This window comes from Triturus cristatus, chromosome 2_1 (assembly GCF_964204655.1).
Source record: "Triturus cristatus chromosome 2_1, aTriCri1.1, whole genome shotgun sequence".
NCBI lineage: Eukaryota > Metazoa > Chordata > Amphibia > Caudata > Salamandridae > Triturus > Triturus cristatus.
The window spans coordinates 1,017,036,555-1,018,178,797 of NC_140581.1; the positions used below are offsets into that span (position 1 = coordinate 1,017,036,555).

At 44.8% G+C, this 1,142,243-nt stretch overlaps 3 protein-coding genes and 1 pseudogene across 4 annotated transcripts; 3 read left to right on the plus strand and 1 right to left on the minus strand.

The window, feature by feature from the left end:
* Nucleotides 1–104,705: 104,705 nt before the first annotated feature.
* On the plus strand, nucleotides 104,706–105,104 carry LOC146866243 (kazal-type serine protease inhibitor domain-containing protein 1 pseudogene; annotated as a pseudogene).
* Nucleotides 105,105–161,873: 56,769 nt separating this feature from the next.
* LOC146866244 (prostaglandin reductase 1-like) lies at nucleotides 161,874–498,729 on the plus strand. Of its 2 annotated transcripts, XM_085634947.1 has the most exons (11): nucleotides 161,874–162,045; nucleotides 168,151–168,266; nucleotides 223,273–223,318; nucleotides 228,285–228,314; nucleotides 247,141–247,200; nucleotides 306,146–306,313; nucleotides 324,979–325,096; nucleotides 344,908–345,063; nucleotides 378,600–378,705; nucleotides 489,756–489,874; nucleotides 498,010–498,729. In XM_085634947.1, exons 2-11 carry the CDS (start codon nucleotides 168,161–168,163, stop codon nucleotides 498,118–498,120), a joined length of 1,020 nt encoding a protein of 339 aa, XP_085491073.1. In that variant the 5' UTR covers nucleotides 161,874–162,045; nucleotides 168,151–168,160; the 3' UTR covers nucleotides 498,121–498,729. The 2 variants fall into 2 exon arrangements, with proteins under 2 accessions (XP_085491073.1, XP_085491082.1); XM_085634956.1 differs by lacking the exon at nucleotides 228,285–228,314 and having other exon boundaries at nucleotides 161,889–162,045.
* A 13,188-nt stretch (nucleotides 498,730–511,917) lies between these two features.
* On the minus strand, nucleotides 511,918–519,753 carry LOC146866245 (uncharacterized). The gene is made up of 3 exons (XM_085634976.1): nucleotides 519,650–519,753; nucleotides 516,372–516,409; nucleotides 511,918–516,023 (listed from the first exon to the last, which is right to left on the minus strand). Exon 3 carries the CDS (start codon nucleotides 515,928–515,930, stop codon nucleotides 515,340–515,342), a length of 591 nt encoding a protein of 196 aa, XP_085491102.1. The 5' UTR covers nucleotides 515,931–516,023; nucleotides 516,372–516,409; nucleotides 519,650–519,753; the 3' UTR covers nucleotides 511,918–515,339.
* On the plus strand, nucleotides 519,737–912,628 carry MTAP (methylthioadenosine phosphorylase). Its single transcript, XM_085634967.1, has 8 exons — nucleotides 519,737–520,224; nucleotides 551,684–551,770; nucleotides 662,286–662,344; nucleotides 709,236–709,403; nucleotides 866,015–866,117; nucleotides 867,540–867,779; nucleotides 886,277–886,399; nucleotides 912,148–912,628. Exons 1-8 carry the CDS (start codon nucleotides 520,141–520,143, stop codon nucleotides 912,184–912,186), a joined length of 903 nt encoding a protein of 300 aa, XP_085491093.1. The 5' UTR covers nucleotides 519,737–520,140; the 3' UTR covers nucleotides 912,187–912,628.
* The last annotated feature ends 229,615 nt before the right edge of the window (nucleotides 912,629–1,142,243 follow it).

A 1,142,243-nucleotide genomic window follows, 5' to 3' on the forward strand; every position in this document is an offset into this window, starting at 1 on the left:
CTGATCTTGGCCCCGTCCCCTCCCCTGTGACTGAGGTTAGAAACCTTGGGGTGTGGTTCGACCATAAGCTCTCCTTCACTTCCCACACAAAACGTGTGGCCGGCACCTGTTTTGGTACCCTGCAGTGTCTCCGACCAATCTTTAAATTCTTCGATGCGGAGACCAGACAGATTATTGTCCAAGCCCTGGTTCTCACTAGACTAGATTATGCTAGCTCCCTGTTTCTGGGCCTTAATCAGGCCGAGCTATCTCGTCTTCAGAGAGTTCAGAATGCGGCAGCCAGGATGCTTGTTGGCCTTCCGAAGTTTGTCTCGGCCCGTCGGACTATCCAGGATCTCCATTGGCTGCCGGTGGGGCAGAGAATTAAGTTTAAAGCTCTTTGCTTAACTTTTAAGATTCTCAAAGCAGCCTCCCCTCCCATCCTTGCACAGACTATCCAGCACTATGTCCCTGCCAGAGCTCTTCGCTCTACTGGATCTAATTTGGCCATTGTGCCACGTTTCAAAAAATCTAGGATGGGCGGACGCTCTTTCTCAGTGTTGGTGGCTACTCTCTGGAACTCTTTGCCTGCCCCTTTGCGCGCCATTCCTGAGTTGCTTCCTTTCAGAAAGGCACTTAAAACCTTCCTTTTTACCACAATCTAGGCCCATCCTTTCCACCTTTTCTGTCGTGTTGTGTTATTATTCTCCAAAGCGCCGGGACGCCACTTTGCTGCGGCATCCGTGCGCTATACAAAAATCATATAACATAACATAACATAACATTTTCATCCTTATGTTCACCGAGGCCACAAATATCCTTGGAACCATTAGGACAAACAGTACAATTGAAATCACCCAACCAGATCAGAGCCATCTCACCTTCTTTCTGGTCCTTAATAGTATTAACACTATACATAAGTTTATCAATTACACTTTCTAAACTATTTATTGAGACATTATTATAAAAATTTATTAGGGTCAGAAACTTAACATGACCCCAACTAATTGATAAAATCTGATAATACTCAGTAGTCATATATCTGAGTATTTTTATTTCCTCTGTAATAGAAACATATATACACAGGCCCCCTATAATTTCTCCCCTGTGGGCTTACTAATGTGGGTGTATGAAAAGTCTGATATCCAGGTATATGCAGTTCATCTACAGCCCATGTTTCCTGGAGACAGATAATACTATAATTAGTGGCTATATCTAGCCACGGTTGATTGGTCACTTTATTTGTAAGACCTGCGACATTCCATGATAGGATGTTTTGGGTAGCATTTACCCTATAGTTAGTTGTACTAACCACATCTCGCGTGCCCGCAATCCACTGCTGATGATGTCACATATTACATCATTCATGACATGTCAGTGACATCACTGATGACATCTCAAATGACATCACTGATGGCATCATCCACGTGACAATCAGATACACCTCATCATACACTAGTATAACCTTTCATCACTCACTGTAAAATACAGAGTGCCAGATTTAAAACCATTGACACACCAATACAAGTTTCTAAACACCCACCCAGTGATTCCTAGATCTATACACACATCTAATCACTTACCTATAGATTCACTCATACATGCTGTCAATGATCAATAGAACACTGTCACTTATACACCTATATCGACATTACACACCAGCACACATCCTAATCACTTATGAAGTCATCCTACTCACTTATGCAAACAATGGATCATACTTACTTTTACTTACCTATACACTTATAAAAACACCACTTCATCTATTCATATACATAATAAATCATACTTAGTGTGTTATAAAAACACTATTACAAGTATACAGTTATCCATACAGTCACTCATACAATCACTGGGTCATATATATATTTATTTATACACAACAACTGACACATACACTGGCTTTTATTGTCCTAGTTTGTTGGACATGTACCATTGAGACATGTATTGGCTCACCACCACACCCATAAAGATATTCACTCACCCAAACAACTGTTATAACATGTAGGTTTAACTTCATACACCTACTGAATCAACTATTCACACATCTTTGGGCAGTCACACACCCCCACCGAACCACACACACATTCACTCTCCCATACAAATACTCAGTTAACTAATCAATCAATAATATAGACTTTCACGTAGCTAGTAACCAACTGGTGCAGCAGTTTACACAATAACTTACAAAGTGATACTGTTATTCACACAGTTTAGTCACTATCCAATATATTTAGTGAGACACTATAAATTAGTCAAGTAAACAGTCAATCACACTGCTGCTAAATCCTCCATCCAGATATTTATATTTATATATCCACTCATTCTTCAATGCAACTTGCTATATATATATAATACATATTTAAATAACGAACCAAACCACATTCACTGGATGATGTCATCAGTGATGTCATCAGTGATGTCATTTGAGATGTCATCAGTGATGTCACTGACCATGTCATGAATGATGTAATATGTGACATCATCAGCAGTGGATTGCGGGCGCGCGCGATGTAGTTAGTACAACTAACTATATCGGAGGAATTTCAATGGTTTTGTTCGAGTGAAATGTCCAGCTAACTATAACACCCCTAAAACCTATTGTTTTTTCAGTGAATTTCTAAGGTTTTTTAAATGCTAATTCCTAACTATATCAGGCCTGAAACCTATGGTTTTTTCAGTGAATATATATATACACATACATATATATAAATGCATATGCATATATATGGGCATATGTGTGCGAGTAGAGAGGTAGAGAGAGGAACAGAGGTAGATGTAGAGGTAGACGTGTAGAGGTAGAGAGGTAGAGGTAGAGAGGTAGAGAGTAGTAGAGAGAGAGGTAGAGTGAGGTAGAGAGGTAGAGAGTGGAGAGTGCGTAATAGAGAGTAGAGAGTGAGTAGTAGAGAGTAGTAGAGAGAGTAGCAGAGAGTGAGTAGTAGAGAGTAGTAGAGTGAGTAGTAGAGAGTGAGTAGTAGAGAGTGAGTAGTAGAGAGTAGTAGAGAGTGAGTAGTAGAGAGAGTAGTAGAGAGTAGTAGAGTGAATAGTAGAGAGGGAGTAGTAGAGAGAGAGTAGTAGAGAGTAGTAGAGAGTGAGTAGTAGAATAGTAGAGAGTGAGTGGTAGAGAGCAGTAGAGAGTAGTAGAGTGAGTAGTAGAGAGTAGTAGAGAGTGAGTAGTAAAGAGTGAGTAGTAGAGAGTAGTAGAGAGTAGTAGAGAGTGAGTAGTAGAGAATAGTAGCGAGTGAGTAGTAGAGAGTCAGTAGTTTAATTTAAAAGGAACACAATGAGGGGGTTCGTTGTGCCATAGAAATTATGATTAGTGCTGAAAAAATATAAATTAGGGCACATTGTGATTGACTTCTCAAATCCTCTTCTATTTCATTAAAAAATTCTGACATGCAGACTGAAACATGCACTTTCAATACCAGCAGCAGACTTCCCAGGTGTGCAGTAGCTGTACTACAGTGATCTAATAAGCAACTAGAGTGCTAACATTCTGAATTTATGGCAAATGTGTGACACATCTGAATGCCTTCTTGATGGAATCAAAGTAAAAAACTGAAAGTATTTCCTACTGAGGAGACTGTAGTAAATGAGGAAATTAGGAAATTTCATAACAAATAAGTCTCCCAAGATGGCCACCAGAGACAAAAGAGCCCAAATGTAGCACAAATATCACCCAGATGTAGCCCAACTATAGCCCAATGACAAAATGTCCCAGACTGTTCTAAATAACAACTAGAGCGCTAACAGTCTTACTTATGACAAAAGTAAGACACACCTGAAGCTATCTTGATGGGAAGAAAGTGGTAACACTTAAAACATTTAATTTGCAAAGGAACAAAATTAGGGGGTTCATTTTGCCATAGAAATTATGATTAATGCTGCAGAAAGAAAAATTAGGGCACATTTTGACTTCTCAAATCCTCTTCTATTTCATTAAAAAATTCTGACATGCAGACTGAAACATGCACTTTGAATACCAGCAGCATACTTCCCTGGTGAGCAGTAGCTTTACTACAGTGATCTAATGAGCAACTAGAGTGCTACCATTCAGAATGTATGGCAAATGTGTGATACATCTGAATGCCTTCTTGATGGAAACAAGTAAACAAGCATTGAAAATGCAATAGCTCTCGCCCTCGTTTAAGTTAAAGCAATTGTGTTTGTAATTAGGTGGCTTTTTAGCTTTGCTTGTATTAGTGTTTTTCAAACTTTCATGTACATAACATGCATATGTATGCATATATGTATATGTATATGTATGCATGCATTTATATTTGTATTTATATAGATATGCAGATTATATATAGGTTTATATATGTATGTATATATATATTCACTGATGTCAGTGATGTCATGAGTGATGTCACTGACCATGTCATGAGTGATGTAATATGTGACGTCATCAGCAGTGCATTGCAGGCGCGCGAGTTATAGTTAGCTGAACTAACTATAAGGGGGGAATTTCAATGGTTTTGTACGAGTGAAAACTCCAGCTAACTATAACGCCCCTGAAACCTATGGTTTTTTCAGTGAATTTCTAAGGTTTTTTAAATGCTAATTCCTAACTATAACGTGCCTGAAACCTATGGTTTTTTCAGTGAATTTCAAAAGGTTTTTTAAATGCTAATTTCTAACTATGCCTACAGAGATAGGACATGTGAAGAAAGAAGAAAAAACGCACAGCAAGAAAAAAAAGAAATGCAGAAAGAAGCAACAGAAGTCCTCAAAGACGAAGAAAAGTGCAGGACGAACGATAACGTGCAGAAAGAACAAACAGAAGAGCAGAAAGAAGCCTTGTTGCAAAATCATCCTGTACCCTCAACTTTTTCAGACGGATACTGGTGGTAACTGAGTCTGACTAACCAGTCCTAGAGCCAGTGCTATGTTAAAAGACACTCAGAATACAGTGAAACACCTACATACACTAGGGAACACTATGCGTTGGGGTCCCCCTGTGGTCAGCATGACCTCCTCTGTAAACCCCTAGTATATAATAGGGCAGTGGATTAAAACTACCTCTTAAAACGCGCCACAGGGCGTGTTTGCACACGTCACCTCAGGCCCCGTCCCTCACTTCCCCACTGTGTAAACATGCCCTGTGGACGTTTTAAGTTGGGAGATTAAGTCCCCTTGAATCCTGAGGGTCCCTAGGGTCCAACTAGACCACTAGGTACCTCCAGTAAGCGCCACAGAGCTGCGTTGCAGAGAGATGTAAAAAGGGGCACGGCCTAGACCACCTCTCTGCAACGCAGCGCAGTGGCGCTTACTGGAAGCACCTGGTGGGCTAGTTGGCCCCCAGGGTCCCTTAGGATTGAAGGGGAATTATTTCCCCAACTTAAAACGCGCCACAGGGCTTGTTTGCACACGTTAACTCAGGCCCCGCCCCCACCCCCTTCACCACTGTGTAAACACGCCCAGTGGCCGTTTTTAGTTGGGAGATTACGTTCACTTGAATCCTGAGGGTCCCTAGGGTCCAACTAGCCCACTAGGTACCTCCAGTAATCGCCACAGAGCTGCGTTGCATAGAGGTGTAAAAAGTGGCACGGCCTGGACCACCTCTCTGCAACGCAGCTCAGTGGCGCTTACTGGAAGCACCTGGTGGGCTAGTTAGCCCCCAGGGGCACTCAGGTTTGAAGGGGAATTATTTCCCCAACTTAAAACGCGCCATAGGGCGTGTTTGCACACGTCACCTCAGGCCCCGTCCCCTCCCTTCCCCACTGTGCAAACACGCCCTGTGGCCGTTTTTTAAGTTGAGAAATTAAGTCTCCTTGAATCCTGAGGATCCCTAGGGGCAAAATAGCCCACTAGGTACGTCCAGTAAGCGCCATTGCAGAGAGGTGTAAAAAGGGGCACGGCCTGCACCACCTCTCTGCAACGCAGAGCAGTGGCGCTTACTGGAAGCACCTGTTGGGCTAGTTGGCCCTCGGGGACCCTCAGTATTGAAGGGGAATTAATTCCCCAACTTACAACTGGCCAGGGGGCACGTTTGCAGAGTCCCCCTGGGGCCGGCCTTTGTTTTTTATTATTTTAAAAAAATATATATTTATAGAAAAACCTAGGACATGCTGGACAAACCGTATGTACCTATCACCATGACGATTTGCGTGATATTCATTAAAAGGCGACTATGCATAGAATGAATCCACATGGAATGTATTTACACCGCTAGTGAAGCTCTGACGTGTCTGACGCCCTACCGTGCCTAATCCCGGCGCCCCCACCGGTGGGTACTCTCCAAGTAGACACCCTTGTTGTTTATTTATACAAACATTGGTAGCTATTGACAGGCACATTTAATATACACGCACACCAAGCCATTCAAAGGGGATTCGACAAAAATTTGACCAAACTATGCAAGAAACCCCCCTCACGGTTAATAAAACACACATCCACCGCCGGATGTGTAATACTTTTTATTTTACTCTCTGGAAAGGAGACGAACCTCATTCGAGAGTCACAGCATGCTCCTGGCTGAGCCCAATGCTGTGTTACACCCACCAGTGCCCGCCGAGTGCCTCACACCTCTGCGTTGTATTCCACCCGCTAGTGCGTATGCTATGACACTCTCTAGCCCATGTGCACTGTAACACCACCCCGTGAATATGTCATGCCACACTTGCCTTCACACGGGTTATATTACCCCATCTAACATGCCTTCCTCGATGCTTATGTTATAACGCACAGCACTATGCCATACATATTACAATCTGGGATCCATATCTTTGTCACAGTGCATATGCAACGTTACACTCCCCAGCACATATTTTATATTACAACTTTAGAGACTAGTTAGGTTACACAACACTGCCCTGTGCATATTACACTCCAAGGCGCATATCGCATAGCACGCGCTAGTGCCTGTGCTATCTCGCGCTCTCCAATAACTCTGTCATTGCGCACAATGTATTGCATATTATATTTCACACCCCGGTTCATCTTATATCACACTTTTTGGTGCATAGTTTATACCATATACTATATCTAGTTTTCATTTTCAATCGTGCTCACAGGAATATGTTCTGTATAACACTGCGTCCACCTACCCTTTTCACGGGCATTACATATTGCGATGGGGGTGGAGGGTCAGGGGGTGTTTCTGCCAAGTGAACCCGGAGTTACAGTCACAAACGTCCTCTTCTTCCTGAATAAAAGTGAGATTATGATGCATACTTGTTCATATTTTAAGTATTTCGCACAGACACACATTTTAAAAACAATAAAGTTCCTAATACCCACCCTCTCTGAACAGTTAGCTTGCTGCCCCATCCACCTCCTTCCTATCCTCTGTTGTCTGAATCCATGGACTAGCCTCCTCCCTCCTTCCATGTATGGTCTGATGTGCTGCCACTACCCTCCATTTAGCTTGCTGTACCAGTCCACTCCTCCTGCCCTCCATTGCCCAATTCTATGGCCCATCATTGACCTCTTGCTTAGCCTATGTGCTTAGCTTGCTGCCCCTATTCTCCTTCCCCCTGCCCTCCGATGTCTTTTTGCATGCCCCTGCTCCATCCTTTTTGCCATCAATGTTCCATGGACCTGCCACTCCTATCTACTCTGAGTGTTCTGTTAAGCTGCCCTCCCACCTGCCTAGCATTGTGGAAATTTAGCTTGTAACTGAACATTATCTGCGCCATCTTGCCTCTCCCCAGCGCCACGCACAGCGAACGCACGGCCGCCATTTTAGGCACCCCACTCTCTCCCCGCTCATTTGCGATCGCCAGCGCGTTCCCCCGGTGCTGCGAGCATCCCCCGCGCGCCGGCCACCCCCGCTCTCTCACACACGGGCCATAAACCCTCTCCTTCTGCACGACCCTGCCATGGAACCACATCCCACGCCTGACCGACATCCCATACATGGTCATGCATCTCTTTTGATAACCCCCTTCCTCCGCGCCCCATTGTCCGAACCGATCCCAGGCCAACACCTAGCCCTGCGGATGCAGTTTATTGCCCCTACTGTAAGAGAAACACCCCACATCAAAGGGATTACAGTGGATCAAAGCCCCTACCCCCTGAGACCCGGCCGGTTGCACACACCCCCGGGAATTGGCGGAATGTCCAGCTGTGTGATAGCCATCTCCTACTGTAGATGGGGTGGGGACTTCCACTGTAGATATGTGTGGGAACGAGCTCGAAGTGGGGATTCCGAGGATGTTCTCTTATGTTCCAAAGCAATCTCAAGAATGTGCCATGTATGATAAACCTGCAATAAAGTCATAAACCTGTGTATAAGAGGCCAGGCCTCAGAGATGCAGTTAGAGCACCTCGTGACGATACCTTGCTGTCTGATCTGATGTGTTCTGCTCCGACGGAATAAAACTTTGTTTCCTGCCTTCCAGTCTCCGGCGCCTGCCTCTTTCATTGGTAAATTATCGAGTGGTATGAGAGGCGATTACCGCCGGGGAATACTTGAAAGGCTATCGACTGAAACTGCCGCTACCATTTAACAATTGGCGTCCCAAGCGTGGGGTCCATCAGCGACACGTGGATCCAGTGGGAGAGGTCCTGACGACAGAGTGAACGACTGCAACGATCGGGAGAGCTCCTGCCCGATAGACCCTCGTCTGGCAGCCGATCATCCGAACTTCACTGGTTCCGAGCAGACCTCTCTCGAGTGATCTACGGTCCTGACTGGGAACCATCAGGAGTGCCGCGGCAAATACGGAGAGTAGAGGACGATCGGGCGCTGGAGGCGGAAGACGAGAAACTGTCCATGCGGTCCGGGTAAGGTCGTGAAACACGACAAATTGTGAAATAATTGCTTGATTGTCTGAAATACTAGTATTGCTCATTGATTGTTCTCTTTGAGATATTCGCTGTCTACAAACGGGGAGGAGTAGAAACACTCTCTCTCTCCCTTTGCAGATAGTGAAGGGTAGGTAACGCAGACTTTTGTCCCCGTTGTAACCCGTCGTGACTATCTTTATCTCCCCACTGATTGATTGTCCGAACATTGATTGTTTTGAAGAATAGTGCTCTTTGAGATATTCTCTGTTTGCAAATAACGTAGAATAGGAATATTCTGTCTAGTCTTTGCAAATAGTGAAGGGTAGGTAACGCAGACTTTTGTCCCCGTTGTAACCCGTCGTGCCTATCGTTATCTCCCCATTGATTGATTGATTGATTGTCCGAACAGTAGTTGTTCGATATTGGTTCTTTGGAGGTATTCTCTGCTTACAAATAACGCGGAATAGAGATATTCTGTCTAGTCTTTGCAAGCAGTGAAAAGATAGGTTGTGCTGACTTTTGTCCCCGTTGAAACCCGTCATGCCTATCTTCTCCCCACTGGTTGGTAGTTGGTTCTGCCCGGACCGCTTATTAGAGGTGGACCATCCGGCTCCACTGGAAGGCACCCCTAATAAGGACATGTTCACCAAATATGGACTAGTCGCCGTAGCTTATAGCAAGCTATGGCATAAATACACAAGGAAGGACCCCGAGAGTCAGTGGCCACTGATGGGATCCTTCGACGACCATAAGATAGAAGTGCTAGAAATGGCTCTACGTAACAATAAAACGACGCCTACTATGCTTGACAGTATCGGCATGTGGCGCAAAGAAGCAACACAACGGAAAAAGAGGGAAGAAGTAAAAGCAGAAAAGGAATTACGAAGGGCAGCTCACCTTGCCGCTAGAAAGTTAGAAGAAGAAATAAAGGAGAGAAGGGAAACTAAACTAAGACAGGAGCCCGAAACCTCAGGCCAGTACGCTGTTAGGACCCCCTCTATGCTCTACCCTGAGTTGTCCTCTAAGCAACGAACGAATGACGAATTATTATTAGGTCCCCCAATCATTTACATGCCCCCTCCATACGCACCCTCCCAATCGGTAGTGCAACACCCACAACCCCCAAACACGAGCGAAAGCAGTACAGGGGCCTCGGCCCTCACGGCCTCCGCGCCGGCCGAGCCTCTTGTACTGAACACAACGTCGGCAATGACGTTGGATGACCCTGAGATAAGAAAGAAAGATTCCACCAGAATGAATCGACTAACAAAGGACGAACGAGCAGGAATCGACAAGATAGTAAAGACACTAGTGGAGCGTAAGGAAAGTGAGGAGTATATAACAGACGTATATAACTCGTATGCAGACAGCCGCAGACGACACTTTGTCGTACGACTTTTTTATCACGCCCTGAATGCATATGAGGATAGGTACCACGATAAAGGTCCCGAAGGCTTAGCGGCCCTATATAGGAAGGTAGACATTGGGGAAGAAGGAGAGGGCGATGTGACGAACCTCTTCACTCGTACACTCGAGGTCTATCGACACCTTAAGGAACACGGACAGACAACCAAAGCAGAAACCCCCATAACGACCAAGCCACAGGAAGGAAGGGCTGATACCATGATGCCCATCAAAGAGGCCGCCCCCTACTGGGTCCCCCCACGAGGTCAGGGAACACATGACGACATCAACCACCAAGATGCGAAGGGGAGGGTTGTATATAATTGGGTCTACCAGCCATGGGACCGACAAGATATTTTGACCTTTAGAAAAACTCTACCCGACTTAAGAAAGAACCCGACTGCCTTCTACACCGAACTAGGTACGGCCTTAGGCTCAACAATAATGACTTTAGCAGATATCGACTTGTTCTTCGGATTATGTCTGCCGGCTGATGTGTGGAAACAAATCCGGAAAGTTGACCACGCTGAGCCGTTCGGATATACCTGGGTACAACCCGATACCATAGATAAACAGCGAGAACCAGGACAGAAACCCCCGAAAGCCATATTAGAGCTCCCAGACAAGATTGTACAGAAGCTGAAGACTCTAATCCCAGAAAGAAAGGTAGACTGGTCGATAGTGACGGCTTGCCGCCAGAAACCCCAGGAGGATGTGTCTGAATACTTCTCTCGGTTTGAGACTGTGTTTTCCGATTACAGTGGCCAAGACATGACCACTGCAACCGGACATCACCTCTTTGTCCAAAACTATGTGAAAGGTCTGTCACAAGAAGTCTCCCAGAAGCTACAGACCAGCGAGAGTAGTTGGGCAGCCTCAAAGCCCGCAGCAATCCTCCAGATGGCCCAATACTACGAAAACCAAAAGAACGAGAACGACAGGGCGTCAGAGAGGAAGAAAAAGGAACTGAAGGAGAGGGTAATGATAGCTCAGTTGCAAGGGGTGACCATAGGAAGGGAACCCCCAAAAGGGAATTACCAACCAATCGCCCCTAGAAAGCTACCTCCTAGAGACCATACACCTGCCCCTTACAACGGACGGAGAGACTTAGATGGGAACCAATGTGCGTTCTGTAGAGGATTTGGACACTGGAAATCCCAGTGCCCGGTCCTTCTGGAATTGAACAAAAATAGGGACCCCAGAGACACAGCACCTGACCCCAGAAATAGAGGACAGGGACGAGGATACACGAACGACACCATCAACGACAGGCCAGGCAGACCAAACACCTTTGATCGCCCCCGACAAAACCAGTGTCAACAGTCCGACTATGAAAGCACCCATGACTTCGCATAGGACCGCCAGGGGCAAGGGGGGGATCCAGTCGAACTCCGTGTTGACCAGCAAGGTCCTTACGTCACTGCTAAGGTCTTGGGCACAAAATCTCCATTCCTGGTAGATACTGGGGCGACACGTAGTGCGTTATCTAAACGACTGATTCCTAGGGCACCCTTGTCTGGCTCACACGTAACCTCAATAGGCTTCGATGGAACGCCCTCCACTAACCCCTTATCAGCACCAATCTCCTTTGACTTAGAGGATAACACCACTGACACGACCTTTCTGCTCTCCTCCAACACCCCCGATGCTATTATGGGACTTGATTTGCTAAAGCATTTTCGAGCTACCATCAGATGCTCCCCAGACGGAGTTCGAGTCATCCTGCACGATAACCCAGATCTGTCCAGACCCTGTCACACACGGCGTATGCTCTCTATAACCGATGCTGACACGTCCCTACTCGACACATTACCTTCACATCTATGGGCTAGAACCGACTCAGATGTAGGGCGCATGGTGATCGACCCGGTACACATAACTGTCCGACCGGACGCAGTGCTCCCAAAGCTTCCACAGTATCGGATATCGCCCGAAGGCGAGAAGGCATTAGTGGAAATCATCGAGTCCCTAGTCGATGCAGGAGTGGTAGAAGAAGTAGTCAGTAATGTTTGTAACAGCCCTATCCTACCCATTGTAAAGAAGCAAGGCGAGGGAGATGAGAAAGCATACCGTTTCATTGTTGACTTGCGAGAGGTTAACAAAGTAGTCATACCTCAGTACCCCGTGGTCTCAGACATCACCACCATCCTCACCCTGATTCCATCCACTGCCACCACCTTTACCGTTATTGATCTCAAGAACGCATTCTTTTCCATCCCCATCCACCCAGACAGCCGCTACCTGTTCGGCTTCACTTTAAAAGCCCGTTCGTACAGATTCTGTAGGGCACCCCAAGGCTACACTGAGAGTCCCAGTATTTATAGCCAAGCCCTCAAGAGACAACTAGATGCAGTCCAACTTCCTGATGGAGTGGTGTTAATACAGTATGTCGATGACATTCTTTTGGCGGCCGACACCACACCACTTGCCGTCACAGCCACCATTCACCTCCTCCACTTCCTTGCGGAGAACGGTCACAAGGTCTCCAGGAAGAAATTGCAATTCTGCCAACCCCAAGTAACATATCTAGGCCATCTACTATCCAAAGACGGGAGAAAACTTACCCCTGACCGAATTCAGACCATCCTAGAAACCCCTGTTCCCAAAACTCAGAAGCAAGTGCGGTCCCTAGTAGGCCTCACCTCCTTTTGCCGACAATGGTTGCCAAATTTCAGTCTTATCGTAAAACCTCTGCTTTCCCTGCTGGCTAAAGTTGTCCCCTTCCCCCTCCCCTGGACACCCGAATGTCAATCCTCCTTCAAAGAATTACGAGACGCCCTCTGCTCGGCCCCAGTCCTAGGAACCCCAGACTACACTAAACCTTTCTCCCTCTACACCCACGAAAGGGAGGGATGCGCGTTGTCTGTCCTAACCCAGTCCATAGGCCCTAAACAACGCCCTTGTGCCTACTTCTCTGCCACTCTTGACCCTGTAGCCAGAGCTTTGCCCGCCTGCCTTCGAGCAGTAGCCGCCGCTGCTGTCTCTATCCGGCAAAGTGAGGGGATCGTGCTCTCGAACCCCCTCACAGTATTGGTACCCCATGCGGTTGACACCCTCCTGAACCAAACCAAGACTCAACACCTGACTAGCGCACGACTGACTGGTTACGAACTGACTCTGCTTGCACCCCACATCACATTGAAACGATGCACCACTCTGAATCCAGCTACTCTACTACCTCTCCCTGACGCTGACCCCAATGCGTCCCCTATACATGACTGCGTGACCCTCACCGACGAACAGACCAAGAGTAGGGTTAACCTCCGGGATACTGCTTTCCCGGACCCTGACGGAGAACTATGGGTGGATGGCTCATGCATCAAGCTCCCCGATGGCACCACCTCAGCTGCCTATGCAGTCACCACAGCCCGAACAGTTGTTGAGACAGCCCGCATCACACAGCGATCCGCACAGGCGGCGGAACTAATTGCTCTCACACGAGCCTGCATCCTGGCAGCAGGGACAACCGCAAACATTTACACAGACAGTCAGTATGCCTTCGGGGTAGTTCACCACTTTGGGCTCTTATGGAAAGAGAGGGGATTCTTGACTTCCCATGGTACACCCATCCTGCATGGAGATCTAGTCTCTGCCCTGACCGAAGCAATCCTCCTCCCCACACGGCTGGCTGTGATCAAATGCCAGGCACAAGAAGGTGACAGACATTGTAGGACAGGGAAATGCACTAGCTGACATTACTGCCCGAACCACAGCCGAGAATAGGTCCACGACCCGTATGTACGTGACCAGGTCACAAACTGAGAAATGGAAGGACGCTAGGGAAACGATTAGGGATATCCAACTAGCCAGCACACCACACGAATTAACTGAATGGGCCCGGGTGGGATTGAAGGACGATGACGGTTGCTGGCGAACTAAAGACTTGAACAAATGGTTGCTACCAGACTCATACTTGATCCCCATGCTGACCATGGCACACTCCCCCGCACACATAGGGTCTGCCCCCATGATCGAACTCATCTCCAAAGTCTGGCACAACGACAAAATCCCAGACTCAGCCAAACGTCTGGTCCAACAATGCCTAGTATGCCTCCAACACAACCCTGGGAAAGGAACTGCTGTACCCCGGGGAGGGTTTGGGGTCCCCAATCACCCCTTTGAAGTCCTACAAATGGACTATGTCCAGTTAGAAAGGTGCCAAGGTTTGAAGTACGTACTTGTCGTTGTGTGTGCCTTCAGCAAGTGGGTGGAAGCCTACCCAACCCATGACAACACCGCTATGACTACCGCAAAAGTACTACTGAAGGAATTCTTCCCCCGATACGCCCTTTGTCGAATTTTGTGGAGCGACAACGGCCCCCACTTCGTAGCCGAAGTTATCCAACTCATCTTAAAAGGGTTGGGTGTAAAACAGAAATTCCATGCGGTCTTCCATCCCCAATCTGCAGGCTTGGTTGAGCGACACAATGCCACATTGAAACTTAAGATAGCAAAAATAGTCGCCACCACAGGACTGAGATGGCCAGACGCTCTCCAGCTAGCATTGCTATCAATGCGTTCCACCCCCACTAAACACCACTTGACCCCCTACGAGGTCGTTTTCGGGCGGCCCATGAACCTTTGGGCTGCACCAAAGCCAACATCCATCCACGACGTCCCGGACGTCCTCATGTCTGACTATTTGTATAACCTAACTAAAACGTTGTCTGTTATCCATCAGCAGGTGCTGCAAGCCATTCCCGATGTTTCCAGGGGCCCCGGACACGACATCCAACCCGGCGACTTTGTCTTAGTGCGTAACTTGCAGCGCACCAAGAGTCTGGAGCCCCGGTGGACGGGCCCCCTGCAAGTCCTGATCACCACCCGAACAGCTCTTCGAGTGGAGGGGAAACGCAATTGGCTGCATGCACAGCACTGCAAGAAGGTATCACCGACCCTGACGACCACGGACAACATCACCGCCCAGGAAGAACTTCTGGACAAAGATCGACCATCCCTGAGCCGCTACCCGGATACAGAGACACTTGAGTTAGTGAAATATCCCGATCCCACCGTGCCATCCAAGGAAGGGTATAACTTGCGACGAAAGGAGAGAACTTCGGCTAAGCAGACCACAAGCTAAGTGGAAATCTCAGAGCGGTATCCTAGTCACCTCATAGGCCACCAGGAGAGAAACTAAACAAAGTCTGTGGTTCTGCCCGCTACCGAGTCTCTCGAAGGTGATGGAAGCGCCCAACATGAAGATGATGGAAGCAACCGGACGTCTGAAGATCCACTACAAAAATCCAAAGACTGACAGAATGCACAGCTCAAAGGCTATTGCACTTTTCATTACCCTTCTCTTTTGCCTTCTCCTCGTGGTCACCTTCTGGATCATGGAGGAGAGTACACCCGCTCATAAGACATTGCTGACCACCGTTCAACCTACCACCATGAAAGAACACCATCTGATCTCACTTTCACCCCAACTCCGAGAAAGGCGTAAGGAGTTCTGGAATAACTCTTTTGTGCAGTTTTTCCACCAACACAATCTTGCTGCCAACGCCACTAATTGCTGGATCTGTGGATTGCTACCGCATGCCACTGGACACTCTATCCCTTTCATCCCCTCACCTTTTTCTGTCCATGGCTCCTGCCTCGCCTGGCTAATCCTCCTGCAGGAAAGCTACAAGGACAATACCACTTCCGGCAGAACTATGTCACACTTCTACCATGGGTTCTGGCTGAACAAAACTGGAAGAACTTCTGCCCCCTTCTGTCCTCTGAGATCAAACACTTCCTTTCACATGGACATCCCTGCCAAAGAACGAGTTGAAATGCAAGTGTTCAACAACCCAGCCAGACCCACTTTCTCTTACCTCTGGAAACGGACGGCCGCCACCCTAACAGTGGCCCTATCCGTCATCAACATCACTGGATTTGTGTGCCTCGAAGGCCTGGGAACGCAGCTGGTGGGCCACAGCTCCTGCCTCATCACCCGAACATTGGACTCAGTTGATCCACCCTCCTTTGTTGCCTCCCCGAATATGTACTTCATCTGTGGTACTAAGGCCTACACCTGGCTCCCGAAAGGTTGGGGAGGCACCTGCTACATCGCTTTTGTCCTTCCTCCGACATATGTGGCTCCAGCAAACCATCACCGACAGAAACGTGCCAAAGACATTGTGCAAGCCGACTCCACCGGAGCGCAGTTCATGGACGCGGTAAAAGGTCTTGTTCCGCTCTGGGGTCCAATGGCAAACAGTCGTGCCATCCGCCACTTACCCAAGCAGTCGAAACGGCGATGAACATTACGGCTGGCATCCTCGCCAACAACACTGCTGAGCTTCAGGCCGTCCGACTGGTGGCTCTTCAGAACCGCCTCGTTCTAGATGTGGTTCTGGCTGATCGTGGAGGAGCATGCCGCATCATTGGGTCCAGCTGCTGTACCTACGTACCGGATAACTCACCCTCAGTCTACAAAGCAATTGAACACCTCCACAGACTATCCGCAGAGGTCCATCAAGAGCAAGAAGAATGGTCACTGGGGAGTTGGTTTTGGGACACTATTAAAAGTTGGGGATGGAGGCTGTTTTCATTTATCCTAATACCGATTGTGATACTATGTGGATGTTGCTTGGGGATTCAGTGTCTGCCACCTTTATGTTCGCTTTTTATGAACTGCATCTGCCCTAAGACTTTGAACTTTGAAACAGAGCGAATGAAAGCTCTGTATGAGGTGGAAATTCGTAGTATTATGAGGATAGATCCGAACTAGACAAGCTGGCGAGATATGTTAAAAGGGAGGACTGTGGAAATTTAGCTTGTAACTGAACATTATCTGCGCCATCTTGCCTCTCCCCAGCGCCACGCACAGCGAACGCACGGCCGCCATTTTAGGCACCCCACTCTCTCCCCGCTCATTTTCGATCGCCAGTGCGTTCCCCCGGCGCTGCGAGCATCACCCGTGCGCCGGCCACCCCCGCTCTCTCACACACGGGCCATAAACCCTCTCCTTCTGCGCGACCCTGCCATGGAACCACATCCCACGCCTGACCGACATCCCATACATGGTCATGCATCTCTTTTGATAACCCCCTTCCTCCACGCCCCATTGTCCGAACCGATCCCAGGCCAACACCTAGCCCTGCGGATGCAGTTTATTGCCCCTACTGTAAGAGAAACACCCCACATCAAAGGGATTACAGTGGATCAAAGCCCCTACCCCCTGTGACCCGGCCGGTTGCACACACCCCCGGGAATTGGCGGAATGTCCAGCTGTGTGATAGCCATCTCCTACTGTAGATGGGGTGGGGACTTCCACTGTAGATATGTGTGGGAACGAGCTCGAAGTGGGGATTCCGAGGATGTTCTCTTATGTTCCAAAGCAATCTCAAGAATGTGCCATGTATGATAAACCTGCAATAAAGTCATAAACCTGTGTATAAGAGGCCAGGCCTCAGAGATGCAGTTAGAGCACCTCGTGACGATACCTTGCTGTCTGATCTGATGTGTTCTGCTCCGACGGAATAAAACTTTGTTTCCTGCCTTCCAGTCTCCGGCGCCTGCCTCTTTCATTGGTAAATTATCGAGTGGTATGAGAGGCGATTACCGCCGGGCAATACTTGAAAGGTTATCGACTGAAACTGCCGCTACCATTTAACAGCATTGTCAGATGACTGTAACCTGTCCCTGCCATCTCCACCCTGCCTATCCACGTGCCATGCCCCTATCCCCTTCCTCCTGTCCTCCATGGTCCATTTTACTGCCACACCCTTCTGCCCTCCCTGGTCTGTTGTGCTGCAACTGCTCCTCCTGCCTGCCCCGCACGGTCTGTTGTGAGGCCCCTTCCCCTGAACTCTCTTGTCTGTGCCCAGGTTCTGACCCTCCCTTCTATCCTCCATGGTCCTTTGTGCATGCCCCTGCACCCTCCTTCTTGCCCATCATAGCCATTGTGCTGCCACTAACCCTCCCGCTTGCCATGCATGGTCTTCTGTGCTGCCATGGCCCCTCCCACCTTCCCTGTGTGGTCATCTAGCTGCCCATGACCTCCTCCCACCTTCCCTCCATGGTGTGTGTGTATGCCATCATAGTCTCATTGTTGCTCTCCATGGTGTGTCTTGTTTCTAGTGCCCATCCTGCCTGACCTCCATGGTCATCTTGCTGCTCCTGCCCTGCCCCCTTGCCCCCAGCCCTCTGTTTCCATGTGCAGACCCCTATTCCCTCCCTCCTGGCTTGTCTGTTTGATTGTAATGCCCCTGATGCGTCCCTCCTGCTCTCTATAGTCTGTTATGCTGCAGCTTTCTCTCCTGTCTGTCCATTATGGTCAGCTAGCTACCATTGCCTCTTTCCCCTCTGTTCTCTATTGTCCATGTGCATGGTCCTGTCCCCTCGCTATTGCTTTCTATGGATTGTTGTGCTGCACTCCCGTCCCGCATGCGCTGTGTGGTGTATTGTGCTGCTGCAAACCCTGATGCCTGCCCTGTAGGGTCAGTTTGGTGCACCTCTCCATGTCCCTCCTGCCCTCTGTTATCCGAGTCCATGTCCCTACCCCAATTCCTCCTGCCTACCATGATCCAATGTACCATACTTGCGAACATTTTGAACTTGGTAAGAGGGAGATATTGAAAAAAAACTGGGGTATTGATTTTCCCCTTTGAGTTACATTGAAAAAGAGGAGATTGTAGATAGGAGACAGATCAAATAAAGCCCATTTGAGCTTAAAAACATTGGACGTTTCCTGGCTGAAACGGGTCTGTTGGCATGTATGGTTGTACTACCACTGCCTCTTCCTTCTGCCCACAATGGTCTATTATATTGCCACAGCCTCTCTTGCCAGTCCTGTATTGTTGGTTTGTTGCCCCTGCCCCCCTTTCCACTGCCCTCCATAGTCTGTTGTGCCGCCACTGCCTTTCCTGCCTGCCCAGTGTGGTCAAATTGTTGCAGCTGCACTCTCCTACCTACCTTCAATTTTCAGAGTCCGTGCCCCTGGCCTCTGCCTCTCAACAGTATCCCAATGAACAACTAGATTGCTAACATTCTATATTTATTACAAAAGTGTGGAACGACTGACGTCTTCTTGATGTAGTCAAATCTGTAATACCTAGAGCATTTCCTTTAGAAATTACATATATGAGAGGGTCTTATTTGCATTAAAATTATGGTTAGTGCTCTAAAAAACTAAAATGAGGACATATTTTCTGAGTTTTCAAATAGCGACAAAGAACTTTTCAATTATTTGTAATCTTTATGTTTTTTATCCAGTTGACCACTTGATTAAATGTTGCACCTAGGGGAGAGGATGTGGTGTTACTTCCAGATTCTGGTTGAATCACTTAATCTCCCTATGTCTACAACCAAAATGAATTTGATCTTGTGTGATGTAACCAATGCTCATGTAAAGCACTCCAATACCTGACAAGTCTGCACTATATAAAACTGCAAATACACAAAAAATAAGTGTTTTGCACACTTCTGTCATTGGGCTATACTTGGGCTACATCTGGGTGATATTTGGGCTACATTTGGGCCCTTTTGTCTCTGGTGGCCATCTTGGGAGATTTATTTGTTATGAAGTTTCCTAATTTCCTCATTTACTGCAGTCTCCTCAGTAGGAAATGCTTTCAGTTTTTTACTTTGATTCCATCAAGAAGGTATTCAGATATGTCACACATTTGCCATAAATTCTGAATGTTAGCACTCTACTTGCTTATTAGATCACTGTAGTAAAGCTACTGCTCACCACGGAAGTCTGCTGCTGGTATTAAAATTGCATGTTTCAGTCTGCATGTCAGACTTTTTTTTATGAAATAGAAGAGGATTTGAGAAGTCAAAATGTGCCCTAATTTTTCTTTCTGCAGAACTAATCATAATTTCTATGGCAAAATGAACCCCCTCATTTTGTTCCTTTGGAAATTAAATGTTTTAAGTGTTACCACTTTATTCCAATCAAGATGGCTTCAGGTGTGCCATACTTTTGTCATAAGTAAGACTGTTAGCGTTCTAGTTGTTTGTTAGAACACTCTGGGACATTCTGTCATTGGGCTATACTTGGGCTACATCTGGGTGATATTTGAGCTACATTTGGGCTCTTGTCTCTGGTGGCCATTTTTGGAGACTTATTTTTTATGATGTTTCCTAATTTCCTCATTTACTGCAGTCTCCTCAGTAGGAAATGCTTTCAGTTTTTTACTTTGATTCCATCAAGAAGGTATTCAGATATGTCACACATTTGCCGTAAATTCTGAATGTTAGCACTCTACTTGCTTATTAGATCACTGTAGTCAAGCTACTGCTCACCACGGAAGTCTGCTGCTGGTATTAAAATTGCATGTTTCAGTCTGCATGTCAGAATGTTTTAATGAAATAGAAGAGGATTTGAGAAGTCACTCAAAATGTGCCCTAATTTTTCTTTCTTCAGCACTAATCATAATTTCTATGGCAAAATGAACCCCCTCAATGTGTTCCTTTTTAAATTAAATGTTTTAAGTGTTACCAGTTTATTCCAATCAAGATGGCTTCAGGTGTGCCATACTTTTGTCATAAGTAAGATAGTAAGCGCTCTAGTTGTTCTTAAGAACACTCTGGGACATTCTGTCATTGGGCTATACTTGGGCTACATCTGGGTGATATTTGTACTACATTTGGGCTCTTTTGTCTCTGGTGGCCATCTTGGGAGATTTATTTGTTATGAAGTTTCCTAATCTCCTCATTTACTGCAGTCTCCTCAGTGGGAAAACTTTCAGTTTTTTATTTTGGTTCCATCAAGAAGGCATTCAGATGTGTCACACATTTGCCATAAATTCTGAATGTTAGCACTCTAGTTGCTCATTAGTGAGTAGTAGAGAGTGAGTAGTAGAGAGTGAGTAGCAGTGAGAGTAGTAGAGAGTAGTAGAGAGTGAGTAGTAAAGAGAGTAGTAGAGAGGGAGTAGTAGAGAGTGAGTAGTAGAAAGTAATAGAGAGGGAGTAGTAGAGAGTGAGTAGTAGAGTGAGTAGTAGAGTGAGAAGTAGAGAGGGAGTAGTAGAAAGTAGTAGTAGAGAGAGTAGTAGAGAGTGAGTAGTAGAGAGTGAGTAGTAGAGAGAGAGTAGTAGAGTAGTAGAGAGTGAGTAGTAGAGAGTAGTGGAGTAGCAGAGAGTGAGTAGTAAAGTGAGTATTACAGAGTAGTAGAATGAGTAGTAGAGAGTAGTAGAGAGCGAGTAGTAGAGAGTAGTAGAGAGCGAGTAGTAGAGAGCAAGTAGTAGAGAGTGTGTAGTAGATAGTGAGTAGTAGAGAGTAGTAGAGAGAGAGTAGTAGAGAGTGAGAAGTAGAGAGAGTAGTAGAGTAGTGGAGAGTGAGTAATAGAGTGAGTAGTAGAGAGTAGTTGAGAGTGAGTAGTAGAGAGTGAGTAGTGGAGAGTGAGAAGTAGAGAGTAGTAGAGAGCGAGTAGTAGACAGTGAGTAGTAGAGAGTGAGTGGTAGAGTGTGAGTAGTAGAGAGAGAGTAGTAGAGAGTGAGTAGTAGAGAGTGTGTAGCAGAGAGAGAGTAGTAGAGAGTGAGTAGTAGAGTAGTAAAGAGTGAGTGGTAAAGAGTAATAGAGAGTAGTAGAGTGAGTAGTAGAGAGTAGTAGAGAGTGAGAAGTAGAGAGAGTAGTAGAGAGTAGTAGAGTAGTAGAGAGTGAGTAGTAGAAAGTGAGTAGTAGAGAGTGAGTAGTAGAGAGTGAGTAGTAGAGAGTACTAGAGAGCAAGTAGTAGAGAGTGAGTAGTAGAGAGTAGTAGAGAGCGAGTAGTAGAGACTGAGTTGTAGAGAGTGAATAGTAGAGAGTATTAGAGAGTGAGTAGTAGAGAGTAGTAAAGTTAGTAGTAGAGAGTGAGTAGTAGAGAGAGAGTAGTATAGAGTAGTAGAGAGCGAGTAGTAGAGAGTGAGTAGTATAGAGTGAATAGTAGAGAGTGAATTGTAGAGAGTGAGTTGTAGAGAGTAGTAGAGTGAGTAGTAAAAAGTGAGTAGTAGAGAGAGAGTAGTAGAGAGTGAGTAGTAGAGTAGTAGAGAGTGAGTGGTAGAGAGTATTAGACAGTAGTAGAGTGAGTAGTAGAGAGCATTAGAGAGTGAGTAGTAGAGAGTAAAAGTAGAGTGTAGTAGTGAGTAGTAGAGGGTAGTAGAGAGTGAGTAGTAGAGAGTGAGTAGTAGAGAATAGTAGCGAGTGAGTAGTAGAGAGTGAGTAGAAGAGATAGAGTAGTAAAGAGTAGTATAATGTGAGTAGTAGAGAGTGAATAGTAGAGAGTAATAGAGAGTGAGTAGTATAGAGTGAGTAGTAGAGAGTAGTAAAGTAGTAGAGAGTGAGTAGTGGAGAGTAGTAGAGAGTGAGTAGTAGAGAGTGAGTAGTAGAGAGAGAGTAATAGAGAGTGAGTAGTAGAGTAGTAGAGAGTACTAAGTCAGTATCAGTCAGTGTCAGTCAGTGAGTGTCAGTGTCAGTCAGTCAGTCAGTGTCAGTCAATCAGTGTCAGTCAGTCAGTGTCAGTCAGTCAGTCAGTGTCAGTCAGTCAGTGTCAGTCAATCAGTGTCAGTCATTGTCAGTCATTCAATATCAGTCAGTGTCAGTCAGTGTCAGTGTCAGTCAGTGTCAGTGTCAGTCAATCAGTGTCAGTCAGTGTCAATCTGTCAGTGTCAGTCAGTCAGTGTCAGCTAGAGCAGCTCTGCTGACCTTGTTCTCTCCCTCTAAAGCAGCTCTGCTGACCTGATTTCTCTGGCTCTACAGAAGGTCTGCTGACCTGGTTCTCTGGCTCTAGAGCAGCTCTGCTGACCTAGTTCTTAGGCTGCAGAGCAGCTCTGCTGATCTGGTTCTCTGGCTCTACAACAGCTCTGCTCACCTGGTTCTCTGGCTCTAAAGCAGCTCTGCTGACCCGGTTCTATGGCTCTAAAGCAGTTCTGCTGACATGGTTCTCTGGCTCTAGAGCAGCTCTCCTGGCCTGGTTCTCTCCCTCTGGAACAGCTCTGCTGACCTGGTTCTCTCCCTCCAAAGCAGCTCTACTGACCTGGTTTCTCCGGCTCTACAGCGGCTCTGCTAACCTGGTTCTCTGGCTCTAGAGCAGCTCTGCTGACCTGGTCGTTAGGCTCTAGAGCAGCTCTGCTGACCTGGTTCTCTGGCTCTAAACAGCTCTGCTGACCTGGTTCTATGTCTCTAAAGTAGTTCTGCTGACCTAGTTCTCTGGCTCTAAAGCGGTTCTGCTGACCTGGTTCTCTGGCTCTAGAGCAGCTCTGCTGTCCTGGTCCCTTGGCTCTAAAGCAGACCTGCTGACCTGGTTCTCTCCCTCTAAAGCAGCTCTACTGACCTGGTTTCTCTGGCTCTAGAACAGCTCTGCTGACCTGGTTCTCTGGCTCTAAAGCAGTTCTGCTGACCTGGTTCTCTCCCTCTAAAGCAGCTCTGCTGACCTGGTTTCTCTGGCTCTACAGCAGCTCTGCTGACCTGGTTCTCGGCCTCTAGAGCAGCTCTGCTGACCTGGGTCCCTGGCTCTAGAGCAGCTTTGCTGACCTGAGTCTCTGGTTCTAGAGCAGCTCTGCGGACCTGCTTCTTAGGCTCTAGAGCAGCTCTGCTGACCTGGTTCCTTGGCTCTACAACAGCTCTGCTGACCTGGTTTCTCTGAATCTACAGAACCTCTGCTGACCTGGTTCTCTGCACTCACGATGCACGCACCCGACTACGCGAAAATATATTTAAAAATTATAAGTACAAATATGTTATTTTTATGACTATCTTAGATAATCTCTTGCCCTAATATGTATATTAAAGACACATACATATCATTTTGGAACCAACGTTTTTTTTTCCGGGAGATGCGCACCTAGCGCGCCCCAGCACGTATATGACGTCACGCGGGACCCGCCACCGCGCAAGCATCTCGTACCGTAATGCACATGTGTCACGAATGCGTGGGAGCAGGAGTCGCGGGCTGGTCGCATACCAATCGCGCACATCACGTAATATTAAATGTATATGATGTAACTGAAAAACACGCAGCCATCGCACACCGTACGCGGATCCTTCACGACTTTTCTAAAATAGCAGCTAGAATCCACGCACCCACCGTGATGTGTACGCTTTGAGTGCGCGACTTCGAATTTTTTGGGGAAAAAACATTTTTTTAAAGAAAATAATATAAATATATTAAAATAATTTTTAATAATTTTTGCAATTTTCAGAAAAATATATAATGTTATTTAATGTATAAAATATTTATAAATGAACAGTTAAAAAACTGTAGAAAATCAGTACACAAAAATAGGTATAACTACTATCACACTTAAAAATTTGCATTTAAAAAACCTTTGGAATTCACTGAAAAAAACCATACCTTTCAGAGACGTTATAGATAGAAATTAGCATTTAAAAAGCCTTAGAAATTCACAGAAAAAAACATAGTTTTCAGGGGTGTTATAGTTAGCTGGCCATTTCAATCGTACAAAACCATAGAAATTCCTCCGTTATAGTTAGTTCTGGTAACATCACTGATGACATTACTGATGACATCTCAAATGACATCACTGATGACATCACTGATGACATCATCCAGTGAATGTAGTTTAGTTTGACATTTAAATATGTATTATATATATATATATACCAATCTGTTTTGAAGATTAAGTGGATATATACCAGATAGCTGGATTTTCGTTTTTATTTGAGAGGTTGCAACACACTGGATGGCAGTCTGTTCCAAAAAATACACAGCATGACGCGTTTCATGCTTCATACAGCATTTCCTCAGAGGCAAAGTCCTTAATACGTGAAGCACACCGGCATTACTGAATTAGTTCCACCTGCTGCCCCAGTGGGCGTTGGCTCTTGCTGAGCATGCTGGTTATTGTAGTGCCGTAAAATAAAACTACAGTGAGTTGCTTGCACGTTTAAAATTTGGACAGTGAAAACCCCAGTGGGTCTGGAAAAGAGTCCCGCTCTCACCATGTTGCATCTTGTAACCTCCCAAAAACTGCTTCTCTGCCCTTTGTGCTGCCTGTCAGTGGCTGCAGCACGGTCCATACTTCCATGGCAGGGCTTCTCCCACGACCGGGACCAGCCGTCAATTTAATCCAACAAAGAAGATTCCCATTTAGGAGAGCCCACGCAGATAGCTGGATTTTCGTTTTTATTTCAGAGGTTGCAACACACTGGATGGAAGTCTGTTCCAAAAAATACACAGCCTGACGCGTTTCATGTTTCACACAGCATTTCCTCAGAGGCAAAGTCCTTAATACGTGAAGCACACCGGCATTACTGAATTAGTTCCACCTGCTGCCCCAGTGGGCGTTGGCTCTTGCTGAGCATGCTGGTTATTGTAGTGCCGTAAAATAAAACTACAGTGAGTTGCTTGCACATTTAAAATTTGGACAGTGAAAACCCCAGTGGGTCTGGAAAAGAGTCCCGCTCTCACCATGTTGCATCTTGTAACCTCCCAAAAACTCCTTCTCTGCCCTTTGTGCTGCCTGTCAGGGGCTGCAACACGGGCCATACTTCCATGGCAGGGCTTCTCCCACGACCAGGACCAGCCGTCAATTTAATCCAACAAAGAAGATTCCCATTTAGGAGAGCCCACGCAGATAGCTGGATTTTCTCAAATAAAAACGAAATTCCAGCTATCTGCGTGGGCTCTCCTAAATGGGAATCTTCTTTGTTGGATATATATATTTATAAATATATATATGTATTCACTTAAAAAACCATAGGTTTCACACATGTTATAGTTAGCTGGGCATTTCCCTCGTAAAAAACCAATGAAATTCCCCCGTTATAGTTAGTGCAGGCAACTATAACTCACGCGACCGCAATCCTCTGCGTATGACGTCAGATATTACATCACTGTATTTAGACACTTATTTACCCATGTCTTCTTCCATTCATCTTTAGCTATACATATATTACATTTTTTTTTTCAGAAAGACACATATGTCATCAGTGATGTAATATCTGACTCAGGGTGATTCATCAAGTGGGGGCCAAGAAAAAAGGGGGGTCTCAAAACGTGTTTTCCCCATGCAATTTTCAATAGAGACCTTTAGTCGCAGCTACAGCCCGAACTGCTGATCGAAATTACACCAAATTTGGCAAAGAGGTAGCCCTTGGTTAACACTTGTGCCTTTTGGTTAAATGGTGTAAATCCGTTCAGTAGTTTCTGAGAAAATCAAAAGTAAAATCACATATATATCTGGGCGGAGCCTAACCACACATCACATTGTGAGATCTGATTGGCAGTCAGCACTTCATCCAAGAAGTGTTGGCAGCCATCTTGGGACCAATATACATGATAGCACCTCACTAAAAAGCATTGCAGTTAATAGAAGGTTTTAAGACTTTAGTTACATTATAAATCATTTGTTGATGTTACCATACTCATTTTAGGAATTCTGGTGTGTTCTAAGGTGATTTTACCATGTGAAAAAGCCTTCTGCTGGGATATCATGAATCATGTTTGAGAGAAAACTATTTTCTCATGCTTTTCCCACAGATGTTTGGAAGGTGATCTATAAGCTAAACTGAAACAATATTTTCTGCAAATTCACATTATTTTCTCAGTTATGTGAGAATGAAGTCTGACATTCTCAGTAAAACATGTACATCCAACAAGGGCAGAGACTGTCAGTTGATTCTTTTGTGTTCTACTGCAGCTTCCCAGAGTGTTCTAAAGAACAACTAGAGCGGTAACAGTGCTACTTATGACAAACGTATGGCACACCTGAAGCCATCTTGATTGGAATAAAGTGGTAACTCTTAAAACATTTAATTTAAAAAGGAACAAAATTAGGGGGTTCATTTTGCCATAGAAAGTATGATTAGTGCTGCAGAAAGAAAAATTAGGGCACATTTTGAGTGACTTCTCAAATCCTCTTCTATTTCATAAAAACATTCTGACATGCAGACTGAAACATGCACTTTCAATACCAGCGGCAGACCTCCCTGGTGAGCAGCAGCTTTACTACAGTGACCTCATGAGCAACTAGAGTGCTAACATTCTGAATTTATGGCAAATGTGTGACACATCTGAATGCTTTCTTGATGGAATCAAAGTAAAAAACTGAAAGTATTTCCTACTCAGGAGACTGTAGTAAATGAGGAAATTAGGAAACATCATAACAAATAAGTCTCCCAAGATGGCCACCAGAAACAAAAGAGCCCAAATGTAGCACAAATATCACCCATATGTAGCCCAAGTATAGCCCAATGACAGAATGTCCCAGAGTGTTCTAAAGAACAACTAGAGCGCTAACAGTCTTACTTATGACAAAAGTATGCAACACCTGAAGCCATCTTGATTGGGATAAAGTGGTAACACTGAAAACATTTAATTTGCAAAGGAACAAAATGAGGAGGTTCATTTTGCCATAGAAATTATGATTAGTGCTGCATAAATAAAAATTAGGGCACATTTTGACTTCTCAAATCCTCTTCTATTTCATTAACAAATTCTGACATGCAGACTAAAACATGCACTTTGAATACCAGCAGCAGACTTCCCTGGTGAGCAGTAGCTTTACTACAGTGATCTAATGAGCAACTAGAGTGCTAACATTCAGAATTTATGGCAAATGTGTGACACATCTGAATGCCTTCTTGATGGAACCAAAGTAAACAAGCATTGAAAATGCAATAGGTCTCGCCCTCGTTTAAGTTAAAGCAATTCTGTTTGTAATTAGGTGGCTTTTTAGCTTTGCTTGTATTAGTGTTTTTCAAACGTTCATGTACATAACATGCATATGTATGCATATATGTATACGTATATGTATGCATGCATTTATATTTGTATTTATATAGATATGCAGATTATATATATATGTTTATATATGTATGAATATATATACACATCCATATATATAAATGCATATGCATATATATGCATATATATGTGCATATGTGTGCGTGTAGAGAGAGGTAGAGAGAGGTAGAGGTGCAGAGGTAGAGAGGTAGAGGTAGAGAGGTACAGAGTAGGAGAGAGAGAGGTAGAGAGAGGTAGAGAGGTAGAGAGTAGAGGATGAGTAATAGAGAGTAGAGAGTGAGTAGTAGAGAGTAGTAGAGAGTAGGAGAGAGAGTAGCAGAGAGAGAGTAGTAGAGAGTGAGTACTAGAGTGAGTAGTAGAGGGTAGTAGAGAGTGAGTAGTAGAGAGTAGTAGAGAGTGAGTAGTAGAGAGTAGTAGAGAGTGGGTAGTAGAAAGTGAGTAGGAGAGAGTAGTAGAGAGTGAGTAGTAGAGAGTGAGTAGTAGAGAGTGAGTACTGAAGAGACAGTAGTAGAGAGTAGTAGAGAGTGAGTAGTAGAGTGAGTAGTAGAGAGGGAGTAGTATAGAGTGAGTAGTAGGGAGTGAGTAGCGGAGAGAGAGTAGTAGAGAGTAGTAGAGAGTGAGTAGTAGAGTGTGTAGTAGAGAGGGAGTAGTAGAGAGTAGTAGAGAGTGAGTAGTAGAGAGTGAGTAGTAGAGTGAGTAGTGGACAGTAGTAGAGAGAGAGTAGTAGAGAGTGAGTAGTAGCGAGTAGTATAGAGTGAGTAGTAGAGAGAGTAGTAGGGAGTAGTAGAGTAGTAGAGAGTGAGTAGTAGAGTGAGTAGTAGAGAGTAGCATAGAGTGAGTAGTAGAGAGTGAGTAGCGGAGAGACAGTAGTAGAGAGTAGTAGAGAGTGAGTAGTAGAGTGAGTAGTAGAGAGTAGTAGAGAGGGAGTAGTAGAGAGTGAGTAGTAGGGAGTGAGTAGCGGAGAGAGAGTAGTAGAGAGTAGTAGAGACTGAGGAGTAGAGTGTGTAGTAGAGATGGAGTAGTAGTAGAGAGTAGTAGAGAGTGAGTAGTAGAGAGTGGGTAGTAGAGTGAGTAGTGGACAGTAGTAGAGAGAGAGTAGTAGAGAGTGAGTAGTAGAGAGAGTAGTAGAGAGTGAGTAGTAGCGAGTAGTAGAGAGTGAGTAGTAGAGAGAGTAGTAGGGAGTAGTAGAGTAGTAGAGAGTGAGTAGTAGAGTGAGTAGTAGAGAGTAGTAGAGAGAGAGTAGTAGAGAGTGAGTAGTAGAGTGAGTAGTGGACAGTAGAGAGAGAGAGTAGTAGAGAGTGAGTAGTAGAGAGAGTAGGAGAGAGTGAGTAGTAGCGAGTAGTAGAGAGAGAGTAGAAGGGAGTAGTAGAGTAGTAGAGAGTGAGTGGTAGAGTGTGAGTAGTAGAGAGTAGTGGAGCAGTAGAGAGTGAGTAGTTGTAGTGAATGAACCACTTTTGTGGTCTGACACTCTATGATGACCCTCAACCACCACCATTTTGCACTGACTTAAGTGTGTTATGTTACCCTAGCCTTAATGTAGGATGGTTTTGCATATGCCTGCTTCTCTTTTGTCCTGTAATCTTGCTGTCTTTTAGGGGAATAGTCTTGTCAAGAATAGAAGGTATGGGATGTTGAGGTGCAGTCTTGTGGGTGGTGGTGCACACATGTGCTCAATGTTGTATACTGAGGGATTAAGTGTATAATGTTATTTGGGTTAGGTGAATTATGAGTTTGACCTTTTAGCTTTGACGTGGTCTAATGTCATTCTGCCTTCTGACTTTACCTTGCTTCAAACTTTTCTGTGTGCACAGTGGTGCTTGTAAGTTGTGTGGATGAGAATTATAGGTGCTAACTATTGCTTTTGACATGGTTTCATGTCATCCTTGCTTTTCTGATTCCATCTTGCTTTGGGCCTTTGTGTGCATGGCTTAACTATCTTTCTGTGCCTGCACGAAGAAGAGGGCATGTTCTGCTCTGCTTCATTTTCCTGACTAGAGAGAACTGGTTCTTATCAGAGGAATGTACATGGTCTGTCTTGGAGCCATAGCAAAGGCCTGATCAACTGTTGCGGTGGCCTTGGAGCAGGCTGATACGGGCTCTCATGAGAACGAGGAGGCGAAGCTTTCTAGAAGCTTCGCTGTGTTTGAATTTGTATTAAAAAGGGGAGGCTACACTGGCCTGGTGGAAGTTCATGCCGTGGAGCAGACGTGCTGTCACGGAAGAGTAGAGGCTGGTGTCACCTCTGAGCTTTCGCCCAGTTCAAGCAATGGACTCCCCTTGAGCGAAGTGGGGTGAAATGATGGAGCAGTAGGTGAGGTGTCTCTGCTACTAACTGTCTCTTGATTCTTTACTGATTCTCTCCTTTCCTTCTTATTTTCTGATTCTTATATCCATATATATATATTTCTACATATATATTTGCTTTGATTGTGTATTTCAATCGGTTATTTGATATGTGAGAGTGTTCCATGATCAATATATATTCGGCCTGCCCTTGATTGAAGTATTGTGTTAATAAATGTATATATTCCATAAGTTTAGAACTGATATTCTCTCCATGGGAAAGTGACGGTACATACCCTGGTCCAGGGGAGATCTAAGTTTGGCATTATATTTTTGGCGTAGTCGGTTGCAGGATGTGAACGTAGATTTAAAAGGGGAAGAAATATGTTTTCTAGAATTTAAAAGCAGACTCTTATATATCAATTGATTTATTTGAATGGGGGTAGCCCATATGGTGTGCTGGATCGTGAAGTGAGCTAATTGTGCTGAGTTAGAATTGGCGTGTGTGTTTTTAGGTGTGTTTTGTAAAAAGTGCTTATAAATAGCTTGCTACGTTAGGCAGAAAGTGCTGGATACCTTTCAAGTGTTTTTTAAGGAATGCATATAAAATGTTTTCAGTTGCAAAGTGAATGTAAGATGTCAGAGCATACCCCTGATGCGTGAGACTCCTTCGAGATTACAGACTCTGGAGTTGCGATGAAGGGTGTTAATCAGCAGGAGATTTATGACATTTTAGACAGAGACAGCGGTGTTATTTTAAATGTGTTGGTTAATATGCATCAAAGATGTGAGCATTTGCTAAAAGAACGTAGTGAGTTGGAAATAGAGCTAGTTGATGCCCAGTTTGAAAATATATCTTTGAAGACAGAATTAAACGTGTACCAGGCTCTGAAGCTGTTTACTTTGACCAGCCAGAATGATTCAGATGTGATGAAGGTAACATAGAATGCAGTCAGACTACAAGCTACACAGACGGTTTTAATTAATTCTTCTGAGGAGGTTTTTCAGCCGGACAGGAATGTACGGGGAGGTAAACAGACCAATGTTTTAGGCTTAACGATCACCGGTTGCGGACATAAATTAGACATGACAGTGAATGATACATTTTGCTGCAAAAGAGAAATGCAACAATATGATTTTGAATGTGAACATCAGATTGTGTACAATGATTACAGAGAAGTGCAGGGTAAGAGGAGGTCACTTTTACATTCAGATGCTGGACAAATGCAGATGCTGCTGTGCTTTTGCACACTAAAATATACTGGACATTTGCACAGGATTTAATAGAAGGTCCTGAGGTGGAGTTTGAAACACAAGATTCCCCAGTGAAGGTGCCCCATGTTACAAAGGAAATTCATTTGAAACAGTACAGAATGCCAGATGGGCGTGAAGGGATCAGTGAGATCATGCAGGGCTTGACAGATGCAGAGGTGGTGAACCTAATTGTGTAGCTTGTGTGCAAATGTGATCATTCTTGGCGCATGACAGTTGATTATTGCGAATAGGACAAACATATACCTTCTTTGACTGATGCTGTCCCAGATATTGTTACAGAAGTAGCATGGGACTTGGTATGTGACTTTTGATATTGCCAATGAGCAGTTTATTTTTTTCTATGAGGTGATAGAAAAATGACAGTTACGAATTTGCTTGAATTAGTTAGACAGAATGGGGGAGCATTTTCAGATTAAAGAATGTGAAGTCTTGCTGGAGGTCAGGAGAGGTTAAAGCTGTTTTTCCTCTCAGACATGTAAAGAGTTGTTCTGGGAGTGGGTGCACATAGAAATCTGGCACACGGGAAGAAATGACATACACTGTTGGTGCTTCATTTGAAAGCGTCTTTGAGATGGATGTTTGGGAGGCTTGCAGTGAGATCATCCAGCAACGCTGAGAATAATTCAGGCTTTCTGTGAAGTCTGAGGAGGAATTCCTACGGGAGGGGTCATCCCAGCTCCTCTCCCCAGTAGACAGAGACAGCTTCTTGGAGATAGATGTCTGGGAGGCTTGCAAAGGCGCAGGTTTCCTTCCCCCCCCCCATGAGGAGAGTTGCAGAGCAGATAGGAGCAGACAGAAAGTTGGAAGGAGTGCAGGGCACTTCGACCTTGGAGGAGATAAGGTGCAAGCTAGAAGCAGCAGAGAAGTCTCTGCTTGTTATGTTTGGCGAGGGCCCAGTTGGTGTCTGCAGAGACTTTTTGTGAAGGGGGGCAGCACCTGTGAGGGGTGCAGTGAGAGAAGTGAGAGAAGGAGACTGCCCCAGCCCTTCTTGCTGTGTAAAGAAAAAGAGAGATTTTACCAAGAATTCAGAGGCTAAAGTGTTGGTAGAATTCTTTGATAATTCCCCAGAGCTAGAGGAGAGCTATGTAGACAGAAATTAAAATATTGTACTTTTAGAAATGCAAGACGGAAAAAGTGTGCTTTTGAAAAATGTTTTTTGCAAGAAGAGTGATGCTTGTTTTTCGTTTTCAGATTCGCCCAGTTCCCCCGTGTGTGTGGGACTCCCTTCCCCTGTGTGAGTGGGGCCCTCCCTCTCCCCCCTCCCCTTCCCCCCCTCCCCCACCCCTCAAGCCTGGATTGATCGCCAGACCAGAAGATGGATGCTGATGTCCTGTGGCTACCCAGACTGGATGGGGTCCTCCTTTGTCAAGGAGATACAGATGCAGATAGATGCCGGCCTACACATATGGAATGCTTCTTTCCAAGTAAAGAGGGATCAGCAGAGTGTGGAACTGTTTCCTTCGCGTGAGGTCGGCTTTACATGCATGAAGGCTGTGTGTCTTTCACACAGGGAACTCCTTGTGTACAAGTGAAGGAAAGAAGAGGGAACTACAGGATGTGCTTTGCCAGAACTGTTTTATCAACATGAAGTTCAGATGCGATGGAAGACGGCTGTGTGTTTTTTCACACAGAAGGACTGTTTTTGTTTTTAGGGATGGAGACCAATAGAGACGCTTTGCTGCAATTAGAGTAGATATTTTCTGAGTTAGAGACTAAAGAGAAAAAAAAACCTGTTGCTGTTGCTACAATATATGAGTTTGGCAGTAGAGTTTCCAGTTTAACCATTAGAGGCATTAGGAGCATTCAAGAGCTTGATTCATTTATTTTGAGTATTCATTTAACATGTATCTAGATATCTATGAGCTATTTCTAGATGCACCTGAGTTATTGCTTTTACATGTATTTAGAGAATGCAATCTTTATTTGCTCTAAAGTGATTCTCATGTACTTTTGATGAGTTTTTCAGGTTTGCAATGTAGTATTTTGATCATAGTTGATTTGTTTTGAATTATGTATTGTTGTGTAGCCACTTCAACACGAGTTGCTGTTTAAACATGTGCGTATTAGTAGTTGTGTCTTTCAATTTAGAAATGTGGTTTTAAATGGTTTTGCTTTCAATTGAGATATGCAGTGCTTCAATGATAGTTTTGTTTTTCAGTTATGATATACAGTTGCTATTTGCTTTGCAATGATTCCATTTTTGCAGTTAAGAGATGCAGTGCTTCATTCATAGTTGTGCCTTTAGTTAAGAGATTTTGTTTTTGACATATGTGAATGGTGATGATCGAGGGTCATGGGGTGCAATGTAGTGAATGAGCCACTTTTGTGGTCTGACACTCTATGATGACCCTCAACCATTACCATTTTGTACTGATTTAAGTGTGTTGTGTTACCCTAGCCTTAATGTAGGATGGGTTTGCATATGCCTGCTTCTCTTTTGTCCTGTAATCTTGCTGTCTTTTAGTGGAATAGTCTTGCCAAGAATAGAAGGTATGGGATGTTGAGGTGCAGTTTTGTGGATGGTGAGGTACACATGTGCTCAATGTTGTATACTGAGGGATTAGGTGTATAATGTTATTTGGGTTAGGTGAATTATGACTTTGACCTATTGGCTTTGACGTGGTCTAATGTCATTCTGCCTTCTGACTTTACCTTGCTTCAAACTTTTCTGTGTGCACAGTGGTGCTTGTAAGTTGTGTGGATGAGAATTATAGGTGCTAACTATTGCCTTTGACATGGTTTCATGTCATCCTTGCTTTTCTGATTCCATCTTGCTTTGGGCCTTTGTGTGCATGGCTTAACTAACTTTCTGTGCCTGCACGAAGAAGAGGGCATGTTCTGCTCTGCCTCGTGCTTTTCGCATTTTTCTGACTAGAGAGAACTGGTTCTTATCAGAGGAATGTACATGGTCTGTCTTGGAGCCATAGCAAAGGCCTGATCAACAGTTGCGGTGGCCTTGGAGCAGGCTGGTACGGGCTCTCATGAGAACGAGGGGGCGAGGCTTGCTAGAAGCTTCGCTGTGTTTGAATTTGTATTAAAAAGGGGAGCCTACACTGGCCTGGTGGAAGTTCACACCGTGGAGGAGACGTGCTGTCACAGAAGAGTAGAGGCTGGTGTCACCTCTGAGCTTTCGCCCGGTTCAAGCAATGGACTCCCCTTGAGCGAAGTGGGGTGAAATGATGGAGCAGTAGGTGAGGTGTCTCTGCCACTAACTGTCTCTTGATTCTTTACTGATTCTCTCCTTTCCTTCTTATTTTCTGATTCTTATATCCATACATATATAAATTTCTACATATATATTTGCTTTGATTGTGTATTTCAATCGGTTATTTGATATGTGAGATTCTGCCATGATCCATATATATTCGGCCTGCCCGTGATTGAAGTATTGTGTTAATAAATTGATATATTACATAAATTTGGAACTGATATTCTCTCCCTGGGAAAGTGACGGTACATACCCTGGTCCAGGGGAGATCTAAGTTTGGCATTAAAGTAGTAGAGAGTAGGAGAGAGTGAGTAGTAGAGAGTGAGTAGTAGAGAGTAGTAGAGAGTGAGTAGTCGAGAGTGAGTAGTACAGTAGTAGAGAGTGAGTAGTAGAGTGAGTAGTAGAGAGTAGTGGAGAGTGAGTAGTAGAGAGTAGTAGAGAGCGAGTAGTAGAGAGTGAGTAGTAGAGAGTGAGTAGTAGAGAGTGAGTAGTAGAGCGTGAGTAGTAAAGAGTAGTAGAGAGAGTAGTAGAGTAGTAGAGAGTGAGTAGTAGAGTGAGTAGTAGAGAGTAGCAGAGAGTGTGTAGTTGAGAGTGAGTAGTAGAGAGTAGTAGATAGCGAGTAGTAGAGAGCGAGTAGTAGAGAGTGAGTAGTAGAGAGTAGTAGAGAGTGAGTAGTAGAGAGTGAGTAGTAGAGCGTAGTAGAGTGAGTAGTAGAGAGTAGTAGAGTGAGTATTAGAGAGTAGTAGAGAGTGAGTAATAGAGAGAGTAGTAGAGAGTAGTAGAGTAGTAGAGAGTGAGTAGTAGAGATTGTAGTGGATAATAGAGTAGTAGAGAGTGATTAGTAGATTAGTAGCGAGCGAGTAGTAGAGAGTGAGTAGTGGAGAGTGAGTAGTAGAGAGTTGTAGAGAGTGAGTAATAGAGAGTGACTAGTAGAGAGTGAATAGTAGAGATTAAGTAGTAGAGAGAGAGTAGTAGAGAGTAGTAGAGTGAGTAGTAGAGAGGGAGAACTAGAGAGAGAGTAGTGGAGAGTAGTAGAGTGAGTAGTAGAGTAGTAGAGAGTGAGTGGTAGAGGGTAGTAGAGAGTAGTAGAGTGAGTAGTAGAGAGTAGTAGAGAGTGAGTAGTAGAGAGTGAGTAGTAGAGAGTAGTAGCGAGTGAGTAATAGAGAGTGAGTACTTTAATTTAAAAGGAACACAATGAGGGGGTTCATTTTGCCATAGAAATTATGATTAGTGCTGAAAAAAGAAAAATTAGGGCACATTTTGAGTGACTTCTCAAATCCTCTTCTATTTCTTAAAAGAATTCTGACATGCAGACTATAACATGCACTTTCAATACTAGCAGCAGACTTCCCTGGTGAGCAGTAGCTTTACTACAGTGATCTAATAAGCAACTAGGGTGCTAACATTCCTAATTTATGGCAAACGTGTGACACATCTGAATGCCTTCTTGATGGAATCAAAGTAAAAAACTGAAAATATTTCCAACTGAGGAGACTGTAATAAATGAGGAAATTAGGTAACTTCATAACAAATAAGTCTCCCAAGATCGCCACCAGAGACAAAAGAGCCCGAATGTAGCACAAATATCACCCAGATGTAGCCCAAGTATAGCCCAATGACAGAATGTCCCAGAGTGTTCTAAAGAACAACTAGAGCGCTAACAGTCTTACTTATGACAAAAGTATGGCACACCTGAAGCCATATTAATTGGAATAAAGTGGTAACACTGAAAACATTTAATTTGCAAAGGAACACTATGAGGGGGTTCATTTTGCCATAGAAATTATGATTGGTGCTGCAGACAGAAAAATTAGGGCACATTTTGACATCTCAAATCCTCTTCTATTTCATTTAAAAAAAATCAGACATGCAGACTGAAACATGCACTTTGAATACCAGCAGCAGACTTCCCTGGTGAGCAGTAGCTTTACTACAGTGATCTAATGAGCAACTAGAGTGCTACTATTCAGAATTGATGGCAAATGTGCGATACATCTGAATGCCTTCTTGATGAAACCAAGTAAACAAGCATTGAAAATGCAATAGGTCTCGCCCTCGTTTAAGTTAAAGCAATTCTGTTTGTAATTAGCTGGCTTTTTAGCTTTGCTTGTATTAGTGTTTTTCAAACTTTCATGTACATAACATGCATATGTATGCATATATGTATATGTATATGTATGCATGCATTTATATTTGTATTTATGTAGATATGCAGATTATATATATGTTTATATATGTATGTATATATATATATATATATATATACACATACATATATATAAATGCATATGCATATATATGCATATATATATGTGCATATGTGTGCGTGTAGAGAGAGGTAGAGAGTAGTAGAGAGAGAGGTAGAGAGAGGAAGGGAGGTAGAGAGTGAGTAATAGAGAGTAGAGAATGAGAAGTAGGGAGTAGTAGAGAGAGTAGCAGGGAGTGAGTAATAGAGAGTAGTAGAGTGAGTAGTAGAGAGTGAGCAGTAGATAGTGAGTAGTAGAGAGTGAGTAGTAGTGAGCAGTAGAGAGTAGTAGAGTGAGTAGTAGAGAGTCGTAGAGAGTGAGTAGTAGAGAGCAAGTAGTAGAGAGTAGAAGAGAGTGAGTAGTAGAGAGTGAGTAGCAGAGAGAAAGTAGTAGAGTAGTAAAGAGTGAGTAGTAGAGAGAGTAGTAGAGAGTAGTAGAGAGTGAGTAATAGAGAGTAGTAGAGAGTGAGTAGTAGAGAATCAGTAGTAGAGAGTGAGTGGTAGAGAGAAGTAGAGAATAGTAGAGTGAGTAGTAGAGAGTAGTAGAGAGTGAGTAGTAGAGAAAGTAGTAGAGAGTAGGAGAGTAGTAGAGAGAGAGTAGTAGAGAGTGAGTAGTAGAGAGTAGTAGAGAGTGAGTGGTAGAGAGCGAGTAGTAGAGATTGAGTAGTGGAATGTGAGTAGTAGAGAGTAGTAGAGAGCGAGTAGTGAAGAGTGAGTAGTAGAGAGTGAGTAGTAGAGAGTGAATAGTAGAGAGAGAGTAGTAGAGAGAGAGTAGTAGAGAGTGAGTTGTAGAGAGTAGTAGAGTGAGTAGTAGAGAGTCGCAGAGAGAGAGCAGTAGAGAGTGAGTAGTAGAGTAGTAGAGTGAGTAGTAGAGAGTATTAGAGAGTGAGTAGTAGAGAGTAGTAGCGAGTGAGTAGTAGAGAGTAGTAGCGAGTGAGTTGTAGAGAGTGAGTAGTAGAGAGTAATAGAGAGTGAGTAGTAGAGAGTGAGTAGTAGAGAGAGAGTAGTAGAGAGTGAGTAGTAGAGAGAAAGTAGTAGAGAGTAGTATAGAGTGAGTAGTAGAGTGTAGTAGAGAGTGAGTAGTAGAGAGAGAGTAGTAGTCAGTCAGTGCCAGTGTCAGTTAGTGTTAGGCAGCCAGTGTCAGTGTCAGTCAGGCAGTGTCAGTCAGTCAGTCAGTGTCAGTCAATCAGTGTCAGTCAGTGTCAGTCAATCAGTGTCAATCAGTCAGTGTCAGTCAATCAGCATCAGTCAGTGTCAGTCAGTCAGTGTCAGTCAATCAGTGTCAGTCAATCAGTGTCAGTCAGTATCAATCAGTCAGTGTCAGTCAGTCAGTGTCAGTCAGTCAGTGTCAGCTAGAGCAGCTCTGCTGACCTGGTTCTCTGGCTCTAAAGCAGCTCTTCTGACCCGGTTCTATGGCTCTAAAGCAGTTCTGCTGAAATGGTTCTCTGGCTCTAGAGCAGCTCTGCTGGCCTGGTTCTCTCCCTCTAGAGCATCTCGGCTGACCTGGTTCTCTCCCTCTAAATTAGCTCTACTGACCTAGTTTCTCTGGCTCTACAGCAGCTCTGCTGACCTGGTTCTCTGGCTCTAGAGCAGCTCTGCTGACCTGGTTCTTTGGCTCTAGAGCAGCTCTGCTGACCTAGTTCTTAGGCTCTAGAGCAGCTCTGCTGACCTGGTTCTCTGGCTCTACAACAGTTCTGCTGACCTGGTTCTCTGGCTCTAAAGCAGCTCTGCTGACCCAGTTCTATGGCTCTAAAGCAGTTCTGCTGACCTGGTTCTCTGGCTCTAGAGCAGCTCTGCTGACCTGGTCCCTTGGCTCTAACGCAGCTCTGCTGACCTGGTTCTCTCCCTCTAAAGCTGCTCTGCTGACCTGATTCTCTCGCTCTAAAGCAGCTCTACTGACCTGGTTTCTCAGGCTCTACAGCAGCTCTGCTGACCTGGTTCTCTGGCTCTAGAGCAGCTCTGCTGACCTGGTTCTTTGGCTCTAAAGCAGCTCTGCTGACCTGGTTCTCTGGCTCTAGAGCAGCTCTGCTGACCTGGTTCTCTGGCTCTAAAGCAGCTCTGCTGACCTGGTTCTCTGGCTCTAGTGCAGCTCTGCTGACCTGGTTCTCTGGCTCTAGAGCAGCTCTGCTGACCTGGTTCTCTGGCTCTAAAGCAGCTCTGCTGACCTGGTTCTCTGGCTCTAAAGCAGTTCTGCTGACCTGGTTCTATGTCTCTAAAGCAGCTCTGTTGACCTGGTTCTCTGGCTCTAGAGCAGCTCTGCTGACCTGGTTCTCTGGCTCTAAAGCAGCTCTGCTGACCTGGTTCTCTGGCTCTAGTGCAGCTCTGCTGACCTGGTTCTCTGGCTCTAGAGCAGCTCTGCTGACCTGGTTCTCTGGCTCTAAAGCAGCTCTGCTGACCTGGTTCTCTGGCTCTAAAGCAGTTCTGCTGACCTGGTTCTATGTCTCTAAAGCAGCTCTGTTGACCTGGTTCTCTGGCTCTAGAGCAGCTCTGCTGACCTGGTTCTCTGGCTCTAAAGCAGCTCAGATGACCTGGTTCTGTCCCTCTAAAGAGCTCTGCTGACCTGGTTCTCTGGCTCTAAAGCAGTTCTGCTAACCTGGTTCTCTGCCTCTAGAGCAGCTCTGCTGACCTGGTTCTATTGCTCTAAAGCAGCTCTGCTGACCTGGTTCTCTGACTCTAGAGCACCTCTGCTGACCTGGTTCTCTGGCTCTAAAGCAGTTCTGCTGACCTGGTTCTCTCCCTCTAGAGCAGCTCTGCTGACCTGGGTCTCTGGCTCTAGAGCAGCTCTGCTGACCTTGGTCTCTGGCTCTAGAGCAGCTCTGCTGACCTTGGTCTCTGGTTCTAGAGCAGCTCTGCTGACCTGCTTCTTAGGCTCTAGAGCAGCTCGGCTGACCTGGTTCTCTGGCTGTACAGCAGCTCTGCTGACCTGGTTATCTGCGCTCACGATGCACGCACCCGATTTTGTGAAAATATATTAAAAAATAATATAAGTTTATTATAAGTATGAAGAAGCCACAGTCCTAAAGCAAATATGTCTTGCCAAAACAGGTACAGACCACAGCGTATCGTTGAATTATTTGTGCTTTATTGCATTCTCCCACAGCATGACGCGTTTCGACTAGGTCACCCCAGTCTTGATCACATGACTTGCCAGGACCCAAAACGTGAAGAAATAGTCACTTCCTGAGAGAGCGATCCCTCCCCTTGCTCAATAAAGCTCAACAAACAGACTATGTATGTAGTCTTATTTTTAAAAGGATCCTCTTTGCTGACAATAATTACTATTCAATATAAAACCAATTCTATAAGAAAAAGTAATTTATATTTTTAAAACGAAATTATTTAGAAATATATACTTTCCATGATACATCTTAGGGAGGTTGCATCCTACTAAGTAACAATATCGGCTAATGCCTACAAAATAATTACTAGTGTGTCAGGAATCCACAAAATTGTCACCACACGAAATAAGTATGTCGAAAGAGCTAAAAGAGCGTCTACCAGTGACTGTGCAAAAAATCATCATAAATAAAGTGCTAGTGCAACCAAAGTGATTTGACAATGATATATCTGCTATTATTGCATATATCATTGTCAATGTGAATATGTAAATATTATTAATCGGTCGTGCTGAGCCTATTTCAAAATGTATGATAAAACCTTTCATCAACATATCATATGCATAAATGCAAATTTACCGAACTAGACTCTCATAAATATACAGTACAGTTTCTATGATCAATCGAAAAAAAACATCATCATACCTTGGGGATTACATTTCCAATTGATCAAGTAGTGCAACCTTGACATATTTGATAGAGGAAATACAAATACAGAATGCAGAAATTACTTGTATTGCAAAAACTTTCAGAAAATTTAAATGTGCAAATACGCAATAGTGCAAATGAGCAATAAGATCTGGCCATTGAATGGGTCTATACAAGATTATAAAGAGGTGCAACAAAAGCTATAGGTAAAATCCAAGAATTAATGCAACTTACCTAGAAATCTAGAACTGCCTAACACCAGTTCCAACATTAAAAAAAACCCTTAGACACCAAGTTAAAACCAATAAAATCTGGAAAAAAACAAGGTAAAATCCGGCATAAAAACCAGACTAAAATCAATCAGATCAAATGTTGTAATTATCATAAATATATTTTAGTGGTTCTATATTGGTCACTGTTTTCGGTTTTTAATTATAGGAGACAGATAATGGATTTAATACCATATGTGAATACATGAAAAGGGGAGTAGATGCAAATTCATTAAGACTGTTATTATAAAAAATTATGCAAATCTTCCCCCATATTCAAACCGTTAGGCATCTTAGTATCCAATTGTAAAATATATTGTGTTTTTAGTTGCCTTAATTTCTTTTCCCTATTGCCTCATCTTATTGACCTCGGTACTGCATCAATTACAAGAGACACACCGAGATAGAAATGGACAAAGACTTTTGCCATTTCTACAGCAAAGTCTTTAAGCATAGGACTAGCACAGTGCTGTCCATGCCGAGCTGTAAAATGACAAAAGCCATTTACCACTCCAGGCACAGTATTACAGCTTTGAATTGGTAAAATACCAACCAAGCCAACCTGCAATGAATAAAAGCAACCCCTGACACAGTGTTTCGCTCTAATTAGAGCTCTTCAGAGAGGTATAGCTTTGTCCAGACACAAGGGAGCACCCAGTATAAGTAAAAAAAAATCCCTTTCAGGCATAGAGTGACGATTAAATTATGCAAAAAAGAAGCAGAGAACTCTGGGTAGTTCTCAAGTTTAGGTGGAAAGCAGCTCCTGTAGAGAGCACTCTCAACACCAGCGACACTCTAGATCTGCTCACCTCAAATGTCAGCTTTTCTATCAAAGTCTTTAAGCATAGGATTAGCACAGTGCTATCCACGCCGAGATACAAATGGACAAAGACTTTGCCATTTCTACAGCAAAGTCTTTAAGCATAGGACTAGCACAGTGCTGACCTTGCCGAGCTATAAAATGACAAAAGCCATTTACCACTCCAGGCACAGTATTACAGCTTTGAATTGGTAAACTACCTTTCTCATTGCCCCTTCTGGAACTGCCGGCAGAGCATACCAGCTAAAAATACAATAAAGAGTGATGTAGGCACACTCTCAGGATGCAGCACAAGAAGTCACAGTATTTCTGGGAACTGTTTATTCACACAACGTGTTTCGACTGCCCAGTAGCCTTGGTCACATGTGCTTACATCACCACTAGGGAGTCCTAAAAAATGCATGATGGACATAAAGGACACAAAATGATCTAATGTGTCGCCGATATTGGTATGGTGTTTATATAAGTCATAGAGAGTGTAGTACATGCCACAGAAAGTGTATACACTTATAATGAGGAAAAATAATGATAGTTGACAATCTGGCCAATGGGCCAAGAAATAACACAAATTGCTTAATGCATGTTGGCACCCAAGTGGCGAAGGCGAGCTGTCATGGGCAAAGTGCCTCATATAAGTACATTACTAGTAATAACCCAGACCAGAGAACGGGATTCACAGCAGACCATAAGGCGTAGTGCCAGAATAACGCTGTGTTAACTGATTCTTTTCCATACAGTGTGGGTCAGTCTAGGTAGGATAGTGAAGTGCCGGATGTTTAAGATAAATACTCTAAATGAGTACACCATGGGTACTGGACAAGTGTCCTCATTCCTACTGACTGTAACTGCACAATGCATTGCGATCCACAAATAATAAGATTCGATTTAATCATGCATGAGATATCTTATCTGTGATGGTATCCTAGAAATGAAGATGAAGAAAAGGGTAGGGAAGCCCATGTTTGTGAGTTTCTGGTGATGGGTCCCTTCTTTTTCTCCTACAAAGAAGAAAACTTAGGGCAAGAAAGCAATAGACACACAGTTGATGGACGGAATGCAGATGCAGGTCTAAACTGGGGTGACATTAAGAGAGTCCTAGGATGGTTGTTTCCAGTCCAGGGAGGAACTGGCTTTGGCAGTTCGGGCTGGACTGTTCCCATGAGGCACCGGGTCAAAACTGATTTGCTTATGGCCAGGTCTAAACTGGGGTGGCATGGTAAGCAAAAGAATGATGGATTTAACCCAGATCTCTTGATTGGGGGTGAATGTTTTGATTTGTTCTGCATTCCGTCCATCAATTGTTTGTCCTTCACTTTCTAAAAGTGGCATTTTCAGAATTATTACTTAAAATCCAACTCTACCATTAACAAGGATTTAAAATTCCAATTCCTCAGATACCAAATTTAAATTTTCTACTTGCTCCCACTCGAATCCGATCAAGGAGGTTTACAACGAGCATCGCCGTTTCTCCTTTGACCCCGTCAGACCCTCCCCCCCTGGATACCCCTTCTCAGAAGCAGATTCTGCCGTGCTGAGGACGCATCTCTCCCCCTCCTATTCAGCTGGGAGATTGCATTTGCACTAATTTACACGCCACCGACGCCCTACCGGACCCACCAGCGTCCACTCTTCCATTATGTTCCGACGGACCAAGCATCATTAATTGGTTTTCCCTTAACGGGTTGAGGGTCGAGGAGCGCTCTGTCGCCCTTTTTTCACCTCGCTGTCCACGAACAGCAAACTTTCCCAGGCATCTTATCCATCAGTTAGTCCTGAAGAGATCCCACCACTTCTATGGGGATTGAAATGTCGTCGACTCACATCTCTAAACTCTTAACTATACGTTGTATTTTATATTCGAGTATGAGATGTTAACTAATTGTGACTTTCTACATTTTCTACTCTGCAAACACTAAAAGTCACATTTTAAAGTCACTTGCCTGCGGTAAGGAAATCGGCTGATTTCCTTTTAACCTACTCACGGGTTGCTCACTTATTCCACCACATACTATTTGTTTTTTCGTCGTATTGTTATTAAATCACATTTATTTCTCGATTTAAGAACGTGTATATTCCAATTTTTGACTGGAAAATTGTGATACTATACCCATCCGTACTGAATGGGACCTTGTTTCTTTCGTAAAATTTATCTACCCTTGGTCCCATCTGACCCATAGGGTTTCCTTGTTTCTACTCATACCCAATCAAAAGATAGCAATTATCAAATTTTATAAGTTAAACAATGTTATCCTATGGAAGAGGTAAGTCTCACAATAGTGAAAAACGAATTTTGGGAGCTTTTACTACCAAGGCATACAACTTAAAATCACATGTCCAACTTTTTTATTGCAATGCACCCTGCCCTATTGGCTGTTTAAAGTGTACCCTAGGGATGACCTATTTGTTTTAAAAAGGGAGTTTTAGGCTTGACAGAGGGGTTAGTTTGCCAAGTCAAATTTGTAGTCTACGACTGCTGGCAGGCTGCAATGGCAGGCCTGAGATATGTTTTAAAGGGTTACTTAAGTGGGTGGCACAATAAGTGCTGCAGGCTCGACCCCGGCTTGCGGCTTCATGCGCGAGGCATGTCAGCTTAGACAAAGCAGTTTGTCCATGGTGGCTGGTTCCACAACTGGTGAATATTCTAGCTGGACCGGACAAATGTTTGTGAAGTTTTGGATTGGGGCAGTTCTCATTTGAAAGTGCAACCCTCTTGCGCGGCACTTGAGGGGATCCATTTGACTCGAGATATCATTGGATTGATCATCAGAATAATGTAGATAACCAGGCAGAAGTGGAAGTTGTGAATGGTGGACGATGAAGTCCTGAGGAGACCTCACTAGTGATTTTGGGGTCGAAACATCGACATACTTTCCCATATGGTCCAAGAATTTTGGGTGAAATAATGATACCATTGGGATTTGTACCATGTACTATATGTTTTGTTTGTATTTATGTATGTAAATGTGAGCACTGCACCGCATGCATTATTATATTCACTTTTTCACACTTGAATATACTGTATATTAATACATGCTGAATATTACAATTAATAAATGTATTGTGTCATTTATTTGGGAGTCCAGAATCTTTTATTGAGTGATCTCAATGCCAGGCATCCTTCAGTAATTAATTGTTTCAAATAATTTGTGGAATAGAATTGCTACAGAAATGCATTTGAGGGTTTTTAGAGTGGCAAGCGTAAAACTTCACATTAGCGAGTCCCACGTGACATTTGTGATGTCTATATAGCAGGCTCACTAGTAGCATTTAATGTCCAGGCCCTGGTGACATGGTATACTGTTTTACAATGGACTTACACATAAATTAAATATGCCAATCAGGTGTAAGCCAATTTTACCATTTTTTTAGGGAGGGAGCAGAAGCACTTTAGCACTGGTTAGCAGTGGTAGCGTGCACAGATCCCTAAGGCCCACAATAACAAATTCAGAAAAATAGGAGGGACAAAGGCAAAATGTATGGGGTGACGCTGTAGAGTAGGCCAAGTCCAATACAATCCACCTCCAGCCAAATGCCTTGGGAGACTAATCAATACCTTGATGGGCTTCCCTGCTTAGGCAATAGAATGTGACCATGGCCTTCTACTGCAGGCGCCCTTGCCAGTTTTATGCCCCTCTGAACTCTTGAATAACTAAAAATAAATTCCCAAAACTGGGAGCTCTAATCATAATAACCATCCGTCTAGGATAGATGGAATATGGGAAGAAATATCAGCGTTGACCACACACAGATGTAAAGGAGTAGTGACCGAACAGGGAGCAGTGTGTCTCTTGTAACATGGCGATAGCCACTATGTGCCTATACAGATTATACATAGCTGCCACGTTTTCAATTTGCTTATGTGTGACATTCCCATGAGTTTAGTGCGTATATGTGCGAAATTTAAAGCCTTGTGAGTTACACTTTATTGTGAGTGAAATAAGAGAGTTGCATCCACGTCAAGAGATATTTTTTAGAAATGACGTCTTTTTCTCGTATCTGATGTCCTTAATGCGTGACTTGACCCAGGGGCGCTGTACATGAGGATCAGGAAGGCTTAATGATGGCATTTGCAGATATACTGGCTGAGGTGAAAAATAACCTGTTCTGGAAGAGTTCCCCCATGCCACCCCTGAGATTGGCTAGTTTGATGCAGCCTGTTCCAAGACCCTAAAAACCTGCACTGTGCCCCAGAACGAGTCCAAGATATCAAAAACTTGTGAAGGCCCTACGTATAGCAAAAAGTGAGGCACAGAAAGTGCGAATCAGGGGCCTGAGGAAGGAACTGTGGGCTCACCTATCACTTGCAGCGGTTACAAAAAACTCTAGGGATTTCTGGAGAGTGGTAACGGACAATCGATCAATACCTCAACCTGAGTATACATTCGAATCATCTGAGAAACTCCATATGTCCTTCATGGAGTTGTCGGCTGCTTTTGATTGTGTTTCCTACCCTAAATTATGGACCATCATGGAAGAGATGGGCATCGATGCAGTGATAATTATTTTTATCTTTCAGATGTATGCCCTGTTCACTATAGCAGGGATGGAGAGTGTATGAGGCATTTCGAGATAGAACAGGGTGTAAAACAGGGTTGCATTCTTGCCCCCATTTTTATTTTCAAAATACACTAATGGAGTGCAAGCAGTTATGATGGGAGCCAAAAGATGTACCCATTTTCAACACAGCAACCCTCTCCATACTGCTTTATGCATACAATGCTGTGTAAGTTGCTAGAACTGGAGTGGGGTTACAAAGACTCAGAGAGGCATATTCAAATTTTATGACTGGTTTGGACTAGTACGAAGCAAAATCCTTCGTACTAGTGGCAGGGACATACCCTAATAAACTTCCAGCGTTTCACATGGAGTCCTGCAGGCTAGCAGTGGTGGACACCTTTTCCTATCTGAGGATTGTGCTTGACAGAAAACACACCTGGTTAAACATGGTAGACAACAGAGCCCTAGTCATGGAAAAAAGTGTAAGAGCTATCTTTAGCTTCATTAAGAAGATGGGGTCTAAGATGATCGAGGTAACAAAAAAGGTGTATGCTGCAAAATCAGTCGCTATAGCATCATATGGAGCGCGGATGTGGGGGAAGGCGTGACGATTGTTCCCCTACGAAGAATAGAGTGTGATTTAAAAAAAAGATTATTAGCCCTCTCAAGTAATTGCTCAAAGTTTAACTGTCATGCCAAGCTAGAGGCCCATAAATTTCAGATATTGTGAGACTTGCACCTATTTGGTTCTGGCATTCGATTTGGAAGAGAGACACTGTTAGCCTGACCCAAAATATTATCAGGGACTGTTTAGCCCAAGATAATGTACATAGGATCACTTGGTTACAATATGTGAAATCTACGCTGGGAACTATAGGTCTTGGAGATCTGTACGTTAATCTATCTAGCTGTAGATGTGTGTCCAAAGCGAGAATCAAGCACATCTTCCCACAGAAAACTGTAGAAGAGAGAGTGGAAGCAAGTCGTAATAGAATCTCAGTAAAGCTGTACCTTTCATGTCCCCTTCCTACTCAGGCTGGCAAATCATACTTAGTATTTGTGTCAAATCCCCAACATAGGGCCCGATTCACAGAACTAACTTATGACAAAATCCTAAACTTACTACCATTTTGAGTAAGTTACTCATCAATGAGTAAGTGCCTTCTGTGAATACCAAAATGAGTAAGTGCCTTCTGTGAATACCAAAATGATAGTAAGTTTAGGATTTTGTCATAGGTTAGTTCTGTGAATCGGGCCCATTTTTTTATTTTAGTTAGGTTCCATTTGAACCTCATACCTCTAATGATGTGTTTACCAAAGAATATCTATTCGCTAAATGACCCGCCAGTCAGATTTTCACATATTGTTCTTGCACATACTGTTCTTTTGTAGTTTTTATGACTTACATAGGAACATTTATATTCTCCCCCTATTGTGTAAACTCCATTTTAAACAATGCCGCCCTGTGCTCCATTTTATAAAACCCTCATCCCTTTATTTGTTACACTACGATTTGTTTCTATGGTCCTCCTTGATTAGCAGAAGGGCCATGGCAAAATGATAGAGTGAAGAATAAAATTGAGGCGACTAACATTAATTTTAAGGGTACAAAGTACTTTACATTTTGTGGTGATTGTCTTTTTACCTTTCAGATATAAACACTGATTTTCATTCTGTCTCCATGAGGCATTTTATATGATATGTACCTATTTTAATTACAGATGTGCTTATTTTGTGTACTTTATATGCATTGTAAACATTGTAAAATAAAGAATTTTGATGATGACATGAGAATCCTATAAGGCTTTATTTAGTCTGAAGAAATATTGGCAGTTAGGAAGCTCAATCACTGCACCACCTAATGTAACCACAGCTTTAGTACTATATCGATATTGCTCACCTCAAATGACCAACTATCAGGTGGTCATAAATTAAGCATTCTAGAAACACAAGAAATGAGAGGCAAATTAAAAACATAAAGTTGAATACAAAGTTCTTTCTGAAGTATGCAACAAGTCTGTTTCTGCCTGATTGTTCTTTTATTTCTTTTCTTTCATCTTAAGGACAGAACAAACAAATGCAGTCTGCTCTTGTTTGGTCTGTCCCTAAGATGAAAGAAAAGAACAATCAAGTACAAATAAACTCGTTGCGTACTTCAGAAAGAACTTTGGATTCAACTTTATGTTTTCCATTTGCCATTACTTGTGTTTGTTATGTTATGTTATGTTACTGTTTGTTTTGTAGAGCGCTCAGCTGCTCCAAAGAGCGTCCCGGCGCTAAAGATCATCACACCAAATACCAGCAGCAAACAAACAGCCATAACAGAAAACACAACCAGAATTAACCATAACAGCATTGTTTCCGGAAGTCTTTATTTAGAATGAGTAAGTTAGATGTTTGATCAGAATCATAAATGTTGAGCCGAGGCTGGGATTCGAGTCCTCTTCAAACAGTTGGTTCTTAAATAGACAGTTCTGGTCGCTAAGCCACATCGTGTCACGCCTCCTCCTTGATCTCCATGTACAATTTTCCAAAAAGGCCCCTCTTTTACTGCCGTTTAAGCTGACCCAGTTTTTGGCATGTATTTAGAAGCTCAATTTTGCGGCTGGGCATCCACATCTCTTTAATACTATAGTAAGCAGGGGGTACTGCTTTTTTACATTAATTTGGCGGGTGTTTGGTTTTGTGCTTCGGTCTTAAATCTCTGAAGTTTGGTGGCTTGGGTATGAGTTTCTGTGATAGTAGAATATTTCCTCGTCATAATATATTGAGGGTCCCATTCCTCCTGTTGTACACTAGCAAGGGGTTTAGCTTCTGGGAGTGATGTTTGGGGTGTTACAGTCCCCTAATAAATGTATTTTCTTTTAAATAGTTGAGTACAGATGCTTTCACTCAGGTATTGTGAGATGTCAGTCGGATTTCACTAGGAATATTTAGACACAGACAAAAATACACACACACTGTTTTGAAAATCCTCAAAATATTGGTTACTTTACAAAATATTGGCCCACATGCATCAAAACAAAAACCGGTCGCAATCGGGCAGATTCTCAGAATCTGACCCTTTGCTCCCGGTATTTTTGCATTTGGGATGCATCATCCCAAATGCAAAAATAGCAAAATAAGGAATCTCTAAATTGCGATTCCTTAAATTGCGATTGCATTTAAGGAATCTCAAATTGAGATTCCTTAAATGCAATGCATGAAAGTAAAAATATTAGCGATTTCGCTAATAGGGGGAGCAAATTACCATGAAGTTGAACTTCATGGTAATTTGCAAAAACATTGAAAAATGCACTTAAGTGCTTTTTTCAAAGTTCCATTTTACACACACACATGCCCTTGGGGCATGTGTGTGTGCAAGATGTACTCATATGCAGATTTCAGGGGTGCAACAGGGTGTCCTTTTGACTCCCTGGCACCCTTGAAATTGCATGAGCAATTTGCGATTCTCTAATTGAGAATGGCAAATTAAGAAAGTCTTCCCATTCAGTCCTATGGGCCTCTAGGCCCATAGGAATGAATGGGGAGGTAATTCCTTAATTGCAACTCGCAATTTGCAAGTAGCAATTAAGGAATGTTTAGGAATCGCTATTTTGTAAGCGATTTCTACATGCAAAGCCTTTTGCTATTCCTTATTAGCGAATCCTTATTTTTCGCTAATAAGGAATCGCAAATGGCATTGTTGATGCATGTGCCAGATTGTGTTTTTTCCTCTTAGTACTCATACCCATCTGCATTCCTCTCCATTTCCATTGCCCCTTAGACCCCTCTCATGCACGCTGCTTGTTGTATAATGTATTGAAATATACAATGTGCAAGACAGATTGTAGGAAAATCTGAAGTTCACCCCCCCCCAATCTTACTGACCAAGCAACGCCACTCATACCAGTGCCATCTTGTGGCCTTTAAAAAAAAGTCCCAGTGAAGCGAGAAACTGGAACTACAGGGTTTCATCGCACTTCACAACACAGTTCCTTTGCTTGACATACTCAGGTAATGCGGTAATGCAGGAAAGTTACCAGAATTTCAGTATTTTAATGTGAGGTGCGTGCCACTTGTCATGGCTGCAGATATACTAGCACATGTTGCTCTTTGTTGGGGGTTGTTAACCTGCTGTATCCATCAAACTCCTAATCAGGACCGGCCCGTGCATGTAAGAATGCTGGGCGGGGTGGGGAGGGGGGGAAGTCAACAGACGACAACGAGGGAAAAAAATAAAAACACCTACCTTGCACTTGTGAGCACAAGGTAAGTGGTTTTCTTTTTTAAATGTTTTTTTCCCTCGTAGTTGTCTGTCAACTCCCCCATCCCACCCAGCCCAGAGCTCTTACCTGCATGGGCTGCTCCTGCTATGTAATGTCACTTCCACTACCTTTTGGCATTTTGGTAACTCTGTATCTGTGATTAATGTCATGATACATTTATGCTCCAGTTTGATAGGACAGAACTTGTCTTTTTGGTTCCTGTTATTACCTGTTTTTTTGGTTCTGACCTAGACAGTTCTTAAAGGTTTTCTGGACTTTCGTGGAATTTTTACGTGGCAGAAAACAATCTTTATGAATGTTATTGTACTACACTTAGGACATTTTCTGCTTTGGATCACTTATGGTAGCGAGGCGACACGGGGAAGAGATGCCAAGGAGCTGGATAGCACGCAGGTTAAAGCTTATAGAACTATGTTCTGCCTCCCGCTCTATACATCACCCGCTCAAATAAGGTCGGAGTTTGGCCTTCAACAACAAGTCTTAGCCAGGTATGGCGCTTACATCATCTGTTGGCATAAGATAAGAAGTGCCACTATAAACACGCTAAACTATCTGTTGTGGCACGACATACAACACAGGTAGTTCTCTCAGGCAAGAAACCACCTTCAGTTAGCCTTGGAATCTACCAAACTCTCTAGTCTGGAAAAACATAAAATCAATCTCCTTATTGGAGGAGAAGGCGAGCTTCTCGAAAAGATCTCATGTTTGGTTGACCCTTAAGTCCTACAAATCCCTCACCCCACAACCATACTTTAACCAGGGCTATCCTAGGGCCATAAAAATGAACTTCCTAAGGTACAGACTGGGGATTCTTCAATGCACCCAGCACCTACCACCATGGCTGAGGACAAAAGGACAAATTACTTGCAGGCTGTGTAACATCAACAATGGCAACATTCTTCATTTAATATGCCTATGCGAAGAACTGCACCAAGCACGGCAACAGTTCCTAAAAGAACCCCTTAAACAGAAAAGTATCCATACCAGAAGGCAAGCAGCGCTGGCCTGCTTAAACCCAATAAATATCCAACTAAACTGCAGATTGGTAAAATTCCTGACGGTGGCTGAACAAAAAATGCCAAAAATACCGAAAAATGCTCCACAAAGCCCGCCGCCACAAGTTGACCAGCAGACGGGTAAAAGGACTTAGCGGAACCTTATCAAAGATGTCTACCAGCAGCAGAGGGACAAATCTTGCAATAAGCAGAGTCCATTTGAAAGATGCGACAAATGGGCAAGCGGGGCTGGAGTAAGAAAAATTTGAGAGAAGCACATTACAGCATCCAGCGACTTAATGACTTTTTTTTAACTAGCACAACCGAACTGTGATTTTAAATTGTAATGAATTCTCTCTTTTTGGCTCTTTTATTGGTTTTAAACCAGGATGTTTTCAGAATTTTGTAGTGTTATTATTGCAACGGTTTTAATTACATATGCAAAAATATAATAAACTTGAAACTTGAAACAAGCTTTGGAACAGTGTCTGGGTTTTTCATTTTCGCATATTTAGAACTTGCACTATAAAAAGTTTACTTGGAGCGTCAATTGGCAGAAGTAAGGACACGAAATTCGATCTCGATGCCAAAATATGCTAACAATGCATAATTATAAAGGGAAAACAAACACTGTATTTTGAAGTTGTGCTGTGTACATTTCACACTACGGTGTCCCTGTTTGTTATCATACTTAATGCATGTACAAGTCGACAGGACAGAGTGAGACGCTGTACCTAATGTACTCTAAATCTCAGTGTTTATAAGTAAGCTTTGACCATTAACTTTACTCTTCTTGGAAGCAGGTCAACAAACGGCTGCATGCATAAGATAAGAACTCCAATTCTCATGTTCACCGTGTGTTGATAATCCCACTCCAACTGATGCAAGACTGCAGAGTCACACCATTGTTACCGCCCCCAGAGTTCCACTACTCCGCCCTAGAGTATCTGCACCAAACCTGATTAGAAGCCACATTGTAAATCTAAGCATGACTCGAAATATGCCTAGTCATGGTGACATTTATCCGTGGCTCAGGCACACACACTCGAGGCAGTTATGAGGTCCAGAGCCTGGGACACCTTACCCTAAAAGCTGCTGAATGTCTGCGTTCTAGAACTTGTGGAGGCGGTTGATCCAGAGGTTACTAAAATATTACAAATAACTTGTTTTTATTGTCTCCTTCGTATGCATTTAGCAATTTCTTTGTATAGACTTTGCTACCTCATGAAATGTGAAGGTGGCAACAATGTAATTATTTATAAAGTTCTTGAAAATATATGGTGTCTTCATTAATCACCCTAAAGATATCCCTCTCGATTCATAAATGACTTATTCCATTAAATGATCTTTTGGATGCTAACGATCTGTGTAATTGTTTGACTGAAATGTTCTTCTCATTAACGCCCTTTGTTACATTGTCCATTCATGATTAAGTTGGATGTGTGTTTGACACATTCCGTTGTTGACTATAAGAATCAATCATTTTGAAATGTTGAGTAAATGAGCCCTTTGTTTGCTCTTTACTTCATAATAGCCTATATCCAAGTTCATTAGGGATCATTGGGCTTCCCTTATTTCTTTACTTCCGTAGGAGCGGGCTGGGCAGAATTTGGAGCAGGGCTTTGCTTGCAGCCCAATTCTTTGCAATTTTTCTAGCCAAACATGATCAGGGAAGAGTATGCATGGGGATATGTTTTTCCACGCCCAGTTTCGGATTCATATCTAAATAGACCACCAACAACTTCTAGGTCTTTTGGAACTGCTCCATAATCTTCACAGAATTTGAAGCTTTCTGTTTTATGCATGCTATACAATGAGTTGCACCACTTTCGAAAATCTATGGTGCACGACCTTTTCCAGTTGGTTATAGGGCTCAATTACAATAGAGACATTAAATATTGTTAATAGATAAATTGCAATACCACTTACCTTATACAGCACCATAACCACACTTTATTATGAAACCAAAAGGGCTGTCACTTGGCTGAATTCAAAATATATTATGCAACAGGGTTTGTAGGCTTTACTCTTGCCCTTTTTATTTTACAAGTGCCCAAAAACTCTGTTGAAAGTAAAATACATAGCTTGCGGAGTGTTTACAGAGATTGACAGCGTAAACTAATTTCTTCACAGCTTTGTCCACTCTGTATTTTCCCAAGTGCAAGCTGGTTCTTCCTCCCAAGCCTCTCACTTTTGGTTTGGGTGATAACAATGTGGTTTTTATTCAGTCTAATATGTAGAGCAGATGGCAAAATAGGCCTAGTGAAAATATATCTCCCACCCAAGCAGGCAAAATTGTTTCACTGCAAATTTGCGTACTCTTGCCCACAGTGGAGATCCACTATATCGCATGCATTGAATGGCAGTAGTACTGTATTCGCTGCTTTGATTCACCTCTACATTGTAGGTTAAGTATGGAGTTATTATTCTTAATTCCACATTGTCTTACTTCCCAAGGTAAATATTGGGGAAGTTAAGAAGAGTGAATATCTTCTTACCTTGCAATGTTCTAGCTTTAAGTGCTAGATGCAATATTTTGGTAGGCCGATATTGAAGACCTTGGTATGGTGTCATGCAACCCTCAAAAAAATGGATAGCATTTCAAAAGCACATCCTACTTCCAATTTGGGTATTATTTATAAGAGCTTCCCAATGGATACCTGGTCATCCATATGCTCCAACTCTGATACTGATGCCAATTTAGTTCCAAATCTACTGATGTTTTGCAAGCATGGTCATGAAATGCAAAAGATAGCATTTTATGTCAAGACCGGAGGCTTCATATTATGCTTAACTTTCTTGCTTTATTGCTCATAGCAGCCAGAGAAGTAATGACAGTAAGTACATGAAAAATAGAAAAATACAAGAAAAAATCAAACAATCCCATGATTATATGGGACAAACTTCAAGTTGAGCTAATAAATTGCAAGATTAAAATAATGCTTCCTATATATAGATAGATAGATAGATAGATAGATAGATAGATAGATAGATAGATAGATAGATAGATAGATAGATAGATAGCATTGTTTTAGTCTTTCCTCTTTCTTGCTGCTCCAGTAGTTAGTTGAGTAAAATCTTTTATACTGATTTGTTTAATATAGGTATTTGCATAGTTTACTAGTTATTGTTGATTATATGTTAATCCTTCGCTTAGAATTTTGCTTTTACAGGTACACTGAAAAACCGTTCAACTTTTGTTTTTTTCAGTATATATATATATATATATATATATATATATATATATATATATATATATATATATATATATATATATATATAACCTACTGGCGGTCGCCAGTAGGTAGTTATAGTTAGGACCCTGTTTCCATAGGAAATCCGCAACATTCTATTTGGAATAACTTTGGCGCCGGTCGACGAATCCTCGCAAAATTTTCAAAACTAATGGGGCGCTACGCTCCGCTCCTACCCTGAAAGTCTCGGGGGGATTCGTCAAGCGGGGGCTGAGAAAAAAGGGGGGTCCCAAAACGCGTTTTCCCCATGCATTTTTCCATAGGACCTTTAGACACAGCTACAGCCCGAACGGCTGAACAGAATTACTTGTAATTTGGCAGAGAGGTAGCCATAAGGTCAAGGAAGTGCCTTTTGTAGGTCTCGTGTAAATCTGTTCAGTAGTTCCTGAGAAAATAGCATTTAAATCAATATATATATCTGTAAGCGCGCTCCGTGCGCTTACCGTAAGCTTCCCGTACGCGTACGGTGCCGTGCGCGAGCTCAAATCTGATTGGTTGTCACATGACTGTAAACATTCGAATCGGACGAAATCAGGAAGTGTCGGCCGCCATTTCGTGTGTTTCACACAGAAAAAAAAAGGGAGATATCGTGAAAAGGGGGCAAGGAAGAGAGTTACAGACCCCCTAACATTTGAAAGGGGGTCAAAAAGGACACAAAATTACGAAAAAAACATTTATTAATTTTTTTTAAAAAATCGCGGAGTACACGTACGGTAAGCTTATCGTACGCGTACGGTAAGCTTATCGTACGCGTACGGTAGAAAAAAAAAATAAAAAAAGAAATAAAATTCAGATTTAAGTGTTTAGATATTAGGGGGCTCTAAAAAGAGCCGTTGTGTTAATGAAGTGATTTTTTAGTGGTACCTACAAGTAAGTACCGATGCAGAGTCTAAGGTTCAAGAGGAAGACTCTGTTCCCTTCATCAGTGAAGTGTACACCATCTCCTCTATAAATGTCTTGCATGTTGTAACGCAAGTTGTTGTGGTAAATGGAACCCATACCATAGTCTCGGAGGAAAGCAGAAACAGATTTGTTGACGTGTTTCCTAGCTTTCTCAATCTGTGGACAAAAATGATTGGACCAGTTTCATTTTTGCCTTTGGCATATGTTAGAATACGCAAAGGCAGTTTTAGGGAAAAGTGAAAACAGTTGTGCAAAGGTGTCCTTCATAAGCATTTCCAGACCTACCCCAGTCAAAGTGCCTAGGTCATTGCCACCACAGTGCACTATTATGAGGTCAGGGTGTTGGATTTGCATGAAGGATTTCACCAATGGCATCAATTGGTGCCACTTTAACCCTCTCTTACCAATCCATTTAATGTCTACATTTGGCAAAGCAAGGTCTCTCACTATACCTGTTTTCTCTGCATACTTTTCACTCCAGAAGACATAGCTGTGCCCTACAATCCACACTGTGAACATCTTCCAAGGAGATCTGGATGCACTCAGAAGGTGTATTTCAGTAGAATGGGAAAAATAAATGAAAGACAGTTTGGAAATGGAGGCATACATATTTTTTAAAAATAAAAAGAACTCATTGGCTGTTTCATACCATTCTACACTAAAAACTAGGCTGTATGTGTCAAATTAGAGAAGCATGTTTTGTATTGGTACAGAAAAATGTGTTACCAAAGAACAGTACTATGGATTTGCTGTTAGGTTAGAAAAGTCAAGCACTCTTGCTGTTTGGAAATGAAACATTGTGTGGTGAACTTCTGACCTAACTCCACACAGCAGTGTTCCATTAGCTGTTGCTATGGTAGCAGGCAGAAGTCAAGTTGGGGGAAGGGTACTTTTGGAAAAGGGTTGGTTTTCATCCAATAGAAATGTGTGATTACATTTGAAAAAAAGGGGGAAGCACTGAGATTTGAAATTAACATGTATATGTGTGGAAAAGGAGAGGGAAACATTGCCATTATCTGGTTCTGCTGAGAGGATAGAGGTGTACAGAACAGAGATCCTGGCTCTGATAATCTGCTGTTTGAGTGCCACATTTCTTTCACAACTAACTAATTTTAAAGGTGAGTTATGCGTTTGAGAGGGGATGTATGTGGTAAATTAAGAAATGAATAATAGAATTTGAATTCCTTTTGTTGAAGTTGTGTTTATCATTTTTTGGGGGGGAGAAATTTAAATGTAAGGAACATGTAAAATATTATGGACTATGTTTTCACCATAAATTAAGGTGTACTGGTATAAATGAGGAATACTGTTTTCTAATTAAATTTTTGGGTGGGTCAGGTAAGTCAGAAATTAGATGGTCCCTTTTTTCCACTTCTCCTCAAACAGATTTTCAGTATTTCGTTATTAATCCCTCAAGGGCCTTGTAATGTGGTAATTGTTTAAAAAAAAATAATAAAAAAATACGCTTACCGTAAAGTTTTTAAGAAAAAATTAAAAAAAAGTTGAGCGGTAAGGTTGGCTCTTAAAAGAGCCGTTGTGTTCATGCAGGGACAGAGGAAAGGAATAATGGGAATATTAGCTGGTAGGACAAATGTGCTGGTCTGTTTTGTTGTTAATTAGGGGAACACTGGTCTCCCTATGAACAATTAGACCATGGCAATTTGAGCACCGCATTGTAACCCTCGCAAATCGATGGTTAGTTTCCACAGGACCAGAAAAAGGTGAATCTGCCCCCACAGATGAAGGGCTCAGCTGAGCTTCCGAAGATGGACTCGGCTGAGCTGCTGTGGATGTGCTTGCTCGACTTACTGAAGGGTTTCCTCTAGTATGTCGTGCATGTGTCCTAGGGTGTACATCCTCAAGGTGTCGTAACATAGTGTGATTCCCAAAGGAATACTTCTTGTTAGGATTACCTCTAGAAAGTACACACTGGCACAGCTTGCAAGTCACTAAAGCAGCATTTACTTTTTTCTCGCCCTCAGGAAAAGTAAAATACTCCCATATAAAAGAGCTCTTCTGTTTCCTCCTTCTCTGCCTGATGGTGGTGCTGCTAGCCTCACTCTCAGAAGAGGAGTGCTGGTCTGCCATCGTATCCCAAAGACAACTCAGCTCCTTCTCCTAAGGGATCACAAGCAGAAATGAGGGGAATGGGTGTGGTGTAGGAGAGTTCTAGAACTGAAACTACTTTGAACCAATCAAAAGTTTTGTTTCTTGATCACATGACCCACCGTGCGCGTACGTTACGCTTACGGTGCGCTTACGGAGCGCTTACGGTAAAAGTACGCATGCGCGTATAAAAGACACGCGCACGCGCACATGCGCATAACAGGCACGCCCCAACACTTCCGCGTAATGTGCGCGTGTAGCGTATGCGCTTACGCGCCGCGTACGCAGTACGCACGGCTACGTAAATTGCGTAACCATACGCAAAAAGAGTAGAAATATTACGTACATTACGCAAACCGTACGCTTACCGTAAGCTCACCGTACGCGCACGTAAAAAAAAAAAAAAAAGGAAAAAAAGAATCACTATGTTATACTAATATATCTAACCTGTTTGGTAAAAAAAAAAATGAGAAAAAATAATATATTGCACAATTTTTAAAATTTAAGCATAGTGTTTTAAGAGAATATAAAGTAAAAAAAAAAAATGTAAAAAACCTTGCAAATAAAAAAAAAAAAACACACGTTTAATATAAGAATTTGTATTAAAAAAACCATACAAAATCAATGAAAAAACCATGGGTATCACACATGTTATAGGTAAGAATTAGCATTTAAAAAACCATACAAATTCACTGAAAAAACCATGGGTTTCACACACGTTATAGTTAGGAATTAGAATTTAAAAAACCTTGCAAATTCAGTGAAAAAACCATGGGTTTCACACACGTTATAGTTAGGAATTAGCATTTAAAAAACCTTGCAAATTCAGTGAAAAAACCATAGGTTTCACACATGTTATAGTTAGCTGTACATTTCACTCGTAAAAAACCAATGAAATTCCACGTTATAGTTAGTGCAGGCAACTATAACTCACACGACCGCAATCCTCTGCTGATGATGTCAGATATTACATCACTGATGACATATGTGTCTTTATGAAAAATAAATATTTGTAATATATGTATAGCTAAAGATACAGTATTAGCATCAACAGAGGATTGCGGTCGCGTGAGTTATAGTTGCCTGCACTAACTATAACGTGGAATTTCATTGGTTTTTTACGAGTGAAATGTACAGCTAACTATAACATGTGTGAAACCTATGGTTTTTTCACTGATATATATATATATATATATATATATATAAAAAAACAACAGGTTGCCCCCTTGAAGATGCCACACACTGAGGGGATTAGCACACGATGTCACAGGCGGTTGCAGTGTTGCCGCTACCTCTCGCCTTCTGGTATGCAGCCAAACGCATTTCGAAATTCTCCTTGATCACTGGCTTTTGCATCTTACAGCAACGAAGAGAGCAAGCATTCTGGGACAACTGCTTTATTTGGTAACAAGCCCCGCCCCAGTGGGCGTTAAGTAACAATGCATTATGGTTCTAATAGTCCACAAGTGCCATCAATCACCAAGTGGGTGCTGCTTTTCTTCGTGCAAAATGTTTCCCACAATGGGTGAGTAAAAATGAAATATCGTCCTGGTAGGTGAAGGAGAAAAGGTGCTTCGCACTGCTCCCAATATCACCCTGTGGCTCAGGCCCCCTCAGTTCAACACCATGCTTCGAAATCATGAGCATAGAAGAGCCGCCACTTCCGGCAGCGGGGCATCTCCGCGGCTGGACTGGCCGCTAACATCAAAAAACAACAGGTTGCCCCCTTGAAGATGCCACACACTGAGGAGATTAGCACACGATGTCACAGGCGGTTGCAGTGTTGACGCTACCTCTCGCCTTCTGGTATGCAGCCAAACGCGTTTCGAAATTCTCCTTGATCACTGGTTTTTGCATCTTACAGCAACGAAGAGAGCAAGCATTCTGGGACAACTGCTTTATTTGGTAACAAGCCCCGTCCCAGTGGGCGTTAAGTAACAATGCATTATGGTTCTGATAGTCCACAAGTCCCATCAATCACCAAGTGGGTGCTGCTTTTCTTCGTGCAAAATGTTTCCCACAATGGGTGAGTAAAAATGAAATATCGTCCTGGTAGGTGAAGGAGAAAAGGTGCTTCGCACTGCTCCCAATATCACCCTGTGGCTCAGGCCCCCTCAGTTCAACACCATGCTTCGAAATCATGAGCATAGAAGAGCCGCCACTTCCGGCAGCGGGGCATCTCTGCGGCTGGACTGGCCGCTAACATCAAAAAACAACAGGTTGCCCCCTTGAAGATGCCACACACTGAGGGGATTAGCACACGATGTCACAGGCGGTTGCAGTGTTGCCGCTACCTCTCGCCTTCTGGTATGCAGCCAAACGCGTTTCGAAATTCTCCTTGATCACTGGCTTTTGCATCTTACAGCAACAAAGAGAGCAAGCATTCTGGAACAACTGCTTTATTTGGTAACAAGCCCCGCCCCAGTGGGCGTTAAGTAACAATGCATTATGGTTCTGATAGTCCACAAGTCCCATCAATCACCAAGTGGGTGCTGCTTTTCTTCGTGCAAAATGTTTCCCACAATGGGTGAGTAAAAATGAAATATCGTCCTGGTAGGTGAAGGAGAAAAGGTGTTTCGCACTGCTCCCAATATCACCCTGTGGCTCAGGCCCCCTCAGTTCAACACCATGCTTCGAAATCATGAGCATAGAAGAGCCGCCACTTCAGGCAGCGGGGCATCTCCGCGGCTGGACTGGCCGCTAACATCAAAAAACAACAGGTTGCCCCCTTGAAGATGCCACACACTGAGGGGAATAGCACACGATGTCACAGGCGGTTGCAGTGTTGACGCTACCTCTCGCCTTCTGGTATGCAGCCAAACGCGTTTCGAAATTCTCCTTGATCACTGGCTTTTGCATCTTACAGCAACAAAGAGAGCAAGCATTCTGGGACAACTGCTTTATTTGGTAACAAGCCCCGCCCCAGTGGGCGTTAAGTAACAATGCATTATGGTTCTGATAGTCCACAAGTCCCATCAATCACCAAGTGGGTGCTGCTTTTCTTCGTGCAAAATGTTTCCCACAATGGGTGAGTAAAAATGAAATATCGTCCTGGTAGGTGAAGGAGAAAAGGTGCTTCGCACTGCTCCCAATATCACCCTGTGGCTCAGGCCCCCTCAGTTCAACACCATGCTTCGAAATCATGAGCATAGAAGAGCCGCCACTTCCGGCAGCGGGGCATCTCCGCGGCTGGACTGGCCGCTAACATCAAAAAACAACAGGTTGCCCCCTTGAAGATGCCATACACTGAGGGGATTAGCACACGATGTCACAGGCGGTTGCAGTGTTGCCGCTACCTCTCGCCTTCTGGTATGCAGCCAAACGCGTTTCGAAATTCTCCTTGATCACTGGCTTTTGCTTCTTACAGCAACGAAGAGAGCAAGCAGTATTAGAAAGTGAATAGTAGAGAGTAGTAGATAATGAGTGGTAGAGAGAGAGTAGTAGAGAGTGAGTAGTAGGGAGTAGTAAAGAGTGAGTAGTAGAGAGTAGTAGAGAGTAAGTAGTAGAAAGTGAGTAGAAGAGAGTAGTGGAGTAGTAGAGAGTTAGTAGTAGAGAGTAGTGGAGAGTGAGTAGTAGAGTGAGTACTAGAGAGTAGTTGAGAGTGAGTAGTAGAGAGTGAGTAGTAGAGAGTAGTAGAAAGTGAGTAGTAGAGAATGAGAATTAGAGAGAGTAAGAGTGTAGTAGAGTAGTAGAGAGTGAGTAGTAGAGTGAGTAGTAGAGAGTAGTTGAGAGCGAGTAGTAGAGAGTGAGTAGTGGAGAGTGAGCAGTAGAGAGTAGTAGAGAGTGAGTAGTAGGGAGTGAGTAGTAGAGAGTAGTAGAGAGTGAGTAGTAGAGAGAGAAGTAGAGAGAGAGTAGTAGAGAGTGAATAGTAGAGAGTGAATAGTAGAGAGTAGTAGAGTGAGTAGTAGAGATTGAGTAGTAGAGAGAGAGTAGTAGAGAGTGAGTAGTAGAGTAGTAGAGAGTGAGTGGTAGAGAGTAGTAGAGAGTAGTAGAGTGAGTAGTAGAGCATAGTAGAGAGTGAGTAGTAGAGAGAGTAGTAGTGAGTAGTAGAGTAGCAGAGAGTGAGTAGTACAGAGTGAGTAGTACAGAGTGAGGAGTAGGGAGTAGTAGAGAGTGAGTAGTAGAGTGAGTAGTAGAGAGCGAGTAGTAGAGAGCAAGTAGTAGAGAGTGTGTAGTAGAGAGTGAGTAGTAGAGCATAGTAGAGAGTGAGTAGTCGAGAGAGTAGTAGAGAGTAGTAGAGTAGTAGAGAGTGAGTAGTAGAGTGAGTAGTAGAGAGTAGCAGAGAGCAAGTAGTAGAGAGTGAGTAGTAGAGAGTGAGTAGTAGAGAGTAGTAGAGAGTGAGTAGTAGAGAGAGAGTAGTAGAGAGTGAGTAGTAGAGTAGTAGAGTGAGTAGTAGAGAGAGAGTAGTAGAGAGTGAGTAGTAGAGTAGTAGAGAGTGGGTGATAGAGAGTATTAGAGAACAGTAGCGTGAGTAGTAGAGAGTAGTAGAGAGTGAGTAGTAGAGAGTAGCAGAGAGCAAGTAGTAGAGAGTGAGTAGTAGAGAGTGAGTAGTAGAGAGTAGTAGAGAGTGAGTAGTAGAGAGAGAGTAGTAGAGAGTGAGTAGTAGAGTAGTAGAGTGAGTAGTAGAGAGAGAGTAGTAGAGAGTGAGTAGTAGAGTAGTAGAGAGTGGGTGATAGAGAGTATTAGAGAATAGTAGCGTGAGTAGTAGAGAGTAGTAGAGAGTGAGTAGTAGGGAGAGTCGTAGAGAGTAGTAGAGTAGAACAGAGTGAGTAGCAGAGAGTAGTTGTAGAGAGTAGTAGAGAGTAGTAGAGTGTGAGTAGTAGAGAGTAGTAGCGAGTGAGTAGTAGAGAGTGAGTAGTTTAATTTACAAGGAACACAATGAGGGGGTTCATTTTGCCATAGAAGTTATGATTAGTACTGAAAAAAGAAAAATTAGGGCACATTTTGAGTGACTTCTCAAATCTTCTTCTATTTCATTAAAATATTCTGACATGCAGACTGAAACATGCACTTTCAATACCAGCAGCAGACTTCCCTGGTGAGTAGTAGCTTTACTACAGTGATCTAATAAGCAACTAGAGTGCTTACATTCCGAATTTATGGCAAATGTGTGACACATCTGAATGCCTTCGTGATGGAATCAAAGTAAACATCCTGAAAGTATTTCCTACTGAGGAGACTGTAGTAAATGAGGAAATTAGGAAACTTCATGACAAATAAGTTTCCCAAGATGGCCACCAGAGACAAAAGAGCCCAAATGTAGCACAAATATCACCCAGATGTAGCCCAAGTATAGCCCAATGACAGAATGTCCCAGAGTATTCTAAAGAACAACTAGAGCGCTAACAGTCTTATTTAAGACAAAAGTATGGCACACCTGAAGCCATCTTGATTGGAATAAAGTGGTAACACTTAAAACATTTAATTTGCAAAGGAACACAATGAGGGGGTTTATTTTGCCATAGAATTTAAGATTAGTGCTGCAGAAAGAAAAATGAGGGCACATTTTGACTACTCAAATCCTCTTCTATTTCTTTAATAAATTGTGACATGCAGACTGAATCATGCACTTTGAATACCAGCAGCAGACTTCCCTGGTGAGCAGTTGCTTTACTATAGTGATCTAATGAGCAACTAGAGTGCTACCATTCAGAATTTATGGCAAATGTGTGACACATCTGAATGCCTTCTTGATGGAACCAAAGTAAACAAGCATTGAAAATGCAATAGGTGTTGTTTAAATTAAAGAAATCCTGTTTGTAATTAGGTGCTTGTATTAGTGTTTTTCAAACTTTCATGTGCATAACATGCATATGTATGCATATATGTATACGTATATGTATGCATGCATTTATATTTGTATTTATATAGATATGGAGATTATATATATATGTTTATATATGTATGTATATATATATATACATACATATATAAATGCATATGCATATATATGCATATATATGTGCATATGTGTGCCTTGTAGAGAGAGGTAGAGAGGTAGAGGTGTAGAGGTAGAGGTGTAGAGGTAGAGAGGTAGAGGTAGAGAGGCAGAGAGGTAGAGAGGTAGAGAGTAGTAGAGAGAGAGGTAGAGAGGTAGCAAGTAGAGAGTGAGTAACAGAGAGTAGAGAGTGAGTAGTAGAGAGTAGTAGAGAGAGTAGCAGAGAGTGAGTAGTAGAGAGCAGTAGTGATTAGTAGAGAGTGAGTAGTAGAGAATAGTAGAGAGAGTAGCAGAGAGTGAGTAGTAGAGAGTAGTAGAGAGTGAGTAATAGAGAGTGAGGAGTAGAGAGTGAGTAGTAGAGAGTAGTAGAGAGTGAGTATTAGAGAGTGAGTAGTAGAGAGTGAGTAGTAGAGAGTAGTATAGAGTAGTAGAGCGTGAGTATTAGAGTGAGTAGTAGAGCGTAGTAGAGAGAGTAGCAGAGAGTGATTAGTAGAGAGTAGTAGAGTGATTAGTAGAGAGTGAGTAGTAGAGAGTAGTAGAGAGAGTAGCAGAGAGTGAGTAGTAGAGAGTAGTAGAGTGAGTAGTAGAGAGTGAGTAGTAGAGAGTAGTAGAGAGTGAGTATTAGAGAGTGAGTAGTAGAGAGTGAGTAGTAGAGAGTCATAGAGCGTGAGTAGTAGAGTGAATAGTTGAGAGTAGTAGAGAGTAGTAGAGCGTGAGTAGTAGACAGTGAGAAGTAGATAGTGAGCAGCAGAGAGAGAGTAGTAGAGGGTGAGTAGTAGAGAGTAGCAGAGAGTGAGTAGTAGAGTGAGTAGTAGAGTGAGTAGTAGGGAGTAGTAGAGAGTAGAAGAGAGAGAGTAGTAGAGAGTGAGTAGTAGAGAGTAGTAGATAGTGAGTAGTGGAGAGTAAGTAGTAGAGAGAGAGTAGTAGAGAGTAGTAGAGAGTGAGTAGTAGAGAGTAGCAGAGAGTGAGTAGTAGAGTGAGTAGTAGAGTGAGTAGTAGGGAGTAGTAGAGAGTAGAAGAGAGAGAGTAGTAGAGAGTGAGTAGTAGAGAGTAGTAGATAGTAAGTAGTGGAGAGTAAGTAGTAGAGAGAGAGTAGTAGAGAGTAAGTAGGAGAGAGTAGTAAAGAGTGAGTAGTAGAGAGAGAGTAGTAGAGAGTAGTAGAGTAGTAGAGAGTGAGTAGTAGAGAGTGAGTAGAAGAGAGTAGTGGAGTAGTAGAGAGTTAGTAGTAGAGAGTAGTAGAGAGTGAGTAGTAGAGAGTAGTAGAGAGTGAGTAGTAGAGTGAGTACTAGAGAGTAGTAGAGAGTGAGTAGTAGAGAGCAAGTAGTAGAGAGTGTGTAGTAGAGAGTGAGTAGTAGAGAGTAGTAGAGAGTGAGTAGTAGAGAGAGTAATAGAGAATGAGAAGTAGAGAGACTAAGAGAGAGTAGTAGAGTAATAGAGAGTGAGTAGTAGAGTGAGTAGTAGAGAGTAGTAGATAGTGAGTAGTAGAGAGTAAGTAGTAGAGAGAGAGTAGTAGGGAGTAGTAAAGAGTGAGTAGTAGAGAGTAGTAGATTAGTAGAGAGTGAGTAGTAGAAAGTGAGTTGAAGAGAGTAGTGGAGTAGTAGAGAGTTAGTAGTAGAGAGTAGTAGAGAGTGAGTAGTAGAGAGTAGTAGAGAGTGAGTAGTAGAGTGAGTACTAGAGAGTAGTTGAGAGTGAGTAGTAGAGAGCAAATAGTAGAGAGTGTGTAGTAGAGAGTGAGTAGTAGAGAGTGAGTAGTAGAGAATGAGAAGTAGAGTAAGAGAGTAGTAGACTAGTAGAGAGTGAGTAGTAGAGTGAGTAGTAGAGAGTAGTTAAGAGCGAGTAGTAGAGAGTGAGTAGTGGAGAGTGAGCAGTAGAGAGTAGTAGAGAGTGAGTAGTAGGGAGTGAGTAGTAGAGAGTAGTAGAGAGTGAGTATTAGAGAGAGAAGTAGAGAGAGTAGTAGAGAGTGAGTAGTAGAGAGTAGTAGAGTGAGTAGTAGAGATTGAGTAGTAGAGAGAGAGTAGTAGAGAGTGAGTAGTAGAGTAGTAGAGAGTGAGTGGTAGAGAGTAGTAGAGAGTAGTGGAGTGAGTAGTGGAGCATAGTAGAAAGTGAGTAGTAGAGAGAGTAGTAGTGAGTAGTAGAGTAGCAGAGAGTGAGTAGTAGAGAGTGAGTAGTAGAGAGAGTAGTAGAGTAGTACAGAATGAGAAGTAGCGAGTGAGTAGTAGAGAGTAGTAGAGGTCGAGTAGTAGAGAGTGAGTAGTAGAGAGTGAATAGTAGAGAGTGAGTAGTAGAGTAGTAGAGAGTGAGTGGTAGAGAGTAGTAGAGTGAGTAGTAGAGTAGTAGAGAGTGAGTAGTAGAGAGTGAATAGTAGAGAGTAGTAGTAGAGAGTAGTAGAGAGAGTAGTAGAGAGAAGTAGAGAGTGAGTAGTAGAGAGTAGTAGTTAGTGAGTAGTAGAGAGTAGTAGAGAGTGAGTAGTAGAGAGTGATTAGTAGAGAGTAGTAGAGTAGTAGAGAGCGAGTAGTAGAGAGAGAGTAGTAGACAGTAGTAGAGAGTGAGTAGTAGAGTAGTAGAGAGTAGTAGAGTGAGTAGCAGAGAGTAGTAGAGAGTGAGTAGTAGAAAGTGAATAGTAGAGAGTAGTAGATAATGAGTGGTAGAGAGAGAGTAGTAGAGAGTAGTAGAGAGTGAGTAGTAGGGAGTAGTAAAGAGTGAGTAGTAGAGAGAGAGTAGTAGAGTAGTAAAGAGTGAGTAGTAGAAAGTGAGTAGTGGAGTAGTAGAGAGTTAGTAGTAGAGAGTAGTAGAGAGTGAGTAGTAGAGAGTAGTAGAGGGTGAGTAGTAGAGTGAGTACTAGAGAGTAGTTGAGAGTGAGTAGTAGAGAGCAAATAGTAGAGAGTGTGTAGTAGAGAGTGAGTAGTAGAGAGTGAGTAGTAGAGAGTAGTAGAGAGTGAGTAGTAGAGAATGAGAAGTAGAGAGAGTAAGAGAGTAGTAGAGTAGTAGAGAGTGAGTAGTAGAGTGAGTAGTAGAGAGTAGTTGAGAGCGAGTAGTAGAGAGTGAGTAGTGGAGAGTGAGCAGTAGAGAGTAGTAGAGAGTGAGTAGTAGGGAGTGAGTAGTAGAGAGTAGTAGAGAGTGAGTAGTAGAGAGAGAAGTAGAGAGAGAGTAGTAGAGAGTGAATAGTAGAGAGTAGTAGAGCATAGTAGAGAGTGAGTAGTAGAGAGAGTAGTAGTGAGTAGTAGAGTAGCAGAGAGTGAGTAGTAGAGAGTGAGTAGTAGAGAGTGACTAGTAGAGAGAGTAGTAGAGTAGTACTGAATGAAAAGTATCGAGTGAGTAGTAGAGAGTAGTAGAGGTCGAGTAGTAGAGAGTGAGTAGTAGAGAGTGAATAGTAGAGAGTGAGTAGTAGAGTAGTAGAGAGTGAGTGGTAGAGAGTAGTAGAGTGAGTAGTAGAGTAGTAGAGAGTGAGTAGTAGAGAGTGATTAGTAGAGAGTAGTAGTAGAGAGTAGTAGAGAGAGTAGTAGAGAGTAGTAGAGAGTGAGTAGTAGAGAGTAGTAGCGAGTGAGTAGTAGAGAGTAGTAGAGAGTGAGTAGTAGAGAGTGATTAGTAGAGAGTAGTAGAGTAGTAGAGAGTGAGTAGTAGAGAGAGAGTAGTAGACAGTAGTAGAGAGTGAGTAGTAGAGTAGTAGAGAGTAGTAGAGTGAGTAGAAGAGAGTAGTAGAGAGTGAGTAGTAGAAAGTGAATAGTAGAGAGTAGTAGGTAATGAGTGGTAGAGAGAGAGAGTAGTAGAGAGTAGTAGAGAGTGAGTAGTAGAGAGTGAGTAGTAGAGAGTAGTAGAGTAGTAGAGAGTGAGTAGTAGAGAGTAGTAGAGAGTGAGTAGTAGAGAGTGAGTAGTAGAGAGAGTAGTAGAGTAGTACAGAATGAGAAGTAGCGAGTGAGTAGTAGAGAGTAGTAGAGGTCGAGTAGTAGAGAGTGAGTAGTAGAGCGTGAATAGTAGAGAGTGAGTAGTAGAGTAGTAGAGAGTGAGTGGTAGAGAGTAGTAGAGTGAGTAGTAGAGTAGTAGAGAGTGAGTAGTAGAGAGTGATTAGTAGAGAGTAGTAGTAGTAGAGAGAGTAGTAGAGAGTAGTAGAGAGTGAGTAGTAGAGAGTAGTAGCGAGTGAGTAGTAGAGAGTAGTAGAGAGTGAGTAGTAGAGAGTGATTAGTAGAGAGTAGTAGAGTAGTAGAGAGTGAGTAGTAGAGAGAGAGTAGTAGACAGTAGGAGAGAGTGAGTAGTAGAGTAGTAGAGAGTAGTAGAGTGAGTAGAAGAGAGTAGTAGAGAGTGAGTAGTAGAAAGTGAATAGTAGAGAGTAGTAGATAATGAGTGGTAGAGAGAGAGTAGTAGAGAGTAGTAGAGAGTGAGTAGTAGAGAGTAGTAAAGTAGTAGAGAGTGAGTAGTAGAGAGTAGTAGAGAGTGAGTAGTAGAGAGTGAGTAGTAGAGAGAGAGTAGTAGAGAAAGAGTAGTAGAGAGTGAGTAGTAGAGTAGTAGAGAGAAGTCAGTCAGTGTCAGTCAGTGTCAGTCAGTCAGTGTCAGTCAGTCAGAGTCAGTCAGTGTCAGTCAATCAGTGTCAGTCAGTGTCAGTCAATCAGTGTCAGTCAGTCAGTTTCAGTCAGTCAGTGTCAGTCAATCAGTGTCAGTCATTGTCAGTCAGTCAGTTTCGGTCAATCAGTGTCAGTGTCAGTCAGTGTCAGTGTCAGTCAATCAGTGTCAGTCAGTTTCAATCAGTCAGTGTCAGTCAGTCAGTGTCAGTCAGTCAATGTCAGCTAGACCTGGTTCTCTCCCTCTAAAGCAGCTCTGCTGACCTGGTTTCTCTGGCTCTACAGCAGGTCTGTTGACCTGGTTCTCTGGCTCTAGAGCAGCTCTACTGACCTAGTTCTTAGGCTACAGAGCAGCTCTGCCCACACCGTGCGTGCACCGTCAAAAACCCTAAAAAAACAAACAAACAAAAAAATTAAACTGTTTATAACTTTATAGAAGATATTAACTATGCTGTTCAACTTTATCCAAATTCAACAAAAAAAAAAGAGCTGAGCTATTCCATATTACAGGATACCGTCAATCTATAACTATATACATAGGTAGCTTATTGTAAAATAAATATTTAAAAAACATAATAATACATTCATAAATTAGCATTTAAATAAACTTTGAAATTCACTGAAAAAACCATATGTTTCACACACGTTATAGTTAGGAATTAGCATTTAAAAAACCTTGCAAATTCACTGCAAAAACCATAGGTTTCACACACGTTATAGTTAGGAATTAGCATTTAAAACACCTTGCAAATTCACTGAAAAAAACCATAGGTTTCACACACGTTATAGTTAGGAATTAGCATTTAAAAAACCTTGCAAATTCACTGAAAAAACCAAAGGTTTCACACATGTTATAGTTAGCTGGACTTTTCACTCGTACAAAACCACAGAAATTCCCCCGTTATAGTTAGTTCAGCTAACTATAACTCACGTGCCCGCAATGCACTGCTGATGACGTCACATATTACATCACTCATGACATCATGGTCAGTGATATCACTCATAACATCACTGATGACATCTCAAATGACATCACTGATGACCTCATCCAGTGAATGTGTGTTTTTCTGAAAATTACATGTGTTTTTATATATGCATATCTCAAGGTCGATGGAAGAATAAATGGGTATATAAGTGTCTAAATGGATGATTTGTTTTTGAAAAATTGATTGTATAACTAACTGATTAAGTGTATCTTAGTGAACACATGGCTTAGTGAGTAATGTTTAAATATGTAAATATCTGTATCAGTCTCTCACTTTGTGTATAAGTGCCTGCATGGGTTGGTGAGTAGCTACATGAGTGTCTATATAGGTTATTAGATGTTTTTGTGAGTATCAGTAGGAGTGTCTGAATGGTTCAGTGGTGGGTATTACGTAGTGCATAGGTGCATGAATGAGTGACTCACTGTTGTATGTGTGAAGGACTGTATGGGTGGATGAGTGTGTGCATGGGTGTGTTAGTGAGTGAATGACTGTCTCAATAGTGTCTTTATGAGTAACTACATATGTTTTAAACTAGTATATGTGACTATTGGTGTATATAAGTGAGTATATGTGAGAGTGAGAGATTGAAAGAGTTCCTGTATGATTAAGTATGTGTTTCTATAAGTGATTGTTTAAAAGACTAAGTATGTGTAAGTTTCTGTAGAAGTAAGTGTGGTGGTGTGTGTGTATAACTGTATATGCAAGTAAATGGATGTTTGATTCTTTATTAGCATGAGTGACTATGTGTGTGAGTAACTCTATGGATGAGTGGTGTTGTTTAACAGGATGTATAGGTGTATGAGTACATATGATGAGTGAGTACATGTATGAGTGACTGTATAGGACTGTTGGTGAATGAGTGGATGTGTATGTGGATCTTAGAATTACTGAATAGGTTGTTGTAACTGGTATTGGTATGTCCATTGTTTTGAAAATTTTAGTTTCTATTTTTGAATGTGTGTATCAAAGGTTATATTAGGGGGAGAGGTCTGCCACTCTATCACAAGGATGATGTCATCAGTGATGTAATCAGTGATGTCATTTGAGATGTCATCAGTGATGTCATGAGTGATGTCACTGACCATGTCATGAGTGATGTAATATGTGACGTCATCAGCAGTGCATTAGGGGCGCGCGAGTTATAGTTAGCTGCACTAACTATAACAGGGGAATTTCAATGGTTTTGTACGAGTGAAAAGTCCAGCTAACTATAACGCCCCTGAAACCTACGGTTTTTTTCAGTGAATTTCTAAGGTTTTTTAAATGCTAATTCCTAACTGTAACGTGCCTGAAACCTATGTTTTTTTCAGTGAATTTCAAAAGTTTTTTAAATGCTAATTTCTAACTATGCCTACAGAGATAGGACATGTGAAGAAAGAAGAAAAAACGCACAGAAAGAAAATAAAGAAATGCAGAAAGAAGCAACAGAAGTCCTCAAAGACGAAGAAAAGTGCAGGAAGAAGGATAACGTGCAGAAAGAACAAACAGAAGAGCAGAAAGAAGCCTTGTTGCAAAATCATCCAGTACCCTCAACTTTTTCAGACGGATACTGGTGGTAACTGAGTCTGACTAACCAGTCCTAGAGCCAGTGCTATGTTAAAAGACACTCAGAATACAGTGAAAACACCTACATAGACTAGGGAACACTATGCGTTGGGGTCCCCCTGTGATTAGCATGACCTCCTCTGTAAGCCCCTAGTATATAATAGGGCAGGGGATTAAAACTACCTCTTAAAACGCGCCACAGTGCGTGTTTGCACACGTCACCTCAGGCCCCGTCCCCTCCCTTCCCCACTGTGGAACACACACCCTGTGGCCGTTTTAAGTTGGGAGATTAAGTCCCCTTGAATCCTGAGGGTCCCTAGGGTCCAACTAGACAGCTAGGTACCTCCAGTAAGCGCCACAGAGCTGCGTTGCAGAGAGATGTAAAAAGTGGCATGGACTAGACCACCTCTCTGCAACGCAGCGCAGTGGCGCTTACTGGAAGCACCTGGTGTTCTAGTTGGCCCCCAGGGTCCCTCAGGATTGAAGGGGAATTATTTCCCCAACTTAAAACGCGCCACAGGGCTTGTTTGCACATGTTAACTCAGGCCCCGTCCCCTCCCTTCACCACTGTGTAAACACGCCCTGTGGCCGTTTTTAGTTGGGAGATTAAGGTCATTTGAATCCCTAGGGTCCAACTAGTCCACTAGGGACCTCCAGTAAGCGCCACAGAGCTGCGTTGCAGAGAGGTGTAAAAAGTGGCATGGACTAGACCACCTCTCTGCAACGCAGCGCAGTGGCGCTTACTGGAAGCACCTGGTGGGCTAGTTGGCCCCCAGGGTCCCTCAGGATTGAAGGGGAATTATTTCCCCAACTTAAAACGCCCCACAGGGCTTGTTTGCACACGTTAACTCAGGCCCCCTCCCCTCCCTTCACCACTGTGTAAACACGCCCTGTGGCCGTTTTTAGTTGGGAGATTAAGTTCATTTGAATCCTGAGGGTCCCTAGGGTCCAACTAGCCCACTAGGTACCTCCAGTAAGCGCCACAAAGCTGCGTTGCAGAGAGGTGTAAAAAGTGGCAATGCCTGGACCACCTCTCTGCAACGCAGCTCAGTGACGCTTACTGGAAGCACCTGGTGGGCTAGTTAGCCCCCAGGGGCCCTCAGGATTGAAGGGGAATTATTTCCCCAACTTAAAACGCGCCATAGGTCGTGTTTGCACATGTCACCTCAGGCCCGTCCCCTCCCTTCCCCACTGTGTAAACACGCCCTGTGGCCGTTTTTTAAGTTGGGAGATTAAGTCCCCTTGAATCCTGAGGGTCCCTAGGGGCAAAAAAGCCCACTAGGTGCGTCCAGTAAGCGCCATTGCAGAGAGGTGTAAAAAGGGGCACGGCCTGCACCACCTCTCTGCAACGCAGAGCAGTGGTGCTTACTGGAAGCACCTGGTGGGCTAGTTGGCCCCCAGGGTCCCTCAGGATTGAAAGGGAATTATTTCCCCAACTTGAAATGCGTCACAGGGCGTGTTTGCACACGTCACCTCAGGCCCTGTCCCCTCCCTTCACTACTGTGTAAACGCGCCCTGTGGCCATTCTAAGTTGAGAGATTAAGTCCCCTTGAATCCTAAGGGTCCCTAGGGTCAAACTAGCCCTCTAGGTACCTCCAGTAAGCACCACAGAGCTGCGTTGCATAGAGGTGTAAAAAGGGGCGTGGCCTCAGAACACCTGTCTGCAACGCAGCTCCCTGGCGCATACTGGAGATACCTGTTGGGCTAGTTGGCCCTCAGGGACCCTCAGTATTGAAGAGGAATTAATTTCCCAACTTACAACTGGTCAGGGGGCGCGTTTTCAGAGTGCTGCAAGGAGGGGTCGTGCACTCCGGCGCGATGCCGGTGTTTTATTTTAATTTTTTTTTTAAGAAGGAGGGCTGTGTGCCCCCCCCTTCTTTTTTTAATGTAATGGGCCTGGGGACCCTATCCCCCAGGACCTGCACCCTAATTTTTGTAGTAGAAAAAAATACATTTGGCCCTCCCAAGGCCTTAATCGGCTCCGGGGACCCCAACCCCCGGGTCATGGGCTTTTTATATTATTATTCTTTAGGATGGGGGGCTACGTTGCCCCCTCCTCAGGCAACTTATGGCCCCGGGGACCCCATCCCCCGGGGACGGCCTTTGTTTTTTATTAATTTAAAAAAATATATATTTATAGAAACACCTAGGACATGCTGGACAAATCGTATGTACCTATCACCATGACTATTTGCGTGATATTCATTAAAAGGCGACTATGCATACAATGAATCCACGTGGAATGTATTTACACCGCTAGTGAAGCTCTGACGTGTCTGACGCCCTACCGTGCCTAATCCCGGCACCCCCGCCGGTGGGTACTCTCCAAGTAGACACCCTTGTCGTTTATTTATACAAACATGGGTAGCTATTGACGGGCACATTTAATACACACGCACACCAAGCCATTCGAAGGGGATTCGACAAAAATTCGACCGAACTATGCAAGAAACCCCCCTCACGGTTAATAAAACACACATCCACTGCCGGATGTGTAATACTTTTTATTTTACTCTCTGGAAAGGAGACGAACCTCACTTGAGAGTCACAGCGTGCTCTTGGCTGATCCCAATGCTGTGTTACACCCACCAGTGCCCACCGAGTGCCACACAACTCTGTGTTGTATTCCACCAGCTAGTGCGTATGCTATGACACTCTCTAGCCCATGTGCACTGTAACACCACCCCGTGAATATGTCATGCCACACTTGCCTTCGCACTGGTTATATTGCTCCATCTAACGTGCCTTCCTCGATGCCTATGTTATAACGCACAGCGCTATGCCATACATATTACAATCTGGGATCCATATCTTTGTCACAGTGCATATGCAATGTTACACTCCCCAGCACATATTTTATATTACAACTTTAGAGACTAGTTAGGTTACACAACACTGCCCTGTGCATATTACACTCCAAGGCGCATATCGCATAGCACGCGCTAGTGCCTGTGCTATCTTGCGCTCTCCAATTAATCTGTCATTGCGCACAATGTATTGCACATTATATTTCACACCCCGGTTCATCTTATATCACACTTGTTGGTGCATAGTTTATACCATATACTATATCTAGTTATCATTTTCAATCGTGCTCTCAGGACTATGTTCTATATAACACTGCGTCCACCTACCCTTTTCACAACATTACATTTTGCGATGGGGGGTGGAGGGTCAGGGGGTGTTTCTGCCAAGTGAGCCCGGAGTCACAGTCACAAACGTCCTCTTCTTCCTGAATAAAAGTGAGATTATGCTGCATACTTGTTCATATTTTAAGTACTTCGCACAGACACACATTTTAAAAACAATAAAGTTCCTAATACCCACCTTCTCTGAACAGTTAGCTTGCTGCCCCATCCACCTCCTCCCTATCCTCTGTTGTCTGAATCCATGGACTAGCCTCCTCCCTCCTGCCATGCATGGTCTGATGTGCTGCCACTGCCCTCCATTTAGCATGAAGTACCAGTCCACTCCTCCTGCCCTCCATTGCCCAATTCTATGGCCCATCATTGACCTCCTGCTTAGCCTCTGTGCTTAGCTTGCTGCCCTTATTCTCCTTCCCCCTGCCCTCCAATGTCTTTGTGCATGCCCCTGCTCCATCCTTTTTGCCAACCATGTTCCATGGACCTGCCACTCCTATCTACTCTGAGTGTTCTGTTGAGCTGCCACTGCCCTCCCACCTGCCTAGCATTGTCAGATGACTGTAACCAGTCCCTGCCACCTCCACCCTGCCTGTCCACATGCCATGCCCCTATCCCCTTCCTCCTGTCCTCCATGGTCCATTTTACTGCCACACCCTTCTGCCCTCCCTGGTCTGTTGTGCTGCAACTGCTCCTCCTGCCTGCCCAGCGCGGTCTGTTGTGAGGCCCCTTCCCCTGAACTCTCTTGTCTGTGCCCAGGTCCTGACCCTCCCTTCTATCCTCCATGGTCCTTTGTGCATGCCCCTGCACCCTACTTCTTGCCCATCATAGCCATTGTGCTGCCACTAACCCTCCTGCTTGCCATGCATGGTCTTCTGTGCTGACATTGCCCCTCCCACCTTCCCTCCATGGTCTGTGGTGATGCCATCATAGTCTCATTGTTGCTCTCCATGGTGTGTATTGTTTCTAGTTCCCATACTGCCTGACCTCCATGGTCATCTTGCTGCTCCTCCCCTGCCCCCTTGCCCCCAGCCCTCTGTTTCCATGTGCAGACCCCTATTCCCTCCCTCCTGTCTTGTCTCTTCCATTGTAATGCCCCTGATCCGTCCCTCCTGCCCTTTATGGTCTGTTATGCTGCAGCTTTCTCTCCTGTCTGTCCATTATGGTCAGCTAGCTACCATTGCCTCTTTCCCCTCTGTTCTCTGTTGTCCATGTGCATGGTCCTGTCCCCTCCCTATTGCTTTCTATGGATTGTTGTGCTGCACTCCTGTCCCGCATGCCCTGTGTGGTGTATTGTGCTGCTGCAAACCCTGATGCCTGCCCTGTAGGGTCAGTTTGGTGCACCTCTCCATGTCCGTCCTGTCCTCTGTTATCTGAGTCCATGTCCCTACCCCAATTCCTCCTGCCTACCATGATCCAATGTACCATACTTGCGAACATTTTGAACTTGGTAAGAGGGAGATTTTGAAAAAAAACTGGGGTATTGATTTTCCCCTTTGAGTTACATTGAAAAAGAGGAGATTGTAGACAGGAGACAGATCAAATAAAGCGCATTTGAACTTAAAAACACTGGACGTTTCCTGGCTGAAATGGGTCTGTTGGCATGTATGGTTGTACTACCACTGCCTCTTCCTTCTGCCCACAATGGTCTATTATATTGCCACAGCCTCTCTTGCCAGTCCTGTATTGTTGGTTTGTTGCCCCTGCCCCCCTTTCCACTGCCATCCATAGTCTTTTGTGCTGCCACTGCCCTTCCTGCCTGCCCAGTGTGGTCAAATTGTTGCCTCTGCACTCTCCTACCTTCCTTCAATTTTCAGGATCCGTGCCCCTGGCCTTTGCCTCTCAACAGTATCCCAATGAACAACTAGATTGCTAACATTCTATATTTATTACAAAAGTGTGGAACGCCTGACGTCATCTTGATGTAATCAAAACTGTAATAGCTAGAGCATTTCCTTTAGAAATTACATATATGAGAGGGTCTTATTTGTATCACAATTATGGTTAGTGCTCTAAAAAACTAAAATGAAGACATATTTTCTGAGTTTTCAAATAGCGACAAAGAACTTTTTTTTTTTTTTTTTTTTTGTCCTCATCTCACCATATAGCACCTGCAATAAAGAGCAGCAAGCCAACTATGGTCCTGAACTCCCCCTGGCATCTGCGTTTGCATTAGCTATAGACCTATCCAGGTCAGCTTCTTTTGAAGCTAGGTGTAATCATAGGACCTGGGGGTACTAAATCAATCTCAAATCTCTTCCCCAGTTTAAAAGAGGTGACCATACACTGATTTCCAGACCATCCAAATGACCAAGATCTAATCGGGCAGCACTAAAAGAAGTTCGCAGCCAGTCCTTATCAATTCCAAAAATTACTATCGGGGGACTCAAGTTGATCTTAACTTTAAAGATGGCTTGGAGAGCGTATTCTACTTGCTGCCAAAAGGGCCTTAATTTCAGACAGTCAAAGAAAATATGTAAATCGTCAGCCGGGGAGAATTCGCATCTTGGACATTTTGCAGAAACTAGGGGGGCAAACTTGGCTATTTTCTTTGGGGTGTAATATAACCGGTTTATGACATAGAAATGGTTCTTTTTTAACGAGGCAGGTTTGATGGATTTGTATAATACAGCCAAGGAACGTTCGTATAATTCTTCTGCGTCTTTGTCCAGGGCTGACAAGTTCCAAACCATCTGTTGTGGGGGAGACTCAGATGTGACATTTTCCAAAAGACTTTTGTACCAAAAGCCAGCCTCTTTTTTGATTAGATTTGTATTTTGGAAAAGAGTCTCAATTTCCCAATTTCCCCCTATATGCTCTCTCTCAGCGGCAAACCAGGAAACCAGTTGGAGATACTTAAACTTTGAAAAAGAGCAACCAATTCGGGATTTTAACACCTCCCAGGGATGGACACCTTCTAAGGAAATGAGGTCAGCCCAAATTGTAAAACCAGCATCTTTTATGGGTTTCGCGAGGCTATCTTTCAGGCAAGCGGGCATACCAGGGGAATCCCAGATTGGAGCAAACTCTGAATAATAAGAGATTCCCCACATTTTCCTGATTTTATACCACCCAATTAGGGCTGTTTTTAATATCTTCAAGCGCACTTTTTTTGAAAAACCTCGGGGCTCCGAATTTGTATAGGAAACCCCTTCCTCCACCTTCAAGAGTGGCCATTTCCTTCAGAATCATCCCCCAGTTTGAATCTCCCGGGGAGATAAGTAGCGTCCGAATATTTTTAAATTGGAATGAATAAGAATACAAAAGCAAATCAGGAAGTGCGAGGCCTCCCTTTAGGAGTTTTCGCCTTAACTTCTTCCAGGAGAGCCTCGTAGTTTTATTGGACCAAATAAAGCTGCCAATCTTGCCTTGGATTTTACTAATATCTTTATTAGAAAAACTAAGAGGGATGGTGCTAAATAAATAAGTTAATTTAGGCAAGATTACCATTTTTACCAGGTTAACCCTTCCATATATAGTTAGGGGTAAATTCTTCCATCTTAAAAATAGATGGTCGATCTCATTTGACACTTTTTTCAGATTAATCCTCGGAATATCATCTAGATTACTCACTATAGTCACCCCTAAATATCTGAATTCCTTACTAATACGACCAGTCCAGTTCTCGATGTTCCAGCACATCACCTCCGTTTTTGAAGAATTAGTGAGATACCCTGAAAGGACACCATACTCGTCCATAATTGATTCTACTCTAGGGAGTGCCTCACTTGGGTTATTGGTATATATGAGTAGGTCGTTTGCATATAGTGCTACCTTGCTGCTGTATAAGTTAACACTAAAGGGGGTAATTGACTCTTCCAGCCTTATGGCTTGAGCCAAAGGCTCTATATACAGATCGAACAACAGAGGCGAGATAGGGCAACTCTGCCTTGTCCCTCTAGTTATTGAAAAGCTAGATGTTAGCATGCCATTTAGTAAGATTGTTGCAGAGGCCCCCTGGTAACAATTAGTCAAAGTCTGAATAAAGGTTAGACCCAAGCCCATTGATTTCAAAAGTTCCCATAAAAAAATCCAGCAAACGCGATCGAAGGCTTTAGCTGCATCAAATGCAGCAACAGCCAGGGGCTCCGACCTTGCAATCGCTAGGTCAATACTACCAATTAATTGGAGAGTCTGATCCTGAATGAATCTGCCAGGGATAAAGCCCTTTTGGTCCCCGTTTATCAGTAGGGGGATTACCTTGACCAATCTCCCTGCAAGTATGCTCATAAAGATTTTATAGTCAGCATTTAGCAGGGAGATTGGTCTATATGAATCTGCTTTACAGGGGTCTTTCCCTGGTTTTAGTACAAGAACAATGGTGGCTTCTTTCCAAGAATTTGGAACTCTACCACTTGGGCTATATATTAAATTAAACAATGCACTCATCCCAGGGACTAACTCATTCTGTAATATTTTATATATTTCACCTGGAAGGGCGTCCGTCCCTGCAGCTTTATTGTTCTTAATCTTACTAATGTATAGTTTTACTTCTAACTCAGTTATAGGGGCATCTAAAGTAAGTCGACTGTTTTCAGTTAGCACAGGTAGTTCTTTGAGTTGCAGCCACTTCTGTATGCTGTCTGCATTTGGTGTAGACCCCTCTTTATATAAATCTGAAAACAGGGACACGAGGCATCTTTGCATGTCCTCCCATTTTCCTGAACTCTCCCCACTCTCGTCTATTATTAACTCGCTTATATTATTCTTGACACGATCTGCTCTTGCTTTCCAAGCTAAAATAGCCCCCGCTTTTTCACCATATTAAAAATGTTGCATGTTTTGGACGGACCACTGAGCCTTAATTTTGGCCTCTAATTTACCTCTATAGGTCTGCCGTAAATGTTCAAGATCTTTATTTATTTGTAACATTTTTTCATCTGGATACTGGGGGTTATTCGTCCTTTCGTCCTCCAGCTTACTTATATTATATTCCATATTTTAAAAAATCAAAGAACTTTTAAATTATTAGTAATCTTTTTTTTTTTTTTTTTTTTATTCAACCTGCCCCCCTGTGGTGGTGGGGGAGGGATTGGCAATATACAATTCATGAAAACAAATACCATAAGAAAAAGAAATATTACAAAACAGAAATACATTATTGAAAAGAGATGGTTAGGAACCAAATCATATCAGAATATATACAAAGAGACAGTATATGGCAGAGATACATTGTTAATTTGCTAACCAATCTTGAAAAGGGGCCCATTTCTTAGAGGCAATTAACCGTCTTCTCCTTTCTTGGAACTTTCGTACAGCGGTTTCTAATTTAAACCATGCCAGCATCCTGGCCTGCCAATGAAAGAAGGTGGGGGGCTGAGGATTTATCCAAAGAGAAGTAATACACAGTCTAAACATTGCCATTGCAAAAAACAAAAAAGAGTGTACGTATCTTGATCTCTCAGAAATCATAGCATGTTGGTACCCAGTAATTACCATTTCAAGGGATATTTTAATTGGGGATTGAGTAATCTGTATGAAAAACTTTTCGATTTGATTGATGCAGAGTGATAGCTCAGGGCAGTCATAAAACATATGAAGGGAATCCGCAGATGGAAATGTACATCTTGCACATGATGAACTCTTACCCCCAGTGACCGTCCCCCATCTGACTAGTTTTGCTGGAGTATAGTAAAGATTAAACATAGCCATGTAGCTTTGAGTACGAAGAGTACCAGAGACGAAGACCGTCCTAGCTAACATCAATGGAAATTTTAAATCTATGGAGGGTACTCCGAATTTGACCGCCCATTTATTGTTATGATCAAGTAGATCATCTGGGAGTTGAGACAATAGGGTTTGATAAATTGTACCGATTTTTGCTTTCCTTTTGACTAATTCAAATATCGAGATTTTATCAAAGAGTGTAGGGTTTTCTAGAGATTTTTTATCAAAGAAACTTCTAATTTGGAGGTACTTAAAAAAGTGATTAGACTGTAATTGAAATTTGTGTTTCAAAAAGGAAAAAGAGGCCAGCAGGCCGGAGTCAGCAATGTCGCCTATGTCACTCAGGCCTTGAGAGGCCCAAATAGAAACTACTCGATCTTGAAATATCACTGGAGGCAACCCAGAGGCATTCAGTGGTGTGTAAAAATTAAATTTATGGATGGAAGAGAGACGACGGATTTTTTGCCAGATCGTAAACAGGGCCCATGCAACCTTAAACCTCGTTTTTTTGAAGTAGCTTGGTTCGAGGATACGTGTTAGTATACCTTGTGTAGCATCACCTAATGCGATTGAGTATATTGATGGGGCCAAATACGGCGGTAACTCCACCATCTTCCCTGACAATGGAAAAGCAAATTGCTGGATCATAGCTGCCCAATAGTTATAGACTAAGCTTGGAACTGACCAGCCCCCACGTTCCTGCGGAAGACAGGTCCATTTAGCAGCTCGTCTTGGCTTGCGGTATGCCCATAAAAACCTTTGACAGATTCTTTGTGCTTTTGTTAGAGTAAGATTGGAAATTAATAATGGAATAGATCTAAATAAGTATAGGAATTTTGGAAGAACCAACATTTTGAGAACATTGCAACGCCCGAATAGAGAGAGATGAAGATGATTCAACCGTTCTATCTTGTTATAAAGTAAATCTGAATTACTTACCCATCATTGATTTACTTTATAAACTATTAGTAATCTTCATGTTTTTTTATCCAGTTGACCACTTCATTAAATGTTGCACCTAGGGGAGAGGATGTGGTGTTACTTCCAGAGCTGCAGACTTTGCAACTGGGGAACCAGGTTGGAGTTTCTGCTTCAGCTCAACATTCTGTGATTCTGGTCAAATCACTTAATCTCCCCATGTCTACAACCAAAATGAATTTGATCTTGTGTGATGTAACCAATGCTCATGTAAAGCACTCCAATACCAGACAAGTCTGCACTATATAAAACTGCAAATACACAAAAAATAAGTGTTTTGCACACTTCTGTCATTGATCTACATGTGGGCTATATCTGGGTGATATTTGTGCTGCATTTGGGCTCTTTTGTCTCTGGTGGCCATCTTGGGAGATTTATTTGTTATGAAGTTTCCTAATTTCCTCATTTACTGCAGTCTCCTCAGTAGGAAATGCTTTCAGTTTTTTACTTTGATTCCATCAAGAAGGTATTCAGATATGTCACACATTTGCCATAAATTCTGATTATTAGCATTATAGTTGTTCATTAGATCACTGTAGTAAAGCTACTGCTCACCAGGGAAGTCTGCTGCTGGTATTGAAAGTGCATGTTTCAGTCTGCATGTCAGAATTTTTTCATGAAATAGAAGAGGATTTGAGAAGTCACTCAAAATGTGCCCTAATTTTTCTTTCTGCAGCACTAATCATACTTTCTATAGCAAAATGAACCCCCTCATTGTGTTCCTTTTTAACTTAAATGTTTTAAGAGTTACCACTTTATTCCAATCAAGATGGCTTTAGGTGTGCAATACGTTTGTCATAAGTAGGACTGTTAGCACTCTAGTTGTTCTTTAGAACACTCTGGGAAGCTGTAGTAGAACACAAAGGAATCAACTGACAGTATCTTCCCTTGTTGGATGTACATGTTTTACTGAGAATGTCAGACTTCATTCTCACATGACTGAGAAAGATAATGAGAATTTACAGAAAATATGCTCTCAGTTTAGCTTATAGATCACCTTCCAAACCTCTGTGGGTAAAGCATGAGAAAATAGTTTTCTCTCAAAACAGGATTCATGATATCACAGCAGAAGGCTTTTTCACATGTTAAAATCACCTTAGAACACATCACAATTCCTAAAATGAGTATGGTACCATCAACAAATGATTTATAATGTAACTAAAGTCTTAAAACCTTCTATTAACTGCAATGCTTTTTAATGAGGTGCTATCATGTATATTGGTCCCAGGATGGCTGCCAACACTTCTTGGATGAAGTACTGACAGCCAATCAGATCTCACAATGAGATGTGTGGTTAGGCTCCGCCCAGATATAGCTATCTTTTTAACTCTAATTTTCTCACGAACTACTGAACGGATTTACGCCATTTAAGCAAAAGGCATGAGTCTGAACTGAGGACTACCTCTTTGCCAAATGTGGTGTAATTCCGTTCAGCAGTTCGGGCTGTAGCTGCGTCAAAAGGTCCTATGGGAAAATGCATGGGGAAAATGTGTTTTGGGACCCCCCTTTTTTCTCGGCCCCCGCTTGACGAATCACTGTGAAATTTCAGGATAGGAGCGGACCGGAGCTGGCCAAAAGTTTGGAAAATTCCACGAAGATTCGTCAATTGGCGCCAACGTTATTCCAAATAGAATGTTGTGGATTTCCTATGGAAAATAGGTCCTAACTATAACTACCTACTGGCGACTGCCAGTAGGTAATATATATATATATATATTGTGCGATCGCCACTCTATCAAAAGGACGATGTTATCAGTGATGTCATGAGTGATGCCACTGACCATGTCATGAGTGATGTAATATGTGATGTCATGAGCAGTGGATTGCGGGCGCGCGAGTTATAGTTATCTGAACTAACTATAACGGGGGAATTTCATTGGTTTTTTATGAGTGAAATGTCCACCTAACTATAACATGTGTGAAACCTATGGTTTTTTTAAGTGAATTTGCAAGGTTTTTTAAATGCTAATTCCTAACTATAACGTGTGTGAAACCTATGGTTTTTTAAGTGAATATATATATATATAATCAATAAGGTTTGCCTCATGTTGGGATGCACCCTCAGGAGGTATACTGCTAAAAGATAGTTGCTTCTTTAAATACACACGACAGTTCATTTGCGACGCGTATATAGATATAGATATACACTGAAAAAAACAAAGGTTACAGGGACATTACAGTTTGGAATTAGCATTTAAAAAATTCTTAGAAATTCCCTGAAAAAGCCAAAGGTTACAGGGACATTATAATTAGGTAATGGAATTAAAAAATCTTGTAAATTCACTGAAAAAAACAAAGGTTACAGAGACCTTATAGTTCGGCTCAGGTTTCACTTGTACAAAACCAGAGAAATTCAGCAGTTATAGTTAACTGAGCTAACTATAACTCACACCCATGCAATCCACTGCTTATTACCTCACATATTCCATCACTCATGACATGGTCAGTGAGATCACTAATGACATCACTAATGACATCTCAAATGGCCTCCGAAGACCACTTAGCAATCCCTCTCTGTGAAACTTATTGATGATAACAGGAGGGGTAGTTGGCCCCCAAGGGCGTTCTTGGGGGCTAACTTCTCCTCCTATTTCCTCCAGTAAGTTCCACACAGGCGTATTGTTGGGACCTGATAGGAGGTCATACCCCCTTTCTCCACTACTCTGCAAGCGTACCCCTGGTGCACTACTATTCGAATAAAGAAGTCCCCTTGGCTCTTGAGGGCCCTTGGGGGCCACCTAGCTCTCCTGTTACCTACAGTAAGACCCATACAGGTAGATTGCTGAGAGGTCATCAGAGGCCACGCCCCCTTCTCCACCGCTATGCAAACGCGCCTCCTGGTGCACTATTTTTTAGGGAATGAACTCCACTTTAGGCCTGAGGGCCTCAGGAGGCAAGGGACCTCATCCCCCACCTGCAGTGTGCTGAAAGGCACATTTGCAGAGTGGTGGAGAAAGGGAATGTGGCCTATGACCACCTCTCAGCAGTCCCACTGTATGGGGCTTAGTGGAGGTAACAGGAGGTTTGGTTGCCCCCTAAGGAAACTCAGCAGTGAAGGGGCCTTCATCCCCCAACCAGGAGGGCTAGGAGGTGCATTTGTAGAGTAGTGGAGAAAGGGGGCTGGCCTTCCGGTGAGTTGCCAGCTTTGAAGGGGGGCTATGTGCCCTTCACCTTCCTTGGAGCATTTTGCGGCCCGGGGACTCCATCCACCGGGGCCTGACCCTTTTTCATTTTTATTTTGTAAAATGTTATTAGAACATGAAAACAAACAAACGACAGCAAGCAGACATCATACATGGTATAATAACAGTTATTCAATTGATAACATCACTAGATTCCATGGAGATACGTTGATAGATACGTTGATAGATCTGAATTAATAGCAACAATACAGGTAGTCAAAAAAAAAATATATATATATAATATAGAGAATATATAACATAGTTCTCAATAACCTGTATTAAACTCTAGTCGATGCTCGAGTTCCCCACAAATACATATGTCCGTTCATGATTGTTACTCTATAATCGACAACTACGCTCTACAATAGTTACATCAAGCTGGCATATAATCTATTTAAAGTGCCTATAAGACTAGCAGGAGAAATTTTAATTAATACTACGATAAGTTAACAGCTATAAAATGACTACCACAGCCTGGCATATAAATCAGAGCCTATAGAAAGTGCAGTGTGCGGGTATCCTAGCAAAAAAAGTTCAGAAACTTATTCAAAGTGCATTGTGCTGGTAGCAGTGCTATTTTTAAATAAAGTGCTGAGTTTAACTAATATCAACAAATTTCACATATCAATATCGAGAACTATTGAGAGTGCAAATATGGCTAACAGCAGCTGAAAATAAAATGCAGAAATTGGCTTCAATAGAACAGCCGACTCTTATAATCTCCTTTTCCTCTGCAACACAATAGGTAGGGTAATTCTGCCAGACAGCTCTGAATCTTACATTAGCTCCTACATGTTTTGCGTAGGCCTCCTCGAATCTGAAAGTCCTGCGTATTTTATTAAGCCAATGATCAATCCTAGGTTGCTTATCCATTCTCCAATTTTGCAGAACAAGTGACCAAGCGACCACTATGGAGATTAGTATAAAATACTGCGGATATTTTGATAACCATTTTACTTCCCTCGAGGAACCGAATAAACGAACATAGATGATGGATCAATTGTCACAGACATAAATAGAGCAATCCTGGTAAAAACATCTTCCCAGAATTGCTGTAATTCGTAAAATATGTGCACCCATCCTCCATCACCCTGTTTATTGCATCTGAAACATTGGTTCGGGTTCATTGGATACATCTTATGCAATCCCTGGGGGGTGTAATATGACAACCATCTGGATAAGAAATTCATTCTCTTAAAATTAGCGCCTCTGAGTACTTTATTCGCTAACACACTGAGCTGTTGCCATTCTTTCGCATTAAACTTACAACCCGTCTCCACATTAATTTTCTGGAACTCTTTTGTCAAAATCTCTTCGGTGTGGGCCTTTTGACGTTATAGCCGATACCAGCATCCTACCCTCGCCATTTTATTTGCCAATTGCCTAGTGATTTGACGAGTAGCCTCACTCATCATAGTATAATTATTTTTGAGAAAATTAGCTAGCTGAAGAAAACTCAAAGGGAGGACAGTAGTCAAAGGGCTAGATTGCAAGTAATCCCAAGTCCATCATCCCCTTTGGTTTTGCTTTTTTACCCCTAAGTTGGTAGGGTATGCCCAGACGTGGGTCCCTTGCTCACTTTGCCACTGGATTCAAGCTAGCCTGGCTGATGACGGCTGATTAGCCAGAAACCGTCCCAGGATGCTTGTTTCCGGTCCTGGGAAGACATGACTTGGCAGTTCGGGCTGGACTGTTCCCATGAGGCACAGGGTCAGACTGATTTGCATATGGCCATGTCTAAACTGGGGTGGCGGAGTGAGCTAAAGAATGATGATGGATTAAACCCAGATCAATTGACTGGGGGTGAGTGCTTGCAATGTTTAACACTCCGTCCATCATCCCCTTTGGTTTTGCTATATAATTCTTTTAGCATTTGTATCAACTGTAACGGAAAATCAAACTTATCCAGAATAAAAAATAAAGCACTCCAATCTACTAAATCAAAAGCCTTCTCGGCATCCATCATCATAATCACTGCATTATTCTTGTTAGTGGTAAAATAATCAATGGCTTGACGCATTGCACAGTTCAGGACGGAGCCGTGCGTACGCTTAGCCATTGACTGCAATGAGAACCGATGCGGGTGACTATCATGCATATGCGTCGTGCAGGCATGGACCGAGCCCTGCGCACGCCTTGGTCATTGAATCGTATGGAGACGGGTGCGTGTGGATTTTCAAAATACGCGTTGTACAGCCAGTTGACCAAGCCGGGCGCACCCATTGGCTCTGGACTGTCATGGAGACGGATGCGGATTCAAAACTTGTACGAGTTGTGTGCTGGAAATTCAGTTGTATGCCTACAACAATGTTGCAATTTCTAGGGTTTTATGAAGGTGAAGATTTGAACGATGCGGAAGACGTGGACGAGTCGTACAATTCCATGGATTGGCCAGATTCATAGAATGCAACCGTGTTGGACCTATCACTTGGGACACATGGCACAGATTCTGCCTCTGCAGCACAGATATAAGGCTGACTGGCCCCCAGGGAGCTCACTTGCCTGCACTACATGCTACTGGACCACATCTCTGATACCACTGCTGCTGTCTCTGCATCCTCTGGCTACTGCTATGGCACGTACTCTGGAGAGGGCCCCAGCTTTCACTGAGGAGGAGAACCAGGCCCTGCTGGACGGGCTCCTTCCACAGTACAGCAAGCTGTATAGGAAACCAGGGGAGCAGGTGAGTGTGCAGTCCACTGCCTTCCTAATTGTGCATGCTGTCTGACTAGCAGTACTAGCAGTGTGTACACCAGTGGCAAGCATACTCACTGAGTACTTTCATCCCCCAAAGTGTGTAGGTATATGTAACGAACAGGTGTTCTGCAGCAAAAGTGCATTTGTGCAAGCTTCAACTTCCCAGGCAATGTTAACATGTCAGACATGCAGGGCATTTGTCCATTTCCATGGGTGCACTACCTGTGTAACTCATTTTCCTTTGTGATGACGACATGTATATCCAACTGTGTGCAGCACAAATATGGGGCATGTGTGTTAATGGACTTTTAACTTTGTCATCCTCACAGGTTGATGCCCACCAGAAGCAGGAGATTTGGCTGACCATCGCCCGGGCAGTTCGATCAGTGGGGGTCTACAAGCGCCAGATCCGCAACTGCCAGAAGAGGTGGCAGGACCTTCGGGGCTGGACCCGGTGGATCGCAAGGGTCCAGCTGAAGCTGTTGCCTTCTCGCAGGAGGGACGGACAACGGACCCTGACCCCCCACATGCTCAGGATTCTGGCGAGGGTCTTCCCGGACCTGGATGGGCAGCTGAAGGCCAGACAGCAGCAAGGAGGGGGTAAGTCCAAGCCTAATCTGTGTACTATGACTGACATGCTATTTGCAGTCTTTTGGCCTGGTCACACTTCCACATTACGTAGGTCTTGTAGTCCAGGACTCATGTCCCTCAATTGTGTGAAGCACCCTCCTCATCTGATCCACAGATGTGGTCCCTACAGTCTGTGGCTTGTGTCACTAGGGCACTGTGTCCCTGCAGTCAGCTATGCTTCAGGTTCCGGACAGCATCTGTTACCGTGACTCTGTTGTGTGTTTCATGGGTGGGTCAATTCTTTACACAATGCCTGAGATCTGACATGTGATCTGTGTGTGCCCTTGATATGTGTTCCAATTGCTGGTCTGACTCGCCACATGTGCCTGGGGTATTTCAAACACTGCATTGGGCAACATGTAAGAACATTATGAAATATAAATAATGTGAACTCTGTGAACGACTATACATTGAATCAAATCAAAAACCATGAAGAATCAACGGATTTATGATTGATTTCTATTTTTGACCTGAATAAAGAATTGAACTCATTGAAAGTATTTACACAGTTACAACGTTTTCTTTACGAGTGCAAAAGGGAGACATTCTTTAAGCTTTAAGGAGTGCTATTACCGTATTTCAAACACACTCATGCCGCAGGGGACTCCAAATTGTGGGCCTCAGGAGTATGTATATCAAGTGTGTCACACTTGCTTAGCCACCTGACTACTGTCCAGGGCTGTACACTGTTTCACGTAGACCTTGGCAGTCAGGCCTACTCAAGGGCATTTAGAAACACTCTGTAATCCCACTCCTGTGTATCAACATACAGGTTGTGCTTAGCGAAATGTGCCTTCAGGTGTCTGCCTGTGTGTCATTGTGGTGTGGCTTCCTTTTCCGGACAACTGGGGTGTTCATGAGTTTGAGGGTCAGCAGGACATCTGAGATGTGACTATAAGAGACAAGACCTGTGTGACAAATAGGTGTGTGATCACTTGACAGTGCACAATGGTGTATGCAACTGTGAACTTCAGGCAGCTGTGTTTCATGCACACCAGACTGTGATGTGCTCATGTACAGGGATTTGTGTTCGCAGATACTCATGTCTGTGATGTGGGGTCATCTGGGTCCGGGATATGTTGTTTGCAGGGGATGGACAAGTGCAACTGTCAGCTGCAGAGTTTGCTTTACCCATGACCTATGATTGTGACACAGTGCATACTGTTGTTGCTTGTCTGGATGCCCTGCCCTTGTGACAGAAGACAGTGATGACTGACATTTCAGCCATGCCAGTGCCATGGCATTTAACTTGCTATGAGTGATCCTGCATTGGGGTCAAATGTGCCCCATGCACCCCATTGTGGCATTGACTATCAGAACATGCGAACATCATAGCGTGTGTTGCTGCTATGCATCACAAGCATGTGAAATGAGACTCTGGCCATCCCTTCATCCTGACACCTGTACTGAGTCAGTGGCAAGAGATGTGATGTGTGTATAGTGACTTACTCCTACATGTTCACTTGCATGTCCAACAAATGTGTATGTGGTGCATGTCTGCACATTGGGGTATTAGCATCCAACATACAACAGACATATGGGTGCAAGTCCAGGAGGGATATGTATGCCATGGTTGATGGTGAGACTGACAATTGGCTTATTCTAAACAGTGTGAGCACTTTGAGCATTGTTCAGCTGATGATGCCAGGGCTTGCCCTGTGATGTGCTGTCCTCACTGGTGAACACCCAAAATATCGATTCCAAAATATCGACTGCCCAGAATATCGAAGTTAAAATATAGAGTGGACAGAATATCGAATTATCAAAATATAGATAGGTCAGAATATCGAACTAGGGGTACAAAATATCGATTTCCATAATATAGAATTAAAAAATATAGAATATCATAATATCGAATTTTAAAATATAGAGTACCATAATATCGAATTTTTTTTAGTGTTATGTATGGTAGTATATGTGTTTAAATGATGTATTATTTTTGTAATGTATGTTTAATTTATTTAAACAAAGGAATTTTATGTAATTTAATTATTGCGTAATTTAATTCCGTAGCGGGTTGTGGGTTTATAGGGGAATAGGGTGGGAAGTAATTTAATTATGGTTAATTAAATATTAATTATATTTATATGTTTTGATAATTAATTGATTGATAAGTAATTATTAATTGGTAATTATTTTTTATAAATTGGTAATTAATTTATATTAATTGATTAATTGGTAATTATGTTGATTGTATTTGTTATTATTAGGAGCGGGTTGTGGGTTTGTAGGGGAATTGGGTGGGAAGTAAATTCATTGTAATAAAGTAAATAATTATTTGTTTATTTATGTGTTTTGATAATTAATTGATAATTAATTATTAATTGGTAATTAATTTGTATTAATGGGTAAATAATTTGTATGAATTGCTAATTAATTTTTGTTATTTGCAAAATCATTTTTATTAATTGATTAATTGATAATAATGTTAATTGTATTTTTTATTATTGGGAGTGGGTTGTGGGTTTATAGGGGAACTGGGTGGGAAGTAAATTAATTGTAATAAAGTAAATATTAATATTTTTATTTATGTGTATTGATAATTGATAATTAATTATTAATTGGTAATTAATTATTATTAATTGGTCATTAATTTTTATCAATTGATAATTAATATTTTTAAATGGTAATTAATTGTTATTAATTGGTAATAATTTGTAATTAACTTTTTATTGGTATTGATAATTAATGTAATCTTATTTTAAATTTAAATCATTACTTTCCCTACTTTTGCACTCTCAGGAGTGGGAATAGTATTTTTTACCCTCCGCTATCCAACTCTTTCCCTACTGTTGCACTCACTGGAGTGGGAATAGTAATTTTTACCCTCCTGCTATCCAATGCTTTCCCTACTGTTGCACTCTTTGGAGTGGGAATAGCAATTTTTACCCCTACGCTATCCAACGTTTTCCCTACTGTTGCATTCACTTGAGTGGGAATAGTAATTTTTACCCTTACGCTATCCAACGCTTTCCCTACTGTTGCACTGTTTGGAGTGGGAATAGTAATTTTTACCCCTACGCTATCCAACGTTTTCCCTACTGTTGCACTCACTGGAGTGGGAATAGTAATTTTTACCCCTACGCTATCCAACGCTTTCCCTACTGTTGCACTCACTGGAGTGGGATTAGTAATTTTTACGCTCTCACTATCCAACAAAATCTCTACTTTTTTTACATTACTTTTATTATGTTTACATTTTAAGCTTTTTTATATTATATTATGTATGTTTTATTTAATTGTTTTTAATATTTAATTACTTTTATATTATTTTTAATACATTAAAAAAATTCGATATTTTAGCTGACGATATTTTAACATTCTATATTTTGGAATCAATATTTTGGTACTTATCTGTTTGTAGATAGGGAGTCGATATTCTGTCTTTCTATATTTTGTCATCGATATTTTGTGTAGTCGATATTTTGTCTCTCGATATTAAGTCACTGAACCGTACTCACTGTGGTGTGTGCGGTCAGTGCATGTGACTGATGTTGTTCCTTGATTCCTAATTCTATACAGATACATCCACGGCCACAGAAGGGGACAGCTCCATGGACCAGGAGGAGCCACAGAGCCTGATTGGGACAGAAGGTGAGGAGTCGGAGGGACCCAGTGGCACGGAGGGCGAGTGGAGCCACACGAGGAGTCCTCAGCACCATCCACCCCAGCTGAGGGCCACAGCAGCTCAGAGGATGACTCCCTTGTGGAGGCGGGTGTCAGCAGACACCTAACCCCAGCTAGTGAGGCTGTCCCCGTCACCACCACCACCATCACCACCCTCCCATCAGCTCCCATCCCAGAGCACCATGGAGGCGCCCGTGTTCGGGAGCATGTCTCCTTTGTGCCAGGCACCGCACCCCCTGCCCCTGTTTCCCCTGCTGCCCTGAGTGTGGTGTCTGTGGACTTGCTTCGACAGATCCATGTATGGCAGACATCAATGCTGAGTGTTCTCCATGCACACACCAGTCTGTTGACACAACTGGTGTCGTTCATGGAGGGCATTTCATCGGGCATGTCTGCCCTAGAGAGGACCAATCAGTCTGTGGCCTCTTCCCTGACGGCACCAGTGTCCTTCCTCCAACAGTCCCTCATCCCTCCTACCCCTGCCCCGGCCACGATTGCTAGCACCCTACCTGTCCCAAGCACACACACACCAGCACATTCACCCAAACCCACAGACACGGGCAGCACACAAACACCCAAACCAATATCTAGACGTGCACACAAGAAACACCCAAACCAAGATCTAGACGTGCACACAAGTAACCTCAGGGGACTGATACCACACTCACAGGGGATGGTTTGCAAACACACACACAGGCATCCACAACCACTCCACAGTCCTTCGATACCTCTCCCTCCACGACCCATTCCCTTGCCTCACCTGCAACCCCTTCTCCCAAGAAGCTCTTCCTCTGTGACCTTGGCCTCTTCCCCACCGATCCAGCAGATCCAGCTTACAAGGGGAAGAGTAAGTCCCCACACACAGGGGAGTGCCCCTCACACCCGGAAACCCTCCCCCAGACGCAGTCAGACTGAGGCCCACACCCGCAAGTCCCCCCAGAGCTGGAAGAGCAAGACCCTACCCCCGCCCCGCAGCTCCACGACACAGTCTCTGTCCTCCATCCCCCAGGCCACCACTCCAGAGGTTCCTCTGCCACACCCTGCCCCAGGTTTCCCCACCCACAGATACACCATCCCCAAAATGCTCCGGCCCTCCCCCCTACCACTTGCTCTTCCACCCCCACCCCCCCGGTCAGACTGTTTGTGCCACTGATGTGGGGACCGTGGCCCTCCCTCTGTCTCATGGCCCCCCTCTGTCCTGCCGACCTCACCTGAATCCCATTCCGCTCCCATGGAGTTGGGTACTGCAGTGGAGTCCACGACCACCCCGTCTGACTTGGGCACTGCAGTGGGGACCCAGTCCACTCCATCTGACCTGCCCACTGCAGTTGTGCCGACACCCACCCCATCTGACTTGTGCCACACAGTTGTGACTGCACCCACTATGTCAGACACCTCCACTGCAGTTGCCAGTGACTCTCCTGCATCCACCACCCCTTCACTTCCTCCTTCTGCTGAGCCCTGATCCTGTCCCTGCGGTGCCTGGCCTGCCCCCATGTATGCCCCTCCGAGTTGATGTCCCCTGTCCTCACCAGTGCAGGCAAGCAACGTGTGACAGTTGTCACTCAAATCACATTGTTGACATTTGGATATGGACTGGCCATTGGCTTTTGTTTTGGAAGGACATTTGCTTTTGCATTGAAATTTGGCTGAATAAAGCAATTTTATTTATCCTTCTGAATTTGATTTAGCTGTTCATTATGTTGATGATGTTTACCATGACCTTGCAGTTATAATGCTGGATTTCCAATGTTGAATACTGAGGTGTTGATGTGAGGTACTCCATGTGGTCCAAGAGATATGTATCCTATTCTGGTCGGTATCCCTGTCATCCTTTGCAGCTAACTGGGTGTGTCATGATTAACAATTTGTGAACATCTCTGTAAACATTTAATTTGCATGGTCACATCTGTGGCTTGCACACATAGGATGTGCTTCCCATTGTCCAATTTGTCTATTTCCCTGACTGTGGGCGCATCTCCACTGGACCTGCAGGTGTGGGCATCATTGGTGTAGGAGCACTGGGTCCTCTGTGCAACTTGCTAGACATATGTATTGAGTATGTGCAGATGACTTAAGGGACAATCCCGTACCCAGGCTGTTGTGACCAGAGCCTTCACTGGGTGGTAACTAATGGCTGCCTGACTAAGTGTTCTGCTGACATGACTGAGACCTGCTGGGACTATATTTGGCACAGCTGAGCTTCCACAGGAGTTGAGTCCCCTCAAGTAAGTGTGTTGTTCCGTGACATTGCCTGGGTCCATGGTGTCTGTTGTGTGAGCATGTGTGTATGTCCACATCCCTTTTCATACACAGGCAGTGTTCCCTTGATATGTTCCTGTTGTTGATGCTTGCTGAGTTGTACTGTGTTCATCTCACATCTTTGTCCTGGGCTACCAGATGTGTGGGTGCATGACACACTACTGTTAATTGGTGTTTCATCATTGGGATTTGTCAGTTCTGAGTGGTGATGATGTGGTCAGACGCAGATGGGACACAGTCAGGGGTCCCCAAGGCCCTTCTTTCTTTGCAATATCATGTAGTTGTCCTTAGGTGGTAGCTTTCAGTGATTGAGACGTGTATGTGTGTGTGACTGCTCCCACTCGTCCGGTTCAGGGCTGCAATGTTGGCAGGTGTCAGCATGTGTGCCTTGTGGTTCTCCTTGGCTTCTGCATTGTCCTGGGACTGTGGCAGGGATTCCGAAGGTTACAGGAGCTTTGACGTCATGGCCATGTACCGCATACTGTGCAGTATGTCTGTCATTCACCAGGGTTGTAGACTGTCCTTGTGTGATGAGTGTTCCTCCCAACATTACTGTGTTTGTCATGGGTGCATGTGCAATGTCACCTGTCCATGTATGCTTCACAGATGCACATTGGTGCAGTTCAGGGTGTGTGGTGTTGAGGGTGGAGAGATGTGAATGTTTGCATGGATGGGCCCCTAGCTCCCGTTTGTCCATGGATGACGGGCCATGCTGAGTGATTTGTGTTTCTGTAGGTGTGGTGTACGTTTGTGGCACAGGACACATGTCTGGGTTTCACAGTTTGTACGACATCTACCTTTGTCATCACAGTGGACGTATCATGCATGCTTGTGTCACCCCAATGTATGGTCCCTGGGGGTAGTGCTGTTGTGTGTCAGTCTCTTGCTTTGTTAGTTGCTGTTCATTCCAGCTTGTGTCATATGTGTCTGTTGTGCTCCCTCTCATCTCACAATGACTGATTGCCCACTAAGGGGGGCCCAATGATGAGTTACTTTTGTATGGCACTGTGTCCACATATGCCTCACTGTGGTTCAGCCCCCCTCATGTGTTGTGTATTTTCCTGGGGATACTGAGACACACACACACATGTTGTGTCAGATGTGCAGTGTGAGGTTGCCTGTTTGTGTTTGTGCATCTACACCAGTGCATTGGTATTGCTGTTGTGGGCCATTGTGTGGATGTTGTTTTTGTGATTTTCCCTGCTGTCCCTGTGAGTCATATCACATCATTCTGCACATTCATCCTGGTTGTTAGGTCCCATTGCTGCCATGGAATGGGAGTTTGTGACCTGACACCTACAGTCTTCACAGGATGCTTTGATTTGTGTGTCTATTTTCGAGATGTGTGTATGCTTAGTGATGGTCACTTCTGCTTTTGTGTCATTGTACACTGTATGCAATGTCAGCCCCCATGGGTGGTGCTTGTCTGCACATGGCCAAGAGTATGTTAGGTTTTCACAGCACTGTTAGCCTCACCACATCTCTGTGGGCATGGGACATATAAGTCATATTCACTGTTGTGGGCATTTGTCACTGTTGTCATTATGTTAGGGGGGATGTATTTTGCTGACATACCTAATGTTGGTGTATGATGGATGTGTGGCGCATCAACCATCCTATTGGTGGGGGTGGCAGGAGTGAAGGGCAACAGGTCCCCTATGAGTGGGGGTGGCAGGAGTGATGAGCAACATAAGCCCTATGAGTGGGAGTGGCAGGAACAATGGGCAACATAAGCCCTATGGGTGGGGTGTCAGTAGTGATGGGCAACATAAGTCCTATGAGTGGGGGTGGCAGTAGTGATGGGCAGCATAAGCCCTATGAGTGGGGGTGGCAGGAGTGATGGGCAGCATAAGCCCTATGAGTGGGGGTGGCAGGAGTGATGGGCAACATAAGCCCTATGGGTGGAGGTGGCAGGAGTGATGGGCAACATGAACCCCTATGGGTGGGGGTGGCAGTAGCGATGAGCAACAGGTCCTCTATGAGTGGGGGTGGCAGGAGTGATGGGCAACATAAGCCCTATGAGTGGGGGTGGCAGAAGTGATGGGCAACATAAGCCCTATGGGTGGGGGTGGCAGGAGTGATGGGCAACATGAACCCCTATGGGTGGGGGTGGCAGTAGTGATGGGCAACATAAGTCCTATGAGTGGGGGTGGCAGTAGTGATGGGCAGCATAAGCCCTATGAGTGGGGGTGGCAGGAGTGATGGGCAGCATAAGTCCTATGAGTGGGGGTGGCAGGAGTGATGGGCAACATAAGCCCTATGGGTGGGGGTGGCAGGAGTGATGGGCAACATGAACCCCTATGGGTGGGGGTGGCAGTAGTGATGGGCAACATAAGCCCTATGGGTGGGGGTGGCAGGAGTGATGGGCAACAGGTCCACTATGAGTGGGGGTGGCAGGAGCGATTGGCAACAGGCCCCCTATGGGTGGGGGTGGCAGTAGTGATGGGCAACATAAGCCCTATGAGTGGGGGTGGCAGAAGTGATGGGCAACATAAGCCCTATGGGTGGGGGTGGCAGGAGTGATGGGCAACATGAACCCCTATGGGTGGGGGTGGCAGTAGTGATGGGAAACATAAGCCCTATGGGTGGGGGTGGCAGGAGTGATGGGCAACAGGTCCCCTATGGGTGGGGGTGGCAGGAGTGATGGGCAACAGGTCCCCTATGAGTGGGGGTGGCAGGAGTGATGGGCAACATAAGAACTATGAGTGGGGGTGGCAGGAGTGATGGGCAACATAAGCCCTATGGGTGGGGGTGGCAGGAGTGATGGGCAACATAAGCCCTATGGGTGGGAGTGGCAGTAGTGATGGGCAACATAAGCCCTATGAGTGGGGGTGGCAGTAGTGATGGGCAACAGTTCCTCTATGAGTGGGGGTGGCAGTAGTGATGGGCAACATAAACCCTATGAGTGGGGGTGGCAGGAGTGATGGGCAACATAAGCCCTATGGGTGGTGGTGGCAGGAGTGATGGGCAACATAAGCCCTATGGGTGGGGGTGGCAGGAGGGATAGGCAACAGGTCCCCTATGAGTGGGGGTGGCAGGAGTAAAGGGCAACAGGCCCCCTATGAGTGGAGGTGGCAGGAGTGATGGGCAACATGTACCCCTATGGGTGGGGGTGGCAGGAGTGATGGGCAACAGGTCCCCTATGAGTGGGGGTGGCAGGAGTGATGGGCAACAGGTCCCCTATGAGTGGGGGTGGCAGGAGTGGTGGGCAACATGAACCCCTATGGGTGGGGGTGGCAGTAGTGATGGGCAACGTAAGCCCTATGAGTGGGGGTGGCAGGAGTGATGGGCAAAATGAACCCCTATGGTTGGGAGTGGCAGGAGTGATGGGCAACATAAGCCCTATGGGAGGGGGTGGCAGGAGTGATGGGCAGCAGGTCCCCTATGAGTGGGGGTGGTAGTGGTGATGGCCATGCAACCCCTATGGTGGCCTATTGCTAGTGGCCAGGATATGGATCCCCTGGGTGTGTCTGACAATTTGCGGATACATGTCGTTTGTTTGTGTGGTGGGTGTCTGACTTACCGTCTGCGCCATCCGCGTCTGTTCCTGATGCGGTCATAAATGTACACTACTGGTATGAGCTGCGCGATGGGATTCATGATGTGTTCGTCTCGTACACGCTGCTTGTTGCTCCGTCTTGTACCCGTTGCTAGCTGGTCTGTCTCGTAGCCATGGATTGTGTTCTGGCTCGAATCGTACCTGATATGCTTCTTTTATGGATGCTGTGACGTGCTGTACGTGGCGACCCGTCCGGCGCGTATGATTTGCGCATCGTTCTTGTCCGTCCGGAAACTGCTGTGGATTCTGCTTCCGGGCGACTCGGGTCGGCGTTCGGAGGTACGGCTCGTACGGAAAAGAATAACAGCCTACGTGTCGGTCGGATTTGTGTCACTTATGCGCATCGTACTTCATCGCCCGGACGGACTGGCTCCGGGTACGAGTCGGTCGCAAGGAAAGGCTACGAACAGCTCTCGGAGTGCTGTCCGTTCCGGATCGGAATCGTTCCCTATGCAGAGTGAAACACAGTGTCAGGGGTTGCTTTTATCCATTTCATGTTGGCTTGGTTGGTATTTTACCAATTCAAAGCTGTAATACGCGTGGAGTGGTAAATGGCTTTTGTCATTTTACAGCTCGGCATGGACAGCACTGCGCTAGTCCTATGCTTAAAGACTTTGCTGTAGATATATATATATATATATATATTCACTGAAAAAACCATAGGTTTCACACACGTTATAGTTAGGAAATAGCATTTAAAAAACCTTGCTAATTCACTGAAAAAACCATAGGTTTCACACATGTTATAGTTAGCTGGACATTTTACTGATAAAAAACCAATGAAATTCCCCCGTTATAGTTACTGTAGGCAACTATAACTCACGCGACCGCAATCCTCTGCTGATGCTAATACTGTATTTAGACACTTATTTGCCCATATCTTCTTCCATTAAATTTTAGCTATACATATATTACAAATATTTTTTTTTCATAAAGACACATATGTCATCAGCAGAGGATTACGGTCGCGTGAGTTATAGTTGCCTACAGTAACTATAACGGGGGAATTTCATTGGTTTTTCATTGGTTTTTTATCAGTAAAATGTCCAGCTAACTATAACATGTGTGAAACCTATGGTTTTTTCAGTGAATTAGCAAGGTTTTTTAAATGCTATTTCCTAACTATAACGTGTGTGAAACCTATGGTTTTTTCAGTGAATTTGTACGGTTTTTTAAATGCTAAGTTACTTTACGCCATTTGTGGCGTGCGCGCCCACTTAACGCAGTTCGTTCCGTGCACGGTTTTTATCAACTTCGGCCACCAAAAGCACAGGGGGTGAGGTCAATGTGGATAGTGTTTTTTTTATTTCGATTTTATAATTTCATGTTGCCAAAATTACGTTTTTTTTCTCTATTAATAAGCCCTGCACATTTGGTGGCCTGCGGCCACCAAAAGCACAGGGGGTGGGGTAAGTGTGGATAGTGTTTTTTTTATTTTTATTTTTTTACCGTAAGCGTACGGTAAGCTTACGGTAAGCGTACGGTAAGCGTACGGTAAGCGTACCCCGCGAAATTGCCGAAAAAAAAATAAAACCGTTTTTGCTCTTGGGGGATGTTTGGGGACTCCCTCAACATGACTATGTGGGAGGGAGTTGTCAAAACAGCCCCGTAACATGTTTTTGGCCATCATGTTTGATAAACAACACTCAGTGCGAGAGACAAAATGGCGGACGCCGCTTCCTGGTTTCGGCCGATTCGAATGTTTACTAAGATCTAAGAGCCAATCAGAATCGCGCTCGCGCACGCCACCGTAAGCTTACGGTAAGCGTACGGTAAGCGTACGGTAAGCGTACCGTAAGCGGGCTCAGATATATATATTGATTTAAAGGCTATTTTCTCAGAATCTACTGAACAGATTTACACCAAACCTACAAAAGGCACTTCCTTGACCTAGGGACTACCTCTCTGCCAAATTTCTAGTAATTCTGTTCAGCCGTTCGGGCTGTAGCTCGTTCTAAAGGTCCTATGGAAAAATGCATGGGAAAAACGCGTTTTGGGACCCCCCTTTTATCTCAGCCCCCGCTTGACGAATCCCCCCGAGACTTTCAGGGTAGGAGCGGAGCGTAGCGCCCCACCTATTTTGAGAAATTCGCGAGGATTCGTCGACCGGCGCCAAAGTTATTCAAAATAGAATGTTGAGGTTTTCCTATGGAAACGTGGTCCTAACTATAACTACCTACTGGCGACCGCCAGTAGGTAATATATATATGCAGTCAGGAGACAAAAACGACCTACGTATTTCGGCCAGAGGCCTTCGTCCGGGTCAAAGTGTATAAAGTGCAAAGTGATTATAAAGAGGTTGGTTAGACCCTCCCTCTCATGAAAAAAATTGTGTTGGTTGGTTGTTAAGGGAACATAGCAATTTTTAGCTTCTTTTCTTTTTCTTGACAACTTTATGCACTTAAGGTTTAGCAGAACCCCTTATGTTTAGAAGTTGAATCACAGGAGAGGGTTGCGAAGAAGGGGAGCCCCTCAATAAATATATTCTATTTTCAGTTCTATACAATGTGACGTACCCATTAAAAACGTATTTTGATCAGATCAATTATGCGCTTCAATCCCAGTCTAATTTCAGAATGCACTTGTTCAACATCTCTAAAATTGCACAATTTAATTAATCCGTCCCATCAATTTTCAAATAATGCCAACAACTTTAACTCAATGTATTCCTCCACATAACATGGGAGTAAAGTTCAAATGCAATAAATATGATAATATAAGAAATTATTAGAGTTTTTTATGTGCACACACGCATATTCAATGATTGATGAATCTTCTTGTTCCTGATTGGGGTATTCACCTACTTTGTCTGCGTTCCTTCACTGCTTCAACTGCTTTTCTTGTAGCATCAAGAAAGAGGAAGTACTAAAACAGCACTTCCTTTAGATATATATGAGTTTTGGAACTTTTCTAGGCCATCGTGTAATTTTCTCCCATAACATAATAGGAATGAATGTGTTTTTCTTCTGATTTTCGTATACTTACTGTAATCACAGTTTTTTCTACTCTGGCTGCTGTGAAGCTGGGAAGTTTAGCATAATTTTCACCTACGTGTCCTTAATACAATTAGGACTTTCAATCATGATTATTTGGAAGCTCCTGGTTGTATTGCACAAGCATCAGCTCAGAAAATGTTTGCTCTTATGTAATGGAACCCTGCGTATTTGTCTTCATGAACCAGACTGTTTTCCTTGCTGGACTAATAATCTTTAACCATCTCTCAGAATATTTTTTGTGCACCTGACAACATTTCGGCCTCCACCAAGCTGATAATTTGGCATAGATATTTTTGGATGATAAAAGGGGAACATTGGAAAAAAATACTACCTCTATCTTTAAATAGAAGTCCAATTAAAACAAATAAATATAATGAAAAAACCTCCTTTGGAAGGTAATAGATTTCATGGACAACATAAAAGATATCACGAAAAAAACATAGGGGCAGATTTATGTTAACTGGCGCATCCCTGCATATCAGCAGGGATGCGCCAATTATTATGCGCCACAGCTGCGCCACCATGGATGCGCCGCATTTATAATGCGGCGCACCATGGGGCAAAAACGGCACAGATGCGTCACGCATCTGTGCCGTAAAAGTGGCGCATTGCTGGAGTTGCGTCGCAAGCGCGACGCAGCTCCAGCAATGTTCTGGGGGGGCCCTATCTGTACAATGCTGCGTCAATCCTTACGCCTGCTTCAAGCAGGCGCAGGGTTTTGACGCAGCATGGGCCTAAAAGTGACTGAGTGAAATCTTGTAGATTTCACTCAGCCACTTTTAGGAGGCGTTCCTGCGCCGGAACGCCCCCACTGCCCTGGAACGCCTACATGTGGCGCAGGGCTTTACAACGTGACGCATCTCCCAGATGCGTCATGTTGTTAATACCCCGCACCATGGCGCAGGATTTGCGCCGCTGCTGCATCACAAAAGTGACGCAACGGCGGCGCAAAAGTGGCGCAAGTGCAACATAAATCTGCCCCATAATTTCAAGGGTGTCCGACTTGCCTCACTGCATAACGTTTAGAAATAACTGTTTTCTGTTTTGTAACCCCTTAGCTGTTGAGGCTTTTTCACTATCGGTTTGCAGACTTCGCATTTAGACTGTCATAACCTTTTTCCAGAAAAGGTAACCAAGGCAAATTTTAATTTTTCCCACATCTTGGGGTTTTTAAAGGTACCCAGGGTTTGTGGATTTGCCGGGACAGAAGCAAGAAAATAGCCAAAATATGCCTTAATGTTGTTTTTTTGTTTAAAAAAGTGCTGTGCAAGAAAGCAGATGATTGTTTTTCCTAAAAAGAGCACCCAACAAGGTTTGCTATTCTAAGATCACCATTTCCCCACCTTTCAGTAAAAGCACAGATGTGAAAGAAAACCAATTTATTTGACAGTTTTTCATTTTTCTAACTGGTAGTCATCGTTTCTTATTCTTATCATTTGCTGTTTCAATCAATGTTTTCAAAGCTTTAGGTTATTCTTTTTTTACCTAGACAAATTTCCAAATTGAGCCAGGTGTCATTTATGTAGAGTGCTCATGATTTTCCAAGAAATGAAAAAAAAAACACAAATTGACCGAAGTTCTATGTTTTTTCCACTAAAATGGCTTTAACAAAAGGTTTGCTGTGCTATGATCACCAACTTCCCATCTTTTGGGAGCAAGCAAAATTGTAAAAGAAACCATCTTTTTACCAGTTTTTGCTTTTTATAACTGGTAGTTCATGTTTACTATTTTTTGCAATTTTAACCTCCTTGCAGCTTGTGGTGGAAACAGGTGTGAAACCCATGGGTGAACCCTGAATTTGATACATTTCTGAAAACTATACAACTGTCACAGGTGGCCATTTGTTTCCTCTGGATCTGTGTGATGCTCTCAGTTACCCACCTCCAGGCACCACTGACCTTGTATTATATTATATTATAGCATCAAGAATCAGAGTGGCCAGATGGGGGGAAGGATGTGGGAAGGGAACAGCAGGCAAGGAGACTTGTCAAACAAAAATTAATACACATGACAAAACAAAACAAAACAATATCTTTGATTTCTGCAAGTTTCTACTGACTATTGTAGAACTCTAATGGTTTTACATCAGAATATTTAGTATTTTTTGTTACACTGTTATTTCCTCTGATCCTGCTCAAAAGGAAAACGGAATCACACATAAATGGCTTCCAACAGTAGAAACCACTGTCCTCACTTGTACAAATCCACTAAAGTTTATGCTAGTTAATTATCTACTTACTGCCTAGCAAGAAGCTTCTGGTATAATATATGGCAATAGTGCAATATGCTGTCATAGACTAGGTTTAGAATCAAACTGTGAGAAAATACGCTTACTAAAACCCCAAGTCCAAGGTTAAAACAATGAGCATACTAATGTGACAAGAACACATGCATTATAGTAAGAAGTAGTGCTTGATTTATGGAGACATGCGGCTTACCGCCCAGAGCATGGCCTGCTCTGAAACGAATGCCGAATCGCCAGCCGGCGAAACAAACTGCTCAAAGCGAAGACGCCCTAACTAAGGTCTGGCCAAGACACCAAAAACTGCTAGGAAGCAGGCTGAGATCCTCAAATCACAGCGGGAGCCGGAGCTGGACTGCGAGGAAGCCGACCTTAAAACCAGATGTCACAGCAGGAGCCAGAGCTGGACTAGTGAACATCTGAGAGAGGCTCTGTAATCAAGAAGAAACCTCCACAACCGCTCAAAAGAAGACAGACACACAGAAGTAGGCGATAGTTTCGGAGATAGGTCCTGAAGAATCGCCACTTGATCCATGCGACAAACTGAGGTGAGAAACATGATGACCTGATGTTTTAAATCACTATACATCCACATTGCCAACTGGGCTCATTATTTTGTAAATAAGAAAAGCAGTTTGTAATTAGGCTAGTGAGCTCAATCATTAAAATAGATCTGACACTGAGTATCACTACACCTATTTTAAATCACCTTTTACAACACGCTACACATAACATATTTGCCCACACACCCTCACTTCACCTGACGGCTATTATAAATAGATCTCCGGCAAAGAGAACAAGCATTTGCAATGCAATAGGTTTTGCATTGGCGAGAGTTTCAGCTATTGGCATTGTAAATGACAATGTGTTTTATTTAAATGTTTGTTTTAAAGCATAAATAAAAGGCATTGTCATTTACAATGGCAATAGATAAACTCTTGCAAATTATTGCATTTTTTTTACCAATAGGTCAAACTCGCGTACATGCGAGACCTATTGCATTGCATTGCAAGTGCTTATTTCATGTGGCATGAAGAGAAACTGAGGGTCTGAATATGTATTTACTTAGAGAGCACGTGGGCACTGAGAATTATGTGCTTTACATGGTAAGAGTAACAGTGACAAAACTCTTGCAATAAAGTGGAAGAAGCACGCAAGAGATGAGAAACTTGCAGGGGAGTGCAGCTAGCAGCTAGCACCTGGCGAGTGAGAGAGCGCTGGAGCAAGAATGAGCCGGAGCCAGCGAGAGAGGGCCAGAGCCAGCGAGAGAGGGTCGGAGCAACCAAGGCAGGGCCGGAGAAACCGAGAGAGGGTCGGAGACAGCAAGAGAGGGTCGGAGGAAATAGTGGAGGAATAGGAGAATAGGGGAGGAATAGGACGAACTGGGAGGGTGACGGAGGGGGGAGGTATAGGTAAAACGTGGAGTGAGAATGGGGAGAAGAGGAGGAGGGGGCAGAGGTAAACCGTGGAGGGGAATGGGGAGACGATGAAGAGGGGGGGCACAGGGGAAGTCATGTGATCGAGAGGAGTTTGCATTAGGAAGGTACAATAAGGAAGTAGGGGGAGAGGGAAGGTAAGTACACCGGAACCAGAATAGGGTAGATAGAGAACAGGGGAGGTATAGAGACATAGGAGTTACTTTACATCAGACCCGTAGAGTTACTCGTCCAGCCAAAACAACACTATTTTGTGTGGCATAAAGAGAAACTGAGGGTCTAAATATGTATTTATTTGGAGAGCACATGGGCGCTGAGAGTTATAGAGGTGCTCTACATGGTAAGAGTAACTAGTGACAAAACTCTTCCAATAAACTGGAAGAAGCACGCAAGAGATGAAACTCTTGCAGGGGAGTGCAGGTAGTGCCTGGCAAATGAGAGAGCGCTGGAGCAAGAAAGAGCAAGCGATAGAGGGTCCGAGTTAGCGAGAGAGGACCGGAGCAAGAGAGGGCCGTAGTAAGTAAGAGAGGTTCGGAGAAATCGAGAGAGAGTCATAGAAACCAAGAGAGGCCCGGTGCAAGCGAGACAGGGTCAGAGACAGCGAGAAAGGCACAGAGCAAGCGAGAGAGGGTTGGAGAAACCGAGAGAGACCCGGAGGAAATGAAGGAGGGAGCAAGAGTGATTAGGGCATAGAGGCCGGTGGAGCAAGAGTGTGGGGAGCAGGAGAGAAGGTGGATGGTAGGAAGCATGAGGCACGGGTGGGGCGGGCAAGGGAGGGCAGAAGTAATTAGGGGCGCAATAGGACAAACTGGGAGGAAAAAGGAGGGAGGGGATAAGACTGGAAGAAGAGATTCAGGCAGTGGAACTAGGATGAGAAAACAATGGGAAAAAAAGAGGAGAGACATAGAAGTAGAATGTGGAGGGAGGGGACAGAGTTAAAATGTGGAGAGAGACAGGAGGCGAGGAGGAGGGGGGCAGAGGTAAAATGTGGAGAGAGACGGCAGGCCGAGGTAAAACGTGGAATGAGATGGGAGGCGAGGAGGAGTGGTGCTTCATGCCGCACACAGGAGTTTGCAGACGCTGCAGTGCACGTTCATTTTACTATTCACAGTGGGCCAAACTCACCACTTAACTGCACCTACTAAAAGCAGTATTATGTAGAATTCAAAATAGAAGACTGAGTCTTTGGGGCATTCGTAAAAATGAATAAATCAGGTCTCATCTTACGTTGTGAATATATATAAACCCCAGACCTTGCACTGCTAGTTGAAAACGTCTGTTTAATAGAAATGCTTGCCAAGTTGGCTCACTCCGAGCAAATAGCGTTTCCCTGAGTGCCAGCTCAGCTGTCAGCAGGGAATATTTGGCAGTGGCACTCAAAAGTCATGTCTTGTTTTTCTTTGAGATTAGAACTCTGAGCTTTTTGGGACTTCGATATATCAGCTCCTGGTCCGGGGTCTAACGCTGATTTATTGCCAAATATAAAGTAACTTACTTTCACAGAAATGAAAACAGGCATGTGATGCCCTGGTGTCCTGCTATCTTTCTTGCACGGCTATTGAATTTCTGCTCCTTGCCTCCTCGAGATGAAGCCTCTGGTGGCTCTTCCAATGATGGTAATCGTCCTGCATGGCTCTCAGCGCATCCCCGCCCTCCAGCACACAGGCTGGCTAAGGCTACTGCGGGTAGGGAACAGCTGTGGAGAATGCGCCTGGGAACTTTGCCCCACGCCCACCGGGTGCCTGGCTGGGGCGGTGTTAGACGAGTGTGGCTGCTGCCCTGAGTGTGGCAATGTGGATAGGCAGATCTGTGACCTGGACATCGCCAACCCCTTCTACTTCAAGTGTGGCGAGCACCTGGAGTGCCGGCTGCACGTGGATGACAACAAATCAGAAGTCCCCGAGCCCCAGTGCACATGCATATTTCAAGGGGCTGTCTGCAGCTCCGACGGCAAGACTTATGGGAACATATGCAAATTCAATTAGATGTATGCAAAGAAGACAAGCATTTGCACATTTCGGCGCGTGCTTATAATGTAAGGTTGCGCGCGCATGTTATTGCCCACTATTTTTTTTAAAAACAATTACGCTGTGTAAGCGTAACGAGACTGAAGTTACGCGGTGCTGCTTCCGGAATGAACGGAAGTTACGTATTGGATGAAGAGCCAAAAGTAAGCCTGCTAACAAAAAAAATGCAAAAGTTAACTAATGGCAAGCGGCGAGAAATTACCCAGCAATAGGCGGAGTTTCACCACGCATATAGATTACTAGATGTCTCGGAGCGACAGCGCATGCGCACTGCCTAGGCGAGACCTAAAAATAGGTATGGAAGAAACCTATCTTTTTTTGAAATGTGTCAAAGATACTGAATTTAGAAGTAGTGGGTATTAGTTAACCTCTGAATTTGGGGTAGCTATACTATCGTTTGATTTAGAGGGCAATTTGCACAATGCGATCTTTCCTGCCCAGTGGCTTGCATTTTGAAAACAATAATGGAGAGAAATTTAATTCACAATAAACAAATGTTAGATTATTCTTGGTTCCCACTCTACTCTTGATAAAAACACTACCCAACTTGCATGACTCAACCTAGCACCTGTGACACAACAGGCCCCAAAACACAACATTGAGGCCTTAACATTTTCAAGTTAGGGTGCCTTGCATGAATCCCTCAATGATTTCTTCCCCTCAATGCCATACAAACCTCACACTGCCTTAAATGAAACATTTTCCTCACATTTGTGTAAGGCAGGGTTCCGTAATATGCAAAATATAGCAAACTTCCTTCTACCCAGGTTTCCCCAATTGTCGCAACAAAAATATTATTCACAATGTGTGACTCAGCCTAACATCCATGTAACAACAGGCCCCAAACCTCAACGTGGTGGCTAAACAGGCCCCTAAATTCAGCATTGAGACATCAACGTTTCCTATTTAAAAAGGACCTGATTTGGCAATGGGAGTAGCATCAGTATTTGGACCCTGCCACAGTTGCCCCATGGGAAACTTATTAAATCCAGAAATTTTTGAACACTAGGCATTCAGGGTGGTGTGCCTTGCTTAGGTTCCACAATCCTTTATTAGCAATAATTCCCTGGAAACCTCAAATTGTACCATAAATCAAGCATTTTGTTCATATTTCTGTGAGGGAAAGATCTGGAATCTGCAGGGCGCCACAAAATTCCTGCCACTCAATGTTCCCACACTTCCTCCAATAAAATCGGTACACCACTTGCATAACTTGGACTAGCACTTGCAAAACAGGAGGCCACAATACGCCACCTTGAGACATCAACATTTCCTGTCAAAACCGGCCTCACCGGATGATGGGGTAGCAGCTGTATTTGTGCCCAGGCTTGGCTGCCACTCAGAGAAACCTACCAAATCAAGAAATTGTGGAAAATTAGACACCAAAGGCAGTCCAGGTTGGTGTGCCCTTGAGTGGGTTCAATAATGTTTTCTTACCCACAACTTTCTGGCCTAGTTAGAATGAAGAGGTACTCATAGAAACAAATTCTTTGTGTGTGCTATGATCTGAAAAATTGAATGCAATTCTGTGTGAGTAAGAATGAGGTGAGATTGCAGTAATGTGTGATCACAAACAATTCTCAAAGGGGAAAAACATGACTGACTCCACGCTGTGATGCAAAGAACTTCTCCAAAGAAAAAGAACTAAAAAATACTTCAAAGTAAAGTTAGAGCAGGAGTGCAGAGCAATCTAAAAGACCTTGGACCCTCATGGGATGCCAGCACCCTGGTAGTAGTATGAAGTGCCCCTGCATTCCTGCACAGAGCTCTCAGAGTGAGTCAGAGCACCATGCTCAATCCAATCCCCACTCATCTGTACCTCATATTCTGCTGTCCCGCTGTTGCCACGCCCAACCCTGTGACATTCGGGGAACATCGTTAATGTAAAGGAGGGCAGACGGTTATGCTTTTTGGTCTTTTATTTATCAGTGATGTGAAAGTTTTTTTACAGTTGGGGCAAATGGGGAGCACGGTTGTAATGATGTAGTGCAGAGTTCATACATTTTGTCGCAGGGATGGGTGTGGCAACAGGGGGTCAGCAGAATATGAGGGACAGATGAGTGGAGATTGGATTGAAAACAGTGGGATAGAAGAGTATCGATTGCATAGCTGTTGCAGAATATAAATCACACTGATATTTATGTTTAACTTTGCAGCTACCCCTGGGGAAGGGCTGTTTTTGAGCCCAAAATGCATTGGGTATTTTTGAATAAGGCTGCTTGGGGCTGCACAACAGCCCGTGCTGGTGATTAAGGCCTGGATTGGCATTTCACCAACATTAGAAAAATGTGGCATTCACGTTGTCTTAATTTTAAGAATGAAAATGTTGTGACAAACTTGGGAATATAATTTGGACAAAAAAAGGAATAAAATGGAATATTCAAGGAATAAAGGATTTCTCTGCACTTTCTTTGCTGTGCGACATGTGGGTGGAACACATTCATGCTCAACTTTTGTTTTAAAATAAACCGTTTGCCAGGCCCAAACCTTCTTTTTTGATACATATAAGTCACCCCTAGGATAGGCCCTTGACCCTCCAAAGGGCAGGGTGAAGTATTTCAAAAGTTGAACATGTACTTTAAGTTTTACATGTCCTGATATTGAAAAACTCTTACATTCATTTTTCACTACTGCAAGGCCTATCTCTCCCATAGCATAACATTGGAGTTGTTGTATTACATTTCATGAATGGAATTTCCAAATGGGAAGAGGTAACTAGTTCGTGTTTGGTGTCTCTGGAATCCTAATTTAAAATCCTAGGTTTTGGTGAAGTTGGATTTTAAATTACAATTCTGAAAATGCTACTTTTAGAAAGTTTGCATTTTCTTGCCTTACCCATTTGTTGCTTGCAGCCTGTCTCTGGTCACATGACTGGGTGTAGATGGCAGGTGCGTTTCGTGCATTCCTCAAAGACAGCCACACAAAATGGGAGCTATGGTGTGATTGAATAGGCAATCACTGGCAGAATGGGAGGGAGGAGCTGGGCACAACTGCACTTACACTTTTATTGAGTGTGTTCTACCTCCACACAAAGGGCTGCATACCCCTGTAGTTAGTCTGGAGCCTGGACAGTAAAGGCAAGCCATCTATTCACTTCAAAGGCATGCCTTTAGTAGCTTCTCCCCACTTCATAACTGTGTATAAAAGAAGGACCTCAGACACCAACACATGAGTACACTTCTGGGCCTGTGGATACACTGCAGTAAGAGGGACTTCTGTGCTTGGATGAGGACTGGCTCTCTGCTGAACTGCTGCTCTGCTGTGTTGACCTGCTGCCCCCTAGCCTAATGAAGAAGAACTGAACCTGCAACTCCATCTTGAGCCCAGGACCCCAGAGTGACTCAAAGGGTTTGTCTGCTGGCCTCCAGATCTGCGCCTCCGTGACATAAAAGGCTCCCCAACAGATCCTGGAAGCACCATCAGCAAGTTCTTGACCCCCCAAGTGGTACCTCTCAGGTCCTGGACCCTGGGTGTGGCTCTCGAGCTCTTGAAATCAAGCTTTTGGGCTCTTCCCAACTGTGAAAGAGTCTGTTCACACCAGAACCTTGCCACATGCACTGAAAATCAGCACAAGCTGTTGCCAGACTGTGTGTTTGCACAGCAAGCATCGAGCCCCCACAGAGGACTTCCAATGCGAAGCTCCAGCCTATCTGGCCGCAACGCCCGGCCTGCTCTTCACGCCATGCCAACCACCCCCAGTGATGCTTTCCTTACTCCCCGTGACCCAATCCACCATGAATGGGACTAATGGCATAAAACTTTTTAAGGTAAAACTTCAGCAGGACTAATCTCAGACTGTATCTGACCTGCACTGCATCGTAGTTGGCCTGAACTTTGACGTTGGCGCAATCAAGTAGGCCAGTTGGCACTGTATGCTTTTAGTCGCTATTTTTCATGTTATTCTTTAAAAATTCATGAATTCAGTTCTACTAATTGGATTATTATTGCTTTGGTATTGTTATAATTATTAAATTTAGCTCTATTTTTCAAACCTAGCTTGGGATCTTTTTGAGTGGTATTTTCACTGTTTTACTTTTGGAAGTTTTGCACAAATACTCCATAAATTTCCCCTTAGTTAGTGGGCTCTTAGGTTTCCTGGTCCATCTCACCTTTAAAGAGGCTATATCTAAATGATATGTTTATTGTTAAAATCATTACAATCAACAACTGTTATAACAATATGGTAAAACCTCCTAAATATATTTGACAAGTGTATAAAACCGAAAACGTGCATTGTGCCTGTGCTTCAAATGGGTTGAGTGCAATGATGTTCATAACAAAAGTCATTGATCATGAATGACTGGTCTGGTCTCTATAACTACGATAAAATGAAAGTGTCACTGTTGTATTCCATAAAAGAGATAAGAAAGTGGAAAGCATGCTACCGGGTATGTGCTTATGAGGCAAGTTCTCATGTGTTCCAGTGCATGATTAATTAGCCGTCATTATCAGAAACCAATTTAATTAACACAGATGCAAATCAGTGTGAAAGTTGCACATGGTTACAATTAGTTCATCCTAGCTTATGTTTTCTATGTTAGTGAGTTTTGTCAGTTACGTCATTATGTGCCCTTTGGTTGATGCATAATTGTGGTTTTACTTCTCTGTTTGTGGCAGATCCTGTTTTTTGTTTTTCAAACTCTATTCACCTTAATGGCTCCTTTACAGGGAGAATGTGACATGGTTAATTAGCAACCCGCACACCTTTTTGTTCAATGTTCTATTCATTTAATCCTTTATGGGGTGCAATCCTGGAGAGTGTCCTGTTCCATGGCACGAAAGAATATAGCATGATGCTGATGCACAAATGCGTATCAGTCCCAGGTTGCGACACCGCGTAGTAGATGAAAAAATCATCGCTCAACTGAAGTTCATTCAATTTAACCACATTTTATTGAAATCTTTTGCATGTGAAATTGGTCATTTCGATTTTCAAATGCGTGTAATATGCTAAAAAGCCTTGGCTTTTTAGCATATTACACGCATTTGAAAATGGAGAGGGCAGGAATGTGTTATATCTACTAAGATGTGGCGCATCCCTGCTCTCCTTCTGCGATGCTGCACTTGTGGCTAGCAAATGGCAACACAGGCACCCTTGTACTTTGGTGAACAGGTGCCTGCGTTACAGCCACAAATGTTTTTTGTGCAAAAAGGGACACCTTTCTACACAAAATAGTCCTCTGGGGTTTTTTCCTTTTTCTATGTGTGCTGCAGACTGCAGAATGAATTGTAAGAGGAAAAACGATGAGAATGATCTGGAAGCAGGAAAACTGCTTGAAGTTGAATAAAAAAAAAAGACTAGAGTAGTTCTTTACAAATCAAATGCATCTTTTTGTAATACGTCGTGGTGGCCAACGAATCATGGTCAGCTTCCTTGCTCTGTGCTGAAAACAAAAGAAAGATGGGGAGGGAGACGTTTTTACTTCGTAGCTTGCAAGCCATTGGAACTGAGATCTGAATCAAACCTCATTTTTAGAATATCTTTAAAAAGATGACTGTTTACCAGCAGCATGGCCATTTAATAATAATAATAGGTATTCTGTCTTGTTTTCATTAACTGTCAGCACCAAGACGCCTCGGCAATCGTGTGCTCTACAACATTTTTTACTTACTTGTATCACTTCCCCTGGAAGGTGTACCATTTTTTAGGTTTCGCCTAGCGTTGCAGCGCGAAAGCTGTGCCATCGCTTTGCGAGGCATGCAGTATATACTGTAGTGTGGAAGCTTCATGGAAGCACCGCCCACTCTCTGCCCATTGGCTTTTGTCTTAAATGCTGCCTTCCAATTGGTTTGAGGCTTGTTAGTCCCTCCTCCTTCATCATTTGTATCCTTCCACAGCTATTGGCCACTTTGCTCCTAACACTATTTTCTTCCCTGTCGACCCCACCCCACCGCCCCCTCCCTCAGTCTGTGATTTCTCACACTCCCCTGCCCCCCCTCCCCCCCCACTCCCGTTCGTGTTTTCTTGCCTGCCGGCACTGCAGCTTTCAACTTTATTATTGCGACCTTGAAATATGAAAGTTCAAGATGCGTGCTGTACAAAACCTTCTTGTGATTAATGAACTAGATGGTAATGTTACTCTAAATATAATAAGACACTAGGCAACATTCGGGGTATGCATGGCAACTGACGCCTCTTAGTACACAAATGGCATTGTTGTCGGGCAGAGGAGTGGCAGTGTTTAAACTCATGCTTAAAACGAGCACTTTTAATAACTTCCTTTCAATTCAGTGCTATATTCTTGTGTACTGCTTTGCGAGGCATGCAGTATATACTGTAGTGTGGAAGCTTCATGGAAGATCCGCCCACTCTCTTCCCATTGGCTTTTGTCTGAAATGCTGCCTTCCAATTGGTTTGAGATTTGTTAGTTCCTCCTCCTTCATCATTTGTATCTTTCCACAGCTATTGGCCCCTTTACTCCTGGCACTATTTTCTTTTAGGTCTTGTTTAGCGTTGCAGCGCGCATGTGCTGCCATCGATTTGCGATACATGCAGATTATACTGTAGTGTGGAAGCTTTGTGGAAGCTCCGCCCACTCTCTGCCCATTGGCTTTTGTCTTAAATGCTGCCTTCTGATTGGTTTGAGGCTTGTTAGTCCCTCCTCATTCATCATTTGTATCCTTCCACGGCTATTGGCCCCTTTACTCCTAACACTATTTTCTTCCCTGTCTCCCCACCTCACCGCCCCCTCCGTCAGTCTGTGATTTCTCACCCTCACCTGCCCCCCCACTCCCATTTGTGTTTTCTTGCCTGCCGGCACTTCCGTTTTCATCTTTATTATTGCGACCTTGAAATATGCGAGTTCAAGATGCGTGCTGTACAAAAACTTCTTGTGATTAATGAACTAGATTGTAATGTTACTCTAAATATAATAAGACTCTAGGCAACATTCGGGGTATGCATGGCAACTGACGCCTCTTAGTTCACAAATGGTATTGTTGTCGGGCGGAGGAGTGGCAGTGTTTTAACTCATGCTTAAAACGAGCTCTTTTAATAACTTCCTTTCAATTCAGTGCTATAATCTTGTGTACTGAGGTGATGTGCTAAAGAAATGCACTTTTTTTATTTCTGAAGAGACATTATCGCACATTTACATCATGTTTACTGTATGATTAACATACCGATCATTTTCAGGGCTCGCCCACTGGCTCGTATAAACTTGGCTAGTCTCCGGCTGGCTCTACCGGTAATTAATATATTGGCTCGTGCACCTCTAACAAAGGGAGATGAATGGATACATGACAGTGAGCCCGGTAGATAGTAGAGGAATAGACTGGTGCAGACAAACAGACAAAGTCAGTCTCCATTGCCTCACGTCAGAATCATCCCTTTCAATAACCTGGAAATCTACCGGCAACTCCCGCATGCCCCAACTTCATCCCCCTCACCTATTCTTAGCAGAAGCAGCAGATTCTGAGCTATGCCCTGCTGGTGCAGAGGAGCACGGCAGAGTCTGTAGAAGCGCTGGGATCCCTAGCCTCTGGGCGGGCACCTAAGCCTACCGGGTGCCTTCACACAGGATAAATGAATAGATTTTGTTCTGTGCTTTAGTCGCCCCTCTGTGAGCACTGTCTAGTAGATGAAGCTCTTTGTTAATAAACACATTCAGAGAGGTGGTTGTGTACAATCAAACAACAGCCACAATACCGTACATTTTGAACGTGTAGTTAAATACCTGCTCATCGAGAACCTCATTGGCTGATCATTCCATGGCACTACCAAAATCACATTTGGACACATTTGCTCAACTGTAAAACACTTCCTTCTATGGGTCATTTAACAACTCTGGGCTTTGGGGTTAGGTACCCTACTTTGGATGCTGCGTAAAATATAAAAATTGATGCAATGAAACTAAGCAACCAGTACTGTCTATAACACTGTGAAAACTGACACGCATTATGGCATTTTGTTTAGTTAATGTCGATTTTCTCATAGATGCGAGTAAAGTACTCTTAATAGCTTAATGAAATCTGTGCACTTTTAACTAATAGCACCGGGCGACCTTTGAGAAATAGGTAATGAATACATTTTCATGTACCTCTGAAGTCCCCCTGCCCCCCACCCCCTTGGCAAACTTCATTGCCTCCCAGTGTTTGGGGGATAACCAAGATGCAGGAGAGTGAGTCAAATAGTCTAGAAAATGAAAGAGAAGTCGGGATTCGGATTCACATGCTCTGATCCCGATTGCGTCGGTTAGTCGGTAAGCACTACTTTTATTAATGAGTTTTGCATTAGTAAAGCACCACGGTGTACATCTGTGGCGACACTTCACCCATGAGGTATATGCCAAGCAATTGTTGATACAATCCACACTTTGCGTCTCTTTCAATATATTTATCAGGAAGTGGAGGACCTTTCCAAGGGATTTTGCACACTACATACATTCACTCCAAAAATAAAACGTATAGGTAAAAAACATTGCCATTTACCATATCAATAGCTCCAGCTCACAAATGCGAGACCTATTTGCATTGCAAATGCTTGTGTTGCATTCCCAGGTTTACATGTCTTAGTAAATCTGGGAATGCGCCCAAAACCATAGGTGGATGCATGGGAGCACCCATCCTTTACCCATTGAATGGCTTCCAAGAACAGAGCAATGCAGAGCATCAACTTCGGCTGACTTGCGCTACTCCTGATTTACTATGCCACACAAAGCCACGCAAGGTGGTTTTACGTGGCACAGTAAATCTTACTTAAGGGCTTGTGTTGCCCTTGCGTCATCTTGTGTGTGTCACCTTGTGGGTTGCGTACATTTTTTAGCACAACCCAGATGCAAAATCTCCTGTCAAATCTCGTAATGCTTTCAAATGTACTCATGATAGAGCTGCTAAACATATGTGTGAGGTGTTAAGATCTGATGTCACTTCTTGTGATGTCACTTGCTTTGAGGTAATTGGTTGTGATGCCACTTCCTGTGATGTAACATCCTGTGATGCAGTGCCATGATGTCACATGCTGTGATGTCACGACATGATGTCAGGTGCATACTGCCTAACTTGCTTAGTCCCCTCACTTTATTCTTTTAGGATTTGTGCCCTGGACATGACGTTTCACTTGTGCTCCAAGCCACCAAGAGAGCTGTATTTCTTGGAGCATATGTCCATGCCAGAGATACATCGGCTTACTTGTCGTGCGTGCTACTTGTTTCCTCAATTACCTATCTATACTGCGTTTATGTACAGTATGAAGCCATTTCAGCAGCTGTATATACCCTTTTTTCTATTTTTATTTTTTTATTCGATTTTTTATTGATAACCAAAACAGAGACATAGCGTTCTTGCAGGCAATATATACAGTACACAAAGTCATACACAGTATAGTAATGCTAGAATCTTGCATCATACAGTTTCAACATCATCACCTTGCTAGTCATGTCCATAACGTTTGCAGTTCAGATCAGTGCTGCACTTGCCCAATTCCTAGTACTAGTCTTTAGGCACTTAAGGGGCTGCCACTAGTCAAAGCGCTTCTCCCAGTCCAAAAACGGGGAACATATCTTGCGATCAGCTTTCCAGGGCTACGTTTCAACGCGATTGGTCCCATTTGCCTTGATAGATAGGTTTGGTATAGCCCCCAGAAGTTCTTAGGTCGATTGCGGGGTGTATTAATTCGCTATAATATTCTGTTTGTGTGCTGAAATACATCATGTCATTTGTCCAGCCCATTAAAGAGGGGGTCGGGCCCCGGGACCAGCAGATCGCAACCCTACGCCTAGCCATTAGGAGTCCCATGTCTACCAGTCGTCTAATCACCTTAGGTAAATGTTTTGAGTAGCTAAATAGAGCGAGCATAGGGTCAGGCTCAAGTATGGCATCTGTGATCTCCCCCAAAGTCTTAAATATCAACGCCCAAAAGTTCGCAATCCCAGGGCATAACCAGGCAAGACGAAAAAAATCTGCAGCGTCAGCACCACAACGCTCACACGCTGCAGAGTCACGTAAACCGTACCTGCAGAGCCTCTCTGGGGTATAATATACCCTATTTAGAAATTTGAAATGTATCAACCTATGACGCCCATTTAATGAAATACACTTTGTGCTCTCACAGCAATACTTTCAAGTTGTGTCATCAATCATCCGGTCCAGGTCTACCTGCCACGCTAACCTAGCCTTAGTGTAATGGTTAACCCGGTATCCCTGTGCTGTGTTATAAATCCTGGAGATGATTCGTACTGACGAATCAGCCTTGATAACATATGTGAGCGGCGTAACCTCTGGTGGCTCATCTAACCCACTGCCCAGGAGTTCCTTCAATTAGTGCCTCATCCTGTGGAAGTGGAATTGGGTCAATGGTGTAGCAGTCTGTCCTTCCTGGATGGCCTCTTCCCATGTTATCGTTTTACCCTCAGCAAACATATCTCCCATTGTGTGAATATTTATAGTGTTTAAGGCCCTAATCACCCCTTTTTCCCTGCAGAGGCAACCAGTGGCACCACTCCAATGGAGTCCTAGGGGAGTATTGAATGACGCTTGCTTGTAATTTCAGAAGGTGGTGCCAGGCGTTTATTGTCGCATTAATGGAGTCAAGGATACCCGTCCTGCGATCAGGAGGTTTAAACAGAAGCACTGGCAATGGGGATGGAGCCGCCACCACATTCTCAATCTGGAAATGCGGAGTGTCGGTGGGGCCATGCATTTAGTAATACGCATGAGCTCCCTGTGCAGCCCTATCATACAATTCTAGATCCATAACTCTCAGTCCACCCAAGGTGCATGGGAGCGTTAGGATGTTCCACTTAACTCGGGCATATTTCCCAGCCCAGGCTAACAGCACCATTAGGGTTGTCAGCAACCAAAAGAAGGACCTCGAAAGGACCATGGGAAGGTTCCGTAACTAGGGCATATAGCAATGGGGAGAGTGGGCCCCCTGCCGTGTGCCTCTAGTAATGCGGATAGGATCGGTAACCAAGTCACCAATCTTGATCCTGGCTGTAGGGGAGTTGTAGAGCACTCCCACCATTTACAAAAAGACCCCCCCCCCAGCCCCGTTCTCGTCAACAGCGGCTGTATATACTCTTGAGACACATCGAAATTACTTACTGTGACTACTGACCGCAATTTGGATATACTCCCCTATGATGGCCATTGAACATATGGATATACTTCTTGAAGCCCGATTCTGAACTGTTTCTGCCACTGTTTCCGCAACCCCAGCAACTTGCGGCACTCTCACAGCGGGGGGAGAGAGGACTACAGCCCCCACGCTGCAACGCGGGCCGCACGTCACCACCAGCGCTCGGAGACGCTTATAACGCGATCAGGGCTCCCGCAGCGTGGGACACGCGCGGGCGTGCCTGGGCTACGCCTGGGCCAAGGGCGGGCCCGTCTGTGCCTGTCTGCGGCAGGACGAGGCAGGGCTGGGCCACCCCCCTGACATCTTGGCACCAGGAGACCCCGTGATTTTTAGAACGGACTCTAGATTGGCCAACTAAGGACTTAAAAGGTACTGTTCTCTTTTTCTAACCACAAAGTGTATCTAGCCCCGTAGAATGAGCAAGCGTAAGGCAACGGGCTCTTTGGTGGGTGGTGGGGTCACGGGGACTCTTGACGCTTTCTTAATTAGAGCGGAATCATTATTGGTCCATGAAATCCAGCTCACAGAGAAGAGACTTTCCCTGGACTCTATAGTGAATCAGAAACGATCATCTATGGGCAGCATAGCCATGTCTAAATAGCCCAATGACCAGGGTCTTCCATGCCCAGAAAAGAGGGGAGGTGGTAACAGCCGAAAAAGCCCAATTCCCGTTGTTTTGTCCCCCCAGATATCTCCCCTGCTACCTCTACCTGTTGAGCCGCAATCTGTGGAAAGTGGCGCCTTAGAGAAAGTTGCAAGAGATATTGGGGGGGGGAATCTGATTCGGACGCATTGTCATGGCAGGGGGAAGGGACCATTGCACTGGTCGCACCAAGCACAAGTGCTGAAACTACATCACACCCAGGCGGGGAGGTTATTACTCGCTCTAAAAGGGCCACCAAATTAAATAGCACTATAAAGTTATTGGCCAACAACATTGTCCCAGCAAAGCGAACGAGGGGTGGGGGGCCCTCTAATTCCAAACAAAAACAAAAATAAAAGCCCAGACCAGCGTCCAAAGCTATCAGGCCCCCAGACATAGAGAGCATTGTAGATAACCATTTGTGTCATAACTGTGGAGGGGATAACGCGGGGCAGGGAGTGGACACTGAACTTTGGACACCGATGGAAACAATGTTAACCACCCTTCTGGGGCCCGTACTGGAGAAAATCAGGTCAGTAGAAGAAAAATTGTCGCTCCTCTTGACACAGAACAGTACTTCAACTACTGAGGGCAATGTGCGTGTAACTAGCAGGCACGAGGTACAGGATGATCCCAATCTACCAGATGTACCAACCATAATAGGTAGGGTGTCACCCCCAGGGCCCCTGGAAGGAAGGGCACCCAGTACACACATTAACCCCAGAGGTCATAGGCACACAAGGGAAGGGACTACAGGTTACAACACAAATCAACAATTAGCCCCCATCTATACTGGGGGTAGAGTAACCACAACCCAAGACTCTGAGCAAATGTCAGCCCTTACTGTCTGGGGTACCCCAGACTTGCCGTCTTTAGATTTGCCGCCTGCTTCATGCCCATACACAGTGGTTCTGACAGGGGTTCCGGCCTGCATAAGTGATGGTGAAGAAACCCCTCTAATGTTGATTAATAAAGCAGCCCACTGGATGAGTAGAAACACAGGATTCAACATCACTAATCATAAGCATATTTTAATGGCTAGAAGGGTGTCCTGGATCGGCAAGTCCAGGAAATGTTTTCTAGGGGACTGCGTGATCGTGATTTTAAGGCACCCCGAGCTTGTACACAACTTACTCACGCTAAGTAAGGGGTTTCATCATGATGAGGGTGGTTCCAGCAATAAAATGCTAACCCTGGGCTTCTTTTATAGGCATATGATTAACCCGAACAACAGTGGTGAACACAAGGGCCGCAAGGTGGGAACATATGGGGGTAGCTCAACAATCTCAGTATGGAATCGGTATGCCTCCCTTACGAATGCGAGGGATCTAAATGATATTGATTGACTGGACTGGTCTGAGGAAACTAGGGGCGCCCATGGTGTGCAGAGTTATCTTTCTAACACAGACATGGGAGGAACCGTTAGGGCAAATCCAGATGAGAACACCATAAATCTTTTGGGACCCGGCACGCAAGAGCATAGTCACCCACTCACAAACCCCACAGTCCCCAACTTTGCCTTACACTACACCAGATATTCCAGACGGACATAGCCTGAGGGATTTTAAAATAATCTCCTGGAATATAGCAGGCTTAGGTACTAAATTTAAAAATGAGGATTGGCTAGTTTACATTAAAAACGTTCAGGTTATCTGTCTACAGGAGACGTGGGAGGTAAATAGTAGTACCCTCCACCTTGAGGGTTATAAAACTTATTTTGTACCTGCAAGTAAGGCCGCATCGGGGAGAGCAAGGGGAGGATTGATTACATATGTCGACCTCAAGTTACATGGCAGATGGACCGATCTGGGCTGGAACTCAGATTTTATGCAGGGGATTAAGTTTTATAATAAGGGCTACAAATTACATTTTATTAATTTCTATAATGCGATTTTACCGGGCCAGAGTTGTGTAAGAGTGGACGAGCTGGAGAGTAGGCTCACGTGCATTCAGGAGCAAGGGGTACAGATGTCCCAGCGGTGACTTTAATTGCCACCTGTGCCCACACCTGAAAGTTAATGGGGGGGACTGGTTGTCATGCACTCTGGAAGAGGGCCCGCACATGGAACACACAAAGGAGGGAAGGGCGTTAGGCAAGATTTTAAACACACATGCCCTCACACATATCATGGACCTAGCTGAAGCTCGAAAGGATAAAATTGTGCACCCTACATTTAAAGGCAGAGGAAGTGTTTCTTTTATTGATTTTATCTTTGTCTCGAATACACTCAAAAAATGGGTCACAGGTTTCAAAATATGTCTAAGTATTTTTAGAGATCATAACCCTCTAGTCATGTCCCTCGCGGAGTTAAATCTCTGCAAGAACCCACAGAGAGTGGGCAGGAGGGGTGGTATGTGCCACAGATCAAGGGAGGAGGCTTAGATGGTCACAGACTAACGGTGAAGCTTTTTACAGAGCATTAGCTGAAAATGGCCAACAGCTTATTGCGGACTGTCTAAACCCAAATGTGGAGGGTACTGAACTGGTCATGGCATTCTAGGGTATTGCCCATCTAATTGATGGTTTGCTTAGGGCCAAAACATACAAAGCAAGAACGAATGACCCAAGGTGGTTCGACCAACAGTGCTCCCGTGCCCTGAGAGAGCTGAAATTAGCATTAAAATCATCTCCAAGAGACAAGAGCAGGGTGACCCTATGTAGGGCAAATTATAAATCGGCAGTAAAACACTGTAAAATTAGTTTGCAGCAGCAGGCCTGGGAGGACTTAAGGGTAGCGATAGAGCTAAAGAACACAGCTGCCTTCTGGGAAGTTATAAATGACTCTTGCTTCCAAGAGGCAAATAAACCAAGGGTAGCTTATCACATCTTGGCAGAATCAAGGTATGAGCATTTCCATGGGCTTTACAATCACTGCCTGAATGAGGCCCAGACGGAAGCCGAAGGGGGGGAGCAGTCTATCAACCAGACAAGTTTCACCCTGGGGGAGATCAAGGCAGGAATCGAAGGACTGACTCGAAATAAGGCCCCGGGTCCTGGTGGGATTCCTCCTGATCTTTTCTTGAGCCAGGTAGATCTTTGGGCACCAATCCTGACCACAGTCATTAATGCAGCAGTAGACACAGGTATGCCACCATCCTGGTCCACAGCCATAATCGTTCCTATTTTCAAAAAGGGCAATAAGGACAGCCCACTTTGCTACCGGCCCATTTCCCTAATCGATGTGTCAGCGAAAGTTCTAGGAAGGGCTATCCTCAGCCGGTTAATGGACGGAGGATCAACAGATTATCACTGACACTCAATATGGCTTTAGGCCAGGAAAGTCAACCACCGATCAATGTCTTAACCTGTATTTATTGGTAGCCAAGTACACCATTGCCAGCCAAGAAACTGTGTACTTGGCTTTCATGGACTTGATGGCGGCTTTTGACCGAGTCAATCATAGGTAATTATGGGCAATTATGGGAGGTCTTGGGGTGGACCCCGGACTTATCGACATTCTAAAGGTATTGCACCAGAATACCACTGCCATTGTCAGATACAATCAGGAGGGAAGAACCACCAACCCTTTCCCATGTTCAAGTGGGGTGAGACAGGGATGTATTCTGGCCCCATTTCTGTTCACCCTGTACATAAATGGCTTGGATCAGGCACTTAGCACTTTAATGGTCGATACACCGCGGATTGGCTCAAGAGGGATCCCCGTCCTGCTTTACGCGGACGACGCGGTTCCCCTCGCCCGGACATCCAAAGGGCTTCAGGGTTTGATAGACGGCTTTGTTTGCTTTATGGAGAACCTAGATCTGTCCCCCAATTTAACCAAGTCATACATCATGGAAGTGGGGAAAAACCGAGCAAAAACTATGTTTACTCGATTGGTTCCCATCACCTGGGAAAGGTGCACTCCTTTTCTTATTTGGGGATATTATTTGACAGTCGTCTTAATTTAAAGGCCCTTGTAGAAGAGAAATGCCGCACACTAGTGAGCTGCTCTGGGTCGATCATGAATTTTGTACGAAGGCTGGGCCATTGGTTCCCGGAGCAAATCCTGAGATTATACAGCTCTATATGTTGTGCCAAAATTCTTTATGGAAGTGAGGTATGGGGTTTTATTGGCACGCAGCATCTGCAAACCGAGGAAAACAAGTACCTCCGGCGCCTACTGAAAGTGCCTCAGAGTACACCGTCCCACATCATTCATGAAGAACTGGGCGTCAGTTATGTCAGAGATAGGCTGGAAGCCAAACCCCTAACCTGCTGGGCCAAAATGTGGGCAAATCAGAGGCCTCATTTAGCAAGCAGATTATAACAGACTGCCTTGCCCGTGACTGGGGGCTGAACAACTCATGGCTTAAGTATGTGAAGGAGACTTTAGAAGCCATAGGATGCGCAGATCTTTTTAATAACCCCACAAAAATGTCAGTGCATGATAAGACTTTGGTGCAGGCCCGGTTCCAGAAGCATGTTATATCACTCAGGGAAGATAGGTAACTGGTTAAACAGTCAGTTAGAGAACACCTCCTGACTAAATCATATTTGGGTATTGAGCCCTATCTATCTTATTTCCATAATGCCCATGATAGATTTATAATGACACGTTTTAGGCTCAATATATTGCACCACACACTAGCTGACCCGGTAGGATACACTCCGTCCATAGAGTTGAAGGGTCCGTGTGGCTGCGACCATCGGTCTCCACAGGATACCCTTAACTTTGTTTTATTATGCCCTTTTTATTCACAACCTAGGAGTTTGTTTTTAAAAAGTATTTTAAAGACTTCTAGATTTAAACATGCAAAGGTGGCCCTGTTATTTTCAAAATTGTCTACGGACGCATTAACCCTGTTCTGCACTGTAAATTTTTTAAGGGCAGCCATCAGACTCAGAAATACAAGAGGCATCAGATGAACAAATGTGGTTCGTAATACCAGTTTGTAAAAGGCACCAAAAAAAAATGCATGAATTTGAAGAGGGGAAGGTTCTTTTAATTGTGAAGGGAGTGAATATTTCTCAATTTTAAGCTGTCAAACTATTATGTTTCTCTCTTAATTTTGATGTTTTTTATATGTACTTTAGTGGCCCGCGATGTTAGACTCTCATTGGTCCTTAATATGAATTTCATGTGAGAAGGGGTTTCCACGCACGGAAGGATGGAACATGCATCATTTTAAGCTGTTGATTGTTTCGTTTTTATATTATGATGTATTTGATCTGCACTTTTATGGTATTTTTTTATACCAAATAAAGTAAAGTAGTATTATTATTATCATTATTAAGTTTTGACCTTTATTGTTCTAAACAGCCCTGACAAAGTCGAGGTATGATTTACCGAATGACGAAACACGTGTTGGCTGTATCAAGTAACAAAAATTGAAGAAATATATGCTGATTACGTGAAATGGACTAATTTTGAACTTTGTAATGAATCTGGATTGGCTGTAAAAGAATTGGATATCGATTGACCCAGACTTAATTCTCTGGCTTAAAAGTGGACAACGATAACACTTGTGTTGAATGATATTATTGACTTTGGACTTTACAGTGTGCTCGAATTGAAGTTTTGATATAATATATAGTACCCAGAGCCTGGATCCTTCATCTGTGCACCAAATGCAGTCATCGGTGGACTCCAGTGGAGAGTGCTGCTGCCTGGGCATTGAGCGCATTCCACAAGAGGTGACTTGGCATGTCCAAGAGTTCCCGCAGGGGTGTTGCCTACTAGCCGTGCGTATGCATGCATGCATGACCTGTCCTGCACGCCTGCCAGTGGGATGACTCCAGCTGCAGCAAATCGGGCCCCTTCAAATCAAGCCTGCTTTTCTATTTAAGACACCACTCCATAGTAGGTGCAAATAATAGGGTCTGGTGGTGCTGGAAGCAGGAGGACTGGTTTTAATCCCAGCTTCACCACAGGCCCAGTTCTAGAGGGTGGGCCAGGTGGGGCAGGCCCACCCAAGGAAAAGCTCTGGGCCACCCAAGGCCATTCAGAGCTCGAAAACCAGCTTTCATTTTCTCAATGTTTCACAGGGGCCTGCAGCACCGTGGGCTTGGCATCATTGTTTAATTTTAATTATTAACACCATTAACTTGGGATACTTCCAGGCCAAAGGATATGTTTGAAATAAAGTTTGAAGTCAGTCGCCATGCTAACCTTGCAGCCTTGCACTAATGCAGGGGTGTCTTGAACACTTTCACTTTAACAAAAGACGCTACAGTTAGCAAATGATTACTGATTACAAGAACTCAAAAACTACCCTGTAACAAATATTTTTTAGATGAAAGAACCTAGAAGTGTACATGGGGATTATCATATCTTTCTGCCTGTATTTGGTCATAACTGTAATTTGTACATCTTGCAAAGCATACACATTTTTCTTTTTCAGTGTTGGTTTTAATCAATTGTTTAAATTAACAAAAAAATAGAAAACCACAAAAAAAATATTACTTTTTTTTAATTCATACTATAAAATATCAAATCCTTGCTTAAGATTCAGTTAACTTGGCTTGGTGTGTACATCCTAAAATGCTATCCGAATTTTGGTAAACTTTGTTCAAATAATTCAAATGGTTGGCCAAAAAATGAGGTTGAATTTCCCATATATATTCATTGAAAAAGACACAGTAAAAAATTGAATTACGGTCTATCTTGTATGCGGAAAATCACTGTTATTCACCAGTCTATGTTAACAATGCACTCAATTCTCATAATTTGCACCTCCCACCATGTTGTTCTTTTGATAGCTATTATTTGTTTTTGTTCTGTTGACAAATTGAGTTTTGAGCTTATGATGGGGACGCGGGTTATGGTGTGTATGCTGCTAACCATAGCTGGCGAATTTCAGAGGTATTCTGCATTTGAGCCAAGACCATATCTGTGGGCTTTTTAGTGAACATGTGAATTGAAAAAAGATACATTATAGCAAGCAGTGTACTACGGTACCAGATAGGGGTGTGCCAAATAGTACAAGGCAAAGTACATCACATTTTTAGGTTTCGCAGAACAGCACGCATTTGCTGTAAGAGGTATTGTATACAGTTACGGGCTTGAAATCCACCCATTACTTACCATTTGCTGGCTTGATTGTCATTCTTTTCAGCTGCCTTTTAAATTGCCACCAAATGCCTCGTGTCACTTCTTTTCATTTCTCTGAAACATGGACCAAGTACTAATTGATTTAATTTGATTAGTGTCCTTCCACTGCTCGCGCTGCGATTCAGGGTACTTTTTGTCATTTTTATGTCCACCTTTTCCATTTCCATGCTACATCTTAGAGTTGTTTTTAACGTACGCCTTACACGTTTGTTTATTTTTGCCTTAATTTGTTTTGAAGTTTGGCACTTCCTTTTTTCCTTTTACAGCACCAAACAAGTGGCATTGGCCACTAAAGGAGTTTTGACTTTGTTTTACAGTTTGGCGCTTCTTTTGATAGCACCAATCAAATGACACAGAATAGTGTTTTTTTAAATGCCTCAATTTTGGGCAGTTAATCCATTTCTCCTTAAAATGTGTGTCCTCAGGCATATATGTAGTCCTCTTCTTCTCTGTGCATACAAAGTATGTGTCTGTTTAAAGCACATCAGTTGTCTTCGGCACAGCAGCTCCAGCATTTCTCCTTAAAAACTGTGCCTAAGTCCTCATTCTCATATGTATTCCACCGAAGGCTCTTTCAGGCACCCTATGCTCATATGTACTTGAGTGCAAAAGATGTAGCTTAAAGGTCACAGCAACACTCAACTCCACTCCAGTCTACACCAATCTTCCCCACTCCAATCTACTCCAATCCACTTAATTCAAATCTACCCCCACTCTGCTCCACTCCAATCTACCCCAATCTAACTAACTCCATTCCAATCTACCCCAATCCACTCTACTCTACTCCAATCTACCCCACCCAACTCTACACCAATCTACCCAGCTCCACCCTACCCTACTCCAATCTATTACCAATCTACCCCACTCTACCTAATCTACCCCACTCCAATCTAACCCACTCCAATCAACCCCACTCCACCCCACACACCACTCAACCCGACCCTACCCGATTCCATTCCACTAACTGTTAGCCATGCTGAGCAGCAGCCACACTGGTGTAGAACACAACTAAAATTCATTGCCAAAACCAATAGCTTTTACATAGGCGAGAGCTGTTGGCTTTGGCAATGCTTGGGAAACTTCAATGCTTAGCAAAGTACTAAGCAGCCAAATTGTTTTAAAAAAAATTCAAAGCAGCAAAGGAGCCCTCTGTGGCAGGCTGGACGTTTTTTTTACAGCTGCATAGGACCATGAGCATACTGAACTCCTTTTGCAACTTAAAGTTCTGAAAAGCAGTGCCCCTCCCCTTTCGCTAAAGCCAGAAGCCCTTATGCAGGACTTCTTGCAATAGGGAAATATGTAGGTGGCGGTTATTGTGTTGAAAATGTAAAAAATTGACATATGTCAGGTCTAAAATATCAGATCACAGAAACTCTTTTGTGTATTTTCTGGCTGCTGAGGTTCATCTTCATGGCCCACCGATGCTACTTCATGGCCCTCCTAGATCAAATATCCTGGAGACTGGCCTGCTTCACCTATGGAGTAATTTACATAGGTACTGACACACCCACAAATACACTAATATAGCCACTCAAAATCCCATGCAGTCAGTCACACACTCATATGCACATGTACACTGCTACTTAGACTCAAACACCCATACATCGATCACATACCCACTCACATACTCATACAGTCATTCACACACCAAGCCACACATTGATACAGTGACTCATACACCTAGTTATACACTGATAAAACCACACACAGACCAACACATCCATGCACAGACCAATGCAGCCACTGACACACCCAGACACTCACAGATACAGCCACTAAGAGACCCAGGCTCACACTGGTACAACCTCTGACACAGCTGGGACACATTGATACAGCCTCTGACATACCCACACACACAGTGAAACAACTACTGATACACCCAGCCACACTCCAATACAGACACTGGCACACACAGGCACATACCTATACAGGCAATAAGACACCCAGTCACATATTAACACAGTTACTTAGACATGCAACTAAACACTGATTTAGCTCTCAAACACACATACACATTCTGTTAGAGCCATTAACACATCCAACCACACACTAATATAGACACTAACACACCCAGCCAAATGCTAATGCATCCAATAATACACCCAGGTACACACTGATGCATACAATGAGACACCAAGGCATACACCAATGCATACACTGACACACCCAGCCAAACACTTATGCATCCAATAACACACTTAGGCATCCAGTGTTTCATACACCACCACACCCAGGCATACAACAATGCAGACACTGACACCGCCAGGCATACACCAAAGTAGACACTGACACACCCAGCCAAGCACTAATGCAACCAATAACACACTGTGATGCATACACTAACACGCCCCAGGACATACCAATGTATTCACTGGCACAACAAGGCATACATCAATGCAGACACTGACCCACCCAGCCAAACACTAATGCATCCAATAGCACACACAGACACACACTGACACAAACCCTGATACACCCAGGCATTAACCAATGTATAGACTGACACACCCAGCCATACTGCAATGCAGACACTAGCACACACAGCCAAACACTAATGCCTCCAATAGCACACCTAGACATAAACTGACACATTCACTGACACACCGATGTATACACTGACACACACAGGCATACACCAAAGCAGAGATTGATATACCCAGGCATACAGCAATGCAGACACTGACACACTTAACCAAACTCTAATACATCCAATAACACACCCAGGTACACACTAACGCATACCCTGACACACCCAGGGATATACTTCTGCAGACACTGATACAGCCAGGCATACACCAAAGGAGACACTGACACATCCAGGGATATACTAATGCGCACACTGACACACCCAGGCATACACTGATGCATAGACTGACACACCCAGGCATACAGCAATGCAGACACTGACACAGCCAGACAAACACTAATGGAACTGATAACACACTTAGGCCCACACTGACATATACACTGAGACGCCCAGGCATACAGCAATGCAGACACGGACAAAACGAAGCATACAGCAATGCAGAAACTGACACACCTGGCCAAACACTAATGTATCCAATAACACACCCAGGCATATACTGATGCACACACTGACACACCCACTCTCACACCTATACAGTCACTGACACATTAAAAACACAGTTATCGTTTTGTTTGACCAGATGGTGGTTCTGACAAGAACAGTTTTTTTTGTAGAAGGGTTTTTTTAAGTTAAAAAAAAAATCTTGTTTTTTTACTTTTTGAACAAAAACTGAACAGGGTAGTAAAAGGGTATGGATGTGGAAATGCAAATCGTTTCAGTCTTCAAAAAGCATTGCGTGGTAACTGTAAGCAAAAAAAACTAACAGCGATGCTTCTTCGCTGTATCCAAGACTGCACCCCCAAAAGACATTCTCAAAACAACAAGCTTGTGGCATTTCACACAGTGAATAACAATCTCACTCAATTATTTGCATGCAGCTGGTATTGTAATCACTGCTGCTGATGAGGGTTCTCCCAAGGATGCTGTAGAGGTGGACTGTACTGCTGCACCTGCTTTCTCCCACATCATCCGATTACAGACCATTTCATGAATTGTTTTTAACTGCTTCCACATGGAACTTGTCCATAGTGTATACTTCTTGGCAGTGCTGCTGGATAACTGCTTGCCACAAATATTGCACTGTACATATTTTTCTGTTACCTTCCTATACCCTAGAAGGTATATTAAAGTGTTTCCAGACATCACTTTCTTTTCTTTGAGGTAGTATAATTTCCTCTTCATCAGGTTGCAAATGTTCATCCTGCACACAAGGTGTAGTTTCAGCCATTCTGTAAAAGCATGGCATTACTGGTTCTCAATCCTCCTTATAGAGACCACTGGAGAACAAATTGTTTTTGGGTGTGGTTTCCCATGTACATGGGTGAGGTCCTCTTATATCCAATCCAAATACGAGGTTTTGGGGTAGTTTTGAGCGAATTTGATAATCCAGTGTGTAGTTTCGTGAATTTGCGAAACTCGTAAAATGGGTAACTTTGTTGAATAACAGATATATAGTGGTTTATATATACTTGCTAATATGTTCATACTGATGTTATTAATGACAATGAAGGGGTGTACATATTTGAAATAATTTATAAACTTTTCAGCGAATCCATGGTTTCATACTTGTGGTTTCCTCCCAATCACGTAATCGGTATTAAAAACTATAGAGTATTAGTCCCGTTTATGTTTTTGGATGCACAGCGGTACCACAGAACCTCAAAAATGTTTGGGGAAAATTGTCTAATTACCTTATTAAAAACTTTCTATATTTTACTGTGGAAATGTGCCTTTTAGTGTGCACACCGGTGCAGGGGTCACCCTTCTCTGTCCACGGGTCCATAGACCAACAAAATAGAGATTGGCACTGAAGCTGGAATTCAAATAACAAGTTTATTAATCACTCATGAATGGGACTACGTCCACACAGCACTCTCAAGTGCTGCCTGGGGTAGTAGATTGAAGTCACAGAACACAGACCTTATATACCGATTTTTCTGTACTGATAAGCATGTGGATACAAATAGAAGGTACAGGCCTACACAGGAATAGTTGCCTGCAAACATGGGCAGATGGGAGATCACTTAGTCAGCAAAGTGGGAGGGGGAGCAGGAGTGCTTATAGCATCGGTAAGAGATTGACATTTGAGTCTGAGACCAGGTGTTCTGGCAGCTACAAACTCTTAGCATGCATATTGCTTTTAGCTGAGTCAGGAAGTCAACTAAAATAGACAGACAGGCAGGGAAAAAGACGAGCAGTATAGGATGGGAGAATTACAAAGCCAACAAAATGGATGCCACAACCAAGATGGCTTCAGCTTATGCTAACAGAAATTATTCCAGAATTCCACAGACAACCCTTTTAGCATATGCTGAAGACATCTTCTTATACTTTTGAAGGAATATGAAAAATATCACTGCCACATACCCAGTAGTTAGTAACGTTCGTAGCATTGTGTGTATGGTGCAACATCTGAATGAAAGTGTTATTGAGGTAGGACATTCTGTGCTTCTGCTCATGATAAGGAAGAGTAAAATAATAGTGTTCCATAGGGACAGGATTAGTAGCAGTCAGTAGATTTCGGACAGGAGCTACTTCCTCCACAATCCATGTTATTATGGCAACAATAACAATAGTCAAAGTAAGTTCAGTAACAATCATTGTTCTTTTGCTACAAACTTTTGCAACAGACGGTTTCTTTTCCTTAGGCATATTCATTTCATCAACAAACAACAAAACAGATGGTGCCCTAAGGTCCTGGGCGGGTATTGATTTAGTCACTAACATTGAGCCGAGTAGTCACTAAAAGACTACCCCCCTATGAAGCCAGTCTTTAACCACCCAGGACAGTTGCTCAAACAGTCTTTTTCAGCAACAAAATGTCTTTCTTCCTGGGTCGCAGCTGATATCGGGATGTACCAGGAATCGTGTGGTCCAGGAAGACTTCCTCAGATCCTTCAGGTGACGTGGCTTGTCTTTTCTCTGTGACCAGGATATCGCGGTGATCTGCCAAAGCAGCTGGGCTCACTAGGTCTTGCAAACTGTTCTGTAGTGTGTCGCATGGGGCCAGTTCTTCCGGTTCGTCACTCGAACTGCAGTCCTGGTAGCCAATAGTACCTGCTCCGGCCTCGCCACCTCGGTGCTAGGGAGCTGGTCCTCTGGAAGGACTTGATTACCACGTAATCGCCAAGGCGCAAGCAGTGGCCCTCACCTTGTGACCTGTCTGGAAGAGTCTCCCGAACCTGTTGATAAATAGAAGACACACTGTCAGTCAACTGAGACAAATAGTCATTCATCAATACATAGGGTACATCATGTATACACAAGGACGTTGTTTATCACTGCGTGTCTGTGTTAAAACCGAGAGGGCACAACCTTACCTCTCGTGTACATAGAGTGTGAAAGTCTTAGTGTAGTCTGGAGTTCCTAATACTGGTGCAGAACAAAGAGCTTGACGTAGCTGTTGGAGTGCATTCTGGCATTCAGTAGTCCATGGGAGAGGCATCGGAGTGTCTTTAGTCAAAAGGGCCAACAAGGGTTTAATAATGTATGAAAAGTTAGGGATCCACTGCCTACAGAAAGAAGTAAGGCCAATCAATGCATGGACATACTTCTGAGTACGGGGCACAGCAGTGGCCCTCACCATGCGACCTGTCTGGAAGAGTCTCCCGAACCTGTTGATAAATAGAAGACAAACTGTCAATCAACTGAGACAAATAGTCATTCATCAATACATAGGGTACATCATGTATAGGGCGTGGCTTAGGAATCCCCCAAATATTCATTGGCCTTCCGAAAACCACCTGCTACGGTGTGAGGCCAGATCGTGTATGTGGTATGGATCTAATAGATAGCAATGCTAAAGGCAGTGCATCAGGCCATTTCAAAGATGTGGAAACATGTATCTTGGCCAATTTTAAATTCAGGGTAGAGTTGTAACGTTCCACTAGCCCTGCTGATTGTGGGTGAAAAGCAGCATGAAACTTCTGCTTAGTTCCCAACCCTTTCCTGAGATACTCAACAACTTGCCCTATAAAATGGGGTCCGTTGTCACTCCACAAAACTCTGCAAATGCCGAATCGGTGAAAGAACTCCTTTAGGAGCTCCTTTGCTGTAATAAGAGCTGTATTATCTTTCGTAGCATATGCCTCCACCCATCTACTAAAGGCACAAATCACTACCAGGACTTACTTTAGGTTGTTACAATGCTCAAACTGGATGTAATCCATTTGCAGGACCTCAAAAGGTGCAGTTGGTATATCAAACCCTCCTGTTGAAGTTTGTGTTCCCTTTCCAGGATTATACTGAAGACAGATCAGACAGGACTGGACTATTTTCTTAGCTGTACTGACAATCTCTGGATGATCCCAAATTTGCATAAGTTGCTTTGCTATTTAAGATGCTCCAACATGTGCCGGCCCATGTGCCATGTGAATCATAGGTTGTAAATAGGCTGTGGGTAACTTCCATTTGACCATTTCTTTATTCCTCCAACAGCCCTCATCATCCAATGCTCCCTCCTTGGACCATTGGTCTAATTCATCAACAGAGGCAGATTGTTGCATGGCCAGGACCTCTTGTCTGGCATCATGCCAACGTTCAGCCTGTGATTTAACTACATACATAGATGTGGTTCTTTGCTGCATTGCGGTCTCCCGAGCTGTATAATCCACAAAGGCATTGCCTGCTCCTATTTTATCAGTCACTTTCTTATGTGCGCTACATTTAACAATTGCCACTTGTTAGACCTGGCACCTTGGCGTGAGTTTCCCTTCCACTTTTTGATGGTGTGCCTCGATTGTTTTGCTGGTGTTGTCCGCTCAGGGCACTGCGCCACGGCTAATCCGTGCCGCAGTGCAAGTGCTCCCTAGGTAAGGTGTACCTGTAATTGATGTCCATGATTGGGTTATTGGATTCACTGTCAGTCCCCAGTAAAGTGCACCAGGGGTGCCAGGGCTTGTGAATGCCAATGCTGCTGGTGGGCTTGCAGCGCTGGTTGCGCCACCCACGGAAGCGGCCTTGTAAAATGTGTCTAGGGTCTGCCACCGCAGACCCTGTGCGCGGTCCGGGACCGTCGCGCTGACTGCGCAAGTGCCCCCACTTGCCAGTCCCTAAACCTTCCCTTACCTACATATTAGCCACCCCTCTGGTAGGCCCAAGGGCAGGGTGCATTGTAGGCATAAGGTAAGACATGCCCTGGTGTGTGTGGCATGTCTTAGTAGTGAATTACAGCCCTTGTCGTTTTTCACTATTGAAGGCTACCTGCTCTCCATAGGCCAGAATGGGCTGCTGGGATCACGCCAACGCTGTGACCCCAGTGGACTCAGAGAGCATGGTAGAAGTGTCAAGTTTAGTATGCCTGAACTCAGGATGATAAAATACTTCTTGTAGTCAAGTTTATTTTAATATCCTGGGTTTGTAAATACTACTTTTAGAAAGTTAGTATTTACTGACCTGACCATCTCAGTCCGCCTCTGCTGTATGTGTGTGTGTTCTGCCCAGCAACAGTAAGGAGCAGGGTTGGGGAATCCCCAGAGACAGGTTGGCTGCCAGGTGGTGGGTAGAGAGATTACACCTGGATGGGTGGGAGGAGTACACCTTGACTCTGGAATAGACCTGTGCTCTGCCACCACAAAGCCGGCGCCACCCCCTGTGGGGCGGCTGATGTCTCTGCCCTGCTGCTGAAAGGAAAGAGCAGAGTCACCATAACAAAGTGCTCCAGAACTGGACTGAGCCAGGCCTAGGCCCCCTGGCGCTAAAGAACAAAAGAATCATGGTATAAAAGTAGGAGCCTGGCTCCTAAGAAATCAGAATCCTGTTTACCACAAAGAACCTCTGCCCGACTAGAAGGAGAAGAAGACGCCGGAGGAGCTGGCCTGCTGCTTGCCTTGCTGAGAGAGGAGAGGAAGAGACTTACTGAAAAGACTTTGCTACTTTGTGCTTGAACATTCTCCAAGGGCTTGATCTGAGCTTGCCCCCTGAACTGAACCCCAGGAACAGTGGGTTCTCTGTGCTTCTTGCTCGTCCTCCAATTCGAGCCGAGTGTGCATCCCGCTGGAAAAGAGACTGCGCCCCTCATCGCCCCTCCTAGGGCCGTGACACTCAGAAGCTCGCCTGCCTCCAACCCGTGAGAGCCCCGCTCCGTCCGGAGCCGCTCTCTGTTCCCGGGCCAGGCCGCCTGCATCCCTGTCACCGCCTGCCATTGGAGTGCGCTGAACGCGCTATCACCCCTCCTGCCGGAAGCCGTCCGACGACTGTGATCTACGCCGGGTCACCCAGCTGCACTAACCGTGCCCTGCGACCCCGCTTCGCTATCCCCGGACTTCTCAGGCCGCGCCGCCCCCGCTGTGGAGACCCTCCTGCACCGCCGTGCTAAAGGGTCGCTGGCCGCGCCTGCCTACGTGCCCACACCTGCTGATTGAGGACCCAAGAACACTTCCCAAGCTGAGAGTCGCACCGACCTGTGCCGACTCTCCTAATCACGAAAGAAGTCCAGTATCGGGCTCGGGGCCCGCAACGCCTTATTTCCCCGTTCGCAGGAACCGATCTCTGTGAGTACTGGAACTACGAGTAAAGAGACTACGAAGTATCCATTGGAAACTACGAACCAAGAACATTTGCCTGCTGTATAACCTGGTGGCCTAGCGACAACGTTATTGGTCTTGTGATAAGTCTGTTGAGATATATATACCTTATTTTTACATAAAGAATCGTATTTTTATATATATCCAAGTCTGGTGTCCGTTTCTGGGGGGATTGATGTATTTACTGTGTGTACGATTGTAAGTGCTTAACCAACAACGCCTGAGGAATCGCCTTGGCTGCTCACGCCACGCACCTAGAGGGTGAGCAAGGGTCATTCGCGAGGGGTTATCCTGCGCCCTGACGTGGAGGAGAGGGTTCCTGCTTGACACAAGGGCAACCTTGCGCCAACCAGAGATCCCCGACTCTAACATTGTTGGCAGCGGTTGGGATTTCGGATTTGCACTTGTAATTTGCATACAGTGAATTATTAATCACCAGATAGTGAGAGCAGACCAAATAACGCAGCCACAGGTTTGTAATTGTTGAACTTTGTTGAGACATCTGCCATTACTGCAACCATGCCTGGCTCACACTCCGCTGGGAGAGCACTCTCTGTGATTTCTGGAATCGATGAGGTGGATTGGGAGAGACTGGAAGGCTACACGATGGAGCAATTGAAAGGCTACAGTGTGCAATTCAGAGTCCCCCATGCTGGATGCAAGAGGAAGCCCCAGTACACCAAGGCGTTGAGAGCCTGGAAGGAGTCACGAGACCTACGGAATGCGGGGGACATCGTTCCACCCGACAACCTTGAGGAGCCCAGCAGAGTCCGGTCACCAGAGGAGCTGGCAGACAGGGCGGCAGACAGGGCGCATGCAATGGAGATGGCAAAGTTGGCAGGACAGATGGAAATGGAGAAGCAGAAGTTGGCCCTGGAGGCACAACAACGCCAAATGGATCATGATATCAGATTGAAGGAGTTGGAGCTGAAGGCGAAAAGTTTGGACACCGCTCCTTCTGGTGGCAGCACTCCACCAGCGCAGGTAGAGTCCAAGGTGTACATCCCCAAAGATGTAGTAAAGGAGTATTTCAGAAAGGATGACATAGGGCAGTGGTTTAGGGCCTACGAGGTGGCCATGTCCTCACACCGGGTCCCTGAGAAGGACTGGGGAGCGGGGTTGTGGGGAAGGTTCCTCGCTGAAGGGCGTGACACACTGTTAGATTTACCCTTAGATCTCCAAACCTCATACCCCCATATGAAGGAAGCTTTAATGACCAGGTATGGGTTAACTCCGGAGCTATATAGACAGCGGTTCAGGGAGACGAAGAAGATCCCTGAGAGTACGTATGTGGAATATGTGACCTTTTTCTGCAGAGCGCTGGATGGTTGGGTGAAGGGTAGCAAAGTGAATGATTATCAAGGGCTGCTTGATTTAATTGCATGGGAGCACTTGTCCAGTCAATGTTTTCCTGAGCTACGCCAGCACCTGATAGATAGCAAGCTGTCCAACCCGAGGAAGCTTGCTGAGGAGGCGGACCGCTGGCTCAGCACCAGGGTCCACAAGGGTCAAGTGGGAGACTCCGCCAAAGGTGGGCAGGGTCCCCAGCAGAAGAGTGGGGGGGACAAGGGTAAGCAGAAGGGGTTCCAAAAAGGCCCCCAAAGTAATTCCCAAGGGAACCAGCAGAAGGGTTCTCAGCCTCCCCCAACCCCGCAGCAGAACGGGGCCCCGACAGGTAGACCTGTTCCAAAGGGGCCCTTCAATTGTTATAAGTGTGGTGATCCGGGTCACATTGCCTCTGATCCTAAGTGTCGCCTGTTTGGTAAGACCGCACCCACTGGTGCTCCACCCCGGCAAGTAGCTAGTGTTAACTTTGGGGAGGAAGTAGCAGTCCAGGAGGGTGGGGGTCCCGGGCAGATGACCCTAGTCTCGCTAGGAGACAGTGAGATGGTCCCTGTAACCTACCTGCCCTCTAACACTAAGAAATATGGGCAGGTGGTGACCATCAATGGAAAGAAGGTTGAGGCTCTTAGAGATACAGGAGCCAGCGTGACCTCGGTGAGGCAACACCTGGTGTCTCAAGAGCAGATTGTACCCAATGCCTACTGTAGGGTTGTCAATGCTGACAACGTAGAGAGTCGTTGTCCAATGGCTCAAGTTCCCTTTGAGTGGGGGGAGGTCTCTGGTACTCTACAAGTCGCTGTGAGAACTGACATGCCTGTAGATTGTCTGCTAGGGAACGACCTGGAGAGCTCCCCTTGGGAAAAGGTGGAGAAGACCACGCATCTGAGGATGGTGGGTCTACCCGACTGGGCGTGCGTGACCACCCGGTCCATGGCAGCCAGTAGGGGTGTTGAGAGGGTCCTGGAGCCTGAGGGAGAGGTCCAGGAACCGGCCTTAGGGAGAAGGCGCAGGAGGCGCGGGAAACCGGCCCCCGAAGTTCCCACGGCCCAGGAGGAAGTAGACCCTGAGGGGGATGCTCTGGAGCCTACCGGGGAACAGATTGCCGAACTGGGAGATCTGCCTGAGCTGACCCATTGGCAGCAAGAAGGAGGTCCCTCCAGGGAGGAATTCTGCAGGGAGCAGAAAGAATGCCCTTCTCTCGTAGGTATGCGGCAACAGGCTGCAGACCAGGCCAATGGTGTTCAGGCCAAAACACACTACGTGTACTGGGAGAGTGACCTCCTGTATTCCGAGCCTAAGGCTGCTGAACCTGGGTCAGCCCGTGTGCTGGTGGTACCCCAGAAGTTCAGAACCTTCCTACTGGGGCTGGCTCATGATGTGCCGTTAGCAGGACATTTGGGGATGGACAAGACCTATGACAGGCTTGTCACCCACTTTTACTGGCCCCAAATGCATAAGAATTCAGATTCCTACTGCAGAACCTGTCAGACTTGCCAGGCAAGTGGTAAGAGCGGAGGGAAGCATAAGGCTCCTCTGCAACCTTTCCCTGTGGTCGGTACGCCATTCCAACGAGTGGGTATTGACATTGTGGGGCCTCTGGACCCCAAGACAGCCCTGGGCAACAGGTTCATCCTGGTCTTGGTGGACCATGCCACCCGGTACCCTGAAGCCATCCCTCTGAGGACAGTGACGGCCCCCGTGGTGGGACGGGCACTGATGGGAATTTTCTCCCGAGTGGGATTCCCTCTAGAGGTGGTGAGCGACAGGGGGACCAATTTCATATCCACATATATGAAATCCCTGTGGAAGGAGTGTGGGGTAACTTACAAGTTCACCATCCCCAAGGAAATGGGTTGGTTGAGAGATTCAACCGAACCCTCAAAGGCATGATCATGGGCCTGGACGGTCCAATGAGGCGTAAGTGGGACGTCCTCTTGCCATGCCTGCTCTTCGCTTACCGAGAGGTGCCACAGAAGTCTCTAGGGTTCAGCCCCTTTGAGCTTCTGTATGGTCACCCGGTAAGAGGACCTCTGAGTTTGGTAAAGGAAGGCTGGGAGCAATCTCCCAGGAAACCTCCCCAGAATGTATATAGTTACATGCTGGCCTTCCGAAACCAGACTCGGCGTTTCAGGCAACTTGCTGAGGCAAATCTGGAAGCCAGCCAGGAGGAGATGAAGCGGTGGTACGACCGGAATGCCACTCTGGTAGAGCTTCAACCTGGACAAAAGGTGTGGGTCTTGGCCCCAGTGGAGCCGTGTGCACTTCAGGATAAGTGGACCGGTCCATTTGAGGTTGTGGAGCGCAAAAGTCCTATCACCTACTTGGTGGACATGCAGACTCCCAGGAACCCTTTGAGGGTCCTACATGTTAACCGCCTTAAGCCCCACTTAGAGAGGACCGAAGTGGGCATGCTGCTGGCCACTGATGATGGAATGGAAGAGGAGACCGAGCCTCTTCCTGACCTCTTAGTGGCCTCTGAGAAAGATGGGTCAGTGGATGGAGTTAACCTCTCACCCACCCTGACGCCCGAACAACAGGAAGACTGCCGCCACTTGCTGGGACAGTTTTCCGACCGATTCTCCCTGGTTCCTGGTGTCACAGATTGGTGCGTCCATGATGTGGACACAGGAGACAGCTTACCTGTAAAGCACAAGGCTTACAGGGTAACTGACAGGGTCAGAGCTTGCATTAAGGAGGAGGTCTCCAAAATGCTTGCGCTAGGGGTGGTTGAGTCCTCCAGCAGTCCTTGGTCCAGCCCCGTGGTCTTGGTCCCCAAAGCTGCTGCGCCGGGAGCCACACCTGAACTCCGGTTCTGTGTGGACTACAGAGGACTCAATTCAGTCACGAAGACTGACGCACACCCCATCCCCAGAGCTGATGAGCTCATTGATCGGCTGGGGGCTGCCCGGTTCCTCAGTACGTTTGATTTAACGTCTGGGTACTGGCAGATCGCCTTGACCGATGGGGCCAAAGAGAGGTCCGCATTCTCTACACCAGATGGGCACTTCCAGTTCCGAGTCATGCCATTTGGGATGAAGAATGCCCCTGCCACCTTTCAGAGGTTGGTCAACCAGGTACTGGTTGGGCTGGATGCGTTCAGTGCCGCCTACCTGGATGACATCGCAGTGTTCAGTGCCACCTGGCCTCTGGGAAGTGTTGATGGCGCTGCGCCGAGCAGGCCTCACGATCAAGGCAAGCAAGTGCCAGATCGGGCAGGGTTCCGTGGTGTACTTAGGACACCAAGTGGGGAGTGGCAAGGTGGCACCCTTGCAACCCAAAATTGAGACCATCCTGGCTTGGGAACCCCCCAAGACGCAGACCGCAGTGAGGGCCTTCCTGGGGCTCACTGGGTACTACAGGAGGTTTGTCAAGGGCTATGGAACGATCGTTGCCCCCTTGACAGAGCTGACTTCGAAGAAGCAGCCCAGGAACGTGATTTGGACTGACACCTGTCAGAAAGCTTTCGACACCCTGAAGACTGCCATGTGCACGGCGCCCGTGCTTTTGGCCCCTGACTTCTCCAAGGAATTCCTAGTACAGACAGACGCTTCAGAGCATGGTGTAGGGGCTGTTCTCTCACAGATGACTGAGGAGGGCTGGGACCAACCCGTAGCCTTCATCAGTAGGAGGTTACTTCCACGGGAAAGTAGGTGGAGTGCAATTGAGCGAGAAGCATTTGCTGTGGTCTGGGCGCTGAAGAAGCTAAGACCCTACTTGTTTGGGTCTCACTTCCGGGTTCAGACGGACCACAGGCCCCTCAGATGGTTGATGCAAATGAGGGGTGAAAACCCGAAGCTGTTGAGGTGGTCCATCTCCCTACAGGGTATGGACTTTACGGTGGAACACCGTCCTGGTACAGATCACGCCAACGCTGACGGTCTGTCCAGGTATTTCCGCCTTAGTGACGAGGAACCCCCTGGGCAAGGGTAGTTCTCCCCACATTTCAGCTGGAGGGGACACGTGTTAGACCTGGCACCTTGGCGTGAGTTTCCCTTCCACTTTTTGATGGTGTGCCTCAATTGTTTTGCTGGTGTTGTCCGCTCAGGGCACTGCGCCACGGCTAATCCGTGCCGCAGTGCAAGTGCTCCCTAGGTAAGGTGTACCTGTAATTGATGTCCATGATTGGGTTATTGGATTCACTGTCAGTCCCCAGTAAAGTGCACCAGGGGTGCCAGGGCTTGTGAATGCCAATGCTGCTGGTGGGCTTGCAGCGCTGGTTGCGCCACCCACGGAAGCGGCCTTGTAAAATGTGTCTAGGGTCTGCCACCGCAGACCCTGTGCGCGGTCCGGGACCGTCGCGCTGACTGCGCAAGTGCCCCCACTTGCCAGTCCCTAAACCTTCCCTTACCTACATATTAGCCACCCCTCTGGTAGGCCCAAGGGCAGGGTGCATTGTAGGCATAAGGTAAGACATGCCCTGGTGTGTGTGGCATGTCTTAGTAGTGAATTACAGCCCTTGTCGTTTTTCACTATTGAAGGCTACCTGCTCTCCATAGGCCAGAATGGGCTGCTGGGATCACGCCAACGCTGTGACCCCAGTGGACTCAGAGAGCATGGTAGAAGTGTCAAGTTTAGTATGCCTGAACTCAGGATGATAAAATACTTCTTGTAGTCAAGTTTATTTTAATATCCTGGGTTTGTAAATACTACTTTTAGAAAGTTAGTATTTACTGACCTGACCATCTCAGTCCGCCTCTGCTGTATGTGTGTGTGTTCTGCCCAGCAACAGTAAGGAGCAGGGTTGGGGAATCCCCAGAGACAGGTTGGCTGCCAGGTGGTGGGTAGAGAGATTACACCTGGATGGGTGGGAGGAGTACACCTTGACTCTGGAATAGACCTGTGCTCTGCCACCACAAAGCCGGCGCCACCCCCTGTGGGGCGGCTGATGTCTCTGCCCTGCTGCTGAAAGGAAAGAGCAGAGTCACCATAACAAAGTGCTCCAGAACTGGACTGAGCCAGGCCTAGGCCCCCTGGCGCTAAAGAACAAAAGAATCATGGTATAAAAGTAGGAGCCTGGCTCCTAAGAAATCAGAATCCTGTTTACCACAAAGAACCTCTGCCCTACTAGAAGGAGAAGAAGACGCCGGAGGAGCTGGCCTGCTGCTTGCCTTGCTGAGAGAGGAGAGGAAGAGACTTACTGAAAAGACTTTGCTACTTTGTGCTTGAACATTCTCCAAGGGCTTGATCTGAGCTTGCCCCCTGAACTGAACCCCAGGAACAGTGGGTTCTCTGTGCTTCTTGCTCGTCCTCCAATTCGAGCCGTGTGTGCATCCCGCTGGAAAAGAGACTGCGCCCCTCATCGCCCCTCCTAGGGCCGTGACACTCAGAAGCTCGCCTGCCTCCAACCCGTGAGAGCCCCGCTCCGTCCGGAGCCGCTCTCTGTTCCCGGGCCAGGCCGCCTGCATCCCTGTCACCGCCTGCCATTGGAGTGCGCTGAACGCGCTATCACCCCTCCTGCCGGAAGCCGTCCGACGACTGTGATCTACGCCGGGTCACCCAGCTGCACTAACCGTGCCCTGCGACCCCGCTTCGCTATCCCCGGACTTCTCAGGCCGCGCCGCCCCCGCTGTGGAGACCCTCCTGCACCGCCGTGCTAAAGGGTCGCTGGCCGCGCCTGCCTACGTGCCTACACCTGCTGATTGAGGACCCAAGAACACTTCCCAAGCTGAGCGTCGCACCGACCTGTGCCGACTCTCCTAATCACGAAAGAAGTCCAGTATCGGGCTCGGGGCCCGCAACGCCTTATTTCCCCGTTCGCAGGAACCGATCTCTGTGAGTACTGGAACTACGAGTAAAGAGACTACGAAGTATCCATTGGAAACTACGAACCAAGAACATTTGCCTGCTGTATAACCTGGTGGCCTAGCGACAACGTTATTGGTCTTGTGATAAGTCTGTTGAGATATATATACCTTATTTTTACATAAAGAATCGTATTTTTATATATATCCAAGTCTGGTGTCCGTTTCTGGGGGGATTGATGTATTTACTGTGTGTACGATTGTAAGTGCTTAACCAACAACGCCTGAGGAATCGCCTTGGCTGCTCACGCCACGCACCTAGAGGGTGAGCAAGGGTCATTCGCGAGGGGTTATCCTGCGCCCTGACGTGGAGGAGAGGGTTCCTGCTTGACACAAGGGCAACCTTGCGCCAACCAGAGATCCCCGACTCTAACACCACTTTCTTAGGGTAGGTCAAGGCAGTAAAGAGATTATGTACTAATTCCCCATGCACTATTTGTGTCCCATGTAAAGTGAGAAAGCCTCTTTCTTTCCAAAGTTTCCCGAAGTTATGCGCCACGCTGAAGGCGTATTGGCTATCAGTGTAAATGTTAACAAACAACTCTGTACTAAGCTCACATGCTCTTGTCAGTGCTATCAACTCAGCTGCTTGAGCTGACTTCTGTGGGATACGAGCTGTCTCAACTACTTTCTGAAGTGTTGTAATTGCATAAGCAGCAGATGTAGTGCCATCAGGCAATTTCAGGCAGGATCCATCAACTCACAATTCCCCATCAACACTAGAAAGAGGTGTATCTTGTAGGTCAGCACGACCCTTTGTTTGTTCTTCAGTAAGGGATATACAATCATGTAGCTCTTGTGAGACTGAGTAGCTGGAAGTGGCAATGATGTAGCAGGATTCAAAGTTAAACATCTTTTCAACGTGATATGAGGGGCCAAAAGTGTCAATTCATGTCCTGTCAAGCGAGCACAAGTCAGATGCTGTGTCTGTTTGATTTAGCAAGGCATCAACTAAATGGGGAACTAACACAAACAATCTGTGTGACAAGACTATTCTCTCACTTTGACGTATGGACACAGCCGCTGCTGCTACCGCTCGGAAACAACCAGGCAGTGTACGGGCAACTGGATCAAGGACAGCCGAAAAATATGCACAAGGACGTTGTTTATCACTGCGTGTATGTGTTAAAACCAAGAGGGCACAACCTTACCTCTCGTGTACATAGAGTGTGAGAGTCTTAGTGTAGTCTGGAGTTCCTAATACTGGTGCAGAACAAAGAGCTTGATGTAGCTGTTGGAAAGCATAATGGCATTCAGTAGTCCATGGGAGAGGCATCGGAGTGTCTTTAGTCAAAAGGGCCAACAAGAGTTTAATAATGTATGAAAAGCTAGGGATCCACTGCCTACAGAAAGAAGTAAGGCCAATCAATGCATGGACATCCTTCTGAGTACGGGACACAGGAGTATCTAAAATGGTCTGAATGCGGTCTGGTGTGAGTGCATGTCCCTCCTTAGACAGAAGGTGACCTAAATAGGTAACCCGCTGTCTACAAAATTGCAATTTCTTCTGAGAGACTTTGTGATGATGAGAAGCAAGAAATGATAATAATGACAGTGTTACTTCTTTACACTGTTCAGGGGTATCAGCAGCCAACAAGATGTCATCGACATATTGAATAAGAGCCACCCCTTTCGGCAAAGGAAAAGAATCAAGCTGTCTTTTTAATGCTTGACTATAAATGCTAGGACTCTCTGTATACCCTTGTGGAGCTCTACAGAATCTGCATGATCTATTATTCAAAGTGAAGCCAAACGAATAACGGCTGTCAGGATAAATAGGTATTGAGAAAAATGCATTTTTCAAATCTATGACACTATATGCAGTGGCAGTAGGACGAACCATAGTAAGGAGTCTCGTGATGCAGAGACTACTGGGTATTGGGGCACCACAATTTTATTAGCTGCTCGTGAATCGATTAATGAATCTGTACATTTTAGTATCAGTGTCTCTTTTCAAAATAGAAAGGATAGGGCTATTACAAATGTTATAAGGGACTTCTTCCACAACCCCCACCTTGATCAAATCCTGAACAATGTGCATTAATGCTTCTTCGCCTTCCCGAGATATTTTATATTGGGGCAATTGAGGCAATAAAGCACCTTCCTTCACTTGAATATGCACTGGTGGAATAACCATTCGTCCCACATCAGTATCTGATGTAGCCCAGAAAGTACTAGGTAAAGATGCCAGAGCGATATCCTTTTTAATGAGACAAGACCTCTAAACCATTGGATAGTTATCATTTAAAATAACACGCACACCTTCTGGGGAACAACGTATTGTAGCACGAAAATGTTTAAGCATATTGATGCCTACAATATTATTCGGCGTGGTGGGGGAGAGCAAAAATGGACATGCTGCAGTGAATTTATCAAGACTAAATGCAAGTGGCTGTGACAGAGGGATAGATGTAGGTGTCCCATCGAATCCTATCGATGTTATCATTGCGCCAGACTGGGAAGCCCTAGGAACCAATTTTTTAGACTGTGCACTACGAGTAGCTCCTGCATCAACCAGAAACTGATCAGTAGAGCCCAAGACATTTGCATCAACATAAGGACCTTTCTGATCTACTGGGACCTCAACCGGTTCCTTACCCCATCCTAAGCATTCCTATGCATAATCAGAATTCCCAAGACCATCAGACGAATAATCTGACATTTGATATTAATTTCGTCTGTCAAAAGTATTAGAATAATTTGGCCCATGTTCAACTGCCTCAAACCTGGGACAAGTTCCTATTCCTCCCCTATTTCCTGAATTCCCTGGGTGTCCTCTCATACTTCCTCTACCCCGTTGATACTGCTGACCCCGCAAAAAGGGGCACTCAGAACGCCAATATCCAATCTCTTTACAATAAGCACACTGATCAGAAGACAAAGTTGATCGAGAGAAAGGGGGTACACCAGGGGTATATACTGCATGTCTGCCTCTATCACCACCTCTGAATGGTGGACCATATACTTGAGACAACATAACTTTCATTTTTAACTCCTTTACCCTCTTATCCTCGTGACCTTTTGCTTCCAATTCCTGACGCTCATAATACTGGGCCATAGTCAAAAGGGAGACTGGGGAAGACGTAGTCCATGAAGTCTCGCTGGCCTTTAGGCAACTAGCTATTTCTGACAACATGTTAGTGACAAATTTGTCGACGAACAGATGCTTACCTGTGTCATCTGTCAATGACTGTCCACTAAAGTCATGAAATGTCTCTTCAAATCGTGTAAAGAAATCAGAAACGGACTCATCCACTTTCTGTTTACAAGACGCTAACGTTGTCCAATCTGTTTTCTTAGGGGGTTTGAGAGTTTTTAGCTTAGTTACAATAGCTTTGGGAAGATCTAATATCTCCTGTTGTGCTTTCTCCGCAGGCTCTCTAGCCGCATCTATTTCTTCTAAATGCACCCAAGTATCACCATATGCTACATTATCATCTATTTTCCGAATTGTTTTACACATATCAGGAGGCAAAATAAGTCCAAAAAACATATCAATATCTGGCAAGGTCATAGTGCATGAGCTAATAGCGCCTTCCACTTCTTCATAGAAAGCGGCAGGATTTTTCCGCGGGTCAGGCAAAGCAGCCTTAAGAGCCATAACATCTGCTCTACTCCAAGGAGTGTAGACCCAATTATAGACAAAATATCCTTTTGCATCATCTGAATCTTTATCATCACTTGTTCTCACACCTTTCGGAGGAACATACGAAGGCGAAGCTTCACGCATCGGTTTTACAGTAACTACAGTATCACTAGGGTCATAATCTGTCCACAAAATTCCTTCTTTCCGCATTGGGGTCTGAACTGTTTGTGCAGTTTTAACTTTACCGGCTGATTTTTTCTCCGCTTTTAAACGTAGTGTATCATGTCTTAATTTACCTACTCGCCTAATTATATCAAGCATATTTGAATAAAAGAAAGTTCCATCACTTAATTGTTCATAATCAGAATTAATATCATTGGGCTCTAAGTTTTTAGAATCGTTTCTAAAACCAAGTATTATCTGCCAGGTGAACTTCTCTGCAAAATATAACTGCTCTAAATCCTTCCACTGCTGAACCAGCGCTAAAAGGTCTGGAGCAGAAGTAGTCCCACAAGCTTCTTTGCGAGCAGTGGATCTGATAGTGGCTTTTTCGTCAACAGTCAAAGTAGAGAAAGTGTGCCGCCCATCTTGCTTATCTAAGTCTTTATCATCTGAAGAAAGATGTTCTTCTTCAGAAAGATCATTCTCAGGGGCAGAGGGAAATTTATACGGGGGCGAATGTCGATCTAACAAAATGACTTCATCCTGAGGTTTATTAAGTATGGGTTAATGGGGCGCCTAACAGGGTACTGGCCAGTTACCTCTAAACGATGCTCCCTTTCCTCTTTTTTTTTTATTGCCTTCAGCTTCTTCTTTCCTCACTCTTTCTTGCACTTCTTTCTTCCACATTCGTACACAATCAAACATATCTTGTCGACTTTTTCTCTTGAATAAACACTGCTCTACATATTGAATCTTTTTAAAGTCAAATGACCCATTCACTGGCCATTGTAGATCAGGATCCTTTTTCGTATATTTGTTCCACAGTGTACTATACATTATGGAAGAAATACCGTATTTGACATACTTATGTATATTAGGTGTCCCCTCTGGGGGAGCCGGCTGACTTCTTTCTAAATCCATATTGGTACCACCAAGACAGCAACACAGCCTGCGGAGTGTGCTGGAAACAGGCATTCTAACAAGTTTTTGTAAAATATTACCTTTCCAAAATATTCAAAAGTAGAGAAAAATCTCCACATTACCTGCCTTTATTTTTTGCAAAAAATCAATCAAACAAACAAATAAAACCAGAATCTTGGCCAAGCAAACAAGAGTGCCGCTTCAGCGACCTTACCAAACAAGAGTCTCTAACCTCCAACTGCCAATCTCTTGGTGACCTAATGGTCACTGCAAAAATAACGCCAAAGGATACCTCAGTCGGGACCGGCCAACACCTGGAGGGTCAAATCAAGAAAACCGGAAAAATCACTTTGGCTGCAAAGACAAGGGTCTCCTCATGCAGGACATCTCCTCAGCAATATTTCACTATTCCGTCAAGACCACTCCTTCGTATGTCCGCGTCTCCGATGAGGACCCACGTGTTGGGCGCCAACTGTGGAAATGTGCCTTTTAGTGTGCACACCGGTGCAGGGGTCATCCTTTTCTATCCACAGGTCCATAGACCAACAAAATAGAGATTGGCACTGAAGCTGGAATTCAAATAACAAGTTTATTAATCACTCATGAGTGGAACTACGTCCACACAGCACTCTGAAGTGCTGCCTGAGGCAGTACATTGAAGTCACAGAACACAGGCCTTATATACAGCTTTTTCTGCACTGGTATGCATGTGGATACAAATAGAAGATACAGACCTGCATAGGAATAGTTACCAACAAACATGGGCAGATGGGAGATCACTCAGTCAGCAAAGTGTGAGGGGGAGCAGGAGTGCCTATGGCAGCAGTAAGAGATTGACAGTTGAGTCTGAGACCAGGTGTTTTGGCAGCTACAAACTCTTAGCATGCATATTGCTTTTAGCTGAGTCAGGAAGTAAACTAAAATAGACAGCATAGGCAGGGAAAAAGACGAGCAGCAGGAGAATGGGAGAATTACAAAGCCAACAAAATGGATGCCACAACCAAGATGGCTTCAGCTTATGCTAACAGAACTTATTCCAGATTTCCACATTACATTAATTACATGTGCGATTTTTATGTTTTTCAACAGATATAAAGTATATTTATTAAAAAAAGAATGTCTGCAGTTCCCAAAAAAATTACAAATCAAAATAAATTGCAGTAAACTTAGGGGCTTATTACGATGTCGGTTGGTCGGCATCGCAGTGGAAGTGGAGTCGCCTGACTAGTAGTCGGCGGTTCCACTACCAGTATTCCCATGCGACTGCCAGCACGGCAGTTGGAAATATGCCTTTTTCAATTGCAGCTTGTGCTACAGCCTGAAAAAAGGCAGCAGCACAAGCTGTAATTGTAAAAAGCATATTTGTAAACATCCATGCAGCATGTGCCAGGCACCAGGTGGTGCCTGGCACATGGTGCATGGATGTTAGGGGGGCATCACATGTGAACCTCAGGCCCCATAGCGGAGGCCCAGTGGGGACTGGGGCTCAGCTAGGGGCCCCAATGTCCCTTTCTGTCTGCCATATCATGGCGGTTGGACTGCCAGGAAAAGGCAAAGGGAAATGGGCATTGTAATCCCTAAGGCGATGTCTGAGCAGGCACCGCCTCTATTGTATGGATTACTGTCCGACCGCTGAACAGATGGGCTCAAGGAGCCAGTCAGAAAAGCAGCGGTTGGTACCTCCACCCAATGCCTTCGACTGCCGGATCAGAATCCTGTGGTCAGATTGCTCCTGTTGATATTGGTGGGCCCCCCACCGACAGCCTGTTGGTGACGGACCCACCAACATCAGATTAAGGCCCTTAGTATTAAAATTAAAACCTACAAATTAATTTTAAAAAACTAAACATTACAGGAACATAATGCTTTTAGAAATGGAAGTTGAAAAACCTTAGAAATTCACTGAAAAAAACAAAGGTTACAGAGACATTATATTTAGGAAATAGAATTAGAAAAACCTTGCAATTTCATTGAAAAAAACCAAAGGTTACAGGGATATTATAGTTAGTCTCAGATTTCACTCGTACAAAACCATTGAAATTCAGCCGTTATCAGTGGTGGTGCGTTCATTGGGGGCGTTGGGGCGTTGCCTCACTAATCGTTGCCCCACTAATCGTTCTACTTCTGATGCTAATTGCAGCAATCAGGACTCCTGATTGGAAATAGCATCAGAAGTAGAACACGGACGCTGAAGGGGGTGGGGCTACGGCAGCACTCTCTGGGTTGAGTGCCAGCGCAGTAGTGCGCATGTTCGTTATTGGGCTGATCATTTTTACGATCAGCCCGAACATGCGCACTAGCCTTCCCCTTAAGACACCGAGGATTGCTTCATGCGCAGCCCCCGGTCTCCTAATGGGTAGGGAGTATCCCTGCCCTCAGCCAATCCTGGCACTGCTGGAGCAGCGTCTGAGAGCGAGAGGGGCACCACCGGACCCCGACCCAGGAACAGACAGCAGAGGCGGAGCGGACCCGCTGCTCAGGGAAGTTAAAGTTATTCTTTTACTTTATTTTTAAACCCCCCCTCCGCGAACCCCCCCCCCCCCCCCCTGACCATTGCGAGCCGTGACTGCTTTACGGCGGGGATGTGAAAAAGGCTGTTCGGCGAATTCCCACTCGAACAAATATGCATTTTCCGCCCTTTCCACCCATATTTTCTCGCTACATTGCTCTCGGCAGGAAGAACAAATCATATATATCTTGACACTGAAAAATAGTTAATTAACTCCACAGATGGTCTTGGAGCAGATCTGCCAGGGTCTGCACTTTCTGAACCGGTGGCTATGGAGAGGCTGTGCAGAAAGTTTCCCTGGACGAAAGCCTGCAGTGGTCTTGAAGGAAGGAGGATGTTTTCTGTATTTCTTTATACTTTTTTGCCTTCCTACTGGAAAATACGTGTTTGTTCACGTTTTCAAAGCAGTAACCGACTGCGAATCACATTTTGTTGTTGTGAAGCTGAAAAATAGAAGTACAGCTTAGTTCTCATTTCAGCAACCAAGTCAGCCACTCCAAGGTGTGTTTAATTTGGTTAGCCAGCAGGCTTGTCTTCGTGTCACACTGGTTTGTATCTTATTTAGCTTTGCCTGGGGCGAGGGCTTGCCTCGCCAATTTTGTAGTGCAGTGCCCCCTCCCCCCACCATGTAGTTATCTGAATAATGTTTGCACAACTATCGACGATTCCTTGTGTTACAGCGTTTTCTCCATAAACATAACTGGGTGAGAAACCAGAACCACAGCCCTATTTCCACTCCGTCATTCGCACTCTGGTTGGCATTTTACTGTCCCCGGAGCAGTGGCTGAACGGACTGTGTCTGGTAAAGGAGCTGATTCTGGTGTCCGATGTCTGGGCAGGATGAGAGGAGAGGCAGGTTTAGTATTTGTATGGCTCTTTACCTGTGTAAACTGCTAGAAGTGCAGGTAATGTAGTACCAAAAGGTCAAGGGTGAACTTATGCTGTTGATAACATTGTTTATACAGCTCAGCGTGAAGGAACATTCCTCGGTAAAAGAGCAGTGACGAAATAAGAGTTATTTTGCTGAGGGCAGATTTATGTGCTCTGGCAAGAATGATACTGTGGATTGATTCAAGGTTGATTTGGAGGGGGGTGGGAGGGGAGTGACGCCTTCTCTTATCGACTCTGACATCTATCCCCCAGTGTAGGACGGATGGCGGAGTTGACACTGGCCCGGTTTCAGCTGGTTCACGTGCAATGTCATGGTTGCAGGGCTCAAAATATTAGGACTGATAGCAAGACCTTTACACACCATCCCTCAAGCACAATAAACATACCTTTCCTTAAAATGTGCTCTTGAAAACCTCATCACTGAAAGGAACTCGTACTATCTGTAACATTCTTGTAGTGGATGTAGCGTTTGTTTTAAGTTTACTTCCCATGTGTTCAGGGCCTCTGGAAATATGCAACAGGTGAGAAACAAATGATGCGGCAAAGCTGGCTAAATTCTGCAGCAAATAAAGGCAAGTTATGGGACATAAAATGCAGCACATATTGTGGCAGTATTACTGCGCTATATTGTAATTTGTAGGTCGAGCCAAGTGCTGTCTGGTTGCTAAAGACACATCGTGGCCTTTTGAGAAGCAGGATTGCCTACTTAAAACTGAGTGTTACTCCAATTCTCTTAACCTTGCATGCTGCTATATAGTCCCAACCACTTTGCAGGAGCCCAGGTGAGCAGGGGCATTTTGCACCAGGTATACGCAAAGCTGTGAGATGGGCAAACGTGTTAAAAGAGGTTATGTAGGAATCCATATCTGGCATAGAAAGTACACGTCACTGTGAAGCAAATAATGTCAGATGTTGATGATGAATTAGGCTAAGTATTTTCTATGCCCTAGGTGATCTCCACAGTAAACAATCATGTGATGATGTACAAATATGGCACAGGCAGCCACGGTATCAACTGTTCATTTAATAGCTTGCGCCTGATGATAGATATTTTAAGAAAATTTAAAAAATCAATTTGAAAGTTTACCAAAGCTGTGATCACTTTAGTGTGCTGCTGAAAAGTTTTTGTACTGCACAATTGTGTAACTGGCAGAAGCTGTGTGCGTGCTTGTGAATTAACCCACAGGTGAAACTTCTTTCTTCATAATTAGAGAACATCTTGGTCAAACCAAATTAATCCCGAAATGGAAAAAGAAAAGTCACCGAGCGTGATGGCTTGTGCGATGTTGGCATGGCGAAGGGGTGTTGCAGTAGCAAATCATTAAATGAGGGAGATTGTGTAAAAGTGAAGACTAGATATCTGATTTTGGGCTTGTCAAAGTTTAAAGGTCCTTATAATGTTGCATTAAGAAGAAATTGTCACATTGCAGAATGGTTAGATAACTCTGTATCAAAAAGGAAGGCTAAATGGCAAAACAACATGAGGGAAGACATGGCTTGGCAGTTCAGGCTGGACTGTTCCCATGAGGCACAGGGTCAGACTGATTTGCTTATGGCCATGTCTGAACTGGGGTGGTGGAGTGAGCTAAAGAATGATGATGGATTAAATCCAGATCAGTTGACTGGGGGTGAGTGTTTGATTTGCTCAAGCGCTCAGTCCATCATCCCCTTTGGTATTGCTTTGTGCGATGTTGGCATGGCGAAGGAGTGTAGCAGTAGCAAATCATTAAATGAGGGAGATTGTGTAAAAGTGAAGACTGGACATCTGATTTTGGGCCTGTCAAAGTTTAAAGGTCCTTATAATGTTGCATTGAGAAGAAATTATGTCACATTGCAGAATGGTTAGATAACTCTGTATGAAAAGGAAGGCTAAATGGCAAAGCAACCTGTGAGGAATGTGATTGAAGGATTTGTAGGGCTGCCATACTGATGTCTAATGCTGTGTGTTTGAGGAATAAGGTTGTTCTTCAGGATGTGCATTCGGGTGCAGGGTATGGGAATCCGAATTACCACGGATCTGGTTCCAGTGAAGGAGTTGCGAGTTGCAATTTAAGGTCAAATCAATCAAGAGTCCATAGAGCTCCCATCAGACTCCATCTGTGTGGTAGTGTTTCGTCTTCAGAAGGAGCATAAACGGTGTGTGGGTAACCAAATCTGTTTTTTATTGTGTCCTTCGTTATCGGTTTTTATCCTAGTCTGTTTATTTTGCTTGTAAAGAAAGAAAGGTAATGTGTTGTAGTCGATCTCTTTGTGGAATGGTATGCATCAGTGGTTCTATGGGAGCGCAGAATTTGCTAAATGTAAAATTATCTGAAGTTTCTCCAGAGGGCAGACTCCTTCTGCTTAGCAAGTTTAATTAGTCGAGTTGATGTTAAATCTCGGTGTACACAAAGACACATTTAAGTATGTCACATATAAGCTCCCAACTCATTTCTAATAACGCTTTTGCTTGTGGTACAGAGGTGGGCATTAACAATTTATTTCAGTAATAAGTGGGAGAACGGAATTAAGTTTTCTCAGCAGAATTTTCCTTTTCATTGAAAACATTATTATGCACTTATTTATACTGCAGATTGTAGTGTAATGTGCCGCATATCGTTGTACTTTCTCTAGAAGCTAGTTGTGCCTCATTTTAAGTAAATTAAGAATAAAATAGTTTAGTGTGTATAATATTCTTTTGGGATACAATATTTCATTACTTTCTATGTACACTAGTTAATGCTACCAGGGAATCAGCCATGTGACGTTTTCCGTAAGGACCACAGTGGTGCTAGGCTTCATCGTAAAGGGTTACCATTTTCATGATGTATGCTAATGCAATTATTTTTTACACTTTGGTTTCAAAACATTTTTCATACTTGCTCTCGCTGTGAAAAGCACCAGTGGTGGCTTTAGTTAATCAGGTGGGCCACTGAGATCTGTACGTTGATTGGTCATTTGGGGATAATGCATGAGTCGCCCCTGTAAATGTGTCCAACTTGTCAGGCTTCTCTGGACTGGACTTCTCTTGACTTTGCGCGTGAAAATGAGGAATGTACTCGTCATTCGCTCTGTTTTTAAAGTTGACTTTCTTTTGATATTACATGTTAATTCTTTACTAATGCATTCTGCAGGTTGGCCATTGTTTGTAGCTTGCATGCTGTGGATGGTGTACAGTGATTGCTGGTTCAGATTGTGAAGTGTCCACATATCCTAGCACCAATAGGATTGGCTGTCAGACTTGTTGAGATAGTGCTGTACTCTTTTAGCATCAAGAGCAAAGCTGTGTGAAGTGAGGGGAGGGGAGGTGCAGTGACCGATCTATGTTTATTAGGCCCAGCACTAATTGCTTTATTAACCTTCCCGCTTCCTTAAATTTGCTTAAGAATGCACCTTTTGTCCACTCTTTTTTCCAAATTTACTTGGTGGGAGAACCCCCCATCCAAATCCCCCGTAGGTTGTTTGAGCTTGCTCGCTACGCTCGCTCACCGCAGTGCAGTACAACAATAATGTCATGCCTCACCACTTTCAAATGTCACCAGCCACCACTGGCCGTTAAATTTACCTGAGCTAACTATGACTTACGCCCCCACAATGCACTGCTTATGACCTCACATATTACATCCTTCATGACATGGTCAGTGACATCACTGATGACATCTCCAATGACATCACTCATGACATCATCCACAGAACCAGAGGATGACGATGAGGGAGAGAATGTGGCCAAACGGCTAGGGCTGTCGACCTCTGAGCTGGAGAACCGGGTTCGTGTCTCTGGCCCATGTGATTTCACCACATGGATACGAGGTGATCGGCTGCCACAGGTCTGAACAGACTTGATGGGGGGATTTACTGCAAGAAACTCAAGGAAACAGGAAGTCATTTAAGGCTATATAGTGTGTTGTAATCAGACAGACCCAATGGAAGAAATGAAAGGAGTCTGCTGACTCATGTCATGATTTAGAGTCCTGATGATGTCCGCATGGACGAAAGACGTTGGCTGGGCTGAGCTGATTACTTGTGATAAATAACATTGATTGAATAAAGTTTTGGACTGAATTGAACACAAGACTCTCAAGTGATTATTTGGATAAAACAAGTCATGGAATAAAGACTACTATTTTTGGAATCGTGGAAAATTAAATTATAGACTGATTGGGACACGCTCCTTTTTCTTGGAAAGTTGGACTCACACAGGCACACATCCCCTCACACAGCTACTCACACAACCACTTACTCACCCATACCACTACTCACACAGCCACACACTCACCCATACAGCTACTCTCACACCCACGTATTCAACCATACAGCTACTCACACAGCCAGTCACTCACCCATACAACTACTTACACACCCACTCACTCACCCATACAGCCCTCCCACAGACACTCTCTCTCCAAAGCCACTCACACATCAACTCACTTAACCAAACACCCACTCAAACAGCCATCCACTCACCCAAACAGCCATTCACACATAGACTGACCAATCCATAGAGCCACTCACACAGCAACTCTGTCATTGATACAGCCACTAACACACTCACTTAGTCACCCATATAGCCACTCACACACCCATACAGCCAGTCACACAGGGAGTCAGAAACTCGCACACACACTCGGATGACATGTGTTGGAAATACTATCACTCATTAGCAGTATGGAAAGAATAGTAATTTAACTTATGCAGTAGCTTAGTGTATATCTTTAAGTCTCAAAAACGGTTTCAAAACTCTTACACTCAATGGATGATATCATGAATGATGTCATCAGTGATGTCCTTTGAGATGTCATCAGGGATGTCAATGACCAAGTCAAGAGGGATGTAGTATGTGAAGTCATAAGCAGTGCATTGCGGGAGCGTAAGTTATAATTGGCTCAGGTAAATATAACTGCTGAATTTCAATGGTTATGTACGAGTGAAATCTGAGCCTAACTATAATGTCCCTGTACCCTTTGGATTTTTCAGTGAATATATATATATATATACATATATATATATATACATATATATATATATAAAACACTTACATGCGAAATACTTACATGTATGGGAAAGGTATATTTGTTGTAAAAGTATGCATGGTTTTGGCATGTGCCATAAAGATGCATGTGTAATAAAGCCGCGTTTAAAGACATGCGTTATTCTGACCGTGTAGTAAATGCTGTTTCCCCTTCCAGGCACATCATGGCTCTTGGATAGCCTGCCGTGATTGAAGAAAAGCTAGACACCCTACGGTGCATTGTTTGCGATCTAGACACATTTCTTCATTTATATTTGTATTTGTTTATTTGTTGGTATTTTGTGTAGCGCCAACAAGTTGCTTCCATACACTTTGAGCTTTTTGACTCTGTGCTACCCGGTGGCATTCAGCACAGCCACAGGCTCAGCCTGGCAATCACTTCCGGTTAGGGGAGGTTAATCCAGCAAACTCTAAAAACTGATAAAGTGCCTCATTTGAGATTGTGTGTCTGAGTGTATGGGGAACTAGAGGCAGCATCTGTTTATTCTCTCACTATTTTGTTGGTCTTCAGATAACGCATATAGCACGTCTAGTGCAAAATAACGGCACACGAATCATTAAACTAAAGATAAACGCAAGTTAAATTAACCAGTAAGAAATGCTGTCTTCCACATTATGAAACTGGGGAGGGAGGGGTGGGGGGGGGGAAGCAGGCCACTGACAAAGACTTTGTGTGAAAAAGGCCGCTTTATTGGAACAGGTGCACATTACAATTTTTAAAAACCTTGGCAAACAGCCTTCCAAAACTAAACGTCACTAAATAAAACATACACCTAACCCCCGCCCGTACATTACAACATTACAACAATATCAAACCTTACATTCCTGTATAACCCCATCAAAAATCTCTAAATACAAACCTTCCGTTAACCAAACTCCCCTGCCTGCCCCTTTACAGCTATCGATCACCCAAACTGTGGAACCGAGCTAAACTTACCCAACCTATCCTTTCCCTGACGATAACCCAACTCAACAAATAAATCAACCAACCTCCGGCAAAAATGTCCAAAATCACAATAACCCCCACACTGCACCTGCTCCAAGCGACAAATACATAGAACGACAACCCCTGCGCACCTGTCCCAGAAAAAAACGCCAGAAAATTCCGACAGAAGAGAACAAAAAGAAAAAAAGGGAAAAACTACAAAAAAGAGGGGAAGCCGAATGGAAAAAAAAGTGTTTTTTGGGGAGGGAAAGGGGGGGACAAAAAACACCACGCGCTGAACTCTCAGCCACCAGGTCACCAACACCTAAAATGGTGGCCAGGAGAAGGCGCCCAAGCCCTTTATAATTGGGCTACAAAAATGTAGCCCACACGCAAAATGGCCGGCGTAAGGCCAGCCACGCCCTCCCACACGCCCCCTCCCAAACCGCCCAGGGGGGAACTCCCTGTGGTCGTCTGCCCCCCCCAAGCCCCCCTTGGGAGGGAGGGGTGGGGGGGGAAGCAGGCCACTGACAAAGACTTTGTGTGAAAAAGGCCGCTTTATTGGAACAGGTGCACATTACAATTTTTAATAAACCTTGGCAAACAGCCTTCCAAAACTAAACCTCACTAAATAAAACATAAAACATAAACCTAACCCCACACCCCGCCCCCTCCCCTAAATTTCTTCAAACCCGCCCCCCCGTACATTACAACATTACAACAATATCAAACCTTACATTCCTGTATAACCCCATCAAAAATCTCGAAATACAAACCTTCCGTTAACCAAACTCCCCTGCCTGCCCCTTTACAGCTATCGATCACCCAAACTGTGGAACCGAGCTAAACTTACCCAACCTATCCTTTCCCTGAAGATAACCCAACTCAACAAATAAATCAACCAACCTCCGGCAAAAATGTCCAAAATCACAATAACCCCCGCCACCCAGAAAGAAAGGGGCAGTATAACCACTAACCACCCCTCTTTCTGCCCCCCAACATAGAAAAACTTTTATACCCCTTGACCATGACTCTGCACGTTCACACACCGGGACAAAACCTCCCTAATTTCGAGCAAATAAACGTCCATGCCCATCCTTGACAAATGCACACCATCACCCCGAAAAAATTCCGCCGCATCAAAACGAATATCCTTGTGGGTCACTCTCCCGAAACCCAGATCGCGGCAAAATCTCGAAATCTCTGCATTCACCTTCCTCCGTGCACTATCAATGGCTCTGGGGTTCAACGCCCCTCTCCACACCCTCCGCGGGACCAATTCCGTCCAAAGCACATGACAACCCGACCAACGCTCCTTCAACAAGGCCAAATCCCTCTTCATTGCCCGCAATAAAACCACCCCTTTCACACGACAAAGATCATTCTCGCCCAGATGTATCAAAAGAATATCAGGACATTGGCCCCTTACCATGGCACTATTCAAACACGGAATAAGTTCCCTCCAAAGCATTCCACCTTTACCTTTCCAAATAATTCGAAAAAGACATTCATTGAACCCCAACATTCCCCCAAAATAACTTTTGCACGCTTGTACATGTGCCCATTTGATGAAGGAATGCCCCACAATCCACACCGTCAATTCCTTCGCGTGGGGCCCAGCCACAGAACCTGAAAAGAGAAACAAGAATGAGACTCACAAAAAGGGGGTTGACGCATGCGCCTCCACTGCATTAGTTCTCACATATTCATGAAAACAATCTGATGACCAATGCCCTAGCCGCATAATGTCACCCTGAGACCAACCCCGGTTATGCGCTTCAGTTGCCGCTCCAATCCTAAAAGAATGAGTCCCAAACTGAGCCCCGTCCAAACCAATCCGCTGTAACCCTTTGCGCAAAACCATACGCAGCTGATAATCTGTGACACGTGAGATATTCATATGCTTGAAAACCAAATCTCTCCCATCCCCCCCCGATAGGATCTTCCATTGCTTTGCCAAACGCAGCGGACAAGTACAACTGGGGGTTCCTGCCTCTAACCACACCCCCTTACCAACACCCCTCTGATCCGTTTTTGCACTGGACAACCAAATGTTCAAACCTGTGTCCGTAAAGAACACCTCCTGCCAACTGATGCCCCGCTTTACTTTGGTCCCAAGGAGCTCCGAAACCTGAAACGCCCCAAAAAACATAAACACCATAAGGGTAGCAAACAACGAAGCCTCAAAATCGTCCCTGCAAACTACAGGCAAAGCTTCCAACAAACGTGCTAACGTCTGCCAAGAAATAGGTGAACGAAACATAAGAGCCCCTCCCCGCTCCCTCGCCCAGCCCTCAAACATCCTCCTACCTATTTCCCCAGCAGAAGGGGAATAGCCCCAAAACAGCTTACCCATAAAAGAAATACCCGCCAACTTCCCAGCAATAGTAACTCTAGACAAACCTTTCTCGATGAGGTCCAAGATAAACTGTACCACATCTTCTGAACTGCGCCAAGACTCCTCCCTCTTACAAGCTCCTGATGCCAAAAATTCCCTCCACGCCAAAGAATAAGCTGCACGAGTGGAAACGGACAGAGAACCTACCACCAGTTGAAATACTCTACGTTGCCGACATACCAGAGGTGCTCCGGCATCAGGGTCGGTGTCTTGTCCGCCTCCTTGGCCAGCCCATGGAATCTCCCCCACTGCGAACGAGACAAAGCATCCGCAATGTCATTGTCTACACCTGGCACGTGCAAAGCACTGAATGAAATGTCGTAGCGCAAACAGCCCAGCACAAACACTCTCAACAATTTTAAAATCTGTTCATCCCTTGCTGACTGCCTGTTGACTATTTGCACCACTGCCATGTTGTCTACACGGAAAAGCACCTTCTTATGCTCCAGCTCTTTGCCCCAAATGGTCAACGCCACCAATAGCGGGAAAAGTTCCAAAAAAGTAATGCTCCGCCCTCCATTCTTCCAATTCTGCTGCCACTTCTCCGCACACCACCGTCCTTGCCAGTAAATACCAAAACCATCACTGCCTGCCGCATCCGAAAACATTTGCACATCCCACTGTACATCCTCGTCCCTAGCCAGTGGTACCCCGTAAAAGGAGTGCAAGAAAACAGACCACATACGCAGGTCCTCCTTCACCCCTGCTGACAAGCGCACGTGATGATGAGGTAAATGCTGACCCGCCAAAGCCCGGCCCAAGCGCCTGCAGGAAGTCCTACCTGCCCTGACGACCTTGCAGGCAAAATTCAGATGACCCAACAACACTTGAATGTCTTTCACTGTCACTTTCCGTTTAGACAACATCCCTTCCAGTAAAGCCAACATTTTGCATTTTTTATCCTCAGGCAGACGGGCCTGCATTGCCACTGAATCAAGCTCAATACCCAAAAAGGATATAACAGTATCAGGCCCCATTGTCTTTTCCGGTGCTAGCGGCACCCCCAGCTCCTCCATAAGCTCGTGAAAAGTGTCCAGAGCATGCTGGCATTCCGAGGAGCCTGGGGAACCCACAAAAAAGAAATCATCCAAGTAGTGTGTGACCAAGTTGTGACCTGTGCGCTGTGTGAAAATCCATTGGAGAAAAGTGCTGAACAGTTCGAACAGAGCACATGACACAGAACAGCCCATTGGTAGAGCCTTGTCCACATACCATTTGCCTTCAAAATGTATCCCCAGCAAAGGCCAATCATCCGGATGAACCGGGAGCAGCCTAAAGGCCGACTTGATATCACACTTTGCCATGCCTGCAGCTGCGCCCGCGGTCACTACAAGTGACATGGCTACGTCAACTGAGGAATATGACACCGATGCAGCATCTTCATCAATAAAATCGTTGACTGATGACCCTTCAGGCCATGACAAATGTTGAATCAGCCGAAACTGCCCTTCCTCCTTTTTGGGCACCACACCAATAGGGGAAATGATCAAATTGTGAACTGGCCACTCATCAAAAGGGCCTGCCATCCTCCCCTCACGCACTTCCTTGCTCAATTGCTCGCGCACCACCAATTTATGCTCTGATGCGGATTTCAAATTATCCGCCCACCTCCTAAGCCGAGGCCCATGGTACCCCAAATGAAAACCCCACCGAAAACCATCCAAAAGTGTCTGTCTTGCCTCCACATTCACATAACCCTTCAGTGCTCCCTCAAGCTGCACCAATTTAATTGGCGTAGGAGCCCTTTGGCCCAGAACCCTGTGCTCCCCTACCCCCCCATCCACCCTGAGATTGCTGCACACCGCCAGACATCCCCGCACCTGCCTGCTGCCCTTGCTGTCCGCCTGACGGTCTGATACCCCAACAGTTAACGAGAGGATGTCTTTTCCCGCACTTAGAGCACTCGTGCCGGTATTTGCAAAATTCCCGTGTGCATAAACCCTTGTTGAAATCCCAACATGCCCCAAATCCAGTTTGTGACGCGGCTGAGCCTCCCACCCCTCCCCGGGTGGGCTTTCCCTGAAAGGGTCGATAAACTAGAGGCAAACCACTAGCTGTAAAGATGGTCTTACCCCCTGGCGCCGCCCCCATTGTATGTTGCCACAAATCATTATCCAACTCACCCCATTTTGCCTCTGAGTCCCAAGCCATTCGAGCCCTGAACTCTTCGTCATACTGTGCCCATGCAAAACCACTACCTGTAATTTGGGCCTTCCGTATGACGTCCATATACTTAAATATAGCCACGCAGCGCTCAGGGAACTTCTCGCAGTACACACTGGCGTAAATTAAAAATGCCGCTGTCCAATTCTCAATTGTCAACAGTACTTTAGGGCACTTGGCTAATTCATACTCCTCCTCCTTAGAGCCCTCTTTAGATCTCACCTCCCTGTGCAAAAGCTTCAAAATCTCCACATATTCCCCTTTCCATATGCGCTCCTTTGTTGCGAGCATTAGGTGTGCGCCTAAGGGCTTAGTCACCCCCATATAAGGGAGCTTTTTAATTTTCAATTCTTTACTCACCAACGGCTCTTTTCCACCCAGCCCCTGTGTTAGACCCACTCTCCACTTTAGCGTCCAAAACCACTCCCCCATCCTCTGGGCCTACTCCCGTGTCCTTTACGTACCTACCCTTATATAATCTTCCTTCCGTCCCGCCCCCACTCCCCTCCCCCCCGACCCCACAGACACCATAATAGGTTTGGCCTGTGTTGTAACGCTCTCACCTGGCTCTAAAGAGGACGCTCGGATTGACTCCGATCTCCGCGCCGGCTTCTGACATGAATCCCCAACAGGATGAGCCCTCACCGATGGGCCGCGCTTTCCTTTGCTCTTCACCACCACCGGCTGCTTTAGGGGTACCGCTCCCTTGGGATCCTGCAAACACCTACAAGAAACATGAGAGGGCCCTCCCTCCTCATACTCCCGCAATTCCCCTTCCTCAGGGGTATCCTCATCATAATCAAGCAAGAGTGGCTCCTCCACCTGCAATACCTCATCAAATTCCACCGTACGAGCCTTACCAGCCCCAACATGACCTGAATGACCACTTTGCGGGGGAGCCGACTGTACACGCCGGTCCTCCCCCCTCCGATGACTGGCATGACAAGCCATTTTATCTGAAAAAACTGTCCACCTTGACTGTCTTGACGTTGGGACCAACGAGGTCGCGCCGGACCTTCGTGCGCTGGCCGCGACGAGATCCACCGCTGGTACGGGATGTGCCGCGCCAGGCCTCACCCTCCCTTCTCCTCGGCGCAAGTGGGCCGCACCTCGCCCTACCGAGTCCGCTGCGCTGCTACGCTTCTTGTCCTGTAAAGAAAAATGTTGGGCTGGTGTGCTGGGTCCCTGAAAGCTAACCAAACCACTTGCCCTATGACCACTCGAAAAAACCTCCCTAGTCTGCCTACTTCCGGAAAAACCTGCATGAAGCACACCGCCCGAAAACGGCGAAACCACACCTTCCTCGTCTCCACTCCAATCCAACATTGCCTGAACCACCGCAGACGCAGAGCCCATGTCCTGAGTAACCCCTCAAACCCGCGAGCTTCCTTCCCCAACGCGATCCAGACCTCTGACACAGACCCCTGGCCGCACCCCTAAATCCAAACCCTCGCCGCGCCCTTGAACTTGAGACAAGCCCGATGCAACCTCCCCGCCAATTCCCCGAACACCTTCAGACCAAGAGGGAAAAATACCCAAACCGTCCCAAGCCAGGTCCCCTCCAGCCGGCTCCAAATCACCAAAAACCTCATCCCCACTGCCACCCCCCCGTCCCTGCCCGACTCTGACCCTCCTCAAAAACCAGAGACCGCAAACCCCCCCACCCAAAGACCCCGAAGCCCTAGAACCCCCATACTGTCGAACAGAAAGTAAATCCTGCTAAGAACCCCACCCCCCCACCTGAGCCCACTCCCCTTCTCCCAAAGAGCTCGCTCCCACAGACCCCAAACCTCCCCTTACAGATAAAGGGGAAGAAAACAATAAAGGACTCTCACAGCTCCCTGCCCCCTGCTCACCAGCCTTGTCTGACATGCATAAAACCCCAAAATCCTGCTCCCCTCCCAATTGGCCAGAAAAACGCCCCTTCGACGAGCCATCACCTGACAACTGGCCTCTCAAACCCCCAATGCTGCCTGTACTGCCACCTGCCTTGCTAAAAACGAACGCGCGAGGAGAAACTTCCCCACGCTCTAAGAAACTGCCTTCCTGAAACGCCCCACCAGTACCCTGCACAGAGACGCCTCACGCCTCCTTCTTAATACGCAACGGAGCCTCCGGCAAAGAAGAAGACCGCCTCTTCGACACGCGCCCTCCCCCGCGCCTGCCTCTCACCGCGGGGGAGGAATATGAGCGCACCGCTGCAGCCGGCTCACTCGCCACTAAATTACCATCGCTCGCTCCTCCTGCCTCACCCGCCGTTGCCTGAACCCTCGGCTGCATTATAAACGCTGGGGCCGCCTTTCTAAAACGCTGGCGGCCCCGCTCACTCACCGACACAGATTTCTGCCGTTTCGGCGATGTACAAGCGGCCACCGCGACCTGTCCAACAACGAGGTCCATCCGGCCCGCTTCACTAAGAAGCCGGAGAGCCTCAAGGATGCGGTAATCACCTTCCGCCATCGCAAGACGCAAGAAAATTTAAACTGACAAAAAACACCACGCGCCGAACTCCCAGCCACCAGGTCACCAACACCTAAAATGGTGGCCGGGAGAAGGCGCCCAAGCCCTTTATAATTGGGCTACATTTCGGCTACAAAAATGTAGCCCAAACGCAAAATGGCCGGCGTAAGGCCAGCCACGCCCCCCCCACACGCACCCTCCCAAACCGCCGGGGGGGGGGGGGAACTCCCTGTGGTCGTCTGCCCCCCCCCAAGCCCCCCATGTGTGTGTGTGTGTGTGTGAGTGCGTGTGAGAGAACAGAGAGAAAGTGATCTGAATCCTAGTTGGCACTGTGGTTTCGTGGCTAGCGAATTTAAAATTGTATTACACACAATATATATTATTAACTACCATTGTAGGGGACCGTTTTAAGCAAATTTGAAGGCAGACCTTCTTATTGCACATTAGGTACTCATTTAGCATATGCATCTCTCTACGTGGCCTTCATTGCTTCAGTTTACTTGCGATAAAACAATCAAAATGCTACACTTTGGCATAGTAATGTCATTCCCACGCTCACTGAACCCATGGAACAAATGGTCACACATGAGCATTCTGAAAACTTGGCAGCTATGCAAGGCTTCGCAATGTCCAAAGAGCGCCGTCCGGGCACTGGGTGGACCTTGGTATGTGTGTCAGAGTTAAGAGGTGTGGCGTCCAGGGGAGGGGGTGGAACCACTGAGCCCAGAAAGCTACATTATTGACTTAACAGTCGCAGGCAGAGAGGAAGTAAGAAGACACTCTCTGCTTACTTATTAGTGCACAGCGGATCTGCGCTTTGGCAGGAAAGACGAGGAGGAGTATTTGTGGTAAGTATATTTCATTGCGAGGGGAACTACACTCCGTCCTCCGGAGATGCAGCTTTTCTTTCTCCCTGCGCTTCGGGGATTTTCGTAACTGAAACTTTCCACCGGTTTTAGACACGACTGGCTGCAACTGCTCATAGGAGTTAGCAGGGTGGATAGGGGCGAGAGAGGGAACCGTTTTTTTTTTGTTTTTTGCAGACTTATACAGCGCTAACTCGACCCGACGGTATTGGAGCGCTTTACATATGCACCAGTTACGTTACACAAGGACACATTCATGTTTTCGGTAGGCACAGAGAGATTGAGTGATTTGCCCAGAATCTTAGGATGTGGAGTCGACACCGGGGCTCGAACCTTGATTTCCCAGCTCCAAGGTCGGCAGTCTAGCAGTGCGACCACAACCGTTTACTTGCATCGCGGGTAGATCCACCTTCGTTTCCCAAATCACGATATGAAATGAGCCAGCCTTAAAGGCGAAGCGCGAATATAGCACGTAGAGAGCAAGCTATAACGATTAAGCGAAGTGTTCTCTCCTGGGAAAAGAACTGTATTCATGGGAACATTTATACATTTTCTAAAACGCCGCAGTTTGTTTTTAAATCAACGCTTGAAACAGTCCACTCAGCTCGTTTTCCATCTACCACTTTGGCATAGTAATGTCACTCGCAACAAACACTGAAACCATAGGACAAATGGTCTCCATGCTTTCTCACTGAAAATCTACTTGGGCTGAGCAGCGGGTAAAATTAAAGGTACGTTACACAGAACTCACAGTTTCACGCTGTAAACTGGAAATTAGATCTGGACTCTGGAGTCATAGAGCGAAGCTGGGATACAAATCTTACAGGTTCAGGAGCCGAACAAAAGAAGTCAGTCAGTGATAACTTTATTTCGGTCGAAGGACCATAAAAGTGCACATACGTACATCAACAATTACAAAGCACAGCGATGTCATAAAAAACTTGATCAGTATACATAATCGTTTTTTTTTTTTTACCTGTAGCCGGGGATGCGTGGGTATCCACTACGCCTACCCGGGGTCCGCGCTGCATAGAACATTAAATACTATTAATTGATTAATAAAGTGCATATAGACAAAAAACAAAATGTAAATTGAAAAATGTAAAACAATTTGAATGTGAAGGAATTTTAATTTGGAGGCTAAAAATTAAGGGTTTTATTACGATGTCGGTGGGACTGCCATCGACAGGTAGTCCGTCCGTGGCGGTCTCACGGACAGAAAGCCCTTCGGTCCGACCGTCGCATAATGATGCAGGCGGTCAGACAGACCCTTGTGGGACGGGGGACAGACCTCCACCTCCCACAGGATATACTGATCCCAACAGGGTGGCGGTCGGAATTGCAATCCCCAATGAGAGCGGTGCAGAGGCAGGCACCGCTGCCAGGATTACAATGTCTCTTTCCGACAGCCTTTTCATGGCTGTCCAGCTGCCATGAAAAGACTGTCAGAAACTGACTTTGGGGGCCCAGATCAGGGCCCCTGTCCCTCTTAGGCCACTGTAAAGTGACCATGGGGGCACATGTAAAGCCCCCACACACATCCATGCACCGTGTGCCAGGCACCACCTGGCACACACAGCATGGATTTGCAGGAAGTGCTCTTTAACACTGCAGCTTGTACTGTGGCCCTTTTTCTGGGCCACAACACAAGGCACAGTGTTAAAGTGCACTTCCCGATCGGCAGCCGGATGGTCGCATCATGATTCGGCAGTCGGACCCCCGACTGCTTGAGGGCGTTCTCCCGATTGATTTCCACAATAGCCCTAAGTTGGTAGCCTTGGAATGATTTGTGAAAGCAATGCAAGTGCATCAAACAGAATATAGTACAGATGATAAATGGCCACAATTGAATTTAGAAAAGCTCCAACCTTCACATTTAAATTAAAATGTTTTTTTTTATTTTTATAATTGTATGTGAAATAAAGAAAATATTTCAGCACATTTGTTTTTTTATGAATGCACATTTCTGTATTTTTTTTTTTTACTACTGTTTTGTGGTTCAAATTATTTAAATTGCTTAGGCTGATGTTCCTGGCTTCCAGTAATGACTCCGTGGGGGTCCCCAGAGTTCAATGATAATTCAGTGCTGATCCCTGGGCTTCAGTAATGATTAAGAGGGGTCCACATAAGTCACCAAGTTAAGAAACTCTGGTAAAGATGATGAACTGCCTTCACCAGTCATGAAATAGATGGGGCATCATGCAGGAAAAACAATCATCAATACTTTTCCTGAGCAGCATGAACAGCAATCATTTTGTAGTCAAATATCAGATTGTTAGTTTCTGTAAATATACACATTAGCTATCAATTTTACCCCTATACTTTCCAACACTTTCCCCACTGTTACCCTAAAAGTATTATGCGTTTAATGGTATGCCTTGTAATGGAATGCGTTGTAAAGGTAGTTTCTAAAAATGCGTTGTGATGGCAGGCATTGTAAAATCATGCGCTGTAATGGATGTTGCGATGTAAAAACCGTGTTGCAAAAGCACGTGTTGTAAATGTTTGCATTGTAACGTGTCTTATTTTTGTGATACATAAACTGAAATGTTAAAAAAAAAATAATGGCATTTTGATGTAAGAACAATATTTTGACCTAAAACACAGATTTGTTTTATTTTTTAGCAAATATATGTCAGCGTGCGAATAGGGCACTCCTGCTTCCATTTTTCTGTAGTGTCCTCTTTTTCTTTCAGGCCGTAGCAAGGCACAGTTCTGTGCTACATTAGAACCGCAATATCATCAATTACTATCAAAATAAAGGCACCTGGGTTGTGAACTTTTAAGATGCTAAAGGACATAGGATGGAATGTGTGTGGGAATTTGTTAAGGGTAATGGGATATTTTGTGAAATATCTTAATATTTTAGGCCAGCCTAGTTATTGATGTTTAAGAACTGTATTCAGACTGCAGACTAATATAACATTTGTTTTTGGATATACCCCACTTTTTAGCTGCCCATACACTACTGCCTTTGAGACGTGGCTGGGCGGCCAGTTTACCGCAGTCGCTCCGCCAAACCCTCATCAATGCCCTATGTCATAAATATGTGACCAGATTAAAACGTAACATTTGTTGCACAGCATCAAACTATTTATTCTAAGGGACATTCTTGCCTACAATCATTGCATATGAAGGAAGTAAGGCATATTTTAATGTAAACTATCCTTTTCAAGTTTATCTGTAAGTTTATTATAGATCTTAGAGGGTGGCTATACAAGTACTTTTAATAAAAATATTCATGCAGTAACAGGGTCAATCAGTATTTTATTCAGTTATTTATTTTTCGAATTTTGTGTAGTGCGAACTAGGTATCAGAATGCTTTAAAGAATTTGTACGGCAGCATCTACAAGAGTTACATATGCAGTAAGTAATATACGATAGACAGTGGGATATGTGAACGATATAGTTCGGAGGTAGTTATGGTAGGGTGTTTCGTAAGTAGGAGGAATAGAGGTACAGTTATTTTCAGAGGTAGTGATATTCAGGCTCTTTTTTTGATGTGAGGAAGGTGCATCAAGGCAAGTCAAATTGATTTGGAGGGGCGGTTAGATATTTGTTGAGAAGAAGTAATGTAAGTTTTTTACTGAAGTGAAGGACTGATTGATTGTCACGTAACTCCTGTGGCAGAGCATTACAGATTTTAAAAGCATTGCCAGAATAAGAAGGAGTAAATGATTTTTCTTACTCGAATTTGGGCTGAATCAAGAGTACTGTTAGAGCTCTGTAGAGGCCTCTTTTGGCTGGCTTTTGATAGTTTGCTAACATGGTACTTTGGTTTTTCAGTGTAGAGAGCTTTGTGGGTAATGCAGGCGGTTTTGAATATACATCTTGCTTCGGTTTGTAGCCAGTTGAGTTTCTTGAGTGATATGGTCAAAGCGACTCTCCCCAGAGAGTAGTCTGGCGGCTGCGTTGAGTGTGTCTTTCAAAGGGATATGGTGTGTTTTTGGGGAGCCAGTGATCGTTACGTTACTGTAGTCCAACTTAGAGAGGGCTAAGAATTGCGCCAAGGTCCTTAAGTCTATAAGGGGGATGAAAGGTTTGATTTTTCTTTTGGTGTTTCAGCGTGTTGAAGGCAGTTTTTGCTGAGGGGTTAATATGCCCTTTCATGTTCAGGTTTCTGTCAAGTGTAATCCCTAGTGGTTTAACAGAGTTGGAGATGGATGGTGTGTAGTTTAAGGCAGTGAGGTTATCAAGCCAGATATGGACATGATAGGACTTTCCTTTTGGTTAGATGAAGAGGAGTTCGGTTTTGTTGGGGTTGAGCTTTAGGTGTTTGTTGGTCAGCCAGGATTGTACCATGGAGTGAGTGCTGTTTAGGTGCTGTATGTCTTTAGATGACAAGATTTGAATGTAGATTTGAGTGTCATCTGCATAGAGATGGTAGGCAATTCTGTCTTGTTCAGGATCATTGCAAGGGGTTCCATATAGAGGTTGAAAAGGGCAGGAGATAGGATAGATCCTTGGGGGACTCCTTGAGGGACTGGAACTGGTGTATAGGTGGAATTTCTTTTGTTTGATTAGCTGAGAGCATTGGTTTAGGTAAGAAGCAACCCACTGAAGGACAGTACCTGTGATGCTTGTACTCTGGGAGAGGGTGTTTAGGAGAATGTTATGGTTGACAGTATCAAAGGCCGCTGTGAGGTTTAGAAGTATTAGGAGGCAGGCCTAGCCATCTTCAAGAAATCTGTGTAAGTCATCAGTGATATTCATAATTGCAGTCTGTGTACTTCAGCCTTTCTTGAAGCCAGATTGGAGGTTGTCATGCAGGTTGTATTTTTCAATGTGGTTGTTGAGTTGTGAGAACACACATTTTTCATTCGTTTTAGCAAAGAGAGTGAGGTTAGTTATAGGCCTGTAATTGTTAAGGTCATTTTGGTCAGCGTCTGGCTTTTTGATGATGGGGGTTACTTGGCCAAGTTTGAGGGAGGCTGGCATGGAGCAGCTGGATAAGGAGGAGTTAATGATTTTCGTTCATGTAGTGGAGATTATGTGTCTGAGATTTTTGACAAGCGCAGAGGGAAGGGGGTCGTAGAGGTGCGATATCGGCTTCATGCAAACAAGTATTTTAAAGATCTCTTCTTCTGAGATTTTCAAAATCAGTCCAGGTTGCACAGTTTTTCAGTTATATGAGGTTGTGGTTGGTGTTCTGGCTCAATGAGGAGGTTAGTTTGGGGGGGGACCACCATTCGTTATAGGTGACCACTGGCTGCACCCTCTTTGTTAGAGGGCACATCTTTGGTATGGGGTGAGGAGGTGGATGAGTCCAGTGAGAGTTTGATGTTTGCTATTTTTGTAGACTAGAATTTGGAGAACTCTGCTTGGTAGAGTCAGTAATTGAATGTTGTGTGAAAGATGAGGTTCGCTGTTTGATGTTGAAAATGTCTGCAGTCTCTTTCTGGAGTGGTCAAGTAGGGTTTGAAAGAAGGAGGATTTTTTCTGAAGATGTGTTTTTTATATTTTCTGCTGGGAGGAGCGAGAAATGGGTCAGCGAGGGTGGTTGTCTCCATGTTCTTTCAGCAAGTCTAAGTTGTCATCTCTCTTTGTTTAGGTATTTGTTAAACTAGGATCTGGAAGAGATACTTCTTGAGTTGTAGGGGGCAAAAGCGTGAAGAAGTTCTGGCATTTTTGTGTTGTAGTTGGAGGTGAGGTTATCTGGGGAAGTGAGGTCGGGTGGTGGTTGAATTTGGAAACTGACTAGTTCTTCTAATACAGAAAACCTTTTTATAGCATTCCAAGATGAATGAACATCTTTATAAAGCACAACAGCTGCTCCAAATATGCCTCCTGGCACATATGACACATGTGTTAAATGTTTAAGGAGGGATCTTAAAATGAAGTTATTGATGCAACAAACATGTATGTTTGTTTATATTTGCCGGTATGTGCAAGAATTCTGTGTTTGTAGAATGCTTCTCTAACAATGCAAAGAAAACAACTCCGATCTCCTGCTCTACTTCCAATGAGCAGACTCGGCTGTCATGAACCCTACCTAATACTTATATTATGTCTGCATAAGAGGCTTCCATGACATTAAACTTGTAGTTGATGCCCTAATGGCAGAGTTTTCTATTGATTTGTCACAGGCACTTCAAGATGGTGTTATCCAAGTCATGGCTGCTGGTCAAACACTTTGAGGGGTTCCCAAAACATTCTGATTTTAAGTTGAAGGAGGAAACGCTACCACCAATAAAAGATGGAGGTAAGAAAAATCTATAGATATTCAATATTTTGAAGATTTACTGTGGCAGGTTTTCTTGGGATCATATAATTCAGAATATCTATAAGAATAAGTGGGGTGGTGGATCTTGAAAACCATGACCATGTCTAGAGGGCTATCTAATATGCTTATGATTTATTTGTTGAGTGTTTATATAATCCTTATATCTGTCTGCCAGGAGGTTATATAGAGCTGCTATTAGGAAAGACTAATCAATTTATTATTTTGTCTGCCCGCTCCTAGCACCTAATCTAATTAATGAAAACTTCAGAACTGTCAGGACACTTTTCAGAGGGACAGAGGGCAAGCACCAGTTACTAGGCCCAACCGTGGGGGCTAAATTGGTTTACTCCTTATGCCCCAGGGCCTGACCTACTATGGGTCCTGTGTAACTGGGCAACTGCTACCCCTTTCAGCACTAGACTCTCAGTTGTAGCGAGGGTCAAGCAGTCCAAGACTCGTTGAGGTATTAGGCATATACAGGCGTATAAACAGTACAAACAGTAACCATAATAAGGTACAAACAGTAACCACAATAAGGTGATTGTCCAAGTCAAATACTTACTTGTTTGAAGAAAGTAATATTTTAATATAAGCACTCAAAGACAAAATGCAAAATAATAGCCACAGTCTCTTCCCCATTCAATACTGGAGGCAAATCACAGCTGAGGTCCTTGTTAGTCCTCATGCCATAAAGTCTACATTTGGCTTTAAGAGTCACCTTCAACACTGCTATGTGCTCAGGGCTTATTTACAAGCCCATTGTGCAGAGGGTGCATCATTTTTATTCACGCAGTGCAATGGGCTTACCCATAATTGCAAGGCCATTTAAAGTCACCCTGCGTGACTTTTCATTGCCTTGTAAATATGTTTCTCTTTCACGCATAACTCTGCGTGAAAGGGGCATTCCATGGGTGTTGTTGTGGGTGTTTCCATGCAACATCCATGGAACATGACGCACGCCCAGATTTACAACATTTTGTTAATCTGGGAATGCATAAGGAGGCTCAACGAGGAGAAATAGTTTTGTTTCTCTTGATTCTTTCCTCTTTCATTGTGCAGCACGCATAGAAAAAGCAAAGTACCTTTAATTATTATTTTTGTGCAGGAAGGTTTCCCTTCCTGCACAAAAGCAATCATCCCCTCAGCGCAGGCACCCTTGCAAAATGAAGCAAGGGTGTTTGCGCTGGCGCACGGCTGCTGTTTGTATGCCGGCGCAGGGGAAAAGGACAGCAATGCTTGCTTGCGCTGCCATGCGTCAAAATATTGTAAATGAGGCCCTCAATTCGTAGAAGTCCCCTCAGGCCTGCTGCCCTTGAACAGTTTTACCGGACCCAATGGAAGTTGGCAAATGCGACAGGACAAGGACATGTCTTTGTCAACTCCAGTCTTCCCATGCCGAGGTTCTGCTACCTCTTGGGGTCTTTTCCCAATGGTCCTCCTTCAGTCTCCAGTTGGACCTCGTTAATGTTGGACTCTGCATTTTCTCGCAATTGCTAGGTGTTCCTCACAGCAGCCTGAACAAGATGATCCGGAGCAGTGGCCCTACTTTCACAGTGACTCCAAGCAAACGGGGGTCGCTGAATGTTTCTGCATAAGGGTAACAGCCCTTACTTTGCTGTGGCCCCCTCCTGGCAAACAGGGGTTGCTGATTGGTTCTTCACATGGACAGCCATCCTTACTTTATGCTGGTCCCCACATGACATATGGGCATTACCGTCTTTATCCATTCAGCGGTACCTTCTGGATCGAACGTCTCACATTGCGCTCACCGGGGTCCATTCTGCATGATTCCACCCATGGGCCTCTCTCCCTCCAAGCACTCTCCTCCTCACTGGGTGCACTGGTCTTTGCAGGCAGGCAATAATCTGGTGCTCCATGCTGAAAGCAAGTGGTCTAGACTTTCTGGATGGTGGACCCTCCCCAATCAGGGAGACTAGCAGACCATGTTCACTAGTCCTGGTCCAGCAGCTAGAATTTGTGGTGATGTTCTTTTCTGCTGAACAGTGATGTTGAATAACTTGCGAGTTTCATGCTCAGACCTTTATATTCTTTTCCAACTCCAGACACACATGATATAGTGTCCGCTCATTTGAAATCTGGACTGTGGATGTCATCTCCTTTGAAGAGCTCTCTCATCTGAACCAACCTTTGTCAAAAGGATAGTCTACCACAGTGGGAGTGACTGCATTTCTAAGTAGCCCACAACACTGGCAAAGTGAGTAACCGGGGATTACACTTGACTGCCAGCTGCAACTGAAATATACCTCATAAAGGTTCAAAGGCCTAAGCCTTCCTCTCTTTCAAGATTCCCTAGTCCACAGTGCCAACCTTCCGAGTCCCAGCTCTCTCTGGCAATGAGTCCAGGTCCACTGACCGGTAACTCTTCCTGGAATCAAAGATATCTTTGATGTGCACAGAGGATACTCTGCTCCCCTATTTTCAGAGTGTGTTCCCACCTCAGCCCGCAGGAATGTCAGCAATACACATCGAATGGTTCGGGGTGCAGTCCTCACCTCCACTAGCCTTTCCAGGCCCTGTGTTTCTAAAATTGAACCCACAGGACTCCATGTTACGTACAATACACAGGCACACACACATCCTAGAACACACACTCAACACACAAGTATCATATGCTTTCCAACGCTACACACAATCCATGCAGGCCAATGGTGAGCTAATTCCATAGCCATGGAACTTTACATGAATGTCCCAGTAGGCGCCACTCCCATGATACATGTAAAAAAGGCCTGTTCACACTACTGATCACTATGAAATACAAAAACGGGCATGCTGCCGCCACCATGCTGGTGTCACTTAACTCCAGGTAAGGGTAGTAGCCCTCTACTACCCTGTGGGTAGCACTTGGTCTGCTCTCCCTGTATGACTAAACCACATTAGCATGACACAGGCCTAGACCATGGCACACACTTATGATCTGTGTTTGCCCATGAGAAAAAATCATTACCTGTGGACCAGATATCCAGGCAGCTGGGGCACTCGGGGCTGGGGTGCACATCCCTCACCATGCATGAGACTTTTCCATCCCAACAAGAATCATCAATGATCCTTCCTGGTTTGTCTGTCCCTCCACTAAGATTCCTGTCTCAGAAAACCTCAGTGAGCAACAAGCTAGCTATTTCTATAGTACAATAGAAATAAATAATCAATTGGGTAGTCCATTGTCTATCTCTTTTTTTTCTCTCCTGGACATCTACCTCCTGATAGCAGTACGATTCTCACAGCCAACACCCCTCTTATGGTAGAGGGAATCCAAGCAAGGCTATGCACCATCTGGTTCCCCCTTATATACATGTCTACTTGGTATCCTCAAACCCACATTTCACATTCTTGGTCAAGCGATTACCGACACCCTTAACATCTTGTTAATGTCTGGTCAAGTCCCTTCTCTTTTGGAAACAGGCTATTGTTACTCCCCTTTTTGGGGAAAGCTTTGGCTGACCTCATTACCGCTCACCCTTCAATCTTAATTTCACCCTGATTCCTATGGTGTGCCACAGGGCTCCGTGCTCAGGCCTGCATCTGTCACTTTTCTGTTCTCTACTTGGCCACTGTTGCTGGTCTGATCAGCAATCATGGCATTGTTTTCTAATGTTACATTTATGACAGACAGCTGTTTTTCCCTCTTCACTTCTATTCCAAATCTTCACCATTACCTAGTAAAATAAATCTATGTTTGGCTGGTGTATGAACTTGGATGCATGACAAATCCTTAAAGCTTAATTCAAATGAAACCTCAGTGCTTATCTTCGCTGTCAATTCTTCTCCCTGTCAGATGACTAGTGAGCGTCTTGTGTAAGCCCCCCTCCTTCTGCTGATGCTCAGGCCAGGAACTTAAACATTATATTTGACAGTTCCCTCACATTCCAGGTCCAAGTTGCCAAATTGAAATCCACATGTTACTTTATAATGAAAGTTCTAAGGAAATTTCATATCTATTATCTTCATTGCTCCGGGAAACCTTCTGTCTTGGCTGTATTATCCACATGACTGGATTATGGTAATACTGTCTCTTTCAGCCTCCATAAATGTGACATTCCACAGTTTAAGATCATCCAGAAAATGGCAGTTTGCCTTGGTCATGGTTCTTCCTCGTTTTAAAATTATTTCACATCATCTGATCTCTCTAATTTTGCTTCTAGTACTAAAGCACCTTTCCTGCCAATCCTCTGCATGTGTCACTGCACCTGTTAAAGCCATGATCCACCCTTTATTCATGACTGACTCCTCCGCTGCACCCCTCTTCGTTGCCTTAGCAGGTTCTGCTGGAGTTTTGCGTTGACAGTCACCGCAGCAGTTGAATTTTGGCGTGAAGATATCACTTCACTGTTGTAAGGAGCCCAAACTTCAAAATGTTCACCTTTTCAAGAGGAGGAGGTCACACTAATGCTAGCCAGTAGTCCAGGACATAGGGGGCACCTCTTGTGGATCAGTCCTCGATCCAGCAGAGGCCAGCTACAGGGCTCAGGCAAGTTCAGGCCTGTCCAGTTGGAGGTCAGCTGGGCAGTTGCAAGGAAGCTTCTCAAAGCTTTTTGTGCCCCTATAGCTCACACAGGAGGTCAGCCAACTGCCCCTTGGATTCCCTCTGTGGGATCAAGGCAAGCAGATCCAATCTTACTTTTTCAGACAACAAGGCAGTCCTTCTCACAACAGGACAGACCTTCTGTCAGCAGGGATGTCCTTCTGAATCTTACACAGGTCCAAGAGTTTTCTGATAAGTGGCTCTGAAGGTCCAATTTATTTTACCAGGTGTCAGCTTTTGTGTGGCAGGAATTCCTTGTCCTACCCCAAAGGTTGGCCCTAGGCAGTTCTTGCCATTCCTGTAGTCCTTACTTCAAACTGTCTAGGGTGACAGAAGCAAGGGCAGGCCTTGTGTCAGGTTCTTTCATATGTACTGTAGGCAGGGCCCTTTGAATTGTTCTCGGTTTAAAGCACAGCTCCTTCCCAGCCATCCTGTCAGGACAACCCTCTCCCCTTAGACCTAGGCTTCCTTTGGCTCATTGTCTAGAAGCAATACACATCCCACAACAACGAACCCATTCACAGTAATGTGACCCAGGACGCTGGCAGAAAGGCACAGATGGTTTATGCAAGAAAATGCCAACTTTCTAAGAATGCTTTTTTTCAGAAAAGTAATTTTAAATCCAACATAACCATCAAAGAGGATTTTAAATTACAATTTATTTCAGTGTAAACAGCCTATCACTATCTACTCACAATCTGAACTTGGCACCTATTAAGTGTAATAGGGCAACATTTGTAGTAGTTTATTTCGATCAATAACATGATCAGTCATAAAAACAGACATTTCATAAAAAATTTCCATTAGGCACAAGTCATAAACACACAGCCCAATTGGTTAAAAAAGAATAAAAACGACAATTTATCACTTCTATGAATACAGTTGGAATTAGCTTAAAACGTTAAGATTAAAACTAAAATGAGGTTATCAATCAATACTCTGTGAAAATGTAAAAATAAAAATAGAATAGGAATCTATCCATTCTTTAAAACCTATAATATGGGTTTATTAACGGCCACAGGATTTATTTCTAATCAACAGTCAGTAGGGCCTAACTTCTTCCTTTCCCAGTATTAGCCCCGATTTAATAACCTGCACTGTACCCGAGTTTAGATCTTCTCCCCCATGCATACAGCAAATATCTAGACAGTGTGAAAACAAGCCACCTAGTAGTATCTGATGTGAAGACATGCATTGCTTCTTTAGGACGTGAGCAAGATAACACTCGACAAGCTGGATTAATCCAGGTTTTCCTCAGTTTTGCATAAAACGGACAGAAAAAAATAAAGTGCTCTAATGTTTCAGGGCTATCATTACATAGGGGGCAAAGCGAAATTACAGATGCATTCTTCGAGTTACTTCTCAGCGGGTTTAATGGAAGAGCCCCGGTTCTGAACTGTATATAAATTGCACATGCTTGGGGGAGGGGGTTCAATTTCATCCATATAAGATTAAAGCTTAAAACTACTTTTAATATCTAGAAAACACGTTGTTAGGGAACCGGTGGTTCTAGCTCAATACATGAGGAATCAACAAACTCCCAAAATCTCTTTTTTAAAAGAGACCCCATTTTTTTTAGTGATAGATTTTGGATCTTGCCACATAAAACCCAGTCCCAGTTTATAGAGCCAAACCTTTACGTTTTTTTAACCATACCAGGCGCCCAGTTTGACTAGGATAGGTTAAAAGCTCCTCCGTTTCCTCCTTAACAGGAATCTGCGTCTTGCTGGTATAGAGTCTAATCCAGAACAGAAGCACCTTCAGGACAGCAGATAGGCAATAGACCTTAGACCAAGGTCTAAGCAAAGTGGTATTAATGGCGTATTCTTTGGAAGGTTTAAGGCTGCTCGTAAAAATGTGTTTTCTGAAACTTCTAATTGGTTCAATTGTTCCATCCCCCACAGTTCTGCCCCGTATAAAGCTGCACCCTTTCCCTTTGCCCAATGTTTTTCTAAAATTGGAGAAATTGGACGGAAAGGGGAACCTGTGGCTTTCTTAATTCTAGCAAAATCTACATGTTGCAATCTTTTGTATTTGAGGAATCCAAGACAGGTTCTCACTTACTCTAACCCCCAAGTAGTCAAATACCTTGAAATGGTCTAACCTTTGGGTGTCTTGCCTCAGTTTATTCTTTCTAGACTTATACGGGTTAAAAACCATGAACTTGGTCTTTGAGCAGTTTATTTCTAATCCTCTTTCTTTGCAGGCAGTTGCAAACTTAGTTGGTACTTTCCAGATCCCCGCAGAGGTTTTAAAAGTAAGCAGCTTATCGTCTGAGAAAAGAAGACAGGGGATTAGTTTGCCCGCCAGTTTTGGTGGATCCCCTCTGCAGTCATAGAGATCTTTATTAAGCCCATTCATATATAAAGTGAACAAGGTTGGCGCTAAGACACAACCTTGGCATACCCATTTTAACACCAGGATGTTTTTTGTTAGGCTACGATCTGTATTCCATCTGACTTTGGCATAAGTTCCAGTATGCAACTGGACCAGTTACCGCCTTCCAAATTAATAGTAAAAACCGAAACACCTGATCTAGGGTACTCGTAGAGGACCTAAAACCAGCCTGCAGATGAGAAAGTATACAGCAGTCTTCCATCCAGCCGTGGAGGTGCGTTAAGATCATTTTACAGAATATGTTTTGAGATACCTCTATAAGGCTAATATGCCTATAGTTTGCTGGGTCCCCCTTGTCGCCCTTTTTAAATATGGGAAGAATTTCAGCACCTTTCCATGACTCGGGGATATCCCCACCACATGTAATAGCTGAATATACTGAATGGAGTAAGGGGTCCCATATACTAGGTTCTGAGCGATGTAGGTCGCCAGGTATCTGGCTAATCCTGGGGCCTTTCCTGACTGTAGAGATGAAATCGCATTCGTAGTCTCCTCCAGTTTAAAGTGAAATTCTTCCACACAGTGTACTATGAGGGTGTCCCTATTAATCACAACTATACCATCCTCCAAGAAGGGCACTTCCCCTGGGAACAGGCTCTAAAAATACTCTTCCCAAACTTTAGGTTGTATGTGAAAATCTGTTTCGCTAACTGGCTGTTTAAGGCCTTTGAATAATAAGTGCCAAAAAGTCTGGGAGTCCTTTATTCTTGATGCCTCAACCAAAATGCGCTAATTTTCTTCTTCCCATGCCCTTTTGGCCTTGCTCTGTGTTCGCTTATAGGCTCTTCTTGAATTTAGTACATCAACCCTTGTTTCTTTCTTGACTGCCATGGATAGAGCTATTTGTTTTATTTGCAATCTTCATTGTACCATGGAGCAACTTTAACAGTAGATATTTTAGAGTTACACTGTTTGCTTACAATAGCCTTTATATTGGAGGATAAATGAAAAAAGGTGGGCAGAGTGATGTCTTCGCTTGGGTCCTGGTTTCCCAATACAACTAAAGCCTCAGCTACCTCTTTGTAAATTGACGATAGAAGTGTCTCATCAGAAATGATCTGTGACCATTTTATTCCCCTTTTATTATTAGATGTAATAATAGGGGCTGCTGCTGAGCTTATTTGATGTTGCGGAAGGATAATGCCTGATAGCTCCAAAAACAATGCATTATGATCACTGCCTTCTCTGTCTAGGACAGTCATATCGTGGATATTGGACCATAAATCGAGATCTACCATAATAAAACCAATTCTGCTCCTACCACTGCCCCTTTTAAATGTGGTTTGGCCTCCTCATCTAAGGCAGTCCGTCCATTACAAGCACAAACCCCATTGGTAAGTGTAAATGACAATACTTGCTGACCAACCTTTGAGATTCTTTTCAGTGCTGGTATTTGAAGCTTTTTAATACCTCTGGCTTGCTCTTCCTCCTATACCAGATCCTGAATATAATCAATAGGTTCATGGGTTGTATTAAAATCACCGGCTAGAACAAGATAATATCCTTTACACGAACTATCAAGAAATTCAGTCAGTAATAATAAAGTGTCCGAGTCCTTATGGGGACTGCTGAACCGGTTATACAGCTTTATTAGCCTCAAGTGCATATTCCCTTTTAATGAGATAATATCAAGGCCTAAGATTTCCTGTTAGTCCAAGTTTAGCCATTTTATTTTACAACTCAGTGTTGATTTTATCCAAATTAGCAATCCTCCTGAGGGTCTGCCAGCTCTGGAGTGTCTGGCTTCGAGGCTGTAAGTGGTGTACCTCACCCTGTAATACCACTCGGTTTGCAGAAGACCTATATGGCTACTGTCCACAAAACTGCCCCATTATTGATCATTTATTTTAACCCTGCGATATTCCATGAGATAATATTTAGATCCTGGCCCTCAATAGCTCTTACATACGACTGTGGGCCTTCTGTAAGTTTTCCCCCTATGCATCTGCCATGAAATGGGCTCTGGCCCATAGATATGACTGGGTTCCCATTCTCTCTAATACTCGGGATACATATATTTTCTTCCCTTCTAGGGCTATCAACAATAACCGCTTCATTAAGAGACAGACAACTCTTACAGCTTGGTTTTAGTCAATCGGGATTATCCAGCCCAGACAGAGCCTGGTAACAATTCCTAGTTTTGATGGGGACATAATCCCTAGATGTCTGCGGAAAGGAGAGTGCATTCATAATTGTGCTGCTCGACTTACCATTGGGTTTAAGATGCCTGTAAAAGAAACCCAAGGGCATAATGCCAATCCTTTGAGTATATTCGCTCCCTGGTTTTCCTCTCCAACCTCTGATCAGTTTACCAACAAGGACAGGTGACCTACAATTTATTACTACAAAATCTCCACAGATAGACTTACACAAAGGACCAATCCAACTCGCTCTTCTAACAAACAAGATATCCCCATAGTTAGTATTAGTGAAGTCCGAGTTAAAGGATTGCAAACCTTATTTTTTCAATTGGCTCGTAGTTTCTTCCATATTACTCTGTAGTGGGGGACGTTTGTTAATATCGCGACATAAGGACAGCATCTGGTGGGGGATCCAATTTCGTCTCAGGTCGGGGTGGAACCAGAATTTGTGCTTCATACGTTACCACATTCGGATGATCATTACATAAAAAATCATTGTGACTACATGTAACCTGCGATGATTTAGGACAGCTTCCCAAGTTTACACCCCCTGTTTGATCGTTTAGTTTGCCTCATAGACGTACCTTGGGATGTGCCCTCCATAACAACCTTTGCATTTACCCTTGTAGAGTTTACCTGAGGAGGTTGAGTAGTTTTACAACAATGCCCTGTTACCACATTAGGCAGTTTAACAGGTTCAGAACACCACTCCATAGCAGGATAATCAGAATTTCTAGATTCGGCAAATCCAGTCCCACCCAACAGACTATTTACATTTTTTTCAATTTCACCCACACTTCTTTCTAGTTTGTCCATCTTAGCCAATATTGGTGCAAGATTTTTAGCAAGTAAGTTATCGAGGTGCGTAATTAATGTCTCAATGCCTTGCTCAGTTAGGGCTTTAGAGACTGATGATATGGGCATTGATCCTGACAAAGTACTCTTTTGAATGTCCATATTTCCTTCATGCAGTGGTCCCTTAGGTTTGTTTTTTGATCTAGTACTGGTTCTTAATGGAGGTTCCTGATTTTTTGTTTTCCTCTTCCTCTTAGCTGGCAGATCTCTTATCGTAGGCGATGTTAAAGTGGGTGAAGATAAATGGTCTGCAAGGATTACATGATCATCCTCTGGCATTGTACTGGCCAGTATTTCCTTATCCATACCTGCTGGCATTCTGATTGGGATTTGATCTAAATTTGGGGCGGCTAGCAAACCTCCCTCCATAGACAGTCGACGTTCTACCCCTAAAATTATTTCTTTGTCCAGGACTCTAGCAGAAGCCTTCAAAAAACAGTCCAATGTGGACCTCGGTGTACCCTCCTTATTGCCCATTTGCTTGCATTTGGGAATCAAGTCAACCCCCAATGTACTAAGGTGACCACCAAGTGTGAGCAAATCCAACCAGAAATGTACTTGGCTACAACATTTCTCCCAGATGGATTAATATTTAGTGATGTTACCAGATGAAAGAACCACAAGAATGGGCCCGGCCCGGTCTCCTTCGGGCTCTTTCTTGCGCAGATGGGACCACCCTTGACCCTCCGGGTGCACAAATCGGCGTCAGCGCCACCGGGTGCATTCCAGGGCTTGCTGGGGGTTTGAGTCACCTGTGGCAGGTGAGGCGGCAGTGGCGAAAAACGGTTCCCGCGCTGCAGGAGCCGCTAATTCAATTCATGCGCCTCCAGGCACACAAATTGGCGCCGCGCCTCTGGCCACGATTCAGAGCTTGCTGGGGGTTTGAGTCCCCTGTGGCAGGTGAGGTGGCAGTGGCGAAAAACACCAACCTAGTGTTAGTCAATGAGAGCGATAGATCTTATAACAGTGAAAAAACGTATGTAGGAGGTTTCCACTGCCATGACATGTAAAATGTAAACACACATGTCCTATGTTTTAAATACCCTGCACCCTACCCTGTGAGACCTTAGGGCCTATTCCAGAGGTGACGTACAGGTATTAAAAGGAAGATTTAGGCCTGACAAGGGGTATTTTGACAGGTCAAATTGTCAGTTTAGAGCTGCACTACAGAGGCAGGCCTGAGACATGCAGGCCACTAGCAGCATTTAATTTACAGGCCCTGGGTGCATGTAGCACCGTTCATAAGGGACGTACAAATAAAGTAAATGTCCCAATTAGGTGTAGTCAATTTTACCATATTTTAAGGAGAGAACACAAGCACTTTACCACCTAATGACAACAAAAACTATTTCTGCAAAGTTAGGGAGCGAAAGTAGAAAGTTCGGGTGCATATCATGCCAAAGATGTTAGATCGCACATGATGCCGTGGGCCCCTCTGGTAAATGATGAGCGCTCTCAGCTCATCTGTTTATTTCTTGGGGTGGGAGTTTGTAAGAAGATGGAGGTTTTATTTCTTCTTCTTGAAAATAGGAAGATTCCCAACATTATTTGGTGAGGGTCCCTTGTCCCACATAGGAGACAATTTGAACCACATGGTGGATCTCTGGACTCTATGGCAGTCCTTGGAGAGATCTGTTGTTGTCCTGGTAGGTCTCTTGTTAGAAAAGTGATTTTTTTTCATAAGGTGGTATTTATAGAGTTGCCTGATGTGTTGTTTATAGAATGGTATTTTGGTTCTAGGTATAAGTGACATGTCAGGTCCAATGTTAGTAGTTTTGATGAGTAACGTTATCATCATCCTGACCTGCTGTGCCGCAGCCATAAGCTACAACTCACCACCCATCTGTGATCCATTGGAGATAAATGAGGTCTGATGTACATTTGTTGAGGTGGGAATTAAGGGAAGAATCTTGTTTTACCTCTATGCCTCATTCAATAAATTAAAATTAATCTGCTCCTTTGTGGCACATACCTGCATCCACCAAACTAAAAATACCTCTCCATATACATTTTAAACGAGCAGACATTAATTGCGCCAATTTGTGGTGCTGTTGCTCACACCTCATTCACTCAATAACCCCCAGTATCATTAGATAGGCTGTTGTCAATGGTGTCTTGTTTGGAAGAGAAAGCGAGCAGTGCCCATGCTGCTTTTAAACTTCTACTAACCAATTGGAAGAAGATATCTTCAGTGGGGGTCAAACCTGGCCCTCTCATATTAAGTGAAGTCAGGAATCCTGAAATTTAGAGATAAGACCTAATTGCCAGGACCTAACTGGCTGCTGAATTACATGGGGGCTAGCAAAGTAAGCTGATTGTCTTATCCAGGGCTCTCATTAGTAAAAGGATATTAGAAAAGTGGCACCTAATAATATCTATTCTGGGTTGACTGAGTGCTGTTTAGGATGGGTGTAAAGCGGAACATTTTTAACTTGATGATAATGTGGGTCAGTCATTGTGGTACAGGTTTTGATTATTCAACCAGGAAGGCTCGACATGGACAGCACAATATTGGGCCACTATGGACTGTTGAGTGGCACTTGCTACCTCAAGAAACTGAAAGAGATTCTCAAGGAAGTTTAGCAAGAAAAGTGATCTCCCTGTTCCTGACTTTCTTCCAGTTAAATTGACTTTGATCACCTTAGGTCTTTTCTTTCCCTCTCAGCATTACATCCTACTGCTTAATTTCCTGTGACATTGGTGCAGTGTGCTGAAGGTTTGCTTTTTGTAATGTGCTCTGTACACCAGTGCAATCGCTTGAAAGGAGAGTGAGTTTTTTGAAAATGGAAGGGCGGTTGCACAGCTTGGAGTATTGGCGTCCAGATTACTAGGACTGATGGTGACATTATATTTATAAGCACCTGTATGCAAATAATTGTATTATAGCTTGCAAGTTACTCACACTTAATTGTTCTGATTGATATCTCGGGAGAGGAAATGGGGACCTTATGAACAATCACCACTTTCTTGGAATGTGAGGCCCTGTTTTGGGGCTGCTTTCTTTCTGACTAGACAGAAGGAGTTATTTTTCTGTTTTCTTTGTGTTCGCTTTAGAATCATTGTGTCATTTAAATTGTTTCAATTTTATGAAGGGTTTGAGCCAAACTTGTGTTTTTTTACGAGAGGCTTTTTGCCAGGAGTGAGGAATGGGGGCTGTTTTGCTCAGACATTGTTTGACAGAATTTCTGCAGGTAATGATGTTTTTAAGCTTTGACATTTGTGATGTGGTTGACTTGCGGGTGAAACGAGTCAAATAAAATGAAGATGTTGTCAGTCCAATCAAGGGCACATAGTTGGTTTACACGGTGAATGTAATTTAAAACCTTGTCCATGCTGCTTAGAAGGTTGTTCTTAGGCATGTGGGAGCACTGTGCGAAGTCAGTGTGCTCTGTAAGCCAGTGATGGTGGGCCTGATTCACAAAAGGTAAAATTAAAATTTTGTGTAAGTTTACAATTGTTTGCTATTCACAAAGGGATTTATGAGTAGTATCTATACAAGTGTGGAGCCTCCTCACATAAAAATACCTTCTTTTTGTTGCAGTCAGTCTTAACATTTGCCTTTGACGTGGTCCAGCGCGACCAGATACAGTGGCGGCCAGTAAGAACAACTTTGAAGGGGGTGCACACCCAAACATGCACACAAACTTACTTCCATGCAGACACGCGCACCCACACCCATTCACAACACTCACTCACAAATACACACTTGCACACTCCAAACAGTCAACAAAAAACAACACTTACCTGCTGCAGCTCTCAGGTAGAGAAGCTGCAAAGGTGCTATGAGGGTTGAGACTGCTGCATCCCCTCAGTGGCTGACCTAATGCCAGCCACTGGGGGGGGCAAGGGGACACCGGTCCCTACTTTGTCACAGAAAAGGATGGCGTCAGGGAGACTGCTGACCCCAGCCACTCTGTGACGAGGTGTCAGTGATATACACTCGGTCCTGGACAGTTCAGGGCTTAAAACTGAAGTGCCCAGGTAGGAGGCTATCACCGATGCTCGTCATGGAGGGGAGGACCTCAAGGACCTTTGCAGAGCTGAGGAGGTCATGCCCACAGGAACTGTGACATCCTCAGGACAGCAAAACTCAGCCAAGTCAGCCAGGAGCCTGTGCATTTATCGCATGTCTAGCTCCTGGTTGCCTGACTTGAAAATAAAGAGTGTCAGTCAGACAGATATTTTCTCAGCCTGACAGACACTCTTTATGTCCAAAAGGTACTGGGTGTGGCTCCTCGGCCCTTAAGGATGGGCTGCTGCTGACCAGATATCTCAAGATAAGGAAGGTGTTGGATACCAAAGGCGTGACATTAACTAAAGGGGTGACAGTAACTATTTACACTCCAATGTAAACCAATTTGGGGAAGCGTTGGACACAAAAGGGTTGATATTTGCAATTCCCACTCCAATCTAAACCAATTTGGGGAAGGCGTTGGACACTAAAGGGTTGGCATTTATCATTCCCACTCCCATCTAAACCAATTTGGGGAAGGTGTTACATATTAAAGGGTTGACATTTACTACTCCCAGTCCAATCTAACCATATTGGGGGAAGGTGTTGGACACTAGAGGGGTGATGTATACTATTCCCACTCCAATCTACACCAATTTGGGGAAGGAGTTTGAGACTAAAGGGTTTATGTTGACTATTTCCATTCCAATCTAAACCAATTTGAGAAAGGTGTTGGACCCTATAGTGTGATATTTAATGTTCCCACTTCAATCTAAACCAATTTGGGAAAGGTGTGATATTTATTATTCCTACTCTAATCTAAAACAATTTGCGGAAGATGTTGGAAACTGAAGAGGTGACAATTACTATCCCAACTCTAACCTAAACTATACTGTGGGAAGGTGGTGGACACTAAAGGGTGAAATTGACAATGTCCACTACAAAATATAACTTTTTACATAAGATAATGCAAATTAAACATTTAAAATACTCAAGCAATACTTACATAATTGTTTTTACTACACACTCAAAGTTTGTCTAAAAACACACTAACCAAACCTACACACTTCTATATACATATTTGAATATTAAAATATAAAACGATGAGTTACTAGAATATCATTAATATATTTTTCAAAATATTTACTACCATTCATAAAGTTTGAACCATAAAATTATAGCACACAATAAACAATCATAAAAGAAAATAATATTTATAATTTTAAAATATATTTAATTAAACAAAATTTAAACCAAAAATAAGAAATATTTCTAAAATTGTAATAAATGTGTTACAAAATATTTAACATTTACAAATTTAACATAAAATATTTCTAAATATTTAACTTTACTAAAAGATGGTATATCTTTTTACATTTTGAAGTAATATTTTTAAAATAATGTAATTAAATACCAGAAATATTTATCTCCTGAAGAGGGGTGGGGAGCTGATTAAGAGGATGGTCATAGTTAGTCCCTAGATGCCCATAGACAGCCTTCTGGGGGATGAGTTGCTCCTGGTGGCAGGAGAACTGAGAGGGGAGCAACCCAGGGTGCTCTGACAATTCAGGTTTCTGGGGGCACCGCTCCCAAACAGAGGGTTCATGAGCTCAGATAGGGGGGCAGGATGAGGGAGGATCCTCCCTTCTTCCCTTTTCAGCCTCAGAGTACAGAACATGGGCGGAAAAGCCAGCCTCAGGATACCACCCCAAACTGGTGGGAAGTAGAGTAGAAATCGGCTGCCTAACACTCAGGCCTGTTGCCCCCCACACTGAGACACCGAAGAGACACTCAGGACCCCGAAGCTGGAAGAGAAGCCTATGCAATTTCCTCGCGTAGATCTTCCACCTGGCAGTGGATGACCCGGGGCCTGGCTCCTGACACTGAAAGCTGTCCGTGGCCTCTGTTGGTTGCTGTCCTTAAGGGCAGAATTTTCCTTGGGTTAAGGACAGAAGTCTGATCCAAGGGGTGGAATGGGCCACATCACATTTCCTGACTCCGATAGACGCTTCCTGATTGGCCAGGGGGAGCCAATCAGTTAATAGGTGGGCAGACCCTGTTAAAGCTCAGAGCCCTCATATGTGGGGAGCAGCTTGGTTGCGCTTGTAAGGAGAACTCACTTTGCGTTAAATAGAACTTTTTTCTTTAAAAAAAAGATGCCTTTTTATTTTTAGAAGCACCAGGCATTTTTACTTGGGGTCTTTTGTATTTATCTCACCACTTTAGCACTGCCTTCCTGATGCAGATAGACACTTCCTGATTGGCCAGAGGGATCCAATCAGTTAATAGGTGGGCAGAGCCTGTTAGAGCTTGGACTCTCATATGTGGGGGAGCGCGGTTGCGCTTGTAAGCAGACCTCACTTTGCTTTTAGTTAGAACCTTTTAAAAAACAAAAACTTGCACTGAATGATTGTGTTTAGAAGCACAAGGAACTTTAACCTGTGGACGTTTGTATTTGTTATTGCACCACTTTAGCACTGACTTCCTGATACAGATAGATACTTTCTGATTGTCAGGGGCGTAACACAGACCCCCGCGGTGCGGGGGGGCCCCAAGCTCCAGATGGCCCCCTCAGCACAGCACTATGGCCGGGGAGCTCCTGATAGAGGCTGGAGGGTCCCCTCTTGTACCTTGCAGGGGGGGCCCACCTCAGTTTTCGTTACGCCTCTGCTGATTGGCCAGGGGGAGCCAATCAATTAATAGTTGAGCGGAGTATGTTCAAGCGCATAACGCTCATATGTGGGGAGCAGGGCAATTGCACAGAGGGCGCATGCAGCTGGCGTGCTGCCAGCGCACAGAAGATGCACCAAAGGCAAGCCCGTCTGCGCCCGTCCGCATAGTGACCGTGGCCTGCGCCAGCCCTCCTGCCTGTGGCACCCAGGTAATACTAATTTTTTCTCCTCAGCTTTCTTGTAATCTCTTTAGCACTTTACTCTTGACTGTAGCCTCTTCTGGGACCCATCTCGTATTGAGGGTCCATTAGCTTGTATCATGTGTAAAGGCAAGATTTATCTGTTAACAGAGCCCTCCTTTGCTACTATTCAAGTCCCCATACCAATTCACTATTAGGCGGGCTCATTAACGCCCGCTCTCTTCGTGCACAGGAGCTCCACAACTTGGTTGAGGACCTCCACTTAGATTTTTTTTTTAATCACAGAATCATGGCTTAAAGAATGCTGTAAACTGGATATTGCCATGGCTCTTTCCCCTCCTCCCCCCCCGGGATACACTATTCTTAGGCACGACAAAGATGAGCTTCATGGAGGTGGCCTTGCCATCATTTTCCGTGACTCACTCCAATGCTGCAGGATTGAGCTAAACTCTTTGAAAGGAGCAGAAAGTTTAGGCTTCTGTTTTAAGATTAGCTCCACCCAGTCCTTTGCAGGTGCCCTCATCTACCATCCTCCGGCCCCAGGATCTATTTTTAATGGCCTGCTCGGGAGAAGCGCTAGCACTCTTCTTACTTCACTATGCTAACTTTACTATTCATGGGAAGTTTAATTATCATCTTGAGATCAGCAATAATCCTGATGTATCCAATCTTTTTGATACCCTAAACATTATAAACATTATTGGTCTAAACTAGCTAGTAACCTTCCGTACGCATATCGCAGGACATATCCTGGATGGGATTTGTTCTAAAAACCCTAATCTGGTATTATAAGCGCCTATTTAGTAGGCTTGATCAGACCAAAATCTAATCCCCTCAGAACCTTGATCAATTCAGATCCCCTCCCTCCATCATGACTATGGGCCCTCACACCCTATGCGTAATGAGGCAAAATGATGACTGACCTCAGCCTATCTTCATCCGCCCTGACCTACACGGGAATCTTAGGCAAAGACCTTAGTTTATTTAATAGTTGGATCACCAATACAGCTAAGGATCTAGCTCCTGTATTATTTCTTAAGAAGCGGAGACCCCCACCCTTTAGCTCCATGGTTCTACTCGGTCATAGCAGTCATATAATCTCAAGGACCTGAAGTGCTTTAAAATGATGCAGAAAGCATATCCAATCCGGATCAAGATAGCTAAAAAAACATACTTTCATGCCCAGATTGAAGAGTCCCAGTTTGATTCTAAAATTATTTTAAACCTCTTTAAATCCTTTCTTCAACCAAGGGCACTCGTTAGGGACACTCCCCCCTCACAAATCCTATGTGACCAGATCTTTTCTTTTTTTAAAGAGATAATATTTGCTGTACAACAGGGCTACCCAATCATCAAACTCCTCTCTGGTTTTGGTTTATTAGATATTCCCTCAAAGACAGGGATCACAATTCTGGTAGCCTTCCAGGAGATCTCACTTTCACTGTCGCAACAGGCCATTCTTTCATGTAAATCTGTTCTCCCAACGACCCATGCCCCCCTGCAATTCTTCATGAGGTCGTTGACATTGTCAACCCTTTTATAAAAAAAATTCTCAATACTTCATTATCAGTGGCTGAGGTTACCTCGTATTGGAAATTGGCAGAGGTGAAACAAGGGCAAAGAAAATCTCTTGCAATCCCTGACACCCTGTCCAACCTTCGCCACATCTCATTGTTCCCGGTACTAACTAAAGTATTTGAAAATCTTACCAGTGGCCAACCAGTTTTCTTTCTGTAAAACTCATATCTTCTTTAGCGGCATCAGGAGTTCTGTAGGGCTCATCTCTAAGCCCTGCGTCATTCAACATATACAACGCCACCCTAAGTGCCCTGATGGCTTCGTTTGAAATCACTTCCAACATCATATGCGGATGATATGTAGCTGATTTCTGATTATGCATAATCTTCTTTATTATGCCACTCCTGAGCAGCCCTTTTAAATAACACTTATTACAACAATAATCCAGAATTGGAATAAAAAAAGAACCAAAAAAAGTCTCTAGCATGGAACGTTCTGCCTTTTTTAAATGCTGCTCCTGATGATATAAATAGCCTTACGTTTGTTTTATCTTGTATGTTTCAGTCTTCAAGCTGGACGTTGTGTGGAGTTGTGTTTAAGATTGCTTCTAAATTTCAGAAGCAGAGCGTTGCGTGTTTGAGTGATCATCTTTAATGTTTACTATTTGAGAGAAAATTATCTTTAAATGTTTCAATTTTTGTTATGGGGTATCATTTCATTAACAGTTGTGCTCTTGTTACATCGTTTTTATTATCGATTAGTCTATTGTTGAATGATTAAAAGTATAAGATCAAACGTTTAACTTGCCGTTTTGGTGCGCGTTTAAAGCGCTAGAGGCATAAACAAGCATGCTCGAGCAGTTGCGTGCAGGTTTGAAACTGCAGCGGTAACTGAGCTTTCTTGCTCGCGCTGCCCACCTCTCTTTTCATCTGTTGTCATGTGTGCTCGCATCTATTGAGAGGAGAGTGAAGCGGCAAAATCATTGGCTATTCGTGATCTCGCGAGATCATGGTAGCCATTTTGAATTGGGGCAAAAGACATTTGAAAGAAAGGATTATATGGAAAGAGAGCGTTGCTAGCCAATGAGACAGCGCTAAAGCCTGTGAACTGAAAGTTTTACCGATCGCGTTAGGATTATCGAGTGGGCTCTTGTTTGTTTGGAATTTAACAGCAGATTTAGGAATAAGCTAGATTTAGAACAAGGATGAATACAGAGGAGAATGCAGTAGTACAATCGCAAGTTGTAGAAGGTAGAGTTAGTGAAGAAAGCCTTAGGAGGATAATTCAGAATGAGGTGAAGTCTTCCATGAGGGAAGTGGTGGAGATTGTTTTGGATAGTAAGAGAGAGATTTCTGGTCTTGTTCTTACAAAGAGGTAATAAAAGGAGGTAAGAGGCAGATGAATTCTAAACATTTAGAGAGAAGAAGAAAGGATGGATTTAACTCCATCACAAAGAGTGGTGTTTTTGGCGGCACAAAGAGAAAAGGTGTCCTTGGCGGTACACAGGAGCGGTCTGATGATGATGCTCAGATGGAAGCAAAGAACTCGATATGATGGAAGGGTCAGGTAGATATTTTGACGAATATGTGTTCGATATGGACCAGGATGACGATCTAAACGATGACCTGAAGGATGATGTAGCTACAGCTAGCAAGTTGGTAATTAGGGATCCTTTAGGAGGTGAAATGTTTAACCCCTTTGAACCTCGTCATCCTAGAAGTGCTGACTGGTGGCCTTTGGACCATGTCAGTAAATTCATAAAGAAATCGATTAGGAAACCACTAGAGAAGGAAGTTAGGAATATATTGAAGGCAGAATGCTCAAGGCCTCAAATTGAGAATATGGTCTGTTACACACCAAACTTGGACCCGGAACTAATAACTTATTCATATAAGTTATGGAGAGTGCCAAGATAAATTACTGAAAACACTAGGTCCTCTTGCCAAGATTATGGACATGGCAGAGAAGGTCCAAATGAATGGTGAGCAAGTGGATATAAAATTGCTTAGAGGCTGGAGTCAAAGAGCAACGGTGTTTTTAGGAAATGTGTTAGAACCGGCGGTCTCTAGTTGGCAGAGGTATACACTTCTGACAAATAGGGACCAACCAACTCTAGTCAGGGCAAGGGGATTACACACTCAGATAACCCCTTGGTAGAGCAGACAGGCTTATCTCAGAGGCAGTGTGTTAAGCATTTATGACCACATACAGTAATAGAGTGAATACACTACAGATGGACACGACACAGAAGTTATTATAAAAATAGTATTTTTATATAAGGCTTAGCACAAGACCAAATAACGACAAAAATATACCACAGTCTTAATAAATACTCTTTGGAAGGAAAAAATAATAGTTCAAGTAAGGTTTCTTCTTGGCAAATAGTTCTTTAGCAAAGTATTCTTCTGAGCACAGTTCTTTGGCAACAATGTAACCCCCACAGGAGTCACACGACGTCGAGTCTACAAGATTCCCAAGGTTCGGCGTTGACCGCGAGGAGCGCTACGTCGAGCCTGGAGTCGCAACAGACCCCACAAGTACAGTACCTTGAGAAACGAAGAAAACGATGATCCACGGCGTCGATCGGCGTCGAGGTCGTGCCTCGGAGTCGGGTCAATCCGCAGCGGCGTCGAGGGATGTCGGGCCGGAGCAGCGCTCACGGCGTCGAGAAGGGCGTCGAGTCGATGCGATCAGCAGCGGCGTCGGGACGGGGTCGCTTGGAGGTAGAGCCGATACTCACTCCTCACTGGCGTCGATACCGGCGTCGAGACGGGGTCACTTGGAGCCGGGGCCGATACCCACTGCTCACTGGCGTTGCTGCTGGCGTCGAGACTGCAGATTTTCCCTTGTGTACTGGAAACAACACTTTCCAGCAATTCAGCAATTCAGTAGATGGTGAAGTCCTTTGGCCCTGTGACTTCAACAGGAGACTGGCACTCTTCCAGTCCTTGGAGATTTCCTAGCAAGTGTTCAGAGAGTACACACCAAGTTCCTCTCTCCTTGTTCCTTGGCAAAAATAAAGAAGCAGCTTTCAGGTTCCTCCACAGCAAAACAGCACTCTGGCAGAAAGGGGAGGCAAGTCCTTAGATCAGCAGGCTTCTTGTCCTTGGTACAGGTTTCCTTGTCAGAAGTGATCTGAGTTCTTGGTTCAGGGGTCCTTCTCTTATACCCCATTTCTCCTTTGTTCCCTTTGTCCAAGCAGGGAAATTCCCACCATCTCAGGTTTGTTGTGGGTGTTGCCAGGCAGAGGCACCTGGCCTATTCACTGAGCAGGGCAGAGTCCTCAGCCGCCCAGCAGGAGGCGGAGCCAGTATTGTCACTGGCAGGAGCAGGGCTATCAGTCGCCCAGCAGGAGGCGGAGCCAGTATTGTGTCAGGCAGGGCAGGCTACTCTTCCCTCACTCTACGTGTAAACGCCCCATTCACCCCACACTGACTCACTCAGACCTCTGGAGCCACCCAGCCCCTGACACACACACCAAACCAGCAGAGACCGGTAGATAGTTGGACAAGAAAATAGCCACTTTCTAAAAGTGCTATTTTCAAACATAGAATTTAAAAACCATCCATCCTAAAGGGTGTGTTATTAAATTCTGAGTTCAGGGATACTAAACTCGACTTGCTACCATGCTCCCTGAGTCAGATAGATTATAATGGAGTTAATAATCAGTCTGCCCAGTCTGGCCTATTGGAGGCAGGTAGCCCTTCAATAGTGAAAAACGAGAATGGCTGTAATTCACTATTAGGTCATGCCACACACGTCAGGGCATGACCTACCTTTTACCAACAATGCACCCTGCCCTAGGGCCTACCATAGAGGTGTCTGAAATGTGGCAAAGTGAAGGTTTAGAGACTGGTAAGTAGGTTTCCTTACCAAGTCGACATGGCAGTCAGGGACTGCACGCAGGCGCCGCGGTGGCAGGCCTGAGACACATTTTGCACGCTGCTTCTGTGGGTGGCACAACCAGTGCTGCAAGCCCACCAGCAGCAGTTAACTTACACGCCCTTGGCACACGCAGTGCACTAGACTAGGGTCTGAACAGTAAGTCAACCAAGCCAATCATGGTAACGCCAATCAATGTAACAATTTAACATAGGGAGCACTTGCACTGTGGCACTGATCAGCAGTGGCACAGTGCCCAAAGCAATAATCCAGCAAAAACATCGTAAACAGAGGAGGCAAACAGAAAAAAATGGAGGAGAGACTCATGCCAATGATGCCAGGTCTAACAAAATGCAAATGCAAGTTTGTTGACCGAGACAAGGAAGTCAGTGTTAATGAAGATTAACCCTAAGGTGGGAGAAATGGCAGAAAAGGAAACGTGTGTTGATGCAAAAGGATTGTTATTTGGAGAAGGTGTGGTGAAAGGCTTGGGAAAGCACGTTGCCACGTATATGGCCTTGGATAAGGTGCAAAATAATATGAGGAAGGTGTTTGTCGGGGTTCTTATGCCAGCCGCGGATTCCAAAGATCCCAGTACAATTTCTTGCTCAGGGGTACAGGAAGGGAATTTCAAGGTTCCTCTGGATTTCTTTCTCAATGTGGTAGATTTGGAAGATCGAAGAGTGGAGCTTGTGGAAGAGGCCAGTCGGCGTCGGGTTCAAGAGGTGAGTACAGAAATTTATTTTGGTTTGCCCAGGGAGGATTAGGTGGTTGTTTAAGGCTATTTCAGGAGGAATGACAAAAGATCACAAGGGATCCGTGGGTTTTGAAGACGGTGCAAGGGTTCGAGATAGAATTTATAAGTATTCCAGAACAAATAATAGAACCAAAGGAGTTAATTCTTTCACAGGAAAAGATGGAGTTAGCAGACAAGTAAATAGAAGCAATGTTGCAAAAGGGTGCCATCTGTTTGGTAGAGAAAGAGATGAGCGGTTATGTGAGCACTTTGTTTTTGGTAAAAAAAAAAAAGGACAAAGGGTGGAGACCAGTAATAAATTTGAAAGGATTGAGCCAAAATTTTGCTTACAGGCATTTCAAGATGGAGGGAATCCATCTTTTAAGAGACCTTTTGCAGAAAGGAGATTGGATAGTAAAGTTGGATTTGAAGTACGCGTATTTTACATTTCCGATGAAGGAGGAGAGTCAGAGTTATTTGCAGGTCAGATGCAGAGGCAAGTTATACCAATTTGTTTGCCTTCCTTTCGGTCTTTCTATGGCACTGTGGTGTTTTACGAAGGTGATGAGAGTTGTCGTGGCCTATTTAAGGGAGAGAGGTTACAGGTTAATTGTCTACTTGGACGATATTTTGATTATGTCTCAGGATACAGGGGTGTTTAGGAGTCTGTTGCAGAGTACGATCAGTCTTTTGGAGAAGTTGGCTTTTTTAATCAACAAGGAGAAGTCTGTTTTGATTGCGTCACAGAGTATGGAGTTTTTAGGATTCAGAATAGATTCAAAAGAAGAGATTTTGAATTTGCCAGTCTTGGCAAGAGTTTTGGGTTTGTTTTCTTCTTCAATCCAAGTGATTTCTTCAGGTCCTTTGCATTATCGTGCCTTGCAGAGAGTGAAGGCGGAGGCATTGAGAAAAGGTTTATGGTATGGGGACAAAGTGAAGTTGGATTTGGATGCAAAGGAAGAATTAGGTTGGTGGTTAAACAACTTGGACGCATAGAATGGAAGTGCAATTTTTGGTTGCATTACGAATTTTATCTTAGAAACGGATGCTCGTGGCTCCGGTTGTGGAGCACGGTTGGGAAAGAAGGAAACACGTGGTGCATGGACATATTTAGATAGGAAGTTGCACATAAATTGCCTGGAATTATCAGCAGGTAAATTCACATTGAGGAGTTTCAAGAAGGAGATTCAGGAACATACAGTATTGTTAAAGATGGACAATGTTTCAGCAGTTTGTTACATAAACAGGCTGGGAGGTTGCAGGTCAAATGATCTTTCGGATATTGCAAAAGAGTTTTGGAGTTTTTGTCTGGAACACAAGATTGCTTAAAGAGCAGAGTATCTTCCAGGGAACTTGTAGTGGCAGATTGGAATTCAAGATATTTGAAAGATTACAGCGATTGGATGCTGAATTTGGATTATTTTGCAAGGATAGAAGAGAGGTTGTGTCCGTTAGAGATGGATTTGTTTGCGACAAGCATGACATGTCAGAAGGTGAAGTATTTCAGTTGGTTGCCAGATCCAGGAGTGGAAGCAATAGATGTGTTTTAGCAGAGTTGGACAGTAGTGAGGGGGTATGCCTTCCCTCCTTTTGCAATGATTCAGAGGGTACTTCTGAAGGTGAGGAAGGAGAGATGTCAATTGTTCCTAGTGACTCCTTTTTGGGTTTCCCAGGCGTGGTTTCCAGGGGTGATGGAATTAGCTTGCACAGTATCTCTGTTGATTCTGGCTTCAGGAGTGTATATCCACATGGATCCAACTGAGTTCAGAGAGGCGTAGAACTGACAAGTTCCCCTGCATAACATGCCCTTACTCCATGTTTCATTGCCTAAGCAGGGAAGCCTATCAGGGTATTGATTAGTCTACACCAGCGTTTGGCTGGGGGGAGTGCGCCATGTTGAACTTGGCCCTTTCTGCAGGCTCTTACCAAAACCTTTTGCCTTCCTCCAGTTTTTGCTAAATTGGCTTTTCTTGACCTTAGAACTCTGCGCTTTACCTCTGCTAACCGGTGCTAAAGTGCTTGTGCTCTCTTCCTAAAACATGGTTCAATTGGCCTATTTAATTTACCTATACGCCCCTGGTAAAGTGGCACTACATGTGCACAGGGCCTGTAAATTAAATATTACTAGTGTGTCTGTAGCACTGGTTGTGGAACCCACTTGAGTTGCCCTTTAAACATGCCTCAGGACTGCCACTGCAGAGCCTTTGTGTGCAGCTCTAAGCTGCCATTTTGACCTGGTAAAATAAACCTTTTGCCAGGTTCAAACCTTCCCTTTTTATACATATAAGGCACCCCTAGGGTAGGCCGTGGACAGACAAGTGGGCAAGGTGCACTGTAATTAAAAGTTAGAACATGTACTTTTAAGTTTTACATTTCTTGTTAGTGAAAAATCCTTAGATTCATTTTTCACTACTGCAAAGCCTACCTCTCCTGTAGGATAACATTGAAATTGCCGTATTACATTTTATAAGTGTAATTTCCAAATGGAAATAGGCAACCAGTTCATGTTTGTTGTCTCTGGAATCACAATTTAAAATCCTAATTTATGATGAATTCTGATTTTGAATTGCAATTCTGAAAATGGCAATTTTAGAAAAGTTTGCATTTTTTTGCCTTAGCCATTTGGTGCCTGTAGCCTGTCTCTGGGTGTAGCTGACAGTTGCGCTTTGTGCATTCCTCCTCGACAGTCACATGCAATTTGGAGCTTAGGTGTGAATGGATGGGCCACCACTGGCAGGATGGGTGGGAGGAGCTGGGCCCAGCCCCACTTACAGTTGAATAGGGTTTGTTCTGTCTCCACACAAAGGGCTGCATACCCCGAGTAGTTATTTGAAGCCAGGGACAGAAATGCAGGGCTTCTGTGCTCTTCAAAGGCTTGCCTCTATAAGTTACTCCCCACTTCAAAGGCACCACTGTGTATAAATACTGGACCTCCAACACCAACTCTTCAGTCAACTTCTGGACCTGTGGATATTTTGCCAGGAAGAAGGGCTGCTGTGTTGCTACCAGGACTGCCACTCTGCTGGAATGATGCTCTAAAGGAACTGCTGCCCTGCTGAGCTGACCTGCTGCCTTCTTTGCTGGGGAAGGAGACTTGGACCTGTAACTTCATCCTGAACCAAAGACCCCAGGGTGATTCCAAGGGCTACTTTGCTGCCCTCCTGATCTGAGCTTCATGGATATAAAGGGCTCTCCTACATCCCGAACCAGCCCCTGAACCTAGCTGCAGCAAGTTTCTGATCCCCAAGCAGTGCGTCTCAGTTCCTGGATCCTTGGTGTGGCTCACAAACTTTGAAATCAAGCATTTGGGCTTTTCACAACCACAGACAGGCCTGTTTGCACCAAGATCTCATTGCTCATACCGCAAATCAGCGCAAAGCTCCATCAGCCTGACTCTTCACACTGCAGCATCGACCACCTTCATCATCTTCTCCTTTTCAGCATTCACACTCCACCTCCAGTCATGCAATTAGTTCATACTGTCTCACAGTCATCCAACACCGAATGGCACTGCCATCACTCATGTAAAAAGTGAAATCCCACGCCACGCTGCTCTACTGCACCTTTTCCCCTTATTGACTACATCTTCTTTATCCCAAGCCCTTTGAAATTCACCCTTCAGCCAGAAACCTGGACGTTTATTTCAGCACAACCATGAAAATGGAAGCCTTTGTTACTGATGCACTCATCTCAACACACTTTCCACTATGAAAATATGAAGTATCTGCTCGCTCAAGCCATATTTAGTATTCATTTTGCTGGACTACAGTAATGCCTTCTGGCAGGTTTCCTCCATTACTAAAGAAAGTTCTACATTTTACGATATATTAGAACTTCGGAATGTTGAGAGCTCCATTTAAAACAATGGAGTCGCTTCTAACGGCTGGTAGAAGCCGGGAGCTCTAACATTCCAATGTTGTTGTTCACAGCTGTTGCTGTGAACAAAGGCCTCACCGAGCCCGAAGGGATTTCAATCTGCTCGGGCTCTTGAGGCTTTTGATTTATTTGTTAGAACCTTCTGCCTTCTAGTAGTGGAATGTTCTAATAGCCTTATTGCCCACTGTAGCGGGGCATTAAAGTCCTGTGCCCTTGTTAAAAGACGTCGCCTTCGACTTGGGCCTTTACTGCTGGGGTGGGCCTTTAATATTCAGTAGAGCCCATTACGGCAGCTTATAAGGCTATAATATATTTCTCAGATATCATATTGAGTCGGCATACAGCCACCATGCTGGCAGGCTCACTGCCAAGAAGAGGTCGCTTATACAAACTAACAAGACTTTTGTTCCAATCGGTGATCTGGCCCCTATCTATCTGACTAACATCTAAATATGTTACACGTCAACTTGGAACATACGATCTACCAATTATAGCCTTCGAGTCGCACCTAGGACGATTTGTTCTGCCCTCAAGCTCAGAGGATTTTACCTTTGCTCTATATTCAGGAACCAGTCTCTACCACCTTTCTTCAAATGTTCAAAAAAGCAGTAAAAACAAACCTGCTGCAACTTGAAAGACCCTCTGTAGTTAGTATATACATTACATGCCTTTATATTCCATTAGCTAGAACATTGCCATAAATGTTTTTGCTTTCATCAATCGTATTCATACATTCGGGCAATGAATACAAATCTAAACTGTTATTTCTCTTTGTCAACCTCCTTACAAGTGTATGTTAACTATGTCCATAGTTGGAATGTAAAATGTTTTTTTTTTTTAAATATTATTGACCCTAAAAAAGCAAATTCATAAATAATTAATTTATGGTGGTAGAAAAATTACCCCTGCAGAAACCCCTTAATAGGTAGACTGATTCCCATCTTAGGTTACAGAAATTTATGGGATTTTGTAAGAAGCAAAGCAGAAGGAATATATAGAAGTAGACGTGTGCGGCTAGGAATGTTTATTATGGGGAGGAACATGGCGGCCGCCAGATAACGGTCGCGGCCGCACTCACCTCGGGTTCTTTTCCTTTCTTGGAGAATGAAGGGAATGTGAAGGGGGGCATTCCGAGCTGTTATGAGCTGATCTTGATAATTTTTTTGATCCTCCGGTCAGTCTCCTGCGGCCTCCCTCAGGTGGGTTCTCTTTCCCTCGTTCACCCGTATCTCCCCCGCTTCTCCTGCTTAGTGCCGAGCGCCGATGAGTCCCGGCGGTGAGCTCCGCGGCTGGAAGTGGGAGGAGGCGGCGAGGCATCGAAGACGCCGGGACGCCACCTGTTTCTGGTTCCGGGTTGCGGGGGCAGAGACAGCACCTGCGGCGGCGGCCGAGCAAGTTCTCCCGGAGTCGCTGGGTGACTTTCATCAGGAGCAGGCAGCTTTGATATCAAAAGAACGGGCTGCGCGCCACTTCTGCGACGAAGGTGAAGGTGGGGATCCCGATCGAAGTTCGGGGGGGGTCCAAGCGCTGGTAAGGTGGAGTAAATGTTCCAGTTTGTTTGGCTGGGACCTGTGGGGGGGGAAATATTGATTTCATCAGTAACTGTATGGAGGCGGAAGAAGGTGGATACCCAAAGGGAATAGTTTCGCCTCCCATAGTGGGCCGGTATACCTTAAGAGCTAGAGCTGCTTACTCGGTACAGAAATCAGAAATTACCCAGGCCACAGTAATCCCAAAGAAAACGTCTGTTGTTAATTTAACTAAGGCGAAGCTAAGGAGGTCGGGAGCCAGATTTGGGGAGTATGAAGAAGTGGAGGAGGAATTGAAACAAAGAGGGGTTTCTAAAACCAAATTTAGAGCAAAAAAGAAACCCGTATTTATCTCAAAAATTACCCCCTCGCTAAAGACTTATTATAGAGTCATGGCCACCACTGTGGAGCCTAATGAAACAATGGTGGCGAACGTCAATGAACTGGAGGGAATCTTCACCAAAGATCAAACAGAAATCTGCTGTTAGCGATGGGAGTACTTCCTCCCCTATGACCCCTTTCTCTCAATGTAAACAAAGGTGGGCTAAGCAAATTACTAAGCAACCCATTGGGCCTCTCACTGACTCTCCGGCACCTAAGGCTTTGCAGCAAGGTGTGACTCTTTCAAACAGGTTTAATGTCTTGGGGTCACAGGATGAGGAGTTGCCTGTATCGATTATAGATCCCTCTAGAGACATATTAACGGGGGTTCCTTCTGGGAGCATGGAAGCAGTAGTCGGTTCCGAAGCGCGATCTCTGTCCGATTTATTGATCGCCATGAAAAAGGAGATGTTAAGTGGATTCAAGGTATCGGAACTAAACCAAGCAGAGCTTGCTGGTAGGTTTTCTGTCTCCGAAGCCAACCAGGTGGCGATCAAGGCATCCTGTGAATTTTTGTGTCAGAGGCTTGATGAGGTGGTGGCAAGGACGGGCCTCCTCGAAGCAGAAATACCTGGCATCAAAGAAGCTATAAGTGAGGCCACAAGGGATATGGGGAAGTTAACTCTACAACAAAAGATTCTGAAGGACGACATTCAAAGGCTGGAGAACCACTCAAGAAAGAACAATTTAAGACTCCTAAATATCCCTGAGAACTTAGAGGGATCAGATTTAAAGCGGTTCGTTATTTCCATTTTAAAAGGGTCCGTTTTGAAAGGTCAGCCCGATATCGACTTGATATCAGAAATTCAAAGAATTAATCGAGACCCCTTTAGGAAAAATCCGAAAAAACAGAAACCCCGGAAGATTCTGGTCAATTTTCTTTCTTACTCAGTAAAGGATCTAGTCTTATCACTGGGTCTTAAGGAGGGGTCATTGACTTTTTCCCCTAATGGCTCGGATGCATTTACCTTTCAGATTAGGTCTGACATTTCCCATATAACGGCTACAAGGCAGTGGGAGATGGGAAGCAGACTGGAGGAAATGAGGTCTCTGAGAGTTAAGGCACAATTAAAATTTCCGGCTCAGCTGCGTGCTATGCATTATAATCAGATGCACTTATTCCACACAGTCGAAGAGGTGGATCTCTTCATGGCCGGATTAAGGAAAGTAGAGCAGGAAAAGTGAGCAAAAGCTAAGTAAATCAGCGATGGGTCTCCTTATAGGATAAACATATTTTTCGATATTTATTTCCGCCCCTATTCCCTTTCCCTTTTTTTTTATTTTATTTATTTATTTATTTTTTTTCTTTCCTTAGTATGTTTACTTAGTTGAGCCCGGGGTGAGGGCGACCAAATGGGTTTACCCATCTTTAAGGGAGGGTTCCTCAATGGGTTAGGGACACTTATGGGGACACGGGAGGGAAGGGGGAGTCTGGGGGGAGCACGGGGGGGGGGTGTTCACCAGGGGTGGACAGGGATTAAAAATAGAAAAAAAATTACCTCATCTTACTTTATGGATTTGACCACCGAATGGACATTAAGGGGAAATGGGCTGGGTAAACGGATGGCAGGTGTAATTATAGATCAGGCTGGTTTGGGCCTTCTCTCCTGGAACGTAAATGTCTTAAGATGTATTCGGAGGCAAAGGTTGATAATGAAATATCTGGAACTCGCAGAAGCCCGGGTCTGCCTCTTACAGGAAACCCATCTGACTGCCGGGGAGTCGGATAAACTATTCTCAGGAGTACCCTGGATTAAAGCCTACGGTGTTTCGGACCAAAACATGAATAGTCGTGGGGTGGCAGTCTTGGTCAAACGGGGGTTAACCTGTTTGATTAAATCCATCCAGACCGACCAATCAGGGAGGTGGGTGATCGCGAAGTTGGACTTTGGGGGTTCTGCTTTAACGTGCGCTTCATTCTATAGCCCGAATGTCGATGACCCCATTTATATCGTTAAGCTGCAGTCCAAGCTCATGTTGGTGGCTCCCCCGATAATTGTCGGAGGAGATTTTAATGCCTTGTTAGACCCCTACATGGATAGGTCGAATCAGGGGTGCTCCATTGCGACTCCTCTCGTTAGAAGGGCAATGAAGAATCTGATTCACGACCTTGGCTTGGCTGATATATGGAGGTTTACGAAAGGGGATAGGTCTGGGTACACATTTTACAGCAAGAGATTTCATCACTCCTCAAGGATCGACTACTTGTTAGCTAGTAAGTGCTTACTCGAAAAGGGTTCGGATATATCCATTCTTCCTAGCCATTTATCGGATCATTCCCCTGTTTTCTGTACCAACACAAAATTAATAAAAAAAAGTTCAATCGAGATGGACACTCAGTAGGGGAAGGCTAGACGATCCAGAATTAATTCAGGTAGTTAAAACTTCATCCTTGGAGTTTTTTGATCTTAATATAGGTTCAGTAGCCATAGAGGTCGTATGGGATGCCTACAAGGCTACCCTAAGAGGCCGATTACACAGTCTCATATGCTTTAAAAATCGTGCTGAAGGGCGTGAATTAAAATAGGCCGAAGAAAAGATCGGATTGCTAGAATCTGAGCTTCTTAAGCTATCAAATTCTCTGGAAGGACAAAGAAAGGTGCTGGTTGAACTTGAGCAGGCCAGACAAAACTATAGAGGTATCCTAGAAAAGAAGTGCAAGATCCAATGGGAAAGGAGTAAGATGGAGAACTATGAATACGGGGAGAAGGCTGGGGCTCTTTTGGCGTGCAAGGCGAGATCCGATCGCTCGAAAAATGATATCGCCGAGCTGGTGATAAATAACCAAGGGGATAGATCAACAGACACAGGAGATATACAAAATTCCTTGCTTACCCTATTCGCAGATTTATATAGGGAGACTTTATTCCCCTCTAAATAACGAATTTGTGGGTGGTTGAGCTCAAAATCCCTTTCCACGTTAACTCAGGCCAACAAAGATTTCCTCGACTCCCCAATTACGTTGCAGGAGATAAGAACCCAAATAAAGATCTCAAAAAACAGTAAAGCCTCTGGTACGGATGCCCTGCCAAATGAAGTTTATAAGTCCCTCTCCGAGGAAGTAACCCCAGTCCTGGGTTCCCTGTTTCATTCAATCTACAGTCCAACAGGTCATATCCCTAGCTCATGGAAGGAGGCAATTATTGTCCTAATCCTTAAGCTGGGGAAAGATGCAGTAAAAGCGGACTCTTATCGCCCAATTTCCCTGCTGAATGCAGATTAGAAGATCTTTATGGGTATCTTGGTAGGGAGATTGGGTAAATTAGTCCCTGGACTGGTTAATACAGACCAGAAAGGGTTCATTTCTGGGAGACATATCCAGGAACAAACCCAGCTCCTTATTGGTAATATCGATCTGGCGATCACTAGAGCGGAACCCTTGGCGGTGGTCGCGTTAGACGCCGGCAAGGCTTTCGATAGGGTGTGCTGGGCCTACCTTTGGGAGGTGCTAGAGGAGATGGGTTTTGGTCCAATTTTTATTCACACTCTGAGAGGGTGCTATCAGGATGCCTCAGCTAAAATCCTCATCAATGGTCTATTCACTCCTAGCTTTGAAATTCAGAGAGGGACTAGGCAAGGTTGCCCTATTTCTCCCTTATTGTTTGATCTATACATTGAGCCTCAGCAATATCGGTCTAAAATCGCATTATATGCGGACGACATCATTATTTACACAGATAATCCCGAGACAACACTGCCAAAGGTTGGGGCCCTGTTGGAAGATTTTGGTTTAATTTCCGGTTATCTGGCTAACTCCACAAAGACAGAGGTTATGTGTTGGAATATCGATCAGTGGAGCGGGGCCACCAGCAATAAATTTAAATATCTTGGTATTATAATTGTGAAAGATCTCGAAATAATTCCATCAATAAATGTTGAAAAAATAATAAAAGAAATAGATCAGCTGTTCGCAAGGTGGAGGAATCTCCCCCTGACTATTTTCGGGAGGGTGAATCTAGTAAAAATGATCATCCTCCCGAAATTAACTTATTTGTTCAACGCGGTTCCTCTAGGTTTCCCTAAACACTCCATCTCAAAGGCGCAAAGTAAAATTGGGAGTTTCATCTGGGGGGAGAAGGGTGTTAGGCTATCTTGGAAAAAACTGAGGCGCCGCTTAGCTAAAGGGGGTTTGGCCCTCCCCGATATCCGCTGCCATTTGGTCGCCTTTCAATTCAAGGCTAACGGGATGCTCCTAGGTGAACCAACTGCAAGTGCCTAGGGTAAACTGTTGGGGGAGTCGGTCACCACTGAAGGTGGGGGGGTAAGGTAGGGTTCCTTTATAAGTTTGGTTCACCAAAATTCTTTAAATGAGTAAGGTTGAAGGTGATTAAAAATGCCTTGGAAGTCTGGTATAGCATTCAGTCTAGATGTGGGATAGGTTACTACTCTGATCAGGCTCCGATCTGGGACTCCCCTGGGACCCCCTCTGTCTTCAGGACAGTATGGCTCTCCCCATTAAAAGCGCCGGAGTTGCCATATGGTCCGACTTGGGGGATGAAAATGGTATACACCCTTGGGAGGTATTAAAAGCAAGAATAGGCCCGGGGTTTTCAAGATTTCAGTTCATCCAATTAAAATCCTGGTTTGAAACAGAAAAGGAGAATTTAAGGGGCAATGGAGAGGTGGAAGCTGTGCTTAAAAACACTCATCAGTTGAAGAAGGAAATCGCAATTTGGTATAGGTTTCTGATTAACGCAGACGATGTAGGTATTCCACAACAGGTGTCAGTTTGGAATGACTCTCCTTTTGAAGCTGATATCGGAAACCTTTTGGAACCTTCCTTGATCCTGCTCTATAAATATACAAACTCAGCCAGTTTGAAGAAAAATAATTTTTTTGTTGCTAATCGAATCTACTGTACTCCGGAGAAGATTTCAAAATTTGCCCAAACCCCGAACCGAGATGTCCTAGGTGCTTGCTCCCCAAAGCCAATGATATACATACCTTTTATGAATGTCCCAAATTGGAAACATATTGGGAAGGGGTGTGTAGATATCTATGTAAGACCTTCGGAATTGATATTGTTTTGAATGGGTCTTTGATTTTTTTTGCCAATGACCAGGTGTCTACTGTTCATATGGAACAATCCCACAGAGGTCTGTTGTTATGTCTGATTTTGCTGGACCGAAGGGAAATTTGTCTTCAATGGAAAGACCCCCTCCCCCCGAAAGTTGGAGACTGGCTAAAGTCTGCACTGGCAATGGCTCGGTTAGAAATCATAAGATCCAGCCCCAGCCCCCCCACACTCTGGGCATCTTTTATACGTCTGGGTCAGGAACTGAGACTTTGTTGATTCTATTTTGTCGATTTTATGGGTCGATAAATATCATGGTCCTATGATTAACACCTAAATCCCGGATGATAAAAGGGGATTGGTTGGATAACCTAAACAAGTGCAGGCGGTCGGAGGGCGCCCCGCTTTCCACACAGACCGGATATGTCCTGCTAGCAGTTAATAGGTGAGATGAGGACTAAAAAAATAATAAGTAGACGTGTGCTTACAGGAAATTCAATGAAAACCTTTGTACAGAGACCAACATGTTGGTACTCCCAGACAGACGTTTTACAGACAACAAACTGCAAGACGTACTGATTTTTCAACCAAATGATGTATTGGAAATGTATTCACAGCCGAATTTGAAATGATTTTCTGCTCATTTCTCACTGTGTGGGAAAGTTAGTGGAACACACCCTTTTTAGGCTGTGTAGGTGAAGTATGAGCCTGATTTTTTTTTTTTGATAAACAAATTTTTATTGTGTTTTGCGGCATAAAAGACAGTATCAAGAGTAAGATACAGCAGTGCATTGAACAAGGCATCAGTAACTGCATTTGGATAAGCATCAATAAACCATTGCAAAGACCCTCCCACCCTCCCCCACTCTCCGTCCCCACCCCCCGCGCCCCCACCCTTCAAATCATGCCCCCCAGCCACTTCCCCCATATCCTGCGGAATTTTTTGGGGCAGCCCCGCGCAGCATACAACGACCGCTCCTGGGCCGCACACCAGTCCACCCCTCTACTCCAGGTAGCCACTCTGGGTGGGTCCGGTTGTGACCATACTGCCGCTATGTCTCTCTTAGCCACCATAAGGGCAGTGGTGAGGAAGTACTTTTCGTTACGGGATCCGTCGATCCCATCCATGATGCCCAGCAGGGCCATTCTAGGCTCATGGGGAACCTCCCAACCCAAGACCTCCGCTAGCTCAGTTTCAATCGCTGCCCAGTAATCGTGTAGACGGGAACAAGACCACACCATGTGGAAAAAATCTGCCGGAGCCACCCCACACCGGGTGCAGGAGGCGTCCACGCGGAGACCCGCCCGGTACAGGCGGTCTGGGGTCAGATAGGCGGTGTGTAGGTAGTAGATTTGGATGAGCCGCAGCCTAGCGGAGGTGGTAAGCGACCGAGGGCCCATAAGGGCGTCCCTCCAGTCCGCCTCGTCCAGGGGTCCCACCCAGGCCTCCCACCGCTGTTTGAGCCCGCTCCAGTCCACCGGGGAATTGTTAATCAGGGATTTGTAAATGCGGGATATACCCCCCTTTCCCAGATACCCCAGCATCACCTGAGCTTCAGGTGGGCTATGGGGAGGCAGTCTGGAGTCTAGAGGGACGTGAGCCCGGACCGCGTGGCGCAGTTGAAGGTAGCGGTAGAATTGGGAGGGCCGCAGCGAGAAGCGGGTCTGAAGCTCTTGGAAGGAACACATGCGGCTCCCACGCCATAAGTCGCCCAAACAGGAGATACCAAGAAGATCCCACTGCCGAAAGCCCGCCAATCCCACCACCTCCCGCAGCCAGGTTCCGTGCCAAAGCGGAGTGAGTTGTGTGGACGTCCCCGACCATCTAGTGTGCCGCAGTGCCGCGCGCCACGCGAGGAAAGGAGCCCGCACGACGTCGGGGAGTGATAGGGGGACCGTTGTGCCATAGAGCATGTTTTGGATGGAGGAGAACCCAAGGCCTTGCACCTCGAGACGGTAAGCCGGGTCGTCCCAGCCTCCCGAGAACCAGTCATGGATCACCAGTAACTGGGTGGCCAGGTAATAAAGATATAGATTGGTCATGCTCAGACCGCCATCATAGGAGGGGACCCTGCATCGATCCAAGGCCAGCCGAGGCCTACCGCCGCCCCAAAGGAATTTGGTCACCATTTTATCCAGGTCTCGGAACCACGGGCGCGGAAAAGGGCATGGAGTATTTTGTAGTATGTAAAGAAATTTGGGGAGGATCATCATCTTGTATAGAGCGACTCTCCCTAGCGGATTCAATGGGAGGGACTGCCACCGGAGCATGTCTGACCTGGTTTTGTTGACTACCGGGGCCACATTAAGGGCCCAGCATAGTTCCGGGAGGAGGGTGACCCAAATCCCCAGGTATTTAAAGGAGAGTCTCCGGAGGGGGATGTCCGACTGCCAGTCGAAACATTCCCGCGACGGGTGTAGCGGGACTAGGACGGATTTTTTGGGGTTCAGGTGAAGACCCGACGCTTGGCCAAATCGATGGAGGATCCGACGGACCCGGGGTCCCGAGGTCGCTGGGTCCGAGAGATAGAGGAGGACGTCGTCCGCGTAGAGGGCGATCTTGTCGGGGGCCACATCCGGCCATTCCCATCCTCGAAGAACAGGATCCGCGCGAATCAGCACCGCCAGGGGTTCCATCGCCAGAGCGAAAAGGAGGGGCGAGAGCGGACAACCCTGGCGCGTCCCCCGGCCTATGGGAAATGGGCGAGAAAGTGCCCCATTGACCAACACACGGGCCCGCGGGCGCGCATAGAGGACCATTACCATGGCTCGGAACCGGGGGCCGAAGCCCATACGCTCCAGGACCTCACCCAAGTACGCCCATCCCACGGAATCAAAGGCTTTTTCAAAGTCTACCAAGAGGAGGGCCAGATAGGGGGAAAGGCGGCCGCGGTGCGCCATCGCGAGGTGGAGGCGCCGTAGACAGTGTCTGGTCCCCCGCTCCGGCATAAAGCCACATTGGTCCGGATGGACCAGGGAGGCGAGCGATGGGCGTAACCGTTGCGCCAGGACCGTGGCATAGATCTTGAGTTCTGTGTTAATAAGGGATATCGGCCGGTAGTCGGAGCAGGACCGCGAGGGAGGCTGTGTCTTGGGGAGTGCAACTATGGTTGCTGTATCCGTTTCGGGCCGGAACGAGCCCGTCTCCACCACGGCCGCAAAGAGGTCTCGAAGCCTCGGGGCCAGTATCTCACGGTAGTGAGCGTAATATTCCTGGGGGAATCCGTCAGGTCCCGGGGTTGATTTTAAAGTTTTACAGATGGGATACTACTTCGCAAACATGGTGGCGATCTCGTCCACCATATTGCAATTGCCACTGGATATAATACACCTGAAATACAGCTCGGGATATCCATCATTTTTGTGACTATCACGCCCGCTGAACTCTAAATCAGGTCCCATACCATGGGGAAGTAATACCTATGAGAGAAAATACAAGTGTAAATTTATATTTCAGGTAGCATTTACTTATGCACAATTTTCTACCTGGTCGGAACTGTGTTTCTGAAAATTTGCCAATTGGAGTACTTCTGGAAATATATGACCGTCAGGGACTTTCTGAAGAACACCTGGGATTGTTTGTGAATGCTATATAAACAAGAATGCTACTTCAGGCAAAGACTTGGGGCCTGATTTAGATCTCCGCGGACGGGTTACTTGTCACAAACAGTGACGGATATCCCATCCACCGATATATAAATTCCATAGGATATAATGGGTTTTATATTTCGGCAGCGGGATATCACCGTTGTGATGGAATAAACCGTCATCCGAGCGCTTTATCAGGCCCTTGGGGCTAATGACCTGGATTCCTGACTTCTACAACACTGGCTTTATGTATACCTGCTAGAACACCTTCTCTTGTGGCACTGCTGCAAAACAGATCATTTTCCAGGCAAGCTGGAACAATGATGGCATTCTCTGCAATCATGTTTGTGAAATGAATGGAGGGTTGGACAGCAGGCAGATGACAGATGTGTAGAGAGATGTCCTTGTACTGTTCAAAGAGGACACAGTCAGGACCATGTTACTTCGGCTTCAGTTTCAGATCCTTTATGAGTATTATTGCTCTCAGAATTCTCTATCTGAAATGGGCGTCAATAATTCTGCCATCAGTTAAAGCATGGGAGGCATTAGGGATACTTTAAACAAATAATATCAACCTATTCTGTCATAAAATATGGATGATCAGATGTATGTAGCTCAATAGAATATGGAGTTTGAAGCAGTGAGATTTTAGCATTCCCGTAGGACGATAAAATGGCCATTTTGGCAAAAGACGGTCAGGATGGCAACTGAGTGACAATTGATTCATAGATGGATGGATCGTTAGGTAAAAGAATAACTTTACATGCATGTGTGAGTCTGGGCATAGAGCATCTTTTCTGTTTGGCTTAGGTAAAAGTAGGCAAAATGTATTTAAAGATATTTTCTCCACAGTGGTTAATATTTGCCAGTGGGTACAGATGGTAGGCATTTACCAGAACACTTTGTTGGTCACTGGGGCTTTGTATACTGGGACATGGAACTAAAATAAGAGAGAGAAAGGCAGACGAGAGAAAAAAGGAGGGCCAGAAGGTTAGGAAAACAGTGACAAATCAGGGATGATAAAGAACCTGCAAGAGTGAGATAAAGAGACAGGAAGTATAGGGTGTTGGAAGAAAGAGGAATGAGATTGAATCAATACTAGACAGCCTTAGTATTTGGCAAACCTGGCATTTAGCAGTGCTAGTGGAGCAATCCTAAGAAACCTTTTGGGCCTATCTTGGTAGCTCCAAACACACTTTAGAAAGAGGTACATCTGAGAAAATGTATATTAAAGTTTGTACTCCAATAAAACCATTAACCTTGAATACATTTTAGAGGCACCTAGTCTTTTTTTACTGAGAAAAAAAGAACATCTCATATAAAGGCATTGTGTATTTATAGAATAAACTGTATTCAGCTTTGATTGCATATAACTGCAATATTGAAAAAGTGCAAAATGACCCTTGCAGTCTCAAAATATTGGTGCACTACCCGGTCCAAGTCATGGGCCAAGTCTCTGTCCCACTTAAAGTCTTCAGGCAGCTCAAAATCCGAAACAATACAGAATCGCAAGAATACCAAGCGAGATTCAGCCCCACCACTTGAAGTTAGGTGAGATGTTGCATGGTCCACACCACAATGCATAGAAACATGGGATAAAGACTTTAAACCCACCAGTACCTTTTGTGCGCCTTTCACCCACAAAACTATTGAAACTTTTGAGAGATCTGTACTAGCGGACATACAAGAAATGAAATTTGTCAAACCAAGAAAGTTGAATTTATCTCCCAAAGAATGGAATACACTTAAAAATTTAAGTGCTGACAAACAACTAACCTTTTCTAAAGCCGACAAAGGCGGCGCCCTTGTCATAATGGACACTGAATTCTACATCAATAACGTCAATGAACATGTTGCAAATCAAGACATTTATTTGCCTTTGGAATCTGATCCTACTGTGGAATATCAACAAATATTAGAAAACATTACTAAACATGCATTTGAAATGAATTGGATTGGCACCAAGACTAAACAATTTTTTGACACAAAATTTCCAAGAAGACCCAAGCTATACATGTTACCAAAGATTCATAAGGATATTAATAACCCTCCCTTCAGACCCATTGTCTCGGCGTGTGGGTCTATCTCTGAGCCTATTGATAAATTTGTTGATAAATTCTTACAGCCTCTTGTTCAGAAAAGCGTTACCTACATTAAAGACACCACCTCTTTTTTAAACTTGTTGAATTTGGTTGAACTTGAAAATGGTGCATCCTATAGTCTGTGCACTATTGATGTAGTAGCGCTATACACATCAATACCCCATAATGAAGGCCTCGAGGCATTAGAATGGAGCCTGCTAACAAGTGAATTAGAGGAGTCACAAAGGTTGTTTATTATGGAACTCATGCAATTTGCTTTGTATTGCAGCTATTTCGAGTGGCAAAACAACTTTTATAATCAAACAAGTGGCACATCTATGGGATTCGGGGGGGGCTCCCTCGTATGCTAATATTTTTATGAGCAAATTTGAAACAGATCACATCCTTGATAATACGATGTGGAAAGAAGGTATCATCATGTACAAACGGTACATTGACGATTTATTCTTTATTTGGAAAGGATCACGTTCACAACTTGAAGAGAACATTTCGATATTAAACACACACAATGATCGGATTAAATTCACCTACCACATTGATGAAAAAACCATTACATTTCTTGACGTCATTGTCAAACTTGATCAGAATTAAATTTCGACTCAGCTACACATTAAAAAGACTGATAGAAATTCCAGTTTACTTTTTCAGAGTTTTCATCCGGAAACTTTAAAAAAAACATCTACCTACTTCGCAACTGATTAGAATAAAACGTATTGTATCCAACAATGATGATTTAACTAAATCTATTGAACAACAATTGACCAAGTATCGACAAAGGGGTTATCCAGAAAGTGTGTTGAAAACAGCAGCAGATAAAGTATCACTGTTACCCAGAGTTAACCTTCTCCAAGAAAAAACCACAGACACAAAAGACAAGAACAAAACTGTATGTGTATTGAAATATTCCACTGAATCATCACAGATTAAGAAAATCATAAGTAAACATTGGCGAATCATCTCTATGGAACCAGATCTTCTTGATCTTTTTGACAATAAAATCACATTTGCTTTTCAACGTTCAAAAAACATTAAGGAAATTTTGAATACACCTAAGAAATTGACTAAACCATGGCGAGGTATGCTTCAATGTCAAAACTGTACCCACTGTGGTAACGTAATGATTGGCAACCAATTTAATCATCCCACGAATGGTTACTCCATACCTTTACATCATACAAGTACTTGTGATACGACTAATTGTATATACACCATCAAATGCCCCTGCGGAAAAATATACGTAGGTCAAACTGAGAGGAAAGTGAAAATTCGGATCTCAGAACATAAAAGTAACATCAGAACGAAGAATTTAAAATCAGCTGTAGCATCACATTGGATTGAAACTGGTCACCAAATTTCTCAGTTGCGGTTCACAATACTTGAAAAGATCACACAACGTCGAGACATGGATCCTGCAAAACAAAGACTAAGGACTGAATACTTCTGGATAAAAAAACTTAATTGTTCCCACCCCATCGGGTTGAATGATCGTATAGAATATGCCTGTTTTCTTTAGTCAATTAATCATAGTTCCATTGGCAAACAGTGTTATCCGGTCCTGAAATTCCCTATGCATAATCCATTAATCTATTTTCGAATGATGATGTTCACTTACGTATCTTTATTATGTTTGTATTTTGACTCTTGAATCTGTTTCCCTCTCATTTTATTGTTTCTTGTTTCTCTTTAACTTTACTGATTTCTTTTTTCTTGTAACCTTATTGAGGTTTTTTGTTTATTTTTTTTTATTTTTTCGTATCTTCGTTTTCACACGGTTTATATTTGTCTGGCCGCTTTATTGGCCGCCAGCGTCCTTATTTTTGACAACTTGATGCCCATAGGCTTGCGAAATTACGTCATCACGTAACCAATTGGCTCATTTTCACTCATATATATTGACCAATCACGGGGTGTCTTAGATTGATGATCCTGAACCGACGTCGAACCTTCACGCCGCCAGCAGAGCCTTAGACATGTGAAAACCGTCCGGTTTCCAGTAAGTCTCCGTTCAACACGCTCCCCCCCGGGTTTAAATGGGATCCTTTAGTATCATTTTTCACATAACCTTTTCACTCGCTTTAAGCCTTCGTATTTTTTCACCCGCTTCAATTTTCTCACTCGCTTGATATTTCCGTGTTTCTTTTAATTGGTTTTCGATCCTGTGTCACCTATACGCTTCGTTAGCCCTTGCACGTTTTGTTAATTTTCGTTTCTTTTAATTTTTCTTTTCTCTTCACTTCTTGTTCTCACGCCTAATTTTCTACTTAGTTTGTTCTCATTACAGTTTTATTGATTTGGTACATATGTTTCGTCTTATGTATGTATTTGATTGTACTGTTTATAGCATTCATTCATTCTGGATAGTGAACCTAATGGTCCTGTTTCATTTCATTTTTTAGACCCCTGAAGAAGGGTCAGACACTAATGACCCGAAATGCATTGGGTGGATGTCTAATGAGCTTAAGAAGAATAATCTTTGTTATGTACTATCACATTTGGAAATGATATTTTCAACGAGAGATTTAATCGGATGAATTTGTTGTAACTCAATCCATGAAGTCAATAAATGGATGAAGAAACTCAACAGTTTCGTTGTTTATTGAGTGCCCTTGCTTTGTGAGAAGGTGACTCTTCTCACTACATACGACAATCCACACTCCAAGCCCCCATCTCCCCAGCGTCTTCTGACACAGATCCTGCTATGCAATTGTTCCCTGCATGCCCCAAATTTCCCAGGTTGTTGTCAACCACTATGCATCAAGAAGCCTTTTAAGAGGCTGTGTTGCAGATTTATAAGATAATGTTGCCTTCATGTGGAGTGCCTGCGGGCAACATGGAGCTACAGGCCTCCCCAGTTTGACTTCTGCCAGCAGGCCTTCACCTGATGCCAACTCTGGGCCCCAATCAACACCAATGTCCATGGCAGTCCCTTCAGTGCAAATGCTCGTGCCACCAATCCTTGTGCTAGCCCCGAAGATGGTTGTTTGATCCCCAAGCAATGTCAGCCTACACAAGGTCTGTGTTCCATTACAAAATTACTAAGGCACAACCTGTATTGATTGACCCTGACTCTCAGCCTCTCCCATGACACCAGTCTTATCGGATGGTGGACGCCCTGTTCGGTTCTGACTCAGCAGTCACTTACTTCCTTACCCCCTGCCATTGCAGCCCACGGGTTGCTCAGATTTCCCTTCGTAGGGTCACTGTCGGGTACTAGGAACCAGTTTTTCTTCCCCAGCTAGAAATCCATCATGTCAGACTGATGGGAGCTACAAATCATTCAGAGGGGCTTCTCCCTACCATTTATTTTGTTCCTCCCTCATATCTTCCCTATATCAGGATAGTTATCAGTTGACCATGCCAAAATTCTGATACTGGAGGTTAACCTTCTGCTAGCCGAGGGTGCCATCGCGATGGTGCCAGAATCAGAGAGAGGAAAGGGTTGCTCTACTTGCCACTTCCTCGTGCCAAAGAAAGAGGGGTGCCTGAGGCCCATCCTGGATCTCCGGCGTTGAACACCTTCTTTGACACACCAAACAGGTTTTTCCACCCACACAAAGTAACAACAGATTTTAAACTGTCACAATCCCAAAAATAAATTACAAACCATGCCTCCACATTTCTGGTACAAAACCAAATTACGATCAAGAATGTCGTAAGTTTTAAAGTGTTGAGCTCCTGGGACTCCACTACCATCTAATGACATCAAAAGTATTATATGTGATTTAAAGAGGGTTCCAGGATTTAGTTAATGGGTTATGTGTTCACTGAGCATCGTCTATACACTGCGTTGAAGACTTCTGCTATTCTCTGAGTAGTTTGCATATTTTATGGAAAGTCTCGCAGTGAATTTGGGGACGCTTCTGGATGTTTGTGCCATAGTTGCCCTGTTCTGGGCATACCAGAGAACTCACAGTTGAAATAATGTTATCATGAAGAGTCATTCCTTGATAAATTAACTGAAATATGTTGTGAGAATGGTATGCATCTTCTTAAATTCGTCAGACAAACTTGTTTGATTGACTCGTAAAGCTGCTGTTAACTTTCTGCATTGACATTTTCGACCCTATACCAGCATCCCTAGCCAATTTAGTATTCCAAGCTACATGGCTCTTCTTCGGATTATATCTTCTCTCATTTTACGAGCTATCTCTCTGGCAGACCTCTTGACTCCTAGCAACATACCTTGCGCTTCATTCCGAAATACCATACCGCTAATCCTAATGGACAATCTTTTACGGTCCTTGCTCCACCCAATGGAATTCCTAGTCAGTGGGCCTAAGGGCAGTTGCACCTAATTCATGCTTCAGAAGGGAATTCAAAACCACTTTGAGCCTGATGTACAAAGCCATTTCTTGTCCGAAAAGCCAGTGATTTGCAAAATCACAGGGTACAGGACTGCAAAGTGGCTTTTGGTATATACTAAACCTTTTTTTGCGTTTTGGTAACCGGTTGCAAACAGCAAAATGGGTTTAAAACCCCATAATGAATCTCTATTTGGAAGGGGTGTCTTTAGTGTATTCCTTCCAAACATCTATTTGTTAAAGTATTTATCAATGTTTTGTGACCGAAATCAGGTCCCAAACCAATTAGATTTTACCTACACCTCAAAAGAGGTGGTAACCCATTTGCAAATGGGAAGGGGGTCCCCCTAATACCCCCTTCTCCTCTATGAATGTTAAAAACGGTTGTTGGGTAGTAGGCAGTGGTTCATGGGAATGGACCACTGCCAAATCTCAAACAAACCAACAAAAGAAAAATTATTTTGAAATGCAGCCCAGTTTCCTTTAAGAGGCTACATTTAAAAAAGGTTTATGGAGTTTGTTAGATTTGAGGGTCTCTAGTTGGCAGTGGTAGGTACCTTTGACCAAATAGGGACCCTTGCGTCTAGTCAGGGTAAGGGGATACACTTCTAAGATAACCCCTGCTCACCCCCTTGGTAGCTTGGCACGAGGAGACAGGCTTATCTCAGAGGCAGTGTGTAAAGTATTTGTCACTATATTACTGTATTTGTTCACAACACTACAAAGGGACGCCACACAGGTTGGATTATAAAAATAGGTATCTTTTATATAGATTTAACAAAAGACCATAAACGACTAAAATCCACAATACTGTACTTTAAAAATGGTAGAAATAGTTTAGTTCGATTAAGATGGTAAATGCAACACTTTATGTTCAATGTACCTTTGGATGCGTAACGCTATACAACAAAAGAGTTGCAGGGAAGGTGATGCGTCGGTTCCTTACACGCAAGAATGGAGGTGCATCGGTTCCTTACTCCGGGGGAGGTGATGCGTCGGGTCCCTGCTGCTGTGTAGGGGACGGGGATGCGTCGGTTTCTTACCAGAGGGGAGGTGATGCGTTGGTTTCTTACTGCGCTTCTGTGGCGATGCAGCTAGCAACGCCGTGATGCGATGAAGATCCGGTGCAATGAAACAAAGATGGCGTCTTCTTGATGTTGCGACAACGAAGGGCTGACGCGTGCACGCCCGACGGCCGTGCGGCGACTCGGTGAATCTTCTTGAGCCACGACAGGCCCTGTGACACACTTCTCTGGCGATGCGACGGCGTCTGCTGCAACGGTGACACTCTTCTCCAGGAATGCGGGGCGCCTCGGTGATGCGATGCGATAGCGGTAGCGGCGGCATGCATCCTCAGCGATGCTGCGGCAGTGACACTCTTCTCCGGTGATGCGACGGCGTCTGCTGCGATGGTGACACTCTTCTCCGGTGATGCGAGGTGCTTCGGGTGAGGCGATGGCGACAGCGGCAGCGACAGCTCGCTTCTCCAGTGATGCAACGGCGTCTGCTGCAACGGCGACACTCTTCTCCGGTGATGCGACGACGCCTGCTGCGGCAGCGACCCGCTTCTTCGTCCTGAGTCGCACTTCCAGCTCCCAGCCACACGCAGTCTCTCAGAAGGCCCATCTCAACATCAAGCACTTCAGTTCCCAGCAAGGGAAGATAGGGAAAAGCTGGTGGGTGAAGTCTGTTGTCCCTGAGACTTCAGCAGAAGGCAAGCTCTAGTTTAAGCCCTTGGAGATCTTCTCACAAGTTGATGAAAGTAGTACAAAGTCCTTTCTCCTTTCTTTAGCAATCAGGTAACCACTGCAGGCCAATCCTCAAACAGGTGGAGCCAGCATTGTGGAAGGCAGGCACAGCCCTATTCAGACCCAGGTGCAACTCCTCCCACCCATCTACATGCAGATCTCTCTATTCAGCCTTGTGCTGACTCACCCTGTCCCCTGGAATCCCCCAGCCCCTGTCACTCAAAACTCCAGACAAGGAATCCAGAACCTAGCGGAGGCAGGCTTGGATAGTTAGGCAAGAAAATACCTACTTTCTAAAAATGGTATTTTCAAACACAGAATGTTAAAACCAACTTAACTAAAAGATGTATTTTATCATTCTGAGTTCAGGCATACTAAACTCGACTTTCAACCATGTCCCCTGGGTCAGTTAGTATTATAAGGTGTTATAATCAAACTGCCCATTCTGGCCTATGGGGAACAGGTAGCCTTGCAATAGTGAAAAACGAAAATGGCTGTAATTCACTATAAGGACATGCCACACACACCAGGGTATGTCCTACCTTTTACTTACAATGCACCCTGCCCTTGGGCCTACCATAGGAGTGTCTGATATGAAGAAAAGGGAATGTTTAGGGACTGGCAAGTGGGTGCACTTGCCCAGTCAGCATGGTAGTCACAGACTGCACATAGGGAGCACTTGCACTGTGGCACTGATTAGCAGTGGCACAGTGCCCAAAGTATCTAAAACCAGCAAAAACACATGGGGCAACAGCAAAAAATGGAAGGGGGACCCACGTCAATGGTGCCAGGTCTAACAGTTTAAATGAGGTCAGAGAGATGGTGGACCACTGACCCCAGCAGGCCACCATCCATGTGATGGCATCCAACTGTAGTGAGTCACGATTTGCAACATATTTCATGAATGTTGATGAGGTAGGCCGAATTGCACCTCATTAGTAATTTTGTGAATCTACCTATTAGAACAGAGCACGGTGTGCACATTTTTTCCCTCCATTCACGAAAAGTCAGTGTGACCACTTTTTGCCAATGGAAATGTTTTACATCGGCCCCTGTAGGAAAGTGGAATATTATGTGATATGGCTGGGTGGCCTTACCATGTACTATTACCACAATACACCAAAGATAGTCTTTGGATTCACACTTATAAATCCTTAACTCAGTCCTGGAAGAGGGGCAAAGAGCAGTCGGGCTTTACTAGAGGAACATGTGTTAAGCATTTCAGAGTACCAAAGTGGAAAAGTAATTGACATGACTCGCGAGAAATCCAACACCAATTTATTAAAATAATAGAGTATTTTTATCTTTATTTGGACACCAAAACAAATAGAATATCATACATATAACCGGGGTGATAGATATTTTAAGCAACACTAAATCAGTGCAGTAAAATACATAGACCAAATAACATTGCGGTCAATGGCAAAATCCACTAGTGACAATCGGTCAATTAAAGATCCATTTACTTGCAACTCTTGGCATAAGGTCATGCAGGAGGACCAGGCCACCTCAATCAGATCAATTTTACCTAGCCTGTGCAGTCTGGGTGCAGAGTTGTTCTGGCTGTCTTTGGTGCTGAATGGGAACCGTGAGTGGGGCTGTTTTTAGAGTTTACATCATGCTGCAAGAAATAAAATGCAAAAACACAGCAGGTAAACAGCTGCTAACGTCAGATGAGGGTTGCACAGTGTTATACGCAGCTGCAGCATTGAGTGTGGGGGTCGGTTACCGGACTGGTGACCAACAAGCCTGGGCAGCGGTAAGCACAACAAAAGCTTTGAGATCTTCCCCTACTTCGAGGGGAGTAATTTAGCGACCTTTGAGAGGATTGTCACCCACTTTTCTTGGCCCCAAATGTGCAAGAGTTGATGGACAGAATGCAAGACTTCCCTAATGACGATGAAAAGAGAATGGCTTAAGATAACATTACATGGGGCGATGATGACAGAATATTTGCAAGCAAAAATTGCTTCGAATGGCCTCATCGTCTATAACTTCCCCAGACTCTTCCTAGAGGATGCGATGTTAAAAAAAGAGTGGTCCCTAGTGGCTTGGAAGTGCACTAGGGACTGGCTTGTCCTGATCATAAATACAGCCAAGAGGATAGCCGACGCCCTCCTGATAAGGATTCAAGTTGCAGAGGGTGCGCTTAAAACTACCATTCAGGTGACCTTATTTAAATCAAGATTAGCAGAACTGAACAATGAGATTGCAGAGCACAAGGACTACCTGATGAAACAGAGTCAACAAATTACAAAAAGATATCCATAATTCGAGAAGGAAAAGATGTACCCCTATCTGAAGGCTGACTACACACCAGCTAACGACAGATATTCCTCAGATGAAAGTAATGATGCCAACAGGAGGGGCTCCTCGATTAGTGACTCCAGCACTGGGAGTTGAGGTGGTACTAACTTGAGAAAGGCTAATCGCCCTCAGCTCCCCAACTACCACATACCTAACTAATATGGTCCACCACAGCCCTTTTGGCCTTTTCCAATGTATCCACAAGGCCAACTGCAATTCTTCCCTACTGGTAACCCTCTTTTTTTAGGCAGAGGTTGGGGCAGAGGAAGAGGGTGCTAAAGAGGTGGGCAGAAACAAGTGCAGTGGTAAGATCAACCACCCAATACAGTGGAGACGAAGAGCAAAACTCAGGGCAGGAGACTTTAGTGGTGAATCTATCTCACAGACCTCTGACCGATATTGAAATGACTGTACTGGAAAAAAGCCTGGATATGTCCCCACTCCAAAGACTTATAGATTCCGAGAACAATGTGAAATCCAACATTTCTTCAGAAAAATCCGCTTAAAAGCCTTCTTTCAGGACAAACCAGAGCCTATCCAGAAAGATTCGGGACTGAGAAATCACTCTACATAAACATTGTCCCTGTGGAAGTGCTCACTTTTGAGCAGGCGGTTCTAAAGGGCCTTAAACAAGAGACGAGACCGGTCCTCTTTCACAACCTTTCCAGAAATGAACTACAAGCTATTAAGTCCCTAGCAGAGGACAGTAGCATTACCATCAAACAGGCAGACCAAGGCGGTGCGACAGTCATACAGTCGACTACAGATTATGACCTTGAATGCCAACGCCAACTCAATAACGGAAAATTCTATACACCGATTGCTGTCAACCCCACTACTAGATTGGCAACAGACATTTCCAGTGCAGTGTTTGAGGCAGAAGCTAATGGCTGGATAAGCAAAAAAGAGGCTGATTTTCTCACAACCAAGGACCCCAGAACACCTTATTTCTATACCTTGCTCAAAATTCATAAAGGCACTACACCAGTTCCAGGTAGACCCATAGTGTCGGGCATAGGCTCCATTTTGGAGCCACTCTCGAAATTTTGTGATGGTTTCCTCCAGTCACTGGTAAAATTGACTCCCTCCTATATACGGGATACAACTGAATTGAGTAACACAGATGATATAAACCTGCTGGTGACACTAGATGTGGAACAGCTGTACACTAACATTCCCCAACGTGAGACACTTACAGTCATTGAAACATCCCTGAATGAGGTCGAGTGGACATCGCCCACACCTGTCACATTTATAATGCAGTGTGCTACACTAGCATTAACAGAACATTTCTTTGAGTACAAGAAGCAACTCTTCCACCAGTCTCAGGGTACTTCCATGGGGAGTACATTTGCCCCAAGTGTGGCTTGCCTCTACTTGGCAGCAATTGAAGAAGGTGATTCTACATCCCAACAACCCCTTCAAGGATAAACTGAGATTGTGGAAGAGGTTCATTGATGACATCCTCATCTTCTGGAGTGGTGATTTATCCACATGCAATAACTTTTGCTGGTGGATTAATACAAAGAACGAATATCTGAAATCCACCCATACCATTTCATCCACAAACATACCGTTTTTGGACATTACCATCAGACTCGACAATGGTCAGTTGAGTATGACCATATACAAGAAACCAACTGACAGGAATAGCTTACTACTATATAGTAGCCACCACCCACGAGCCCTTAGAGACAATCTACCATTTGGACAATTTTTCGCATTAGGTGAAATTGCAGCTCTATTAATGACTACAAGAAGGAGGCGGAGTCCTTATCCAAGAATCTGTTGGAAAGGCAGTACCCACCGAAGCAAGTAGCACAATCAATGAAAAGAGCCAGGAATAATCACCGGGAGACTTTGCTAGAGGTCAAACCAAAAGAATCCTCAGATACATGTGTCACGTCTTTCACACCTGAATCTAACAAAATAAAGAAGGTTATTAACAAACCTTGGAGGATTCTAAACACAGGATCCCTAGAGATCCCCAGACCCCGTTTTGCATTTAAACGCACCAGAAATATTAAAGATATGCTCATTCACACCAATTCACACCAGACCGAAACCAGCAAGTACCAATGAACAGAGATCATTATGGGACCTCCCCCCGGTCCAGGGCCATTACCCCTGTGGCTCATGTGCGGTGTGCCCTCAAACAAAACCCACAAAGTAGTTAACGCTGTCTGACTCCTTCACCTGGAAGATCACCAAACATACTAATTGCAACACAACTCGATGTGTGTATTTGATAATGTGCCCTTGCAATAAAAAATACATAGGCATGAAGATGAGGACAATAAAGACAAGAATAACAGAACATAAGAGCAACATTTGTTGCCAAAAAACCACCACAAAATTGTATACACACTTCAAAGATTGTAAACATCCTCCAGAAAGCTTACAGTGGGTGGTCCTAGAAAGTCATCCACAGATCACACACTCCGCCCTCTTTAGAATGGAACAAAGATGGTTGCATTGTTTGGGCAGACCATCAGGGACTGAACGATGAAATCCCTTGGGGTTCACTTGTCAACAACTGAGAATAAGCCAAACCCTTACACAGTGTTCCTTAGCGGGGTTGATCACAATGACAGAAATCTGTATACTGAGGGAAGTAGGTGATTTCTGCCCTCTCATCGTGATTGGAAAAAACTGTTCCATACTATTGTGTACTACCTCCAGACCACCCTGTCATGGACGAGGTAACATCTATTCCAACAAATAACTGCCTCATCCTTGAACACATGTCAACACGCTATTTTCAAACTAATGGGCTGGGATAAATCGAGTTGGCTTAAATCGAGATATATACATGCACTTTAGGCCATGAGACCTAATTATTGAAAGATTGTAATAACAGACTATCATTACAAACCCAGTCACATAACTCAGACTTCTATGGTGTATGATTATATTTGTCATAGCATTCATATATCTGGGACTTTTTTGCCCCATTCTTGACCATGACACACGTCACAACATATCGAATTAATGCTCTAATATCTCTATAATGAGCATTCCAGACACTCCAAGATGGCCGACTTCATTCATTAGCTTTTCGGCCGTTCTGACAAGAACATCACATGACACAATCCTCCACAGCTGAAACCAATTGGCTTCCCGCACCAGACCCGCCTGCAGCTGTGGCAGGCATAAGAGCGAGCCCACACCGAAGGACATTACCATCCCGGTTGCAGCGGTGCGGGGTAGGTCTACCACTGGGCTTCTTTTTGAAGCAGGTGAGTATTGAAGACGCTTTGACAATCTCCCCCAGTCTTCAGCAAATGGCGGAGGTAAGCGGTTGTCGAATCAAGTGCTGTTCAGGTTGAGTTAAGAACTACTCCGTTCCTACCGCGATTGAGTTAAACCATTTGCTTACTCCACTGGGTTTTGGGGGATCCTCGTCTGTTCTGCAGCTCCGGCATATGACCATGCTGGGTCCCCCAGTAGTCTGTAGTACTATACGATCTCCTCCCATAACTCCAGGCTTAGAGAAGCAGGGGTCTTTTAATAATACGAGGAGGACGGACGTTCTATCTTGCGTATCACCTTGCCCTACCTAGCGCCACTGTTTTGTCATTGACTTTATTCATTTTTAGACACAATACTACATGTATCTAGTATGCCGCTGTAATGATGAGGTGCGTTCTCACAAACATTAGGTGAGGTTTAGATAACTCTGATCACCACCGTTGTCACAGCCTAATCCTCACTATTGTTTTTATTGAGAGTCACGGGTGTGCTAAAATTACCCCTTAATAGCACTACATACCTATATTTTTTATGAGTGATAACTACAGGTATCACTACATATTGTTTGGGTCACTTGTGATCAGCATATAGGTCTAGAGTCATGGAATGAACTTATGTGTGATCACAAATGCCTAACTAATGTATTATGTTTTCAAATATATTTGTCTCTTTCACAGGTTGGCCTCTAAACCTGCGGGTACAGTCCCCGTAGGACCACTGAGTGGTAGGTAGTTTTTCACCTCACCATTAGGTGTAGCTAGTTGTCTTTCCATTTGGTCCTGAGGAATCGCCACAGATCATTCTTGACTACTAGGCGAGAAACATGTCGACCATGTAGGAGTAGAGCACTCTTTTGACACATTATAGCCAGATAGTCGCCTCTCCTAATCCTTATTTTAACTGGGATCCTTCCAGAATAAAGTTTATTTAGAGGATTCCCTCCCCTGTTTTATCTCGCACATCCACCATTACATCTACATGTACTAGGCCCCTCACACCCATGGCACCTTTATGGCAAGGAACAACATATCTCAGGTGAAGAGCCCCTTTATGGGTGCCCGTCGGGTATTGCAGCACCGGCCCAACAAGGAGCAGGCCTATATGATGAAGCATGACACCTAGCTTGCTGGGTGTGTGAGGGCCCTCGTTGGAGGACAACCTATCATTGTGATATCACATAAACTCTCTTACTGTGTTCTGTGACCCACAGAGGAACTTCGTACTCATCTCTTGTAGTATAACACTACCGCAATGCCATGTTCAGAAGCATCTGTTCGGACTATGAATTCCTTTCCATAGTCAGGTGCTTTTAGTAATGGTGCAGAGCTCTTTCAGGGTGTCAAAGGCTTATTGGCATCCTGTGGTCCATATTAAATTCATAGGCTGCTTCAGTTCATTGGGTGCGAACACAATAGTCCCATACCCCTTCACAAACCTCCTGTAATACCCAGTCAAGCCAAGGAATGCCCTGCCTTGAGTCTGGGTTTTGGAAGCCTCCCAGTCCAGAATAGTCTGATACTTGGGTTTCAGAAGTTATACTTGGCCTCCACCTACAAGGTGGCCCAAATACACCTCAGAACTCTGTCCTATCTGGCACTTGCTGGCCTTCATAATTAGGCCCGCCTGATGCAGGCCCTGTAACACTTCCTTGAGGTGGACCAGGTGATCCTCCCAGGTGGAGCTAAAAACAGCTACATCATCTAGATATGCTGCACTGAAGTCATCCAATCTTGAAAGATCTCTATTCACCAACCTCTGGAAGGTGGCAGGTGCATTTTTAATCCAGTAGGCATCACTTTGAACTGTTAGTGGCCTTTAGTGGTTGAAAATGCTGACCTCTCTTTTGCTCCCTGGGTGAGTCGAATCTGCCAGTACCTTGATGTTAATTCAAACATACTCAAGAATTTGGCTGCACACAAATTGTCAATCAATTAATCTGCTCTTGGAATGGGGGAACATCAGTTTTGATGACTGCATTGAGACCCCTGTAATCCACACAGAACCTCATCTCAGGTTTCCCATCTTTTGAGTGAGGTTTGGGGTCCAGTACCACTGGGATACCCCAGGGACTGTAACACCTTGCTGACCTCAATGTTAATGCATGCCTAAACTTGGTCTCACAACCTGTAAATCTTGGTTTTGACAGGGAGGCTGTCACTAGTGTCCACATCATGGGTATGCCATGTTGTCTGACCAGAGGTCAAGGAGAAGAGCTCAGCAGACTGACCTACGACTTGGCTGCATTCAGATTGCTGTGTTGCAATGAGGGTGTCAGACAAGACACACCTTCAACTGACCCATCCTGGGGGTTGTTTTACAGTAGATTAGGGAGGGATTCACTTTCCCCATCCTGACCTCCATCAGTGACCATCAACATGGTCATGTCAGCTCTGTTCTGCTTGGGTTTTAGGCAATTTACATGGAGAATTCTGTGAGGACTCCTTGGGGTGCCTAAGTCAACCAAATAGCTGGCGTCCCACTTATTTTCCATGATTGGATAGGGCCATGTTCACTTGTCCTGGAGGGCCATGGCAGCCAACACCCACACCAGCTGACCTAGTTGGGAAACAGCCTTTACCACGAAGGCTTTTCGACGCGTTACGTTTACAACGGTACACTTACCTCGTAAACGTCTTCACAACGCATATTGCTTCCACGACCGTCTTTACCACGCAAGCAACGTCATCACGGAACGTCTTCTTCCTCATCCGAAAAAATGCGTCAGTCCTTTTTTAGTAGTGTCGGCGAAGACCTGAGAAAAAGGCAAAAAAAAAGAAGAAAGGGGGCTTGAGGGGGTCTCCCCCCCCCCCCCCCCCCAAAAAAAAGAAAAAGCGGGGTAAAGGAAAAATCGAGGTAAAGGCAATGCGTAGAAAAAAACATTCCGTTGTAACGCATGCGTGGTAAAGGCATGCGTTGCAACGGAATGCGTAGTAACGACATATATTCGACCTAGTTAGTACTCCACCACCAGTGCGGACTTCTGGTCGTAACAGTGCTTGATATGTTCCTGGCTGGCCTCTAATCAAGAGTACCCAGTTGGCAGCCCATGTTATCCTATAGACCGCTAACACATATAGTAGTTTCCAATGGGGAACACTACTACAGGGACATATACGTTTATTTTTCCACACCTTAAATAAAATGCACCCTGCCTCCTGGACTGAGAAGGCCTAATTTAGGGGTGATTACAAACATTAAAGGCTGTGCAGGTGAATGTGCCACACATGGTGAGGGAGGGTCGAGCAGTTTGCACTGCTCCTGCAGTCTGCAATTGTAGCCTGTTTGCCAGGGTGGCAAAAAAATCATGCTTCAGCCCTGGGGACCCTTTTACCACCAATGCCCTGGGAATCCCTGGTACCCTATACTAGAAACTTATGAGAGGGTAAAGCTTTTGCTAATTTGGGATTACCAAGTCCCTCAGTTTTAGGGCACAGGCACTGGGGTCTGGGCAGCAGACTCCAGTGCACTGTAGAGTCATAACTCATTTGGAAAAAGAAAGTGGAGGGGGTGCCCATGCAAAAAGGGTACTTTCCTACGGCCTCTGTGCTCCTTAAGGCTGTTGAATAATCACATTATTTTCCTTTTTGATTTTACTGTTGTTAGTTCCAAGAGACACTCTCGGCAGTTGTGTATTCTATTAATCTTCCATAGAATTAAATACATAACATAATCTCTACTCTACATTTCAATGCTGTTTAACAATTGGTAGTGGTTGAAATAATACACCCATCTGAATGGGCAATCGTGTACCGGCCCACCTATTCCTTATATTTTCTCTACAAAAGTACAACTTTTCTTCTGTTACCCTTCTAAATTATTAATGTTGTCTAATGCATTTCAATGTAAAAATAAAACCTTGACCACACATCATTGCGAAATGACTGTCAGCAGAGCTATGGAAAGATGTACTCTACGAAAACAAAAAACAGATGTGTTTCTATTGTCACTGTAGCAGCACAATTTACTTATCACCTCTTTTTCTTATATATTTCAGAAGTACTAATCGAAGCTGTTTACTTCAGCGTTGATCCTTACATGAGGTACTCTTTTTTATATATATTTTTTTTTTATTATTGAGACAAGGAATTGTTTTCTTCTACAAAACGTTTTGAGACTGCTGCTGTTGTTAGTGTTTAGCTATCTGATGTCCTCTTGCCTGTTTAGCTACCAAGGTGGGACGAGGTGGCAAATGATGAAGCATGTCACATTACATGAGTGAACCATTCTTGTCCAGTTCTTGGAATTGCCTGGAGTTTAGGTTAAGCACAATTAGCAGCACACCGGGAAACCACGGGGTCTCTGTTAATGACTGATTGAGCAGATAGCAGACTTCTGAGGGTACCCACCAATTCTAATGTATTTAAGTTATTAAGGGCAGGTGTGAACCCTGTAATGCCCTACGTTTTCTCCTTCATGTGATATTCTAGTTGGAACAGCAGATAGCTGTGAGAGAAAAAACATAGTTACTAGAGAACGCTCTAGCCTCAAGGTACCCTTGCGGTATCAAGAATGGAGAGTTGTCATTTGCTGATGAAGATCTCCTCTCCATCCTAGCTGCACCCTCCATTATGCGAGACACAACTGTAGCACATTCAATAATTCAAATGAATGATTGGGCCATGCTGTCAGACCTAAAAAAACACAAGTAAAAACGATGCCCCATGGAGCAATAATGACAAAGTATTTGAGAGGGAATGCCGCCCGAAAGGCTTGATTGTGACAAACAAACCCAGGATTGACTAGAAGACAAGGAGTTTCGTAAAGATTGGTCCCTAATCGCATGGGAGTGCACCAGGGCCTGGCTGATATTATTCATAAAACAGCTTAGAAACTGTCTGACGCAATGGTAGTAGAGACTAAAACACTGGAGAATTCTTAAGAACCCACATTACAATTTCAAGTTTCAAAAAGAAACTAGAAGAGGTCAATAAGGACTATCTGATGCAATCCAAAATAAACACGTTCCAAAAGGATCTGTCAACATTTTTGCACACTAAGACTGATTATGTACGGAGAGAGGGTGCATCATCTCTCTCCTCAGATGACAGCAAGAGCTCCTCAGGGACAGATGGTTCCTCCGACAGAACACATGACCAACCTCAAAAAAGAGGGAGAGGCAGGAGAAACTATAGGACAGTCTCCCAGGGCCCCAATGGGGATGGCCACCCTTCGCTTTCCCACAATATCCATCTCAGCAAGGCTTCCCATGACACCCACCATAACCACAGCCTTTTTAGAGAGGAGACACGGATAGGGGAGGGGCAGAAACGGAGAACAAAAAGTCGCCTGGAAGGACCTAGAAACAAACTCAAGACAACCCAACACCAGGGTACCCCAACCAGGGATGAGCAAGAAGAGACAATGTCATAAACCAAACCCAGTTATCCCTTACAGAAACACAGAGATGTCCTGAACAAAGGCCTGGGTTTTGTCCCCACCCCCAAGGAAGATTTCTTCTGACTAAAAATCGAGATGGCAGAGTTTATTTCAAAAGATTAGACTACAGGCTTTCTGTGCCAAAAGAGAGAATCAGGAAGACTGGGCTGACGCTAAGGACAATAATACTGGACTCCGAAAAAATCCACCTTCACACCCCCAATTCAGCAACTACCTCCAGAAGTGGCCGCTTTTGAGCTGGTGATTAATGTGGGGTTTGAGCCCTTGAGACATACACAACTGCCCCATTCCAGAATCTGTCCAAAGCTGAAAGGGAAGCTCTGCAAGAGCTAAAGAACAATAATACAGTGATAATAAAGCCCATAGACAAAGGTGGAGGGATATTTATAATGCCCAAAACCATGTACCATGCAGAATGTTTGAAACTTCTAGAGAACAAGAAACATTATAGAAACTGGCAAAGAATCCCACACCAGACATAATGGAAGAAATTACCTTTCTTGTCAGAGAAGGACTAGACAACGGGTGGATCACAGAGAATGAGGCTTTTTTTCTGGTGGAAAAAGAACCAAAAACACCTTACTTTTACATTCTGCCAAAACTGCACAAGAACAAGATTCCCCGACTTGGCAGACCAATGGTGTCAGGCATAGGATCCGCACTAGAACCCCTGTCCCAATTTTGAGACTTTTTCCTGAAACCACTGGTCACAGAGATGCCCTTGTACCTAAAAGATACCAAAGACATCCTTATAAAATTGAAGGATATACTCTTCGATCAGGAAAGGGAGTTACTAATTACTCTAGATGTGGAATCCCTGTATACTAATATTCCATAGGAAACCACTCTAGAGGTAATTGAGAAGAGTCACACACCAAGACAGGAAAACAAACAAACACCAGTGGGTTTTATTCTGGATTGCGCACATATGGTCCTGACACTGAATATTTTCGAGTATGGGGGAGACTATTTCTTACAGATCCATGGGACTTCCACGGGTAGCACTTGTGCCCCAAGCCTAGCTGCCTCTACATACATGACTGTGAGAGAAAAAACCTTTATGACAATAAGAACCCTCTTCACAACCAAATTAGATTGTGGAAGAGTTACATTGATGATATCCTGGTGATCTGGAGGGGCACCAGAGAAGAAGCCTTTGATTTCATGATTTGGCTGGATTATCTGGATCCTTTCCTCAGATTCGCAATGACAGTGAGCAAGGAAGAGATGCCTTTTTTGGATCCCACAAATCTACCCCGAGGAAGCCCTTTTGAAAATTGAGTTTTGTTTTATAAACCTACTGATAAAAACAACCTCCTTAGGTTTGAAAGCTGTCAACTCCGCACACTGTGGGAAGGTCGACCTATTGGACAATTCTTGAGGCTGAGATAGAATTGCACAGAAACTATAAAGTACAAAGAACATGCTAAGATACTAAGTAATAAACTCGGAGAGAGAAATTACCTGGAAAGGACGATCACCAGTGCATGGAAAAGAGCTCTGAATAGCAATAGAGAGGCGCTTTTAGAAACATAGAAAAACATCCAGAAAATAGACCCATCTGTGTAACAACTTGCACCTCAATCTCTAACTCGGTTAAAAAGTTGGTCATGAAAAACAGGGGGATTCTGAACACTGGGAATTTAAAGATGACATGACCAATGTTCGCGTTCAAATGTAGCCAGAACATCCGAGATGTTGTTGTTCACACACACCCCAGAATTAAGAGAGTGGAATCACAACAGAGACTCAGGAACCTCCCTCCCCACAAAGGCCACCATCCGTGTGCAGACTGTGAAGTATGTAAATTCACAAAGAGATGTGCAGAGGTGGAAGTTGGCCTCTCTTGACCTTTGAGGTTGAAACATCTGACAAACTGCAACTCAAGTGATGTGATAGATGTGTTGAGATGCCCTTGTGGACTCCTGTATATAGGGATGAACTCCCGAAAAGTAAGGGTAAAGATGAGAGAGCACAGAAGCACTATCAGGTGTAGGAAAGACAACACCAAACTGACATGGAATGGTATGTTCTAGAAAAATTGGAACAGAGAAATACAGACATCACAAAAGCACTGTTCAGGTTGTAACAATGATGGGTGTGCCTCCTTTGAACTGATTCTCATGGGCTAAATTATGATATTCCATGGGGATCATTGAATAAAAGATAGCAAAACTGGATAGCTTTTTTGCATTCATCATCATAAAGTCTCTAGTATTACCTTCATGGGTGAAACACTCTCTACCATTACTATCAGAAGAGGTGTCTTTGCAACTTCTGTGAGGCCGAGGGAAACTGGGCCCAGTCTTATGAATACATATAGGATTATTGACAGTAACCCCCTTAATATGGAGGGTCTCTATGTCGCCCAATATGATGGCAGAGGAAACATTACTTGCAGAAACCTTTATATGCCCAAACTGTGAATAGGGTGAAAGACTGCATGCCCCAGAATGCAGTACGAGAGGTGGAGTTGAAGGAGGAGTCTGGGAACAATGGGCCCGGAGTCATGTCTACCACCTACATGAAATGGTATGACCTGACTTTCAGAAACACACTCACGGATGTCAGTACTTCCAGGGTAAACACCCCTGACGAGACGCATGGCCTCGGAACAACTTAAGCTCTAGGTGTGGCCATACCCGGGACCGGAGCAGAAAACTAACGCACATGCAGACTGAGCGATTGACCTCACCTGATCCAGTCCGAGTTTCCACTCTCACTCTATGGCTATTGGCATCAAACACAAGTGTGAATGAGAAATTACCACAAAATACCCTTACCTGATAGCTTTAAAAGCTGGGGTTTCCTGGCGAACTGCCACGGCACCAGACGGCTGTTCGACGGGGCCCAGTAGGAGATGAGTGTGATCTCTGCCTTGCAGAAGTAAGTCCTACAACTAGGAAACTGAATAGGGAGACAGTACGTGGCTGTACTAAGAGCAGTGGACAGGTTACTTAACATTCTCTTGAGTCTCTCTCAGTACCTAAGGCGACTTGTTTTTTTTAAATTTATTTTGTTTACTCTGTTCTCTCTCTCTATCTAACTAAAGTAGTTTGTCTCAGTACCTTAGACAGCATGATTTTCACTTTATTTTGTCTACACTGTATGTTCTCTCAATCTAACTAAAATAGTTTGTTTTGTTCCTCTGCACTGCCTCCTGATACTGAACTGATCAGAGTGGGGCAATATAGCCTTTACCCTTCTCCAGTATTTTCCCATACTTTTGGTACCTTTTTAATCTCTGTATTTTATATTACCCTGTGACCTAAGAGTGTGACTACAGGAGAGACCCACCCCAAACAGACCATGAAGCACCTAGCTAAATAGCTCTAGGTATTTGAATTTTCCCTGTTTTCCACTTGTTTACTCAATGGTCACATGAACACACTATGCTGATTATATATTGTACTTGAGTTTTAATATAGTCTACTCACTTGATCACAAATCTTTGACTATTTGTCTAACAGTGCTATAAAACCTTTATAGTTATTTTCTGTGTGGGTCCAGACTTTGTTCGACTACTATACTGAGCCAAGTTAACTCAGTTATTTAGCTTATTTAATATATAAACAATATCTTGTTGCTGCTTTTGTATTTATTCCATAGGTTTTTGCGTGTAATGATACCATTCGAGAGGTAAGGCCCTATCTTTATATCTATGCTTGCTCAACACTAACTACTTGCAGTGTAGGGGGACCTAGATACGGCTCAGATGAATGTCTTAGACCCACGGCTTAATAGAGTCAGAAACATGTAGGCAAGAATACTTAATCATATGCAGTGCCGCATACAGGCCATTATACCTAAGTATGCCTCCTGTATTTACCCCTTGGTAATCTTTTTAATTCACCAGGGATACCACCAAATTAAAGAATACTTTAGTGGTTTGTCCCATAGGTTTTTTTGAACTAACAAAACTGGCCCTAAATCACTGTCCTGAAAGAATAAAAGTATCTGAGAACTCGACCAGAAAAGCCCCATTCTGAGGTCGAGTTTGCCCTGATGGTACCATCTTACCAAGGTGGTACGAGGTCGCAAATGGTGAAGTATGTCACATTACATGAGTAAGCCATCCTCGTCCAATTCGTGGAATTGCCTGAAGTTTAGGTTGAGCACAGTTAGTAGCACACAGGGAACCCTCTGGGTCTCTATTAATGACCTGCAGATCAGCTGATTAAGCAGATGCAGACTTCTGAGGGCACCACGCCAATGTTTGTGTATTTAAGTTATTAAGGGCAGGATTGAACCCTGTAATGCCCTATTTTTTCTCCTTAATGTAATATTATAGATCAAACCATGAGCCTGCTAATCTAAGGGGCTTGGCACGTCTCCACTATATCACCACCATAATTTTTGCTTCTTTCAGATAACACATTCCTCCACAACTTAAAACGAAACATACTAAAGAAGATAACTATCTATTCTAAATGTGACATTTACACATAGGCCACAATTTACTATATAAAGTTGCAATATCTCTGTGATGGGGTGGGACCAGCCCCTAGATGATACCTACTACCATCAGCATCCATCATTGCTATGAGCCCTCTCAGCTCTTCACTGGGGCCAGAGGGCACCATCAAGAAGAAACGAGTTTGAGCCCTCAAAATTTAACTCAAAGGCACCCTTGAAGGATCCATGACTATTGGAGACACCAGGGCTGAACCATCCTGACAGGTCCCGTAATCTTCCTCTTCCTCTTCCTGGTCACTGACAGTTAACTGAACACTGGGGAACACCTGAGAACTTCTTGAAATGTGAAACGCTCCACATAACTTCCTTTGCTCCTCTCTGGGCTGTAACCAGTGTGCCCTTTGTTTGCACCCTCCAGACTCTAGTTCCAAAGGGAGTCAAAAGTTACTGTGCTAGTGCCAATCCTTCACCAAGGCCAAATCTCTTTTCTCAGCTTTACTCAGCTCAACAACACCTGCTGATCTGAGCATTTTGCTGAGTCTTACGTTGGAGAGATCAATCAAGGTTGATGCAATCAGGGACCCACCAGTGCAGATGGGGAACCACATCAATTATGGTTATCCTGGAGCAGAGCCAGTAGTCACATGAGGTGTCTGACGGCAGTCCTTGAGGAAAGACTGGATAGTTCATTGTAAATTGTGTTAATGGGGGGGTGGGGGGGGGGGAGTCATTCAAATTACTTGTGAGACAGTATGCATAAACCTCTCCGCTTCCATGTTTGCTGAGGCCATTGTGGTGTAATCCACTAGTGCTTTATTCCTATGGAAGCAAGGTGTTCTGCAAGTTCATGCCACTAAAATGGAGGAAAATTGTCTTTTCTAACTTCCTGAATAAGACCATGCATAGCTGTGATCTTTTTTTTAAAGTATAGGAATTCTTCACTTGCTGAAGTATTGGGAACAATTTTGACTTCTGGGTATTTTAAGAAATCATGAATCGCCAACATTTGGCAGCCATCAAACCGGCTCCGAAAATCAGCCCTCACTCATACACAGAGGGACGGTGGGACTTCTTCCATGATTACAGGCTCTGGTGGATCAGGGCTGCTTTTAGCCTGGCACAAATTACACTCACGGACCACTTGCTGCATCGTCTCATCTAGTTTGGGAAGCCACATCTTGCTTTTCAATGGACTTCTTGTGCTTACAATGCCCTTATTGCCCCCTTGGGCCAGGTGAACCACTTTTCTTATCAGACTTGCTGGGTTGACCAGTCTGCGGCACCTATATTTGCCAGGCTTCATCCGTTCCCTGATTCAACGTAAGACAACTCCAATCCCTTGTCCGGATGGCTTGCATAATTAACTGCTAACAGCCATCATCGTGATTGACTTGTACAATCTGACTGAATGACATGGGGAGTTACCTCTCAACCACCAGTCTTACTTATTCCTCATTTTAATGGGCTTGAGCTTCCTCTTCTGCTCGGCTCCTCTGGGAATGTCTCTGCAAATAGTCTGCAGGAGTCAGAGATGCTGGTTTATAGACTACAGAAAACAAACACTCCTATAACTGCTGTATTAATTTTTCTATTCATGGCAGAATAAGCCGAAGCAGATCCCTGGAATAGCGGAATAAGTGGCCCAGTGGGGGTGAGGTCACAACTGGTGTACACTTAACACCCACGTTCCACACAATTGCCTTTGGGTGAGCACTCGCAATCCTGTAGGACTGGCATCAACAGACAATTCTGTCTGTCTTTGGGTCATAATAGACCTGTGTGGTCTCTGCTGACAGGACAGCTTTAGTGTTTTGGAAAGATCATTCCTGCTCTTGACCCCATGTCCAGCTCAGTGAAACATTCATGAGCTCTTGCAGTAGGGTTGTAAGTTCATTTACATTTCTTATAAACTGCCCAGAGTAATTTACCATACCAAAAGACTCTGCAAACCTATGACTGAAGAGTGAGTAGGGGCCACATTGAGGTCTTTTACCTTCATGGGATCAGGTGCCACCTCCTCATCTGGGAAATGACATCCAAAAAATAATAATATTCTTTCTCAAGAATTTGTATTTCCCTCTGTGTAGTGTAAGGCCACTGTCTTTCAGTTGCTGACCTACCGTCCGCAGGCAAGCATGGTGCTCTTCCAGGATTAAGGCAAACAACAAAATATCATCACTCACATTGAGGACCCCCAATAAATCAGACAAAAGCGCTTGATTGTGTTTTGGAACACCCCAGATGTGCTAGATATTCTGAAGTTGAACATGTTGTATCACCAGAGGCCCAGATGCATGGAGAATGTGGAGAATATCTTGATTCAGGGTCAAGCATGAGTTGGTGATATGTTGATCTCTGAGCCATCTTATAAAACCATCTTGATTCTGCAACTTTGCTCACAATATCGTCAACTGTTTGGTTATTGGGTCTCTCCATCTTTATGGCCATATTTCAGAGTCTCATATTGATGCACAGTCAAACTCCCCTGGTTGTTTGGGCTTTCAAGTCACCACAATGGGAAATACTCATGGCGTTGGCTTATTTACCTTTTCAATTATGTCTGCCTCTTTCAGCCTCTGAAGCTCAGCTTACACCTTTGATCAGAGATAAAATGCGATTTGTCAGTGCCTCAATGCTGTGCCACTTTGTTTGATTTTTTTTTTCCAATTTTTATTTGAGTAGATGAAAACGAAATTACAAATTCACATAGTGAAGGAGCAGTAGCAATCAACATTTCTTCAATCAGAAGCCTCTGCAATAACCATCAAAATATTTTGTGTAAACATTGCCATACAAAGATTCCGACACAAGTAGGATAATATTTACTTACTGGAATAAAATGCTAACATTCATAAATAGCTGCTTCCTAAATTATAAATCACCCCCTAAAATAGCAATTATAATAACATCTAAAACACTATGATCGTACAGTTCAAAATACAGTACAAAAGAGGAGAGTTTTCTCTGAAAGTGCATCGTGCCAATTAGGGAAGAACAACACATTATTTTACCCCTCTTCTATATGTGACCTTCCAACCCATCTATCTTTCTAGCACTTCTAAGAGACAGGGACATTAGAATAGAACATTTATTAACCATTTGCTGCCAAAAATAAGAAAAAAGCCCTGACCAAATTGCTTTAAATCTGTGGACGGCTCCAATCCATTTAGCATATGCCTCTTCCCATGTGTAAGTGTTAGCCATCGTCCCACCGCAATGTTGTATTAATAGTATCTTATCTTATTTCCAGTTCTGGAGTTTCAGAGATCTGGCTACAGCTATAGCAATAGAAACAAAATATTGCTAATATATTGTTCAGATGGTAAACCTCGTCTGAGGACCCGAAGGACCAATCTTAAAGAAGACATAATCTGTGCTGCTAGGGAGAAATGAATACCTTCAAACACTTCGACTCAAAATCGTTGTAGAGGGCAACAATGAAAGAAAACATGATTCCTGTTTCTTGAGCTTGGCATCTAAAACATTGATCTGAAAGGAGTGGGAACATTTTATGTAGCCTTTTCGGTGTATAAGTCAACCACCTGGAGAGAAAAGCCATCTTTTTATAATTGGCAACTCTTAACGCTCTACACCCCACTTCACTTAATATCTGCCATTCTTTAATATTAAGGCTACATCCTATTTCTTTTTCTAATTTTAACAAGAATTGATCAACCTATTTCTGCTCTTTCATCTGATATAGCAGAGAGTACCAATTACCCACTCCAAGTAAGTTGTTCTCATAAATTTGCGACAATACCATTAGTGCTAATGTATATAGCATCACATAAGTTTCTCTTAGGAAACTGGTTATTTGATTGAAGCTAAAACCAAGGGCGGTATTCTGGCAGCCCACTTGCTGTACCAGCATACCCCAGGTAATCAGATTTGATAGATTACAAAAATTACACAATCTTGTGAACCCTGCCTCCTTCCAAAAACCTAGGATCCCTTGCGACATTTAGTTTCTTAAAATAAGATCTGGGTAAGTTAAGAGGGAGATAAATAAACAAAAATAAAAATAATCGTCAAATGTACATTTTAATCATTGAAACTCGACCAACTAGTGACAGAGGAAGCAAAGACCAGTTGTCCAAAAGCCTCTTTGCTTTTTTCAGTGTATTACCATAATTAAGCGTAAACAATTGATCATAATTATTAACTATAAATATTACCAAATATCTAATGGGTTTGGGTGATAACCGTTGCTCGGACAAAGAGAGACACTCTAAATTTGCATTCAGAATCTCAGTCTTGGCTTGATTTAATCTGTAGCACCCTATCAGTGTAATAGCTTGTATTTCGTGAAATGCATTTTGGATGTTTATCGAATCTGCTTGCAAATATAAGATAATATCATCCGCAACTAATTTGATTTTAGGCGTACCATTTAAGGAAGATATAACCTCCAAATTGTTGCGAATTTTAATTGCCCGGGGTTCTATAAATAGTGAGAACTGGAGAAGGGGCAACAGGCATCACTGCCTGGTTCCATGTCTGATCCTTACTACTCCTGTCTCTTCTTTATGTATCACGATTTTAGCCTCTGATCCTTTGTAGAGCTCTTGTAGCATTTTGACCAACTGCGACAGGAACCAGAATTTTTACAATATAAAATACAAAGCCTGCCAATCAACAAGGTCAAACGCCTTTTCCGCATCAGGCATTAAAATAGCTGTCTTGACCTTCCTGACCGACAGGTAATCTATTGACAGTGTTAAAAAATAGATATTCGCTGACATTAATCTATGAGGTAGAAACCCTGTTCGATCTGAATGGACCACCTGTTGTGCGCACAGGGCCAGTTTTGTTAACCAAATTTTCATAAATATTTTATCATCTACATTTCGTAGACTGATGGGACAATTTGCATTATGGTCCCTTGGATCCTTATCTTTCTTTACAAAACATACCACAACGGCTTCCTTGAAGTTTTTAGAAATAGCCTCCCCATCATTTATTTGATTGAAAAATGTTGTCAAAAAAGGTAAAAGCGCTGTCTGGAAGATCTTATAGACTTCTACAGGTAATCCATCGTTTCCTGCAGCTTTCGCATTGGCCATACTTCTCAGTGTATTGCTAACTTTCTCCTATGTAATACTTTTTATAGGAAAATCCCTCTGGTTATTCAAAATACAATACATAGATATTTTTTAAATGATTAAGAAATACCTTACCGATCTTGCCCTTAGTGTCTTCCACTATACCCATTTTGGGATCCCTAATCTGAACAATTGCATTTCTACTATTTTGGACTTTAGTAGTCCAAGCCAAGTATCTCCTATATGTTGGCTTTCCTCGTAAACCTTTTGTTTGTGGGCCTTGCTGCCAATAATGTCCTCCAATTTTTAAAAGTCTTTCAGTTGTTATTTGGCTAAGGCCATATCCTACTGACAAGCATTTATCTGATGCTCTGACCTGGCCAAATTTAGCTTATGCCAAGATTTTTCTACATCTGCCTGGAATACTTGATTTTTAGTGTTTGTTGTTTATGAACCGAAGCCTTATAGCCAATAACCTGGCCCCTAAAAGCTGCTTTAAAAGCTTCCCAAACAGAGAATACCACAGCTGAATTCTCATTAATTTTAAAAACAATTAGATAAAAAGCTGCTTTTCGTCGATCCTGCCCGGATCTTCGAGTAGAGATGTATCAAAGTGCCAACTGGTTTTTACCCCGAGTCCTTCTAATTCGACTATCATGGAAACTACTAAGTTATCAGAGAATGAGTTTGTGATTATCTCTGACTCCCTTCTTGCCAGCCATTTATCAACTAGAAAAAAATCTATGCAAGAAGCTGACTAAAACCTAGAGGAATAGCAAGTGAATTATGAGTGTCCTGGATGGCCTTGGCGCCGTGCTTCTATAAGGGCCATTTCCTGTTACATCCAATGTATCAATTTGGTTGTTTTGGGCTTTAGTTGGTTTGTTGTTTTATTTGAGGTATCCAGCCTAATATCTTGAATGTAGTTGAAATCCCCTCCCATATTATGGACCCTCTCAATGAAATTAATATATCATAAATTTGCTGTAAAGCCTCAATGTCGTCAAATATGGGACCATAATAATAAATCATACAAAACCTTCAGTCACACTATCAAAAAAACTAAAAGATTCCTGCTGAATAGGTCTCAAGAGTATTTGCTCTTTAATCCGAAAGTCGGAAAAGTTCAGCAAAACAGTTTGCGTATATTTGGCATCTGGAGTTCGCTGAAAGGGTACTCTGTGCCCCTGCATTATCGTCAAATCCTCTGGAGCAGAAGGTAAAATGTATTTCTTGATTAGCATATTCATGAGTTGTGGGACAGACTGAGTTTTGCCGTGTGACTCACTTCCTTCTGGAATTCCCGTGAATCTTAAATTTGAGCATCTTGAGTGATTTTCCATAGTCAGAAGTTTCATCTCTAGTTTCCAGATGTTGTTTAGCTCACGCAAAATATGATTTTGAACTTGTACTAGTTTATCTTCAGTATCTGGTATTCTTTGTTCAGCTTCTTATATTCGCTTAGGTAGTGTCCTCAAATTATCTTCAAAGTTGGACAGCTTTTGATTTATCATTTCGATATCTAGAGCTTTTTGAACCTTTGATCCTCGTATCTCAGGTAGAATGATGTCTAGTATTGTTTTCATGGGCGCCGGCAGTGGTTCTTGGGTAGCGCTGGAAGTTTTGATGAAGAATTCTTGTGACTGACCCTTTGCCTCCGTATCAGGCTCCTCTAGATGATATAGGACCTGTGATGAAATATTCCTATGTGCCGGTACTGCTGCAGTCTGCAGATTTGACCTAATCATGGAACTTGGCCCCTCTGCTTCACTTCGGGACCTGCTTCTTGCTATTACGTCTTGCAAAACCAAATCCCCAGATATCATAGGACTCGGAGGCAAATACATCCTTGTAAAGACAACTGTTGTTCCCCATGCTGCTTGTTTTGCAATCACATCAGTCTGAGCATTCTTAGGGTTTTTTTTTTTTTAATAACGGGAAGGTTTTAGGTTTTGCTGAAGGCTCCATCTCTTCTCCTTTAGTGAGGTCCTCATTCCCAATTGGTGATATTAGCGCTAGCTGGGGTGGTGAATCAGCTGACCTCTCGGAGACCCTAGAAGTTGATAGGAAGTTGTGGATTTCTTCTGCCTCCTCTTCCTCATTACTTAACATCTGTGGTAAAGCAACTCCAGTTGTCCCCTTTCCTTGAGCCATCTGATCAGGTTTAAAAGAAAAAACAGTAGAGCCTGCAAGATTTTCCAATTGTTTCTCACGCAATCCAGCAACCCAACTTTGTGAGGCTTTTTTCCCCTGCTTCGTGGGTACTGAAGTGGTGGGTTAGGATGCTGCTGTCACACGACTGTGGGTCACATGAACTAGGCTTAGCATATGCTCCAGCGTATGCTTGGCGAAGGTGAGACACTCCTGCGGCTCCTTACAGAGCAGACCCACCTGCCTCCAGCCTCTTTACAGTCCAGCAGACAGTGTAGTCAAACTTGCAGCGTTGTAACATTCAGGTGAGAGGTTGTGCTGGTCCCAGGTCCTTAGCCCAGCATCGATAAAAGTTCTCTATTCCCTTTGGATACTGTGAGATCTGATATCCATAAAAGCTCAGGATTGAAGATGCGAGCTCCAGCTTGCCATTGGCTCCATCGGCACCGCCATCAGCCTCGGTAGCCTGGCGTATGCCGTCAGACCGCAACAGCAGGGGCGGGGTCGGGAGAGCTAGTGCGGCGGACGTCAGTAGCAGGAAATGGGGCAGCCGCTGCCGACCGGGAGACTTTCGGCTGTGCCACTTTGTTTTTTTTTTTTGTTTTTTTTGAAACCGTTTATTACAAATCTCAAGAATATACAAATATGGGCCCACAACCTTCCGGCCGGCCGCTAGGAATGGCAGAAACATATGGCATACGTTCATAGAACACTTGGCGTTACAAGGAGCATAAGCAGGAGTTATCAACATCATGGGCCACAGCCATAATACCCCACAGTACGGTTTCATTTTATACAAACAACAAGAAAACAACACCCACAAGGCTACCCACAGTCTAAAATAGCAGCACGTGCTCCCCAATGGGGAACCCTAACTATCAGAAGAGTCCAAGGAGGGGGAGGGAAACAGAGCGAGGACTGGGGGAACCCTGTGCCCGGGGCTAGGGGAAGGAGTCAGCTAAGGGGACGGGGCTGGTGAGGCAGCAGGCAGCAACGTGTGCCACTTTGTTGATGTAAAGTTGTACTGTCTTTTCACAGCGACACCCAATCACCTTGTTCATGTGAATGCAAAAAGCAAACTCAATCAGTTTCAGGCCTTCTGCCACCTGGCAGCTCGACAGCATTTATGCCCTTTCATGTATAACAAATATTTTTGGGTACACAGTCTCTTGCTCATGAGTAATGTCTGTTATGAACATGCCAGCTAGCTGAAGGGGCGATGTAGGTCCATAGGCAAACACCCTTACCTTAGTCTTTGTAAATGCTGGACAGGGTGTCAACAAGTTGAACTTGTCCTGCGCCATAACGTTAATCAAGGCATCATTGTCAGTAATGACATTTATAGGTTTGATGCCTATAAGCTTTTGGCATTTTGTCGAGCGCCGTGCCTGAGTAATGGACTGGTCTATGGCAGGCACCACATGTATTGATTTCTACCCTTCATCATTGCCTATGTCATCCTCAACCTGCTCCCGTGGGTTAGGATATCGTTTGTTCCCCACCTTAATGCCAACAGTCCTCATTGTGCCCTCGGACCGGCACACTTTCACAAAATGATGCAGGGCCTGATTTAGAGTTTGGAGGATGGGGCACTCCATCACAAATGTGACAGATACCTCGTCCTTTGTATTATAAATGCTACTAAATATATTGTACTCGTAATATGGTGGACTGGGGTATAAATGAGGTTTGTGTCAGAGTATCCCATCTGCCAAACTCTAAATCAGACCCTTAATTTTCTGCAGCCTGAGCATTTCTTCTCATTTGCTGGGCACTCACCCAGGTGGGGGTAAGCTCCTCTCTGGAATATCCACTGTTTCAGGCTTCTTTCTCCCTTCGATCTTTGAGCTGTCTGTCTGATTGACTGGTGCTACCTTGATAAAAAGAAGGGCAGTTTTCATGTGTGAGGTTCGGAACTTCACCAATTTTTGGACCTCCTTAATGTCAGAATATCCTGTATAGACTTCCTTGTTTCCTGCGGGATCTGTTCTCTTAGCCTCCCTGATGCACAGTCCTGAATAAACTACACAAATTTCCTCCGTTTCGTCAAGCAAAGTGCAGGTACTGGCCATCTCTTTCAGTCTCGCGTAGAAAGATTCTACAGATTGTTCAGGGCCTGACGTGCCTGCCTCAGGAGGAACCTCTCGCACTCTGGATTAGCCATGGTAGCCGGGGGTTCAAAATGACCATTCAGGGCTTTGACAATTATTTCATAGTGTTTGGTAGACCATCTTCTGGTGGGTTACATGACAGTTTACAAATTCTTTCTCCTGCCAACTATAGCAGTTAAGGGCATTGGTCCTCCTCAGCCTTTTTTTTAAATTTTTTTATTTTTACAGAGTTTTATATAGCGCGAACTTGACCCGAATCGGGTATCAGAGCGCTTTACATAGCACCAGTTGTATTACATGAGGACAATTTCATTTTTGTTAGGCACGGGGAGATTAAGTGATTTGCCCAGAATCAAAGGATGTTCAGCGTCAGTGCCGAGACTTGAACCCAGTTCACCAGATTCGAGGTCGACCGCTCTAGTCTTTAGGCCATCTCCTCTCCCTTGGCCTTGGCTGCAAAATACATTTCTAACCTAGCCCCTCCTCCCATAGTTCCTATTTCGGAGCTTTTACGGGGGAGCAGGCCTGCGACAATGAATAGCTCTATAGCAGGGACTGAAGTCATGCTAGACCCATCACTCTCTCCGTACTAGGGTCTGTGAAGCCTTTGTTTTAGTTCATGCCTGGGTTTTGAGTCACTGCCCAGCTTTTCTTTGTTATCACTCCAAGGCTTTGAACTGGGACTCTGGCAGCACCATTACATTGAGATTTTCCCTCTTTTCTTCTTTTTTTTTCCTTGTTATTCCCTCCATCCAGCCCTATCTGTTTTCAAACATTTCCCATGTGCCAGGATTTACTGTTTTTCTGTTTCAGTTCTTTATGATGGTATGCCCTCTAGAGCTGTGCTTCCCAAACCTTTTAGAACCACGACTCACTTTTTAGCCTGACACATCTTTACCTACCTTTACTGTACATGGGGTGGGCACATTTTTACTGTAACTAAAGTATCCTGTGGTAGCAAATTTTATATTGAAATGGCCACTTAATTTGTACAGCCATACAGATAAAACTATATTGCACACAAATGATAATGTGGAGAAATCGGGTTTCAATTAATATTTGTCATTTGCGCATGACCAAGTAAAAGTGTTGTTTTATTTTGATCACACTTCAGAATTTCAAAATAATGTGCTTCATTTATGCTTTCCAAACCGCTGAATGTGTACAGTTCATTTACAGGTATTTACCAGTGGCGTAACACAGGCCCCCGCTAGCCTTGCGGTGCCGGGTGCCCCCAAGTTCCAGAGGCTCCCCTCAGCACAGTACTCTGGCCAGAGAGCTCCTGATTGAGTTCGGGGTGGGTCCCTCCACATACCGTGCAGGGGGGCATCTTCAAGTTTCGTTATGCCAGTGATATTTACATGTTGTTGTGTATTACAAAAAAATTACATTCTACAGCCTTTCCTTTCACACACTTTGTACCCCAGCAAGACTGTCACATAATTCACTTTACTTTGCTCTCTTTGACTGTAAGGTGAGAAAAGTTTGTAAACATCGATCCCCGTGTTAAAAAAAACATAAGCAGCAGTTTGTCAGAAGACATAGCCTGGCATTTGAAGTGCAGCGAATGTGACAGGATTTAAAAACATCTTTATTTATAATTTGGATTTTCACAGCCTACCAAGGGTCGTGACCCACAGTTTGGGAAACACTGCTCTTGCAGGGGCCTTTAGGATGGTGCGCCCTCCGGTGAGCATACACCCATACCACGCTTCCACCGCCTGGAGCCAATCCGCGTCGGCCCAATCTCAGCATTCAGGCGACTGACAGCCAGTTCTCACCCACGTGGCCGCCGCCACCCAGCCCCATGTCTACTGCTGCTCATCAGTCACCATGGCTGTTGGGTGAAAAACAGCTTCTGCACAAGACATCACTCCTGGGCCAATGCTGTTTTCTTGGCCCACTCTTCAATTGTACCAAAAGCAGCAGCAGTGTTTCCCACCAGCCCCACCCCACCCCCCACGGCCGGACAGATTTGATTGCCAGGGCCGGTTTGTGTTCCCAGTCCAGCCCTGATTGCACGACAATCACCTCCTAGGATATCCTATTCCAAACACAAATACCTACTACTGATGTGCACAACTGAATAATCAGGACCAGTTGACTTATGCAATTATGGATCAAACTCATTTGTCATGTACGCCTCTGTCTGCTGCATAACTTGCAGATTTCAACAAATAACCAGAGTGAATCAGGGTGTAAAGTATTTTTGTTACATTTGTATGAAAGTAATGAGCTTTTCAAAGGCAGTGTGTATTTACCTTATAAGTAACAACTGATTACTCCGTTGCAATAAAGTTATCTTTTTGCATGTGAAGATTCCTTTGATAAGCCTGAGTAGCCACTAATCGATCTAAATTCCAGGTTCCCTTCCCCCCTCTTCCCCTTCCCTTCCCTTACCTACCTCCCTTCCCTTCCTTTCATCTGCATTGTATTCAGTTTCTTCACATAACTATTTAATTCTTTGTTTTCTTTTTTTTGTGTTCAAATATTTTTATTGTATTTGAGAAAAAGGTATACAGTCTGATGCTACTGGGATACAACCCGGAAGGGTGAGTGAGGTACATGGTGCACAAGACAAGGCAATGGCATAGCCATACCTTTTGCCACCTGCGGCCCTGAGTTTGCTGCCTGCGGCCGCATGTAGGACCATGGGGGGTGCTGGCGATTCCTGTCGTTGCATCCCTGCGACAGCTGCAGGTAGGTGCAGAGGGCTTGGAGAAAGGCCGCCGCCCCCAAAACTTGCAGACTGAACCCCCACACCCGCTTGCTACGCCACTGTGACAAGGTATTGATTAGTATATAGCAGTAGTCCTATTCAAATATCAAATAACAGATCAGTGGTAAAGGTTTAAAGGAAGTGGGCCATGCCTGCCATATGACTAATACGGAATACAACCTAAAGGCCCCATAGGTATCTTAACTTGCGTTCTTTATTGTTGTGGAATGTGAGCTACCTGGTTGCAGTCCTGAAAAAAGAACCATACCCATTTAAAATCTGAGATGCTAGCAAATACAGATTCTACCGCATCTTTACGTTCACTGTGTGCCCACCACATCATCATTTTCTGCTGCCTTTTGGGGAGTGGAACCTATGCCTTAGTTACTCTTGTGTCATTCCGAACTATGTAATTTTAAAATGCACAACTGTTGTCAAGTGTGTGCACTTTCAGCTACAGTAAGGGATGGTGTGTGTACTGCAATAGGTTGAATTCAATGAATGCAGATTTCATGGTTTCTGGCTCTGCTGCAGTCTATTGGAGAAATTAGGATCTCTGTAGATAGTCACATCCTCCAAGGGTGTTTAAAATTAGGTACATTATTTAAGGCACCATCTCAGTTGAGTGAAGGACTACTTGGAAAAGGCCCTAGAATGATGTAAAATCCACTCAAAACAACAATTTCCTTCACTGTGTAAAAAAGGCATGCTGACATGCATTGGTCCAATGTCAACCAAGCTTTCCCAAATCTCATACAGTTTATTTTCCTTTTTTTTTTTTTTGGCAGTGTTGACTATTTGCTGCAGATGCGAATGTGAAGTCTCAAGTACTTGGATTAGTTATGTCCGTCTTCAGGGTCACTTTGTAAGAAAGGTTAATCGAATTTTGAAGGGCAGGTACTTGATGGCACATCGGAGGTAAAGAGGTGCTCTTGGAGTAGGTTAAAGATCCAGCTACCATGCAAGTATGACTGGACTTAGTTCACTTCTTCTCCTTTTCGTCCTGAACATTATATTAGTATCTGAAGTAGTTGTGTATAAAGGGCCCGAGAATTAAGGGAGGATGAATGTCACTTTCCTTTCTCCCCTAAGTCACAAAACAATTAAGTTGGCTAAATCCCACTTAGCAGTCATGAAATAAGTGTTAATGATTTTCTGATGTTGAAGCTGATGTGTGATGGCTTTGCATATGGTCTTACCTGGGAACATAAGGGTTGACGCTAGAGAAAACTGACAAATGAAAGAGTCCAGAACACTTATTTTCTTAGCAATGATATAGTCAGTGTCGAGGTGTTCTGAGAAAGAGTTTGTGAGAAAGGCAGGTGGGAGGATCCGAGGCCATTCATAAGTTACTGAAGCCAATAGAGGCAGTCGACGTCTTTTGCTTCTGGTGTCCTGGAGCCCTTGTCCTGCAAACTACCAAACCAGGACCAAGTACCCTTTTAGCACTTGATTTTCCGAGTAGCGAGGCAGAGGGGTCTAATGCTTACTCAGGGAAGTGCTGTGAACTGGGGAACCCAGAAACCAGCAAAACCACAAAAAACACCCATTAAATCAATGTCTTTTCAGTGCTTTTTCTTTAAAAAAGGAACATTACCTTAATACATACAAAATTAAATAATAGTCAGAAAATTAGAAATATATAGACCATTACCGCTGGGAAAACCAATGGGAGCAAAGTGTGAAGGGCCTGGTTAACTACAGGAAGTGTGCTCTAAAGAAAGGTCATAGACGTCAACTAACCCTGTAAATGTACAGTAGACTCTGGAGCATTTAGGCAACTTTAACTGTTTGCACACTAGCAGACCCTAACTTATAAAGCCAAAACACTCTCTTCCATACATGCCTAGAGCAAATCCGGTGGTATGCACTTAGAAAAAGTCAGGGCTACCGGCTTTGTTACAGGGTGTTCACTTTACAATCATCAAAAGACCATTCATTATCAATTAACTTTGCAAGATGTTACCACAATTATGAATGCTTCCTGTCTTTGGCTTGAACACACTTTCAATTGCACACAGCACATCAGTGAACATTTTGTTGAAAACCAAATCTATGTTGTTGACCCGGTTTGCCTGGCAACTTTTAAGGGCCCAGGAACTGAATAGGTCCCCTATTCACGAGGGCTATATGTAAGCCCAACCCTGAAAGTACTTGGTTTCAGCTTAAACCTCCTCCCTTGGTCACTAGTTTAGTCCCCCAGGAGATCAAGGGTGCCACTTTCTCCTTACACTGGGACACCTGTAGGGGACTTGAATAGGTCTTGGCAGCTCCCTCAAAACGTTGAAAGTCCCTCAGGGAGTACCAGGCATGAGGTGCGCACACTTTTGTATGTCCCAGTCAGGGTTTATGGGGCACTCCTTCCCACCAAGGGCTTGCGTTGAAACCCCATTTGATGCAGCTGCAGGCCGATGAATTTTTGTTTTCGTGTTTTTTTTTCTTTTGTTTTCACACTTCCGATGCACCATTTGGTGAATGCTGATCCAGACAGGCGTTCCTGCTCCACCATGAGCACTTGCACCTAAGCCAGTGAACCCACGTAGCAGCTGCTTAGCCACTCAGCTCTCTAGGCCAGCTCCTTAGGCGAGCTCCCTGCCTGCCACCCACTCTCATCCTGGTGTTAGAGAGGTGGCCAGTGGCGGCTGGTGTTAAGGGGCGTAGGGGGCGTTGCCCCACCTACCAGCATCGTAGAAAACTAATGGGAGAGAATGAACACCAGTGGAGCAGTTGAAAGAAGTGCTCACTGCTTGGTGCTCCCCCGTGAAACTTTAAAGTTAAACTATGTAAAACAAATATATATATATTTCTACTTACTTATATTTTGTCCCGGTGTCTTCCTGCGCAATGTGCACCTGTGCAAAAGCTGGGCGAGAACTATTCCTCGCCCTCGAGGCGCAAGCGAGGAGGCGGGTGACATCAGCCTTGTGGGTGTGGCTGAAAAAAGCGGCAGTAAATGGGTTTCAAATGGGGCGATAATGAATTGGCCCAGGGCGCGGTCAGTGGAGCGCCATTCAGAGTAATGGGAAGGGGCAGGGCTGGCTCACAGTGCACTGAGTGCAGGGGGTGGTAACCATTACAGCAATCCTTTCGCCTCCGTAAATGAGGCTTTCTCATTGGGTAAGGCTGAGGCGACCGGGAGTGGCTATCCATTTAGTTTCAGTTTGGCAGGCGGTCCTAATTTTGTGAGGGTTGTGTTTGTTGCTGAAAAAAGGCGCCTGCAGCCATGGTTTCAAACGACACGACACGTGCAGGTAAGCCTTTTCCTTTTTTTTGAACCCCAGGACTCGGCAGACATGCTGTTAAATGTCGGATCCTGAGCCCTCTGCTTGATGTGTAACCAAGCACACACTCGACATTGTAGGGTACTTAAACGTTCCCCCCTGCCGACAAGACAGAATAGTTTTCCCACCCACTCATATCTGTGTAATATAACTAGGGAACAGGTTAATTTCTAAAGATGTATTTCATTAGCCAACGGTTTAATTAGTGGATTAACAACCGCTGCAAAGGGCTATCTGTTGTTAACGGCCCTCTCCAGTTGTAGGCCTAAGCGGCAGCCAGGGCCTATACTGAGGAAGATGACCTTTAGCTACCAGTCTAGCGTGAGACATAAGGGCTGTAATGCTATTGCAAGATTATGAGCCGTGCGCCCTTTCCTTACATTATCGGGATTGTAATGTGGGGGTTGAGGCGCGGGCGGGGTCGCCTCTAAGCTCATCCACAAGTTTGCTGACTGGCCAATGAGTCCGGAGCCCCTCACTGCACACAATCTATTCAGGAGCCCATCACTGCACACACGCTTCATCCTGCATGTTCCTCTGCCTGCTCTCCTCATTCACCGTTATGTAACTTACCAGCAATTTGTTCACCTTTTAGGTTTCTGAAAAATCGTCTATTTTCATTTTTACCATGCTTAGTTTTCTACGATGCTGGTAGGTGGGGCAATGGCCCCTACGCCCCTTAACACCAGCCGCCACTGCTCCTGGCCCCAAAATTATAATGGCGATTTCCAGGGGAGTTTGTTACAGCTCGCCACTGCCTCTGGCTCAGCTGCTTCCTCGCCTCCTCGTACTTGTCAGCAGCTTAGCTACAGAGTCCTTCACCTGACTTCCCATCTAGCCATTGGTATTCTCCCAATCAGGGGTCTTCCTGCAGCAGTCCCCATAGTCCTCAAGGCTTACAGTCCGCAAGGCTTACAGTCCACAAGGCTTCATTGGGGGAACTCATTCCCAATAGAGGCCCTAAAACCAGAGGTCCAAAAGCACAAAACAAAGGATTATCACAGTCCGATGTTGCTTCCCCACAAAGTTATTTAGGATCTTCCAGGTCTGGGTGTGAGGGCCAGTAGTGCATTTTAGCAAGTGGGAGAAAGGCCCATGGTGCAGATCTATTTCCCATGCAGGATAACTGTACTCATTTTGGTTGAGGGTATGAATTAAAAAATGGTGGTGTAAACTAGATGCTGGTTGTAAAGACAGTCATGACGGAGTGTCTTTGGTGGGGGTTACAGCAAAAGAATTTGGTTGAGAGGGTCCCTTGCTTTTTGAATTCACGTGCATGGGTTGGGCAGGTCCTTGTTGATGATAGATATGCTTAGGATTGGTCGGAGACTGATAGTTTAGTTGAGTCAAAGAGGATTTTTGATTTGACCATTTTCTGCTTTGATTTATTCACATAATAAAAAAGGAGCCTGGCAAATGTATGATGAGGATTGTTTCTAGTTCCTTTTCTCTTTCCAACAAAGTCACAACGTGGCCAGTTTTTAGGTTGAGTCTTGTAGATCAGAGCAAAGATAATAAATGTTGTTGAAGAACACATAGCAGATTGGGAGAAGAAGTTCAAGTACTGGAATGTGGCAAATCTGCTTTGAAGAGCCATTTGCCCTCAACACGATTGGTGCAGGAAGACCACATCGGGAATTCATCACACACACTTACTGTACTGCAGGGTACGGTGAATGCACGGTGCAGAAGTATCAATTGCACTGGGGAATAGGTGGGATAGCCTTGGTAATTGGTGCTTGTCCCCTTATTATTGCAGGATTCCCTCCTTTCTACGCCCATTCCCCTTCTCAAATGTTTCCAAGTTTTAGCAGTGCAAAACCTGCTGGGAATTTTTTTATTAATGTAGTGTTTTCCCAGAGCTCGGAATCCCAAATCAGGATTGGCCTAATTACTGGGATGGCCCCTGGCATGTTATCTTGACTTTGTCGCTGATCCTTGTGTGCGGTGGGAGGATCATGTGGTGAATATGGTAGCCCTGTGAAAACCAAAGTCTTCATTGTGTGAAGCCCTCAAGGAAAGAGTGTCTGAGGTGAACTGGCAGTACTTTATTTGAAAAATAAGTGCCAGGGCCCACGGTTTTGCTCAGAAGCCTGCTATCGAAGGTCGGGGTGCCAAATACCAAGGCAGCCTGGTCTTTATTGGCCCTCATGTCTCTTTATTCCATCGACACTACTGCCTTTTAAATCTCCCTCGTGCAGGTTCTTTTCCATGTGTGCTTTCAGCCCTCTTCTCCTTCTTTCCCCTTTTTGTGTGTTGTTCTCTCTCTTGCTCTGGATCAAAGTCTGATTAAGGCTAGTCCCCAAAACTGAATGCCAGTGGGCCCCACCTACAACCACTGGCTCAAAGTAAGCACTGTAGGTAGATGGCGACAGTTTTTTAGAGTCCGATATTGGGTGCCCCAGTTTGTGTGTCTGTTATTGGATGGTTCCCTGGCTCGTGTTAGGCCATGGACAATGCAAACAACTTCCAAGAGGAACACACTCACTATTGGGGGCGTTTCAAGGACTTTGTGGCATAAGGCCCACCCATAAAACCCCTCATGCACATGGGGTATCTGATGGCGCGCCCTTACCTTAAGTACCTCACTCTTGCCATGTTAATGATCAAACGCCCGATATAAATATTGAGTAAAAATGCATGAGGTCGAATGCTCAACGTATGTAACGCGCACAAAGGAAATTCACCTGGGCTGTGCCCGTGAACCGACTGGAAGAGTGACTGTTTTTGTTTTTCTCCTTGTAGGCCATACAGTCGACGAATAATGAAGGAAGGAGATGTCATGATTGGCAGCCAAGTTGCAAAGTAAGTGCAGTAGTACTGAGCCATCCACACCCAAAGTCAAACTAACAAGCTTTAGTTTTTGTGTAGTGCCTGCACAAAGAGGCACCCGCCAGATCCAGACAAACAACTTTATTAAACCTAAAATATGTGCTGACTCCAAAGCCCACATTCCATCATGCACACACGATTCTTTGGAGACAAGGTCATGCGTGCAGCGGGGGACGCAAGGTAATACGTAAGAGGAGGAACAGGCTGGTGCTCACGTGAGACGCACAGCGTGACGTGCACCAGGAGAACACAGACAGTGACGCAGCTCAGATGAGTACTGGAGGATGCCTCTCTGGGAAGCATTGAGTGATGTGGCTCAGAAGAGCTTTGGTGATGGTCCTTGCGAGATCAAAGAACGCTGTGTTCAGGGGAGAACCGGTTGTTGTGCATTTGATGAGCACTGGATGTTGTGCAGCAGAGGAGCAGCAGCACAGGGTGAACAGGAAGATGAGCAGAATGGGGGCACAGATAGAAATACAATAAGGGACCCCACTCACAGGACTTTAAGTGGGATGAGAAATCTGGGGGGGGGGGGGGATTCTCTCAAATGGGCGTGGGCGATGTAATTCAGGGCGTGGCTTAAAAAGTAAGAAAAATAATCTTGGCTGAGCATAGTGTGCCGCCCGAGAGGTAATAATTTGCTGCTTCTGCCATTGCATCCAGATATATAATAGAACAAGTAACATTACGCCTACAACAAGCCAGTACTATTGGCTTTGTAAATGGTTGTTAGTTGCATAACATAAATAAGCAACAACTATGGCTTTGTCTTATATAATATTTAAAATGCTTCAGTTCTGACATGATGAGACTATGAAAGACCTATAACGAGTTGCTTTGAAGTTACATCAAAGGCACTAAAGGGTGGCACTGCTGCAGAGTTGTTGTTTTTTCATCCTGAGGGTGCGATCAAAAATGGAGAGCCCGAAAGGGACACGTCTCGGCACCTGCTTTTTAGATGTGTTGGTGCTGAGCACCAGCAGGACCTGGCCCACTTAAAGCCCTGGGTACCACTCGCATCAGCGTGGCTCAAGTTGTCTCCTGTCAGGAAGAAGTCATCAACACCTATGTTTTTGGCTTTTCTTTAGAATTGTCCCTATTATTAATGCAGGATGCACAATGATATTTACAAGGGGATTTCACCACCAGACCATCACTTTTAGTGACTGTCTGGTGGTGATATCCCCTTCTCCTTATATCCAAGGTGGCTTTAAGCCCCTTAACGTGGCTTAACCTTTTCACGCTTCACTTAACGTGAGAGGGGCAAGCAATGGGTGTTGCAGTGTGAGCGTTCCGCTGCAACACTCATTGTTTTTTGACGCTGCCCCATATTTACAAGGATGAGGCTGCTCCGAAAACTAAAGTCAGGTAAAACCTGGTCTTTCTCCTCATATTCTTTTCTTTCTATGTGTGCTGCATTCTGCAGCATGCATGGAAACAGCAAATCCCCTGTAAAGATTGGTTTTGTGCATGAAGGTGTCCTTTCCCGCACATAAACAATCGCCCCTGTAGCACAGGCACCCTCGCAGCATGACGCCCGGGTGCCTGCGCTGGCACTAGGCAGCTTTTTTAGCACCAGTGCTAGGGGAAACACAGGGGTGCACCATATTTTTGTAAAAATGGTTCATACAAGCATTTTAAAAATGTCGGAGCGCAGAGTTAATAATTTTGGAGTAACACTGCACTCCAACATTTTATTGTAAATATCCCCCACAGTGTGCCGTGAACCCTCGTGTGCTACATGAATCCATATGAAATGTTTTATGGTACACGCTGTACAGTTTATTCACATTTTAGATAGCCGTGCTGTCAGACACTTGTTCTGCCTGACAGAAATTTCCTTACACATGTGTGTTATAGTTTTTGGAGGAGAATATTCCTTCCAATTGAGATTGTTGTATGCTGCTCATAAATAACAAGGTACGTGTCTCTGGATCATAAAGGCTCATATAGGACTTTGTTTATGCTCAGAATGCAACATTTTAAAGCCCAGCAGAGTATAACTAGCACTCGCATGTTGCGCCAGGCCTTCCACAGTGTTATTGTAGATGCAGCTCCCTTTACTCAAATTCTGTTATGTTTTCACCCTGTCATACCGGGAATCTTGCATGTATTTTCCCATTCTTCGGAGGAGAATAATTATTCCAGGAATAAGGGGCTTACATGTTTTCTACGGTGAAATACCAAACCGTGGGCCTTATTTAGAGTTTGGTGGGTGATATTCTCCATCAAAATGTAATGGATATCCCATCCGCCATATTACGAATCCCATTGGATATAAAACAGGTATAACATAGGCACAGGACACCCGCGACTGGCACCTGCTCAGAACACCACCATAGAACTGCTCTCCAGCTCAGAGGGTCTGCATTGCGATCTCGCATGTTGGATCAGTCATCCGCACTACCTTATGGCTACATTATGGAGATGTATTTCATTTTACTCACATTTAAGTTATATATGCAGATGTGCATTTAAGTTACGCTTTCAGTCAGTACTTGGAAATCTCCTGACGCATGTTTAATGGTTTTGCCAATCTTAAGGAGAAAATATTTCTACCATTTTAGTGGGTCGGTGGGGCTAACATGCTACTTACGGTAAACAACGTCAACCACGAAACTTTTTCCCCGCAGGGAATCACAACGCAGTCGTTACAACGACCGCGTTGTGATTCCGCATACCATTACTTCGCAAGTCGGAACAACGACTTGCGGAGGGGGGGCAAGGTGTTGGATTTAAAATCCAACACCTTCCCTAGTGTCCGCACAGACTGGAGTTGGAATAGTAAATTATACTATTCCAACATCCAGTGACCCCGCTCCGCAAGTTGCTGTTCCGACTTGCGGAGTAATGGTATGCGGAATCACAACGTGGTCGTTGTAACAACTGCATTGTGATTCCCTGCGGGGAAAAGGACTTCGGGATGACGACATAGATTCGCTACTTGCATATTAATGCAGGGAATTATCAAATGAAGCTTGCGTGGTGAATGCCTATGTCTCAGACAACCAACAAAGCCTGTCTGTTCAGAAGGAGTACCTCTTAAACAACTCACAAGGTGTGGTTGTCTCTCACACATGTTACACCGGTCCTCCCGCAATGATTTGTGTTTTATTCACATTCCAGTTATTGGTGCTTTCTCAGTCTAACTGCCTGTTTCTTGACAAGTGTTTCATTGTATTTGTCATTTTTGGGTGAAAATATACCTACAATTCAGTGTTTATGTGCTGCATAATTATTACTACAGAAACACCACGGCAGTTGTGGTGCATACCACCAGCTCATACAACTGATTTATGATTCCCTTTCCTCTCAGTGGATTCCACTTTTTACACAATGCATTACGGTAGCCAGAAAGAATCTATATTATGCATTTAGTTATGTGAAACCATTTATGGACAAAATACTATAAAAATGTTGAAATAAACTTACAAACTTAAAATAACAACTGTGTGCACATTCAGCCAATAAATTGCATTTCATAAAATATCTAAGCAATAATATAGTTCATTATACTGGAAACAAGCATCTTCTCATAATCCTATTTCGTACCAGGCATTGTTATTTGTGAAAGAAAATGAAAAAAAATGTTCTAATTACAGTGCTGGCATTTCAATCTTATTTCCAATTGTGCGATTTTTCAAAAAACTGCACCAAGAAAATGTCATACTTTGTAAAATGGTTTGTGTGTTCTCACCAGTGGATCACAGGGCTAGTACTACATCTCTCGTTGTAATTGTAAAATAGGAGATGTAGGAAATCTGGTTGTAACTTGTGAACATGTTTTGTGTTTTCACTTATGCACCTCTGGGTTTTGGACTGCTGCTCTGCTTTCGGACCTCTCGAGTGGAGTCTCTTTCACAGGCGTTTGAGTTGTAACCTCCAGTGTACACTTTTAAAATAAGGTCCAGTGGAGTTGCAGTAAGAGACCCTATTCGGGGAGGCCACAGGGCAGACAGGGCCTACTGGTCTCAACTGGGGAATTTGGGGTCATTTGCCACTGATTTCCTGAGGTGCATTATACTATGTCTCTACAAACTGGGCCGAGTGTAGCCCCTTCCACACTTGACTCGCAGGACAGTGACTGGGAGCAGTCACACAGTTCTCAGGAAGGTGGGGTCAGGTGCCCGAGTTTAACACTCCCAACAGTCAACCAACAGACACAATGAGCCCAATTCACAAGGGTAAACTTAGATGTTTGGCCTACGTTTAGTATTGTTGTGTCCGCACTCAGGCCGGAGATCCGGCCCGAGTGCAGACATAAAGATACCACGCGTAAATGCCCTTTGTGAATCCCCAAAGCCGTAAACTTAGACATTTGGTCTAAGTTTAGACCAAACGTGTAAGTTTACATTTGTGAATATGGCCTAATAACTTTTAATGTTTAACCCCGTGTTTGTCTTTTAAGAAGAATACTGTGCTTTCAGTCACACAGAAGTATTACAGCTCACTGACCCACGGTACAATGCTCCTTTGTGGTGCTGCAACCACCATAATTCCGTGCTAATTTCCCCCAGGTATCCCTTTTGTGCCTGATCTCCTTACTCTACTAGTCCGCTAAAAGCGTGAATCAGGTTGTGATACAGTCTCAAGTTTCCTCCACAAATCAAATGCGCACTCAGTTTATGTTTTTCTCAGTTCTTACCCCTGGTGGTGTGGTGGGTAGATAATAGCCTTTTCCTCTCTTCTTTAGTGATTTGGCTGCTCCTCCACATTTGTGTAGGCGGGGGCCACAATGAGCAAAGATAGGCCAAGATCGATGGATAGGTCAGGTTTGGTGCACTTTTTGATTTATGTGCCTGCCTGGATTAGTCCTGCAGTGCAGTGGCCGTGGCACAGATGCAGTCTTAGTTGCTGCAGCTTCCTCAAAGAAGCATTAGCTTAAGGGCCCGATGGGCCAATAACAGTTGCAGCCCCGGAAAAGCCAATGAGAGAATCACTGCAGAGGCAGCCCTGACTGAGCCAATGGCAGTTGCAGACCTAATAGGTCCAATGCGATGATCATAGCAGATGCAGCCCCACCTGGCAGTGGCCCCCCCCAAATGGGCTGATGCCAGTTGCTACCTGAAGCAGTTCCTGCCACAAACCAGTGGTGAGAGACCAGAGAAATTCTCTGCATCATTAGGTGCACTTAGCACCCTCTTAGTTAGTCAGATCTCTCCCGATGTCCCTTAGTCCCCAAGGATATGCTGGGCCTCTTTCATCAAGGACAGTCTCTCCTCCTGCAGGGCCAGACAGACTCCTTTCCTCTGTCTTAAGGCATGCTTCTAGGCACTTTAGGTAGATCCTCAGCTACTCTGGCTTAAAATGCAGACTTCAGGTGATGTCTTCTCAATTCTGGTAGACTAGCTGCCAGTCAGTCACCAGCCCTTGTTGCACAGCCATCCTTCAAGCACTTTGTGGAGCAATCCCATCCCTGGTCATGAAGGAACTGGAACAAAGAGAGGTGGTTTGAGTCTCACTTTTATGCACCATTTCCAGACGTAGGGTCTGGATCCGTTGTCTTACACTACAGAACCAGTTTGGGTGGTTCTTTTTTCATGTGCCCTCCGGCTGCTCTCCAGATACAGACTTTGTGTAGGTTTGATGCTTCTTAAAGCAGGAAGCACTGGGGTGTCTCTAAACTGGAGCATCCACAATGTCAGAATGAGGGGTTTCTGCATCTGGCTGTCATCAGACCAACTGAGGCACTAATCATGGATAATGTCAAAAAAGGAGAGGGGGGGGGGGGTAACAGGAGCTGATTAAAGGTCCAGTGACCGTGCTCCAGGAGTTAAACGTAAGGTCAAAAAGACGGGGACACTGTTCCTAGGGAGGGGTGCGGTGTGTCTCTCACTCCCTTAGAAGAAAGAGAAGGAAAAGGGAAAGACAGGGATCCTAGGCCTAGAACTCACTAGTGAGAGGGAAGTTTACGTTAATGTGCCCGGGTAACTCAAAAGGTCGGCATGTTTCACGCCTTTAAGGTACCGTGCGATCCGTGGCGCTTCTTCAGGACCGAGTGAACATGGTGTGGTGTCTAATGCACGTGGTAGAAAATAAATAATACACAAACCAATAAAGAGGGTCAGTCACCCTCTTGGGGATCAGGGCAAGCCCAAAAACTGTGACTCCTACAGATGGGCTACAACTAAATAGTTGAGACTGCTTCCTGATCGTGGCCTAGAGAGAAGGAAAATAAACAATAAAGTAGACATATATCAGGCAAGTAAATGAGGATCAATAGCATGCCAAAGATATACGTAGTTTGAGAATGCAGAGTGCGTTCTGTAGAGAGACATGGTGGACAGGCTTGATAAGTGGTGTCAAGGGGCCACACGTCCCGGTGCGGCCACTACACAGGAGCAGTCGGCGGGTAAAGCGCATAGCACTGCCACAACGGTGGCAAGCAGGGCGCAATAGACCGCCGTCCACACAGGAGCAGCCCACATCCAGGACGGTGCCCTGTATTGGGAGAACCAGCGTTTGTGCCTAGAGACGTGCTGGTCATGTAAAGCGCCTGGCACACTGTGGCATTAGCACCAAATACGCAGTGAGAAAGATCAGCGTATGGTGAAAACTGCAACAGTGCGTGGTGCAGATATGCCAGTGTTAGAAACGGAGTAGCGTGGTGCGGAGCGGGTAGGCCAAACTCCGGAGCATTGTGTAAAGCATCTCCGCAGCACACAGTCACAGGCGACACACTAGGCACACTACAAAAGAGACTCCACACCAGGTTGTGTAAAAACAGCATATCTATTATGCAAAACTCATTCGAATACCATCACAGTTGTGAACACCGTGCCAACTGGCACCCGGTAGCAATATACAGAGGGACTATTTACAGGGCGGGGCCAATCGGACCGCTGCCAGAACCATCACCAGGTTCAGCTAGATAGTGAATATAAAACCACCAGCAATAAATGTATAACAGCCAGTAGCTACTGGCAAGACTATGCACTGAGCAACCTTACGATAAGCATAAATCACTTTAGGCATTTATCACCGTAGGCCTAAACATGAGGCATAAACTTAATTAGCCTGAAAACATTAACAGCATGAAGGCCTCATCTCCGGCATAAGAGCACATTAGGTCTCGGCGGCTCGGGCCGCAGCGGTGATTTTGGCGGTTTTGAAGGGCGGGGTGGGCTCCTGCTGTTTAAGTCAGCATGAAAAGCGCCGCAAAAACACAGGGTGGGCACCCGTGATAAAAATAGGCATACCTGCGGCAAAAATGCAGCACACACGCTGGGATTCCCTCCCCCAGACTGCTCCACAGCGCGCTGCAAAACATGCACGCTTCTTTTGCCAAAGGGGTAGAAATATAGCGCTCCTCTTCTGGCAATCAAGAAAAAAAGAAGTGCCCACGAGGCGCTAAAGTGCTGGCAGGGAAGTACAGTCAATTAAAATATAGGGCTCACGAGGCGCAAGGGGCCAGGAGAACATAGTCCATGCAGGGCAAGATCAGCAGGCAGTAGGGCAGTTCACCCAAAAATGAAGCAGCAGTTCCTGGGAACAGTCATCCTCCATTAAGATGGCAATCCTGCTAGCGCAGCAGTCTCCACTCCAGCAGAGTCTCTCCTGGTCCCATAGAAAGGCAGAGGGGCACAGTTGGGCACAGGGGCCAGCACACAGGGTGCAGTGGCGGTTCCTCCTGGCAGAGTGTCCCCTCTACATCAGCATACCCCAGCACAGAACTGACTACGTGGAGTCCCAGCTCCTGTATATATACACCCCTCACCCCACCTACCAGAAAGGTCCAGAAGCTTCTAGAAGGCTCTCTGGGGAAACCGGTCCCAACTGGCTTTGGGGGAGGTGTAGAGCACCCTGTCTGCCAGGCTACCCTCCAAAAGCTGGGGGTGTGTGAGACGGACACACCCCAGGGGGCAGAGCCAGCCTTGGTCACTTCGAGCACTAGACCTGCAACCCACTTCAGGCAGGCAGGCACAAAGCAGACAGAAATGGTGACATTTCTAATGCATTGAAAATAAACCTGCGTACACCATTGCGTAGCATTCATCATTTTCATCTCGCACCACACATGGCCTACATCGTCTACCATGGGGGAGATATCCCCTATGGGGGGGTTCCTAATATAAGCCTATGGAAGGCAGACAACCCTCGCACTTTGCACTGCTGACCAGCGCTAAAGTGTCCAGAACCCTGAAACCCACCAATACCATACAGCAAAAAGGCTAGGGGGAAGGCAAAAAGTTCCGGAATGACCCTGCAAGCAGGGCCAAGTCCAACACAACCCTCTTCCAGCCAAAAGCCAGGGTAGACCAATCAATGCATTGATGGGCTTCCCTGCTTGGGGCGAGACAATATGGACGTGGGCCCGCAACTGCAGGGGCACCCGCAGGTTCTCCACCACTCAGGACCCAGGTGCTTCCCTCTGTCAACACTCCCTGGACCAACTAAGCCACCCCCTGGTACTCTCTAGTTGTTGCGGCCAGGACCGGCCCCTAGGCCATCCAGATGTCTCGGGTCCTTGCCATCTCACAGAGTGGGGGGCTGTAGCCCCAGGCACATAGTACCCCTTGGTCACTCTACCTCTCCTCCGTGCAGTTCCAAACTGCCATCGGTCCTTCCACCTGGGGACCGCACTCTCAAGCTGACCATAAGGCAGGGGTGAAGCTCTCCTCCCCCTACCTCTCCTTCTGGGGTTCCGCACGCTCCTCCTATGAGAAGCACCCTCCGAACACCATTCTCTCCTCAGTTCAGGACCTTGATCCTGCAACTGATCCACCAACCTAGGGTCTAAGCCCTTAGGTTGAACCGGTGCCAGAGGCGAGTCCTCCCTCCCTCTGCACCCCCTCCCAGAGTTACGCACCCTCCCACCTGGAGTCGTACCCCTGGAAGCCAAACCGGGGGGACACTGAGTACAGATGTCCATCCCTCCAGGCCAGGCAGTACCTGTCCCTGGCCTCCCAACCCAGGATCTAAACCCTGTGGCTGAGCCAGTGCCAGAGGCGAGTCCCTCCTCCTCTGCACCCCCTTCCAGAGCCTCCCAACTGGAGTAGTAACCCTGGAAGTCAAACTGATAGGGACACTGACTACAGATGTCCCACCCTCCAGGTCAGGCAGTCCCTGAACCTGGCATCCCAGCCTAGGATCTAAACCCTGTGACTGAGCCGACCCCAGAACCCCTGGAGTTCTGATTACAGACGCCCCTGGTTATGCTGACATTAGGGGATCCCCCTCAATGAACGGCCCATCAGGACAGCCTAGGCTCCCAACCTGTGGTTCCATTATGGAACTTCCCAGACTCTGAGACTGGGTTTGGGACACCTCCCCGTCTCACTCCCTCTCCTTGGAGAACGAACGTGAGGCCCTACAACCCTCTCACTACCCTGGGATATAGTTGGGTACTCTGCACTTCTCCCCCCTTCCTGGGTGGGAAGATCCCTGAGCCACTCCCTTCAGGATCACTCCCCAATGCCTCCTCATACACTCTGGCGCTCACCCAGAGGTCTGCCTCCCGTGCAGGCTCCCTGGGGTCAGACAGGTGTTGGCGCAACCTTGGGAATCAATTACTGAGCATGTGCTCCCTGATAAGTAGATGGAACAGCCCTTCCAATCGTTCACCGCGCTACACAGCACCCAATCCTCCAGTGCAGTACAACACACACCCACAAACTCCTCCCAAGACTGGTGGGACAGTTTCTTGCTGCCCCTAAATTTCAACCAATACCCCTCTTCCTGGGAATCGGGCATCCTATACTGAGATCTGGGAGTGGGACTTCCTGCACTGGATGTACTCTCGCTGCCACCACTGGATCCCACCCTCACTGGTGAATCAAGACCACAGAAACCACTCTCAGGGGACAACCTACCCTCCTGAGCTAGTCTCCCCATGGCAAAGGCTCTCTCTGCCTCAGCCATCCTTTCCTGCGCTAGGACCTTTTCGGTCTCTAACCTTTTTTCTTCCACCCTCAGCTGCGCTATCTCCTTGGCATGCTCTAACATGAGCTTCTCCAAAGCCAGCTGATGTTCCCTTTCTTCCCTCCTATCTACCCACTCTTCTGGAGACAGGGAAAGGGATGGGGCATTACCCCTGACACTGGACCCAGCACGGGACTCCCTGTCTATGGTGTCCTCATTGGTTGCTGGCGTCCCCGCCCGGTCGTCGTCTTCCTCCTCCTCCTCAGAGTCACCTCCCTCCAAGGTTATGGACTGGGAACCCTCACTCTCAGAGTCCTCCTCAGTCTTGTGGTCCTCCACAAGGTCTCCCCCAAGTCCACTATTTAGATATGCAGAGGGGTAACCTGAAAGGTCCCCACAGGGCTCTAAGGGTTCCCCCCTTTTGAGGGCCTCATAGAGGTATAATTGTCTGCGGATGTTGCCTACTGTGGGTGTAGGAGAGTAGGATCTGCTTCACATGGGTACCCCCACTTTTTGCTGGTGTTTCACTGTTTTTCGACCTTATTCTGGCTGTGGCCCTGCAAATCAGGACCACAGCCTAGCTACTTCCTCTCTAAAATGGTTTGCATGTACATTAGGTACATATCTAATTGGATTCTGGAGTGCCTTCTAAGCCCCTAGTATATGGTATACTATGTACCTGGGGCATAGGGACCTCAGAGGCCTACCAGGGGCTGAAGCATGTATTATGCCACCCCGGGGAAGCACTCCAAAATGGCACCACAGGTCTGCTACTGCAGCCTGGGTAAGGGTGTGCTTGCACCCCTTACCGTGGTATAGGCTACCTATATCCACATATATATACAGACACATATAAACCTATAAGTCACTCCTATGGCAGGCCTTAACAATCCTGAAGGCAGAGCGCTTGGTTTTGTGTGAGAGGGTGCCCAAGCATGAGCTGAGCCCCTCTGCAGCTTTCGGAAATCCTTCCTTATGGCTGTTCTGTGATACAGCCATACCATATACTTTTAAGTGCATTATAACCTTGCGGTAAATGCTAACTTTGGAATGGCGGCATCAAAACATGTCGTGTTTGGTGACAAATACTTTGGAATACTACCCCCCCCCCCCCCCCACCAGTTCTGGCGGCGGGGGTAGCATTCCACCCTTCTAGAGGGAGAGACATGTTCACACTGGTCAAACCCGGTAGGACTTTCCTGAGCCCTGGCATCACAAAATGGATGCCTCTGCCACAGACACGGGTCTGGCCTCCTGCTGCTGACCGAAACTCCGGCAGGGGAGGCCTGAACAATAGGTTTCCTGTCGAAGGGAGGTGTCACCACCTCCCCAGACAGGCAGATGTGTATTGGGGCTGGGCGGGAGCACTCTCTGGTGCTTTGAGATCTCTTCGGACACTTCTCCTCCTTACGGCAGCAGCAGTTATTTGCAGGCTTCCATTGCAATCGACGACGCGACCCGACACAAAAAGACACCTATGCACCCAGCTTCCCTGGGTGAGGTAACTCGAGTACTCTGGTGCTCCCGTGGGTGCTAGCCCTAGAACTTCTTATGTCCAAAAGGGTTTGGTCCTGACTCATTTCTAAGTGTCCCTAATCTTTAAATTTCCAACCGCGACATTGCCCATAGAAGATAACAGGAGCCCGCGGTTTTGTCAGTCCTCGTGGGTCCCCTGTGTCACTACCTTGGGTGGTTCCTTGGGGTCCCGGCGATTCTACAGGCTTCTAGGCCATGTGTCTAGTTCAGTCGTGGTTCTTATACCACTTTTTTGGTATACGGTTTGGTTCGCCCCTAGGGCCCAAACGTGTATTTGTGCTATTACTGATAATTGCTGACTTGTAAACAAAGTACTTCGAACTCCACTCTCATAAAGTGACTATAGGGGTGTGTTTTTAACTTAAATACATATATTTTTTTTAATATATACCTGGTGTGTTTGTCCTTTCATTTGATCATTCAAGAGATTATAGACTGGTAAAACAAGCTGCTTTACATTCCTTCAAGACTTAGCCTGAAGGCTGCTCTCCATAGCTACCACTAGGATAGCTTTCAATAAAGGTTGTCTTTAGCCTATCACCATAAGGGGTTGTTTGAACTGATACAAGGTGCCCACTAGAACTAGTGGACAGCATATATCAGGCCACCTTCCCACACTGGTGTGCAGCGGGTGGGATTCCAGCTTGCTATTGTTTTACCAGATAATCTCAATTGAATTGATCAACTGAAAACCACTAAAGGTACCTGAGGTACATATAATATCAAGTTTAGCTACAGTAAGTTCTACTGAACTTAGAGTTGTGTGTTAAGGGATAGCACACCCTTTCTACAACTCAAGAGAGTTTAGTAGGCCACACTAGTGTAGGTAGTGCAATACACCACACCACATTAGTAATGTCTAACCAGCCAGGAACCAGTGGGTCCCTACCAGGAACCAGTGAGCTCCTTCCCTATAAATATGAGGATCTCTCCCTTGCCTAGCTCAGGGCCTTATGTTCCATTAGGAAGCTGAAGACAGGCAAAAGTCCATCCACCCAGCATCTCATAAAGATACTTAAGCTGGATGATATCACAGGGCCTAGTGGGCCTGATGGGATAGAGAGTGTGGGTGGGGCAGCACCTGAGGGTGGGCCTAGGGGTGGAAACTCCCCTGACCCGATCTCTGATGCTGACCAGACTGGTGACAATGACCAGACTCTGGTGAACGCAGATCTCCTGGATGGGGATGAGGAGGATGACAATAATGCTCCTTCCTTTATTCCTCCAGGAAGACCTGACAACAGGGCTAGAAGGGATAGATCTCTGTCAAGGGGATCTGTCCAGTCTAACTCCTCTATAGGGACCTCTGTCTCTTCTCACAGAGGGAGGGAAACCTCCCAGGAAAGGAGAGAAAGACTGCTGAAGTATGAGCAAGACATGTTGCCCCAGTACCTGGATGACTCTGATCTGACATCTCCCCAAAAATTGGGAAAGAAGGCAGACAAATGGGTCAGAACCAGGGTGAGGCAGAATGGTACAGAACCAAGGTGGTTACCCAAAGAAGCAGGATTCCAAAAACTCTGACACGGGTGGGGACAAGGGTAAAGACCAGAAGTCTTCTCAAGGACCACAAAAATCTTCTTCAGGTGGGGATTCACAGTCAGGAAAGGGTAAAGGCCAAAAGAAACCTTGGTGCAAAATCTGTAAACAGAAAATTCACTGGACTAGTGACTGCACCAAGGTCGAAGAAAATACTCCAGCCCCCACCAATGCCCCTAAGGCACCTGCTCCCCCTAGTAAGTACAGTTGCAATTGGTGGTGGGAATACACAGAATAAGGGTGTAGTAGGGTTGACCCTGGGTTCTGAGATGGACTCTGGCCTAGTCAGAGTACCAACACAGGCTGTGCTTGTCTGTGATGGGGGCATGGATATGTCCCCCTTTGTGAGTCCCAGTAACTTGGGCAAATACAGACAGCACCTTTGATAAATGGAGTAGAAGCTTGGGCATTCAGGGACACAGGAGCAAGTGTCACAATGGTGACAAAAGATCTTGTGGATCCTGGGCAGATTAGACTTGGTGAAATGTACCAAGTGACCAATGCTAGCAATGTCAGAACAGACCATTCTCTGGCAGTTGTTAACTTCTCCTGGGGAGGGGTAACTGGCCTTAAGAAGGTTGTGGTAAGTGCAGACCTCCCAGTACAGTGCTTGCTTTGCAATGATCTAGAGACTTCAGCTTGGGCTGAAGTGGAGCTCAGGACACATGCAGAAATGTTAGAGATCCCTGCACATGTATTTGCTGTGACCAGGTCACAGGCAAAAATGCCAAAAGCTGGACAGGCCCTGGATTCTGGAATAATGGACCAAGTGCCTCACAAGAGGAGGAGCAGTAGGGTTAAGACGGAGCCTTCCCACCTGTCTCAGGATACTGATCAGTCTCCTCAGGGAGATGATCTTGAGCCTGAAGAAGGAACTGTCCCAGAGGAGCTTGAACCTGACCAGGTTGAGTTCTTTGGGACAGGGGGCCCTTCCAGGTCTGATCTGAGCCAGGAGCAGAAAACCTGCCCCTCTCTTGAAACCCTCGGAGAGCAAGCTGCTGGGAATGCTAGTGGCACCCATAAAGTGTATTGGGATGGTGGACTCCTATACCCAGAAAGTAGAGACCCCAAGCCTGGTGCATCCAGGAGGTTGGTTATACCTCTGAAGTTTAGGGGTTTCCTATTGACACTAGCCCATGATATTCCCCTAGCAGGACACCTAGGCCAGAACAAGACTTGGGACAGAATTGTTCGTCACTTTCACTGCCCCCACATGTCTGAAGACACAAAGGAGTTTTGTCGCTCCTGTGTAACCTGCCAAGCAGGTGGCACTACAAAGGCCCCCCTGATACCAATACCTGTGGTAGGGGTGCGCTTTGAAAGGGTAGGGATTGACATTGTTGGTCCCATGGTTCCCCAAACAGCATCTGGGCACAGATTTATACTTTTGGTGGTGGTGGATCATGCCACCAGGTACCCAGAAGCAATTCCCCTAAGGACCACTACAGCACCTGTAGTGGCAAGAGCTCTCTTGAGTGTGTTCTCAAGAGTAGGCTTTCCTAAGGAGGTAGTATCTGACAGGGATGCAAACTTCATGTCTAGTTACTTGACTGCTATGTGGAAGGAGTGTGGAGTGAACTACAAGTTCATCACACCCCATCACCCACAATGCAATGGTTTAGTTGAGAGATTCAACAAAACCTTAAAGGGCATGATCAAAGGACTCCCAGAGAAGCTTAGGTGAAAATGGAACCTGCTCTTGCCCTGCCTTTTATTTACATACAGGGAAGTGCCTCAAAAGGGGGTTGGTTACAGCCCATTTGAACTTTTGTTTGGACACCCTGTCAGGGGTCCATTTTGTTTGCTGAAGGAAGGATGGGAGTTACCTCTCAAGCCCCCAAAGCAAGACATAGTGAACTATGTACTTGGTCTCCGCTCCAGGATGGCTGAGTACATGAAAAAGGCAAACAAAAACCTTGAGGCTAGCCAGGAACTGCAAAAAGCCTGGCATGACCAAAAGGCTGTACTGACTGTTTACCAGCCAGGACAGAAGGTGTGGGTGTTGGAGCCTGTGGGTGGCCCATGCAGCCCTCCAGGACAAATGGAGTGGCCCCCATACAATAGTTGAACAAAAAGGGGAGGTTACCTACTTGGTAGACCTTGGAACCCCTAGGAGTCCCCATAGGGTACTTCATGTCAACAGACTTAAACCATATGTTGACAGGGTCGACATGGGCTTGCTCATGGCTACTGATGAAGAACAGGAGGAAGAGAGTGACCCACTCCCTGACCTGCTTTCTCAGAACCCTGATGATGGGTCAGTTGATGGTGTAGCCTTGGCAGGTAGCCTCACTGCCCAGCAGCAAACTGACTGCAGAAACCTTCTCAGCCAGTTTAGACATATGTTTTCTTTGACTCCAAGTCAGACCACCTGGTGCACTCATGAAGTGGACACTGGGGACAGTCTACCTGTGAAGAATAAGATCTACAGGCAACCTGAGCATGTCAGGGACTGTATAAGGACAGAAGTCCAAAAGATGTTGGCTCTGGGTGTGATTGAACCCTCAGTTAGCCCTTGGGCTAGCCCAGTAGTCCTGGTACCAAAACCTCACACCAGTGGTGGGAAAAGAGAGATGAGGTTGTGTAGACTACAGGGGTCTCAATGCAGTCACTAGGACTGATGCCCATCCAATCCCCAGGGCAGATGAGCTGATAGATACTTTGGCCTCAGCCAAGTTTCTAAGCACATTTGACCTGACAGCTCGCTACTGGCAGATCAGACTAGCTGATGATGCAAAGCCAAAGACAGCATTTTCTACCCCTGGTGGGCACTATCAATTTGTGGTAATGCCCTTTGGTTTGAAGAATGCACCTGCCACTTTCCAAAGGTTGGTGACTTACAGGCCTGGAAGACTTTAGTGCAGCATATCTAGATGATATTGATGTCTTTAGCTCCACCTGGGAGGATCACCTGGTCCACCTGAGGAATGTTTTGGAGGCCCTGCAAAGGGAAGGCCTCACATATCAAGGCTACTAAGTGCCAGATAGGGCAGAGTCAGGTTGTGTACCTGGGCCACCTTGTAGGTGGAGGCCAGGTTCAACCATTGCAGAGCAAAATCCAGACCATAATGGAATGGGTTGCTCCAACTACCCAGACTCAGGTGAGAGCCTTCTTAGGCCTGACTGAGTACTATAGGAGATTTGTCAAAGGGTATGGATCAATAGTCACACCCTTGAATTACTTAACTTCTAAAAAGATGCCCGAAAAGGTTCAGTGGACAGCTAGCTGTCAAAAGGCATTTGATGACCTGAAGCAGGCCATGTGCACTGCTCCCATTCTGCAGAGTCCTGACTACTCCAAGAAGTTCATTGTCCAAACGGATGCATCTGAATTGGGGGTGGGGGCTGTACTGTCACAATTGAATGATGAAGGTCCGGATCAGCCAGTAGCTTTCATAAGCAGAAGGCTGACCTCTAGAGAGAAACGTTGGTCAGCCATTGAGAGGGAGGCATTTGCTGTGGTTTGGGCTCTGAAGAAGTTGAGGCCATACTTGTTTGGTACTCACTTCCTTGTTCAGACAGACCATAAGCCCCTCTTATGGCTAAAACAAATGAAGGGTGAAAACCCCAAACTGCTTAGGTGGTCCATTTCCCTACAGGGGATGGACTTTACAGTGGAACACAGACCTGGGAGTAACCATGCCAATGCAGATGGACTCTCTAGGTATTTCCACTTAGGTCATGAAGACTCAACTGGTCAAGGTTAGTTTAATGTCCCTGCGTTTGGGGGGGGGGGGGTTGTGTAGGGGAGTAGGATCTGCTTCACATGGGTACCCCCACTTTTTGCTGGTGTTTCACTGTTTTTCGACCTTAGTCTGGATGTGGCCCTGCTAATAAGGACCACAGACTAGCTGCTTCCTCTCTCAAATGGTTTGCATGTACATTAGGTACATATCTAATTGGATTATTGAGTGCCTTCTAAGCCCCTAGTATATGGTATACTATGCACCTTGGGAATAGGTACCTCAGAGGCCTACCAGGGGCTGAAGCATGTATTATGCCTCCCCTGGGAAGCACTCCAAAATGGCACCACAGGTCTGCTACTGCAGCCTGGGTAAGGGTGTGCTTGCACCCCTTACCATGGTATAGGCTACCTATATCCACATATATATACAGACACATATAAACCTATAAGTCACTCCTATGGCAGGCCTTAACAATCCTGAAGGCAGAGTGCCTGGTTTTGTGTGAGAGGGTGCCCAAGCATGAGCTGAGCCCCTCTGCAGCTTTCGGAAATCCTTCCTTGTAGCTGTTCTGTGATACAGCCATACCATATACTCTTAAGTGCGTAATAACCTCGCGGTAAATGCTAACTTTGGAATGGCTGCATCAAAACATGTCGTGTTTGGTGTCAAACGCTTTGGAATACTACCCCTCCCCCCCCGCCAGTTCTGGCGGCAGAGGTAGCATTCCACTCTTCTAGAGGGAGAGACATGTTCACACTGGTCAAACCCGGTAGGACTTTCCTGAGCCCTGGCATCACAAATGGATGCCTCTGCCACAGACATGGGTCTGGCCTCCTGCTGCTGACCGAAACTCCGGCAGGGGAGGCCTGGACAAAAGGTTTCCTGTCGAAGGGAGGTGGTTAGGCAGATGTGTATTCGGGCTGGGCGGGAGCACTCTGGTGCTTTGAAGTCCTGCACTGGGGGCACACTTGGTGTCCCTGTGCATAGTCCAGTTCAAACCGGTTGCAGGGGCTACCTGCCCCTGCTCTGGCGTGAAACTGGACAAAGGAAACGGGTGTAACCACCCCTCTTTCCAAGCCCACCCATAGGTGGGGCCTTAGAGTTAGTCCATCCCCTAAAGTTAGTATAAGTATAGGAATCCAATCCCTAGGACTTTAGGTTACCCTGGATGAAACTCTGCAACATATATCCTGGACCTTCCACTTTCTATCACAACTAGAAGACGGAAGAAATCTCCCTTGGGGTCAAGGAGTGACTCACCTGCTTGGCGGGCACCAAAGAAGCAACTGACCGGTCTGCCTCGTTGAAGCTCCTGCCGGACGCTGAAGTCTTTGCATCACCAGAGGTGGATTTCCAAACTTCCCTGAGGCTATCCTGAGTCCACAGCAAAGCTGATGTCTGTGGCTATCGTGGGTGACATGGAACCGTGCCCCTGGACACCGTGATCTTTTGCAGCAACAGCATCTTCCTGGGCTTCCTCGAAGTTGTACTTTGGGCTCCGAGTAGCCCCAGCCTTGAGCACCTCCTGCACCGAAGATTGCTGGCCTCCACTCCACGAGTGACCCGTGGGCCAGTTTCAAGTGCGACCGCTCGAGGCTCCTTCGCGATCACTAGCCCGTTGGCTAGCAGGTCCCCACAAAGGCAACTCCTTTTCACTGGGTGAGTCCCTCAGACCTTGCTGGTCTGCACCGCAGTCCATTCTCTGAATTCCAGTGACTTGCTGTTGCCAAAGCTGCTTGGGTCCATTCTGGTCGCCGGCACCGCAGCACTCGACAGACTTTGTGGGACAGCTCGAATCCAGCTCATGGACTTTGTTGACGCCTCCTGGACTCGTGGCTGAAGAGTCAAGACACCCATCAACTCACCGGAAGCACCTGACATCTGTGGGCATTGGTCCATCCTGCCCTTGGTCACTGGCTAGTGACCCAGACTGTGTCCCCTCTGCTTTCAGGTTCCTTCCATCCTAGATCCAGGCTTGGATCTCTTCGGGCACTTCTCCTCCTTACGGCAGCAGCAGTTCTTTGCAGGCTTCCATTGCAATCGACGACGCGACCCGACACCAAAAGACACCTATGCACCCAGCTTCCCTTTGTGAGGTAACTTGAGTACTCCAGTGCTCCAGTGGGTGCTAGCCCTAGAACTTCTTACGTCCCAAAGGGTTTGGTCCTGACTCGATTCTAAGTGTCCCTAATCTTTAAATTTCCAACCGCGACATTGCCCATAGAAGATAACAGGAGCCCGCGGTTGTGTTCACACACTGCATACAGTCCCTGTGGGTCCCCTGTGTCACTACCTTGGGTGGTTCCTTGGGGTCCTAGCTATTCTACAGGCTCTAGGCCTTGTGTCTAGTTCAGTCGTGGTTCTTATACCACTTTTTTGGTATATGGTTTGGTTCGCCCATAGGGCCCAAACGTGTATTTGTGCTATTACTGATAATTGCTGACTTGTTAACAAAGTACTTCGAACTCCAGTCTCATAAAGAGACTATAGGGGTGTGTTTTAACTTAAATACATATATTTTAAATATATACCTGGTGTGGTTGTCCTTTCATTTGATCATTCAAGAGATTATAGACTGGTAAAACAAGCTGCTTTACATTCCTTCAAGGCTTAGCCTGAAGGCTGCTCTCCATAGCTACCACTAGGATAGCTTTCAATAAAGGTTGTCTTTAACCTATCACCATAAGGGGTTGTTTGGACTGATACAAGGTGCCCACTAGAACTAGTGGACAGCATATATCAGGTCACCTCTCACAGTGGGTATCCCCCTTTCTCTGCAGAAGTCCATCACCTCCCGCTCAGTGTACTCGCATAGTTCATCCTCAATATAGGTTAACCCCATCCTGGCAAGATACACACGTGATACACACCCCACAGTGCAACAGGGGAACACAATTCAAAAACGACACTCTTAGGAGGAAAGATAATCAGGAAAAATAATCCTGATTGTCTAAGTGCAGAGTTTGTAATGCAATCAGTTGTCGCTGTGGTACTGCGCAAACACAAGTCCTATCCCACCGCTGCCACCAATGTTAGAAACAGGGTAGCATGGTGCGGAGCGGGTAGGCCAAACTCCGGAGCATTGTGTAAACCATCTGCGCAGCACACACTCACAGGCGACACACTAGGCACACTACAAGAGAGACTCCACACCAGGTTGTGTAAAAACAGCATATGTATTATGCAAAACATATTAGAATACCATCACAGTTGCGAACACAGTGCCAACTGGCACCCGGTAGCAATACACAGGCGGACTGTTTACAGGGCGGGGCCAATCGGGCCGCTGCCAGAACCATCACCAGGTTCAGATAGATAGTGAATGTAAAACCACCAGCAATAAATGTATAACAGCCAGTAGCTACTGGCAAGACTATGCACTGAGCAACCGTACGATAAGCATGGATCACTTTAGGCATTTATCAACGTAGGCCTAAACATGAAGCATAAACGTAATTAGCCTGAAAACATTAACAGCATGAAGGCATCATCTCCGGCATAAGAGCACATTAGGTCAGACATAAACCTAAAACAGCATGGCATAACAGCAGGCCTGACCATCAGCTTCTTAATGGCATAAACATTAGGCAGAAAACGCCTGCATAACCACATTAGACTGGGGCATAAAACATCTGCGCATGAAGTGTCAACCATATGATGCGTAAACATCAGCACCTTATTGGCATCACACACACTATGTACAAAACCATCAGCAGTGCGAGCATCTCTGTAGCATAAACCACATTAACAGTGGGCATGACATTAAAACATCTTAGCATGACGCTAGGCATCATCCAATGCATTATGCAACAGCCAGAAGGGCAACCATTAGGGGACAGCTGCACATATTATAAATGAGCCACGTGCAGACTAGTCTTTGGCGTCCCTGCGCCTGGGGAGCCACTCTTCTGGGACTCTGAACAACCGAATGCGCCACACTCTGCAGAGCCCCATGGTCCAGCAGGGCAGCTGTGTCAAGTAAATCAGTACTGGACGAGTGGGGGCCCCTCTTCTGGGACCCTCAGATCTGCAATGCCCCAAACGTTGCAATTGCCCACTGTCCAGCGGTGCAGTTGTGGGAAATAATGTCGGTACTGGGCAGTACTGGGGACGTGGGAGCCCCTCTTCTGGGACTCTCAGATTAATAATGCCCCCAGAATGGTGCAGCTGCCGCTAACTAGCGGTACAGCTGAGAAGGCGAAAACTGGCACGGGCTTGCACTGTGCCTTCTACGTCCAACCGTGGGACTTCCAGACAAAACTTGCCAAACGTTGCAGCGGCCCACAACTGCGGCGCCGCTGTGCAGCCCCCAAAAACACTGGCCCAGCTGGAGCCCCCTCCTCCGGGGCTCGGAAAATACAGCAATGCCCCCTCAGTGCAGCTGTCCACTGTCAGGCGTGGCAGCTTGTGCAGTGTCAACACGGGCCCTCCTGGTGCCCCTCCTGGCACCCGCGATGCTCCCCAGAGCCCCTCACTCACCGGACTGTTCGTGGACTCCACTTCTTGCTCCTCCGGCCGCATGCGGGGCTCTCTCTGGTCGTGGGAGCCCTGCCTTCGCTGCTCTTCTCAACGATGCTCCACACGAGGCGGGGTAGGCTCCCGCCTCGACCCAGACTCCTCACTTCACCTGGGCCCTTCTGCACGGAGCGGAGTCTCCTGCAGGGATGCAGCAGCAACTCGCAGGGCTCTCTCCACCACGGAATCTCCACCGACGACCGGCAGCCCTTCCTCTCACTTCCGGGCAGGCTGCTGGGCCCCGCCCACACTCAGGCAGAGGCGCCTGGCTTCCTGGTCGGGCCAGTGCTTCCCTCCGGGTCACGGCGGTGATTTTCCATTCCTTGGCAGCAATGCGGGGTAGGCTCCCGCTCTCTGTGCGCTCTGCGGCTCCGGCCTCAGCGGTGATTTTGGCGGTTCTGAAGGGCGGGGTGGGCTCCTGCTGTTTAAATCGGCATTAAAAATGCCGCAAAAAACACAGGATGGGCACCCGTGATAAAAATAAGCATAAATGCGGCACACACGCGGGGTGGGCTCCCGCTTGCAGGCAACACGGGAATCCCCACGCTGGGATTCCCTCCCCCAGACTGCTCCACAACGCGCTGCAAAACATGCACACTTCTTCCGCCAAAGGGGTAGAAATATAGCGCTCCTCTTCTGGCAATCAAGAAAAAAAGAAGTGCCCACGAGGCGCTAGAGTGCTGGCAGGGAAGTACAGTCAATTAAAATATAGCGCTCACGAGGCGCTAGGAGCCAGGAGAACATATTCAATGCCGGGCAAGATCAGCAGGCAGTAGGGCAGCTCACCCAAAAATGAAGCAGCAGTTCCTGGGAACAGTCATCCTCCATTAAGATGGCAATCCTGCTAGCGCAGCAGTCTCCACTCCAGCAGAATCTCTCTTGGTCCCATAGAAAGGCAGAGGGGCACAGTTGGGCACGGGGCCAGCACACAGGGTGCAGTGGCGGTTCCTCCTGGCAGAGTGTCACCTCTATGTCAGCATACCCCAGCACAGAACTGACTACATGGTCTACCAGCTCCTCTATATATATACACCCCTCACCCCACCTACCAGAAAGGGCCAGAAGCTTCTAGAAGGCTCTCTGGGGAAACCGGTCCCAACTGGCTTTGGGGGAGGTGTAGAGCACCCTGTCTGCCAGGCTTCCCTCCAAAAGCTGGGGGTGGTGTGAGATGGACACATCCCAGGGAGTAGAGCCATCCTTGGTCACTTCGAGCCCTAGACCTGCAACCCACTTCAGGCAGGCAGGCACAAAGCAGACAGAAATGGTGACTTCTAAAAGTGACATTTCTAAACCATTGAAAATAAACCTGCGTACACCATTGCGCAGCATTCATCATTTTCATCTCACACCACACATGGCCTACATCGTCTACCATGGGGGAGATATCCCCTAAGGGAGGGGGGTTCCCAATATAAGCCTATGGAAGGCAGATAACCCTCGCACTTTGCACTGCTGACCAGCGCTAAAGTGTCCAGAACCCTGAAACCCACCAATACCATACAGCAAAAAGGCTAGGGGGAAGACAAAAAGTTCCGGGATGACCCTGCAAGCAGAGCCAAGTCCAACAACCATGTTATGTGTAGTTTTACGGAACACAAGTCGAAAGAAACCACGGTCACTAGGACCTCAACATACCATATGCGATGCGGGACCCTTACCTAATAAACAACGGAGAAGTACTCCAAGGGCTAGAAACGTGGCGTGCCCGCACCTTACCGGACTGAGGGGAGAAAACAAAACAATAGAGCACAGTACATGAGTATCTCTGACACGACACACAGCCCATTATACAGCGACTTACTGTTATGGGTTCTGGGTCCATGTAACAAGATTCCTACTTATAGTTTATCTCGGTTGCCGGCTCGTCAGCACCTATCCCGTCCTCACGTCTGCCCGAAACTGAGAAGGACAGGCGGGGGCACTCCAATTATAGTTGCAGTGATTGGAGAGCAGGTGGTACCTCCATCTGGTATGCCTAGTCATGCCAGATTGTGGGGCGCAAGCGTGCAAATAGAGTGGGTTGTGCGCATGCGCTAAGGAAACCCGGTAAGATGTGAGCACCGGCGCATGTGCAGTAGGTAGTGTCTCGTTGTCTTGTCTTTTTAGTGATCAAAGTAGTTCTTGCAAACCTAATGGATATGTAGACGGTGTGAAGCCTCTTGGAGATAACAAAGAGGGGAGGCGGACCCGTCTGTTACCATGCAACTAGCCAACGGTTAAGATGAGAGTGTTGGCGGTATGTTGTGTTGTCACCCTCATAGAGGGGGGCAGTTATGCATGGAGGAATCACCCTAGCATGATGTAGGACACCTTCAAAAATTCAAGAGGGTGGAGTGGGAGCCCACTTGACACTGAAGGGGGCTTGGTGATGTCTGCGCTTGGTGTAGCCAAACATGGGGATATTGTGATACTGGAAGAGTAAGGGGTGGGGATTCAAAAACTTAGTGCCCAGGACCCCAGTCTCAGTGTTATGCCCCTTACAGAAAGGAGACATGGTTTACAGGTACAGGTAAGCCCACAGGGGTGTCGCATAGAGGGTGGAACACAGAGAGAGGGGAAGCCTGGAGAAACAGAGATCAGAGCTCGGTCCATGGTATCTCGTCACTTATGCCATGGGAGTGGGTATGGAGACGATGGATCCAACGTTGCTCCCAGCGTAGTAGAAAGGCACTGCTCCAACTCTGATTAGCTTCTAGGATAGTCCATTGTATCTCCTCGCAGGAGTGTCCCTTCCCAATGAAGTGGTTGGTCATTCTAGTTGCTGACCGGCCATGTCTGATGGTACTCTTGTGCTCACTGATCCTTGTCTTTACGGGTTAAGTCGTCATTCCCACATATCTTGGTGGACAAGGGCAGGTCAGTAGGTATACACAGTTTGTGGTGTTACAGTTTGTGTGTTTGCGCTGCTCCCATCTGATGTCATCCAGAAGTAGAATTTTGGTGTTTCTGGTCAGGGGGCAGGCAGCACAATTACCACAGGGGTAATGTCCAACTACAGGTGGCAAGTTGCATAGGTTAGTGTCCTTGGACTACTTCCTTTTCCATGGTCGAGTGTTGACCAGTTGGTCACTGAGATTTGTGGTGTGTTTGAACGCAAACCGTGGTGGTTCAAGCTGTAAGGAGTCAGTGTTCAGGATCCTCCAATTATGCTTGATTATGTTCTTTAGTTGGTTGGACAGTGGAGTGAAAGTCGTGACACATGTGATCACATTGCTGGTCTGTGGTACTCTTGTCTCCAGCAGTCCCTGGCAATTATTGTTCCTGGTACGTTTTTTCGCCTTCCGTATGACCTCCCCAGGGTAGTCCCTGTCCTGCAGGTTGTGAGCAAGAAGGTCAGCTTGGACGTCGAACTCCAGGAGACTGCTACAGTTCCGTTGCAGCCTCAGGAACTGGCCATACGGTAGATTCTCCCGCAGGGCTTTGGGATGATGGCTTTTGAAACTGAGGAGGCTGTTGGAATCAGTCGCCTTCCTGTATGTCGTCGTATGCAGGTATCCATCCTCAAGGGTGATAAGTAGGTCCAGGAAAGAGATGGCATTCTCACTAGATGTCGTAGTGAAACATAGGTGGGGATCCAGATGGTTGATCCACTCATGGAATTTGGCGGCGGTCTCCTCAGTGCCTTTCCAGAGGATGAGAACGTCGTCAATATATCTTTTCCAGGTAATCATGTTTTTCTGGAATGGGTTGGTGTCAGAGAAGATGTTAGCAGCTTCAAAGTGCGACATGTACAACCCCGCCAAACTCTGCACGAAGGTACTCCCATGCTCTTGCCCTGTACTTGGTGGTGGATGGTAGTTTCATAGAGGAAAAAGTTATTCTTCAGTGCGATGGTGATGACGTCAATGATGAAGTCGGCAGGCGTGTTAGTAGAGAGGGTGGCTTTGCGTAATAGGTTGCCCACTACCTCGATGGTGGCGTCCTGAGGAATATTGGTGTACAATGCCTCAACATCGAGTGTGAGAAGTAGATTGATTTCCTCCATATTGTCATCATTGATGTCTTGTATCAGGTTGAGGACGTCATGTGTGTCCTTCAGGTATGCCGGTGTAGCATGGACCAAAGGTCACAGGAAATGATCGCTAAATTGGCTGAGAGGTTCAAGTAGGGAACCTATGCCAGATACAATGGGGCGACCTGGTGGGGGGACAATGCCTTTGTGGATCTTAGGGAGAAGGTAGAAATATGGCATCTTGGGATTTACATTCACCATTAAAGTAGCTTCTCTGGGGGAAATCCAACCCTCATTGGCTGCCTCATTTACCATGATCCGGATCAATGTGAGAAGTCATTCAGTGGGATCCACATCAAGTCTCTGATAGTATTGGGTACTGCTCAGTTGCCGGGAGCATTCATTTTTGTAATCCTTGATTTCAAGGATAACCGTGGCACCGCCTTTGTCTGTGGGCTTAATGATTATCGTGTCGTCATCCTGGAGAGATTTAATAACATCACGGAGTTTGCTAGACATGTTGTGATAGGTGGGTTTTCTTTTTAACTGGTTGGCCTCCTTCAATACAGCTTTTTCAAACGTGAGGAACTCGCTGGGGACCATGCCTGCAGTGGGGGTGAACTTGGAGGGCAGTCTCAGTCCCGAATCTTCGCATTCTGCGGTTGATTTATCATTGAAGAAGGATCTGAGATGAATCTTCCGGATCAGCTGGTGGAGTTCCTCGTTCATCCTGAAGTTATCCTCCTTTGGGGTTGGTACAAACCCTAGTCCCGGGTCCAAGGCAGTAACCTCCTCAGTGTTGAGATGTCTTTTGGAGAGGTTGACGATTAGATTCTTTGGTTCGTCGTGCTTCTGGTTGTTCTCGGTTGGACCTCCGTATCTCGCTATTGTACCTGCTTGTTCCCTCTTCCTCTTCCTCTACCTCTTTCCCTGCCTCTGTTCTGAAAAGGAGGAGGAGGGTGTTTGAAGATCGGTTGCTGGAATCCTGGCTGTGGCCCGGGGTAAGCTGGGTACCACATGGGTCCCTGTGGGGGGTACGGTTGTTTAGGGAATCCGTACATCGGTGGGAGCGAAGGGGGAGGTAGGAGTCCCTGTGTTTTAGAGTTCCTTCACCAGCTGTTATGACTGGACTTGCTGTTGGACGAGTGCCCCGAATTATGGGAGGATGCTGAGCCATCACCAGATGAGGCATCATTCTCTGAAGGTTGGAATTCTTCCTTTGTATACAGATATATTTTCTCCCTAGCAAATTTCTTAATGTCCTTCTGTAATTTTGAGATCTTCTGCTGCAGGAGGTAGTCCCGGTGGTCCGACATCTCAGCGTTGATCTCAGCCAAACGGGTTTTAAAAGCAGATATGCTGATACCTGTCTTCAAGCCACCCTCTGCTATGTTGATTTTAATGATCAGAACCTCAGAGAAGCGTTTGGCCGTCCCAATGATCAAGATGATCCAATCGCGGGTACATTTCCACGCGATTTGGCTTTATTAGTGCCTGAAGATCAAATTGTCTAGGAAAATTCTTGGTGCGGTCCATACTAACAGACCATTGGGTGCTGTGTTGGCTCTTAGGTACTCTGTTAACACAGTTCCATGTAAAGCAATTTTGACTTGCAATTTCTTGAGTGAGGCTAGCAAGTTCCAGTCACCTTGTAGAGTAGCTGCTGCCATGTTGCCATCGCTGTCTAGGAGTGAGGGCGTTCTAAGGATCTCTGCCACAAAGTCTTCACCGTAGCTTAGCCCTAGATTATCGCCCATCGTAGAGGTAGTCCTGTCTCTGGATACAGAAACAACGAGAAGAGGTGGAAGGGCGAGGACAGAGCTAGGTCTCTCGGCTGAGCCGCCGTGCTATGGTAATGTCAAAAAAGGAAAGAGAGGGGGGACCAGGAGCTGATTAAAGGTCCAGTGCCCATGCTCCAGGAGTTAAACGTAAGGTCAAAAAGACGGGGACACTGTCGTAGGGAGGGGTGCGGTGTGTCACTCACTCCCTTAGAAGAAAGAGAAGGAAAAAGGATAGACAGGGATCCTAGGCCTAGAACTCACTAGTGAGAGGGAAAAACACATCTTGTCCCTTGTTGCCCTCACACATCCCGAAAGATGTCATGCTTCATCATCGGGTAGTTGCTACTCGTCGGGCTGGCGCTGCAAAGCCCTACGGGTCCCCGGAAGGGTCACTTTGTCGGAGATCTTCTGTGGACTGCTGTATGGTGCATGCGGGTGTGCGGGGAGAGTCCTAAGTAAGAAGTGTATAAGTGCGTGCAGTCATTTAAAATTGACTAAGGGTTACCAGTAGAATGTGTTTTAATATGGCGGTACCCTTGTCAAAGTAAAAAACCCGTAGGTTGAGTGTTACCCCACAAGGCGTAATGTGCCCGGGTAACTCAAAAGGTCGACATGTTTCGAGCCTTTATAGTCCCGTGGGATCCGTGGCCCTTCTTCAGGACTGAGTGAATGTGGTGTGGTGTCTAGTGTACGTGATAGAAAATATATAATGCACAAACAAATAAAGAGGGTCAGTCACCCTCTGGGGGATCAGGGCAGGCCCAAAAACTGTGACTCCTACAGATGGGATACAACTAAATAGTTGAGACTGCTTCCTGATCATGGCCTAAGGAAAATAAACAATGTAGACATATATAGGCAAGTAAATGAGGCTCAATGGCATGCCAAAGATATATGTAGTTTGAGAATTCAGAGTGCGTTCTGTAGAGAGACATGTAGGACAAGCATGGTAAGTGGTGTCAAGGGACCACATGTCCCGGTGCGGTCACTACACAGGAGCGGTCGGTGGGTAAAGCGCATAGCACTGCCACAACGGTGGCAAGCAGGGCGCAATAGACCGCCGTCTACCCAGGAGCAGACCACATCCAGGACGGTGCCCTGTATCGGGAGAACCAGAGTCTGTGCCTAGAGACGTGCTGGTCATGTAAAGTGCCTGCCACGCAGTGGCATTAGCACCAAATATGCGGTGAGGAAGATCAGCGTATGGCGACAACTGTAACAGTGTACGGTGCTGATATGCCAGGTTACGTATAGTTTCACGGAACACGAGTCGAAAGAACCCCCGGTCACTAGGAGCTTAACATACCATATGCGATCCGGGACCCTTTGAGCTGGGACTACGGTTTGTACCAACCTCAAAGGAGGATAACTTCAGGATGAACGAGGAACTCCACCAACTGTTCCGGAATATTCTACTCCGATCCATCTATAATGATAAATCTACCACGGAATGCGAAGATTCGGGACTGAGACCGCCCTCAAGTTCACCCCCACTGCAGGCATGGTCCCCAGCGAGATCCTAAAGTTTGAAAAAGCTGTATTGAAGGAGGCCAACCGGTTTAAGAGAAAACCCACCTATAACAATATGTTTAACAAACTCCATGATGCTATTAAATCTCTCCAGGATGACGACACGATCATCATAAAGCCCGCAGACAAAGGGGGTGCCACGGTTATCCTTGACATCAAGGATTACGAAAATGAATGCTCCCGGCAACTGAGCAGTACCCAATACTATCGGAGACTTGATGTGGATCCCACTGAACGACTTCTCACGTTGATCCGGATCATGGTAAATGAGGCAGCCAATGAGGGTTGGATTTCCCCCAGAGAAGCTACTTTCATGGTGAATGTGAATCCTAAAATGCCGTACTTCTACCTTCTCCCTAAGATCCACAAAGGCATTGTCACCCCACCAGGTCACACCATTGTATCCGGCATAGGTTCCCTACTTGAACCTCTCAGTCAATTTAGCGATCATTTCCTGCGACCTTTGGTCCAAGCTACACCGGCATACCTGAAGGACACACTTGACGTCCTCAACCTGATACAAGACATCAATGATGACACTATGGAGGAAATCAATCTACTTCTCACACTCCAATGTTGAGGTATTGTACACCAATATTCCTCTGGATGCCACCATCGAGGTAGTGGGCAAGCTAGTACGCGAAGCTACCCTCTCCACTACAACGCCTACCGACTTCATCATTGACGTCATCACCATCGCACTGAAGAATAACTTTTTCCTGTATGAAACTACCATCTACCACCAAGTGCAATGCACGAGCATGGGGAGTACCTTCGCGCCGAGTCTGGCGGGGTTGTACATGTCGAACTTTGAAGCTGCTAACATCTTCTCTGACACCAACCCATTCCAGAAAAAACATGATTACCTGGAAAAGATATGACAACGTTCTCATACTCTGAAAAGGCACTGAGGAGACTTCCGCCAAATTCCATGAGTGGATCAACAATCTGGATCCCCACCTACGTTTCACTAAGACATCTAGTGAGAAGGCCATCTCCTTCCTGGACCTACTTATCATCCTTGAGGATGGATACCTGCATACGACGGCATACAGGAAGGTGACTGATTCCAACAGCCTCCTCACTTTCAAAAGCCATCATCCCAAAGCCCTGTGGGAGAATCTACCGTATGGCCAGTCCCTGAGGCTGCAACGGATCTGTAGCGGTCTCCTGGAGTTTGACGTCCAAGCTAACCTTCTTGCAAACAACCTGCAGGACAGAGGCTATCCCGGGGAGGTCATACGGTAGGCGAAAATTCGTGTCAGGAACAATAATCAATTGCCTCCCTTGGCAGCGAAATATGGAACAAAACATCAAGAGAACAATGAATGTTTTGAGAGCAAAAGTACTCAGAGCAGAAAAAAAGAGGTTGCTTGCCTTTGTGAAAACTCTTATACTGTTCTACAAGTGCTTTTTTCATTCTTAACTTATGCTATGGTGAAGGGAAGTCACCTGTCTCTAACTGCATAGACAATCTAACTTTTTTCAAGCACTAAAATATCGGGCTCATGATTGTATGACAAAATTAAGCATACTGGTGTTTCTCTTAATTAACAAGATTTTTTTATTTGTCAAATGCCACCCCCCAGGGATTGAGGTTCAGGTATTATTGGATCTGGCTGCCATGACATTTACACTAGGGTTGAGAGAGGCCCAGAGTGACAGTTTGGAAGTACTCCTCTGAAATGAATTTGACTGTCAGGTGCTCCGCCTATGATAAGAGTATTTATGGAGGCTTTAACCTGCCTGGGTGTTTCCATCAAATAGGTCTCAAACATAGATTTTAGGACAGTCAGACATGTGGTAATACACGCACATAACTGCGCTCTTTTTCATCTAATTTGAATGACATTTCAAAAATGAAGTCACTCAAGAACACTTTTTTTGTGCCTTTGGCAAAATATCTGAAGACCGGTTTTGTAGTATTTGAGGTATGTGTTTCTTCGGTTTTGGCAGTTAGCTTTCCGAACAATTACATTCAACTGTAAAAATACTAAATAAAAGTGTTGTTATTGCAGGTTTTGTGGATTCAAGAACAAAGGTCTCTCTCATTTACTATGCTCCTGTCGTGGACGGAGACAGTAAAGAATTCCCATCCTTAGAACATCTATCATTCTACGGGCCTATCCACAGCACGAAGAGGCATGTTAACTTAGAAGAAACATCTTTGTCAGCAGATTGGTCAAAATAGGGGAACGTCACACAATGATTAGCCCCTTGTCCTTTAAAATGTTATCATTAGTGAACTTAGACGTACTGTAGATGGAGGGAATTCATTCCAAATAACCAAACGGCAGGGTTTCTTTAATTTGATCTTAACCAGTGCAGTTTATTTTGTAAACGGGGACAAACTATAGAGCTGTGTCTATATCTATAGACATACTATAGAGATACAATCGATGGCCGTGTTAAATAAATAGGTTTTTAGTCTTTCTTTTTAAGGATATGTCAAGAATTCTAATTAGAAGGGACGTCGTCCGCCATGATTCAAGATGGCTGTTAATCAATATGGCCATCTAAAGGGTAAGTCCTTGATTAACAAGTGTATTCCCACTTACAGCTGTAAATTATTTGATTTATACACAGATGACTGGAGGGATTCCTTATAAAAGGAAATATATATTTTATTAATTTTACCAATCCAGTATTCCTGAGAGTCTCTAATGAAACACCAGTCAATTTCTAATGGTGGGTTTGAGAGCTGGTGGGAGGCACCTAATATCCACACACGTACTGTACACCCTCTGGAAGCCAGGCTACCTAAATATGAAACATTTACAACAGCAATATTTCAACAAACATTGGCAAAGCCATAGGTTTAATGTGCTAACACTTGTAGCATTCGCATGTTAAGGCAAGACAAAAGGGGATGAGAGCAAGCATCACAGAGAGCAAAGTCTATTGCTGGAAAGTAGTTCCTCATGCAGTTCAATGCAAGCCCAGGAATAGAGGCGAGAAATACACCTATTTGCCCAGTAGCATTAAAAGAGAGCGGAATACTCCACAAGACTAAGCCAAGATGTGATTGGCGAAGTCTCAAGCTAATGGCTGAAAGAGGCTGGTTGAAGAATGCCAGTGGTTGAAAGGGATGGACCCAAAGCCCACTCCATGAATATTAATAATAGGTCTGGCTTGATAGCTGGGCAATCAAAACACAGACAAAAAGCGCCACAGCACACGCCCTTAGACTGGTTAGCGCCACTTCTGACATACGATTGTGCCAATAAGAACATGCATTTTTTTCTGAGCTACTGTGTGGCACACGAAGATATGCAATGCAAATACAACCAGTGACGGCTGTAGTTCCGGCAACATTTTACCACCATTTTCGGATATTTTAGTGTTTTGTGAAATTCAAAAGCACTCCGTCTGTCCACCGCACCCTTCAAGATGCCAGGACCGGACTGGCCATTCTGCCACTGGTATTTGTCCAGCAGGACACCGCATACTAGGGCTGTTTCAGTGCAGGATGAGAAGCCATGGCGCAACCATGCCCCATTTTAGTCGGACCCTCTCGTAAAGTGGTGCTTTTTTGAAAATGTTCAGCTTAACTGCCTTGTTTCCCTGCACATGCCCTTGTTAGTCAATGGGTTCCCAGAACGGAGGGCTTTAAAAAAGCACAAGCCCGCATCCACGAGGAACCTGTCGCAGCAGCGCGTGAACCCTGGATGCAAAAGCGATGCAATCAGCCTCCCTTCGGGGACTGGCCCACAATAAGGGGCCGGTGACCGGGAAAACGCAGCCTCCTCCGCGTTCACGTTTCAAGTCAGGATGGGGGGAAAGAGATTGAATCCGTGACCCTTCTGGCACATTTTAAATGCGTTTAAAATACCAGCAAATCGCTACTTTTGAGAAAATTGTTTTTCAAAGTGGGAGCGCGTGGGTAAGGGGCGAGCGGGGGGAAATAACTGTAACCTCGACTGAGCTGCGTTTAATGCCTTTTCATGTGCACTTGCGCCAACTAATTCCAGGGTGCACCTGCTGCGCCCATCACAACACCCGGCATCTGCATAAAATCATTACTTCATTACTGTCCACGTGGGGAGGGGGAGAGTGCACGCACATCAAGTCTGGGTGCTCCCAGTTCAGTCCATGTAGAAGCCGGATAAAACAAGCCCACGAGTGGTGCGCGCGTGCCACTGCGAGCCATGGCCTATTGGTGTCTATTACACGCACCAAGCGTGTAATAGACACCAATAGGCCATGGGCGGAGCAATGCGCCCGCCTTTGGCCAATTGCGTGCAGTCTTTTATGAAAAGACGCACGTGGAGGCCAATCGCGTTTCACAAGAGGAATCGCACACGCACAAGCGTGCGCGATTCCTAGGTCAGCCTGAATACCCCTTTTTTCACCTACTAAATGTCTCACACTGCGCGAGCACTGCTGCGCAGTGCACCGCTAGGCACGAGACCTAAAAATGACCACTACCTCCCTTGAACTTCGAATGAAGTGCTTGGAGGGGCTTTGTGGACCCTCCCCCGAGCCATGGGGACCACCACTTTCCTAGGGCTTTGAAAAAATGGGGGCCACGCAGACCCCCAAGCCCAGGGGACCTCCACCTTCCTGGGCATTTAGTTAATTTTAATGTGGGGGCATGCAGACCCTCAGCACCCCAGGGACCACCAATTGTCCGGGGCTTTCTTTTTTTTTTTTTAAAGTAGGGGGGCTGCAACCCACCTCCCAGCTGTTCTTGGCCCTGAGGACTACTACCTCCCCAGGGCGGCCAATGCAAACAGATGAAGGGGGGCACTTTGCCCCCCTCCTGGAGCCATACATGACCCTGGGGACCTCTACCCCCCAGGGCCAGTTCCTTATATGTCCCAGGTAGCCCACCCCCGGGACATAGCTGTTTGCTTTGACTTGGCGGGATCTTTGACTGTTCCTGCCAAGTCAGAACAAACACTACGCTTCCAGCAAGCAAGAACTGATAAAATGCTCTCGCTTGCTGGAAGTGCAGGTTTCGTCTGTTTGTCTACCTGCTGTCAAGCGGGCATGGGAACAGACAATAGGATTGCTCCTGCAATATTGTTTCCGCCAGGCAGGAGCAAACACAGGTTTCCCTGCCCATGCTCGTGCAGGCAGGGAACCATTCTGGAAAACGTTGTGAAAATATGTGAAATGGTGGCAAAGTTATGAGCAAAACAAAAAATGCATTTCCAATGGATACGCTGACCTAACTATGAATACCCCGTAGCCTCAGCCAGCTACCTGCATCCTGTGGGAGAGGCCAATGCTACAACCCACAGGGAGGAGCTAAAAATGCTGCTCCTTCATTAAGTCCCACACTGTGGGATTGATGGGAGGGCTTTGTGGCCCTGCCCCCTTTCTCTACCACTCTGCAAACCGGCCTCCTGGCGCACTACTAGTTGGGGGATGAGGTCCCCTTGGCTGAAGAGGGTCCGTGGTGGCCAACAAGCCCTCCTATGACCTCCAGTAAGTCCTACACAGCAGGATTGCTGAGAGGTCTTCGGAGGCCACTCTCCCTTTCTCCACCACTCTGCAAACATGCCTCCTGGTGCTCTACTGATTAGGGAATGAAGTCCTCTTAGATGCTTAGGGTCCTTGGGGGAAAACAAGCCCTTCTGTTTCTTCCAGTAAGTCCCACACACTGTGATTGCTGAGGGAACTTGGAGGCCATGCTCCCTTTCTCCACCACTCTGCAAATGCGCCTCCTCGTGCACCTCTGGTTGGATGATGACGTCCTCTTGGATGCTGAGGGTTCTTGGGGGCCCAGAAGCCCTTTTGATACCTCCAGTAAGTCTGACACAACAGGATTCCTGAGAGCTGGTTAGAGGCCCGGCCCCCAAACACCACTCTGCAAACAGGACTACCAGTTAAAAACCATAGAAAGTCGCTTAAGAACAAACTTTACAGGGACCTTATAGTTAGGAAATAGAATTTGAAAAACCTTTGAAATTCACTGAAAAAAACAAAGGTTACATGGACGTTATAGTTAGGAAATAGAATTAAACAAGCCTTAAACATTCACTTCAAAAATCAAAGGTTACAGGGACGTTATAGTTAGGCTCAGATTTCACTCAAACAAAACCAGTGAAATTCACCAGTTATAGTTACCTGAGCTAAATATAACTTATGCCCCTCAATGCACTGCTTATGACCTCACATATTACATCACCCATGACATGGTCCGTGACATCACTGATGACGTCTCAAATGACATCACTGATGGCATCTCAAATGACTTCACTGATGACATCATCCAATGAACCACTCGCACATCCACTCACACCCCATTGAACCTCTTGTATGCCCACTCACAGACCCACACAACCACTCACATACCCATACCAGTACTCGTATACCCACTCATTCCTCCATAGATACACCCACACACCCACTCATTAACTCATACAGCCACTCACACACCCATTCACTTTCCCATACAGCTAGTCATACAAATAGTCACTCATCCATACAGCCACTCACATAGCCATACACTCACCCATACAGCTACTCTCATACCCACTTATTTACCTACAGTCACTCACTCACCCATACAGCCTCTCAACACAGCCACTCACTCACCTATACAGACACTTACACTCTCACTCACACACCCACAGAACCACTTGCATACCAATTCACACATCCATACAAGCACTAACACATCTGCTCAGTCACCCATACAGCTATTCACACAGACACTCTCCAATACACCCACCCACACACCAACTGACTTAACCAAGCACCCACTTAAACAGCCACTCACTCACCCATACAGCCACTTAGACTCTGAGTCACTGAGTCATGCAGTTATTCAGACACCCACTCACTCACCCATACGGGCACTACACACACATATGTTATGTTATTTAGGATTTCTATAGTGCACGGCTACTCCATTGGAGTGTCCCGGCGCTTTTTATTGGCAGCTTGAAAACATAAAATCATAACACAGAGAGATTTAAAAAAAACAAAAAAAAAACAACAAAACTGAGGAAGAAAGCATGCTAAGAGGCAAAGAGCCAAGTTTTAAGGCCCTTCCTAAAGGTCAGCAAATTAGGCATGCTACGTACAGACAATGGCAAAGCATTCCAAAGCTGCGATGCCTTCAGCTTGAAGGAACGACCCCCTACGCGGGCCCTCTTTACTCGAGGGACCACCGCAAGGAAGAGAGATTCGGATCGCAAAGATCGAGCCGGGCGATAAAAAGTAAGCCTCCTTTGCAGATATTTCGCGCCGGAGGCATAGAGAGCCTTATGAGCCAGCGTCAATGCCTTGAAAACTATCCGCTTCCGGATAGGCAGCCAATGAAGCGACTGCAGAAGGCCAGACACTCTGGCTCGCCTATGAAGGCCAAAGATAGCCCGAGCAGCCGAATTCTGGACCGCCTGAAGGCGCTGTAGCAGATACTCCGGAAGACCCAGATATAGGACATTAGAATAGTCCAATCTGGAGCCAATTAAGGCCTGCACAGTGATCCTCCTGTGCTCTTCTGAAAGCAAAGGAAGAAACTTCCGGAGCATCTTCAGGAGGCCAAAACATGTACCCGTAAGACCGAGGATCTGAGATCTCAGCGTCAGACCATTGTCGATCTTAATTCCCAAATTTTTTGCCTGCTGGGAGGAATGAGCAGGAGGAAACATATTAGTCGGCCACCATTCCTGCCAATATGGATCAGAGGTACAACCAAAAAAGAGTACCTCAGACTTATCTGAGTTGCATTTGAGGCTGTTCAGCTGGAACCATTTGAAAACAGCCCCAAGGCACTCACGAATACTCTCTCCGTCAAACTCCTCACCTTTCCCACACGTAAAGAGGAGCTGAGTATCATCGGCATAGGAAACGATCTGGGCCCCCAAGGACTCCGCCAGAGCGGCCAATGGAGTCATAAAGATGTTAAAAAGAGTCGGACTCAACACAGAGCCCTGTGGGACTCCGACTCCCAAAGGCGGCATCACGGCAGAGCTTGGGGAAACCCAGACCGTTTGTCGGCGGTCCGCTAAGAATGATCTAAACCAGCTGAACACCGTCCCCCTCAGACCGATCTCATGAAGTCTGACGAGGAGACCCTCGTGGGGGACGGTGTCAAAGGCCGCCGACAAATCAAGCATGACAAGCATAGCTTTACCTCCTGAATCCAGTGCCTCCTTAATGGCTTCAGACACCTCCAAAAGCGCCGTCTCGGTGCTTAAATTGGGGCGGAAGCCAGATTGAGTAGGATGAAGCAGATCGTTGGTTTCCAAAAATCCAGAGAGCACGGTGTGCACGTGCTTCTCCACAATTTTAGCAAGTGCCGGAAGAAGAGAGATTGGCCTATAATTGGCCAACGCCTCAGGGTCTAGGCCAGGCTTCTTGAGGAGGGGGATCACCATCGCCTGCTTCCAAGCCTGCGGGACCACCCCCTCACACAAAGAGAGATTCAAGAGTGGATTTACCAAGGGATTTACAACCGCCGCCATTTTCGCCAAAAATTTGGCAGGGCATGGGTCAAGAGGCGACCCAGATTTAAGATTAACCATCAATGCCAATGACGATGCAGCTGAAATAGGCGGAAAATCGGCCAAGATGAACTCCTCGGGAGCCGAAGGAACTGGCTCATCCGCAAAGCTGAGGCACGCTTCCACCATCCTTGAGGGAAAGGAGTCCTGAATCAACTTTATCTTAGCTGTAAAGAAGTTGGCAAGAGCAGAAACCCACGACTCAGTGGGCGCGGCCTGGGTTACATTAGACCGTGGAGTCGTGAACTCCCTCACAATGGTGAAAATCTCCTTGCAGGAATTGGAGGCAGCCTCTATTCTCCTGGCAAAATAACCCTTTTTCTCAAGGAGGATATCACGATGGTATGTTTTAATCGTGGTCCTATACAGCAGCCTGGCCGCCGGGTCATAATGTGAGCGCCACGCCCTCTCAGCCACCTTGCACTGCCGGCGAGAAGCTGACAGTGCTTCCTTAAACCAAGGGGCAGAAACCCGCTTAGATGTTGCTCGGGGTGTCCTCACAGGGGCGAGATCATCTAGCCTGTCCATCAGCCACGCCTGCAGAGACTCGAGGTCCCGTTCCAAATCGCCCGAAAAGGGGCAAGGATGATCAAGAGAAGCCTGAGCAAGCATCTCTGGGGTCACCCGATGGAATGCCCTCACTCCTAGTCCCTGCTGTCTAAAGACGGTACTAGAGGGTTTCTCCAAGCCTGGCACATAAAATTTGGCCAATCTATGATCAGACCAAAGCACCGGTAAAAGTTCTAACCCCTCTAAGGGGAGCGTCGAAAAAACCTGAACCAGGGTATGGCCCCTATCGTGTGTTGGACCGGAGAGGTGAGGGACAAGGCCTAGAGGGGCCGTAATAACGATCAATTTAATCACCTCAGGGTCCTCTCCCTCATCCATATGAAAGTTAAAATCTCCAGCCAACACACAATGCTCCGCTCTTAAGGCCAGCATCGAGATAGCTGACTGCAGCTCCTCGAAGAAGGAACCAGCCGGTCCAGGGGGTCTATAAACCAACAGCCCTTTAAGAGCTTGGTGGGCGAAACAAATCTTCAAACAATAAGTTTGATTTAATTTAATATAACGAAATTAATTGAATGTCTAATTTAATATTAAGTTCTGCAACATTTTTGTATTTTGTTCTACATTTAAAATAATATATACAATTTACATCAATATCTAACATAAAAATAGGTTTACTTATTTTTTAAAGTTGAAAAAGCTTTTTAATTTTTTCCTATATTTTACCACAACAAGATCTCCGTATATGTAAATATTGTAAGGATGACAACAGAGAATGTGTAGTTGTCGTTATGTCAGAGTTTCCATTTAAAAGGCATTTTTTGTTTTCTGAATACCTCTGCCATTTGACGAATCTGCACAAAGCTTTTGTGCTTTGAATACTGACCTGTCCGCTGCTGCTGCCATTACGCTGCACCTAACCATCGGAATCAGAGGAGGGTGGGACTGCGAGGACCAGCTCCCTTAGCGCCTGGAGTTACATCGGCGCAGCTGGGTCCTCTTCCCTGGCCCCTCCCCCCTGTTGCACCTAATTGGATACATACCATCCACTCACGCCGCGCTAGTGGAACGCGTGCGGAACGAAGCCCGACGCGAAGCCCGGGCCAAGGGCGGGCCCGTCTGAGCCCGTCTCTGACCGATCGAGGCCGGGCCGGGCCCACCCCCTAACATCTGAGGAAGAAGATCTAAAAGGTGAGACCGTGCTTGCTGGGGTCCCTTGATTTGTATAACCAGTTGGCCTTGTTGTAGATTCTTGCTCAGCATACAATGAGCAAGCCTGGAAATAGAGAAGGCATGCCTTTGGGTTCAACAGGAGGAGCCTTAATGGGAACCCTTGATAACTTTCTCGTACGTGTCCAGTCAGTTCTGGCTAAGGACATAGAGCTAACAGAAAAAAGACTGTCTCTTGATATTTTATGTGACAAGAGATCATCATTGGGAACCATCGTGAGCTCCAGATCTCCACCGTGTCACACGCATGCCACCCCGACATCTGTGGGGCTAACATCCCCCGCGATGGAAGTGTGTAACAGCGTAACCATAGTATCCACTCCCCCCTACCTGAAACGTCGGGTGTCACGGCGGAAGGGTCAGCTGCAGATATTGCCGTATCACAATCTAAGCCTTTAACAACTATTAAGACCCGCTCCGCAAGTAGCGCCAACGGGGGTTGTGCTAAACAGTACACAGGCCTAACCGGGAAAAACAAGCGCAGAGGCGGCCAACAGTCTGTGGCAGCTAAAAAGGCGAATCCCGGTCCTATGGCCAGCTCAGGATCAGATTCTGTTTTATGTCCTCAAACTATTATAAGAGAAGGAAGACAAAATTACCCGTCACTTGAGGGGGGTACCCCCGTGAATCAGGGAGACAAAGCTTTTTGGAAAAAACTGGACACAATTTTAAAAAACGCATGTGCTCCTATTTACGAAAGACTAGGGTCTATTGAAAGCAGACTTGTGTGCATGGAACTGGCATGGTCTTCGGCGCGGCAACGGGTTGACGGAAGTGGCTTGAATAGCCAACTGGAATGTGTCAATGACCAAACTGGATGCAACAAATCCAATTGCACTAAGAATACCCAAGTTAAAGTCAATGTTGCTGCAAATACCGAAACACAAAGGCCAACAGAACAATGTGACACAGTGGAAGAAGTCAACCAGCAAAACGGAAAAATTAATCCAAAATCTAATTCAGCTGATGATGGAACAAATAGAACTTTATCCACCCTAACAATGCTGAACAGTCCGTACAGGCACAATCTCTGGCCCAGTCCCCCTCAGATTTCATTGATATACATCTCCCCCCCGAGGCTGCCCCATATGTAGTCGTTCTGACCGGTGTCCCACCTTTGGCAAATGGCATTAGGGAAACATATTGGGCCTTAAAAAACAAATGTATATTTTGGCTAAACACTAAACTGCCACTGCCGGACAATATGCGAGCCGAAATTCTATTCGCCAGGAGGGTAAATTGGGTGGGCAGCAAACCTAAGACAACTAAGGGCGACTGTGTCATTATCAATTTTAGGGATAAACACGGTGTTGATTATATTTGTGGATGGTCCCAGATCGTTGATATTTCATCCCCAGTTAGAACAGTGCCACTGTCTTACTTTTACGCTCCATCATCCCAACCTTTGTTAAGGTCATTTGGAAGGAAAGATATGCGCATGGGTCAATCAATGGGGGACATTAGGTCCTTTAATCGATATGATGTGTTGTCTGGTCTGTCTGATTGTGATTGACAGAAGTGTAACAGTGGTTGCTCTAGTCTTGTAAAGGAGTATGCGGCCCCTGAGATAGCCCATGGAAATAAAATGGTTGAGATGTTGAGAATGGTGGACCCTAGAGCTGACAGTGATATAAACATGATTGCTGCAACAAGTGATATTACTAGAGATGTAGAGCAAGTCCCATGCCTTGTGTCTGGACAGGACATACCAGCTGTAATGCCATCTGTTACGAATATAGGTCAATCTAAAGGAACCCTTGGTGCTGCAGGATGTACAACATTTTTATCCTGGAATGTGGCTGGTATAGGATCCAAATTAGCGTCACCTTTATGGACTGATTTCATCGATGACCATGACATCTGCCTCTTCCAGGAGACATGGTCGGTAGAGCCAGTGTTCAGGATAGGTTATTTGAACTTCTATGTCCCTGCAGTCAAAAGGCCAAAGGGCCGTCCAGTAGGAGGCTTGGTCATATGGATTAAACAATCTCTAAAGTGCAAAACACATCCTTTCCAAAACCAGCATAACGATATCCTAGGCATAAGATTAAATTTTCCACCAAACTCGTGCATAGACATTTATAATGTGTATGCTAGAGGATTGCCGGGGGGTAAAAAGTCGGAGGTGGTAACTACACTTAACTTTCTTGTTGAATCAAGATCTACTAATATATTCCCACTAGTAGCAGGTGACTTCAATACGACCTTCGAACCGTTGGGTCACCATGACTTGCATTTATCGGAAGAGGAGGATATAAGATGGGGTATCCCGCAGCTCGAGACTAAAATAGTAAGTAAATGGACTGAGGCTGCCCTATACCTAAAGGGGTTCTGCCTGACCAACCAACTGAGGGCGGCAAATGGCAGGACACCCTCTGACAGAACGAGGTGTAAAACCTTTGATAATGGTGTTAGGTCTAGCACTATAGACTATATCTTGGTCCATCTTGGGATGTGGCATGGTCTCGAGGATATGATGGTAAAACCTCGAATCGAAAGTGACCATAACCCACTAGTAGCCTACTTTAGATCAGGCATGGGAGAAAGTATGGTAAATGTAAGTGTTATGGAAGGTCTGCCTGTTCGGCTTACAAATGACGAACGTCACCTGAAGTGGGAAAAAGTTGTACAGCAACCCAATCTTGTCGACAAAATAAAAAGTAGTTTGGATGAGGTGTTGTCACTAATAGGGACGGATTGTAATATTAGCCAATCTGATATAACTGTAGAGAATATATACACTACGTTTTTTGCCAAACTTAAAAACTATTTCTGCGAAAAAACTTTAGCAAAACGGTCCTACAAAAAAAAAAAAGAGAATTGGTTTAATACTAATTGTCAGCAAGCACGGAAAGAACTAGGAACTGCACTCAAATCTAAAGATTTGAGCAAAATAAAGCAGGCACGGAGTAACTATAAGAGGGTACTATGGAACGCCAGAAAGGAGTGGGAGGAGAGTGAATGGCAAGACCTTAAGATCGCGTGTAGCGGAAAGAATCAAAAGAAGTTCTGGGACATTTTTAAGTGGAAAAGAGGGGAAGTTATAGAAAGCCCACATAATTCTGTTCCCCAGGACGCTTGGATAAAGTTTTTTAAAAGCCAGTATGCTAAGGATACTGACGATAGTCAGTTTGTATATGAACCCATTTTTTATAGCGAATCACCTTTTAGTGTTAAAGAGGTTGACAGAGCTCTCGATACTGTAAACTTAGGCCGGGCACCAGGTATGGACCTAATCCCTGTAGACGTGTTTGTATATGATAGACCGAGATGGCGCCTTTATATTGCCTACCTGGCCAATGCCATCGCTCAGGGTATGGCAATACCACAATCTTGGAAAGGCGCTGAAATAGTCCCTATATATAAAAAAGGGGACAAGTCTTTGGCTAGCAACTACAGGCCTATTAGCTTAATAGACGCCATACAAAAAATTATTGGACGGCTGGTGTTGGGGAAAATCCAGTCCTGGATGGAGGATGCAAATATCCTGAGTCCTCTACAGGCTGGTTTTCGCCCCAAGACCAGTACTATCGATCAGGTTTTTAGATTTCTAATGCTGTATTGGAGGACAGTGGTTTTAGATAAAGGTGTCTTGTACGCAGTATTTGTCGACCTGCGGGCGGCATTTGATTTGGTCCCGCGTGGCAAACTGTGGCAAGTACTCAAGGAGCTGGGGATGGCGCCGGAGTTGCTGGCACTTGTCGTCCGCTTACATGAGGACAATTTTGTTCGGGTACGTTGGGGTAAACCCGGAGAGGTTACCGAACCTTTCCCCGTTGGGAGGGGTGTGCGGCAGGGTTGTGTCTTGGCACCTACCCTGTTCTCACTCTTTGTCAACGGGGTGGCAGAGTTCCTCTCCAGGGTTCCCACGGATGCCCCAGCTTTGGCTGGGGCTCGTGTCCCGGTCCTCATGTTTGCGGATGACACTTTGTTGGTTTCGAAAACTCCGATTGGCCTCCAGCTAACCTTGCGGCGCTTCGAAGAGTTTTGTCTATCGCGTGGACTGGAAATCAATGTCGCAAAGACCAAGTTCATGGTGCTCAATGGTCCTAGACCCAATAAAATGAATAGACCATTCAAAGGTGCAATCCTTATGAATGGATCCCCACTAGAACAGGTCGATGCATTTACATATTTGGGAGTAACACTGCAGAAAAATATGCACTGGAATAACCATATAGAACTCTCGATACTAAAACCCCAACAACAGTCTGGTATTCTAATGAAACGGTTTAAAGCCTCGCAGTCTCAGCCAATGGAGCCATTTTTAGAGATATATACGATGAAGATCCGTAGTTCGGCTCTATACGGGTCTGAGCTGTGGGGGTATGGCAAAAACCCACAGCGTTTGAATACCATGGAAAAGGAGTATATTCGGAAAGATGTCGGTGTTCCCCAGAGCACCCCCTTGTTACCCCTTTTTCGCAATCTTGGTTTAAAATCCTTGCAGGACGTAGCTTATCTGCGTCCTTTGCTATATTGGCGCAGGGTATGGACAACCGATGAGCTTAGCCATTATGCAATGGGCCTAAAGGAAATCATAGAAAAAGATTCCTCTCATAGGATCGAATGGTTGAAATCTCTAAAATCATTATTATATCGTATGGGACTGAGAGATCTTTGGGACGACCCCTCTAATGCAGACTTCCCTTCAAAAGACTTTTTGAAAAATAGCTATTGGGAGATGATTGGCTTAGAATCATATATTAAGGGGTGCTCATCTACTTTAACTGGCAGATTTCTGGAATTCAAACCCGACACCAGACTGGAATTGTATTGGGGCCTAATAGAAGTTCCTTCTGATCGCAATTTTTTTTTTCCAGTTCCGGATAGGCTCACTTCTGGTGCGATCACTTACATCTCATTGGGTAGTGGGGTCAGAAAGCAGATGCCCAAAATGTTTAGACAAGCACGAATCTATGAGCCATTTTGTCCTCTTTTGTCCGCTCTATACCGTTCCACGTAAGAAATGGGTATTACCTGTTTGCCGATTGTTGGGAACCCGAAGATACGAGGTAGCCATGAGAATTTTGTCAACTGATCCAAGCCCGACAATCTCTATTGCAATGGCAAAATACATTAAGTGGGCGTGGGCCATTCGGTCTAAATTGATCAAATGTCAAAGTAATTTTTAGTGGAAATTGACCGGATTGCTATATTTATAGGTTGGTTCGTCAATGTACCCATGCATACTGGTATTTTATCATATGCTTTTTTATATTGCGATTTTTAAATGTAAAAATGTGTTGAAATTTTGTGTATACTGTTTTTGTCACTTTTACAACTTAATTGTTGAATAAAGTATTGAATTGAATTCCTGATGGCTTGTTTCATGCAAATCTGTCAAGCATAAGCAAAAGGCGTTCCCAATGTGACGGTTCCTATTTTAATGGCCATAGGATTCTTTGCTCTTCAGTTGTCAGGTTTCAAAATACAGACCCTGAATCTGATGAGCATCCATCATCCTCCCTGAAACTCTAGAGTGATAGAAGGAGGAACATGCTATTGGAGAGAGAGAACCCAGGGAAAAAGGGGGTTAGGGAGGAGATGTATAGAGAAAGAACCCACAGCATTCTTCAATACTAGTGTGGTGGTAACATCTCTATCACATTTGATAAGATGTTAATACATGGAATGTAGGTCTTCACGCTATAGCACAGAAGAATTAAATTACTGAAATTTTTAGCTGTTGCAGGGACTCCGCTCAGAAACAGAACTATGCCTGGGACCAGAGAACATCAGTAAGCAGGGACTGAGTCACAATACCACATCAGTATCTTTGGGCCCAAATACGACTAGCTAATAGTGCCCCACTTGCCCTCCTAACCTTTCAAGAGACACAAGTGATTTGGCACCACTTAGGGATCGTGGTAGCAGGTCATCACCTTTCATTCTCTCACTCATACATGTCCACAATAAATGAAAAAGAGACACAAAAAATGCTTATAATATTTATTGAAGCTATTGTGCTCTATTATGGAGCAACTGCACTGCAATCTGAAAGCATATGCAGTTCAACAATGTGATTAGCATAATTAGAAAACCATTCACAATAAAAAGCCCTGTCATATTAGCTGACATATTTGCTTAATTCTACCCTCATTATGGAAAACAGTGATATTTTTTAGATCTCTAGGATTAGTGGTGAACCCCATCCCTGGCAAATATAGAGAGCTGTTCTACATCTCAGCTGGCACAACTCTATCCTCTCAGGACGTTTGCTTTGCGTTTGTCTTTGCTCTGTGTGTTTTCAAAACAACAAGTCCCAGGTTATATGATAAAAGGTGTGTGTATAAAAACAGCAACTGGATTCCTCTATTATGTCTAGGTGTTAATGTTCTTTTGTGTAGTTCCCACTAAGCCGTAGGATCTACATGTTTGTTGGACAACATAAACATTGGGTGAGGTGACTAGACTGATTCCAAGCACCCCCGCAGGATATGTTTGCCTAGAGACCAGGTAGCTCACAGTGACGCCATCAGCCCCCTGATCCTACCAGGGAACAAATGGTTTCTAGCAACCATTGAACATGACAACCTGAACCCTCAGGAATCTTGGTAACAGATCAGGACCTCTTGCTCAGTCACTCATGCTCTTTTGTTCCCAGAGAAATATACAGAGAATACATAATGGGAATAAATATATTTACTGAACCAATGTTATTCTTGTATAAAATACATGTGCTGTGATAATCAGTAGACAGAAGCAGATGAAAGTGATTACAAGCACCAAAAGAGTATATAGGACCGTTCTACCATGGTGCTAAAACAGTGTATGTAAGCAGGCATATAAAACAATGTAGTAATCAGGTGTATTCCTACTATGCAAACCCTAATCTGTGTGTGATAAGGATTTATCCATCTCCATTACCTGGCGGCAGAGAATATAGGACCCCATCTTGGTGAAAAACTGGACACCCCTTACAGAGATATCAGACCTCTGTGTGGTGAAGTGTCAGCATGCAGGGACCCTCGGTGTCAGCTGAAGGGCCTCCACTGCTAATTCTATGAGATGCTGATTATTTATAATAAAAAGCATCCTTGCAATGTACGTATAGATTTTAAATGTTAATTATCTGTAGATGGCACTGTCGCCCCGTGGATGAAGACAGAAAAACATTTGTACATTCATGCGTAAAGGCCTTGTACTTGGTGTTCGAGGCATCATGATAATGTTATGTGAAGCCAGATGTGTAAACCGAAGTAGTTTCAGAGCAACTAATCCAACATTGTCATGCACGCGAATATGTGCACAAGATCACAGCAGTAATGTTATTGAGCAAGAGATGACAATGAGTAGCATGAGTAGCTTAGCTACATGGGCCTAACCGGGGCACATAACACCTTCTCCTCATACTAAGGGTCAATATATAAAAGCTATTTAAAAGCCAGCAGGCCATAATGAAACTCAAACTAAAAAGGTCTAAAGCCACTTTTAAAATGATCTAAAAGCAAACTTCCCTTAAAAATATTCAAAATATCCTTTAAAAGTCATTATACTGTTTGAAATCCCAAGCACTCAGAAATTCATGGTGCCTAGGAAAAGTAAAGCAAAAATTGTTTTGATTAATTTTGTTTGAAAAATAGGCCAAATCGTTCCCACCACATATAAAAACCAATTGTTAATGTGTTCCGAGTGATAGTCGCAACATTGCTGTCGCTGGCAACCACAGACGATGTTCTCAGAGGTGCACCTTGAAGCACATTTATGGAGCACAGGTGATTCCATCCAGTTACTACAGTAGCCACTGAGGGAGGGACTGCATCCTGTAAGTGTTCCGCAGCATCCATTTCACTAGGAGCCAACACATCCCAGGGTGACTCGAAGAATGCATTCATCAGCAACGGAATACTCTGGGGACAACAATACCCATTTAGGGGATCCATCAGTACTTCAATGTCCAGTGGTGCAACTGATTGTGATCCGAGACATAAATCCAGTACGCATTCATGGCTGCAAAGCAGGCAGCGGATTACACGTTGTACGCAGTGAAACCAAACCGGCCTGAAAGACAAGAACAAGTGCTCATTCAGTTCTCAAAGCCGAGTGTGCTGAAGCAGTCTATCATGCGTTCACAGCATCACAGCACAGCCAGTGCTGTCTCCAATCTGGGTTGAACTGGGACGTCTATTGTGGAGCAGAAAAATGTAAATCACAATTCCTGCTAGAAATAGCAGGACAAGTGGGAGATATCCAAAAACGCTTCCCAACATGGAGTATATGAAAGATGGTATAACTCCGAAAATCGTCTGAAACGTGCTCACCAGTCTAGAGCCAATACATTTAAAATAATGCACTATTCCCTTTGTATCAGACATAGTAAAGATACGTTGGACCTTTTCCCCAAATGCAGTGGGAAGTTAGCATGAAATAGCGTCTCTATCTCAGGCGAGGACCTTGCAACCCGGAGATGAAAAGTCTCTCTGGCTGATGTTATGGCCACATCTTTTTGAGAAAGCATGGCTTTCAGTTTGCTCAGAGAATGAAAGCGTATGTTGGAAACATTTATTGAAGGCTATAGCGTTGCCTCCCTAACTCTGTGGGCAGGTGGAAACAGTACTTGTGTGCAACAAGTGACTATGACATTAACCGTTACCAGGTAAGCGATGCCTGGTTCCATTCCGCAGCAACCTTGATCATTCAGCATCAAATAGCTCCCATTAAAGAGCAGCTTGAAAAGCGGATGAATCACGGCAGCCGGAGAACTCATCAGATAACAGCAGAAGTTTGCAGCTGAAGCATTGCATGTCACTTGAAGGGAAATGTCCTTGCATACCAAGGACCCGCTCAAAGCATTCTCACATTCGGAACCACTAAGGAAAATGTCGGTGTCCCCATTCCTGCATCTACATCTGAATGATAATTCCCAGTATTCACGCACATAACCTTCGCCTAGCACTTAATATCTGCCTATTTGATGGTATTGTAGACAATATTGGAACTGGTAAATCGGGAATGGTAGGGTGATGTAACCATGGATTATCCCGTCTGCAGATAGTGCCTCAGCAACAGGGAAAGGTAAATAGTTTAATTTGCCAATGTGTAACATGGTATATTTCATATCACTTTATGACCTCAATATCTGTCTTTCAGTCAGTTAGTATGTAGAAAACAGATTTGTGCTGTTGATATAACTCCACGGCACATGGTCATAACCTAATGTTTGAAGTGTCCAGCTTAATAATACATTGGGCCGTAGTTGTGATTGTAAAACAGACCTATCTTGTTGTATTATGTCAATTGCAGAAGATACAATGTTTCCCAGTAAATATATCCCGGATGTTAATGTGGTCTTACCATTGTCAACCACAGCCAAAGCCTTTTCTAAATTAATCCTATCAATCTCAAGCAGTGTCTCAGCAGCTTCCTGTTGGGAAACTTTCCACAGATTGTTGCATATTGCATACGAGAAGCGCTTTTGACGTCAGTTCCAGGGACCTAATAAAACATCCCTGAGATCCATTAACCAGAAAGAAGGGACACGTGTTGTTTCACCTGAGAAAGTGTTGAGGTTTTTTGCCAATCAAGGCACACCTTCCTAACACTATATGATGTCACCACCCCCAAGTGTTCTCATGGTACATATCGTTGGTCAGGCTTATTTATTTAAAACCCTTTGGTGTTGCCCACGAAATTAGACTGATATCCATTAGTGTCCATGGGCCAAACCAAGCTCTCCTCCCAATTGGGGTCTGATGAATTGTAAGAACCATTTTGTATCATGGCATCTAGTGTATCCTCACTGAGTTGTTTGAAACGCTGTCCGTTCTCAAAGCATGCAAATGTGGCAATACGAGGTGTGTTCAAATCCTTCATCTTTGCTGTTCCAAGACAGGAAGTTTGTTGCAGTGTTTTATTCAGGAAAATTATTTGATGTGGAATGAGGCATGCTCTAAGCAAGGCCTCAGTTCTCTGAACCTGACAGTCTTTTGTGCCCCAAACAGATTTTCTGTTTATTGTGTCTTTCCAAAAGTCCATACTGTGTACAGATAGCTGGAAAAGAAAGGAAGCAGCGTATATCAGCTTGGTGTTTGTTTGCATATTTTTCTTTGCAGGTGTAGGTGCAAGCCTACATTAGTAAGAGGCTGGGTCTGACGTGTCAAAACCATAAAAATAAGCAAACATTTGTGCAAATGTTTTTCTACTTCTTTTTGGCAGTGTTGGGCAGTGTTCCCATTGAGTGCAATTAAAAACAGCTTGTGGGATACTAGCTTTGTGCAAAAAATGGTGACTATAATGTTGATAACAGGACATATCACCATAATTAGATGTACCATTGTACAATTCGTCAGAAGAAAATGCAGCCGATCGTTCTAAATCTGAAGGCAAATTGTGCACTGTCTCAATGTTTCAACCATCAGAGAAAGTACTAGAGGTGATGATATTGGTTAAGGAAATGTTAAACAAATATGGTATTTGTAAAAGTTCAGTAGGACCATACACATCATATAATACCCTGTCCCACACTATTCCTTTCGGAACTGGAACTGCTGCATTGTTCACCAGGGACTTTGTTCACGGTGAAATGATGATACATGTGGGTTCAATACCAAGTTGACATGTTTTACTGCAGTGCATTCTGGGAGATAGTGTCCATTCAAAAGCAGGAAAAGGACAGTCACCAAACCAATCCAAAGGACCAGGAATAGTAATCCAATTATAATCCAGAGATGTAGCCAACGAGTAACAAAGTATGTCTTTTTCTGCCCCAGATAGCGAGCATGCACTTGCAGCTTTAAAGGAAGATGCAGCGGTGATGGCATCTCAGTCCTCATAGTCCACTAAGTAACCAGATGCCGTTCAGTCTATTTTTGGCAGCTTGGTATGTTTTATAGAACTGGGAGATGCCTCCACCTGTGGCATATTCACGTAGACGTCGTCAATTTTTCGAATTGAAATGTGTGTTTCTGTACCCGTTGACTGTACAGTTGAAGTTGTTTCAGCAGGAAGAAGAAATACTTCACTGTTAAGTTTCTCTTTGGAGAGGTTAATCCTCTTTAATTTATTAAGGCTTCCACCTGAACTTCATGAACAGTATCGACTGGAGTGCGGGGTTAGCCAGGAGCCCACCCGGCCTACTGTTGAGAATCGGCCACATAGTGTTGTTTGATCAGATCAATTGAGACAAAATCTTCCACCGGGGGAGCCACCCCTATTGGTAAACAAATTGTAAGTATTCTGTGTTTCTCCTGCAGGCCTGTATGGAGAAAAACTGCTTCAAGCTGGCTAGTTTTTTGTACTAACCAGAACAGAATTTGCTCTTGACTGGTGGGAATCTTTCCCATAACAGCATTGTGTTTGTGGGCTGATACCCTAGGAGCCGATTGCGGTTGTGCGACTTGAGCAGGCCGAACCGGGTTAATTGTGAGTGCTCGCATTATGAACTGTGTAAGATTCCTGTAAATCTTTACTAGATCTTCGTGTAGTGTGCTTAATTCTGCTGCATCTAAATTAGCAAAGTTAGGATGCGTTGTATAAACAGCTGAAACTGGACATGTTGCTCTTTCTTTACTGAGCTGACCGAGTTTTGTAGTGTGGGGGAGGGTGCCTTTGAACCAATTTATATGTTCTTGGCAAGATAATGTAATTTCTATGTCCACATATGGAATATATTCATCTGGTGTTTCATCTTCAATGTAAGTGTCAAACAATTGTGTGTGGACATTTGCAGCTGGGAATTATACAAGGAATAGAATACCTCTGTTCTGAATGCTTCGTGTGCCTCAATCATGAAGGTAACGTCTCCACTCGTTGCTGGGAGACCATATTGAAATAATTTCATTGTAAAGGCATGTCTGCGTTTTTCTGCAATGTTTAGAGCTCCTACTTCTTCTCCAAAGTTTTCTCAGTTTTCCCTGTTTACGGACATTGTTTTTTTAAGAAGAAGGAAATTAAGAGATGAATTTATGGAGATAGGGTAAGCACACTGTGGGAAGTTTTATCCTACAAGCTTGAATAAACTATGGCCAATACATAGGATATACCTACTTAGCTGAGGTGGATTTCCCTAATACCATGAATTCTCCGGTTTGGAGGTGAGTAAGGGTCTCTGAGAACTACTCAGGTAGACCGTTAAATAAGAAACCAACCAACGTCGGCGGAACCATGTTGTGTAGTTCCCACTAATCCGTAGGATCTGCACGTTTGTTGGACAACATAAACTTTGGCTGAGGTTCCTAGACTGATTTTAAGTACCCCTGCAGGATATGTTGACCTAGAGACTAGCTAGCTCAGAGTGCCATCATAAGCCCCCCCTAACCCTACCAGGGAGGGAATGATTTCTGGCAACCCCTGAACATGACAACCCTGACCCCTCAGGGATCGTGGCAACAGATCAGGACCTCTTGCTCAATCACTCATGCTCTTTTGTTCTCAGAGAAATACACAGAGAATATACACTGGAACGTTTTCAATATATTTATTGAGCTAACGTTATTCTTGTATAAAATACATGTGCTGCAATAGTCCGTAAACAGAAGCAGATGAAAGGGATTACAAGCATCAAAAGAGTAAATATTAGATACAGTTCTAACCTGGTGCTAAAACAGTGTATATATGCAGGCAGATAAAACAAGGTAGTAATCAGGTGAACTCCTACTACGCAAATTTTACTCTGTGTGTGCCTAGAGTGTGTGTAGGTGTAAAGACAAGAAGCCTCTGTAGGAAAGTGCCCCTTTTTGGATGGTTGCTCCTCACTTTTAGCCTGATGTTGATGTCCTTTGACTCCGTGTGCCCTGGGTTCCTGCCAACCAGGAAACCAGGGCCTATGTTCTTTCCATCAAACTTTACTGTGTACCCCCAAATTGGCACTTCTCTGGCCACATGTAAGTCCCTTGTAAAAGGTACCCTAAGTACCAAGGGTCCTGTGACCAGAGAACGCCTTTAAGGGCTGCAGCCCTTTTGTGCCACCCTTAGAGGTCCTGTACCTTAACATAATCACACTGCCATTGCAGGCTGCATATGTTGGTGCAGAGAAAAGTGAATAGACAACATGGCACACATCCCTGTGTGCCATGCCTACAGCCCACTGCCTACAGCATAGGTCAGCCACCCCTCTAGCTGAGTGCACTATGCCACTGGTGAGGGTACAGGTGCAAGAACCTTGTACTCCTTCAGTGTCTAAGTCTATTCTTAGCAAACACAAGGAGATGATGGACGGAGCGCTGATAATTTTCCGACACTCACCCCCAGTCACAGATCTGGGTTGAATCCATCATCGTTCTTTAGCTCACTTAGCCACCCCAGTTCAGACCCAGCTATATGCAAATCAGTCTTGAGCCTGTGCCTCATGCCAAGCCAAGACTTCCCTGGACTGGTTTCTGGGTAACACCCCTCATCAGCCAGGTTACCTTGAATCCAGTGGCAAAGTGAGCAAGGTACCCACGTCTGGGCATACCCTGCTAACTTAGGGCAAACAAAGCAAACACAAGGAGATGATGGATGGAGCACTGAAACGTTTGAGACACACACCCCCAGTGACAGATCTGGATTGAATCCATCATAATTCTTGAGCTCAATTCGCCACACCTGTTCAGACCCAGCTATATGCAAATTCTTGTTTCCAGTCCAGGGAGGACCTGGCCTGGCAGATCGGGCTGGACTGTTTCCATTGGGTGCAGGGTCAATACTGATTTGCGTATGACTGGTTTCAAACTGGAATGGCATGGGGAGCAAAAAAACAATGGATTTAGGCCCAGATCTCTAGACTGGGGTGAAGGTATGTCTGTTCTTCAATCTGTCCATTAATTGTTCTTTTTGCATAAGACTATTCTTAGACATTGTAAGTGCAGTAAACCCATAAAGAGTATATGGTCTGGGAGTTTGTCCTTACAAACTCCACTGCACCATAATGGCTTTACTGAAATCTGGGAAGTTTGTTATCAAACGTCTCAGCACATTCAACCCACACTGATGCCAGCGTGGGATTTATTAAAAAATGCACTCAGAGGGCATCTTAGAGATCCCCCCTGAAAAACAACCTAACTCTAGTGTCCGGGCTGACTGGCTGCTCCCCAGCTGCCACCCCCAGACATGTTTCTGGACCCCTGGGTTGAGAGCTTCCCTCTCTCGGGGTGTGTAAAGAAAGCACATCCTGGGCAGAGGTGCCAAGCCTCCTCCCCCAGGATGAGCAGAGTCCATGAAGAGAAAGCTTCAAAGGCTGGCCCCCTTTGTGAGCTGACCGAGCCATTTGCTGCTCCCAGCAACTGGCCCTCACTGGGTAAGACCCCACTTTGGGTGGGAGAATCGGCAGGAAAACCAATATATAAGGAGAGGTGTGCCCACCTTTGCCAACCCCACCCCTAAGTTGGGGGAGGCGAGGTGAAGCACAACTTAGTCCCTGCCATCTTGAAGATGGGGGGACCCAGACACCAGAGTGAGGCTTATGCCCCCCCTCCCACTGGCGGGTGGTATAATAGGGGCTGTACCCACCCCAAGGAAGGAACCCATTGGTCCCAACATGTACCTCCCTGAATCGGCCTTAAATCTTGTATTTAGGGCCAACCCCGATCCTTGCCCCCACAGACAAGAAGAGAGAAGAAGAAGAAGTACTGAAGAGCCGTGCTGAAGTAAGGTGGAAACCAATGGGCTTGGCCCCAGTGCTTTCGGCCTGTCCCGACCTTGACCTGCGCCAGCGGAATCCCAGCATGTCTTGCAGCCAGCAGCCTCCCCAGAACCCTTCGGACCTGGCCTGCCTTCACTGAAAAGACTTTGTCTACCGTGAGCACCGGATTTCCTCACCAACAGACTCTGGCTCTGGCCAAATCCGCAAGTCTGCACAACTCTGCACCCGACGCCCACGGCCCGAGTTTGAGTGGACCAACACCATGTGGAGGTCTCTTCGGCAATCTTGACCTGGGATCTGGTGATCCCAGACATACCTTAAGTCTCCTGACGACCCCTGCAGCCCCTTTCTGGAGGATCCCCCCCCTACCATGCCCAGAGCTGGTAAGGAAAACCCAACGCCAAAAGACACCCCTGCACCCGACGTCCCACGGCCTTAGGTGGACCAACCGGTGGTGTCCCAACATCCCACGACATCCCAACTTACTTCTCCACCCGGTGGTCGCCTCCAGAAGATCTTCGCCTTGAGTCTGCAGTGTTTGTTGAAACTGGAGAATCCTCATTAAAAACAAAAGGGCACCCAACACCAAAACAGAACCTTGCATCTGGCCCCCCGTGCCGCTGTGGGTGCACTTTGTGTGCTAACCTGAGCCCCCCCTTTGCCCTGAGCTTAACCCCAGGAGCTTTGCTCACTCAACCTTGTGGCCTGCTTATGAGCAGCCACCAACCGGAGGCCCCCGATCCCCAATTGAATAACATTGGACCTCAGCACTCTGCACCCAACCGCCCTAGTGCCGCTGAGGGTGCTCTTGGAGTGCATCCTGGACCCTGGGGGAACCCTTGTTCTAACCCCAGAAACCCAACTCTCAAAACGGAGTACTTACCTGTAAACCGATAACTTAATTTCCTCTCATAGGATTGCATTGACTGCTTTTCTGTGAAAAAAGTTTTAAGTGTTGAGTTGGAAGTTCTATGAAAAGTCATACAAGTGTGTTTTGATAACAAATTTCATGACTTACCTTTATCCAGGAAATGTCCCAGTGTGGTATCTAGGTATACCACACTGAGTAAGAAAAGTAATCCAGTCTGAAATGTAATCCAACAAACTACTCACAAAATAATTACAGAGTAACTGTATAGTAATTTCAACATTTTATGAACTTTGACTTGCCTTTAACCAAACCAATTACATTCAACTGCATTTCAGCTGTATTCAACTGCATTGTTCTTGCAAAGTACTATTACACTTACCTGTGCCAGGCCTTACTTGGTTCTATATATAAAATACAACTAAATAATATTTATATAGAAAACAAATTGGTCAGAGTTCAGTCTTTGAGTGTGTGACATCATTTCTTGCCTGAGTGTGAACAATAAATGCTCAACACTACCCTCTGATAAAGCCTTGCTGCTCGCCCACACTACCACAAATAGAGAATAAGATATTATCTACCTTTTCCTCTGAAAGCCTTTGGGGATCCACTGGATTCTGTGCACACTATACCTTACTTTGGTATAGTATTTAGAGAGCCAGCTTCCTACAGCCCCCCAAGGGATGACCCAACCCACCCTCTACCTGGTGGGAGAGAATGTAGCACCCAGTCTTGGTCACAAACTGGACACCCCTCACGTAGATGTCAGACCACAGCATGGTGAAGTTTCAGCATGCAGGGACCCTCTGTGTCAGCTGAAGTGCTTCCTCTGCTAATCCTATGAGATGCTGATTATTTATAATAAAAGCTATCCTTGAAATATATATATAGATTAGCAATGTTATGGCTATGTAGATAGCCCTGTCGCCCCGTGGAAGAAGATAGAACAACATTTGTACATTTCTGCGTAAAAGTCTTGAACTTGGTGTTAGACATCGTGATAATGTTATGTGAAGCCAGATGTGTAAACAGAAGTAGTTTCAGAGAACTAATTCAACATTGTCACGTACGTGAATATGTGACAAAGGTCACAGCAGTACTACAAAAGAGAACCATGTAAGAAATGAGCAGCTTCGCTATATGGGCCTAACCTGGGCACATAACAGTTCGACCACAGAGAATAACCAGGAACGGTGTTGTGTGACCATGTATGTGGTCTTCGGCTAAATCCCAGCAGAAGAACAATATACAAAAACATGTGCAGCCTATATGCAAAATAAGAATGTGGAACAAAAACAAGCGTGATATTTTGTGAAGTGTGCAAAGCAAAAGCGGCCTACAATGTACACAGTTAGGCTAACATAGGGAAAACAACAAGGGGCTCTATAGGAAAAAAATGACATATCTATCTTTACAGTGAAAAAGTCAAACATTGAAATTTTGCTTATGAGTTTCTGACAAAGAGACAAGTTGGTGACGAAAGCCGAAAATACCAGGAGCCTTTCCAGTGTCTGTGGAATCATGGGAGATCAGCAACTCTGTAATAGATGGTAACAAGCAGAAGTGGCACAGAATGCTTCCAACAAGGAGCACAGCATACAAGATAGGTCCCCGGGATAGGGGAAGGCAGCCAAGAGAATTGATAGAGAATTAAAAACATGAAGGAGCAAGGATTGGGTCCAAACTGAGAAAGCAACCACCAAAAGCATTACCAAACGCAGCCCACACGGATTAGCAGCCTTTTATACAGATTATTACTATTGTCCTGTAAGTGTTATTCCCAACCTGGAAGTGTGATGTGCTGGAACATGTCAAAGAGCTCTTTGCCATCGTCAAGGTGTTCGCCAGGCCCAACAGCGAGACCACAGACGTTCTCCCCCTTCCCAAAACCTCTGCAACAAACTCGGCACCTTCTTCCACCACAAAGTCAGGAAAATCTACAACCCTAGATCCGGTCACTATCCCGCCACCATCGCACACAACAAAGCCACACCCCAACAGACCATGCTCTGCTGGGCCATGCTCACAACAGAAGACACTCTCAAGACCATGAAGAGCATCCACTCAGGAGCCCTGACGTATCCTTGCCCGTACCACATCTTGCACAGAGCAGCCGCCACCATCGCCCCCCAGCTTCGCCGCACCATCAACTGCTCCATCAAAACCGCCACCTTCCCTGACGATTGGAAACACACAGAGATCAACCCCCTGCTGAAGAAGCCGTCCTCAGACCCGACAGACCTCAAGAACTTCAGACCCATCTTCCTCCTCCCCTTCCCAGCCAAGGTTATCAAGAAGGTCATCAATGCCCAACTCTTCGAGTTCATCGAAGTGAACCACATCCTGGACACCTCACAATCTGGCTTCCTAAACAACCACATCATGGAGATCACACTCCTCGCCGCCACCAAAGACATCTGCTCCCTCCTTGACTGGGGCGAGACCACAGCCCTCATCCTACTAGACCTCTTGGCCGCCTTCGACACCGATTCCCACCACACCCTAATCACGAGACTCCACGACATCAGACTCAGCGAGTCAGACTACCACTGTTCCTCTCAGAACCCTCAGAGATCAGCTGTGGAGTGCCACAGGGTTCGTTCCTGAGCCCCACCCTCTTCGACGTCTACATGGCCCCCCTCGAAGCCATCGTCAGAAACCACAGACTCAATATCGTCTCCCACGCCGATGACACCCAGCTGATCCCCCTTCCTCACCAATGAACCCACAATCACCAGAACCAACTTCCACAGTGGAATGAAGGTCATTTCTACCTGGATGAAAGACAGCCTCCTCAAGCTCAACTCGGACAAAACCGAAGTACTCCTCCTGGGACCCATTCCTTCATCTTGGGACAACTCCTGGTGGTCAGCCTCTCTGGAATCTCTCCCCACCCTGATGGACCACGCACGCAACCGCGGCATCATACTGAACTCTGAGTTGCTTTGGAACTACTGTTGCTGTGAAAGTATTTTTATTGGTTATATGCACTATTTTGCAACATAATGGTGCTACTTTGATCTTTAAGAAAAGTTTAAAGCTTTCATATAGGGATATGTTCCATTGTGTGTGATTACATTCTAGGTTGGGAGTAAGGGGTTCCGATGGTATTTTTTGCATTCGTGTGTTGCAGTATATGGTATTACATATTAATTGGTGATAGTATGTATAATTGCATTTCTTTTCAAGCTTGCCATAGTAAGACTGAATGTGCTTTTTTGTGTTTGTTGTTATCAGTTGATGTGTGGTTGTATGATTCTGGTAAAATGTTTATATTGCATTGTGATTTTCTAAATCATGGAGGCGTGTTGCAGTATGCTATTGAATGTTTTACTTTTTATTGCAGTTGTATGGTATATTATGCTGATTGTTTCATGTTGTGATGATGCACGTATTGTAGGGAGATGGTGTATATGTTTGTCTATGTTAGCAAGTTTTTAGTCGTTTATGAAATTTGCGCTTTGTCTCAATATTGTTATATGCGTTTAAAAATAACTATAAAAACTGTATCCCGATGCCATACTTTCCCCACACCATCTCTTTCAAAGGAAGAAGGGAGGAACTTCCGTTTTAAAGGGGACGGACAACATAATCTCCACCCACACCCAGCATCAATCAGGTTCACAACTAGGATAAAAGAGAGAGGTGTCGGAGTAGGGAGCCAGTGGAGCAATAATTTGTAGAATGGGAGGCAGAACAAGCATTCATAAGGCCCTGTATAAGCTGCATTGTCCTGACGTCCTGTGAGAAGAGGCTGGACCAGCAATAAAAGTATTTACTGCATTCTCTGCTATTCAGGGCACTCCATTTTCAGGATGCTATCCACCTAAAAGTGTGAACCCTGAGGAGACTGGGCTGCAATCTCATTGACCTAAACTATTGACGTCAAAGTGTAAAACTTGGGACAGGTTAAAAGTCAGTATTTTACTTGAACTATTGGGAATTGTAAAGATTTTGGAAAAGGTCTAAGCTTGCAGGAATGCAGTAGTTCCTGGAAAGAAGAAATAACTGTTACAAACAGAGTTATGGCTCTGGCTCAAATGAGTAAAACAACTGAAATTTGCCAGTTATGGTTATGAATGCACACAACACATGCCATAATTCATGGCGCCCTCCATGCACAATGGCACAGATACCCACAAACGGGAAACTTTAAAATGTGATTGTCATGATTCGCAAGTCGCGTCTAAGGAGTTACAATGGCAACAATATACAAAAGAGTTAACCCTTTCAATCCATGTTGCGCATTCACTAGGACCTCTCTTGTTCGAGTCAGTCTGAGGAGAAACCTCACAGACTCAGATAAGAGAGGGACTGGTAAAAGTGGATACATTTAACATGTATTCAGAACCTCATTTAAAATGGCATATATTGCACAGCCAATCATGTACGCAGATGGCACAAAGGAGCACTTTCATGCACAACTCAGATGGAGATGCGCAAGCACATCTGCAAAGCTATAGACCAATGACTTCACTGACCATGTCTCCATGATCATCCACTCAGCTCATGGAGGTGTTTTGCAAGATGATGCTTTGGAAGGTGGGATAACAGTCACAGGCTCTTCGTGTTAATCACCATTTCTCAAAGAGTTTGATGACCTTGACCCTAAAGAGCTTTAGGGACCTGTGGTCCTGAGGGTGACCCAGAGAAGCAAAGCTCACAGGGGAAGGCTATCCTTGTTATTGATGTTATATGTTCTTGCTTTGAGCAGTACGAGGAATAGGTTTAGACCGGTGAAGCAAAAATAAGCCTCGCGTAAATTTCCCAGTAATCTCAATGTGTGTATATTGAATAGATCCCTTAGAACCTGTACAAAAAATGTAATGAATTGGCATACTATTCTGAATATACTGTAACGACCTTTTTTTCACTTTTACAGAGTTCTAGAAAGCAAGAACCCAAAGTTTCAAGTTGGTGAATTTGTTATTTCATCAGCGGGTTGGACAACACACTCCATTTCGAATGGCACTGGTTTAAACTTGCTGCTTCCAAACTGGCCTGAAAAGATCCCCAAATCCTTAGCTGTTGGAGCAATTGGCATGCCAGGGTGAGTATCAAAAAGAAGACACTGATTGCATCAAATGAGGATGTTTAACAACAGATAAAATAATTATAAGTCCCGCCCCTGCCATGCACAGTTTTGCCATCAATGATGTAATTTCAAATGTTGCTGTCATGCAATCAATGGTGTCATAGATCATGCCATGAGTGATGTAACATGTGGGGTAATTAGCTGTGCACGGCTAGGGTGCAAGTTATAGTTACTTTAGGGCATGAGTTATAGTTAGATAACTATAAGTGGCAAATTTCTGTTTTTTTTTGTTTAAATGTAACTTTATTTTTAGTTTAAAATGTAACGTCACTGAAATTTCCACTTACTATAACGTCACTTTAACTTTTGTTTTTTCAGTGAAAATATATATGTATATATTACATCGAGTCAAAGTCAAACAAAACTTTATTCGGTGCAAAGTATGACACTATAAAAGCTTTCTAATCGGTGGGATCGGTTACAGTTTTTCTTTTAAAAATGAGAGTATACAGTCAAATTTAAAAACGACAAAATTTCAGCTCAATCGATACATCAAAGTACAATACAAATACACATTACATGGCACGTAGTACAAATAGGCAAAATAACCTATGTCATATAGGTACAAGAAAGTGCAAAGTGCTTATTATATATCCTGATAAGATACGCAGTAAAAACAATCAAAGTGACCTTTGTTAATAAGTACTTAAAGTGGATTGTGCTATTAAATAAATGTCCCTACAAGCTACATCGATTGGGGAGGCTTTCGATGACATAAAGTGCATTTGTTCTATTGTATGTCCCGGAGTGCTATTGTATGTCCCACGGTGCGGTATATATCGTACCTACATACACTCGTCTGGATTTTCATATACCAATGCATCCAAATGTGAGTACGTTTTCCTTCTTCTTATTGCCATTAATATGAATGAGATGACTGCATTCGTAATTTTCTCATTTTCCAGACCACATACCAAGTTAAAAGCATGTTTGTAATGGAAAAGCATATTAGATAAAAATAAAGGTTTTAAGACAAATTTTCAAATATCCTTATAAAAACTACAAAAGAGTAAAAGATGCAGCGTAGATTGGGGGGACTTTCCATCACACGGACAATTTGGCAGTTTGTGGCACCACTTTTCCATTTTAGGGAATGCAATAATATAGTGAAGTGTGCCAAGCCTAAGCCTTGTTAAATAAAATCTGTGTTGGATATTTCTTACCTGCGTAAAATATAATTTTATGCCCCTTACAAATGGGCGTTTACAATAGGAGGCAACACTGTGTTTTTGGCTAACTTCAACCCCTCTTATGCATTCCCTAGCATTAATATATCTTAGCTTCAGTTCACTTTTGCTATAATCCTGGATAGATGCAGGGTTCTTTCTATCAGTATCTATCTTACAGCATATTAAAATGGAAGAAATGTGCTCTAACCAGGGGATTTTCCTGCTATGGTCGAGGGCCAGACAGCCCAAGTTCAAATCCTTTGTAAATTTAGTCTAGTCTGCGGCCCATATCCCTTGCCAAGGAGTGATCCCCGCCATATTTATTAAATCACTTAAGTATGGTACGGATAACTCTTTGTGTACTATGTAGTTTGCTGTACTGCCAGGGACTGCCAACAATTGTTTCAAGAATTTATTTTCTTGGATTTGAAGGGCAGCAGTATTGACTCTCCCCCATATGGTAGCCCCATAACTTACTCCTGTAACACACTTACTTCAATATAGAGCAAGAGTTTCCTGTATGGGTTTGTTTCCTATTTTTGCTGAAAATCTATGAATAGCTTCAGTTGACCTTAAAAATTTCATTTTACAAGATTCTAAATGTGTGTTCCAAGTCCCACTCCTATTAAAAATCAGACCTAGATATGAAAAAGTTACAAATCTATTTAGAACTACCCCTCCTACATGATGTTGCCTATCTTTCAGCCTATTGCTCCTGTATGTCATCACAATGTTTTTTTTAAAGTTTAGTTGGAGGTCTTTTTCAGACATGTACAGGGCAAAGTTATCTTATTAGGTGTTGAAGACCGTTCGCTGTCCTTGATAGTAGGACAGCGTCATCTGCATATAGGAGTACTGGGGTTGGGCGTGCCCCTACTTTAGGGGCATCAGCAACTTGGTTTTGTAGGAAAGTATCTACATTATTAATATATAGGGAGAATAGAAGAGGCGCTAAAACGCAGCCTTGTCGAATTCAACGCCTTACACTGAAATCCGGGGTGCATTCCCCTGACGCGCTAAACTGGACACTAGATGTTAGGAAATTGTAAATCTGGGATAAGTATACAATTATATCGATAGAGGCGCCTAGCCCTTTCAACGTCTGCCATAATTTGGTGTGATTCACGAGGTCCAAGGCGCTAGTGAGGTCAACAAAGCAAAAGTGTAAAGCCCCTTCCTTGGCTGATGTATACTTCCCTTTCAGAAGTTCCAGATTTACACATTGTTCCACTGTCCCAATACCCCCTCTAAAACCATATTGGACCTCTGTTAAGATGTTATTCTCAGAGGCCCAATTTTCTAACCTCCCCAACATTATTCTTCCCATCAATTTGGAGGAGTCGTCGAGAAGGGATATGGGACGATAGCAGTTGGCCTTCCCTCTATCCCCCTTTTTAAAAATTGGAACGATGACACTTTCCACCCAAGATGCAGGCAGCACTCCCCCTAGTGTAGCATTAAAAACATTTAATAAAATTGAGGACCAAAAATCAGTGTTATATTTAACATCAATGGGTACCCCATCAGGTCCTGCAGCTTTGCCATTAGCACTTTTTTGTAGGGCGGTTAAAATTTCCTCTGTCGTTATTGGGGATAATTTCACAGGCACCACTGAAATATAATTTCCAGTATTTCCCTTAGACGCTTTAACGGCAACGGGGTTAAAAATACTCTGAAAATGTAAAATCCAATCTTCTGGTGGGACAACGGTATCAATTTTCACTGCAGAAGTTTCCTTGAAAAATGGGTGATCAATTGTTTTCCAAAGAAGGACTGCATCTCGTGTCTCTGCGGCCTGTATTAGTTTTTTCCAGGCCTCCTCACGGATCTCAGATTTCCTTTCTTTCAAGGTATTTTTATAAGCTTTCTCCACGGATTAGATCCTTACATTATCCCTTGGTTTTTCTTTCAAGGCTATTTTTAATTCCCCATTTAGTCCCAATATGTTGATTTCTTATGTTAATTCTTATGAGATATAGAATAAATGGTATATCGAAATTCTGCCAAATTTGGCAAAAAAGTTGGAACTTTACTGAGAAAGTAAATCCATTCTGTCATTTATTAAAAATTCACATTTAAAAAGGTGCTCAGGTTGAGCTTTGGTGGTGCGGATACCGCTGAAATCTTACAGGACCCAACAAATTCCTCTTGTTCGCAACTGCAGTATGGGAGCCATGACGCCCACAAAAACTTAAAGAAAAATAACAATTTCTAGGATTTTGTTTTAAAGTTTATTATAATTGTATTACCATATACATAAGACCAACCCCACCTGCGCACACAACTCCAAGCCCTGTATGCGGCAAGGCCCTGCACCAATCTTCGCCCCAATCCCTCGCGAGAGACCTACTCCCCTCTATGCTCTTCCATTGGCCATGCGCAGTGTGGGATTGGGCACAAGGCATGGCCTCTGGCCAGGACTTGTGCCCAATTCCCTACATGCGTGCTATCTCACACAGCACTAGGTTTTCTGGCATGTGCCGCATGCGGTTGGTCATGCAGGTCATGGAGGCACTCAAGCAAGCTTACTGACTATGTCAAAACATCACAACAGCAAAATATAAAAATGGGCCTATTGGCTTTATCAAGTTGTGAGCATATCAATATGTATAAAGTAAGTTTAGCATCTTTATTCAAAAATCACCAGTAATTTTTAATCAAATTTATATTTTGGTTCACACAAGGCAGTTTAATAACTGATTATTATAAAAAAAAAAGGTTTAATAAAGTTTGAAATAAATAAATAAAATCAACATATCTGTGAGTCTTTCTTTTAACATAGTTCTTATAACTGCCTCTAGTGGGTTGAAAAATGTTAAAGAAATGACTCAGACATTTAAAAAATAAATTCATAAAACCAACATGACTTTGATTGTTTTTTAACATTTTCAGTCCACAAATTGCAGTCATAAAAACAACCACAAGAGGGCCCTGCATTACAGCTGAAGAGCACAGAGCACTAGCTAGGAGTGATTTAAAAATATGGTAAGTTCTCCTAGGGTCATGGATATGATGATCCAGAAGATTTACTGTTTTTTTGTTTTTTTTAATGTTGCTGGGGGCTGGTGTACTTCCTGCAATCCTCCATAACATTGAAAAATCTGCTTGGAGGTGCCCCTGCCCCTTCTAAGGACATCACCAAGCTAAAAGCAAAAAGCTCATGTATTATTAAAAAAAAAATATATATATATATATAATTATCTATATATATCTCTATATCGGACACTCGTCTGATTCATCTTGGTGAATATGAATAAATAATGGAACTTCGAACCTGCGCTTCTTTGGTTTGAATTATATATATATATATATATATATATATATATATATATATATATATCCGTACAACAAACCTCCGTTCAGGGAGTCCCCAACCCTTCAGGGAAGCCTCTCAAACAGCGGACACGGAGAGGTCCGCCAAATCACTGCATGTGAACAAACAAACAGAGGCCCATTACCGGGGTCAGGAATCTTTTAATCAAGGAAAAAACAGCACTCTTGCTTCCAATAGCCCCTACATGTTTCGGCGCTTCTGCCTTGGTCACGGGAAAGAAGCAATATGTAAAGTGCGTACGTGCATGTAGTTTTAAAGGTCTTGATCACATGACTGTTCAGCATATATCTCCCACAATGCATCGGAAATATCAGGTAAGTTTTGGTATTTTTCGAAAGTTCTCTTTTCCATAGCACAAATAACATAATGAATGCTTCTCTTTCCAATGCATATTTGTGAATCAAATCCAGATGGAACACAGTCACGGAAAATTAAAGTTACCAGCGAAATGCTGAAATGACATGACCTCCCTGTTCAAAAGTCCTGGTCCCGGAACGATCGGTGTAGGAGCTTATCCTCACCAAATCCCTTCCATCGCTGCTGCTTCACTATATATATATATATATATATATATATCCTACTGGCGGTCGCCAGTAGGTAGTTATAGTTAGGACCCTGTTTCCATAGGAAATCCGCAACATTCTATTTTGAATAACTTTGGCGCCGGTCGACGAATCCTCGCGAATTTATCAAAATAGGTGGGGCGCTACGCTCCGCTCCTACCCTGAAAGTCTCGGGGGGCTTCGTCAAGCGGGGGCTGAGATAAAAGGGGGGTCCCAAAACGCGTTTTTCCCATGCATTTTTCCATAGGACCTTTAGACACAGCTACAGCCCGAACGGCTGAACAGAATTACTTGAAATTTGGCAGAGAGCTAGTCCTCAGGTCAAGGAAGTGCCTTTTGTAGGTTTGGTGTAAATCTGTTCAGTAGATTCTGAGAAAATAGCCTTTAAATCAATATATATATCTGAGCCAGCTTACGGTGCGCTTACGGTGCGCTTACCGTACGGTGGCGTGCGCGAGCGCGATTCTGATTGGCTCTTAGATCTTAGTAAACATTCGAATCGGTCGAAACCAGGAAGCGGCGGCCGCCATTTTCTCTCTCGCTCTCTGAGTTGGGCAGCAAAAACGAAGCCAAAAAATGGCTAAAGAGGCAGTTTCGTCACATCCTAACCACCCAGCATTGATATAGGGGTCCCCAAACAACCCTCAAGGCCCAAAAAAAAAATTTTTTTTTTCGGAAATTCGCCGATTACGCTTACCGTACGCGTACGGTAAAAATTATAAAAAAAAAAAATTATCCACATTCTCCCCACCCCGTGTGCAAATGGTGCCTGAAGGGCACCATTTGTGCATGGCATATTACACATATCAAATTAACAAAGAATACATTTCAAAAAGATGCGCATAATATGTCCCCCATGTGCGCACGGTGCCACCCCGTGTGCAAATGGTGCCCGAATGCATGGCATATAACAACAATAAAATTAACAAAGAATACATTTCAAAAAGATGCGCATAATATGTCCCCCATGTGCGCACGGTGCGCGAAGCGCATCGTGCGTACATGGCCCATCCCGCATAATGTGGGCATGCGGTGTGCGCAGCGCACCGCGTGACCACCGTGTGTGCACGGCACTTACTGCGTAAAGTGGGCGCGCGGTGCGCGAAGCGCACCGTGCGCGCACGGAACGATCCGCGTTAACTGGGCGCGCAACGCCACGAATGGCGTAAAGTAACTTAGCATTTAAAAAAACGTACAAATTCACTGAAAAAACCATAGGTTTCACACACGTTATAGTTAGGAATTAGCATTTAAAAAACCTTGCAAATTCACTGAAAAAACCATAGGTTTCACACATGTTATAGTTAGCTGGACATTTTACTGATAAAAAACCAATGAAATTCCCCCGTTATAGTTAGTGCAGGCAACTATAACTCACGCGACCGCAATCTTCTGCTGATGACATATGTGTCTTTATGAAAAAAAAATATTTGTAATATATGTATAGCTAAAAATTAATGGAAGAAGACATGGGCAAATAAGTGTCTAAATACAGTATTAGCATCAGCAGAGGATTGCGGTCGCGTGAGTTATAGTTGCCTGCACTAACTATAACGGGGGAATTTCATTGGTTTTTTATCAGTAAAATGTCCAGCTAACTATAACATGTGTGAAACCTATGGTTTTTTCAGTGAATATATATATATATATATATATATATATATATATATATATATATTTATTCCAACCATTCCCGACTCACTTAAAAATCAGACACCGACACAGGAGTAGGCTCTGCTATCCAGTTCGGGTTTATTTGTTCTCTCGCTTGACGCGTTTCGGCACACCTGCCTTGATAGATATATATATATATATATATATATATATATAGAGACCCTGCGGCTCCAACTGGCTCCCCAGCCATCACACATCATGTGCGCTGGCGGGAGATAGCATATTTTTTATTACGTGGGTGCCCCAGTGCCCACCTGGGACACCCACACTGCAGAGGCAGTTGGGGGCTGAAGGGAGAGCCCCAGAGCACCCGCAACCCCAGTTGGCTCCCTTTGTGGGAGCCGGCCACTCTTTTTTGTAGATGGATGCCCCGGTGCCCCCTGGGGCTGCTACATTGCAGGGCTCATTGGAGGTCATGTGGGTAACCCTGCAGCCCCAACTGGCTCCTCTACTAGCACCATACTTGGTGCTGGGAGGAGCCATCACCTTTTCTTTGCACTCACCAGGGCAGCATTCTGTAATTGCTCCTGTCAGGTAGTAGCAAAGTTGAGTTCCCTGCCCGGGAGAGTACAGGCAGCATATGCCCATACTCTCCCGGGCAGGGAACCACAGCGTCCAGGGGGTCGGAAGGGGCCACATTCCACCACCCCTTTTTGTTTTAGAAATTGGCCAGAGGGTGTGGTCCCCAGGGCCCAATAGTGGCTCTGGAAAGGGGACCACATGTCCCCCCCTTTATTTAATATTGAGCCCAGGGGAATGGGTCCCTGGTGCCCGATAGTGACTTGTGTAGTGGGGCCACTTGTCCCATCTCTCCTTTATTTACCCCTGTGTATGGGTTCCCCAGGGCATCATTGAGGCATAGGGAGATTGGCCGCATGCCCCCCTCCTCTTTAATTTTCATTTGGCCCTGGGAATGAGGTCCCCGGGGATGCTGTGCCAACTGAGGAGCAACTACAGGAAGAACCTGAAGAGCGCAAAATTAGCGCATAAGAGGGGCATTTGGATACATCTACTGACCGCTAGTAAAAAGTCCCAACTGTAGCGACTTCTGGGGCATTATAAACAAATTGTCATCTGGCCCAAAATTACAACAAGAAGCGGGAATCGGTCAAGAAACGTGGGTTCACCACATGAAATCCCTGTACAGCAACACAGTAACAGGCGCCACAGAAGAGCAAAGTGGGCAGTTTTCTGATCAGGAGGCAAAACAATCCGCTCCTGACCCGGACAATTCGGAAGATAATGCAGCAAGCTCAGAAGTATTTAGCCACAAACTAACCAATGCAGAGGAGCTAAGAGATTTTATATCCAAACTTAAGACCAAGGGAGCGGCAGGTCCCAATGGACTTCCAAATGCTATTTTCAAGAGCGATCCAGCCTTTTGGTCTGTCCGTCTTACCCCCGTCTTCAATGAGATCTACACATGATCTAACGTTCTGGCTTCCTGGAAAGGGAATATTATTCACCCTATGTTTAAAAAGGGTTACCACCGCAATCCAGGTAATTATAGATTGATCTCATTGATAGACGTGGAGGCCAAGCTCTATGCTTCTTGCCTGCTGGTCCAGCTTCAAGATTGGATGGAAGAGAAGAATAAAATCCCAAAGTTCCAGACGGGCTTCAGGCAAGGGATGGGCACCCTAATTAACTTGACTATTCTAGCACTTTTAATTGAAAAATCGCAAAAAAAGAAATCGCGATTATTCGCATGCTTTGTGGATATTAAATCCGCCTTTGATCGAGTTAATAGGGGTCATCTTTGGAAGAAGCTCAAGGCTTGGGGATTGCCGGGCACAATGCTTAACGTCATAACCACCTTATACTCGGATACTTGGGCCAGAGTAAAGTTGGGCGACGGATACAGGACAACTTCTAGTATCCACCCGCAGCAAGGCTTGAAACAAGGATGCGTTCTAGCTCCTAGTCTTTTTAATTTGTTTCTTTCAGACATCGCACCGCACCTTGAAAAAGCTGATTGCCATCCTCCCAAATTGGCCAACGAGTCAGTCGTCATTCTACAATATGCAGACGACATTGTATTGCTGAGCCAAACCCCAATTGGTTTACTGAGATCTATAAACAATTTAGCAACCTACCTGGAGCAGGAACAACTCTAATTAAACAAAGAAAAAACAAAAATTATTCGTTTAGTGGATCATAAAAAATCAAAATTTTAATAGTCGGCTAACGGGGCAACAGTGGAAGAACAGCATTCCTATAAATATCTCGGCGTAATAATAGGGCAAAATGCCTCTTATAAAGATCATAAATTGGCTCTCAAAGCTAAAGCTCAATCATTAATTTACGCGTATAGGCTTCTACGCAAAACAATTGATAGCCCGAATTACACTTATTTGATAAAAATTATGGCCGCACAAACCCAGCCCAATTTACCGTTTAGCCACCTGGTGTGGTAAGGAAGCGAACATACTAAACGAGCTCCTGTTAAGGATTTACAAGGCCGTCTTTGCGTTGCCAAAATCTGCATCTCCGGCTCAGGTCCGTCTGGAATTTGGCCTTCAGCACCAAAAATTCAGAGGAATGAGCGGTTTTGTCAAACTGTGTCATACATTTCGCTCCTCTGCCCCTGAATCTATGAACAGATTATGTTGGGACGAAATTAGGGACCAGATGAACTCCGAAATACCGATGTCATGGGGCAGCTTCCTGAAAACATCTCTGGACGTGCTGGAATTAAAAACTGCATGGGAAAACGGGGATGATAAAGAAAGTTTCAGCAAAGCTGCAAATACTGCAGCAAAAAGGAAATCCCTGCTGGCAGACAAAAGAGAACTCAGCAAGCGCCGGCATGGGTGGACAGTCATTAACTCGTACAAAACCCTAAGGCCTCAAGTTTATTTATCTGCTCACTTCAGCCAGCAGTTAAAAAAGAGTTTCACAAATTTCAGAATGGGTGTGCACGATTCAAAAGACCTGTATCCAATCTGGAAAAAGCCCTTTTTATCCGAGAACTGCCGACTATGCGGTTACAAATCAGAATCTTTAATTCACTTATTATGTGCCTGCCCAGCTGTTTTGCCCCAAAGGAGACAGTGCTTAAAACTTATTTTTAATGCCCTGGACATTCGCTCGAGCAGGCAAGCGGTAATAAGCTGGCTGGAGGGCATGTCATCTTGGCCTGCCGGGGCGTCAAATATATGACAATGGTCTGAAAACATTTATATCAAGCTGACGGTGAGCAATTTGGATTGTAGTCATCTCCTTACAGTCAATCCATCATAATAATTAAGTGGACAGTAAGCTTTGCCCCGTTGCCAGCTGCAAATAGACAGCAAAGTCCATCAAAGCCTTTAAAACATTAGGGCAGTATCAAAATATTTCTCTCTTGCAAGGGGTCCTTATATTTTTTTTTTTATGATGTTTAATTTCAATTTGTACCCCCCACCGGAGTGTAATATTGTCGCTACATAGGCACCGATGAGAATATTTCCGTGAGTAGGAATTACTGTAAATGTATTTAACGTAAAGCAATTGCACTTTTTGTAAATGTAATGTAATTTTTATTATGATTTTTATGTAAATAGGGATGGGGAATTGTAATGATTTTAACTAATCAAACAATAAATTGAAATTGATTGAAGGCCTTGCAAAGTGGGGCTTGACCACATGGCATGGTCTCTGGCAAGGCCCTGCCTCTACTCCTCCATGGACAAACAACCCTACTTCACAAGGCCTTTGGCTGTTTGCAGGGAAAGCTGGCCTCCAGCCAAACCCTGCACCCAACTACCAATGGCTAACTGCCACTTATCACAGGGCTTGATTCATTCAGTTTGCCCTTTGCTGTTTTTATTTATTAGGAACAGCTTCCATGAACCCAGGTCAAGCTTCTCTAACACATGCAGCCATGATCAAGGGTTTACAGTTGCAAATTCATATATGCAATACCTTGATAGATGATGCAAGTATCAGGGAAGCTTGCTCTGGTGTAGCTTTAGTTGGGAATGAAGCCTGGCCCACAATCCATGGTACCTTTTTTGGGATCCACTGATCTCTGACACCTTACTTGGCACCTGGTGTCCACAGTATCTAGCTCGCACCCAGGGGCCACAGTCATCATTTTAGGTGTTGGTGTTCCGTGGAATGAAAAAAGAATCTGTGGAGCCTCAACTTTTTCAAAGTGATGATGTTTTTTTGCACCCAGGGGGAGCCCTTTGAGGGTGCCCTCACTTTGGCTTGGGGATCAGCGTGTGTGTACCAAGCACCCTCATATGACGTTTAAATGTTTTTCCTGTCTCCTGAAATAGCTGCAAAAAGAGAAATGTTTTTCTTGTGGCCAGTCAATCAGATCACTCTGATCCAAGGTTTCAACTTAGAAACCACCACCCAAAAAGGACATTGGGACAAAAAGCTTCCTCATCGAATCTGATTCCTTGTATTTTAGAATTTTCAAATTTGCGGCTTCCAAATGGCCAAAATATACAAAATTGTTAACTTCAAATCCCTTTCTGCAATGTTTTAAAACACCCATCTATAAAAAAAAAAATACTGAACAGATTTGCACCAAACCAACAAAAGCATGTTTTGAGTAAAGATTTCACTTTTTTTCACCTGCAAAAATCTGCATGAAAATGTTCATGCTGGACCCAATCTGAGTACACCAAGTGATTGCCAAATGTGTGCAAGTCTATCCATGGAGTGGGAAGTTATAGACAAATTACAAAATGACTTCTAAATAAAAAGTGTGGCTGAACCATAACTACACAGTGGTAACTGCTACTATGTAATATACACAAAAACACACTCACATATATAAGTCTGCCGCATGTGTTATTGTAGATACACATGCTCTACATACTCCTGACATCTATTGTTGTTCTTGAACATTTGCAAGTTGTTTTTCTTTGAAGAAAGGCTGTTATTCCCCCCCCATCTCTTTCGAATGTGTACCAACGGGACTCCAAGATTCAACATGTTCTTCATGTTTTTTCAGGCACACACAGTGAATCTTCCATACCTACACTCAGAAAAACTTAGTTGTCTGCCTTTCTTCTCTTGATGATAATATCTGGAGACTGATGGCACCAATCGAGTCCGAGTCCTCATGCCCTCCCTGGGGCTGGGTGCCCCTTCTCTTCGTGAACTTCCTCATTAGAGAATGTCGAGCCCAATAGGGTATTGGAATGGACACCTTCTAATACTTTCTATTTTGCCATGCAAAGTACCCATGGTCAGATCATCACGATCTGTGTAATATCTGCCTCTCCAATGTCCATGACGATGCAGCATATAAAGCTTGCTTACTTTCCAGTGGAAGAAAACTCTATGGTGCTAAAGGAAGAGGTATGCCAAAAAATGCACCAACAGTCCGGCTCCAACACGCCCGACATCTGCAGTGAACAGGGCCCCTTCAGTGCCGAGGAAGGTAAGGATGCCAGCCCTTTTGGCATCCAGCGTCAACCACCATCGCCCAGACCACAGCCAGTCTTCTCCAGCGATTTCGACCCAGTGGATGAAGAGGCGGCTCTTCCAACCTCCAAGATGAGGAGGCCATAAGTATGGTTGGTGCTGACACTTACTCCAAGTCTCCCATGAGGCCTTGTACAAAGGTAGAGCACCACTTCTGAGGTAGTCGGGTGACGAGCCTCATGTACAAGGCACAGCTCCCAAGACTCCCCTGCCTTTCAGCTCTGTTCAGGACCAGACAGTCACCTTAGAACCAAAAAAGGGCCTGACCTAGTGCGTCGTCCCCCTGTGGCAATCAAGCCCAAAGACCACAGACAGGCCTCAGCTCCACTTGAAGTCAAAGGCCCCTTTAATCCTGGGCCAAAGAAGCATAGAGACAGATTCACTACCCCGCACACTTAAGCTCCACTTCTACCTCCCCCACCTCCACTACCACCTCCTCCACCTCCACCAATACTTCTTCCACATACATAATTTTCACTGCCTTCCCCACAGTCACCAGAGGGATCTCTACACTCCTTGTATGACCTGATGAGCCTCTTTGGTCATGCGACCCCCATGGCCCACCTTTCAGGCCAGGGCCCATAGATGGCCCTTGGGATGACTACGATGTCTACCCCCATGGGCAACCCAGAACTTGATCATTATCCCGACAGGACATCTACTCCAGATAATACCATGGACTATCACGCGGTTATGCAACAGGCAGCCACCTTTCACAAGATAGACATGCCTGTTATCCACAAGGAAGATGATTTCCTTGTTGAGACATTGCATACTGCCCGCAAGGGACCTTCTGCTCAAACCACAGTTGACATTCTGCCACCCAAAAAGGAGAGGAAAGGTGCCTGAAAAGTTTCAGCGCTCTGTCCATCATCTCCTTGTGTTTGCTTTGTTCGCCCTAAGTTGGCAGGGTATGCCCAAACCTGGGTCCCTAGTTCACTTTGCCACTGGATTCAAGCTAGCCTGGCTGCTGAGGGGTGTTACCTCAAAACCGGTTCCAGGATGCTTGTTTCCGGTCCAGGGAAGATGTAGCATGGCAGATCTGGCTGGACTGTTCCCATGAGGAACAGGGTCAAGACTGATTTGCAAATGGCTGGGTCTGAACTGGGGTGGCGAAGTGAGCTAAAGAACGATGATGGATTCAACCCAGATCTATGACTGGGGGTTATTGTCTGAAAAGTTTCAGCGCTCCGTCCATCATCTCCTTGTGTTTGATATGTGGAGTCAAAGCACCACTCCAGCCTGTGCAAAGCCTGTGAGGAAAGTGAAGGCCTTTCAGAAAGTTTTTTTGTTGTCGGCTAGAAACATGCTCATAAAGTTGAGGCAAGAGATACTGCATCACAACGTAACACAGAGCCGTCCTTCATGCAGTACGACAACACTAAAGGTAGTAACAACCAGGTACCGAGAAGTGTTTAAGGTCATGCTAGCCAAGTTCCCAGAAGCGCTAAAAGCAGAAACATTTCTAACATCAAGAAACGCTAACCAGGCGCGGAAAGCGCAATGAGCGGTGGTGAAACCCAGGTGCAAGAGAAAGCAGCGAGCAGAAGCAGGCAAATGCCAAGAAATACTAAAGGCAGTAGAAACTCGATACAATACAAAGAGGTGAGAAGGGTGAAGAAACAAAGCTGCTATTTACCACCAAAAAAGAAGACCGGGGCTTGCAACCGGAGAGTGGGAGCGATAGTCCAAATGTCAGCACGTGGCTTATGCATGACGAAGGTGCCAGTACAAGCGGGATGCAGACACTGCCGGAGCAAGGTCCGCTCCCAGTAGCAGAAAGTTATACAGGTTATGATGCTGCTACCTTCCTAAAACAACTGCTTCCCTTAGACACTACCAAAAAGCAAAATATTGGTAACAGATGGACTGCCTAGATCGAAACCTTCGATGATTCCTTTGATGCGCTGGAAGTCGCACATGACAAAAATTTCATTAACTATCCAAAGAATTTAGTGGGAGAAGGACTTCAAGAAGTGAGAAAAAAATACCACAAGGTGATGAAGTGACGTACCATCAAATCAAAGAAGTGTTAAACACCAAGTTGAATCCAATGCCAAAAGTTGACTATGAAAGGTACATTTTCAGTTAGGAAAGGCAGAGAGCTGATGAAATGTGGATGAGTGTGTAGAATTACTTGATTTGCTCATAAAGCATTGCAAGTTCAATGAGTTCAACAATGAAGAGGCCATGTGTCTTAGAGTAATAGATGGTTGCCTCTCAAATTCCTTCAGAAGATGAATGCTGAAAGAGACACACAGCCTTGAGTGAGTAATCATGGCTGCCAGAGTGGAGGAAAGAGCAGATAGACCGGCCGCTAATATGGAGACTGGAATGGCCCAAAATAAATCAGCACTGAGTGCAAAAAGTACGTCGAAATACAAGGCAGAAGACCATAAATTAATGTCTCTCAAAAAAAAGTTGTGTTTTGTGGATTTTCCTTTCCACATGAGGGTAGATTTCCTGCCATTGAACAGGTATGCAAAAGCTGCGGGAAAGAGAACCATTTTGAAACAGTCTACAAAGTGAGGGAAGGATCAAGTGCATCACGTCAAGAAAACAAAATGGAGGCGAGATCAAGTGCATTACTTATAGAAAACAAAATGGACGCCAGAAAGTTCCAGACATGACGCTCTACGCACACCCACAAGGCAAAGCGGCAACATCAGATGAGGCAAGTAGAAACTGAACGACGTCGTTTGTCGTCAAATTCTTCATCTAAGAGTTCGTCATTGCCAGGCGATAGTGAAGAAGATGGGTCAATGTGACTGCTGGACAAAGTGCATATGAAAGATTAGCTTCTTGCAAGGAAGAATGCAGATCAAAGCTAGGTCAACAAGTAAAAGTGCGATATTCATTGGGGCACTATCCCAAGATCACACTGAAAGTGAATGCATGCTCCATACCTTTGATCACAGACAGTGGCACATCGATAAATATTATGCCGGTGGAGAAATACAATGAACTGTCTCCAGTGCCCCATTTGACTCCATCGAAGACCAAAGTGTATACGTGGGCAGCTTCAACACCACTGCAAAGTCAAGGGTCATTCATTGCAAATGTGAAGCTTAAAAATATGAAATTACAAGTGCCAATTCATGTCTTGCCCGGCACTTCATCATGCAGATGTTTACTCACTACAATGTCAATGCCAATCATGAGATAGTGGATCAGTTTCCATCCTTGCTTCATAGACTGGGAAGACTTAAGGCCATGAAAGTGCAACTTCACATACATATGTCCTCATCATCCGTCCTTTTTCTTTTTCATCGTTGAATTGCATTTCATTTACAAGATGCTGTTGAACAAGAACTTGAGAAATTAATAAAGCACCACATCATTGAGAAATCTACTGTCTCGACGGCATGGGTTTTACCCATAGTGGTAGTGCCAAAAAAGGATAGTGGAGGAGCCATGTGCATCTGCATGGGTATGCGCCAAGTGAACAAGGCGATTGGAAAAGAATTACATCAACCAGGTCCGCACATTGCAGACATGGTTAAGCAGCTGAATGAAGCCAAAGTCATTTACCATCTTGATTCGTACAAAGCTCAAACAGTAAGAGAATTGCAGGTATAGTACTACCTTTTAGACTCATGTAGGTTTATTTAGATACAAAATACTAAGGGCCTGATTATGAGTTTGGCGGTGTGGGAGCTGGGCAACACGCCACCACCCGCTCCCAAACCGCCAAACTCCACCGCCGTCCGCCCACTTGATTACAAGCTGTAATCCGGGAAGGTGGTACTGCGGGGGCTGATCCACGGTGCTACCTTTCAAATGCTCATAGGAGAGCCTTTGAAAGGCACCGCCGTGGGACAGCCACAGCACATTCCAGCATGGCATGGACTGTAAAGTCCATGCCGTGCAGGAACTGGGGTTACAGAAAGACAGAGTGCACACCATGTGCTGCCCTGCATGCACCCCTGTGCACTGAGACAACAGACCGCCTCAAGCAGTGCTCCATGAGTTCGATTTCGCCCAAAACAATGTTAACCACACTCTCAAGCATGCTGTTGATGCTGTCGGTTATTGGGCGTGCAGGTGGTAGCATGGTACGCTTTCCCATTATGGCAGCTCAAAGGTAAATTAAAGTGATTTCAATTACTGAACTTTCCTATGAACTTTCTAGGGTGTGGCTATATCATCACTCATCCCTGTTCTCACCGGTTTCCGATGCCATTTGAAAGGGGGGTGGCCCAGCCCAGCCTCCTGCGGTCTCGGACGGGCGCAGACTGGCCCACCCTTGGCCCGGGCACGCCCGCACACGTCCCGCGCTGTGAGAGCCCCGGCCGCTATTATGGAACTCTGGGCGCGAAAACCTGACGTGGGTGCCTCCTGGCCCACGGAGTCACGGGGGTTGGAGTCCCCCTGGTGAGGGAGTGCTGTGGCAGGGTTCGCGGTGCAGGTAAAACCGGCTCCCGCGCTGCAGGAGCCCTGGCTGCTCTTGTGCACCTCCGTGCACGAAAGCCTGATGTTGGAGCCTCCTGGCGCAAGGAATCATGGGGATTGGAGTCCCCCCGGTGAGGCAGTACTGTGGCAGGGTTCGCAGTGCAGGTAAAACGGGCTCCCGTGCCGCGGGAGCCTTGGCCACTCTTATGCGCCTCTGGGCGCGAAAACCTGACGATGGTGCCTCCTGGTGCAAGGAATCACAGCGATTTGAGTCCCCCGGTGAGGCAGTGCTGTGGCAGGGTTCGCAGTGCAGGTAAAACAGGCTCCCGCGCTGCGGAAGCCCCGACTGCCCTAATGCGCTTCTGGGCGCGAAAGCCTGACGATGGCGCCTCCTGGCACAAGGAATCACGGGGATTGGAGTCCCCCCGGTGAGGCAGTGCTGTGGCAGGGTTCGCAGTGCAGGTACAACAGGCTCCCGCGCTGTGGGAGCACCGGCCGCTCTTCTGCGAATCTGGGCACGAAAGCCTAACGTTGGCGCCTCCTGGCACAAGGAATCAAGGGGTTTGGAGTCCCATCGCTGAGGCAGTGCTGTGGCAGGGTCCGCGGTGCAGGTAAAACGGGCTATAGAGAGCATATTGGGAGTACACTCTGACAGATCGCTTAGGATAGCCTAACTCCCCCATACCCAAGTATGATGTATCAGGAAACCAGCATTTGCAGAACAGGTTATCATCATTTGCAGCTTTTAGGTCAGTCAGCAAGACTGCATCTCAGTCAAAGTGTGTCACGTTCCAAGACAATCCCAGCAGAAGTACTCCTCTGGCGAATATAATGCAGAGGTTGTTCATATAATAAAAGCACTCTTCCAATCACACTGTGTTAAAGGTGCAGAGATGATGCGATGGTTAGTCTGGAGCTGAAAAGCTGTCTCCAACAGTACAACTAAATACAAGGATATTGCATTCTATGTGCCTAGCCTTGTATAGAGTGTATGAATAACATGATAATAATGCTTGCCCAGACATGCACTACACGTACAATTATTTCTCAGTACATTATTGTGTAAGCGCAGAACATGTAAAAAAAGTCCCCTTTAGAAAACGGTCAACCTGAATCGATAAGCTAAAATGGAGACTTAGAGGTGGTCCTGCTGTGCCCCGCAGCAGCATGTTACAAAATAGTAAAACTCTACTGAAACATCAGATGAGAGAGTTTTAATTTTTCAAAGGGTTGTGGTGATGAAGGGAAGCCAGTGAGTGGGTAACAAGGAGGAAGATGGAGAAGGAAGACATTACACATACACGTTAAAAGGCAATTTTAATATATTTTGTAGTACGTTGGTACCATCACTGGGTGATGGCTAATGCTACTACCTTCCATAAAGGAACCATCTGCTCTGGAGAGGCAGCCCATACTACAACAATGTCTTATGTTTTTACGGATGCTAATTGTATAATTCAGAATGCGTGTTTGTGGGGGGTTGTTTTGCTGTGTGGTGTGCAGGGGAAGGTGTGCAGTGTACTATTTGTATATCACTGTATGTATGTATGTATGTTTGTGTATTGTGTGTCTTTGTGGAAGTGAAATATAGAATAACAGATTGATGCTGTATCCTTGGAAGTTTACAGGGTACCAGTGGAATTTCAGTGTAGACCCTGGCCCACCCATCAACTCATTGTGGAGCTCTATATTGATTGTAATTAATTGCATATTCTTACTTCATTATAGCCGGAGACTGTCATGGTTTATAAGAAGTAATTGTCAAGATCTTTTCACTACAATCATTCAGTCCAGTCCAGCGGGCACTGTGCCAGAATGAAGAGTAGGGTACTTTAAGCAATCCATTTTGGGGCAGTCCCATAGTTCAATTGCAGAAACTTCTTCATTGCATTGATGCTTCAGAGTATTCTGTACATGAGATGACTAAAATAAGAAATGTGTATGATGTTAGAGCCAGCAAAGATATGAAATGTAACTGTCAACAGTAGGATGTAGGATATAATGACATACCAGTGTATTTTACAATGTCTTTGTTCATCTTCTCTGTTCTCCCTTTTCTAGGCTTACTGCCTACTTTGGCTTGTTGGAGATCTGTCGTCCCAAGGCAGGAGAAACCGTTCTTGTGAATGCTGCAGCAGGGGCCGTTGGTTCAGTTGTGGGACAAATTGCAAAAATCAAAGTAGGTAATATCATGTAGGTTCCGCGGAACACACTAAAACTAACTACCAGTCACAAAATGTTCCTTGAATGTGTTACCTGCATGTGCGGTCTACTAAGAAGAGATTATAAATGTTCCTCTTATGCATGTATAAAACCATTTTCCTATGTTTAAATAGTTTTAGAAGTACTCCCATCTTTTTTTGAAAAAACACTTGCACCCCTATAATTAAGGTACCTTTGATGAAATTCAATATTGCAGTGCCTAAGCCTCTTGTTTAGATGACAATGTGTGGTGAATTTATTTCTGCCTCTCATCACAGTGTTGCTATACCTTCCACATTACTGAGCGACTACTCCTTAGATCATTTCCTGTGGTGGATTGCTGATACGATCACACTAGACAATGAAACAACCAACCGTGTGGTGAATCTGACAGACACTCTTCTATTGAAACAGCAACCTTACACTTTAATTTAAAGTCTTGGTTTTGTTCCGACTAATAATGTCCTCAAATTTCAATTGAGATGTGAATTGGTGGAATTCCTACTAAAAAAACTGACTAAAAGTTTCTTCTCCAAAATAGACAGTGCCATACATGGTAGAGGCGATATTGGAATCCAAAATAAATCTTCATTTTCCCCACCTAGTATTGATATACCCCCAAGGGGGTACTTGCCTTTCGAGCAGTATGTTGTACATGATATTAAAACATTGAAAATGTCTAATCTGTCATCATTCTATCACCTCAGTCTAGAAGAAAAGACAGCTCTTGATGAGTTAAAGTTCGATCTAAATTTTATTACGAAACGAACAGACAAACGGTGCTGCTGTCCTTTGCATAAAAGAAATGTAACATCAGGAATGTCTACGTCTATTGGGTGTTTACCACAGAAAGCTGCTCCTAGTGAAGTGTGACCCTACTACAGTTATAGAACTGTTGTGAGTTAGGACATCTCACAAAAAGTGACGGACTGGTCTCACACACCACCTGGTGTCATGCTTCATCATCGGCCAGTCCTCGCCCTCCAAAACCTTCGTTTGATGGAGGGCGGGCATACACCTGGAGACAGGGATGCACTTCTAAACTAAAGAGTGGGGGCCCGTGGGATGGAACGTGAAGTTAAAAATCATTATAGTTACCAGAAAAGAAATTTTAATGTGGCCAATAACTATATGATGCTAAAAACAATAGGACGGTGTGTGGGGTGTTTAGTGTCCCCTAACCGTCTCGTGAAAGGTCGACATGTTTCAGCCTAGTTGGCCCGAGCGGGTCCAGGGCTTTCATCAGGACCTAAGTTTGAAATGGGGGCTCCGTTCTTACCAACAGGTAGCAAGAAAGTACCACTGCGCGGGTGTGGTGAGGGCCGCACTCCGCTTCCTAAATGGCTTCCAAACGTCAAGCCTATAGGGAGGAGTGAATAAACAATTGTGTATTAACTGTAGAAAAGGGTCAAAAACACATGACATTAAAAGACAAAGATGAAAAGAAACAGCGCATGCGTAAGTTCCTTAAGGTGAGTGACCATTCACGTGACTTGTGCCACTCTATGTGTGTACACAAACAGAACGAGAGTATAGAAGCTCTCGTGGGTCTTACCCTAGTTGAAACAACTACTTGCCACATGGGGGGAGGGGAGGGGAAACTCCTGTTCATTCTGGAGGGAGAGAAGGTAAATCACAGTATTCATCAGAGTATTACCATCCGGTATATGGAACATGGAAATTCCACATGTGAGTAAAGTACACATCCATTCACACAGTAACGAACCAGAGGGGTCTAGTTACAACTATAATCGCATTCATACTCTTACTGTCTCAGGCAAAGTATCCCGCGTTCAGCCTATGGTGTTGCTCCCGGTCCTCCCGACTGTAGGAATGAGGCCGCGGGGTCGGGGTTTAAATATTGTGCTTGAGGCTTTAATTTGAGTCAGCGGTGAGTAGTTACGGCTGAAAAGTGACTCCGTTTTGTTTCCGGTGTCCCGAGCGGACGTGAGGATGATGCATGCAGCGGCGTGCCTGGTTTTGTCATGGCTGCAGCGAATGGCCAATGGTATTACCCCAGCATCGGCGTGTGCCCAAATAAGGAAGACGAGTCACCGGACGCGCCCGCGGTTGTAGTCACGTGTGAGAAAGCGCGTCTCGGATCGCCTTGGTAACGCGGGGGTGACGTAGTGAGAATGAGTTCCGATGCATTCTCAGTAGACCAATGAGAAGTGTGGTTGTGTAAATTGAAAACCATGCAGGACCAATCATGCTTTAGTGATCAAGATGAATGGAAAGACCGTCTGGGGTTGCCTTGGTGACGCGGGGGTGGCGCGGTGTAAAGGTGGTGATTTGCTTGGGGTGGTCGTCTGGTGGTAACCCAGGTAGCAGTCGCCTAGATCAAGGGTGGGCATAGTAAGGCGAGCGAAAGGCCAAGTGCCAAAGGGGGCGCACATGACTCCTGTAAATAGAAAGAGTCCTGACTCACGAATTGTGTGCAGGATGAGAGAGGTGTGTAGGGAACATGAGGAAAAGGAGGGCAGTTTTGCAGTGCCATGGGGGCGCGAATATTGCCAAGTTGGTGGTCAATGAGGGAATGAGAAGATGGTGTAGAGACAGTAGTTAATGGCACGGGGGCATGATTGATCAAGTTCAAGCCATAGAGGTGAAGTGGCGCGTTGGCGTCACAAAAAGTACACAGGGAGAGGAATCATCTACTCAATTGGACCCAGGGGATAGCGTCGTTAAGGCCCCTCTCATGGGATCGCAAACGGAAGACCCAACGTTGTTCCCTTACATGAAGAGCCTTTGAGAGGTCAAATCTACTTTTTTTCATGACTTCAAGGATAGTCCATCGAAGGTCGGTGTCCTTGTGATGTTTTTCCAAGAAGTGCCGTGTGAGTTTAGTATTCGTTTTTTTACATCTTATGGTACTGCAGTGTTCGTTGATGCGTATCCTGATTTTTCTGGTTGTCATGCCAACATACTGGAGACCACATGGGCATGTCAGGAGGTAAACAACATTCTCGGTGTTGCAATTGCTGAAATTACAGAGTTGCCACTGTTTTCCTGTACCTATGTTGACTTCTTTCGTGTTGGTAGTAAGGTTACAGGATGTGCATCCCCCACATGTAAAGTGTCCCACCACACGCGGTGTATCCCAAAGCCTCTGTTGTTCAGTTCCAACTGTAGTTGGCATGCTGGCGTGAACTAGTTGGTCTCGCTGATTTCTGTTGCGTTTGAATGCAAACAGTGGGGGTTCCCACCGTTTTCCCGCGCTGTTCAGAATGTTCCATCTTTTCCTAATGATCTTCTGCACTGTGTTTGAAACAGGGGTGAATGTGGTAACGCATACTGTTCTGTCAGTATTCTCTTTAACCACATCCTCTAGAAGTGCTTCCCTTGGGTTGTTTCTAGCTCGCTTCTTAGCCTTGCGTATCAACTTTTTAGGGTAGTGGCGATCAACAAGTTTTGTTTCAAGGAGAGATGCCTGTTCTTCGAAGGTACCTATATCAGAGCAGTTCCTCCTTACGCGGAGAAATTGTCCAACCGGGAGATTTTGTCTCAGGGCCTTAGGATGGTAGCTCTCATATAGTAGAAGGCTGTTCTTATCGGTGGGCTTGTTGTGCACTTTGGTGGTAATCCCTTCGTTAGTCATAGTGATGTCTAAATCAAGGAAGATAGCCTGATTTTTATTGATTGTGTGGGTGAATCTCAGGTGTGTATCTTTGGTGTTAACCCACTGGACAAATCTTATTGCCTCTTCTTCAGTCCCATTCCATACTATAAGCACATCATCTATGTAGCGTTTCCAAATCCTGAGATGTTGTAGGAATGGATTGTGTGGATTGTGGATGAAGTCGTCCTCGAATTGCTGAACGTACAGGCAGGCCATACTGGGGGCAAAGGTGCTCCCCATTGAAGTACCAGTGATCTGGTGATAGATGACTTTCTCGAACTCGAAGTTCTCAGTGAGCGCAAGTTCCGCACATTCCATCACGAAATGTTGTGGGGTTAAAAAGTCCCACTCTGTTGAGGATGATATTTTCCACCACTTCCAAAGTGCGCCTCTGTGGTCTATTGGGTGACAGCAGTACTCGCAAACCCTACAATCAGTTTGTACAAAAAGATAAAATGTGTGGCGCAAACCTATGTAACATCCTGACCATTACCAGACCCCTAGATAAGAAAACCCATCCTCAGTATATTTAATGGGGGTCTACCTCCAGTTAAAGGCCACAATACTTGTGGTAAATGTAGCATGTGCCACCTAACCTCTGTCACAGAAAGCATCTATCTTGGCTTTAATTCTCCTTTGGTTCCTAACAACATACCATCAGCAACTCCAAAGATGTGATTTACCTAATCATATACCCTTGCAGTCAGGGAAATGTTAGCATGAACACCAGAAAAATCAAGATCAGACTCCGTGAACACAGAAGTAACACAAAGTGCAAAACATCAGTGACTACATTAATTTATAATTTTTCACAAGGCGCTCATACTACAGAGAATCTTCAGCGAGTGGTGATCAACAAACCATGGATAACCAGAAACAACAATAGAGTGGAAAACACATTACTCAAGCAGGAACAATGTTGGATACACATACTGGGACCACATCTATCAGCTCAATGAGGATATTCCTTGGCAGTATTTAAACAAAATTTAATTATGGTCAGACTTGAGTATAGATTTTGTTTCATGTTTTACACTTAATCATTGTACCAAGCTTGGCTGGCTATATTGCAAATACGCATTCAGAGAACATCTACTTTACCATTTCAGGTGAAATGTTTTTCCATCCCTCAAAAGGGGGATGACCAAATACCATGTCAGTAATGATCCAATTTTTGCAACTCATAGCAGCATCATACATTTATGAACCCTTAAAATCACTATAACACATAGTACTAAATACAAAATGACCATATCTTGAGCACCAATCTAACCCTTCAGATTCAAATACAGTGGATTTCCCGTTTACAAAGGTTTGTCATAATAATATGTGCACAGTATATCTGCTAAACATCAATGTCTCCTAGCTGTACTCTGCCTTTATCTTTTGATAGCAAAGGAAATCAGCATTCTAGCAGTGTTATAGGACATAAGCAATTGGTGCTCCTGACACGCCCTTCTTGTTGATGTGACACAACACCCAGACATCAGACATGGCGCGGCGTATAGCATGTCCTGATGTCACACGCTGAACACTTAGCTTTGACGCTGCCGAAATCCATACATAAATACTTGTTCATCCTATTCGGGCTAACAATGGATTGATCGACATCAGCAGTGACTGTGTCCCTTGAAGACATGAGTGACTTCACCCTGGCCCTTTTGTTATGTTAGTAGCCCACCAGCCTCTCTTTTTAATCACACTTTAGCAACCAATAAGAACCTCTGTTTTTTTCCTAACGTACGTTGGTAATCACCTCGATATTCAGAGGGATGACATGCTAATTTGATCTGCCAGCACCTAGAAGAGTTGGCAAGTGATACTGTTAATACTCCATTACCATCAAACCTTCTAATTTTTTTTAACCCTCTCATGGCTGTCCTGAATAATGTTAGTACACAGGCTACACCCCTAGGCGGTGCATCATCTACTTACTATTTTGATCCCTACTTATGATATCCTGCACTCCGACTGGATTGTGTAGCCCACTCAAATACTACTAAATGTTGTGAATGTGGGAAAAAGTCCTGTGATGAAGCATGCCATAGATAGTGGGTGAGGGTTACTTTTCCCAATTTGGGGGATCTCAGGTCTCCAAAATAAGACCAAAACATTTTTCGCTATCAAAACTGTTTTGTTCTGATGCTCAGTAATCCACATTTGTAGGACACTTTCACCCGAGCCTTGATCTGTGTTTACCGGACATCTTGAGTGAGGGCTTCAGCCTCACAAGTTGGCAATCTAGGCTTTGCAATGTGCTACACTGTTGAGGCTTATTTAGAGGAGGCAGCTGTGCTCTCCTGAGGTCTTTACAAACACCCAGATAACTTTTTTGACAGTCAAGATTTCTGTCCCTGGGCCATTTGTCTAAATGAATTTGTTTGGTTATTTCTACAGTCAGTATATTATTGCTATACCTTATACATTAATGCATGTGGGATACCGCTCCTGAGATCATATTTCAGTGGAGGATCGTGGATACTTTCACCTGAGCTGTCCTCGCTTTCTGTTTACCAGCCAACTTAAGTAAGGGCTTCAGCCTCCCTAGTTGGAGGTCTAGACGTCAAGATATGCCACACTAGCAAGGTCTATTTACAGATGGCAGCTGTGCATGTGCATGCAGTGAGCACGCTGCTGGCATGCCAAATGTGAGTCCATGCCCCGGCGTCACCAGCCATGACGTCTCTCCAGTATCAGCCCACCTACAATTGACTAGAAGTCACAAATACTCAACAGGTATGCTAAATCCAACACCTATTACATCCTATTTCTTCTAATGATAGCTCTCCAAAAAGCACTTTTATAGTCATAATGAGTTACTTGCACATTTCTGCCCATACTATCGATTATCAGAGAATGCCAAGGTAAATGTGGAACAAGGCAACTTACTGCCCATTGTTCCACTCTAAACAGTACATTCTCCTTGGCCTGTGGAAAAAGGGTATATTAACTTACAAAAACAGGTCAAAGCTGTGCTTTACAATGTTGGATCAGCGACTCAATATTGCCTTGAGACTGCAGGTCTCTGTGAGTTTTTTAACTTGGTTCTATGCTGTCTCGTAGAGCCGTGGATAAATGATAACTCTGACCATATACTAGATAAACTCCTCCAATCTCACTACTCTAGCATAAGTTTAGTTCTGGCATGAGTAACTGGGGTAGGTGGGTTGTGATCCATTATAAAAGTAAACTAAGGTTATAAAAACACTCTATTCAGAACTAATTTGCAACCCTTGCTTGTGAATTTAAAATGCGTCAAAAAATAATATTTTTCTCATTTATTGCACCCCACAAACTAAAATAGATGCAACACCCTTATTAATAAAATATATTCTTTATTAATCGAAGACATTCTCATATTTGTTCTGAAAAAGGAATATGCCATCGTTCTCTGATACTTTGGCTTCATTTATTTATTTATTTGAAAAGTTTTATAAAGCGAGAACTTGACCCATCAGGGTATCAGAGCGTTGTACACCTAAGCGAGATAAGCAGGTAAAGGTGTAAAATACTAACTATATAAGAAGTTAAACAAAAACAATGCAAAAAAAGAACAGCCAGCATCATATTAGATCTAAATAAGCAAAACCTTGCATAGTTGAGTAATAGATCAGTGTTGTAAACAGGAAATACATGTTAGTTTGGGTGACTTCAAGTCTATTGTTGCAGGTAGCTATTCAGGAGCAACCCCTTTGACTTCTTTTTTTAATGAGGCGGATGTAGGGTTAGCTCTGATTTCTGGAGGAAGAGCACACCATATTCTTGGAGCAAGACCGAACAAGGCGTGGTTATAAGTTCACTTCTTTTTTAAATTTTGTGGTTTTAACAGTAGTTTTAGATCTTCTTAGGTTCTGATTGAAACCAGATAGTTCGAGTTATTTTGCCAGGTTAGCATGAGTGTTTTAATGAAGCACTTTGTGCGTCAAGCAGGCTATCTTGAACCAAATCCTAGCTTCAAGTGAGAGCCAATTGAGTTGAATTACATCTGATGTGAAATGAACACGTTTTCTTGATCTTTGGGATAGACCAAACCCAGGGCTCCCTTGTGAATTTCGATAGTGATTTTGAAATCTTAAATCAAAAAGTAACAAACAATGGGATCACCCATAAGTCAAGGCACCTTCTTTATGCTATCCTGGACCCCTCCATCATTTGTAGAGCTGACCCGGCCTTGGCATGGTCAGACCACCTTTGTCTCTGACAACACCTAAACCCCAAAACATATTTGTTTTGAATATGCTGGTGTTCCGTGAATCTCTTAGAAGCCTCTGTTCAAGTTCCCTCTTTCTTCCAGGCTGATAAAATATCAGCCTGCACTCTAAACGCTGAAAACGCTCTAACACTTCAGTCATTATTCAACCTCTTATTGACCCTTTATGTCCTGAAAAAATGATTAATTGTGACATCAATCACTCTTCTAATACAATTCATAGATTACTCTGGGCCTAGCAGCACTAATGTTAGAGACCAGAAGGGATGAAATGCAGTGGAGACTAAAATACACACAGAATGCAAAGCAAATCCATATCTCTAGTCTTTCTATAAAAAATAAACTTATAAAGCAAAATATGACTTTTACAATAAGCGCCTGTTAAATGCCCAGAATAAGCAAACATAATTATTTCGAGTACACGAAGAGCTGTCTGCCCCTGAGACTTCTAGTCTCTCTCTGCCACCATCTCAATCTCTCTGCACTCTGACTTTTTTCCCACAAAAATTGACTATATTAGATTTTGGAGGGGGAAAATTAATCTCCTATTTCCCTAACATAGGAAGGGACAGATCCTTGAAAATTCATGTTTCTCCCGAGAAGATCCACAATACCCTGACATATTTAACGGAAGTTTACAATCTGGAAGAAGTAGAACTAATCAGAACAAAATCATTAAACAACGGAGTCCAACTTTATCTGATAATCACACTTCGCTCTTTAACTGTTCTCTTATTCAGGGCACTGTTCATGGAAATCTGCAATTGGTAAAACCTCTGTTAAAAAATGTAGGCCTTTCTTCAGAGGAGACAAATAACAATCGACCCATCTCACTGTTACCATTTCTGGAGGAGCTATTGGTAAAAACTGTTATTTACTCAGCTTCAAGCCTTCATTGGGAAAACGAACTTACCTCACCCTCTTCAAAAAGTCTTCAGAGATTGACACAGTACTGAAATACTGTGACTATATGTTCTTGATGACTTATGTAAAGTTGGTAGATGGAGCCACACTTGGTAATGGCCGCACTGTGAGTGAGCTCCTCTGGTCGTGTCGTTATCCTGCATGAATCCTACACACTCAGTGGAAAAATCGCATAAAAATATAATCTCTTGCCTGTGAAGAGTGGAGGGAACGTCCATGTCCAGAATCGCCGCTTCCGTCAGTTCGCCGGCCAAATCGCCGTAGAGTCTGAGCCGGGACACGGCTTGGGGGGTGGTGAGGCGCGTAGGCGGCGTGCCGACATCGCGAGATCCACTGAGGGGGCCGTTCGGCCGATGTGAGACAGGCCCTCCCTGGCGTGGACAGACTACACCCGGTTGGACCGAGTGAACCGTCTTTACCTATTTGCCCCCGGTTCTCCGGCGCCTGTGTGGACACCGCTGCGCGCCGCGGACGATGTAGAAGTTGTGGAAACAGCGCGGAGGCCGGGGATGGCAGCGACGACAAGAGCGTTCTTCCCTGGTGCTGCGTGAGCAGTGAGTAACGCGGAGGCCCCCCACATGTTGCCTTAACGCTGCACAGTCTGAAGCACCCCCCCACCGTGCTGCTGATATCCTCGCTCTGGCGGTGTGGGTGATCGCGGAAACTGGGTGATTCAGTCCCTGCCGACATAGTACTGCTGGCTAGCATAAAGATTGACTGCCAAGCCCCAGGGGATATATAGGGGATATATAGGGGATATATAGCTGGGCGTGCAAGCACTGGACAAAAGTTCAAGAGCCCCTTCTCTGTTGCCATATTCACGTGCTAGCCTGGGATACGGGGGCGTGCAGGCCTCCACATGTTGGTTGTGCATCAGTAATACCACTGCCAATTTTACAACCTTGTTGTCAGGATTCCAATAACCGGGGCTGGTGTCTGTGACTGTGCTGGGCGCATGTGATGAGAGGTCTACTAGGCCTAGACCGGAGCGCAGTTTGCCCCTAGGATGGATGCACTACAACCCTGCAATCTTGTGCTCTTAACAGATTAACTTGTAGGCATCCATCTCCTGGCCCACAGATACTGGGAGGCTGAGGTGATTTACCATACCTGTGTTGATAGGCATGACATCTGGTGTATGGTTGCATTGCATGCCTGAACAATAGTACTACCAGCTGTTAAGCTACAGCCCTGCCATTTGATTCTCTGCGCACTGAGAGGGGCAAGGCGACTATTGAACATGGGTATATGTAATAATGAAAGATGTCTCGTAGACAGGCCGCTTAGAACAAGATGTAGGTTTATTTAATACATTACAAAGTCCATGTAAAGTTCAAGTAAAGCCTCTGTTAAGTCCATATATAAGCCCTGTAAAGCCCCAACAGGAGCAGCCTCCCTGCTGCTCAGCCCATCTCTACCAACTGCCAACTCCTCCAGTCCCACACACTCAACATTCCAAGTGACATCACTCATGGCTGAGCAGCAAGGGACAGAATATTAATAAGGAAGATGCACCACAACAACAATAGGTTATAACACATCTCCCTTCCTTACGAAAACTAAGCATAAAGATATAAATGCATCAAAACAAGATATCACCAAAATACCATTGCTTACATAAACAGGAATCAATAAGAAAATACATTATGCAAGTAAATATACATCAAATCAGCAAATACTTGCAAGAAAAATATCTATAACAAAAGAATAATGAACCCCATCCCCCTCCCTAGGGATACTAATTAGATGGGTACACACTACCAACAAATTAAAAGTAATAGGGTAAACACACCACCCTATAGGGGAATACACCTCCCTTAGAAACTACAACACCTCCCTTAGACTGCAATAGGGGAAAACACCTCCCTATAGGGGAGGACACCTCCCAAAGACTCTCCGAACACTGTAATGGGAAAAAAAACTTTCCCTATGATACTCCAAAATTCCAAATACTGTAATAGGGGAAAAACACCTCCCTATAGGGGAAAAACACCTCCCAAAGACTCTCCGAACACTGTAATGGGAAAAAAAACTTTCCCTATGATACTCCAAAATTCCAAATACTGTAATAGGGGAAAAACACCTCCCTATAGGGGAAAAACACCTCCCAAAGACTCTCCGAACACTGTAATAGGAAAAACAACCTTTCCCTATGATACTCCAAAATTCCAAATACTGTAATAGGGGAAAACACCTCCCTATAAGGGAAAAACACCTCCCAAAGACTCTGCGAACACTGTAATAGGGAAAAAAACTTTCCCTATGATACTCCAAAATTCCAAATACTGTAATAGGGGGAAAAACACCTCCCTATAGGGAAAAAACACCTCCCAAAGACTCTGTAATAGGGAACCTCCCTATGGTACTCCATAACGCAAATCACAGTAATAGGGGAACAACGTCACCCTATAGGGAAATCACCTCCCTTAGAAACGGTATGACTAAGAATAAAATACAGATACAACACCATATCCAACATTCACTCATCAATGTAAACACATTAATTACGTACAACACAACAAAACGCAACGCAATGAGAAGCAAACAAAGCAAAACACATAATAACAGTGTACATAAGCATGGTAATGCACAGTGTGGCAAAAACAAAGATATCCCATCCTCGTTGCCAGTGTAATAATGAAAGATGTCTCGTAGACAGGCCGCTTAGAACAAGTTGTAGGTTTATTTAATACATTACAAAGTCCATGTAAAGTTCAAGTAAAGCCTCTGTTAAGTCCATATATAAGCCCTGTAAAGCCCCACCAGGAGCAGCCTCCCTGCTGCTCAGCCCATCTCTACCAACTGCCAACTCCTCCAGTCCCACACACTCAACATTCCAAGTGACATCACTCATGGCTGAGCAGCAAGGGACAGAATATTAATAAGGAAGATGCACCACAACAACAATAGGTTATAACACAATACCGGACAAAATCAGCCCAAACTGCATTTTGAACAGTCCAAAAAAACGACAGAGCGCGCGATGGATGATACATGGGGGCCCCAGCACAGACACAGTCAGGAACCGCGGACTCAGCAATGGATTTTCAGGGTATGTTTGCAGCAATCCAATCAACACTGACAAATATTGATGGTAAAATAGACTCCTTAATGTACCGAGTTGATAGGATGTCTGCGAGGTTGGATAGACATACCGAAAGAATTGACATGGCAGAACGCCGTATATCGGACGTGGAGGACGCCCAACGCCAACTGGAATGAAACAAACAACAACTGATAAGACCCTGGCAACGGTACTGGCAAAGACCGAGGATTTGGAGGCGAGGTCACACCGCAACAACCTGCGCGTCCTGGGCATTGCGGAAACAACCAACACAGGTAACATGGAACGATGTATTGAAACCCTGCTGACCACAATAATGGGCAGAGACACCTTTTCTGACGTCATTATTGTGGAGAGAGTGCACAGATCACTGGCACCGCCTCCGCCGCTGGGGGCACAACCGCGCCCCATCATTGCCCAAATCCTCAACTACAGGGACCGAGATGCAGTGCTTCATAGGGCTCGGGAATTGGGGGCTCTTACCCATGACGGCATGGCTATCTCCATCTACCCGGATTTCACCGCGCAGGGCCAAGAAGCCCGGAAGAAATTCCTGGATGTAAAGAAGAAACTCCAAGACTTGAATTTAGGCAATGATATACCCGGCGCGTATGAAGATCATAGATGAAGGTAAAGGTAGGGTTTACAACACACCCACGGAGGTTCTCAAATACTTGAAAACAGAATAGTCTCAACAGCCACGCAGGAGGTCCCCTAGAGGTGCACAAGATGAACCAGGGACTACCTCAGATGTTGAGTAAAGCTGTCTGCGAGATCCCAGTGCGCTTCGGACTTTTTTTTTAATGGCGGCACGTCGTACCGGTGCACTACGGACTCAGATAAGTGACTATTGTATTTTCTTAGTGGTGCACTAGTGGGCTTAAAGTATTGCATAATGCTGATGTTTTTTCTAACATGTGAATACCTAAGCCACATAGACTAGAATCTCCTATGGTCTGTGATAGCTTGTTTTTTCTTCCCTGTTATTGACATTGAGTGTGTTCACTATAACACTTTTTGAGTGGAAACATGACCCCGCGTGGATATAGCTCTTCGGGGAATAGGCTGGCTACTCTCGCCTCTGTTGTGCACACCGCAACCTTGTTTGTTCATGTTATTTTTTTGCTTTGTACACAATGTTCTGAGGGGGAGGGGTACGCTCATCTGTTTAGGGGTTTTGTCTTTGCCGTAATTGGGATGGCAAAGTGGGTGGGGGGAGAGGTTGGAGACACAATTGTAAAATTGGTCAGCATGGAGAGAATTGTCTTTATGTTACGCAGATCTAGACGCAGGTATCCTAGTTCTATGATTATCGTGGTTAGCAGTGGATAGCTCGTCATCCATTACGAGGAAAATCGCATTTATGACATGGAATGTTAGGGGCTTACAAAATCCACAGAAAATACGCAAGGTCTTCGCTTATTTAGATCGGCACAAGGTAGATGTAGCTTGTCTGCAAGAGACACATCTTACTACTATGTCAGAACATCGGTTGGGGACCAAATGGGCCACTTACAGATTTGCGTCATCCTACTCCACATATGCTAGAGGTGTCCTGTTACTTATTAAAAAATATGTCCCCTTCAATCTGATCCAACAAATACATGATGATCAAGGGAGATATGTGATTGTACAAGGGAATTTCGGTGGAACTGTCATGACCATTGTCCATGTATATGGACCGAATGTAGATGATCCTTCTTTTTTCACTGACATATGGGCCAAATTACACAAGTTCCCACCCTTGGCAATATTATGGGGCGGTGACTTTAATACATGCATGGACCCCAGGTTGGACAGGTCCACCTGTAATGCTCGATATGGTAAACACTCCACTAAGGTACTTCGGGGAGGTATGGAAGAATACACTATGTACGATTTGTGGAGGTTGCGCCACCCCTCCCGCAGAGAGGGTACTTGCATATCCACCACACAACACATGGTCGCAAATTGATTTCTGGCTAGCCACAGCGGAGGTAAACGCCTGGACGACCGCAATCATACATCTGCCTAAAACTCTTTCTGATCATGTCCCAGTTAGATTAGAAGTAGCCCTACCCACTCACACACCACGACAATTTACATGGCGCCTTAATCCCAACACGCTACAAGATCAAGTATATAGAGTGGAACTACGACAAGCTATTACGGAATACTTTACACACAACGTCAATTCAGTGAGTAGTGCTACAGTGTTGTTGGAGGCCTTTAAGGTAACGATTAGGGGCTTCTGTATAGGTAAACATGCTGGTATACTCCAGTACATTCAAACTCAGTTGTCCAATATTGGGGCAGACATTAAGACACCAGAGACCGCATACACGACCTCTCCGAATCCTCAACTATTAGCCGAAATTCGCAGTCAAATAGATAAATATCATGAGTTTGTGGATGATGAAATTAAATACCTTTCCCGTAAATGCACAGCCAGAGCATATGGACAAGGTGGTAGGCCAGGTAGAACACTCTCCAGTAGGTTGCGGCCCACACACACTGCATCGTATATAACTCAAATTGCAGATCGCCATAATACCTTACAATACGACACCCCTTCTATCATCTATTGCTTTGTGGACCACTATGCTCAGCTTGGCCGGCAGTATCCCCCACTGAAATAAATGCATACTTGGATGACATTGCCCTAGCGTGGCTATCTGACGCGCATCGGGAATATTTTGGCCACCACATAGCGGAAGATGAGATGAGGGACGCTATAAAACCACTCCCAAACAACAAAGCACCAGGTATGGATGGCCTACATGGAGAATTCTACAAAGAATATAAGGATGTGCTACTTCCTCACCTGGCAGCAATGTACGAAGAGGGCATACTACCCCCCTCACTACGTGAAGCACTTCTGATCACGCTTCTCAAACCAGACAAAGATCCGACCCGGTGCGATTCCTACCGCCCTCTATCCTTAATCAACACGGACACCAAAATGCTAGCGAACATTTTTGCCCGCCGATTCCAACCGCTGATGACCAACCTGATCCTCCCGGATCAGGCTGATTTATTCCGTCGCGTTCCACTACACAAAATATACGGACAATATTTACACTGTTCCATCATTTACACTCGGACTGGCGGCTTCTGCGACTTTATTAGATGCCGCTAAGGCATTTGACTCTGTGGAGTGGCCTTACATGTTCCAAGTCGTGAGACGAATAGGGTTCCCAGAACCATTTTTGAAATGGGTGGCTCTACCATACACGCAGCCCAGCGCTAGAATACGTATAAACGGTAACACCTCTGATCCTATTAACATATGCCTTGGTACGTGACGGGGCTGTCCGTCGTCCCCGCTCTTATTTACATTGGCGCTAGTGCCCCTCGCATGTAAGATTCATCAAAAACATGTTGATACAGCCTTACAATTTCGTCTACGGCCCATACAATCTCTTTGTATGCAGATTATATGGTCCTATACACCAGACACCCAGATATAAATCTCAACAAACTTACCTGAGAATGCATCAGATTTGAATATTTCTCCGGTCTCAGTATTAACTGGGATAAATCAATGGTGATCCCGCTCACCCCGAGGACAACCCAACCAACGATTGATTATCCGCTACAATGGCGCACAGACCCAGTGAAATACTTATTGGTCTGGATACACCATGACCCAGATCTGGTTCTGAGCGAAAATTATGGGACAGCGATAACTAAACTAGAAGATCAGATTACCAGATGGATTCACCTCCCGCTATCAATCGCTGATAGAATAGTTATATAAAAAATGGTGGTGTTACCAAGATTTCTTTATTTATTTATGAACATACCAATATGGATTCCGCAGGTGCTTTTTGCCAAACATCGTACGGCCCTGCTTAGACTGACATGGGCGGGAATGCATGCACGTGTCGGCTGGAAAGAACTCACTAAGCCATACATGCGAGGAGGTTTTGGGGCTCCAGACCTTCAACTCTACTACTAATGTGCACAGGCGCAATATGCCCATTATTGGTTACATCCACATGGACATATACCTCATATTGCGGTGGAACATGAAAGCTTACTTCCTACTCCGCTTATTACACTTATCTCATCGCCACAAAGCCACATTCCACCCACAGTGATCTACCCGGCGAGTTGTACCTCCAAAGCATGGCATACGCTAGCTAAACGGGCGCACAAACTCCCCACGTATGCGCCAGCACTCCCGTTGACTCACCATCCGCAACTCACAGTGACACAAGAAACTAAAATGCTACAGTTATTAAACGAGATGGGTTTTTGTAAAATGGGGGATGTTTTCCCACATGGGACGTTTATATCACAAACTGATATCACTCTCTGCACACATCATACCCCATTGAAAACTTTTGCATACATGAGACTGCGCGCGGCAATCAAGGCTCTATATCCTACGTTCCCAGATGAACCGCTGGCACTTAACACGCTGCAGATCCTGCTGTTATCTCCCAACACGAAAGGGTCTAGTTACGAAACTGTATAATGCGGCCCAACGGGAACAATTCAATGCTCAGGATAGACCAAAAATGAGATGGGAAGACACATTAGGTGTAAGCATAACTACTGAACAATGGGATTATAGTTGCACACAACTGCAAATGCTGACTTCTAATTGCAATCTGAAAATAATACACTTTAAGTTTCTCCATCAAGTGTACTACACGCCTGCACAACTCCATAAATATGGGCTGAGGGACGATGACAAATGCCGTAGATGCGGAGCTTTGACTGCGTACTTCTACATGTGGCCTGGTCGTGCCCGAGACTTCATTCCTACTTGGCAGAGGTAACTACTACACTCACTCCCATGTTGGCAGAAATTTTACCTAATACACCTCAAACATGTTTACTAGGTATGTATAAGATCAAATTAGCTTGTAGACGTAAATTCCTCGCAATTGCACTTCTGCTAGCAAAGATGCGCGTACCACTGAAATGGGGTAGTAAGGCTACACCGAAATGTAAACACTGGATCAAAGATCTGGTTTACTGTAAAACACCGTTGGAAACATATGCAGAGGAGCTACCACAAGCTTCTCGTCCAAGGAATTTCTGGGAACCACTAGTAAAATTTCTGGAATCTGTGCACGTTGAGGATTGATTATGACCTAGCAATGGCTATGTAATCGCACAGCACGTAATCCCTTCCTATGACCCAGTATGATAAATATATGGGCCCTTAGATAGACCCTCTTTTATTTGTGTATCACTTGAATCTGTAATACTCGGATGTTGTGAAGTATGATGTTCTGCTATGACATTGTGATTATTTGAACATGTAACGTCAATGATAATATGCATAACTGTGACATATGGACTTCTTCTTTGTGCTTGACCGAGAAAAATAAAATAATTTTTTTTAAAAAGTTTTTAAAAAAAATAGTTGGTAGATGGCCTTTTATGATATGCACTAATTACACATGCACTGTCTTGGGGCCACGTACAATAATTTGTTTTCCTGATTGCAATTCCTGTGATTAATAAAATCTCAGGCTTTGTGACCGCAAGGCAAGTTAAAACGTATAAAAGGTAAAATAAGTGAGTCTGATCAGGGTGCATGAGGCTTGGCATAGAGTTTGGCAACCTCCTGATGATTGCTTTAGCAAGTATTTGACTGTCATGATGGACAATGGTTGACACAAGAGGCACCTATTGGGCTTTTGGGAGGAGCAAAACCAAAGCCTCGTCAGTAGAATGAGGTTGCCCTTCACAGTACCTCATTGTGTAAATCAAGAAATGTGGATGACAATACTGCAATGTTTTTTTTTCATAAAATCCATTATGAGGTGATGGGTATTATTACAAGCTGACTGTCATCTTGCTTTCATTAATTCGAAAGTGGTAAAATGTGCTTCTTGGTTGTTCTGTCTTTACTAGACATACTTGCCAGCCTGGTGTGATCCCAGCACTCCACATGCTGTATTAAAATGCCCCAAACCTATTGTTATTTTGTATTTAATATGTCTCTTTTCAGGCAGTCTTTTTAGGCCTGTCCTTTGAGACAGCAATATCTGCTTTGCCAGACTTTTGTTTTTCCCAAAAAATGAATACTAATATTTCGGTCAACAGGCTTCAGCCTTTGCTCTGTACATTTTTTTAAATTTCATTTGTCACTTAAACCGTAAATCAAATTTTGTTTCCTCCCACCACACCATGAGGCAAAGTGTTTTTAAATGTGGGTTTATATTCTGACAGCTTTTCGAAATTGCTGTTATATGGTGTTTCGGTGATATTGTAACATTGTACCTTCCTGTGACTTGAGTGCTTGGTTAGGTTGTGATTTATTCTGGTCTCTCACATACAATAATACTATAAAACACAATAGAGCAGATGGAATGCGTGCTATTTAAAAAAAATCCCTAGTAAAACAGCCACATCACTGAATTAAATTAAATTAAATGTACATTATTTACTGTGACCATGTGGTGGCCATATTTAGGTGGTGGCATAATTGTTTTTTTCTCTTCTTATTTTTGTGGAAAATACTTGAAATTAAAAACTTGTGTTTAAATAAATAACCATTGCACAGGCCTCCCAAGGACATACCTACTTGTTTTGTTATTTTGTGTATCCTATTGTCTACACTCTTGATATCTACAACCAAGTGAGCGGTTTCTCTGGCTTCTCAAACTCATTATACTTCATAGTACCTTTGATATAATGCAAATACCTCCCAGTTAGGAGCTTTTGAGACCCGCTTCAGCCTTTTTTCTGATCATAGGCATTAATGTCTTATCAATAGATAGGAGGAGACAGGGAGGCATTAATGGTTGTAGCAACAAATGCAAAGAGTGGTAGGTAATTTTGCTGAACCACGAATGTCACACCGTAGCAGCTGCGGCTTACAGAGTACTTTGCCAACCCCGGAAGACCTGCTGACCGCTCCAACAGTCATTGCTGCTGGATGTCTCACCAATGACACCGGCCTTTTCCACACATATCAGACTTCCCCCATAGGATCAGGGTAATGCATTTCTCAAAGTCATGCCCTCTTGCTGGATTCCCGTCCTCGATATTGCCTGATTGTGACCTACTGGTTGCCTTCTCCTCTTCTTGGACTACGCTCTCCACCTCAGCACACCTAGACCAAGGTGCTTTTCCATTCTCCCACTGGATTTGACTTACAATATTTATGAAGCACTCACTAAATTGTAACCTGGTCCTGAAGATGACCTGAATTTGATACAGGTCTAAACGCCATTGACCTCTCAGCGCGATTTGGGGGTGCAACTTTAGTGGTTCATCAAAATTACCTACCCTCTGTAATTCTTTGCAAATGATTTGGAACCACCAAATGCACAGAACTATCCTATAATTTATGGATTCAGAGAAAATATTTATGCTGAAGACCTATGATTACAGATAAGTCACTTTTCAGTTTTGCTGCTTTAAAACAAAATGCTCTACAGCTAAAGGAAATGGAGCAAATAGTATGCTGGTGATATATATGTCGTCATTTATTTGCAGTAGTAAAAATGAATGTCTCTATTCTGCCTAAATATAGAAAATGCAAACATTTATTTCTGATGATGCAAAACAGCACTGACCACCTAAAAGAATAAAGCACAAAAGCACAGTTCAGGGTAAGTATTATGGTGCTAAGTAGCACCTCTGCGTATTATCAATACCCAGGCAGGTTATGCAACCTCGCCCATATCTTTTGGCATAAGAAAAGATTGAGAATATTTCCATTCTGAAAAAGTGTCATTTTTAGCTGGATGGAAAGCAGAGCTTAAAAAGTAAATGTCTGGCAATGTAGTAACACCCCCATTATTCCATTTATTTATGCCGTTAATGGCATTTACTGAATTTAAATTAAGATGTTGAAACAAAAGGTCATTTGTATCTATTCTGTCTATCTTAAACCTGCCAGTGCTCTACAAGTATTTTACTGAGCATGAAGGTGTCCATGTCTATTCATGTTATTTGAAAGAGTTTTCTATGAATGAGAGAAGTTGCTTTAATTATGTCCATTGCTCTCTCTCCTCTAAGGGCTGCAAGGTTGTTGGTTGCGCTGGATCGGATGACAAGGTTGCGTATTTGAAGGAAATTGGCTTTGATGAAGTCTTCAACTACAAAACAGTTCCTTCCCTGGAAGAAGCTCTGAAGAATGCCTCACCAAGTGGCTACGATTGCTATTTTGATAATGTAAGTTCACACAATGAAGAAGCAAAAGCCGATGTGGACATATAATAGCTAGCCATGCGACCTAATTATCTATCCATCCATGTCTGTAAATAGATGGATAGATAGATAGATAGATAGATAGATAGACAATATGATATTGTTGGTTGACGTGCTAGGAGACTTGTACATGGGATTGAACTGTACTTTTAAGCAAGAAGTGAAACAAGATCCCCAGTTGTAACAAAAACCATCTAAATTGTTGTAAATTGTTTTATCTCATGCGGTTCAAGATTTGCAGTTTATGCCTAAGGGTGACCTTGTAGGAAGATGTAGATTGGCAGAAATGTGGATGCATAAAAGTGTTATTTCTGTATTGAGTGTGAGTAGTACAACTCTTTTCAAGCATATACCCAAGAAAAATTGCTAAAAGTAAGCGCCTTATGTAGAATTTGGAGGATGCGGACAAACCGTCCTAAAACGGCAGATGTTCTGTCCTTCGCCGTAACTTACCATCTGCTGTATTAAGAGTCTAGAGCATTGACAAATGAATATCCATGTTCATTTTTGCTATCTTTTTCCCAGTCCAACTCCGCCATCAACAATTTTTGAGCAGACAAATTGGCAGATAGGCCAGCAAAAACCTGCCCGCCGTTACCATATCTGCCCTTTGTCTACCATGGTGGTCAATATTCCACATCTGCAAGGAAGGAAAAAGCATTTGCAATGCAATGGGTCTCACATTTACAAGAGTTTGAGCTATTGCCATTGTAAATGACAATGCCTTTTGTTTATGTATTGTTTTGAAAACAGATAAATAAAAGGCATTGTCATTTACAATGCCAATAGCTTAAACTCTTGCGAATACGAGACCTATTGCATTGCAAATGCGTTTGGCGACCGTGCTATACAAATTTTAAAAAAGCGTTAGGAGAGAGCATGTCCAAGTAACAACACACGTGACAGGGGGTGTCACCATGGGAGGTTACAAAATGTTTGTTTGTAGGTTTCTAAAGCGCTCGAATGCTGAGGCGTCTTGGCGCTGAGGTGTAGTAGCAGGGAACGTAAGAGAATCACTCATATGGTTTCAAAAAGGCGAGTTTTTAATCCTTTCCTAAATACCTGGAGGTCGGGTTGCAGTCTCATGGCCTGAGGCAGGTTATTCCATAATCTGGCTGCACAATATGTGATCATCCGACCCCCCCAACGTGACCTTCTGATTTTTGGGACTCTGACCAGACCCTGCATAGCTGATCTAAGGGGGCGTTCAGGGAGATAGGGTACAAAAAAGTTCCCTAGATCCTCTATGGCGCCACTATATATTGCCTTGTGCACATAGGTAAGCGCCTTAAATTCTACACGTTGTTTTATGGGTAGCCAATGGAGAGATCGTAGTCCTGCTGAAGTTGGTTGTCCTCTATTAAGACCCAGCAGCAGCCTAGCCGCTGCGTTCTGTAACAATTGCAGCTTCAGCAGCTGACACTTATCGATTCCCAAGAATAGGGCATTGGAGTAGTCCAACTTAGAAAGAAATAGGGCCACCATCACTGTTTTTTGGAGTTCTGATGGTATGAAAGAGAAAACCTTTCTCAAGGTTTTCAGGAGATAAAAACAGGAAGACACGAGACTGTTCACCTGGGCCCCCAGATTGTCTGTTGTCAAAGAGGACGCCCACATTTCTAACTTTCTCTACTGGAGTCGGACATATTCCTGCCCCTAATGGCCACCATGATTTATTCCACAGGGGCAAACCTGGCCCGAACTCCATCACCTCTGTTTTATCCGTATTTATCTTTAGATAATTCTGACCCATCCAGGACATGATCTCTGTAAGGCAAGAATGGAATCTGCCTGCTATAGCTCCACCCTGATTGTTAGTGGCTAAGACAAGTTGTGAGTCGTCAGCATACGAAACCAGGACAAAGCCATGTTTCCTGACGAGATCAGCCCAAGGTGTCACATATAGATTAAACAGAGTGGGAGTCAGGGCTGACCCCTGTGGGACTCCACAGGGGAAGGAGGAAATCATCCGATGTCATACCTTCCCAGAACAACTTCTGCTCCCTGCTACTGAGAAAGGATACCAGAAGGGCCAGGGCTGTTCCTCCTATCCCAATTTCCCTCAGCCGCTGCGCAAGGGCCAGGTGGTTGACGGTATCAAAAGCAGCCGACAGGTCAAGGAGTACCAGGATTGCCTTTCCACCGCTGTCTACTGCTCTACGGATCTCTTCAGCTGTCTTGACCAGAGCAGATTCCGTCGAAGTGTCGTGGTCGAAAGCCGTGTTGGGAAGAGTCTAACAAACTATTGGTGTCTAAGTAAGCTGTAAGCACTTTATTTAGATATTTCTCCAAAACCTTAGCTGCAATAGGGAGGCCGGCGATAGTTGATAACATTGGCTGGGTCCAAACTAGGTTTTTTTAAAAGGGGAGTGATAGCCGCACGTTTCCAAATGGCGGGGTACTGTCCAGATGTTATAATTTGATTCAAAATTGAAGTAAGGTATTTACAAATCTGGTCGGCTGCTCGATGCATGAAAGAAGGTGGACAGGGTTCAGTCGGAGCTCCGGATTTCAGAGAGAGCAGGATGTCATTAACCTCATCTTTGCTCATCGGCTGAAAACTACTCAGCCTACTCGAAAGCTGTGTGAGGGACATCGGCATATCCTGAACTTGTGTAATGTTAGAAAATGTATTGTAAATTCCCTTAACCTTTTCTTGAAAATGTTCCGCAAGAGCATTGCAGAAAGTCTGGTCTGGCTTAAAAGTAATAGTTTGCTGAGGTTTCATCAGTGAATTAACTGTTTTAAACAGTTCTCTGGAGGAGTTGCCCGCCTCCTTAATTTTGGTTGAGAAAAAGTCTTTTTTGGCCGCCACTATTGCCTCCTTGTATTCTTGAATAGAAAGATTGTATAGAATTTTCTTTGAGTTGTCGTAATTCATCCTCCAGAGGCGCTCCGCCTTTCTACAAATAATCTTTAAACTTTTAAGTTCAGGGGTATACCACGGGGAAGAGGTCTTCCCTTTCTGTATTTTTACTAGATTTACTGGCGCAACCTTATCTGCTGCTCCCAGAATCCAATTGTTAAACTGCTGTATTACCATGTTATCGCAGTTTAATCCAGTGGGGCCTGGACCCAAAGCTGATTCAAAAACTCCCTCCTTTACTTTATCCCAGCGTCTAATGGGAATTTTTGTCAAACTTGCTTGTACTGTGAGCCGCCTTTTGAGACTTAAGTTTAAAATGAATGGCCTTGTGGTCAGTCCATGGCAGCTCCACTAAATTGGAGAGGGAGATATCTACCTCATTAGTAAAAATCCCTTCCAGCGTATGACCGGCTATGTGCGTGGGGCCCACTATTATCTGTGCTAGATTAAGGGCTGCCATATTATCTAAAAGTCTCGCGGTTTCAGAATTATTATTCAACTCTAAATGATAGTTCAAGTCGCCCAGAACTGTGAGAATGAGAATCAGTGTATGATTCCAAGAGCGTCATCAGCGTTTGCATGAAGATTCCTCTAGGGCCAGGGGTGCGGTATATTAGAATACCCTGGAAGCTCTGCAGATTGTTAACTTTTATACAAAATTGCATCGCTTCTGCTGGGAGGGTCGGGATGCTTTCTGTGTGAACTTTAAAGTTGGCTCGATAAATAATGGCTATCCCTCCACCTTTCCCTATTCCTCTGTTTTGCGACAGATACGCATATCCGTCTGGAGCTGCAATATTCCAGTCCGGGACAGAAGAATTGTCTGACCATGTTTCAGTTAAAAAAACAATATCTGGAGCGGAGGAGCGGATCAAGTCTTCCACTTCATACCTATGCTTGACCATGGAGCGAGCATTTAACAACACACATTTAATATAATCAGGTGTGATTTCTTTAGAAGTGGTGGATGCTCGCTCCAAGGCCCTCACAACAGGGCCTAACTTTAAATAAATGTCTGGAGAGTTCTCCTCTGTCATTCCCCTCTGGCCTTTACACTGCCCATGTTGTTGCAATTGAAAAGAGCACTTAGGACACCTGACCGCAGCTCTCATACCCTGGAAAGTAAGTAAATTGTGGGGCACACAGAAAGTAGGTCTTAAACTCAATAGAGTCTGTCTATCGTACCTTAATAGCCTATTTGGTCCAGGGGTTCTGGCGCTGGGCGCGCTCCGGGCACAAATAAGACAAGGCTGTACTAAGGAAGGACTACTAAGCCTATTGACCAATGAACAGCCACAGTTTAGAGTGGACAATGACAGAATCCAATGAAAAATATGGGCGATGCGTGGGCGGAGCTTCAAGTCCCTATCTGTATACAGCATGCCTCGCAGAGCAGCACATGCACTGCCCAGGCTCCACCTAAAAAACTACAAATAGGCACGACCATCCCACACCCACTGCACAGTTAACAGGAACAAAATGTTACTGCTGCTGCAAGTCTCAGGAACAAAAGACACACAATTGGTGGACGGAATGCAGAACAAATCTAAACATTCACCCCAGTCAAGAGATCTGGGTTAAATCCATCATTATTTTGCTCACCATGCCACCCCAGTTTAGACCTGGCCATATGCAAATCAGTCTTGACCCTGTGCCTCATGGGAACAGTCCAGCCCGAACTGCCAAGGCAGATCCTCACTGGACTGGAAACAAGTATCCTAGGACCCAGTAGCGGCCGGTGGTGGGAGTGCTGCGGGGCAGTGGGGCAGGGGTGGACCAGGGTGGGGGTAGTAAACTATGGAATACGGCCCAACGGAGGCAAGTAAACAAATAAATAAAATTAATTTCGTTGCGTGCGCTGCATCGCATTTGGCACTTGTCCGACGCCTTGGTCACCAGCCATTCTTCAAATGCCCTAAGTGGTCACTGCGCTACGGAGCGAACAGAAAGCTTTATCACCCAATGGCAAAGGTAATGTAATCGTTCGGACTTGAGGAGCGCGAAGTCTGTACAGAGCTGAGCTAAAGGCAATGGGCCTTCTTCATCGAAGAGGTGGCATATAGATCAGCAGCCTTCTCGTTCTACCTGGATTAGCAGACGGGTAAAGTCTATATTACCCACAATTGGTGTCATTGGGGATGGGAATGTTATTAAGCTTTTCCCTATGCTTACTCTATCCCAGACATCTAGGGTAGATTTAGTGAGTGGCGACTAATTGAAGCTTATCGGTCTGACTCGCTTGTGAAAGAATGGGATTCTCCACAAGTGTTATCCCGCAACTGCTCTGTCCATGAAAGCTAGTGCTTGTCATGCTCCTCCCATGAACATTCCAGCAGGAATTGGAGCTATGTCACTTGATAATACTGCATGGGATCAGGGACACCCAACCAGCCCTCTCCCAAGGGTCTATAGCTCTGCTCTTTTTGCATTTGGGAACAACCGTCAGCCCTAACAAAGTGGTGTATATCTTGTTGCAAAGCTTCAATAGTTCCAGCGGGTGGTTCAACTAGTGAAGCCTGAAAAAGAAACAGAATCTTGGGCAATATTGACATTAACAGGGAAGCGACTCAGCCAAGCAAAGAAAGACAATATGGTCTCCACCTAGATAGATAAGCCTTAATCTGCTGCCTTGGGGTATATAATTAAGGGAAGCAGTCGCCTTAGTTGTGTGGGCCAATTGGATAGCAAGACAAGGAATGGAGGTTGACATCCATTGTACAGGGTAGCTACCCATAAGGTTCGTCTTGGGGGTTGATGATAGTCGGAGGTTCATAGCTCAGGACTTGTGAACATTTTCTCAGATACCCGCTGCTTGTCGGAATGCCTCAAGTTCCTCAAGAAAAGCCAGCAGCGATGTGTCTGGATACTCCAAGGCTACCACGATGTGGTCCATGTAGAGACTTACGGTGTGTTCTTCCCCACTGTGATCGTGGGGATGTGGCGGGCTGGAATAACAGACGAGGAGGCCAGATATAGTGGGCTATAGTGCGTTTCTTTAATATACACAAGTTCCAGTATAGGGTTGAGAGTCACGGGTAACGGGTGATGGTTCTCGTCTCGGTCGTCGCTGTCGGGGTTTCTGGTACGCTTCCCGCTCTTGGTACTCTTCGGCGGTGGTAGACCGGGGTAGGTGTTCCTCGGAGGACCGAAAGAGAAACAAACAGAGGAGCCGTCAGTCTTGCAGGGATTCTGCGGAAGATACCGTCCCCCGAGACCCACAATGTGAGGAAGAGGAAACGGACCGTGAGGGGGGGGGGAAGAAATGAGTTGAGGATGAAAAAGGACAAGATTGAGGGTGCTCTGAAAGGGTTTGTGAGAAACAGGACTTATAGTGTAAACAGTGCTGTATAGTATTTACAAGGGGGGGGTTGGACGTGACTGTAGAAGTGAGGGAGTCTATATACAAGGGGGCTTCTATGGCTTTACACAGCGTACCTAGCGGGCTAGAATATGGGGGAAGGTACTCACACGCTCCGCCGTAACTCTCCTTTGAGTTACGGCCGCTCTTCAGCTACCTCCGGAGGACTCCACCAGTCTTCCGACCATTCCTCGAGGTCCCCACTTCCGTCTTCTCCTTTCTCCGTTTCGCCAGTCGAGAGTTCCTGCCACGATCTTCCGACCCCTTCGGTCTTCTCAATTCCGTCTTTTCTGTGGTCGTCCACCGGGGAGGGGGAGGGACTTCCGGGGTACCGGTCGAATTCTTCCGGTCTGTCGTCACATCGGATTGGACCCTGTAAGAGAGAGAGGGGCGGGGTCGTCGTTGTCACGGACTCTTTGGAGATCATGTTGTTTGGCGTATCCGGGAAGGGAGAACTCCGTAAAGGAGGTAATCCGGGTGGTACCCGGGAGGGTTTAGGGTTCGGGGAAAAGGGTCCCTCACACCCACCAAATAGGATCCTTTTTATAGCAATATTGTCTCAGACCCACTGGTTAGAGGACTCCATATAGAGCGCAAATAGCAAGGGGGAATGAGAACGCCCCTGGCATGTGCCTCTACAGATGGGGAACGGTGCCGAAGTTAATCTATTTACATGAACAGTCCAGGTGGGATGGCCATAGGTGCCAAGAACCCATGATCTGAATTGCCTCCAGAGTCTAAAATGTTGAAGTGTGGCGGTCAAGTAAGGCCTATAGACCCAATCAAAAGCCTTCTTGGCATCGATGGTCATGAGCATCCGCTCCCGATCAGAGCGTTGGGCTGTATCTATTAGGTGTTCGACACATTTTGTGTTTTTGCTGCATTGACGATTCTGTATAAAGCCTGCCTGATCCGGGATAATTAGTCTCGGTAAGTTATGTTATGTTATATGAGCTTCTATAGCGCACAGCTGCCCCAGCAAAGGGGCATCCCGGCGCTCTGACTGGCAAAAGAAATATACATAAAATAGAGAAGAGAGCCAGAGAGAAAGTAATGGAACAGGGGAAGGAGGTCCTGTGCAGTATATTAGGATCCAGGGGGGAAAAGATAGGTTTTAATCACCCTCCTGAACGTAAGCAAATCATCTAGAGCGCGGATGTGAGCTGGTAATGAATTCCAAAGCCTAGCCGCCAGGTAACGAAAGGAACGCCCTCCCGCTCTACAGCGTTTGAATCGAGAGACTGCTGCCAGATTTTGGCCCAATGATCTCAGAGAGAGAGAGGGGACATAGGGGGTGAGAAGATGCTCTAGGATCTGCGGGGAAGACAGCTTAAGAATCTTAAAGGAGAGACATAAGGTCTTAAACTCAATCCTTTGAGCCATGGGCAGCCAATGGAGTTTCCGGATAGTTTCCTTCGCAGAGCAGAACCTGGGAAGACCCACCAGAGCTCTGGCCGCCGCATTCTGTACGCGCTGCAACCGGATAACTTCCGCCTGATTGGCCCCCAATAGAAGTGAGCTCGCATAGTCAAGCCGCGAAAGTATGGTGGCCTGAATTATCAGCTGTCTAGTGAGGGCATCAAAAAATTTCAGGGTTGACCTGAGCCCCCGCAAGACACCAAAGCAAGAAGCAGCCACTTTTTTAGTGTGTCCGCAGAAACTTAGGGCGGGATCTAGCCAGACACCCAAGTTCTTAACATCGGGGACCGGAATGGGGGCTGCGCCCAACTCTGGGGGCCACCACTGAGCACCCCAGAGGTAGCTCTGCTTCCCAACAATAAGGACCTCCGTTTTCTTCGCGTTGAGCTCTAAGCAGTTAGCAGTCATCCAGCCAGCCACTGCTGTCAGACCCTCCCTGAACCTAGGGGCCTCAGAGTCGGAATCCCCGTTAAGTGCAACTGCCAGCTGCGTGTCGTCAGCATAGGAGATTTAAATCAATGAGGACATTGTTCCCTGTTGGCGGTGAAACAAAAATAGCGATCACCTGCTCAACACATGTAGAAAGAGAAGAGAGAGTGTAGAGGGAGGGAGGGAGGTAGAAGGGAGATGAAAAGAGGCAGAGAGAAATTTCCCCAGTCTCAAGGATCCAATCCCGAAGGGGAGGACTCTATGCAGCCTCTAGTTAGCCCTCACACACCCCGAGGGATGTCTTGCTTCATCATTGGGCTTGTTGTTGCTCCTCGTCGGGCCGGCGCTGCAATGCCCGACGGTCCCCCGAAGGGTCTCTTTATCGGAGGTCTTTTAAAGAGAAAAGCCCTAAGGTGAATGCGGGTATGTGGGCAAAAAAACAATAATGGTGGATCCGAGAGGTAAGTGATTGCGTGCGTGCAGGGTGTGTGAATAAAAATGCCTAGGGGTGTCCAGAAAGTACGTTTTAATATTATGGGGCCCCTGGCAAAGTAAAAAGACCAAAAGGTCACAGGGTCACTAATAAGCGCAAGGTGCTAATGTGACTTTAATAAAAGGTCGACATGTTTCACGCCTAATATGCCCGAGCGGGTCAGTGGCGTTTCATCAGGACCAAATTAGAGTGAAAGGTTGTGCACGGTGAAGACGAGGGTGCCAGAGATTGGAAAGGTAACCTACGTCTTGGGAAGGTAAAGAGAGGTACGGGGCTGCGGGGTACAGTGACCTAGTCAGCAGAGACAGAAAGAGCAGCCGCTGGCAGAGGGTAGGTGCTGACTGAGCCGGCCCCCGACGCAACCCAAATAGGGCGCAGGCAGCCACGGCAATACCTAGGAAGCCCCCGTTCAGATACACGAGGGTTACACTAGCTTGGTACGCTCTTTCTGTCTCTGCTGAATAAATTTGCAGGTTTTTTCAATATTGAAAAGTAATGACTGACTTGTTTGTGGGCTATTCCCCTGTTGGACAACTAATTAACAGCTGCCCAGATGATAATTTGTGTTGGTTGTTTGCTCCAGTTCTCAGTTCCTATTGTGCAAAAAATGGGATGCTTACACCCAGTATGAGGGCACATATTATAAACTATGGTTTCAAATTCAGATTTAGCTTCACTTGTTTGGAAATTATAATTGTTCACTGGCTAATCTTCTTTACTCCCCGTTTTAAGCCATCCCCATGAATTTAATTGTGTGACATTATATGCATTTTAGTACCTCCTCTTTTTTGGAGGCCCATTCACACTTTTTTATCAAATACATTGTGATGTGAAGAATACTTTATTGCTGAATGATTAACTACCTATTCTCACCTGGGATTACTGTTGCTTCTTTAATTTCTCAACATATACTCTTTATTCCATTCACATTTGTTTTACAAAAAGGGCTTCACTGAAGTTGCCCTTCTACATCAGCGCCATTGGAATATTTGTTCACAATTTGAGTCTAAAATTGATGATTCTGCAAGTGTTAGAAGAATCTAGATTTTATTAAAGAGTTAGAGGTTACTATTATGCATGAAGTAGTTTGTTAGTAAGAACAATCCACTATTGTGAATAACTATTAGAATCCGATTATTCACTGCATAGACATCACAACAGTGGGCAACTGAAAGATGTTTAATTATTGTTTGAGGGGGCTGAAAGCCAAACTCAGGCAACAACCTCAATCCTTGTCTGGATGAACCACAAAAATCTCGAAATTAACTGTTGCTTAATGGTCTGGTAATTTGACACAAAAGCAGTCGGGCTTAATTTAGAGATAATGTGTTTTATTTAGGCAGCACATAAACAGTATTAAAGTGTAACCATCACACAATGAAAATTCCAGACGAATTTAAAAAATAGAGTACATTTTAATTAATAAAATTGGAAACAGCCTTTACCATGCAGGCATCCATTAACATAACAATGTTCTCCCCGTAAACAAAGTGTCGGCGGGGACTGAAACACATTGAGGTGTGTTGGCAAGCTATGAACAAACACCCTTGAACTACATAGAGTGGTTCTATTGAATCAATTTTTGTTAAAGAAGCATGGAGCTGTGAGTCCGGTGAGAATTCCCCTCTGGGGAATGTGTGGCAAGATATACATACGTATATATATATATATATATATATATATATATATATATATATATATATATATATATATATATATATATATATATATATATATATATATATATATATTCAGTGAAAAAACCATAGGTTTCACACATGTTATAGTTAGCTGGACATTTTACTCGTAAAAAACCAATGAAATTGCCCCGTTATAGTTAGTTCAGCTAACTATAACTCGCGCGCCCGCAATGCACTGCTGATGACGTCACATATTACATCACTCATGACATGGTCAGTGACATCACTCATGACATCACTGATGACATCTCAAATGACATCACTGATGACATCACTGATGACATAATCCTTGTGATAGAGTGGCAGACCTCCTCTCACCCTAATATAACCTTTGATACACACATTCAAAAATAGAGACTAAAATTTTCAAAACAATGGACATACCAATACCAGTTACAACAACCTCTTCAGTAATTCTAAGATCCACATACACATCCACTCATTCACCAACAGTCCTATACAGTCACTCATACATGTACTCACTCATCATATGTACTCATACACCTATACATCCTGTTACACAATGCCACTCATCCATAGAGTTACTCACACACATAGTCACTCATGCTAATAAAGAATCAAACATACATTCACCTGCATATACAGTTATACACACACCACCACACTTACTTCTACGGAAACTTACACATACTTAGTCTTTTAAACAATCACTTATAGAAACATACTTATTCATACAGGAACTCTTTCAATCTCTCCCTCTCACATATACTCACATATATACACCAATAGTCACATATACTAGTTTAAAACATATGTAGTTACTCCTGAAGACACTATTGAGACAGTCATTCACTCACTAACACACCCATACACACACTCATCCACCCATACAGTCCTGCACACATGCTGTGTTCAACACATACAAACAGTGAGTCACTCATTCATGCACCTATGCACTACGTAATACCCCCCACCGAACCATGCAGACACTCAGACTGATACTCAAAAAAACAACTAATAACCTATATAGACACCCATGTAGCTACTCACCAACCCATGCAGCCACTTATACACAAAGTGAGAGACTGTCACAGATATTTATATGTTTAAACATTACTCACTAAACCATGTATTCACTATGATACACTTAAACAGTCAGTTACACAATCAATTTTTCAAAAAAAAAACAACCATTTACACACTTATATACCCATTTATTCTTCCATCGACCTTGAGATATACATATATAAAACATATTTAATTTTCAGAAAAACACACATTCACTGGATGATGTCATCAGTGAAGTCATCAGTGATGTCATTTGAGATGTCATCAGTGATGTCATGAGTGATGTCACTGACCATGTCATGAGTGATGTAATATGTGACGTCATCAGCAGTGCATTGCGGGCGCGCGAGTTATAGTTAGCTGAACTAACTATAACGGGGCAATTTCATTGGTTTTTTACGAGTAAAATGTCCAGCTAACTATAACATGTGTGAAACCTATGGTTTTTTCACTGAATTTCTAAGGTTTTTTAAATGCTAATTCCTAACTATAACGTGTGTGAAACCTATGGTTTTTTCAGTGAATTTCTAAGGTTTTTTAAATGCTAATTCCTAACTATAACGTGTGTGAAACCCATGGTTTTTTCAGTGAATTTGCAAGTTTTTTTAAATGCTAATTCCTAACTATAACGTGTGTGAAACCCATGTTTTTTTCAGTGAATTTGCAAGGTTTTTTAAATGCTATTTTTTTTTTTTTTCTATTTTTTTAAACATATTTTTAATTTAATGTTCTAACCTTTTATAAAGACTATGGTTAAATTTTTAAAATCCTTAAATATTTTTTTTATATATATTTTTTAAAATAAACATGTAAAATTTATTTCCAGATTTTTTTTTTTTTTTTTTTTTTTTTTTTTTTTTATAGTACGCGTACCGTAAGCTCACGGTAAGCGTACGGTTTACGCAACGTCCGTAATCTATCTACGCTGCTTGCGTATAGTTACGTACTTTGCGTAGCCGCGCGTACTGCGCGTGGGACGCGTGCGCGCTTACGCCACACGCGCACGTTACGCGGAAGTGCCGGGGAGTGACTGTTATGCGCATGCGCGGAAGCGCGTGTCTTTTTTACGCGCATGCGTACTTTTTGCCGTAAGCGTACCGTAAGCGTAACGTAAGCGTACGGTAGGTCATGTGATCATGAAACACAACTTTTGATTGGTTGAAACTACTTTCAGTTCTAGAACTCTCCTACACCACACCCATTCCCCTCATTTCTGCTTGTGATCCCTTGGGAGAAGGAGCTGGTTTGTCTTTGGGATACGATGGCAGAACAGCAGAGCTCTTCTGAGAGTGAGGCTAGCACCAGCAGCACTGTCTTGAGGCAGAGAGCGAGGAAAGTAAAGCCCTCTTATGTATGGGATTATTTTACTTTTCCTGAAGGCCAGCAAAAGGTGAATGCACCCTTAGTTACTTGCAAGCTGTGTCAGCGTGTACTTTCTAGAGGTAATCCTGACAGGAAGTATTCCTTTGGGAATCACACCATGATGAGGCACCTCAAGGATGTACACAAAAGGACACATGCTCATCTTTTTGGAGGTAACTCTTCAGAAAGACGAGCCAGTACATCCACAGCAGCTCAGCCTGGACCATCATCTGCAGAGCTTACTCCTTCTTCTGCAGGTCAGGTGAGCCCTTCATCTGTGGGGGGAGAATCTCCTTTTGCTGGCCCTCTGGAAATGAACCTTCGATTTCGGAAGGTTGATATTCATTGCACATTTTGTAAAGCTCTAATTTGTTATAGGGAGACCAGTGTTTCCCTAGTGAACAACAAAATAGATCAGCACATTTGTAGCTTTGAATGATTTTCCCATGGTTCCTTTCCTCTGTCCCTGCATGAACACAACGGTTCTTTTAAGAGCCAACCTTATCTTTCATCTTTTTTTTACATATGTTTTTAAAAACTTTTTTTTTTTTTTTTTACCGTACGCGTACGGTAAGCGTACCTTTTTTTTTATTTTTTAAAAAAAACACTAAAAATCATTTATCACATTACAAGGTCCTTGAGAGACTACAATTATTACTATTGACTTACCATACTCACTCAAAAAAATATTTATTCATTTGTTTTTTTAAAAAATAGTTTTTAAAATGGTTGTAGTTTACGAAAATTTTCTATATCGATCTGAAAAAAAAGAAAAAAGTATTAATATTTTTAAACCATTTTATAATACAGTACACATTTACATTTTTTACCAAAAAATATTTTTGCCTTATTTTTGCTGTTTTCAGAATATATTGCATTTCACTATAAATTGTGAAAGCAATTGCATTCATCATTTTACAGCGGGCAAAAAAAAATAACAATCTCAAAGATTGTATTAAAAAAGCCCAGAATCTCTTCTCACTTAAACTTATCATTACAGAAATGCATATTATTCTAAAAAAATATCATCTAAAAACAATACTTTTTTCTTTAAAATACCGTCTGATATTTTTGTTTCAGGAGTATAATCACAATATTATATCTCAAATAACTCCAAAATACATCTGATTTTATTTCCTTTAGGCCAAATAGTATTTATTTTTTTTCCCTGGAATAAATTTCCAAGGGAAAACCATTAAAATTCTAAAGTTTAATCTGTCCAGATCTCACCGATTCTCTGTAACATTTTGGTTCACGAAAATTTTTTGAATAATTTATTTAGTCCACAATAGAATTGCTTACTTTTCCACATGGCCAAATAGTAATTTTTTAAATCATTTTTGTAAAAATTTCCAATGGCAGTCCAATAGCATTCCAAAATTTAAAATGTGCAGAAGTTACCGATTATCTCTAAATTATTGGTTTTTCAAAATTGCATTAAAAATTTAAAAAGTCCACATTACAATTGGTTATCTTTCCTTTAGGCCAAATGATAATTTTAAAAAATATTTTTTCTACAAAATTGCAATGGTAATCCAGTAAAATGGTAAAATTATTTTGTCCAGATCTTGCCAAGTCTCTCTAAAATTTAGGTTTCAGGAAGATTAGATAGGAATTTGCTAAATCAAAAGGCAAACGTTGTTTGAAAATCAATTGGGAATCATTACACAGTGTCCAGCCTTTTTCACATTTAAGATAAACTGTGTAATGTCCAGAAGTAACAGTAGGTCCATCATGGAAAATTATTGCAACAGTTACAAAAGTTTTTCCTGAAATTGATAATTGCTGTCCTGTAAACTTCTTTATTAAAGTATCCAATTTTGAACCATCAGCTCTACATCGTTGCATCATTAAAATTACATACTGTCCGTATTCCCTTAAAATTAATGTTGAAAACATGTCAGAATTACACTCACCACATTTCATGCTATGATTAGCATCTTTAACTAATTTTGCAAAAGTGACTGTTTTACTCTCTGGCAATGTCAAATAAATAAACCTTTCATTATCAACAATAGAGCCACATATATTATAACAATTTTCACAACTATGTTCCCATTTATAAGAGAGACCAAAAAAAATGTCAATGGGAACTCCTTCTTCTTCCACTACCTGAAGAAAATACATCAAAAATTTGTGTGCATCTTGCTGTTCATTTTGAGAAAACTGTGTTCGTCCTGAACATACATCTAAAAGTTTTCTAATGTCAGTAGCACTTTCTATTTGAGTTTTATCTTTACTCAGCTTTTGAAAAAGGAGACTGAGCTCTGAACAGAATCTTTTTCCCTGATTTACTATTATCTGCTCTTGCAAACTTTCCAGATAAAATGCAACATTCAGCACTACATTAGCGTAGCAGTTGACACCAGAGCTATTTTCAAAATGACATCCTACAACCTGTTCTTCATTTTCCTTATTCTTTTTGCTTGCAATTACATCACTCCTCTTTTTTTTCCTCTTCTCTACATCTTCATTACAGATATTCTCATTTCTCCTTTTACGAGAAACTACACGTTTCTCCAACACAGGATACTGACCTAAATGAGGAGCATAGCTTCTTCTTAATCTATTATACTCCTTTACACAGTTTGTATCAGCACTAACTTTTGAATCATCAAAGTCAATCATGAATAAACCTGATAATGTTTTGACTCGTGACAAAGCTACATATGCCATACCTTCTTTGAACACAGTTGAACCAATGTTCACAAATGCACAATCTACAGTCAATCCTTGAGACTTGTGGATAGTTACAGCATATGCTAGTGAAAACGGAAACTGCTTCCTACGTACATATAAGTCTTTCACAAGCATGAAACGAACTGAACAACGACAAATGTCTTTAACTTCCTCTATCTGATCAAATTTTATTTTTAAACATTCAATTCCATCTTTTTTCTGATAATTAATAAAACCCACAACTCTTCCCATCGCTCCATTCACTAAGCCTTTTTCAACATCCAAATTTCTCCTTAAAAACACTCTACAGTTCATGCAAACATATAGATTTTTTTCTAATCCTGCTGTTTTGGAGATATTCTTCTCTAGTGAGTCCAATTTATTTTTCAGTTTGCCTGTTACTGTGACAGTAATTCTTCCATCCTCAATTTTGTCCACTGCTTCCAATTTCCTGATGTCTTCATTTTCCAATTTCAAAAGCTCCTCATTAAATATTGAGCATTCACGTAGAGTTGGCATTAAGCAGATGACACTTTTGTTTTCTGCAATATTCTTGTATATTTTCTCTGCAACTATTTCTTCCTTTGGAAATAAGTTATGTAACAGCCGACTCTGTAATGCTTTTTTGCCAACTTCTGTGAGTAGTCCAATTCTGATATCTTTCAGAATACTTCCATATTCTTCATCGTTTGCTTGCCTCATATTAGTTGTAAGTTCCTTGTACTCAAAGAAGGACCAAATATTTGTATTTCCAATGCTTCCCAATGACTTCTTCGTGTCTTCATGTGTCACAGTATTAAACACTGGTTGTCCTTTAACTGGAGTAAGTTGCAAAAGATCCCCAAAAACTATGACGTGTTTTCCACCAAATAACACGTCATAGTCTGTCTTCAAAATTTGCTGCATTCTTAAATGCACAAAGGCAAGCATTAAGTTTGATACCATGCTCACCTCATCAATAATGAGAACTTGCATCTTCTTCAATACTCTTGACACTTCCAAGGATGCTTCTCCAGTTAGCTTGTTGAATTGTATTTTGTTCTCATGCTCCACTGGTAACATTAGCAAACGATGTAAGGTGATTCCTTTTATGTTATATGCTGCTAACCCAGTTGGAGCAGTAACCACACAAGACAAAGTAGAATCCGTTTTTTGCTTTAGGTAGCTTCTGATGACTTTAATTAGGAAACTTTTTCCAGTGCCAGCTTGTCCGCTTACATACATCCTGATTGGATGAAATGATGTGCATGAGCACTCTTTTTTGATATGTAGAAATCCGTGATCAATTTTGTTTTTGATCTCTTCATAAATTTGTTGCTGCTCTTGATTCAGTTGTCTTTCCAAATTTTCTAAGTCTATAAATTCTTCTTGAGCTTGATTCATAGCCGTTTCCACTTCATTCATGGCTATTGATGCTTCATTTTCAACGATTGGTTGTCCTAGGGGATCTTGACTGTATGTTCCTGAACTTTGGCTGTCCTGAGAACTGTCTCTAGCTATTTCTGCTGCAATTGTAGTTTCCTGTTCAATTTCTTCATTTAACATTTGCAGATAAGTTGAGAATGTACTGCATTGTATGCTGTCTTTGCAAGCATTAAAAGAATCTTCATAGCTCTGGAATTCTCCCAGTAGTTCATCCTCTGTACGCCATGGTTTAAACAACTGTAAAAGAGCCAAGTAGTAAAATTCTTTCTTGTCGGTAGTGTCGCAACTCAGCTTCCGGTGATTTATCAAACTTCCTTTGGTTTGCTTCACCAAACATCCTTCTTCACCAACAACTTTATATTTTCCACTGTTGATGTCTTCTGCAGCTTTCCGTGAATAAATGTAGTTCTGCAACACTTCATAGAGACACATGTTCTCCAGATGATGACTTCTCTTGGGATAATATGTGTCCAACATGTTTGTTTTCAATATGTCTGTACTTTCTGGGTCATTCTCAGCCAAATATTCAATTTCTCCAACAGATTTCAGTACCCGATTTCTCATTGCTGCAAGGCCTAAACTTGCCCAAATTATTCTTCTTGACTTCGAGTAGAGACTTGCAGAAGATAACCTATCTGAACATTCGTAGGATCCAATTTCTCGATGCGATAACATCTTCAAACTGAAACTGTACAGCTTCTTACTGACAGTCTTCTCGTGAGAAATCTCTTCCCACATTTCCTTCAATTCTGTTTTTTCTGATTTCGTAATGTAAGACGTTACATATCGAGCAACAGCAATGGAATTGTCAGCAACATACTGTATATCCATGTTAGCGTTCCACATGGATAAAATGACTGGGTTGTAGTCATTTATATTTTTTGATTCTTCTTTTCTTTTAAGGTTGTAGGTATTCTTAGGTGATTTTCTTGTGATAGTATGTCTCACAGCTGACATAAAACTGTTGACTCTTCCATTTGTAAGAACAGGTCTAGGAAATCCAAATCGACATTTAGTGTAGTATTTTTCTTTGCTCTTGTATTTCCGTCGACAGTATTTTCCACACCGATGACTTTGGAAACGTAGAACTTGCTCCTTTAACTTGTTCTCTTCTGTGCTTTTAGGTATAGCACATGTTGCATATTCTTCAATGTAAGATAACACTGCTTCATCAGTATCTGTTCCAAACTTTGGGGCATCCTTGATCCACAGCAGCATATGAATATGAGGAGCACCTCTTGCCTGGTACTCTTTTCTCCAAAAGAAATCCACTACTTCTCCAAGGGGTGGATTTTTTTTATTGCAGATGAAGGACATCATAGCCTCAAATCTATGATTGAAATATCTGCAAACATTAACCGGATCCAATGAGCACAGTTCTCCTGCTGTCTTGTATTCGATGTTTTCAATGTTTGAATTGGCCTCTCGTAGAAAATCCAGTAAATCATCCCAAGCGTACTCGGCGCAGCTTAGGGTAAGGAACCATGTTGGTGTTCCTAAATTGTGTAACATGCATTTTAGTTCACCATGGCGTCGGTACCAATATTCATTTGTCCCACGCTGACAAGCCATCAGATTGATCAGTTGTGTTTCCAAATGATCATCTCGGTGCTGCACTTTCTCCATAAAATCCTTAGCAGACACATTTTGTAAATGTACTCCACTTTTTAAAATGTGATTTACTGCATAAGACAGTGCAGACAAGTCGCTTTCAAATAAAAGATGGAACAAATAAGGGATACTTTGTCGAAATCTGGGATCTTCAGCATATAGTCTTGTAGTCCGATACTCAGAAGCTGGAATCTGTTCCGGACGTTCATCGTATCGTCCTCCTTTTCCTTTAGGAAACAGCTGGGGAAAACATCGAGCTTCCAAGCTCTCCTCCCATACACTCACGGGATTTCCTTTTGCTTTCTTCATCTGAAAGAGATCAATATTGTCTCCCATAACTTCTTTCGAATGGAGAGGATGTATGCTAAAATGTTCATAAATTTCTTCTTCCTTTGACTTGTCCACTTTTTCAATTTGTCCAGTTGGTGTTTCTGTGTCTCCTTGTAAATCTTCTTCTTCTTCTTCTTCTTCTATATAAATTGATTCATACCATTTGTTATTTTTTTTCAAATACAAATTTGCTCTTTGTACTTTCCGCACATCTACCAGCTCCTGCCAAATCTTCTTATTCTTTGTAGGGACACCATTAACCAGAATAATTAATGGTTCAGTTTCCAAAGTATCTGCATCAATAGGTTCCATATTTTTTTTCAAATCCAAGGGCAAATACACCACTCTACCTTTTAAACCTCTCAGTAAATCTGAAGGAGGTAATTTACCAGTTTTGGGCTCCATACGTACTATGGTCTGGAACGGATGAACACATTGAATGAGTATAGACTCATATGTATTTAATTCAGAAAGTTCAGCAGGAATAGCATCCAATTCTAAATTATTATGTACAGCTCTGGTCGGCATTCTATTTTCCTCTAACTTGTTGTAGCAGTATTTACAAATACGCTGATCTTCACCCAATTCAAAACAATTTTCAAGAAATATATATGTGGCAAAATCCATCCACTTATAATTATCTTCATTTTCACTCTTTCTGTAGAGATCAACATTCCTAGTTTGTTTTCTATAATGAGTTCTGCGGCAACAAATACAAGTAACATTTGGTCTTTCATTAGAGACTATTGCAAATTTTGTTATGTGATCATTAAATGTCTTACTTACACAAGGTTCTACATTCTCTTCCACTTCTGCCTCATTTACTGTGTCCTTCTCTGCACTGTTTTGTTCAGGACCAAAGTAACAAAACTGAATTTCATCAACAACCTTCTCTACATCTGATACCGTTCCTCGGAACAGAGCCCTATTCAATTCATTTAACTGTATTGCTGGACTTTTGGCAAAATACAACCGTCTCACAAACTTTCTCATTTCAGTATGATGAACAGCCAGCATCCTAAAATGATGGAAAACACTATTGCACACTTTTCTAGATAGACAAGCAAGAGAATGACCCTGCAAACCAGTATTCTCTCTCACTCTGCATGGATCCAGACTTTGAAGCACCTTAATCTTTTGTTTTACACTTTTTTTACTATATTCTCTTAGAAACTCTCGAAATCTGTCAATAGATTCCTGACGCACAGTGCAAATACTACTACAATTCCAAGTGTAAACTGGGGCTTTAGGACGTCTCCCCATTGCCTCATCTGCCATCACTTGTACCTCATCTCTTGGAACCATTATCTCCTTCTCCATTATGCAACCATTTTTTACTTCGTATGAACGACCTCTGGTGTCAACTGCATGCAGCAAACTATTACTTTGAAAATAGCTTTCTTCATTAAAAAAAGGTTCACTACTTGAACTATGCATCCACTTTCCTAAAAACACTTTACAAAAGTTTGTTCTGTTCACTACTCTTTTGCTTTTGCTTTGTGATTTCAGTACATTAACCATTTTATCTAATGTACGCATCCTATTCAAAATTAATATGAATAGTTTCCTTTTTAATTCTAATGCTTTTGCTGCAATGGCTTCAATTTCTTTTTTTCTCTTGTAATATTTAGCCTTTTGCTTATATTTCTTTATATCCTTTATCAAATTGGACATAACTCTTCTCTGAAACATTTTTCTACGTATCTCTTTAAATGCTGTTTTTCTGTTTATGTTAAACTTTTCAATTGCAGAAGGTATATTTGCATTAACTAAATCCTCAATTTTTTGCTGTTCTGTAGGTTTTGTTACATTTTTCCGAGAACAGACATTTTGTACATTTTTGTTTGTTTTGAATATTTTGTTTAGGAATTGTTTTTTTTGCTTACCAGAAGATTTTTTCTTTTTCCCAACATCAGCATCTTCTACTAACTTTGGTCCTCCAGTTGTCTTCAAATATAGTTTTTTTTTTAGCGTTTTTTGAACTCGAGATTTTGTAGGCATCTTAAATTTTGTTCACTGTTCTTCAGCAATACCTGAAAAAAACTAAAAAAAAAATCCTTTATTGTATTTAAATATATTACTACATTTCTTTTCACAATAGTCACAAAACGAAATTTCTTTGCCATTTTGAATGCACACAAACTGCTCTTTTTTTAAAATTTATTTAAATGCACATGTCCAAGCTGTTTTTTTTTTTCAGACCACCACCGTGTGTATTCTCTGTGACTGCCTACACTCCAGCAGGGGCAACCAGCCTTAGTGATGCTGAATGTATTTGCATTACAGACTTAAACCTGAAAACCCCACTCGCTTCTAATTACTGTGCATGACTATACATGGCAAGCACATGGGTGTGTGCTAAGCCTCTGCTTCTTCCCCCAAAAATTCGCTCCTCTTTTCCATCTACTGCAACTGTGAAATCACCAGAGCAAGACGCAATAAATTTCTGCCTATAATTCTTCTATGCACACAGTCATGTTTTCACATTAGTGCCAAAACGAAATTTCTTTGCCAATTTGAAAGCACACTTACTGCTCTTTTTTTTTTCGGGCCAAGTGAAAATCTCTTTTTACACTTTGAAATCACTTTTACAGACTGACACATTCTGAAACCTTTTTTTTAAATTTATTTAAATGCACATGTCCAAGCTGTTTTTTTTTTTTTCAGACCACCACCGTGTGTATTCTCTGTGACTGCCTACACTCCAGCAGGGGCAACCAGCCTTAGTGATGCTGAATGTATTTGCATTACAGACTTAAACCTGAAAACCCCACTCGCTTCTAATTACTGTGCATGACTATACATGGCAAGCACATGGGTGTGTGCTAAGCCTCTGCTTCTTCCCCCAAAAATTCGCTCCTCTTTTCCATCTACTGCAACTGTGAAATCACCAGAGCAAGACGCAATAAATTTCTGCCTATAATTCTTCTATGCACACAGAGTCATGTTTTCACATTAGTCCCAAAACGAAATTTCTTTGCCAATTTGAAAGCACACTTACTGCTCTTTTTTTTTTTGGGCCAAGTGAAAATCTCTTTTTACACTTTGAAATCACTTTTACAGACTGACACATTCTGAAACCTTTTTTTTAAATTTATTTAAATGCACATGTCCAAGCTGTTTTTTTTTCAGACCACCACCGTGTGTATTCTCTGTGACTGCCTACACTCCAGCAGGGGCAACCAGCCTTAGTGATGCTGAATGTATTTGCATTACAGACTTAAACCTGAAAACCCCACTCGCTTCTAATTACTGTGCATGACTATACATGGCAAGCACATGGGTGTGTGCTAAGCCTCTGCTTCTTCCCCCAAAAATTCGCTCCTCTTTTCCATCTACTGCAACTGTGAAATCACCAGAGCAAGACGCAATAAATTTCTGCCTATAATTCTTCTATGCACACAGAGTCATGTTTTCACATTAGTCCCAAAACGAAATTTCTTTGCCAATTTGAAAGCACACTTACTGCTCTTTTTTTTTTGGGCCAAGTGAAAATCTCTTTTTACACTTTGAAATCACTTTTACAGACTGACACATTCTGAAACCTTTTTTTAAAATTTATTTAAATGCACATGTCCAAGCTGTTTTTTTTTCAGACCACCACCGTGTGTATTCTCTGTGACTGCCTACACTCCAGCAGGGGCAACCAGCCTTAGTGATGCTGAATGTATTTGCATTACAGACTTAAACCTGAAAACCCCACTCGCTTCTAATTACTGTGCATGACTATACATGGCAAGCACATGGGTGTGTGCTAAGCCTCTGCTTCTTCCCCCAAAAATTCGCTCCTCTTTTCCATCTACTGCAACTGTGAAATCACCAGAGCAAGACGCAATAAATTTCTGCCTATAATTCTTCTATGCACACAGAGTCATGTTTTCACATTAGTGCCAAAACGAAATTTCTTTGCCAATTTGAAAGCACACTTACTGCTCTTTTTTTTTTTTGGGCCAAGTGAAAATCTCTTTTTACACTTTGAAATCACTTTTACAGACTGACACATTCTGAAACCTTTTTTTTAAATTTATTTAAATGCACATGTCCAAGCTGTTTTTTTTTCAGACCACCACCGTGTGTATTCTCTGTGACTGCCTACACTCCAGCAGGGGCAACCAGCCTTAGTGATGCTGAATGTATTTGCATTACAGACTTAAACCTGAAAACCTCACTCGCTTCTAATTACTGTGCATGACTATACATGGCAAGCACATGGGTGTGTGCTAAGCCTCTGCTTCTTCCCCCAAAAATTCGCTCCTCTTTTCCATCTACTGCAACTGTGAAATCACCAGAGCAAGACGCAATAAATTTCTGCCTATAATTCTTCTATGCACACAGAGTCATGTTTTCACATTAGTCCCAAAACGAAATTTCTTTGCCAATTTGAAAGCACACTTACTGCTCTTTTTTTTTTTGGGCCAAGTGAAAATCTCTTTTTACACTTTGAAATCACTTTTACAGACTGACACATTCTGAAACCTTTTTTTTAAATTTATTTAAATGCACATGTCCAAGCTGTTTTTTTTTCAGACCACCACCGTGTTTATTCTCTGTGACTGCCTACACTCCAGCAGGAGCAACCAGCCTTAGTGATGCTGAATGTATTTGCATTACAGACTTAAACCTGAAAACCCCACTCGCTTCTAATTACTGTGCATGACTATACATGGCAAGCACATGGGTGTGTGCTAAGCCTCTGCTTCTTCCCCCAAAAATTCGCTCCTCTTTTCCATCTACTGCAACTGTGAAATCACCAGAGCAAGACGCAATAAATTTCTGCCTATAATTCTTCTATGCACACAGAGTCATGTTTTCACATTAGTCCCAAAACGAAATTTCTTTGCCAATTTGAAAGCACACTTACTGCTCTTTTTTTTTCGGGCCAAGTGAAAATCTCTTTTACAGACTGACACATTATGAATCCACCATGTGTAACTACAACAAAAACAATTCCCATTTCTATTATTCATTTCTTAAGTTACCACATACATCCCCTCTCAAACTGTAAACTCACCTTTAAAATTAGTTAGTTGTGAAAGAAATGTGACACTCAAACAGCAGATTATCAGAGCCAGGATCTCTGTTGTGTTCACCTCTCTCCTCTCAGCAGAACCAGATAATGGCAAACTTTCCCTCTATTTTTCCACACATATACATGTAAGTTTCAAATCTCAGTGCTTCCCCCTTTTTTTCAAATGTAATGACACATTTCTATTGGTTGAAAACCAACCCTTTTCCAAAAGTACCCTGCCCCCAACTTGACTTCTGCCTAGTACCCTTCCCCCAACTTGACTTCTGCCTGCTACCATAGCAACAGCTCATGGAACACTGCTGTGTGCAGTTAGGTCAGAAGTTCGACACACAATGTTTCAATTCCACAGAGCAAGAGTGCTTGACTTTTCAATCCTAACAGCAAATCCATAGTACTGTTCTTTGGTTACACATTTTTTTGTACCAATACAAAACATGCTTCTATTAATTTTCACATACAGCCTAGTTTTTTTTCTAGAATGGTATGAAACAGCCAATCAGTTCTTTTTGTTTTGTAAAAAATATGTATGCCTCCATTTCCAAACTGTCTTTCTTTTCATATTGCCATTCTACTGAAAGACACCTCCTGAGTGCATCCAGTTCTCCTTTGAAGATGTTCACAGTGTGGATTGTAGGGCACAGCTATGTCTTCTGGAGTGAAAAGTTTGCAGAGAAAACAGATATGGTGAGAGACCTTGCTTTGCCAAATGTAGACATTAAATGGATTGGTCAGAGAGGGTTAAAGTGGCACCAATTGATGCCATTGGTGAAATCCTTCATGCAAATCCAACACCCTGACCTCATAATAGTGCACTGTGGTGGCAATGACCTAGGCACTTTGACTGGGGTAGGTCTGGAAATGCTTATGAAGGACACCTTTGCACAACTGTTTACACTTTTCCCTAAAACTGCCTTTGTGTTTTCCAACATATGCCAAAGGCAAAAATGGAACTGGTCCAATCATTTCTGTCCACAGATTGACAAAGCAAGAAAGCACGTCAACAAATCTGTTTCTGCTTTCCTCCGTGACTATGGTATGGGTGCCATTTACCACAACAACTTGCGTTACGACATGCAAGACATTTATAGAGGAGATGGTGTGCACTTCAATGATGAAGGGAACAGAGTCTTCCTCTTGAACCTTAGACTCTGCATCGGTACTTACTTGTAGGTACCACTAAAAAAATGACTCCATAAACACAACAGCTCTTTTTCGAGCTCCCTAATTTCTAAACTCTTAAATCTGATTTTCATTTATTTATTATTTTTTTTTACCGTACGCTTACGGTCAGCTTACCGTACGCGTACCCCGTGATTTTTTTTAAAATCAATAAATGTTTTTTTTGTACTTTTCTGTCCTTCTTTGACCCCCTTACAATTGTTAGGGGGTCTGTAACTCTCCTCATTGCCCCCTTTCCTTGTTTTCACTCTTTTTTTTTCAGAGTGAAATACACAAAATGGCGGCCGCCGCTTCCTGGTTTCGGCCGATCCGAATGTTTACTAAGATCTAAGAGCCAATCAGAATCGCGCTCGCGCACGCCACCGTACGCTTACCGTAAGCGTACGGTAAGCGTACCGTAAGCTGGCTCAGATATATATATTGATTTAAAGGCTATTTTCTCAGAATCTACTGAACAGATTTACACCAAACCTACAAAAGGCACTTCCTTGACCTAGGGACTACCTCTCTGCCAAATTTCGAGTAATTCTGTTCAGCCGTTCGGGCTGTAGCTCGTTCTAAAGGTCCTATGGAAAAATGCATGGGAAAAACGCGTTTTGGGACCCCCCTTTTATCTCAGCCCCCGCTTGACGGATCCCCCCGAGACTTTCAGGGTAGGAGCGGAGCGTAGCGCCCCACCTATTTTGAGAAATTCGCGAGGATTCGTCGACCGGCGCCAAAGTTATTCAAAATAGAATGTTGAGGTTTTCCTATGGAAACGTGGTCCTAACTATAACTACCTACTGGCGACCGCCAGTAGGTAATATATATATATATATATATATATATATCTATCCACCAAAAAACGCCGAAACGCTTGAGGCCGCAGCAACCCGAGAGCTGTGGAGGGTCCAACCGAGGGGGAACTGCCTTACGTGTTGGCGCTGCAGGAGCTTACATTGAAAGCTGGCAAGGTCCTATCCGAGGCTCAATAGAGAGCCATGAACTGTCCTGAAATGGTGCTAAAACCAGAGCCCACTGGAGGGCATTGAAAGGCACTAATTGAACTGCATCTCCAAGCATACATGTGGAACATTGAATACCGGATGCCAATTAAGGCATTGTTTGAAATGTGCAGGGGAGTGGCAGCGTACGTGATGAACTGGTTTTTAACACACGGCCTCTGAGGAAGGAGACAGACGCTCCGAAATGCATCAGGCCAGGGACATTTAAAGGGATGCGAAGTTGCCTGCTTTATTGCTTGAATAAAGGTTTGTTGACCTACCTGCAGCTGTGTTGCGGCCTCAAGCGTTTCGGCGTTTTTTGGTGGATATATATATATATATATATATATTCCCAAAACAATGCCCTTGCATTAAGAAACGCACTCCTTCAGCCAGTGATTTTCACAAACCTTTAATTCAAGGAACAGGCGTGCAATTCCGATTATTTTGTCCCTCTGCCTGACGCGTTTCAGAGCATTCACGCTCTTTCCTCAGAGGCAGTTTGAATGCACACGAGTTTTCAGCTCCCACAGTTCCCTGCGTGATAATTTATTTATATAGGTCTCCGGTGTGCCTGTTCTTAATGAAGCCATTCTGATGCACGCTGGAACTTGTGGTATAATTCTTTTAATTTTGATCCTCCAGTGGATGTGCGTGCATTTCAAAACCTTTTCAGGGACCGGTAAATGCCCTCCAATGGGCCTCAGAATTACAATCCTGTTCCAGCAATTTAAAACCAGCTGCGCCGTCTGCTGGAACAGGATTGTAATTCTGAGGCCATTGGGGCGGGACTATGAGCATTTAAAACGGCATGTAAAGTATCAGCAGCTGTTTCTTTCCCTCATCAGCTTGCCATTGAGAAAGGGAGCCTTGCTCCGGAAACGCGTCTGGCATGAAGCTTATCAAAGACTTTGCAGGGATTAGGGTGCCGTGATTTCCTGCTGCCTTCCGATCAAATAAAGGTTTTAATAGAACATCTTGTGAGGCGCTTCGCTTTTTGAGCAACCTTCGTCTGGATGTATAATGGCCTGCTCTGGCCATGAAGCTGCCCCCCTGCTGACAGTGTGGGTCCGGTACTCTCACGTTGGGAGCACCATCAGGAAAGGTGTTGCCTAATCGGACGGCATGAAAGAAGCAAGAAATGCGTCACTACGATCATCCAGCAATCTGAAAGATCTTATATCTTGGAAGATGTGAGTTACTACTGCTGCCACTAAAGGATTTTACCCACTAAAGACTATGTTAACCATAATGCACTCGATGCATACGCCCACTGGGGCGGGACTATGAGCATTTAAAACGGCATGTAAAGTATCAGCAGCAGTTTCTTTCCCTCATCAGCTTGCCATTGAGAAAGGGAGCCTTGCTCCGGAAACGCGTCTGGCATGAAGCTTATCAAAGACTTTGCAGGGATTAGGGTGCCGTGATTTCCTGCTGCCTTCCGATCAAATAAAGGTTTTAATAGAACATCTTGTGAGGCGCTTCGCTTTTTGAGCAACCTTCGTCGGAGATTATATATATATATATATATATATATATATTCACTGAAAAAACCATAGGTTTCACACATGTTATAGTTAGCTGTACATTTCACTCGTAAAAAACCAATGAAATTCCCCCATTATAGTTAGTGCAGGCAACTATAACTCACGCGACCGCAATCCTCTGCTGATGCTAATACTGTATTTAGACACTTATTTGCCCATGTCTTCTTCCATTAAATTTTAGCTACACATATATTACAAATATTTTTTTTTCATAAAGACACGTATGTCATCAGCAGAAGATTGCGGTCGCGTGAGTTATAGTTGCCTGCACTAACTATAACGGGGGAATTTCATTGGTTTTTTACGAGTGAAATGTACAGCTAACTATAACATGTGTGAAACCTATGGTTTTTTCAGTGAATTTGCAAGGTTTTTTAAATGCTAAGTTACTTTACGCCATTCGTGGCGTGCGCGCCCAGTTACCGCAGTTCGTTCCGTGCGCGCACGGTGCGCTTCGCGCACCGCACGCCCACTTTACGCAGTTAGTGCCGTGCACGCACGGTGGTCACGCGGTGCGCTGCGCGCACCGCGTGCCCACGTTATGCGGGATGGGCCATGTACGCACGATGCGCTTCGCGCACCGTGCGCACATGGGGGACATATTATGCGCATCTTTGTGAAATGTATTCTTTGTTAATTTCATCTGTTATATGCCATGCACATATGGTGCCCATCGGGCACCATTTGCACACGGGGTGGGGAGAATGTGGATAATTTTTTTTAAAAATTTTTTTTTACCGTACACGTACGGTAAGCGGAATCGCCGATTTTCCGAAAAAAAAAATTTTTTTTTTTTGGGCTTGGGGGTTGTTTGGGGACCCCTATATCAATGCTGGGTGGTTAGGATCTCAAGAAACTGCCTCTTTAGACATTTTTGGGCTTCGTTTTTGCTGCCCAACTCAGAGAGCGAGAGAGAAAATGGCGGACGCCGCTTCCTGGTTTCGACCGATTCGAATGTTTACTAAGATCTAAGAGCCAATCAAAATCGCGCTCGCGCACGCCACCGTACGCGTACGGTAAGCTTACGGTAAGCGCACCGTAAGCTGCCACAGATATATATATTGATTTAAAGGCTATTTTCTCAGAATCTACTGAACAGATTTACACCAAACCTACAAAAGGCACTTCCTTGACCTGAGGACTACCTCTCTGCCAAATTTCAAATAATTCTGTTCAGCCGTTCGGGCTGTAGCTGTGTCTAAAGGTCCTATGGAAAAATGCATGGGAAAAACGTGTTTTGGGACCCCCCTTTTATCTCAGCCCCCGCTTGAGGAATCCCCCCGAGACTTTCAGGGTAGGAGCGGAGCGTAGCGCCCCACCTATTTTGAAAAATTTGCGAGGATTCGTCGACCGGCGCCAAAGTTATTCAAAATAGAATGTTGCGGATTTCCTATGGAAACGTGGTCCTAACTATAACTACCTACTGGCGACCGCCAGTAGGTAATATATATATATATCTTTTGCACCGGTTGATGAATCTTTGCAATATTTTCAAAACTAATGGCCTGCTACGGTCAACTCCTGTCTTGAAAGTTTCAGGGTGATTTATCAAATGGGGGCCGAGAAAAAAGGGGGTCCCAAAACCCGTGTTCCCCATGTTAATTTCCGTAGGAACTTTAGACACGGCTACAGCCTGAACTGCTGAACGGAATAACCCCAAATTTGGCAAAAAGGTAGCTTTTGGTCCAGAAAGCACTTTTTTGTTTAAATGGTGTAAATCTGTTCAGCAGTTCCTGAGAAATTAAAAAAAAGAAAAAGATCGATATCTGAGCACCGAGGAGGAGTCGCGAACCCTCCCGGGCACGAGCGTCACTCTGATTGGCTGCCAACACTCCAAACCAGGAAGTGAAAAATGAAGAAAAGGGGGCAGGGTAGAAAGAAAAATGAAAGTGTGGGGGGGCTCCTGCCCCCCCTCCCCCACACTGCCCCGGGGACCACCGCCTCCCCAGTGCACTAACTATTTGAATGCCCGCGGACCATCACCTGCCCGGGGCTTTGAAAATAATGAGGGGGGGGAGCGCGCGGCCCCCCCTTCAGAAGCCCTTGATGGCACTAGGGACCGCCACCCCCCAGGGCCAGCTCCTGCAATGTCCTGGGGTGCCCACCCCCGGGACATTGCTGTTTGCTATTGCAGGATGGGAGCACAGCTCCCGCCCTGCACTAGCAAACTCTGCTTTGCTTCATTGAAGCGAGAGCAGGAAAACCTGCTCTAGCTTCAACAAAGCAAAGCAGGATTGTTTTTAAGCAAGGGGAGCTGCATGTTAGCTGCTCCCCTTGCTCAAAAGCAATGCTGGCTCCCGCAGAAGGTGGGGAGCCAGCAGGGACTGTTGGGGCATTGGGGCCCCCCTCAAGGTCCCCAACACAAAGGGCTGGGCCTGGGGGATTGGGTCCCCGGGCTGGCCCCTGTAGGGGGGCCGCTCCTTTTTCTATAAAAAATGGGTGGGCCCCAGGGGATGGGGTCCCCAGGAATGAAATTGGCCTGGGGAGGGGTACACATGGCCCCCCTCCTCAAAAATCAAATAAATAATGGCCAAGCCCCGGGGGATAGGGTCCCCGGGGCCAACAGTGGCCCAGGGAAGGGGGGCCACGTGGCCCCTGTTCCCTGTAAGTATTAAACAAAATAAGAGGCCATGCCCCCTTCCCTTTAAATATGCATACAAAAAGGGGCCATGCCCTGGGGGATGGGGTCCCCGGGCCGCAATTGGCCTCAGGAGGGGGCCCGCGTGCCCCCTTCCTGTTTTTTTCTGTTTTTTGAGAAAAAAAGGGTCAGGTACTGGGGGATGGGGTCCCCAGGGCTCCAAAAATAGTAAAAAAAAAAAAAGCGGGGCCACACAGCCCCCTTCTAAAAAATAAAGAAAATAAAAAAGACGTCATCACGCCGGAGGCCCCGGCCCCTCTCTGCACCACTCTGCAAACGCGCCCCCTGGCGCGTTGTAAGATGGGAAATTAAGTCCCCATGAATACTGAGGGTCCCCGGGGCCAACTAACCCACCTGGTACCTCCAGTAAGCGCCACATAGTTGGTTTGCAGAGAGGTGGTCTGAGGCCACGCCCCTTTTTACACCACTCTGTAAATGTGCCTCTTGGCGCTCTGCTAGTCGGGCGATGAGGTCCTTTTGTGTCCTGAGGACCTCCGGACACAAGTGGACTTCATCTCCCAAGGACCCTTAGAAATGAAGGGGACTTAATACCCCAACTTAGAACACACCAGTAGGCGCGTTTGCAGATTGGTGGGGAAAGGGGGCGTGGCCTTTGTCCACCTCTCAGCAATCCCACTGTGTGGGGCTTACTGGAGGTAAGATGTAGGCTAGTTGGCCCCTAAAGGACCCCCAGCAGCGAAGGGGACTTCAATCCCCATCCAAGAGCGTGCCAGGGTGCGCGTTTGCAGAGTGGTGGGCAACGGGGGCGTGGCCTGCTATGAGAACTTCGCAATCCTGCTGTGTGGGACGTCCTGGAGGTAATAGGAGTTGTAGTTGGCCCCGAAGGTTGTCTTTGGGGGCCAACTACCCCTCTTGTTACCTGCAGTAAGTCCCACACAGTGGGATTGCGAAGTTCTCATAGCAGGCCACGCCCCCGTTGCCCACCACTCTGCAAACGCGCACCCTGGCAGACTACAAGATGGGGGATGAAGTCCAATTTACTCCTGAGGGACTTTGGGGGCCAAGAAACCCTCTTGGTACCTCCTCTAATTCCTATGCAGCGGAATTCCTGAGCCCTGGTCGGAGGCCCAGCACCCTTTTTCCACCACTCTGCAAACGTGACTACTACTTAAAGAAGCATCTTTCTGCACCACTGATTTAGAGATAGTTTTAATCCCCCTGCCCTATTATGTACTAAGCAAATCCAAAGGGGATGATGGACGGAGTGTTGAACATTGCGAGCACTCACCCCCAGTCAACTGATCTGGGTTTAATCCTTCATCATTCTTTAGCTCACTCTGCCACCCCAGTTCAGACATGGCCATATGCAAATTAGTCTGGCCCTGTGCCTCATGGGAACAGTCCAGCCCGAACTGCCAAGCTATATCTTCCCTGGACCAGAAATCAGCATCCTGGGACCAGTTTCTGGCCAATCAGCCGTCATCAGCCATGCTAGCTTGAATCCAGTGGCAAAGTGAGCAAGGGACCCACGTCTGGGCATACCCTGCCAACTTAGGGCGACCAAAGCCAAACTAAAGGGGATGATGGACGGAGTGTTGAACATTGCAAGCACTCACCCCCAGTCAACTGATCTGGGCTTAATCCACCATCATTCTTTAGCACACTCCACCACCCCAGTTCAGACATGGCCATATGCAAATCAGTCCGGCCCTGTACCTCATGGGAACAGTCCAGCCCGAACTGCCAATCCAGGTCTTCTCTGGACCAGAAACAAGCATCCTGGGACTGGTGTCTGGCAATCAGCCATCATCCGCCAAGCTAGCTTGAATCCAGTGGCAAAGTGAGCAAGGGACCCACGTCTGGCATACCCTGCCAACTTAGGGTGAACAAAGCAAAATCAAAGGGGCTGATGGACGGACTGTTGATCATTGCGAGCACTCACCCCCAGTCAACTGATCTAGGTTTAATCCATCATCATTCTTTAGCTCACTCCGCCACCCCAGTTCAGACATGACCATATGCAAATCAGTTTGGCCCTGTGCCTCATGGGAACAGTCCAGCCCGAACTGCCAAGCCATGTCTTCCCTGGACCACAAACAAGCATCCTAGGACCGGTTTCTGGCCAATCAGCCGTCATCAGCAAGGCTAGCTTGAATCCAGTGGCAAAGTGAGCAAGGGACCCACGTCTGGGCATAGCCTGCCAACTTAGAGCGAACAAAGCAAAACCAAAAGTGATGATGGATGGAGTGTTGAGCATTGCAAGCACTCACCCGGAGGTCCAGTATTTATACCTGGTGCCAGCCTTTGTGTGGGGGACTCCCTGTCATACTCCCACATCTTGTTCTGGAAATGTCTTCCCCTTCCTCTGTCAACACAGTCTGGGGGTGACAAAAGGCAGGGAATGCCTGGTGTCAGGTTCTTTGGTGTGTTCAGGAGGCAAAGCCCTCTGAAGTGTGAGTGGGGTTGGGTACAGGCACTTTCCAGTCATCCTGTTAGGACGGCCCATCATGTCTTCAACTAAACCCCCATTGTGTCACTATCCGGAAGTAAAAGCAAACACCAGCAGCAGAACCATTCACAGTCATGTGACCTAGTACACTGGAATAAGACACAGAGGGTGGTGAGGGTGGGTGGAAGGAGGCCAGATATTTGCTTTCATATTTGAATTTTATGGGAGGGTTATTGTAGAGGGTGGTGGTGTTGGATGTCAGGAGGCTAGGTTTATATTTTTCAATTTTGTGGGTTAAGGTGTAGGGTATTCCCTATGGCCTGAGTATGCAACAAAATGCTGAATAGTAATGCCTTCTACAGCAAATACTATCAGCGCATGCCACTAGCAGCTTAGAGTTTAAAAAACAATTTAACAATTGATCCACCATGCTGAACAGAATCCCTTTGCCCTTTTGTCATACTCTTTGAACTATTGCACCATACAGAATGAGCCTTAAAAAATAGATATGAAATTGAAGTTGCAAAAGGCATTTTCTCCTTCATGATCAAAAAACAGTGTCATCAGTGTGAAAAAAAATTGATTTAACTTCAAAGCCTGGATAGCTGAAACTCTGTATGTATTTATGTATATATGTATGTATGTATGGGCAGCGGAGCTCTGCACATTGTCAAAGACAAACATATAGTCAACAGGCAGTAGAAGAGAAAACTGACTTCTGCACAGCTTACGACTTTCAGACTGACAAGCAGAAAAGTGGTACAGAAATGCCTGAGCACCATAATGGGCAAGCCACCACTGCCAGCAGTGCTACTTATTTCCAACCCTAGTTCATAATGCAAGACTTGTCTGTATTATTTTTCATTTCTGTGTAGAGTTGTCTGGATACACCAAACACCATCTAAAATTTAAAGTAAAGCATGTAGCAGCGATAACTGTTAATCTAATGTAATAACCAGTAAATGCTTCTTTTTTGGCTTATCAGTCTAGTATTTTTCTGACCCTCCATTTAGGTGGGAGGAGAATTCTCAAGCATCGCTTTGCTCCAAATGAATAAATATGGGAGGATTGCTGTATGCGGAGCAATATCTGGATACAATGACACATCACCTCAAAAAGGTATTGAGCAAACCCTACAAAGCTTTGGGTAGAAAGTATGATTTTATACAATATTTTTTGAGTTTTTTGGTTGCATATTGTTTAAGATCGCTTTTCAAGTACATTTAGACTGCTAATTCACAGGTTGTATGCACCGAAGGGAAAGAGAGAGAGAGTGGCATGTCGGTGTTTGGTAGTAAGGAGTTGTCACCCTTAAAATTACCATAGTGGGGAACATGTAGTCTTTGGTGGGGACAGTGTGCTACCACTAGGCTGTTGAATATTTCATAAAATGCTCACAGTTGTGAAAAGAACCACTGAGATGGGAGCTGGGTGTAGGGTGGAGATTGGCTTTGATGGGTTATTGAAATGTTAAATACCTTTACAGATGTAGAAAGGCACAGTGGTTTGCATGCTCACCGCATGAAATGTGGTGATCTACAGATCATAAATTTTAATCCCAGAATGTCCATGAGAATCTTCCACACTTCTGTGGTTGGTAACGAGAACAACTCCCATATATGGTGCTTACAATGGGCGCATTGCAGTAAGAAACACTATTTTAAAAAACAAGTTGTTACATGGTGAGTTGTTATGCTTCTCAAGTAAATGTATAGTACAAGAAAGATTATTGTAGGTTAGAGCAGTGTATGTTTTAAAAAACAATGAGAACTTGTGTTTCTAATAAATAGAATGTTAGCACAAGATACACTGGCATATCAAAAGCAAATTCGGTTCAATTTTTTCAGCTGCAGTCATGATGCTGATTAACAAAACATTTGCACACCTGTGTGGCACATATATGCAGATAGCAGCAGTTTGAAGGCGCAGTTCAATTTTGTTAGTTACAAACAATTAATTTGCAATTACAAATGGATTTACTCATGCATAGAATTATACCAGCATAAGTACATCTTCTTTAAAGGGATGAGTTGTAGACATTCATGGGCGGGGATTGATTCAGCAAACGTCGGTGAACACTCGGTCTTTCCAGCCTGCGGGCATTTAGAAAACCTTTACAGGTAAGTAAATCAGTTTTTATGGTAAGAAAGGGGAGGACCACCCCCCCCCCCCCCAAACAAAACGTCTTGGTGATTTGTATAGGGTGGGGCTGCTCCATATGACAAATGTTTTCTCATTTGGAAATATACATGTGTAAGCAGGGTCGTAGCTTGGTCAGTAAGCTTGGGGGGGGGGGGGGTGAGCTTCAGATTTTCAACAATCAGGCCAGCATATAATGTTATAATACATTATACGCCAAGCAGCGTTTATAAGAGCGGCATAAGCGGCAGTGGAGGGAGAGGAATGTGGATTGGTAGGAGTGCTAAGAGAGAAAACACTATTTTGTAATAACTAACATTTTTTAGGACTTTCAAAAGAGAGAAGGAGAGAGAGAGAGTGTGTGTGCATTTTTGTCTGTATGCATTTAAACATTCCTGGTGAAATCCAACAGACATCTCAGCATACCCAACTGAAAACACCTGTACCCAACTATTTTTAGTTGTAACACTCCAATCAACCCCTGAAGCCATGCCCCTGTATGTAAGATTTAGTGGAATTCTTTGTAAATCCCGAAAGGTTCCTTGTGCTTAGACATTAGCACTTTTTTTATACAGATCAGTACTTACTTATTTATAACAGTCCACTGTGTGGTAGAGTTGTCTGTTTATTTTTAAACAGATCACATTTGAGTCTCTTTTTTTAAGTTCGTGTTTATTTAGAAACAGTAGATAAATACTGATTGAATAAAAACATATGCCATCAAAAACCAGGACAGAAAAAAAAGTCACGAGTATAAAGCATTTTGTCTTTTGTATTGTTTTAGAAAACAAAATGACAACTTTATACAAAGGCAGAGTAGAAGAGATTCAAATTGGTGTCTGTACTTCATCTGGTACAGAGATAATATTAGTGGATGAGGTACAAAGGGATAAATACTTGGTTAATGGAAGTCATAAAATATCTCTTTTAATAGCAAGAGAAATAGGAGTGCCGTAGTTTGTATCCAATCTATGGTGAATACAAGTGGCATTCCACCAAGACCTGAAAGTGACATTTAGAGCTTGTTTCCAATTTGATGTGATTAAGTGAAATGCAATAGCCAGTAGGAAATCTATTAGTTTAAAGCCTGGATTTGAATGAGACCACTGAGGTGCCAATCTACCGAAGAAAATGTTAGTAAAGGAGAAAGGAATAACAAAATTAAAAATCGTATTAATTCGAGTCCCGGCCAATTTCCAAAAATGATAAATAATAGGGCATTCAAATAACATATGTTTAAGATCTGCAGTGGAACTTGAGCAGGACCTACATGGTGAAGTAGCATCAGGGGGAAAGGATTTTAGATTGGTAGGTGGGAGTAACAAATGGCAATAAACAAAATAAAGGGTTTGAATAGTGTTTGCAGCTTGTGTCGTTTTGTGGAATTTAAGCCAAGTCTTACCCCCAAAAATATTAGACTAATACTCCCCCCAATACTTTTCCCACGCTAATTCAAGTTTTGACTTGGCTCTAGCTGCGGTTGTTTGTAATGATTTATAAATAAAAGATGCTGTTGGGTTATTACTGAGCAAAGGAAAGAGTATGTTAGAAGTAGGTGAAGGAAGGATAGTGGACAGTAATTGAACATATATTGTTTGAGGCAATTGCATAGGAAAGTGTATTGCGTCTTGGATGAAGATGGCAAACAAAATTGTGTTTGAAGATCAGAAAAGGCCAAAAAATGGTCACCTAAAAAAAGTTGTGATACCCAACATAAACCCCTGGTTTGCCAAACTTTCCGATAAAAGGGACGATTCTTAATACGTAGTGCTTTATTATGCGAAATGGATTGTTTATAATTGGCAAGCGAGGGATATGTGACAGGTATAAGAGGTCTTAAAATTGTACCGGAATGAGAAATAACAGGAGAGCATAACTGAGATATAGATGTTGTGAAAGCAAGAATTTCTTTAAAGTCAAAAGGAGCAATGAGGGATTTCTCCTACTTTAACCACGGGGAGGGTGTAAAGGGAGATCTGAAGAAACCAAATGAGTGTCCTGTTTCAAAGAAAACGCATAGTGATTTTTTTTTTTTTTATTCTGGGAATTTAAGGGCTCCATTAGGCTTCTTTTTTAACAAGGACTGAGCATTGCAAGGAGATAAACCTTTCCATAGCAATTTTAATAAAAGAGAATCCATTTTCTTGGAATAACTGTGTATAGAAACAGGAATCATAGCAATAACATATAATATGAGGGGAGTGAGCATCATTTTAATAGTCAATCCTACCCCACCAACATAGAAAAAGTGGATGCCATTGGGCAGTACTATCATTTAATGTCTAGATAATGGAATCAGAATTCAGTTTCCAAGTTTCTTTAAAGGTCTGCGAGAACAATAACCCTAAGTACTTTATCTTGGAGGGTTGGCAGGCAAAACCGGTGTGTGTGAAAAGTTGTTTTTTACACATTACTTTCAAAGGTAATACTTCATATTTATCAGCATTAAGCCGCTAACCCGACAATTGAGAAAACGTAGTAACTTGCTGGAGAAAAGGGGGATGGGAAGTTGTAGGATAAGAGCAATAAAAAAGAATATTGTCAGCATACACTGACATCTTAATTTGTTGTGAACCAATTGAAAAACCTGATTTGAGTTCATCCTCTCAGATTTTTATGAAAAAAGGGCTCAAGTGCTATAATAGGCAAGAGAGGGGATAATGGGCACCCTTGACGAACCACTCTGAACAAAGGAAAATAATCTGAAAGTACACCATTAACAAAAATGGCAGCTTTGGGACCTGTATAAAGCAAGGATATTAGAGCAATCAATTTGGTGAAAAACAAATCCATTTAAATGCCTGAAAAATAAGATCCCAACAGAGTTGATCGAAAGGCTTTTCCGCATTCAAAGCAATAGCAGTATTAGAATGATCCAGAGTACAGGCTTTGCTTAGAGTGTTGAAAAGAACCCGAGCATTATCTGAAGCCAGTCGACCCTTAACGAAACCAGACTGTTTAGGACTGATGAAATCAGGCAGGATAGGATCAATACGTAAAGCCAAAGACTTTGCAAAAATGTTATCATTGGTATTGACTAACAAGATTGGATGGTAATTCTTACACTGTGTGAGATCTTTATTGTCTTTAGGAATAAAACAAATCATGACATCCTGAAAGGAGCCACAAGAAGCCCCTTTATTGGCAAAAAGGTTATACAAGATAAAAGTTTGGGAAGGAGAAGTTTTGCAAAGTGGCTAGAAAATTCAATAGTGAAGCCATCAGGGCCAAGAGCTTTCCTTTTACATAAGACAGAGGCTGCATGGGATATCTCTCAGAGTGAAAAATCAACCCCTAGAGGATAAAAATCAATATAAGGAGAGGAAGGAGAAGTAATAGATTGAAAATATTTAGTCAAATCTGATTTTTATGGTTTTGTTTCTGAAGAATATAAAGTGGTACAAAAAGTAAAAGATTCATGCAAAATATCAAAATCCTTAAAAAGAGCCTCCCCCTGCACCGTTACTTAAGGATTCTATCTTTCCTAACTTCCCCACATTTTCAGACAGCCATAATAATGTGCACTACTTTTCAGCAGGAAATTGGAGGCAGTATTTGTAGTTAATCTATTAAAATTAATTTTGGCTTCAATTAGGTGTTTTAGAGAAGTCCCATTTTCAGAGTGGTAATATGCATGCTCTAGTTTTTTAATATTAGTAATTGATAGGTCTGAATGGAATTGCATATATTTTTTCTTTTGTGAGACAAAATTAATTATAAAGCCTTTTGCCGTTGCCTTAAAGGAATCACACACTATTGCAAAAGAAGAGTCAGTGTGTTCTTGATAGTAAAAAATTCAGAAGTGAAAGGTTCAAAATGAGAAGCGAATTTGGAACCCAAAAGAAGTGAGTTATTAAAACACCATCTGCCTGCATGTGGGGAGAAAGGAATAAGATTAAGGGGCCAGATGTACGACCAACAATTTTGCATCGCAATAGCAAATCGCAAAATGGGGTGTACAACAGTGTCGGAGACTCTGTGATTCCCAATGGGGTCGCAAATTGCGGGTCTCATGAATGTTAATGAGCCACTCGCAATTTTTGACCCATTGGGAATGGCAGGCCCTACCAGGTATGGTGGCCTGCTGGGCTCAGCAGACCACCATGTCTGGGACTGCTTTTAACTAAAGCAGTTTTTCTTTTGAATGCAGCCCGTTTTCCTTAAAGGAAAAGAGGGATCATTTAAAAAAATTAAAAAATGAAATATTTTAGTTTCATTTTTTAAGGGCAGGTAGTGGTCCCTGGGACCATTGCCTGCCCTTAAAAAATATTTTCAGAGCCTGTCACAAAGAGGAAGGGGTCCCCTGGGGACCGCTTCCCATTTGTGACTCCATTACCATCCTCTTGAAGAGGGTGGTAATTTGCGGGTGTTTTGCAACCGCAATAACGGTCGCAAAACATTGGTACATAGCTTTGTGGTCGCTATTAGGAAGGGAATGCCCCTTTCAAATAGCGAGTTGCAAAACCTATTTAGCGAGTCGCAAATAAATTGTGACTCACTAAATAGGCTTTGTACATGCCCATGAGGTTTTTGAATGCGCAAACAGGTGGCAAACCCGTTTTCCCATGCAAAAACGGGTCATACATCTGGCCCAAGGTCTGTACATACTGGTGCATGATCAGATATGAGTAAAGATCCTATGTCAGATTCAAGGACATGTTGAGACAAAAATGTACTAAGGAAAAGATAATCTATGCAAGACTGTGAATGATGCGAGTTCGAATAAAAGGTGTATTCTTGGAGGTTTGGGTGACATAATCTCCAACTATCGACTAGTGATTTACAATGAATGCTGAATCTATATTGTGAGTACATTTTAGTATACACAAATTAAAATGTTGAATTACTATCTAATACAAAATCAATAGTTTGATTCCAATCACCACCAAATATAATATAATCAGCGTCACACACTGTTAACTTATTTTTGACCAAAATGTATTATCAACAGAAATTGGACCATAAACATTAAAAATTTTAAAGGTATGTTATCAATCAAAAGTTTAATAACAATCCAGCGACCTTCAGAATCAGACACCTGTGAAACAGTAACTTGAAGTTTCTTATGACAAAGGATAAGTACTCAATTTTTTTCCATTTAGCAGATGAAGCTAACAGGTTACCTATCCAGCATCTTTTTAATTTGGCAACTTCTATTTCTGAAAGGTGAGTTTCTTGTAGTAAGGCCACATCTGTTTTTAGTCTGGCTAAGTGATATAGGGCCATATGTATCATGCAAAATTGCAATCGTAATTAGGCTTAATGGTATGTATAAAAGAAAAACAGCCTCGCAAAATAAGGAATGTGAATGCATTTAAGGAATCGCAAATTGCGATTCCTTAAATGGAATGTATGAGGCACCCAAGTTGTGCGAATATGGCATAAGGAATAGCAAATTACCACCAACTACAGGTTGGTGGTAATTTGCGATTTCTTTCAAAAATGCAAATTTTTGCATTTTTCAAAGTGGCATGTGACGCACACACATGCCCTTAGGGCATGTATGTGTGCCACATGTGCACCCATGCTCATTTCAGGGGTGCAACAGGGTGTCCTTTTGACACCCTTGCACACTTGAAATTGCATTCTCAATTTCCGATTCTCTAAAAGAATCGAAAATTGAGAATGTCTTCCCATTCATTCCTATGGGCCTCTAGGCCCATAGGAATGAATGGGGAGGTATTCCTTAATTGCGAATTGCAATTTGCGATTCGCAATTAAGGAATATGTAGGATTCGCAAAATGTATTGCAAATCCTACATACATAGCGTTTTGCGATTCTCAAATAGCGATTCCCAAAAATTCGCTATTTGAGAATCGCAAAACCTAACATTGATACATATGGCCCATAATACCCTCTGCTGTTTAATATGGTTACTTAGCCCTTTAATATTCCATGAGGCGACCAGGAATGAGATACTATAATGATAGTGTGTATTATGTCTACAGTATCAAATTTAATAGTAAGAAGAATAAAGTAGAAAGAGAAATAAAATGCTTGCTTAGTGAAGAAGGGGAAGAAAGGGTGGTAGGGTAAACAGCGAAAAAGGAGAATGGAACAAAGAAGAAGAAAATTGAGTATAAAGAAATAATTAACATCATTAAGAAAGAAGAGAACAGAGAACCGAAAAGACAGTACAATTCATTACAAATGATGACTGAGAAACATACCTACAAAAAACTGAAATGAAAGGGAGGGTGGCGACACCAAGGGACGGCAGCAACAATATCCAAACTCCACAGGAAGGCAGGACAGCCTTGACTTGGATGAAAACACCACCCAGGGTAGAACTTTATAGAGACAAACCATGAGGACAAATACCTATGTTATAAAAGGAAACCGTACCAAATTACATAATGTAAAAAAGATAGAAACAAACACCATAGCACTTCAAAAGATAAGAAAAACAGCTACATAATTATTATGAAACCTAAAGAACAAGAGAAACAAAGACGTCAAGTAGTTTTTGAAGAGTCCATATCCTCTCCTACGTGCAGTTGGAAAAATCTCTTAAGTGTAGCAGGCTCTTCGTAAGTTGTTGTTTTATCTTCATATGTCACTTTGAACAAACAAGGATGAATTAGTCCAAAACGAGGATTTCTGGCTCTAAACTGAGGGCGCATATCTAATAATTGCTTCTGATGATCTGCAGTAACATTTGCAACATCTTGAGAGAAAAGCAACCTGTGACCATCCCAAATAATTTGCTTTTTAGTCTTGACAGCAGACAAAACTTGTAGCAAGTCAGTAGCAAGAAAAACAAAATGACTCTACGTGGTTTCGTACAAACTCGAGGACCAAGCCTATGCACTCTTTACATTTTGAGAGGAACAGATGTAGGGATGCCAAGAAGTCCTAGTAGAAAAGATTGAAAATATGTGGTCGGGTTGGAACCCTTTACGTTTTCTGGAAGCGCATATATGCGTAAATTATTTCTGCAATTTCAGTTTTCAAGGTCCTCAGTGTGTTTTTTTAAGTAGAGATATTTCTGATTCCAGATGTGAAATGCATAGAGTTGCTTGCTATAGACTTTTAGTCTTTTGTGTTCTCTAGAGAAGACAGTTTGTCATCCAGCTGTTTTAACGTTTTAGTAGTCTCTTCCATAAATTGTCTTAACGCACAAATTTCAAGTATAACCTTCATAGATGCAGATGCAGGCTTCACTGGTGAAGAAGGGTCTTTTTTATGTCTTTTATTTGAAATGACCGGCATTTTATAACATAAAAATGTTTTAGGAATAGTATCTGGGTGAGACTCAGGTTTCTGAGAAGCTGCGTCATCCATATTGTTGTGATTGGAGTCTGAATCTGACAATAAAATATTGTTTGAGGTACACAAGTTTAAGATTCTATATTTTCCCCATAAACGGAGAAGAAATGATAGCAAACTGAGGAGCCATTTGACAAAAATCTTTAAAAGAGGAGATTCATGCCATGCAAATTATATAAAGGGACCAGAAAAACTGAGGAAACAATGCCCAGAAAAAACTGAAGTAAAAAATAAAATTAGAGCACACAGAATTAGTCCAAAATGAGCATTCATGGCTCTTAACTGAGAGCACAAAAATTGCTTCCGACGATCTGGAGTAACTTTAGCAACATCTTGAGAGAAAAACAACCTGTGACCATCCCAAATGATTTGCTTTTTAGTCTTGATAGCAGACATAACTTGTAGCAAGTCAGTATATTGCAAGAAGAACAAAATGACTCTACAGGGTTTCGTAGAAACTCTAGGACCAAGCCTAAGCACTTTTTACATATTGAGAGGAACAAATGTAGGGATGCCAAGAAGTTTTGGTAAAAAAAATAGCAAATATTTGGTTGGAGCCCTTTATGTTTTTTGGAAGCCCATATATTCGTAATTATTTCTGCAGTTTTGATTTTCAAGGTTCTCAGTGTGTTTTTTAAGTAGAGATATTTCTGATTCCAGATGTGAAACGCTTAGAGTTGCTTGCTATAGACATTCAGTCTTTTGATCTACCATTAAAATGTGTGACTCTAGAGAAGACCATTTGTCATCCTGCTGTTCTACTGTTGTAGTAGTCTCTTCCATAAATGGTCTTAACGCACAAATTTCATCAAGTATAGCCTCCGTAGATGCAGACGCAGACTTCACGGATGGAGAAGGGTCTTTTTATGTCTTTTATTTTAACTCGCCAGCATTTTATTACATGAAAAGGTTTTAGGAATGGTACCTGAAAGAGACCCAGGTTTCTCAGAAGCGGCGTCATCCATATCGTTGGGAATAGAGTCTGAATCTGACAATAAAACGTTGTTTGTGGTACACAAGTTTAAGATTCCGTATTTCCCCCATAAATGGAAAAGAAATGGGTAGCAAACTGAGGTGCTGTTTGACAACAATCTTTAGAAGAGTAGATTCATGCCATTCAAACTATATAAAAGTATCAGAAAAACTTAAGAAACAATGCCCAGAAAAAAACTGAAGTAAAAAATAAAATTAGAGCACACCGCAAAAGATACTGAATACAAATATCTTCTCACATAAAGTAGAAACAGCTGTGGGAGCCAAGGCATAAATTTGTTGAAATTAGTCAATAAAAATTAAGTCTATTTTTAGGAGCACGAAAAGCTCCACAAACAACTGCTTGGGAGAGGGGAAAAACAGCAACATATGGATCTATTTCTTAATCGATCCTGACAATAACACACAAAATGCCGGATTCCAGCCAGCCCTTTTAAACATTTGTTCATGGAACACACATGGATTGCTAGAGGAAGATGTAAGATTATTTCTGCAGAACTATAATCTTATTTTGTTATAGGAAACATGGTGCCTGGAGGTATTGCATCTAGTAAGCTATGTAGGGTTCCATTGCCCAGCTGAAATATCCTTGAAATATGGACACCCGAAGCAGAGACCTACAACATACTGCTCAACCAAATACATGTGGGTTACAGAGCATCTGGACATGGGACTTAATTGGCTTCAAGTCATCAAACTGGACCCTAAAATGGTAACAAAGAGCTGTAAGGTATTGTTGCTTATAAACATCGATTTACATCTAAATAAAGCAAAGAAAGAGGCACATATGGCAGTATTGATCAAAACAATAAAAATCATACAGCAGCAGTATACCCATGCAATAACATTGATAAGCGGTGATTTCAATACTGTTCCCAATAATACTGGTGCCACCAGGAACAATTGAATGGGGGCAAACTTCAGGAATAAATTGGAGAAATTAGGATTTCGAATCTTAAGTGGAAATTCAAAGGAGGATTCCCCAGCTTCAGTTACCTTCATAAGTGGTACAAAAAGCTCGTAAATCAATTACACTGCAATTAATGAGGCAGCGTTGTCCGAAGTAGGTCACTTTCAAATTTATCCACGGTCAGAGTGATCACTTTCTGCAATCAATCGGGATTTTTTCTTATGGTACTCAGATCCCGAGGATAAACAACTTAATGTCTCCACCGAAAACATATAAATTAAAACAGTTAAGATAGCGGGGTAAGGGTATTGAGGAGTTGATGGCAGACGTGTATCATAGTGCCGGAACAATCGAGTCTTCTAAAAGTAATTTAAATGTGCAAGAGGTAGTTGAATTAGAAATCGACAAGCGTGTAAAGACGTGGAAACAGCTGAGCGATTTACTATTAGCTAAATTTCCATTAAAACCCCAATGGTTGAAATACCTGCAAGGACCTAAAATAGGAGGGGGAAGTATAAGGAACCCTTGGAACAACAAGAATCTATGGAGGCAAAAATCTCAAATAACATGGGAAGCAAGATTACTGGCACAGGAGCAAAGACAAGGCAAGAGACCCAATAATATCATGCACAAAAAAACTACAAAAACTAAACATTAATTCTAAATTAAGTTTCTGGAAAGCAAAAATAAGATACTCAGAAGATCTATGGAATAAACTTCTTGAGTCTAGTAAACAACAACATAGTAAAAAATGCTGGCAAATGTTAACAGCAAAATAATGCAGGAATTGATGCAGCATCTTGGGAAGCCCACTTCCTTGCTTTGTACTCGGTGCCGGAAACAATGAACAATAATGACATACTGTTGGCACAAGCTATCAGTAAACCTACTCAAGAAAATGAAGAAAGCAAAGAGTAAATAAAGTTTCATTATAAGGAAGATCGACTGACCCTATTGGGTAATGTGGAACAACTTAAAGGAATTATAAAAACTTTAAAGCTTGAGGGAGCACCAGGCCCCAACTGTATCCCAAATGCCCTATTTAAAGCAGACGTAGATTATTGGGCTCAATATTTAACCCCAATGTTCAATGATCTTTTTTTACACAAATCAGACACTGGAGTCCTATAAAGGCAATCTTATCCATCCTATTTTTAGAAATGGCAATCCAGCAATACCCCTCAACTATAGGCTTATTGCATTAAATGATGTGGAGGCGAAACTCCATGCATCCTGTTTATTGGAACATTTAAAAACATGGGTAGAAGAAAAAGAACTCATACCAAAATTCCAGACAGGATTTAGAGTAGGAATGGGGACACTAACTAACCTTACTGCCATAACTCTACTAATCGAGAAGGCGAAACATAATAAAACTCGTTTATTTGCATGCTTTATTGACCTCAAATCTGCCTTCGAACATGTGCCCAGAGGTCGTTTATGGAAAAAACAGGAAGAATGGGGTGCTCCGGAAGAACTACTTTGGGCGATTATGGAATTATACACGCAAACATGGGCACAAGTTAAAATAGGGAATCGAAGCAGATTAACATCCAAAATTAGGACAAATAATGGTTTTAAACAAGGATTAATCTTGGCTCCAAATCTGTTTAATTTATATCTAGCAGATCTGGCTGATACTTTGGATTTGGAAAACAATCACCCACCAATCCTTGCTGCAGAGAAAATGGGCTGTCTATAATATGCAGATAATATAGTCCTACTAAGTAAAACACCAATTGGTGTACAACGGAGCATGGATGCCCTAAATAAGTACATGGCAAATTAAGGGCTAGATCTGAATCCAGGCAAAACCAAAGTGATCTAACTGGTTGACTTTAAGTTTAAAAATTATGCATGGTTTTTGGAAGGGAAAAAACTGGAGGATATACGCTCATATAAATACCTGGGGTTCACTATGGATAAGCAAATGTCTGGCAAATCCCATCTGTTATCCATTCAGGATAAGGCACAATCATTAACATATGAATTCAAAATACTAAAACAAAAATTGAATTGTCAGTCGTTAACCTATGTAATCACGGTTATGGAGGCTCGGTTACTACCTTCGTTATCTTATGGCACAGAAGATATATAGATCTGCATTCAATATTCCAAAATTGGTCTCACCCGCTCAAATACGTTTAGAGTTTTCCCTAAAAAAGCGAGCACGTCACTGTGAAAGTGCTTTTTTAAAATTGTGTTGGAGAGTGCGAGCATCAGAAAGTGAATCTATTATCAATTTATGCTGAAAGGAAATAGTGGGAACAGCTACATCGTAATACAAATGAGTCCTGGGGAAGTCATTTAACTCTGGCCATAAAGGATTTGGGCATACTAGAAGCATGGGAAGCAACAATGGGGAAAGCATCATTCAATCAAGTGCTAAGAACTGCTGAGCGAATTGCATCAAACCCAATAGATAAAAATGTATTTGCACTCAGAAGACACACCTGGACAGTAATACATTTGTATTCCAATATAGGCCCTCAAGGACATCTAGCAGAACATTTTTCATCAAGATTAAAACATCAATTTATATTATTCCAGTTTGGCATTATAAAATCCAAAGATTTTGTCCCATCCTGGAAAAAACAGCCACAGAATCTTTTCTGTAGACTATGTGGATATAAAAAAGAAACATTAACTCCTCTATTATGTGTCCGTCCTATACCCTAGGCGCAAAGGAAAATTCTTTTGAAATCACTATTCTGGAACATGGGAATACGCTCATGATGGCAAGCCGTTATTACCTTGCTAAGTGGATGCTCAGCTGCCCTTGCTTGTAAGGGAGTAAAGTTCATAAATCCTTTATTCAAGGAAATTTCTAATATTGAGTTAAAGGAATAAGAACTGTGCTCATTAGTGGTATCACATATACGTATTATCATATTAACCTAATCCTGTTCTTACAGGAAACAACCTTTACAACGCAGTCATTACATCGCACTACCTTTACATAGCAGTCATTACATTGCAACATCCTTTACATCGCATGTCACTACAATGCATGTCATTACATCGCATGTCACTACAACGCAGGCATTACAGAGCAAGTCATTACAATGCATAGTACACTTACACTATCCAACTCTTACTCTACTGTTGCACTCACTGGAGTTAGAATCGTAATTTTTTACCCCTACACTATCCAACACTTACCCTACTGTTGCACTCACTGGAGTTATAATAGTAATTATTACCCCTGTACTATCCAACACTTACCTTAAATGCAATGTAATGGTATGCATTGTAATGGTATGCATTGTAAAGGTATAATGCGATGTAATGGAATGCGTTGTAAAGGTAGTTTCTGAAAATGCGATGTAATGGCATGTCATGTAAAAGAATGCATTGTAAAGGATGTTGAGATGTAAAAACTGCGTTGTAAAAGAATGCATTGTAAATGTATGCGTTGTAACATCATACATTCTGTTCTTGCGTATCAATTGGCCCTTTTTGCCCAGTAGGTTAGATGTAATAAGGTCTATGTCTCACTATAGCTTGTTTATTTTTAGGAAGAGGCTATAATAATAAGCTTCCATCTTATGATTTTATGCTTGGCGAAATGTGATGGAAAAAAATGTATAATATTAAGAGGGTCAACGCAGCTAGTACTGGGAAACAACGAATTATTAAGGGTTTTAATAATGTGTTGTTTTTAGAGCTGTTATATTAAGCTTGTGATTGTGTATGTTCATTAAGAATAAGTAAATAGTGTACACAATGAACATCAGGTTTTAGAAAACCACCAAATGGAATTCAGTATGTTGTAACATCTGGGAGGCACCTAATGAACAGAGATATCTTATAAAATGCACGCAGCTCTGGAAAAGGCTCCAGCCACTCACTGGGCCCACAACAGGAGATACATACATGTTTCCCTCGTCGGGCGAGTGCCGGAGCCCTCCTGTGGTGAATACAAGCTCCCTTGTCTGCGGGAGCTCAACACAACACCACCATCTTGGTGGGCGCCGAAACCGCGACCCCCCCCATTTGAATCTCCAACAATTCAATATAGGCCATTGTTACGCCTTGAGGTTACCTTGAATAGGACTAAAGGTTACTTGTGTGAGTTGGATGGTTAGGTAGTGCTAACACTGGCATTCACCAAGGCCGGTGGAGGCACTTAATGGTATCCGGCATGGAAGCCTCATGAAAATATCCGAGGCCCTGGCGCTTATCATTATAACAAATTGGGCACTGGTTTCTGGGGGTAGTTTCAATAACTGCAATTATATACATCAGTGGCACTTAGTAGGTAACAGCATTACACTGTATATTGTGCATAAGCAATCGTAGCATTTTTTGTAGTAGTGCAAGAATTTTGTGTTCGAGGCATATGAGCTGCAGATTATACACTGTGCATAGATCGCCATCTGGTGTTGGGCCCGGATGTTTGCAGTTTGTTTTTCCTCTTGAAAAGTCTTTGGCAGTCACGAGGTCGGTGACTCCTCCTTTGGTTCGTATTGCGCATGGGCTTCGGCTCCATCCTCAGATTGTTTTTTTCCGCCATCGGGCTCGGATGTAATACTTCGCGCTCCGGTTCTGAACTTTTCCAGTTCAGTGAGCGACACAAAAATCCTCGCTCATCGAGATCCTTCAGATAATAAATCATCTTAATCACCTTCTCTTCGGCACTTCTTTGATTCCGGTCGTCGACGGCGGCCTTCGGGCCTATTCCGGCTCCGGTCTCGGCTGATGGAAAGAACTCCCTTCAAGAAGTGCCCTCGATGTGGGTCCAAATTCCCCCACACCGATCTTCATGAGGTGTACAACCTCTGCCTCTCCCCTGAACACGAGGCCCGAGACTGTCCCGCCTGCAAGTCTTTTAGATCTAAAAAGACTATTCGAGATCGAAGGGCCAGACGCAACATGGCACACTCCTCGACCTCCGCTCCAGTCGACCTCTTCGGGGACGACGTTGAAGCTCCGGGACAGCAGAACATCGAAGAAGAGGACGACTACCTCGTCAGTGCCTCCGAGGCCGACGACTCAGATGTGGAGGACATCACCCCGGCGCAGAGGGTCGTGAGTACTATACCCCCTCCCACACCCACGCCGATACTCAAAAAGGCTTCGGTCACGCCTTCGCCTTCGAGCCTAGGCAAGACCAAGGATACTGCTTCTCACACCCCACCTTCGGGCCCGATTAAGAAGCCTGTTAAGCCTTCCGGCAGCTCGGGCTCGAGCCAGCCTACCAGCGGTACCGAAAGACACCCTTCGGCACCGAAGAAAAAATCGGCCTCCACCTCCACACCGAGCCCAGCACTAAAGCCCTCGGTGTCGAAACCTGCCCTCTCGGTGCCGACCAAACATCATAAGGCCCTCGGCACCGACACTCCCGTGCCGAAGCCTCTTTCGGCACCTAACAAAAAATCGAAGGTCCCGAAGAAGCACGGCTTTAGACAAGCCTAAAAAGCCGTCGGCCCCGAAAACCTCGGCGCCGACCGAACAACCAGTGTCGCAAGAACTTTTCACACCGGATCCTCTGCAAAAGACACTTACCAAGGATCCAAAATCTGGACATTTGACACTGTCTTCAAAAAAGAGACACTTGGACAAACCAGCTCCACCTCCAAAGAGGAAGGACACTGCTACCTCCCCTTTCAGAGTGCCTTCCCCACCTCCTCCACCTCCTCCACCCTCCCCACCTCAACCTTCTCCACCTCTGCCTCATCGCTCTCCAACCCTGTCTCCAGACCAAGATGATCTAGGGGACCCTTACTATGATCCAGCCAATGTGCCACAAGACCCCACCCCTACTGGATCTCCAGACCCATGGAATGACTATAACAATCCGGACATCCCAGATGTCCCACAGGATGACCTTTACCCATCTAGGCCATCCCCACCAGAAGATTTGTTAGGCTTTCACCACCTACTACAGAGGGCGGCACATTATCACGGGGTGGAGTTACATACTGACCCAGTGGAGGAAGATTTTCTCCTAGGCACCTTCGATAATGCACATAGGTCTACTGCCATTCTACCTATGTTAAAAGAAGTAATCAAACATGCGCCGGAGGTTTTTAAAGACCCAGTCAAGGCTAGGGTCCTAAACCCCCATATAGAGAAAAAATACAAAGCCGCCCCCACAGATCCTTCATACATTAAAGGCCCTGCACCACTGGATTCCTTAGTGGTATCTACAGCTAGGAAGCGTTCAAATTCTCAGGCGTCAGGCGAAGCACCACCACCTGACAAAGAGTCCAAGCTCCTAGACGCGTCAGGGAAGCGCACTGCGTCACAAGCCGCCAATATATGGCGTATCGCAAGCGCTATTGGCCAGATACGACAGGGCGCATTATGATGAGTTAGAGACCATGCACCACCTCCCTGAAAAATACAGAAATAGGGCTAATGAATTGATCCAAGAGGGAAAAACTATAACTAATACCTCTATACGCTGTGCCCTAGATGCGGCAGATACAGCCTCCAGGGCCATAAACACCAGTGTCCTTCTCCGTCGCCACGCCTGGCTAAGAGTTTCAGGTTTTAAACCCGAGGTACAAGCCTCCATATTGAATCACCCATTCGACCAACAACATTTATTTGACGCAAAAGTTGATGAAGCCCTCGAGGATGAAGAAAGATACTGATACGGCGAAATCCATGGGAGCCCTACAGTCACACACTCCTAGGCGCTACTTTCGCCGCTCTTCCTTTCGGGGCACGGGCAGAGGCTACTCCTCGGATAGTGCATCCACGTCCTACAAATCCCCTCCTCAGTCTACCTTCACAAAGGGTTATCAAAGAGGCGGATACAGAGGCAATAATAATAAAGGCAGAGGCAAGACAAATACCGCCCGCTCTGCCACACCGCCTACCCAATGACTTTCCCCCGCTCGCTCCAGACCATTCCACTCCGGTCCGGGGCAGAATACAACATTTCCTTCACGTCTGGGAGACAATCACCTCAGACAGATGGGTGACCCAAATTATTCATTCAGGGTATTGCCTAGAATTAACATCTACCCCCCCAAACATTCCACCCAGGCAACGCCCAATGTCTCAAGAACATGCCACGTTACTAAAATAGGAGGTAATCTCCCTCCTGCAAAAACAAGCCATAGAGCAGGTCCCCATCAATCAACAAAATGTAGGGGTCTACTCCCTGTACTTTCTGATTCCAAAGAGAGACGAGACTCTACGACCTATCCTAGATCTCAGACCTCTAAATACTTACATACATTCAGACCATTATCACATGGTAACCCTTCAACAGGTTCTTCCACTCCTCTCCCAGAACGACTTTCTCATCACTCTGGACTTGAAAGACGCATACTTTCACATCCCAGTACACCATGCTTACAGAAAGTACCTCAGATTTGTAGTGGACGGGCAACACTACCAGTTCAAGGTGCTCCCGTTCGGGGTAACAACAGCACCAAGGGTATTCACCAAGTGCCTAGCAGTAGTGGCGGCACACCTCAGAAGACAGCACATTCACGTCTTCCCGTATTTGGACGACTGGCTAATAAAAGCCACGTCCTACGAACAATGTGTGAAACACACCGCCGCTACAATCCAACTACCACCAGCTAGGTTTCAGGGTGAACCACCAAAAGTCCCACCTGGCACCATCACACACAAAACAATACCTCGGTGCCACCATAGACACCTCAAAAGCCATAGCCTATCCCAATCCTGCCAGGATTGCAAATATACAGGCTCTGCGTCAAAAATTCATTTTTCAACACTCTCTCCCAGCAAGGGTGTTTATGCAACTGATAGGGATGATGGCCTCTTGCATTTTCATAGTGCCCCATGCAAGACTGCACATGCGTCCACTCCAAGAGTGTTTAGCGCACCAGTGGAACCAGGCCCAGGGGCAACTGACAGATCTGGTGTTGGTGGACGGTCGCACCCATCGTTCTCTGCAGTAGTGGAACACCACAAACCTTTCCAGAGGTCGACCGTTCCTGGACCCGGTTCCACAAATAATCCTAACAGACTCCTCGCTCTCCGGCTGGGGAGCTCATCTGTTACATCTCACAGTACAGGGCACATGGACGCCGCAACAGAAGTTACTCCACATCAACCATCTGGAGTTACTGGCAATCTTCCTAGCCCTAAAATCCTTCCAGACGCAGATTTCACGCAAAGCAGTCCTCATTCGCACAGACAACATGACTGCCATGTACTACATTCAAAAACAGGGGGGCACACACTCTCCACAGCTCTCTTAATTAGCACAGAGCATATGGAGATGGGCAATTCCACAGAAAATCTTTCTCCTGGCCCAACACGTCCCAGGAGTCCAAAACACCGTGGCAGATCTGCTCAGCAGACAAACGCAACAGATTCACGAATGGGAACTTCACCCACAGGTTCTTCACCTGTTCTTTCAGAAGTGGGGGCATCCACACATAGACCTATTCGCCACCCACGAAAACAAAAAATGCCCAAGCTTCGCCGCCAGTTATCCACACCCATTGTCCAAAGGCAATGCGATATGGATGAACTGGTCAAAAAAATGTGCATACGCTTTTCCACCTCTCCCACTAATTCCTTTAGTGGTGCAAAAGCTACAACAGCATTCCCTAACACTGATCCTAGTAGCTCCAACATGGGCCAGACAACCGTGGTACACCACACTGCTGGAACTCTCGATAGTACCACACCAAAAGCTGCACCTCTCACCATGCCTCCTAACCCAGAACCATGGAGAGATCAGGCACCCGGACCCAGCTCAGCTCAACCTTGCGATCTGGCTCCTGAGGTCCTAGAATTCGGATAGCTTAACCTTCCCCCTGATTGCATGAATATTATCAGGGAAACTAGACGCCCTACTACTAGGGCATGCTATGCTGCAAAGTGGAAAAGATTTGTTGTTTACTGCCACAACAACACAATCAACCCTCTAAATGTGTCCATACAGCACATCATATGTTACTTGCTCCATCTACAAAGGTGTAACCTAGCATATACATCCATTCGGTTACACCTCGCAGCAATTGCTGCTTACTTACAGAACAGGCAGCACCTATCACTTTTCAGGGTGCCTGCCATCAAGGCCTTTATGGAAGGCCTCAAAAGAGTAATTCCACCCAGAGTACCACCCTCACCTGTCTGGAACTTGAATATAGTTCTCACAAGGCTAATGGAACCCCCTTTCGAACCATTACATAAATGTGAGCTGCAATTTCTCACATGGAAAACAGCATTTCTAGTGGCCATCACTTCCCTTAGAAGGGTTAGTGAAATACAAGCACTCACTATACAGGAACCTTTTCTCCAAATGCATCAGAACAAGGTTGTACTCCGCACCAACCCAAAATTTCTACCCAAAGTCATTTCTCCCTTCCATCTAAACCAGTCGGTAGAATTACCAGTCTTTTTCTCACAACCTCAAACCGTTGCGGAAAGGGCTTTACACACACTGGATGTTAAAAGGGCCTTACTTTACTACATCCAAAGAACACAACCTTTCAGAAAAACCAAACCGCTATTTGTCTCTTTTTCTCCACCACATAAAGACAACCCTATTTCGAAATCGGGGATGGCTAGGTGGATTGTAAAATGCATACAGATTTGCTACCACAAAGCAAAACGAACGCTATCTGTTCCTCCTAAAGCCCAGTCTACAAGGAAGATAGGGGCTTCTATGGCTTTTCTAGGAAACATACCACTAGATGACATCTGCAAAGCAGCGACATGGTCAACACCGCACACTTTCACAAAACATTACTGTGTAGATGTGCAAACCAAGCAACAAGCTAGTGTGGGCCAGGCTGTACTAAAAACACTGTTCCAAACAACTGCAACGGATGCCGGTGGCCGCCGCTAGGGTTGGGTACTGCTATATAGTCTATGCACAGTGTATAATCTGCAGCTCATATGCCTCGAACGGAATATGCTACTTACCAGTATGCATCTGTTCTTGGCATGTAGAGCTGCAGATCTATACACGCCCACCTGCCTCCCAGGCTACCTGTATCCGTTCCAGTCTATCTTATTTAGATACAACACACAGGTTTCTTTACTGTTATTACTACGCTCCATCTTTCCCTGCTGGCGAAAAACAATCTGAGGATGGAGCCGAAGCCCATGCGCAATACGAACCAAAGGAGGAGTCACCGACCTCGTGACTTACAAAGACTTTCCAAGAGGAAAAACAAACTGCAAAATCTGGGCCCAACACCAGATGGCGATCTATGCACAGTGTATAGATCTGCAGCTTTACATGCCAAGAACAGATGCATACTGGTAAGTAGCATATTCCTTCTGTCTCCACGTTCTTGCTTTTGCCAATGTTGCCTTAATCATGGCTTTGTAGTTATCACTTTTTTTGCTTTTCTATTACATAACTCTTTTGTACTTTCCTACGCGTTGCCCACACTCTGATGAGTGCTGCTGAGTTTATGCAAGTTCTTCCTTCATGTAACACTGCCTGAGGCCACTTTGAATAAGTATTCCAGGTACTAGTTCCAGCTACCAGGTAAAAACCTAGCCATATTCCTTTAGCCACAGCTAAAAGATTCAGGAAATAATTTGTGGCCATATCTTCCCCTTCCTGCAGGGCTTGGAAATGGTCTATGCCAGAGGCATAATATTAGTGTAAAGGGCCCTAGACTAAGCAAGGTGTTCCCCCCCAAACTACTGGTTGGGGAGTAAGAGACCAAGGGGCATATTTATGAGAGGCTTGCATGGTTTGCACCACGCAAGGTGGTAAAGTGTGACAAACGTTTCTAAGTTAGTTTTATGAAGCAACAAAAAGCCACATCGCCTTTTCCACTCATTTTGCCCTCCTTCCTCCATTAGAATTAGATCTCCCCAATGAGGCGGCCTAATCGCTCGAGCAAGCTATCACCTCGACCCTTGACAAAATCACCCCAGTAAAATAAGCCAAATGCCCTCATAAACTTTCCCCCTGGTTTACACCGGGCCTGAAAAGCGACAAGCTAGCTGCCAGAAAGGCAGAACGTAAATGGAGACATACAAAAAGTGCCACAGACAAACAGGACTATAAAGCAATACACCAGTGCTAGATGGACCACAGAGCTGCAGCCAAAAAAAACTACTTAGGGGACAGAATCAACCAGGCATCCAACTCACAAAAAGAACTCTATAGGATCCTGAAAGAATTTACCAACCCCCCCTCTTGTCAACCTACGCGGACCTCTTCGCAGGAGAGGGTTTACTCTCTTTCAGTCTTTTTTGGGAACAAAATGAATGTCATCCATAGCTCTTTCCCACAGCCAACAGGAACACCACCTACAGAGAGAAACCAGGGCATTTCTCCCCCACATTTCAGCCTTCTTAGAGAATTCAGCTCAGTCACTGAGGAAGAAGTTCTAGCAACCCTCACAAGGATTAAATCTGGCTCCCCCACAGATCCATTTTCTGCCCAGATTATATCCAAAATCAGACTAGCCCTTTCGCCTAGACAGACCAAACTATTCAATAACTCGCTATCTCTGTCCACTGTGCCATCAATTTGGAAAGAGGCCATAGTAAACAGCAAAATAATTACCAACCAATTTCCCTCCTACCTCTTTTTGGAAAAGTCCTGGAAGCACTGGTAAACAATCAACTATCTAAACACCTAGAGAGCAACAGCCCTGTGGACCCCTCTCAGTCTGGGTTCCGGGCCTTTCACAGCACCGAAACGGCACTACTGGAGATAGTCGATAACATCAGACTCTCCCTTGACGCCAGACAATCTACCATCTTGGTCCTACTAGACCTGTCGGCGGCTTTCAACACCATCTCCCATAGCACCCTCTTGGGTCGCCTGTGGGAGCTTGGTGTCGAGGGCTGAGCGCTGAACTGGCTCTGGAGCTACCTTACAGACTGTACATCCAAAGTCCAAATAGGAGTCTTCACCTCCAATAGCCAGCCCATTGACAAGGGTGTTCCCCAGGGTTCCATACTAAGCCCCACTCTTTTTAATTTGTATCTATCTCCCTTTAGCCTAAATAATCAAAGCATACGGCTTTGATACAGTGTTGTATGCGGACGACAGTTTTAGAAAGTTGCCATTTTTCTGCCCAAACCAAATGTGCCTTTCTGCCAGTGTCCAGGGCCACATAACAGTTAATGGCTCTCCTGTGGAGCGATGTCTATTCCTTCCAGATGGTACAAAAGGGCCCTTGGTGTGGGGAAGGGTGTTCCTCTCCTAAGCACGATGCCCAGGGGTTTTACTCGGCCTTTCCTGAGCTTCAAAGGGTAGCCTGAAGGTTGTGACAACCCCCTTACTGACCTCTGAATGTGAATGCCCCGGCACTGGCAAGTGCAGCCCACACCTGGGCCTGCCTTCCTTTGGTCCCCTAGACAGATTGAAACCAAACCCAAAGGAAAGAACTGTTCAAACTAGTATAGTAGTAGGCCGGAGATTTCCCCTCACATGCAGGCAAGCCCTGGGTATGAAACTGACACCCTCGGAACATGGATCAGATGACTCCTGGCCCTTTGGAAGATTCAGAAGAAGGACTGCCATACTGTCTGAAGAAGGAACACTGGTCCTGCTTGCCTTGAACCCAGGATCCCAGTAGTGACTCCAAGGGTCAGTTGGTAGACCTCCTCTTTGAGCAACAGGGACACAGCAAGCTTTCAGATGCCCCCCCTGCTATGGCCCAACTGACCAGACCGGCACAAACTGGACCTGCCTATACACTGTTGATGGACTCTGCTGGAGTCCTGATTTCCAAGAGGTGCCTTCCCAGGTCCCTGTTCCTTAGCTGGAGTCAATGTACATACCTCCAACTTGCAAACTGCAAGGACTGGACTCCAGGTGAAAATATAGAGGCTAAATGATCTTCACATCAGCAATGACCACCAACGTCTCCCACCAACGCAAAGCACCGACGGTATCGGGCCTTTCACGTTCGCAACGACGTCTGCATCTCCTGATAATACGAAGCTTCCATGGTCACCTGCTCTTCACGTCACTTTTTATTTTGACTCGGTCCAGCTCCACCTGATAATCGCGAGTGATGCTTTGTGCTTCTTGGTGCTATTTTTACCTAATACTTTAAAAATGTATAATTGCTGTTCTACTTAATGGCCGTTTGTTGTTTTGGTGAAATTTTATGTATTGAAATTCATTCATCTTTATTTTTCTAAATTAGAATTTTCGAGTATTGTGTTAACACTTTATGACTCTTTGAGTGCTGCATCAATATTTACATATTGCTCTTAGTTAAGTCAGGCTACTTTTGTGCCAAGCTACCAGAGGAGGAAGCACAAGTTTTATTTAGTGACTTTTGTGGTTCACCCTGACAATGATTGTGTTTATTACTTGAGTGGGGCTCCCACCCATCTAAACTAATAGCTCACGTTCTTACAATGACAGTTTAAAGGATAGAGTTTAATGTAAAAGTCAAAAGCACGATTTTACCTGTGGCTTGGCCTTTGCCTCTGTGGCAGATGCAGAGGAAAGAGTGGCAAGCAGGGAAGGGCGGTGTTGCACCTGCAATGCAAGGCAGAGCAAACAAAACTGATATGGTGTGTGGTTGAATATATAATATACGGAGGCTGACATAGATAGGCATTATTCTCTGGACAGTATCTCTGACTGACAGGATTGCTGGAAACACAACTTGAATAGGTATTGTCTGCATGATCCTCTGAGCTATGCTGTTGTGCGACAACCGTGGGGTCAGCGAATATGGTGAAGGTTGAATAACAGTGTGTCATGTTCCACTGATGTTGCCTTCCATTTGCTTTAGTGCTGTTGGATAGCGATACAGTGCTATATATTTTTCTGCATTGTAGTTGAGTGAGAGTTTGATGCTGGTGTGTTTGCTGTATGGTTTGCAGCAGATTGGATTCAATTTCTTTCAAATTTTTAGTGTCTTCGAGTTTCTTTGCTGCTGTTACGGGAATCTGATGGCCTCCAGTGGTGTTGGAGAGTGTTGTTGTCAAAATAATATTTGTGCGTTCTGCTGAATTGGTGGTTTTAAATATTGATATGCTGGATTCATATGTTTTACATCAAGAAGGTTTACCAGCCTGGTATGTTACAGTTATTACCTTAAATTACTTTGTGGTGCCATATCGAGCTGTGTAGAGTCACAGAATACCATTTATGCAGCTTGTAGCATTGTAATGGTTGCGCATGAGTGATATATTGGTGAGTCTTCTATTTTCTGTTGTGTTGATCGTTTTGCGTTTGAGGTACGGTTAAATAGTATGTTTTGTGTCAACTCCGTAGTAGGTTGTTAGGGCGTTCTGGTTGGATAAAGCGACAACTGGAAAGCAATAAGTTGTCATGGGCATGATCTTTGATGCTATGTAGCCTTCAAAATAGTGTGCCAGAAGTCCACTGAGTGTGTCTGTTCCATAGTATAGGTTTAGGTGCAAAACAGAGGTGTGTACTTTTCAGAAATAGCTACTTGTTTAAGGGACTCAATGCTCCAGAAAGTCACCTTTCCTATAAATATGTTGTCTTGCCCCTTTGGCACCATGCAGTGAGGTGACATATTTTGACAGCATTCTCAGTATAGCAGGACTCTGATAAAAAACCGTCTCTGATTTTTGTATCAGAGTTTGAATTCATTCAAGTCTCTGATTTTACCAACTTCTGCAAATCTACACACGGATAGTGGAAGTACACCCAGAAGATTTAGTTCCAGGGAGGGAATGTACACCCCAACAACCGTACACGTTTAAGGGCATTCACTAACTTCTCGCCCATCTCTTTCCACTCTTGAAAAGTTGGAAAATGTACTATTGGCAAGAGCTGCAGTAAATCCTTTTCTAGGGTGGGGAAAGAAGGTGGTGAAGGTAAAGTGAATTTCCAGTTGCTCAGCTTATTTTCACATAAGTAGACATACGCATTTATATAAGCATGCATTTATGCTCATGTGAAAATAGTATTCACAGACAATAACTAGCAGTGCAATTTCCAGTCCTACTACTGCAAACTCTTGTGAATTCTTTAAAGTCCTAAACATGCATCAATGCCAAGACTTACCTAGGGGTGCACTTTTGTGATGTTCTTTAATTTATTTTCATTTTGCCCATAATTGTTTTTTACACAAGTTCTCCATTCTGAATCTGTTTTTTTAATTGTGGCTCGGAATATTGAATCCCAAAGATAGATGGGACAGAATATCGTTACAACAATATCAAGAGACAGAATATCACAAGGAAATGGACAGAGGGAGATAAAGATTTAACATTTCTAACTCCATTTCCGCGTGCCTTGAAGATATATATCTAGTGTGTATATATATATATATATATATATATATATATATATATATATATATATATATATATATATATATTATTATTATTTTTTTTTTTTTCACTGAAAAAACCATAGGTTTCAGGTACGATATAGTTAGAAATTAGCATTTAAAAAAAACATTGAAATTCACTGAAAAAAACATAGGTTTCAGGCACGTTATAGTTAGAAATTAGCATTTTAAAAACCTTAGAAATTCACTGAAAAAAACATAGGTTTTACTGAAAGTTATAGTTAGTTGGAAATTTCACTCGTACAAAACCATAGAAATTCCCCCGTTATAGTTATTTCAGCTAACTATAACTCGCATCCCCGCAATGCACTGCTGATGATGTCACATATTACATCATTCATGACTTGGTCAGTGACATCAGTGAGGACATCAGTGATGACATCTCAAATGACATTCTAACTATAACGTACCTGAAACCTATGGTTTTTTCAGTGAATTTCAATGGTTTTTTTTAAAGCTAATTTCTAACTATGCCTACAAAGTTAGGTCTTGTGAAGAAAGAGGAAGAAAAGCGCAGCAAGAAGCAAGACAAATGCAGAAAGAGGCAACAGAAGTCCAGAAAGACGAAGAAAAGTGTGGGAAGAAGCAAGAGATGTGCAGAAAGAACCAACAGAGGAGCAGAAAGTCCTCCTGTGCCCCCAACTTTTTAGTGACGGGTACTGGTGGTAACTGACTCTGACTAACCAGGGCCGGAGCAAGTACTATGCTAAAAGACACTTAGAATACAGTGAAAGCACCTACATACACTAGGGAACACTACGTGTTGGGGTACCCCTGTGATTAGCATGACCTCCTCTGTAAGGCCCTAGTACATAATAGGGCAGGGGGATTAAAACTACCTCTAAGTCAGAGGTACAGAAATATTCTACTTTAACTAGTAGTCGCGTTTGCAGAGTGGTGGAGAAAGGGTGCTGGGTGTCCAACCAGCGCTCAGGAATTCCGCTGCGTAGGACTTACAGGAGGTACCAGAAGGGATTCTTGGCCCCCAAACTCCCTCAGGACTAAATTGGACTTCATCCCATAGTCTGCCAAGAGGCACGTTTGCAGAGTGCCTCCGAAGACGTCTTAGCAATCGACTTATTGGAGGTAACAAGAGGGGTAGTTGGCCCCCAAGGACATCCTTGGGGGCCAAGTTCCCAAACTATTACTTTCAGTCAGTCCACACAGCAGCACTGGTAAGTACTCGTACCAGGCCACGCCCACTTTGCCCACCACTCTACAAACGCGCTCCCTGGCACGCTCTTGGATGGGGATTGAAGTCCCCTTTTCTGCTGGGAGTCCTTTAGGGGCCAACTAGCCTACCTTTTACCTCCAGTAAGCCCCACGCAGTGGGATTGGTGAGAGGTAGACCAAGGCAATGCCCCCTTTATCCACCACTCTGCAAACGTGCCCCCTGGCATGTTGTAAGTTGGGGGATTAAGTCCCCTTGAATCCTGAGGGTCCCTGGGCTCCAACTAGCCCACCAGGTACCTCCAGTAAGCGCCACAGAGCTGCGTTGCAGAGAGGTGTAAAAAGGGGCATGGCCTGGACCACCTCTCTGCAACATAGCGCAGTGGTGCTTACTGGAAGCACCTGGTGGGCTAGTTGGCCCCCAGGGACCCTCAGGATTGAAGGGGAATTAATTCCCCAACTTAATACGCGCCACAGGGCGTGTTTGCACACGTCACCTCAGACCCCACCCCCTCCCTTTACCACTGTGCAAATGCGCCCCGTAGCGCGTTTTAAGTTGGGGGATTAAGTCCCCTTGAATCCTGAGGGTCCCTGGGGTCCAACTAACCCACCATGTACCTCCAGTAAGCACCACAGAGCTGCGTTGCAGAGAGGTGGTCCGAGGCCACACCCCTTTTTACATCTCTTTGCAACGCAATTCTGTGGCACTGACTGGACGCACCTGGTGGGCTAGTTGGCCCCCAGGGACTCTCAGTATTCAAGGTGACTAAATTCCCCAACTTAAAACACGTCACAGGGTGTGTTTGCACACTTGTCACATCAGGCCACGTCCCCTCCCTGCAACACTCAGCAAATGTGCCCCAGCCGCGTTTAAAGTTGGGAAATTAATTCCCCTTGAACACTGAGGGTTCCTGGGGGCCAACTAGCCCACCAGGAACCTCCAGTATGCACCAGGGAGCTGCGTTGCAGAGAGGTGTTCAGAGGCCACGCCCCTTTTGACACCTTTCTGCAACGCAGCTCTGTGGCGGTTACTGGAGGTACCTAGTGGGCTAGTTGGACCCCAGTGACCCTCAGGATTCAAGGGGACTTAATCCTCCAACTTAAAACATGCCACTGGCGCGTTTGCACAGTGGTGAAGGGAGGGGGCGGGGTCTGAGGTGACATGAGTGCAAACGTGCCCTGTGGTGCGTTTTATGTTGGGGAATTAATTCCTCTTTAATCCTGAGGGTCCCTGGGGGCCAACTAGCCCACCAGGTACCTCCAGTAAGTGCCACAGAGCTGCTTTGCAGAGAGGTGTAAAAAGGGGCATGGCCTCTGAACACTTATCTGCAATCCTGCTCCCTGGCGCATACTGGAGGTTCCTGGTGGGCTAGTTGGCCCCCAGGGATCCTCAGTATTCAAGGGGAATTAATTCCCCAACTTTAAACGCGCCAGGGGGCGCGTTTGCTGAGTGTTGCAGGGAGGGGGCGGTGCCTAGCCACGATGCTGGCTTTTTAAAAAAAAAAAAACATTAAGAAGGGGGCTGTGTGGCCCCCCTTCTCTTGCCTTTTTTTGTGCCCTGGGGACCCCATCCCCAAGAGCCTGGCCCCCTTTAAAAAATGTAAATGGGAGGGGGCGTGTGGGTCCCCCTCCCGTGACCAATTCCGGCCCTGGGCACCCCATCCCCCGGGGCATGGCCAAACATAATTTTTTTTTATAGGAAGGGTGGCTGCATGGCCCCCCCTCCTAAGACCTCTATTGGCCCCGGGGACCCCATCCCCCGGGCCCACCTTTATTTTTATTTTTTGGGGGAGGGGGCCGTGTGGCCCCCTACCGGGCCACTCCTGGTCCCGGGGACCCCATCCTCCGGGGCCTGGCCATTCTTTTTTGTGTGAGTGGGACCACGTGGCCCCCCTCCTCAGGCCAGATATGGCCCCGGGGACCCCATCCCCCGGGGCCTGGCCTCACCTTTTTTTTGGGTGGCGGTCCCCAGGGCCATCACTGGCTCCACTCCCACATAATGCAAAGCCCCAGGGGGTGGTGTTCCCCGGGGTTCGGGGGTCCGTTACGGACCCCAAAATTTAAATATTAATGCCCCGGTCCCTGGGGCTGCGGGGGGGCAGTGTTGTGCCCCCCGCAAATAATAAATGAAAGCCCCAGGTGGTGGCGGTTCCTGGGGCTTGGGCGTGCCTTGGAGGCCCCCCCACAGATTAAACAAGCATTTGCAATGCAATAGGTCTCGCATTGATGAAGGTTTGAACTATTGGTGTTGCAAATAATAATGCAACAACAATAACTCAAACTTTCAGTAATGGAAGACCTATTGCAAAGCAAATGCTTATTCTAAATGAGCTGCAGCTGCGTCCTGACCAGGCTGCTGAAGACACTCTTGCCCCCTTCCAAACACCGACAACAAGCACTGGCAAAGCCAGCAGGTTAAGCTTTTACAAAATCTATTGACTCTGTCAATTGTTTTACATATTACACAGCACTAGAGCTGCTGTGCAACATAGCTTATGGTAAAAAAAAAAAAGCACTATGACGCAGTCAATGTTGTGCGTATCCTAGCACTTTTTTTTTTTTTACATTAGGCCATGTTTCACAGAAACCCAACTGCTATGCAATATGTAAAAATAAAAAAATTGCTAAACCCAATAGATTTCATTTTGGCGAAACCTATTAGCAAGTTGGCAGGTATGATGGTGTGAGTGAACTTGTTCTCCCTGTTCAGCAGGAAGTCACTATACCGGAGCAAGGGCTTTAAGTGGAATGAAAAAACTTGGGGGTTGCTCTCAAAGGGGCGTGGTCGATGTAATGAAGGGCGTGGCTTAAAAACACAAACTAAAAATCCATGCTTAGCATAGTGTGTCGCCCCATGGGTATTTTGCTGCTTCGTCATTACATCCATATACAACAAGTAACATTACACCTAAAACAAGCCAGGACTATTGGCTTTGTCAATGATTGTTAGTTGCATAAGCTAAATAAGCAACAACTATGGCTTCAATGTACATAATTTTGAAAATGCAAGCATCATGCTGCCCCATCCGGTTTGCATTAATCGTCATTGTTTACAGGAATTCAACTGCTATGCAATATGCAAAAAAAATTGCCAAACCCAATTGATTTCATTTTGGCGAAAGCTATTACCTTTTGCCAATGCAGGTTGTTCAAGATGGCAGGTATGATGGCCTTAGTGAACTTGTTCTCCCTGTTCAGCAGGAAGTCACTATACCGGAGGAAGGGCATCAAGTGGAATGAAAAAACTTGTGGGGGCTCCCAGAGGGGCGTGGTCGATGAAATGACGGACGTGACTTAAAAACCCAAACTGAAAATCCATGCTCGGCATAGTGTGTCGCCCCACTGGTATTTTGCTGTTTCGTCATTCCATCTATATACAAGTAACATTCCATTTACTACAAGCCAGGACTATTGGCTTTGTCAATGGTTGTTAGTTGCATAAGATAAATATGCAAAAGCATACTGCTCCATCAGGTTTGCAATATTCGTCACTGGCTATGTGCCAAGATAACCATATTGACAGATATTGTCCCATCAGGTTTGTCCGTTCAGCAAAGGCCAATAGCCTATGAGGTGGACCAGCAGCATGCATAAGATACCGAAATCATCCTAGAGAGCAGCTGTGGCTGCTCCCATTAAAGCTAATTCTAGTCTAATAATTAACCGCGTTGAGCACACATAACAATATATCATACTTTACATATGGTAATTTTATACCGTGCTTTTGTGGCAAACAGTAATCTAGAGCTTTATATTTGAGAACAACTTGGTTCACATCAGAAAACGCCAGTGCAAAGAAAACTAGTGTGCTATGTAGTGACATGGTGACAAAAAAATAGCCACTAACCCCATCTTCGACCATCATTCATGGAGAGTGGTGACATGTACAAGTACTACATGTGTATAAAATACACTACAATGTGCCCTGCTCTCTGAAAACAGGTATTAATGTCCCCCCAACTCAAATGAATGTATCGACCTTAAAAGGGCGAAGAGCTGATTTTCCCACCCAAAATGCAAAATTGTAATCTTCGGATTGCGAGCGGATATTTACAATGGGAAGGACATCAGATAAGAGCAGCATCTAGTGTTTTCACGACGGATCCATGTTCAGCTTCCTGAAGCTAGTGTTCTTTCTTTTGGGGTTTTAAGACGAGGCACCTTAGCAGATAAGAAAGAGGTCGTAGTGGTGAGCAACCTTTTCATGTTTAAAGGGCCGTTCTAGAGAGAAACCAGGGAGTGCATTCGCAAGGCCTGGTTGTCTAATATTAATGGAGCTAGCGTGCAGAAGTATACAGGCCGGACTGATTAACCTTCCCATTTAGTAAAGTAGAAAGGGTTTCCGGCCTCCATCAATTGACTCTCCTCACTACATTTCATCAGTTAAGGCTTTTTTTTTTTTTTTTTTGAAAACCTTTATTGACATTTTAATCAATTACACATATGGGCCTACAACCCCCGGGGCCGGCCGCTAAACAGTCAGAATAACAGAAGGCAGGTCTATCACAGTCAGTACCTCGGGGAGCAAAATCTCGACGCTAGCATACTCTCAGTCTCTGAACAGCCCAAGTAGGAGACCAGGATAATAAAGGTTTACATTTTATAATAGAAGAGGATGGAAGGATCAGGTGCCAAACAGTTTCCCAGCAGCGAAAAATGGCAGGCAGAACGATGAACGTCAACAATATGCAGCAGTCTATCTTAGCAATGGCGCTGAAACAGGAAGTTCAGGATGTGGGGAAAGGACACGGCCATTCGCGCCTGCAACCCCCTGCCCCAAGACCCAGGAAACTCCACGGAAATTATGGCACTCCGGAAACAGCAGTGATTAACAACAAAGGAGTTCTACCATGCTGATCCCAGAAAAAGACAAAGAAGAATAAGAGAAGAAAAAGAGGCCATAGAAAAAGGAGGTGAAAGACTAAAGAATCCCCCCTCCAACCCCCCACCCTGCACCTCTGCAGATGAGTACGGCCCCCCCCCCCAGCAGTGTGCCTGTCGCCCGGAACCAGACCCGAAATATAGAAGAAACAGAGAAAAGGAGTGGGAAAAGAGCCCCCACCAGACGGGGGGGTAGAGAGAGTATTAATAAACTGGAGGAGGGCCTGCAAAACACGCCCCCGGCTTCTCCCTCCCGCACCATACGTTTTCCCATAAAGCATACAATAAAGAACACAAAATCGACCCTGTCAAAAAGGAGTAAGGAGCATTACGCACTTGGTACACTAACAGTTATGCCGTGAGAGCACACAACTCCCGAGCCCGCCCGCCTAGTAGGTGACCACCTCTGAAGGGTCAGCCTCATCCTTGGCCACTCTTTGCAAACCCACCCATGCATTCCCCTCGTCCCAGTGCCATGTCCAATGTTACCAGGGAGAGAAGTGTCCAATAAAACTCAGGAAGCGACACACACAGGTAGGGTAGAGGGCTCTGAAGATCGACACAGTCAGCTCTATGGAGGATCGTCTTTCCCAGTGCCGAGCCAGGATTTACACTGCACACCAGGCCCAGGAAGGCGGAATCAGCCAGGGCGGGCGACCGTAGCCTGGATGTTGCCTGGGTCGTCGGAGGCCGCGCACGGGACAAGGCCACCACCCCCCACTCAGGCCCGAAACCTCCGGAACAGACCAGATCCACAGCCAGCTGATCGCACGTTAACATACTGTCTGGAGAGTCCAGGCGTGCACTATTCACCGGGGCGGCCACGACACTGTCCCCCCGTGCGCGGTGTAAGAAGTCCCAGTGTACCTGGGGATAGGCAGGCGGCAACTGTTCCGACGCTGATGTCACTCCATCGAGCTTGCTCCCCAACACCCAGGCGCCGTGAATCAAGGTGGAGTGAAGGGCACCGAGAGCCTCGAGAAGGTCACCGTACCCCAGTACAGCTCCCGGCGCTCGCTCCGCTACGCTCCTCAGAGTCGCACCCTCCCAATCCTGCTGCAACCCAGTGTACAGGATGGTGGACTCTGGCATACCAAAATGGCCGCTGGGTAGGTCCATCCCAGATCGGGACCGGGACTCAGACACAAGCGCCTCGGGTTCCATGGCACTGGTAACAGGGTTCCGAGGGCAGGCAAACAATGTGTCCGGTGTGTGGTCACGGGCCACAGTCGTCCCCACCACGGACCAGCGCCCGCGATAATCCGGGAGCAGCCCGCAAGAATCGGGGCAAGTTACGGGCGGCGTCCGAGCAGCTCACCGGCGAAGGCTGAAGCAATCACCGGAGAGTCTTGGAGTTGCCACCTCGGGCACGCACGCGTTCAGCTACGCTTAGTGGTAGGAGCGACCACGGCGAAGCGCAGTCCGGCATTCGCACCACTCCGGTAGTCCGACCCCACCCAGTCACCAAAGGCCGCTGTTGTTGCACTGCCGCCCGGCCACGGCGTCCACTCGAGGTCCCGGCTCCAGGGCTGCACAGGCCGCAAACTTCAGACGGACATTTCTCCGGCGGTATCGCTGCCAGAAACTTCGGGGTCACACGGCCGGTTGCCGCTCGCGTTCACCAACACGGGTAGATAGCGCAGGCTAAGGATCTCGTGCAGGATATATGTGCGGGGTGCGGAGGTTCACGGAGCCGGGAGCCTACGCTGCCGTCCCGGTCGCCATCTTGGCTCCTCCCCCCCAGTTAAGGCTTTTTGATGAGGTAGGACAAGTAAGCGTGCGTGGGGGAGGGGGTGGTGCGGGAAATGACACACATTTCAGCAGGATGCCATGACAATGTATTGAAAAACATAATAAGAGTCTATGTTTTAAACATGTGGGGACGGTAGGGATGGGCGTAAGCTTTGAAACAATGGGGGATATCTTATGTGAAAAACGCATTATTTATGCAAACAAAGCACTCACTGCCTTCCGTTTTTTTTAAGCCTCGCGGAATATACAAATATAATTATGCAACCGGAGGCAAGCTGGACCGTTTTGTAACTCTCGGCAAACAGTGTTTTTAGTGCACCAGAGCTAATGGGGTTCTGTCGGAGGGTACTGTAAAACTGATAAAATCAATTACATGTGTAAACAGCACAGTGCCACAGTCGCCTCTTTCAAATTATAAAGCCAGTTCTGACTGATACGCAAATGGTTGGAAGGTGGGAGGAGGGATGAGGGGTTAGGGAGAGATGGTACGGAGTGAGCAGGCTGCCACGAGCAGGAAACAATACGTAAAGCTGAAAATGAAAGCTGTGCCCTGTGATTTTGGGCAATTCACTTAAAATACAAGCAGCGATCTCGAGGGGTGATGGGTGCGGGGTGAAGGGGTAGAGAGATACGGCACAGGGCGAGCAGGAAACAAGACACAATGGTTAAAAAGAAAGCGGTGAGGAGAGACGGCGCAATGTGACTTGAACAGCATTTGAGCTCATAAATGACATCCATTTAAAAAAAACAACAATGAAACGGCATCAAAAATGCTATGAAGGGCGTGTGGTCAGAGCTGCCGACTCGGGACTTTGAGTCTCGGCGTCAGCTCAACATACTTTGATTTTGGGCAAATAACATAAAATACAAGCAGCGATCTTGGAGGGGTGGTGGAGGCGTGGTGAAGGGAGAGACAGCAAAGGGTGAGCCGGCTGCCACATGCAGGCAACAAGATGCGATGTGAAAATGAAAGTGGGCACGTCATTAAAAGGTGAACGGCCTCCAAAGCAAAACAATAATTAAACCTGCGATGCAAATGCTAAATGCCGACCGAATCATGAAGCACAGCATCCGTGAATCGGGTGATGTACAGATACACAAGTTGAGGCAAACAAGAAAACAAAATATTGCGCACAACGGAACCTTGATAGCTCGAGACTCATTTCCGCCATTATTTCAAACCTTTCATCATGCCTGCGAAAACAAGAGGAGAGGCAGGCAAACTATACCAGGGGAGCTCGGGAGCAGGGAAGGGGAGCGAGCAGGCCAGCAAACAGCAGATGAAGTGCTGCTGCCGCGAATCCGGCCCGTGCTGTGTGAAGAACTGTTCCTAGTTTCTGAGTAGAAAGTGAAACAAATGTTCATACATGTTAAGAGCAGCTGTTCCAAAAAAAAGTCCCTAACCAGAAAGTTAAACAAGCTTTAATTTTGGCTAGAAGTCTCTTAAACCAAAAGCTTATTTTCACGAAACATCCTTTTGTCCTGAAATACCAGCTTTGAGCAAGTACATGTTCAGTGCACATCGAAAAGAATGCGTGTGTGTGTGTGCGCGAGCACTCATGTATGCCTGTGTATATTTCCCCAAAAATTATTGAGTGAAGTTTGCATAGAAATTGGAAAAACTGATAGCCTGCAAAAGCATTAACCATGCAGGATGGCTCTGTCTCCTCCGTCTCTGCGATGAGGCGGGGAGAGAAGGGAGGGGGAAGGTCAATCCGAGGAGCGTCAAGGAAACTGATTAGAAGGGAGGGGGGAGTGCGAAAAGAGCGGGGAGAGAAGGGAGGGTGTACAAACAAAGGAGCTATAGAGAAGGGAGGGGGGAGTGGGAGCCGAGGAGCCATTAGATGGCAGCTGTGCATGTGCATGTGATCGTGCACTCAAGCTTTAGGCCAGCCAAAAGACTGTGGGTAGCACTTTGAAAATCCCACTTACAAAATATCTCGCACAGAGCAGCGCAAGCGCTAGCTCAGGCGAGACCTAAAAAGAAGCCCCGGGGGTGGCGGTCCCCGGGGCTGTGGGGGAGCTGCGTGCCCCCCCACAACTCAATAATCTTGCCCCGGGGAGGTGGCGGTCCCTGGGGCAGTGTGGGGGGGATCGGGCCCCCCCACTTTTTTTTTTTTTTACTGCCCCCGGGACCTGGCCCACCGGAGGGCTTCAATAATTATTTTTTTTTTTTTCAAGCCGGATTCGCGCACCTGAGATGGCCTAGGGGGTCAGGGTGTTTCTACCCTGCCCCCTTTAATTAATTTTCACCTTTTGTTTTTCTGTTTTCTTGTGCCTCGGTTACCAAGGCACAAGATGGCTGCCAACACTTCCTGGTTTGGAGTGCTGACAGCCAATTAGAATTAAGCTTGTGGTCGGGAGGGTCCGCGGATCCACCGCGGCCATGGATATCGAAACTTTTATTTTTGGATTTTCTCACCAACTACTGAACGGATTTCCACCATTTAAAAAAACAAAAAAAAGGTCTCTTTCTGAACCAAGGGCTACCTTTTTGCCAAATTTGGTGTAATTCCGTTCTGCAGTTTCGGCTGTAACCATGTCTAAAGTTTCCTATGGGAAATAACATAGAGAAAACACATTTTGAGACCCCCCTTTTTTCTCGGCCTCTGCTTGCCGAATCACCCCGAATCTTTCAAGACGGGAGCTGACCGGAACGCCCCACTAGTTTTGAACATTTCGCAATGATTCGTCAAGCGACGGCAAAGTTATTGGGAAAAGAAAAAATGCTTTTCTGAATAGAAACAAGGTCCTAACTATAACTACCTACTGGCGACCGCCAGTAGGTAATTACCAAGGTATGTATATATGGAGATGCAAAATGCATAGAAATTTACCTTTTGATATTTTGTCTTTTGATACTGTTTTGATAATCTGTCCCGTTGATATTCAGGATTCGATACTTCAGGGTGCGCCACTTTTTAAAATATTGGAATTCATCAAACACATTTCACTAAGTGGTGCCTCAGAGATATGATATTTCAAGTAGCACAATAATTGAGCAAAGCAGTTTTTCTCCAATTTGCATTTTTTGTGTACATTTTATTTCAAAAGCAGATATTGTCCTATCCTGCTTTCATGCTTACACAGGCATTTGTATGTGATCAGGGAGCATTTTAAAATGCCTCAAATGTTTACAGTCTGCAACCCTGTGCACATATTTTAATACTGGAACCACTGTTAGTGAGGCAAGCTGAGATCACAGCCCACTGCATTTCATTATAACACTACTTTTTGACTAGTTTGTGCATGAAATGTTATTGGGTGATCCGTCAAGAGGGGGTCAAGAAAAGGGGGGGGGGTCCAAAAATGCAAAATCCCAATGTATTTTCCAGACTTTTGTCAGATGCGTTTTCAGAAAAACTGCTGAATGGAATTACACCACATTTGGCAGGAAGCTAGATATTGGTTTGCGCATTGTGTTTTTTTAGTTTGGATGTAAATCCGTTCAGTAGATTTTGCAAAATTAAGGGCCTGATTATGATGCCAGAGGCGGTCCGACCACTGCGGTCTCTTCGGAAGTGGAGGGTCCGTCCGCCGGAATTCAATGCATGCCATCTGTACTCCGACCAACCATTGAAAGACTGCTGACTCCGACAGCCTTTCTCCGACTTCCAAGATGGCGGTCTTAGAAAAACAGCATCCACAGTGCTGTCCAGGGATCCCTCACCGCCTTTCGGATTACGATGTGGGTTTCCGACGACCCGACCGTGGCAGTCCAACCACCTGCCTCGAACCCCCAAGACTGACCCTGGGGGTGCTAGAATGCAGGTAAGTCAGTAGGTAGCATGTATCCCCACTGACTGAACTGCACACAGATTTCCACACTCCAGTAATGAGGTACATGGTGCACAAGGCATATCCCCACATATGTCATGCATGTGTGTACATGTCACATGTTTCCTATGATTTTGTACGCATTTGCAGCAACATATTCGGAGGTATGCGCACGCCGTAGATGAGACCGCCGTGCTTGCCTAAAATCTCCTCTTTTTCAATGTAGGTTAATGGGGAAAATCAATTCCCCAGGTGATTTTTTTCAAAATCCCCCTCCTAACAAGTTCAAAATGTTGGTAAGTAAGGTACATTGGATTACGGAGGGCAGGAAAAAAGGGGTAGGAACATGTACTTGGGTAACAGAGGGCAGGAGGGATATGGGCACGGGCACCAAACTGACTTTACAGGGTAGGCGTCAGGGGTTGCAGCAGCACAATACACCACACAGGGCAAGCGGGAGAGCAGTACAGCACAACAGACCATAGGAAGCAATAGAGAGGGGACAGGGCTGTGCACATGGACAACTGAGAGCAGAGGGGAAAGAGACAAGGGCAGCCAGATGGCCATACCGGACAGGCAGGAGGGACAATTGCAGTATAACAGACCTTGAAGGGCAGGAGAAAGGAGGCAGGGGCAAGAAAACTGACCAGTCAAGGCAGGAGGAAGAAAGTAGGGTTCTGCACATGGAAAATTGGGAGCAGGGGCTAGGGGACAAGGGGCAGCGCAGGAGCAGCAAGCTGGTCATGGAAATCAGGAGGGATGGGTGCTGGAAGCACAACACACCATGGAGGGCTACAGTGAGACTATAATGGCATACACACAGACAATAGAGGGAAGGTGGGAGGAGGTCAGGGGCAGCAAGCTGAACACACAGGGCAGGTGGGAGGGGCTGTATCAGCACAGAAGAATATGCATGTCAAGCAGGAGGGTCAGTGGCAGCACAACAGCCATGGTGGGCAAGAGGGAGAGGGCAGGGGTAATCACAGAGGACCATGGAAAACAGAATGGAGGGGTAGGGTGTGGACACAGACAAAATAGGACAGGTGAAAGGGCTTCAGAACAGACCATGCAGGGCATGCAGGAGGAGGGGTTGCAATAGAGCATGGAGGGCAGAATGGACTAGCAACAATATAGATAATGGAGGGCAGAAAGGAGAGGATAGGGGCATGGAATTTGGACAGACAGGGTGGAGGTGGCAGGGACAGGCAGCAAACCTCTGACCATGCAGGTGGGAGGGGTAGTGGCAGCTCAACAGAACACTTGAGAGTAGACAGAAGGGGCAGCGGCAGGTCCATGGAACATGGGGGGACAAGGTGGGATGCACACCGATATCAGAGGGCAGGGGAAAAGAGAGAAGGCGCAGCAAGCTAAGCACAGAGGCTAAGCAGGAGGGCAAAGATGGGGCATAGAATTGGGCAACGGAGGGCAGGAGGCATTGGCAGAGTCATCAAGGTAAATGGAGGGCTCTGGCAGCACAATGGACCATGCAGGGCAGGAGGGAGGGGGCAGGTGCATGAACTCGGACAACAGAGGGTAGAGAGGAGGTGGATGGGGAAGCAAGCAACTCTTTAGGGCAGTCAGGAAGGACAGTGGCAGAGCAATGGCCACACATGGCTGTAATGAGGGAGCAGTGTAAGGGACTTTGACAATAGATGGCAAGGAGGAGTTTAACAGAAGCAGCAAGCTTGGATGGGTGTAGCACAATGCCAGGCCCTGCGTCCAAACCCCCCCTCTCACTGTGCATTGTGATAAGCATTTTAGATGACGTAAAAAATTAAAAAAAATAGAAATTCACTTGAAAACCAAGGGCTAAAGGGGTGTTATATTTAGGAAATAGAATTTTAAAAAACCTCAGAAATTGACTGAAAAAGCAAAGGTTACAGGGACGTTATAGTTCATGCATAGTCATGCTTTCCAATCAACCATGCTGTTCATCAGTCAATGGATGAACAAGGCCCACTTAAAACTCAATCCGGACAAGACGGAGCTTGTTTTAACAGGTGGCATTCTTAAAAATCCATGGGGAACCCATTTTTGGCCTACAGAGTTGGGCCAGTCCCCTGTTCCTTCTAGCTCGGCGAAAAGCTTAGGGGTGATCATCAGTCAGGATCTTACTCTGAAGCCTCAAATTAGCTCAGTGATCTCCGTTTATTTTTTTCAACTCCGTAGAATAAAAAAGATTGGTAGATACCTAGGCTGTCCGGAATTCGTTTTAAACCGAATCTAAACGACAGTACCCTACCGGATGAAAATCAGCGCACTCGGTTTAAACCGAGTGTCACTGATTTTCATTGCTGTTGTACCACTTGGCCACTTGATGGAGCCAAAGCGTTAGATGCAAAGCCCCAATGCTGTCCGGACTTTGTCTGGCCCCACACAAAAACTCCAGCGGCGCAGGCACACACCCAACGTCAGCCTTAAAGCCCTCTGGACAGGTCTTTGCCGAGAAGCACAATGAATGGATGGCCCTTCCCGGTCCCAGGTCAGGCAGCTAATGGGGAAGTGCTTAGCGAAGACGGTTTAAGTAGTCCGGAGGCGGGCGGAGATAACGTTCACTGTACTTGATATTATATTACCTGTCCTTTCGCAGTAGCCTTTGCCCGTAGAGATATGTGCGTTTTATGGTTATGGAGGCTCTGTCCCCTTGAAGAATATTCCAAGCCGCTAGCCATTCGCTGACAGGTAGATAGATAGCACGTCAGCACTCTAAATTCTATCCCAGCTTCCCTCCCCCTCCCCTTCCCGCAGCTTAAGTAAGCAAACACATGCGCCACACACATCGCGCTCTAGGTTAACGGTGAGCGCAGAGGTCAGAAGGTCAAGAAAATGTGCACAGTATGTTCGTCCTGCTGTTTTTTTGCCTATTACCACGTACGTGTGGCAGCGAAAGAAGCAGTTGAGTTTCCTGACTACGCGTTTAAATAGCAGTTGACACAACACATTTCCTGCCCCTCGGGAACCAACTTTCAGCTTTTTGGAAACCGCACAAATATCATTGGTTTTGTCCGGACTGAAGCTGCAGAGAATCCACAAATACCCTTAGATCCCATCATGAAATGGACACGACGGAGTGAGTTATTTTGCATTACTGAGTTTTTCGAGGTTTGTTTTGTTTTGCCCCAGCTGGCGTTGTTGTTTGTAAATAGAGACTGCAGTGTATTCTGGGAGGAGAGTGGCAGCCTGTCGAATCTTCACAACGGGACGGGTCAGTGTGTACCCTGGGGTGGTGGGGTGCCTGCTGAGAGGAGGCGTGGGGCGTTTTAGGCTCTCTCTGATAGTGGAGCAGCCAAACAGGCTGTAGGGACTGATACCACAGAGGTACATCTTCGTGAAAGCGTTGCAGCTGCGAGCTGGTTGCTGTTCGGAATCCCTTCATTAGCAGATCTGATTAAAACACACAGTTCCCCATTTCTGCTCCCATTGCCTTGGAGCCTCTGTCTGCGGTGGAGAGAGCGGGGAGCGGCTGGCAACCCTGAGGAGGGACCCGCAGGCCATGGGGGCCAAGAGGAGCATCACAGCCGCGGCGCTGCTGCTGCTGACAGTGCTGGGCACAGCCTTTGCTATTAAAGTACAAACCCCTCAGAAAGCCATCCAAGTAGCACGAGGAACAAATACAACTCTTCAGTGCAAATTGGAAACAACAGCACTCACGAAAGTTGGAGGTATTGTGTCATGGAAGACTGCGGTTGATCAGGCTGATGTGCTCATGTATTTCTTTGGTCAAGATATCAGTTACGGGGAGCTGTACGCTGGTAGAGTGCATTTTAGCGGCCAGACAGATAACGGTGACCTCTCCATTACTATTTCTGCTCCCAGCATGAGGCAAGGCAGAGGGATGAGTCCCGGGGGTCCCCTTATCATTCACACTCAGGCTAATCCTCAAACCACCCACTGGTGAAATTGTAATGCAAAGTACCTGGCTAAACAAAGGCTGGACTCTCCCACCCCCTCTCTAAACACTGCACTCTTTGCCCATTATTAGATAAAACCTCCCAGAGGAGGATGCGCCCCTCTGAGATGTACTGTTTAGATTAACTGATTTACAGTTGGTTGTGGTTTTAAAACACGTAATCCCGCAGTAATTGCTTTTCTGAATCAAGAGGTAAATGGATTTGCACTAAGAAAGCTGCCCTGGGACAGGCAAATCTTTAAATTATTACTTTGCTTCCATTAATATAATGGCCCGTACCCTCAAAGATGAAGCGTCTTTTCCAGGCGGCTCATCGCCGGGTTGACTTCCTGGATTACGGCTGTTAATTGATTCCGCACCTGTGGTTTTCTTTCTTCTGGGGTCATTTTACATTGAGGTTTCCCTGAGTGCCGTGCTTTAACTGAATTCAATGAATTCTTTACTTTTATGTTTAAAACGTTTTTATTGAAACAAAACAAACCATGGGGGAGGGGGATAGGAGGTTAGGGTACATATAATACAATCAAAGAAAAAAGGTGCAACTCAAGAGGGTTGGCGAAGGATAGCTCGGTGGGCCAGAGGAAAAGCACAGTAAATGAAAGGCTAGAAATGCAATCTGTGGAATCCCTGCGTGCATATCCAACACCCCAAATCTGAGCAATGAAAGCCAGCAGCCACTCAACGAAGCACATTCCACCCCCCCCATCCCCCATCCCCCCAGTAAAGAAAGGAAGGAAGAAAAAAAAAACCCCCGTCCTATGGTCCCGCGCCAGATTTATCCTCCCCAGAAAGCCCCGCACCCCCCCCCCCCCACATGTGATCTAGTCCGCCGGGATCACCGGCGGCGTCAACCTGAGAAGCCTAAGATACCTCGGACAGGTGAGCTCCCGGAATTCGGTGGACAGCAGCACTAGAAAGGGTTGCCACAGCTCTTCAAATTGGTCTATCTCCCCCGCCACCGTAAGCGACAGCTTCTCCATTCCCAGCACATGCCAAAGCCTATGCAACCAACCCGTGATGGAGGGGACAGTGGTGGTGCGCCAGTGGATAAGGATGTTCTGGACCGCAGACCCCAGCGCAATCGCGATCTGCCTACCCCTGCGGGACTTCAGTGGGTACATTAGGTCATTGGGGAGGCCCAGCAGGACATACGCCGGGAAGCGCGGCAGCTCTATCCCAAAGTGCTTATCCACCTCGTCCAAAACTTCCTTCCAGTAAGCGGTCAGCACGGGGCAATCCCAAAGAATGTGTGAGAGGGTACCCTCCTGCCCGCAGCCCCGCCAGCACCCCTTGTCAGTGTGTTTATGCATTTCATACAGTCTCTCCGGGGTGTAGTACCAATAAGTGGACACCTTAGTAAAGGTCTCCATAAGGCCCGTGTGATATGCAGAGTGCCGCGCCCGATACGCAATTTTGTCCCATTCCTTGTGGCTGAGTGTCCTACCCAATTCCCTGTGCCAGCGCTCCCTCCCCGGGTTGTAATAGTGAAACGGCGGGGGTTGTAGGTACTTGTACAGATCGGTAATTAGCTTAGCGTCGGAGGTCCGGGTAGCCAGCCACCTCTCATACGGTGTAATTTGACGAGCAGCGGTGTCACGCACCTGGGGCTGGAGGGCCCAATGCCGAACCTGCATGTAGCGCAATCTGTCCAGCTCCGTCAGGCCAAACTCCTGGCGAAGTTGCTGAAAAGGAATCACTCCCTCCGGTCCATAGATCTGGAAGAGCGCCCTGCAGCCCGCCTGCACCCAATGGGAGAAAACTCCCGGCTCCATCCCTGGGGAGAAGTCCGGGTTGCCCACTATGGGTGTGAACGGCGAAGGGAAGGTGGTGAGGCCCCGAGCCTCACAGACTGCATCCCACACCCGCAGGGGGACCCGCGTAACAAAAGAGGCATAAAGGTTAGGGGGGCGATGCGCGCGGCGCAAGAATGGAACCGCTTGTAAGGTGCGGCCCGCCACTGCCTGGTCTTGAAAGAGCCAGTGTTTGTCGGACTCCCACCTGCTCCACTCCACCAGATATCGCAGCTGTGCCGCCTGAAAGTACTTACGGAGGTCCGGAATACCGAGACCCCCCGCCTCCGGAGCAAGCGTGGAGAGGACCCTCTTCATTTGTGGCTTGCGGCCCTGCCAGACAAAGCGGGAGATGTCAGCCTGCATTTGTCGTATCCAGCCCACCGGGGGCTGGAGAGGTAGGGCCCGGAAAAGATACAGTATCTGGGGCAACACCGTCATCTTAACCGCCGCGATTCGCCCCAGCCAGGACAGTAGGCCCTTGCTCCAGCGACCAAGCTCCTCCTTGATCTTCCTGCTGAGGGAGGCATAATTGGGCGTAACCATCTCCGGTAATGTGGGCGCCAGCAGAATCCCCAGGTATGGCACCGTGGACGAGGACCACTGCATGGGGAAGAGTCGCTGAAGGTCCCTCCTGGTGTCCGCAGCCAGGGACACGTCTAACGCCACCGACTTGCTCATATTCATTTTGAAGCCGGCCACACATGCAAAGGCGTCCAGTTCCTGGAGGCAAGCAGGCAGCGACCTCCTAGGGTCGTCCAAGGTCAACAGGACATCGTCCGCGTAGAGACTGACAGTGTGGACATACTGGCCCATCCGGACCCCAATAGCATCCGGGTTATTGCGAATCCTCTGAGCAAACGGCTCCATGTAGAGGGCAAACAAGAGCGGCGAGAGGGGGCAGCCCTGCCTCGTGCCGCGTTCGATGGCAAATCCACCGGAGCTACACCCGTTGACCCGCACCGACGCTGAAGGATGCTTATAACAGTTGAATACCATGGTGCGGAACTCATCACCGATTCCCAATTTCTTGAGAACCAGCTCGAGATACGGCCAGTGAACTCTGTCGAAGGCCTTCTCCGCATCAACGGACAGCAACATCCGCTCCCCCGGGATCCGCGAGGCCTTCTCCAGAACATGCGTCACCCGCTTGGTATTGTCAACCGTCTGTCTGCCGGGTACAAAGCCAGCCTGGTCCGCCTCCACCAATCCGGGGAGGTGTGGACCCAGCCTGGGCGCTAGAATCCCTGTATACAACTTGAGGTCGACATTTAAAAGCGAGATGGGTCGATACGAACCGCAGAGGGCCCGGTCCTTCCCAGGTTTCGGGATTACCGCGACCGTCGCCCTCAGGAGATCCGGTGGGATGGCTCCCGGTTCGGAAAAGGAATTAAATAGCCGAGTAAGGACAGGGGCCACAGCCGTGCAAAAAGTCTTGTAAAACAGAGACGTGTACCCGTCCGGGCCCGGGGCCTTACCATGCTTCAGCCGCGCGATAGCGGAAATCACTTCCTCAACATGGATATCCCGCTCCAGGTGGTCCGCCTGAACCGGATCCAGCACCGGAAGGGTCACTGACTCCAAATAGCCTTCGGCATCCCGTGGCGAGGAGGGCTCCTCAGCATACAGCGCCTCGTAGAAGCCGCGGAAAGATTCCGCTACCTCTGCGTCCCCGGAGACGACCACCCCGTCCGTGCCCACCAGTTCCCTCACGACGCTACGCTGCTGCGTGACCCGGAGCCGGTGTGCTAGGAGCTTGCCACATTTGTCCCCTCAGTGTAGAAGGCATGTTTCAAGCGCAAGGCGGCATACTCCGCCCTATCAAGATCCAGTGCCGACAGGAGCTTCCTCGCAGCCTTCAACTGCCTCCACACCCTTGGCGCCCCCGTGCGGCGGTGGACCTGCTCAAGCTCCCGGACCTGAACGGTCAGCTCGTCCCTCTTCCGTTGCCGCTCCCTATTTTCGGCTGCGGAGATAGAGATAAATTCCCCCCGGAGGACTGCCTTCAATGCCGCCCACTGTGTCGCCTGCGAAGTGTCGGTGTTGCTATTGTGAGTTAGGTAGTCCTGTATGACCTCCCCAATGCGCTGCACTACAGACTTTTTGTGTAAAAGGGTATCCCGAAGGCGCCACACCCCCCTAGAGGGGGAGGCCACCGGCCACTGGCAAACGCCGGTGACTGGTGAATGGTCAGACAGGGTCAGGACCCCGATGTCCGCCGCCGTGGCAGCGGCACGCATCGGTCCACTCACCAGAAGGTAGTCCAGCCGTGAGTAGGTTCGGTGTTCCGTGTGAAAAGTAAGAGTAGTCCCTATCCGTGGGGTGCATGGAGCGCCAAAGGTCGTGTAAGTCCATTTCCGCAATCCGGGCCTTCACAGCCTGAGACAGTTCCCCCGTCTGCGGGAAGCGCTGCGCCAATCTGTCCATCACAGAATCGAAGACAATATTAAGGTCTCCCCCCAAAATGACGTGGCGGTCGGGAGAAGCAGTGACATCCACCAACACGGAGTCTAGGAAACGCTCTTGGTGGTCATTTGGGCTATAAACGGAGCCGACCGTAAACGCTATGCCTCCTAAGCGCATGCGATACGCAAGAAGCCTCCCCTTCTGTTCAGCACACTTATACAAAACCTCCCCCCTAAAGGAGCTCGCTAGAAGAATGGCTACCCCCGCCGTCTTGTTCGCTGCCGAGGAGAAGAACTGGGTAGGGAACTTAGCAGAGCGCAGCCTATGGCAATCCCGGGTCAATAAGTGGGTCTCCTGCAAAAGGCAAATGTCCGCCTGCGTCCCCTCCAGCAAAGATAAGATCGCTCTGCGCTTCACAGGGTTATTCAGACCCTGAACATTAAGGGTCACTACCTTTAGGGCCGACATTCCTCTCGGGGATCAGGAACACCGTGCAATGGGCAGGGGATCAGCGGGTGGGGCGCGCGGGGCAGCCGCGCAGGACAAGCCAAAACAGACCAAGCGTGGGCATGGACAACATCGGACGGGACCTCCCCAACCCCAGAACAACCCCTACACCCACCCAAAACACAACCCTAGCAACTAGCCAAACGCAAACTCAAACACCCCATTGTCCCAGTCAAGCCCCAAAACGGGCAAGTCCGTAGAAAAGAACGAAGTGGACGTCCAGCCACTCACCTCCATCCGCTCCCCCCCGCCCCCCCGCGCCCCATACCCAGCATTTAAAGAAGCTAAAGGCATCTCCCCCCGGAGTGAGTGTTAGGCTGTCAAGGCCACGCCGGTGGAGCCGGCCGAGTCCCTGGCCGCCGCCCTCAAAGCGTCGGCCATGTCCGCCCTGATGGTAGGGGAATCAGGACGCCCTGCGCTGGCCGCTGATCGTCGCCTCGTCGACCTCCGCCGGCTCCGTCTCTCCGAGGGCCTCCACGACGGTGTAGCTCCTTCCTCCTCCGCCGCCGTAAGCCCCAGGACTCCACAAATGTCCTGCAAGGAGCGTAGCTGATGTAGCACCCCATTCCACCGGAAGATCAGGCGGAAGGGATGTCCCCAAGAGTACGGCGTCTCGTGTTCGCGCAAAAAGTCAGTGGCAATCCTGAAGGACCTGCGTTTCTGCAGCGTGATGGCGGAGAGGTCCTGATAAAGCGCCACCGGCCGCTCCCGGAAAGTCAGGGGCTGTTTCCTGCGGGCCTCAGTCATGATGCGTTCCTTCAGCGGGAAGTCGGGCAGGAAAGCCAAAATATCCGGTGGAGGTGCCGATGACTGGCGCTGCCGGCCAACCCTATGTGCCCTATCAATGCGAATGGGGAAGTCCGCAGCTTCCCCCAGGATCTCTCGGAACAGGTCCCGCAGGTAGCCCCCCAGATCGGACCCCTCGTCTGCAGACGGCACACCACGCACTCGAATGTTGTTCCTCCGTGATCTGTTCTCAAGGTCCTCAGAGTGGGCCTGGAGCTCAACACACTGCTCCCGGAGGCGGAGAACGTCCTGTTGAAGATGGACTATCTCCTCATCCCGGCGTTGGGCCTCCGTCTCCACCGTTTCAACGCGCTCGCCAAGGCCCTCCACTTCCCTACGCACTTTCCGGACCTCGCTGGCCACTTCCCGCTTCAGTGTCTGGAAGTCCTCCCTGAGGGAGCTAAACAGTTCCTCCATAAAGGTCCTCGTGACGGGTGGCTCCCCCCCAGTCACATCTGCCGAGGCCCGGGAGGACCCCGGCGAAGGCTGTGTTCTGTCCCGCAGTTGCTGGGCCCTGCCAAGCATGTCCGGCAGGGTGCGGTCCCCCTTCTTCGAGCCGCCTCTTCCAGTCATCGCAAGCACTGCGGTCGGGCACAGGTCCAGCCGCCCCAGGGATGCCCAGCTGCTGGCAAGCGCTCGACGTGGGTGTCCCCCCACAAGCAGAATCGCTGCGTCACAGGCGACAAGATGGCGGTCCAGTCCGGTCACCGCCAGCCGCGGGCGCCCATCCGAGACAGCAATGGAAGCTACAGCGGGGGGCTCCTCATCAGCACATCCCCCAGAAAGTCAGCCCGGCAGCAGCGACGGTCACATACATCCACCAGCAAGGGCTCCGGTGAAGGCCAACACCACTGATCCCTCGGGGACAAAATGGCGGCAGGGCGAGGCAGGGCAGAACGACCAGGCCCGGCGACACCACCGGGGCCCCCTAAACGCACAGCAATCAAATAGGTTCCACCGCCGGTTTCAGTCTGTCACACGCAAGGGCCCAGATGGTCCGACCCCAACAGAGAGTCCGCCATACTTCGGCCAAGGGACAGGGGCCCACACAGTGTGAAGTGTCGCCGACACAAGTCTGAGTGCCAAAGCACCCGTCCTAAGTCTTCCGCACCGTCGGTTCCCAGCCCGCAAAGCTCCTTCACCCTCCGTCGAGCGACGGGCCAGACTTCCTCCAGATCGCAACTTTCAGCACCAGGCCCAGCCGAGGCGCCCGGACAGCACTCCGATGCGCTCCGCCTCCCAGGCCCTCCGTCGCTCCTCGAACTCGATCGGACTTTTTGGGGACTTCCCCCGAGGCGATCCGAACCAAAGCGGCAACAACGTGCGCACCAGGTGCTCCGCCACACTCCTCTCACACGCTGAACCTCAGCGGGGGGAGAAAAGCGTAAGAAAAGGGCTCAAGCTTGGCCGGAGGAGCTACGGGAGGAAGCGTCCGCTCACCCCGCCATCTTGGCCACGCCCCTAATTCTTTACTTTTAAATGCAAAAACGACACTATCCAACTATTTCATTCAAAATCTGGAATATTTGAGATTATTGCTTGAGTCTACCAAAAAAAGTGAAAATCATAAAAGTATCATCTAGCAAACACATTTAGTAATTGCTTGAAATAGTGTGTGTTCTTTGCCCCTTTTCAACTATGTATGTTGAAATATTAACACGTGTTTCTTATTTAACTATGCACACGCACACACACACACATATAGACATATTTATATATGTGATATAGGCACCATTAGAAGTTGCTTTTTTATTCTGAACAGCGATGGGTTTAGAATGTTACCACTGCGAAGATCAGTTATGTTTTGTTAAAATCCATTTTGCTAATATTTTCCTGCAAGCTAAAAAGCAAAAATTCTTCTTGCTTTCTTTTTTTGAAAGTGTTATCAGTAGCTTCAATAATACATTTTGTCGCTGATATTGAAAGGGATTCACAGATGTGATTTTATAGCATGATCCCTCACTGTCTGTAAAGAAGCTTCTGCAGTTTGCAAACGTATTCAAAAGGCGAGAACGAAAATTGAAGTAAGAGTAAGAAAAAAGGACAAATAGTAAAAAGTAACAAAATTAACAAAAAAGGGAAGTAAGAAGAGGGCGAAAAGAAGGATAAAAAGTAAACAGAATACTGAAATACAAGATTTTGCCTGCGCTCTAGAATGCGAAGAAAGAGCTAGGCTCTGGGCACAGTCCACAGATATCATGTTAGTGGAGACACTAACCTTTCAACCTTTGCACCCGACCCTTGAAGAGCCTCTGAGGAGACGGAGCCCTGGGAGGGCTACACTGGCCTGTTATTGGTATTTGTCACTCAAACATTCCTGCTCGGAGCAGCAGTACACATTCATACCATGCCAAGAATATTTGCTAAAACATTTTTTTAAAGAAAAAGACCCCAAGAATGTTTTCCCCTCAAAATATGTCCAACAGCTAAATCCTTTTTTTGTTGTAATTAGATAAGATTAGTCAACTGCAAACGTTTAATGAAATTAGACCTTACTCACTTTAAATCTCTCGGATGTAGACTCTGGGAATGAGGACGAGTGCACTGATGTGGATAATTAATTTAAGAATATAATAGGCAAGTGTTGAGGACCAATTCAGGAAATTTTATTTTACAATGCATGAGAAACGGCTAGCAATGATGCATAGAAATGTCCCTTCACCAACCATGGCGTTTGAAGTCAATGAAGCCTCACTGTGGTACTTTGCACAAGTGTTAGATCCCTTCCGTAAAGGGGAATTTTCTCCAGACTTTTCAAAGTACAGCTTCATTTTTGACCGCTTTAATACCTCTGGGGGCATATGCACCCACTTCAACGCATATGTTGCAGAACCTGTCCCAGAGAATGTCAACCTTCAGGTGCACCAGTATTGGCATGGAAAGCTACATCAGTGGCCAGAGTTGGCAAATTGTGTACGGGCTGTTTTGGTGTTGCCAGTCTTAAGTGCCAATTTTGAGAGGGCCTTTTCACAAATAAAAGTTTACATGAGAAGAAAAGAGCGAGCACGAATGACTAAAGACTCGCTGAAGAAATATTGTATGGTGTACTACAATAAGTTACACTTGTAAAAATGTATTTGGATCTCATATACACTGTACGTACACTGTCTATATACCATGCATCAATGAAGAAAGCAAGCAATAATAAAAGCAAAGCGTTCCATAAACACCGGTAAAACACCGTTTCAGTTGTTTTTTATGGTGCGAAAATGAATAACCACTGAAAAGCACTGTTTTTTTGAGGTTTTGAAATCACTGGAAAACACTGAAAAAACACCACCAGAATTCACCAAAAATAGAAACTGAAAACAGGAAAGCCTATAGATACCTTACTCATGATGCCCGGATGCAGGTGATTCTCGCTTTGGTCATGTCCCATGTGGATTATGCAAACTCATTATATTTTGGCATTCCCCTTTATCTTTCCAGACGTTTACAGATTGTTCAAAATCAGGCCGCTCATCTGACTGTCCATCACCCTAGGCATCATCATATTTCTCCCCTTTTGAAGCAATTACATTGGCTTCCGGTTGTTCAGCGCTGCGCATTTAAGACGGGATGTCTTATTTTTAAATCACTCTATGGAAAGAGCCCTAAATTTGTTGATAACATGATTAACAAATATGCTCCTATACGAAATCTTCGCTCAGCTCATAAAAATGTATTACTCATTCCTCATTTTTGATTAAAGCGCTCTGGTGGTGCCAGGTTTTCTACCTTGGCCCCTATATTCTGGAATTCTCTTCCCCTCGATATTCGCTCCTGTACCAATTTTCTTGGTTTCAGGAGTCTTTTAAAGACTTGGGCTCTTCCAACAGGCTTTCTAAACCCTTTTTTATAATCTGGATTTCAACCAAAACAGCGCCATGAAACCTCCCCGGTGTACGTGCGCTCTATAAATTCATTTTAACATAACTTAGTTATGTTTAGAATTCACTCGTACAAAACCAGTGAAATTCAGCTGTTATAGTTACCTGAGCAAACTATAACTTATGCCCCCCACAATGCACTGCTTATGACCTCACATATTATATCACTCACGATGCGGTCAGTGATATTACTCATGACATCACTGATATATATATTTTGTTTTTCCACTGAAAAAAACAAAAGTTAAAATAATGTTATACTTGGGTGAAATGTTCAGTGACAACGTAATGTTTTAAAGTATAAAAAAACAGACATTCCCCACTTTTAGTTATCTCAAGTAGCTATAACTCGTGCCCTAAGGTAACTGTAACTCAAGCCCCCACCATACACAGTCTTCTCATCATTAATTTCATTGCAAAGCTCGCAGTGATATTGTCAATGATGTCATAAAGATGTCATGAGTGATGTAATATGTGAGGTAAATAGCAGTGCATGGTGAGGGCTCGAGTTATAGTTACTTGAGATAACTATAACTGGTGAATTTCTGTTGTTTTTAGAGTTTGAATATCTTTCAGATTTTCCCATTAATGACAGATGGTACTCCAAAAATCAAGACTAGCCTATAAACTAGAAGACGAGACCTCCTGTAGAGAATCATTTAGAAGTTTAAATCTGCAGGTTAAGTCTGCCATATCTGAATTCAATGACAAGTCCATCACTGATTCCAAAAACCCTGCCCATGATCTCTTTGCTCTTGTCTTTTTTCAAGTATTTTTATTAAGTTTCTCAATTACAATCTACAGCAAGAAGTGTAAAAAGTCAAAGAAAGAGATAATGAAAATTAAGGTGTTCGCAGTTCCGAATTTGCATGCACAAGGAAAACATGAAACAATGGGAGGGTACAATAGAATAGTGCAACAGGATTGTATAATTCAACAACATTCACCTACTATAAACTGCTTTACGGAAGTGGTAGGAAGTGCTGGAGGGTGCAGGAAGGGTGGGTAGAGAGGGGCTTCTGAGGGGATTTACAACATGGCCTCAGTGAGGCAGTGTGGGGCTACTAGATTAGTAGCCCAGGCAGATATGTGGGACCCCGGGAGAAGGTTAGGATGTGAGTATTGATGGTGTGCCGGCTGGTGGCTGAGTCCTGAGCAAGGGTTTAGGGATCGGTGGAAGTGGGATCCAGTGTGGATTCTGGGGGTGGGTGAACTAACCGGGAGTATAATGTCCCCCAGCATTGGGCCATTGGTTGGCAGCGCACCCCTCTAGCATCCTTCCTGTGTAATGCCAAAGCTTCGGTCTTCGCCCAATGGGTAGATGTACCCAACCAGAATTCTGGGCTTGGCAGAGTCAGGAGCTTCCAGCGAATTGTGGTGTTTTATTGGCTATCATCTGGGTGAGATCCAAAACGTGTGCTGCAGTCTTATATTTGCATGCCCTATTCTAAATTTTCAAGGCCCCTGCATTCCAGGAGGAAATGCCCATTATCCCTGTGACCTGCTCTAGTTGGGACAGAACTGTGCTCCAGTATGCTCATAACTAGGGGCAGTCCCACAGCATATGCTACAGGGCAGCTCCAGTGTCCCAGGGAGATGTGGTATCTCAGGTGCCAGGCTAGATGCAGGTGAGCCACTTGCGGGAGAGAGAGAAGCCCTGCGAAGAATGTAAAATTGGAACAATTTCAGACTGCTATTTTGCAACACCCTCCACAAATATGCCTACACCTACTACCACTCTTTATTTTGAGGTTGTCTGATGTCTCCTATGTATTCATCAGGGACTGTAATGTTGTTTGTGCATGGGTGACTAGGGCCTTAGAGAGCCAGACCTTGGGCCCCCACTCAAGGTCTGTAATGATTGTATGAACTGGTGTGTGGTGTTATGTCTCCTAGGCTGCCCAGCTATCTCTTGAGAGCCCCCCTCAGTGAGGCATATAAGAGGAACTGACCGTCAGGAAGTCCATATTGGTCGGTCGCTGTCTCAAATGTCATTATGTGGCCATTCTAAAAAAGGTCTCCCAAGGTAAATAGCCTGGCCTGTTCCATGACCTGCAGCTGGTAATAAAAAATGTGGTCACTTTGGGTTTGGATACCAAGCAGTGGGATAGCGGGGCATAAAGAGGTGTTTGGTGAATTGGTTACCTTCATCAGGCAGGAAAAGGCCACTTAGAGAAGGAGGCAGGAGCCGTGGGCGGTCGAGTGTTGGGGTCCAAAAGCTGAAGGAAAGCCCCTCGGGAAAGACTGGGGATATTAGTGTCTTTGTCTTTCAAAAACCAACCTGCTAACTATTGTGAGAGCGATTTTAATTGGGTCCCCAAATAATAATTTTCGAAGTTGGGAGTCCTGAGGCCACCCTGCTCAGAGGGGAGCTGAAGTGTGTGGAGTGCCACCCGTCTGCCTGAATTATGCCAACATAGGTCTCCCAGGAGTTTGTGTAGCTCCCAGAAGAATGACTGTGAAAGGATCACTGGGAGATTCACAAACTAGTTAAGTAGGTGAGGGTAAATAACCATTTTAGCTATGGCTACATGGACCATGACCGATAAAGAAAGGGATCTCAAAAAGGTCATGTATGATCTGATTGAGGCGATCGCTGTTAGTTTACCACCAAGCATATTCAAAATGGTGTGATATACTTGAATGCCTAGATAGCAAAGGGAAGTGGGTTCCCAGTTAATTGGGCCCTACCCTAGGCCAAAGCCTGTGGTTTCACACCTGATACCAGTGGGAATAGGCAGTAGTTATTCCAGCTGACAACCCTAAAACGGAGCCGAATTCCACCAGGATTGAGGCAATAGGGGTAAGCTCAGTGGTGACATCCCTAAGATAGAACAATACGCCATTGGCATATAAGTATATTGCATGAGGGCTGTCCGAAAGGAAAATGCCCCACTCTGTGTCACCCATTTGGGCCCTGGCAACCAATGGCTCCATAACCAGGGAGACTAGGAGTAGGGAGAGATGGCAGCCTTGTCCTGTGCCTCTTCTGACCTATATGAAGTCAGAAAGACACCCCCAAAAGTGAATGCAAATTGTGGGCGCGGTGTACAGGAGGTAGATTTGCTTGATGATGTAGAAGCCGGATTTGGATAGCAAATACACCCAACTAAGAGTGTGGAAAGCCTTGTGAATGACTAAAACCAAAGCTGTCACATTGGGCCATCTTTCCTGGACTGGCTCCATAATACAATACAGCCAAAGGATTTTCAGAGAGGTATTACTGCCCGGAATGAATCAGATTTGGTTCTTATGGACTAGGCATGGAAGCATCTGCTGGACATGCTTAGCTAATATCACACTAAGAATTTTATAGTACATATTCAGTTTGGCTATGGGCCAAAAAGAGGCGAGATCCAGGGGGTCCTTTCCAGGCTATAACAAGGACACCAGTGAGGCCTCACGGACGGTGGCGGGGAAGCATCCGGCCTCCAGCCATGTTGAATAGTCAAAGCAATATGAGGGCCAATGAGTCTTGGAACATTTGTAAAATTTGGCTGGAAGACCATCTGTCTGGGAGGATTTACTGACAGTCAAAACAATTATCGCCTCCTTTACCTCTTCTAATGTGAGAGTAGCCTGAGGTCCCCATGTTCGAATAGGGAGAGGGTGGGGAGTGGTACTCGCTCTAGGAAGGCATCAATTTTGGAGGCAGGAGTCTTCGGTAGGGGGGACTGTAGAGATCTGTGTAGTAGGTGATAAAAGCATAGCTTGTTGTGGGAGAAGGAGGGCACCATTAGGAACGTGGATCATAACCACAGTTGGCAGCTTAATGTGTCTATTGACCAACCAAGCAAGGAGGCAGCTGGATTTATCCCCCTCTGTGTGTGTTCGGACCGAGTTTTTAGTATATTCTAGGCAACAAAGTCCCTCCAGGAGTTGAGCATCTGTCACACAGAGCAGTATCAGAAAGGGTAGGAGCCTGGATTCCGTAACTGGTCACTCCTCCTTATCTATATACTCTTTCTCCCCACTGTCTAGGTCATGGAGGATGATGGACCACACCCCGGACACTGTATGAATACATGTCTCCAGGATTAGAACTTTAAAGGCCTCACATTCCATGAAAGGTGATGATGTTGAGCCTTCATTCTGCTCAAAATATTTGATTATTTTATCCGACAAGGTTGTGTGAAAAGGCAGATTTTTGAGTGTTGAGCATTGTAGCTGCCAGATGGGTATTGGAGATGGGGCCCTGCCCCTTCCCTGGCCCAAGAGTAAGGGGCTGTGGTCGGATAACACCCTGCCTAGTTAGCTGGTGAGGAAATAGAAGGGCAAATGGAGAATAAATGGTATTCTGTGACTCTACACAGCTCGATATGGCACCACAAAGTAATTTAAGGTAATAACTGTAACATACCAGGCTGGTAAACCTTCTTGATGTAAAACATATGAATCCAGCATATCAATATTTAAAACCACCAATTCAGCAGAACGCACAAATATTATTTTGACAACAACACTCTCCAACAGCACTGGAGGCCATCAGATTCCCGTAACAGCAGCAAAGAAACTCGAAGACACTAAACATTTCAAAGAAATTGAATTCAATCTGCTGCAAACCATACAGCAAATACACCAGCATCAAACTCTCACTCAACTACAATGCAGAAAAATATATAGCACTGTATAGCTATCCAACAGCACTAAAGCAAATGGAAGGCAACATCAGTGGAACATGACACACTGTTATTCAACCTTCACCATATTCGCTGACCCCACGTTTGTCGCACAACAGCATAGCTCAGAGGATCATGCAGACAATACCTATTCAAGTTGTGTTTCCAGCAATCCTGTCAGTCAGAGATACTGTCCAATGCCTATCTATGTCAGCCTCGGTATATTATATATTCAACCACACACCATATCAGTATTGTTTGCTCTGCCTTGCATTGCAGATGCAACACCGCCCTTCCCTGCTTGCCACTTTTTCCTCTGCATCTGCCACAGAGGCAAAGGCCAAGCCACAGGTAAAATGGTGCTTTTGACTTTTACATTAAACTCTATCCTTTAAACTGTCATTGTAAGAACGTGAGCTATTAGTTTAGATGGGTGGGAGCCCCACTCAAGTAATAAACACAATCATTGTCAGGGTGAACCACAAAAGTCACTAGATAAAACTTGTGCTTCCTCCTCTGGTAGCTTGGCACAAAAGCAGCCTGACTTAACTAAGAGCAATATGTAAATATTGATGCAGCACTCAGTCATAAAGTGTTAACACAATACTCGAAAATTCTAATTTAGAAGAATAAAGATGAATGAATTTCAATACATAAAATGTCACCAAAACAACAAAAGTCCCTTAAGTAGAACAGCAATTATACATTTTTAAAGTATTAGGTAAAAATAGCACCAAGAAGCACAAAGCATCACTCGCGATTATCAGGTGGAGCTGGACCAAGTCAAAATCAAAAGTGACGTGAAGAGCAGGTCACCATGGGAGCTTCGTATATTATCAGGAGATGCAGACGTCGTTTTCTAACGTGAAAGGTCCGATACCGCCGGTGCTTTGCGTTGGTGGGAGACGTTGGTGGTCAATGCTGATGTGAAGAGCATTTAGCCTCTATATTTTCACCTGGAGTCCAGTCCTTGCAGTTTGCAAGTTGGAGGTATGTACATTGACTCCAGCTAAGGAACAAGGACCTGGGAAGGCACCTCTTGGAGATCAGGACTCCAGCAGAGTCCATCAACAGTGTATAGGCAGGTCCAGTTTGTGCTGGTCTGGTCAGTTGGACCATAGCAGGGGGGGCATCTGAAAGCTTGCTGTGTCCCTGTTGCTCAAAGAGGAGGTCTACCAACTGACCCTTGGAGTCACTTCTGGGATCCTGGGTTCAAGGCAAGCAGGACCAGTGTTCCTTCTTCAGACAGTATGGCAGTCCTTCTTCCGAATCTTCCAAAGGGCCAGGAGTCTTCTGATCCATGTTCCAAGGGTGTCAGTTTCATACCCAGGGCTTGCCTGCATGTGAGGGGAAATCTCCGGCCTACTACTATACTAGTTCTGAACAGTTCTTTCCTTTGCTTTGGGTTTGGTTTCAATCTGTCTAGGGGAACAAAGGAAGGCAGGCCCAGGTGTGGGCTGCACTTGCCAGTGCCGGGGCATTCATGTTCAGAAGTCAGTAAGGGGGTTGTCACAGCCTTCAGGCTACACTTTGAAGCTCAGGAAGGGCTGAGTAAAACCCCTGGGCATCGTGCTCAGGAGAGGAACACCCTTCCCCACACCAAGGGCCCTTTTGTACCATCTGGAAGGAATAGACATTGCTCCACAGGAGAGCCATTAACTGTTATGTGGCCCTGGACACTGGCAGAAAGGCACATTTGGTTTGGGCAGAAAAATGCCAACTTTCTAAAAGTGGAAGTCTTAGAATAGTAACTTAAAATCCAACTTTACAGTTAAAGATGATTTTAAATTACAGTTCATCTGATTGGAAGAAGTATTTCTCTGCCACAGTGAAAACTGATTTCAATAGATTTTCACTGCCAGGACATGTAAAACATAAGCACACACATCCTACTTTTTAGATACACCCTGTCCTATGAACATTTTGAGCTTACCTGGGGGGTGACTTATAAGTATTAAAAAGGAAGGTTTAGGCCTGGCAAAAGAGGTATTTTTCCAGGTTGAATAGGCAGTTTTAAAGCTTTACACACAGGCTGCAATGACAGGCCTGAGGTAGGTTTACAGTGCTACTTTAGTGGCTGGCAAAGTGAGTGCTGCTGCCCACTAGTCTAGTAGCATTTAATTTACAGACCCTTAGCAATAGGAACGTATAAGCAAATACATTGACAATGCTTTGAAGGGAGAGTACAAACACTTTACCACTGCTTAGCAGAAGAAAGCACTTTACCACTGCTTAGCAGAAGAAAAGTATGCCGAGTCCTAAAATCCCCAAACACATGTTCAACAAACAAAAGGCAAATATCTGTGATGAAAATTCACATCCTTTTGAATAATTTTCACAGGAAGAGGAAGCAATTACATTGGCCTGCAAATGGAGAGCAGGAGAGGATCTGCTGAGGCTTTTTTTTATTAACAGTGGTTTAATTATGGCCTTTTCCAGTTAGTGGGTACTACCCCTGAGGCAGAAGAAAGGTTCTGTAGTAGGGGATCTCTGTGTATAGTCCTAATCTATGAATAGTCCCGCCCATGTGCTGGGACCCCGGAGCAATCAAAATATCTCTTAAGCTGTCCTGCATTTGCAAACCTGCAAAGACACTTAAGAGACAGACAAAATAATACAGCCTAATAACAATATGGCTGCACTGGCCAGCACTTCATCTGAAGTGAACACAAAAGCCAAAATAAAGTTTAAATGTCATTTTTATTCACATCTGACATGTTCCTTTATTGTATCACACTCCTTTCACCAAAAATCCCTTTAAACAATAGAGAGGAAGGGGTGGACAGACAAGCCCTATAGGTCTGTCATTATGTGTCTGCTAAAAGGATACCGTGCCTTTAAGGAACTCTCCAGAGACCCCCGGTATCCCAGGATGCACAGCCAAAGCAAGTTACTTTCAGTTCTTTTTTCCGGCTCCTGCTAGCAGGACCCTGGAGCTTGAGCTCTACCCTTTTGGGTGGATATTTTGGATAAAAATTGTTTTTTTTTTTTATAAAAGTTGTTCACTCGACGTCTAGAGCCTTTCTCTGCTGCATCCTGCAATTTGGTGCAGTTTGACCCACTCTTAGCATGGCTTTAGTTGACAAATGCCCTGAGTGTGGGAGGAAAATGGCCAAGACGGACCCACATGATGTCTGTGTTCTCTGCCTATCATCTTCACATGTCCCTGCTACATGTGACATCTGCAAGACCTTCTCCAAGAGGACCCTGAGAGACAGAGAGAAGATTCGCCTTCAGGGACAGGAGAAGCAGAGAACAGGTGGGACTTCGGGGCATGGAGGATCTCATTCCCCTTCCTCTGCCCATGCTTCAGCCACTGGAGGGACCTCCGGGCAGAAAAAGGAGCAGAAACGGCACCTACCGGCTGGTAGATCGCGTTCGACGTCGAAGGCGACGACGTCGACGGCGAGAGGTAAAGCACCGGTGTGTTCGCGGTCGAACCAGGGCTCTGGATCCCGGCGTTCTCGACGTTCGGCGTCGAGAGAGGGGCCGGCGAGACCTAGGACTAGGTCGCCGTCGAGGATTCCACAGTCGACGTCGACACACCATCGACGTCGTACCGAGCCCCTGTCAGAACCAGCTCTTCTCTCGCTGGTGGTTGACACAGGAGCAGGATGACGCAAGCTCCCAATTCCTCCTCCGAACTCCCCGGCCTCCACAATATCTAAATGCGTAGCCAGAAGAGCCCCAAGGGGGAAAGGGGAATTGGACAGAGAAGAGAATGCACACACTGGTGGTCTTCGTTTCTGCTTCTTCTTATGTAGTCTATCTTTTCTCTGGCTCTTGCTGTTGTTCGTGAGCTGTAAATAAACAATTACATGTAAATCACTTTCTACTTCCCTTTTCTTCCTTCCTATGTCTTTCCTTATTCTCTATTGTACCCACCCTGATGCTGTGTGCCTTTGCTTCTCTTCTATGCTACTCGTTCTTCTGTTCTCATGTTTTTTCACTGTAAGATAAATATCTTGTGTTATTATATTTCCTTCTCCCTTCCTGATCTCTCTTAGTCCTTTTTCTCTAAAACTCACTTACTGGACAGAGAACGGAAGCCTTGGTTTATTTTCTTATTCTTCTTCACCTTTTATTGGTTGTTCTAACTACTGTTGCTTCTCTGTAGTTTTGTTCTTACTTTTCTGTGTCATTTGTAATCTGCCCTCAAGAGTTTCCACTCCCTATGGTTTCTTATTGACAGGAATCGGAACTCACTCGGAACTACTTAGTGTACCTAAAACCTGTTATATTCTTGACTTGAGCTAACTCTACTCGAACCCAAAAAACTACGCTACGTCAGAACTTGTGTTGACTTTTAGAACGCTGTAATTTCATTCACTAGAACCGGAGCTTCAGTTAAACTTCCGCTGCTGCGAAGTTCGGAACGTTTTCTCTGGTAGAAAATATGGAACAGTCTTACTTGGGGTTGCTGGCTGCTTCCAACCTCTAATTCTCCTCAGAATTCTCGCGACGCGTATCTTCTTTTCCCTGACTAACGCGACGCGTTGAGGTACCTCCTACTCCTCTCACAGTTCAGGTGAAGTGCGCAGCTCTCCGCGCGCCTCACCGGTATCACGCAATTCTGCCCAATCAACTAGAGCGCTAACCCGTTTCGGATTATGGAACGCTCTGCCGCCATGTTGCATTCGACCTCGCACCAAATGCTGTTTACACAGTTTTGACAACACAGCCACCATCATTCCTTTCTTCTTATACTGAATACCTTTCTTGACATGTGACCTCTTTGTTGGGGACCTGACAGTACCCTCCCTCAAAGATCTTCCTTTCTTCCGGACCTTGCTTGGAAATCTTCTGTGGAATTCTGCTACTAGTTGTGGAGCATTCACTTCAGACTCTGGCTCCCAGGATCTTTCCTCCGGACCATAACCCTTCCAATCTAATAAGTAGTACAACTTTCCATTCTGTAGTTTAGAGTCTAAAATTTGTTGAACTTCAAACTCGCTTCCTTTCTCAGTCTGAATTAGCTTTGGGGTCTTACTCAATCTAACTTCTGGTTCTGCCTTCTTTAATAAAGAAACATGAAAAACTGGGTGTATCCGCAACCTCTTAGGTAATTTTAGCTGATAATTTAAGGTGCTAAGCTTTTTTGCAATTGGATAAGGTCCAATGTATCGTGGTTGGAACTTCCTAACCCCTTTTAATCTAATATTTTTTGTACTTAACCAAACCTTGTCTCCTACCAACAATTCTGGTTCTTTTCTTCTCTTTTTGTCTGCGTAGTGTTTATATTTTGCCTTCGCTACTGTTAGATTCTTGATAGCTCTACTATGGGCTTGTGTCAGTTGTTCTACCCAATTGGATACTGCTGGAACACCCACTTCTTGGAAGTTTAAGGAATGTTGTGGATGTCTACCTGTATTCAGAAAGAATGGAGTGTATCCAGTTGATGCATTTGTAGTGTTATTATGTGCAAATTCTGCTGCCCATAAATAATCGGGCCAATCTCCCTCCTGTTCTAAAAGACACAATCTCAGATATTGCTCCAGTTCCTGATTTGTGCGTTCTGTTTGCCCATCTGACTCTGGGTGTAAGCTAGTGGAGTATCGATTCTCTATGTTTAAACGCTTGGTGAATGCCTTCCAGAAATGTGACAGAAACTGAGAGCCCCTATCTGACACCAAAACCTTAGGTATACCATGTGCACGAACTACATGCTGGCTGAAAGCATCTGCTAACTCCTGGGCAGATGGTACCCCCTTCAAGGGCACAAAATGCGCCATCTTTGTAAAGGCGTCCACACACACTAGAATGGAATCATAACCATGACTAGAGGGTAAATCTACTATGAGATCGAAGGTCACAGTGTGCCAGGGAAAAGGAGGGGTGGGCAAGGGCTGTAACAGGCCTTGTGGACGTTTCCTTTCTGATTTTCCTCTTGCACAAGTCTCACAAGTCGCCACATACTGATGTATATCCTTGATCATGTTTGGCCACCAGAATCGTCTGCGTACCAATTCCTTAGTCTTGTTAATTCCCTTGTGTCCTGATAAGATGCTATCATGACATTCTTTTAAGGCCTTTAACTGCATCTCTGGAGTGGGCAAGTATAATGCTCCATGGTGATAGGGTAGTCCTTCTCGAATTTCTCTTTTGGAATCTTCTTTTAACCAACTCCTCATCTCTTCGCAACTCAAAGGATCTTCTTTCTCTTGATTTTCTACGGTTTCTTGCAAGACGGCATTGATCACCTTTTCCGCTGGAATTATTGCCTGATCCAAAACCTTTTCCGTGACTCCTTCCGTCTCTAATCTAGATAGGGCATCCGCCTTTCCATTCTGGGCTCCAGGTCGAAAGGTGATTACAAAATCATATTCAGAGAAATACAAGGACCAGCGTAGCTGTCTGGGAGTTAAAGTTCGGGCTGATTTTAAAAACTTCAAATTTCGGTGATCAGTATACACTGTTACTACATGTCGAGCTCCCATCAAATAATGCCTCCACTCCTTGAAAGCATCCTTTATGGCCAGTAATTCTTTTTCAGTGATTGTATAATTAATTTCTGGAGGTGTTAATTTTCGAGAGCGGAAGGCCACTGGATGGAGCTGACCTGTAGTTTTGTGTCTCTGCGATAACACTCCTCCCAAGGCCAGATTCGACGCATCCGTTTCAACAAAGAATGGTTCTGCAGGATCTGGATGCAACAAAATAGGCGCTGTGGTGAAATCCTTCTTTAATTGCTCAAATGCTGCCTCTGCTTCAGCATCCCACTGGAAAGGAACTCCTTTCTTCAATAAACGTGTGATTGGGATTAACTTTTTTGAGAAAGCCTGAATAAACCTTCTATAGAAGTTGGCAAATCCTATGAAACTTTGGATTTCTTTAACTGGGGTAGGGGATTTCTACTCAGTCACTGCCTTTATCTTATGTTCATCCATGGTGATTCCTCCTGGAGCAAGTACAAATCCCAAGAACTCGACTGTGGTTACATCAAATGCACATTTGTCCAATTTGACAAATAACCCATTCTCACGAAGTCTTTATAGTACCTTCTTGACATGTTCTTCATGTGTCTCTACTTCTGTCGAGTAAATCAATATGTCGTCAATATACACAATTGCTATTTGGTCTATGCAATCCTTCAATACATCATTGATAAAATGTTGAAATGCAGCTGGCGCGTTGCATAGCCCATATGGCATCACCTGGTATTCGAATAGACCTTGCTTCGTTCTAAACGCCGTCTTCCACTCATCGCCTTCTCTGATTCGAACCAGGTGGTAAGCTCCTCGCAGATCAAGCTTGGTATAGATTTTAGCTTCTTTCACCTGATCTAGAAGAGTAGAAATCAGAGGTAAAGGGTAACGATTCTTGATTGTTATTCGATTTATTGCCCTGTAGTCTATGCACGTGCGTAATTCTCCATTTTTCTTTGGAATGAAAAACAAAGGGGAGGATACTGGAGACTGCGAGGGTCGAATGAATCCATTCTCTAAGTATTCCGCCAGATACTTCTTTAAATGTTTATCCTCTTGTTCGGTCAAAGCATAGATTCTACTGCAGGGTAAGTTCACTCCAGGTTCCAAGTCTATTTTACAATCATACTCCCTGTGAGGAGGTAATTTCTTTGCTTCAGCTTCATTAAAGACATCCTGATATTCTCCATATTTCTTTGGTAAGGTTACCGTGTCTATCAAACAAACTGAATTTTCGTTTACACTTAAATGATAAGCAGGAGATTCTTTTATTCCAATTTTGCAGTCTTTGAAACAATTTTCCTTGCAGTAATCCGAGTTCAAGGTCATTGTTCTTGCGGCCCAATCTATGGTGGGGTTATGCTCCGTGAGCCATGGTAACCCTAAGATCAATTGAAACTGCGGAGCGTCTATTAGATTGAATTGTAATATTTCATGATGACCTTCTGTGGTTTCTAGATGCACTGGTTCTGTGTGACTCACAATGGGGCCTGATGACAGATTAGTACCGTCCACTGCTCTGACGGGCTCACTCTTCTCCTTTCGGATTGCTAGTAATCCAATTCTCCTTGCGAATTGTAAATCGCAGAAATTACCTGTCGCTCCCGAGTCTATCATCACAGCTATCTGATTTCTCTTTTGTTCTCGATAGCTCAGAGTGACAGATATCACCAAATGAGCAGTGTCTGCTTGTAACGTATTTGCCAAAGCATGATTCATTGGAGCTGACTTTGTTTCTGCAACCACCAGTCCAACTCCAGCTACTGGTGGCGCGTGGCGTTTTCCGCCGACTGCGTCTTGGGCTTCTTGGGGCAATCTCGAACAAAATGCCCACTTCCTCCACAATAGAGACACAACTTATTATTCCGCCTCTTCTCCTTCTCCTCCTTTGTAAGAGGTCCACGGATAGTTCCTATTTACATAGACTCGGTTCCGCGATTTGTATCTAGCTCCTTGTGAGGCTCATATCTGGCTCTATCAAAACGCGGTACACTGGGTCGATAATCTCGTTTCTTCTCGCCTCTTCTCTCGCTCTGGCGAAAATCGATCTCCAACACTAGATCCACCAAAGCAGAGATGTCTGTGGGACGATTGGGAACTTGTGCTAAGGCATCTTTTAACTCATCCTTTAGCCCCCGATAAAATACTGCGGCTCGTTTGTTCTCTGGCCATTCCGTCTCTAACACCAACTTGTTGAATTGGGCCAAATATGCAACTAACTCTCTGTTTCCTTGTCGGATCTCTAAAAGTTCATTGTCGGTAGCTTGAGACACCTTCCGACGGTCAAAAATTCGCATGAACTCTTTCTTGAAGTCTTCTAAATTGAATAGCACAGGGTCGTTTCTGGTGACCAAAGGCATTGACCAAGCTGCGGCATCCCCACTTAAGTAGGAAAGGATAAATGCCACTCGAGACTGAGCATCAGGAAACAAGGCTGGTCTGCACATAAAGTGCAAGGAACATTGGGTTAAAAAGACTTGGGCCTTCTGGGGGTCTCCACTAAAGCGTTCTGGGGGTGCTAAGGGAATCACCGGGGATAAAGAATGTATTACTTGTGTGTTAACCCTTGACTGGGACGGAGCTGCTTCCTCAAATGAACCCAAAACTGGGGAAGATATCTTATACTCATCTCCCGCAACCAAACTCCCTATTCTTTGCGCCAATTCTGTGGTGTCCTTTTTGAGTTCCCTCTTTTCTTCTCTAACGGTAATTAGTTCTCTTTGTATCTCATCCAAAATGTTTCCTAGCTTCTTCAAATCCAAACCTTCCGCCATTCTGCTCAGGTGCCAATACCTCGTGGGCACTTCACTCTGTCAGAACCAGCTCTTCTCTCGCTGGTGGTTGACACAGGAGCAGGATGACGCAAGCTCCCAATTCCTCCTCCGAACTCCCCGGCCTCCAAAATATCTAAATGCGTAGCCAGAAGAGCCCCAAGGGGGAAAGGGGAATTGGACAGAGAAGAGAATGCACACACTGGTGGTCTTCGTTTCTGCTTCTTCTTATGTAGTCTATCTTTTCTCTGGCTCTTGCTGTTGTTCGTGAGCTGTAAATAAACAATTACATGTAAATCACTTTCTACTTCCCTTTTCTTCCTTCCTATGTCTTTCCTTATTCTCTATTGTACCCACCCTGATGCTGTGTGCCTTTGCTTCTCTTCTATGCTACTCGTTCTTCTGTTCTTATGTTTTTTCACTGTAAGATAAATATCTTGTGTTATTATATTTCCTTCTCCCTTCCTGATCTCTCTTAGTCCTTTTTCTCTAAAACTCACTTACTGGACAGAGAACGGAAGCCTTGGTTTATTTTCTTATTCTTCTTCACCTTTTATTGGTTGTTCTAACTACTGTTGCTTCTCTGTAGTTTTGTTCTTACTTTTCTGTGTCATTTGTAATCTGCCCTCAAGAGTTTCCACTCCCTATGGTTTCTTATTGACAGGAATCGGAACTCACTCGGAACTACTTAGTGTACCTAAAACCTGTTATATTCTTGACTTGAGCTAACTCTACTCGAACCCAAAAAACTACGCTACGTCAGAACTTGTGTTGACTTTTAGAATGCTGTAATTTCATTCACTAGAACCGGAGCTTCAGTTAAACTTCCGCTGCTGCGAAGTTCGGAACGTTTTCTCTGGTAGAAAATATGGAACAGTCTTACTTGGGGTTGCTGGCTGCTTCCAACCTCTAATTCTCCTCAGAATTCTCGCGACGCGTATCTTCTTTTCCCTGACTAACGCGACGCGTTGAGGTACCTCCTACTCCTCTCACAGTTCAGGTGAAGTGCGCAGCTCTCCGCGCGCCTCACCGGTATCACGCAATTCTGCCCAATCAACTAGAGCGCTAACCCGTTTCGGATTATGGAACGCTCTGCCGCCATGTTGCATTCGACCTCGCACCAAATGCTGTTTACACAGTTTTGACAACACAGCCACCATCATTCCTTTCTTCTTATACTGAATACCTTTCTTGACATGTGACCTCTTTGTTGGGGACCTGACAGTCCCACAGACAGCGCAGCTCGCCGTCGAGGCGAACCCGCTCGTCTCCTTCGCCGTCAGCTCATGGATCGACGCCGACGACATCGACGCCGAGACACCGGCGACTGCCGTCGAGGCGAAGGAGATCGCCGTCGAGGCACAGATCGCCGTCGAGGCACAGATCGCGGTCGAGGCGAAGGAGATCGCCGTCGGGGCACAGATCGCCGTCGAGGCGAAGGAGATCGCCGTCGAAGGGCCGCCGTTCGACGTCGAGGGGACGCCGTTTGCGGTCAACGGCGAGGAGAAGCCGTACGAGGTCGACGCTCAGTTTGACGTCGGGTAACATGTAATAAAGTAGTCTCCACGCACGCAACAGCTGTAAAGTATGCTTTATTAGCACAGAGCTTCATAAGAAACGTTCAAGCAAGTAAACCTGGGTCAAACCGTCTTCTCTAGAATCTGAAACACGGGCAGTGTTCCAGATTCTAGATTCAACAAGACACCACACATTTCCCTCCTTACAAAACAAAATACAATAAAAAAAAAAACATTTTTAAAACAAAACATTTTGATATATATATTACACACCTAACAAATAAACAATGTTTATACTGTATCAAAATGACCAACCACAATTAGTGCCATAACACGAAATTGATCATTTCCTACTTACAAAATAATCCCTATATCTAACAGGCATTTGCCTTGACCTGAGCGCACGATCTTTTATCAAACCACTGACTTCCGGTGAAACACCACTTCTCCAATTGGAAATATTATCAGACAATTTGGGTAATGCAATATCATCTGATCGAGATGCCTCTTTATCCGGCCACAAGAATTGTGGTACCTTAATCACTTTGGATAGACTCCACACATTTCCATCCGACAACTCAACCACCTGACGACCCACTCGAAGTACTCTTAATGGCTGAGAATAACGCGACTCACCAGCTCTAACCAACCTCCCTTTCTTCACACGAACCCAATCGTTAATTTTAACTGGCACACTAACACCTTCACTCAAACCACTTTTATCCATTCCAACCCTGTCATCCTTGTATGAACCTATATCTCTCATCCAACCTTGACTCAAATTAGATATGCACTTCCTCCCCCTCATCTTCTCAAACGGTGATACATCACCCGCACTCCTAGGAGTATGCCTATAACTCCACAAGACTTCACTGATCGCTTGACTACAATTCTTCCCATTAGAAATTGCCAATTGTAAACCTTCCTTAAAAACTTTGATCCACCTTTCAACAATCCCATTACTTTGGGGATAATAAACAGAAGCACGTTTGTGACTAATACCATGTCTCTCCAGAAAATTTTTCATTTCCAAAGAAATCAACTGAACCCCATTATCTGTCACCAAAATTTCCGGAAAACTCTCTCTCTCAAATACTTCATTCAAAAATTTAATCACCACACCAGAAGTTACCTGGGGCACAATTTTAATTTCTGGCCACTGTGATAACTGATCAATTAAAACAATAGCAAACACTGGATTGTGACCTAAACTAATTGGACCAGCAATATCCAAAGACACACACTGCCAAACCCTAGTTGGCCTAGACACTGGTTGATGAACATAAGTCAAACTTTTTTGTGACTTATCACTTACACTGCATTCTACACAATCCCTAACCTTACGCTCAATGGCTTTGTCCATGGCTGGCCACCAAAATTCACATCTGATTCTTCGTTTCATGCTTGTCATTCCCGGATGACCCTCATGGGCCATGTCTAACACTGTTTGTTGTAACTCAACAGGAACCACAAACTGTAAACCCCTCATTAAAATATCCTCTTTAAGAGACAACTCATGTGAAACTTGCCAAAATGGACGTGCCCCTTCCGACACTTCGGATTTCTTAGGCCACCTGGATTTGACGTATTTAAACACTTCCCCAAGAACAACATCTTTCTCACAAGCATCTTTCCACTCCTTCTCTTGAATACAACCATTAGACACCTCACAAATGGAAACCACCTTCTCCAGATCATCATCCTCTCCTACAACATTGTCATCCCCAACTGGCAACCTTGACAAACAATCTGCCAAAACATTCCTCACGCCTGGAATATATTCAACATGAAAATGAAAATCTTGTAATTTATACTGCCATCTGGCAATCCTAGAAGTGGCTTTACCACAACCTTTCGTTGTGAAAAGATCTACCAACGGACGATGATCAGATCTGACTTTAAATGTGGTCCCATACACATACTTCCGGAAATACTCAATTCCCCACCAACAAGCAAGTGTCTCTTTCTCTAAAGTGGAATACTTGCATTCTGCACCCTTCAATGGTCTCGATGCAAACCCAATGTTGACTAAACGCCCGTTCTGATCTTGCATCAACACTGCGCCTAACCCAACATTGCTAGCATCAGAAACAATTATTGAGTCAAACGCAGTATTGAAAGTGGCCAACGCAGGTGCAGATGAAATACCCCTTTTTAACATATTAAATTCATTTTTACAATTGTCATCCCAAACAAAAAAAACATTTTTTTTTAATAAATTTCTCATGTGCTCCGTTTTATCAGCAAACAAAGGTATAAATTTAGCATAGTACTCAGCTAACCCTAAAAAAGACCTCAACTGATCTTTGTTCTGTGGATCAGGAGCTTGTTCAATGGCTCTAATTAAATTTTGTTTGGGCGACACCCCACGTTTGTCAATTAAATGCCCCAAATACTCAACAGACTCTACACCAAATTTGCACTTTTCTTTGGTTAAGGTTAACCCATTATCTTGGAGAATGCACAAAACCTTATGTAATATCTCTGTGTGTTCAGTGGAATTGGCAGCAAAAATTAAAATGTCATCTTGGAAATACAACACATTATCCATGTCCTTAAACAATTTGTGCATCAATCTTTGAAATACAGAGGATGCCGAAATTAGCCCGAAAGGCATTCTCTTGTATCTAAACGCACCTTCAGATGTAATGAAAGACGTTAAATGTTTACTTTCCTCACGGTGATTACGATATCCAGTCGTGGATCTAGGAGAAGAGGGCGCTCCCCCTCGTTTACTTCAGCACGGGATAGGCCCCCCAAGAAGAGAAGGGTGGACAGAAGTCCGGACAATGCTAGTCCGGGTTCTCCTGCAAGGAGTGATGGAACTCCGCAGCCTCTCCCTCAGCCGCTGCCTCAGAAGCCTTCTACGCCTCCTCCTCCTCCTCCTCCTCCTCCTCCTCCTCCTCCTCCTCCTAAGCGACCTCCGCCACCGCCGGTGCCTCAGCTCCCGCCTTCTCCTCGGCTACCGGTGATTCCTAAGGCCCCACGCAGACTGAGATCACGCTCTCGATCTCGCCGGAGGTCACGGAGCAGACACAGATCGTCCACTCACACAAGGCATGGACGACGGAGATATAGATCTCGTTCTAGAGGCACGAGGTATACGGACTCCTCTGGCAATGGATGGCTTTCCCCCTCGTTGTCGGAAACGCCGCCTACTAGAATCTCGCCGGTGGATGATATTGCCACTTTCCAGGATGTACTGATGAGGGGGGCGGCGAAATTGGGAATCTCAGTGGCAGTGCCGGTTCCCACTACCTCTGTGATCTTTGAGACATTGCACAAGGCTCACCTGTCACGCCCCCTCCTTCCTTTGGTTCCAGGTTTGAAGGAACCAGCCATGGAGGTCTTCTTGACACCAGCCGTGGTGAAGTCTGCTCCCTCACGGTTGCAGAAAAAGTGAAGGGCCCCTGATTCGGACCCAGCGTTCCTCAGGGTGGACCCTCCCCCGGACTCTGTCATTGTGGTTGCGGCGCGGAAACAACACTCCACGACGCCCTCTTCCACGGCTCCTCCGGATAAGGAGAGTCGCAAGATGGACTCCTTGGGGAGGAGAATGTGCTCTACGTCGGCCACGACTATGAAGGCTGCTAGCGCCTCTGCTCTGCTGGGTCGCTATGACCGATCGCTTTGGGACTCCCTGCAACAGTTTGCTGCCTCCCTACCTAGGGATAACTGGGAGGACTTCCAGGAGGTGTTGAATGAGGGCATGATGGTCTCCAACCAGATCATCAGTGCAGCGGGGGATGTATCGTTGCTGGCGGCCCATGGGTACTGTCATGGAGTACACATGAGGAGACATTCCTGGCTGAGGCTTACCTCTCTAAAGCCTGAAGCGCAGCAAAAGATTGCTAACTTGCCTTTCTCTGGCACGACGTTGTTCGGGTCTCATGCGGATGACGAAATGGCCCGCATGAAGGCCCAAGCAGAAACCCTGAAGGCCGTGGGGTTGGAAAAACCCAAGGAACAGAAGAGGTCATTCCGTTCCTATGGCAGGCGTTATTCTAAACAGCGCGGCCAAGGGCGTCAGTCTGGTCAACAACAACACCAACACCAGCAACAACAACAGTTCCCGAGGCAGTCCTTTCAAAAGCGCCAGAGGGGCAGAGGCCAGCATCAATCCTCGTCGGGGAACAAAGGCTCGGCCGGGTCGAAGCCCTGAAAGGTCACTTCCCCCTCATCCGTTACCCGCTCCGGTGGGGGGGAAGTATTCAATACTACCTGGCAGAGTGGAGAACAATAACTCAGGACAAGTGGGTGCTGAATATTGTTTGCAATGGGTACAGTCTTCGTTTCACCAGCCCGCCTCCGCAGATTCCACCAGTGCGCTCTCCCTACATGGTGCGAGAGCTCCAGGGGGAGGCGGACATTCTGTTAAAGAAGAAGGCGATAGAAACTGTTCCTTTGAGGCAAAAGGAAAAGGTCTTTACTCAAGGTTCTTTCTCGTCAGAAAAAAGGACAAGAACGAGTTCAGGCCTATTCTAGATATGCGTCAAGCAAACCAGTGGATCCGCAGAGAAAAGTTCCGTATGTTGTCCCTGCATCAGATTTACCCTCAGTTGCGTCGAGGAGACTGGCTGTGCGCCATAGATCTGCAGGACGCTTACTTTCATGTGCCGATCGCACAAAAGCATCGCAAGTTCCTGAGGTTTCTGGTAGGCAACAACCATTACCAGTATACAGTACTCCCGTTTGGTCTGAAATCTGCACCAAGGACGTTCTCCAAGTGCATGGCAGTGGTGGCAGCACACTTGCGGAAGAACAAAGTGTTTGTGTATCCATACCTGGACGATTGGCTGATCAAAGCTTCCACGTACCAGGAAGCCCAGTGTCATTTCAACAGGACAGCTGCCTTGCTTCATCGCCTGGGACTGCACATCAACATGTCGAAGTCAGTGCCGATCCCTGTGCAGTGTCTTCAGTACTTGGGGGCCTCAGTCAATACTTTGAACGCAAGCGTGTGTCCTTCGGAGGAGAGACGCTTATCTATCCGTTGGAAGGCCCTGCACCTCCTCTCAGCCCACTATCCTACAGTGAGGACGGTGTCCTCTTTACTGGGGTCGATGGCTTCCTGCATCTTTCTCACCCCCAATGCACGTCTGCATATGAGGCCTCTGCAGGAATGTCTGGAGGATCAATGGGACCAGAGGCGGGGGCGTTGGGAGAACACGATTCATCTGTCCCAACACGCTCTACAGTCTCTGAAATGGTGGTGTTCCTCGGAGAATGTCTGCAAGGGGACTCCCTTTCACAAGGATATTCCGGTCCAGACCATAGTGACCGATGCGTCTCTCCAGGGCTGGGGAGCACATTCGGGCCCTCTTCAGATTCAGGGGATATGGTCATAGACGGAGATGACTTACCACATCAACTTTTTGGAACTCAGAGCAGTACACTTGGCCCTGAAGGCGTTCCATCCCTCCTTCAAGACGAACTCCCTGCTAGTTCAGACGGACAATACTACTACCATGTATTACCTCAACAAGCAGGGGGGCTCTCGTTCCCGCACGCTGTCTCGGGAGGCACAGACGATCTGGAATTGGCTGGTGGCCAGGAACCTAACGATCACGGCAACCCATCTGCCGGGAGTGCAGAATGCCCAAGCCGATGCGCTCAGCAGGCTCGTTCAAGATAATCACGAGTGGGTGCTAAACGACGACGTGCTAAGAGACGTCTTCGCAGAGTGGGGCACTCCGGATATCGATCTGTTCGCTACGGCAGAAAACAGCAAATGCCGCGACTTCGCGTCCAGGTACTACCAACCGGGGACACTGGGGAATGCCCTATGGATCAGCTGGTCCAACAGCTTTCTCTACGCCTTTCCACCCATTCCCCTGATTCCGGCGGTGCTGATCAAGCTGTCGCAATCCAGAGCCAGGATGATCCTGATTGCTCCGGAGTGGCCGAGGCAATGGTGGTTCACTGACCTTCTTCACCGGTCTGTTCTGCCACACCGGCGCCTGCCGTGTCGGCCGGACCTTCTCACGAAGGTCGGAGGACAGATGGTGCACCCCAATCTCTCGTCCTTGAGTTTGGCAGCATGGCTCCTGAGCTAGTACAGTATGGACACTTGAACCTACCTCAGGACTGTATGGGGATCTTGAAAGAGGCGAAGAGACCGTCTACGAGGACTTCTTACGCCTATAAGTGGAAGAGATTCTGCTTATGGTGCACGGCAAAGGACATTGACCCTACATCCTGTAAAGAAGATGTTATTTTGCCTTATCTGCTGCAGTTAGCTCAATCTGGGCTTAATTTTCAGTCTATTAAAGTTCATCTCGCAGCTTTGACTGCGTATAGAAAGGGCCCTTCCCAAACCTCATTTTTTCAAATCCCTGTGATTAAAGATTTTTTGGAGGGTTTGCGTAAGGTGTTTCCCCCTGTTAGACGACCTTCTCCACCATGGGAATTGAACGTGGTGTTGTCCAGATTAATGAGGGAGCCTTTTGAGCCTATTCATAAGGCTTCTCTGCAGCATTTGTCCTGGAAGGCCGCCTTCCTTGTGGCCATTACATCGGCCAGGAGAGTAAGTGAGATTCAGGCTCTGTGTTGTCAAGAGCCGTATACTGTATTCCATGCTTCTAAAGTGGTAATGCGTACTCATCCTAAGTTTTTGCCTAAAGTGATATCTGATTTCCATGTAAATCAAATGATAACGTTGCCTACATTTTTTCAGCATCCCTCCTCTCCGGCGGAGAGGTCTCTGCATTCGCTGGATGTGCGTAGAGTGCTGAAATTCTATCTAGATAAGACAAAAGACATCCGCAGGTCGGATCAACTGTTTGTAAATTATGATTCAGTAAGAACTGGTCTAGCTACCTCGAAACAGTCCATCTCCAGATGGATTGTGTCTTGTATTCAGCTCTGTTATCAGAAAGCTAATAAGACGTTAGGGGGTAAGCCTACAGCGCATTCGACTAGGGGCAAAGCAGCGACTACGGCTTTGCTTAGGAATGTTCCAATTGCTGACACTTGTAAGGCTGCCACCTGGAAGTCGGTCCATACGTTTACAAAGCATTACTGCCTGGACTCTGATGCTAGGGCAGATGCGCAGGTTGGACAGGCTTCGCTGAGGAATTTGTTTGCACAGTAATTTGTTGGTGTTCGGTTTGTACTCCACCGCTGTTTGTTGGTTGGGATGGGCTTGCCATTCTATTCATAGATTATGACTATACACAGAGATCCCCGACTACAGAAGGAGTAGTTTTTTACCTGTAACTCCAGTTCTGTAGTAGGAGTATCTCTGTTATAGTCATAAGCGACCCTCCCTCCTCCCCGGTGGAGTAACCTGACAGTATCAGGCCTGTTGTTATACACCTTCAAAAAGAACTGAAAGTAACTTGCTTTGGCTGTGCATCCTGGGATACCGGGGGTCTCTGGAGAGTTCCTTAAAGGCACGGTATCCTTTTAGCAGACACATAATGACAGCCTATAGGGCTTGTCTGTCCACCCCTTCCTCTCTATTGTTTAAAGGGATTTTTGGTGAAGGGAGTGTGATACAATAAAGGAACATGAAAGATGTGAATAAAAATGACATTTAAACTTTATTTTGGCTTTTGTGTTCACTTCAGATGAAGTGCTGGCCAGTGCAGCCATATTGTTATTAGGCTGTATTATTTTGTCTGTCTCTTAAGTGTCTTTGCAGGTTTGCAAATGCAGGACAGCTTAAGAGATATTTTGATTGCTCCGGGGTCCCCGCACATGGGCGGGACTATTCATAGATTATGACTATAACAGAGATACCCCAACTACAGAACTGGAGTTACAGGTAAGAAACTACTCCTTACATAACCTGGTATGGACAGGGGCAATCTTGCTAGCACATTCTTCAAAATGCAAGGAGACCACAGGGCAGAAGGGGATCCCGATTAGGATCTATTGAGACCAACTGAACTAGATCTTGATTAGGCTTAACAACTTGCTGAAGGATAGACCTGTAGGCGAGCAATAGTCTTGGTTGAATTGATAGAACTATAGCCTATCTAGTTCAAGAAAAGTCAAGATATACCTTTTCAATTTATACCTAAAAATATTGTGAGATTGTTGTGTAGGAATTGCGATGGCAATGAAGTATTGTTTTCAGCTTCAGGGTAAATAAACTCCGTAGCAGGTGCAAAGAGATGGGGGCGTGGTTGGTACGAACAACATGGTGAACATGTGAGTGGAGTGCTGTCGGCTCTGAGCTCCGCACTCTGCCACAAAGCTCTTGGGGAATCTGAGAGGGAATACCATACGATCCCCAAGAGCTGCCATGAGAGAGCTACAGGCAGCGGTGAGCCCCATTCGTGGTGAGATTTCTTCATTGCCCAGCCGGAGTGAGGCTGTATCCCGATGAGGTCCATCTGAGGTGGGGCCAATGGCAGCCGGACATCAGGCATTGCAGATCCCTGGAGGCAGCAGTGGGGACACCCGGTGGTGAGTGAGGTGCAGCATGGTCCCTGAATAGTCACATTGGGAGACCAGCAGTGGGGTTGAGGGCCAAGGCCCCTGCTGCATGGAGATTGGCGCTGGGCTTCTGGCATAACCTGCCATGGTCTTCTTCCACATCAGACCCAGGAACGTAGACCTGGGCTGCTTTCTTGCTTCCTGGGCTCCGACACCCCCCGATCGCACCTTCGGTAGTGGTGTTGCTCGAGCCCCCCATGATTTAGGACCGTGCTGGGCATATTTTTCAGAGGCATAGACTTTCCTGGTCCCCGTAGTGAGACCAGCCAGACTCCAGACTACTCTGCAGTGCAGCCCACACAGGAGTAGGGCAGCGAACCATGATCCCCACGGGAGCAACTTGCCGGATGCTGTTGGGCTGCTTGTGCTGCCCTGGCCCATAGTTCTGCCCTGGTGGCAGGGTAAGTGGGCTTCATGTTGTAAGCCCCACAAGGATTCAAATCCCATATAGTGTCTTTGTCTTCCCTGGGGTTAGCTAATTGAGGCGTGCGTGGACATTGTGTACTGGAGAGCAAAATAAATACCTCTTAGTTCTAGGATTGAGGTGGTGCCAGGTGTTGGACAGAGCCCATTGTTGCAGCCATAAGTGCAAGCTGTTGGCATTAGTTACCGTAGGGTTATTAGGAAGTGTCGGAGTGGTGTAGGGAGTTGTCTAGGATGCAGTTAAGGTCACCCCCCAAACCCAGCAGACATTGGATGTGAAACCATTTGGCAAGACTGGAGGATATTCAGTGTGAAAATTTGGATTGGTCTGAGTTGGGGGCATATATGCTGCCAGTGAGAAGGGGACTGCCATTCAGTAGGGCTTTGAGGAAGATAAATCTGCCTTCAGAAACCATGTCATGTTATAGGACCTTAAATGGGGTCCCAGCTTTTACCAAAAGGATCTTGCCTAGTAATTTGTGACATAGATCTGGCCCCTCCACCACTTTTGGAGTCTGATCCCTTTGACATGTGTGATGCGAGATTCTTGTAGCAGTGCAATCTGTACCACTTTCCACTTAAGGTATGTATGAAAGCGATAGTGTTTTCCGTGGGTCTGCATGCCCTGAATAGTCTAGGATAGTATGTTATACGCCTGGGCAATCATCAGCCCGGTGTGGGGTTTTCTCCTCCAGTTCATCAGGGAGGCAAGACTGTTGGGGTCCCAAGGTGCAGGGAGGATATCATTGAGGCCCAACTGGAAAAAGGTGGTGAACAAGCTCACTAAACTGATAAACTGATACTGTGAGCCTGAGAACATTCGAACATTAACATCAGACAAAGAAAATACTGCAGGCTGAACGCTAATAGCCATCCGTCCAAACTGGGTAACCATTTGATGCAATGGAGGAGGGAAAGAGAAACGTCATGGTGAGTCATGAGGCCAAGCTATTGTGAGATAATGTGGAGTATGGGGGCATCCCACTCCTGATTCAGGGAGGGCCCTCTGATCCCCATGATGATGTCTGAAGATGGAGGGGGGGAGACAAGACCTTCGCAGTTACCCAGGAAGAAAGCCCAGGGTGGACACAGTCTGGTTTCCTGTGTTGTAGGATGGTGGGCTCCTGAAGGAGGGCAGCCAGGAAAGTGTCCAAACCCCAGGGAAGACAAAGACACTATATGGGATTTGAATCCTTGTGGGGCTTACAACATCAAGCCCACTTACCCTGCCACCAGGGCAGAACTATGGGCCAGCGCAGCACAAGCAGCCCAACAGCATCCGGCAAGTTGCTCCCGTGGGGATCATGGTTCGCTGCCCTACTCCTGTGTGGGCTGCACTGCAGAGTAGTCTGGAGTCTGGCTGGTCTCACTACGGGGACCAGGAAAGTCTATGCCTCTGAAAAATATGCCCAGCACTGTCCTAAATCATGGGGGGCTAGAGCAACACCACTACCGAAGGTGCGATCGGGGGGTGTCGGGGAGCCCAGGAAGCAAGAAAGCAGCCCAGGTCTACGTTCCTGGGTCTGATGTGGAAGAAGACCATGGCAGGTTATGCCAGAAGCCCAGCGCCAATCTCCATGCAGCAGGGGCCTTGGCCCTCAACCCCACTGCTGGTCTCCCAACATGACTATTCAGGGACCATGCTGCACCTCACTCACCACCGGGTGTCCCCACTGCTGCCTCCAGGGATCTGCAATGCCTGATGTCCGGCTACCATTGGCCCCACCTCAGATGGACCTCATCGGGACACAGCCTCACTCTGGCTGGGCAATGAAGAAATCTCACCACGAATGGGGCTCACCGCTGCCTGTAGCTCTCTCATGGCAGCTCTTGGGGATCGTATGGTATTCCCTCTCAGATTCCCCAAGAGCTTTGTGGCAGAGTGCGGAGCTCAGAGCCGAGAGCACTCCACTCGCATGTTCACCATGTTGTTCGTACCAGCCACGCCCCCATCTCTTTGCACCTGCTAGTGAGTTTATTTACCCTGAAGCTGAAAACAATACTTCATTGCCATCGCAATTCCTACGCAACAATCTTACAATATTTTAAGGTATAAATTGAAAAGGTATATCTTGACTTTTCTTGAACTAGATAGGCTATAGTTCTATCAATTCAACCAAGACTATTGCTCACCTATAGGTCTATCCTTCAGCAAGTTGTTAAGCCTAATCAAGATCTAGTTCAGTTGGTCTCAATAGATCCTAATCTGGATCCCCTTCTGCCCTGTGGTCTCCTTGCATTTTGAAGAATGTGCTAGCAATATTGCCCCTGTCCATACCAGGTTATGTAACCTTTCTTCTGCCTCAGGGGTAGTAACCACTAACTGGAAAAGGCCATAATTAAACCACTGTTAATCAAAAAAACCTCAGCAGATCATCTCCTGCTCTCCATTTGCAGGCCAATTTAATTGCTTCATCTTCCTGTGAAAATTATTCAAAAGGATGTGAATGTTCAGCTGTCCAAGCATGTAGAAAACAATTCCCTACTAGACTCTACAGCCAGGTTTTAGACCTAGTTACAGTCTGAATCAGCACTATTGGTCATTGTCAATTATCTCAGAGGGGTCCTTGATAAAGGAGGCTCTATAGCCTTGATCCTCTTGGCCCTCTCTGCAGCCTTCAACATGATTTCTCATCCTGTCCTCCTTAAAAGACTCACTGAAATCAGTATCTGTAACCAAGGCTTGTACTGACTTAGCACCTTTATGTTGCATAGAATCCACGACAATCCTCCCCCTTCGCCATCCGTTGCTGGGTTCCACAGAGGTCCTCCTGGAGCCCCAAGCTCTTCAATATTTACATATTCCCGCTTGCTACTGAAAGAACAGGGTTTTCTACCTCAATCTTCGGGTCTCATCTTTAAATTGCCCCTGCCATTAGTCGTATGGGCCTTTGCTCGCCGTCCAGAAGTAAGGTGCAATCATCTACATAGCAATAAATCATTAAACACCTTTAGTTCAGTCAACATAGAGAATTAGTGTGAGTTAAAAGGTTTTATTTCCATTGTTTATTGATTAAGTAAAAGACTTTTACCATTAAAAGTGAATATCCATCAACCGATATTTGATTATAAAATAGAATACAATATTAGTTATAATAACAATTAATATTGAAATAGTACAACAGGTGTGTTCCATTAAGCAAGTTCCCTAATTCTATACTAAATTGGACCAATAAGAGAAAAAGGAGTCAGTCGAGAAGCCCAAAGAAGAATTCTGATGAGAGAATCAATGCGCAAGCACAAAGCCTTAGCATATCAGACTGGAAAATATTCACAGTCATAAATCAGCAGACATAAGAGAAATAGCCTAAATAACCACTCATGTAGAGAAGTCTTAAGAAGCTCAGAGATGAGCCTCTAGTCTGAGTGTCGGGAAAAGAAAGAAATCCTACTCTACTCTAAAACATGCACTAATATAAATACACAACTTCTATGTTGCAACATTATTTTCTTCCGTCCTATTTACCCTCCAATTCAATTTCAGTGAACTCCTGGGAATAAGTGAAACTCCCCAATTTCACATAGCAGTATAATAGGTACAATAAGCTTTCAAACATTAGTCCTTGAAAAGTTACGTTGTTGATATTTTGCAGTCCAGACTGTTATTTTCATAAATCATCCTTCCGGTCGCCTCCTCTCCTCCCTGTGAGAACTGACTATCAGTTGTCTAACACAAAACATATGTCTAGTCACTAGCTAACAGAAGGCTTCTGGATAAATCTGTATCAAATCCGTAACAAAGAAAAACAATGTGCAAACAACTATTCAATGTGAAAAACAAGCGTTTCAGAGTTAATGCATTGTTTTCCAGTTAACATGACATTGACAGTCAGGCCAACATGAATCGGCACCTTCATTTATTTGCAGGCCTATAACATTTGAGTATGATTACCTACCACAAATTTTGCATTTTGCATATGTTTTACTTAAAGGTAAGCATTACACATTAATTAAAGCATTTTGGTAGGGAATACAATGTACGGCAACACTGCCATTGTTAAACCTTTTTGCCACAATCTACTATCCTACACAGAGGACACACTAATAGTGGTGGCTAAATATGAATACCAACATTTCACAAAAGCAAATTTCAGGCAGTACATGACATGTATTGCAAAATAGATGAACACAAACTGTTGAAATTGAACGTGGAGAAAATTGAAATCCTGTGTTTTGATAAAAAATCACCACATTGGTTTCCTTCATGGTGACCTAATGAACCACAACTTTCCCCTCCTGTAACTTGGTGAGGAATCTATGTACTTTTATCCTGCTTCCTAGGTTGTAAAATAATTTTCTTTTGTTCTCTAAAGCATCATGAAAATCAGCTGTTCATGCATTGATTACATCTAGAATTGATGATACCAATTGTTTATACCTTAATGTTCCCCAATATCTGGTACATGTCTCCAAACCATCCCAAATGCTGCTGCTGGGATTTCTCATACACACTTCTGTGACCCCTCACTTAAAAAACTCCACTGGCTCCCAGTCCACAAGCAAATTCTCTTGAAGGCTGCATGCTTAGCTCACAAAGCGGTCAGTAGCTTAGGACCAGAATATCTTAGGGAAAAGGTTTGTCATTATGTCCATTGTGCCTACTGAAATACTACTTCCGTGATATACTACCTGTACCTGAGTTTAAGTTTGCCAGACTGGGAGGCAGATCCTTCTCAGTTTTAGCCTCTACATTCTGGAATTCCTTTCATTCTCACCTTCAAAAAATTAAACACACCTCCTTTCAGAAACATTTAGAAATGTGCTTATTTGAAAATCTTTAGACCAGTTGTATACCTTTCCTTTGTGGCTCTCCCTAGGCTTAGCACAAGGATGCTGTTTGGGTAATGGTACCGCTTTATAAATTCACTTCATCATAAAGCATTGACATAGGGCAGGGTGTTAAGAACAATCCTCTCTTGTAACTGGTCGACAAGGGTGTGGGCCCTGGTCAAGCAACAAAAACAATCCTAGTGACAGTAAGGCACAAGCAAACCCCAAATTAACCTGTGTTCACCCCCTGGTTTCACCCCCTGGTAGCTTGGCACAGAGCAATCAGGCTTAACTTAAAGGCAATGTTTAAAGTATTTGTGCAACATTTCAAACAGTAAAGCAGTGACAACACCACACAAAAGGATCCCACATCAGGTTAGAAAAATAGAGCTGGATTTCCTACATAAAACAAGACCAAAAGGATAAACATCCAATCAGTAGAACCAGAGTTTTCAATTTTTAAAGAATAAACTGCATTATAGGTTCTAAAAGCATAACGTGCCAACCGCGACTATCTGGTTATGCTGGACTGGATGAAAGTCAAAAGTTCAGGCCTACCATGATGAAGCGTGGGTCCTATACAGTCCCAGATTAGATCCACTGAAGAGTTACCTTAAGTTTTTGTGCCAAGAGTTCAGTTTGCATTGGAGAGGATAGCCGGCAGCAAGGAGAGCGTCGCGGGCAGTGGTCAGCTTGGCCCGAAGAGCAGCCAGGGCGTTGTGGATGGACAGGCTGGAGCTTCACGGTGGCTGTCCTCCACGGCATTGATGCTTGCTCTGTGAGGAGAAATACTGGTAGCGGATCAAGCTGAATTTCCATGTGAGCTGCAAAGTTCCTGTGTGAACAGGCCTGTTCGGAGGAACAAAGAGCCCAAAAGCTTGATTTAAGAGCCCTGAGAGGCGCTGCTTGGGGTTAGGAACTTGCTGAAGACGGGGGAGCCTTTTATGTCCCTGAGGCTCAGATCAGGAGGCCAGCAGACTATCCCTTTGAGTCACTCTTGAGGTCCTAGGTTCAAGATGGGTTGCATGTTTGGTTCTTCTTTCCCTGGCAAGATAGTAGCAGGCAGCAGGTGAGCACAAGAGGGCAGCAGCTCCTTCAGAGTAGCACTCCAGCACAGTGGCAGTCTTGTAGCAGCACAGCAGTCCTTCTTTCTGGCAGGGTATCCACAGGTCTAGAAGTGTACTGAAGATGTGGCATCTGAGGTCCTTTTTTCATACACAGTTGTGCCTTTGAAGTAGGTAGAAACTTCTAGAGCCATGCCTTTGCATGCACAGATACCCTACATTCCCTGACCTGGCTTTAGACTAACTACAGGGGGTATGCAGCCCTTTCTGTGGAGATAGGAAAGACAGCCTATTCAGGTGTAAGTGGGGCTGTGACCAGCTCCTCCTTACCATCAGTGATGAGCCATCCAGTCACACGTAAGCTCCCATTGTATGTGGCTGTCTAGAAGGAATACGCAAAGCCCAACTACCAACTACACCCACTCATGTGACCAGAGACAAGTTGCAGCACCAAATGGCTAAGGCAAGAAAATGCCAACTTTCTAAAAGTAGTATCAGGTAACAGTGCCTTCAAGGGATTTCATTTGAAAATAATCCAGCTTTATTTATCAAAAACAAATTGTGAAGGCTCAAATAAATACATTATTGAAATCAATTAAGTAAATAACAGAAGAATGTATCAAAAAGAACAAAAAAGTGTATACTTTTTAGTACAAATTATTGTAATTAAATAGTTTAAATAAAGGGTACAAAACAACATTCACATAAACAAAAATAACTTAGATTGATTATCTTTTGAAAAGGCTTGTCTCATAATCACTTTTGTGAATCATCCATTTCCTGCACCTATTTACAGATAGAAATTATCATTGAACATACAGTGATTAATTCCTATATAATAATTTTTGGGAAAATGGGTTAGATATGTTGACGTTTCGTTCTTGTCTTGTGAAACATCTAGAAGACCATCTTCAGGACCAAAACGTTCATGTGTAGACTGAAAACCCTTGAGATAAAATTGGCTAAAGGACCGTTAAACAATTAGTCCAAATAAATAATGGATACCTCAGAAGAATGTATGCCAGCGATGGGCTAAAGTTTCAATACTGGCTCTTGGTGAATTTTCACCGTTCTTAAATAGCAAGTTGAGACTTGCATGTTGCCAATAGTATATTTGAATTACACCTGGCAGTCTGGGTAGATTTCTCGCCGTTTTGTATTTAGCGAGTCGACACTTGCGTTGAATGTATGTAACACCATTGAGGATCAGCGTCCGGACTGAAGCAAAACAGTAATTTTTGTTTATGTGAATGTTGTTTTGCACCCTTTGTTTAAACTATTCGACTACAATAATTTGTAAAAAAAAAAGTATACACCCGTTGTTCTTTTTGATACATTTTTCTGTGATTTCCTTAATTGATTTCAATAATGTATTTATTTGAGGCTACTAATTTAGTCTTTCACAATTTGCTTTTGATAAATCAAGCTGGATTATTTTTTACATGAAATCCCCTGAAGGCACTGTTACCTGAAACTAATTTCTTGTTAACCCAAGCCTCCAAGGGGTTATTGGGTTGCCCAATTTATTGAGTAGTAAATTTCTAAATGTGGCATTTCCAGAATTGTAATTTAAAATCTGACTTCACTATAAGTTACGATTTTAAATTAGCAGTCCAGAGACACCAAGGATGAGACAGTTATCTCACCCCATTTGGAAATTACACTTGTACAATATAATAAGGCAATTCCAATGTTATCCTATGTGAGAGATAGGTCGTGCAGTAGTGAAAAAAGAATTAGTTTTTCACTACAAGGGCATGTAAAACATAAAAGGTGAGAGGATGTAGCCTTACGGTTAGAGCAGTCGACCTCAAAGCTGGGGAACCTGGTTCGAGTCTCTGCATCAACGCTCAACATCCTGTGATTCTGGGCAAATCACTTAATCTCCTCGTGCCTTACAAAAAAAATTAATGTGTCCATCTGTAACGAAACTGGTGCTCATGTACAGTGCTCTGATACCTGATATCTTCGGGTCTAGTTTGCGATATATAAAACTCTATAAAAAATTACAAAAAACATGAAAGGTGCATGTCCATCTTTTTAAATAAACAGCACCCTTTCTCAGGACTGTCTAGGGCCTATCCCAGGGATGACTCATATGTATTAAAAAGGAAGGTTTGGACTGTCAAACGGTTTTGTTTTGCCCGGTATAAATGGCAGTTTGCGTACACAGGCTTTGCAATGGCAGGACTGAGACATGTTTAGAGGGCTACTTAAGTTGGTGGTGGCACAATCAGTGTTGCAGGCCCACTAGTAGCATTTAATTTACAGACCCTGGGCACATGCAGTGCACTTTACTAGCGACTTGTAAGTAAATTAACTATGCCAATTGTGTATAAGTCAATGTTACCATATTTCATATTTCATTAGCACTGGTTAGCAATGATAAACTGCACAGAGTCCTTAGGCCAACAAAAACTAATTCAGCAAAAAGTGGAGGGCAAAGGCAAAAGAATTGGGGATGACCCTGCAGAAAGGGCCAGGCCCAACATCCCTAATATTTTTAACTGGCTAGGGAAGATTGTGTTAGCCACTCTCCTTCAAATTCCTTAACCCATCAACCTTGCACAATGGTGATGAGGTATATTTTTATCCTGCTCTGGCCTTGACTAAGGGCTAAAGTCATTTATGTGCCCTTCCATTTTCTGCTATAGTGACAGAGTATTATGAATTTAAAACCGCTTTCCTTGCCTAAGAGCAAGGAATTGTCCATATTTTAACTTCGCACAAAAGGCAAGACAGGGGGAATATTTGATTTTCCCAACGCCTTGCTGAAAGATGGGTGTAATTGTTTGTGTCCTCCACATCTTGCTCAACCTTGGGGATGTAATTTTTCATGGGGGTGCTATTTGCTGGCCTTTTTGTCTGATCCATTGGCAGATGACTGGAGTGCCATGCCATCTGCCTTACTCAAGATTAGGAAATGTATGATCTTTGCTTCCTAACTTTCTCACCTGCCAAAGCCAGGGATGATGCAATGTACCACAGTCCTCCTTGGTGTGTGGGCTCTGAGGACATAGGCAGCTGACTGCTACTCCAGCACCCTGTTTGCAATTGTGAACAAAACGTTACAGCAACTAATAGCTGTTCCTGGCCTAAATGTTGGTGCCTTGATTCTACAGAAGGTGGCAAGGATCAAAGTTATCTTGTATAACAATAAGGATTCCATAAAGGTCTATAAAGGTCTGAAGCTCATCTCTATTCATGAGCATGAGGAAGAGTGACAAGTAAGCTGTAGACTTAAGCCCTCAGTACAAATGGATGCTAATTCTTGATTTGGATGGTAACAGGAGTTACTGGACGAATCCGGAACGAGAGAAGCATGATTGCTGTACTCAACGTTACACCACCTCGAAGCTGCTGTCATTTCAGCGACAGAATTGCATCAGGAATTTGGTGGGTTAACACCGATTCCTTATGTAATTTTCCTTTACTGTGAGGATGCCACAATGTCAGTGTGGTTACACTATGAGGATGCTCAGTGTAATTCTTGAAATTCTGCGATGGACGAGCATCCCAGGTTATCAGCAAACCTGGAGACCATGAAATACTGATGGGATATTTCTGACCCAGATATAATGAGGAGTGTAGAATGACTAATAAAATTAATAGCCAAATTATATTTAATATATAATAGTTGACATCTGAAGTTAGTCAGCAAGCCTTTCTGTCTGACGTTATAGAGTGACAGAGTGGATTAGCCAGTCCCTGAACTGAAAAGTGGCCAAGCAAGTAGGATTCCCAGTATAATTCTAAAAATAATTTTCAACCTTGAAATTCCAACACATGACATAAAGTTCTGATATTTATTAACCAAAAGCAGAGCACTCTCATCCTTTTTCTAGGAGTTTGTAGACAGTTTTCTCAGATACGTTTTAAGCATGGGCAAGGTGGGCTCTGGCCCAGGGCCCCAGCCTTTGAGGTGTACCCTGATAGAGACAGCTCTGTTCTGCACAGTCTAGCCCTGGTGACCTTGAATAGTTCTTAAACAGATTGTTTTAAATGCCGTTTTCCATTAATTTATTTTTAATGTGGGTGATGTGTGAGAGTCTATTACAGACATTTTGCAGAGAATTAAGTTTTATGCAACAGCCTTGAAAAAAGTTTATTTTAGATCAAAACAGAACCTCACATGTGAGAAAGGGAGGGTGTCACAGAGATTATTTGCAGTAATATCGGTAAGCTGCTACTGTGGTACATATTTGAAAACACCTATCACTAGCCCTGAAAATTAGATGTAAACACATTTAGAAGTTGTATGAGTGTTCCTTTACAGTCTCAGGGACATGGCCAAAGAGGGCATGAAAGAGCTAAAACTGGATCATAAATTCAAAGCTGTTCCAAACTGGGGCCCTCAAAATACTTGTGGCCCAGGGCCCTCGAAATCCTTGAGATGTCCAGGAGTTTTCTTACAACCTGCAAGAATGGAACCAAGGAATCTAACTTATTTGGGCCAATGACTTTATTAAACACTTATTATAGTATCATTGCTTGTATTGTGGTAAATTAGATCATATCCCAGACCAGTTCTTTGATTCACCTAGATCAGACTGGATTCCCCCCAGTTGGAAGCTCTTATCAAATACTAATTATTGATTGAGTCATTAAGGTTTTGCTATCAAAGGGATCCTCAAGGCTGTGATACTGTTGGATGGTAAAACAGCTTTTGACTTAGGGAGCTGGGACTTTTTGTGAGAAGTGTAATGATGATTGAATTATCCTTATTGGCTCACCAGGATGAATGCCTCCCCTATATAAGAGATTTGAATATGAGTCATTTTATATAATGAAGATGCTGGTTAAACGTTAACAATGGGCACAGGTTATAGGCTGTGTTTGGGCGGATGGTCATGGCAGCTGGCACATCTAGTTGCTCACTTCTTTGGTGACTTGGTGAGATTTGCTTCTGTAATTATACTGAGATTCATTCAATACGAGGCCTCACAGGATTTTATTTTTGGGTTCAGTTGTGCATGCTGTCAACTTCTGACATTTCCGACCCCTTCTTATTTCTCCTTGTAATAAATAGCTCCAAAAACAGTAGGAGACACTTACGAGCCTGAGTAAATCATGAGATGCACAATAATAGACCTTGGCATGACTAATCATATTTCATATACAAGTTTTAGTGAAAACCTTCAATAATGCGCATTAGAGTCAATCCTTTGTTTGCAGTTTTTGGCCTGCTTATTTTATAAATTTTACGAACCAAATATTTATCTGAAGATTTGACCCATTTAGGCAATGGATTAAGGCTAGCTGACTAGTTGTAACTTCCAGGCAGTTTAAAGGAACGTGAACAAATATTTTGTGTTTGCAACTGCATGTATGTATGTATGTATGTATGTGTATGGTACTTATACAGGGTAAACCTAGCCAAAATACAGCAAATCACTATGCATGGTCAAAGTCAAAATTAATAGGAGAAGTAGCTGAGTTGTGAAAGATTAATGCATTGTAATTCAGTGATCTTCAACTCTTTCTAAAACTGGAGCAGTCCTGCTGGATGTAGTGAGGCTGTTCCAGACCCTGCGTGCATAGATGAAAAAGTCCTGCTGTTTTTTTCCTTTTTATGCTACTCCGTAATGAGCAGTTTAATGGTGTCCTGGCTGTGGGTGTGCAGGGAGCCACCAGAGATGGTGTGCTCGCCTGCAAGATAAGTGGAGTTGGGGCCATGATAGGTATGTAAATGATGCAGCTTTTGAAGATGGTGTAGGCCAGCAAGGGAAGACAATGGAGTTTTATCAGGATGAGGGTGATATGATCATATTTCTGTAGGCCCTGAATAAGACGTGCTGCCCTGAAGGGTGCCAGCATGAAGTCTTAGAGGCCATAGAGTAGGACATTACCACTACCCAGATGATAGTGTATGGAGGCTTGAACTTCAGTTCGGAAGTTGCTTTCTGTAAGAAAAGGGTTTGACTTACTTTAGGACAGAGAGAAGATACCACGCCTTCTTTGTTTTTTTGGCAAAGTATTCCTTGATATTGACGTTGGTGTCCAGGGTAAGTCCAAGTGACTTGGCATTTGGAAAAAGTTTAGGTTTGAAGCCATCAAGATTCATTGAGCTAGGTATTTTTTTGTTGCTCTTTGCAAACAGGAACTGTGCCTTGGTTGGGTTGAGCTTCTAGTAGATGCTGGATATCCAGGTCAGGGTGATGTGAATACAGTGTTTGAGGCGTTGGATGTATGAAGTAGAGGAGACTTTCAAGTATAATGGTCTGTAGGAAAGTGCCTCTTTTGACATGGTTAGCCCACTCTTTTTGCTTGATGTCTGATGTGATTTCAAACTGTAAGTGCATGAGATCCCTGCTAACCAGGTTCTCAGTGCCAGATCTTTTTCCCAAAACAGTACAATGAGTGGCACAACTACAGGCACCCCTGTAAGTCCCTAGTGAATGGTACCTCTGGCACCTAGGACATGGGTACTGAAAAGGGTCCACCGGGGCTGCATCACAAATTGTGCCACGCCACAGACCCCTCAACAGGTCCGTGCAAACTGCCACTGCAGGCTATGTGTCTTGGTGCAGAGAAAACCGAAGAGTCAACATGGCACACAGCCCTGTGTGCCATGCCCTCATACACTGCATCAGCTATAGGTAAGTCACTCCTACGGCCGGCCTTCCAGCCCCAAGGCAGGGTGCACTATACCCCATGAGTGGACAGATCTGCATGAGCATATATGACCCTACAATACCGGAGTCCTTCTTAGATATTGTAAGTGCACAGGGAAGCCATATAGATTGCATGGGCTGGATACTCAACATTACAAATTTCCTAGCTTCATGTTGGCTTCACTGTACCCTAAGATGTTTGGTACCAAACACCTTGTCTTAATAAATCCTCACTGATGTCAATGTTGGATTTATTAATAAATGCACACAGAAGACCCTTTAGAGGGTCCCCTGAAAACCTACCAAACGCTGGTGTGGTGTCTGACTATACCTAGCCAGCCTGTCACCACCAGATATGGTTCTGACCTCATGAGGTAAGATCCTGCGCTCTCAGAGGCCCAAAACAAATCCTGCTTTGGGTGGAGGTGCTTCGCACCTCCTCCAGGCCGAAATGGTCTTCCAGAGTAGGAAGCTTGCTTCAAAGGCAGCATCGCCTTTGAAGTGCAACGCTGGCTTCTCTAGATTGTGGAGGAGGTCAGCCCCCCTGTCCTGCTCCACATTTCGCAGGAGGACAGGCGGGAAAATTAGTTAGATGAGGAGTAGTGTCCACATTCAGCCAGCAGCACCCCTAAGGTGTGGCAGGCGATGTAGACTCTTTTTTGAAAATCCACCATCTTGAGATGGTGGGAAAACAATCATATATCAGGACTAGGTTTGTGCCCCTTTCCACTGCAAGTGGTCAGTTACCCTGCCTGCTGCCTTAAGGACTTAAGGACTCGACAACTGTGGTGTGTTGTCTCTCCCTGCCACTATGAGGCCTCCTAGAACCGCATCTTGGTGTGCTCAAAACTTTTGAAAACTACTCTGGAAGGCAGCACTTTAAGTCTTTGTTGGAAATTTAAAGAGTAAATACTTCCTATTTTACCTTATGCTCTTGAGTATATTCCCCTATGCAAATGATCTTCCACAAACCTATAGGAAGAGAAGATTCTCCACAAATTGCTTTCCTTGAGCCAAGCTAACCCTGCAAAGGCTTTGCACCTGGAATTTACACTCACTAGACTCATGGGTAATGTACTGAGATGGGCATGCAACTTAATACACGCTGTTGAATGCACTCTGAGAGATTTGCTAATGCAGGAAACTTTTACCGATGGTGAAAAAATGATACTTTTATGGTTGCCTTAACTAAATTGCAATACACAATTGCTAAATTAGATGTGGACTCCTGATCAACGTAAGTTATTATTTTAAATGCAGCCCCAAGAACAGGTTGCTCGGGTGACATTGCCCTCTGTTGATCTTTAAAATAAATAAGTCTTATTCTGATATAGTACTTTTTAAACAGACTCAAAAGTATTTATCCTTTTTTTGAATCATAGTGTCAGACGAACGATAGTTATTCTAAGACATGGTAATTTACCTCTGAATGTCTATAAAAGGCACTGGTCAGGCCCTGTCAATTCGGCTGGAATATGTGAACTTTGTGATGGTGGGCTGCAAGACCTCAGGCATATACTCTTCTCATGTCTGAACGCGGCAGCTGGTGATGCTAGAAATCGTTTTATAACACTGTTGTATTTCAAAGGTAAAATAACCAAAGTTGATAAATTGATTGACGTGGTATAAACTCAATCAAATCAGTTAGTCTATTATAATATTTTTTACATTTATTTTTAAACCCTTAACACAATGGTTTTTAACTGTTGTCGATATGTATCACAATTATTTACATCAATTCTTTTATACATAGTTGAAGCCAGTCGAGATCTAAATCAATACAGTTTCTTGATGAGACAGTGTCCATTATACATTCATTAGCTCTCTTGCACAGTGGCTCTGTTTCCAGTGAGCGTATAAGCAGTAGAAAGTCAATGTATGTTTTGGTGGGCTTTTCAAAAATCTAGTCACCTTCTTCATGACCAACATCCAACTTTAATACTTTAAACAAAGAGGGGTTTTCAGGTCTTTTCCATTTTTCAAGGGAAAGGTACTTAGTTTATGTAAATAGAGTTGGATCGCTGACATATTCCACCTTTATATATGTTTCTCACCACTACATGCCCCAATTGTGTACTGAATCAATACTAGAATAAATAAAATTTCTGAAGTAGCTTTATGGTGTAATCCTAATGTTAAGTATATGGATCCAAACTGTATATTTAAAATAAGGCCCACTCGTTGTCCTAATGCATTCTGTTGAATCTCATTCAGCTGTGGTTGACCTTGAAGTCTAAAGTCTGTCCTTAGAGAACTCCCCCATGTTCCTGCCGGCATAGAAAACTAGGCCTGCAACCACAGTCTTGCCTTAGAGGTGGTCTGCACACACTTCCAACTCTCTGATCCCATGCAACCTAAGACACCCAGGGACATGGTATCATGTAGTAATAGGCTTCCTTTCATGGACCATTACGTGTGGGGTTTTCATAATGAATCAACGTTGATGTTTGGTATTCAGTGTGCATAATTACAGCTTTGCAGTGTTGGAAATAATTGTTGAAATGTACATCTCTGATAGTAGCAGCTTTTGCGTCCAGATGACTTTGGTCTTGTCTTACTGTTCCTCCTCCATATTGGTGATTGCATTCATCTCTGCATCCTTGCAAGGCATGCACACTCATTGTGTTATTCCTAGGTTATGCAACTTATAACAGACATTTTCAGGTTCAGATGCCAGTGTACCACCAGTATGAGATAGGCTTTGAAAATGGCACATCACAAGGCGTATGAGTCCAAATGAGTGCCTAATTGTATGCTCCTTCTGACACTTTTGCAGCCTTTTGGTGAGGTGTCATCTGACATGTCCATAATAGCAGTAGCAGCGGGCATTGCTCATGGGTGGGCGCTAGGGATTGCGGGGGGTTCGTGGTGGGGATCACGGGGAAATAAAAGATTACATAAATAAGAATTAAACTTACCTTTGTGCCGGGCCCGTGTCTTCTCAGCTCCTGCTCTCCTGCTCCCGACAGGAACAGGAAGCAGACAGACAGGCTCCCTCCCCAAGCCAATCACAACACTGCAAGCAGCGTTGAGATTGGTTGGGACGCCGCTCAGCCAGGGGCTAATGGGGTGGCCATGTTCTCCATGCAGGCTGCAATTCAGCCTGCAAGGAGATGGGCAGAGTGCGTATGACTGGTTTGAGCAGCCTGAAAGGACGGACCGAACAGTCTCTGCGCACTCAGGAGTGGGCAAACCCCTCCTCCCCTGCCCTGCTCAAAGAGCAGAGCAGTCCCGCCCACCAGCCCGCCCTCAATGCACAAAGTAAACACAGGAAGCCCGTTACTGCCGCAGTTTACTGTTGTTGCCAGAGGAGAGGGGACACCGACTACAAGTCCCAGGAGCCTTTTGTGGACCCTGCCGCCGACGCTGTTCTCCCGCACCTGGAGGCGCCCTCAAGAGTGCATGCAGGCTCCCGCAGCGCAGAAAGCCCATTACTGCCACAGTTTACTGTTGTTGCCAGAGGAGAGGGGACACAGACTACAAGTCCTAGGAGCCTTTTGCGGACCCTGCTGCCAACGCTGTTCTCTCACGCCTGGAGGTGCCCTCGAGTGCCTGCGGGCTCCCATAGCCCGGGGCGCGCCGGGGCAAAACCCGGCCCGTCTGTGCCCGTCAGAGCCCGGAGGAGGCCGGGCTGGGCTTATTCTCTTGGCCTGCATATTTTTTGCTCCTGGTTCACCCCGGATAAATAATTATTTTGCTGGATCAGAGGAGGATCGCACATTGTTTTCTGTCATCAACCCCAATCTGTACTACTCTGACATACACCATCGAGCAGGTAGGGATAAATTGACCTTATCTACTTAATTCCACTTATCTCCTGCGTTGCTTATTGTGCTCGGACTCTGGGCACCATCTGGGGGCTCTTGGGGGCTAGTACCCAATTGTATCAGCTGTAGGACGGGTGTAACACAGGTGAGACAGGAGATGATTCCTGATGGGGAAGCGCAGGGTAGCAGCTATGGCAGGCTCTTCAGGCCCCATCGTAACCATGGACCCGTTTCTACAGCGCGCTGCATCAGTGCTGGATAAAGAGATAGAATTGGTGAATCAACGCCTGTCTAGATCACATGTTATTTCCATCCCTTCCCAGCCAACATGCACAGCTACTCACGTAGACAGTATAGAGGATCTTCTTAATAATATAGGATCACAGGACTTAGTGGGTCAGAGTGGACTAATTAATCATTGCGGTGGGCGTCAGGTACCTCTTAGTCCTACCATCCTGATCATTTTGCCTGGTGGGGGTCACCAGGATCGAATAACTGGGCAAACGGGCCTGCAAATAATATTCACTCCGTAATTGCTTCCACCAACTGACCAATTACTCGAGGGAAGCCTGGAGGTGTAGAGTGGACTAATCAAGGTCCAGGAGTGAAAAGAAAAGGCCAGACATCTGGGGGAGAAGGCTAAATGCCCGAGAGCCGAAACAATAACTGAGAAAATATCTGCCAGGCAAGAGCCGATTAATGCAGACATTACGCCTCTTTTAGAATCAATGCAGAATTTTTTTTAAAGACATTCTGTACACTAAACTCGGTCCAATTATACAACGGCTGTCTTTGATCGAAAGTAGCATTTCTAGGCTTATTAGTAATCCCTTACCGGGAAGTGACAAGGATAACGCTTGTTCTGCAAGGATCCCGTCGATTGTGGAGGGGCCAATATGTGGAGCCCCAAACGTTGTATCCAAGGTCTCTTTACCCCGTTCTTTAAAATCTTTAAGTAACATAGCCCAACCACAACCGACCCCACCCACATCCACGCCTAACCCTGGCATGGTTTTAGGCACGACTTTGGATGCAAGGGTGAACTTGAATGCTCACTCTCAATCAATCCAGGAGATAAACGCACACTGAAAAGAAGCAAGGTTAACGGCCCCTCGGATAATCTATTGAATAAACTGCCCGATATTTATCTACCACCTGAGTCAACTCCATATGTGGTGGTATTGGAGAATGTACCAACTCTCCCCCCGGGAACAAGAGAATACACCCAACTGAAAAATAAGGTTCTAAATTGGCTATCCTGTAACACTGCACTGGGAGGAAGGACAGCTAATAATATAAACATGGTGCATAGGGTTAACTGGGTGGGAAATTCACTTAAATCATTTAACGGCAATTGCATTATCATCAACTTTAATCAACCCCGCCTCGCCGAAAGGATTTTGTTTTCCACTGTTAATAATCCCTTTCAAAACCCTAAGACATCAATGGTTGCCTTACCTCTTGGTTTCTTTTATAAGCCCGAACCTTCCTGGCATACTCGTTTGGCGACCACTTTTAAAGGCCCATCTAGCAGCCATGTACCTCTGCATCGATCAGCGATGAACCCGATGCCAAACTGGGTCTCACAATCACATCAAAGGAACACTACTGAACACGACTGGGGGGAGCTGCCACCTGGTCCTACCCTTGAGCTGGCCAACCGCTTCACACCATTGACAACTCTGGAGGCATGTGGTTGACTCAATGGGCATGATTCCATGAACTAAATTAACCCAGCTAATTTGCAGGAAATCCCATGTTTAAACACCGGGACAGTAGACACTAGTAAAATAAACTTTATCTCGTGGAACATTGCCGGACTTGCCAGCAAGTTTACTGACCCGTTATGGATTGTTTATGTTAAGCAATTTAGTGTAATTTGTTTACAGGAGACCTGGCTAATGGGAAACACCCCACCTTTGGAGGGCTACAAATCATTTTCTGTCCCGGTCATTTCTTCACATGGGGGAAGAAACTCATTATCATGTAACAATGATGTAGGCAATATAACTCTACTAGGCTCTTTTATAAGGGAACATATGAACATGACCTTCGGAGACCTTGTTATGTTATGTTAATTAGGTCTTATATAGCGCTCGGCTACTCCAAGGAGTGTCCCGGCGCTTTTAATAACAACCTGCAGCAAAAGACACAGCACAATAGACAAACGGGCGCAGCAGAAAGAACAGAAAAACAAACTAAAGAGCAAAAAGCCAAGTTTTAAGGCCCTTCCTAAAAGTCAGCAGGTTAGAGGTGCTGCGTAATGCCAGAGGCAGAATATTCCAATGCTGCGGCGCCAACAACTTAAAAGAGCGACCTCCAATGCGGGCCTTTTTGACTCGGGGGACCACAGCCAGAAACAATGATTCCGACCTCGGAGATCGGGCCGGATGGTAAAAGGCAAGTCTCCTTTGAAGATATTTTGCTCCCGAGGCGTATAGGGCCTTGTGAGCCAAGGTCAGAGCCTTAAAGACTATCCGTTTCCGGACCGGAAGCCAGTGAAGTGATTGCAGGAGACCGGAGGTTCTGGCTCGCCTATGAAGGCCGAAAATGGCCCGCGCTGCCGCGTTCTGGACCACCTGCAACCGTTGCAGGAGATATTCCGGCAGGCCAAGATATAAGACGTTGGAGTAGTCCAATCTTGAACCAATTAAGGCCTGCACCGTCGTTTTCCTATGATCTTCAGAAAGCAAAGGGAGGAACTTACGGAGCATCCTAAGAAGGCCGAAACATATACCAGTAAGACCAAGGATCTGAGATCTGAACGACAGACTATTGTCTATCTTGATCCCCAGATTCTTTGCTAGCTGAGACGAGCCTACTGGAGGAAACCTGTTAGCAGGCCACCAATCCTGCCAATCCGGATCAGATGGGCATCCGAAGAAGAGTACCTCCGATTTATCTGAGTTGCACTTGAGGCTGTTAAGCTGGAACCATTTAAAAACAGCCCCAAGGCACTCACGAATACTCTCTCCATCAAAATCCTCTCCTTTCCTGCACGTAAAGAGGAGCTGGGTATCGTCGGCATAGGATACGATCTGGGCCCCCAAAGACTCCGCCAATGCCGCCAAAGGGGTCATAAAGATGTTAAAAAGAGTCGGGCTCAACACAGAGCCCTGCGGAACTCCGACTCCCAACGGCGGCATTACGGCAGAGCTGGGCGAGACCCAGACCATTTGTCGACGGCCATCCAAGAATGATCTAAACCAGCTGAGCACCGTCCCCCTCAGACCGATGTTATGAAGTCTGGCGAGGAGACCCTCATGGGGGACGGTGTCAAAGGCCGCCGACAAGTCCAGCATAACAAGCATAGCTTTGCCCCCCGAGTCCAGTGCCTCTTTAATGGCTTCGGACACCTCCAAGAGCGCCGTCTCTGTGCTTAGGTTAGGGCGGAAGCCAGATTGAGTGGGGTGCAGCAAGTTGTGAGATTCCAGGAAATTGGAAAGCACGATATGCACATGCTTCTCCAGGATCTTAGCCAATGCAGGGAGAAGAGAGATAGGCCTATAATTGGCCAAAACCTCAGGATCTAGGCCCGGCTTTTTAAGGAGGGGAATAACCATCGCCTGCTTCCAGGCCTGCGGGACCACCCCCCGACTCAGGGAGAGATTCAGAAGTGGGTTTGCCAACGAATTTACAACTTCTGCCATGTTCGCCAAAAATTTGGCCGAACAAGGGTCAAGAGGTGACCCAGATTTCAAATTGGCCATAAGTGCTGAAGACGAAGAAGCTGAAATTGGCGGAAAAACTGCCAGGACTGGACCCAGAGGGGCCAACGGAAGTGGCCCGTCCTCAGAAATGTGGCACATTTCAGCCACCCTCAAAGGAAGAGAGTCCTGGATCAGTTGAATCTTAGAAGTAAACTATGATAGCTAGGGACTTTAATATTCATACATATGGTGACCCTAGGTTAGCTCCGGTGTCCGAGATGGGGTGTCCACGTGTTCAGGGTATCCACTTTGAACACTCTACACAGGGGGAGATACTGAACGATCTCCTGCATGAATTCGATCTGGTGTCCCTTATGAGTTTACTGGATCCATGCAGTAAAGTGGTCATCCCTTCCTTTAAAGACAGGGGCGCTGGGTCGTTTATAGATGTTACCTTGGTATCCTCACCCATATTAGAGCTATTTACGGGATTTGCCATACAAGCAAGTGTTTTCAGTGATCATAATCCCATATGTGAGCAGTTTCAGGGACCCTATATGGTGTTTAGGGGTGGCCGTACAAGGCGGGCGGTTAGACCAACTGATGGTGGGAGGCAGCTAAAACGGACACAGATAGTCCCAGACGTATTTTATGAATATTTGACGTTTTCATGCACCAATGAGTTGTCCAAGTGCTGCACCGCAACCTCAGCGCCAAAGGAAGTCATCGGCGCCTTTAACATCATCTCAGATAAAATAAGTGCCCCAGTGAGGCCACCTGTTAGTCAATTTCTTAGATGGTTTGATTCCCTCTGCTCTAAGGCGGCTAGGAAGCTGTGGGAGGCACTTAGCAAACACCCCAGGGACCCTATACAGGTAAGAACTTGCCGTAGGGAATACAAGTTAGAACTTGTAAGACGAAAAATCAGCTTTAAAAGAAGAAAGCACTCTAAAGGATAGTTCGAGATTATCCAGTAATAAAGCCCCGGGACCAGACGGCATCCCGGCTGACCTTTATAAATCAAACCCAACACTCTGGGCCCCTGTCCTTGCCGCAGTTTTGAATATGGCGGCAAGGTCCGGTTGCCCAGAGTCCTGGGCAATCTCAACCATAGTGCCAGTATTCAAGAAGGGTAACCGTGATAGCACCCATTGCTACAGGCCCATCTCCTTGTTGGATTTGGTGGTCAAGGTGGTGGGTCGCATGCTTTTGGAAAGACTGACAACCTGGACAGAAGAGTGTGCCATCTTATCAGACATTCAATATGGGTTTCGTCCCGGAAGGTCCACCACAGCCCAATGCCTTAATCTGTCCATGATTGTAAACAAGTATACTGTTGCACGCCCCAGTACAATCTATTTAGCATTCATGGATTTGTCTTCCGCGTGAACAGGGGTGAACTCTGGCAATCCATGCTTGCTATTGGGGTAGATGACAACATTGTTTCTTTCCTAGAAAGTCTTCATCAAGCAACCAAGGCACAGGTCAGATTTTCTCAGGATCTCGGAGTTTCCCGCTCTGTGGACATAAAGTGAGGTGTAAGGCAGGGTTGCATTTTGGCACCTTTCCTGTTTAACTTATATATTAATGACCTAGATACCGCATTACAAGACACCATAGTTGATTTTCCACAAGTAGGTCGCCGAGGACTCCCAATTTTATTATACGCCGATGACGCGGTCCTTATAAGTAGGACAGCCAGGGGGTTACAATCCCTACTTCACTCCTTTTCCGCCTTTGTCGGATAGGGATATATGGATTAATGATTCAAAATCCTTTGTGATGCAGATAGGCACCCGTACAAAAAAGTACCCTCAGTTTAGGGTTGGCACTGCGAAGGTCCCCCGCACCAAGGTTTTTCATATCTGGGAGTAATACTTGATGATCATCAGAACTGGGGCCCATTAAAGCAAAGAAAGAGGGGTGACTTTACACGAGCAAACACCGCCGTTTTGAATTTTGCTACAAATTTAGGTAAAAGACCTATAGCGGCATTGTTACAAATATATCAGGCCAAATGTGTCGCGTTGGCTGCTTTTGGAAGCAAAATATAGGGGCACGTGGCTATGGAAGATCTGCAAGTGGCAGAGAACAGGTTCTTGAAGCGTTTATTGGGCATCCCTACCAGGACCTCAAACATGGTTGTGCATGAAGAACTGGGGGTCCCTTACTTGAGTGACACTTTGGCCTTACGCCTGCTAATTTTCTGGTTGAAAACGTGGCGTGACGAGGATCTGTCGCTGACCCAGAGGATACTGAAAGAGTGTCTGTTACTGGATCATGCACATCATATATCATGGTTAAGTTATATAAGGTTCAGTTTTGATAGACTGGGCAGACCAGATCTATACCGTAACCCAGAAACAGCATCTAAAAGGGATCTGGTTTGGGTCAGGGAGTCCTTCAGTAGCCTATTGAAACTAGAGAGGGAAGAGCACGAACTGAAGGAACTTAGTGTGCGAAAACTTTATAATTCTGAAAACATCACCAACCATAGAGCGTTATCTCTTAGGTTCTTTCAGCATTTTAGGTTTCGCCTGGGTTTCTTCCATCTTTTGTTAGCTTTCCCCAGGAGTTTCCATAGAGGACAACCTTTATTATCCTGCGGCTGCTACGGCGAGTCTCCGCAAGATTTGCTTCACTTTTTATTCTTTTGCCGTTTCTATGCGATTCCCCGGAGGAAACTAATAGTCCCTGTTTTAAAGAGATTGAATTTTAGGCAGGCACGCCTAGCTCTCATTTATTTACAACTGCTATCTGAAGACTCTGTTTTATTTGTTCTCAATTTTCTTAAATTAGCAGTAAAATACAGGGCAACACCTGACTAGATAGCAGTATCGTGAAGGGTATTTTATTGACTCAGTCCCCATGCAGTGACATAACAAACGGGCCTTATTTATCTAACGCTAGGTTTATTTTTACCACTAATTTTATTAGTGTTTCGATTTTAATGGATATTCTATTTATGAACTAACCCTCTGCATGTAAGGAATTGGACAAATGGTTTTATGAATTTTATTATTGTTGTTTATATATATATATATATATATATATATATATATATATATATATAGATAGATATAAAAACTACAATAATGGCAAGATGAATATTATTTGATTACCTTGGATGTAATGTCACTCTATACATCTATTAGGCACAATGATGGTCTGCGAGCCTTGAAATACTATTTGCAAAGAAAGGAACCCAATATGTTCAGTGATGTCATTTGAGATGTCATCAGTGATGTCACTGACCATGTCATGAATTATGTAATATGTGACATCATCAGCAGCGGATTGCGGGCGCGCGAGATGTAGTTAGTACAACTAACTATATCGGAGGAATTTCAATGGTTTTGTTCGAGTGAAATGTCCAGCTAACTATAACACCCCTGAAACCTGTGGTTTTTTCAGTGAATTTCAAAGGTTTTTTTAAATGCTAATTCCTAACTATATCAGGCCTGAAACCTATGGTTTTTTCAATGAATTTCAAAGGTTTTGTAAATGACAATTTTTAATGTATTTATTGTTATACTGATTTTTTTGATACTGATTTACTACATTTTTTAAACTATTTATTTTTAGATTTTTTTTAATTACATTATAATTACATTATACATTACAATACAAAATATACTTTCTCAGAATGAATTACTTTAGTTTAAATACTTGGCAAATAGGCAACAGACTTTAAAGTACAGTAGTTACAGCTGTTGCAATGGGCAACACAATTTCAAACACGAAGCAACATTGAGCTCAATGTGAATTTCTAGTTAAATGCAATTAGTTACTTTATGGATTACTTTTCTAACCACAGGACTGCATCCTAGATTCAGTCCTTGGACATCTCCTGTAAACAGTTGAGTAAAAGCGTTTTGGTTACAGTAGTAATTTTTTTAAGGAATATTATTGTATTTTAAAAGTTGACACTTTGAAAAATGTTCACATAGAATCACCAATGTTATCCTATGGCAGAAAATTCACTTAGCAGGTAAGTAGTGTTATCGTTACTTTTTCTTACTCAGTGGTGGATCCTGGACCCAGCACTAGGCAACCTCCTGTAAACAGTTAAAAGAATGTGTTTTAAGTCATACAGACTATTTTTTAGGAATATTTTTAGTTTGTGAAAATAGACACTTAGAATCTTTTCTGCTGAAAACCACACAATGGATTCCTATGGAAGGCAATACAATTTACTTGTAAGTACGCTTAGAATTACTTTTCAGAGTCAGTGCTGGGCTAAAAGATGCAGCCCTGGGTTCTCTCCTGATAACAGGTGAGTAAATCGGAATTCGTAGTTCAGCTGATTTTAGAGGAATATTTGTACGTTTCAAAAATGGACACTTAGAAAATTTTCTGGTGAAAACCGCACAATGGATTCCTATGGAAGGAAATACAAGTTACTGGTAAGTATGCTTAGAATTACTTTTCACGGTCAGTGCTGGGCTAAAAGATGCAGCACTGGGTTCTCGCCTGATTACAGGTGAGTAAATCGGAATTCGTAGTTCTGCTGATTTTAGAGGAATATTTATACAATGGTAAAGGAAGGGGGCGGGGCCTGAGGTGATGTGTGCAAACACGCCCTGTGGCGCATTTTAAGTTGGGGAATTAATTCCTCTTCAATCCTGCGGTCCCCAGGGCCCCCGCTTGACGAATCACCGTGAAATTTTCAGGATAGGAGTGGACCAGAGTTGGCCAAAAGTTTGGAAAATGTCGCCAAGATTCGTCAATCGGCGCCAACGTTATTCCAAATAGAATGTTGCGAATTTCCTATGGAAAGTAGGTCCTAACTATATCTACCTACTGGCGGCCGCCAGTAGGTTATATATATATATAATCTACTGGCGGTCGCCAGTAGATAGTTATAGTTAGGACCGAGTTCCCATAGGAAATCTGAAAATTCTATTTTGAATAACTTTGGCGCCGGTTGACTTATCTTCGTGAAATTTTCAAAACTAATGGGGCGCTCCGCTCAGCTCCTACCCTGAAAGTCTCGGGGTGATTCGTCAAGCGGGGGCTGAGAAAAAAGGGGGGTCCCAAAACGTGTTTTCCCCATGCATTTTCCCATAGGACCTTTAGTCGAAGGTACAGCCCGAACGGCTGAACAGAATTACTTGAAATTTGGCAAAGAGGTAATCCTCAGGTCAGGCATGTGCCTTTTGCTTAAATGGTGTAAATCCGTTCAGTAGTTCCTGAGAAGATCAAAAGTAAAATCACATATATATCTGGGCGGAGCCTAACCACACATCTCATCGTGAGATCTGATTGGCTGTCAGCACTTCATCCAAGAAGTGTTGGCAGCCATCTTGGGACCAATATACATGATAGCACCTCATTAAAAAGCATTGCAGTTAATAGAAGGTTTTAAGACTTTAGTTACATTATAAATCATTTGTTGATGGCACCATACTCATTTTAGGAATTGTGGTGTGTTCTAAGGTGATTTTACCATGTGAAAAAGCCTTCTGCTGTGATATCATGAATCATGTTTGAGAGAACTATTTTCTCATGCTTTTCCCACAGAGGTTTGGAAGGTGATCTATAAGCTAACTGAGAGCATATTTTCTGTTAATTCACATTATCTTTCTCAGTCATGTGAGAATGAAGTCCGACATTCTCAGTAAAACATGTACATCCAACAAGGGCAGAGATTGTCAGTTGATTCCTTTGTGTTCTACTGCAGCTTCCCAGAGTGTTCTAAAGAACAACTAGAGCGCTTACTGTCTTACTTATGACAAAGTATGGCACACCTGAAGCCATCTTGATTGGAATAAACTGGTAACACTTAAAACATTTAATTTAAAAAGGAACCCAATGAGGGGGTTCATTTTGCCATAGAAATTATGATTAGTGCTGAAGAAAGAAAAATTAGGGCACATTTTGAGTGACTTCTCAAATCCTCTTCTATTTCATTAAAAAATTCGGATATGCAGACTGAAACATGCACTTTTAATACCAGCAGCAGACTTCCGTGGTGAGCAGTAGCTTTACTACAGTGATCTAATGAGCAACTAGAGTGCTAACATTCAGAATTTATGGCAAATGTGTGACATATTTGAATACCTTCTTGATGGAATCAAAGTAAAAAACTGAAAGCATTACCGACTGAGGAGACTGCAGTAAATGAGGAAGTAGGAAACTTCATAACAAATAAATCTCCCAAGATGGCCACCAGACACAAAAGAGCCGAAATGCAGCACAAATGTCACCCACATGTAGCCCAATGACAGAAGTGTGCAAAACACTTATTTTTTGTGTATTTGCAGTTTTATATAGTGCAGACTTGTCAGGTATTGGAATTCTTTACATGAGCATTGGTTACATCACACAAGATCAAATTCATTTTGGTTGTAGACATGGGGAGATTAAGTGATTTGACCACAATCGCAGAATGTTGAGCTGAAGCAGAAACTCCAACCTGGTTCCCCAGTTGCAAAGTCTGCAGCTCTGGAAGTAACACCACATCCTCTCGCCAAGGTGCAACATTTAATCAAGTGGTCAACTGAATAAAAAAACATAAAGATTACAAATAATTTAAAAGTTCTTTGTCGCTATTTGAGCACTAACCATAATTTTGATGTAAATAAGACCCTCTCATATATGTGATTTCTAAAGGAAATACTCTAGGTATTACAGTTTTGATTACATCAAGATGACGTCAGGCGTTCCACACTTTTGTAATAAATATAGAATGTTAGCAATCTAGTTGTTCATTGGGATACTGTTGAGAGGCAGAGGCCAGGGGCACGGACTCTGAAAATTGAAGGCAGGTAGGAGAGTGCAGAGGCAATAATTTGACCACACTGGGCAGGCAGGAAGGGCAGTGGCAGCACAACAGACTATGGAGGGCAGTGGAAAGGGGGGCTGGGGCAACAAACCAACAATACAGGACTGGCAAGAGAGGCTGTGGCAATATAATAGACCATTGTGGGCAGAAGGAAGAGGCAGTGGTAGTACAACCATACATGCCAACAGACCCGTTTCAGCGAGGAAACGTCCAATGTTTTTAAGCTCAAATGGGCTTTATTTGATCTGTCTCCTGTCTACAATCTCCTATTTTTCAATGTAACTCAAAGGGGAAAATCAATACCCCAGTTTTTTTTCAAAATCTCCCTCTTACCAAGTTCAAAATGTTCACAAGTATGGTACATTGAATCATGGTAGACAGGAGGAATTGGGGTAGGGACATGGACTCGGATAACAGAGGACAGGAGGGACATGGAGAGGTGCACGAAACTGACCCTACAGGGCAGGCATCAGGGCTTGCAGCAGCACAATACACTACACAGCACATGCGGGACGCAAGTGCAGCACAACAATCCATAGAAAGCAATAGGGAGGGGACAGGACCATGCACATGGACAACAGACAACAGATGGGAAAGAGGCAATGGTAGCTAGCTGACCATAATGGACAGACAGGAGAGAAAGCTGCAGCATAACAGACCATAAAGGGCAGGAGGGACGGATCAGGGGCATTACAATGGAACAGACAGGCCAGGAGGGGGGGAATAGGGGGTCTGCACATGGAAACAGAGGGCTGGGGGCAAGGTGGCAGGGCAGGAGCAGCAATATGACCATGGAGGTCAGGCAGGATGGGCTCTAGAAACAAGACACACCATGGAGAGCAACAATGAGACTATAGTGGCATACACACACACCATGGAGGGAAGGTGAGAGGGGGTCAGGGGCAGCTATCTGACCACACAGGGAAGGTGGGAGGGGCCATGGCAGCACAGAAGACCATGCATGGCAAGCGGGAGGGTTAGTGGCAGCACAATGGCTATGATGGGCAAGCAGGAGGGTGCAGGGGCATGCACAAAGGACCATGGAGGATAGAAGGGAGGGTCAGGACCTGGGCACAGACAAGAGAGTTCAGGGGAAGGGGCCTCACAACAGACCGCGCGGGGCAGGCAGGAGGAGCAGTTGCAGCACAACAGATCGGGGAGGGCAGAAGGGTGTGGCAGTAAAATGGACCATGGAGGAAGGGGATAGGGGCATGGCATGTGGACAGGCAGGGTGGAGGTGGCAGGGACAGGTTACAGTCATCTGACAATGCTAGGCAGGTGGGAGGGGAGTGGCAGCTCAACAGTACACTCAGAGTAGATAGGAGTGGCAGGTCCATGGAACATAGTGGGCAAAAAGGATGGAGCAGGGGCATGCACAAAGAGGGCAGGGGGAAGAAGAATAGGGGCAGCAAGCTAAGCACAGAGGATAAGCAGGAGGTCAATGATGGGCCATAGAATTGGGCAATGGGGGGCAGGAGGAGTGGACTGGTACATCATGCTAAATGGAGGGCAGTGGCAGCACATCAGACCATGCATGGCAGGAGGGAGGAGGCTAGTCCATGGATTCAGACAACAGAGGATAGGGAGGAGGTGGATGGGGCAGCAAGCTAACTGTTCAGAGAAGGTGGGTATTAGGAACTTTATTGTTTTTAAAATGTGTGTCTGTGCGAACTACTTAAAATATGAACAAGTATGCAGCATAATCTCACTTTTATTCAGGAAGAAGAGGACGTTTGTGACTGTGACTCCGGCTCACTTGGTAGAAACACCCCCTGACCCTCCACCCCCATCGCAAAATGTAATGCCCGTGAAAAGGGTAGGTGGACGCAGTGTTATATAGAAAATAGTCCTGAGAGCGTGATTGAAAATGAAAACTAGATGTAGTATATGGTATATACTATGCACCAAAAAGTGTGATATAAGATGAACCGGGGCGTGAAATATAATATGCAATACATTGTGCGCAATGACAGATTCATTGGAGAGCGCGAGATAGCACAGGCACTAGCGCGTGCTATGCGATATGCGCCTTGGAGTGTAATATGCACAGGGCAGTGTTGTGTAACATAACTAGTCTAAAGTTGTAATATAAAATATGTGCTGGGGAGTGTAACGTTGCATATGCACTATGACAAAGATATGGATCCCAGATTGTAATATGTATGGCAAAGCGCTGTGCGTTATAACATACACATCGAGGAAGGCACGTTAGATAGGGCAATATAACCCGTGCGAAGGCAAGTGTGGCATGACATATTCACGGGGTGGTGTTACAGTGCACATGGGCTAGAGAGTGTCATAGCATACGCACTAGCTGGTGGAATACAACACAGAGGTGTGAGGCAATCGGCGGGCACTGGTGGGTGTAACACAGCATTGGGCTCAGCCAGGAGCACGCTGTGACTCTCAAGTGAGGTTCGTCTCCTTTCCAGAGAGTAAAATAAAAAGTATCACACATCCAGCGGTGGATGTGTGTTTTATTAACCGTGAGGGGGGTTTCTTGCATAGTTTGGTCGCATTTTTGTCGAATCCCCTTTGAATGGCTTGGTGTGAGTGTATATTAAATGTGCCCGTCAATAGCTACCCATGTTTGTATAGATAAACAACAAGGGTGTCTACTTGGAGTGTACCCACCGGCGGGGGCGCCGGGATTAGGCACAGTAGGGCGTCAGACACGTCAGAGCTTCACTAGCGGTGTAAATACATTCCATGTGGATTCATTCTATGCATAGTCGCCTTTTAATGAATATCACGCAAATCGTCATGGTGATAGGTACATACGGTTTGTCCAGCATGTCCTAGGTGTTTCTATAAATATATATATTTTTAAAATAATAAAAAACAAAGGCCGGCCCCGGGGGATGGGGTCCCCGGAGCCATAAGTGGCCTGAGGAGGGGGGCAACGCAGCCCCCTCCTAAAGATTTTAAATTAAAAAAAGGCCATGACCCGGGGGTTGGGGTCCCCGGGGCCGATTAAGGCCTTGGGAGGGCCAAATTTATTTTTTTTCAACAAAAAAAATTAGGATGCAGGCCCTGGGGGATGGGGTCCCCAGGGCCAGTAAATTAGAAAAAGAAGGGGGGCCACACAGCCCTCCTTCTTAAAAAAATAAAATAAATAAAAGACCGGCATCGCGCTGGAGGCCACGCCCCCTCCTTGCAGCACTCTGCAAACGCGCCCCCTGGCCAGTTGTAAGTTGGGGAATTAATTCCCCTTCAATACTGAGGGTCCCTGAGGGCCTACTAGCCCAACAGGTATCTCCAGTGTGCGCCAGGGAGCTGGGTTGCAGACAGGTGTTCTGAGGCCACGCCTTTTTTACACCTCTATGCAACGCAGCTCTGTGGCGCTTACTGGAGGTACCTAGTGGGCTAGTTTGACCCTAGGGACCCTTAGGATTCAAGGGGACTTAATCTCTCAACTTAGAATGGCCACAGGGCGCGTTTACACAGTGGTGAAGGGAGGGGACGGGGCCTGAGGTGACGTGTTCCAACACGCCCTATGGCGCGTTTTAAGTTGGGGACATAATTCCCTTTCAATCCTGAGGGACCCTGGGGGCCAAGTAGCCCACCAGGTGCTTCCAGTAAGTGCCACTGCTCTGCGTTGCAGAGAGGTGGTGCAGGCCGTGCCCCTTTTTACACCTCTCTGCAATGGCGCTTACTGGACGTACCTAGTGGGCTATTTTGCCCCTAGGGATCCTCAGGATTCAAGGGGACTTAATCTCCCAAATTAAAAAACGGCCACAGGGCATGTTTACACAGTGGGGAAGGAAGGGGACGGGGCCTGAGGTGACGTGTGCAAACACGCCCTATGGCGCGTTTTAAGTTGGGGAAATAATTCCCCTTCAATCCTGAGGGCCCCTGGGGGCTAACTAGCCCACCAGGTGCTTCCAGTTAGCGCCACTGAGCTGCGTTGCAGAGAGGTGGTCCAGGCCGTGCCACTTTTTACACCTCTCTGCAACGCAGCTCTGTGGCGCATACTGGAGGTACCTAGTGGGCTAGTTGGATCCTAGGGACCCTCAGGATTCAAATTAACTTAATCGCCCAACTAAAAACGGCCACAGGGCGTGTTTACACAGTGGTGAAGGGAGGGTACGGGGCCTGAGTTAACGTGTGCAAACAAGCCCTGTGGCGCGTTTTAAGTTGGGGAAATAATTCCCCTTCAATCCTGAGGGACCCTGGGGGCCAACTAGCCCACCAGGTGCTTCCAGTAAGCACCACTCCGCTGCGTTGCAGAGAGGTGGTCTAGGCCGTGCCCCTTTTTACATCTCTCTGCAACGCAGCTCTGTGGCGCTTACTGGAGGTACCTAGTGGTCTAGTTGGACCCTAGGGACCCTCAGGATTCAAGGGGACTTAATCTCCCAACTTAAAACGGCCACAGGGCGTGTTTACACAGTGGGGAAGTGAGGGGACGGGGCCTGAGGTGACGTGTGCAAACACGCCCTGTGGTGCGTTTTAAGAGGTAGTTGTAATCCCCTGCCCTATTATATGCTAGGGGCTTACAGAGGAGGTCATGCTGATCCCAGGGGGACCCCCAACGCATAGTGTTCCTTAGTGTATGTAGGTGTTTTCACTGTATTCTGAGTGTCTTTTAACATAGCACTGGCTCTAGGACTGGTTAGTCAGACTCAGTTACCACCAGTATCCGTCTGAAAAAGTTGAGGGTACAGGATGATTTTGCAACAAGGCTTCTTTCTGCTCTTCTGTTTGTTCTTTCTGCACGTTATCCTTCTTCCTGCACTTTTCTTCGTCTTTGAGGACTCTGTTGCTTCTTTCTGCATTTCTTTTTTTTCTTTCTGTGCGTTTTTCCTTCTTTCTTCACATGTCCTATCTCTGTAGGCATAGTTAGAAATTAGCATTTAAAAAACCTTTGAAATTCACTGAAAAAACCATAGGTTTCAGGCACGTTATAGTTAAGAATTAGCATTTAAAAAACCTTAGAAATTCACTGAAAAAACCATAGGTTTCAGGGGCGTTGTAGTTAGCTGGACTTTTCACTCGTAGAAAACCATTGAAATTCCCCCGTTATAGTTAGTTCAGCTAACTATAACTCACGCGCCCGCAATGCACTGCTGATGACGTCACATATTACATCACTCATGACATGGTCAGTGACATCACTCATGACATCACTGATGACATCTCAAATGACATCACTGATGACATCATCCAGTGAATGTGTGTTTTTCTGAAAATTACATATGTTTTTATACATGTATATCTCAAGGTCGATGGAAGAATAAATGGGTATATAAGTGTCTAAATGGATGATTTGTTTTTGATGGATAATAAGATGAATTCATGACATGTAGTACAAAAGTGATTATATTAATGATGGTTACAGGCCCACTGGGGCAATAATGAATAGCAGCAAAAGAGGTAAAATCCTGGATATGTGAGCCCACTGGGGCCACATCGACAAACAAAAGAGTTTTTTAAAAATATTAAATATTTAATATTTAATTCTTAGTACATATATTGGTATTATAAGGTTGGTGGTTACATGACTGTAAACATTCGAATCGGTCGAAATCAGGAAGTGTCGGCCGCCATTTTCTGTCTCTCGCACTGAGAAACAAAGGTGGGGAACGTGAAACGGGGGCAACGAAGAGAGTTGCAGACCCCCTAGTGTTTGTCAGGGGGTCCAAGAAGGACCCAAAAGTATGAAAAATAAATTTAATAATTTTAAAAAAAAATCGCGGGGTACGCGAACGGTAAGCTTACCGTACGCGCACGGCAAAAAAAAAAAAATAAATAAATAAAGAAGTAACAATCACATTTATTAAATAAATTAAAGGACCCACAAAGGAGAAAAAAACAAATGTTACTGCGTAAAAAAAGGCGAGGCGCGCACGGCATGGACTGCGCAACGTGGGCGCTCGGTGCCCACAGCGCGCGCACGGTGCGCGAAGCGCCCCTTGCGCGCAGGGTGTGCGCATACTGAAAAACCAGAAAGAAAAATTAAAAATAAATACATAACTTAGCATTTAAAAAACCGTACAAATTCACTGAAAAAACCATAGGTTTCACACACGTTATAGTTAGGAATTATCATTTACAAAACCTTGCAAATTCACTTAAAAAACCATAGGTTTCACACATGTTATAGTTAGCTGTACATTTCACTCGTAAAAAACCAATGAAATTCCACTTTCTAGTTAGATCAGGTAACTATAACTTGCGCGACCGCAATCCACAATGTGTAATTTCAGATGTCATCATTGATGTCATGAGTGATGTCACTGACCATGTCATGAGTGATGTACTATGTGACGTCATCAGCAGTTTATTGTGGGCACGCAAGTTATAGTTACCTGATGTAACTATAACGTGGAATTTCATTGGTTTTTTACGAGTGAAATGTACAGCTAACTATAACGTGTGAAACCTATGGTTTTTTTAAGTGAATTTGCAAGGTTTTGTAAATGATAATTCCTAACTATAACGTGTGTGAAACCTATGGTTTTTTCAGTGAATATATTATCTACTGGCGGACGCCAGTAGATAGTTATAGTTGGGACCTATTTTCCATAGGAAATCCGCAACATTCTATTCCCAATAAGTCTGGTGCCGGTTGACGAATCTTCGCGAAATTTTCCAAACTTTTGGCCAGCTCCGCTCCGACCCTGAAAGTTTCGTGGTGATTCGTCAAGTGGGTGCCGAGAAAAAAGGGGGGTCCCAAAACACGTTTCCCCATGCAATTTTCCATAGGATCTGTTGTCACAACTACAGCCCGAACCGCTGAACGGAATTACACCGAATTTGCCAGAGAGGTAGTCCTCAGTTCAGACTCGTGCCTTTTGCTTAAATGGTGTAAATCCGTTCAGTAGTTCCTGAGAAAATTAGAGTTAAAAGTACATATATATCTATGGCCGGGGAGGATCCGCGCACCCTACCCGCACCGTAAGCGCACCCTCCCCGAACCGAGCGCGCACCCTCCCGATCGCACGCTGAATGCTAATTGGCTGTCGAGTGTCTGTCTACATTCGAAACCAGGAACTGTTGGCGGCCATTTTCTGACTTGGTAGAAGCGAGGCTGAAGAAGCAAGGGGAATAACTGTGTAAAACATGTAAAGGGGGCAGAGTGGAAATACTCTGACCATCTAGGGGTGCTTAGGGGGTCCCAGAAGGACCCCCTGGGACCCCGTTTTTTTAAAAAGGCGAAATGCGCGCAGGGTGCGCGCATCCTATCACGTTTGGTGCACGGATCCTCTCGCGTTGGGTGCGCAGATCCAAAAACATGGAAAAAAATATATCAAATAAAGTTTTGAACATATAGTTTAAAAAAAATTGGAAAACCCCATTAAATTCAAATAATATTTGTTCAATTTTAAAAGAATTAATTGAAAAAAGAAGTTTAAAAAATGGTGATAAAAATGTATTTTAAGAAAAACATAATTAATGAAACACACTGAATTGGAAAAATATAGAAATCCAATCAAAATCATTAAACATGATATCTTTAGAGATAAGTTATAGATAGGAGTTAGCATTTAAAAAACCTTTGAAATTCACTGAAAAAACCATAGGTTTCATGCACGTTATAGTTAGGAATTGGCATTTAAAAAAACCTTTGAAATTCACTGAAAAAACCAAAGGTTTCAGGGGCGTTATAGTTAGAAATCGGCATTTAAAAAACCTTAGAAATTCACTGAAAAAACCATAGGTTTCACTGACCATGTCATGAGTGATGTAATATGTGACGTCATCAGCAGTGCATTGCGGGGGCGCGAGTTATAGTTAGCTGAACTAACTATAACAGGTGAATTTCTAGGGTTTTGTACGAGGGAAATGTCCAACTAACTAGAACGCCCCTGAAACCTATTGTTTTTTCAGTGAATATATAATGTATATGTAAACTTTCATGGTTTTACCGCTGTAAACCGAATAAAGTTGTTTGACTGACTGAACAGTTTAGGGTTGGTGACAGGCCATGTCTTGCTTTTTGCTATGTGATTTACCGTTATTGTGTTACGCACAGACTTTCAGGGAATGTGAAAATTAGCAACAGTATTCTGTATTTACACGCAGTAGACAAAATAAAAATGTGATAATTTTTATATCTGGGGGCACGTCTCTAATATTGTAAGTTTGAAAATCTTCACAAATGCACAATCCTGGCCTTTCAATTCTTTATCACATGTCTTTTGCTGACAGTAATGGAACCACACTATGGCAAGTGAATGGAGCACAACCTATAGCTTTATGAAATGGGTTGGGGGGACAGTACAAAAGACAAACTCTGGCTAAAATATGTTCACCAAGGGATTCAGCGGGTGTTGGGTATTCTGCATGTCCAGCCAATATGTTGGCAGGATGAATGATGCTGCCATTTTCAGGCAGTCAGTGATTCTCGGGATGAGCCTGGGGCATCACCACTTTCTGTGGGGGTGCCAGACCTCGATGCTGGTAGCCTCCACCTGTCAATTGCACACTATAAGGTGCCGGATCTGAATTTGTGTGACATTCAGCATTGTATTCTGGTCAATGAGTGCTCACTCTATTTTGCTGTTAGCAAGGTAAGTAAGATGGGGTCTGATTTGCTTTTTATATAATTCTTTGTACCTGGGTATGTTCGGTGTTTTCCAGTTACTCATTATGTGACAATATTCTGTTTTGGCATGCTCACATAATTCTGTCAAATGTATATAAATGTTTTTTCTTGTTTCTTTGTTTCTTTTCATTAGATGGGGATATTGGTATGTCAATGGGTATACATAAGAGTTCAAATGTACACATGTTTCGGGTGCCTTTTTGTTAATTGACTTGAAACACCACCTGCTGTGAGCAAATGCTATTTCAACCTGTATTTGTCTCTTAGCTCATGCTATTTGCTGCTTGTTGTAGCATTCTGCCTCCTGTGCAGTGATTGTATTGCTATGCAGGAGGGACTATTTTACACTTAAAACGTACATTCAACAGTAACAGTTACGTGCCAATTACGATACGGCTTGTAAAGGCTCCGACTGCATGTTTGAGCCTTCAGAGCCGCATTGTAATTGGTCACGCAGTTTACTCTCCGACTGTCTCATTATGATGGAGGCGGTCAGAAAGTAAATTGGCTGGTCTTTCTGGCTGGCTTCCGACAGGCTCGGGGAGACCATCGGCCAGTCAGAAGCCGGCTAGTAATCTCAAGGGCAGGACTTTTCGCCATTGAGATTACGATGCACGGTTTCCGACATGGTTTCCATCCCAGCCGGAAAGCGTATTTGGGGGCCCCCAGCAGGGCCCTCTTTGGTGCACGGCCTCCGGTGGGAGGCCAAGGGGGCACCTATGGAGCCCCCCTATTGATCCCTGAACCTTGTGGCAGGCACCTTGAGGTGCCTGCCATGGGGTGCAGGTATGAACTGCACCTCCCTTTCTTCAATGGGAGCTTGTGTTACGGCCGGTTTATGGCCATAACACTAGCTCCCATTGAGGAAAGGGAGCATGCGACCGAACATTGTTCGGTTGCATTGACATTAATTGGTCGTGACCGCCGACCGGCTGTCGGTCGTTCCCAGGACTGAGTCGGTGTCGGCGGAAGCAATTCCGCCCGACATTAAAATAAGCCCCTTATTGTCACAACCCTTCTTTGCCTTGTACATGCATTTTACACAAAAACAACATTTTTCTTTTACTGCCATTGTACCATGAAAACCCCCCAGCAAAGACCTGTACCATCACCACCCCTATTCTACCATCACTACCTTCAAGCATTGGCGAGGCCAGTAGATGTGGCTTTAAACTATTATCAAACCAAAATATCACCTCTGCACATGCTTTTGTTTTCCTATGTTGTCACACTAAACGCAGAGCTATTGGCTTTGTCATTTTTTGTTCTTTTTAAGCTAGTGTGTTCTGCCAATAGTATACAACATGACATTCAGAAACATTTTGCTAAATAGCTTATAGTTGGCCAACAAAAAATATTTGTTCATCAGAGGTGTTGTGTGCTTTGTTCCAATGCAGCACCGTTTGTGCAGTTTCCATTAATCATGAATGAACTCTGTATGGAAGGATTCCTTGTATTTCGCTGGCTAAACCGATATGAGGAAGGTTTGAAGCAGCTGATGGACTGGATTTTAGAGGTAAGAATGCCCTCTTGTTTACCCTCAAACAATCAAACAGAGGGAGGGGAGGAGTTAGTACAGTCCACCACACATCCTACCTGATCAAATGAACTAGACATAAAGGTGTGAAAAGGTGTGACGTCTCATAAGAGACACTTTCAGGAACATTATTTCACTCTAAATCATAGAAGTCTGCTTTTTAGGATGCAAGAATCCTCACTCACCAAAGTGATATGCTTCTTCAGATCATGCTCCATGGTGGGCGAGGTCTGCAATACTAAATGGGCTCTGCTGTTGGAGCTGTTTGGAGATCTTTTTGTTTTTTGTTGTTGATAAAAAGACGACCTGTAGTAGGATGTCTGGAGATAGGTGTTTAGAAAGTGCCTGGTGATACATTTCAGTAATGTTAAAACTGCAACAGATTTGCAAAGGAAGAAATAGTCTCAAAAGTTGTTATTGCTAAACATGTTTATGCCATATTGCCCATGCGGGTCATTGGCATTCATCAGCATCGATCAAAAAGATCCCTAATCTAAATATTGCCCTTCAGAAGATCACGTTTCACATGAAAAATAAGGCAGAGAGACCTGTATATAAGAAGGGGGATGGGAGCACACTGCTACCTCCCAGCACAGTTCGCCCCTTTGCATCCTGGTACATGCAGTTCAATTTAAATGCTTACTTGAAATTTTGCAGAGTGTCTCACCAAAGTTGGTGCAGGTTAGTGCTGTTAATCTCTAGACACATGTGTTTCTGGATTTCATCCTTCTTCAGTAGAGATAAAACGAAATTCTTCTGGGGTTTGCTGAGAAAGCTGCCACAATACTCTCAGGTCTCTGTACCTCTCCCTGGCGCACAGGTGCCTCCCATGAGCTCGTCAGCCCAGTGGCTCAAGGGAGCCTTTTTGAAACAGAAGGGGGATGGGAGCACACTGCTACCTCCCAGCACAGTTCGCCCCTTTGCATCCTGGTACATGCAGTTCAATTTAAATGCTTACTTGAAATTTTGCAGAGTGTCTCACCAAAGTTGGTGCAGGTTAGTGCTGTTAATCTCTAGACACGTGTTTCTGGATTTCATCCTTCTTCAGTTGAGATAAAACGAAATTCTTCTGGGGTTTGCTGAGAAAGCTGCCACAATACTCTCAGGTCTCTGTACCTCTCCCTGGCGCACAGGTGCCTCCCATGAGCTCGTCAGCCCAGTGGCTCAAAGGAGCCTTTTTGAAACAGAAGGGGGATGGGAGCACACTGCTACCTCCCAGCACAGTTCGCCCCTTTGCATCCTGGTACATGCAGTTCAATTTAAATGCTTACTTGAAATTTTGCAGAGTGTCTCACCAAAGTTGGTGCAGGTTAGTGCTGTTAATCTCTAGACACATGTGTTTCTGGATTTCATCCTTCTTCAGTAGAGATAAAACGAAATTCTTCTGGGGTTTGCTGAGAAAGCTGCCACAATACTCTCAGGTCTCTGTACCTCTCCCTGGCGCACAGGTGCCTCCCATGAGCTCGTCAGCCCAGTGGCTCAAGGGAGCCTTTTTGAAACAGAAGGGGGATGGGAGCACACTGCTACCTCCCAGCACAGTTCGCCCCTTTGCATCCTGGTACATGCAGTTCAATTTAAATGCTTACTTGAAATTTTGCAGAGTGTCTCACCAAAGTTGGTGCAGGTTAGTGCTGTTAATCTCTAGACACATGTGTTTCTGGATTTCATCCTTCTTCAGTAGAGATAAAACTAAATTCTTCTGGGGTTTGCTGAGAAAGCTGCCACAATACTCTCAGGTCTCTGTACCTCTCCCTGGCGCACAGGTGCCTCCCATGAGCTCGTCAGCCCAGTGGCTCAAGGGAGCCTTTTTGAAACAGAAGGGGGATGGGAGCACACTGCTACCTCCCAGCACAGTTCGCCCCTTTGCATCCTGGTACATGCAGTTCAATTTAAATGCTAACGCAACATATACTGTTCTTTTTACACATCGTGGCATAGGCGTACCCGCCGTCGCCACTATATTTACCACAGTCCTTTGGGGCAACTTGCTGGTGTGACGAGCAGTGTGCGACCAACTTTTGCATAATTTATTACGGCTCCCTTGAGCCAACGGGCTGACGAGCCTTGGATCTGCACCTGCGCGCCATGAGAGGTACTTGACCTTGTTTTAATTACATTTTGGCAGTCCACACGGCACCCCCTTACACTGACCTGCTCCCTGCTGACGAGAGGCAACTACCTCGAAACACGTGTCCAGGGATGGCTAACGCAACACATACTGTCTTTTTACACATCGTGGCATAGGCGTACCCGCCGTCGCCACTACATTTACTACAGTCCTTTGGGGCAACTTGCTGGTGTGACGAGCAGTGTGCGACCAACTTTTGCATAATTTATTACAGCTCCCTTGAGCCAACGGGCTGACGAGCCTTGGATCTGCACCTGCGCGCCATGAGAGGTACTTGACCTGTTTTAATTACATTTTGGCAGTCCACACGGCACCCCCTTACACTGACCTGCTCCCTGCTGACGAGAGGCAACTACCTCGAAACACGTGTCCAGGGATGGCTAACGCAACACATACTGTTCTTTTTACACATCGTGGCATAGGCGTACCCGCCGTCGCCACTACATTTACCACAGTCCTTTGGGGCAACTTGCTGGTGTGACGAGCAGTGTGCGACCAACTTTTGCATAATTTATTACGGCTCCCTTGAGCCAACGGGCTGACGAGCCTTGGATCTGCACCTGCGCGCCATGAGAGGTACTTGACCTGTTTTAATTACATTTTGGCAGTCCACACGGCACCCCCTTACACTGACCTGCCCCCTGCTGACGAGAGGCAACTACCTCGAAACACGTGTCCAGGGATGGCTAACGCAACACATACTGTTCTTTTTACACATCGTGGCATAGGCGTACCCGCCGTCGCCACTACATTTACCACAGTCCTTTGGGGCAACTTGCTGCTGTGACGAGCAGTGTGCGACCAACTTTTGCAGACCTGTATATAAGACTGTACACACAAATATCATAGACTGGTACACATATAACATGAAACCAGTTACACTAAACCGTTCCACTTGAAGACACTATGGTCATGTTAAAACAGGAAGAAACATGGAATAAACAATCATGACATTTTTGCATGTCCTGCATAATAATATATTTGATGGCCACCAAACCCATATACACACACAAAACCACTGTGTATGGTCACAGCAATTCAGCGTTACACAGCACACATGTGAAGGAAGAAGGACAAATAAATATGTAAACATAACCATGGGGGTAGGCTTACCCTATCAATTGATGGGAAAGGCCCGTGTAGGGTATGGTCTTCGTGTTGTCCCAATAGTCAGCCTTTGGAGGGCACAATGTAAAGAGAGGGAAAATATTGCAGTATTAGCTCGAATTGGAGCCCAGGCGGTCAATGGGCTGCTACTGCTCATGTTTTCATAGTTTCCTCCAGCAGTGGCAGTGCACCCAGAATAAGGAGGCGCGTGTTCCTGAATAGTGCCGAGTAGGGGGCAGTCTTCTCCTTAAGAGGAAGAGCCATTGCATACAGAAGCATGGGCTCAATGCAGAAGCGTCTGAAGTCGTGATGCAGCGTGTGTGTGCATCATACTCACAATGTGGCGAACACTGCATTTGAGAAACTAGAGCACATTGTGTAGAGCTGATATTGGTATGGTCTGTCCTTGTAGAAGCACCATGTTATTCATATTTAGAAATGGCATTTGAACAAAAAACATTTTTTTATGTTTATAAAAAACATCAAAAGAATGGTGTGGAAGGCTATTAATAAAGTTTTAAATACAGGACCGATTTTAAAAGGACCTACTTGATTTGGCTATGGTAGTGAGGATGTCTTTAAATACACAGGAATCAACTGTACCTTTAGATACAGTATGTTACAGACAGATGTATCTGTCCTGGTATAGGTACACAGTAGGATTCAATATATGCATTAATCAGTTTATAAGCTGCTAGAAAGTACACAGGACTTTAAAGTGCTATATCAAAGTATGGGAAAACTATCTCTATAATAATGACCCAGAGAGGTCATCATTTAGGCCATGTTTATGTTTTTTTATTGAATTTTATTAATTACGCAAACAATTAAATAGAAAAAAATTATCAGCAAAAATATGTTGACCAACAATAGTATTGCCATACTTATCATATGTAACTATTTGATAAAACAGTAAATGGAAACAGTTAAAAACCTAAAATATACATAAATTATAAGAACATATAATTATAAGAACATATACTAATTACTAATGTACTACTGATTCATAATATGGAATATGGAAAATACATATGTATAACTAACAAGTTGAAATATATTCTTCCAGGGTTTCCCACATAAGAGATTTGATTGAAAAGGACTTTTTGGTTCTTGAGTGTTATTATTGCATGCCAGCGATTGGTGATTACTAGTCCACACCACCTCACTTGAGTAGGCCTTGGACTGCTCTGCTACTCTGAGAGAGGCAAGAGCTACAATGGGGTGTTTGGTTCCCAGTGGAGGCTAAACAAATAATGGCACATTTTCTTACAGCCACAGAGACCTCATGCTTGTCAGCCATCTTAAAACACTGCTTTACCCCATCACCTATCTTAGCATACAATCTGATCCGCTAAATAAACCAGAACCCCTTTACTACTACAGTTCCCTTGCTCGCAATTTATTTGGGGGCAGAGATTGTCAAAAATAATGCCAATGCAGTCTGTCATTGGCTCTGCTCCTCATGAATTCAACATTATGATTTTGCCCTCTTTCTGCGATACCTGGTTTATGGGATCCCAGAGTAAACTTTTTCTATTCACAACACTGTCTTCGGAAAACTCATACATACCTAGTACCCCCAAACACAAAATACACGGAGAGAGGTTAAGCCTTGCAATAGATATGTTGCTGGGAGGGAGGCTGGGGAAATGACCATGCTATAGAAACATGTTGATAAACATCTGGTAAATATCATGTTCAAAGCCCTCTCTTGGCCAGCCAGTCAAGATTAGAGAAGTCGGACACACAGGGATAGAAGCCTAAGGATGAGTAGATGTTGAAAACATGTGGTATTGGTATGCTTTCTTAAACTTCAATGGTGATACCTGCAACCCAAAAAACGTTACTCTAAATTAGTTCTTTACTTTGTTTGTTTCCGATTTCTAACATGCACTTCACCTTATCACCTGTGGACACCCCAAAAAATACAAAAACCTAAATGTCTGTAACCATCATGCACAGGAGACTAAGAGACAAAAAAAATAGGGTCCTACCTTGGCCAGTAAATGGGTGTGAGCGAAATTTGCGTAAATACGTGAAATTCTAGGAAAATTATAAGAAAAGAAGCGTAATTATGCAAAAAGTCAATCCACAATATTTTAGGGCAAAATGCATCCTCACGTAAATTTTTCAAGCAAGGATGCAATTTGCTGTAAAAAATAGTACAAGAAAACAGAAGTGGTGCAAGCAACAGCCACTCACTTTCTGGTCATTCACGTTATTACCACACACTCACACACACATTTTGCCACGGGCAAGTGTAATGCGAAATTCCCAAAATTACTGGGATTACGTGATCTTAATTTAAATTACGCCTAGAAATAGTTTATACCCGAGGTAGACTGGGGAAAATTACCACATTTTGGGAAAAAATGGCCTACAATCTTCAGGTCAGCACATTCTCCTGCCCAGATAGACAGTGCAATTGAGGTTTTGCTTAAAACAGTAGATCACTTAGATTATTCAAAATTAGAAAATATATAATTTTTATACTTTCCATAAGAGATTGATATCCGTCAAGATATTTTTAAGATGAGCAGCTCATCCATGAACATTGATTCTGCCACAATGTAGTGATCTGTGCTTATAAGACATAATTGGTTGTGCAGACTAAGAGGCTGATTTATTATTTTGTGGACTAAGTTTGCTCTGTCAGGACGAAAGAGTAAATTACTCCTTCACCCTAATAAGAGTAACTGCCTAACGGTTCCTGACAATATCTTGAAAATTTGCCATATGGCTCCATCAAAAATGACGGAGCTGTATGGTAAAGTTTCAAAACTTTTTCCTATTCAAAAACAAAACCCCAAAGTGGGATTTTGTTTTTGAAAACAAAATAAATCAGTGCCCTCCTCGGCACTGTATTTATCTTCCATAACGATGTGGACATTTTTTATATTTTACTGCCCCTTCCGCCAGGGTGTTCCTGTTGGTGACGGGCTGTAAAATTCAGCTTTATGTCCGTCCATCTAAATTTGGTGGCCATCTGAGATGTCTGGCCACAATGGAGGCAGAGTAGCCTCCGCCATTGCCAAACTATGGTCTGCCTGCATCTAAATTTACCGAATGGACCATTACATTGGTGGTAAGGCTTCTCCGTCGCTGTTGCGGTGGAGTATGCTTACTGCCAATATATAAATCAGGGCCCAAATTCCCTATGAATACACACCATGTGTTTGGTATATTCGTCAGACTCCAGAAATCCATGGGAACATTTCCCTGGTTACCGTTCTGGAGAGTAAATTTGTTTAAAAAATGAAAACATCTCTGCATGCTTCATTATATCTTTCACCTGCATTAGACATTGATGCAGAGTTTGCACCAATACATAGCCCAGGAGGCATTAATTTTGGTCTCAAGAGGAAACAGACTACAAACTCCAATCCAATTACAAACCTAACCAAGAAATTCCTTGTACCTCCTTGGGAACCACTGTTTCAAATACTGAGTTGAATTAGAAATTGCATAATACAAATCCTACGGCGTGGAATCAGGTTTGTAGTTTCAAATGATGCAATAGTGAGTAAAATTTGTAGTTGTTTATTTATAGCTCCTTAACATTAAGCCAATGTCTATCTACATGTATCTGATATTAAGTTACGCTAATATTGGTCTCTGGCTTTTATCAGCACTTGAGGACCCCTGCAGCATCAAGGCTAAGTTGCCCTAACATCTGTCACTATGTATCAAGAAGCAAAATAAGGCTGCAGCCTGGACTACATCTCAGATTGTCATCCTTGGTACAGAAACCAAAGGGGAAAGAGGGAAATGTCCCTTGGGGACAGAGGGTGCAGGCAGAGTGCACTTCACACTTATTCTTGCCTAAGTAGTATGTAACTTCACCACCTATTTTGGAGTCCACTCGGCTGAGGGGGTAGCCCGAGTGTCTGGTTGCCGCCCCATTTCGTGGGCCTCCTTGATGCACTTGATGAAAATAACAAGCTGATATCTTGGCCTAAAGTTATGTTCTTACAAAAAAAAAGCTGATTGTTTAAGGGGGGGGCGGGGTGAATTGGTGTGGGGTGTGAAGAAAACGGCACCTAAGTTTGCTGCTTAAGCACCTGAAGTTGCAGGTCGAACTATCAGATTTTGGACCAAAGTGATTAACCTCATTCCTAGAAGGAGTCACAGGGTGGTGGGCTTGGGTCTTTTGCACCCTCTTTAATCACAGTAAGATGTGTGTTGCCCAAAGGCTTATCTCTAACACCCTTATATTTAACATTTATATTGGGCACTAGCTGGTTCTGCCCCGGTACCGACTCCGACGTCTGCTCCTCACGTACTTTTCAGCATGTCTCCGGGCCAGATGATGAGTTTAGGCCGAATTTCAATATGGCTGCCAACAGGTGGGGCCTCCTGGCTTTCGGGGGACACCCCTTGCTATAGTATTTAATGATAAACTATGCCCAAGCATCTTGCGAATATGTATGATGTTGAAAAAATGTTTATGGCCAAAGCGGATAAAAGCAGGCAAACATTGGACAGGAGTAGGTGGTTCTGAAGCAGAATAGAGCACTGGAAAATATCTGTTTAGTTTCAAGGGAATAAACGTTTTTGGAGAAAAATTGGAGAAAGGTGGTATTTGGTAGAGGATGCATAATACTGCGTGTAGAAGAAATCAGAGGACTGTCATGTTATGGAAGCAATAGAAACATTAAAGGAATTAATATTAATAACCTGTTCAAGTTGATGGGAGAGAAAACCTAGCAATGTGGCACACGATTGGGCAACCAAGATGGTTCGTGATTTAGGAAGGTTTAAGCATTTTTATGTGTGTGTGTGGGGGGGGGGGGCAGGTGGGGTTAAAAAGATTTTGATGAAATTGTTGCTTTGCAGCCAGTGTCGGGATAACACCATGTGCTTTTTTGTCTTTGCACAGGGAAAGCTGAAATACCATGAACACATCACAAAAGGCTTTGAAAACATGCCCGCGGCCTTCATGGGAATGCTAAAAGGAGAAAATACAGGAAAGGCAATCATAACAGCATAAGAGATACTGCACACCAGGGTCATTTCAGTACGCACACTGAAGCAAATAATGGATCTTTTTCACTGTGTAATACAAATGTTTTAATTCAGATTAATGTTATTAATTCCAACGTTGCCGGAAGATATTCTAATGGTGGCACACAATTCTCTTCATCAAAAAAAGTGCATAATATTCCTTCCACCTCAACTCTTCTGTCCTGTCATATATGAACAAACACAACAGAAGCAGGACATGCCTGCAAACCCTGTGACCACAGGGACTGATTGAACCATCTTTGATCCCTCGATCTGGACCCTCTGTGTTCCTGGACACCTGATGAATAATGAACTTCCCTGCTGACCATTTCAATGGACCAGTGTTGGGCTGGGATTGAATGATTGGGGTTGAGCATTGGTGGCTGCGTCCACCATTGGTTGCTTTAATTAACTTCTTGTATTGCAAAATAGATTCAATAAAAATGATTCCTCCCACTGTCTTCAATTCAGGGAACTGATGGACTAGAAATGCTGTTACAAAGACGAACCCCGGATGGTGCTCTTTTGCACTACCAGCCCATGACCGGTTTTAAAACTTTTCCTCTTCTTCCCAATTAAACAAATTTATGATGGACATTGGAAAACCCTGGGCTCTTTATCTGTACCTAATTTTACTGATTTGCCTTTATTTTCCATTTTCACTCTACTTAAGCGTCAACACCAGGACACCTGGAGTAAGGGTCATGTGCACAGCAAAGAAACAAATGATGGACTTAAATTGAATGTGTTGTGGCTAAATCTATGCAACATACTTAGCATTTCCCATCCTATATGCAAGACTATTCCACAAGAAGGGACCAGAGGCAGCACACTTAACACTGTGAGTAGCCCCATGAAATATTTGTATGATGAAGACATCTTTACTTAGCAAGCCTTTAGAGTAGTAACACAGAGTACATGACCTACCCTCTGGGTAGTGCAGGCTCATGTTGGTTACTGAGGTTGATGGCTCAAGAAGAAATTGGCTTATAAAGTGCCCCTTGAAGGAGGGGTAAGCAACACCTACACCCAGAGGTGCTGCAACAATTTTCAGATTGGGGCTGCTGCTAGCAATATTACATCACTGAAGCAGTCATGGAAATTATGAAAAATCCAAGCATCACACAAAGAATATCTGTTACAAATGAGCCACGTCCATTTATCAGGAGAGTGGTACGAATGCAGAATTTTGGAGCATACTGTCACAAATATATAACTAAAGCATAGAGAGTTAGTGCACTGTCATTTACAGACAGCACATTTTCCATTGAAATAGAGTCTAAATTTGCATAGACATACAGTTTTACTGATAAAACCTAATTGTGCACAAATGATAATATGTGGAAATCAGGTTTCTGCGAATATTTATCATTTGCGCATAACCAAGAAAAGTGTATTGATTTGCTTTAATTCTATTAAAATCTTTGTTTCCATCACAATTCAGAATTGCAAAAAAAAGTGCCTTGTGAGCTTTCCTAATCGCTGATATATTTTAAATACTTCTACAGGTATTTAAATGGTGGGTGTTAGAATACATTTTACATCCTACATCCTTTTCCCACTCCCTGTACCCCAGCAAGTTTCTCCCATAGTTCATGACAAAATCCTCTCTCTTTTCAACCAGGGAAAGAAAAGTAAACACCAATCTATATTTTAAAAGGATAAGCAGCAATCTGTCATATTTGATTAGCCTTACAGGTCACCATGCTAGCTTCACCTGTGACAGTTCTCCTGTCCAGTTTGGCTGCAGTCCCATAGCTGCCAAGGTTTCAGATTGCTTATGTGTGATATTTTCATGATTCCAGTGTAATTATGAGTGACATTCTACAAATATTTTTTGTTTCTTTATCGAAGTTTTATATAGCGCAAACTTGACCCGAAGATATCAGAGAGCTTTACATGAGCACCAGTTACGTTACAGATGGACACATTCATTTTCGTTAGGCACAGGGAGATTAAGTGATATGCCCAGAATCACAGAATGTTGAGCGTCATTGCAGAGACTCAAACCCGGTTCCCCAGGCTACATCCTTTCCAATGACTATGAGTGACCCTTTCTTGCGAGAAAAAATCAAGCAATGAACAGAAGGGTAACCTATAAATATCAGAAATTACACCCATATAAACTATGAGAAACTCTTAAGATCTTAAAACTGCTTCAAATAAGCAGAAATGGAAGGGCATTAACAGACAATTCACAGAGTGTCTGTCCACGCCTTCCACTTGGGACCCGACTGTAACCAAACTGAAAGAGGGTGCAAGAGAGGCCCCAGCATGCTGATCTCAGCTGCCTCAGCCTGCTAATAAATTATGATAATTACTAGTCATGACAGGCTGACATACTAACTCGGTCTTGTGTACTCACAGCGTGGCTGAAGCATCAGGAAAGCCTCAGGAGACTGAGAGACTGCATATTCACAAAAAGTAAATTCAATTATGAACTTATTATGGACTGACTCCGGAGCTTGGATTTTTCACAGTCCCTCTGACTTTAGTGATCTAACATTGATGGCAGCACCAGGCTACTCTAAAAATTATTCCAATCCCAGAGTTTGCATTTGTGTAGCATTTGGGGCCAACAAGCTGTCCAGCACTGGTGTAAAAATGAACCTCCCATTCAATGGGTTCTCGAGTTTCCCAGGGCCATGCGTACCACTGCCAAGTGCATCCAGTCCATGTATTTTCATTAAGTGTAATGGGATGACAAGGACTTAAGTACCAGGATGCATAGAACCCAAGGAATGGATATGCTACTGTTACAGTAAGAAGACGACACATGGCGAGGTGAAGAGTCTTCTTTATTCGTTCCTTTCACCATCACAGGTTCCAGTCAGCTGGAGTCAGCTGTGTAATGTTCATAACACACAAGGTGGGCATATACCAAGAAGTACAGGGGAAGGGGGTGGCGGGGCATACCAAGTGTATATTATGACAGTTCTCCTTACATCGGGAAGGTAAGGGAAGGAAAGGATGGGGAAATGTACAATTCAATAGATGAGCATAGAACAATGCAAGGCGGTAACAATGCAACAAAATGTAGTGCAAAAGTCTCTTATCCACCCTGGTGTGGAGTAGGTTCTTTGGAAGGAAAAATACATAACACTAGATGAGCAAAAACAATGCAAGGCACAACTGAACAACCTTTCAGTAGTGCAATATTCTCTTATCCACCCTGGCATGGATTTGGTTCTTTGGGATCTCCAGGGAGAAACACTTCCCATCTCACCCCCAGGTACGTTGTCACGCTTATGAGGGCCAATCTTGTCCATGCTCCAGGTTTGCCCATTTGCAAGGTGAACCACATTTCTGCCCACTTTAGTTACCTTAATAGGTTCGGAAAATCTGGTAGCCTTGCTCCTATGTGGTTTACGAAGGTCCACCTGAACCCAATCCTCTTCTTTGAACATGCACGATTTAATGTTTGGTTACATCATACCAGTTTTTATACTTGGATTGATGATCAACCACTCTTTTATTAATCTCTTCTCGATACTACACGTGTACCTTTTCTTCTCAGCCCTGGAGGAGAGAGTCTGGTTTTAGGGACTCTACCTTTCAAGGAGGTAAAAGGGGAAACCCCTGTGACTATGTTGGGGGTTGAGCGATAGGCCCAAAATGTATCCTGTAAAGCATCTTTAGCTAGGATTCCCAATATCTCTGCTCGCTGTAAACATTCCTTGGCTAAACGGTTCATACGTTCCACTAACCCATTGGCACGGGGACAATATAGAGCCTTTTTGTGATGAGTAATGCTCATTTGAGACAAGAAATCTGTCATGTTTCCCGATGTAAATTGTACCCAGTTATCTGTATCAAGAATGTCTGGGATTCCTTCATCAAAAAACACATCTTTCAAGAAATTGATGAGTACACCTGTGTTAATTTGGTTCACACACATGAAAACCACCCAACGAGTGTGATAGTCCACCATAACCAAGATGTAGCGTTCATTCAAAGTTTTGAGGTTGAGGGGACCAATGATATCGAGGGCTAGCTTTGACCACGGACAATCTGGGACTTCAACAGGGGACAAGGGGGGCTTCCGGGCCTGATGTATTTTGTCTGAGCGGCTACACTCCAGACAGTCCCGTACCATGTGCTCTGCCATAGTATCCATTCCTGGCCACCAGTAGTCCAGTCTGATTTTGTTTTTGGTGAGACTACGCTCTAAGTGGCCAATATGGGCTAGATCTACAATTCTTTGTCTCAGTTTAACAGGTGGAACGATTTTCTCGCCCCTACAAACAGTTCCCTCATGAATGTTTAATTCAAGTCTCACATCCCAGTATCTACTCAATGGTGTCGGGACCTCACTTTTCCCATTAGGCCACCCATTAATTATGTATTCTTAAAGGACCTTCATTTCTTCATCCATCACTAAGCAACTGTTCCATTCCTCTTTATCAAGACATTACAGTAAGTATGACCTCCTCAGATTCAACCAGGTTAGCACAATCATCAACCTCAGGTGGTGAGCGAGATAAAAAGTTGGATACAACATTTTGGGCCCCGGTACATATGTGACTGTGAAATTGTACCCCTCCAGTCCCAGGACCCATCGAGCAATCCTCTGTGTGGTTTTCGCTGACCCTTTTGTGGTGAACGCATACATGAGGGGCTTATGGTCAGTCATCACAGTGAGGGGTATACCCCACAAGAAAAAGTAAAAATGTTTAATGGCCCAGGCACAAGCGAGTGCCTCTTTCTCCACAACAGAGCAATTTGCTTCTGCACCTTTAAGTGCACGAGAAGCGAAGGCAACCACCTGCTCCTTGCCATTGACGAATTGGGTGAGACTAGCCCCCAACCCTTTGTTACTGGCGTCAGTGTAACGAACAGTGGGTTTTGTGGGGTCGAATCTGCCCAACGACGGGGCGGATACAATGCTCTCATTCACTGTGATAAAAGCAGCCCGACAGTCCTTGTTCCACACAAAAGGGGTCCTAGCTTAAAGTAAGTTTCTCAATTGTTCCACAATGCTGGCATAATTGCGAACAAACTTAGCATAGTACTCCCCAAGAAAGATTTAAGGTCTTCAACACAAGTTGGGGCAGCAGTATCCTGGATGGGGAACAGCCATTACAACGCGGGTTTTACTATGCGTTGCTATTACATCGCATGCGTTACAACGCATGCAATGTTACAGTGCGTGGTAAAACCACGCATACCATTACATCGCATGCACTTTTACAACGCATGCGATGTAATGTGGCGGCTATCCAAGTCGTTGTGAGGAAACTCAGGCTGTTTCCTCACAACGACGTGAAGCAAGTAGGAAGGAGGATCCGACGGTGACGCTGGAAAGGAGAGAGGTAAGGGGGTTTGCGCTTGGGGTGGGGGTTAATTTTTTGGGTTTTTTGTAGTGTAAAAGTAGTGTTCTGTGTGGTTTTTTTTAACGTTTTAGTGCGTTTTTTTGTAGTGTAATGTAGTGTATTAGGGTTTAGGGTAGAGGTTTAGGGTAGTGTTGTAGAGTTTGTGTAGTGATTTAGTGTTTTAGGGTTTAGGGTAGTGTAGTAGTGTTTGTGTAGTGTAGTGGTTTAGGGTAGTGTCGTTTTTTAGGGTGTAGGGTAGTAGTGTTTGTAGTGTGGTGCTTTAGGGTTTAGTGTAGTGTTTGAGTAGTGTAGTGTTGTAGGGTTTAGGGTAGTGTAGTGTTTTAGGCTTTAGGGTAGTGTAGTAGTGTTTGTGTAGTATTTTAGGGGTAAAGGATAGTGTAGTTTTTTAGGGTTTAGGGTAGAGTAGTAGTGTTTGTGTAGTGTTGTAGGGTTTAGGGTAGTATAGTAGTGTTTGCGTAGTGTTTTAGGATAGTGTAGTAGTGTTTTAGGGTAATGTTGTAGAGTTTGTGTAGTGTAGTGGTTTAGAGTAGTGTAGTAGAGTTTGAGTAGTGAAGTGCGTTAGGGATTAGGGTGGTGCTGTAGTGTGCGTGTGTTGTGTTGTGTTTTAGGGTAGTGTCGGGGGTCATGTAGGGTAGTGTAATGTAATTGTAGGGAGAGGACTGGGGGGTGGGGGAGGGTTGTGTAGGGGTAGCTTAGTCACTTACCTTGCAAACTAACCACGAATATAGCTTTACCACGCATGCCTTTGCGTTGTAATGGCATGCGTGGTAAAGGCATATTCGTGGTAATAGTTTGCGATGTAATGGCATGCGATGTCATTGACTTCGCGTAGTAATACCCGCGTTGTAATGGCATGCGTGGTATTACTATGCGATGTAATGACATACATCCATCCTGGATAGCTTCAACCAGATATACCTTGGGCTTGATTCCATCTTGAGAAAAGGTTTGTCCTGGGTATTCAACAGATCCAACACCAATACGAAATGTTTCCTTTTTTAGGGTCAGACCTGCTGCCTCGAGTTTAACCAACATACTCCTCGTTATAGTATTGTGTTCTTCCAAATCTTTCCCATAAATGAGAATATTGTCCTGAAAACAAAGGGTACTTGGGAGGTCCTTGAGCACATGTTGCATAATCCTTTGGAAGGTAGCTGCTGCTGAAGCCAACCCAAAGGGCATGCGAATGTACTGGAACGCCCACAGAGGGGGTTACAAACGAGGTGAGGTGGCGGGAGTTAGGGTGAAGCTCAACCTGGTGGTATGCAGAAGAGAGGTCAAGAACACTAAAACAGCTCGCACCTTTGATAAGGGTGAGGACCTCATATATGCGCGGCAAGGGATGCCTGTCCACCCAGATGTTCTTGTTTAAATCACACAGGTCAACACACAATCTGATATCCTTGCTGGACGCTTGGTGGTCAGAACAATGGGGGACAACGACTGAGAGCTTTCTATGGGTTCAATGACACCCAGTGACAAAAGTCTGTCTAGTTCGGCGTGAAGAAGTGTGTGCATCATGTGTGGTATTGGCCTGACTGTGAGCCACCAGTTTAGCATTGGATTTGAGCTTGATGGAGTGTTGGTAGTTTTTAAGCAGACCCAAATCCTCTGAAAAAACTTTCGGGAAATCATTGCAAACCTCTGTACCCCCCACTGATGGATCCACCAAAAGAACTTGATCAGGACTGTTGGGATTTAACTTGATACCCAGTTCTCTTTGGTGTTTCCACCCCAACAAAATAGATCCTTTTTGTGTGATGTAAACTTTGCCTACTGTGCTCCTCCCTTTGAATCCTATGTTCATGGTGGCTATTCCTATCAAGGGTATGGGGTCACAATTATAGCCACCAGGATGAATATCAAGAAGTTGCATGTCTTGATGCCATGAAGGAAACAGTTTAGTAAACATCTCAGCTTCCACTAATGTATAGGGGGAGCAAGAGTCTGCAAAGACGGTCACCGGTTTTTTATCCAAGGTGATTGTGCATGAGGGGAAATCAGTGGTTTTGTCAGAGTTTTGTAGTTGGAACACCAATTTAGTATCTTGGGGAGAATCATGTTCGATGGACAACACAGACTTGGAACATTGATCTCTACAGACCCTGGCCAAAAGACCCCTTTAACCACATTTGTGACATGTTACTGATCTGGCTTGGCAAGCTACATTATTTGCTGGATGACTAGGACTGCCACATCTGTAACATTTAAGTTTGGTGCCCAATTGAAGAGCATTTGTTCTCTTTACCCACATCTTGTTTACTTATCACATTGACATCAGCATGTTTGTCCCCATCCTCTTTCATTGCAACCATGCAATCGGCAGTATGATTGATCCCAAATGCTATCTCTGTTGCCTGTTTAAGATCTGGGTTGGCCACTAAGAGTCTCTCTTGAATTTTTGGGCTGTTGGTGCATCTGACCAACTGGTCCCTAATGAGGGAATCCTGTAACGCTTCGAATTCGCAAGCATTGGCCAGACCTTTTAATGCCGCTACAAAGGATTTGACTTTCTCGCTCTTGCCCTGAATTCTAGAAAAGAACTTATGTCTTTCTAATACCACATTGTTTTCCAAAATGTTTTTCCAGCTTGCTATCTGCGACTAAGTACACATTCTCCTCATCATCCTCTCCTGGTGATGCCGAAATATTATCATATCTTTTGCGGCCTTCAATCCCTAAGTTTTGAAGTAGAGTATGTAGTTTGCGTAAGGATGAAAACGCATTAGTCCAAACTATTGTTTCCACGGTAAAAGGGGTTCACCAACTTCATTGAGGAAAGGGGGTGGTTGAGACATATTTGTTATGGCCATATTACCTCTAGTTTCACAGGAGGACAGTCAGTAAGTCTGATGTAGGAGGATTTGAGAAGAATCACCAAAAAGGTCCACGTAAAAGTTTAATGCAGAAGGCCAGATAAATACCTGATATGCCCAAAGCAAGTACTTGGCCAGGGGGGGAAAACAAAGAGGATAAGGGTTAATACAGAAAAAAACAGGCCAAATGATCAAAGGTAGATCACTGTGGAGTCTGGCTTCCACACAGTGATATATAGTACAAGCACCAGCTGTGTCTGTCAACGTGAAGTAGGCAGCAGAACTGTAAAGAAAAATTGTACCAAAAAGCTGGAGCTATGAAACTACGGAGTTCGGTTCTCCCACAGAGAAAGGATACCAGCGGAGCTGTGCCTGTCAGCGTGAGGCAGGCGGTATGGAGGCTGTGTGTTAACTGAACGGGGGCCAAATGAGGAAGGAGAGAAAAGTATAAATGTATCCACTTAAACGAAAAACCGGGTGACAAGGCCCTTAAAATGAACTGCAAGCATTAGCTGTGCCTGTCAACATGGTGTGGGCAGTGACCCGGTGATAGAACATGAAGGGAAATTGACGGGGAAGCCCCCTGCATCGATGAACAGCGTGGCAGGACTGCGCATGCCCCATCACCAAAGAACGCCCCCGGAGGCCATCCCTGCGCTGCCCCGCCTCAGGAAGGAGACGCCACAGGAGCCGGAGAACAGCGGAGAGAGGAAGGATGGTGCATCGAATGTAGCCGACAGTGAACACTGTAGTGAAAGTGGTAAACAGCGTTTACTTCGCATGCGATTCTTCGCATGCCATTACCACACGGACGTTAGTACGACCGCGTTGTTAGTTCGTATACCTTTACTACGCAAGTCGGAACAGCGACTTGCGTTAGGGGGGAGAAGGTGTTGGATTTAAAATCCAACACCTTCCCTAGTGTCCGCATAGACTGGAGTTGGAATAGTATATTATACTATTCCAACATCCAGCGCCCCCTACTGCAATTCGTTGTTCCGAATTGCGTAGTAAAGGTATGCGAACTAATAACGCGGTTGTACTAACGACCGCGTTGTAATGGCATGTGTACTAAACGCATGCTAAGTAACGAGTGATATTCGTGAAAGTTCCTAGGCGGAGACTCGCTCCCACACCACGGCGGAGACAGCGAAGGCAATGGAAGCCCTTTCCATGGGGCACCACTCGTGAACTCTGGCGAATGCTACTAGGCGGAGACTTGCTCCCACGCCACGCCGAAGACAGCGAAGGGGAATGGCCTTCTCAGCAGAGACTCGCTTCCATGCCAGACGACTCTGAAGGAAGGTATGCCTCGGCAGACAGCCGCACCAGGTGGAGACTCTCTCCCACGCCACTACAGGGGCACGCTGTCGGCACATCCGTAGGATTGGTCCCACCACAAAGTGCAGGCCGAGACATGAGAGAGAGAGACCCCACAGAGCCACAGCCACCAAATGGAAACCAGTTGGAGAAACACTGGCGTTACAAACGCAGGCAGGCACAATTCAACTTGGAGACCGGTTCCAATTGAGACGACAATAACAGCAATGGAACAGTGAACTGTGGCCACGGTGGTGAGGCACGGATGATCAAGGAGGAAATGCATCCACAGATGGTGAATCCCCGAGAAAGAAGGACTCCGAGCCAAGGGCAGCAGGGAGTGCAAGGGCAGCATGATTGGTAGCAGTAAAACGTGAGATAAGGAGTACTCACTCAGACAGTCTGTATTAAAGTTGAAAGTATTAGCTGGCACTGGAGAACATATTGGGGTGATGGTGAACCGTCCCCACACGCTTCATCGTCGCCAGTGTTACAATAAGAAGACGAAGCGAGGTGAAGAGTCTTCTTTATTCGTTCCTTTCACCATTACAGGTTCAGGTCAGCTGTGGAATGTTCGTAACACACACGGTGGGCATCTACCAAGAGGGGTAGGGGGTGGCGGGACATACCAAGTGCATATTATAACAGCTACTCATACATGGACCTGAGAAACATTAAAGTTCTGGTTACAGGGAGGCACAAGGTTTATGAGATAGAGGCAATATAAGAGGTGAAGTGGGTGGTAATGTGCAGGGAGGATAAGAGGCACAGGCATGGGGGACACAGAATGGGGGTTCTCACCAAAGAACATCCAGCTGCTGTCCGACAGGCAGTCCATTATTCGGCAGAACTGTTCTAGCACCCAGGCAGGAAGGTCCAATAGCAGCTGGGTTGCGGGTCTTGGAACTCCCATGACAGGAGCTGCCATCTTCTCTGCTGCAGGCACAGCGCCCCCCACTGCCCTGGCATGTGCTCCTCAGCTCTTGTCTCACTCCCCGGGTCCTTGGGGCTGTTGAGTGTGAGGCACATGGTAACCTGCAGTCTTCTGTGGTTGTTCAGAAGTGAGAGTAGAATGTAGTCAAGTCGGAACATGTCTGTTGTGGGTTGAAGATGTTTGAACTCAGGGCAGGGGGTGTCCACCAAGACAGGAACTGTTACCCAGATAATGAATATCTGTGCGGCACACGGCACAACACGTTGAGAGTAGGGTTGGGAGCTGGCTGGCGGTTTGAGAGTTAACTTAAACTATGCACTGCTCACGCGCCGTGGGTGGCCCACCTATAGATGTCTCTATACGACACACGAGTGACTGTCCTCGCATCTGCAGTAACCATTGGGCAAAATCAGACTGACTCTCATGACGTAAGGGCTGAATGCCACGGTGTTGGGGAAATGGGTAACATTGTAGCCAGAGCGTGCTCAGCTGAGCCAGCCCCTGAGCCTGCCACAAACAGCGGGGACCGTGCGGTGCTACTAGCTTGCTCAGACACAGTGGTGCTAATAAGAGTGCTCCGCTTGACAGCTAAGAAAGCACTATATATACGTGACTTTGCATATCGGTGCAGTGATGCAGACCACCACACTGAAATGCGTTAGTTTAACTCCTGATGCGTGGTACTTCGCAGGGCTGCAGTCCGCTACCCTCTGTTTCTTAGGTTTGTGCCTCCTCTGCTCGTTTTCTGACTTCTTTTCTGCTTGCTTAATGCTAATTTTTCTGCCCCGTATTTTTGCCTCTATGCTAGTTCTGTTCCGTATTTTGCCTCTTTCTGCTCAATTCTGACCTTCATTTTTAGGTCTCGCCTAGCTGTTGCGTTCACGCAATCGCTATGCAAGACTCTAGTAAGAGGGGCATTTCAAAGTGCTCCCAAAAGTGGATTGCATGGCGAGCACGCGCACAATCACGTGCATCGTGCCGCCATGCAATCCGCTTGGGAAAACGCTTCAGCCTACTGGCGCCCTCGGCATCATACTTCAAAGGGTCCGCTCCCAAGCCTGGAATGCGCTCCACCGCCAAGCGCGCGCGCCACGCTCCGCCGCGTCTCGCCGTAATTGAAACATAGCATTTGGCCATCTTGCATTCTTTTAATTTGAATGTTTTTTTTTTACATTGATGCCTTCCGCCCAGAAATGTTGAATTTGCCCGTCCCGCTTCTCTTCATTTGACTTTTTTTTATTGACATTTCTGCCTTTGCCCGTCGCAGTTTGTTCTCATTTGCACAAGTGCAGTGTTTGCCTTCCGCAGGTCGCAGTTTGTTTTGATGGTGCCGCTGTCCTCTAACTATTTTGGAGCGGCAGTAATGGTGCATGTGCACGCTTCTCGGAGGCAGACCTGAAGCTCTCTCGCCAGGGAACGGTCCACCACATCACCGCCCGCTCTTCATTGCAGACACCGGGTGCTTCAGTCAGGGGTCTTCCTCCTTCTCCATTACGCGGCTGCACCCTCCAGGCGGCAACAACAGCCTGCCACCGGCGCTGATGTGTTGCCGGTTTCTCCACATTGGGTGAGTGCATGTAATAATGCTCATGATGCTTTCACCTTCCGCCCGTCAGTTTAGCATTTGCCCGGGTGCAGTTCGTTTAAATTTGCCCGTCCGACCCGCTGCTTTTCATTACGTTTTTTTTTTTTTAACTTGTTGCCTTCCCTCCGCTGTCATACTCCTGGCTCCTCCATACTCCTAGCTGTCCTGCAAATGGCCTGGTGTATTTCTAACACCCACAGTTTAGTAACCGAAGCACTGCCAAGTAAAAACAATTCTGCTTCTCACAGAAGTTAAAGATTCAATTGTTGCAATAGCTGCTGAAGTCTCCAGACCTGTTTGCGCAACATTAACTTAACTGAATCACAAGACGTGAGCAATTAAACGATGTACTTGTAGAGATCTAATTTTTTTTGTTGGCAGTTTTATTTAGCGTGAACTCTACCTGAAGGTATCAGCTCGCTTTACAATGAGCACCTGTTGCGTTACAGACGGATATATTAATTTTGTTAGGTATGGGTAGGTTAAGTGGTTTGCGCAGAATCACATGGTGTTGAACGTCACTGCCGAGACTCGAACCGAAGCATTCATTGTGTACAAGGCCTGTACTTTAAGTGATGCATTGCTTGTCTCACTGACTGTGACATGACAGTCATGCTCCATTCCTTCGTGTATCTCTTCATCCACACACTCTGGTTTTGTCAAATAAATTGTTGTCCAATTCCTCTTCCTCCCTGGATGAAGGCTTCTTTCTTGAAGATGACACAATGCTGGCCGGTTTATCCAACTTGTCCTTTCCGTGGCACACCTTTTTAAAAATTTTTTTATTTTTTTACTTTCAGGGTTCGTGTTTGTTTCCGACTTTTTAAAAAAGACTCTCCGCTTGTTGTAGGCTTTATTCAAAGAGCACTATGTTGTATTTTGACTTCAGGCAGTGTCTTTTAACTGGAAATGGCATAATTGTTGGTAAAAACTTCAAATACTGTTCATCTGATGTTTAGACCGTAGGAGGTCCAAATGCCACTATACGAACTCGGACAGTGCATCCCCATTGGATAGGGTGAGGCTCCTGCTGTATGATGGGGTCTCTGGATCCTTGTTGGGGATTTGTGTACAGCGCGTGTCATATGTTTCCTGGGCCGCTCTGCGGACACGAGTTGCACGTGCAGTTTCGGAGCAGCTTTGTGTGGCCCTTTGTCTGCGACATTGGTAGTGAGGTTACAGGAACTGATATAGCCTAATGCTTAAGTGTTCATTATGCAGGCGGTTATGCCCTGTATCTGTGCCCTTCAGGTACCAGCAAGCTTTCACAGGCCCTTCCCTGCATCATATACCTGGCCAGGTGGCAATTTCGAACCAAGCACTGAGTTGGCATGTGATAGCAAAAGGTCATGTGTTTTATTTCATATTGAGAACAGGATGGTCGTCAGAATGGGGAGAGTAAGTGCCCTCCGTCTGATCTGTGGGGAATCCTCTCTAGACACTCATCTAAAAGGGCAATATCAATGTCTGTTGTAACAAGCATTTGCAATGCAATAGATCTCGCAATTGCGAGATTTTCAGCTGTTGGCATTGTAAATGAAATTGCCTTTTATTTATATGTTTAAAAACCTGCTATAATAAAAGGCATGGTCACTTACAATACCAATAGGTCAAAGTTTCAAAAATGCGAGACCTATTGCATTGCAAATGCTTGTTCCTCTTTCTGCTGGTTTCTGACCTTTATCCTCTTTCTGCTTGTTTCTTCCCTTTTCCCACCATTTTCCTCCTTCCGCCACACAGAACCTACTTAATGATCGGAAATCAGACGTAACCCAATACATTAGAACTAACACAGTTTTCAAGTCTCCAATAATAATACTTTATTTTGGTAGAATGACTATAAAAGTGCAAAGTACAAATAAATACATGTTTAAAATTATGGATTTTGCAATACACAAACGTAATGTCACATATATAAGCATCAAGGTCATATATATGCTGGTTTACTCTGAATCAAAAATCTTTAAAAACATAAACCTCTAAAGAGTACAGAAGTGGTTTATAAGGGTCCGCCATTGTTGAAATATTCAGGGTGGCATAGCATCCATACCAATCAAAGTTTTTCAGAATCCTAGGTCTCATGTCAGTGCAACATGTCTGCAATCAATTAAGATCAGATAAAACAAAGTATCAATTTCACAGTAAATGTCTAATATAGAAACAGATTTCCCATTATGATATGCACTATTCTTAGCTGCTCTAAAATTACTGCCCCAAATATATCCTAATTGCCTGTTACATCCTGCTGCCATGAAAGTACACAGTAAAATTACAGTAAGACATTTCATCTTATAAGTAAGCATACAATGATTAAAACCAAGGAGCTAAAATATTACAAATAATGTTATTATTATATATCTTTATTTGGTTTATGCATGAAAAACCATAAAAGTACACAATAAAACAATGTAGTTAATATATTGCAATTTAAAATGTAACAATTAAAAACAGAATAACATATCTCTATACTCGTACCTGATGACTGGCCATAATTATTTGGATGTAGCAACACAGGTTATATAAACCTAGACACAGAAACCTACTTTGTGGTCCGCACTGTTAATAGATAGATTTACCTGGTACTACTCTCACATGTTCTGAGCAATTCATATCAAGTTATTTAATAGTACAACCATAAAAATAAAAGGGAAATAAAACATTCAAAGCAATTGATCATTTTTAAATATTATGATACCTTTCACGAGACCAAGTGTTGAAAACTCTATATGAAGAAATTAATAATATACTTAAATATTACTAAATAATAATCCCTACCGGCAATAGCAGCATCACATGTTTTAAATAAAGTGCATATTTCTGCGTGATCGGACTGCTGCACAGAGAAAGTGAGTTACCGCAACACGTTTAATCAACTGAGAGGCGTTGTAATTCAAGAAAAGCTTGGGTCCTATGCCTCTGGTTTCTCCCTCTCATTGTGGAGTTTTTTTATATAGCGCAAACTATACCCGAAGGTATCAGAGAGCTTTACATGAGCACCACTTACATTATAGACAGACAGATTCATTTTTTTGGGTAGGTACGGGGCGATTAAGTGATTTGCCCAGAATCACAGAATGTGGAGCGTCCCTGCCGAGACTCAAACCCGATTCCCCAGCTCCAAGGTGACTGCCCTAGCCATTAGGCCACATTCTCTCCCCATTAATGGAGCCAAGAAGCTTTACGTGTATAACACGTAAAATTTACAGAAAAAGAGTAAGTGAATCATAGACTGAGTAACACCATTACAACACAGGCATGCAATCACATCTAAGTTGGTCTGATACCCTATTGGAAAGCAAAGTAGGTATTTTACTGTCTGCCCTGAATCTAAATAATAGAGAGCGCTCCCAGGTCCTCCTTGGTTTCGATATGTAGCTACCTGATGTAACCTCCGTATTCATGGACAGATATTTTCCAATCAATGCTTTCCTAGACTCCTCCAAAACACTCTTATCAAGCGATTGTGCTAATAACATTGATGAAACTTGTCTTTTATTAATGGATACATGTGTGGTGGTATCAGAAAAAGCATATGACAGACCAGCCTCATCAAAAGAGCTTTTCACGTAAGCCAACCATGGGATTGACATACCTTTGTCACAATTCAAGCAGTCACTAATTATAGCCCTTGTTAGTGAGGCGTCCTTATGTTAAAAATATGTAATACTTCATCCATTAGCTCCCTTCTTAATGATTATTTGGCTTTTATCTTTGAGCAAAATCACAGGACTGGAGAAAATATAAACACGACTGGGACAATTTAATTTAAAAATGTATGAATAAACCCATCTAGTTTTATGTTAAAAGAAGCTACGGGCTAGGGACGTTCTATCTTGTGTACACCACAGTCTGATTCTCCACATTGCCAATTGAAAACGGGATACTGCATAGACAGTTAAGTAACTTACCTCGTACTTAAATATTTGGAATGCAATAATATGAGCTGTGGTGCCCATGACATGGCAAATAGGGTTAAACCACTTTTTCCTGGATAATGTATAGGTGGGGCAGAAAAAGAATACATGCTCTATAGTTTCCCTCTCTTCTCCACAAGTGGGGCAAAAACATCCCATTAAGCCAGTTTTTTTAGGGGTTCGATAGCATCTGAAAAAAAAATTCAAGGCTGTTGGATACTTTAACTTTGAGAATGTAGTCCCTCATAGTGCCTATATTGGAATCTGACAAAATCTGACCCAATTTAACTGATAGTTGGGTTTGATCGTGGATTTGCTGTTGGCTGGGTGGTTCTTGCATGCTTCCCATAGATCACTACACCCAATCGTGCCTAGTGTGTCTCCAGAGACGTTTAAAGGCATGGGCAAAGTGGGCTTTGGCCCAGGGCCCCAGACTTCTGAGGGCCCCCTGATAGAGCCATCTCTGTTCTGCAGAGAGTCTTGCCCTGATGACCTTCAATACTTTTTAAACACATTGTTTCATATACTCTTTTTCTTTCATTTATTTTTAATGTGGGGGTTGTGTGAGAGTCTATCACAGACATTTTGCACAGAAATGTTGTGTTTATGTTGCATACAACATCCATAAAAAAATGTTTTAAGTCAAAACAGGACCTTACACATTCATATGTCCCAGAGATTATTTGCACTAATATTAGTGAGGTGCTGCTGTATTACAGTATTGAAAACACAGGTCAATATCCCAAAATATGAGATAGCAAACACATTTAGAATGTGGACCAGTTTGTCTGTGCACTGTCAGTGACCTGCCCAAGAGGGCATGAAACAACTGGAAATGGATCATAAATTTACCGCTGTTCGGAACAGGGGCCCCCAAAATACATCTGGCCCAGGGCCCCCAAAATCCTTAAGATGTCCCTGCTCACATATTTGAACCACAGGATATTTTAAGTTTCCACATTTTACATATATGACTTCCGAAAATCCTAATCCTGAATTTATGATGGTGTACACTGCAAGTAGCAAAATTGCAGAAACAACTTTGCCTGGGTTGGCATTCGGATGTAGAAACAGAAAACCTGAGTGCAGAATCAGGGAAGAAATGACTCTGCATACTGAATTTACTCTAAAGTTGCTTGCTGTCGCTTGTGAACGATAAAAAGCCGTATCGCCGCGCCTTCTGCAGGGCGTCTGATGAAAGCGGCGGCCATGTTGGAATGGGTGTAAAAGAGAGGCGTATTTTATCAAAAGAAGTCCATTAAATGTTTAATTAGGTGATTACATTTAACACTATCGTAGAGCTCTACAAGGGCTGCCACTCTAGGTCCACAAAAGCAAAAAACTCTTTCAACTCCGCTGTCCGCTTTGCAGAAGAAGAGAAATGGCTGTAGACTTTTAGAACAAAGGATTCTACATCCATTGAAAGTCCATTAATAGCATGTTTAGCACAGTTATGCAGGATATGGGCTGAACAGTTTGCAGGCAGAATGTCTCCATTTGCTCCCTTCAAGAGCTGGAACACAGAATGATGTCGTCCATAGTTGACACTTGCGTTGTCCCCACAGTATGCCGCGACTTGCTCCATTTTCAAACCATGGTTATTTAACTTTGTGGTGATCTGATTTGCAATAGCTGTCGCAGTCTCTGCTGCATCCTCGTAGAAATCCAGCAAAGTGTAGGCCACACCGGAGGTGAAATTAAAGTGCCGCAACAAAAGTGGGTAGAGTTTAATGTTACCTTTGTTTGAGGCATCACTGCAAACGGAAAAATATCCATCTTTTAAGTCTTCTTGTGCGTGCTGCAACGATAGAGGTGCAAGCACATTCACAGTGATGCTCGATGCCTTTGTGCAGCCACAGGATGCTTTCATTGCAATGGATGAGTCGGGATACATTACTTTGCTTAGCTTGATGCCACAATCCAGGGAGCGGTAGGAGATGTGATGCTTCACAGCATGGTACACCTGAGTCACCTCAGCAGCTGTGACCTAAAATGTAAAAAAAGAATACACAAAGCTATAAGTACACAAAGAAAATCTCCATTGTTGAAGAAAACAGTGGCCACAATGGCGCTTTGAATTGTAAATTTAAACTAAAGTGTCAGCTGGTAACCCAAAAGCAATTATGATGTGCTCTTAATATAAACTGAGTGAGAAACGCATGGGAAAGGCAACCTGACTTGGTAAACACTGCTGCACATTTAAAGAAGGTAACAGAAAATTGTTAGATGGCTCGCCTATTCAGTTTGGGAGACTTAGAGTGTGACAAAGCAAGAAGAGTGTGCAAGAATTACATAAAACCGATGTCACATTATGATGAAGTGAGCAATGACTTACTTTGGCTACTTCTGGCTGGAAGCTTGGCTGAAGGTAAGCTGAAATTAAGTATGCGCGTGATAAGTTTTTATTTTCTTCATTGAATACAGTATGAATATACAAGCAAATGTGTTGGGTTTTTACAGAGTACCTTAAGGGAAAAAACACAATGTCTGATTATGAGTCAGTCAAAGGTGCTGCAGAGGAATTCTTTACAACGGATAGCGAGCAATATTCGGATGAAACATCTACATCGCAGACAAACTCCATGCAAGAGCCACCCAAGAAACGAGCAAAAAAGCGCTTTGTGAAGTACAGGCCAGAATGGGAACTTTCACACCGCAACATCTGCAAGGTGGCAGAAGATGCGTTCAAGGCCAGGTGCAACCTCTGCAATAAAGACTTTTCCATTGCCCATGGAGGGGAGCGGGATATCAAAACCCATGAGGCAGGAGCACAGCATAAGAAATTGCCTCAGGAAGGGCGAAGATGGCCTCAACTCTCGCTCACCAATCCTGGCCATAGTGGAATAGAAGGACTTCTATGAAGCCCAATAAGTCTTCAAGACTCCATCTAACCAGGACCAGTGTTAAGTTGAAAGCTCAAGTGAAAACACACATGCATTAAGGTAAACAATATGAAAGGGTACACTTACATCTGGCAAGACCTACCCCATAAATCCTAGTAGATTATAGGGTAGGGGTGTTGAGCCTACCTAAAAGTCCCTAGTATAAAATAGGGCCTGGCTGTTTTGAGGCCAGCAGCCCTTTCTGCACTTGCTTGTGTGCACTGCTGAGTGCCTGAGGCCAAAGTACTACTGCACTTTTCATAACTCGCCACCCCCCCAAAAAAACACCCCACAAACATCCACCTTGCAGGCTCAGCTAACCTCCCATCGCCTGCTCACTGCATCACCTTTTGTGGACCAGATTTAGTAAATGTTGGGTTTACGGCAAATAAATTAAGGCATTCAGGACACAGTGTAAAGCTGGGTTGCAAGTGGCATGTTCATATGTAACATTAGTGACCCGCTGCCTAATTATAATATTGAAAACACACATCACTATCCTGGCCTGAACAGTAGCTGTAAACTCATTTACAATTTGCACCAGCCTGCCTGTTTCAGCGACCTCGCCAAATAGGGCATCAAAGAGCTGAAATTGATAATAAATGTGGGGTGTGAAGAGTGCCCTCCTCCCCCCAAGAAACCTTAAGATGTGACTTGGAATTGCACAAGGGAGAATATAGTATGACAGCATAGGAAAATAAAAATAATCTCAACCAAACGTATTGTAACTCAACCTAAGTAAATAAAAAATAGAATTAAACATCACCAACAACGTTCAACGTATCACCTCAACCAAAATAACTCCACATACTGAGTGCCTAAAGTAATGCAGCTTAGCACTCTAGTGAGCACAACATAATGAGTTTGATACAGCCATGCTATGCTATATTAAACTCATTACATTGCGCTGACTAGAGTGCTGAGTTGCCTTACTTTAGGCACTCAGTATGTGGAGTTATTTTTGGTTGAGGTGACAACCTGTGCATGCTACAATCACACAACATGATTAGGCCTAAACGAAATACTGTAACCGGAGAGTCAGCCGTTTTTAGGCTGATCTGGTCACCGGAGACTGAGGCATAGGAGATTCACAGCATTTGTAAAATTGTGCCAGTATCTTAAACTATTCTTAATTGAACACTGCCTCCTCTATTTATAAAACCTGCCTGAGTTCTGCATACATTGTCTGATCCTGGGCATGTGCAATTTCTTTATGTTATGTAGTGCAGGTACAGGCAGTGCTTTTTTCCATACTCAGGGCTGACACAGATTGGGCAAAACCCCTGTGTTATGAGCCTCGTAGCATTTAAATAATAAGACCAATATGAATAGGAGGAATTTACTAAAAATGTTGAAGGGGGGGGGGCTGGTTCTCGTTCTTTAGGGAGTAGACCTTTTGAGGACACAGCCTATAAAATGGTGTTGTCCTAATCACACATATTACTGCTTTGCAAGTTACATAATTGAGAGAAGGGTTGTGTCTTTATAAAGTGATCTGCACCTCTGACTTCTCATTTACAACATGCAGCTAGGCGGTGGAGCAGTAAAAATGAGTGGTAATCGGGTTTCCTCTCTTTGTAACCTCTGTGCCGCTTACTGACGGTAAATTCTGTTACGCTGCAATGCAATGTCATTTTCAGGGACGAGGACTTATTATTCATCACCGACTTTGTGCCAGAGCAAGAGAGAGAAGCTGAAAAGGGGGAGGGGGGGGGGGGGAAGAAGGAAGAGAGGAACAGAAAAGTAGTGACAAAGGGAGAAAGCAGGGATTAAAAAGAATATGCAAGTGAGTAGACAGACAGGAAGTGTAGGGGGTGGAAGAAAGAGGCAGGAGGGGGGAATCAAGAATAGCAGCTTGGTATTCTGCAACTCTAAATTCAATAAGCGTAGCACTTTTTTTTTTAACAGATGCAATAAGTTATTGTCAATGTGCCAACGCGGAGGAAATGGTCTATAAACACAGTAACCTGTCAGCTGCCTATAAGCAAGGGACTCAGTCCACTGCTCTGTTTGTAGGGCTAAGGGCGAGACGAGGTCAGTAGTGACATACTTTTGGGTGCTTTGGGAGAGACATTGAATCAGATGCAAGCCATGCTGGTGGTATAAAGAGTGCAAAAATAGCTTAGTTGCATCTCTCCTAAATGAGGAAAAACACTATTTAACGGCTGTATGCAACATATTCTGCAAGCTAACCAACCCAGAAGCTGCAAAGAAACAAATAAACCTGCTGCTCTTTCAAAAACATTCAACCTTTTATAGAGCCAAACTAATGAAACAAGCAATGACAATTGCAATATGTCTGTCTTTAAAGGAATGCTGTACGGCAATGTGCATTGCAAGAAGATAGCATGGGACCACTCAAGAACAACGGCCTTGGCTGCATACAAAAAAGTGTCCAAGTGCTACATCCCAGCAATGACTCACTGGTCATTTAAGGTGCCGCCGCGACGACCTGCCAACCGAACTTAATCCCTCGGTGCCTACACATAAATGCCAATAACTCTAACTAAACACTTATGTACTGTAAAAAAATTGAGAAACTGTGCTGATGTTTTTTCTGGAAAAAGTACATACGCCGATACCACAATTAAATGTGTTTTCGCATAAACAGTACCACTGAAGTAAAATCAAAACACACACATGATAAAAGTCAACACACATTTTGTATCCATCTTGGCGCTTTGTGATTTTATAGAACATTAATTAAAACAAGTGTTTGAACTCAACTTACCGATCACCAAATCGGAATGCGGTGGTGTTTGCTGGGTAACGGCGGGTCCGGGGAGACTGGTGATTCCAGTCCGGGTCTTCCTCTGCTGGCAGACGGGCAGTAGCGGCACACAGGAGCCTACAGGTCAGGGGTCGAGTCCGGGTCCTGTAAAAAGGGAAAAGCCCGAAACGTGCTCTGCACGTCCAGAAGTACCGAGGCTGGGTACCCTAAAGCTGTTCTCATTGGCCCTGAATGAAGGCCAATGAGAACACACTCCTGCAGTGTACCAGCGAGCTCTAGGATTGGCTGATGGCTTTCAAGCCAATCCTAGATCGCTTTGTTTGTTCTCTGGAGGAACGGTTGGCAAAGAAAGGGACATGATTGGCTGTCACCCAACAGCAGGCAAAATTACGGACAAATGGCGTCCGTTAAAGAAACCTTAACGGACAACGGACAGACGGCCGAAATTACGGACTGTCCGTGAAATTTACGGACGGTTGGTCACCCTAACCATGATAACAGCGCAGCCCTCCAAGCGACCGAGACTTCCTGCCCAGACGCAGTGTATCATGATGGCAGCGGCACAGACAGTGAAGGTAAGTCTGCGGTACCACGAAATACAGACATGAAACCAAAGACATTAACAGCGCCACCGGAGACCTTGTTCCAAAGGTTTCCTATTGCGAAAGCCACGTGCGCCCTTTCACACGAGGACTTGTGTGTTCGAGCTACACTTCCTCCACACGTTCAATAGTAGTGCAGCACCGGGACAAAGTGTCCCTGCACCTCCGCACCAGCTCTTCGCAATCACGCCTCATTCACTTCATTGGTCTTGATTCGGGTTTACCGGTACTGAATCAGGAGCTAATAATCAGGATCTGTGAAGCACAGTGTAAATCCACCACCGCACGCATACATTCAAAATGCAGTACTAGTGCAGCAACTCGCTTCTTACGTACACTGGTTTTCACGAGTCGCCCGAAACAGATACACGCTTAGACGTGCGTTGATTTTAACACTAACCTCTTCTCTCTCTTTTTGGTTTTGCAAGACACCTTTTAAAAATAAAATTGAATTACATTTCAACTTTCTGTCTACTTCATAAGTCAGTCGCGGACTCTGATCTCTCTTTGAATCTCCCATCAGTCTCCAGGATGGGACTTTTGAAATAGTATCACGTCACCTGTCGGTGGTTGCCAGACTCATGCGTATGTATTTCATAGCTGCGAAGAAGGGGGCGATGGGAGTAAGCTATTGGCGGGAAAAAAACAAAAGGCGGTCAGTGAAAACCAGTTTGACTGTATACAGTGGATGCAACACCTGCTTGCTTCTGCTGCAACAATGTTTCGGTCTTACAGCGAAGCTCATAATTACTTAGAGAAAGTATTTATAGCTGCAGCGCGCTTCGTTATTTTTATTGTATTAATATGAGAAAACCTGATCTCGTGATAAGGTTTGATCTTTTCTTGGTTCTATTTATTATTAGAGCTTGATTAACAGTCAGACTCGACGATGGCGGCGGTCATTTGGCCACAGCGCCCCCCGCAAGCACGTTAATCGGTAGCAGCTGTTCTCCACTTGGAAAACTTTCAGATTCAGGTAGCACACGGGTGCTACCTAAGCTTGGGTACCTGCATGCTCCCATTGTATCAGACACATGCTGCCTGGCCTTGGGAACGACCATCCTCAGCACATGCAGTGGAAACAATGTTGATATTGCTTGTTACTTCTAATCTTTGCAGGCATTTCAATATTGTAGAACTGACTACCCGTAATGATAATACGCACCTTGAGATTTCTGCAATAATAGGCGAAGTGCACGCTAAGAGTATTTCCTGTGGCAATTGTCACATCTTCGTTGCGATTTTTACCTTGTAGAAATCATAATTATGTCTATATTGTCTCTCTAGAATCTGTTATTTAACACGTATATTTTCACGTCTGTGATTGTCCTTGTGACTAGACTTGGGCGTGGCTTTCAAGTATTTTGGCCTTTGGAACAAATACTTTTATTCTGAGTATTTATAAACATGTTTTGCCAGAAAAGCACCTGGCTTTCCCTAAAGACCGCATGAATTGGCAAAATACATTGGAAAAGTGCTAAAAAGTGAATGGATCCAAATGGTATTTTTTTACAATAAGATATCCCGCGAAGTTGTGTGCTTGGTAAAGGCACATACGGTTGTATGCCTTTTGGATCTTGTGAACATTCAAGTAAATGTGCACTAGTTGTTTTAAAATGGAATGATAACAAAACCAGCATCGAAATCCCTTAATACTAGAACCACACTTTAGGAACTACCTTTTAAAGTATTTAGGCTTCATTTTGTGGTTCTCAGTATACTTTGATTTGAAAGGTCCAAAAATAATTTTTGCTTCATTTATACTAGCAGTCACTGGCAAAGCCAGCAGGACTGACTTTAAAATATTGAAGCAAGCTACAAAAGTGTTTTGTATTTTTGCTGTGCAAAGACCACTTTATATGTTTCTTGTTTCTGTGTCCTAATTTTATAGTCCCCAGGCGTGTGATGCTGCATGGCATAGGTACCAATAGAGAGGGATCAGAAGGGCGTTTTCCGCTCACAAAGAGTGAGTGGGAGGTCCACACTGGTAAGGTGCCCCGGCAATGCAGTTATAAGAACGAAGACTACCAGTAGTTCCTCAAGGAGAAGAAAGAAGTGGAGATGAATCAGTGGATAAAGCCTGGAAGGACTACATGTATACTATGTGTAAAGTGGGTAATCCTTTCGTTGGATTGTAATGCCCTCACACACCCTTTCAGGTGTCATGCTTCATCATCTGGGCTGCTCCTCGTCGGGCCGGCGGTGCAATGCCTAACGGGCTCCCTAAAAAGGGGCACTTTATCGGAGTTCTTTTAATCCAACAGCCGTCAGGTGAAGTGCGGGTGTGTGGGCCTGAGTGGTGTAGATATAAAGGTGAATTAAAACAGGGTCGAAAGTACCAGTATGAACAAATTATTTATTTAGATGGTCTCCTTCCCTGGTTAAAAAGGTGTGTGTAGCACTAAATAGAGTATAATGTCTCTAATTGTAGTGCATGGAATTAGTGGTCAACATGTTTCTCGCAGTGAGCACGTGCGCTCGCGATTCGTCAGGACCTATCAAAAAATCTTATATATATATCTACGATGGAAATAGGGGACTATCTAAAATATAGTGGCCTCCTAATCAAGGTTGGTCAAGTGAACAACAAACTTAATCCTGAAATACCTGTTGAGGTCTGGTGCTACCTGTAGAAAAAACAGTACATAAAATTGGTAAGTGTGGGGACACAAAGCCACAGGTATCGGGGATTATAAAACAAACAAAAAGGCTTACAAAGTGATTCATTCTCCAACTTGGTTAAAATTGTAACAGTGGTGACTGCTGGTGATCGAGCGTCAGCAGCTGCTCATAAAAAGTGGTGTACCAACATGGTGAACTAAAGTGGTAAAACACCTATGTGGAACAAATAAAAACAATCAAGGTTGCAGAAACCAAAGTTGGACTCACCCTAATCAGTAGGACTGCATGCCACAACAGTTCTGGGTGGACTCAGCGTGCGGCGAAGGACCTCTAAAAGTAGGTCTAAACTGAGGAGTAACAATGGCCTTACATAATGCAGTAATCACAGTTGACACATGTGGGAACATCAAGTGCTTTGAAACGTGACAGAAAACAAAGAACAAAAATACGCTGGGTGATTAGCCCAATGGACAGATTACGTTCCCAAATGATGTGCGAGGATGTCAGAGTGGGGGAATTAACATAATGCTTGAAGCAAACTAATAATGAAGATGTTAAAACTACTAGAACCACGAGTTCCCACTTCTATAGCATTTGGTGTTAACGTGATTTAATAGTAAGCAAATATTGGATATTGGCCCGAGCCTAGTTGTAGCACCCGTTGCTGATAGCCAGGTGGCAGCGGTTAAAATAACAAGCTGGTGCGTGCCTCGCTATTCCAATAGAGCCGCTGACAGCCAACAGTAAGGGTAGCAAGCTAGTGCGTGCCTCGCTGGTGTAATCGGAACGTTTAGGAAACAGGGCGAGTGGTTACTGCTTGTAAAGGAAGAGAAAAGAGGGGAAAAAAAGTTACACGGGTGACGTGTAAGTACTTACATCTGCCCCGCATACGCTCTGCGCTATGACCTACCCGGTCCACCGAGTCTGGGAGGTGGAGACATAAGCTCTCGCTATCGATTAAATACTTCCGGTCACGTCATGTGACGGGGTCACGTGATCGCGGTTCGCGCGAGTGGCTAGAATACTATAATAACACTCTGGGTAACCGTAAGAGCACTGTGTGTGTGCGCAGTGTACGATATGTTACAAAATGAACAGAATGCTTCAAAAGAGTCGATCTCTCGAATAGTGTATGGTTATGTAGAGAACAAAAGGAGACAATATCGTCAGCCATCTTGGCTTGGGAAGCAAGGTATCAATAAAGTTATAGTAACACTTGAGTATAAAGTATAGGCAAGGTGACAAGTAAGTCATGGTAGAATATTTCAAAGGGTTTGTTTATTGAAGTGTGAGCCTTGGTGTATACTGGAGCTCATACTCACAAAATAAGGTTGTGAACCAGTTGTAAGGAGTATGTCACGCTATAGCTTCAGGGCTCCCCAGGGGATATCATCGTTAAGCCCAGTGACATGGGAAGACAGACGGTGTATCCATCTTTGTTCCTTCTTAAAAAGACTGTGCTGTGACAATTGAGGGTGGGTTTCTAGAACCAGCCATTTGACAGAGTCTGGGGAATGTTGTTTCTCGAGGAAGTGGGCACTAATTTTGGTGTTTTGTTTTTTACACCGAAAATTGCTGCGATGTTCAGATATTCGCAACTTGATTGGTCTGGTCGTCATCCCCACGTAGTACAGATCACAGGGACATGTAAGGAGATAAATGCAATTACTAGTATTACAGTTAGTATGTGACCTCAGTTCCCAAGTAAAAGTAGTGTTAAGGGTGATGGTTTTGTGTACAGATGTGAATGTACAAGCAGTGCACATGCCACATGGGAAATGTCCCTTCACTGCAGGCAGTTGCCAGAGTGTGTTCTGTGTTGATTTGTTTTTCGGTCTTGGTCTGGTTTGTATCACCAAGTCTTTAATGTTTTTAGTACGTCTGTATGCAAATCTTGGTGGTTCGAGACTCATTTGCCCAGTATTGAGGATATTCCAGTGTTTTTTAAGGACCTTCACTACCTGGTTGGTGTTGGGTGAGAAGGTTGTCACGCATGTAAGGGTGTCAGACTTAGAGGTGGTGTTCTCTCTGGGTTCTAGAAGGGCTTCTCTGTTATTATTTCGTGCCCGTTTTTTGGACTTAGTAATACTTTTCAGCGGGTATTGTCTCTCTCTTAATTTATTGGAAAGAATTTCGGCCTCGCTCTTGAAAGTATCAATGGTGCTGCAGTTCCGTCGTAATCTTAGAAACTGACCGAAGGGTAGGTTCTCCTTGAGAGCTCTCGGGTGGTGACTTGTAAAGTGTAGCAGGCTATTGCGATCAGTGCTCTTTTTGTAAAGAGTTGTTGAAAGAATACCCTCGTTCAACATAATAGTTAAGTCGAGGAATGCGATCTGTGAGGGGGATACTGTGATGGTGAAGTTGAGGTGAGGGTTCAGCTGGTTGAGCCATGTGTAGAATGCTTCGTAGCTCCCAGAGTCACCGGACCAAAAAATCAAAATATCATCTATGAATCGTCTCCATAGTAGAATGTTGTGACGGTATGGATTCGTATCACAAAAGATGTGTAACCCCTCAAACCAAGCCATATATAAACAGGCTAGACTTGGAGCAAAGGTACTCCCCATGGAAGTACCTTGAGTCTGGTGGAACAATTGGCCTTTAAACTCGAAGAAATTTTCTGTCAAGGCTATGGTGGCGCATTCAATGATGAAGGATGTGGGAGTCGGCGATTGCCAGGGTTCGCCTCCAAGTACCTCCTCGATCACTTCGAGGGTTGCTCTTTGTGGAATATTTGTATACAAAGCTTCCACATCAAGAGTGATGAGGAAGTTGATGTTGTTAATGTCATCTGTCTGATCCAATAAACGTAGAACATCTGTCGTGTCCTGTATGTAAGAGGGTGTGCGTTTCACTAAAGGTTGCAAAAAGTGATCGCAGAACTTAGACAATGGTTCTAGAATTGAGTCAATGCCCGATACTATGGGGCGTCCAGGTACTGGTGTGACCCCCTTATGAATCTTGGGTAGAATATAGAAATAGGGGGTCTTAGGTTCTTTTTGGATCAAGAAGGAAGCCTCCTTCTCGCTTAACCAACCGTTACTCTCAGCGGAGTCAACCAACCCAGCAATGGTAGTTTTGAGACGTGAAGTGGGGTTGTTTGGGATCGGTGTATAGTACTTTCTGTTACCCAACTGGCGCAGACATTCGTTGTCATAATCAGTCGTTGCCATTATAACAGTGGCCCCACCTTTGTCAGCCTGTTTGATGGTGATAGATGGATCGTCCGCCAATGTTGTAATAGCGAGCCTCTCTGCCCTGCTGAGGTTATTGAATTGCTTCTGTATAGGAATGGATTTTATATCTTTAAGTACTGCCTGTTCATAGGTGAGTACTTCGTTTGGTATCATCCCTGAGTGGGGAGTGAAGGTGGAAGGGTTACGTAAACCTGAGTCATTGTCTGATCTGTCGTCTTTACCCTCAAAGAAAAATCTCAACCGGATCTTGCGGAAGAATTGGTGTAATTCGCAAATCTGGTTGAAGGGGTCAGCCTTAGGGGTAGGGACGAACCCAAGTCCTTTCTGCAGGACGTTGTCCTCTATGGCTGTCAACTGCCTTGGCGACAAATTGACAACTAAGTTTGTTTCCTGGTGTGGCTCCTGGTTTCCACTCCCCGTTGTGGTGGTTCCTCCCATTGTACTCTTTTCTCTTGTGGTGCCCCTCTTCTTCGCCCTCGCCCTCTGCCCCATCCTCTGCCTAAAAAAGGTGCGGGCTGGATCATACCCTGAGGTACAAATTGCGGTAGACCTTGAGGGCCAAACTGAGGGGGGCCCTGTGGGTACATAGGGTACTGCCAGAAAGCTGGTCCCTGATATGGTGTGGGCGGAAGATAGTTGTATCCACGTCTCCCTTTCCTTCCTCTAGCCTGATTGGATCTCATATTCTCATTGCTAGAGTCACTGTTGGTAGAGGATCCTCTCCTTGAGGAATCCGAATCAATGTCTGAAGAATAGTTAGTGTTGTGCGGGACATAATCTGCTTTAAGGTAAGGGTAGACCTTTTCCTTATCAAAGCGTTTGATGTCTTTCTGGAGCTTAGCTACTTTCTGTTTCATCAAGTATTCTCTGTGTTCGGCTATCTCGTTGTTGATCTCTGTTAGTTTTGATTTATACTGTGAACCGGGATTGTTCTGTTTGAGATTGCTTTCCAACGCCTGGATGCGTGTAAGTTCCATGCGTGGAATAGCGAGGCACGCACCAGCTTGTTATTTTAACCGCTGCCACCTGGCTATCAGCAACGGGTGCTACAACTAGGCTCGGGCCAATATCCAATATTTGCTTACTATTAAATCACGTTAACACCAAATGCTATAGAAGTGGGAACTCGTGGTTCTAGTAGTTTTAACATCTTCATTATTAGTTTGCTTCAAGCATTATGTTAATTCCCCCACTCTGACATCCTCGCACATCATTTGGGAACGTAATCTGTCCATTGGGCTAATCACCCAGCGTATTTTTGTTCTTTGTTTTCTGTCACGTTTCAAAGCACTTGATGTTCCCACATGTGTCAACTGTGATTACTGCATTATGTAAGGCCATTGTTACTCCTCAGTTTAGACCTACTTTTAGAGGTCCTTCGCCGCACGCTGAGTCCACCCAGAACTGTTGTGGCATGCAGTCCTACTGATTAGGGTGAGTCCAACTTTGGTTTCTGCAACCTTGATTGTTTTTATTTGTTCCACATAGGTGTTTTACCACTTTAGTTCACCATGTTGGTACACCACTTTTTATGAGCAGCTGCTGACGCTCGATCACCAGCAGTCACCACTGTTACAATTTTAACCAAGTTGGAGAATGAATCACTTTGTAAGCCTTTTTGTTTGTTTTATAATCCCCGATACCTGTGGCTTTGTGTCCCCACACTTACCAATTTTATGTACTGTTTTTTCTACAGGTAGCACCAGACCTCAACAGGTATTTCAGGATTAAGTTTGTTGTTCACTTGACCAACCTTGATTAGGAGGCCACTATATTTTAGATAGTCCCCTATTTCCATCGTAGATATATATATAAGATTTTTTGATAGGTCCTGACGAATCGCGAGCGCACGTGCTCACTGCGAGAAACATGTTGACCACTAATTCCATGCACTACAATTAGAGACATTATACTCTATTTAGTGCTACACACACCTTTTTAACCAGGGAAGGAGACCATCTAAATAAATAATTTGTTCATACTGGTACTTTCGACCCTGTTTTAATTCACCTTTATATCTACACCACTCAGGCCCACACACCCGCACTTCACCTGACGGCTGTTGGATTAAAAGAACTCCGATAAAGTGCCCCTTTTTAGGGAGCCCGTTAGGCATTGCACCGCCGGCCCGACGAGGAGCAGCCCAGATGATGAAGCATGACACCTGAAAGGGTGTGTGAGGGCATTACAATCCAACGAAAGGATTACCCACTTTACACATAGTATACATGTAGTCCTTCCAGGCTTTATCCACTGATTCATCTCCACTTCTTTCTTCTCCTTGAGGAACTACTGGTAGTCTTCATGCTGCATGGCATCACATAAGCACTGCAAGCAGAGGTAATTAAGAAAAAAATAGCAGTGCTGGATTGGAAAATAAAATTTAAAACAGGCCAGCCATAGACGACATAGAAAGAAAGAGGTTGTGCAGAGATATGGCCCACATTGCAAAGCTTTGTACATGCCTGTGTTTGCATTCGTTAGCACAATAAAGCCAGACCGGTTGGCTTTGTCAATGCGTAAATGTCCGTGTGTTTGCGGTCTCTTTATTTTGCAATATCTGTATCTGCTTTAGTTTGAGAGGTTATCAATAAGGTCAAGATTGTGAAATGCATCATATTTAGTCACACAGAGCTTTAGGTGCAAAATCGCTCTTGGAGTAAAATCAGTTGGAGTATGCAATCATTTTGGAGCAAAATCATTCAGTACAGAGAAAATGTGTTAGTATGATTTATGCATTGGTGTATAGGGTCTGCATCAATATGACATTACATTTGGGTGGCAGCATATTGAAACTCAAAATCATACTTGGTGCATTGTCATAAAAAATATGGAAATACTTTGAAAGTACAAATCACCTTTAGTTATACAATACCTTTTAGGTGCAAAATTATCCCTTGTGCATCGTAAGCAGCAGTATGGTATCCCATTTCAAATAATCAGTAGATTTATAGAGCACTTTTTGTTACCCAAGAGGGTTTCCAGGTGCTGGTAGGGCCCAGTTGATTAGCCAAATAGCCAGGTCTTCAGGAACTCTGGAAGAGGTGGATAGGTCCGTAGATGAAAAGGTAGCTCGTTCCATGTCTTTGATGATAGGTAGGAGAAGGAGCGACCTCCGCATCTGCTACATCTGTCGCTGGAGATGAGGGTTAGAGAAAGAGACACAGGGCAGAGGTGTCTAATGGGCTGATAGAACTTCAGGCGGTGGTTCATGTAGGCAGGTCTGTAGTTGTGTAGAGCCTTGGATGCATGGGTCAGGAGCTTCAACTGGCATCTTTTCTGTACAGGAAGCCAGTGGAGTTTTCTGAGGTAGAGGGTAATGTGGTTTAATCTAGGAAGACCCAGGACAAGTCTGTCTGCAAGTGTTCTGTATGGTCTGTAGTTGTCGAAGCAGGTAAGCTGCAATCCCTGCGCAGAGCGTTGCCATAGTCCAGTCGGCTGGAGATGAGGGCCTGGGTTATGGTGAATTTTGAGCTTCAGGGTAGCCATTTGAATATCTTATGAAGCATGCAGGAGAAGGAGACAAAGTTGACCTGAGAATGTCATGGTTAGCTTCTTGTCCAGTATGATGCCTAGGTTCCTAGCGTGGTCAGTGGGGTAGGAGTAGGTCTGAGGTCCACCAGGATTCGTTCCAAGGGGAGCTTTTGTTTCCGAACATCAGTACCTCTGTCTTGTCCGTGTTGAACTTCAGGCAGTTGTCCTTTATCCAGTTGACGATATCTGTTATTCAGTTGTGGAAGTTGGTCTTGGTGGTGTCTTCGGAGAGGGAGAGAATGAGTTGTGTGTCATTATCATAGGATATGATGCTGAGTCAATGGGTTTTGGCGATGCTGGCCAGAAGTGTCATATAATAGTTAAAGAGGGTGATTGTCCTTGGAGTACTCCACAGATGATTTCCTTTGGTTTGGAGGTGAAGAGGGAACGGCGATCATTTTGCGTTCTTGTGAGAAAAGAGACAATCCATGTGAGAACGGTTCCTTGGATGCCTATGTTGTGTAGCCTTGGGATGAGTATGTGGTGGGAGACTGTATCAAAGGTTGCAGAGAGGTCTAGGATGACCAGAACCGCTGTCTCTCTCCAGTCGAGTAGGGCTCGGATGTCGTCTGTAGCCATGATGAGGGCTGTCTTGGTGCTGTAGTTGTGGAATCCAGATTGGGAGAAGTCGAGTAGGAGGTTCGGTTCCAAATGTGAGGAGAGTTGTTGGTTGATGGCTTTTTCTAAAACTTTGGCCAGGGGCAGGAAGATCGGTTGGTACTTGTTGAGTTTGCCGGGGTCTGCAGATAGATTTTATAGTAGGGCATTCACTTCTACATGTTTCCAGTGCTCAGGGAAGGTGACTGTGGCAATTAAGGTGTTTAACAAGTTGATGAGTACATGACTAATTCTGGCTTCACCTGGGTTGAAGATGTGTTTAGGGCATGGGTCGGTTGAGGCCCCTGAGTGGATCAAGTTCATGATGGAGGCGTGGTCCTGTGGGGCGAACTGGTTCCATTCGGTTAGTCAGATGTCTGTGGTGGTAGCTGGGTTGTTGTGTTGCTTAAAGAATTCAGTGGCCTTGGACTGGGCCTTGAAGTTTATATAGTTGTTGGCGATCTTGATGTGGAAGAAGTTTGCAAGGTTGTCGCAGAGTTTATATGAGGGGGTTAGAAAGTTTGTTGCAGCTGGGGGGTAAAGGAGTTCTTTGACGGTGTTCAAGAGTTCTTTGCTGTTCTGGGAGCTTGATTTGATGCATGAGTTTAAAGCCTTTTTCTCCGATTCTCTCAACTGTGGTAGAGGTTGAGGGCTGTCTTAAAGGCGGTCTTGTTGGTTGTGTCATTGCTGGTGCACTATCTCTTTTCCAGTTGTTTACAGTGTTATTTAGCAGTTCTGAGGTCTTCAGTGTACCTGCTTGGTGGGCCTTCTGTGGGTGTTGTTGCCGATGGGATTGATGTTAAAGGCACAGTTGGTGATCTAATTATTAAAGTTTCTGATGTTCTGGTCTAGATTGTTGGAGACGATGGGGTGGATGGTGTTGAGGGCATTGATCCATGTGTCCTTTGAGACTTTGCTCCAGCTGTGGTTGGGGGCGTTGGGCAGACTGGGGTCGGAGGTCTGTGAGCATGTGATGTCATGTGGACAATGGAGTGGTCGGTTCAGGTGAGTTCTATGATGTGGCTGTGCCTGATGCGGTCGCTGGAGGTAAAGATGGGGTCTAGCGTGTGACCTGCAGTGTGTGTGGGGTCGTGGACGAGTTGGGTGTGTCTGATGTTGTCTATGCTGTTGAGAAGGTTGGTAGTGTTGATGTCATTGTGATCATCGAGATTGAAGTTGCTGAGGAAAATGTAGTTGTTGGAGTGTATGGCGAGGGGGGTGTTTAAGACAGTGATAAAGTTGCAGAATACTGGAAGTGGTCCTGGAGGACGGTAGGCGAAGGTGCCCCTCATGGTGGTTTTGCTGTCTGTTTGAAGTCGAAAGTTGAGGTGTTCCATGGCTAGGGTAATGCCATTTGTTAATGTTAATTAGGATTTGTGGAGTGCATAATAACTAGCAGGTCTCTAAGCAATAGGAGAGAGTACTTATGGCCCATCCCAGAGAGTGACTGTTGGTCCCAGGTCAAAGTGTGTGTTATGTCCAGGCCTCTGTAAGGAGGAGGGTCTTATTTTTTTTCTAAAAAGGGGAAGGGCTTTTTTTTGTGGGGGTGTATTTGATGGATTCCTTGTGTATGATGGCGATTCCTCCCCCAGGCTTGTTGATGTGGTCACAATGGGTGATCTTGTATCCTTTGGGTATTGCAGTGGTGATGTTGAGCGCAGAAGTGGGGTTGAGACAGGTCTAACAGTGAGGAAGAGGACATTGGGTGTGAGGGTGGAGATGAGGTAACAAATCTCAGTGGTGTGTTTGAATTGACATTTAGGATAACAATTACATGTAAGGGAGAAAGATTTGTGGCAACAAGCCCATCTTGCTGTGGTGGAATTGCCTTATTGAATGCTGGTTCTGGAAATGAGGATCCTCAAATTTGAAATGGCCATCTTTTGTGTGGTGTACCCTCGGATTTTGCCCTATCTGTTGTGTACTAGCTGTAGAACTCTTCACACCTTATCCTTCCTAACCAGGAATAAAGTGCATGTTCTCTCTATTTTAACATAGTTTAACTGGTATAACCCTAATTGGCATATTTAACTTACCTATAAGTCCCTAGTTTATGGTACAAGGCGTACTTGGAGCCTGTACATTAAATGCCACTAGTGGATTGCAGCACCTATTGTGCCCTCCACTACAGTGGCAGTTTAAACATGGCTTCAGGCTTACCATTGTAGCTTGACTGGGGCAATTTAAAAACTGCAATTCAACATGTCAAAATAAACTCTTTTGACAGGTCTAAATCTTAATTTTAAACAATACTAAGTCACCCCTGTAAGAAATTGAGTTATTGGTTGAGGGGGTGTAGAAAGCTGTCTCTTTATATGATATATCAAAATGAGATATATCGTGCAAAGAGTCCAGGGGTTCCCTTATGAGTGGACTGGGACTTGCTCTAGGAATCCCAAGGTGCTTTTTTAGGGGGCTGGTGTGGTTGAGCAGCCTTAGGCTTATCAGAGAGGAGAGTAAGACATTTGCAAATACACACAATAGTCAAAAGATGCACATGACTCAATAAGGAGATCCACACCAATTTATACAAATTACACATATCTTTATATATATTTAGGCACCAGAACCAATATGATCAGTTAAGTACGTTTTTGAAGAGAAATACTTTTGCATTTGAAAAGTCGACACTTAGTGCAATTTTTAGAAGCTGCAATGTCATCCTAAGAGAGGAAAAACAAGTACGGCGTTCAGGTACAGTACAGCGACTTACAAGACCAATCTCCTGGACTTAAGGTGAGTGTAAGGCGAGGTCCAAGGCAGCACCAGCCAGTCACCACCAGTGGCACTAGGGCGGCCTGGTGCAGGGGTGCAACACAGCATCAGGTGCCGATGGAAGTCAATGGGGATTGGTCTTTGTGACAGAGGCTGCATGTTTTGGCAGGGTGGCCAGTTGGGCTGAACCAACAGGGGGGGCTCAGGCCTAACAATGTTTGGTCCTCTTCTTCACGGGCCAGGGGTGACCGCTGCAGAGATGTCCTTAGGGGTCGGGTCTTTGTCACAAGGAGCGGTCACGTCAGAGGGGGCCTGCAAACAGTGGCTTCAAGCAGAGTTGAAAAGTCCACAGCGCGGAAACCCAAGGTAGTCTTCAAGTCTGGAGGGTCTGGGACCACGTTGACACAGTTGGCCCACTTCAGCTCAGGCTAGGCGGCTTGGGTTCAGTGGTGCTTTCCGGCGTCAGGTGTCTGCGGTCATGGAGCCTCACAGCTCATTCTTTAGAAACTACAGGATGCAGAAGAAAAGTTCTGCTGTCTCACAGGAGTTCTTTGGTTCCTGGGTGAAGTCCTGGAGGCTCTGCCAGGCTTTGGAGATACAGGAGCTGCATGACTAGTTGTCTTTTGGTGCAGGCCGGCAGAGATGGTGCCAAGTCAGTTGCTGTATCTTCTGTCCTTGCTCTGTGTGACACTTGTGTTCATTGCCTTCTTTCAGGTCAGCAGGATCTGCTTTTCTGGCGCCAGGGGCTCGCCTAAATACTGAATTTGGGGCAATTAGGGGAGTTTAGGATAGTAGCCAATGGGTTACCTACCCTTTGGGTCATTAATCCCTTCTACATGACCACTTCCTTTGGAAAGTGTGCATAACCCTATCCTAGAGTTCCTAAGTTTGCCATCACACAGATGGCCAACTCTGAAAGTTGTGTCCACTTCAGGTAGCCCACCTAAGGGGTGGTACTAGCCTGAGAGTGGGCACACCTGCCTCACTAGCTAACTTTTCCACCTGTCCCGGTGAAAAACGGCTCTGGACAAAGGGGATTGGCTTCCTTTCCTGTGAGCATGGTCGGTGACTTCTTTGAAGCTCCCCTGTCTTGGAATGCTAATGAGCAGGTCATCCTTTGGGAGGGGGTGTGAACACCCTCTTCCCCAGCAGGCTTTGTTTCTGACCTCCTGAGAGCAAAGGCCCTCACACTTGGGGGTCAGAAACTCATCTTTGGTGGCAGGCTGGCGAAAACCAGTCAGTACACCAGTGTCTGGTAGGTTTTCAGTGTGCACCTCTAAGGTGCCCTCTATAGGCATGTATTAATAAATCCCAAACTGTGATCAGCATGGGTGTATTAATACAAGATGTTTGATACGAAACATACCTATTTTTAGTGAAGCCATCATGTTGCTGGGGAACTTGTTGTCACCAGTGTCCAGGACATGTACTCACAATGGCTTCCCTGTTCACTTGTACTGGCAGCAATTGGGCTGACCAGCACAGGGGCATATCTGCTTATGCAGTTATGCCCTCACATGTATTATAGTGCACTCCGCATTAGAGCTGGATGGCCTGCAGTAGAGGTGACTTACCTATACTTCATACAGTGTCTGTGGGCATTGCACACAGGGATGTGTGCCATGTCATGTTTTCGCCTTTGTCTGCTCCAAGTCACGCAGCCTGCAGTGGCAGTCTGTATGTGTTGGTGAGGGGTCCTTTAGGGTGGCAAAATTTGTGCTGCAGCCCTTAAGGACCCTCTTTGGGCTCCTTGCACCACGTACCAGGGGTACCACTTACTAGGGACTTACTGGGAGTGTCAAAGGTATTGCCAATTGGAGTACATTGCACAGTTTTGGGAAAGAGATCTGACAGGGGACCAGGTTAGCAGGAACCCAGTGCATTTCCAGTTGAAATCACAGAAAATACCAGGCAAAGTTTGGGTGACATGCCAAAAAGGGTGACTTTCCTACAGGGGGAGAAATCCTACTGTAGCAGCAACCACAATTTCTGTTGAGGTGAAACACAAGCAAACCTCAAAGTAACCTGTGCTTAACCCTCTAATAGCATGGCACAAAAGCAGTCACTCTTAAATTGACGCCAATATGTAAAGTATTTATACAGCACTTCAAACAGTAATAAACACTTGAAACAATAATAAAATGAAAAGTCAACAAAAGTAAAATCTCTCACCAATTCAGAAGGGTCCAGGACTTGAGGGGCACCTCTTAGGGGTCAGGAACTCATTCCAGCTGAGGCCAGCAGGGCTCTGGCAGTTTTAATTGCAGGTCCAGGGAGCAGATCAGTTGGGCAGGTGCAGGAAGCATGTGGAGATTGCTATTCCCCTGTAGCTCAGAACTAGAGATCAGCTGGCGCTCCCTTGGAGTCACTTTAGCCTGGGATGAAGGGTGAAGGTCCAGGCTTCCTTCTCGGTAAAGAGGGCCACAGGCAACAGAGCAGTGGAGTAGCAGGGCAGCAGAGTGTCATCCCTTTTGGCAGCAAAGCAGCATAGCAGTCCTTCTGTAGCATCCACTGGTCCAGGACTGGAGAGTTGGGTCTGAGGATCCACTATTTTTACCTAGTGCCTACTTCGAAGTAGGAGAAGTTTTGAGAGAATTCCCCTTGAAGTTTTCTACTTCCCTTGTCGTGGCTGAAAGCTGTCTGTAATGAACAATGCGGTGGTGACAAGTTTTGAGAAATTGGGTTGTTGGTTAAAAGGGGGACGATAACCCTTGTTCAAACAGCAGCCACAATCCCGGTCAGGGTGAACCACAAAAGCTTCTAAATTAGCTTTTGCTGAACCCTCTAGTAGCTTGGCACAAAGACAGTCGGGCTCAACTTAGAGGCAAGGTGAAAAGTATTTATGCAGCACACAAACAGTAATAAAGTGAAAACACAACACAAGAAAAATCCCGCACCGATTTAGAAAAATAGAGTAAAATTAAATAAACTGACACCAAAATGACAGAAAGCCAACCAGTAGAACCGGAATTATGAATTTTTAAAGTTTTAAATAAAACTAGTGCCTTAAAGATCAAAGCACCAAGCATCTAGTCGTGTCAGACCGGGTCAAAGTCGAAAAATATGTCCCACTGCGATGGGGCACAGGTTAGATGCATGTAGTGGATTGGACACTGTCAGCGCTTAACTTCGGACTTACAAGAAATTTTGAAGAAAAATTCTGAGTTGGTAAAGTTCAACAGGGCAAGGCTGCAGGCGGTGTCCGAGGAGGGAGCGTCATTATCGGGGAGCCACTGGACAAAGTCGCAATGAGGATCTCTACTTTCAGACTTAGTCTCTTTTTTGGGAGTCGAAAATCTCCAGTGGGACGAGGCAGGAGGCTGTAGCCGATGAGCGATCCAGGAGGCTGGATACCCTTTGGGCGAAGGACTGCTGACCAGTATTTTCTCCTGCGGAGAATGAAGTAGCAGGAGCTGCTGCAAAGTCAGCTGTAATGCCACCTTGGGCAGATAGGTAAGCAGGTTGGTCCCTGTCTTCTCTCGATTTTAAGAGCAGTTTTTAGCCCAAAACTTTTCAGACTCCCAAATATTGGATTTTGGCTATCTGGGTACCTTTAGCACTATCATCAAGGGTTCAGGACTAGAGGGGTACCTCTTGGGGAGGGGGGTTAGGACTCAGTCAGGCTGTGTCCAGGTGTGGGTTCAAGATGGTGGGAGCCTGTTATGTGACTGTAGCTTTGAACAGCAGGCCAGCAAACTAGCCCCTGGAGTCACTCTGGTAGTCCTGGGTTTAGGTGAAGAAGAAGGGCTTAATCAGCAAGGCAGGCCTCTGAGGGTTCAAGGCAGGCTACAGGTAGCAAAGCAATCCTTTTAAGTGCAGCAGTGCAGTCTTGTGTAGTGCACAGCAGGCCACAGCAGCAGTCCTCTGAGAGGCCTTCCGCAGGTCAAGAATGTGGATTGAAGAATGGTTCTGAGGGTCCTATTTTTATACCTGGTGCCTTCTTTAAAGTAGGAGAAGTTTCGAGAGGTTTTGTCTTTGAACTGCTTGGAATTTCCTGACTCCCCTGCCCTAGCTCCAAGCTGGCTCCAGGGACAGTGCAGTGGTGACAGGCACTTTGTGAGAAGGAAGAGCACAGACTATTCAGTTGCAAGGGTTGCTGTGCCCAGCTTCGCCCCTCCCATGCTGCCAGCAGATGGCCTATTCAGGCACACCTAGTCCCTCTATTGTGTGACTGTCTGGGAGGAATTCACTAAGCCCAAATACCAACTACACCCAGTCATGTGACCAGGACAATCTATAGGCACATAATGGCAAAGGCAGGAAAATGCCAACTTTCTAAAAGTGTCACTTTCAAAATTGGAAGTTAAAATCCAACTTTACCATTAAAGAGGATTTTTAATTACAATGTCACAGGTACATGAAATGCATATCTGTCTCCAAACAAAAGTTAGCACTTATTAAATGCAATAAGGTAACCCAGTGTTATCCTTTAGGAAACGTAGGCCTCACAATAGTGAAAAACGAATTTAGGAGTTTTTCCCTACCAGTACATGTAAAATTTAACAGTACCTGTCCAACCTTTTAATTTGAATGCACCCTGCCCTATGTACTATCTAGGGCCTACCATAGGGGTGACATATGCAATAAAAGTGGAGTTTAAGGCTTGGCAAGGGGGTTTTATTGCCAAGTCAAATTGGCAGCTTAAAACTGCATTTAGGCTGCTATGGCAGGCCTAGGACATGTTTTATGGGGCTACTTAACAGGGCTGGGAAATTCATATCCCGACCCCCGAGATATGTTGATTTCTGTTAGGGGCAAGAGGATTTAATGTCTAATTTGTCTGACGGACAACTAAACATTAAATCAAAGTAAACTGGGATAAAGCTGCAACACTTTCGTGGTCACAGCCAAAAACAGGTAATGAGTATATTTGCCCATACACGTATGCTGCCTAGTAAGAAAATGCCTAGATGAAATTCCTTGTATTTTCCAAGTATGAAATAAGATTTATGTAATGAATTGCACATGTCCAGGTTAAACAAAAAGTGCTGGGCCTAACCAAAGGTCAGCAGTTCAGAAAAACGAATTAACAAATATAAACCTAAATACTGACAGGAGTTTTTCCAATGCACCGCAGTCCTGTATTCTGATATCGAAATAATGGAAACAAGAAACCGCCCTGCACCTAAAATCTGAGTAAAGAATGTGCTGCTTTTTCTATAATCAGAGTAACAAAAAAACACCGGCGGACTGGGCAGGCTGTTAGGTCTCCAGGATATGGTTGGAGGGCGATAACTTCCTCTCCCCACTCTACCGCTACCCGTCGAAGAAGCCTTACACCACCTCGGGGAGGGTTTGAACTAGAGTACACGCATAATGCGTGTCTCAAAACCATACCGTGTTTACACAACCTCAACACCAGGTTTTGTAGTAATATAGGGTGTCTTTCCCTGATTATACCCTTTCCTCACTATTATTTAAAGTCCTGATGAAGCGCTCCGGGATCCATTACGGACCCATTAATAGCGCGAAACGTGTCGACCACTCTTCACCTTTAAACATCACAAGAACACTGCTATACGGCTGAGAGTAGAGAGATTATATCTGCTCTATCCCCTCTCAATTAGCGTAAAGTGCATCTCCATCCCGTCTTGTTTTTAACCTAACCCAGAGGACTCACCAATAAACCTATCAGGGTACCAACGGGTTATTTTAACAACACTCACTATCACCACTTGGCCCACACTCCCTCATGCACAACTGCGGCAACTCCTAAAAAGATCTCCAACAGAGAGCCCTCTTGTAGGGCCCGTGAGGGACTGCAGCGCCAACCCCACGAGGAGCAGTGCCCAATGATGATGCTCTACATCTGAAAGGGTGTGTGAGGGCACAACACATACAGGAGTACCACTCCCCACTCCCACACACGCATTCCTGATTTGGAGACACCTAACCCCCCTTTTCTCTGCAACCATAATAGGCTGCTGTCCCTTTATCTCCCTTTAGGAACTGGTACCATTTGTAGTATTTCACAAAAAACATTGCCATTGCACCTGTATTGATGCATACCCCCAGTTTTGCACTAATTTCACACAGTGCAGCTTGTTAGATAATGAAGCTTCAGGGTTTGTCAGTTACACACTCTCAGATGCTGAAATGGGTAAAACATGTTCTTCCCCTGGTACCTTCAACCCTATTTCACCTTCTGATTGAGTGGAAGCTCGTGGATCTGCCTCTGGCTGCTGGAGACAGATAGGGGAGTTGGAAATCATGGGCCTGCTGCAGGTAAGTTTTTGCGTATAAAGGTCTGTGTGCTGAGATTGCATGTGAATGTCTGGGTGCATGTCTGCTTGTGCGTGATCTGAATGTGTGGTGCGGAGGTTGGCAAGGCCCGACACAAACTGGTAGGTAGGGCTATGGGCCCCACCATTTAATTTCAATAATCCACCAGCCGCATCTGCTAAGTAGGAACAAAGAAATCTTGACAGGTTGAATGCAGCAAAAGTATCCAGCTGGCGTGGGACATTCCTTGGGCTCAAAATTCGAATTTCCTCCGCTCAGGCTTTTCTGCCAAAACCAAACAGATTCACTGGGACCTCGTCCCACAGCTATCTAGACCATTTGGTACCAACCTTAGCTACAGCCTGCTGCCTTGCCCCGCTGAAGATTTTGGGCTTCCATTAAGTCCCAAGGTAAAATTTCCAATGTGTACTACTGCATTTTTAGCAAGTCAGGTAATCTTTGTTCGATTACTTCACAGATGATCATAAAAGACAAGCATAATATAAAGCAAACATAATTAATATAAAAAACAGGCAACTATTTAAATATTTAAAATAGATCAGTAAATTGGACTACATGCGAACCATAAGACCATAATTAAAGAAACTATCTTAAAGGAAAGATGATCTCTGACGACTGGCTGGCTTAGCTCTGCCTCCATGTTTTACCAAATAGAGCATTAAAGAGCCACAGAAGCGGCGCCAATAAGGTTCCTCAACATACTCGAGTCCTAGTTCTTGATGTGAAGAAAAACTAGGGGTCGATGGGGAAACCACCAATAGGCGAGGATCTAATCTATTTTCCTCTACTTGGATGATAGCAGCATCTCTTTAGCTCCATAACCTCATGCCTTATGTCGGGGTCGGGATGCACTTCATTTTGTAGATTTCTAATAACTGAGCTACTGGTTTCCTACCAGTTCAGGCAGCATGAGAAAAAATGGTGCAATACCACAAGAGAATTGGGTTACTCAGCATCTAAAGCATGCAGACCATTTGCAAGCATCATCAAATTCTAATCCAAGGTGAGTAAAAGTGGACACGCTATCTCATTACTACCTTCCAATCAATAAGTTAGAGGTTTTGGTGTTCCTAGGGCCACACACCATGACAAACATTTTAGAATAGTTTGTTTCCAAATCAAGGCCCTTCATGAATTCCACAACAGTGCTGAGCAAGGTCTTCAAGCCATTCGCCGTTCTACCGAGAAGCACCACTTCATCCGCATATAATAAGGTGGGCACATCTTTGCTCTTGACAAACAGTACATCTGCCCGACAACATCCAATGTCCTCTCCAAGTCATTAGTGTATAGTAAGAAGAGTATAGGGGTGAGTACGCAACCTTAACATACACCACAATTGACTTTAAATGGAGAAGTACACTCACCAGCCTCAACAAATATTCCTGAGGCTGAAAGATCCCATTGTAGGAGTCTAAGAAAGGACCCCAAGTCTGCCTCAAGGCCCCTAAACTCAAGGGTTGCTCATAATTTTGATCGGTTCACACAGTCACAGGTGCTAGATAAGTCCATGAATGTGAGATGGATTGGCGTCCCCCTTGCATATTTATATTTGTGTGGAAATGTACCCAAAAGTGAGCACACTGGTGCAGGGTCACCCTCTTGTCCATGGGTCCAAGGACCAACAAAATAGAGATCTGCACTGGAGTTGAAATAAAATAACAAGTTTATTAATCACTCATGAGTGGGCCAACGTCCATACAACACTCTCGAGTGCTGCAGGAGGTAGTACCCTGAACTCACAAACCATCATTCTTATATACAGGTTTTCTGCAATGTAAGCATGTGGACAGAAATGGAAAGAACAAGTTTAGAAATAGCTATCAGCAAACAAGGACAGATAGATGACTACGTGGTCAGCAAATAGGTAGGGGGAGCAGGAATGCTTATGGCAGCAGTAAACAGTCAACAGATAACATCTAAGACCAGGTGCACTGGCAGCTTCAAACCCCCAGCACATAAGTTGCTTAGCCATGTCAGGAGGTCAACTAAAATAGATGACACAAGCAGAGTGAAAAGGCAAACAGCAGAGTATGAAAGAATTACGAAGAAAACGAAATGGACACCACAGCCAAAATGGCTGTTGCTTATGCGAAGGAAAATATTACACGTTTTCCACAGATGACCCTTTTAGCATAAGCGGTGACATTTTCTTATTTCTTCAAAGGGGTACGATACACATCATGAATGTTAATTACCATCATTTCACAGATTTCTCGTTCTATTGCTAAACGGGCATTTACATTTTGGACATTCGTTTTAGATGGTACACAAGTAGTATAAGTGGAATACAGAGGGAACAGAGAATTGGCCCACATTGAATACATAAACAACAAGAGAAGAGAATTGCAATAATTATGAATAAGGCCGACAATACTTTCAGACCCCATACAGAAAATATGCTCCACAACCATCCAATCCAAATCCATGTTCCTGAGTCTTAATGTATCTCAGTGGCTATTTTATGCATTTTAGAAATGGCATCATAAACAGAAGGGGCGTGTTCAGGGATAAATATGCAGCAACTACTCCCGATAATGCGACATGCTCCGCCACGATCAGCTAAGATTACATCTAATACCATTCTATTTTGCAAAGTCACAATTCTCGTAATTTGGAGTTCATCTGTAATATTTCCAAGAGCCATTGCTGTTTAATTAGTCACTGACTCTACCACTCAGGTCATGCGTTGTATTTTCCTGCTATTTAAAGCCACACCAACAAAGAAAAAGAATCCCAAATTAAAGTGAACATATTGCTGTAACGCAGTGTCAGTTTGATCCACTTCATCATTATTTATAGTTCTTTTGAATCGGTTCAAGGAAATGTCATTAAACAATTTTTGATCTTTATGATCAGATGCAGGTGCTAAGAACACAGGAGGAAGCGAGAAGGACACATAGCATATTCCAGACCATTCAATTTGTAGATGATAGTAACCTTTACTTCCACAAATCAAATAAGTGTTATGTGAAGATAGAAAACTGCTATTGTTCATTCCAGTGATATGCCATACTGTAGTACAGTCACTTTTTCCTACAGGGATACTGCCAAAACTGCGCACACAACGATTTGCTCGGACTCTAGTAACAGCGATAACAGGAGGCCCGTTACCCTTGGCCGTTCGAGTGTTGGGGAAAACATAGCTTGTGGAGGAATCTCCTTTGCGATACTCCTCCATTTCCAGTACAGTTCCTTTGGCTTGTGGGTCCCCTTCCTCATCGCGGTAACATATCTTATTAAGTTGTGCATTGAGTCCTCCTACATCAGCTAGAGTAATGTTACTAATTTCAGAGGCCCACAACAGCGTGAACCAGGCTCTACAGGAGCCATTATGCGAGAACGGCAAGGGAATGGAAGGTGTTCCTCCCTTCTTCTGATGGGCTGGCATCATTCCACATACCCAGCAGTTGGTAGTGTTTGTAGCATTATGAGTATGATGCAACATTTGTATGAAAGTGTTATTGAGATATGACATTCGGTGCTTCTTTTCATGATAGGGAAGAGTGAAGTAATAATGTTCTGTGGGGACAGGAGTAGTAGCAGTCAATAAGTTTCAAGCCGGAGTTACTTCCTCCACAACACACATTATCACAGCAATGATGACAGCAGTCTAAGTTAGCCCAGTGATGAACATTGTGCATTTGCTTCAGATTTTTGCAGCATTCGATATCTTCTCCTCAGGCATGTTCATCTCGTCTGCAAACAACAAAACAGATGATGCCCTAAGGTCCTGGGCGGGTGTTGGTTCTTTTCTAACGTTGAGACGAGTAGTCACTAAAAGACTACCCCCCCTTTGTAGTCAGTCTTTAACCACCCAGGACAGTGGCTCCAACAGTCTCTTTCTGCGATGAAGTGTCTTTCTTCCTGGATCGAAGCAGATATCTAGATGCACCGGGAAGACTTCCTCAGGCCCTTCAGGTGACGCTGCTCGTCCCTTCTCGGTGACCAGGATGTCGTGGTGATCTGTCAGCACAGCTGGGCTCACGAAGGCATGCAGAATTTTTCGGCAATGGCTGGCATGGACCCAATTCTTCTGGTTGGTCATTCGCTCTGCAGTTCTGGTAGCAAGGAGGACCTGCTCTAGGTCACGCTACCGAGGTGCCAAAGAATTTTTCAGTTGAAACGATTTTGTCAGCACAAAATCGCCAGGCCTCAGATCGTGGCCCTCACCCTGCGACCTGTCTGGAGGAGCTTCCCGCACCTGCTGATAAATAGAAGGCAAGCTGTCCGTTAACTGGGACAAATAGTTGCTCATCAACATGTGGGGAACATCATGTATAGGGCGAGGCTTAGGGACCCCCCCCAAATATTCATGGGCCTCCCAAAGACGATCTCATGTGGCGTAAGGCCAGATCGTGTATGTGGTATCAATCTAATAGAAAGCAAGGCATGGGGCAGTGCATCAGGCCATTTCAAAGACGTGGAAGCCTGTATTTTAGCCAATTTCGATTTCAGGGTGATTTATAACGCTCCACCAGACCTGCTGACTGTGGGTGAAAGCGGCATGACATTTCTGCTTAATCCCCAACCCTTTCATGACATATTCTACAACTTGCCCAATGAAATGAGGTCTGTTGTCACTCCATAGGACCCAACAAACGCTGAATCGAGAGAAGAACTCCTTTAGGAGAACTTTTGCTGTTGTGAGAGCTGTATTATCCTTCGTAGCATACGCCTCCACCCATTTACTGAAGCCACAAACCACTACTAGGACATACTTTAGATTATTACAGAGCTCAAACTGAATGTAATCCATTTGCAGGACCTCAAAAGGTGCAGTTGGTGTCGCAAACCCTCCTGTTGGAGTTTGCGTTCCCTTTCCAGGATTTTACTGGAGACAGACCAGACAAGACTGGACTATCTTTTTAGCAGTGCCGGCAATATCAGGATGATCCCAAACTTGCATAAATTGTTTTGCCATTGAGGATGCACCAACATGTGCCGGCCCACGTGAATCAAAGGGTATAAGTATGCTGTGGGTAACTTTCATTTGGTCAGATCTTTATTCCCCCAGCAGCCCTCATCATACAGTGTTCCCTCCTTAGACCATTGATCTAGTTCATTAGCAGAGGCAGATTGTTGCATGTCCAGCACTTCCTGCCTCGCATCATGCCAACGTTCAGCTTGTGACTTCACCACATACATAGATGTGGTACTTCGCTGCATTGCGGTCTCACGGGCTGTGTGATCCGCAAAGGCATTACCTGCTCCTATTTTATCAGTAACTTTCTTGTGTGCACTACACTTAACAATTGCCACTTTCTTAGGATAGGTTAGGGCAGTAAGAAGATTATGCACTATCTGTGTCCCATGTGAGGTGAGGAAGTCCCTTTCTTTCCACAAGCGACCAAAATTATGTGCCACCTTGAATGCGTACTGGCTGTCAGTAAAAATATTGACAAGTAAGTCTTTACTAATCCCACATGCTCTTGTTAGTGCAATCAGCTCGGCAGCTTGGGCCGACTTCTGTGGGATGCGAGCTGTCTCAACTACTGTCTGAAGTGTCATAATAGCATAGGCAGCAGATGTAGTGCCATCGGGTAATTTCAGGCATGAGCCATCAACCCATAACTTCCCCATCAACACTAGGAAGAGGTGTATCTTGTAGGTCAACACAACCCTTTGTTTGCTCTTCAGTGAGAAATATACAATCATGTGACTCTTGTAACTGTGACTGAGTAGCTGGAAATGGCAACAATGTGGCAGGGTTTATTGTCAGGCATCTTTTTAACGTGATATGGGGGCCAAAAGTGTCAATTCATATCCTCTCAAACGAGCACTAGTCAAATGTTGCATCTTTGTTTGATTTAGCATAGCCTCAACTGAATGGGTTACTAACACAAGCAATTTATGTGACAAAACTATTCCCTCACTCTGGCGTATAGATACAGCCGTTGCTGCCACCGCTCGGAAACCTGGATCAAGGACAGCTGAAAAATTATGCGCACAGGCATTGTTTATCACCGTACATCTGTGTTAAAACCGAGAGGGCACAACTTACCCTCTCGTGTACATTGAGTGTGCATTCTTTAAGTCGATCACCGAAAATGTAGAAGCAGTGGGAGGGACCGTAGTGAGAAGGGTCGTGATATCAGAAACTACCGGATATTGGGGCACTACAATTTTATTAACCTCTCGCAAATCAATAATAAATCTGTACATTTTAGTGTTAGTGTCTTTTTTTCAAAATAGGAAGGATAGGGCTATTGCAAGTATTGTAGGGGACTTCTTCCACTACCCCCACTTTAATCAAATCCTAAACAATACCTACTAGTGCTTCTTCACCCTCTCGGGATATTTTGTATTGGGGCAGACGAGGCAATGAAACACCTTTTACTTGGATGTGCACAGGTGAAATTACCATTTGACCTGATCTAGCCCACAAAGTACAAGGTAGGGACGCCAGAGCGGCATCCTCATTGATAAGGTAGGATCTCTCAACCATTGGATAATTGTCATTTAAAATAACACGCACACCTTCCGGAGAACAAAGTATTGTAGCACGAAAATATTTAAGCATATCGATACCCACAATGTTGTCTGGCGTATTAGGGGAAAGCAAAAATAGACATGCTGCGGTGATTTTGTCAAGTCCGATCGAGCACTTACACCTAGCCTGCTTTCACAGCCATTTGCATTCAAACCCTATTGATGTTATCATTGTGTCGGACAGGGGAGCCCTAGGAACTAACGTTTTAGACAGAGAACTACAGGTAGCCCCTGTGTCAACCAGAAACCGATCAGTAGATCCCAAGACATTTGCTTCAACATAAGGACCCATTGGATCTACTGGCACCTCAACCGGACCCTTATCCCATCCTAGGCATCCCTATGTGTAATCGGAATCTGTAAGTGCATCAGCAGAATAATCAGACATTTGGTATTGATTTCGTCTATCAAAAGTATTAGAGTAATTTGGTCCTTGTTCAACTGCCTCAAACCTGGGACGAGCTCCTGTACCCCCCCGGTTTCCTGAATTCTCTCGGTGTCCTCTCATACTTCCCCTTCCTCGCTGGTACTGCTGACCTCGCAAAAGAGGGCAGTCAGAACTCCAATGCTCAGTCTCTTTACAATAAGCACACTGATCAGGGGACAAATTTGCTCGAGGGAGAGGGGGCACTCCAGGTGTATACATGGCACGTCCGCCTTTTCCACCTCCTCTAAATAGTGGAACATATACTTGAGCCAACATAACTTTTGTCTTTAATTCTTTAACGTTCTTATTCTCCCTGCCTTTTGCTTCCTGTTCCTGTCACTCATATTATTGGGCCATAGTCAAAAGTGAAACTGGGGAAGACGTGGTCCAAGAACTCTCACTAGCCTTTAAGCGACTAGCTATTTCCGGTAACATATTAGCGACAAATTTATCGACAAACAAATGCTTACCCGTACCATCAGCCAATGACTGGCCGCTAAAATCATGGAATGTCTCCTCAAATTTTGAAAAGAAATCAGAAACTGACCCATCCTTTTTCTGTTTGCAGGATACTAACGTAGTCCAATCTCTTTTCTTAGGGGGTATGAGAGTTTTCAACTGAATCACAATAGCTTTAGGAAGATCTAATATCTCCTTATGAAGTTTCTGCGCAGGCTCCCTTTCCGTGTCTATTTCTTCTAAATGTTCCCAGGTATCACCATATGCCACATTATCATCTATTTTACGTATTGTTCTCCACATATCGGGGGGCAAAATAAGCCAGAAGAACATATCGTTATCTGGCAAGGCCATAGTGCAGAAGCTGATGGCTCCTTCCACCTCCTCATAGAAGGCGGCTGGAGTTTTCCGGGGGTGGGGAAAAGCAGCTTTAAGAGCCATAACATCTGCTCTACTCCAAGGAGTGTAAACCCAATTATATATAAAATATCCCTTTGCATCATCCGAAGTTTAATCATCATTTGTTCCCGCACCCTTCGGAGGAACATACAGGGGTGCAGCTTCATGCATTGGTTTCATAGTAATTTCACTACTACTGGGTTCATTCTCATCCACCAGAGCATCTACTTTCTGTGCTTGGGATTGAACTGTTTCTACAATTGTATTTTTTTCTTGCTAATTCTTGCTCCTTTTGTAAATGCAATGTTTCATTTAGTAATTTGACCACTCGTCTCATCATATCAGGTAGGTTTGAAAAAAGGAAAGTCCCATCTACTAACTGTTTATAATCAGTACTTGTATCATCTGGCTCTGTTTCATTAGAAATATGCCGCCAACCATATATTACCTCCCAAGAGAATTTTTCTACAAAATAAAATTGGTCTATATCTTTCCACTGTTGAACCACAACTACAAGGATCGGTGCAGTGGTAGTCTGACGAGCTTCCTCTCTAGCAGCAGTTTTTAATGTATCTTTTTCTGCTTTAGTCAAAGTAGAGCAAGTCGGTCTCCCAGCTTGCTTGTCTTTATCTTTATCCTCTGAGGAAGAATGCTCCTCGTCAGAAGCCTCATCCTCGGGGGCACTTGGAGTGGGAAATTTATACAGGGGTGGGGGTTGATCCAATAAAATGGACTCATCATGAGGCTTACTAAGTATCGGATAAATAGGGCGTCTAATAGGGTACTGGCCATTTACCTCTAATCGATGTTCTCTATCTTCCTTTTCTATTCTTTCCTTCATTTCTTTGTCTTTTAATTCCACCGCTTTTTGATATATCGTTTTTTGCTTCTCTTTCTCTACTATAGCTTCCGCTCTCTTTGCTCTCTCCCGCACTTCTTTATCCCACATACGTACACAATCAACCATATCCTGTCTACTCTTTCTTTTAAATAAACACTACTCTACATATTGAACCTTTTTAGAATCGAATGACCCATTCACTGGCCATTGTAAATCAAACTCTTTCTTTGTGTATTTGTTCCACAATGAACCGTACATTATGGGAAAAATACCAAATTTTATATCCATCTCTCCATTGGGCGTCCGTTCTGGAGGAGCCAGCTGACTTTGCTCTAAATTTTTCTTAGTACCACAAGAGCAGCAACACCACTTACGGAGTGTGCTGTAAACAGGCATGTTTTCACAAGTATATATAAAATATAACTACTCCAAACAAATATTCCAAAAGGAGAAAAATCTCCACATTACCTGTCTTCAGCCTTTGCAAAGAATGATTACTAAAACTAAACCAAAAAACCAAACCAAGCAAATCAAGAGTGCCGCCTCAACGACCTTACCAAACAGAAGTCTCCAACTCCCACCTGGCGATCTCTGGTCGACCTAATGGTCACTGCAGAATACGCCAAATAAAGCCTCAGTTGAGACTGGCCACCACCCGGAGGGTCAAATCGGAAAAACCGGAATAGTCACGCCTGCCTGCAAAGACAAGGGTCTTCTCATGCAGTGCACATTCTCAGTAATATTTCGATCATCCATCGAGACCACTCCTTCGGACGGCTGCGTCTCCGATGGGGTCCGACGTTGGGCACCAACTGTGGAAATGTACCCAAAAGTGAGCACACTGGTGTAGGGTCACCCTCTTGTCCACTGGTCCAAAGACTTATAAAATAGAGATCGGCACTGAAGTTGAAATAAAATAACAAGTTTATTAATCACTCATGAGTGGGACCACGTCCATACAACACTCTCAAGTGCTGCAGGAGGTAGTACCCTGAACTCACTAACCTTCGTTCTTATATACTGGTTTTCTGCAATGTAAGCATGTGGACAGAAATAGAAAGAACAAGTTTAGAAATAGCTTTCAGCAAACAAGGGCAGATAGATGACTACGTGGTCAGCAAATAGGGAGGGGCAGCAGTAAACAGTCAACAGATAACATCTAAGACCAGGTGCCCTAGCAGCTGCAAACCCCCAGCACATACATTGCTTAGCCATGTCAGGAGGTCAACTATAATAGATGACACAAGCAGAGTGAAAAAGCAAACAGCTGAGTATGAAAGTATTACGAAGGAAACGAAATGGACACCACTGCCAAAATGGCTGTTGCTTATGCTAATGAAAATATTACACGTTTTCCACATTTGGCCACAATAAGATGTACATTTAGTCACTGCTCTATAGTTCCTAGGCCCTTCCAGAAGCCATATTGAACCTGGGATATAATTTTACTCTCCCTTGTCCACAAGAGGAGTCAGTCTAAGACTACTCTGCCAATTATCTTCATGGTGAAGTTAAACGGGGATATTGGGCGATAACACCTAGGATCATTGGTACGTTTTTTAAAGATGGTTACAACAATTAAAAGGCTCTAAGATGGTAGAATCCCCTCGCTACAAATCGTGTTAAAAACATAAGTGAGTACAGGCGCCAAGATTCCTGAGTCCTCCTTAAATAAGTCCATAGGGACCCCGTACGGGCCCCGTGCTTTTTTACATGGGCTATCATGGATGGCTTTGAGGACTTCCTCCCCTCTAAAAGACAAATTACCACAGGCAACCCCATCTGTCAGTCCCTCGTCTATGTTCACAGTTGCAGAGGAATAAACCGCTGAAAACTGATCTAACCACACCTCCGGGGCAATGTGAACGGTGACTCTGTCTGGGTGCAGGACCGAATACATGCCTGCCTGCACCGCCTTCCAAAATGCCTAAGGGTTTTTGTTCTAACAGACTACCACTATCGCCTCCCATTTCTCATCCTCGATTGCCGATTTTCTCTTTTTCAGTGCCAGGGCATAAACCTTCCTGCAAGCTGCAATTAAAGTCTGATTTCTAGGGATTTGCTTTATATCCTTGTGCAGATTATCACTCGCCTCTCTGCGTTCTTTATCAAACCATGACTTATCCCGACGGGGAGCCCTGCCTTTGGGCCTGGTCAAAAAACCTTTAACACTGGACTGAGATTCCCCAAAGCTTTTTGTGACCACATCCAGGCCTTGCGCATCTGATGAACAAAGACCAACTAGGTCCATGTTACTGGCCACAATATAATTAATGACTAGCTTCATATCAACGTGGTGCCAGCATCTTTGGTAGTTAGTGCCTTGCTTCTTCCAACAACTGCATACTGGTGCTTCATAGGGGTCAAAATCTGCAACACAATGGGATTATGGTCGCTAAGCGTCGATGCACGGACCACACCTCCTGTAATGAATGGGAGTAGCCTCCGTGATGTACAGACATAGTCAATTGTGGACCTTAGTCCCCTCCCGGTGAATGTGGGTATGGGTGTTGTGGCACTGGAGGAGACTACATTCTCTAGGTCATAAGTCGCCAAATTCAGGTACAATAAACGTCCTCTGGAGTCCATGACATCAAGGTCTGCTTTTTTAGCACTAAATAATATGGCGTAAAAAACATTGGAAACAATTGTGAATACTTGCTCAGCTATGCGTTTGTGGTGTTCACCACATACTTACTGGCCATTCAACAGAAATCTCTTCACACCCATTTTCAAAATCTACTAAATGTATGACTGATGAAAATCTGGTTTGCAATAAGAATATAATGGGAAAAAAGCAGACGACAAAAAAGTCATGTTAATATTGTGTAGTGAATAAGTAGAATGAAATAAGTTGGGGATACAAATTTGACAATTTTGTGTCTTATATGCAGAGGTAAGTGTACGGGGTTTAGCTGCAAGGATCATTTACAGAGTACTTTAGGGATAGTAAGGAGTTGGTAGGGTTCATGGATTGGTAACTTTAAGGGGTAGTTAATGGCTTTTAGGACTTGGGGAAGGATAGCGTTCAGGGGTAGTAAGGTTTTTTTTATGGTCCATGGTAGGCTATTCTTAAAGGAGAGGAAGTTTTAAGGTTCAGGGAAGAGTAGCATTAAGGTTTGGTAGGGTCCTTTTACGGTTCTGGGAAGCATGTGTAAAGTGGTTTATAGGGATCACCGGAAGTGCAGCGTTAACAATTAGTAAGAGGTTATAGGGCTCAGGATTTCGTAGCGTTAAGGAGTAGTTGAGCCTGTTAGGTTTCAGGGAAGTGTAGCGTTAAGGGGTGGTAAGAGGTTTTTTAGAGTTCAGAAAAGGATGGATTCTGGGATGGAAAGCGTTAAGGGGTAATAAGGGATTATTATAATACCATTAGATAAATTAAAGAGCATACAATAATAACGAGTTTTAAAATAAAAAATTGTCATAGGTAACAATGAAGGCCATTACAGTATTACCGCTACAGTTTCAACTCAACTTTAATATAGCTGACATTTTAGACATCAACTTTATTACAACCTCAAAAACTGCCCAAAATAGCATTTTTTACGTCCATGGTCGTAAGCTGATGTTAGGACCAGAAATTGTTCAAATCTTGTTTTTGTAAATCCTGATTTAGTAATTAAAGTCCTAAATCTGACCTTTTACAGTCACAAATGCCAGCACCAGACTTATTGGCCTGGGTAATGTTTGTTTATCATTTGGGTCTCTTGTTATAAATCAACCATTCTGCTACCAAACCTGACATAAGTTTGAGAACTAACAGGTCTTGAATTCCCCCTACCGAATATAGTTGTTGGGATTTAAATGAGCAAGAGTTCAAGTTTAGTTCTTAGGATGCAAACACAGTCCAAGGCAAAAGGCTTGATGCAAGGTTTAGTCTGATACTTGTGATACATGTTGTTTTAGGTTGGAATTATTGGAGGATCTGGCCTGGATGACCCAGACATTTTAGAAGGAAGAACTGAAAAATATGTGGGCACTCCTTTTGGCAAGGTATGACATTTTGCTTATCCTGTCTTAGTTTCTCTTCCCTTCTCTAATATTTTTTTTCTCTTGCTGTACTGTTCTGTGTATTTTGATGCTTCAGTTTTCTCCTCATTTTCACTGAGTCCATATAAGATGTGCTCCTTTGGTGTATCCTTCAAACCACCAGTACATTGATCTGGCATTGTGTGGTATGGTAGGCCAAAAACAGCCCATTGAACATAGAAGCCCGAATCCTACACATCAGTATTCTTTTGCCATGACTTGGCTGTAACCAATATATTCCTGATGTACCTTGTGCCTTTTCTCTTATTTTGTGTATTTTCCACATACAATTCTAAAATAGAATTATTCTGTGCTTCTAACTCAATCCATGCAATTCTCTAAATTCCCTTAGTATTTTTCATAAGGAGTATTTTTTTAACATAATGCTTCTATCCTTTTCTTTGTTACCTCCTTTTTGCAGTGTATGTGCATGCCTCAAATGCTTGCCATCAAGTGCAGCATGGTTTATAGAGAGCAGCCCACTGTCTTTGGCCATGACATGGTTTGACATCTTCTCATGGGTCAGGGTGCTGGGTTCTCTTGGAATGAAAGGTAGTCGTGATGCTAGGCGGTTTTAAAGTTGTTTTACTGAAGTGTATTATGAATGTTTACATGCTATGTGCTATCCAGTTCTGGGAAAAGGGGATGAGACTACCTGGGTGTTGAAATGGGGAATTTACATTTAGGAACTCTGATTTTGTAAGTGTTTAGCAGAGGGAAACAGAGTGACATCCCCAAGATGTTGGCACACCTACAAAACTTTGAGCCCCAGCACTACTTCTTTTGCAAGTTAAGCACTGATACCTCCCCAGAAATCTTCTGAATTGTCTCAAATAGTACAAAGTTTCCCTACTCGCCTTCTCCTTGTGCATTGAAATCCATGGCACCAGCACACCAGTGAGTAAAAAAGTGTTATGTAAATTCAGTTATCAATCACTAAGCACTGTAGCGCAGGGGTCTCTTTACCCACCGCAGAAATGTAAAACCCTGAGTGAACCTGAGCAGATCAAAGCCTGTGGTCCAAAACAATGTGATCCACATATCAGCAGAAATCACATGGACAAAGTAAACTGCGGGCATTTGCCAATCATCCAAAGCAAGTTCTAAGAGACAACCAGCTGCCTGAGTCAGCTCTCACATGGCGCGGGTCTTGTACGCTCTGCAGAAGTTCTCCAGCTACTGCCCTTAAGAACATGCTAAAGCCTAGGTTTGGTCCAAGAAACTGCAGTTCAAAAGGGACCGAGATGCAGAGTTTGGGAAACACAGAGTAGGAGAGTCAGGGAAATTGTGAGAAAGGGGAGGAAGGAAAATGACACAGAGAAATGAAGGCGAGGGAGAGAGGAAAGAATTAAAAGCGGGATGATGAGTCAAGTAAGAAAAAATGTTGAGACATGAGCATCTTAAGGAACAAAGCCAAAATAAAATGTAAGAGGAAATAAACACTGAAATGAAAGGAACAAGAATCAGAGAGAGGAAAGAGAGAGCAGAAAAGAGAAAGGGGCAGTGAAAGGAATCATGGGTCTAGAAAGGGAGAGTAAGAAAAGTGGTGGGAGGGATTAATTGAAAGGTGATGTAGGAGCAAAAGCAGTGACATACCGGCTAGAGAAACGTGGGAGAAAGGAGGAGGAGAAGCAGAACAAGAAAAGATGAGGAATAAGGCAAGCTAAAAAGTGGGGGAAAATGTCAGTGAGTAGATGATAACTATAGGGCAAATGCAGAGCAGGAGAACAGGGACAATGGTACATATTCACTGAAAAAACATAAGTTGAGGAAGATTCTGAATTAGATTTGCTTACACTTTAAAAACCACTAAAATTGGCAGCTGAAATACAGCTCTAGATCAGTAGCTGTACAGTCCCATCTAATGGTGAACCTGAGGGAGTGTTTTATATTTCCAAGAGTCTTTCCTCTTCCTTTTCACCCCTACCAGCAAAAGTAGGGTCCATGCAGCACTAAGTACACCTACTGACCCCCTCCCCCAAAAGGTATCATATCATGATCAGCAGGAGGGAAATTTTCATTTACCACCAGCATGAGCAGCAGCACGCAAGCTTCCTCCACACACCTCCGGACCAGCAGTAGAAAAGACTCCTCAACTCACAACATGAACAGAAGTAGGTGTAGCTTCGTTAACCCACAGCATGAGGAGTAGTTTTGAAAGCTGCCTCCACATGTGATCAACCTTAAACACAATTTCTCTCCATACCTCATGATCAGCAGTAGGTAAGCTTCCTCAACATACATCATGGACAGCAGAAGGGGAATTGTCCTCCACATATAAATAGAATAACGGCAACAAATTCTGCTTTCAGATGTGACCTGATCAGTAGTAGTCCAACCTTTGTCCGCATACTTCAAGATGGCAGTTACGGCACATCCTTTACCCACATCACAATTAATGTAGTCAAAGCTTCAACCAAGCAGATGGTGTTTTTGAGGGGCCATATTTGAGTAACTGACATCAGGCACAGACACACACACAATATGAAGGAATCGTAAAACACCAACATCACACCCAGAAAGCAAAGAACAACACAGTTGGTATTTCGTACTCATGCTAGATTTGTGACTCTGATGTCTCTGGCACTGTATGGGTGTCATGTCAGCACACTTACAAGAGTTTCTCAACGAACTACAAATACCTGAAAGCAGAGTTAAAACCGAGACTCCATGACCCACGTGGGACAGACAGCTCGAGATATCCGCGATGGCCATCCTTTTATAACCAATTGTACTTGCGCATAATTAACTTGCAACTAAAGGAAAAATTCCTTTGCTAAGGAACTTGCACCCCACTCACAGCATTTATAAAGACATACCATCAAACCACCCCTAAAGATCATACTAAATATTTCAAAACCCACTTAGTCAGACCAAATAATATAAAGCAAGGGGTAAAGGCACATTTGAGGTTATACTGTACTCCCATATAGATGTCCAAAAGGAACAATTAATAGGTAGCTTACGGATGAGTGTTGGATTATGCACTGCCACATACATAAGGCAACTCGATCAGGGTAAGATTAACCAACCCTAAAAACGTAATGTCTGCCAATTACTTATGTTTCGATGAAGACTCATGCAGTTGCTTACCAAGGCAGATACAGTGAAGTCTCTGGCATGCATTTTCTCTGTAAGCCAATCAACCTTTCTCCTCTTATTGAGGAAGATTACCGCTTGGGTAATAGTCAAGATCTCATGCAAGTCACAGACTCGTTTCGAAACTTGAAGGACTTCAATTGTAGAGGGTCTTTCTATTGACATTTCCTGTAGAGTTTCTATCATTTATCTTTAAGCAGCCTACTATTTAAGGGATGCTTTAATTACTAGATGGCCCATGATAAGCATAACTGATCTAGATTGCATTATGCCTTTTTTTTTTCTCTGTGAAGTCAATTTCCCATAAAGTCTTGAGTCGCCGCTGATAATCTAAATCTGAACATGGATTGCAAATGTAGAGTGACAAATATAGAACCGCGGATTATATATTCATGTTATTCGGCAATAACATTTTTTTCCCTCTAAAGCAAGGGATACATTCTATTTCCTGTTTCCACCCCGGAGCTAGTTTTTCTAAGAATATATATTTTGAATATTATCTAATTCTATTTTGGATAACCCCCTCAACCCCCAAATGTACGTCTTCTATATACAGTGTTACACTGTAAGTTAATGTAGCTTACATAAAGCGTGACACTGAAAATGCTAAGAGAGATTTTAAAACATCTCATAAACACAAAGGTTTGGTCCTGGCCTTGCTATTAATTTCTACTACGCTTACACATGCAAGTATCTGCACTCCCGTGAAAATGCCCTTTACTACCAAGAAGTAGAACAGGAGCAGATATCAGGCACCTATATTGCCAAAGACATCTTGTTTAACCACACCCCGAAGGGAATTCAGCAGTGATAAACATTGAACAATAATCAACACAAGCTTGAATCAGCGATAGTTAACAGAGTCGGTAAATCTCGTGCCAGCCACCGCGGTTATACAATAGACTCAAATTAATTGAATCGGCCCAAAGAGTGGTTAGACGCGTAAACTAAATAAGGCAAAATACTAACTCTGCTGTTGTACGCAAAAGTTAAAAATAAAATACAATGTCGAAAGTAACCTTACAAAAATACCCTTGAACCCACGACAGCTAGGACACAAACTGGGATTAGATACCCCACTATGCCTAGCCATAAACTTGGATTTATCCGCCTGAGTACTGCGAGCAACCACTTAAAACTCTAAGGACTTGGCGTTGCTCTACACCCACCTAGAGGATCCTGTTCTATAATCGATAATCCACGATAAACCTCACCACCTGTTGCTAATACAGCCTATATACCACCGTCCAGCCCACCCTTCAAGGGATTAACAGTAGGCATAACTATAAACCTGAAAATGTCAGGTCAAGGGTGTAGCAAATAAGATGGGAAGAAATGGGCTACATTTTCAAACCGAAAAGTTTATGAAACAAAACTACGAAGGAGGTTTTACTAATTAAATGAAAAAAGAGCGTTATTTTTAAGCTGGCAATGGAGCGCGCACACACCGCCCGTCACCCTCTTCAAATACTATTTAACAGTAAATAAACGAAGACAAAAAGTAGAAGAGGCAAGTCGTAACATGGTAAGTTTACCGGAAGGTGAACTTGGAACATCAATTTATAGTTTACTCAAAGCATTTTGCTTACACCAAGAAAACACCTGTTAAACTCGGGTTAAATTGAGTTGAGTAAATAACCCAAACCTACCAAAAACACAAATAAACCATTTAATCAAATAGTATAGGCGATAGACATTTTTTATGCGCAACAGAAAAAGTACTGCGAAGGAAAGATGAAATAAAACCGAAATAAATAATAAAAACAAGAGACAGAAAAGTTTAAACCCTATACCTTTTGCATAATGGTCTAGTAAGTCTAATCTAACAAAAAGAAATAAAGTTAGCCTTCCCAAAATTAGGCGAGCTACTTAAAAACAGCACTATTAGGGCCAACCCGTCTCTGTGGCAAAAGAGTGGGACGATTTTTAGGTAGAAGTGAAAAGCCTAACGAGCCTAGTGATAGCTGGTTGCTTGAGAAATAAATATAAGTTCAGCTTAAAACGCCCTAAAATTTATAAAAAATCAAAATAGTTATTTAAAGTTAGTTAATAAAGGTACAGTTCTATCAACAAAGGACACAACCTAAGCTCTGAATAAAGATTATACTAATAAAAGAACTTAACCGTGTAGGCCTAAAAGCAGCCACCACAAGAAAGAGTCAAAGCTCAGTTTAACAAAGCCCTTATCCGAATAAAAAATCTAAATTTCCATAAAATATCAAGCCTATCTACTTAGTAGATGAGTTTATACTAGAAGGAGTAACAAGAAAACATTCTCTACATGCAGGTGTAAATCAGAACGAAAGAATCTCTGATAATTAACGGCCACAAATATTTAACAAAACAAGAAGAACATATTAGAAACAACCGTTAACCCGACACAGGAGCATTAAAGAAGATTAAAAGATTAAAAAGGAACTCAGCATACCAGCTACAGGATGTGAGAGCCCTGTGAATCTGGAGCCGACGGGGCGGGGGGGTGGAGCGGGGGCCGGGGGGAGGAAGGGAGTTAAAGAGAAAGCGCCAGCTCGCCATGCGCGCGTTGTGCTGACCGCGCCAGCCGTACGCGTGCACATCACCTGTCCGGGCGCGTGTGTGCATGCCTGTCCGGGCGCATGCACATCTCCTGTACCCCTTCGCTAGCAAAACCGACGACAATAGATCTCGCCAAGGCGATCAGCGAATGCGCTGCGTCGCTAGGTGAGACCTAAAAAGAAGACATTTAAAAAAAATGCCCTCTAATGCTAGTATGGGTACCCACAAATTCCGAGATGATGCTTCTAAATTTCATATCTTGTTCCCATTTCAGAAATACATAAGTTTTCTTGATACCTGTTTTTCACTCTTTGCCAAATGAATTGCTGTATACCTGTACACAATGAAAAACTATTGCAAGGTGCAGCTCAGTTATTGGCTCTGGGTACCTCTGGTTCTTGATGAACCTAACCTACAAGCCCTATATTTCCCTGCAACCAGAAGGGTCCTGCGGACGTAATGGTATATTGCTTTAAAAAATCTAGCATAGTTAGAAGAAGTTACAGGTGAAAATGTAGGCACAAATGGCTGTTTTTTTTCATTTCAATTTTCCATTATTGGTTTCACACCCATTTCTACCTCTAACTGGAAGGAAGTTGAAAGCACAAAAAATACGAAAAATAGTCTATGTCCCAGTAAAATGCCCAAATTGTGCAAAATGCTGGTTTTGTGACAAAAGCCTATAAATATTAAATGTCAGGGGATTGAGGCAAAGACAGATTGCACCTATCCTTAGTGGAGAAGTTTCTATCAAGATGCACAAGGTGCTAAGAACCAGAGATTCAATGCCCCTAAATCTCCAGAGATACACAGTATCTCTCAATTCCATAAACAACACAGTGGTCCAGCACACTTAATTTAAATCAAAGTTTTACAAAAGTGATCATCAATGTAGCTTAAACATTCGTTTACAACTCGGGTATCAAAACAAGAATGGCAATTCAGCAGAGTTGTTCTTTCAAATCCTTTATTGATTACTTCTTTTTTCTGACAAGGTAAAAAACCGTTGCCAACACGTTTTGTCCTTGCGGACTTCTTCAGGGCAGAACAAAACACACTGCCTACAATTCTTGGCTGTATTTATTGCCTTGTGCAGTTTCTCCTTCTGTAGACTGGAAATATGTGATTGTATCTGGTATTTCGCTTAATCGATCTGACGTATAACAAGGGATATTAAACTCTCTTCTTTTGCCAAATTACCATGGTTGGCAGCAAAAGTCTGCCTGTTCCTGAAAGCTGGGAAGATGGTGATTTAGCACCACAAACCCTCTGTTGATAACATTTGCAGGGAAAAATAGAGACGCTTTCTTCTGCAGCACTATCGTCCCATTTTTCCCCCCAAAAAAACAATGTTTCTGTATTTTGGCTCATTTCTCGGTCCCCTCTAGGGGAATCCACAAACTCTGGATACCTTTAGAATCCTCAGGATGTTGGAAGAAAAGTACGCAAATTTGGTGTGGATACCTTATGTGGACAAAATTGTATAGGGGCCAAAGCACGAACTACCTCAAATAGCCAAAAAGGAGCTTGGCACGGGGGAGGCCTGGAAGCGAAGGGGTTAAGTCAAACGGCAAGCTGGTTACGATCACTACAGCAATTTCGTACAGGTTTGAAATTCTAGGAGTAGTCCCGTGTTGCAACTGCTTACCCAGTGCCCAATATATATGGGCTTTACTGAACAATTCAAATGACAATAGAAAAACTGTTCAATAAAAACTCATCCAAACTTATTGTAATATTTATTTCGAAGTTGTTGTGGTCTTTTGATTCATAAAGTCAATGCGGATGTAAATCAACACTTCATTTTTTAATTTATGCTTGAAAATTGCATCTTTTATATTAAGAATCTCATCTGTGCTGCTCATCCAACTGATCAATTATTTTTCATACCAATGTATTTCACACCTACGACCCTTCTTCAGGGTTATCAACTTTAAAATGAAAGAACTTCATCACCATACAGCTAGGAAGCTCATGGAAAGCACAGCAAAACCAATTAATACTGTTAATGTAAACATCGCCGCATGCAGTCACGATTGAGAGTGCAATATCCATGCATACTGGACATCCTAACTTTGTAAATACCCATTGTACCGATACCATTATTCAGAAACATCTGAACACTGTATTACTACCAACTTCCCCAGAAGCAGCATTATTGTGCATTTATCGCTAACGTATCCATTTTAAACACCTGTTAATTCAAATTCTACATCCAGATTGTGCTCATATGTTTGCTTACCCGCTAGTTATGCCTGCATTTTCACCCGTGTTCCATCACCAACTCCTAATACCTATGATTAGTGCTGGCATTATTAGAAAACTGACGAGTGCACCATGTGATCGATGTTGACTAGCCAAGCATTGCACATTACTATGCGATTGTGTCGGCCATCTTAACATGGTTGGTTAGGCTCTTGAACCTATATGTCGAGCTTGAAATTACGAGTCGTAATTCAACATTTAAACAATTTTACAAATCTTACTAATACATAAATCTACAATAGAAAAAAAACATATTTGTGTCCGATAAACATGCAACATGTTATTACCACGCAAAGTTGAATCTTACTGGAAGTATAAAGAAATCTGATCAAAATACATTGTGCTCAATTTACTATGCCAATTAAACAAAAACTGGGTTTAGGCTTATTTCAGTAAGGCCAAGCCTATAAACATAAATACCACCAAAATTACCAATACTGAACCAAAATTTTTTACCGCAATTATTTAACGGGGGGATATGTTGAATGAAAACAACATAAACCACTAGACCACTTTTTCCGTCTATTGAATAGATTTTGTTTCATCAGTTGTTTGATAGAACACTTTACTTTTTAGTGACTTCAAAAAGTGAATTTCAACCAAATATCACAAAAATGTAGCTGTGGACACATAAAACTTTTTCATTCTTGACACACTCTATTCATTAACAATCTTTCATATCTTACATTCATTCGCATACCATACTGCGCAGTTCAACACAAACATGCTGTCACACACAACATAACATTGAAAAATCAATTTAGTCAAAGATAAGAAATATTTTTAGCAACACGGCCATAGAACCATATTTGACAAAGTAGTAAACATGTACAGGTTTTCAGAAAATTATTTAGGATTCTTATGGCCAATAAACTGAGGTCAGTTGGTTGAAATTCACTTTTTGAAGTCACTAAAAAGTAAAGTGTTCTATCAAACAACTGATGAAACAAAATCTATTAAATAGACGGAAAAAGTGGTCTAGTGGTTTATGTTGTTTTCATTCAACATATCCCCCCAACTTACTATGCCAGCCTAACTTAAATGATATTCAAGACAAAATTGTGCTAAAAAGATTCATTCAAAATAATTACAAACAATCACCATCTAATGAGAGTCTAACATGACATCGATAAAATACCATAGACATTGCAAAAAATAAGATAATTCAGTTCTGTCATTTATTCCTTTTGGTTGAAGGACATTTAACATTTTTATCCAACATGAATTTGCACTGTAGCAAATATTTGCTGTTGTTGATCTCTGGTGACTATTCCACTGTTTCTAACACCTGGAAACGAAGTTGGCAGTTCTTATGATTGAATTCCTGCCAGTGTTCAGCCACGCTCTAATTTAAGTTCTTATTTCGAATGTTGCTTTAAATCTCTAATAAACAAATTTTGATCTTCCTTTTTGTTTTTCCTTTGTTCAATATCGTGCATGGACATTTCAAGGAACATATGCTGTTCTTTGTGTCACAAGTAGCCGAGTGTTTCAAATTGATATGTTGCCCTGTCATAGTATGTGTCACCACATTTCCCTCCATGATGTTGTTGCAGTGAACGAAATAATTGCATTTCCTCTTGTGTTTTCCAGTGGTCATCCTTATTGTGTGAGAACCCAGTAGAATTTCTTTAATATTTTTAGATATTTTATATGCAAACATTCGTTTCTCCGAAAACATGTCCTTAAAGTCTTTCATTTTTAACAATTTCCCATCTTTTTATTATGCATCTTATGATGTTGGTGCTCACTCCTGAATATTGTTATACAAACACTATTCTCGAGGAAGTGGTTTTTGGATGTTGTTGTAACAACTCTTGCCTACTGATATTCAACAACCGATTTTTAGCTGTTGTCAAAACAAATTCAGGGTATCCGCGTGAGTGGAATCTTGCTTTCAGTTCTTGTATAGCCGGTAAACAACTTGTTGTATTAAAGAGGATTCTCTTCAATCTCATAAATTGAGAGTACGATAAATAATGTTTTAATGGCAGAGGATGGAAACTTTGAAAATTTGACGGGTCATTCCTGTCAGTTTGCTTTCTAAAGATGTCGGTGCTGATTGTGCTACCCTTGATTTTGATCAGTATATCCAGAAATGCAATTTCAGGTTTTTTAAATGTTGTGGGTACATTGTATGTGAGGATTTCTTGTGTTTCAGTCAGCAATGTTGATATCTAGATTTTTCACTGACTTATTCCAATGTAATGCAAAATGAGATATTTCTAACAGGAAAATGTTGTTTGCTCCTATTTCTGATAGGTGTAATAAGACCCATTCAACCTCTTCCAAACCTTCTGCATGTGGAATGGATGTATACAGTGTGTTCACATCAATTTTACACAGCCACATTTCAGAATGATTATCAATATTGATGATTTGCAATTTATTCAAAAAATCTATTGAATCTACAATATATAAGAATCCGATTGCTGTATTATTGGTTGTAGAAATTAATCCGCGTGTTTACCCAATGGCTCATGAATTGATCTGCCTGTAGAAACAATAGGATTAAAAGGCGGGTTATGTCGTTTTTTTGTGGATCTCAGGAAGCATGTATAACTGAGGTCAGTGTGGTAATGCTCTTTGCAAAAACATTTTAGTGGTTTCAGAAATTAAGTCCATGTCTTACGGCCTTCTGTAATATGACCTGTAACACTGCTTGAAAGGCCACTGTCGGATCTTCATTTGATTTTAAGATTTGACAGGTGTGTAAATTGGGTAGCACACACTCTGCATTAGCACCAAAATAAACATTGTTAAATTTGAAAAACAAGAAGGGCTTTGTTGGAAAGAAACATTTGCAATGTTGAAATTCAATATCCACGGGAGAATAATATATCATCAGTGTTACTACAGGCCCACCCACCTGTAAAGGAGGGCATCAAATTCATATTATAACTTGTTTTATATTATTGGGTTGGTTCTAAAATCAAACTTATTGTAATGCAAATTAATCAGTATAATATTTTTGGAGTCATAAAATTGGATAGTCCTCATCTGGTAGTATGGTGTGGAGGCAATAATTTGCATCTTGCTGATTGGGCTAACAATAGATATTAAAAGGTCTAATCCCCACTGGCTCTCCCTGGGTGTGGAAGTTCCGCTGAACTGCAAAAGGAGCGAAACCCATAAAATCAACTACCTTGGTTTCCTGACAGCAAATGACATCAAAATGGGCGATAAAATCAACCCAATCTGGATTATCTAGTTTCACAGCAATACCTGCAATGTCTCTGGAAACTAACTTAATTCTATTTTCCCCGTTGATATTTGATCGCATTAACAGAATCCCAACACTATTGGTTTGTGGATTTTTCACTGTAGTATAATCACATATGGTGTAGATGCTGGTGGTAGTTGTAAGTAATTTTTATGAGGCGATGTGCTGGGAAATATCTTGAAGTTGTATTGGAAGTGGAAGATATGGCAGTATCTTGCCCCATAGAGCTAATCCTGGGAATAATCTTCCTAGCATCTCTGTTTTCCCAAGTCAGGAGCTGCCCTCCCTGCAATACAGTTCATCTTTCCCAATTTTGTAGGGATAGCCTGCTGCCTGTGGATCCCTATATTAACTTTATCTTGGGACTTTTCTAAATCAGTAAATGGACTCGTGGCCACCTCCTCTTGTGTAGAATGACTGTTAAGTAATCTTTGCTCCAAGCTAGTCACTCTATCTAACACCACATCACAAACCTTTTAATTTTCTGTTCTAGCATGGATAGACCATTGTCTAAGTATTCACATAAAACCTGTTGCAAAACATTCAAATCGAGTATTTTGCGCGAACATAAGACAAAGGGGATTTTGGCTGAAAGTAAAACAGAGGGGTACTCATCCTCTTGGACCACCTCAATCAACAATGCAGACGTCTTAATAAAGTTTAAAAAAAAAAATACTATTGCAGGTAAAGCGAATTTCAAAACTTCACCTTTTTTTCGATGGGGGGTAATTATTTGGCTGCACTACACTCTCCAAATCAATGGAAAGAGAGTTGTTAAAATAGCAAGGGTTGTTGGTTGGAGCTGAGGCGTTCCTATTTCTGGGCAGCGTCCCTGGCGAATTGACATGGGCTATCCATCTCCCTCCTGGCAAGTAAGAAAAGATTGGCGTTGTGCCTCAAGTATTCCCTCAATGACGATAATCTAGGTGTTGATAACCCCAATCGTGCTGGTTAAATAATTTGCTATCAAGGATACTGTTTCAGCAGTTTATTCTCTCCCACCCACTGGGTTGCTTGAATTCCTTTTGCCCATTTAGACTAAGGGCCTGATTTAGATCTTAGCAAATGGGTTACTCTGTCACAACGGTGACAAATATCCCATCTGCCAAAATATAAATCCATTATATACTATGGGATTTATATTTCGGTGACGGGATATCCGTCACCATTGTGACGGAGTAACCCACCTGCCAAGATCGAAATCAGGTCCTAAGTCACCTAAACTCCAGCAGGAGGAATGCGGTAAGCCAAAGAAAAGGCAGAAATGAATGGTACAACCAAGGGGGGTCAGCTCAGTCCACCCTCTTTTGGGCTCTGACGGGCATAGATGAGCCTGTACTTGGCCTAGTCTTTGCCCGCGCTCAATCCGGATGCAGCTCGCATATGTCCCGCCCTGCAGGAGTGGAAAACACGCTTTACGTGCACTTGCAGCTCCTCCCTCACCTCCTGGTCACAGGGGTAAAGCAGGCACTTAAGTCCCCACCAGGCAGCAATAGTCCGGTGTCCCCTGCATTTCAGTCGTGGTTTACATTTACCTATTTTAGGGCCACATGCATCAAGCTTTTTTACGGTTGTTTGCGACCGGAAAAAGGCCTTTCCAACTGCATCAAAGGCTTTGAATTCGCAAATTAGGTAATCGCAATTTATTGTGATTTCCCAAATTGTGAATGTATTTAAGGAATCGCAAATTGCGATTCCCTAAAGGCGATGCATCAAGCCTTTCTTAAATGCAAACTGTGCATTTAGGAAATGCTTATTACCATCAACTTCAAGTTGATGGTAATTTGCAAATTCTTTGGAAAATGCACAAAAGTGCATTTTTCAAAGTGACATGTGGCACTCACACATGCCCTTAGGGCACGTGTGAGCGCCACATGTGCACTCTTACCTTTTTGGGGTGTGCATCAGGGGGCCTTAGGCCCCCTGGCACCCTTGGAATTGCATTCACAATTTGCGATTACCAATTTGATATGTACACATGCTATGTCGAAATAGGTAATTTCCGTTAACAATTCAGCTGCCTGTTCATGGTTCTTGATACCATATTTTGAAAATATTGGTTGTAAAAACAATTTGTGTATCAAGGACCTTGAGACATTATGTACAACATATCGCATTTTGATCCACCGTTGCAGGTGCATTTTCCTTTGTGATCCATCATAACCTCTTTTATCCCATCATTCATATAACATGGATTTATTCCTATTCGTAATCTTAAAACTTAATTTCTAAGGTATTGATTGGGTAGTATATCTAGGTACGGGAACTGTTGATCAGATTTCCATGATTTAATCATAAAACCCACAGATTTTTTCCCCTCCAGGTACTGGCAATCCTGATCTCGAGACGTTTCTTTCCCTAATATCTTCAATTCGTCTTACAACATCAATTTGTAAGTCCTGAGGGTTCAGTTTACCTCTCAGTTCCCTACACATTGTCTTTAACATTTTCTTGACCCCTGATGCCCATTTCAGGTCACTCTGCAAAGATTCCCTTTTGCACCATTCTGCTATTTTCTGCTCCTCCCCATTTCCCAGGTGATGCCAAAATCTTTTTAATGCCATACGTGCCATTACCTCCCAAGATACCATGCCCGTTTCTATTCTTACCGTCTGAATTATAGATGATCTAGGTAGGGATAGTACATTTTTTATACATTTTCCCTCTTCTGTATCCCACCCTCTTTTGCCACTCATATACAATATTTCAGCTCCATATTGGAACTGAGGCGGTATCATGGCCGTATATGCTTTTAAGACAGGTCTATCTGACATTTCTCCATAAATCCTATTAAAGTTTTTCAGTCCACTAACTGAGGCCTGTGCTCGTATTCTTAATGCATTCAGATGAGTTTCCCATTTTAGGGATCTTTTAAACCATATCCCAGAATATTTATACTCATTCACTATTTACAACTTAGTGGAGCCCAGAAACCAAATGAATTTCTTCCTTTCCTTACCAAAGCTCAAGACCTTGGTTTTGTCTAAGTTTACAATAAGCTTTTTCTGTCTACAATATTCATTGAACACAGTCAGCTTCCTCTGCAGACCTATCTCTGTTCCATCTAAAATGACCAGATCGTCTACATAGAGTAGGCAAGCAATGTGTTTCCCGTCTAATTTAGGACTGGTACCCCGTACCTTCTTTAATATAACTGGTAAGTCAGCTGTGAACAAAGAGAAGAGCAAGGGGGCCAAGACACACCCTTGTCTTAACCCATTTTTAATTGGTATCTTCGACAATGTCCCATCTATGTCCAGGATAACCTGTGCCCAATTGTTTCTGTGGAGCTCTTGTATAATAACCAGAAGGTCCTTAGGGATGTCAATGTTTATCAAAATCTCTCACAACCGGTTTCGGTCTACCAGATCAAATGCTGCCCAGAAATCGATGAAACAGCTAAACAGCTCCACCGACTTCCGCGCGATGGACCAAAGGCAGAAACAGTGGTCTATTGTAGAATGCCCCTTCTTGAAACCCCCATGTTCCTGGGGTATTCTTTGATTAACCTCTACCCATTCTTTAAGTTTTCCTAAGATTACTTTATAAAATACCTTCTCTCCCACATCCAAAAGGTTAATTAACCTATAGTTTTTGGGAATCTTTACATCTCCTCGTTTATGGATGGGTCTAATGATTGCTCTTTCCAAGGTTGGGGCATCTGCCCTGTCTCCAGAATGCCGGAAAATATTTTTGTAAAAGAAATTGCCCACCAGTCTGATTGGGTCTTTATAATTACTGCCAGGAGATTATCAGGGCCAGCTGCTCTAGTCAACGTTAAATTTGCTATAATGCGTATAACATAACTTTCTGAGAATGACAGCCTGGTATCCTCCCCCATCTCTGGCCATAATACATGTTCCATAGTTACTTGCCTTTGTCCTTTAAAATATATTTCACACAAATATCGTTCCCAATCATCTTCTGTCACTATGCAATTCATAGTTGCCTTTGTCTTCCCTGACTCCTCTTGGACCAATATCCAAAACTGTTTTACATCCTTAGTTTCTATTGCCTCTAATAGGTTCCCCCAGCATTTCTCCTTATATATTCTTTTATGATCTCTTATGACCATTTTATGTTTTCTTTAATTTCTACAGGCTAATCACCATATCTGTACCATACTTCAATGTCAATCTTCTTTCTCCCTTTTTTATATTTGATTGTAATTTCCTACATTTCTCACTAAACCAATTTTTAGGTCTCGCCTGAGCCAGCGCATGTGATGCTCTGGCAAGACATTTAGTTAGTGGCCTTTAAAAAGCCAACCACAGCTTTTTGTGTGGCATACTGTGTGCGGTTACGTGCACAGGCACGAGCAGAGACGCCATCTGGCTTTCCTCTCACTCTCCCAAGCGCGCGCGCCTCGCTCTGTCTCTCTGTCTTGCTCGCCCCTCCACCACCACAGAGAGAGCCCACCACAGAGCGTGTCTCGCGGCCGCGCGTCTTGTTTTATGTAAGTGGGCGTTTTCTTTTCTTTTTTCCATTCTTCTTCCTTCCATACCTTTTTCCTCCATCTTTCCTTTCTCTCGCTATTCCATTCTACCACACTACTCTTAACATCTCACCCTTGTTTTCTTTCTTTCCCTCCCTTCCTTTTTTATTTCCTCCTCGTACCCCTTCGCATATTTGAGTTGATGCTGCCACCTCCATACCGCCAACCCTCCCCCCCCACCCCCGCCCACAATCCAAAGGTATCGTGTCTCTTCTAAGGTGGTGTGTTCTGTGCCCTCTGACTGTTTTTGTGTATTTTGAGATGGCGCCACATTTTCTCTCTCCCTTCTCGTTCAGACAGGCCACTTATAGGTCTTGATTTGCTTGATGGGGGAATGTAACTTGTTCACTGTCTGTCTTGTTAAATAATGTCACTTCAGAGATAATTGCTTCTCCTAGGAATGTTTTCAACAATAGTGATCCAAAATGTTTTAGCCTAATTGGCTGCCGCTCTAAGAACCCTTTAGGTCTTAAATATTACTTTTTGCCTTATTTAGGCATTTTGCCATGAATTTTGTATGTTTTTCTTTATGTTGCGCAATAGTGGTTTTATCTGCAGCTGCGTACTGTTCCTGGGAGCATGCCTCCAGGCTGTTTGCTTGTTTTAGTGCACACTGCTCTTCCTATCTACGTTATCTATGCAGCGTTAACTTGTAGGCATACACTACTTGAAGCCATGTTATGTCGCCATTCTGCTGTTAGAGTATTGTGGGGATTTCTCCTCCTCTCTAATTTTGCCTCTGCTACAGTTTGAAGATTTCCATCTCAGATTCGGACTGCTACAAAATAGCTTCTTTATTTATGGGGAGTTTTATACAGCGCGAACTTGACCCGATGGTATCAGCGCTTTACACGAGCATCAGTTGCATTGTAGACGGACACATTAATTTATTTGGTACGGAGAGGAGTAAGTGATTTGCCCAGAATCACAGGATGATGAACCCGCTTCCCCATCGTCCAAGTCGACAGCTCTAGTAGTTAGGCCACATCCTCAGGTTGTCACCTCTGTGCTCCTCCTCCTTGCAATCAGCTTCATATGGGGAGGCGGGGGGCAGTGGTCGAGTGTGGGCTGCAAGAACCAGGGTCACCATGGAACACATCAGCATCAGTACTGGTATGCAGTGTCTGCATAATGATGTGTCCGGAAGTAGGTGGGTGACAACAGTAGCACTTTGAAAATTCTGCAACTAAAAAGTTAATAAATCCATGCAATTGTGATCTTGTGACCAGGCAGCAATGGGATTCAACACTAAGACAGTGACCGATTTCCTTTTGCAATCATCTGATATATATCAGACATGACATAAATCCACCAACAACACGGCAACACAACCAACGGAGAAGGTAGGTTAGCAATAGGTAAAGCATTCCCACTTGTCCTCCCAAATATCACATCAAGGGCCCAAAGGTCAATGACTTTGGAATCACCACCAAACCGGGAGACAGAGACAAAGACATTATCTGAAACATCTCATCACCAGTTAAATCGGACCCTTCCTGTCGTAACCAAGCAGGCCAGGATACTAATGGCAGACTGTGTGCTGTACAAATGGCAACAGCATAACATAACCACATAACGCAACTTGCTGCACAAATCTTTCCAGCTGTAAATCTGTGATGTGTCAACGGAACACTGGCATCTGAGGATGATGAGGGCTGAACAACAATAATAAGCAAGCATTGGCATAGCCAATAGGTCTCGCTTTTGGGACCTTATAAGTGTTTTCCCATGCAACAGTTGATGTTGTTGCACCAAGGATATTGTGCTGCATAACTAAATCCTTATAAGGTCCCAAAAGCGAGACCTATTGGCTATGGAAATGCTTGTTCTCTTTGTGTCCTTTCCTCTTCCTATCTCCCCTACAGCTTTTCCCTTTTAACTTAACTCTTAGACATTGAACTATTTGGATAATTACATCTTTGAACCAACCTATGTCACTAATCCTTCGAACTTCATCTAATATTTGACAATGCTGAAATGACCTCAATTTCTCCAAGCCTTCCTCCGTCATACGAGTAGTCAACCTTTTGGGGGACTCCATTTCTATTGAGATACTTGTATCTCTTGTCTTTTTACTTCAGCCAGCTTTCTCCGCACTAAGTGGGAAGTGATCGCTTCCCTCAACCCGCATCACCTCAAAATCTCTTATTAATTCAAAAGACCATGCATTGATAGAGATGTAGTCTATTGGGCATAGTTGGTTGCCTATCCTAAATGTGCGGCTAGCTGGCCGATCTAGCTCCATCCTTCTGTTAGCACAGACTAGGCACATTGAGCCCATAAAATTACATAAGGCCATATCTTGTGCAGTAAATCCCCCCTAGGGAAGCTTGCTACATTTATATTGTAGGGCCATCAATATCTCTTTACATCCTATATCAACCCTACAGGGGTCTAATTTATTATTAAAGTCGCCTAGTACCAAAACCAGGTCCTTCTGAAGTATCTATTATCTCCTCAATATCCTCTTTAAACTTGCTCAGGTCTGCTTTATATTCCTTATATCCACCTCCCTGCATATAGACATTTACGATGTTATACCATCATAATCGGGGTTAGGATCCAATAGTTGCACTCTGCCGGCCACCAGCCATTTGCATTTAACTTTCAGAGGGACCACTGGCTATTTTAGGCAATATCATCGTTATTTGTCTGCCCGTCAGACGGCCAAATTGGCTTCTCGTACTGTTGTATTCAATTGTACGTACCCTTCCTGCAAAGGAATTTCGTTGCACAGCCAAGTTTCTTGTAGGCACACAATTTCAAAGCAATTGATTACTTTTTTTAAATCATCTATTTTAGATATTCTATTATAATCATTAATATTCCAAGTAAGTATGCCAAGGCTGTGCGATGACCCTGCTTCCTAATCGATTTCACCTAACCAGCTTTTTTCGTCATTCTCCAATGATGTTAAAGGCCTATATCTATTCATTAATTTTTGTCCTTCTCTATGCTCCTCCATTTTGTAAGTTTGCAACGTAATTTCTAGATCTTCCTTATTTCCATATGCCTGCTCAATCAATCGAAACTGCCTCATTTCCAGTCCTGCGTGATTTTTTTATGAATGGTTGCTTACCTAGGTCTCTATCTCTTACTTCCTGTTCTGGGACTAATCTAATTCCTTCTTCAAATAAGTCCTGTTCTGCGCTCATTAATGCTACCTTGACCAATCGTGAGTTTGTTACTTATTGTGCCTTTCTATTTTCTGTAAATCCTCCTTGTCTGAGGTCTTCTGTCCCTATATCTTTCAGACCACCACATTTTGCGATGGTGTGAAGTAATTGAGTTCGATTTAAGGGAGTTAATTAACTTCTTCTCTTTCCACCATTTCTACAGTTTGTTGATTTAAGGTATAACAATAGATCATTCTCCATTTCACTTCCTAGTTCATAAGTTCTACTCCTAGCCTCACCCCTCCATTGCCTCTCTGGTCTTTCCATAATCCTCCTTTTCCCTTTTGCTCTTCAGAGTCTTCTTTTTCCCCATGCCTTCTCGTTCTTGTTCATGGGTTGTATTATGGGGTTCAGTGTCATTCTCTGTGATTTTTTTTAATCTTGCGCTCTTCTCTTAATTTCCATATGTTTTACATCTTTATTCACTAATCTCTGTTCCTGATATTTATTTTGGTCTTTCACTGGACCCTTATATCCTTCCACTGTAGTCATATCCTCCTTTTCCTTCTGTTTTATGGTTGATCCCTTCTTACCCCTTCTGACTTGTCTCCTTGTTCTAGGTATATATTGTTTATATCTCATTGTTTCTCTCCATTTTTTAATGAGAATCAGGTATTGTGAAATATATATATGTCTCTGTTTTCCCTTATATGCTTTATCTTCCTCCTCCTCCTCCCTCTGTAACAATATTTTTTCTCCTGTAACTGGTCTCACTATGGAAGGCATATGGTCCTTTATTCGTTTCAACTCCCCACAATAATTTGTAATTGCTATTTTTGATCTTTCAAAATATAATTGTTCATTACAGAGACTTCGAACAGGCCTTGCAAAGTCTTCTTTAGGATCAACATTACTTCTATCATTGATGCACTAAATGATGCTGTAATTTCGAGGTTAGATATTGACCCTTCCACGGGGTCATTCACCATTGCTGGGGGTGGGTTCATTCTCTGTTGCTCCTCTTCTGGTTCTTCGACTCCTGTGTTATTAAGTTCCATATTTGTACTCCTCTCCGCCTCCCCTTCCTCTACATTTTGCCTCTCGAAGGCGGAGAATAGCTTAGGAGACGACGATAGTCTTGGTGCAAGTATCAGATCGCTTATATTTGAGATGTCATGATGTCTTGAGTATGGCATTCCCAGATCCTGTGAAGCAAAACTAAAAGACACTATTTGTTTCCCCTCACATGTATTAGTCTCCGATAATTGGTTCTTTTTAAAGTGTTTATCCACAGTCTTTTATATATTTGGTGTCTGATGTTCCACCTCCATGTCCACCTCTTTGTTCCTCTGCTTCAATACACTGTGAGGATATAATCTGGGACAGTTTTTTTTGGTTTTTGTAGCTAGGGCCAGGGATGTTTCTTCCGTACAGATTTTACTTCCTTCTTTCTTGTTTTTCCGTCATTCTTTTGCATTTTCTACCTTCTCTATGGGACTGTTTGTCTTTCCACGACTATTCTGTCCCTTGTGTACTTTGGTTTTCCTGGGCGCCATGTTTTCCTTGGCTCGTCAAGCCCTCTGTTACCCTAATTTCCAATATCAGTTTTAAATGTCCCTTGCTCTTACTCCCACTCTCCTTTTTCCAGCCTTTCTGATCTCTTTCTGGTGCTAGTCCTATTTCCTCTTCTGCACGTGGGTGAGGGATACAGGTATATGACGTGGAACATTAGAGGGCTGAACATTCCTAAGAGTCCAGCATGGAACACAGATTGTGTTTTTACAAGTCTCCCATCTGACCAAATCTACAGAAGTGAAGATTGCACACAAATGGGCTGGGTTTAAATTAGCTTCATCCTATTCCTCCTATGCTAGGGGAGTCCTCATTCTCATTAAGAAAGGTATCCAGTTCGCGCCACATAGAACACACATAGATGATGGGGGCCGCTGTGCTATGGTTCAAGGCAAACTTGGAACCTCCATGATCACGCTTGTAAATATGTATGGCCCTATTGCTGACGAGCCAGAAGTATTTCAGCGAATGTATAATAAACTGTGAGAATGGCAGGAGACCGCGATAGTGTGGGGTGGAGATCTTAATAAATATCTGGATCCTAACCTGGACAAATCTAGTCCGTACGGCATCCGCACGCCTAAAGTGGCCCAAAGTGTTAATAACGCCATGCTGGAATTTGGGCTGGTGGATGTCTGGAGGCTTCGTAACGGTGAAGCGCGGGAAGGAACGCACGCCACCCCTGCTCATAACAGCTGGTCCAGGTTGGATTATTGGCTCTTGAGCGAGGATACTGCTGCTTGGGTGACAAATATCACCACGTTCCCACGCACATTATCCGATCATAACCCGGTACAGCTGATACTTAACATTCCAAATATGATTTGCGGGCCATTTGCGTGGCGATTTAGATCATTGGCTCTACTAGAGCCCGTCTACAATACCATTCGTAAAACAGTAATACACTATTTTGATACTAATAGAGGCACGGTAGACAGCGCGGCGACATTATGGTAGGCATTTAAAGTGATGATCCCTGGGGCTTGTGTCAGCACTACGGCTGGCATCCTCAAAGACCTCCGAGCTCACCAAGATAGAGACTACTCTACAGGGGTTGGAGAGAGCCTACACTACTAGGCCATCCCCTGATACGTTGGCGCAAATCCATGAACTAATCCGGGAATATAACACGCTAGCGGAATCAGAGAGTAAATGTATTACATGACGACACGTCACCAGGAAATATGGTGAAAGTGGAAGGCCGGGCCACATCCTAGCTGAGAAGCTCAGAGCGCGAGCAGACCAGCATCATATTGTCAAAATAATGGACTCTGAGGGTGTGGAACATTACCATCCCTCAGACATAGTAGAATAATTTAGGGGATATTACGCCAAAATGTACACCTCGCAGGGAAGGGGGCCAGACTCTGTTGTGGGAGAATATCCAGAGGACATAGCCTGTGCATGGCTGGCTGATGGTCATCGGGATTACTTAGATCAACCGATAACTGAGGAAGACATAAAGGCAGCAATAAGTGCTCTGCCTAACGCAAACGCGCCTGGGCCAGATGGATTCACTATAGAATTTTACAAAGAATATGCAGATCTTATCACACTATACCTTCTTGAGGTATACGCTGAGGCGCATGAGACTGGAGTACTCCCTCCGTCAAGCATTGATTGTCACTCTCCTAAAAAGGGACAACCCCCCTGATGCGCGTGACTCATATTGACCTCTCTCGTTGATTAACATAGACGCTAAAATATTAGCAAAAATATTAGCCACTAAGCTCCAACCACTGATGCCCTGCCTGATCCTCCCAGACCAATCTGGCTTCATCCCAGAGCGCTCCACATCCCATAACCTCAGGACCATCTTTGCGATGCTACACGTTCTCAACCCACAACTACATGCCGCTGCTGTGTTACTGGACGCAGCCAAAGCGTTTGATTCCCTTGAATGGAGCTATATGTTCCTCATTCTACAGTGCATGGGGTTCCCACCACTTTTTCTGCGCTGGGTGAGAATACTGTATGAGGACCCTTCTGCACGTGTCCGGGTGGGAGGTTTAGCGTCCGAACCCTTCTCCATCAAACGTGGCACTCGTCAAGGGTGCACCCTATCACCGTTGCTATTCGCTGTTGCACTCAAGCCTTTGGCGTGTGTGATACGTCAGCAGCACAGGGAAACTGCACTACATTTTAATTAAAGACCAGTCAGCATTTCCCTTTACGCTGATGACATGGTGATTTTCCTCAGGGACCCCACTCGTTATCTGCCACAAGTTCTGCGAGAGTATGTCAGATTTGGATTATTATCAGGCCTCACTATTAATTGAAACAAGTCGGTGGTTATACCTCTAACGGTGGATACCCCTCCTCCAATTATGGAATATCCACTGGTATGGACAACAGACCCGGTCAAATACCTGGGGGTTTGGGTTCATCGAGACCCTGACATAGTCCTATGTGAAAACTATGGAAGAGCATGTGTTAAACTAGATGAGCAAATGGACAAATGAATAACATTACCGCTGTCCCTAGCAGACCGCATAGCAATTATAAAAATGGTGGTGTTGCCGCGCTTCTTATATTTATTCGCTAATTTCCCGATAACACTAACACACCAATTTTTTAAAACACTGCGAACTTCTCTGCTAAGGTTGATCTGGGGAGGTAAACAGGCACGTATGAGTTGGGCTACCCTTACGCTGGATTATGATAAAGGGGGATTCACTACTCCAGACCCCTACATATATTACTTGAGAGCCCAAGCGCAATATGCTTTTTTTTGGTTACAACCCCACGCTTACCCCCACATGTGGCAGTCGAAGAGGGAGATGCATACCCAACACCTCTCTGTAGTCTATTCAAACACACGCGACGAGGGACTCCAAGGACTGAAGTCAACACGCTAGATACCACGATTGCAGCGTGGCAAACCATAGGCCAGCTAGCTGATAAATTACCAATATATGCCCCGGCGCTGCCGCTACAGCATCATGCTGCTATATCGGTGAAGCAAGAAGCGGGCCCCCTGAGATTACTCAAAGAGGCAGGCATAACCACAATGCCGGATCTATATCCGAATGGCACGTTCTTAACCACAGAGGACCTCCAGTACGTCACCAACCCTACCCTACTTTTTCAATTTACTATACATAGACTGAGACAAGCAATGCAATCGCACTACACTACATATCCGAAGGAGCCTCCTGTATTACCATCTCTACAGCTACTATTGACTACACCCACACGGAGACAGTTGATCACAAAACTGTATAGGGCAATAAGGGCAGAGAAGATCACTGGGCCGGATAGGAGTCTAGCTAGATGGAACGAAAGGTTGACCATCCCTGTGACAGTAAAGGAATGGAAACATGTTTGCAACCTAACCAATAAGCTCTCGCCGAACCGGAACCTCAGAATCATACACTTCAAGTTTTTGCATCAGGCATATCCCGCGCCCCTCCGCTTACATGGATATGGTCTGCGAGACTCTAGTAAATGTAGACGTTGTGGCCAATTGGAAGCAGATTTCATACATCTTGCCTGGGAGTGTGAAAAGGTGGCGCAATTCTGGAGACAGGTGGTACAGCAAGTGCAGGAAATGTCTGGAGTACAGCTGCATTATGCACCACTGGTATGCCTACTGTGTTATGTTCCTGTGTTATGTTCCTCATGTGAAAGGGGCAATAGGTAAATTCACACGAGTTGCACTGTTGATGGCCAAACGTCGAGTGGCTATTACATGGGAGGGGACACAAATACCGAAGACTGACCACTGGCTTAAAGACTTGGTATACTGCAAAGAAAATATGAAACTCTATGCAGACAAACTACCGTCTGCATCCAAGCCCAGATATATATGGGACCCCCTATGTCAATTTCTCCAACGCCAAGTCGTGGCTGATTCCCAATCCAGGACAGGCTAAACCCATGCATGACACACTTAATCATTCCCTTGTGCACTGAAATTGTTGATATGCTATATAATAATTGTATCCCCCTGTGTTAATCAATCACGCATTGTTGGTTTTCTTTATTAGTTTTTGTTGATTGGTTTCTATATGAACTGCCTTACATGGCAGTGCTGCTGAATAACTTTGCTTGAAAATCAATAAAAAAAAATAAAAAAAAGAATAAGGCTGGATAACCAAGATACCACAGTACCAGCAATTTCAGTTGAGTCTGTAGTGTAAGAAACTAAATGTTGTATTCGACAAAAAAAGCAACTATGCTTATTGCAGCTAAGCAATACGATGCAAAATATAATTATGTTACTCATTATGTTAATATCAAGTAGAGTCTTTCAATATTTGAAAAATAGAACACATAATATTAATCTTTACTACAAGGTCTGATAGCTTTCGCTCTACCCAGGCCAAATCTGACTTCCGCTATTTGCAATAGTGTTTCTAGCAATTCTAGCACTCTTTTATTCTCACCATAGCTCTGCCAGAATACGGGTTACCTGCTTCTAAGCCATGGCCTTGGGAGACGAGTCTGCTCTGCAGGTGGCCAGGACCCCTTGAGGTGCAGCCATAGGCAGAAGCAGTGTGGGTGTGGCAGAATGCCCACAAACAAAAGTCACCTCACTCATGTTTGTGTATCTCCAATACATTTCTTTTCTTTAGCCCGTTTGCTTGAATATACTCATAACCCATTATATAATGATCTGTAGGAGCCTTCCTATTGCGTAGTGCATAACATCATCTGGAAAATCTTTTTGTTGCATTTTTAAGAATCATTTTTTCAAAACGTTATTGTTTAGTGACCAATCGCCGTGCTGCACGCATCGTTTTGTATTTCTTATGGAGTACTTCATAATATACTGCAGACATATTGTTTAAACCATTTAAAAACATTTTTTCAAAAAACACTCTTCATTCCTTTGGGGGTTTAATCGTACTGCAGCTAGAATCATTGTCCGTGAACCAAAAGTTGCTAAATATGCCAATGGGTTACGTCATAGCATAATTTAGAAACTCTTTTTATAGCATTTTTAGAATAATTTTTTTTAAACGCTATTGTTCAGTGACCAATCACCGTCCAGCAAACATTGTTTCATATTTCCTGTGGAGTACTTCGTAGTATTTTGCAGAAATAGTCCTTAAACCATGGAGAAAAAATATTTTCAGAACACTCTTTATTCCCTTAGGGACATATAGCATAGAAGAATCGAACATTTTAGGTAACGGTGATCCACATCAGTGGACCCTATATATATATTTCTGTATATATATATATATATATATATATATTGAAAAAACCATAGGTTTCAGGGGCGTTATAGTTAGCTGGACATTTCACTCGTACAAAACCATTGAAATTCCCCCGTTATAGTTAGTTCAGCTAACTATAACTTGCGCGCCCGCAATGCACTGCTGATGATGTCACATATTACATCACTCATGACATGGTCAGTGACATCACTCATGACATCACTCATGACATCATCCAGTGAATGTGTGTTTTTCTGATAATTAAATATGTTTTATATATGTATATCTCAAGGTCGATGGAAGAATAAATGGGTATATAAGTGTCTAAATGGATGAACATACAACTCGCCAGGGTGCGCGTTTGCACAATGGTGAAGGAAGGGGGCGTGGCCTGAGGTGACATGTCTGCAAACACGCCCTGTGGCGCGTTTTAAGTTGGAGAATTAATTCCTTCTCAATCCTGAGGGTCCCTGGGGGCCAACTAGCCCACCAGGTACCTCCAGTATGCGCCAGAGAGCTGCATTGCAGAGAGGTGTTCAGAGGCCATGCCCCTTTTTACAACACTCTGCAGCGCAGCTCCGTGGCACTTACTGGAGGTTCCTGGTGGGTTACTTGCGATTGCCAGTGGATAATATATATATTACCTACTGGCGGTCGCCAGTTGGTAGTTATAGTTAGGACCTATTTTCCATAGGAACTTCGCAACATTCTGTTCCCAATAACTTTGGCGCCGATTGACGAATCTTCGCGAAATTTTCAAAACTCGTGGGGCGCTCCGGTCCGCTCCCATCTTGAAAGTTTCGGAGTGATTCGGCAAGCGGGGGCTGAGAAAAAAGGGGGGTCCCAAAATGTGTTTTCTCCATGCAATTTTCCATAGGAAACTTTAGACACGGCTACAGCCCAAACTGCTGAACGAAATTACACCAAATTTGGCAAAAAGGTAGCCCTTGGTTCAGAAAGAGCCATTTTTGTTAAATGGTGTAAATCCGTTCAGTAGTTCATGAGAAATTAGAAAAAGAAAAAGTTTCAATATCTGGGCGGAGCCTAACCACACATCTCATCGTGAGATCTGATTGGCTTTCAGCACTTCATCCAAGAAGTGTTGGCAGCCATCTTGGGACCAATATACATGATAGCACCTCATTAAAAAGCATTGTAGTTAATCGAAGTTTTAAGACTTCAGTTACATTGTAGATCATTTGTTGATGGTACCATACTCATTTTAGGAATTGTGGTGTGTTCTAAGGTGATAAATACCATGTGAAAATGCCTTCTGCTGGGATATCAGGAATCATGTTTGAGAGAAAACTATTTTCTCATGTTTTTCCCACAGAGGTTTGGAAGGTGATCTATAAGCTAAACTGAGAGCATATTTTCTGTAAATTCACATTATCTTTCTCAGTCATGTGAGAATGAAGTCTGACATTCTCAGTAAAACATGTACATCCAACAAGGGCAGAGAATGTCAGTTGATTACTTTGTGTTCTACTGCAGCCTCCAAGAGTGTTCTAAAGAACAACTAGAGCGCTAACAGTCTTACTTATGACAAAAGTATGGCACACCTGAAGCCATCTTGATTGGAATAAAGTCGTAACACTTAAAACATTTAATTTGCAAAGGAACAAAATGAGGGGGTTCATTTTGCCATATAAATTATGATTAGTGCTACAGAAAGAAAAATTAGGGCACATTTTGACTTCTCAAATCCTCTTCTATTTCATTAAAAAAAATCTGAAATGCTGACTGAAACATGCACTTTGAATACCAGCAGCAGACTTCCCTGGTGAGCAGTAGCTTTACTACAGTGATCTAATGAGCAACTAGAGTGCTAACATTCAGAATTTATGGCAAATGTGTGACACATCTGAATGCCTTCGTGATGGAACCAAAGTAAAAAACTGAAAGTATTTCCTACTGAGGAGACTGCAGTAAATGAGGAAATTAGGAAACTTCATAACAAATAAGTCTCCCAAGATGGCCACCAGAGACAAAAGAGCCCAAATGTAGCACACATATCATCCAGATGTAGCCCACGTATAGCTCAATGAAAGAATGTCCCAGAGTGTTCTTAAGAACAAATAGAGCACTTACTATCTTACTTATGACAAACGTATGGCACACCTGAAGCCATCTTGATTGGAATAAACTGGTAACACTTAAAACATTTAATTTAAAAAAGAACACAATGAGGGGGTTCATTTTGCCATAGAAATTATGATTAGTGCTGAAGAAAGAAAAATTAGGACACATTTTGAGTGACTTCTCAAATCCTCTTCTATTTCATTAAAACATTCTGACATGCAGACTGAAACATGCACTTTTAATACCAGCAGCAGACTTCCATGGTGAGCAGAAGCTTTACCACAGTGATCTAATGAGCAACTAGAGTGCTAACATTCAGAATATATGTCAAATGTGTGACCTATCTGAATACCTTCTTGATGGAATCAAAGTAAAAAACTGAAAGCATTTCCTACTGAGGAGACTGCAGTAAATGAGGAAATTAGGACACTTCATAACAAATAAGTCTCCCAAGATGGCCACCAGATACAAAAGAGCCCAAATGTAGCACAAATATCACCCAGATGTAGCCCACATGTAGCCCAATGACAGAAGTGTGCAAAACACTTTTTATTTTTTGTGTTTTTGCAGTTTTATATCCGGCATATTTGTCAGGTATTGGAATGCTTTACATGAGCATTGGTTACATCACACAAGAACAAATTCATTTTGGTTTTAGACATGGGGAGATTAGGTGATTTGACCAGAATCACAGAATGTCGAGCTGAAGCAGATACTCCAACCTGGTTCCCCAGTTGCAAAGTCTGCTGCTCCGGAAGTAACACCACATCCTCTCCCCTAAGTGCAACATTTAATCAAGTGGTCAACTGGATAAAAAAACATAAAGATAACAAATAATTTAAAAGTGCTTTGTCGCTATTTGAAAACTCAGAAAATATGTCCTCATTTTAGTTTTTTAGAGCACTAACCATAATTTTGATGCAAATAAGACCCTCTCATATATGTAATTTCTAAAGGAAATGCTCTAGGTGTTACAGTTTTGGTTACATCAAGATGATGTCAGGCGTTCCACACTTTTGTAATAAATATAGAATGTTAGCAATCTAGTTGTTCATTAGGATACTGTTGAGAGGCAGAGGACAGGGGCACGGACTCTGAAAATTGAAGGCAGGTAGGAGGGTGCAGAGGCGACAATTTGACCACACTGGGCAGGCAGGAAGGGCAGTGGCAGCACAACAGACTATGGAGGGCAGTGGAAAGGGGGGCAGGGGCAACAAACCAACAATACAGGACTGGCAAGAGAGACTGTGGCAATATGATAGACCATTGTGGGCAGAAGGTGAGGCAGTGGTAGTACAACCATACATGCCAACAGACCCGATTCAGCCAGGAAACACCCAATGTTTTTAAGTCCAAATGGGCTTTAATTGATCTGTCTCCTGTCTACAATCTCCTCTTTTCCAATGTAAGTCAAAGGGGAAAATCAATACCCCAGTTTTTTTTCCAAATCTCCCTCTTACTGAGTTCAAAATGTTAGCAAGTGTGGTACGTTGGATCCTGGAAGGCAGGAGGAATTGGGGTAGGGGCATAGACTCGGTTAACAGAGGACAGGAGGGACATGGAGAGGTGCATCAAACTGCCCCTACATGGCAGGCATCGGGGTTTGCAGCAGCACAATACACCACACAGGGCATGCGGGACGGGAGTGCAGCACAACAATCCATAGAAAGCAATAGGAAGGGGACAGGACCATGCACATGGACAACAGAGAACAGAGGGGAAAGAGGCAATGGTAGCTAGCTGACCATAATGGACAGACAGGAGAGAAAGCTTCAGCATAACGGACCATAAAGGGCAGGAGGGACGGATCGGGGCATTACAATGGAACAGACAGGCCAGGAGGGAGGGAATAGGGGTCTGCACATGGAAACAGAGGGCTGGGGGCAAGGAGGAAGTGCAGGAGCAGCAAGATCACCATGGAGGTCAGGCAGGATGGGCACTAGAAGCAAGACACACCATGGAGAGCAACAGAGAGACTATACTGGCATACACACAGACCATGGAGGGAAGGTGGAAGGGGGTCAGGGGCAGCTAGCTGACCACACAGGGAAGGTGGGAGGGGCCGTGGCAGCACAGAACACCATGCATGGCAAGCGGGAGGGTTAGTGGCAGCACAATGGCTAAGATGGGCAAGATGGAGGGTGCAGGGGCATGCACAAAGGACCATGGAGGATAGAAGGGAGGGTCAGGACCTGGGCACAGACAAGAGAGTTCAGGGGAAGGGGCCTCACAACAGACCATGCGGGGGCGGAAGAGTGTGGCAGTAAAATGGACCATGGGGGACAGGAGGAAGGGGATGGGGGCATGGAATGTGGACAGGCAGGGTGGAGGTGGCAGGGACAGGTTACTGTCATCTGACAATGCTAGGCATGTGGGAGGGGAGTGGCAGCTCAACTGAACACTCAGAGTAGATAGGAGTGGCAGGTCTATGGAACATGGTGGGCAAAATGGATGAAGCAGGGGCATGCACACAGACATCGGAGAGCAGGGGGAAGGAGAATAGGGGCAGCAAGCTAAGCACAGAGGCTAAGCAGGAGGTCAATGATGGGGCATAGAATTGGGCAATGGAGGGCAGGAGGAGTGGACTGGTACATCATGCTAAATGGAGGGCAGTGGCAGAACATCAGACCATGCATGGCAGGAGGGAGGAGATGGATTCAGACAACAGAGGATAGGGAGGAGGTGGATGGGGCAGCAAGCTAACTGTTCAGAGAAGGTGGGAAGGCCAGTGGCAGAACAACGGCCACACAGGGCTGTAATAAGGGAGCAGGGACATGGACTTGGACAATGGATGGCTAGGAGGAGGGGAGGCAGGAGCAGCAAGCTTGGGTGGGGGCAGAACAATGCCAGGCCCTGATTCCAACCCCCACCATCCATTGTGATATGCATCTTACTTAACGTAAAAAAAAAAACTAGAAATTTGCTGACAAAAACAAAGATTACAGGGACGGTATAGTTAGACTCAGATTTGACTCACAACCAGTGAAATTCAGCAGTTATAGTTACATGAGCTAACTATAACTTACGCCCCCGCAATGTACTGCTAATGACCTCAGACATTACATCACTCACGACAACTCAAATGAGCTGTGAATGGAATGGAACTCTAATCGCTAGAACTTCATTTAGGGATAGTGTGTGTATATTAACACCCCTTTTTTTTCTTTTCTTTTGTGTAAGAACCATTATAATACGCAACGTGCCGAGATTAATATGGCCGATAACCTTTCACTTTAAAGTAATGTGTAGTCCATTGTTTATGTTGATGTTTGCAATCCTAAGTATGTTTATTATGAATAAGTCACGTTGACGAACATACAGGTATGGCGGTCATGGAGCAAGATATGCTGAAATGAGATTGTGTGCATATTAACACTTGTTTTCTTTTCTTTATTGTATCAATTCCTGAATTTTCACATCGTGACCAGGCCAATATGGCCGCCAGCTTTTTGGATTAAAGTAATATGTAGTCCATTGTTAATGTTGGCAACTTTAGGAATTTGTACATTTAAATAAGGATGCTACAATGACGTCTTGTATCGTTATCAAGGTTTGGACGAGCCGAAACGTGTAGATCACATTCTTTGCAAATTAAATACTTCCAAACTACAACCTGAGTGCTGATTCCTTCCTTGTAAGAGTGAGAGGAGATTAAATACATATTTATAAGATTCACTGAAAAAAACACAAGTTTCAGGGAAATTATAGTTAGAAATTAGAATGTAAAAAACCTCAGAAATTCACTGAAAAAACCACAGGTTTCATGGACGTCATAGTTAGTTGGCCATTTCACTCGTACAAAACAAGAGAAATTCAGCCGTTATAGTTAGTTGTGCTAACTATAACTCTCGCTCCCGCAATGCAATGCTGATGTCACATATTACATCACACATGACATGGTCAGTGACATCACTGATGACATCTCAAATGACATCACTGATAACATCATCCACGTGATCATCTGATGCACCTCCTCACACGCTAAAATACAGACTACCATCTCAGAACCATAGACACACCAATACTAGTACGTACAGCTACAATATTCTGTGCACTATGCATGCAGACCTCTAACAAGCTACATACTATTGATACGCTCCTCTAAATACCCAGTTAGTACCTATGCAGTCTAGGAATCCTTCTGTCTATCCCATGCACTTCTCCATTCACCCATCCAGCACTATCTACGTATCCTATAACTCCACCAATACCTAAGCACTTATAAATTCACTGTTTGTAATACTGTAATTATTCTAGTTACTAGACATGAACTTATGGAAGGCCTAGCTACTAACACAAGTACAGCTATAATATTTTGTGCACTGTCCAAGCAGACCTCCAAGTAGCTACATACTATTGATACACTCTTCTAAATACCCAGTTAGTACTCATGCAGTGTAGGAATCGTCCAGTCTGTCCCATGCACTTCTTTAATAACTTATCTACCACTATCTACTTATCCTATCACTCCACCAATACGTAAGCAATTAATTTATAAGTGTTCACTCTGTTTGCAGAACTGTCATCATTCCAGTTACTAGTGGTACTCTTATAAAATGACATAGGCACCAACACAAGTACACATAAAATATTCTGTGCATAATCCCTACAAATCTCTAAGCTGATACATACTATTGGTCCACTCCATTAAATACTGAAGTAGTACCCATGCAGCGTTGGATACCTCCTGTCAGTCTCATGCAATTCTTCAATCACCCATCCAGCACGATGTTCTTATTGTATCAGTCTGCCAATACCTAAGCACTTATTACGCAGATTTACAAGCACCCTGCGCCGCCAGTACGTCACTTTTTGTAAAATAGTGATGGCGCCAGGCACTCCTTCATATTTATAAGGAGAGGAAAAGCCACCCTGCATGGTTTTTCCTCTCCTTGTAAATACGACCCCTTCATACACAGAACTTTGCGTTGAAGGGGCGTTCCATAGGTGTTGCTGTGGGTGTTCCCACGCAACACCCATAGAACAAGACCAATCTCCAGATTTATGAGAAATCGTAAATCTGGAGATGTGTGTGAATGCTGCGCCATCCTAGAGTTGGTGTAGCAAGGCGCAACGAGGAGAATTGTTTTCATTTCTCCTCATTTTTTCCTCTTTCAATGCATGCTGCATTCCACAGCATATATTGAAAGAGGAAAATGCCTTTACTGATTGTTTTTGTGCAGGAAGGGACACTTTCCTGCACAAAAACATTCTCCGCACAACACAGACATTCTTGCACCATGGTGCAAGGGTGCCTGTGTCACCGCATGGCTGCAGTTTGTGGAGCAGTACAGAGGGAAGCACAGAGTTGCAACATATTCATGTACATATGTCACATCCCTGTGCTTCAGAAGTCCCACAGTGCAGTGCAGCTAAAGAGCTTGCAGTTTCACAATGCAGTACTTCCTCATAAATCTTCACCTAAAAATTCACCATACACTACTAATGCATTCTTTCAGTCAATCATACTGTATACATATATTCAACCAAACTTTCACACACTACCTTGCAATTATAGTTCTTTCTTTAACCAGATAAGGTAGTTCTGATAAGAACTTTTTTTTCCTTCTTTTTTCTTTTGTATTTTTGTTGTATTTTTTTGAACAATTTTACATTTTTTTGCTGTTTTTTCAAAAAATGAACAAAAAAAAGAACGAATAAAACAGGAAACTTTTGGAATTACTTATCATTCCAAAAACAACAACAACAAAAAAATTAACAACGATGGTTGCATTGCGCAGCACAAACTGCATCCACCGACTGCTCACCGAAGCATATAAGTTTCTTACACTTCACGCAGTGTTGCTCGAGAAAGGCGAATTCTGGCCTAATGTCCATTTCAGGTGTTCCTGAGGATGCTCCAGACGTACTTGCCACAGCAGGTGAGGGGTTCAATGCAGATTGAGAGGATGTGTGGTCCAGAGATGCTTGTACATAGAAGCAGTGCCACAAGAGTATTTTTTTCACTGCCTCTTGACAGGACTCTGTCACAAATTTTGCATGTCACCTTTCTCGCATTTACTTTCTTCTCTCCATGGTGAAAAGTGAAGAATTTCCACACAACAGATTCCAGCTTCTGTGGACGTGGTGCCTCCTGCAAGAATTCTTCTTCAGAAGATACTTGCTGCTGCTGCTGTCCAGATGCCATTTTGTTTGATATTTTTTGAAAAACATAAAAAAAAACAAGCAAAAAGGGTTCTTGTCGGAAAAGAGATGTTTCTCTAAAGATGCTCCAACAAGAATGATTAAAATGGGTGGGGTCCTTCAGTAGTTACAGTAGGAAATGTTATGAACCAATGAAATCTTTTTTTTTTAGGTCACATGGGATCTGCGCACTCTGCGCTCACGAAGCACGCACCCGAAGCGACTTCGCATTAAAAATATATTTTAAAATAATATAAGACTATTATCAGTACAAATATATTATTTTTATGAATATCTTAGTTAATCTCTTGCCCTAATATGTATATTAAAGACACATACATATCATTTTAGAACATAACATTTTTTTTGCGGGAGTCGTGCACCCAGCGTGCCCCAGCAGGTATATGACATCATGCGTGACCCGCCTCCGCGCAAGCGTCTCGTACCGTAATGCGCATGTGTCGCGAATGCACGGGAGCAGGAGTCCCGGACTGGTTGCATACCAATCGCGCACATCACGTAATATTAAATGTATATGATGTAACTGAAAAACATGCAGCCGTCGCACACCGTACGCAGATCCTTCATGACTTTTCTAAAATGGCGGCGAGAATTCGCGCACCCACCGTGATGTGTACGCTTTGGGTGTTCGACTCGGGGGGAAAAAAAGAAAATAATATAAATATATTAAAATAAAAAAATAAAACAGAAAAATTAAACAATATTTCAGGTTGAATTGTTTAAAAAAATTTTTTTTTTGCAATTTTCAGAAAAATGTTGTTTAATAAATAAAATATTTATAAATAAACTGTTAAACTGTAGAAAATCAGTACAAAAAAATAGGTATAACTACTATTACACTTAAAATTAGCATTTAAAAAACCTTTGAAATTCACTGAAAATACCATAGGTTTCAGAGACATTATAGTTAGAAATTAGCATTTAAAAAAGCTTTGAAATTCACTGAAAAATCCATAGGTTTCAGAGACATTATAGTTAGAAATTAGCATTTAAAAAACCTTAGAAATTCACAGAAAAAAACATAGGTTTCAGGGGTGTTATAGTTAGCTGGACATTTCACTCATACAAAACCATGGAAATTCCTCCGTTAGAGTTAGTTCTGTTAACTATAACTCGCGCACCCGCAATGCACTGCTGATCATGTCACATATTACATCATTAATGACATGGTCAGTGGCATCACTGATGACATCACTGATGACATCTCAAATGACACCACTGATGACATCACTAATGACATCATCCAGTAAATGTGGTTTAGTTTGAAATTTAAATATTATATATATACCAATCTGTATTGAAGATTGAGTGGATATATATAACTGTCTGGATGGAGAAATTAGTAGCTGTCTGTCTGTTTAAGTGAGTAATTAAAAGTGTCTCACTTAATACATGGATTAGTAACTAAACTGTGTGAATGTGTGCATCACTGTCTCTGTTGTTGTAGAACATGCTGCATCAGTTGGTCACTAACTATATATATTTATAAAACATATTTAAACTTTACAGAAACACACATTCACTGGAAAATGTCATCAGTGATCTCATTTGAGATGTCATCAGTGATGTCATCAGTGATGTCACTGACCATGTCATGAGTAATGTAATATGTGACGTCATCAGCAGTGCATTGCGGGGCGCGATTTATAGTTAGCTCAACTGACTATAACAGGCCAATTTCTCTGGTTTTATATGAGTCAAATGTCCAACTAACTATAACGTCCCTGAAACCTATGGTTTTTTCAGTGAATTTCTAAGGTTTTTTTAAATGCTAATTCCTTACCATAACGTCCCTGAAACCTATGGTTTTTTTCAGTGAATTTCTAAGGTTTTTAAAAAATGCTAATTCCTAACTATAACGTCCCTAAAACCTATGTTTTTTTCAGTGAATATATATATATATATATATATATATATATATATATATATATAATGCATAATCGTAATATAGCATGTGCAATTTACAGGTTGGTTAAGCATGGAAGCTGAAACCAAATGAAAAAATACATTATAATAGTGAGAGCTACTTCCATTTGGTTTGCATGGGGGGTGTCAAGTGCCATCTGTGACAAGAAACAACAGGTTTTGATATTTCAACACTGTTGGGTACAGAAAAGAATTGATTAGTTTTAATCTATGAGGCTAATGATTCATTGTTATATTATTAATATCAAATAAAAACGGTGGTCTGCTCTCTGCGAGAATCCCATTTTTCCGCACTGTTGCTGAGCACACCCATCAGGTCACAAGAGAAGGTTTTGGGTTGGGACTGTGAAGCAGTGACCCAAGGTCAAAGTGGTCTGACATACTGAGGGCCATAAATTCCAGGAGGACTGTGGGCATCAGAGAGGTATGCACCTTTAATTTACAAATAAATACCTGGTCTTAATGGTTGGATAAATTGGCTTTACCAATCTCGACCCACATCCACTTCATAGCATACACGCATATCTTGTTTCAGTTAGTGTTTGTTTGGTAATTACTTGGAAACACTATTTGCTATTTTGTTATTTTTTTCTTTCTTTCTCGAGTTGTTATGTTTATGTGGCCCATGCAAACAAATCCAATTTAAATGGAAATATACTGAAATGCAAAATTTGAACTTGGGAATCTGAAGATCTATCTGCTTGGTTAAAAATTGTAATTCTGAAAAGATAAGAAAACTTAGACGGCTCTGGTAGTTTGATGGTGTGTCCTGAAATCAGCAGATTCTACAATAGCCAAAGTTGATCTGGCAGCTCCACATAAAATCCTATTGAGTATTTCAGGCCAAACTTACTCCGAGAACACAGTCCAGGAGCTGTTTTTATCCAGATTCGAAGGTAGGATATAAAGGGCCTGATTTCGATCTTGGCGGTTCTACCCTTGTCCCGCGGTGGTGGTGGTTCCAAGTAGTCTGTCGAGCTGACGGTGGTCCGCGTGCCATATTTAGATGTAGCATCAACAGACTGAGTTCTGTGGTGGCGACGGACTTCTCTGCTGGCTAACAGTACTCTGTCGCCATCAGACTGGCGGGTATACACCGAGCTGATTTAGATGTTCCCGTTGTGCTGGCTGTGGAGTCCTGACAGAGTAAGGCCTTTGTGGTATGTGGACCGGTAAGTACTACTTATCATTATCTGACTACACATATATGTTGTAAATCCATGAATATGTTTATGTAGGTAATGTATAGGGCCATTTATGTTACATATAGCATTGCACACCAACAGCATACACACACTATTGTATGTACAACCACAGTCACCACAAGTACAACATCCACAACCACCACCAAATAAATATTTTTTTATGTATCAATAAAGGTGTGTACATTTTGCCATGATAAGACGTAAGATGAACACTTATGCATGACAAATAAAAAGTTGCATGTAAGAGCAATGTAAAAATACATGAGGCGAAAGTTCATGTTAACACATCATTGATAGTAAGATAAGTGACACAGAAGCCTGCCTTAGATTCCGGCAGCAATGGGGTTGCTGAGCGTTGTTGTCAAGTAGCAGCAGCATAGGAAGGACCTGGAAAGTGGGGTTCAAGACTGAAATTGAATTGGGAACCTGAAAAAAAGGTATATTGACACCTCTTTTTCTTCTTTGCCACCAACCCGAATTTGGAGGTTCCCCGTCACAGTTGCCTCAACGGAAAGGCACATCATAATCATCTCTGCGGCATTTGTTGTGGGACTATATCCGGCAGCCTCTTCTGCCTATGAGGCTGTTGACGCAGGAGGAAGCTTCTGGCAAAGATGGCGGTACTCTGACGGTCCTTCCTCCAAGGACTCACTAACATCTAAAAACAGTGGGCAGGAAAACTGTCAGAAAAGTGATGGCAGGACCAGATCCAAATCGGGCCCAAAGTGTGGCTTTGATTTTGATGCAGCATTGATCTAAACTGTCAAAAAAATAAAAGGATTAGCCTCACATGTACTGCCTCTGTAACCAGGGTTTGCTAATTAGGTAAGCTCTATGTGGTAGGAAAGTGATTATTTGTCCACTTTGAAGGCGTGGTCTGAACAGTAAATTATTTTTACTCGTTATTTCTGCTTAGTTAGATAGTGACACCCTTATTTATTATTCCCTTATTTTTAGGTCTAGCTTTTGCCCGAACCTTTTGATTTTACTAAAATTCTATGTGTAATATATTTATAGGGACTTTTAGTCAGCCCTCTTAATCCATTATTCTGCCATTGCATCATTCACATTTTTTCTTTCGCCCACTACAGCTTACAGCATGGCTCAGTGATAAGCCCACTACAGCTTTTGGCTAACTTCACTGTGATTGGCGGTATTTTGCCCTTTCACTAGGTGCACAGCCGCACACATAGAAGTTACAGTATCCGGGACTACTATGACAATGTATGCTTTTTGAGACCAAAAATATATTGTATGCTTTTAGTGTTTTTTATATTTTTATTTGACGAGCCCCCGGCTGCTTCCCCAACAATAAAGTTTTGAAAAGCCAGGACAAAACAAAACATGTATTGCCAAAGCCAAACTTTTGCAAGCCCTGTTAACTTTGTCAATGCCTGTTATATTGTTGTGTGGAAATTATGCAGTGAGAATTTGCGTGTCGGTTGTTCCTGTGACCCGTTGATTGACCTGTGAATTTGTACTTCGTAGAATTCAAATCTTGTAGGTCAAGTGAATGATTTCCCTTTTGCCTAAAAAACTGGTTAACTTTTTTATGTGATTAACACATTTTAAATATTGGTGTAAATCCTGAAGGGCCGCTACGGACTGGTTGCATCGCAGTACTGCATCAGCTCTTTGTCCTTCCAGGTTGTTTGTGTTGCACCAGATGTGCTTATCCATCACAACACAAAAAGACCATCAGCAGGGATTTGTAGCCACCCACCCTCATTAATATTCAGGAGGCAGGATTTTGTATGCAAATCCTGTCCGTACCTGTGAATGCAGCGATGGAGGTGAGCAGGGGACAGCAGTCTTTTTAGATCTGCATTCAAACTTGCAAGGGACCATTATTGCAACCACTGTTCCTGTGAGAGGCAGCACCAGAAGGGTATCTGGAGGAGCGTGCAGCAGGCCAGGCAGTTTTTAACGAGGGGTTATTCTCATGAATGCAGCAGGTGCTCTCCTCGACTAGAAACAGTACATCACGAACAGTTTAACTTTGTGATATGTTCCTGACTGCTCTCGGCAGCCTGTACACTTTCAGTGCTTTGTAACTGCAGGCTGCATCGCTACCACCCTTGTGTGCTTTGTGACACGCAGGAAATCGCAGTGTTTATGTTGCAGGTCACAAAAACGTTGTCCTTTGTGACCCAAAGCTTGTCAGTTTATGCAACAAAGATGTTGAGATTGCAAGAACCCTTTGCATGTATGTCCACAAATATATACTTAATTCTCAGCATACAGTATTCGCAGGGCTTTTTAAGTGGGATGAAAAAACTGGAGGATCTCTCAAAGGGGAGTGGCCGATGTAATTAGGGCGTGGCTTAAAAAGTAATCTAAAAATCTGTGTTTAGCATAGTGTGGTGTTCGACTGGAGCTTTGCTGCTTCTGTCATTGCATCCAGATACATTATACAAGTAACATTACATCTACAACAAACCAGGACTATTGGCTTTGCCAGTGGTTGTTAGTCGCATAAGATAAATAGGCAACAACTATGGCTTTGTTGTATATAATATTGAAACTGCTTCAGTTCTGAAATGATGAGACTGTGAAATAACTATAACTAGTCTCTGCGTGATACAACTGCAGAGTTAACATTGATTTTTAGGTCTCGCCTGGCGAACACAGCGTGAAGCCTTACACCATGCGACGAGTGATGGTACTTCCGCTGCCCCCCATTTTTGCGCTAGGTTGCGTTTAGCCACCATTATCCCCAGTGTAGCCCAGTCTTGTGCCGAATGTGTAAGGTCATTTGGTTCCTATACATTTAACACACATCTCTTGGGTTCTGGTATCAACGACACTTCCTCTGTTTGCGAAATCGTCCTCATCACTTTTGCCCAATAGTCCATAATCTTCGGGCATTGCCACATGGTATGGTAAAAAGTACCCTCCTCCCCACAGCGCCTAAGGCAGTACGGGTGCGATGTTTTACCTATCTTATACATGGCGAGTCTGGTGTAGTAGGCTCGGTGCAAAATTTTGAGCTGTACCAATTTAAGTCTCAGGGTATACCCACCTCCCTCGGTGAGGCCAATGCCTCCTGCCACGCTGTATCATCAAGGTCACCTACATCGCGAGACCATTGTTCCCTAAGAGGGTGCTAACTCATATTGTTGCTGGAGGCGCTCAAATGTAATGTGGGTATCACCTTATGACAAGGGGATACCCACACAAGGTGATTAAAGACTCCATGAAAAGGGCTCTCAATAACCCTAGAGAATCTCTTCTAGAGGTACACCTTAAACCACCTGTAGATACCTTGACATGTGTGACCTCCTTTACACCTAACTCAACCCTGATCAAAAAAATCGTCTTGAAACATTGGGGTATCCTCAATACAGGAGAATTACAGATACCAAGACCGAGATTTGCCTACAAAAGGACCTGTAACCTACGGGATATGTTGGTTCACACTAGACCAAAGAGAAAAGTTACCCCTTCACAGACTACACTTTGGGGCCTTCCACCTGTTAGAGGTCATTTTCCCTGTGGTACCTGTACTGTCTGCGACTTCACCACCACTACCAAAGAAGTCACTCTACATGCCAATTTTAAATGGATTATCAAGAAACACACTAATTGCAACACCAAACAATGTGTTTATTTGATCACGTGCCCTTGTGGGTTACAATACATTAGCATGACTATGCGGCCAGTCAAAACCCGCATAATAGAGCACAGAAGCAACATACGTTGTCAACGCACCACGACCAAACTCTATAGACATTTTTTAGAGACACATCACTCCCCTGAGTCATTACATTGGGTGATACTAGAATCCCACACACAGATTTCCAAAACTTCTTTGTTCAGGATTGAACAGAGGTGGGTGCATAGACTCTCATGTGACACCTTAGGCCTTAATGATGACATCCCTTGAAGCTCCATACCATGATTGCATGTCTACGCTCAGGGGGTGGAGTTATCTCAACACCATGACACACAGGCCTTTAACCATCACCGAATATGAATTTATAGGCTCATCCCAACTGTTCTGCCTCCACGATACAATGGAACTGTTATATCTGACTTAACCATTAACCCAGGAATGTGGAATGGGAATAGTCAGTTACACCGCGACTATGCACTAGTTTCACGTCCACGGCAGACCTGATACACATATCTTTGATGTACGTGTGTCCCCATTGCTTATACTGTATTAAGTGAGACTTTGTGTATATCATGTGAAATTTGACGCTTACTATTGCGCGTCTCCTCCTGACATCAGCTATGTCCTAGAGACTGTTTCCTCCCCCAACCTCATTGCAGCGCGACACACGCGTTCACGTTGCTTAGCAACGCACTACGTCTCGAATGACGGGTTCGTAACACTCCGTCATATCGCGACGTTTCCTTTACGAGAGCGTCTCAGGCCATCACCTGGCAACTGCTGACGTCATCGCGCCACACAACGGCGCTCGACTGACACGTCACGATCACTTTCAGTAACGCTATAATTACCCGTAGCGGCAGACGTACTTCACCACCCCGGTCCCTGGCGGTTTTGGGTAGGTCGTCGGGATTTACGTCTACTGACGTTGGTGAGTACAATCTTCCATTGTTCTGTGAGCTACGCTATACCGTTCTCCCTCGTCCCTTACCACGCTGGGAACCACGAGCCAAAACAGACCTCAGATCCTGTGCTCCGGGCTGACTGGGTCCGTTACCATTTCTGTTGTCATGATGGACAGTATGTTCTACTACTACGCAAAACGCCTCAATGTGTCCTTCGGCATCATGGCAGATCACGTGGATTAATTTGACGAATTGACTTTTTTCTTATGTACCTTTTTCTTATTGTAGGACCCAATTGGTGTCCTCTATAACCGCCAGCACCGTTGCTAGCACATCTAGTCAATTTACTAGGTGAGTGTATCCCTGCTTGTCCATGAGAGTTTCACTAGCTTATCATTAGTAGTTATAGATCTACACCACCACCCCCTTCACTGGTTCTTAATAATAGTACACCCATTATCATGTTGTTTTTTACACGTTTTGCATGGTGCTTTGTACAACACCACCCTTGACCAATAATGTACTAGATAAAGAGATGATGTTTATAATTTTTATTTTTCTTCATGTTGTCACTTTATTTCCACAGGGCAGCAACCTAGGACGTGGTATGTAGAGTCCACATTACCACTTTTATGTAGACAGCTTTATGATCCTGAAGAATTGCCTTGATCCTCCAGACAATTTTTGGCAAGAAACATGTCGATCTTTTAGAGTAGAGCTTCACGTCTAGACACCTTAATTCTACGACTTAGCCACTCTACACCAATTTTAATAGGGAAGTCTACCTTCAGAATAAACACATGATTAGGACTGACTAACCCCTTTTTAACATTTCCATTTTTCTGCTACATCCATTTCACTAGGCCCCTCACCCCCAAGCACATATCGGCAGGAACAAAAGATCCCCGTTAAAGAGCCCCGGTTTCGGGAGCCCGTCAAGGATTGCAGCGCCGACTTGACGAGGGGCAGTGCTCATATGATGAAGCATGACACCTAGCTTGCTGGGTGTGTGAGAGCTCTAGTTCCGCAAAGGGCACTCCCCTGGCCCTCCCCTTATACCTTTCCTTACAACCAATTGGTGACTGACTGGGTCTCCTCCTGGTCCGCATCTCTCTTCTTCCTGTATTTGAGGAACTCCGTACCCCGTTTTGAAAATCATGCCTGAAAGCCTCACTAGGAATTAATACAAAACACAAACATAACCGAAAGAACAAATCCACCCCCTCCTTCCCAAACCCTACCTCCCTACCAAACGGAGAATACCGACTCCTCCAGCTCCTCCCTCCCACCCTCCTCCCTAACCCCCAACCTTCCCATGTTAAAGAGCGAGTTGCAAATGTACGGTCATCATGGTGTTGTTTTCGGTGTCCCCCAAGGTAAACAGAGTTCACAGGAGTCATGTATGGCTCAATCAGTACCCCCAATATAGGGCGGAGAAAATGTCCTATCCAATGTACCTGTGTCTGTTCAGTCAACATACCAGAGTGCTTCAATCCCATCAACAGTACTTGCGTGTGGGGGGGAAGAGAAGTCCGTGGAGTACCGCAGTCTATCCCCTGCTCAGAAACAGTCTGGTAGCCAGGGTGTGCTGCGTTCCATTGGTCAGGCCTGCTACTCCAGTTCTTGGCCCACCACCTCCGAGCGGGAGAATCATATTATGTGTACCTCGGCCACGAATGTGATTCCCCTCTCACTTTCGGCCAAGCCGTGTATACATCTCTCTAGCTTGGCATATCTCGATCGTAAGATGTCGCTGTTCTTCAGTCCTCATTTTTAATCCGTTGTGCACCGTCCTCCTCTTGTCCCGGTCTGTGTTCCGCAGAGTCGTCGGTTTCTCTGCGCTGTCGCTGTTGTTTCTCTGTCCGCCGGGATCCTTCCATTCGTCGCCATCCCTCAAGCCAGCCGTGGGCTTCCTCTGGTGATTCGAAAAACCAGGTTTTTCCATCCGCCACCACGCGCAGCTTTGCCGGAAACAGCATGGAGTATGGTAGCTCTCTGCGCTTGAGTTCTTTCTTCACTTCAAGGAAGCTCCTGCGACGCTTCGACACTGCCGCCGTATAGTCTGGAAAGAAGGACACCACCGAGTTCTGGACACGCAGTAGTGGGGCCACCCTCGCTGTTTGTAGTATAACCTCTCTATCGCGGTAATTGAAAATACGGGCCAAGACCGGTCTGGGGGAAGCTCCAGGCTTGGGCCTACCCCTTGGCACTCTATGTGCTCTCTCCACAGAGAAAACATTTGAAAGCCCTCTGGGTTGAAGTCGAGTTTTTATGAGCTCCTCAACATAGAGATCCATGGCTGGACTCCCTTCGCTTTCAGGAATACCCGGGATTCGTACGTTGTTACGTCGAGAGCGCCCCTCCTGGTCTTCCAACTTCTCTGCCATAAGTCTATTTTCTGCTTCCAGATGGTTGACCCTACTGAGCAGTGCGGCGGTGTCTTGCGATATAAATTTCGTCATTTGTTCCACCTCAGTGACCCTGGCAGTCATCTTCTGGAAGTCCGCCCTCAAGAAGGAGACATCAGTGGAGATGGTGCCCACCGTCGATTGTACACTAGTGAGGGACGACATGATATCTTCCAGCGTCACTTTCGTCGCCCCCTCCTGGTCAGAGTCTTTATGAGAGATGTCCTTACGCTCAGGTAGCGCAGGAGAGTCTTTGTTATAGGCGTATTTGTCCAGTTTGACCTGTGAGTTCGTGCGTGGGCCCCTGCCCCCCATCTCTGCCCGATGAATGCTGCTCCGGCCAGTAATCGCCGCCACCTGCAGCAGGATCACACTCCACGCGCGGCCTGTCGGTTTTCCGGTCGCGCCACTGATTTGGAGTAAGTGGGGCCTTGAGTCACGAAGACGTGGTCAATAATGGAGCACTGTGGCACCAGGGATATACTGCCGCTTTGCTTTGCACACCCTCTTTCAGCCGCTCGGGCCTTCGATTATTGAGCCTGTTGTTGGCCGCTGCGACAGCCGTAGACTATGCCGGTTTATGAAGTAGTGTCACTACCAGTGCTGCAATTACAGTCAATCTGGGCTCTGGGGCAGAATATAACACTGCTGACTCCCTCTAAATAAGCATTCTCCAGCCTAGCCAGGCTGATCTTAGTCCCGTTACGTGCCCCAGGCTACTGAGATCCAGGTCACAGCTGCAGTCTGCAGTCTTCACTTAATACACGGTAGTGGGCCCCGTGGGTTCCGGGCATTCAGAACACCTCACACGGGCCGGGGAAAGAGAAATCGAAGTTCCAGCCCCCCCCCTGGCCGCGCAGGCCCCTATCTGATCTGGTGCTTTCAGATTACCATATATCGGTCGAAATTGGGTCCCGCTTGTCCCTCGTCGATCACCTGCACCTCACTGTTGCCGGCTGTAACCTTGAAGTCAGTCCGCCCTTTCCTCCGTTCTCTAGGCGCGCTGCATCTGATCCCGGTGCACGCACCAGCGCCGTGAGTGCCCCGTACAGTCCGCCGACTGTAGGCTCTTCGTGGGGGAGGGGAGGGGGTGAGAACAACGTACCGGGTGTGCGCACTGGTAGGAGGCGCGGTTTGCTCTCAGCGCGCGCAGTCCGCCCGGACACCTACCGCACCTTCCGCTGCCCTCCGGATTCCACACACTGCCAGCTGCCTTGATTTCACGCTAATCCCCGGCTGCCGACGATCATCCAGGCCGCATTCCGTTGGGCGCACCCTTCGTCACGCACAGAGCTCCTGCGGGACATGAGGCAGTGCAATCGATACCCCTCGCTTTCCGATCACAGCTGGTGTCTCTGAGGTACGATAAATGAACGGATAATTGCCGGATTATTCGGGGAATCTACGTCTCCCCCCGGAGATCCTTTAAAGTGCGGCCATCTTGATCGGCTGCAGGCCACGCCCCCCCACCTAATGCATTTTTAATGCTTGTTTCACCCAGAGGATGAGGGTAAAATGGGGAGCCCGATAGGGACCCGTTTCAGCACCTGCCTTTTAGAACTGCTGGTGCTAAGCACCGGCAAGACCCGGCCCACTTAAAGCACTGAGTATTCAGATTTCTAAATTGTTTGGTTAAAAGTCTATGTTTTGTAATAGCTTTATTGCACAGGTAAAGTCTGATGCTAACATAGGTTACGTGCCCAAACCTTTCTTTTGCATCTGCACCTTGAGTTTATGCTCATACTTATCGGGTGGGCGATCTGCAGAGGGCAATAATGCTTGGTTATGTTGGCTCAAAGGACTGGACTTTGTGCATCATGAATGTGCAAGGGAAGTATCTGAAGATGGTCTTGTGATCATTAGGTTTCCCCATCGCCTAATGGGCAGTTTGGTTTAAAAATGTTGTTTCTTTTCATACTGCACTCTGATTCTTAATACTGTGGTACAAGTGTGCCATCTCGTGTTCTTGACTTGTTAAAATCAAGCAAGGTCAACAGTAGGAAGTGCAAAATGTGCGTAATTTGTTTTAGCACAATTGCATTAAATTTAGAGGAAATTACGCAGAATTATGTGCAGAGCAAATCCAGCATTTAGCATATATGTCAGCACAAAATACATAATGTGAGGACTCATTTTGAGCTAAAAATATTAAGCAAAAAAGGTCTGTGCTGCTAGCAACAGCGGCCCGCGTTATGGCTGTTCCCGTTTGTAGGCAGGTGGAATCTGACTATATGGTTGCCCCCACTTTTTTCCTGGTGTTTTGAGGGTTTTTGACTAGTCTGGCTGAGATCCTGCTATCCAGGACCCCAGCCTATCTGCTTACTCCCTTAAATTACATGGTGTGCATATTAGATGCACTAGTGATTGGATACTGTGGGCCTTATGAGCCCCTAGTATATGGTACCTTAGGTACCTAGGGCATAGGTACTACACAGGCCTACCAGGGGCTGAAGCATGTATTATGCCACCCCTGGGAAGCAGACTAAATCTGACACCACAGGCCTGCTACTGCAGCCTGGGTGAGGTAGTGTTAGCACTCCTCACTGAGGTATAGGTTTCCTATATCTCACCATACACACACACATATAACCCTATCAGTCACCCCTAAGGCAGGCCCTATCAATCCTGAGGGCAGGGTGCTTGGTTTACATGTGAGGGGGTGTCTCTGCCTGAGCAGGGCCCCTCTGCAGCTCTCAGAGTCTATTCTCTGTGGCTGTTTGTGGATGCGGTTAAACCATATACTCTTAAGTGCATTATAAATGCTAACTTTGGAATGACTGCATCAAAACATGTCGTGTTTGGTGTCAAACAACTTGGAATCATACCCCTACATCAGTTCATGATGTGGGAGCATGATCCCACCCTTCTAGAGGGGACGACATGTACCCACTGTGGAAACACGGTACAATCCTATAGAGCCCTGGCATCACAAAATGGATGCCACCAGCACAGACACTGAGCAGTAGGCTCCTCTGTGCATATGCCAGCTCAAACCGGTTTAGGGGCTACCTGTCCCTGCTCTGGCGCGAAACTGGACAAAGGGAAGTGGGTGTAACCACCCCCTACCCTGACCCTCCCAGAGGAGTGGTCATGGAGCTAGTCCCTCCCCTACCTTTAGTATAAGATAGGGAAACCTTGCCATTTCAAACTAGATATCCCTGAATCCTAGAATCCTGGCCTTTCGACGTTCCACTACCTTTGGAAGACTGACTCAAGGAGTGACTCCCCTGCTTGGCAGGCATCAAAAACTCTAATCAACGGTCGCAAACTTTCCTGCTCCCGCTGGTGTCCGAAGTCATTGCAGCCCCGGAAGTGGATTTCCTGACTTCTCGACGGCCATTGTGAGTCCCCAGCAAAGCTGAGGCGAGTGGACCCCACGAGTGACGAGGAACAGCAATACCTGGGTACCGTGCACTATTGTCGAGTGCAACCCCTTCACGACGTTCTACGACCTTGTGCATTGGACCATTTATGGCCCAAGCCTCCAGCAGGTTTTGCAGCGAAAATCAGAGGCCTACCCCCTCCCAAGTGACTGTGGGCTCCTGTAAAGCATTTCCTCACGAGGCGTCTTCGCGATCCCATGCCCGTTGGCTTGCGGGTCCCCCGAAGACTTTCTTATTGACTCAAAGGGCTCCCCTGGTTGCTCCAGGCCTGCCCTCACTCACCCTCGCTGGGTGAGTCCCTCAGACCTTGCTGGTCTGCAATGCTGACCTTCGATTTCCATGAGACTTGCTGTTGCCAAGGCTTGTTAGCTTCAATCCGGTTGCCGACACCTCAGTAAGCTGCAGACGTCGTGGGACACTCCGAATCCAGCTGCTGGTCATCGTCGATCTCTCCTGGACTTCGTGAGCGAAGAGTCAAAACACCATTGATTACCTGAAATCACCCGACTTCCGTGGGCATCCAGCTTCCTGGCCCCCGGCCACTGGCAAGTGACTGTGAACACTGTCCCTTCTGCTTTCAGGTCATCTTCATCCTGAATCCACCCTTGGATTCCATCGGACACTTCTCCAGTCTTCGTAAGCAGAAAAACTTCATTGGTCTCCATTGAAAACGATGACGCGACCCGACACCAAAAGACACCTATGCACCCGGCTTCCCTGGGTGAGGAAACTCGTGCACTCCGGTGCCCTAGTGTGTGTTGGTCCTCTGATTACTTACCTTGTAAGTGGCTTGCTTGTAGACTTCCTCAAAGTACCCTAAAACTTTAAAAATCAAACCGCGACTTGCTCTATTGTAATCAATTGGGAACCCGCGGCTGTGTTCACACACTGCACGTGTCTCCCGTGGGTCTGTTACTTACCTGCTTCTGCTGCATTAGTGAAGTCCCAGCGATTCTACAGGCCCTCGGCCTGGTCATTCTGCATGTCGACATTCTTAACCCATTTTTTTAGTATATGGTCTGGTACGCCCCTAGGGCACCAGCCATATTTGTGCTTAACTTATTAAGAAACGTTGCTAATTGAATGTATTCCTGACTTCTAATCTCATAAAGAGATTAGTAGAGTGTGTCTTGAAATAAATACATGTATATTTTATATATATATACCTGTGTGGTGTCCTTTCATTTGGTAATTCAAGAGATTATAAGGTAAAACAAGCTGCTTTACGTTCCTCTGAGACTTAGCCTGAAGGCTGCTCTCCACAGCTACCACTAGTATAGCTTTCTTTAAAAGGTTTTCTTAAACCTATCTACCATAAGGGTTGAATTAGACTGGTGCAAGGTGGCCACTATAACTAGTGACCAGCATATGCCAGGCCAACTTCTCACACCGTTGCTTCCAACTGCTCATGGTAACATTTTGCCATGAATGGTGCGTAATTATGTGACCGGGCATAATATTGTAAACTTGGTAATTTTGTGTAACAAAGATTAGCGAAAAATGACCGACGTTACACGAGAATATGTTGGCATAACATAAATTTCCGTTGGGCCTACTCCATGACCCATTTGCAGTCAGACTCCCTAGGGCCAACCTCTGAGTAATTCAGATATGTAGGAAAAGCTTTACTTGGAGCCGATCCAGTTGTGAAGGCCTTTTTCCTCAACATTTATACTTGCAAAAGTTTATCATCTTTCTTTGCCTGGTTGGCAATGCTTCGAGTGGACTCTTGTATATAATAACCCATGGTTAGAGAACATTTGGTTGTTTGCCCAAGAGGCGCCTGACTAATGAAAAATTCAATAAACGTTTAATGGTAAACTTGTTTCCTGGGCTATTAACAGACATTTTACTGGTAACAGCAGGGGGAGGTGAACCTAATCGGTATGCTTTAAAAGATGTGTAATTGTTAAATGTTTTTTGTTTGATAACTACGATGTCTAACAAATACACACATTAACCCCTTCCATGCGGGGCGGATTCCCCCGCTGTGCTGACCGTTACCTGCGCGGGCGTGGTCATGACGGAACGGTTCCGTCATGAGCACAGCTCAACCGACGCTCATGACGGAACCGTTCCGTCATGAGCATCGAAGGGGTTAAACTAAATGTGTTTACAGTAAAAATAGTGTCCCTTATAAAGTAAACATAAAGTGTATCAAAAATATATTCTTTCTGATTCATTTAAACGCTAGAATTATTTAATAAATAGTTTTTAGTCCTTAAATTTCGAGTCATTTCACTGTGATACCAAATTATTTAATTCCGTATGAAATGCATTTTATACACATTAAACAACATAAATAGGTTAATGAATTGTTCCCTGAAACCAACAAAAAAATCGTATTGTATCGATTAGCCGATGCTCCAGTCCTTTTCCTTATCATTGTTAGGTCGAGCCTGGCCAGCGCATGCGCTGCTGCGAGGCATGAGGTATTGGAGTATGCACTTGAAGCCCTGCCCACTCTCCACCCATATTTTTCATTGGCTTGTGTCATAGTCCTTCGTAAATGCTGGCTTCTGATTGGTTATTAGGCTTATTAGTCCCTCCTTGGTATCACCTTGTCTTCATTTGTAACCTCCCATGGCGACTGGCCCTTTTACTTGTGTTGCGACACGGTATGTCTGTAAGCACTATTTTGTTTAATGTGTTTCTCCTTCTTCAGGCACGATGTGCTTTTCTTACATTCATCATGCCATGCCCGCTTTCACTTAAAAGCAGCCCCGGACAAAGGCGGCTACTTCTATGAAGTGAAATGGGTCTCGCATTTACAAAAGTTTGAGCTATTGCCTTTGTTTAAGTGACAATAGCTTAAACTCTCGTAAATGCAAGACCTGTACTTGTGCCTATGTTTTTCGAGGTAAACGCCTGCATTTTGAGAACGCGAACACCGCAAATTGGCTGTACCGAGGAGTCTGACGAAGTGTGAAGTGCTGTACAGAAAGGTATATACTTTTATGAAGATCACGTGTCATTTCGGTCCCGTTGTTTACTGGAATGCTTTCACGGAGAAGTGGTGGCCTGGTTACTAAGTTGCTGATTTTGAAATAAAGTTTCCCGGTTGTCCCGCTTCCATTTTGAACAGATTGTGCAGTACTGCGCAGGTCACTTGGTTTACCTATCGCTACCTCTCTTTGCATGTCTGCCAAACTTTGGAGCAAAATAAGCATAACACAGACAGTGCGCGCTTTATTTAAACACTGGACTTTTTTATTTAGACAACGTGTGTGACTATTATACAATTTGGTTTCCTAAGTTAGCTGATGACATCTATTTTTAGGTCTTGCCTAGCGATGCAACGCATGCGCTACTCGCTCCTGGCGAGATCTGTTGTCGTCGGTTTGGCTTGCGAAGCAAGGGTGGAAACTCAACCCATGCTTCTTACTGGTGCGCTTGCCAAATCCGTGCTTTCTATTGGGAGGGAAGCATGTTTGGTTCCCTCCCTGTCTTCCTTCGGCGTGCCTGCCCGGACAGGGCATGTGCACGCGCCTAGACTCCTGTTTGGCGTCTCCTCTTTGCTTTAGGGCGCTTTCACTTTCTTTACGGTGTTTCAGCAGCGGGTGTAGGTCTGGCGGCCTCATTGTACAGAGTTTTTATTTTGGGCGGAAACAGTCCGTAGGCTCGGCAGGGGGAACTGGCAGGCATGGCATTGGCACAATATCGACCTTGTGAGTCCTCGTGCATGTTACTGGAACTTTTTACCCTTTTAGCTTCACAGGTTAAATAGGCACGACAACCGGAAGCGAATAAAAAAACTTGCTGTATTTCAAGCGGCTCTGTCGGCCCATCAGTGTTAGGTTTAACAATAACATCACACGGGTGAAAAGTGAGCTGGCGGTGGTAAGAAGGGAAGGTGTGTTTTAAACTTCAGAAAGCTCTGTGGCACTGGGATGGGCACCCGAAACTGTAAACAGTCTCAGGAGTTTTTGCTTTGAAGCCAACTGGTTGTTATTTATTTACTTATTTTTAACCCCGGCAGTGTGGCAGCTTCTGTTGCGGAAAGGCGTGGTGTAAAAGTTAATTTTCCGTCACTCAGACCAACCCACCGAAAAAACAGCTTCCCACTTCACTGCAACTATGATCTGACGTGTGATAGATCGCCTGTCATCAGGCTACCTTTGATCTATTCAGTCTTGATTGATATCAAAAAATCACTCGCCAGGGTAACCCAGGCAAGAGTGACGCAGGGCTCGCCCTCTAGATACGGTGATCCAGACAGGCACAATTATTATCTTGTTTTAAGAGGTAGCTTTTAAAGGTACTGGGGAAAGCGAGGACCGAACCCGATTGGCACCGGGATACGGTATTCTCGTCTATATTCTTAGCACACTCCTACGCTGCTAGGGTAGTGACGGCATACGCTCGCTGAAGTTGGTTTGGGAGCCTCATGCTTTTTGCGCAGGAACAGGTTGTTCTGCTGAGTCAGAGGACGATTCTGGCGCTAGCTAGTCTGAGAATAGCTGTATGGTGTAATTCTGTACATGCAGGCTGCAGGAGGATCCCCCTGCGGGGTGAGTGGAGCCCCGTCCAAAAACAATCTTATGTGTGGAATGCTGTCATCTTCGGGTAAGATGTTTTCTCCAGCGCTTGCTACTTCATTAGCCACTGTAATGTCCATCTACTTTCTGTGTGTTCCTACTCCCTTGAGCTGACCCTCACCTACTTTGGATGTTTGGGCACGTGTGCTTCACTTGCTCAGTCGAATTACATATGGGATTTACTCCCTTACAAATTTCAGAAGCTGTCAGTCAGTGAAGTACTGCAACTTGTGTCATGCGCAGTATGATTGGTATTTTCTTCACAAAGGTGACAATCCTGGCCTCGTACCACCGCTGCTGGGCTGCAATGCCCACGTTTACCTGCTGTAATTTTCTAAACTCTGCCTTTGTTATTAATGTTTAATTTACTGATCCTCTCCATGTCCTGTATGTGACTGACCATCTGTGCTTGCCTACCCCTACCTCTGCTGTACATATGCCTCGACTGTTTTCAATTGGTTCCCTCTGTAATGCTTTCTCTACCCCTATGCTATTGTGTTCCTTATCCTCTCTTATTAAACTTAACTAACACTGCTTTTAATCTTTTCTTTCTGCTGCAGTGATATGCATCCTTACTCTGTGTTTGGACTTCAGGGACTCCCACCCCCAGCTTGGACTGTTGTTCACCCTTCTGCTCAGACTTAAGAGGTCCCTTAATCACCTGCTGCCTCCACCCCATGTGCCCCACACTTGGTTTTAATGTCTCCACCCTCTGTGCTTTTAACCTCAGTGTCCACGCCTTTCTCACTTAGACTTCACTGTCCTCCTTCACTTCCCAATTGATGTTTTTAGTCTTTGTAAGTTAATTAACTCAGCCTAGCCAGTCATGAGAACCATTATCCACGACGATATTTGCGATGTCACACTCAAACGTGCAGTCTGTTATTTCTGTGAAAGATCCAAACGTCAAGAAGTGTATGCATAGCTGCATTGATTTGCTTTATTTTAACTACATTGCTGTTTACACTGTATAAGTAATGCAGGAAGGGAGGTTCAGTGAGGAACGCTGGAAAAAGGCTTAAGAAGGAAGGCACAGAAGGGATTGTTTATAGAATAAACACTGCAACAAGCATTTACAATGTAATATGGCATTGTAAATGACAATGCCTTTTATGTATGTGTTAAGAAAACCTACAAAGTGTGTGTTTACGTACCGCTTGCAGGTTTTTAAAACACATAAATAAAAGGCATTGTCATTTACAATGGCAATAGCTCAAAGTCTCGCAAATGCGAGACCTATTGCATTGCAAATGCTTGTTACCAATTTGTTTCCGCTAATGCAGTGAGGTGTGTTCTTGCGCGCTGAGCATTGCCACATGTCCAACATTTCCGAATTGAAACGTGTTTTGCGTGCAGATGTTGCCACCTTTCTTGCAGGTGCCAGTTTGTGCTTGTTACTAATATGTTTTATAGCGTGTATTTAAAAAAAGTATATATATATAATCCATTATTTTCAGTTTTATTTCCACACGTTTTCACGCTATAATTCTAGATTTATTACCCTACGTTAAATATTATTAGTTGGATTGTAACATTTTGGAAAAGTTGCCACTGTTGGCCTTAAGCTTTAATGGATCAGAAGCGGCGTGTCGGTTTTGAGCAGGAGGGGAGGCTTTTTGGGGATGTCAGCCAGGGTCATACAAATTACAATCACCTAAGAGGGACTGAAGAGTTTCCAACCCCCTGCCCAGGAGAAAAGGTCTGGGGGTGCTGCGTGCGCCCTTTCTTTTCACCTGTATCCAGGGCACAATTGTGCTCTTCGCTGCCACCCCAGTGAGGTTCTGGACTTTTAAGAGTCCAGAGGTGTCAGGGAAACAACACCCGAAGACCCCTGAGTTCCTCCTGTCTCGGTGCACAAATAAACAGAGACACGGGCTTCTCGATGGCGGCGTCAAAGACCAAGGTTTATTTACTGCAGGGACACAGAAATCATAGGAACCACACAGAGGCAGAATCTACGAGACTGTTCAAATTGCATCAAGTGGGTCACTCTTTAAATACACATAAATCGCCTTTAGGCAACATTACACAAATATTTCTCATGCCCAGCCCGGTATCCCAAACAAACAGTAAATTTGACATCAAACAATAATTAGTCGTAGGTTTTCAGTATTCGATCAGATCCCCTCGACAGTTTTCCATTCTTCGCCCGATCCTCCCCATCATAAAAATCGTAACCTCCCCATTGTAAAAGCCCAGAAGGAAAGGAGCAGAGCCAGGTGTAAAGGATTGAAATGTAGGATAAGAGGTGTTTATGGATCATAAACGGGCATGGCTACCGTCTTCGGCCTTTCAGTCAGGACAACGGACACAAGAACCAGTATAGCAGGACTGGCCTCAGGCAAGGGAGGCAGCTTGATTCTGCCTAGTCATGCAGCGTCAGCCTTTCTCGGGCTCGAGCTTACGTGTCCTTAACAAGGTGACTCTGCCGGGGTCATCGTCCGTTCATTGGCTATGTGAGGGCAAGAAACAAGATGGATGCCGTAACTAAAATGGATGCCATGACTCTTACGACAAAATGCCCTATTTCCCAGTGAATTCATGCTAGTTGCGCAGCGAAAACACTGTCATGTATACGATGGATCATTTGCGGTTCATTGGTACCGAAATCGTGTCAGTACTACGATACCGAATTCACGGGTTCGGATCGCTACAGAACCTCAGACCGTCCTTTTGCCCTTACATAGGCAATAACTCACTCTATGTCAGAGTCCATTTCTATGCTCATCAGGTCACTGATGTGTTGTTGCAGCATTACTCTATCTCGTGGCGTATCTCTAAAAGCGGGTGGTCTTCTTACGCATGTTGAAACGCAGAGATTACATAAGGCAGGACCACACTGAACAATGAGACAGCACGAAAATAAAAATACTAACGCAACACCAGTGACTATCAGAACCTTCCATCCCCACGCGGACAACAGACTCCAGAACCATCCCATTAATGACCAGTTACCTTCCTCTACATGAATAGAGTCAGAAATCTTATGTAACTTAGAGATGGCCTTGTATACTGTTGGCGCATTATCTGGAATAAAAACGCAGCAACTTGATTGGATCATCTTGCATACTCCACCTCGATCTGCAAGTAACACATCAAGAACCATACGGTTCTGTAATGTCATGAGGCGATCCGCTTGAAGCTCAGCTGTCAAGTTACTAAGGGCACCCGCAGTTTCAGTGATGGTGGATTCAACTACCCGTGTTAGTTGGCGTAAGTTTCTACTGTTGGCCATAGGCCCCCAGAATGGGAGGAAACCCTTGAAAAAGTCTCCTGCCTCTTGGCCAGCAGTATCTTCTTTACTGAAAACACCTCTCACAACTCTAGTTTTGTGATAATCCGGTGCAGCAGTATATGTCGGGGGTAACAGTTGAGCGATAGAACATGAGCCTGAGAAGTCAGCAGGCAGCCATGTATATGCTCTGTCTTGGCAAACAAAATAGGTACTCTTAGCAGCTAAGAATGCAGGGGAAGACTGTGACGGGAAAACATATGTTTCGATACAGTCACTTTTCCCTAGTCGAGCTTTTGGATTCCTCCCATTTCCTTGCAAACAGACTTGACCTTGGTGGGGTACGACCCAAATCGGAGTGGAGCTCTTACGTTTGTTCTCACCCAGAGTAATGCCGTATTCCGTAATATTCCAACCCATGTAAACTCGCAATTCATCCTTGGGAATGTACGGAGTATTATTGACATCTCTCACCATGTCAGTAATTCCTTTTACCAAGGCTCTATTAGCAGAGCTATACCGGGTGGAACGCGGAGGTCGTGGGGGATAGGTCTCTAGGGCATAAGCGAACATGGTCTGAAATGCCCAGAATGATCCATTATAACTAAAAGGCAGAACCGAATAAGGGATGCCCTTGTCCATGGTATGTGGTATCAAGCCACATACCCAGCAGTTTGTTGTGTTGACCACTAGTTGATGTTGGTGCAAGAGCTGAATGAAAGTGTTATTTATAAACTCCGAGCGTCGAGCTTGCTCGTGGGCAAAAAAGGGATGGAAAGAATGAAGAGAAACAACAGTCGGAGAAACAGGAGCATGGAGAGATACTGTAGGTGCAATAGGTGTAAAGATCAACTGAATACCAAAAATAATTCCGCCTACCAAGGTTATTAGGACAATCAGAAGTGTCAGAGTGCATTGCATTAGGAAACATTTACTGTACAATATGTCATGTAATTTTGTCTTGTGCACATTTATGACATTAACCCGTCGTAATTCAGGAAGCTCCATCTTCTACAACCGTTCGCAACGGATGGTTTGTACCTGTTAAAAACTTGCCTCTGTCTATCCTGGGAGTTCCCAAGACAAACAGAAGAAAACGACCTAGTGTCTGATTCCCTGCAAATTAAAACAAGGCACACGTTACGACCCTACGGTAACCCAGATGGCAAGGTGAGAGAAACAGAAAAATTGAAAAAATAAAAATTTTAGCAAACTTCCTGATTGAATGGAATGCAGTACGATCAAAACAGTTTTACAGTCTTCAAACAGAAGGGTAATAATGCAATGTCATTAGTTCATAACATGAGAACGTAGATTATATCTGTACTTTCCGGGTCTTGTCTGGTCTTGGAATAGTTGGTCTACAGGTGTGGAAATGTTCAACTCCACAGGTGACAAATGTTCACTTTGTACGATACTCGGTTCAGGGTTCAAAGGAGCAGTTCCTGCTGAAGTGTCAAAGTTCTGTGTTTCTGTTCGTGAGTGGTCCGTTAGGTACTCTGCATCACTGAAAGGGATGTGCCTAGGAACAGGTTCTGTCTCGGATACACCAATTCCCTGTCTAACCCAGTTGTCATAGGGGAGTGGAAGAGGGACACGCTTCGTATGGCTGGCGTGCACCCAATTCTTCCTTCCAGCTAGGCGTACTGCAGTTCTGGTTGCGAGGAGGACCTGGAACGGGCCCACGAATCTTGGCTGAAGGTTCCGGGTACGTTCGAAGTTCCGGACCACAACCTGGTCACCGGGTTTCAACGTGTGGCCTGGACTCTCTGGCAGTTTAGGCAAGGATTCGAATACCTGTTGATGAATAAGGCTCAATTTAGCAGTCAGATCATAAAGGTAATCAATCAACATTGGGTATTCAATCTGTTTAAATTCCTTTGGCCTAGGGACTCCCCAAACATTAGCAGGACGACGAACACAATCTCATATGGGCTAAGCCCTACTCGAGAGTGTACAGTCGCTCTGGTGGACAGTAAAGCTAAAGGCACTGCGTCTGGCCAAGAGAGACCAGTGGAAGCTTGAATTTTCGCAAGTTTTAGCTTCAGGGTGCCATTGTACCCTTCAACCAAACCCGCTTACTGTGGGTGATTCGCACTGTGGAATTTTTGAGAAATACCCAGGCCCGCACACACACTCTTCATAACTTTCCCTACAAATTCACTTCCATTGTCCGACCAAATAATCCGTGGCATACCATACCTTGGGAAGTATTCTTTGAGGAGGATTTTGGCAGTGGACATGGCAGTGTTATCCTTTAACGGGTATGCCTCAATCCACCTTGAGAAGGCACAGACTACCACTAGAACTTATTTGAGATTGTTACACCTGTCCATGTGGATAAAATCCAACTGAATCACTTCAAAGGGACAAGAAGGGGGAGCAAAATGGCCAGATGGGGTTGGGGTTCCCTTGCCAGGATTATGCATAAGGCATACCATGCAATTTTTCACCACTCTTTCTGCACACTTAGTAATTCCATCGTTCTTCCATACTGGAGCTAACATTTTACAGATCCCTTTCGAACTGATGTGCGCCGCTCCATGCGCCATCGTGACTACTGCAAGTACATACGCATCAGGTAACATCCAACGCTGCTGTTCAGACAAATCGACCCAACATCCACTTGAATCCATTTTACCTGTTTTCTCCTTCCATTCATTCTTCTCATTTTCAGTTGCTTCATTCTGAATTGCTTTCACACTGTCAATCGTATTCTCACACATTCCTGATTCAGCAATCCATCTTGCAGATGTTGCAACGTACATTCGGCTCGTCATATTCTTGGCCGTTTCTTTAGCGACCTCATCAGCAAACGCATTTCCACGGCCAACATCTGTAATTTTCCGATGTGCACTGCACTTCACAATCGCAACTTCATTTGGTAGAGTCAGGGATTCCAATAGATCGCTGACTAACTGTCCATGTTGGATCTTAGTCCCATGTGACGTGAGAAAACCTCTTTCTTTCCACAGACGCCCAAAATTATGTGCAACGCCGAAGGCGTACTGGCTGTCAGTAAACACATTCACTCTCTTTCCCTCAGCTAAAACACACGCTCTTGTTAATGCAATTAATTCTGCAGCTTGGGCAGAATTCTGACTCACTCTTGCAGTCTCAACAATCGTACTCAAAGTCGTAACTGCATACGCGGCCGTCACATCACCATTCTGTAGTTTAAAACACGACCCATCGACATATAACGTGCCGTCTGGGTCTAGTAACGGAGTATCTTTTAAATCAATCCTACCTTTTGTCTCTTCCTCAGTTCTGAAACAACAATCATGGGGCTCTGAATCACTCGACTCCTGAGTAGTCGGCAACAGCGTTGCTGGATTCAATATGTTGCATCGCTTGATCTTAATGTGACTCGCCAAAAGCGTCAGCTCGTAGCCTGATAGTCTGGCACTGGTGAGGTGCTGAGTTTTCGTTCGATTCATGAGTGTATCCACAGCATGTGGAACCATGACTACTAACATGTTGTTCATGACTAGTCCAGCAGACTGTCGAATAGACACTGCAGCTGCTGCTGTAGCTCTCAAACAACTTGGCAATGCTCTGGCTACCGGATCTAATGTGGATGAGAAATATGCACAAGGCCGCTGCTTGTCACCAAATTGTTGCGTTAATACACTCAATGCACAACCTTCTCTTTCATGGACATATAGAGTAAACGGCTTACTGTAGTCAGGAGTACCCAACACAGGAGGTGAACACAGCGCATCACGTAAGTCAGAGAAGCTTTGTTGACTTTCATCAGACCATGGCAAAGGGCTCGGAACACCTTTTCCAGTCAGGGCTACCAATGGTTTTGCCATGAGAGAAAAATTTGGGATCCATTGCCTGCAGTATGACGTAATACCCAAAAACGCACGTACTTCTCTTTGTGTGCTTGGTACAGTCATCTGTGAAATTGCTTTGATTCTCTCTGGGGTCAACCTTCTTCCCTCCTTTGACAAAAGATGACCTAAGTAGGTCACTTCTTGGCAACAATATTGCAGTTTAGAAGGTGACACCTTGTGATGTAAGTCTGACAAATGACGCAACAAAGAAATTGTAGCTGCTTTGCAAGTTTCCTTGTCATCAGCGGCTAGTAAAAGATCGTCTACGTATTGGATCAGAGCAACACCATGAGGAAGTACAAGGGTATCTAATTGACTCTTTAATGCTTGACTGTAAATTGAAGGACTCTCACAATAACCTTGTGGAGCGCGTTTGAATCTGAAACTGCGACCTCCTAAGGAGAAACCAAAAATGTCTCTACTTTCTTCGGCTATCGGAATGCTGAAAAAGGCATTTTTCAAATCAATCACTGTAAACCATGAAGCTGAGGCAGGAATCAACGTCAGTAATGCAGTGATATCTGGGACCACAGGAAACTGTGGAATCACTATTTTGTTAACTTCTCTGAGGTCAATCACAAATCTGTAAATTGGAGGTTTGGAAGGGTCAGTACGTTTCAAAATCGGCAGGACAGGACTATTGCAGACGTTTCCTCTAGTTTCCTCAATCACATCTTTCTGTATTAGGTCCTTCACAATCAACAAGAGTGCTCGTTCACCTTCATTCGAAATCCGATACTGTGGGATTCGTGGAAATTTAACATTAGCTTTCAGACTTACCACATAAGGGGGGATTTCCAAGAGGCCTACATCGTTAGGACCAGTTGCCCAAAGAGTATCAGGGAGAGAACGCAGCTCCGGTGGGAGCTTATCCATCGACATATACATTGGAGAGATGACTCTCTTGCCTAATGTGAGTTGTACTCCCGAAGGAGAACAGTACAGTGTCGCATGCAGGCGTTTCAACAGATCTAAACCAAGCAGATTTTCATTACAGCCGGTTGTTAGAATAAGGGGTGCTTCTAGTTCGCATGGTCCAACAGAAATCGACAAAGGACTAGAAACAGGGTTGTGAACAGGGGCGCCTGAGAAACCTACTGAAGTGTTCGTTAAGCCAGACAACGGTGCGCCAGGGAGTTTCGCATGCATAATTGAACTTTTTGCCGCACCAGTATCCAACAGAAACGGTTCGACCACGCCTGAGGTAACTACTGTGACATAAGGTCCACTCTGATCAACTGGAACTGATACTACTCCCTCTCTCTGTCTGCGGCTGTCCTATTGCTCGTTTCTTTGAATCTCTTCATTATGATCATAGTAATCTTCAACATGATACTGTGGAGATCTACCTGGTTGCGTAGGTTGTATATTTCGCTGATCGAAATAATTCGATTGGCGATCAGTCTGTGGTGTCATCATACCACGCCCTCTACCTCTAGGAGCTTGCATAAACCCAACATTACCTCTCTGAGCTGGGACACCACTAGTTTGTGGGTGCAGAACTGGACACTCATTTTTATAATGACCCTCCTTTTTACAATAAGCGCACTGGTTCCATGCTAACTGCTGTCGGGGAAAACTATAATTAAACTTTTGGGCTATCCCTTGCTGGAATTGTGGCTGCTGCTGAAACTGGGGTCGTTGCTGTGAATCTGACTGATTTGAACGAGGCGGATACGCCTGTTGCAAAAGAACTTTGGTTTTTAAATCTTTCGTTTTCTTTTCTGACTTTTCCTTCTCTTCTTTCTCTCTATTTTCGTAATACTGAGCAGTTGCAAGTATCTGTGCTGTCGTCGACACTGCCCATGCACTTTCAGAATCTTTTAACTTGTTACTAAGCTCAGGCAGTAAATTAAACACGAACTTGTCGACAAACAATCTCTGGCCTCCCTCAGTACTCATATCTTGCCCATTGTGATCTACGAAAGTCTCTTCAAATCTAGTGAAGAAGTCAGAGACGCTTTCGTCCTTCTTTTGCTTGCATGCCGATAATTTATCCCAATTGACTCGTAACGCTGGCATCAGCGTTTTCATCAGAGTAATTATTCTGCCAGGTAAGTCAGCAATCAGAGGTTCAGGTTTAGCACCGCCGATTTGTTGCGCATCTGCCGCTATAATAGCTGGCCAGTCACCTCCTAAGGCGACTGGGTGGTTCTCTTGCCGAATCTTGGCCCATATAGGCTGTGGCACCACATTGCCAAATAACATTTCAATATCTGCCAAATTCATGATACACGCTTGAACTGTCTGCGTTAACTCTTTGTAATAACCAGCAGGATTTTTACGTGGATCTGGTAATGCTTGTTTTACTGCTAATACTTCATCCCGTTTCCAAGGGATATGTATCCACACTCTCTGGAAATGTGCCGGGACGGCTGCAATACCCAAGTTCCCATCAGCGGCAACTGCATTACGCCATATGGGCGGAACTTCCCTCATTGGATATTGTCCTCGTTGTTTCCTAGTAGTACTCGGTGAACCATCAGAGTCTCTTGTCGCTCGAAGAGGGGACTCATCCCTATAAGCTAAAATCAGTTCTATCGCTCCCCTAACCTCTGGACCTATCACCATTCCTGCGGCAAATTTCTGCTGAATATTTATCAGGTCAGTGGGGACGGAGTCTAAATCATCATCTTCCCATTCCTCACGCACAAGAGAACACATCACGTCAAAAACATAACGTTGAGTCGGTTCATTCCATTGTATAAATGTCTCTAACACTCTTCGTGCATCATACTTCGCAGCTTTCGACATCCACCTAAGAGCTGTCGAATCTAAATTGTCACGTTCTTGGGAACCAGGAAGCTGGCTACGTCTCTGTATAGAATCAGAAACGGGGGTCCCAATTAAAGACCCGTAGAGAGGAGTTAAGATTTTAGTTACAGAGTCGGTTATTTTCCGACGAACAGAAAGCGGAGTTAGAACGTTCACAGGGTTCGGGAGCAAGATAGTTGGAGCAGATGGAATAGTAAGGGTGGGAGTAGCAGGTAAAACAGTTTGCGAAACGACAGGCAAAGGCGGAACAGGCGACCCAGGAAGAGGGGGTGCCGAGGGAACATTAACCACGGGAAGGACAGGAGCTGGAATCAAAGGAAGTGGAGCAACTATTCCAGGCTGACCAGCAGCTGGCTGTACAACAGGTACTAACTGTGGTACTGTAATACCCTGTGCATACGGTGGAGGTGATCTCAACAGATAAGACAACAGAGGATCCTTTTCTTGATCCTCCATCGGCTTAGCAGGACATGATGGCAATACAGGGTAACATTTATCAACTGCCAAATTATATTTTCTATTCGCCATCTCCATTGCTTTCTCAGTCTCATTGACATGCAACTGCCTAGCAGACTCCATTAAAGTCAACCCTTTCTCTTTCTGTTCTTTCTTCGTTTTCCTAATTTCTCTCTGTTTGGCTTCTTTACGCCATACGCGAAAAGAATCAAACATTGCCGGCCGGGCTTTTCTCTTGAATAACTTCATTTCCAAATTATCTAGTATTTCCGTTTCGAAGCTACCGTGCGGTGGCCAACTAAGGACACCATCTTTTCTGGTATAACGGACCCCTACTTCATTATACGTGATAGGACCCACACCATGTTTACAATAGAGCTCATATGTAGGAGTTCCAATCGGAGGAACCGAACACGAATCCTCCAACCGGGAATCCCCGTTGCAACGTAACCAGGACAAGAAACAATTACTACTGGTGGTCATGACAACAAAAACAAATTCCAACAAATATGCGCAAAGAACTTAGGCCTACCAAAATGAACCAATACCAAAACAAAGATTATCTAACAAGAGCAACCAATGATAATCTACGAATCAAACCAGAGCAACAAGGAACAACCAAATCGAGCGTAACTAAATACTTAACTGAAATATGGAGGACGTCACCAAGGAGAACCCGTCTACGTCTCGCCGTACTAAGGTCTGCACCTCGGGTCCAAGACAGGGCGACAGTCAAGGCAGCGGTCCTCTGTAGCCGTCTGGGAACGGGAACCCTCGTGGAAGAGATCGTCGGGCCACTTTTACGACATGCAGGGATCGATGAAGCGGGGTACCTCCCTCCGGAATCTTCACACGAAACTTCTCGAACTTTTCAGGCTTTGGACCGGTACCGGATGACGTCGCCCCACGTTGGGCGCCAATTTGAGGTTCTGGACTTTTAAGAGTCCAGAGGTGTCAGGGAAACAACACCCGAAGACCCCTGAGTTCCTCCTGTCTCGGTGCACAAATAAACAGAGACACGGGCTTCTCGATGGCGGCGTCAAAGACCAAGGTTTATTTACTGCAGGGACACAGAAATCATAGGAACCACACAGAGGCAGAATCTACGAGACTGTTCAAATTGCATCAAGTGGGTCACTCTTTAAATACACATAAATCGCCTTTAGGCAACATTACACGAATATTTCTCATGCCCAGCCCGGTATCCCAAACAAACAGTAAATTTGACATCAAACAATAATTAGTCGTAGGTTTTCAGTATTCGATCAGATCCCCTCGACAGTTCTCCATTCTTCGCCCGATCCTCCCCATCATAAAAATCGTAACCTCCCCATTGTAAAAGCCCAGAAGGAAAGGAGCAGAGCCAGGTGTAAAGGATTGAAATGTAGGATAAGAGGTGTTTATGGATCATAAACGGGCATGGCTACCGTCTTCGGCCTTTCAGTCAGGACAACAGACACAAGAACCAGTATAGCAGGACTGGCCTCAGGCAAGGGAAGCAGCTTGATTCTGCCTAGTCATGCAGCGTCAGCCTTTCTCGGGCTCGAGCTTACGTGTCCTTAACAAGGTGACTCTGCCGGGGTCATCGTCCGTTCATTGGCTATGTGAGGGCAAGAAACAAGATGGATGCCGTAACTAAAATGGATGCCATGACTCTTACGACAAAATGCCCTATTTCCCAGTGAATTCATGCTAGTTGCGCAGCGAAAACACTGTCATGTATACGATGGATCATTTGCGGTTCATTGGTACCGAAATCGTGTCAGTACTACGATACCGAATTCACGGGTTCGGATCGCTACAGAACCTCACCAGGGCTAGGATCCTAAGTGCCAGGAAGCACGTGTGGCTACATATAAATATCCCTGTGTCAGTGGTCGAAGTGGGTGAAAAAACAGTAGGGGAACTGCAGGCGGAGAATCAGAGGATGGAATAGCCTGAGGATTGGGTCAGTGGGAGGAGTCAGAGGTGTGGCCAGAAAGAGCAAATCATTCTAATTTTTAGTATTTGTTTGGCATTTCACTACCCAGTTACAGCTTATTTGGTAATTTAATTCAACCAATGGATACACATTTATTTAAGGTTTAATATGAGTTATTGACATTAAAATACATTCACAAAGAGGATTTGTTTCCAATCACAGAATGTCCCAAATACGCTTAAAATTGGAAGCACAAGCCATTTGTCTAGGAGTCATAGAGTTTCTGTCATTAGAGCTTCTCCTCCCTTTTTCCACAATAGCAGTTCCAACATGAATGGCAAAATATCCTAGTTTGCAAATCTTTTCCAATATTTATGCCTCTGCCATATTTGCCACATTGCATCATCTGCTGCATAATTTGACAATATTAACTAAACAATTGTTTGCAGCTCAAGCAGATAAAAAGTTACTAAAACATGTGACATGTGTTGCTGCGAAATAGAGGGCCCTTTGCAAAGGTTGACCTTTCTTACGGCTGCATTTATATGTTGCACTGGTACTAATGAGGCAATATCTTTGCAGAGACTGTTAACATGTGTAAAAATGTCAAAATAATAATGTATCAGAAGATATACCGCATTACGCTGCAGCCTTTTTTTCTGCATAATTTGGTCAACACTACAGCATAATTTTGTCCTTTATTGCTGCATAATTCCAGTGGGCCCAAAGTAGACAGCGCATATTCAAAGTGCTTGTGCTTGAAGCAGAGACACCGTGAAGCTTGTGAACTTAGTTTGGTGTGCGTGCAAATCCTGCATTTCCGAACCCTGGTGAGTTGCAGCTACTACTGCTGAAACAATGCTAATGGAGGTACAGATGGGTGAGGCGGGCTGGCCTCAACGGCAGGGCTGGCTTTAGTGCTGGTGGTGCCCTGTGCAACAATGTTTGTTGGTGCCCCCAATGACTCCCTCTGCCAACCAAGGATTCCCTCACTACCACCCTTTTAACAGTGCCCCTCACGTCTCCATAAAAACAGTATAGCTCAGATGCATTTAATTTGATTTACAGCATCACTGATACCAGTGTAGGGTGTCAGAGCACTTTACATCTTGCACATTAAACCGAGACAAACAATCATACACGTATAAATCACTGTAAGGGAAATGTTACATAAGACAAAGGACTACAAGGTGTCACAGGACAACCATACTAGTAGGCAGTATAGTGATTGGTCTAGAGAAACACAAACTTTTAATTAAGAACGTAATACCATGGTTGGCAGTTCTCTTTAATAACCAGAATTGATTTCTATCCAAATTAACTCTTTTTGCAACATTAGGATAATCAAAGACTGGGGAAGAACCATAATGCTCTAATATATACCTTGCAGTTTGTCTGCAGCTCTTAGATGACAGTTAATGGCTGACTGCTCTATGTTAGGATTTTGACTTATAAACTGCAAGTAACAAAAGGATCTCACTGACAAAAGCAGTAACCCCCTGACCTATTTACATTATGTGCACTTTGTGATCTGCATGGGGCACGTTCTTTGCAGCAGGCATATTAACCCTCTGTGCTACCTTTCCACAAGTTAAAACTTCAACTTGACAAAACTCCATCTCTCTCTAGGAAGAACATTAATCACCGGAGTTATCATGAAATGTTTATTGTTGCTGAAAATTGCTGGAGGCCAGGAAAGAGGCAGCAAGTGCTTTTAGAACACATAATATACTTGCAAACATGGCGCCCCCACCCAAAGTCAGCGCCCTAGAGCCGCCCCGACCAAGGGTCCTGTGACCTCCGTGAAAGAGTCACTGTCGCTCTAGGGTGTGCTGCTTCGTAGGCTTGCCCACAAGACTGGAGGTGAACCTTCAGTATGGATTGTGGTGGACAGGCCACACTTGCCATCACTATGATCCACCTGCTGGTACTGAGACACCAGGGCTTCTAAGGTCTAGCATGGGAATTTGCTCCCTCAGGAGAGTGGTCTGGTGGACTGGTCATGAAGGCTAAACCTGGTTCCCCAGTTCCAAATTCGGCAGCTCTAGTCATAGTGTCACATCCTCTCCCCCACTGAAGACCATACTACCCCACTAGGGGAAAACCCGCACTGCCTTCAGCTACAACTCCATTGTGCCCCGCTATAAACACCTGGATGCAATTCAATTCAAATTATGCATTAGACAACCTTAAGGAGTTGCCTAAACAAAAGTAACAACATACTGGAAAAAGCGAACACTCATAGGGAATGCAAGATTAAGTAAAGCATGTGAATTGTAAGCAGGAACAACATGGTTACCTTAACACTTTTACACTCAATCAGAAGTCATTGTGAGTGCTTTGGCCTGAAAAGTCAAGGACATGACTACAGGGCCCGGAAGGGACCCATTTCAATGTCTATTGCTCATATCTTTATAAAACGTAAGCAGTATGGTTTCAAAAGACCACGAGCAGATGTATCAAGCATTTGTGAGTTCGCAAAAGGGCAGATTTGCAGAATCTGCCCATTTGTGAAGGCAGAAATTGCTTTTCCAATGCAGCAAGCCTAATTTTGCGATTCAGTAGCCTGTTACCGAATCGCAAAATGGGTTTGCAATTCGGTATTAGGAAAGGGCGTGTTTAGGGCGTCCCTTCCAAATACCGAATCGCATCGGTATGTATGAATGTTTTTTTACCGCAATTGCGGTTGCAAAACATTCGCATTTTACCACCTACTTCAAGTAGGTGGTAACCCATTCGCAAATGGTTAGGGGTCCCCAAGGGACCTCTTCCCCTTTGTGAATGTTTGTAAAACTATTTTTAAGGGCAGGCAGCAGTCCCACGGACCACTGCCTACTCTTAAACAAGCATTTGCAGTGCAATAGGTCTCGCATTTGCGAGAGTTTAAACTATTGGCATTGTTAAATGCCTTTGATTTATGTTTTCAAAATCAACACATAAATAAAAGGCATTGTCATTTACAATGCCGATAGCTCAAACTCTCGTAAATGCGAGACCTATTGCATTGCAAATGCTTGTTATTGTGTTTCTCTTACATATGCCCTGGCAGTGCAAACAATAGTAATAATACTTGTTATGTAGAGCGTTATATCATTCATTCATGAACTTTATTTCGGCCGCAAAGGGCCATAAAAGCAACAGTACATAACAACAGTTTTTGTCCAAAGCGGAACACATTTCAGCCACCAAAACAAAATACAGTAACCAATTAAATTTGAAATGTCCAAGTAATTAACAATTGGTGGAAAATTTCCTATGCTGTAACCATACAGCATTTAAGAAACGTGAAACAGCAAAGACAATTGGGGGATGGGTGTCATATTTTAAAACTCGCAGGGCGTTAGCACAGTCTCTAAAACCAAGATTCTTACAAATTGATTTTACCCAGCGTTTCCTGTGAGTAAGGTACGTTGGGCAGAAGAAAAACACATGGTTTTCATCCTCCTGTTTGTAACCACATGCAGGGCATAAAGTACTTTTGTTGGTGTCCCATCTAGAAGTAAAAGACCTGAGCGGTAGGGTGCCTATTCTAAATTGGACATATAACTTCCTGGCAACAGGGCGAAAGATCACATCCAAAAATAACTCCCTTTCATAATTTGGCAATTCAGACATTTCTAGGAGCTGCAACTATCATCTCTTACTGTAACTTATTTATTTATTTATTTGAGAGTTATATATGGCGCTAGCTAGACCCGAAGGTATCAGAGCGCTTTATAACAGTAAATGTTCACATCAATGATAACAAATCTTTACCCAAGGACTCCTTTTCCCTCCCTAGTTGCTGCTGTCATTAAGCAGCGGACTCTGGACGAAAAATATAAAAGAAAGTCAATTTCAGGTACTATTTCTAGGTGAGAAGCCCCCTCAGCCGGGCTCGGTTTCAAAGCCAGTTCCTTGGGTTGACAATTTGGATGGGCAGTGGGCCGGGCTTGGTATCGGCTATGCGGCTCGCGCCTACTACCCCCTGAGCAGCCTGATGTAAAGGTCGAGACCACAGCCCCCTGGCCTTTGGACATTATCAGCGCCGCCGTACACTAGAATGTGAATAAACAGCCCCAATTGTGATAAGTGCAAGGGTTGGATCGCCGTGCAAAGCTATTATTATTCTCTTTAATAAGGACCACATAAAAAGGAGCGTGTGGCGGGGGTTGGACGCGAGTCAGACATCTGGTTGAGATTTCTGCCTGATGGAATGCTAGTGATGCAGATCCGGAGATCTAAAACACATTACGCCCATTAACCTAATAGTGGAGATAAACGAGGCAATTTACGTGGATGGACAGGAAGCCGCGGCTGCGCTCATGAAAAGAAAGGGTGCTATCTGTTTAATGAGGTGCGTGTCTCTGGTAACCTGTGGAGTTCACCCTCCTCAGGGGATAACATCACAACGCGGGCAGCCATCTTCCTGCTTTGTCCTCTGTGATGATGTGATGTGTGTCGGAGAGCGCGGCCGGCAGCGCAACACTGAAACTAACTAGGAGGGAGTGAAAGTGCACCAAGCGCGCGCTGTGTTCCCGCGGGGACAGGAGATGTGCACACGTACGGAGTGCACATCTCCTGTCCCCGAGTGCACATCTCCTGTCCCCGAGTGCACATCTCCTGTCCGCGCATGCCACCTCCTGTCTCCCTTCGGCAGAGAAACCAGCGACTATAGGTCTCGCCAAGGCGTGTAGCGCATGCGCTGCGTCGCTAGGCGAGACCTAAAAAATTAAAAGAAAACTTTTCATTTTTCGTTTTGTAAAGCATCTTGTTTTCCTTTAAGGAAAACGGGCTGCCTTACAAAAAAAATTGCTTTATTGAAAAGCAATCATGGACATGGTGGTCTGCTGATCTCAGCAGGCCACCCTCCCCGTGATTTTTGCGATTCCTAGGAGGTCGCAAATTGCGACCTACCTCATTAATATTCATGAAGTAGTTCATTTGCAACCCCTTAGGAATCGCAAAAGGTGTACTATGCACCATCATACATTGCATTTTGCGATTTCTTAATTTTGATTCCTTGTGATTCGCAATTAGGGAATCGCAAAATGCTAGCTACATACATTTGGCCCCACATCCTTGAACACAGAGCCGTGGTGCACATTTTGTTTCCAATCCACCCATCAATCAGGCGAAGAAGAGAAAACAAAAGCAGCGCTTACCGTTCCAAGGCTGCACTTTGGAATAGAAAAATGTCTGAAAAAGATGACATTTACAGCAAAAGTGTTTTTCTGTTTTGGATCTGTTTCACAGAGGAACAAATAAACGAAATGAGAGAAAAAAACGTTTCTTGAAGTCATGGTTTTCAATAAGTGAGGAGTAGCGAAACAAAAAGAGAGAGGGGAAGAGTAAGAAAGCGAGGGTGGGGGACAGCTGCCAGCGTCAGAGCAGGAGAAGTGGACACCGTCCTTGTCTTCACTGGGCCCGAACGACCGCGAGCGTGAGCCTTTTATAGGCCTTGGCCATTTCTGCCGTCCTGGGACGCATGTTTAAAATAAAAAAGTAGGGGAACGGAATCTAAAAAGAAGGGGCATGCCGTGCCCTCCTGATTCCGCCTATTTTGACCACAGCCCTGGGTGTGGTGACTGGAATGCAGTCCTAGTTTAAGGTGCGCAAGCTGATTTTCTCTCTCCTCGCACTCTGATATTAAGATGACGGTAGGCTGCACCATGAGGATTAGCGCCTTCTCCCTGCCATAGTGTCTTGTCTCCGAGTATCCAAGTGCTATCCGCAGCGCAGAAGGGGTCTCAACTGTTAAGTTCTCTGGGGCAGTTGTCCCCCACCTCCCTCCCCTAAAGTGCACAAAATGCCTCATGCTGAAGCGTGTGTGCAGTGGCAGCGGCTTTACAAAGCTAATATCACCCCTTTTAGTCTCTGCCAGGTGATTTGACATCATGGAGGCGTCAGAGTCTGAAGGTTGAACCATTCAGACTCTGTTCAGAAGCTGTTGAACAATGCTGCTCTTCAACCCGATCCTTTAAAGACAGCACAAGCGTTTGACCGTTGGGGCACGCCATCCTTCGAGGATACAGGCACCTACAATCAAGAACTATTCTTGCCTTCCCCGCGTCTCTCGACTGTCTTCTCGGTGCAGCAGCCATGCGCGCACCATCTTGATGCATCAAGCCTGCCGGCCATTAGGTCCTGCCGCATGTGGAGTGGACATTTCAAATTGCATTGCACGTGGTGTTGGTGCTTGCACTATCTTAACTGCCGTGTGGGGGTGGCCATCATGGTAGCATACGTGGTACTGCACAGGGCTTTAAGTGGGCCGGGTCTCTGAGCACCGGCAGTTTTTTAAAGGGGGCCTTGAAACAGGTCTCTATCGGGCTCTGTTTTGTGCCCTGCCACGGGCGGTCCGTTTCTTTCCGAACTGCAATGACAGCAGGCACATCGATGTGCGCATGCTCACACTGCTTTCTTCTCACTAGAGGAGAACTTACGGCATGACGTCATGCCAGGTGAGCGTTATAAAAGAAAGGAAATCCTTTCAAGAGCGTCATTTTCTCTCTGGATTTCCCTTCTCTTTTTGAATCTCAGGAGCAGCAACATTGTCGTGGTGCCACCAGGGCTGCAAGTCGAAGCGTTTTCAATATTATATACAAGCCATAGTTGCTGCTTATTTATCTTATGCAACTATCAACCATTGACAAAGCCAATTGTCCTGCTTGTGGTAGGTATGATGTTATATGATACAACAAGTATCTGGATGCAATGACAGCAAAATACAAGTTGGTCAGCACACTATGTTAAGCACAGATTTGTAGTTTACGTGTTTTAAGCCACGCCCTTAATTACATTGACCACGCCCCTTTGAGAGCCCCTCCCCCCCCCCCCAGTTTTTTCATCCCTCTTAAAGCCCTAGTATTGCATCAGTTTTAAATGGGGATAACTTGGCCCCAGAGGCCTTTGCAAGGTAATAAAATGCTGCATCACGCCAAATTAAAAGTGTCTGAGCAAAGGTTCTGCCTCGTCAACGTTTGTACAAGAGAAGGATTACCGGAACAACTGTTACAATGCATTCGGCCTCTGTAAAGGGGGATCTTTTCTTATCTTTCAATCAATCAGCACCAGCGTTTCTTGATCTTTCCTTCCTCTCTGTGCCCCACCGCCGGCAGGACGATTACAGATAGGGCGCAGGCCTCACCCAGCGGTGCCATGGGCAGAAGCTGTATTTCCGGATATGCCACTTGTATGTAGGGGTGCTCGGGAGGGAGCACAGCAGCAGGAAGAGGATGCCACACTCGCACCCGTGTGCTCTGAGATGAGGGCCCTTGATCTCTGCCCGACAAAAACACATGGTCCCAGTGTAGAGACACCAGGCTGTACAAGGCAATAGATCAGGAAAGCCTGCTTTTCCGAAACGGAGATGGTAACATGCAGTAAGACTGAGTATTGGTTCTGTTACCAAGACCACCACCTGATTCAGCGAAGGTGAAAAAGGACGATTTTCTGTAAAGATTTAAAATTAAATGTGTCAACGTGGGCATGCAAACAGATTGTTTCATTAAACATGCATGAACGTGAGGTATAAAATGTTAGCCACAGGTCCACTTCTACAAAGTTTCATTAAATAAGGAAGCCACGACTTCTTAGCACATAAATGGCATCAGATGTTTGTAGGAAAGTAATTTAAAACGCTGTTGCGACAGTATAAGCAGATCTGCTATGATTGTCTTATGATATCTGTATTTGTATAGCATAATTGTGAACTTAGTATAACATTGTAAACAATTTGGAGGATGCCTTTTTCCATATAGTCAAATTAGTGGGTTATATGTGTTTCTGGCCTAAAAAGGTTACTTATAGGTCTCTTTACCCAAAGACTTCCCTTTGCTCATGACCCCTGCCTTCTTAATCCCACCCACCATTGACCCCTCCTACATCAACCCAGAACCACAATTGTTCTGATATTGGATCATCGCACTTTAAAAATGAATGCAATGTGGCTGGCCTGGTACAGGTCTTTCATGAATGTACTTGTGATGCGTGTATTTAGATGGCTAAGAGCAGATCCCAGGTTACTGAACAGAGAACAGTTTGCTTAGGGGCAGTAGGAGCTTTAAACATTTTGAAGTCCGTGTTATTAATGTGTTTTTATGTCAACGATGATTGTTTTTATAAATACTTTCTCTCTTTCACACACACAATTTCTACTAATCTCTCCAGTATTCATTCAACAATTCATAAACTAACTACCTATCCTTATCCAAATTACTTTCAATATATCGATACAACTCTCCCAACTATCTATTCACCATACCACAGAATTCCAAAACACTGCACACCACTCAATTCCAAAACTAACATTTACAGCACAAACCACTTAATACCACAGCCAACAATATCCTTCCACTCTACTGAAAACAAACATACGTAAAATAATATCATTTACAGTACCAGCTACTCTAACTTTCACAAATGCAAGACCGAATGCATTGCAAATGCTTGTTTCATGATTCTATTCCCTAAGGAGAGGAGCGTCATTTTAATTTCCAGTGTTTGACATTGGTGCCATCTACCGGCCGACAACAAGGCTGCGTTTTCTTATTTGAGTAGTTCACTGTCCCTTAAACTCCAGAATAGGAGGATTCCACTAAGACAAAGGACTCGAGGCTGGTAGACCATTCGACTCGCTCAGGAGCGAGCGGTAACATTGAGGAAAGGGGATGGGTGCGAATTTAAGGGTTTGTTGACCCTCACCAAATCGCAGCGTTACCAGCTGCGCATGTATAGTGAGAATTAGAGTATGATCTTTTATTCCGGTTCAATCTTTATCCAGTTATTTCGGTAATACAGCTTATGAAGTATTCAGCAAATGTTGCCGTTTCATAGCTGACTGTTGTAGAGTAGTACGTGGAATTGGACTGGACTCCTTGGCAAACCATTTGCGATACTTTATTTGCGTGATTGTTTACTGAATCAGTTTTGGTCTTCACATGGAGGGCTTTGGTTTGCTAATAGTGTACTGTACGTACCTCTCATCAGATGGAGGTGCACTCAAATGTCAGTGGTGTGCTGTTGTAAATGAAAAAGGAGTCTGTGTCCCACATGGTGCACAGCAGCTTGCGGACATTGATATGGTATGTTATGGTATGTTAAGCTACGCATAGTCAAGCAGAGAATTTGGTGGTACAACCAGTTCATGGATGGTGGAACGCCTGACGTCAGTGGACTGTGTACCTTGCAAATTGTCTGATTCCAAGCAGTGGAATACAGGACTAACGCGTGGGCTGCAGGCGTGCATAACTGGGGGAGCATACAGTGTGCACGTGCACTCAGTACTCCCAAGCAGATTCTCACCTTTTGGGTGCATGAGATATATCAGGCCTCTGGTCTGCAAGCAGGGCATGTTAGGAGTGTGGGGATGGCAAACTAGACTTCCCAAACAACTCCTAGGTGCTTGCGAGCACTGGAGTAAATCACTACATCTTTCCATTCGGCTGGCATACAGTGTCTCACATATATTCAAAAAAAGTCACTGTTGCTCAGGATTCTCCTCTCCATATAAAAATCTTCGAAATTCATGTGGGCAAACTTAATTTGTACACTAAGCCTGAGATAAATAAATACTTTGTTTGAAGTGTCGCAAGCGAGGACCAGAGTTGTTTTTCTCATGGGTTTTCACTGCAGCTTGCAGCCTTGCCCCACCCTTGCAAACGGCAAAGGTCTCATTTTGAATTCCACCTCCAGAAATGTGAGGGTTTCAGACGGGAAGATGCAGCAGCCCCAGGCACTCCCAGGTCAGTTTGGAAAGGTTTGTGAACACTACAGTCGAATGCCTGTCATACAGAACATTAAAGCATATTACCAATGCACCCCAAAACTCCGAAAGAGATCTAGATTTTTAAATGTAGATAATACCCACACATCAGAACCCACATGAGGGAACGCTCCTTTGAAAGTTGTCATGGAGGTTTGAGTCCAAGTTCAGGCAAAACTTTCCAACAGTTTTTCACAGCAATTTACGCAGGCAATTCCTGTTTTAGTATTTGCCAACAGCAAATGATACCCATAGAGCTTCAACTTTCTTAGTGTGAACACATTACTGCACGTTTGTGGATCTGATATGCAGTGGCGGCCGCTACTTAACGGGGGTGGCGAGCGGAGGGGGATTGGGTGAAGTAAAAAAAACAAAACTTACTTGCAGGACAGCCACCGCCTCTCGGTCCTCTTCGGTTCTTCAGTCGACTCCAAGAGCAGAACCCAGGGAGTACACAGGTCTCCAGACTCCCCTAGGCAATAACAACGCTACGCTACAGAAGCGTTGTGATTGGTCTGAGCACCGTGATTCGGCACTCGGAGAGTGACTGGGAGGCTGTGCATGTTCTCTACCTAAGCTGTGCAAAACATCCGGTAGGGAACATGCAAAGTGTGCATGATTGTTTGGCCGGCCCGAGACGGCCAGTCAAACAGTCATGCGCACTTGAGAGTGCCACTAGTCCTCCCCTCTATTCCTGCAAAAGCCAGCTCCGCCCTACCCTTAACCAGCTGAGCCACGACGGAAAAATAAAATGATAATAACGTTGCATTATTATCATTTTATTTTTCCTTTTTGAACTGCTCACAGAGCAGTGGGGCGATGCTCCTCCGCCTTAGCGGAGGAGCCTCTGCTGCTAATATGAATTTCCCAAATGCCTATATGCTTTGTTACTGGCTTGACAAATAAATAGGAAGTTCTTAGCTAAAAACTCGCCTATTTTTTTCATCGTCGCCCTTTCAGTAGCTGAATATCCATTAGTTGTTTCAGTCTTCAACCTTAGAGACCGTGGCAGGTTCTCATCCATAGGGTATTTAGAGTAAAGTGCTGCTCTGATCCATTCCTCTGTCATCTGTGCGACCCACAGTTGGCTACCTAGGCCTCAGACAGAAGGTGTAAACATTTCTTATATTCCAATATTAAATCTTCCAACCATGATATCAATCAATCAATCATTGAATTTATAGAGTGCGCTACTTACCCGTAAGGGTCTCAAGGCGCTGGGGGAGGGGATGCTGCTACTGCTCGAAGAGCCAGGTCTTGAGGAGTTTTCTGAAGGTGAGCAGGTCTTGGGTCTGCCGTAGGTGGGTGGGGAGGGTGTTCCAGGTCTTGGCGGCGAGGAAGGAGAAGGATCTGTAACCGGCAGTCGTTCGTTGGGTGCGGGGGACAGTGGCGAGGGCGAGGCTGGCTGAGCGGAGCTGGTGGGTGGGGGTGTAGAAGCTGAGTTTGTTGTTGAGGTAGGCTGGTCCGGTGTTGTGGAGGGCCTTGTGTGCGTGGGTGAGTAGCTTGAAGGTGATCCTCTTTTTGACGGGGAGCCAGTGTAGGTTTCTCAGGTGGGGGGTGATATGGCTGCGGCGCGGGATGTTGAGGATCAGTCTGGCGTTTTGGATGCGTTGTAGTCGTCGCAGGAGTTTGGCCGGGATCCCTGCGTAGAGTGCGTTGCCGTAGTCTAGCCTGCTGCTGACGAGGGCCTGGGTCATAGTTCTCCTTGTTTCGGTGGGGATCCACTTATAGATCCTGCGGAGCATGTGGAGGGAGTTGTAGTAGGAGGAGGAGACTGAGTTGACCTGCTTTGACATGGAGAGGGAAGAGTCGAGGATGAATCCCAGGTTGCGTGCGTGGTCCGTGGGCGTCGGTGCTGTTCCTTGTGTGGTGGGCCACCAGGTGTCGTGCCAGGCAGAGGGGGTGGGCCCAAGGATAAGGACCTCCGTCTTGTCCGAGTTCAGCTGGCTGCTCCTTATCCATTCGGCGCTAGCCCTCATGCCTTCATGGAGGTTGGTCTTGGCGGTGTGTGGCTCCTTGGTGAGGGAGAGGATTAGCTGGGTGTCGTCGGCGTAGGAGATGATGTTGAGATCGTGTTGGCGGGCGACTTGGGCGAGGGGGGCCATGTAGATGTTGAACAGCGTCGGGCTGAGGGACGAGCCCTGGGGTACGCCGCAGATGATGTTGGTTGCTTCGGAGCAGAAGGGGGGGAGGCGGACTCTCTGGGTTCTTCTGGAGAGGTAGGATGTGGTCCAGTCCAGGGCCTTCTGGATTCCGGCATCTTGGAGGCATGTTATTAGCGTGCGGTGGCATACCGCATCGAAGGCGGCTGACAGGTCTAGGAGGATGAGGGTTGATGTCTCGCCGTTGTCCAGTTGAATCCTGATGTCGTCTGTGGCGGCGATGAGGGCTGTCTCGGTGCTCTGGTTTCTTCGGAACCCGGACTGGGATGGGTCTAGGATGTTGTTGTCCTCGAGGTAGCGGGTCAGTTGCGTGTTGACGACTTTCTCGAGGACCTTTGTCGGGAACGGGAGCAGGGAGATGGCCCGGAAGTTCTTGAGGTCCGCCTTGGGCTTACAAAAAACATGCCAAAACAAGTCACGCATTGATAAAACCAAAAGACTGACCAACAATTTCAGACCAATTGGCTTTACCAATGCTTGTTTATTTTTATTTCCCATAATCTTATTAAAACTGGTTACAGTGATTTTCCATTATGAATATTTTTGGGAAATACTAGCATGCATCAACACATTTTACTAAATGATGCTGCAGAAAAACGCTACCTAAAATGTTACAGTAGTTTAGCTAAATGATTTGCTTTTTTTGTGAACATTTTATCTTCAACGCAAAGAATAATCAATCTTGCTTTCAAGCGTCTCCATATATTTGCATCTAATCAGAGAGCATTCTTGGAGCAGTATGCATAGCTTCATAGAGCTAAACAATGAAAGCGTGTGCACCCATTTTTATACTTTAACCACTGTCCGTAGTAGTCTGAGCTTACAACATTTACTTAGATCGCTCACCCTAAAAATAAAGGTTTTGCATTTATGAACCATAAATACAAGTTTGAACAGTGTTAAAACATGGAAACAAATATTACCTTAACAGCAGGCAATGCTTTCCCTGATCCATCATGTGGGACTATAAACTGGCAGTCAAAGGGTTTGTGATGTAGGGGGTTGGGCCTACTTGTCCCAAGGACAAAATACACATGGAAACTTGTTGCCCTTGACTCCAAACAATATATCCCGGGCTTCGGGCTATAGGAATTCAACATCCCTGTTATGAGAAATTAGTTGCTGTATAAATAATCTATCGCATTCACTTTTGTAGTCCTGTGATTTGCATTTTGTACCCTAACTTATAAATGAATTTTTCTATATAAATTTTTATTTTTCCCAAAAAAGTATACTCCGTCCTGTTTTTCTTTGTTGATACATTCGTTTTGAATTAATATTATTGATTCTGTTAATTTTGGTTTTTGAAGTCACTAGTTAGGGCTTCACAGATGCAGCTCTTTGAACCAACAAGATATTTTGTAAATAAATACCCTTGTAGGCACACTCACCTGATTTTGATTTAGATTTATTAAAGACTCCAAGGGTTTATTTGGTTGCCCAACTCTGTTGGCAGTTCCTCAAAAAGCACATTTTCCCTTTGGAAGGTAGTTCTTGGGCATCAATCTCGGAACCGTCCCAGCACCATCTGTGGTCTTAAACACAAAATGATAAACTGTGAAGTTAGAAAGCATGGTTTTTAATCTCTGCTTCGCCATGTGACCAAATTGTTTGACGTAGGACAACCACTGTTTTAACGTAATCTGCCAACATTGAGAACAGTGGCGGCTGGGGACATTTAAAAGGGGTGGGCGTAAAAGTTACGGGGTGAGTTACATCTCGAATAAGCCTGATTGACATCAACAGGTATTAGGGGGCAGGAGGATTATCCCTGAAGAGGAAATGTTAAAAAAAAAAAAAACAGATTGGGCAAATGGGTGCATTTTAATTGTTCCAGGACCACTGCGGACTCCATGGGCTAGTCAGTTACCCCCAGCATCCTAAACCCCAAAATTAAATCTGCACATGAAGGAAGAAGGCAGGGCTGGAAGAAGGGCACATATAAAAGAACTTCTGACACACAGCACATAGGGTACTATTGGCAGGGGCTGTATCATTGTATATATTTTACAGTTTAAAATACACAGATCATTTCAATATTCTCTTTTCATATGTATATTTAGATAAAGAAAACAATTATTGGCAAGCAAAAGAAACACCTCCACAAAATGAGACTTTATCTCTGTCCTTCCTGTCTGTATGCAAATGAGTTGTGCTGCTCCGTTGATTTGTGGTTGGTGGTCAGACTGTCACCCACCTCAAGGCCCAGCAAGAAGAGATCACTGCAAAAAATACCGACTACAGACAGACCTGCATTGGAAGCCACAAGAAGTAGAATGCAAAAGGTGCCCATGGAAAAGGATGCGCTGGCGTGGAATGACTTGAAGTCACGAACACTATACGGCCACTTCATGAATGTATGAAACTGTGAGCAGCTCTCTGGAGTTCACGCGTGTTGCAGTTTAGAAATACTAAAGTAACAGAATATTGCGCTCTGTTGAATATTTACACAGACTAACCCTGAAGGATTTCCCTCACACTGAAAGCTATCCACACAGGCAAACACGTTGGTTTAAACGTGGCTGGGTGTCTGTGTTGCACCATCTAAAAACTGCTCGGCGCTCGTGCCGCAGCTTCACTACGGGACCCTGCTCCGTGGCCACTCCACTCCCCCACTGTAGCCGCTGTGCCAGGCTTGATTAACATAGTTTCCATACTTTTTCATGCAATATTGAGAGTCTTGTATGACTATACTTTCAACTCAGCAGTCGCGGACAGCATTACGGGCAGGTGAGGGGGGGGAATGGGGTCATCGCAGGGCGATGGGGGGAAGGGGGGAGGCGGGAGGGGTTTAATTAAATACAAATATTAAATATATCTTACTCAGCTTCTGGATGGGTCCGACGACTCCCGCCGTCCTGTGCCAATTCCTGCAGCTCCTCGTCATCAGGAAAGGCAGCTCCCCTCCGCCAATCACAACGCTGCAGTAACATCATTGTGATTGGTGAGGCGCAGGGGAGAGCACCCCAGCCGCACCATTTTTTCCTACATAGAGAAAAAGGGAGAGTGGGCAGTCGTGCTAGAGGGCAGGGGGGAGTGGCTTACCAACTGTTGTGAGTACTGACTGTTTGTCGGTTCCAGGGGCCGACCAAACAGTCAGTACCCACAACAGTGGGTAAGCCACTCCCCCCTGCCCTCAAGCACGACCGCCCACCCTCCTGCCCCCAACCAGGCACATCTGCTTTCTCGCAGTGCGAGAAGCAGAAACATAAAATGGTAGTTTTTACCATTTTATGTTTCTGCTTCTCGCACTGCAAGAAAGCAGTGGGGTGACGCCCAAACACCCCTATGGGGGAGCCACCACTGAGAATAGAAGTACTTAGAGTTAGGTCAAAACATAAGACAGATAGTAGCGTTCCTTAATAAGGAAAACCGTACATCAGAATATAACAATATGTATGTATCTCGGAGTTATTGGCGTGCTGTCGTTCATGATGGGCATGTATCATTTTGTTCACTGCCATTTTATGGCTATTATTGTACCATGACACGTATTCTTTTGTCACAGACTTCTACTTGTGCAGTTGCATATGGTCGTATCTGGATATCCATGACTTAAACGCTATCAGTATCCACACAGTGGTGAATAGATATCGAGGTGAGAGCAAGTTTATATAACTACTTGTAGTGGTATGGCGTGCTAACCCCCAGACTCTGTATAGAGAGCAATATATTTTTTGTTGCTTGAAGGGTGATTTGTATCATGCTCTTTCCATTTACCCATATTCCTTCATTGTCATAGGGGTGACAGTACCAACCAGGAGAGTACCGGTGCAATATTTATATGGCCGTTTCTGAATATCCATGATTCAAACGCCATTAGTACTCTCACAGTGGCCAGTATATATTGAGGTGAGAACATGCATATATAACTACTTGTAGTGTATAGAGAGGTCCGATGGGCACTGTTACTTGAAGGGTGATATGTACTATGCTCTTTCTACTTACCCATACTCCTTCATTGGTATAAGGGTGACAGTACCTTCTAGGAGAGCCAATGTACGGGCACGTACGCCTATGAGAGGGCTCATTCTAATACTGCTAGGGCGCATCCACCCTGTGGGGTGGTGGTTATGGGATTGGACTTCTTTTCCCATTCAGCTTTTTTGAGAGATAGGTCTATTATTGGTATGATTGTATTATACTCTGGTCTTCTGATATGCATTTAAGACCCTTTTTAATGTCTGTCGATGCAACGCACCAATCCACTTGTGGCTGTATTTATCAATTGACAAAAGGCTTTCTCACCATTAGATTGACGGGAATTCCACGGCCGACCCTGACGCGGTTTGATGCTTCTTTGACTTTGTTTGAGAATTGTTATTATCAACGCCAGTTACTCCCATTTGGTGGGTTCCATTTATCCTTACTTACGGTCCGGTTTATATTCTTGGTTCACGGGCCTTCTCCTAATATTTTAACACACAGTGGTGTTTGGTGATGGTGCTATCTCCAGTTTTTTCATATATTTCCCTCTTTGAAAAACACCCTATCGGTGTACTCATTACTTTTTGAGTATTCGTGTTCTGAGCACTTATGTTAACCTAGCACTAATTCCAATAAGACTTCACTTTCTTGTCCTGCATGGGACATCTTGTTCATCTGTTTTCTTCTTCTATCTTTATGTTCTTTCTAACATACAATAAGGTATCACAATTTAAGTGACTCTTCTGATAAGAATATTTAAGCCACTTTTTCAGGCATTTATTTAAATCGTTGATTGAATTCAGTGCAATGGCTGTATTAGAAGTAGGTTATGGATAACACTAGTTTTCTGCAGTAATAGGATTACCATTGTATTTGTAAATTTTTGTATGGAATATTTATTATACATATCTACTTTTCCAGCCTTGAAAAAGTCTGAGTACAGACGAAACACATGTCGGCTAGATCATGTGCTGGGAATTCTTTTAAAATTAATAAAGACAAGAATCTCCGAACTGGCTCAACTTGGATTGGACTCAAATTCAAATTCAAAAGATACTTTATTTCGAATTTAGTGTGTAAATTCATAAAAAGTCACATACATACAAAGGTAAACAGCCTGGTTAAAAAAAAAAAAAAAATTAAGAGATCCAATGACAGTTTAACAGTCCATAACCGCTCTTGATTTCAGTATTGATTTTAAAAAGCGGACAATATAATATATACAATCCGTATTCAGTAATTGTAAAAACATTAGGGCAGGTTTAATTTGGGTAAAATTCATTTTCTTTAGAATTGGTATTAGGTAGGTTTTCCGTGGAACAAGATAAAAGTTACAAAAGAACATGAAGTGTACCAAATTTTGTTGGGACTGTCCATCACAACCACATACCGGTAACGTCTGTCCCAGATGACCCACTTTAGGTCTAGTCAGTAAGAGATGGAATGTACTGCATCTAAATCTAGTTAATAAAAAATTTTCATGGGTTGTGAGGGTAGACATTAAATAAGGTTCAGCAGCATAAGTGGTTATTAAGGCAATATGTGACCGTACACTGGGTTTTGTAAGTTCAGTCCCTTCCCTTTCTAATGTCCTATAGTTCAAAAAGAGGGATTTAACCAATTGAATATCCTTTTTGAGAATCTCTTCAGGCTTGGAGAACAAAGAGCCCCTTCCCATTGATTCAAATCCCTTTTTGATATACGAGAACCATGGGATCCGTGCCTTGTTCTCCAGAGCCAGACAATCCCTAAGTATATCCTGAGTCAGGGGGATGTCCCGGTTCAGCCAGCACTGTAGCCAAAAAATCATGGGACTCGCTGCTATCTGGTCGGCTATGTAAGGTACTCCCAATTCCTCATGAACCACCAAATTTTGAGTACTTATCGGAACACATAGAAGTCTTTTTAGGAATTTATTTTCCTCGACCTGTATGGGGTTTATCACAGCACGTCCTCACAGCTCACTGCCATAGGTTGCTATAGCAATGCTCTTTGCTCTATATACCTGCAGCATAGCCCCTGTTGGTTTCTTCCCTATTTTGGAGGCAAAATTAAAAATTGCCGCATTTGCCCGTGCCATCTCCCCCCTTTTTTTGTGTATGGCAGCGTCCCACTTTAGTTTGTCATCAAATAGGACTCCCAAATAGGAGAACACATTGGTGCTAGGAATTAGATCACCCCCTGTTTTAAAAATAAAAGATTTCCTAGATCGTTTGCCCAAGCTCATGGTATATGACTTTGTGCTGTTTATCTTCAAGTCTAGCTTGGTCATAAACCCATGGAAAGAGTTCAACAAGGTCTGAAGACCAATTTCTGTTCTAGCTAGAAGTACAGCGTCGTCCGCGTACAACAGGACGGGAATGCCCCTACCCGCTATACGCGGAAAATCTGCACCAGTCTCTACCAGGGTCCTCTCAAGATCATTAATATAGAAATTAAATAAAAACGGGGCCATGATACATCCTTGCCTAACACCTCTCTTAATGGGGAAGTCAGTCGTGACCTTTAAGTCTTTGCTGTACCTAACATTTGCTCGGGTACAAGAATGTAGATCCCGTAGAAAGTTAATCAACCCCACATCAACCCCTCTCGCCTCTATGGTCAGCCAGAGCTTCGACCTATTGACACAGTCAAAAGCTGATGAGAGGTCCATGAAGGCGAGATGGATCGAACCTGGATTTACCACAGTATATTTGTTGAGCAATAGATACAGATTAAGACACTGTGTAGTGGTCGAGCGTCCTGCATGGAAACCATACTGGCAGTCTGTTAGAATATTATTTTCAGCTGCCCAATCCTTTAGCCTAGTTAAAATAGCACGGCCCATTATCTTCACAACCGAGTCTATAAGTGATATTGGTCTGTAGCAGCTCGTGTCATTTCTGTTGCCTTTTTTGAACACCGGCACTATGGTAGACAGTGCCCAGCTGTTTAAACATCCTTCCATAGCTGCCGCGTTAAAAACCGGGCAGAGTATAGCCGCCCAGAATTGGGTGTCTGATTTGTATAGGTCCGGAGGAATCCCATCAGGCCCCGGGGCTTTGTTACTTGTCAGACCCTTAATGCCATCCAATATCTCCTGTTCAGTAAATCTTATGATAGGAGCAGCTCTACAACTCACTCTCCTGTCACTAGGTTCAATCAGACAGTCAAACATTGCTTTGAAGTCATTGACCCAGTCACGTTCGCCAATGTGGGCCACCAAACCATCACCTCCCTCTTGATGGAATAAGGGGCCATTTACAGTTTTCCAAAACCTAGCACTATCTTTTAGAGTGCTACTGTCTACTAATTCTTCCCAGGCTTCTTCTTTTAAAGTGGACCTCCGGTGTGCTAAGGTATCTCTATATGTCCTTCTCAAGGCACGTACTGCCACTGAGTCTCTGGGTTTTTTAGCAAGTGCTTCTTTTAATAGTTTGGCAGCCTTGGAACAATTTTTATCAAACCATTTAGGGCCATAAGTGGCATTATGTCCTGAACTTGTTAGCAATAAGTCAGATACTTTTTTGGACAGGTTAACAAAAGCATCCAAAACAGAACTAGCCATTATTCCAGCAGTTGTGCAAGTGTCTATTTCTCCCAGACAATGGGTCTTTATTTTTTCATTAAAAACGTTAGGCAATATTTAAGTCCATTTTAGCCTCCTTTTCCCATCGGTGGGTCTTAAAACACCAATGACTGGTTTAGAACATATAGGATCGGACAGGATACCTCCAAGGTAAACCGACAGCGGATTATGGTCGCTAAATTCATTGGTTAAAATAGAAAAATCCCCTAAATGGGGAATTAAAGAACATGAAATCAAGATATAATCAATAATAGTTCCATTCCCTTTACCTATAAAGGTAGGGGTGGTATACAATGTGGACGGGCTCATATAAGACATAGTTGACCCCATATCATATTCACACAGGAGATTATTTAATTCCTCTCCACGTAATGTATGCTCGTAATGTAGACCAGATATTAGCGGGCAACCTAAGTTTGCTAAACAGGTAATAGAGGGATTTCCACAAGGGTGGATATTAAAATCCCCGGTTATAATCAGGCTATGCTGGATATTGGCCATATGTTCTATTATAAATATAGCCAACGACTTAATGTTCCCTCCTTCATCCACTGTAGATGGAGAATTATAAAAATGTATCATCCCCCATACTACGTGCCCCTTCCTTAGTGTGATTGCTAATATTCCGGGATGGGAATGGGTGATTTGACGCACATCACAATTAATGTCTAATGAGACATATGTTACAAGGCCTCCCTTAGGCCTGCCACTAGCTGAAGGAGAGGCCGGGACAAAAAAGGCCTGATAACCGTCTAGGTAATAATTGTTTTCCGCATCCCATGTTTCCTGTAAGTTTATAATCATATACTGGGTAACAAACTCAATCCAGCGCTGATCACTACTTTTCCTGGCCAACCCAGCAATATTCCAGGATAAAATGGTATTCTTGGGGATCAAAGGTTTATCTGCTACATTCTCTTTATTTTGAACCTGTATAGAGATTTGGGGATTTATTTCACCGGTTGCCTGTGGAGTTAGTCAGTCACACTCATCAATATCTGATAGTGGCTGATATCTGTTCATTAATTCTAATCCTTGAGATAGCGGAGGATTAGCCCCATTCCTCAAGGGTAGAGAACGAATATTAGATCTATAAGAGCGATTCTGTCTCGTGGAGTTCCTTAGGTATGTTTGTGCAGTGTGTGGATTATCAAAATTCACAACAATACAATCTCCATTGTGTGATTTGGTTCTTTTTCCAATCCATTTTGTTCTACGGGCCATAATTATGAATCTATTAACATCCTGTCCCCTATATAAGTTATTAGTAAACCATTGATTCAATTTGTTTTTAAGCTGATCAAAATCTTCTGTAACCCCTTCCTTCAGTTGGGGGACATTACTCAGGATTACAGTGTATGGTATGGACTCCCATGGAAGATCAATTGAATGAAATTCCTGCAAATGATAGTCAGAAGCTGTCCGTTCCTGGTTAATCGTGGGTTTATCAGTGGTACTGTTATGTTTTCTAGATTCCTGTGGCCCCTGAATGGATATTGAATCAGTCAATGAAGACGACTGAACGGCTATGTTAGCCGGAACCTCTTTTCTTGTTGCTAGGTCCTCCTTATGTGCCTTGGTATTACCTCCTAAGGACGCTTCTACTATAGTATTTTGTCTACTACCAGATTTCCCCCCGAGATTCCTTTCTATAATTGCCAGTCTATCCTCTATATTTGTAAGCTTTATCAAAATCGGGTCCAGAAGCTTTTTTAATAATGTTTCAAGAGTTTCTGGAGTGCCCTCATATACCTGGCTACCCTCGGTGGTATTCTTAGTTACCTGTCTCACCCTGATGTTGTTAACTCTGTCAGTAGTGTCTGGGGTTTGGGCAATGTCTGTTATCCCACCCTCGCTTTATTGTACACCCACAGGCTTACTTTCCCTTTTTCCCTTCTTTCTGGGGATTGAGGCCTTAGTTGTTTTATTTTTGCCCTGTTTCCCCCTAGTAATCATCCCTTTATCTACAACCACTGATTCCTCATCCACCCTAGTAACCGTTTCCTCGATATGCTGAGGTGATGATATATTAATCGGTGAACCCTCGATGACACCTGGTTCTGGTGGTGAGAGGAATTCCGGCGTTGCAGATAGCCTATTCATAGAACTATGGGGATCTAGGGAAAGTCTACGTTCTGTGTCCAAAATCTCTTGGGTCAATACAGAATTTGCCCTAGATAAAAAAGCATCCAGGGTACCCACCACCCTATTGCCCAAATTACCCTTAGTTTTGTTCATTCTCAGATTATATGAGGGGGTTATTTTCGGGCAGCAGGGATTTCAAAATACACTACTGGGCAGGATATGAGCCAGACGGTCCAATACAAATGAGAACAGTACCTTGGTAATCGTTCAGCCACTCCACTGATTACTCTTTTGGGGAACTCCAACCAAATAACATGGCCCAGCCCAGCCTACTCCGGGCGAGGACGGCGAGGACGGGCCCGCCCTTGGCCCGGGCTTCGCCCGGGCGCTGCCCGCGCGCGTCCCACGCTGCGGAGGCACCCGGCGGCTTTTAAGATGGTCCGGGCCGCCCGGGTGACGTCACGCACTGCGCCGGTTCCGGGGAATGCTGGGTAGTGTAGTCCGATGGAGCCGTTCCCCTCACGGCGTTACTGGGTGCGGCGGCGGCAGGGTTCTCCAGCAAGCAGAGCCATTCCCCTCACGGCAGGTCCGAGGTGCCAGGTAAGTGTTCTTTGGCTTTTAGAGGCGCGTCCCGCGCTGCGGAGGCACCCAGCGGCTTTTAAGATGGTCCGGGCCGCCCGGGTGACGTCACGCACTGCGCCGGTTCCGGGGAATGCTGGGTAGTGTAGTCCGATGGAGCCGTTCCCCTCACGGCGTTACTGGGTGCGGCGGCGGCAGGGTTCTCCAGCAAGCAGAGCCGTTCCCCTCACGGCAGGTCCGAGGTGCCAGGTAAGTGTTCTTTGGCTTTTAGAGGCGCGTCCCAAAGCTGGTGCTCTTTAGTTGCTCTGGCTCTGCATGCCTTTTAACTTGAAGTGGCTGCTAGGTAAAGCACTGCTACCAACTCTGGCATCCGAAGACAACTGTAAACAGGACCTGTCAGAGATGCCGTTCAAGCGTGTGACAGCAAGGCGGCCCGCGCGCACCTTGTAACACGTGCAGCCGCTCGCCAAGACCGTCAGGAGCCGCACAATTGGACTCTGTGTTGAATATGAGGAACATTGAGTGAATTGACCTTTTCAGTATAGTTTGTACTAATAAGTACATTGGATCTGTGTTTTTGAATCAACTCATACCAAGGTTGGACTGAAGAATAGACATAAGGGTGTGCGGTTAAAGCTTATGTGGCTTTTACTTAGAGTTAGGCTACAGATGCTGACAAGTGTATGATATGAAAGTGGAACTGGAACCCAGCCCACTTTGGATCTTACCTCGAAATAGCTCTCTGACTGGTGGTCTAATCACCAAAATATGTTATGGCGGGTAAATTACAAGCTATAGATTAAAAAATCATGTTTTCAGTCTCAGTTCTCCTGTTTTACTTAATTATTTGGTGGTGGGCAAGTGTTGTTCTCTCTGTGCCTCTGTTTCATTATCTTGCAATGGGATGAATATAAGAAATGAGAACCAATGGCATAGTCCCAGGCCAGACCTCCAGTACAGTTTTCATTCATACAGGATCATGTTTTTTATTATATTTTCAGAACTAAATGGGTATCGTTGACGTAATTGTCACCTGGCCTGCAACTCTACCAGACCAATAAATTACAATACACACCATTTAGTCAGAAATTATGTCTTTGCTGTCATCTTATTACAAAAGAGATGCACAAAAAAATCTAACTTTAGCATACTTCAGTTTCCTGACGTCACAAGATTGTGCTTTCCTTTTTTGCCTACAGTGAAATTAGCCACTCTCAGTGCTCTACTTAATAGTTATCCGGTGGGGCAGATAGTCATTCATTCAGTCAGGGTAATACAGGCCCATGGGGTAAAAGAAAGGCTTTTGGACTTGCCATTTCCCAATTCAGGGCAGCGTCACTGCAGGCATTCACGTTTCTTATTTAACGTCTCTAAGCTGCATTGTGTAGGGCTCCTGTGCTGCAGGCCCTCTCACAGACACCTCTTCATACCTCGTGCTCGCGGTGTTCATGGCTGCGAGATTGACCACGCAGCCTGCCCCATCCCCCGGAAGTGCTTTTCGTAGCATCAGACTCGGTGACCTGCAAAAAAGAGTGACGTGTGGCTTTCCCCACGAGCTGGTTGCATGACATGGGATATACACCCCAAAAAATGGGCAGTCTCACAGAAAATAGGACGGTATGGCCTGCTTTTCTTAAGAGATTCTCCACACAACTAAATCAAAACACAAGCAGATGTGGTTATACACTCTAAAGAAACATCCTCATAACTTGAAGGATCCCATAAATATATCTCAGCAGGCTGAACACCTTTGTGTAGTAATCGTATCAACGTACATGGGCCCTTGGTCATACAAACAACATTTTTTTTTAAATATTTGTCTTCATAGTTTATTTTTTATTTGACGTGAAATCTGATCTATATACCTGGTTCCCCGCCATCATCCAAATATGCACTGTGATGACAGTATCACCCAGCACGTGTTTGGTCAGGGATCCAATAAACCCAATACAGGGTCATGTAAGCTGAGGTTGAATTGACGGTACTAATGTTATCTTAATAAGCCATTTATGTGTGGGGCATGGCTCATTACAATACTTCTTCCCTAAAACACGCTTCTTTTCTAGCATTGCACCAATGATGCCAGCTACCACTAGATGGCAGTCCTGATCTTTACTCGCGTATTATGTCATGTTGGTATTTAGAAAACCGCAAAGAGTTTACTTACCTTGTTTCTTACTAGCAGTATCACCGAGTCCCAGGCGGGCAACTGGAGCCAAATTTCGGGGGGGGCTGAAAAAGATTTCGGGGGGGGGGGGGGCTAAGTATTCCAGATATAGGCAGAGTGGCTGTAAGAAGGGGCAAAACGGAACAAAAGCCTCATTAACGAGTAAATGGTCTTTTAAAGACCTGTGAAGTACTCGGGTCCGGCTGCAATTAGACGGACGCCAGCCCGTGAGGCTGTCTCAGCCGGGCTGACACACATGACGGGGGGGGGGGGGGGGGGGCTGAAGCCCGGTGAGCCCAATGGGTGTTGCGCGCCTGCAGTGAGTCCGGTTTATCATATTCCATAAAAGGAGCCCATTTTTACAGCTATCAACTACCTTTGGCTGTTTCTTCTTAATGCTGGCGTACAACCTACATTTTCAAAAAATGTAAAATGTCAACGCTCTTTTCTTACACTAATACTTTATATTCACAATAGGTTCAGAAAGCGGTATTTGTGCCCCTTCAGGCAGTGGTCAATTGGATTGTATTTCACATGTTGGATAAGCCCACAAAAGAGCTTACCCATTATAAGGCAACGGTTCAGCCTTGTCCTGCCAGTGGGAGCCAGTGGGTAGCAGTCATTCTGTGACGGTGTTTTCCCATCTGCCTATGACACCACAGGCAAAAAATTCCGCCTTACCTGGGACGCGCATTTCTTTTACGCTATCGGTTATGCAATTCGAGCAAACACGTACACATTTCAAAATATATATTTGTGGGTTTTTTTTTGCACAGTTTTTGCGTAGTTCCAGCATGAATGTAAATATTCCATAGTAAACTTTTTCTTATGTTTTGGTGCATGCATAGACACTTTGCCTGACCTTGGAAACGTGTTTCCGAATGCGCCACTTGTAAGCCCGATATGCACTGAAGCAAGAAAAGTCCTACTTCGCTGTCTGCACTATGTTTGCTTGTTCCTGGAGATGACTGGGTTAGGCACAACAGAAATGCGCTCTATTCTTCTGGTGGTCTTTCTAGCAAGCTGGCTCTGCATATACTATACACAAGTTAGGTATAGTGTGCACAGAGTCCAGTGGATCCCCAAAGGTAGGCAGAGGTAAAGTTAGATAGCACCTCACTCTCTGTGTGGTACTGTGGTCGAGCAGTAAGACAGTATCAGAGGACAGTGTTCAGCACTTGTTGTACACACTCAGTCAGCAAATGAATTCACACACTCAAAGACTGAACTTCAAACCAATTGTTTTTGTATAAAAATATTCTTTTAGTTATTTTATTTTCTAGAACCAAGCAGGCCTGGCACAGGTAAGTGATCAGTACTTTGCAGTAAATATACAGTTGTAATACAGTTTGGATTTGTAATAGTATATGCACTTTGTTTTGACTTACAGTATGGTTTGAGAGAAATGCAATACTTTGTAAATACAGTACATAGACATGAATGGGCTTTTCAGTAAAATTACAGGTAAGTTACTTTTGAGATTACTTTTCTTACTCAGAGTAGTATACCAGGATACTACTCTGGGACATTTCCTGCAAACAGGTAAGTAAAATCGTTTTTGTTAGTTAGTGCAATTTTAAACATTTCTTTAGGTTTTCAAACTCCACACAAACACTTTTCCAAGAAAAACAGTCAATGTTATCCTATGGAGGAACATAATGTTATTGATTTTAAGGTAAGTATTTGGTAGTGGGAGTTGAGGTTCTGGGGGTAGACTCAGGGGTCCCCCAGGGTCAAGTATGCACTCTTGTTACACCCTCAGCAGCACTAGGGCAGCTGGGTGCAGAGTGCTGATGCCCAGTGTTATCCAATGGGGGATAGGGGGCCTCCGGTTGGTGGCTGCTGGCGAGCAAGCCACTTGGCTGTTGGAGCAAAGCTCCTGGACTTTAGCTCAGGGCAAATGGGGAAACAAAGTAGCACCAAAGGTGCACCCTCAGCGGCACTAGGGCGGTCGGGTGCACGGTGCTGTTTCGACATCGGGCACCCTGTTGTTTTCAAGGGGGAACGTCTGGTTTGCAAAGGCACTGCAGGCTTAGGGACGATTGTCTTCTGGGTGCGACCACCACTTCGAGAGGTAAGTTGGGAATGTAGGGGTTGGGTTGGGTAGGCACTGTCGGTTTGGTCATGCAAGGCCGTGGGGTGTCGGGTGCAGGGATGCCTTTTGGGGTCGGATCTTCTTACCACCTCCTGGTCGCGGTTGGGGGGACCTCCTGGATTTAGGCTGCATGCGTCGGCTGGAGGCTTGCGGCAGGTCAGGGGTCGCCGGATCTCGGGTTAGGATCGCCAGGGGTACCTTCTCGTGGTGTTTGCCCACTTGAGCTCAGGCCATGGACAGCGGGTGCAGAGTAGGGCAGATTTGCCATGTCCGTCCGGAGCCTGAGGTTGCAGATGAACAGTCGCACTTTTGTATGTGATTATTTAACCACTTACCTTCACATTTTGGGTTTAATTGCGTGGACACTTTATTTATTATTTTTTGAGCAAGATGACAACCGATGATGATAAAAGTGGGCAGAGCTGGTGAGTACCAATCAGCAAGCTCAATTGGTGTTGCGCACGTGAGGTGTCATCTTGTCTCTTCCCATTTCTTTCAAAAGCTTTTTTCAAAGGATTGTTAAAAACACCCGGTGTATGTGACGTGCGTGTTCTTACACTGAGAGGATCATTAGTGGGGATTGCCATAAGTAACAACTCTGTATTAAGTTTAAAAAAAATTAAAAATGGAAGGTGAATGGCTGTCGGTGACTACCCCAACCTAAGAAAAGAGGGGAGTATAAAATACCCAAAGATATAGGGATTTGTACCGCAGTTGATGGTGTACATACCTTCTTAGACCCAGTCTTGTGTATATGTTCATGTCGTACTTTATGCCATATGTATGTATATATAAATACATACATACATATGTGTTTTTATATATTTATATATATGTGTGTGTGTGTATGTTCTGTGTGTGTGTGTTATATGTGTGTGTGTGTGTGTGTATATATTTATATATATATATGTTGACACGGGTTTTGCAAGCAAGGTTCAATCACAAAACAAATCTAATAGGCACATAATTTGTTTTTAGAAAAGTTTTGTCCGTAAACCAGTAGCCCTCTATATGTGGTTTCCCCGCTTCAGCAGCAAATTTGTTAATATGAGAACAATGCAGAGAAGATTCGACCAATCCCTAGTGAAGGGTGTCTACGATGTGCCGTCAAAAATGCATTATCCTCCTTAGTGGTCCATATTATTTTCAAGGCCCTAAATACAAGTTATAGGCCTGAGCTGTAGATAAAAGCTTATAATTACGGTGAGGGCCTCGAGCAACTAGTATAGCCTAAGGCAGAATGGCTATAAGGTTATTAGTAAAACCTACTTAGGACATTTCGACATGCAGAAACACGTCAACCTCACCACAACAGTAGAATGATTACACTTTGTTTTACCTCTTCTCACAGGAGACTCCAATAAAATGTGTTAGTCTACCAGTAGTTAGTCCTAAATCACATTAGATTGTGTCCACACCAGACTGTCCAAGGTCTGTCAGCCACATAGTGGCTGATATTTTCATCTCAAGAGCTCCCCAACCCCCATGGTTGCAGTGCACACAGACAGAGTATCTCTTCCAATGTGAGGAGTGACCTGAAGATAATGTATGCCACCCCTGGGTGGGTAAGGGCTTTGGTAAGATTTCATAACATTATCTGCCACTGTTTGAGTCTTCTTCATTAATTATTCATTGGGCACTCAGCTTTGTGTTTGTAATTTGAGGGGGTAGGTACCATCTGTTGATATATATGCCACAAAAGTCTTTCCATATTATAGAAAGAGAACGGCGCTCTGGGACGGAGGAAATCCTACATCACTTTATTTAAAACAGGCCACTCCGGACAGGACGCGTTTCGGCTGTATGATATATATATATATATATATATATATATATATATATATATATATATATATATATGTACATATATACATACATACACTCATATTTACATACATACACACATACACAACCGACTGAGGGTGTCTGAATTTAGCAGGGAGAAAAATAAAGGGAAGCATTGAATGGCATTGAATGGAGCCGCAGGCCTGTCGCAGCCAGGACTGGCCCTGGGCCACTCCATTGTCTTGAATGTAGGCCTGAGAATTCCAATGTTCTCATCTCAGCTGAGTCACGGCTGCGAGAAATGACTCTAGTTTGACTTTTGAGCAATCGGACACCGGGGTGCGCACGTTAAACTTGAAAGACCAGCCTGTAATCAGGAAAACACGTTCACAAAGACAGGCGTGTTTGTCTGGTCTGCAAATGAGTAAGAGGTGGATTATTTTGTTTGGATTTCTGAACTTCCTATATCCCATTACCTGGTGCATTTTTTGTGTCTCATTTATGTGAACTTTTAACCTGTGATCCAGTGTTTTTTGCTGCCTTTCACGGTTCCGCATCACTTTATAATTCCAGGTCAATGAGAGAATGCCTTATTTCCACTTGCTTATGTTTATTATTTTTAAATGAATGCGCCTCAAATACTGTAGTCGGGGCAAGGGAACGTGTGTCACAATTCTGCACAGAGAAAGTGAGATGTCCAGATGAATCCACAGTGTTCTAAAGAACAAGCGGACCCGTCTACGTCTGGCACGATGAAGGCAGTCAAGATGTGCATGTTTTAAATGTATCGAACATGGCTCTCTTCAGAGTGACACACACTCCTCATTAGAAAGGGGATAATCATTGTGCAGGCGACCCTAATGTACCCTTTTAGTAGACAGGAATAAAGAAATTGAATGTGTGCATGTCTGGAGCCTGGACATGGTCTTGCCAACATGTCACATGTGCATTTGAAAATCTTAAGTGAGCATAGAAAATTCTTAACTGGATCACAGAAACCGATTTGTAGCAAGGAACTGAGTTGATGCAGAATGAATGGGCTTAGGAATAGGACCTGTGTGCGAAGAGGTGAGTGGGGAGTTGGGATGCGATGACATATATCGATCCATCCACTTAGGCCTACTGCAGTTACGATTAAATGTAGAGGATGAATTATTTTCCTGCTCCGCTCTACTTACTTCAGGAGTGACATAGAGTGCGGTTTAGTACCCAAGAACCTGCATAGCAGCTACAAATAATTGACAGAGCAGCCATCCAGTCCCTATGAATGAAGTCCTTATTGTCAGCCAATGAATTCTCCTCAACCTATGTCAACGTTTCCTGGTACACCAGACACACCAAAGTCATCTTGGTTATGTTCATATATGTGTCATTTGAGAAATCTGGAGCCGGGCCTAGTAAATTAATACATTTTACACTCCTGAGCATACCAGTCTGTGCAGTGCATGAGGAGTGAAGCAAAGAATGCTGCAGACTGACCCCGCCTCTTAGCTCGTCTCAAGATATTTTAGGACACAAATTGAGTATTTGTGTCTTTAGCTTTTGGGTTAGAGTCAAAACAGCTAATGCACATCAATGATTTGATTTCCTGCAGGCCACCGGTCAACTCCTTAGACTCACCAGAGGCACCAGAAACACTGAGCATGCTGACTGAGGGTCTGTCGTTGCTTGCGGGCTGACTGAGAGGTGAGGTCAGAAAGAAGTTCTTGGGGTTTCTCACAAACCTACTGGGAGTCCCAACAATAGAAAGATTTGGGCGTTCATGATGAGATCCGTGTGGATTTTCCCAGTTACAGGCCGTGCCCATTTTCGGAACCTGGTACGTATCTACAGATACTGTGATGAGGGCTACGTTGATACAGTCTTCGGACAGGTGTGTAAACTGCCATGGTCTGGATGTTTACATGGCTTTCAAGAGGTTCAGTCAGTCATACAAGCTTTATTCGCATTAATTAAAACGCATAAAAGTACAATAAATACACAACTGTTTTGACACTAAAAAAGTATTTCTAAAAAAAGACATATTTGTACCATGTTCAATACTAAGATGCAGATAAAACCCCCATCACTTTAAGGAATGGCATGTCCACCAATGAGCGCTGCGATGGAAAGTGGCTCCACAGCGTTCTCCTTGATGCATGGGGATCTCAGGAGGCCTCTGGTATGTTTTCCATGGACAGGTAATTGTGTTCTCTGAAGAACTCAATTGAAAGTGGAGGCGGTCGACAGAAGGAAGTAAAGGCATTGGCTAGGAAGGCTCAAGAACTGAGAAGTTCAGAGGCAGCTGGGACTAGGCAGCAGGAATTGGAGGAGGTGATAGGCAGGGAACTTGTTTTTTGAATTGAATACGCCTTGTTCTGCTCTGTCGCACTTGAACTCTGCGTTCTCTCTTTTCTTGCATACTAAGTAGTGCTTCGATCAAGGGGGCATGTAGTAAGGACTCCCTTAATACGTACATACATTGTTAAGTTAGCATAACCACGTTAGATGTTAGAAAGCCATCTTGCTGCTTTTGCGCACGACACTGCGTTCACATGTTATTGCTTAAACAAACTGCTGACTCGAGCTTTGCCTCACACGAGAGCAATCTGTTGTTACCATCCAGAGCTCTGCGCAGCGACCTTGGTCTGTACATGATGTGACAAACAGTCTGGGTTGTTAGACAATGCATGTTTTCCACTCTAGATTGATCGACCCACTATTTAGCCATAACACACAGGCAGCTGAAAAATACCTGAAAGTTGGTGCTTTTAATATTACAGCCCTCATGTTTAATATTCAGACCGAAGACGAGCCTTCCTGCGAGAAGACTCCTGATGCTCCTGTGATGTGATTTCACTAAGCTGATCTTTGAGGTATGGGGTCCCCTATTCAAGCCTAAGAGACCTTCTATTAGCATAATAATAATATTAGCTTCTTAGTAAAGGGAAGGTGGTAGTATCCACTGTCATTATAACATGATCACCCCTTTTATATTCTATGGTATTGTAACGATGCTGATGGTTTTGATTTTAATCATTTGTCTGCTTGTATTAGCCAAAGTACTGCATCTTAGGACACGTGGTCTATAAAAATAAACTCTTTTTATTTTCACCGTGTCTCTGTTGATTCTTGTTGTGGACTGATGTGAGAATAATATACGAACAGGTATTTCCGATTCCCACCATTCCTGAGAGTATACTGAGTCGCTTGTTCTGGGTTGTCTTTTCATTGGGATCGCCGAGCTAAATCTCGGATAACGAATGGGACACTTATGCTAGCCGGATACTGGGTTCTGGGTTCTGAGGTGAGTTTCTGGTACACCACAATTCACTGAGGTCCTGGGGTTCTACGCATAGTTCTGTATATAAGCAGAATCCCTGCAACAAAACAGAGCACAGGGCAACGTCACCATGTAAGGGCTGTACAAAGTCGAAGAGATCGCTTAACGAGCTCATCCAGATCCAGTGCCCAGTCTCACAGCTCATACCGCTCTCAGCGGTCAACATCCAGAGAGTCGTCTTCCCTTACTCCCATATCACAAGACAGTGATGAATATGTATGTATGGTGGCAGACCCCGATAGACTGAAGAAGTACCTGCAACTAGACATCTGAATGGGAAGCCACTCTGCCAAGTTCATTTTAGATACAGGCGCGTCACTCAACTACATCTGCGCCACTGAATATCAGAGCATGAATCCGAAGCTGAAATTAGAGCCAGCTGCAGTAAGTGTCTACACTTGGATGTCCAGAGAACCTTTGCCATGCTTGGGACAATTTCGCACCACGCTGACCTACAAAGACAGGAAAATCCAAGCACAAAATCACGTAATTGAAGGCCCTGGAACAGCAGACTGCCTTCTCAGCCTACCAACGGCGGAACGGCTGAAGCTAGTCGAGATCCTATACAAAGTGGACGACTCGCCAGGCATTATCAACAAGTTCCCAAAGCTGTTCAACGGTCTAGGGAAGCTCGCCCACTTCAAAGTCAAGCTGCACATCAACGAGCAAGTGACTCCAGTGGCACAGCACCACAGGAAAGTACCCTTTCACTTACAACAGACAGTAGATGATGAACTCCAAGACCTATTGAAAGCAGACATTGAAAGATCAACTGGACCCACTCCATGGGTATCCCCGGTTGTGGTCGTACCTAAGAGAGGCCAAGACAACAAAGTACGCCTGTGCGTAGACATGCGAGCTCCGAACACAGCCATCGAACGGGAGCGACACCCCGGACCTCACATCAGTGATATGATCACACGCCTGAACGGAGCGACAGTCTTTTCGAAACTAGATCTCAACAAGGGCTATCATCAGCTTGAGCTGCACGAACAATCACGCTACATCACTACATTCACAACACACCAAGGACTTTTCCGATATAAACGCCTCAACTTTGGGATCTCCTCTGCTGCCGAGATCTTCCAGGAGGCTTTCAGACGAGTAATACAAGACATTCCGAATGCCTTTAACTACAGCGACGACATCTTGGTGTTCGGAGAGACCCAGAAAGATCATGACAAAGCACTGGATTGGGTGTGTCATGCTTTACTCAACGCCAACCTCACACTCAATCAGGACAAGTGTGAATTTCACAAGTCGACCCTCAAGTTCTACGGCCACATCTTCTCAAAGGAGGGCATGAGACCTGACCCCGACAAGATATCGGCGCTCTCAGACACTCCACAGCCGCATGACGTCAGTGATGTTCGCTCGTTCCTGGGGATGGCCAGCTACTGCGCCCGTTACATCGAAGATTACGCCACAATCAGCTACCCTCTCAAAGAACTAACTCGACAAGGACAAAGTTTTCAGTGGTCAGCAGCGTGTGACTGAGCTTTCAACACAATCAAGGCAGCAGTGAGTTCAGCCATAAACCTTGCGTATTTCAACCCCAAACGGAAAACCAAAATCACAGTAGACGCCAGCCCCGTTGGGCTAGGAGCGATTCTGGCGCAATATGACTACGAAGCTGACCAATGCCACATAGTCGCTTACGCCAGCCGCAGCCTTACTGACACAGAAAAAGCATATTCCCAACCGGAAAAGAAAGGCTGGCAGTCGTATGGGTGTGTGAGCATTTTCACCTCTTTGTGTATGGCAAGCACTTCACACTCATCACCGACCACCAGGCGGTGATCACCATCTTTGGGAACCCCAGAGCAAAGATGCCTCCACGGATTGAAAGATGGGGCATCCGCCTACAGGATTATTCATACACCATCATCCACAAACCGGGGGGAAAGCGGAGAATCCAGCAGATTACATTTCACGACATCCCCAAGCTCTGACGCGGGTGCGTCACTCTGTGGCTGAAGAATATCTCCACTTCATCATCAACCGAGCTTGCCCACCGGCTGTTCCACTTGAGGCTATCATCGATGCATCAGCAAACAATGTCACAATCCAAAACATCATGCACCGTGTTTGCACTGACTCATGGCGACATCTAGAAGAACGAAACACGAGTGACGCTGTCAACATGCAAGAACTAGCGGCATTCAAACACATCAAAGATGAGCTCTCCATCAGTGACAATGGCCTACTATTAAGAGACCGGAGGATTGTCATCCCCAACCGGCTGCGACAGGGAACTGTAAATCTGGCACACGAAGGAAACTGAGGGGTGGTAGCCATGAAAAAAACGCTGCGAGAGCACGTCTGGTTCCCTTCCCTTGACCAGATGGTGGAGACCACACTCCGAGACTGCCCACACAGTCAACTAGTAGGGCGAGAAGAATCACATGCCCCCCTGCAGATGTTGGAACTACCTGACAGTGTCTGGGAACACGTAGCTGTAAACTTCTTTGGCCCGCTGAAGTCTGGGAAGTACATCATCGTCATCATGGACGAATATTCTCGCTTTTCCATCGCTCATCAGATTTCATCCACCAAAGCGACCACTGTCATACCTGAAATTGATGAAGCATTTGCTGCATGGTGCATCCCCACAGTGGTGAAGACGGACAATGGTCCATCATTCAATGGACAAGAATTCGCAGAATTCGCAAGACACCTCAATTTCAAGCATTGGAAAATCACTCCCTTGTGGCCCCAAGCAAATAGGATGGTAAAGCGATTCATGGCCACCATCAAAAAGACAATTCAGCAAGCTGAACTAACTCACCGTGATATTCAGCCAGCACTAAATGAAGTACTGCGAGCATACAGGACCACACCACACAGCACCACAAATCAATGTCCAGCTACCCTGATGCTCGGGCGGGTCCCTCGCACACGGATACCAACACGAGACCCTGGTAAACCTGGATCGGACCAAGAAGGCGAGGATGAAGGACTATGCAGACCACCGCAGACACGCCAAGACGTCAGACATCAGAGAAGGAGACTTGGTGCTGGTAAGACAAGAAAGGAAATCCAAAGCAGACAGCCATTACCACGATCATCCACTACAAGTAACAAGAAGAAAAGGGACCATGATTACAGCCAAGGCCGAAGGCAAAAGAATGACCAGGAATGTGTCACACTTCAAGAGGTGCAACCCGACAGCCTCCTTGTGGGCTCGTAGACCTGACTGGGACACAGATGTGGCAAGTCAAGAAGAGAGCAGTCATGAAAAACCCATACGAATACCGGAGACCTGTGAAGGGAGAAGAGAACGTCCTCCCAGTCAATTTCAATCCAACCGACCGAGAAGGGACATTCGAAAGCCCATTCGACTCATCGAAGAGCTCTGAGAAAGACATTGAACTTTCAAAATACAAAAGGGGGAGATGTTGTGTTGCCACTGCCTGTCCTGACTTGTCCCAGGGTCAGGCATGGTCGGAAGGGGAAGGGGAAGAGCCGCGGGATGGAAGCGGCAGTTCGCGCTTAGACAGGAATGAATAAGGAGGTGTTCCATAGCGCAGCCGGTGTCTGTGTATTTTCTGGGGCACGGGACAGGAAAAATACATATTAAAAAAACATAACTTAAGAAAACTGCAAGCAGCCTGGAATCAGAATGAAATTGCATTTAATATTCTCTGCAAAAGGTAGACGGCCAACATCTCAATTTCCAAGCAATGCTATCTGCACTTTTTCTTCCTAATACACATGAATTCCTCCTCCAGTCCTCTGATACGTTTGTAGTTAAACTTTTAATAAACGGATCATTGCCAGTCAACAATAAAATCAGTTCGCAAGGCATGGAGACGCAAGAGCAAGAGGTAGTACCCTTCTGCTGAATCTTCCTGTAGTGCTGTCTGCATGCTGAACGCGCAGCATGCATGCTGTCTGAAGAAGAGTTGACTAAAAGTGCCTTGGTTCCGCAGCCTCAGCTCTGAAAAGAACTTCACCCCGTGAGTGAATATTGCCCAGGGCAAGAGAAGCTAATGGCAGTGGCCACAGCCAGATTCTGGGGACTTTAAGGATATGTTGTCTAGCTCTGGCTCAGCGGCGTCACTATGGGGGTGCGGGGGGTGCGGACCGCACCAGGTGACACCCTCAAGTGGGGTGACACCAACAGGGCCCGTCAGGGGCCGGCTTTAGGGTGGTGCGACCGGGTGCTGGCTTCCTGGGGGCGCCGTGTTTGAAAGTTTATTAAGCTTTTGAAGCACCTGCTGCAGCGTTTCTTTCCCCCGGCAATTACCAGGCCTCACATAAATGTCAAGATAACTGGTGTGATTAATTATCTTCCTGGAGAGAGATCAGTGTTTTGTAAAGTTGAGGTTTTGACTTAGGTGAAGTTAGTGCAGAGGGTTAATATGCCTGCTGCAAAGAACGTGTGCCAAGTAGATTACAGAGTGCAGATCAGCAGGTTACTGCTTTCAAAAGAGACATCCTTTTGTTACTTGCAATTTATAACTCCTAATATAGAATAGTGAACTATTAACTTTCATCCTAGAACTGCATACACACCTCAAAATATACATTAGAACATTGATTAATATTGCAAAAAGGGTTAATTTGGCTAGAAATAGATTCTTATTATTAAAGAAAACTCCCAACTATGCTGTTTCTTTTTCGACTCTGCGTTTGTGCTTCTCCACACCAAGCACTATACTGCCTACCAGTATGGATGACATGTGACTCCTACACTTTCAGTCCTTTGGTTTATGTATCATTTCCTATACACGGATTTACACACCTATGATTGATTGTCTCTGTGTAATGTGTGTGTGATGCAAAGTGCTCGGACACCCTACACTGGTATGAGTGGCGCTATATAACTAATTCAATGCATCTGAGAGAGTGTGGTTATGGTGACTTGGTCACTGTTAAAGGGTGCTAGTGAGAGAATCCGTGGTGGAGGTGGTCATTGGGGGGGGCGCCAACAAACATTGTCACACAGGGCGCCACCAGCGCTAAAGCCGGCCCTGGGGCCCGTGTGCGCAGAGCAACCTAACCTTTTAGGAAGAGGATGTGCCTGTGCGCAGTGCACACTGTCTCCTCTCCTTTCTTTTATTTGCTTCCCTGTGAAATGGATCCAAAAAAGAAAATCACTTTTGCTGGAAATTAATGTCGTATTTTTCTGACATTTAATTCCAAAATGCAGCATCAGGAATAAAAGTTTAAAAATATGAAAAGTAAATAACTAAATAAAGTAAGACAGAGTGGTAGCAAACTGTCCAGATTGATTTTTATTCACACCCAAACACATTAGCGCCACTTTTACAGAGTTTGCCAGTGAAGCACTATTTTTGTTGTCTTGGCTTTGTTTTCCCTGGGCTTGGAGCTAGTGCACCAATCCTGGAGGTACTGCAATGTGAGGATTGAAAAACAAAATTTGTACTGCTGCTCTGTATCTAGGGATGTTGTCTTTTTTTACCATACTGCTTACGTTTTGTAAGGATATAAGCAATGGCCATTGAAATGGGTCCATTCAGGGCCCTGTTGTCATGTCCTTAACTTTTCAGGCAAAAGCACTCACTGATTTCTGAACAGTGAGTGTAAAAGCGTTAAGGTAACCATGTTGTTCCTGCTTACATTTCACATGGTTTGCAAAATTTTGTATTCCCTATGATTGTTTGCTTTTTCCAGGATGCTATCACTTTTTTTTGTAGGCCACATATTGCTCTTGCCCAGTGTGTAATTTAAATTGAGCCGCATCCAGGTGTTTATAGCTGGCAACAATTGGGTAGTAGTTGAAGGCAGTCTGAGTTTTTCTCAGTGGGGCAGTATGGTGTTCAGTGGGGGAGAGGATGTGGCACTATGGCCAGAGCTGCTGAATTTGGAACTGGGGAACCAGGTTCAGCCTTAATAACCAGTCCGCCAGACTACTCTCCTGAGAGAGCACTATCTCATGCTAGACCTTAGAAGGCTTCGCAAGACATTAGAAGCCCCGGTGTCGTAGCACCAGCAGGTGGACCCTAGCATGACAAGTGTAGGTTAACCTTCAAGGCTTGTCCACCACTATTCATACTGAAGTTCACCTCCAGTTTTGCGGCAGGCCTATGAAGCAGTACACCCTAGAACAGTGACCCTGTCACTGAGATCACAGGACCCTTGAGAAGGGCCAGCTCTAGGGCGGTGCAACCGGTGTGACCGCACCAGGTGCTCACTTTCGGTGGAGGCATCATTTTTGCAAGTATATTATGGTTTTAAAAGCGCTTGCTGCCTCCTTCCTGGCCTCCAGTAATTTTCGGTAACAATAAAAATGTCATGATGACTCTGGTGATTAATGTTCTTCCTAGAGAGAGATCGGAATTTTGTCTAATGGAAGATTTGACTCATGGAAAGGTAGCTCAGAGGGTTAATGTACCTGCTGCAAAGAACATGTACCATGCAGATCACAAAGTGCACATAATGTAAATAGGCCAGTGGGCTACTGCTTTTGTCAGAGAGATCCTTTTGTTACTTGCAGTTTATAAGTTAAAATCCTAACATAGAACAGTGAGCTATTAACTGTCATCTACTCCGCAGCAACACAAGTCAAATTCTTTATTAACTTTTGATACGTTTGAGCAACAAACAATTTATTAGTTTAAATGGTGAGATCATGCTGCAGATCTTGCATTATGAGGCAAATATGGCAGAGCCATTATTATTTAGAAAACATTTGCAAACTAGGATTTTTAGCCATTCATGTTTGAACTGCTGTTTTGGTAAAGGGAGAAGTGCTGATGACAGAAACTCCATGGCGCGGAGACAAATGGCTTGTGCTTCCACATTTTATCGTATTTGGGGACATTCTGTGATTAGAAGCATATCCCATTTTGTGAACACATTTTACTGTGAATAACTCATTATAACCTTAAATAATCATGTGTATCCATTGGTTGATAAAACTGGGCAGTGAAACCAAACAAATACAAAAAATTGGGATGTTTGCGCATTCTGGCCACGCCTCTGGCTCTGCCCACTGATCCAATCCTTAGGTTATTCCCGCCCTTTGATTCTCCACCCACAGTTCCCCTACTATTTTTCCCCCACTTCGACCACTGATGTATCGTGTTGATGGATAGTGAGAACACCACACCAGTAAAAAGTACCATACCTATGATATTATAAATTCCAATCAACTGTTGACTAGCAGGTAGCCCAACCTGATTAACGAATCATTATCACACTGTTGTTAACAGGCACATTTTGTAAATATAGGACCTACATTTACAAACGTTACTAAGGATTCTGTATGGTCCCGTTATTTGCCAACTGTGTCCACTGGCGGACTCGGGGCGGAGGAGGTCCATGCGGTAAGTCGTGAGGGGGTGACACCATGAGTTACCTGCACCGGGTGACACCAACCCTAGTGACGCCACTGCTCTGGCTCTTGAATCCACAATCTCCTCAGAGTGGGACCGCTGGTGTTTATTGACAGAGCGTCATTAACTTCAAGTTAATAGAGCAGCCTGGCTAGCTCACTCCGGCCTTCCCAGCTCCAGCGTATTAACCCAGAGTGAGGTATGTACCACATGTGGTAAATACTTCTTGTTCTGAATTATCAAAAGGAAAACGAAGTACAACACACAGAATTTCATGTTTTGCTATTTTTCCAGGTCTTCCTTCCCCCTGAAAAATGTTGGCAAGTGTGACCTGGTGGGATCTTAGGCCCTCATTATGAGAGGTCAGTTCTTGGTGTAATATTTATTGCGCCTGATAAATCATGAGGCGTCTGAGTTGAAATTTCAGTTATGATAAATACCTATTGCTAGTTTTTGGGGAATAACGTGGATTTTGGTTCTTTCTGCACCAAAATCTGCATGTTCCAGTAAATACTGAACTTTTATACATCTGGAGTTTTGACCTGCCGATATTTAGAATAAAACTCACAATTTTGATGCGCTCAACCGCAGTTACCACACATATCACAATTAACCAGGCCTCATGTTACTTGTAAGGAGTGCAGACGTGTGACTGGATTTGATGGCGACTACAAGTGGTATTTCTATGATTTGGTAAGATGACGTGTCTGAGAAGAACATATTCCTCAAATGGGAGGAAAACTAAAAGAAGAGAGTTAGAAATGGTGCAATATAGGTGGGGTAGGGGGCTGAAGAAATCTTGGGTGAAATGGGTAGATGAACGAAGGTAGGACTCGAGGAACCAGTGCAAAGAAGGTCAGAAAAATATCAGGCATAAGGGACTCCATGTGCTTTATAAAAAGGATATATCGTACGTTGAGAGGCAGAAGAGTGTTGTGGTGTGGGAAAGTAGCAGAAGCATAGTGCCTCGAAGCCGACGGATATCCAAGGTTTCTATGTTTTGTGAATGAGGAAATCTGTGATTTATGCAGGACCATTCACAAAACAGACTGACGTACTCCGGTGTCTGAAATAGATTTGATATATTTATGAATATAAAAAAAGGGTTAAGAGACATCAATAGCTATCTAGTATATCTCTATGCGTGAGTAGCCTTTTTCTGGGAGTTCCTCATATCTGCTCGTCTTCCTGCACCATTTGTGGTAGGGATCAGCCCCTGCAGCATCGGTGCCAGAATTCCAGGAATGCACGGTCCCACTCACATCATAAATTTCCTCAATGACAAACAGGGATGTGGAATGTCTATAGCCCGACGCCCATGACATATTGTTTAGGGTCAAGGGCTTTCATGTGTATTTTGTCCTTGGGACAAGTAGGCCCCACCCCCTGCAGCACAAACCCTTTGGCTGCCAGTTTTCAGTACCACATTATGGATCAGGGAAGGGCACTGTCTGCAGTTACGATAATATTTTTGTCCGTATGTTAATGCTGTTTAAACTAGCATTTATGGTTCATTAATTGAAAGCCTTTATTATTAGGGTGAGCGCTTTAAGGAAATGTTGTAAGCTCTGACTGCACTACTGACAGTGTTTCGAGTATAAAAATGTGTACCCACGTTTACAAAGTTTAGCAATATGAGGCTATGTATAATGCACACAGAATGCTCTCTGATCTGATGCAACTATTTGCAGAAGCTTGAAGGCAATATTGATGATTCTTTGCTTTCAAAATAAAATGTTGATAAAAAAATGAAAGCAGGAAAGAAACATTTTGCTAAACTACTGTAAAATTTCGGGTATCATTTCTTTGCAGCATCATTTAGTAACATGTTAGTATTTCCCAAAAATATTCACAATGAAAAATCAGTGTAACCAGTTTCAATAAGATTATGGGAAACAAAAATAAACAAGCATTGGCAAATCCAGTACGTCTGAAATTGGTGGTCAGCTTTTTGTTCAGTCAATGTGTGAATTGTTTTGGCATGGTTTTTGCAAAATCTTATTGGTGTGGGAGCCGGGCCCTCACCATTATAACAAACATTGGCAAAAGCAAAAATTGTTATTGTTCTCAAAAAGCAAACACTGCCACAGTAGTTACTGGCACTGAACAAAACTACTTTGTGTGCCAATATGCTCCTTGTGAAAGAGCAGAATGCGGTCACTCACAGTGAAGCCACCCGATACAGAGAGAGAGAGAGAGACAGAATTTTAATAAACGCGAATAGTCATGGTCAACCCCAGACCAAATTAGGGGCCCAATTATTAAAGAAAGTCTCAAAAGTGCACCCATGGTATATGGCCTTGCATTAAGCGCAGCTATAAGGCTGTCGTGAATTCCCAAGAATTTACAGAAGTAGGGTTAGAAATAGTACTCTTAGAAATTATTTGTGAACTGCATTTTAGCATGAGCAAATATGCATGTGTAGATTTGCTCATGCGAAAATTTGAGTGTTTGCTAGTGTTCTCTTTCCCTTAACCACTTTTATGCCAACTCTGGAAGAAGGTTTACGTCTGCCATTGTCAGGAGTACATTTCCAATATTTCTCAGTATGGGAAATTATTAGAGAAGAGTTGTTGAAAACCCTTAAAACATGCAAGTTAGTAGGTTTGCACAAACTCAAAGGGGCATTCTAATCCTGGAACTATTGCTTACCACTACCTTCAGCCCCAGTATGTAGATCTGTGGAAACGTGGCAACATAAGGGGATTGCAAGTATTCAAACACTACTATGGTATGAGCCCTGGCATTATCAGAGAGGCTAAATCAGAGCTCTTATATGATGAGATTGCTGCCATAATATATCGTTGCACTACATGGCACCAAAGGGACACATGGATTTTGTTACAGGACAAGTAGATTTATGAAGCAACCTGCCCCATGGACAGGTATATATTTTATTAAATTCCACACCCCTGGACAAAGTAGAACGTCGCACACTTCGGTCTCCGATATTAAGCTTATTGTCAGCATGTTTTGACCTTGTAAATAGTGCTTTGGAACATGGCAATACAAGAAATACTATTGCATTGCATTATGGGATCATCTGTAGTAGTTTTACAAATTATACCTTATAATTCAGTTACATGACATTCATTTAGTATGCCAACATTCTTTTTCCCTATTGTGGGGTAAGACAAATTAAAAACACTGTCAGTTAAAACAAGTTTGGAGCAAAAAAGTTTTTTTTGTATTGTGTTCACAGAAAAATTCCATTTGTACTTTTGCTGTCTGACACTTTGGGCCTGATCCGCAAATGTAAACCTACACTTTTGTTTAAATTAACATTGTTTTTTGGTATTCACAAACTTCAAGTTAATAGTAAGTCCATGACTTTGGAGAGTCTGTAGTTTGTGAATACCAAAAAACTTAAACTCACACAAAAGTGTAAGTTTACCTATGTGAATCAGGCCCTTTGTTTTAATCTCATAAATGTTACCATAGTGGGTTCTAGCCTAAAAGATATTTCTATTAGTCATTTTTTTCAGCATGCAATTAACCACATTATGAGAAAAGGTGGGGGTGCACGAATCAGAGAGTCCAACAGTCAGATGGTTATGGGTAAGAATCTTCTTTATTCCAATTTTTTTACAAAATTCAACTAATATAAAAGGTCCAGCCAATGCGTTTCATTCCCCCAAGGGGAACTTCATCAGGGCTAATATAAGAGTTTCCTGTTTCCGTAAGTCTCCAAACATTCAGAGGACACCGTGTATTACACTTGTACCTGTTATTCCTTATGTTAACTACATAAGACGGAAAGTGGTTGCGAATTCCGGTGCAGTCTGCTATTTCCGGAGGATCTGCTTCCCCTGGTAAAGTTTTTCTTTGCATGAAAAACTTTACCAGGAGAATGACTTTCCGTCTTAATGTAGTTAATATAAGGAATAACAGGTACAAGTGTAATAAACTGTGTCCGCTGAATATTTGGAGACTTACGGAAACAGGAAACTCTTATATTAGCCCTGATGAAGTTCCCCTTGGGGGAATGAAACGTGTTGGCTGGACCTTTTATATCAGTTGAATTTTGTAAAAAAATTGGAATAAAGAAGATTCTTACCCATAACCATCTGACGGTTGGACTCTCTGATTTGTGCACCCCCACCTATTCTAATTCTTTGATGATCTGGAACACAGTGACGCTGCTCAACGGCTGGCGTCTGGGGTTGATTGCACGACCACTACTGCTTCTGGAACTGATGTGAGGTTAGGCAAGAGAGGCCCGCCGTTGTTGCAATTAGAATTAACCACATTATAAAGCCACAGTGGGCTAATCCATCAGTTAAGCTGAAATAGGACTACATTAAATATGTGTATTTTTTTTATATAATTTGCAAACATGTATCTGTTACCCCATACATATTTTCTGATTGTAAACTAGCTTTCAATCTCTACATTAATTAATGTCCAATATATTATATACGTACTAAAAGTTATTCTTCCTTATTTAGTCCATTCAGCATTTGAGATTTAAATCAATAATATATTATGATTCTTAACACTTTAATTCTAGAGTTCTCTTACCTCCCCTCTAATTACATTCTACCTGATCAGTTCCAAAATGCTTCATGTTGTTGTCTTTCTCTTATGAACTTAATGAAAATGTCTTCCTACAGTGTAGATGCAGCTTCTTTTTCCTAATCTATCGCCCGTGTTCTGAAATGCGACTCTTTACTGGGAGCCCTCTGCGTCCCACATAGAAAATACATTTTTTCATTAGGACCTTCGAGGCATTATAAAGCCAGGCTAGAGCGATGCTGACCAGGCTAGGACACACTTTAGGTATTCCCTCCTGTGGGTTTCAACATAATCTTAAATTGCCCTCTGCTGCAGCGCAGTCGGTTTTTTATCCTCTTCTAAGTTTGTTAGTAAAGAGATCCAGAGCTTCTAATTCCAAAGTTAATCAGAGCTGATTACAGCCATGAACTGACAACAATGAAAAGTCAATACATGGAAAATATGAATACCATTTCAAACCACAAAGATTGCAAAGCTTGTTCAAAGCATCAAAAGAACCATGTGTGCCAACTACTAAATCTAAAATAAATGTTGGAGCGTATCCAGACCAGTTCAAAGCCTGTGCGAGTCTCCATGAGCATGAAAGACATAAACATGTTTTCCGACGTTGCACAGATCAGAAGTTCTTTCTCAGCTGTTTAATTCACAACACAACGCACATGAACTGAAGATAACATTTGTAGTTGGGTCTTGTAGAGATTGCTCGAGCTTGCTTTGGGTGCTGATTCACTGACGAGAAGGGGCTCATTTTCGGGCAGGTGGCCAACTCTGCAAGTGTAGTTGTTTCTATGGTGAAGTGTGGCATGGAGATTCCCCTTCTGAGGGCCCAGTGTGATGATGGACATTCCATCTACCTTATAGCAGCTGCATGCTGTTGCAATAAGGCAGGTGGGATATCCATCACATGTGTGATGGAGCAACCCGTCTGTCAAACTCTAAATTTGGCCTGTAGTGTTTACAAACAACCCTTGCTTCCATTTTCACCCTGTGTTGGTCTAGGTTCCTCCCCTTGAAGTGGTAAACTGCTCATAGGTGATTGTGGAGTTGGTCACATAGCCTGTTGTGTTGGCTGTGATGCAGTTGTCTAACCTGCTAGCAATTGATGTGTACAAATATGGCGTCCTGCAAGACTTTTTTTACGGGTGGACAGGAAAAATATTGCATAGTACCTCTCAATTAAGGAACCTTTGGCAAAGATGGAGGCAGTTTCCAGGTTTCTGAAGAAATCTCTGAGCCTTTGACAGCTTGTAAACTGTGTCAATGTAAGCAGATAATATTTGTTGGTTCAAATCAAATGTATAAAGATTTGTATTTGTTGGCTGAATTAGACATTGCTTCCTTCACCTCTTCAGTAATTAACACTGCCAATTAATAATTAAATTACCTGCTAAATGACAGAATGAGCTTACAAAGTGTGTGCTTACCAGGCCTTTTTGGCAACAGTGATACTAAGATATATTTGTGAAATATGGGTCCCAACTACTATCCAGAGAATTCTTATAAAGTGCTGTCATTCACTGCAATCAGGTCAAAGCAGTGAGAAGCAAAGCTTGTTTTCCACTGCTGCACCATAACAATGCACAGTCCTGAAGCTGGGGTCTGCAGTCCATGATTACTTCTGTGTTTAAACTACCACAAATTAAAAAGGCCTGTTCAGTAGTGGGCAACAAATAACTGAGCATAAACAATAGTGTTTATTATCACCTGCTTCCGAGTGACCGCTTGAGCTTGATTTCCATCTGTTTAATATCCCTAAAATTCCCTCGGTGGACAACATCTCTTGCTCATGGGTGTCCATGTATAATTCTCTACGGTTATGTTGCTTGCAGAGCTGTATAGCAGAGGGGTGTCGCTTCTGTCTACATAGGTGGGTGAGGCATCTGTTGCAATTGTTTCCTGAGCCTCTGACTTTATAAATGGCACTGTGTGTACCACACAGACTGGTGAGACTGCGGTGAGGAATGAGAGCCTCTATTGTAAGGCGTAGCCAGCCTGAAACCAGTCAAGTGTTCAGCTCTAATCCACCCTGTCTGACACAAAGGCAAGCAGTGGAAAGTCCCTACGGAGGCATGGTTTGTGGGTTAGGCCTCTGGTGTTGAGCTGAGAGCCACATGTTGAAAGTCCAAGGGTTAACAAAGGTATCCAGCTCCACCTTTATCAGGAATAAAGGATCCTGGGAAGAAACAGAAAGGGCGGCAGGGCTCAATCCATTTGCAAACACAGCGAGCTGAGCAAAGGGATTCAAACCGCATCCTGTTGATCAGACGGCGTCTCCATCCCAGACTGCCTTATGTGATGGGTCTGGAATGCTTTAGCCAGCAAAGAACGCGGTCTGTTAACAAAACCTCCTTTATTGCACATATTCCTGATGATTCTTTTCAGTATATTTTCTCCCCGCCTCTGCCTTCCATCTCACATGCACACACAGTCCTAATTGGCAAGCTTCAAAGGAACCTACCTTGAGCACATTCCACAGACATTCTCATGAGTGTCAGGCCACCACTACGCGTGATGTGGAGTGTGGACTCGTTCTTGGCATGTCTTCATGTTATCATCAGATGTCCCGACAGGAGATATGTGCTGAACTAACCAACCTCGACCTGCCTTATCACACCTGTTGAGCGCTCAATAAAAATTGTATGTCAAAAAATGGAGGGAAAAATATTGTGAGGCCAAAATGTTGAGGCATATACATAGATGAACCAAAATATCTATAAACCTTGAAGATCTATGTATATGTAGTCAAGGTGCTTATATGTAAAGTTAAGTATAGTAAACCCTTAGTTATCTATCTATACTTACCTTCACAATATTTTTGTTCTCAATATTTAGGTCCCACACTATTTTTCCTCGATATTCTGGTGGGAAACCCTATCACAACAAATTGTGGCCTGGGCTTTGGGAAATGGATTCCGTCTATTAACGCATCAACAAAGTGCTCTTACTGTAGGGTTTATGGTAGTGTCAGATGTCTCCTGTTGGTTAATAGAAGGGAGATTGCCACAGGAGCACCGAGCTGGGCAGCTGCTGTTTCAGCATCTGTGGGATGTCTTATAGAGGCCAAGGGTTCAGATGTGGAACCATCAAGCTTGAGTTATATTTCGGCGTGGGAGAAGTAAAAGTTACTTTGTTTAATATGCAATTATCTGTTTTTTTGCTGCCCTTATTTGTAGTTAGTATTAGTTATTAATTGACCTCCTTTCCAAGGATTATTTGTCTGTTTGTTACTAGTCATAGTATTATGTACAACGCAGAGACTGTATAACATGGTAACACGGTCCCATCTGTTTTGTGTTTGCAGCCTTCGGATGCCTTGATATTGGGGAAGATTAAAAATGTGGATTGTGTTCTTCTGGCCAGGTGAGTGAGAGCTCTCTGAATGTTGTTACAAGTGTAGCTTTGACTTTTGTTAGGCAAAAAGATAACTAATAAATTGCCACAAAATTACTCATTTTAGGTGACACCTAGGCTCTCAGGATAAAATAACAACATGTAGCAATAAATTGCCCACTATACCCCATACACAAATGGAAGGGGAGGACCCCTCCAAGCTTTATAGTGAACTTGGAGTCTTAGAATGAGATTCTTTTGACTAAAATGTAGTAGTGATTTAAAACATCTCTACTTATATCGGCATGCAAAAATGATTGTTATTTGGTTGTTATTATTAATGTATTTATTTATTTTACTCGGGGACACCCAGCACTAATTAACTATCCGTATGCGCCTCTGTCAGACCTTACCTCTATCCTGTGCATGTGTGTCTGTTAGTCTGTGTTGATGGGTGGTTATTTGTGTGTTGGTTTGGGTATGCCTTGATGTCTATAAGCGTGGTTTCATGAACCCAGCTCTTTGCTCCTCTCTGACTAGCCAACTATCCATTGTTGCCTGTGTGTGTTTTCTGTGATTCTGTGTCTGTTTGTGTTTTGTCTCTGTACCTAGATATCTGCATGAATGTGATCTCTGTAGGTGGGTTCCAAATTACTGTTAGTATGTGAACGCGTACGTCTGTAGAAGTGGGTTCATACCTGCGTTGTAGTCTGTGTTGCAGGTTTGTTGGCATACATGCTCGTTGGTCTTTTTGTATGGGCACCGGCATGTCTGTTGGCACCTACCATTTATTTCTCCTGGGAAATGCCACAGATTGAACACTCCAATACTTTCTCTAGCTCAAATTGTATTTACCAAGCAGCTGGGATCACTTAAGCTTGCGTCTCCTCCACATCAGTTATGCATCCAGTCGTACATTTGGCATTTCTCTGTCTGTCCGTGAGTTCATTCATCCCACTGTCGGTTTGTCTGTCCCACCACTTATGTCTGCAATTATATTGTTTTTGAATGTGTAAAAGAAAACACAAACACTTGGGATAGCGCATAGAAGTCTAACATGCATTTATTGCAAAAATAGCTACAAGCATTAAAAATAAGCAAGGAAATTGCCATTTCAATTTACTTCCACGTCAGAAACTAAGTGAGACTCATGGCAGTTGTTTCACCGAGGGGCAGAGGCTATGGCATCCACCAACCAGGTGTAGGACCTCTGCCTTATTTAGTGTTCCTCTCCTGTTTGGCAGAGTTGATCTCTGTGCTGCAAAGGGAGCTGCTGCTGCGGCAGCTCTCTTCAAAGCCCTTCAAGTTTGCCATGCAGGCACCATGGCAAACGTTTTTGCTTAGAGAAAAGCCAAAGTTTATTTCCCAAAAATGACCCGATGCATAGGGAGTATTCTTTCTGCAAGTGGCATTCATTCTACATCTTCCTACCTCCGCCAAACTAAAGGCCTAATTTTGAGTTTGGCGGTCCATCGGACCGCCAGACTCGCGGTGGAGGTGCGGTGATGGTCCGGGACCACTTCACTGGCGGTTACAACTATGGTGGTTGGACCACCAGGGATCAACGATCCCTGGTGGTGGCGCGGAAGTCAGAGGCACCAATATGCTTGGCGGTGCTGCTGCGACACCACCAAGCATATTTGGAGTTTCCTCACTGATACAGTTTTCATGGCAGTGAGGCTGAAAACTGTGGTGGTGAAAAAACTAAGGGTCCCTTCAGGGCCCCTTGTTGCCTCAGGGCCATGGGATCCACCGAGGGGGGCACATGGTGTGCTCCCATGTCTGCATGCACCCTCTCTCCTGCACGGCATGGACTGCACAGTCAATGCCATGCAGGAACGGGCTTGGGTGCTCCCATTGCGGTGCCTTTTTAATAGGCACCTCCGTGGGAACGCCAAAGGACTGCCTGCCAGACCATAAGGTAACACCTTCGAACTCCGAATCAGGCCCATAGTATGGCAGACACTAGCAGTGGAAGTGAGGGATGGTCACCCTGCACTCGTTACAGTGACCTGGAGCCCTTTTGGCGATTGAATTGGCTGGTCAGAGTTTTATACTAACGGAGACAGAGATGGCTCTATCATTATAAACCTGCGCTTGCCATAACTCCAAATAGAGCGAGGGAACCATGACTTTGTCATTATGAGAGCACCACTGATTTACCGCAGAGCTTCCATTCCGGCAAACTTTAAATAAGGCCCTTAATCTGAAGGTTAAAATGTTTACCTAATCTACACTCCATCTGGCGGCGTGGGAAGGAGCCTAGGACCCGGTCACTTATGCCCTATTACCAACATTAGCTTTTGAGATCCCCATTGTTTTCCATAGAAACCTTTTGCTTTTTCTTTAAAACTTCCTAGCTCCTGGTTCCCTTAACTGAATAATGCCCTTTTATGCTCAATCTAATCGTTACATGTTACTTTGTTTTAAGTGTTTACTTTGTTTTATTTCTCAGTGTTCATGTTGTTTTTATCCTGCTGAAATCCTTATTTGCGTTTTCTTAGACAGAACCATGTCACTTTTGTGAAATGCTACTTGTAGTAAGCCCTGGATTCCTCAGTGAAACCAGCTTTTACTTCCTAGGTACTAGAATGTTTAATTTTGTGGGAGTTCATCTACTGTACACCCTAATTAACAATCAGGTTCTATAAAGATGATGAATGCCATTATATATGAGAGAGAGACTAGCGAAAGTGTGTGTGTGTGACAGGAGCGCATGTAAATCTGTTAGTCACTTTGTATTTGAGCCTGTACACCTGTTGGGTTTAAGTGCCTTTAAGTCTGAACTGTTGAAGTATGTGTGATATAAGTTTACCTGTGTGTAGGGGGGTTTCTGAATGTTCTAAACAAAGCCAAACCTTTTGGCATTGTCAGTTCTTGTTGCCTTTCCTTCTAATTTTTCCGTTAGGGGAATTCTAACTGATTGCGTCATTTAATAAGAAGGAATGTCACTTCATCTCTGCTACAGTGTCACTCACTGGATGCCATGGACCTTCTCAACCATCTTTGGTGCTGCTGCTGGGAAGTATAGGTACCCAAACCTTGGAGCTGGTCCCTGACTGCCATTTGGAAATATTCTTCGTCATTAGAACCTTGCTGGCCCTGTGTAATAGTGCAGCAGTGTCAAAACACAAACTAACATCAATGCCAATCTGATTTTATAGGGGTCTCTTACTTATGAAGTCGTGCAAACAATTGACTGTCCTTTTAAAAATAAAACTTGGTGTATAAGTTATTTAGCACAAATTCAAATATGAGTGTAGTGACAATCGGGTCGATCACCACCAATGCTCCACAATAAATAATATTCAATCTTTCTAAGGGGAACAGCCAGAAAGATAAATATACACGTCTTTTGACACATGTTATCAGCATTAACAATCTAGCTCACAAATATAAAAAAATAATACAAATATTTTGTTCTTTAGGTGATTTTTACAAAATTTTAAATCAGGAGGGCTTGACAATGAAGCAAAAAGGATGTGAAAGCAAAGAAATGATTACATACACTTTCTGTCCCGAAGATCATAACAAGGAATCGCTTTAACTGGAGAAAAAAGTAGAATCAGAAACTCAGCATTTTAAGAAAAGATTGTAAAACATAAATTGCGCACATTCTATTCCTCCAAACTAAGCGGTATTCTCTTATTGTATATATAAGGTTTAATGTTAATGCACCCACATAGGTGGGCAATGGTTCAAATGCTTATTATTCAGCACAGCATTTTTCAGGATTTTTTTTTTTTTTTTAAATAAAGCTGTAAAACAATTTAACGAAAATTGAATACTTTAAGGACAGGCAACATCCATGTGTGTTCCAGTGCACGAGTTCTAGAGAATAGGGACAACACAAGCAGGTGGGAATTGTCAACCTAGATTATGACATTAAGAAAAGATGTGGTGAAATCAATGAGCTTGCAAGGTTGACTAGCACCAGACAGCATTTTAAGAGTGTCACCCGAAAGTATTTGAACTGCTGAAAGTTGGGTGAAAGCAGGGGGGATTATTTTAAGGACTGGTTTGAATTTGAAGCACAGCTGTTTTTTTTTTTTTTTTTTTTTTTTTTTTCTAGATTTGGTAGAGCGCAACAGCTACCCCAGCAATGGGGTGTCCCGGCGCTAGCAACAAGCAAACTCCTAAAAAGCGGTGGAGGGAAAGGCTAAGAACCCTAGAAAGCGGGGAAGAGGTGGGTCTTTATAGCTTTGCGAAAGACTGGGAGACAGTCTATGGAGCGGATGCTGGGTGGGAGATCGTTCCATAGTTTGGGCCCTAGGACGCTAAAGGAACGGCCGCCAATGCGACTGAGTCTGATTCTGGGAACTGTCAGAAGAAGTTGATTAGAGGAGCGAAGGTCACGGCCAGGGACATATGGTCGTGCCAGCTTTCGCAGCAGAGGGGGATTTCCCTTTTTGACGATCTTGAAGATCGTGATAAGAGCTTTAAATTTCACTCTCTGTTCTACGGGCAGCCAGTGCAGTTTGCGGATGGTGGCTCTGGCTGAGCATCTACGTGGGAGACCGACCAGAGTTCTGGCCGCCGTGTTCTGAATGCGTTGGAACCTGGCCGTCTCAGCTTTATTTGCTCCCAATAGAAGGACGTTGGCATAGTCCAGGCGAGACAATATGGTTGCCTGGATAATTAGCTGGCGAGCTTTAGGGTCAAATAGCCCGAGTATGGGCCGGAGGTTTCTTAGGAGCCCAATGCAGGTGGCTGCCACCATTTTAGTATGTGACTGGAAGCTGAGGTTGGCATCCATCCAAACTCCCAAATTTTTTACACATTTTTTTGGGGATGGAATGGTGCCAAGGGATGACGGCCACCAGTGCTCATTCCATAGGCAGGTGTTTCGGCCGAGGAGTAGCACCTCGGTTTTCCCGGCATTAAGCTGGAGGTAGTTGTCCGTCATCCAATGAGCCACTGATTCCATGCCCTCTTTGAACTTGGATGCCGTAGTGGACGGGCTTTCAGAGAGGGTGACGACAAGCTGGGTGTCGTCGGCGTACGAGACCAGCGTAAGCCCCCACTTTTTGGCCACTTCAGCAAGCGGCTGGACGTATAAGTTGAAGAGGGAGGGGCTCAGCGCTGAACCCTGGGGGACTCCTTGGGCTATGGGGTGAGATTTAGAAATAAATGGGGGGGCTGACACCTTGAATGATCTGTCCTTTAGGAAGGATTGGAACCATGAGAGAGCAAGGCCTGTCACACCGGCCTCCTCTAGACGAGCCAAGAGGATGTCGTGGGACACCGTGTCAAAGGCTGCGCTGAGGTCTAATAGAATAAGCGCAGCACTTTGTCCGGAGTCCAGGATCGTCCTGAGATGTTCGGTGGTGGCCAATAAGGCAGACTCAGTGCTATGGCCCGCTCGAAAGCCATTTTGGGAAGGATCCAGGATTCCGTGACGGTCCACATGTTTTGAGAGAATGCCGTTGACATGGGCCTCTGCTATCTTAGATAGCCAGGGTAGAAGGGATATTGGACGGTAGCTTTCCGGTTTGGAAGGGTCGAGGGAGGGTTTTTTAATTATAGGTGATACCCACGCTTGTTTCCAGGCAGTGGGTACAGAGCCCGAGGAGAAGGACAGGTTGAGAATGTCCAACATGGGGGATAAAAAAAGTTCCAGTGAGTCCAGGAAGTGAGAGGGGCTCATAGGGTCAGCGGGGGAACCAGACTTTACCTTCCTGCAAAGTATGTTCAGTTCGGCGGCTGAGATGGCGGGAATTTGGGTGAGAGGAATACGGCTGGGGGCTAAAGTTGCAGGCTGTCTGGAATGAGGGGAGTTCTGTAGAAAGGTGGCGTATATTTTTTGAACTTTTTCAACGAAGTATATGGCAAGCTGCTCACATTGTTCGTTGGAGGAGATTTTAGGAGAAGGTGCCCTGGGGTTTTGGAGTTCTTTGACTAATTTAAAAATGGCTTCAGCTGGGTTAGAGTTGGAGCTGATTTTGTTAGCATAAAATGAGGCGCGGGAGGATCTGATGGCTTTATGGTAGATTTTAAGTTTAGATAAATAGTTTGTTTTATCCTGATTATCAAAGTTTTTCCTCCATTGGCGCTCAGCTTTTTTACAATCCTTGCGTAGCGTTTTGAGGGTATCGTTGTACCATGGATTGGAGGGCGTGTTGCGTCCTTTAGTCAGTTTAGCTGGGATGAGAGTGTCGAGGCCATTGGTGATCCAGGTAGTAAACGAGGCGTAGGCCACATCAATCTCCTGATGAGTTTCACAGTGGAAGTCACCTAAGGTTTTATGTAAGGCGGGTGTGGTGAGCTTATGCCAAGGTCTTTTAAGGCGTTTATTGGATTCCGTTTTGAACTGCCGATGAGGTGCAGGAACCAATAGTTTAACGAGGTAGTGATCTGTCCATCCCATTGGGGAGGGAATATCAGTGACTGCCTCTTGGATGTTAGTGAGGATCGGATCCAGGGTATGGCCTGCTATGTGGGTAGGAGCGAAGACTAAAGCGTTAAGTTGAAGCGCAGAAAGATCAGCAAGAAGGCTAGAGATGGTATGGTCATTAGTCAAGTCAAAATGCAAATTAAGATCACCTAGTATGGTGAAATTGGCACATTTGGTAATGAGTGTCGTGGAAGTTTCGAGGAGAGCATCAATGAACCTTGAGGCCTGGCCTGGTGGGCGGTATATGTAAAGGCCGGATAGCGTAAACTGGGGACTGAAACTAATTTTGAATTGAGCGCATTCGCAGTCTGGGAGCGGTTCTTTGATAAAGGAGCAAGTGAGGTTCCTTTTGTAGATGACTGCGATGCCGCCACCCCGGGTTTCACGGTTTATGGTGGCCAAGTGAAACTCATCAGGGAGCGCCAGGTTGGGGATGGTAGTTATGCCGTCTCGTAGCCATGTTTCGCACAAAAACAGGACGTCTGGGTTTTCTTCCTGTAGAAGTGAATTTACCTCAAGGTGGTGTTTAGAGAGGGATCTGACGTTGAGATGTAGTATCGTCAGGGGCGGGGTAGAAGTTGCAGTGCAGTTGTCCCACACTCGAGCGGGCAAGCTGGTGGAGAAATGGCAACGGGCACAGTGGAGTGGCGAGTGGCCTAGGATGCCACTGGCGTCGGAACAGCTTTGGCTAGTATTCAAGGCAAGGAGTTCCTTGCGACCATATCGTATAGGCAGTAGTCTGGTTGGAACAGGGGGACTGGCGAGAGGCGATGGTCTGGCGATGACGGGCGCAGACGGGCTTGCCTTAGGCGCGCCTTCGGCGCGCAGACGGCGCTCCCGCTGCGCTCGTCCGCTGCGCTTCCTACCAAGACACATGATAAATGGTGAGAGATCAGGACGTAGGAGGGGGCGTGGCCGATCGAGGGGGCGTGTCCGAGCTGCGCCTCGCCCTCGTGGATCGGCGACCAGGAATGAGGGGTTTCGTTGCAGCGGGGGTCCGCTGTTTAGGCTGCCCAGAATGTAGTAGGTGAGGTATGCTTTTTTAACAATTAAAAACACAGTATCACACAGTAAAATACAGTCTTAGCTCTCCCGGCTTCCGCCTCAGGAGTCTGTTCGTTTAACGCGGCGCCAGGGCACTGGGCGCGCTATTTAAACTGCTTGGGGGCGTGGCCGATCGAGGGGGCGTGTCCGAGCTGCGCCTCGCCCTCGTGGATCGGCGACCAGGAATGAGGGGTTTCGTTGCAGCGGGGGTCCGCTGTTTAGGCTGCCCAGAATGTAGTAGGTGAGGTATGCTTTTGTAACAATTAAAAACACAGTATCACACAGTAAAATACAGTCTTAGCTCTCCCGGCTTCCGCCTCAGGAGTCTGTTCGTTTAACGCGGCGCCAGGGCACTGGGCGCGCTATTTAAACTGCTTGGGGGCGTGGCCGATCGAGGGGGCGTGTCCGAGCTGCGCCTCGCCCTCGTGGATCGGCGACCAGGAATGAGGGGTTTCGTTGCAGCGGGGGTCCGCTGTTTAGGCTGCCCAGAATGTAGTAGGTGAGGTATGCTTTTTTAACAATTAAAAACACAGTATCACACAGTAAAATACAGTCTTAGCTCTCCCGGCTTCCGCCTCAGGAGTCTGTTCGTTTTCATCAATGCTTCACTCCACTCAGTACTAAATCCCAGCATTTGACTCTGCTCTACCAGTCCCGCAATCCCATTGCTCCTTTTGTGGAGATGCTACTGTAGAAGGAACACTTTCCTGAAACTGTTCATTCCAGACTTAACTGTGAAACAGTTCTCAAGGGAATCCTCAGTGCAAGCGACAGCAGTCTCTGCGTCCCCCTCTGGGGTCGTCAGGAAGGGTGCAGTCTATAAGGGGTCTCACTTGAACTCTGCAGATGTAAGTAATCATTCCCTTCCTTGTGAATGAGTTCTGCCTTCTTCTCATAGTCCATGTCGGTCTTCTTTGTACTTTGAAAATTCTTAGTGCTTGATCACTATAGCCGCTCTAATAAAGGGGTCAAGTTCCACGGCATCATTGGGTTTCTGACTATATCTATTTCAAACACGCTGTAGGGACCCTTTAGGGCTCGTTGGGTGTCACCATCGACATGGCAGGGCAGGTCCTTCCCTTAATTGCAGTGAGTGGCTTCAGTGCTTCCCTCCTCACCTCCTTCGGAGCCCTTCTTCTGAGCAGCATTTTTCTCATGCAAGGACACCACCAGTGCTACTCCTAAGCAGTCGGCCAGCTCTCTCCCTTAAAGCAAGGTCAAGGTAGCTTCTCTTGGCAGCCATCAGAAAACTCCTCGAGTTACTGGTCTCAAACCTGACAAAGACATTTGGCGAAGTTCCCTCAACCATGGAGCACAGAGTTTCTCAGTTGCCACTGGAGTGGAGGCCTCATGATTCTGGTAGAGAAATCTTGGCACACTGGTTGAAAGTTTCCACATCATTGTATTATAAAAGTTGCAGGCAGTAGTTGTGTATTTCAGCAGTTGTTTTAGACTGGTCCAGCCATGGTCTTTGTTGTCTGGTGGTAGCAGGAAAGTGGGGTGGAGCTGAGTGTCTCCTTCCCAGAGAGACCCAGAAGAATGATACAAAGCAAAGGCTGGCTGCCCCACTTAACTACCTGTTGACCTGTGGCAGGTAGCCCTTCTATTGAACAGTGGGCCAGAAAAGTGCACATAAAATTCTCCTAATCCCAAAGGGGCTTCCATCTCTCATCACATCTGCAGCTGAAAGCCTTACTTACTACAAAGGGTCCGTGGAATGTCCTGCAGGGGGCCTTGTAGTTCACATTGCAATTGAGGACTCCCTATATTTTATTTTTTCATTGAAGAACACACTCCAGAACTCAGCAAAAACACCCTACAATTATCTCTTACATCACCATGAAGCCTCAAAATGTGACTCCATCATCCTAAACTGTATTCTAGCCACTAAGCCACCTTTAGATTTGCTGATTAACCAATTGCCCACATTTACATTTCTTTCAGGTAGCAGACACTCTGGAGAGAAAGCTAATTTCTTTCTTCTCTGTATGCCTCTCCCTTGGCATCACATAACAGGAGACTCCCCACTTCTCTTTCTGCCAGAGGCCACAGAAGCATTATCCGTTTTGCAATTGTTTAACAAGAAGTACCAGAATTGGTATTGTAAAATGTAAAGAAATATTTGGAACATTGTTCCCAATTATCCCACTCATGTCAACTATTGAGGTCATCCAGAAGCCATCTATTGGTGGAGGAGCTTTGTTTTTCCTTGCTCTCGTGCCTCATGGTGTACATTCTCTCTGCCTAATCAGCCCACTTTCAAGGTACCCATAAAAGGCATGGATCCTACTCGAGAACTGTGGAAAGAACAAATCTTGTGTGGAATTCCTTTCTGTGCAATAACGAGAGGTCCAATGTTCTGCACCTGAATTTACTGGGTACAAGAACAATGATCCATCCCTGTGGTGAGGACTATCTTTGTGCCGGTTTGCTGGCGTGGTGACCTGTGTACCTGCTCCTTGACTCCTGGCGGTGTTCTTTGCCTCTCCTGCCTGGTGTGCTCGTGTCTCCCTCCCGCCGCCGCGTCTGTCAATCTCGCGGCCGTGGTCTGGAGGGAGACTACATTACCCAGGCACCCTTGCTCCCGAGCCCGGAGGCTCCCGCCCACCACCCGCACCTGGAGGCGATTTAAACAACTTCCTGACCCTCGACAGAGTGGGGACTATCTTTGTGCCGGTTTGCTGGCGTGGTGACCTGTGTACCTGCTCCTTGACTCCTGGCGGTGTTCTTTGCCTCTCCTGCCTGGTGTGCTCGTGTCTCCCTCCCGCCGCCACGTCTGTCAATCTCGCGGCCGCGGTCTGGAGGGAGACTACATTACCCAGGCGCCCTTTCTCCCGAGCCCGGAGGCTCCCGCCCACCACCCGCACCTGGAGGCGATTTAAACAACTTCCTGACCCTCGGCAGAGTGGGGACTATCTTTGTGCCGGTTTGCTGGCGTGGTGACCTGTGTACCTGCTCCTTGACTCCTGGCGGTGTTCTTTGCCTCTCCTGCCTGGTGTGCTCGTGTCTCCCTCCCGCCGCCGCGTCTGTCAATCTCGCGGCCGCGGTCTGGAGGGAGACTACATTACCCAGGCGCCCTTGCTCCCGAGCCCGGAGGCTCCCGCCCACCACCCGCACCTGGAGGCGATTTAAACAACTTCCTGACCCCCGCGTCGCGGGACCGCGCGCGGGCGGTGCCGGGCGAAGCCCGGGCAAAGGGCGGGCCGTCTGGGGCCGGAAGAGGCCGGGCTGGGCCTGCTCTCTGTGATCTGCGTCAAGACAAGGTATTGTGCTTAGTGGTGTTTGCTAGGTGTAACCATGGTGAAAAAGAAGACCACTGGAGCTAAACCAAATGGGGTGGTAGGGGCAACCCTGGACTCATATCTAGTCAGAGCTGCTAATGTCCTGACTGAAGAAATAGAAAGAACCGAAAGGCGCTTGTCGATGGGGGTAGGGAATAAGACAACAGCCCTCATCCACGAGACCCTTGATACCCCAGACTTACAAATACAACAAAAATCACCAGGCATTCCCAGGGATGTAGTCGATCTGCCAGAACTTATGACTTCCCCCCCAAACACTATTGAGCATTGTGTGTCCACCTCCCTAATTCATATCCAAGAGCCCCTGGTTGTAGAGGTCTCTCCCTCCCCCCTGGTTTCAATCCAGACAAGACGCACAAGAGCCGGGGGCCCGGCTCCCGCTGTACGATCTAAGAAACAGACTTCGGTACGAATTACTAAATCTGGCTCGGGCCCCCAGTCTCAGCCTCAGGTGGAGGTTTTATCTAACAAACTCTGGGCAGCAATAAAGAAAAAACTTGATGTTATACTGGCCCCCATTACTGACAGATTGATACCTATCGAAGATAGACTTTCTATATTGGAAGCGAAGCTTAGCGCCATGACAACAATTGTGCAACCTTCTACCCTGGTGTTGTCGGAAACAAGAATCCCTGATCAACCTCAGCGCTCTGTGCCTGTGTTAATGAAGGAAGCTCCCTCTAATGGTGATTATTTGCCCCTCTCAGCGGTGGCAGGCTCTTCCACTCACACTATGATTCCATCATCAACTATGCCTACCCAAAACTGCCAAATTTCTAATGTACATAATAACAAACTTCCCCTTATCGAGCCTACTCCTACTATGAATGTAAAAAAAACCTTCCCAGGAAAAGGGCTCCCGTTTGTCAGAGAAGCCATTCCTTTGGTCCTTGTTCTTGCCAATCTCCCCCATCTAAGACCAGGGCAAGTAGAGTCCACAACTGCGCTGATGGATAAAGCATTACATTGGCTTAGTAGGAACATGAACATTGGAGGAGTGGGTGGCCAACATCAACTGGCAAGAGAAATTATAATGGCCAGACGTGTTCCATGGCTAGGAAACAACGAGAAAAAATTTGGGGGAGATTGTGTTGTCATTAATTTTGCTACTATGTATGTATTACCTAATGTTCTTGCCAACCTATTGCCACCTCAGAAAAGGGATTCTGGTATAATTCCACTTACATTGGAATTTTTTATCGGTAATTCCAGATCCCTAAGACGAAATGTGACGCTAAAATCATCTAATGGCCTAAATATAGCTACTGGTAGGAGGGCACTTTCAAGTTTTTCTAGTGATCTTAGGCTAGAAAATAGATTTATCGCCTTAACCGATCTGGAGGAATGTGATTGACATAGGGGGAGTGATAACTACCCTGTTCGAACACACCCCCATGAAAACATGCTGATCGGAGACAGAACTCTAGATGAAACAATTGCTTGTACTAGTGCCCGAGTCTTTACGTATACCTCCACGAGTAACCAGCAAATATTGGCATCTGTTTGTAATAGGTCAAATGAACAAATGATCTCCTTTGGCAATATAATAAATAATCCTATGGCAGTAGAAAGGCGAAAGCCCTTACAAAATACTCCTAATAGTGGTAGCAAAATATCCTTGATATCATGGAACATTGCAGGCATTGTTCAGAAAATGTTGTCTCCTGACTGGGGCAACTTTATTGACAAATATGACATTTGTCTATTTCAGGAGTACTGGGCTGTTGATCCTGTTTTTAGGGCTGGATACCTTAACTTTTACATCCCTGCAAAAAAAACCCTAAAGGGCGTCCTGTAGGTGGCCTTGTGACTTGGGTTCGGCAAAACCTAGGCTGTTGTGTAGAACTGTTAAAATCCCCTGATCAAGATATTTTAGTGTTGAAATTTAGTAGGGCTAATGAGAGTACCCTTGCTATTTTTAATGTGTATGCTAGGGGCCAGAGGGGAGGACAAAGCTCAGAGACTATAACATCTCTGGACCTACAATTAGAAAATCTTCCCGTTCATATTATTCCCATTGTAGCAGGGGATTTTAACACTACATTTGAACCATTGGGTAACGAGGTGCAGGAGTTATCAATAGAGCAGGACCTTAGATGGGGAATCCCAAGGCTTGATTTACCCCCTGTTAAAAGATGGTCAAATGTTGCAATCCAATTTAAGGCGTTGTGCCTTGAAAGAGGCCTTAGGGCTGCAAATGGTCGTACTAGATCAGATTCAAAAGGAGTAACTACCTTTGATAATGGGCGCTCTACTAGCCGTATCGACTATATATTGTTTGATCTTAGGATATGGCATAGACTTGATGACATGAAGGTAACATGGCGGCTTGAAAGTGATCACAATCCCCTATGTATTGATTTCTGGGCCACGATTAGGGAGGGAGACGTGACCCAAGCTGAGGGAACTATATCCTCGGATTTAGTGATCGCAAATGATAAACGCCATGTAAAATGGAACAAAATAGTTGAACATCCTGAAAAGTTGGAAGCCCTTAAAGCTGAAGTAGTTAAGAGCACCGACTTCCTTATGTCAAGAGTCTCTAGTGTAGAATTCCCACGAATTGTGATAGAAGCCCATACAAGTCTATTTGATAACTTGAAAACCTACTTCTTAAAAGATTTGAAGCCAGGGAGACAGGTTCCAAAAACCAACGACGCTAGATGGTTTAATACTACATGTAGAGCAGCTCGCCAGAAGCTGAGTGAAGCATTAAGATCAAGAAACCACTTGGGGGTAAGAGGTGCAAGGGACCATTACAGGGATGTGCAAAAAAAAGCAAAAAAAGACTGGGACCAAGCATGGTGGCAGGATCTGAGAAGTGCCTGCGCAGCAAAGGATTCGAGAATTTTTTGGAGCATTGTCAACTGGGACAGGGGTGGGCGTCCGGACCCCCCCCCCCCCCCCCCCCCCCCAGAATAATGTTCCTCAGGCACAATGGGTTGAATTTTTTAGACCCCAGTACGCTGGTAGCGCAACTGGGGAGGATCTACCATTACATGTTTTAAAGTTTTATTCTGGCACAGTGTTTTTTTATCAAGGATGTTGAGGTAGCACTTGATTGTGTGGCAAGGGGCAGAGCTCCAGGTATGGATGGAATTCCGGCCGATGTATTTCTTAGTGATGAGCCAACCTGGTGCCAGTACATAGCCCTTCTTGCTAATGCAGTGGCTAATGGTGCTCCAGTGCCCCCATCTTGGAAAGGTGCTGAGATAATTCCTGTTTTTAAGAAAGGAGACAAATCCCTCCCCAGTAACTACAGGCCCATAAGTCTTATTGATTCAATACAAAAGGTTATGGGTCGTTTAGTGTTAGGAAAAGTACAGACCTGGGTTGAGAATGCTAACATTCTGTCCCCATTTCAAGCGGGATTTCGTTCCTGTACCAGCACCACAGACCAAATTTTTCGTTTTTTAACTATCTACTGGAGGAACGTGGTCCTGAATGGGGGGTCACTCTACGCTGTCTTCGTAGATCTTAAATCAGAGTTTGATCTGGTCCCTCGGAGGAAATTGTGGGGTGTGCTCGGTGACCTGGGGATGGCTCCGGAATTGATAACACTTCTCGCTCGCTTACATGAGGGCAATTTTGCAAAAGTTAGATGGGGGGCGCAGGGGGAGGTTACCGACTCCTTCCCTGTTGGGCGTGGTGTCCGACAGGGGTGTGTGTTGGCTCCTACCCTGTTCTCTTTGTACATTAACGGGGTAGTTGAGTACCTTTCGGTGACCCCCACTGATGCTCCCCTGCTGGCTGGCAACCATGTCCCTGTCCTCATGTTTGCCGACGATACTCTGCTCATCTCCAGGACACCGAGCGGCCTCCAGAAGGCCATTAATGCATTTGGAGAATTTTGTTCTTTAAGAGGGCTAGAAATAAACACTTCAAAAACCAAGTTTATGGCTTTTAATCAGCACAATTTTTTTAGAGGCAGTATTTTATTAAATAATGTGCCCCTAGAACAGGTGAGTGCGTTTACGTACCTTGGTATCTCCCTCCAGAAGGACTTGGGTTGGAAACACCACTTGGATCTTACAGCTCTAAAACTACACCAGCATATAGGGTGTCTGACCAAGAAATATAAGTCCTCTTTTACAAAACCAGTCACCCCTGCCCTAGAAATTTATAACGCTAAAGTGGTGAGCTAGGCCCTTTATGGAGCTGAGCTCTGGGGATTTAATGATATAAAACAGCTAGCAAGATTAGAAAACACATTTTTGCGTAACCTTGCTAGCGTTCCGCAAAGCACTCCTATGATCCCGCTTCACCTAGACCGGAAAAATATAGCGGACCTAGCAAAGTTACGGCCACTCCTCTATTGGAGACGTCTCTGGGTCACTCCGGAACTTGCGCAATATGCCCTGGGCTTTAAGGATGTGATCTTATGGGACTGCTTCCACAGAGTAGGTTGGCTAAAAGAGATCAGGTCCCTTCTCATTAAACTGGATCTAGAGACACTTTGGGACAACCCTGAGACGGCAGTCTTCCCATCAAAGGTGCAACTGAAACAGAAATACTGGGAAATGGTCTATGCATCTGTAGTTCACTCCAGTATCTCAACTTGCCTAACAGGTCGCTTTCTGGATTCTAAATCGTGGCCAGTGTGTGAGGCCTACTAGGATTTGATCGAGAGGCCCTTTGACCGAAAACTTTATATTCAGTTCAGGATAGGTAGTCTACCCATCAAGACCTTTACCTGTAAATGGGCTTCTAGAACTGATGACAAATGCCACTGCTGTATGGCAATGGCTGAGACCATTCCCCATGTATTTTTTGTTTGTCCGTTATATGCGGCCCCACGGCGGAGATGGCTGAAGCCGATTTGTATTTTGCTGGGTGCCCGGAGATGTGCTGTTGCGCTGAGAATCTTAGGGTCTGATTGTAGTCCTAGTATAGCTATAGCAGTTGCCAAATTCCTGGGCTGGTCCTGGATCATACGCACTCGCACTTTAAACAAAACTATTGCTGCAACCTAATCCTAAGATGTACTTTTTAAATATGATCTGCTTCACTGTGCTGTCTCTCCTCTTTTAACTGTTCCTAAGGTTTTTTAGATACATGACAGTATATGGAATTTAATTTTTTATCTTGTAATTGTAATGTAATATGTGTTATCTATTTATTATGTTGAGTGATATGTGTTGTATTTATGTGCTTTTATGACAAACTGTCGAAATAAAGCTTTTTGAATTTGATTTGATCCATCCCTGTCTTACCAAGTGGAAGATTCGGCAGGTAAAGGCTGCATTGTATCCCAGACCCCTTCCAAAACCCCTGCCCGAATCTCAGAGAAGACACAAGGGAGCATTACAGGCTCCCTGCCGACAACCCACATTCTCCACTTGTTTCACCCCTCCCCTGCCTGATAACAGGCCCCTGCCCACTTTTACTTCAGCCCCTGTCCATTTTACCACCTGGCCAGAGCAGGTGGTCAATGTATGCATTAAATCCCATGGAAAAGGGAATATTCTAAAGAATATATTGCCTGGTTAATCCAGGCCACACAGTAATTTCCTCTTTCCATGGGGTTTAACTCATAACTGCACTTTATTGGTGGGTTGTTACCGCATGGTGCTGGTAATCCCTGGTGCGGAGTTTGCACCGTGCCAGTAGGGTGTAAATTGTAATCGGGACCTTGGTGGGCTACTTACAGTGCTTCACAATAGATCGACGTGGATGAAGAGTCTAATAATCACATATACAAATACAAAGCAGGTTCCATCAGAGTGTAATATAGATAGGGAGTGACATTGTATTGCCATTTGTAACTCTTGGGAGGCTCAAGGTGCTGATATGGCACAAATGATGGCTCGTTTTATTGTCTTAATGCTTTGAACCAATTCATAACATCATGCACGATTTTAACACATTATATATGCCGTCATCAGGTGTTAGCAATGATTCTGATTAATACCACAGCCTGCTTGTCTGCTTGGTCCACTCATGCTTTCTTCAATTTCACACAGTCATTATAACAAAACGTATCAAGAGCATTGCTCTTGTCCAGGTGCATGCCATTAACAACCTCCCCATATAGGCCGTACTGCAAACACACACACTGCTCCAAATATGGCACTCCGCCGATTAGTGTGCTAATACATTTTGGCACCTCGTTAGACATATGAAGCACTGTACAAATATAACTGCAATGCAATGCAACTTTCTTTAAACCTACTGCGCTGTGAGGTCATAATAATGGCAAAACAGCTCTAGGCAAACTCTTGGCATAGCCTATCGCTGCCTTCTATAAACACACAGATTTGATTTTACTTCGCTTTACTGACCCTGATTCAAAGCTGTTTTTAAAATTCCGATCCATGTGCAAATAGATGTTCGCATACTGAGTGGTGCATCAATTACCACATTGCAATTTTCTGTTGACAGATTTTACCAGTAAACGCCTGTGGAAACATATCAGGATAAAATGTTAATACTCAAATGCAAAACATTCAACTATTGGTATGGTAAACTCTGATTCCTCATCTTAGGCTGCATTCTGAGGTGGGGAGAGCTGGAGAAGTTATTTATGGCACCCATTAATGACCCCACACCAGGATATTGCTAATCACTGTGTGCACCAATTATCTCCTGAATTCTAAATAACTTGGAACTATAGTTCATCAGGTCAGAGGTATACCCCAGCAGAGCCAGCGGAGACTGATATAAACTGTTCCCTTCCGCCAACTCTAAATAGAGTGGGAACATGATAAGTGTGGCAGGGCAGCAGCAGAGGTATGCATACAAAAAAACTTAGTGGATATGCTGAAGAGATCTGCACATCATTTAGTGTACATAAGTAATGTCAACAAACAGTAAAAATTCAAACAGTAGTATTGGGTGCTGACACGCAGCCAAATACTCATCCACTAAGAGTATTAAATATCTTTGCGATTATAGAGAATCCAAAGATTTTAAATCCACTAGAAAGGCAACGTAGCACACCACCATAGTCTAATAATACCCTGAATTATCCATTTCCTTGGGTATTATCCATGAATTGTAAAGGTCATAGAAAGATGTACATCATTGTCCAATCTTGATAGGGTTGTTGTGTTGAATTTTTTTATTATTGGCCAAGTAAATATCCAATGTTCAGATCGCAGCCGACGCGCGTTTCACCCACAGGGCTTTCTCAAGGCTGCATACATATAAAGAAGAAAATAAAACATAAAGTCTATTTGACTCCATACGTATGTATGCAAAGAACATTGCAATCTGCACCAAACCATAAGTAATGAGGGAAGAGAAATCAGATTGTGCTGAAACCCGTGTTAAGGGCAAGACTGAAAGATAAAGATCCAAAGAATACCACCACCGAAGACAATCCCGTACCAGGTGAAATCAAAGATCAAAATGATGAGTAAAAGGTGACCGAGTATAGCACCAGATTGAAGTATAATAGAAGCACGATCTGTGAGTAGTATTGAGAGATGAGTTAGCCGATGAGTAGAGCCCCACGGTATGATAGACAATTGCGCTAATGGGAGGACCGCTGTCTCACCTTGAATAGTTCAAAATGTAAATTGTACCATAGGTAATTCCTGAAAGTGTTAGATCGCGTTTTGTGGAATCTGCAAGTAAACAATATGTACATACTGCAGAGGTATGGTGGAGCTCCCGCTCTGCCAAACTAAAAATAAGGCCCTTAGTTTTCACCTCTGTCTTTGCACCCAGGGGTTGAACCTCAGGATGTGGTATATACTGCTAAAGAAAACACCAAACATCTGATAAACGGCAAAGCCTCGTTCTTTAGGGAGCAGGACATGCTGGAGGTAGTTTAGGCATCTCTGGTTGAGATCAATGAAAGAGGGTGGCAACCCCTCTACCTTTGTATGTAAACTATAAACACAGTTGTGTTTTTCAAAACACACACTGGTATGTTCACACAAATACATCAGATTTTGAAAGCACCACATCGATGTCAACAACTCGGGCATTATATATTGTCTCTTTCTCTTATTTAGAACTATTTTATTTCAATTTATATTTCTCTAGCCTCCAACTCCTCAAGGACTCCATTCCAGGCAATTTCCTATCTCACCAATCTGCCCTGTGTCCAAACGACTATGGCCTGTTTTTCTGTGAGAAGATCAAGGCCATTCATGATTGTATTGCTCAGCTTCTGCTTTCATCCCATCTCCTGCAGCATCATTGCAAGTATGCAGCATTTTTGTCACTCCTATGACAGCTCTTCCAGTGATTAAGGATGAGGTGAAGGTTCCCTCCTAGCATCCCTCCCTAAATTTGGGCTCTTAAGTTAATGCATTTCCAGTCAGGACTTTAAAATTATTACAACTGCTTTTACCTTCATTCTTAAAACCTGTTTCATCTGTCCCTATCTCTAGTGGATGGAAGAAAGAGGTCGGCAAACCACTTTTAAAGAAGTCAAAATTGGAACCCATAGTAAAAACTAACTACAGGCTCACCTTTCTTTAGCCATCAAGCGCTAAAAATGGTGAGATGTCCTGCTCACCGGCTTTCTAAATATCTGGAAGAGCACCAGTTACTAGATGCTAGCCAGGTGTGTTGAAGCCCTGGTTCAGGCACCGAGACTGCCCATGTGCTGCATTGAATGATGTAATACAATATTACAATTGTAATTTCCACCTGTCTCATTCTGCTGTTACGGATGTGTCTGCTTGTTACTTCGAAATGAGGGGCCTGAAGAAACACCTTATCCTTCTGTGTCACTTGAAGCTTGTATTTTTAATGCTACCATCGTATCTAGATTACTTATGCCAATGCTTGCGTCATTGGCCTTCCTGAGTCCGCTATTTAGAAACTTCAAGGCATTCGCAACATGGCAGCATGACCGGTCATGAAGTTCCTTCTCTTTTGTTTCTGCCTGTATTTGGAAAAAAGAATAGATAAGGGCAACCCCAGAACCCCTGTGAGCTTGGGGATACACAAAGAAAAAAATAATGACCTAAGAAGAGGCTCATTCATTGAACTACTTAAGGCTCATAAATATCACATCCATTCATAAGAGCATATACTAAGTACAAATAAACAAACACAGTAGAAATGAAAAAGATCAATAGTAACGGAAATATATATATTTGTTTTACAACTGGGTATACAAAAACATTTTTTTTACTTACATAACAAACCGGACAAATTACTTTCTATAATCACATGTAAACATTAAGGGTTTTTAAAGTTTCTAGCACCCAACACCAGAGTGACCTGTAATAGTTCTAAACAACACAGTCAGTGGTAAGGGTCATGTCAGTGTTGATCCACTCTTGTAATAAGGTAATAGTCCTGTGAGTCTTTTGGAGAAGGGATCACTCATATGATGACAAGTAGAGTCTTGTCATTGCAGAGGCAAATAGTGGAGAAACATCAATGCTTTGGTCTCTGTTATAGTTCATATGTAAGACCATCCTCGGGGCAATGCTGAGCGCAAGTAATTTAACCCTGTTGTTTTGCCACTCGTACCTTTGATGATACTCAATTCAGATTGAAGATGAATGGATTAGCCATTCAGTAGTGCGGTTCCACAGCACTGCTCATGGATAGTATCAGGTTCTAGTTAATTTAGGTACTAAGTGTATGCTCTTATGAATGGATATGATATTCATTAGCATTTGGATTAATTCATAATCAGTGCAGTCAATGATCCCTTTATTAGCATCTTTTGGGTTTTTCTTTCTGCTTATATTTGGAAGGCACTCTGTCTTTATCTGCACAAAATAGAGGACCATTCTATGTTAAGGAAGGCTCTTAAAATGTATCTATTCCATGGATTACCCTAATCTCTCTTCTCATTTTGTTAGTCAGTTCAGTGCCTTGATGCCTTCAGGCATTTGTAGCATTTTTAAAGAAATAGCTCAACTCATATCTTGTATGATTTTTCAATATATTTAGTTGTTGCCCATAGGCACTAAATGCAGGGATTGTGGACATTTTAAAGAAAACAGTTAGAAAGTATGGGTTTTAGCTCTGTCCTTTGGTAATGGAGTAAGCTGAAATGCTGATCTTTGGGAGTAAGAACTCAACCTGGGACCTCATCTGGTGGCCCACTGAACTCAGACCCACACCCACCCCAATTGACCACGCTAGGAACTTAGGCCTCATTCTAGACAACAACCTCACAATGAAGCCCTAGGTCAATGCCGTCACCTCCTAATGCTTCCACATCCTCTGTGTGTTACATAAATCCTTCAAGTGGCTTTCAATGGACAAAATATGTTCCATCAAACAGGCCCGAATCACAAGCAGATTGGGCAACGCGCTCTACACCGGCATCCCAACCCATCTTGTTCACACAGTCAAAACCATCCAAAATAATGCCACCAGACTCGTTCCCCCACGTCGATCCCACATCACATCACACTTCAGGAGCTCCATTGGCTCCCCATCCAAAAGCGCTGCCATTTTAAACTTCTCACACAGGCATTCAAGTAACTGCATAACATGGGATCCACATACCTCAGTCACCGGCTTCACTTCCACTAAACCACCAGGCAACTTTGCTCAGCATCACTCTCACTCACACACACCCTGCATCCACAGAAGCACAGCGGGAGGCCGATCATTCTCCTACCAAGCCAGCAAATCCTGTAACAACCTCCCCCAACACATCAGGGCCTCTTCCTCACTTCTTGAATTCCGCTTTACTTTTCAATTAGTCTTCTTGCGGGACCATCAAGACTGCCTGTACTCAGGACCAGTCTCGGCACATGCCTACTCTCACCTTCTCAGGCCTGTTACCCTCACAGGTGACAAGCAGCACTCTTCAAATGGGACATTCTCTCTTGAAGGAAGGCTCAGGTGTCCGGCGCTTCACCTATGAATAGACTCATAGATTGCTCAGCTATGTGAAGTCTGAACATATAATTTATGTCTAACCAGACATACCCCTCCCACCAAGAATAAACAACTCTATGATCAGTTTATCAGAGTGCATTGTACGACACGGCGAAGGTGCTTTAATATATGGTTTGTGTGGATTTTCTCCCGAATGGGGTCTATGCAGAGGCACTACACCAGCACTTCCCTTGTGCCGGCATTGTATTGCTGGGTTCAGCCTCTTCAAACTAGTGTAGTTTGGCAGCAAAATGCTAGGAAAAACTTATTCTGCGGTCAAACTAACCTGCGTTTGTCAACAGTAGCACAACTGTGATATTGTGTAGAATAGATTGGCAATGCAAAAGCAGTGCACTGTAAACACTAGTGAGTTTGACACTGTATGCGCTGTGAGCTTCAGAACAGACTTGAAAGTAAGGTTTTTGTTGCTATAACATATGCTATTAAGAGGCACGATTTCTGTTGGAGTGCCATCTTTGCCACATTCCATGTGTTTTACAGCTTGAAGGCATACTTGTATTATTTGCATTCTAGAACACCAGTCGTTGCAAAGCTATTTTAAAATAGCTATCTTTTTACCCTGTTCTTTATGCCTGATGGCTTGGTGCATGGATGTAGCTCATTCATCTCATATGAGAACTGCTCAATATTGGGTGCTAAAAACAACTATTTTATTTTGGCTCATCATAGAGCAGATTCCTGGGTGAGAAAATAACAGGTGGTGATTGGAAGTCACTTACACAACCGCAGGAGGAATGGAAGTTGCATTTGGAATCAAATCCTTGACTTGCAGGTCATGCATCCCAAAATCAAACTCAGCACAATTTTCTGAGATCTGTACATGCGCGAGGCCTGAAACTAGCATGTGTTGCAATGTCCACACATGCTGAATACAGCATGCCGCCATACAACCCAGTCCGGGCCGGCCGCATACGTACAGTGATTTGGATCGAGGACACTGGTTACACAGCAAGCCGCCTACAACCCAATTGGGATGGTCGCATTTATTCTGCAAAATGGAGTGCCATTTGCAATTAGAAATGTTGCATGAGAAAAACTGATTTTGAAGTCAAATAAAACATCAAAACACAACCAGCAGAAAAAGAATAGCCCTACTCCAACCCCCCTTCCTTCCTTCCTAGCTAGCACCATACCAGGAGATGTGTGGATGCCCTGAGCGTCCCGCCCTCAAGGTACTTCCAAGTACTCTGCTGCTAACACCCTCTATCCCTCAGATAGCTGGGATTCAGGGATCAGTTGTGAGATACGGAGATAGGATGGGCAGGACAGTTCTCTAAATTCTTTAGAGAATTGAGATAAATGGGCCCCAAAGCTACGCGTAAGAGGAGCCCACAGGCATCACGGCCATGAATAATCGCTCCATGCCTAGAAGGAGCCACAATTGGTGCAGCCATGAACTATGGTGTGATATTTTGTTTGTACCCCAGGCTGATAGTATAACTCGATGAGCTGTGTTTAATGAAAGGGCCAACTGTCTTCCTCGGAGTGAGCACAGCGGGAACGTCAATGCATTTGGGAGCCCTAAGACAGTGTAAGCTGGGAATCGTGGGATAGTAGTGTTAAATGCGATGTCCATGTCTTCCAGGACTTGGTCCCAGTATCTAGCCAGCTTGGGACAGTGCCATAGGAGATGAAGCAAAGTCCCAGGGTTTCCACAGCCCGCCAACAATCTCCTGAGCATTTCTCATTCCACTTCTGAATGCTGTCTGGCATATAGTACCAATAAGAGATTATCTTTTATGTTGTTTCAGTGTTTACTACTGTGTGTGCCGCGTGGTGGACTCTGTAAAAAATATTCTCCCATTCTTTGCCCGTAAAGGGTCTATCCATTTCAGCCTCCCAATGTTTCTGGCCAAGGGTCCTTCGTCGTAGCCCCTCTTTACCAAGGTAGGCATAGATCTCCGAGACCAACCTCTTATCGTCTGACTTAAGGAACAGCCAATTTTCAAACGGGGTCATCGGTCGGCTTGCACCAATGTGCACATCAGACCTCATCACCCAGTGGCGCATTTGTACATATGGGAACCGATCTGTCTCGGACAAGGAATAGTCAGTCTTGAGTTGGTCAAACGTAACCAGCCCATCTAGATCAAAGAGACAACCCATTCACATACAGCATCCTTTTGTCCAACATCGAAAGTCACTCTGTGTCAGCCCAGGCGGGAAGTCCAGATTAGAAAAAGGTGGGTTGTGGGCAAAGGGAACGTAGTGAGGCCTGCTGTAACCACCACTTTATCCCTGACCTTAAGAGTCGGACATGTCACAGAAGAGGAGTAGAGGCCCCAATCCTATGTTGATGAGGCAGCCATACTGCTTTTCATATAAGAGAGTCGTCTACAGCTTGATCCATGAATATCCAGTGTTTCTCGGTGAGAGGGCAGTTCCATTCTACGAGATAGTGGAGTTGGGCCGCTTGATAATATCACAATAGTATGGGCACTGCCAGGCCACCCTCCTGCTTTGTGCGGTGCAGAAGTTGTTTCTAGAGTCTAGGTTTTTTTACCTCCCCGAAAAAATTATTGATGTCCCGTTGAAGTGACCGAATTGCACCAGGCAGTGGGATCAGTGGAAGTGTCTGAAATATATAGAGAACACAGGGGAGGATGGTCATTTTCACTGCTGTGATTCGGCCGAGCCACGAGAGAGGTAACCGTTGCCAGCTTGCCACATCCTTGCAGGTTTGGGTAATTAAAGACGCATAGTTTGCCACCAGTCTTCTAGAGCATACTCGCCAAGGCTAGGCCAAGATGGGGAAGGCCTTCGGTAACCCCTTGGAAATCAAACCACGTCTTCAGAATGTGCTCAGTCTCTTGGGTTGCCGTAAGATTTAAAATTTGGGACTTTTGCATGTTCACTCGAAAGCCCGAGATCGACCCGAATGTCTGTAATTCTGCGAAGCCAGGGGTTGTGTTAAAGAGAAGATAACCATTTGGTCAGCTTCTATGCTGACAATGCTATCAGAGCCAAATGAAATACCGGACGCTGCTTGGTTATCCCATTGTCTTTGCACCAAGGCTCCATGTAGAGCTCAAAAAGAATTGGGGAGAGTGGGCAACCCTGACGGGTGACCCGGTGGATGGAAAAGCCACAGGACCGAAGTCCATGGACTCTTACCACCGCGCCGGGAGCAGAGTCCCTCCACGCCTCAGGCATTCCCTTTTACCAAATCACCTGTTGACCTAAGGGAACAACAGACCCTTCCACTTTCTCCCTAGGCATCAAATGGAAGAAACACACAATGGCTTGGGTTAAGGGTCGTAAAAACCCCGGCCGTATTTTATTCATAACATAACAAAACATTAACTTTTATATTTACGATACGCAGAAAAGTCCAGTCCATTACATTGATGTGTACAGTATAGTATTCTAGTTGGCTAACCTTAACATGTTTCTAATACATAGCCATTCCTGTCATAATCTAAATGATCAGCATCATTCCTTTTCTGCGTATCCCTGTTTGAGCCTACGGCAAGGTCAATGACTAGTCCAAGATCGTGCTAGGTCCCACTCTCCTACTGGAGTGACCTTGCGCAGGAGGCCCAGTTCGCCAGAAGGTTATCTCCCCGGGCACCCTCTATGCCATCAACATTATCTCCAAAGGGCTATGCTGTCATGCCAACTTTTTTGCGCCACTGCACTTGTGCTGGGGTTGCCCCAAAAGCCTTCCAGAAGCGGAACTTCCCCTCCCCCCGCACCCTTCCAGCCTACCGGCTGTAACTGCCCCTGGAGTTCCATGAGAGACCAACTGTTCCCCTCCCCTTCCTTCCTCATTTGACAATGGTGATGCCTACTAAAGACCGTAAAAGATGCCCACCAATCATGACCTTACCACCCCATCCTTTGCACTTAAAGGTCATGCCTTGCTCTGCGCTCCTTCTAACCTGACAAGTACGTTTTCCAGATACATTTCATTACCAATTTTTGAGAGATGCACGCCATCCTGCAGAAAAAACATCTCCCCCTGATGCACCCATGCGCGATACTGTGCAATTTTGGGGATCGAAGCAGTTTATCAATACGCTTGTTGATTCTTTTGACCGAATGGTTCAAAGCCCACACAGACTCACCCCCGCCATTGGGATCTGAGGACAATGTGCGACCACGCCAGCACTGCTTGTGGGCATCTCCTTGCTAGCCAACCACCTCAGTGATCAGTGCCTCCACCACACCCTTTCTCCCCAGGTGAACCAGATCATTACCCCAGATGCAAAATTACCTCTGCTGGGGGCCTGTGAGTCTTGTCCAGTAAACTCCCCAGCATATCCCTTAGTTGGTCAAGGCGTCTCCATCCTGGAGACTGCCTGGAGTTATTGCCTGGTGGAGCGGCGACGCGAAAAGCCATACTGCCACTCCACAGCTCCCTTTAACCCTGCACAGCTGGGAAGCCGGCTGAATCCGGCTTCCCGACTTGATTCTGGTTTCATGACCCGGAATCACTTGAGCGCTTCCGGGTCACCTATATTTGTGGGCCCAATCAGCGGGAGAGGCGAGGCAGGACGCCGATCGTGTCACTCTAGGCACAAAGCCCACCCCGTCTGCCTCCGCATGGGGACTGGCCCAACCACCATACCCTGCAGCGTGTCCTAGTCCAGTTGGTGCCTGCGGAATGCTTTCTCCGCATCGATAGAAAGCAAAAGACCCTCTTTGCCTGACCAGTGCGTCTTGTCTCTGAGATGACAAATAAGTTTTATATTATCGGCACATTGGCGAGAAGGGATGAAACCAGCTTGGTCTGGGTCAATAAGTCCTGGCATAAGGGGATTGAGGCGAAGGGCCAGGACGCTCGTGAAGAGTTTCACATCTATGTTTAATAATGAAATGGGTCTATTAGACCCACATTGCATTGGGTCTTTCCCGGGCTTGGGGATTACTGAAATGGATGCCTCTTGCATAGATTCCGAAAGGGTACCCGAATCAGAAAAGGAATTAAAAAGTCGAGTGAGTAAGGGCACCAGTCCGGAGCAAAAAGTCTTATAAAGCGCTGCCTGGGCCTGGGGATTTCAGAGGTTTCAATCGGTCAATAGCCGAAATCGCCTCTTCCACTCTAATGGGCTTATCTAAGGCCTTGGTTTCACCTGGCGCGAGAGGAGTGAGGGCTATGCTACTAAGGTAATCCTGGTAACTGACGGGTGGGCCATCCTGTGCGGAGTACAGTGTCGCATAAAACGCCTGAAAAGCAGTGATCCCTTCAGCATCCTTTATCTCCCTCCAGAATTTGTTGTAATTGACTTAAACGATCCCGCATGTTGTTTGCTACGTAATCGGCGTGCCAACATGCGGCCTCCCCCGGTTAACCTCTAGATAGAATTTGTGCTTGAGGCGCAGCATAGCATATTCAGTCTATATCGCAGCGCCTTAGCTGTAGGCGCGCCTTTTCCAGCTCTCTCCACACCAGAGGTGCACCCGTTCGTTTGTGAATGGCCTGTAGTTCAGAGACCCTCTTTTCAAGTGCCGTTCTCTTATCCCGTTACTTGTGTTTTTCATCCGCATCACGCTCAATGATTTCCCCACATGCAACCAGTTTCAGAGCCTCCCATACAGATTCTAAAGCAGTCGACCCCGTATCATTAAGGGCCAAATATTCCTAGAGGACTTTTCAAGCACTCTCACTGTTGTGGGAGACTGAAGCATAGTGTCATAAAGCCGCCATCCAGAAGGCTGCAAGGGGGTGGGGTGGTCACGCTCAGGGTCAAAGTGATCTGCGCGTGATCAGAAAGCGCTTGAGGTTCAATGGTAGTATCTACCACGTGGTCCCACACCAAGGGGGAATCCAGGAAATGATTGATTGGGGTGTACATCTTGTGAGCCGCGGAGTAGAAGGTATAGTCTTCATACCCAGGGTGATGGAAGCGCCACAAGTCATGCAAGCCACATTCAGCAAGCCAGCCGAGAACTTCGAGTGAAAAAGCCCCAGTTTGACCGGATCTGTGCCTGGAGCAATTCATCTCTGCTTCCATCACTAAATGAAAGTCTCCCCCCTACAACCACTGCCACATGCAGAGATTGGAGGACCCTGGCCAGGAAATCAGTCAGAAAGGACTATTGGCGCTCGTTAGGTACATAGACTGATGCTAGAGTGAACTGGATAGAGCCTATCTGCAGATGGAGAACCAGGTGTCGTCCCTTGATCACCACTACCGTATCCAGCGCTGTCCAGGGAGAGGCGTTTAGAGAAGAGGATGTCTACCCTGCCTTTATTCATGGCCCCAGAAGACCAGTATTGCTGTGGGAATCACTTTGTTTGCATCCTATGTACGTCTTTAGGAAGAGGTGAGTTTCTTGTAAAAGGCATATATCCCCATTCGTGTTTTCGAGCAAGTAGAGAATGGCTGATCTCTTCGTTGGGTTATTGTGGCCTCTGACATGGATTGCTAGAATTAGGCCTTCTAATCTGCCAGGGTAGCAAAAGGGCTCCAAATAGCCAGCATACCACATAGGACAACGCCCACCCCTGAGGTATTCCTTATGTAAGTGAGTGAGCGTGTTGGAAGGAAGTTCCCTCAAACAATTCCCAAACCCCAACTATAAAAAACAAGAAACAAAGCACAGTGAGAAAGAGTCTCTCAAGACTGGAAACATGGTAGTGGGGGTGGCAATGCTAGGCATAGTCATCACCGACTTTCATTTGAACCCCATCTCCTCGCTGCCCGCTGCAATCCATCCACTGTTTTAGATTAGCCCATTGTCCCTTCAGAGAGAAGATCCGAAATTGTTTACTCCATCTCCCTACAGGGAGCGAAGAACAGCCGCTTGCTGTCTTGCAATGGTGTCCTAATCAGGGTGGTGGCCCTCCAGGGTGGGCTTGTGGCGCGTTCTGCGGCAGTTCCTTCCAGCGGGCGATCTCGGGTTGATACGGACTGGGAACCCTATGAAGCAAGGTCGATGTTTAGGACTTTACATGCTTCTGTCAAAGATCGTATTATCTGGTAGGTCTTGCCCTCATTTCGAAATATGATGCGAAAGGTATGGCTCATGAATACAGAGTGCCAGTATTTCTCAGGTGAGCCATGACAGGGCGAAATTCTTTTCTTTTCTGCAAGGTGATTGTTGCTAGGTCTTGGTAAAGCTGGGGTGAATATCCCCGGAATCGTAGTGGTTGTGTGTCCCGAGCCCCATGAAAGATTGATTTGTTGGTTTTAAAATCGTGCACACACACCAGGATGTCTTCTGGAGGTCGCTTTGCCTCCCGGGGCGGACCCACCCAATGGCACCTAGAACCTGGAGTGGAACAAGGCATGTACATATTCCTGCAAGTCCCAAACCTTCTGCCGCAGTTGGAACCCCCCCTTATACAGATGTTATTCCTACTGGACCTGTTTTCGATGTGTTCAGAATGTGCCTACAGCTCAATCTGTTGTTCTTGGAGACATATTACTTCTTGTTGAAGGTTCTAAAGTTCCTCATCTCATGTTGTGGGGCAGTTCTCTAGGGCAGCAACTCGCTCACCCACCTCATTGACATCTCTTCGTACCTCCCTCAATTCGGCAATTCGGCAGTGAGGTCTTTCTTCACCGCTTGTAAGTCTTCTTGCAGGAAGGCAAATAGAGATTCCAGGAATTTGCGGGTTATGTGGCTCTCAGGGGGCCTCTCCTCCGCCCCCTGGTCTCGGATCGGCCGGTCCAGCTTTCTCACCGGGGGTCTCCCCAGAGGTCTCTTGAGGAGCATGTCATGCAGGGTACGGTCTTTCTTGGACTTGCCTTTGCAGGCTACCTTCAGAGAGGGTTCCACTCCTAGTGCGAGTGTCCAGGGGTTTCAGTTACCAGCCCAGGGAAAATATCCTATCTGACTGGGCGGTCAAAGATTTATTACGGTATACCCACTGCCCTAGGTGAAGTCTTAGTATGGTCCTTTAGTGGGTGGGCCTCAACTTGGGTTCAGTGGGGTTGGGGAGCCAACGCTGACTGATCGGGGTACACTGGTCCCGCCCACCTTCAATCCAATGCCCAGAGGGGGTATCCCCGGCTCCACAGGGCCAACCAGGCCAGAAATCAAAACCTCCAGGGGCAGTCCCGGGGTAAATGTATGGTGTTGTTCACTTGCCCTGTGTCTCAACAAGGCCCTATCCCCTGTACCAGACTCTCTGTCCAGGTGTTCCTCAAGTGTTCTACCCTGGGGTGAGTAGACGTGCTAGATTCTAACACGTTCCTGTAGGGTGCCTGCCTGCTCCAAAGGGGCCCAAAGTTACCTTGCAGCAATCAAAGAAGAGGGAGGGCAACCCTCACCCCTGCCTACCTGAGCGTTCTTCTTTTCCCTTAGGGTGCCTCTCCTGTGAGCTTTGCCGCCCAGAGGGGTCACCATCTGCTTCCCTTAGTTCATCCCTCAGGGTGTCCGCACCTGGAAGTTCCAGCGCTCTGGTCTCGTCAGCTGCCTCCGTTCACCCCCAGGGCAGGTGAGTATTCACCCGGTCTCCCGGGGCGTAATCGGGTTTCCACGTGGCAACCGATCTCCGGCCCCTCACACAGGGATCCACCCGTCAAGCGTGGGCACCAGGGATGGGGGCCTCCATCCCCTCAGGCCGTGTCCTCCGCTCTCAATTCACGCGAGCAGGAGGCGCGCACCCTGCCTGTTGTAAGTAAGTTAGGTAGGCAGCAGGACATGTCTTCAGGTTACAAGATAGATTTAATAAGATAGCACAGCAGAGCAATACACCTCGCCAGCTGACCAGACCATCAACTGCCAAGACTGGAACTTTCACATACCAGTTAGAACACTCATAGGTACTATGGGAGGTTGAGAAGGTAGAAACACAAAGGAGGGACTACTGACACCAAGTAGCCATAATGAAGTAAGCACAAATATACAACATATCTTCTTCCTTTCCAGAGAAACCAAAATAAAAGACTCAAACACATAATAAGAGCTTAAAGCATGGAAAACAACAGAAAGTAAATATGAAACACGTAGAAGGTCAGCAACCTCTTGGACTTCCAGATCACGAAGGCAAAGGGACAGGATATGATGAGGATCATGATGACCACCTTCTCCCCTTCCATTGACGAAAAAAAACAAGAAGAGACAGTCTACTCTCCACAATCTGTCATTGTGGCCAGCAAAAACAGGAAGAGACAGTTTACTTTCTCCGATCAGTCTTTGTCTGCCGCGGCTTACCGCTCATAGTTGAAGATAGAAGAGTTCAACAAGTGCCTCTAATGCTCAAAACATAAGGTGCTGTCTTGGTCTGAGTCAGGAGATGAAACGATGTAAGCACAAATATACAACACTGCCAGGGCAAGCAGGCCGCGGGCAGGCTCAGACGCAGCATCACATCTCCGGACTCGCCCTGGAGGGCGCCACTGTCCGCAGGTCTCGGGTGCAACAGCCGGTCTCTGACAGGACGCCCACCCCCCCAGTGAGCTCCGCTGTCTCCCAGCCACACCACAGCGCAGGGCTCGGACAGGAAACGGTCTGTCAAAGTCAGGCTGCAGCATTGGGAGGGCGCGTGCTTCGTCCTCTGCGGTCCGCCGAAGGAGCCGCCTGTGGGCGCTGCTCCTGTCTTCGTCCTCGGAACAGGCCCCCAGGTCCTCCTGCACCCAGAGTCAGGTAGGTGCAGTCTTGTGCAGCTCCGCAGGGGCGATGATCGCTGTGGATGCGCCTCTTTTCACAGGCTAAAGACTAGGTGAGGACGGAGTGACTAGTAGGCAAGTTTGCTCACGCCGCTGTCTTGGCCGAGCCCCCCCCCCCCCCCCCCGGAGAACCATTTTGAAGGTGAAATCAAATATATTTCATGATATCGCTGTCATTTCACAGAAAGAATATTTGGACTATTGACACAAATGGGCATCATCTTGAAATAACTGTGGAACATAAGAAAACTGTTTCTGAAGTGCTTTGAAGTGAAATCTGTAGAAGCAGCTTTTTACTTGTTAAATAACTCATTTCCCTGTTTTAGTTTCTCTGTCAATATCATATAAACATTGTCAAATCCACGAAAGCATGTTTGTTGTAATCATGTAGAGTTTGCACAATATGTTTAAAATGCACAGTTTATTTCTGTTTCCTTGCATTGGGTTTAAGGATAGCAACGCTTCATTGTCATTACCTCCCCCTAGCCCCCTCCTAAAAAAACGTTCAGGTCTAATTGCGCCCCTATACTTACTTGTTTAAGTCACCTAGAAAGAAGTTGGACTTAATAATGAGTTAGCGCTTCTTATTGAGCGGCAATATATGGAATTATTTATAATGCTGCTAGGGCATTAGTTCTCATATTGTATATTTCATCAAATAAGTTATTGCTGCTTCTGAACAGCCTAATCATAGCAAGGCGGGGTTTGGAGGTGGTGTTGGATCCAAAGGCACAAAACCCTGTAGGGTGTTATTTTTCTGGTTCCTTCAGTGTTTCCCTTTGTTTTTGAGGCACATTAATGTACACCCATTGGCAGTGGAATGCATACATTTGCACTACAAATGCAATCTCCGCCCTCGGTCCCCCTTACCATTTGACTGACCCACTCCTCGCAGCAATTGTGGAGTCCTGTTAGAGCAGGCTCAGGACCAGGGCAACAGGCACAGCTGATGAGCGGGCTAGATGTGAGACAATCACTAGCAGCAATGTGACAAAAAATATTTAACCCAAATGCAGTGTTCGAAATTCAGTTGGATGGGAGCGGGGGCTGTAGGCATAACATAAATAATTCAATTTTCTTTTCTTTCTACACTGCTGCCAAGTCATGTGCAATACCTTGAGCCATTACTGACTTTTCAGTCGGCGGTCTGCTGCCAGCGGGCCTTGCAGTTTTGCTTTTAACACCACAGTTAGGGTCTCAAAATAGTAGTATGCAAAGTGATGTGGGCTATAAAGCCAGGACTGGCTGAAGATGTCACACTTGACAGGGCGTCACTTGACAGTTAAACTGTTCATAAAATGCTCTAGTCAATTTTGAACACTGCGAATTGTTGTTTCAAATATCAAGTCTAAAGCAACATTTTCACTTTTCTTGCAATCATTTTTTTTGGGCATTTCCAAAAAAGAAAAAAGAACATCCAAGTCTCAACGAGGCTACTTGTAAATATTGATATTTTAATAGACATATCTTAAAACCAATTATTATTTAATTTTAGACTTCTTGTTGATCAAGTGTTTTAGGATAATTTTAATCTGTACTTTTGTGCGTATATTAAAGGCAAATAAAGATATTTTGAATTGAATTGAACATCCAAGTCAGTCAATATGTCTCATTCTCCCATCCTATCCAGACATACAGTTTCCCCCAACCGTTCAAAAGGAGAGCTCGCCTCTTGGTGCCACATCCGCATCAGATTCTCCTTCCCATTACATATCACAGACATTGGCACTGTCTTGTACATTCCAACATGTGTTCTTTAGTGAGGTCTACTGATCTTCTCTAGCTGATCGTCTATACCAGCCATCATTTCTGCTTTGTGTATCTTCCCTTCAAATAGAAGAAAATCGTATATGCAGAAGATTTTTACAACTTCCCTTGGGCACTTCTTGTTTCATCCTTTTCGCAGAGTTAAATCAGCCTTATATTGAGGATTCTGTACAATAATCTCCTTTGCTTCGGTGGGTGAGCATATGGACAAACCAATTAGCAAAGTTCTGCAGGAATATTATTCTAGACTGCAACAGTTTGGACAATTGGCGCTTTATCCCTTGGTTTATTTACATTTCCAAATTTTTCCGGGCCTGGGGTTGGCCCCCTGTTTTTTACCCCTGCGGAAATAATCAAAGGAGATAAATCACAGGTAAAGCACCTCCCTTCGGAAAAGTTTTATAAAAATAGGATGCAAGTAGAGCTGGGGAAAACTTCTGTGATGATGTGTTATCGGATCCTTGCTAGCGTGGAGCTGGCTTTTTATCTTACACTAGACCTAGCCTAATGGGAAAGGTCTCTTCTCTTCCGCTTTAGGTTTGGTTCGGTTTGGCGACTTATGAGCACTGGATTTTACATCGATATATTTGGAAGGCAGCAATCATGTATGTTCCTGTATGGGGTCTCTTAACAATCGCTCTCGCATTAAATGTTTTCTGTAATCATTTCAGTCACCCACGTAGAGTTGTTCTTAAATCCCTATTGAAATCGTTGGGATACCTTAGATGTTCAAAGTCCCTGCATCATTTACAATTATTAAACACCCCAGTTATCTGCTGCAAGGTGAGTTTCTTTTATTAAGGCAGCAGTTAGAGCAAGGAGAACTATGGTTGGACAAGCATATATGTTCTATTTTATGATGATATTGTATTTTACTCTTTTTTAGATATTTTATCATATTTGATTGTGTGATATAGTTTTATTATGCACCTCGCACTTTATCTTGATGTGGATTATCCTTTGGCCTATGCGCTATTGCCAGCTTCCGTTTACAGGTTAAGGCAATTGCACCGGTTTTTTTTGCTTGCTTTGTATTGTATTGGTATGTTTGTGTTATGGACAGCATCGGCCAAATAAAGATTTCTTGTATTGTAAGCAAAAACCTTTTTATCACTGTTGCCCTAGTGCCGTGCTCCTCAATTGTATGCTGTTTTACATGTTATTAGCTGACAAATGTGTTGATAATTGTTTTTAGAATTTTTAACTACGTTTTTTTAATGGATTTTAGACGTCTGATGACTTTTTTTAATTGTTCAAATATTTTAAAAAACAAGCGGTATTCGTACTTGCATTTGTATACTTTGATGGTTTTAAAGCAAACCGAATAAAGTTATTCAAAGCATTTCTTGAATTGAATTGTATCATGTTTATCAATCTCTAAGTCCATGATAGTTCCTCCATGGGCCCTGCATGTTTTTTTTTTTTTAGATTTCCTGGGGCACCTCATCTCTCATGTCATTTTTTCTGCCATTACGCACTAGGCCATGTTTTTACACAAGTTCTCTTATGTAAGGATGAGCCCTCTCATAGCAATCACCAGGCTATATCACTAAAAATCTTACTGTATTTAAGAGTGGTGTCACCTCCCCAGATACCCAATAAGACCAGCCTCACAAGTAGGTGAAATGGGATGTACAATTTGAAACCATCTCATCCCTGCACATCTCTCAGCGTTGATACGCTTATATCTCTATAGCTCCCATTCTCTAAACCTTGACCTCTTGTACAAATCTTGTAATTTCTGGTGACTCATATAGTGGTATTTCCAAAGTTGAAAAATTTCATATCCTATTTCTCAGGAGGCTACAGTTCAACCCTTTACTACTGCTCTGGTGCTGGGAACATTGTTTTATGAGATGGACCCCCTAGTTACTAGCTGAATGTCCTGAAAAAATCATATAAAAATTACCAAAGAATCTCCACCTCTCTGTCTCAGCATTTTAATCAAGTTCCTGTAGGTCTAGCCAAAGTTAAACCCCTACCAGCCCTTCATGATCAAATTGAAAATCTTCACAAAAAGGCAACCCAGGGAGTAAGCTTAAAGGTTGTGACCCTACAGCTTTATCAAGATTCCCTCGGCGGGTCCTCTTTTCACTTCCACATGCCACAAGAAAAGGCAGGATACTCTGTCTAAGAGCCTCCCTTTGAGAAGTCTCAGTTCCCCTGTCGGGAAGCTGTCTGACTAGAAAGCTATCAGACCTTCCTATCGCAAGTGTTTATCGGTGACATTCTGCTGTTGACTGATGGCTGTCAGAACCGTAGGGTGATGAGATCAAGAAGTCTGTCTGTAGCCCATTCACACCTTCATACTCCCTCATCCCTTTCTTTGTCTGGTGAGAGTGAGAGAGAAATTCATTGCCAGGGCTCTTTGGAAAGCCAAAGGTTTAATCTAAATGGTAAAAAAAGCAGAACATAATAACCTCACTAATTAGCATCATCATCATCATATTTGTCTTTATTCGGTCAATCTTGACCTTAACCCCTTAAGCGGCGCGGATTACCGCGCCGTGCTGAAGGTTCGTTTCGCGGGCGGGGCCGTGACGGAGCGGTTCCGTCATCCGCACAGCGCGACCGATGCGCATGACGGAACCACTCCGTCATGCGCATCGAAAGGGTTAAAAGCACAATAGAAACATATACAGGAATTTCACACTTCAATAAAATCGGAATAAAATATCACATTTAAGCTAAAATATTTTTTCCTCCTTCAAATGGTAGATTAAATTAATACAAATAGCCCTACGGAGTTGCTCGTACCCAAATTTCACATTGCCTATAGGAATCTCTTGATGCCAACCAAATCTATACTGAGCACGCAAGCGGAACCTGCATCAAAGTCAAAAACATGAATCACAGTGCATATTTATTCCTTAATCTCAGCGCTTGAGTGATAAAATTCAGAACTGCTAAGTGTATCAAAGGAGACTCAAGAAGCTGTAAATAGTGTAAACCCTCATGATGAGTATTCAAAGATCCTCCGCTGAGTATGGGCCGAAGGAACCGTTTTCTACAAGAGGTATACAAGGTGCAAGGCAAAATAGCATAAAGTGCTTAGTTGACAGACGTGACCTCCCATCGCATGGGCAACACGGTAATGACTCAAACCAGGTGCCATTCTTGTAGCATGTAAAATAGGAATCCAAGGGTGCTGATGACATTAATTTTCAATAATAGGTTATATGCCACTAGCATGCCATTTCTAGTGTTTTTCCAGTCATAATTACAAGAATTAGGCAGTTAAAAATGTACCAAAGTGTGAAGTACCGACATTATTAATTTGCAACACCGCACTGTAGCTTTTATAACCTGATGCAAGTGTGTATAGTTTACATGCATCTAATGTTAACAGTATTCAGCTGAGCCTACCTTTGAAGATCACAATGGCAGTTGGGAAGAAAACAGAAACTCATTCACAAGCATCTCCACCTTAAGAGAATACAACACAGATTTCGTACTATGGTAGAATGGTATGTTCTTCTGGGAGTTTTATAAGAAGTTCTCTGGGGTTATTTCCACTCACAGGTTGCCTATAGGGGTATCCATTCTCTTCCTAAAACAGGGTTTCTTTAGGTTGTGGTCACCACTCACCAGGCTTGGATCATCGGTGCTTCCACAGCTTTATTGCCTAAACTTGACAGTGATCATATTATAGAATTCCATAGTTTGGTGTACTACTGGACATCCTACCAAGACTGTTGGTGTTCCTAAATACACTGAGCTTTTGGTGGGGGTGCTTTCCAGTCTTATTCATGGTACACTTTATGCCCGATTATGCCTATTTCACTGAGCTAACCCCTAAAGGAAGTATCATGTTCACACAAGGACTACTCCTGGAGGGGAGCCTATCTGGTCACCTCTTGGAGCAGGATCTCAATAGCCCTCAAGCCCTTTTTACACTTCCTGCAAGCTCCCTGTTTGGAACCTATTCATCGTCAATGCCATACGCCCTCTTTATTTTATATATTCAGGGTTATTTCAAGCCACCATTGTTGTGGTATATCATGTTTTCGACTACATACCCCACTCACTTGAATTTTAACTTGTATCCACTTTTGGGGAGGAGAAATAGGTTGTGGGATCCTCCTGTTTCTACTGTGTTTGAGTGTTCCTTGGCCTCTCATTTAACCTCCAGTGCCTACGAGTAACCATCAGTAGAAATTCTCCAAGATTACTCCCATTAAACAACAGACATTGGTTTTTTTTTTTGTTTTTTTTTTTTTGAAACCGTTTATTACAGAATCCAAAAAATATACAAAGATGGGCCTACAACCTTCAGGCCGGCCGCTAGCAAACAGAAGGAGCATATAATACAGACAGTAGAACGCACGCTGCGGCAGAAGGGCATTCACAGGAGTTGAAAGAGGCGTTGGCAGCCACACCATCCGGACCCCACACAACGGTTTCATTTTTATATAAATAACAACAAAAAACAAGTCCACAAGGCAACCCACAGTCGGAAACAACAGCATGTGCTCCCCTAGGGGGGGGACCCCACCGATCCATAGGAATATCGAGGGGGGGAATAGGTGAGGACGGGGACTAAGTAGACTCATTGCCCAGAACCGGGAAGACAAACAGGCTAAGGAGACGGGCCGGTGACGGATCAGGCAGTAGCGGCGGGGTACAGATTCCCCCACGGTAGGCGTTCCAGGGGCCCCATACTTTCACCCATGTCCCAGGCTTACCTCTCGCAACATACACCACCTTTTCCCGAAACATACACCAATCCATGTTGTCCTTCCACGCCGAGACAGTCGGCGACCTCTGGGAACCCCACAGTTGCGCAATGTCACGTTTGGCCACCATATATCCCAGAGTCGCCCACCACGTCTGCGGCACTGAGTAGTCGGTTGGCTCCCACACATTCAAAAGACATCTCCTCGCCTCAGGCAGCAGCGGCACATGCGTAACTACCTGCAAAACCTCATGCACACCACGCCAGAATTGCACCACCTCCGGGCATTCCCACAAAATATGAAGAAAGGTCCCCAAAGAACCAAACTCACGCTTACACAACCCGTCCACAGCATAGCCCATACGCATCAGCCTCGGCCCCGTAACATAGACCCTATGGAGTATCTTGAGCTGTACGAAGCGAAGGCGGGCCGGTATGGCCACCTCTTTCGGGGAGGCCACCGCAGACACCCAGTCCTCGTCATCCAGCTCCAATCCATCAGCCCCCCACGCCTCACGAAGGCCAGTCAGCAGTCCCGAACGGTCATTGACGAGCTTTTTGTAAATTAATGAAATCGTGCCGTCCGGGACATGCCCATCTAGCACTCTATCCTCCAGAGGGGAGTACTCCGGGATGGAGGCAACGTCCGGAAATACGGAGCACAACGCATGACGGATCTGCATATATCGAAAGTACTCCCTGTCCTGCAGCTGTAATTCTGTCTGCAGCACATCGAACGTTTTGAATCCCCCCCTCGTCCAGAGATCGCCCACCCTGCTGATGCCTATCATGTCCCACTTCTCAAAGCCCTTCGAGGTCCACAGGGAGCCCAGCCGCTCAGATGCGTATAGTGGCGTCGCCCGGGTCAAGCGATCCTTCCACCCCATCGCCACGTTAGCCGTGTGCCACACCCGTACCATGACCCGCGTGGGGCCCGTCAGCCGCGGGTCATGCGAGCTAGAATAAAGCGCCCGATTATAGTCACCACCCGGCAGTAACATTTTATCCATCTCAAAGGCCGGGTTTAGGGCGGGCCCGTAAAGGCCGTGATTGATCGCAGCCAGCTGGGAGGCAACAACAGACATTGTTGAAGAGTTTTGCAGATTCGGCTACCTTGCTCAGACTGTGCCTTTCCTTAGGGCTTTCTATAGTCTTATTCATTGCACTGAACCTCTGATCAGCTTCAATGCACTGAATAGGAGGTTCCTTAGCGCGTCATTCCTCTGTGATATGCGGGTCATGTAAACCTGGAGGGGCACATATCCCTGGCCAGGAGTCAGACGATTTCTTGAGCTCAATCCTGGGGTCTTCCTCACAGTAGATTTTCCTAGGGCTCTGAACACCACCTTTTAGAAAGACCATAACTTCAGACCAAGTCTGCTTTTAAGGGTGTGACAAATATTTGTTTGGCAACTCTTCTCCGCCCTTCTCTAATGATGTGACTTGCTCAGTCATGCTCATACGTGGCTAGAAAAGAGACTGCCCATGTTTTCACAGGGGTAGGTGGGCCATAAGACCCTGGTGAAAAGGCGCATTTTGATTATCTGTTATGCCTCTCCTGGCCATGACTGTGAAATGTGCTTTAGAATAAATTCCTTCTTTAGGTTCTGTCTTTCAGCATCATGAGTGAGCCCAGGCACAAATTAGATGGATGCTGCATCTCCGAGCTCTGGATTTCCTGAACCCTTAGTTCCATCCTAAACTCCTACTATGGCCCCCATTGAAACTGGTAATGAGAGCCTTAATGGAGCGTTTCATAATTTATACTAGATAGCACGAGGTTTACTTTCAGTGCCAAAAGTACATAGCCTGGTGTTTTTCGGCTAGTTGGCACTGAATTTTGTGTGGCACATGATTTGCGCTGGAAGGCGAGGTGCAGCAGCCATTATTCTTAGACATGTCCCATAGCAAGATGGACTCAGTTCTAAAAATGTATAACTCTTACTTCGACATATAATTTGATGTTGAACGCTGACTCTTTTTCTAATTTAACATGGAAAAGCGTGCAGTATGGAAGCAGGTTCTAACTATCAAAAAAGAGAACAATGGGGGGGGCGTGGCCAAGCGCCGAAGGAAATGGCCGCCTGATTCCCGAGCTCCGCCGGGACCGTTGGTGTTTCCATGAAATCCGGCCAAAATCCTAGCTGAGAGGCTCACCCGCAAGAGCCCCCAGCTCCCTCAGGCTCAGTGCACACTCGGAGCGGTTTTTGCGGACTCCGGAGCCTCCCGGACAGCCCGTACTGCGATCGCGGCTCTCGGCGGCAGGCCTGAACATCGCGCCTGGAGCCCCGGAGCCGCTTCCTGAACTATTCGAGGCCCCGGCTTCCTGGCCTGCTGCGCGGCGCGCCTGAGTGGCGCCATCGGCGGAGGACGCCGCCTTCCGTGCGGCGCAGAGGTACCACTCCCTTGGAATTGCTGGCCGACACTGCCTGCGGGACCCTGCAGCTCCTGAGGGCCTGAATACTGCCATCACAGGTGCGGCTGGACGACTGACTGGAAGGGAGGAGGGGTGCGGCCATTCTCCCATTTTGCTGCATACCGCGTGGGGAGTGGAGACTAGCTGGCGCTGTCGGGGAGGGTGACCTGCGGTGCCTGCCCGGAGGGGGGCTCATGTCCATAGTCCCCAGGGGGGCCCTAAACGCCGGCGAACCGGCTGTGTGCGGTGGCTCGGGGTCGCGGGCCCCTGGACGATTATTCGTGGGCCGGCGGGCCGGGAGGCGGACCCGACCTGGGGCCCCCGCTCTGAGCAGTGGCCTGGGGAGGCCAAGTGGTGCATACAGTTGCGCTCCGCCTCGACGGAGAAGACTTGGGCTGGCGCAGGCCTACGGGCACTCCGGGCGGGGGCGGGCGAAGGAACGTCTGGCACCAACGACATCAGAACAAGCATGCGGCCTAAAGGGGGTCATGGGACCCAGACCAACAAGCTGGACAACTACACGGTCGCAAAAACGCCGGCGCAGCCCGGAGGGGCGACGAAGGAGGTCCCCGGTCCGGCGGAACCTTCCCTAACGTCCATCATGGCTGCAATCCAGACCCTCGGTACCAGCCTCGAGGCGAAAATGGACAAGGTCACTATTGAGGTGAATCTGCTGCGTGCTGATTTGGGGAAGACCACGGACCGGTCTAAAACCAACGAGGTGGACATTAAAGCCCTGCGGGAATCGGAGAAGCGGCTTGAGGGCAGGGTCAACGAGCTTGTGCACCAACACCGGCAGCTGGCCCTACGGCTCGACGACCAGGAGGGGAGGGCTCGGAGGAGCAATATACAGGTGGTAGGTGTGGCGGAAGGACTCGAAGGGGACTGTGTGGAGCTCTTTATTGAGGATTTGATTCTCCGCCACCTGAAACCCAAGAGACTGTCGAAGTTCTTCACCGTCGAGCAGGCTCACAGAGCCCCGATCCCGAAACCCAAACCAGGGGCCCTACCACGAACAATTATAGCTAAAATACTAAACTATCGAGATCGCGACGCAATCCTCCAAGCTGCCAGGCAACATGGTGACTTACAGTACGAGGGGGCCACGGTTCGCTTCTTCCCGGACTTCACGCTCCAGGTTCAACAGGAGAGGCGCTCCTTCCAAGGGGTTAAGGCGACGCTACGAGACCGAGGGATTCGGTACATGATGTTCTTTCCCGCCAAACTGAAGGTCATCTTTGGTGGTAAATCCCTCTTCTTCACCTCGCCTGCGTTGGCGCAGGAGTGGCTCGACGCGACTGAGACTGCGGGGGCCCCTCGGCAGGACGGCGCACAATGGCGTGACACAGGGCACCCATCCCCGGGGTCAGCGGTGGGGAGAGCGGAAGGTGCTGAGCAGAGTCAGCGGTCCTGGCGTTCGAGATCGAATAGTCCCCGATGGGACTCACCCAGCGACGCCACAGCGAGATAAGGCCACGAACGCTTGACAGAGAAGCCGTCGGACAGTAAAGTATAAAAGGTGTTGAATGTCAAAATGGTGTGCTCCACGGAGCAGCGTGACTGCCTGCTCGGGTTTGGGAGCCGGGCGGGTTGTTTAGCTGATGCGCTGCTGGCCTGAGGGGCTGAACGAAGTGGGCACCACGGGCGGGCGGCCAGGATGGGGCTGGCCCACGTACTTCCCTCGTAGAGTTTCCTCGGTGGCTCTCACCGGGGTGGGTTGGGCGACAGGCGCTCTGCTAATTGGGGTGGTGGGTAGTTTGGAACCCACGGAGCAGGGGGCAGGGAGGGGGGGTTTGTTTTTGCAGAGGGGGGCAGGGATGTTGGGGACTGTCGCGGGGAGAGAGGGCGGAGTGAATGGTTTATCAGCTCTTTGATCGCCTGCACTGAGTACACTTGTGGGGAGGGAACCAGGGAGGGATGGGGAGTTGGGGATTCTTTACGGTCACACGAACTATGTTGTCATGGAGTTAGCCGAAGTGCCGGGGTGGTGGGACGAAGCGCCTCACAACATGACGAATATGGCTAGGAGATGGGAGAAAAGCTTGAAAGTCCTCAGCTGGAATGTTAATGGACTGGGGGACAGACTAAAACGCACTATAGTCTTACAATTCATCAAGCGGCACCAGCCGGACGTAGTACTACTGCAAGAGACTCACTTGATGGGGAATGTATGTCAGGCCCTCAACAGATGGGGCTACACTCTGGCAGCTCACTCTGGCTTCACCTCCGGCTCTAGGGGGGTGGGGATCCTCCTACGTCGCTCTCTGCCCCTCCATATAGACCTTACTAAAACTGACCCACAGGGCCGCTTCACGGCTGTATCTGGACGGTGGGAGGGCCGAATACTCAACCTGCTTTCTGTTTACGTTCCGCCTGGCCTTCAAACCCGGGCCTTCGCGGACCTGGGCGCGTTGCTCCTTTCCCTTCCCGATGGTCAACTGGTGCTGGGGGGGGACTTTAATGCAGTGGTGTCTGGGACCCAAGATAGGCGGTCCCCCAGAGTACTGCCCCGGGGGCAGAGGTGGATGGCGGACTTTCTGGAGGCCTTTGGGCTCACGGACGTTTGGCACCTGCTCCATCCTGCAGACAGCCACTTTACCTTTTTCTCTGGGTCGCATCATTCCTTTTCACGTTTAGATTATATCCTTACTTTGCTACAACATGGCATGACCATACGGGAGGCAGCGCTTCTGCCTAGAGGCATTTCAGACCACTCGCCGGTCCTAACGCACATAACAATTGGGAGCAATCGTGAGGGCTGCATAGTACCGATAAATGCCTGGCATTTGAAACACGAGGACACCAGAAAGCAGATATCCAACTCAATCGCACGCTACTTCGACGAAAATATTGGCTCAGTGGACTCCCCCGTCACCCTGTGGGAGGCATTCAAACCCGTGATTAGGGGGGAGGCGCTCTCAGTCATTTCGCTTAGACGGAGGGAGCGGAGCGGGCAGGTCACGACACTTGAGGCAGATCTGGACGATCTAGAGAAGGAGGCATCGGACACTGGGGCCAGGGACGTCAGACACAAACTGCAGTTGAAGGCGGCGGAGTACCGAGCGCTGGTTACCCAAGAGGCTCAGACTGTGGCTCGGCATAAGATAGGTAGACTCTATGATCAGGGCGATAAAGCCGGGAAACTAATAGCCTGGCTAGAGAAAAAACAACAGGCCAGGAAGGTGGTGCCAGAACTCCGCACCGAGTCAGGGAGCGTAGTTACAGAGCCCCGGGGAATAGTGGAACAGTTTGCAAGACACTACCAACAGGTCTACAGGCGGGAGTCGGACCGCCCGGAGGAAGACTCTATAGACCTCTTAACCGATATTCGAATGCCTTCCCTCCCGGAGGTGGATCGGGAGGCCATGGATAGCCCGCTTACCGAGGACGAGCTACAGCGTGCGATAGGAGACCTCCGCCCTGGTAAGGCTTTGGGGCCCAATGGCCTCCCCATAGAGCTTTACAAGCTGAAACCTGACATCACCAGTAAGTACCTGAAACTAATGTTCGACCAGAGCAGGGAGATAGGGGTGTTGCCTCGCGATCAGCGCATAGCAACCATAGTGGCGATACCGAAAGAAGGGAAGCCCAGAGACTCCTGTGCGTCGGATAGACCGATTTCGCTCCTCAATGAGGAGCCCAAAATATTGGCCAATGCGCTTGCCAATAGGCTCAAATCGGTTCTGCCTTCGTTGGTCCACCCCGACCAATCGGGGTTCATGCCCCATCGCAACACCGCCCTTAACATTAGGCGGTTGAATGGCGTACTGGGGCAGCGCCACAGACTACAGGAGGATGCGGTGGTAGTCTCTTTGGACGCCGCCATGGCCTTCGACACCCTAGAGTGGCCATATATGTTCGCAGTCCTGCGCAAACTGGGCTTTCGACCCCACTTTATAGCGTGGGTACGACTTCTTTATGCAGAACCCCTGGCACAAGTACTGGTGAACAATAAGGTGTCTGAGGTTTTCACACTTGGGAGAGGGACCAGGCAGGGATGCCCCCTCTCTCCCATTCTCTTCGCCCTTTCCCTTGAACCGCTTGCAGCCTGGATAAGGCAAGACGTTTCTTTGAAAGGTATAGTTTGGGCGGACGGGTGGGAGGACAGAACATTCCTCTAAGCCGATGACATCCTCTTGTACCTTTGTAGGCCATGCAGGTCGATAATTGTGGTACTCGACATACTTGCCAGTTTCGGTCGTAACTCTGGTTTCCGGGTCAACTGGAACAAATCATATCTCTACGTCCTGCATGGTGACCCTCCGAGGCTCCCGGACACGTGCCCTATCACTGTGGCAGAAGACGGGTTCAAGTACTTGGGAGTATACATCACCACTAACAAGGCCCTACTCTATGATCGGAACCTCAAACCACCGTTAAGTCGGCTCCAACGGGAGGCTAAATCCTGGCAGCACCTACCGCTGTCTTTATTGGGCCGGGTAGCCCTGTTTAAGATGCTAGCGCTACCGCGATTTCTCTATGCGCTACAAAACTATCCAGACTTAGTCCCTAACACCTACTTCGTAGCGATTGAGGCGGCACTGCGCGACCTCCTCTGGGCCGGGTCGCCCCGAATCGCATTGACCAAACTAACGTTGGGGTGGTACGATGGCGGTATTGCCCTCCCAGAAATTTGCAAATATTATTGGGCAGCCCACCTCTCAGCGATCAATCAAGGGACGTATGGCGAGGGTAATGACCCCGCCTACGGTATGGACAGGTGGTTGCTCCCCGGGGGGAACTATGAGATAGCGCTCTACTCCACACGAGGTGCGAGTAGACTCACTAGGCCTACACTACACTCGGTACAGATATGGCACACTGCTCAGAAGAAGCTCGGATGGTCAGGAGTCCTTACAATGGCCACGCCACTGTGGGCCTCCGAAAAACTGGGTAATCTGGGACGCACGAAGGGCTTCCGTAACTGGGATTTGATCGGAATCTCCCAAATTAAGGATATTTTGGGCCCCGCAGGGATTCATACGTTCGCCCACTTACGGGACACATATGAGTTGGCACAAACCGAATACTTCAGATACTTACAGGTGCGACACTCCCTGCAGGCCAATATTCCACCTGAGACCAAACTACCACAAACCTCCCCGCTCCAAGATAGATTACTGGAAGGGCATATTACAGAACACGCCCTATCGCTTACGTATAAAAAACTGATTAATAACCCCCCCGACATGCTCCTACCCCTTAGAGAGAAATGGGTTGCTGAGGGGCTGGAGATAGACGACGAAGAATGGCTGTATGCTTTGGCCTCCCCCCGTGAGGTCGCGATATCAGCCCGACTGCGACTAATCTAACTTAAGATACTACATAGAATATATATATCTTGTACTCGGCTACATTTAATGGGGCGGGCTGACACGGTACTCTGCAGGAGGGGATGTGGTGGCACGGGTACCTTCTTCCATATATTATGGAGCTGCCCGAAGATTCAACGATACTGGAGAAGGGTGGTGCTGTGTATGCAGGAGGTATGGGAGGTGGAGATTCGCCCGGAGGCCAAGAGGTGTCTCCTTAATATATGGGAGCCGACGGACCTGCCTCCGAAGGGGAGGCTCTGGGTGACACTCGGACAAATGGTAGCAAAAAGGAACATTGCCAGACTTTGGGGAAGCCCTCGACCACCAAAACTGACAGATTGGCACAACGACATGGACTGGTGTATGCTACAGGAAAAGATTGTGTATGTAGCGAGGGGGTGCCCCCGGAAGTGGGTGGAGGTGTGGTCCAGGTGGAACGATTTCAGGGGAGGCATTTGCGAGCCTCCGTCCACTGAGCAGGACAGCTTGGGAGATATGTAAGGACCCTAGCGACCCTGAGGCCCCACGGGCTTGGGAAGGGGGCGCTCTAGTCGCATCACTGGTACATAGGCGAACTTACTGTGTTCACAATGTGACCTGGATTAATGGGTTGGGGGGGGGGGGGGGGGGGGAAGGGGTTGTTTTGGTTGTGGGCTCACTGGCGATATCCTCGCACCGTGTTCTGGTTTATGGTTTTAAAAAAGAGAAAATGAGTCCTTCACTATCCTCCTTTCAACTGTGAGGCACTTGCACTTTATAGCGCCGCCGTAATCCCGGGTTGACGGCACTGGGCTGTGTAAATACGTGGCAATGCCGGTGTTATATTTTGCGCGGCCGGCCCGAAGGGTTGTAGGCTGGAAGCTGTGTATTGTGGAACAGTAAAATAAAGGACTGTTTAAAAAAAAAAAATAATAAAAAAAAAAAAAAGAGAACAATGGCACTACAATTTCTGTGTGGTATGGCATGTATAGATCTCATGACTTGATTTCGTCTGTTCACACATTTCACTGCATTTCCACAAAGATCCAGAGAGGCTTCCCGCCTTCCTTTCGGCATGTTCACTTTTGGGTATAACACTTTCCCTTAACCTGGTAGAGCCTCCTTTCACTAGTTTGTGTGTAGCCTGAATGCTTACTCAAATACTTCTGAACAAGGTATGGAATTATATTCCGGGTCTAACCTACTCTCTGTAACTCTCTGCATTTAAGTATCCCTCAGTCCCTGTTCCTCCAGACCGCTCGCCTCCATTCCCTTCCTTTGCTGGACATGTTAAGTACATAAGTGCCAAGGGAATGTGATAAGAAGCTCGGTTGGCGCTTGGTGGGGCCAGTACTTGGACTTCGTATTGATTTGTGTTTTTTTGCTTTGCCAAAATGTGTCCAACTTATCTGATCTGCAGTGTAGACAACCCATGAGGAAAGGGAGCTAGAGGCCAACAACACAAATGACACTATAGAGTAATGTGCTTATTGGACCTTCCTTAGTTTTACAACAGAGTCATATTTTTGGGGGGAAATTTAGTTTTGTAAGTGTGTCGGAGTTACTTTTTCATTTTCCTTTCTTACAGTTTTGTAAGAAAGTGTTGTGATTGTGCCTGTTGTATTTACTCTTCCAGGCACGGGAGACAGCATACAATTGCACCAACAAACATCAATTTCCGTGCCAACATTTGGGCATTGAAAGAAGAAGGCTGCACTCATGTTTTGGCAACTACAGCGTGTGGCTCTCTGAGAGAAGAGATTCAGCCTGGGGACATTGTCATGATCGACCAGTTCATCGACAGGTAGGGTCGAAGTTGGATGTCTGTCTTACCTATCCACCCACCCATTCAGCTTGTCCCATCTAGAGCTGAAGTGCTTCTTGTTATTCAGTTGTATTCAGTTGTGATTGTGGTGCAGGTGGACTATGCTTTCTTTACTATAACTAAGAAAACAAAAGTGGTTCAGGACATAAAAAAACAGATGGGCATTACTTACACACCTTGCTTTCATTTAAACTCTAAAAATTCTCACAAGCTGCTAATTTGTTTGTGTTATCTTCGGTAATGCAGAGGCTCGATTTATCTTGCGCGCAGTTATCTTCTGTGTATGAATATCAACAGAAAACAAAAACATTTTCTGTTTTGTGGTATAGACCGGTGGTATAAAATATCTTGTAAAATAAAAAACTTGTCTACTTTTTCCCTTAGTGGAAAGGTCTCATTTAACAAAGACTTTTGCAGTGAAAAAAACAGAACAAAAAAAACTGTTTTCTGTAAAATATTCTTTTATGAAATAAAGAATTGAATAGGTGATAATTCAGTGTACGTTTTAGATGTAAAATAGTTCCACGTGCAATGGAATGCAAGCCCTTCGCTGGAGACTGAAAGATACACCAAACAGCCAACCCAACAGCCTGAGCGATTTTTCTTTCACTGTAGAAAGCTTTGTTAATGTTTTACTCCGGGTTCATAAAGCAGGACTGATGTGTTGGCTTTGGAAATGCTGTTCTTTTCATTGTATAGCGCCTCCTGATGCTATTTGTTACCTTCATGGTGCTAATAGAATACTGCTAAAGATTATTTCTGGAAACAAGGAATAAAAAGATACACATCTCTGGGAAAAATTAATAGAAACATTCTGAGTTGCCGCTCGGAAAGGGGGAAAGCATGCAGCATTATAGAACTCGGAACGGAAGGTAAAACAGCACAGGGGAATAAAAGAACCTTGCTATACCGGTATGTCCCCAATCAATTTTACTGCATCCAAGTCCCACTGCCCTCACAGTGATGATATTTGTGGGGAAATTAACATTTCACCGTGGAGATCCACTTGATCTAATAGAAAGCGTTGCCCATCAGAATGACTTTTCCCTTCAGTGAGTTTAATAAAGAGAAACAGAGGGATTTTTCCATGGCAAACATTTCCACCTGATGCAGGTTTTAGATTTCGTTTTGCATTCCCATACGTCTGTGACTTTTGCTTAGAAAAAGAAATGCAAAGAATTAAAAGGAAATCATACACCTAAAGCAGAAGGCATGTTTCTACTCAAGTGTACTGATTTCCCAACATAGCTCCATGTTTTCTATTATTTATTTCACTTCTTCGGTTCACAGGTGTATGCGTCTGTGCAGCCCTTTTAAAATTATCTGTTTTTGTGTTTGCTACTGGGAAGCCATGCAGTGCATGCATCAACCTATCTGTGGCAAAATATTTTGAACTTTTCATGTGACTTTCGTCCAGCATTCACTTCCTTTTGTTTATCTTTAAAAGGGTGCAACATACCACCATGTGGTAAACAACAACATATTGAATAAAAATAAAACATGCCCCCGTGTCCTGTGCGACATTACACAGATATACATGATGAGTAAAATCAGGGAGAGCGTTTTTAAAAATACTAGAAAAATAAAAACAGTAATAGCATTTTATATGACAATGGCCCTCTCATTAGAAGATTGCGGCCAGCAAATGACTGTTATAAAAAGGGATGCTACACACGTTAGGGCTTATATTTGATTAAATGTGATTGTCCCCCTTGCTTACATGTCTTAAATATTGTACATGTAATATTACCTTTGGGTATGTGAATATCTCCATCATGTTGACTCTTGAGTGCAGGTAAAATCATCACTGTGCAAAACGTCATCCACACTGCATATAGTGATGTCTTATTAGCTGAGTAAAAAAAGCTTTGGCAAAACCAATAGGTCTCGAGTCTTACATGCAGAACTATTGGCTTTGCCAATGCTTTTTGCCATTTGTAAGTATGTGCATGCATCAAAACGAATATGAACACATGGCTGGCAATCTTTGCAGTAGTTTTATTAAAGAATTTAAAAAGGAAGATTATAGAAATGCAAAAATAAAAGTAAAAAGAATGCGAGAGAAGCACAAAAAAAGGAATTGAGCAGCCATGCAGCAATTTGCAGCTGAAAAAAACAAGAAATAAGTCTTGAGCAGCAGGACCTGAAGCATGGGGCAGCAGGGAACAAAAGGAGTGCATCGAGTAGCCTATCATCACGTTGCATCTGCTGGGCCGTTGTTAATAATATATATATTTAATGAAAAATAAATAAATAAATCAGATGGAGATGGAAGGGGAGCAGGTCTGGTATCAACAGGAAGTGCGAGAGGTGTGTGAATAAAAGGAATAAGGGAGGGAGGTGGGGGCTGTGGGGAAGAAGAGTAAGTAGTGGAGAGAAAAGAAAATATATGCACACCCATGGATTTTTGCAAATAAAATTATAGAATGGGCACAGCAGAAATGCAATAAAGATACAACTCATACAATCAGAATATTGTGGGATCGAAATGATCCTTTGTGGTACGGTCACAAGAAAAGGGAAGAAAGCCACCAAATCAAGATTAGACAACTTAAATAGACAAAAAAGGCATATAGTCATACGTGAGGGGTTGACCTAAGCCCCCTCTAAGTATATATTATTTATTGGAAACAATAGGTCTAAAACGATAGCCGAGACCTAAAGAGAGCAAATTGACACCAGACACAAACTGGTCTGGAATCCGAGGATAGAGGAAGTAATCTAAACAATGAAAGAAACGAGAGGATAGATGTGTGATGAAGGGCATTGAATAAAGAAAGTGTTACATGGAAAGGTGGCGGGTTGCCTTCGGGTGAAGATGGGCAGGGGCTGATGAGGAACCCTTGTTTAGTAGTAAGTTGGGAGTGATTAAAAAAAAACAGCACTCTGACATTAACTCCAACAAATCTTTGGGGGGGGGGGGGGGGCAGAGACAAAGCATTGAATTTTTTTATAAAATATTTTACATCACTTTTTGTATATAGGACACATTTGGCCTTGTTCACAAAGGTAACTTACACTTTTGCATAGTTTACACTTTTGAGTAAGTTTGTTACATTCTGGCTATTTACAAAATCTGAGTCTAAATCTACTCAAAAAGTGTAACTAATGTCTCCACCAAATTGAAGGGGCTAGGAGCTATACACTTTTGAGTAATTTACACTTTTGAATGAGATTACTACTGTATGGCTATTCACAAAATCTGAATGTAAATTTACTCCAAAAGTAACTCACATGTCTCTATAAAATTGAAGGGTCTGGGGCTATACAGTTTTGAGTAACTTGCATTTTTTAAGTAAGTTTATTACATTTTGACAGCTCACAAAATCTGAGTGCAAGATAGTATTTTGCATTCAAATTACACTTGGTTTTTGTGAATAGCCAAAAAGAAGTAAAGTTACTCCAAAGGGTAAGCCACTGACAGTTTTATGGCAAGGTTGTAGGGCAAGCCAGTAGTAGTACATGGGAGAAGGAGAAGACAAGCAGAAGGAATCATGGGAGCTCAGTAAATCTTTCTGTTGAACTTATAGCTAAAGTTGTAAAATAAATATGATCTTTGCCCCACTTTTTTCAATATGCGGAAGCTTGGGCTGATGTCAGAAGGCAGTGAGTTTCCATTAGCTCCTCCTGCAATAGCATCTTACAGTCAAGTAACTCCCAGTTCAGGTCACCTTTTCTTTTGTTCACACAGTCCATTTAACTTGTGGTAACCTTTCACATGTCAGTTCTGCCATTAGACCACTACCTCTGATTGCTGCCATCCTGCCAATCCATATCAAAAATCCTTTTACAAGTGAGTCCCCCCAGCTTGTGGCATCAGCCCTGACCCGTTCACTGAGCATATCATAACTGTCAAAAGCTAGGTACTTGTTGCAGTACCCTCCCACTTTTGGCCTGGTATTTGATGCATCTTTGAGTGAAGTGTGCTTGGGTTTCTGCTAAACAGGCCCCCAATACCATTGTTCTTTCCCCAAAATGTACAATTGTTTACCCAATTGGCAACACATTTAGCACCCTCTGTGAGTCCCTAGTCAATGGTACCCCTGGTACCCAGGGCCTGAGGTGCTGAAGAGGGTCCTTAAGGTAAGCAGCACGAATTGTGCCACCCTAAGAGACCCCTCACCAAGCACATGCAAGACTGCCATTGCAGGCTGCATGTCTTGGTGCAGACAAAAGTCAAAACACAACATCACACATCCCTGTGTGCCATGTCCCCTACCACTGCATGTAATGTTTGTAAGTCACCCCTCTAGCAGGGTGCTGAATATTACATGTGAGGGCATACCTGCATGAGCAGATATGCTCCTGTGCCGGTCAGTCCTCATACTGCCAGAACAAGTGACCAGGAGAGCCATCTTAAGACATGTGCTTGACACTGGTGAAAACGAGTTCCACAGCTACTTGATTGCTTCACTGAAAATAGGGATGTTTGGTATGAACCTTCTCGTATTGGTAAACCCTCACTGATGTCGGATTTACCAATACATTCACTCAGAGGGCACCTCAGAGAGGCCCCCTGAAAATCTACCAGCCTCTTGCTGGCTGGTTTCTGCCAGCCTGCCAACTAAAACGCTGTTCTGACCTCCCAGGGTGAGAGCATGTGCTCTCAGGAGATCCAGAACAAAAGCCTGTCCGTAAAGAGGGTGTAACACCCCCTCCCACAGGACCTGCTGATTAGCCTCCTTGGACCGACGAGCTTCAAAGAAGCTGCGCCTTTTGAATGCAAATCTGGCTCCCCTCACAGGAGAGGAAGCCACCCCCAATCCAGAGCCCCCTTGGCCCCTGGACTGGGGCAGACATTAGATAGTCAGGTAGGCATGCCACCTCCAGGCTAATACAATTCTTGACTTGCTTCTGTCATGATATGTACATCAGCAACAAGCCAGCCCCCAGTTTTCAAAATGCCAACTGCTCTTTATTGGGCTAAAGGGGTCTCCGTTGCCTTCTTTAGGGGCCCCCTTTTGACCCAAGTGTATGATCCTCCCCAGCCTGTGCACCCGCCAATGACTACGCCACACAAGGAGCTTGGTATTGCACGTCTTTATTCGTCTGGGTGTTACTGCGAATCCAACATTCTAAACCTGCATTCGCATGATCGTCAGTGACTTTCTGTAAGGGATATTATAGACTGATACATTTCTCCCTATATGATTATTGTCTAAAAGTCTTCAACTGTTTGAACCTAGTTCTTCTTTTCTTTTGACACACCAAAACACAGATCTGGAGCTTAGCTCCAAACTATCTGTTTTTTTCCGTCACCAAAAAGTCACAGCTATCCACATACTTCCATGCCACACAATTCAGCGTTGCACATTTCCAATCCACACCACATAATTCAACACCAAACCAAATAATTCAACTCAACAACACTATTACACAACCCACCACATACATCCAATCCACACCACAGAATTCCACATCATGCCACAAAATTCAGCAGCACACCACATAATTAAATTCCACTACATACCACTCCACAACACACCATTCCACATAATTATACTCCATAACACACAATCTCCCACTTTACATAATTCCAGTACACTGAATATCACATAATTACTATTCACATAATTCCACTGCACACATGCCACGTAATTCTCTTGCACAAATCCACTCTACAGGACACAATTCCATTCCGCACAATCCACTACTAACAATTCCAATCCAACCCACCTAATTCCACTATATACCACATACACACTCCATAGCATATGGGTAAGGACATTGTCATTTACAACGCCAATAGCTCTGACTCAAGCACAGGCGCGCAACACCCATTGGACCCAAAGGGCTTCAGCCCCCCCCCCTCCCCCTGTCGTGTGTGGCAGCCCGGGATAAGACAGCTTCCCGGTGCACACACAGCCGCACCCAAGCACTTCACAGGTCTTTAAAAGACCATTTGCATGTTAATGAGGCCTCGCTGTTGTTTCACCCCTTCTAAGAGCCCCTGCAGTTCCACTTTGCCTATGGCTTAAAAGATTCAGCCCCCCCCCCCCCGAAATTTTTTCTTAACCCCCCCCCCTGAAATTTGGCTCTAGTTGCACCTCTGCTCAAGCAAATGCGAGACCTATTGCATTTCCAATGCTTGTTATTACTCCAATCTCTCGCCAGCTCTCTCACTCCTTCCCCTCTCATTGTATGCTGCTTCTTTCTGAAGTTTCGTTTGCATGTTCATGGGACCTTGACTTGATTACAGTGGAGTAGCGCCAACTTGGTATTTCATTGTAGAAATGCTTTTTGCAAAAAAGCCATCGCTTTCAAACCGCCTTTCGGGCATTTCTAGGAAATTGCTTGAGTGGATCACCTTGCTTTCGCATTATAATTTGCAATCTTTTAGTTGCTCTTAGTTCTGTATTTATTTCCGCAAATAAGTTGCTCTTTTCCATACGATAGGCCGTAGGGGCAGCAGAAGTGGAGCTGTCCTGGAGCTCCTCCGAAGAGCACCTGTCTTTGAGCCTGGTCCGATGTCCCTCGATCCACCTCAGTGTAATCCCAAAACTTTTTGACGAAAATCCCTCTTTTTCTCATACGGGGAAAGTAGCAAGATTCACCTTTTTAGGTCTCGCCTGGCGAACGCAGCGCGAAGCGCTGCTATCGCCAGCGAGATCTATTGTTGCTGACTTGCCTCGGAAGGGGGACAGGAGATGGGCACGCGCAGGCTCTCGGCGGATTTGAGTTGGTGTACGCGCTTACAGCCACGCGGCGTGCACATCTCCTGTCCCCCTTCCCTCGCAAGCCAGCAAGCAGTTTCACTTTCGTCCTCAGCAGCCTCATGTAATTTTTTTTTTAAATGCGCTCCAAGCGCGTCGCGCTTTAAATGTACAACATGCAACACCAGCCTCATGTAATTTTTTTTTTAAATGCGCTCCAAGCACGTCGCGCTTTAAATGTACAACATGCAATTTTTTTTTATTTTTTTTAAATGCACACGTGCGCTCCAAGCGCGGCGCGCGTTAAACGTACAGCATGCCCCACTTACCAGCTCTTGTTGCATAAGCTAAGGCTGTATCGGGGTGTGCAGCTCCGGGAAGAGAAGTACCTGACTGAGGAGAATAGGTCAGTGCTGTCTCTCGAGGCTCCGAGTAGCAAACACTAATGGGATTCCTCGAGCACTTTGCCAGTGCCCTTAAGAGCTGTGGTGACGTCACGTGCACTACCTCCAGGGGAAGGATACCGGTGTCCCTGGATGTGTGCGGGCGCGCGCTCCGCGAAGGCTGGATCCGTTCAGTGCGTGCACAGAGGGCCGCGCGCGCCCCCGGTGCTTGTTCTTTTCCCACGGAAGGGCTCTCCTTGGTGCAGGGCAGGCTCCGCCCCCACAGCCCATTCCTCCTCCCCCGATGAGGAGCAGCGACGACCAGAGAAACTTGCAATGATGAGCAGGGAATGTGCAGGCTGCTGCGGGTGCAGGAGCGGGCTGGACTTTCCTGGCTCCGGGAGGCACTTCACGGCTGGGGACGTGTAGGGGAGCCGGAGCCTCGACCCGCAGACAGACCCTACCCGCGGGCACCGCAGCTGCTCTACTCCAAGATCTGGCACCACCCAGGCTGTTCTCCTACCCCTTGAGCCTCCCTCCCTTCCTGGGATCTCCCTCCTTGGGGTCACCCACCTGGAAGCCCCAGGGCTCTCCCCGGCGGCACTGAGGCTGCTCTGGAGAGAGCCGCGGTGTACTGCGGATTGCGCTGCTCGGGCTCCCTGCGTCTGCTGCCCGAGTTGTCTGCTGGAGGATGGCGGTGAAGGGAGCATGTTCGGGCACCGGGATGCTGCTGGTGACGGCCAACGTGGGCACGCTATTCGATGATGTGAGTACTCCGATTCTCACCTTGTTTTTACCACGCACGAGACCTGGAGCTGAACGGTGCTGTGCCATGACAACTACCGCTCCATTGTGCTGTGCTTACCCCGACGAGTCCGGGGTCAGGTCAGCAGGGTGAGAGCGACAGCTGCACTCGGGCCCTCTCACGCTGGGGGTGGGGGCGGGGGTGACATAGGGTGTGCATGTGGAGGAAGAGAGACAGTAAAAAGAAACTGCAGTTCATATATAGAGGTGTCCGTGTACAGGGAATAAATACACTGCATGTTGAAAGTGTATACCTAGGCTGAGTGTAAATTCAAACAAGCATTTGCAATGCATTAGGTCTCGCATTTACGCGAGTTTGAGCTATTGACATTGCAAATAACAATGCCTATTGGCATTGTCATTTACAATGCCAATAGCTTTAACTCGTGTAACTGCGAGACCTATTGCATTGCAAATGCTTGTTTTTCAAGTTTGGGAGACGGGCAGTTTTTGCGCTTTTTACGAGTTTTGATCTTATTCACTGCAATTACAAATAGTGACTGCTAGATGGCAGTGTTGACATGCCGGATGCATTACATTATTTTTTATAAAATACTTCGAACTCGCTTGAGAGAAATGTGGCTTTGTCTGGCCAGTCATACGAGGCACATCTTTAAGAAACCCGAACCGCCCAATGCCATTAAAAAATGCTCATACATTGTTTTTTTCTTTCCAAGAGACTGCATTCTGGCTGTCTGCCTAATACCTCCAATTACGCAATAAACAGAAATGAATTAGGCTACAGAACGTTTTTCGGTATAAGTGTGAAGTCCAAAGTTGCTGCGCTGCTTTGCAGAAATGGAGCGATCTGGACAGCACCTTGGGCAAGATGTACGACGGTTTTTTGTGTTCGCAAATGGGTTTTAGAGCCGTTTGCGCATGCAAAAAAACCTGTGGCCCATGTACTAACCCTATTTTGCGAGTCGCTAATTAAATAGAGGTTAGCAAAATAGGGTTAGCGACTCGCTAATAGGAAGGGGCGTCCCTTCCTAATCGCAAGTCCAACACCTATGTAAGAATGTCGCAGTTTTCCACCCTCTTCAAGAGGGTGGTAAACCATTCGCAAACGGGAAGGGGTCTCCAGCCCCCTCCCCCTTTGTGAATGGGTGTGCAAACATTTTTTCAGAGCAGGCAGTGTTTGCATACAAAGAGGTTTCATTTTTTTATTTTATTTTTATTTTTAATGCAGCCTGTTAAAAAAAAAAACAGCTTTATTTAAAAGCAGTCCCAGAGATGGAGGTCTGGGCCATCATCCCTGAGAGTGCCAGCCATTCCCAATGGGGTCGCAAATTGCGACAGCCTCATTAATATGCATGAGGCATGCAATTTACGACCCCATTGGGAATCGCAAACAGTGTCTCAGACACTGTTGTGCATCCCAATTAGCGAGTAGCAAATTGCGAGTAGCAAATGCAATGCAAATTGCGACTCGCTAATTGACGGGTCATACATCTGCCCCCAAATCAACAAAGATATGGGGCGGGAGCTGCTCTCTTGCAATGTGATGGCACACAATCAGGGCTGCTCAGAGCCACGCACATGTGGATGTCTGGTATGGGTTATTTACTGGAAGGTTAGCCGTCCAGTACAAAATATTATGCCTAAATATACTTTTTAGTTACATGTAAACTTTCCCCACTTTGTGTGTTCTGAACAGTGCAGTGCACATGAAAAGTTTGAAAAAGTTTGAGAAATAAAAATATGTTTTCCACTTTGCACCTGCCTCGGCCTTGTGTAATTTTGTGGTGCAAAACGTCGTACCTTTGCCAATAGATAGGCTTTGCATCAAAAGCCATGGGTGGGAGCGTGGTAACGTTGTATCCTTACATCACGTTGCTTAAGGAATTTTCTATTGATCTATTGATTTACTTTTTTTTTATGCCACGCATGTGAACTGTTTGTGCAAATAGGTGACTACACATGTTGATGTATGCATTCTGTTGGGATTTATATATCTTTCAAGTCAAATGTTTGAACCGCAGCCTTTCATCCTTCTGAGATTCATTAAATGAGTGTCACTGAGTTAGCGAAAGGATCACTTGCTATTTACAGTATTACGAAATGGGACCATATACTGTGCAAAGTTACATGCAAAACACTAGTTCTTATTTATTGGTTTAATAACAAAAACTACTGTTTAATGTAAGTAAACGGTTCAACAGGGGCAGGCAGCATCCTGGAAAGAAGAGTCTTAGATGCCTTGAAAAACACCATAAAACACACACAGGTAATAGCACTAAAAAATCATATCACTTCCTGAACAAAGCACGCTGTCATTTTGCAGATCGTAGCATATTGATGCTTGTTGACGATGAGTTATATGCTTTGTATAGAACTATTGTCTGTGTGTGTGTCTTTTAAAAGAACAGTAAGTGATGTTTGAGGACCTCTGGTGCAAGTTACGTTGCATTAGTCAGTGTTTAATTCGTTAAAAAAATATGTGCTGGGGCTCTCGCCAGGAGGCAGCTTGTACCAGCCCATTTCTCCTGTTTGCACCGCCTAAAACAGAACCAACTATTAACCATGAAAGTGGGGAGAGGAACTGGCGTAATGGCCAGAGCTACTGACATTGGAGCTGGGAATGCAGGTTCCAGTCTCTGCGTTGGCTCAGCATCCTGTGATTCAGGGCAAATCAATTAATCTCCCTGTGTCCTTAATGATGCTCATGAAAAGCGTCAGTGTTGATGATTAACTGCCGGTGCTGAGCACCGGAAACCACCAGCGCAAATTAAGCACTGACATTAGTATTGTCTGTTTCCAGATACCTTCTTTCCCTGGTCACTAGAATTTCATCTCGTACCAGACTGCGATTCCACCACACACTGGAGTCTGTTTTCTGATTGTTTGAGGTGCCTCATCAGCAGTTTGGTGCTTTAAAGTATAACCTTGATTGTACGAGTGTTGTAATAGTTAGCCCTGGGTTGTGTGTGTGTGTCCGTAGGCCTATGCTAATTCAGGATTTGTATGTGCGTTACCCTGCTTGAAGTATGTGCCTGACGTCATTTTGTTAGGGCCTACAGTGTCCCTTTCAAGCAGTCTAGCTGTGGGATGTTGGGTGCGTGTTGTGTTTACTCTGTTATGTGTTGCCATTGAGTGATATCTTGTTTTATGAAGAGAGGAGCATTGTTGTGGTGCATATGCTGATGCGAGTTTCTTGATACCCAAATATACGAAATATCTGACCTGCGGTGGATGTGTGTGCTGGTTTTTGTCCAATGCCTTCGGTTGGGTGTTTGCAAGTTATTCTTTTGTGGTCAGCATTATGGAAAGCTGGGTGAGTCCGTCAGTTACGTGCTCGTCACTGAGATGATGTCTGGTCATCAGCAGCTCGTGAGTTTGAATACTGTCAAGGCTCTCTCAGCCTTCCCAGACAAGTACAACAAGTATCATTGGTTGGGAAATTACAGCACCTAGAAACGAAAGCACTGTGATTGGAGGCGGTGTAGAAAAAAACAGATGATTATTATAATTATCATAATGCTCGTACCTCACTGGCTGGCAGAGCTTTACTTCATAATGTGTAGCCAACCCTAGGTGTCTGATTGGGCGGATAGGAAAGGAGGAGCAGGTGAAGTGTGCTATGAAAAGGGAGCGGGAAAAGATGGAGATGGGAATAGAAAGGTGGGCCGGGGAAAGGAACCCAGGCCAGGAAGACTATATGAACATGTAACTCTGGTGGTGGGATCTGGGCTTGCTACAAGATTAGAAACAAGCATTGGCAACGCAAATAGGTCTTGCATATTTGAGAGCTATTGGCTTTGCTAATGTAATGCTTCATCTCACTGGTGGCCATTTAACACCTAAATACAGTAGTCGGCAACAGAAAAATGACCAGTTAACCTTTGCAAAGAGCCTTCTACAGCACAGCAAACGTGCAGTAACGTTTTTAGTAGCTTTATATCTGTCTGAGCTAGAAACTATTTTTTGTAAAAATATACATTGCAGATGTTGTATTATGTGGCAAATGCAGCAAATTCCCTTTTAATGCGGAAAACGCTGGAGCAGCAGAACCACATAATTGCACCAGCCATGACTATAAGTCTATAATTCAATTCTGGTTGAGAGCGTTTCACTCTAGTGTATAGGAAGCTGTTTCATAGTATCTTCAGTAAAAACACAGGTAATGCCAGCTCACAGTACTCCCACAGACCGAAGAAAGCCTCACAAACTCCGGAGTTGTGATGCACAACTAGGTGACAGAGGTGCTGACACCAAGAGTTTGATACAATCAGTCGCACCACTTCAGGGCTGACGAGGTGGCATAAAAATTTCTTGGAGAAAACTCCCCACAAGAGCTGGCGCAGCAGAAAGTTTGGAAAGTATATGGAATGCTGGCACACAAGGGACAGAACTTGGGAAACGGAACACAGCGGCTGGACATGCCATTACTGGGAGATATGATGTAGATCGCTTTGAAGCCATCTGAATGGAAGTGGCGGCATACAAGGCAACATTGAAAAGATGTATGTACAAAGAGAGGCAGAACTGTAACAACGGAGAATCCGATAATGGCCTTTATACTATTATTCAAGTGTTCATGTGCTTTGGGATTGGGGAGTTACCACACCATATTTGTCAAGTTTTGTGAAACGAGCACTTAAGCCTACAAGACTCAACTCTAATGTTACCCACGTGCATAATAAGCCGTAACAGTACTGAATCTGTTTACTTCTCCATGAAGCGTATACCTTTAAACTCCACGACAGGGGTGGAAAAGAAATACAAGTATAATAAGCTGAATATAGAAAACAAGAGAAAAGTAAAACCTCCGGCCTGCCACCAAATTCATACAAGCATTTACAATGCAATAGGTCTCGCAGTGACATTGTTTTAAAGCATTTAGCATTGTAAATGATATTGTTTTTTATATTTTTTTTTTCTAAAAAGTATACAGTACATATTATCAATTATGCACCATCAGACTGGAGATGACACCCATCACTACTGTGCAATGTGTCAATTATGCCCCTTTTGCTATTTTTATGTTTAAAGCAGGCTTCTAGTATTTTGCCAAGTGTGTATAATAAGGCATGCCAGTGTATTTCTTTTTTGTAAATGTTTTTATTATTTATATATGTGGAGGATTAAGTGATTTGCCCAGAAACTTCATTTAATTTTTGGTAGGCATGGAGGATTAAGTGATGTGCCCAGAAACGTAGGATGTGAAGCCTACGCTATGATTGAACCTGCTTCTTGAGCTCCAAATTTGGCAGCTGTAGCCATTACGCCACAACCTCGGGAGGATGGTCAATCGCATAGTTTTATTGGTTGTAAACATTTTATTACCAAATTTTTCAAGAGTGCCTTTTTTTTTTACAGATCTGTCAATTTACTAATATATTCAAATGTATTAAATACCAAAGGTTAATCCACATGTAATTAACTCACTGATATGTGAATATATTGAGTCATGTGCAGCTATTCTTTCATTTATATTTTCTCAGTTCCCACAATGAGGCATTAAAACTGCTATAATGCAAATAGTCGATTATGCCTTTAGGATCACGAAGAGTGATGATGCTTAGCCCCTAGACTTGTCAACAGCATTTTATCGCGCGACAATCCTGCACCATTGGAAGACCCCTTCCTCCTGTATGGGAAATGCAATTAATGTTCTGAAACTGCTCACTTCCAAACACTTTCACAAAAAGAAACTAGTTAAAACGGATTTAGCATGCTCCACGCTACTACCTATATTCTGTGGTGCCCCACATAAACTGACTCACTGAAATATTATGGAATCTGTGTAGCCTCTACGAGTGCCTTAATAAATAGGAGATTGCTCTTCATAATTATGCTGAAGAAAAAAGCCTTCACCCCACGTTTTTTGTTAGGTAGTGCCATCCAAACATTTAAGGTAAAGCTTATAGAGCATCTAAACATTGAAGTCCAAAGCTTAACCCAACCAAGACTTGTTACATAAAAATGTACATTGATAAATTCCATTGCCAAATTCAGGACTGGCTTAACATCATGATTCTAGATGGTGTCTTTCCATGCTGCATGACCTGCATAAAATCTCTGCACTTTTCCACTAACTCAATCTCCGTTTCAAGAATCGACGGAAGAGCTCACAGTCTAGTTCCAACTCAGCCTGCTGTGTACAATCAAAATCGCTCCTAACAAAAAACTTTTGCTTCACAGTCCAATGCCTTTTTTTATTTCATACAAGTGGAAGCAATACCTTATTATACAAGCCTCTCAGAAAAGATAAGGGTACGTGGTATTCCACTTGAACAAGAACTAAAGGAAGTCTGATCATATCAGGCCAACTGTAAAGCAAGGACCACCTCACACTTTCAGCTTGCATCTACTTCACGCCTGATGTGCTATTTTCAAGGCCATCTATTCAAAGAAACCATACTACAGAGCAACAAAACCCAAAATCTGAGGAGGCAACTATCAACTCATAACTATACGGAGGCCAGTCATTAAATCCAAATAGTTCACAATAAAAACATACATAGGAATAACCTTCATATGCTTCCAGGTTATTGAATTATTTCTCCTCCACCTAATAGCTATTATATTTTGACAGGGCCTCGGTAAGGCTTACTAAAACATATTTCCATTTACATCCATGCCAACCTGACTCCTTCAATATAGTTATGTGCATCCACTTTGCAAACATCCCCAGGTGTTTGTTCAACCCTGTATGTGGAGCACATATTCATCTTCGTGTGTGTGTGTATATATATATTCACTTAAAAAACCATAGGTTTCACACATGTTATAGTTAGCTGTACATTTCACTCGTAAAAAACCAATGAAATTCCACGTTATAGTTAGATCAGGTAACTATAACTTGCGCGCCCACAATAAACTGCTCATGACGTCACATATTACATCACTCATGACATGGTCAGTGACATCACTCATGACATCAATGATGACATCTGAAATTACACATTGTGGATTGCGGTCGCGCAAGTTGTAGTTACCTGATCTAACTATAACGTGGAATTTCATTGTTTTTTTACGAGTGAAATGTACAGCTAACTATAACATGTGTGAAACCTATGGTTTTTTAAGTGAATTTGCAAGGTTTTGTAAATGATAATTCCTAACTATAACGTGTGTGAAACCTATGGTTTTTTCAGTGAATTTGTACAGTTTTTTAAATGCTAAGTTATGTATTTATTTATTTATTTTTTTTCTGGTTTTTCACTATGCGCACACCCTGAGCGCACGGTGCCCTTCGCACACCGTGCGCGCGCTGTGGGTGCTCAGTGCGTTTCGCGCACTGAGCGCCCACATTGCGCAGTCCATGCCGTGCGCGCCTCGCTTTTTTTTACACAGTAACATTTGTTTTTTCCTCCCTTGTGGGTACTTTAATTTATTTAATAAATGTGATTGTTACTTCTTTATTTTTTTTTTTATTTTTTTTTGCCGTGCGCGTACGGTAAGCTTACCGTACGCGCACTCCGCGATTTTTTTTAAAAATTATTAAATGTATTTTTCGTACTTTTGGGTCCTTCTTGGACCCCCTGACAAACACTAGGGGGTCTGCAACCCTCTTCGTTGCCCCCTTTTCACGTTCCCCACCTTTGTTTCTCAGTGCGAGAGACAGAAAATGGCGGCCGACACTTCCTGATTTCGACCGATTCGAATGTTTACAGTCATGTAACCACCAATCAGAATTGAGCTCGCGCACAGCACCGTACGCGTACGGTAAGCTTACGGTAAGCGCACGGAGCACGCTTACAGATATATATATTGATTTAAATGCTATTTTCTCAGGACCTACTGAACAGATTTACACCAGACCTACAAAAGGCACATCCTTGACCTGAGGACTACCTCTCTGCCAAATTTCAAGTAATTCTGTTCAGCCGTTCGGGCTGTAGCTCGGACTAAAGGTCGTATGGGAAAATGCATGGGGAAAACGCGTTTTGGGACGCCCCTTTTTTCTCAGCCCCCGCTTGACGAATCCCCCCCGAGACTTTCAGGGTAGGAGCGGAGCGTAGCGCCCCATTAGTTTTGAAAATTTCGCGAGGATTCGTCGACCGGCGCCAAAGTTATTCCAAATAGAATGTTGCGGATTTCCTATGGAAACACGGTCCTAACTATAACTATCTACTGGCGGCCGCCAGTAGATAATATATATATATATATATATATATATATATATATATAATCTACTGGTGTTTCCATAGGAAATCCGCAACATTCTATTTGGAATAACTTTGGCGGCGGTTGACGAATCCTCACGAAATTTTCAAAATAGGTGGGGCGCTCCGCTCCGCTCCTACCCTGAAAGTCTCGGGGGGGATTCGTCAAGCGGGGGCAGAAAAAAAAGGGGAGTCCCAAAACGTGGTCTCCCCATGCAATTTTCCATAGAGACCTTTAGTCCAAGGTACAGCCCGAACGGCTGAACAGAATTACTTGAAATTTGGCAGAGAGGTAGTCCTCAGGTCAGGGAAGTGCCTTTTGCAGGTCTGGTGTCAATCTGTTCAGTAGTTCCTGAGAAAATCAAAAGTAAAATCATATATATATGTGGGCGGAGCCTAACCACACATCTCATCCTGAGATCTGATTGGCTGTCAGCACTTCATCCAAGAAGTGTTGGCAGCCATCTTGGGACCAATATACATGATAGCACCTCATTAAAAATCATTGCAGTTAATAGAAGGTTTTAAGACTTTAGTTACATTATAAATCATTTGTTGATGGTACCATACTCATTTTAGGAATTGTGGTATGTTCTAAGGTGTTTTCACCATGTGAAAAAGCCTTCTGCTGGGATATCATGATTGAGAGAAAAAAAAATTCTCATGCTTTTCTAACATAGGTTTGGAAGGTGATCTATAAGCTAAACTGAGAGCTTATTTTCTGTAAATTCACATTATCTGTCTCAGTCATGTGAGAATGAAGTCTGACATTCTCAGTAAAACATGTACATCCAACAAGGGCAGAGACTGTCAGTTGATTCCTTTGTGTTCTACTGCAGCTTCCCAGAGTGTTCCAACGACCAACTAGAGCGCTAACAGTCCTACTTATGATAAACGTATGTCACACCTGAAGCCATCTTGCTTGGATTAAAGTGGTAACTCTTAAAACATTTAATTTAAAAAGGAACAAAATGAGGGGTTCATTTTTCTATAAAAAGTATGATTAGTGCTGCAGAAAGAAAAATTAGGGCACATTTTGAGTGACTTCTCTAATCCTCTTCTATTTCATTAAAAAATTCTGACATGCAGACTGAAACATGCACTTTCAATACCAGCAGCAGTTTTCCCTGGTGAGCAGTAGCTTTACTAAAGTGATCTAATGAGCAAAAAGAGTGCTAACATTCTGAATTTATGGCAAATGTATGACACATCTGAATGCCTTCTTGATGGAATCAAAGTAAAAAACTGAAAGTATTTCCTACTGAGGAGACTGCAGTAAATGAGGAAATTAGGAAACTTCATAACAAATAAGTCTCCCAAGATGGCCACCAGAGACAAAAGAGCCCAAATGTAGCCCAAATATCACCCAGATGTAGCCCAAGTATAGCCCAATGACAGTATGTCCCAGAGTGTTCTTAAAAACAACTAGAGCGCTTACTGTCTTCATTATGACAAAAGTATGGCACACCTGAAGCCATCTTGATTGGAATAAACTGGTAACACTTAAAACATTTAATTTAAAAAGGAACACAATGAGGGGGTTCATTTTGCCATAGAAATTATGATTAATGCGGAAGAAAGAAAACGAAGGCACATTTTGAGTGACTTCTCAAATCCTCTTCTATTTCATTAAAAAATTCTGACATGCAGACTGAAACATGCACTTTTAATACCAGTAGCAGACTTCCATGGTGAACAGTAGTTTTACTACAGTGATCTAATGAGCAACTAGAGTGCTAACATTCAGAATTTATGGCAAATGTGTGACATATCTGAATACCTTCATGATGGAATCAAAGTAAAAAACTGAAAGCATTTCCTGCTGAGGAGACTCCAGTACATGAGGAAATTAGGAAACTTCATAACAAATAAATCTCCCAAGATGGCCACCAGAGACAAAATAGCCCAAATGTAGCCCAAAATCACCCAGATGTAGCCCAAATATAGCCCAATGACAGAAGTGTGCAAAACACTTATTATTTTGTGTTTTTGCAGTGTTATATAGTGCAGACTTGTCAGGTATTGGAGTGCTTTACATGAGCATTGGTTACATCACACAAGAACAAATTCATTTTGGTTGTAGACATGGGGAGAATTAAGTGATTGGCCAGAATCACAGAATGTCGAGCTGAAGCAGAAACTCCAACCTGGTTCCTCAATTGCAAAGTCTGCAGTTCTGGAAGTAACACCACATCCTCTCCCCTAAGTGCAACATTTAATCAAGTGGTCAACTGGATAAAAAAACATAAAGATTACAAATAATTTAAAAGTGCTTTGTCGCTATTTGAAAACTCAGAAAATATGTCCTTATTTTAGTCTTTTAGAGCACTAACCATAATTTTGATGCCAATAAGACCCTCTCATATATGTAATTTCTAAAGGAAATGCTCTAGGTATTACAGTTTTGATCACATCAAGATGACGTCAGGCGTTCCACACTTTTGTAATAAATATAGAATGTTAGCAATCTAGTTGTTCATTAGGATACTGTTGAGAGGCAGAGGCCAGGGGCACGGACTCTGAAAATTGAAGGCAGGTAGGAGGGTGCAAAGGCAACAATTTAACCACACTGAGCAGGCAGGAATGGCCGTGGCAGCACAACAGACTATGGAGGGCAGTGGAAAGGGGGCAGGGGCAACAAACTAACAATACAGGACTTGCAAGAGAGGCTGAGGCAATGTAATAGACCATTGTGGGCAGAAGGAAGAGGCAATGGTAGTACAACCATACATGCCAACAGACCCGATTCAGCCAGGAAACGTCCAATGTTTTTAAGCTCAAATGGGCTTTATTTGATCTGTCTCCTGTCTACAATCTCCTCTTTTTCAATGTAACTCAAAGGGGAAAATCAATACCCCAGTTTTTTTTTCAAAATCTCCCTCTTACCAAGTTCAAAATGTTTGCAAGTATGGGACATTGGATCATGGAAGGAAATGGGGTAGGGACATGGACTTGGATAACCGAGGACAGGAGGGACATGGAGAGGTGCACCAAACTGACCCTGCAGGGCAGGCATCAGGGTTTGCAGCAGCACAATACACTACAGAGGGCATGCGGGACGGGAGTGCAGCACAACAATCCATAGAAAGCAAGAGGGAGGGGAGAGGACCATGCACATGGACAACAGAGAACAGAGGGGCAAGAGGCAATGGTAGCTAGCCGACCATAATGGACAGCCAGGAGAGAAAGCTGCAGCATAACAGACCATAAAGGGCAGGAGGGACGGATCAGGGGCATTACAATGGAACAGACAAGCCAGGAGGGAGGGAGTAGGGGTCTGCACATGTAAACAGAGGGCTGGGGGCAAGGGGGCAGGGCAGGAGCAGCAAGATAGCCATGGAGGTCAGGCAGGATGGGCACTAGAAGCAAGACACACCATGAAGAGCAACAGTGAGACTGTGATGGCATACACACAGACCATGGAGGGAAGGTGGGAGGGGGTCAGGGGCAGCTAACTGACCACACAGGGAAGGTGGGAGGGGCCATGGCAGCACAGAAGACCATGCATGGCAAGTGGGAGGGTTAGTGGCAGCACAATGGCTATGATGGGCAAGAAGGAGGGTGCAGGGGCATGCACAAAGGACCATGGAGGATAGAAGGGAGGGTCAGGACCTGTGCACAGACAAGAAAGTTCAGGGGAAGGGGCCTCACAACAGACCGCACGCAGAGACGTTTTAATGCATGGGCAAAGTGGGCTCTGGCCCAGGGCCCCAGCCTTTCAGGGGGCCCCCTGATAGTCAGCTTCATTCTCCAGAGTTTTGCCCTAATGACCTTGAATATTTATATAAGTTTGTTTTAAATTCTGTTTTCCTTTCATTTATTTCCTATGTACCTGATGTGTGAGAGTGTAGTACAGCCATTTTGCAGAGAAATTTTGTGTTTATGATCCATGCAATATACATAAAAAACGTTTATTTTAGATAAAAACAAGGCCTAACATATAAGAAATGGGAGGGCGTCACAGAGATTATTTGCAGTAATATTGGTGAGCTGCTGCTGTGTTACAATATTGAAAACACACATAACTATCCCTGAATATTAGATGTAAACACATTCAGGGCCTTATTTATGAGAAGTGATGCATCGCTGTGTGAAAACAGGGATGCGTCACTTCTTAGTGCGCCCTCGTTGCGACATGATGGATGTGTCATATTTACTGTATGACGCATCATGTCGCAAGGAGTTACAGATATGTCAGTATTTCTGACAAATCTGTATGCGCAAAAGTGATGCATTGCTGGGGTGTGTCTGAAAATAGACGCAACTCCAGCAATGTGTCCTTTCACATGGGGCAAGCCCCATGTGAAAGGGCCTGCATCATTCTTATGCCTGCTGTGTGGCAGGTGTAAGATATTGACGCATTGGCGTCCTAGAAGTGACGCACTGAGTTCTCATAGATTTCAATGCGCCACTTCTACGAGGTATTTTGCGGGGCAACACCCACCCTGCATACATTATGCCTGGCGCAGGTATAATGCGGTGCGGGGGTTTACAAAGTGAAGCATCTGCCTAGATGCGTCACTTTGTAAATAGGGCGTAACATTGCACATATTTTATGCTGCCGGTGCGTCACAAAAAGTGACGCACCAGCGGCATAAAAGTGAAGCAAAGCCTCATAAATAAGGCGCTTAGAATTTGGACGAGTGTTCCTTTGCACTGTCAGGGACCTAATGAAATGAAATTGTGTATTTAATAAAGCGCGCAGCTACTCAGACTAGAGAGTCCTGGCGCATGACAGTGGGAGGAAAACATGCGAAAAAGACCCATCATTTATCAAAAAGCCAGGTTTTTAAGTTCTTTCATGAAAGAGAGTAGGTATGTGGTTAGTCTCAGAGACTCAGGGAGGCTATTCCACAATTTTGTGCCTAGAAAGCCGTGGGATCTGCCTCCAATGCGGGCACTGCATATTTTAGGCATGATGGCCAGGTTGGCATTGGAAGAATTTAGGGGTCTAGCTGTTGTGTAGCGATTAACGCGCTTATTTATGTAGCCGGCTCCTAAGCCATGGAAAGCTTTAAAGAAGATGGTCATCGCTTTGAAGCCGATCGGTTCTTTTATACGGAGAGACTTAAGAATAGGGGTCATACTAGATCTGGGTTTAGGTCTCAGGATGGCTCTGGCCGCCGCGTATTGTACCACTTGTAGGCGCTGGATAAGGGATTTGGGAAGACAGAGGTACAAGCTGTTGACATAGTCAAGCTTTGATGTCACCAGAGTCTGCACCACGATCTTTCTGCTCTCAAGCGGTAACAGTGGCAGGAGTTTTTTTTAGCATCCAGAGTATGCCAAAGCAAGTGCCATTTAGATTTTGAATTTGAAAGCACATGGAGAGTGCCTTGTCTATGACAATTCCTACGTTTTTGATTTTCTCCTTTTGATCGGGCGGGGGCGGCAGATCTTTTGGCCACCAAGCGCTCCAGTCAGGCGTTTATGGATTACCAAAGAAAACAACTTCAGTTTTGTCAGGATTGCACTTCATCTGATTGATTTTAAGCCAGTTAAAAACCTTTGTGAGGCAAGACCTAATCATTGCCCCGTCAAAGTCGGTTCCGTTTTCACACGTAAAAATCAGCTGAGTGTCATCAGCATAGGAAACAATTTTGGCGCCCTCTTCCTCTACCAGAAATGCAAGGGGGATAGATATATATTAAAAAGGGTAGGACTGAGAATGGAGCCCTAAGGGACACCTACATTCAGGGCCGGAACTGGGGATGAGAAAGGGGGGAGCCAGATGTCCTGAGATCTATTTGCCAAGAAGGATGACATCCATTGTAAAGGCGGTCCCCCCCCAGACCGATGTTAGCAAGTCTCTCCGGAAGCCTCTCATGTGGGACCATATGGAAGGCCGCTGAAGTATCAAGCAGTATCAGAACAGTCTTGCCTCCCTGGTCCAGCTTACCCTTGAGAAATTCAGTCACTTCCAGCAGAGCGGACTCCATACTGTAGTTAGCCCTAAAACCGGATTGGGACTCATGAAGAAGCTTTCCATCTTCAATGTGTTTTTGGAGGGCCTTGTTTACATGCTTCTCTAGTACTCTGGAGAGGGTCGGAAGAAGGGAGATTGGCCTGTAGTTGGCAGGGTCCGTCGGTTTGGCGTTAGCCTTTTTAACAGTTGAAGAATCTTAGCCTTCTTCCATAATTTCTGCATGTTGCCTGAGGAGAGAGAAGCATTAAAGAGCTGGTTTACTGTGGGGTTTATGGTGGGAGCTAATAGGTTCAAGATGTTCCCTGGACATGGGTCAGTAGGAGAGCCAGACTTAATGCTTTGGAGAGGGGTCAGTGACTCTTCAAGCTGAAACTCAGGGAAAGCTAGTAAAGATGTAGGATCCAAGAGGCGAAATTTGCTATTAGAACTAAGGTAGAAGGTCAGTTCTTCCTCTGAGATGTTAGTGAAGGCTTGTTGGATCATGGAGATCTTTTTGTGAAAGAATTCAACTATTTACTTAGACCATTCTTCAGTGCATGGCCCTTCCTTTGTGCCGGCTCTCAGGGCAGTAAAGGATTTAACTATGCTAAAGATTTCCTTACTCTTATTTTGGGCATTTTCTATCTTGGTTTGAAAGAGGTTTTTCTTGGCTGCCTTCACGAGAATGTAATGAGCTTTTAAGGTGTCTTTATACACCTTCCTGTCCTCAGGTAGATAGGATTTACGCCATTTCCGTTCAATTGTTCCACAATTTCTGTTGCGAGATCTAAGGGAATCGTTAAACCATGGAGCTGGTGGGGCTGACCTCTTTGAGGAGCAGCAAACAACCAGTACCACTGCATCAATGTTGGTTCGGAGCCATGAATCTATTGAGAGGGCGTCCGAGTCGGGGCAGCCAGACAGCTCTGGTGAGGAACGACCGAGGGCGTCTGCTAACATCGGGATGGATATTTTATGGAACGTCCTGTAATTAGAGACCCTCTGCCCTGTGTTAGCTCAAGGGGCTGTGGCAGAGTTGGGAAGGACGAATTTTAATAGGAGGTGGTCAGACCAGGTAATGGGAAGAGGTAGGCTTACTGATATGTCAAAGTTGTGAACGATTTGGTCTAGGGTATGGCCCTTCTCATGGGTGGCCAAAGAAACAGATGGAAACATGTTGCAGGCCTGCAGCGCCTCCAACAAGGAAATTGTTTGAGGGTCTTTTCCATTGTCCATATGTATATTGAAATATCCCAGAATGAGGCAGTTGTTGTATTTTAAGGCCATGGAGGTGGTGGCTATATTAAGCATAGTAATGACATTTCCAATAGCACAGGGAGGTCTGTAAATCAGAAATCCAGCTATGCTATGATGGGGGGATAAGGTACAGCAGAAGCCTAAGCAGTCTAGTTTTTTATTGTAAATTATGGCAACACCTCCCTCCTTCCCATTCGATCGGTCCCTCCTAAGAATGTTATAACCCGTAGGGATGGCCGAGGTGATAGTAGGGTTGGAGGCTTCAGACAGCCAGGTCTCAGTGAGAAATAAAAGATCAGACTGTTAGTCTAAAAGTAGGCCATAAATGTATGGTTCATGCTTTTGTATAGAGCGACAATTTAAAAGGGTGGCCTTTAAGTCCTCTGTTTTCTTATTGTTTTTACACTTATTGTTGCGTGGGAGGATATTGGGTGCGAGTTTCCTGGGCTGGAGGAGAGTCCAGTTGCACTTATTGCATCGAAAGTCTACCTCCAACCTCGGATCAGAGGCTGTACAGGGACATAATGGTAGCCGCCTAAGGCTAAGCAGTTTTTCCCTATTGCAATATAGTGGAAGAAACTCACCGGAGGGGAACTGGGCAGCATGGCCGGCGCCGAACGCCTCCGGGTGCAGACAGGCTTTCCTTCGGCGCCAGCGGCGCGCCCACTGCGCACGTCCACTTAGCACGTCCGTTTGCATCGGATATATATAGGCTAATGCCTATGATGCAAACTGGATCGCCAACGCAGCTGAGGAAGCGGAAACTGCATAGGCATAAGTGAGGAGCCCGATAGTAGCCCCAGCCCTCCGCACAATCGGCGTATCAGCCGCGGCGGACCAGGACTGGAGGAAAAGCGAGATGCGAATCGAAGCAGCTAAGGAGGTGTAGGCAAGCAGAATCAAGTAAAGTGCAAGTGCGCATAGGTAGGAGAAATTATTAAAAAGCACAGAGTAATTCTGCCAGACATATACAATTTAAAAAGTAATAAAAACCTAGTAGCGGGGCAGGAAACACTAAATCCTACAGCTATCAGCTGCGCGCATCCGTTTGCATCGGGAATATATAGGCTATTAAAAACGTAGTAGCAGGGCAGGAAACCCTGAATCCTACACCTGTAAGCTGCAAATGTCCATTTACATCGGGAATATATAGGCTAATGCCTATGATGCAAACTGGATCGCTAGCGCAGCTGAGGAAGCGGAAACTGCGTGGGAAACAGGGGCTCAAATTAGATCCTAAATTCAAAGGTGTCCTGAACAGGGGCCCCCAAAATATGTTTGGCCCAGGGCCCCCCAAATCCTTAAGATGTCCCTGACCGCACGGGGCAGGCAGGAGGAGCAGTTGCAGCACAACAGACCAGGGAGGGCAGAAGGGTGTGGCAGTACAATGGACCATGTAGGACAGGAGGAAGAGGATAGGGGCATGGCATGTGGACAGACAGGCAGGGTGGAGGTGGCAGGGACAGGTTACAGTCATCTGACAATGCTAGGCAGGTGGGAGGGGAGTGGCAGCTCAACAGAACACTCAGAGTAGATAGGAGTGGCAGGTCCATGGAACATGGTGGGCAAAAAGGATGGAGCAGGGGCATGCACAAAGACATCGGAGGGCAGGGGGAAGGAGAATAGGGGCAGCAAGCTAAGCACAGAGTTTAAGCAGGAGGTCAATGATGGGGCATAGAATGGGGCAATGGGAGGGCAGGAGGAGTGGACTGGTACATCATACTAAATTGAGGGCAGTGGCAGCACATCAGACCATGCATGGCAGGAGGGAGGAGGCTAGTCCATGGATTCACACAACAGAGGATAGGGAGGAGGGGGATGGGGCAGCAAGCTAACTGTTCAGAGAAGGCGGGTATTAGGAACTTCATTGTTTTTAAAACGTGTGTCTGTGCGAACTACTTAAAATATGAACAGGTATGCAGCATAATCTCACTTTCATTCAGGAAGAAGAGGACGTTTGTGACTGTGACTCCGGGCTCACTTGGCAGAAACACCCCCTGACCCTCCACCCCCTATCGCAAAATGTAATGCCTGGGAAAAGGGTAGGTGAACACAGTGTTATATAGAACATAGTCCTGAGAGCACGATTGAAAATGAAAACTAGATATAGTGTATGGTATAAACTATGCACCAAAAAGTGTGATATAAGATGAACCGGGCGTGAAATATAATATGCAATACATTGTGCGCAATGACAGATTCATTGGAGAGCGCGAGATAGCACAGGCACTAGCGCGTGCTATGCAATATGTGCCTTGGAGTGTAATATGCACAGGGCAGTGTTGTGTAACCTAACTAGTCTCTAAAGTTGTAATATAAAATATGCGCTGGGGAGTGTAACGTTGCATATGCACTGTGACAAAGATATGGATCACAGATTGTAATATGTATGGCATAGCACTGTGCGTTATAATATAGGCATCAAGGAAGGCACGTTAGATGGGGTAATATAACCCGTGCGAAGACAAGTGTGGCATGACATATTCACGGGGTGGTGTTACAGTGCACATGGGCTAGAGAGTGTCATAGCATATGCACTAGCTAGTGGAATACAACACAGAGGTGTGTGGCACTCAGCAGGCAATGGCGGGTGTAACACAGCATTGGGCTCTGCCAGGAGCGCGCTGTGACTCTCAAGTGATGTTCGTCCCCTTTCCAGAGAGTAAAATAAAAAGTATTACACATCCGGCAGTGGATGTGTGTTTTATTAATCGTGAGGGGGGTTTCTTGCATAGTTTTGGTCGAATTTTTGTCGAATCCCCTTTGAATGGCTTGGTGTGCATGTGTATTAAATGTGCCCGTCAATAGCTACCAATGTTTGTATAAATAAACGACAAGGGTGTCTACCGGGATTAGGCACGGTAGGGCATCAGACATGTCAGAGCTTCACTAGTGGTGTAAATACATTCCACGTGGATTCATTGTATGCATAGTCGCCTTTTAATGAATATCACGCAAATCGTCATGGTGATAGGTACGTACGGTTTGTCCAACATGTCCTAGGTGTGTCTATAAATATATATTTTTTTAAAAATAATAAAATACAGTGGCCGGCCCTGGGGATTGGGGTCAAAAAAATATAATTAGGAGACAGGCCCTGGGGGATGGGGTCATCAGGGCCAATAAATTAGAATAAGAAGGGGAACCACACAGCCCCCCTTCTTAAAAAATTAAAATAAATAAAAGATTGGCATCGTGCCGGAGGCCACGCCCCCTCCTTGCAGCACTCTGCAAACGCGCCCCCTGGCGAGTTGTAAGTTGGGGAATTAATTCCTCTTCAACACTGAGGGTCCCTGAGGGCCAACTAGCCCAACAGGCATCTCCAGTATGCGCCAGGGAGCTGCGCTGCAGACAGGTGTTCTGAGGCCAAGCCCCTTTTTACACCTCTCTGCAACGCAGCTCTGTGGCGCTTACTGGAGGTACCTAGTGGTCTAGTTTGACCCTAGGGACCCTTAGGATTCAAGGGGACTTAATCTCTCAACTTAGAACAGCCACAGGGCGCGTTTACACAGTGGTGAAGGGAGGGGACGGGGCCTGAGGTGACGTGTGCAAACACGCACTATGGCACGTTTTAAATTGGGGATATAATTTCCCTTCAATACTGAGGGCCCCTGGGGGCTAACTAGCCCACCAAGTGCTTCCAGTATGCGCCACTGAGCTGCATTGCAGAGAGGTGGTCCAGCCCGTGCCACTTTTTACACCTCTCTGCAACGCAGCTCTGTGGCACTTACTGGAGGTACCTAGTGGGCTAGTTGGACCCTAGGGACCCTCAGGATTCAAATGAACTTAATCTCCCAACTAAAAACAGGGCGTGTTTACACAGTGGTGAAGGGAGGGGACGGGGCCTGAGTTAACGTGTGCAAAAACGCCCTGTTGCCTGTTTTAAGAGGTAGTTTTAATCCCCCTGCCCTATTATATACTAGGGGATTACAGAGGAGGTCATGCTAATCACAGGGGGACCCCAACGCATAATGTTCCCTAGTGTATGTAGGTGTTTTCACTGTATTCTAAGTGTCTTTTAACATATCACTGGCTCTAGGACTGGTTAGTCAGACTCAGTTACCACCAGTATCCGTCTGAAAAAGTTGAGGGTACAGGATGATTTTGCAACAAGGCTTCTTTCTGCTCTTCTTTTTGTTCTTTCTGCACGTTATACTTCTTCCTGCACTTTTCTTCGTCTTTGAGGGCTTCTGTTGCTTCTTTCTGCACTTCTTTTTTTTCTTTCTGTGCATTTTTTCTTCTTTCTTCACATGTCCTATCTCTGTAGGCATAGTTAGAAATTAGCATTTAAAAAACCTTTGAAATTCACAGAAAAACCATAGGTTTCAGGCACGTTATAGTTAGGAATTAGCATTTAAAAAACCTCAGAAATTCACTGAAAAAAACATAGGTTTCAGGGGTGTTCTAGTTAGCTGGACTTTTCACTTGTACAAAACCATTGAAATTCCCCCGTTATAGTTAGTTCAGCTAACTATAACTCGCGCGCCCGCAATGCACTGCTGATGACGTCACATATTACATCACTCATGACATGGTCAGCGACATCACTCATGACATCACTGATGACATCTCAAATGACATCGCTGATGACATCATCCTTGTGATAGAGTGGCAGACCTCCTTTCACCCTAATATAACCTTTGATACACACATTCAAAAATAGAGACTAACATTTTCAAAACAATGGACATACCAATACCAGTTACAACAACCTCTTCAGTAATTCTAAGATCCACATACACATCCACTCATTCACCAATAGTCCTATACAGTCACTCATACATGTACTCACTCATCATATGTACTCATACACCTATACATCCTGTTACACAATGCCACTCATCCATAGAGTTACTCACACACATAGTCACTCATGCTAATAAAGAATCAAACATACATTTACTTGCATATACAGTTATACACACACCACCACACTTACTTCTACGGAAACTTACACATACTTAGTCTTTTAAACAATCACTTATAGAAACACATACTTATTCATACACCTATGCACCTATAAACAGTGAGTCACTCATTCATGCACCTATGCACTACGTAATACCCCCCACCGAACCATGCAGACACTCAGACTGATACTCAAAAAACCAACTAATAGCCTATATAGACACCCATGTAGCTACTCACCAACCCATGCAGCCACTTATACACAAAGTGAGAGACTGATACAGATATTTACATATTTAAACATTACTCACTAAGCCATGTATTCACTATGATACACTTAATCAGTCAGTTACACAATCAATTTTTCAAAAACAAATCATCCATTTAGACACTTATATACCCATTTATTCTTCCATCGACCTTGAGATATACATATATAAAACATATTTCATTTTCAGAAAAAAACACATTCACTGGATGATGTCATCAGTCATGTCATGAGTGATGTCACTGACCATGTCATGAGTGATGTAATATGTGACGTCATCAGCAGTGCATTGCGGGCGCGCGAGTTATAGTTAGCTGAACTAACTATAATGGGGGAATTTCAATGGTTTTGTACAAGTGCAAAGTCCAGCTAACTATAACACCCCTGAAACCTATGTTTTTTTCAGTGAATTTCTGAGGTTTTTTAAATGCTAATTCCTAACTATAACGTGCCTGAAACCTATGGTTTTTCTGTGAATATATATATACACACACACACACGCACACATTTTACATATTTACTTCATCGAAAAGAATCACTAAATTAATCAAGACTTTTCATCTGTTATTAGAATATCTGTCTATTAATATACTGGGTCCTATCGATTTAGCGGCATATTTAATGCGGTATATTCACAGACACAGTTTTCGACGTTGTCATTAACACTCACGGCAAGAATTAATATTAGAAACCATCTGCTGATTGAAAGGTGTCGCGTCGTCAACCTATAGATCTCCAAAACATTACCGAAAGAATAAATATAGCTTAGCACTGAGAACGTAATCAACAACAGATTAATCTAGTAAATCCGCAATCTATTAATATATCCATCCGATTCTATCACTTCAGGCTTGGCAATATTCATTGTATTCAGTTTATCTATAAATTAGCAGCCATTGTATTAATCTGGATGCATACACCTCATTTTCCCTTTTTCAATAAAATGTTTAAAAATGTTGCGCGGTAGGTCATGGTGGCGTCGGTGCCCTGCCGGACCTGGCAGCCCTATCTCGCTCCGAGACTGCAGGACGCCCAGGTCCGATACGACAGAGAAGCCAAACGTAAAGAGCGTCCAGTCTAAAGCCTGGGAGAGATTGAGCCTCAAACAGGCCGAAGCCCATCCTCGGCAACCTCAGGCTTGATTGTGTGCAAAGTACACAAAGCGGTGGCACCGCACCAAAATACAAAGGTTCTATTCCCTCCCAACAGCGTTAGCTGCAACCGTGCATCCACACCCGGCCTCTGTCCCTCTGGAGACAGCGCGGAGGCAGGAGGCACACTGGGTAAAAAAATATTCGTATCCTAACCTCTGAGAATTTTCCAACAATCCCACGGTCCGACCACCATGCATCAGGGCAGGAAATGACATGCGTGCCTGGAACCCATCACAGGAAACAGCCTTGCCTTGTCAAGCGAGTCACGTGGTATCCACATCATCTCCACCGGGTGCACATGCGCATTTTTCTCCAGCTTAATTCAGTCCACGGTTAAGATGCAAGGCTGTCGGTGGCGGTACACAGATCTTTGGAAGTTTCTGTGTTGCTCTAGTTGGAATGGAGAGAGAACTTTAGTGGGAGGGGGCAGAGAAGACCAAGGGGTAGGGGCTTTATCATGTATAATGCAGCGGCGTAACACAGAGCCTGCGGAGTAGGGTGGTAATCGTCTCAACGCCAGAGCATTTCTTTGACATATGGGTGATTAAGGGCTTTTCTTCACTTTTTGCAGGCGGGCCCACCATTTTGCTTTACCTAACATGCCAACAGACCTGATTCACGCGGAAGAAGTTCGCTTAAGTAAACAAGCGCTTACCATGACGTAGTTGCTCGGCTTTTTCTGCCGTCCCACTTGGACGGCCTCGCCTGCCAAAAGGTTTCTTGTCTTTATGGGGCCATGTGTTTGGCCCCATAAAGATAAGAAACCTTTTGCGACCAACGCAAAGCAGGCGAGGCCGTCCAAATGGGACGGCTCGTAAAGCCAAGCAAATACATCACCAACACCTCTTATCAATGGCTGGCCACCGTTTAGCATAAACAGTGACGCCAGCCAATGGAAAAGAGGGGCGGGGCTTAAAGCCCCTTACAGAAAATACCCTGTTAACACTAAATCTCGCCAGCGAGACTGCGCATGCGCGCAGCCTATGCAAGGCGAGACCTAAAAAGGGGTATCTGGCGGTGAGACGACAGCGGGGATAGACGGCTTACTCCGGTGTATCGCACCTCCCGGCGCCAACTCCTCTTTCTGAAGAGATAAGACAATAGTAGTAAGGCCTCCGTGTCTGAGGAGTGAATATGTTTCCGCTGCGCATTCAGTAAAATTTACTGAACTGTGAAGCTGTGACTGGACAGCCAACTGGAAAACCCCCACTGCAAACTGGGGTTTGGAAGAACATGCGCTGTCAAAGCCAACAAACTTTACGTTCGCACTTGAGCACCAACAGAGAAAACAACAAGCATTGGCATAGCCAATAGGTCTCTCCTTTGGGACCTTTTAAGTGGTTAGCCATGCAACAGTTGTTGTTGCACCAAGAATATTGTGCTGCATAACTAAATACTTAGAAGGTCCCAAAAGCGAGACCTATTGGCTATGCCAATGCATGTTTCAAAAAAGCGCATTAGTGCTATATAAAAAAGGTACATTTTGCACAACCTTTTATCCAGTAATCTATCTTGTATCGATTAATAAAAAAAAATTCTCGCCTCATTTTGTAGGTGCATGCATCCCTTTTGGAGCACGCCTACAAAATGATGCAATTGCACTGTCATAGTGATTTTTTAGGTCTCGGCTAGCGATGGCTGCGCTTGCGCAGTCTCGCTCGCGAGAGATAATGACTTGGGAGAAGAGGGGCTTGAACCCGCCCCTCTTCTACCCTGTTCTCCATTGGCTGGCCTAGTAAATGCTGGCCAGCCATTGGAGAAGAGGTCCCGTCACTCCAATCATGCCCCGTCCTTTTCGGATCGGGGGGCGAAAAGTCTCAGGGAGGAGACAACATCAAAACACGCCCCCGAATCCGAATAGGACGCTCCCTTTCTCCGAGGCATTTCTGCTGTGCCTCGGAGAAAGGCGGTGGTGTCCCGGCGTTGCTCCCTCACCTGATCTCCTTGTTTTCTCCCTCTTTACAGACTGCGATGAAAAAACATCCCGGCCCCTCCACGTGCCTCATCCCTCTGCTGCTGAGATTACCGAACGCTGCGCGCGCTGCCGTTCCAGAATCGTTTATTTCCAGCGGTATCCATTTCCCCTGGTCTCGCTCTCCTCGTTTTATCTGTATCCATTATTAATGCCTTGTTTATAGACTGCTTACGACGCCGCTGATAACGACAAATTATTTTGCTAATTTCTTGCAGCCTGCCTCCCAAAAAAACTATGAATTTGACAACTGGCACAGCAGCATGCATCTGTGGTTGTCTAACCCACTTTCAGTCATTATTGTACAAAGTTTGCCCTCGAATTCTGAATTAGAACTTTCCGAGATAGAGTATTTCGTGTTTTCCTAAAACGAAGGTAGTAGTCCAGTTACGACATTTCACATCCCGTTCTAATATGGCGACCGTCCTCTTTAAAAATGAAGGTTAGTGTGGGTCGATTGTAGTTCAGTGACCCGTTCGAAGATGGCGGCTATAGTCTGCTTGGACTTGGCCACTTGCTCTTTGGTCCCCGCCCCTTCCCCTCGTTCCATATAACTGTTGCTTCTTCTGTCCCATATTTACTGTCTGGTTTTGTTTTTCACCCCCTTTTCTTTCCAGCTAGCAGGCTCTAATTTCGTTTTGAGGCAGAGCCCATCGTCCGGGAGACAGGTTTGCTTTATGGCGCTAGATGGGGATGAATAGCTTGTTGTACGGCTGGTGAAAGCCGTGTTAGATTTTAAGGACAAGGAGGGGGAGACCACCAGTGGCCTTTGATATTCGAAACCCTTTTTCCGAAGATAATCATTTTGTCGCCATCCTACACGGTGAGGTATTTGTGCGTTGTATTTTAGAAGGCTTCTCTTTAGGATTGTGTTTTGTTGTTGTTGTGCCAGCTGAGTCATCATGTCGGCCCTGACGCCTCAAAGTGACATGCCAACCCCCACGACAGACAAGATCACGCAGGCTGCAATGGAGACCATCTATCTGTGCAAATTCCGAGTGTCCATGGACGGGGAGTGGCTCTGTCTCCGCGAGCTGGACGACATCTCGCTCACTCCGGACCCCGAGCCTACCCACGAAGGTATGGTGGAAATGTCAACCATGGCTGCCCCCCTTCTCTCTGTCCCCCTCTGCCCCTCCCCCCACCTGCTGCAGCATCTCCCATTGGCATCCGTGGCATCACTGCCACCTCTTGCATTCACATTAAACTCTTTAAATGGCATTGCAATTCACTGCTATGATTTGTGTTGCGGCCACTCTTTGCAACGTTGCTTTCCAGCCTTTCTCTGCATATTGTTTGCCTTCCTGTAGTGCTCTGAATCGCCTCATTCGTTACCAGGGGTGGCGGGCGCGTGCTCGTTTGATAGCAGAGAGATGTGTGGCAGTGTTAGCTTTCCTATGCACTTGAAGTAAAAACGCAAAGAACCTGTAAGCTTTTATTGCCATTTCTGCAAGCAGTGCGCCCGAGTCCAGTGCTGAAACACAGCCATTGTATTGACCTCCCAACCCCTGTGCCAGACAGCTAAAACTATTTTTGACAGGCTTCATAATGTTCGAACATAACTAAACAGAATTTAAAAACGGATGTAAACCATGACTAGATTGGTGACTGCTGATGAAGGAGTCGGCGTGTAAACACTGCAGCGTGCCGCTCTTCTTTCCGTGCTGCCGTGGCGGGATTGGCGTGCATCCTTGGAGCTTGCTTGAAGACATTTATATTTTTAGAGCCTGGAAGCAACCGTTATCTCGTTTGTTCCTCGTGACTGATGCCGAATGTATTGTACACGTCAAAAACTCACTGCTTATTATTTTGCTCTAAATGGATGCATTATTTCATTAGTGACTATTCCCTGGTGATGCAAAGTAGAACTGATTTTAAAATAATTCCTGCTTAAAACTACCCCTTCGACGCCCGAGATCAGGCGCTGCCTCTAGCCGGACATAAGAGCGCGTCGCCGCCCGACAGCCAGCCCTTGTGCACAGTGAAGGGCAGGGCATGAATTAGCATGACTCTCTGCCTGTCAGTTGCTTGTAGTTCATTCCTTTCCTAGCTTTCCAAGGTGCATTGTTTTAGAAGTGGTTGACAATGTGCCTCATAAAATTCTTATTTTTCAACTCTTTGAAGTTGTAGCATTGTACTTTCTTACAGTCTGCTTTCAAGTACCATTCATCTGTTCAATATCCAAATGTTTTACCACCACCTTGTGCGTGCCTTTGAGCAAATGACATACACAGTTACTCTTGGTTTCCCCCATGCTAGTTATTATTTGGGTATGTTTGAGAAGCTTGAAGCCTATCCAATCTTTAGCTGTGCCTGTCGGGTAAATCTCCCGGTGCAAGCGCCCACCACACCATCTCACTGTTATGCAAGGGCTCGCTCACTACATTCCCGCTAGATATCTTAGAGACTGCAGGGGTAGGTTGGGTAAGTAATTGGATGTCATCGACAAAATGAGCACCTGCAAAATTGTAACATTTTGAGGAAGGAAGCTAGGGAAAAGGGTATTTAAAATAATGGGCAATGTGAAAAAGTCGGGCCACAAAAAAGTTATTTATGGTACAAGTAGGTAAAAAGAATGCATTCGTACATTTTTTCTGTGAAGGGAATGCTGATTATTAAGAAAAGAAAAAGCTACCTACAGCGACAAGATTGATTCTAACACTTTTTGTGAAGAGATATCTGCGTCATCTGGGTTCTTATGATAACCCATGTTATTGATAGATTTCCTGAACCCCTGGAAAACCTTGTAATTCAATTGTTTGCAAGTGGCAGGTTTACATACTCCAGTATCCAAGAAAACCCTGGTGGCCATGCTTAATGTACATTCACAGAGAAGTGTTGTAGTACACAGCAAAGTCTAAAACAAGCATTTACAATGCAATGGTCTCGGCATTGGTAAAGTTAGAGCTATTGGCATTGCTCATGACATTATTTTTGTTTATGTTTGTGTTTTTAAAACATTTAAAGAAACGGCATTGTCATGAGCAATGCCAATAGCTCTAACTTTACCAATGCCGAGGCCATTGCATTGTAAATGCTTGTTTCACATTATTTTCAGCCATGCTGCACAGCAACTGCCTAGCACGGCTATAAATCATTACCAAATCCAATAGGTCTCTAAGGCGAGACCTCCTGGTTTTGCAATGCTTGTTTTATTACTAATAACAAACACAATGTTTCCCATTCATATGCCAATATCAGCCATTCTCTTTTAAGCACACTTGTACAATTCGAATAATTATATCTGTTGGTCCCTTTTAAAAAGCCAATTTAAAGTGATTTTAAAATCTATTTTCTAAATTATTGCAACAAATGCCTTTTCTACGCAAAATTCAACAGTTACAATAGGTACGATGGTTAAGTGTTCAGTTTTTCTTCTGCTATCTGCGTTTCATGACACAAAACATTGTGCACCTCCAGATACAGCCAGTAACAACTACATAGTCCTGTGCTTGGGTCACCCTCTGCTTTCATATGATGAAGCTCGCTTTGAAGTGCATTTTTTTTGCAAAACGTCTAAGAGTGTGCTACAAAAGGGAAGCCCTGTCTGAGTTTCTCAAAGCAGCAAGTACATTCTCTATTTTGCACTGAAATTCTATTTTTTTTGTTGCACTGATAGCTGCAAAAGCTGAAAGTAAGTGGGAGGATGGGCTTACTGCCTTCCTGTAGCTCCATCTCAGTCTCATCTCACTGAGTGCCCCTTTCTGAAATTCTAAAGCTGCTGTGCAGGAAAGGTGCTGGACCAGATAATGGGCAATGCAACTAAGACACAAAGCAGTAAGAGGGAGGAGTGCAGTGAAAGTGCTTATATGATGCCAGGCTCTTGCAATTTTAGAAGGCAGAAACTGCTTTTTTTTTAGTGTGCTACTAACTTTGGCCCCGTTTAACAAATCTTCACAAAACCTTTAAAAAACAATGTTCATCCACCTTGGCTCCTGCCTGGAAAGTTTTAAGGTGAACGGTCAAGTGGGGGCCCTGGAAAAAAAAGGGTGGGGGGTGCCACAAACGCAAAATCACCATGCATTTTCTATTGACTTCTTTAAGATGGGCTATAGCAAAAACTGCTGAACGGAATTATACCAAATTCGACAGGAAGCTAGATCTTGGTCCGCAGATTGTGCTTTTTGTGGTTTGGTTTAAATCCGTTCTGTAGTTTTTGAGAAATTAAGAGACAAAAAGTATTGTATATCTTGCTACCCTCACGGTTGTGTCAATTTAAAAATAGAATATTCTGATTTGCCCAGGGTGTTTATTTTTCTTGGGCCATCTCTCTAGCCCACCCTTGTAGGCTGCTCAACCAAAAAGATATAAATAACACCTGAAAATGGAACAGTGGAAGAACACAAATAATGAGTCCCTGCACTAAGGGAAAATAATCCCCAGAAGAGAAAGGAAAGCCTACTGAAGCTGACGAGCATTGGCATAGCCAACAGGTCTCGCCTTTGGGACCTTATAAGTATTTAGCAATGCAGCACATTATACTTGGTGCTACAACATGCTTTGTGCTTAGAGCAGCGCTGCTCGGCGCTAAGATGTGTCAGGCGTTCAATGGCATGCACTTAGAAAGCAGTTGCATAGGTTTCTAATCATGGTAGTTTTCTGTTCAAAAGCTGTTTCTCCAGAGTCTGCATGGTAGTGGTATAGCCGGCAACCATTAATTAGATGTGCTGGTGATCGAAGTGTATGCCCCAAAGTATGTGTGTCACTCCGAGTCATTGCGGATGGAAACTTCCATGCTGCAGACCAGCGTTTACTTATCATAATGAAGCCATGTGCAGGGTCGGTGTTTCACTATTGCACTTTGCCACGTAGGTAAAGAGCTTCTGTCAGAGAGAGATGTGACGCCTAAGACGCCCGAAGAAGACCGACAGGCCCTGAAAGTTTAAACATCAGCTGCACCAAAAAACCTACAAACTGACTCAGAATTCTGTCAACACACATGTACCAGCCACGGGTTTATGGGGCTGTTTTCCTGTTTTCAAGCAAATGCTTTTTCTTCAGGCATGCTGGGTGAGGCCTCTTTTACGAGGGTAATAGCACTGGGTGCTCCCTTTTAATCAAAAATATACAATTTAAGAATGAAATATCGCCACATGCAGGCACCTTTCGCTACTGATCTGTCTCGCTATTCTGTACAAGAAACCTATGTTATGCGTTTCAATATGGATCAAATGGCAATTAAAAATAGGACTTTAGCGCTGCTTGCTTTAGATTATGTTCAATTTCAGATTACCACAAATTGGTACCGTCAAATGAGTCTTCAAGTGTAGCTGCACAGGTCTGAGGCCTGCCTTATAAAATTATGCGAACGGGTTTGATGGGAGTAGCCATGTCCTGAGCCTGGGTGCTGTGCATGCCCGACCATGAACGGTGCTAGGACAAGGCAATGCTAGAGGGGGGGGGGGGGTGGACATGACATCTGGTTTGCGCTCAAGAACATACACAATGCTGGGTTTGGTGGTGGTAATTTACACCTTCCTGCCCTTTGGAGTTATTCTGCACTTGGACTGCGCAGGGTCGTGCAATGCTGTGGCATCGCCGTACTTTTCATCATACCAGTGCGAACCAGGTGGAGGGAGGCGCGGGCTTCCGCTCGTTGTACAGGCATTTAAAAAAGTAGAAGATAAAAAAATACCCAGAAATAACAGGAGGAGGGAGCTCGAAAACGTAATTTGCACTGGGTAGCATTGCTGAAAAAAGCAAGCATTGCTACCTTACAGGAAGGCAGCCGTGGCAGCTCGGCTGGACTGCCAACAAACACCAGGGTGCACATGTAGGACTCCGAGACACATGCACCCCGTCACTGTGACCCATAGATCAGCTGTGCTCTGAAAGGGAAGTCACCAGAGTGATCGTTTAAAAGCCCGCGCTCTGCGCCCGTCATCATCTCATTACAGCTCCTCAACTCCTACACCAGTTAAAAAAGTGGTAGAAGGCGCGCACATTCATCTGTGTGCCTTTAGATATTTGTGCCAATATGTTGCTGCGCCGGTATGCAAAGCCCCCCGCCAGCATATGCGTTACCATTTTGAATGTAGGTACAGGCTGCAGCAGGGGTGCATGCAAGCACTGGGCAGAGGCAGGCAGGCAAAATGAAACGGCCCGGCAATTAAAAAAGAAAAGAAACATGGCAAAGTTATCGGGATTTATGTAGCAAACCTTTCAGATGTGGCAGGTCCAGAGGCCGTTTAGGAATGCTTCCTGTCTGAATTGCACGCATTACGATCGCCCAAGGAACACGGCATTCTTCCCTTATGAAGCCAATGGTTTCCCGCCTCTCGCTCCGCAGCAGCAGGCTTTGGTTTCAACACACACCATGCGCTGCAGGAGGTGAAGCATTTTGTAATGGCTGGAGCTGGCATTCACTGAACCGCGGCAGCCGTGGTAGTGTGAGGGCTGCGAACGAAAGTGAAAGCGCCAGGATGTGTAGCCTCGACTGTTTCGTTTCAGAAAATGTACTAGTGACTGAAGGGTCGTGCAAAACGGACGCATGAAGGTGAAAATACAAAACATGAACAAAATGCAGCCTTTCACTAAGAGGTGAAAATACAAAACATGAGCAATGCAGTTTCTGCTGGGTGAATAGTGGCTGCAGGAACCTGGAAATGTTTAAGGGATCAGACTATGTTCCACGAAGTGAGAGTTGCAAACAGTGAGTGAGGCTGTGCTGCAAGATTTAACAGTCACTGCAGAGGTGGTACATTACGCAGACAATTAGCTTCTGAAACCACGATTCACACACGTGGATCCCAGAAGCGTTTCTCTTATGACTTCTCCGAGCGCATAAATTTTTTTTTTAAGTATCTGGAAGGTTTATTTTAAAGACATCCAGGGTGTTGTGACCCTAAACTAATGGCCTGAAGCGGATTCGAAAGTATTGAGACTTAATGAGCCTTTTTTAGTCATTATTCAATCAACCCTCGCCTCCTATGAGAAGTCTGTAAATCACCCTCATCAGAGAGAGCCGTCTCATAATTGGGAAGGGGGGAGTGCGAGCAGAACAGCATGAGTCACAGCAATCTAAAAAAAAAAGCTGATGAGAAGGGCGGGGGGAGAAAGGAGGGGGGAGTGAGGGGGTAGTGCAAGCAGAGCAAGGCTTAATGAGATAAGAATGGCAGATGGCGGCTGCGCGCGTTCACATGCACGCAAGCTTTAGGCCAGGAAACGCTTGTGGGTAGGACTTTGAAAAGCCCCTTACTAAAAGTTGAACAACAGAGCATGCGCTGCTGTAGGCTCGACCTAAAAAGCTGCAGAGAAGGGCGGGGGGAGAAAGGAGGGGGGGGAGTGAGGGGGTAGTGCAAGCAGAGCAAGGCTTAATGAGATAAGAATGGCAGATGGTCGCAGCGCGCGTTCACATGCACATGCACGCAAGCTTTAGGCCAGGAAACACTTGTAGGTAGGACTTTGAAAAGCCCCTTACTAAAAGTCGAGCAACAGCGCATGCGCTGCTGTAGGCTCGACCTAAAAATGACAATTTTGGGTGGAGGGGGTGTATAGGGAAAATAATACGAGGGAGGCGTGAGGGAGTACCATATAGGGCTCATGAATCATGTTGGTAGTATTGGTGAAAGCAGAAGTGATTCACGTCAGAGGGGAAAAAATCACTTAGCACACTCTAACACAAAAGTGTGTTAGCCAGGCACAACTGGTGGTTTGGTGCACGCCCACCGGGTAGATATATTTAGACACGTTCCATAGTAAAATCATTTGTTCGTTAATGACTACTTTGGCGCCATTGAATCGAATCTTCACAAACATTTTTTTATAAAAATGTTCTTCCACATCAACTGTGTCCTGGAAAGTTCTGGAGTGATCCATCATATGGTTGCCGAAAAAACGGCAGGGGGGGGTCCCAAAATGCATGCTTTCCTTAGATAAATTGACACAGCTATAGCCCAAATGGCTGGTGTGAATTAAACCGCATTTTGCCGAAAGCAAGCTTTTGATCTAGAAAGTGTGCTTTTTGTTATTTGTTGTAATTCTGTTCAGTAATTTCAGAGAAATTCAAGTTTAAAAAATACAGCTTTTTCACGCTGCAGAGGATCCCCGGAGCCAACAATTCTCAAGATGAGATCTGGTTGGCTACCACCAAATCAACAAACATGTGATGGCAGCCATTTAGGCCTGGGAAAATCAGTCCCCTGTCCTGTAACAAAGTGTAGGAAGGTAGGAGCCTTCTAGCATGGTTACCCACACTTTTTGCCTGGTGTCAGTGTGTATTTGACTGTCTGACCGGGATCCTGCTAATCAGGCCTGAGTCTCTGTGCCTCTTCCCTAAATTGGGCCATGGTGAGTGCATAGGTACCGCCCAGATTGGCTACTGGTGTATCCTTGTAAGTCCCTAATATATGGTACTAGGGTACCCACAGCATAGGTACCCCAGGTATCCCCCATGGGCTGAAGCATGTATTATTTCACCCGTGGGAGACCACTCAAATTGTGACTACAGGCCTGCCATTGCAGTTTGTGTAAGCTGGTGCTACCACCACTTACCACAGATATAAGTTTCCTTATATCTGAGATCACTGCACTTAAAACCTATAAGTCACCCCTAAGGCAGACCTTTCAATCCTGATGGCAGGGTGCTCATTTATAAGTGTGAGGTTGCCCATGCATGAGTAGGACACCCCTACAATCCACGGAGTCCATTCTCCCGGGTTGTAAGTGCATCAGCCATTATGGTACATAGAGTGACTGTAATGAACACTGGTGTGTTTGGTATCAAACATGTTGGAATCATACCCCAACACCGGTGTTGGAGGTATGATTCCATGCACCGTGGGGCCCCTTCGGGAAGCCCTCAGTGCTCCCGGTACCAGTCTTCTAGACCCGGACAGCAAACTATGGCTGCTGCCCACCAGAGACATGATTCTGTCCTCCTGCTACTGAGCCAAGCTCGAGCAGGGTAAGGCAGGACAATAGGTTTCCTGCCACAGGGAGGTGTGACTTCCTCCCAGACAGGACTTAGTGTATTGGGCCAGGTTGGGGGCGCTTGCCACCAGCACTAGACTGCTTTGAAGGGCACATTTGATGCCCTCCTGGCATATTCCAGTTGGAACCAGTTCAGGGAGACGTTGGCTCCCGCTCTGGCGCAAAACTGGACAGAGGACAAGAGAGTATCCTCCCCACTGTCCAGTCTCTCTTGTGGGAGGGACCCCTGAATCTCAATCCTTTCCTTAGGGTACTTAAGGGCTTTCCTGTTGGTGGTTCCTTAGATTCGTCATGGGACAAGATTCAGTTCCGAAACCACTTGATCTTCAAGGACTTCGTTGGACTTCGCTTTGGGAACCGAGACTGCAACTGGGAAGACTCTTGCTGCTCCTGTTCTCGTCATCCTGCCAGTCTTCTGCGTTGTCTATGCCTGTGCTCCATACAGGTTTGTCTCCAGACCTGTAGACATTCAAGGCACCCGAAGGAATCTCCCTTGGGCTGAAGGAGTCACTCCCCTGCATCTGCAGGCACTGCAACGAAGCTGACCGGTCTGCTGTTTCTGAGCTCCCACGGACTCCAAAAGGTTCAGTAACACAGTTGGTGGTTCTGCAACTCCCTCGGGACCTGTACTGTCTTCACAGCACCTTTGAAGCCTGTATCCCTTTTCCGAACCGCTGGAGCATTACCCCTGTGCACCGTGTCGACTTGCCGTTGCCAAAACTTGTTGACTCTCTTCACCGGAGATCTTCGGGCTCCAAGAAGCTCTAGCCTCAAGAATCTCTTGCAACCAAGATCTTTGTCCTCACCGCATCCCCTCCCCAGTGGGCCTTCATCATTGGTGCCAAGGTCACTGTCAACTCTCCTGCTTCTCCGACATCGGTGGGCATTTGTCTTCCGTGCCTCCTGGTCACTTCTGAGTTGCATAGGCTCTGTCCTCTCTGCTTGGAGGTACCTCTCATCTTGAATCCACCTTTGGGTTCCACCGGCCTCTTTCACCTTCACCAGTGGCACCTTTATTGAAGTCCTCCATTGTGGTGTACGGCGGTTTCCAACGTCACTTCGCACCTATGCACCTGGCTTCCCTGGTGTAGGTATCCTGGTTCCCAGGGTATCCACGGGTGGGGTGACTCTCCAAACTTCCATGGGGTTTCTTCAGGGTCCTCTGGGAAGGGTCCTTCTTCTTGAAAACTGCAACCATGACTTGCCTATTGACTTGTATTGAGCATGGGGCCTTGTTCCCACTCTGCACACGGCCTCTGTGGGGTTCCTGGGTACTTACCTTGGGTGGTTTCTTGGGTCTCTCCTTCTCTTCTACGTCTTCTGGGTCCAGTCACAACTTAGGTCATGGTTCGCATTCCACTTTGTTAGTATATGGTTTGGTCTTCCCCTGGAGACCACTGTGTATTTGTGCTACATACATGTTCTGTTACTAAAGTATTGTGGTTATATCTCTGGGTAGGAGATATTGCAATGTGTTAGTGAGTGTTTATAATCAATACATATTTTTATAATTACACTGTGTGGTTCTTTTTCACTTAACTTACACTGTATGATTAGTACTAGTAAAACATGCTCCTTTACAGTCCTTCTGGACAAAGCCTGAAGGCTGGTCTCCACAGCTACCACTTAGAGCGCTTTCTAAGGTTGTCTAAGACCACTAAAATCACCATAAGGGTTGTCTGGATTAGTGCAGGGTGCTACACTTACACAAGTGAGCACCATATACTAAGCTAGCCTCCTACACAACATATATAAAAAAAACACATGGGGGTGGATAGGTTTGACCTACTGCCCTAGGCCTGGTGGGGGCGGGTCCCAGAGGCACCCTCCCAGGCTAAAATCATTTTTCTAATCATGCCACAGATCTTAGTGCTGATTACTAAAAGAAAAAAGGGATGGCAGTCTTCAGCCTTTAAAAAAAAAATGTATAACCCCTCTCGCCCCCTCATTTCCTCCCCCTGGGTGGGCATGGGCTCGGGTGGTTGGCACATTGCATTTTTTTTTAGGAGAGGTGGCGTCCCTTAGACTTCATTAGGCTTTGGATATCCCATTCCCTGGGCCATTATTTTATTAATGGAGAGAAAGGCACTTAGCCCCCCCCCCCTTCCCGCGCATCATTGAGACCGCGAGGACCCCCTCCAAAAAAACTAAAAATGAAGATGCCAGCTCATGTGTGGCCACGGGGATCCTGGGGCTCCCACACGGTCCCTGACACAAATTTGTTTTTAGGTTTCCCAGTTGGACACTGGGTCACCACGTGGATAAACTTTATATTTTTAAACTGTGGCTGGCTTCTATGCAGCTCTAGGCGGCCGCTTACAGGGTGCTGGTGGGGCTGCGGGGACCCTGTGGCTTCTCTGTGCCCCCTAATAGAAAAGTCAACATATGGGTGTCCCAGGTGAATAATTAATAATAAATGAGCGGCAGGAGATGCTAATTTGTTGTTCACCGGTCGTTGCAAGGAGTGCCACTTAATGCCATGCAACTACTTTTTAAATAATTTTTTTGAGCCGGTGGTGTCCCTTGAAGGGGCAGGTGCAAAGCAAGCCTTTTTTTTAATGTTGTGGGGGCTGCAGGGAGTGCAGCAGCCCTTAGCAATTTTTTTTAAAAAAGTACTCTTAGCTGGACCGCTAACCTCTTCAGATGGAGTGCAGAGCCCCTTTGTGGTTGGTTCTGTGGTTGCACTTTGTAGCTTGAAACTGTTAAAAAAGACTCAAGGACGTGTTGATTTTTGTAAATAAAACATTTTTCATGCACTCACCATGCACTGCTCATGACCGCACATATTGCATCACTGATGACATTTTCTATGGCTTCATTGATAACATCACTGCAACATCTGAAATTACATAATTGATGACAAAACTGTGCATGGCAATGGCACAAGTCCTAATTAATTTAGATCACAAGTCATAGTTACTTGAGATAACTATAACTGGTAAATTTCAGTGGTTTTGTTAGTTTAAAACAATGTTTTAACTGACTTTTTTCACATAACTATAATATCTCTTTAATCTTTGTTTTTTTTCAGTGATTTTTAAATGTTTTTGTATTGCAAAGTAAGATCTTATTACCATACCTGGATGAGGACCTTGAAGGTTATCCTCTTGTTGACGGGGAGCCAGTGCAGGTCTCTCAGGTGGGGTGTGATGTGGCTGCGGCCGGGGATGTCGAGGATGAGACGTGCAGAGGTGTTCTGGATGTGTTGCAGCCGTCTCAGGAGCTTGGCCGACGTTCCTGCATAGAGGGCATTTCCGTAGTCCAGCCTGCTGGTGATGAGGGCCTGGGTGACTGTTCTTCTTGTTTCGGTGGGGATCCACTTGAAGATCCTACGGAGCATTCGGAGGGTGTTGAAGCAGGATGAGACGGCGTTGACCTGCTTAGTCATGGAGAGGGTGGAGTCGAGGATGACCCCTAGGTTGCGTGCATGGTCGGTGGGTGTTGGGGCTGTTCCCAGTGTTGTCGGCCACCAGGAGTCGTCCCAGGCTGAAGGGGTGGTGCCGAGGAGGAGGACCTCCGTCTTATCCGAGTTCAGCTTCAGTCGGCTGTTCCTCATCCATTTGGCTACGGCCTTCATTCCTTCGTAGAGGTTGGTTTTGGCGGTGTGAGTGTCTTTGGTGAGGGAGAGGATCAGCTGGGTGTCGGCGTAGGAGATGATGTTGAGGTCGTGCTGTCGGGTGACGTGGGCGAGGGGTGCCATGTAGATGTTGAACAGCGTCGGGCTGAGGGAAGAGCCCTGGGGTACGCCGCAGATGATCTTGGTGGCATTGGAGTGGAAGGGGTGGAGGCGGACACTTTGAGTTCTGCCGGAGAGGAAGGATGTGGTCCAGTCCAGGGCCTTCTCTTGGATCCCGGTGTTGTGTAGACATGTTCGTAGTGTGCAGTGGCAGACCGTGTCGAAGGCGGCTGACAGGTCCAGGAGGATGAGGGCCGCTGGCTCTCCGTTGTCTAGCAGGGTCCTGATGTCATCGGTGGCGGCGATGAGGGCGGTTTCGGTGCTGTGGTTGCTGCGGAAGCCGGACTGGGAAGGGTCCAGGATGCTGTTCTCCTCGAGGTAGCGGGTCAGTTGTTTGTTGATGATTTTCTTGGTGACCTGCGCCGGGAACGGGAGCAGGGAAATGGGTCGGAAGTTCTTGAGGTCCTTGGGGTCCGCCTTGGGTTTCTTGAGTAAGGCGTTGATCTTGGCGTGCTTCCAGCTTTCTGGGAAGGTTACTGTCTCGAAGGAGATGTTGATTACTTTCCGGAGATGCGGTGCGATGGCTGTGCTGGCTTTGTTGAAGATGTGGTGAGGGCATGGGTCTAACGGTGATCCGGACTGGATGGTGTTCATGATCTCGCTGGTGTCCTAGTCATTGATGTTGGTCCAGGAGAGCAGGCGGTTGGTGCGGGTGGTGGTCATGGAGGTGGTGGTCCCGGTGGTTGTCGGGGCGGTCGTGGTGTTGAAGCTGACGTGGATGTCGGCGATCTTGCGGTGGAAGAAGGTGGCCAGTGAGTCGCACAGGTCTTGCGAAGGCGGCATTTCGTTGGTGTTGGAGCTGGGGTTGGAGAGTTCCTTCACGATGTTGAAGAGCTCTTTGCTGTTGTATGCATTGTTATCTAGGCGGTCTTTGAATGAGGCCCTCTTTGCGGATCTGATGAGGTGATGTCAGCGGGTGGCGTTCTTGTGGGCGGCGTAGCTGTCCGATGTTCGTTCGCGGAGCCAGTTCTTCTCCAGTTTTCGGCATGTTCGTTTGGAGGCCTGGAGGTCTTCGGTGAACCAGGTGGCTTTCTTGCTGGTGAGGCTGTTGGAGGGTTTCTTGAGCGGGGCGAGGGTGTTGGCGCAATCGTCGATCCACTGTCTGAGGTTGCGGGCGGCGGTGTCGGGGTCGGTGGGGTCGGTGGGTGGGCTCAGGGCGAGGGTGGTGGTTAGCTGGTCTTCGGTGACTTTGCTCCAGCAGCGCCGAGGCATCTGTTTGGTGCGGTGGTGCGTGGTGGGCTTCCTGAAGGTGAAGTGGATGCAGTGGTGATCGGTCCAGTGGGGTTCGGTGGTGTGGTTGAAAGAGACGTGGGGGCTTGCGGAGAAGATGGGGTCAAGCGTGTGGCCGGCGGCGTGTCTGGGTGTTGTCACGAGCTGTCTGAGTCCGAGGTTGGCGAGGTTGTCGAACAGGGTGGTGGAGTTGGTGTTGTTGTTGTTCTCGAGGTGGAAGTTCAGGTCCCCGAGGAGGATGTAGTCCATGGAGGCGAGGGCGTGTGTGCTGACGAAGTCGGCGATGGAATCGCTGAACTGTGTTCAAGGTCTGGGTGGTCTGTAGATGAGGGTTCCTCTGAGGGTGGTGTTGGGATCGGTGCGGATCTTGAAGTGCATGTGTTCGGCGGTGCTGAGGGTGTCGTCGGTGTTGGTCGAGACTCTGAGGGTGTTCCTGTGGACGATGGCGATTCCTCCTCCTACTCCGTTGGTACGGTCCCTGCGGGTGATCTTGTAGCCTTCCGGGATGGCAATGGCGATGTCTGGTGCTGAGGCGTGGTTCAGCCAGGTCTCCGTTAGGAAGGCGACGTCTGGGGAGGTTGCGTCGAGAAGGTCCCAGAGTTCGACAGCGTGTTTGCGGGCAGAGCGGGTGTTGAGAAGAATGCATCGGACGGGGTTGGGTTCTTTGGTGGGTGGTTTGGCGGACCGGATGATGGTAAAGCTGCAGTTCCGGAAGGTGAAGGGTCCTTGGGTGCGCTTCGGGGTGGCCCGGTAGCAGGTGTGTTCTCGTCCGGAGTTGAGTGCGTGGAGGGTGCTGGCATCGTAGCGGAGTCGGGAGTTGTGGTGTTCGCGGGGGCCAGGGGTTCTGGTGCTGGGCGCGGTCCAGGCGCAGATGGGCGCAGACAGGCTTTCCTTAGGCACGCCTTTGGTGCGCCAGCGGCGCGGCCGCACAATGGCCGCCATAAGAAGGGGAGGTGGGAGGGAGGAGCAGCTGGGAGGGGGAACGACAAATTGGCGAGCGGGGGGCGGGGATGCAGCAGTGGGAAAGCGGCAGAGAATAGCAAGCGGGAAGAAAACGGACCCAGAAAGCAGATAAGCCAATACAAAATACAGTACAAAACGGTCACAGAGAGCAAATGGAGCCCAATACAAAATACAAAACAAAACGGTCACCGAGAGCAAATGGAGCACAATACAAAATACAATCTACAGCAGAAAGCAAACCTACGGCCTACCACTGGCCACCAGGGATTTAGGTGCAGGGGGTAGCCTGCAGGTGAAGGCGGGCCTCGAACTCCCTCACCATCAGCAGCAGCTTGGCAGAGACACGGCTGTAGTCAGGTGGAACTGCGCAGCCTGGGGAGCGACCTGCCTGGAGACAGGGTCAAGGGTCGCTCCTAAATATAACAGAGAGCATTCCACAGTGATTGGACCCTCCCTCCCCCGACAAAATCATGTACTACATCCCCTTACTAAAGTGTGATGTGCGTCCTATAGACTGGATACCAGTACACATTAGTAGATTTTTTTATGCCAATATACACTGGTAAGCTTTCATTTTACATCAGGTGATGTGGAATGTGTCCCTTGCAAAGTACTCTGTTTGTGATGCCAGACTGCTACTTTGAAAGTCATACCTCACTCTATGCATAGGTCCCGATAATAACTCAATGTACCATTACATAGAAATGTCTATGCTGATATATTTACCCTAGTTCTCTTTTGTTACTTCAGTGTGTCTGTGAGTCACTGAATAAGGCCTTAATGTACAAAAGTAAAGCCTTGTAGCGGTCAGGAAGTAAAGGACAAGATTAATATTATTTTTCAAAGTCTAATCCATTTAATCCACTTAACTCCAATAAATCACTTTGCTATACAGGAAAAATACATATAGCTCTAATATAGTAATTTCAAACATTTTAACCAATCCTTTACCCTCAGACATTTCATTCATTCTGGGCAGACTCTACCTATACCACCCCTAATACTCCCTCCAGTGATTTAATACCTGAACGTCGTAGGGTAATAATTCTTCCTTATATGGCGTAGAGAAGGGTAATGTTTCAAAAATGTTGACTCATCGTTTCGGTGTAAACTGGGTGGATCTATAATAGAGCATCATGTTATTAGTCCCTAATTTTCATTTAACCCTTAATATGGATATTCACATCCATTCCTTTATATAGTGTACCCACAGTCTGTAATTTACAGAATCTCTAAATTTCCATGTTTTCATTGACATTGTGCCACCATTTGTTTGTGATCAAGTGCAAGATGTAGTTATATTTTTCTGTATAAAAATGGACAGAGATTCTATACTGCGCTCCCAATAAAGTCTGCACTGTGGTGAACACCACATATAAAGTGTCTGTTAGCTCCTTGTGAATTTAAGCTCTAAATTAGCTGCCCTCCGCTATTTATTTCAAATTGTTTATAACTCCGGTGGAAACATCTGAGCTTCAAGTTATCGAATTCATTATCTCATAACTTCATCTATACAAATGTGATCCCTATCAGACATATCTTTCCTCTACAAACGAAACCAGCCAATAATGGCCAGAGAGGAGGAATTGTGCATGTTTCCAATGGGTGTTATGGAATTTGGGATTTATATATCTTATAGAGACTTCTAGCCGCAGATTCCTTACCTTTTGAATTTCCCCAGGCGTCAGACTTGATCTGGAAGATTTCTAGTGAGCAGTACCTCTCTGCGTCAGTAGGTGGTGTTGATTGTCTCCATGTCCATCGTCTGCATCATTCATGCCGAAAGTGACATTGTGATACCTATATAGGCACCACCTAGGCGCCGTGTTGAAGCGGAGAAGAGCTACCCCGCTGTTGTTTTTTTACATGCTTTTTTTGATGTACTGGCAACTATTTTTGAGGTTACCTCCTGGTGTGTCAAGGATGTCTTCGCGCAAGTCAGGTTTTGAGCCATGCGGTGCCTGTCACCGACCGATGTCCGTGACAGACCTGCACTTCGTTGACTTTGGTGTCCACCACAACCACTCTCCTCGCCTCTAGAGACTACAACCACACCCTCCTCGCCTGAGGCGAAACTGCAGCCCTCATTCTCCTGGACCTCTCAGCTGCCTTTGACACCTTCTCCCACCACACCCTCTGCGAACAACTCCGCGACGCTGGCATCCGCGACAAAGCCCTAGATTGGATCTGCTCCCTCCTCACCGGCGGTATGCAGAAATTAAGACTTCTGCTGTTCTACTCGGAACCTACAGATATCAGCTGCGGAGTGCCTCAGGGATCCTCCCTGAGCTCCACCCTTTTAAACATCTACATGGCTCTGCTTGCAGCCATCGTCAAAAGCCGTGGACTCAACATCGGCTCCTACTCCGATGACACCCAGCTGATTCTCTTACTCACAGATGAACCCACAGCCGCCAAGAGCAACTTCCACAGTGTGATGAAGACAGTGGCAGCCTGGATGAAGAACAGCTGCCTCAAGCTCAACTCAGACAAGACTGAAGCCCTCATCCTGGGCTCCTACCTCTCCGCCTGGAACGACTGCTGGTGGCCCGCATTGCTCAAAACCCCCCTACACCCACGGACCATGCACAAAACCTCTGCATCATTCTGGCCTCCTCACTCTCAAGGAACTGCCAAATCAACGCCATCTTGTACTCCTTCTTCCACGCGACCTTTTTCGGAAGATCTTCAAGTGGATCTCCACCGAGTCTAGGAAAACAGTCACCGATGCGATCGCTAGAAGAAACTATAGCAACGCACTCTATGCTGCCGCCACCTCCCAAAAACTCATCCCGATCTGGCCTTGGCCAACGTCCCACGGATCTGCAAACCCATGGCTGGAGGAAGATCCTTCTCCTACCTCACTGCGAAGACCTGGAACGTTCGGCCTCTACATCTCAGGAAGTCACCTTTGCTGCCTCAATTCAGGAAGAACCTCAAGACCTGGCTCTCTGACTGTACCACAGCTTCCCCTCCCCTCCGCACCTTGAGACTCTTACAGGTGAGTAGTCACGCTTTACAAGAGCCCTGATTAATTGATTGATTTACACCAAGTTGTGCTCCAATTGCCAGGCCAATATTTCAAAGGCTGTCCCTGAAACTGCAAGCGGCCTTGCATGCAACTCTGTAAAAAGTCGAGATAACAGTCGAGATAACAGTTGGGGAAAAGGTCCAGGGATCGTTCGCGGAGCCCAAAGTCCTCTTCGTCAAATTTGAACTCCTCGGGACACTCGGGTAGGAGGCACAAAGAGAAAGCAAGAAGTCGAAGCATTATTTGACTTCTCCTCATCCGTAGGATGACGAGAACGAGGGAGCGTCAGCGTTCTAGATTTAATTCCCTGGAACCTGCACCAGGGTTGACTCCGCACCTCATCGGGTTTCCGAAGGCTGGAGCAACCCCCACCCAACTGAAAGAGTTCTATGAGGCCATGTACCTCAATTGTGGGCTGACCGGCCACCTTCGGGCCCTGCGGCTTTAAAAGGGGCACCATCTGATTCCATGCTGGCGGCTCCAGTGGGGCCCCAGATATCAATTTCTTGATCCAGAGCAACACTGTTCGTGCCATCTCGACCTTCCCCGATTCCAAATCTGGTGCTCCCAGCGCCCTACGGTGCCCCCGTCAGTGTCTTCCCTATTGTCATCCCGACTCGAACATGGAGCTGGAGGGGCATTGCCCGACACCTACTCTGACGTCAGCAGGAGCCTTGCCTTCTAGATCAGCGCCTGAGCCTTATTTTGATTGGCTAGGCCTCGGGAAGACTGGGAGGGAATACTGGACCTTTTAGAATACCAACCCTATGAGAAGGAACAGATTGTGGACTAATGTGAGGACCTGGATGAGGCCAGCGGACTGGATACATCTCCAGATGCTGCTCTGCTTTCTTCCCCTAACGTGGTTACGCCGGAAGGAGCTTTTTACGCAATGGTGGGGCAGAGGGAGGCAGAAGTACTTGACCTTCAGATACTCACAGTGGCAGTCAAGACTAATCTCTTGACATAGGGGCTGCAACCCGGAGTATCTGCTGCGGAACCCTTACTCCTGTTCAGTGACGTACTCACTGACGTCTTTTTGGTTAGCTCGTTCAAACCCAACCCAATGACTCCTGTGAACAGGACGATTGCACGCCGTCATTGTCCCGCACCTGGGGCCCAAACTTCCTCACACAACACCCTACCCCTGAGAGCCTGGTGGTCCAAACCTCCACCTTCCAAGGTGCTTTCCCTACCACTCCCCCAGATAAGGAATCCAAGAGGCTGGGCTCATTTGGGAAGAAGATGTTTTCTTCCACCAGCCCGGCATTGCGGTCCATGAACACTGCATGTCTTTTGGGCTGGTATTACTACTTTGTGGGATACGGTTGCGCAAGTGCTGCTACAGGTCATCGGAGGAGGCCCAGGCTGTACTTTCCCAAGCTGTCACCCGACAGGAGAGATGTGGCAAAGTTCACTATTCGATGCGAACTTGACAATACCCACTCGCTAGGCAAAGCAGTTTCCATGACAGTGGGCCTTTGGCTCCACACCTGGCAGAGGACGACTGGCTTTTCGGGGGATGTCCAAGCTTCCCTTAAGGACATGCACTTCAATGGCACCCGTCTCTTCGGAGAAAAGGCAGATTCGACTTTCGAGCGCTTTAAGGATTCTTGTGCTACGGCCAGGTCCTTAGGCCTCTCTGCTACCTGCATCCACCTCAATCTGCCTTTCGCTCCTTTCATAGCTACGGAAGGGGCTTCCAGCTGCACCAATTCCCACCCATCCCCCACATTGCGCAGGCTTCCCAGCCTCTGTGTGGCCGAGGGTGCAGTACTTACAAATCTTGTGGGTCAGGTGACCAGCGTTCTGGTCAGTCCGCCACTCCCCTACTGCAACAGCCTCCAAACACTCCCACCATGGGCACCCAGTTACTAGTAGGAATCGCCGTCACCTGTCCCACTGACAGTCCATAACATCAGACAGATGGGTTTTGCTGATTGTCTGCAGGGACAACTCCTTTGCCTTTGAGACGACCCCTCACCCCATGCCACATCTCACGATCTGTCCCTTCTCTGCAAGGAGGTCTCCGCTCTCTTGGCAAGGGAGCCATAGAGAGGGTTCCGGGGCCAAAAGTAGGCTGTGGTTGTTATTCCGCTACTGTCTGGTTCCCAAAAAGTACAAGGGCTTCGTCCTGTCTTCAGACACGGAACTTTCCATCTCTTCCTCAAACAGGAGAATTTCAAAATGCTTGTTAGCTCAGGTCTTGTCGGCCCTGGACCCAGGAGACTGGATGGAAGCGTTGGTGTATTTTCATATTCCTGTCCTACCTTCCCACTGTGCCATCTATGGTTTACAATACGCCATGAGCATTTGCAGTTCACCATACTTCCTTTTGGCCTTACCAGCTCCATTTGGGTGTTCACCAAGATGATGGCAGTGGTTGCAGCTCATCTGCAGAGGTCTGGGGTGTCAGTCTTCCTCTACCTCGACCACTTGCTGCTGAAGACAGGCTTCAAAATGCTTGTTAGCTCAGGTCTTGTCGGCCCTGGACCCAGGAGACTGGATGGAAGCGTTGGTGTATTTTCATATTCCTGTCCTACCTTCCCACTGTGCCATCTATGGTTTACAATACGCCATGAGCATTTGCAGTTCACCATACTTCCTTTTGGCCTTACCAGCTCCATTTGGGTGTTCACCAAGATGATGGCAGTGGTTGCAGCTCATCTGCAGAGGTCTGGGGTGTCAGTCTTCCTCTACCTCGACCACTTGCTGCTGAAGACAGGCTCTCCCCAGGTTCTCGTTTCCCACCTCCAGACTACAGCGAACATTCTGCACTCGCTGGGGCTCACTATCAACGTGCCAAAGTCACACCTGACTCCCTCTCAGGCACTCCCTTTTATCGAAGCTGTTCTGGACACAGTGCAGTTTTGGTCTTATCTTCCCAAGCAGCGAGTCCAGGATATGCAGGTTATGATGCAGATATTTCAGCCTCTATCCTCGGTTTTGGTAAGACTGACTCTGAGGCGGCAGCGCCTCATAGCCTCCTGCATCTTGCTGGTGACACTAGGTTCTGGGCCAGATGGCATATGCGGGCTCTGCAGTGGGACCTTAAGTTGCAGTGGGCATGGCATCAGGGCAATTTCTCCTACCTGGTCCAGGTCTCGTAGGGAACTGCGAACGATCTGTAGTGGGGGCTCAAGAACCTAGAGGTCAGAGGCAGATTGCTCTCCCTTCCCAAACTGTCATTTCTGGGATGGGGCGACCTCCTGGGAGAGGTGGAGATTCGAGTACTCTGGTGTCCGGCAGAATCCAGACTCCTGTTGGAGCACTGCGCGATCCGACTGGCATTGAATGCCTTTCTTCCCTCCATCAGGGGAAGGCTGGTACAAGTATTCACAGATGACAACACTGCCATGTGGTACTACAACAAACAGGGCGGGTGGGGTTCTGGACCCTTTGTCAAGAGGCCATTCACCGCTGGGAGTGGCTGGAGTGCGAGGGCATTTCTCTGCTGGTCTAACATCTAGCTGGTTCTCTGAATGCCAGAGCAGAAGAATTCAGCCAATGGAGCGTAGCGGATCACAAATGGTGTCTCCATCCTGGGGTGGTGCAAGGTCTCTTTCAGCAGTGGGGAGAGCCTTGGTTAGGTATGTTCACCACCGCCGAGAATGCACAATGTCAGCAGTATTGTGTGCTGGAGTTACCAAGGCAGCACTCGCTCATAGACGTTTTTTGTCTCGAGTGGAGCTCAGGCCTCCTATACGCCATTCTGCCCTTACCACCCCTTCCCAGAGTTCTCAAGAAGATCAAGAACGACTGGGCCCACGTCATGCTTTTGGCTTGGGACTGGGCACGGAGAGTCTGGTATTCTGAGTTCCTGAGCATGGCTATTGATCCTCCTATCAGGCTGCTCCTTCAGGAAGCAAGTCTGTCGCAGCAGTAGGGGAGGGTAATCCACCCGAGCCTATCCACTCTCTGCCTTCTTGCATTGAGATCGGGCAGCGACGCAAACCGCTTTTGACCTTCCTCACAAAGTCGGTAATGTTATCTTGGCAGCCAGCCTTTCTTCACCAAGACTGCCGGCTGTTGGAAGAAATTTGTGGCATGGTGTGCAGAAAAATCTGTTGATCCCCTTTCTGCCCGAGGTTCTGCTTTTTGCCTCGTCTTTTACCCAGCTGTGCCCAGCTCTGTGCACTATTAAGGGCTATCTCAAGTTGCCTCATCAACCTTCTTTGTTCAAGTCTCCTATTCTACATAGGCTTCTTAAGGGTCTTACTCATCTCTTCCCTCCTTCGCCCTTCATTATGCTTCAGTGGGGCCTTAATTTGGTTTTGACTTTTTTAATATGCGCTCCTTTCAGTCCTCTACACAATTGTCCCCTCAGGCTTTTACCTTGAAACAGCCTTCCTTGTGGCAATTACATCTGCCCGCAGACTAAGTGAGCTGCAGGCCTTATCATCTTAATAACCTTACCTCTCAGTCTAGCCTGATAAAGTGGTGCTTCTCACAAGGACCTCCTTACTGCCGAAAATGGTCACTGATTTATATGTAGGCCAGTCCATTACCTTGTCTACTTTTTTCTCTCCTCCACATCCCTCTAAGGAAGAGGAGTGATTCCACTGCCTGATCCCAAAAAAGAGCATTGTCATTCTACCTTGACCCCAAGAAAGAGTTCCGGGTGGATGACTAACTCTTCCTGCGGTATGTTGGTGCAAAGAAAGGTCAGGGAGTGCAGAAATGGTCCATCTCCAGATGAGTGGTACTCTGCATCAAACTTTGCTATGCACTGGCTAAGAAGCAACCTCCTGAAGGTTTGCGTGCTTATTCTACCAGAGCTCAAGCGGCCACCACTGTGTTAGCACATGGAGTTCCGGTCCTTGATATCTGCCAAGCAGCAACGTGGGCTTCTCTGCACATGTGTACCAAACATTACTGTCTGGACAGTCCGGTTCACTGGGATGGGCACTTTGCCCGTTCAGTCCTGCAGGACTTTCTCATTTGAAAATTGATTCACAGACACTCCTACCAGCGGTATTGCTTGGGTATCTATTCTAACGTATGGAATCTGTGGCTAGAGGTCTCTATTAGATGAACAAGTAACTTACCTTCAGTAATGACTTATGTGATAAGAGACTATATCTATCTACAAATTTCTTACTGACCCACCCATCCTCCCCGCTCTGCAGACGGATTTCTAGGGACAGGGTGGCCCCTTTCAGGGCCCTAGTTTTGCTACTCCAGTGGTCAGTGTTCTTCATGGCTCTGCGCTTCTGACGTGGAAAGTCGTGAAAAAAAACAGACTTCAGCATACCTGGGTGGCACACATATAGGTACCGTGACGTCACATCCAACGCTGATGACGATGGACGCGGAGCCAATCAAGGCCACTTACCAACTCTCAGTGGTACTGCTCACAAAAAATCTTCTGGAACCAGACTGATGCCTGGAAGAAAATCTAAGGTAAGGAATCTGCGGCTAGATATAGTCTCTACCAGATAAGGTGTTACTGAAGGTAAGTAACTTGTTCAACTCTAGATTACAATATACAAGGTCAGAATACAGAATTTTAGGAAAGAAGTGGCATCCTCAGATCATTCATTTTCATGGAGGTTTCATTTTCTCAAATAGAAAGTAACATCCTTCTAGCCACGTGCTTCCTATCTTTTGAAGCTAATGCAAGATTACAGTCTCAGATTATATCCTTCATTACTAAGTTGGTAACCATGCCATGCACATGGCAGCAAGGATGAGTGCAGAGGCCTGGCTTCTGATTTGCACTGTTTACTTTGCCATGTTCCTGTAGATACAGTGCTTTCTGCATAAGTGGGGTTGCATGAGAACATGGAGCTTTCATGGGTAATAGTACTGACAGGATAGCATGTTTACCGAATAAACTCAAGTATGCCCACAGGTATCTCTACTGTTGTTGCAGACCCAAAATGATCCCCAATTTCACACCAACGGGTACCATTAGTTACACCAATGAAATGTATCACTTTAAATAATCAGCCACTTTAAGAAGGTCCACCCTCCAAGCAGGCCAGGGTTAATCACTACTGTGAATGTACTAAAGTTGAGGGCCTTAAAAAAATGTGACTTTAGTTTTTAATATCTTATTTGACTTAAAGTAATGACTTCATGTTTGTTTCTGCATCACATTCTTGATGCAACCCGGTTTGAGTCTCAGATTCTGCTCAACAGCCAGTTATGCTGTGCAAGTCAGTCACTTAATCTCAAGGTACCTAAAATATAAGTTCTTTTAAACCCACGCATTGGCAGAGTCATTGGCTTTGGCAAAGTTTGTACCCATGTTGTACAGCAGCGTGGATGCCATGCAGCATGGTTGAATGTTAAAATAAAACAAGCATTAAAAATGCAATAGGCCTCGCCTTTAATTAAGTTAAAGCCATTTGCTTTGCTAATGGTATTCTATAGCAAAGCAAATGGCTTTAACTTAATGAAAGGCGAGACCTATTGCATTTTTAATGCTTGTTTAAAGAGTGCCTCGAAACGGGTCTCTATCGGGCTCTGTTTTGTGCCCTGGCACAGGCGATCCATTTTTTCCGGACTGCAGTGACAGTGCACTAGTGGAGAAGTTACGGCATGACGACATGCCAGGTGAGAGTTGTAGGGGAAGGGAAATCCTTTAAAGAGCATAATTTTCTCTCTGGATTTCCCTTCTCCTTTTGAAACTCAGGAGCAGCAACATTGTCCTGGTGTCACCAGGGTTTTAAGTGGAAGCTTTTTCAATATTATATACAAGCCAAAGTTGCCTGCTTATTTATCTTATACAGCTAACAACTATTGACAAAGCAAATAATCCTGACTTGTAGGTATGGTGTTACTTGTTGTATCATATATCTGGATACAATGATAGAAACAGCAAAATACAAGTCGGGTGGCACACTATACTAAGCACAGATTTTAAGTTGGTGTTTTTAAGCCACACCCTTAATTACATTGTCCACGCCCCTTTGAGAAATCCCCCAGTTTTTTCATCCCACTGAAAGCCCTGGTGCTGGCTGTATGAGCTCTGAGGCCAGATGTCCCAAAGGCATCACCAGGGGTTGCAAGAGCCAAGCCAGGGGTCGCAGCAGCGATGCCTGGGGACCCATGCATGAATCCATGTATGTGAGGCTGCTCCTTCAAAAATGAACAAGTGAACACGGCTTGCATCCTCCCGGAAAGTTTAAAAGCGTAGTTTTTTGATGTGGAATTTTCTCTGCAGTATTTCGTTCAGACCCCTCAACAAATTCTTCAAACATTGCAACCTGTCCTTTTCGATTCTTCGTGTGTGTGTGTGTATGTGTGTGTGTGTGTGTGTGTGTGTGTGTGTGTGTGTGTGTTTGTGCGTGCACATGCTTTGGATGGTGTAGAAGGGGGCATTGGTTATAATGAGCTCTTCAAAGAATCAGGGGTAGGTTTGCTTAAACCTCAGACCCTAATTAAAATGAGAACACAGACACTACCTCAGTGCCATTTGCAGATCAGAGTGCCCAGATGCCTCTACTAACCTAGGAAAGCACTACTTAGATGAGTGTGACATCCCTCCGTCATACTCTCCTCTAAAAATACGCCACGCAATCACTGTTTGTCTTGAGAGCCAGACCATTCCTATACTTAGGTCACACATGCACGGCCACGACAGCTCACCGCTCTGCACACGGCGTCGGCCACACCAATTTCTAGCGGTTTTATTCACATAAAATACGCCCAGTGCATTCTGGGAATCATTTGCCGGGTGATCATTACCGAAACATAGAAGACGGACAGCAAAACTAGAGCCCAATTGCATGAGTTTAGGCAAAATGTATAGCATCGAACACCCATTATTTTTCGCAGAAATTAAAATATTCTTTGGTGAGAAAATCCTTATTTCTGTCTTAAGAGTTATTATTAAGGAAAAACAGTGCAATGTTATGATTGCTAATTCATATATACTAGACCTGTAAAGATAAGTTTTCTTGATATAATGGTTGACGGCTCAGATGCGCTCAATGTGGGCTTTTGGTATCGCGCTCTATTGAAATTTGAACAATTTTTCGTTCAACCCAAGGGCTCGGTTTTATTTACAAAGATGGCGGCTGGTCGTGCTAGGCCTCGGTCCGTTTTCACTGTTAGGCTCTTTGAAATTATCCCTCACCTCTTAGATTGGCTGAAGCTCGGCAACCATTCAAATGAGTTTTCGTCAGGCAAGGCAGGCCAATCGAGGAAAAGCACTTCAACTTTTCCTGGAAAAGGGTGTAGTTGGTTGTTTACCTGAATATTTTTTTAGAAGTTTGCTCGGTTGATATCGGATACGTACCTGATATGAAGACCACGTTAAATTTCGAGGGGTATACATACAATAAAAGGACAGTTGGAACCCTTGTCTCTTTTAGATCTGTTCCAGTTGGACTGGCTCGCGAGCCGTCCCAGTTGGACTGACTCGCATGACTGGTTTCTTATCTTTATGGGGCCATGTGTTTGGCCCCATAAAGATAAGAAAACCTTTCACGCCAGCAGTAAGTCGGGGCAGCCAGTCCAACTGGGACGGCTCTAAAAGCGAAAAGTGTACGTCACGAGACGCTCCTTTCCAATGGCTGGCCACCGTTTAGCATAAACGGTGACGCCAGCCAATGGAAAGGAGGGGCGGGGCTTAAAGCCCACTCGAGAAATCTAACCAAAACATTAAATCTCGCCAGCGAGACTGCGCATGTCTCCGCATTCTTACGCCAAGCAAGACCTAAAAAAGGCTGTGACATGGCCAGCGTGACCGCATCATTGATTTTTTTTTCTCCTGGAGTAATGGCGGGTTGGGAGTTAACATGAAGGGGGGGTATGTTGGGTAAGGCAACACAGACAACTTAGGGTGTGGTGAAATAAAGCTCTGTGATGCGGCCAGCGCTAGCCGCGTCACATCGCTTTTTGTATGACAGTTTGGGGGCCAACTCGGATAATGGAGGAAAGGCGGGTGGCAGGGGCAACACAGACAACGGAAAGAGGGCAGAGGCAAAACTGGAAGGGTTGGAGCTGGTGTTGGGGGCAAAGCAGGTCCAAGGGAAAACAGGTACAACATAAGGAGGGAGGATAGTGGTAGCAACAAGGACAACGGACTAAGGGCAACACGGACAGAGTTGGTGGAGGGCAACATGGACAACAGAGGGATGGCGGGTGGTGGGACAACACAAGCAATTGAGGGACGGTGGGCTGGGGACAACACAACTGACTGCGGAGGGTTGGCTGATGGTAGGAACACAGAGGGGAGAGATGTACATAAGGGACAACTGAAAAGTGCTTAAACACTAAGAAAAATGTAGCGCTTAAAAAATAAGCAGTGGAAGGACAAAAGTAATGCGTCCATGCCCCAGGGGAGGGACAAACTGATGAAGAGGAAGGACGCCTATGGCAGCTGACCAATAAGAAGCAAGCAAATGACAGTGACATTGAAGCCAGACATGGAAAACCAGTGGGCGGCCTGTAAACCCACTGTTAAAAAGCAGTATCTCGCAAAAGACAGCGGTGAGACGTAAAAATTAATTTAATCTCGTGTAATGTAATCTGGTGCTCATGTAAAGCGCTCTAATGTCCTTGGGCAAGGTTCGCACTTTATAAAACTACAACAAAAAATAGTTTCGTTTTATTTGAATTTAGGCAATCCAACTATGTCTTGCTTCACTCTTTTTTAACACTTTCTTAGTTTAACGCCCATAATCCCCTCATTCCCTCACTGCGTCCCTTTGAATATCGGCCTCCACATTGAATACACCGCGGGAGCAGGTTTGCAAAGACGCTGTGATGACTAAGAAATAAATATTCACATTTCTGAAAGCACACTGGAAGGGAAACACTCTGAAGGGCTTTCAGTCAGATGGCTGCAGCTATAGCTCACTTTCCCGCTGAAGGTGGTTTTCTGGGATTCCCCCGACCTTCCCAGACATTGTTCTGCCTGTCTGGGTTTGCTATTGTGCACAGCTTACAGCATGTTTTGTTTTCAATTCACTTTGCGGGATAATGGGCTATCAAATATGTATAAAACAACTGAGTCACTGTTACGCACATAACATGATATTTGGTATACAATTAATCATTAGCTCGGATGCGAGATAATGGGCTCTCCCTAATATGTATAAAAACAACTGAGTCACCGTTATGCAGTTCAAATATTTGGTATACAATTAATCATTAGCTCGGATGCGGAATAATGTGCTCTCAAATATGTATAAAACAAGTTAAAATGATATTCAGTATACAATTAATTATTAGCTCGGATACGGGATAATGTGCTCTCAAATATGTATAAAAACAAGTTAAAATGATATTTGGTATACAATTAATCATTAGCTCGAATGCGGGATAATGTGCTCTCAAATATGTATAAAAACAACGAAGTCACCGTTACGCAGTTAAAATATTTGGTATACAATTAATCCTTAGCTCGGACGGGCCTATAGCGCTGCCTGTAACTCCGAGCACTCTATTCTTCCCTAAAATGTATCGTGGACCAATACTGCAACACCAACCACGGTTGGCTGGTACCTCGCTACGGAAACGCTTATGTACCTGTCAATAAATTTAATAAAATACTTTGAAATCAAAAAAAGAAAGGACCCCGCAGTTGGAAGTAAACCTTTCAAGATTTAGGTAAAAAGGGGTGGCAACAGAAACTATACTTTGAGAAACCAGGCTCTACTGACTGGACTGCAGCAGGTGGTACCTGTGGGTGAAGACCCAAAAATATATATAACAACGCATATCCAAGAAATGTGGCGTGGACACTAACTTACCTGGGTGTCATCCGCACACTCACTTGTGATATTTACAGTCATGCACTTATCCATACATTAGGTAGTATAGAGGATTAATAGGGTGCACCCTCCCTTTGTGTGAGTAGGACTGCAGCAGCACCCTTTGAGGGGTTTCAGCTTCATTCTCCTGTTGTTAAAACCCGTCAGTGACTCCTGCTGCAGTGTGTGGTGGGGACTGCTTGCTACTTACCAGGCAGTGTATATTAAACGTCCGCGCGCTGATTACCAAAGTTGCGTAGTCCTGAATACACCTCAAGCCTCTTTAACACTCTGACAGACACTCCCTACCCCTTTATCTCACTCTTGCAGGTTTCTGCTTTCTCCCTTGATGGCTGTTTTTCTGTCTTTCTCTTCCTCCTTCTTTCCTCTTTCTGTACCTGATACGATGTGCACAAAGGTCACAACTAGTGCCTAGTGGGAGCAGAGAACATTGTTACAGGTCATTTCTAGGTAGTTGTTAAGATGCGTGGTTTAGAATTAATCTCAGCCACTGGTAGTTACCAGAGTAGAATCCCAGTCTGACGGTTTTTTGCCCATAATCCCACCTCAGGTAAGACCCAGCCATATGCAAATCAGCCTTGATCTTGTTCCAATAGGAACAGTTAAGCCCGAACTGCTAAGCCAGGTTCTCTCTGAACCGGAACCCGAGGAACCCTAGACCTTTTTCTCCCTATTTGGGGTTTTTCTGTCGGGTGCAGTTTGGTTCCAGTGGCAAGGAGAGCACAGGGTGCACATCTGGGCATACCTGTTGGTCGAAACTGTTCTAGGTTTGCTTGGGGTCATTTGTAACAAAGCGGATGGGTGCACCAACACGAAGTCCAAAGTGTTTCCAAAATGTTAATTCCAAATATGCTTATTTATTTTCCTCCATCAATTTCAACAAAATCCAGCCAACTCTTTTCGTTCCAACAACAAATATAACTTCGTCTGGGCTTAATGCAATGACATGTAAGTACATCCATATCGTGCGTAGTGAACTTATACGATTTTATCCAGATCATGGTTGTATAAATGTATCCATATCAAGCTTAGTAAATTACTACAAATCCATCTAAGTCATGACAAATTGTGACACTGTATCTCGAAATATAGTAGTTGAGATAGTGTGGTTCACGGATCAATACTTTAATAGGTATTTGCTCCTCCAAACGAATGGGGTCCTTTCTGGAGGATGCCTCGTTTGGCTGTTTGGAACTGACTGTTCCCAAAAGGAGAAGGGTTACTATTGGTTTGCAAAAGTAGGGCCTTTGTCTAGAGTGCCATTTTCAGTGAAAAACAATGGACTGGAATGCGGCCTGAGCCATTGCCAGTGGCTGAGTTGAATTCAAGCATTTCATCCCTCATCTTGCTGTTGTTGCAGTTTACGCCCTAAGTGCAATGGGTTCACCCAGATGTGGGTCCCATTGTCACTGTGCCTTAGAACTCAAGCTATACCCCACTGATAAGACATAAGTAGGTCTAAACCGGTCTGGGGTTGCTTATGCTATCTTCTGGAGGAGGGCCTTGTCTGGCAGTTTGTGACATACTCTTCCCATGAAGAGGAGGGTGTGTGAGGCTGGCTTGGTATATGATGCACACTTATGTAAGTGGGCACCCTGCACCAATCCAGACAACCCTTATGGTCATTTTAATGGTCTTAGACAATCTTAGAAAGCTCTCTAAGTGGTAGCTGTGGAGAGCAGCCTTCAGGCTTAGTCCAGAAGGACTGTAAAGGAACTTGTTTTACCTGTACTAATCATACAGTGTAATTATAAAAATATGTATTTATTATAAGACACTCACTAACACATTCAGATATCTCCTACCCGCAGATATACACAATACACACAATACTTTGTGCAATAGAAACTCGTGAGTAGCACAGAATACACAGTGGTCCCCAGGGGGAGACCAAACCATATACTAAAATAGTGGTATGTGAACCACAACTCGATTAAAGAATATACCCAGGGGACGTAGAAGTGTTGGGGACCCAAGGAACCACCCAAAGTGAGTATCTAGGAGCCCCACGGAGGTCGTGTGCAGTGTGTAAACACAACCGTCTTCTCCGTACAAATCAACGTGTAAGTCACAGTTGCAATTTTAAAGTAAGAGGACCCTTCCCAGTGGACCCCGAAGAAACCCCGTGGAAGACAAGAGGTTGGAGAACCACCCCACCCATGGATACCCTTGGAACCAGGATACCTGCACCAGGGAAGCCAGTGCATAGGTGTGAAGTTGTGTTGGAAACCGTCACCGAACTCAATGAGAGACTTCAGGAGGATGCCACTGCTGGAGAAGGTGAAAGTGTCCGGTGGAACCCAAAGGTGGATTCAAGGTGAAGAGTACCGGCAAGCAAAGGGGACAGAGTCTAGGTCACTCAGGAGTGGCCAGGGGGCATGGAAGTTGAGTGCCCACCGATGTCGGGTGTTGTAGGAGAGATGACTGTGATCTTGGAACTGCAGCTGTGAGGACCAGGCGACGCTGTGGAAGACCAGGAGCCATTCACGAGCCGTCCCACGTCGGATGTCGAGAGTTAAGGGGTCGGTGTCCGTCGGGAGCACCAACAAGCCTTGTCAACTGCAAACAACGTGGAAAGCGAAGAAGGTGCAGTGTGGGGTCCAGCAAGGTCCAGGTGGCTCACAACCAGCAGGGGAGTCAGGGCAGGCCGCGAGCAATCAGGTGAGCCCAAAGAATTCAAAGGTGACCCTCAACAGGACCCATAGGCCGGAGGCACTGGAGGCGCAAAAAGAACTCGAGCAGCTCACCAAAAGATGATGGCCACAGTGCAAGCGATGTGAAGCCTTGGCAACGGCAAGTTGATGCGGTGCACAGGGGTTCGGTTCCTGCGGCTCCGACGAGGGATACTGGCCTCAAACTTGGTGAGAGGACAGGGCAGGCCTCGAGGGATGTGAAGAACCACAACCTGTGTTGCTGAGCTTTTCGGAGCCCGTGGAAGCCCAGCCTCAGCAGACACGTCAGCTTAGTTGCGGTGCCTGCAGATGCAGGGACGTGACTCCTTCACTTCAAGGGAGATTCCTTCAGGTGTCTTGGATGCCCACAGGCCTTGGAAGGTTTCTTGTATGGAGCAGGGCAAAGAGATCAGGAGCCGCAGGAGTCTTCCTGGTTGCAGCCTTGATGCCCAGAGTGAAGTCCAGCAAAGTCCAGAGTGCCCAGACGGTCGAAGTTAAAGTGGTGTCTGAAATGAATCGTGTCCCACGACAAATCTTGGGACCCACCCTCAGGAGAGCCCTTAAGTACCCTAAGGAAAGGGTTGGGACAATTCATGGTTCCTTCCCATGGGAGGGTTGGACAGTGGGAAGGATACTCCTTTGTCCAGTTTTGCTCTTACAACCCGGGAGAATGGACTCCGAAGCCTGTAGGGCTGTCCTGCTCATGCTGGGGCACCCTCACACTAAGAACCGAGCACCCTGCCTTCAGGATTGAAAAGCCCTCATGTAGGGGTGACTAATAGGTTTTAAGTGCAGTGACCCTAGATCTAGGGAACCTATATCTTTCGTAATCGCTGCTAGCACCAGCTTACACAGACTGCAATGGCTGGCCTGCAGTCACAATTTGAGTGGTCTCCCATGGGTTGCATAATACATGCTTCAGCTTATGGGGGACCCCTGGGGTACCTATGCCCTGGGTACCTTAGTACCATATACTATGTACTTATAAGAGTACCGCAGTATACAATCTAGGGTGTCCCTAAGTACTTACCATAACAATTTAGGGGAGAAGGCAGAGAGACTGGGGTCCTGATTAGCAGGATCCCAGTCAGACTAGTCAGAAACAGCATAGCACCAGGCAAAAAATTGGGGTAACCATGCAGAAGGCTCCTACTTTCTTACACAGGGTGATTACTGAGTCGCATACGGCAGGCCTTTGTCTAGAGTGGCCTATTGAGTAAAAACCGATGGACTGTAATGCAGACCCAGGTGATTGCCAATGGCTAAGATTAATTTAGGCATTCTATCCATCCCCTTGTTGTTGTTGCAATTTATTATATAATGGTCCCAACACTGTGTCTAGTCCTGCTCAAAGGTTGATGACTGCCTCTTTGTAGTGCAGAAGAGGGGTCGTAAGCTTTTGGATGTGGATCCTAAGTTTAGAGCTCTGCTTTGTCTCTGGTGAGCTCAGGAGCACTGCACCCTGAGCCCAATCACAAATGAAGGCAATAGTTAGTGGGCCCTAGGACTAAGATATCTGCTTGTAGTGCCTAATGGCAGTGCCTTTCCTGAGGCATGGTCCTGTACGTAAAGCCCACTGATTATTGATTAAAGTTATGCTCAGTGTGTCCTGGAGGTATGGGTAATTACTACGGGGTCTGAGTTTATGGCCTGGCCAGATCTAGGAGTGCATAGTCAGAGAAGGCTATGCACAGCTGATGCACTGGCGTAGCAAAGGCCCCCGCGTCAGCCCACTACCCTGGCTTGAGAGCTCCTGGGTGTGGTCAGAGGGGGCCCCCATTCATGTACTTTGCGGAGGGGCCGCTCAAGTTTCGTTATGCCACTGAGCTGATGCTGGTTGGCAGTGTGCTCTTAGGAGAGGGCACTGATTGGCAAGCCTGGCCAAAGTTCAGCCCATGCCCTCAGATGTTGCTCACCACAGAGCCGAAGTCGACTCTGGCTTCCACACCTCTTCACCCTCAAAACAGAGCTTGTCTGAAGGCCATAGTTGGTTCTGAGACCCGCATTCCTCCCATTCAACACAGGTCCTGATCGAAGTTCATTCCATGTGCCCAGAGCCTGATGGAGATGGTCAAAGCGTAATCCCAGTGAACTCACATAAGCAACATCCTTGAGCATTTTCAGTGATTTCATTGATGTCAATAGTGATGAAATATGTGATGTCAGCAAAGATCACATTGATGATGGCCATTTGTTATATAAAATGTGGCATCAGGTGTGAGGTCATGAGTTGTGCATTGGATGGAGTCAGTCAGTCATAGTACTTTATTTCGATAAATCAATATCATAAAAAGACAAGGGAACAAGATATATACACTCAATCAGGAAAAACAATTGATACAAAGTAGGTGCATTCAATCATTATATACATATAAATAATACAAAAATAGATACATTCTATAACATTCAATCATAAATATACGTTAAAAAGAGGTCAGTTGGGATAAAATGAACTATACACAACATTTACTTAAAATCGATAAAAAATCTTGTATAGAATAATCACTAACAGTGGGCAAAATACAGTTCAACTTATTTAGGGACCCAGGTTCGAGAGGATGTCAATCGACAACCTTTTCTTGACTCTGATAGCCCCCACTAAAAAATTAGCGACATGGAAAGTTATCCTAGGGGTCTGTAATAACTGCAAAAATAGAAGTGCTGGCTTGACCTGTATAAACCCAGCTTCTTTAAGAATCGGAATCAAATATTGCCTTCTTAAAGCCGAGAAGTGGTCACAGAACATCAGAAAGTGCAAAGTGTTCTGAGTCGAGAAGTTGTCACAATTACATGGCGGAGCGTTTTCGGGAGAACACCAAGTCGGAAAATGACCCAAAGATAAATGGATCAGGTTCAACCGAAAACGAGTTAAGAGAAAGCGATGGTAAGGCAAGTTAACGATGGTTAGATATGGTTCCGGGCCAGGGTGAGTGCACAGAATAATGCCCGCCCTTACCATAGGTTTCTCAAGTTCTATTTGTTCCCTGTCTGATCGTAACATATCTCCCATCAGGCCTTTAATCTGGACTAAATCTTTTGCAGTTATTGTAGACGGAGCTGAGTAGAGGTCTAGTCTCCCTAACTTGAAGAGACTGTTTTTAATATAGGCTAGCCACGGTATTTTGCATGCTCTATCTAGCTGCATGCAGTCTTTTAGGATAGTGTGGTTGAGGGGAATTTCTTGGTTCAGCCAGATCCTAAACCAGGCCAAAACAGGGGCCATTTTAACCAGGTCTGAGATATTTCCCATGCCAAGTTCAGAGTGTACAATGTAAGTAGAAGTTGACTGGGGTACGGAAAGAACTGATCTTAAAAATTTATTTTCAGTGATCTGAATGCTTTCCGTCGAGCAATTACCCCAAATAGCACTGCCATATGTAGCAACAGCTATACTTTTGGCTTTATAAATTTTTAGCAGAGAGACTATTGGTCTTGCTCCTAATTTTTTTATAAAGCTCTGGAGGGCAGAGGAAGATCTGGCGAGAGCAATATTTCTATTTTTATGTTAGGACCCCAAGTACCTTTCTCATCAAACATTATCCCTAAATACGGAAAGGTGGCTACTCTACAGAGCTCTTGTTTCCCACATGTGAATGTTTTTTTTTTTTTTTTTAAACCGTTTATTGCAATCTCAAGAATATACAAGTATGGGCCTACAACCTTTCGGCCGGCCGCTAGAATGACAGGAGCATATGACATACGTACAAAAACACTTGGCGTTGCAAAGGAGCAAAATAGGAGGTACAAGCGTCGTGGGCCACATCACTCTGACCCCACAGTACGGTTCCATTTTATACAAACAACACAAAAACCACACCCGCAAGGCAACCTGCAATCGAAAGTAACAGCACGTGCTCCCCGAATGGGGGACCCCAGCCCTCCACAGGAGTCTAAAGAGGGGAAGGGGAACCAATCGAGGACTGGGGGAATTCCGTGCTCAAGGCTAGGGAAAGGAGTCAACTAAGGGGACGGGGCTGGTGAGGCCGCAGGCAGCAGTGGTGGCGCGCAGATACCCCCGCGGTAGGCGTTCCAAGGGCCCCATACTTTCACCCATGCCCCAGGCTTACCCCTCGCCACATACACCACCTTTTCTCGGAACATGCACCAATCCATGTGTTCTTTCCAGGCCGACACCGCCGGGGGCCTCTGGGATCCCCACAGTTGAGCAATGTCACGTTTAGCTATCATATATCCCAGAGTCACCCATCGCGTCTGCGGCACCGAGTAGTCAGTTGGTTCCCACACATTCAGCAGGCATCTCCTCGCTTCAGGCAGCAGCTCGACATGCGTAACCACTCGCAGGACCTCATGCACACCACGCCAGAATCGCTCCACCTTCGGGCATTCCCACAAAATATGCAAAAAAGTCGCCAAAGCACCACACCCACGGTTGCACAACCCATCCTCAGCATAGCCCATACGCAGAAGCCTTGGACCCGTCATGTAAACCCGATGGAGTATCTTAAGCTGGACGAAGCGAAGGCGAGCCGGTATGGCCACCTCCTTCGGAGAGGCCACCGCGGAAATCCAGTCTTCGTCGTCCAACTCCAGCCCGTCGGCAACCCAAGCCTCGCGGAGGCCAGTCAGCAGGCCCGAGCGGTCATTAATCAATTTTTTGTAAATAAGGGAGATCGTGCTGTCCGGAACGTGGCCATCCAGCACTCTATCCTCCAGGGGGGAAGACTCCGGGATGGAGGCGACGTCTGGGAAGACGGAGCCCAGTGCGTGACGGACCTGCAAGTACCGAAAGTATTCACTGCCCTGCAGCTGAAACTCCGTCTGCAGCGCCTCGAATGTTTTAAATCCCCCTCTCGTCCAGAGGTCCCCCACTTTACTGATGCCGATCGTGTCCCACTTCTCGAAGCCCTTCGAGGTCCACAGGGAGCCCAATCTCTCAGACGCGTACAACGGTGATGCCCGGGTCAAACGGTCCTTCCACCCCATAGCTGCGTTAGCCGCGTGCCATACTCGTACCATGACACGCGTAGGTCCCGTCAGGCGGGGGCCGGGCGCGCCAGAGTAGAGCGCTCGATTATAGTCGCCACCAGGCAGTAGCATCTTGTCCATTTCAAATGCCGGGTTTAAGGCGGGCCCGTAAAGGCCATGATTAATTGCAGCTAGCTGGGAGGCCCAGTAATACCGTTTAATATCCGGGAAGGCAATCCCCCCGTCGTACCATGGGAGCGTCAACTTCGCCAGGGCAATACGCGGCCTCCCGTCCCAGAACAGGCGGCGCTGTAGACTCTCCACCTCACGGAAGTAGCGCGCCGGGACTAAATCCATAGTATTCTGGAGAGCGTACAGGAAGCGTGGCAACGACATCATCTTAAACAATGCCGCCCGGCCGAGCGGCGAAAGCGGCAGGCGCCGCCAGCGCGCGACGTCCTCCTTCAAGCGCTGGAGGGGGGGAAGCAAATTCCGCTCGTAGCGGGCCTCCGGGTCCAGAGTAATGTAAACCCCCAGGTACCGAAACCCCTGTGAGGCAATCTGAATCGGACAGCCCCGCGGGAGGACGGGAGCCTCCCCGGAAAGCACATACACACATGATTTAGCCCAGTTGATGACAAGGCCTGAGTTGCGGCCGAATGAGCGCAAAACATCAACCAGGACAATCAGTGATTTACGCGGGGAGGCTAGGTACAAAAGGATATCGTCAGCGTATAGAGACACGCGGTCCTCATACTCGGGGGTCCAACGGAGACCACGGATGGAAGGGTGCCACCGCAGCCACTCCGCCAGGGGTTCCAAGGCCAGCGCGAACAGGAGCGGCGACAAGGGACAGCCCTGTCGCGTGCCCCGTCCCAGCTCGAATGGGACCGATACTCTTCCATTCACCACCACCTGCGCCAATGGGCCCGAATACAACAATTTGACCCAGCTAATGAACCCCGGGCCAAATCCAAACTTCGCCAGCATAGCCCAGATGTATGGCCACTCGAGCGTGTCAAACGCCATGGTGGCGTCTAAGGACGCCAATATGGCCGGCTCCCGCACAAACGGGACACGCGCGAGCACCCCGTGCAAGCGCCGCAGATTAAGGGCCGTGTTGCGATGGGGAATAAAGCCGGACTGGTCTTGGTGGACCAGATCGCCCACCACGCCGACCAGCCGGTTGGCTAGCACCTTGGCGAGGATTTTGGGCTCCGCATTCAAGAGCGAGATAGGCCGGTAGGATGTAACCCGGTCTCGAGGTCTCCCTTCCTTGTGGATCACCACAATTGTAGCCAGACGTTGGTCCGGCGGGAGGGAGCCCAGCGAGTGGGCCGCCAGGAACATCGCACGGAGGTGGGGTGCCAGTACATCCGGTCGCAGCTTATACAGCTCGATAGGGATGCCATTCGGGCCCATGGCCTTGCCGGATGCGACCGAGCGTATGGCAAGGGCAATTTCGTCGGAGGTAGGAGCGGCATCTAACGACACCCTGTCCTCCACCGAAAGGGAAGGCAGCGCGATATCCCTAAGCAGGGCATGGGAATCCTCCTCCGAGCAGGGAGAAACCGGGGAATACACCTCGCGGAAATAATCCGCGAAGCAAGAGACAATGTCTTCTGGCTCGGTGACACGCACACCATCCGTCCTCTCAATCAGCGGGACCACACGACTCGCTCTCTCCTTTTTATCCAACCATGCAAGCAATTTACCAGCCTTATCACCCACATCATACAGTCGCCCCTGTTGCTCTCTATAGAGGCCCCTGGCCGCCTCCGTGACGAGGGCCCTGTAGGCCGCCTGCTTAAGTTGTAGGACATGTAGTGCAGCATCCGTCACCCCACCCTCTAGATCACCCTCCAATTCAGCGATTTCGGCCTCCACCCGGGTCACCTCCTCCTGCTCGCGCCTCCGGGCATGGGAAATAAAGGAGAGGGCCTCCCCTCTAAGAACTGTTTTGAAGGCTTCCCACAGGGAGATAGCCGAAGGGACGGACCCCACATTCTCATCGAAATACCGCTGCAAGGATTTAATCAAATCAGCGCGAATGGTGGGGTCGCGCAGGTACCAGGCATTGATTGGAGCTACTCTGCCCTCCCCCCTCGGGAAGACATCAATTTGCAACAGGAGCGGGGAGTGATCTGAAATACCCCGCGCCAAATGGCGCACCTCTCCTACCCTCCCAACATAGGCCGCAGGGACAAGGACATAATCAAGCCGTGAGAGGCTACCATGGGCACCCGAGTGGAAAGTGTTCTGCAGCTGCGTGGGATGTTTTAAACGCCAGCAGTCCACCAATCCCAGTGTATCTAAGAAGCCGGACAGCCACGCCTGCGCCCGGGGGAGGTCCCTAGGGGGGTGACGATCCACGGTCCCAGAAACCACCGCATTGAAGTCCCCCCCAACCACCAGAAGCCCCCCCGGAAGGTCAAGGAGGAGGCGCCCTAGGTCTGCAAAAGTCGTAGACTGTAACCCCGGTGGGACGTACACTGAGACAAAGACAACTACTTTACCCTCCATTCTCCCCACTAAGACAGTGTAGCGTCCCCTCTCATCATGGCGCACCTCGTCTATTTCCAACGGGAGCGAGTTCTTCACCATGATGCCCACCCCCCGTGAGCCCGACGTAAAGCCCGAGTGGGCCACCAAGCGATAGCCACGCCGATTCATGGCACAAAAGGAACTACCAATAAGGTGTGTCTCCTGCAGAAAGACCACATCTGGCGAAAGTCGTTTCAAATACTGCAGGACCACACCTCGCTTAATCCTATCCCCCAGTCCGTTAACGTTCCAGGACAATAAAGTCAGGTCCCTACCCCCCATCACATACAGAAGCCATCATTCGTCCCCCGGAGAGCACCTTAAAAATACCAATACAATAAAGGGTTTGCCTTGCGGTAAAAACAAACAACACCCCACCCCAACCCACCCATCCCAACAGAACTCCCCCCTCCCTGCACCCCTGCATGAGCCCAAACAGCCCCCCCAAAGTGCAGTGTGCCTGTCGCCCCATGAATGATTAAACTAACTAGTCCCCCAGAGGAGGAGGGAGAGCCCCCAAGAGACCCCGTACCACCTCCACAGGAGGGAGACTTAACGAACAGTCAAAAATGACGACAATGTTGTCCAGAGCGAGGCCTACTATTAGTCCCTCAGTCCTGATCCGGCGAGCCCTCCCCTCCAACCGCGCCCCCCCCACCCCCCCGGCCCCGATCCCCGGGCAAGGAGTCCAACCAGTCCCCGGCTGCCTCGGGACGATCAAAAAAGTGCGTGCGGCCATCCACCTCCACCCGCAACTTAGCTGGAAAAAGCATCGCATACTTGAGGTTCAGGTCCCGTAAACGACGTTTGACTCCGAGAAAGCTCAGTCTCTGCTTCTGGACCGCTGGGGTGAAATCAGGATAGAAGTTTACATCCATATTGTCAAGTCTGACCGGTCCTTGTTGCCTAGAAGTCTGAAGAATAGCGTCTCTGTCCCGAAAGTTGAAAATCCGGGCAATGAGAGGCCTCGGAGGGGCTCCGGCCTTAGGTCTTCCTCCGGGAACCCTGTGGGCACGTTCCACCGCAAAGAATTTACTCAGCCCCCGGGCTGGAGATGGGTGAGAATCAGGTCCTCTACAAACAGGTCCGCCGCCGCCTCCTCACGTCCCTCCGGCACCCCGACAATGCGGACATTGTTTCTCCGGGCCCGACCCTCGGAATCCTCCAGTCGACGATCCATCAGGGCGCTCGCCTGGCCAAGCCGGCGCACCTCCTTTTGGAGGGCCGCCACGTCCGCTGTAAGGCCCGAGGTGGTGTGGGCCAAAGAATCGACCCGGTCATTGGTCTTGGATAAATCGGCCCTCACCAGGCCAACATCCACGTGGACCGAGTCAATCTTTTGCGCCAGTGTGTCAAAGCGCTGGTCCACCGAGGCCTTCATCTCGGCGATAGCGCCCATGACATCTCGCAGGGTCAGATCCGCGGGCAGCGCAGGAGCATCAGTCGGGCCCTCAGGGGACCTATGCGGCACCTCGGGAGATCCCTTCTGGAGGGTGTAGCGGTCCATGCTGTTGGACTGATGGGCTGCGCCACGGCGGGTCGATTTCACCTTTGCCCGGTCGCCATCTTGCTTTGTGGACATGGTTCCAGTCCCCAAATCGTGCCGTTCACCTCGGAAAAGGCCGACAAACCAGGTCACGGGCTCCGGGGGGGGGCCACCACAGGTCCGCAGGACGGATCACAGCCGGCGGGCCAGCAGGGCAACCCAACGAGGCCACACACCGCACACCGCCCCGCAACCCAACCTCGCCTACGCAGCAGGGAGGGTGCAAAAGCGAAAGTGAAAGTGCGGGGTACGCGAGTCGCCCAGCCCTGCCCGCCGCTGTTGATCACTTTGTCTCCGGATCACCCCGCAACTCCAATCCGGGGGGCCGGCGTGGAGAAGGCCGCAAATCTCAATCGGTGCTCCCGCCGGTGTCCGAGGTCCAATTTGGAAACGGAAAATGGGTGACACCTCAGCTCGGGCTCACCAACACAGTCCCCTCATCTAGGACAGGATATTTTCAGGATTTATGTAGGAGGTCACGGAGGTCCTCGGGAGCCTCGCACCTACGCGGCCATCTTGGTTGCGCGCTAGGCTCCTCCCTCGTGAATGTTTTTGTTAACTTATTTTTCGTACCCTTACCCATGATCATGATTTGAGATTTTTTAACATTGATCTTTAGGTCCAGAGTACTCATAAAGACTTCAAAAGCATTCAATAACCTTTGAAGGCCCACACCAGTACGTGAGAGCAAAACAGCGTCGTCCGCGTATAGGAAATCTGGGATACCAAGTTCACCTATACGCGGGACATCGAGGGTTGCCGCTTTAAGGGAGGGTTCCAAGGCGTTTATGTAAACTGTGAAGAGGAGGGGAGCCAAGAAACACCCCTGCCTCACCCCTTTTTCTGACTTAAAGTGGCTAGTACAGCGCCCTTCCGAGGTAACTCTAACCGCAGCTGTTAGGTTAGAATGGAGGTCAGCTAAAAGACAAACGAGAGCCCTGTCCAGTCCTATGTTAAGCAGAATATTCCACAATTTGGAGCGATTAACAAGATCGAAGGCTGACGAGAGGTCCATGAACCCCAGGTACATGAACCCCTCTCTGGCCTTCGTATATTTTTCAACCAAAAAGTGTAAGTTAAGACTTTGATAGATAGTGCTCCTTTTAGGTCTAAAACCATACTGGACGTTGGATAGTACCCCTTTCTCGGTGATCCAATCGTTCAGCCTTGATAGGATAACCCTACCCAATATCTTCACCGATGAGTCGATTAAAGAAATCGGTCTGTAACAGGATGGATCTTGCCTGTTACCCTTTTTAAAGACCGGTATGATAATCGATTTTTTCCATGAATCCGGAATTTTGTCGGTGGTAAGAACATTAAAAACATTACATAGGATTTTGGACCAAAACTTAGGTGCATATTTGAAGACGTCCCCTGGAACCCCATCAGGGCCTGGGGCTTTATTTTTCAAAGTCAATTCAATTGCCCGTTCTACTTCTACTGGTACAAAAGTAACGGTGAGCTTAGCAGAACACGGATCCCCTTCTTCTGTTTCTATAGGGGCAACGATGGTGTCGGTGCCAATGGAATCTGTGTAGATCTCACTAAAGTGTTTGATCCAGCCCTCGTCGGGGATGTTAGCCTCAAGAGGGGTGTGTTGGTCCTCTAAAAAGAGTGGCTGATTTATAGTTTTCCAAAAAAGGCCACTGTTTTTTAATGTTTCTGGATCCAATAACTGCGCTAGAGCATTATCTTTTAGAACCCTCTTTCTTTCTATGATTGTTTTTTTATATATAGACCTTGCGCTCACTATGTCCGCGCGAATTTTGGGAATGGCCTTCAGGGCTTTTAATAGATCCCCATGGGCTTTAGAACATTTCTTGTCAAACCATCTTTTTCCCAGGGACACCTTCGGGCTAGGTTTTACCTGGAGGCTACGATCGATTTCTATGCAGATGTTATCAAAGGCTGCTATAACCTCGTTGCATTCAGTTCTATTTGATAGACATATTGCAACTTCGTCCTCGGTCCTATGCAACACCTCCTTTAAAAAGGTTTCAGGAACTATTTTTGCCCATTTCAACCTGCGGTTTTGATCTTTTGCCACAAGATTAGCTCCCCCTCTATCTTTAGCTGATTTAAGGGAGAATACATTAGCAAGCAATAATTCTAAAAGAACAGGATTATGGTCACTAAAAACTGATACCTCTGTATGATATTTAATAACATTGCTCAACAAACAAGAAGTCAAAAATATATAATCTATAATGGTGCCCTTGTCATTTCCTTTAAATGAAGGGGTTCTATTATTTCCATCCCCACAAGCTGATTTGTATAGGTTCCATCTAGCTAAAAAAAATTCAAGAAATTCACCACGCCTGGTGTGTTCTAAATGCACTGGAGAGGAGAAGGGAGGGACATCATCATCCTGACTAGTACATAATAAAGGGCATGGATGTATATTAAAATCCCCTAATAATATTAATTCATAGGTGTGTACATTAGTACTATAGGCTGACAGAAATGTATCCAGTACATCTAGATTATGACTGGTGCAATCATTGGCATTAGAATTATAAAAGTTAACAAAAAGAATCTTAGCCTTTTCTTGCGAGGCAAGTTCAACGATCAGACAATTTTCAGAGCCAGATAGACATTGAGTAAGTATCCCTTTTATGTCTAGTTTAAACAAACTTAACAGGTCCCCCTTAGGTCGTCCAGCCACACTGCTGATAGCTGGAATACAAAAGTAGCTATAACCATCCAGGGTGAAGCTATTCGTCAAATCCCATGTCTCTTGTAGAGCGATGATGTCAAAGGCTTTAAGTGACGATAGCCATTCCGGGTTCCCCATTTTGTTCTTTATGCCAGCAATGTTCCAGGTGGCAATTTTGAGAAATGGGGCTAATGACTCGGAAGGCTTCCTAATGGCATCAGGGAGTCAATCATTTTCCTCCAATGAGGATAGGGCAGAGTAACGGTTAGAGAGGGGAAAAATGTAATCCCACTGACAGCTTGCTGACTGATGGCCATAAAGATCCCCACCATTTGGATACATAGGTACTCTCGATGGCATATTAGAAGGACGGCCAACCATTCCCCTAGTAGTGCCATTTCCACGATGCTCGGGCTGTTGGGGCAATCGATGTTGAGTGCTGGTCAGATGACTATAAAAATATCCAAGAGGTCTAACAGAAACTGAGTTGTCCTGGTTGGGTAAGGAGGCAGCTCTTAAGAGGACGGTAGCCACATGTTGTGGGTGTTTGAAATTCACTATGATGCAGTCCCCTCTTGTGATTTTCCTTCCGCATCCAATCCAGCCTACTCTACGAGTGGATATTATATCATTTGAAAAAGCCAGCGGGAAACCACACTTCTTGTTCAGCCAAGCAAGTGTTTTGTTTTTTAAAGCATCGTGGGTTTCCTGCCTAAAGTTAGACATACAGGAGTCAACCTCAGGGACGTTAATCAATATCACTGTGTAAGGAGCACACTGTGGTGGGAGGTTGACAGTATTATTTCTCATGTAATTAAGAATCCCCAAAGCTTCACCCTCAACTGTGTTCTTCTGGGTGTTCTGGTGACTTTTTTGTACTAAATGTGGTTGTCGTGAAGAAGGTGCTAAAACAGATGGGGGAGCCACTGATGGTTGTAGTGATGAAGTGGGTAGTGATGCATTTACAGGCCGACGTATCTGAGTACTACCCCCAGGGCCCCCAGGACAATCCTCCCTGATATTGACAGAAGGGTGTAAAATAGATTCCGATAAACTATGGCCCGAGGGACCCAGTAGATCGGGTTGAGGGGTTATCAGAGAGGGAGGCCGGGTCAAATGTAGGTCCAAAAGACCTTTCAATCTGTTTACCTCTAATGAGACTAGATCTAATTTTGCCAACAAAGGGCTGATCAGTGCCTCTAATTTGGACTCTATAATAGAAGCCAAGTGATCTATAAGAGCTGGGTGGAGAGTACTCCCCTCAGCTTTATTAGCGGGCTCTAGGACATCATTTAATGACTCTGGGGTAACCCCCCTGCTCGATTGTACTGAACCTTGTTTTTTAGACTTTCGGGTTATCACCCTCTTCGCTGGAGCCTTCCTACATGCACGCACTATTCTCTGCCTGGGTGATGGAGTTTGAATAACCTTTGAACAAGATACTAGACTCTGGGAGGAACTAGAGTCATTTAAAGTTACATGCTCATCCATACTTTCAACATTTACCAGGTCATTAGTTACATCTGTGTTAATGTTATCGCAGCTACTTTCTGAGAGAGGTAGTTTGGTATTAGGGATGGTTGACCTTATTGGCGATGTTTCAGGACTCAGTCTACCAAAGGAGAGTCTCCTGTCTTTGTTGATCTTGTTTACCACTTTAACAAGATAATTGTCCATGGTCCTGTTCACACTGTGGTGGGTGATTTAATAGACCTGGGCTTTGACATCACAAGCAAATAGGCGTCTGTTACAGTCCGACAGGTAAGTAATGTGACAGTGTTTTCACCTGGTATTAAATACTGTCAATCAATCAGTGAACCCTACTAAAAACTGCATAAGCCAAGGCTACACCACTGATCTATAGAGTAGTTTACTTACTAGTCCAGATCTCAATATCCAGGGACAAGATCCGTAGCCCTGCCCGGCCTCCTTCGGCCTCGGACGGCCACAGACGGCCCGCCCTCTGCCCGGGCTCAGCCCGGTGTCGCCCGCGCGCGTCCCGCGCGCGTCCCGCGACGCGGAGGAAGCCTCGGTATAAGTAGCGCCTCCGGGCGCGTTGTCCGACGGGAGTGGGCGGAGCAAAGGAGAATGCTGGGGCCTGTAGTTCCACCCTACTGCGGCCTCAGGTGACAGGAGGCGGCGGGGGAAACAAACGGGCACAAAGGTGTAGAGGCTGCAGACTCCTCGCAGGGGCCCAGGATGCCAGGTAGGTGCTGCGCAGTATGAGGGATTACAGGCTTTGTTGCGAGGACCCCCCGCTCCACCGAGGAAGCCTCGGTATAAGTAGCGCCTCCGGGCGCGTTGTCCGGCGGGAGTGGGCGGAGCAAAGGAGAATGCTGGGGCCTGTAGTTCCACCCTACTGCGGCCTCAGGTGACAGGAGGCGGCGGGGGAAACAAACGGGCACAAAGGTGTAGAGGCTGCAGACTCCTTGCAGGGGCCCAGGATGCCAGGTAGGTGCTGCGCAGTATGAGGGATTACAGGCTTCGTTGGATGGAGTCTTGGTTGTATAGTTCAGTTTAACTATCAAATTAGTATTCAGATTTCGGATACTGAAAACAGCGTCCATTGAACTAAACTTTCTTGGGAGAATTTTGTTTTTGGAGAGATTGTATTGTTGATCTGAATAAAGGACCTTAACCCTCACTTTAAGTTTCTCAGTGAATAGACATATGTAGTTTATTTACATTGTTAATGTCTATAGACGCTGAAGGTATTAACAGGGACCTCATAAGTCCTATAGTGACAATACGTGCCTAAAAAGAACAGTCGATATTTTATGTATGAACACTGAAAATCTTCATCGTTTCACAGCAACATTTGACCTTGGACATAGAGCAGTGAGTTTAGAGTAGTAAATGTACACTTTAGTCTAGCCCATGGATGGTGGCAAGGGATGCGTTTGCATGGAGTTTGTTGTGGTGCTGTTGTTTTCCGCTGTTGTGTGTTGTGCATTGTGTTATTGTGATGTACATGTGTGTTATTTCATATGTGTATTGTTGCTGTGGTGTTGTGTGGTGTATTGTTTCTCTGTTGTGTTGCTAATTAGATGTTTTATTGTTTAATTGTGTTATGTGATTGTGATGTGTTGTTAGGTTGTGGTTGTGTTTTGTCTCGGTTGGGTTGTTGGGGAGGTATATTGGTGAGGCGCTCATTGTGTTAGAATGTCTTAGAAGGGCAAAGGTATTCGAAGGAATACCCTTTTTAAATACCGCGATCATTAAGTTGGCTAACCGGTTTGTGAAAGGGGTCAAGAAAGAGATGTGGAGAGGCAAATTAAAATATGTAAAAATGGGATTGGGTGAAAAGCATACTAATGCTTAGTTTCGTGTAATTCCATCCAACAGTTTGCGGTTTAGCAGAGGGTAAACATTTCTAGGAGACTCAAAATAGTCAGACCTATTTTTGACTCACCTGCGTTACTTTGTGCCTTTTGTGACTATTCTGACCAAAATGTGAAATAAAGTAAAATGTGCATCTTCGAGTACATTTTAGTGTTATTCCATTCCTTTGTATTGGTGTAGCAAAGAGCAAAATTGCGGACTTAAATGGAAAACAAATTTGCCCTCTCCCCCGCCCTTGTCCTGTCTGCATGAAAATTGCCACAGCTCTATTTAAACTTTAGTTCAGTATAAATTATTGGTTAGCCAAAGCTAAGAACAGCAGTGCAAGCTCTTTGGCTATATGAGGTGGACTGGCTTTTGTTCCTTCACCTTACTCCACTGCCCCCTGTCCCGGCTTTTATGTGTGACGTGCATAGAGGCCGCGGGTGCAGGGCCTGAACCAAGTCCACATGTTCACAGAGCCCATTACACATGACAGGACTGGGTGCAAGGCTAGTATTTTGGATATGCATACGCACCACACCTGTGCCCACTAAACTACCTGTGACTGGCCTTCAGCCATGCACGGAAGTCTCGGGGTGCAGTATCTTGATTCGGCGTGTTCGGTGTCGTTCAGCGCATTCGACTTGTTGGGTAAATTGTTTTTCATATATTCCGTGACTAATTATGTTTTTATGAATGTTTAATCACCAGCTACTTTTATTTCAAGTTGCCGTTTATCTTTTGACTTTTTTCATTTAATCAATCAATATATATTTCTTGCTTCCCTTTTTGTCCGCGTTCTTAAGATGCGAAGTCGCCCTCTGTCCCTGTGCAAATTGATGTATCCCCGGATTAGGTTCGTAAAGAGGCCACGATGACTGAGTCATGCATGCTCGCCCTTCTGACAGTTCAACGCAATGGAAACACTCCGAGGCGTCCTGCCAGATGGCTTGAGTCTGCTGCCTCAGCTTGGCGCGCGAGCTGGTTTCTGGGATTCCCCGGACGCACCCAGACATTGCTCTGCACGCCTGGGGTTACTCTGCGGGCAAAATATTCTCAAATATGTGTGAACAAAGAAAGCTGTCTCGGAGTTATGCATTTAAAATGAATTTTGGTATTTCCCTCATTACCTCGAATGCCCTAAATAGTTTCCGCGGGTTTCTTCGTAGTAGCGCTGGGGAAATAGCACAATGGTTGGATAATGGGTCTTGGAGTTAAAAAGAAATGTTTTATGAGAGAGGGAAGGGCAGGACACGATAAGCAGAAGCCTGTGTGCTCATACTGACCTCTGAATATGCCACGTGAAATGACGTCAGCAGTTCTGTGTTATAGGACTTCAGCTCTTGTTACAGCCAAGTCACATGGTATGAGTAATATTCTGAACAGCAGGCTTTCATATTTTACTCCCCCAGCACATTGCACATTTGTTTTTTCCTGCTGTGCACCATTTGCTGTCGTTGCCCAGCTAACCTGTGGCTTCAACTCACCTATGTGCTGTCTGCTGCATAGCTGGCGTATGGGCCTCTTGCACAACAGACCTCGTATGTTGCTCTGCCTTCACAGACCCCATGTGTGAATTGTTCTGCACAGCTGTTGTCTCCTGCTGCACACTTTTATGCATTTCTTTTACTGCACATCCTCACATATGTACCTTCATATGTTCCTGTGGCATATCACCAGTACGTCACAATGTACAAAAGTGCATTAGTCCCTGTACCGGTATTCAAACAAAATACAACCACACATTAAGTTTCCAACATCTCACAAGGAGGTATACTTTAAATTGGTGTGGAGGGTCCATATCCATCCTAATGTGGCGGCATCAATCATCTGGTTCTTTCATGAGGTACTGGGGAAAAACCTTGTTTTTGTGTTTTTGATGGTTGGTTCTTTATTGCAACCTCGCTCTCCGAATACTGAAGTGTGTGCTGAATGCATGGGAAACCTACAGCTAATGGCCTCTAGATAAACTAAAAATGTGCAGAAATAGGCTACAACAAAAATGTATTCCTTTCTACTCTGCACATGTTTAAAAATCTACAACTGGGCTCCACCACTTCAGAACCCTCATTTATTGATACAAATGTCAGCATGTTTTGGCCCGTAATTCAGTGGCCATTCTTCAGGACTGTCACTTAATAAATAGGTCACAGTGGAGTTAAATTTAATCGGTTTTCAATAACAGATTACCTACTTCAAAAGGATATTGGGGTGTAAAATCAAAGACAACACTTCAGAGGCCTAAAATTCTAACATCAGTTTAATGCAAAAATAGCTGTTAAGCCATTCAAAATAATAACCGACAATTGTTGTTTCAACGGATTAGAGCATCTGCCCAAATCATACTGGAACACGTAGTGGTAAATTCTATATGTAACACTTTTAAATGCACGTTTTCCCAATACTAGTGAGTAAAAGCATAAGCACATGATCAAAACTGTTACTTTAAGTGAAACTGACTAAGAAGCGTGAGAAAGAATGTATTTATTTATTTTTGCAATTTTATACCGAGCGGACATGGCCCGAAGGCATCAGAACGCTTTACAACAGTAGCAGGATAAAAGTGTGCAGCGAGTTACAGTAAAGAAATTCAGACATTTGCAACAGTAGATGCGACCAGGACAATTGCAGCAAATTGGTCAGAGGTCGTACACAGTTCGAGCATCGATTAAGAAGTTGGGGGTCACATAACAAAGGTAGTTCGTATCCTGTTGGAGAGAGTACTTAAGTATGGTTGAGGGTGATTAACCAAGGTGTCTGTCAAATAGGAGGAGCTTGAGGTCCTTTTTGAAGTTGACCTTAGGGTAGGCCGCTCCCCCGCCTCCGCAGCGCCACCAGTGCTTGCCTGCCTCAGTGTTGCCTAGTTCTGCCTGTGTGCCCCCGTGACTGCCGCTCCCACTTCTCTCCTTGTTCCCTGAGTGCGTGGCCCCAGAGTGCCCGGTTCCCTCCTTCTATTTTGTACCCTCGAGTGCCTGCCTCAGAGACTGCCTGGTTGAATGTAATTCCACCTTTTTTCTGTATCCCCGAGTGCGTGGCCCCCCCCTGTGCGCCCGGTGCCCCTGCTCGTTGTGCTTGTTTTTCTCCGCCTTTTTTTTCTCGTCCTTTTCCCGCCTTTCTCGTCGTCCGCATCGCTTCTTCCCCTGTTTTCTCGCCACCTTCCCAAAGCCGTTTTTTCCTCGTTTTTCCCGCCGCCCGCCTCCCGCTTTTCCCGCCGTTTTTGCGCTCCTCAAGCGTAATCCCATTGGCCCACCTACCCTCCCGCCTCCCAGCTGACCCCCCCTCCCCAGCTACCCTATATATGGCGGCCACGCGCAGCGGGCGCGCCGCTGGCGCGCCTAAGGCAAGCCCGTCTGTGCCCGTCCGCGCCTGGACCGCGCCCAGCGCCCGTCCCCCTGGTCCCCACGACCGCCACCCCCGCCTGACCTACGACACCACCGCCCTCAACCCCGGCCGCACGCCCGGCTGCTACCGCGCTACCCCGAAGCGGACCCATGGATCCTTCACCTGCCGCAACTGCCGCTTTACCTGCCTACGAACACACATCCCACCCGACAAGAACAACCTCGACTGCATCCTGATCAACACCCGATCCGTCCACAGGCATGCCATGGAACTATGGAACCTCATCGACTCAACAAACCCGGACATCGCCTCCCTCACCGAGACCTGGATGAACCCCTCCTCAACACCCGACATCGCCATAGCCATCCCCGACGGCTACAAAATCATCCGGAAAGACCGCACCAACCGCACCGGAGGAGGCATCGCCATCGCACACAAAAGCTCCATCCGCATCTCAACCCACGTCGACAACTCACTCCCCGACGCCGAACACCTCCACTTCGCGATCCACAGCGACCCCAAGACCACCCTCAGAGGCACCCTCATGTACAGACCACCAAGACCACGCACTAAGTTCAGCGAAGACATCGCAGACTTCGTCAGCCCACACGCACTCCCGTCCACCGACTACATCCTCCTAGGGGACCTCAACTTCCACCTGGAGAACTACACCGACAGCAACACCACCGCCTTACTGGACAACCTCGCCAACCTGGGACTGAAACAGCTAGTCAACACCCCCACCCACTACGCCGGACACACGCTCGACCCCATCTTCTCCTCCAGCAAACACATCTCTTTCAGCCACACCACCGAACTCGCCTGGTCGGACCACAGCTGTGTCCACTTCAGCTTCAAGAAGACCACCGTGCACCACCACACCCAGCAACCACCAACAAGACAGTGGAATCGAATCACCACGGAACAACTCGCATCGACCCTCTCTCAGAAGCAACCCACCAGCACCACAGACCCCAACGAAGCCACCAACAACCTCACGAGCTGGATCTCCGACTGCGCCAACCTCCTGGCCCACCTGAAGACCCAAGCAAACACCAACAACCACAAGAAAAACTCCTGGTTCACCCCCGACCTCAAGGACTCCAAAAAAGAATGCCGCACCCTCGAAAAGACTTGGCGCCTCAACCAGACCGAGGAGAACATGTCTGCTCTCAAGAACGCCACCCGCCAACACCACCAACGCCTCCGCGCCGCACAAAAATCAGCCTTCCAGAACAGACTAGACAACAACGCCCACAACAGCAAGGAACTATTTGGCATCGTCAAAGAACTCTCCAACCCCGACGCAGAAAACAACTCCATCCCTCCCTCACAGGACCTCTGCGACTCCCTCGCAGCCTTCTTTCACCACAAGATCACCGACATCTACAACAGCTTCACCACAACCAACAAGAACCCACCACTGGAACCCGCCACCGACAACACCACCATCCTCACCTGGAACCCAACCACCACCGAGGAAACCACCCGCATCATGAACTCCATCCACTCAGGATCACCATCCGACCCCTGCCCGCACCACATCTTCAACAAAGCCGACAACATCATCGCACCCCACCTCTGAGACATCATCAACGCGTCTTTCACCACCGCCACCTTCCCGGAGAAATGGAAACACGCCGAACTCAACGCCCTCCTAAAGAAACCAACAGCAGACCCCACCGAACTCAAAAACTTCCGGCCCATCTCGCTCCTACCGTTCCCCGCCAAAGTGATTGAGAAAATCGTCAACGCTCAACTCACCACCGCCCTGGAAATCAACGACTCACTCGACCCCTCACAGTTCGGCTTCAGAGCTAACCACAGCACCGAGACCGCCCTCATCGCAGCCACGGACGACATCAGATCCCTGACCGACAAAGGAGAAACCGTGGCCCTCATACTCCTGGACCTCTCTGCAGCCTTCGACACGGTATGCCACCATACCCTGATACGTCGCCTCAGCAACGCCGGCATCAGAGGCAAGGCCCTGGAATGGATCATCTCCTTCCTCTCCGGAAGAACCCAGAGAGTCCGCCTCCCCCCCTTCAGATCCACAGCCACAGAGATCATCTGCGGCGTCCCCCAAGGATCCTCCCTCAGCCCCACCCTCTTCAACATCTACATGACCCCCCTTGCGGCGTCCCCCAAGGATCCTCCCTCAGCCCCACCCTCTTCAACATCTACATGACCCCCCTGGCGAACATCGCACGAAAACACGGACTCGACCTCATATCCTACGCCGACGACACCCAGCTCATCTTATCCCTCACCAACAACCCCACCTCAGCTAGAACCAGACTACACGAAGGCATGAAGGAAGTAGCGAACTGGATGACAGACAGCGGGCTTAAACTGAACACAGAGAAGACGGAGGTCCTCATACTCGGCCCTACACCCTCAACCTGGGACGACTCCTGGTGGCCTCCCGCCCTGGGCAGCACTCCCCAACCCACCGACCACGCACGCAACCTCGGCTTCATCCTGGACTCATCCCTCTCCATGACCAGACAGGTCAACTCGGTGACCTCGGCATGCTTCAACACCCTCCGCATGCTCCGCAAGATCTTCTGCTGGATCCCCACCGACACCAGGAAGACCGTCACCCACGCCCTCGTCACCAGTCACTTGGACTATGGGAACACTCTGTACGCCGGCATCACCATCAAGCTGCAGAGGAAACTGCAACGAATCCAGGACGCTGCCGCACGACTCATCCTGAACATACCCCGCCACCACCACATCTCTGGACACCTGAAGAAACTTCACTGGCTCCCAGTCAACAAGAGGATCACCTTCAGACTCCTCACCCACGCACACAAAGGCCTGCACAACCTCGGACCAAAACTCATCAACCACCGCGTCTCCTTCTACACTCCTCCGCGCACCCTACGCTCGACCGGACAAGCCCTGGCAGCCGTACCCCGCATCCGCAAAGCCACCGCCGGAGGAAGATCTTTCTCTTTTCTGGCAGCGAAGACCTGGAACTCCCTTCCCAGCCTCCTTCGCGCCATACAGGACCACCTCTCCTTCAGAAGGCAGCTCAAGACCTGGCTCTACGAGCACTGACCACCCCCTCCACCCCAGCGCCTTGAGACCCTTACGGGTGAGTAGCGCGCTTTATAAATGTAACTGATTGATTGATTGATTGACTAGGCGGGTAGCTAGCTGGAGGGACAGAGGTAAGGAGTTCCACATTCTTGTGGCACTACCAAAGAATGACTGGCGCATATACTGTTCTTGACAAAAGGTGGGGAGGTTCCAGGAGCAGGGATTGGGCATTTCTGGAACCCCTATTTGTTTCAGATATTTTCAGTTTCTCATTTAGATATGAGGGCGAAGAGGAGTGCAGCCCTCTGTGGGTAAAGCAGGCGGTTTTGTATTGGGCCCACGCTTCAATGGGAAACCATTGGAGGGTCAGCAGTGCATGGAAAATGTGGTCAAATTTCTTCAGATCTACAACGAAGCGAGCTGCTGCATGTAGTATTGCACTCAGTGGGTCTAGGTGAAATTTGGGAATGCCTGAAAAAAAGGGCCATTCCATAATCTAGTCTGGAGGGAACGAGAGACTACACCACTGTTTTGAGGCCTTGTTCTAGGATCAATTGTCTGATACCCAAAAGCTGCCTAAATTGGTGTTGTGCACTTTTGGCCATGATGTGTCTGTGAAGATTGAGATGATTGTCAAGGGTGATACCAAGTTACCTAGCACTGTGAACAGTGACAGAGCAGCAATCCAGGGCGGGAAGGTTAGCCAACCTTTCTGTACCGGTGTTTTTGCTTTCAGAGGTGAAATCAGAAGAAATTCTGTTTTAGTTGCGTTGAGTTTTAGATGGTGGTTAGACATCCAGTTTTTAATCTCTGGGAGCATGATTGAAAGGAGTGCAGCATCTTCAGGGGATGAGATTTGTATGTATATTTGTGTGTCGTCAGCGTAGAGGTGGAAGAGAATCCCAGAGTTTCTGAAAATCACACATAGTGGTTGTAGTTGGAGGTTAAAGAGGGTTGAGGAGAGGATCAAGCCTTGAGGGACCCCTTGATGTACGCTGACTGGTCAGGAGAACGAGTTTGACCATTTTCATAATTTGGGAACCGTTACTTTGGTATGAGAAGAACCATTTGAGAACTGTGCTTTCACATCCCATGCGTCGCTCAAGAGTGTGAAGGAGCTCGAGATGTTTGACAGTGTCCAATGCAGTGGATATTTCCAGGAGGACCAGGAGGCAGGAGTTACCAGAGTCTAAGATTCTATGGGAGTCACAGACTATTTGGAGGTTCGCAGTTTCTGTACTGTGGCCCTGATTGTAGAGTGTCTAGGAGGCTGTTTGTTCGAATGTGTGAAGCGAGTTGAGAGGCTAAGCAACTTTCAATGACTGACTAAAAAAGGGAGTGTGGAGACTGGGCAGTAGTTGTTCAAGTTCTCTGGAACAAGAGATTGTTTTTTCACGAGAGGAGAGACTTGACCCACTTTTAGTCGTTCTGGAAATAGGCTCTGTTGGAGAGAGAAATTGACCATGTTAGTCCATATGGAGAGTAGGTGCATGGCAGGAAATTTGCTAATAGAACCTGGAATGGCGTCCTGAAGGTGGTTTGAGGGTTTCACTTCGGACATTGTTTGCTGTAGGTCCTATTCAGAAATTGAGGAGAAAGAAGACCAAGAATGCAGCGTCTTGCATGGTAGACTCTCTGTTTCAGGGGATTCGCCTGTGGGTAGCAAGATATTGATGTCTCAAACTTTTTATATCAAAGACCTCCAGGAAGTTGTTGTAGCGAGCCAGTGATGACTCAGGAGCTAAAGTCGTGGAGGGGTTTGTAGTCCGTGTAAGAACCTCAAACAGGTTTTTTAGTCTTTTCTTTGCAGAATTCTCAAGTGCTCTGATATGGCTCTGAGGATTTGATCTTTGTATTGTCTTCGTGCTTTGAAAAGCTTGTTCATACTCGGGTGAAAGGGTGCTAGTCTCCATTGTTTCCCACATTTTCTAATAAGCTTTCTTTCTTCGCAAATTTCTTTTGAGAACCAAGGACTAGAGGGTTTTGGTCTGGATAATTTGCACTTCATGGGCTCAAATTTGTCAATGAGGGATTCCATACAGGAGTTGTACTTGTCGGTGGCCTCATTAATATCAAGTTGAAATGTAATGAAGATTAGGGTAGCAAGGATCATGATGGCCACAGCTTCAGTGTCAAGGTTGGATGTGTCCCTGAACCATATTTTCTCTATCTTGGTTTGCCCAAATGTTTTGATATAAAATCCAGATGGGCAGAATGGGATCTGCGTGAGGTCGGACTAGTCAACTGAAATGGGATCGTATGACTGTAGGTTTGGCGAATTGGCGATTATCGAGTCCATAATGGCAACTTTGTACTGTGTGGGTTTATGATAGTTGTTAGAAACGGGGTAGCGTAGTGCGGAGCGGGTAGGCTAAACTCGGAGCATTGTGTAAAGCATCTGCACAGCACACTCACAGGCGACACACCGGGCACACTACAAAAAGAGACCACACCAGTTTAGGTGGAAAAAAACAGCATATGTATTATGCAGAACACGTCATAAGGCATTCACAGTTGTAACACTGTGCCAACTGGCCCCAGGTAGCAGTCTACAGGAGGACTACTTACACGGCAGGGCCAATCGGGCTGCTGCCCGAACCATCACAAGTATAAAGAAAGAATAGATGTAAAGTCCATCAGCATTAGATGAGTAACAGCCAGCAGCTACTGGCAAGTCCCTGCGCGTAGTTTAGATTACATTGGCAGTAGGCATGAACCTGAAAACATCATAACCTAGCCTTAGGTCTGGAGACCCCCTTCTGCATGCCATTAGGCATGGAAAACCTGTTAGCATCGAGGCATCGAAATACACTAGTAACAGTGCAATAAGCATAAAAGCATTATGCATAACAGCAGCACGAGGCGTGAAAAGCAGCAATGTATGCAGGGGGCACAATGGTATCAGACCTGAAAGGAAAACATGTTTGCAGGCCATTAGACCTCACCTTAGGCATAAAGACGTAGCCAGGTATGAGCCTGAGACATTACATTAGCATAAATGCCGTACACTGGAATCCCACTTAGGCCTAAAGTACGTCCACATCAGGGTAACAGCATTAGGCCTAGTCATATGGGCATGGCATAACATGTTAACATATAGGCATCATCACAGTAGCCTAAACCTGTGCACGTGGCATCTCAATAGTATAAAACATTAGGCAGGGGAACATCATTGCATGACATTAGTATTAGGCATGACATGCGAGTATAAACCTGAAGCCCCATAACGTGGCATGAAAGCATTAACCATGCACAGTAGGCATAATTCCACGCATTAGGCATCCTTGTGGGCATAAACATTAAGCGGAACACCAACAGCATCGGGCATACACCTGAAGCCTAGAATGAAAACATCCGGTCAGGCCCATAAACACACTATGCACAAAACCCAATTAGACTGGGGCCTAGGACCTATGCGCATGAAGACATACATGAGCAGTGGGCATCATCCTCAGTGTAGAAGCATTAGGCGTTATCATTAGGCATCACTCCCATTAGCATAAACACATGGGGCATAACCCCAAAGCATCATGGCATTCCCCATAAACATGCCCAAGGACGTTGCAGCTGCCCACTGTCCTGCGGGGCAGCTGTGTAAAGTAAATCAGACCAGTACGGGGAACATGGGAGCCCCTCCTCTGGGACTCTAAACTTAAAGTTAGGCCCAAATGTTGCATGTGGGAGCCCCTCTTTTGGGGTTCTCAAGTTAACAATGACGTGGCCCACAAAGTATCGGCCCGTTGGAGCCCCCCTTCCAGGGGCTCTGGAATAAAAGAAAATAACCAAAACGGTGCAGCTGCTCGCTGTCATACGGGGCAGCTGTAAAATCAGCACGGGCGCCGCGGCACCCTCAGGGCGACATCGGGGGGAGGCGGGCACCGACAATGTGCCCCGTTGCCCTCTCAACCCCCCGCTCCTCAAAAGACCCCACTCACAGAGACTCCTTCCAGCAGGGGACAGGCACCGGTATGTGCCTCGACCGTCCCCTGTTCTGCCAGGACCTTACTGGGCGGCTTCCTCCGATCTCTGTCTCCGGCAGCCGCCACAGGACTCCAGAAGGCGGGGTGGGCTCCCGCCTGAAGGTCGGCGTTACTGGCGCCGATTTACTGACTTACCCGGGCCCCCTCCTGGGACCCGGGACTTCGACGGCGAGCACGCGAGGCTCCAGCCGGCTTCCCCCAGGCAGGGGGTGGTGGAAATGGAGCCCGCGAGGCTCCGACTCAGCAGGCCCCGCCCACAGGGAGGCGCGGGGGCCTATCTTCTGCCCACTGCTCTCGGGCGCTCCTCTGTCTCTGCGGCTCAGCCGCGGTGGTGATTTAGGGTGGCAATGAGGGGTAGGCTCCCTCTAAATAAAAGCGCACATGCGGGGTGGGCTCCCGCTACTTTAATATGCATAAAGCGGGGGAGGCACCCGCTAGTGATGACAACGCTAACCAGCGCTAAAGTGTCCAACGTCCTACAATCACTCATTCCACAACAGCAAAAAGGCTAGGGGGAAGGCGAAAAAGCCTGCAAGCAGGGCCAGGTCCAACAGTAGTGTTGTTGGAGATCATTATCTTTGTGAAAGGAGATACATTTGTCCGCATGGCTGTTATCCTAGTTTCCCCAGTGGATGTTGAAGTCTCCAAGGAAGAGATCCATGCATTCCTCAATGAAGGAGTAGTTTTGACCTGGTGGATGGTAAGTCACATTCAGTCTGATGTTGGAGGTAGTAGATGTGGGCATTTCCACCAACATTAATTCGAAGGACTGAAATTGAGTCGTTGGGAGGGTCCTGCACCTCAGGGAGTTTCTATGAATGAGTTTGACACCCCCACCTTGTATATCTTCCGGGTCTCAATGCAGTATGGAGTATAGGAGAAGCCCTTGAAATTAGACTGTGACTTTCAGAACGGCGTTCTACACACCCCGGACACAACGTAACGGCGAGCTTATCAGACTCACGCCTCTAACTTTCCCAGTATACTCAGAAGACCACACGCACTGGGGACTTTATCCATGGGTTAGTCCATCACTGGGATGACCTCATTTTGTACTTCATTTCGGAAGGGACTCTAAAAATACTTTGAACCTCATTTGTGCTTAGCCTTGAAAAAGACAAGTTGGACGAAACACGTGTCGGTTGTTTTTGATCGAACAAATCCTGTTTAAAATTCGAATTCCGAAGTAAAAACGTTGTGTAAGAATTCGACCCATGTGGATTGGATCTGATCATTTCTTCAGACGTTTATCAAGAATGGACTTTGTCATTGGCTCGATTGTGTGTTCTGGAGTGCATTATTTCTCTACTGTGGACCTTTGTTGGCGAATTCCTTATAACAATAGCATAAGGCTTTGAAAGAGGATCTAAGCTTCACCGTAAGCCAATGAAGCTTCTTAAGCGTACCCCCGTAGACGCCCGCTTTGGGAGATTCAATAGAAGGGCAGCTAGCACAAATTAGTAGATGGACGTGTCTGAGACACATCTCATATCAAAATATTTTCAAACATTTCAGCCAATGTCATAATTCAGTTATTTAATGAATGGATTTCAACAATTCAGCATTGTTCTTTCCTACATAGAAAATATTGTGTCAATTATACATCCCTCCAACTACTGATGTTCTGAAAGTCACAAGGGTATTGCCATTGTCATGATAATTGTGATCGTTTAGTAGTTAGGGTGCCTGCTTTGGTACTGCTATGACATTCCACCATTTGCTGTTTGGATATTCTCATTGTCAGTCTAATGTATTTCATCTAACATAGACTTCTGTGATCATGAATACTATGCTCTCATGGGTGACATGAGCCCAAGCCATCTGATTTTGTGGCTTTAGTGTATTTACAATCAGAACAGTCCCACAAAGAATTCCGTCCTCTGAGAAGATTTATACGGTACCTTTATTATACAGTACGGGTCTATGTACGGGCCTGGTGTATGAAACATTATCTACAGATTTTGCGCCTTCTAAAAGGCAAATAATGGATAAATGTCAGTGTCTTTTTTTTCATGCAGCCTTTTTTTGTATGGACTTTTTTTTATTTGTTTTTCATTATGTTATATGTTGTTAAAATATAATCCTGTTCTGCTTTAGCATTTTGATGGGTCTCAAAAGTATCCATGATGTTATTTTTGTATGTTTCTTTGCTTTATGCAAGATCCCCATGTGCATGGTTTTTGTTTGTTGGTTTCTTTGTGAGATGCCTGGCTTTCACTTCAAAAGTCTGTTAATTCAGAGCAGTTTCTTCTGATTTTATATACTGCCCCACTCGCAGGCCCTGCACGAGAGCCCTTGGATGAAAACTTTCAAGTAGTTGAAGAGGTTTCTATCAGTAGCCTCAAAATGTGCCTTTGTTTTCAGTTTTCCATCCTTTGGTTCGAAGTCTAAGAATATCATACGGCTTCTATTTTCTTGTACGGCAAATCTTAAATGTTGATTTAGTCCTTGTAAAAATTGGCCAATTGGTGTTTCATCACCATCTCAGGTTATCAAGATTTTATCTCTATAACTTAAAAAAAAATGTTGTTAAGATAAGGGTTACTTTGTTGGAAAATGGACTCTTTTTTTTAACGTTTTCATAAAGGCCGTAAGGGTTGCTGCATAGAGGGTTCCCATAGAAGCCCCACCTATTTATACATGCAATGTAGCCTCATATTAAAAAAAATATATTCTGATAGAGACATCTAGCCGCAGATTCCTTACATTTGAACTTCCAGGCATCAGGTTGGATCCGGAAGATTTTTCTTAGCAGTATTCCTGTGCGACGGTAGGTGGCGTTGGTCGACTCTCCGTGACATCATTAGCGTTGTGTTCGTCATCATGGTGACCTCCGCCTCGTCAATATAACCGCCACTCCGGGGCGCTGACGTCAGTTCTTTTCTTAACGCGCCAGACAGCGCCGATCCGTTGAAGAGACCTACTCTTGCCAATTTTTTGCAGACTTTTTTCGACTTATGTTGACTCCTTTTGATGTGTAGAATGTCATCCAAAAAGACCTCAGGGTTCAAACTGTGTGGCGCCTGTCACCACGCCATGTCGGTCACGGACACCCACATGGTGTGTCTTTGGTGCGTGGAGCGCAACCACGACTCAAAGTCGTGCTCCAACTGCCTGGCCATGGCGCCAAAAGCTTTGAGGGAGCGGACCCTCAAGCTGCTCGGGGCCCAGCATCCGGCACAGCGGAAGTCGCATCGTCGGTCCTGGTCCAGGTCTCGGTCGAGAGGAAGGTCCGAGCATCGTTCCGGGGAATCAAAGTTCTCTTCGTCAAAATCTTCGAAGTCAGGTAAGAGGCACCACAAAAAAGCACAAGAAGTCAAAGCGTGCTACTTCACCCTGCCCATCTAGTGACGCGGCGGAGGAACCTCGGTGCTCGAGGCCACACTCTGCGGAGCAGGTGCCTGGGTCGGCTCTGCGTTTCCCTCCCTTTCCGGGGCCAGGAGTGATCCCCGCCCAGCTTAAAGAGCATCATATTTGCCATATTTGGGTGGTCTGACCCTGCCGGCACGCCTTTAAGCCCACAAGCTTGGATAATGGAGGAGTCCCTGTGGGTTCTGCGCCAGCTGCTCTGGCCCCGGCGCTACGGCCTCTGACTAGACCCGTTCCCCGGGGCCGGACCGGTGCTGGCTGCAACTCCACAGTGACCTTCCCGGGCACGCGATAGAAGAACAGGATTAGGAGGAGGAGCAGGTTCACTTAGAAATCCAGCAGACACAAGAGATGAACTGGTATGAGGAACTTGGTGATGCCAGTGTTTTGGACACCTCCCTAGACTCTGGCATACTGTCTCCACCTACCCTGACTACAGAGGAGGGGGCATAATTTGCCATGGTGGTGCGGAGGGCTGCAGAGGTCCTGGACCTGCAGCTCCTTACAGTGGCAGTCAAGACTGACGTCTTGACAGAGGTCCTGCAGCCTGGGGTCTCCAGCTCCGAACCCTTTTAGTGAGACCTTGACGGACCTTCTCCAGGGTACTTGGTCCAAACCCAGCACAAGGGCTCCTGTGAATAGAACGATTGCCCGCCGCCATTGCTCTGCATCGGGCGACCCAACGTTCCTCACCACCCACCCTACCCCACAAAGCTTGGTGGTCCAAGCTTCCACTTCCCGTGGCACATTCCCTTCCGAACCTCCGGACAGGGAATCCAAGACTCATGAGAATTTTGGAAAGAAAACGTTTTCTTCCACCAGTCTTGCATTGTGATCAGTAAACACCGCATGCCTTTTGGGCCGTTGTTCCCATCCTGTATGGGACACGATTGCACAAGTGCTGCCCAGGGTCTTGGAGGAGGACTGAGCTCTACTCTCCCAAGCTATTTCCGACGGGAGAGATGCAGCAAAGTTCACCTTCAGATATGGCTTGGACACGACAGACTCGCTGGGCAGAGCTATTTTCATGACTGTGGCCGGCTGTCGCCACGCCTGACTGAGAACGTCTGGCTTCTCGGGGGATGCCCAAGCTAACCTCATGGACATGCCCTTTGACGGCTTCCGTCTCTTTGGAGACAAGGCAGATGCTGCCCTTGAGCTCTTCAAGGGCTCGCGGGCCACGGCCAAGTCCTTGGGCCTCACCACAGTCCCGGTCGGCATCTTCTTTTCGCTCCTTTTGTGTCTATGGAAGGAGCTACCAACAGCGCCAACCCTTTTCCAGACAGAGGGCCTGCAAGCTCAGCAGCCTCTGCTGGCTGTGGACACGGTTCACCCCGACCCCGTGAGTTAGGAGTCCAGACGTCGAGCCAGGCCACAACCCCCTCCAAGTCCGATCCTCCAGGATCATCTACAGCCAGTTGGTGGCAGAGTACACCAGCATCACCACTGGCAGGATTGTGGAAACGAGTAATATTTTACTTAGCATAAGCGACAGCCATTTTGGATGTGGTGTCCATTTAGTTTTCTTCGTAATTCTTTCGTCCTCTGCTGCTCGTCTTTTCACTCTGCTTGTGTTATCTATTTTAGTTGACTTCCTGATTCAGCTAAAGCAATATACGTCTTGAAGGTTTGTAGCTGGCAGTGCACCTGGTCTCAGATGTTAACTGTCGACCATTTACTGCTGCAATAAGCATTCATGCTCCCCCTCCCACTTTGCTGACCACGTAGTTATTCATCTGCCCTTGTTTGCTGATAACTATTTCTAAAACTTGTTCATCCTATTTCTGTTCACATGCTCACATTGCAGAAAACCGGTATAAAAGGGACGATGGTTTGTGAGTTCAGTGTACTACCTACCTCCTGCAGCACTTGAGAGTGTTGTGTGGACGTGGTCCCACTCATGAGTGATTAATAAACTTGTTATTTATTCCAACTCCAGTGCCTATCTCAATTTTGTTGGCCTTTGGACCCGTGGACAAGAGGGTGACCCTGCACCAGTGTGCCCACTTTTAGGCACATTTCCACAGTTGGCGCCCAATGCCGGGCCCCATTGGAGACGCGGCCGTCCGAAGGAGTGGTCTCGACGGAGGATCGGAATATTACTGAGGAGATGCACTGCCTGAGGAGACCATTGTCTTTGCAGTCCGACATGACTTTTCCGGTTTTCCCGATTTGACCCTCCAGGTGGTGGCCGGTCTCGTCTGGGGTTTTCTTTGGCATAATTTTGCGGTGACCATTAGGTCGACCAGAGATCGGCAGGTGGGAGTTGGAAGCGGCACTCTTGATTTGTTTGGCCTGGGTTTTTTGTTTAGATTTGTTATTTATTCATTGCAAAGTTTGAAGGCAGGTAATGTGGAGATTGTTCTCCTTTTGGAATATTTGTTTGGAGTAGTAATATTTTACATATGTTTATAAAACATACCTGTTCTCAGCCCACTCCATAGGTGGTGTTGCTGCTCTGGTGGTACCAAAGTAAGCTTGGAACAAAGTCAGCCGGCTCTCCCAGAAGGGACACCTTATCGAGACATGTATGTCAAATTTGGTATTTCTTTCATAATGTATGGTACACTGTGTAACAAATACACAAAGAAAGATTCCGATCTGCAATGGCCAATGAATGGGTCATTCGATTCTAAAAAGGTTCAATATGTAGAGCAGTGTTTATTTAAAAGAAAAAGTAGACAGGATATGTTTGATTGTGTGCGTATGTGGGAGAAAGAAGTGAGAGGGAAAGCAACAAGAGCAGAAGCTATAGCAGAAAAAGAACAACGAAAAACGATATATCAAAAAGCGCTAGAATTAAAAAATAATTAAAAGAAGGAAAAAATAGAAAAAGAAGATTGGGAACGTCGATTAGAGGTAAATGGCCAGTACCCTATTAGGCGCCCTATTTATCCCATACTTAATAAACCTCAGGATGACTGCATCATATTAGAACGCCCCCCCTCCCCCGGATACATTTCCCACTCCAAGTGCCCCTGATGAGGTTTCTGACGACGAGCATTTGTCTTCAGACAACAAAGACCAAGATGGGCAACAGACTCGCTCTACTTTGACTAAAGCAGAAAAAGATACATTAAAAATTGTTGCTAGAGAGGAAGCTCGTCGGAATACCACTGCATCGATCCTCGTAGCTATGGTTCAACAGTGTAAAGATATAGAGCAATTTTATTTTGTAGAAAAATTAAAGCTATTGTGTCTAAGTTGAAGACTCTCATACCCCCTAAGAAAATAGATTGGACTACGTTAGCGTCCTGTAAACAGAAAAAGGATGAGTTAGTTTCTGATTTCTTTTCAAAATTTGAAGAGACATTCCATGATTTTAGTGATCAGTCATTGGCCGATGATACAGGTAAGCATTTGTTTGTTGACAAATTTGTCGCTGATATGTTACCGGAAATAGCTAGTCGGTTAACGGCCAGCGAGAGTTCTTGGACCACGTCTTCCCCAGTTTCCCTTTTGACTATGGCCCAATATTATGAGCGACAGGAACAGGAAGCGAAAGGCAGGGAGGATAAGAAGGTTAAAGAATTAAAGACGAAAGTTATGTTGGCTCAAGTATAAGGTCCACCATTTAGGGGAAGTGGAAGAGGCGGACGTGCAATTTATACACCTGGAGTGCCCCCTCTCCCTCAAGCAAATTTGTCCCATGATCAGTGTGCTTATTGTAAAGAGACTGGGCATTGGCGTTCTGAGTGCCCTCTTTTGCGAGGTCAGCAGTACCAGCGGGAAAGGGGTACTATGAGAGGACGCCCAGGGAATTCAGGAAACAGGGGAGGTACAGGAGCTCGTTCCAGGTTTGAGGCAGTTGAACAAGGACCAAATTACTCTTAATACTTTTGATAGATAAAATCAATATCATTTCATTTCATTGTGTCTTTATTTAGATTAAAATAATCATAAAAGACAGAACATACAATGTCAAGTTAAAAAGTTTTAGAAGAAAAACACAGTACTGTATATAACAATCAAATCAGTGAAACTGGTAACAATAATTAGTGCCAAATATTGATCATATAAAATGGCTCAGTCGCCAGAGACCACATTAAAAACCATAAAATTACAATGATGCTATATAAAACCAAATAATCATCACTACTATAGGTTAAGTAACAGTGTCTCACTGAAGTGACACAGCAGCTATATAATTATGACTGGGCTTTTGCTGCTCTTAATTTTTTACAGCGAATAATCCAGGCCCAACTCAAAAATTTGGCCATAGCTACAACTATAGGGGCCTTAGTGGATGACCGCAGAATCCTTAACACCTCCATGGCAGATCTAGTGCCCAGGTTCATGCAGATGGGTTTCAGCCATTTGCTCCTGGGAAGCTTGTAAGCCGGGCATGCCAACAAAAAGTGGGATGTAGATTCCGTCGGAGCTGGACAAGCAGGACAATGCTCTGACCCATGCAAGCGCCATTTGAATGTAAAGGCATTAATTGGGAGGGACCCAACCCTGAACTGGTGATATAATTTCCTATCAACTGGTCTAAGGATGGTATCCCATTATGTTTCGAGCACAAAGTCCTGTTTTTGCATCAGAAAGTCCCTGGATAAAGTGGGCCTAGTGTTAGAAGAAAAATAGTTGCTCTTAACCATGTCCCAGTACGCAGCCTTAAACTCCCTTTTAGATGGAAATGGGTTTTCTTCGGGATGCTCCCATAAACCACTCATCCCCATCCCGCACAAGGTGTTTTTTACATTCTGTAGCCATTTTATCTTCCGCGTACAGCCAACCCCCCTGAAATCCATAAGGGATTTAGCGTATTGGGATAGCTCAGGGATAACCCAGAGTCGTCTCCAAAACGCTATCGGTCTAAATCAGACTAAATCCTCTATGCGAAGACAACCCAGATCCATAAAAAGTGGCAATAGGGGCGAGGATTGTGGAAGGCTTGTGATGGCTCTAACAAATTTATTCAGAGCTTGTGCCAAGGAGGAGATGTTCTCAAAGCCCCATAACTCCGCTCCACATAAGATTGAGGAAATAACCTTGGTGTTACAAATCTTGAGAACCGGGGCCATGGGCTTAGTGAACGAGAGCTTATGTTCTTTTACCAGAGCTCCTGCCAACTGTGCATGTTTCATGGCTAAAAGGTCAATCTGGGGCTTCCAGTTAAGTTTCTTGCCCAAGGTAATCCCCAGGTATGCAAACGCATTAGTCTGTACCAATAGGACATTGTTCATAAACACACTTCTTTTAATGGTCTTGTGATTGTGAAAGACCATGAACTTTGTCTTATCCACATTTACCACCAGCCCATGGTCGCTGCAAAACACCTCAAACCTAGACAATGCAGCCTGCAAGCCCTTCTGTGTCTTGGATAGGATCAAAGTGTCGTCGGCGAGCATGAGCAATGGTATCCTCAGCCCCGCCAAACTAGGGGCATCTGTATGGCATGTGGAGTAGTAGTGAACCACCCTGTCTATAAACAAGGAAAACAATGTGGGCGCCAAGACGCATCCTTGGCGCACCCCCTTAAGGACTAAAAATCTAGCTGTAACCTCACCCTTTGTGCCCCACCACACCTGCGCATAATTAGAAGTGTGCAGTTTAATTATCAAGGCTAGTAGCTCCTGGGGCATCCCAGCATCCAAAAGTAAGCTCCACAATTTGGTACGTGGAACCAGATCAAAAGCCGACTTACGGTCGATAAAGGCTGCATATAGCGAACTTCCTCCCATGATAACTAATTTCCAGTAGATCATAACAAACCTAAAAACCTGGTCGATGGTGCTAGTAAAATGACGAAAGTCATCATGCAGGGGTGACAAAATCTCATTCGCCTCAATCCACACTTGAATTCTACTGAGGACCAATCTGGCAATTATTTTCTGCTTTGAGTCAATGAGGCTAATGGGCCTGTGGTTGCCAGGTGACGAGCGGTCGCCCTTTTTATATATTGGAAGTATGATAGCTCCAGACCATGTATCCGGGATAGGTGCCCTGCTAACTATGGCGTTGGCTAAAAGAGTAATGTATTTGACCCAGTTCTCTTTATCATACTGATATAGGTCAGCAGGTATGCAGTCCGGACCAGGGGCCCTCCCTTTCGGCATCAATGAGAGGACCATCTCAACCTCTGAGCTGTCGAACGATAAGATTGTGGACATAAGACCAGGCAGGGGGTGGGAGACAATGTTGTTTGAGATTGAGAATTGAGCTTCAAAATACGTGACCCACAAGTCTGGCGCTACATGGTTAGCCGGTATGTGTGGAGTACCATTACTACCCCACTTAACTAGCTGCCAAAATTTGACCATATCTCTCTTGTTACTAGCTTCAAGTAGGTCGAGCCAGCGTTTATCATCCCAGTCTTTGTTAGCTGATTTTTTAACTGCTTTTTTACCTAGACCTAGCCATTCTGACCGCGCCCATATTTTTGGATCTAATGACTTTTGTAAGTTCCCGATATGTCTCTCTACATAACTTATTATACCAGGAAGCTATTTTAGCACCTGAAGTTTTCTTTTTAGAGTGACGCTTAATAAAAAAAGATTTTAAACTAGAAAATAACTCACCATGAACACTTAAAACAATACGATTAATATCCTCCTGTGAGTGACAGTTATTAAGAATGGCAACCGAATGGGCGACCATAGACTTCATCTGATCCAGATCCCCCTCTCTTTCAACCAGCGTGACCCATCTAACTCTTCTATCATCATTCGAGACAGCTGCTTCCACTAAGGGGTGTACTTCGTCATTATTGGCATTGACTAATGTATTCAGTGCCTTGAGTGATAGTACCAGGGGATCATGATCACTTTCGGTCCGCTCAACAACCGACATATCATATAAGTGAGCCCAGAATTCCACATTAAGAAAGATATAATCTATCCGGCTTGATCTTAGACCGTTATTGAAGGTATGCACACCCTTCCGATCCGATTGTGACCTCCCATTTACTGCCCATACACCCTTCTCCAGACACAGCCCCTTGAGCTGCAAAGCAGCTTCCGTCCATTTTTTAATTGGACTAAGGTCTGGGGGGGTATGTTCCATTCAGAGTCCTCTTCGGCGGTTAAATTACTATCCTCATAGCCAAGCGGTTCAAAAGAGCAGTTGAAATCCCCCGCTATAATCAGGTTATACCATTCTCTCCAACTATCCAAAAAACTATCAAGGATGGCAACAGTCTCAGAGCGCCTCCCACCCTGCTGGCCTCTTGCATAGATGTTAATTAGAAGGATATCCCGATCTGGCCCCTACGTAGACAAAGAGCCATGATAGCCGGGCTCTCGATTGAAATTTCCTTAACAGTATAGCTTGATTGCTGTCTCACCCAGCATGTTAGCCCACCCGATGGTCTACCCTTACGTCCCCCTTGTGCTGGTTAGAAAAATTAAGAAACCCGGGGTGATGGACTTGATCCATAGACCATGTCTCCTGAAATACCCAGATGTCGTGCTGTTCCACAAAGGTGGACCAGTCACTGGATTCAGTTTTAGATAAAAGCCCGCAATGTTCCAGGAGCCCACTGTAATACTAGCAGCCCCCGCTTTTGGTGAATTCCTATGTGTAGGCCCATCGACTGATTCACTGATAGAGGAGCCTTGATCTAATCCCCCGTACTCCTTGATTGGACTGGTGAGCGAACATCCCAGATGAAAGAAAGGACCCTCTCAGGTTTTAGGGCGATAAAAGAAGACCAAGGGTAATACAGGAATGTTGACCCTTGCGTCACGGGTCCCTGCCCTTGACAGAATATACTGAACCATGCTGGGTGACCTAAAGCTCAAAACCACGCAATCCCCTCTAAGAGTTTTCTGAGACTTCCCCACCCACGGAACCCTACGCACCATTTTGAATTCTGTGAACAGTTCGGTTGATAGCCCTATTCTGGAGCTTAGGAGGTGAAGGGTCTTATTGCGCAGGGTGGACCAGTGTTCCCGCGCCTGTGGTTCCAGCTCGGGAACATTCCCCAGGACAACGGTGTAAGGAGTGGCCTCCGGCGGTAAGTGAAGGGATGTTGGGGGGTGCAATTTCTCTGCTAAGGTTTGTTGGAATAATTGCGAGCTACCAGCTTTCGGGGTCAAAGGGGCACTGTGTGGGCCAGGACCACCTCCAGTTAGTGGATGTGATTGACTAATACCCGAAACTACACTAGGAGGAATAGGTGTGGTATTTGTAAGTCCCTTACTTAGCTGACCCCCCCCCCCCCCAGCCTGTTGGGATGCTTCCCCCCTCCGCCCGATTGAACAGTAAGGTCAGTCGATGGGATCCTAGGGAGGCCCTGCTCTATTTTAATGAGCCTAGCTTCAATTGAGGCAAGTTTCTGCATCAAGGGGTCAATTAAAGAGGAGATTTTCTGTAATAGCGGAGTATTGTACTCTTCATTACTGCAGTTTACTGGGTCAAGATTAGCGTACACAAGAGAACAATTGCTAGAAGATAGTGGACGTCCCCCGACCCCCTTGGCAGGGGCATTCCGGCTTCTACCGCTTGTTGAGTGTGAATGTGTTTTCGCTAAGGCGCGGGTTTTTCTTTTCTTTGTTGGAGGTTCACCCTCTACTCCCCACACCCTGCTTGATCTGCTTGGCTTTCTTGCCCCTGGTAGTAACCGGAGAGGCTCTGTGGGAACTTTCTGGACTTGCTAGGGAGGAATCTTACAGGGCAGGTGGAACGGATCTAACCTGTCTTGGTAGCCCTAAAGGAGCATCTACTGGAGCAACTGGTTGCCTTAACATAGTAGTTGGAGCTGGGTTACCTGATTGTATTGCTGGTAGGGGTTCTAGTGATAGCCTGCGCTCCGTTAGTTGGCTCTCATGTATGAGCGCAGATTCAGCCCTAGATAAAAAAGCATCAAGGGTTCCCACTACTCCACTCCCAACCCCAGATTTACGTTTGCCCAAAAGGCTAACCCCAACAGGTGGCATGATGCAACGATGTTACAGCTAATCTGGCCCCCCAGTTGGTAAGCCAGAGGTTGGTGGGATGGCCCAGCCCAGCCTCCTCCGGTCTCGGACGGGCTCAGACGGGGCCCGCCCTTGGTCCGGGCTGCGTTCCGCACCGCGGGTGGTGAGGCAGCGCTTTAGGCGCAGTGGCCACGCCTCCCCCTCACTCACGGCAGGTGGTTCCTGGTAAGGTGCACTCTGGAAGGCAAAGTCCTCTCCCAGAGTGTGATCGCCAGCGGAAGATGGAGACCCGACGGTCCCGCAAACCCAGGATTTACAGCCCTCCTGGACAGAGTCAGCAACTCACAATGGAGAGCAGCCCAGCAGAAATGCGGTAGGATGAGCAGGTAGGCGAGCAGGAGAGGCCAAAGGAGGTTAGATGCTGCACCCCTTAATGAACATGCAGTATACGTGTTACAGCTGTATGTAATTAGAAACAAAGTCTTGGCTTGTACATTCAGACACGCAGTGTGCGTATCTCCGAAAAATGTCAAAAGTTGAGATAAAGCGTGTGTCACAGAGAAGAAGCAGTGCGCGTATCACAGAGGGATCTCTTAACACAAAGAGTGTTATGGCGGTCAGTTCATTTGGAGATCACTGTTGCACACGAACGGTGGCCGATGCCGGGGAGACCCGTCTCTCCCTCCAAAGGGAGGAGGCTCCCTGCCGGGCTGGCGGAGCAGTACTGCGTGGACGCTATCAACAAAGTCCCTATCGCGCTACCCCCTCGCCGGTCCAAGGTGATAGTGCAATGCCGGGAGTCCGCTGCGCTCGCACCCGCCCTGCCTCTACCGCTGACAGTTTCTTTTCCTCTCCTCTACGGTAGCTTCAGCTTGTTCCCGGTCTCGGCAGCCACCAGGCCCAGGGGAGAACGCCTATCTCCTTACTGGCTCGAGGGCCCCCTCACGCCATCAAACTCTCCGCCTTCAGGGCAGCTGGCAGCGTCCACAGGGCGAGAGCACGGCCATCACTCTCCGCCGATCGCCCGGCCCCCGCCTGCTGATGATTGTGCAGCCTGGCTAAACTGTCGCCTCGCAAACCGATCCCGAGGGCCGTCTCCATGCCGTCTTCCTTCTCGCCACCGCAGGACCGCTCCGTGGGATGACTGGGAGTGAAACTAGCCTCCACGGCGCCCAGTGGCTTCTCCTCCAATCGGGTTGCACAAAACCACAGAGCGGTATCCCAGAATGCCGACCTCAATATCAAATGATCTCATTATTCTGCTGATGCCCTTGCAGATTCTGATTATGCATAGGGATGCATAGGATGGGGTAAGGAACAGGTTGAGGTGCCAGTAGGTCAAATGGTTCCCTATGTTGACGCAAACGTCTTGGGATCTACTGATCGGTTTATCGTTGATACAGGGGCTACCCGTAGTGCTCTGTCTGAAAAATTGGTTCCTAGGGCTCCTCTGTCCGGCACAATGATAGCATCGATAGGATTAGATGGGACACCTACACCTAGCCCACTTTCACAGCCACTTGAATTCGGATTTGCAAATTCACTGCAGCATGTCCATTTTTGCTTTCCCCTAACTCGCCAGACAACATTGTGGGTATCGATATGCTTAAATATTTTCGTGCTACAATACGTTGTTCTCCGGAAGGTGTGCGTGTTATTTTAAATGACAATTATTCAATGTTTGAGCGATCCTGTCTTATCAATGAGGATGCCGCTCTGGCGTCCTTGCCTTGCACTCTGTGGGCTAGATCAGATACTGATGTGAGTCAAATGGTTATTCCTCCTGTACGAATTCAAGTGAGAGAAGATACCCCTGAGCAGTGTGAAGAAGGAACACTGTTATTGTTATAATTTCTTGCATCACATAACCACAAAGTCTCGCGAAAGAAATTGCAATATTGTAGACAGCAGGTTACCTATTTAGGTCACCTCCTGTCTAAGGAGGGACATGCACTCACACCAGAACGCACTTAGACTATTTTAGATACTCCTGTCTAAGGATGTCCGTGCACTGATTAGGCAGTGGATCCCCAGTTTTTCGCACATTATTAAACCTTTGTTGGCCCTTTTGACTAAAGATACTCCGATGCCCCTCCCATGGACTACTGAATATCAGAATGCCTTTCAATGTCAACATTTTCACCAACAGCCAGTACGCATTTGGGGTGGCATACAATTTTGGTCGCTCATGGAAAAAAAGGGGCTTTCTCACCTCACATGGGACACAGATAGTGAATGGAGAATTAGTGCATAATCTTCTTACTGCCCTAACCTATCCTAAGTAAGTGGCAATTGTTAAATGTAGTGTACACAAGAAAGTGACTGATAAAATAGGAGCAGGTAATGCCTTTGCGGATCACACAACCCGTGGAGACTGCAATGCAGCAAAGTACCACCTCCATGTATGTGGTGAAGTCACAAGCTGAACGTTGGCATGATGCCAGGCAGGAAGTGCTGGACATGCAACAATCTGCCTCCACTGACGAACTAGACCAATGGTCTAAGGAGGGAACACTAGATGATGAGGGCTGTTGGAGGAATAAAGATATGACCAAATGGAGGTTACCCATAGCCTACTTATATCCCTTGATTCACATCGCACATGGGCCGGCACATGTTAGTGCATCCTCAATGGCAAAATAACTCATGCAAGTTTGGGATCATCTTGATATTGCCGGCACTGCTAAAAAGATAGTAAAGGGTTGGGGATTAAGCAGAAATTTCATGCCGCTTTTCATCCACAATCAGCAGGGTTGGTGGAGCATTACAACTCCACCCTGAAATTGAAATTGGCTAAAATACAGGCTTCCACGTCTTTGAAATGGCCTGATGCCCGGCCCCTAGCACTACTTTCTATCAGATCAATACCACATACACGATCTGGCCTTACGCCGCATGAGATAGTCTTTGGGAGGTCCATGAATATTTGGGGAATCCCTAAGGCTCGCCCCATACATGATGTACCCCACATGTTGATGAGTGACTATTTGACCCAGTTAACTGACAGCTTGTCGTCTATTTATCAGCAGGTGCGGGAAGCTCCGCATATCTTCGTGAGCCCTTCTGTGCTGACAGATCATCGCAACATTTTGGCCACAGAGAGAGGACGAGCCACTGTCCTGAGTGGTTAAAGACTGACTACAAAGGAGGGTAGCCTTTTAGTGACTATTCATCTCAACGTTAGTGAAGAAACCAACGCCTGCCCAGGACCTTAGGGCATCATCTATTTTGTTGTTTGCCGATATAAATGAGCTCGCCTAAGAAGAAGGAGATCGCTGCGACAACATGCAATGGCTGTACAATCTGCATCCTTGGTCTGACTTTGACTGCTGTCATCATTGCTGTAATAATGGAAGTAACTCCGGCTCAAAATTTACTGCCTACTCCTGTCCCCACAGAACATTATTAATTCACTCTTCCCTATTATGAAAAGAAGCACCGAATGTCATATCTCAATAACACTTTCTTCAAATGCTGCATCAGACACACCAGCTAAGCAATGCTACTAACTGTTGGGTTTGTGGCAAGTTTCCTCCTCATCAGAACATAAAAGGAATCCCGTTGTTACCACTGCCATTCTCTCACAATGGCTCATGCCCAGCTTGGTTCAAACTTCTATGTGCCTCTAAAGTATTTAATCTCTCAGAAACATGGGATGTGGGTGACCTCAATGCCAAACTGAACAAAATCTGTTATCCCAACGAAGATGGGGACCCACAAGCCAAAGGAACTGTATGGGAAATGGAGGAGTATCGCAAAGGAAATTCCTCCACACGTTATGTTTTCCCTAACACTCGAACAGCCATCGGTAACGGGCCTTTTGTTATCGCTGTTACTAGAGCCCAAGCAAATCTTTGTGTGAGCAGTTTTGGTAGTATCCCAGTGGGGAAAAAATGACTGTACCACAGTATTGAACATTACTGGAATGAACAATAGCAGTTTCCTGTCCTCACACAACACTTATTTCATTTGTGAGAATATACCAATCGGATGGTCTGGAACATGTTATGTGTCCTTCTTGCTTCCTCCTGTGTTCCTAGCACCTGCATCTTATCATAAAGATCAAAAATGGTTTAATGACATTTGAACCGATTCAAAAGAACTATAAATAATGATGAAGTGGATCAAACTGACACTGCATTACAGCAATATGTTGACTTTAATTTGGGACTCTTTTTCTTTGTTGGTGCGGCTTTAAATAGTAGGAAAATCAGACGCTTAACCCATGTAGTAGAGGCTGTGACTAATCAGACAGCAATGGCGCTTGGAAATATTATAGGAAAACTCAAAATTACGAGAATTGTGACTTTACAAAACAGAATAGTGCTAGACGTTATTCTGGCTGATCGAGGTGGAGCATGCTGTAACATCGGATCCAGCTGTTGTGCAGGGGTGTGGAATTTAATAAAATATCTACCTGTCCATGGGGCAGGTTGCATCATAAATCTACTTGTCCTGTAACAAAATCCACTTGTCCCTTTGGTGCCATGTAGTGCAGCGACAAATTATGGTAGCAATCTCATTATATAAGAACTCTGATTTAGCCTCTCTGATAATGCCAGGGCTCATACCATAGTAGTGTTTGAATACTTGCAATCCCCTTAATGTGCCACATTTCCACAGATCTACATACTGGGGCTGAAGGTAGTGGTAAGCAATAGTTCTAGGATGAGAATGCCCTTTTGAGTTTGTGCAAACCTACTAACTTGCATGTTTTAAGGGTTTTCAACAACTCTTCTCTAATAATTTCCCATACTGAGAAATACTGGAAATTTACTCCTGACAATGGCAGACGTAAACCTTCTTCCAGAGTTGGGATAAAAGTGGTTAAGGGAAAGTGAACACTAGCAAACACTCAGATTTTTGCATGAGCAAATCTACACATGCATATTTGCTCATGCTAAAATGCAGTTCACAAATATTTTTTAAGAGTACTATTTCTAATCCTACTTCTGTAAATTCTTGGGAATACACGACAGCCATATAGCTGCGCTTAATGCAAGGCCATATACCATGGGTGCACTTTTGAGACTTTCTTTAATAATTGGGCACCTAATTTGGTCTGGCGTTGACCATGACCTTTTGCGTTTATTAAAATTCTGTCTCTCTCTCTCTCTATCGGGTAGCTTCACTGTGAGCGACAGCATTCTGCTATTTCACAAGGGGCATATTGGCACACAAAGTAGTTTTGTTCAGTGCCGGTAACTACTGTGGCAGTGTTTGCTTATTGAGACCAATAACAATTTTTGCTTTTGCCAATGTTTGTTATAATGGTGAGGGCCCGGCAACTCCCACACCAATAAGATTTTACAAGAACCATGCCAAAACAATTCGCACATTGACAAAACTAAAAAGCTGACCACCAATTTCAGTCCTACTGGATTTGCCAATGCTTGTTTATTTTTGTTTCCCATAATCTTATTGAAACTGGTTACACTGATTTTCCATTGTGAATATTTTTGGGAAATACCAGCATGCATCAACACATGTTACTAAATGAAGCTGCAAAGAAACGGTAACTGAAATTTTACAGTAGTTTAGTGAAATGCTTTTTCCTGCTTTCATTTTTTTATGAACATTTTATTTTGAAAGCAAAGAATCATCAATATTGCTTTCAAGCTTCTGCAAATACTTGCATCAGATCAGAGAGCATTCTGTGTGCATTATACATAGCCTCATATTGCTAAACTTTGTAAACGTGGGTACACATTTTTATACTCAAACCACTGTCAGTAGTGCAGTATGAGCTTACAACATTTACTTAAAGCGCTCACCCTAATAACAAAGGCTTTCAATTAATGAACCAAAAATGCAAGTTTAAACAGCATTAACATATGGACAAAAATATTATCTTAACTGCAGACAGTGCCCTTCCCTGATTCATAATGTGGTACTGAAAACTGGCAGCCAAAGGGTTTGTGCTACAGGGGGTGGGGCCTACTTGTCCCAAGGACAAAATACACATGAAAATTTGCAGCCCTTGACCCTAAACAATATGTCCTGGGCGTCGGGCTATAGGAATTCCACATCCCTGTGTTGTGTCTTCATATCAGACAATTCACCTTCTGTATATGCGGTCATCTCCAAACTACACAAAATAGCCACTGAGATACATCAAGATTCAGGAACATGGACTTGGGCTGGATGGTTCTGGAGCGTATTTTCTGTATGGGGTTTGAAAATTTCAGCCTTGTTCATAATTATTGCAATTCTCTTCTCTTGTCGATTATGTATCCAATGAGGGCCAATGCTTTGTTCCCTCTGTATTTCCACTTGTACTACTTATCTACCATCTAAAACGAATGTCCAAAATGTAAATGCCGTTTAGCAATAGACCGAGAAGTCAGCGATATGATGCTAATTGATATACATGATATTTACCATACCCCTTTTTAAGCATAAGAAAATGTCTTAGCTTATGCTAAAAGGGTTGTCTGTGGAAACGTGTGATATGTTACTTAGCATAAGCGACAGCCATTTTGGCTGTGGTGTCCATTTAGTTTCCTTCGTAAGTCTTTCGGCCTCTGCTGCTCGTCTTTTCACTCTGCTTGTGTTATCTATTTTAGTTGACTTCCTGATTCAGCTAAAGCAATGTACGTCCTGAAGGTTTGTAGCTGCCAGTGCACCTGGTCTCAGATGTTAACTGTCGACCATTTACTGCTGCCATAAGCATTCATGCTCCCCCTCCCACTTTGCTGACCACTTAGTTATTCATCTGCCCTTGTTTGCTGATAACTATTTCTAAAACTTGTTCTTCCTATTTCTGTTCAAATGCTTACATTGCAGAAAACCGGTATAAAAGGGACGATGGTTTGTGAATTCAGTGTACTACCTCCTGCAGCACTTGATAGTGTTGTGTGGACGTGGTCCCACTCATGAGTGATTAATAAACGTATTTATTACAACTCCAGTGCGGATCTCTATTTTGTTGGTCCTTGGACCCCTGGACAAGAGGGTGACCATGCACCAGTGTGCCCACTTTTAGGCACATTTCCACAGGCTATCACGTCGGACAGGTGGGTGTTGCAAATAGTCCAAAGGGGTTACTCTCTTCCCTTCGAGACTACCTCTCCATCCATGCCTCCAGTATACGATTGGCTGACAGTGGATCACCTTGCTCTACTCCGCGAGGAAGTCAAGACTCTCTTGGCCAAGGGTGCTATAGAGAGGGTTCCTGGGCCAAAAGTGAGATGTCGTTGTTATTCCCACTACTTTCTGTTCCCAAAGAAGGATGGAGGCCTTCGTCCTATCCTAGATCTCAGAGCCTTCAACTACTTCCTCAAAAAGGAGGAGTTCAAAATGCTCACCCTAGCTCAGGTCCTGTCTGCTTTGGACCCAAGAGACTGGATGGTAGCGTTGGACTTGCAGGACGCCTATTTTCATATCCCCGTCCTGCCTGCCCATCGCCGCTACTTGCGGTTTGCGGTGGGCCACAAGCACTTTCAATTTGCAGTCCTCCTCTTCGGCCTAACCAGCTCCCCATGGGTGTTCAGAAAGGTGATGGCGTTGGTCGCAGCCCATCTGCAGAGATCAGGGGTTCCATTCTTCCCCTATCTCGACGACTGGTTGTTGAACGTGGGCTCGCCCCAAAAAGTTGTCTCCGACCTCTAGACTACGGCGAGACTTCTGCATTTGCTCGCGATCACTATCAACATGCCGAAGTCACACCTGACCCCCTCTCAGACAATCCCTTTCATTGGAGCGGTTCTGGACATGGTGCAGTTTCAAGCCTATCCTCCCGAACTGCGAGTTCAGGATATTCAAGCTATGATACCGATGTTTCGGCCTCTATCCTGGATTTCGGTGAGAATGACTCTGAGGCTGTTGGGCCTCATGGCCTCCTGCATCCTGCTAGTGACCCATGCACGGTGGCAAATGCGGACTCTGTAGTGGGACTTGAAGTTCCATTGGACAGAGGATCGAGGAAATCTCACCGACCTGGTTCAGATTTCAGAGGGCACTGCGAGAGACTGCAGTGGTTGCTAACAGACCGCGATTCAAGAGCAGACCTCTCTCCCTTCCCCACCCAGATCTCACAGTAGTGACAGATGCGTCTCTTCTAGGCTGGGGTGGCCATCTGGGGGAGGTGGAGATCAGAGGACTCTGGTCTCCGGCGGAAGCCAAGCTCCATGTCAATCTGCTTGAGCGTCGGGTCATCCGACTGGCAATGAAAGCCTTTTTGCTGTTAATAAAGGAAAGGCTTGTACAGGTGTTCATGGAAAACACTACAGCCATGTGGTAATGCAACAAATAGGGCGGAGTGAGGTCGTGGACTCTTTGTCAAGAGGCCCTGCGTCTCTGGACTTGGCTGGAACAACAGGGCACTTACCTGGTGGTTCAACACCTGGCCGGTTCTCTGAACGCCAGGACGGACAAGCTCAACCGAAGGTGCCTTGCGGATCACGAATTGCGTCTCCAACCAGAGGTGGCACATGGTCTCTTTCAGCGGTGGGGAGAGCCTTGATTAGATCTGTTCCCCGCCAAAGAGAACGCACAATGTTAGCAGTTTTGAGTGTTGGAGTTTCTAAGGTGGCTCTCGTTCAGTGACACTTTTCGCCGCGAGTGGAGCTCAGGCCTCCTGTATGCCTTTCCGCCCATACCACTCCTGTCCAGAGTGCTCAAGAAGATCAGGAGTGACCAGGCACAAGTTATTCTTGTGGCTCCAGACTGGGCACGGAGAGTTTGGTATCCCGAGCTTATAGACATGAGCATCGATCCTCCGATCAGGTTGCCCCTTCGGGAGGGTCTTCTTTCACAGCAGTAGGGGAGGGTTATACAACCTGTCCACTCTGTCTCCTTACGTGGAGATTGAGGTGCAACAGTTGACAGCTTCGACCTCCCTCCCGAAGTCTGAGATGTTATTTTGGCAGCCAGGCATCCCTCCACAAAATCAGTAAACGCCTGCCGATGGAACAAATTTGGTAAATATTGTACAGACTAGTCTAGTGACCCCCTTCCTGCTCCTTTATCTGAAGTCCTTCTGTTTGTGCTTTCCTTGGCCCACCAGGGCTGTGCTCTGGGCACATTGAAGGGCTTTCTTTCGGCCTTATCCTCTTTTCTTTGCCTGCCTTCACCTTTTATTATGCCACAGTGGGACCTTAATTTGGCTCTCACCTTTCTGATGTGTGCAATGTTTGAGCTGCTACACAACTGCCCTCTGCGGTTGCTCACCATCAAAACAGTTTTTTTTGGTGGCAATAAGCTCTTTCAGGAGGTGCAAAGAAAGGGCGTGCTGTCCAGAAGAGGACTTTATCCCACTGGGTTATTCTCTGTATAAAATCTGATACGTCTTAGCGCAGAAAGATGCCCCTGAAGGGCTTGGAGCCCATTCCACCAGGGCAAAAGTGGCCACCACGGCTCTTCATTGTAGTGTTCCCGTTTCTGATATCTGCCAAGCAGTCACATGGGCATCACTGCACACGTTCGCCAGACACTACTGCCTGGATTCCCAGGTTCGCTGAGAAGGCCTGTTTCGACGCTTAGTTTTGCAGGATTTTCTGGTCTAAACCTTTCCGTAGTCCCTCCTCCGTGGCTGGAATTGCTTGGGTATCTGTTCAAAGGTAAGGAAACTTTGGCTAGATGTCTCTATCAGATGGACAAGTTACTTACCTTCAGTAATACCTTATCTTGTAGAGACATGATCTAGCCGCAGATTCCTTACTCATTCACCCATCCTCCCCGCACTGCGGAATTGTTTTTAAGTGTCAGGGATGTTCCCCTTACAGGGCCCTAGCTGTTTATTTTTTAACACACCATGGTCTGTCACTTCATGGCTTTGCGCTTCTGGTGTGGAAATTTGTGAAAAGTACAGACGTCAGCACGCAGGAGTGATGGTTATATTGACGACGTGGACGTCACGACGAACACGACGACGACTACGTTCTGCGTAGTCAACCAACGTCACCTACCTGCTCACAGGGGTACTGCTAAGGAAAATCTTCCAGATCCAGCCTGACGCCTGGAAGTTCAAAGGTAAGGAATCTGCGGCTAGTCAATGTCTCTACCCTATAAGGCGTTGCCGAAGGTAAGTAACTTGTCCATCTTGTTTAAGGGAAGTTTCATAATATCAAGTAGGAGACTGATCAGTTTTTTTACATCATCTATTTGACACATGTTAAAATGGATCTCCAAGTAATAATTTAGAGTAATTCTACGTGGGGCGCGATCAAATCCTGCTTTGTGACGTCAAACATTATCTCTTTATGTAAATTGAGGACATCTTTATCCTATATCTATATTTGCATGTTCGCTCCTTATGGATGGAAGAAAAGCAAAATCCAGAAAGAGGCTTAAAAAAAAAAAAGGATCTTGTCCCAGAAACTAAAGGCTTTTTCGGGGTAGATATTTTACCCTTGTGCATTTCCAGAAGGGTGTAAAAATAGGTAATTTTCCACTCACTTGTAAATAGGTATTCTGCCTCTTGTTCGTTTATACGATTTGCTGTAATGTATTCCCCCACTTTAATTGCCCTGATCAATTTCAACTTCGATGTAGGATTAGTGTATACTTCCTTAAATCTTTTTAGTCTGATAACAATCTTAAATGCAAAATACAATATGTGAAAAGAGGCTGTTTAACCACCCCTTTTCCTTTATCAATAGGTTTTATAGTCCTGTTATGTGAGAAATCGGGGGTTGGTTGAAAGGGGTGAAACCTACTCAAGCAATAGCCACAGTCATTGTCAGGTTAAACCACAAAAATTCTCTATTTTAACCTGTGGTTATCCCTTTGGTCGCTGGGCACAAAAGAAATCAGGCTTAACTTGGAGGCAACGTGTAAAGAATTTATGCAGAACTTAAACAGTAATTAAGAGAAAACACAAGACAAATCCCACACACATTTTTATACATTGAGAAGAATTTAATAAATTATTGGACACCAAAGCTACAAAAATCCAATCAGTAGAACTGGAGAAATGCAATTTTAAAGATTTCAAGAAAGTATACACCTAAAAGCACAAACAGCCACTCGTGCGATACTGGGTGAAAGTCACAATTTCAGACCAACTGCAATGGAGCATGGGCCGTATTTAGGGACCAGCTAAGTTCAGCTTATAGAGTTAGCTTCTGAAGTCCAGCGCAAAGAGTTCCGTTCACGTTGGAGGAGTGTTGTGGATGGTTCGTCGATGCAGCTGAAGAGCAGGCCGGACATCGCGAATGGCTGTTGCTACAGCACAATTATCCTGTCTGGAGTTGCGGATGGTTATTGTTGAAGATTTGCGTTGGCAGTCACCTTGGGCAGTCGATGCTGTAGCGCAAAGTGCAGATATCGCATTGCCGATCGTCATCTTAGCGAAAAGAATCAGGTTCACCTGAGCTTCACGTTAGCGGTCAGGACGGATGGCAAGATTTTTGGCAGAAGCGTGCCTATTGGTGGTCGCAAAGAGCCCAAATTGCCAGAACTTCTTCCTTTCTTCAGGAAGGAGCCCAACTCATGCCACTCCAAGGCTCCAGGACCTTGGGGTACCTCCTTGGGACCAGGAACTCACTCCAGCAGAGGCCAGCAGAGCTCAGGCAGTTCCAGTTGCAGGTTTAGTTGCAGGTCCAGGCAGCAAATCACTGGGCAGATGAATGGAGGCCCCTGGAGAGTTTATGTGCCTGTGGCTCTAACAGAATGTCAGTCAGCTGACCCTTGAAATCGGTCCTGCCTGAAATGAAGGGTGTAGGTCCAGTCTTCCTTCTCAGCAAGCAGAGCAGCAGAGCGCCCTTCTTCCACAGGTCCAGGAGTATACTGAAGATTGGGTCTGAGGGTCCAATATTTATACCTGGTTACCACTTTGAAGTGGCATAAGCTTCTGGGTTTTCCTCTATGGAGGTGTTTGGAATGTGCGGACTCCCTAGTCTGTCTGGGGTAGAGTAGACTGGTGTGAAGTTTTCTATGTGTGACTGGAGACAGTACCTTTGAAGTGCAAGTGTGGTAGGTGACAACTCTGCCCTCCCCCATCAAGTCGGAGATGGTTCATCATGCCCACACCCAGACCCTCCTTTGTGGTACTGCCTGGGAGAAATACACAAAGGCAACTGCCAACTTAACCTAGTCATGTGACCCAGAGCAGGCTGCAGGCACCAAATGGTTAAGATTAGAAAATGACGTGGCTTTTTCAGATTTAAAGTCAAAATTTACCCTTAAAGAGGGTCTTAAATTACAATTCCACAGACTCCAAATATGACTTTCCGACCTGCTTCCAATGAAAAGTTATCACTTATTAAATGTAATTAGGTAACCCAATGTGCTCCTATGGAAGAGGTAGGCCTTGCAACAATGAAAAATGAATTTAAGAGTTTTTCACAACCAGGACATGTAAAACTTAAAAGTATATGTCCATCTTTTTAAATACACTGCACCCTGTCCTATTGGATGTTTAGGACCTGCCCTAGAGGTCACTTATCTGTGTTAAAAAACAAGGGTTAGGCCTGGCAAAAAGGTCAATTTTGCTAGGTCGAAATAGCAGTTTAAAACTGCCCACCCAGGCTGCAATGAAATGAAGTATTTATATAGCGCTTCATGTACACAAGGGTGTTGGCGCTGCTTCAGACTAAAAGATTTAAAATATTAAGTTGGACTCACCAATTAAAAAGCCATGTTTTCAATCCTTTCCTGAAATTAAGCAGATTGGTTTCTCTTTTCAGTGTAGTGGGTAAAGAGTTCCAGAAGTTAGTAGTGGTATGGGTAAAGCTTTTGCCTCCCCATTTTACTTTCCGCACTTTAGGAATAATTAGGTTTCCACAATCCGAGGACCTAAGTGGTCTAGCCGGGATGGAAGGTTTGAAATGTTGAGACCATTGCGACCATTTTATTTGTATTTATTTTTTGCAGAGAAAACAGATGTGGCAATATCAAGTTGTTGCACTTTCCTAGACATGACTGTTCTATTTTGAAATTCTATCTGGGGACTTGGAACAAAATCTAAGCCCTTGTTGAGAAATGTAATGTGAGCTGTGGTCAAATTGAAGCTCATTAAGATCACTGCCAGGTCAGTTCATGAAAAGGCACCCTGTCCCTTCTCTATGTAACACATGGCAAGTTGTCAGTACATTGTTGCTGGAATGGTCGAGTATATTGCCCTCTGGAACTTTCTTTTACTCTTCTTTTACTTTTTCCTCATCCCACAAAAAGGCCTGGTCCATTCTCCACCGAAAGTTCATCTTTGAGGACCCTATCTAAAACATACCTGACCATGATGTTATAAATCAGTTGTCCCAGGTACGATTTCGTCATGCTCGTTGCTATCACTGGTGTCATTTTATTGTTGAGCATTGTAGGTTTTCTATTTTTCACTTGCCCCTTTTCTGTGAGTTTTCCTTTTTTAAGTCAAGTAGTCCTTCTTAAGATGCAGATATACGTCTTCCAGACTGAATTTTTGGACATCTTTCCTGAGTTGAACCACAATGTGGATCCTGTGCTCACTGTGCCACTGAAGACAAGCTACACCTGACTCACGAGTCCCAATTAGGGTGAAACCTATCTTGGGTTGTTTGTGTTCATGTTCAGGGACGGCCTGGACTGGAGGTTCAGACTAGACTGTCTCTATTGGAGCAGGGTTAAGACTGATTAGCATATGGCTCAGTGCAAAATGAGGAGGCATGTTGGCAAAAGAATAATGGGTCGGAAAGATACCCTAAGTGATTGTCCGTGGTTAGACAATTGAAAGCATTACTTCTATCACCTTTTGTCTGTTTGATATACCGCTCTAAGTGGCAAGAGTATGCCAAATGTGGGGCCCATGCTTACTCTGTCTTTAGAGCCAAGCTACACCCTACTGATGAGCCCCATTCAGGGCGAACTGGAATGAGGTTGCTTGTGATCCAGTTCAGGGAGGACCTGGCCTGGCAGTTCAGGCCTTGACTGCTCCTCTTAGATCCTGGTCAAGACTGATTTGCATAAGGCTGGGTCCAATACTGTGCCCTTCATTGACTGAGGGTGATTTTTATCCATGAGTCTAAAGGCAACCTTTTTGTTGTTGTCAATAGACTTTGCTCATTTCCATAAGAGATAGTTTTGATCACAGTCGCAGAATCAACTCTACAGTCATTTGCATACATTAATTATTTCCATAGCTGAAAACAAAGTGTCGTCAAGTTGGCCGTAATACAGCAACCGTCCTGAAAGGCAACTTTTTGGACTGTGTACTTTAATTAAATCCATCAGATGGTTCAGTAGAAGCATTATGTAAAGCTTGGCCTTTTAATCTTATGACGCAATTGAATGGAAATTTGCAAGCCAAGATTAAGAAGTCTTCTAATGAAGTGAATGGAGACAAAATGTTCTCTGTGACGACCCTGGAATTTTACCAGTTTGGGTCACTAATAAAAATAATGGTCATAATTTATACGCTTATAATATGGGGTTAGTTTTCGCTGATTTGGCCTACCAATGGGACTTCGTACTCTAGAGCATTTACATGACATGATATTGGAAATCCTCCAGTAATGGTTTATGGCACTTTGATTTTACTCAACGCACTTCTCTCAGAGTGTATATAGTCCAGTGCTTTTTCCCCTACCAGTGAAAATTGGATATAAGGCAAACTTTCGGCAACAAACCTGCCATTAAATTCCTATAGCAAATAGTGATGAGGAGTTTCTATCATTCATTAAATTTCACAATTTTTTGAGATCATATAGCATGAATAATATCCCAATACATAGAGTTGGAAAATAATTGTCTTTAATGACTTGAAAATAATTGTTGTTTAAATCATTTGCTGTACTGTGTATATGTTAACTAGAGAAATTAATTAAATAACTTTATATGATTGGTGATTTTATGCAGAAGGTCTGGTGAGATCCATCTCATCAAAGATAAATACAAAATATCCATTATTCTCAGCTGCAGCTACCCGACTGAATCTGAATGCTAATAGGTGTTCCCTTGTGAAAACCACTTAAAGTCCTATAAGTTAGTGGGATTTACCATTTAAAGTCGACTTTTAGCTCTACCTCAGGTTTGAAAAACGATTTTTAAAATGTAAGGAAACCATTATACTTTAATGGCTCATTTACCCATATTTCCCGAGAACAAATTGGATCAAATTTGTTTGTCAGGATTCACATCTTGATCTTCCTTATATCTAACGATACCATAATTTAATGAACCTACTCTGTTCCGTTGGTTGACTAAAAGTTACCCGCACTACCGTTATCTTCAACCAGATCCTGTGTTAATTACCAACTTTAATTTTATAGCTAAATCATGTACGCTTGTAATAGAAAACATACTTCCGGATCTTGAGTGATTGATGTATTAATGATGATTTTGGGGAAGACACAGGCTTAGTGGGTCAATCAGTTGCTATCAATCCTTTTTCAGCAAACAGATTTTGAACCCACTGTTATTGCATTTGTTTCCCAACTCCAGTCACCAACACGATCTCCTGGTGATGCATTATTTCCCCTCTCTGGCTTCACTGAGTGGTCCCTGCAAGGCACTGTTTCAAAAATTGAGAATAAATGACAGTGAGGAAAGTGTCATGAATACCTTCTGAAAGATACAATGGTGTAAGAAAACAGACATTATCCATGTAAGACCTTACTTGCTCCTTATCCATCATAATTGACCCAGTCGTTAATCTTCCTTTCGGAAACGGAGCTGCATGTAGATTCAGAAACTTCAATTTATTTTATTTATTAAATAAATTAATTTAGCATGGGCCTAGCCGGGTGAGCAATGGAGGACTAGGAAATTATAAGGAAATACAGCGCAATAAGCGTATAAGTGAACTATCTCATTAGAGCATAGTAGACTAAACCAGGAGGAGCAATCTTATGGGTAGGAAAAGTCATAGTGACAGACCATAGCGATGAGATAATTTAAAATGATGATAAGATTCTTACGTATAGATTTTGAAGAGTTGGGTCATCGCGTTCCTTCTGTACACAAGTAGGGATTCATTCACTCGTTCATCATCTGATGGTATGACAGAGATCTATTGTTGACCCTGACACTCTCATGATTTTCCTCATGATTAAAATCAATAGAAATGGCCACTTCACTTTGGAGGGCACTTTATGACTGGCCAGTCCAATCCTTTTGGTGTAGGTTTGGGTAGCCGCAGAAGCCTAACTTGCACGTTGACTTCCTTTTATCCTCAACGCTCTCTTATTAAGGCATTTTGCTCCATGGTCATAAATCACAGATTTAGGCTTCTCCTTTGGTAGCCCCAGTTTTATCGTAAGCTGAAGGGCGAGGAAAACGTGTTGCTTTGCAACTTCAGTTTTGCCCCCACCATGCCTGTTATAGTGGTGTAGCGACTTTCATCTTCTTCGCCTCAGAGCATTGAACTACGTATGTGAGGCGAATTGAAGGAGATGATGTTACCAAGCATTTAATTATTTTTTTATCTTTAGCTTCTGCTGTGCTCCTTTTCTTGTGGGGCGTCCATTTTGGTTGCCGGTGTGATGACAGTTCACATCATTTGTTATCATTGCACTATTACTATATTGAGGACCGTCCCGGCAGCACTTACGAAGGTTTCTGACCTTATAGTAGCTGTATTCCCTCTCCCTTTGTAAATTTGGTGCCCTTTATTAACTGCTATGCATAGCCTTGCTGTTTTCTTTAAAACTGAAAAGTAGAATTGTTGTGACAGTCCCCTCTATATCAGGCACCCCTACAGACAGTGTGAATGAGGGGCCCTTTCTCAATGTACTCAAGGTAATCAGCCCCAGTACTCCAAGCCTCTGAGCAATTTCACTGACTCTGTTGTTACCATATATTGCACAACAGTTACTGCCATTTCTTGCATTCGTGCAATTTGTGCTAACTGGTTATTATCCACACCTAAGCTGTCAATCTGCCCCTTATTCTTAATTGCATTATCCTGAGAGATCAATATGGCCAAGGGTTCGATCATCAAATGATTAGAAACTTCCCTCATAAGTTGTCCTCATACCTCCACAATACTTAATTTAAGAAAAAGAAAAACCCAGAAGCGGCTTTATATCAAAAGCGTCTTTGTATCAAAATTTTATTTTGAGTTTTCGTCTAATGGAGAAGATGAATGCAGTCCCTCGCTGCTCCAGACTCAGTAGTATCCTGAGGAGTGTTAACATACAATGGGAGTAGTTCAGGTTCTTGATTGCCATCTTGTGAGAACATTTTGATTCCATGCTTTTGTTTGTAGCTGATTTAACATTTTTATTCCGATTAGATCTTGTTTGCCTTTTTCTATGTACAGTAATAGTGAGCATTGATAAATTAGTGAAAGAGGAAATAGAAGTCCCACAAAAACAGTTATTAAAGCGCACTCATCATAGGCATGTAGAAAGTGAAAATCAAATGTTTCATAAAACAGCAACAGTGTATTTTAAACTCCAGTTTGGATTTTGTAATGGCGGCAATACGCTTAGGGCCCTGATTACAAATGGCCCTGGATTCATGCTTGTCACACACGAAGAGTACCAAGTCCACTTGATAGTAAAGAATCATTTGAAGGTGACAAAGAAAGTTATCAAAAAGAACCTGAACAGACTGAAATTAGAGTAAAGTGGGAACAAGCTACTTGGTCTCGTGAAACTGCCAATGTCAGTACAATGAAGAGGTTGATTCCAATACAAAACAGTGATCAATAGACAAAGGAATCAATTAAAAGAAATATTGAAACAAGTTTTGCACAAAAGGAAACTGGAGAAATTCAAAAGAAAAAATAAAGAAAAGGAGATGTATGGCCAAGTGGAGTAAAGAGACTGAAATATTGTTTGAATGAGAGTGCTCCGGACACAATAGTTGAAATATCTGAACAAAGTGATACAGAAGAAAATATAGTTCGAAGAACAAAAAGAGCAAGAGTACCAAACAAGAAATACACAGCACCTGAATGGACATACTTGGTTGCTAAAACAGTTGATCAAGGAGACAATAGTGGAAAAGAAACTGTTGAATCAAGTAACAGAAATTGTTATGAACCACCCTAAATGAAATGTATTAAAAAATGTGGGTGCAGAATTAGAGATTTTCTGGAAAATCAGAAAGGGAACGGAAATTGAAATTGAAACTGTGAATCGCGAAACGAAGTGCTGAGAATATTTTTATTTTTAAAACTGATAGCGTGTGGCACAGCAGAAAAAGGGTTTCGGCTAACAACAGCAGAGGGTATATAAGTTATATCACACGCTGATACAGTTGATAACGTCTCTATTTATATGTCTGAATTTAGGCTCATATCAATGTCCGGTCCTCCGACAGATCGTTGAGTTGACAGGGATTTGGCAAAATATTTAGATGAATACCCCCCTCATGAGGACCTAGAACAAAGGGAATTTGTTTTTCAACCACACTATACACACCTAGATTTATAACTCATTATTTATATTATTGAATAACAACAGACTCAGTTTCTCTATTACTTTGCTTTTATCTATGTTTCTTTGAAAGCATATGAAAATGGTCAAACAAAGATACAGTATCGACCTAAAATTCCCTCATAAGAGAACACAATGCAGTAATACACAATAACATCTCAATTAAGAAGCATGAGTTGAGTGGCTAGTGTAAGAGACAAAAGAGCATTTTTATAAGAAGTATACCAATTCAGTAATTCATACGAACTTAAGAAAGCTATAGCACAGCGTGCTAATAGCTGAAATGCTAACCCTCAGGCCAGAAGGGAAAGCTGGGGCGATCCTCACAAAGGATGATAATTAAAGTTAAGGAGTCAGCTCACAGACAGCATCAGCCAAAGAATTTCGGAGAAACAGCTCACACGAATGCCCTGAACATTTCATTTCCAGTAACCCACAAAACATGGATTCTATCGCTAATAGTTATACCCTAAAATTTGAATGTCCGTCCCTACTCTAGTGTCGAAATCTCTGAAAGTCTCTCTCCTCATTGGTCTAGAATCATAGGGTGTTAAGTCACACTACTTCGTCGCTCTTTTTCAAAAGTTCATTGTTCAATTTTACACCGTCATCTTCGTCCTTCAGCAAAAGAAACCAAAATCTTCTCCTTCTTCGACACATGAACAAATGTTGCTACAAATTTATATATTTTCCTCGGACAGTAGGAAGCCTGACTGATACTCCGAACACGTAACAGCCAGCGACAAGAAGGAACACAATTGACATCAATAAAGAATTAAACTCATTTTTCTGCATTTCTACATTTTAAAGCAAAATTAACCCTAATAGCAGTTTTATGCCTTCTTTGTAATGCGTGCAGTTTCTCCAGGAGAAATAAACAGATTCAGTTATTTCGTTCAAAATAAAAGCTCCATTTCGATAATTCATTTCAATCTTTCATTAGTCTGATATAAACACACTCATTTAAAATTATTATTCTGAGTAATTGATACCACTTGATTAAGCAATAAACGATTATGTGTTAAACACATTTTCATTCCACATTTTCTCAGGGAAATAATATTTTGCTCCTTCTTTTGCAGTCTTTCTCGTACAGGAATCATTTGTGGCCTACTTAAACCCATTGTCATTTTCCCACACCTTTCTTATTTCTTTCCTTCAAAACTAAAGATTAATAATATTTTTTATTTTTCTTCGGGTTAGTTCCAAAACTTTGTAAATGATTTTCACACCATTGAATGTTTAATCCGAGCAGGTTTTATTTATGGAAAAACCCTGCTCCATCATTGGTGTGATATTTATTGCACTGGTTAAAATCTGACTGCTGAGTTGGAAATTATTGGATGCGATAAATACCACATAATACAAGTTGTTGGGGAATAACATGCAGATTTTGTTGCTTACTGCACCAAAATTTGCATGGTCCAGTAAATACCAGGCTTCTTCCTCTAAATAATTAGTGGCAGATTTGACCTGCTGATATTTTTCATAAAAATGGGTCTTGTGCGGTAACAGATGTTACCGTACACATCACATTTAACCGGCTGCTTGTAATGAGGGCCCTAGTGTGTTTTGCTTCACAGACGCGCTTCATCTCCCTACTAAAGTTTTACTAGAAAGGGTGGGTTGGGGGTTGCCCTGTTGGGCAGCCTGTAGGCAGATGGACCAGTAGAATGTGTGTATTCAGGAATCGCTTGGCCAAACTTCAGGCACCAACAGGCATGTTGCTTCAGTGCTCAATCCACATCCACTTAAAAGTCCAAGAGCAGTTCAGTTCATGGAAACCCACTGCATATTCCCAGTGACATTTGAATGGGAGCAGGTGGAAGAATTGTGTCTTCTCATGAAGCCTGCAAGCAGGAGTTAAGAGTGCAGGAACTATTCAGTGAACATTTTTGCCCCAACAAACATTGGGCTTCACTGTTCAAGTCCACGTCCATTTAAAACTCCAGCCAAACAGCAGTTCAAATTGTAACAATCTGCCACATCTAACTACATAGGTTTTACTGTAAGTGGATTGTAACTATGTGTCCTGTCTGGAGGCTTATAAGTGGCTGGGCCAGCATATGACAGTGGATAGTAACTATGTGTCCTGTCAGGAGGCTTATAAGTGGCTTGGCCAGCATATATATGGTATGCAGGATCCGCTCTTCACAGCTTCAAACATTACCAAGGATGGTGCTTTAGTCCTCAAGGCAAAGTCCACATAAAAACTTATCAGTAGCAACAGTTCATATGTTCATATTGTAGCGAACAACCATGTTTCAGTTTAAAAATGCACCTGACAGTGGGTAGAAGTGGCATAGCTGGTTGGGCAACCTATTGATGGCTGGGCCAGTAGGAGTTTGGCATTCAGGAATCACATGGTGTAGCTTTAAGCACCAACAGGGACTTGGTTTTAGTTCTCAAGTTCTAGTCCGCTTAAGATTCCAGTACTACAAGCTCCTGATGCATGCTTTATCGATGTGCATTTGCCTGCTGCTGTACCCCTTTTGTGTTTGCTGAAAGCTGAAGGGAGCCATCGTTAAACCCTCCTATCCTGGTTCTCTCTTTGGTCTCCGTTGCTTTCCCATGAGCATGCTGTAATACAATTGCTATGATACCTTCCACATTGTTTGTGATGGGTTCTAGAGTATTGGGTCTACAGTCCTAAAGTACTTGGAGTTGTGTTACCCTGTAAATGCTATTCCACTGTTATGTAATCGCCACCAATGTTGTGGTTTTGCGTTGTACTTTGCAAAATAAGAAGTAAATAACAAAAAAATACAGTACTACCAGCAGTACACATTGCTGCTCTTCTGCAGCTGAACGTTGGATAGCTCTACCTTAGGTCTTGCCAAATATCTTGAGTCTTAGTCATAAGAAATTTTAACTTGAAAGTCTCTCTCAAGTGTGGTGGCCTATGAACTCCACTCAGTGTCATGTACTGTTACCTGTGGTGCCCGTTCTTTGCTTTCCTATGCGTAGGGAAGCACTAGTATTTGTGCAAGGTACCTGAACTTCCACCACACTCTAAACCAATAAAGTCTTAACTGTAGCAACATTTTTTGTCCTAGTATCTTGAAGCCTAGGTGCAGAGTCTGACACAACAGCAGAATGTATTTACATCATACTCTATGAAACAACACCTCCTGATGTTCAAAAATTTAGAGACGTAAATGTTGGATCAGAAAGTAAGTTGTGGTCCCACTTAGTAAAAATTATTTAGGGTTCCATTAGATCTCTCATTACCAGTAGCCTCTTAATTTCAAGGGGGCTGGTAACATTAGAGTTATAACTTTTTTACTTTCTCACTGAGATTTCAACTTTTGAAAAAAACGGAAATATCCCTTTGAAAGTCTTGAAAAAATGACGAATTATTTGGGGAGTCGGACCCAAAAATACCACTTTCCACTGTAAATCCTCATTTCTTAGTAGACTCTAACAGTCGAACACGTAAAGTGCCATATTTTCCACACTGCCTGTGCTACTGGTACCTCAGATATGGGTAACTCCATATATAGGGAAAAATCTGACCCATTTTCCTTGCCACTCGTAATTAGGGTCTTAGATTTAAGGTGGCATGCCTCTTAATGGCTAGCAAACCAGTTTGTGAATGTTCTTAACTGTTTAATTTTTTTTTTTAATTATAATAAGCAGTAAATATTTTCGCACATCACAAGGAAATTGTTCTCAAGCAATTGCATAGTTCAGCTCTTCGAGGCCTATGCCAAGACACTAAACAACTCTTAGATATTCATTTGTAAGCATGCCTCCTAGCAATTACTTTGTTCCACAACGCCCTCCTCAAGAAGCTATCAGCCGACCCAAATCAACTGAGCAACTTCGGACCCATGTCCCTGCTCCCGTGTCCAGCTAGAATGATTTAGGCCATCAGCAAGAAACTCCTAACCCACCTCTAACTTCATCATCTTCTAGCCAACACTCAATCAGGATTCTGAAAGAACCACAGCATTGAAATAGCTCTCATCGCGGCCACTGACGACATTCGAAACATCCTGGACCGAGGAGAAACAGTGGCCCTCATCCTGCTTGCCCTCTCTGCAGCCTCCAACACCCTCATCAGAAGACTCCATAAGATTGGCATGCAAGGATCCGCTCTCAAATAAATAAGTTCCCTCCTCACAGGAAGAATTCAAAGGGTCAGGCTACCACCTTTCCAATCAGGGACCAAGAACCTGATATGTGGTGTCCCACAGGGATTGTCCCTGAAAACAACCTTTTTCAACATATACATGACACCGCTTGCCAACATAATCAAATCACAAAACATCACTGTCATTAAGCACCACCGGGACCATTTTTACCAACTGAATGACCATGGTAGCAGACTGGATGTGAACTAACTGCCTGAAGCTCAACTCCTACAAGACGAAACAAGACTGGTCTTTGCCAACAAGAACTCCCCATGGGATTCCACTTGGGGGCTGTCGGAGCTAGGACCAACACGCACACCCCATGCAAGAAATCTAAGGATCATCCTAGATAACAAGCTCAAGTCAACGAAGTATGCACCTTCTCCTGCTTCCACATCTTACGTGTGTTGCAAATGATCTTCAAATTGTTACCTCAGAACACCAGACGGATTCTCACACAAGCACTCATCATGGCAGGCTGGACTACTGAAACACTCTCTATGCCGGAATCTCCAAACAACTCCTACACAGACTCCAGACCATGAAAAACACCGCCACAAGACTCCTACTCGACCTCCCATATGCCACCCTCATCACACAACACATCCAGAAGCTTCACTGGCTCCCAGTTCCAAAGCGCATCCAATTCAAACTTCTCACTCAAACATAAAAAAGCCCTACATAACACAGGACCAGAATAGCTGAACATCCACGTACACTTTCAACAACCCACCAGACACCTACCTCTGCCTCACTCTCACTTGCACACACTCTCCGCAAAAGCAAAACTTAAGGTTGCTCATTCTCCTACTTGGCACCTGTAGGAAAGTCATCCTTTTTTTCCCTGATCACTTGCATTTTGTTGACTGATGCTGGTGATTACTGACTCTGAAAGTCCTCAGTGCTCTGTCCTTTCAAGGTATATGGTAATTGATATAATTTTAACTGACAAAGATAATCTACCTGTAAGTCCATAGTATATGGTAGGGCATGTAGGTTTAGAGACCCCCAGTGGACCTAATGCACTTAAGTGTGCACTGCTGTGGTGTTTGGTATCATTTTAAAGCCAGTGCTGCCTTGCAGGCTAGTTTTAAAAAATAAAATAATGTCAACATCCGACTTTGGCATTACAAGGGCTTCTAAAGTCCCAAACTACCTTTTTAGGGCTTTAGTCATCCCTAAGATATGTCCCAAGTGTCCCAAGGGTATGGTGCATTGTTATAAAAAGCAGGGGCACTATAACATATATTTCATATGCCCTGGTAAAGGAAAACAGCAAAGTTATTTTTCCCTATTTTAGTGCTGCTATCCCTATAGGCTAACATAGGGAAGGCTTTATTAAATGTACTAAAGTCTAGCTTTGATTTGGAGCTAGCTAGCAATCCCATTCAAAGTATCAAATTAATTGTCACATTCAATCCAACAATTTGCCAAAGTTGTATCTAATGTAACTATTACAGGAAAGTAGTTTTAGAACTTACTATCCTGAAATTACCTATAACAGCCCTGTAGCAGCTTCTGATTGGTCAACCTTTGACAGCCTGTGCCAAGCTGATCCCTGAGGAGGTGTGAAGAGGCGTGTCGCTGAAACAATACAGCCATTTGGTGGATGTAGATTAGCTTCCTGGACAAGCCAGGGAGAGGAAAGGGGCTGGGGAGACTAGGACTCAGACCAGCCCCCACTTCCTTGCACCCGAGGCAGACGGGAGCACCTCTAATTAATTTAGGAAAGCAGTTGGAAGGGGAGTGTAGTCAGTATTTAGCCACACCTTTGGGTCGGGTTACACAGACACACACACAAGGAGAGATTTCCCATCTTAATTTTTGGGAGGACAGTGCATTCTGGGTCAACAAATATGCCACACTTCACAGGAAGTGGTCATAGCAGAGGGAGGTAACTTTGCATGTATTGGTTAGGGTGTTGCCCCCTCCTGCCAGCCCAGAATAAAGGATATAAATGGGGGAGCTACAGGTGCTCCTCAGAAAACAACAGAAGGAGGAGGACTGCCTTGCTGGACCCTTAGACTGCACCACACGAGGCTTGCACTCAAAGACTGCCCCAGCTGCACTCACAAGTGTCTACAAAGGAAGAATTGTGCTTGGCTCAAAGGAAAATGTGTGGGCTCCCTGATCAGCAACAGGTACAACAGAGCTGGAAGAAGTCTCCTGCCAAGCTAAAGAGAGCATCACCCCAGAGGACCAGTTGCAAGGGGATTTTTCCTGGACTGTGCAGGTGCATTGTGGGGAATTGAGTCCTAGCTCCTACGAAGCAATCCACAGTCACTGAACCATTGCCTGAGCTAGTAGACCCTTATTTTCACCAAAGGAGCTCAGAAACATAAAGATCTCAAAGTTTGGAAACTTTCTGCAAAGTTTTGCAGAAAGGCTCCAGGAAAAGACCGCCTCGATGTCAAGAGTCAAGTAGCCGCCGTTGGCTCATGGATCAGCCTGACGGCACTGGTTTGTCCCCCTAAAAGCTCCAGAGCTCCTCACTGTTGACAATGAAGACAAAGACTTCCAGAGGCTCACCAAGGCATTGTGCTGTAGCAGACTGCCATCATTAAATGAAAACTTCGGATCTGAGAAGCCAGAGGGCCCACGACGAGCCCCTCGATGAAAGAAAAGCTCCAAGAAAAAGGCCAAGTCCAAAGATAAACTTTTGATTGGGACATAGTCATCTGCTTATACGGCCCAGGCCTTTTCGTGGTCGCTCTAAAACTTTGATTTGTCCCATTCCAGCACGAATTGGCCCCAGATGACTCTTTAAGCTTTTTGTTGCTAAAATGCAAATTTTTTATTTAATCTTTGCAATCATTCATATCGCTGGTTAACTGCATTGGATTTTTGTCTTATTGGTGTAAAGATAAAAAAATTCTGTATTTTGATAAATTGGTGTTGGATTTTTTTTTTTTCGTTATTTCAATCCATGATAATACCAATACACGTATAAATCACAATTCTTTAGAACAGTCTTAAAAATGATAGGATAGAAGATAAAGCATTACATATCCGGCAAATACAAAAAGAGGGACGGGAATATAATACATATCCTTACAGTAGTACATCATAATTAGTTCTTAAAAGTGGATATTCAGTCCTTCATATATTCAATCAGTGGGCCCCATATTTCCATACCCAATTTACGTCTTCATGAGCCTTTAAAAGGGATGTATGTCGTTACAACGCACACTTTTACAACGCATGCACTTACAACGCATTTTTTACAACGCAACATCCACTACAACGCATTCCATTACATAGCATGACACTACAACGCATTTTTAAAAACTACCTTTACAACGCATTCCATTACATCGCATACTACCTTTACAACGCATACCATTACAACGCATAATATTAAATTGCATTTAAGGTAAGTATTGGATAGTATAGGGGTAAAAATTACTATTCTAACTCCAGGGGGTGCAACAGTAGGGTAAGTGTTGGATAGTATAGGGGTAAAAATTACTATTCTAACTCCAGGGGGTGCAACAGTAGGGTAAGTGTTGGATAGTATAGGGGTAAAAATTACTATTCTAACTCCAGGGGGTGCAACAGTAGGGTAAGTGTTGGATAGTATAGGGGTAAAAATTGCTATTCTAACTCCAGGGGGTGCAACAGTAGGGTAAGTGTTGGATAGTATAGGGGTAAAAATTACTATTCTAACTCCAGGGGGTGCAACAGTAGGGAAAGTGTTGGATAGTATAGGGGTAAAAATTGCTATTCTAACTCCAGGGGGTGCAACAGTAGGGTAAGTGTTGGATAGTATAGGGGTAAAAATTACTATTCTAACTCCAGGGGGTGCAACAGTAGGGAAAGTGTTGGATAGTATAGGGGTAAAAATTACTATTCTAACTCCAGGGGGTGCAACAGTAGGGTAAGTGTTGGATAGTATAGGGTTAAAAATTACTATTCTAACTCCAGGGGGTGCAACAGTAGGGTAAGTGTTGGATAGTATAGGGGTAAAAATTACTATTACAACTCCAGGGGGTGCAACAGTAGGGTAAGTGTTGGATAGTATAGGGGTAAAAATTACTATTCTAACTCCAGGGGGTGCAACAGTAGGGTAAGTGTTGGATAGTGTAGTGTAATATTATGCGTTGTAATGGTATGCGTTGTAAAGGTAGTATGCGATGTAATGGAATGCGTTGTAAAGGTAGTTTTTAAAAATGCGTTGTAGTGTCATGCTATGTAATGGAATGCATTGTAGTGGATGTTGCATTGTAAAAAATGCGTTGTAAGTGTAGTGCGTTGTAAAAGTTGCGTTGTAAAGGTTGTTCCCCCTTTAAAAGCGTATAATCTGTATTCTAGATTAAAAATGGTATGAAAATCTTGCTCTCCATAGCTCAAAAGTCAGAGCATCTTTCTGCAGCCACATAGAAGCAATACATAATCTAGCTTTAGCAGTGGCTAGGAAAAACAAACTTGTGTACTAACTGCTAGCCCCTTGCATTTTCATCCATCCCCAAGAGCATATGTGAAGCAGATATATTTACAGCCACCTCTGTTATTTCAGAGAGAAACTTCTCGAGATGCTCCAAAAAATTACTCAAGTGTCCACATGAATAAAAAATATGAACCATGTCTGCATCCTCTGTTCCGCAGCAAAAACATAACCCATCATTTACCCCTCCCCATTGTAACATTTTGGCGGGGGTATGATAGAGATTAAACTCTGTTTTATAGTGCTGTGATCGCAGATTAGCAGACATAAATAACCTCCCCTGCCAGGTCAATAGAGTGTTCCACTCGGGTGCCCTGGCACCCTAACCTATTGTCCCACTTAAGGGTTTGGACATCCAAATCATCCATCTGAGTATCAAACAGGTTATATAGAGTGCCAATACGGGCATTCTTCCTAATAGCCTCAACAAAAGGATTCGGCTCTATGCGGACGCGCGCAGGCAGCTTAGTCCATTTTGAGAAAGCTTTGTTTGGGGACACATTGTCTTTTAACTTTTTTAAATGTTTGGATGTTTTTAAATAATTTTATTTTTCTTTTTTGCACATCACCAGCTCAATCTTTGTACTTACCCCAATTGCGAGTTGTTCTTGTTTCCGCCTTGCACCCCGGTCCACTGTGGTCTGTACCGATTGTTGTGGAGGGTGTTGGTGACTCCATTGCTCCTTTGCCGGCTAGCGAGGGGCGAAGACAGGTGGGTTAGCGCTCTAGTGCGCGAAACCTATAAAAAGAGCATGTCCTGCCTGCCGCGCAGCCGGCGCGCCAAAGGCAAGCCTGTCTGCGCCCGTCCACGCCAAGTCCACGCCAGGCGTCAGGGAAGCTGGTTCTTCTCCTCCTGGTCTAAAGGATGGGATAAGGTATTCAAGAGAGGAACTTTTGGAACTGTACAAGGTTAAGTCTCATTGTAAACATACTTTAAACCCAGAAACACTCACTAGAAAAGGGTTTTCCTCTTGTACGTCGTGTGACTTTGGAATCATAGGGTGAGGGAAGAAGAGTTCTGCCATTACCAAAGACATAGTTACTCCCTCGGGCACTGAGAAGCTAGTTCAGGGTTTCCTTATTAATGCTAGATCCCTGATTAAAAACAACGTGGCTTTTAAAGACTTTGTTCTACAACAAACACTGGACTGGGTGTTCGTAACTGAAACTTGGGCCAATGATGTCTCTGTCCTGATCTTGTTGAGGCTATCCCTTCGGGATATTGCCTTACCAGATTGGACAGGTTAGGACGACGAGGGGGAGGATTAGGCATTTTGTTCAGGGATACTTTTACCTGTTGTTCTGAACCACTCACCTCACCGCTCGACCAATGCCAGGTATTATACTTTTCCTTAAACACCCTCCCTACAGAGAGTTTATCCGGTGTTCTCTGTTACCGGCAACCGGGCCCTAGGGCATCTTTCAGTCAGGAATTTTGCAATCTTCTGGAGCCCTACCTAGAAAGAACAAACTTTACACTTCTTGGTGACTTCAATTTTCACCTAGATAATAACTTAAGTCATGATACACAAACCCTTTTGGAATGTATGAACTGTTGTGGCTTTTCACAACTGGTCAAATCCCCCACACATACAGCGGGCCACACTCTAGGCAGGATCTTTTCTAAAGATCGTCATATTAGGGTTGGAGAGCCCCTTCCGCTAGCTTGGTCAGACCACTCTGCCATTCCCTTCAAATTAAGGGTATCGGCTTTTTGGAATACTCAACCTGAAAATAGGAAAGTGGCTGATAAACGGAATCTTAACCTGATTAGCAATGAGGCCTTCGCCAATCTTCTTACAGATTTCCAGCTTCCAGAACATCCATGTGCTAACTTAGCTGCAGATGAGCTATCTAAAAAGTTATTAGCCGTTATGGACACCATAGCACCCATAAAAGGTCACTATTCAGCTAGAAAAAGGCCTTCCGCACCTTGGTTCTCTGACAGACTGCGTAAGTTGAGACAGGAGTGTAGAAGGAAGGAAAGACTATGGCGCAGTGATCTAGCACCTTCGGGCAGAGAACTGCATAAACAATGCTTGAAAGCATACAAAGCAGCTATTATGGTGGAAAAGGGAAGGTACTACTTAAAAATTTCAGAGTCGCTTAAATCCTCCAAAGAGCTCTTTAACATTGTTAATTCCCTTGTCTCTCCCACAGTTACTGACCCGGTGGAGCCTTCACTGGAGCTCTGTGATAGACTCTCTACCTTCTTTTGTGCTAAGATATCTGACATTTACGTCCAGTTGGAAGCCTTAAATCTGAAGAAAGCCCTAGATGTCCAGCCTGTAATTCATCTAATGGACAGATCCAGCAAGATTGCAACCCCCAGTTTACTTGCTTTTCCAAATATGTCACCTGAAACTATAGATCACTTATTAGAAGGAGTTAAGTCGGGATCGCCTACGGATCCCTGTCCCTTGAATGTCCTTAAGCAGACCCCCTAGGATATTACGGCATGGATTTGCAAATTTAGCGGTGCAAATATGGAAATTTAGTGGCACAATTATGGAAATTTAGCGGCATTTTTGCGGCACTTTATTTTACTCATAATCATTCCTTTTCAGCCTGAAATCAATTGAAACACTTTTAGCAGAGTATTCCACTTTGCAATAGGCATGTTTAAAGTGTCTGCAGCTCTGCAGAAGCACAGTTCCATGTCCTAACCTCGTGGGAGAGTGCTGTATTTCTCCCTGGGATGTTCTAGTGCCCATGAATGCACCCTTGTCGGGGCACCGCTGCCTCCCGGATCCGTGAGTCAGGACACCTCTTCCTCAGGCACCCTAGGGCGCAGGATAGTAGTGGCTGATCCAAATAAGTGCGACAGACTGCATAGGAAGGTCACCTCCTGCTTACTCACTGTTCGGAGATGAGTAATCCGATATGATAGAAAAGGGTAAGGAATGAAACCATCTACTATTTGATTAATTATGTCCAGAGTTTCATGGACCTCCAGTTGTATAAGATTAAATACAAAACCTTGAATTATAGGGGTGATCAGATCCTCTCTTATGGTTCGAAAGCTGGTTTCAGTTCCCCCTTGAAGGTGGAGACATAATCATTAGCTCATCAAGATTCCATTTGGATGCAGGCAGGCAGGAGTTTTGTGATGGGAGTAAACAATGTAAGGATTCTGCCATGCATGGGGTGTTTCCCAGGAGTCAGACTCACCCATTACCTCCCTCGATAACATTTTACCCAATCCTTCCCTCAGTAATATCTTACCCAATACCCCCTCAGTAATATCTTACCCAATACCCCCTCAGTAATATCTTATCCAATACCTATCTCAGTAACATGTTACCCAATACCTATTTTAGTAACATCAACCCAATACACCCCCAGGTAACATCTTGCCCAAAACCTCCCTCAGAAATATATCACCCAATACCTATTTCAGTAACACCACCCCCTAAGTAACACCATAGCTTTTTACATCTCTCTGTAATATCTTACCCTACACCCCTGTTTTTTCCAGCAAACATAGAAAGAGGAAAAAGGCCTCTCTGGATTGTTTTTGTGCAGGAAGGTGCCCCTTCCTGTACAAAAACAATCCTGCATGCAACACAGACACCCTTGAACCATGGTGCAAGGGTGCCTGTGATGGCGCTAGGCAGCAATTTGTCCACCAGCGCAAGGGGGAAGACCTGCCCTTTCACAATTGCGTAGGGTAGCGCAGCAAGAAGACTTGCGGTGCTGCCCTGTGCCAATTCCCAATAAATGAGACCCTGAGTGCTCAAACCTATTCTTCTACAGGTTTAAGCTTATTTGTTTGTAACATAGCTCTTCCCCCTGGAGTCAGTGAAAACTAATGATTTTGAGTTGTGTAACTGAAGTGACTCTCTCGAAATACTACAAATACTGCAACATTTACCATTATTTATGACGTGTGTATAGACACTAAAATTTGGTTGCATTCTAAAATAGAAGGTTATATCACATTGCTTCTCCCCTAGTTCGTAATCCTAAATAAATGCATTGAATCTAAATATATTTTTCTATTAATACCCTTCATAACTTGTTACGCAGACTACGAAAATGTTGGAAAAGAAAACAGTGTTTTTGTTAGAATACTTTTCTCATTTAATTAGAAGGATACATGGAATACCAACGTGTGTGCGGTTTATAATTATGCCTACAGACGCAAGTGTCTCAGCGATTGATCGTGCCATATGATGTCCTTTCCTATAGATGTCCGTTAACAGAAAAAAGAAAATCAAATTTCTGGAGGAAATGCTAAATCAAGGAGTGAATCCCCTGAACCATGCCTTTAAGAGATGCTGGAGCATTTTTTCTCCAAATAAAATAGATAATTATTATGTTACAGCAACCTGCTCAGTATGAAAGCAAGACCGGTTCCGATTTAAGGAGAATTAAACTTTAAATGGAATATTTAACATGGCAGCTGTCTATTCCATAAAAGCACATTTTCTACAGTATGAAAAGACAACAATAGTGAATGGAGCCTGCAAACCTTGAGAAAAACTATGCAGTCACATCTTCTTTCAAAATGCGCATCAAGAGTAGGTTAAAGGTCATTCTACATGTTGCCCTAACTGGCAATAAAATAGCAAAGGTATACATGATGAAAGAGTAGGAAAATGCCTAGAATGGCTGACGTGTGTAACATATCTGTTTGAAATGTTTTTGCAAGGAAATTAATGGGATGAAGAAAAAAAAACTTCCAGATGCTAACAAAAAACACAAAAGAGATACCCCTCATCCCAAGTAAATGAAGACAGGATGAACAGCTAAAATGACTAATTGGTTTACTGATCAGTTGTACCTTGTTCGATTGATTTCCAATTAATTCTGGTTTGTGGGGCATAAAAGAGGAAGGTTAGTGCCAACCTTCGAGGTTGGTGATACACAATACCCACCGGGAGCACGACGGGGCTGAATATCAATATTCCGCTCTGAGCCAGGTCCTAAAGTTATGCCACTTGAGTTCCCTACATCCACCAGGGCTCCAGGAGCTGCAAGGCTATATTCTATCCACATTTCCATAAGTTTAAAAAAGACAGACCTGGCAACAAGCAGCTGGTTTATAAAGAAGGTAAACATTGTTTATCAGCGGTTATTTGGTGTATTGTGACTAAAACATTTCGTCAGGTTCGAATGGCTGCTTTGCTGCCGGCTGATTGTTACTTGCTTACTGGAGGAGCGTTTTCTGAAGCCTCCAGCCACTCTCACCTCACTGCAAACCCTGCACCGCCCCAGCCCATCACTGTTCTATTTATACATCCTCTAAATTTTCCGGATTTCGCGGGCAGCTTTGTAAAAATCGTGGCATTTTTACAAAACTGCCGATTTCGCGATTCTTTGGGTAATCGCGAAATCCTGGAGAGTCTGCTTAAGAGTGCTAAATCCGTGATTATTCCGCATTTTACCACTGTCCTTAATCTAGCCATCTCGAAGGAACAATATCCCCTGGCTTGGAAGTCGGCAGTGGTTAGGCCACTTCTAAAAAACCCTCACTGGACCCGATGGAACTTAAAAAGTTTTGTCCCATTTCCCTCTTGCCGGTCCCAGCGAAGATTTTAGAATCTCAACTGAACTCCCACTTGAGTACTTATTTGAGGGACCACCAAATTCGGGATGGTTCTCAACATGGATTCAGAAGCTGTCACAGCACAGAAATTGCTCTTACTGCGGTTTTTGACAACATTCGGGCACAGGTGGATGCAGGTCATACCACCTTGCTAATTTTACTTGATCTCATCGCAGCGTTTGATACCCTATCTCCACTGAGACCTGTGCAGCGTCTCAGGGAGATAGGTGTTGGGGGCTCAGCTTTGGGGCTTCTCGCCTCTTTTCTTAGCGAGCGGACCCAAACAGTAAAATTGGGAATTCTTTATTCGGATCCTGCCCCCCTTGTATGCGGAGTGCCCAGGGCTCTTCCTTGAGCCCTACGTTGTTTAATATCTATGTGGCCCCGCTTGCAAGGGTGGTAAAATCTTTTGGTCTGGAGTTGTTGTCGGATGCGGATGACACACAAATAATGGTGTCTATCACACACAATATCAGTGACTCCGCTCGCAACTTTAAAAACTGCATGCAAGCGGTCTCGTCATTGATGGTGCAAAACTATCTGAAACTAAATGGCGAGAAGACGGAGGTTCTGATTTTTGGGGACAAGTTGGACATTTGGTCAGGGTGTGGTGGCCCGACTCCTTGGGCACTTGCCCAATTCCCGTCTCTCATGGGAAAAACTTGGGAGTTTTGGTTGACAACTCCCTTTCTTTGAATCTGCAGGTCTCCAGGATGGTGGCTACCTGCTTTGGGCTAATTAGGCTCATAAGCAAAATCTTGCAGTTCCTTTCATTTGATGCATGCAAACAAGTTGTTGTTGTGCTAATACTGTCCAGATTGGATTACTGTAATGCCCTTTATTTGGGCATTAACAAAGGACAGCTGCATCACCTGCAGCTAGTGCAGAATGCCACTGCAAGGCTGGGGATGGACTTGCCTAAACATCACTCAGTCTCGCCTTCTCTTCTTTCTCTGCACTGGCTCCCCATGGACCGCAGAATTATGTTTAATACCCTCTGCCTCACTCACAATGCCTACTATGGCCTGGGTCCGGAGGGCATTAAAGCCTTATTTCAACACTATGCTCCCACTAGTAATCTCAGGTCAGCAAGTAAACATCTTGTCATCGTTCCCAGGTTCAAAAGGATGAGATGGGGCGGGAGAGCCTTTTCAATTGCTGCAGCTAAATTGTGGAATTCCCTCCCTGATGAAATTGCGGGACAACGATCACACACGCTCTTTCGAAAGGTTTTAAAGACGTGGTTGTTCCTTTAGATGTTGGTCTGAGTGTGTCTTCTCCTGACTGCACATTGCTCTGCTGTTAGCGCCGTGATGCCCTTGGGCTAAGTTAGCGCTCTTTAAATTTTATATTCATTCATGCTCCATCGGCTTGTACACAGATAGTCGCGGATTTGTAAAAACTTAAAAAATTCAGATCTAGGCAGCTGATATTTGTCAGTTAGCATAGCATTAAGATGCCATGCTCCCATTAACATATAGATCTCTAATACATAAGATCCCTTTAATCCTCCATCAGTCTATGGTCCTATCCCAGAATACAGACGGTAGTAACCCAGAGGCAGACATTGGAGTGTTGTAGGAATGCCTTTCAAATTGATACCGTTTCCGTACAGCCTTCCAGACCTTATAAGCGCTGTTTAACACCTTGAACCTAGTTTTTTTTGTAATAGCTGAGCTCCAACATCACAAATAAACTGCTCTTGGCATCAGCACCTAGTCGCATCTGGTAGATAGAAGGAGATTCTGCTATGTTAGAAACCTCTTCTCCAGTTAAAAAAATTTGCATGTTTTACAAAATACAGGCATAGTAAAAATAGCGTAAAATCCGGAACTGCTCAGCCACCCTTCTCATGAGGTAAAATCATAAAGCGCGTTGCTCTACGAGACTTCCTGTGAGCCCACAAAAAACCTAGCACAAATTGATTGAAGTAATTGCAATTGAACACAAGTGATTTCTAGCGGAACTGATCTAAAAAGGTATAAATCCCTAGGTAAAATCAGCATTTTAAGAACATTGCAGCGCCTCACCAATGAGAGATGCAGACATTCACAACGATCTAGTTGTTGTCTTGCCCTTACAATGGATCCCCAATTAACCTCCACTACTGTTTTTGAGCATGTCCTTAGATTAACACCCAGGTATGATACCTCGCTCATAATCCTTGGGTCGTTATTGCAATCTTGATTCATACACAAAATTTGTGTTTTTGACACATTGAGTTTGTAGCCAGAGACTGCACCAAATTCAAGTGCCTGCTGTTATATCTCGAGCATAGCAGTGACAGGATTAGGTATAACAACCGCAATTTCGTCCGCATACGCAAACACCCGATATTGCTCTTGCCTACAAATTACTGATTCAATCCTAGGGTTCTGCTCTAGCATAACTAAAAAGTGACTGATATACAATAAAAACAGCAATGGGGAACACGGGCATCCCTGTCTTGTACCTGTAGTGATATGTACAGGATCCGATTCTAAGCCCATCATACAGATTTTGGCAGTCGGGATACGATATAAGACCTGGATAGCTTTAACAAAGCCTTGACGAAAGCCTAACCGTTGTAGAACTGCCCACAAAAAATCCCATGCGACCCGATCGAACGCCTTTTCGGCATCTAATAGGATCAGACCAAATTTACTGCCCTTAGTTTTGGCTACATCTAGCAAAGTTATTACCCTGTTGATATGGTTAACTGTGCTCCTCTCTGGTATAAACCTGTGCTACCGAATCGATACTTGAGTGGTTTTGACTTCCACCAATCGAGTCGCCAAGACTTTTGCATAAACTTTGCCATCGCAATTTAATAAAGATATGGGTCTGTTAGAGCCCGGGAGACCAGGTGGCTTATCCTTTTTTTTAAAAAAAAACAATTATACTTGCCTCATCCCATGACGGAGGAGCTGCGCATATCTGCGCTTGTTGAAGAGTAGACAACATATCCCCTTTCAACTCTTCAAAAAAGGTTTTTTATACCTCTAGAAGCAGTTTGTCGGGTCCAGCCGCTTTACCACTAGCTAGGCTATTAATGGCGCCTCCAGCTCCTCCATGCTAATTGCCGACTCCAGCATCTCTATGTCTTGGGGGCTCAAGGTGTCATGATTAAGATTTTGCAGCAAGGTCTCACTTGCCTGCGTATCATAGCAATGTCCTGTGTACAACGCCTTAAAAAAATCGTGGAAAACATTAAGGATCCCAGCAGGGATGTCCACCGAGTTGCCCTGAGAATCAGTTATGACCTTGATTCTTTGGGCTGCTTCTCTTGATCAAAACCTTTGCGCTATACAGCGCCCAGCAGCTCCCCCATACTCATAACTCAGTTCAGAGCATGCTTAGTGGCTATTTCTTTACTCCAATGAAGGTTGATTCTGGCCTTACAGCGTACCACCTCTGTTTGCAGTAGCGCAGTATCGCCCTTTACATATATCCCCAACATAAGGTTTTCTTTGGCTGTTATGAGCTTTGCATACAGTTCCTGAGTTATCAGTTTCTGCTGCTTTTGCTTATGTAGCCCAAAGCTAAGGGTCTCCCCCCTCAACCCAGCTTTTAGGGCATCCCAGACAAAACCAGCCATGGTAGAATTACGATTTATAAGTAGGGATTGTCTAATACACTCATTCATACGCACAAACAATTGTTTCATCCAGCAAAAGTTTCCTGTCAAATGAAAACGATCTGGACTTAATACCTGCATTGAGTGCCTGAATATTCAATACCAAAGGTCCATGATCAGCCATAATCCGGGTTAATACGTGTCTATCTGCATCACCCAGTAATGCAGTTGACTCAAAAAAATAGTCTAACCGTACTAACTTCTGATGCAGGTGCGAATAAAATGTAAACCCTAGGTCAGAACCATGTAAGGCGACGCAGACATCGACCAACCCATGATCCAAGTGCTGAAGAGCCTTGAAGACTTTAGGTTTCCTGCCTTTGTAACTTTTTATATCCACCTGCAAGCCCTGAGGCTCGAGATGTATATTAAAATCCCCACACAGAATTAGAGGAGTTGGCCATGATGCTAATTTAACATTCAATCCCTCTAACACTACAGCCTCATCAAAGTTGGAGCCATATACTGAGCATACAGTGCATCTGATAGTCCCTATAGTACAATCAACAATGGCCCACCGACCCTGTTTACCCCCAGTGCTCTTCCTGTCCCCTGTATCGAACTTTTTGCCAATACTGCAACTCCTCGAGTTGTTGTAGATTGCTGTGTGCATATCAATATTGACAATCTCAATTCAGCCAAGAGCTTTCTTTTACCCCATGGAATGTGGGTTTCTTGTATACAGACTAAATCTGGCCTGAGCACCCACAGCTCTGCAGCCACCCGTTGACCCTTCCCATAAGTATTCAGCCCACATACATTAAGAGAGCAGATCCGTAATCCTGGGTACACATTCCTATCCCCCATCAGATGTCAATGTTTCTAACCAGTCTAAGACCATATACATTAATTGTTTCCGTCTTCCACTTTTTGTTCTTACACTATCATGGATTTTATTATCTTGTGCCCCCTCCACCCACCTGTGAGCCCCCCCCACCTTCCCCATTCTCCCACCCCAATACCCCAACCTCCAACGCAGGGCTTCAGCCGAAGCCCTGCCCCTCCCCCATCCTTACCCTGAAAAGAGGCTTTGAGACTAATGGTCCCTGAGATAGATCAAGATCCTGCCCCCCCCCGGATTACCCTGCCCCTCAAAATAATGTGCATTTCTTTTTCCTTTTTTTTTTTTTTTTGTACAACAATCCGATCATTAAGGCTGGGTAGTAGAGAGAAAAATACAGACATATGAGAAACATAAGAAATATATATATTTTTAAAAGATAGAAAAACCCACAACACACCCTATTCAAAATGTTGTATTTTAACCAAATCCTACAAGTCCTCTCCCTTCTTACAGGGATTGAAGATATTCTTTAGCCAGCAGTTCTGCAGTAAAAAATCGGACTTGCTCCTTAAAAATAACTTTCAATTTGGCTGGATTTAGCAGGTAGGCTTGTGCCACTTTGCCTTGAAAAGGGGTGATGAGTTGCCGTAATTGCCATCTTTTCTCAACCGTCAGGGGACAATAGTCTGGGCGTACAAAAACTCCATCCCTTTCCCTGTTTTCTTTCGATCCGGGCGTGCTAAATCATAGACTGCTTCGTGAGCCAAAACGCTGTTAATTAATATTAGAGTAGCCCTGGGTCTAGGGGCGTTTTGTACAGGTCTTATACGCTGCGTGAAAGGGAATCTGTGCTCTCTGAATCTCCCGATTCCAGTCCCATTGCGATAGTCCTGGGAAGGCCTCAGTGAAGAGCTCAATTATGAATTTTCGCACATCTAGTCCTTCTCCACCCTTTCGAATGTCCAGGACCCTCAGGTTATTGCGGCGAAGGCGGTTTTCAAGGTCCGTCAACTTCCAGAGAGTATCATCCTTCGATGTGCGCAATGCTTCTATAGTTGCTTTCTGCACTGCTAGTTCAACCTCCATGAAGATGCGCGTTTCAACCTCATTAAGTATCTCTGCAAATTCAGTGTATGATTTGGCTATCCTCAAACCGAATTCTAGAGTTTTCGACAAGCCCCCTGAGTGCGCTGGCTTTCACTGCGCGTCTCCTCTCTATAAGCCATTATGTTTTGATATATGACCGCTAAGGAAATGTCCTCAGTCTTATCCAGGACCTTTTCACTAGGCTGCATTACATTAGTCACACCAATAGCTCCATATTCAGCTAAGAAGGAATAGTCCCATTGCATGTCCTCAGTATTTTCGATAGTTTTAAGACTTGCACCTGATCTACCTCTCTTCCGCACCGTTCTTGGACTACTTTCTTGCGTGCCTGGTGAATCTGTTCCCAGATCATCCAGATGAAAATTACTAAATCCACTGTGGCCACTATCGGGGGAGTGCCCCTTGCGTTTTGGGTGAGTTGTTGATTCGGACATATCTTCAGAAGTGTCTGAGGGGTCAGAAAGGGAAAAAAAATTGTCCCCTGAATCTATCTCTTTTATTGCACTCTGACTGCTAACATTATCCTTGTCCCTTAAGATATCCTGATTAGGGGGTTCATGCTCCTGCCCATTCGTTTTACAGGCTACCGCCAGGAGATCTTCTGCAGGAACTTCTGTTGTACTTTGGTTTGTCGCCAGATCATCACTTTCAGTAATAATATCAACTTCTGTCCTATTAGCCGTTCTTAAGGCTTTTCCCCCTTCATTCATAATGCCAGATATGCCCCCAGAAATGTCCCCGCTTAGATCATCCCTCTTCAAATGAGCATCCTGGTGCCCCAACGAGTATTCAGGATTACCCCCCTTTTTCCACTCTGTCCAGTTTCCTTAGCAGGACTCGTGTGTAAGGAGGGGACTTGCTTCCTCGTTTTCCCTGCCAAAAATAAAGACGGTGCTGTCTTCTTACCGCTTGCATCCAGACGTGTGCGGTCTTTTTTCTCCAGTATCGGGACTCTATTTTTGCCATCCCGCAGCCCTCCAGATCCCCCAGCTTCCATGGGGTTGCGAATCTTGCCGCGTTCAGCCTTCGGAGGCATTGCCACAGAGGACGCCAAACGACCAGCTCGGCCTTCAGTCCGTAATCTCCTGACGTATGCGAACCCGGAAGACCGCCGCACCAGCTCCAGCAGCCATAAGACAGCCACTCGGGGCGCCGCCACAGTAAGATAGGCACACCAGAGCATACCGCTCCACCAGGTAGATTCTATTTCGGGTTGTTATCCTGCTGACTTCAGTTACATATTTGCTACCGCATTTCAGTTTTTTAACTTCATCAGGCTGAGAGGATGAGGATGTGATACAAGAAGAGCAAGGGTCCGGGAGCTCGGGCTTACACAACCGTCAGCGCGGTCGCCATCTTGCCCCCGCATATATATACCTGGTGCTGGATTTTTATTGTCTTTTATTTATTTACTGTTTTGCTGGTATTAAATGCTTTATACATACCTGTCTCCAAAGTTATGCCTGACTGCTCGTTTGCTAAGTTACCAAGGGTTGAGCAAGGATTCATTTACTGAGACTAGACTAGACTGGACCTTTCAGTGACTGTGGTATTACTACTAGCTGAGAGTGAATACCCCACCTACTAATAACCCACTTACCTACAACACCCAAGACATGGAATTTCCTCCCTCAGCAAATCAGAGCCTCCTCCTCACTTCTTGAGTTCTGCAAGAAGCTGAAGACCTGGCTCTCCATATAAGCACCTTGGGACCAAACAGCGACACACCTTGCCCAAGTGTCTGAATACTTTCTCAGGTAATTCGTGCTTTATACAAATCAACATAGCATAACATAACACAATTGTCATATTGCTATAAGATCACCTAGAAAGTCCCTTTTCCCAAATAGAAGAACCCGAGGTTCACCTAGTTGGTGTCTTCAGTGTACATGCTCAAATGGAAGGGGGGCATTGTGGTCCTGTGAAGAGATGCAGGAGACCAGACCCATCTTGCCCTGCAAAAGGTAATAGCGTTAGCAGTGATTCACTGTTAAGTTTAACTTCCATTATTGCTAGCCTATCAACCAGTATCAGGATTACTCCTTGAGTAACGTCCTCTAATTTAGCCTTTTTCTGACTGTCATAATCTGCGTATGCAAAGTGATGTCCTACTTAAACCTGAGACAAAGTTTCATAAATGTACCTGGGTGTTGGGCTTGCTCTTAGATCTTGCAACCATGTGCAGTTATATTTCCTTTTAACAGAATGTCTGGCTTGGTCCTAATGAGGTGTAGGTACTTTTTTAGCCACCAGTGAATGTGTCTTAAGCATCTCATAATTTTTGATTCAGTGCTCAGGTCTGTTCCCCAGCCAGCGACGACTCATTGTATCAGAGACATACATTTGAAACTGTCGTTCGTGTAGTTGATCATCTGCATCTAAACCCGGATGTTTTGGGGGAAAAGGTCTGGTAACGGAGAGAAGTCTTCGTGTATCCTGTAGTTTATGTTTTTATCCAAGGAAATTCCCATACATATTACAATTTACTAACTTTATTCAAAGAACAACTCAGATTCACATACAGCTGCCCCTGATATTCCGACCCTTTTTCCTGAGGATCCCTTAAGACTTCACGTTCTACTGTATCATGATCAGCTAAAAGGAGGGTGAGGGCTTCTGGCTGACCATTGACGTTTTGAAGATATCTTCTATACTGCAAGGTAAGAAGATTTTGTCATCTTATTAGGCCTTAACCCCAAATGGCAATCATGGAAGAGGCTCTGGGTCTCCCCAAAATTTTAGTTTAGAAGTTTGTCTGCAGTTGTTATCTTACAAGTGATGGTATTTGCTGCATGTTTTATGCATTGTTGACCGAGCTTTGCAGGAGGATTTCATGCTGCGCTTCAAGGATGAGTGTGATACATGTGTCAAGATGCAGGGCATGGCTCAGCGAGCATGTTGATTACTTTATTTTTTCCTAGTGGGGAGGCACGTGTGGGTTGAGGCATGTGTGAATTAAGTCATTAAAAACCACAATGCTAGAGTGGGTGCGTAGCTAAAAGGATTTTTTTTTCGGTTTGACTCGTGATACCACAATATTTGATATTTGTTTCAAAGAAGGTGACTTAAGTTGTTGCAGTGTTGGGTGATCTGCTTTCACCTCACTAACCCAAAAAACAGTAAATTAACCACCACCTTTGGGTTCTACAGTAGAGTGCTACCTCCCCACGGGTACTATGCTCCATTTAGAGGTGCAGTCAAAATACAATGCAATAATACAGTGGTAAAAGGTATTTGTACCAACCACTGTGCTATTTACCGTCAAGAACATATTAACGCCGACCAAGCAAGGCGGTTTTTTTCTGTGGTCTAATGTCTAGAATTTTTTTTCCTGTAAAGTGTGGTGAAGTTTGTCAAAATCTTACTCAGTGTGCCGATTCATGGTTTCAGCGCACCCTTCGAAGTACCAGATGCAAAGTTTCCAAATATCCGTTTTCTGAGCAACCGAGAGGAGGGGAGTGGTTTCAACTGGCTGTTTCTAACGACTTAAAAACTGGGTTATTCCTTAATAAGTAACCGAGGCCAGCTTGCGTTCCATTTTAAATTGTATCTTTATCGTAGCTTTTGTCAGAGCGTTTGTGTCCTTGAAAGTCCGTGTTCCTTTACCTCCGTTATTTTTTAATCCCTTTCCAATGATTATCATACATTTTTCTGCACTTAATCATGCCCAGGCTTGCTTAGCCTATTTTTAATGTGCTTAGCCAGTGACCGAAACGGCTTTGTGCTGTAGCAGATAAGCAGAGGCGGGCATGTGTTCAACCTACTTCTTTCTAAATATAGTTTTCCTGTAATTCTACATTTTGATCCATATCTCCGAGAACAGTAATTTCCTTTTAATCCGTTTGCCTTGAAAGTTTTACATTTCTGTTTGTGGTTTGAATTAAATAATAATTTTAACTAGAATTTGAGTGCTCTTTGTATAGCTCGAATAGTCCATTTATCTTCAATTATTAAATGCAAAAATGAAAAAAATTGGCTGCTAAACTGTACAAATAAAAGGCTATTGATTCATATTATTTCATAACACGATATTCATTCTGTAGCCTCGCCACTTTCCTTGGCTAGGCCCTTTGAATGGCAAATTCTGTGTTCCAGGCAAAAAAGAGACCCAGTGGAGAAAGTATAAAGCTATTTTAGAGCCTCACGGCCTGCCACTCACAAATTTTCAGGCTGTACAACCACAAAAGTACAAGCGACAATGTACTAAAGGTACTTTCCAAGTTGGAAAAGCTTTTGTAGTTGACAAAAAGGCTTTTCCTACACTTTTCGAATCGCAAACAGGAGAGGGTACGTGAAGAGTACCCCCCTCTTCTTTGTGAGTCAAATGTCAGGTGTCGGTATTATGTCACTCGTTTTGCAAACTAATAATAGATAACAATTGTTTGCAAAACCATTGATATGATACCCGCACCAGACCTTTGCAAAGTGGAGGCTATCCCTGGTGGCAAGTGGTCTCAAGGGAACAGACAGTGGTCCACGAGACCACCACATGCCCCCCATTATCATGGCCAGTATGTTGACTTTTGTTTGTAGCAATCCCTTGGTATTTCATGGGGCTGTGAACGCAAGGACGGAGGTTTGCTGTCCCTAGTAGGCCCCCATTCCTGCATTCACATATGTTTGCAGGGGGACACTAAATGCCTCCTACCACATGTATATTTATGAGGGAAGATATCTTATAAACGTCTGTGAATTTGCATTTGCCATGCAATTGATTAGTACATCAGTCTCATCACAAAATCAAGGGCCGGTTGCAAAAAACCCCAACTGGTTTGCATCACGTCCTTTGAAAATTAGGCCCAACATTCCTAATAATTTTAAACCTATCTATGTTCTGTATGGATGTCAGCAACATGATTCCCACATTTAAAACCGAAATCTTGATTCACAAAATCAAAATTTTCATGTGTGAATTTGGCGTTCTACTGCAAAAATGGTAGCCTATCATGGACTATTAACAGGAGTAATTGAGCCATATGGGTGGGGAATGGGTAGGATAAGGGGTATAATACATAGGAGCCGCCTATCCCTTTATAAAATTCCGTCATTAATTTCCTTATTAGAGGTTACATGTGACATCTCTTATCACCGGTAATAAAGAAATTAAGTAGCTGTTCAACTGTAATAAGCTATTACAGTTGAGATCTTGCATCAGAATGCCTGCTGCCAGAGCTAACAGCCACGGTGAAAGGCAGGTAGCAGAGCAACACTACAGCTGCAGTTTAAACAAGGAACACAGGAACTGACTTTCCCTTCTGATATTATCAAAAGAAAAGGTGATTAGCACTGAGGAGTTATTTATGGCTGCATTTTTAATTTTTCCATGCTGTAGGTCATTGCAGGAAAGTCCCCGAGTGTTTCTACACGATCTGAGCCACAGCATTTTTAATCATGGTTTAAATATGTTAAAAATAGCTTTCAAGAGCTGGGATTGAGTAGTCTTTTTGAAAATCCAGGTAATATTAATGCACACTGTAAGGTCCAGGTCAAGAAAAAGTTATTTATAAATACAGAGGATGCTAGGATCAGGAAAGCACTCAGTATGGTAACTATTCAATCATATGTCACGCTTTCAACCACCCAAGACATGGAGCCATACTTAACATGGATAAAGGCATTGAAACTCGGATTTTATTTTACACGGTTAAGAGTGAACACAATTCATTACCTAGTGGCCTTCCCTATTGCTGGCGCATGGTTACTATGTTGCCGGTGGGAGGTCACTTCAGTCAACTAAGCACTTTATGCTATTTTGCACCTTGTAAAACTCTTTTTGAAAACGGTTCCTTCGCACTATACTCAGCGGAGGATCTTTTAATACTCATCATGAGGGTTTGCACTATTTACAGCATCTTGAGTCTCCTCTGATCTTCTTTGCTATTTTGAATTTTATCGCTCAAGCGCTGAGATTAAGGAAGAAGTATGCATTGTGATCTGTGTTTTTGACTTTGATGCAGCTTCCCCTTGATTGCGTAGTATAGATTTGGCTGGTATTAGGATGATTTAGCTTAAATGTGATATTTTATTACAATGTTATCGAAGTGTGAAATCTCTGTTGTGATTTTATTGTGCTTTCATGGTCAATATTGACCGAATTAAGACAAAGATGATGATGATGAACCTGACTTAAATTGATTCTGGTATCTTTTTTGGAAAAAGTGATAACTGCTTTTTGGTGTGTTTTAATTTTGCAGTACAGATTCTGCTTGTATTCTTCTTGTCTGCAATGAACATGAACAAGCAACACACTAAGGTCTTCAGTGGTTTGTGGGAAAGGTAATGTTATGAACATGTGATTTGAAGAATAAAGTGCACCATGCCATACATGATATGAATATTGCAAATCACCTCAGAGTTTGGCTTTGTTCCTCTACATGGTCATGGAAATCCTTGGTGATGTGCAATATCCTTATAATGTAAGAGGTGGTATTGTATCCCATATATAATGAGTTAGGGGTGTGTGTGCATGTGTGTGTGTGTGTGGTGTTTTGAAAATGTTTGGAGTGGCCACAAAGCTGGAACTTTGTGGAGAAGTGTAGCTCACTGGTTAGAGGAGGCATACCCTGAAGCAGAGGTCAGACCCGGGACCAGGGTTCGATTCCCGACGCGGCAAGGTCTGGAGCCCAATTGTCCACGGACTCGATAATTCTCGCTTCGGTGCCTACTCTAAGCACGAGTTCACACTATGCAGCTCTGGGCAACAAGCTTGCTTAATCTCCACAACGGCCCCCCGCGGCGGGATGCCTGGCTTTCACCTTGGGGATGCCCAGTACGGGTTATCTCACAGGGAAAAACCAGGACGGGTTCCCAAGGCAAGCGCCGAGATGCCCAAGGGTAATTCGAGCGCTATATAAGGCTGCACATACATACATACATATTCACAAATGTTTTCCACATAATTTCCCTCCCTGGAAGCACACAGAAATATTTTCCTATAAAAGGTATGCCTACATATGTTTACTCGTTAGGAAGGAGTGAATCACCACATACATTTCTAATGGGGTGTAAGAGATGTCCCAAGTGCACTACAGCCTAAATTTCAACTAGTGCATTATTGGCCTGTAGGCTATCTATTTAGTATAGGTTTAGAGTTATGTGGTGTACTCCTTGAAATCTGCAAAAGTCATAGACTTCCAAGACATGTTTCTGCACCCCCCATAAATAAGAACAAATAGTCAAAATCTCAGCTGGGGCGACATACTGTTACTGGGATATCCTAGTGTTGCTATGTTTACTACAAAGGAGTGCACTTATCTCCTAGCAAACAGCACTGATTAAAACCCTTATCCGCTGATTAATTTATAAAACATGTGTAAAAGTGTTGACTCTCCATAATTTTTGATAGACATGGTTTCTAAGTGTAATTGTTTATTTCCAATGGATACATTCCTCAAAATCCAACCCCCCCCCCCTCCCCCAATCATCTCCCCTATTACTGCTGTTTGCCACCTATTGTATAATGCTTTTGGCCATTAATTTGACTTTGTCCCCCATGGCCTACTGATCTGTTGCATCAATCAGTCATTTTTTTTTATTGTCCCCATTTTGAATAGAGCAATTCGTGTGACATGGTTTAGCACATAACTGCCTGGTTGGCATCTTAACTGCAATGCTGTTCAGGATGAGGTGTTGGGGTCATTATTTGCTTTGCTGTACCTCATCACCAGGCTTTTCATGGCAGGGATAGACAGAAGGAACAGATATTACAGCATCCCCCTTAATAGAATGGGCTGTGTAATGTCCTCCTGCTGACGGAGGACGTTTTACATCGATGAAGCCAACAGAGTTTCTGTTGATGGAAAACCTAAGATCTGCCCACCCAATATAGGGTTTGACAGACAGGGTACTCCATCTCATTTGTGACACAGTGCCCTATCTCCCAATCTCTAAATCAGGTCCTAAATTCTACGGTAAATCTTTTGACTGATGCAACTCAGTGGCTTAACCTACTCCCTCCTCCCCACACCATCACAGTCAGCTTGAAATGCATCTAGACCTCTGTCAACAGTAACCATTGACACCAATTGACACTTTGTGTTTTCTTGGCATTCCTTGACTTAAAATATAAAAATGAATATACATGACTCCCTTAATTCAGTTCTGACTAGTTTTCAGTCGCTTTGGTATTCAGTCTACTTCTTTCTACTATGTTTTTTTTTTAGCCAAGCTTTTTGGTAGACACCGAAAAATGCAAATCGTTTTTGTTAATCTTAGTCGGAACCGCGCGCCCATAATGACCTGAATTTACAGAAATCTGATAAAGATTGTATTAAACAGAAATCACTTGCATTGCTAGCAGATCATAATCCTTAGAGCATAAGAAGGACACAATGCAGACACATCTGCAAGATAAAATGTCACATGAACCAGAGATTTCACTGTTTTACAGTAATTTGCAAGTTCTTGTGCAAGTATTTTGATTGTACCATTATCAGCCAGTAACAAACAGTCAAAACGCTTCTATTTTGACTCAAATTTGTAAAAGTGAGAATGTGTCAATTAAGACACTAATACACTTTTTATTTCTGTCCTAGAGATAGGTTTAGTTTTTTCACCAGCCTCATGTTATTCCCAAAATCGTAATGTGTGTGTGTGTGTGTGCATGCGTGTGTGTGTGTGTCACATGCAGGGCCTTTTAGTTAGCCCTCTTCACCCATTGGTCACCACTGGAAGCAACGGAATTCATGCCTGTTCACATGGCACAGCCGCCTGAAAAGGAGTCCACTTCTAGACCAGGGATGGTATGCCTGGGCTTCTAGGCTGCTGCCTTATTTTTATATGGTGACAATACTTATGTTTGCACTAACAATAAATAAAGCATGGCAAGCTTCCCAAGGTCAGACCTATGGGTTTTGCCAGTGCTGGTTCTGTTTTTTGCATTCGCCATTCTGTATTGCTTTCAGCATGTATAAAATTGGTAATAAAGAGCGGCAGCGTATGCTATTACAAATCAGCATGTTTATGCAGTTGCTCAGTGCCTGTCACAAGCCCAATATGCTACGAATAAGACCTGCATATATTGAAAAATGGGCTGTTGAATCTCGTGTGGAATTTGCTGTTCACTTTTTTTATTATGATTCTTGTGCTGGATAAAAGAATTATATTTATAATTGAACAGTGGATCTATAAATGTTCTTTGGAATTCATTGGTTATTACCGACCTCTCTATCTACATGTATCATGATTAGATCAATTATATTTTCTTATTTATTTGCTTATTCTTTTATATGGTTTTATGTAGCATGGACATGGGCTGAGTATGTTAGATCGCTTTTTAAAGATGGATGAAGTTTCAATACAAATACAGAATATGATAAATTATCAAGGGGGCAGGTACTAATAGCAACATGATGCAGAGATCTACAGCAGTCATGGGAATGCAATATAGTGGTGGTAAAATATCCTAGTAGATAGAATAAGTAAATATCAGGGAAGTGAAGGAATGCTAAAAATACAGTTACACAGAGCCAAGGAGCAGGTAATAAGAGTGTCCCTCTGCATGGAATTCCATTTATATAAGTCTTAGTTAAAAGTAGTGTTTGAAAAATAGGTGTTTGAGATTTTTCTTGAACAGAGGCAGGGACTTAGTGGCGTGTAAAGCCAACAGGGAGCGAAATTCAGACTCTGAGCTCACTGCCTGAGAAGGATTGTACCATTGTGTACTTTTGCTGAATGAGACAGCTTACTTGCACTAGAGTGAATGATGACACCTGACAAATTCTATTGTTATGCTTTTTAAATATGATTTGATTGCTACATTTTAATTGCCCGATAACCTATGTGTGGTGATGGTGATCATGATAAATTTAATACATTTTCTTGAGCCTGGGGAAATGGAAAGGGCTATGTTTGGTTGTAGAACAGCAGGCAAGGATAATTTGGCATGAAGAACTTCATACTGCTGGCTGTTTTCAGTTTCATGGTTTTTCTGTGTGGCCCTTTGGTCCCACGCAATTCTCTTTGGGTCTTTTTGCAGTGTTTGTGGATTATGTCTTGTATCGTTTTCCTAAACTTTCTCTCTGCTTGTACTGTTCTGCCAGTGTCCTCTGTTGCCTGTTCTACTGACCGGTTTCTGATACATTTGTTTCAAGTAACCTTTTTGTCCATGTGTTTGCTTGTTTCTCTGCTTGTGACTGTTGAGCAGTTGTGCTATGGGTTTCTGAACAAATGAGGTATAAGTCAATACGGTAACATCATGACTTCAGTGATGATTTGGGTCTGGCTGACGGCCAAATTCACAATACCTATGTTTGGTGTGCGGCAGCCCTTGCCACTTAGAGTCCCCTGATGTGACCATATTAGCCATATTACCTTGACTTTATCGGGCACATTTCATTGTGTCTCTAGTCCACAACAATGAAGGTAGCAATAAGGCAATATTACTGCAGAGATATTCATCCGATAACCTGATTAAACAATAAACACTGTACCAGAAATGTAAGACTTAATTCATGTGTGTGGGTGAACAAAAGATGATATGCATAGACTGACACCCGGCTAGTGTATAGGGGTGTTGAAAACAAAACCATCAGGCATAGGTGGTTCATGAACTTGTGAAGAGAGATGTGATTTATCTTGAGGGTCTACAGAAACTGAAATAAAACAATAAAAGACATCAATGTGTTTATAATAGGAAAGTACTGCTTTGTTCTCTGCAATCTTTCCCTAACTACCCATTGCTGTATCGTAGATGGAAAGGAATTCTATGCAGAAGAACCAGTGACTATGGGGACAGCTCATGTCCCTGATCCCAATCAGTACATTTCGGAACACTGGGGGTAAACCCACATAGTATTGCCACCTTGGGTCATCACAAAGCCTACTGTGAGCACTAAGGGCTAGGTGTATAAAAAATAGGATTGTTGCAAATTGTAATTAGGAAATCGCTACTCCTAATTTATGAAACACTTTTGAGTTTCCTTAGCGATTCACAGTGGCTCACATATAGACATACCTCATGAACATTAAAGATGTTGGTCGCAATTTCGAACCCATTGCCATTCACTGCCCTCACAGGGATGGTGGCCTGCTGGGGTCAGCAAACCACCGTGTCTGTGATTGCCTTTAAATAAAGCAGTCTTTGTTTTTTAAACGCACCCCGTTGAAAAAGAAAAAAAATCAAACTTTGTTTTATGTATTTAAGGGTAGGCAGTGGTCCGTGGGACCACTGCTTGCTCTTAAAAAATACTTTAGCCAACCATTCTCAAATGGTAAGGGGTCCCTTGGGGACCCCTTCACATTTGCGAAATTAATTACCACCATTTTTCAAATGGCGGTAAATTGTGAATGGCGCGGGTTCTTTGGACCCTGCAGCACCTGTACACCAGGAAAAAACACAGGGGGAACAGGTATCCAGGGTGAGTGGAGGATGTACCTTTCTTTCCTGGAACATTGCGGGGTTGACAAGTAAAATAGAGGTCCCTGAATGGCTGTCTTTTGTTAAGAGCTTCGACGTGATATGCCTCCAGGAAACTTGGGCTATAGAAAACAGCTATCACTTGGATGGCTATAAGACCCTTTTTGTGCCAGCGATTCCTTCCAGGGTAGGAATAGCTAAGGGGGGGGGGGCTTGTTAGCTTAGCACCTTACACTAGCAGTCCTTGGCATCTCCGTTACTCCACTACATGTTTCCCCCAATATACAGGCGATGTTGTTATCTAGTGGTCAAAGCAAGCTTCTGCAGTTACATTTTTATAATGCAGGAGCTGCATACATGGAGGAAGGCAATATTGCGCAGCTTGGGTCTGTTCTTCGGGATATTAATTTGGAAAGGCCAGAATTACCATCATATTTTTTCAACAGATTTTAATTAAGGGTGGGTGTAGTACTCCGCTCCGCCCACGGAGTGTGCGTAGTGCTGCCTGCTTCGTGGGGCACGAAGTAGGCGTAGCAGGCCGCGCTACGCACACGCCACGGCGGAGCGGAGTTGCCCGCCTTCCGCCCGCCCTCATTTTAAAATAAATGAAAGTATTTAAAAGTAAGAAAATATCTTACCTGAGGTGCAACGTCCCGGGGCTCCCAGTTCCTTCTTCAGCGGCAACTTCTTCTTCACAAATGCGCATGCGCGGATGCCCGCGCATTTCTCGCATTTGTGAAGAAGAAGTTGCAGCTGAAGGAGGAACTGGGAGCCGCGGGACACCGCACCTTAGGTAAGATATTTTCTTACTTTTAAATACTTTCATTTATTTTAAAATGAGGGCGGGCGGGAGGCGGGTGGCGTGTAGTGGGGCTACGCAGAGTGTGCGAGTGTGCCTAGATTTGGGCACACTACGAGATTGCTCCATGTAGCCCCACTACGCCCAGGGTTAATTTTAATATTCATATGTGTGGAGATATCTGGCGAGGAGGAGTGGAAGCTATGGGCTGTGCACGACAAGCTGGCTTGCATATGGAACACACACCCCAGGGTATCAAACTCGATTCTATCTTGAACAAATTTGATCTAACATCTGTTATGAACAAACTGCCCCCGGGGAAAACTGATATTACTCCTACTTTTATTGGGAGAGGGTGCGAGTCCTTTATTGATTTTGGCTTTGTATCGTTCCTGTTTTTTTTCTCTGGTCATTGATTTTTGTTTCCATGTGAGTGTACACAGTGACCATAAACTTGTTTGTGTTTTAACTGGTTGGTCACGAGCGCACAGTATCACCAGGAGGGGGGGAGGGAGGGGAGGAACCCCCAATAAAAGTGGGAGAAGCAGTAAGAAGCTTAAAGTGGGGGCATATAGAACCAGAGATATTTCATGAGTCCCTCCAAACTCAGTGTCCTAGAGAGTTTGCCATCTGCAATGATGGTGAGGCATGCGCTTCAGACATTATGGACGCATTTGGGGAAATGTCTACTGCTTTAGGGAAGTTACTACAGGCCCCAGGTGGGGGCCGCAAGCAGTTAGGCCCAAGATGGTTCAATTCAGCGTGTTCCCACGCTTCCAGGACCCTGAGAAAGGCTCTGGGTGGTAGGCCGCGGGACCAGCTGGCAGTTAAAGGCCTACGAAGAGCATATAAGGATGCTTTAGCTACCCGTAAGTCTGTCCTGAAGGGGGATGCATGGTCTGATTTAGTCAAGGCTAGCACATTGCGCACTAGCTCTAAGTTCTGGCGCATCGTTAATAGTCCCTTTCTATCTGGGGATAATGGTACCTATTTGGATGCCCACATTACAGAGGACGACTGGGTACACCACTTTGAGGGCATTTTCCAGTCGGATATCCCGCTAACACAGAGGGAGGTAAGCAAGGCTGACCTTGTTTTTACAATGCAGGAGGTGAGGGCTGGTATTCTAGGATTGTCTAAAAATAAGGCCCCTGGGCCTAACGGGATCCCGGCTGATCTCTACATCTCCCATGTAGACACCTGGACACCAGTTCTCACATCTGTCATTAATGCTGTAATCCAGGTCGGTCACCCAGACTCTTGGAAGGTGGTGGGTCGCATTGTTCTGGGTAGACCTGTATCTTGGGCCGATGAAAATAACTTTCTAAGTGACATTCAATATGGCTTCCGCCCAGGCCGTTCCACCGTGGAACAATGTTTAAATCTGTACATGGTTCTGACTAAGTATATTGTGGTGCGTTCCAGCACCATATACCTAGCCTTCATGGATCTATCCCAAGCATTCGATTATGTCAATAGATCTAAGCTATGGCAGTTGATGTATACCATTGGCATTGATAGTAACATTATCTTATTTCTCAAAGACCTTCATCGAGACTCAAGGGCGGCTGTTCACTATACAAAAGACACGAAAGTGACCCGACAAATAAACATTAAGAGAGGGGAGCGTCAGGGATGCATACTAGCACCCTTCCTTTTTAGGTCTCGACTGAGCCAGCGCGCATGCGCTGCGAGACTTTTTGTAAGGGCTTCAAGCTTTACTCAGTTCTTTTCACATGCTTGTGCGTGTGTTTTTTTTTTCTGCATTTTTCGTATTGGCTTTGCGTGCAAAGACTGCACGCAATTGGGCAAAGGCGGGTGCATGTCCCGCCTTTGCCTAGAAATGTATGCGCCCAGGCCTACGGCTTGCGGTTACGAGCCGGGGAACGCAGTGTGCCATCTGTTATCTGTCAGATGTCACAGGAGCGCGCGCGCACCACGCAGCTGGCATGTTGGTGACTTGTTCTTTCATTGGCCAACCCTGCGCGCAAAACCCAGGAACACAGTCAAAGCGCCAACATGGCTTTAACAGCGAGTAAATGCTAGCTGTCATCTCCGGGTTGGTCACCCGACACCTCGGCCTGGCTCTCACGGTCAGTGTGTTTTTATTCATCCTCGCAGCTGCCCGTGAAGCTGACCTTTACAGCCGCATGGTGCATGGTCTGGCGGGTATTTATTTTATGAAAATATGGCTGACAGGAGGCAAGCCAAGCCGCACCTACACGTCTCAGCTTCTCTCCCCTAAACAACGTAGGTATGTTTGTTTAGCCACATTTTTTAAAACATGTACTCCCTGTCTTTATGATCTGAGCCACCCTCTGTTCATATTTACTCTCAACAGCTCCCTTTCTTTAAAAAGAGTTTCTCTTTGGTCCTCCTTTCCCCTCTACCTGTTCTCTTTCCCCCAACCCCCTTGTATTTTAACTGCTTTTGGTGGGTTTTAGAATGTATCACACCAAGCTGTTACATGTTGCGCAAAACAGGGCCGTAATGTAAACGCCTGCAGGGGACTTAAATTTAGCCAGTGTCGCTTATCGGCTACTTCAATTAAAATCAAGAAAAGTGGAAATAATATTTGATACTTAGTGCAAAAAACAAAAAAATATGTTTTTAGGTTAGACTAAGCATCCGGGATGTTGTTTTTCACAAGGCACAAGTTTAAACAAATATAACCTTGCCGATCAACTTCTCTTCCCTGAACATCGTAGGCACATTTGTTTGGCTACATTTACATTTTGTTGTTTTGGGATCATGCACTCCCTGTCTTTTGACTATGAGACCCCCTCTGTACCTATTTACCCTCACGTCACATAATTACACTCTATTCAATGCATCATAAATACACTCCACATAATACCACTGTGCCACATAATTACACTCTACTCAATGCAACGTAAATACACTCCACATAATACCACTCAGTTCCACATTACATGCCACATAATTAAACCTTACTCAATGCAACATAAATACACTCCATATAATTCCACACTGTACCACATAATTACACTCTACTCAATGCAACATAAATACACTCCACATAATACCACTCAGTGCCACATTATTACACACCACATGATTACACTCTACTCAATGCAACATAAATACACTTCACATTATACCACTCAGTGCCACATAATTACATGCTACCTAATTACACTGCACTCAATGCAACATACACTCCAAATAAAACCACACAATGCCACATAATTACGTGCCACATAATTACACTCTACTCAATGCAATATAAATACACTCAACATATTACCACTCAGTACCACATAATTACACACCACATAATTACACTTTACTCAGTGCAACATAAATACACTCCACATAATACCACTCAGTAGCACATAATTACATGTCACATAATTACACTATTTAATGCAACATAAATACACTCCACATAACACTGTGCCACAGAATTACACGCCGCATTATTACACTCTACTCAATGCAACATAAATGCACTCCACATAATACCACTCCGTGTGACATAGTTACACGCCACATAATTACTCTCTACTCAATGCAACATAAATACACCCCACATACCACTCGGTGCCACATAATTACACGTCACATAATTACACTCTACTCAATGCAACATAAATACACGCCATATAATACCACACAGTACCACATAATTGCACGCGACAATTACACTCTACTCAATGCAACATAAATACACTCCACAGAATACCACTCAGTGCCACATAATAACACACCACATAATTGCACATAATTGCACTCTACTCAATGCAACATAAATACACTCCACATAAATGCACTCTATGCCACATGCCACCAATCAACATAAATGCACTCCACACCATGACACAATTACAGTAATCATAATTTCACACAACACCACAGTCCCAGGCCACACAATTCAACTCAACACATTTCCAATACACACACATAATTACACACCAAACAACATATTTCAACTCCACAATCCACAACGTACCTCCATTCCTTACCATATAGTGGCACCACCTGAGTACCAAACATCACTCACCACCACCATTTTGCATGAGCGCACCACCTAAGCATCACGTACACATCACGTCAGTTTGCCCTCGGAATCTGGCATCTGTTGATTCTCTCCTAGTGTCCGTCCGCTGCTCGTGTTCTAATTAAATTACTGTTTTCAAAGGTCCACTCTCCCGGTATATATGCCCCACTCCCCATAACAAAAAAAATTATAACAAACCAGCATGAGAACAGGCAGAAAGAAGTTGCCAGCAGTGCAAGTACAAAAAAACTAGAAGACATTTTTTATGTTAAAATCTTTTTTTAATCGGGTTGTTCAGTTGTATATAATGTCGTCTTGGTTTGTATAAAAGTAACACAAAATGCTTAACACTTTTTATTATGACTTTTCAACATGATGCACAGCAGCCACAATGCCCCACAACATAGCCAAAAGTTCTGGCTAAACACATAAGGTCCCAAAGGCGAGACCTATTGGCTATGCCAATGCTTGTTAACTTATATATTAACTCTCTAGAGAAGGCCCTTTTGGCCACAAAAGCCGATTGTCCCCAGATAGGCAAGCGCAGTCTGCCAGTCCTCCTATACGCGGACGAAGCGGTCCTCATGGCGAGGACAGCGAGGGGCCTACAACTTTTATAGAGTTCTTTTACTCGCGTAATGGAGGACTTGACGGTTAACCACTGAAAATCGTTTATTATGCAGGTGGGACCTCGTACAGCAAAGCAGTTTACCTTTAAGCTAGGATCATCACCAATACCCAAGACTAACGCCTTTTCCTATGTGGGGGTTTTGTTTGATGACTCCTTGAGCTGGTTCCCCTTGCTTACTCGGAAGACTGGGGAACTAGTGAAATCTTCTGCAGCTGTTTTTAACTTTGCCACCAGAGTGGGAGGGAAACCAATAGGGCACTCTTGAAGATTTACCAAGCAAAATGTATTTCAAAGGCCAGTTACGGGAGCAAGATCTAGGGTCATATTAGGGTCGGGCCCTGCAAATCACCGAAAACTCTTTCCTGCGACGGGCCCTTTCTGTGCCGCAAACTATTTCTTCGTACGTTGTGCATGAAGAACTTGCGATGCCTTTCCTCTCAGATGAATTGGCTTTCGTCCCCTGGCATTATGGCTCAGGATTTGGGCCAAGCAGGAAAATACACTTAGTAAACACATCTTAAAGAACTGTCTTTTGCTTGACCATCTTTTGCATATTCGATGGCTTCAGTACATAAGAGTAGGCCTTTTGAGGCTAGGCAGAGCAGAACTATTCACTAAACCAGAGAGTATATGTAAGAGGGACTATGCATGGGCCAAAGAGTGTTTTTCAAGAAGGAGTCGTTGCGCAAGAGAGGAAGTAGAGATGTGCAAGTCCAGTGTGCGTTGGCACACAATGTTAAAAACGGTGCCAACCACCGAACCATATCTTTTAGGGCTTAAAAGCATTTACGATCATTTTTTATTAACGAGGTTTCGGCTCAATCTTTTCCACTATCTCTTGGCTCAACCGCATGGCTCCCACAGAGGTCAGTGTCTCATGCCCTGTGGCTGCGACAGAGAGTCTCCTCAGGACATTATGCACTTTGTAATGATCTGCAGTTTTAATGATCTTCCCAGAAAATTATTTATTATCCCTATCCTGAAAAGGCTGGTTTCAGGAGTGTTAGACCAGCTTTCATCTTTTTACAACTTCTTTCTACAGATACTGTTTTGTCCCTCTTAATTTTTTAAGGGAATCCATAAGACTCGGGTCAAGTTGTGAATAATTTCTGCACTGTAATCTATGTATTTTAATTATGTATTTTAATTATAAACCCAGTGTAATTTGATGTATCAACAGTTGTTAACCTGTATTGTGGAACACGTTTTTAATCATGTTTGATTGACTTTTATGGTTTTACCCATAAAACCGAATAAAGTTTGTTGATGATGATGAATGTTTTGCAAACACATTTTGGTTGCAAAACTTTCATACATACTATTTCAAGTTGGTGTTAGGAAGGGACGCCCTCAACATGCATCTTCCAAATACTGAATCGCAAAACCTAAATTTGGGCTTTGTACTTCCCAAAAAGTGCACAAATGCTTCGTACATCTAGCCCTAAGTTATTGTTCTGGAGGCAATTAATGTCTTTTTTAGTTTTGTTCCATTAACATGTGTTCAATTAAACAGCGTTTTCTCTTTTACCTTTACAGGACTACCAAAAGACATCAAACTTTCTACGATGGGAGTCCGGCCTGCCTTCCAGGGGTATGCCATATTCCAATGGCGGAACCTTTTTGCAACAAAACAAGAGAGGTGAGAGGCCCATATAACTGTAAAGATATTTAGCATTTTATATTTACTCATTTGTCAGATACATTGAACCGAACTGCAGTTCATTACTTCGGAAAATTACCAATCTCTCTTAATCTATCCAAAATCAGAAGGTTTTTGTACCGAATTTTAGTGTTTTTTCAGGTTTCAAACATTGTGTTATCTAATTTTCTACACCTAACTATAGTATCACTTTAACCTTAGTTTAGTTTGCGCGTGTGTGTGTGTGTGTGTGTGTGATGAGAGCTATCTCAGCATCAGCCGATAAGGAGGTCCTCCACAGCCAAATAAAAGTGAGTGTTGCTATAAGCAAGGTCAAGGCACAAACAAATAGGGCCTGATTTAGAGTTTGGTGGAGACTGAGTACCCAGTCTTCAAAACTGTCTGCCCGACCAACTTTGAGTTGGGTTGACCACCAGATGTATGCCAATGGAGTAAAATTACTTTTGACTTTTCCAAACCAAACTCCTGCTTTGGGAGTTTGTTTTTGGAAAAGTAAAAACATTTAAATGGGTTTGTATGAACCACTGTGAAGGAGGGTACTACATACCCCGACTGCCTTTACTCCATCCACTGAAGTCTAAGACAGTCCCACTGCATTTTGCAACCAGGCCTACCATGCGAATCACATGGTTTTGGGAGAAACTAAGCAAGTGCACAGGTGCCAGAGACTGATATCATGAGAAAGGAAAGAGAGGATCTTCCGAGAACGGAAAGGGAGGACGTTTAGTTCTTTTTACTTTTTTAATAAATTTTAATCCGGTTTTATTCATGGTACTGCTTGGCCCAAAGGCCCATACGTCAACAAGATTCAATACAGGTTTGCAGCATACCAACTCCCCCCCCCCCCCCCCCCCCTCTAAAAAAAAAGAAAACAGATGATAAGCCAATGAAACCTAGGCACAGATTAGGTACCCCCACCCCCCCGTCCCACCAGAATGTTGGCGTATAGTGTCGGGCGAATTGAAAATGACTGTTCTAGATGTGACCGCGGCATTAAGTCTGCATTTCCTGCTCGATAAGAGCTTCAGGGGTACCTTTAGTTCTTAATGTAAACATTGTAGGCTGAGCAATCTAATCAACACTTTCTGTCTCAACAGTCAGGATGTGAAAGAGAGGCTCTAAACAACATATGAATGTTCAGGATCTCCATTGCAGCTAATTTGAGCAGCCATGTTCTATGCAGTAGATATTTTGTGTATGTTGTATCTCAATAGCTATTTTGTGATGAGCTGTTTTGAGTGATCATCTTAGGGGATAAATGGGTCCTATGGCGTATTACATACTGCATCAAATGTAGGCCTACTTTGTCACTACTCAACGCATTGGCAATTTATTAGAAGCCTCACCTTAACACTGAGGTATATGGTCTGAAAGATAACGGTGCATACATGTCCTTTTCAGGTCCTAATGGAAGTTGCAAAGAAGCTTGGGATAAAATGTCACCCAAAAGGGACCATGATCACCATTGAGGGGCCACGCTTCAGTACTCGGGCAGAAAGCTTGATGTTTCGCCATTGGGGAGCTGATGTCATAAACATGTCTACAGTCCCAGAAGTAGTCCTTGCTAAAGAGGCTGGCATCTGCTATGCAAGTGTCGCTATGGCAACAGACTATGATTGTTGGAAGGAGCATGAAGAAGCAGTGAGTATAATATTGGGCCGTATCGCGACGTTTTAATTGAGTGCAGAACAACTGCTAAAGGAATTGTTGCATCCCTCTCTGAGGAATATTTATTTACATTCATCTACAAATGTAACAAATAATTTGTAAAGTTCCCACATAAGTTACTCAGTGATTTAAGAAATAATTTAATCGGCAATGTTCATATTGTTATAAATATTAAGTGATCAATTGAATTTCTGTTGTAAATTAGAGACTTTATTTAACATATATGCATATATACCTTGCTCGCTTTAACACAAAGCACATCTTAATCCACGCGTGGTTCACAGATGCAAATACCTTATAGCAGTAATTATTTGAAATGTCATTATGCTGGTGTTAATAAATGTGTGCTATGGAAGGGAGTATGCCGTAACTGTGCGTGAAGACTAGCTTTTAGATGTTGTAATTGAGCACCCAAATAATGTATCAGAGGGTGTGGGAGACTATACCTTGGGCTGTCACAAGGGAACTTCCTCACAGGTACAGATTTACTGCTATTGCCCAATGTGTAATTGCACATGGTACGCACTGTGGGCAGATCCACGATGATCAAATACATATTTTTCTATTTGACTTTTTTATCTCCCATGGGTAGTCATTTTTCCACTTGTATAAACCCCTTCCTTTGCACCCACACCAAGGTATGCAGATGAGTCGATGCCCTTCCCACCTTAGATATCAATTTACTCCAGCCCTTTGCTGCACTAAAACTCAGACCAGTTCCATTGTGGAAAAGTATCAGATAAGAATTAGTGAAGAGTCACAAACTCACAAGTTTAAGGGCGCTCGCATACCCACAAAGGTAAATTGATCTGCCCACTATCACCGTACAGTACTGGCAGAGGATTGCACATTAGTAAAAAAAAAAAGTATATATATTTATGTCTGACAGGGTCGGTTTGGGATCACAATTAGGCCCGGGCACTCCCAAAAAAATGGCCCACATTCCACATCTGGTTAGTCTCACTGGAATCTGCTGGTTTTGCAGCGTGAATCTTTCTGGATTCACTATGCTGTGCATTATTCCGCGATCTTGTGGTTGGGTCCGGATTCGTAGTCTTTTCTTTGTTTTTTTTTTTTTTTTTTGTAGCCCAGGTGGGCGTCGACGTCCACCATTTGGTGCACCTCCCGTGACGTCGTCGTGCTTCCTGCGGAAGTCCCACCTTTGGGGCGCCATCTTCAGATTCTTTTTTCCGCCGTTGGGTCTGGATCGTCATCGGGAAGCTCCAGAAATTCACTCGGAGGAAGAAGGAAGAAAGGAGCGCGAAGAAAGAGGACCAGCGAACCTTTTTTCTTCGACAGCCTTGGAGAATGCACGCTCAGAGACCCTGAGCGAAATGGACAAGACGCCATTCAAGTTCTGCCCAAACTGCCACCACAAGTTCGCGCAGAAAGACCAGCATCCGGTCTGCAACCTCTGCCTACCGGTGGATCACCGGAGTATCGACTGCAACGCCTGCTCAGCCTTCGCGCCGAAGACACTCAGAGTGAGAGAGAGGCAGAGAAGAGCCAACGCCAACATGGATGGCAAAGGGAAACCCCCGACACTCTACGAGCTGGGCCTCGACACGGACGACGAGGACAACGTCGCCGAGACAGCCGAAAACTTCACGGTCGTAGAGACCGACAAGAAAAAAGAAGACGAGGTAAGAGAATCGTCGAGCGCAAATCAAAAGACACCTCAAACACGAGGGTGACTCGAGAAAAACTGAGTCAAGGTCCACGAAGGGAACCCCGGCGCCGAAAACTTCGACGTCCAAAGGGGGAACTTCGGACAAAAGGCCCAGCGGATCCTTACAAAAGGACTCCCTGGGGCAGAAAGACGCCGAAAGGCAAGGGTCGTCGAAATCGTCCCATGAAACTGGCCGATCGACGCAGAAAGAACGTTCGACGTCGACGCAAGTTTCATCGAAGAGACCCGCGGTCGACGCCGAAAGCATCTCCGAAATGGAGAAAAAGAAGAGGCGGCTCGAGGCCGAAATGGAGAACATCCTTCAAAGGAAGAAGGAGTTCGACGCCAGGATGAAGGAATTCAAGATTCCAACGGTTTCATCGGCGGACGTCGTCGAGGTCGAAGGCGAGTTCGACGCCGAAGGGCTGACAAGGGATCTCGAGGAAGAAGAGGAGCCCTATTATGAGGAAGAAGCCGAGGAAGAAGACCAACAGTCGTTCTACGAATCGGCGGCATCTACCAGCAACGACGTCGAATGGCACGATCTCGACACCGAAAACCCTGAGGAGGCCGTGGACACGTACCCCTCGAGGCCTTCGCCACCCGACGACATCGGGGTATACAATATGGTGGTGAAGAGCGCAGCAATGGCCTTCGGCGTCAAACTCTACGAGGAGAGGCCAAAAGCCGATTTTCTCGTCGAAACACTGCTGCCCATACAGACTAGGAGTCAGTTCCTCCCCATGCTACAAAGCGTGATGAACCAGGGGAGAGAAGCCTTCAAGGAGCCTGCCACCTGCCGGTCGATCACGCCCAGGACAGAGAAGAAATATAAGCACTCCTCCCTGGACCCACCTTACATCAAGGGTAGCGTCACCGCAGACTCCATCATAGCCTCCACGGCCAGGAGAAGGGCCAACGTTCCAGCAACTTCGGGCCCACCTCCGGATAAGGAGAGCAGGAGGATCGACCTCACAGGCAGAAAGGTCGAGAGGAACGCCGCAATGCACTGGCGCATGGCGAATTCGAATGCACTCCTCAATAGACACCAATACCAACACTGGGATGAGATGGGGGAGCTAGTAAAGCACCTCCCCGAAGAGTACCGCCAGAGAGCCTCTCACCTGGTGGATGAAGGCAAGAACATCGCCAACTCCTGTATAAAGACGGCATTGGATGGGGCAGAGACTTCAGCAAGACTCATGGCCATAGGGGTCACAGAGAGGAGGCATGCATGGCTAAGAATCTCGGGATTCAAACCGGAAGTGCAGAACAACATCCTTGGCACCCCCTTCAACGGAGAGACACTGTTCGGAGCAACGGTGGACGAAAAGCTCACCCAGCTCAAGAAGGAAAACGAGACAGCGAGGTCCATGGGGGCCCTACAGCTGAGGGGAATGAGACGAGGAAATCCCTCGAGGAGACCCTACGGTAGGGGTGGAAGCCAACAGGGGACGTCGCACCAGGCGTTCCAGCAAGGTCAGCAGGGCGAAGGTCACGGACAAAGTCAGCAGAAGCAAAACTGGCAATATCAACCTCGGGGCCAGTCCTTTCGCGGGAGAGGGAACGGACGTGGCCAAAGGAGGAGAGGGGGCGATCAGCCCTCCTCGAAGTGACTCAGCACGCAAGAAGACGCCTACCCTCGTAAGGTCCCCAAGGGTGAGGCGCAAAAAAGTGTCATCAGGGGGAAGAGAAGATTCAAGAGCCTACGAGCATACATCACCAGTAGGCGGAAGGCTGAGGTTCTACCTTCAGGAGTGGCGGCGTATAACCACAGACAAGTGGATACGGAACATCGTGCAGTACGGATACTGCGTAGACTTGGAGAAAAGACCTCCAAACAGGAAGCCGAAGGGAAGGCAGAGATCGGCCCAAGAACTGGCAATACTCAGAGAAGAAACGCGGAAACTCCTACAAAAGGGAGCCATAGAGACGGTGCCGTTCAGGGAACGCAACAAAGGGGTCTACTCAAACTACTTCGTGGTGCCGAAGGTAGACGGAGACCTCAGACCCATACTGGACCTCCGTTACCTAAACAAGTTCATCAGAACGCAAAGGTTCAAAATGACTTCACTGCAGGAGGTACTGCCACAGATAAGAGAAGGGGACTTCATGGTCACCGTGGACCTCAAGGATGCCTACCTTCACATCCCAATAAACAGAAGGCACAAGGGCCTTCTAAGATTCAACATCGAACAGGAACACTACCAGTTCACAACCCTGGCCTTCGGATTAAAATCTGCGCCAAGGGTCTTTACGAAATGCCTGTCGGCGGTAGCGGCACACCTACGAAAGCAGGGAATACACGTATACCCCTACTTGGACGACTGGCTGGTCAAGGCAAACTCACGCGAGAAGTGCGAGAGGCACGCAAAACGCGTAACGGACACCCTCACAAATCTGGGATTTTCCATCCACTGGGGAAAATCATCGCTGGAACCGGAACAGGTAAAGATTTTCCTGGGGGCAAAGATCAACTCCCTCAACAGTACAGTAGTGCCCAGCGACAGGAGGACAGATGCTCTACTGAAGGAGACGCAGCTCTACCAGAAGGGGCGAGCTCTGACAGTGAGGGCGGTGAGCAAGATGATGGGGATGATGGCGTCCTGTATCCAGCTGGTGCCGAATGTACGCCTGCACATGAGACCATTCCAGGAATGGCTGCAACAGCAATGGTCACAAGCAAACGGAAGTTGGGAGGATCTAGTGGTTGTTACGCACGCAGTGCAGGAGGAGATAACTTGGTGGAACAGAGACAACATAACAACGGGGAGAAGCCTGACACCACCAAGCCCAACAATGACCATTACCACGGACGCATCGCAGAAGGGATGGGGAGCGCACATGGACAACCTCAGAGTGAGGGGTCTATGGGCTCCAGCAGACGCGGTCCGCCACATCAACTACCTCGAGTTGAAAACGATACTGTTAGCCCTGAAGGCATTCCAGAGGCACCTGTTCGGCCAGAGGGTGTTGGTACAGACAGACAACACCACGGCGATGTTCTACATCAACAAACAAGGGGGGACACAGTCGTTTCCCCTCTCATCCCTAGCTCAGGAGATTTGGAGATGGGCCATACCTCTCAAAATAGATCTACTGGCAATTCACCTACCAGGGAAGGACAATGTGGAGGCAGACTGGCTAAGCAGACAGACCTCAGCATCACACGAGTGGGAGCTCAATGGCCAGGAAACGGAGAAAATCTTCCAGAGATGGGGGACTCCCACAATAGACCTATTTGCAACACGCCACAATGCAAAATGCCGAAGCTTCGTGTCCAGGCAACCAGATCAGCAATCCAAGGGAAATGCCCTATGGATAAGCTGGTGGAGGACATTTGCCTACGCCTTTCCACCGATACCCCTGTTGCACAGAGTGCTCGACAAGTGCAGAACCAGCAACATGACTCTGATCCTGGTGGCTCCACAGTGGGCGAGGCAGACATGGTTCTCACAGATTCAAGAAATGGCGCAAGGCAAACCGTACAGGTTCGAGAGGAGAAAAGACCTGCTCTCAATGCAAAACGGGGAGGTCCTGCACCCAGAGCCAGAGACACTCAACCTAGCAGCATGGCTCCTGAAGACCTAGAGTTCGCACACCTAAGGTTACCTCAGAGCACTATGCGAGTGCTACGGGAGGCAAGGAAACCTACTACAAGAAAGTGCTACAGCGCAAAGTGGAAGAGATTCACGGTGTGGTGCAGGAAAAAGGGCCTGCAAAACAGAATGACAAGAGACTCAACTGTGCTGAGGTACCTCACACACCTTCTAAAGAGTAACCTCTGCTCGAGCTCCCTAAGGGTACACCTAGCAGCGATCGTTGCCTACACCAGAGGTGAGAAGGGTGGAAGCTTCTTCACCTCGCAGGTGGTGAAGAGATTCATGGAGGGAGCCAAAAGAATGGCACCCCCGAAAAGGTTGCCGCCGCCGGCATGGAATTTAAACGTGGTTCTGACGGAGCTCATGAAGGCGCCGTTTGAACCCATTCACAAGGCCACTCTACAAATGTTGACGATGAAAACTGCCTTTCTAGTGGCCATAACCTCACTACGCAGGGTGAGCGAGCTTCAAGCACTAACGCTACAGGAGCCCTACATTCAAATTCACAAAGACAGGGTAGTCCTGAGGACGGACCCACACTTCATGCCCAAGGTAGTGTCGGCGTTCCACATGAATCAGAGTATCCAGATACCGAGTTTCTTCCAAAACCCGACTACAAACGCAGAAAAGGCCCTGCACACCCTCGATGCCAGGAGAGCGGTGATGCACTACATTGAAAGAACCAAGGAACTCAGGAAGTCGAAGCAGCTGTTTGTGTCCTTTGCTACTAGCTTCATGGGTAGACCAGTCACCAAGGGCACCATCGCTAGGTGGATTGCCCTCACTATTCAATTCTGTCACAAACAGGCGGGACAGGAGCTAACGGAGGGGCCCCAAGCTCACTCCACAAGGAAGAAGGGGGCCACAGTTGCCTTCCTGGCAAACACGCCCATCCAAGACATTTGTCTCGCAGCAACTTGGGCATCTGTGCACACGTTCACAAAGCACTACTGCGTGGACATTCAAATGAATAAGGAAGCACAGGTCGGGCAGAAGGTGCTACAACACATTTTCAACGACCAGCGATCATCTTCCACCCAGCCACCACAAAAATAGGAAAACCGCTACAAAATCTATGCACAGCATAGTGAATCCAGAAAGATTCACGCTGCAAAACGAAAAGTTTCTTACCTGTCGGTGTAGTTTTGCAGCTTGAAGATCTTTCTGGATTCACTAGCGAACCCACCCACCTCCGCCAGGAAGATGAGGCTGGAGGAAGAGGGGGTGAAATGGATAGGATCAAAGAAGTGGAAACGTACAGAAATATGGACAAAAGGATTAATCAATCGCCTAGGGTTAAAAAAAAAAAAAAAAAAAAAAAGGGAAAAAAGAACCCGAAGATGGCGCCCCAAAGGTGGGACTTCCGCAGGAAGCACGACGACGTCACGGGAGGTGCACCAAATGGTGGACGTCGACGCCCACCTGGGCTACAAAAAAAAAAAAAAAAAAAAAGAAAAGACTACGAATCCGGACCCAACCACAAGATCGCGGAATAATGCACAGCATAGTGAATCCGGAAAGATCTTCAAGCTGCAAAACTACACCGACAGGTAAGAAACTTTTCGTTATTTTTTGTTATAGTTTTGTATAGCATGAACTAGCCCGGAAGTCATTGGGGCCATGAGCACCAGTTACATTACACAAGATCAAATTCATTTTCAGTATGGATATCAAGTGATGTGCCCAGAATCAAAGGATGTTGAGCTAAAGCTGGGAATCAAACCCAGTTTCAACGTCTGCAGCTCTGACCATGGAGCTACATTCAAATATATGCAATCCTCTATTCACCCACAACAAGGCCTAAAAGACACTGGGGTTGAGGTGCAGCACGTGGCTGCTAAGGAGCCACTTCTCTTACACCCTCCCCAGCCCATTATAGCCTTAGGGCATTTAGCTGGCAAGGTGGTGTCAAAAAGCACATTGCTGATGCTCAGGAAGGGAGTGGGGGGGGGGGAGTGTTTTAGGTGAGAATGGCCAAATATCACCTGCCTCCCTGCGAGGCCCCTGCAACACACTCTTCTTTCCCCCCCCCCCCCCAAGGTCTAAAATTAATAGCCCTGCGGGGGATAAGACTGCTTCTCTTTGGCACCTCCCTTGCGAGCTAAATGCCCTGAGGCTGTAATGGGGGTAAGAGAAGTGGCCTCTGGCTGAGCATGCGAGGCAGTGCTCCGAGGTGAGAATGCCCCGACGTCTACAGCAACACTTGGACCCCAGCCACACTTTACAGCATGTCTGGGGAGTACTTTGTGATTCTGGCTCCACATTAAAGTGGACTGGCTGGGAGTGGGGAAGTCTCTTTGGCCCGCTTACAGAGGTCCCAAAACTGGCCCCCAGGTGACCCTGAGGCACCGGCCCATCGACCAATGTCCGATTGCCCCCCTTCCCAATGCGACCCTGCTGACAGGTATCCTTTTGTGGCGAGCTGTCAGGGCAAAATCGGAGCCATTTATATTTGATTGCAAGTACTGTGCCCAGTCAAGTGACTGACGCACTCGCATGAGGAGAGAACAGAAAATGTCACAGAAGATAAGGAATTCTCAGCAGCGCTGTGCATAAATAGTTGCTTGGAAGGAGAATGTAGGGCACTGCAGAACGAAATAGTCAAATGCATCAAGAGGCCACAGTATCTTTTAGACCAGAGGCACGTGTCTGTGCAGTGTTAGGATACCAGTAGTGAATCTGCGAGTATCCGTTGAACATTACGATGATGTAGACAGTGTAGGCGCTCTATAAGAAAGTCAGTCATTGAACCAAGCAAATTAACATACCTGAAGGAAAAGCAAGCACTTTTTGAGCAAAGGTGTCTGGAATGGAAACAAAGAAGTGTTACTCCATCTAAAGTACTTCCTACCAAGATTACCCCTGCGAAACATCAGGGAGATGCGTAAAAAGACTGCTGTACCTCTCCATGGTTTAAAAAATGTTGGAATGCTTCCAAAAAGGGCCTTAGTATCCCACTTCACTTTCCCGGTGATAACAGTAGTCAGTGGGCAAAAAGGTAAGACATCAGGTTTAAGAGTGGCCTTTCTGCCCCACATCATGACCTAGAAACCGCATTTTAGTAGTCCACCCAGAGACTGGTGGTCAGGCAGAAGCGAGGTCGAATGGTGCTTGGGTTGAAGAAGGAGCCTAACCAAATGAATGAAATTATCACAGAAATGACCATAATGTAGCATGTTTTTATCACGCGGCCGTCACATTTGTTCTCTCAAGTCTGTCAAGAGTTCGGAAAGAAGCTGAAGACAATGAAAGTTTGAGTTTAGGTGCCGGTGCCTGGGAAGCTGAGAAACCAATACCAGGAGAAGCCCCATCAGTGCTTAATTTGTAAAGAAAAATAATATTATTAATAAATCTATGAATAAAGTACAGGGGCTCATAATTTCTCTTTGACGCTTGCTGTTAACGCTTTCAAATGCCAATATAAGGAGCCACTGGAACTATGCGATTGTGCGTTTTTTCACATAATTATAGATGTGCCCCATTTGCCACATAATCCATCACCTGCTGCATAATTTGCAGATTTTAACAAAAACAAAAAATTTTGTTTCTAGCTCATAAGGTTAAAAAATTACTAAAAACACAGCAATAGACATTTCTGCACAGTGAAAGGCCCTTTGCAAAGGTTGACTGGTCACCTTTTTGTTGCTTATTGCCATATTTGTGTGATAAGCTGGTACTAGTGAGATGCAACGAATTCCAAGATATTGTTAACAAGTGTAAAAATGATAAAATAATGAAGTATTAGATGCAACAATTGCCCAGATAGTGTTAACAGGTGTAAAAATTATGATAAAATAATGAAGTATTACTCTCACAAAAAGTGTCGCATTGCGCCGCATAATTTCCCTTTTCTTGGCGCATAATTTACTCAACCCTACCGCACATTTTGGGCCTACCCTGCTGCATAATTCCAGTGCCTACATTCCTATATTTAAGCATAGAAACTTTGCCTAGTTTTGATTCCACCTTTTGTCTCTTTTTTTTCCACCAGCCTAGATAGATTTTCTGTTTCTTTATATCACTCTTGCAGGTTCTTTTTTATTTTTGCTTGTTTTCCCCTTTCCACTGTTTTCCTTTCATTCTTGCCTCGTTCTTTCTCCTTTTTCTGCCTTTCTCTCTCTTGGTAGGAATCAAGAGCTAATGATGAAAAATAATTCCTCATCCCCAGAAAAAAGTGTCAGTGTCCACCACCTGCAACCATTTGAACAAATTAAGTACTGGCTTCACCTGACTCAGAGGGTCAAGCAAGGAGGTTAGCTTGAAGAAACAGTCAGCATAACATTGAATTTATCTTTAGCAGACACAGGGAAAGGTGCCTTGGTGTGGTGCTCTTGGAGTTAAAGAGCGACATTTATGAGTAGAGCAAGCCACTTTGGCTGATTATCACCTCTCAGAACCGAGTTCCTTTATCTTTTTAAGTCGCGCCTAGCCAGCGCACATGTGCTGTCTGCAAGACCTGATGTCTGTACAATATGGGCTTCAACTAAGCCCATCGATTGCCATTGGTTCTTTGTTGTGGCAATCGGAAATGCTGGCTTTTTATTGGTCCATTGCTTTAATTTTTTCCTTCCTTGGGGTGCTTGTTTCAGCCCAGGTGATTTCACTAAGTGATTGTTATTGTTAGCCCTCGCCCGCTTCCTCCTCTCATGCGCGATTGCCCCAACTACCGTCTGCATTTTTTTTGTAGGCACAGAGAGATTAAGTGATTTGCCCAGAATCACACGATGGTGATTGACACCGAGATTCGTTGGAACAGGAGGGCATCTGCTGTTTGAGAAATAAAGGAGACACACTTCTCCCCTCTAACCAATGTCTTGACTTCCTGAGGTTTTTAGGTCTTGCCTACGCAGCGCGCATGCGCTACATAGGAGGACCTTTAGCTGTCGTTCTGCTCTTTTTCGAAGCACATACTCGTGCTTGTGGCGGCTTCCACCTTGCGGGAGCGCGCAGGGATGCACCACAAGCACCAGTATGTGCTTCCAAAAAGAGCAAATAGCTGCTGCTTCGTGCGCTCGCATTCGGAAGCATTCCCAGGGCGTCTCTTCTATTCTGTGCACTCCCCCCACCCCTCCCACTTGTTATATTTGTTGGTTACCGGCTAGCTCAGTGGTGCCTCGTGCTAAGGACATTTTAAAATTTCAGCTTTTTAATTCAGCTATTGTGATGGTCTTATTTCCTCCGCATTTTGTCTTTTTCATCGAATGTAGCCGCTATTTGTAATTAAAGCAGACGGCCGCAGTTAAATATTTTGCATTTAATGAGCTTGGAATACCCCTGGGGCTTTCTCTTTCCTTTGAACTGTTCTGCTTTCAGAAAAGAACAGAAGTAGCTTAGAGGGATATCGGGGTTACACAAGATGTGAAAGAGAGATCTGCAGCAACAGTACTGCCAATACTAGGTTATCAATTATTGATTCCCACTTAAAAACTGAACCACACATAAGAAAGTATATGCAGAACAAACTCTATAAAGTGTCGTAAACAACTCTCTAATTGATCACAAACCCAACAAAAAGTTAATTTTCTGGCTTAATCGACACAAAAACTGCATTTTGCTTACCACACATTTTGTTGTACAGTAGTGGAGAATTACAGAGACTCCCCGCTGCTGAAACCTGGGTAAAAACGCATGGGTTGACAGAACATAGATTCTTGCTTGTTATTCCCCAAATACGTGTTATACAGTATTTTCCATTTCTTGGTGAGGGGGAGGGGGGTGGAATCAGGGATTATTCCAGACAGCTTTTAATGAAACACTTAGTAATAAATGCGAAAATGTCATTGGCGCATTAAAACATTTTTAAAATGATGCAAATGCAAGTCATGAAGATCCGTGGCAGAATTATTTACTCAAATATTTTATGCCATGAAAACAATGCAATTTCCTATAAATAACACAAGTGCCACCCCACAGTTCAGAAGATTGGAGCTTCATGACCACACGACTTAAGCTCAATCTCCATAACAGTACTTATTGTTGCATATGCCTTGCTTTGGGCAGAGTGTAAACATACAAGGTGCCTTTTCAGGGGTACATCAGACACGATCGGGGGGGTGGTAGGCAGTATGGAGGATCAATTTCACTAGGTATTCAAATGTCGGCCAATATCCTCCCACTAGCATGCAGCAAAAACATTCTAAGTCCCAGGAGACATGTACATTGTGTAAGCAACAGACACATACTGGGGCTGATTCACAAATAATTTAGTAACTCTACGCTCCTACACATTTGAATTTTGATTTACCGCTTTCTAAGATTAACAAAGACTCCTAGCAATATGCATGGAAAACTGCTGCAGGTGCAGGTTTCCATGCGGATTCGTGGGAAGGCCATGTGATGTTCCCAATGGGATCTCATTCCTGCCGTTCGGAGTTCTCCTTAGCAGAGAACTCACTGCTGGGGAAAAAAGGATCCCCTCTACAAATGCACATTTTTAGGTCTCGGGACCATCCGGTCAGCAGACCGGAAGTCCGGAGATTTAATGACTTGGAGAAGAGGGGCTTGCACCCGCCCCTCTTCTCCCCTGTTCTCCATTGGCTGGCCTCGTAAATGCTGGCCAGCCACTGGAGAAGAGGTCAGTCACTCCGATTAGGCCCCGTCCTTTTCGGATCGGGGGGCGTGTTTTTTAAAGAAAGTCTCATTCTCTCCTCCAGCCAATGGCTGGAGGAGAGAAAAGACAAACACGCCCCCGAATCCGAAAAGGACACTGCGTTTCTCCGAGGCATTTCTGCTCTGCCTCGGAGAAACGCAGTGGTGTGCTTGCCTTGTGCGTGAAATGAGGTAAGTTCTCGAAGAGTAGCAGCGAAACAGCAAACCTCTGTAGAGGGCGCAGACCCTGGAGATGATCAGGGCATGTTTCTATCCTGCCATTCCCTATTACGTTTTGCCTGCCTTTGCGTGGCTTTATTTCTGGGCCAGGAAGCAAGTATGTTTCATTAGGCTATAAAAATGTGCGATTCGAAAGTTGTACGTAAGGGGCGAGCACTTTATTTTAATTTTTATTTAAGGCATATTTTAGTTCGTGTAAACTCAGCTCAGCTGGTTTCAGACTGATGTACAGTGTAATCAACAAAATGATTCTTTCAACAAGGTTTGAGGCAACAAGGGTACACGTAGAGAGGTCTGAACAGCATACGAGATGCTTTGCCTATGTCTTCGGAAGTTGCCCGTTCACGAACCGGGAGGACACCTTGCAAAGACTGTTAAATCAAGGCATCCATTGCACGTTTAATCATTGCATTTAACAATGCGAGGCAAAAAACCACCCAGATCAGCAGCTAAACTTATATAGGCCTTCAAGACTGGGGAGAACGCGGTTTGAGGGTGAAGTAGTGACAGGCTCTGGTTCTCTGGCAGTCCTGTGTTGGCCCTCGCGGGGGCAGGCATGCGCAGTCCTCTCCTCGTGTCCTTGACCCCCTCCCCGCGAAAGGTCTCGTCTCATCTGTATGGCTGACTGCAGAAACATTCTCGACAGCGCGCGCCCCGTGAATCTCAGCACTCGTCACACTACAGCGCTCATGGCAGCCCCATTCATCACCCCCACCCTCGCTGCAGCTCTCCCTCCCTCCCCCTCCCGGGGAGCGGAGAGGCGGCCCACCCTGAGCCATGCAGGCATGACTTGCAAGCCCCTGCGAAAAAGGCGACCGAGTAACTCACTCCATGGTTTCAACGCTCAGGCCTTTCTTACACGTTGGCCCTGCTTTTTTACCACTTATAACGAGGCCGGTGAACATAAGAGAGTAATGAACGTATAAAACGAGAAAAAATAAGGCATTGTAAGTATTAACTAAACCATCACACCAGATGGCTGTAAAGTAGACAATTAAAAACTGTTAACACCCAACACTATGTGGAGAGTAAGGGGTTGTAAGGTTATTAGCACCCATCGCCCTAATCTCACCCAACAGAGGCCAAAAAACACACTTTCTTCCTGCGTGCCCCCCACACTGACACTATAACACAAGCAGGGCCACTGGAATTGTGCGACGGGCAGGGCCAATGTATGTGTAGACTCTAGGTGACTAAACTAAGCGGCAAGGAAAGGTAAATCATGTGAACTAATGCAGGACATTTTCTGGTAGTACTATTTTATTATTTGGGGGGGGGGGAGATTTTCACCCCGATAGTATACATTTAACAACAAAATACCGCAATGAGCAGCAGAAAGTGGTGAACAGCGAGCCTTTGCAAAGGGCGTTCCACAGAACGCAACAGGTGTTGCTGCGTTGCTAGTAACTTTTGATCAATTTGTGCTAGAAACCATTTTGTTTTGTTAAACACTGCGCATTTTGCAGCCGATGATGGATTATGTGGAAACTGCGGCAGCCCTATAACCAACATAATTCTAGTGGCCCTGGATACAGGCATACGGTAGTTAGTGGTGGCCTTCTAAGGATCGTGAGTGGCTGAGCCAATAACAGCATTGCATGGAGGGTGTGATCAGGTGTCACTGTGACTCTTCAGGGCACTCATCATGCGTTAACTGCAGTTAATGCATTCGCAATAGGGCAGAAAGCAGTTAATTGCCTGCACTGCAATTATGGGCCGACAGTGTAGGCTCATAATAAAGGAGAAATACAATAAACAGCTCTTGACACCCAACAACATGATGGCAATACAGCTATGACGACAACGGGTAATGTTATAATGATTGTTCTGGCTCGCAGACACAGGTCCGCTTCGTGGCGCTAGGCCGCTGTCAGTTGAAATCGAACCACCCACCCACCCCTTGATGTGTCTGCCATCTCCAAGCCGTGCCAAGCCCCTTTCCCCGGAAGCATCCGCCGCGCCTCCCATCTGCATTTTCAGTGTGATTCAGTGGTTAGGTCTATCATTAGCTCCTCTCGGCCGCCATTCCCAGGCTTGGAAATTGAAAAGCAAGCTCTCTTCCACCGCAGTGGTTACAGGGAGCGGGCTGGCGTCCCTCTAATTGCAGCCGGACCAGAGTACTTCACAGGTCTTTAAAAGACCATTTGCTCGTTAATGAGGCTTTTGTTGTGTTTCCACCCCTTCTTACAGCCACTCTGCCTATGGCTGGAAGACGTAGCCCCCCCCCCCTCCCCCCCCCAAAAAAATTGGCTCTAGTTGCCCGCCTGCATAGATCTTATGTGGGCTCCACTTTGCATCCGTCGGTGTTTGCTGTCAGGGATTAATAACAAGCATTTACAATGCAATGGTCTCGGCATTGGTAAAGTTAGAGCTATGACAATGCCGTTTCTTTAAATGTTTTAAAAACAAAAACATAAACAAAAATAATGTCATGAGCAATGCCAATAGCTCTAACTTTACCAATGCCAAGACCATTGCATTGTAAATGCTTGTTTTCTTTGCAGGTAGATTATTTTTCCTTGGGAAGAAAACTATTCCCCCAAACCCCAGTCAAATCTGAAGGTGATTCACCACTTCTAACATCATAGAAAAAGATTTATGCTAACACCGCGCTGCAGAGAAAATTTGACCCTTTCCAGCCTGGAAGGCGGAATGTGAGGAGTTTGTAAAAGTGTGCAAGCATAGTTGTGAGATTTCCCAAGTTTCTAAAGCTAGCTACACCCCACTAAGCGTCCGCATACCCATATTCCATTCCCTTCATGAATTCCTGCCTGCCCAAAAATGGTCAATGTGGTGTAAACTGGGTTTACGAGGAAATAGTGTCTGGTTTCCAAACCAGGTACCTCAGTCGTTTAATGTGGGATTCGATAATAAAGTATCCAAAACTATAGAAATCATTGACTACATCCAGCGTCTTGACTTGCAGTTTTTAGATCGAGCATTCGAGACCTCTTGTATATACTTTAGTTTATACTTATAATATGTGTATGTACTTTGTGTGCTCTGAAGATCAGCCCTAGAATTTGTCTGCTTCTGCATAGGGACTTGTTTTCTGTTCAACTGCCTCTATTTAACTGTCTTGATAGAAAACGTCCAGTAGAGGTCAGTAAAATACCAGAACCTCTTTCTACTTGTTCAACTGCCTCTATTCAACTGTCTTGATAGAAAACGACCGGTAGAGGTCAGTAAATTACCAGAATTGCTTTCTACTGAGGGACTTTCTTTTTTAAATTTTTCTGGCAACTGCCTCTGTTTACCTTTCTTGATAGAAAACGACCAGCAGAGGTCAGTTAAATAACAGAATCACTTTAGCATTCTCTAGATTCCAGTCCATAGAAATTGTCTTCCACAAGCACCTGTACACGACACTATTTTTTAAAAAATCTTGTATTTTCAGTAATATGACCACTGAAGACCTTGTTTTTATATTAAAAACAGAGCTTTGGACTATACCATTTCCCGTTGAAAGGCAATATTTCTCTCCATGTGTTCCCATACCTGGCGTGTCACGCAGTTTGGTGCTTACTTCCCTCCATGTTAAAGAACAGTAGATGTTTCAGCAACCAGGCTAATGTGCTGCATAGCTAAATGCATATAAGGTTCCAAAGGCGAGACGGATTGCATTGCAAATGCTTGTTGTTGACTGGGACTCTTTTCCCCAATCGGGGCCTTGAATCGATTGCCTTTTCTCGGGTGCTCTAGCCTCTCCTTTGCCCTACATCTGCGGCTCTAGGCATCAATGCCGAGAACAAATAAACAATATCTCTTCAAAGCAATATCTTGGGATAGCAAACGCAATCATTGTTCGATTCGTTTAAGCACTCTGTCAGGGCAGATCCGCAAAGCTGCCTTCACACTGTTTCAGAAGCGGAATCTACAGTGAGGGTGTGGGTAGTAGGAAAGTGGAGCGCATTTTGTGTTAATAAGCTTATGTGTGCGTACCCGGGCAGCATTTATATCCGTGTACACTGGTCATGGTAGTGTGCACGCAGAAATAATACATTGCATACTATAAAATACTGCTTTGCGTCATGTGTTTGAGCGAACATATCCCTGGCCGCCTGGAGATAGAGGCCAAGAGAGGATGGACGTATGCAAAAGTAATCAATGAGCATTTATATTGCTTACGTGAAGTCTGTTGGGAAAACAATATTCAAGCTTTGGAATCCGCAGTGGATTTAATGAAGGGCAAAGTTTAGTCATAAGCACAATATAGAGTTTCCCTCCCCTACGCACCTATAGGCCCATAACTGTATTTTCCTCACATATTGATGTCTCCGTCTGTCCATCCATCCATCCATCCAGCCATCCATCCATCCATCCATCATTTATTGGCTCTTTTCTGTACTTTACAATCCGGATCGCCTGTTAGTGTTCCGTATTCGTGTCTCAACTCCGTTCCTCTATTCTCAGTTCTCATTTATTTTTCATCCAATGCCCTCTCTGTTTCTTCCTTACTCAGCTGCCTCTGTGCACGCTGCATACGCCTCATCACTGTGCCAACCTTCTCTTCTCTATGCATCCCATGTGCTGGGAGTGCAGCCGTCCACCGTGGTGTATTAGATAGAGTCCGTAAATAGAAGATCGATATCATGCCAATAAAATAAGGCAGGTGGACGTGTCATGGCTGTACAGCATCGCTAAAGGTGACCCATCGCTAAAAACCATTAGCACAATACAATTCTGAGACCTGTTGACTTTACCAAAACTGAAACACTGTCTCGATATGCTAAAGAAATTCCAGGAAACCCCATGATGTTTGGTTACGCTATTGAAGGTGCTTTCCCCACTGCTGCAGGTTGATATGTGTAAGTAAAAACATTAAAACATTGCATAATAAACGTCGTAACCATCGAATAACAAATACATTGAACTCTCTGTAAGCAGAACATGTCTCTTTCACAATCTATACCTTCCAGGCTATTCTTACTTGATGTTCGGGCTTGTGTATAACACTTTATCGGGAATGAAAGTGAAAACATGAAATTACTCACTATGTAATGACATATTGCGCTCATTGCCAAACAAGTTAAAATGGCAAACATACACCCTGTATGCCAACAGTTTAGAACAGGAAAGTGAGAGATTTAAAAAAGAAATTGGGGAATGTATTTTTCCCACTGACTTCTATTGAAGCAGAAGCAATTTTAGGCAGAAAACAGCTCAAATAAAGCAATTTTTGGCTTCATAAATTGTGAGTCTCCCGTCTAAATCGGATCTGCTGACATGTATGTCGAGTAGGCATCAGTTGCACAAACCCATCACCCTAATGAGCCGTGTCGGGCAAGATCTCCAGGACCTGGGGGGCTCAAAGGCACTGGCAAGCTGCATGACAAGTGATGCCTACTAGACCCCTGGACTCTGGTGGCTGCTGGGCAAGTGGCTGCAAAGCAGTACTTAATTTCTAAAATAATGTGCTTGACTATGGAAGGCGCTTTGGTGTGCCAAGTGTGAGCTCATAGAAACTGTTTACACGCCTGCAGCGCTTTAAAACTTTTCACCCCAAGCCCCATGGATAATGTGCTGCATGTATAAATACTTGTAAGGTCCCAACGCCGAGACCGATTGCATTGCAAATGCTTGTTTCTACATACCCTCTCATGCCTTATTTGTTCCTTCCCTGAACTCTCCTTTACAGGTATGAAGGGATGATGTCTTTTTCTTTTTTTAACGTTCCTTGACAGCAGTAATAAAGACAACATCAGTGGTCGATGCAGAGTGTCTGTGATAGTGGGACAAATGCCTCCAGTCACATATGTTAATCTTGAGGAGTTTCAGTAAAAATCTCAAAAAAGTGTCATGACTGTTTCTTTTACCTTTGCTAGAAGAAATTAATAGTGCTGATTCATTGCTTAGTTTTTGTGTATTTAATCTTTGGATTTGACAGTCTTTTTATATGGAAAAGCTTTCATTGCGACTGACACTTGTTGACTGTTTGCCATGAGCTTGGCAGTGATTTGCCTTAAGGTTGGGTAGATTAATCCACAATGGCGACTCCTGTCCTGGTGAAAGGAGCATTTACCCACAGAGATCCCTTTGACCTCCGCCAGCCTTCTTGCCCTGCCCAATATGAGCAGGCAGTCCATTCAAGGGCCCTACTGAGCAGCCCCCAAAACACTTCTGAGTAACAGCTGCAAAAACCAAGGAGGTAGCTGTTTGGTACTTAACTTGCTACTCCCTTCTCTAGTACCCATGTACCTATTCATTCCTTAAATATAAAATAGCTGAATGACAGCTAAGATCGGATACAAGGGTCACAAACTTTCACATGTTTACAGACCTGCGTGTATTTATGAAAGAAAATAATTGTATATCCGGTCGTTTGAAGTCTTGCTCTGAAAATATTCTTAATCTCCTGATTGTGGTTTCAGGTTTCCGTGGACAAGGTGTTAAAGACTCTGAAGGAAAATGCAAATAAAGCAACGAGTATACTTCTTACTGCAATACCTCAAATAGCATCGATGGACTGGGAGGAAACAGTGCACAGTATGAAAGTGAGTATCTGCTGAGCGTTCACTCAAGTTCACAAGGACAGTGCATTTACAGTAAACTGTTCTATGACAAGATGAGGGGTGTTCTTTTCAGATTTCCTCAAATCTCTGACTAACATCTTCCAGACAATTACCACACAGACCTGTGAATTGAAATTATATCACTAGAGAAGCACACATTGAACTACATTGATCCTAGTACATTTCAGGAAAGGAACAGTTTTCTTGTCTTCATCGTTATGGTCCAAGGTGTGCTCTCAGTAAGTCAGAGTTCAGTTACAGTAATGTTGGCACCTTTTCTTCAAGGATATAAATATTTCACCTCTTTCCCAAAGTAAAATCTCTTTTCAAACTTTGTTTTTCCGAACCGACCAACTCCCCACCCCGCCCCCAAGTAGTCTGCACATGGGATCATTTTAATGGAATTGATGTACTAGTTTCATTTGCAAACCATGGAAATGGGAATGCAATTTGCGATGAAGCCTATATATCAATAGGTCACATCACAAATTGTACATTCTTTTAGGGAGTCTCAAAACAACCCGCCTAAAGAATATTTATCAGGCAGGTCGCAGTTTGTGACCCTCTGTGATATGCTGTACATCAGGGATAGAGTTTTCCAAGGAACCGCAGACCTTCCGACCCCTTGCATTCCCAAGCTGGAAACATATGTTTTTAACCTCTTCAGTGCCCATGACGAGATGGTCTCGTCATGGAGCACGGTTGCGCTGTGCCCATGACGAGACTATCTCGTCATGAACCCCGCCCGCTAATGTAACGCCCGGCACAGGAGGGGGAAAGGGCGTGGCACTGAAGGGGTTAAGCAGCCCTTGTGCTTAAAAGTGACAGGTGCTCCTTTCAAAAAAATCTGTCGTTTTTGAGAGGACATCAGTGACAGCAGGCAGTGGTTCTCTCCCCAGCATCACTTTTGTCCCAATTCCCCTAAAGAAATATGCTTCACTGGGACAGTTTTTACCAATAAGATTCCTACGGCTTTGATAAGATGTTTTACTTCTTTAGTAAAATTGTGTCTGACAATTTCTCTCAGCAGCTTTTGCTTATTAATCGATTTTTTCTAATTCTTCCACACACCATTCATATAACAGTGGCTTCAGGAATTATAACCTCCATTTGATAGTACACTTAAAATAGCCCACTAAACAATAAATAGTGAGGAAACTTTAAACATGGAGGAGATATTGCATACATTTCATTAATTGTTTAACTAAACGCAATACAAGCATAGTAGGCAATATTTTTTTGACATTATCTAGAGAGAATTGACTGTATGGAGGCTGGCACAAATCTTATTTCATTGCTCCAGAGTCCCAAATTCTGTTTTTCTTTTTTATATGTTTAATAAGCTTTATTGAAGATAAAGAATAACAAAGGGGAGGCAAGAAAAAATAAACATAACATAACAAACACAAAATGCATGAGCAAATAAGCAATATGGTAGAGAAGAAAGCTGTTTACCATTTTAACACTATGAAAGGGTGGAAAGGAGGGGAAAAAGGGGGGGAAACAAAACATAAAGGTTACAGCTGAAGACCGAGTGTCAATACGTAATAATATCTAATAACAAATAATGATAAAAGGCAATACAACCATTTAGGAAAAGAACAGAAAAAAAAGATATCAAGTCATGGAGATTTAAAATTTTCAGAGCGTGTATGGAGTAACTGCATTTCTTCAAAATTATTCAATTAATTAGTTAATGGTAACCAAAATAAATCTCTACTAACAGATGGTGTACAAGAAGAGGCAAAAGCAATGTCCAATCTATGATAGTGACATACATTATTCCACCAAGCCTTAAACAAAAGATTAGAGAAACATTTCTAGTTCAGTGTAATCTGTTGAAAGGCAAAAGCCAGCATAAGGTCAAATAAAGCAGTGTCACATGAAGTTAAATCCAACGTCTCTGATAAACTTCCTATAAAAAGAATACCATTTGACAAAGGAACCTGTAGATTGAAAATATGTGAAATAATGGACCAAACCTTATTCCAGAAGCATGCAACATCCGGACAAAGGAAAATGAGATGCGCCAAGTCCGCAAAGCGGGAACTACATGACCAACAATTTCTGTCATTAGTTTGGGCAAAATGAGCTATAGATACAGGTGTGAAAAACAATCTATGATAGATTGAATGGTAGATGCAGATCTGAAATGTTTTAACGAACGAGCCGAGAGTCTGTTCCAGAAATTGATTCTCCAAACACCCCCCAAGCCTGCCTCCCGGGAAAGCACTATCTTAATTTTAACACGATCAGGAGCAAAGAAAAATTGATAAATTAACGATGGTTTGGGGAAAGATGCAAGGAGATGGAGAAAAGATGCAAGGAGACGGAGGAGTGAATCATCAGTAGAAATCGTTTCAGGAGAGGAAAAGAAATAAAAGACATCTACAATAATGCCCCTGAGAAGCGAGAATGTCAGGCAAAATGAGCGAGGACACTGAAAGGTAGTCTGAAAATGTGGAAAAGTGCAAGGACCCATACTATCAAAAAAATCCCGAACCCAAATCATACCTTTAAGTCGCCAAGATTTCCAATAAATAGATCTACTATTAATAGTAATAAAGCGGTTATACCAGAGAGGAGACTGAGGAATGAGTCCCTAGACGTGGCCTTTGACTGACAAAGAGGACGCAATAGTGAACATGTATGTTTAAAAAGTGGAAGAGAAGTAATAGTATTCTTAGAGTTAAAGGCAAGAACCTCTTTCCTAGAAAAAGGTGCAATTAATGCATGCTCAATAGCAAGCCGTAGAGGTGCAAAAGGGGAGTGGTCCAAAGGAATCTATTTAGAAGCCTGCCAAAGGCAAAAAGCTTTATGATAAACCAGAAAGACAGGAAAATTGACTCCACCAATAGATTTGGGTTTCTGAAGATGTGATGAGGACAATCTAGATTTCCTATTATTCCAGAAAAATTCAGAAAGAAGAGAGTCTATTTTCTTAAAATAAATGGACGGAATATGGAATGGAATCATAGAAAAAATATAAAACAAGATAGGATTAACCATCATTTTTATGGAATCAAGGCATCACCACCAAGATAAGAAGAGGGGATTCCAGGAATAAAGAAGCTTATCTAGTTGATTAAGGCCTTCTCTCATATTGAATTTAACCAAGCTAGAAAGAGAGTTAGAAAACCAAATACCTATCTCTTCCTAAGACAATGAAACCATTTCTTTTGGAAAGCAACTTTAGTGCACTCCTCATACTCTTTCATCTGGATAGTGGCAGCACCTGTCTGTACAGCCTCCCAAACTTCACAATGGTTCCCCCTAAATATGTCTTACATGCTGCAGCACACCTCATTAAGGGCCATAATAAATATGACCACATCACCATCGTCATGGTTGCAACATCTACAAAACCTTCTCCATCATCTACAAAGCCATCACAACTGGTACCCCTGTCTACCTGACTGACAAGCTCACAATCTCCAGTGGCTGTATCCACACCCAGCACACTAGAGATGATAAAGTGTGAAATAGAAAACAAAACTGGCATAGGCCTTCTCTATCTATGCACCCACCATCTGGAGTGATATCCCAATATCCATTGGATCTGTTCCAATCAATGGAGAGGATGTGTCTTAACAGCTAGAGTGTTCAACCTCGGAACTGGGGAACTGGGTTTGAGTCTCAGCAGGGACTCTCAACATCCTGTGATTCTGGGCAAATCACTTAATCTCTCAGTGCCTTACAAAAACAAGCATTTGCAATGTAATAGGTCTCGCCTTTGCATAAGTTTGAGCTATTGGCATTGTAAATGACAATGCCTTTTATTTATGCGTTTTGAAAACCTGCAAGCGGTGCGTAAACACGCACTTTGTAAGTATAGTCGTTGCTTACGAGAAGCAAGGCTGGCAGTAACTGCGCCTCTTTTACTGCCAGCCTTGCTTCTCGTAAGCAAAGACTATAAGTGCAAAGTGTGTGTTTACGCACCGCTTACAGGTTTTCAAAACAAATAAATGAAAGGCACTGTCATTTACAATGCCAATAGCAAAATATGCAATAGGCCTTGCCTTTCATTAAGTGTAGGCCATTTGCTTTGCTATACAATACCATTAGCAAAGCAAATGGCTTTAACTTAATCAAAGGTGAGACCTATTGCATTTTCAATGCTTGTTTTTCTGCTGTTGGCAAGGAAAGACAGCAGACACCCCTGGACAGTGACCTGCTCCACCTTTGGGATTCTTCTGTTCCAATCCTCCCCAAACGTAGTAGGATAGTTACAGTGACATCTATTTAAAAAAAAGATGCAATATGCTGAAGTGTCAGTTGAAATTGAATGCCTCAATGTGTAACATGTCACCATTTACTTGATACACATGCATCCCATTTGCAAGATCCAGTATTGGAGCCCCCCTTGAAATTAAATCAACCCAAGAAAAGGTTTCGTACAGTGCACATCTCAACGTCATGCATTTAAGGTCCTATTATATGTGATAATGAAATAAAAGGAGGGAAAGTGAAATAGAACAATTACCCAGGATCATACAATTTGGTCAAGTGGTAAAGCCGGGATTGATTCTGGGTTTTCTGGTTTCACATTTTACAATTGAGCCACTAGATGTGCAAGCTTTGCTTTACCCCTCCTCCCCAACCACCATCCTGCTGGCATCAATGCAGCGAACGGTCACACCGCAGACCAAACGTTTTGGCCCCTGGGAAAATGTTTGCTCGTACCCATGTACTAGATTGACTAACTGGCCCCCGTGCCGCACACGTGAGACTGAAAATCCTCGCAGTCATTTCTTTGTTTACTGTAGTCTTCAGTCCCATGATTACAGCAACTACAGAGCATGCAGTACCAAGCTGCTTAGACCAACCCCGTAGGAGGACACATTTTCCTCTGTGAGTGGAAAAGATTGAAGATAGTGGATTAGTCAGTACAATGCTTTTCTTTCTATTAACTATGGAGTTCTCCTTGTTCATTGGCGGTTAAGCCTCGGAGACTGTACCACAGCTTGGTATTGGCTGTCAAAATAGTTGCCAGTGCTATCATTGGCTATAGTGTCCTGGACATTGCACGTTCCTTGGCACAGAATTATGGCTGATGTATGTCCTAAGAAAGGGATCCCTGATTGTTTTCTGTCTGATTTTACCTGTTCCCGGGCCTGAGGCATCAGGGAATCATTGGTGACCCTTATGATCTGTAATTGCGCTGGTAAGTAGTCTCTTCATTAAGACGCCCTAGGTCTTGCAGGTCTCATACTCTGCGCAGCAGCTCCAGAGGTGCTTTTTACCCCCGAGAGCCATCCGGGCTGTTTCCTCACCACGGCGTGTTGCCTCCTGCGGGCCCTCAGTCCCTCCCTCCCGAGCACCTTGTGTGCGCAGGGATCAGGCCGACTGGTCACCTTTGGCTTCAACAACCCACGTAGGGTGCAGTGCCGCTGCCTTTACCCGCTAAGAGGGTGGTGAGTATCACGTTTAGGGCAGTCAGACTCCTTTGTCTCCCTTCTCTCTGCAGTTTGGAGTCCTTTAGGCTTCACTCTCAAACCTATGTGGTGGACAGAGCTGGGCTGCCACCCTCACACCTACCCTACATCAAAGCTTCAATGGACTTTGTTTGAAGCCCTCTTCGAGGGACAAGACACCAGCGCGCAGGTGCTAACTGCCGAAGGTTATTTAGGATGCATTGTAAATGAGTGAGTGTTTACACCTTCTTGTTAGCAACAACACGTTTTCGTTTGTTAAAGTGCCCCCGTTTGCCTCAGTTAACAAATGACTGTCCCCCCGCTTTCACTTTCGTCCGTCGTGAAAGCTTTCTTGTCTTTATGGGGCCATGTGTTTGAAACACATGGCCCCATAAAGATAAGAAAGCTTTCATGACGCACGGAAGGCAGACGAGCCCGTCCAAATGGGATGGCCCAAATATCCAAGCAAAAACGTCACAAACACCTCTTTTCGAATGGCTGGCCACCGTTTAGCTTAAACGGTGACGTTGGCCAATAAAAAAGAGGGGCGGGGCTTAATGCCCTTTACAGAAAATAACCAAAGTCATTAAATCTCGTCAGCGAGACTGCGCATGTGTGCAGCCTACGCCAGGCGAGACCTAAAGATGAATGTGGCGTCTGTAACGCAACTGGTGCTCATGTAAAGCGCTCTGATACCTTCAGGTCTAGTTTGTGCTATATAAACCTCTCAACAAAAAAAATACTTCTCCAATTTAGGAAAGAGCTGAAGAATTGCCTCTTTAAAGAGCACTACATGGTGATGCAATAACAGTCAACAAATCTTCGACCCTTTCTATCACAAATTGACTGTCTTCACTGCCTTTCAGCTTGGTTCACACTACATACTTGCCACATATATACATACATAATTTATCTCAGCATGATATGCTTTAGACAAAATGCAGTATCTTTTTCTAGACATAATGTTTGACATGTTAACGATTTGGGGAGAGAGAAAATGCCAGTGCTGATGGCAAGATATAGATCTAGCTGTCTTCACATCATGCTGTGGTTTGACATTAAATAAACAAAGCATTTATAGGGGCACCATATAAGGCTTTTGTTGGTCCTATGCAGAGTCTGTAAACAGTGTGTCATGGAATGAAACAGCAGGGCCATCATCAAATCTAAACCAGAATATTATTTTTTTCTTGTTTATTTAGTTAACAGTTTTATGCATTAGTGGGTATTTCTTTATATCTGGACAGGGTTTGCATTTAACAATAGCTATGAAAATGTAAGGTACAGGGTTAGGCATAATAACGAAGTATATCTGTGTTTCTTGAATGACCAAAACAAGTGAGCTTTTAAGTGTCTTCTCAATGACACAAACAAACACTTAGACCTTAAATCTGCTGAAAAACAGTCACTGATAAATATTGGTGTTGGGCATGTGGTGTTCTGAACACATTAACCTCTAAATGCAAACAAATTCTAAGACCTCTTTGCCTGCCCAACCAAGGTCTGAGTATATTGTCCGAGAATGAATGCGTATTTAGATGCAGGACTTAGTAGGTTAGACATTCAAATTTAAATGTGATTATTGTTTACAGCAATAGAGTAGACCTTTCTGTTTGAGAATAAGAGACTGGTAGTGGAGTGTAAAATAGCATTTGATGGGTTGAAGGAGGTTTGCGGCAAATCAGCAATGATGGTGTTGCCAAAGTCCACACCTTGGGCTTTTAGGCACATTTTCCTTCTTTTGTGAGTGTTTCTGCTCACTTATCCAAAGTTGTGATACCAAAAAATCGATTGTAACCTTTCATCTGACTTACCCTCCCTCCAGTGTATGTCTAAAGATGAGTATCTGTTGCTGTGGTGTGCCTTATAGTTATGTGAGTTAATTGAAGGCAAGACATTGGCTTTCCTTTTCTTAACTGAAACATTGCTCTCCCAGACACTTGTGCCACAGAGGCTTCTATGAAAATACATTTTACATTGTAGACTGAGACAGTTCTCACTACCTGGCTTTGGAGTCTCCGGGCTGACTTCCTTTCAGAATGGGCAGCATTTCTAGATTTCCGCTGCAAGCAGAGCTCTCAAGTTTAGAATGTAGATGCATCACTGCTCATGCCCGTTTTTTGTTTCAGACCAGTCTGTGTTCTGGTATTGTGCTTTCATTCTTGTTATTGTTCTAGTATTGTGCCTTCATTTTTGTTATTGTTATTGTCCTTGTATTATGCCTTAAATTTGTTGTGCCTCTCTCCCTGCTTGCTGGTTGCTCTCATCCCTTTTGCATGCCTGGTATTCCCTCCTGCTGCCCCACTGCCCCTCCCCCTGCCAGTTTTCCCGCTCCCGCCTCCCAGCTGTGCATCCCTCCCTCCCCCCTGCCAAAGGCAAGCCCATCGGCGGCCAGCGCCAGGGACCCTAGATCACTGTCCTCCCACCGCTACGACAGAGCTGCCCTGCTCGCACTCGACTCCTAAAGGAACAACAGCTGCCAGCTGTCTACGCCGAACACCACCCATGGCCAGGTCTCCTGCCGTCACTGCTGCCAAACCTTCACCACCCTACGCTTACCACCCACAAGTCGGACGCCGACAACACCAAAGCCCTGAAGGGCATCCTCCTCAATGTACGCTCCCTGTACAACACCCTGTAGAGATCTGGGACCTCCTCGACACCCTCTCGCCAGACTTCACCTTCTTTACAGAAACCTGGACAAACGCCTCCGCCGCCCCAATATCACCACCGCCATTCCTGACGGATACAAGATCCAGAGGATGGACTGACCCAACCGCCCAGGAGGAGGACTCACCATCGCACACAAGAGCTCCCTCCGACTTTCCACCTCCACCACGAGCGACTCCTTCTCGACAACCGAACGCCTTGACTTCCAGACCAGCCCTAGAAACACACTTCGCGGCACCCTCACTTACAGACCCTCCTGACCCCGCACCCCGTTCACCACTACCATTGCTGACCTCATCGGCCATCACCTCCACGAACTACATACTCATCGGAGATCTGAACTTTCACCTCGACGACCCCAGCGACCCCAACTCCGCCACCCTCCTGGACAACCTCGCCAATGTCAGACTGAAACAGCTCATCACCACCCCTACCCACAAGGCAGGACACACCCATCTTCGCAAGCGGGAACAACCTCAGCTTCAGCTACACCATGCAACCCCCTTGGACATACCACCACTGCGTACACTTCCTCATCAACAAACCCACGCCGCCCAAACCTGCACCTCGCCCTCCATGAAGAAACTGGAGCAAAGTCACAGAGGAGCAGCTTATCACCACCCTCAACTACGACACCCCTACCACACCAAAGTCGCAGCCAAAGAACTTCACCCCGACACTGTGCCCCAGGAAGGCCACCTGGTTCACCGCTGACCTCCAAGAATCCAGACGCATCTGCAGACTTCTCGAGAAGAACTGGAGAAACAGCAAAACGTCAGAAGACCGCACCGCCTACAAGAGCGCCATGACAGAATACCACCAAAGCATTAGATCCACCAAAAGGGCCTTCATTCAAAACAAAATCCTCACCAACTCCAGCTACTCCAAAGGACTCTTCAGCATCATCCAGGAATTTACCAAGCCCCCCAGCAAAACCACAGACATCACCCCATCACAGGACCTCTGCAACAAGCTTGGCTCCTACTTCCACCTGAAAATCAAGGGCCTCTATGACAACTTCATCGACCAGACACCCGACTCCGAAACCACCTCCCTCTCCAGCAACGCCAGCCTGCCCACCATCTCCTCCTGGACCCCAGTCACCACCGAAGACACCACTTCATCCATGAAAGGCATCCACTCAGGGGCCACCACAGACCTCTGCTTGCCGCACATCTTCCACAGAGCCGCCATCGCTCCAACACTGCGACGCACCATCAACGCCACCTTCAAGACCGGCATCTGTCCCGACGACTAGAAATGTGCAGAGGTCAGACCCCTGCTCAAGAAGCCCATAGCTGATCCCACATATCTCAAGAACTACCGTCCCATCTCCCTCCTCCCCTTCACTGCCAAATTCACTGAGAAGACTGTCAATGCACAACCAACAAAATTCATCGAAGAAAACTCAATCCTCGACCCTTCCCAATCCGGATTCCGCAGCAACTACAACACCAAGACCGCCCTACTCGCCGCCACAGACAACATCCTCACCCTCCTCAACCAAGAACACACCGCGGCCCTGATCCTACTGGACCTCTCGGCAGCATTCAACAGCATCTCCCACCGCACACTCACCACTAGACTCCACTAGACTCCATGACGCCGGCATACAAGGAACCGCCCTCGACTGGATCTGCTTGTTCCTCAGCTAGAATCCAAAGAATCAGAATACCACCCTCCTCTCTGACCCCACGGAAATCAACTGCGGAGTACTCCAAGGTTCGTCGCTCAGCCCCACGCTCTTCAACATCTACATGGCCACCCTCACAGCCATCGTCAGACAGCGTGGACTCAGCATAGTATCCTACGCCGTCGACACCCAGCTCATCCCCTCCCTCACCAAGGACCCCATCACCACCAGAATCATCTTCCAGGAAGGAATGAAGGACGTCGCTTCCTGGATGAGCAGCAGCTGCCTGAAGCTCAACTCTGAGAAGATGTAGGTACTCGTTCTCAGACCCTCCCCATCAACATGGGACATCACCTGGTGGCCCAACGCCCTAGATAACCCTCCCACCCCCACGGAGCACACCCAGAACCTCGGCATCGTACTCGACTTCTCCCTCTTCATGACCCGACAGGTCAGCGCAATCGCCTCCAGCTTTTTCAACACCCTCCGCATCAGCCGAAAGACCTTCAAATGGATCCCCCCTGAATCAAGAAAGACCGTCACCCACGCTCTCATAACCAGCAGACTCAACTACGGAAACGCCCTCTACGTAGGGATCAACAAGTCCCTGCTCAGCAAGCTCCAGACCATACAGAACACCGCAGCCAGACTCTTATTCGACATCCCCGACACGAACACATCGCCCAACACCTACGAAACCTCCACTGGATCCCCGTTGAAAAGAGATTTACTTTCAAGATACTCACCCACGCCTACAAATGCCCCCACAACACCGAACCCCAATACCTCAACGAAACTATCTCCTTCCACCTACCCAAGAGAAACCTACGATCCGCCGACCTTGCCCTCGCCGAAACCCCATGCATCCGCAGAGCAAGAACAGGTGGAAGAGCCTTCTCCTACATCGTGGCCAAGACCTGGAACGAGCTCCTGATCCACATCAGATGTGCCCACTCCCTGAACATCTTCAAGAAGACACTCAAGACCTTGCTTTTCGACTGAACGTAGCTGCATACCCCCCACCCCCCCAAGTCTTTGCGACCCTCACAGGTGAGTAGTGCGCTTACAATAACCCTGATTGATTGATTGAATGAGATGGAATCAAATAGTCCTGAGAACTGCCGGATTTGAATTTCTAACGCAACCTTACAAGTTGGAAAAGTCTCAGAAAGGCACCTCACATGTGTGCATAGAAAATCTAGGCTTATGTGTGTGTTTTGGGAGTAGCCAACTATTAGGGAGAACTAGGGGAGGATTACTGAATGATTGGTTCAAATACTGGGCATGAAACTACTTCAATTCGTTAAGTCTTGCCTCTTAGGCCTATAGCCACTGATAGAAGGGAGAAAAGCTATACAGAAATTTGTGGATATGGTTAGACTTTTGAATACTTTTCATGTAATGGCAATACCCAACAGGTCCCAATCATGTGTGTTGGTTGTAAGACTTGAATAAATGGGCCCACGATGAACTGATGATACTGCAAGACGAGAGCTATTGACACCTGCTCCCAGACTGTAGTGAGTTAATAGAAGCTTTGATACACCCACCAGATGGACATCGGCCATGAACAGGAACTGAACTGAAATAGTTCATAGAAATAAGTGATAAGTCCCTGCTCTATTGGACCATGAGAACAATTACTTTCCTAAGAAACACGTGAACTTTCTGACGAGAGAAGAAAGAAGCAATGTCTTGTCACCTTTACAACTGCCGTATCTTGCATTTTTATTAAAATTTGGTAACCACGGAACCTAATCCATATTTAACTTGTTCTCTAAATTGATTACCCATATGTTCTATTTTTCTTTTTTAGGTTTCGTTTTGAAAAAAACACAATGAGCTGTATAGAATAAGAAATAATTCTGCACACCCAACTACAACACAGATGGTGCACAGCAGAGAAACATGTTGCTTGAATGACGTTTAGAAGACTCTATGGGTTACAAAATGATTACTCTGAGCAACACCTGCAGTAAATTACTTCCTTTAAAATTAGGAGGTGGCAATTCATACATTAATAGAAGTGGTAAAAAGGGTCACTGGCTAATCTCTTGTCCAACTCATCCAAAAGGATATCTCTATCAAAATTGTCCTTATTCATGACTCTCCAAGTGAAGTCTCAAGCCAGACTCCACAGGCCTGCCACCCTGCGGTTATCACAGACTACAATGTTCCATCCTGCCACGTTACCCACAGCCTCTGCCCTAAATGCGCACATCTCTGGACACTGACAGAATGCAATCAAAATTGGTCTTAACTGTGCCAAGCTAATTGAGTACTCATTGAATAATACATGTTTCGTCTACTGTTGCAAGCTATTGTCACCCATCTTTTAAAGAAGACAGTCATTGCCAGTGGCCACCTTACTACCTACTGGACATATCCAAAACCCTTTTCTGGACTAAAATCTTGTCAGCAAGCCATGCCTCCTCAACCCATCTGAGCTTCATTCAGCAACACAACACATGAGCTGCCGTAATCTGCCTCAAAACCATCTCTGACACATTTCTGACCAACTACTTACAGTGGCGCTGTCCTTTCTCCATCTGTCATCAGTATTAGACAGCCGGTGCCACAGGATTCTCTTCATAGACTCTAGTGTGGGGCTGAACTCACACAGGCATTAGGGGGTAGTTGGTGGATGTCCCAATCACCCAGTCTTCTCTGGCACTTTGAAGGTATCTCAGGGTGACATGTAGCAGGGAGCAGACAAAGATTACCCAAACCTTCCTAGTAGCTAGAAAGAGATCAAGAATCCACCTCTGCAGAATGTAATGGGAGTGAAGGATTCATTGCAACAAAATTCAGAACAGTTAAAGCCATGAAAAACACACAGCGTCCATACAATTTACACATACATATGTTTTATTTATGAATCGGTTTTACATTATGCATCATTGATGACCCCGGCGTAATCCAATATTAACATCTGGTCAGTGTGAACTACGAACTATAACCTCAAAATAAATGTTTATTCTAAGTAACATCACATCCTGCGATTACTGATATCCTCATTATTGTTAATAATTGGTGTGTAATATTAATGCAACAATTATAGTGGAAGACTAAATATTTCATAAAATCAATATAGCAGCAAGATGCAAGAATATGGTGTTCATTTTTTATTCTAAATCAAGATGTCGTCTTAAAAGCAGTGTTGTGTTTCAGGTTGGTATTTACAGCTGCACAGTGGTTAGAGCTGCGGTTAACTCATGCTTGCTCTAAGCTAATACCAACATTGTGGTTTACCAGCTAGGTTGAGCAAGAAATTACCACAAACGTATGTGGCAGTCGCATTTGCTCTGGGTCACAAGAAATTCCAGTCTTTCTTTTATTGCAGTGTCTTGCTTTAGTGGAGTTGAATGTATTTGATACCTAAATGCTGGTATAATCTAGCTCCAGCTCGCCTTGAACTGTGCCTGCTTATACTCTCCTACTCATCCCTTTCATCTGCATTCCTATTATTACCAACTGTTGCCAGCTATCTGGTTCCATTCTCAGAACCACTTTCTTTTTGTCTTCTTTCTTATTTGTGGCACCTATTCTTCCAATGCTGTTTCTTCCGAGATTGGCAAAAAAACAATGGCAGGTTTAGAAAACTGTACACTCTTAGGGTGCTATTCACAATATGTGTTTTGAAGTGCGCTTAGTTGTACTACAGCAGTACCATTAATGTTCTACAAAATGCCATTCGCTAATCTACGCACGGAGGTCTCCGCCGCTCCTGTCTTTTATATGTGGAGCGCTCAATTCCGACTGCGGAGATCTCCCCATACATAGGTGTACTTAGTAGTAAATAGTAAATGTAGGAGGGACAGGGGAAGGTTGCTGGAAAATGGGGAATATTTACGAATAAAAGGAGGGATTTAGGGAGGTTCACACCCCCCCGCCCCCATCCCCCAAAAGAGTAAACCCATTCATATTCACAAACTGCACTCCTATAGTTACTACAGCAAAAAAGACCCAAAACAGTTGTAATTATTTATCCAGTACGGACCTGGATTAAGCCCAGCACCACCTATGGCCACTCACCGTTACTGCAACACCTGCCCTTAGACAATAAGGGAGATAGGAATTTAAAATTAAACCCCATAGGAAATAATGTTAAAATAAATTATCTAATTTAAATATATATATCATTACTTTAGCGTTACAAAAATATATATAAATCATAAATATATATTTTATTTAAAACTAATGTAATGACGTGTTTTCAATTTAAAATAAGTCAATTTTATACATAACTTTTAGTAGCCTTTAATACATATTAAAGAATTATAACATTTTACTTTTGGGGGGTATTAATAAATAAAAAAATCTTTAAAACAATTTCAAATCTAATATACTTAAATTAATTGAAAATAGAATTAAGATTTTGCTCAATAGTACAGTTATATTTTTTAAATATATTCTACATTTAAAATACATGTCGAACATTTTTTAACATTTAAAATACAACTTTTTGAAAACTTAAATGAACTTTATTATTTTGCTATACTTTACCACAGTTACCACAGGGAGATCTCCACCCCAATTGCAGAGGTCTCCGCCAAGTACGCAAAACGCCAAAGATGGTCTTAAAGTCACTACTAGTAGTAACTTTATGGTTGTATATGGCGCTCTGATTCCACTCCGTGTTTCAGGGTAAGAGGACTTGTAAGTCTACACTTTTGGATAACTTTACATTTGTAATTGATGAATAGCTGAAAAGTAGTAAAGTAACTCAAAAGTGTAAGAGTAAACCTACATGTGTAGATTTGCTCACAGGTAAGTTTACCTTTGTGAATACCCCCCTCTAGCATCTGAACCTTCTAATCAAACTCCTACCTATATTCATGCACCATTTATTTTGCCATGTTTGGTCTAAACATGCTCATGGTGCTATTATTTATTTCAGCTGTTTTCTCTAAATGTCCTTTGGCTCTTTCAGGAGAACTCTTTCTTAAGCACTTCGTTTGCACCCTGCCCGTAGATCCATTTAGCCACACGTAAAATATCATCAAATAAACTTCTTGTTCACGGTATTCTTGGCTCTATTTCTCGCTATCGTTCTATTCTTGGCATCTGTGCAGACTCTTCACTATCGCTATCCCACCTACTATCTCTCCTGTGCTCCCTCTCTATCCTCAGTTTTTCTTTCCCTGTCACTGGATGTCACTTTTACTTTGTTGTCCCTTACTTGCTTTCTTCGGTTTCTCTGGTCCCAATCATCCTCCTGATTCCTCCCTTTACATTGTCTTTCCTTTGTGCTTCTCCTTGTATTTTGTTGCCATTACTTGCTAGCACTCCTTGTATGTTATATTCTCCTGATTTGCTTTCCTTTCGTCCTTAAACTTGTAATCAACTGTCATGGACCCGAATCCCGGTGAGCCCACTTGGCCTTTTATTCTTCCGAGGTTGCTAAATGTTTTACTATTAATTTGGGCAATAATTAAGCCTGTTATGAGCTCCAGGAGATCAGACAAATGATAGAATGTGCTATTTAAGTACAATAATTATTATTTAGGGAAATATCTGTTGAAGTCTAAGGAACAAATTGTCAAAAGTACATTGTCTTCGCTGACAAAGGAGCTTCACGGAAGAGTTGTTTGCAGTACATATCTCTTGTTACTTTATGTTGACTCCTGCTTATCTTGAAACAACAATAAGTTAGGGGGTCAAAGGGAAATTTTAAAGACCTGCGTGGACCAATCCCCAAATCACTCAGACTTTAACAACACAAGAATCCGCGGGTCTCTAACAGTCTAACTGAGACACAAGAACAACAAACCAGCATGTTCAGACATACAGAGTCCTTAAATAAAGGACCAAGTCCCATCACCCACCGAGGTGGCATGCTTCATCATCTGGGACCTCCCTTAACTGCACCTGGTGCAGTTAAAGAGCTTCAACAACTGAGGACGTGTTCCTATAATTCTTGTGTACACGCTTTTCTCCATTTTCTGCGGTTTTTATTTTATCTTGACACCACTAGATACTGAGTAAAATATTTTTCTACTGGTAGTCAATTTTAAATCACACCCTCTTCACATACACTGCACTTAGTTTCACCACACGATTGGCAGCTTTTGTCACTAGGAGAGTTTACACCCTCCCTGTTATATCATAAAACATCTGTGAGCTCCTCCTTGTTACAGTAAATAAAGGTGTTGAAGCTCTTTAACTGCACCAGGTGCAGTTAAGGGAGGTCCCAGATGATGAAGCATGCCACCTCGGTGGGTGATGGGACTTGGTCCTTTATTTAAGGACTCTGTATGTCTGAACATGCTGGTTTGTTGTTCTTGTGTCTCAGTTAGACTGTTAGAGACCCGCGGATTCTTGTGTTGTTAAAGACTCCTGCTTATCTTCGTTCAGTTTAAATAAATCAGTGGTAAATTAGAAATTGTCGGCAACCTACTTTCAGTTTATTGCGACTATAAACCAATTATGAGTACTGTAAAGGTTTGATAAAATACACAATAATCTTCCAGTAATACATCTTGTCCAAGCTTATATAAACTAATAAAACTTGCACAAAAGGTATCAATTTACAACCCTTTCTGGTATATGATCTGTAAGCGAGTCACCACAAAGACACGGGGCTCCATTGCTTAACAGCTGGGTTTGCGCTACTTAAATCTTTCTGATTAGAGCACGCTTCTCCAACGAGTATCTCATGAGTTGCTGGTTGCACGCCAGCTACATGTAAGTAGCTCCCCTTTGTGCAGCACGCCAAATAAATTAGACGCCTTTGCTTCGCTTAACTATTAAATCTATACACCATTTGAAACTTTTATTTTCAGAACTCGTAAACTGATGTTTGCAGAATTTTTTTTATATTTTCAAAATATATATATAAAACTGATAATTGAATGAGAAATCATGCTGCATTGGGGAGATTTGTTATCAATGTTGTTACTTGCGTGCCGCGGACATTGCAGCTATGGCTGTTATTTTTTACCCATTTTGACGCAGTCCAGATTGATGAAGAATTTTTGGATATAACTGCTGAAGCACCAAAGTCACCACTTCTGGTTATCCTGCACAAGGGGACCACTAATGTGATCTCATCTGGTATGATCTCTATTGCAACACCCATGATACTGTTAGTAGCTTGGGATGAGTTTTATTGAACATAAGTAGCTAATATTACAGAAAAAGGTTGGAGTCCATTGGCATAGATCCTTTGATGTTTATGATTAAGGTTGCAAGATTCTTTAAAAATGGGCCTTGCTTAGAGTTTGGCGGAATTGGTACCAAGTCTAAATGTGGCGAATAACCGCTCCACCATATCTAGAGTGCCATTGACTATGATTCACTTTTAGTTTGACATCAGCCACTTTTCTGATGGAGTACCCTGTCTGCCAGACTCTTAATAAGGTCCTTTATTATATGTATGCTACGTGCTATAGGTTGGGAGGGTTGCCTTTTGTATCCCTTTATGGGTATTGTATTTGTTCCATATAAACGTTTTTTTTTTTTTTTTTTTACAAGTGGTGTAATGAGTAGCACTACAGTTCTATATAAGTGAGCGCAGTGCAAGTAAAATATTCACACTTTACAGAATATAAGCACTTTACTTACTTGTGCAGGTCTTGCATTTTTGCCATGTATATACATTCCAGTACTTAAATGTCAAAATTAGTGGATAAAGTGTACGTGGGCAGCTGTACGCTTCTGAAAAGGAAGAGCTGAGGTAACTTCTCTCTGTAATATTTACTTAAATATCACTCGCATTTACCCACAACGCAATTAAAAGTGATGTAAACTATGAAATGTAAGGTAAAACATTGCAACTTGCATTCGAATCCTATGAATGTTGTCTGGTACTTACTTGATTACAAGCCCAAACACATTCATCAAAATGTATATATTAGAACTGGTCAATCTGTCCCATGCTGTGGTTAGGTTTCTATGAGTCCTAAATTTCACAACTTAATGGATAGCTAACTAAGAGTGCTTAGTGGAGTAACTGACATGATAACTTCTCAAACAGAGTAGATATTTTCCTAAATAAGGTATTTGCATAAGTCAATAAGACTTAAGCTCGCAAATCTACAGCTCCAGCGAATGAACGGTATTTCTCTTCTCCCCACACATTAGTAGCTGCACTAGAATACACATGTTCGTTCTCTCCTTGCTCATAATCCCATGTTCAGATTTGGTAATGTTTTACTGCCCAAAGGTGTGTTGAATGTCATTTGTCTGGCCCAAATTTAAGAAATCTGTCACGTGCCTCTTTGCTGCTGCAAGCTAGAAAACTCTTCAGATAGAAAAGAGGTTACCTCTGCTACGTTCTTCAAACGCCTGTGTTTATTGCCAATTACACATTTTTGAACTAGATGTTTGCTGTAGGTCCAGGAAGGGCAGACCTGTGCCTGATGTTTAGATAACTGCCGACTATGTAACTAGGGGGCTGATGTATCAAAGTTTTTTTTACCCATTCTGTGTTTAATACGGGAAAATGCGTTGGTAGGTAGATAGCCATTTACATTGCTGTATGTAAGCATATAAATTACAAATCACGAGTTGAGATGCATCTCCCAGAGCACAGCTTAGGTTCTACAAATGGATAATTAGCAATTCCTCACAAAATCTTTTACTTATAGAGGCACGTTTATTGATCCAGAGTATGTTGTTGCATTCTAATGCTTTAATGTGAGTTTAGTACTTCTAAGCAATGAAAATGCTTCTCCTGTTAAAAGAATGCAAAGCTGGCTACCCCCATTTGTTTATACATTTTATAAACAGGTCACAAATTACAGGTATTGGCAATATATTTCTCTTGCTTCCGTCCTCGCTTTGTAGCTAATGTACCTGTCGCTCTTAGCCTGTCAATGCACAGCAGTCCTCTATCTGAATAACTATCTGAGTAAGTTCTGGTAACGTTTGCACCCCAATCAACAACTTAAGTTTGACGATGGATGGTGCCTGCATCCCGTTTTTGCTTGGCATAAAGTGATCAAGAACTAGATGGTGAATCTGAATGGTGATCTCTCCTGGCCCACGGATTGTATCTGTGGCCTAATATTGGGTCGATTCACAAAGATATTATCAGCCGTAAACATATTTTACAGCTAAAGATACTTACATTTATGCTTGCCAGAAATTTACAAAAGGATTCCTGGCAGGCATAAATCGATTTACTACTGCAGATTTAAATTCGAAATGAAGGAATGGAAAGTAGGCATTATAAGGCATGGTTTGCCTTGGAACTTTGTGAACCCTCTCAAACATGTAAATTTGTGGGAATTACCCAACTGCAATCAACCCATTCCCATGTTGGAAATGGTCAGAATTTTACTCTTGCCCCAGATTTTCTGGGGGTGTACAGGAAGAGCTTTCTCCACGAAAGAAAACATTTGTATATTTGTCCATTCAGCTGACCTTTCTACTGCGACAAAATATACTGTGTACATTTCTGCACAGGGGAAATAGGCAGCCTTAAGAAAGTCCCATGATAAATGCAATGTGTAAGCTTGGAAACCTGCACCTTAAGTGGCTTTTTAGGCATATCCTTGACCTTGTTTTGTGAATTGCAAAACAAAATGGGTTAAATGTACGTTGAGATGGAGTTGTAAGACTCCACCCTTAATTTTCCATCTTTCTATGTGAATTTGGCTACTCTTCTTTTTCAGCGTAATCTGTTGAGGAAAATCCGGTCTTTTGGCAAGACCTCTGCAACCACTGCCCTTGTGGACTCAAGACTCCTGTAACACACTGCACCTTGCCATCTCTAAATATCTGATGCACCAACTCCATATGCCACAAAAGACTGTTAGATATTTCGTATCAGGACCACCTTATGGTCTTGGTCTGCCCTGGCTGAGGGCTCTTCATTGTCTATCTTGTTTAACTTCTATTCTCTTTATGATAGGTTGTATTAGCCCCCATTCTCTTGCTCTCTGGGAGAGGACCTCTTTTGTATCCAGCGCTCTTTTGAGGCATCCCTTGTATCCGGCTACTTCTTCAGCAGCTGTTCAAGGGTATTATTCTACAACATTCCTCTCAACTCTAAATTGAGTCCACATATCTCTTAAATCTCAACTCTTTAGAAGCCAGTCTAAGCTCACTTCCCGTTATCTCTGGCGCTCAGCCTGATTTTGTTTTGCCATGGCCTAGAAACCCAATGACAGTATGTGTGCTCTATAACGATCCCTTACAATCTAATGCTGATGTTTCAACAATAAACAATGGTTGGCAGTTTCTATTCTTTGCTTCAAACATGCAGTTCTCACATATGTTAAAAATAGCATGTTACTCCAGGGGAATTTTATAATTATAAAATCAAAAGATTGATCACTAATACTCATCAAACTAAAATAATGAAAATGGAATCTAAGAAGAGGACGCATACAGTGTTTGTCATTAATGAGTCCGAACTAGTGTTGATGTTGTCTGCTATTTTCTTTATATGGGGCTGATATACTCTGAAAATGGCTGTTGGGCCGCTCAAATTGAAAAACAATATGATATCAATCGCCCAAACTTCAAAGGGAATGCATAGGTTTCCCATTTTGGTAATGCTGTGGTCTCTCCTACTCTTGACGCTTACTGTTCTGAGACCATAGCTAGAAGCATTTTATGAGAACTTTTATTCTGTTATTACTTGAGAAGTCTTCTTTTCTTCTGCACACGTGCATATGGTAATTCATTAAATCCTGGATTGGACTTAAAAATGTGTAGAATTGATAGACATCCTTTATCCCCTGCGGCTTTGGAGACAACTTTAGTCTATTTCACTTGCAAAAGTATTATATTGTGTTTATATAGTGCTTACTACCCCAAAGTAGGCATTGGAGCGCTTTACACCTGACAGTACGCTGCTCCAGAACCTAAGTTTATTGGTTAATCCAGTGTCATTGGTTAATGTATTGTTGGCTTACAGGGGGCATGACTTTCAAGGAAGGAGAGGTTGTGATGTTTGAAATGAGAAGTGGGCAATTTACAAAAAAACATTTTTTTAAAGCTTATTTGGCGAATATGCATGAGACTCCGAGAATGTCGTGCTCATATAGAGGATGCATGGGAAGGTTGGAAGAGAAGGAGAGGGCGATTTGAAAGAAATATAGCGGATGCTTTCTGAGACAGTATGCAATTTAAGGAGGCCAGATTGTAGAAAGAAACAACATTCTTTGCACTATTATGTATATATTAGGTTTTGTTTATAGGCATCCGGGCACTTGTGAGCGCATAAATATTCTACTGAACATTCTCCCTTGGATCTTAATGTTGTCCATAAATGTTATAGTAGTGTAATGCTTCAGAAGGGAGTTTTCAACCATGCACTGTTCTGTCTCAAGGAGAATAGCCTGTCCATTGATAGGCTACTGTTAGACCATTGTTTCAGCAAGGAGAACAGATCTGCTCAGGGTTTTTAAATGTAGAGTAATGACTGGATGCACATTTAGGGAAATCTTGAGAGCTTTAGGCTGCAGTCAAAGGAAGTAACAACATTAAGATCATAGCGGTGTTTCACATTAGATAGACAACTAATGCAAACATTAGGAAGGAGGTTATGCAGATGCTGGAGCGAAAGACTTCTGATGGTCATACTCAAGTTTGATTCACAGTAGTAGTACTAGTATAACTTTATTTGGGTTACAAATATATAACCATAAAAGTACATTCATATAATCACATATATAAAATATCAACAGTACTAAGTACAGGATCAAGTGGAATTCATTTTGGATGCCTCTGGTTTGCCATTGTACAAGAGGGAGGGTAAGGAGAGCTTCCGCAGACAATGGAAATGTATTGCCTGCATTCCTGTGGCTGTGGGTGTAGATTCCGACACTGGGGTGGGAAGAGTGGAGACATGGCTTTGTTAGGAAGGGGCTGCGGATTAGAGTTCCTGAAGCACTGCCTTTTGGTAAATGAATGGTAGTGGTTCTGTTGTGCTGAATGTTGAAGGGGACCCTTTAGGAGAGGGACAGCCTTTTGTCTTCCTTGATCACACTTTCAGTTGGGCTGATGACAGAATAATGCAGAAAGCTCACACCTCATTGTCCCTCTTTTGTGGATGTTAAATGCCAGAGACTCCTGCTGTGAGGGACATCACTATTCAAAGGCTGTGTCTGGAAATCAGCCTGGAATATGTTAATCCACAAGCATCACTGCCGCAAAGTAGCAGCAGCACATGAGGACAGGCAACACCACTGGAAAACCGTACAAGAAAATACCTCCAGGCAAGCCACTTGACAAATGGGACCGTGGGTGAAGAAACAGGCAAGAAGTGAGGGTAGTGTAGCTCAAGAACAATGGTCAGACAGAAGGGCAAAGAATGTGAAGAGAGCGATTGTGAATTTAATTGTAATAGAACACATGTTAAAAAGAGAGCTACAAATACTTCCAACTAATACAACTCAGAAGGCTCTCTCCGAAATGAGATGAGTTCACATATAGGGCCCAGAGAGAGATAATAACATTCGCAGACCCTCACTTTTCCAAGTATACATGAATATAAATTCTCATATATTTGAACCCATTTTATCAACCTGTTCCGGAATTCTCTTCTCTCTCTCTTCTCTTTTATTCCTTCCTTTATGAGAGGCACCGTCGAAGGCGAGCGAGGCAGAGTTATAGGAACAGGGAGAGAGGCATCTTCAACACACCCCAACACCACTAGCTGAATGTTACCAACCCCCATTGAGTCTAGGGCGCCTCTTCCTGGAGTGGGACTACATTCCCTAATATCCAAATTCCTGAATGCCTTTATCCCAGCCTGCTGCATTTTTCTACACTAACTACTGCAATTCTCTCCCAATATTCCTCATCATTCTACAACCCGACCTCCAGTTGCACCACCAGTCTACTAGCCCGTGCTCCCTCCTGCCAGCCTCATATATGGCTGTAATCATACCTCCCATTTTCGCAGCGACCCACAGGTCTCTTAATTTAATATCACTTCTTATGGCACAAGCATTTTCTTCCTCTGCATCCTTGTGAACTTTGTACCGTCCTTATACCACCTAAGCTCTCCTCTCATAATCCTCCTTGCAGCAGATTCTGAAACATTGTCCCCAAAACACCTCTAGTCTTTCATTTTATGGAGTTACATCATGATGAAAATAACCTCACATGGCAATTTACAGAAGCAACTGACAAGTTAATTTTAGGAGGAGAATCCTATACCTTTCAGGCCAAAAGAGAACTAAAATAGATCCTACTATTTACATATATTATGTTTTGGGGACAATGTTTCGGAATCTGCGGCAATGTTGACAAATACATGTCCTTATTTTTTGTGAACTATATTATTAACGGCACACGGGCAGCAAAAACATAAACAATGTTGCTCTCAATTTAGTCCTTAAATCTCTCCTTTAAAATAATCATCGTTAAATTTGTAGCCCTGTCAGTTTCACTGAAATTGAACGAAAGGTTGGCCAACATGAGTGCTCTAATACGATGGCTTGTGCAGTGAAGTAGTGTATTCCTCTCTGTAGGTTTATGAATCAGAGAGGTGTACAACAACGCATTACAAATTTTAAACAATAATTCCAAATAATCAATTGAGGTATTACTGTCGATGACAGTAAATTTGAGATCCTTACTAACATTGTTTAACCACTTGACACAATTATGCAAATGTGTTGCAGTACTAGCCCAGGTCACAGTGCCGTTGTCAATATAATGTTTCCACAATAGGATGTGTTCGAAAATTGACTGTATTCTCACAATAGATGGGAGTTCTCATAATGATCAACTAAAAACACAGCAAAGTTGAGAGTGAAAACTGCTGCCATTGATATACAATGCAAGTAGTATCATCAAAGGAAACATTATTTTGGATAGTTCCCGGGGGAAGCAGTGAAATGACAAACTGAGTGGGCACTTATATAGACCTGGGTTGTCCATTAAGAATAGCTTCATTTACTTTTATACTTCTGCTGGGGTATGTTTGTATAAATGGATGCTTAATCTTATCTAACTATAAGAACATACTCGGAATCAAATGGAAGATCTTCAGTTAAACGTATGAAATGTGTACTGTCTTTCACATTAGAGTTTGTCTCAGGAATAAAACCTTTAATAAAGAAATCAATATATTGTCCAAAGGGCCCCAAGATAGAGCTGTAGACTGAGACAATGGGCCTTAATGGTGGATTTGTCAGATATTTGTGTATTTTGAGCAATGTGTAGAGCAATGTGTAGAGCACTGGTGTCCTGCCGTGTGTCTTGTTCAGAAAATAAAGTAGTTCTGACTTGGAGAACCTTCACCTTAGTCTTTTGTAGTTAGTCAAGCATTGTGGTCTGTGCTTCATGAAACAGATTGTGAGCCATCTTTTTTATAATGGTCTGGTTGGCTAGTTGCTTTTAGGGTTGTTCTTATAATGAATAGTGTTTTGAATAACAATTCCAGATCCCTCGGCAGGAGAGCTATACTGTAATATTGCTGATACTCTTCCAGTATTTAAGGGGTTGTCTCTTTTATGATGTTATAGAGTAGACAACGTTTTTCCTTTTTAAAGATGTAATGTCTTTGTGTGCTAGCTTTTCAAATATTAAGATTTCACTTGGCATAATGGCATTTGTGAGACTCAAACTTGAAGGTAGTCTGAAACCCGAAGCATTAAGCATAAAGTTGGACATGTTCTCAGTAAAAAAAGCTTTGAGTGTAATTTTATGAAAAATTGACGACATTTGGATTATAATAACCGAAAATCAGTTTTTACTTTAATTACAAAAGACAACCCCTTACTCAAATGGCGAGTTCAGAAGAGGGCAAAGTATGGAATGAGAGGTTGAAAATGGAGATGAATCCAGAGTTACTTATGTGGTGGACCCCATCCGTAACATTTTCTCTGGGTCTGGCATTCTCCTGATGAAAATCAAGCTTCTCTTGTCCCTTACCTCTCTTCCCTCATAGTGCTCTCCCTAAAAAAGCTTGGGCTCTTGGGTATATGGCCTGAGCTGGTACCTTCTTGAAATATTAAATCATCAGAGGAATCCCCTGAGGATTCTAAGAAAGCTATTGCCTTGTGTTTGTGTTATCTGCCAAGAGCAACTGAGTTCTGCCTCTGAATAGTGATCTCTGGTAGTGTAAAACTTGTATAGACGGTATGGATATGTTTTACCTCCTTGTAATGTTTTGGCATAATTAGTTGCCTAGTGGCTTCCAACTGCATCACAGATATTATCTTCTCTTATAGCCACTTCCTTTAACTCATTCTAAGTCAGGCTTACCGTGTGTCCTAGCTCCTATTATTTTCATGTATAGCAGCAGGCTTGTTGATCTTTTTTAAATTCATGTGCTTGTTGGTCTTTGTCCATTCCATTTCTGGTTTTTTATGTTGCTAGTCCTGATGATAGACCACTTATTATGATAGGGTCTAAAAAGTATAATGTACATACACACTTGAACTAGGTATTCAAATGTTATGCTAATTCTAGTACTAATATGTTTAATCCTTTCACCTGCTCTTATTTACACCTCCATATAAGAGCAAAAATATATATATATATTTACCCAGATACTCCAATATGCTTTGTAGCTGGTTCTGGATAGTAGGGAATGTAAGTGCGGGTGGAAAGTTTGTGAAAAAAGCGCTCACCACAATAACACTGATAATCTAAGCCAATGGACCGCTTTGCATTACTGATGCCACCTGACGTGCTCGCCTTTATTCCACCACAAACCTCATAATTGTTTCTATATATTCAGAATGGGCAGAGGATTATAGCAGACAAAATAAGTGAAGTAGTGAGTGGGTACAAATGGAAGCAATTGTGCCTTCTTAAAGTAGCATACACAAGTTTCTGAGTATCTGAACTTTTTGTTTCACGTGTACTGAATGGATGATAGTATAAGAAATCTATGGGCAGAGTACCAACGTTACTATGGTATGAGACTGCTTACAATTCTAGGTAATTCTTATCTCATGCAGCTTAGGGTTCTGAACCAATGAGTCAAAACATTTTTTTTAAAATAATTGTTATTTAGACGTCAACTGTTATTGTGGAGACAATGAGACTTTAAAACAAGTGAGTTTTCCTTTCAAAATGTTTGTTATTTTGTGTTTCAGAACACTGTGCAGTGTGCAGTCATGTTGCCAAAGCATTGACATTCTCCAAAGAACTGGCATGGATTAAAGACATTGGAGAGCCCTCACTCACCCGTTCAGCTGCTCGTTTGCACGTGTTGGGCTGTCCTCACGGCAACTTAAGAACTGCCACTGCCCACACAGACACGTTGCCCCTGCTAATCATGTCTAGAATAAAAATTAACAAGAATGGACCCTCTTTTCTATTTTCTGGAGACTACAGCACCGTGGCTCAGATTGTCACACCGGACCGCTTCCTTACAATGAGACTCATTGGATTAATCTCTGGTCATTGATGTAAAGTATTCAGTTTTGCCATCGGATAACTTTAAGGCGTGTTGTTTGTATGATATGGTGGACAGAACGGGTTTATGAAGGTGTTGTCTCTACAGTTTTGTGGTCTGATTGTCTTTATCTGAAGAATTCCTGTCTGCAGTAAATAAAACCATGAGATTATAGCCAATGGCTTCTTGTGTTTGTCTTGTTTTACTGAGTGAAACAAAAACTCCTCACATCCTCACATGGTTCGTCAAAATGGGGATAGGATCATGAAGACTCATGAAAGTGTGCAGAATGCGCTGCCAAATTGTACTACAGTAACAGTGGAGACATTAAGGAGTGGGTGACTTGTTCTCCACCCTGCATGTTTCAATTCTTATTTTTTCTGAAAACAGTTTCAGTTACGTTTTGATTTCCACAACAGATAAGGCAGACAAACACAAGAACGCGTGTTCATTACTGTAATTATCCAAAATATTTATTTCAGAAATGATTATTCGTACTCCCTCCTAGAAACTTCCAAGTAAACGATCAGAGAAAAGTACACTTTAATGCAGTAACACTTATAATTCTTTGGGGTCAGTGAGAGCTGGCATGGCACGATCTTGCATGTGAAGAAAACCAAGACATTTGCTCCCGCTAAGGCAAGGGTTTTGGGGAAAGACCTGTTGGGAGGCGAATATCCAGCAGTGAGTCCTCATCTAGTCACGGCTGTGGGTTGGAATATAACTAACTCAGTTGTACAGTCGGTTCCCAGTTTGGATCTACAAATACACAGACTGTTTTTTTACCACTGTACCAGTTCAGGATGTCTTATTGTGATTACCCTTCTCAGTAAATTAGAGTAATAATTAATCTCGCACCTGAGGCCTGAGTGCCCCGCCGCCCTCCTCTCCCTTTCTCTCCCTAGGCAAAGTCATACTTTCAAACTCTACCCATTCCAGAACTTCTTTCCTCCAACGGTCAAAGCCCGGTGCTCTAGCCGACTTCTTGAATATAGCAGTACCCCTTTTGACAAGCTGCAGAGCTAGGCCCACAAATCTGCCCTGGTTTTCTTTTCTTAGGTCAAAACCTCAGAACCAACAAGAATATTTCAGGTTTCACAAGACTTGTCCTCTCAGTTACTTCTGTGCGGATTCTGGTATTCTCTTCCAGAAAGCTGCAATAGCCTGTCAGGACGAACAGTATGATAGAATCCCGCTTCTGACACCCTCCATCTAGTACATGAAGTGGAGGCTGCTGGATATATATTGACAACCCTGTTAGGGGTGAGGTAGGTTCTGTGGGAAATGATCAATTGCAGCTACTTAAATTTGGCGTTTCTGGAAGCTTTAGGTGTGTAGTTCAGAATAAGCTTCCTATGTCCCCATTCACTTCCCATTGAATAACAGTGAACCTTTTGCCTTGGAGGCCCTCTGGGTCAACCTTTGACACATCAAGGAGTGTTTGGTATAATAGTGTCATTGCTCTCTTCCCATCCCCATGGATAAGGACAAATATAAGATACAACACCACATGTGTGAGTGGTCCTAGATCTTACCCACGCCTCATCAATGTATCTCACAAACAATTTTTCCAGCTGTTGGGAATTGCCCAGTCGGAATGTCATGGCTTAACACCAATCCAGGAAATGATCTGATGGTCCTAAACTCGTAAAACTCCCCCAGTGCCAGACCAGACTGCCAATCACCGACACCAACCAGGACTCAGCATATCAGGCAGGCCCTGGATCAGGATGCAGGGAGAGTTTTACACTCCCAGTCCTGTTCTCCACAATCATCTGTCCCAGCAGTATCTACCTAGTCATAGTAGTTTTGACAATTTCCCCATAGGACCAGTTGACTTAAAGAATAAACTAACCAGCTGTCCCATATGGAAATTCAACGAGATGGACTTAGGACCTGATTACGAGTTTGGTGGTCCTCCTCCAGCACTGCCACTGCTGCGCCCGCAGGTGTACCCGCCCTGGATTCTGAATTAAATCCAGGGTGGGCGGTGCTACGGCTGTCTCACTGAAGCTGCTGTGTTAGGCTCATGGGCGAGTCTTAACAGCAGTCTGTCGCTGAGATAGGGCCTGCAGCACGTTCCCGCATAGTGTAGCATGCACCATGTCGTGCATGCCACAACTGTGCAGGAACGGGGGGTGCAATTCCAGAGGGGCACAACATGTGCCCCACCGCATGCACCCCCAGGTCCAGAATTGGCAGACGGGCCGGTTGCCTCTCTGCCACCCTTTTCATGGCAGGCACACCGCCATGAAATGGCCTGTGGAAAGCTAACTTGGAATATGCTCGGCCGTGCCACAGCGGCACCACCAGTATATTCCTGCCCATTTCTGCTGCGCGACCACTGCGGGAACCTGTGGCGGTCCGACTGCCACACTCAGAATACTGTGTGCGGACCCGCAGTGGTCGAACCCCCTTTGTGAGTATAGCAGTCCTGAGGATCGCCGTACTCATGATAAGGCCCTAAGTCTCTGGGGCAGGCACGCCTGAACATCATCTGGATGCCCACCGCAGCTGCACTATTATATAATACAGTTGGTAACTCTTACACCACCTTCAGAAATAGGCAGATAAGTTTGCATTGGGCCACTCAAGATCTGTCAGAGCTCCAAACCAGTGCAAGAAAGACAGAGTAATTTCTTCTAGTCTAAAAAGTAAATGCACTGGCAGGATAGCAAAAAAAATACAACAATGTGGGGAGAGCCGCCACGTTTGCCAATGCCATCCTTCCCAAAACTGACAACTTGTGTGTTTTTTTCCAGAAGGCAACACTTCACATGAGAGTAGAAATAGAAAGTTCAATATTGAATGCCACAACATATTGAAACATGTGACTGCACTGCATCGTCCTGTCGCTAGGAAAGCTGGTGTCCAAAGCAGTAGTGGGTCAAATTGGGAAAATACAAGATGTAGCTCAATTTGCCTTAAGCCTTTAGCCCAAATATGTTCTCAGACCTTGTGCCAGCTGTTCATGTAAATATGGCATGGGTTGCTAGTTACATGATCTGTATTGCTTATTGGTATCCCTCTGGTGGAATTCTGCTGTGGAAAGGTTGGCAGAGCTCAGGTGACTGCATCTTGTCGCATGTGCATGGGATCAAATGCCTTTCAGGCCCATTTGGGTTTTCAACACTTCAGGTCCCTCCAAGATTGGTAATTCGAAGCTCCCCTTGAATGCCCTTTGGAAAGGAAGGTATCGGAGCTATTGAGGGACACCACCTGCTGGATTGCATGGCGTGAGCGTGCATAGTACTCCCCCCTTATAGTTATCCACAAAGTCACTTGCAACTTTCGAAATAGTTCAGTCAACAATGTCATGTACTCTTATTACTAGACAGACAGTTTAGTTTGTACAATTTACCACATTTTGATGTTGGAAGCAGAATGTATGCATTGAGAAAACCTGTCTGCCTTGAATACTAAGTTTCCTTGCTCCGAAATTTCTTGAGCAAAGTTTCCATGGATTTCATTTTCTGAAAACATTGCACGCAGGTCTGGTATTCCAGAAAATACACACAATAATGGTGTGCAGTCAATACAAGTGAGGCCCATTGACGATGAAAGGGTGTCAGCACAATAATAAAAATAGAAACGTGCCATGCTAAGTCAGTGCTTCACCATTAACACTTACGAGGATGGTAACATCTGACTACAACAGGTTGAAGTCTTCCACCCACAAAACAGTTGTAGACTTGATGCTGCCACCTCTATAGCCAGTATTCCAGAATGATAATTGGAATATCACAATGCAAAAAGGTTTGAGCTAAGAACTAGAACGCCACCATTGAAATTCTATGCCACAGTTTTTTTATGATATATGTAAAACTTCACTGTTAATTTGTCAATAAAGCTTTTTAATATTCAATGAATTGTGTATCTGAGTTTTTCCTACTTTTACACATACTGCAAAGAAGCCTTAGGACTCAGTAATAAGGTCCCTTCCCCCATATAACTACGTGGCTAAAAATCCAAGCTCTCAAAAGTGCATAAAATGTGTGAAAAACTCGTCATGGGTCATTCATATGCTTTCCTGGGAGACTTACTTTGGCCAACCAAATTCTCAAATATTGATCCTGTAGGGACTACTGCACCACAAACACCTATGTATGTGGTGCCTCCTACCCTTTCTGGGAAGCCATAAAAACAAGTTATGCACATTTTTAGGATCTGTCCCAGGGCCTTATGGTGCGAGCCTTTCTGCATCTAATCTGGCCTGCTACCTGTCAGGTTCTCTTTTTTCTTATAAAAAATGGGTTCGCTGGTGCTTTTCATTTTTAAACCTTGGGTGCCCGGCCCGTGTAGGCATCCGATTCCAGTCATTGTTGTGGGCTGCAGGTGAGCCCTATGGCCATGCTACCTCAAAGAGACAATGTAGGAACCAGCTGCTATTCTCTGGGGTAGGGCAGCGATGCTCCTCCCCACCTGCTCACAAAGCGACATGCACGATGAGCAGGCGGTGATGTTGCGCAGTGCTCCTCGGGCTTTACCCCCCCCCCCCCCCCCCCCAGGTGTGCTATGTATGAAGAGCGTGGCATCAATCAAGCTGGCTTCGTTCCCTCGGGCAGCCGGTGTGGGTCCCCGAGTAATTGAACATATCATTCACTTACCATTCTCGTTTTTACGTAACTGGATTTTCCTTGAGTCCAGCACCATTTCATTTAATGATACAATCCCCATAAACAATATTCAAACCGGTTTGAATAAAAAAAGCTACAAGAGGAGCGGAACAGCTTCATTTGAGCCAGAAGGGAGTGAGAATAGCACGGGAAAAGTTGAGAAGAAAAAAAGAACATGGAGAGATTGCTAGTCCGGACCTCTTACAATACTGTTGGGCATTTCAGTTTAAAAATGTTAGGTAATTACTTAAGGAACATTACTTTTATTTATTATACCAACAAGCAGTGATAAAAGGAAGTTTCTTTCTTTATAAGTTTGGCCATCCTAATTACATTTTAAAAAGTTAGGCTGAAGATATTATCAGCTTGTAAATTGTGGTACCAAATCAGGAAAATATTAAATGTCCCATATTACAGCACCTATGCCCCAATCTGGGATACCCCAGGAACGCCAGAATGTTTGAGAGATAAACTATTGACTCCCCTGAAAGAGGCAGGAATAGTAAAGTGGGAGCAGCTGGTAGAAGAAGGAACTATGATAGGCTGGGGATACCTGTCAGTAAGTACCGGAGGCAATTTGTCTAAGTTTAAATATTATCAATTGACAAGTTGGGTCAAAGATTTCGGGAAAGACTGGTCAGGAAACATCAAATTAGAGGAGGAACTACAGGGAGGCCCACTCCAAAAGAAAAGTATCCAAGTGGTACTGGACTATGATTCAGGCTGGAGAGAAGGACTTTACACTGCCCAAAGAGCTCTGGGGAAGAGACCTGCTCACACTGGATGTACATCTATGGCAAGTATCTATGTCCACATTATGGTACGCAACGAAATCTGCACTTCTCAGAAAAAAACATTTGTTCATATTACACAGAGCATATTTTACCCTTAAAAAGTTAACGAAGATGAATAGTCGATATGTGAAGGGTTGCCTAAATGTGGAGAAGAGAAAACATCCATATGTTTTGGCAGTGTCACCAACTCCAGCTGTTTTGGTCCAACATGGATAAGGTCATAAATGAAGTGTTGGGTCAAGATATTGAGGTAAGCACAGAGCTGGTTATATTTGGAGTTGTGTGTAAAATGCCATGTTATTTCATTTAAATAATAGACAAAAAAGCTTACTATTTGTATAAATTGTACTTGCTAGGCAGGAGATATGTATAAAATGGATACTTAGTAGCCCCCCCACCCCCATTGCTGTACGAATGGTTAACATCAGTGCAGAGGGTTAATAAGCTGGATCATAGTAGAGATCAAAGTAAGAGAACTGTTTTTTGGGATATATGGGACCGGAATAGAAATAAGGAATTATGTATTTAATAGGGGGATTTTGGATGGATGGGAAGTCCCATGACTATGTACCATGGCAATAAGACATAATTCGGGGGAATCTGCTGTCGATCATCCACAAGCAAAACGCCCCACCGGACTTGGAAAAGATGGGTGGCAGAATCACCTATACTCTATTTGAGAGTTGGGGGAAGAACCTGGTTGGCAAAGTTTGAAAGAGGGAACCTTTGCTCTTCTTACCTACTTATTGCACAAATGAGGACAAATATGATAAAAAAAAAATAAAAAAAAATTATTCATCTACATGTATTGTTAACCTCCTCTTTATACAATGAAACTCATTTGCTTGGTTGAAATGTAAGTGTATCCACTTATCAATAACAATATTTACAATTGAGCTTATTCCAATGTGCTTTATGTTACAAAATACGTTTGATACTATGTGTTACTTGCCATCCTTGGTGTGGTTTCCCCCTAACTTTTTGCCTTCAACCTTCCTGTTTTGCTGACTTCGTTTTTACTGGCCATAGGACTCTTTACCACTGGTTAGCTTTGGTAAAGTGCTTATGCTCTCTCCTTAAAACATGGTAAATTTGCTTATACCAAAATGGCATATTTTATATACTTGTATGTCACTAGTAAAGGGGCGGTACCTGTACCCAGAGCCTGTAAATGAAATGCTACTAGTGGGACTGCAGCACTGCACTGATTGTGCCACCCACTTAAGTAGCACTTTAAACATGTCCCAGTTCCGCCGATGCAGCCTGTGTGGGCAGTTTTAAACTGCCATTTTGACCTAGGAAAATAAACCTTTTGCCAGGCCCAAACGTTCATTTTTAATACATGTAAGTCACCCCTGGGGTAGGCCCTGACCAGTCAGGAGGGCAGAGTGTAATGTATTTAAAATGTTTTACAAGCCCTAGTAATGAAAAACTCTTACATTTGTTTTCGCTACTCCCAAGGCCTGCCTCTTCAATAGGTTAACATTGTAGTTACCTTATTAGATTTAAAAGATGATAATTTCTAAATGGGAACAGGTAACCAGTTCATGATTTGTGTCTTTGGAATATTAATGAGAAATCGTTTCTTATGTTGAAGTCAATTTTGTATTACAATTTTGAGAAGGCCATTTTAGAAAAGTTAAAGTATACAAAAAAAGTGATGGAGGGAATGCTTGAATTAATCTCAGCCACTGGTAATTACTCAGGCTGAATCCCAGTCCATTGTTAATTTGCACACCATGTCACCTCAGTTTGGACCTAGCCATCTGCAAATCAGTTTTGACCCAGGTGTGGGTCCCGTGCACTCTGTGTCCCTGGACCCAAGCTGTACCCGGCTGATGAGCCCATTACTAGGGCAAAACCGGCCCTGGGTTGCTTGTATTCCAGGTTAAGGGAGAACCTGGCTTGGCAGTTCGGGCTTGATTGTTACAATTGAAGCAGGGCCAAGACTGATTTGCATTTAGCTGGGTCAGAACTGAGGTGACATGATGTGAAGAATAACAATGGATTCGAAGCAGCCTGAGAACTTACCAGTGTCTGAGAATAATTCAAGTATTCCATCACTTTTTTATATACTTTTAAAAGTTGTCATTTTCCTGCCCTAGGTGTTTAGTGCTGGAGCCTGTCTCTGGGTCCCATGACTGGGTGTAGCTGACAGTTGGGCTTTGTGTATTCCTCTTGGACTGTAACACACAATAGAGGGCTTAGGTGTGCCTGAATGGGCCATCACTGGCAGAATGGGAGTGCGGAGCTGGCCACAGCCCTACTTACACTTGAATAGGCTGTGTCCAGTCTCCGCAGAAAGGGCTACATACCCCCCGTTGTTAGTCTGAAGCCAGGGCAGGGAAGGCAGGAAACCTGTGAACTTCAAAGGGAAACCTTTAGAATCTTCTCCCACTTCAAAGGAAGGCCCAGATATAAATATTGGACCTCAGACACCAACCCTTGAGTACCCTTCTGGACCAGTGAATACCCTGCGAGGAAGAAGGACTGTTGTGCTGCTGAAAGGACTGCCACTCTGCTGGACTGCTGATTTGAAGGGCTGTTGCCCTGCTCCATGGTGTCCTGGGTGAGAAGGGCTGGGCCTGCATCTGTTGAACCCAGGACCCCAGAGTGACTCCAAGGGCTAGTTGGCTTGCCTCCTGAGTATAGCCTTGGTAGCGAGCCTGAAGGTGCTCTGCCAGCCCATCTGTGGATCCAGCAGAGCTGATGCATCTTCTCTGCTGCGCAGTGCACTCCCAAGCTCCGCAGCCTTGCAGCTCTTCAGAACCGACACATCACCTCCACTGTGCAGCACATCCTCGAAGCCAGACTTCCCTGGTCGACAGGATACTCGACAATGATGCAGGACCTTGGATTCACCACAACGCCTCTGCTGCTCGGCCCATCCTCGATGTGGGACCTCGCAATGCTCCACAACCAGGATTTAAGATACTCTTATTCAGCAGGCCTAACTGGGTCCATGTGTCCGGCTTGCATTCCATCGTGCTCGGCCTGAACTCGTGACTATGGTAAGAAATTGGAAGTTCATTGTTATAATTTTATTTTTCAGTTTTTTTTTTTCCATTATTGAATATATTGAATTATTGAATATATGGAGTTTGGGGACCTTTGTCCTCTAGCTCATCTAGGGTAGTGACACAATTCAGTGATCCCATCTAGATGTATCTGTATGCTGGGTATATTTGGTTTGTTCTTGTATAGTTTGCATTTCAATTGTTTTATGCAGTTCTTCCCCCTTTGGATTATTCATTCTTTTAAGTAGTTGTCTGTGCTGCTCAGGCGACTATGTGAATGTGTGTCATTGACATCAAAGAACTCAACTTTCTACTTTACAATGTTTCATTTTGCATGCTTGGTTTTGATTCTAGCGTCACTAGTATTTACTCATTTATACACTCTTATGTATGTTTAGGAAAGGTTGAGGTTTATCTAGTTATTGTTCAACGCCCATTTACACCGCACCTAGCTGCTTTTTTATTGGTCTTGCTGCACTGGCCTGCCCCTTCACAAATAACATCTCTCAAAGCAACAGAAGAAGCATATCCCAATCAGCAGGTATTCTACCCTGGCTTCACAGCAGGGAGATACACTTTTGATGGTCTTGCTCCTAGCACCCTTCCAACTCCACCAGGGCAAACATCTCACAGTGACTCCAGTATTCCCATCTTACCCACAGAGGACCAGTAATCCTCATAATCCGCCTCCTCCAGGAGTTTCCAGCTGACTCTCATGACAATCTTCTCCACTGGAGCCTGTCTGATTAAAGGCGATGAATCTGGAAAACGGTACAGTAATGTGGCAATTTTAGATGTGTATTGGACAACCTCTTTACTCAATGGACTTTTCTTCAGCTGAAGGGTCAGCTAGTTCTCTTTTCCACTCTTGCCACCTGGCTGGATAACCTCATCAGAGTCACCAGTCAGTGACAGGCGCATTGGCAATTTATGGTCCGTGACTATCTGAGGCTGAGGCTCTAAAAAATTCAAGGTAAGGATGGGGGGGGGGCGTTGAACTCCTCATACTTCATCTAATGTATTAAACACCACCTGGCCGCATCGTACCACCAGTCTCTTGCTTACATAAGAGGATAGGTCCAAAACCAGAACCTTCGCTTCTCTTCAAAGGGCTCTTGATAGCTTTCAATGGGATTTCAGCTCATGTGTGTGTTATAGGGTGCGGATGCTGGCAGGATCTCAGGTTTTACTGTGCCTGAAACAGAAAACCACAAAGTCACAGAGGTCTGTACTCACTATAGGAGTATCACAGATCAGTCTATGATAGTGAAGAAACTGGGAACCTCGGAAAAGGAATCCCGAGACATGGAAGTTAAATGCACAAAGTTGGCACTGGAGTATTAGTGACATTTTCCGTCAGATTCAACATGGTTGACCACTCAGAAGACACCATGGAAGAATGAAAGCAGATAATAAAAAATAGGGGGTATTCTTGTCTTTCTTTCTTATTAATATCACCTCTTTTGGGCTTCACCACCATATCACTGGGTAAAATATCACCCTACAAAAATATCAACTCCCAATCATTCCCTACCTCTGTATTGTCAAAGGGTAGATGTGCTCTTCTTAACAGCACATCTACATATGTTTGATATAGTGGGAGTCGAAATTCTAGAGTCCATATTTTTTGCAGGACATTATTTAAAGCTCAATATTGTAGTAGAACACAGGAAGAAGTGGAAATAATTTATAAGAAAAAGGACAAGAGGGAGAAAAAAAAGTTTGGTACATATAGAAAATAAATCTAGTACATGGAGCCAGTTATGTGACTATTCCGAAGGAAGATACGCTTCTGGACCTAGAAGGGCCACACCTCTGCTAAACTGCTACTGGGACACCCCAAACAAGCTGGCAGGTACTGGGATAATGCATGAAAACTACATTCATGGAGCAAGCGGGGGGGCCGCACAGATATATTCATAAGGTGTAAATAGGATGTTGGGATTAGAGAAAGAAATACAGGAACTGTAGACTTTTGTCAATCATCATGCCCACTCCCATAAACCCAGTTTTATATACCCGAGAGACAAAATTGAATCACTGCATCAGAGATACATTCTTTCACAGAAGTGTGACAAGAAATTGGAATCTATTTGATGGAGTAGGTGGAGATGGCCTTGGAGCAAACACATATGGGAACAACATTAAGGGGCTCATTTATGAGCTTTTGACACAGTATAGCACATCACGTCACCTTGCTGCGCTGCACTGCGTGACAGGGAAAGGGTAGGAATGCGCTTTATTTAAGTACAGGGTATTCCTGTCTTTCCTATGCGCTGGTGCCCTTTTGGCAGCCTAGTATCAACGCAGGCACCCTTGCAACATGGTGCAAGAGTGCCTGCACTGTAAGGAGGGTTGTTTTTGTGCAGGAAGGAGTACCTTTCTGTACAAAAACAATCCTGGGAGGCATATTCCTCTTTCTATGTGTGCTGCATGCTTTCTGTAGCAGGTAATAAATAAAGATATTCCTCCTCGTTACGCCTCCCCTTGGAAGGTGTAAGATTTTGGCCCATCCCTTGGTTTACAAGTTCTTACAAAACTGGGGATGTGTCAAAATCCATGTGCGTTGTGTGGGAACACCCACGCAACGCCCATGGAAGGCCTACCCAGGGCAAAGTAAAACAACGCAGGGATTTGCGCTGCGCTGCATTACTCCAGATTTTTTAAGCCACGCCCTACGTGGCTTCATAAATTTGACTCAAGGTTTGTGTCCTGCATGTACCATGCGGCGCGGTACAAATGTGACACAACCCTCTCATAAATAAACCCCTAGGTCCGCATGGGTTCTCAGAGGAATTCTTTTAGGAGATATGCCCTAAGAAATGAAACGAGCTATATAACTATTAAGGCATTGAAGCGTTAAAAGTATAATGTCAATGCTGGCTGATAATTGTTCAATTCAGATTGTTTTTTCTTACTAAAATTGTCGATAGGGTTTGTTTGAAAACTAATTTCTAGATATATTTTCAACGGGCAGCAGATCTCACAGTGAATAAAGGTATTTGGTTTCCTGCGGGATCAAGACCCCTCGTCTTCTTTTTGTTGCACAATACATTGTTTGGTGCAAAATCACCCAATAAGGCCGCAATTTTAGTTTATAATTAAGCCTAAAGTTTTGCAAGGCCAGGAAGATAGCTCGGCGAGTTGCGCTCCCACTGCACGGAATCGGTGTGCATTGTACAGTCACCAGCTCAAATGTTAGCGAAAGTATTCGGCCATTCATTCTTCTCATGCCAATAAAATGACTACCATTGAGTTGGATATGTAAACCTGCCTGTTATTTCAGCGCCCAGAAACCGCATCCAGCTGTTAAGACCACCTTTTTACACTCACTTGGCCCCTCCTGTCTGTTTATTGGGATTTAAAGGCAGGTGACCAAGTTAGGCTCGTTCCGTTTGGCACACGCTCTGAAGCAGACTCTCTGAATATCACTTTAAGCGAGTTAGAATTAGCATCAACTTGTGATTTCTTTTAGGACATTTTTGTGAAAATGCACAGCTTTTGTTGCTGGTGCAGTGATTGCATAAACAATATGTCGCAAATAGATGACGCTTTCTGGGCCATCCAGGAAACTACCAATTTACAGCGTTCCCGCCAAGAAGCACTAAAGGGCTTATTTACAAGCCCCTTGCGCCACCCATACGCCACTTTTCCCATGTTAAAAATAACGCAAAAGTGGCGCGAGGGACTTGTAAATAAGCCCCTGAATTCTGAATAGTGGTCTACACGTCCTGCGCCCACCTGCTGTTACCATGCAGCTTTCCGACAGGTCGTATAACCTTTTCATGCTCAGCAAGGGATATCTAGGGGCAGATTTACAAGCCCCTGGTACCACTTTTGCGTCATTTTTAACATGGCTAAAGTGACGCAAAAGTGGCACAAGGGTCTTGTAAATCTGCCCCCTAGTGTTTCATATCAAAGAAAGAAAGAAACAATGGCAGGGCCAATAGGCCTGACTTTAATGTGCTTAATTAAGCACGCAGAGACATGAACAAATGGTGTTTGAACGTGGGGGCACATGAAGGCCCGATTTGGTGGCTTTGCCAAAGCTTGTTTATTTATTTACATATGTATATTTGCGGTTTTTGAATAGTGCGAAAGGATAACACATGGGACATAAAAAGTACAATAAACGATTGGACAAATACCATCTTAACTGATTTAAAAGAGCGACTTTGTTTCACTTTCTAAAGGTTAAAGATTTTCCTAGAAGAGAGAAATTTTCGTGCACGGTGTAAATTTCACCAGAAAAGTCATTATTTCTTACTTGTACTAGTTGGATCTCCAACGCAATGAAACATTGTACATTGATTTTAAAAGTACAGAACGACATCACTACTTCTCTAAATCCAATAATAATTTGTGGCCGTATAATGGAGGATTAATATACAGAACCTTTCTTGTATTCTTTCTTCATCCCTTTCTCTCCTGCTTCTTTCTATCTCCCTTTGCCTAATTTTCAGCAAGCCAAGTCAGAAGGGATTAGCTAAACATATATTTCAAAGTGCTTTAAACACTGCCCTACAAACTACGTTTTGGCTAACCCTATAACAGAAATGCTATTGTATATGCTTATAAAATATATTTAATAAAATACTTTGAAATAAAAAAATAATAATAATTGGAGAATAATGATAAGCAAACCTGATAAGTGATTTAAGTTTGTAATAAACGCCAGCTAAAGACGAGAGAGAGAAAAGTATGTGCCTGCTCGATAACCATGCATTCAGACAAATGTCTTTTTTCATTTTTAAAATGGGAGGACAGGGTACAATATTATTGATATTCTGGAAAGGATTGTGAATTTGCATATATTGTGTAGAGGATTGTGGGTATGTGAATATCAAGGTCTGGGCCTACTTACAGTGCAGGAAATATCGTAGGGGTTCAACAGTCATCTGCATACCCACAGATAAGCCTTTGCATTACATACCTTTTACATAGAGGTGGGCGAGTCAACAAATTAACAGGGGGTGCAGAGCTGAGCCGAGGGTCAGATGTTAGAGTCCGTGCACGAGCCGAGCCCTGAAAATGTTTGCAACAAACACTACGTAAAATCTGATAAAGTCTATTAAAAATTCAATAACACGTTGAAACTTTGGCATTAATACGTCACGTTATAGCACTGCACTGAGAAGTACTTATTAAAAGTGATAGTTTTTAAATAACTAAATAAAATAAATAAATATGAACCATTAGTGAACTGAAGCAACACAATTGTCATGTAAACCCTGTACGCAGCTCACAATATTATATAGAGCAATAACTCACATACCTGAAAGTGCTTTCATGTGTGATAATGAAGAAAAGAGTTTTAATGAAATAAAGATAGGTGCACAAACACGAAGGATGTAATCTTCTTGTATACTATGTCTTCTCTCTCTCTCTTATTCTCTATCCTTTTCCTTTTCACCCACTCTTATTCTCTTAGCAAGACAGTGGATAAGGGGGACAACCAAGCATATATACTGTGTAACTATATCCTCGACAAATACAGCCAGTGTGGCTGCCACCCTGTGACGATAAAACGCTGATGTCTATATGTGTAAAATGAAATCAATAAAAATTTGTTGACATAAAAATAAAAAGATTTGCCTAAGATCACACAGTTCATGTGGGGAAGCCGCAATTTATCCAGGTTTTCAGGTTTCACTTTGTACAAATACGAACATGACCTAAAGGTATTGGCGTGTTTTTCATGTGCCCCAGTTACATTACACAAGACTGCCAATCATTATATATAGGCACTGGGTGATTAAGTGATTTGCCCAGAATCACAGGATGTTGAGCCGGCACTGAAATGTGAAGCTGGTTCCGCAGTTCTGAAGTTGGCAGCTGAGGCGGTAACACAACATCCTGGGTAGAGGTAGGGCGGCAGGCAGAAGCCACATGAAAGCTCGGCTCATTTTGGGCTTAAAGTTCAGGACCTCGACCTGAGCCAGAGCAAGGTGTCATGCTCGAGCCTGACTTGAGCAGTGGCTCGCCCAACTCTACTCTACTCACGAATCAGTGAGGAAGTACTTGAAACGGCTTCATTGGCTGCCTGTTGATGCAAGGATCAAATTCAAAGCCCTTTGCCTTGCACATAAAGCAATAAATAACAGAGATCCCCCCTAAAATCAGAGGCCTGGTCCTGCCCTATGTCCCCACTAGAAGGCGAAGATTGTCCCAAGAACACTTCCTTAGACCCACAAGAATCAAGAAAGCAAGATGGGGTGGCAGGTCTTTCGCACATTTGGTCCCTAAGCTTCGGAATGCCTTGCCTCGTGAATTGAGACTGCTAGAAGAGGAAATAGATTTAGGAAAAAGCTTAAGACATGGTTATACCCCAGTAACCTCAACATGCATAGTTCCCCACTGTAGCTCGGCTAACTAGCGCTGTGAAGCCTTCGGGCAGCCATGCGCTTTACAAAACACCTAAACATGAACATATAGTAAACATTTTGGGTAACAGAAATCTTGCCCAGCACTAAGTATCCCAGTTACTTGTCCCCACCAGTATAATGTTGCAATCATATGAAAAAAAACAAAAGTACTGAGATTTCAACAGCTATAATTCACAACACATATTCTTGATTCATTTCTTAAGTTTCTTTTATTCTTTCTTCAGGTGTTTTCATGTCAATACATCCAAAACAGTCTTATATACTATAATCAACCACAAAAAATCAGCCAACACGTGTTTTGCGCTTCACTGCCCATCTTCAGGGCTTTAGATTATAAATCGTGAGTATTTCACACACTCTCTTTGCTTCAAAGTTTATTAACTAATTCCATTGGTCTTTCATCTCTCAACTGGTTCTGTTGAGCATTTTGCATGTTTGCTGGCTTTAGTACTTTAAACCCAGACCTATTGGCTGTGACAGTGCTTGCTATGCTTTTTTTTTTTTTTTTAAATCTGCTTTTCCTGATTAAGAATGAAAGGTTAAATATATGGCCTATTGGAAACCTGCCTGTTAGCAGCAGAACCAACAATCCAATTCTCATTTCTTAGCTGGACCTCTATAAATAAGTATGGGATCCTGCAGGTTAAATTGTTTTGGATACCATTACGTCAGTCAGAGGTTGGCCAGGCTGCATTTTTAAATGATGTAAGAAATTTGACTGACGCAGCAACTTTACAAAACTTCATTATTTCTCAGGTTTTCAAAGCGTGCTGATGAACCCCATAAACAATTATGTGTAATAACCATTTGTACCATGTCATAGCCAAAAAGTTCAGGGACATATTTATTTAAAAGTCACGCAGCGCACCAAGCCACCTTGCTGTGCTGCGTGATAGACAAAGGGCAGGAATGCACCGTATTTAACATTATACTGCGTAATCCTGTCTTTTGCCTGAGCTGGTGCACAATGTGCTGTCTGGCACCAATACAGGCACCCTTGCACCGTGATGCAAGGGTGCCTGCGTTGTAAGCAGGATCGTTTTAGTGCAGGAAGGGACACCTTCCTGCACAAAAACAATCCCCTGAGGCATTTTCCTCTTTCTATGTGTGCTGCAGAATGCATAGGGTCTAATCCCTTGGCTGTCACTCAGCACTGCCCCTGTCTCTTCACAGCTGATCTGTTTTATAAAGTTTCTGACTTGATCACTCTTCGCCTTCCATGCTAATAATTTACTGCATCCTTCGCCGTACTCAAAATGTGCCAACTGGCTGGCCTCCCACCTCTTTCTGACTCGATCACTTATAACTCCCGACAAAACAGCCTTTAGCTTCATAATTTCCGCCAGCTTTCTCTCGCCTTCCTCCGATCCTCCTAAGTTGCTCAAAACCCTTTCCAACTTCCGGATCTGTTCTTCTAATTCCAACACTTTTCCAAAGTAAGCTCGCCTTTTACTTGCCGCTAAAGTTCCCAGTCTTCCCCTTAAATAAGCTTTATAAGCATCCCAGACCGTCCCAATCGTGGCTGAGCCCAAATTGCTCTAAAAAATTATTTGGTCTCTTCTCTTAAAATCTCAACAGCCTCATCCTCCAGTAAAATTGTGCGGTCTAACGTCCATCTAGAGCTTACACTCCCTTCTGCTAACCTCAAATGAACAATAGCTGAATGATCTGACAGGTGTACACCTATGTGTTTAACTTCCACTCCAGCGTCCTTTAGAACCCTGTCAATCAAAACATAATCACTTCGAGATTTATGTTTATACTTTTTGTTATAGTACGTGAAACCAAGTTGCGACCCTGCCATGCACCTCCATATGTCACAAAGACCCTACTGGGCCATCAACATTCAAACCCTATCTGACATTTTGGGATTAAACACCGCTCTACTGTGCTGGGATCGATCTAATTTATGGGCCAAGACGGTGTTAAAATCTCCTGCCATAATAATCTGATCCGGGTAACCTAAAAGCTCATTTACCAACTCATCCAATGGACCTGTTTCATCCTGATTCGGACCGTAGTACCCCACCAGAGTATATTTCTGACCAAAAATGTTTTTTCTGTGCTAAAAGTCATCTTCCCGCTATATTTGAGACACTTTTTCTACTGAAATATTTGATCCTTGCTTAACCAGTAATACTACTCCCTTCGTAACCATTGTCTACTTCGTATAAACAGCATGTGCAACCCACCTCTGCGATTTAAAAAAAGTCCCACTTTCTTCTTCTGTGAGATGTGTCTCTAGCAAAATAATAACTTGTGCTGGGCAGTCTTTCACATATTGCATTATACTATCTCTCCTGCTCTTTACCCGGAGCGCATTTACATTCCAAGCTAGAAAGTTTATCTCGTTTGCCCTATTCTTGGACATCCCCTAAAAAGCTGGCATTGCTGACTGATTTGGTGTAAAAACAAGACATTTCAGGTATTCTTTTTGTTTTTTTCACTTATGCTCCCCACCCTGTGCTCCCCCCAACCCCCCCTACCCTTGGAAAACCCTAATCAACTTCCCATGGCAAAAGCCCTATGGGAGAACCTCAAGGCGTGCAAACGGAAGTTAACCAAATAAATACACAGTGGAGCAACTGAAAGGGACCTTATTACTAAACCTCTGATTGGAGCTCCTCAATAAATTGGTCAACCTCCTCCACAAATCGGAAAGAATGCATTTTGTTGTTTAACAGCACTTTAAGTAAAGCTGGGAATTTCATTTGAACTGAAGCTCCCAACTTTCTCAAAGGCTCCATCCTTTTCCCCAGCTCCCATTGTCTGTTAGATGTTACTACTGAGAGATCCGATCTTATTTTAATTTTTGCTCCATCCAGATCTAACAACTTATTTTTCAGGGCCTTGGCCAGGATCTTTTCTTTTAAGGAATACGAGAGAAAATTAACTAAAATTCTTCTAGGTTTAGATCTATTCCCATTTGACCTGAACGGGTCTCTATGGATCCTTTGAATGTCTCTGGCATCTTCTGATTCCTCCAGCGGAAGCTCCTTTTTAAGCAGTTGAACCACAAAACTCTTGATATCCCTGCCTTCCTTGCCCTCAGGGAGTCTTAACATTTTTAAATTATTCCTCCTCTGGAAATTCTCCAACCGCTCCACTCTTTCATCCTGATCTCTCCCCCTTGCCTTCAGGTCTTCTATCTCTTTTCTGTTTACTTGCGCCACTTCTTTAAGGTCTCTAACTTCTGCTTCTAAAGCCAGAGTCCTTGCACTTAAATCATCTATCTTCTTCTCCAAATCATCGCAAGCAGACATTATTTCTCTCTGATTCAGCTCTGAAGTTTTAAATCTGTTACGAATCTCAAGCGTGAGAGAGGCAAACAAACTACTGATAGGGGGATTCCCATTCTCAGGGTTTATACCATCATTACCCGTCTCTTTCTGCAAAACCCTAGAATTATCCACAGACAGTTGCTCAAACTGGCTCGCTTTACAATTTCGGGATCCCCCCCTGTACGTCAGGGGGAGACTGATCTAAAAATCCCGTACTGGTATTTGAAGAAACTTCCCCCTCCGGAGAGTCCTCCACTCCCCCCATCTCGGAGGCCAACACCTGAAAGCGATTCGGGCTCAAATGCTCTGTCCATTCCGCCACCCCGCTCTTTGGCACATTTAGAAGTATTCTCCTGCAACTCGTGGATTTCCAACCTGCTCCCCTTACCCACACTCATTAACGCATATCTGGAGATTCCCTTTGCAATAGGTTTTAAATCCGTACCATTGCCCCTTTCTGTGCTTGCTTTGTAAAATGTGGCTCGTTTTTCCTTACCATAAGTCCTCAAGTCTGGGGCCTCTGCGGATGAAGACACCCCTGGTGCGTGTAGTTTCACATCTGTTGTGCCAGATACAGAGTAATCCTGTGATAGCTTGCTGTCTTCAACCCCCTCTCGCAACTCCCCACTTCTGCTGGCTCCTTCACTGTTTCCCCGGAAGAGAACCCTTGCAGCTGCCCGACGCGCAGCTTCAGAGCCGCTCTTTGCCACGGCTGCTCTGCCATGGTTGCTTTCTCCCCAGGATACCTCCCACTTCCAGCCTTAAGGAACTAATCAGCCTTGGCCGCTCTCCCCCACCTGGCCTCCCGAGAGAACTACTGCACCGCACCGAGGCTCCATGCTGCCCTGAGCAGAACCGCCCAGTGCACGGTAAGATTCGCGCAACTCCTACCAGACTCCTCTCGCTACTTGCTGCCTTAATTACGGTCCGATTCTTAACTGCAGTTGCGGCTCCTGATCTCAACTCCAAACACCCGCTGCACGCCTCCCATTTCACCCGCGACCTGCCTCTAGCCGGCCGCCATGTTTTCCCTCTATGCCGTGATGAGCCACCAGAGCATTTTTGAAGCAAGTTTCAAACTCTATTGGACGACTGCCATAGACTTCAATGAAGTGGTCCTGATGTTGAGAATCCAGGTAAAAAGATGCTCCAGTTGTGGTGCAGTAGACAGGGTTTTCTCTGTGGTGGTTCCTCAATCTATGGGTAATGTGTGACCGCTTTGGCCACAGAGGTCATGGTCCCTCCAAGTCCTCTATGTTGCAGTAGGTGAACAGCCGATGCTGCACCACTGGTCTCGATGCACCTTGGTTGGAGACAAAACCTTAGAAGGGGGCTGGTGTCCCTTGAGTACGAGGACTGCAACCCTGATAGCACTCCCTTTCTTTGTGCATGTCAAGGGCAGCAGGACAGTTCTTTTTTTAGTCTTTTCTTCGTCGCCAGTGTGGACTAAGAGACAGTGTCCCGGGTGCCATATTTATCCCAGGAAAGGGACCTGAGGGGACAACGTGGTCACTAGCCAATGGGCTACTGGGTCCCCTACAACCTAGTGACGAGTTACCAGTGATGTGTGGCCTTTAGCTATCCCAAATTATCCCATTCTTGCACCTTCCAAATGGCATTATCATTTCTTAGTTGTCTGGAGCAGGGTAGCCTACCCTAGAAGAGTGGCTACCAGTAGGTTACACATGCATAGGAGAACCGGTTTGAGAGCAGGTTTCCCTTCCTTGGCTCTGTCTCCTAATTGTTTGCCGGAACAAAGGACATCCTGCTCAGGGGAGTTTTCACTGCCAGCCCTTCAAAGGCGGCTTCCCCTTTGAAGTTCACCTTCTCGGCTAACACCCCGAGTGGCCATCCTGGGAGGGGAGGTAACACCTCGCTCTGCGGCAACTGCCTTTGTTCCTAGGCCGGGCAGCTGTTTACACGTCTCTCCAGGCGGTCAGAAATCTACCTGTGTGTCAGGGCCTTTGTGAGGCCACTGGTCTAACTGGTGTGCAGAGGGGCAACTTTCTAAACGTTGCTAACTTTGATAGTGCCTTTAAATCTGGCCTGGGCATCAGGTCGCATTTAATGCCATGATTAACTTGATACCTTACTCGACCTTGTTAGGGAGTTCCATTCAGAGGGTAGCCAGGCTGGAATGCCAGCCGGTAACTCTGGGTTAGTCAATTGTGTGTATCCAATTTAACATAACTTTGGTATAGAGTTAGAATACTGGCACTGGGGTCTGAATAGCAGGCCTCAGTGCACTCTCAGATTTGAAAAAACATCAGTATCGGTCCAAAAATGTGTGGTTGAACATGCAAAAGGAGGCACTTCCTTACAACCATATTAGTTTGTTCCTTGGCAGTGCCCGTGATGGATTCAGCATTTTGTGCAATGCGTTCTGCACAATGTTGAGTTGAAACCTAATTCTTCTACATTGAGGTATCAGTTTTATTGTTGGAATTTCCCGAGCACTTGTAATTATAATTGTATTTATATTGTGCCTGCTACATCTGACGAGGCATTAAAGAACTTTTCCGCGAGTAGCACGCTACTCCGGAACCTAAGATGGATTAGTGGTGGATAAGTATAGGGAAATATAAGTTGTTCATTCGAGTGGTGGACATGTGAGTCTGTTAGGTGGATTTAATAAAATATAGGAGGCATAGAGGAGAGAAGAGTCTAGAAACAGTTATTAAGGAGATCAAAGTAGTACAATGATGTTTGGGATAAGTCAGAGTGGAGGTAGAGGATATATTGAGAGAGGTATAGGATGAGATATAGAGTAGTGCATTGGAGAGAGTTGAGGGCCTTTTTTTTATTTGTACAGTAGGAGTAAAGTAATAAATATATAGATATGTAACTACATAGTAGGTATACCTTCATATAGAAAATAATAAAGAGAGATAAAGTTGTATTATATAAAGTCACATATGTAAGTTAATTTATTTGTGTATTCATATTAATTATTTTTCAGGTGAACTTTTATGCATTTTTTGTTTATTTATATGAATTTATTTTATGTTATATTTTCCCTAATATTTCAATAGTGAAGCACTTATAGATACAATTGTTCTAATTATATTTGCACATTGTGACATAATAAAACAGAGACAGACATCCATAGGCAGCTAATCAAATAACTTCTGTAACTTGTCACCATTGTGATAAACAAAATAAAACAGAGGCATACACGCATATAATCAAATACTCTATATGTAAACTATGCAGTGATATATATACATGTTTAGCATAAATATATATATTTTAACAATGTGCATTATATACATTTGTTTTTTAGAGCTATTGGAATAGCTATATATTTTTAAACCAGGAGTAGTATATATATATTTGTAAAAAGAAATCCACATAGCTAAGTACATGCATGTATCATCAAATTATGCATGTTTACATACACAGGCATATGGTGTACATTTGTTTTTTTTAGTATGGTGGTCATGTAGGAAAGGGCCAACTCTTGAATTGTCTTCTGGAGATAAAATTGCTCTCTGCGGATCTTATGTTTGGCGGTAATGAATTCCATAATGTGGCTTATTAAACACAGAAATATGTATCACCAATGTTTTTTTTCTTGTATGCTGGGGTTTAGAGGCGAAGTGCTATTCTGGAGCACAGGTTCCCTTGTATTTATTTGGTGATGTTATTGATGTGATGAAAAGTGGTTCTTTTCCATGTATTGCTTTGTGGGTGATACAAAGCAGCTTGAAGGTGGATTTTCTGACAACCGGTAACCAATGTAGGGCCCTCATGGCAGGGAAGATATGAGCTTGTGGCTTTACATGTAGGACTAGTCTGCAGCACAGGTCCGAATTCGTTGTAGCCTTTTCATAGTTGATAAAGATGGTCCATGGTAGAGGCCATTGGCGTAATCAAGTGTAGACAGTACAAGAGAGATAGTAGCTTGGACTTTGTGAAGATGCGTTGCAGAGTTTTCTTAGTAATGAAGCTTGATCTTGCTAACTTATCCACTTGGGGAATTCATCGATAGCTTGTAGTCCAGGTAATTCCGAGGTTTCTTACTTCCTTAGATACTTTAGGAGGTGGTCCCAGATTGACGGGCCAGGTGGAGAGTGGGTCGTAATTTTTCAATCGCCACATGTGAGTATTTCAGTTTTGGAAGCAATCAATTCGAAATGGCTCATTGTCATCCACTGATCAACGGCTATGTTGCAATCAGATTAGTTGCAGGTTTTGCTCATGAAAGATTCACATTGTGGGTCATGAGACTTTTTTACATCAACAGCACAAAGTGTGGAACCTTCAGAGTAATTGAGGATAAGTTACGTGTGGACAAAATGCTGTTCCTCAGAAAAAATCTTAGCTATTTGAAACTAAAGTATGGATTGCATATGGCGAGACATTTCTACAGTTCTTACTGCGGGAATCCAGAGTGTTGGAAAAGATTTATTGTAAATCAGCCTGCATTGAGGTGCTTTGCGACCCATCTGTATTATTGTTGGCCTTCAGGCCACTCAAGGTGATTGATGAATCTGTAGCATGTATTTCTGTATTTTGCACCATGTCTGATTCCTTACCTTTTGACTTAGATGTGACCAATGTTAACAGAGCGGTAAAGTCACTTACAGCAAGAGGTGCTCATGGATGTTCATTGCTATTTCCTCCCGAGTACTCCCGAGTACTGACGCAAAGGATTCTTAGGGTCAAACTTTACATCTATGTGTCTGCCCATACATGCCTTTAGGTAGAGGAAGGGGCAGATTTATGAATACTTTGTGCCAGTGCATAGTCACAGTAAGTGGCACAAGCGGTTGTATGATGGCACCATGCATGCCTTACAATGCATACGTATTTACCACGCATGCTTATCACAATATGTTATTATTTTGCAGGTAAGTATAAAGCCTATATATATATATTCACTGAACAAACCATAGGTTTCAGGTGCGTTATAGTTAGCTGGACATTTCCCTCATACAAAACCATTGAAATTCCCCCGTTCTAGTTAGTTCAGCTAACTATAACTCGCGCCCCCGCATTGCACTGCTGATGACATCACATATTACATCACTCATGACATGGTGAGTGACATCACTGATTACATCACTGATGACATCTCAAATGACATCACTGATGACGTCATCCAGTGACTGTGTGTTTCTGTAAAGTTTAATTTTGTTTTATATATATATATGCCAAGCTGTATTGGGGAATGAGTGGGTGTATAAATGTCTGTATGGAGGATTTAGTAGGTGCGTTACTGACTGTATAAGTGAGTGATTAAACATATCTTACTGAATGCATGGGTTAGTGACTAAACTGAGTGAATGTCTGTATGCGTCTGTCTGTTGGTGTGTAAGCGGCTGCATGGGTTTGTGAATAGCTATATGAGTGTCTATATGAGTTACTTTTGGGTTGTCTGAGTATCTGTATGGGTGCCTGAGTGTTTGTGTGGGTTGGATGTGTGTGACTCTGTGCATAGATATGTGACTGGGTGATTCACTGGGTGCATGGTTTCAAGACTTTGTCTGTGATGTACTGTATGGGTGGGTGAATGTGTATGGTTGTGTTAGTGAGTGAATATATATTTCATTAGTACATGTGTGATTTAGTGCATATGTGAACGGCAGTATATATGTATGTTGGAGTACAGAAATTACTATAAGTGAGATCGTGTGAGTGGCTGTATGGATGAGTGTGCGGTTGTATCATTGATTCTATAAGAGCATAAGAATGTGCTAGTATTTGTATGAGTAATTGAGCTAGTGTGTGTATAGCTGTATAGGTGAGTAAATGGCAATGTGATTAATTATTTGCAAGACTGAGTACGTGTGTGAGTACCTCTATGGATGAGTAGTGGTGTGTGAGTGTCTATATAGGTGTATGAGTACATATGATAGTCCTGTACTGAGTGACTGTAAGTATGAGTGACTGTACGGGTGAGTGTGTGGATGGGTGTGTAGACCTAAGACTCTGTGATGGGGTATGTACTTATTGGTATTGGAGTATCTATGGTTTTGAGAGTGGCAGTATGTAATTTAGAGTGGGTGTATCAAAGGTTATATTAGATTGTGAGAAGATGCATCAAATGATCACATGGATGACGTCATTTGAGATGTCATCAGTGATTTGAGATGTCATCAGTGATGTCATCAGCGATGTCACTGACTATGTCATGAGTGATGTAATATGTGACGTCATCAGCAGTGCATTGTGGGGGCGCGAGTAATAGTTAGCTGAACTAACTATAACGGGGGAATTTCAATGGTTTTGTACGAGGGAAATGTCCAGCTAACTATAACGCACCTGAAACCTATGGTTTTTTCAGTGAATTTCTAAGGTTTTTTAAATGTTAATTCCTAACTATAACATACCTGAAACCTATGGTTTTTTAAGTGAATTTCAACAGTATTTAAATGCTAATTCCCATCTATAACTTAGCTCTAAACCTATGATGTTTAATGATTTTCATAGGATTTCTAAATCTTTGTTTCAGTGCATCAATTCCTTTAATTATTTTTTTTATATTGTTTTTCACCATTTTTATAAGTTTTTTTTCACTTAATGCTTTTAAAAATAAAAAAAAAAATTGTTTTTAATGAATTTTTTGTTAAAAATATATTTGTAAATTTTTTTAAACTAATTTTTTATATTTTTTAAACTATATTTTTAATAGTTTGTTATTTTTTTTACATGTTTTTTTTGGATTCGCGCACCCTATGCGCACCTTTCTCGATCCCTGCGCGGAACATAGTCGCCATTTTACGATTGTAGTGTAGGATCCGCGTATGGTAAGCGTTGGGTACATATTTTCGTGCGCGATTGCTATGCGACCTGTACGCGACTCCAAGCCCATACGCAACACGTATGAAGTACGTTACGCGACGCTCGCGCTTCCGCGTGACGTCATATACGTGCTTGACGCGGTGGATGCGTTAGGAAACGCGCACCCTACGTGAGAAAAATCGTGCACCCAACAAGTTAGGATGCGCGACTCCTAATTTTACCGTAAAAAAAAAATAGCCCCTATCACTAATTTTTATTGTCCCGGGGACCTCATCCCCCGGGGTTTAAATAAAAAACGTTGAGGACCGTGGGGGGAGCCCCAATGCCCCCACGGTCCCAGCCGGCTCCCCGCGTCCTTCGGGAGCCGGCATTGCTTTTCCACATGGGGAGCTGCTGACATGCAGCTCCCCGTGTGGAAAACCAATAACGAAGTTTTTAATCAGCCTCGCTTCTAGCGAGGCACAAAATGGCTGCCAACAGTTCCTGGTTTCGAATGTAGACAGACACTTGACAGCCAATTAGAATTCAGCGCGTGATCGGGAGGGTGCGCGCTCAGTTCGCAGAGGGTGCGCTCAGGGTCCGCATAGGGTGTGCGGATCCTCAGAGGCCATAGATATATCTATCTTTTTCACTCTCATTTTCTCAGGAACTACTGAACGGATTTACACCATTTATGCAAAAGGCACGAGTCTGAACTGAAGACTACCTCTTTGCCAAATTTGGTGTAATTCCGTTCAGCAGTTCGGGCTGTAGCTGCGTCAACAGGTCCTATGGGAAATTGCATGAGGCAAACGTGTTTTGGGACCCCCCTTTTTTCTCGGCCCCCGCTTGACGAATCACCACGAAACATTCAGGATAGGAGCAGACCGGAGCTGGCCAAAAGTTTGGAAAGATTCGTGAAGATTCGTCAACCGGCGCCAGACTTATTGGGAATAGAATGTTGCGGATTTCCTATGGAAAATAGGTCCTAACTATAACTACCTACTGGCAACCGCCAGTAGGTAATGTATGTGTGTGTGTGTATGTATATATATATTCACTTAAAAAACCATAGGTTTCACACATGTTATAGTTAGCTGGACATTTCATTCGTAAAAAACCAATGACATTCCCCCGTTATAGTTAGTGCAGGCAACTATAACTCACGCGACCGCAATCCTCTGCTGATGACGTAAGATATTACATCACTGTATTTAGACACTTATTTACCCATGTCTCCTTCCATTAATCTTTAGCTATACATATATTACAAATATTTATTTTTCATAAAGACACATATGTCATCAGTGATGTAATATCTGACGTCATCAGCAGAGGATTGCGGTCGCGTGAGTTATAGTTGCCTGCACTAACTATAACGGGGGAATTTCATTGGTTTTTTACGAGTGAAATGTTCAGCTAACTATAACATGTGTGAAACCTATGGTTTTTTAAGTGAATTTGCAAGGTTTTTTAAATGCTAATTCGTAACTATAACGTGTGTGAAACCTATGGTTTTTTCAGTGAATTTGTACGTTTTTTTAAATGCTAAGTTATGTATTTATTTTTTTTTTTTTTTTCAGGTTTTTCACCGTGCGCGCACAGTGCGCTTCGTGCTCCGTGCGCGCGCTCGGTGCGCTTTGCGCACCGAGCACCCACAGGTTCGCAGTGCGTGCCGTGTGCGCACGGTGCGCGCACCTCGCGATTTAAAAAAAAAAAATAATAGTTTTTTTCTCCCTTGGGGGTCTTTCTGTGACACCCTGACCAAGGCTAGGGGGTCAGGAACTGTCCACTCTGCCCCATTTTCACGTTCTCCACCTTTGTTTTTCACCCCCTCAGACTGCGAGAGACAAAATGGCGGCCGACACTTCCTGGTTTCGACCGATTCGAATGTTTACCGACATCTAACAACCAATCAGAATTGCGCTCGCGCACAGCAGGGTGCGCACACAGTGCGCGCACCGTGCGCGTGTATAGATATTGAAATGCTTTTAAATGCTATTTCACACAGGAAATACTGAACAGATTTACACCAGACCTGCAAAAGGCACTTCCTTGACCTTATGGCTACCTCTCTGCCAAATTTCACGTAATTCTATTCAGCCGTTCGGGCTGTAGCTGCGACTAAAGGTCCTATTGAAAAATGCATGGGGAAAATGCGTTTTGGGACCCCCCCTTTTTCTCAGCCCCCGCTTGACAAATCACCCCGAGACTTTCAGGGTAGGAGCTGAACGGAGCGCCCCATTTGTATTGAAAATTTCGCGAGGATTCGTCAACCGGCGCCAAAGTTATTCTAAATAGAATTTTGAGATTTCCTATGGAAACTAGGTTGTAACTATAACTATCTACTGGCGACCGCCAGTAGATTATTTATATATATATATATATATATATATATATATATATATATATATATATATATATATATATATATATATATATATATATATATATATATATATATATATATATATATAGGCAAATTTTTAATCCCACAGCGCTGCTTTTCTGGAAATGGGACACGGACTCCACTTCGTGCTATTGAATTACTTTATTGATAGTATGGCAGGATGACGCGTTTCGCCTTCCTCACTGAGCTTGTATATATTTATGCACACGCATACATATATATGTGTGTATATATATTTCTATATACATATCTATATTTATGTAAAAATACATAAATATACATATATATACATTTTACATTATCGAACCCAACCCTTACCCACCCTAAAAATCCCCTTGGCACCCAAATACCCTTACCCACCCCAAGCCCTAAAAATCCCCTTGCTGCCCAAATACCCTTACCTGTCCTAATCCCTAAACCCCCCTGGCCACGCAAATACCCCTACTCACCCTAAACCCTAGAAATACCAATGTCACCCAAATACCCCTACCCACCCTCAACCCTAAAAATACCCTTGCCACCCAAATACCCCAGTCACTTTAAACCCGAAAAACACCTTGCCATCCAAGTACCCTTACCCACCCTAAACCCTTAAACACCTTTCCCACCTAAATACCCTTATCCACCCTAGACCCTAGAAATCCCCTTACCACCCAAATACCCTTACCCACCCCAAACCCTAAAAATACCCCTGCAACCCAAATACCCATACCCACCTTAAACCCCCTTGCAACCTAAATACCCCTACCCACCCTAAAACCTAGAAATACCCTTGTCATCCAAATATCCCCACCCACCCTCAACCCTAAAAATACCGTTGCCACCCAAATACCCTTCAACTCCCTAAACCCTAAAAATAGCCTTGCCACCCAAATACCCTTACCCACCCGAGTACCCTTATCCACCCTATACCACCTTTTCCACCCATTTACCCTTACCCATCCTAGACCCTAAAAATATCCTTGCCATCCCCATACCCACACTAAGAATCCCTTTACCACCCAAATACCTTCACTCACCCTAAACCCTAAAAATCCTCTTGCCGCTCAAATATCATTACCCATCGTAAACCCTAGAGATACCCTTGCCACCCGAAAACCCTTACCCACCCTAAACCGTAAAATAAACCTTGCCACCCAAATACCCTTACACACCCTAAACCCTAAAATTCCCTTGCCACCAAAATACACATACCTACTCTAAACCCTAAAAATCATCTAGCCACCCAAATACCCCAACCCACCCTAAACACACCCTTGTTACCCAAATACCTTTAACCAACTTAAACCCTAAAAGTCCCCTTACCACCCAAATACCATTACCCACCCTAAGCCCTAAAACTACCCTTGCCACCCAAACTCACCCACCCTAAAAACATTCCAGCCCATATATATATATATAGCACTGAAAATCCCCACAGTCATGCTTCTGCGGGGAAAAACGAGCCACTCCAATTTGCTCAGGTAAATCAGGTTTATTTGTAGATGGCAACAAATGACGCGTTTCGACCTCTCTCGGGGTCTTGGGGGTATATATCTACTACTGGGGGTTGCCAGTAGGTAGTTGTAGTTAGGACCTAGTTTCCATCGGAAAAGTGGGGTTTTTTTGCTAATATTTTTGGCACCGTTTGACAAATCTTCACGAGACCTTCAAAACTAGTAAGCACCTGAGTTCAGGTGCTGTGTGGAATGTTTCGGGGTGATTCATCAAGCGGGGTCTGAGAAAAAGGGGATCACAGAATGCATTTTTCCTATGCAATTTCCCATAGGGATTTTAGACATGGCTACAGCCCAAACCACTGGATGAAATTACACCAAATTTGGCAGAAAGCTAGCTTTTGTTCCAGAAAGAGCCCTTTTTTAGGTCTCGCCTACGCAGCGTGCATGCGCTGCTTAGGAAAGAGACCTTTAGTAACCGGCATAGCTTTCCCGGCAAAAACGTGCAAACGTTGCATTGCTTCCATTGGCAACGCGTGCACGTTTGGCGATTCACTTGTGGGAGCAAGCAGCTGGCGCTATATTTTATCAATTATCGCGCCTTGCTGCTCGCTTCCGCAAGGGAATTGCGCAGGCCCCCTCCTCTCTCCCCTCCCCCCTGCTGCCGCGCGCGCGCTTGTACTTGTTTTATGAGGTTTTCCCCCTCTGAGATGAATGAATATACAACTACATAACAAAAGAAGCTTTCTTTTAATTAGATCATTAATACTAGCAATAGTTGTGAAGAACTGAACCCCTTTGAGGTCGATCCTAAAAGAATTCCAGTTTTGGAATGGATCCCTAAAGACATTTACTAATTCAGTGACAGCCGGGCATGTAATGCGGTTTTACATATAGTGAAATTAAATGCCCAAACAGCAATCTTTTTTATTTTGATATCTCTATCAGTATTTCACATTAATAATATATCAGCAGTGACACTGTATTACATAAGGCCCTTGTCCGTTCTTAATAGCACAGGTAATGAAACAAACATTTCTATGGCAATGTAGTACTGGTTAAGTTCCAACATACCTGTCATACAGTCACATACATTAGACGAAGTGGAATTCCCAGATTTCAGCCAGTTTGAGCGGGGAGCCTCGCGCTACGTATATCGACTTCTCCATCATCACACACCTGTGCGTGCCCTCGAGACATGCGCGAACTGGCGAGGCCGTGGAAGCCAGTGTTTGTCAAACAGGAAGCCCAAACCAATGAATGTCTGAGCGCAAAGCAGGAAGCCCGCCTCCCCCATCATTCCCAACAGCGCCAGAGCGAGGGATAAAGTGATGGGCATGTGAAACACCTTAGAAGGCATCAACAATATAGTGGACCCATATTTCTGGACCAGTGGACAGGATCATGTCACGTGAAAGAGGTCTCTTCTCTCTGTAACACACCTAAAGAATTGTGCGGGGAGGGCGGGTCTTCTCCATCTTCCAAAGACGCAGTGGTATGCAATAAACCCTATGCATATACTTACATTGGATACATCGGAGGTTAGTCGAGATTGCAGTCATGCAGACACCCATTTTTATCCGCCCGACAGTCACTGTGATGCACTAGACCGACATCCACTTCCGAAAAAGCTTCTATATCTACCTTCCTATTGGGGCTGTTATTTATGAGGCAGGTGGATCTGAAAAGTAATATTTCCATCCAAGGGCTCTCATAGTTTTTCCTTTTATGGACTTTTATCCCGCACATTCTCCAGGACCCTCCTTGTGGTCTCCCAGTGCATGCCTCAATTGTAGGTATTTATGAAACTGGGATTTATATTCATTAAACCCCCTTGATAAGTCTATGAAGACCAAACTTCTGGTTACGATACATAACTCCCCCCAAACAAAGCCAGAATCTTGTCCACCATCCTCCTGCAGTATGCACGCACTGATGAGCATATGTATAGGGAATTGTCCAAGAGGCAGCCCTTGAAACGTCAGAACCTGGAACAACCTCTGTCCTTCTCTGGCACAAGAGCATAAAAGTCAGAAAAACGTTTTTTGACTTCTTATAAAGGTTAGATCTCTGCAGATAAGCAAGAACTCTCTTCCACATACTTGCATGACATTTTTCGTATAAGGTCTCGAATTGTCCTGTGAGTTTGTTCACACCCACCAGCGTCCTATTTGTGGTGATTAACAAAGTCCACTCCAGCTCGTTTTCAATGTAACCCTGCTGAGAGCAGGATAAAATCCATTTCAAGGTGGAAGAGGATTTCAAAACTGCTCAAATCTGGCGCGTGTCTAGGGGAAGTGGTACCTCAATAGGTAAAAATATTTTTACCATGGAGAAAAAAAAATTTCAGCAGGACCATTTGCTCGGCAGATTTTTGCACGAGAAAAAACACGTGTAGCTGCTTGTGCGAAAAATTGGAATTCACAAAAGTGTGTTAAGAGTGTGCCTGGAAATCTTCGACTGTTTCAGGTTTCCAGGCATATTCATGGAAACTTTTCTGAAGTTCATAAAAGTTGTAAATCTGCACCCATGTGAGGTTATTGATCTGCGGGCGTGAATTTACTATTTTAATTACCAGCTCATCAATAACCCAATTAATCTCTCTGGCTCCCAGGAATGTGTTAATATCAGGCTTTTGCCCCAGGGAATTGCAGCATTATAGAGAGAGAACTCTTCAAATGAAATCCTCGTCGCCAAATTTCTGTAGTATCTGGTCAATAAATCGAAGAAGCAATTTCGTAGAAGTAGGTAATTTATTCCTGGGAATAAAATCATGTCGTAACTCTCCAAGCAGAATCTGATCTCCAGGTTCTACTCGCTACAACAAGAATGTGGAACATAGAATGTACACTTGAAGGTTCTTACTTCCAAAATAACTAAACATACATAACTTTAACACAATACTACACAGATGTAGTAACCAATATGCTCATATTAATATGTTCAAGTCTTTGAAAAAAACAATACTACTTTACTTTATGTCATTGTGTTCATCCCCAGCCGTTTCTTCATGGGCTGTGGTTTCAGGGCTGGAGTCCACATGGAGCCCAGTTTTTGTTTTTCAGAATGAACATGAAACTTTGCTACACCTTGGGGTCCAGTGCAGTGAACTATATATTTTTGAAAGTATAGGAGTTCTCCCTCCGGAGCCTTGGATCAACCTGAGGGCATCTCATGCGTTGCAGTACACTCAGCTGACTTGAACAAGTCAGACCTTTTTTTCAGTATTTTCCACTCCAGCAGTTGAAGATTCTGAATTCTTTCCTACGAATGGCCAATGACCTGATTTTATTTCAGGAGCCAAATCATTTGCAGTGACGACAGAGTTATGGAGGCTTCCAACTGATACAGCATGAGAATGCAAATGTGTTCATACACTATTTTTAAAGGGGAAGACAATTTAATTGGAAATTTACCAACCACAATTGTGTATTTTGTGCTTATCGAATACTGCCCAGTTTCTTTAAATTGTACAATTCGCGATTTATTTATTTTATTTGACGAGTTTTATATAGCGCTGGCAATATTTGCTGTCTGGCATAAACATGTCCTTCTAATTCATATAAGCAAATATTGTCATGTCCCAGATCAGCCACACACCTCCATATCAAGGTAAATGGAGAGTGGCTTACAAGCCGGCTCCATTGCAGACTAAGAGTAAAAAGTCAAGCATTTATAAATAAACATTTAAGTATAAATTGTTTTCTTTAGGTTCATATTCGCTAAACATATTTCACAGACCGCACTTGAGAGGCCCTGAATGATTTTCATATGTATATTCTTATACGCTTTTTAGTGGTTGACAGTAAAGTTGATGGTAAAGGTCCCATAGGCAGACTATGTAATCCTTAGCAAAGTGTCAATGAAAGAATTATTATAGGTCAGTCTTCTAGACCATAATGTATGTCTGCGACCACTAAGGATGCCATGGGTGAGTGTAGTCATTTCGACTATGGACGTAGAGCACACAAGCATACAAATAACTTGTGGCGGGTTTTCTGGAAGGTGTTTGCTTTACCATGAGCAATCTATTGGATGATTTCATACAGGTGTTTTCGGTTTCAAAATGTTGATGGTTCCCTCTCACTGTTTTCATTGCTATTTTAACTCATAACTGAATTATTTCTTCCAGTAGTGTTACACAAATAACTATATGCCACAAAAGTTATGATTTCTTGCACCATTATTTCCTATACCCTGTAGCTCATAGCATACTAAAATCCACAGCCATATTCTCTAGTGCAACTAATTGTAAATACATTTACTTAACAAAGAAAACATATATTTTCAAGTGAGTGAAGGGTGGTTTTAAATGAACGCCATTTCTTCCTGAAAAATAATATATGCTTTGCTTTTCTACTGCTTGAAACTCAAGGTTTGAATCTGTTTCTTGACTCATCCCTTAACGTATTATTCATGCGGTATTTTAATTAGCTTAATATGCATCCTGAAAAAATGTGTATTTGTCATGTACCCATTAACAATGATACATTCTTTTGATGGAAACTTTTGTTTTCCAGAAGTGTGCCAATAGCTGAATATGCTTTCATAGTGAGGTGTTACATCAAAATTATAAGCAATCTTGTTACACTGTATAGTGTCGCAGGCATCGGAAATCGCCTCTTGTATTCATACACAGCATTCTTGATAAAAGATATATTTAGTTTCAGTGGCTTGCACCATTTCCTCAGAAAATACTTACATGAAGTGTTTCTTCATGAGGAGGCCATAAACGGTGACAATGAGGAAATGCCCTACATTGGTACTGACAAGCAATGTCCTCTTTGCACACATCATCCACCAGTGAATTTCAAAGGCATGCAATCCATGTTATCATAGCCATAGCAAAGGTCACAGTGTGACCTGTGTCCCTTCCAGTGATGCCTACAATTAGGCCACCAGGATGCAGGTACGTGCACAATAATACATTTTGACGGGGTGTGACTGAAAGGTGAGGAGTAATCATGCTATGTTAGCTTTCTACAGCCATCTGAGCACCACAGCAACAGTTGACAAAGAAGTGTCTGCAGCCAATGAGAAGTGTGGCTCCTGAGATGATGAGGGATGAAGTCATTACCTATTAATATCACTCTTTAGTGTTTATCCTGCTTATGCCCATCAATTTTCCAGCCACCAAAAGATGCTCTTTTCATTGGATACTTAAATTGTGCTAGTAAAATTGTCCATATGCACCAACATCTGGGTTAAATGAAGAAACTCTCTAATGTGCTTACGGTTACACTATTGACTTTCTGTCAAAATTGCATCAATTGGCAGGCAAAAAAGTGGGGGTGACCATGTCAACAAGCATTGGCATAGCCAATAGGTCTCGCCTTTGGGACCTTATAAGTGTTTAGCCATGCAACAGTTGATGTTGCAACAAGGATATTGTGCTCGATAACTAAACACATATAAGGTCCCAAAGGCGAGACCTATTGGCTATGCCAATGCTTGTTGTAATTTGGTGTAAATCCCTTCAGTAGTTTTGGAGTTATTTAAGAAAAAATAAATATAGATATCTAGGGATGCAAATCCTCTTCGGATCCATGCTGAGATCTGATTGGCTGCCAACACTTCAACCAGTAAGCGTTGGCAACCATCTTTAAAAAAAACGAAAAATAACATAAGCGGGCAGAGAAGGAATAACTTGACCCCCTAGACCTGATGGTGGAGTCCCAGAGGGACAATCTGGGGGCCAAAAACGGGTTTTCTCGATTTTGCTGCAAAACTACAGAGAAACCTCAAATTCCTGGCATAATTGAAGAAAAAAAATACAGGCACTGGCTCCAGTGCCTGGTTTTCTTTTTATACCCCCCAGGGTGGGCCATGTCCCGGCGGATAATTATCATTGCAGCGTATGGTTCGAGCAGTCTGTCCTGTGACAAGTAATTGTGCAATTACTAAAGTAAACATAACACAGACCATGTTGGTGCACAGCAGATCAGCGCTAAGGTATTAGCCCTTGACATCTTCTAGTCTTTACTCCGGCCCGTGATGTTCATATGTGGCCAGTCCGGCGATCCACGGGTGCCCAGAGGGTGGCACTATTAATCAGGGCTGGACTGGCCGTAGCGGGCACCGGGCAATCCCCCGGTGCGCCGCAGGGGTGGGGGCCGGTTTTAGGCCCTGGGGGCCGTGTTTGTCACAGGGCCATTTTTGCAGCATAGCTGCAATATCGGCCCTGTAGCAAAATCGGCCGAAAACCGGCCCTGGCAAAGAGCTCGGCCGCACCCCCAACATCTATCTTTTGATAGCCACATAAAGAAAACGGTTGGCAAGTGCTTCGGAGTGATGAAGACTCTCAACCGTACCCTTGACTTACTGCCCCTCAATTCCAGACGGACAATGACGCAGGCACTAATTACCTCCCGGATTGACTACGGGAATGTTTTACTCTTAGGCACTTCGGAGAAAAACATAAAGAAATTACAGGTCATACAAAATTCGGCAGCACGCCTAGTATTAAGACTGCCCCGCAGAGCCCCTTCTCGACCCTCATTGGTAACTCTCCATTGGCTGCCTATCAAGCAGAGGATAACTTTCAAAGCTCTGCTATGGTGTCACAAGATCCTCCATAACAAGGCACCTGCCTATATGTCGGATCTGGCCTTGCCATATGAACCTTACAGAACCCTTAGATCCAAAGGTACAGGGCTGCTCAGAAATGCCCGTCCTAAAAAGGCCAGAATGGGAGGCAGATCTTTCCGCACAGTGGCAGCGAAGTCCTGGAACCTCTTGCCCATGGACATCAGGTTAGAGGTGAATGAGACCTCTTTTAGGAAGAAACTGAAAACTTTCCTCTTCGATCTGTGATAGGCTCTTTTTCTACTCATTTCACTCTCTCATCAGCGCGGGGACACGCCGGGAGGCGTCACCAGGCGCTTTTACAAGCTCCTTTAAACTAAACTAAACTAAAACCCCTGTGTGTAGGGGGGGGGGGTGGGGGACGGCCGAGCACTTTGTCAGGGCCGGTTTTGGTTCGCTGTCCGGCCCTGCTATTAATATGTAGCCGAGTGTTTGTACCCTCACCCTCTCTCAAAAACAAACCTCATACAATCTGGCAAGGAAGAAACATTCTTTAAAGCAAATAAGGATTTATAGCGCCCACTAGAGCATAAATGGTCTGTCGGCGCTTGAACTCGGCACGCGTGTCATCGACTTCTGAGGGAAGAAAGGCTGAGCTTGCCTTGTTTAGATGCGTGGTAGCGACCTGAAGGTCTCTGTGCGCAAAGCTGTCTGCGGCAGAGGGTCCCTTTCTAGCAAGAAACAGTTGCTACCAGGCGCGCAACACCCATTGGACTCACAGGGCTTCAGCCCCCCCCCCCCCCCCTCCCGTGTGGCAGCCCGGGCTGAGACAGCTTCCCGCCGCACACACAGCCGCACCCGAGCACTTCACAGGTCTTTAAAAGACCATTTGCATGTTAGTGAGGCCTCGCTGTTGTTTCACCCCTTCTAAGAGCCCCTGCAGCTCCACTCTGCCTATGGCTTAAAAGACTCAGCCCCCCCCCCCCCGAAATTTTTTCTTAGCCCCCCCCCCCCGAAATTTGGCTCTAGTTGCGCCTCTGGTTGCTACTAGTCCAAGTAATGCTCCTTACCCCATACACCTCACTATCCAAGTTCCTCCCAAAAACAAGGACCTCCTTCCAGAAAAAGTTAAATGCAAATTAGATGGCACTGTCTGTTACCACCTGAAATGTTTCTAAAATGCCACAAACCCTGTCAGTGCTGTCAAACAGCTCCCTCGCACATCTATTTGTCCACGGGAAGTGACAACATTTGCGATATTTTGCCAGACACTGGAAAGTACGGCACACAATATTAGCACAACGTTTACACTTAGTAAAGCGGTCTGGAGAAAAAAAAATACTTCTACTTTTAGATACAGGGCTTTGTGAACAAACGCTCTGTGGCTTGTTGGGGCTGTCCCCTTGCATGATGTAAAGTGAAGTGAAACTTGAGAGCGAATAACTGCTTTTTTATTTTAGGTACTCTAATCATTGTTTGAAGGTGTCATTTGGAGGTGAAATGCCTAGATTTACAGAATGGCTGGATCTGATATTGGTAGGCCAACCCGAAGCACCCAGAGCGACAGCGCAAGATTTGCGCTGTATGACAATTACATCTAGCGACTTGCTGTGTGCTTCGAAGCCGTGTAGCGCAGTGACACCCCTAGCTGATAATAACGCTATATACAAAATATATAAAAAAATACATTGAAAAAACGACGCTTGGGCATCAAATAAATGTACCCATGTGTACTGGCCGAATTGGCATCCGCGGTCGTGTAGGTAAGGGCCGAGTAAGGGGTTTTTTCGAGGGACGAAGCAGAGGGAAAATTAAATAAATAATTAATTTTCCTTCGGCATCACCCTTCAAAATCCCCTTTTACACGGCACCACCGCCTCACTGCTGTTACCTGCACGGACGCGGCTGCAAATCGGGGAATGAGAAAATGCCGTCTTAAATAAGTGAGCCTCGGCTGTGCAGTCAAAAATGTAACATCTGTTAAATATAACAAAAACACCGAGCAAATCCATTTCCACTTTCACATTCAATGCTGAGCATGATCTACAGAAGCACGACAGTAAGACGGGTCAGGATACAGAAAAAACGCATGTATTTATCGCATTCACCAACATTCCGTAAAGGGTAAACTCTACATCATGGCGATTAGCATATTTTCTCCCATCAGGGCTGAACGTTTAAGAACCTGCCTGCTGTCTCATTACCGGGAAATAATTGCAAGTGCTCAACAAAATCTGTATATAAGCGTTAAGGGTTTTGTGGGGATGATTAGCCAATCGCCACGGGAACGTCAACAAAAGTGACGTTCCCGTGGCGATAGGGGCTTGTGAATATGCCCCAAAGTGTGCAGGGCTCTCCCAGTGGGTGGGCGCTTTGCACACCTCTGTGTCGGAGGACTGTGTCACCAGGAGTGTGGTGTTCACCCCTTCTTCATCTGGGAAGGGGTGCTTAAAAGTGCGAACAAAAATCGTCTCCCAAAAATAAACACGAAGGTCTTGTGAAGTCGCAGCGCTGCTGGATAGCGCTAAGAGGCCCTCGGCCAGGCGCACCAGTCTGATGAGAGGGTTTTGTTTTCCTGGAGCACAAATAATGTATACGAAGCAACAAACAATATGAGGGAAGTGAAATCAAAAGTATGTGTTTGGCTGATGCATGCATGTACACATTTGAAGTCTGTCTTTGTGGTTATTACAGGTAGCACCGTTCTCAAACCTCGTAATCCATGGAATTGACCATTCCGGCGAATCGCGGATTTTTAATCCAGCGGAAACCTCAAAACATAACGTGTAATATAAAACTTGGGGCCATATTATCAAGGATGGCGTTAAAATTATTGCCGCTTTAGCGGCAGAAAACTGCCGCCAAAACGGAGATAATGGGCTTGATAATATGCTCTATGGAATTCCAATGGAAGCCCATGTTAGATGTGAAGGACATAATTTTATCGCCTGTCTTGATAATATGCCCCCATGCCAGCATCACACTTCGGTGACTTAATAAATAAATAGCTACTGGTTACATTATCTATCTATCTATCTATCTATCTATCTATCTATCTATCTATCTATCTATCATGATGTTCCACAAAACATACAAATTGATTCCTTTCATTAATTTTGAATTTAAATAATTTAGAAGCCAGCAGTTTTAGAACGGTACATTATTGTATTTTAGATTACACATATCATTCAACATACCAGTGACAGTTAACATACCAGTGACAGTTAAAATGAATAACACGGGTCAATAACTGTACTTCGAGGTTCCGCTGACATTTACAATTTCCGTGGCGTTCGGTTATGTCGCCACCCACAACCCTGCAGATATTTTATTGTATCTTAATATGAAATATCCCATATGCATCATCCACTGTGAATATCCTAAAATGTGTAAAGTATTCACATGGGTAAGTATGACTTTGCAGACTTTACACAACTAACTTTATGGTAGCATGTAATTCGATTGTCAGAACACATCTTAAGTAAAATTAAATGGGAAATGCATGCAAATAATCATAGGTAAATACACATAGAAATAAAAAGTCAAACGTAAAGCTGGGGAAGAATGAGGGTTATTATTGTAAAGTTAAGTGAAGAGGAGAACACGCACTGACCTTCAAATTATAAGGGAATGTTACATTACTGGGAATAATGGCAGGGCGTTATTAGTACAGTGACGTAGGAGGGCCCAGGGTGATGCCGGAGAGGGAAACAAGGGAGAGGAGTTGGCCTATCGCCTAGGGCGGTCGAACTCGAATCTTGTGAACCGGGTTCGAGTCTCACAATAACGCGGAACATCCTGTGATTCTGGGCAAATCACTTATTCTCCCCTAACAAAAATGAATGTGTCCTCATGTAACGCAACAGAACGCTATGTAAAGCGCTCCGATACCTTCGAGCTCAAGTTCGCGCTCTATACAACTCCATAAAATAGAATAAGGTTTTAAGAAGTTTAATGTGCTAATAGAAAGAGGGTGTCCGGGTGCCGATGGGCGAGAAAAATAGCCCCTACTCGCCGCACTGTAAATCGAAATAGACCACAAAAGGCAGCTAGAAAATAAAACATTGAAATTACACAGTTTATTACGTGTGGTGTCATATTCAACATTCCTTGTGAAACTATGTGCAACGATTGCAATTAATAATCGCAATTTGGATGCGAACAGTGTATTTCACAACATTTTTTTTAGTACGCCTATTTTTTAAATGTTTAATTGATTTCTTCCATTACATTTTGACCTGCTGTGTTTTGATCATGAAATGAATGCACGGACTTTACACTTTTGTGCCTAGGCCCCAGAGTGTGTTGTGGCCAGGCCGCAGAAGATACCAGTCCAAGTGTGATCGTGGGAGGTTGCATGTGTCCAAATTAAACATCCAAGTAGCACCATGTAAAATGCTTTCCATGTGGTTTTCAATTGTGCCTTTATTTTAAATACTGCCAGCTCAGCATTTGGCGGCTTCCGATTCTGGCTGGCTTCTGGCAGTGAACTAGGTACATCTGCTCTGCTCCTCGTCATCTTTCAGAACGGATAAGAAGCTAAAGAGACCTCACAAAGACTATGTGAAGGCGCCCCCTCCTTTCCAGTGCGCGATTCCTTTGTAGAGGCGCTGACTGGATGACTGAAACATTCCAGGAAACCGAACAGGGGCGAATGAAAACTGAACCAACAAACACTTGAGTCCTCCTTTTGATATGATCACAGGCTGCGTTTGTTTGTGGCGCCTGGGAGTGAGTTACATTAATATACCATTGCAGTTTGGAATCTAGTTTTAATTCATCTCTCACATTTATCTCTAAACCTGAGTGTGGGGCACTCTACCCTGGGGGCCAGGGCTTTAAGTGGGATGAAAAAACTGGGGGGTGGGGGGTCTCTCAAAGGGGTGTGGCCAAAGTAGTTAAGGGCGTGGCTTAAAACATATAAGCTTAAAATCTGTGCTGAGCATAGTGTGCCCCCCGACTTGTATTTTGCTGTTTCTGTCATTGCATCCAGATATATGACCCAACAAGTAACATCAGGCCTACAACAAGTCAGGACTATTGGCTTTGTCAATGTTTTTTAGATGCATAAGATAAATAAGCAGCAACTATGGCATGTATATAATATTGAAAAAGCTTCCACTTAAAGCCCTGATAACACCATAATAATGTCGCTGTCCCGGAGTTTCAAAAAGAGAGGGGAAATCCAGAAAGAAAATGACTCTTTAAAGAATTTCCCTTCCCCTACAGCGCTCACCTGGCATGACGTCATGCCGTAACTTCTCCACTAGTGAGAAGAGAGCAGTGCACAGTGATATGCCTGCTGTCACTGCAGTCCGGAAAAAAACGCCTGTGACAGGGCACAAAACAGAGCCCGATAGAGACTTGTTTCGAGGCCCCCTTTAAAAAACTGCCAGTGCTCAGCACCGGTGAGACCCAGCCCACTTAAAGCCCTGCTAGGGGTGCTGAAACCATGTTGGAAGCTTCTTAAGGCTAGGTTTGGCATCTCATACAGATTAGTGATGCACACACAGGGCTGGACTGGGAACCCAAAGCAGTCTTGGCAATTTTCTCGAGCCAGACCCCCGGGGAAGCACTGCCTGGCATCAGGAGTGCTTGCTTGTTGCTTTTGTTAATGGGGGCCAATATTTCAGCACTGCTGCAAAACCTATCCCCAGTAGCAAAACCAGCCCCACCTCCACAAATCCGTTCCCCCACCCATCCAGCTGCCCGGGGAAATGCCTGATTCCCAGTAGTGCCTGTCCGGCCCTATGCACAGAACCCGAAGTGTGCTGATGACTCTATGAGCCTTACCCTTGTTCTGTTCATCTTGAGGGCTGACACAAGGGGCCAGATTTATCAAGCTTTCGCCCAACTCAACACAGCAAGACAACTTTCTGCGCTGCGTAAAATGGAGAGGGCAGGAATGTGCCATATTTACCAATATATAGCGCATTCCTGCTCTCTGCCTGTGCTGGCGCATAATTTGCTGCCTAGTGGCAATGAAGGCTCCCTTGCATTATGGTGCAAGGGTGCCTGTTTTGCAGGCAGGTTTATTTTTGTACATGAAGAGACACCTTCCTACACAAAAACAATCCTCAGAGGCATTTTTCTGTTTCTATGTGTGCTGCAGAATACAGTGCACTTAGAAGGAGGACGAACAAGGAGAAATAAAGATATTTCTCCTCTTATTTTGACGCATTCTCTCGTTTACCAGTCTTGTAAATCGGGGGGTGTGTCAAAATCCAATAGGTGGATGTGTGGAAACACCAGCGCTCCGCCCATGGAACACCTTCCCAGGTCAGAGCAACACAAGGCAGCGACTGCCTTGTATTACTCCAGATTTACCAAACAACGCAGGGCCATGCAAGGTGGCCTTGCGTTGCTTGGTGAATCTGACTTTAGTATTACGTTGCCCTTGCGACACCATGCGTGATGCAAGGACAATGCAATACATTGCTAAACCTGGCCCAAGATCTTAATTTGGAAGGTGGCCAACGTCTATGAAAGTGGTTAGACTAGGACAACAATATTAAACCCCCCTGTCAAAAGTATTATATGTCTCTGATGTCTAAATTCCGGCAGCATATTTTGCCCAAGTTGTATATATAAAAGTATACAATTAAATTAGATTTTTTAAAAAGTCATTATCTTAGAAAAGTCTTCTCCTTCTAAATCAGCACTATCGAAACCACCGTCTCTGACAGAAGGCACAGGATCCCCCCCAGAGTGCGCATTGGAACCAACCTTCTTGTTTCTCACCGGGATCAGAACCCGCCCATCAAAGTCAGTGGCAGCTCACAGAGGAAGTGCTGAGGGGCAGTGGGGCGGGGTGGGGGGGGGGGTGGAGTCGGACCTACGATGGCCAGGAGTAAAGTAAGTAAATAAATAAATAACACTATTTACATTGCGCTCGCTGCATCGCCAATTCGGCGATGCAGCGTGCGCAAGGTAAATAGTTTCCTTTATTTATTTCCTTTTCTTACTCCTGGCTGTTGTATGTTCAACTCCACTACCTCCCCAGTCTGCTCCTCCCCCATCCAGCCCCACCGCCCCGCAGCACTCCCTCTGTGAGCCGCCACTGATCAAAGTACTCCCCAGGGCTTTAAGTGGGCCGGGTCTCACCGGGTCTGAGCACCAGCAGTTTTTTAAAGGGGGCCTTGGAACTGGTCTCTATCGGGCTCTGTTTTGTGCCCTGGCACGGGCGGTCTGTTTTTTCCAGATTCCAGTGACAGCAGCCACATCAATGTGCACGTGCTCACCTCTCACTAGTGGAGAAGTTACGACATGACGTCACGCCAGGTGAGCGTTGTAGGGTAAGGGAAATCTTTTAAAGAGAGTAATTTTCTCTCTGGATTTCTCTTCTATTTTGAAACTCAGGAGCAGTAACATTGTCGTGGTGTCACTAGAGCTTTAAGGGGAAGCTTTTTCAGTATTATATACAAGCCATAGTTGCTGCCTATTTATCTTATGCAACTAACAACCATTGACAAAGCCAATAGTCCTGACTTATTGTAGGTATGATGTTACTTGTTGTATCATATATCTCGGTGCAATAACAGAAACAGCAAAATACAAGTCGGGCGGCACACTGCTAAGCAAGCACAGATTTTTAGGTTATGTGTTTTTAAGCCACACCCTTAATTACATTGGCCACGCCCCTTTGCGAGACCCCCCAGTTTTTTTCATCCCACTTAAAGCCCTGGTACTCCCACCACTTCCGTCTGACAGAGTTGATCAAACTAGAACTTCGTACAGATATGTGGGAACACCCAATATATTTTTTATGAAGTACCGTTCACCCGGGCACATCATTCAGATAGCTGCCCATTCGCCTTAATGATACTGATGCCAATTAGTTCAAAGGTGAAATATTGGCGCTGGTGCTTAAAAATAAAATATTTACATACTTCTAATTAACTGAAGGTCAGGTCAAGATTGTACAAGCCATTTTCTCGTTGCTTACTCCATTCTTAGAGTGTTTAAAAGCATGCGCTCTAAAATCCATGCAACTTTCAGTTTTGGAATTCATATGTTTTTAGGTCTCGCTGAGCCCAGCGCATGCGCTGGCTCGGAGAGACATTTTGTAAGTGGGATTTTCAAAGTGCTGCTGGCTGGCCTAACGCTTGCGTTCAAGCGATCGTGCACGCGCGCAGCCGGCCGCCAGCAGCACTTTGAAAACTTGTGCGTCATCGCGATCACTTTCGCTTTCAGAGCGATCGCGATCACGATGATGCACGCGCACACACAACTCCCGCTTCTCCCCCTCCTCCACCACATATTGCGTCTCCGGCACTGCCAGCAAATTGCCAGGCCAGTGCACAACACTTGCATCACCCTCTCTCTGCCTGCCATTGCGCTCCATGCTTCTGAAAGGTAAGAAAAAAACGTGCATTTGCTTTTTTAAATGTCCGATCCTGCAGCAGCACGCTTCCAAAGCCCATACATGACCATAACCCAATTCAAGGCCTCATTCTCCCGATTATTATTTTTTTAAATCTCCCACTTTGCTCTTCTGAAATGTTGGCATGTATGCTGCAGCAGCAGTACGCTTCTGCGCTCGGGGTCCCTGTCCCCACTCCCTTTGCCTCTGTATTTCTAACTATTGCTACGGCATGAGTAGCACAGTTGTATTTGTCTGTGTTTAAGCACTTTGAAAACTGTGCTTTAGTGTGTCATCGCGATCACTTTCGCTTTCAGAGCGATCGCGATGACTTTCGCTTTTATGGCCGCGCGGCGTTACTTTTACTGCCGCGCGGCCAATGCTTGTTTTCCATTGGTACTTGTTCATAACCAGAAAAAAGAAGCTGCAATGTTGATACAAGGAGCTTACAGAGGCTATCAAGAGCGATGTAAATTTCTCAGACTAGAAGTTTCTGCACTCACCTTGCAAAGCTACTTGCGAGCTGTTCAAGATGGACGACGTGACCGATTTAAGTATATTAAAACTCGAAATGCAGTCATCCAGTTTCAAGCTCTGACACGCGGCTGGTTGGTTAGAAGAATGGTATGTACTCAAAACGTTATGCTTTGTATGGGTGAGGCAAATGGATGTTGTGGGGCATTGCTGGTGAATTATGTAACCGATTATTGTGATAACCGTAATCTTCATTTCATTGAAGCCGAATTTTTTGTCCACTGTGTGTGAAGTGGGTTCTTACTCGCTTAATTCCACCTAGACTTTTATTTTTATTTTTGAATTGCCTGAATTTTTTAATCTCTGCAGTGGGTGAGATGTAACATGGATTCTCACCTACTGTCATCTTCCAGCAAAATGATTTTCAGCTGTCATGACCAGTGTCTGCCTTTTTAGGTCTCGGGACCATCCGGTCTGCCGAAGGCAGAACCGGAAGTCGAGAGATTTAATGTTTTGGAGAAGAGGGGCTTGAACCCGCCCCTCTTCTCCCCTGTTCTCCATTGGCTGGCCTCTTCAATGCTGGCCAGCCATTGGAGAAGAGGTCCCGTCACTCCGATCAGGCCCCGTCCTTTTCGGATCGGGGGGCGTGTTTTTTGCAGAAAGTCTAATTATCTCCTCCAGCCAATGGCTGGAGGAGATAACAGCAAAACACGCCCCTGAATCCGAAAACGACGCTGCGTTTCTCCGAGGCATTTCTGCTCTGCCTCGGAGAAAGGCAGCGGTGTTCGATGACTGCTTGGAAATATGCTTTTTACAAAACGCTGCAAGTACTGAGGTACCGAAGATTCTCTGTTGCAGCAAGGCACTGAGTGGCGGTAAAAGAAGTTTGATGTAAATATACATGCGTCAGCAGCGGAGGTGCAATAAGCGTGTATCTCAAACAGAAACTGAAACTTCTCTATCAAGGGGAAACATCACTGCCAAAGTTCAGAGCTTGTGAAAAAGCGACCAGCGAAATCACTTGCTAGTTAATGTTCGGGGGGGGGGGCTAAGCAAAAATTTCGAGGGGGGGGGGGCTGAATCTTTAAACAGTAGGCAGAGTGGCGCTGATTTCGGGGGTGGGGGGGCTGAATCTAGGCAGAGTGGAGCTGCGGGGGTTCTTAGAAGGGGTGAACCAACAGCGAGGCCTCATTAACATGCAAATGGTCTTTTTAAAGACCTGTGAAGTGCTTGGGCGCGGCTTTGTGTCTGCCCGGGAAGCGGTCTCATCCCGGGCTGCCACATACGACGAGGGGGGCTGAAGCCCTTTGAGTTCAATGGGTGTTGCGCGCCTGATCACAGGTAAATGCGGGAGAGAACGGGGTTGTTGAGCAGGGCCGGGCTGGCTTGCCCGGGCATCGGGCGTTTCCTGTAGCAAAAGTGCTTCACAGTTAACCTCCCCCATGACCCTCCAGCTTGTCCGACATAATTGCCAGGCCTACTTTGGGGTTCCAGTTCGGCCCTGTTGTTGAGTATCCTACCCAGGGCTTTAAGTGGGATAACAAAAAATGGCTGGGGGTGGGGGGCGGTGTTGCGCGGGGTCTATACGACTTGTATTTTGCTGTCTCTTTTGTCATTGCATCCAGGCATAATGATACAGCAAGTAACATGATACCTACAACAAGTTAGGACTATTGGCTTTGTCAATCGTTGTTAGTTGCATAAGATAAATTAGCAGTAACTGTGGCTTGTATATAATATTGAAAAAGCATCCACTTGAAGCCCTAGTGACACCACGACAATGTTACTGCTCCTGAGTTTCAAAAAGAGACAACAATATAATCATGCAGTGGCTGAACTCGACAGATTAAGAAATATATCCCAAATTATATATAACAGTCGGTAGACGCATGCCTCTACAGTGTTCTCTTATATTTTGAAACCAGAATTGGTCAAGTTCGTATCCTTTCAAAGTTCCCTTTTCAAACAATCATTATCAACGCCAAGTCTGGCCCTGGCATGGTAGTGCGATTTTTGTTTAGTATTAATAAAATTTGACACTTCAGACAGCAGTTTCAGCAGAGAGGACAAAGAAGGAATGGGCATGGAATCCAAATACAGAAACTGAAACTTCTCTATCAAGGGGAAACATCACTGCCAAAGTTCAGAGCTTGTGAAAAAGCGACCAGCGAAATCCCTTGCTAGTTAATGTTCGGGGGGGGGCTAAGCAAAAATTTCGAGGGGGGGGCTGAATCTTTAAACAGTAGGCAGAGTGGCGCTGATTTCGGGGGTGGGGGGGCTGAATCTAGGCAGAGTGGAGATGCGGGGGTTCTTAGAAGGGGTGAACCAACAGCGAGGCCTCATTAACATGCAAATGGTCTTTTTAAAGACCTGTGAAGTGCTCAGGCGCGGCTTTGTGTCTGCCCGGGAAGCGGTCTCATCCCGGGCTGCCACACACGACGGGGGGGGCTGAAGCCCTTTGAGTTCAATGGGTGTTGCGCGCCTGATCACAGGTAAATGCGGGAGAGAACGGGGTTGTTGAGCGGGGCTGGGCTGGCTTGCCCGGGCATCGGGCGTTTCCTGTAGCAAAAGTGCTTCACAGTTAACCTCCCCCATGACCCTCCAGCTGGTCCGACATAATTGCCAGGCCTACTTTGGGGTTCCAGTTCGGCCCTGTTGTTGAGTATCCTACCCAGGGCTTTAAGTGGGATAAAAAAAATGGGTGGGGGTGGGGGGCGGTGTTGCGCGGGGTCTATACGACTTGTATTTTGCTGTCTCTTTTGTCATTGCATCCAGGCATAATGATACAACAAGTAACATGATACCTACAACAAGTTAGGACTATTGGCTTTGTCAATCGTTGTTAGTTGCATAAGATAAATTAGCAGTAACTGTGGCTTGTATATAATATTGAAAAAGCATCCACTTGAAGCCCTAGTGACACCACGACAATGTTACTGCTCCTGAGTTTCAAAAAGAGACAACAATATAATCATGCAGTGGCTGAACTCGACAGATTAAGAAATATATCCCAAATTATATATAACAGTCGGTAGACGCATGCCTCTACAGTGTTCTCTTATATTTTGAAACCAGAATTGGTGAAGTTCGTATCCTTTCAAAGTTCCCTTTTCAAACAATCATTATCAACGCCAAGTCTGGCCCTGGCATGGTAGTGCGATTATTGTTTAGTATTAATAAAATTTGACACTTCAGACAGCAGTTTCAGCAGAGAGGACAAAGAAGGAATGGGCATGGAATCCAAATACAGAAACTGAAACTTCTCTATCAAGGGGAAACATCACTGCCAAAGTTCAGAGCTTGTGAAAAAGCGACCAGCGAAATCCCTTGCTAGTTAATGTTCGGGGGGGGGGCTAAGCAAAAATTTCGAGGGGGGGGCTGAATCTTTAAACAGTAGGCAGAGTGGCGCTGATTTCGGGGGTGGGGGGGCTGAATCTAGGCAGAGTGGAGCTGCGGGGGTTCTTAGAAGGGGTGAACCAACAGCGAGGCCTCATTAACATGCAAATGGTCTTTTTAAAGACCTGTGAAGTGCTCAGGCGCGGCTTTGTGTCTGCCCGGGAAGCGGTCTCATCCCGGGCTGCCACACACGACGGGGGGTGCTGAAGCCCTTTGAGTTCAATGGGTGTTGCGCGCCTGATCACAGGTAAATGCGGGAGAGAACGGGGTTGTTGAGCGGGGCTGGGCTGGCTTGCCCGGGCATCGGGCGTTTCCTGTAGCAAAAGTGCTTCACAGTTAACCTCCCCCATGACCCTCCAGCTGGTCCGACATAATTGCCAGGCCTACTTTGGGGTTCCAGTTCGGCCCTGTTGTTGAGTATCCTACCCAGGGCTTTAAGTGGGATAAAAAAAATGGGTGGGGGTGGGGGGCGGTGTTGCGCGGGGTCTATACGACTTGTATTTTGCTGTCTCTTTTGTCATTGCATCCAGGCATAATGATACAACAAGTAACATGATACCTACAACAAGTTAGGACTATTGGCTTTGTCAATCGTTGTTAGTTGCATAAGATAAATTAGCAGTAACTGTGGCTTGTATATAATATTGAAAAAGCATCCACTTGAAGCCCTAGTGACACCACGACAATGTTACTGCTCCTGAGTTTCAAAAAGAGACAACAATATAATCATGCAGTGGCTGAACTCGGCAGATTAAGAAATATATCCCAAATTATATATAACAGTTGGTAGACGCATGCCTCTACAGTGTTCTCTTATATTTTGAAACCAGAATTGGTCAAGTTCGTATCCTTTCAAAGTTCCCTTTTCAAACAATCATTATCAACGCCAAGTCTGGCCCTGGCACGGTAGTGCGATTTTTGTTTAGTATTAATAAAATTTGACACTTCAGACAGCAGTTTCAGCAGAGAGGACAAAGAAGGAATGGGCATGGAATCCAAATACTAATCATGCATTTAAGTCTGGGCCACTGGCATTTTGCGATGCTGCAGCGTTTTCCTCATAATTATGGATTTGCCAAACTTCCCAAATAATGCTCGCATAATAAATCTCGCTTTTGAGAGTGATTAAGCTATTGACATTGTAAATAACAATGCCGTTTCTTTAAATGTTTTAAAAACATAAACAAAAATAATGTCATGAGCAATGCCAATAGCTCTAACTTTAACAATGCCGAGACCGTTGCATTGTAAATGCTTGTTGTATTAATCCGCTGCTGTTGTAAGAGGCACTACGCTGGTTGCACCAGAGCATGTGCCAGGAAGACTATTGTCTGTGTGCTCTCGGGTAGCCTGTGACAGATAGGATCCTGAATAAAGTGGGCGTGACCTGTGAAGGACTTATAATTTAATTAGGTTACCAAAAGAAAACTCATTTATTTTGACTAAAGTCTGTTGTGTTTCACTGTATTTACACTAGTGCAACATAGAAAAGGGACTACGCAACTTTTCCTATGTTTCGAGTCCCGAGTACCAATAAAATTCATGTGATCCTGTTTGCCGTCTTTTTTTATTTTTTTCAGTACTTCCTTTAGTCAGTTGTAATGAGATTGAGATCAGTAAAAGATAAGTTTATTTAGTCTGATTATGTCCTAGTTTATACATATATATTTTTAAAAGCTTTTAAAATTGACCAAGATCTATTGCTTCATCTAAAAAAAAAGAAATCATGTATATCAAACGTTTCTGTGCGATATCCCGAGTTAAAGTAGAATACTTAAAAAGCAGAGGCTTTAAAATATTCGTAGTGATAATTAAAGAAATTCGTTAGTCACCGAATGAATATAGTTGCTTTTAACACATTTAGTAGAATACAGTAGCCCTCAATAAATAAAGGCCTACATTAGAGAAATTGATGATTTTTTAGACAAGTAATCAACATCCATTTTTATAGACTAACTGATTCAAAATGGGTTTAAATAGAAAGAGTTTCCAGGAATTTATCTCATCCCACAATTCATGCTCTCTAATTATCTGTATATGATCAAGCCTTCCTAATAAAATTCATGGTACCTGCAGCCCTGCTGGATCACGTTAACCCTCTGGCTAGTTGGTAGTTCAAAAGTCTCTCCTGTACATTGGCCTACTTGAGAGTATTGGCATTCTACTGATCGAGAAACTGTATGGGGTTAAACTGCATAGGGTGATTATCTGACACTCTATGACAAGATTAGACATGCCAATCTCAGAGACTAAAGGGGAACACACGAAATCCACATCTCTGGTTCCCTTTGAAGTATCTGGAGAATGATTTGCAGTGTCAGTTAGGAGTGGAGCTAAGCTATAGAGGGAGCTCTTGCAGACTTCAACGTGATTCTGCCATCTTGAAAGTAACCAAGATGCTATGCAGGAGGTAAGCCATCTTGTTGGCTGTTCCCAGGAAATGTAAGTGGGAGATGGAGGTGTGATGTCGCTTCTCTGTGTTGGGCCAGAGACAACTAGTTGAACTATGAAGCTTCGCTTCTAAGCCCCTGCACGGGAAAGAGATTTTAAGAGAAAATTGAATTATAGAAGAGGAAAGGCAGCAAACCCATTTGTGGCTGCACTTGGTTCCCAGTTTAGGGTCCACATTAGTTGTGCCTCAGGACACAAGTGGTAAAAGATCCCAGTTGATACAATTGGACCCCAGCACCTTCCACCTGCCCCGGGGACCCTCAGACTTTGATTTCTAACACACAGCATACTAGAACTAACAGTTTTAATTTTGTTATCCTAAACATTTGTTGTCTCCTTTAGATTTACATACATTTGCTCACCATCTGAATCTTAGCTTTAATAATGCACGCCCCTTGGTGGCAAGAATTCCTAGTTCCAGAGGCCACATCAGCATGAAAAACTACATTATTGGACTAAATGTGTTTCTTCCAGATGATGGATGTCTGCTCACAAGCCTCAGGTTCTTATATCTATGAAATGAAAACACATTTATGTGTTGCAAAAGGCGGACTGACTTTCACGGAACCTACTTGGCAGCAGGAAGTACCTGAGGCTGCTTAATGTTTAAAGACACTTTGCCAGGTACAAGGTCACCAATGGAGTAGCGACAAGTGATAGTTCTAACAAATGTGCAAAAGAGCACCAAGTGCGTGCGCTGTTTCTGTCCATGGTGATGATGGTTCCAAAACAAATACCAAGGGCCTCACAAATTATTTTATAAAACCCCATTGTACCCAAAGGCGTCAACCTGTGAACCGGAGTTTGGGATCAGTCATCAATGTAAACTGTGTTCTCTGGTACCCAGATGGTTCAACCTGTTATAAAATCAGGAAGACTTGCAGGAGTCAGCAAGCCCAGAAACCACACTTGGTATGTAAAGGCTTGAAATGTTCGGGTCTCCCTGGGACTGAATGAGTAAAGGTATAGACATCCTACAAGACAAGGAGGAGAGGGTCAGTCTCTGCCCAGTTGATGTAGAAAAGAATCTGTGGTCTTTCGTTCAAGCCACATGGATGCTGAGCAACCTTGGTTAAGTCATCTGAGCCTTGTGTAGATCTTCCTGCCATCAGAGCAGCCCTGCACCTCACAGGGTAGTCCAATTCCTTGTCTTTTACTAAGAATTCAGGGTTGTATACAACCAGACAGAAGCCTAGCTATCTAACAAGTAACATTGTTAGACCTTTAAGGTTGGATTGTTAGCACACTCTGTTACCCTGTACCCAGGTATTTTGTTGCTTTTGAAAAACCTAATGTTGAATACAGCTGGACTGAGTAGGTTATTTCGACAAGCCAATTATAAAGTTTACAAGCCGAATTTGTTCATGGTTAAATGTCCTGTCAGATGCTTTTTTACATCTGATCGGTTTATTATGGAAAGTTAAGGCAAAGACAATGGAGCCTACTTATTTATTGTGAAAAACATATCCTAAATCTAGAGGTCATTTAATGGTGTGTTTGTTATTGCTCTGTTAATGTTAAAGCCTGCAGACAGTTATTTTGTTACAGGGAATCACACAGATTATTGTAATAGCAAAGGCTTTTTTTGTTTGTTACCCTGTCTGACAAACCTGGAGGGTACTGTGATAATCCTTGTTAAGCCATTTTGGGAGGCATTGTAAAATATTTGTCTGATGTAATATTATGATTGTATAGCTGGTAGTTGCCTTACTAAACAAGCATTGGCATAGCCAATAGGTCTCGCCTTTGGGACCTTATAATTGTTTAGCCATGCAACAGTTGATGTTGTTGCCCCAAGGATATTGTGCTGCATATCTAAATACTTATAAGGTTCCAAAAGCGAGACCTATTGGCTATGCCAATGCTTGTTTTAATTTAAAACCGAGTACACGACAATGTCACGAAATGTAAGAAACTTGAGAGACGTTTTTAACGTTCTTTCATATCGTGTATTTTAATACATATACATATAGTTTTAGTAGTGCTTCAGAAAAGTACAAGATATTCTTACATTGTAACCTGCTTGCTCAAAACAACACGAGTGTTTTACGTTTGTTCGTTGAGTTACATTAGAGTTCACCGTTTGCATACTGCACAAATACTGCAAACAAACACAAATCTAATGATTGGCGCATTGCGCATATGCCTTCACTAACTCATGCAATTGCTGTGTCTGAAATTCTGCAGTGTCCACAAGCCCTGCAGGATGAGTTGATTAATGAGCCACAGCGCCTGGGAGCCGAGGCCGTTCAACAGCACAATGACGCATCCCCGTGACTCATCCAGAGGGGCGAACAGAGCCTGCTTTAAGGCCCCGACCACAGAATTAGTCTCACCAGCATGGAGCGGAAAGAGGGCCCACACTACCGGCCACGGCCTCCTCCTGCGGAAGTTATTTTAACTGACGTAAGCTGCTCTTCACCTTTGATTTTAAGCATTGTATGAGCTATGTGTTTGTTTCCCAATCATGAGCTAATTCACTTCGCCTTTTTTTAGTGTTGACATTTCTCTGGCGCGGCTGTGTGTGTTAGTTCTGTGAAGGATGTATGTGCATTTATACTTGTATGCATCATTAACAACGTGTAGAATGGAGTTGTACGCTTGATTGCACTTATACACACGGATATAATACTGTTTAAAAAAAAAAAATTCCTATGATGTGCTGAACTGTGTTTTTCTGACTTGTTAATTAAGCCTCAATTTGGGCCCAGCAGTGTTTTCCAAAATGAATGTCACCTTTGTCCTCCCCTGCACATCTCTCTGTCTGTCATTTCTGCAGTGCTAGTCAAGTATAATGTGATTGGTTTATTTGTGTTGTCATTGTTTATGCTGTTCTGGAATCTTCCTCGGCCCAGTCACATATTGCAAATACATTTGCTAACTGTAGCCTATTCATTCATACCACACGCTATTGTTCATGTATCTAATTTGTTCCATCTTCTTTGGATGACATTAGCTTAAAGGGGGCAGAAAAATTATCGATGTAGTGGGCTAGTGCTTAGGTACTAAGGTAATTTGAAGTTTTATGAAACTGTGCTCTGATTTGCTATGAATGTAACATTTTCGATCATACTACAATGATTGTGCAGTTTTGTTAATTTCATATGCCAAAATAATGTATAAAAACTCTCAGCTTTGGGGGAGGGGGAGCCAAAGACTTTCCTGTTCTACTAGAGATGCTCTTTGTTTCTCTTCCAATTTTGCTACTCATGTGGTACTTAGAATATTTTTGATTTTGCATTTCTTTATAATGTTCTATTTGCTGAGAGCCTTCATGGAAATTAACCTGTACAGCACGTTTGAAGTTTTGTAATAAATCTTTAAACTAATGAACTAAAACTCTGTTACTGAGTGGCCATTTTACTTAATTGACTGTATTTCTGATATAGTTGATGTTTTAGGAGGTGCCTTAACTCGGGAACACATTTCCTTATAAAATTGAGGTTTAAAATCATCTCTAATTCATCAAATTGTGGGCATTCTGTTGAGATAACTTTTTGGGGTGTCAAAATTTTGGGGTCCCACGCACCACACTTCTTCACTTTCCATGCCTAATAGGAGTGAGTTTTTCTTCTAGTGCTTACAGTTTTTAGAGTCGCTAGTGGATGTGTATCAGTGAACTAGTGGAAATGATGCCTGACCCCCCATGCCTCTTACAGGAGCTACATTTGTAGATGGCCCCCTAATATCTAATGAAAGCTGACTGCTTCATAGCTATACATAACTGTGGGCTGAGTAGGGACCCTATGAGGGGTGAGGCCCATGTGCACAGCGAGGGCCTATGTCCTCTGGCTTATATGACAAATTATTGTGGAAATTACTTGTTTGTGAAATGTCCAGATGAAGCGCACTGGAAAATTGAAGCCCCCATCTGTTCTACAAATGTCCTTACTCTGTCACAAATGTGCATCATAATAAGGATTAGAGCCCTTTTTTTAAACTCTGTGCTTCCTCAGTCCTAAATCTGTTCAATTAGCCACACAAGTGCCAAAGTGTGCTGATTAGTGTGAAGGGTAGATGCGTTTATGTGGAGTTTTTCTAGCGCAAACCTAACTTGAACCAATGAAGTCCTGTACAGTGAGGAGAATATAATGTAGAAGGAAAGCTAGGTGCTGCTACTGGTAGAAAGGAAGAGAAGGAGGAAAGTAACGGCAGCTGAGGGGCACTTTGATGGAGGGGTGTAGTAAAGTAGGATCTGCTTCTTATGGTTACCCCCACTTTTTGCTAAATGTGATACTGTTTTTGACTAGTCTGACTGGGATCCTGCTAATCACGACCCCAGTCTATCTGCTTTCTCCCTAAACTGTTATGTTATGTACTTAGGTACACTCCAGATTGGACACTGGGGTACCCTTGTCAGTCCCTAGTATATGGTACCCATGTACCCAGGACACTGGTGCCTCAGAGGCCTCCCTTTGGCTGAAGCATGTATTATGCCACCCATGAGAGACGATGCAAAATGGAACCTACAGGCCTGCCATTGCAGCCTGTGTAAGTTGGTGCATGCACCACTTACTTAAGATATAGGTTTACTATATCTAAGTGTCACTGCACTTAAAACCTATAAGTCCCCCATATAGCAGGCCTTGACAATCTTGAAGGCAGGGTGCTTGGTGCTAAGTGAGAGGGTGCCACTGCATGAGCAGGACACCCCTGCAGCCTACAGAGTCCATTCTCCCGGGTTGTCAGTGAGGCAGCCATTTACGACATATAGAGTGGCATTATGCGACAGCGTGATGACCAACTCTAAAACGACGGAAACTAACCCTATCGTGTTTGGTGTCAAACACTGTGGAATCATACCCCCACACCGCTAACCGGTGAAGGAGGCATGATTCCACCCCTCAGAAGCGAGCTTCGTTGGGTCCCTGGTGTTCACGGTACCAGCCTTCTAGTCCCGGGCAGCACAAAATGGTTGCTGTAGACCAGAGACAAATTTCTGCCCTCCTGCTGCTGAGCCAAGTTCAAGTAGGGAAAGGCAGAACAATACGCATCCTGTCACAGGGAGGTGTGACCACCTCCCAGACAGGATTTAGTGTATTAGGGCTGGGTGAGTGCGCTTGCCAGCAACCGAAAGTCTGCATGAGTGGCACATTTGGAATCCCTGTGCACAGTCTAGTTCAAACCAGTCCTGGAAGCTGTTGGCTCCTGCTCTGTTGCAAAACTGGACAAAGGACATGGGAGTAACCTCCCCACTGTCCACACCATCCCCTGAGAGGGTCCCCTGAATCTGTCCAACCCTCTCCTGTGGATTCAAAAGGGCTTAACTGGATGTAGGACCCTAGATTAGATGTAGACAAGATTCTGAACCAGAAACCTCTGAAATTCGACCATCTGGACTCTCTGAACTTCGCTGGACTTCGTTTGGGCCTGACTTCATCTCCCTCTCAGTCTGAAGTATCATCTGTGCTTGTGCATTATACAGGATCCGTGCAGGACCTGTGGATCATCAAGGACAACAGAATATATCTCCCTTGGAGTGAAGGAGTCACTCCCCTGCATTTGCAGGCACCGCAACACTGCTGTACGGTCTGCTGATCTTGAGCTCCTATGGACTCCAAAGGCGTCACCAACACATGAAGTGGGTTTCTCTGTCCCTCAAGGTACGAGCTGCCCTCTCATCAGGTTTGAGGTCAGAATCCCTCGTGGGTCTGCAATACCTGAACATCTGTGCACCGCATACATTTGCAAGTGCATTGATTGTCGGTGATTCCCGGGCAAGTGCATTGGGCTCTGATTAGCCCCAACCTCTGGCACCATTTCCACCCAAGAACTCCGACCTCCTTACACCAAGTGCTCCTTGGGCTACTGTTTGGTGAAATCGCTCGAGATCCTCTTGTGACTCCCTTGCCTCTGGGCTGTGAGTCCATTTGAGGGTCAACCTTGCTTTTCTTGAGCTCATCTGATTGCTCCAGGCTTGCCCTGACTCCCCTGTGTCTGGTGAGTCTCCTTGACTTTGCTGGTCCGAACCACACGCATCCTTGACCTTCTGCAAGGGTTGCCGTTGCCAAGGCTTGTTGGTGCTCCAGCCAGACACCGACCCCTCAGCACTTGACATCCTTTCTGGGACAGCTGGTATCCGGCTCCTGGTCATCCTCGACATCTCCTGGTCCCTGTGACTGCAGAGTCAAGAACTCCATCAACACACCTGAAGCACCCAACATCGGTGGGCATTCGTCTACCGAGTCCCTGGTCACTCCTGAGTGAGCCAGACTCTGCCCCCTCTGCTTTGTAATGTAATGTAATGAGGTGCTTATATAGCGCTCTATCACCCGACGGGTATCTTGGTGCTTAAAAAGGAGAGTCCCCACCAGAAGTTAATAGGGACAGCCGAGGTGGGACACAGGAAGGGAGGAAAAGAGAGATAATATCAGAGGGAAAAATTACTCCAGCCTAGGGTATAAAAACCTTTTCAACTTTTTCCTGAAATCTATAAGACTTTGGACCTGACGTAGATCCAAAGGGAGAGTGTTCCATAGCCGAGAAGCAACGGCAGAGAAGGATCTGCCACCTGTTCTGGACCGCCTGAACCTGACTAAATTCATCAGAAATGCAGAAGCAGAACGAAGGTTCTAGTTGGAGAATACCAGCTGAAGTTTCTTTGCAGGTTCTTAGGGCCCATTCCATGAGCTGCCCTAAAGACAGTGCATAGAGCTTTGAATTGAATTCGCTGGTGGCTCGGCAGCCAATGCAAATCTTGCAAGGCTAATGTGGTTGAGGTCCCTCACTGCCTATTTAAAGCGAGTTTCGCTGCAATGGCCTGTATTCTATACAGCTTCCCGATAAGGGTGTTAGGCGCACCCGAATATAGAGAGTTGCAATAATCAAGTCTGCTGAGAATTACGCATCTCACAACCTGCGTTCTAGCAGAGTTAGGCAAGAAAGGGAGGATCTTTCTCAGCACTCGGATTAGCGAGAAGCAAGTGACAACCGTTTTGTTAACCTGAGAATTCAGTTGGCGATCCTGATCCACCATCACCCTCAGATTGCGTACTGTGCTAGAAGGGGTAATAGGTGCGCCAGTAGGGGACAGCTGAAAGATGGGTAAAACAGGCTGATCAGATCTTCTGGAAGAACACAGGACCACTTCCGTTTTAGAGCTGTTAAATTGTAACCAGTTTTTCTTAAGCCACTTTGTGGTGCTAGTCATACACTCGTGAAATCTTTCCAAGGAAATGGAATCATTCCCTTCCAAGGAAAACACGAGCTGGGTATCATCCGCGTAATTCACCACCTCCACTCCAAAAGATCTAATAAGCGGAATGAGAGGCTGCAAATAGATGTTAAAGAGCACAGGACTAATCCCTGAGCCCTGCGGGACCCCCTGTCGTAAGGAAGACTTGATAGCGGAGAACGGCTGAAGGCACACTGTCTGTGTCCTGTCTTTTAGATAAGAACAAAGCCAGTCAAGGACGCGACCAGTCACACCCTGGTCTTTAAGTCTCTCCAATAGTATACCGTGGTTTACAGTGTCAAAAGCCGCTGACATGTCCAACAGCACCAAGATCACTGACTGGCCACTGTCTGCCCGCATCCTCATATCATCAAGCACGGTAACAAGTGCTGTTTCAGTACCGTGCTTGGGCCGAAAGCCAAATTGCATCTCGTCAAGGAGCGAATACTCCTCAAGATACTGGGATAGAGACTTACTGATGATGCGCTCCAGAATTTTAACAGGCTATGGCAATAAAGCAATTGGCCGATAGTTGGCCACACACCCGGGGTCAATCGTGGTTTTTTTTAGAAGAGGGGTCACAACTGCTTCCTTCTAGTTTTTAGGGACCTCCCCCGTACTCAAGGATAGACCACAGATCTGTCGTAAATAGGGAAAGAGCTATGCCCCGTATTCCTTCCAGATTCTGAGGGGGGACCCAGAGGAGACACCCCTGGCTAAGGTATCAAATGTTTCCTCGTCCGGAATGCGAAAGCAATCCAGAGTATGCTGGCAGTGTTTTAAAATGGTAGGGTTGCTGGGCTTAGAGTCTGGTAATGGCAGAGAACACTGCTCAGCATTGGACAACTGAGGATCAGGTTCTTCCACCGCTGTTGGTGGATCAAAATCCCTAACTATCTTGTCGATTTTATTCTCCAGATAGGAAGCTAACTCATCGCATAAAGCTTGAGTAACGGGAATTTTGTTATTAGCACAGTCAGGTTTAGACAGACTTTTTACTAAGCTGAATATAGCTTTGGTGCTATTAGCTGCTAGAAGTATGGTATTAGCAAAATACTCTGATTTAGTTTTCGCTATAGTGTTTTTGTACAGCTTAAGTTGATTCTTAAAAGTATTTTTGTCTGAATCACTATATCCTTTTCTCCAGTCTTTTTCAGCCACTTTACAACCCATCCTGAGTGCTCACAATTCCTCGTTAAACCAGGGGGCTGAGGGTTTCTCTCTCTTTTTTAGCTTCTTTGCAGGAATATGCTTATCAAGCCTGTCTCGGATCTGCACACAGTGGAGTTGGTAGTTCCAGTCCACCGACCTACTGGGGTCCAGGCTGTCTAAGTCATTCCAATGCAAGGAATTTTTAAGCTTACTCAATGTGACCCATTCTCTGCCCAGCCGATATTGTCTCTGATGATAAATTTTACAACACACATTAGGCAGAGTAAGCCTAAAATTTACCAGACTATGATCAGTTCAGCACAGTGGTAGAACATCTGTAATTGTAGCCATGTTGGAATTAGCAAACAGTAGATCTAATATATGTCCACCCTGGTGCGTAGGTTGCAACACCAGCTGGAGCATATCGAAACTTGCGCAAGCTTCCGATAATTCCTTAAGCGCCGTGTCCAGCGGGCCATCAGCCCACAAGTTGAAATCACCCAGGATGATCAGTTTAGAGTGTGTCAAGGCCAGGTTACACACCACATCAATCAGGGCAGAGTTAGGTCCTCCTGGGGGTCTGTAGCAAAGCATACCGGTTAATAGATGACCGTGAGCTTCCCTTAAGGAAAACCCCAGGAGTTCGAACCCTTCGGCCTCATCTAATTCAAGAGGGGTGAAGTTCCATTTATCTTTGAAGATTACTCCCAACCCTCCTCCTCTCCCTGATATACGGGGTTTGTGAAAAACATTATACCCAGGGGGGCAAGCAAGTCCTAGTTCAACTAAAGAATCAGTGCGAGTCCAGGTTTCTGAGATAAAAAGAACGTCCAGATCGTGACATTCCAGCAGGATGTGTATTTCCTGAAAGTGTTTAACTAGAGACCTGGCATTCACAAGACTGCACATTACCTCAATCAGCGAGCCATCAGTACGCGAGGCCTGGTCCCCCTCCCTCCCAGCCTTAACCCCTACCTCAGACTTCTGCCCACCAAGCCTCATAAGTTGGTCCTTGGAATAGCAAACACTAGCAGGGCGTGGGGGCTGGGAGAGCGACCCGCCAGCATGACTGGCACTGTGCACGATCAGTGCGCGGACGGGCTTAGACGGGCTTGCCTCTGGCGCGCCTCCACGCACAATCGGCGCGCCCGCTGCACGCTTGCATGGGTCTCCCTTTTAAAGAGGGAAGGATCGTTATTGTGCTAGAATGCTAGAGCGCCAACCAAAATGGCGCTCACCCGGTGTCTCAACAGGAAGTGAGGGAAAGAAGACACACCAGCTAGAGCGTCTACAGGAAGTGAGGGAAAGAAGACACACCGGCTAGAGCGTCTACAGGGATCGAGCTTTCAGGTACCCTTCAACAAGAATCCACCTTTGGATTCCAAGGGACACTTTTCTTCCTTCCAGCAGCGACTCTTTTTCAAAGTCCTCCATTGGGTTTGATGGCGGCTTCCGATGCCACTTCATACCTATGCACCCAGCTCCCCTGGGATAGGTTACTCTGGTACTTTGGCATCCATGGTGGGGTGGCTCTTCAACCTCCTAACTTCCATGGGGTTTTGTTGAAGTCCACTGGGAAGGGTCCTTAAACTCTTAAACTTCAACCGCGACTTTCCCATAGAATTGTACAGAGCACGCGGTTGTGTTCCCACACTGCACCCCTCCTCCATGGGGCCCCTACTTACTCACCTTGGGTGGTTCCTTGGGGTCCCAGCAATTCTACATCCTCTAGACACTGTCTTGACTCGAGTTGTGGTTCTTATACCACTATTTTAGTATATGGTTTGGTCCCCCCTGGGGCCCACTGTGTATTAGTGCTATTTACTATAATCTCTGTGCTTAAGTATTGTGTGCTTTGTGATTATCCCCATGTAGGAGATACTGTGTCATACTAGAGAGTGTTATATTAATAAATATATATTTTTATAACTACTGTGTGGTTCTCCTTTCATTTAACCAATACTATAAGATTGCATTCTGGTAAAACAAGCTGCTTAACATTCCTTGAAGACTAAGCCTGAAGGCTGCTCTCCACAGCTACCACTTGCATAGCTTTCTAAGGTTATCCTTGACCTCTTAAATCACCATAAGGGTTGTTTGGACTGGTGCAAGGTGCCCACTTTAATTAGTGAGCCATTACAAAAAATGGGGTTATCCCAAAAGTCAGGGACCTGGGAATCAAATCAATACAAAAAACAATGGTCCTAACTCAATGATTAACACAACAGCAGTATGTCATCCCGTTAAATCTTTACGAAATTTAGAGCTGAATTATATTTAGAATAGCTCAAGAAATTCAATTTGACATTTCAACATGAAGCGATGCAACATCCATTATTTGATTCATCGATATTTATTTACAAAAGATTTTTTAGATTATATAAAGTTCGGCGCATGGTTGCTCCAGAGGGAACGTGCATAAGATAAAAGTGCTGAGAAGTGAATGTGTAGAGATAGAAAATTTAAAGAACAATAGAACAGATATTAAAATTATTGACAAGATACACGGTTATAATTCACCGTACAAGGTGTCCTGGTCACGTATCAAAAATCAGTTTCAATTTTATGTACAGAATTCAATTCATATTGTAGCACGTTTGGGAAATGGCGTGTACCAGGCTTAACAACAAGGGGGTGTCGACGTTTCGACCCGTCTTAGGGTACAGAGGTATTTTGAGGCCTTGACCATGCGGGTCTTCTTCAGGACAACAGGGGGGAGAGGGGCAACCTGACGTGGTCCTCAACTTGACTTAATTGTCTAATGTGAATCCAGGTGTTACTCTACCAAGGATCACTAGTATCGGTAATTCAATGACCATGTGAGTGGTCCTGTCTGGTAAGTTTCACAGGCATTCAAAACTGCAATGTGGAATCAGTCCGTTCTGCAGTGTATCTGGCCTTCTATTTAAGGGAGGGAAACGGAATTCAATTAGGCATCTCGTTTCCACACGCTGGCCGAGCTGCGTCTAATTGGGTTCGTGCTTCCCGTGGCGTCAAACGTCGACACCCCCTTGTTGTTAAGCCTGGTACACGCCATTTCCCAAACGTGCTACAATATGAATTGAATTCTGTACATAAAATTGAAACTGATTTTTGATACGTGACCAGGACACCTTGTACGGTGAATTATAACCGTGTATCTTGTCAATAATTTTAATATCTGTTCTATTGTTCTTTAAATTTTCTATCTCTACACATTCACTTCTCAGCACTTTTATCTTATGCACGTTCCCTCTGGAGCAACCATGCGCCGAACTTTATATAATCTAAAAAATCTTTTGTAAATAAATATCGATGAATCAAATAATGGATGTTGCATTGCTTCATGTTGAAATGTCAAATTGAATTTCTTGAGCTATTCTAAATATAATTCAGCTCTAAATTTCGTAAAGATTTAACGGGATGACATACTGCTGTTGTGTTAATCATTGAGTTAGGACCATTGTTTTTTGGGTTCACTTTAATTAGTGGACAGCATATACCAGGCCAACTTCTCACATTGGTGTGCAGCGGTTGGGATTCAAGCCTGCATGGTTTTACCAGATAAATCTTTGTATTGATTAAGTGCACGAGAGCTGCACGGCTTCAGTCTCTGCCACGGGGGGTTCCCAGGTTTCTTTTCCATCACAGACTTGCTGGATTTATTGCCTTTAAAGACGCTTAAATGCGCTGCTCCCTTTTCTTGTGAAAGAGGACACCAGGGCTTTGGAAAAGGCTGTGCTTCTGGCTATATGCACATGAGCTGAAGAGGCATTGAGGCCAAAAGGTACGGAGCAGTTAAAGGTGGAAGGTAGAAGGAGGTGGGAGATATTTGATTTGATGCAGCGCCAAGGTCTTATGAATTTCAGCGGCGGCGCACAGGATTTGCTGGCTTGAACAGGGAGGAGGCGGGAAAGCAGCACGAGAGCCACCAGCGCTACCCGGCCACGCCCCCAAACACCGGGCTTCTCAAATTGACCTCGCGCCTCCCGCTTCGCGGGAGACGCAGCGCCAAGGTCTTGTGAATTTCAGCGGCGGCGCACAGGATTTGCTGGCTTGAACAGGGAGGAGGCGGGAAAGCAGCGCGAGAGCCACCAGCGCTACCCGGCCAAGCCCCCAAACACCGAGCTTCTCAAATTGACCTCGCGCCTCCCGCTTCACGGGAGACGCAGCGCCTAGGTCTTGTGAATTTCAGCGGCGGCGCACAGGATTTGCTGGCTTGAACAGGGAGGAGGCGGGAAAGCAGCGTGAGAGCCACCAGCGCTACCCGGCCACGCCCCCAAATACCGGATATAGCTAGCAGCCATTCCCGGGACGCGCGCGGGCGGCGCCGGGTGAAGCCCGGGCAAAGGGCGGGCCGTCTGGGGTCGTCCGGGGCCGACCGAGGCTGGGCTGGGGCACCCCCTTTGGCCCTGTTGTATGGTTCCCCCTGGCTACTCATCTGTGTGAAGACAAGGTACTGTTATTATTGATTAGGAGCCTTTACTGCTATTCGAACTATGGGCAAAAAAATTACTGCGACGAAACGATCCATCGACAAGCAGAACAATTGTACTATGGCTCCTTTGCCAAGCCTGACCGCGATTGATAGGATGTTGCAGAAAACTATAGGTGTTGTTGTAACAGCCATAGAGAGCACAGAAAGACGCTTATCACTCCCTCCAAATATGCGTCTTGCCTCGCTACATCCTAATGCTAATGTCTCACAGGCAGATTCCCTTGGATCTACACTTTTGGACTCTTATGTAGAGCCCCCCAGGTTAGAGGAAAATCAAAATCAAGATATCCCAGTATTAAAAAATCCTTCTCCTGCAATGTTCTCTACTGCTATTAGTGCCCTACAGACATCAACTATGCAGTACCAAGATAGATCTGTTGAGACCTCTGCTCCAACAATTGATTTAACGGTTTTGGAGGGTCTTGTCCCTCCTTCTTTGGTGTCACCAAAGCAGAGCAAGTCTTTAAATGTTTTAGATAGGCCTTCGTCCTTGCCAATTAATGAGGAAATAAGCCACCTAAACTATAACGATATGACGCCGTTCAAGGAGACATCCTTAACTAATAATGTCCCGCCCTCTAAAATGGCCAACCGACACCCCGCAACACGAGTAAAAACTGGTGGGGCTTTAAAAAGGAAAATAATAGAAACTGTACAAAAAGGGAGGAAACCAAAATTATTAAAAACCTTAGATTTGGCAACTCCTAAACAAGGGCTACCTATAGGTAGGGCACCTGTTAGGCCTGATGATAACCATGGGCGACTTATTCAAACCACTACAGGTAGCCTGATCGAAACCATACCCTCTTTCCCCACTGAAGGTGTCTGCGGGTCATTGGCACATATAGAACACATTGTTAGATCAATGATTTTGCCACTACTTGAAAGGATAAAATTGGTAAATGAAAAGTTGGAGAAATTGGAACAGTCAACCCTAGATAACTTTACCTCTCTAAAAAACCTGATAAAAGTCGAAGTCAGAGGGAGAATGGAGAATATACTACCATCTCAGGTCGATTCGGCTACTACTATAAAGGCCGTAAGCGGGGCAGTTACTGTACAATCGACAAAGATATCGAATCGTAAGGGCCTGAGTTGTAATAAAAAGAAAAAAAAATCAGATAAAAGTGGTCAAAGTCCAATACCCAGTGTAGGGAAAAATATGAATGAAAGAGATGGCCGACCTGAAAGTTCACAAAAAATAAAAGATAATCACGAAGTCAACATAAAAACCCCACTGGTCACGATCGACCTACCCCCAGAGTCACTACCTTACGTAATTGTACTTACTGGCATCCCAGAACTAAAGAATGGGAAACCAGAATCCTATCAAGAGCTAAAAAATAAAGTGACATTCTGGATGAATAATAACAGGCCGATCCCTAGACACTTAAATGGAGAAATATTGTACGCTAGAAGGGTTAACTGGATAGGAAGAAGGACAAAAGATATACAAGGAGACACAATTATTGTCAATTTCAGGGATAGCAATGTAGTAAGATTAGTTTGTAATGATCAACACTACATTGATAAGGGCTCCATCAGAGTCAAAAACCTCAATTATTTTTATAGCGAGAATGCTACGCATATACACAGATGCCAGCTAAATACGGCACACGAAGCAATGCCGGGGGGGTTTAGCACCTACCCTCAGATACCCACAAATAACTATTTCTCAGAATTACATGGGTTAGACGAGGCAAACTGACTGGAAGACTCACATGGTAAAGAAAAGAATGTCATAATTGCTAACTCTACTCAGGTGATTAAGGATAGGTGTATCACTGGGGAAATAGCTAAACAGGGACACAACCCCACTTTGATGGATCAAGTGGGAAATAATAACCCATCAGCAATGATGACTGATGAAGTAATACATATAGACTTCAACCAACCTGATAGTAAGGAGAATACTGTGGTCAAATTAATTTCTTGGAATATTGCTGGTATTAGGAAAAATATGTCTGATCCCGCATGGCACAATTATATTAATGACGGGGATCTCAATTTATTCCAAGAAACATGGGGAGTAGAATTTTTTTTTAAAATAGGCTACAGGTCTTTCTATATAGCGGCTTCAAATCTAAATAAAGGCAGACCCTCTGGTGGCCTGATAATTTGGGCAAGAATCACGCTGGGCATTGACTTTGAGCAAATTGATTCTAACAGCTCTGATATTTTGGCTATAAAATTTCATGACACTAAAGGACGGGCAATCTGTATTATTAATATCTACAAGAGACTCCAATCGCCAAACAAAGAATCAGTGACAATTGCCCAGCTAGACAGTTTTATCCGTAGTCTAGACTATAAAACTATGTTGATCATAGGGGGAGACCTTAACAGGAACTTTGAACCGGTCTTGGGTTTAGAAGACATCCATGGAGAAGAAGACAATGCTAATAACATCCCTAGCATTGATGCAAACCATATAACACCCTGTACAAAAGGTTCACTGCAAGTGTTAAGAATGACTATGAAACACGGCCTACGCTCCTGCAATGGCCGACTTCCTTCTGATTGTCCAAGCAAACCAACCTTTAGAAGAGGCTGTTCTACTAGCCATTTAGATTACATATTGGTCTCTTTAAGCCTATGGCCAACGCTTATGGATTTGAACGTGGATAACTGCATAGAAAGTGACCACTTGCCCCTCTCCCTGACCATTCTTAGTTCGCTGTTTGTGCCCCAAAGGGTAATGGTCCTCAGTGACTATAACCTTACACACGACCCCTTAGAGTCAAATAACCGCAGGTCTTTAAAATGGCCTGCTGTAATGGGCAATGCTGTTATTATTAGGGAAATCTATGAACTATATGTAAGACTTATGTCGCCGTTAGCCCACATTAATACTGAGGAATATTCCATAATAACAGTACATGGGAACCTGACGAAGCAACTTAGAAATATCCTTACAAAAGGGACTAATAAAGCACGATTAGGTCGGAATAACCGGCCAAAGGAGGGACTTTGGTACAATAAAGCCTGTCGTCAGGCTAAACTAGAATTAATAAAAGCCGTAAAAGGGAAGCAAATAAACATTCTTAGAGATAAGAGAATACACTATAAAAAAAATATTTTATTAGCGAAAAGACAATGGGATGAAAAAGTTTGGACAGATTTGCTCCAAGCTTGTAAATCAAAAGATCAATCATTGTTTTGTAACCTCATAGCTAGGGGCACCAAAGATGGTGCCACATCTAGGGATAGGTTCCTAGAAGAAAATGTTTGGACCAAACATTTTTCTACACTGTACTCATGTGGAGGGGTCGAGGAAGAGAAAACACATGAATGCCTAGGGCAAAATATATGTGACACACCGTTAACATTTAGTTTGACAGATACTATACTAGCCATAAATGCAGTTAAACAGGGGAAAGCCCCAGAGCCAGATAAAATACCTGGGGATCTCTGTAAACACGAGAATTACTTGTGGGCTCCTTATATTAATTTGCTCAGCAATGATATTGCAAGAGGTGCCCCAATTCCAGAAACCCTGCGGTGTGCAGAAATTGTGACCATTTTTAAGAAGGGAGATAGATCTAATCCTTCTCATTATAGACCTATCAGTTTGATAGATGTTCTCCAAAAGATTTATGCCCGCCAACTTTTAAGTAAGTTAAATATGTGGATTGAGGATAACTCTATTTTTACAAAATATCAGGCAGGCTTTAGAGCCAGAATTAGCACGGTAGATCAAGTATTTAGATTTTCATGTCTAATCTGGAAATACATTAACATAAGGAAATCTCATTTATATGTAGCTTTTGTGGACCTCAGAGCGGCCTTTGATTTAGTCCCTAGGGGGAAACTATGGAAATTGCTAAGGGATATGGGCGCCCCCGGGGCCATCTGTCACCAATTGATCAAGCTACACGAGGGCAATTATGCAAGAGTGAGGTGGGGACCTAACGGAGAGTTATCAGAGAGAATAGATATAAAGAGAGGCGTCGGACAAGGTTGCGTTCTGGCGCCAACTCTTTTTTCTCTTTATGTAAACGACATCCCTGACACCCTCTTGGGCTGCGAGCATGACTCTCCCAAGTTGTGTGGTCAAGCCGTTCCGGCCTTATTATTTGCGGATGACACGATTTTAATCTCCCAGACCCCCAAAGGATTACAAAATCTGCTGAATAAATTTCTGGCCTATTGTTCGGATAAAAACCTTGAAATTAATGCTTCCAAAACGAAGGTTATGACGATTACCCTCATAGAGGTTTTAATAAAGTTTTTGTTGTAAATAACGAAAAGATCGAACAAGTGAAAATTTTTAAATATTTGGGTATTACCCTCGACACTAAAATGAATTGGAAGCCACAAATAGAAAAATCGAGGCTAACACTAACACAAAACCAAGCCCCTATAATTAGGAAGTTCAAGAATAGTTTTATCAAAACAATATCACCCGCAATTGAGCTTTTTAAATTTAAAGTCCAATCAGCCACCCTATATGGGCAGAATTATGGGGTTATGTAGTACGAGATTCCTTTTCAGCCCAGGAAAACAGTTTCTTTAGACAACTTTTAGCGGTCCCAGGTTGCACCCCCCTTATTCTGCTATTTTGGGACCTGAACATACGTCGTTTGGACGATCATGCTCACTTATGTCCATTATTATATTGGGTGCGTCTGTGGTCCACTGACGAGCTAGTGGACTACAGAGATACACTAAAGGAAATAATTCAAAAAAGAACGCCACTCGGTTGGTTTGGTTAGTGCACATTGAAAACTGGTTTCCAAAATTGGGTTGCGTAGTTTTTGGTCATATCCTGATTCTCTTACCAATTCCTCTAAAAAATTGTTGAAGGAAACATATTGGGAATACATCCATAATTGTGTACTACATAACCCTAAACTTGGATCACTGACCCTCAAATTTTTAAATGTTAAATCTGAAAGTAAATTTGAATATTTTATGGATGAAATCGAGCCCTCTATGGCTAAATCACTGTATCTAAAATATCGCTATGGCATTTTACAATTAAAATCTAGAATATCAATGTGGGCGTGCAATAATAACAAATCCGACTTATGTGAACTGTGTGACATGGACGTTAAAGAGGATGAGGCTCACGTCTTATTCATATGTCCTGCATATATGCAGGCAAGGACAAAGTGGATTAAACCCATCTGTTTAATTTTGGGTCTTCGGCGTATCCAAGATGGGGAAAGAGTGTTTAAGGGCGACACGTCACAGAGTATAGTATTCAGCCTAAGCCGCTTCTTATTTGCTGTAGCGATAATTAGGAAAAGAAATGGTCAAAAAATGTAATGGTATTGCCACTTACCTCTGGGTTTTTAACTTTTTATTTTTCCTTTATAGGGTTGATAAATTTATATTGTGCTTAAATTCATTTAAAGTTTTTATATATTGTATCTATGTATGAATTATTTGCACCTATTACAAATGCTATGTCTTGTTATAATGATTGCTTTAAACATTGTGCTATACTCTTTTATGGTTATTCTTAACCGAAATAAAAAATTGAATTGATTAAGTGAAAAAACACTATTACTAGGTACATATAATACTAGCTTAGAATAAGTAAGTTCTACTGAACTTAGGGTTGGGTAAGTCGAGGGTCTAGCACACCCTTTCTCCAACCTCAGAGAGTTTAGTTCCCACTAGGTTAGGTAGGTGCAACACCTCACTACACTTAGTATGTCTACGAAAGGAGATGCCAGTGGCTCTCTACCTTCTAGATACAGTGAGCTTTCATTCCAAGAATAGAAAGCCCTGTGTGCCTCTAGAAAGTTAAAGACAGGGAGAAGTGCCAACACTCAACGTCTGATAGAGATGTTACTGTTAGATGACCTAAGGAAGACTCCTGGGTCAGATGAGCAGGACAGAGTGGGTGGGACAGGGAATGAGGACAGGTCAGGGGATGACACCTTTTATGACCTGGAATCTAACCCTGACCAGAGAGAACCTAATGGTTCTCACCTGGATAACTCAGATCTTCAAGAGGAGGATGGAGGAGGCAATGAAGGCCCTCTCTTTACTCCTCCTGGAAGAGTGCAGAGTTTACCAAGGAGATCTAGATCTTCCTCTGCAGTATCTAATCACTCAGGACAGTCTGTAAACACCTCTGTATCTAGCAAGAGGGACCACTCTTATGATAGGGAACATCAAATTCTTGAACTTGAGAAAGCTTGGCTTAGGCTCAGGCAAGTGCAATTGGCCCTTGATAAAGAGTCCCTATTAGTCCAGAGAGCTAGAAAAAAGTTGGCACCAGAGTCCCATGGTGGCAGCAACAGTGTCCCTAGAGTTAAGGAACATTACTTTGATAATAGGAACCTATTGTCCCTCCCTACCATGTTGGGGATGACATCCATAAATGGATAACTGCTTTAGAGAGGGTCTGTAAAGTTTAGAGGGTCCCTCAAGAGCACTGGGCAGCTATCTTGAGGCTCTCCTTTGCTGATAAAGGTAGAGATAAGCTCTTCACTGTTAGTGAAGAGGATGCTGACAACTACTCAATCTTCAACAGTGCTCTCATTGATGGGTTTGGCTTAACCACTGAACAGTATAGTATTAAGTTCAGAGACACCCAGAAGGCACAGACTTGGGATAGGGTAGACTTTGTGGATAGTGCCATTAAGGCTCTGGAAGGCTGGTTGCTTTGCAGCAAAGTGCATGAGTTCAAGGGATTGTACAATTTGATTATGAGGGAGCAGATACCTATTAATTGCCAAAATCAGTTATTGCATCAATACCTGGTTGACTCCGATCTGACTTCTCCCCAAGAATTGGGAAAGAGGGCAGATAAATGGCTCAGAACCAGGGTGAGGCAGAAAAACCAGAACAATGGTGGTGACCAAAAGAAACCGGATTCTAAAACTCCAGATAAGGGTGGGGACAAGGGTAAAGATCAAAAACAGTCTTAATCAGGGCCCCAAAAACCTGCATCTGGGGGGAGTCCCAATCTAACAAAGGTAAAGGCAAAAAGAAAAGAAACCTTGGTGTTATCTCTGTAAACAAAAAACAAATTGAACAAGGGACGCTGATTGTCCAAAAGCCAAGGAAAATCCTCCTACCACCACTGCCCCTAAGGCAACTGCGGCCCCTAGCACAAGTACAAGTGGTCGTACAGGGAACAAGGGATTAGTAGGGTTAACCTTGGGCTCTGAGATGGGTTCTGGCCTAGTCAGAATTCCAGCTCAGGCTGTGCTTGTCTGTGATGGTGGCATGGATATTGCCACCATATTTGTCAGCCCTTTTAACCTGGGCAAATACAGACAGCAGCCTTTGATCAATGGTAAGGAGGCCATGGAACACAGGGACACAGGTGCAAGTGTCACTATGGTGACAAAAGATCTTGTGGCCCCTGACCAAATCATACTTAGAGAAATGTACCAAGTGACCAATGCAAACAATGTCAGGACTGACCATTCCTTGGCAATTGTTAATTTCAGCTGGGCAGGGGAAAAAGTCCCTAAGAAAGTTGTGGTTAGCTCAGACCTTCCAGTTGAGTGTTTGTTGGGCAATGATTTGGAAACTTCAGCCTGGGCTGAGGTGGAACTTAGGACTCATTGAGCAATGCTGGGCATCACTGCAGATGTGTTTGCTGTGACCAGGTCACAGGCCAAACTGACTAACACTGAACAGGCCTTGGATCCTGAAATAATGGACCAAGGGCCTTCCAGGAGAAGGAGCAGGAGGGGTAAGGCTGTGTGTTCCCCCCAGGCTCAGAGTGAAGATCAATCTCTTGAGGGAGCTGATCTTAGTTACTGTGAAGGTACTATCTCAGATGAACTTGAACCTGATCAGGTTGAGTTCTTGGGGACAGGGGGCCCTTACAGGGCAGACATGAGTATGGAGCAGCAAATCTGCCCCTCTCTTGAACCCCTCAGACAGGAAGCTGCTGCTGAGGCTGCTGGGAGTGTCAGTGGATCCAACAGGATCTATTGGGATGAGGGACTCCTTTACTCAGAGGGTAGAGACCCGAGGCCTGGTGCCACCAAGAGGTTTGTCATACCTCTGAAGTTTAGGGGTTTCCTACTCACCTTGGCACATGACATTCCCCTAGCAGGACACCTAGGCCAAAGCAAGACTTGGGACAGGCTTGTCCCTCACTTTCACTGGCCTCACGTCTGAAGACACAAAGGGGTTTGTCGCTCCTGTACCACCTATCAAGCCAGTGGTAAGTCAGGTGGTACCAGAAAGGCCCTCTCATACCACTACCTGTGGTGGGGGTTCCCTTTGAGAGGGTTGGGATTGATATCATCGGTCCCATGAACCCTCCAACAGCATCTGGGCACAGTTACATAATAGTGGTGGTGGACCATGCCACTAGGTATCCAGAGGCCATACCCCTCAGAACCACCACAGCTCCTGTGGTGGCCAGGGCCCTCCGCCAGGACCCCTGCAGCCTACGGAGTCCATTCTCTCTGGTTGTCAGTGAGGCAGCCATTTACAACATATAGAGTGGCATTATGCGCCCGCGTGAGGACCAACTCTAAAACGGCTGAAACTAACCCTATTGTGTTTGGTGTCAAACTTTGTGGAATCATACCCCCACACCAGTAACCGGTGTGGGAGGCATGATTCCACCCCCCAGAAGCGAGCTTTGTTGGATCTCTGGTGTTCCCAATACCAGCCTTCTAGTCCCGGGCAGCGCAAAATGGCTGCTGCCTTCCAGACACACATTTCTGCCCTCCTTCTGCTGATCCAAGCTCAAGCAGGGGAAGGCAGAACAATAAGCATCCTGTCACAGGGAGGTGTGACCACCTCCTAGACAGGATTTCGTGTATTAGGGCTGGGTGGGTGCGCTTGCCAGCGACCGAAAGTCTGCATGAGGGGCACATTTGGTGTTCCTGTGCAGAGTCCAGTTAAAACCAGTCCTGAGAGCAGTTGGCTCCTTCTCTGGCAAGAAACTGGACAAAGGACATAGGAGTAACCTCCCCACTGCTCCCACCCTGCCCTGGGTGAGTCCCTTTAATCTGTCCAACCCTCTCCCATGGGTACAAAGGGGCTTACCTGGCTGTAGGACCCTAGATTCGACGTGGACATGATTCTGAACCAGAAACCACTGAACTTCGACAGTCTGGACACTCTGGACTTCGCTGGACTTTGTTTGGGCCCAACTTCATCTCCCTCTCAGTCTGAAGCATCGTCTGTGCTGGTGCACCATACAGAATCTATGCGGGACCTGTGGAGCATCAAGGACAACCGAAGATATCTCCCTTGGAGTGAAGGAGTGATTCGCAGGCACCACAACACTGCTGTCTGGTCTGCTGATCCTGAGCTCCAACGGACTTCAAAGGTGAAAGCAACACAGGAGGTGGGTTTCTACGTCCCTCGAGGTCTGAGCTCCCTCTCACCAAGTTTGAGGTCAGAATCCCTTGTGGGTGCTGCAAAACCCGAACGCCTATGCACCATGTACATTTGCAAGTGCATATGCTTGTCGGCCTTTCCCGAACAACTGCACTGGGCTCTGAGTAGCCTCAACCTCTGGCACCATTTCCTACCAAGAACTCTGGCATCCTTGCACCGAGTGCTCTGTGGGCTGCTGTTTGGTAAAATTGCTCGAGGTCCTCTCGGGACTCCTGTACCTCCGGCCTGTAGGTCCATTTGAGGGTCAACTTTGTCTTTCTTGGGCTCCTGTGGTTGCTCCAGGCTTGCCCTGACTCCCCTGTGTCTGGTGAGTATCCTGGACCTTGCTGGTTCGAACCTCACACATCTTTGACCTTCTGCATGGGTTGCCATTGCCAAGGATGTTTGGTGCTCCAGCCAGACACTGATCCCTCAGCACTCAACATCCTTTGTGGACAGCTTGTATCTGGCTCCTGGTTATCCTCAATGTCTCCTGGTCCCCGTGGCTGCAGTGTCAAGAACTCCATCAACACACCTGAAGCACCCGACATCGGTGGGCATTCGTCTACCAAGCCCCTGGTCACTCCTGAGTGACCCAAACTCTGTCCCCACTGCTTTCAGGTACTCTTCAACAAGAATCCCCCTTTGGATTCCAACGGACACTTTTCTTCCTTCTTCGAAGTCCTCCATTGGGTTCGATGGCAGTTTGTGACGCCACTTTAGACCTATGCACCCGGCTCCCCTGGGATAGGTAACTCTGGTACTTCGGTATTTACGGGTGGGGTGGCTCTCTAATTTCCTAACTTCCACAGGCTTTCTTCAAAGTCCACTGGGAAGGGTCCTTAAACTCTAAATCTTCAAACGCGACTTTCCCATAGAATTGTATGTAGCATACGGTCGTGTTCCCACACTACAACCATCCTCCGTGGGGTCCCTACTTACTCACCTTGGGTGGTTCCTTGGGGTCCCATCGATTCTACATCCTCTAGACACTGTCTTGACTCGAGTTGTGGTCCTTATACCACTATTTTGTTATATGGTTTGGTCATCCCCCTGCGCCCACTGTGTATTAGTGCTATCTACTTTAATTTCTGTGCTTAAATATTGTGTGCTTTGTGATTATCTCCGTGTAGGAGATACTGTGTCGTAATAGAGAGTGTTATATTAATAAATGCATATTTTTAAAACTACAGGTGTGGTTCTCCTTTCATTTAACCAATACTATAAGTTTGCATTCTGGTAAAACAAGCTGCTTAACATTCCTTGAAGAGTAAGCCGAAGGCTGCTCTTCACAGCTACCTCTTGGATAGCTTTCTAAGGTTATCTTTGACCTCCTAAATCACCATAAGGGTTGTTTGGGCTGGCGCAGGGTGCCCACTTTAATTAGTGGACAGCATATACCAGGTCAACTTCTCACAAGGGTGATGAGTGGTACAAGTGGTAGGAAAGCAGGGCACCATCATAGAGTGGGGTTAGTAGTGGTGTGGGGAAAGAGGTGTTCTACAGGATACCAGATACCAAGAGGTTAGAAGGTGAAGCATCAGGTATACTACCCGAAAATTCTGTTTTAAGTATCATGGAAAGAATATTAATTACCAGAATATTGTGATGACTGCTCTTCTAGTTCTTTATTCTCAAGATGCTGCGTTTCATACGTAACCCTCTGTGTTTTGAGCGCAAAAGCCTGGTGCAGTGGAGTATCCTTCTTGGCTTCTTTTAGTGGATACAACAGTTCTTGAATGTGAGCCCGGCATGCGAAGGTAGCCATTGCAGTACTTTGGATGCTGGAGTGATCTTGTTGTACTTTTGTAAACCTTTACCTTACAGATACTTGTTTATGAAGTTTATGAAATTGACACAGTTGTACAACAGGAAGGAATTGGTAAATATAATGCAATAGATAAGAACGCCACATAAACAGGTATACAAACAGTAGGTTTAGTGGTCTCAGCAACGAGTGTGGCTTTAAAGAGCATACACTGACCTGGAAACCAGCTGTCCACTCCAGGACACTACTAATAACACACTGGTTCAACTGTGAGGAGTGAATAAGGAGAAACAAGGCACAGAACAACAGACTAACATGAGTCAAGGGACACAAGTGACTGAGAACACCAAGGAAACTGAACAAGAAGAACACAACAAAGGTGAGCACTGAAACATGGGAGCGAACTAAGCAAAGAGCCAATGCAACTAATGACTCGTTGCCAGGCAAGTGCATGAGTCCTCATATGTCTTATATTGGGCTGTGCCGCCAGTGAGCTGGAACTGGCCTCATACCCCTGAAGTGAGCAGTGCAAGGGTCTGCAGCTAGCAGTATAGTATTTCAAATCTTCTATGTTTCCACTGACCCATCTTCCATCTTCCCCAACCCCTCCGCCCCCCCCCCCAACCAGTTCAGGTTGAGTGGTGTTTCTGTCCCAAGCTGTGATCCTGGCATGCAGAGCCCAGAGTTGACTTACATTTTAAAGTTGAAAATGGAGCGACAAATCAGTTGGAACACTGTCATACCCAATTGTCTGAAACTAGATTTTTATTGTTTCTGTCTATTTAGGACTTGAAGCAGATTGACAATAACTGGCTTAGTATGTGACAAACACAACCTTGATTGCAACTTTTTGCGCCCGAAAAAAACCATACAACACTTTAAACCTACATTGATAGGTTGTTAGTCAGCAGTTTATTAAAGTTATCTCGATCTTGAAGAAACTCAGGGGATTCCTATTGGAGTGTATTAAGTGGATGAAAAAAGACTGGATAGGAGGGTTAATGGCTGTCCCCTATATCCTATATTACTTTTAACTTAACACTTGGGAAACAAGAGTAAATATTTAAGTCTACCACTATGTAATTGAGAGTATGATTAGCACTGCATCACGAGCAATAATAAAAAGATCTTGTATAGATGCCCCCAAACTTTGCCAGGTTCTGAAGCAGACCCAGTGATGGTGGGTGGAGTCGTGCATCCTTTTAATGAAAAATCATCAGAACAACCAAGTCACTGTTACCGAATAGTAATACAAGTATCCTTTCTGGTTCCATCCTTCATTCATTTTGTCTGTTATTGCTTATCATGGAGGCTGCACGATGGAGTGTACAAATACTGACATTCTCTTGCTCCTTCTCTGCTTTTAAAAATGTGTAACTAGCCTTGCTCTTGTTCAGTTTCAAAGGTGGTCTTGCTAGAGTCCCTGTAAAGTCTATTGCGTTATAGAAAATATGTTTAATAAATGATGCTGTAGAATATCTTTATATGCTTCATTAATACCAACATGTTCTTGGTTGGGTTGAATTTCCCAAACTAACCATGAGAGACTCAGACTGTATCGCTTCGGTCTGGCCCTCATTGCACTTTAATGGTACGAAAATTGGTACTTTCGAAGCCCACCCCTGGAGAAGTGGTCCAGACTCATCTTATCAAGCCACTACTGGACCTGACGTTGCTTACTGAGATTGCATGTGACATGTATATAGTCGTGGTTGGGTTCAGTCTGAAGTAGGCTTTGCATGTCCTGGTTTGGATAGTGGCAAAGATGGACTTTAGGAATGCAATATCTTGACTTGATTTGAATTCCAGGTAGAACTCAGTATTGTCTGTGAACTTTAGGTTGCTTAAGACTTTGCCAATCTCCCAAATCCCGAGTTTCCTTGTGTAAACTTAAAAGTACAAGCAGCACTGAGCCTTAAGGGATAACACAGGCTGCTTGTGGGCTGGGTTCATCAGGTTCAACTAAGGCCACTGTTGTAAAATAGCATTGATGCCCATTTGGAGCTTCAAATAGTTTAAGTGTGAAGTATTCAATTTATTTATTTATAAAATAACAAAGTACTTTAATAACATATTTACAATATGATTTATCAGTTCTTTTGGTTAGATATCATTGTACGCATGTGCCTGTAATCTAGGGAGATGCGTCAGGATGTAAAGCCCTGTGCCACATTATACCTGCATCAGGTATAATGTATGCAGGGTGGGCGGTCTGACCCAAGAAAGCCTTGTAAAAGTGACGCAGTGAAATCTACAAAATTTCACTGCGCCACTTCCCCGATGCCACTGCGTCAAAACCTTATGCCTGCTTGAAGCAGGCGTAAGGAATGACGCAGCACAAAAGGAATAGACATTCCTGAAACTGAGCATTTCTGAAGTTGCGTCATGCTTGCAACATGACTCCAGCAATGTGTTACCTTTACGCCAACAGATACGTGACGCATCTGTGGTGCAAGGGTTTTTTTGAGTGACGCAAGTAAACTGATGCATGTCTGCTATAACGCAGAGATGCGTCCGTTCCTTGTAAAGCTGCCCCTACGTTTTTTTAAGAGCCCGCCACGTACTTCCATCACAGGTGCAGCCCTCTTAAACATCTGGTACTGCCCATTTCCACCCCAAGAATATTTGGACAAAACAATGGCGAATGATGAATTTTACAATACAGATTTCACATATGTGGGCCAAAAATTCAAAGTTTCTGAATGGACTCTAATGAAATGCTCCAATACGTCTGTGAAATGTCAGGTAAATTTTATATCTTTCCCCTCGTAATTATTGTAGCATACTCTCCACAGTTAATCACTGTAAAACAGGGGCAAAGCTGTGGATTTTTCAGCTTACTTTTCCTAATAATTGGCTAAAGAACAAAATGAAATACATGCATTTATAAAAAGATCCTAATAAGCCATTCATTTCATAGGATCTGTTATTTATCAAATTGTATATATTCTCATTCTTCACATTTTTCACTCTGCCTCTTCCCAGTTGTTTCTGATAATTCTGATAACTTGAAAGAGGTTGAATGGAAACGTTTTTTAGTTAAACACATCCCACAATCTTGCGCTGTATAAAGGAGCATTTCCTAGTCAGTAGCAAAACAAATAACTGTGCCCTGTAAGAAAGTGGTTTATTAATTGGGGTGGATGGTAGTCCACCGGAAGTAGTAAATTCATTGACCTATAAGGTCCAGACAAAGGTTTCAATAATTTAAGCCCGAGCTCAACCCCAGGTAGCTATGGCACACAGCACACACACTAAACTTAATGAAAATGTTTAAACCATTTAGAAGTAGCAAAACTGTAAAAATAGTCAACAACACAACACAATACAAATCCAGCTCCAATTTATAAAATACAGTCATGTCTTTTGACAATATCTCTATCACTTTTTTAATTTTTAAGTTAGTTCTTCCACCAATACAAGAGGAGCAGGAAATTCAATAAAGGGATATTCTAATCCCCAAAGTACTCACTAAGTTGTTAGGATGAAAGAGGATGGAAAAAAGAAAAAGGCAATAAGAACAAAAAAAATACAAGGAAGAAAACAACATACCAACTAAAATCAACTGTTCAAGTGATAAAAACGAAATATCTTGTTCGACTCTTGTGGGATCGTTGAGTTAGTTTTCATCTACGTTATTATGCACTCAGGCGCTCCAGAATATGCTTTGCTCGGCTGAGGCCCTTGTCAACTAATTGCCATATGTGTTACTCACTCATCGGGTACCCTAATTATGATGGCGAGGACAGGAAGCCCACGTTGTCTGGACCAGTGGTGAGCGGGCAACAGCAAGCTCAGTCCTCCTCAAATACTGTTATCTCAGAAGAGTCCAAGATCCTATGTAGACACCCTTCCTTGCAAGGTCGGGAACACGCTAGGACATCAGAATTGGGCGTTAAAGTACGTTTTAAGGGGAGTCCAAATTTTGTCCTTCAATATGTCCAATAGCTTTTCCATGGTGTATATGGGCCATATTTCTGACGACTGTCGTCCTATGGGCAAAGGACATTCCTGCTTCCAGAAGTGGGCCATTGGTAATCTATTAAAATTTAATAAACAAAATGATACCAAAATAACAAAAAACTAATAAAGAGAGCCAGAGATATGAATTCTCAATATTTAGGAGAAAAATTACTACAAAAATGTAAATCCCCAATCAGTAATTACTGTTTGTAATTATTCTGGGACATTGGCGTGATTTCAGGAAGTTACAGTCTTCCAGCAGGGCAAGGCAGCAGCTTGTATGCAGCAAAGTTCCTTTGAAGTCAGATAGGCATTGAGCAAGGTTTCTCTAAAGCTGCTGGTTTTGGTTGGAAATGCTCCAAATGGGAAAAGTCAAATTTCATACCCAGGGAAGGCCTCTTGGTGGCTGGATACTTTGGGCATCTTTGTCTGGTAAACATTTCTACCTTTCAACTTAGGGCCCGATTTATATTTTGGTAGAAAGTTTACTCCATTGCGACGGAGACAGAGTACCCTTCCTGCCAACAGAATCGTCCAACCTTTGGTGTAACAGCAACGGAGACTACTGCATCTCCGTCGTGGTTAGACTCCTCCATTGGCCTGATGGAGTAAGGGCTGTCTAAGGTTGACCTGTATGTCCACCCACCTCATTTAAATGGTCAGACATAAAGGTCACTCTCCACTGCTTGTCACCACCAGGAAAACCCCGGCAGAAAGAGCCAATAAAAACTGCTAAATGCCCCCTTGCCATGGGAAATAAATCCCATGGCAAGGAGCACATTTGTTTATTTTCAAAAATTAAATCCCACTTTGAGGTTTAGTTTTTTTGTCATGTTGGACGGAGTTGTAGGGAAAAATTCCTTCACACACAGCTAGTACAGCACATGTAGAAACAGTGCAAGCTTCTCTTACTTAGAGGAACTACTGTGCTGGAAGCAGAAGTGCAAGCTTCCCTCACACAGCAAGTGCAGCCCATGCAGAAGCAGCGCAACCTTATAACACAAAATTATGTTCTGCAAGTTACACACAGATCTCTGCAGCAGGCGCCTTAAGCTGCTTAAATAGCTATGCATGCAGACACAGTCAACACCTCAGTAATGTCTGAGCTGGGTGCTAATCAAATTGGCAATAACAGGCGCCACTGATTGTGGTTTATCATGACCCACAGGCAGGTTGGTGGCTAATGAACAGCACCTGGAAACGAACGCAAAAAGCAACCTAGTCTCAACTCAAAAATTAAGAAACCTAGTACAACTGTTATGTGTCTTCTGGAAGTTAGAATACTTGATGAAATAGACTTACATAGGGGCATATTAACAAGCCAGGCGATAAAATTATCGCCGCTTTAGCGGCAGACAACTGCCGCTAAAACGGCGATAATGGACTTGATAATATGCTCTATGGGATTCCAATTGAAGCCCATGTTAGATGTGAAGGGCATCTAACATGGGCTTCAATTGGAATTCCACAGAGCATATTATCAAGCCCATTATCGCCGTTTTAGCGGCAGTTTTCTGCCGCTAAAGCGGCGATAATTTTATCGCCTGGTTTGTTAATATGCCCCATAGAGCGGCATGGACCTCAGTGGAGTATCCTTTATAGTAAGTCTGAATAGAACTCCAGACATAAATGGGATTTTACTTCTAGCTGGCCTCAGTGGTACCATAGAGTAGAGTCTCCGTCCTAGCAAGCCTTACTGTCTTCAAATCTATCCTTGCTCCAGCCTTTTAATTGTTCTCTCCTCTGCCCCCATTTCTTTTCTCCTCCTTTCCTTTTTTCTCTTCTGTTCTGTCACCTGTATATCATCGCTCCTTACTCTTCTCTCATATCTTGTTCTTCCTCTCTCCTCTTTTACTTTTGTTCCTTGCTTTTCAATCGGATCCCACTTTCCTCTTTTGCTTTTATTGTATTCTCTCCCCTCTTCTCCTTCTGTCTAGTGTCTATTACTTGTTTTGCTCCGTATTATCTCTATCTCTAATCTCTTACTCACTTCCTGCTCAAAAATGTTCATGCTGGAAGCGCTTCATCTTTAATCCCTTCCTCACTTCATGCTCAGAGTTGCTAATGCTGTGTGGGCGGCTCAGGGCTAAGACACATCCAGGAACTGAATCACTCGTTTAACCTATATACGTTGCTGGCAGGGACACGTAGGCAGAGACGTTTTAGGGCATGGCTGAAGTTGCATTTGCCCTGGGCTCCCAACCTACAAGGTGCCCCCTGGGAAAGAGGAAATGTCTCTCTTTCGCTTTTTTCCTATTTTAATGTGTCTTCCTCTTCTCAACGCACCTTTTCCCATGACTCTTACTTTCACTGCACGGTGTCATCCTAACGATTTTTATGCCACAAGCTAGACATATTTTAACTGTTTTTGTGTGACCATTTACTGTGCGTTTAGCATTTTATTAGCATTGTTCGGACTTGGTTTAGCAGAAAACAAGTAATAAAATACAAAGTTGTTCTGGACAGGGGTCCCCAAAACATGCCTTGCTCAGAGCTCCCCCAATCCTTGAGAACAAGGATTGGGGGATGTGGGTGTTGTGGCTTACATTGCTCTTGAATCCTGTCCATGTTATCTTTTACAGCATAAAGTTCTATGTGCTCATTGTGTTCCAGGGTTTGAATAAAAATTCAGTAGCTGTCCTGAGGCTCCTGATGTGGGTTGGTGGTCTGTTGCTGTGCACGATCAAAATAACCTCGTGGAAATCCTACCTTGAAGTGGTTTCTTTGAAGCGGAACCTAACACTGGCGACGAGAGTTTGGGACAGCCGAAACACCCCAGCTTCCTCGCGATCTCACACCGAGCCTGAATGCTGAGACAGATTGTATTACTGTTAAAATAATCTATTATTCTTGCTGTCTGGGTAAGAGCAGTTAGCTTGCCTGCGAGTGGTATAAAAGGCTGTCGCAGTTAGGTATCAGAGATCTCCATGCCAGCCGCGGCGGTTGGAGTTTCTTTGCCGCGGTTCTTCGGTGCAGCTCTGGTGACTGACGTCACACTGTTTTAACCAGCTGGCTGTAGTCTTTTTCACATGAGAGTGGAGTCAAATCTAATGTTATGCCACTGTGGAGCAGGAGCACGCTTCCTGAAACTCAGACAAGTACGCAAAGTGTTAGCCCATATTGGTTTGGGAGGTGAACCAATTGAGGTTACGCCGCCTTGAGGAAGCACGCTGTTAAGTTCTGACACTTGCAGGTCAAATAAAGTTAGATTTATTGTCAACAGCACGATAACATCTTCATGGCAGGCAGCTCCACATACAACTGCCAAACAGCTAGAATACTCTCCCCAGCCCCCTTCCAGAACATGGAACCATATACAAGTAATGACATAGCGCATGCACAAACATGGCTACGCACACATTTAAAATAACAGTACACAATTTATGAGAATATAACACATCCCCCTTGAACAGAAAAAAAGCAAATAAAACAAAACAAACAACAGTGTTATACATAATCATCCAATTTTTTAGGAAATTGCCTAAGACGGGAAGACTTCCTAGAATTGGACGGAAATGAATCACTCCTGCTTGTATCATTAGATGATGACACATTTTTTGTATTAGACCAGCTTAAGCCTCCATTTGTAACAGAAGGATGCTTAGCATGCATGGGCTGGAAACACTTCACAACCCTTCTAACATTCCACAGTTTGCCATCCTGAGTAACTACAGAATTTCTAAACACTCTTTCAATTTGCATGGCAGGACCAAACTTGCTTGACCCTTTGCTAATAAAACCTGGCTGCAAGATTCTGACCCAATCACCAACCTTGAAGTTATGAATCCTGGTCTTCCACTTCCTATTAAACCAAGATTGAATTCTGTTTTGCTTACCATCAACTTTGACAGCAGTACTATCAATACATTTTTTTTCCAAAACATCTTGTTTGCATTTACTCCTGAACCACCAAGGGCAAATTTTTGAAGCAGGCTCCCTTCCTTTCAACAACTTGAAAGGACTGACCTCCGTAGTAGCATGAGGTGTGATACGATACATCCAGAGTTTTTCTCTTACCAAATGCAACCAATTTCCCCCACTTTTGACAGCTTCAGAAACAAAATTCTTCAACACTCGGTTGAAACGCTCAACCTGCCCATTTTCATGTGGCCCATAAACAGATGTAAAAACATGTTTGATGCCACACTCATTTACAAAAGACTTCATTTCTGACGAAATTAATTGCACCCCATTGTCAGTGACAATACAAGAAGGACAACCTTCACGTGCAAAAATTTCCCTTAGAAAACTTATAACAGTACTGGTCGTAACCTTAGGAACAAACTTCACTTCGGGCCATTTAGAATGGTAATCCACTAATACCAAAGCGAATCTGAACGCTTCCGGCAAGATATTAAACGGGCCCGAAATGTCAAAAGCTAATTTCTTCCATGGTTCTCTAGGCCATTCCACCATCCTTAATGGAGGAATATGCACACTCAACATTCTATCACTGGATACACAAAATTCACATTCCCTAACCATACGATCGATCAACCTGTCCATGCCAGGCCACCAAAAAAAATTCCTCACAAGCCGTTTCATGGATGATATCCCTGGATGTGTCTTATGGGCAACTTTCAGAATCAAATCCTGTACACCTCTAGGAGGTATACATTTGTTACTCTTGAATAAGATCTCCCCTTCCAATTCCAATTCTTCAGACACTTTAAAATATGGCAATAATTCAGAACAAATCTGCTGTTTCCTCGGCCAACCTTCCACAACAAATTTTTTGACTTTAAGCAAATCCTGATCATTGCTGACCGCTTCATTCCACACAGACTCAGTAATTTCAACAAACTGTGAAGGCATAATAACACTGACACAAAGAACAAAATCAGATTCCTTAACAACACACACTAAATTGTCTGCACATGGTAACCTTGACAAACAATCGGCAGTAACATTTTTCTTGCCCGGGACATACTCAGTCTGAAAATTATATTCCTGAAGCCTCGATGACAATCTAGCTATTCTGGCAGTGGAATTCCACCCACCACCAGGAGACAAAATGTTGACCAAAGGTTTATGGTCAGTCCTCAATGTAAATTTGCTGCCCCACACATAAAGCTTGTAATGCTCTACAGCCCACACACAAGCAAGAAGCTCTCTTTCAATAACCGCATATTTCCTTTCTGACTCATTCAAAGTCCTCGAAGCAAATGCTACATTCCATTCCTCCTTACCACTCTTTTGTGAAAGAACTCCCCCAATACCATACAAACTTGCGTCGACAGTAATAATACATTCTTTCTTTAAACAAAAAGGTTTCAAAGTTGGCGCATTAACAATCTCTTCCTTGATAGCCTTAAAAGCCTTCTCCTGACTATTTGACCAATCATAATTTGCATTCTTCCTTAACAATTGCCTAAGAGGTTCCATTTTACATGCAAAATTTTCTACAAACTTGCTGTAGTATTCGCACATGCCTGCAAAACTGAGTAATTGCTCTTTGTTAACCGGAGCAGGGGCATTCAAAATTGCTTCTACATTTGTTTTTTTAGGAACAACCCCATCACCTGATAAGGTGTGCCCTAAGTATTCTACTGACTTCTTAAACAGTTTGCATTTATGTCCCTTCAAGGTAAGACCATGTTTTCCTAAACGTTCAAACACTTCAATTAAATGCTTCTCATGTTCATTCTCATTCTTTGAAAATATAAGGATATCATCCTGAAAACATTTTACAAATTGATCAATGTCTCTAAAAATATGGAACATAACTCTTTGGAACACAGAGGCAGCCGAAGCCAAACCAAACGGCATTCTAGTGTACCTAAACAAACCTTGAGGTGTAATAAAGGCTGTATAATTCTTAGAATCGTCAGATAAACAGATCTGGTGATAAGCCGATCTTAAATCCAATGTCGAGAAAACATTTGCCCCTTCTAACATAGATACAACTTCATTAATGTTGGGTAGCGGATGACAATCTATAACTATGTTTTCATTCAAAGCTCTCAAATCAATGCATACTCTCAAATTTTTATCCGTCTTTCGTACTAAAACAATGGGTGAAACCCATTCCGATGACTCAATCTCCTCAATCACCCCTTCACTGGTAAGATCTTTCAACACATTCCTTAATTCCTCCCTTACATTTATGGGAACACCTCTGAGTTTCTGTTTCACAGGTCGAGCATTCTCCTTCAAAATAATTTTGTGTTCAAAGTTCCTAAGTCTACCTAACTTATCACTGAACACACTTTTATATTTTCCCATTAACCTTGTGATTTTATCTTCACTCTCTATCACCGCTATTCTCCCAGTTGACCAATTTTCATCTAAAGTGACAGCTTCTTTTGCCTGTGGGTTTAGTATTACACCTAACTTCCATTGATCGCGCCAAGCCAACACATTCACTCCTTTTACTGCAATGTACAACTTGATGTCAACACATCTGTTTTTGAAAGTTATAGTAACATTAAAGTAACCTTCCATGTCAATCCTAGTTCCATCAAAACTTTCGGCAATAATGTCACTACTATGTAACACTTTCCCTTTGCACACTGTACTCAACTTCTCTAACCAATATTTTTTTGTTATGATTGTCCAAGGTGAGCCAGAGTCGGCCATGAGATGTAATTCTTCTCCAAGGATTATTACTGTGCATTTGGGAGGATCAATTAAAACTTCGCCTCCGTTAATGATTGATACTACAAAGCGTCTTTCATATTCACAGTTTTCTTCTTGACTCATTACACCCTGGACATCTCTTTTTTCTGACACAGTAGATATTGACCCGCGTGGAAATGAAACAGGTTTCCTGTAGTCTCTACACACGTTGCTGAAATGTCCCATTCTTCCACACTTCCTGCATTCTCTGTTTCTTGCAGGACATCCATAAAAATTAGCCATGTGCGATCTGCTACCACACTTATAACATACATGTTGACCTCCAAAATTATCTCCTTGTCTGTTCCCACTATTTCCATAAGATCTGTTCGCCGCAACTTTCTGTTGAACATTCTCCTGCTTATGTTCATCTTTGTTTTTTACCGCACACACTTCTTCCACGCTCTCTTTTTTTGCTTCGCATTGTCTTACAGTTTTCATCCATTTCTCAGACTGTTCCAAAGCTTTGGCTGTAGCTATAGTCTCAGAAAGTTTCGGGTCACCCATTAGCCACAAACTTTCCTGAATTTTCTTATTCTTTACATGTACTATTATTTGGTCTCTAATCATCTCATCTGCCATAGTTCCAAAATTACATTTCATGCATAGGGATCTTAAACCTGTCAGAAAATCGTCGAAGGACTCTTCTTCTTTTTGTGCTCTCGTATAAAATTTAAACCTGTTGAGAGCAATACTTGTGGTAGGTTTAAATCTCTTTTCCATCCTTAATAACGCTTCTGTATATACATTTATGTTCTCGTGCCCTTCCTGAGGTGTAATCTGTGGTAAAGCCCTGAACACGTCTTGTCCCTCCGAGCCTAAGCAATGTAAAAGTATACTTTTCTTCCTTTCTGCGCCCATTCTTTCCCCGTCAATGGCTTTCATGTAAGTCAAAAATTCCTCTTTCCATCTGATCCACGGTAAAGGTGGGTCTCCTTTGTTTTGTAGAAATTTTGCTGGAGGATCAAATTGCATTTTTTTTTTTAAATATTTGTTTATTTATTTTTCCCCCGTTTATTTTACACCACTATAGCTGTTTACACACTTCCTTTTTGTTGTACTCCACTCACTCTTCTCTTTGTGCTGTTCTATTGACCCAGAACCATGCACATCCTGTTCACTCCTTGTATTTCCCTTGTGAAATGCTGTGTCTATAATTTTTCCCTTTTTTTTTTATATTTTACATCACGCGCAGCATCCTGCTTAACTCGCCGTCAATTTGTTTACACGTTGCCATAGTCACTGTTCACTCTTCTCGTCGAACATGTGACTCCACGCTAATGCGTAGTTCTGCTTGATTGTTCCCGTTGCTATGGCGCCCGCATGACTCACCACGCTCACGTAGGCCGTCACAGCGTGCGCATCATAATCCTGCCGCTTCGTCTTCCTCGCTCTGTCACAGCGCGCACATCCGAATCCTGCCGCTTGGTCTCCCTCGCGCTTGTTTTAATTACCACAAAAACGCTCCTCTTCTTCAATCTTCACCCCCGGAACCACAGGACAACGTACAGTAAGCACTCGCTACTTCCGTGCTCACCGTTCTTCTTTTTTTTTCTCTTTTTTTTCCTTCTTTTAAATTTTCATTTTTCTTCCTATTCGTCTTCTTTGGGTCCTCTAAACACTCCTTCTCCCGTGCTGTCCTGAAGGAGCTTTAACTCGTCGCCAATGTTAAGTTCTGACACTTGCAGGTCAAATAAAGTTAGATTTATTGTCAACAGCACGATAACATTTTCATGGCAGGCAGCTCCACATACAACTGCCAAACAGCTAGAATACTCTCCCCAGCCCCCTTCCAGAACATGGAACCATATACAAGTAATGACATAGCGCATGCACAAACATGGCTACGCACACATTTAAAATAACAGTACACAATTTATCAGAATATAACACACGCTTTCTGAAATTTTGACATGCCTGCAGAGTGTCAGCCATATTGGTTTGGGAGGTGAACCAATCGATTTTGGGTGTTTCGTTTCTCACCGCGCATCTGCTGATCGAAGAGTATGTCTTGAAGCGCAATGGATTATAAAGTAAAGTCGAGCCTTCCCTATGTTTTGGCAGCCATCTTCTGTTTGGAATATATACTTTTTCTTTGTCAACTCTTGTGGAGACATATACACTGTGAATATTGGCTGTGGATGTTTGACACTATTGCGATACATGGGAGACAATATGAACCGAGAAAGTTTAGCATCAAGGGCAGTCTAGCTGAGTGGAGTATTTTTTTATTTGTCTTTTCTTTCTTTCTTTTACTTTCTTTTTTACACAATGAGAACTAGTTAATGTATACTGTAGGTATTTATGGAAGTTGTTTTTTAAGGAACTATGGGCCTGATTTAGAATTTGGCGGTTGCACCGCCAAGCCGCATCATGCGCGGACCTGAAAAGACCACCAAGTCGACCGTTTTCCGCCCTCCGTATTTAGATTATTGCGGCTGAGCCGAAGACCTCCACGATGGAGTACACTCCGTTGCGCAAGCTGTATCCCGCAACCAACATGACAGACTGCAATGCTGACAAGCAGGCTCTCCATCGCGGTCTTGAAAGGGGGTCCCACAGAGCCTATTTAGATCACACAGTCATGCTGGTGGTGTTTCAGCAGAAGGCACATGAAGGCGGGAGTCCTTTTGCGGGACCTGCTCAGTATAGTACCATGGCTGTGGCTATTGGTTGGATGCTAGTAGCTCACACCTGTTATATACTGGACAATTATGAACACCTGCAAAACACACTATAAAACACACTCCATTTCAGACCATGATTTTATGGGCACTATATTTCTTTTAGCAAACATTCTCAATGGCAGGGAGGAGAGAGTACAAGATACACCCCTATCACAGAAAAGGTAAATGTGGGCCAGAATAGTTGACAGATTGAATACTGTAGCTAACAAACTTCACACACAGGAGGAGATTAGGAAGAGGTGGTATGACCTATGTGGGAAAGTGCGTTCCCTGTCTTCCAAGCGTCACCTGGAGGCCCAGAGGACTGGTGGTGGTTCTCCCAGCACCCCATTACAACTATTTCCCTGGGAGGAGAAAGTCTTGTAGATTCTACATTCTGAAGGCTTGACTGGAATTCCTGATGTAGTGGAGTCTGGCAAGTTTAACTTAGCAAAGTCTAAACTCCCACAAATGTAGTCCCGCCCTTACGGGAGACTTTGACAATGGTTCAGCACCTTTATCAAAACATATGTATCTAAACTTGACTCCACACAATATCCTGTGTCATACCAATTACTAGCATCTTGGTTGTTCCTCCCTTTTGTAATAATGTGCAATATGTTAAGTCAGATTATGTGTTGTTCCCATTGAATCATCCCTTTTCGAAGTCCCTTGCCTACTATTATTGTATGTTGTTGTTCTCCCAAAAACAGGTACAAAAATCCATCCATTTGCACATGAAGGTATACTACTTGTAAATGGGTTATGTCACAGGTTCACATCATACCCATATGTGTGTCCATGTTATAAATGTGTGTTCATTTCCAGTCATTGAACAAGATAAGTACAAATCACCTTACAACAACTATGTCTATGGAATCAACAGATGACTACATCTACCCTGATTCCCTGTTTTGGTACCTGCTAAACAATGGTGCAAGGGAATACCATCTGTTACCACGCATGCCAAAACTACATGTGGCTTATCAACACAGTCAATACCACAACTGTGTCATTACCATATGTTCCATTACAACGCAAGTCATTACAACGACTTGCTTTAGGGAAGCGCTGGACTTTGGAATAGTTTAAATTAGTATTCCAACTCCAGTCTGTGTATCAATAGGGAAGGTGTTGGACTTAAAATTTAACACCAGTCCAACACAGCATTCCCTAAAGCATGCCGTTGTAATGACGTGCTTTGTAATGGAACTCGTGGTGACGTTGCAGTGGTAGTACTGACTGCGTTGTAAAGGCACTACAATGCAATGCCTGCATTGTAATAGATGTTGCCCTGCAAGCCAATATTGCTTTACCGTCCTTTACTTCCATATGTGCACACATCTCAAGTGTGCATTTGACAGTCACCATGTCATGTCATGGATGAAACTGTCAGTTGTTTTGTCCCTCAACCATGTTGACCCCTTTTCATAGCTACATCGAATTGATGTGAATGCCTACATATTGAATAGTCTGTTGAATCCCAGATTTACAAACCTGTGATGTGGCATGCAGAATAGAAGTAGTATCCACACACAAATTACTTCACACTGTTGATATGATAACTAAAGCCAGTTATAATATTCACATGAACCACCGTTTGTATAATGTTTGTTAGCCTGCTAGGTCTTGGAATGGTTCAGTACTCCACTGTACTGAACACAGTGTTTGTCTGAATGTATGGAACATGTGATGTATACTTCTGAAATACCATTTTGCATTTCAGGATATCTCTACAACATCGTCACTGGACTTTGCATCTGTGTAAATCATCCTGAATGTGTAAAACTAAGAAACGTACAAAAAGGCCTAATTTTACAAACAGTTCATATTTTCTTTCTTAGGTTGCCCCGTTTGTAAGCTATGACCTATAGAATGCACAAACTAGATATTAATTACAAATTCTCTGCATTCTTCTTAGATCCAACCCCCAGGACCAGTGGACCAACATCTGTCATCCATGACACCTCGACTCCAAACTAGGGACACGCCTTTAGTAAGGACTCCACTCCTGCAAGTCTGTATCATCGGGAGCAGCCTAGTAAATCTGATCTGTCTGACCAGACAGCCCCAGTGTGTCACACTCGGCCCACACCTACACCTCAGCTGAAACACCATCACAGCAGCAGGACACCTCCAATTCCTGTGTACCGAGGAACCCTACACAAAACGTGTGCACCCCAGTCATGAAAAATGTTGTTCTATCACTCACTCTGTCTCAAGTTCTTCTAGGAACCAGTGGGATGGGGCACACTGCTCCAAGGGTACAGGGTAGTGGGTGTAAGGGTCGTAAGAGGGAATCTGTGGGTCAGCAACGGGATGACACTAGGGTCTTTGTCAGCCAACCACCATCGACTGAGTCTTGGGAGCAGTACAACAGTGCCAAGAGGTTATGGACCAGGTAGTAACTAAGCTCCTCAGGGTCAAGGAGGTGCAGAGGGAGCTCATGTTGGAAATAAGCCAACATAATGAATATATGAGCTCCCTAACTGGGGTGCTATATGACATTTACCACCACATCAGCAGGACTGTTCCAATTCCATCGGCCCCTGTCTGTGGTCCCTCTACCTCTGGACCAACTACACCACCGCCAAACACAGACAGGGGGTCCTTGCCACATGAGGGGCCTGCTACCCCTTCCCCAATCCCTACACCTGTGCTACCACTCCCTCTCAGGATGGGGTGATCATCTGGCCTGCTAAGAGAGGATGGCAAGACCGCTACCACCATCTCAAAGAGACGCCGTCCCTAATTTCCTCCTGTGTGTGTCTACCATTCACTCTATCGACTATTTCTGGGATCACATTAGCTTCCTGAGAACGGTTGTATTTTGGACATTGGACTACAAACAATTTTGCCTCTACCACTATCCTTTCATTCACCATAAGAGGCTTATTTTGAAGCCTTGTCCTCATTGTTTTGCACACTTTAAATTTGCTTAATGTAATGGGAATAAATACTATGGACACAAACCTTAGGACTGTTGTTTCTTTTATTGTGGCATTCAATCTTACATCCCTGTCTTCATCATGATTATGTCAAAATGTATTTACCCAACAGTTTTAAATGTAAAATATAAATTACGAAGAGGTAATGTGTTCCCCATTTCATTCAGACAAAGCAAAATTCCAATGGATTATTGTCATACAGATGTAGAGAACTACTCATCAAGGAATTCTAAACAGATGTACCCAAAACATGAAGTACTCCAATAGTATGTTCCATTCAGAGGTGGACGCTCTATGACCTTGTCACCATGGAAGAAAGGGAATACCACATGGGAGCAAATTGAATAGGCAAACTATCATGGATACATGACCTCAGCTGGAGCCATATATCCTTCCCTCACAATAGGAATCCCACACCAATAACACACATAGTGAACATCAGGGCAGTATTTGAGGCCACCTGACTACTACATGCCACTGTGTCAGTATCTGGTGCAAATATACAACCAACCTTCAGTGGTGTGCTAAAATAAAAGGCCAATCACCTATGAGGAGACACATGAACAGCTACCTCCACTGAACACAAATTGAAGATTAGGAAAGGTGAAGGAAGAACAGTATGCTAGGGTTTGGCATACACATGTGGTTAGAGCAAGTTACGTGGCACATATTATATTGATGGCACCACCATACAGAAAACCGGTCTGATTCAATCTCCTGAACTTCCATTCTTTCAGGGTGCAAGTTGTCTCCATACACAATTTGTCAATCCCAAGTGGGTGTCTGTCACAGGATCAACACATGTTCACTTTGTACTCTCCAACAGCAACATATCACTGCAAATGTCACAACTTTGAAATGTCCAAATGAAGTTGATATGGTGAAGAACCCTGAAACAGAATATCAAGGGATAGTGATTTCACATATTACATTTGACTCAGCTGACAAGTTAGGAGGGCACACATACTTAGCACAAGCAAAGTTACTCTATGGCAACACACACAATAGTCAATGTAGTGAAACTCTGATCCACCAACATCTTTGCCTTGGACTTTAATGAACTGATCATTCCTACAATATTAACATTGCAGACTGATATCTTCCCTATGTCACAAGTTGTTCTGACATTGGAGGTTACAATTTGTGAAGAAGTCAAGTGAAGAAGTGGTCAATCACATCTTGACGTAGGTGAACTCCTTCTTCACCACTGTCATCTTCACTGGGTATTTAAACACTCTCGCCCGGTGGCTCCTCTTCAATTACAGGGATGTTCCGTGCAGGAAGATGTTGTGTAGCATGCAGTAAGCAACCATGATTTAGCACACCTTATCAGGTGAGTAGAGGAAGGCTCTACCAGTCTTGTCCAGGCACCTAAACCTGGCCTTCAGGAGCCTGAAAGCCCAGTCCACTGGCCTCTGTGCTCTTCCATGGGCCTCATTGCAGCAGACTTCCCCTGGCGTTATTGGATTCCTCAGTGGTGCCAATAACCATGATCGTTAGGATACACTGAGTCTCCTACATGGAAGCAACGCATAAACAGATGAGTGACATATCAAGGCATTGTCTGATCCTAAACTAGGATAAAGGCTCAATAACCTCAAGTTATATTGTACTTACCAACAAGCCAGGCCCTTTCGGTCCAAGTTGTGACATGGGTACTGTGCTGTTCCGTAGTACAAATGAATCATGTTTTGACCTAGGGAAGCGAGCACACACACTTGAGATGTGTAAATCCGATAAGCAGACAACTTGCACATTGATGGAAAGGAAGTTCTTCCGATTGCGGTAGATCTATTCCCTTGTGTGTGGTGGCACCAAGACACTATGTGTGCCATCTATTGCTCCAACCACATGTGGAAGTCCACACAAAGCATATAAATCTACCTTCACAGTGGCCAAATCCTGTTGACATGGGAACTGGATGTAGCTGTTGATGTGTCTCATCATGGCGGCAAGGACTTCTTGGAGCACACCAATGAAAGTTGGTTGGGACATGCCCGTAGATACTGCCACAGTGTATTTAAAAGAGCCAGTGGCCCCAATATGCAGTACTACCATGAGTTTCACTATTGGTGTTATTGCAGTTGGATTCATATTGTGAGGCAGGAAATCAGGCTCCAACTGCTGACACAAATCCAGAATAGTCAGCCTATTGAGGCAAAACCTTTTGACGACATCCCTTTCCTCCATTGCGGCATGGTCTGGAAAGGGCCAGACACCCGAGGCTGTCGTCTGATACCCATGGCTGGAAGTGTGGACAATAAAATATCACCTGAAATGGTCACACCATACCTTTAACATCAAAACACATCTTAAATCTTGGTTACATTAGGAATCTCATTGTGTAATACATGTACACACATACTCACATTTTTTTAATTTTTAAAATCAAATTTTCATTTAATATTTTTCTTTTCATTATATGCAAATAAAACATTTGGAATGTAAATAGGTTTAGGTATAAAAACGTATTTCTTCCTTGGTGACTAGTACCCCAAGGAACTAAATATGTAAAAAAAAATTAAAAAAGGAATGTATTATTTGCACATATTTTGCACATAGTTCTAATTTTTCGTTCTTTTTTAGAAACAGTTTTTTACTTATCCGCAGAACTATCGATGAGAAACACAGTCACGATTCACAATTTATTGTGTCATATCTTGCCAAGAACGGTGTCATACATATCTGACATTTATAAATGCAGTAGCCTCCATTTTGAGTGCTGGTGATGCACTAATAATGGAAAAATTCACAGCTTCACACACTAAAACGGCTGCTGCATGACCTTGCCTTCAGGACATTGGCTACCCGAGGGCCGATGCCAGAAGTTGACCACATAGTTGGTGGTCCCCTCCACGACAGTCCCTGCCATAGGCTAACGTGTGTGACAGCTACACACAAAAGCCAATGGCTGTGTCTGTCTCCATCATGGATCTTGTCTGCCTTGTACTTGTACGTGGTGTTTACAAAAAAACGTCACTGTACCTCATAAGACTGCAGCTAACAAGACCTCCTAGTTTTTTTGCTGCTGTTACCGTCCTCTGGGAGGCAGGGTTGCGGGCAAACCAAGTTACAGGGCCCCTATCTTCAGCACGAGGAGCAGGATCTCCTTGCCAGGGAAGTCCTGTCCCTATACAGCCAGATGTTTGGGACCCCTGATGAACAGGTTCATGTCTGATTGGCAAATGTCTGACTAACTTACTTGTTTCATTTGTTGTCCACAGCCTAATTTGTCCCTTTTTGTCCATGGGTGAAGTGTTGTGATTGGAGTTGAGTGAATGATTTTGCTGGGTACAGAATGTTGTTGGCCACTGTTAGAAATGTCTGAAAATGGAAATGTAAAGCCACATCCAATGTGAAGCTGTAGTATCTGTCCATGTAACTCACAGTTCCAGTTTCATCAGACAAACTGCAGGCCCCTTACTACCAGTGACCAGTCGACAGTGTACCAGTAGTATGAGTGACAGCATACATCCAGAATCAAAATGATAGTGATGTTAAGTGGCAGAAAATGTTTTTAAGTAGTGCTGTCCCATCAAGTGGGATTACAGTCCATAATGTGGAATAGGATGCTCTGTATTGGTTCATACATTTTATGGTGCCAAATATAGGGTAACTCATTTTCTGTGCTGCAATGTCAAATGTGAGAGGCTCTCAATCATCCAGTATGTCCCATTCCTACACACACTTGTTCATACATTCCCTAAATCCCTGCTGTCACTTACACATAGCTCACCTTCCATACTGCCCTCAGTCCCTGTATGTGATGCAAATCATAGGTACTGACTCTTAAGAGTTTAGGCCTTATGACAAAGTAGCTGAGCATGGGATTATGTGCTAGGATTATACAGGTAGTTTAGCCTGTAGTGGCTCACAATGAGTGTGAGAAATCGTGAGTGGGTCTCACAACAGGAGCTGTTTCATAACCCTGGCTAGATGATGTTTTGGGCCTGAAATGGTAACATGAGTAAATAGACAGTGTTGAACTCAAACGAACACTGCAAATCAGTATTTCCTAGTAACATCTAAATGTTCTAAGGAAAAGATGGAGTTACTGTTTGGTGAATGCATGTGAGCAATGCTACGAAATTGTGACTACACACAAAACAAATCCCTCAAAAATTATCTTCTAGTTCTTTTCTATCTGACATACAGGTCAACGCCCATCAAAAGCGTGACATTTGGAAGGCCATTGCCAAGAAGGGCGGGCACTGAGGGTCCATAAGTGTCGCAGCCTGCATTGTCGGAAGAGGTGGGAGGACCTGCGGCACTCAACGCGTAAGTCTGCTGAAGGACAGCTCGGTCAGTTCTCAAAGCGATCCAAGCGGGTATGCTCACCCTGACCACCCTAATGGCCCACATCCTAGCACTAGCTACCCGGCCCTTGATGGGAAGTTGAGGGCCCAACAGCAGCATTAAGGGGTCAAGTTATTGTCTTAGGATATTTTTGATGTTTAACCTTTTTAAGTCTCAACAGTGTTGTATAGCATCAGCATCAGAGATGATACACATCTAATACACATCTAACACACATGAGGAATTCTGGAGGTGTAAATAAATCAGACAGTGTCTGATGCTGTGTTTGGTGTACTGCTTTGTGCTGAAGGTTGCCGCTATATTCCTCCTCACAAGCCAAGTGCTGTTTTCAGCAGACACATGACTGCATGCGAACAAAGGGGTACCTGCATTTTCTCTATGCCATGAGGGACAGTTGAACCCCTTCCCCCTCCCAAACCACCCTTTCCAAAACCACCCCTCCCAAACCCAAGGACCCCTCTCCCAAACCCAAGGACCCCCCTCCCAGTGAGATCATTTAGGTGCCTGTTCTCTGCCCCATCAATGCCCCTTCCAGAAGAGGTTTATTTTGGCAGTTACATTAAGAAGCAAGTTGTGGGCATGCTCCGTACTTTGGACTACAGGCCGAGTGCCTTGTTTTTCTCATGTACATTTGGTTACATTAGTTATGAGAGAGTTCTCTCATGTTCATAATACAATATTTTTGGGGGAATACCTTTGTCCTGGCCTTATTTAATGAATGTTCGTAATTGTTTACTCATAATGTAATTTCTGTTAACGTGTGTACCATGCACTTACTCTTATTTGTGACTGTGACCAGCAGACTTTGTGGATTATAGTTAAGTATTTTTAAATTGCATACATTAGTGTTGTACATTTGTGATGGACATTTTAATTTTGGTGCAAGCATTCATGATGTTACTGGACACTTACACCAAAACGAGATGCGTTTCTGTTTTTGTGACTGGAGAATGTATGTGTTTATTTTGGCATGTGTCAATGATATGCACAAATGCATTACACAGAGAACCTGGCACTTTACAGCTAAGTGACATCTGATGTATATGATTTATTGCACACACCAAGGGTACGTGTGACCGTTGTACATCTCTGCCATGTTTGCAGTTTAGTGATAAGTTTGGTAGTACATTCTGTGTACACCCACCTGTAGCATGTTGTAGTGGAATTGTTACGTCATCATGAGATTGTTTGGTTTCAATTGGGTATACTGTTTCAGTTGATGCTTTCAATATTTTTGGGGAAGGACTGCACACACCTGTGCAGACACATTCCTTTCTGTGATTGCTGTGACTTTTTGTGTAGGTGTCCATTGCCATGACGGCAGTTCGTACAGGATTGGTGGGCGCTGCTTATATTTCGAGGTCTGTTGTGATACATTTTATAACTACAACATTGCACACTTTAAGTATTGTGCATCATTATGGTGTTGTTTGCCTAAAATATTTACACATGCACAAGTCCAGTACTTCTGTGAAGCAACAACTTCGAGGATAACAGCAATGACCATGACTTACCTCCTGTTTTGGCGAGGACTGGGTTAATATCCATCTTAGACCTGGCCCAAGAGCATCGGCAGGACGGGTATGAGCGGGTTCATGGCAGCAGGAAATATGGAAAATTAAAAAAGGTGAGCTTCGTCTTCATATCCTTTTCAATTCACCAACTCAGGTGTGGAGGTTTAGCCACCACAGTTGCATCGGTGGGGATGTACATCATTATTGGCTCAGCGGAAAAAGGGGCTGGTGTCCCCCTGCCGGCTGCTTTAGTGTATGACACTGTCGACACAGGTGGTGATTCTTGGCAGTGATGGTGGACTGTCGGCGGACTTTGTCCTATGCTCCCGCTAACACCTAAATAGGGCGGGTGGACCGTCATGGCAGTGGACGGGTTTTCAGTCAAAAACTCAGTGTCGGGACCGTTACCGCCAACATCTAAATCAGGCCCTTAAACTTAAATTAAAGGATTATGCTGCTTCAATTAGAGGTCCTCTGGTTAATCTAATTAGTTAACCTTAAGGCGATCATGGTGGTTGCAAATATGTCGCAGCCACCACAATTTTATCTGACTAAGGTAGCTTATCTTGCCTTGTAAAATATGGAAGCAGTTATTTGACTGTTATTTAAGTAGGTTGTCAGGATCTCTATTCAATCTTGTTCAAAAGGAAGGCCGGGACCTTATTTCCCCCTGTATTAAGATTCATAACATGCAATGTGTTCCTACAGCCACTTACGGACTGGGGGTGTGGGGGGCTCACAATGCTTCCTCCATCCAGGTGGAAGAAAATCGGATCTGCAGACAACTTCTGAACCTTCCACCAACTAGCTCCAATTTTATATTGCATTTGGATCTTATTTTGCACTGCTTCTCAGATATGGTTAAGCTGTCACCACTCTTGTTGTGAGTCAAAGTATTGTCTAGCCCAAACCAAAGTTTTAAGAGGGAGGTTCTTTTGGACTGCCTTAACTTAGATAGGTTTACCAGAAAAACAATTGTTCCTGTGGACAGTCAGTCAATGATACTTAATACATATTGGCACAATCACAATAATTGAAGGCAAGGACATGTCGGAAAGAGAAAAGGCATATAACACGAATTTGGTATGAAAGTTTACCAGTTCTGGTAAACTGTAAAGTACCCTGGTTCCGTGTGAGTAGGGTGTCCCTTGTTTTTACATACACAACTTGTAGACCGGTGGCTGCACCGCAAGGGGTTAATTCCTTTTTCTAGAATTGTGATTGTTCTAATATGTATTAAGTATCATTGACTGATTTTCCACAGGAACCATTGTTTTTCTGGTAAACTGTAAAGTACCCTGGTTCCGTATGAGAAGGGTGTCCCTTGTTTTTTCATACTTAACTTTGATAAGGGCCTTTCAATGCCTTGGTTAAAATATGTCAAAAAGTCTTTTAGATATTGGCCTTCCCGTAATGTTATATGGCCAGGTTAAATTAATAACATCTGATAAGGGGCTAGTGAAAACCTGTTTCGTTGAATTTTGTATTTCACAAAGATTGGAGGGGATTTTAAGCAAGGGCCAACCACGTGATTATTATATCTTTTTAGCCTCAGGACAGGTGGCATTTTCTTTGCAATTAGAACTTCTCTGTAGGAAAGGTCTCTTCTTTTCAGATTTAGCCCAGGTTCAGTTTGGCATCTATTGTGTTTTTCTGATAATTCAAAGCATTGGGGAGAGCCAATAACCAGCCTGCCCATGCGATGGGATGGCTGAACAATCGTTGCTGCATTTTCTGTTTTTTTGTAAATGTTATAGACTTTTTTTTATGGTGTCTCAAACATTTTCTGAAACCTCTTGCTTTCCAGAAATGTAAAGATGTGTTAATGTATCTACAATCTTTAGGTAGCCCCCAACCATTTGTTACAATGTGTGCTGCTTTTTCAAAATGTCAGTTAGAAATAAGAAATCAATGAATGGCTGAAGAGTATGTTTTTAGTTTTTTTTATTAAATCATTGATAAACATTTATAGTGGTGTTCCCTATTTGTGAAAATGCACTCTGTTGTATTTTATTTTGCATTTTATAATACTAGAATCTCTTGGATGTATCAGTATTCATGTGTTTTTATTATTTTGTTGATCAGATTTTTTAATGGTTATATTATTTTCAATTAGAAGTAAAGTATTGTACTGTACTGTATTTGTCGCTTTCATGATTTATCTTTTAAAATCGATAAAGAACTGTTGAATTTGACTCTTATTTACTTGCAATTGGTGGGGAGACATTTTCTGCAGTAAGAAAGCAAGACATTTTGCTACATCATTTGGGCATTGAAGGCAAGAATGTGTATGAAGTTTGGATGAGATTCTTATTGATCAAGGGGAGGGGACAATATTGTCATTGAAAGGCATAGGTTCTTCACCAGGGTACAATGAAAATAGAGCAAATTGGCTGTTATGTAGCATCCTTAAAGACTTTAGCCATGTACCTGTGATTTTGGCAAACTTACTGCCTCTTTGATCAAACATCAAATCGTCAGGTGCACTAATAATATTATGGCGCAGGAATAACTTCTCTTAAAAAAACCTGAATTAAATAAAGCCAAAACTATAGTAGAGGGAATGGAGAATACAGGTATGTGGGTGCATTAAATGAGGGAGGAGAAAGAAAAAGATACACATGAGTTGGGTGGAACTGTTCACGAAATTAAATTGTCAAGTAAAGGTACAGATAGAGATGTCGACAGAACTTCAGATTTGAAAAAATACTTTGGTGTTGAGAACGCAAATCCTGGCACGGATTTTCATATCAAATGTTTTAGATGTGCCTGTGAAGGACATCTTCTAAATAGTACAGGGTGTTTTGCAAAATATGCCACAGGTAAAAAAGTGAAAAGAAAGGGCATCATGCTCGTGTGTGGGTGTGTCATCGGGCTAAAACACAAAGTGTGAACTGCTTAGAGACTTTAAAACATTTATTTTGAGTGAGGGATGACTGACTGATTGATGGTGATCCTTTGGAGTTACCTTAGTGTGCGATTTTGGTAGGTGAAAGGAAAATATCTGTACTTGCTGATTCGGGAACACCTTATACCATGGTAGGTGACAAGAACTGGGATGTTGTGTTTGGCAATGACAAAATTGATCTGCTGCCACCAGATATTATTCCGATCGGTTATGGTGGCATGAAGATTGATGTTCTTAGATATTCTGTCATAAAAATCCAGTTTTATAACCGCAAGACTGTGTGGAAGATGTATGTGGCCGGGAGAGCTGACAATATGTTGGGATGGAGACATCATAGAGACATGGGGATAACCCTAAATCTTAACTCTTGTGAAAAAGTGTTGTTATTATCTGCTGATGAAATGCCTGATGATGTTTGTTCTAAGTTTTCTAAGGTGCTTCTGAGTGAGCTGGGATACTTAGGAATATTGAGCACACAATTATTTTGAAGAATAGTGCTGTGCCTTTTGTGTCTAAAGTGAGGAAAGTTCAGAATTTGATGTTGGATTCTCTTAAATAAGAATTGAATAGATTGTTGTAGCTGGGTGTCATTGAAGAAATAGGCTCCCCAGATTGGCTTGCTCCTGTAGTTTTGTCCAAATGATGGTGGAAAAAAGGATTACAATGTGTATCAATGTACTTGGGTTGAATAAACATTTCTGAGATGAAAAACAGCCTTTATCAAACATTTCTGAGAAAATGGATTTGATAACAAATTTAAAGTTGTTCAGTGTCATGGATTTATCCTCTGCATACCATCAGGCTTTGCTTCACAGGCATCTGACGTCATGTGTAACTCCTCTGGGGGCATATAGGTCTGTTCACATGCCGTTTAGGCTAGCATTAGCCGCTACATGTTTCCAGAGGGTAAAGAAGAAGGAACTGGAGGGTCTACCAAAGGTGTTGCTTTTTCAAGATGACATCTTGGTTTATGGCAAAGACCAGTTGGAACATGATGAGATATTATGGAAGGTGTTGGGTTGGTTGCAAGAAGCAAGACTGGTCATTAAAAAAGAAAAGTGTAAGTTTCAAGTAACGTCTCACTTATTTAGGTCATTCTATTTCCAGTGAGGGCATAAATCCAAAGTTGGACTTGGCCAAAGGCATAGTTGATGCACCTACACCAGAAAACAAAGCTCAGGTGCGTTCTTTTCTGTGTTTTCTGGGTTTAGCAGAGTTCTGCTCAAACTTCATTCCACATTTTGCTAGTTTGTCTCAACCATTAAGATCCTTACTAAAGAAAGGACTTAAGTTTGATTGTACTGATGAATGTAATGTGCCATTTGCAACCATGAAGCAGATTATTAGTAGTTTGCCTACACTATGACAATTTGATGATTGCAGGAAAACTGTTTTGTCAACTGATGCAAGTATCAGGGGTTTAGGCTCAGTATTATCTCAACTGATTGATGGTAAATTGAAAGGCGTAGCTTTTCCTTCACCCTTATTGAAAGGATCTAGGGAGCGATATTCCGTTATAGAGTGTGAGGCATTGGCCATGTATTGGGCCATTTTCCATTAAAATAAAATTCTATGGGGAATTTTCTCAGATCCTTACTTGTAGGAGGTGGAAAATGGGTCTCCCAGGATCAGACAGTGGATGGAAGGATTGTCAGGGCATAATTTCAGTGTAGAATACTTACCCGGATCTAAAAAATGGTTTTCCTGTCTGTCTATCAAGACTGCCTATCAACCATGAATAGTGGAAGTTGTGACAGCACATTGGTTGGATCGGTGTGTGAATGCGTGGTTCGAAGAATACAGATTCTTTGACTTTTGAAGAGTTCATTTTAAAAGGTTTGCCTAATATTAAGAGTGTACCAGACATATTAAGACAGTTCCAGATACCCTGAGAGGGTTTTTAAATGTGAAAGAAGAACTTTACATTGTGGAAGAGGAAAGTTTCAGAGTGATTGTCCACCCAGGGATTTAAGAGAGAAATTGATTAACCTAACTTACGAAGAGCATTTGGGAAGAAATACGACAAAAACAAGGCTCTGAGAGTGATATTGGTGGCCTGGTGTGTATCACTATGTCGATGGTGTTGTGGCAATAATGATAAGTGTAAGAAAACACGGACTGCTCCATTGTTGCCAGCTGAAATTCCATCTGAGCTGTGGATCAAGTTAGGTTTAGACATCACGGATCCTTTTGAATTAATGGCTCATGATGAATGGTGTGTTTTGTTATTGATTGATTACACTAAGTGAGTGGTTACCAAATGAGTGGCTTCGGTTAACACTGGGACAGTGATTGAATTTCTTAAGAAGGAGTGCTCCCGGGAGGGCATTCACAAGTATTTGATCACAAACAATGGGGTGCAATTTATTTCCTCAAGAAATGTGTGAGTTTGTGGTGGGGTTTTGTCAGCTTTCTATTGTACATTTTAGGACAGTTCTTTATTCACCACAGGCTAATGGTTTGGCAGAGAGTATGAATCAGATGGTGAAGAGTTGTGCTCAAACAGAAATGTTTTCAAAGAACTCTATGACAATGTCTTGAGAGAGACATGTTGGGCTCACTGCAACACACCTATTAGTGCTACCTTAATGTGACCATTTGTCTCATTAAGAGATAGGAAGCCTTATAAGAAACTCAATCCTGAATGGTTACATTTGAGTGGTGAAAGGAGTGATGTGGACAGTTCTGAAGAAGATCTGGATTTTCATAGGACATTACATCAAGAAAAGTAAGTATAAAGCCAGATTTGATGTCAAGAATTGTGTACAGGAACGTGTTTGGACATTTGGTGATAACGTTTTGGTGAAAAAAACAGGAATGATGTGGAAAGGGCGTTCTAAGTTAATGGGTCCTTTTATTATTTCTGGGGTGAGGAAGAATGTAGTGGCATTGGAATCTGAAGATGTATGAAATATGTCTCGTTTGATGAAATTTGATGACAGGTCAGGCTCACAAGTTAACACTTTGGCTGAAGGTGATCTAGTTATCAATTTGGATAATAATTTTGAGCATACTACCAAAAGATCAAGGGTCAAACCAGTTTGGCACAACAATTATGTGACTGTCTGAATATTGTTTCTCAGCTAATTTAATAATTGTAGTGGAGTAATAATCCTCACAAAGCAGGTAAGAATAAAGAGGTTTTATTTCAAGTCCACTTCGCCTGCTACATGACACGACCGCCAGCTCAGATCCCAACAGCAACTGCCTGTTGCTGTAAGGATCCTCACTCACCGTCTGCTACACGCGCGAGTCATACGATATCAAACAATAATACATTACATCACAGTTGCATCTACATCACAATAATATTCGCATTAGTTTCTATGTATATTTTTTTTTCTCCAGCAATTTATTTCCTGGTATGTATTTTTTGTGGCATGTTTTTAATTTTGATTTTAGTTGTTAATATTATATGGATGAGAGATGCGCTGTAGCTTAGATTGCTCTGCATCTAGAATTGTGTCCATGTCATCTTTTACAACATAAAGCTCTAGGTGCTCATTGTGTTCTAGATGTTGAATACAAATCGGTTAGTTGCTATCCTGAGGCTGCCGATGTGAGTTGTTAGTCTGTTGCTGTGCATCATCAAAATAAACCTGCGAAAATCCTACCTTGAAGTGGTGTCTTTAAAGCGAAACCTAACATTATGGCATGACAGTGTCACCTTTCTTCGATAAAAATATGGCGTGCATTCAATTATGTGTAACACACCAAAAAGGCCTGAGGAAGTTTAACGACCTGCAGGGGGCAACTCCTCTCGTAGTAAATATGGCAACACAAACAGGCCATCCTGGGTCGGACTAGTAACAACAGAGAGTAAAGGGGTCCCTTTTTAAAGGACGAATTCCCTCACCCACCCGCAGGTGGCATGCTTCATCATCCGGAATCTCCTCGCACTGCGAACCTAGTTGCAGTGCGGGCTACAGCCCCGTCTCTGTGAGGGAGAAGCTCAGGGATGTTTTTGTTTGTGATGGTAAGGAGATGTACTAAAACCTTCAGATGAGCTAGGCGAGGAGGGAGTGTGTAAAGAGAGTGACAGTGCAACTAAAACTAACTCCCTGGTGTGCTAAAGATTACTTTTAATAGGGCACCCAGGGGTCAGGATTAAAAGCTGAGAATGTGGGCCATGGTAGGAAAATTCATCCTAACATGGTCTAAAAATGGTCAATTGGTCGACATGTTTCAGCCTCAATGCACTCCGCAGAGATGCCGTGGCTTTCTTCAGGACCAGGTGAAGCGTGAGCCAGTGTGAGTGTGTAACTCTAGCCACTAATCCAAGTGTGGTAGTGGTAAAAAAAAGATACAACCAACTGATGGGTTGGTGCATCAACTGAAGGATACTGCTGTTCAGCGTCATCCCTGTGAAGAGACAAGTGTTGTAAACAAAGATTTAGTACATTGGAAATATGATGTTTTAACACTATGATGTGCCAATCTAGAATGACAAACAGATTGTTATTTAGATGCTTACCCGTATTGTCAGGAGCACAAATGGCTAACTCACCCTCGGCTCATGCACTCGAGGTGGCTTCCAAAACCTGAGTAAAAAGAAGGGGGGGAGGGGAAAGGGAAAAAGAAGACGGGGAAGTAGACTATGATGTACAGTCTTACAAAAGTCAAATCATACAGTTAACTTTAAATGTTGTGGGATACTGGTAACCATTGTGGAGGTGTTTACAGAGTGTCAGTCACGACAAGGTTAAATGGCTGGTATGTGAACTACGCACAACTGCACACAACCTCAAATTGCGGTCACTGTTACTGATCATGACAATAGTAATCAGGAACATTGCTAACTTACAAATAGACCAAGTGGTCAGATCTACTGAAAGCGTGGATGCCCAAGGGCAGGAAGTGATATGGTTTATAGTGGCATGAACTCTCCCACGGAATAAGTGATGAGACACTCAATAGCAGTAACATTATGTTTAAAAAATGACAGAAATTGTACATGTGACATGGTCTAGTGACATGATGGACTCTCCCGCGGAGTAAGCGAAGAGACAGTCAATAACAGTATGTATAAAGATGACAGAGAATGTACATGTGTCCCCAAGTAATACATGATGAGTGGGTACTCAACATCCAAAGTTAAATGGGAGAATCGGCGGGGGGGGTGCCAAGATAGCATCTCCGCCCATTGACAAAAGTAACGAGGAAAAGGCTAGGCAAACAGCCTGGAGCCACGGGGTTCAAGACCTAAAGAGGTCGGCATGGCAAAGGGCAGTTACCCCCCGACCGGAGAAAGGCCAAGTGCCTTCAGGGAGAACGGGGAGAACGTGCCCCCTAGGGGGTGCAGAACATGAAAGGAATGCTGCCGGTCTGCTGATGAATGGCTGCTCCCAGAGCTCACACGAGAGAGCCGCCGTGGCCTTGGGTGGTGGAATAAACAGAAAAAAAAAACATTGGGGCACGGGAAGGACACAGGAAGGGGCGGCTGGGCCCTTCGGGTGGTGAAGGAGCCAGCCTGGTCAGATGCCGGTCGGGAGCCCAGAGAGGCAGTACGTACCTTCAGAGGAGCTCCTCTTGACCGATTGGTGCAACCGGGGCAGGGAGAAGAACGTCAGCGAGAACACAAAGATATCGCGTGTGGCTCCACCTCCCAGGAATGGAGAATGAAAGCTAAGTGAATAAAGGAAAACAACGAAGGGCTGCAAGTGTGGCCGACAATGGTGCGGACTTGGGCGCCATCTTAGCATGGTGTTGCAAAATACACAGTGGAGGGAAAACACAAAAAATGTCGCAAACAAGAGGCATGTGGCTCCACCTCCTGGGAATGGAGATGGAAAGAACCAAGCTAAGTGGATTAGGGAAACAAACGATGGGCTACAAGTGCGACCAGAATGGTGCTGACTTGGCGGCCATCTTAGCATGGTCTTGAAAGTGCATGGCGGAAACCTTCCACCTGCGGAAAAGAAAAAGGAGATTTGATGGGGGGGCCATATGGAGCGATTGTAAAGCAGGGGAGCTTAGGTACAAACGCAAAAGCTCAAAAAGGCTAATGACCAAATTAATAATGGAAGGACAACCAGGTAGCTGGTATCACACAGGGATGCTGGAACCAGCTCCCACAAGGGGGTCATCATGATCACCTGGGGATCAGAAAGCACACAAAAAATACAACAGGTTCCTGCAAAGGTAGGCAGGGTGAAATGGCGAATGGTACATGGCGAACATAGCCCCCTGTGAGGTATTCAGAAGTGCCTGTAGACAGTGTGGAACCAGATATATTAACCCGATCAAGTGTGTGTAAGGTTAAACCAAGGAATCTCATTGTTAAGGCCCTTTGTATTGGCGTGCAGTCTGAAAATCCATTGGTATTCCTTTCTGAATAGGAACTGAGTTATATTGGACATGGGCTGGGTGATGTTGGGTTTGTCTAACACGACCCATTTAAAATCGTTAGTGTCATGTCTTGCCTCCAGGAAATGTGAGGTCAGTCTACTAATCTGCTTTCTGCAGTGTATCGTGCTCTTGTGTTCGAGCATATGTGTTTAAACCTTTCTTGTGGTCATCGCCACATATCTGAGACCGCAGGGGCATGTAATGAGATGGATTAGGCCCTCTGAGTTGCAGTTCGTATGTTATCTCAACTCTCAGGGACGACCAGTGCTTATGTCTATAGAGGTTGTGTGCGCAGTCTGTGCACAAACACTGCAGCTCCCACATGGGAAGAGCCCTTTGATTGGTGGGAGGTTCCAAAGGGTGTTTTGCTGGTGTACCTGTTTCGTGCGTGGTCTACTGTGAACTATCTGGTCCCTGAGGTTGGCGCTACGTTTAAAAGCAACATTGGTTTGGTCAAGTTGCAGGTTCCTTTATTCAGGATACTCCAGTTCTTTTTAATACTTTTTTGCAAAAGACTTTACTTCCTAATGAAGGTACCGACACATTCAATGATGCCAATTCCTACTTATTCTCACAGTGTCACATTTTATCCAAAAACAGGCAAATTGTGATGCCACGCACTCTCCAATTGTGTTAGCATAAAACACATTTAAAATGTACATGGCTCTCTTACATTCTCTAGCCCTTCTATTGTTTTCTTTCTATTAACTGTGTATCTTCCCTTACTCACACTAGTGTTCTCTCTCTCTCTCTTGTTTCTTTCCTCTCCTAGTCGACCCTCTCCTAACCCTTCAGTTTCCTACTTGTGTTCTTTCTTACCGCTCCTTCGCCCTCTGTCCTATCAATTCACCTAATTCCTGATCACTTGCTAGTTTTCAAACCTTACTCTAGTCCTTCCTGTACGTTCTCTTTTCTGTCTTACTCCGTCATATATTTACTGACAACTTCTTCGCTTGTTTGCCCTTCCTGCTATGTTCTGCACTTATTCTGAATAGTTTTCCCTCTCCACCCTATTTCCTCATCTCTCTGAAGCATCCCTTTCTCCCATCCTTATCATTTCAATAAGATATTTACGGTGAAGTTGGCGTGCACAATTCAGCATCGGAGTGGTAACCTGGGCGCTCGGGCAATGCCTGAGGGGCCGGTATCCTTGTTCCAGTTGTGGGCTGTTTTTTGAGCAGCCTGGGGGGCCGATTTGAGCGGTTTATGCATTGTTCGATGCCGCCAGCGTGCCGCCACCGTGGGGGCCTGAGTGGCCTTTTTGGAGGTAAAGGGGCGTCCATTTACCTCCCTTTTATCAACAGCAGAGATGTCATTCCCTTTCTTTCGCTGGGCCGGCCCATTAATATAGGCATATTGACGGGGGCAGGAGGCCTGAGCAAAAGTGGCCTCACTTATTTTCAGGTGTGTTTTGCCAGTGTAAATTAATTCGTGCATTTATTTACCCCCCCCCCCCCACCCCCCTTTTAAAAATAAAATTTCGCAGAAGCAGTGTTTTATGGAAAGGCAATATGCAGATGTGGGCCTCTTTTTTTAGCCTGCCCGGGCCGATTTTTAATCCCAATTCAACCCTGTGCACAAATGTGCCCTTTTACCAGGCTCTAAAACTGCGAACTGAAATGTGTGCAAGTGCCACATAAAATACACATTACTGTTTATTTAACTACAGAAAATTAGGAAAGGGCAATTGCCTTGTGGGTCTGTGAAATTGAATGAGCAGAGCATAAACCATAGTGTAAATTTGTGTAAAGCTTGTTCTTTGTTAGGTCTCATGAAACCAATCTGTTGTGCTCAGTACATGGACAGTGGGCTTTAGGTCAGCCCCGTCAACCATTGGGTTGGTAGGGTTAGCCCCCTTCGCCACTGGCTCAATATATTTTCAGTCACATTTTGGACCACTCTAGAGAAATATTTTAGCCTCATCATCATGGGAGTGCTTCTATTCGTTCACACTAGTAACGATTTGACCCCTGCCCCTCCATTAGGGGTTGGGCTACAATTAGTGCAGCAAGTAGATTGCCAAGGGGGTGGAGTTCAAGGTGCCCGAGGGGCCTCTTGCACCCTAGTAACTGCTGCTTAGTCAACCGTTTGATGGGGAAGGGCATTTTCCTACCTGTCCCTAGGGACCATGGCACCTTTCTTTAGCCTTGCTTCCTGTAATGTTGGCTTCAAACTGTATCCAATTGTTTACTCCGCATACTATGAAAGTTAAACTTTGTCATACATTCCCTCTAAAAATCCTCAAAGAATACAATTATTTTAAAAAAAAATACCAAAGGAAATGCATTGTGTGCTTTAAAACCTTACTAATTTTGCAGTTTCCCCCCCAAACATTATCAGGTGAAGAAACCCTGGCTCCAGAACCTTCTCTTCATATTGTCATCCTGGGTTACAGGTCCCTCAAAACAAATACTCTTGGCTACTGCCCTTGCTTTTATCTCCTTTCTAGGTAGCTCTCGCCTTCCCGTCCTCCACGTTAGTGGGCTGATCCCTCCCCGTTTCAAGGGCACTTCAGAAAGCATATTTAACGAGATAAAATTAATAAAAATCAACTACATGTGCAGCACTGTGTGCTTCAGACAAAATTAAAGCAGTGTCTTTGCAAGGTTTTTACAATTAATACTCGACCGATACTCTAGGGAACTGGAGAGTTTAAATTCGCTGGCTGCTTATTCACTACATACTGCAACATGTACAGATGGTGAAAATGAGTCAGACAAACTATTGCTGGAATACTTTTCCTTACTTGACAGAGAAACACGTAACTTCCCTGACGAACTGGTAGGCACTGGACGGCCTCATGCAGGCCCTTTCCTTCCTACCATATTCTGTAGTGCCAGCCCCTTCCCACTTGCAAAGCAGCCACAACCCTTAAGGACAGGTGTGGGTTTAGGCAGCTTGAATGATTCACTTCCTGAGCTCGGTGGGCGTTAGGCCACCCCCGCTCTCACCTCCTTGTGCTCCTCTGTCACCAAGATCTTAATGTATTTTTTTAGAACTAATTTGTATTCGTTTTAAAACCACCAAGCAAAGTACAAGTACATTCGCATTTCACTTTCACAATGTAACCTGTCAGGAGCTAATCACATCTCCAGCCCATTGTATGCCCCGCACCTCCCCCGTATCTTGTCATGCTTCTGTGGACAGCCTCGGGCAAAGTAAACAGATTTTTCAATTTGAGTGCACCAGTCCACCCCGGCCCTCCACTTCACCATGGCCAGGGCACTGGGGGAGTCCCAACAGTGAGCAATGTCCCTCCTAGCTACCAATGTGGCAACACCCACAAATGTGGGGTCAGCCCGGAAACCTCCCATCTCGCCAACCATTCCCAGCAGGGCCACACTGGGGAGTCAAGTCAAGACTCCACTCAAGGACTCTGGAGAGCTTGTTGCACACCTGCTGCCAACACACGGAAATGACCAGGTAGGTAAAACAATGTGGTAGAAATCGGCTGAGGCCTCTCTACAGCCAAAGCAGACTGGATGAGGAATTGTGCCAGCCCAGTGCAAACGATAAGCTAGGTCATATGCAAGTAAGGCTGTTGAATCAGTCGAAGGCGAGTAGAAATAGCCAGCGTGCAAGGGGCCAACAGACCCTCCCTCCAATCTGCATTGTCAAGCTCGCCAACCCACCCCTCCCAGCGGAGACTTAGCTTGTCAAAACCGTTGGGGGCGTTCGCAATGACTGATCGATTAACCTGGGAAATTGCGCCTTTACCAATGCGGTCCATCAACAACCTGGCCTCCAGAGAGATACATTCCGGTATCTGTGTCAGGAGGGATGTTAGCCAGCAAAGCTTGTCAGAGCAGCAAATATTTATGAAATTGAGTTCGACTAAGGTCATAGAAATCCTGCAGTTCTTGTAAGGACAAATATGTCTCCAGGCCCAAACATCACGAGATACAGAGCATGTGCCACTTAGAGAAGCTCTCCAAGCTATCCGTGTGATGAAGTTAGCTCCCCCTCCACAAGAACGCCACCCTGTTAGAGTACCCTTCCAGCCTAAAAATCGTGACACAACACACCAGCAAAGGAAAGTCATGTGAGTGGTATCAGGGAGGCTGTAGGGTATCGGAGCGCCATACAACATATCCAAAATGTGGTCAAAGTTTAAAGAGGAAAGTTCCCCTCTGTATGTTTGGTTGTCCCACCCACAGCTGAGCCAGTCATTGACCACAGTCAATTGGGAGGCCCGATAATAACATTGGTGGTCCACCAACTCTAGCCCACCATCATATGGAGATTGTCGACCATTGGGAAACGCCACTCAGGAGCGATTGCCCGACCAAAGAATGGAGTGAAGGGGAGAATTAAGTGCATCAAACCAGCTCAGGGGGATTGGGAGTGGGAAGTGCTGAAATTTGTAAAGGAAGCGGGGGAGAATCATCATTTTGAATAGAGTGATATGGCCCGTCGCATGCAGGTGGAAACAGAGACCACTACTGTATGTCGCTTTTCATTTTGGACACCAGCGGGTTCATATTGAGATGCCTCGTAAAGTCAGGGAGCAGGGAGATGTGGAACCACAAGTACTTAAAGGAGAGAGGTGGTCGCTGCGGGAGACTTGAGTGGCAGAGGTGGCTGCGGACACCGCCCCTGATCGGAACCAATAAAGACTTGGAGGTGATCACCTGTAGGCCAGAAGCCTCTTCAAACACTTTAAGGAGTTAGACAATGGGGTGAAGTGGGGGTCAGCCAAAAACAACAGAACGTCATCAGCATAAATGGCAACCCTCTCTGCTGCCCTCGGTCCCATGACCATCCGCTGAGCAGGGCATCGCAGCGGATAAGCCGTGCCCGGGGCTCGATTGTGAGACCAAACAGTACTTGGGACAAAGGACAGGCCTGGCATGTGACACACCAGATAGGGAAATAATCCAAAAGCGAGCCATTGACCCAGACCTGGGCATGGGGCTGGTGATAGAGGGCCTCAAAAAGGTGCCTCATGTACTCCCCAGACCTGCTTGTTAAAGGACAGCCTCGAGAAAGAACCGTGTCAAACGCCTTCTCAAAATTTAAGAGTAGCAATGCCACGGGAGGGTGGGATGCACCCAACCTGGAGAGTGACACCTGGACCCTTCAGATTTGATTTATTTATAAAGTTTTATATAGCGCGAACATGACCACCGGGGGTATCAGAGCGCTTTACAATATATGTGGCAAGAGGGTACATGTAAACAACCAAGAGTAACCAAAGAGAAGGAATCATATACATAAAATATCACAGCAGGAGAAAATAAACGAAGTGATAATTATACAGTCATAGGTGTCCGAACATCCTCATGACCCTTAAATGTCCAACATGGTAAACACAGCTAAAATTTCACAGTCAAAAGTGATCAAACATTCTCCTGAGTCATAAAATGTCAAGGCCATAATATACAAAGCGAAAAGTCCATGCAAAGTCCGAGCATTCAAATCGTCCAGGCCTCCTGGCCTCGGATCGACGGTTAGGCCACGGCATCAAGTGGCGAGGCCAGACTGAGGTAAGAATTTCTTGATTAGGAGCCTTTTGGCTTCTTTCTTAAAGAGGAACGTGGAACGATTTGTCCTGAGTTCGGGGGAGGGGGGTAGGGGGGGGGGGGGAGTTCCAGATCTTTGGAGCCATACCAGAGAAGGTATTGTCTCGTACTGTGTCCATGCATGAATCCACATTGATCATGATGGATCAGGTATGGTAAAGCGGATTGTAGCCGGCTGGCCAGGATTTTAGCATAGAGCTTAATTACAGTGTTTGTCAATAAGATAGTCCTGCAGGAAGAGCACATCTCAAGAGGTTGTCCCGATTTGGAAGAACAACTATGGAACAAGGTCTAATTCAGGGGGGAATGCACCCTGTTTGGCCTCCTCATTATAAAGTTTAAGCAGGAAGGGGGTCAACTCAGTGTGGAACCACCGATAATAATCAAGGGGAAAGCCATCAGGTCCAGGCGTTTCGCCAGCCGTCCTATCTGAAAGGGCAGATTATATTTTCCTTTGCGGTGATGGGCATGTGCAACTCTTGGACGAGGGAGGAGGGAATAGTATGTAGCGGAATGTCACTCAAGAGTGGATGTTTGATCTCTTTGGGGAGAGGAGATCTGCGTGCATAAAGGTCCTGGTAGAAAGTCGCAAACATTTGCAGAATATCAGGGGTCTGGGACAAACACCGACCATCTGCGTCCGTCAATTGGGGGATGATGCTGAAGCCAGCATCATGAGTTGCTAGCCAATAGAGGAGTTTCCTGGATTTATCTCCTTGCTCATAAAGGTTACGCTTTCTCGCCTGCCAACAGTGATATGCATCTTAAAGAGCAAGGCGGCGTTGATGACCCCAGCCCACCAAAAGCCGCCGTGCATTATCAAGTGCGGGATGATCATGGTTCTGCTGCTCTAGAATATGAATCTGGGTCTCAAGGGCCGTTATCTGTGCCAACTTCTTCCATTCGCCTCTGCGCACAAGCCCCTTTGCCACACCTCAGATCATGGCTTTACCGGCCTCCCATAGGGTGACCGCTGACGCGAATGATCCCTGGTTGGTCTCAAAGTATGACTGGATTTCGGGAGCAAAAGATGCCTCAAATTGGGGGTCTGTGAGGAACCAGGCGTTAAAACACCCGATAGGCCTCAGGGTCCAGTCTACAGCACCAAAGGTCAATGTAATGGGGGCATGATCCGAAATACACCTTGGGAGGACAGCCACGCAGTCCACTTGGCACACATCTGTGGCCGGCAATAGGAAATTTATGCATGAGTCAGTGTGTGGCCGAGGTGTATACCCGATCCGAGAGTGCCAGAGCCCCCAGATGTCACAGTGACCCAGAGCATCCATCCAAGCGGAGAGTTGACGTGCCCGGGAGACATGCCCTTGGGTAAGAGGACTGGATGCCTTTAGATCAGGATTAGGCACCGCATTAAAGTCACTGCCAGGGATGGGTGCGCCCATGGGTAAACCAACAAGCAGGGCGGTCAGTGAGGAGGACCTCCCAGTGGGTGCTTGATTGGGTACATTACTCAAGAGGAAGCTCTAGTGGCGACTTTCAAGAGGGCTCTCCACCTCCACATAACTATCAAAGGAAACCCCTTATGGTGCATTATGGCCACACCCTGCAAGCCCTGACTAAACCCTGCGTACAAAACTCTATCATACGCATACCAGCAGAGAAAAGACCGTGGAACCCAAGCAAAAGAGTCTACTGAAGCATAAGGACCACTGGTTGAAAGCAGTGCAGGACAGCAGAGCATTTGAAATGGTCCAGGAGCCATTTACATTCCGGGGCATCAGCTTAAAGAAGGGCATTGCAAACTGCGGTGGCTATGCAATATAAACCGGGAGGAGACACAATGGGAAGCCCACATGATTAATCTCAAAGGAGGGGGAAGGGCAGGATCTAGTGGGTCACGCATGAAATGAAATGCAAGCACACAAAATAAAATAGGTGGTAAATGAGACACAAACCAACAAAACCTCTCAGACAACAGATCATTCCCCAAATTCCCCCCAATTCCACCCACCCATACTTCCACCCCTGAAGCATCTGTTGCCCAAACTGAACCTCAACAGAGGTGATAAAGACAACACAAAAAGAAAGAATGAAAAACAAAGTGGGAAGCATAGTATGATAGTAGGAAGCCCAATAGACCCCCTCAAGAAGGGCACTGTGCTGTGGACAGTCATAACACGAGCAACAAACAGTTACCAAGAGACTGACCCGGCCACCGTGGGGGACAGCAATCGGCCCCTACAGTTCCAGGATCATGGAGATAGGCTTAAACAGGGTCAGTTTGAGGTGCCTCTCTGGGATATACATTGGCAAGTCCCCACCAAGGTAGCCATCAGTCCCTGCCGTCTTGTGTGCATGAGGCTCTGAGTCTGAGCCTGAAGAATCATGCTGGTAATACTCCTGATTACAGGGATTGTAGGAATGGGTTCGCTGTTTCCTTTGAGGCATCGGGGCTGGTTGCGCCCTGACATGATCCACCACTGGCGCCCGTTCTATCTGAAGGGGGGCATGGGTCCCTTCTTTCCTCAACCCATTTCCAAGTCTTCACAGAAGTCTCAAAGAAAAACGACTTAGAATTAAGGAGGACTTTGAGCTTTGTCAGGAAGATGAGCATGTACTGGAGGTTTTTGCTTGACCTCAGTGAAGGAGCGACAATGCTGCTGGACAGCCCTATTATTGTTGGGAAACAACATAATCTGTGTGTTCTGGAAGTGGAGCTCAGGCTGCCCACAAGCCTCCTTGAGGATCCTGTCCCTTTACCAAAGGTTAAGGATCTGAGCGATCAAAGGCCGTGCCGGGGTCCTGGAGGGGTGGGGAGGAGCTGGGTCAGGGATCTGTGGGCTGACTCCACAACAAAACGAAGGCAAAATGGCTGAATCCAGGATCCTTGAGCAAAACCAATCCTCCAGGAACTTTGCGGCATCAGACACCTCCGAGCCCTCTGGGGAGCCTGCCATGCACAGGCTATTTCAGCGAGAGCGGTTCTCAGTATCCTCCAGCCACTCCTCCAGGGCAGTCATTGACGTCAGAAGTCCGGCCACCTGCCGCTTCAAGAGGGACACATCTTCTTACACAGAGGACACCTGGCGTTCGCCCTCATCAACTCTGCCAGGCATGTTGCGGAGATCCTGGCAAAGGAGAGCCACATCCATCTGTACTTCGCCAACCATGTTCTCTAGGGCCGTTTTTTAGTCTTTAATGGCCTTAAGAATAGTGTCCAAATCTGGTTGGGTCTGTCCCACAGAGTCTCTCACATTGGAGGGCCCCCCTGGGCCCCCATGCCCTCTCTGCCTCATAGAGAAGTGATACATTTTTGTCTAGGCCAGGGCAGGTGGTGGGGCCCATGATGAATATTAAGTAGTAAAGTCCATGGGGCCTTGTAGCACAGAGAACCCTTCTTCGGCCCTCTTACCAGTTGGTAGCACGAGCAGCAGGAATGCAGCAGGCTTTAGAACGTAGGAAAAAGTGAGGAGAAAGTGCAGAGGTGTTCCCCAGGCCCTCTTGCCACACGGCAGCACCAGCAGCCAAGGTGTGCAGAAGTAAGATGGACACAGACGGGTTAGTCATCAGAGTGCATGAGCCAGGTAAAGTAAAGCGACCAAGTAGGAGACTGGCCCCGCAATGGTAGGGAAGTCCCTGGATCAGGAGCACCACCATCTCGGGAGACCCTCATAGAATAGGACCCACTACATCAAAGAAAGACCACCAGGCACCACAGCCCAGGCAGATGAGATGGCCAAGGATGCAGCAAGCCCCAGGAAGTGCCCCAAGGGAGGCAGTGGAAGTTGCCACACCCAGCAAACCACCGCAATTGCCTCCGTTCCGGGGCATCCGCAGGCACAGCACCACACAAGACAGGAGAGAGGGAGGTGGGGGACCCAACCTGGGCAGTATCCCTGCCCTTCCAGCAAGTAGACCATGGCTTCTGAATGCAGGGGCACAGGCCAGCCCCACTACAACTGGACAGCCTTGTGGGGGGAGAAAACAGAGGTGCTCCATGCTACCTCATTCAGCGGTGAGTGATGATCCCCCAGGGCCGGCTCTGGATCTGTAAGGCCCCTTATGCAGGCAAGACACAGTCCCAAAGTGTAATTGGCCCAACGGGACCAAGCCAGGCACTGGGGAATGTTAGCAGATGTGCGTCGCTCACCAAATTGCAGGTGAGGTTCCCCCAGGACCAGCCTCAGTCTCACAAGGTCCCCAAGCACAGGTACGGAGGCCGCCGGAGGGCAGCTCCAGCCAAAAGTCTCGGGGCCCGGCACAACATGCACACCTCCGCGGGCTGATGCGGCAACTCACCCGCCTGGGCCCTGGTCCAGTGATACGTCCTCCAATCTTCTGCCTCAACAAAGGAGCAGGGCGTCCTCACCTCAAAAACATCTCCCTGGGCTCAGCGTGCCGCCCGCAGGCTGCGCCCAAGGCCGGAACATGCAGTCACAGTCAAAGCCTTGCTCATGGCAACCTCAGCCTCCACGGCAGCAGCAGGTTTGTCTGGGATACAAGGGGATAAACAGCAGGTGGGCAAAGGCGACTTCTCCATCAGGATTATGTCGGAGATAAGATGAAGGATCGGGAGCAGCCTCAAGCTAAAACCGTCATCTTGGCCATCCTGGCTACGCCCCTCCCCCCACCAAGACCTTTCTTGCCCGTAAGAGGTGTAGCTTTTCCTAGACGCAGCCTCTTAACCTTCCCCCAAGCCCCATGCATCAGGGGCAGACTGCCAGGGTCCTGATGCACCTAGTGAATCCGTGTTTACCTTTGTGAGTGCATTGAATATTAACAAGACAGCCGGAGGGGAGACTGTGCTGCTTGTTAATATCACATGCTTCGTAATAAGCGCTTGTGAAGCCCACAGGCACTCAATACCACAATTTAACTAATGGAATGATTAAATAGCTGTGGATGAACTTGTTTTGCTATCTCTGTCCCCTTCTCTAAATAAGACTGTCCCTGAGCTACATCCATTCAAAAGTATTGTGGGCTTACAGGTTGGCAGACACATGATCCCTAATGCATGCATTGTCACATTCAACTATCCTGCCTCCAGGCTTCACAGATAGCTTAAGTGTAAAGTGGTAAAATAATCAAATAATGAAGCTCAATTCAGGGATGCTGATAATTAGCTGGTTAATATGTGATTAATGTATCTACCTCTCAACTCACAGTGGAACATTGTTGTTGGGGTTGGTTATCTTAATCCAGGCCAGGATTCCAGACACCAGGGCCCAGATCTGCAAAGGCTCGGATCAGGGTTGCATCACTTTTTTGACGCAGCCCTAATACAAAATCATTTTTGGTATTGACAAGCAACACAATTGTCTATTTGCATTGCTTTGTAAGAAAAAGTAATCCAATGCAGGACATTGCTCTGCCTTGCGCTACTTTGGGGTCGATTCCGATCCGGGTCGGACAGCTCTCCGAGAGCTGTTCGTAGCCTTACCTTGCGACCGACTCGAGCCGGTCCGTCCTGGCGATGAAGTACGATGCGCATAACTGACAAAAATCCGACCGACAAGTAGGCTGTAATTCAAGCTTCATTCTCTGTCCGAGCCGTACCTCCGAACGCCGAACCGAGTTGCCCGGAAGCAGTATCCATAGCAGTTTCCGGCCGGACAAGTACGATGCGCAAATCATACGCGCCGGACGGGTCGCCACATACGGCATGTCACAGCATCCGGAAAAGAAGCATATCAGGTACGATTCACGCCAGAAGTCAATCCACGGCTACGAGATGGACCAGCTTGCAACGGGTACGAGACGGAGCAACAAGCAGCGTGTACGAGACGAACACATCATGAATCCAATCGCGCAGGTCATACCAGTACTGTACATCTATGACCGGATCAGGAACTAACGCTGACGGCGCAGAAGGTAAGTCAGACACCCACCACACAAACAAATGACACTTACCCGCAAAATGTCACACACACACAGGGGATCCATATCCTGGCCACTAGCAACAGGCCACCATAGGGGTTGCATGGCCAGCACCACTACCACCCCCACTCATAGGGCTTATGTTGCCCATCACTACTGCCACCCCCACCCATAGGGCTTATGTTGCCCATCACTACTGCCACCCCCACTCATAGGGCTTATGTTGCCCATCACTACTGCCACCTCCACCCATAGGGCGTATGTTGCCCATCACTACTGCCACCCCCACCCATAGGGCTTATGTTGCCCAGCACTCCTGCCACCCCCACCCATAGGGGCTATGTTGCCCAGCACTCCTGCCACCCCCACTCAGAGGGGACCTGTTGCCCATCACTATTGCCACCCCCACCCATAGGGACTATGTTGCCCATCACTCCTGCCGCCCCCACCCATAGGGCTTAAGTTGCCCATCACTACTGCCACCCCCACCCATAGGGCTTATGTTGCCCATCACTACTGCCACCCCCACCCATAGGACTTCTGTTGCCCATCACTACTGCCACCCCCACCCAGAGGGGACCTGCTGCCCATCACCCCTGCCACCCCCACCCATAGGATGGGTGTTGCGCCACTCATCCATCATACACCAACATTAGGTATGTCAGCAAAATACATCCCCCCTAACATCATGACAACAGTGTGTAGTCTGTGACAAATGCCCACAACAGTGATCATGACTTCGAACATACAATGTAACTACCATCACATGTGTGACCAAAAACTGAGTGTGGCCTACACAAGGCAAGCATCACTACAGCACCGTGTCAATGTGCACTAACACCCCCTCACTGTGTAGAACAAAAGTTAAGTCTGGGGTTCCAAACTGCAGCAAATGTTGAGCATTGTGGTGATGGGGTCTAAAACCCCCCTCATCACAGTGACCAAAAGGTAAGTGTCATCATGGTCAAAGCTGCAAATGACAAACAGCATGTATGATTCCTGGTCCCAACACATGAAACACTTTTGGTGCAAAGTAGTGGTTGTGTCCCATACCCACAGAGATGTGGTGAGGCTAACAGTGCTGTGAAAACCTAACATACTCTCGGCCATGTGCAAACAAGCACCACCCATGGGGGCTGACAATGCATACAGTGTACAATGACACAAAAGCAGAAGTGACCATCACAAAGCATACATACATCTCGAAAATAGATACACAAATCAAAACAACCTGTGTAAGACTGTAGGTGTCAGGTCACAAACTCCCATTCCATGACAGCAATGGGACCTAACAACCAGGATGAATGTGCAGAATGATGTGATATGACTCACAGGGACAGCAGGGTAAATCACAAAAACAACATCCAGACAATGGCCCAGAACAGCAATACCAATGCACTGGTGCAGATGCACAAACACAAACAGGCAACCTCACACTGCACATCTGACACAACATGTGTGTGTGTGTGTGTGTGTGTGTGTGTCAGTATCCCCAGGCAACTACACAACACATGAGGGGGGCTGAACCACAGTGAGACAGATGTGGGCACAGTGCCATACAAAAGTAAACCATCAATGGTCCCCCCTTAGTGGGCAATCAGGCATTGTGAGATGAGAGGGAGCACAACAGACACATGTGACACAAGCTGGAATGAACAGCAACTAACACAGCAAGAGACTGACACACAACAGCACTACCTCCAAGGGACCAGACATTGGGGTGACACAAGCATGCATGATACGTCCACTGTGCTGACAAAGGTAGATGTTGTACAAACTGTGAAACCCAGACATGTGTCCTGTGCCAAAAACGTACATCACACCTACACAAACACAAATCACTCAGCATGGCCCATCATCCATGGACAAACGGGAGCTAGGGGCCCATCCATGCAAACATTTACATCAGTCCACCCTCAACACCACACACCCTGAACTGCACCAATGTGCATCTGTGAAGCCCACATGGACAGGTGACATTGCACATGCACCCATCACAAACACAGTGATGTTGGGAGGAACTATGGTGCACAGACTCATCACACAAGGACAGTTTACAACCCTGGTGAATGACAGACATACTGCACAGTATGCAGTACATGGCCATGACGTCAAAGCTCACGTAACCTTCCGAATACCTGCCACAGTCCCAGGACAATGCAGAAGCTAAGGCAAACCACAAGGCACACATGCTGACACCTGCAAACATTGCAGCCCTGAACCGGACAAGTGGGAACAGTCACACACACATACACATGTCTCAATCACCGAAAGGTACCACCTAGGGACAACTACATGATATTGCGAACAAACAAGTGCCTTGTGGACCCATGACTGTGTCCCATCTGCGTCTGACCACATCATCACCACTCAGAACTGACAAATCCCAATGATGAAACACCAATTAACAGTAGTGTGGCATGCACCCCCACATCTGGTAGCCCATGGCAAAGTTGTGGGATGAACACAGTAGAACTCAGCAAGCATCAACAACAGGAACATATCAAGGGAACACTGCCTGTGTATGAAAAGGGATGTGGACACACACACACACACATGCTCACACAACACACACCATGGGCCCAGGCAATGTCAAGGAGTAACACACTTACTTGAGGGGACTAAACTCCTGTGGAAGCTCAGCTGTGTCAAACATAGTCCCAGCAGGTCTAAGTCATGTCAGCAGAACACTTGGTCAGTCAGCCATCAGTTACCACACAATGAAGGCTCTGGTCACAACAGCCTGTGTATGGGAGTGTCCCTTAAGTTATCTACACATACTCAATACATATGTCCAGCAAGTTGCACAGAGGATCCAGTTGCTCCTACACCAATGATGCCCACACTTACATGTCCAGTGTAGATGCGCCCACAGTCAAGGAAATAGACAAATTGGACAATGGGAAGCGCATCATATGTGCATGTGTGCAAGCCACAAATGTGACCATGCAAATGAAATGTTTACAGAGATGTCCACAAATTGTTAATCATGACACACCCAGTTAGCTGCAAAGGATGATATGGATAACGACCAGAATAGGATACATATCTCATGGACCACATGGCGTACCTCACATCAACACCTCAGTATTAAACGTTGGAAATCCAGCATTACAACTGCAACGTCATGCTAAACATCATCAACATAATGTAGAGCTAAACCAAATTCACAAGGATAAAGAAAAATGCTTTATTCAGCAAGTTTAAAATGCAAAGTCCTTTCAAAACAAAGGTCAATGGCCAGTCCATATCCAAATGACAAAAAGTTAACTTGAGTGACAACTGTCACACGTTGCTTACCTGCACTGGTAAGGATAGGGGACATTCCCTTGGAGGGGCATACATGGGGGCAGGCCAGGCACCGCAGGGACAGGATCAGGGCGCAGCAGAAGGAGGCAGTGAAGGGGTGGTGGATGCAGGAGAGTCACTGGCAACTGCAGTGGAGCTGACTGAAGTAGTGGGTGCAGTCACAACTGTGGGGCACAAGTCAGATGGGGTGGGTGCCGGCACAACTGCAGTGGGCAGGTCAGATGGAGTGGACTGGGTCCCCACTGCAGTGCCCAAGTCAGACGGGGTTGTCGTGGACTCCAATGCAGTGCCTAACTCAATGGGAGCGGAATGGGGTTCAGGTGAGGTCGGCAGGACAGAGGGGGGGACACGGTCCCCACATCAGTGGCACAAACTGTCTGACCGGGGGCGGAAGAGCAAGTGGTGGGGGGGGCCTCAGCATTTTGGGGATGGTGTATCTGTGGGTGGGGGATCCTGGGGCAGGGTGTGGCGGGGGAACCTGTGGAGTGGTGGCCTGGGGGATGGAGGATGGAGACTTCGTCATGGAGCTGTGGGGCTGGGGTGGGGTCTTGCCCTTCCGGCTCCGGGGGAACTTGCGGGTGGGGGCCTCAGTCTGACTGTGCCTGGGAGAGGGTGTCCGGGTGTGAGGGGCACTCCCCTCTGTGTGTGGATGTTGTGGATGACTGTGTGTGTGTCTGCAAACCATCCCCTGTGAGTGTGGTATCAGTCCCCTGCGCTTGCTTGCGTGCATGTCTAGCCCTTGGTTTGGGTGTTTGTGTGCTGCCCGTGTCTGTGGGTTTGTGAGAATGTGCAGGTGTGTGTGCTTGGGACAGGTAGGGTGCTAGGAATCGTGGGTGGTGCAGGGGTAGGAGGGGTGCGGGACTGTTGGAGGAGGGACACTGCTGCTGTCAGGGAGGAGGCCACGGACTGATTGGTCCTCTGTAGGCCAGACATGCCCAATGAAATGCCCTCCATGAACGACACCAGTTGTGTCAACAGACTGGTGTGTGCATGGAGGACACTCAGCATTGATGTCTGCCCTACATGGATCTGTCAAAGCAAGTCCACAGACTCCTCAGTCAGGGCAGCAGGGGACACAGGGGCAGGGGGTGCGGTGCCTGACACAAAGGAGACATGCTCCCGAACACGGGAGCTTCCACAGACCTCTGGGATGGGAGCCGATGGGAGGGTGGTGATGGTGGTGGTGGAGGCGGTGGCGGGCACAGCCTCACTAGCTGCGGTTTGGTGGCTGCTGACACCCGCCTCCACAAGGGAGTCATCCTCCGAGCTGCTGTGGCCCTCAGCTGGGGTGGATGTTGCTGAGGACTCCTCGGTGTGGCTCCACTCACCCTCCGTGCCACTGGGTCCCTCCGACTCCTCGCCTTCTGTCCCAGTCAGGCTCTGTGGCTCCTCCTGGTACGTGGAGCTGTCCCCTCTTGTGGCCGTGGATGTATCTGGATAGAATTAGGAAAAAAGAGAACAACATCACCTGCACTGACTCCACACACCACAGTGAGTACATCACATCACAGGGCAAGCCCTGGCATCATCAGCTGAACACTGCTCAAAGTGCTCACACTATTTAGAATAAGCCAATTGTCAGTCTCACCATCAACCATGGCACTCATATCCCTCCTGGACTTGCACCCATATGTCTGTTGCATGTTGGATGCTAATACCCCAATGTTCCGACATGCACCACCTACACATTTGTTGGACATGCATGTGAACATGTAGGAGTATGTCACTATACACACATCAAATCTCTTGCCACTGACTCAATACAGGTGTCAGGATGAAGGGATGGGCAGAGTATCATTTCACATGCTTGTGATGCATGCCAGCAACACACACTATGATGTTCTCATGTCCTGATAGTCAATGCCACAATGGGGTGCATGGAGCACATTAGAACACAATGCAGGATCACTCGTAGCAAGTTAAATGCCATTGCACTGGCATGCCTGGAAAGTCACTCAACACTGTCTCCTGTCACAGGGGCAGGGCATCCAGACAACAACAGTATGCACTGTGTCATAATCATAGCTCAGGGGTAAAGCAAACTCTGCAGCTGACAAGTGCACTTGCCCATCCCCTGCAAACAACATATCACGGACCCAGAAGACCCCACATCATACAAGACATATGAGTCTCGGTGAACAAAACTCCATGTACATTAGCACATCACAGTCTGCTGTGCATGTAAAACAGCTGCCTGAAGTGCACAGTTGCTTTCACCATTGTGCACTGTCAAGTGATCACACACCTATATGTCACACAGGTATTGTCTCTCATAGTCACATCTCAGATGTCCTGCTGACCCTCAAACTCATGAGCACCACAGTTGTTCGGAAAAGGAAGCCACACCACAATGACACAGAGGCAGACACCTGAAGGCACGTGTCACTAAGCACAACCTGTAAGTTGATACACAGGAGTGGGATTACAGAGTGTTTCTAAATGCCCTTGAGTAGGCATGATTGCCCAGGTCTTCGTGAAACAGTGTTTAGCCCTGGACAGTAGTCAGGTGGCTAAGCAAGTGTGACACACTTGATATACATACTCCTGAGGCACACAAATTGGAGTCTCCTGCTGCATGTGTTTGTTTGAAATACCCCGGCCACATGTGGCGAGTCAGACCAGCAGTTGTAACACATATCAAGGGCACAGACAGATCGCATGTCAGATCTCAGGCATTGTGTAAACAATTGGCCCACCCATGAAACACACAACAGAGTCACGGTAACAGATGCTGTCTGGAAGCTGAAGCATAGCTGACTGCAGGGACACAGTGCCCTAGAGACACAAGCAACAGACTGTAGGGTCCACACCTGTGGATCAGATGAGGAGGGTGCATCACACAATTGAGGGACCTGAGTATTGGACTACAAGACCTACGTAATGTGGAAGTGTGACCAGGCCAAAAGACTGCAAATTAGCATGCCAGACATAGTACACAGATTAGGCATGGACTTACCCCCTCCTGGCTGCTGTGTGGCCTTCAGCTGCCCATCCAGGTCCGGGAAGACCACCGCCAGGATCCTGAGCATGTGGGGGGTCAGAGGTGACAGCTTCAGCTGGACCCTTGCGATCCTCCGGGTCCAGCCCCGAAGGTCCTGCCACCTCTTCTGGCAGTTGCGGATCCGGCGCTTGTAGACTCCCACCGATCGAACTGCCTGGGCGATGGTCAGCCATATCTCTTGCTTCTGGTGGGCATCAACCTGTGAGGATGACAAAGTTAAAAGTCCATTAACACACATGGCCCATATTTGTGCTGCACACAGTTGGATATACATGTCGTCATCACAAAGGAAAATGAGTTACACAGGTAGTGCACCCATGGGAAAGGACAAATGCCATGCATGTCTGACATGTTAACAATGCCTGGGAAGTTCAAGCTTGCACAAATGCACTTTAGCTGCAGAACACCTGTTCATTACATGTACCTACACACTTTGGGGGATGAAAGTACTCAGTGAGTTTGCTTGCCACTGGTGTACACACTGCTAGTATAGTCAGACAACATGCACAATTAGGAAGGCAGTGGACTGCACACCCACCTGCTCCCCTGGTTTCCCATACAGCTTGCTGTACTGTGGAAGGAGCCCGTCCAGCAGGGCCTGGTTCTCCTCCTCAGTGAAGGCTGGGGCTCTCTCCAGAGTACGTGCCATAGCAGTAGCCAGAGGATGCAGAGACAGCAGCAGTGGTAGCAGGGATGTGGTCCAGTAGCATGTAGTGCAGGCAAGTGAGCTCCCTGGGGGCCAGCCAGCCTTATATCTGTGATGCAGAGGCAGAATCTGTGCCATATGTCCCAAGTGATAGGTCCAACACGAATACGGAGTAGGTCGCACACTGCTCGTCATACTAGCAAATAGCCCCATAGAACTCTGGATAATGTAGTGGCAGCGGTGAGTACGCCTATGCCACGAGTGTAAAATATAATGCCATCCCTGGACACGTGTTTCGAGGTAATTGCCTCTCGTCAGCAGGGAGCAGGTAAGTATGTGGGGTGCCAAGTAGACTGCCAAAATATTAAAGGTATAGTACCTCTCACGGCGCGCAGGTGCGGAACCCAGGCTCGTCAGCCCAAAGTCACTCGAATGAGCTTTCAATACAAATACGGAGTAGGTCGCACACTGCTCGTCATACTAGCAAATAGCCCCATAGAACTCTGGATAATGTAGTGGCAGCGGTGAGTACGCCTATGCCACGAGTGTAAAATATAATGCCATCCCTGGACACGTGTTTCAAGGTAATTGCCTCTCGTCAGCAGGGAGCAGGTAAGTATGTGGGGTGCCAAGTAGACTGCCAAAATATTAAAGGTATAGTACCTCTCACGGCGCGCAGGTGCGGAACCCAGGCTCGTCAGCCCAAAGTCACTCGAATGAGCTTTAAATACAAATACGGAGTAGGTCGCACACTGCTCGTCATACTAGCAAATAGCCCCATAGAACTCTGGATAATGTAGTGGCAGCGGTGAGTACGCCTATGCCACGAGTGTAAAATATAATGCCATCCCTGGACACGTGTTTCGAGGTAATTGCCTCTCGTCAGCAGGGAGCAGGTAAGTATGTGGGGTGCCAAGTAGACTGCCAAAATATTAAAGGTATAGTACCTCTCACGGCGCGCAGTTGCGGAACCCAGGCTCGTCAGCCCAAAGTCGCTCGAATGAGCTGTAAATACAAATACGGAGTAGGTCGCACACTGCTCGTCATACTAGCAAATAGCCCCATAGAACTCTGGATAATGTAGTGGCAGCGGTGAGTACGCCTATGCCACGAGTGTAAAATATAATGCCATCCCTGGACACGTGTTTCGAGGTAATTGCCTCTCGTCAGCAGGGAGCAGGTAAGTATGTGGGGTGCCAAGTAGACTGCCAAAATATTAAAGGTATAGTACCTCTCACGGCTCGCAGGTGCGGAACCCAGGCTCGTCAGCCCAAAGTCGCTCGAATGAGCTTTAAATACAAATACGGAGTAGGTCGCACACTGCTCGTCATACTAGCAAATAGCCCCATAGAACTCTGGATAATGTAGTGGCAGCGGTGAGTACGCCTATGCTACGAGTGTAAAATATAATGCCATCCCTGGACACGTGTTTCGAGGTAATTGCCTCTCGTCAGCAGGGAGCAGGTAAGTATGTGGGGTGCCAAGTAGACTGCCAAAATATTAAAGGTATAGTACCTCTCACGGCGCGCAGGTGCGGAACCCAGGCTCGTCAGCCCAAAGTCGGTGGAATGAGCTTTAAATACAAATACGGAGTAGGTCGCACACTGCTCGTCATACTAGCAAATAGCCCCATAGAACTCTGGATAATGTAGTGGCAGCGGTGAGTACGCCTATGCCACGAGTGTAATATATAGATCCAACACGGTTGCATTCTATGAATCTGGCCAATCCATGGAAATGTACGACTCGTACACGTCTTCCGCATCGTTCAAATCTTCACTTTCATAAAACCCTAGGAATTGCAACATTGTTGTAGGCATCCAACTGAATTTCCAGCGCACGACTAGTACAAGTTTTGAATCTGCATCCGTGTCCATGACAGTCCAGAGCCAATGGGTGCGCCCGGCTCAGTCAACTGACTGTACAACGCATAGTTTGAAAATACACACGCACCCGTACATACATTTATATATTACATATTACATATTACATTTTACATATCTATGTTTAAAGTTTTTTTAATTAAATTTGTTTATTATATGTTTTTAAATGTACATTATATCTAAGTAATTTTTTTAAAGTAAATTTTATTATGTAATTTATTTAGCTTTTTTTATATACATAAAAACGATATTTTTTACATCGCTATTTTTTACATCTATATTATTTTTTCGATATTTTAGTCATTTACATCATAAAGGTAGGATGTCGATATTTTGACTATCTATATTTTTGCATCAATATTTGTGTAGGTAGATATTTTTGTATTCAATATTATGTCAGTGATTCACGTACAGCAATACAATAGTTAAGCTGAAGTATCTCATTTGGTTGAGGCGCAATAGAATGAAATAACAAATTGTGACAACCACTACCATAGTCAAACAGATTACAGCATACAGGTGTTCCATAAAGGAACTTCTCTTCTCTCTTCTAAACATAACTCAAATATAGGGTCATCTATCAAGGGTCTCTAATTCGGGAGCATGGAAGGTGTCAGCATGATCCGACTTTAGTAGAAATCATGGGAAAGGTAAATAAGTATTTAGCATAAAGCTTCACACTTTCAAGAATAGGGCAAGCAGAGTGGTCTGTACCTCGGGAAATCTGTGTTATCCAACAGTGAGAACACCAATTTATAACTTGTTCAGTAACAGGAGACTCAGTAATGTCCTTATCTCCTTTCACACCACCTGGAACCAATCTAATTGTTACTCAAGTGCATCTGCAACATCCCTTCAGTTTCCCATGGCATTAAACTGGGACTGCACTTCTCTACCTTGAACATCTTTCTGTCCTGGTACATGATAAACAGAAGGCCATTCACGACCATTAATTCTCCATATTCACTGCCAAGTTCTTCCCTCCAGGTCTCGCTATTAGCAGTTTAATACAAAACTATAAACCTTCCTCTAACTAACGAAAATCATAATAATAGACCTGCAAAGAAAGAGAGAAAATGCTGGCAAAGCAAAATGTATTTCAATTGAGGCATGTAGTTAAGCTAAGTTTATCTTAGCATTTAATATGCACTTCGAATACATGGTTATACTTACGTGGGTATAACTTGAAGAATAAAGGTAAAACGAGGATAAAGGAGTACATGTTTACATATGCAAGCATGACTTGAAGTACAAGTGTAAAAATGTGAATACAAAATATGTGCATACATGTTTAAACTGAACATTAGCATACATGTGTATAAATATCTAGAGGTCCATTAGGATGAAGGGCGGAAAAACACCCGGACCGCCATGGAAGCGGAAAACAACCACCTGCCAGCCCCGTGGAAAAACCGGCAGCCAAATTAGCATTAACCGCCAAAAAAATCCGACCGCGGCGGTACGAGGGCCAGAATTGATGAATACAGGCCCCAGCTAAGCCCGCAGGACACAAGGGTTCGCTCTCCTGTAATGGAATCTACAAGGAAGTTGGCACGGAAACTGCAAAGTACAAAGACAAAGTTTATTAACCCTTAAGGGTGGTCCTACAATCCATACAACACCCTTCGGTATTGCATAGAGTAGCACACAGAACTTGCGAACACAGTCCCCTTTTATACACAACAGAGGGGCTCATAAGTGGGTGGATACAACATGAGGCGAAGAACATTACCTTTTATGGACATTTTCGATACAGAATCAATATGTGGGCGGAGTTAACACATCTCTAAGCCCGCGAAAACATGGTCAAACGAGGATTAACTGATAACAGATGTGGTCAAGCCTGGGCATGCGCCAGACGGACAAAGGAGCTATTTATAGACTGTTACTAGGAAGATTACAAGAGCAACTAACACGAAGATAGGACTCTTCTCGTGCTGAGCACGTGGAGACATGACAATACAAAATGGAGTCCAGACTTTAGTCAACATAACGAAAGAAACTCGGTCCTAAAGGGGAATTTATGTCTTTAGTGAATGCTTAATCACATCGTTGTTTCAATTTTCAACAGACGACCCTTTCAGCATTTACTGAAGACATCCGGTTCATTAGAATAATCATCGTATATGTCAATTTTCATCATTTCTTCTATTTCTTTAGTTAAATGTTTCTGGTAAGTGACATTTGCAATAGCTTTCTTATCAGGAATACAGAGTGACATACATAGGGAACAGAGTAAAGGACCACATTGGATACAAATGCAACAGGAAAACAGAATTGCTTCGATAATACAGAGACCAGTTAAAACCTTCCACCCCCATGTGGTGATCAATGCCCAAAACCATCCAGAAAAGGTCCAAGTGCCATTTTCTGTATGGATTTCAGCTGCAATTTTATGTAACTTGTTAATAGCATTATAGACTGATGGCGTGTGGTCAGGAATAAACACACAACAACTACTTCCGATAATTTTACATGCTCCACCTCGGTCAGCTAACATAACATCTAACACCATACGATTCTGCAATGCAACAATTCTAGTGATTTGTAATTCTTCCGTAAGATTCCCAAGAGCAGCAGCGGTTTGATTTGTCACAGCCTCTACAACTCTTGTTAACCTTCGAACTTTCCTACTATTTAGGGCAGCTCCAACAAAGAAGAACAATCCTAAATTAAAATCAATATACTGCTGCAAGCTAGTATCGGTTTGGTCAACATCATCAATAGATAGAGTACGTTTATACCTATTTACAGTCACATTATTCAACAACTTCAAATCTTTATGATAAGATGCAGGTGCCAAGAATACAGGAGGTAATAGGAATGCTACGTAACATACTCCAGACCAACCGGCTGGCAAACGATAATAACCTTTATTTCCACATACGAAGTATGTATTATGGGATGCTAAGAAGGTACTGCTATTCAACCCGTCGATGTTCAGGATAGTGATACAGTCACTAACACCAACAGGAATATAACCCACACTCTGGACACACAGGTCCGCTTGAGCTTGTGCCACTTGAATCACGAATCGGTCTTTCCCCACAGTGTCCCTAGTGTTCGTGAAAATATAGGGAATCGATTCATTGTCTGGTCGATACTCTTCCCATTCCCAAATTGTCCCATTCGCTTGTGGATAACCATCTTTATCTTGATGACATTCCCTATTAAGTCTGAAGAGTAACCGTCCCACTGTAGGTTTCCGAGTGGCAAAAAGCAAAGTGTACCATGCTCTACAAGAGCCATTATGAGAAAAAGGAAGAGGTATAAACGGAGTTCCTCCTTTCTTCTGGTGAGCTGGCATCATGCCACATATCCAGCAGTTCGTAGCATTAGTGGCAACATGGGTATGATGCAACATCTGGATGAAAGTGTTATTTAAATAAGACTGGCGATGCTTCAACTCTTGATACGGAAGGGTATAAAAGTAGTGCTCCTCAGGCACTGGAGTAGTCAAAACAAGCAACTCTCGAGCAGGAGTCACATCCTCAACAAACCATGTGGTTATCCCAACAATAGCTACTGTAAGAATAAAACCTGTTGCACAAAGGATTTTCTTTTTCTCCATTTTAGAATGAAAAATCAATATCTTCCTGAAACTAAAAGGTTGTCAGAACTCTTCCCCTTAGGCAGCGGTTGATTTCTTCACCAGCGGGCCAAGACGGGTGTCGCTATACTAATGCAGGGCTGATCCCCCCCCCCCTTGCCACATTGGCTCTCCGTTTCACTAACCTAAGGGCCGTTCTGACAACTTGTCCTGATACTGAAGAATTCACTTCCTTGGTCTGAGATGATATCGTCTTCCCCCAGGAATCACGTGGTCCGGAAAGAGCTCCTCAGTGTCGTTCGGTTCCACAGCACGGCCTTTCTCTGCAGTCAGAATTTCTCGATGGTCGGTCAATACAGCAGGCTCCACCAATCCAGGTGGCACTTTACGACAGTGCAGGGAATGGATCCAGTTCTTTCGGTTGGAAACCCGCACAGCCGTCCTCGTTGCAAGTAAGACTTGCTCAGGACCAACCCATCTCGGCTCCAAGCTGTTCGTCCTTTCAAAAATCTTCAGCATAACATAGTCTCCAGGTCGGAGACTATGACCTTCGCCTGTGGACCGATCAGGGAGCGCCTCTCGGACCTGTTGATGAATAGAAACCAAGTTATCCGTTAACTGTGCCAGATAATCATTCATCATTACACAAGGTACATCATACACAGCCTTAGGCCTTGGTGGACCCCAAATATTCATTTGGCGTCCAAAAACGATCTCATAAGGCGTGAGACCGGTTCGAGAATGTGGTATCGATCTAATTGACAATAATGCCAGCGGTAAAGCATCTGGCCAAGTCAAAGAAGTCGAAGCTTGGATCTTAGCGATCTTGAGCTTCAGCGTACCATTATACTTCTCAACCAGTCCTGCAGACTGAGGGTGAAACACTGCATGAAACTTCTGGGTAATGCCTAGACCCTTCAGGACATACTTTATAACATCCGCTATAAAGTGAGGTCCGTTATCACTCCACAGCAGTCTACAAATGCCATATCGAGGGAAGAACTCCTTCAATAGCATCTTGGCTGTAGTCATTGCAGTATTATCTTTCGTATGGTATGCCTCAACCCATTTACTGAAGGCACAAACCACTACTAGAACATACTTCAAATTGTTACAGCGTTCAAGCTGGATGTAATCCATCTGCAAAACCTCAAAGGGTGCAGTAGGTGTCACAAATCCTCCTGCTGGAGTTCTAGTACCCTTTCCTGGGTTATACCTCAGACAAATCATACAGGTCTGCACTACCCTCTTTGCCGTGCTAGCAATCTCTGGATGCTCCCATACTTGAGTAAGCAATTTTACAATTGCGGAAGCTCCAACATGTGCTAGCCCATGTGCCATCTGAACCATAGGTTGTACAAAAGCTGTGGGTAACTTCAATCTATCCATCTGCTTATTTCTCCAACAACCCTCATCATCCAATTCTCCATCATTGGACCATTGCTCCCGTTCTTTGTCAGAAGCGGTCCTCTGTATTTCCAACACTTCTCTCTTTGCATCGTGCCATCTTTCTACCTGCGACTTCACTACGTACATGGCAGTAGCACCAGGCTGCATTGCAGTCTCCCGTGCCACCCGGTCTGCCAAAGCATTCCCTTCTCAAACTTTATCAACCACTTTCTTATGGGCACTACATTTAATTATAGCAATCTTCTTCGGATATGTCAATGCGGTCAAAAGGTTGTGAACTAACTCTCCATGCATTATCTGTACTCCATGCGACGTTAGAAACCCTCTCTCCTTCCAGAGTAGGCCGAAATCATGCGCTACTCCGAAGGCATAGCGACTATCTGTATAAACATTCACACACAATCCTGTACTGAGCTCACATGCTCGTGTTAATGCTATAAGTTCCGCTGCTTGAGCTGATTTCTGTGGTATGCGTGCTGTCTCCACTATTGTTTGCAGTGTGGTAATTGCATACGCTGCTGAAGTCGTACCATCTGGTAGCTTCAGGCATGATCCGTCCACCCACAATTCTCCATCAACATCTGGAAAGGGCGTATCTTGGAGATCAATACGACCCTTTGTCTGTTCCTCAGTCACAAGAATACAATCATGTGCTTTTCGTGCTTCAGACTGAGTTTCCGGAAACGGCAACAATGTAGCCGGATTTAACGTTACACACCTCTTTAACGTAATATGAGGAGCCAAAAGCGTCAACTCATATCCCGTTAAACGGGCACTGGTCAAATGCTGCGTTTTTGTCTGATTAAGCAGGGCATCAACAGCATGGGGGACTAATACCAACAGTTTGTGAGATAACACAATTCCCTCGCTTTGGCGTATTGACACAGCTGTCGCCGCCACCGAGCGAAAACAACCAGGCAATGCTCGGGCAACAGGATCAAGTACAGCCGAAAAATATGCACAAGGGCGCTGCTTGCCGCCGTGCATCTGCACTAAAACTGATAATGCACATCCATCTTTCTCATGCACATACAGCAAAAAGGGTTTTGTATAATCAGGGGTCCCTAACACTGGTGCTGAACAAAGGGCCTGTCGCAATTGCTGGAAGGCAATGTCACACTCATTTGACCAGGGAAGCGGAATAGGTGTGTCTTTTGTCAAAAGGGCTAATAATGGCTTGGCTATGTGTGAAAACCCTAATATCCATTGCCTACAAAAAGAAACAAGACCCAAAAATGCACGCACGTCCTTCTGTGTGGAAGGCACTGGCGTGTCCAAAATTGCTTGAATACGATCTGGTGTGAGTGCACGCCCCTCCTTAGACAAAAGGTGACCCAAATAAGTCACCTTTGGTCTACAGAATTGCAATTTCTTCCTCGATACTTTGTGATTGTGAAATGCCAAAAAGGAAAGCAAGGATAACGTACTCTTCTCACACAGCTCAGGAGTGTCAGCCGCCAACAAGATGTCATCGACATATTGTATAAGGGCGACACCCTCAGGCAGAACAAAAGAATCCAATTGCCTTTTCAATGCTTGACTGTAAATGCTAGGGCTTTCTGTGTAGCCCTGAGGAACTCTACAAAATCGATAAGACCTATTATTCAGAGTGAAACCAAAAAGGTATCGCTATCAGGATGAATAGGGATCGAAAAGAAGGCATTTTTCAAATCAATAACCGAAAACGTGGTCGCCGTTGGCGGGACCAAAGTGAGCAACGTCGTGATATCAGAAACCACTGGATACTGAGGTATCACGATCTTGTTCACCTCCCTCAAATCAATGATAAACCGATAAACTTTGGCATCCGTATCTTTCTTCAAGATGGGTAAAATAGGACTGTTACAGACGTTGTAGGGAACTTCCTCCACTACTCCCACCTTAATCAAATCCTGCACAATCTGTATAAGGGCCTCCTCCCCCTCCTGGGAAATACGATACTGAGGGAGGCGTGGTAACACCGCCCCCTCCTGGACACTAATATGGACAGGCGGAATCACCATCTGTCCCACATCAGTATCCGAAATGGCCCACAAAGTACGAGGGAGACAAGCTAACACAGTATCCTCTGCAACCACACACATCCGTTCTGTCAGAGGGTGATTATCGTTTAATATCACACGTACTCCAGCGGGGGAGCAGCGGATCGTAGCTCTGAAGTGCTTGAGCATATCAAGACCCATAATGTTGTCAGGCGTGTTCGAGGCAAGCAAAAACGGACAGGGTGCAGAAAAGGGATCAACCTGGAATGCAAGGGGTCGAGAAAGAGGGCTTCGAGAGAGTGTACCATCAAACCCTACCGATGTAACCATTAAGCCAGATGGGGGAGCCCTCGGAACCAATTGTTTAGACAGCGCGCTACGAGTCGCTCCTGTATCTACGAGGAACCGATCAGTAGAACCCAAAACCTTCGCTGAGACATAAGGACCCTTCTGATCAACCGGCACTTCAACTGATTCTAACCCCCATCCAACGCATTCCTATGCATGCTGCGAATCATGGTACCCAGAGCGGTCCGTCCCTGACACTTGATACTGGTGCTGTCGATCAAAGACATTAGGTCTATCTCGCTGCTGCACGGTAGGTTCAAAGCGAGCACGATCATTAGAATTCCCTCTGAGATTCGGGAAACCCCCTCTACCTCTCGGTGGACCTTGATTATTCCCCTGGCGAGATGCATACAACGCCGGACAATCTCTGGCTCAATGACCCGACTGTTTACAATACGCACATTGATTCCTATTTAAATCTGATCGACCCGAAGGGGGACCATAGAATCCTCCCCTACCTCTATTGACACCCCGACGAGACGGACCATACACTTGCGCTAACATCACCTTCGTTTTTAAATCTTTCGATTTCTTCTCCTCCTGCCCCTTCGCTTCTTGTTCCTGACGCTCATAATACTGAGCTATAGTCAGGAGGGATGTCGGAGACGTGGTGGACCAAGAACTTTCACTCGCTTTTAAACGAGCTGCTATTTCCGGTAATAAATTTGCCACATATTTATCAGCAAAAAGGTGTCGACCCGTATCATCCGTAAGTGACTGACCACTAAAATCATGAAATGTCTCCTCAAAGCGCGTAAAGAAATCTGCAACTGATTCATCAACTTTCTGTTTACACGAGGCTAACATGTTCCAGTCAATCTTTTTAGGGGGAATAATTGTTTTCAACTTGGTCAAAATAGCAGCGGGGAGATCTAAGATAATCTGAGGCGGTTTCTGCGCGGGCTTCCTCTCCCTATCCTCATCCTCAATCTCAGACCACCTAGCCTTAAAAACGGCTTGATCATCCACCTTCCGTACAGATCGCCACATATCCGGTGGTAAGATAAGCCCAAAGAACAGGTCTATATCTGCTAAGGTCATAGTACAAGAATTCAAGGCCCCTTCGACTTCTTCGTAAAAGGCCGCTGGATTCTTGCGAGGGTCAGGCAATGCATTCTTTAATGCCATAACATCAGCCCTATGCCAGGGAGTATAAACCCAATTGTACACAAAATATCCCTTAGCATCGGCAGAAGTAATATCCGCACTAGTTCCCGCTCCTTTAGGAGGAACATACAAAGGTGCCGCCTCTCGCATGGGTTTAGCATGCACTAGTTCGCCCTTATCTGACTGGGAGGAAGACGGCTGCTGGTCGTCCGCCTGCAAGGTCAAGCTCTCCTCCTCCTTGTTCCGGCGCGCTTTGTCCCGCAGCTGAAGCATCTCATCCCGTAGCGCAAACAAACGTCGGACCGCATCAGGCACCTGAGAGGGAGAGAAAGTACCATTACGCAGTGCTCTAGAATCCGACACTATCTCCTGTGGCTCAAAAACATCAGAATATTTTCGAAAGGCAGCAACCACTTCATCAGAGAAAATGGCAGCAAAATACAATTTCTCCCTATCCTGCCATCCTTCCAGAACCGGTAATAACTCTGCAGAAGACATCTTATTTGAAACTGCACGATAAGAAAGTTTCCGATGCTCACCCGAGCACTCAAGAGATAACATGGATCGCGTGTCTATCTTATCTTTACCCGATCCAGAATCCTGAACTGTCGGAGCAGACGCACCCACATAAGGTGGCGGGGAACGATCTAATAGGAAAAAATCATCATCAAGATTAGTAAGGACAGGATAAAGAGGCTGCCGAACGGCATATTGACCCGACACTTGCAGCCTACGCTCTTTCTCTTGTCTCTCCGTCTGTTCTCTTTCCTCCCGACGCTTCGCTTCCTGCACTCGCACATGATCATTCTTCCGTTGCTCTTTATCAAACAGCGCTTTCTCACGTTTTTCTCGCTCACGCACTTCCTTCACCCATAATCGCACACACTCAAACATATCTTGACGAGCACGCCGTTTACACATACACTGTTCCACATACTCAATCTTACGCATATCAAATGATCCATACAAAGGCCAGCGCAACTCAGGATCCTTTTTGGTGTATTTCCTCCATACTGTGCTGTACATTATGGAAGAAAGACCATGCTTCACATACATATCCCTATTAGGAGTCCCCTCTGGGGGGGCTGGAGCAGATTCCTCGAGGTTTAACCGGTTTCCAAAGCAGCAGCACCACTTACGGAGTGCGCTAAAAGCAGGCATGCTCAAAAATAATGCAAAATATGCAGTATTATCAAAAAAATGGCACTTAAACTTTGCGCCGTTCAAATTTACACAGCTCCGGAGAAATATCTCCACATTACCTGCCTATATGTGTTGCAACGCATATATTCTCACAGTAATCAATACAAGATATGACCGGTCATCACAAATCAAACTCAAATAGCCAACCTAGGCTTCAAAAACTCGGAGCAAGTACCGTACAACGGTTCTTACCAATCAAGAGTGTCCAGATTCCAACTGCCAAGCTCCAAAATTCGCCCAAACGGCTGTCACGGCAGAACCGACAGAAGAGGTCTCAGTCGAGGACCGGCGCCACCCAGATGGTCAGTTCGGAAGGGAAGGAAGAAAACCTCGGGATGCCAGGACTAAAATGCTTCTGGCAGTGATCACATCCCCGGCCAAATTCCTCACCTTCGTCACGACCAGTCCTTCGAGCATCCGAGTCGCCGATGAGCCCCACGTGACGGGCGCCAATTGATGAATACAGGCCCCAGCTAAGCCCGCAGGACACAAGGGTTCGCTCTCCTGTAATGGAATCTACAAGGAAGTTGGCACGGAAACTGCAAAGTACAAAGACAAAGTTTATTAACCCTTAAGGGTGGTCCTACAATCCATACAACACCCTTTGGTATTGCATAGAGTAGCACACAGAACTTGCGAACACAGTCCCCTTTTATACACAACAGAGGGGCTCATAAGTGGGTGGATACAACATGAGGCGAAGAACATTACCTTTTATGGACATTTTCGATACAGAATCAATATGTGGGCGGAGTTAACACATCTCTAAGCCCGCGAAAACATGGTCAAACGAGGATTAACTGATAACAGATGTGGTCAAGCCTGGGCATGCGCCAGACGGACAAAGGAGCTATTTATAGACTGTTACTAGGAAGATTACAAGAGCAACTAACACGAAGATAGGACTCTTCTCGTGCTGAGCACGTGGAGACATGACAATACAAAATGGAGTCCAGACTTTAGTCAACATAACGAAAGAAACTCGGTCCTAAAGGGGAATTTATGTCTTTAGTGAATGCTTAATCACATCGTTGTTTCAATTTTCAACAGACGACCCTTTCAGCATTTACTGAAGACATCCGGTTCATTAGAATAATCATCGTATATGTCAATTTTCATCATTTCTTCTATTTCTTTAGTTAAATGTTTCTGGTAAGTGACATTTGCAATAGCTTTCTTATCAGGAATACAGAGTGACATACATAGGGAACAGAGTAAAGGACCACATTGGATACAAATGCAACAGGAAAACAGAATTGCTTCGATAATACAGAGACCAGTTAAAACCTTCCACCCCCATGTGGTGATCAATGCCCAAAACCATCCAGAAAAGGTCCAAGTGCCATTTTCTGTATGGATTTCAGCTGCAATTTTATGTAACTTGTTAATAGCATTATAGACTGATGGCGTGTGGTCAGGAATAAACACACAACAACTACTTCCGATAATTTTACATGCTCCACCTCGGTCAGCTAACATAACATCTAACACCATACGATTCTGCAATGCAACAATTCTAGTGATTTGTAATTCTTCCGTAAGATTCCCAAGAGCAGCAGCGGTTTGATTTGTCACAGCCTCTACAACTCTTGTTAACCTTCGAACTTTCCTACTATTTAGGGCAGCTCCAACAAAGAAGAACAATCCTAAATTAAAATCAATATACTGCTGCAAGCTAGTATCGGTTTGGTCAACATCATCAATAGATAGAGTACGTTTATACCTATTTACAGTCACATTATTCAACAACTTCAAATCTTTATGATAAGATGCAGGTGCCAAGAATACAGGAGGTAATAGGAATGCTACGTAACATACTCCAGACCAACCGGCTGGCAAACGATAATAACCTTTATTTCCACATACGAAGTATGTATTATGGGATGCTAAGAAGGTACTGCTATTCAACCCGTCGATGTTCAGGATAGTGATACAGTCACTAACACCAACAGGAATATAACCCACACTCTGGACACACAGGTCCGCTTGAGCTTGTGCCACTTGAATCACGAATCGGTCTTTCCCCACAGTGTCCCTAGTGTTCGTGAAAATATAGGGAATCGATTCATTGTCTGGTCGATACTCTTCCCATTCCCAAATTGTCCCATTCGCTTGTGGATAACCATCTTTATCTTGATGACATTCCCTATTAAGTCTGAAGAGTAACCGTCCCACTGTAGGTTTCCGAGTGGCAAAAAGCAAAGTGTACCATGCTCTACAAGAGCCATTATGAGAAAAAGGAAGAGGTATAAACGGAGTTCCTCCTTTCTTCTGGTGAGCTGGCATCATGCCACATATCCAGCAGTTCGTAGCATTAGTGGCAACATGGTTATGATGCAACATCTGGATGAAAGTGTTATTTAAATAAGACTGGCGATGCTTCAACTCTTGATACGGAAGGGTATAAAAGTAGTGCTCCTCAGGCACTGGAGTAGTCAAAACAAGCAACTCTCGAGCAGGAGTCACATCCTCAACAAACCATGTGGTTATCCCAACAATAGCTACTGTAAGAATAAAACCTGTTGCACAAAGGATTTTCTTTTTCTCCATTTTAGAATGAAAAATCAATATCTTCCTGAAACTAAAAGGTTGTCAGAACTCTTCCCCTTAGGCAGCAGTTGATTTCTTCACCAGCGGGCCAAGACGGGTGTCGCTATACTAATGCAGGGCTGATCCCCCCCCCCCCCTTGCCACATTGGCTCTCCGTTTCACTAACCTAAGGGCCGTTCTGACAACTTGTCCTGATACTGAAGAATTCACTTCCTTGGTCTGAGATGATATCGTCTTCCCCCAGGAATCACGTGGTCCGGAAAGAGCTCCTCAGTGTCGTTCGGTTCCACAGCACGGCCTTTCTCTGCAGTCAGAATTTCTCGATGGTCGGTCAATACAGCAGGCTCCACCAATCCAGGTGGCACTTTACGACAGTGCAGGGAATGGATCCAGTTCTTTCGGTTGGAAACCCGCACAGCCGTCCTCGTTGCAAGTAAGACTTGCTCAGGACCAACCCATCTCGGCTCCAAGCTGTTCGTCCTTTCAAAAATCTTCAGCATAACATAGTCTCCAGGTCGGAGACTATGACCTTCGCCTGTGGACCGATCAGGGAGCGCCTCTCGGACCTGTTGATGAATAGAAACCAAGTTATCCGTTAACTGTGCCAGATAATCATTCATCATTACACAAGGTACATCATACACAGCCTTAGGCCTTGGTGGACCCCAAATATTCATTTGGCGTCCAAAAACGATCTCATAAGGCGTGAGACCGGTTCGAGAATGTGGTATCGATCTAATTGACAATAATGCCAGCGGTAAAGCATCTGGCCAAGTCAAAGAAGTCGAAGCTTGGATCTTAGCGATCTTGAGCTTCAGCGTACCATTATACTTCTCAACCAGTCCTGCAGACTGAGGGTGAAACACTGCATGAAACTTCTGGGTAATGCCTAGACCCTTCAGGACATACTTTATAACATCCGCTATAAAGTGAGGTCCGTTATCACTCCACAGCAGTCTACAAACGCCATATCGAGGGAAGAACTCCTTCAATAGCATCTTGGCTGTAGTCATTGCAGTATTATCTTTCGTATGGTATGCCTCAACCCATTTACTGAAGGCACAAACCACTACTAGAACATACTTCAAATTGTTACAGCGTTCAAGCTGGATGTAATCCATCTGCAAAACCTCAAAGGGTGCAGTAGGTGTCACAAATCCTCCTGCTGGAGTTCTAGTACCCTTTCCTGGGTTATACCTCAGACAAATCATACAGGTCTGCACTACCCTCTTTGCCGTGCTAGCAATCTCTGGATGCTCCCATACTTGAGTAAGCAATTTTACAATTGCGGAAGCTCCAACATGTGCTAGCCCATGTGCCATCTGAACCATAGGTTGTACAAAAGCTGTGGGTAACTTCCATCTATCCATCTGCTTATTTCTCCAACAACCCTCATCATCCAATTCTCCATCATTGGACCATTGCTCCCGTTCTTTGTCAGAAGCGGTCCTCTGTATTTCCAACACTTCTCTCTTTGCATCGTACCATCTTTCTACCTGCGACTTCACTACGTACATGGCAGTAGCACCAGGCTGCATTGCAGTCTCCCGTGCCACCCGGTCTGCCAAAGCATTCCCTTCTCCAACTTTATCAACCACTTTCTTATGGGCACTACATTTAATTATAGCAATCTTCTTCGGATATGTCAATGCGGTCAAAAGGTTGTGAACTAACTCTCCATGCATTATCTGTACTCCATGCGACGTTAGAAACCCTCTCTCCTTCCAGAGTAGGCCGAAATCATGCGCTACTCCGAAGGCATAGCGACTATCTGTATAAACATTCACACACAATCCTGTACTGAGCTCACATGCTCGTGTTAATGCTATAAGTTCCGCTGCTTGAGCTGATTTCTGTGGTATGCGTGCTGTCTCCACTATTGTTTGCAGTGTGGTAATTGCATACGCTGCTGAAGTCGTACCATCTGGTAGCTTCAGGCATGATCCGTCCACCCACAATTCTCCATCAACATCTGGAAAGGGCGTATCTTGGAGATCAATACGACCCTTTGTCTGTTCCTCAGTCACAAGAATACAATCATGTGCTTTTCGTGCTTCAGACTGAGTTTCCGGAAACGGCAACAATGTAGCCGGATTTAACGTTACACACCTCTTTAACGTAATATGAGGAGCCAAAAGCGTCAACTCATATCCCGTTAAACGGGCACTGGTCAAATGCTGCGTTTTTGTCTGATTAAGCAGGGCATCAACAGCATGGGGGACTAATACCAACAGTTTGTGAGATAACACAATTCCCTCGCTTTGGTGTATTGACACAGCTGTCGCCGCCACCGAGCGAAAACAACCAGGCAATGCTCGGGCAACAGGATCAAGTACAGCCGAAAAATATGCACAAGGGCGCTGCTTGCCGCCGTGCATCTGCACTAAAACTGATAATGCACATCCATCTTTCTCATGCACATACAGCAAAAAGGGTTTTGTATAATCAGGGGTCCCTAACACTGGTGCTGAACAAAGGGCCTGTCGCAATTGCTGGAAGGCAATGTCACACTCATTTGACCAGGGAAGCGGAATAGGTGTGTCTTTTGTCAAAAGGGCTAATAATGGCTTGGCTATGTGTGAAAACCCTAATATCCATTGCCTACAAAAAGAAACAAGACCCAAAAATGCACGCACGTCCTTCTGTGTGGAAGGCACTGGCGTGTCCAAAATTGCTTGAATACGATCTGGTGTGAGTGCACGCCCCTCCTTAGACAAAAGGTGACCCAAATAAGTCACCTTTGGTTTACAGAATTGCAATTTCTTCCTCGATACTTTGTGATTGTGAAATGCCAAAAAGGAAAGCAAGGATAACGTACTCTTCTCACACAGCTCAGGAGTGTCAGCCGCCAACAAGATGTCATCGACATATTGTATAAGGGCGACACCCTCAGGCAGAACAAAAGAATCCAATTGCCTTTTCAATGCTTGACTGTAAATGCTAGGGCTTTCTGTGTAGCCCTGAGGAACTCTACAAAATCGATAAGACCTATTATTCAGAGTGAAACCAAAAAGGTATCGCTATCAGGATGAATAGGGATCGAAAAGAAGGCATTTTTCAAATCAATAACCGAAAACGTGGTCGCCGTTGGCGGGACCAAAGTGAGCAACGTCGTGATATCAGAAACCACTGGATACTGAGGTATCACGATCTTGTTCACCTCCCTCAAATCAATGATAAACCGATAAACTTTGGCATCCGTATCTTTCTTCAAGATGGGTAAAATAGGACTGTTACAGACGTTGTAGGGAACTTCCTCCACTACTCCCACCTTAATCAAATCCTGCACAATCTGTATAAGGGCCTCCTCCCCCTCCTGGGAAATACGATACTGAGGGAGGCGTGGTAACACCGCCCCCTCCTGGACACTAATATGGACAGGCGGAATCACCATCTGTCCCACATCAGTATCCGAAATGGCCCACAAAGTACGAGGGAGAGAAGCTAACACAGTATCCTCTGCAACCACACACATCCGTTCTGTCAGAGGGTGATTATCGTTTAATATCACACGTACTCCAGCGGGGGAGCAGCGGATCGTAGCTCTGAAGTGCTTGAGCATATCAAGACCCATAATGTTGTCAGGCGTGTTCGAGGCAAGCAAAAACGGACAGGGTGCAGAAAAGGGATCAACCTGGAATGCAAGGGGTCGAGAAAGAGGGCTTCGAGAGAGTGTACCATCAAACCCTACCGATGTAACCATTAAGCCAGATGGGGGAGCCCTCGGAACCAATTGTTTAGACAGCGCGCTACGAGTCGCTCCTGTATCTACGAGGAACTGATCAGTAGAACCCAAAACCTTCGCTGAGACATAAGGACCCTTCTGATCAACCGGCACTTCAACTGATTCTAACCCCCATCCAACGCATTCCTATGCATGCTGCGAATCATGGTACCCAGAGCGGTCCGTCCCTGACACTTGATACTGGTGCTGTCGATCAAAGACATTAGGTCTATCTCGCTGCTGCACGGTAGGTTCAAAGCGAGCACGATCATTAGAATTCCCTCTGAGATTCGGGAAACCCCCTCTACCTCTCGGTGGACCTTGATTATTCCCCTGGCGAGATGCATACAACGCCGGACAATCTCTGGCTCAATGACCCGACTGTTTACAATACGCACATTGATTCCTATTTAAATCTGATCGACCCGAAGGGGGACCATAGAATCCTCCCCTACCTCTATTGACACCCCGACGAGACGGACCATACACTTGCGCTAACATCACCTTCGTTTTTAAATCTTTCGATTTCTTCTCCTCCTGCCCCTTCGCTTCTTGTTCCTGACGCTCATAATACTGAGCTATAGTCAGGAGGGATGTCGGAGACGTGGTGGACCAAGAACTTTCACTCGCTTTTAAACGAGCTGCTATTTCCGGTAATAAATTTGCCACATATTTATCAGCAAAAAGGTGTCGACCCGTATCATCCGTAAGTGACTGACCACTAAAATCATGAAATGTCTCCTCAAAGCGCGTAAAGAAATCTGCAACTGATTCATCAACTTTCTGTTTACACGAGGCTAACATGTTCCAGTCAATCTTTTTAGGGGGAATAATTGTTTTCAACTTGGTCAAAATAGCAGCGGGGAGATCTAAGATAATCTGAGGCGGTTTCTGCGCGGGCTTCCTCTCCCTATCCTCATCCTCAATCTCAGACCACCTAGCCTTAAAAACGGCTTGATCATCCACCTTCCGTACAGACCGCCACATATCCGGTGGTAAGATAAGCCCAAAGAACAGGTCTATATCTGCTAAGGTCATAGTACAAGAATTCAAGGCCCCTTCGACTTCTTCGTAAAAGGCCGCTGGATTCTTGCGAGGGTCAGGCAATGCATTCTTTAATGCCATAACATCAGCCCTATGCCAGGGAGTATAAACCCAATTGTACACAAAATATCCCTTAGCATCGGCAGAAGTAATATCCGCACTAGTTCCCGCTCCTTTAGGAGGAACATGCCGCCTCTCGCATGGGTTTAGCATGCACTAGTTCGCCCTTATCTGACTGGGAGGAAGATGGCTGCTGGTCGTCTGCCTGCAAGGTCAAGCTCTCCTCCTCCTTGTTCCGGCGCGCTTTGTCCCGCAGCTGAAGCATCTCATCCCGTAGCGCAAACAAACGTCGGACCGCATCAGGCACCTGAGAGGGAGAGAAAGTACCATTACGCAGTGCTCTAGAATCCGACACTATCTCCTGTGGCTCAAAAGCATCAGAATATTTTCGAAAGGCAGCAACCACTTCATCAGAGAAAATGGCAGCAAAATACAATTTCTCCCTATCCTGCCATCCTTCCAGAACCGGTAATAACTCTGCAGAAGACATCTTATTTGAAACTGCACGATAAGAAAGTTTCCGATGCTCACCCGAGCACTCAAGAGATAACATGGATCGCGTGTCTATCTTATCTTTACCCGATCCAGAATCCTGAACTGTCGGAGCAGACGCACCCACATAAGGTGGCGGGGAACGATCTAATAGGAAAAAATCATCATCAAGATTAGTAAGGACAGGATAAAGAGGCTGCCGAACAGCATATTGACCCGACACTTGCAGCCTACGCTCTTTCTCTTGTCTCTCCGTCTGTTCTCTTTCCTCCCGACGCTTCGCTTCCTGCACTCGCACATGATCATTCTTCCGTTGCTCTTTATCAAACGGCGCTTTCTCACGTTTTTCTCGCTCACGCACTTCCTTCACCCATAATCGCACACACTCAAACATATCTTGACGAGCACGCCGTTTACACATACACTGTTCCACATACTCAATCTTACGCATATCAAATGATCCATACAAAGGCCAGCGCAACTCAGGATCCTTTTTGGTGTATTTCCTCCATACTGTGCTGTACATTATGGAAGAAAGACCATGCTTCACATACATATCCCTATTAGGAGTCCCCTCTGGGGGGGCTGGAGCAGATTCCTCGAGGTTTAACCGGTTTCCAAAGCAGCAGCACCACTTACGGAGTGCGCTAAAAGCAGGCATGCTCAAAAATAATGCAAAATATGCAGTATTATCAAAAAAATGGCACTTAAACTTTGCGCCGTTCAAATTTACACAGCTCCGGAGAAATATCTCCACATTACCTGCCTATATGTGTTGCAACGCATATATTCTCACAGTAATCAATACAAGATATGACCGGTCATCACAAATCAAACTCAAATAGCCAACCTAGGCTTCAAAAACTCGGAGCAAGTACCGTACAACGGTTCTTACCAATCAAGAGTGTCCAGATTCCAACTGCCAAGCTCCAAAATTCGCCCAAACGGCTGTCACGGCAGAACCGACAGAAGAGGTCTCAGTCGAGGACCGGCGCCACCCAGATGGTCAGTTCGGAAGGGAAGGAAGAAAACCTCGGGATGCCAGGACTAAAATGCTTCTGGCAGTGATCACATCCCCGGCCAAATTCCTCACCTTCGTCACGACCAGTCCTTCGAGCATCCGAGTCGCCGATGAGCCCCACGTGACGGGCGCCAATTGATGAATACAGGCCCCAGCTAAGCCCGCAGGACACAAGGGTTCGCTCTCCTGTAATGGAATCTACAAGGAAGTTGGCACGGAAACTGCAAAGTACAAAGACAAAGTTTATTAACCCTTAAGGGTGGTCCTACAATCCATACAACACCCTTTGGTATTGCATAGAGTAGCACACAGAACTTGCGAACACAGTCCCCTTTTATACACAACAGAGGGGCTCATAAGTGGGTGGATACAACATGAGGCGAAGAACATTACCTTTTATGGACATTTTCGATACAGAATCAATATGTGGGCGGAGTTAACACATCTCTAAGCCCGCGAAAACATGGTCAAACGAGGATTAACTGATAACAGATGTGGTCAAGCCTGGGCATGTGCCAGACGGACAAAGGAGCTATTTATAGACTGTTACTAGGAAGATTACAAGAGCAACTAACACGAAGATAGGACTCTTCTCGTGCTGAGCACGTGGAGACATGACAATACAAAATGTAGTCCAGACTTTAGTCAACATAACGAAAGAAACTCGGTCCTAAAGGGGAATTTATGTCTTTAGTGAATGCTTAATCACATCGTTGTTTCAATTCTCAACAGAATAACCGCCCGTAGCGAGCGGAGATGGCCAAAATCGGTCCACGGCAGTCGGAATCGCGGCGGAAAAACAACAACCTGCCGCAAGTATAGCGGCGACACCGCCCCGGAAATTAGTATATCCCCGACGGTCCCGCGGTACGTACCGCCGTCTCCGACCGCCGCGGTCGCACAATGGGATGAATGGGAGAGCCAGCGGAAGAGCTAAAGCACAGCCACCGCGGTGGACGAACCGTCAAAAATATGGTGGACGAAGCCAAAACCCCACAAGAAGGCCAAAAAATGCACACAGAAAACTAGACATGCCTCCCAAATACACAAAACACACCCCAATGACACAACCACATGGCAAAACGAAAAATACAAATCTCAGGACAACCCACCTGTCAGCAACACCCCAATTGGACACAGCCACATAGGGGTCTCCAACGAGTAGCTCGGGAGCTACTGGTAGCTCGCCAGTACCTTCAAAGTAGCTCTCTGAGGTGAAGTCAAGCCCAGTATCAATTTCAGAGAGTAGGTGCCTAGTAAAGAAGGCAGCACTGATCATCTCAAGACACTAAGAGTGACAGCTAGCCAAACTTATCACAGTAACTCGTACTAACACTCAAACACACACTGTGCCAGCTTATAGGACCTGCTACATGACAGTCTGTATCCAATCTCAATATAATTAAGCCACAAGGAGATTGACCATGTTGTAATCCCTCCTTTATCAGTCACAACATGTGTGTGAACAGTGCACCATCAAAAAAGTATGTCAGCAGTAGCCTGAGCTGTAATCAGCGCTGACCCACCAAAGTGTGGGACGGCAGGAGTCAGAGTGAAAATGTGTCAGTTAGATGCATGATCAGCTCAAGACCTGATGAGAATAGGGTATGATCCAGACCAGAGAAAATTAAGAGATTCATCAACATTTATGTGTGTGCCCATACTAAACCCTATTGCTTCCTGAAACTATGCCTGGTGCCAAGAACCGCCAAATATATATGCTAGCCCCATCATAAGAGTGTTATATTTGGCATAATTGTGTGCATTCCTGACATAATAGTGCCAGTGACATAATAATGGTCATCCTTGACTATTTTAGTATTTTTGGTCTAGGTGTGGTATGATGGCAGCCATCATAGACCTACTCTGAGCATAACTGGCCTGTATGTACCTATTCCTGGCATAGTAATGGTCATGACTGATATGGGGTCTTATTCCTGATCCTTCTGGTTTCCAGCCTTGGCACAACTGTGGCCCTAGTATAATGGTGGGCATTACTGGCATAATCCAGGCATCCATTTTACAGATAGGCCTGTCCCTTATGGATTTACAAATATTCATTTCATGATTTTCTGATAATGCACAGAGAACATTCATCTGTGAAAAGGATGGCTGGGATGATATCAGGTACAGGTCCACTGGGGGAGAGTGTCGACGTTTCGACCCTGGTGCAATAAGGGTAATTTATATCCTCTGCAGGCGGGTCTTCCTCAGGGGCTATATCCTGACTGTACCTCACCCTAGGTTGCCTCCCCTCCCCCCTCCTGAGGAAGACCCGCCTGCAGAGGATATAAATTACCCTCATTGCACTTGGGTCAAAACGTCGACACTCTTCCCACAATGGGCCTGTACCTGATATCATTCCAGCCCTGCCTTTTCACAGATGAATGTTCTCTGTGCGTCATCAGAAAATCATTAAATGAATATTTGTAAATCCATAAGGGACAGGCCTATCTGTAAAACTGGTGCCACTATGAACCACGACCAGATTTACTAAGGATACCAGAATGTGTAATTGATTGGTTATTGAATTTGCCTTTTGGATTCCCTTCCTTTATATCTGTCCTACCTCACAAGCTCTTTCCTTTTTCACACTCCCCTTGGAGCAACCTCTTTCGCTATTTGGAGCATTGAATATGATGATCTGTTATAAAAGTAACTAAATAATAAACAGTCACGATTGGAGCGATATTTTGTGCCTTTGTGTCTTTTGAGGATATACTTGTGTGCATTGTGAAGAAAATGGTGGTACATTAATGATAGAATGCTAATTCTATATGTACCGGATGCCCTTTGACTAATGAATGGTTTTCATAACTGAATTGTAGCTTTAAAGAAGTCTAGGACCATTGTTTCCTATACCAATGGTAAGCATCCATGGCATATGACTGTAATACCTGGGAATTCAAAGTAGTTTGTTCATATGAGGCATTTGTACATGTGAGTACATGATGATAATGACAAGCTGATGTGTTGAGACTGTGCATTTCTCAAAAACTGAAAACTAATATTTTAAAGGCAGTTTTAGTTTTCAAAAATGGGGAGTCTTCTGGAAAATTGAGTTTGTTTGCCCACAGTGGAAAGTAGTATTAGATAGAAAAATTTGCATTTTCAGAAACTGGTGAATGATAATTCAAGCTGAGCTGGGGAGACGTACTGCTGTGGTTATGTCCTTTGTGCCACTGGGCATGTCAAGATTTGAATGCTATTTCATAAGGCAAGGGGAGGCATTTAATATTGAAGAACTTTTTCCCAGCATTTCTGCTGGTAACCGCACTTGGTATACTTGGGTGGTAACTACTGAAAATCTTACTTTGGGTGGTCATAGTGTAGTCACTATTTTACAGGTATAAAATCTGCTAGTAGCTCGGGAAGACTTTCCTTGAGCAGAAGTAGCTCTCACTACAGAAAAGGTTGGAGACCCCTGAAACCAGCCCCTTCACTGACCACACATCCTTGCAAAACTCCAGGAGAGAAGGGACACATACCCCAGCTGACAGGAGAGGCAAAGGACACAACATCACCAGCCACATCACAGACAGCACCACTACCACCTCCAAACCAACACAACTAACCCCCCTGCACAACACACACCATACACAGCACAACCACAACCACCACTCACACTCCTGCACCCACAATCACTTTGCACACCACACACCATGGCCACACAGAAAATGCCCAAATTCACTGAGAGTGAGTTGAAGGTCATGGTAGATGAGATAGTCAGAGTGGAACCACAGCTTTTTGGTACCCTGGTCCAACAGACACCATTAGCCACAAGGACACAAATGTAGGCTAGGATACTCCAAAGGGTCAATGCAGTAGGGACCACCCCAAGATCAAAAAAGGAGATCATGAAGCGGTGGCATGATCTGAAGAGATTGGTCAAGGAGAGGAGGAGCAAGAACCGTGAGCTGGCTCAGAGTACTGGCGGTGGCCCTCCCATTTCACAAAAAACATTCACACAATGGGAAGAGAAGGTGCTTGCCATACTGCATCCAGAGAGTCTCACAGGAGTAGCCGGGGGAGTGGGGGCTGGTAAGCACAAACAAATGACTACCTCCACTCTGCTATGTACTGCCTTGCACAACTACAAAGCTACACCACCTAGGACACACACCATCCATGTGCACCACATACTCACAAAAACATGGCTCACAGATCCAACATTCACCCACTCCCATTCACCCCAAACATAGCTAACAACATAACCATGGGGGCATGTGTACAGGCAGACAGCACTACAACAACCACCAGGCCCCCTGACCCACACCTGAACAGGATGGATCCCTCCCCCACCCCATCCAGGAGCAGTTGGAAGCCTTTGCAGTATACCAAACAAATATACAGGTAGGTAGCCATCTTCACAATGAGGGTGTTTGTGTCTGGGAGGGCTGCACTACTACTCCCACCATGCCCCCTGTCCCACACCTGAGCAGGATGGATCCCTCCCCCACTCCACCCAGGAGCAGTTGGAAACCATTGCAGTACACCAAACAAACTTACAGGTAGGTAGCCATCTTCACAATGAGGGTGTCTGGGGGTGGGGGGTCTGCACTACTACTCCCACCATGCCCCCTGTCTCACACCTGAGCAGGATGGATCCCTACCCCACCCCACACAGGAGCAGTTGGAAGCCATTGCAATACACCAAACAAACTTACAGGTAGGTAGCCATCTTCACAATGAGGGTGTCTGGGGGTGGGGGGCCTGCACTACTACTCCCACCATGCCCCTGTCCCACACCTGAGCAGGATGGATCCCTTCCCCACCCCACCCAGGAGCAGTTGGAAGCCATTGCAGTACACCAATCAAACTTACAGGAAGGTAGCCATCTTCACAATGAGGGTGTTTGTGTCAGGGAGGGCTGCACTACTACTCCCACCATGCCCCCTGTTCAACACCTGAGCAAGATGGATCCCTCCTCACCCCACCCAGGAGCAGTTGGAAGCCATTGCAGTACACCAAACAAACTTGCAGGTAGGTAGCCAGTATGTGCACCCACCCATTTTTCCCAAATTAAATAGTGCCATATGACAACACCAGCCCTCACATTGCACAAAGAGCCATACCTACCCCATTGCCAAGCACAGTGTGCACACAGGTAAGCCAAGGAAACTGTCACAACCACCAAAGTGTGACACACCAATGCACAAGTAGAAGAAAGCCTGGGCACATTCATGCACAGCAACTAGTTACATGTACATCACCATGGGGCAAGTGCAACAAGGACCATTCTCAAAATATGAAAGCATGTGTGGTGGCACAAATCAAGATATGCACATGACAGGACAAAGGGATGCAGGAGATAACAATGGCCAGTCCATGGCCAGATGTGACGTCTGCTAGGTCAGACAACTAAACCATGAGTCCACAATTAAACACATGTTGTGCCAGGCCCTAGATGGCAACAAGTCCCAGTAAACCTCAATTGAACACATGCCCTGACAACTCGCACCATGGACAAGTAATGCTTGTACCACTGTATCATGTTAGGGAGCACAGTACTGCACACAGTCAACAATGTGATGATATGTCAATTGTGCAGTGCACAAAAAGTGAATGATACACAGCTAACTCAAACCTTGCCGGGTGCACTGCAATGACCATTTCACATCTGACCCACAGGTGACCAAGAACCCACTGCCGAGGACAACACCAGCAACCTGCAGAGCCAGTCTCCACCCCCGGTACAAGGACTCTCGGATGTTGACTCCCAGGATTCCGTGGACGATGAGCTGGAGGCCGGCCCATCTGGTGTGCCAGGGAGCAACTGGTCCCAGGACCCCAGCATCCCCCCCACCACATCTGCGGCAACAACAACTCCACAGCAGACCCCTGCAGTCACGGCCTGTGCGGCCACCACCACCACCAGTGCTGCCTGCAACACCCTCCCTGTCCCAGAGGATGCCCCGCACACACCACCCATGGAGGAGGGCAGGGAGAGGATGCGGGTGCCCACAGTGGTGAGGCAACAGGTCCGTGCCAGCAGGGCAGGTGGGAGGGGCAGGGTCACCCAGGGACACCAGGAGGCTGGGACCCACTCCCTGGAACACATCACCAGAGTCCTGGGCGCATACGATTAGGCCCAGGGACGAACGGGCCGGTCGGATGATCTGTTACAGGAGCTCATCCTGCTGATGAGGTCCATCGACAGACGCATGGGACAAATCGTGGACCTCTTGGGCCAGGAAGTGGTGGTACTGAGGGACAGGCATGCGCCCCAGACAACACCTCCGCCTTCCTCTGTTGGGCTGCACAATGACAGTTCACCATCCTCCCCTGTGCCCACAGAGAGGGGTGAGCCCTCAGACCCCACTGGCCCTGCAGCAGGGCCCTCCCCTGCCAAATGACAAAGGGGCCGTCCCAAGAAGACCCTGGGAGTATCTGGAGGCCAAGCACCTGCCAGACGCAAGTCACGGAGCCAGCCATGATGGCAACCCTCTCCACCACTGCATTGACTCTTTGGACTGTCCTACCCCACACTGCCTTGTGAATGGCATCTGCCTGTTGGATTGGGTCACCACAGCAATGTGGTGACTACTCGACCATCTCATCTACCACGACTGTCAACTCACTCCCCCATGGAAATGTACACCCCCCTTGCATCTCACCATAGTAAATAAAATATCCTCACACACATGTTGTTGTGTCTGCTCCGTCTTTATTGCAGGGTGTACAGTCTTCAACATGATCACAATGTACCAGGACCGTGGGCTGTATGTAGGCAAGGAGAAGTCGAAGGCACCTAGGGAAACACAACAGAACAACTGTCACTGGTCTGGGTGTGGCATCACAGACATCACACAAGCCCTAACACTAGGATAACCCAACATGTACATGTCACAATGGCCCCCTAGTGTCAACATACACGTCCCGTTGATGATCCCAAATGACATGTCCTAGAAACATTTCCAACCACCACTGAGTCTACAACTGGCTGATGCTACAATTCTCACATGCCCCTTCACGACAACAACAATCTCATCAGAGAATGGGTATGTTGCATATTGCCACCCACCGTCAAGTGAAGTAGCGGGTGATGAGCTGTTCACGCAGGTCAACACCTTCCTCCTCTCCACTGTCCTCATCACTGGACACGGCTTGGTTTGCAGGCTGGGGCCTTGGGTCCTCACCATCATCCAGAAGCAAGGGAATCTCCCTGCAAATGGCTAGGTTGTGGAGCATGCAACAACAATCTAACACACCTTCCCAGGCGAGTATGCCAGTGCACCTCCGGTCTTGTCCAGGCACCGGAAACCTGACTTGAGCAGGCCAAAAGTGCGCTCCACCACACGACGTGTCCTCCCATGGGCCTCATTGTAGCAGACTTCAGCCGGGGACTTGGGATTCCGCAGTGGGCTCAGCAACCAGGGTCGGTTGGGATATGCAGAGTCACCTAGGTATGACAAACACAAATAGACACAATGTCGCAGAGTCTCAGGGGAGCAGGTCAAACACACAGCACGCCACACAACTAGGCATACTCACCCACAATCCATGCACGCTCTGAAAGAAGATTAGCCATCAGCTGGGGCACTATGCTGTTCCTCAGGATGTAGGAGTCGTGGGCCGAGGCTGGGAATTTGGCACACACCTGCGAGATGGTCATATCTGCCAGGCACACCACCTGCACATTGATGGAGTGGTAATGCTTGCGATTGCGGTAAATGTGCTCACTTGCCTGTGGTGGCACAAGAGCGACATGGGTGCAATCAATGTCCCCAACAACATTGGGGGTGTGTCCAAGGGGATAGAAGTCTCCCTTCACAGCTGACAATTCAGCACCCCTGGGGAAATGGATGTATCTGTCCTAGTATAGCATCATGGTGGACAGTACATCACGCAGCACCATGCTGAACATCAGTTGTGACATCCCACCAGCGCTGGCCACAGTCTCCTGGAACGATCCTGTGCCAAAAAAATGCAGGGCTGCCATCACCTTATTAGTAGGGGTGAAAGCTGTTGGATATGTCCTGCGTGGCTGCAGGTGGGGCTCCAACAGATCACAAAGGGTTTTCAGGGTGGCTCTGTCCAGGCGGCATTTCCGTATGATCGCAACATCCTCCATGTCCTCCAGCACCGTCAAGTGACGAATCAAATTTTGCCTCCTCCTATTGGAGTTGATAGTGGACACATGTCAATACAATACACCAAGAGATGTGCACAGCATATCACGTTCTGGATGACACAATGACTGACATCTAGAGTGACTAACAGACCAGCTTACATGGAGGGACACCTTCAGCTACACAAAGGGCACATGTGTCAACTTAGACAAGACAAGTAACTCAAACACTACCTTTGGCTTTGTGAATGCACATAGGGATCTGGCCACAGTACACATGTGCACGCCTGGGAGTCTAGCATCCAGCATATGTGTAACTAATCAAAACCACTGTCTCATACCTAGCTGCTGTACTGGTCACACATTGATGCGTCATTACAACCTGGCACACATCCACCACACAATGACCACAGCCGGCGCTGGAATGATGAATGTGTTCATGAGCAGACATGAGAGGCAATGCTAATTAGATCAACATTCATCGAAACGAGCACTGCTGTGATTGTCACTGGACCTCAACACATTGACATGTGTACACATTGTACAGTCCAGGACTACACTGTCCTGCCTACACCAACATCAAATCCTCAAGTGGCATGTGAGTGGGTACAGACAAATGTACGCTACACACACAGAAACATGGCATGTGTAGCCATCAGTGGAGTAAATTGAACATTGGCATCGTGTGCACAATGTTGTGCCATTGAACATGTTGGCACTATGCACTGTTGATGTGTGACAGATGGCCATCGCCATTGCATGGCACCCATATTGCGGTAGCTATCGCCTGGCACCGGCGGTGTGTCACTAGCACCCCCATTCACACCAGAGCAGTAGTCATAGGCATGGAGACATGTGGAAATGGCGGTTGGCATGCTCCGCCGCCAGAATGGCGGTGCCTCGTGTCAATGCATGGCACCCATATCGTGGTAGCTACCGCCTGGCACCGGCGGTGTGTCACCAGCACCCCCATTCACACCGGTGCAGTAGTCATAGGCATGGAGACATGTGGAAATGGCGGTTGGCATGCTCCACCGCCAGAATGGTGGTGCTTCGTGTCAATGCATGGCACCGGCGGTGTGTCACCAGCACCCTCATTCACACCAGTGCAGTAGTCATAGGCATCGAGACATGTGGAAATGGCGGTTGGCATGCTCCACCGCCAGAATGGCAGTGCCTCACGTCAATGCATGGCACCCATATCGCGGTAGCTACCACCTGGCACCGGCGGTGTGTCACCAGCACCCCCATTCACACCAGTGCAGTAGTCATAGGCATGGAGACATGTGGAAATGGCAGTTGGCATGCTCCGCCACCAAAATCGCGGTAGCGCACCCCGTGCCCCAGCGGTGTTACACCGCCATGGAGCTCGCCCTAGAGCCAATGGGAAGCTCGATAGCGGTGGCATGATGCAATTTTGAGGGTCACGGTAGGCGTGCTCCGCCACCGCGGAGGCGGTCATTGGCTGCATTTGAAAGATGCACCATCGCGGTAGCGCACCCCGGGCCCCAGCGGTGTTACACTGCCATGGAGCTCGCCCTAGAGCCAATGCGAAGCTTGATAGCAGTGGCATGATGCAATTTTGAAGATCGCGGTAGGCGTGCTCTGCCACCGCGGAGGCGGTCATTGGCTGCATTTGAAAGATGCACCTTCGCGGTAGCGCACCCCGGGCCCCAGCGGTGTTACGCCGCCATGGAGCTTCCCCTAGAGCCAATGCGAAGCTCAATAGCGGTGGCATGATGCAATTTTGAAGGTCACGGTAGGCGTGCTCCGCCACCGCGGAGGCGGTCATTGAATACATTTGAAAGAGGCAGACATGGACCACCAATTGCTGCAGCTTGGCACCTTTGAAACGACCCCAGGGGGCTATATATGTGGGGGTGAGCCTCACATTGCCACTGCTCACAGAGCCTGCTGCCTGAGACCCATCACCTGCTGCTGCCTCCAGGGACTGCTGCCTGACACCCCTCACCTGCTGCTGCCTCCAGGTGCTGCCACCAGGGACTGCTGCCTAACACCCCTCACCTGCTGCTGCCTCCAGGGACTGCTGCCTGACACCCCTCACCTGCTGCTGCCTCCAGGTGCTGCCTCCAGGGACTGCTGCCTGACACCCCTCACCTGCTTCTGCCTCCAGGGACTGCTGCCTGACACCCCTCACCTACCTACTGCTGCTGCCTCCTGGGACTGCTGCCTGGGGACCCTCGCCACCAAAATCCCCTGCTGTTGTCTCACGTCCACAGTGATGGCAAGGACAGAGAAGATCCGTGCCAGTCCCTTCACGAGCGAGGAGCTGGAGGTCCTGGTGGACGAGGTGCTCACACAGTACCCAAGGCTATATGGTGCCCCAAATGTCGTGTTGAGTCTTAAACAGTGTTGTGGTAGGGCAGGGGGGGGGCACACATGTAGTGGACTGATGCAGTATGTGCCTGGGAGTGTGGGGTAGTGTAATGCACTGCCTGACATGCTGTGTCCAGTGGGAGGGTGTGTGTACCCAATGCCACAGCTTTCCCTCCATGCACATGTAAGTATGAGTGACCTGTGTTGTGTTGTCAGCCATACAGTGACACAGAAGGTTGTTCATGCTGTAGTCAGGACAGTGATTGCTTGGCTGGATGGCTGTGTATGCCCCTGTAGTCCATCTCAGTGTGAGCCCAGCTGGACAGCATAGTCCCCGTCTACAAAGACAAGGACACATCACTTCACTTACAGAGTATGACATCAGTCTTTTCACATTGCACTCCAGCTGTGGGCCATCTCAGCACTGTAGATTGCACACAACCGCCCTTGTGAAGGGCATATTGTATTTGTGACATCATGTCCCTCAATGTGACATCCATGACATAGTTATCTATTCACAGGGCAGGGACATTGAGGGCTGCGCAGTCTTGGACACAGTGGGTCACCCCCCAAACACAGGTTGATATGTGATGTATGTGTTGCTCAACCCAACAATTGACTGGAGAAGTGGGCAGGCAGGTTTCAGTGCTGGCATCCTGCATGTGTGTGAGATGTGCAGGGACTGTGTTCCCCCTCACAACTGCATGCTTTAACATCAGCTTTTCCCATGCAGGGGTCACATGTGGGCTGTACTATAGTCTCTGATTAATCTATCATTGGATATGTGATTTTGTTGTATCTTCCTACTATACTGATAGATGTCGGTACACGGCACTGTGTACCTGATCATTTCTACCTCTTGTCTCCCATGCATGCAGCTCAAGGTACACCAGCGTAAGGCCATGTGGAGGGCCATTGCAGCGAAGGTGCGAGCCCTGGGGGTCTCAAACCGACGGCGCACCCACTGCCACAAGAGATGGGATGACATCAGCCGGCTGGCAAAGAATGTGGCGGAGATGACCCTGGGGCTGCTTCCTCGCAGTGGGCATCTGGCACGGTGCAGCATGACACCACTAATGGGGCGCATCTTGGCGGTGACACAGCCTGAGCTGGATGCACGTTTGAAGGAGCATCAGCAGCAAGCCAGGGGTGAGCATTTGGGGAGTCTGACTTTGGATGGGAGTGGCTGCATATGTACAGAGCCTGTGCCAGCGCTGGCCTCTGTGATGTTGGTAGTGTGATGCTGTGGCATGTAAGTGGCTGCTGGCCTGGGCGTCTGTGGCATGCATTTGCCCTACCTGTACTTACAACGTTGATTTGGAATCTGTGCCTTCACATTACATTCTGAGTTGTGCTCTTCAGGTTTCTTCTGTTACATCCAGTTCTGTCATTGGCAACAAGTTGTGTGCCCCCATCATGTCCCTAGGTGTGCTCAGAACTAGTTGTGTGTCTGTTTGAACAGAGACACAAGCAGGGTGTTGTGCTGTGTGGTCATCACATGGCTCACTCATGCCTGAGTTTCCAGTTTCCATGCACTGCTTGAGTCTATGTAGTGAGTTGGCACGATGTGATTGTACAGGGTGGTGTGCAACATGTAGATTTGCTCAACTTTTGTCATGCATTGCTTGCATATGTTTGTTCTCTTTTTGCCACTGACCTGACCCTACATCTCTCTCTCCCATGCAGCATCACCTGTGGTTACGGAGGGACAGGAGACAGACACCAGTGGGGATGAAACTAGCACCACAGCTGCCCAGGAGCCCAGTGACACAGATGTCACCGGCGCATCAGAGGGGGACAGGAGTCTGCTGGTGGAGTCCCAGCCTGAGACGCAAAGCACCACATCATCCGATGCCATCGGGGATGCATTCATATCAGAGGGCACAGGGAACGGGGACTCTGCATCGACTTCCACCACACAGGGGCCATTGCCCACCCTCCCAGCCACTTCCTCTGGTGCTGCCCGTGTCCGCCTCAGTAAGAGGGGAAGAGTGTCCTTCACTCCTGGCACCGCTGCCCCTGTCCCCCCTGCTGCCATCAGTGCTGAGTCTTTGGACCTTTTGCGCCAGCTGTGTGTAGGCAAGACAGCTCTCCTAAATGCCTTCTTTGACCACGACAAGAAATAGGCCCAGGTGGTTGCTTTCATGGAGGGCATACATTCCAACGTGGGTGGGCTGCACTGGACAGTCCAGGCTTTGTCATCAACAGTGACGTCTGCCCTGCAACAGGCACATTCTCACAGTCCAGCTCCAGTCCCTTTGTCCACCACCCAGGCAGTGGCCACGTCTGACGATAGTGACCACGGTCAACATACATCAAAGTCACGATACAGCACATGGAGCACACCGCAGCAGCAACCCAAGCGGTCCCGGGCGCAGAGACCATCCCCACAGAAGAGCAAAGGCACCCCTGAGCGCAGGGAGAAAAGCCCGTCAGGCGACACCAGGGAACAATTAGCAAAGCAGCAGACCTCAGGCACACATGCATCAGTGGCATCCCCATCCAAGGACTCTCCTGCCCCTAAGGCATCGCGCAAAGATAATCGAACAGTGTCTGTGCCCACCAAGGAGGTGGTGCATGCCAAGGGTACACCTGGGAAGGGCTCAAAGGCAGTGTCACCAACCACCTCGACTCCCATTCCAAGCCCAGTGAAGCAGGGGCCAGAGGGGACTGTAGGGGTGACTCCTAGTAAACAGGGGAAGGGGGGGCAGAGGAGAAGCAAGGCAAAGCGTTCCACTGGGTCCAGCACATCACCAGAGGGGCTGCCTGCACCTGCTGCAGCAGTGGTGGTGAGTGTGTCTGTTGTGCCCACACCACTTCCCATTGATCCACAGTCAGGCAAGCCATTTAGGATCCCCAAGAAGTGGAAGAGCACCCCTCCACAATCTCCCAGCCACACCGTGACTCCCGTCGGCATGACTCCACCTCCACGTGCCACTACACCACCTGCCCAAACAGCCCAAACAGCCCTTCAGCTTGCCAAGACACTGAACGCTCTACCTCAGCTGTTCCACTCTCTCCCCCTTTAAGTGCCCGACAGTCCCCGAGGCACAGCCAGCTCCCAGACCGCCTGACACCCAAGTCTGAGTGGTAGTCACCCTCACACACCTGTGTCTCACACAGGAGGGCCTATACTGCACATTGTTGCCTCCTGACTGTGTTGCTGGCCATGGAAAGGTACAGTTGCACACATTACCTTGCAGCTTCTTATGGACATACTCTGCACTCTGCCCTGGCCACTGGCCTTACTGTTCAATGCTGTTTTGCCCTTGCCTGTGCAGCTTCTCATGGACATGCTCTGCTCTCTGCCCTGGCCACTGGCCTTGTTGTTCACTGCTGTTTTACCCTTGCCTGTGTAGCTTCTCATGGACATGCTCTGCACTCTGCCCTGGCCACTGGCCTTGTTGTTCGCTGCTGTTTTGCCCTTGCCTGTGCAGCTTCTCATGGACATGCTCTGCATTTTGTGCCTTACTCTTCTCTTATCATGGTGCCTATCTGTGCAATTTGTGAATAAAGACAGATGCTCCCGTTGTCTATTTTGTCAGTGTCCTTACTGAATAAAGTTATTTTGTTGTGTGTAAATGGTTTACTGTGGCACATGGTCTGTGTGGCACTTCTGTATACAAAAAGAAAACTGTGAGTCAAAAAATGTTTTGTGACCGTAACATAACCACTCAGTATGAACTGATCAAGATATAACTGCTGTCAACAAGGTGCAAAATGTGTCAATAGGTGTGTGTATGCATGAGAAAGGTTCCCATCACCCACAACAAGTGGCTCGCTTCATCATTTGGGAACCTGGGAACTTCACCAAAGAACCATCCTCTACCAGATGGACGTAGATACTGGTTCAATGTGTGTCCCAAATGTATCTGTTGGTATATTCACTGGATCGAGGGAACCACAATGATAATGATAAGGAGTGATGTATGCAGTGCACGTGGTAGGAAAGTGATGGTTAAAATTGGTTGCCAAGGTACAAATATGTATTTATTGTAGTGCTACCTTGATACCAAAATAAAACAAAACAGTGCTATAACAGTTTAAACAAATAACTGTGTTGGAAAAGACTGGTCTACATGTTTCAGCTCTTGGATAAGTTATATCCCAGCTTTCGTCAGGACCAGAAAGCTACTGCAAAATTATGGTGTAATTAATGCAAAAACTCGAAAAACATACAACCTGGACCTTGTTCTCGGTACAGGGGAAATACTTGTGAAGATAACAGCAGTAATCAATACAAACAGACAAACAGAGTGGTAAGGTGTTATAATGTGGTCAAAAAACCGCAAATTGAGTCTATCGGTTTAGCGAAGGTACCATATAGTGTACTAAAACAACTTTAAAGCCATCACCTCAAGTGGAAAAAATTTTTGAATTGTAACTCACCCGAACAATTCTGGGTATGTGCCTCACCCCACCTGGCAACTGCTCAGGTTTAGGAGGCACCGCTTTGGGGAATAATATAAGTGTGAAACATTATACCACCTGACCATGGTTGTTGAAATGTAAAACACTTAAACTTTGGCGCAACTTTAAAAACAAAGCGGATGAATCAAACGGGAGACTGAACATCGAGAAAGCTTATCTACAATTGTGTCATTATGTAGGAAAAAGTGCCATGAAAGCATGTGCAGATTGCTAGGGCTGCATTGTCTACTGGTCATCGAAGTACTAGAAGTTTAGATGCACATTTCCTAATTATGAATCATGTAGTTTAATGCAGGTGACTAGTGTAATTATGTTTTCCGTTGTGGAATTGCCGTATAAAGCGGATAAATACTCGCGCTAAGGTGAGCCTGTTACTTAGAAAGGCGTGTGTTGTGGTAACCAAGCAACCTGTTAGTAAAAGGTTGTTGGTTCGTTGTTCCTTACCGCGCAGAGTCCCTATAGTCAAAATGAATAGCCAATACATCCCTAAAGAAGTCGTGACCCCATTAATAACTACGAGGGTATAGCAATAAGGATAATTTAAAAAAGAAGTATCATCATGTACACCTTACCTCTCCGTCGGTACCTCTCGCGGTTTCTGAGCGAGAAGGGGAGGTGTACGTTGGTGATAGAGAATCCTATTTGAGGACCCGCAGCGCGTCACGGCCGTCATGTACGTGATCTACGTCAAAACCTGGCGCAGGCTGATGACGAAACGGCGTTTTGACGTGGCGTGCGTATTGTGTCGGGTATTGTAGTTTTAGTAAGGATATGTAGTCTTATCATCCTGAACTTAGTATCAACGGGGCAAAATGATCACGGGCAGTAAATTACTCTGCCTATTGCATTAGATTGTGGCAGTGTCGATAGTTTTGTGCCGTGCAGTTACAATAGAAGGCGCTCCAAGTGTATGTTATGTTTATGGAGAGTCAGATGGTCACATGCAAGGTGCCTGATAAGGATGCCATGAATGACTGTTCTATGAGAGACCTATACGAAGGAGGAGACTGTATATGTGCACTGGTCCTCAGTAAGTGTCATTAGAGCGAAGTCCATGGTATCTGATCGTTCAGACCTAAACAGTCACTGTGCAATTTGTAAACCCATTTTTTGCTCCTTTGTAAAAAGGAATTTTTGGATATCTGTGATATGGGATGGAATAAAGGGTTGTTCTAAAACGACCCATCTCAAATCTTCTGGTTTGTGATTGAGGGAATGGAAATGACTGGTTAGTCTTGTGGCTTGTTTTTTACGCCTGATGGTACTTTTATGTTCACTGATACGGACCTTGATCTTACGTGTTGTCATCCCTATGTATCTGAGTGAACAAGGGCATGTGATCTGGTAAATTACCTTTTCTGAGTTGCAGTTGGTATGTCGCCGTAGAATCCAAGGTTTTGCTAGCCCTAAATCAACCGATTTGGTTGGCTGTGTCTGTGGGCAAGCTGAACACGAGCCACATGGGTAGTGGCCCTGTACTGGTGGTAGATCCCATAGTGTGGATGTTTTTTCTTTTTCTTTCGCCCTCGGTCTGGTATGCACAAGGTTGTCGCGCAAGCTTGTTCCTCTTTTGAAGGAGAACAAAGGTAGTGGGATGTTTTCATTTCCCACATTGAGAATGCGCCAGTGTTTCCGTACTGACTTTTGGACACTATTAGATAGTGTACTAAAGGTGGTGACAAAAGTCATTCTTGTCAGTGGTGCTTTAGCCACCGGGGGTTCTAAAAGGGCGTCCCTGTTATTGTTCGACGCCCGTTTACAGGCCTGTCTCACCAAATGCGCTGGGTATTGCCTGACTTTCAGTTGCTTGGAGAGTTCCTCAGCATGGAGTTGAAAGCTATCCATGTTGGAACAGTTCCTGCGGATACGTAGGAACTGTCCTACTGGAAGATTGTTTCGGAGAGACTTGGGATGATGACTATGAAAACTAAGAAGGGAGTTCTTAGTCTGAGGCTTCTTATACAGTTCACTGCCCAACACTCCTGATGTAGGATAGATCATAATATCCAAGAAGGGGAGTCTGCCTTTGTCATGTGTGACTGTAAATTTCAAAAAGTTATTTTGAACATTGAGCCAAGAGTGAAAATCCAGCAGGGTGGCAACTGGACCATGCCAGACCACTAGGATATCATCTATATATCTCTTCCAGCACGCAATCTGTGCACGAAAGGGGTTCTGGTTAGTTAACACACAATTTTGTTCAAAGAGATGGACATAAAGATTAGCCAGACTGGGAGCGAAAATACTCCCCATACATGTTCCGGAGACTTAGAGGAACAGAGTCTCTTCAAATTGGAAGAAGTTCTCCATCATCGCCAGTCTGGCACATTCCATAATAAAGTGTGTTGGTGTTGTTGTGTCTCGGTCTCTATTATCTAGAAGACCCCTGATCGCTTCAAGTGTCTCCTCTTGTGGAATGCAAGTATAAAGTGATTCCACATCAAAGCTGACCAAAAGGTCAGTCTCAGTATTGAAAGCAATCTCTGGCAAAAGACGCAAGACATCCTTGGTGTCTTGGAGAAAGGTGGGCATTTCCCTAACCATTGGCCATAGGAAGAAGTCAACAAAAGTAGACAGTGGTTCTAAAAGAGACCCAGTCCCTGATATGATAGGGCGACCAGGTGGCGGTCTTTTTGGCTTATGTATTTTTGGCAGTATGTAGAAGTACGGCATAACTGGAAATTTGGTGATGAGGAATTCTGATTCCTGCGAACTGATCCAACCTGATTCCTTCGCTTCATTGACAAGATCGTGAATTTCAATGGACAATCTTGTGGTAGGATCTTCTGAGAGAGGTCGGTATGACTTAGTGTCACTCAGTTGTCTGAGGAATTCTTGCCGGTAAGTGGAAGTGTCCATAATGACAATGGCTCTGCCTTTATCGGCGGGCTTGATGGTAATTTGGTCTTCATTCTGGAGTTCTTTCAAGGCCTGTTTTTCGATTCCTGATAGGTTCTGGTATGCTCTATCGTTCTTCGAGTCAAGTAAATTGATGTCATGTATGACAGCTTTTTCAAAGACTTTCACCTGGTCTGGTGTAAGATGAGCAGGTGGATTAAAAGTCGAGGGAGGCTTCAAACCAGTATTAGAGGAATGCATGTCATCAGATTCATTGGTAGTCCAAGGTCCTTGTCTTTAAAGAAAAAGTGTAGGCGTATTTTCCTAAAAAACTTTTCAAGTTCATGTCTCAACTGAAAAGGGTCGCCTCTATTTGTGGGTACAAATCCTAATCCTTTGTTCAAGACATTCAGTTCTACTGTGGTAAGTGTTCTCTGACTCAAATTGACTACTAGGTCGTCGTGTCCGTGTTCTGTGCTACCGGTGGTCCCCCCCTCTTGTTGCGGGTGTTCTGTGGGGTTTGGTCTGACTGCCAGTGTACCTGTGGTGTTGTCATACCTCTTCTTCTGCCTCTGCTGCGTCCCCGGCCCTGTCCTAAAAAAGGTTGCTGAGCAAAAGATGGAGATGGTTGGTACGGGAAGGGAGGCATAGATTGTGCAAAGGGTGAAGGCTGATAACCCCATGGAGATGGGGGCCACCAAGAACTCTGTTGTTCATAGTAATTTTGTGTGCTTCGTCTGCGATTAGGGCGAGAGCGAGGATTGTAAGTTCTATTAGATGGTATTGATGTGTTGGAACTGTCTGAATCAGTGGAGTGACTATCTGATCCTGACGAAGAGTAATTAGAACTGTACCTTTTGCCTTTCTTATTAAATTCTGGAGGTGTGTAACTCTCACTTGTGTAGGGATATACTTTTTCAAACGAGAAACGTGCTAGGTCCTTTTTGAATTTCTCAATTTTGGTCAAGAGGATAGTATCTTTATGTTCCTTATTGGACTTGTTGGTTTCTTCCAAATTCCTCTTGTATAAGGCACTTGTAATGGATGCCTTAATTTGACCTTCCAAAGTCTGTATCTCTACAAGTATCACATCCGCTGCTTTCTTGGCAGTGCTAATGATTAGGATTAGCCAATCGCGGGTGCACCACCACGCGATCATTGACCAATCTTTGAGGAACGTCTTGTCTGTGAGAAAAAGGCGAGGGGCGTTGGTTACTATCAGGCCCATTGGAGCACTGTTGTTCCTCAGATATTCCGTCATTATAGCTCCATGTATAAAAGTACGGGAGTGAGCCTTTTTTAAGTTGAGTAGAACTTGCCAGTCATCTTGTGTGTTACTGGTGACTGTTGGTAAACTCTCTAGAATGCTAGGGTTAGTGCTCAGGATAGATTGTAGCATGTCTTCATCGAAAGACAGCCCCGTGAATTCCGCCATAGTTTGTGAAATTACTATGAACAACAGAGTTCTTGGTGGCCCCCATCTCCATGGGGTTATCAGCCTTCACCCTTTGCACAATCTATGCCTCCCTTCCCGTACCAACCATCTCCATCTTTTGCTCAGCAACCTTTTTTAGGACAGGGCCGGGGACGCAGCAGAGGCAGAAGAAGAGGTATGACAACACCACAGGTACACTGGCAGTCAGACCAAACCCCACAGAACACCCGCAACAAGAGGGGGGGACCACCGGTAGCACAGAACACGGACACGACGACCTAGTAGTCAATTTGAGTCAGAGAACACTTACCACAGTAGAACTGAATGTCTTGAACAAAGGATTAGGATTTGTACCCACAAATAGAGGCGACCCTTTTCAGTTGAGACATGAACTTGAAAAGTTTTTTAGGAAAATACGCCTACACTTTTTCTTTAAAGACAAGGACCTTGTGGCTACCAATGAATCTGATGACATGCATTCCTCTAATACTGGTTGGAAGCCTCCCTCGACTTTTAATCCACCTGCTCATCTTACACCAGACCAGGTGAAAGTCTTTGAAAAAGCTGTCATACATGACATCAATTTACTTGACTCGAAGAACGATAGAGCATACCAGAACCTATCAGGAATCGAAAAACAGGCCTTGAAAGAACTCCAGAATGAAGACCAAATTACCATCAAGCCCGCCGATAAAGGCAGAGCCATTGTCATTATGGACACTTCCACTTACCGGCAAGAATGCCTCAGACAACTGAGTGACACTAAGTCATACCGACCTCTCTCAGAAGATCCTACCACAAGATTGTCCATTGAAATTCACGATCTTGTCAATGAAGCGAAGGAATCAGGTTGGATCAGTTCGCAGGAATCAGAATTCCTCATCACCAAATTTCCAGTTATGCCGTACTTCTACATACTGCCAAAAATACATAAGCCAAAAAGACCGCCACCTGGTCGCCCTATCATATCAGGGATTGGGTCTCTTTTAGAACCACTGTCTACTTTTGTTGACTTCTTCCTACGGCCAATGGTAGGGGAAATGCCCACCTTTCTCCAAGACACCAAGGATGTCTTGCGTCTTTTGCCAGAGATTGCTTTCAATACTGAGACTGACCTTTTGGTCAGCTTTGATGTGGAATCACTTTATACTTGCATTCCACAAGAGGAGACACTTGAAGCGATATGGGGTCTTCTAGATAATAGAGACCGAGACACAACAACACCAACACACTTTATTATGGAATGTGCCAGACTGGCGATGATGGAGAACTTCTTCCAATTTGAAGAAACTCTGTTCCTCCAAGTCTCCGGAACATCTATGGGGAGTATTTTCGCTCCCAGTCTGGCTAATCTTTATGTCCATCTCTTTGAACAAAATTGTGTGTTAACTAACCAGAACCCCTTTCGTGCACAGATTGCGTGCTGGAAGAGATATATAGATGATATCCTAGTGGTCTGGCATGGTCCAGTTGCCACCCTGCTGGATTTTCACTCTTGGCTCAATGTTCAAAATAACTTTTTGAAATTTACAGTCACACATGACAAAGCCAGACTCCCCTTCTTGGATATTATGATCTATCCTACATCAGGAGTGTTGGGCAGTGAACTGTATAAGAAGCCTCAGACTAAGAACTCCCTTCTTAGTTTTCATAGTCATCATCCCAAGTCTCTCCGAAACAATCTTCCAGTAGGACAGTTCCTACGTATCCGCAGGAACTGTTCCAACATGGATAGCTTTCAACTCCATGCTGAGGAACTCTCCAAGCAACTGAAAGTCAGGCAATACCCAGCGCATTTGGTGAGACAGGCCTGTAAACGGGCGTCGAACAATAACAGGGACGCCCTTTTAGATCCCCCGGTGGCTAAGGCACCACTGACAAGAATGACTTTTGTCACCACCTTTAGTACACTATCTAATAGTGTCCAAAAGTCAGTACGGAAACACTGGCGCATTCTCAATGTGGGAAATGAAAACATCCCACTACCTTTGTTCTCCTTCAAAAGAGGAACAAGCTTGCGCGACAACCTTGTGCATACCAGACCGAGGGCGAAAGAAAAAGAAAAAACATCCACACTATGGGATCTACCACCAGTACAGGGCCACTACCCATGTGGCTCGTGTTCAGTTTGCCCACAGACACAGCCAACCAAATCGGTTGATTTAGGGCTAGCAAAACCTTGGATTCTACGGCGACATACCAACTGCAACTCAGAAAAGGTAATTTACCAGATCACATGCCCTTGTTCACTCAGATACATAGGGATGACAACACGTAAGATCAAGGTCCGTATCAGTGAACATAAAAGTACCATCAGGCGTAAAAAACAAGCCACAAGACTAACCAGTCATTTCCTTTCCCTCAATCACAAACCAGAAGATTTGAGATGGGTCGTTTTAGAACAACCCTTTATTCCATCCCATATCACAAATATCCAAAAATTCCTTTTTACCAAGGAGCAAAAATGGGTTTACAAATTGCACAGTGACTGTTTAGGTCTGAACGATCAGATACCATGGACTTCGCTCTAATGACACTTACTGAGGACCAGTGCACATATACAGTCTCCTCCTTCGTATAGGTCTCTCATAGAACAGTCATTCATGGCATCCTTATCAGGCACCTTGCATGTGACCATCTGACTCTCCATAAACATAACATACACTTGGAGCGCCTTCTATTGTAACTGCACGGCACAAAACTATCGACACTGCCACAATCTAATGCAATAGGCAGAGTAAGTTACTGCCCGTGATCATTTTGCCCCGTTGATACTAAGTTCAGGATGATAAGACTACATATCCTTACTAAAACTACAATACCCGACACAATACGCACGCCACGTCAAAACGCCGTTTCGTCATAAGCCTGCGCCAGGTTTTGACGTAGATCACGTACATGACGGCCGTGACGCGCTGCGGGTCCTCAAATAGGATTCTCTATTACCAACGTACACCTCCCCTTCTCGCTCAGAAACCGCGAGAGGTACCGAAGGAGAGGTAAGGTGTACATGATGATACTTCTTTTTTAAATTATCCTTATTGCTATACCCTCGTAGTTATTAATGGGGTCACGACTTCTTTAGGGATGTATTGGCTATTCATTTTGACTATAGGGACTCTGCGCGGTAAGGAACAACGAACCAACAACCTTTTACTAACAGGTTGCTTGGTTACCACAACATACGCCTTTCTAAGTAACAGGCTCACCTTAGCGCGGGTATTTATCCGCTTTATACGGCAATTCCACAACGGAAAACATAATTACACTAGTCACCTGCATTAAACTACATGATTCATAATTAGGAAATGTGCATCTAAACTTCTAGTACTTCGATGACCAGTAGACAATGCAGCCCTAGCAATCTGCACATGCTTTCATGGCACTTTTTCCTACATAATGAGACACAATTGTAGATAAGCTTTCTCGATGTTCAGTCTCCCGTTTGATTCATCCGCTTTGTTTTTAAAGTTGCGCCAAAGTTTAAGTGTTTTACATTTCAACAACCATGGTCAGGTGGTATAATGTTTCACACTTATATTATTCCCCAGAGCGGTGCCTCCTAAACCTGAGCAGTTGCCAGGTGGGGTGAGGCACATACCCAGAATTGTTCGGGTGAGTTACAATTCAAAAAATGTTTCCACTTGAGGTGATGGCTTTAGAGTTGTTTTAGTACACTATATGGCACCTTCGCTAAACCGATAGACTCAATATCTTTGCGGTTTTTTGACCACATTATAACACCTTACCACTCTGTTTGTCTGTTTGTATTGATTACTGCTGTTATCTTCACAAGTATTTCCCCTGTACCGAGAACAAGGTCCAGGTTGTATGTTTTTCGAGTTTTTGCATTAATTACACCATAATTTTGCAGTAGCTTTCTGGTCCTGACGAAAGCTGGGATATAACTTATCCAAGAGCTGAAACATGTAGACCAGTCTTTTCCAACACAGTTATTTGTTTAAACTGTTATAGCACTGTTTTGTTTTATTTTGGTATCAAGGTAGCACTACAATAAATACATATTTGTACCTTGGCAACCAATTTTAACCATCACTTTCCTACCACGTGCACTGCATACATCACTCCTTATCATTATCATTGTGGTTCCCTCGATCCAGTGAATATACCAACAGATACATTTGGGACACACATTCAACCAGTATCTACATCCATCTGGTAGAGGATGGTTCTTTGGTGAAGTTCCCAGGTTCCCAAATGATGAAGCGAGCCACTTGTTGTGGGTGATGGGAACCTTTCTAATGCATACACACACCTATTGACACATTTTGCACCTTGTTGACAGCAGTTATATCTTGATCAGTTCATACTGAGAGGTTATGTTACGGTCACAAAACTTTTTTTGACTCACAGTTTTCTTTTTGTATACATGAGTTGAATTGGGGATTGTAAACTGTTTGAGTCCTTAAACCACATCCCTTAGACCCCCACTCTTTTTGAGATATTCTATTAATCTGTGTGGCACTTCAACATGGTCAGTGTTTGGGCTCACTTGCTCTCTTTTTAGGTCTTGCCTGACCCAGCGCTTGCGCTGGTCTGGCAAGACTTATTGAGAGGGCTCCAAAAAGCGCTACCAGGCCAGCCTAGAGCTACAGTGCATGTGCGCGGGCGCGCGCGCCGCGCTTTACCGCAATTACTTTCACTTTCGGCCGTGCAGCCGCTTTGAAGTTTCATCGCGATCGCGATCACTTTCACGGCCGCTTGTTTTGTTGGTTAAAAGAACCTCTGGCTATGCAAAGAACATACCTCACTGGAAAAAAAAATGTTTTTTTCATGCTTATTGCTCTCCAATGTACGAAATCCCATAAACGGAGCACTTCCATACACTAATGTCTTACTGCGATATGCAAATAAATATCTTACCCTGTTTCACACAAGGTGCTAGAAAAAAAGCGCGCCATATAACTTAACAGCTGCATAAATCACAGCCAAAAACAATCCTGGAAGATGAGGGCGTTTCAGAAAACGTATGTCGAGGGCTCTCTTCATCTCAGAGGCAAAATAAATGAAGAGAAATCACTGGAATGCTTTGAGGCACCGACCCCGCGTCCCCAACGCTCGACTGGAAGCGAGGCGGCTTATGGAGGCGGTATCTGCCTTACTGGAAGTGCGCACGCCGCACTGTGCATGCATTTGCTGGGTACGGTAGGCTGTCATGCTGAAAACTGTTTTTAAAACATTAATCAAAACTGCCTCTGTAAGACAGGGCATTGTCTGAAGGATGTAAGACGAGCGCTCCTCAAAGAGCGGCGCCGAGAGATGAAGAGCACTCTTCTTGGCGCACTGCTACCTGATGCAAACACTGGGGAAATCACTAATGTATGCCATGCCGTATTTCCATGTCACACATGACACATTTGTCTAAAATTACCAAACAGGCTTTGACATCAGCTGCATATTCCAGAAGCAGGCCTTTCAACTGACATCTGCCAAGAAGGCGCTTCAAGTGAGAGCTTTCTTCTTTTAACGGGTAAGTTGGAAGTAAAGTACCTACAACAAGTCAGGTCTATTAGCTTTGTCAATGGCTGTTAGTTGCATAAGCAGCAACTATGGCTTATAAATAATATTGTAAAGGCTTCTACTAAAGAACCTGGTGACACCATCACAATTTTGCTGCTGCTGAGTTTCAAAAAGAGAAGGAAATCCAGAGAGAAAATTACTCTCTTCAAAGGATTTCCCTTCCTCTACAACGCTCACCTGGCATGACGTCATGCCGTAACTTCTCCACTAGTGAGAAGTGAGCAGTGTGAACACACGCACATCATGTGCCTGCTGTCACTGCAGTCTGGGGAAAAAACAGACCCCTGTTCCAGGGCACAAAACAGAGCTTAATAGAGACCCGTTTCGAGGCCTCCTTTAAACAAGCATTGGCATAGCCAATAGGTCTCGCATTTGGGACCTTATAAGTGTTTAGCCATGCAACAGTTGCATAACTAAACATTTATAAGGTCCAAAAAGCGAGACCTATTGGCTATGCCAATGCTTGTTTTTAGGGGTGACAGGGTCTTCAGTTCTTCTTGGCCCAGATACTTGTGGTGGCAATGGTGTCAATTGCTAAAGGGTTAGCAGTAATCATTTACTTGATTAGTTCATGTTGGCTCTATTGTACACATGTCAGGTTGGGGGGCACTGCCAGCACAGGGTGGGTTTCTGGACACAGTATTGCAGGCAGGCTGTCCAGGGTCCTCATGTGTGTGTTCTTCCTATATGTGTTCCCAGTGGTGTATGTGTGTGGTAATCTTGTGATGGCCAGTCATCCTAGTCCCATGGCTTACTTTCCATGTGTGCTCTTGGATGGCCAGGTATTGTGCAGTGTGAAGGGGGTGAGTTTGTGGGGAGTGTTGATGTGTGCATGCCTCTGTAATGTCAAGTACACACATGTGTCACCCAGGAGTTGTGTTCCTGTTGTTTTGATTGTTCATCCCTGTGGATGTAGTTGTATTCCCATGTGTGTGTTGTATGTTGTGCACTGTGCAGTGTGTTGGTGTGTCCTTGCAGTTCTGTCTGACTCCTACTTGTTGTTTTTGTCACTTGTGAGTATGCAGAGGGTGTTACTGGCAATTCGGTGTTGTGTTTTGTTGCACATCCCTGTGTCTGGTGGCTGTTTGTGGGGTCTGTGCAGACCTGCTGCTCCACACTGCCATTGTGGTTGTGTTTTCTCATGCCGTGCTGTCCCATGGTGCCTTCTTGCCTCCAGTGTGGCATGTTGTGTGTGTTGTCATGCCATCCCCTATCTGTGCTTCAGCTGCCTACCCATTGTGGGTCTGCACTCCCTCTCTATGTGTATGGTACACTCCTGCCATGTCCCCTACTGACATGCAGTACACTTCACTTTGGTGTGAACTGTCCCCTTGGTTTGTATGTGTGTGTGCCTCCCCATGAGTTCATTTGTGCCACTGTGCTTTGTGGTGCAGTTCTTTGTCGAGGGTCAATGTGTCACTCAGTGCATTTCCCCAATGGGTCATGTGTGATGTTCTGGTGCTGTTTGTCAGTCATGGTTGCTGCTATGCAGTTCAACTGTGTGTGCTGCCCAGTCCTGTGGTTGTTTCCACCTTTGTATCCCAGACTTGTGCATCTATTTGGTGTTGTGTTGGATGTATGTGTGTTGTTTGTATTATTGCTTCACTTCATGGGTGTGCTGTTGTCTTTATGCTGTGATGTATGGTGTTGTGTGGGTTGCTATTCTGTCATTGATGTCTGTGTGTGTCTGGTATGCTTGGTGTGCACACACAGCTTGTTGTGCTTGCTGTGCTGTGTGTATGTTGCCTTGTGATTGCCTGGTGTGCATCCCCTGATGTCGTGCTATGTTTGCTATGTGATTGTTCTGCCTGTGCATATGTTGTTTGTTTGCTGTGGCTGTGTTGTTCTGTGCTGGTGCACTTCTTGTCTGTGTTGTGGAATGTTGTCTGCACATTGTTCCTGAGTGATGAGGTTGTGCACTTCTGCTGTGTCAGTGCTCCCATTGCCTTTCCCCAGTTTATCTGCACAGGGCATGTCTGTTGTTGTTGTTGTGGCTCTGTGTGTGTTTCAGTTGGGTTATGTGTTTGTCTGTTGTATTTGTTTCCACATTTGTGTTGGCATCCCTGTGGGTGTGTGGTTGTTTGTGTATTGCCTGTCAAGTATTGCCAGCCTTCAGTGTGTTTGGCACTGGTGTTGTGTGCTGCTGGTGTGAGGGAGTATGTGTGTAGATTCTTACTGGTGTTTGTCAGTCCTGAGGTGTGTAGATGGTCCCTGCGTGTAGTGCTGCTGGTGTACTCCTGTGAAGTAGTTGTATGGATGTGTGGCTGTTCCCAATTTGACTTCAGGGCCTTCCTTTCATCCTTTCATCCTTGTGCCTATACATGGTTTGCCTTGCTGTCTCCCTGTGTTGTTGCACTGAGCTGTCTGTAGTTTGATTTCACTGACTGTGCCAGCCATGTGTGCTTTGATGGTGTGAGGGTGTTGTGCTCTGTTACTTGTGTTGATGTGATGTACACATGTTTTTTGTGTGTCTCCATAGCCTTCCATTTGTGTGCAGCCCACTTTGGTTTCCCTATTTGTTGTGCTCCATTGCTGTTGGCATGTGGGGTGTGTATGTGTGTGTGTGTGTCAGTCTGTGATATTTATGTGTGACTGTGCAGGCTGTGTGTCCATTTGGATGTTGATTCCTTGCGTGTGTTCATTTGTTGCTTGTCCTCATTGCTTTTTCCCTGAGTGTGGTGTTGTGTGTGTTTCCCTGGTCCTGTGCTACTGTGCTGTGTGTTGTGTGTTCCTGTGCAGCCACTCCTGCATTGTGTGTCTCCATGATTGTTTGTTGTGTGGTGCAGGGTATGTATTGCCCTGGCTTGTTGTTGTGCATGGGGTGCACAGGGGGGGCACATGGCATGTGCCTTAATGGGGTGTGCTAGTGTGTGGGTGTGGCCCTGTGGTCTTTGTGCCCTGCCCATGCCTGGCACTGGCCCTGCCTTCTGCATTGCGCATGTATTTGCTTGTGTTCGCCGCTGCGGTGACGTGACCGGGACATTGCTGCATGGTGGCGGTAGCTGTGTGTCCAGGATGCAGCGGGGTGAATTTGTGGCAGGTGGGTGATGTGTGGGTGCCTTTGGGGACGTGTTCCTATCCCCCCTAGGGTGTCTGATGTGGATTTGGACCCTGTGTCAGGCCGTGGGTTGTGTGTTGTGTTATTGCCTACCTGCGGCGGCGTCCGCGGCAGTCCATAAGTTCCTGGTGATGTAGCAGGTACAGCACCGGAAAGACGTGTAGAGCTGGGTCCATTGCGGTCGTGTCCGGGTGGTGTGGACCGGGACTCTGTTTTCGCGCACCGCTGTCGAGTTTCCGCCGTCTCTGGTTGGGCGGTGTCTCCGCTGCGGTGCATCTGCTTGCTTGAGTCATCCTAATTTGTGGACCGGGTGCGGACGTCATTCCGCACGGCGAAGGGTCTCCATTGGCTCCCACAGCCGTGGTGGCGGGCGCACTTTGATGGTGGTGCGCGTCGCATCGGATATTGACCTATGTTTGACCATACTAATATGGCGGGCGTGATGTCTGCTGCTAGCGGGCGGAAAAAAGCATTTTTCCGCACTGCCAGCGCAGCGGTGGACCCACCGCCCTACATCCTAATGGACCCCCTAGTCTCTACAGTGATTACATTTCATTAATACATCTAAATGTTTCACACACGGTAATGAAGTTGTGGTACACAGTGAATATAATGTCAAATACAAGTATAGAATTGCATTTTTGTGACGAATAAGGGTGAAGACTAAGTTGCCCTGCTCCACACCCATAGATTCTGAAGCAAACCCATATTTACAAAGCGATATTGACATAGGTTTGAGCCAAAATGGTGTGCCTGCCTGAGGCTGGCGTAATGCGGAAAAATATCTTTATTTCTCCTCACGAGTTCCTCTTTGCTTGTGGGCTGCATTCTGCAGCACAGAATCAAAAACACAAAAGCTATCCTGACCACAATGCAGACACCCTTGCAGTACAGCGCAAGGGTACCTGCATTGGTGCCTGGCAGCACAAAGTGCGCCAACGCATGGAGAGAGCAGAACTGCATCTTTTTTTTGTAGATATGGTGAGGTTCTACTCTTCAGCGCATGCAACACAGCGTTGCATAAACTCGAAGTATATGTTGACCCAGGAATCTTTCCCGTGATCTAAGTGAGAAAGTTCTCTGACAAAATTCCAAAAGAGATAATACTATGTTCATATTTGTATGCACTTTGAAGCAACCTTATGGCTGCCTAATCATGCAATGAAAAAACTAAAAGGAACAAATGGTGGATGGAATGCTGAGCAATGCAAACATTCACCCCCAGTCACAAAGATCTCAGTTTAATCCATCGTTTTTTTGCTCACCATGCAACCCCAGTTTGGACCAAGCCATATTGACTGCAAATCAATCTTGACCCTGCTCCCCATGGGAACAGTCCAGTCCGAACAGCCAGGCCAGGTCCTCCCTGGACCAGGCGCAGTTTGGGTTGGACTGTTCCCATGAGGAGCAGGGTCAAGACTGATTTGCATATAGATGGGTTTTAACTGGAGTAGTATGGGGAACAAAACAACTATAGATTTAGGCCCAGATCTCTGCACTTGGGTGAATGTATAACAATGTTCAACATTCTGTCCATCAATTGTTCTTTTTGCATTGAGCACGGAATTAAAACAATGAATGTATAAATAAGAAGGAGCAATAAAACAAACAAAAAAAATATTATAATTTGAGTTTAAAATTTTGCATTGAGAATAATGTGACATAGATAATGTGCGACCTGTGCCTTTCTTTGCTAAAGCAGGAAATAAGAATAGGTTGTCTGTTGCCAATGATAGCGGGGAGCTTTTCAAACACAAATATTTAAAAAACTTTACAACTGAGATAAATTGCTTTACATTTGCCACTGCTTTTTTTTTTAATAGAGTTTTATATAGACCAAACTTGGCCCAAATCGGGTATCAGAGCGCTTTACATAGCACCAGTTGCGTTACATTAGGACACATTCATTTTTGTTAGGCATGGGGGATTAAGTGATTTGCCCAGAATCACAGGATGTTCAGCGTCATTGCCGAGGCTCGAACCCAGTTCCCCAGATTCGAGGTCAACCGCCCTAGCCGTTAGGCAAACTCCACTACGCTTTTTCCCCATTGCAAGTGGCTCAGTTAATTACATTATGGAGGATTTGAGACTCAGACCCTTCAAGTGGGCTTCAGGATGAGATTGTTTCACAACAGGGGACTTCACTTGCAGACTATGTATCCCCTAGTTGAGAGGATTGTGGAGGGATCTGCGTTTAACTGTACATATTGATGGTAATGACTGTGTACAGTGTGTTCGGAAGGAGGTGGCTGGCTTATTGATTTTTGAACTGGCTTGGCCCACCCAAATGTTTCCAGAAGTAGTGGTTGCATGGTCACATATTATTCTCAGTAGAGCTTGGAGAGCATGGTCATCTGTTGGGGTGCTTAATGAATCAGTTAAACTCTTGAACAAAGACCCCTATGCCTGATCAACACAGGGCATCCGAGATCCATCTCTTACTATTGCCTTATTTAGAGCTTGATTTGAGCTGGTGGTTGCAGGTGGGGCCCACCAGCACTCAGTTTTGAGGACGAGCGCTAATTTTTCCTCATCAGAGTTTCACCCAGAACAAGTGAGAGAGAAACCAAAAGGGAGAAAGAAGGAGAAAGAGAAAAACACAAAATAGTGACAATAAAGAAACAAAGTTGAAAAGGAACAAGAAAGAGAGAGATAAAGGGGAAGGGGCGTCTGGTGGTGGATGAAATAGGCACGAGGTGGAGTCAAGACCACTTTAATATTTAATACCCCTGGGATTCGACGGCACCAGCCATGGGTTCTGAGCAAAACTTTGGGACCCGGCAATTATTATTTTACAACTTACCCACTGGTCTTAAAGATAACATGTTTTTAAACCAGATGGTGTACATTTGTCCCAGAATGGTAATGAGTTTTTTCATAACATGTTTCCTTTGCAGCTTAGTTCATGGAATTGTTTGGGGGGAGGGGAACCCTCTGGCCTGTGGCGGCGTGTGCTTATCTGTAGCAGTGAGATTTCAAATCACCTTAACTTCTCACATCAAAAATAATTTTGCATGGTTGGCTATTTTCATCTGAGGCCTCAAAGCGGGGTGTATAAGTGCCTTTAAAAATATTTTCTGGGGCTTGAAGATGGATAATGCAATGGCTGTTTCTGGCTTCCATGTGGATGGGAGCATACATTCCTTTGGTCCTTTGGGGTATTGAGGGATGTGTTCAGCAGTAGGAGATCAATGATTGGCTTGGAGAAAAGCTGCATGGCCTCCGATGACCTCTCAGCAATCCAGCTGTTTGGGACTTACTGGAGGTAAAAGGAGGGCATGTTGGCCCACAAGCACCCTCAGCAGCCAAGGGGACTTCATGCCTTCAACCAGTAGTGCACCAGGATATGTGTTTGCGGAGTGGTGGAGAAAGGGGACGTGGCCTCCAAAGACCTCTCAGCAATCCCTCTGTGTGGGACTTAATGTGGGTAAAAGGAGGGCTTGTTGGCCCCCAATAACCCTCAGCAGCCAAGGGGACGTCATCCTCCAACCAGTAGTGTTATGTTATGTTAAAGGAACTTTTAAAGCGCATGTACACCAGACAGTTTCATGGCGCTGGAGTCCAAGGGATACTACTGCTTGAGTGGCTAGGTCATTTGCCTGGCGGAAGAGCCAGGGCTTTAGAAGTTTCCTGAACTGAGTGTAGGAGGTCAGTAATCTGATGTCCAAAGGGAGAGAATTCCAGAATTGGGGGGCCAAGACCACAAATCTTAGTCCCTCAAATTTCTTGCCTTTAAAGGACGGGATGACAAGAAGATTCAGATGGGAAGACCTAAGATCCCGAGAGGGGACATAACGCTGAACCCGAGAGGAGACAAACACTGGGCTGTTGCCATGACGAGCTTTAAAGGTGGTGCAGCCCAGCTTAAATGCGCTGCGTTCGGCTACCGGGACCCAGTGTAATCTTTTCATTAACGGGGTAACATGGTGCCATTTAGGCTGGTGGTAGATAAGTCTGGCTGCCTGGTTTTGCACCAGGAGGTGCGTTTGCAGAGTGGTGGAGAGAAGGAACGGGGCCTCCGATGGCCTCTCAGCAATCCCGTGGTTGGGACTTACTAGAGGTAAACAGGAGTGCTTGTTTGCCCCCAAGAACCCTCAACAACTAAGAGGACTTCATACCCCAACCAGTTTGTGCCAGAAGGCGCATTTGCAGAGTAGTGGAGAAAGGAGGCATGGCCTCCGAAGACCCCTCAACAATCCAGCTGTGTAGGACTTACTGGAGGTAAAAGGAGGCTTGTTGGCCCCCAATGACCCTCAGCAGCCAAGTGGACGTCATCCTGCAACCAGTGGTGTGCCGGGAGGCACGTTTGGATAGTGGTGTAGCAAGGCAGCATGGCCTCCAATGACCTCTCAGCAACTCCGTTGTGTGGGACTTACTGGAGGTAACAGGAGGGGTTGTTGGCTCCAATGGACCCTCAGCAGCCAAGGGGACTTCATCCTCCAACCAGTAGTACACCAGGAGGCATGTTTGCAGAGTGGTGTAGCAAGGGAGCATGGCCTCCGATGACCTCTCAGCAACTCCATTGTGTGGAACTTACTGGAGGTAACAGGAGAGGTTGTTGCCTCCAATGGACCATCAGCAGCCAAGGGTACTTCATCGCCCAACCATTTGTGCACCAGGTGGTGTGTTTGCAGAGTGGTGGCCTCCAGCGACCAGCTCCTTTTTAAAAAAACATTTTTATTTATTCTGCAGGTGGCTCCTGCCCTGGGCACCCCATCCCCCGAGGCCAGGCCTTTTTGAATAGAGGTGGTGAGCCACATGACTGCAGTCGGCCCCAGAGACCCCAGAGGTTTTTTTTTAACCTACGGAGAGGGGCCGGGCCTTCTTCGAATACGGGAGGGGGGTTATATGGTCCTCTTCCCTGAGCCGATTTCGGCCTCAGGGACCCCATCCCCTGGGGCCTGGCCTTTCTTTATCTTTCTAATTAATTTTAGGGGAGGGTGGCCATGCGAAGCCCCTTCCTGTGTAGATTTCGGCCCCTGGGACCCCATCCCCGGGGGCCTGCCATTTAAAGATGGGGGAGAGCTCCCCGGGGGCCTGGCCATTTTGAAGTGGGTGTCTCCAGGGTGCCCACTCTCCGCTGGGACCGCAGTGGGGGCCTGAAGGCTCCTGCAGTCCCAGCTGGCTCCCTACCTCCTGCAGGAGCCTGCATTGTTTTTAGACATAGGAAGCTTCTGAACATGCAGCTCTCTCTGTCTAAGAGCATGCATGCTCCGCTTCCAGCAAGTGAGAACATTTTTAATGCTCTTGCTTTCTGGAAGTGGAGTGTTACTTGTGGCTTGGTGGGAGCGGTAAAGCTCCCACCTAACCACAGCATCAAACACCCCGGAACAGAGCAGGAGCGAACCTTGGGGGTGTGCAAACACATAAAAACGGACATAAAATGGTGATAAACATGACACCATAATGGGTATTGAAAGTGGTGGCCATTTTGGAATGGTAATGACATTAAATGATTATCCATCTACTATTCATTATATCAAATATTGCATTTCATCAAACACATTATTATTACCATCATGTTTTTTTCTCGAAATGTCTTGCCACTGGGTATGTTCTATCTTTGTACATAATTGCCCTGAGGTGTTGTAGTATATGTTTGTGCATAGGTAGTGTAGTACTCCCTATGTAGACCTTAGAGCATGTGCATTTAAGCATATAGACTACTTAACTGCTTTTGCAAGTTATTTTCCATTTTACCTTCAGTTTTCTATTTAAAAGAGTGATTAGCTGGGCAAGATTCTCCCCATGTTGGCAGGCTTTGCAACGTATGAATTTAGTAAAACCATCCTTCCCTGATAACCATGTCTCTTGTGGTGAGGTTCTCTTGAATTCACTTCTTACCGATTGATCACGTATAGATCCAGCTCTTCTATAACTGACTTGCGGATGTTTCGGTACATCCTGGCCTATTGATGTGTCACTTTTAACTATGTGCCAATGTTTCCTTAGAGCCCTAGCTAGTCGGTTGTGGTCTGCATTGTATGTTGTATTAAACCTTAAAGAGTTCTTCTTATTCTGTGCTTTTTTAGATGTAAACAGGGTCCTATCTCTTTTCATTGATCTAGTTATTTTGGATGCAGCCTCTAGGATAGTATTAGGATATCCTCTTTCTTTAAACCGTGTTACCATTTCAGGCTCCAGCTTATCATACTGCTCTTTCATACTGCATAATCTCTTGACACTGTAAAATTCCCCAAAGGGGATACTTTTGATCAGGGGTGTGGGGTTAAAACTACCTGTATGCAAGAAAGTGTTACCCGCCATGGGCTTCCTACAGTAGTAGTGAGTTTCTCTCCTTCCACTCTGTCTAATACATCCAAGAATTCTATTTCAGTTTGACTGATTTTACTGGGAAAACCCAAGTTAAGTTTATTACAGTTTAGTCCTGCAACAAAATCCTCCGCTTGTGTGGAAGAGCCCCTCCATAATATGAATAGATCATCTATGTACCTGATTTCCAATACAATATGGTCTATCCACCTCTCCATGGCTCCGAGCACCGGCTCCTCCCACCAGCCCTTATGCAAATTCCCATAAATAGGAGCAAAGCAGGTGTCCATTGCTGTACCTCTTATTTGTTTCTAGAGAACATTTTCAAACATGAACATATTCTTAAGAATGCACCATTTCATCATGGATCAAAAGGTGTTGCATATCCTTCACGTCCCTATATATAGAAATGTGGATTTTGGTTAGTATGTCTAAAACCACTGAAAAGATTTATACTAAATCACAAAAAGGCACTTCCCTTGACCAACATCTACCTTCCTGCCAAACTTGGTGCAATTCCGCTCAGCAATCCGGGCTATAGCCATGTCTAAAGGTCCTATGGGAATTAACATGGAAAATGTATGTTTTTTTAACCCCTTTTTCTCGGCCCCTGCTTGAAGGATCACCCAGAAACTTTCAAAGCGCAACATGAACCATGGTACACTTTTTGGGGGAAATGTCATGAAGATTCATCAAACGGCACCAAAGATATAGGCAAGTCAAAAAATGTTTTTCCTATGCAAACTAACTACTGGTAACAGGCAGAAGAAAAAAAAATGATAAAATAAATAAATAAATATATATATAAATATATATTCGTATCCACGTCTGCTCGGACAGTTTGGAACAGACTCCAGCATGCTCTGGGTCGCTTGTTATTAAGTGTTTGTTTCAGCTACATAATAACAGGTAACGTATTTCAACCGCAAAGCAGTCTTTGTCAAACCTGTATTATATATATATATATATCCTCCTGCTCCAAGATAAAATGGGCTCTGACACAGCTCGATAATTGTTGAGGCAAGTTTTATTTTACCACTTTGCTATAAGATATTCATGGAGCAAATGCCAGTTCCATGTGCGAAGTCAATCTTCCAAGGAGTTTTTAAATCCTCGTTTAGTTGACTCCCAATAGGAAGTCCGCATAGTCATAGAGAGAGGACTATAGTTTCAAGTCCATACTCAATCCACTGTTAATACTGTCCTCATCTCACTTCAGACTCGTGCACCTACGCTTTTTACCTGGAAACGCATCACAGTGCGGCACATGTATAGCGCCAAATTAGTATTATGCAGTCCAAATCTGCAAGACTTGGCCCAGTAGCCTTTTCTCATGCACATAATAATGCCCCGATTCACACCGGCTGTCAGACTGCATAACCACCTTTGTGGCAGTCTCTCTGGTGGTTAAACTTACACTGTCCATAACTCGTTCAGCAGTAAATCTGCCGTTCTCTCTCCCCTTTGCAATCATAACAACATCATTGCCAGGGGCGCTGCGGTATGCAAATCCATCCATTCTCCCACTGTTGTCAGTGTAATCCGCTGTGCACTAGACCGAGAGGCGTGTCAGTTTCCAGGCGCCAACCACCGGGATAAACATGAACTCCAACTCCCACACCCAAAATAAAACTGGCGCTGACACAGCTCGAGTATTCTTGCTGCACATTTTTTTTCACCACCTTTACTATAAGATATTCATGGCGCAGTTCCAAAATGCCTGGCAGACGAATTTGGCTGTTTGCCTTCCTCAATACCAGTTCCATGCAAAGTCTATCTCCCAAGGGGTTTTTAAATCCTCGCTTAGTTGACTCCCAATAGGAGGTGCCGCGTAGTCATAGAGAGAGGACTATAGTTTCGAGTCCATACTCAGTCTGCTGTCGACACTGTCCTCATCTCACTTCAGCCTCGCTCACCTACGTTTTACCCCAGGGAACACATCACAGTGCGCCACATGTATAGCTTCAAATTGGTATCTGGACCGCCACCTTCCTGGGACACAAATGTGCTAATAAAATAATGCGGGGGGGTCCTATGGCCTCCCCAGCAGCCAGGGGACCACCTCCTCCTCAGCGTAGTAACTTAATTATATGCAGGGAAGCCTTGCGGCTGCCCTGCTGCCCTGGGGACCGCCACCTCCCAGGGGCACATACATTCATTTTTTTTAAAATACAAATGCGGTGGTTGCCCTACAGCCGCCGCCACAGACCACCACCTCCCCGGAGCGAAAATAGATAATGCATGGGGGGGATCTGGCCCCCTCACGCAGCCCCAGGGGCCGCCACATCCCTGGGGCACAAATAGAATAATAAAGGAGGTCCGTTGCAGACCCCCAGCTCCGGAGACCACCTCCCCAGGTTTACTTAACAAAGGAAGGGGTCCATACGCCCCCCCCCCTCCTGGAGCCCTAGTGTCAAGGCTCTTACCTTGCGTGCCCAAAACTTCCACAGGAGCTGATGACTAGCTCCCAAATCTCTACCGCGTTTGCCAGTACAACCAAATTATTGCACTAACACCCTCAGGGAGGGGAAGAGATACTGCCCTTCGGATTCAGAGGTCTGTCGAACCTTCACTTCACTAGGTATTTTTATTCTCTGAGTGTGTTGCGCGTCTTTTCTACCCTGGAACGCTCTCTGACAGAACCTGCAGTAATGAGAGTAAACAAACCTTAAACAACTCTAAACATTACCATTGTTCTCTTTCACCTATTCATTAGTAACATTTTTAAACTACCTGAAGTCCTAACAGGCTTGCCCCTCTCTTAATTGATGGTCAGTATGCAACTTATGACTTTTTAAATCATGAACGGTTCGAAGATACTATAGGTTCTCAATATACATTCACTGCCTTGAGAGACTGAAAGTTCAAATCCTTTTTCTATAAACAGACAAAATGGATGCTGCTTCAAAGGCTACAGAGTTCTTGCTAAATTCATTAGCCGTCTAGTCTTCCTTCACTCAAACGATCCCAACGGCTTCCTGAATTCGACTTCCATGAAGGGGAATAGTGTTCCAAAGACGAAACGTAAATTTACTCAAAAAGGGGAATACCCCTGATGTGCACACCATTCCGCGATAGGCAGGGTCAAAAATTGGGGAATTACTGAAGGCAAAAATTCTCCTCAGCTTCGGCGCGTAGGCAGAACGCTGCTCTGCTGACCCAAACGACAGTTGAAGTACTCAACTCCCAGAGAGCGCGCGCATGAGGTACACTACCGCTCGAGGGCTTTGTAGAAAAACTAGAACACCCATGAGCAGTAGAATGGCGGCCGCCATCTTGGAAAGTCTCATAACCTGTATGGGCAATCAGAAACAACAGTCTACGCAAAAGTAGCCAGCGATGGGGACTTTGCCTCAACCACCTTGGATAATGAGCATATTTAAGTCTTTTAAGCTTAGGTAAGCTAACGAGGGCACTTGCAATTGTTTTCCTGACACCTAGATTGCCCTGGGGACCACCACCCCCCAGGGCCAGCTCTGTCAATGTCCCGGGGTGCCCAGCCCCGGCACATTGCAGTTTGCTTGGCTGAAAGCAGAGCAGGTGTCTGTTTCCCCTCTCACTGTGACGCGAGCAGGGAAACAGACGTTGCTTTTGGGATCCAGGGAGCTGCATGTTAGCAGCTCCTTGGGCCTCAAAGCAATGCTGGCTCATCCCCATCATTGGCAGTGGGTACCCTGGGTGGGACCAGGGCACCTACACTACTGGCCGGATCCTGGGGGATCGAGTCCCCGGGGCTGAAAATGGTCCCAGAGGGGGTCCACATGGCCCCTTCCCTTTTTTACAAATAAAGAAAAAAAAATGTTTTAAAGAGGCAGGCCCCTGGGATAGGGACCTCTGGGCCGAAAATGGCCAAGAAGGGGGACTGCTTGTTCCCACTCCCTTTCAATTGGTAATAAAAATTTCAAAAGGGAAAGGCCCCAGGGCCCAAAATGGTCCAGGGAAGGAGGGCCAGGGAGCCCCCTTTCCTAAATAAGAGAAAATGAATAAAAAGCTGGCAACTCATCCAAGGATCCGAACCCTTTCTCCCCAACTTTGCAAATACGCCTCCTGGTGCACTACTGGCAGAGGGGTGAAGTCCCCTTGGCTCCAGAGGGTTCTTGGGGGCCAACTACCCCTCTGGTACCTCCTGTAAGTCCTACACAGCAGGATTCCTGAGAGCTGAAAGGAGGCCCAGCCCCCTTTCTCCACCACTCTGCAAATGTGACTACTAGTTTTAAAAAAACATAGAAATCCACAGAAAAAAACAATGGTTACAGGGATGTTATAGCTAGGAATTAGCATTTAAAAAACCTTAGAAATTCACTGAAAAAACCAAAGGTTACAGAGACGTTATAGTCAGCCTCAGATTTCACTCGTACAAAACCAGAGAAATTCAGCAGTTCTAGTTAACTGAGCGAACTATAACTTGCGCCCCTGCAATGCACTGCTTACGACCTCACATATTACATCACTCATGACATGGTCAATGACATCACTGATGACATCACTGATGACATTTCTGCAGTTCAGTCGAAGAGCCGGCCTTGAGGTCCTTCCTGAATTGAGGCAGACACAGTGATTGTCTGAGGTGCAGAGGTATTGGGTTCCGTGATGAGGAAGGAGAAGGATCTTCCTCCAGCCAGGGTCTTGTGGATCCGTGAGATAGCTGCCAGGACCAGATGGACAGAGCGGAGCTGTCTGGTCAGTGTGTAGGAGGAGAAGCGGTGGTTGAGGTATTCAGGTCCGATGTTGTGGAGGGCTTTGTAGGCATGCGTGAGGAGCTTGAAGATGATTCTTTTGTTGATCGGGAGTCAGTGGTGGTCTCGCAGGTGACCGGAGATGTGGCTTCAGTGTGGGATGTCCAGGATAAGTCTGGCGGAGGCATTCTGAAGGTGCTGCAATTTCTTTTGGAGTTTTTGGGTCGTGCTGGCGTAGGGTGCTTTGCTGTAGTAGAGCTTGCTGCTGATGAGCATCTGGGTGACTGTTCTCCTGGACTCATAATAACAATAATAATAATAATTTACAATATATATAATATATATAATATATTTATTGTTTGATTAACAAAAATCATTGCAATTAAAACATTAATATCGTTGATAAAAGAAATTGCCAAATTCACCGATTAATATACAACTGTGCATACTCAAAAAACAAATTCTATGGTTACATGCCGCACTAGAACATTGATATCACGTCTTCCCATCTTTTATTGCAAGTGCTCATTAATCGTAAAACAAATAACATAATGGTCAAGTTCCCAGAAATATCCATTAAAAACTATAGACATTATGTAACATGGTGCAATAAGCTATAAAGTGCCTAAGTGCGAGAGCTGTAAACATTATGTATCATCATTAATCATAAAACAAATAACATATAATGATCAGGTCCCCAGAAGTATACATTAAAAACTATAGACATTACGTAACCTGGTGCATATAAGCTATAAAGTGCCTAAGTGCGAGAGCTGGAAACATTATGTACCATTGTGCAAATGAACAATAAAGTGTCTCTATGCTTTAGTATATTCTTTAGAGCCTAATTACAGAAGTTGTCTAAATACAGAATCATTAGGTCAAACTGAAAGGACATTCAAAGTGCCAGTAGCCTGAAAACAACGGCCATATATTTTATGAACCATTAAGTTATCCCTTGGCAATGGTTATACATGCGTATATTTAAACCACAGACACCAGCAGTTTTTCAGCTATTGTTAAAAATGTTATCACCTGGCATAACATTGGAATCAATTCACCTGATAAACATAGAATAAGGACCTGGCGTGCTGATCTTACCCCAGCCTTAAGGAATTGAGGTTTTAATAGAGCCTGACATGTTTTAAGCAATTTGATACAATGATTCAATCAACTAATGATTGACGCTGCGCACTGTGCTATTTGTAACTAAGTTACTAACAATTAGTCTTAATTCTCAAAAATTTACAAAAGATTATAAGTCAAGAAACATCCAACACAATTACTCGTTTAAACATATATTTTCAACATATATGTGAACAACAGCTTCAAAGCATAACATTATTAATATATCAACATTTTTACAGAAAACGGTAGACAACTACCATATGCAATACAATGTTTAAACATGCCACATAATGTTTCATTAAATCACAACAAAATGCTTGTGATGAGCCCAATGCATTTCGGGACTTGGCTGTCCCTTCGTCAGGGGCGTTCTGTGAAAGAAATGTATATTGTTATAATCAAAGCAACACACTATTACACTATTTTCACAAGAAGGATACATGGTGGCAGATTACTTAATTCACATAGTACACATAATGCAACCGTAGAACACTATTGTGGTGGAACAACTCTCCTTTTCAAAAAATCACGAGTATTAACAGAAGAAATACCATCACCCAATAGTGCAAATAAAAATGAAAATGACTAGTGGCTCCAGAGAAAAACATCTAATGAGATAAGAAAGAAGTAAAATAATAAAGGAATAATAAGAGGTAACTCCGTGCATACGACAAATCTGCTGAATAAATAATAATGCGATCTCACCTCAAATATTATGTGGGTATGGCCTTAATAGGAATTGAACGATGTAAGCAGGTTGACTGGTACTAAAAACCAAAAGACGTGACTCCATCAAAACGAGTTCTTAAATTAACTCTAACGCTTGTAAACAATATAGAAACAACGTGACTTACCCACCAAGCAAGGCGATAATGTCAACGCAAAAAAGAATGCTGTGGCGTCTGAATGCTTTAAGTGACATCTAAACCAGACGAGAATACTTCGTCTCCAAAAAGACGCGCTGGAAACATAATAATAAAAATAGTGTGTAGTTACTACCACTTCTTAAGCTAAGATATATCAAACTGTAGCTCGGTTAATGGTTCTACTTACTTCAAAGGCGCGACGGAATACAACCAGCTATCACGTACGATGTCCTCACTTCGTTACGAAAGTTTTTGAACTAACGAAAAACGCGCCGAATTTAAACACGGCGATTAGTGAGTCAATGAGGGGCTCATAGTAATGAAAAGGGGACTATCGTGTAGCGCCATGATGTATAGAGATGAAATGTATTTTACTTGCCAAGAGCGAGATTGAGTGGAAAACTCTGAGTGTCCTAATCAAGACGATCTTTTAAACAACAAGTACACGAACTATCATTCAAAAAAATATAAATGGCAACAAAATAGCAAAATATGCCCGCACATGTGAATATCAATACAATGTATCGATGATTATTGTATCTGAAGAGAGTTCGTGGTAATAGAAAGAGGCCTCACGCGTTGCCATGAAAAAAAGAGTAAAACGTGCTATCTATGTCACGAACAGAATGGAATAAAATAGAGGTGATGTAAATGAGAACATTCACTTTAACCAATAACACATAAAATAATGCAGTGTGAGCTCGATTACTAAAAAAGAGACTGGAGACGTCTACACGCAATGGATAGATACTCTGTATCAGTAAATCACCAAAACCGTAATCAATTGTGGCCACTTAAAGATTGTCAATAAAGTTATAAAACATGAATGCAAAGCATAAACAACACTATAAAGTAAAAAAACAGATAAAATAAAAGGAGAGGAGAGTCAGAATGTGTATCTAAATGGTTAGACAAGTGTTAAGGTAAGTGTTTATTAAAAAGATAAAAAGACTTAATGTAGTCAATAATAATAACAAACAAGAGTGGTTAAAACGACCCACGGGTTTCTAGAGAGTTGAGTCAAAGATATGGTGTGTAATTACGTACATACAGATTGCAATGACATCTCTATAACAAAGACTAATCATAATAATGCATGAATTTCTACGCTTGACCCTAAGAGTTACAATATCTGTAAAAGATGTGATTATAGAAAACATGAAAGATCTAAACGATCATTGAGCCCACTGGGGGACAGTGTCTGAAGTTTCTGAATCCAAAAGAGCTCTCTGCGTAAGAGTACGTTTGTGATGTCCACTCCAGGTTTAACATCCATAGACTCTATGATTTGAAAACGTAGTTGGGAAATCAAGTGTTTAGCTTCTAGCCAATGCATGGCTAGACTTGAGGTGCTGTGCTTGTTCCTGATTCTGGATTTGTGCTCAGTAATCCGTGTTTTTATTTTCCTTTCAGTCTTGCCTACATAGGCCTTGCCACAAGGGCATTTTATGCAATAAACAACATGAGTTGTGTTACAGTCACTGTTATGTTGCAAAGGAATATTTAAGCCAGACATAGGATGAGTTAAGGTGTTCCCAGTGATGACATTATTGCAATGAATGCATGAATGACATTTACGAGTGCCATGATAGACAGTAGATTTGTCCGTAATTTTGGAAAATTTCAATAAATTCCGCAGATTTTTGCCTCTTTTGTATGCAAATATCGGTTTTTCTAGATACAGTTGTTGGAAATCCTGCTCTTGTTGTAATAATTCCCACCGTGTTAAAATGATTTTCTTGATTTTAGATGAAGATGTTGAGAAGTTGCTGACGAATACCAATCTAGTCGGGGAAATCTTAGGTTTCTGTTTGAGTAAATCTGTTCTTGCGAAGGACATGGCTCGTGTGAGACATGTTTGTAGTACCTCTTCGGGGTACCCTCTTGAAGAAAATTTCTCAACAGTTGTTTGAAGTTGGAGAGTACTATTGTCAGGGTCAGAACAAATCCGGCGTATTCTGGTAAATTGTGATATTGGCAAATTGTTAATTAAATGGCGTGGATGAAAACTTGTGAAGGTTAATAGACTATTGCGATCAGTAGGTTTGTGGAAAACAGTAGTATGAAATGGATTCGTTGATGTTTTGGTGACTTGTACATCCAGATAATGAATAGAATCCTGGTGGATGTTATAAGTCAGCTGGATGTGGGTATGTTGGCTGTTGAGTGTCTCTATCATGGAGATAAAAGACTGTTTTGAGTCGCCCCAAATTAGGAAAATGTCATCTATGAAGCGACAGTAGAGACGTATTTTTGGCCACCAATCTGGGTTGGAAATGATGTACTCAAGTTCGTATTGAGCCATATAAATGTTTGCATAGGCTGGTGCTCCTGAAAAGCCCATCGAAGTGCCATTCAATTGGGCATAAAATTTGTCTTGATATTGAAAATAGCTGTTATGTAAACAGAACTTTAGAAGTTGCAAAATCAAGACCTTCTCAATGTTCACGTCTTCCATTTGAAGTAACGCCCATTCAACCGCTTCGAGACCAGCCGCATGGGGGATGGAAGTGTAAAGCGCTGTAACATCTATGGTGCATAGATATATGGAGTCCAGAGATCCAATTGTGGTTTGTTGGAGTAGTTGTAAAAAATGAGTAGTATCCTTAATGTAAGTTTGCCAAGCTTGTACAAACTTCTGAAGAAAATAATCCAAAAATTTGCCGATGGGGTCAAAAATAGATTTACATCCAGAGACTATTGGGCGGAAAGGAGGGTCTTGAGGATCCTTATGTATTTTAGGGATCATATACAAATGGGGACGTTGTGGGTTGGTGGATAGTAGAAAAAGACGTGTATTATTGTCAATCCATGTTTGTTCAAGAGCCTCATTGAGAATGGACTTGAGTAACTCCAAAAGCTGTGTTGTAGGATCACTTGCCAGTTGTAAATAAGTGTTGGTATCAGAAATATGTGTCAAGACTTTGGAATTGTAATATTCTGTATCCATCAACACTATTGCCCCACCTTTGTCTGCCGGTTGAATTGTGATCGAAGGGTTCTGTGATAGTTTGGACAAAATTAGACGTTCATGTTTTGACATGTTGTTGTGATGTTTTGGTTTGTAATTAAGTTTTTCCAAATCTTTATTGACCAATGTCTCAAAACTATCCAAGGTTTTGTGAGTTACTGGTGGCATAAAAGTACTCTTAGGTTTGAATGGATGATGCGTGGAGATCTCATCTTGTGTAGTTTCAACTTCAGCTTCATTGAAAAAATGTTTCAGACAAATGATGCGCATGAATCTGTAAAATTCACCTTGTGTTTGCAAATGGTTGGTATGTGTCGTTGGAACAAACGAAAGGCCACGTCCCAAAAGAGATTTTTCTTGGTGGGAAAGATTGTATGATGATATATTAATGACTAAGTCACCGTTTTGCCACTTCGTAGCGCTTTGCCGCTGCTTTCCTTTCCCTCTCCTGGTTTTTCGTGGGGAATAGATTTGGACATCTCTTTTGTTGAAGGTGGACGTCCCTGGTCCGCTGCCTGTGACAAAAAAGACGATGTAGATGATGTGGAGGCTGTAGACGTTGTACCAGTTAATGCTTGATCCCCTGATGTAATGGAACCAGACGGGCGAACTGGATGTGAAGAAGGTGCCGGTGTGCGGCTAGTGGTGGTCTCTTTCTCTGACGCTAAACTTTCATCTGAAGTTGTGGGAGTCTTCTTGGTGTCGAATCTCTTGCGAGTGTATATCTCTGCCCACGTATAAACCTCATTAAGTTTATAATCGATAGTATCGCGTCTATACTTGCGTAGTTTGCCTTCTTGAAGTTCCCTCTCATATCCATCTAATTTCTGGTTAAGGATCTCCAAATGTAATCTCCAAGAATCCGCTTCCATGCGAAACTCTAATTCTGTTTTCAAAGAGGTGATTTCTTCTTCTAAGTCTTTAATCGTTTTTGACAGTTCCTCAATAATTAGGAGAATGAGATCCAGTGAGCACTTATTAAGGATTGAATACCACTTCTCCATGAAGCCTGTATTCAGATGGAAACGAAATAACATCGGTTTAATGGCCAAGCGTAGTCCACGCGGAATTCTCTTAGCTTTATGGTATTGAACAAGCGTAGAGGCATGAAGTCTCTGGTTAAGCTGTCTCCTGGTAATGAATTCCAGTTGACGTAGTTGTTGTGTTATTGAGCCACCATGCGAATCCGTAATCTTCACTTCTTGTATGAGTGAATAAATTTGTGAAGCCTCATCTGAGGTATATGCTTTAGTGTTGGCTCTATTATCCGTTATGCTTGTGATTGCATCAAACGACATGTTGAACTGTTGGGTGCTACTGCTGAGACAGAGAAATAATGATACAAAGCAATATGAGCAGACCACTCCTAATTTTCTAATTTACCCATAGGTTTAATCTGAATGATATAGGTGCTGCAGCGTAATGCCCGCTGTCTATCAGGCATGTAAAAACTAGATACAATGATTCAATCAACTAATGATTGACGCTGCGCACTGTGCTATTTGTAACTAAGTTACTAACAATTAGTCTTAATTCTCAAAAATTTACAAAAGATTATAAGTCAAGAAACATCCAACACAATTACTCGTTTAAACATATATTTTTAACATATATGTGAACAACAGCTTCAAAGCATAACATTATTAATATATCAACATTTTTACAGAAAACGGTAGACAACTACCATATGCAATACAATGTTTAAACATGCCACATAATGTTTCATTAAATCACAACAAAATGCTTGTGATGAGCCCAATGCATTTCGGGACTTGGCTGTCCCTTCGTCAGGGGCGTTCTGTGAAAGAAATGTATATTGTTATAATCAAAGCAACACACTATTACACTATTTTCACAAGAAGGATACAGTGATTAGGACACTCAGAGTTTTCCACTCAATCTCGCTCTTGGCAAGTAAAATACATTTCATCTCTATACATCATGGCGCTACACGATAGTCCCCTTTTCATCGTACGTGATAGCTGGTTGTATTCCGTCGCGCCTTTGAAGTAAGTAGAACCATTAACCGAGCTACAGTTTGATATATCTTAGCTTAAGAAGTGGTAGTAACTACACACTATTTTTATTATTATGTTTCCAGCGCGTCTTTTTGGAGACGAAGTATTCTCGTCTGGTTTAGATGTCACTTAAAGCATTCAGACGCCACAGCATTCTTTTTTGCGTTGACATTATCGCCTTGCTTGGTGGGTAAGTCACGTTGTTTCTATATTGTTTACAAGCGTTAGAGTTAATTTAAGAACTCGTTTTGATGGAGTCACGTCTTTTGGTTTTTTGTACCAGTCAACCTGCTTACATCGTTCAATTCCTATTAAGGCCATACCCACATAATATTTGAGGTGAGATCGCATTATTATTTATTCAGCAGATTTGTCGTATGCACGGAGTTACCTCTTATTATTCCTTTATTATTTTACTTCTTTCTTATCTCATTAGATGTTTTTCTCTGGAGCCACTAGTCATTTTCATTTTTATTTGCACTATTGGGTGATGGTATTTCTTCTGTTAATACTCGTGATTTTTTGAAAAGGAGAGTTGTTCCACCACAATAGTGTTCTACGGTTGCATTATGTGTACTATGTGAATTAAGTAATCTGCCACCATGTATCCTTCTTGTGAAAATAGTGTAATAGTGTGTTGCTTTGATTACATGCCTGATAGACAGCGGGCATTACGCTGCAGCACCTATATCATTCAGATTAAACCTATGGGTAAATTAGAAAATTAGGAGTGCTCTACTCATATTGCTTTGTATCATTATTTCTCTGTCTCAGCAGTAGCACCCAACAGTTCAACATGTCGTTTGATGCAATCACAAGCATAACGGATAATAGAGCCAACACTAAAGCATATACCTCAGATGAGGCTTCACAAATTTATTCACTCATACAAGAAGTGAAGATTACGGATTCGCATGGTGGCTCAATAACACAACAACTACGTCAACTGGAATTCATTACCAGGAGACAGCTTAACCAGAGACTTCATGCCTCTACGCTTGTTCAATACCATAAAGCTAAGAGAATTCCGCGTGGACTACGCTTGGCCATTAAACCGATGTTATTTCGTTTCCATCTGAATACAGGCTTCATGGAGAAGTGGTATTCAATCCTTAATAAGTGCTCACTGGATCTCATTCTCCTAATTATTGAGGAACTGTCAAAAACGATTAAAGACTTAGAAGAAGAAATCACCTCTTTGAAAACAGAATTAGAGTTTCGCATGGAAGCGGATTCTTGGAGATTACATTTGGAGATCCTTAACCAGAAATTAGATGGATATGAGAGGGAACTTCAAGAAGGCAAACTACGCAAGTATAGACGCGATACTATCGATTATAAACTTAATGAGGTTTATACGTGGGCAGAGATATACACTCGCAAGAGATTCGACACCAAGAAGACTCCCACAACTTCAGATGAAAGTTTAGCGTCAGAGAAAGAGACCACCACTAGCCGCACACCGGCACCTTCTTCACATCCAGTTCGCCCGTCTGGTTCCATTACATCAGGGGATCAAGCATTAACTGGTACAACGTCTACAGCCTCCACATCATCTACATCGTCTTTTTTGTCACAGGCAGCGGACCAGGGACGTCCACCTTCAACAAAAGAGATGTCCAAATCTATTCCCCACGAAAAACCAGGAGAGGGAAAGGAAAGCAGCGGCAAAGCGCTACGAAGTGGCAAAACGGTGACTTAGTCATTAATATATCATCATACAATCTTTCCCACCAAGAAAAATCTCTTTTGGGACGTGGCCTTTCGTTTGTTCCAACGACACATACCAACCATTTGCAAACACAAGGTGAATTTTACAGATTCATGCGCATCATTTGTCTGAAACATTTTTTCAATGAAGCTGAAGTTGAAACTACACAAGATGAGATCTCCACGCATCATCCATTCAAACCTAAGAGTACTTTTATGCCACCAGTAACTCACAAAACCTTGGATAGTTTTGAGACATTGGTCAATAAAGATTTGGAAAAACTTAATTACAAACCAAAACATCACAACAACATGTCAAAACATGAACGTCTAATTTTGTCCAAACTATCACAGAACCCTTCGATCACAATTCAACCGGCAGACAAAGGTGGGGCAATAGTGTTGATGGATACAGAATATTACAATTCCAAAGTCTTGACACATATTTCTGATACCAACACTTATTTACAACTGGCAAGTGATCCTACAACACAGCTTTTGGAGTTACTCAAGTCCATTCTCAATGAGGCTCTTGAACAAACATGGATTGACAATAATACACGTCTTTTTCTACTATCCACCAACCCACAACGTCCCCATTTGTATATGATCCCTAAAATACATAAGGATCCTCAAGACCCTCCTTTCCGCCCAATAGTCTCTGGATGTAAATCTATTTTTGACCCCATCAGCAAATTTTTGGATTATTTTCTTCAGAAGTTTGTACAAGCTTGGCAAACTTACATTAAGGATACTACTCATTTTTTACAACTACTCCAACAAACCACAATTGGATCTCTGGACTCCATATATCTATGCACCATAGATGTTACAGCGCTTTACACTTCCATCCCCCATGCGGCTGGTCTCGAAGCGGTTGAATGGGCGTTACTTCAAATGGAAGACGTGAACATTGAGAAGGTCTTGATTTTGCAACTTCTAAAGTTCTGTTTACATAACAGCTATTTTCAATATCAAGACAAATTTTATGCCCAATTGAATGGCACTTCGATGGGCTTTTCAGGAGCACCAGCCTATGCAAACATTTATATGGCTCAATACGAACTTGAGTACATCATTTCCAACCCAGATTGGTGGCCAAAAATACATCTCTACTGTCGCTTCATAGATGACATTTTCCTAATTTGGGGCGACTCAAAACAGTCTTTTATCTCCATGATAGAGACACTCAACAGCCAACATACCCACATCCAGCTGACTTATAACATCCACCAGGATTCTATTCATTATCTGGATGTACAAGTCACCAAAACGTCAACGAATCAATTTCATACTACTGTTTTCCACAAACCTACTGATCGCAATAGTCTATTAACCTTCACAAGTTTTCATCCACGCCATTTAATTAACAATTTGCCAATGTCACAATTTACCAGAATACGCCGGATTTGTTCTGACCCTGACAATAGTACTCTCCAACTTCAAACAACTGTTGAGAAATTTTCTTCAAGAGGGTACCCCGAAGAGGTACTACAAACATGTCTCACACGAGCCATGTCCTTCGCAAGAACAGATTTACTCAAACAGAAACCTAAGATTTCCCCGACTAGATTGGTATTCGTCAGCAACTTCTCAACATCTTCATCTAAAATCAAGAAAATCATTTTAACACGGTGGGAATTATTACAACAAGAGCAGGATTTCCAACAACTGTATCTAGAAAAACCGATATTTGCATACAAAAGAGGCAAAAATCTGCGGAATTTATTGAAATTTTCCAAAATTACGGACAAATCTACTGTCTATCATGGCACTCGTAAATGTCATTCATGCATTCATTGCAATAATGTCATCACTGGGAACACCTTAACTCATCCTATGTCTGGCTTAAATATTCCTTTGCAACATAACAGTGACTGTAACACAACTCATGTTGTTTATTGCATAAAATGCCCTTGTGGCAAGGCCTATGTAGGCAAGACTGAAAGGAAAATAAAAACACGGATTACTGAGCACAAATCCAGAATCAGGAACAAGCACAGCACCTCAAGTCTAGCCATGCATTGGCTAGAAGCTAAACACTTGATTTCCCAACTACGTTTTCAAATCATAGAGTCTATGGATGTTTAACCTGGAGTGGACATCACAAACGTACTCTTACGCAGAGAGCTCTTTTGGATTCAGAAACTTCAGACACTGTCCCCCAGTGGGCTCAATGATCGTTTAGATCTTTCATGTTTTCTATAATCACATCTTTTACAGATATTGTAACTCTTAGGGTCAAGCGTAGAAATTCATGCATTATTATGATTAGTCTTTGTTATAGAGATGTCATTGCAATCTGTATGTACGTAATTACACACCATATCTTTGACTCAACTCTCTAGAAACCCGTGGGTCGTTTTAACCACTCTTGTTTGTTATTATTATTGACTACATTAAGTCTTTTTATCTTTTTAATAAACACTTACCTTAACACTTGTCTAACCATTTAGATACACATTCTGACTCTCCTCTCCTTTTATTTTATCTGTTTTTTTACTTTATAGTGTTGTTTATGCTTTGCATTCATGTTTTATAACTTTATTGACAATCTTTAAGTGGCCACAATTGATTACGGTTTTGGTGATTTACTGATACAGAGTATCTATCCATTGCGTGTAGACGTCTCCAGTCTCTTTTTTAGTAATCGAGCTCACACTGCATTATTTTATGTGTTATTGGTTAAAGTGAATGTTCTCATTTACATCACCTCTATTTTATTCCATTCTGTTCGTGACATAGATAGCACGTTTTACTCTTTTTTTCATGGCAACGCGTGAGGCCTCTTTCTATTACCACGAACTCTCTTCAGATACAATAATCATCGATACATTGTATTGATATTCACATGTGCGGGCATATTTTGCTATTTTGTTGCCATTTATATTTTTTTGAATGATAGTTCGTGTACTTGTTGTTTAAAAGATCGTCTTGATTAGGACACTCAGAGTTTTCCACTCAATCTCGCTCTTGGCAAGTAAAATACATTTCATCTCTATACATCATGTCGCTACACGATAGTCCCCTTTTCATTACTATGAGCCCCTCATTGACTCACTAATCGCCGTGAGTTTAAATTCGGAGCGTTTTTCGTTAGTTCAAAAACTTTCGTAACGAAGTGAGGACATCGTACGTGATAGCTGGTTGTATTCCGTCGCGCCTTTGAAGTAAGTAGAACCATTAACCGAGCTACAGTTTGATATATCTTAGCTTAAGAAGTGGTAGTAACTACACACTATTTTTATTATTATGTTTCCAGCGCGTCTTTTTGGAGACGAAGTATTCTCGTCTGGTTTAGATGTCACTTAAAGCATTCAGACGCCACAGCATTCTTTTTTGCGTTGACATTATCGCCTTGCTTGGTGGGTAAGTCACGTTGTTTCTATATTGTTTACAAGCGTTAGAGTTAATTTAAGAACTCGTTTTGATGGAGTCACGTCTTTTGGTTTTTAGTACCAGTCAACCTGCTTACATCGTTCAATTCCTATTAAGGCCATACCCACATAATATTTGAGGTGAGATCGCATTATTATTTATTCAGCAGATTTGTCGTATGCACGGAGTTACCTCTTATTATTCCTTTATTATTTTACTTCTTTCTTATCTCATTAGATGTTTTTCTCTGGAGCCACTAGTCATTTTCATTTTTATTTGCACTATTGGGTGATGGTATTTCTTCTGTTAATACTCGTGATTTTTTGAAAAGGAGAGTTGTTCCACCACAATAGTGTTCTACGGTTGCATTATGTGTACTATGTGAATTAAGTAATCTGCCACCATGTATCCTTCTTGTGAAAATAGTGTAATAGTGTGTTGCTTTGATTATAACAATATACATTTCTTTCACAGAATGCCCCTGACGAAGGGACAGCCAAGTCCCGAAATGCATTGGGCTCATCACAAGCATTTTGTTGTGATTTAATGAAACATTATGTGGCATGTTTAAACATTGTATTGCATATGGTAGTTGTCTACCGTTTTCTGTAAAAATGTTGATATATTAATAATGTTATGCTTTGAAGCTGTTGTTCACATATATGTTGAAAATATATGTTTAAACGAGTAATTGTGTTGGATGTTTCTTGACTTATAATCTTTTGTAAATTTTTGAGAATTAAGACTAATTGTTAGTAACTTAGTTACAAATAGCACAGTGCGCAGCGTCAATCATTAGTTGATTGAATCATTGTATCTAGTTTTTACATGCCTGATAGACAGCGGGCATTACGCTGCAGCACCTATATCATTCAGATTAAACCTATGGGTAAATTAGAAAATTAGGAGTGCTCTGCTCATATTGCTCCTTTAAGCAATTTGAGACATATGCACACGATATGTAATGAGGTTTCACATGGCCACCTGCACAGTCTACATTCTGAAGTTGGCCATTGTTGTATCCAGGACTATGTGCCCTCCTTAGTTGACTAGATACCAAGTCTTAATTTTAACAATGTTTACTTCATACGAGCCGAGAAATAGGCCTTCAAATAGGGCTGAATTTGCAAGGACTGGTGAGAGTTAATCGCTGAACGAGCATGTTTTTTTTACCACTAAAACTGCCTTATTCGCATAAATGTATTCATTTTAATATTTTTTTTAAAAAGCTGTTTAAAACTGGGCATTGTCATTCCTAGAAGTCCTGATTGCAGATCAAAACTCTGAAGACATATTACAATATGGGAACGCCAGGTGTCTATGTAGACAGAAGGAGTTATTTCACACCAACAGTTGTTTAATAAAGAGTCAGGGTCAGATACAAACAGGGAATACATACATTTCAAATATGACCCTTGCACCGCCATGGACTGTCTTTGAAGGCCAAACACCAATCTGATTTTGGCTAGGCCAATTGACCTGGGGATTCCAAATACTGATTTATAGGCCTTAAATACTACTAAATTCATTAATTTAGCATATTTCCCCCGGGTAATAAGTGAGCCATAATCAATTGTTGCCTGTAGCTTCACTCCCAAGACTTTAACAAGATGTTCATAAGGTTGGTACCTCAGGGATTTACATAAGCATTTTAAGGCGTAAATTAAGGTTGAAGTTGTCATCCACCAGACTTTAAAATGGCATTTAAACGAAACTCTATTATCAAATAAAATTCCCATATATTTATGTGCCTTCACCACTTCAATCGGCCCACCTCTAGCCCTCCAAGAATCACTCTTAAATTTCACTGGGGAATTTTCATGATTTTAGGTTTTTTTAACATTCAATTCCAGACCATTAGCTAAAATGTAATCCTCGAATGCATTAATCTTCTTCTTTAAATCTTTATTTCGATTAAGTAAATCATAAAAGAAAACATACAAATGCATTTAAATCACAGAGATTATCTTAAAGAAAAAAATCATTCATGAATAAAAGATACACTATAAACTGGGGAGAATACAATTACAAATAAGTGAATTGCAACATAGTCCTAGCCAGGGATAGACAATTTACATTTCATTTCGGCAGGTGAATTCTTCTAATGTACCATATTTGCTGCTAAGTACTTGCTAATAGCAAAAACGGTAGAAGGAGATAAATCACTTTTCAGCAGCCTATAGGCATCTAAATGTCGTCTAAACTCCCAGCTCCTACAAATGGGAGCAATCCATTTCTTCCTAGATTTAGTGTACATAGGGCAAAAAAACATTAAATGAATATCGTCCTCCAGCTCACTAGAGCATGTAGGACAATTTTTTACGGTAGGGGGGTGCCACCTACTGGTGAGTGCTCTGACTGGAAGTGCGTTATATCGCCATTGTAAGAATAGTTTTCTCAGGGTGACAGGATTAATGTCATTCAGGACGGTTTCCAATATATAATGATCCTTGGTGGTTAGAAATGTAGTGGTCATTGATCCCAAATTCTCATTTGCAAGAGTTGCCGAGAGATTAAAATTGTGATATAGTGCAACAAGTTCTTTACGGGGTATGGTCGCACAAGTCTCTAAGGGTTTTGTCCAATGGGTCTGTAGGCCCAGCTTAGCAAATTCATTTTTAACATAATTCAGCCATGGGATTTTGCCCAGGGCTGGGTGAAGGTAGAGTTCCATAAGTTCAGAGCGATAGCTCAAAAGTTCAGGGGTTGTCCAGAGACGCCTCCAAAAAGTTAAAGGCTTCACGCCGAGTTCCTCCCTTATCGGTCTTAGTCCCATATCGAGCCTAAGGGGAAGTAACGGCGTGCTAGGTGGAAGGGCAGACAGGTTCCGTAAGAACTTGTTTTCCGTAGCGACAATCTCAGGGGCACAATCAATGCCTCAGAGTTCGCCGCCATAAATTAAAGCCCCACGAGCCTGCATTTTATAGATTTCCAGAGGCGGACCAATCGGGTGGGTCATAGATTGGTTCCATAATTTCAGGATTCCCCCTACCCTTTGATTTAACTTTAAATTTGATTTGACCTGATGATGAGACCAGGTCATTTTCTCGTTGAGTGTTAAACCCAAATACTCGAAAGTGTGGACTCTTTCTAAGCTGGTTCCATTTATGGTAGGATTAGGTCGGAGGGACCTAGGGGGGTTGAAGATCATAAATTTAGTCTTAGCCGTATTGATCTCCAACCCCCGATCAATACAGAAAGATACAAAACCATCCAAGACACGTTGTAACCCCATGGGGGTCTTAGCTAGAAGCAACGTATCATCGGCAAACATAATGGCCGAAATGGCAGTGCCCGCAAGACGTGGAGCATCTCTATTGGGTACGTCATTTAAGTGAGAGATGAGACCATTTACATAAAGGCAAAACAGGGTGGGCGCCAGGACACACCCCTGCCTTACCCCTCTTTCAACAGGGAAACTAGCTGAGAGGCTGCCACCTCTCCCACATCTTACCCTCGCATAATTATTAGTATGGAGACGCACCAGTATATGCAAGAGAGGCCCTGGAAGGCCTAAATCTTGTAGCACGGTCCATAATTTTATGCGGGGAACTAGGTCGAAAGCCGCGCGGAGATCGACAAAAACTGTATAAAGGGACCCCCCCTCTATCTTTACTGTTTTCCAGTAGAGCATACACAACCTAAAGATCTGATCAGTTGTGGAAACGCTCTTTCGGAAGCCAGCTTGATAGTTGCTCAAGATCTCAGATGACTCAACCCAGTCCATAATACGATTCAGGATCAGCCTCGAGAAAAGTTTTTGTGCAACATCTATCAAGCTAATAGGCCTGTAATTCCCTGGCAACAGTGGTGATCCTTTTTTAAAGATAGGCACAACTTCGGCGCCTAACCAAGTAGGGGGAATAGGCAAGCCGTCCAGGATGGCATTAAACAGTAATGTAAGATATGGAGCCCATACATTAGGTTCGTGTTTATACAGATCACCTGGTACCCCATCCAATCCTGGTGCTTTCCCAGCAGGAAGTTGGGAAATTGCAAGCTGGATTTCAGTTAGCGTAAAAATGTGGTGGTCCCAGCTTGGTACTGTGTGTAATGGGCTCACAGGGGCAGACGTCGGGGCCCTATAGAGAGTGCTAAAGTGGATTTCCCAGGCTTCTGGGGCAATGTTATTAATTACAATTGCGGGAGGTTCGGTTGTCCCAGTAGATACAATCAACCAAAATCTCCTCGAATCTCTTGATTTTAGGGCAGAAGTTAAATTCTCCCAGTTTTCAGAAGCCCATTCCAATTTAGCAAAATGTATCAAGGATCTATAAATCTGTCTCTTGTGTTGGATATCAGCCTTAGGGGCTTTGTTCTTTATAGCACCGAGCAGTTCGCTCTTTGCCGATCTGCAGGTCTCATTATACCAGTTAGGCTGGTTAACAAATCCCTTTTTACAAGGAATAATAGGGTTAAATAACCCAGACAGCATAAGAAACAATTCCTGATGTGCAGTTGCCAGTTTCTCGTGATAATTTGGAGGGGAATGCTGCTCTAGGATCTCCGCTATATTGTTTAGAACCGAGGCGACTGCAGCATAAACTTGGGATATTTCTTTATCATTGCGAACCATTTTAGTCCATTTAATTCTCCGCTTATTATTAGAAAGAATAGCTGAGTCCGATGGCTCCGAATTAGGTGATGACGCCAAATTTAGAGGGGACAGACCAAAAAGGAGACATCCAATATAAGAGGATTATGGTCGCTCTCCCCCCTTGGGATGACTTGAAAATCAAGGACTCTATTCCAGTCCTTGGCTTGAACAAAAATATAGTCAAGCCTGGCCTCTCTACCTGGTTTATTAAATGTGGGCTTAGGAGGGTTATCTAGAATAGTTCGACCATTGCAAGCCCTAATAGAGTGGACCATTGTCAAGGAGGTAATCTGGATAGCCAAAGGTGTCCAGGCCCTAGCCATTGGACCAGAAACCTGAGGAATATTCCAGATTTCGTCCTCTTCCAGATTTATTTGATCCGCCAAGCCCTCGAGTGGTTCAAAATGAGAGTTAAAATCACCAGCTATAAGAAGCGTTATGTGGTCGGGTATTCCAGTTAAAACATTCGAAAGGGCCTCAATCACCCGGGATTCCGCACAAAAATTCACGGGTCTGGCGTATACATTAATCACCGCCAGTTTGTTATCTAAGCCCCAATCCAATATTAAGCATAGAATATCATCAGACCCAGTTTCAAATTTAGTAACAATACATCCTAGGTGAGTGGCAACCCAAGTAGTCAAACCGCCAGAAGGGCGGCCACGTCCGGCCCACACCGCCGGAATTGAGTAGGTAGCATAACCCAATCGATGGTAATCTTGTCTCGCCCAGGTTTCTTGAAAACAACAAATTTGGTGAAGATCTATAAAGGAGCCCCAAATTGGGCAGTCAAGTTTACTGGGTAGACCGGCTATGTTCCAAGAAAGCACTTTATGTTTTGTTGTGCAATTGGAAGGAGCTACAGGAATTTTACAAGCAGGAGACTCACACAGATTCGGAGAAGTAGGAGTGGTAGTGGGAACAGAAGTAAAAACAGGAGAGATGGGATGGTAATTAGGAGGTGGAAGCAATGGAGGCGGTAAAACTAAAGTAGGGCCTTCCTGGGGAAGTCAATCGACATCCTCGAGACAGGCATACCTGTTGAAAGTTGAATAGCCAGCAGACAAAGGCTCATCAAAATGGACGCGCCTAGGCTTGCCTCTGGCCCCATTGCCCCCAACTTTGAGCCAATTATCATCTGTGTCATCCTGGAAAAAAGTGTGGATTGGGGGATAGAAAAAAGACAGGGGCAAAGAATTAATAAGGGAAGTATTGTTACCACCAGTCCAATTAAGGATATAGGGAGCTGTTAAGCGGTTGCTGAAATTAACCAAAATACAGTCACCCTTAATGTTCTTTGTAGTGCTACCGAGCCAAGGAACCCTTCTAACCATTAGAACCTGTGACCTTACGTTTGGAGGGAGAGGCCTATGCTTGTTGAGCCAGTTAATGACTTTGTTTTTTAGAGATGCATAGGATTCAGTCGATGAATTGACAAGTTCCGGGACTCCTGTTAGAACAACGACATAAGGTGAGGCTTCTGGTGGGAGATTGATTATATTTCTCCTATTTGTTAGGGCCGTATTTGGATTAGTGTTGGCTCTTGGATCCTTGTTGTTTTGGTCCGAATCTACATGTTGTGGGTTGGGTACTGCAACTATGTTCTTAGTTTGGGATTGTGATTGACATTGTGGAGGCACAGAGGATGTATGTTGTAAGGCAGGGAATACCAGCAGAGAAGTAGTTGGAGTAGGTTCTGGTATATTTGACATAGGATCGCGGGGTCCAAGTGGAAGGATTTCCTTCCTTTGGAGTGGGTTTGGAGAGCCCATGGGAATAGGAAGGGAGGAAAAATGTGGGTCCGCTTTTCTTGCTTCACATACAGCACACGGTTTGGCTCTGCTCGCTAGTACATTTGCCGGGGCTGTAACGACCCTTTCTATTTCCTTAAGCCTAATGTCAATTGCATCAAACCTAACAGTCAATGAGGTAAGGAGACCCTTGATAGCAGTTTTTACAATATCATTATATCGGCAGGAGGCCTCATCGGGTTCTGAGTCACAATTAGAGACATGTATAGGTGTATTAGACGTCAATACAGTTTGTTCTAGTGGTGGTTTGAGAATGCCACTGTTGACTTGGGCAGGCCTAGTACATGTTGGAATAGGTGCTTTAACAGTGCTAGTATGGGGTCTATCAAGTCTAGGTTTTTTCCCTCTCTTATTGGCCCCCTCACGTTTCCTTTTTGGAACAGCACCCTCCTCAATATACTGTGCTCGATTTAGCATCTGGTCCGGCAATCGGGAAAGCATAGTATGATCCGTACCCTCAGGGATTGGTTGAAGAGTATCTCTACATGAGGGGGAACTAGATCTTAAGTCACATAATACAGATTCAATTGTACGATCAATACTGTCCATCAATGCTGCTTGTGAGTCATCGAGGTTTGTAGGAGAGCCTGCAGATGCGATTAAGCCCAAAGATGACCTACGTGTACTGGCAATTCCGTCAGATAGACGCCTTTCTAGTAAGTTCAGTTCGCCTTGGATTACAGAGTTCGCCCTGATGATAAAATTATCCAATGTTCCAGATACTATCGGTTGTGCTTTCGTTAGTTTACCTCGTGTATCCATAGTGACTTGCTTCCTTGGGCGACAGAGTAGAAGAAAGGGACAGGGCCCGGTCCGGTCTTGTCCGTGCTTGAACGGGCTTAAACGGGCCCGCCCTTTGCCCGGGCTTCGCCCCGCAACGCGTCCCGCAACGCGGTAGTAGGCGCGGGAATTAAATAGGAAGAGGAGGAGCCGGGAAGAGTTGCCAGGTGCGCTCAATCCGGTTGCACAGCAGCGCACCCTGGTCCTCGCAGTCCCAGCAGGAAACGGGCTCCAGGTACAGCACACAAGATATCTCGATTAAAACTCCTCAGTGATAAAAGTTTAAAAGAGGGACAAAGTTCTCCTGTGACCACGCCAGCGAGCGGCTCCCGCGAAGCGGGGGCCGCGAGGCGTTTTTATCAGCGAGAGAGGAGGAGGAGGAGCCGGGAAGAGTGGCCAGGTGCACTCAATCCGGTTGCACAGCAGCGCACCCTGGTCCTCGCAGTCCCAGCAGGAAACGGGCTCCAGGTACAGCACACAAGATATCTCGATTAAAACTCCTCAGTGATAAAAGTTTAAAAGAGGGACAAAGTTCTCCTGTGACCACGCCAGCGAGCAGCGCCCGCGAAGCGGGGGCCGCGAGGCGTTTTATCAGCGAGAGAGGAGGAGGAGGAGCCGGGAAGAGTGGCCAGGTGCGCTCAATCCGGTTGCACAGCAGCGCACCCTGGTCCTCGCAGTCCCAGCAGGAAACGGGCTCCAGGTACAGCACACAAGATATCTCGATTAAAACTCCTCAGTGATAAAAGTTTAAAAGAAGGACAAAGTTCTCCTGTGACCACGCCAGCGAGCAGCATTAATCAGTTCTATGTAAGCCTGTCGGAGTTTGACTCAATAAAATGGTATTGTCAGCATATTGTAAATAGCTAAGATGCACCTCACCAAGTTTCGGTGGATGGGCTTTGACAGACTCACGGTGCTGTAGTTGGTCTGACATAAAATGGCCTCCTGGACTCAGTGGGGATCCATTTGAAGATCTTTCGGAGCGGGTGGAGCATGTAGAAGCAGGAGGACAATACGGCGATGATTTAGTGGTTCATAGAGAGTGAGGAGTCGAGGATGATGCTGAGGTTGCGTGCATCGTCTGTGGGTGTAGGGGGTTCTGAGTACTGCTGGCCTCCAGGAGTCGTCACAAGCGGAGGGGCTGGAGCCCAGGATGAGGACTTTGGTTTTGTTGGAGTTGAGATTGAGGCAGCTTTCCTTCATATAGGTGGCTACTGCCTTCATCCCGTCATGGAAGTTTCTCTCAGCGGCTGCAGGTTCTTCAGTGAGGGAAAGAATCAGCTGTGTGTCGTCGGTGTAGGAGACGATGTTGAGTCTGTGGTTTCTGACGATGACTGCAAGCAGGGCCATGTAGATGTTGAAAAGGGTAGGGCTGAGGGAGGAGCCCAGGGGGCTCCGCAGCTGATCTCTGTAGGATTTGAGAAGAACGTGGGAGTCTGACTCTCTGGGTTCAGCCGGTGAGGAAGGAGTGGATCGACTCTTGCGCTTTGCGGCGGATGCCGGCTTCATGGAGTTTTGTGCAGAGGTGTGGTGGGAGATGGTGTTGAAGGTGGCAGAGAGGTCCAGGAGCATGAGAGCTGCAGTTTCACCTGGGTCGAGGAGCGTGCGGATTTCATCATTTGCAGTAAGGAGTGCAGTCTCTGTGCTGTGGTTGCTCCTGAAGCCACATTGGGAGGGGTCAAGTGTGTGGTTAATTTCGATGAATTCTGTGAGTTGGGCGTTGATGGTCCTTTTGATGACTTTTGCTGGGAAGTGGAGCAGAGAGATAGGTCTGTAGTTCTTGAGGTCTGTCGGGTCGGCAGAGGGTTTCTTCAGCAAGGGGGTTGATCTCTAGGTGTTTCCAGTCTTTGGGGAAGGTAGCGGATTTGATGGAGCAGTTGATGGTGCTGCAGAGCTCGGGCGATGGCGGTGCCTGCTCGGTTGAAAATTTGTTGTGGGGGCAGGTGTCCGAGAGGGCCCCAGAGTGGATGGTTTTCATGATCCTTAGGATGTTGTCAACGGTGAAGATGGTCCAGTTGAGCTGTGTCAGCTGGAATCTGGAACATTTGATGCGGTGGTTGTGGTTGGGGTGGGGGTGGGTGTGTTGTAAATTGGCAGCGATTGGATTAGGATTAGCATTAGTGGAATCCATCTTGTATTTAGAGGCTATCTGGTCCATTTTGTGGAATCCATTTTGTATTTCTGGCAGCCATTTTGTTTGCCATGTGCTGCCACGTGCTCACCGTGTGCTCTGTCCTCCCTCAGTGTTGACTGCTCTTGTAATCTGCCTAGAAACTAACTATATTTAGCATTTTCCACCTTCGCACATGCCCAGTTGAGTTTTCAGCTGTCCTTGCAGCTGTTAGTAGTATGTAACTGTCAGGATGTGTTTACTAGCATTGGCAAACTGTTAACTCCTCCTACTTGTCGACTGTGCATTTCTATATGACCTTATATGTGCATAAAACCTTCTTCTGTACTTGTACCGCCTTCTTTTTGAGCCCCTGTGTGGGTATAAAAGGACCACACTCCTTCTGTTCAGGGTGCTACTTCATTCAATACTGAAGGGTGCTGTGTGAATGTAATTCCACCTCATGAGGTTTATTAAACTTTGTATTTTCTATTCCAGTTTCTGTGCCAACTTCTTCCTATTGGTCTGAGGACTCTGTACAGAGAAAGGCGAACCCCTTGCACTGGTAGGCCTAGCTGAGGTCCACTTCTACAGGTGGGTCCTGGATTGTGAAGCTGTTGTAGATATTTAAGATCTTGCAGTGGAAAAAGTGGCAAGGTTGTCACAGAGATCTTCAGAGGGAGGATGTCAGTGTGTCCGTGCAGGGTTTAACATATTTTTTGATCATGGTGCAGAGTGCTTTGCTGTTGTGTGCGCTGGCGTTGAGGAGTTCCTGTATGGCAGTTTTCTTGGTGATTCTGATGATATGCAGTGACAGTGGTCTTGAGGGCTGCGTGGTCCGCTGAGGTCTTACTGCACCTTCATCTTCTTTTGAGCCGTCTGCAGGTACGCCTGGACTCTTGGAGGGAGGGGGAGAACTGGCTCTCTTTCCCGGGGGGCTGCTTTCCAGAGGAATTCCTACGCATGGCCAGTGTGTCGGCACAGTCTGAGATCCATTGTTGGAGGTTGCATGCTGAGGCGTTGGCATTCCTGGTGGTCAGCAGTGGAGCTTTGCTGAGGGAGGTTGGTCTTCGGAGATCTTGTTCCAGTTTGTGCGTGGGTCGCGATTAGCGTGGTGGTGTTCGGTGGGTTTGATGAAGTAGAAGTGGACAAAGGTGGTCTGTCCAAGGTAGTTCGAAGGTGTGGCTGACAGAGATGTTGTTGCCTGCGAAGAAGATGGGGTCGAGCGTGTGTCCTGCTGAGTGCATTGGGTAGAAGACAGGGTTTAAGAGGCCTGTAGACTCTCACAAGGTCCATTTCTTACTTTGTCGGTGCTCAGCCTTGGAAGAACCCGGCCCACTTAAGGAACCAGGTAATAAGTGTTTCTGGGAATTATCATGTAGCACAAAGTGAAGAATGTCTCTGAGAAGAAACCTAGGTGGATATTTACAATAAAATGTCGGAGCGCGGTATCAAAAAGCAATAGGTGTTGCGGTGGAACGCCTACTGCAACACCCATTGCACACCCCTTCTACGCTAAGTGAAGGTGAAAAGGGGCCTTATTTACAAGCTGGCGTTAAGCGACAATAAGCAGCTTAACGCTAGGAGAAGTGACATTCTGACAGCGATATCCCCTTGTAAATATGCCCCCTCGAGTTCCCTCTGAGCATGGACTTTGCATTTGCAAATAATGTGGGGTATTTCCCGATGCAGCCTCAGCATCTGCGTGATTGGAGGGGGCCAGATGAATGAATGTCGAAATACTAACGTTATGAAAAGGGGCTTTTTCATGTCCACCTTGGTCCAGACCTGGGGTGGGGGAGGATTGGGGGGAGTTCAGGCCAGTGCTGCACTGCGTTGACCTTAAGCTCATCTATATATTTTTGAAGGGATTTAAATTCAGATTGCGAGGTTTCAGTGTTGTCTCGATATGATCAGATGTGACTGATAACCGTTTCCTGAACTGAAGTTTTTGTAACCACAAATATATGTTCCTTTTCTGCAAGCTTTTTATTTGGCAAATGCTTCAACAGTTTTGGCTGACGTGTTAAATATTCTTGTTTTTCAGGGCCTCTGCCACAGGACAGAGCTTGAGCCGAAGTACATGATACTCATGAAAAGTAATAAGCCAGCATCGTGTCTGAGCCTGGGAGGAGAGGCCGTCACTCCTGACGCATAACGATGATGTCCGTGACGCAACAACGCCTCACGGGGAAGTGGGTAGGGGAAGGGTGAGTCTACGGAGTGGGTGGAACATTAAAGCTGATATTAGGGCTTCGGATAAGATTCTATGTACTGTAGATTTATATAAGGTTTACTGTCCCTGACACGGTGCTGAGGCGCTTTAAACCATGGGTTGCTGCAGTTGTCTTCCGTGTCGAGAAGTGAGGAGTTAATGTTCCCTCATCCGACGGCACTGAATTGATCGAACCGGAAGGATTAGGGGCAGAGATAGCCATATTGGGATTTGTAATTTTCACCTGAAGGTCACAGACTGGCATGAACAGTAAATGTTTGATACCCAGGACATCTGGGGAGAGGGAAACGCAGAATTTCCAGGCGATAAAAGCACGGGTTCCGGTTTAATGCTGACTAGTGTGGCTTAATACGATTACGAAATGATGTCCTACCCCATCAAAATTTAACGGGGGTCCCCGAGTCTCCCCTATTTTACAGATATTAATTTGCCTTGGGCTGAATGCCCCCCGAGAGGGGCGCGTGGTAGGTTTCTGTTGCTGACGACCAAGAAGGCGTCTGGGGAGTGATAGATTGGGTTAGACTTTTTATTGACAGCTAGAGACGGCTCACCGGAGGGGCCCCGGGTGTGCAGCAGGTCAGGTGGGTGGCAGGACCTTGGGCGGGAGAGGAGACCGCTTCTAAACACCAGACGCCACCTCCATTATTCTAGGTGCGCGCCTATTCACGGAGCTGATGTAAGGGTCTGCTAGTGCCTCACCACCCAATAACGGCAGTGGGAGCTACATATAGAAAAGCTTCATTCGTGGACCAAGCATTACTGACATCCTTGACTTCTTGGGTTGAAACGAATATTAGCACTTCTTTTCTCGCGGCACTTGAAGGGCTAAAATATGTTTTAAATTACCGGGGGTTACAGCTTCCACTTCAGCAGGTCCTGCATTCGCTTTACGACATTGGCATCTCCCTGTTCTATTTTTGTTTCACACTTTATATGAAGAAAAACACACACACACACATTATTGGTATAAACGGCAGCAAGTGAACTATATGCTATAACAAACACTCTAATAAAGATGTAATTACTCATAATAGAAAAAGACGTTATACTAACGGATTTTAATAAAATATGTTGCAGGTTTAATCAAAATTGAAAAGATCGGGCCTCATTTACAAAAAATGAGGGAGCGCGGTGCACTGGCCTTGTAACCAAGGCCCGGCGTGTTTAAGGAGAGGAAAGAAGAAATGGGGTGAAAAAGTGGGACAGGAATCTTCTTTGGTGAGTTCGTGCGTTTGTAGCTTCTGCACGCTGTGTACTCTGGGTGTGTATGCCACTTGCGGCGCGAGTATATGTGGTGTACATACGTCAATGGTGCGGAGCTGCTTGCGGCTCCTACATGTGTGCATGTGTGCTTCCAGGGCCTGCCTGTATGCTTAGGGTGTGAATAAGTAGGTGTGTCCGTGGTGGTCTACGAATGTGCGTCAGTGATGTCTGCATGTGTGTGGCTTTTCTGTTGTGGTTATAAGGGCTGTGTGGTGTGTATGAATGTGTAAGCGGTGTGCGCGCGTTCTGTGTGCATGGTTGTGTGTGCCAGTGCTCTGTGTGTTACGTGTGTGTCAGTGCTGCATGTCTTCGCTATACGCGCAGTGCGTGAATAAGCGCAGTGCGTGAATAGCGCCATGTCCTCCTTTCCTTGTTGATACATTGAATGCGTTTGAACCGGTGATAGTAACGAGCACAGTACTAGGCGCTATGTGAAACACGCAGCACTAGTAGTCCCACAAGAGACGGGGCAGATTTCCAAGCCCCTTGAGCCACTTTTGCGTCACTTTTAACATGGGAAAAGTGACGCAAAAGTCGCGCAAGGGGCTTGTAAATCTGCCCCGCGGGCTTTTTCCCTGACTGCATGACGTCTCTTCTGTGATATTCGCTCTGCCTCACTGCTCCAGATGACCAAGTCACGAAGGAGGCCACGGAAAAGGATCCATTATTTGACAAACAGTTCAATTCAGCACTGCACTAAAAAACACGTGACCAGACTGTGGCATCCGTAACATTTACACATATGTGTGATGTCAAAATATATCTCTGCTCTTTAGTACTGTATCAAGTACATGCCCCCCCCCACCCCCCCAAACAGGTTTAAACCGCCCACACCATACAATATAGTTTTATGTACAGCACCTGCAGTTTATAATGCTGCTGCTACAATAAAATAGCGCTTTGTAGCGCCTCCGCTGCTGATTGGGTGCGTCTCTGGGTTATATCAAACCCCGAAATTAAAATAAAGAAACACGCGCCCTGAAGCAGCCTGGTCTCGCTGCACAGCGCTGTAAAAGCACCTCATTACATAATACTGTGTGATAGAAGCGGATTCAGCACCTCTTCCTTTCTGTTCCTAATCATAGTCGGCTGCCCTGCCCCCTTGGCCCCCTCCCTCCCCGCGAAGAAACATATTTTAATAGTCGCTGATTTTACAAATAAGCTCCCTTCGTTTGGCGTGCAGTAAAGTTTGTTAAGATAAAGCAAGCGCTGAGAAATCCGAGCATCGCGGAAACACTCGTGTGTTCACTAGTTTCTGGTGATGCTGGCACTTTAGAAACATGGGTCACTTTCACAAAACTCTCTGCCCACCTAAGGGTCACTCATCGCATAAAGCCTTAAGTTCCAACCGGAAAGCGGGAATATTGGTTCATTTCTGGGTTTGTCCAACAACAGTTCACATTGCGACTGTTGAAAATCTGCACACATTGCAAACTGAACACAGACGCCATTGTAATGCTGGGGCGTGCACAAGCACAATTAGCGCCTGCAGAGGCTGCCAAAATGCTGTCGGGAGAGCGCAAAAGAGTGCAAACGGCCAAACTGGAAACACAAAAAAAACACCCCCGTATATATTTTTGGGTGTGTGGGAAACTAATTATTTCGTCTCTCGAGGGCCTTAAGTGGGAAGTGATTCGCCATATTCATGAAAAAGTCCGAAACTGTAAGAATAATGGGCTTCCTCCTGAGATGTGTGCATGTTTACCACTTTCAGGAATTCGCAAACGGGAGATGGGGTGAATCTACTTCTCACTTGTCAACAGGGTGTAACCTCAGCAGGAACACGAGCCCCGGTGCGGAATGTAACTTTTTGCTCGTTTTCTCTGGCTGGATTCTATTTTTCAAGTGGAGGAATTGTTTCATCCAGAACCTCATAACACGGGGTCCCTGGGGATTTCTTTCACACCATTGAGCACTCCCACGTCAGGCCTTTTGGACTTTGGGTGAAAATTGCATGTGAAAACCCACCGAAACCGTTTGGAAAGGCCAAGGGTCATGTGTACAAGCAAGGAGAGATGCGTTAGCCTTCCTGGCTTAACGCCTCACTCCGCCACTTCAGAAACGCAGGGCTGTGTTTCCCCCTGCGCTGGCGCTAGACTTAGCAGTGTAGCGCTAACGCAGGCACCCTTGCACTATGCGGTGTCTGCATGCAGGGGAGGATTGTTTATGTGCAGCAAGGTCCCCTTCCTGCACATAAACAATCCTGAAATGCCATTCTGTCACTGTGGTGTGCTGCAAGCAGCACACATGAAAGTGACAAAATGGCATTTTTTTAAAGGATTGTTTATGTACAGGAAGGTCCTTCCTGTACATAACCAATCTATGGCTTTTTGCTTTTTCCATGTGTGCTGAATAAGGCAGCACCATTATGGAAAATGCAAAACCGAGCAGAAATAATGCATTTCTCCTCATTTCGCCAAGGTAAAACCAGGATTTAGCTGGTCTTAATTTTTCCGCTCCCTCCTATGTACATAGGAGGCAGCGTCAAAAGGAACGGGTGTTGCGGTGGAACGCCCACCGCAACACCCACTGCCCACCCCTTTCACCTAACCATAGCGTGAAAGGGGGCCTTATGTACAAGGGAGTGTTAAGCCACATTAAGTGGCTTAACGCTGCCTTGTAAATAAGGCACATCCCCTATCGCCACTACAACGTCGGTAAAAGTGTTGTGGTGGTGGCAAAAGGGGCTTGTAGATATGCCCCCAACATTCTTATATTTTAGGGGCGTTCACTAACTTCAGAATGCTCAAAATGTCTCTGCCCCTAACCTCCCCACCCTCACAACAATTCCGGCTCCAACTCTTAATTTATAACTGCGGAAAATCTCCTCTACGTTTGAATCTTTCCTAGGAGAAAGAGGAACTGGAGTTTGGAAAAAACCTGCCAATCCTGAATCAGGATTTGTGATCCACAACCACAAATTCAACAGTTTGTTTCTCAAGTAACTCCTCCGAGTGAAAACCTTTGGCCAACCTCACTCACCCTAAGGGTTTCTGGAGGGTTATAGATTTTAAAAACCTGTGAACATCGTGTTGTGTGTTTCGGGCTCAGACTTGAGCTCAGTTACAGACAGCTTGACTACTACTTGAGAAAATGAAAACACACTCATAGAAAATCCAATAATAATGTGCTGATCATTATAGGCAATTCGTTATGTTTATAATTTCTGTTAATATTTTAATGCACTTAGCAATAACGTGCCTAATTTATACATATTGCATGTTTGCTGCGTATGGGTGTTTGTTACTCAATACACACAGGACCGGCTCGAGCAGGTAAGAGTGGTGAGGCGAGGCGGTGTGTGATTCGACAGAGAACGACGAGGGAAATGTAATTATGTTTTTTAATTTCCCCTCGTCGTCGTCTGTCGAATCCCCCTCCACCCCGCCCCACCGTTCTTACCTGTCTCTATCTATGTAATGTTCCTATTTTTTACGATTATAATTCCGATGGTACTTTTAAATTATTAAAATAACTGTTATTAAGGTATTGCAATGATTAAGAATCATTATGATATAAATGACAATAATTAAGACGATATTCACAATATATTTTTATTTTATTGCATAATTTTGCATCTGTTTTATACCACACAAGGCTCCGTTACCTTCGGGCTAATGTCGCACTATGTAACCAATTCTAATATAAATAAACAATCAAGTGCTCTCATCACACCCGAGTCTTCATTTATTTATCTATTTTAATTTATTTCTGGTTCATTTGTTTTCTTTTTTCAGGAAAAGTAAGAAAGGATTCAACTGCGCAGCATCTGCGTTCTTTTAGCCGGAGGAAAACTCGTAGCCACACAAAAAATTAGTTCATGGGGAAACTTTTGTTTGTTTATGCGCTCACGTGTCTTTCCCGCTGCTACTGTAGGCTGGCTCACTACTTTAAATTCGGGGTGTTTTTTTTATTAATTCTTTTTTGCAGGTTTATATAGCGCGAACTGGACCCGACGTTATTGGAGAGCGTTATGTGAGCACCAGCTATATTACCCGAGTCACGTTATTTTGTTCTCCTTTGAGGCACAGGGAGATTAATTGGGTTGATCGATAGGATGTTGAACAGACCCCGAGACTCGAACCCGGTTCCCCAGGTTCAAAGTCTGCAGCTACGGCCCTTAACGCTACTCGGAGCGTTCTATAGCGTACGCCGAACCCTCTACAATGTTTGTGTATGTATGGAGCCACTGTATTCCGCACACACAATTGCGGAGAAGTAAAGCGGCGGGCGAGGCCCCACTTGCCCCGTCAGGAGGTGTTGACAGCTGAACCCCAGGAGACGATCCCATGAGCTGCGCCGCATCCCTGGCCAAGAACCTTAAGTCCAGACACGAAAAGAATCCATCTCTGAGCAGCGCCCACTCTTCCAAGGCGAGGAGTCACCGCAGCCCAGAGCCTGGGCTCCTCAGGGGAGCTGACACAACAAGCCCGGGGTGTGCTGCGTTGTAACTCTTGCACAATCAGACACTGCACGGGCGGCTCTTTAAGGCGAGCCTATCAGAAGGATGCAGGTGGGCTTTAAGCTTAAGCCCATCTGTTGCTTACCATTGGTTGGCATCAATGTCTCTCATTTGCTTACTTCTTGTTCATGGCTTTCCTTACCCCTCCTGTGTCTGTCTCTTCTCTGGAGCATAGCCTCTTTGCACGTGCTGTCCACTGCTCACTTTATGGAACTACTTTTTTCTTTCTGCACAAACTGCATGGGCTCATGTTTCCAGCTGTCTCCCTTATGTGCTTCTCTTCTCCAACCTACACTCCCACGGCCCTCTCACCATGCGCCTTTACCCCCATTGCTCTCTTTCACCCGTGTGCTTCTTCCCTCAGCTCCTCCACCCTCTGTGTAATGTCCACCACTCTCTATGGGGCATATTATCAAGCCAGGCCATACAATTATCGCCGCTTTAGCGGCAGAAAACTGCCGCTAAAATGGCGACAATGGGCTTGATAATATGATCTATGGAACTCCAATTGAAGCTCAGGTTAGATGCCCTTCACATCTAACATGGGCTTCAATTGGAATTCCATAGAGCATATCATCAAGCCCATTATCGCCGTTTTAGCGGCGATAAATGAATCGCCTGGCTTGATAATAGGCCCCTTGGATCGGTAAATAAATAAAAAAAATAACGGCACGTGTCATCATGTAGGCAAGTGCATCTGTGGTGATGTCATGGCAGCTACTTTCTTCTCTTTAGCCATACTGCTGGCACTGGGGATGCTGTGCAGTATCACTAAAAACCAGTGGGCAGATTTACAAGCCCCTTGCGCCACTTTGGCGTCTAACATGGGAAAAGTGACGCGCAAGGGGCTTGTAAATCTGCCCCCAGTATCAGAGCCAACAAGTGCCCCCAGAGGTGAGACCTATTGGCTTTGGCAAAGCTGTTTAAGGTGGAGTGAAAAGTGCAATTCAACTAAGGACCGCCACAGACTTTCCGTCCATACGGAAATACGCACATTGTGAGAACTTGACCCTTTATGGTATATAAAAATACTTTTGTTGTTAAATAATAAACAAATAATAACAAATATTAAATAATGAATATATCATGAACGATGAAATACAGATTTATTCATTTATATGACAGCGGAACCATTTAATTTTGAGCTGAACCATTGTCACTCTAAGAGCAGCAGTAATGGCGCCGACGGCGGCTGCGAGAATGGTGCTGACTGGAGAAAATGGCGCATACATCCGCCTCTGAGGCGCGCCTGGTGGGATTGGTTCCACAATGGCCCAATAATTCACATGACTGAACGAATCTGACGCTGCTTTACCTGAGAGGCAAACCTGCCAGGAGCTGGATTCACACCGCCAAGTCTGCACCTACGCTCGGGGCACCTTATGGATGCAAAGTTAAAGTCAGGCATTCATAAAATCTGCATTTACGCTCACACATCAGTTTATCCAAGCACTGCATTACATCAACCCGGGGTGATTTTATGGGGGGAGTAAGTCTGCCTCCGGGGGGAGGAGTGCGCATGTCAGAGCAGGGATACATTGAAAGGGGGTGAACAGCCACAGACTTGTGAACTTCGGGACATTCACAAACGTCTCACCAGTCCTTTCCCACCCGGATAGGGTCAGAGATGTCCTCGTTAAAAGACCAGAGTAAGTCAATATCCAGGGACGAAACACTCCCACAATGTGAGAGTCGTGTCCTGCAGGGACATGCACCCCCCCACCCCGCACAAATTTAGGAAGATCGGGCGCCTCTACGAGTGTAAATGGATTCCAGGTACATTTATAGAGGTGCAAATTCTTACGCTTGTGATTCCGGCCGGAAAGCTTTAGCTCGTTCACCTCCCGAGAATACTACTGTATTTTTTATTTTATTTTTAACTCTAAACCCCTACATTTACTCCAATGGTGGGAATGAATGTAAGGGAGCACATTTCATTTTTTCTGGTGATGGCCGTGCAGTCGTACTTTGCACTCCGCAGCTCTTTGCAGATAATGGGCGGACTGGGTTAATTTTCCTGATTGCCCGTGGCTCGCCTTCCACCTCCGCCCGTGGCCACGGCAAATCAAGCGATTTCGAAAGCCTTGAGATATTTTTCATTCAATTTAGACACGTCTTCTCTAGATAATTATCGTTCAGTTTTGTTCTTGTTTTTTTTTTGCCCGTCGGTGATAAATGGCAAAGTAGATCAGAGAAGGCGCCAGATAAATATTAAAAACAAACACTACTCAAATCAAGTCCTAGCGCGTTAATACGGCACCCACTGCGGGCATCAAAGCCAAGACAGGTTTTGTGCTAAGATTTTCGGAGGTGTAAAACACACAAAAACAACACGCCGCCTTACAAGGGGTGTCATGAGTGGCCGTGTTTGCTAAGAGTTCTGTCGTCGTGAATTAAAGTTATGAGCCGGGAAGGGGCCTACCGGTTACTCCACACGCCCCCGCCCCACCCCCCCAAACATTCATATGTAAAAAAACCTCAAAAATTAACTACAACTGAACCCTTGTGTTTGTCAGCAGCCAGCGCGACCAGACAGAGCTGTCTACAAATCCACCCGTTCCACAGATTAAGCCCCTCTTATTGCAGGCGACGAGCTGTTCAGCGCCTTGAGACGCTCACTCATAGCGGCGCTATGTAAATGTTCTACTCACCCACGTTTGACCAATGACTGCCATGCACAATGGTAGATTTCCAAAATAAAATAACGGCGAGTAGTAATATCGCATCAATATTATTGTCAACTGCATTATCCTCGGCAGGTCCTGTATGTAGCACTTGCCACATACAAATGTGGAATGGAATTATTTTTATTTAAATATGGGTTTTAACAAACTATTAAAACTTGTCAAGGACAATGTACTGAATGTAACTTTTAAACTCCCGGAAAATACTTTTCATTCAAAAATACGCCACGCCCCGTGCAGCCAGTTTCCCTCGATAGCTTTATTTTTTTTAATCAAATGCGGAGCCACTCGGTATGTCTTCATGATTGAATTCTCCGTTTTCTCTATTTGGATAATCGAAAGTTGCTCTCACCTTTTTTTTCCTCTGTGCTATATCGATTATTGTGAGTTTTTAATTTGCGTGTATATTGCGATAGCTTTAGAGGGCGATCGGTCTCCTGGAATACAACATGGGACAAGGCTGAGTTAAAACACATTCTTATAACAAAGTCAGGGGAAGGCCAGAACGTAGGACAGCAAAGAGAGTTTGAAGTTGAGATGAAGAAAGATGTGCTAGGGTACCGCGGTTATGTTTTAAATAATATATATATGTATATATATATATATACATACACATTCCCTCCAAAACCCGTTCAAAATAAAACAGGCTCTGACGCTGCCCAGGATCAAATATTTACAACGCTATGTTTAATCCAATTAAACAGATTAAATATATATACATGTATATATATATATATATATATATATATATATATATATAAATATATAAATATACACATACACAACATACTCAGTTTAGGTGTCACTCAGTCGAGCGAAGTCTGCAGTTAGGTTTGTAGTACTTCTTGTTTTTTGCCTAATTAAATTTGTTTTTATATATAAAGCTCTTCACATCTTGCTTCTGAACGCGATGCATATATGTTGGTACTTTCAGAAGGTATTTTTTGCCGAATCACAGCTTAAGTCACATTGAACCCAATTCACAGTACTCAAGTTGCCGACCGGCGGAAGGATAATATATACGAAACAGTGACCCGCAGAACTCCGCGGGCTCGAAGGCGCCCGAAACAGACTTGGCAGCCCCAAGGGCGGCGGCGGCGGACCTCTTCACGCCCCCACAGTGGACTCCACTCATGACGCTTAACCGCATTTTCAGCATCGTCAACAGTCTGTATGAAGGCTACGGTGGCCTGCGAGCAGGGCCACTGGAATTAAGAGATCGTGCGACCGCGGCGGTTTTCGCATAATTATGAGTCTGACGCATTTACGATTTAAAGCAAATAATTATAAGCTCAAAGGATTCAAAAGTTAGTAGAAAGGCAGCAGCCGTACGTGTTGCCTGCCGCGCAGGGAACGGCCCTTTACAAAGGTTGACTGGTCACCTTCCGGTTGCTTATTGCTATTTCTGAGAGAGGTGCAACCAGTATTGCAAAGTGTAAACATGTCAAAATGATTAAGTAATACTATCACAAAATGTGTCTCATTGCGCGCCATAATTAGTTTTTCCTTAATTGTGTGTCTTTTGCTTTCTCGCCCTATGTGCGCCAGGTATGCCCAGATGTGGGTCCCTTGCTCACTTTGCCACTGGATTCAAGCTGCTATCCTGGCTGAAGAGGAGTGAAACCTTGAAACCAGTCATAGGATGCTTGTTTCCGGTCCAGGGAAGACCTGGCCTGATAGTTTGGGCTGGACTGTTCCCGTGGGGCACAGGGTCAAGACTGATTTGCATATGGCCAGGTCTAAACTGGGGTGGCATGGTGAGCAAAAGAGTGATGGATTTAACCCAGATCTCGGGACTGGGGGTGAATGTTTTGATTTGTTCTGCATTCCGTCCATTAATTGTGTGTCTTTTGCTTTCTCGCCCTAAGTGCGCCGGGTATGCCCAGACGGTCCCGGTCCCACTGTGCCCCTGAAATCAAGTTATCCTGGCTGAAGAGGGGTGAAACCCCAAAACCGGTCTTAGGATGCTTGTTACCGGTCCAGGGAGGACCTGGCTTGGCAGTTCTGGCTGGACTGTTCCCATGAGGCAAAGGGCCAAGACTGATTTGCATATGGCCAGGTCTACACTGGGGTGGCATGGTGAGCAAAAGAATGATGGATTTAACCCAGATATCTTGACTGGGGGGTGAATGTTTTGATTTGTTCTGCATTCCGTTTTAGTCGACCCTGCTGAATTTGGCCCTCCTCTGCTTCATAATTCCAGTGGCCATGTTTTAAGAGGGCCCTGACTGGTTCAGTAGACTACGCACTGCAGCAGGCGGTGTGAGCTCTTTCAGCCGGGGAAATGGAAGTAGAGGGCGTCCACGAAAGATATATATTTTAGGTCGACACTACCAGACAGTCAAGCGGTCTGGTTGCAAAAGACCTATTGCATGTTTTCCGAGAATTTACAGGGGCTTACAGCCCGCCCATTGCTTATCATTGGCTGGTTTTATTGCCACTTGATTTTCTTGCTTCTTATCTGTTCCAGCACCTTATCTACAAGACCTGTATCTTACAGGTGTGGAAGCCAGTGAAAGCTTGTTCGAGACTGAAGTCTGGCTCTAGCTCAGCTCGAGATCCTGTTGGAACCTCAAGCCCAAAATGAGCCGAGCTTTCAAGTGGCTTCTGGCTGCATCTCTCTTCCCAGGATGGGACATTACTATCAGAGTTGCCGACTGTGGAACTGGGGAACCAGGTTTAGATCTTGCGTCAGCTAACCATCCTGTGATTCTGGTCACATCACTTAATTTCCCTGTGTCTTGAAACAATGCATGTGACCGTTTGTAATGAGCAGCTGGTGCTCATGTAAAGTGCTCAGTCTTCGGGTCTAGTTTGCATATTAAAAAAAAGAAAATAAACTAAGAGGTAAAAACAAAGTCTTACTATAAGGAAAGACAGAAATAGACCAATTTCCTGGCTGATTTGTACCAAGTAAAATGTGAAAATCTGGATAAATTACAACTTCCCATAAATTGTGTAATCGTAAGCAAATAATTTATTTCACAAAAACTCTTTTTTCTTAAGAGTTGTACAAAACTATCACTTGTACTAAATAGTTCTGAGTGCAGTAGTATAATGTGCCTTGTTTATGTTAAAGCTTCTACATGTTAAAGAATATGCTTTTTGAAGAGACTTTACCATATGTTATGCGAAGATTGTTGTATGATATACATAGCAAATATTTTCAGGGCTCAGCTCATGAACGGGCTCTAAGGTCTGAGTCAGACCCTTGGATCCACTCTGGCTCGGCTTGGCCTGTTAATTTGTTGACTCGCCCACCTCTACTGCGTCTATCAGATGAACCCATCAACATACAGGTCCTTCCATATAATTTCTTTCATCTTGCTAAATAAATGCCACGTCAATTGCCCAGGCTCAAAAAGTAAGGCCTGCTAGTATGCTGCACCTCCCCCCCTCCCCCACCAAAGCCATCGCCAGGGTTAGGAGGAGTCTGCCTAACATAGGGACTGAGGGGGTGAGTGCCAGTGTAACATATCCACCATTAGACTCTATGCTTCTTGCTCCTCTCTCGCCCTAATTTTCGGACCGCTCCTGAGGGGGTGTCTGTGTTGTAGCTATTATTGACTGGGTGACTCTACCCATTGTATGTAGGTTGCTAAGGGTGCTGTGGTATCTGGAGCAGGACCATCCTGCTGTAATGCTATAGCAAAGGCACTGAAGCCCCACTTTTGCTTCCAATGTGAGAGTGATGGCGCCAAAGGTAGGATGATGGTTGCTGATGCCACTGACGAACCTGAGGGAACAGGGACGGACCAGTTGTGGGCTTTGTCAAAGAGGGGAGAGCCCCAGCCAGACCCAACCATTAGCTAGGAGGTGAAACATGGGGGCATGGCTTGGAGTGGTCTGCAGGTGATGGGGTTCAGGCTCAGTCACATTCGCTTGGAGCAGCTCAACTTGTGCATGTATCTCTGTGTCGTGGTGGGGGTCACAGTTGGCGTGACTGGTGATGTTCTCCTGCCTCTGTGGGCGTTGGGGCCTTTGGAATCGAATCTCTGTCATTTTTGCAAGGGCGGAAGGCTTTCTTTGCAGGGCACAGGACTCCCTCTCTGCAGGGCCTATCTTGCCATGGTTCCGCCTCCACAAAGGGATGAGACACTCACGGCTCCCAACAATAAACCAATCAAATGTAAACCTTTTCCTTTGGGTACTGAATTCTGGGGAACCCTTCCCTTTTTAGCAGAAATGTCTAGCCCCCCCGAATCCCCAAAAGTCAAAATACCAAGAGTACTTGGTAATTAAATACAATAAATTCAATTACACGAACACAGCAATAAACAGTAATGAGCAGCAATATCAAACAGAGCCACCAATCTTGTTTTAGCAGAATATTAATGAACATAAATAATACCGCAGGTGACATATATACAGGGAAAACACTGTAAAGTTCAACTTTGCTCCTACTGTCGCTCTACACACTGCTGACGTAAGTCAGTTTTCACCCAGAAGTTGAAAAGCCCATTACTAGTGGCGGCTCCTTTTTAGGTGCTCCAGGGCACAGCCCTGCCACCTGAGCTGAAAGAGCCATTGCTAAATTAACTGATTACGCTTGTACCAGTTATTTTTAGCAGTGTTCATGGAAATACATCTTTAGTGTTTACATGAACTCTTCAGTGTGCACGCCAGCACTCTCGGCCTCTTCAACAGGCTCCTGATGACAGGAGGAGGAGGAGAGGTCTGCGCAACGATCCAGGTACAGAGTAGTGTTTAAAAGCACAGCACTCTGTAGATGGATGTCCGGATTGCGAGAATAGGCCATGTTACAACGCACGTGTTTACAACGCATGCCATTACAACGCGGTCATTACAACGACCGCGTTGTTATATCACATACCATTACAATGCAAGTCGTTACAATGACTTGGTGTGGGGGGAGGGGCGCTGGAGTTTGGAATAGTATAATTTACTATTCCACCTCCAGGCTGTGCAACAGCAGGGAAGGTGTTGGATTTTAAATCCAACACCTTCTGTCCCCTGCAGAAAGTCGTAACGACTTGTGTTGTAATGGTATGCGATGTAACAACATGTTCGTTGTAATGACCATGTTGTAATGGAATGCATTGTATCACATTCGTTGTAAACGATGTCACCGGATTGTCCATGTGAGGGGCGTAGTTCAATTATGATCCCCTAACACAGGCTCCATCCTTTTTAGTTAGCAGACATCCTGCACATGTTTCAGGCAGCGCAACATATATGCTAAAATGGGACTTTTGGGGAGTACATCAGTGCCTCCCTGAGGCCATTGAGGAGCCAAACAGAGCAGCAGGGGCAGGGCCGCAGCACAGTTTCAGCTTCTGATAGGGCTGTACTTTCAGTCCTATAAAGAAGCTGCGAGAGGATTGTGGCGGGTCTCCATCAGTAATCTGGCTCTGCTGATCTGTCTGGCTCCTCGTTTGGAATCATGGCTTGTTAGTTCCTATGTCAAAAATATCAGGTGGAGAGTGGATCACTAGTCCTGAAAAAACCAGGGTATGCAATCTTAGTACAGTGTACTAATGAGAAACCATCATTCACGTTTTTGCAGGTGGAATCAAGCGGTATATTCCGATTCTCCGCTCTGTAGTTAACAACGTGACAGCATCATCATTGGGTTAATAAAATGCTTCCTCCGCCCGGAGGTTTTTCCCACTGATTATTTCAGGAGTGATCGTTGATAAAAAAGGGTGTTAGTGTGTAGTGGAGTGACATGTAGTGAAATATATTAAAAAACTCATAAAACCAGTACGTGCCTTTAATTAAACTGGGTTCGAGATGGTTAAAAAATTAATCTGTGTGCACAAGTTAGACTAGTTACGGTCTAGTGCACTATAAAAATGTCCATAAAAAGGTCGACATGTTTCAGCCCTCTATAATGCCCCTAAGGGTCAAGTGGGCTTTCTTCAGGACCTAGCAAAGTGAAGGGGACCCTTATCTTGACGAGTCTCCAGTGAAAAAGTGGAAAGACTATTCCACTAATCTGTTCAATTTGAACCTTGTATCCCTGGTTGCGGGCTACATCGGGTAAAGGGGAGGCCGTTCTCGCTCTTTGTGGCGGGGGTGCGCAACCAGTGCTGGCTCTACCTCTTCTTACCCGGTAATGATTACCGGGTAAGAAGAGGTAGAGTGGGAACGGCCTCCCCTTTACCCGATGTAGCACGCAACCAGGGATACAAGGTTCAAATTGAACAGATTAGTGGAATAGTCTTTCCACTTTTTCACTGGAGACTGGTCAAGATAAGGGTCCCCTTCACTTTGCTAGGTCCTGAAGAAAGCCCACTTGACCCTTAGGGGCATTATAGAGGGCTGAAACATGTCGACCTTTTTATGGACATTTTTATAGTGCACTAGACCGTAACTAGTCTAACTTGTGCACACAGAGTAATTTTTTAACCATCTCGAACCCAGTTTAATTAAAGGCACGTACTGGTTTTACGAGGTTTTTAATATATTTCACTACACGTCACTCCACTACACACTAACACCCTTTTTTATCAACGATCACTACTGAAATAATCAGTGGGAAAAACCTCCGGGCGGAGGAAGCATTTTATTAACCCAATGATGATGCTGTCACGTTGTTAACTACAGAGCGGAGAATCGAAATATACTGCTTGATTCAACCTGCAAAAACGTGAATGAGGGTTTCTCAATAGTACACTGTACTAAGATTGCATACCCTGGTTTTTTCAGGACCCAGACTCCACCTGATATTTTTGACATTTGAGAAAAGAAGCTGAGTGGGTCACATGCCCTTCTTTCTCCCTCCCAATTTGATTATTATAGATTGTTAGTTCCTATGTCCAGCACCGGATTCCTGCTCTGATGTCATGGAGCCTTTGAGTTTCCAGCAAAGGAATAAATGTAAGTATAGAAAAAATCTGTGTTGTTTCTTTACGTAAGTGTGAGTGAAAGTGTGTTTGTCAGTGATTAAGAGAGCATGAGATTGAGTGTGAGTGTGTTTTAGTTTAATGTGTTTGAGAGTGTCAATGAAGATGGAAGAGTGAGTGAAAGTGAGTATGAATAAAGGAAAGCAAGTGAGTAAGCAAAGCAGTGCGAGTTAGAGTGAGTGAGTGAGGGGGAGATTGTGAGAGGGAGTGGCAGTGAGTTAGGAGTGTCTCTATCAATGGTGCAGCAGGTGCAGCTACAACAGGGCGCATAGGCCATGGCACAACTGCTGCACTTTTAAAGCAGAACACCTATACCCCCAGAATTCAAATTAGAGCCCCTGTACACCGGCAGTTGTGAGTGAGGTTCAGTGATTATGGAAGTGTGAGTTTGTGCTAGTGCATTTGTGAGTGGGAAACAGTTAGTGTGAGTGTATGGATATATTTGTGTGAGAGGGCACCCAAGGCAATGTTTGAAAAGAATGAGGTGAACCTGAGGCAAGTATTATGCCCACCACTTCCAGGGATCACCAGCTGACACTGCCTAAACCATAGATAAGCCCGACCCACTCACACTGACCCAAGATACCTCAGCCGTACCTTGGCTCAAGATGAATGCTACGCAGAGAAAGGAAAAGAGCGTCTGAGGCACAGGCTAGCCCTGGCAGCATTGCCCCACACAGAAGCAGCACCAGTTCAACAACATAGGAAGGGGTCCAGGCACATTACAATCCCCTTGACCTGCAAACTCAGAGGTCTTGAAATGACTCACCTGCTAGTCGGGCTGTCCCATGCAACAAGCTGGCTGAAGAATGCAGGGGCCCATCAACAGCTCTGGACCATTGCAGCTCATGTGGTGGCAGTGTGTGCAGGAGGATCCATAACTTATGACCAAAAGAGGTCTTCTTGCAGGGACAGCAGTAGGACAAAGAGGGTTCTTCATTGCTGCTTAGGCACTTACAGCCCCCTGCTGCCACCCTGACACCGCAAGACTTCAGTTGCAATTATTCGGGTGGCTGGCAGTGCACTGGAAGCAGCAGCAGCACCACTGGCGGCCCACCAGGAAGTGAAAAGCTTTTTTTTTTTGCAGCTTTATATAGCAGAAACTTGACCTGAGGGTATTGAAGCACTTTACATAAGCAGTTATTTTACACAGCGACACATTCATTTTTTCCATGCATGTTAATGTTAAACCATTTATAAAGCGCACTTGCGAAGGGGCGTCCCGGCGCTTGGCGCATGGTGAGATTAAGTGATTTGCCCAGAATCAAAGGATGTTGACCTGACACCAAGATTCAAACCTGGTTCCCCAGTTACAAAGTAAGTAGCTCTCGCCAGCAGCTCTTCCCTGTCTGACAGATCAGGCACATGTGGCCAAGAGAAAGACGGAACCATACCTGTTGGACAGGCCACATGAAGGGCTTGCTCCCTCCCCGCAGGACAGGGCCCGAGCCCCGGCCCTCCAGGTGTTACCCACAGAAACAACCCGCACCCCGTCCCCAGACGGGACTCCTGCCCCCGGACCTCTCTGTATCATGGGGCCGAACCACTACCGGCTCCCTCGCCCGGCCCGGCCGCCATCTTGGACACTGCACCACGAGGCCGCGTGGCCTCAGCTCGACCCTAACCCTGGGCCTGGCCAGGCCCCGACATCCCAGCACCACCATCCACCCAGGAGGTGAACGGACCACTTGGCAGGTCGATGGGAGAAAGAAGTGTCGATGGCTCTCCCCGCCAAGTGCCGATCGCCCCCCAGCTCCCCCGGGCGCTGGCTCCACCCCCCTGCTGGGTGTCTGGACTCCCTCATCCCGGACCTCCCGACCTCCAAGTGCGAGGGTCCGGACATCAAAGGGCGCCAGACCTATAACTGGGGCAGCTCCAGAGCAGGAAGGCAGTTGTATCCTGGAGTCGAGAGACACCGAGAAGAACTCATCCTTGACGGACTACCGGCGCTGCCGTAGCCCTGCCCTGTGAACTATCACTCTGCCTGCTGGCGCTGCCGCGGCCTTCTGCATCCTCCATCCTCATCGGGACCTGCTGGCGCTGCCGCGGACCGTTGTACCTACCACCTTCATTGGGACCTGCTGGCGCTGCCGCGGACCGTTGTAACTATCACCTTCGTTGGGACCTGCTGGCGCTGCCGCGGCCCGTTGTAACCTCCACCTTCATCGGGACCTGCTGGCGCTGCCGCGGCCCGTCCAACTAGAACACCGAGCTCGAGGATTGTGAGCTAGCCATCATTTCATCGCATCTACCAGATTGGTAACAAGACTGTCCCGCTACCCCCTTTTCCCAACCAAGAGACTAGAATCGAGGGGACCCCTGAGTCCTGACCTCCTTGTACCATCCTATCGTACCTACAGATTGCTTATAAATAACGTTAAAACCTATCTTTGTGTGGTGTACATCTGTGGGGGGGAAGTTACTCGTCTGTACGATCGCTGGAGACGGCTCTCCCCGGAGACCTCTCCCCTTGTCCTCGGCCGACCCTCCCGGTCCGTCTAACATTGGTGGCCAGCGGCGCGATCCGAATCAACGCGTAATCGTACAGAGAGTAGCTCACCCCACGACAAAACCACGATGTCAACCAAAGAGAGCGGACCCACCGAGAAATTCCAGATGGAGAAATTGGAAGAGTACAGCCATCGTGAATTGAAACAATTCTGCATTGAACTAGGCATTGCTACCACCGGCCTGAGTACCAAAGACGATTTCAAGCACGCCATTGAGTCGTGGGCAGAAACCGGGGCCGCTAGATCCCCGGACCAAAACATTACAGCATCAGAGAGGAACACCACGGCTCCCGAAGAGCGAAGAACGGGCCTCTCGCAGGAAGAGATCCAAGAGAGAGAAAAAAACAGACTACATGAGTTAGAAAGGGCACGACTCAAAATGGACGGTGAACTAAAATTAGCCGAACAAAAACTGAACCTAGAGCATCTGCGGCTCCGAGAAGAACGGGAAGAAAAACAGAGGCAGAGAGAGCTCAAAGAAAAGAGATTAGCATACGAACACGAGCGCAAACTGGCAGAGATAGACCTACGGAAGCAGAACAAAGAACTGGAGGTGCCCGAGCGACCACGCACCCCGGGAGCGACAGAAAAGAAAGTCCACATCCCCAAGGATGTCGTTCGAGAGTATGTCCGAGAAGACGACATACAACAGTGGTTCAAGGCCTACGAGATCGCCATGACCTCCCACCGGATCGATCGAAGTGACTGGGGAGCCGGTCTATGGGGGAGGTTCGTCAATGAAGGCCGCGATGCCCTGTTACAGCTCCCAGACCACCTGATGTCATCCTATGACCACATGAAGGCTGCCCTCCTCACCCGATATGGGCTCACACCCGAAATGTACCGCCAGAGGTTCCGAGACTGCACCCGGATCCCGGGTACAACTTGGGTGGAATATGTGAACTATTTCAGCCGAGCCTTCGAGGGTTGGATCAAGGGAAGCCACGTAACGACCTACGAGCAACTTTTTAATCTCATGGTGTGGGAGCACCTCTCTAACAACTGCTTCGTCGAGCTCAGGCAGCACCTCCTCGACAGTAAATTGACTGACCCACGGCAACTCGCCGCCGAAGCTGACCGCTGGGAAAGCACCCGAGTGGGCCGGAGAGGGCCGCACGAACAGAACCGGAACAACCAAGGTCAGCACCGTCCCCGAGGAGGAGGAGGAGGCCAGGGACGAGGAAGAGACACCGTCCCGACCGCTCCCGCTGCCAGCACCCCGCCCCCGGCCAGCCGGGGCAACCCCCCGATGCGCGCGGGGCTCCGAGCCAATGTCACGTGCCACCGATGCCAGCGAGTCGGCCACTACGCCAATGACCCGAACTGTCCACAGAACCAAACCCCGAGACCCCGCCAGGTAGCTGCCGCCGCCCTGGGGGGAGAACAAATCTCCGAAGAACAAGAAGAATACGAGCAGGGTCAACAAGAGTGGGAACCGGCCGCCATGGTTCTAGCGTGCCTAGGGGGAAGAGACATGGTCCCGCGGGCTCCCCTACCCGCCAACACCAGGAAATTTAGTCAGTGGGTGAACATTAATGGACGCCGGGCCGAGGCACTACGTGACACGGGGGCCAGTGTGACGGCCGTCCGCTGTCACCTGGTAAAACCAGAGCAGATCCTGCCGAACATTCTCTGCCCCGTCCGTTCAGCCGACAATTCGGAGAGTCTATGTCGGATGGCCTGCGTCCCCTTCGAATGGGGAGGAGTCTCCGGCATGTTGAAGGTGACGGTCCGAGATGATGCCCCCGTGGACTGTCTCCTGGGGAATGATCTTGAGAGTTCCCCGTGGGCCGCCGTAGAAAGAAGAGAGCACCTGGGGATGTTGGGCCTCCCGGACTGGGCGTGCGTAACCACCCGGTCCATGGCCGCCCGTGCCATCCCCCGACCAGAAGAACCAGAATGGCCAGCACCTCTTCCCCCGATCGCTCCAGTAGAGGACACCGACCATACCGACCCCCCAGAGCAAACCCCCGAAGGGCTCGCTCAGCCCCAGGACCTTCCCAACCTGGCTCAGTGGCGTCAAGAAGGGGGGCCCACCCAGGAACAGTTCCGTCACGAACAGAAGACCTGTCCCTCCCTCGAGGGACTCCGCCAGCAAGCCCTCGCCCAGAGCGCAGGGGACACCACCGGAGCCCATTGGATCTATTGGGACAACGAACTATTGTACAGTGAACAGAGAATCGCGGAGTTAGGGGCCAGTCGAGTGCTGGTGGTGCCCCTCCGTTTTAGAGACTTCCTGTTAAATTTGGCCCACGATGTCCCTCTGGCTGGACACCTGGGCCAGGACAAAACCTACAGTCGCCTGGTGACCCACTTTTTCTGGCCAAAGATGAGAAACGACGTCCTCAACCACTGCCGGTCCTGCCCCACGTGCCAGGCCAGCGGGAAGAGCGGCCGCAAACTCAAAGCACCTCTGCAGCCCTTCCCAGTTGTCACCACCCCATTCGAAAGGGTGGGGATAGACATTGTGGGGCCCTTGGACCCCCGTACAGCACAAGGACATCGGTTCATCCTGGTACTGGTGGACCACGCCACCCGCTACCCCGAGGCTGTACCCCTGCGAACTGTAACAGCCCCGGTGGTCGGCCGGGCCTTAATGGGGATCTTCTCCCGGGTGGGCTTCCCCCGAGAAGTCGTCAGCGACAGAGGCACAAACTTTATTTTGAAGTACATGAAGTCCCTCTGGCAACAGTGCGGGGTCACCTACCGATTCACGACCCCCTATCACCCTCAAGGAAACGGACTAGTCGAGCGGTTCAACCGCACGCTCAAGGGAATGATTGGGGGGTTGGAAGAACCCCTCCGTCGCCAGTGGGATGTACTACTTCCGTGCCTCCTCTTCGCCTATCGAGAAGTTCCCCAGAAGTCCCTCGGCTTTAGCCCTTTCGAACTCTTGTACGGGCACCCGGTGCGAGGGCCCCTCAGCCTAGTCAAAGAAGGTTGGGAGATGGCCCCCCTAAAGACCCCTCCAGACGTCTTCAAGTACCTCCTGACCCTACGCAATCAGACCAGGCGATTCCGAGAGATGGCGAAAGCGAACCTTGAGGCCAGTCAGGAGGACATGAAAAAATGGTACAATCAAAATGCCTCCTCCATCGAATTCGAACCTGGCCAACAAGTGTGGGTGATGTCCCCCACCGAACCATGTGCCTTGCAGGACAAGTGGACGGGGCCCTTCAAAGTGGTCGAACGCAAGAGCCCCATCACCTATCTCATCGATATGGAATCTCCATGGAACCCCCTCCGGGTCCTCCACACCAACAGACTCAAACCCCACTTTGTGCGCTCGGAGCTCAGCCTCCTGATGGCTACAGACAGTGGAGCGGAAGAAGACTCCGAGCCTCTCCCTGATCTCCTGAAGACTCGTGAAAAAGATGGTTCCGTGGACGGGGTCCGGCTCTCCGATGCCCTCACCCCGGAACAGCGCCAAGGCTGCCGGGACCTCCTGCTGCAGTTTGCTACCTTGTTTTCCCTCACCCCAGGGGTCACCCCCTGGTGCTTGCACGACGTGGACACGGGGGACAGTCCCCCTATCAGACACCGGGCGTACCGCGTACCAGATCGGGTACGGGCCTGCATCCAAGAGGAGGTATCAAAGATGCTCACGCTCGGGGTCATCGAGCCCTCGGACAGCCCCTGGGCCAGCCCGGTCGTGCTGGTCCCCAAAGCTGCTGCCCCCGGCACCACTCCTGAGCTCCGATTCTGCGTCGACTATCGGGGCTTGAATGCTGTTACCAGAACCGACGCTCATCCCATCCCCCGAGCGGATGAACTAATCGACCGCATGGGGGCTGCCCGCTACCTCAGCATCTTCGACCTGACAGCGGGCTACTGGCAGATCGGTCTCACACCCCGGGCCCAAGAACGATCCGCATTTTCTACCCCCGATGGCCACTACCACTTCAAAGTTATGCCCTTCGGCATGAAGAATGCTACTTTTCAGCGACTAGTGAACCAGGTCTTGGCGGGGCTCGAAGAGTTCAGCGCCGCCTACCTGGACGATATCGCTGTGTACAGCCGCCACTGGTCTGACCACCTCCACCACCTCCGAGAGGTCCTGCAGGCCCTCCAACGGGCCGGCCTCACAATCAAGGCCAGCAAGTGCCAAATTGGTCAGGGGTCCGTGACCTATCTCGGACACCAAGTGGGAAGCGGTCTGGTGGCCCCTCTGCAACTCAAAATCGCTGCCATCCAGTCCTGGCAGCCCCCAGTCACGCAGACCGAGGTCCGAGCCTTCTTGGGGCTCACCGGCTACTACCGGCGGTTCGTGAGGGACTATGGCAGCATTGTGGGGCCCCTCACGGGACTCACATCCAAAAACCACCCGAAGAAGATCAACTGGACCCCCGACTGTCAAGTGGCCTTCGAGAAGCTGAAAGCCGCCATGTGCACTGCCCCGGTGCTCCAGGCCCCCGACTATAGTCGGGAATTCATCGTACAGACAGATGCCTCCGACCATGGCATCGGGGCGGTCCTCTCCCAGCTGAACTCCGAGGGACTTGACCAACCGGTGGCCTTCATCAGCAGACGCCTCCTGGCCCGAGAACAGCGATGGAGCACCATCGAGAGGGAGGCCTTTGCAGTGGTGTGGGCCCTCAAAAAGCTCCGGCCCTATCTCTTCGGTACCCACTTCCGGGTGCAAACAGATCATCGACCCCTGCAGTGGCTAATGCAGATGCGGGGGGAAAACCCCAAACTATTGCGTTGGTCCATCTCCCTGCAGGGGATGGACTTCACTGTGGAACATCACCCGGGCCAAGACCACGCCAACGCAGACGGCCTGTCACGCTTTTTCCGCCTCGACGAGGAGAGTCCCCAAGAGGATGGGTGACTCTCCCTGCCTTCAGCTGGGGGGGACGCATGTTGGACAGGCCACATGAAGGGCTTGCTCCCTCCCCGCAGGACAGGGCCCGAGCCCCGGCCCTCCAGGTGTTACCCACAGAAACAAACCGCACCCCGTCCCCAGACGGGACTCCTGCCCCCGGACCTCTCTGTATCATGGGGCCGAACCACTACCGGCTCCCTCGCCCGGCCCGGCCGCCATCTTGGACACTGCACCACGAGGCCGCGTGGCCTCAGCTCGACCCTAACCCTGGGCCTGGCCAGGCCCCGACATCCCGGCACCACCATCCACCCAGGAGGTGAACGGACCACTTGGCAGGTCGATGGGAGAAAGAAGTGTCGATGGCTCTCCCCCGCCAAGTGCCGATCGCCCCCCAGCTCCCCCGGGCGCTGGCTCCACCCCCCTGCTGGGTGTCTGGACTCCCTCATCCCGGACCACCCGACCTCCAAGTGCGAGGGTCCGGACATCAAAGGGCGCCAGACCTATAACTGGGGCAGCTCCAGAGCAGGAAGGCAGTTGTATCCTGGAGTCGAGAGACACCGAGAAGAACTCATCCTTGACGGACTACCGGCGCTGCCGTAGCCCTGCCCTGTGAACTATCACTCTGCCTGCTGGCGCTGCCGCGGCCTTCTGCATCCTCCATCCTCATCGGGACCTGCTGGCGCTGCCGCGGACCGTTGTACCTACCACCTTCATTGGGACCTGCTGGCGCTGCCGCGGACCGTTGTAACTATCACCTTCGTTGGGACCTGCTGGCGCTGCCGCGGCCCGTTGTAACCTCCACCTTCATCGGGACCTGCTGGCGCTGCCGCGGCCCGTCCAACTAGAACACCGAGCTCGAGGATTGTGAGCTATCCATCATTTCATCGCATCTACCAGATTGGTAACAAGACTGTCCCGCTACCCCCTTTTCCCAACCAAGAGACTAGAATCGAGGGGACCCCTGAGTCCTGACCTCCTTGTACCATCCTATCGTACCTACAGATTGCTTATAAATAACGTTAAAACCTATCTTTGTGTGGTGTACATCTGTGGGGGGGAAGTTACTCGTCTGTACGATCGCTGGAGACGGCTCTCCCCGGAGACCTCTCCCCTTGTCCTCGGCCGACCCTCCCGGTCCGTCTAACAATACCAAACTCCCGGCCGCCTAATGTGCACTGCTCCCC

Coding starts and splice junctions, on each gene's coding strand:
- LOC146866245 (XM_085634976.1), bottom strand. CDS start 515,930: ATGTATCCCGACTCATCCATTGCAATGAAAGCATCCTGTGGCTGCACA.
- LOC146866244 (XM_085634947.1), top strand. CDS start 168,161: ATGGTGTTATCCAAGTCATGGCTGCTGGTCAAACACTTTGAGGGGTTC. Junction 228,315..247,140: donor GTAATGATACCATTCGAGAG/GTAAGGCCCTAT, acceptor TTCTCCTTGTAG/GCCATACAGTCGACGAATAA. Junction 345,064..378,599: donor ACGATTGCTATTTTGATAAT/GTAAGTTCACAC, acceptor CCCTCCATTTAG/GTGGGAGGAGAATTCTCAAG.
- MTAP (XM_085634967.1), top strand. CDS start 520,141: ATGATAACAGCGCAGCCCTCCAAGCGACCGAGACTTCCTGCCCAGACG. Junction 662,345..709,235: donor GATTGTGTTCTTCTGGCCAG/GTGAGTGAGAGC, acceptor TTACTCTTCCAG/GCACGGGAGACAGCATACAA. Junction 886,400..912,147: donor AAACAGTGCACAGTATGAAA/GTGAGTATCTGC, acceptor TTTGTGTTTCAG/AACACTGTGCAGTGTGCAGT.